Genomic DNA, 932500 nt, shown 5'->3' with positions numbered 1-932500 from the left:
GCAAGTTACACTGTGAAGCAAACACTTCCTCCCCATGTCCTTACACACTGCACTTTACGCTTCCGACACTATGAGGCTAACACTTAATTTCACGTAACTTGTGAAGGAAGTAAAGCCTCTTTCCTTACTTAGCGCATTTAGCCACTTCTACCGCCAAATCAGCTTGAAAGTACCCCTCGTAGTGAAATACCTGTACCTGCCGTTGATCTATTAGAATCTTTCGATTTATAACCTCCTGAATCTGGTGACATATTCTTCGACTTTATTTCTGCTGCTTCAGAATGTTTTTATTGAAGAGACCCTTTAGAGTGAAGGGGAAATGAGGGTAACATCCATCCCCTCCAGTTCGAGAGTCTGTCTTATGAACAAACCAACAAAATACGTCACCACACGAAAGGAGCTGAAGAGAATAGTAAATGGTGTGTGGTTTGTAAATGAGAATACGGGAATGAAGGAAAACATATATCTCCCATTCCTAACCTTAAGTGAAAATGTTCTCGCGCAGAAGTAAACAAGAATATAAAAAGAAGAGAAACGTGTCTAAAGCAGGATCATACTGATGAGGATTAAGAACATACATTACAAGGAACCGGAAGGAAAGAGGGGAGAGAGGAGGTAAACAAAAGCTGACGACAGGAGAGAAAAATGGACGATTAATGGGATTTGCACAGGGGAGAGAGGAAAGGAAAAATGGATGGAGGGATACGAAATTCATAGAAGGCAACTGAACTGAAAGGAAGTTCTTGCCTTAAAAATGTTTCTCTGTCAAACTGATACGGTATACGCTGTACACAGAGTACCCATGATAATCTTTCGTGGCTGGAGCAAATGCTACTGTCAATTTTTGCCAACGACAGACGATTTTATTTAGCTGAGAATGAGTCACAGGAACCTACAAGTATTAGTACTGGGATCATTGATACTCTCATGGTCGGAACAACTCTAGTGCCGGTACTTAATTCCACCTAACGCCAAGCCATGTCAATCAGAGTGAGCAGTAGCAAGAGTTTATATCTGTCACGTCCTCAAAGGGTTAACTGACACGAATCCCACACAATACTAACCAAAAACAAAGTGACATAAACCTTCATATAGAAAGATGGTGGTGGGCGAGGGATGGAGAGAGGGAAGGAGGGATGATGAAGGAAGAAGAGAAGGAAGGATGGTTGTGGAGAGGGAAGGAAGGATGGTAGTGAGGGAAGAAGAGATGGAGGTGAGGGGAGGAAGTGATGAAGGTGAGGGGAGGGAGAGACGAAGGTGAGGGGACGGAGAGATAAAGGTGAAGGGAAGGGAGGGAAAAGAGGGATTGTGGTGAGGAAGGGAGGGAAAGAGTAATGGTAGTGGTGGTGATGGTGAAGGAGGGAGGGAGACTGGGAGAAAGTGGGGATCGAGTGAGGGAGCGTTAGGTGATGTGCTGTAAAATAAGGTCACAGGTTACACTGGTCGGGGATGCAGGCGGAGGGAGGAGGGACGGGGAGCGGGGAGTGGATGAACAGCTGCCAGGGACTTACAGTATAAGGAGTTCAAGGACGAGCGCATGAAAGGAAAAGAAGAAAACTATATGCTGAGGGAGGGAAGCAAGGAGAGCCAAGAGGCAAGGAAGGAGGAAAGGAGATACAAGAAATGAAACAAGGAGAGGAAAGATGGGAGGCATGGAGAGCAAAGTGGGGTGGCAAGAAGAGGCAAGTAGAAGCAAGAGGGGGAGATCTGCGAGAGAAAGGAGTCAACCATGGTGGAGGCAGAAAAGCAGGGAGACGCACACAGTGAATTAACATGCTATGGCAGGGTTCGATAACTCGGGTTCAAGAGGAGTCACTCTGTTCAAACTAGTATATAAATTGTGCAGCCGTAGTCGCAGTACATACAAGGAGAAACATTAAATACAAAATATTGACACACCTTTACCTCTACATCCCTAAAGACGTTAAAACAAAGATATTATGACTTTTAACGCACATTATAATATATAACAGTAGAAATAATAAAAAATGAACCAGGAGTACACCGCATTCACAAAAGTTACTTCCACACCAGTAACTAAAAAACCCTGCTTAGGTAACCTTAAAAATTTAACCAACCCCAGGTAACCTGGGGTCTGTCCGACCCCAATATATAAAAAAAATCACCAAATATACTTATAATATCTTTACTGAAACAACCACTTGTACACACGTTCTGTAGCCTCTTTTCTTCAATTTGTTGCAAAATGTATGAAATTATAGGTAACAAAATATTGTAAGGAAAACTAACAAGAAAAACGCTGAAAAATGTTATACCAACTACAATTAGTGGCTGTCATACCAAAAATGAAATGTTTAACCAGTTTTCTATCCTTACCTGCTGCAGACCAACGGCCAAAGTATATGGAAAGAAAGAAAGAGAGAGAGAGAGAGAGAGCACGTCATTATAAATAACTGTAGGCAATACAGTATGCTGTTGATTATTATGACCAAAAAAAAAAAAAAGTCAGGTAACCTGGGGTCAATGTGACCCCAAAAGCCGGCCCTTTAGAGCGAAAATAGAGCCAGATCCTGAAATGACCCCATCACCTCCCCAAACTACTCTACTAGTCAGGAAGGTTGAGGGAAAACCAGAACCCAGACCTTATAGTAATATATGAAAATCACTAAGAAAAGTAACCTGTGGTCTGACTGACCCCAGGTTACCTAAGCAGGGTTATGTTAAGGTTTTTGTAATTCACTGATGCATGAATCCGATATAGCTGATCACAATTTTCTAGCTGTGCTTCCAACATATGACAATAAAAAGAACATTTCGAAATACTGACATCTATTATCCTTTTTTCTGCAGGTACCGACATATCTGTGTGTGCGATGATCCGCGAATAATGTTAGCTTCAGTATTATTACTATTTCATAGCCAGTATACTTGGCCTGATTTTGATGCGTCCATTATTTCAAGCTTCAGTTTATGATCTTATTTTACAGCAAAACAATACTAACCAACACATTTATTTTATTGCTATTTAACCCTTCCATCGAACATTCTTGCTACTAGACGATTTTATTCAGCTTAAGGGAGCAATCCTGATCACTCCTCACAGTTGTTGGTCTCTACAAAGATTAATGAAATAGTCCGAAAAATTGCATGAAGAGAAATCAATATTATTTATCTACATCTATCTGTCTGTCACTCTATTTACACACATATACTGCAGTACTGCTGGGGTTCTGTCAAGAACTGTAAGCAGTACAAGTCACTACAGAGAGCCACAGATTACCGACTTACAGGCCGAGACTGACATACTTACTTATGGTCAATTCCCTGTCGCAACTCGGACTTGTTTGTACATAAAGGGAAGGACAAGGAAGAGAGAGTGTAAAATCATTCGATATTTCTTGTCCTTCCTGCAGTAACATATCATAAATACGATAGAGAACTGATTGCAATTCTGTGAATTCGTGCCCTAGCCTAGACCAGCGAACAACATGGTGATCATTTTCCGCTGATGAACCAGGCTTGATGTGTTGTTGCAGGAAGAACAAGATACACAGGAAGATTCTGCGCCCTCATTCCCTTGTCCGTCAGGCGTGAGCAAATGTTAGTTACAACAGGGATCTAATTGTAGGTCTATTTATAAATAAACGCCTGAATACTTTGGCCTCAGCTCTGACGTTTTCCTCACGAAAAAAAAAAAAAAAGACAAATACAATGAAACTGTTGACCCTAAGTTTGTCAATCCAGGCCACGAGCTAGAGGGGAGACTGGACAGGGAAGAAGGTAAATAAAAAGAGAAACTGTACGACATAAAACTTTGCAACAGACTGGCACAACACGAAGCTGTGGGACAGAGAAGAACAAGGTGGATTAAAGACATTATAAAAGCAGACTTTAGCCTCTTCACTTTGGAGAGACTTTCCGAACTGGAAAGCCAAGATATAACCCCAATCAACCTCATTTCTTTTAGGCCCTTGGGGGCACGGTGGCTCAGTGGTAGAGCATCAAGCTCGTACTCGGGGGATTGCGAGTTCGAGCTCGCCCAAGACTGCCGTGCCGGGAGTGGTAGCGCGCTCCTGTAACCTAGCGGGGCTATATGATCCAATACAGGGTCTAGCTTGGGGGAATTCCATTTCTCCCATTTTCTTTTAGGCGACTCTCCTAAGATGAATAGAACTTTGGTGGTAAGAAGGATTAAAAAAAGAAAAAAAATGTATTAAGGAAGTTAAAATGGTCTGAAACACACTACCATAAGGAGACAAAGTGGGGATGGAGTAGCAAAAACCACGAACTGGTCTGAAGAATGACTGACTGAAGTGTAGAGAAGGCAAAGGAAGGGGGGCTACAGAATACAGGAGGAGAACGGACCCATTAACCCCAACACTACAACAGCTCACTCCTAAGCTGAACAGAATCGTCTTGAAGTTAACATGAATAAAATGAGGCCAATCGTACGGGAGTTAATATACTGTTTGTAACCCCTTTCAATACAAGAACTCATCCCTAAACTATAAATTATTTGTCGGTGGCAGGAGTGATATCGTACGTTTGTATGCACTAAAATATGTATCCTTACTGGAGTTGAGAATTGGGGAAGAAAAAGCAAGAAAAGAAGAAAGGACTGGAGAGGGAGACGCTGAAAGGAGAAAAAGGAGAAGAAGCAGGAGAGGGTGGGAGAGGAAGGAGGGAAATGAAGGCGGGAGGGGGGACAGAGAGGGGAAAAGAAAGTACAAAGGAAGGCGGTGAGCAAGAGGGAGAGGGACAGGAAGGAGAAGGAGGGAGAGGGAAGATGAGAAACAGGTGGCCGAGGGAAAATGGAGGGAAAAGGATAGGACACAGGGGAGATAAAAGTTCTAAAAGTTTCTCTCCGGAGCTGAATCAAATTTAGAGACGAGAAGAATATGTTAAAAATGTAATGAAGGGGTTCGGAAAGCAGCCTTGCAGAGAAGGGGTTAATACCTGTACATTTCTATAAGTCTATCTCCTAAGCTGAATATAATCGTCTGGAGATGGTAAGAAAAACAAAATCAACAAAAGAAGTCCAGGTAGCAAAGGGGGGTTAAAGAACAGTGTGAGGAGAAGAGAAAGGTGTTTGGAGAGAAGAATGGAAGGTGGAGGGAAAGATGAAGAGATAAGGGACGGTGAAGTCTGAGGAGGAAGGATGGAGAGAAGGAGGGAGGGAGGGGATAGGGTGGGGTGAAAGGCAGGTGAGGAGAAAAGCAAAGAAAAATAGAAACGAGAATAGGGAGGTGGATGAAGGATGAAATCGATGAGAAAGAAGGGAGGGCAATTTGGATGTTCTCTCCCTCTCTCTCGAAAGAAGCTGGAAGGTTTTGTGTGTGTGTGTGTGTGTGTGTGTGTGTGTGTGTGTGTGTGTGAGAGAGAGAGAGAGAGAGAGAGAGAGAGAGAGAGAGAGAGAGAGAGAGAGAGAGAGAATATGGACGAGTGGCATAGACAAGGCCAGAGAGTGTGGAGGAGGAGGAAGAGAGGCGGCGATAACAAGTACTGAGGGCTACAGTGAAGATGAGGAAGAGGAGAGAGAAAGAGCTCTGAGGGTGGACCGTGGAGGGGTGGCAGGTCAGAAGTGGGCGGGATTAGCGAGAGGGATAAAGTGTGTGGGGGAAGGAGACAGAGGGGGGGGAGGGGAGTATATGGTTGGGAATGGGGAGGGGTTATGGGTGGGTGGTGGAGGGTGACGGTGTGGGGGATGGGGCGTGATCATTTTCTCCCTCGAAGCAATAGTCGTCTGGCATCCCATCACCACTACAACTACCATCAGTTCTATCACCATCACAATATCACCACAACTTCTACGACCTTCAGTACTAGTATCACCACCATTATTAATACCATCACTACCACAACTTCCATCACCAGGCGACTATAACTGCCATAAATACAAATACAATCAAGTCTATTACCATCCAATACTATAGGATGACACCTTTTTAGTTTCCTTTTACTCTTGCTACTACCAGCCCATTTTCTTCGCAACTAGGTAGATCTCGCGAAGTGAATAGGTTACCGGACATTGTTCCCAACTTCTTCACTGTTAGATGCCTTTTCTGAACAGTTACATTATCTGGTAGTAATGAACACCAGAAAATGTAATTATAATCAAGAGGTTAACTCAGGCTCCTGTGATTCATTCATGCTGAATAAAACTGCATGGTGTTAGCAGGAACAAAATACTCGAGTTACCCCCACAAGGAGACAGTTCCCTCGCATTGAAGGGTTATAAAAGTTGCCCTCAACAACAAAGACGGCTGTAACTACCCCAGTTACAATGCATACGGTAGTAAACATTACAGCCCTAGACCGTCAGAATTACTACTGATGTACCACGTGACACTTACTGTGCACACACTTTATTAACCACTACACAAAAACTTACCATTTCCAGACTCTTAACATTCACCCTTAAATCGCATGGTGTTAGCCCATACAGCAGTAAATCTCCTTTTGGTGTTAGGTCAAATAAAATACCGGAGTTGATGTAACCAATATAGCGTTAACGCACCTGTCTTCCATTACGCTATTCGATTTTTTTTCTCCCTGACTCCTTCATAATTCACAAGCCCATGATTCTCCCATTCAACCCTTACACTCCCCTACTTAAATACCATACTTCTCCAATCCTAGTAATCCTTACTCATTATGTCACTCTCTCATGACACCTTCAGTTCTCACACCCCCTTTCCGCTTCTCCCCTCTTCCAACCCTTTTACCTTTACCCCCTCTTCCTTCTTCTGTTCCTCAAACTCACACCGTCTGAGAATGTTGCCGTAATTACTATATCATCTCTGACATAAGCACATGACTTTCAAGTTTCAGATGATCGATTATTCATAACCGCATTCAGCCAACTCCTTCCCCCCCCCCCCCAAACCTGTCAATCGTCGTGGCATAAGTCTGCTGAGTGTAGCGGAAGAGGTATAGGCTACAGATAAATTGTCACAGAGATAATAAGTAAGATCGACGAATGCCTGGAAAGTGACAAACAGGGTGGCTTATGAAGCGGTGGAGGATGTGTGGATCATATACTTTCAATGAGACAATGGAGAAGGCTAATGAAGACGATTATAAATATTTGTGGCGTTTATGGATCTAGAAAAGGCATATTATGACAAGGTATTAGTGAAGGATTATGGAAGGTTTTGTGGATGTATGGTGTGGATGGAAAGCAGTTAAATGTAGTTCAGTTTTCAAGGTGCTAATAATGCCTGTATAATAGCAGCTGGGCATGTGAGTGGTTGAAGATCAGTGGTGGAGTGAGACAAGGCTGTGTGATGTGCCCATGACGTGTGTGTGTGTGTGTGTGTGTGTGTGTGTGTGTGTATATATATATATATATATATATATATATATATATATATATATATATATATATATATGGCTAACAAAAAAGTAACAACTCCAGTTAGAGAGAGAAGGATAAGGCTGGTAATGAATAGTGACGAGTGGAGTGTCTCAGATCGGTGTCAGCAGAAGATGCTATGCTGTTTATCAATTTGGTGGACGAGAGTTCGGCAGAGTTGAGCAGAGTTTTCTGGATGTCTGTGACCGTCGAACTTTGAATGTAAATGTGAATAAAAGAAGAGCGATGGTGACAGAGATGGTGACTCACAATGAGCTGTGAATGTGAAGAGACAGACTCGAATGGAAGGGGAGTTCATGTACCTATTGCAGCGATACAGAAAGAGGCATGTGCAAAGGAAGTAGAAAGCAGAGTAGCACAGGGAAGGGAAGCAGTTGATGTTATAAAGACGATACGAAACAGTTGATGGCTGACAAGAGTGCAAGACGGAGTTTCAGTACCTAAATTAACAAATGGGTGTGATAATGGTGTGGCAGGAAAGTGTAAAGCCAAGAGTAAAAGCAGTGGAAATGGGATAACTGAGAATGGTGTCTTGAATGAGGAGAGTGAATAGGATAAGGAATAATATGGCTCTGAATTATGTGACGTAAGTCTGGACATCAGAATCGAAGAAGGTGACCTTCGATGGTATGGTCAGGAAGTGTGAATGAGCGTGATAACGGTGGTGAAATGGGTGTGTCTAAGCGAGTTTGAAAGTGTGAAGAGTCGTGGCATTCCAAGACGGTGAAGAGATATGATAAACGAGTGTGTGAGAAAACAAGATACGGAGGCTAGCCTAATGAGTCCTGGGAGCTGAAAGGGGATCGAGTTGGTTGACAGAATTTTGTACGGAGTATAAGACAATGGTATGGCACCCATGTTTTTTCCTAGTGATTTGATAGTTGTAGGACGGACTCTAGGTAAAATGTAGCACGTAAGTGTGTATGTCTATGCTCGTGAACTGGAGTCAGGATTCCGAGAGTCTGAGTGAAAAGTGAATGAAGATGTGGCCCATTTACCTGGGCAGACTTTGGCTAGTTTTCCTTTTTTTTTTTTTTTTTCTATGGACCCTATCTCATCCCATCCTTAGGTCCTAAAATGAGGTCTGGATGATGATGACTATGATTAACGATACTGATGACTGATGAGCAGACACATCATCTTTCCCTCAAAACGTAAATGTTGTGCTTATAGCAGTCATGGTATTTTTCTCTTTCCAACTGACCATCAGACTGGAGAGTATGGACGGGGGAGTGCCTTCCTCTCTCCTATTATTTTCTCACACATGTTGGCTATATCTCGTGTAATTATCTTTACCCCAGTAGATAACCTCGTTACAGGCCAATAGACCTCCTCTTGTCTGTACTTCCTCTGTACTCCTCCCCTTCACGCCCACCCCTAGTCCTAACCACCCCCACCTCCCTCATGCGCCCCTCAACACAACCGGAAGCAGAGGCCTGGGGTGGGGGTGGCGGTGGATACAGCTACATAATACAGATGTAAGTATGAACAAAATGCGATATAACAGCCATAAATCCTTCAAAAGCAAACATCATATAACAGAAACATACATCTTGAAGGAAGTAACATTAAACAGGAATACAGATCCTGTAAATGTAAATATAAAATCATTAATTATGAAACTAAACAAATAATATGTTCCTGTTAACATGGGTTACTGAAATGAAAGAATTCTAGCAGGAAAAGACTGCACAGGAAGGGAAAGAGAATGATTTTTAATACTTGAAACATGATGGGAGAAGATATAAGGAGACAGTCTTGAAGATGTGACAGAAGGGATGGGGAATAATATGAGATGAGGAGGAGGAGGAGGAGGACAGGAGGGCAAGGGCAGGGAGGAGACGGGAGGGGAGTCTTGGTGCTTTATTATCCATCTCTTCACCTCATTGCATTAGATACCGTAGTTAGTATTTTCTGCACTGAACATCCTTGAAAGAATAATTAGGTCTGTTGATGTTTGTTTCCTTTGTTTGAGGCGAGAGGACGGGATGACACGAGACGAGACGGGATGGGAGGGTAGATGACGGGGGATAGGGGGAGGGGACAGGGGGGTGATGGGGACGAGGGGAATGAGGGCACGGATGGGACGAAGAAAAGGACAATGATGGTTATACTAAGAGACATCGCTTCTTCCCAAACTCATGATGAAATGTGTTAAGGAGAAATTTACAGTATGAGGAATGGTGTACTGTTGGCTGAGGAAGAGGAAGTGGACGAGGAAGTGAAAGAGGAAGAGGTGTTGGGACAGGATGCGGAAGTGATGGCAAGAAGTACGGGAAAACGATGATGGGAAGAAGTGGAGGGAGAGAGCAGAAGCAAAGAAGGAAGAGGAGGACGTGGCAGCATGAAACGATGACTGGTGAAGCACGAAAACAAAGGTACTACGTGTAATATCATGCAGTGCCGCGAGCTGTTCGAATCTGTGTTCAATACGGAGATACAACAACTCTGCCTCAATTCCGGCCGAAAATATCAAGATGTCTGCTTGTGTGTGTGTGTGTGTGTGTGTGTGTGTGTGTGTGTGTGTGTGTGTGTGTGTGTGTGTGTGTGTGTGTGTGTGTGTGTGTGTGTGTGTGTGTGTGTGTGTGTGTGTGTGTGTGTGTGTGTGAGAGAGAGAGAGAGAGAGAGAGAGAGAGACGGAGTAGGGACGTAATGGGAAAAAAAAAAAAAAAAAAAAAAAAAGCTAATTATACTGTCATGAAAAAGTGTAAAATATGATGGAATGAGGTCTGTGGAGAGGGCGGGGAGTGGTGAGGGGAGTGGGTGGGCCTTGCACTGAGGGGGTGAGGACAATGGTGAGGGGAGGTAGTGTGGGGAGAGGTCAAAGTGGAATGGCGAGGAAATGGGTCAGCCCGAATGCAGTCCCCAATGACGGCCTCCGATAGTTGGTTGGGGGCGACGATGAAAACGAAAACGCGTGTTCGGAGTTATGTAAATTGTTGGGGAGGACTGTGAAAACGGCTCTAGCAGTCCATGATGGAAAGGATTATAGCAGACTTCACCACACTGGCAAACTACGAAAAAGAAAAGATTGTGTAAAATGACTGATGCATGTAAAAAGTAGGTGGTGAATTTGCTTTAACTCTGTTTGCTTACTTCACCACACTGGCAAACTACGAAAAGGAAAAGATTGTGTAAAATGACTGATGCATGTAAAAAGTAAGTGAATTTGCTATACCTCTGTTTGCTTATGTTATCGGCATATATCAACAAACAGGCTGCCAACATACACAAACATCTGAAGGGATGTATTTACCAGTATTTACCGTACTTTAAATGTACCCTACTATACGCGTTCCGAAGCCTAGACTCGGGGGCACAAGCAAATCACCAGACGAATACACTACCACCAAGCCACTGTGGCTCAGTTAAGTAATTATCGGGCAGTATTTTCTCTACACTTCCGGGGCTCCGAACTACTGATACCAGCTTCAATGGCATCTGACTGCTGATAACAGTCGACTTGATTTTACCTGACGGAACTGGGTCTCCCACTCCTTCAATACTGTGATAATATGAAAATCAGTTAATATTATTTATGTTATAAAACTAAGTCTCTTCCAATCAGACGACACCTATCCATCAACTGAGTTTCAACGACTAAAGCCCTGTCCACACTAGCGGGCAATGCCCGCGGGCACAAGCGGTGAGCCCGTCAACAGACAAACTGCTCGCTTGTGCCCGCGGGCATTGCCCGCTAGTGTGGACAGGGCTTTAGGGATCTTCGTCAGGGTAAAAGTAATGCGCTATTGTTACCAAGATTTGTATTTACCCCTTGACGTGGTTATATTAAACTCGACAGACCTTTGATGAATTACTAATACCCTCCGTTAACTTCTTCATTACGAGGGCGATATCTCTCTTATTCTTGTTACAGTTAAACGATTTTATTCAGCTTTAACACGACCTTTTAGTAAAAGGATTTTAAACTACCTACACTAATTTATCAATACGATGCCGATAACTGCTTTACTCTTGTTACAGCCGGATAATTTAACCCAGGTTAGAATGGGCCTCACAGGCAGGATTAAAAACAATCTCTAACAAAACCTTCACTACAGTGACACCTTTAATACTATGAACAGATGACTATTTACCTGAAGGACCTCTTGCGTGAAAGGAAAAAAAAAAAAACGCAGCTGCCCCTTCATTGAAATGACCAATTTATATTCTTACTATGATCACACGATTCTCTTCATCTCAGGAAGGGCGATTCTCATGTTGTATAAGCAGACTACTTACCACAACCGTACGTATTACCTACATGACAGACCTGCCATAAATACCACCAACCACCTCTACCTCAATCATCACCATCATCATCACCATCATCAGCAGCAGCAGCAGCCTGTGTTAGCCATGGATACAACAGAGGACATGATCATCACCATCCTCCTCATAACCACCATCAGCCTCTGTTAGTCATGTGTAGCCTGCACCAAAGGACATTCAACTTTGTTCACTGATTTATTTGTTGTTTGCCAGCTTAAGTGTAGCTACTTGTGTTCAGTCCTCCATTTAATCGCTTTAATCCGATGAAATATTTTATGTTCTATTATTGCTACCACCGGACGATTTAATCCACCTCTGGGGAAGTTACTCGAACTGGGAGTCAACATAGCATTCACTAACCCCTTCACTACCAGAGGTGGTCCGAAACTGAATAAAAATCGTCCAGTGGTTAAAAAAAAAAAAAAAAAAAAAAAAAAAGTCACAATGAAACAGGTTAATCTTTCACTACGATGACGTCCAAGTTTAGCTTCATCTTCCAGCCTCCGGACGATTTTACTCAACCAAGGAATGATTTCTTGTTTGAAGTCTCACATAAGCAGGGTATCGTAGCTATGTGGTTAAGGATCCCCAGGACAATGAATAACAGACTACTGGTAATTCAGTAACCCTGTATACGGTAAGCGAACCACTCCAACAACAAACACTTGCTCCAAACAGCACAGGTGCGCACTTCACATGAGACAATCTGCACACCACAGGCGATGGCTATTGTATAATGCCCGATGATTCCAGTCAGCCATGGTAAACCTGCTTTCATAAAGATGCATTAGTGCATACCGCCTGTTTGTGACGCTTTGTAGATAGTATTGTTACATAAATATTATTGATGGTAATAAATTAATCGTCTCGGGACATCATGGGCTTTACTGATAATTTACGATATCGTCACTTCCCTTCTGCGCGATACTTTCTGGAGCTAGTATACAAATGTTACCGTGAACCCAGTACTTAAAAAGCAACACCTAGCGACTAAGCATGAGTCATCCATCATGAAAAATGCCACCAGCAACAAAATTCCTGTACGAGTATACAGTTTAGGAAACGACGACACACAAACACAACTACTAAACATCAGCTAACAAAGAGCTTGATTAAAAGATCCGGCCTAAGAACAATACACAACACGCACGATTACACACATCAGAAACACCAGAAACCAACTAGTGACGACCTTGATAATGCCAGACCAACTACAGACATCTATACATACATACTGCACACACTCACATACACAAATAAACATACAGAAGTTTGGCTATAAATTTATCTGGCAGCAGGCCTAATAAATCTAAACGAAAATATACACATACATTAACCGAATAAAGCTACATTATTTGTCTAAGCACATGATAAGCTCACACTAACTAAAGAAATATATATGCACACTACCACACAATACATACATACACACATACTACTGAAGCTGTATGTGGCTCAAGGAAATGATATAGCCAGAACAAGTACCAAACCACATGCACACCCAGCCACACACTCATCTGCACCCACCCACCCACACACACACACAACGCATGCATACAAACTGGCGAATTATACATACCCACATACTCACCCAGATATGCAAAGAACTTACACATACCCAGTTACACACAAAAGGAGGCACAGATGTGAATTTAATACACACACACACACACACATACACACCAACGCAAGCATGCACATTGCCGTAATTATATTGTACATACCCACATACTCACACACATCCACATACACAAAGAACTCACACATACCCATTTACACACAAAAGCAGGCACATGTGAATTACACACACACACACACACACACACACACACACACACACACACACACACGGGTAATAATACAAAACAAACGCATATCCACACACACAAAGACGCAGTTAAACATACCCCCATTCACACAAAAACACATTCACAAGCAGAGACAGTTCCACATGCCCGCATACACACACAACTTACACATCCTCACATGTACATCAGTGCAGTTCCACACATGCTCCCACAGATGTGCTCACACTTAGTAACATTAACGTCACTTGAGGCTTAAACAATTCCATCAGCACACACACACACACACACACACACACACACACACACACACACACACACACAGTGTAGAAGCAAGTCATGAAAGCGTGAGGAGGCAAGCCACGATAAATAACACAAACAAAAGGAGGCTTATGAAAACTGTGGTGTTAATATCATCATGATACTGTAACACAAACAAGGCTACAGGAGCAATTATAACCACACTGAGTGTACAGGCCGGCCACAGATTTTTCGTGTTTATGTAAAAACGTTTCTATGTAAGGAGGGTCTGAGATGAGGCGAAGCTGTTGTACACTCACGCTATAACATAATGCCAATATGTGTATGTAAGTGTGCGGCCACACTTGCTTCAAGCATGTGATCGACAAGACGAAACTAAGCACAGGGTTTGAACCGCTGCAATACTTGAGTCTGAACATTAGCTGGATCCCGGAGTCTCGTTTCTTCTCGTCAATCACATGTTTGGAGCAAGTGTGGCCGCACACTAACTCTTACATTTGAATAATCTACAGCAGTGAGTAGTCAAGACCCAAGGCTATGTAGTATGCGATAAAGTTACCAGCATCTAAGCATGCGGAAGGATTGTAAACAGTGACGCCCTTGGTGACGCCTCGCCTGGGTCGACTGAATGGATTTAGTGGATGCTCTCATGTTAACCCCTGATTGGTAAAGGACGACTTGATGTATTATATTTTTGCTAATGGTAACGTCGCGGGATTATACTCGCCACAGGAAAACCTCCCGGAGTAATCGGTTAAAAACTAACTGGAATGATCTCTCAGCGGCGACTGATGGTTTGCCGAGTTTATTCTGGACAACGTCAAACTACTGATTATCCATAATGAAACTTCCCTGCGTGCAAGAGCTACCGATAGTTCATTTCCACCACGGCTTTAAAGCGATTATAAACATTTCAGTCATGGGGTTAATTTGTGAACGGGGTTCTGAAGGAGGCTTCATATCAGTCAATTAAGGACCAGACAGGGAGACTGAAATCCATTCAGATTCAATTACATCAGCTTAGGTTAGAATAGGCAATTTAAGCCACTTCACACCCACTTCCCTCCAGTCAGGCCTCTTCATGCTACTCAAGGCATATCCAGTGCGTAACTTCAGGATCACACACAGGTCTGTGTACTGTGAGTAAATTATAATTTTGCTCGAGCCCGCGAAGCAAGAGCAAGTGTTGGGTTCTGATTCGGGCACAAAATACCTCAATTTTTTTTCGATTTTAACCAAACTGGGTAGGAGGGTTGAGGGTCAGACACTGAATAAAATTAATGCTTCGTACAACAGGACAGAGGTCAAGGTCACAGAGCGAAGTCAAAGTCTGATCTGGCAAAATCAACTGAAACTTTTTATTCAATTCACAACAAACTTGGGGGAAGGACTGGGGGTAAGGTAAGAATGCAGTGATTCAATTTTGATAACATTTAGTCAAAGATCATGGTCAATTTTCGACCTGTGTGTGTGTGTGTGTGTGTGTGTGTGTGTGTGTGTGTGTGTGTGTGTGTGTGTGTGTGTGTGTGTGTGTGTGTGTGTGTATGTGTGTGTGTGTGTGTATGTGTGTGTGTGTGTATGTGTGTGTGTGTGTGTGTGTGTGTGTGTGTGTGTGTGTAAAATAACTCAAACGGGTTTTATTTCATTTTAACCAAACTTGCTGGGTTGAGGTTGAGAACAACAGACCAAGAGTCACGGTCAACTTTGTTTTTACCCGATTTAGACCACACTCGGTGAGGGTTAAACATAAAGTAAGAATAAATGGATTTCTTTTTTTTTTTTTTAATAACAACAGAACAAAGGAGGGAAAAACAAATGAATAAAAAAAAATATTCCATATACCAGATTACTGGTGTCCTCTGTTCATAAAATATCTGTAACAGTTAGACTTGAACAGCCGTAGGTTGAAGTTTGGAGGGGAAACAACTCTGGGGAAGCGAGTTGCAAAGAGATGCAGTTCGGGGAATGAAAGAATTCTGATATGCAGAATTTTGAGAACACTCACTCAATGATCAGCATCATAGGCTGTGGTCAACTCAAACAGTTTTGATCTGAATGGAACCAAACTTGGCGGAAGTGTTAATGGTCAGACAAGAACGAAAGGATTCAGTTTAGAGAATGCGTTAAAGGTCACCGCCATAGGAGAATGTCAAAGTCCAACCCGTGTGTCTGTGTGAATAAAATAACTAAACCGGTTCTGATCAGAGTTGGATCGAACTTGGTGGAAGGGTTAAATATCACCCATGAGACTGACCTATTGTTTTTTTGAACAGGTCAAAGGTCATGGTCAAATGGCAAGGTCAACTACAGCAAGTTTTATCTAATGAAGACCAAACTTTGTGGAAGGGTTCACGTTAAATAAAGGAAACGAATCGATTTTGAGTAAAATGAGTCAAAGGTCAAAGTTATTGGATACATTCAAGCGAAGTAGTTTTCATCTGATTTGAACTAAAAGCAGATGGGCTGTGTTGGGCAAGAATGAAGTATTTCGCTTTTGAGTAATCTATCGAAGGTCAAGGTCATAGGGCAGTGTCAAATATTCGGCCCTTAAATTAGCTGGTGGCCGAAGGTGATGCACTCCCTCAATGTCTCCTCTTGTTCACTCTGGTCTGGTTGTGAAGTGTTTGATAGTTGTAGGAGAAGAGAAAAGTGTGAACAATCAGTTACATACACAACTTAGGCTTTAAAAAACGTACAGGTCTGGTCCCAGGCACTGTTGGTCGGAGCACGTTCCCGTAGTGCAGGATTGAAAATTTTCTCCCAGAAGAACAAAAACAGTAACAGCAAACCAAGTATCAGTTGCTCTTATATAATTATTAGACACTTCCTCATCCTCTGCATCTCTCTCTCTCTCTCTCTCTCTCTCTCTCTCTCACACACACACACACACACACACACACACACACACACACAGTCGAAACGCACTCTGACGTACACTGAACATGTGTGCTAATGCAAATTTTCACACACACACACACACACACACACACACACACACACACACACACACACACACAGTCGAAACGCACTCTGACGTACACTGAACATGTGTGCTAATGCAAATTTTCACACACACACACACACACACACACACAGTCGAAACGCACTCTGACGTACACTGAACATGTGTGCTAATGCAAATTTTCACACACACACACACACACACACACACACACACACACACACACGTACTGAGACGCATACACAAATGAGGCTAATTAAACAGTAATTAAGCAATTAAGGGCATGGGGAGGAGGAGCGGAGAAGGAAGAAAGGAGAGAAGAAGATGATGTAAAAGTGAAGAAAGAAAGGGGTCTAAGGATGAATATGTATGAGGAAGGAGGAAGGAATGAAGTAAAGCAAAATTAACAACACAAACAGCATTGAGGGAAAATTGTTAAATAGAAGAGAGAGAAGGAAACTGGCGTCTGTGCAAAGTACGGGGACTGGCTAAGCAACAGACAGCCGTGAGAATCAGGGCAAAGGAGGTGAGAGAAGCGATCATGAAAACTTCTATTTTTGTTTTACTTTCAACCACTAGTTCAAGACCTCCTATACCCAAATGCACGTAAATTCTCCGTTAGAAGTACATAACTAATCTAAGTCATTTGCTAAAACTATACATTTCTGACCAGCACTTTAGATGTAATTCACCAAAAAACTACATACGTCATCTACAGAATAAATAAATAAAAGTCTCAGCATCTACACATTAATGGATTCTAAGAAAAAGATTACTTTAGGACAGGTCTGGGAACGTCTGGGGACTGGGAAATGCGACCCAGGGAAGGCTTGACATGTAAATTTCTACGAACTTGTGAAAGTATTGATACTCTTTAAGCTCCTTTGACTCCTTCCTACTGAATACAATCATCTGGTGTCAGCTGGAATAAAATACTAGAGCCGTCTTGATCATCAGAGTTACCTGCAGAAGAACGACACTTGGTATATTGAGGGGCTGTGGTTAGGTAATATGACCGGGTGATAGTGCAGACAGCGTGTTAACTCATTCACAAGAGATACTGCGCAGTGTACGGTAGTGACTAGCGACTCCCACCTCTAAGTTAATCCTCGCAGCTACGCACAACAAGGATGCATCATCATTATCCCTACCTCACTTTCCCACCGGGGGAAGCGTGAGGAAACACACACAAGGAAACACACAATTCAAAAGCACGTCATGTTAACTGAGAAAATTACTTGCAAATGGCAGGTGGAGGCGCCCACCAACGACTTTCTCGATGTAGTGCTACCGTACCTCAAAAACAGATTAAGCGACATGGTTTCCAGTAATACATAAAATCAAGTACTGCGGTACGTTGGGAGGTAACGTTATGCTCATGACCTGATTACTTAATGGTCTGGTTGGTTAAGACTGGAAATTATTAATTCACATACTGCCACTCAGGGAAGAGCGACTGGTTTGCATCGTCTTAAATGTCTGGCCTAAACAGCCACGCTGAGCATTAACGTCTGGCATCAGCAAGAATGTAATAAAAATGGGGTATTGTGGCTGATGTGGTAAAGTGTGCAGTGCTGAGGCCTAGTTACTGCTGACTTAGTAACTCCGGGAAAAACAGTATTACGACACTTATGATGTATAATTACTTGTCTGGCTTAATGTGTATACTTACCCTGGCTCCTGAGTCACCCTCAGCTGAAGAAAATCGTATGGCGTAAGATATTAGATCTGTCCCGACCATGTACTGGTTATCCCTATATATATATTTGTATCAATGCATGTTTGGTTCACTGCAGGACCATGACCATTTCCTAGAAAAGACAGCCAGAATTCAACCTTTTCCATGCCGGCCAACCACCAATGAGGAAGGGGCTCTGGATGAAGTAGGATGCATGAGTAACTGCAGGTATTATAAAGGCTATGTTTGTATATGTCAGAGTCTGATATGCCACTGACAGAACCGACTCAGTGCGAATATACTCGTATGCAAGCACCAAATTTAAATGTCCGCCACAACTTGGGTTCGAACCCTGGACTCGAGGCACTGCCGTCGCGAGGCGAATACGGTAAAATCCAACTAAAAACTCGCGGAGCTGTGGTCACAGCTCCGCGAGAAGATTAATGTTACAGTACCAGTATTAACACTCGGGCTCCTATTACTTACAGTCCGTTGAATAACATCGTATGGCAGTGGCCGGAATAAAATGCTAGAGTTATAGCTACCATTAGACAGTTATTCATGCTTCATAAGGGACGTCACCTCTCTGAGAGGGGCATGGTACTAATGTATTATTATATATACACTTTTTGAAACCTAGACAACTCTATTGACAACTGATAAAAGAGAATTCGTGATTTCCCATATGTCTACTTGCTGTCATTCATCTTTAAGCCTGATTTAATGGATATATTTCACGGGAATATGAACAGATGCGGACAGCAAACAAACAACATTCCACTTTTGCGTCAGACAACTGTGACTCTCTGAATACATTATTCTGAGAAGGTTGGCTGGCTCCGATGACTACATGACTGAGCTTCCAAAATCACTGTACACTGTCTCGTTACCTACCATTATTGAATTGATCTTTATGTCCATAATTGCACTGTACATTAATATACTTTTTTACCCGAGTTGGGAGATGCCAAGTTTATAAAGGCGGTGCATGGTTGCCTATTTTAACTCTGTTATTATTGCCGAATGCCTTGATTTACACTTACACCACCCCTCACACATCCATTAGGCCCGACCTACACCGCACACTTTCACATCCACTATACCTATACTGCCAGACCTACTACGCTTCCAGTATTTCCACCAGATCTACAACTTCCACCACCATCCTACACAATCCCACTAAATCCATTCCGCCTAACCCACCCTTTTTTGCCACCTACCGTCCACACTGAATTCCAGAATATTACATCCCCTCTAAACACACGTCTTAATAGGATGACAGAGAGAGAGAGAGAGAGAGAGAGAGAGAGAGAGAGAGAGAGAGAGAGAGCAGTAAAGTTTAAGAAGAAGAAAGGAGGTGTTCTTGGCCCTGGTTCCTTTCTTATCTCCAGCATTTCCTGCACTAGTCATGGCAGAAGGATGGACAGGACAGGGGAAAATCTAAGCAGGGGTCATGGCAGAATGGGAAGAGATAAATGATACGGTAATACACACAGCAAAAGCCACCCGCATTACATTAGATTATCTTCCACAATACTGTACACTCGCCCGTCTGGTTGTGTAGTTCCTGTACAAATGGTCCCCTTTCGGATTTCTCAAACTCTGCCTTGTGTGTACCTGCATTTTTGTCGCACTTCTGTATCAAGTTTCATGGAGTTGAGTATATATGAAATCAGGTGAGATCGCATGGTTAGGTTCGTCAACAAAGGAATACTGTCCTCCTTTTGCACACAACACCTGTCACCTCCATCAGCGTGTCCCTGTAGGAATGAAACTGATATACTTGTGTGTGTGTGTGTGTGTGTGTGTGTGTGTGTGTGTGTGTGTGTGTGTGTGTGTGTGTGTGTGTAATAAAGTCCCGACATGTCCCCCAGTATCAGTACCTGTGAAGTCAAGGAGTATGAAGGAGCGAGTATGGATGGGGGAAGGCGTGACTGAGGAAACATGGATGGAGTACGAAATAAAGTGGAAAGAGAGAGTAAGGGATAAGAAGGAGCGCATATGGGATAAGATGGAAAGGGGTGCATAACGGATACGGTGGAAGAACGGAGTAAGGGACAGGATGGAGGGGGTGAGTCAGGAATAGGATGAAGGGGGTAAGTCAGGAATAGGATGGAGGGGGTAAGTCAGGAATAGGATGGAGGGGGTAAGTCAGGAATAGGATGGAGGGGGTAAGTCAGGAATAGGATGGAGGGGGTAAGTCAGGAATAGGATGGAGGGGGTAAGTCAGGAATAGGGTGGAAGGGTGTGAGTAGGGATGAGAGGAGAGGACCCTGAGAGTGACTGGCTGCCTGTGCTAGTGTAAACATGGGAGCGTCCTTCTCCTCCTGCTACTCCACCCACTCCACTACACCTTCACTACGCACATCCCACTCCATTATTCCTCTTCCTCCACCCACTCCACTACACCTTTCATACCATACGCACATCCCACACCATTATTCCTCCTCCTCCACCCACTCCACTACACCTTCCCTACGCACATCCCACTCCATTATTCCTCTTCCTCCACCCACTCCACTACACCTTTCATACCATACGCACATCCCACACCATTATTCCTCCTCCTCCACCCACTCCACTACACCTTCCCTACGCACATCCCACCCCACTATTCCGCCTCCTCCACCCACTCCACTACACCTTCCCTACGCACATCCCACCCCACTATTCCGCCTCCTCCACCCACTCCACTACACCTTCCCTACACACATCCCACTCCACTATTCCTCCTCCTCCACCCACTCCACTACACCTTCCCTAAGCACACCCCACTTTACCATTCCTGTTACTACACCCACTCCACTACACCTTCCCGACACACATCCCACTCCATCATTCCTGCTACGCCACCCACTCCACTACACCTTTCCTACGCACACCCCACTTCACCATTCCTGTTACTTATCCACTCCACTACACCTTCCCTACACACATCTCACTCCAACATTCCTGCTGCTCCACCCACTCCATTACACCTACCCCAAGCACATCCCACTCCACCACCTTTCACTCCACTCATCTCCTACTTCGTTATAGAACAAATGCTTCCTCTTTTCTTCTTTTCCAGCACCCAGGTCTACATAATCGGGGAGGGAGGGAGGGGGGGATTGAAATGACACTCATTGTCTTCAAAGTCAGCAGCAGCAACACAAGTTCAAATCCATCTCTCGGTCAAGACCCTCTGACTGAAGGAGAAACATAATAGGCGTTACATATAGCTTTTCACACTACACTTTCCCTATTTTACTGACTATCGCACGGGATTAATAAGTACGACCTGGACAGCATCACACACACTAGCCCATGCGACTACGGGGTTAACTGTGTTTGTGACCTTGATGCAAGCACAGTATATTCCCTCATTCCCTGATTCTAGTACAGGGCGTCTTTTGTGGTTTTCTCTTGCTACCACCGGACGATTTTATTCAGCCTTTGGAGATATTTTTCTAACTGTTGGAATCATACATAGACTTCAATTTAACTCTTTTACTACGAAACAATTTCCCCAAGATACATTAAGTCGTCTGCTCAGTAGCCACATGTAAGGAAAGACAAAACGTCAGCGCACTGAATTAGGATCCCAGTGACCACCTGAATACCCCTCCCACTACGATCTTGCTGGTCATCTAAGGCAAGTATTTAATTATTTCTCAGCGAGGGATTTCTAAGCTGAATACATCAGTCTTGTAGCGGGAGGAACTAAAAAAAAAAAAAAATCACGTGAAGACTTTATATTTCCTTTCTTACATGAACTCTCCGATCTAATTAAAAATCGTCCTACATTAGTAAGAACAAAATAAAAGACAGGGAGTCATGTTGCTACTATCTTCTCAAGTAAAGGGTTCTCTGTTTACTTCTCTGATACGAAGAATCTGAGCTAATTAGACCCCTTCTTGCACCACCGTCATCATTATGTCTTCCTCTGCCTCCTCTCCCTCTCAGTATCTCCCATGCCAGTTTCAGTATATGCTTCCCCCTCCCACTGCACTACTTTATCCTTACTTCAGTGCAAAATCCGCCTTTCTCGTCAGTCTCCTACGTGTTTCCATGTATCCTCTCTCACGTAATTTCCCACACCCCAGTTCTATTACCCCTCTCTCTCTCTCTCTCTCTCTCTCTCTCTCTCTCTCTCTCTCTCTCTCTCTCTCTCTCTCTCTCTCTCTCTCCATTCTCGGAACGTTAACAGAGTCGTAAATAAATAAATCACAATCAGACGGGATGGATGTTACAAGTGGACTGCCACAAGGTTCAGTGTTGGATCCTGCTGTCCTTAAACATACACAATTATGACGATGGCTTATATAACATCAAAATTTGCTAATCAAACAAAAATTGACAAACATGACTGACATTTTTTTCTACAAAGACACGACATTCAGGGAAATCTTGATAAGTTATTTAATTAGGCCCAAACATGGCAGAAACAACGCAGACGACTTTAAATGTTTGTAAACAGTGCTGAGAAATGGCAGTATTAAAAAAAAAAAAAAAAAAAAAAGCTACACTATAAATGGTTTACAAATTTAACTCGAAAACGTTAACCACGAAAATTAGTCAGGATTTGACATACTATAGTTGCTAATATTTGGAATCTAATAATAAATGTAGATGTTCAAAAAGACAGCAAATTAATATCTCCAGCTCTCTCTGACAACAGACATACAGTAGAAGCAGTTAAGAGAAAAGAGACCCAGAGAGAAGAATGTGAGGTTAAACATATAGCAGGAAAAGTCAGCGCGCGCGCGCACACACACACACACACACACACACACACACACACACACACACGCACGCGCACGCACACACACACACACACACACACACAGTCACGTCAAGTTAGGGGGGAACTTATCGCACCAGATATGCAGCCAACGGACACATGGAGCTAATTAAAAACATTATGAACAGCAACCTAATCACCCAAACCCACAGTCCTAGTAACACATTTAAACTAAAATAATAAAATACGTAAATAAGAATAAATAATAAAGGAGAAATATAGAAAAAGAATGTAGACACCCAGACTGGGCTCGATGCACTGATGGATTCTTAACCCCTTCAGTCCGGTGACATACTTCAATTATTACGTCCAGACAAAATTATTAACTTTATGAGAGACTTTCAGAAATTCAGGAGGCAGGTATAGCTTTCAAGAACCCACTCAGTACGAGGCCATCCTTAAGTAAAAAAAAAAAAAAGAAAATCGTCTGGTGGTAGAAAAAAAAAATTGGACTGAACTGGAGAAACTTGGGGTCCAGACGCCATCATTCATTGCCTCTGGACTAAAGTTATGAGAGTCCATGATAAGGGAATGAGGCTAGCATGCTTTAAGTCCCTTTAGTATTGTGTGTGATCTTATTGCTACCACCAAACATTTTTACTCAGATACGAAATCCCCTCGTACTGAAGCGGTTACAAACAATCCCCATCAAGCCCTTCAGTTACATGGTACAGACACCTCGTAGCGACGTGGTTAATGGAACAAAGAACTTGGCTGACCATAATCATAAGGTGGAATACGAGCAAAGACAGACAGAGCAGGTCTTTCTAGTCTCTCTCTCTCTCTCTCTCTCTCTCTCCTACTAATATGTGCGCCGGCCACTCAGTAGTACAACACAACTATCCCAGCACACACACACACACAAAAAGGAGTACACACGCAAGAAAAATGCATCAATAAAAACCACAAAAGATCACACATCACATTTAGATTTTTTACTGCTGAATTTGCCCAAGATAACGAGATACCGGCACATCACCTTCCCACCCCACACACAGTACATGGTTACATTACTTGAAGGGTGTACACTACTAGGTGGGATGCTGCCGGTGTGAGAGTAACAGTATCCAGCCTACAAGTCCACTAACACCGTAAGCTAATTAGCAGAGAGGAAAGGGACGTGTGCTGCCTTGCGAGCTTACACCCTCTCTCTCTCTCTGCGTCTTTTTTCTCGCTCATTATTCTACCTTTCAATTGTTCTGTTTACGGCACTGCGTTTCTTTAATCTCTTCTTTTTTCCCCGCACTAGACTTCCACTCCCCTCTCTCTCTTTCTGCCTGCTGTGTAAAGAATTCTCTCTTTACTCTTTTCCGCTCACTACGTTGTTCCAACACTTTGTTTTCTGTTACTGCTCTCCCTGTCTCCCTCCCTCATCTCTCTCTCTCTCTCTCTCTTGCATACTGCTTACTAAATGACATTATTTTCTATTCCCTCTTCCACCTATCTTTCGTCTCATCTATTTTTCCTTCCTCTGTTCTTCTCGCCCCTTTTCTTTCATTCTCCATAGGCCAGCATATATCCTATCCTCAAGCCCTTCTGATCAAACTTAGTCACCCTTTCAACCAGTGACGTCATTCATAATTTATTCTCGTTATTAAGAGGCTTTTACAGCTTTGGAGAGACTTTTCGAACATGGGAGGTTAGATACAGACTTTATCGATCTATTTACAAAGGTTGTTATTTGGAATTAGTTAAATATAAATAAAATGTCATCTGATCCAAGAGGTAATTTTTCTCACTCCTGTAATATAAACACGTCTTTATTTTTTTCCCATTCCTTTTTTTGTCCCTCGCCCTGAATCCTTTATGGCCCCCTCCTTCCTAGAATATGAGTCAGTCTCTCTCTCTCTCTCATAATATTGATAAAAATACTAATATACATTATCATCATCGTCATCCCTTTTCTCACCCAAAGATGAGGCGAGGGATGATATGATGATGATTTAATAAATAATAATAATAATAATATTATTATTATTATTATTATTATTATTATTATTATTGTTACTACTATTGGCGTTGTTAACATTTTAGCAACTTGAGCTACAATCCTTTACTAGCCTTGCTGTAACTAGGATCCATTCCTCTCTCACCAACATGTATCATCACTCTCATTAATCATCACCCTTATTTACCACCACTACCACTAATTTCACCGTCACTTATAATCACTTACATCTTCATTTATCAACACTATCATGCTGTTACTTCAGAGTTACCACCACAACGGTTACCACAGACGCCTTTATGTCTTCTCCGCCATTAACTTTTTTATGTATGTACAGCTGAGTTCAAAAGTTCTTGGTACCGAGACTTGACATAATCCCTCGACTTTGATGACGAATGCTATGTTTTACTCTTGCTCATACCAAGTGTTATAATTCAGACTAGGCGTGACTTTTCAAACTTAAGAGATCAGATATAGCCTTCAGTGATTCTTTCGCTAATGGCGATTCAGTCCGATGTTGAGGGAAATCGTCTGAGGATAAAACTAAGAAGTAAAGTCACCTTACTGACGGGGTTAAATAATAATAATAAAAATAAGCAGTATGAAGGGATCATTTTATGTCATTCAGATAATGTACAGGATGACTTGGAGACTCACAACTAGTCCTATCCTACACAATGTACAATCGCGTCTGTGTGTGTGTGTGTGTGTGTGTGTGTGTGTGAAAGACACACACACACACACACACACACACACACACACACACACACACACACACACTTGTTTTGCTTACTGTCCACTGGTGTTGGGATATGGATATTTTTCACAAACGGCATGGTACACTGGCCATCACTGAACGCTACAGCAAATGAAACAGTTCCACATCTCACTGCGGCAGACACTACAGCAGAGAATACGAGCAGACGTGTATTCTTACTTCTGAACGCTGCTGCACCACTCAATATAACACAGACTTTAAATTTACTCCATTTTGCTGACTTATTTTGTAGCTCCTTGTCACCACTAGACGAGTTTTGTGGGTAGAATGTACTGAAGGGGTTAATCAAGGCTGTATCAAACCTTCCCTGTATGGAAACCTTATCCTATGGTGAATAAAATCGTCTGGGGAGGGCAAGAAAAAAAAATAATATACGTCATCGGATAGAAGGGGTTAACTGTGCAGGGCCCACCGTGAAAAACAAGTGATTCTAGGAACACGCACAGCACAGAGGCACGGACAAACAAACCGGCAAAACGTAAACAAAAGACTAACGAGGCACAAGTTGGCGCAGCATAAACAAACCCCAGAGTTCTGTTTCCTACGTCTTACTCCTCCAGTCCTACTCTCATCCTTACACACATACTTTTTGCACAAACTCCCACCCGCATTCTCTCTCTCTCTCTCTCTCTCTCTCTCTCTCTCATATAACAACGGCTGCAACGACGACGACTACACCAAGTACTATTGCGACTATGATTAAAACAACAACAACTACTACTACTGTTACTACTACAAATAATAATAATAATAATAATAATTTTACTCTGACCACCGTCCTTGAACCCTGGCAACAAAAGAAGCAAGCAGCATGGCAGCGAGGGGAGCGAGGCGCATCTAATAATTATATACAAGATTAAAAGCTAACTCTCTACTTGCGGAATTTAACCTACGCCTAACTTCAACGACAGTGAGAAAGGCGAGGGAAAGAAATGAGAGGAGAGATGTGAAGAGACGAAGTTTGAGGAAGTTCGAGAGAGAGAGAGAGAGAGAGAGAGACTGCGATGGGGGCGAGATAAGAGATGGGACAAGGCGCCCTCACATTCCCGCCATCCTTGTCATGCCATACCTTTCTCCGCCAATCACCATAGTTGACCCACTCCACCAAACACAGCACAAATTTCGGTTACGTCCTATCTCTCTCCACCAATCACGCCATCGATGTCGGTTGCGTCCTATATCTCTCCACCAATCACAGCATCGATTATGGCTACGTCACACCTTTCTCCACCAATCACAGCATCGATTATGGCTACGTCACATCTTTCTCCACCAATCACGGCGTCGATTATGGCTACGTCACATCTTTCTCCACTAATCACAGCATCGATTATGGCTATGTCACATCTTTCTCCACCAATCACGGCGTCGATTATGGCTACGTAATATCTTTCGCCACAAATCACCATCGATTTCGTCTGCAGTCTTTCTCCACCAATCATGACATTTCTCAGTTACTCCACCAATCAGAGCACAATTCATCAGCTGCGTCACAAAAGCTTCACCGATTAGGGCAGTTTTCGGCAACGTCACAGCAGCCTTAAAATAAATAAATAAGTAATAACAAAAATAATAATGTCTAGTCTAGTGTCGCATTAACTACAGTCCGTCCAAGAGTCCTGACGAAGATGCCTCACTCTTTTGCAGCTGCTGGTTGATATTCGGTGGCTCAATCGGTAGAGAGGTGGCCTGCAGTCCTACCGGACCCAGGTTCAAATCCTCGCTGGGGCAGGAAACAGTTTAAGGATTTGAATTTCACTAAATCAGCCTTTACTGATCTACCATAAGACCCGCCAACATGCCGTAAAAATACCCCCGCTAATACCACTACACCAGTCCTGTATGAGACAGCCATAGCATGTATTCAATATGGACGGAGGGTGTTAGTGCCGAAGTGGTGACATATAGAGGTGAATGGCAAGAAGGAGGACTACTGGGCCTTGGTAGCAGGATGTGAAGCCTATGCCCAAAGTCGGAAACAAAAAAATAAAAATAAAAATAAAAATACCGCAGATATGGTAATGCTACGGCTTTTCACTATTCTACTTTTATTCTACTTGTCATTTAGCGCCAGTGTCAGCATCACATCACACAAACACGTCCCCACATTCAAGCTGGGGTGTATGGGGTTCAATTCGGTCAGTCTGAAATATAATCGACTGTAGTAACAATTTTAGATCAATAACACATTCCCCTCGTCCAATTTAAGGGTTCCACATACGTCCTCACTTCGTAACATATTTTCAAAGTTTGCACTAATAATAATAATAATAATAATAATAACAATAAAAATAATAAAATTCTATGCGTACTTGATGGTAATTCAGAGCGTTGGAGACATTACGCGGGAATGAGAGAAGATGAAGGTCGGGCAGAAAATGAAGAAACAAGCGACGAGGGAGTGGGAAACGAGGAGGTGAAAGTGAGACGAGAGAAACAGTGCATTCCCCATTCTACAAGAAATGGCCATAACAATAAGGGAAAAAAATGGATTCAAAATGGCTCGCGCGCGCTCGCACACACACACACACACACACACACACACACACACACACACACACACACACACACACACACACACACACACACACACACACACACACGAGTCGAGAAGATTAGCGAAATAAAATGGACACCACTGTACAGACATGAGAGAGAGAGAGAGAGAGAGAGAGAGAGAGAGAGAGAGAGAGAGTTCCTCAGATACACTGACCAAACAGATCTTAAGCCCCTTCGAAGCGGTCCGGCCGAAAACTAATACAGGATTCAATTGCAGATGTAGGAGAAAAGGACAGCGCAGTATAAGGCTCTCCCCCACCCTCCAGCTTTTGCTGTACAGGGAAAAGAAAGTAAGAAGCAGCAACATGCAGGGTATAAAAGGCCTGAAGAACTTTCATAGGATCGGCAGAAAGAAGAGTATACTGGAAAATAAAAAGACTGATTATACAGCCACATTTTACTTTTAATCTTAACCTACTGCATGCACTTCCTATTATTTGTTTTTTAATTTATAAAGATATGAGAAAATGTTAAAACATATTTAACTGATATAGGTGGAAATTTTAACAGTATATTTTACTGTTACGTATGTATGCGAAAAATAAGCACACCCATGCATGTGCACATCAACACATGACTCACATATGTCTCTGACAGTACTTGGATACACAAACTGTGTGTGTGTGTGTGTGTGTGTGTGTGTGTGTGTGTGAGAGAGAGAGAGAGAGAGAGAGAGAGAGAGAGAGACTGGTGGGCTACAAGGGGTGGCTTTTATGAGGGCCAATGAGCTGAATCACTCACAATCACTCTCACACTGGCACCACCACTACCACGACTACCATCATCACTACCACCACCACCAACTATCTCCACCTTGCGAACCATCACCACTACCACAACTACCATACCCCTACCATCACTACCACAATAATAGTTTAAGATATGATTCGTGCACCCACATCACATCCCCCCCATCAGCCTGCATCCCCTCACCACTACCATCATTACAAGAATACTATCATCATATACATCACTATAACTATTACCTTCACTTCTCTGCCATCCATCACCACTACCCCAACCAGTCCCTTAAACTCTATATTCCTACTGGCGCTATCATCACCACCACAGCTACTACAACCGACCCACCTCCACCACAACCACCACCATACTACACCATAATCTCCCACGACTGACCACACACACCATCACCACCACCATGTCCACCATAACTATCCTAAATATCTGTTTCCATATGACACCCTCACTACCACCATACCTCCTCGCTCACTTGGGCAACCATTACTACTACCATAATTGCCATACCAGAGACACCACCGCCATCACCAGCACCACCAGATCACCACACCTCGCTAACTTCACCTACATCACCCCTACCATAACAACCATACCATGCCCACACTACCATACTTTTTTAACCTCGGCTTCCTTCAGCATTATCATACCACACTATTACACCTTACTGTACCAACACCCTCACCACCTGCTCTACCATAACTACTATACCCATCAAAAACAAAACAATGCCAACAACTACCAAACGATCTGACAAGGAACACACACACACACACACACACACACACACACACACACACACACACACACACACACACACACACACACACACAAACCACTCGTACAATTTTACTTTATACCATGACTAATGTAAAAGACGCCTGGTGATGTTTATGGGGTAAGGCGCCTGTCAGGGTGACTGTCATGTGCTGTACCTAAGTTTGAATACCAGAATGTTCCATTTAGTGCAACGCTACCACGGCACCAGGGCCGTACGCCAGTCACCTACACATATAAATGTTGTGTACTGAAAACCACAAAATAGCTTGCGACAATAATATGTCCCATGTCAACAGAAGGATATACTATCTATTATGGTTTCATTGGCATGTCACTGCTGGATCCGCCGTTGTGTATTACACTTTAAAGGCGTCTCGTTTCAGTAAGAAGGCGTCCTTTGGTTGTGCAACATTTATTACAAAACAAGCCCATGAAAAATCCCAGACATATTGATTTTCAAAACGCTACGTCCGCCTCTCTTCCACACCACACTTCTGGACATTGCACAATGTCCCAGTAATTGCATCACCCCTGACTGTGCCATTTTACTCAGGTGGTAGGCCTACGGCAAAGGCCAAGCAAACCGGTTTTCAAGGTTTTAGGACTTCTGCCAGCCACCACCATCCTTTGATGCCATTTATCGGTAACCGAGCCACATACAGCAAAATACAGTGGTTGTAGCAAGGCATTTACAAGTGTAAGAAGTGGTAACCCCTTCACCGCAATGAACTTTTTCTAGTACTGTAGTCTTACTACCCATATACTGTAGTGTCCATTGTAGGATGGACCTCTGATAGTGATGACGTCAGCGAAGGTCGTATTTAACTCCTCCGAATTGAAAACTCTCTGCAGAGCTGGTTAATACAGTCTGGTCATGGTATTATATATATATATATATATATATATATATATATATCCCATTGGAGCCCAGTGTCCAGAGTATTGGACAGAACTGGGAATTTTCAATTCTTAATAAAGTAGGGAACCCCCGGGTAAGGACCTATGAGCTTCGCGACTATGAGCCGATAGGCGGAGGGCAGTACGCTTAGTACCCTCCCAGTGCAATGCCTCGCCCAGCAGCTCTGGGGTCCAATGGGATATTATATATATATATATATATATATATATATATATATATATATATATATATATATATATATATATATATATATATATATATTATAACAATTCAGGGGCTTCAAAGACAAACTATCATATAGCATATATATATATATATATATATATATATATATGTATGTATGTATGTATATAATCACATAATTCAGGGGTTTCAAAGACAAACAATATATATAAACACATGATTCAAGCGTTTCAAAGACAAACTATCACTAAGGTGAAAGAACCCTTGGCCTTTCCAGCCTGTGTATAAGTACCGGTACCCAGTCACGTGTAGGTCAATGCCACCTTGACCTTTGCAATGAACTCTGAAACACTTTGGTATTCTCATCTTATTCGTCAAAACTTTTCACTGTTTCAATCACTTTTTGTCACTTTCTTATATTTTCGCTGTTCCTTTCCATCACATTTTTAATATATTCACCGATCCCTCTGGCTGTCATGCAGGCGACAGACAGAAACACAGACCAAAACTGACACAGACAGACACAACACGAGAGAGAGAGAGAGAGAGAGAGAGAGAGAGAGAGAGAGAGAGAGAGAGAGAGAGAGAGAGAGAGAGAGAGCGAGCCTGTCTGACCTCACCATCAATCAGAACTCGTTAGTGGCCGGTTTCCAGCCCTTTCTACGCTAAAGGCCATCCCTAAGTCCAATACATATGGTCTGGGGGTCGCTTACTCAAGACAGGGTAGCGACTTTTTATTTTGTTCCTGCTAATCAGACAGTACTAAGCAGGTAAGGGAAAAAAAAATCTCGTGATGAAAAGGATATAAAAAAAAAAATCTCACAACAGTACATATATAAAAAATAAAAGTGGTATGGGTGAAAATACCGGGCTTACTCTTGGTTAGGTTACTTATTTTCCTCACGGCGAGGCTGAATTTATTGTGTATCGGTAGCGACTGTGTGTGTGTGTGTGTGTGTGTGTGTGTGTGTGTGTGTGTGTGTGTGTGTGTGTGTGTGTGTGTGTGTGGAGAGAGAGAGAGAGAAAGAGAGAGAGGGGAGGAGGGTGGCGTGATGTAAGTGTAGTTACTATCTTTCCCGTCACCCTACCCTCTACGGCAGACTTCCTCAACTTTACATCTGTTACCAAGGCAGTCACACCCGCAGGCAACACCTCACCCTTCCTCTCCTCTCCTCGCACGTAAAGGACAGCAGGGATGGGGCATGGAAATAATAACTTCATAGTACAGGTCTCCCCTAAGCCAATGAAAATCATGAGGTATACAACGAGTACGATCTTTAAAAAACGTCTTCGTATTAGAGGAGTCAATGGGGAATGTTTCTAACATTTTCAGTAAGATGTCTTGCAAACTCAATAAAATCAAATAGCAACGCAATTAAAACTAGAAACTATTCAGAGAACGCATACCTTCGACAACGCCAATAAAATTTAAGATATACTGCTGCAAATTTCCTTTCCTGTCAGAGGAATTCCTTTATGGTCTGACATAGTCATCTGATTCCACGTTCTTGGTCTGTCCTGTTACACAGTCTCACAGTGCATATCTCCACCAATACCAATAAAATTTACTATTTATTCCTGCATCCCGATCCGGATCCATCTCAAAATCCAGTCAGCCTGACCCACTGACTACCTATCCATCAGATTTCACTGAAATCCAAAAACAACTTTTTGAAATATCTTTTACACAAACAGACAGGTGCATACACAACCTCCATCCAACTTTGCTGGCGAAGGTAAGAATAAATAACAAAGACCTTGAAATGATTATGGAAACAGGTTAAACTGTGTAAACGTAAAAGGAGAAAAAGTGAGAATCATATAAGGAGAGGACAGGTGAGGGGAAGAGAAAGGGAGGAGGAAAGAGGAAAAAGAGGGGATGGATGAGAGGTGCAAAGGGGAAGGATGGAGATGAGGTAAGGATGGAAAATGGAAGGGATGAGGGAGTGATGGGGAAGAAAGGAAGGAGCAAGGAGGATGGATGGGGGAAAAAGAAAGAGGACAGAATGGAGAAAGAGGAAAAGCAGGGGAGAAATGAAGGGATTGGGGAATGTCGGAAAAGGGCAAAATGAGGGAAGAGAAGAAAAGATAGAAGGATGGAGGAAAGGGGAAGGAGGGAAGGAGAGAACAATGGCATAGAGGACTACAGGAAAGGGGAAGAGCGAAGAAAGGCCAGGGGAGAAGATGGAAAGATGGTTGAAAAGAGAAGTATGGGCGGAGGAAAGGGGAGAAGAGGGAGGGATGGAACGGACGGAAAGAGGGAGTGATTGAGGAGAGACGAGGGAGGGATGGAGAAGAGGTGAAGAGAGAAGGATGGAGGAGAGGGAAAGCAGGAGGAATGGAAGAAAAACGAGGTGGAGACGTTGGAGAAGGGATAATGGGGATGTGGGTGTGATGGACAACGAGGGACAAATGAAATAAAGAGGGAGGATGAGGGAGATGGGAAAAGGGAGGAATGGAGGGAAAGAGAGCAAAGCAGGAGAAGGGAAAACGGAGAAAGTGAGGCACGGCTGAATGAAGAGGGGGGGGGGGGTGCAGGAAAAGGGAGGAAAAGAAAAAAAAAAAAAAAAAGAGTACGAACAGTGTAAAAGAAAGCAAACAACATCAGGCCTAAACAGCGTGGAGGGAAGGAACGAAGATCAGTGGGAAAGACGAATAAAAGTGGGAAAAAGATAATATGATGAAACCGGAGAGGAGAGGAGAGATGGACGAGGTATATACAACAAAAAAGTGGACGAAGAGGTGGATGAAGGACAAGACGAACACGCGGGTCGAGACGAAGGAACAAGTGAGATGGGGGAGAAAGGGTTGTGTAATGGAATAGTTTAGGTGACAGTGTAAGTGTGGAATTGTGAGGCGGTGTGAGAGATGATGGTACCCTGCAAAGATGAGGTGGAGGGAGAGTGTAGAGAAAAGTGGGGAAGAAAGATGAGGGGAGGACAAATGAGGTGAGGAAGAGACTGGGAAGGAAAGATGAGGAGAGTGGGGCGGAAAGATGAGGTGGGAAAAGAAACTGGGGAGGAAAATGAGATGCGTAGAGTGGGGTGGAAAGATGAGGGGAGGAGAGTGATGAAAGATGAAGTAAGGAGGAGAGTGGGGAGGAAAGACGAGGGGAGGAGAGTGGAGAGGAAAGATGAGGTGAGGAAGAGAGTGGGGAGGAGAGATGAGGTGACGAGGAAAGTGGGGAGGAAAAATGAGATGTGGAGTGAGGGGTGGAGAGATGAAGTCAGGAGTGGGGTGGAGAGATGAAGTCAGGAGTGGGGTGGAGAGGTGAGGAGAGTGGGGAGAATGGAAGACGAGATGAGGAGAACAGTGGAAAATAATAACGTGAGAAGAGAGTGGAGAGGAAAGATAAGGTGAGGCAAGTGCAGAGAAAAGGGTGAGGAGGAGTACAGAGAAAGACGAGATGAAAGAGAGGATGGCAGAAGAGAAAGAGACTGCGAGGCGAGGGGTCAGGAAAAAAAGAAAAAAAAGATCAATGGCGAGAAGGAAGAAGGAAGTGAAATGGAAGGATAAACGAGAGAAGGGATGGAAGAAAAAAAGGAAGAGGTGAGAGGGAAGCTTAGGATATAGTGTTAGGGAGGAAGATATTTTGCACAGAGGGTAGGAGGAAAAAAACAAAGGGCGCGGGTGAGTGCAGAGAAAAAAGAGAGGACGGATAAGAGGAAAGGAAAGGGAAGGAAACTTGGAGGACAGATGGTGAGAGACAAAAGGGAAAAGTGAAAGGAGAGGCAGCGACGGAAGGAGAGAAAGTGGGAGATGAATGGAGGGCACAAATGAGACAGTGGAGAAAGTTGTGTTAAGGGGCAGTTTAGACAGTGTTAGAGATGGAAGCAGGCAGCATGCACGGTGAGAGTGCAGACCGTGAGCAGCACATATGAGCTGAGAGGGGGAGTGGGAAGAAAAATTATTGAAATACCTAACAGAACTAAATACTTCAGTTATGAGGGGGTGTGCCTTGCAGATAGGGCAGCCTGGTGTCAGAGGAAAGAGTGAGGCGATTTGCTTGTAGCCACTCCTTTCGGGATTAACTTATATCTATGAAAGAAGCTTGTCCTAGTTAGGCACGAGACCTTTGGTGTTTGCACATCAAACTGACGGACCTGGATGTGTAGAGCGATGACTGTGTGGAGTAGCCTGGGGGAATGTTTGCTGGGTATTTACCTTGTCAGTCACGCTGGTGTGTGTTTGTCATTGTTCTCCATCCACAAAATATCGTCCGAGCATGTTGGGTGAAGTGGCTTAAGTCCTCGCACTTGTTCCTACAACTCATCTCGACAGCTTATCCTTTCTGTCCCCTTCCGACGTGATGGCAAGTCTTATAACATTTGAAGTGTTTTCTTGTTAGCGATGTTCGTTGACCTCAATGTGCATCATCAACATGATTCATCTGACATTTTCAGGCAAATTTAAAGTGTATTCATCCTTTAACATGGTATTCAACATATACAGCTTACACATGTTGCCTGCCAAAGCTCAGACTGCGATATAACACTGGCTATCATATTACCCAAGCTGCTAAATATAAACCTATGATTTCTGTTGGCTTTGTTACGCACACTAGTGCACTGTTTTCAGAGTTTTAATCCACTTACTGCGATGATTTTTTTTTTTTTAAATCTGCAGGCGATTTCAATTAAATAAGAACACCCTGTTAGTGAACGGGTTACTAATGGCTACAACTAACCACAGCAGATGGTGACGTCTCCCCGCAAATGATATAAAATTATCTGGAAGTAGTGAGAATACTCTAAACAAAAGTTTTCACAGGATTCAATGTACAGACCGAGCCACTGATTTCAGCCATGTCTAAATAATGTCTAATCTATGCGTGAGTTAATGGTGAGCACGGTAAATTTTGTCTCGATTTGTGAGTACTTTGAATTGCTTAGATGGAGGAATTGTATCGACATTCAAAAAGGGTGTTTACTTGGGAGACATAAAAGGCTCAAGTCACGCCGAAATTGTTGCATTTTCTCAATATACACAATTTCCACGTGTGGATGTTTCTTACATTCGCTCTCAACATTTTTTAACTTAAATTTCAATTTCATGTCAGTTTTCCCAAATACAGTAAATTGCTTACGTTTCTGAAGTGTTCCTTTCTTATGTTTGAACTCTTCCAACTTTGACATTTAAGAGGAAAAAATGAGGTAAAGGAGCACAAGGAAGTAATATGGATGAGAGCAAAACAAGGAGAGGGGGGAGAAGGTACGAAGGAGAGATGGTGTGGGAGAAAAAGGGAGGAGGGAGATGAAATGAGGTAAAGGATAAGAAGTGCAAGGTGGAAATATGGATGAGGAGAGAGGAATGACATGGGAGGGAGGAGAAATGGTGAGGGGGAAGGAAGCAGAAAAGAGATGGTGGAGGAGAAAGGGGGAGAGAGGGAACGAGGTGAAGGGGAAGAAAAAAGGGAGATGGTGAGGGGGGGAAAATGGGAGGGAGGAGAGATGGTGAGGGGAAAATGGGAGGGAGGAGAGATGGTGAGGGGAAGATGGGAGGGAGGAGAGATAGTGAGGGGAAGATGGGAGGGAGGAGAGATAGTGAGGGGAAGATGGGAGGGAGGAGAGATGGTGAGGGAAGATGGGAGGAAGGAGAGATGATGAGAGGGAGGGAGGGAAGAGACATGACAGGAGAGAAAAAAAGGGAGATGTATACTTGAGGCAAAGGGGAAAACCAGATGGGAGGCAGCATAAGCCATGTGAATGGGAGGGGAAAATAAAGAAAACAGAAGCGATCAGGAAACTCGGATGGGGAACAGAAGAGAGGGGGGGGGCGGGATGAAAGGGAGAAGTGAAAGGGAAGGAGGGAAGAAAGGGAGAGGTGAAACGAAAGAGAAGATTCGAGAGGCAAGAAGGAAAGAGGGAAAATGACACGGGAACAAAGTGGAAAGAGTTGACAGACAGGAGAGGTAAAGAAGAGGAAGGATAGATATATAAGGAAAGTGAATGGAAAGAGAGAGACTGAACGAACATGGAGAGAGGTTGAAACAGGAAGAGAAGAAGGATAAAGAAGAGACGAAGAAACATAAGCAAAAGAAAACGGGGGAGGGAGGATGATAAATAGAAGAAGATCGGGGAAAAAAAAAAAAATCGCACGATACTGGACTCAGGGAAACATGAATATGGCTGACAAAATAGGATGTGTGTGTGTGTGTGTGTGTGTGTGTGTGTGTGTGTGTGTGTGTGTGTGTGTGTGTGTGTGTGTGTGTGTGTGTGTGTGTGTGTGTGTGTGTGTGTGTGTGAGAGAGAGAGAGAGAGAGAGAGAGAGAAATGAACTGGATCTGAGGTAAGACAGAAAGAACAGAAATATTCAACATTAGAAAGGGCGCAGCATGTAAGAGGTTAAGGTGAAAGGAGAAAATAAACGACAAAAAAGAAGGAGGATTCACCGAGTAGTGAAACAGACAGGACAGACTGTAAAAAAGGAGAAAATAGGAAAAGAAAGGAGGGGGCTGACATAACGGTGAAAGGAACGTAAATGACAAAATAAAGGAAGGCTTGGATAAGATGTGAAAGTGAAGGGTTGGACTGCAACAAAGGGTGCAGTGGAGAGAGTGGGCTAAATTGCCAGTATGTGAAGGTCCCATCCTGCCCTCGGGAGGCGGCCACACAAAGCCACACCTCCCCTACCTCACCAACCACACCTCCCCTACCACACACGCTGCCATACTTTCCCACCCACATACACTACCACAACTCCCCTTTCTTGTTCTTGACCAACCATACCTCCCCTGCCCCTCACCAGCCTCACCTCCCCTGCCCCTCACCAACCACACCCCACTTGCCTCTCACCAACCACACCTCCTCTGTCCCTCACCAACCACACCTCCCCCGCTCCTCACCAACCACATCTCCCCTGCCCCTCACCAGCCACACCTCCCCCGCCCCTCACCAACCACATCTCCCCTGCCCCTCACCAACTACACTTCCCCTGCCCCTCACCAACCACATCTCCCCTGCCCCTCACCAGCCACACCTCCCCTGCCTCTCACCAACCACACTTCCCCTGCCTCTCACCAACCACACATCCCCTGCCCTCACCAACTACACATCCCATGCCACACTAGCCTCCCTGCCTCTCATCAGCAGTCACCATCCTCGTCTGCTTTGTCTTTCTAATTACCTATCTGAACTGCTGTAACTGAGGCGCGCAGAATAAACAAGCTTTGAAACAGGGCAACACTTGTTATACTTCAGCATCAGTCATTACACATGTACTAACAAACGTTCCTCCTTATACCACATATAGTCTAGTTCAAATGCTTGTTGTTAATAGTTTATTCATCAGCCTCACAAATTCAGCTACAAGGGAGGTATATGAAAGCGTTTCTTTGTATATGGTTGCAAATACACGTAAATACGTCCATCACCTGTTCATAACGTCACGCCTCCCTTACACTGAAGAAAATCATCTGAAGGTATCGATTATAAATAGAAAAGACATGACCATACCGTATTTATGAAAAGAGGTTGAGGTTAAAATGCCACGAGTTTCATCTTGACCCCTTCACTACGACGACGCCAAATATTTTTTTACCCTGCCAGCAACAGACGATTTTATTTAGCTTTGGATAGACATGCCGGAGAAAAAGAGTTAATGGAAGTTTGTTTTTGTTTTTATGATATTTTGTTTCTAACCCTTTCACTATTAAACGTCTCTTACACGCTGAATAATATCGCCTACCAACAACCTGCTCGTTATTACACAGGTAATAACGTCACCCTCTGGCTGCCAACAGCCTACTTTGCATTTTACTCCGGCTAAAGTCAGAAGACTTTGGAACATCCAAGATAAACGTTCCAGGTACTCAAACAAGGACTATCGCAATTCTGGCTTGGCCGCGAATATGCAACTTAATATCAACTACTAATGACGATTCTTTTCACCTCACTGAAATTCACCGCCGCCAAAGTATAGTCCTAATCCATTCAGCCTGGGACAATATATCATTCTGGCTGCTGCCTCATACTTTATTCACATCAGGAGGGCCCCGTACCAGTGAGGGGTGGTATGATGGCTACATCTATCTTAACTTCTCCAGTTGGTAATGTCTCTGCCAAGTTCAATGAAACAGCTTAATGGTACCCAGAGTAAAGTAAAAACCGGCCATCGTGATGCCGGGTGTAGCCACTTCAAAAGCCCTCTCTAATGCTCGGATTTCTCAAGTGCTTCTTTAAGCCCTTCAGCCCGATGACGTATTTTAGATTTTTGTGTTTGCTGCCTCCTGATTATATTCTTCACTTAAGGAATGCCATCAGCAAATGCTGGCATTAAACGAAGAATACATCTAACTCTTCCAGTTCTAAAAGTCTCTCCTCAACTAAATGAAATCGTCTTGAAGTTGCAAGAATAAAAATTAAAATATGTCAGTCCGATGTGGAAGGGGTTCACGCTTACTAAGAGTGAGCAGGTCACGGATCCCCCAGGTCTCATCAACTCTCTGGGAGACCGTCAGGCGGCACCACCGCCGGCCGGGAGTGTAAACATCTCCCGGTTGACAGTGGCCGTCATTTTGTTTCTATTTCCTTGGGTGAGGTTAGTTTAGGTCAATCAGGTTAGGCTGGTGCAGTTAGGTTCTCTTAAGGTCAGGATATAGTTTTCGTACTCTTCCCTGTTAAGATCGTCACTTGTGGATCATCGCAGGGACGGCTTGGAAATATCGCTCATATTTTTACACTTTTCCTTCCCTTTTAGATGCATTGGAAGTACATCCTTCCAGCTGAATTGGTATTTAAGAAAAATTTTTAGCTGCTCGAAGAGCAAGGTCTTCCCTTGGAGCAGCTGAAATTATTGGAACTTGACGGAATCATTTGACCCGCGTATTCAAAAATCCCTTCGCAATATCTGTGCGTTCTTTCATAGTTTATTGTCTTAGATATATATTAAAACTCGAGGTAAAAATAGTCAGTATCATTAAAAAATACAACATCGGAATAAAGGGTTTAAGAGGCTGTCCCTAGCACCTCTTCCTTACCAGTGCATTTCTGCATATACTATTATCATCGAAAAGTAAGCCAACCAGCACAGTTTTAATCTCTAACTAAGATGGGTCTCTTAAAAAAAAAAAAAAAAAAAAAAAACTGGTGGTTGGAAAAATAAATATAATGATGTAGTACTGATGGAATTACTGAGGACAATTTCTGAATCTCTTCAGCCTTGGATTTCTCCAAAGACGAAGAAAGTCGTCTGACAGTAGAGAGAATTAGGGAAAAAAAATTCTTGCTAATCCGATCAGAGGAGGGGTCCTATTTAGCTACAAAAATGTCTGACATTAAGGAAAATTTAAATAAATTACCCAAAACAAATAAAGTTCTGGTAGGGAAATAGTTATGTAAAGCTTTGACAACAAACTTAGCGTGTGCGTGCGCCGAGCTGCTCCCTACCTCATTTTTCCTCAAACCTGCCTCCTCTCACGTACACCACCCTTCTCCCTCGCACCATTCTCTCTCATTCCCTTCCTCTGTACACAGGTCTACCAACCTCCCTCCCTCAAACCCTTCCTTCCCAAAATAGTCTACATACCCGCCTCCCTTCTTTCCTTCACTACACAGCCTGTCAACCTTCCTCCCTTTACTGTACACCATGCTTTCTCCCCTTCCTTTCCTTCCTAGGCGCTACATAGGTCTACCTTCCTGACTTCATAAGTCCCTGCATAGGCCTACCTCCCTCTTTCCCTGCATAGGCCTACCTCCCTCTCCCTGCATAGGCCTACCTCCCTCCTTCCCTGCATAGGTCTACCTCCCTCCTTGCAAAGGCCTACCTCCCTCCCTCCTTGCAAAGGCCTACCTCCCTCCCTCCTTGCAAAGGCCTACCTCCCTCCCTCCTTGCAAAGGCCTACCTCCCTCCCTCCTTGCAAAGGCCTACCTCCCTCCCATCCTCCCTGCATAGGCCTAACTTCCTCCCTCCCTCCCTGCATAGGCCTACCTCCCTCTCCCTGCATAGGCCTACCTCCCTCTCTCCCTGCATAGGCCTACCTTCCTCCTTCCCTGCATAGGCCTACCTTCCATCTTCTCTGCATAGGCCTAACTTCCTCCCTCCCTGCATAGGCCTACCTCCCTCCCTCCCTGCATAGGCCTCCCTCCCATCCTCTCTGCATAGGCCTAACTTCCTCCCTCCCTCCCTGCATTGGCCTCCTTGCCGTCCTCCCTGCACGGGCCTACTTCCCACCCTCCCTGAATAGACCTCCCTCCCTGTATAGGCCTACCCTCCCTCCCTGCATTGCCCTACCTCCCTCCCTCCCTGCATTGGCCTCCCTCCCTCCCTCCCTCCCTGCGTAGGCCTATCTCCCTCCCTTCATCCTTCCCTGCATAGGCCTACCTATATCCATCCCTGCATAGGCCTAGCTTTATCCTTCCCTGCATTGGCCTAGCTTTATCCTTTCCTGCATAGGCCTACCTTCATCCATCCCTGCATAGACCTATCTTCATCCCTTCCTGCATAGGCCTATCTTCGTCCCTCCCTCTCTACACAGGCCTACATTCATCCCCCCCTGCACAGGCCTGCCTTCATCCCTCCCTGCACAGGCCTGCCTTCATCCCTCCCTGCACAGGCCTGCCTTCATCCCTCCCTGCACAGGTCTGCCTTCATCCCTCCCTGCACAGGCCTGCCTTCATCCCTCCCTCCACAGGCCTGCCTTCATCCCTCCCTCCACAGGCCTGCCTTCATCCCTCCCTCCACAGGCCTGCCTTCATCCCTCCCTCCACAGGCCTGCCTTCATCCCTCCCTCCACAGGCCTGCCTTCATCCCTCCCTGCACAGGCCTGCCTTCATCCCTCCCTGCACAGGTCTGCCTTCATCCCTCCCTCCACGGGCCTGCCTTCATCCCTCCCTCCACGGGCCTGCCTTCATCCCTCCCTCCACGGGCCTGCCTTCATCCCTCCCTCCACGGGCCTGCCTTCATCCCTCCCTCCACGGGCCTGCCTTCATCCCTCCACGCATGGGCCTACTTCCCTTCCTCCCGTTTTAAAATACTTTACCATCTCTTCTCTTTTAAACTCCTTTCCTCTTCCCACTCGTATTCATTCCACCGACCTACCACTCTCTCTCTCTCTCTCTCGCTCGCTCGCTCGCGTGCGCGCGTCAGGCCCAAACAATACAAATGGTGGTGTGAACGAGGGGGTGAGATGGAGGTGGCGCTGGTGAGAGGGACGGCCCGGTGCATACGCCTCCTTTCCCCCCACAAGCACACAAAATCAACACACAGTCCTCCTCTCTCCTCCTAGAAACCCACCGAACTGTAGTGTTTCATCATTCTTCTTTTCTTTTTCTTTTAATTTTTTTTCTCACTGATTAATCTCTTTTCTTTATCCTGGCATTATATTCTCGTCCTCCATTTTCACTGCTGCTTCCCCAACAATGAAACACTCTCCTCTACCGTCCTGTTCTGGCTTCATACTCGATCACTTTTCACCTCTTGTGTTTCTTCCACATCCTCCCTCAGTCATTCTGTTCTCTGCTTTCTATCCTTTCTCTACTAAGGTCTTCGTATCTTTCTCCTCTTATTCTCACTTTATTCCTGACAGCATCCTCCTCTCTTTCCCCCCTATTGCTCTCCTTCCCTCCCCCTCCCCCTCTTTTCCTTTCACCTTCCCTCTCTTCCCCCCACACCCTGTCCTCTCTTTCTCCTCATCATGTTCCCTATATACTTTCCTCTCGCCCTCCTTATTATCTCTGCCTCTCCCTCTCCTATCCTCACCCATCCTCTCTTCGTCCCTCTCCCTCCTTCCCTGGCCTCTCTCTTTCCCTCCGCTTCCTCCCCCCTCTCCCCTCCTTTCCTTCCTTCTTTTCTCTACCCCTTTCATTTTCTTCTCCCCTCATCCCTTTCTCCCTCCTTCTCTGGCCTCTCTTTCCCTCCTGTTTCCTCTCCATCTCCTCTTTCCCTCGCTCCCTACTCGCTCCTACTCCCTGCCTCCTCTCTCCCCTTGTCCTCACCTCACCCGTCCTCCCCCTTCCCCCTCCACACTAATGGTTAAAACAGTGAATGCACAAGTCACATCCACTACACTCATTATCCCCTTCACTAAGAGAGATCTTTCCTCCTCCTCCTCATCATCATCATCACTGTCGTCGTCGTCTTCAATCATCATCATCATCATCATTACGCCTACTCTTCCCACTTGCAGGTGGGGTGAGGTAACGTACGGAAATATAGAAAAGGAAAGGAAATAATAGTTCGAAAATTAATTAACATCATGCCAAAGGAAATGAGTTACACGCCCATTCATTCACCATTCAAGCTCCGGAAATAAAACTGCCAACAGATAGCAAGGATGAAATAAAAGTCGTCAGATCAGTAAGGGATTGAAAATACTGTTCCTACCCCCTCCAGTACCAGCTAAAAGGGAGTATTGGGACTAGCGGAGCAGCTGGGTTAGATATGACCTTCAATGACTCAATCGCTACGAAGGTGCTCTCCTAAACTGAATATAATCGACTATCAATAGCAAGCAGGAAGATAGATGAAGACGTCAATAGAGCGAAAAGTTGTCAATAAAAAAATATAATCAACATACGGGACTTAAGGTCTAGTATGAATAACACTGAAATTATGCACCGAAAAATATTAAAGTTCAAGATATCACAAAGTTCTCCTACGGCACCTTGGCACTCTCTTGTATGTTATCATGGATGTATTAATGTATACGGATGACAATTGCTTCACTCCCATTTTTTTTTTTTTTTTTTTTTTTTTTTTTTTTTTAAGAAGGAGTCCCCTAGCTGTGAAGGATTTGAAGGCTGTATCTAACCCACTCATTTAAAAAAAAAAAAAAACGCTGAAGAAAACTGTTCGGAGTGAGAATAACGATATCATCGCACTGCAGATTAAAAAATAACCACACACACACACACACACACACACACACACACACACAAAACTTCTCCCTACAATGGCGTTTTTTAAATTCTTGCTGCCGTCACACGATCTCATTAACTCTATTATAACGAGAAGTCGACCGTGAACTGAAGAAGCTAAATAAATACAGGCTATGAGAAAAATTACTGCGTTTTAAATATCTTTGTTATGACACTAATTATGGGGATTGGGTAATTAGAATGACCACGATTACTAACAATATACTTAGTGGATAATAGCTGTGAAAGCCAGACACACTACGGGGGAGGAAAGGAGGAGTGAGAGGGGGGAGGGAGGAGTGAGAGGGGGGAGGGAGGAGTGACAGGGGGAGGAAAGGAGGAGTGACAGGGGGAGGAAAGGGAGGACTGAGAGGAGGGAGGAAGGAGTGATGGGGGAGGAAAGAGTGATGGGGGAGGGAGGAGTGATGGGGGAGGGAGGAGTGATGGGGGAGGGAGGAGTGATGGGGGAGGGAGGAGTGAGAGGGCATGAGAGGAGGGAAAAGGGGGAGGAAAGGGTAAACATAAGAGGGAAACGAGGGGAGGGAAATACCACAGCCTCCCCATTCTCTCTCTCTCTCTCTCTCTCTCTCTCTCTCTCTCTCTCTCTCTCTCTCTCTCTCCCTCTAAGTGCCTACATTCAAGAGGAACAATGAGTGCTTGTTAGGGTAGGGAGGGAGGAAAGGAGAGGGAGGGAGGAAAGGAGAGGAAGGGAGGGAGGAGATGAGAGAGAAGAGGGAAGGAAGGAAGGAAGGATGGGGAGGAGGAGAGGGAGGGGAGGAGAGAAGGAAGGATGGGGAGGAGAAAGGAAAGGAAGAGAGAAGGGGGGGGGGTAGAGTGTATGGAGAGGTTAGAAGGAGCGAGAAAAAATGCTGCACGAAAGGGAGGGAGGAAAGGAGAGACGAGAGGAGAGAGCAGGAGAGAAGGGAGAGAAAAGCATCAGGAGCAGAGTAGGAGGAGGAGGACACATTAGAAGAGGAGGGGAGGAGGGGAGAGAGAAGCAGAAAGTTGAGGAAGAAGAAAATGAGGGAAGAACAAGGAGGAAAACAAAGTGAGAGAAGAGAGAAGGAAATGGTGGAAACGAGAGAGAGAGAGAGAGAGAGAGAGAGAGAGAGAGAGAGAGAAATGGGGGAAATCGAATAAAAAGGACAAATATATCGAGGTCAAGACGAGGTAACTGGAGAATGAAAAAAAAAAAAGGGTAAATAAAAATAAAAACAACAACTTGAGGCTATGCAGGAACGAGGCCAGCTGGTGTCCTGTTACTTAAGTGTCACAGTATTAACTTTATTCTGGTTACCTTTTGTGACAGAATAGTAGTAGTAGTAGTAGTATAGAAGTAGTAGTAGTAGTAGTAGTAATAATAACATCCACTTACTGAGGGCAATAACTCCTAGTATTTCATTCTGGCCACCACCCAAAGATCTTTTTTTCAGCTAAAGATGGACGTGTCTGGTCGGTGTAATTAAGGCTCCATGAACCCCTTACTGAAAGATGGTGAGCTTTGTTTGATTCCTGCCACCACCAGACGATTTTATTAAGCTCAGGAAAGACCTCTCACAGTGGCTGGTACAGATATGTCAAGGAGAGTTTGTAGAGTCTAGTGAGAAAAATGAATGAGTGTGGTGATATTAAACTGGCAGTGATGGAAGGCTGGTGGGACGATGTGTGAGTGGCGAAGTGGATGTGTGTGTGTGTGTGTGTGTGTGTGTGTGTGTGTGTGTGTGTGTGTGTGTGTGTGTGTGTGTGTGTGTGTGTGTGTGTGTGTGTGTGTGTGTGTGTGTGTGTGTGTTGTTACGGAACAGAGAAAGATAACGTACACTTTAAGTGAGAATACTAAAAATCACTACTGTCCCGCAAAGTTCCAGGTTCAAAACAAAAGAGTTAGGTAAAATTACAAGTTAAAGTTTAATGCTCAAACTAACAACAAAACATTCAGAACTCATAGGGATAATGTAATGGCAAATAAACAGGTTAAATATATGGTTAACTGCAATAGCCTCTATTAACACGAAATTAGCAAGAGTAAATTTATCTAAGTCAGCCCTGATATAATGAAAATACACCTGGTAATGCTCAGTGAATGCCAGATAAATTATTACAGATACAAACTATTATCAAAAATGACTGACATAAAGAACCTTACAAGAATTACAAAAACTTCACTAGGCCTACAAATTAACCTTATGCTACACAGTACAAGAAAAAATACAACAGTTATACTCAAATTACAAACAGCTGCTAGATGTTTGGAGATTTCTTGAGGACTCACAATAATAATATCTGTACAAGGGAGGACAGAGATGTGAACAAAATGAGGAGCAGATCTAAGTGGCAATGATGCAGAGACTGAGCTCATTATATAGGGGCCAGCAGAGCTTGATACAACTTGTAAGAAGGACGCGCAAATGAAGCCATGGGGACAAAGAGTTGACAATCCCGCTTTGAATAACAGAGAGAACGACTTACTCTACTATAACGGTAGAAGGGGGGGACTGAGGCAGAACACGCTCGTGATCAAACATGCAGCATACTGTGCGCTAAAATTACACAAAGGATTATGAAATCATAGGCTATGTAACACCTCCCCACAAAGAAAAAAGAAATTTACAAAGGAAATTTCTTATTACTCTAAAACAATCTGAATATGGCATTACAGAACATGCAAAAGTCTTTCCTAGTGTTACAAAACATGAGATCTCCCTAGCACGTTCAGTCATAGGTACTTGCCAGTATCCCTTTAACAAATCAAACTTACTTATGTACCTAGCCTTTCCAATCTTGTCTATGCAATCTTCCACACGAGGGAGAGGGTAAGTGTCTGTTTTGGTTATCTGATTAACACGTCTGTGGTCAATGCAAAGCCGCTGTGACCCATCTGGCTTAGGGACCAGAGTGACAGGAGAACTCCACTCGCTCTGACAGGGCCCAATCATCTTGTGGTCCAACAGGTAGCCAAGCTCCTTCTGGATGAGAGGAACTTTCACTGGGTTCACACGGTAAGGAGGCAATTTAATTGGCTTTGCGTCTCCAACATCGACATCATGCATCAACACAGTGGTTCTTCCTGGAGTGGCACGGAACACTTGCGGGTACTCCTGCAGTAATGCCGAAAACTCCTGCCTTTCCTTGGGAGGTAGATGAGAAAGCTTAGTCTGGAGATCATTCATGATATCAGGATTCTTCCCCAAACTATCACTCAGGCTCATACTGCATGGGAGAGCTTCACTTGCAGACTCGGGTGGAACAGCTACAGTGCAGACTGGATTATTTTCGTCCCGCCTGTGATATAACTTTAGCATGTTGATGTGACATAGTTGCTTGTTCTTTCTACGATCTGGTGTGGCGATGACATAGTTGACATCACTGAGTTTCTTCTCCACGAAATAAGGGCCACTAAACTTGGCTTGAAGAGGTTGCCCATGAACTGGTAGCAGAATCAAAACCTGATCTGGCTGAAAGTGGCGTAACCTGGACTTCTTATCATACCAAGTCTTCATCTTCTCCTGAGCAGCTCCTAAATTCTCTCTCGCCAGCTCTAAAGCAGTGGACAGCCGTTCTTTGAACTTCATCACATACTCCAGCAGGTTGACATCATCTTCCTCCGACAGCCAGCATTCCTTGAGTAACTTAAGGGGTCCTCTTACTTCATGGCCAAACAGTAGTTCAAAAGGTGAGAAGCCCAGTGATTCATTTGGAGATTCTCTTGCGGCAAACACAACGAATGGAAGACCTTTATCCCAGTCTTTCTGATGTTCCAAACAGTATTTCTTGAGCATTGATTTGAGTGTTTGATGATATCTCTCCAACGCTCCTTGGGTCTGGGGATGGTAAGCTGAAGACGTGATCTGGGTGATGCCCAACTCTTTCAGAGACTGCTTGAAAACGTTTGACATGAAATTACTTCCCCGGTCTGATTGTACCTCCTTGGGCAGACCAAACTTTGTGAAGAACCCTAGCATTTCCTTAACCACGTTCTTTGCTGAGATATTTCTAAGTGGAATGGCTTCAGGATAACGAGTAGCCATATCAATCAGGGTCAACACATAAGAAAATCCTGAAGAAGTCTTAGGAAGAGGGCCCACAATATCCACCAACACACGGGTGAAAGGCGCCTCAAAAGGAGGGATGGGAACTAGAGGTGCAACCTTTTCGGTCTGATTACACTTCCCCACAACTTGACAGGTGTGACAAGACTTACAATACCAGGAAACATCCCTGAAGATACCTGGCCAGTAGAAGTGTTTCAAAATGCGTGCCACAGTCTTCCTCACTCCAAGGTGTCCTGCCAAACTGGTATCATGAGCCACTCGAATGATATCCTGCCTACAAACACGAGGGATGACAACTTGATGTACAACCTCCCATTCACAGTCGGCTGATGCTGTTGGGGGTCTCCACTTCCTCATAAGTACTCCTGACTTTACATAATAACAAGTAGAAGCACCGGCTGACTCTTCTTCACTGTAAGCGGAGTTAGCTAGACCTTTCAGCTCAGGGTCAGCAACCTGCAACTCAACCAACTCTTGACGAGACAAATTATCAACACTACGGGGTACTGCCTCATCTGGTGAGTGGTCCAAATCAGCAAGAAAAGTGTCAGCTAGGATAACATCATCATCATCATTATCCTCTAAATCACCAGTAACTTTAGACTTAGCCCTAGTGACAGCACATGCAGGGAACACATCAGGGACATCACAATCCTGGGTCGCAGCCACTGGCTCACTAGACAACTGAGGAGCTGGACACACTTGACTTCCACCAATATAATTTCCAAGTAAGAAAGTTACACCTGACATTGGGAGTGTCTCAACCAACCCAACCATAACGGAACCATTAACAAAACCAGACTCTAAATTCACTCTGCACAGAGGGACAGAGAAGTAATTATTCCCTACACCTTGTAAGATTACAGTTTCATCAGAGGAATTAACATTAGAGCCTAGAACACTGGTCAGCATAAGGGATTGGCAAGCACCTGTATCACGATATATTTTAACTGATTTCCTGTCATTACTGTCCAGAGGACTGACAAAACCATCAGACAGGAAATTAGCACATGAACTCTTGAGAGTGTCACCCACGTTACTGCTCAAAAGAGGAGCTCCATCATGAGAATTTAAGTTACCCCTCAAAGCAGGTTCAGTTAACTCAGTTAAAGAATTCTGGGAACTCTCAAGAGTTGACACTAGACCAATTGACTGAATATTTAAAGACTCCTTTTTGTTCACATCACGCTGTCTCCTGAAACATCTCTCCGTAGTATGACCAAGCTTACTACAATAAGTACATTTACTTTTCTGAAATCTAGAGGTGAAGCTGGTATTTACTTCCTGAGAAACATCATCCTTATTCTCTTTCCTGTTACCTGTACTCTGAGTAGAGGCAACGTACTTACTCTCAGCTTTCCCTTTTTCTTTTGAATATCTCTTGTGAGTGAGAACATATTCATCAGCTAAAACTGCAGCATCAGACAAATTATCTATCCTTTTCTCATCAAGATATAGGCTTACATCTTTATAAATACACCTTTTGAAGTCCTCCAGCAAAATCATCTGCTTAAATTTGTCAAAATCAGAATCCACATTCTTAGCATTTAACCACTGCTCTAACAGATCTTCTTTGATTTTTGCATACTCAACATGGAATTGCTTATCTTGCTTGTAAGTTGTCCTAAATTTTACTCTATAAGCTTCAGGAACAAGCTCATAGGCCTTAAGAATCAAGCTCTTAACTACAACATAATTATCAGACTGATCCTGAGGCAAAGATGCATAAGTTACTTGAGCTTTACCGGTGAGAACAGTTTGAAGGAGTACTGACCAATACTCCTTAGGCCAATTAAAACCTGTAGCTACCCTCTCAAACAACTGAAAATACTTTGTTAAATCAGATTCATTAAAAGGAGGGACAAGTTTAACATTTTTAGCCACATCAAAATCATCAGAGCTAGATGATCCAGTTCCACCTTGTTTCATGCGATACTCATGGTCTGCCTGAATCCTAGCAAGTTCAACTTGTGCGTGAAACTCAGCCTCCTTAACATCAGCCTCCTTAGCACGTGCTTGAAATTCAGCTTTCTTCACACGAGCCTCCTGCAGGGCTAGCTGTAACTTACCTAATTCAATCTGCATTTGCTCATTTGGAGGAGTTACATTAAACAAGCTTTCATTAATCATGTCAACAATTTGATCTTTAGAATGATGAGAGCGAACAGCAATTCCCAATTGTTGAGCAACAAGCTTAAGTTCATTCTTTGTTCTGTTTTCTACATCACACACTGTTTGCATATTTGACAAAAAATCTTTGGCTTCATCAAGTGTAGTAATAGTAGACATAATTAATAAGTAACAGTCACAAAATATCAAGCAATATCCTTATGATAATATCCTGAATATCCTGATATGAGGTCGCCAAATTTATGTTACGGAACAGAGAAAGATAACGTACACTTTAAGTGAGAATACTAAAAATCACTACTGTCCCGCAAAGTTCCAGGTTCAAAACAAAAGAGTTAGGTAAAATTACAAGTTAAAGTTTAATGCTCAAACTAACAACAAAACATTCAGAACTCATAGGGATAATGTAATGGCAAATAAACAGGTTAAATATATGGTTAACTGCAATAGCCTCTATTAACACGAAATTAGCAAGAGTAAATTTATCTAAGTCAGCCCTGATAAAATGAAAATACACCTGGTAATGCTCAGTGAATGCCAGATAAATTATTACAGATACAAACTATTATCAAAAATGACTGACATAAAGAACCTTACAAGAATTACAAAAACTTCACTAGGCCTACAAATTAACCTTATGCTACACAGTACAAGAAAAAATACAACAGTTATACTCAAATTACACACAGCTGCTAGATGTTTGGAGATTTCTTGAGGAAACACAATAATAATATCTGTACAAGGGAGGACAGAGATGTGAACAAAATGAGGAGCAGATCTAAGTGGCAATGATGCAGAGACTGAGCTCATTATATAGGGGCCAGCAGAGCTTGATACAACTTGTAAGAAGGACGCGCAAATGAAGCCATGGGGACAAAGAGTTGACAATCCCGCTTTGAATAACAGAGAGAACGACTTACTCTACTATAACGGTAGAAGGGGGGGACTGAGGCAGAACACGCTCGTGATCAAACATGCAGCATACTGTGCGCTAAAATTACACAAAGGATTATGAAATCATAGGCTATGTAACAGTGTGTGTGTGTGTGTGTGTGTGTGTGTGTGTGGTGGTAGGGTTTGTGGCAGTGGTGAATGGGTGGGTGGTATTGATGGTAGATTGTGTGGCAGCAGTGGTAGGGTTTATGGTGGTGGTGGTGGTGGTAGGGTGTGTGGTAGTGGTGGTAGGGTGTGTGGTAGTGGTGGTAGGGTGTGTGGTAGTGGTGGTAGGGTGTGTGGTAGTGGTGGTAGGGTGTGTGGTAGTGGTGGTAGGGTGTGTGGTAATGGTAGCAGGGTGTGTGGTAGTGGCGGTAGGGTGTGTGGTAATGGTGGTAGGTGTGTGGTAGTGGTGGGAATGTGTGTGGTTGTGCTGGGAGTGTGTGGCAGGGTGTATGGTAGTGGTGGTAGGGAGTATCATAGTGGTGGTGGGGGGGGTAGTAGTGGTAGCGTATGGTAGTGGTGGTAGGGTGTATGGTAGTGGTGGTAGGCTGTGAGTGTGGCAGGGTGTGTGTGAGTTTAGGAGTGTAGGTAGCGATGGTGGTGGTGGTAGGAGGGTTGTTGGCAGTGATGGAAGATGGTGGTAGTTGTGGTTTGAGGGGGGAAAGCACGATCCTTCCCTCCCTCTTACCCTGACTGAGCCTTCCCAAACACACCCACCCCTATACAAACCCCCCACACACACACTCCTAAATCTCCTCACTTACCCTTACATTTTCCTCAATTCCTCTTTCTCTTTCTGGGTTTAAATGAAGATTGTTTGCATCCCTTCTTCTTTGCAAATACAGTACTTTATTTAATCTCTTTCTGCTTTCGTTTCCAAGATAATTTTCAGTACAATTCTAGTCTCCAGCTCATCCCTCATACCTTCCTGCTACAGCTTCCCTTCAATTTCTCCCCTCCCTCCTCTCTCAAGCATGGTCATAACTTGTGGTCTGCCCTATACACCACAGCCCACAGTCTGTCCTTTGCTTTCTCCTTCTCCTTCCCCCCATCCTTCACTCTGTCCCTCCTTCCTTTCTTTCCTTCCCTTCACTTCAACTCTCCCTCCTTCCCCGTCATCCTTCCTTCCTTTACTGCTTTCCCTTTCCTTCCTTCCTTTTACTACCACCCTTCCTCGTTTCCTTCCTTCCGTTTTCTCCCTTGGCTACCCCTCTTCCTCATCGTCTTCCATTCCTCCCTCCTGCACTTTCTCCCTCCATTCACTCATATCTAAGTACTTTCTCTTTCCCCCTCTCCCTTTCCCTCCCTCCCTCCCTTCTTCTCTCTTAAATCCCCATTCCTTTTCCTGCAGTTTCGCTTCATACCAAAACTCCTTCCCAATTTCTCTCTCCCATTTTGCCTTCTTAACCTTTATCGCCGTGAATCCGGTCACGTATTGTACTGTATTGTCGTATTTCTGCTGTTTCCCACGACGTTACTGAGCTAAGGGAAAACTCTCGCACCGATGGAGTCCATGAAAGCCATATCTAACCCCTCCACTCCAAAACGCTTCTGCTAATCTAAATAATATATATGAAATGGGAGAAATGGCGTTCCCCCAAGCTAGACCCTGTATTGGACCATATAGCCCCGCTAGGTTACAGGAGCGCGCTACCTCTCCCGGCACCTAAATAATATGAAAGTAGCAAAGAATAATAAGAGTACGTCTGCGGACTGAAATGGTCGAATCTCAGGGTACGACTTTTCCATTTTTACTCTTGCTAGCGTCAGAAGATTTTACCCGCCACTTGGGAAGCCTCGGAGGTTTGAGGGTTAACAAAATCCAAGTCACATAAGTATATACTCAAGCCACGCAAGACAGCCCATCAAACGTCCATCGACATATAGAAAATATCTAATAGTTGCCTTTTCTTTTAATCGTTATCGGCAGAAAACTGACTTAGTGTCCTATGTCTGGCAAAAGCTGGAATACACCACCAAAATTATCCCCGACCATGAGTGGAGCAACTGTGAATCTTAACAGTATCAGGCTCTCCTCTATACTTTCAGCTTAATAATTTAGCTAAGTACCAAAGAAAACGCACCCTACGTAGTGTTAACTCCCTCAACCAGATGACGTTGTCCCATTTTATTCTTGCTAATTTAAAGACGATTTAATTCAGCTTAGGAAAGACTTTTCATGTTCGTATGGTATTTTATAATGGATCCGACATGCTTGCACGCGTTGCCTTTGGTCACCTAATGGCAACTCTCCACGCTGCTCTATCTCTGGTTGCTCACCTATTTAGTTCCATATCCCTGAGGTCACACTCTATGACCTCGTCCCAGGTCTTCGGTCTGCCTCTTGCAACCCTACCTTCGACGCTCACACTCCTCACCTTCCGCACCAATAGTAATCCTCCATTCTCTCAGCATGCCTAAACCATCTCGAACTACCCCTCTCGTCACAGCACCCAATACATTCAGGTCCCATCCTTCCTCTCAACCCTTCAATCGCTATCCAAACCCCTCCCCTCTCAGGCCTCGCATTCAAGGATGCACCACACACCCATCTAATCACTGTAATTTCTGTGTTCAAGGGATTAGTCAAGGCTAAATCTAACCCTCCAGTCCAAAAAATATATATCTAAGCTATTTAGATCCGTTTGCAGATAGCAAGAATAAAACATGCTTCACCGTAGTAAATGAGTTAAGACCTGGTGGTGGAAAGACAAAACAGACAATGAGTAGTGTACTATGAATGAGTATAATCTGTGTGACCATGATAACAGAACTGGCTGCACTGAGAACACTTGCACCCATCACTGTCGCTCTAATATGTTTACATTACATACGATTAACTACTATACACGCCTACGCAGATATCGTAAGTATAAGATAGGCTATATTACATTGAGAACTCTTGTATCCATTAACGTAGGGCAATTATGTTTACGGAAAGAAAAAAAAATCCTACATTAACCTCCCTTTCCTTGGGGGAAGCAGCCTAGGTATATAGATAGATAGATAGACATTAACCCATTTGAGACGTATGGCCCCGGGGCTAAGCAACCGTCAACCGGAGCAGTAAAGGGTAGATGACCGGCCTACATACTGTGGTGACTTTACCAGTATGTTTACATTGCACACATCAACCCCCCTGAGTACGGCAAGGTCTTTTGCAATTTATTTCTGCTACAGACAAACGACTTTATTCACCTTGGGGATCAAGCATTTTTCCATTTTTCTACTTCTATTTATTTTATTTTACTTGCTACGGATTTTTGGTACTGGAGGGGTTAACGAAGGCCATATTAATTGCGTTCGAAGAGTCCCTTCTGAGTGTGAATTTAATCGTTTGCAATTAGCAAGAATATACTGTGTGTCACCGCACTAAAGGATTAAATACAGTACTGCGCACGTCAGCAGAGACAGCACGTACAAGACTGGTTATGCAAATAGGAGAAAGCAAGTTATCTTCCCAAGGTTTGACGAATACTTACCAGAAAACTCGAGCCATCTAAAACACTCATTAGTGAAAAGGAGGGTTTTATTTTGGTTCGCCAGATGCAAATTTTCTTCAAGCAGAATTTACACGATTTTTTTTTTTTCCAGTGTACAGTTGCGGGCAAATACTGATCCACTCCATAATGATAATTAGCCAGATCGTGAGCAACGACTTTCGAAACATCAGATGACATTTTGGAGCTCAACAAACATTCCAAAACACTGTCAAACTGTTATACGTGTTCAGCTAAAATGAGGAACGATATTATAGTTAGGGACTGTACAAGACAGCTGCCCTTCAACACAAGATCAGAAAAGACAAAATTAAATAAAAGAAAACAATGCAACCTGATGACACATTTTTTCAGAAGTGTGTAAAAACTGGACGGAATAAAGTTGTGCTGCCTCCACTGACCTCATCAGCCCCAGCAGTACGATTATACTATTTTATTCTTGTTACAGCCTCATGATTTTATCAACTCCTTCTGCTGGACCAGGCCTCAATTTATTCTTGCTGTATACCAGACGATTTAATTCAGATTAGGAAAGCGCCATCGCGGTGAAGGGGCGAGGGCAATATGTACACCCAATCGAAGCCCATCCTAAGTTCCACGAAAGCTTCTGCAGACAACAAGAATAAAGTAAAAAGGGCGTCATCGTATAGAGTTAAACTTCAGTCTTATAGTGACTGGATTAGCTCTCTTGGCACGATAACGCTTTTATCTATTTTACCCTTGCTACAGCCACACGATTTTACTCACTTTGGACAGATCCCTGGAATGATGGGGATACACTCTTCCCATAAACCATTATAACGTGATGCTTAATTTTCTATTAATTATTGCTATCGCCACACAATACTTCTTAGCTTACTTCTTTCCACTGTTCTCACTAAATGGCAAAGGAATAAACGAAACGCGTCCTAAACTTTTCACTAACAGAGATCTTTTACCCCCCTTTAGTCGGAAGGAGATGGCTTATATACATTAAGTAAAATCGTCAAGCTGCAGCAAGAATAAAACAAAATGATGTCACCGTAAAGCCTCATCACTGTGACCTCTGCCCCAAGCTTAACCCCCTTCAAAGTTTAATTTTTAGTCTTCCCATTCCAAACTACCTGTACTCTATTTTGCTCAGGGAAGTAGCCAACTGCAACTGTCTGCCTATCTATCTCTTTACATATTTATCGCCAGACGCCTTCATCCCTTGCGGGGTGGCCACAACGAATCGCCTCCAAGTCATCCTGTCCTCTGCTATCAGGCTGCCTATTCTCCAACTCACCCCTCTCTCATATACCTTCACCTCACCCTTCCATCTCATCCTGCTCCTTCTCCCATTCTCCCCTTCCGTCTCACTCACATGCCTTACTCTGGGCAGTCTCTCATTCCCTATCTTCTTCACATCGTCAAACCATCTCAAAGTATTTCTCCTAATGCTACTACATCCACATTCACCACAACGTTCCTTCACTTCCTCAATATTCAGTCTTTCTCTCCACGTAGCTCCACATGCTCCTCTCAGATAACTACAAGTCTTTGGTCTTTAATCTCTCTCACAAAGTTACGTTAACGCCTTTATTTGGCTTCCCTTCTTTTATTTCTGTACCGACCTACAATCCCACTTCCAATTCTTGTCTATATTACATTTATCCTTATATTCCCTTCCCATTAATCCCTTGCTCTCCCAGTGGTTAAACTTCTTTCTCATATAGCTATAAAATTCGCTTGTATTCTCCACACAACAGAAAGGGAGGAATGCTACGGCAGGCCTTCTCTCTCTCTCTCTCTCTTACACACACACACACACACACACACAAAGGGTAAAGGCGTGGGCCAGTTCAGCTCGTCTCTGATTGGTTCTCGCGGGCGGTGGGTCAAGTCTCAACCAATCACCGCTCACCACACTCTTCCCTTTAACTCTCTACTACTGCCATCCCTCCCTCTGGAATTTTTAGCTGTAACAGAAGATTAACGCTAGAATATGGTGACAGCTACGATGAAGTACTACGGGAAGTATGTAGAGCCACAACTTTTTTTTTTTTTTTATACGAAAGTCTGGGCCAAGTTAAAGTGAAGAGAGCAGAACTGCCTCACAGGATCTCTAATAGTACTCTCTCTCGGGTTAAGCTCTCGGCGGAGAATTTTCTACTCTTATAGCCGATAACGTCAGACTATTTCACTATGCTCAAGAGAAATCCAAGACACCATAACACAAGAGCACTCACAGAGCCCATACCTCCGCCTTGGGACCTCTATCCCCTCGTCCTTTCAGGTTTTTCGTACACTTGACGGCGAATTTTGACCTTTTTTCACCCATAATTAATCCCTTCTTCCTATGATGGTTCTCAATTATTCCAATATAAACAGTTCTTTCCACAATTTTGGTCAGACAAATAAGACAGACAGACACAGACTAAATGAACCATAAAAACTTCCTTGGCCGCAGGAAACTCATTCCTATTTTATCTTACGATGGACGGACATATTTTAGCTCAGGGACAGGCACTGCAGCTAATGCGGTAATAAAATCGTTTGGCAATGACCTCAGTAACATCCCTACCATGAGAAGGAACAGTGGTAACAGTATCAACCCCTTCAATCCGATGACGCTTTCTATATTTCATTCTTGCTGTCTCTTGGCGATTATATTCGGCTTTGGGAGGGAAACCATGTGTAGCGAAAAGGTAAACGACCGCTGTATCTAACCCCTTCAGTTCGAAATGTCCCTCCAAAGCTGAATATAACTGCGTGAAGATAGGAATAAGTTCTAAATGAAAAATGCATCACTGAACTGAGGGGGGCTAACTCAACCTCCTGACTCAGCTGAATAAAACTCAAGTGTTAGCAAGGATATACCATGAGAAGGCGCGACCATGACGTTGCTAACATAAACTATGATACACAGTTATAACGTCTTGGCTATAAAGTAGCCTTAACTGTTTACCGGGTATGTGTTTTCTTCAACGTATGATAATTTTATATTTTTCTGTAGCTTACAAATTATATGTCAAAAATAAAAGGTAAACTGTACGATTTGTAAGGCGTGGGTGATATGGCAGTAGCGGCCTACCCCATTACCCCTACCCTATCCCATCTCACAGCCTCCCCCCCCCACTCTCTCTCTCTCTGCCCTCCCCTACAACCCATATGGCAAACAACGACACCACTCACTGCCCCTACACCACGTCTGTAACTCTGTCTGGTATCCATTTATCCTGCCTTCCTTCACAGCCTTTTCCACTCATCCCTCCTTCTCTTGTCCTATCCATCCTTCTCTTCACTACATGCGTACCCTCCCTCCCTCTATTTCGTCAACCATTTAGCATTTTCCAAGTCCATCCTTCAAATCCTTTCCCCCTCCTTCTTCATCCATCTTCTCCATGAAATAAACACAATCTCCTATATCCTATCTCTTTTCCAAAGTTAATTACGTATTCACTCTTCCTTTCCACCCATTTTCTCTCTCTTCCTCGTCCTCCTCTTTCGATGTAGCTTTCTCCCGGCCAGACATATCTTCACTCCCCCTCTCTGATATTCCCTTTCTCTTGCTTTCACTCACACTTTTCTTGATCTTGTACGCTTGGAATCCAACCCTTCTCTCTGTATGACTCTCCAGTAGTCTCTCTCTCTCAAAGGTTGAAGTGGCAGGACAGATACATGGCACAGACGGTGAAACTGATAGTAACACAGTGATATGGTGTACGTTGGGGTTATCTGACTGCTGTGGACAGACGCTTCCATGCGAGTATCCACCACACAAACAAAAGCAGCAGTCAGCGGGGCTCGAATACACTCTAGATGTCCCCTGGTCTTGCCTGTGTCAAATCGCCCTCCTTCCTCTGGTCTCCCTTTGTCTCCTCTTATACCCTTGAGCCCGATGATGTCTTTTGTATTTTGCTCTTCCTTAGGGCAGACTTTTCGAATGGGAGGGATTAGACTCAGCCTACATGATCTCTTCAGTCTGAGGGGTCTTTCCTGAGTTGATTAAAACTGAGTGAGAGTAGGATGAATAAGACGTCCTTGTGAGAGAGGATTTACCACTGACCCCTGACATATCAACCTCCACTGCCCCTCACTAACACCACACCACGACACTTCTCACAACCTACCCTCTTCCCACCACTCATTCTCGCCATGCTTGTTCCTATTTTCTCCAACCTTTTCCATCATCCTCGTTCCTGTTTTCTCCACTCTTTTCAACCATCCTCTCTCCTCACACCTTCCCATCGTCCTTCCTTCTATCCTCAGGTCATTCCCTCTGCCCTCCAACCCTTTTTACCTTTTTTTCTCCTCCCCCTCCCCCTCCTCGTTTCTGACCTCACACGCTCCTTTCTTCCCTCCATCCTTCCACATCAGTTTCCAATTCCTCTGCTTTTTTTTTTTCCCTCCGCCATTCTTCCTCGCCGTTCTCTTCGCTTAATATAATTCCATTTTCCCCTTAATTACAGTACAGATTATTCTAACACGAGGTGGACCCTTGCTAGCTGCTTTTTTTCTTCATTATATTATTCATATGAAATAATTCCTTACCTCTGAGTCAGAGCTCTCCCACACTCCCAACCCCCGCCGCAGTTGCAAACATTAACCCTTTCACTACAATGAGCCCTTTATTTTTATTACTGCTGCCAAAAAAATAGGGTAGATGCTTGAGGGAGGAGATTACAACAACTACACTATTACGAGAGGCTTTCCCTCTGGGAGTAGCATGAAAATACATCTATACCAGCGTAACAATCCAATGGTTGCTGCAAAGAGAATTAGTCTGGGTGATGGGAGACTCTGTCGCTACCGTACCTTTTCACAATTCCCTCGAGTGGCAGAAGGCTTAAATTCAGGCCTGTCGACTGCATGAGGATCATTAACCCTTTTAATATGGTGACGCCTTTATCAACAGTTTGGTAAAGACTTCCAAGTGGACGGCATTTACCGTCAATCTCTACCGTAATACAAATCAGCAAACTCTCATCCCTTTTCTGTCCAGCTCTCTAATGCAAGAGTTAACCGTTACTCCCAGTCTTTCATTTATGCAACAGGTCAGCTCTGGAACTATCTCCCTCTGTCTGTATTTCCTGCTGCCTATGATCTCCAGTCTTTCAAACGTAGTGTGTCCAGGCATCTCAAAATGATCGGATCTTGAATTTGGCTCTCTATTGTATTTTGTTTTTCTCTTGGAGGGAACTGTTACTGCGGGCTCATGGCCTTTGGTTCCTTCTTCCTCGCATAGAAAAAAAAAAAAATGGTTTAGAGATCACAAGACTAAACTATACAAGGACGTCAACATATTGAAGGGATTAACACAAACAATCATTAGCTACGGACTGATTTGCTTAACCTTACCTGGAGGAGCTTGAATCGGACGTCAGCTGAGACGATGACGATGACGCGGTACACGAGCCACAAGGCGGTGACGGCGGTGAGGAGGACCAGCCAGAACCACAGGAATATGTAGATTTTCTCGTTGATGATGTTCACAGCCAACACACACATCGTATCGTGGGTTTCGATCGTACCAGAACCTCCAAATTTCCTGTAAGCACACAGAAGAAAAATATATAATAATAATAATGATAATAATAATATAAATAATAATAATAATATAAATAATAATAATAATAATAAATAACAATAATAATATAAATAATAATAATAATAATAATAATAATAATTAATAATAATAATAACAAGTAGTGCCAGGCACAACAACCCTCGCCTGAGAGCAGTTATTTTATTTTCAACCGTTTTCAACTTATAGCCCTCTGAAAATCCGTGGTCTTGCGTTTGACCTTTCGAGGTCGCTCAAGGGCAATGGTCATGGTGTCAAATGAACGCCCATATGAGGCTTCCTGTAACTTGATAACAGTAAATCTCTATATCTTCAACCAGTTTCGAGTTATATTTCCCCGAATATCCGTGACCTTAAGTTTGACCTTTCAAGGTCGCCTAAGGTCAAGGGTCATGGTACCAATTAAAAGCCCATGTGGGACTTCTTATATCTTGAAAATAAACAATATCTATCTGTAAACATTTTCAAGTTATAGCCCCCGGAATATTCGTGACCTTGAGTTTGACCTTTTACGGTCGCTCAAGGTAAAAAGTCTTGGTGCCACATGAAAGGCCATACGGGAGGAGTTACTGTATGCCGATAATAGTAACTGTCTCTATCTTCAACCGGTGTCAAGTTATAGCCCCCTGAAAATTAGTGACCTTGATTTTGACCTTTCAGGGTCACTCAATTACATAAAAAATTTGATCACTTTCTTATGGAACCAATGCCCACATATCATGAAAGTTTCATGTATTTTCATTCAGCCGTTTTTCCGTAATGTTGCTCACAAAGAAACTCAACCAAAAACAAGACATCACCAAGAAGGAAAAAGTGGATGTCAGATGAAACATGGAATGCAATTCAGAAAAGGAAAGAAGCGAAGTTAAGAGGTGAAGAACAACATGTGATGGCCAGGTAGATGAAATACTTAGAGCAAAGTACTGGAGTTTACATTCTGAAGTAAAAAGACTCGTTAGACGTGATAAGAGGAGGCTATACGATGAAAAAGCAACAGAGACAGAAATTAAGTAAAAATGACGGTCAGAGCACAGGAGCAGCGTATCAGGCCATAAAGGAGTTAACTGGGACTGAAAAGGGAAGGAAGGAAATACCTGTACGAGACAGGAATGGTAACTTGATAACTAAGGATTTGGATATAAAAGGAAGGTGGAAAGAGCATTTTGAAGCTGTTCTGAATAGACCAATCCCAGCTGAAGAGGACATTTTGCCAACCGAGACAGATCTGCAGATAGAAACAGGGGATATAACCTTGGAAGAGGTAGCAAAATCTATAAAGAAATTAAAGAATTTTAAGGCCCCAGGAGAGGATGGAATATTTCCTGAAATGCTTAAAGTGGAAAAATGATGACTTGATGAATGTGCTTTTGAAACTTTTTAATGTGGCTTGGGATAACGGTGGAATTCCAGAGTGTGGAAAATGGAGTGATTATAAAAATACCAAAAAAGGGAGATTTAAGTGTGTGTGGAAATCGGAGGGAATAACTGACACCTGTAGTTGCAAAAGTCTTTTCCAAAATCTTGAACAGAATCGAGCCAGTAATTGATAACATTTTAAGAGAAGAACAAGCGGGATTTAGAAAAAGTCAAGGTTGTAATGATCAGATTTTTATTGTAAGACATCTAATGCAACAAGATAAAGAGATGAAAATGCCACTTAGTATGTGTTTTGTGGATTTTGAAAAGGTGATTGATAGTGTTTCACGTGGAGCTATGATGAAAATTATGAGATTCTATGGCATACCAGAAAAGTTTGTAAATATTATTAGAAGCATGCATGAAGGCACTTTTTGTAAGGTAATGGTGGGTAGTTCTTTCAGTGATCCATTTGAGGTTAAGTCAGGAGTGATTCAAGAAGGAATTCTTTCGCCTTTACTGTTTGTTTTGGTTATGGATTATGTTATGAGAAAGGTTGTAAGGAGAACAGATGCAGGAATTAACTGGAAAGAAAATAAGAGGCTGATGGATTTGGATTATGCTGATGATATTGTACTGATTTGCGAAAGTATTTACGAGATGCAGAGGGTGCTTGATTGTCTGGTGGAGGAAGGAGAAAAAGTGGGATTGGTAATAAATTGTGGAAAGAGTGAAATTATTAATATGAACGTGGAAAATCAAACAGATTGTGTAACTGGGAATAATGTGGTGAAGAATGTAGAAAATTTTAAATATCTGGGAACGATTGTATCATCTAATGGATAATTAAACAATGAAAATGAGGAGAAATAGACAGGCTTGGCGAGCTGTTGGAATGCTGAAATCTGTTTGGAATAATAATATGTTTTCGGTACATACTACAGTAAAAATTTACAAGTCCATGGTTAGACCAATTTTAATTTAGGGGCACGAGTCATGGTACAGTACAATTACAACAGATTAGAAAGTATTAGGAATTGAGAATAAAATACTGAGGATTTTTGGGGTAAAGTGGCAAGACAGAGTTACAAATGAAAGAGTAAGGGATATTACGAGAGTGGAACTAATTGATGAATATGTGAGACTGTCTCGTTGTAAATGGCTGGGGCACATACATAGAAAAGAAAGCAGTTTAATACAGGATGTGCCAGAGTGGACTGCTAGAGGAAGAAGAGGCAGAGGTAGGCCGAGGGAAACCTGGTTGAGGACAATGAAAAGAGAAGCAGGAAAGGAGTGTTGGTGGGACCTGAAGGAGATGGCAAGAGACAAATATTGGTGGAGAGAGTTCATCAAGGCCCTTTGCATCTCGTGGGGTGCCACAGGAAATGATTGATTGATTTATCCCGTGATATATTATATATATATATAATACATATATAAAACCTCTGATATTCATGACCAGTAAGAGCATCGAATCATGGGTCTCGATTGTACCAGACCCTCCAAACTTCCTGCAAGGACACAAGCACAACTATTGATTGCACATATGAATAATCACAACATAAACCAAAGTTTTCTTCTGACAGAAAAAGAAAGTAAAATATAAATTTTTATTCGTTTTCCCGACAAACGATTTTCCTCAGACTACATCTAACAGTGAAGGGGGGAATGGTTGCTACCATAAAAGTCACCCAGGACTGCTAAGGGTGTCTGAGGTGGCTCCCCACAACCTCTTCCTTACCAGTTTATTTCTGTATTTATCCTGTTAGTATATTCTTGTATGCTATTTATGCAATCCAAATCGACAGCTACATAACGTACAAGGTAATACTAAGGTGCACAGGTATAAGTAACTGTTATGGAAGAGAAGTTAGAAGGCCTCCTTAGCCAATGAAAATAGGGCCAAAAAGCCACAACCAGCTGTTTTGTTTCTGCCAGGTGGAAATATTCGATTGGGTTAGATAAAACTAGGGTTAGGCAATGTCAAAAAATATTACTTTAGGCTCAACAGAAAAGGCTGAGTTGGGGCAGAAAAAGTTAGGTTAGATCAAATGAAGTAATGGGCATCACCCTGGAAGGAGAAAGCTTTGAGTGTGGTGCTGAGACGACATACTCTTCGTGAATACACAATTCACTCTCTCACTCTCTCTCCATGAAGGATCCACACACAGCCTTCTTCCCAACAGTTTCATTTCAATCCCTTCACCACTATGGGCTAATCCTAAATTGATTAACACCATCCAGTTGTGGAATGAGTAAAAGTACATCAGACGCCAATACTCTAAATGATGTCCTGAGATGAATATAACAGTCTGGTTGTAGCGCAAGCAAAATAAATCACTAAAATAAATACCTTGCATACATCAGTGGTCCACCTTTCCTTCAAGGCAGAATTACACTGCTGTCACATTCAATATTTGCCTAACCTTAATACAACCCCGTTTTCTTTCCTTGAGGATGAGAAAGTGAGACGGCAGTGGAGGTGAGGTGAAGAGATAATGCAGATGTGGTGGAGATAATGGAGGTGAGGTGAAGAGATAATGGAGGTGAGGTGAAGAGATACTGTGCGTGAGATGAAGTGATAATGGAGGTGAGGTGAAGAGATAATGGAGGTGAGGTGAAGCGATAATGAAGGTGAGGTGAAGCGATAATGAAGGTGAGGTGAAGCGATAATGAGGGTGAGGTGAAGTGATAATGAGGGTGAGGTGAAGCGATAATGAGGGTGAGGTGAAGCGATAATGAGGGTGAGGTGAAGTGATAATGAGGGTGAGGTGAAGTGATAATGAGGGTGAGGTGAAGCGATAATGAGGGTGAGGTGAAGTGATAATGAGGGTGAGGTGAAGCGATAATGAGGGTGAGGTGAAGCGATAATGAGGGTGAGGTGAAGCGATAATGAGGGTGAGGTGAAGCGATAATGAGGGTGAGGTGAAGCGATAATGAGGGTGAGGTGAAGCGATAATGAGGGTGAGGTGAAGCGATAATGAGGGTGAGCTGAAGAGATAATGAGGGTAAAGTGAAGCGATAATGAGGGTGAGGTGAAGCGATAATGAGGGTGAGGTGAAGCGATAATGAGGGTGAGGTGAAGCGATAATGAAGGTGAGGTGAAGCGATAATGAGGGTGAGGTGAAGCGATAATGAAGGTGAGATGAAGCGATAAGGAGGGTGAGGTGGAGCGATAAGGAGGGTGAGGTGAAGCGATAAGGAGGGTGAGGTGAAGTGATAATGGAGGTGAGGTGAAGCGATAATGAGGGTGAGGTGAAGCGATAATGAGGGTGAGCTGAAGAGATAATGAGGGTGAGCTGAAGAGATAATGAGGGTGAGCTGAAGAGATAATGAGGGTGAGCTGAAGAGATAATGAGGGTGAGGTGAAGCGATAATGGAGGTGAGGTGAAGCGATAATGGAGGTGAGGTGAAGTGATAATGAGGGTGAGGTGAAGCGATAATGAGGGTGAGGTGAAGCGATAATGAGGGTGAGGTGAAGCGATAATGAGGGTGAGGTGAAGCGATAATGAGGGTGAGGTGAAGCGATAATGAAGGTGAGGTGAAGTGATAATGGAGGTGAGGTGAAGTGATAATGAAGGTGAGATGAAGCGATAATGAGGGTAAGGTGAAGCGATAAGGAGGGTGAGGTGAAGTGATAATGGAGGTGAGGTGAAGTGATAATGGAGGTGAGGTGAGGGTGGAGATAGAAGAAAGCGAAGATAGAAGAGATAATGGGAGACGAGGAGAAAGCTGTGAGGAAGGTGGAGTTATCGAGCTGTAGAATGAAGGAGAAGAGGTAGAATGGAGGGGAAGTGGACATATTGGAGGGGAGGCAGGAGATAATGGAGGAGAGGTGGGGAGATAATAGAGGGGATGTGGGGAGATAATGAAAGGGGTGGGGAGATAATGGAGGGGAAGTGGAGATAATGAAGGGGGAGATGGAGATAATGGAGGGGAGGTGGGGAGATAATGGAGGGGAGGTGGGGAGATAATGGAGGGGAGGTAGGGATAATGGAGGGTAGGTGGAGAGATAATGGAGGGTAGGTGGAGATAATATAGAAGTGGTGATATTACAGGAGACGTGGGGAGACAATGGAGGGAAGGTAAACAGAAAAAGGAGGGGACGTGGTGAGAATGGAGGGAAGTTGTACATATAATGCTGATAGTGGAGGTAGTGGAGGGAAGGTGGGGAGATACATTACAGGAGGTGGAGAGAAGGTGGGGAGACACAGGGAGAGAGAATGGAGGGAGGTGAGATAGGGATGTAACGGAGAGATAAGGGAGGACGAAACAATAGAGACAGGGACCACACCAAGGAATTAGGCAGCCACAAACCAGACCTCTCTCTCATCTTTTTTTTCTTTTGTCTGCCCTGCTTTCTCTCAGTACCTCTCTCTCTCTCTCTCTCTCTCAACTCCACCCCCATTCCAGGCCCCAACCTTCTTCATTTCACAAGTATCCTCCTCCCATAGAGAATACCTCAACTTGTACTTTCCTTCCCCTCCTCCCCTCCCTTCCACTCATAGTCCCAGCATTCTTCCCTGCCTCCTCTCCTCTCCACTCCACTCCCAGCATCCCTCCCCTCCCAGTATCCCTCCCTACCTCCCCTCCCAGCATCCCTCCCTACCTCCTCTCCCAGCATCTCTCCCTACCTCCTCTCCCAGCATCTCTCCCTACCTCCTCTCCCAGCATCTCTCCCAGCATCTCTCCCTACCTCCTCTCCCAGCATCTCTCCCTACCTCCTCTCCCAGCATCTCTCCCTACCTCCTCTCCCAGCATCTCTCCCTACCTCCTCTCCCAGCATCCCTCCCTACCTCCTCTCCCAGCATCCTTCCTTACTTCCTCTCCCCTCCATTCCAAGAATCCCTCCCTACCTCCTCTCCCCTCAACATCCAGCATCCCTCCCTACCTCCTCTCCTCTCAACATCCAGCATCCCTCCCTACCTCCTCTCCTCTCAACATCCAGCATCCCTCCCTACCTCCTCTCCTCTCAACATCCAGCATCCCTCCCTACCTCCTCTCCCCTCAACATCCAGCATCCCTCCCTACTTCCTCTCCCCTTCACTCCCGGCGTCCCTCCCTACCTCCTCTCCACACCCAGCATTCTTCCTATCCCCTCTCCCATCCACACCCTGCATCCTTCCCTACCTCCTGTCCCTTCCATTCTTAGCAACCCTCACTACCTCCTCTCCCCTCCACTCCTACCATCCCTCCCTTTCTCCCCTCCACTTCCAGCACCCCTTCCTTCCTCCCCTCCACTTCCAGCATCCCTTCCTTCCTCCCCTCCACTTCCAGCATCCCTTCCTTCCTCCCCTCCACTTCCAGCATCCCTTCCTTCCTCCCCTCCACTTCCAGCATCCCTTCCTTCCTCCCTTCCACTTCCAGCATCCCTTCCTTCCTCCCCTCCACTTCCAGCACCCCTTCCTTCCTCCCCTCCACTACCAGGATCCTTTTACATACCACTCATTTTCCCTCTACTCCCACAAGTGCCCCTCACACCTCCCCAGCACAATACCCCCTGATTCCCACTTTCCCTCCTTCCTCCTCCTTTTCTCTCATTTTCCCTCCCGTATCCCACTTTTCTCTCCCTCTATCCTCCCTCTCTCTCCCAGCACCCCTTCCTTACCCCCACAAATTGTCCCATCCCCCACCAGTGCCCCCCTCGTCATACGACAACGCTCAGTTCCGTCCAGCCTCCATTGTTGTAACGTAATTTGTGTGTGTGTGTGTGTGTGTGTGTGTGTGTGTGTGTGTGTGTGTGTGTGTGTGTGTGTGTGTGTGTGTGTGTGTGTGTGTGTGTGTGTGTGCGTGTGTGTGCGCTGTGCGCGCGCGAGAGAGAGAGAGAGAGAGAGAGAGAGAGAGAGAGAGAGGGGCAGTGTTCTGTGTGTATGCCTGTGTGGATACGGATACGATAAATGTGTGTGTGTGTGAGACAAATTGTGATATGGGTGTGTGGATGCGTCTGGGGCTACAATGTGTGTGTATTAGGGGGAGAAAAAAAAAAAAAAAGTTCATAATGCTACGGTGTGTGTGTTAGCGGTGGGGTGGGGTGCGGGGGGGGGGGGGGGCAGTGTACGCGGCTGAGGGGTTACACGGTCCGTGTGGTGGCCGTGCCCCTGGCCTGGTGGTAGTCTGCCAGGTCCCGTTGAGGGCGGGTCACAAACTCCCCGCCAGCTGCCCTCACGGCGCCACACAACACACTACACCACCCTACCCTACACCCCACCACTACACCACCCTACCCTACACCCCACCACTACACCACCCTACCCTACACCCCACCACTACCCTACCACTACACCGTCCCACATACACACTACACCACCCTATCCCACACCCTTCCACCATACCATCCCACACAACACACTACACCACCCTACCCTACACCCCACCGCCACACCATTCAACACACCACCACCCTACCCCACACCCTTCCACCCCACCATCCCACACACACACTACACCACCCTACCCTACAGCCCACCACTACACCATCCCACACACCACCACCCTACCCTACACCCCACCACTACACCATCCCACACACCATCACCCTACCACTACACTATCCCACACAACACAGTACACCACCCTACTCCACACCCTACCAATACACCATCCCACACCCCACAGCCTACCACTACATCATCCCACACAACACAGCACACCACCGTACCCTACACCCCTCCAATACACCATCCCACACAGCACAGTAAACCACCCTACCCTATACCCCACCAATACACCATCCCACACAACACAGTACACCACCCTACCTTATACCCTACCATTACACCATCCCACATCCCACACCTTACCATTACACCATCCCACACACACACTGCACACTCCAACACTACACCATCCTACACACCACCACCCTACTCCACATCCTACCACACAACACACTACACCACCCTACCCCACACCCCACCACACCATCCCACACCCCACCACTACACCACCACCCTACCCCACACCCCACCACACCATCCCACACCCCACACACCACCACCCTACCCCACACCCTACCACCACATCATCCCACAGAACACAATATTACCGTACCCCACACCTCACTATACCATCCCACACACACTACACCAGCCAACCCCACATCTCACCACTACACCCTACACTAGGGCTCTTCACAGCACATCATTACACCATCCCACACTACTGTAAACTACTGTACTCACCACATAAAGCTACCTCATATCCCATACTGTACAATCCCACACTACACCAAACCACAGAACACTATACTACCTCTTCACGTTAAACATTACGTTACACTATAGGCTACCTCTTAAGTCTTAACCCCACCAAACTACCAAACCCCACCCGCCCTGCCCCACCACGCTACACCAGACTGCCCCATCATATTACACCCCTCCCCACCTCACTACGCCACACTACAGCACTAAATACATCATCATACCACACATTACATTACTCCCCCACCTCACACAACCCCACACCATCCAACCACCGTCACTTACGATCGCGAACTCATACATTAGATACAAATTAATAAGGCGCTTTGGTTTTGATTACATGCAACCCCTTCATCTCGAGCAGGTCACTTTTAGCATATACACTTGCTACATCGCACGATTTTACGGAGTTTCGGAGAGATTTTTCGAAATGGATGGGTTAGATATTGCTACTGCTAACTCTTTCAACACGAGAAGCCTTTTCCAAATTGAATAAAAACGTCCACATGTAACAGGAATTAACAAAACATGCCTCACCTAACTCACGGGGTTAATCATATCAATCGTTGTGTATTACTGTACATCAGGAACACCTTACCACACAGAAGGGCTGAACAAACGCTGCCTCTAACCCCTCCAGTTCTAAAGTATGTTGAAAAATCACACAGACGTAGCAAAACTAGTTTTGAAAAATCCGAGGGTTGCAACGATTTTCACCAGCATATTACATAAAAAATGTCTTAACTGTTCATTACCTATAGCGCCGGTAACTTCCTCATTATATTATAAAGAGCATAGCAAGTTGTGATATTTGGGAAATCTGACATAATTATAACATCATTCAACCTGAGAACCCTGTCGGAGGGACGTAGTTAAAAACCTCCATTAGCCCCATCAATGCTGACACGTAAGATGATGAAAATCGCCTGCTATCTGCAACAATTAAAGGCTGACAGGGTTGTGGATACATCTCTTCAACCCGAAGATGCCGCTCTTAATATAAAATTATACGATCAACTACAATCGTCTGGCGTTAGCATTTACCGCATTCAATCCTTCACTGTCCAATCAGGAGTGGAAATGCCCCGGGCTACATTATTCTGTCCACACATTTTAGGCGTCAGTACCAATAAGGTCATCTATGAGTGGCATTACATAAACCTTATACCCCATCCATACCTTGGAATTCGTCCATGAGTGGCATTACGTATGTCCACCCCAACCATACGTTGGAAGCAAACTCCACATCCAGGCGGAGCGCCTTACCTCACCACATCACCAGGCGCCCATTTATTGGATATATGGTTACCACTCGACGCTGAGACTGGTTTCTTGGTTTACAGAAAACCATTTAACTTGTCCATCTGTGTACAGTCACCTGAAGACAGCCCTACATCAAGTGGGTGGAAGATGGGCGTCGCCACCTGCCAGATTATACAAAAGAGTGACGTTCACGGGCTAAAATGGTTACCCCTTTCAATCATCGCCACCATTGTGGGTTTACTGCTTTTACTGCCAGACTGCATTTACCTTAAGCAAGACCCGTCAAATTAAAGAGATTAATCAATATATAATTCACTACTAAACACATCCCCATAACCCGCACTAGGCCAGTGTATCAGGCTTTCCATAACCTCACCCAGTTTCTCTCATCCATCATGGTCATTAACGGGAACTGGTCTACACTCGGCAAAAAACGTGCCACTGCTCTCTCTCAAACCAACATTCTGAAACACAGGACGAACAGTTTTCAACTACTGTTCTGGGCCGATATCCACGAACACCCTTATGATCAGTGCCTTGTCGTGTGCATGATGTCTACTTGCAGGAAGGACAAAGTAAACAGGATACAGAATCTTCAAGTCTCTTGTATTCCAGAAAAAAAAAAAGAAACTTCCGATAAATTCCCTCGTTACTCAGATTTAAGTTTTCATGAAAGAACAGAGTCAAGGTAGGTACTACACTGACTTTCTTGTTCTTCCTGCGAAAAAGAAGGTTATGGTTACGACAGGAATATATCAAGTTCGTCTGTGAATCCTGACCCTCTAAGACTCATTTCAGTAACTGTGAAAAATGTACCAAGTATCTTGTTCTCTCTTGACTAACATTTTGAAACACTGGACAAACCGTTTCGAAATGCTACTCTCTAAGTTGCACTTTAATAACCACAAAACTGTCATAGTATTCTCGTCTAAACATTCATTAAACAGAAGACGAACAGTTTTGAAATTTTGTGCTGCATACTGTATTTCAAATAAATCATAACGGTATCTTGTATATCACGTCAATCACAACAGCAAAACACTGCATCACCAAAATTGTTAACTATTTAGACTTAACAAACACATCGAAATATATGGGAAAATATCGTTCATATCCAATTTTCATCCAACCTGTGGGTGAGATTTATTTTTCTTCCAATACTTTTCCACACTGACCATAACAAACCGTATTCTCGTGTGCTTAAAAGGTTCCATAGCACCTCCTCCTACGTAGGTTATTACAATACTATCACTCTCGCATACTTTCTATATATAATTTCTGATAATCGGCATACTCTGCCAAAGACAAACAAGGAAAATATCTGCATGCAGTAAAAATCTGGTAAATATTGCACATTATAACTCTTGCATGTTATTTATCGATTCCCCCACCCCCCCTTTTTTACCCTTTGAATCGTATTTTCAATCGTAACTGCTGCCTCCAGACGACTTTCTTCTGCATTGGCAAGATCTCTTGTACTGAAGATATTAATGAAGGCTATCTTTACCACTCAAGTCGAAAACTGTCACTCATGCTGACAAAAACTGCCTAGACATGGCAATAATAAGACAGACTAGAGAGGAAGCCCAGACAGCACAGTGATGCCAGAATTTTGACCCTGAAGTGTGACCTTGAACCTTGCTCCATTTGTGCCAATAGCCAATAACTTCTTGCCATCCCCAGATACAATGTATGTGCCAAGTCTGATACAAATAGGATGAGGCAGTCATGGTGGCTGCAAAACCTGGACTCTGCATCAAACCCATGACTTCTGACTCCGACCTTGAATCGATCTGCATCATAATCAATCCCTTCTGGCCATCCCCCACACAATGCAAGAGCCAATTTTGATGTAAATCGAATCAGGCATTCATGAGACGACAACGCTTCCTGATGATTAACCTCCACCTTTGACTGGCCTTTAATCGATATGCACAAAACTGAATAACTTCTTCCCAGATCCACACACAATACTTTTTGTGCCAATTAAGGAGAAAAAAAAATCACGCACAGATATTTTCTGAGCACCGATACATACAAGTACCGTACATACACAGATACCCGGTACATAATTATGCAAACACTGACATTATTGCAACAGGTATGCCTTCGATGTCGCTAAAAATAAACGACTAGATTCATGGGGTTAATATCGACCATTTGTATCCATAAAATACTACATATCATTAACGTGGTGTATGTAGAAATAAACTGGTATTGTTAGAGGTACTGGTGGGCGTGAGGGCGTTAGTCTGTACTGTGTGACGGTCGGATTAACCAGCGGAAACACGCAGTGGTATTTGTGACGCTGGGATGTGTGCAACTGGACGTGACGGGACGTGATGTGTGACTTGGCGCGAGGGGAGCTGATCCACGTGACGGGGTGAGTGACGGAAACAAGGACGGGGTCGTGAAAGTAGCTATGCGGTGTGACGGATTGGTGAAGCGTGAAAAGACTGGCCAAGTAGTGCGACGTGAGAGTGATGGTGGCGACTGCAACATCTGCTACATCACGAAACAACCACTCCGTCATAACTCTAATTCTGATTTGCAGGAAGAATGAGACATGGAAAACATCTGCTTTCTCATTTCCTTGTCCTTCCGTGTGTGTGTGTGTGTGTGTGTGTGTGTGTGTGTGTGTGTGTGTGTGTGTGTGTGTGTGTGTGTGTGTGTGTGTGTGTGTGTGTGTGTGTGTGTGTGTGTGTGTGTGTGTGTGTGTGTGTGTGTGTGTGTGTGTGTGTGTGTGTGTGTGTGTGTGTGTGTGTGTGTGTGTGTGTGTGTGTGTGTGTGTGTGTGTGTGTGTGTGTGTGTGTGTGTGTGTGTGTGTGTGTGTGTGTGTGTGTGTGTGTGTGTGTGTGTGTGTGTGTGTGTGTGTGTGTGTGTGTGTGTGTGTGTGTGTGTGTGTGTGTGTGTGTGTGTGTGTGTGTGTGTGTGTGTGTGTGTGTGTGTGTGTGTGTGTGTGTGTGTGTGTGTGTGTGTGTGTGTGTGTGTGTGTGTGTGTGTGTGTGTGTGTGTGTGTGTGTGTGTGTGTGTGTGTGTGTGTGTGTGTGTGTGTGTGTGTGTGTGTGTGTGTGTGTGTGTGTGTGTGTGTGTGTGTGTGTGTGTGTGTGTGTGTGTGTGTGTGTGTGTGTGTGTGTGTGTGTGTGTGTGTGTGTGTGTGTGTGTGTGTGTGTGTGTGTGTGTGTGTGTGTGTGTGTGTGTGTGTTTATAACAGCGGCAGGTGGGGGCGCTCACAATCCACTCACTCGATGTAGTGCTGCTCTCGGGTGCCTGCCCTTTCCTCTCGTCCTTCCTTCCTCTTCTGTCTGCCTTCTTTCCTTCCTTCCTATTCTGTTTGTCTTTCCTTCATTCTTTCCTCCTCCTCCTGTCTACGGGTGACTCTACACTGAGAGACAAGCCAAATGGTTTCCTGTACACCAGAAACCATCTACTACGCTGGGTGGTAACCAAATGACCAAATTATGGCGCCTGGTGGTTCAGTGGGTAATTAAGGCGCTCCAATTGGATTGAGCCTGTGCAGGTTTATATCTAAGGGGTGGTTGGGGTTTACTGTTCACGTAATGCCACTCAGGGATGTGTTAGGCTGGTCACTCTCATCTTAAATGTCAGGACCAACTTGCCTAGCCCCAAGCTCCCACGCTCCTCATGGGGCAACACAGGATTAGATGATGATGATGATGATGATATATAATCTGTCTACATTAGGCCCACAACAGGACCGGACCCTTTCCTCTGAGGGAATGACAGCCAGAATTAACCCTTTCACATGCTAGTGAAGTATGAATGGTAGAAGAGTTGCCTGTGGGAACAGTGATGCATGTGAAGATCGGCTAACTGCAATGGTCAGGCCTATGCCTGTGTGTTTGTCTGTATATGCCATCGGTAGAACTCACAGGGTGTGAACATATAATATAGCCTGCCGGTAGTATATGCAAGAGCATTCTACCACACTCACTTAAAATGTCCACCACAGACTGGGTTCCATCCCTTGCCTCGAGGCACATGCGTCGCACGATGAATACGCTACCGATCGAGCCACCGCAGCTTATTACTTCTATCACATCATTCCAATCCCCGTGGTGCTATGGAGCTAGTTTACACCTTCAGTCCGATGACGTATCCGTTACTACTTGCCATATCACTACACGATTCCATTCAAATCAGAAAAGACACCTCGTAGTAAAGGTGTTAATGAAGGCTACATCCAACTCACAGATTCTGAAGTCTCTCCAAAGTTAAACAAAATTGGCATGTGGTAGCAATAACAATACGTTGGTCCTGGGAATCAAAGGGTAATGTGGTCTGCGGCGTCTCCCTCCTTCCACTCCCTCAGTGTTAGATGCTATACCCTTGGATTTGGTGATGCATGATATTTTATTTTTCCTCTCCTGACAATGTTATTCAGCTTTAGGAGACTCTTCTGACGAGTGAGATTAGATACACCCTTCGTTTATTAATCACTTCGCTACTACAGATTTTTTTTTTTTTTTTTTTTTTTTTTTTAAGTGTCTGACTCTGGGCACAGATTTAACCTGTTCCCCGAGGCCCAGCAGCGTTCCTACGTACTTCATCTCTTACATGTCACAGATCCTTCCTCAAGCTGAGTAAAATCGTTTGAACAAAGCAAAATCAAAATATCACAATGTCAAGGAAATAATAATAATAATAATAATAATAATAAAGTGTTTATATGTTACTGGCACTGGACAGGTTTGGTGTTCTCATGTGTGACGGCTTCGTGCGGGGATGATGAAGCATCCGATTCGAAAACAGGAAAAAAAAAAAATCGCTTAATACCCAGTCACTATAATGAGAGCTATGTCATTTCTACACCATTGGACAAAAACCTCTTTCGTTTAGGAGGGTGTCACCTCTTCCAAGGCGATTTCTTCAGCGTATTACACATAACCATCTTTTTTATTTATACCTCTTTAATATCAACACAACATTCATAAATAAAAGACAGTACTAACTTGTTCCACATTTTTCTAAAGTTTAGCTATTCTTTATCAACAGACTATCTTACTGAGCTTATAAAAGACCTTTCGAACTGGTGGGGTTAAATATATCATTCATTAACCTCTTAAGTACGAAAGTTTTCTCCTAAGCTGAATAAAATCGTCTTCATGTAGCAAGTCTACACTAAAATCAGATGACACCGAAGTGAAAGGGTTACCATGACATAACCAGAAATAACTGATATGGAAAAAGTGTTTGTAGGCCTTTCAAGTCGACGAGAATACTCGTACATGCTTATCACCACGACCAACCCCCCCCCCCACCTACACACTTAAATATGCCAATAAGAACCTGATGAATTCGTTGACATCTTTTTCAGCTGATAAACCAGCGACTCTCAAACTTTTTCGGACCGAGCGCCCCTTAGCCTCAGTTCACATATTCACGTCCCCCCTCCCACTTAGCCTTGGTCAACACATCCACGCCCTCCCACCACTGCTTCCTGTCATCATCTGACTCTGAAAGCTTATTCCAGAATTATTATTATCATTTTCTCGCAGGCTCAAGTGGCCGTTAACCCAGCTGCAAGAAGGCTGTGTTAGCCCTTCTTCCTCAGTTCACTATCCTTTTCGAGAGAGAGGAAGTTGAGAGACATGTATATTTTAGCTGGGGTTTGCTCCGTCTTCCAATCTTTAACTTATTGGTGTCTGTAATGTTCTCTCGAAACGACCAGATTAGAAATAAAATCACGGCAACGACAGGCAAACAGATATGAAGGGAAAAAAAAAAAAAATACACGAGTATAAATAAACAGCTACTCTGAAGGAAGAAATAGAAAGAATATGAATAATGAATATAAATCAATGTCATCGTGACACACACACACACACACACACACACACACACACACACACAAACTTGTTCGTTACACTATTTTGTCTGAGTCCTCACGCCCTCCTTGGAAACTGATCAGCCCCCCCCCCCCCGGAGGACGCGCCACACAGGTTGAGAACCACTGTTACAGACAATTATATTCACCTTGCAAGCGCTGATTGTTCTGTTTTAGTTGATCTGGAGAAGGTCTTTGACACAGTCCCTAGGGAGGTGGTGAAGAGGCCAATGAGTAAGTTTGGGATCGAGATGTGTCTGGTTAGAGCGGTTATGGCTAAAAATGTGGATGCCTGCACCCAGATGAAAGAGAATGGAGATTTTAGTGATGAGTTTTCCGTGAATGTTGGCTTGCATCAGGGGTCAGTCTTGAACCTCTTACTGTTTGTCTGTCATGGTACCTGATGCCCTCTCACTTGATTTCAGAAATGGACTCCCATGGAAGATGTATGCTGATGACTTGGTGTTGATTGCAGAGAATGAAAGGGAGGCGGAGGATAGATTTGGTAAGTGGAGAGACGGAATGGGACACAATGGTTTGAGGGTAAATGCGGATAAAACGAAAGTGATGATAACCAGGGCTGGTGGCGGTACTGTCAAAGCAGAGTCAGTAAGGCTATGTGCAGTTTGCCACTAGGGTGTGGGAAATAACTCCAGCTAGTGCAGTCTTTGTGATAAGTAGGTGCATAAGAGATGTAGTAGTATTAGAGGTAGGCTGCGAGATAATAAAGATTTCACGTGTGCAGGGTGTTAGGGAAAGCATGTAGAGACTGACAGACATGAAAGGAGAGATCTTGCTGGTCTCCTGAGTATGTGTGGGAGTTTTGTTATTTGGAAGACATGTTATTTGCCGGAGGAGGGGCTGCAGCTAGCTTTGAGACTAGGGTATGGAGTGGTTGGTGGTAGTTCATGGAACTTTTGCCTCTCTTAGCTCTCCCTCAGTGCTAAGAGATACTTGTATGTGACGTGTGTTAGGAGTGTGATGCTGTGTGGTAGTGAGACCTGGGCAGTAAAGGACGAGTGCATTCGTAGGATCAAAAGAACAGAAATTGCAATGATTGCATTGATATTATGTAGTACGTCCTTGACTGCGGGGCGTGGTGGGGCTTGGATTACGATTGAATGGTTGAGAGGAAGGATGAGATTTGAATGTATTAGTGTTGTAATGAGGAGAGGAAGATTAAGATGGTTTGGCCATGTTAAGAGGATGTCGGATGGCAAGTTGGTGCGGAAGGTGACGGGAGTGAACGTCGAGGGTAGGGATGCGAGAGATGCATCAGGAAGATCTGGGACGAGGTCATCACGCGCACAGACAGGGGACTGACGGCCATATTCTTAAAAATAATTCCTTCTCTAAACTTTTCCTTCCCTTTGAAGGATTTTTCTTTCCCTTCGGTATGATTAAAGATTTCCTTGGAAGGGAAGGAAAAATGTTCAGGTTGGTAGCCCTGTTAAACTAAAATGACACATCCTGCTGATATTTGGTATGGTGGAGCGTTATATTTATAAACTAATACATCAAAACACGCATATCTCGTGCAGGATAATGAAAGCACAACACATTTGAGACGTTGGAGGTGGCCACCACATCCATACTGTTGGTCTGTATTCAGCCATAAATGCCATTCTGGCCAACACCGCAGCGGTGTTCACTCAAGACAATATTTTGATAAATTATATTCGAGGAATATTATTATGCTTAATGTTGTTATTAGTAAGCGTAAGAATCACTTGTTAACGTCAGTCTCGTGTACTCCCAAGGCGGCGCTCACCTGGTTTTTTTCCAGCTGGAAGACATGAGCCGAACCACACGTGTGACCTTGACGGCAGATTTTCCTTTTTCGGGCAAATTAACAACCAAAATGTTTCTTGAAAAGAATCCTCGTGTGACCCTGGCCATAATGTATGAGATTTGTCAGTGTCAGATCATATAAGACTGGATGAATATCGGAGGTAGTACGTCGTCTGCTCTGTTTATGCCTGGCTAATCATCTCAGCCGACATAGGTAACATTTTTAAAGAGATTCAAATAGCGCTTAAACATTAGTACAGCGTTGTAAACTGCATCAATAAAATTATACAGTATCTTCCGTCAACATTTTAAATATATGTATGACAATGAATCACAACAGAAAGCACAAAACTTATGAAGGAATTTTTGAAGAGACGGGTCAAGGAATTCCTTCAAGTTCCAATAATTTCTGCTGCCCAGAGGAAAAATCTTTCCCTTCGAGCGGCTCAGGAAGGGAAGGATTTTTTAAAGAATACCAATTCAGCTAGAGATTTCCTTCCCATGCCTCTACAAGGGAAGGAAATGTTAAAGAATACGGCCGTGAATAATACGGCTGCCAGAGAAATCCAGAGTGGAGAACCGCCATTAGGTGACCAAGGCCGACGCATGCAAGCATGATGGAGCCTTTATAAACTATGCCATGCGTTTGGAAGATTTTTTTCTTTCTTTTACATTGGAGTCACGGAGTTTCTTGATCCTCACTACCCGGGCGCTTTCCTAAGCTGAATAAAGTTGTCTGGTGGCAGCAAGAAGGCAGTAACAGACAGCTCCGGGCTAAAAGGTTTAACTCATGCAGTACGAGAAATCACAAGCCGAATTAAATCCTGTAGAGGAGGCAACAATCATGAAGACTATTTCTAATTTCATTACTATGGTACCAAATTGTCTCGTTTAGGCAGGCATGTAACAGCTGGAATTAAATAAGACATCGTACTGAAGGGGTTACATTTCCTTTAATAACCAATATACCTAAAATGTTACTAACATTGATTTTCTGTGCAACACTGCTATAACTGCTCTAACTGCACCTACAACCACTACACTCACCACCACTACCGCCTCCCTTAACAATAACTCCTACAACTGAAGCCACCACAATTATAAATTCAGCTATACCCAGCACCACAACTACGATCACTTATAAAACCACCACACCAGTCACAACTACAGCTCCCACAACTACAACTCCTACAACTAAAATTTTACGACCAACCTTATATTCAACTACAAATTCAACTAGTCAACCACAACTACAACTGCGACTTTCACTACAACAACCACAACTATCATAAGGACGGTAGCGCATGTGCCCTACCCTTTGCTTCCCTTCCCTTTACTATGAAGGAAAGGGAAGCGAAGAGTAGGGCATGGTGTATCTCCCTCCCTCTTCTCTCATCACTCGCATTTTCCCGAACTCCACTTCTATTTCTCCCTCTTCCTCCCATCACTACATCTACAACCACACACTGCACCTCCCACAACTACAACCACACATTGCACCTCCCACAACTACAACCACACACTGCACCTCCCACAACTACAACCACACACTGCATCTCCCACAACTACAACCACACACTGCACCTCCCACAACTACAACCACACACTGCACCTCCCACAACTACAACCACACACTGCACCTCCCACAACTACAACCACACACTGCACCTCCCACAACTACAACCACACACTGCACCTCCCACAACTACAACCACACACTGCACCTCACACAACAACAGCCACACACTGCACCTCCCACAACTACAACCACACACTGCACCTCCCACAACGACAACCACACACTGCACCTCCCACAACTACAACCAAACACTGCACCTCCCACAACTACAACCACACACTGCACCTCCCACAACTACAACCACACACTGCACCTCACACAACAACAGCCACACACTGCACCTCCCACAACTACAGCCACACACTGCACCTCCCACAACTACAACCACACACTGCACCTCCCACAACTACAACCACACACTGCACCTCCCACAACTACAACCACACACTGCACCTCCCACAACTACAACCACACACTGCACCTCCCACAACTACAACCACACACTGCACCTCCCACAACTACAACCACACACTGCACCTCCCACAACTACAACCACACACTGCACCTCCCACAACTACAACCACACACTGCACCTCCCACAACTACAACCACACACTGCACCTCCCACAACTACAACCACACACTGCACCTCCCACAACTACAACCACACACTGCACCTCCCACAACTACAACCACACACTGCACCTCCCACAACTACAACCACACACTGCACCTCACACAACTACAACCACACACTGCACCTCACACAACTACAACCACACACTGCACCTCACACAACTACAACCACACACTGCACCTCACACAACTACAACCACACACTGCACCTCACACAACTACAACCACAACCCCACAACAGCCACAAATACAAGGACGGCAGAATGGGCAGGATGTGAGAGAGGGATGAGAGTGTTGCAAGATGATACTGTCACCCACACCACACCACACCACACCAACAGCACATGTGTCCACCCCTTCGCTTCCCTTTCCTTTCCTTCTACTATCTCCCCCTCTCCCTTCCTCACACCATCAATCGACCATTCTCCTTTTCCTAATTATCCGTTTTCCATCACCACCCAGGACATAACAGCAGAACACTACAGCAAAACAGAACTGCTGCAGCTGTAGTTACAACCCTAGGCTCATTTAAAGGTGATCCAATGGACTGGAGACTAAAGTTGCCTTCCACCTGAAGTCAACCATCCTCCTTTTGGGAGATACGGAGAGATGAGGGACGTTTGTATAACCAGACAGCTCTACCGTCCAGTCACATCGGTGCCACCACATGAAGGAGCCCCTCTCTAGCACCAGTAAGTACAGTAGTAAATGATATTACTTCTCATTACAGGTTAAAGATAGTGTACATTTAATCTTTTTTCGTAATTTCCTATAAAAATTTCCACAAGTTTTTCTATATTTCAGGGCAGCCCTAGCTTTTTCTTGCTGGATTCTGCTGGTGAGACTGATGTGTTGGCAGACATTCTACAACATTTACTTCCCTTGTATTACTCAAAATAGATACCAGTCATTACCATACAACCTCAAAAAGATAAACAATCTTTTTTATTTGCCTTTATATTCTTTTGTACTGTACTTCCTTTCTTCTCTCTCTCTTCCACTAGCATTCTCACACACACACACACACACACACACACACACACACACACACACACACACACACACACACACACACACACACACATTCCTCCACGTCACTTTCTCTTCTCTTCATTTGACTTCCTCCGTATTCCATTCCTCTCCTCCCTCATTACAACCCTCTAATGGCTCACAAATTACCTTATCTCTTCCCAATCTTTTGCACAGAAGCGGGAAAAATCTATCTATCTATCGCCAGACACCATAATCCCGTAAAGGGTGGCCATTTGACACTGAGTTAGTTGTTTTACAGGGAGGGGCACCAACCCTCCACCAACCCACTTGTTGACACGTAGAAAGCACGTATGGTTTGGTTATATGGTTACCACCCAGCGTTGTAAATGGTTTCTTGGCTTACAGAAAACCATTTGGCTTGTCACTCAATGTAAAGCCACCTGTAATGGAAAGAAAAGGAATAAGAAGTGACACGAAAGATAGGTAAAACCTTAATTTGCCATACTTCGATTTCTCTTCTCTCTCCCTTCTCCTCATTTTCTCTGCTACCCTACTTTCTCTTTTCTTTTGTCAGTTCTCTCTCTCTCTCTCTCTCTCTCTCAGTCAACTGTCTCTTTACAGGCTTTACACGTTATTGGTTCTAATCAAGTAAAGCAATACTCCAAACGATTTTATTATTGATGATCAGTTTAGCAAGCTCTCACTGGGTGTTTAAAGGGAATCAAGAATTTGTAAAGGAACCATTAATCCCCTAAGTACTGTATGATGTTTCTTTAATTCTTGTTGCCGCCTGACGATTTTGTTCAGCTCGGGGAAGTGGTCTCGTGAGGGGATAGGTATGGATCTCTTTTTAACCATATATATACTTTTTATTCTGTTCTAAACACCCAGGATATTATATTCAGCACTGGTAAAGAACGGAGTGCGATTCCTTCCCTCTTGCCACAACCACACGACTGTATTCCACTCAGGGATGACCTGTCGTGGTGAAGGGGTTATTAGAATCAACTCCTGTAACAAGTCCACTGCCACTCTTTTTTTATCATTGTTATTCAAGGTACCGTCTGACCATTAAATTCAGCTCAAGGATGACCTCTCGCAGTGAAAGGGTTAACCGCAACTGTGTCCTCCCCTACCCCCTCCCTTCCCTCTTCCTCCTCCTCCTCTTTCTTTCTTTCCTCTGCTTCCTCCACATCCTCTTCCCCCTCCTCCCCCATCTACCTCCTCCTCCTCTTTCTCCCTCTCCTCCCCACAAGCCAACCGCAAGCCAACCCTCCCCTCTCCTCCCTTCCCTTTCCTCCGTATCTCCCGACTCCCTCCACCCCACTCGCATGTCATCCTATCAGCTCTCTCCCTTTTTCTTGTCGATGTCCTCTCCCTTCTCAGCTCATATCATTCCTCCCCTAATGAATTCTCCCTGCCTTCTCCCTTTCCCTCAACCCCACCACTCTATCCCCCTCTCTTACATCTACTTTACCTATTCGTCCTTCCTCCCATCCCCTTCTGTTCCCCGTCCAACCCTCCCTCTTTCTCTTCTCCCGATGTTTCCCTCCCCTTCCCTCCCTTTCCTTTTTTCTCTCTCCCCTTCCCCTAGCACCCCATCCCCTCCCGCACCTGTCTCACTCCCTTCGTCCTTCCTATTATCAGCTCTCCCTCCCCCTTCCCCACCTCTCTCTCTACGTCTGCTTCACATCCTTTATCTCTCCCTCCTTCACATTTATCCCTTACTTCCTTAATCTCCATTTATCCGCTTCTCCTCATCACTCAGTCTCTTCACTACCATGCGCCTTTCTTTATTAAAATCTTGTTACTGCCTGATGATTTTCTTTGAATTAGATTTACTTCTGGTAGCAAAGAGGTTGGAGGACAGCTATCACCATTTCCTTCAGTACAACAATTTATTTATATTGCATTCTTGTTATTGCCACACAGTTTTATTCGCCTTACGGGTTTACTGGCAACTTCCCCTTCTTCCACTACTACACATGGCTCTTCAACTTGACCCTTCCACTCCTTTCCCATTTTTCCCTCTTCGTTCACTACTACTTCTTTCCTCTTCTGCCTCTTCAATTTTACCTTTCCATTCCTCTCCCCCCTGCGTTTCTTTTCTGGTCTGTCTGGGTAATGAACTCTTAAACACACAAACACTGAGCCATTTCCTGCTTCTGAGATGGACTGAAGAAAGACTGTGCAGTTCTACAGTCTGGGGGTCCATCCCGGGTGAATAGTCTTCTGTATCCTCTCTCCATATGATTTCTTTTCTTTTTTTCTTTTTCTTTTTTTTTGTCAAGGATTTAGTGACGAAAGATAAGAGACAGAAAAAGATCTACCTCTCCTCCCACTCCCTCCATTCCCTTGCCAAGCATCTCCCTCCTCCCTCCCCTTTCCCTCCTTTACTCTCATCACCTTCCCCTTCTTCCATCTCTCCCTCTTCTCCCTCCACATTTCCCTTCCTTCCTCCTTTCTTCACTTCTCCCCCCTCTCCCTCCTCTCTTCGCCTCCTCCCCTTCCCTACTTGAACCTCTCTCTTCCCATCCTCTTTTTCACATACACTCAGCTTCCGTCGCTCCATTTCTCTCTCTCTCTCTCTCTCCCTCCAATTAAATTATTGCTCTTTTCTGCCCTTTTCCACTCACCCTTCCCTCTCCTTCCATCCTTACAACTTCCCCTTCCTCTCTTTTTCCTTTCCTTCTTTCCCCTCAGCCTTCTCTCCCGCCCCTTTCATCTCTCCTACCCCCCACTAACCTCTTAGTACCTCCCTCCCTCACTCCTCCTCCCCCACTTCTCATCTCCTCCTCCCACCTTTCTGTCTCTCCCAACCCCCCCTTGCTTCCTCTGACATCTCACTTCCTCATTCTTAGCCATTCCAAAACCATCCATCCTCCCTCCACAATCTCTTTTCCTTTCCCCCATTCTACCCTTTTTCACTTCCCTATCCCCTTTCCTTCCCCATTATTTCTTCTCCTTCATTCGCTCTCTCCCATTAACCCCCCACTGCAGCATCTGTGTCCCTTCTTTCATCCGCTCTCTCCCTCCTCCCATCCGCCGCCCCTCCCACGCCTCCACCCTTCCTCCCTTATCTCTCATTTCCTTTCTCTCCGCAAAATATTTAACAGACCTCCCCTCTCATCTAACACTCTACACTCCCCACGCCACTTAATTTATTATTGTTTTTCTGTTGATTCTGAGTCGAGGCATAACTTAGTCCATCGCTGGTTGGGAAAATACAGGTCACGATGATGATGCTATAATCTGTTCAGTTACCTTGGCCTAGAATTGCCATCCCTCCTTGAATGCTGAGCTGTAATAACAGATTACCGCCAGATTGTGATGCTGGCCACGAAGAAATATTACAGAAAGTATGAAGAGCCACAGTAGTCTTTTTCAGTCACTGAGCTACGTGATAGAAGTTGCAAAAGGATGAAAAGTTGGGCCAGGTTAAAGTAACAAACTATAGCGATGATGATGATGATGAAAAACTACTGAAATAAAATCTGCGTTACAATTACCTTCGACAAGTACTGGACCTGTTCACATCCATTTTATTTTATTTTCTACACTTAAACGCCACAGGATTGTGCAAGTCGTAGTTAAACCTCACGTCTATCCGAATCCTGCCACACAAACAGTAGCCTGGGTCTGTATTTAGCAACGATCTCTATCCCTTCAACATGATGACTTTTTTCAACACATTCTTGTTATCTTCAGTACATTTTACTCAGCCTGGGAGGGGATTTTTTGTAGAGGAGATGATGTACCCTTGACTGGCCAGTATTCCCGACGGTTATGAAAGCTCCCAACATCTCTTCCTTAGCGATTTATATTGGGATATGGCTGGTTAATATCCTTCTGTACCTCATCTACGCAGAGTATGGCGATAATAAAATGATTTATGCAACAAGAGTAAGGTGTAATAAGCAAAATAGGTCGCTTAGGAAAAGGTATTAGGGAACTTCCATTACCGACGAGAATACGGGCCATTACCCGTACCAGCACTAAGAGGTCAGTCCTAAGTTGAATTAAACCGTCGGCCAATAACAGGAAAAAAAAAAAAAACGTTACCGGACTCGGAAAGTTATTTACTGTAGGATCAACGTGCCTCCAAAGCAGCTTACTAATATCATATATAAACTCTCTCTCTCTCTCTCTCAGGTTGGGTCATGAAGAAAGTTGGCAAATACGTTACTTGGTCCTCGACAGCCCTCAAACGTCACCACTTATCAACTGACTGAAATGTACCCACTAGGAGAGTCACACTAACAGCAGGTGTGATGGTAATATCTAGGATGTACGGCTGCGGACACAAACACTGATTCACATACGATCAATAACGACAGTGAAAGATGACCTTCCAAATCCAGTGATGAAATCTTCGGTGCCTAACCAACTTTTCAGAATACTTTATAAGGATTTCAGTATTGTTCGATCAAAATGTGGAGTGATGAGTCGTATTACTGTTTAAAACTGTACATACTTAAGTTTACGACGTGTTCACAGGGCCTTACGGAAGAGTGCTTATTATATTAAAATTCAATCTCTAGATATGGTATTTGCCACAATGTCAAGTCCGCAGTTTCATTCATTCGACACACACCTCTCCCTAATAGAATCAGTGTTCCTCATCTGGCCCATCCAGCTTCATTATCCTAATCCAGTTTCTCCCTGCCAAATGTCGTGGGCAGCCTAATCCCAAGGAACCCTCACAGTCGCATTCTAGGAGGCATACCAGGCTTAGTGGTACCTCTTCCTTACCGATTTATTTTGCATAGGCCTAATACACCTTCACGTTCTCTTATATGTTATTTATTTAATTTTAATGTCGACACAGCTTTAATCAGTAACATACATAGGGTTACTGAGGTGCAAAGTGGAGAATAAATCGCTAAGGAAATGTGAAAATGTCCCGTTACTTAGAAAACGGGCTTTGATCTCTTTGAGGATATTAATCCTGTGCCGTACAAGGTAGGCCCCTATACGACGCTGCTCGGAATTCAAGATGGCCTGTGATACATTCACACCACAACACCACATTCCATTTCCATCTGTTATACTCCTTCAGCCCACCCACACTTTTCTGATTTCACGCTTCCAGGCACAAAATTATTTCATTCTCCTCAAGTAAGATACCCTCTGACAGTGGCAGCTGATCGCAGTATAGCTGATATACTATTTGTACTTGAAGGCATAAAATTGTCACCTCTTCATCTGGCATGTTAGACTGTAACGAGAGATTAACACTTAACAATGGTGCTAGTCCCGACGTGTTATGGACAGGATGTGGAGCCATAGCACTGCCTTATTTTGCCATCGCTCTACGTGGAATAACCTACAAAAAACACGAACATCTCCCTCAACTTACGGTGAAAGAACTATATGAAGTACGCCAACATAACGATACAGTATAACAGCTTAGACCGAATAAATACTTGGTAGTGAAGTTTGCACGTAACATCTGCGGGTGTGGTTAACCCCGTTAATCATAATTTGTATTATATTTTTGCTGCTATGGAGGACAAAGCAAAAAAGAAAAGAAAGTATTTCGATGACGAGATCGCCGTTGTTGTGAAGGGACTGCAGAAGGTTTTATTTAAAGTTCTAACCCATCCTGTTCGGAATATATCTCTGTATCTGAATAGTCTTGTGTTAAAAAAAGTAAAAAGCAAGGAATCGGATTCAGGTGTTACATGTGCGTCTATCCAGCAAAACAGTTTTGCTGTGAACACTGCTGGGTAGTCAGGTTTGCATGAGAGAGGTGCGGCTGTGGTAAAGGCTAGGTGTAACTAGAGGTGGTACTTCAAGTGGCTTTGGAGATTTATTAACACCTCTTCTAATGCAATTTATTTTTGCACACTGGCTAAACCTCAATATCCTCGTCTATTGCACTGATACAAAATATGTTGGCACTTAAAGATATAAACAAGCACGCACACACACACACACACACACACACACACACACACACACACACACACACACACACACACACACACACAGGCAAAAATATTATCGCTCCGCCATCTAAAGGAGGGCGATAATAAGGGAATACTAAGGTAGTGTACACAAAGTAAATCGCTATGTAATGAGTGCTACGAAGTCTCTTATGGCACTACGAATACCATACGGCCTTCCTTGATTCTTGGTGCACTGACCTGAAGGTACATTTGGTGACCCTAGGGAAGATGCGTGTCATGGGGTCGACGCGGGTATTGGGGTCCATGTCGGGGAAGTTGATCACCTCTGTGCCGTACTGCAGGAACGTCCCGCCCAGGAAGTAGTCAGTGAAGTAGATGTTGCCCACCACCACCACCAAACACAGCGCCTCACATAGGAAGAACCTGTGGGGGGGGGGGAAATATATATATATATATATATACGTTCAGTAAAGCTATGTATTACCGCAGTACTTAAATGATAGGTGCATAATTATATACCATGTATATATATACCGTATATGGTTTGGGCATATGGAGAGAATGGATAATGAGCGATTGGTGAAAAAGATAACTAGATCTGATGTGAGAGGTGTAAGGCTGAGAGGAAGACCACGAATAGGATGGATGGACAGTGTGAAGAGAGCGCTGGATGCAAGAGGGATGTCTGTTGAGCAAGGAAGAGTGGCTGTGCGTGACAGAAATAAATGGAGAGAAATTGTGAATGAATAAGTGATGACGCAGCCCTGAGGGGATATTCTCCCGCATTTGGTCTGATCAGCTATTTCAGGTCAGGTGCGGGTAAGGAGATGAGTCTGTTATGATGTGGCAGGGGTAAACCAGTTCTGCTGTCGGGCCCTGCTGCGGATGTCACTGATTACATTGCGCAGTTGACCCTTGTGCGGTGTGGTGCGGTGAGGATCTGTCCGTTCTCCCCTTTGGGGCTAAGATGCGAATGAATGTGTTTGAATGGATGAGTAAATGGGGAGTGTGTCGTCCTGTCTCGGCTACCTCCCTTTCCTTGGGGGAAGCAGCCTAGGTATATATATATATATATATATATATATATCTATATATATATATATATATATCTATATACACACACACACACACACGCACACACACATCAATCCACGACACAACACTTATCATATCTGTTATCTATAAACAGAATTACTACTGATAATTCCAATATAAACACAGCAGCATGATAGTTGTTGTGCAACAGATCATCACACAAAAACCTTCAGGGGAATGGCGCAAGGAAACACCACCATACACACACTGCAGTATTAGGGTTGTTGAACCAAAGGCTGTGTGACGGTGAACACACGGGTGGTCCGGAGTCACCATTAACTACCAACGACCAACCCACCCACCAATTGAAGTTCACTGACCACTGCGGTACCTAACGGGAAGTTGTACGGGCACTGCCTGCACTTGATACATTATACTATATTGACCACTGGTACAGTACTGTGCCTATTATGTTGCTGGCAGCTGCACAGGATGAGGCATGAACAGTCATTAAAGAAGGTCATGTCGTCGATCCTGAATTACCTACTTCACTTACATTCATCCCTTCTTAACCTCGGGTTCACACAAACCCGAACCCTTCCATACACTGTTATCAGTGAAATGCTGCTCTCTCTTGTTTCAAATTAAATGTCTTCCACTGACGGGGTTCTCGGTGGGGTGGAATCGACACCACGACTTTGATGAATGACCACATGGATCTACCAGATGTAGGACCGACGTGTCATAAAATCAAGCCCTGTGTGCAGGAACAGCCAGCCAAGCCTAGTTTAAAATTTAAAATAGTCCGTTTCAAAATACCTGTAAAGACAGGAAGTGGTTTAACTGCAATCCATTTTATACGTAAGGCAACCAGCAAAGCAAAGCAGAAAGCTCAAAAACTTCATTTTTTATAATTTTATGAATAATGCACATCTTCATGCACATGACCTATAAATTCTTTACCAATGAGATTAAAGTAGCTGACTTCTTAAGTCTTGTTTTTAAAAGGCCATCACGTCCCTTGCGTACTGGAAAGACCTGTTTTGGTAATCTAATTATACGGTAGCAGTAACAGCAATTACTGACGGCCCTTTTTTTCCCACTTAGTACAGCAGCACACAGGGCTACAAGGTAGATCTCTGTGCGAGGCAAGTTTTAGTTATCGGGTATCCTACAGTATTTTGTGGTAGGTAGGGGCGTCCACCATCCACTCACTCGATGTAGTGCTGCCTTCGGGTAACTACAGAGTGATAAGCCTAAAGGTTTCCTGAAAACCAGAACCGGAATATCATTTGCTACCTTGGGTGGTAATCATACATTCAAAAGACGTCTCGTGATTTAGTGGGTTAAGGCGCTCCAATAGGACTGAGTCGGTAAGGAGTGGCTGGGGTTTACTGTTCACATGATGCCACTCAGGTGGGCGTGAAACTGGTCACCCTTGCCTTAAATGTCGGGAATGTGTAACCTAACCACGGGATTCTACGTTCCAACCTAACCTCGGGATTCTACGTTCCTGATGAGGGAAAAGGACTGGATGGTTGGATGGATTTTCTAAAATAACACGTTCCCAGATACACCTACAGTCGAGGCCAGCTTAAGCCAAACAGCAGCAACAGGAAGGGGTGAAGTGATCTCGTTTGCAGAGAGAAACTGTGCATGAAAGATGGAGAGAAAGGGAAGAAGGTGTAACGCGTGCACAAAAGACCACCGTTCAACAACACCATTCTCTCTCTCTCTTTCTACAATATTGATCCTGATGACTCCTTTTATTTTATTCTTGGTTACCGGTACCACACAATTTCATTAATCATGGGAGACTGCTCAAATAGTGGAGAAATTAATGAAGGCTATAGGCCCCACGATTTCTAAGTCTTTCACGAGTATTTAGTCTGCGGACAAGAATACATTTTAAAAAGACGTCATCGTGAGCTTCGCTGCATTAGCTGTCGTATAATACACACGTCCACATCACATTCACAACAGTCTGGAAGCAATCGCATGCATCGCCGTATTTTAGATCGTAGCCTGTAAGAAACTCGTAGCACCCCTTCCTCAGCGATTTTTTTCACGCCGTACTACGTCTTTACAATAACTTCTACTGTACGTCACCGAATGAAACTATGTCGATGCTAGAAATACTACCATAATAATAACATCGAGCTGTGATACATAGACAAAATCACTACAAATATGTGATACCAAGCTTCCATGCCACCTAGAACATGGTCCTCATACTCCCGCACAGTTTATTTAGTGTATACCGATATTCTCTTCCACAATGAAATTCCCTGGGCCACTAGATGATTTCAAGTCTAAGTAAATGAGACTTCTCTGGACTACCAAGACGGTAGTGAGGTTATGTGCTGCCTCTATGGACACGGATTCAAATTCCGGCAGGAGCAGGGAACAGTTTAAAGGATTTTAATTTTCTTACAGTAGATTTTACTGATCTACCATAAGACCCGCCAACATGTTATAAAACAGCTAATATCAGTACACTGGTCATGTACGAGGCAGCCCTATGGACGCTGGGCGTTAGTGCTCAGGTGGTAATATGTGGAGGTGTATGGTACGTAGGAGGGCAGCTGGGTCACAGGGAACGGACTTGTAAGCCTATGTCCAGAGTTGGACGCATCATTATATATACATAGGTATATACGAGTCTATATATATATATATATATATATATATATATATATATATATATATATATATATATATATACACAGTATATGCTCTCAAACTTGTCAGCGCTTTGTCAGCTCTATTCACACACATTTCAACACTTCTGACTACAGGGCACAACTTATTTAAACCCCTTCTGCTAACTCACTCTCTCTCTCTCTCTCTCTCTCTCTCTCTAAAAAAAAAAAAAAAAAAAAAAAAAAAAAAGTGGTTTCGGCCAAGAATGTAATCAATGTTGCCATCGTAGTCTACCGCAGGGATTACTGTATCTGGTGCTGCTTCTCACCTCTCCAGTCAAACGAGTTCCCTTTAGCTGAGTAAAATTTGTGTATCATCGTACTGAAGGGGTAACTGGACAGTTTCTAACCCCATCTCCTCAGCTGAATAAAATTAACGACTTACAGGAGACTTTTATACTCCCTGTCCTTAGCTGAATAACACTGTCTGGCAGCAGTAACGATATCATACAAATCCATCAGGGTAATACATGGGCTACGGTGGGTGTTTGGGTGGCAGGGTGGATGCAGGCACGTCGCACACCAAAACATACCACCCTCTGCCCTCCTGTGTTGAAGCTACGGGGGGACAGACAGAACGGAAAGAATGAAAACGATGAAAATATGGGAAAAAATGAGGGGAAAACAATGAAAGAAAACAAGTATGAAGGAAATGATAGAGGGATGGCAAGAATGAACAAAAGGAAAAATAAAGGAGGGAAAAAACTCGAGGGGAAAAAAAAACTTTGTAAAAACAACTTTCCACTCCAGGTCTATACAGCAAGGGCGTGAAACCAAGACTATATCAGCTTACCGTACACCAGAATAACGCTGTTCCAGTCAATACAGAACATGGAAACACGAAGCTACTATTACACCAAGCCACACTGTCGAAGATCGAATTAAAGATATAGAAGAGCTTCAAACGTAACGCACTTTCCAGCTGACATAAAAATGCTGAAAACCAATATTAAAACAAGAAGCTAATTTTTCAAATCAAGCTGGAAAACATATCAAAATGTTTCCAAAAGTACAGTACCTGGTAGACGAAGTATTGTAACGGAAAAAAAAAACAAAAAAACATCCGTGTCAAAAAATACCGCAGCGAGAGCTTTCCTTACACACACACACACACACACTATATTATATATATATATATATATATATATATATATATATATATATATATATATATATATATATATATATATATATATATAGGCTCAATCGATAGAGAGGTGGCATGCAGTCCTACAGGACCCAGGTTCAAATCCCCGCTGGGGCAGGGAACAGTTTAAGGATTTGAATTTCATAAAAACAGACTTTACTGATCTACCAGATGACCCGCCGACATGTCGTAAAAATAACCCCGCTAATACCAATACACTAGTCCTGTATGAGACAGCCCTAGCATATATTCAATATGGACGGTGGGTGTTAGCGCCGAAGTGGTGACATATAGAGGTGTATGGTATGCAGGAGGACTACTGGGCCTTGATAGCAGGCTGTGAAGCCTATGCGCAGAGTCGGACACACATTAAAAAAAAAAAAAAAAAAAAAAGTAGGAATTCGAAATTCTGCAGCGGTAGACCACACTGACCAAGCTTTTGGCTGGGTGGAACCGAGGGCCGTTCCCCCGGGGGAAGGGAGAGGAGGCTGTCCCAGGGGGTCCCTGGACAACGCCTAGGCTATATGCCTTTTTTTTTTAATTATTATTATTATTATTTTTTTTTTTCATATAGAGAGACGAAACTCTGTTCAGTGGTAGACCTCCACTTGAACTAGGTTCCAGGCAATATGGAACTCCTACACCCCCCATACGGGGAGGGCAATGTTGCCAGTACTGTACACATTTTTTTTTTTTTTTAAACCTAGAAACATGATACTGTGGAATCAGGCAGAGATGGTGGTCTACTATTGTGCAAAAATGCTGTTTTGCCAACACACTCCCATCCTTCAAACAGATACAGCATCAGTAACTCAATAAGTACCGGTAAGTATAAGTATGTGAAGGAGTGACATTTAGGGAGAAATAATGTATTTAACCGTCCATGTAGGTGCGACAAAAATTAAAGATATCAAAATTTTTTAAAAGACAGTCAAGCTTAAAAGTGAGCGCATAATAAGATCACACATATTTCTTCACACTGATCAGGTTACTGTGAAAAACGACTGACATCTTTCAGATCTGTGGACCCCCTTCATGAGGCTCCTCTCTCTCTCGGGCAGGAAAGGGTCACATAGGTTATCAGCATATTTATATACCTCCAGGGTGGCTGGGTCCGAATTCACAAGCGAACATCATCCTTAGGGTAACTTTTTTTTTTTTTCTTTTCTTTTTTTCCCAAAAAAAAAGTCTAAGAGAAGAGTGCAGAATCTTTCCGTGACACCTTATATACTTTTTTTTTTTTTTTTTTTTTGTAAAAAAAAAAAAAAAAAAAACTACTGGTTAGGATCCTATGAAATTATCCAAGTAAAGTTCAAATAAAAGCCCATCCATTCTGATATGCCTGAGCACACTGCCTTCCACATCAGGAAACTTCATAAATAAAAGAACTGCAGAATGGTACTTGCACTGGTTGACAGTTTTTCTAAGTTAACCAGTTGAATTCGCTGAGCTCGTTAGTACTGTATTTTACTCAGAAACAATTTCGATTAAACGTCTTTGAACAAAGTCTAATGTCATCCTATACGTTCTTCTTCTTGTCGCCAAACGATTATAGAGTCCTATAACTTGTTCTCCCCCCCCCCCCCCAAAAAAAAAAGGTTAACTAAATACCTGAGTTATTCCACCCATAAAAGGGTTAACTCAGCTGGGTGACTAGCTATTTCTTCTGAGCAAAGGGTAAAGGTCCGTATGTGCAGCGGGGCTTTACGTTACGCAAGGTCACAGACAGGGCTTCATCTCGTGCAACTTTCTCTCGTCGTAAATTCAGCGTCAACGTGTCCTCTCCCGCATACCAAGTGACGCCACGCCATCCTACCCCGGCCTACAGTGCTGCCACAGTCCCCATTGTTTCTCTCTCTCTCTCTCTCTCTCTCTCTCTCTCTCTCTCACACACACACACACACACACACACACACACACACACACACACACACACACACACACACACACACACACACACACACACACACACACACACACACACACACACACACACACACACACACACACACACACACACACACACACACACACACACACACACACACACCTCACCAACCCGCTATCCCAAACAATTCTCTCCCATTCCACACGGTTCTCACCGACAAACTCCCACCCCACCAACCTTCATACCCTACACAACTTTGTTACATCCCACCAATCTTTCTCGCACCCCACTCAACTTTCAATTCATTCCAAACCACTTTTATTATTCCTACCACCACGACTGCTGCACCATTAACTACACCAATCCCCAACCATCCCCACCCATTCCCAACCATTTTGCAACTACACCAATACCTCAGCCAACATCACCCATCCATTCATTATACTGTGCTATAACTGCATCTATACCACCACCGACTCAGCCACATAATATCCACCACGTTGTACTAAGCCTACACTAGCCTTCAACTCTCCACCACTCTGTAACTACACCAATACCAAACTCCACTTCTTCTAGGCTCCAACCATACTGTAACCACCGATACTACTACCAGTTCCATGGAGTCAACCTCAACTTCCCTGTACCTACACCATCCATCCATCTCACTAAACATCCACCATCCTGTTATATCAGTAACACCATCAACACCACCACCTTGTACTACCGCCAGTACCGACCCATCCACCCTACCAAACCTCCGACATACGTACTGTGTACTGTATCTAAAGCAGCACTAACACCACCACCAACCCATCCACTCAACCCAACTTCCACCATGTCTGTAACCACACCAATAGGCCTATCCTCCACTTCCCCAACCTTCCAGCTCACTATGTGTCCCCTTTTACAACCTGCCATTCTTAGGCACTTTGTTATCCCTCTCACCACTCCTACTCTACTGTACAGCACCTGACCACCATCTATCTATCTATATTTATATATATATATATATATATATATATATATATATATATATATATATATATATATATTAATGATGGATAGTAGGAAGACAGGACGCTTGGCCACCAAGGGATAGAAGGTGACAGAGCGAACAGAAATAGAACAGTTGCAAGGTGTAGAATTTGTGCTGTTTATAGTTTACGGATTAAGCGTTTTTCTGTTATTTTTACTCCCACTCCCACCCTACCCTTCCCCACTTTTCATAATCACCAAACCTACCAGTCCTCCCCAACACTGTCCTGCCCTACCTTCCCCCTTCACAACCACCATCTATACTTCTCACCCCCCCCCAACTCCTTTCAATCACCACCCTACTGTTCCCCCAGCCCTCCCTCCCCACCATACCCTACCCTCACCCTACTACTTATCCCACCCCTACCCCTCTTACCCAGGCTGTTCATACCCCCCACAGCTGCCTGCCCTCCCACTAAGCCTAACGCCAACCCTCCTCTCCAAGCACAAGGCCTCTGATCGTCAAGGCAACTCCCCGCATCTAATCCTTGGGGCGTATGTAGCCAGTCGAGGGATTCACAAACTAACTCATGATTAAATCCCTCTCATAACTCAAATTTGTTTTTGGAGGAAGAACAAGAGATTTGGAAAGTCACGACTCGCATTTTCACTAGCTTTGGAAATATCGTAACGCCTCTTCCTTGGCTACTTATACTGCACATTACACCTCAGTATCGTCTTGTATGTTAATGATGCAAAACTGTGTCGATACTTGAGCATTTGAAGGTGTAAAATGAGTCGCTCAGGAAGAGGTGCTACGAAGCGCACTATGTCACTTAGAATGCGACCCAGGTGTTCTGGTCTCGTCCTTCCCTCAAAACACATCTCGGAGGGAACACATCGTATAAGATTGGTTTGTTTTCACGAGGGACAGAGAGACGATAGCGCAGAATCCTCCCAGCTCTTGTTCCTGCAACAAAAATACGAGTAATCTGATTTACAGCTGGGAATACATCGTAAGGCTTGTTTGTGAATCTAGGTCCAGAATTTTAAACCTATTTTCAGGATAAACAAGTCACCATGGCAGTAAACTGTGCTGAGAAATGGTTTATTTTTCGTATTTGCTCGGCCTAACATTCACTCTACTTTGGATGTGAAGTGTATGGCGACTGTACGAGTAAAGACAAATACGCTGTATGTGAAGTGTATGGTAACTGTACGAATAAAGACAAATACGCAGACAATCTTCCACTACTACAGAACTCAAGCTCATGTAGCCTAAGCAAATACGGCTCCAGGGTCTTGCCTCTAATTTATCGTATTCCGACAGATAAGCCAAGGCAAATACTGAGTCAGGCAGATAACAAGAACGCCAGGTTATACTTACAGTGGGAGAATAATACCCATATAGGGGAATGATGCTCACTGGGAAGTTTTAAGTTTCAACCCGACTTGGACGCTCTTCCAAGTCGGGTCAAAACTGTTACCTCTTCTATTAAAAACACTTCCACATGGGTATAATTTTCATGTGAATAATTCAGGGCCCTGTGTTATCAAGACACTAACCTTCCAATGCTCCTTGATTTCAAAGCACCATATGATAGACAATTATCCTTTAATTGCTCTTTTATTTCAAAGTACCATGTGATATCAAGACAATTATCTTTTAGTTACTCTTATTTCAAAGTACCATGTGATATCAAGACAGTTATCCTTCAGTTGCTGTTTTATTTCAAAGTACCGTGTGATATCAAGACAATTATCCTCAAACTGTGCCTTGATTTCAAAGTAACTATCGTGTGATATCGACAATTATCTTTGCATGGTACCTGGATTTTAGTGTACCATGTGATATCAACACACTTACCTTACACTGTCCTAATTTCAAAGTACCATGTATTGTTCACATGGAAGAATTATACTCACCTAATCCTTACATTGTTTCTTGATTTCAGAGTACAATACTGTGAATCGTTCAAACTTATGAATTATACCAACAAATTCACAATAAACATATTTTCGATACCGTATGCGGATATACTGGTAATTCTTCCTGAATCCTTACACTGTAACACTGGAAAGTAGGGACAAGGTTCGCCTGATTACTCACCTTTTCGGTTTCTCACATTCTTCTGCTAGTAATCCAGGCTGAGAGGCTTCAAGTGATTCTCTGTCCTTATATCTTTTTTCTCTGAGATAATGCGTCACGGAGCTGAGTGATGGACATGAACGAAGTGCGAAGCAACGAAGTAGAATATCTAAGCAAACTTTTGTCCCTGACTGTACATGTGCACCTTGCATAGCCTAGTCTACCGCACCTTTTACTGAGTCTGAAGTTAATACCAACGAAAAATCATGAGAACCACAAGAAACAAAGATAACTGCAACAGAGCCAGTTGATTCATCAAAGCAACCTCTGTCAAGGAACGAGACTAGACTACCAGAATTTCAACCATTCCATTCCTACTCCTAAACTGCTGTAGCCTATTATTCAACTTTACGAACATCCCCCCCCCCCTTTTCTCTGTTAAGCATTTAACTACACTTATGAGGGGAAAATAATACCGTACACTGACAGTACGATACCGTTACCTTTCAAACTATACCACTACCCAATAAGGCAGTGCAAATTGGCCTAACGAGTTTATTAGCTCCAGTACAGGAGTAGGTGGGAAATAAATTAACAAGATAAGTGAAGGCGAACGGTTGGATGACGATAAGGACTCCGCTGTTCCTGCCTCTAGGCCTACTGCAGGTCTCTCCTAGTCCTACGCAAGTCCCTCCAGCCAACGAGACGAAAAGTGCTATTTCCGGCCCGTGTTATGAACAGCCACTCACCTAACCTTCAAAGGACAGTCAGTGGCTTGAGCCTACTCAAGCGCCAGACAGCCTAGCCATATCACAACCGGATGTATACCGGCAACACAAAGGGTGAAACTCAAGGCAGACTTCAAGAGTGTGGTGCACAGAAACCTAATTCAGTTCTACTGTACAATAATTTTACAATCAGCAAACGAAGGCCATGTGTAATACGATGGAATGTAATAAATTATATTGCATAAATGTAGACACAATGCGCATACATACATATATACATAGAGAGAGAGAGAGAGTCCTTGTCCCTAAAGACCCCGAAAGGCCTACGTGTAGCTCAGACAAACGAACGCACATACACATCATTGGGGGTAGGGTGGGGGTAGGGTGTCGTGTTTCAGTGAGGGTGGGGTGGGAAGGGGTGGGGAGTGGAGATGGGGAGGGGATACTTGAGAGATGGGGCGCGACGGAGTTTGGCGTGGGATGCTGAACTTGAAGAGGGGCAGTAGGATGACATGGATATTTGTGAAGCAGGAAGAGAAGGGGCAGGTCCGTATGATGGAGAGAAAAAAAATGAAAAATGATGGAGGGATGAAGGGGGAAAGGAAGGGGAGGAGAGGTAGGTCTGTGTGGTGATGAAGAGGGAAAGGGAAAAAAAATGGGAAGGAAGAATGAGAGAAGGAACGAGAGGGGTAGGCAAGTGATATGAAGTACTAAGGAAGAAACAAACAGGCAGGGAGCGAAGGTGTGAATGAAGGAGGGAGAATGATAAGTACTGAAGCAGAAGAGAATTTAAGCGACGAAAATGAGGGAGATGATAAGGAGCTGAGACGAGAGAGGGAAAAGAAGGCCTATGCAGGGAGGTAGGAAGGGAGGGGAGGGGAGGAAAGAATGATGGCAGGGAGGGGTGGGAGGGAAGGGAGAAGGATGGGTGGGGGAGAGGAAGCAGGGATAAGGAAAAGGAGAGGATAAGCCTAAAAGCAGGAGGACGCAAGAGGAGGGGAAGTGGGAGATGGAAAATGCAAGCCGGTGATAAAATGGAGGGGGTGAAAACTTGAAAGGCAGACCTAATGACAAGGAAGGAGAAATAGGCACAGAATGAGGTTATAAATGGAACGATGGACAAAGAAGGGTAGGAAGCAGAGGCACAGACGGCAAGGATGGAGAGACAGGCACAGAGTGTAACGAAGGAGAGACAGGCAGAGAGGGTAAGGATGGAGAGACAGGCAGAGAGGGGAATGAAGGAGACACAGGCAAAGAGAGTAAGGCAGAGAGGATAAGGTTGGAGAGAGAGAGGCAGAGAGGGTAAGGATGGAGAGACAGGCAGAGTGGGAAAGGAAGGAGAGACAGGCAGAGAGGGTAAGGATGGAGAGACAGGCAGAGAGGGTAAGGAAGGAGAGACAGGCAGAGTGGGAAAGGAAGGAGAGACAGGCAGAGAGGGTAAGGAAGGAGAGACAGGCAGAGAGGGTAAGGATGGAGAGACAGGCAGAGAGGGCAAGGATGGAGAGACAGGCAGAGAGTGTAACGAAGGAGACACAGGCAAAGAGGGTAAGGATGGAGAGAGAGAGGCAAAGAGGACAAGGTTGGAGAGAGAGAGAGGCAGAGAGGGTAAGGAAGGAGAGACGGGCAGAAAGGGCAAAGAAGGAGAGGTAGGTATAAACGGTAGGGAAGGAGAGATAGGTATAAACGGTATATAAGGAAGGAGAGGTAGGTATAAACGGTATATAAGGAAGGAGAGGTAGGTATAAACGGTATATAAGGAAGGAGAGGTAGGTATAAACGGTATATAAGGAAGGAGAGGTAGGTATAAACGGTATATAAGGAAGGAGAGGTAGGTATAAACGGTATATAAGGAAGGAGAGGTAGGTATAAACGGTATATAAGGAAGGAGAGGTAGGTATAAACGGTATATAAGGAAGGAGAGGTAGGTATAAACGGTATATAAGGAAGGAGAGGTAGGTATAAACGGTATATAAGGAAGGAGAGATAGGTATAAACGGTATATAAGGAAGGAGAGGTAGGTATAAAGGGTAGGGAAGGAGAGGTAGGTATAAACGGTATATAAGGAAGGAGAGGTACCGGTAGGTATAAACGGTATATAAGGAAGGACAGGTAGGTATAAACGGTATATAAGGTAGGAGAGGTAGGTTAAACGGTATATAAGGAAGGAGAGATAGGTATAAACGGTAAGGAAGGAGAGATAGGTATAAACGGTATATAAGGAAGGAGAGATAGGTATAAACGGTATATAAGGAAGGAGAGATAGGTATAAACGGTATATAAGGAAGGAGAGATAGGTATAAACGGTATATAAGGAAGGAGAGGTAGGTATAAACGGTATATAAGGAAGGAGAGATAGGTATAAACGGTAGGGAAGGAGAGATAGGTATAAACGGTACATAAGGAAAGAGAGAGGTATAAACGGTAAGGACGGAAATAGGTATAAACGGTAAGGAAGAAGAGCTAGGCATAGAGGGTAAGGCAGAAGAAATGGGCAGAGAAGGTAAGGAAGGAGCGAGAGGCATGGAGGAATTGGAGTGACAGGCACAGGAGGTAAGGGAGACAAGCACTGAAACAAGATATGGAATGAAGGTGTTGGGAAGATACAAGGATGAACAGAGAGTTTAAAAAAAAAAATGCAAGTATAAATGTACCGTATATAAACGCATTAAAAAACTAAAATGGCACTCAGTGGAGTGCATCTCTCCGACAATGGCAACGTAAATTCCAAACCACTCTTCATAATGGGTTAGGTTTTCTCATCATTAATTACTGTTTCGGAAAATATGTTTTCCGGATCCAGAATCTGTAATACGATCCGGATCGGTCCCAAAAGTTAATCGATTGTTTCTGGGATATGGGCTGTCGACCCACCAAATCTGGTCCAAATCTCGCTTTTAGTTTTTGATTAATCCTGCTAACAGACAAACAAACAAACAGAGGTGAAACCATACTCTCTTTGTCGGAGAAACTAAATAAAATGTAGGCCTACACGCAGGAGAAAGGGCTGGTGAAAGGGAGGTAAGTACAAAAAGCGACCTGCAAGACATACTATACCGGTACTCAGTCCACTTCATAATTTCCTTTGCAGGCAAATATTCCGAAGTCGAAAGAGGCTTGATGTGTTTCTCTGCCCATAGATGGTTCTCTTTAATAGGATGCGTCAGGGAGGAAAGTGGCGGACATGCCCTAATTCTTAAAGAGACAGTGGAACAGTGAGCGAACTTTTGTCCCTGACTGTGCAGAGCTGAGTATGGAGAGTAGAAGAGGTGTGCGAGGAGAGTAGGAGAGGTGAGTCAGGTGAGTAGAGTAGGTGAGTCAGGTGAGTAGAGTAGGTGAGTCAGGTGAGCAGAGGAGGTAAGTCAGATGAGGAGTGAATCAGGTAAGCAGGAGAGGTAAGGTGAGTAGGAGAGGCGAGGAGAGATGAGTAAGGAGAGTAAGGCGAGCAGAAGAGGTAAGGTGAGGTGAGGCTAGTAAGTAGGAGAGGTGAATACCGTAAGGTGTGTAGAAGAGGTGAGTAAGGCGACTAGAAGAGGTGAATAGAAGAGATGAACAGGGTAAGTAAAGTGAGTAGAAGAGATGAATAAAGTGAGTAGAAGAGGTGAGTAAAGGCAGTAGAAGAGGTAAGATGCAGAAAAAGTAAGCTGAGTAGAAGAGGTGAGTAAGATGAGTAAAGTCAGTAAGGTGAGTAAGAGAGGTGAATAAGGTGAGTAGGAGAGGTGAATAAGGTGAGTAGGAGACGTGAGTAAGGTGGGTAGGAGACGTGAGTAAGGTGGGTAGGAAACGTGTGTAAGGTGGGTAGGAGACGTGAGTAAGGTGGGTAGGAGACGTGTGTAAGGTGGGTAGGAGACGTGAGTAAGGTGGGTAGGAGACGTGAGTAAGGTGGGTAGGAGACGTGTGTAAGGTGGGTAGGAGACGTGTGTAAGGTGAGTAGGAGAGGACAAAGTGAGTGAAGTGCAGTAAATGATGTGTGAGGTAAAGGCAGGTGATTCAGGTATTTGAAATAACGCACGATGACTGATATACCCATAAAAAAAAAGTTAAATATTAAAATAAAAAAAGTCAAACAAAAGAAAAATAATGAAATATCTCGGTGATGAGAGAAAAAGTGAAAGACAGATCAAGGTGAAGATGGCTGGTAGAGACAGTAGGAAAAAGATACACACACACGGAAAGAGAGAGAGAGAGAGAGAGAGAGAGAGAGAGAGAGAGAGAGAGAGGTAGAGAAATGTGATTAGGTGAAAAGAATCACTATCGAGCTGATGATGATGATGATAACGGTTAGAGACTGGAAAAGGAACACAGGATGGAAGACTGCAAATAGACAGAAGAGGGAGAGAGGAAAAAGGAGAGAAAATGAGGAGAGGAGGAAGGGAAAAATGATGATGATGATGATGACGATAAGAAGAAGGTGGAGGGGCAGGACGAGGGTGAAGCAGGGGGGAGGGGAAGGGAAAAAAAGGAGGAGGAGGAGGAGGAGGGACAGCAAGCACTCCTCAAGTCACGCACACAACATTCCCCCTCCTCCTCCTCTCTCTCTCTCTCTCTCTCTCTCTACTCTTCTCTCCGCCTCCTCATTCCTTCCATTCTCCTTTCTCCCCTTCTCTCTTCTTCTTCTTCTCCTCCCTCCTCGTCATCTGTTCCCTCCTCTCCTCTCTTTCTCCTGTCTCCTCATCCTCTTTCCCCTCCCTCCCCTAACACCTTTCACCCCTCCTCCTCTCTCTCTCTCTCTCTCTCTCTCTCACACACACACACACACACGCACAAACCCTTCTCTCTCCTCCCCCTCACAAATAATATTACCTCTTTCATTAATCGTCATCAAAGGTTCCTCTCACAGCACCAGTAATCCTCCCTAACTCCAATACACAGTGCTCTCTCTCTCTCTCTCTCTTCTTCCTCTGCTTTACACTTAACTCCGTCTGCTCTCATGGGCTACACAGCACTTCTCTACCCCCCACAACACCTGTCACTACCCCGTCTCTCTCTCTCTCTCTCTCCCTCTCTCTCTCTTTGGGTACATTTAATTCCGTCTGTTCTCTTGGGCTAAACAACACTTCTCTGCCTCTCACAACATCTGTCACTACCCCGTCTCTCTTTCTCTCTCTCTCTTTGGGTACATTTAATTCCGTCTGTTCTCTTGGGCTAAACAACACTTCTCTGCCTCTCACAACATCTGTCACTACCCCGTCTCTCTCTCTCTCTCTCTCTCTCTCTCTCTCTCTCTCTAACTGTAGTTCCCCCACCCCCATCACATCTTCCACTCCCCTTCTCACCATCACCCCCACCGGCACTCCAGCACCCACTTCACATACCACCTCACAATCTCACCCCCTTCTCCGTGCTCTTCACCACCACTCACTGCCCCCTACTTCCTCAACTCACCATCACAAACAATCCCCCTTTCCCCCCTCTCTACCATACCTCCCAACCAGCCTCTCCCATCCTCTCCCTCTCTCATAGCCGTTCCCCACCAGCACTTCCCCTACTTTCTTTCTCACATCTTCACAAACAACCCCTTTCCCCTCCCTACATCTCTCTCTCCTCTTCTCTTTCAAACATCACCATCAATACCATCACTTTCACCTCCCTTCATACACACACACACACACACACACACACACACACACACACACACACACACACAAAATTCCCCTTCACCATACCTCCCTCTCCTTCCCCTTCATATTCTCTCAACAGCATCTCCTCCCCCTCTCTTTCAGACTCCAGCCTCACAGAGTCTCCCTTTCCCTTCACTGCACGATCACAAGCGGTGCCTTTCCCCTCCCTCTAGTCTTCTCTCTACGTCCACTTCCGTCTCCTCTCCCCTCCCCTCACACCTCATCCTTCCTCCACCGGCACTTTTCCCTTTCTTTCATACATGCACCCTCACAAGTCAATCCCTTTCTCTTCTCTTACAGCCCATTCCCCCACCCCCTCCACATCGCCTCCTTCACACCACCCTCACAACCAATCCCTTACCCCTACCTCCCATCCTCCTCTGCTCTCCTCCCACCACCCCTACTGAGGAATTCCATGGTGCGTGTGAAAGTGAACGAACCATACGACCTTCAAACCTGACACTCCAAAACCCTTGCTAACTGCTCCATTAACGCCAGCAAGCCTCACCCTGCAGCATATAATTGGCCACACCACCCAACAGGGCCCGTCAAACCGCAAGCACCCTCCTCCAGGCCGGCCCTGCCACGTAAATAAACTGCAACCTTAGCTGGCCACTTGGATGCTACACTTGAAGCAGGATAAGTGGGTGATTCATGACCACAGACATCGTTACCGGGAAACTAGTGTACGGTAACTGAGGCACCAACCCACTGCACAACTCTCTACTTTAATGTTTCAATGAATATTCTGACATCAAAAAAACGTACATTACTATAATCAGAATACATACGATAATGTCAATGTATGATAGCATAAAAACAATTCAAAAATGTATAAACACAATTCTAATAATGCAGGGATGGCACAGTACCAAAAACATAAGAAGGTCGAGACACAACATGCACATGGGGACATGGCGATTCAGAGGTAGAGCGCCCGACTCGAGCCCGAAGAGTCGTGAGTTAGCGCCGCGCCCGGGTAAGCTGCCTTGCCGGGAGATGTAGCGCTCTCCTGTCACCTAGCTGGCTGTAGCAGCCGTGGCTCAGTGGGTTAGAGAGCTCTGACCGAAGGGTTGGAGGTTCGAGTCCAGCCAAGGGTCACTGGTAGACATCAGGAAGGGCATCCGGTCATAAAAGTGCTACTCGCTCCAAAACCAAAGTCCTCTACCCAGGGATAACGCCCTGACCCTTATAGAAAAAAGGGAACACGGATTTAAAAAAAAAAAAAAAAAAAAAAAAATCCCATTCCTACATTTTTATGGCATAATTTTGGACACTGCATGGTTGAGTATTAAGTTGTACCACAATCACGACACTTTTCTTTTTTGGGTGCAAGTATGCTTAGATAACTGTTACACCATAATGGAACTTAGGCAACAGGAGTACCAGTAAAAAAAAAAAAAAAAAAAAAAAAAAAAAAAAAAAGCTGGGATGAGGTTACTCGTACTGTTACTACCTCGACCTTGTTCCTATACTTTTTGACTCAGTGCTATCCCTACATCTTCATACTTTTTATAAAATGCATTTTTCATGTTCGCTTCCTTTAATTTTAAAGCTTCCATTTTACAAAGTTATGAAGGTTTTAGTACGTTATTCAACTCTGGATAGCGTCGTGGTAGTTAAAGAGTTAATGATGGCTCTAACTAACTCCTCCTCGTTCCAAGTCTCTCGAGCTGAATAAAATCTTGAGATAATATCAAGGAGAAGCACTCAAACAGCGCAACACCGCGTCTTACAACCGGTCTATGACCAAACTTTTGACCTTGCCCTACGACCTTGTCCTCAAACCGATTGTTCTCAAAGAAGAAATAGTTCATTTCTTACATGACACAACCCCTCCACTAAGTTTTGTTTAAACTTTATATTGTGTTTTAAGTTGACCTTGCCCTGTGGTGGTGGTAACAGTAGGAAGGAAAAGTAGGCCTAATTAAGCAACCAGCAAAACTAAATAACTCGGTCGGTTTGGTACTGCCTTTATGTTTCCAGGAGGCTCTGACATGGGTCTCCAGTCCTGCTGGCTGCCACTGAGCTTCCAGGGCGAATTCTCACAAGGGAGCCCACTAGCTGTCACTGAGCTTCCAGGGTGAATTCTCACAAGGGAGCCTACTAGCTGTCACTGAGCTTCCAGGGTGAATTCTCACAAGGGAGCCCACTGGCTGTCACTGAGCTTCCAGGGTGAATTCTCACGAGGGAGCCCACTGGCTGTCACTGAGCTTCCAGGGTGAATTCTCACGAGGGAGCCCACTAACTGTCACTGAGCTTCCAGGGTGAATTCTCACGAGGGAGCCCACTAACTGTCACTGAGCTTCCAGGGTGAACATTCACAAGTGAACCCACTAACTGTCACTGAGCTTCCAGGGTGAATTCTCACGAGGGAGCCCACTAACTGTCACTGAGCTTCCAGGGTGAACTCTCAAAAGGGAATAACTACACATAACAACCAATTTATATCTTCACTATACCACTACATTTCCACTACTTTTAGTTTCACCGCGTGTGCTTTGTATCTGTCCAACTCTCCCGCAAATTCCCCTGCGATTCCCTGCTATACCAACCGGCCAACCATACAAAACTGAGAAAAACACCCAGGCCTGGTAAAGCACAGCCCAGTGGAAAAAGCCTAGTTGGGTTCCTGCCGGAACTGCCTGTCTGCCTACTGGCCTCTGTGTGTGTGTGTGTGTGTGTGTGTGTGTGTGTGTGTGTGTGTGTGTGTGTGTGTGTGTGTGTGTGTGTGTGTGTGTGTGTGTGTGTGTGTGTGTGTGTGTGTGTGTGTGTGTGTGTGTGTGTGTGTGTGTGTGTGTGTGTGTGTGTGTGTGTGTGTGTGTGTGAGAGAGGGGGGGGGGCAGGCCCAGCGCTGTATAACACGCAAGATTTATGGCCCCCGCCCGCTTCACTTGCACAACATACACTCTCACGCACACTACCCAGTCACCACACCACTCGCTCCGTCAACGCTCACTTCCACAACATTCACTGCCAACTCTTTATCACAGTATTCACTCACTCATTCACCTGCTATCTGAACATTTTTCATTTTCACTCCATCGCACACTCCGCACCAAACCTCTCACTCTCACTACCTCGACATTCACTCATCCACACTCATGCATATCACTTACCATTCAAACACTAATTCACCTGCACACCACCCACTCATCACAACACTGACTCACTCACACTCACTCGCCACCAACAATCAGCTCAACGCACCTCTCTCCCACATCACTGATATCCAATCTGCTGAAACCACTCATCACCACTGTCTACACTCACCACCAGCAATTATCACAATCACAATGCACACCATCTCTCATGTAACACACCCACCACTACCATCACTCCCAACTATCAATCACCACATGCACACCACCTTTCATAAATCACAGCCTCTCACTACATTCACTCATCACCGTTATCATCATTCTCAACCAGCCATCATCACAACGCATATCTCTCCAACCCGTTCCCACAATAACCACTCACCAATTACACCACAATACACCTCCCTCATACACCAGTTTCAACCACAATGACGATTCACCACAAACATCCACTCACCACACCACCACGACAGACACCTCTAAGACAACGCCATGAACCACAGTCTATTTCCACACCAACCACTCACTGACAACTAGTATCATTTACCATTAAAAACCACCACCATGCACATCATCACATACAGCACAGCAATCACTCACCCACAACAGCTATCACTCAACACAATGCCATCACTTACACCACAGTCTGTCACCACAACAACCCCACTCTACCATCAATCATTTCACAATCGCCACATCCACTGACATTTCCTACCACAGGCACGTCCTCGCTGTCTCACCACCACCCACAATCACACACTCATCCTCGCAATTTATGATCCTACACCCTCTTCTCACATAATCACAAACCCTCATCCCCAACTGTTACAATGACATCTTCATCCCTCAAACCACAATCTCATCACGAATAAAATTAGGCATCGTTGTCTTTTTACCACACATCTCCTCCCCCCCCCCCCCACACACACAAAAAAAAAGTTCAAACATCTATGAACTTGGCAAGCACTTAGCCAATTAGGGTACGAAAGTAACAGATGCAGGAGCTTCGAGACCCTTCGGTTAATGACCTACCTCATGGTATGATGTGTTGTAGTGATGCGGCTTCGCGAAAGTCGCTAAAGTCTACGAGGGTGAAGCACCTCATGTCCAAAAAACATTAGAGAGAGAAGAATAGGGCCGCTCCAAGTGATGCTTCCACATCTAAAAATCGCCAAAAGATATATTTTTTCTTGACTCGTCTGTTAGTCTGTCATCAATCTCCTCTTAAACCACTTGTTAAAATTGTGTGAAACGTAATGTGTTTCAGAAATTACAACGTCAGTCGTCTGTTTGTCCTTCATAAAAGGTCTATTTTATTAGGCTACCAGTAATTAGATGTCTGACTTTGGCATGCACTTCAAAATTGCAATCAAGAATTAGATTTGCAATGTCTATCGTCTGGCGTCCGTCATGATTAAGCTGAATAAAATCGTCATCCTGCCTGCCAAATAACTCCTCCAAAACAAATGAATGAATTTTTAAAATGAAACTGGCATGTATCGAGCGATACTGACGAGGAAAACATCGACTGAAAGAAATTATACGGTAACCATATCCTGACGCTGTGTTTACTGGTATCTTCAGTATTTCAATACTGCCACCCCTCATCAACGGCTTTGTAAAATCAATACTCAAAGCATCCGCCTTTTTGCCCCATTTTCCCTTAAAATATGACTCGCAACAGTCTTAGCTCCGTATTATAAGCGGCTTTGGAGATTTCGTAACACCCCTTTCTTAGCTATTCTGCACATCACACATCAATATCCTCTTGCATGTTAATAATGCTGAAACTAGGCTATGCCCATATTTTAAAAATGCTAACAGCATAAAGCACACGACAATGCTAAAATTTTATGTACAAAATAATTTCCTAAGAAGGAGGAGCTACGAAGCTTCGTATGCCAAATAAAATAACTACAGGCCTTATGTCCAGGTATTTGTACCATACACGCAACAGAAAAAGTACCTTATCGCTTCCTTGGGATGCGCTGAACCTCAAAATGAACAAATCCCCCAGACAGAGATCGATATAGTAATCCCTTAATATGAATATTTTAAAACTTTATTTTTGTTTTTTGTTTTTTTATATCTCCAAACTCTTATTACCGTATACTGAATCCATTGTTCCCTTGGACATGGGCTACCTACCCATCAAATCTCTCTTAGTTTTTGATTAATCCTGCTAACAGACTAACTATCAAACAGGCAAACAAACAAACAGGCGTGAAAACATACTTTCCTTGTCGGAGAGAACTATTGGCGGGAACTGAACTGCACCTGTTATTCACTTCATAAACTACGCTAAATGCCATACATTACTGAAAACTTCACAGGTGTTTCCTCAACTGTCAAGGCCATGCTTCCATGCTACTCGACTTAGCTACATCAGTCACACACAAAAATTCCATTATGTTCAGGGTGATATTTATAATTAGTTTTGGAGATCTTATCTTTCTTCCTTGGCGATTCATTTCCCTCATCACGCCTAAGTAATCTTCTAAAATGTACTGATGCCTCTGTCAATAGTAAGGGACAAAATATGCTGGGAAGCGAACAGTCTAAGTACGGTAGGAAAATAAATAGTTAGTGAGAGAAGTAACACTCTCCTAGGCTATACCACCTAAAATAAGGATAAGGGCCATAATAGCCATCAGCACACTAGTGCAACCAAGTCAACAGCTACTGACGCACCATCATCTGACACCTCCACTACCATTACCATCACCTGACACCATCACTGCCATCACTAACACGATCACTTGACAGCCTCACATTACCGAGCGCACACACACACACACACACACACACACACACACACACACACACACACACACACACACACAAAAACAATAACGCCGACACTAACACTAATAATAATAATAATACTAATACTAATAATAATAATAATAATAATAATACAATATTCCGTAATAATACTAATACTAATAATAATAACAACAGTAATACTCATAATAATATCTAGAACTCTGTAACTGTCCTCTGGACAGTCACTAGTCTCGACCTACTGTTTCTTACAATGACCTTAACCAAACTGCGGTGATTTGAAAAATTATTAATAAAACGAAATAAACTATTAGGAATCGGTCCGCCAAGTTTCATTTTCAGATTACTTCCTCAGGTCTCGTTGAAATGTCATGCAGACATGACCACCTTATTCTGTTCACTCATAACACTGAAACGACTCTTTCTGCCACTGCACATAAAGTATATGTATTTATTTATTACCAATGGCCCATGTTAGGACACATAACCTGGGCCCATAGATTCCTTTTGCAGCCTCTGGTTCTCCTGGAATCATCACGAGACTCTGAGCCCAGAATAATAACTAGAACTCTGTAACTGTCCTATGGACAGTCATTAGCCTCCATCTACTGTTTCTTAATGACCTTGACCCCACTGGGGGGATTTGGATTATTTTTCCTATCAGCAATGGTCCATGCTAAGACAAATAACCTGGGCCCTTCTGATTCCTTGCACAGTCTCTGGTTTTCCTGGAATCGTTGGGAGATTCTGAGGCTGGAAGAATTAGACAAAGATTCTTATTTTGTTGCCACACTAGGGAAACTTCACCATGTGGTATGGTATGTGTAATACCGAATAATAATTAGATACGGCATTCGCTTTTATTGTGTAGCCACAATAATGACGCTTCGCCATGTGGTGAGGTACCATACCAAGTATGTGTAATATAAACAAGATCTGAAAACCTTAAGGTAACTTCTTGTGTAACATCAACAAAGGATCTGAAAAGGGTGTCGAATAATGAATGTGTCTGCTACTGTTTCTTACAATTACCTTGACCCCATTGGGGAGATTTGGATTTTTTTTTTCTATCAGCAATGGTCCATGCCAGGACATATAACCCACACCCTTCAGATTCGTTGCGCAGTCTCCAGTTCTCCTGGAACTGTTGCGAGACTCTGAGGCCAGAGTAATAATTATAGTCGCGGCGCACGACTCTGAGGTTGTCATTATCGTACCCTGGCAACCTACCTTTCAAAAGTGCGTCCGATTTCGTATCATTTAACACGAATCATATTATTCACGAATATATTGTACACGAATATTATTATACACGACAATATTATACACGAATCACATGCGTCTCATATTATACACGAAATCAGAAGCACTTTTGAATGGTAGGATGCCAGGGTACGATAATAACCTCAGAGTCGTGCGCCGCAACTATAGTCAAGTATTCTTATTGCATGGCCACAACAAGGAAGCTTCACCATGTGGTAAGGTATGTGTAATATTAATAAGATCTGAAGACCCTAAGGTAACTTGTGTAACATCAACAAGGAATCCGACAAAGGTGTCGAAGAACGCATTTGTCTGCAACTGTTTCTTACAATGACCTTGACCCCACTGGGGAGATCTGAATTTTTTCTATCAGCAATGGCCCATGCCAGGACACATAACCTGGGCCCTTTGGATTCCTTGCACAGTATCCAGTTCTCCTGGAATCATTGCAAGACTGAGGTGAGAATAATATTAACTAGAACTCTGTAACTGTCGTATGGACAGTTACTAGTCTCCATCTACTGTTTTCTGGTAACCTTGACCTCACTGGGATAATTTGCTTTTTTTTTTTCTATCACCAATGGTCCATGCCAGGACACAAAACTTGGGCCCTTCAGATTTCTTACTCAGTCTCCGGTTCTCCTGGAATCACTGGGAGACTTTGAGGCCGGAATAATAATCAATTACGTATTTTTATTGTGTAGCCACAATAAGGAAGCTTCGCCATGTGGTAAGGTATGTGTAATATAAATAAGATCTGAAGGCCCTAAGGTAACTTGTGTAACATCCACAAGAGATGTGACAAAGATGTCAAAGAACGCATGTGTCTGCTACTGTTTCTTACTATGACCTTGACCCCACTGGCGAGATTTGAATTTTTTTCCCATCAGTAATGGCCCATGCCAGGACAAAACTTGGGACCTTCAGGTCCCTTACGCAGTCTCCAGTTCTTCTGGAATCGTCGGGAGACTCTGAGGCCGGAATAATAATAATCAGTTATGTATTTTTATTGTGTTGCCACAACAAGGAAGCTTCGCATTGTGGTAAGGTATGTGCAACATAAATAAGATCTGAAGACCATAAGGTAACATCTTGCATAACATCCACAAGAGACATGACAATGGAGTCGAAGAATGCATATGTCTGCTACTGATTCTGACAATGACCATGACCCCACTGGGGAGATTCGGATTTTTTTTTTTTCTATCAGCAATGGACCATCCCAGGACACATAACCTGGGCCCTTTGATTCATTGCCCAATCTCCGGTTCTCCTGGAATCGTTCCGAGACTCTGAGGCGAGAATAATAATTATAATACCAGCGACAACAGTAGTCTCCACCTACGTAGTAGGTGGAAACTATTGTGTCATAAAAGAAGGTAGTATCAAGATGTGACAGTCACATGATCGGTTGCATTTGTGAAAGGGTGATATCCTAGAATATATTCAAGGGGGGAGGAGGAGCAGGAGGAGCAGGAGAAGCAGCAGCAAGAGGAGGAGGAGGAGGAGGTTAATGTTAATCTTCACATTACAGCTCCGAACGGCGAGTTATATCACGAAGGTTGGTGAAGATCTTCACAATATAATTTCCAAATGAATGAAGGCGAATTATATTTTTAAAAAATCATCATCATCATCAGCAGCAGCAGTAGTAGTAATAGTAGCTAGCGGTTGGGAGCCCACACTGCAACATGTACAATTATACTAAGATATCAAAGCCATATCTGCCCTCCTTCCCCTATTTTTATCCTCTGTAAGACTTGGAGGGGCTAATCCCCTTAAAATAATAATGGAAAATTTTATACCGTATATGGAAGACATTATCAAGGAACCAGACGAACTGCTCTGAGGTTTCGATAAAATCCATAATCTCACTTCCCCATATATCTGATCGCTTTTATTTTTGGGAGGGGGCTGAACCCTCTCCTCCCCTCCCCCCCTCCGAAACAGTGGCTGGGTCACGCTCCCCAAATATCGCATTACGGAAATGAGTCCACTGTACAACATGTACCGGTACGAAGATATAAAAACCGTACCGTATCTGCCCTCTTTTGACCATCTGAGAATTTTTTATTTTGAAACGAAGACTGACCCCCACTAATAAACTTGGTTGGAAAACTTTATGTAGTGGACGACCTTCGGAGTAACCGGATGAATTCACCTGCAAAGTTTCATTAAAATCCATCAAATAGCCTGGGAGTTAGGACACAAACACACACGCAGACAGGCAGAATCTCGCGCAACAGTATAGGGAGAGCTGCCGAAAATGATACCACCCTGCTTAGTAGAACTGATAATATATATAGCCTACCACTACTACTGTACTAATACTAACACTATAATACAATAAAAATAATAATAATAAAATAATAATAACTATAATAATAATAAGAATAATAAATAATAATCACGTGCCAGGTGTAGATTTCAGTTGGCTATTGCAGAACAGGGTGAGTCAAGGAGAGCATTGCCACACCCACACACCCCTTCCTGACCGTGATGCAAGGCCCACACACAAATATTAAGCTTTTCAAACCCTTCCATCCACTCTCACAACTCCTTCAGCCCTACGACGTTGCCTATCTTTTTATCCTTGGTATCTCGAGATGATTACTGTATTCATGTTAGGAGACGCTGTTCACGTGGAATGGTTTGAAACAGCTTTCATTAACTCCTACAGTACCAGTGTTTTCCAAGCTGAATTAAAACATCTGGCAGCATCAAAAGTAAAAGAATGCTGTCCTCGTAGTGACGTGGTTATTAAGCTTTTAAGTCCTTGGTTCCATTCTAACTTTTAAGATGACTTTGCTAGTAAACGACTGTCTTTTGTGTATTTTCAAACTCTTAAACATAGTCCTATCCTACCTGACCACGTTCTCTGAGATACAAAAATCCCGAACACAAGAAGAGACAGAATCACACACGTTCATGTTACCTACTGGGCACTAATACCGATGGCTAACTGGCTATGTTTAAACACTATGGCTACCCCATTTAGTTTTGGTATGACGACATTAACAAGGGTATCCTTATGCTGTCGGGGGTTGTACAACTGTCAACACTTTTATACTAAATCTATATTCCCATATGTTCCCTGCCTCAGCCGGACTGGACATAACGATTTTATCAACTGAACTCCACTCCTCCGCGACACTGACAGTCAACTGTGTCAGCAAGAAATGGTGACAACAAAGGTCATGGGTATCATGGTGCAACAAATACGGCAAAGAATGTATGGCTCTGGTTAAAATGTACCCTATAATTACCTAAATTAGGCTGTACGAGGAATTTCTTGCTCCCCATTTCTTGTCATACGTTAACATACTACCCTGCTGTGTACACTGTTAATACCGGTGAATAATTTCAATCAGCTTTGGAGATCCCTCACAGGAAAGGTGTTACCCAGTAATAATGAAAAAGGTTTGTCTGGCAGGTAGCGACAGATGGGAACAACTGAGCCAGTCACAGAAATTTCCCTCCCGTTGACATTCACGTACTCACGAAGGAAATGTGGGGGGGGGGGGGGGATGGCAGTGGGCTGATTACAGGGGACGTACAGTACAAGGTTAAACTACACAACAAGTAGCAACAGTTGCGCTCGACGGTTCCGTTACGTGGTCTCCGTACCCTGTCAAGCTCTAAGGCGAAGTCACATATCAATCTACGATATGGTGTACTAAACGGGTTAGAATCTCATATCACTAGTTCGGAGGAAAAAAAAAAATGAGCCAGAGTTTCTACTCACTCTACCCTACTGGGGGGGAATCGTAGCCAGGGTTCCATATCAAACATGGGTCTGCTGTCCAATGGTAGGGTGGAAGTTCGAAGTTATGACAGACTTCACAGGAAACGCTTGACGATATCAGTTTCTTGTGCAAACTAGAAATGCATCGAAACCAATTATTGGTCTTCATTCAATGTGAAACCCTGGTTATGACTTCCTTTAGGCAGAGAATATGGGCAGAGGGTGAGCAAAACCTATAACTAAAAAATGTACAGACGGATGAAAAAATAATTAAACTATTACTCCACTGCGTCTACTTCACACTTAGAGCATGTTAGTCATATGCCCCCTTGTCGCCTGCCAAATACCCATCTACGGCCAGTGAAACAAAGGCCTACCAAGCCTCTGTCAGCTTAAGTATATGACTCATTAAAGACAAGTAAAAGCAAAAAATCAAATACTGGGCCAACTTATCTTCCTGACTGAGCACAAAACATTCACCCTTGCTTAGCATCACCCTTCTACTCGTACAGGATGACCAGCCAACTGTACTTTATACTTTCCTGTGACTACCCCAAGACGGAACGGTTTAAATTATCTCGCAACCTAACCCTGACGCGAGAGGAAAATTCTGAAATCACTGGAACACGCACATACAATTAAGTTCCCAGCAAACGTATTGCAACGTCTGACAAAGGAAGTGAAAGTGTAGGTAGGGGACGAACTGAGTGGGGCGAGGGGGGGGAAGAGGTGGAGGGGGGAAGAGGTGGAGGGGGGAAGAGGTGGAGGGGGGACGAGGTGGGAGGACGAGGTGGAGGGGGGACGAGGTGGGGGGACGAGGTGAGGGGGAAAGCAGTATGGGAGAGGTGAGGGGCTGGCTATAGAAATGAGGCAGGGGTGGGGAGGGATGTGGGAAGGTGGCCATGAATAATTGCGTAAGAGAAGAGCAAGGAACGGAGGAGAGACAGGGTAAGGGAAGGTGGAAACGAGTACGGGGTGAGGGTGAGAGGGAGGTCGTGATGGGGATAGGGGCGAGGGTGAGAGGAGATGAGGGTGGTAGTGATGGAGAGAAAGGTGAGGGTGCTATAAAGAGCGATTCAGCGAAGGGTGTAGGGGAGAAGTGAGGGTGAGAGTAGGGGACTTCGAAGCTACAAGAAGAAGGGAGACAGTGAGGAAGAAGCTGAGCGAAGGTGACTGTGCACGTAAGGGAGGAGGGTGGGGGCGAGGGTGTAGCAGCTCGTCACAGTCGGCTAACACCTAGTGGCGTCATTTCCCCCACCTCAAGGTCACCCCGCCATCATCCGAGGTCGGTCGAAAGCCCCTGAGTCACGCACACACGCGAAGAAACCAAAACCAAGAGGAAGTGGGAATGCATGAAGAAACAGCAGGAAGAAAAGGACAGCTTAGATTAATGCTACACGAGTGACGCAAGCAATCAGACATAAATACCAGTCGTTGGAAGGCCCATGAATCAAGAACACATGGGGAAAATGAGAAGGAAATGGGGAAGAAGGAACAGGAAGAAGCGGGGAGAAAAAGAAGGAATGGATTAATGGGTCTCGACTACATGTGTCATTATAAAAGACAGTTTATTTTAAGTCCCAATCTTCCCAAGACTACGACACGCAACCGTCATATTTACGATCCAGGCCCATATTTCAGGTTCAGGCACGAAAAGACAAAGGTAAAAGGTAAGAGGAAGCAGGAAGGGGAAGCAAAAAGACGGGAAAAAGGAAAATGGGGAAGAGGGGATGACGAGAAAATGGGAAAGAGAACGAGAAAATGGGTGAAAGGGCAAACCAAGAGGAAGCGAGGACTAACTAAAGAAGGAAATAAAAGAGATAATAGGAAGAGGGTAAAACAAAAGGAATGCAGAAAAGAAGGATGAGGGGACGAAAGGCAAGAGAGAAGGAAGCATCCACCTTCACTTACGTAGACCTACATTCAAGTGACTTGGTACTGAGTGACAGCTAAAAGGTTTCCTGTACTCCAGGAAACACTACGTTGGGTGGTAACCGCATAACCATCGAATGGACGCCTGGTGGTCTAGAGAGTTAAAGCCCTCCGACCGGATGTGGCCCTTGAGGGTCAATGTCCAAGGATTGGCTGGGGGTTTACTGCTTAAATATTGCACCACAGGGGCTAGTAACTGATTACCCTTGCCTTCAGTTGTCAAGGCTAAATACCCTGGTCCAGGGCCACTCATGAGGTAACACAAGATTATGTGATGGACTGCGCGCGTGCGTACCTGTGTGTGTGAGTGTAAGTAATAGTAGAAAATTCCAGAATACGACTAGTACGGGAGTGGAGGGGTGTGAGTGTGGAAGGCTTCTTATTGCGGAGGTCGGAGGTCACCACTCACTAGACATCTTATACACCACTAACAACAGGAAGTGTGCGGAGAAGCCATAACCTACCTCAGTATACGTAACAAACTCATCTACCCCATCGCTACCATGTCATGTCATATTCCTGATACCATCTGACGATTCTGGTAAGTTCAGGGGAGACCTCCACTCGTGGAAACAGTATACTCGTACAATATCTATTAATATCCACTATCTTTTTTTAATATCTATAATATTTATACTGCTGTCAAACGAGTCCCTTCTGTCAAGGAGGGACTGGAGTGAAATGGAAAGTACCGGTACAGGAGTAAATAGTTTCGATCTCCATTCTACGTTATGAAGGCTTTCATTACTCTTGCTCCCATCAGTTACTCTTATTCAACATGGGCAAGACTCAGTGGTGATATAGCCCGAAACAGGAACGCAGTAGAAGAGCGCATACCCCCACCAACACCATTAAATGTTATGATTTATTGCTGTTATTCCTCTTTCCTAGCAGACGAATATTTAACGGTCTCACACAGTCCGTTAATGCTACGGTCTTGCTCTGCCCTGCCACACAATCTCAGGACAGCACATACCTCCGCCAACGTCAGTAAAATTTGATTTATTCCAGCACCCGGATCCGGATTCACCTTAAAATCTAATCAACCTTTCTTGAACCACTGCCCACCTATTCGCCACATTTCACTGAAATCCGAAAAGAACTTTCTGAGATACATTGTACAGACAAATACTGGTGAACGTATAACCTCCGTCCAACTTTGCTGGCGGAGGTAATAATGTCTACTAACATCTGTACTGGGAATAATGCCAAGCTGTTGTTTTTTATGTTTATCTTATGTCTGCATTCGAGTAACTGTATTGTTTCAAGTAAAGGGAGACTTGCCACGATGGGGGTTGGATCATGATACTGAATGAATGTAAAGGAAGAAATGTCGCTAGTAGAATGAAACAACCCTCCCCCCCTCACACATACATACCGGTACACAAGGAGTGAAAGCACGATCACTCTCATCATGAGTCATACCTAGCACTTTACACTCGGTGCCTTATATAATACAAGAGAACACAACACACGCACACCACACATTTACACATTAAACATCAGCAGACGCACACCTTGCAGACACACACACACACACACACAAATGAAAGCAGGATCATCCTCATCAAGAGTCATACCGAGCACTTTACATACCGAACCTTACATAATATAGGAGTACACATAACACATCACTCATTCACACACACATAAAATATCAATACACACACACACACACACACACACACACACACACACACACACACACACACACACACACACGCACACGCGCGCGCGCGCGATCGTCCTCGCCATGGTTCACAATGATCAAATTTACATACCGGTGCCCAAGAAAAGAATGCCTTAATAGCACAGCATAGTCAGCCACCGTATATATATATATATATATATATATATATATATATATATATATATATATATATATATATATATATATATATGTCATACAAATCTCTTACTTTTCTCTATTTGTCTCATCTATCTATTTATCTACTTACTGTCAATTTATCTATGAACACTCCAGTTCTTACACCCTTTCTATCTCCTTTCTTTTATGTTTTTGTACAGTTTTACAATAGCTAAAAATATTGTCAAAGTTTTTGTTTCTCTTCAGGAAAATGTCTAATAATCTAATCAACTTTTCCATTTTCCAGGAGGAGGGAAGCTTCGCTCTTTCACTTCCAGAGGTCTATCCTTGGCTAACATCCCGGACAGCAGGTAAGAAGAATAAAGTTAAGAGGTTATCATCGTATTGAAGGAGTAAGTTTTGCTTTTAGGCTACTTTTTTCGATTGTCTGGGCTAAGGTTTATTGTAGCCATCTAATATGTAATAATAGCCAACTTACCCCTTCATTCCCCACCCCCGTCTCTCTCTCTCTCTCTCTCTCTCTCTCTCTCTCTCTCTCTCTCACACACACACACACACACACACAAATGACGTCTGATGGTGACATGACGACGATAATGGATGCTAACAACGACAGTGCCACTGATACTGGATGATAATGCAGACGATGATACATGTCATTGCTGTTGTTGCTGGTGCAGATGATGAATGTACAGTATGTATGTATATGGCGACTCCCCTTCCCTGTGGTCAGTTGATGAAGACGGCAACTCTGCCCGCTCGGTACAGAATTCTGATGATCAACACCCAGTCAAAAAACGCTTTATAATGGTGATGATGATGATTAATGATGACTGCTGCTGATGATGACGATGGTGACAACTGATGATACTCGTGATGATAATGGTGATGATGATGATGATTGCTGCTGATGATGATGAATACGACGACGACGACGACAACGATGACGATGATGATGATGATGATACCTATGTACTGTACGTATGTACTGTATGTATGTTCCCCTTCCCGGTAACCCAACACACACAGTAAGCCGCAAGCACACACTATTAGGAGCCTCTCACAACACGCCCTAATTCACGAATCAACACACCCGCCACAACTCTTTCCACACAATGCCTCCTCTCACCCACTCACCATCATCACGTCTGCCTTATTCCCGATACTGACTGCCTATGTCTTTTAAGTTTAAGACAGGATTGACCTCGGTATTCTACAGTAGTTGCCATAGGAAGCTTCGTTGTAGCATTTCGTTTATGATGATGATGATGATTATTATTATTTGTACACTACAACTTAACGCGCTCTTGTATGTTATTTATATTTTTTCTACATCGAAGTGTTTTGCATCATTAATATACAGTACATGAGGGTGCTGATGCAAAGCGTGCAGAATAAATCGCTTTGAGAGGTGTTGCGATATCTCCAAAGCCACTTAAAATGCGATCCATAGGGTGCAGTCACACTTGCTACATGTGACTGTCAAGAGAAAAGGACGCTCAGGGGTCCGTCCAACGCTGAGACTCGGATATTGCAGTAGCTCTAACCCGGTGCTTCGTTTCATCTTGTCGATCACATGTTTTGAGCAAGTGTGGCGGCACCCTTACTCTGAAGTTAGCCAATGCCTTCAATACAATGATGTCATACTGGCAATTCTTGCTACCACCAGACGATTCTACTCAGGTTAGAATAAAAAAATAAAAAAACTATTCTCAGACGTTCACAATATCACACTTTTCCTTCTACTCTTACTAAGACACATGATTCTAGTCAGGCGAGGTCTTAATTCTTGCTGCATTCGGACGATTTTATTGTTTGAGCTTTTCGAACTGTAAGTGATGAAACAGCAAAATATATACCAGTATCATAAGCAAACAGGAAAAACGTTAAGACACGAATATTAGCAAACCCGATACCACGATGTCAAACGGCACACCTTCCCCCTCACCACCACATCTCTCACTTCACGTCACTGAAAGACGGACAGTAGTGATATGTAAGATGACGAGCCCGGTGATTTTTCTGACATACGATACAAGAAATAATGCGGTAAACATCTGTAATAAACACAGGTGCTGGAGAACAACACTTTCGCGTGATGGCACCAATAAAACCGGGTGGATCTGCTTTTCGGTGGTACAAATGTCCCTCAAAACCCTCCTGACCCTCCCGAGAGAGAATGGTGGACTGCAGGAGGAGGACAGTTTCAACCTGCAGTTCAATGAGATCATGTCCAGATAAGCCTAAGACCATAAGTACAAACAGAAAGTGAAAAAGAAACACACAAGTCTATTACAAAATCTTGAGTATTTGTGAACTATAAATAAAGCAAGTATCGTAAAAGTAACTAACAGGTACATATGGACAACCTTAAACACCAATGATGTCCTAGTTAAATTTGAAAACACACAGCAACACTCATCGCCATTAACTCAAAATAAATTTGCCTAAGCACACACACACACACACAAATATACCCATAACTGCTAACAGGCACAAAGGGAACGAATACACACAAATATTGTCAAACCAGATACCATGACGCAACAATCCGCCTCCATAACCAGTTCCATCCTTCTCTCACTTAACGAGGTTACTGAAAACATAAATACATCTATAGACATACTGTATACAACAGGCCTTCGACTTCTCGTTGACTTCGCCAAAACCCTAAAAATGACAAGAAAAAAAAAAAACTTTCTGAGCAACTTTTACCCAACAAAGCCAAGACACTTCGTAATTCCTGGGGTTCATAAATCACTACTACAAAGATCGTTAAAATTTCCTTTACTCCGCCTATATGACTTTTTTTTTTTTCCACAGCTAGAAGGCAAACTGGGATTATTACATTCCCCCCCCCCTTAAAGCACACTCCAACGGCCCTTAATAACTTAACTTCTGGAGTCAGTTGATATCTATTAGGCCTACTGTTACTACGTGATGCTCCACACAATGTTCGCATTACAGACATACAGACGCACTTAGGATTACAAAGAGAGAGAGAGAGAGAGAGAGAGAGAGAGAATGTAACCTACGGTGCATCAGCGAACTAAGTAATGGAGGGATATCTGTGGTTACCACTGAATGACTATAAACAGGGATAAATGTACAACCAAGAATATTTACCTCTTCAAAACGATTACATGCTTCTGATCATCAGTAATCGCTGTAGTGACTACTTACACAAGGATGGCGAAAGTTCAAAATGGCGTCACAATACATAATGTATAGGGGCGCTCGCACCAAAACGCTGGCTATGCCCAGCCTTAAGCACAGGGACATAAAAATCTTCGATACTTAAATGCAATCTTCCTCGTAAAACCCCGCTAACCTTCATATGAGTCACCAAATTAGGTCATAAAAATATCGCTCTTGTTTTCTTTCAACACTTGACTCGAAAACGAACGGCTTACATACAAAGACTGTAAGACACAACTTTCTTCCCAGTTCCGTCTAAAGAAAATTTACGTCCGGCGAAATACAATGAAAACCTTATCTCTACTAGAGCGTGTTTCAAATGGTTCGATTTTTCCGCTAAATATTCGACAAACTTTGGGAAGATACCTGTGTGTCTGTCTGTGCACGAGCATTTTAAGGAATAAAACGCTTCTTTGAACAACCAGGGATGTTTATATTCATACTCACGAGAAGCATTCGAGCTACAGTACGTGAGTTGCGGCATAAACATTCTCAGCATTTCTCAGAAAACGTATAACTCCACGGATTCGTGTTCCCCCATTCCACGTAAGTCTTTTACATATCAGTAAGCGCGGGAACTGTTATCATACAGCTTAAAGACATCTGACAGCAGGCTGCAGCTAATCTCTACTCGGTAGCTAGCTTTCATTTAAAAAAAAAAAAAAAAAAAAAAAAAATGAAATGATACCGTAGGTAAGAGGGAGGAATGGAAAAAGTGCAGAAACAAGAGATGAATCAACCACAGAAACAAGAAAGTATTTGGTATGGGAGGAGATTCAGAGTTCTAATATTATATACCGGTACCCATTACTACATGCCACAAACATGCATCAGGTGGAATGAAGCCATGGGTATAGAAATCTGAATCTCCTATCTCATATGGTCTCTTGTCTCTATCTTCTATTAGGTCTAATCTCGTTTCTGCACTTTTTCCATCCCTACAGTAAAAAAAAAAAAAAAAAAAAAAAAAAAAAAAAAAAAAAACGGTATTCTTGTTAGTGACAAACGATTACATTCAATCCGGGGAAGGCTCTGGTGGAGAGTTTATTGAGTTTATACCTAACCCTTAAATACGAATAATCGAGCAGAATACAATCGTTTGGAGATAGCAAGAATAAAAGTAAAAGGACGTCATGGTAGTAAAGGGGCCGAAGATCCAGATCACACACCTGTCCTGGAACACGTGTTGACAGCGCACCTGGTAACATGTTTGGCTACATGCATGCAACAGTATTTGGACAGATGCATGCAGACATATTACAGTGTAGCCTCGATCTTACTGACAACAGAGGTGATGCGATAAGCACGTTTATACGAGGCACATGAGACTTCATCATAATGCTGCCAACATAATTTGGACGTTACTATTCCAAGCATGTTTGCAACTTGTTCATTACTGTGTTGTTGACATGTTGCCAGCACTTGTTCCAGCACACGTGTGGACACGCCTTAACGTGACGAAACCCTACTCCCCACCCAAGCCCTCCCTCATTTCAAATCAATGAAAAGAATACAGAAGTGAAGTGAAAAACTGAGGGGCAGCTCTGTTTTGGATGGTCGACAGTGGCACACAGGGAAAAAAATATATATATGGGTCGATATTACTGTCCCTTCGCACGTGGATTAAATATCGCTCTGCATCATGGTTCGTGCAGACGGAGATCAACAAGGTCGTCGTAATGATGATTTACTGTACCATTTTTATTTAACTGCCCTAAATTTGTCATGTTTCCATCTAGAATGCTGAGCTGTAACGTGACATTAACATTAGAAAATGGTGCTGGATATAACGAAGTGTTATGGAAAGGGCGTAGACCCACAATGCTGTCTTATTCTGCCACAGAGGTACGTGAAATGAACTTCAAAAGGACGAAAATCTGGGCCAAGATAAGGTGAAAGAACTATAGGCTAGCTACTCAACCTAGTTCCAGTACGATAACAACACCTGACTACCTGCCTTCCAATAACTGTTCGGAAAACTACCGTACATCCCGAAACTGAAACGGGAACAGGTATTAGTACGTGTCGGAACAATTGCAGCGACTTCGAAATCAGCCCTCATCAACAAAGAAGACAGGCTAGACGCAAATAATTTAGTAAATAAGAGAGTTGCCCACCGTAATGAAGAAACGCAGAGGAAGAAAGGAGAAAGGGGATAAGGGTATGGCAGCATACTAATCTGACAATGAGTTAAAAAGACTAGACACTACTGAGGATAAGAAGATGGATAATTTTAACCTTTTCAAATATGAGACTTGTTTTAAAATTAACAAAATTGTCTGGTGGTAGCAAAAAAAAAAAAAAAAAAAAAAAAAAAGGTTGTCATCGTACTGAAAGTGTTAGCCGCTTCCATTTGACATTTTCAATTTACTGCTGCTATCACCACGAGGATTTATTCTTTATAGATAAACCCCTAGTAGTGAGGGTTATAAACAATCTTCATTCATCCCTTCCTTACTTTCCATTCTATTTTACTCTTATTACCAAACGATTTCATTCATCTTCATTTAAAGGAGGTGGTCGTGGGGATGGGGTTAAGACCAACAATATAATGTCAGCCTCAAGGGCTCTGCCAAATGAACAACCTAAATCATCGCAAACGTACACTGAACTTTCATGTAAACCATATCAATACAAAAACGTGACGAGAACAAAATCGAATTACAAAATGCTGCGGGAACATCAATAACGAACAAACCACGATACACAAAGAGATGCGTGAGGCAGAACAGAGAACAGCTGTGAAGAAACAACAAATGGAGGTCAATAAATGAGAAGAGCAACAAACAACATATAAAAGTGTCAGTAACGAAGGGGAACACAACCCTCTGGAGTCAACATATTTAGGCAGACCATTAATTTTTGCTTTCGTCCCCTACAGTGCAATCCACATATCAAGAAGATGGATGATTTAAAGGGACAGCAAGGCTGTGAGGCAGGGCCGAGGAGGTGGGGTTGAAGTACATGGTAGAAGTAGTATGGCAAGAGTAGCTACAATACTATGAATTAAAGACAAACCACAGAAGAACAGAAAGAACAGCAGTGAATGGAGAAGAACACGCCCCACAAGTTTATGAGAGGGTTCAACTGAAGGGAGAGACGTGAGGAAGGGGTTGAATTGTGTAAGGTAGCAGAGAAAGTTGGCTGGAGTACCAAGCCCAGCCCACCAACCTAACAGCCCCATGCTGCTTCCCACGCTTGGCTAACCACACTGATTTCAATGCAACGCAGATGGTGACATTTAACCCCCCCCCCCACTAGTTCGCATTAAAAAATTGGTATGAAAATATAGCTCCTGCCTTAACAATAACTACGGTTATAATTTATCTTGTGTAGCTAAAGGTACCGTACTTTATTGCTGCAGCTACCAGATGATTTTGCTCATCTAATGGGACTTCAAACACAAGGGGTCAGGTATAGCCATCATCAACAGAATATCTGAAGGTATAGCAAGGTTAAGAGGAGGTAGTATGGTAGAACTGTACAAGGCAGCAGAGAAAGCTGGCTGGAGTACTATGTCAGCCCGCCAGTCCCGTACTACTTCCCGCACCTGGCAAACCACAGTGATTTCAACGCAACGCAGATGGTGACTTTTTACCCCACCTTTATTCGTTCACATAAAAAACGTTCCCTAATGGTAAATACAGCTGCAGCTACTTTCATTTTCTGTATGTACTAAAGTTACTATCAATATTGTCATCTCATTGCACTGCCTTGAGGACACCCATCTCCAGACATAGGCAATGTGTTGCCTGTATCACTGCGTGGATGACGAGTCAAAGGATGAATCATGTTTTCAGCAACAATGGGAACGCAGAGGCTAAAGACAGGTGGTGGTTGCTGGTCTATGCCGGGTTTGATTCTCGAGGTGTCAGTGCGGGTCCATTAAACGAACTATAACCGAGGTACAGCCTAAACAACTCTCCTAAAAATACTATCGACAATAGTCGAAAGGGCTGCGTGACACGAAAAGAAAAAGTAAAAATAGTAAAATGTAATATAGAATACGACCACAACACTGGTGGAAGGGACAGAACCTCACATCATGGCAACCTATAACAGTGAAGTACGGAATTATTATTACTGCTGCTCCTATATATATTACCAGTATATATTTGCAAGAAAAAAAAAACACGAACAATCGAAACACGAAAAGTCCCACAATATCACCTAGTATAACAAGTTAACTGACCAACTATACCGACAGCTACCCAAATGAATGCTGCAGCCAAAGTAGGGAAGGTAGCCTACCGGGAAAAAAAAAAAAAAAAACCTCCACCAACACCTGTACCAGACCACTCCGATCATCCCCCAAATTTAATGAACCCTTCCTTGGCCACATACCCACAAAATTTTACTGAAATCCGTCATTTTTTTTTTTTTTCCCCTTTTTAATATCTTGTGGAAAAACAAAAAAGTCCTGAACCGGGACTCGAATAACTTTCCGAGATATTTCGCGAACAGACAGACAGACGGATGAATACGTACAAATCCTCCTCCAGTTCCGTTGGTGGAGGTAATTTCTCTCTCTCTCTCTCTCTCAGACAGGAGCATTCATCCACGTGGCAGTGTCCAGTTTCCCGCAACTCACCTTTTTACAAGTGTCCAGTTTCACATCTACCCAAGTGTCGCGTTCTGACCTCGTACACTATTTTTCTTGCCCCTTCACCACCACTCCTACCTCCTCCACTCCATTCCCTTACGGCACCTGTACTATTTCTTACCCAACCACCACCACCACCACCATCACTCTATTTCCTACCGTTTCTAACCCCACCCCCTTCCCTCTACTTTTTCCACTTTTCTGCAACTCTTGATCCAACCTCACTTCACCTACGGTACTATTCCTGACCCAAATCACTTCCTCTGTTACTGGCCTGTCTATGGTACTCTTTCCAGCCCAACCCACTTCCTCTGCTACTCTTGCCGGTATCGCTTTCACTTTTGCCCCTTCATCTTTTTCCCCATGGCAAGCAATTTTGGAGAGTCTGTTTGTAAAATCTTATCAAATTATCAAGCTCTGTTGTGTGAGAACTGATATGCAGTCAATTTTTGCGTTCTTGATCTATGTGATGCGGATATATACCATATATTTGAACTCTGTGGCATCCTCCACTATCATTTGCATGAAGGATCCTCTTATGTGGAACGCCAGGGACTGTAGGCCTTGTTCCTCCTATAGCGTACCTCAGTTAGCTGGTATAACATTCATTGCCGGTATTATTACTGCTACTACTCCTTCTACTACTACCCCTCCTCCTCCTCCTTCTCTCTCTCTCTCTCTCTCTCTCTCACACACACCACTGTCCCTTCAGCCGCCACTTTGCACAACGAAGAACCTGTTTAAGTAATTAATCCCTCTCCAGTGACAATTTGCCCCACACCATGTACGGTTACACCCCCGTTACCTCACCCACATCGCTCATCGTGTACAAAGCGCCCACCCATCACACTATAAAAACGTAACACAAAGCATAATCATCCCTGGAGGCAGTACAGTGCTACACCGAGACACCCGGGGCAAAAAAAAAAAAAGTGGCGTTACTCACAAAACTGGTTCCTGATAATGACCTGCCAAAACGGTACACTTAAATATCATTCCCAAGCATACAAGACTACACGAGACTGTAAACAAACACCAAGAAACGTATTTCATTCCTTTATGCTTGCTGCCACCTGACAGTTGTATTCAGCTTAGGAGAGACTTTTCAAACTGGAGGGGTTAGATATAGCCTTAACAGACCCTTCCAATACGAGAAGCCTTTCCTAAAATGAATAGTCGTCAGACGGTGTGCATTAACTGAAAAGGCAATCAACTCGAGTCAAGGGGTTAAAGATAAGTACAGTACAGGGTAAGATCGGGCAGCTTCCTTGGATACAGCTACACTAAATACACCAAATTCATCAATGTGAATCACTCTCCTATGTACAGTGGCGGTCAAGAGTGCTTTAAGTCTCGAAACTGTCTAAAACTAATGAAATCTTGTTAAACTAACTAGCAATACTGAAGTGTCTTGGATTATTTCAAAACTCGCTTAAGAAGTTCGATAGCCCAGACGTGTATAAAAAGGACTTCTACGATAATGGAATGGCAGGATACGAAAGAGAAGTAGGCGGAAGTAAGAAAAACGTATATATCGGCTCTACGCACAAAACTGGTCCATGCCAAATTAGTCAAAATTAATCAGCCCACGTGTACGGTCAATTAAAATAAAACAAAAAAGTCTGAAACATCTCCGTATACATATTTTCAATGAATGATACGTTTGAAAATAATCTCCAATATCTTTTCACACTTATAAATATGTACGTCTGCTGTTTCTATCATTACAGGCAGAGCAGAAAGACGGGAGTTTGAACACGTGAAATACATTATTCATTCAGAAATATTTGCTTTATGGGGGGGGGGGAGGACACGAACAGCAACAACGCTTACTGTTAGACCATCTATTACGTGCCTGACGATGACTTTTTGATTGCGTGTACAGTCAGTATCAAAAGATCTGTCGCCTCTCCTGCTTCTCTCCACGGACTTTGAAAATCAGTTTGTTGGATCTGCAGCAAATGATATTGATGACATTAATCTATGAGTAAATGAAGTCCTCACTGTCGATTGGTGCGGAATCACCACACCGATGTTCAGTGTTAGTGGAGAAAAAGAAGCGGGAGAGGCGACTGAACTTTTGATGCAAGACCCAGCAACGGCACTTAAAATAACAAGCACAATCGGCAGGGGAAGAAAAAAAAATGTATAAGCACAAAACTCGCTCTGATAAAGCCTTGCCAAATTCGTCAACAAGGCTTAGTCCCTCACCTACAGCACCAACGACACACAATTCACTACAAACAGTTTTCTTGGGGGTCTCCCCAAATAGGTCAACAGGGAAAAAAAAAAAATACGAGACTAACAAAATCACACACACACACACACACACACACACACACACACACACACACACACACACACACACACAATCACCTCTGGATACAACACTAAAACTTACACATTCTTCCACCACTTACCTGGGTAGACTAGGTGTAGGTTAACTCTCACCTGTCCTATCTTACAGAACAAATGCAATCGAAATTACCTACGATTTTCTTAACTAAATATGAACCAACGGGTCGAGGATGTCATGGGTAGTGAGAGAAGGTAAGGCAGACAGCGTTGTTTAAAGGTGTGACACTGGTGGAGGGAACAGATTTTTCTGAGGCAGAATATGGGTGGGGTAGGTGGAGAGGAGTCGAAGGGGACAGGCTGGGACGATGGTGGGTGGTGGGGGAAGGCGAGGGTTGCAGCCTACACAGTGTCGACGTGCATTATTAGCTGGACGGTTTAGGAATAGCTATGATAGATTTCAAATTTCCGAAAACACATTTCTGAACTTTCTCCAGAAACACTTTATATCTATCTATAGTCTGACGCCCTCAATGAACAAATAAAGGAAAATACGCACGCGTGGCCTCGTCTCGTCTATCTTGCTGCCTGGCGACTCATGTGACAATGCGGAAACACATCTACCTCGGCGGCATTCACAAAGATGGTGCTGATAGTCTTGCCAAACCGGCCAACATGAATATCGATCCTCCGTGCCACATACAGATCACGGCCACACGACCTTGCCTAGCTCTACACAACAAACAAGGTACCATACCGGTGTGTGTGTGTGTGTGTGTGTGTGTGTGTGTGTGTGTGTGTGTGTGTGTGTGTGTGTGTGTGTGTGTGTGTGTGTGTGTGTGTGTGTTTCTCAGGGCATAGGCATATCATCCCGTTCCCTCAGGCCTAGTGGCCATCCTACTTGCCACACAGCTGTACGTCACCACTTCTGCGCATGCATGTTGAGTAGGTTACATGCTATGGCTGTCTCATACAGAACAGATGCAGTGGTGTTAGTGGGGATGTTTTCATGACATTCCGTGGGTTGCGTGGAAGACTAGTGAAGTGTGTTTTAAAGAAATTCAGTACATAAGACAGTTGTCTGTCCCATCATGGAATCAAACTCGCTTCATCTCAAACAAGCGAACTCTACCCACCTAGGCATAACTTCCATAGCCACTTACTATGTATATTTACACCTTAAACAGACTCATGGTAGCGTCTACTCTTGTACATCACTGTAGCTAACGTCAATCGCAGTTCTATTCAACTAAGAGTGTCAGAAACGCTTGATGGTGCTGATAGTCTACTACTACCACCAATCCTTTCATGATCAGGCCAGCTCTAGTATCTCGCTAACGCCAGACGTTTTTGTTAGCAAACAATGAATCAAAGAAGCTTGTGAGTACTAATATTGTCATTAACAGCTACAACGTTGATACTGTTACCAACTCTAATGGTTGGGACATTAACAATTCTAATCCCACGAACGCCAGACGATTTCATTTAGCTGAGAGAATACAATCCTAAAGTGCTGATATTCTCTAGTAGGTTAATCATATTTTTCAAACATCGAAACAGTTCACACTGCCAACATGCAAATGCAAAATAAATCGCTGGGGAGGCGTTGCGAAATCTCAAGAGGCAAAGACAATACGACTCTAGGGTTACCAATGTCTTTCCTCAGTTTTTGTGTGTTGGTGGGATATGGCGATACGCACAAACCAGTCGCCATAATCTGATACCCAGGAAAATTTTTGCTCTGGCTATCAGGATGGAGGAGGGTTCCTGTGTCCACCTCAAGCATCAGCCCCGATTGCAACGGACTCAAAGAGCGAAATCTGCATTCACGCGTAGATTAAGAAGACTGAACTGACGTGTTTAAGTCGATCAGGAAAATAAATAAGGGGTATTAGCCATGCACAGCCCCGTTCATAAGTAGACATACACATCTGCTCATATTACCTACTGTAGAGTCTACTATTGATGAGACGTGGAATCGTTTCACTTGCTGCCTGGTACACTGGTCATCAATGCGCCATTAAGTGAGGGAATTTTCCAAATCTTACCAGCAATGGATATCATACTACACTAAACGAGTACACGTGTACCGTTTCTTTTGAACACAACTGTACTTAAGGTAAGCATACACGCTAAAACTTGAAGTAATGGTTTCATGCAAGATAAATTCCGTTTTTTCTATGAAGATAGGTAGAAACTAGTTTGGCAAAAGTGTAGTGGACGAATGGGATAAGCTACCGAATGCTATACCCTAGTTGCTGTCCCTTCCATTGACAGTTTCGAGCCTCAGTTTGATAAACATAAGTAAAATCTTTATCACAAATTCATTCTTTTTCCTTCTGAAGTTTCACTACGATAGTCAATTTTCTGTCTGTCGCATTTTCCTACAATAATTTCCACGTCAGTTTTTCTATATTTCGTGGTGTTCCTTCTCACCTTTTCCTGCCGGTTTCGGTAGGAGAGTTTGGTGGGCGGGGGAAAGCCTTCTCTTTGCCATCCTTGTCTTATTTTAGTAGCTGAGTATAGTACGAGCTACATAACATGGGCCAACTAGCCCACTGAACTAATACTCTTTTCTTGCTGAACAATCTCACACCAAGGTCAGTATTATCGCCGGCTTAAAATAAAAGATTAGCAAAGGGGAACTGCAGTAAGTTGGTTTGCCCACGCTTGGCACCTCCAATACAGGTGTGACAAGAACAGTAAGGCACTATCTACAAGCACTTCTTCCTAAGCTACCAGTTTATCTCTGCATATGACATGTTAATATTCTCATCAATTTCGGGGGCTTCTTAACCCCTTGAACGAGAGGCCATAATATTTAACTTAGGTTTTATTCATATTTCGAAAACTCCCTAGTAATGAGGGTCTCAACTGATGCTGATAAAACCTCTCAAGTTCGAAGTCTCTCCTAAGCTAAAGATCATCAGGTAGCAACAAGGATACACTAAAAATTACACCACAATAGTGAAGAATTTGATGCAGATTATGTAGGGTAGCTGTTGAAATGATATAATATACCCATAAGAAAGGTTTAGTAAGCGAAATAAACAGGTAACAAAAAAAAAAAAAAACTCCACAAGAAAAGGGCACTACGTCAAATAACAAGATCAACAGTGTCTTGATTTCACACTGACGTGAACTGTTTAAGCGGAAGAACTTTACCCAGTGAAACTGCGTTTATTGTGAGGATAGAGCAGTTTCCACCATGCCAGTACGCAATTCAGGTTGACACTGTTGTACCCTGAAAATATACAACAGGTACGCTATGTGGGTGAAAGTCTTCCTAAACCGAAATTACCAACCACCCACACTAACCTTTCCGCTGCTACGGACGTATCGGCACTTCGGTATTTAATTTAGGTTAATAACTTATGATTTTCCCTTGCTAATGGATATCCTAGCAGTCAAACGATTCAAAGTTATCTTTTGTATGACAGGAACAGATGCGCAGTACCGTAATACAGACTAACGTACGACGATTGTGTTTAAAGCATAATCAGCAGTCAAAGTATTACAACTATCGGTAATTTTTAGATACATATAAACAGAATACTCTAATATGTAGAATGTTTGTTAAAAAAAAAAAAAAAAAAAAAAAAAAGGTCACTATTTACAAACAATAATGTAAGTTACACAAGGTCATCAGACTCCAGTTAACTGTACGGTAAAGTTAGGTACGGTTGCGTAGCTACATGCATCATTGTAATATAAACTCCACAAACCATCACAAGGTTATGTAAAATGCGGCAAATGGCCCGTCCAAACGCGTGACAACTGAACGCATGAATAGCTCACAACGCCACAAAAGCAGGATGACCCACTGTCCAACAAATCACTGAAACGTTACATTAACCCTCTCATTGTACGATGAACTCTACTTTTCAAATCCCGCTAGAATAACGCCAAACTACTTTATTCGAAGCGAATCACATGAGCTGGAGTGTTACTAAATACCACTGTACTAGACCGATACTGACGCAAAAACGGGGAGACGGAGAACGAAAAAAAAAAAAAAATCCAACCGAATTAAGAACAAAGAAATAAAAAACAAACACATACTCTAACGGATTATAAAATAATGGTACAAATAATAATAATAATTTGACGGTAGCTATAAATATGAAAGTCAAAGTAGCTAGGCCTATGTATAATCAGAGATAACGCAATGACTATCCTTACCCGGTAACAAAAACTAAAGAAGCTAAACTGATTTTTTTTTTTTATGCGAGTAAGAAGGAACCAAAGGCTAGGAGCCCGCAAACAATTCCTTCAAAAAAAAAAAAAAATACAAAAGTGAGTCAAATTCAAGATCTGTTCATTTCGAGATGCCAGGACACACTGCGTTTGAAAGACTGGAGTTCATAGGAAGTAGGAAATACAGACAGAGGGGGACAGTTCCAGAAGTGACCCGTTGCATAAATGATGGACTGGAAGTAACGGTTAACTCTTGCATTAGAGAGTTCGACAGAAAAGGGATGGGAGTTTGTTGCTAGACGGGTGCTACGCGCCCGTCCTAGAGGTTGAGGGATGCAAGCAGACAGTTCAGAGGAGCAGTGACCATGAAAGTAGAGATAGAAAAGAGATAAAGAGGCAACAGAGCAGCGAAGAGACAGAGGTTGAAGGGAGCCAGTAGGAGAAGGAGAGTTAATGAGACGAAAAGCCTTTGACTCCACCCTATTGGGAAGAGCTGTGTGGGGGGAGACCCCACACATGAGATTCTCCCCCACACATGAGAGTTGTACTCTACACAGGGGCGAATAAAACCCGTGTATAATGTCAACAACTGCGCAGGGGTAAAGAAGGTACGGAGTCGGCTTAGGACACCTCTTGGAAGCTGATTTTACAAGAGATGTAATATGATCTTTCCAAGATAAACCCCGAGTGAATGACCCCAATCATGTTCATGGATGATGCAGGCTTGAGCTGGATATTTTTAAACATAAGTGGGTACTCCTGTGGAAGATTCTATCTCGCTGACAGGTGTAAAAACAGTCTTTGATGCATTATAAACAAGATTATTTTTACCCCAGTCAGAGATACGAACCAAGTCAGATATTAGGTGAGCCATAGCCTCATCCCTTGTTTGTTGAAGTAACTGCTGAGATGGCCATTGCGGGAACCGAATGGAAAGGTGAAGGGTGTAATCATCAGCATACGAGTGGATAGGGTTAGATGTACAGCTTAGATCATTGATGAATAAAGGGAAGAGAGTTGGTGGTAGGACAGAGCCCTGAGGAACACCACTGTTGATAGATCTAGGAGAAGAACGATGGCCGTCTACAACAGCTTCTACAGAACAACCAGAAAGGAAGCTGTAGATGAAGGCACAGGTAGAAGGATAGAAACCGTAAGAGGGCAGTTTGGAAATTAAAGATTTATGTCAGACTCGATCGAAAAAGCCTTTGAGATGTCAAGTGCGATGGCAAAGCTTTCGCTAAAGTCCCAAAAGGAGGATGACCAGGAGTCTGAAAGGTAGGTGAGAAGATTGCCAGTGAAGCGTCCCAGACAGAACCCATACTGATGATCAGAAAAAAGGTTGGGATAAGAAAGATGCTTTTAAATTTTTTTGTTAAGAACAGACTCGAAAACTTTTGAGACACAGGATGTTAAAGCAATTGGACGATAGTTAGAGGGTTGGGAATGGTCACCCTTCTTTGGGACTGGCTGAATGAGAGCAAACTTCCAGCAAGAAGGAAAGCTACAAGTTGAAAGACAAAGGCGAAAGAGTTTACCTAGGCAGGGTGTAAGCACAGAAGCTCAGTTCTTGAGGACAACAGGAGGGACTCCATCAGGCCCAGAAGCCTTGTTATTATTGAGGTCAGTGATGGCAGAAAATACATCAGCCGAAGACATTTTAATGTCAGCCATGAAGAAGTCAGAGGGAGGGAGTGATGGAGGAACAGCACTGGAATCGTCTAAGGTGGAAATGGAGAAAGTCTGAGCAAAGATATCTGCTTTATCAGAAGAAGAAATAGCTACAGAGCTATCACAATAGAAGAGGGGGGGAAGGATGATGAGGTAAGATGTTAGAAAGGTTTTTGACAAGGTGCCAGAAGGAGCGGGAAGAATTCGAGTTGGACAGTTGAGAACATTTAGTCCGGATGAAATTATTTTCAACAAAGCGAAGAAGAGACTTAACACGATTCCGGCCAGAAACATAAAAAAGATGTGATTCAGGTGAGGGTTGGCTCTAGTACCTTTTATAGGCCCTCTCCTTGTTGCGGACAGCATTAGAGCAAGCGTGATTAAACCAAGGCTTACTTGCATTGCCCGAGAGAATAACTTCGTAATGCACAATGCACACCCAGATGGCTTCCGGTCACGGAAGCAATAATCATTCCAGAGAAAATCAAAGAAGTACCCGGTACGGCTTGAGGGCCTGCCGATCCGCAGCTCCAAAGTGCCACAGTCGACGTTTCTTTGGAGGGTCCACAGGCCGTACCGGAGTGATAGGAGAATACAGATAAAATACTAGTAGTATTAGAATAAGAACAAAATGGTGACAGCTTATAACTACCCAAACAATCCATCATCCAATTCCTTTACTACTCCATCAAGAGCGTTACCGGTAGTTTTTGACAACACTTAAACATGAAAGGTACACACTAAAGAATACATAATTACAGTAGATATAAAAACAAAATGCCGGCAGAGATCAAAACTGAAAAAGGCATATTCAATGAACTTAAATTTCAGTACTGGTAGCTAGTCTGTGACTGAATACGAGCAAAAACGACATTACAGTAACTGCTTACAAACAAGAGTGTATTTTAATACCGGTAGGTTATCCTGCTCTCGAGCTCGTTCCCTAAGGCAGGTAACTTAACTCCAACCAAGAATAAAAAAGGATGGAAGAAAAGCACACCAAGATCATATTCTCGGAAATTACTATCACGCCTCTTCCTTGGCGATTTATTTCAATAGCCTATAAAGCACGTTAATATTCAGTTGCCTGTTATTGATGTCAAGCCCGTCAATATTACTACACACACACACACACACACACACACACACACACACACACACACACACACACACACAATCTATTCCCCAAGCAAAGCTGCAGCCAGCACCGAACATCACCCTCCTTGACCTTGCCCCTGCCGGCCTTACGTAACTCGCTATATGGTGGTGGGGGTGCTGAGGGTGGGGCGGCGGAGGACAACGTGGAGGGAGACGTACAACAATATTATCCCTGTGTTCTTTTTCATTCTTTGTACCCTCTTGACCAAACGTCTTCTCTTCTTACCTTCGTCTCTCTCTCTCTCTCTCTCTCTCTACCTCCGCGCCAGTGTAAAGGGTCGAGGCATGAGCATTGGCCCCAGGTGGGCCAGATGGTAGTAAAGCCTCCAGGAAAAGGATAGGCAACACTAAATCCTCTCTTCCCCCCACTCCTTTTCATCCTCTTCCCATCCCCTCCCCACTCTTCTTCCTCATCCTCTTCCTCATCCTCTTCCCACTCTTCTTCCTCATCTTCTTTCCACCCCCTCCCCACTCTTTTTCCTCATCCTTTTCCCACCCCTCCCCACTCTTTATCCTCATCTTCCCATCCCTTCCCCATTCTTTTTCCTCATCCTCTTTCCACCCCCTCCCCACTCTTCTTCCTCATCCTCTTCCCCATCCCCGTCACCACTCTTTCCCTTCCCATCTTTTATTCCTCTTTATCATTTCCCTTCCCGCTCCCCATTTTCCCTCTCTCCTTCCCCTGGGCGGCCAGTGGTGCAGTGACTTGACTGAAGTACCATGCATACTTCAAATGGACGAAATTTTATCCATATATACAAACCATCTTCACAATGAACTGGTAGGTTATACGGCTATAATTTTTCCGATGTTGCATTGGTCAGCACATCTTATTCAAATCTGGTGGAAGCAGCGTTTGCTTCTCCAACCGGCTCGTTTTACTCTTGTGCCTGCTGATCTTGCAGCACTACAACTGAGGATCTGGATGCAGTGTACGGGTGGTGTTGTGGCAATAAAGTGGACCATGAGAACAATCATTTTCAGCATTAATGGTCCTCGTGCAGCCCATTGGCATAAATTAGAGCCGTCTTCCTCAACGTATTCCTTCGTACCTGCTGTGGCTGTGGGGACAGCATATTAACTAATCCTTCTCCTCTACCCCCGTCCCCCCACTCTCTCTCCCTCTCTCATTTGCTACCCTTGTCTCAATCTCGTAGGCTAGTCTCATCTTGTCACACCTACAAGAGGTGCCAAGTGCGGGCCTTCCTGCCTACTTGTTTTACCAGCATCCCCTTTTCCTATATTCTGACGTTTTTCCCTTTTTTTCCCCTTATTCCCTACCCTTTTCCCTCCGCCTCTCCTATATCTCATTCTCCACCAGTGTTGCCACACTTTTAGATGGGAATTATCGTACAGGCCCTCAAAATTATCGATTTTTCGTTGGAATTATCGTACCCTCAAAATTATCGATTTTTCGTTGGAATTATCGTACATCATTATTTTTTTTAAAGTGTTTAAGAATCTGATGTAGTCTATTTTAAAACGGTCACTGATGCCTTGGTTATTTACTGAAAACTTACCCATTACAATTATCTTCATAAGAAACGTCGTTTTGTAAGGGCTGCCATGTATTCAGGTGTTTATTTACCACCTTATTTTGTATTACAGTCAGAGCATACCATGAAAATCTCATAATGATAATATTACGATAGTATAATCATATCTTTTATTACAAGAATATTACGTCAAGGAAAAGAAATAGCCTTAGTGCCAATCTAGAAAATCACTCTGACTAGCAACAGAATGCAGTCCATAGAACTTAGACAATTCATAGAAATGTGCTTACTCTTGCAGGTAATATGTCAGTAAGACCATAAAAAAAAAATATTTTCAGTGATGACCATCACATTAGCCCTTAAGATCCTCATCTGTCCAATTGTGGAACAACTGTGCATGATTAGCTATGCGTGCCTCAAAATTTACTGCCATGCTAGCTTTCAACCCAAAATTATCGTACAAACCGTACGATAATAGAAAATGGTATCGTACATCGTACCAGAAGCAATATTATAGTAGGTATACGATAATTATCGTACGTGTGGCAACACCGCTCTCCACTCCACTCTCTCCCCTCCCCATCAGTGGCTGTTGCCATGTATTCCTTTTGTTGCTTTTCGAGGTAATGTCGTGGCCTGTAGTTTGTATCACTCTCACAATCGCCCTTAGCCATAACTTTCCTCAGAGTACTCGTTTGTTGAGGGTTCGTAGGAAATGGTAAATAAAGATTAAAAGGTAACCCCTCTCCACCTTCCCACTCACCAGTCCTCCTCTCCTCCTCCTCTTCTTCCTCCCCCCTTTCTCCTCCTCACTCTTCCCTACTCTCGTTCCCACTCATCTCCAACTCCCCCTTCTGCAGTTGTCGCCATGTACTGCGTTTGCTGCCGTTCCTGTAGTTCGTGACCTGTAGTTTGTACCCTTCAGGGACATTTTTTTTTTTTTTTTTTCCCGGAACCAACCAAACTGTATAACGGCAAAAAATGATTGAGAAAAAAATCATGTCAGGCTCGAACTACTGTATCTTTCTAATAAACCACACTGCCAAATAGCTAACGATAGCTGTCATTCTTCCGTCTGAACAACTGATCACTACGATATCGACAAGCTCTAGCCTTAACCCGTCACGTCCCGAGGTTTTCCGCACCTCCGACATCCCCCAGTCCCGAGGTATTTTCGAAAAAAAAGTTTTTGGCTAAAACCTTCGCTTTTGGTGAGAAACATCGAAAATTCATAGAGAAATCGCTCACCTGAGGTTTAAAATACCCAATCCAGGTAGGAGTTCCTCCTTAACTGACAGGGTTTTCTAACATGCTGGCACCAAAGAAAACGAGTTCTATGGGAGGGTAACTATTTTATCCACTCATAAACGGTATTTATTTATTTACTTGGTACGAATGTATATGTAGTATGAGAGTATATTGGTTTTCAAGCAGTAATAAAGGCATTATAAGCATTGTTTCACTCACTAACAAATCACCATACCTGACCTTTTTTTGCCACATTACCTGATCATTATTTCTGGCAGTTTCTTCTTCTAATGCTATGTAAACATTGTCCTCCACATTGTCATCGATTGGGGAATCACTCTGGCCCTGAATATCTTTACTAGCCAGGTCACTGGTAACAGGTCCTTTGCCAAGACAATGGCGTGAGGGGGGGAGGGGGGAGGTTATGTGGTGTAAGGCATTGTCCCTGCTTGGCATCTCGTAGAGGAATAGAGGAAGGTGTCCCGTGTATACATACAAAAAATCATGCGTGAAAATTGAAAATTGTGCAAATTAGGGACCTTGCAATTGCACGACGTATTGGTACATTGCCGGGACTGGCAAATGCAAATCGTTGCAACGTACCCATACGTCGACGGGACGGGGTGGGTTAAAAAATGGGTACAGGTATGATCTATAAAAGGACAAATAGGGAACTGTCACGAATTGGCGCAAGCGTGATTATAAGTTTGTAACATTTTATTCAGAGTGAAAACCGCGAATTCTAGTGGAATTCTCATTGTGCATCGCTCAGTTTAACCATCCACGTATTCACTCGATTGGGACGGTTTTCAGAACATTTTTCACTGTTTCATAAGTGATCGTCCTTGCACGTGACATTAGTGCCTTCGCTGAGTGATTTATTGTGAGTGTGTATCGCTCATTTTATTTTCGTTGACCATTGGAGCAAGCACGGCCATCCCTCGCCCCCTTCCATAATTCGAACTTAAGTCAGGCTTCGATCGTCGTGAGAGAAGGTTCGTTGTACAGCAACTTCCTGAAATCTCCACCTAGTGTGAATCGGCGAGGAGCGTTCAGCGTATTGCAGGGTCCGTCCTACGTATCGACCCCCAGTCATTCCGCTTAGCCCCTCCACTGACCAGTATTTCTTTTCGTTTTCCTAGGTTTAAGTGTTAGCATTTGAATGAGCGAGTGAGTGTATTCTCCTTGTTATTCTGAATTCATTTTGAGACTTATGTAACAAATTTATTTCATTGTAATTAATAAATTTTACAGTTCTTTAGTTAAACTCGTGTTTTATTTCTCCATATTAAGCTTATTCTTGTTGCCGCTCCTAGTTTGCATAAACGCTTTGCATTATTCATAACTGGTACTTAAATCAGTCCGTTGTGCCAACCAGGAGTTAATGCACCGGCAAGAACCTGTTTATTACTATTAGTATTAGTTATTGATTGTCAGGGGTGGAGTCACTTTTTCGAGAGGCTAACAGTACTACAAACAGCACTTGAGTAATTAGTCTCTGCTGTGTACTGTTGAGAAAGTTTATAAATTCTCGTCCTTAGAGAATCGGCGAAGTAAGCCGGCATAAAATAAACTTACTGCTTGATTTCACAAGTCAATTCTTTGTCTATTTTCAAGCAAAACACATAACCTTTATTTAATTTCTAAATTCTCAAAAACCCTGTGACATCTGGAGACCTCATTCCAGGATATTAACTCCTAGCTCTAAAGTTATTCACGAGATAATACTCTCTCACTCATACTTAGGTATTTACCATTAAAGTCTATAGGCACTGTCTTACTGGTGATTATTGATTCATTTCTATTAATTTTACGTCATTGTTTTTAGTCAGTTGTTTTTTTATTTTCTTTCTTTATCAGTTTAACTAGATAAAACTGGTCACCACTAACCTGTGCCTATATTCTTTACTCTTGATTATTGGCATTTCTCTGCAAAATAGCAGTCAGTACTTAGTCTTTAGTTCACTCAGACTGAGTTAGCATCATGTCTACCAATGTCTATGTACAGGAAGCTAAAGATATGGGGCTTAGCGACCCCAAAGAAGTTAAAGAGTATGTACTCTCTCGGTTTAGTTACGAGCAGCAACGTGAGAATGATGCTCGCGAAGAGCTTATAATTCAACGCGAACACAAGCGAGAACAATGTGAATACGAGCAAAAACAACACGAACTCGAGTTAGAACAATGCAAGAGGACGTGAATACGAGTGAGAACAGCAAGAGAAAGAGAGAGAACACGAATGTGCCGAGTGTGAGGCACGTGAAAAACATGAACTTGAGATGCTGAGACTCAAGCGAGACTCCTTGGCTTCAGACACATCTGGCACAGCTAACCCAAGCTCCACGAGCACTCTCCCTGCACACGTTTTGGCGACCCCACACATCAAGCTTCCTCCATACAAGGAAGGCGAGCAAATTAAGCCATTCATAGCTCGTTTCGAAGACATGGCTCAGCTGTACCAGCTGGATGATGCAGCTAAGCGGCTCCAGATCCTTAGCTTGTTTGAGGGCCCTGCTCTCGATATTCTCCACAGAATTCGTGGAGACAATCTCAAGTATGAGATGATGAAGGCTGCACTCGTCAAAGTGTACAGTCTCACAGTTGACGATGCTAAGAGTCATTTTATGAGGGCGCGTTTACAAGAAAAGAGACTGCCGTTCAGTTTCTTGATCGGCTTACTGCTTACTTAGATGAGTGGATGGAGAAAGATGAAACTTCTTCCATGCGTGAGGCGATAATCAACCTTATGCTGAGCACGCAGCTAGAAAAGTCGTGGCCTGCTGAACTTATGGCTCAGCTTAAGATCTGCCAGGTAAGGGATGCCAGCCAAATGGTGGAGAAGGCTGATGCATTCTTCACTGCATATGGGTATCAAACTCGTAAGCAGCACACTTGGAACAGGAAAGCTCACAAATCTGGGAAACCGTCTCATACTGAACCCCAGCAACAAGGCTGTTCTCAGAATAATGGCCAAGGTCCAAACAAACTGCAGAAGGACTAGGGGCAAAATACCCAGAAACCTGAGTGGAAGCAGTACAACAAGTACCCTAACCAGCAGTAGTATCAGCCACGCAATCGACAATCGGGACTATCCTTTTCAGCACCAGCCCCAGTGTATCGGAGGCAGGAGGCGAACGCAGCCTTCATTCCTCAACAGCAGCACGGCGTTGTTGTCCCTAGCAGTACGGGTACTTCCCCACAGTTCACTAGTCCCCCAGCGACAGTGAACCCTCCTCCACAGAAGGTCAATGCTCCATCCCCCCAGACAGCGAGTACATCCCCTCAAGTATCTAATTCTCAGGGCACCATGTTTGCTGCATCATTTATTCAGCAGCCTCATCAGTGGCTGGCTGCTTCCTCCGCAGGCCCTCCCACAGGTGTCAGTGCCTTCCTTGTTCAGCCAGGGTTTGTGGGAGGCATTCCTGTGAAGGTCCTGAGAGACAATGGTTCCTCAGGTTGCTCTGTCAGGCAGAGTCTAGTTTGGCCTGAGGAGTACGCAGGTCAACAGATCCAAGCTAACCTTATTGATGGATCAATGAGATTGTTCCCTGAGGCACATATCCAGGTGGTATCTCCATTTTACACTGGTATGACAGTCACAGTTGTCATGCCAGAACCTTTATTTGACCTTATCATAGGCAATATTCCCAGTGCCAAGCATAGTTGCACTGAAAATGATGCTACTAAGACTTTGGCTGCAGAAACACAAGCCATGCCCGAGGCTCCAAACTGTGTCACCCCAGTGATCATTGCATCGCCGCAAGATCTGACGTGTAGCCAAGTTGTTGTTCAAGAACAACATTCTGACCCGACACATGCTGCCACGTGGAAGAAACAAAAGGGTAGAGTGATAAAGTATTCACAGGGAGGTCAAACCAAGTTCCTTCGTAAACAGGGACGGCTATACCGTGAGTCACGAACACCCCAGGGCGAGGTTCGACTGCAGTTCGTCGTTCCCGCAAAGTACCGCCAAGCAGTGTTAGAATGGGGTCATTGTTCAGCGTCTGGAGGTCACATGGGCAAAAGGAAAACCCAGGGCCGTATCCGTGCTGACTTTTTCTGGCCAGGGATGGGACCGGAAATAGAGTTTTGTGTGTTCCTGCAATGTGTGTCCACATACCACTAATCAGGGACATGTCCTTCCTGCGCCGTTTGAACCCACACCCATAATCTCTGAAGCAGTTGAAAGAGAGGGCAGTGGTAATGTGGGTGCAGACCTGACGTCTCGCCCGTTGGCCCCACAGGACACATCATGTCCAGGGCCTGTACATATATATGTTCCGTAGGTTAAGGGGGAAGTTCAAGAACCCTGTAGGGACAATCTGAGGCTGTGTTTGAATTACCTTGTGGAACGTCTTGAGCTGTGGGCCTTTCTGAGGATTCCCGGAGAATGCACATTATCCACATGAGTGTTCACACCCACGGTGGGTGTTAAAATGTGACCTACCCGAGATTGCGTAGGGATTCTCAAATTCCTCTCATTAATTGTAAGTGCAGAGTTAGGTTAACCAGTAAACTGCCCATTCTCAAAGATTCGAGCAATCCAAGAACTGGCACGTTTCCTGGTTAATAATGTTAGGTTAACAAGTAAACTGCCCATTCTGAGAGATTTGAGCAATTCAAGAACTGGCACGTTTCCTGGTTAATAATGCTAGGTTAACCAGTAAACTCCAAGGGTCCTGAGAGATCTGTGAATCCAAAGACTACGTTTCCTGGTTAATAATAAACGTAAGTACTGATTGCTAGGCAGAGAGAGAGAGACGGAAATGACACTTTTGATGCTCCACCTTGATTCCTTTCGCAGGTGCAGCTGGCGGGTGCAGCATTGTCGTGCTGATCAGCTGATCGTCCCTGCCGCATGCTGCCGCCTCTTCTCTTCTGCCTTGTCGTCTCTTTACTATTTTGTATTATATCATTTAACACGTAGGCACGGTTACACCACAACTGTCCCACTTACTGTACACCGTGCATTACATACAGTACATCACGCTACATAACAATTAGTTGTTAATGTAAATGTAGCGAACTTTCTGCTCAGTTTGACCTAAGTACAGGATTTTTCACTGTCGTCACGGAGTTTTTTCCTCAAGCTTGCTTCTATTAACGTAAATACGAGGTTTTTACGCTCATGGGCGGCTGTGATTTTCTCCTGTAGCAGGGTTCCACTCACCACAGTGTGAATCTTGTGTGACTGTTAGGATTTATATGTATATGTATCGATTTTTTTTTTTTTTTTTTCTGAAGAAAAAAATTTGATTTTGATGGGGCGTAATGTCACGAATTGGCGCACGTTTATAAGTTCGTAACATTTTATTCAGAGTGGAAACCGCAAATTCTAGTGGAATTCTCATTGTGTATCGCTCAGTTTAACCGTCCACGTATTCACTCGATTGGGACGGTTTTCAGAACATTTTTCACTGTTTCATAAGTGATCGTCCTTGCGTGCGACAGCGCCTTCGCTGAGTGATTTATTGTGAGTGTGTATCGCTCATTTTATTTTCGTTGACCATTGGAGCAAGTATGGCCATCCCTCGCTCCCTTCCATAATTCGAACTTAGTCAGACTTGGATCGTCATGAGAGAAGGTTCGTTGTACAGCAAGTTCCTGAAATCTCTACCTAGTGTGAATCGGCAAAGAGCATTCAGCGTATTGCAGCGTCCGTCCTACATATCGACCCCCAGTCATTGCGCTGAGCCCCTCCACTGACCAGTATTTCTTTTCGTTTTCCTAGGTTTAAGTGTTAGCGTTTGAATGAGCGAGTGAGTGTATTCTCCTTGTTATTTTGAATTCATTTTGAGACTTATGTAATGTAAATTTATTTCATTGTAATTAATAAATTTTACAGTTCTTTTCCTTTGAGCTTAATGTATAATTAAACTCATGTGTTATTTCTCCACATTAATCTTATTCTTGTTGCCACTCCTAGTTTGCATAAACACTTTGCATTATTCATAACTGGTACTTAAGCCAGTTCTTTTGTATTAAGCTTAAATTCGTTGTGCCAACCAGGAGTTAATGCACCAGCAAGAACCTGTTTATTACTATTAGTATTAGTTACTGATTGTCAGGGGTGGAGTCACTTTCTCGAGAGGCTAACAGTACTACAAACAGCACTCGTGAGTAATTTGTCTCTGCTGTGTACTGTTGAGAAAGTTTATAAATTCTCGTCCTTAGAGAATCGGCGAAGTAAGCCAGCATAAAGTAAACTTACTGCTTGATTTCACAAGTCAATTCTTTGTCTCTATTTTCAAGCAAAACACATAACCTTTATTTAATTTTTAAATTCTCAAAAACCCCATGACAGGAACACAACAGAAGTAACTAAATAAACACGTGCTAATGATGCTGTCATGGTGTGTCGCTAATGTTAGCCTACCATTTTCTTACCCGGCCTTTTTTGTGTGCCTGTGTCGGCCTGCTGACTTTCTATCGGCTTTTGCTATTGCTCTGATCATGTTTGCACGTGGATGCTTTTCCTTTTCGCTCAATGGTCACATTCGATATTCTTTATCACCGGTATTATTTGCTGCTCATCCTCGAGCATGCGTTTTGCAGGTTTGATGTGTCTTAAAATTAGTTTTCATTTACTGTTAATTGTTCTCGTAGTGACTGTCAGTTTTGGTACCTAAGTGTTGACCTTGGTGTCCTGTTCTGATACCATGTTTTTAAGTTTTAGTGCCATAAGACTAATAATTAATGCTTTGTTTGGGTACCTGTAATGAATTTGTCAGTTCTGGTGTCTCATAAAACTGGCTAAAGATCTGTCCTGATAAGGGGACTGTCAGTCTCAGTGCCTCACCGTTGGCTTTAATTTACTGCTCCGTTCTGCTAACGAGTTTCCCAGTTCTGACGCCTCTGTGCTGGCTTGTTTAATGTTTTGTCCCGATGATGTTCGTACTAGATTTGGAACCTATCTGCTTTATGGTACTGATTTAACGATATGCGTAATGGAGTCATCACAATGGCTGAAATTACAGAGTGGCTCAACATTACAAAGCAGAGGGTGACGCTGTCTTAGCAAGGTAGTTTCAAGCCCCACATTTCACAGTCCCTCAGTCAGCAGTTTGGCGACCCATGTAGTCACTGTTGTGCTGTGTGTGTGTGTGTGTGTGTGTGTGTGTGTGTTGTGTGTGTGTGTGTGTTGTGTGTGTGTGTGTGTGTGTGTGTGTGTGTGTGTGCATGCATGCGTGCGCGTGTGTGTGTGTGTGTGTGTGTGTGTGCATGCATGCGTGCGCGTGTGTGTGTGCGCGCGCAAGTGATTTGTCCATACTCGTCACCTGTCAAGGGTAGGACCAGACAACAACAGTACAAGAAGAGTGCAGAATAATGCAAGAAATAGAAGGTAAGCAGGGAAGGCAGCACGGTAGGCAGGGAGAGTGGGAGGTGGAAGGTGGGGTGAAGACAGGTTGTGATAATGGACTGTTGATTGGCGCCTTAAAAACCAATATAAAGCAGGTTTGAGGGAGGATGGAGAGTAAAACACATACCAGTATACCAATAGTCACAAAGGAAGAAATTTTAAAAATTATTGATTGTTGGAAGGGTCCCCCCCCTCACACACACACAAGCAAGTCAAAGTACTATGACAGGGTTGAGGAATACAGAGCATGTTTTCATATACATGCACTCACTGATTTTCATTGTAACTGTACAGGTAGCTACAGAAATAAAATCATAAACTTTTGCAGCCATTACAGGCTTTTTCCTTAAGCCTTCGACTTACTTTTATACATACTTTTCAGATAAAGGTAAATATGAGAAGCACGGAACTGCCTTATGCCGTTATATCTACGTTTGTTTAACTCCTGAATCATAAGGTTAATTCTTTGTAATGTATCATCCTGTGTAGTAGGTACTCTATTATATAGTACCAAGTACAAAATATGGCACTTTTTTACTATAAACGGCTAGGTTATGAAATAAAAATGTGGAGATAACTGAATTATACAGTACATGACTTACTCTCTTATGTCTAGCGTAAACTAACCGTCAACCCACAAAACACTACTTTAACCATTAAAATATGATGACCGTTGCGCGGTATTTCTGACTTCCTATTGGAATGAAATTTTTACAGGATCCTTTGTTATTGTTTTTAACTGATTAGCATATACTGTGAGTTTCAGTTACGTTTGTTTTTTTAAAAGTTCGTAAATGGAGAGTTCTATTACAGTATACTTCATACTGAGTGTATGTTAGATTTTACAGATTATGACGTGTTTTAATCACCAGGACATGTATCATATTTTAAGGGATGTTTCCTGTGTGATGTATGTAAAGATTTGCTTTATGATCGCACCTACAGTGCCTTCGCCGTTGTATGGTCGTGTGATGATTACCGAACGCCCCATGTGTACCGAACATTCCTATCGAGAGATACTGTTTTGGCGTAAGTTTTACTTAATGCATATTTTAGTTTGCACGCTGTGAGGCAGGTTACAATCACTGGGGGGGTCTGGGGGGGCGAAGCCCTCCAATTAGATTTCAAAGCCTCTCCAGTTAGTTTTCCACTGCTATTTGTGTTTTTGTTCGTTTTGTGTACTCCAAGTATTAGAATTATGTATTATGTGAATATTACACCAGGACACATATACCTTTGGTATCACGTCCTCATTGTCATAATTTAAGGTTACAAACATAGGCTAAATGTACGTAATTACTTCTTATTATGACAATAATGGTAATTTGTTTGAATCTGATTGATTTGAGTCTGTCTGGTGTACTGACGTTGTGTCCTGTCGGCGGGATCAGCAGTTAAAACACTGTCGGGGGAGTTCAGGCTGCCAAAATATCGCATATATATATATATATATATATATATATATATATATATTTGTTAAAAAATCAGATTTAATCACTTGTGATGAATCTAGTACTAAAATTATCTTCCCGAAGAACGAAGGTCTATAAGAAAAGAATGTGAATCACTGCATAAAGCCCCTGTCACACATATGCGACTCAAGGGCCGACCGCGGCGCGACTCAAGGTCGTATCCTAGTTGGCTACCATGTCTCCCGACTGGCCTTGAAATTGCTCTGCTCATGACTGCCTAACGACCGGTCATGATGTCCTCAAGAATGCGACAAGATCACAAGGCGACCACAAGGCGATGGAGCTACGAGTCTTCAAATTTGAAATTTAACGAATTTTTGTCAGCCAAGACCGTGACACGACTGCCCACAAACGCAAGACGACTTCGTGATGCATTTGGGGAATGCACCCCAACCCCTCCAGGGCACCCCCACGACTGACCCATGGGACAGGGCATCAGGCCTGAACCACCAATGACACCCAGCGTGGGGCGGGGCATGACACCTAGATCACTAGTGACACCCAGTGTGGGGCAGGGGATCACACCTGGACCACCAATGACACCCAGATCATCACCATGGACCTCTCCTGTGTCTAGTCAGTTGATGAGGGACACACAGCCATAACTTCTTCTTCTTCTTCTTTTTTTTTTTTTTTTTTTTTTTTTTTTTTTTTTGGTCAGCGACAGCATCACAGCACGCAACGACCGCATCATGACGCATCCAATTGAGCTAAGACTGCTTCACGACCGACATACGACACTCCCGACTGCAACACAACCGTGACACGACTTTGGGCAAGTCGTGAGGCCCGATGAGTCGTCCCAGTGGCTCACGAGTGCCCTAAAGAGTCTGGGCTTTGTCGGCAAATCAAGGGACGATCGATGAAAAAATGCATTACGACCTTCAGTCGCGCCGCAGTCGGTCCTTGAGTCGTTTGTGTGTGACAGGGACTTAACTGTCGCCTTACTTTACCCTCAAGCCATATAGGCCTATGACCTTAATGGACGGGCCTAGGCTTAGATCTAGGAACCGTTGACTATTCTTGTGAACTTAGATGGCGTTCATGCATGTCTTCCTTGTCAAATTACTTTGCATATTACACCTAATTATAATCTTGTATGTTATTATGCAATTTCATTACCAAGGTAGATTTAATAAATAAAATACAAGAGGACATTTGTGCTGGGAGGGGGTTGGTGATAGCCAATACCCTCTTCAGGCATAAAATGATCCACAGGTATACATGGCGAGTGATGAGAAGGGTGGGTGGTGAACTGAATGAAAGGAAGGCAATGATTGATTATGTGTGTGTGGATGAAAGGATGCAAAGATGTGTAAAGGATGCAAGAGTGTATAGAGGTTGGGGGAGTGGACTTTCTGACCACTACTTGGTGGTGGCCAAAATTAGAATGCAAGTAAGATGGAGGAATAGAAGGGAAAGACGAGAGGAAGGAGTAGTTGCAAGGAGAGTGGAAAGGTTACAAGAGGACGAGAAAAAGGCGGAGTATAAGAGAGAAGTGGAGGAACGATTGCGCAAATATGAATTGGAGCAGATGGGAGACGTGGAAGGTGTGTGTAAGATATTTACAGAAGAAATATGTGCAGCATGAGATGTGGTGTGTGGAAGGAAGAGAAGACGGAGGGGGGTGCAAGGAACAGCGTGGTGGACTGAAGAGGTGAAACAGGCTGTGGCACAAAAGAAGAAAGCATACAATGAATGGATGAGAAATAGGGGCATGGAAGAAGTTGAGAGGTGGAAGAGAGAGTTATATGTGGAAAGAAAGAGAGAGGTGAAAAGATTAGTAAGAGAGAGTAAAAAGAGAGTGGATGAGGAATTTGGAAGGAATTTGAGTGTAAAGTGAAGGGACTGTAAGAAAATGTTCTGGAGAGAAGTGAAAAGAGTAAGACAGGGTGGAAGTGAAGTAAACAGTGAAGTGAAAGATAAAAATGGTAGATTACTAGTGGAGAAGGGAGAAAAAGTGAACAGATGGAGAGAACACTTTAAGGAATTGTTGAACGTAGAGGATGGAAGTAATGCGAGTATAAGTGGCTGGGGAATGGCTGGGAGAAGGAGGGAGGTGAGAAGACACGAAGAAATCAGTAGGATAGAAGTTGTGGAAGCAATGAAGAAAGTTAAATCGGGGAAAGCCCCAGGAATTGATGGAGTGTGTGGTGAAATGCTGAAGCATGGGGGAGAGATAGTAGTAGAATGGATGTGGAAGATGTGCAGATTGGCCTGGGAGGAAGGTTGAGTCCCGGAGGATTGGAAGTCAGGTATAATTATTCCCTTGTACAAAGGAAAAGGGGAAAAAGAAGTGTGTGGTAATCATAGGGGCATTTGTCTTCTTAGTATAATAGGAAAAGTGCATGGTAGGATACTTATAGACAGAGTTAGAGAAAGAACAGAGAAATTAGTTGGAGAAGAACAGGGAGGCTTTAGGAAGGGAAGAGATTGTGTAGATCAGATATTCATTCTTAGATCTTTAGTGGAAAAGTTTCTAGAGAAGGGAAAGAAGTTGTATGCGGCTTTCATGGATTTGGAGAAAGCATATAACAGGGTGGATAGACAATGATTGTGGAAAGTGTTAAGAATATATGGAGTAGATGGGAAGGTGCTGAATGCTGTGAAGAGTATGTACGATGGTGCGAAGGCTGCAGTGCGTGTGGATGGTGAACTAAGTGAATTTTTCTCTTTGAAAGTTGGTTTGAAACAGGGATGTGTCATGTCTCCATGGTTGTTCAATCTGTACATGGATGGGGTAATAAAAGAGGTACAAGGTAGGGTAGTGGATGTTGGAGTGGCCCTGGTGAGAGAGGATAGTGTTTGGAAACTCCCTGTACTGTTGTTTGCAGATGATACTGTGTTGTTGAGTGAAGACGAAGGGGAGCTGCAAGGCTTGGTGGATGAGTTTGGGAGAGTGTGTAAGAAACGGAATCTAAAGGTGAATGTAGGGAAGAGTAAAGTGATGGTCTTTGGGAGAGGTGAAGTTAGTGAATGTACAGCGAGGTTGGATAGTGAGGAATTGGAAAATGTGAGTACGTTTAAGTACTTGGGTAGTGTGATGAGTAAGGATGGAGGTTTGGAGGGTGAAGTGCTTGAAAGGGTACAGCAGGGAAGAAAGGTTGCTGGTTCTTTGAAAGCAGTGATAAGAAACAGGGAAGTGAGTATGGAAGTGAAAAAGTTACTACATGACAGTATTGTGATACCAACTCTAACGTACGGAAGTGAAGCTTGGACATTGTTGGAAGGACACAAGTCAAGAGTGAGAGCAGTGGAAATGAGTTATTTAAGAGGAGCCTGTGGAGTCACGTGGAGAGAGAGGCTGACGAATGAAGATATAAAGGAGTGTTGTGGTGTGGATGTGGATGTGATAGGAAGCGTTATGAGGAACACACTGAGGTGGTTTGGCCATGTGGAGAGGATGGAGGGTGAAAGACTGACGAAGAGAGTGTATGTGAGTGAGGTGGAGGGCGGAAGAGGGAGGGGGAGGCCGAGGATGAGATGGAGGGATGGGGTGGAGAGGTATATGAGAGAGGGGGGTGTGAGTTAGGAGCAGGGCAGTGAAATGGCGGGGAACAGGGCGACTTGGAGGCGATTTGTTTGTGGCCACCCCAAACGGGATTGAGGCGTCTGGCAATAGATAGATAGATAGATAGGATACTAAAGTGTCGCATGCAAACAAACTGGTAAGGATGAGGTGTTAGGGAGCCTGCTATGCTGACAAGAATACAGACCAAAGCTTCGTTAAGTTTCAGTATGTGCTCCTGAGCTGTACAGAAGTGTCCACCACCTTACTTACCTGGGAACGAGCTGGCCACTTCTCCATTGACAGAAAGTTCTGTTCCTCTGCCTTCAGGGATTATTATTTTTTATTTTTTTTTTTTAATGCGAGGAAGAAGGAATCAAAGGCCATCAGCCCGCAGTAACAGTTCCCTCCAAGAGAAAAACAAAATACAATAGAGAGCCAAATTCAAGATCCGATCATTTTGAGATGCCTGGACACACTGCGTTTGAAAGACTGGAGATGATAGGCAGCAGGAAATACAGATAGAGGGAGACAGTTCCAGAGCTGACCTGTTGCATAAATGAAAGACTGGGAGTAACGGTTAACTCTTGCATTAGAGAGTTGGACAGAAAAGGGATGAGAGTTTGCTGCCAGACGGGTGCAACGCGCACGTCGTAGAGGTGGAGGAATGCAAGCAGACAGTTCAGAGGAGCAGTGACCATTAAAGTAGCGATAGAAAAGAGAAAAAGATGCAACAGTGCGGCGAAGAGACAGAGGTTGAAGGGAGTCAGTAAGAGGAGGAGAGTTAATGAGACGAAAAGCCTTTGACTCCACCCTACAAACTCACAAAACATGACCTGAACGTGTCTAGTCAAAAGCAGGTCTGCCCACCCATGTCAGACGTGAGAAATTCAACTGCTACAATACACAGCCTCCATACTACAAGGGTCTCTCGGAACAGACTAAAATCGTCTGGCAGTAAGAAGTATAAAACATATATCTTAATACTTATGCAGGGGTTCATGGGTCAAACCCTTTATATAAGATGGATCTCAGAAGGCAGAGGACAATGGGCACTGACGTGAACAACATCTTTATTACAAACGTTTTGACATTTAAAATGTCATCATCAGTGATCCAAAATGTGAAACAAAAAATCAAGTCAAAACACTAAACACATCAAAAGTAAAAAAATCATGTCCAAACACTCAGCACACATAATAAACTTTAAACACAAAAAATAAATGTAATAAAGATGCTGTTCACGTCAACGCTCGTTGTCCTCTTCCATCTGAAATTGAGGTTCCCTACGAACACCCCACTACCTGATAAGATGGATCTCCTTAAGCAGATGAAAATGGCAAACTCTGAAAGCAAAAAGACTGGAAAACTATATAAATCTAGCTAGCCTACCGTATTTATTGCTCTAATGGGGTTGAATTTCCAGTAATCCCCCTCCCCCTCCCCCACTGTACTCTGGAAGGACCGGGACCAAACAGGCGGATCTCAACTCATACCCTTCACTGCACCCACATTTGAGAGTTCTTTCTGGGACCAAACAGGTAGACCTCAACTTGTTCCCTACCGGTACACTGCACTCACATTTGAGAGTTCTTTCTGGGACCAAACAGGTAGACCTCAACTTGTTCCCTAGCGGTACACTGCACTCACATTTGAGAGTTCTTTCTGGGACCAAACAGGTAGACCTCAACTCGTACACAACATTGCACCCACATTTGAGAGGTCTTTCAGGGACCAAACAGGCAGACCTCAACTCGAACCCAACACTGCACCCACATTTGAGAGTTCTTTCTGGGACCAAACAGGCAGACCTCAACTTGTACCCTACACTGCACCCACATTTGGGACTTCTTTCTTCAGTCAAATACCATTAGGTAAAGGGCAAAAATATACATAAAATTTGCCATCGTACTGAGGAAGTTAATGAAAAATTCTCTTCAATCCCCTTCAGTACGGGTACGACAGACTTTTCCGAAGCGGAATAAAACCGTCCAGAAATAGCAAGATTTACAAGATAAAGTACCGTACGATACTATAATTTCTAACCTCTTCAGTGCACAATTTTTTTTTTTTTAAACCTTCCGTTCTCTGAACATTCCGCAGTGTTAAAGCTTTAAATGCACAACCGATCTGTGGACACCCTGGGGTGTGTAGACTCTGTCATATGATTTAAATTAGGTTTAAAAATCAGTGTCTCTGGAACTACAGCTACAGAATGTACAGAACCCTGACTGAAAAGCTCATAAGAATCTGTAGAAAGGGTTAGGACAGCTAGACAAGAACAGGATTGGGTGGTGAGCTGGAGAGGGGATGAAACGAGAAAGAGTTATAGGACATCACCTGATGGTACCAAGAATACATCATACGGTACTTCTTAATATTCCAGTAGCTATTATAATCTGCGGTATAATCACAATAGTTGACATCGTACTGATAAGGTTAATAGCGGTAATAATATTAGCCCATTCACTGAGATCTTTCCGGTAAATATATATATATATATGAAGCTACAGAACGTGGTGAATGTTTTTGGCGTATCCGATAGAGCCAGGATTCCGGGGGCTTGAATGATGAGTAAATGGAAGCGTGGCCCATTGGATTGGGCAACTTTGGGCTCTCTGGACATTGCTACTCCTCACCCTGCCCTTGGGTGGGAAAGGAGGTCCGGATGATGATGATGATGATGATGATGACGATGATATATATATATATATATATATATATATATATATATATATATACCTAGGCTGCTTCCCCCAAGGAAAGGAAAGTAGCTGAGACAGGACGAAACACTCCCCATTTACTCATCCATTCAAACACATTCATTCGCATCTTAGCCCCAAAGGGAAGACCGGACAGATCCTCACCGCACCACACCGCACAAGGGTCAACTGTGCAATGTAATCAGTGATATCTGCAGCAGGGCCCGACAGCAGAACTGGTTTACCCCTGCCACATCATAACAGACCCATCCCATTACCCGCACCTGACCTGACTAGCTGATCAGACCAAATGAGGCAGAATATCCCCTCAGGGCTGCGTCATTACTTATTCATTCACAATTTCTCTCCATTTATTTCTGTCACGCACAGCCACTCTTCCTTGCTCAACAGACATCCCTCTTGCATCCAGCGCTCTCTTCACACTGTCCATCCATCCTATTCGTGGTCTTCCTCTCAGCCACACACCTCTCACATCAGATCTAGTTATCTTTTTCACCAATCATTCATTATCCATTCTCTCCATATGCCCAAACCATCGCAACACCCTCTCCTCAACTCTACCAGCCATCTCCCGAACAACTCCAGTTCTCCTTCGCACTTCATCATTTCGCACTCGATCCATACACGTCACTCCACACATACTCCTCAGACACCTCATCTCCATTACATTCAAACTTTTCCTCTCTGCTACACCCATATTCCATGTTTCAGCCCCATATAACGCAGTCAGTACCACAACACCCTCATACAACCTTCTCATTACATCCATTCTAAGTGAACGACATCTAAACACTTTTTTAATTCCTCCCAGCACCTTTCCTACTTCATTTATTCTAAACTTCACTTCTGCATCTATTCTTCCATCCACAGCAACATGTGACCCTAGATATTTAAAACACTCTACCTACTCAAGCAACTCGCCATTCAAAACTATATTCATCCCCCTACCATCTACCAACCTCGTACACTTCATCACTTTACTCTTATTATTTACTTTCAACTTCCTCGTTTCACACACCCTTCCAAACTCCTCTACCAACTGTCTCAATCTCTCCTCTGAATCAGCCACCAGTGCAGTATCATCTGCAAACAGCAGCTGCTTCAGATTCCACTCTCCACCATCAACATTCACCAGACTCAGACCTCCACCTAAAACTCTTGCATTCACCTCCCTTACAACACCATCCATGTAAGTATTAAACAACCAAGGCGACATCACACATCCCTGTCGCAGCCCCACTCTCAAGGGAAACCAGTTACTCACAGCATTTCCCACTCTTACACACGCTCTACTTTTTACATAAAATCTTTTCACCCCTTTTAGTAACCTACCATCAAGTCCATACAATCTTAAAACAGTCCACAAAGCCTCCCTATCAATTCTATCATACGCATCCTCTAAATCCATAAATGCCCAAAACACATCCTTGCCTTTCACTAAATACTTTTCACACACTTGTCTCACAGCAAACACCTGATCCACGCATCCCCTCCCTCTCCTAAAGCCACACTGCTCCTCACCAATCACTCCCTCTGTACCCTCTCTAACTCTCATAATTAACACTCTACCATACACCTTACCAACTACACTCAACAGACTTATATCCCTGAAGCTAGTACATTCATACTTATCACCCTTGCCTTTATACAACAGGACCACACAAGCACTTGCCCAGTCAACTGGCACCATACCTTTCACAAAGCACACATTCAACAATCTTACTAACCAGTCAACAATAGGCACTCCACCACCCTTCAGGCATTCCACAGCACACCCATCCATACCTGCAGCTTTCCCTGTTTTCATCTCCTTTATTGCCTTCTCCACTTCCTCCTTCGTGATCAAAGACTCATTCAACTCTCCCAACACATTTATTCCTTGCACCCTTCCATCCGCCACAATCTCAGCCACCCTTTCCTCCTCTACATTTAACAATCTTTCAAAATACTCTGCCCATCTCTTCCTTACTGCATCCATCTCAATTAACATCCTTCCATCCTCTGCTTTTACTCGTTCTTCCTTCCCAGACTCTCCCTTTCGCACCCTTTTCACCTCCTTCCAAAACATTTTCTTATTCTGTTGAAAATTCTCTGTCAGCCGCCTACCCCACCTCTCATCTGCTGCCACTTTAGCATCACGCACAGCCCTTCTCGCCCTATTCCTCTTTTCCTTATACCTTTCATATGACATCTCATCCTTCCTCTGCAGCCACACTTCATATGCACGTCTCTTCTCAGCCACAGCCATACTTACTTCCTCGCACCACCATTCACTTCCTTTTCTTACACCACCACCCACACGTCTCACACCACACACCTCTTCTGCATGCCCCACCACAGCACTCTTAAACAACTGCCATTCCTCCTCCACACTGCCATTTTCCCGATCTTTCACTGCGTTCCACTCATCTTTCAATTTCTCCTGATACTCTATCTTTTTCTCTCTTTTATCCAACTCACTCACTTTCAAAACCTCCCTGCCACACCTAACCCTTCTAGCTCTCACCCATCTCTTACCTACTCTTAACTTTCCCTCCACCAGGTAGTGGTCAGACATACCTCCACCCTCCCCTCTCAGAACTCTCACATCCAACAATCTTCCTATTACATTCCTAGACACAACCACATAGTCCATCAAAGCTCTGTCAACAACCCTTCCACCCTCCTGTCTCACCCATGTATACTTATAAATAGCTTTCTTCTCAAACAGCGTATTTCCAATCACCATCTCTCGCTCAACACACATTGCTATCATTCGTTCCCCATTTTCATTTCTTCCAAGCACACCATGCATACCAACTACACCTTCAACTGCTACATTTCCCACTCTAGCATTCAGATCTCCCATCATTACCACATTCACATTTGCTCCAAAACTCTGCAGTCACTCATCATCATCATTCCAGAAAGACTCCCTCTCTTCTTCATCCCTTTCACTACCAGGCCCATATGCACTCACAAACACCCACAACTCACGTTCAAATTTCGCTTTCACCCACATCAGTCTCGATGACACCTCCTTCCATTCAATCACACACTGCCGTACTTTCGGACTCACTAACAAGGCCACACCACCTTGCCCTTCCTCTATCAACACCTGACAATCTTCCATTCACACTTCCAAACATAGACTCACCCTTCCCTTTCATCTTCGTTTCACTCAAAGCTAACACATCCAACTTTCTTCTCACAAACATTCTCCCAATCTCCTCCCTTTTAGCCCCAATCGTACTACCTCCACGCACATTCATAGACCCAATCTTCAGGGTACGTGGATAATTCCATCCCCCATCCCTTTCTCTGGCCTGTCTCTTTTTAGGAACTAAAAAACAGAGGAGGGGGTCCCTAGTCCCCTCACCCCGCCCCTTTTAGTCGCCTTTTACGATACGCAGGGAATATATATATATATATATATATATATATATATATATAAAGGGGCACCGGTACCAACAGCAGGCTACGGTACACACACAAAAGCGGTCACAGTACTGAAAAGGTTAATGGGATAATTTTCAACTTCCTTCATTAAGGATGGTTTCTCTTAATTAGTCTGAGACCGTATGGTGGTAAGAATGCCAGTAGACTAGCTGCTACCGTAAGCTGAGAAAGAAAAAAGTTGTTCTACTGCAAGTGTTATTGAGACAGGTTCGAACCCCTTCAATATATGACCTTTTTTTTTTTTCAATACGAAGACTTTTTTTTTGTTACCAATAGGATATATATATATATATATATATATATATATATATATATATATATATATATAATAATATATATATATAGTATATAATATATATATATAATATATATATATATATATATATATATATATATATATATATATATATATATACGGTATTGTATATTTTTTACCTGGAGGGGCTAGATATACCCCTTCACTAGACGGTCTAATCTGAGACTAATAAAATTATATAGTATAACGGTAGTATGGATAGAATGTAAAAAAATAAATAAATAAATAAAGTCTTCGTTGTGTAGGTGTTAAACTGAATAACCTCGTCTAGAGGTGGCAACAATAACCTAAAAATGGCATCGTATCATACTGGTACTGAATCACTGGAGCTGTTCCTAACTCCTTCAATGTCGGAAAGAATGGCATTTCTTAAACTGAACAAACTGAAGACAAGAATAACAGGGCATTATCGTGCTGACAGGATCATATGTAAATGGATTAATGAATACCGGTATTGCTTCTAACCGGTTCAGCACGAGGCTTTGCCCAAGGTAAGTAAAATAACCTGTATGTAGCAAGAGCGAAATTAGAAAGTCGTAATAGAGGTGCAGGTGTTACGACCACGGTCGTACTCCATTCCAATGCTCTTGAAAGACACGGCATATTGACGCTTACGGTCCATATATTGTTGTACAAACTTTCTTGAGATTAAACTGTAAATAAAATAGCCTCCTCACAATTTGTCTTTTTTAAGTAGTTACCATGCACTCTCCACTAACACGTGTGAATATCAGCCTCAGGCGAAAAGATTCTAAAACACTACTACTGACAGCCAACTACATGAAGACTAGTTTATTCGGCAAATTGGTTAAAATCCTTGATGAATACTGAGTCGGGGAGCGAGCTGTATTGCGTAAGAAAACTTGCATTGCGTCCGTGGCCAAGGTATCACTACACCAGAGAAAGTATTTGTTGAAATGGCCGGTGCTATGAAGGCTTTAATACGTAAGAGAAACCCGTGTAGCTACGTTTGCTGCTAAAGGACTGTCCCCAAACAACAGCAGCCTATGTGGGTAAGACATTCGTAAGAAGGAGTTTTGAAAGTCCACAGCGAGCAATATCACACACACACACACACACACACACACACACACACACACACCTAACAAAGAACTGACATGCATCCCAAGGAACAGTATGACTGAGCCCTCATCTGCACTCGAGTAAATGTATGAAGCGGCTAACTAATTGTGAGATTTAGCTTGGGTAGAAAATATCCATAGTACCGGCAATGAGAGCCTTGTTTTCGTTTGCTTAGGAGGTTTTGGAACACCTCCTCCCCAGTTACCTCACCTGCTTATTACAACCTACCGTTCTCTTGATTGTTACTGATGCAAACTAGGCTGGTATTATTACCATCATCATCCAATCCTACATCGCCCCACGAGGAGCGTAGGAGCCCGGGGCTAGGCAGTTGGTCCCGACATTTAAGATGAGTGACCAGCCTCACTCATCCCTGTGTGGCATTACATGAGCAATCAACCCCAACCACCCCTTGGATATAAACTTTCACCGGCTCAATCCGACTGGAGCGCAATAATTACCCACTAAACCACCAGGCGCCAAAATCTGGTTATATGGTTACCACCCAGCGTAGTAAATGGTTTCCTGGTGTACAGGAAACCATTTGGCTTGTCACTCAGTGTAGAGTCACCCACAGGCAGAAGGAAGAGGAAAGAATGAAGGAAAGAAAGGCAGAAGGGGGAGTGTAAAGTCACCCGTAAGCAGAAGGACAAGGAAAGAATGAAAGAAGAGGATGGAAGGAAAGAAGGATGGAGAGGAAAGGGCAGACACCCGACAGCAGCACTAGGGCCTACATCGAGTGAGTGGATGGTGAGCGCCCCTACCTACCACCTACCAGGCTGGTATTAAAGAGAGATTTTAACAAAAGTGTCTTAAGTTGCAGTATGCAAAATATTGCTTCATCTGGTAATGCATAAGTTAAAGGAAATATCCTACGGCAACAAGAACACGGCAGTAAGAGAGAGGGTCAGACTGATCCCTTTAAGCTCTAGATTGCATCCTTCACTTGTTTACCCAGTCCTCAAAGCGTCCGTCACAGCAGTCACGGCACAATCACGGAATAGAAGCAATGGTATACCGTATCACAGGTGTCCGTCACAGCAATCACGGCACACTGGCGGAACGGAAGTAATTGTATACTTAATCACAGGTTTAACTATTACCTCTATGTAAAGCAAGTGGAACCTTGCTGTTTCAATGCCTCAAAGATGTAGTACTCCCTTATAAGAAATAGCTAAGGTGTCCTGTCGTAGAAGCACTAACTGATAGAAAATCAGTAGTGGTGAAGTTTAAAAATTATGGAAGCTAATCTCCATAGGCTATTTCTCTGGTCGAGCCTAAGCACCCTGCACTCTCTTATTCAAATCCCGAATGCAAGACTGGGTCTGAGCTCTGAGGTAGCTACGGCTACTTTCAACAAAATTTTACCATAGAATGTTTAAATAGACTTCTCTTCTTCTGTTCATCAAAAGTCTTCTTCTTCTTCTTCTTTTTGTAATGAGACGGATATACAGAGACAGTCTGACAGTCAGGGGTGAATTCACTAGCTATCCCCCAACTTAAAGTGACAGATAACGAAAGACAGCTTCAAAAGAAAAGCAAACGGTAGCTACTAAAAGTAATAGTCAAGTGGATCAAACGTGGCTGTAGTAATTTCTGAGCTATCACTTACCCTTCAGCACGATTAGGTCTATTTCAATTTGTTTTCTGCTGGCTCCAGACGATTCTAATTAGTTCCGGAGTTTTCAAACCTAAAGTACATATTTATCTATCTATCTATCTATCTATATATATATATATATATATATATATATATATCCACCGGTGTTATTTTTCAATGCATTTGCATTCGGCTTGAGTTAGGAAGTCACTTCCAGGATTCGCATTTACAAAATTTGCCCTTAAACTGTATTTTAAACAGCTTGATTGTCTTCACTTATATAGGTAGACGATTATCGGTCTTTATCCTACATTTCACAATTATGCCAGCTTTTCAATGCTAAAAATACGAAAAACGAAATGATTTCTGATGAGTTAATTGTTATGGAGACCTGTTATTCTGTACAATTGTTATGATCCTTGATAAACACGGACCCAGAGGCTAATTGTATACTGTCGTTCACTCCCACGTCAGGAGGGTCAGAGTCCCCTGCACAGTTTCTCACATAACCTGGACTCTGGTTCACAGCCAAACCTAAGGTCGATTCCCTGTCATACCTCAGACCTGTTTTCGCAAGAAGGATAAGGAAAGGAGAGTGCTGAAGTTTCCCACGTCTCTTGCTCTTCCTGCAAAATCAAATACCGGTTACGATATCGAACTGATCCTGGGTTTATCTGTGAATCTGTTTCCTAGATTCTGACATACGCCAACTCTTACGATACCAGGTTCACGACTGGTCTGGTGTAATGGCTGTTTAGAGAAAAACTACTTTATATCCCGATGAATTTAGGAATTTGCAAGTTTCATATGAATATAATGAAAGTAATACCCCATGTCTTCTGGCTCCAGAACATCACAAAATTGTTGTATGCTTATCTTACGAAACAACTTATGATCTGACCACCCATGGCCTATACCATTAGGCCTACTTAGGTTAACTTTTTGAGGTGGACTTCGCTCTTTCTGACGATACGGTACTGTTTGCCAAGAACTCTTACCCACTTCCTTATTACCTGCTTGAATTCATTATAATGAACTGAAAGTGAATGAACTACCTGTCACACAGCATCGTACAGTATTTACGGTACATGTCAAGACATTGGGGTTCTTATCCCATACGTTGCTGTGTGTGTGTGTGTGTGTGTGTGTGTGTGTGTGTGTGTGTGTGTGTGTGTGTGTGTGTGTGTGTGTGTGTGTGTGTGTGTGTGTGTGTGTGTGTGTGTGTTCTTACCTAATTGTATCTTACAGGAATGAGTCAAGCTCGTACTGTTCCGTGTCTTAAACCATATTTATCGTTTATAGTGCGTGTTCTTACCTAATTGTATCTTTACAGGAATGTGTCAAGCTCGTACTGTCCCGTGTCTTAAACCATATTTATCTTACATATCCTTAAATTTGTGAATTGTTTTGGCACACACTATTTCATTCGGTAGTGCATTCCACTGATCAATTGCTCTGTTTGGGAAACTGAATTTCCTTACGTCTTTATCACCTCTCTTCTTATGCAGTTTTTTGCAGTGTCCTCTTGCTGATGCTTCCCCATACGTTAAGTAATCATTTATGTCTATTTTCTCCTTCCCTGATATGTACTTATATAGCATTATCATGTCACCTCTTTTCCTTCTCTCCTGTAATGTTGGTAGATTCAGTTTATTTAGTCTTTCTTCGTAGCTTAGGTCCCTTAAGCTTGGTATCCATCTTGTAGCGGCCCTTTGAACTTTTTCAATCTTGTCTATGTGTTTTTTGAGATGAGGACTCCAGACTACTGATGCATATTCCAGAGTTGGTCTAATGAATAATGTTATTATCCTTCTTAGCATGTCTTCATTTATGTATGTGAATGCTATTCTCATATTTGCAAGCAGTGTACACATGTTCCGTACCTTCTCGCTGATGTGGTCAGCCGGAGATAGTCTGTTATTGATAATCAAACCTAGGTCCTTCTCTCTTTCTGATGTGTATAGGGTTTTATTTCCTAGCGTACAGTATAATCCCAATCAGGTCTTTTTCCACTTTTACCAAACTTGATTACATGACACTTGTCCACATTGAATTCCATTTGCCATGTATTACTCCATTCATGAAGTTTATTTAATTCTTCTTGTAGCTATTTACAAAAGTCTGTGTTAGTAATTCTCCTTTGTATTTTTGCATCATCTGCAAACATATTCAGATAGCTTTCATTTCCAGAGTTACTGTTTATATCATATTTTATGTACACTAAAAACATGATTGGTGCCAGCACTGAACCCTGTGGTACTCCACTAGTCACTTCTTTCCATGATGAGCAGTTTCCCCTTAGTACTGTTCTCATTTCTCTTTTTATGAGAAAATCTTGCATCCAACAAAACAGTTTGCCTCGAATTCCTCCTTGATGGTAGTTTTCATAAAAGTCTTTGGTGTGGTACTGTGTCAAATGCTTTCTTGAAATCTAAATAGATACTGTCCACCCATCGTTCTCTTTCCTGTATTGTGTTTGTTACTCTGTCATAGTAGCTCAAAAGATTAGTAACACATGATTTTCCTTTTCTGAAACCAAACTGTCTTTCTGTTATCATACTGTGTTCTTCTAGATGATTTACCCAAGCTTTTCTTATAAGCTTTTCTAATACCTTGCTTACAACACTGGTCAGTGATACTGGTCGGTAGCTGAGTGAATTTCGTCTATTTCCTTTCTTGAATAAGGGGACAATATTTACTTTCTTCCAAATATCAGGTAGTTTACCTTGACTCAAGGATTTCTTGAAAATTAAAAATAATGGTTTACTTAACTCCTTTGCACATTCTCGTAACACCCAACATGAAATTTCATCAGGACCATTTGCTTTTCCTCTGTCTAATCTACTTAACTCCTCCTGTATTACTTTTTCTGCTATTTGTATATCTGGTAGTATGTGTGGACATGCGTGTTCCACATAGTCCCTCTCAAAATTTTCTTCTTCGGTAAAAACTAATTCTTATTTTCCGCTTCACAAATATCTTTCTCTTGTGTATAGGTGATTCCCTCATCCGTAATAGATTGTATTATATCTTTTACTTTGGTTTTGCTTCTGATATAGCTGTAAAATAGCTTTGGTTGATCACTACTTTTATTTATTATATCCTCCTCAAACTGTTTTGGGGCTTCCCTCCTTATTCTTGTATAATCGTTTCTTGCCTGTTTGTAATTATTATACGCCCTTTCACTATTGTGTTTCCTGTATGTATTCCACAACAAATCTCTTCTTTCTTTTGATTTTTTACATTCTGTATTGAACCATTTCTGTATTTTCTTATATGCTTCTTTGTGCCGTGGGATGTACTTCTGGACTCCTATTTCACAAAAATTTTTATATACAGCATTTAAATCTTGTCCTCTAAGCTAATTTTCCCAATCAACTTCAAGGAAATACTTCTTTAGGTCTTGATAATTTCCCTTTTTATAGTTTAGGCTCTTTTTGTAACTTTCATTGCTGTTAACTATGTCATATGTTATCCTGAAGTTGTAATTTAGTACTGCATGATCGCTTCTGCGGAGTGGAGGGTGATATATTAAACTGTCAATATCATTTTCTTGCCTAGTAAATATTAGATATAGCATTGAAGGTACATCGAGTCCTCTTTTTCTGGTGGTTTCCCTCAAATGTTGCGTTAGGAAAAACTCTTGCACGAGATCCAGGAGCTTTTGGTCCCAACAGCTTTCTTGGCTAATTATATCTAGAGTATTCAAATTTATATTTGTAATAAAATCTCCAGTTAGTATAATTCTTTCCGATTTCTCTTCCATTTTATGTAGTAATGATCTTAAACTCTGAATTGTACTCTCTGCCAGGTCCTCATATTCGTCTCGTGTGTGTGTGTGTGTGTGTGTGTGTGTGTGTGTGTGTGTGTGTGTGTGTGTGTGTGTGTGTGTGTGTGTGTCCATTGTCGGAGACATACAACTAGGCTAGGCTAATAACCAATTAATTGGAGTGAAGAAGGTTGTTATAGGCCAGTACAATAGTAAACGTTAATGGGTGGAGAAATGCACAATCGGCAACTACAGTACATCTGATATTTCAAGTGTCCAGGCGTAAACCCTAACCATTCCCAACAAACCATTAACTTTGTACCCTAAAACCCCAGTCGCCGAGGACAGCCTTGGCTACACACGCACTCCGGAGTGGGGTGGGCTATAGTCAGCGGTTCAATTACATGCAGTTATTTTTGTCATTCTACCTGTCTATATGTCCATTTATTTACCCGTCTATGTTTATGTATCTATGTCCAGATTTGCCAATGCCGGAGGGTATGGTCACGCACAAAATTATCGCCTCCATATCGCCCCGCCTTCTGCCATCAGGCTGCCGTACCTCCGTCTCACACTTTGGAGGTAATTTAAGACTCGGGAAACTTAAGCAGATTCCAAACTGGATTAGTGCCTCTCGGACAGTTCGATTTATCTACGATGTAACATACGGTATTATTCCTTGACTACCAGATGGCGTATTAGGGCGGGCCAGGAATAGTGTCCGGAACACTATTTGGTAGCAGATTTATTAGTACACTGCAGTTAGGGAGACGTGGGAGGACTGTGTGTGAGGGGGTGATTCTAGGTGGAGGGGGATATGCGAGAGGGCAGGGTAAGGAAGAATCTATGAGCACATTGCAGTTAGGGAGGCGTGGGAGGTGTGTGTGGGTTGGGGATCCTCGGAGGGAGGGATACGACAGGACAGTGTATGTGGGAGGGGAGGGGAGAGTGAGGAAGAACCGTAGGGATATATGAGAGGATTACAAAGGAAAGATCAAGTGGTCCATTCGAGACCACCTAATACAGAAGACTATAATTAACTATGGTATCTGACTGTTTAAGTTAAAAATAGCTATAGTGAGGCAAGGAAAGGGTAAAGTGGAACATACGAGGGAATCCTGAGAATTTGGGGGAGGGGGTGGTAAGGAAGTGTAACCTTATGCAAGGAAGGGAGAGAGGAGGGGAGGGTAAGGATGATTTAGGGGAGGGGAGGGCAAGAGGGAGTTAGGGGGAAGGGAGGTAAAGAGGGAACTGGGGGAGGGGTAGGCAAGGGGGAGTTGCGGAAAGGGACGGCATAAGAGAACTGGGTGGGAAGAGTAAGGGGGAGTGAGGGAGAGAAGGTGAGGGGCAGTCGGGAGGAGGGAAGGGTAAGGGGCAACCGGAAGGTGGGGAGGGCAAGGGGGAGGGGAGGGTAAGGGGCAGTCGGGAGGAGGGAAGGGTAAGGGGCAGTTGGGAGGAGGAAAGGGTAAGGGGCAGCCGGAAGGTGGGGAGGGCAAGGGGGAGGGGAGGGTAAGGGGGAGGGAAGGATATGGGGCAAGCGGGAGGAGGGATGGGTAAGGGCCAGTCGGGAGGAGGGATGGGTAAGGGGCAGTTGGGAGGTGGGGAGGGCAAGGGGAAGGGAAGGGTTAGGGGGAGAGGAGAATAGGGGGCAGTCAGGAGGTGGGGAGGGCAAAGGGGAGGGAAGGGTAAGGGGCAGTCGGGAGGAGGGATGGGTAAGGGGCAGTTGGGAGGTGGGGAGGACAAGGGGAAGGGAAGGGTTAGGGGGAGGGGAGAATAGGGGGCAGTCGGGAGGAGGGAAGGGTATGAGGCAGTCGAGAGGTGGGGAGGACATGGGGGAGGGAAGGGTAAGGGGCAGTTGGGAGGAGGGAAGGGTAAGGGGCAATTGGGAGGTGGGGAGGGCAAGCGGAAGGGGAGGGATAGGGGGAGGGGAGAATAGGGGGCAGTCGGGAGGAGGGAAGGGTAAGGGGCAGTCGGGAGGAGGGAAGGGTAAGGGGCAGTCGGGAGGAGGGAAGGGTAAGGGGCAGTCGGGAGGAGGGAAGGGTAAGGGGCAGTCGGGAGGAGGGAAGGGTAAGAGGCAGTCGAGAGGTGGGGAGGGTAAGGGGGGGGGGAAACTATGGGGCAGTCGTGAGGTGGGCAGGATAACGGGGAGGGGAGGGTCAGGGGCAATCGGGAGGAGGGACGGATATGGGGGACGGGAAGGTAAAGGACAGCAGGGGGAGGGGAAGTTAAGGGGCAGTAGGGGGAGGGGAGGGTAAGGGACAGGGGGAGGGGAGGGTAAGGGACTGGAGGAGGGAGGGGAGGGTAAAGGACAGTAGGAAGGAGGGGAGGGTTAAGGACAGTCGGGAGGAGGGGAGGGTAAGGGACAGTAGGGAGGAGGGGAAGGTATGGGACAGTTGGGGAGGGTAAGGGGCAGTAGGAGGGAGGGAGGGGGCTCAAATGGGAGTTGGAGGGAGGGGACGGAAGGGGAGGGAACAGAGGAGTCGGGGGAGAGGTGCGTCAAACGTTACTTTTATTTTTTATGCAAGGGTGAAGGAACCAAAGGCCACAAGCCCATAAAAGTGTTCCCTCCAAGAAAAAACAAAAACAATATAACAGCGAGCCAAATTTAGGATCTGTTCATTTCGAGATGCCTGGACACACTGCATCTGAAAGACTGAGTTTGAAAGTTGAGTAAAATCGCCGCACAGTATCAAGAATATATTAAGAAAAGCGTCATCGTGCTGTGGGAGTTAAACCGAGTAAAATCATATGGCAGGTGGTGACAATAAAATTACGGTGGAAATACGTCAGTGTAGGCTAGTGGAAATAATGAATCTTTGTCTAACGCATTCATTAGGAAAGATGTTAACGAAGTTAAATACAGACATAAGTAGCAACACCTGCTGAAACAAAGAAAAAGGTCATTGTAATGGAAAAATTTTTCTCTCTCTCTCTCTCTCTCTCTCACACACACACAAACACACGGGTACGTAAGCTTACAACTACGTGTACTAGCTAAAATAATGTTACCTGTGCAGGAGAGAAGTCTTGCAAACCATCACTAGGCCACCCTGAACAAGAACTCAGCCTGCTCACCTCACTTGACTTGCTTTGGCACAGAGATGATTCAAGGGTTGTATTTATATAGGTTCTCACACACACACACACACACACACACACACACACTCATTTTTCTTTTACTGTACATCCACACAGGACATACATATCACAAATCAGCAGTTTTGTAGTGCGGTACTGGTATTTCTCAAGTTAATCAGTCACTGCGGTTAGGTTGTGAAATCTGCTAAATGTATGACAAATTAACTCAACATAAACAAAAAAATAATGACGAATATCATCAATGTTTACGTCCTTCACTGCAATGACGTATTCCGTATTTAATTCTAATTACTCCCAGATGCACTGATTCAGATTAGGACAATTATTGGTGTGTGTGTGTGTGTGTGTGTTCGACTCTGGGCATAGGCTTCACAGCCTGCTCCCAAGGCCCAGTAGTCCTCCTACATACCACACACCTCTACATGTAACCACTTCGGCGCTAACACCCACCGTCCATATTGAATACATGCTAGGGCTGTCGCATACAGGACTGGTGTATTGGTATTAGAAGGGGTATTTTTACATGGCGGCGGATCCTCTGGTAGATCAGTAAAATCTGCTTTTGTGAAATTCAAATCCTCAACTCTTCCCTGCCCCAGCCGCGATTTGAACCTGGGTCCAGCAGGACTGCAGGCTACCTCTCTCCCGACTGAGCCACCACCTCCCCCAAATGGCTCCCTTGCATTACTTTACAGATACTTTTATGGCAAATGCTCAGATGAAGCTGCATCCATTGTGACACCTCTCCACGCCTTCCCCCGCGCTACATGGGCATCTGGTAGCGCTGATGACTGGACTGTCACACTGCCATTTTGCAGAACTTGTGACCAGTAATCTTTTATTTCCCAATCTGCATCTCCTTGGAACTCGCTTCCCCAGAGTGGTTTCCTCCCAAACTTCAACCTACAGATGTTCACGTCCAACTGTTACAAGTTTTTTATGAATGGAGGACACCTGTTATCAGGGGTAGCCTATGGATTAATTTTTTTATTCTTTTGTACTTCCTTCCTCTGTTGTTATTGTAAAAAAAAATCAAAACTGTGTTCGGCTAACCACTCCGCAACATTTTCCATCTTCTGCGGTATTACATTTCCATCGTTTGTAATCTGACTACCACCACTCAATTTTCTTCTGCGCTGGAAGGCTTGGATTCAAGGTTTGTTATTCACTATGAGGATGTCCTAACCTATTTTTGTTACCGGTGCCTCAAAAGACTTTACTGTATTCACCTTAGAACTCATTAGCAGTAAAAGGATTAATATGAAGGCTAAACAGATATCTAATCCTCCAAGTAGAAAACTCTCCTGAACCTCAACATCATTATCTGAAGATCACTAGATTATGATGAGACTCGTAGTAGAGGCGTTAAATCCTTCATTACGACCATATACGTCTTTTGATATCACATTCATTTTGCTCATTCTGACTATTATAACGCTCAGTAAGACAGTACAAATTTCAAAGATTTTTTTTTCCTTTCTTCTTTCTCATCTCCTCTGTAGCTTTTATGCCTTCCCTACTTTCCTGCTCTCACCAAACGATTTTATTCAACTATGACAGGGCCTAGGCTATAGAAGTGGAGGTACTGAAAACTACAACAAACTCCCCAATTTCGAAGTTTCTCCAGAGTTTAATAAAATCATGTGGTGGTAGCAGTAGCAGAATTAATATGGTATTGGACTGAAGTTGTAAGTTCCATTAAGACTGATTCTAGTAGTCACTCGTACAGCTACGTACGGCCACCAGCAAAAGTTTGCAGACACTTTCCTACCGGCTGTCAGTGCAAGGTGTCATGTTTTATGAACTGTATTATTAACATGATGCACATGACAAAAAAGTCTGAAAATAAAGGATACTCTCGTTTGAAGGGGGGGGGGGGGAAGGGATGAGATATATGAAAGGCAGGACATAAAGCTGGTAGGGGTTTGTCGGTAAACTTTGTTCATAACCGTCGTGAGCATGACAACCAAACAACTGAATGACTGAAATGAACTAATTGCACCGCACACAACGATTCTGACGATATATTCACTTCTGTTGACTTGTTACCGTTAAAACTGGCTCAGACCCTTTATGAATAATTCCCCTAGGCCTACATCTGGTAGCTTCAACGCCTTAAAACTTGTGATACAGATCTGGCTTTCTTCTTGGTAAATTTGAACTATGGTATTATTATGATTTCGGTCTCTCTCTCTCTCTCTCTCTCTCTCTCTCTCTCTCTCTCTCTCTCTCTCTCGGAGGGGGAGGGGGGAGAATTTTTTTTATGATCTTTCCGTCCCAAATCAGCGTTGACACCAAAGTGGGTGATCCGGTTTTACCCACCTGGTTTTTTTCAATAAAGGCAACTTTATATATATATATATATATATATATATATATATATATATATATGTTTTACCCACTTTACTTTTTTTTTTTTAATAATAAAGTATTTGATTACATGAATTCAGTGTTTTATGAGCCAATATCAATGAAACAACACAAGCAGAGCCTAAATTTTGCAAATATATGAACAGAAAAATAAAATATCAATAAATCATATACTCATCGCATTCTTTTACTTAAAAAAAAAAAAACACCATTAAGCACTGTCAAACATTTAATTAATGAGCCAATTTTGTACGGTAACCTTTTAGGATCGCCAGTAAGTTTGTTTTTGACAGACATGGTTTTTGCTTAGTAAGGCTTGGGGTAAAGTTGTTATATAATCAGTCCTTAGGTTAGGCTTATGCCAGGTTAAGTTGTCTCATATTAATACCAAATCTCAATCATCTAAAGAAACTGATTAACACTGCTACTTTTTGAATACCCGGTACAGGTCTATTTGACAGATTTGTTATCCCAAGACTATTATTATTGTTAAGATGTGTACATTCACTTACGAAGTGATTTTTCACCCGTAAGAAGAATGGGAAATGTGTAAAATTACGAAAGAAAGGTATAGCAGCGAAGGAAATGAGTTCTTCTTCTACTACTGTGTTGTAGCTGCAAAGGAATTGAGTCCTTCTCCTACTACTGTGTAATATGCATGATCTCTGTCAACTCATAAGGTGTGCTCTGATGCCGAAACATGTTTTACAGTGTAGCAGGCAGCCCACGGGTAGGAGAAAGTCAAAACATGATCAACCCCTCATTCAACTCTATCTATCTATCTATTGCCAGACGCCTCAATCCCGTACGGGGTGGCCACAATCAATTCGCCTCCACGTCGCCGTTCCCCGCCATTTCACTGCCCTGCTCCCAACTCACACCCCCCTCTCTCATATACCTCTCCACCCCATCCCTCCATCTCATCCTCGGCCTCCCCTTTCCTCTCCCCCCTTCCACCTCACTCACATACACTCTCCTCGTCAGACTCTCACCCTCCATCCTCTCCACATGGCCAAACCACCTCAGTGTGTTCCTCCTAATGCTTCCTATCACATCCACACCACAACGCTCATGTATATCCTCATTTGTCAGCCTGTCTCTCCATGTGACTCCACAGGCTCCTCTTAAATAACTCATTTCCACTGCTCTCACTCTTGACTTGTGTCCTTCCAACAACGTCCAAGCTTCACTTCCATACGTTAGAGTTGGTAGGTATCACAATACTGTCATGTAGTAACTTTTTCACTTCCATGCTCACTTCACTGTTTCTTATCACTGCTTTCAAGGAACCAGCAACATTTCTTCCTTGTTGTACCATTTCAAACACTTCACCCTCCAAACTTCCTTCCTTACACATCACACTACCCAAGTACGGTACGGTACTTAAATGTACTCACATTTTCCACTTCCTCACCATTCAACCTCACTGTACATTCACTGACTTCACCTCTCTCAAAGACCATCACTTTATTCTTCCCTGCATTCACCTTTAGATTCCGTTTCTTACACACTCTCCCAAATCCATCCACCAAGCCTTGCAGCTCCTCTTCGTTTTCACTCAACAACACAGTACCATCTGCAAACAACAGTACAGGGAGTTTCCAAACACTACCCTCTCTCACCAGGGACACTCCAACATCCACTGCCCTACCTTGTACCTCTTTTATTACCCCATCCATGTACAGATTAAACAACCATGGAGACATGACACATCCCTGTTTCAACCCAACCTTCAAAGAGAAAAATTCACTCAGTTCACCACCCACACTCACTGCAGCCTTAGCACCATCATACATACTCTTCACAGCATTTAACAACATCCCATCTACTCCATATATTCTTAATACTTTCCACAATCCTTGTCTATCCACCCTGTCATATGCTTTCTCCAAATCCATGAAAGCCGCATACAACTTCTTTCCCTTTACTAGAAACTTTTCCACTAAAGTTCTAGGAATGAATATCTCATCTACACAACCTCTCCCCTTCCTAAAGCCTTCATGTTCTTCTCCAACTAATTCCTCTGGTTTTTCCCTGACTCTGTCAATAAGTATCCTACCATACACTTTTCCTATTACACTAAGAAGACAAATGCCCCTATGATTACCACACACTTCATTTTCCCCTTCTCCTTTGTACAGGGGAATAATTATACCCGACTTCCAATCCTCCGGGACTCTACCTTCGTCCAAGGCCAATCTGCACATCTTCCACATCCATTCTACTACTATCTCTCCCTCATGCTTCAGCATTTCACCACACACTCCATCAATTCCTGAGGCTTTCCCCAATTTGACTTTCGTCATAGCTTCCACAACTTCTATCCTACAGATTTCTTCCTGTCTTCTCACCTCCCTCCTTCTCCCAGCCATTCCCCAGCCACTTATACTCGCATTACTTCCATCCTCTATGTTCAACAATTCCTTAAAGAGTTCTCTCCATCTGCTCACTTTTTCTCCCTTCTCCACTAGTAATCTACCATTTTTATCTTTCACTCCTCTGCTAACTTCACTGCCACCCTGTCTTACTCTCTTCACCTCTTTCCAGAACATTTTCTTAGTCCCTCCACTTCATACTCAAATTCCTTCCAAATTCCTCACCCACTCTCTTCTTACTCTCTCTTACTAATCTTTTCATCTCTCTCTTCCTTTCTACATATAACTCTCTCTTCCGCCTCTCAACTTCTTCCACACCCTTATTTCTCATCCATTCATTGTATGCTTTCTTCTTTGGTGCCACAGTCTCTCACCTCGTCATTCCACTACACTGTTCCTTGCACCCCCCTTTGTCTTCTCTTCACCCTACACACCACATCACATGCTGCACATATTTCTTCTGTGAATATCCTGCACACACCTTCCACGTCCCCCATCTGCTCCAATCCATATTTACTCAATTGTTCCGCTACTTCTCTCTTATATTCTGCCATTTTCTCATCCTCTTGTAACCTTTCCACTCTCCTTGCAACTACTTCTTCCCGTCCTTCCATTTTTCTATTTCTCCATCTTGCTTGGATCTTTATACTGGCCCCCACCAAGTAGTGGTCAGAAAGTCCACTCCTCCAACCTCTATAAGCTCTTGCATCCATTTCACATCTTTGCATCCTTTCATCCACACACACATAATCAATCATTGCCTTCCTTTCATTCAGTTCACCACCCACTCTTCTCATCACTCGCCATGTATACCTGTGGATCATTTTGTGCCTGAAGAGGGTATTGGCTATCACCAACCCCCTCCCGGCACAAGTGTCCACTAACGCGCTACCATTCTCATCCATCTCAGCAGGCACACCCCACTCACCAACTATTCCATCCACCTTCACACTCCCTACTTTACCATTCATATCACCGATCAAAAACACTCTCTCATTCCTTCCAAACTTTTCCATGCACACTTCCACATTTGTCCAGAACTCTTCTCTCACTCTGCTTGCATGATCTTGCTTTGGTGCATACACGCACCCAATCGCCCGCATTTGTATTCCAACTTTCAATCTTACCCACACAATCCTTGACCCAACTGATCCATACTGTCTTATGTTCTTCTTCCATCTTTTACTCACAATACACACTCCTTCTTTTGCCCTCTCATTCTCACCTACTCCTGCACATATAACCCACCCATACTCCCATTCTCTCACACTCCTCTCCATTTAGTTTCAGTTACTCCACGTAAATCCACTTTCGCACCCTCAAGCACCTGGACAATCTCTCTCTCTTTCACCTCATGATTCGCACCCCTTACATTCCCTGTTGCGATCCGTACCATGTCCATTGTCCGGTCCTTGGTCATCTCTTGGTCAGTCCTTGTCCGAGGCTTCTTGTTCGTTTTTTTAGTTAGCTGTTTTCCGAGGAGGGGCACTAACCCTCCGCCAACCTTTTAGTCGCCTCGTACGACAAGCAGGGATATTGGAGGCGTATTCTTGAAAACCCCCCTACCCTCAGGAGTAAACTCACCGTGTAAAATTATAATTTAATAAAGCTGTCCATAATTAGGTATAAACATTCCTGTTATTTTATTTGTTTTATGATACGGTACTTAAAAAAAAAAAAAAAAACTTTGCCTTTTTTCGGTTTTTATGAAAACGAAAAAAAAAAAAAAAGAAAGAAACGTGGGTTGGGCTTTTTCACATTCTTTTTTTCCAACCCTGTCCCAAATGCATCGTTTAACTGGCTATTAAGTAAATTGGTAAAGACTGAAGGGAGTGAAGTGTCCGGTTACTAGCTGTCTGTTACTGCAGTAATGAACTACCAACTTAACCTAACCTAATTTCAGGACTCCAATGACAGTATTAAAATAAAATACCTTCAAAATCTGGCATAAAAGCAAAGTGCAATTACCCTAATAGTAAATGGGAATTATATAGATATATATATATATATATATATATATATATATATATATATATATATATATATACAGGTATTTTAAATACCTGTAGGCACACCTTCAAACGCTAAGTAGTACCTACAGTTCCTACCTGTTTATAGCACAGGCCATGTACAGTGCCCCGGAACATGCAGACCACGGTAAAAGATATGGAACATCTGAAATAAAGGCCAGCTGGGCATTGGACAGGCGCCGTGTTCCTATCCCCGTTTCATTTTCGTTTAGTTGCACTCTTACGGGAACTGCGTAACAGGCAAACCGATCAATGCACCTTTTTTTTTGTGTGTGTGGAGATATCTTTTTATCCACGTTAGTCATATGGGTTACGGTCCTCTAGTAGGATGTGGCCAATAAAGGTTTACAATTAAGGAATTGTTGGGGATTAATACTCACATAATGTCATTCGGAAAAAAGCAACTGGTAGCAGAAGCTTATCACCGGGCCCTTGTGCTCCTGGTGGGGCTATGAACGACTTGATAATGGTTGGATTGGAATCTGTGCAACATCACTGACATTCTGGAAATTACCTCTTCGAACACCAGTCTCAGTGTCACGTTGCTTGGATATACACAAATGCATGACAGTACAAGAAGTACGGTAAGGCTTTAAAGTAGTTATAGCGTCGTCTGCTCTGCCACGGTGATGAGACAATGGTGGACTCGGCTATTTTAGGGCGAGAAAGCCATAAATTAACGTCTCCAGGCCTGACATTAACGGTTTGGAGATTTACTGCCGTCACTGAACCAAACACGTTACCCTGGTGGTGGACACTGGCTGGCTAGGGGGAAATGGCTCACACACCCTCACACTGTAAACATTTTAGCAACTGTACCACAAACCGGGCAATTCTGCATTTGAAGTGTAGGCCATCAATATTGTAAATACAATACGTCCCAATTATTGGCCTATTAAGCAAGCCAAGGTCCTCTGTCATACATACCCTCAATAAGTATAGTTATTACGAACAACTGTTTTGAAAGGAGGAGTACGTCTGGCACAACATGTCACTTCCATCAGGGACAGTAGTACGTCTGGCAACGTCACTTCCATCTGGTACAGTACAGTAGGGGGTATGTGCATGGCTCCAGCTAAAAGTAAGGGTATATACTGGCACAATTATGATTATGTCTATTGACGGAGGTATATACTGATGATTATAGTATCATCATTATACCTCACACTGCCAATACTACAAGTTCAAAACGCAGACAAACGTACTATGGTAAATATGTATGATAATTGGTGTGCTCACCGCCTCGCCCCAACCAAGTGAAGCAGCTGATTGGTCATATTCAGGGAATGCATGCTACAGTTGCAATAACACGCGAGCATGCTACAGAACCACTCGCCTAGTGATCACCGATTCTTAGCGGCTTCGTTGATTTCCTAACACCTATGGCATTCCTTTGCTATTTACTCTGCACGTTATACATATTTCCTCTTGTATGTCATTGTTGCAAACTGATCATATTAAAACGATATACCCGGTACATTAAACGCGAGAGAATGCTTTGGTTCGATACGCCAATGAAAAGCTGAAGACGTTAAGGCCACGAAGCATCCTGTCACTCACAATATCCTTCAGAACGAAAGATATATGAGCACTGTTCTTTACCATCAAGGCTAGATTATGTACTTTTCGCTGATAAAGTTATCACTTCTTCAAATATTATCATTATATCCAAAAGTGCAAAGCTGCTAGTAGAAATGGTATGAGAGAGAGAGAGAGAGAGAGAGAGAGAGAGAGAGAATTCACGTACCAGATAGTACAGTAGTCAAAGTTCATTATCGTACATACCCACGCTGGGTATAGGTCTACCCTAACATGTAGTAAACACAGTGAAGGTCAAGGGTGAAGGGACAGACAAGAGAGGTGAGGGTGGGGAAAGGGAGAGTGGGGTGGTGATGGAACGAGGAGTGTAGAGAGCGTAGATTTGTCCATCTGGGCAGCTGTCTCCCGCGCAAATACCCCCCCCCCTCCCATCCCACCCACCAACATATTATACCACCCAGCCGCCCCTCCCTCAATCCCCCTTCATCTCCTTTCCCTGTCTACTTCGTTCTATTAATTCTGTGTTGAATATTTGAATAACTGATTCTAAGACTGTCGTATACAATTATATATACCGTATACTATTTGCCGACTTTTTTTTTTTTCCATCTTGATAAACTATCATACAACATATATGTTTGGTGCTGCTTATGCTAGCACTCATTACGTAAACATGCTAACCGTATTTCTGTCGTTCCATATTTACAGGTGGGAACTGATATATTACTGGTGGTTTGCGTTTTACCTTACAATACTTTAGCCTAACAATGTAAACCCAGTGGCTCAAACTAAAATGAATATGGTGATTTGAACATTTACAATAAAAGTAAAATGAAAAACAATCTAAACTTTGTGCTCACCTAATTGCCCAGTTCATGTGCATGTGAAGGTGGTTCATCATGTACTGCGACAGCACCTTTTCCTTCTTGTGCCTGGCGTTGTCATCCATGGTCATCTTGTCCAGGCCAGCTATGAGTGTGGTGAACAGCCCGCCCTCCATGCTCTTCCACAGGTACCGCGGAACGTAAAACATGAAGGCCTGAAGTGCTAGGACTATTGGCACCCACTGATAGTAAGCGTGGTACACTTTTTCATCATCGGTATTGAAGGCGGACACCCCAGGATAGGCCACTCCGTCTCCTATTGGCGTGGTCCAGTGACGAGGGACGCTGAAGGTGGATTTGATGAAGCAGTAAGTGTTGAGGACGTGGGTGGGAACTGACCTGGAAATGCACTGGATTGGACTACCCACGTACTCCTTGGCAGTGACCAGAGCCGCCGACACAACGAAGATGACGAAGGATATCCGGTAGTGCAGGTAGAACGTTATATTGTCCACTTGGGCATTGTGTTTTTTTAGGATTTTCGCGGCTGCTAAGTATTTGATCATTTTGGCGACTGCTGGTGGAAACCCTCAAACAAAAACGGCAAAAACAGTTATCACCACCAAGTTCTGCCGTTCACCAAACACCCTTGCCTGAAACCGTGATCCTTCGTGCCAGTAATCCGACTCAACGTTTCCGAATGACTTTCATAAATGGCGCCAATACACGTGAAATTCAAAGGGCTGACGCAACACCCTCCTACCCCACCCGCAGTCAGGCCACCACTGGCCCGCCACCCAGGCTCGGACCAACAGCCCGCGACCCTTTATGGCGAGTTTTCAGTTAGTCTTTTATCGCGTCTTTCCATGTTCATTACCAAATAAATGTATATGATGTCAAACTTGTATCTCATACAGACGACTCATTAAGATTCAGACCGTTTCATTCTCCAAACATATTATGCAACGATTAAGTACTACAAATAAGTACTGAGTCCGAGCCTACTGAAGCAACCACCTGCCATTTAAAGGTCCGAAAATATAATGCAACATGTCCTTGATACAAGTCACTCTTTTCGCTCATAATGTATGCATGAAATAATATTAAAGGTTATTGATAAGACAAACGAAAGATTTGAAAATTCAAAGCTGTTTTCGATAATTCAAATGCGTTTGAGTATACTCTGTCGTACAAAGTTTATATCTTAAAACTTTATACAATGACTGCATTACAGCGACAGATTTATGCCAGCTCTCGCGATTGAGTCATTAGGCTAATAGTGGTGGTTGTTGTGGGGGGGGGGAGGGGGAGGCGGATGACAAGGCCTACCGTAGGTGACCGACTGCCTATTCACACCAACACAATGTTTCATCTGTATAGTGTATACGTACTCTCTCGTTCTGTACAGTTGACATTGTTCAGTACAGTTACTCACACTCGGGCTCCTGTGACACTCTAAAGTGAATATAAACATCTGCAGTTAAGGAAAATACGACACCAGAGTCGTCCCGACAATGAGATGGTTAATGGTGAAAGTACTAACACTTAAAGGTTACACTAACTCAACTGAATAAAATCGTTTGACACCAGCTAAAATAAAATGCAAGTTGTACAGACCATGAGTGAAAGACATCACCTCAAGGCCCATAATAAAATATAGGCTGCGGTACCGTATATGTTCTGCTTCAGCATAGGCTATATAGGCTACCAGCATGACATGCATACAATATCGAATGCTGCCTTTGGAGGCTGCGTGGCTTTATAAACTGCAGACCAGTGATGGTGCATAGTTTACAGATATACGACAACTGGCGTGGATAACAAATGTTCTTTACAACCTTATCTACTGAAATATCATCGCCAATGCATGCACTTTGTTAGGCTACGTCAGTGTCAACAAGCTATACAGTATACACAGCTAGCTTCTAAAGACGGTAGGAACTTGGAAGCACGTTCTTAAATACGACTACCACATACCTTGAAACGTATCCTGCCTACCAGTACCGATATGAACTACCTTGGTAGATCATGCAACGAAATCTAATCTACTCACTTGATTGCCCAGCCCAAGTGTGTGTGGAGGTGCTTGATCATGTATTGCGACAGGGCCTTCTCCTTCTTGTGCCTCGCGTTCTCGTCCAGTGACATCCTCTCCAGCCCGCCTATGATGGTGCTGAACAAACCCCCCTCCGAGTTTTTCCATAAGAAGTGTGGCAGATAGAACATGACGGCTTGCAAGACCAGGACGAATGGCACCCACTGGTAATAGGCGTGGTAGACTATTTCATCGTCCTCGTCAGGGCCCACGCCAGGATGAGGAACGCCATCTCCCAGGGGCTTATCCCAGTGGCGGGGTACGCTAAAGGTGGCCATGATGTAGCAGAAAGTGTTGATCACATTTTTGGGAATCACTTTTTGGATGCACTGGATGGGGGTGCCCACAAACTCCTTGGCCGTGACCAAAGCACCAGCTATAAGGAACACCAGACATGTGATACGGTAGTGTAGGTGGAACACAGCGTTGTCCACCTGGGCAGTGTGTTTTTTTAAGATTTTTGCGACTGCCAGATATTTCATCATTTTGGCGGCTTTTTGATGGAAAAATTCACACTACAAAAAAACTGCACAACTGAGCTATGACTGCTCGTCAGACTCTGCACAGTGAGTTAGTCGTTCAAAATAGAGTCTGGGAAGGTTAAAATTTTGGAAATTATAAGGACAAACACTACCAGAGAAGGAGCTCAGGGAGAAAATGTCGACACTACCCACCCCGTCGATCGCCACGCCAGCACTGAGCTCATGAGAGGACCGCGAGCCCCAGAGGATGAGTTTTCAGCTAGCCTATTTTACGTCCAACTCCCTGGCAACCTGCTGGCACTCTCTGGCTGCTAGGATTCACTGTCATGTGAATAAAAACGTCTGGCGTTTGCTGGAATAGAAATAGAATAGTCGTCCTGATCATGAGATGAATAATAGTGACGTTTCTCTCAAACTTCAATACTGAGCTGTGGTTGCATGAAATTCGATGAGATAGTTATGAGTCCTTGGTTGCTAGTCAAATCAACCCTCCAAGCTCACTACACTTGACCATTAACTGAGCTGAAAGGGGTTAGGAACCTTTGTCAGATGAGAGTAAAGGCGCCATGTTAACACTCAGATTTCTAAGATTCACTCCAGTGAATAATTCCGTCTGGCGTTAGCAGCGATAAAATACCAAGTTAGAGTTGTATCGGCCATGAAAGGGTTGATGTTGACAATATCAAGTCTCAAGCTAGCTGAATAAAATCGTCTGACGTTAACTAGAACAGCAGACTTGTCCCGGTCGCAAATTTCCGTTCCATATACCGTTTTTGCACCACGCACTGAGTTTGATATTCCCAGGATGATCGTTCTTCCATCGTTTTTACTCTAACTTAACCTAACCTAACAGATTAACCTAACTAACAAACTAACCTAACCTGATACTAAGAAAAACCTAACCAAATTAGACATTTCAGGAAAACAAAAAGTACAAAAATCAGTACACAACGGAAAACAAGGGTCTGTCAATCGAGGGTTAATGAGAGTATTAAAACTGAGGCTCTTCTATTCAGCTGAATAAGATCGTCTGGCGTTCACAGATAAATGGAAATAAATTTATGCCGACCATACGAGGGTTTATATTGCTATCCTCCGGATTCCCTCACGGCAAAGAATAGGGCAGAGTATACAATGAATATCGGTTCTTCAATACATCAGCCAGGCGGTCATTTTTTTTTTTATTCCTGCTGCCTCCAGATGGTTTTATTTATCTTTGGAGAAACCATTAGAAAGTCTCTCCTAACACCTTCATAACCTTATATCTCTGCTTGATGAAACTGAATAAAATCTCCTGAAGGTTGCAAGGATAAAACAAAAATACGTCATCGGATTGAAGGGGTTAACTCCCTTTCCGCATCCCCTTTATACATTTGCCGTCGATGCCTTAACCCCCTCAGCCTGATGATGTCTTTTATGTTTTATCCTTGCTATCTCCAGGCCAGTTTATTGAGTTGTTGGGAGACATCTGGCGGTAAAGCCGGGGGGGGGGGGATGAAGGCTATTATGTAACCCCTCCTGTTTGAAGAAGTATCCCTAAGCAGAGTAATATAATCTGGCCACAACAAAAAGAAGAGATTCGTCACCGGTATGAATCGCTTACATTAATGTTTCATACTGTTCTTGCTGCTGCTGCCAGATTATATCATTCACACTGAGAGAGAATTTAGGGTCTGCAGGGGTCTGATATGGCCATTAACTCTCCACGACAAGAGATCCTTCCTAAGCTGTACAAAACTGTGAAGAGATAGTAAGAATAGAGCATAGGATTACAATATTGGGTTTATATGCAGGAGAGCAGTGAAGTCACCTCGAGACGGGAAGGACAGGGTAATATGAAGTGATTAATCAAATGAAACAGATAAATAAAAGAAAATAACTTGATAAAATTGACACACACACACACACACACACACACACACACACACACACACACACACAGTAGGTCAGTGTGATTCAAACTTATATCGGTCAACAGTAGTGGCCAGTAGTAGTACTAGTAATAGCAGTAGTAGTAGTAGCAGTAGTAGTAGTTGCTGCTGTTCTTGGCCCCAAGTCCATTTGGACGTGAACCCAGTGGACTGCAGGAAACCAGCCATTTCAGTCGGGCTGTCCCAGAGATAATTTGCTGAAGATATAATGAAATAGAGGGATGGAGTTGAGAGGTATATGAGGGAGGGGGGGTGAGTTGGGGGGAGGGTAGTCAAATGGTGGGTGACAGAGCGACTTGGAGGCGTTTTGTCTGCGGCCACCCTTTGCGGGATTAGGGCGTCAGGCTATAGATAGATAGATAGATAGATCTGTGCTTGGACTGTACGGCGCATGAGGTGAGTAAGCATGCTGTGGTGCTGGGGGAATGAATTACAATGAGGGCATAGTGGAATGCTTGTGAGGTATATTTGTGTTGGTTATGGAGTAGGAAAGGGTGATAGCCGCATTATAATTTAGCTAGGCGCACTGATATCCCCCTGGAAAGGCAATTTCTGTAGTTTGATTGTCCGATATGGGCTTATGAAGGATATTGTTTGACTGGAGGTTCTGAATGGGTGTGGTGGCTACGTGTTTGTGTGTATGTTTGTAAAGTGTTGTGTTGGGTAGAGAAGGGATACTGTTGAGGCATCCTGTGTTGTATGATGCTGGGACAAAGCTACATGGGTGGGATGGGTCTTGTGCTGTTCTGAAGCAATGAAATGTGTACTATAGGTCACAAAAGTATCTATGCACTACATACGTGAAACATTTGGGAACACCGAACGGTCACTCGTGTCCGACCCACCACACGTTGGTAGCCTGATGTCGGGAGCAAGGTGGTCGGGAGGTGTCAAACTGTACAGTATATCGCCAACAGCAATATCCTCTTGCAAACATACAGCAAATTTTATGTTCATATAAACAGACATTGTTAATAGATCTTTTCCACGTGACGTCACGGGTCATGTGACTTGTGTTTACGACGCCATACTGGACGGTAAACTGTCGTGCGTTTAGAGAGAGAGAATTACGGATTCATAATGGTATTCCACTGTCGTGCCTTCGGCTGTAAGACATGGCGGAAAAGTGGAAGTGGGGTAAACTTCTGCCGGTTCCAGGCAATGAGGAAAGGCAACAGAAGTGAATAGCTGCCGTGAAAAGGGGGGAGTGGCAGCCGACGTCCTACGCCCGACTCTGTAGCAGGCATTTCATATCAGGTGAGCCACCCCCCACCCCCTCCAACCCCACCCCCATCCCCCCACCGCCACCCAACCACCTCACACACACCCCACCCTACCTACACACCTCCACCACCCTCCCACTGCCACCCCAACTCTCCCACCACCACCCCGACCCCCCCACCACCACCCCACCCCACCACCGTCCCCCCCAACAACCCCCTACATCCCACTTTCAAACCCCCACCTCCCACGCCCCCAACTCCCCCCCAAAAGCCCCCCAATCCCCACAATACCTCCATCACCACTCAACCCCCTTCCCCTCCACCCCCTACCCGTCTCACCCCTTAACACCAATCCCCAACCCTCCCCCACACCCTCACTCCCACACCCCCCACACCCCCACACCCCAAACCAACCCTAATCCCACCCCCACCCCCCACCGCCATTCAAACCCCCAACCTCCCTCCATCCCTTCCCTAACTCCCACGCCCCCACCCTCCACTCATTCATCAGCTACTCGATTCCCACAGTCAGTGTATATACATCAAGGCCCATTTTCAATTCTAACTAGATATATTACACATATTTACCTTGAGGGATGCCTCGGTGAACTTTCACGGGGTGTTCACCAAAACGTGATAAAGATCGCCATATCTGAGATCTGGTTTCGGTCTCCCGTGCTTGAAACGGGTGATTTTCTTCCTAGATATGGTGTTAGCATTCAGCCTCAAACACTTTATCTTGTTCCTGTACAGATCTTGGTGGCGTTGATCCAAATTTATGCATATATCAGACAGTTCAAGCTCTGACAGCTCTGTCTGGACAGCCATTACTGCGAGGAGTTTGCCGTCCAATATGGAGTCATAAACAAAACCACGTGATTTCTGTGACGTCACTGGAACAGGTCTATACACAATGAGACGTTGGTAATGTACAGTACAGCAGTTGTTCGAAGTTTTCAGTAGGCACCGGACTCCATGTGCACCGATACTTTTGTGACCCTAGTAGCCTACCTCTCATGTTCAGGTGGTCTTTGACTAGGAGTACTTTTTCTTTTTTTCTTCTGTTTGTACGAATGATCTATATTTTGGATCCTTGGTAATTCTGTTACGAATACTAAGGTTTTTTTGCGTACCTTGTAAGTTCTTTCATATTTGTGGTTGTTCAAGCAGGGTTGCAGCTTAGGCTAGCGTAATTTATTGTCTTATGAACTATTCATAGAAATTTTCTGTGATGCCTTCTGTTGTCAGAAGGTAGTGTATGTGAGCGTTTTCTGGGCTGCCAGCTTACTGAAGTGTCTTTGCACTGATGTTGATGTATGGGGAGAAAGTCATGTATGTACCCATAGTAAGTATTACAGTAGAATTTGAATATGTCTTTAATGGAAGTTAATTGTTAGAAAGTGAGACCTGAAGGTATACTTGAGATTCATATCCGGATGGAATGAAAGGTTATAACTAGCTGATTTAGCTGGTGAAACAGTCATTCTTTTTTTAGCATGTCATTGTTCTGGTGAGTTATTAGCGCTGGTCCAGCTGGGAGTGGGGGACGAGGGGTTTAGCTTCCCCCTTTTCTAAGAGAATATGGTGAATGGGAAAGCTGTCGTTGTCCAAGACAATAGAGACATGTAGCAGTTTTCCATCCAATATATTACCAATATGCCGGGAATCGAACCCGGGACTCTCAGGTGAGAGCCAGGCAGCAATCCACTACACCACAACCAGGCAAAAGTTATCTCACATTGTCACAATCTTGCAACCAATATCCCTCCGCCCCCAACTGTGTGCCTGAAGAGGATGAGATAACCCCCAGGGACTCGGCCAAGTAGATGCTTTTAATCTATCCCAAGCACTTACGGCAAGTCAGAATGAAGAGAGAAACCTACACAGGAAAAATCATCCAATATATTACCAATATGCCGGGAATCGAACCCGGGACTCTCAGGTGAGAGCCAGGCAGCACACCATTGCACCACGACCAGGTAAATGTTATCTCACATTGTCACAATCTTGCAACCAATGTCCCTCCGCCCCCAACTGTGTGCCCGAGTGCCAGGGGGTTATCTCATCCTCTTCAGGCCCACAGTTGGGGGCGAAGGGACACTGGCTGAAAGATTGTAACAATGTGAGAAAACTTTTATTTGGTCGTGGTGTAGTGGTATGCTGCCTGGCTCTCGCCTGAGAGTCCCGAGTTCGATTCCCGGCATATTGGTAATATATTGGATGATTTTTCCTGTGTGCAAAACAGGTTTCTCTCTTTATGTAGCAATTTATTTATTTATTTTATTTACTGTCTTCTATTAGTAATTTTTCCTGGGTTATAACTCGCACTATTAAACACTCGACACAATTTTGATTAGCCTAGGTATTATCATAATACTTTCCAAGCAGCTGTACCTCAAGAATAATAACAGAATTCCCCCCCCCCTTTCAACGAATCCCTGGCTTCGCCCCTGAATGAGCAGTTTATAAGCTTTGTTGGAGCTGGCCAGCTGCATATTGAATTTTGGAATGTTGTGAAGCTATTTGCTGGGTTTAGATTTAGATACAGTTTCTAAGATATATAACAGTATACGTAATAATATACGGATACATTCAAAAGGAGGATGGCATTAAACTAGCCATCACCCCATGCATCATGTATTATAATGTAGACATTTGTGTATGATGTGTGTTCAGAGAATATTTTTCCAAAATGTTAAAAACAACAATAACCATATAAACGATTATTTTTCATGCACTGTGTATGGAATGCACTTTTGGCTATCGAGAAGGATACACGAGTTTTTCAATGAAACAAGGACTACTGTACATAGGTATATCTGTAATTTGTATGGGCATACATCAACACATTATTAGCACAGGACCATACTGTTAGTGAAGGAGCTGGGGGGTCGTGGAGGACATCAATGAGTAGTATTCTGAATGTAGAACCTTGGTTTTGGTAGAGTACTTGAACTAGTTTGCCTTGCACAGTACGAAAATGGATGAAACACAAAATCTCCAGCGAACTGATAAGAAATTAGCCAAAGCTGCTATGATACAGCTAAAACTTTGTAAAAATCGAGCTCTTGAGTTAGAATGTCGCTGAGTTGAAACATGGTAATGATGTTCCTGTCGAAAAGCATTAGATTATCGCTAGACACACAAAAATTGTTAAAATTGCTACATAGCGCCAAACCTCGCAAAGATCTCTTATAAAATTATCGCTAAATGGAAATGAATGTCCCTTGATCTTGCTACAAATCGTTAAACTGGCAACCCTGTCAACTTGGAATAGTAACCTTGCTCTGTCTTACGTTTGGCTTGGAAGTTCTGCGATGAGAGAGAGAGAGAGAGAATCAAAGTATCACACCATATTAGGCAGTGGTACTCCAGCTGTTGACAAAGGCAATGAAGCATAACACATACAAAGCAAGACCCAATATAAAGCAAAACCCAGTATTAAGCAAGACCCCATATAATGCAAGACCCAGTATAAGCAAGACCCAGTAAAACTAGACCCATAGAAAGGAAAACCCAGTAAAGCTAGACCCTAATAGAAAGACCTGGTATAAAGCAAGACCCAATATAAAGCAAGACCCAGTATTAAGCAAGACCCCATATAAAGCAAGACCCTGTAAAGCAAGACCCAGTAAAGCAAGATCAAATTAAGCAAGATCCAATAACGCAAGACCCATATACAACAAGACCTAATATAAAGTAAGATCCAATATAAAGTAACACCCAATATAAAGCAAGACCCAATATAAATCAAGACCCAGTATAAAGCTAGACCCAGTATAAAGCAAGACCCAATATAAATCAAGACCCAGTATAAAGCAAGACCCAATATTAAGCAAGACCCAGTGTAAAGCAAGACCCAGTGTAAAGCAAGACCCAGTATAAATCAAGACCCAATGGAAAGCAAGACCCAGTATAAAGCAAGACCCAATGGAAAGGAAGACCCTGTATGAAGCAAGACCCATATAAAGCAAGACCCAGTATAAAGCAAGACCCAATATAAAGCAAGACCCAGTGTAAAGCAAGACCCAGTATAAAGCAAAAACCAATATAAAGCAAAACCCAACGTAGAGCAAGACCCAATATAAAGCAATACCTAATATAAAGCGAGACCCAGTATGAAGCAAGACCCAATATAAAGCAAGACCCAGTACAGCAAGACCCCCAAAGCAAGACCCAATAAAGCAGGACCCACATAAACACAGGCTGGGAGGATGGAGGCGTGGGCAAAGGCAACACAAGGCACTGTACTCTCATGGCTTAGGAGGCTCCGTAACACCTCTCCCTTACCTGTTTATTTACGTAGTTGGCACCTTAAACCCTTCTCACCCAGGCCGTCTTATTTACTCGTACTGTAGTTCAATCTTCCTACTGCCAGACGATTCTGTTCTGCATAGGGGAAACCTCTTAGCGAATCCGGTAATTAAGTCTTTGTTCAACCTCTCCGTTCCAAAGTCTCTACCGAAGTGGAAAAAATCGTCTGGTGGTTAAAAAAAAAATAATGATAATAATAATCCACCTAAAAGAGTTAATAATTATTTTCTTGCATGTTCTTAATGCAAACTATTGAATGTGCATACTGGAAAGCTATAAGATACATCCGCGTATATCAAAGAGCCGCGTTCTTTGTTTGCCCTTCAATCACGTCCAAACCAAGGGCCAGAGACCCCCAGACCCATAAATATTCTGAATCAGGGAGACCCAAGGATGGCTTAAGAGGAGGTCAAAATTCAGATCTGGGTCATTTGAGGTTACCGTTAGAGTGTTCGCCTTTTTGGCCCAGGCAATGCCGGGTACCCCTGAGGCCCAATTTTTGGCATGGAGACTCACATGACCTCCAGTTCGGATATAGGCTATGTGAGGTTGACCTCCGAGGTCATTTGAGGCCACTGGTTGACGGTCATTTGAGGTCACCGGTAATACACACTCGAACGACTGGACCCAGCAGCCCAGTTTCTGGCATGGAGACTCACATGACCTCCAGTTAGGACATAGACTGTGAGGTTGACCTCCGAGGTCATTTGAGGTCACCCGTAATAGTAAACAAGTGCACACAAATACTGTGCGTTAGTCTGCGAAAGCTGAAATAGGAAGTTCCTGGACCTCTTATAATCCCTTTTCAAAAGCATGAGAGGTACATGGTCTTTCTTTCTGGAGCAGAAAGACTGAACTAGAACAAATAGGATTAGATTGTTGGCCTTTTTGGCCCGGGCAACGCGGGGTACCCCTGCAAGTAAGAATAATTTAGATTAATGTACGAAATAAAACGCTAAGAAAGAAATGTTCGAACCATCTCAAGTGCACGAGACTTCGATATAATGAGAGGCATGGCCAGCACCAAGTCCAGAGGTATTCTCTGAACTTTGGCCAGCTCAGGTAAAGTACGTACAGCGCGATCGTAGTCAGTATTTCATTTACAACGTTTCGAGACTGTCAGAGCGTAATGAGCTCTTGATAAAATTAATCAACGCTCACATTTGCTGGTATCGTGCTTTACTGATTTGGAATCTCAGAAATGTAAAGGAAGTACTGTACTGACTAAGGTTCATATTCCCGTCGGTTAAGAATGCATCCTAGGGTCTCTTCCTTGGCCCCGGTTAATTTAGGTGCAAAGGATCATCTTCACTTTGCAGTGTTACATGCTGGCCTGCCAACACAAGTTTTAATATTTCTGCAAAATGCTTTGTTTCGACAAACATAAGAACCCTGAAAGTCGTAAGGCATATATTAGACTCTGTGCTAGTTTCAGGCGGCTCTACACTGAGTGAAAAGCCTATTGGTTTCCTGAAACCCAGGAAACCATTTATAATACTGGGAGGTAACCATATAACCAAATAGCGGGATGATATGGAGTCTACTGTGGTGCCCCCATTAATTAGGCGGAGATGCAACTACGACGTACATCCTGGAACCTAACCTCCACATTCTTCCCCGTGTCTCGCTATGGCGAGGCGCTGTCTACCACAAAGGATCGGTTCGCTGCACAGGACGGCCCTGAAGATGTGGTTGCTTGCCTGCGGTTGATAGCATTGCTCGGCCATACTGACTGGAGTTACTTAACAACAGCCAGTGCAGTTCAGATGAAAATGAGTTAATGGAGGTTCTCGGATGGAGACCAGAGATAAGTCTTGTTGCCCTACCGTATTAAACACATACTAAATTTTTTTTTAACATTATTTTAACATGAAACGATCATTGTGTGAACCAGTATTAAGAGGCAATGACTTCAGAAACTGTGTCACGGAGAACAGAGTTTTGATGTGCAGGTTACAGCGTCTAATAACCTAATTAATCTCTTCCATGTTTTAGCTATGAGTTAAAATACACACAAAAGTTTCGAACAGAACTCGCTGGACAAAGTTGTGACTCGCCAGTAACAAGGGTAAGGGTATTCTCTGCGTCGTCCCTCCTGTTTCCTCGAATAATGATGATTTAAGGTCGATGTCACCACTATGCCATCTAGATCTTAATATCATACATTAGGGATTCCATTTATTCTTTGTTTCATTAACACAATAGTTGTCACTTTCATAAACAGTTGCGTGTCATCAGCATATTAGTGATAGACCACGTCATCTGCATCAAGCAGGGACGACACGCTACTAAAGTAAAGTGTAAATAGAACTGCACCTAGAACCAATTCTTGTGGGATTCATAAACAGTAGTGGTACCAAATATGAACAGGTGAGGTCCACTACTGCTCTCTGAGATCTGCCCGTTGTGTACGACAGAAGTGGCAGAAGGGTGTTGTCACGAACACCATAAGAATGCATATCTTCGAGCAATAGTTCGTCAACTTTGTCAAAAGCCGCAGACAGATCTAACAAGATCAAGAGAGAGAGAGCACATCCCAGGTGATCACCGCCAAGTCCTAATGAACGTTTGGTAACGCAGTTTCAGTTGTTTTATATATATATATATATATATATATATATATATATATATATATATATATATATATATATATATATATATATGTTATTTATTATTATAGTTGTTATATTATTATTGTTTTATTATTATATTATATTTTCTACGTGCCGACTGGACGAGGGGAACGATTTCGTTTCATTCCAGCAGTAGCAGAAATTGATTGAAAAAAAAAAAATCTCTTTCTCTTAGACATGAATGACAAGTTAATGACATGACGATGGTCTGACATGGTTTAACAGTGAGTCCAGCCTGTTTGAGTAAGGACTGCAGCAAGGCACGTTTCCCGGATTGCACTCAGTTACCCTCAAAGAAGCATCTGTTACCAGTTTTACAAATAAAGTCTGCTGTATTCCTTTACACAGATGCTACCTGTGACACGATACGCGGAACAAGAGGGTAATGCGTTTTGCCGAGGTTTCTGATATAACATAACTTTATTTACATCCAGTGGATGAAATTATGAAAGACTATGAACCACTTTAGACCGTGATTGGAACTCAGCTGAGAATGTATCACTGGAGGAAATGTTATTTAATTTTTTACACGCGGTATCTTAGGAGTGAAGAACGAATCAAATCGGAAGTCACAGGAGAATCAGATACAGAAGTTGGTTTCTCAATAAGTTTTTCTAACTGAGCAAATTATCTGTAACTGCAACCAGTTTTATTTGGTAAGTTTGCTTTTGGGTTTTACAGCGCAGAAAACAGCTCTTCTGGCAGACACGAACGCAAACGAGTTATGTTGATTTGTTGCAAGCACCATTAAATTTTACGGTCTGCTTCCCTGTGTTCTCTACGGAAAAAAAAAAAAAATGTAATGAATGAACCATACACGGCGAATTACCATGTTCAACGGCTGTTTCTCAATTTCAGGAAAATGATGATCAGAGACAGAATAGAACACTGTCATGTATCTTCACTTTTCTACATGACAAATATCATAGGAATCAGTTCAGTGTATTCACTGATCTACTTACGAAGGGTCAGGTGATGGTCAATGTTCCCTGCATTTTCAGAACTAAATAATCTACTCAGGAGATTCAGGGATTTCAAAACCAGAAGTGGTCAAAGCATTTTCAGAGACTGAAGGTTGACTGCATCAACTTCAACATATACGCGACTACAACCAAGGGGGGATAAATTAAATAAAGGACATGTCCTGAGATGCGAGCTGAGTGAGACACGACTGAAATTCCGATGAAAAAGATTTCAATCGTGGGCTGTCAGTCCAATAACTGAAATCACCAAATCACCAGACACAAACCGTGGCGCTACGTGTATATTTGGTGGGGAGGCCGGGGTGAGTGAGGAGGTTTTCACCTAAGTTGTCGCTATTACTGGCTGCCATGGCGCACTTTTCTCTTGTGGACCATGGCTGAGATATGCTGAAGCCACACATAGTCTACATCGAGCCAAGCAAACGATAACGTTGAACATGAGTTACATGTACATTTATAATTTTTAAGGCAAATATGACATTTGAAAGTCTGAGGGGCCTTGGGAAGTAAATACGTAGTCAAATAGTTTATCATATGCATCTAAACTATACTTTTCGTTATTATATATATATATATATATATATATATATTATATATATATATATATATATATATATATATTCGGATATATAGGCTTTTTCAAGTTGTTCAGTTTTAAGGAAGCATGACATTTCTTTTTCATTTTTCTAACCGAAAGAATACAATGTTCGGCTGAACTGGCACCATAATGTATCATATTATGACAATATCCTTATTACTGTATTACACATAAACAAATGACTATAAAAGAGAAAGTGGCGTCGCGCTCTACGTACAACATTTAGTTACTTCAATGCAGCCCCCGCCTCCCCAGAACGTTGTGGCGATAAGAGCCGGTGCAACACAGGTAAAAAGCATAAACGCGTGTTACGCTGAACCACTGCAGTCGTCCGCTGAGGTGATGGCGTGTGTCCAGCGGAGACAACCCAGGTGTCAGAGGTTAAGGGTGGATCTGAAGAAAAAGTAACCAGCGGTCGTATTTTATAAATTGTCCTAAGCTTAAGAGCATAAGTCGTGTTGGAGATTACATGCGTAAAGTTTTGTCTTCACTCATACAACCAACAAATACATCGCAGCAAAACCAGGGGCACAAATACAGCAGAGTCAAACGATTCACTATAACATTTTATTGTTAAAAGACTTTGTTATCGTAGAAGTTGACTCATATCTTTCACGAATACTGTACCAGACCCCGACGTACTCAGATGCTTTCACACTGGAGGCCAGAACCACCACCTGGCAGCCAGCAGTCGACAAGGAACCAATGAGATCCTCTAGGTCGCCATGTAGCCTCACTGTTGTATAAGCTACCTAAAACAACATAACTATTCAGTTATTACTATAATATAAAGTTCTTATAATGAAAACTGAATAATGACGTCGGTGCACATTGTATAGTTATCAAACGTTGACGACTCAGACATTGAGATTTCATCATCACCTGCCTTCCCGCACAGCAGTGTGGCTGGAATTCCGGCCATCACGGTCACCGCCACGGTGCTGCACCTGGACAACCGGCCAAGGAAGTGGGACACCTGTACAACAATACCAGTCACATTCCTTCATCATATCAACAGCTTAACACTTCACCCTCGTGGATCTCTGTCCGCCAAGGCTCGCTCTGTTTATTCACATAGCTGTCAGTACCAGTGAGCAGTAACCCCTTCAGGACGATGACATACTGGGCATTTCATTCTTGCTACCTCCAAACGATTTTATTAAGCTTTTAGGAGAGCTTTCTACCTGCAAGGGTTAGGTACAGCCTTCATAAAACCCTTCACTACCAGGGGTTTTTACTAGACTGAAGAAAGTCATCTGGTGAAACCATGAGCAAAAATGGAGAAACGATTCATCGGATTCAGTCGGTTATGTAAGCCATACACAATGCAAATTTCCTTCATGAAGAGCACACACGTCAGGTGACCGTAGCAGGAGCCCCTGCAGTGACACGCCACATTCGCCTCATAACACCAACAACCATCACCCAGGCTCTCCCTCATCTGCTCCTTACGGCACCAGTCATTAACCTTATAATTTACGTATGCCTCATAAACGCCTTCAGTACGAGGGGTGTCTTTTATTGTAGATATTGTTAGAAGAATTAACGGCACTAGTTCGAAACGCCTCCATTAAGTATAATCGTCAGAGGCAGGAAGAATAAAGTAAAAGTTAGAGGTCAGAGTAGTGAAGTTACCCTAAAAGGCTTGTGATCAGAGTACCACCGATATAGTACACTGAAGGAAATGTTTGCTGCTGACTTGGCTATAATAAACAATCTTTAACTTGGTCTGCTGTAATACCGCCATCTCTCCAGTGACTGTAACAAGAGATTAACACAAGAATAAGGTGCTAATCATGAAGAAGTGCTCAGGGAACGATGTAAAGTCAAAGTCTTACCTTATTCTAACACTGATTTATGGGAGATAAGCTGCAAACGAACGAAAATCATTGCCAAATTGAGGCGAACGACCTACAGAATACCAGGAAGTGCTCATACATTGTACTGTACACAATGCATGAAACGACATACACCAAGCATTAGTGTAGCACCAAACATATTAACAGAACGTTAGTACCCGTGTATTGTAACGCACAATCTCCGTAGTGCGCACATATCTAGTGCACATATACCGTAGAGCACATAAACCGTAGTGCATATAATTATACCGTAATGCATATTTATCGTAGTGCACATTGTAGTGCTCATATATCTTGGTGCACATACATCGCATAAAAGGCTTGTAAACCCATAATCTCACCAAACGTTACTAGGCTGGGGAGTGAACGCGCACAACGTCTAGGTCATATAATACGTTCGTAAACGTTTGTGATTTGGGATGGATATAATAACTCTGCGGTAATTATGTGCCTAGAATAGTCAGTCTAAGGTTGAAGTTATTTTGAATTTTCACCAGCCTGAATGTGGGAACTGTATCTTCGTATGGAAATGTTTACTAAGAAAATACAACAGTTTCGGCCCGACTTACACCTGGCGAGGATTAAAGAGTCGTATTCCAAGTACCATTCAATACTTAGGAGCACCTCTTCCTTGGCGATTTATTTTGAACATTACACTTCAGCATCCTTTTGTATGTTAATAATGCATGCCATATTAGTGTTTAAACGATGCAAATTGTATAAAAGAGAATGCTAAGGTGTATATATGCAGAATAAATCGGCGAGGAGAGAGTATTACGAAACTTCTTATTCCAACTGGTATACGGGTGTAATTCTTTCCCGTGAACACTTGACGTGTGAAATCGAGTCACAGTGCGGGATTAGGCAAAGGTCACAGTATTTTTAACCTGTTCAGTACGATGACTGATTTATTATTATTATTATTATTATTATTTTGCTATCTTAAGACGATTTCATTTGGCAATCACTTGGCTTTTCGAAATGGAGTGGTTTGGTCTATGCCTCACTAATCCCTTCACCATTTCGGTACCTCTTAGTTAAATACAATCGTCCGGCTGCGGCAATATATAAAAAATCATCAGCCTGAAGGGGATTAACCTCTGCCCTACGGTGATGTCTTTACTTCAGTCTTGCTGCCTCTAGACGATTTTATTCAGCTAGAATTTTCGAACTGGAGGGGTTGTGCACAGCCTTCGTTAACCCCTTCCGTACGAGGGCGTACTCCTTAGCTGAATAAAAATAAAATCACACACACAACACACACACACACACACACACACACACACACACACACGTCCTCGGAGTGAAGGGTTAAGATTATGGCTGCAAGTCCTCCACAGTCAGACTTACTGTTACATTCAGTCCCTTCAGCACCATACGTACATTAAGCTATATTCTCCTGTTATCTCGTGTTTATTTATATATTATTTATTTATATATTACTTCGCGACAAATTTCTGCATTCAACAGGTAAGATACAGCCTCAGTTATGATGGATACACAAATCATTAGGTTTTAAGATAAAGCACAAGGAAGATGTTATTTTTGTACTCGTATGTGATACATAGATATACTGACCTCACAGACCGAGAAGCACCACAGCGCGTTCTTGACGTCTTCATAAACCAACAAAAACGCAAAACTAGGTTAAATTAGACTAATATGGGATGGTGTAGGGTAGGGTACGGTAGGGTAGGGCAGGGTATGGTAAGATAAGACAGAGTTGGGGAGGGAAAGGTAAAAAATTTTCTTCTATGGCTGGGTATTTAAGACGACTGTAACTCGTTACTGCTCTTTTCTGTTTGTAAGTCCAGCATAAACAACCCAGGCTTGAATAAACTGTAACTGAAGCAGAATGTTACTAACAACAACTAATTTGTAATCATAGATGTAACTGAAATTTTGAACAGAAAGTAACTGTAATTGTTTTGGTAGTTTATGGTAGACTTCAAATTCGTGTCAGTTTTATCAGACAACTGGCATTACGAAGTACTGCTGACCACTGAGAAAAAATAGATGCAATAACCACGATGGTTTGAAGGAGTCTTCTATGGTGAGTAAGATCGTGTGACGGTACCATGATTAATGCAGAGATGCCATTGTACTGGGTGTTAATGTCACCAGACACACTTGAATCCACTTACACATCAAGAGTGTAGGAGTCCAAGGCTAGACTATCTGGTGTAGACATAGCTAAGGAAAGGCTGACCAGTCACTCTTCTTTGAGCGGCACAGTATGACAATATTCCCAAATCTCCCACGGAACTTAGCACTTATGGGCTACATCCGACCGGAGTGACAGCCTACTTGATCACCAGGCGTCCATTTTCTGGTTATATGGATACCTACGATGTAGTAAATTGTTTCTAGGGTGCAGGAAACCATCTGACTTGTCATTCAGTTTCGAATAACCTGAAACTAGCAGTGTATCGAGTGAGTGGATGATGGAGTGTCCCACCAATAACCAGTGCACATGAAACAGGTCCAGCATTCATTCACAGAGTGGCGCTGACTCACCTGCTCGGTGATAGTGTCCTTGACAGAGCTGGGGGACTTTATATACTATTCGTCAGATGTCACTGTTCTTTTAGGCCAACAGTACATTTGTTTACCGAAAGCTGATATTCTTTTTAACGACAGAAATAATCCAAATTGTGCAGATTTTGAATTTCATTGCTACAGATGCTCCTTACAAAACTTACCGGTACCTAAGGAAAAGCAGCCTTGTCGCCACTCACCACCACAATAATATACGGTCATGCCGAGAAGAAAAAATGCTGAATCTCCACTGCCCTTAAAACTTGATAGAAATTGTTCCCATAATTCTACGAAAGCTATACAGGACTGTGTGGGTCTGGTGGCGATGAAGCTGAGATCACCTGCAGATCCAGCCTTCCTGACGCACCTGCCTGCCACGCTGCCTCGCCTTTCTCTTGTCGCGTCATGAAGTTGTATTTACTCCTATACTCTTTTCTAAGCTTAAATTCTGTAAACATGCGCTTGCGTATATGTTCACTTTCACTCACACAGCTACCAGACGCTTTACAATCAATTCTGCTTGAATATTAAATCGTGAAAATGCGAAAAATATAACGATCTATGAAAAAAGTGTGAACTGTTAAGAAGACTAGCGTATCCTGTATATTAGTTTAGATCCTTTGTAACTACGCCCCCCGGCTTGGTGTGCAGACGCCCCCTCCATTGTCCTGCTGCTTTATCCACGTGTGTACTTAGGCCACCTCAGGCAACTCACTGGGTTTGCACATCAGATGAACCCGGAGCTACTACTACAAGTACTACTACTAAACTACTACTACTACTACTAAACTACTACTACTACTACTACTACTATTCTTTGACCTCGATTTTTATTGCGGCCTGCACCACCACTACTACTTTCGTCACCACATGCATATACCGCCGCAGTACAACATAGTCTATACTCGTATTACCAGCTACATAACACAGATCCGGCTCAAGACAAATACTATACTACCAAACTACTAACACACACACACACACACACACACACACACACACACACACACACACACACACATCACAACACCACATCACTACTACAGCACATCACCATACCACTACTACATCACACAAGCACACCACACCACACCCATACACCTACACCCACACCCACAACACCACACCATTACCACGTCACACCACCACACCACACTACCATACCCAACCACACCCACCCACCCATCCACACCCACACCCTCACCCTAACTCTCACCCTCACCAACCCACCCACCCACCCACACCCACACAAACACATGCACACACATCATTCACACCATACCACACCACACCACAACACCATACCATACCCACACCTACACACACAGAAAGACATGCACACACATCATCCATACCACACCACACCACCATACCACACCCACACCCGCACCCTCACCCACCCACACACACCCACAAACGTACACACATCATCCATACCACACTACATCACAACCACCACTCCACACCAATCCACATCATCACACCACCATCACTACTACCACATCAATTCCAGTGATCAAGTGTCTCTTTAATCCCTTCATTCTGACAACGAGAGGTCTTCCTAAGTTGTATCCATCTTACTGGAGGTCGCAAAAACAGGAAACATTAGATATCGCTGGAGTGAGTGTGTTATCTCTAGTGGATACAACACCCCAGTCGGAGTGATGTCCTTTCATGGGTTCGATCCCCCAGAGGTGACGGGAGGGATTTTCATCATATAATACTACCAAGGGATGTAGGTTGATTATCTATTCATGTTTGTACTGGACTACTATAGCCTTGCCTCGGGCCTCTACACCTCAAAAAAGGTAATAAGGAATTGGATTTTTCACTTCCGTGTGATGGTATGGCGACTGTAAATTAATATCGTCGCCATATATCCTCAGATCTTCCACATGTATGTATATTGTAGAGGCTGGCTTGCGTACGCCTGACATGGCTGGGAAGCTCTATTATATACATTCAAGCCGTGTTAAGCGAGCGGATATAACTGACACGTCACTAAACATCGATCTGAATAAAGTTTGGTCCAAACTACATCCCTTATCAGCCAAGTTGGGCCCGTTAGATTGTCTCAGTAGGTTATCTCTTTACATTCTCGATGTCCTTGTATTCAGCGCTACGGCCATGAACCTCCAGAACCAACAAATATGCCATCCAGTTCCAGCCCACGGATCTACTTACCCATGAAGCAAAGTAACTGATCTGCCTCTATTCAAATTCGTCTTTACTGCCATGCCACCTATTTTCTTACCTTAATGAATGCCCGCGAATCTCCATCTTCGTCCATGGAAATGTGTCGATGTTATAGCTTACGTCTGTACTATCACAAGCAAAAGTTCGCTGACAGTTCTCTGCCAGCATTGTGCCCTACCTTACATATTTTTCACTATTTCCTGAATGTCAGAGGGTATCGTTCCTTTTCCTACCCTTTTGCTGCGAGCTTCATATGGCTATTACAAGATTTTTTCATGAATATCTTCCATCCCCACAGCCGGCAGCGAATATTAGCCAACTTTTGATCGTGATGGCACATGTCTGCCTGTGAAAGCGTGAATAGTAAGACGCACGTGGGTGTAACATCAAGGGTGACTGAACATGCGTTTGTCTGGGTAAATAAAAGAGCGTGTGTGTGGTGGTGTGAGGAGGCAAGGGCCGTGTCTAAGAGCCTGAAAATAAACGATGCATAAAATTGCTTGCTCACACTCTCATCTTCACGCATACAGCTACCATACATTTCACGGTAAAAGAAGAGAGAAATGTAAAGACAAAATGCGAAAAACAGAGCTACTTCTGATTACAGTTAACTATTATCCTGCAAACTGGCTAAGATTCTTTATAATGTTTTTGTTTTTCCCATTGGGTGTGACCGCAGTGACAGACGTGTGGTCACAGTGTATCAAAATATATATCATGAAACCAGAACATCAATATCTGTACGTGGCCAACACAACGCTCAGGTCGGAGGGAAAAAAAAGGTGTGTGAAATAAACAGACGTGTGTGCAAGTTACGTGCGATGACAAATTTATTTCAGCAGGTTGTGTGATGATGAACATGACAAAGAAGGAAGAACAATTATTTATGTGTGAAGAAACAAAGGATTCACACACACACACACACACACACACACACACACACACACACACACACACACACACACACACACAAGATTAATAGCAATACATCGTCGCGCCACCTAGCATATGCGTGTAAAATATAAAAAAAAGTCATCGCACTGAAAGGGCTACGGGGCTATTATAGTGGGTTCGTTTTCATGCATTTTACTGACTGAGGTTTCTCCCTACTGAATAAACGCCTGGGGTGAGGGAGAATACAATGCCTGAGTTCCACAATGGCAGTGAAAGGGTTAATTAGGAGTGTGTGTGTGTGTGTGTGTGTGTGTGTGTGTGTGTGTGTGTGTGTGTGTGTTGGTTATTTACAGCGAGGTATGACGACTAAACCCACTCTACACTGTGACTAAACCCCTCATGCTGGGAACAACTCTAGTAGTGTGTTCCACGGTTCCGGCCAATGCCAGACGATTTTATTCAGCCGAGAGTGAGTTACAGAAGCCCGAGAGTTTGTGCTACTACCATTAACCCTTTCATGGTGGGAATAAGTCTAGCTCTCTACTACAGCTAACCCCAGACGCTTTATATCAGGTTACAAGTTTTTATCTGTTGTACCTGCTGTGAGTCAAAGATAAAGGGAAACAGATAGATAGATAGATAGATAGATAGATATAGAGACAAACAGGAAGAAATATATACAGTGGGGGAGAGAGAGAGAGTGACCAGTATTGTGTGTGTGTGTGTGTGTGTGTGTGTGTGTGTGTGTTTCCTGTGGTGGTGCAACGAGCGTCCTTCACTTCCTCCCCGTCCACCCGTCCCTCCCACCGCAAGGGATTTAAACGCGGCATCCCTAGCTAGGTCGGCGTCATCTATTTCACCGTCTGGGCCTCCTATTCCCCCTCCCCTCATCCTACCCCCATGTGACTGCCTTTTAAGACGGCTATCCTTGTCACTAACGACGGATGTTACGGTACTGTGGCAGAATATACAGTCGGTGTGAAAAGTAATAATAGTGTGGCAGAATTTACCGTCTGATTCAAAAGTTTACATAAAATTTCGTTTGTTCTATTTGTCATTTTCTTCCCGTAGTGTGGGGAACTGTTTAATGAGATAAAAGTTCGTCTGATATATAATTTTCACTTTTCCCTGCTGGCTGATATTCCTACTTTGTCAGGTGAGGCGTGCTTAAAACTATATAACTGAGGATAAAGGTTTGCCTAATATTTCACCTCTTATGCTTGTCACTTTCCTTTACCGGATAATACTCCTAAGCTGGGAAAGCCTTGTTATATATTGTATGTTAGGAGTCAAGTCGCTTATGTTTAACCTCTTTTACGTATCACTCCTCTGCTGGCAAATATTAAGTTGAGAGAGGCTTCCTGTGTTCGTCTGACCATAGATGATTCTTTCTGTATTAATGTGTAAGGAGGGTAAGTGAAGATCATGCCATACACGTGAAGCAGACCAACTTTTATCCCTATCGCCATCACTGCCTCGCCCCACCGGCTGACAAGAAAAGCAAACATTCCCCACACAAAGAATCACAGCCGTCCGTTTGTAAAGCAGGTCCCTGTTTCACATTTAAAGACAGTGCTATATTATAAAACTGTAAGGGCAAAGGTGTACACAAGCTCCTAATAATTGCGGTCATTTATGGTAAGCAGTGATTAGTAGAGGTGCTCAGTTACATTCCACAGTACAGAGTGTTGTCAGCAGTGAGACAGTATTAGTGGTAATAGTTTAATAATAATAATAATAATAATAATAATAAAATTTCTACAAAGCATACTCTGTTTACCTTACCTTGGGGAAAAAAAAAAAGCCATTTCTCCAACTGTAGGCTGATCTGAAATGGTGACCTCTGCGACTGCGGTGTTTCTGTCATCAGTCGAACCTGCGCAAAAACTTAAATTCGTTTTTCGTTTAGGTGGTTTAAAGCGCAAGAGTGTCCTATGTCTGAGATCAACTAGCCTTACAAATGAATTATGAATGACACCAACAGCTTGAGTGAAAAAAAAAAAAAAAAAAAAAAAAAGGCCTTGTTCTAGGTGGCACACGAGGTTCTGTAGCGACTATTATCATTAAAGATGTTTTGCATATTACACCTTAACCATCCCCTTGTATGCTGTCTATATTGCTTCAATACTGACGGAATTTGCATCACTCACAGACAAAGAGATATTGAAGTTTTATGTATTGAATAAATCGCTAAGGAAAAGCTGTTACGGAAGCTCCAAAGCCACTTATAAAATATGAACCGGGATCTTATCACTTTCACACCACACTTTTTCATGTCAGATCTGCCACAGTAACTATTCTGGATGTGTTGTGCACCGATCAGTTCTCTGAACGCTACTTTCCAAGTTTAGGATAATGTTTCGGCTGTAGGGAAATTTCTTTCTACTATAGGTAAGGGGGACGTCGAACTTCAGGTACATTACATCCTACAGTAGAATCCCTTGTTCTTGGACCTTTTAAGGAACGAAGTACCGCAAGGTTTTTTAGGTTGTTTGTATTTCTCATCTTATTCCACTCATCCACATAAAACAAAAAAAGAGTATTTAATAATATGAAGACTTAACAGTCTTCTGAATTAGGACACGCAGACATTGGGTTAAAACTGGTACGAGATTCATATTTCTATAGGCAGAGACCTCCCAGGTGGTACTTAAGGTCAAGAAAGTGCTTTTATTTGCTCAGTGTCTCGATTCTCGCCCCAGTGCTTGTCTGCCGCTAAGGGCCGTAAGTCACAGTCTCTATAAAGCTCAAATACAGCTTCCGTCGTACACTTTTTAGTTATACTGAGAGCTTTAGTCATCTATTTCCGTCCATAAGCATTATGTGATACATTTAAATGCGAAATATCATTGTTACGTGTGGGCGGTTGTGAGAGTATAAGTGGGAGGGTTGGAGGGGCAGGGAAGAAACAAGGGGTGGCGCGACGGGGGGAAATTTCGTCCTTCGGTCCCTCCGAAGGTAGACAATGACCGTGTCCGAACACTTCTCTCAAGACTTTGGGGTATTGCTTTGGGCACGAATCTTTTTATTACTGTATTTCAAGTTTCATTTTCAGTACTAACCAACCTCCTGTTTAATACTGTACTAAAGAGCAATTCATATAATCAGAGAGGCGATGGCAGAAAAAACAACATAACCTTTGTTCATAGATGTGGCGTGAGGATGAGGGAAAAGAGGGAATGTGACGGCGTCTGTTCTGTCTGGTGGTGAACGGCCCATACGACCTTTCACTCTTCAACAGTCGTGAAAATTTAATGACCACTTTCAAAACTCAATATTCACAGTATTTGTAAAAAGATATCGCACGACAGAATTTTACTCGGTATATTATTGGAATCAAGCATTGCCTCATCCAAGCAGCAACAACTTAGCCGCCCATGGATAGTTTATTTAACCCGCAGGCCTCGGAAGGTTTCCCTGTTTCGAGAAAAACTGCTTGGCGTCATCCACAGCAAGGCACAATGATACCAGTGTACCACTGAGCCTTGAATTACAGTACAAGAAAAATTGTTCCTCAAGGTTTAAGTGTTAAATCGAAATAGTTTCTTAGCCCTCATATATCGGAAGGTGTTCCAGCGGCGAGTAAAATCGTCTGGCTTCACCCAGCGTACAGTAGATAGGTTGTCCCGCAAGTTTTGAGGGTTAAAATCGCATTTATGACAACAATACGATATTTATGCTGGAGCTTAGGACTAGACACGTCCACTTATATAACAAATAAAGCGCACTCAAATAGCGCATACCTCCACCAACGCCTATACCAGGCAACTCAGATGACCACCAAGATTTAATCAGCCCTTCCTTGGTCAACGACCCTCATATCCCTCAACTTTCATTCAAATCTATCGATAATGTTTTGAGATATTTTGTGGAAAAAACAGTCCTGAACAAGGCCTCGAACTTAGATCACCATCAAAATGATATCAATTTTTCCTTGGCCCATGACCCAAAATCCGTAAAATTTAATTGAAATCCATCTTTCTGAGACAGCATGTGGACAAACAAGCAAACACACAAACAAGTGTGAGTAACCTCTTTTTACTTCGTTGGTGGAGGTAACTACTGATTCAGGGCCCAGACGAGCATACGGTATACTCTTAACATACCCTTCTGTCCTAATTATAACTTGTTTTGAAGGGACAAGGGAGAAAGCAGATTATACCCATGTTTCTTGTTTTTACTGCAAAACTAAATCTTACGACTGGGAAGTTGGGAACTGATCGTACGTTTGCTTGCCTAGTTGCCTCCTCAAACTCAATGCAGGTTAGACTTCCATTTCCTTGATTATCCAGCTCAAAACCACAAGATCACAAGTTCGACTCTCATGCCGCTCGGACTATGGACTCTGTTTGCTCGTAGTCCCTGTTCACACAGCAGTAACACTGGCCGAGCCGTTTTCGAAGGCAAAGCTGAAACAACAGACACTGACTGTCTGCTTTACTGACCCTCGTGTGGTCGTCAGGCTTTAATACAAACCTTCTTCTACCAGTATAACATAGACAAACACTCGACAGTTCTGACAGAGAATAAAGAGTGTGTGGCTTCTCTGCCTCGTTGCCAAATGCGGTCAATAATGTTGCATGCCCAATAATGACATTTACTTTCAGAAATGAGGGGCTTCATGCACCTTGACCTTCTCAGTTATAATAAACAAAGGTATATTGCCACTGACCTTCTTAAGGGTCATGGAGAAGGACGCCTTCATGTGGTGGCACCGAGATGACCAAATGGATCTACTGACCGGAAATACAGTCCCTCAACTCCCTTCCTATCCTCCGAAAAGAAGATGGTGAACTGCCAGAGAAGAGCAGCCTTAACCTTTACTCCATCAGGTTCACGTTTCATCTGAACCTGGGGCTACAACTTCTTCAATGCCCTTCAGTCCAGTGACGTATATTGTCTTTTACTCTCGCTACCTTCAGACGATTTTATTAAGCTCTGGGGATATCTTCAGCATTGAAAAGGATTAAAGAAGGATTTATCTAACCCCTCCTCACCCAGTTACATACAAATCCTTCCTGACTTCAAGAAAATTTCGCCAAGGTAACAAAAATGAAATACAGCGCACATCATCGGATTAGAGGGGTTAATTCCGTACATAGCTCATTTAAACTCACTTGAGTTTTAACAGTGTGATTTTTATAGCAGACTCTGCCCAGACAAAAGACTTACACGCTGGAGAACACACACACACACACACACACACACACACACACACACACACACACAGTCCTGGAGAGGATGAGTGGAAGACTATGGGTGCAAGGATAAAGGGAGGGAGTAAGTGGGGGGAAGAGGAGGAAGAGGGAAGAAGGAAACAAGTAGAGAGAGTGGGGGGGGGGGAGTGCGCCCGTGAAGAAGAGAGAAAGCAAGAGAAAGAGAAAGAGAAGTGAAAGATGAGAGTGAGAGTAAGAAATGAGAAACAAGAGAGAGAGAGAGAGAGAGAGAGAGAGAGAGAGAATAGAGACAGGATGTGAGAGAGGATATTCAAAGGGGGAGGAAGAGAAGAACGAGGAAGAGAATGTGAAGGAGGAGGAGGAGGAGGAGGAGATAAGAAGTGAAGGAGGATCCGGAAGGAAGAGGGTGTTTGAGGTTAGATGGGAGGAAGAAGTGCGAGCAGGGGAGGGAGGGAGAGAGGGAGTGAGTGAGGGAGGGAAGGAGGGAAAGAAGGAAGGAAGAAAAGAAATTAAGAGAGGAGGGAAGGACGCAAGGAGAGGAGAGAGAGCGGAAAGTGAAGGACAGTAGGGAGAGAGACAAGGAGAGAAGCTAATGGAGAAGGGAGGGAAGGAGAGAAGATACAAATGGAGGAGGGAGGAAAGGAAGAGAGGGATAGGAGGGGGTGTGGGAAGGAAGAAACTACAGTAAGGAAAAGAAGGAAGGAGGAGAGGGTCCAAAGAGAGAAAATAGGAAGAGTGAAAAGCGATGGAGAGAAGGAAGGGAGAGAAGAAGTAAGGGATTGGGGGAAGCCAATGAGTCAAAGGGATAGATAGACAGATAGATGGATAGATAAGTGGAGAGAGAGAGAGAGAGAGAGAGACCGTTACTTGATACCCGCACCCACACTCACATCTTTCCTCACATGTATTTCATTCCGACAATCACTTCAAGGTTTCAGCCCTCACATGGTCGGGGCAATCCTAGTATCTTATTTTAGCTAACGCCAGACGCTTTTATTCAGCTGCCAGTGAGTCATTGGAGCCTGGGTGTTAAGAAGCCACAGGAAATCCCTTCAGCCCCAGGACATTATTTATTTTTGGGTCTTGCTGCCACCAGACGATTATTTTTCTTCGCCGTAACAGAGCATCCTATATCGCGTTTACCCTAACCTGGCAAAGATCCCTAACTCCTTTTTGCTCGGTTAATGTCCAGTTGTAGTTTGATTTGAGGGTCGATTTAACTAGTAACCAAGGAGACTCATTTCTGTCTCGTAACAAAGGCTTATCAGATTTCATGGAACCGCGATGTAGTATTCAAGTTGTAGAAGTGGCACAATTCTGTCAGATGAAAACAAATCGATTATTGTAGTGGAGGGATTAACGAAGACTACAATTAACCCCACCAGCTCGCAAGGCATCTCCTAAACAATATACAAAAAAGAACAAACGAAAAAAATATATCGTATTGAAAGAATTAAAATAACATAAACATAAACTACACAAAACGTAGGGCAATAAATAAACAAATAAATAAATAAATAAATCTCATGATCGTGACACCCATGGCTTTCTCTTCCCGCTCACACCAGGCGATTTTATGCAGCTGAGTCATGGGTGCCTGGGAGTGCTGATCCTGTCACCGGAAACCCTCTCATGGTCGGGACAACTCTAGTATCCTATTCCAGCTAAAGCAGACGATTTTATTCAGCTGAGAGTGAGTCATAGGAGCCTGAGATCTAAATTATAGTACTTACCCCATAGTCAGAGCAGGAACAAACAGATTCTCGGGTCTCAGCCATCAGCCATTATTCCGAAGGCTGAGAGAGAGAGAGAGAGAGAGAGAGAGAGAGAGAACAAGCATTATATCCGCATTTCACAATCGCACCTTGACTATCTCTGACACGAACAGATATCTTGACAAAGGGACCATTGATTTTTTTTTTTTCCAGCGGATTTAGAGATATTGCTGAACACACGTATGAAAGACGGAAAATTTCGCTTAACTCCTGAATTACGAAGATGGACAGAAAAGCGTGGACAAGTGGATAGAGACGTGATTTGCTGTCTGAAAGGACGTGAGTTCAGTTTTAAGACTTCTACCTACCTATCTCTCTATTGCCAGACGCTTTACTTCCGGAAGGGGTGGCCACAAGCTAATTGCCTCCATGTCGCCCTGTTCCTTGCCATTTCGCTGCCCTCCCCCCAGCTCCCACACCCCTCTCTCATATACCTCTCCACTCCATCCCCTATATTATCATCCTCGGTCTCCCACCCTTCCTCCCTCCATCTCACTCGCATACACTTTCCTCGTTAGTCTCTCGCTCTCCATCCTCTCCACATGGCCAAACCACCTCAGTGTACTTCTCTTATCACTTTCTATCACATTCACACCACAACTCTCCTTCACTTCCTCATCTGTCAGCCTGTCTTTCCTTGTAACTCCACATGCTTCTCCAGATAACTCATCCACTGCTCTCACTCTTTACTTGTGTCCGTCAACAAGGTCCAAGCTTTGCTTCCAAATGTTTGAGTGGGTATCACAATACTGTCATGCAGAGATTTTGTACTTCCATGCTCACTTCCCTATTTCTTATCACTGCTTTCAAAGAACCAGCAACCTTTTTTCACTGGTGCACCCTTTCAAGCACTTCATCCACTGAACTTCCATACTTACTCATCACATTACCCAAGTACTCATATGCACCCACATTTTCCATTTCCTCATCATCCGACCTCGCTGTGCATTCAGTCACCTCATTTCTCTCGAAGACCACAACTTTGCTATTCCCTACATTCACATTTAGATTCCGTCTCTTACACGCTCGTTCAAACTCATTCACAAAGCCTTGCTGTTCCCCTTCGTCTTCACTTAACAATACAGTATCATCTGAAAATAACAGTACAGGAGGTTTCAAAAAGCTGCCCTCTCTCATTAGAGCCGCTCCAGTATCCACTGCTCAACCTTGTGTCTCATTTATAGCTCCATCCATAGACAGACCGGACAACCATAAAGACATGACACATCCTTGTTGCAGTCCAACATTCAAACAGAAAAATTCACTCGGTTCACCATCCACACGCACTGCAGCCTTAGCCCTCCCATACATACTCTTCACGGCATTCAGCAGCTTCCCATTTACTCCATATCTTAATGATATTTTTCACATTCCTTGTTTATCCACACTGTCGCATGCTTTCTCCAAATCCATGAAAGCCGCATACAATTTCATTTCCTTCTCTAGACACTTTTCCACTGAAGACCTTAGGATGAATATCTGATTTACACAACCTCTTCCCTTCCTAAAACCTCTCTTTTCTTGTCCAGTTAGATCCTCTGTTATTTCCCAAACTTAATTTCGTTAAAGATCACGTTACTACTCTTCCACAAGGTCCATCAATATGTCAGTAAAACACCGCTAATGCCATGACATCATTTCTGAATGAGGCACTCCTAGTCTGCATTTAGTATAGTCGGTGAGTAGGCATTTGGTGTCAGAGTGGTAGCATGTGAAGGTGTGTGGAGAGTAGGATGACTACTGAGCCTCAGGGAACGGACAGTCAACTCCATGCCCATAATCACACACACACACACACACACACACACACACACACACACACACACACACACACACACACCGCTCGCTGGTGCAGTGGTAACGTTCTCGCTTGCCATCTGGTAGACGGGAGTTCGCGCCTCGCTCAGGGTGTGAAAAGTTTCACTGACGAAGTGGGTGGTTACTGTCCCCCTTGAGCAAGGGGACGGGTGTGTGCGTGTGTGAAGGTGTCACAGCCTTGCTCTTAGATCGGACTATAAGCTCTCAGCTCCCTTCCGGGAGGGTAAAAGCTGACGATCACGACCATCAAGTGATCCTGACCGACCCGGTGAATTACACACACACACACACACACACACAAAGGAATGTTTTGAAGAGCGATTATATAACAAGGTGAAGAGTCGATCGTCCCCCATTTGACTCATTGGTTTTCTGTTGACGCACTTGGGTATTTCACTAAGTCTAAGAGCTGGAAAGGGACGCCTTCGTGTGGTAGCACAGATATAACCACGTCGCCCAACTGCCTGGTTAAACAAACGTCCCTCATCTCCTTCCCTGACCCCCAAATGGAGAATGGTGCACTGCAGATCAACTTCAGCCTGCAGGCCACTGGGTTCATGTCTTTGATATCCTAGGGCTACAACAACAACCACTATTGCTGAGGTTAAGGTCAGAGTATATTATTCCAGTAAGAAATTTTCAAAGAAAAAAAAATCGTTTTATAGTAGCCTGAGTGAGACAAGTTACTGCATTCACAAAAGGTTAAAGGGATAACCTTCACCACACACCTATATTCTAATACTGTCTTTCCTTTCCCCCAGTGATTCTTCATCTCATCTCTTCTCAATGAATCTAATAAAAAAAATTGTGCTACAGGTGACGGGAAGCATAGAAGTATTAGATAGTTGTGGAACTACTTTACATTGGAGTTTCATTAAAGTGAAGCACCTTGCGTGTAAAAATCTTTAGAGAGCAATTTAAAGTACCATGTGGTGCTTCGCTAAAGTGAAACATATTGTGTAAGAAAAATTCTTTGGGTGCAACTGATTGGGCGGGCCGCTCCTGAAGATTCTCCTGCTTCTACAAACCATGAAAACAGCAATTTAAGTCAGTCAGTATACAACGAAATTCTTAACCCCTTCAGCACTGGAATTACGAAAGGGAGAACAGAGGGAAGGAAATTGGGAATAAAGAATTACTGAAAGTTAAGAAGGAGAGGAGAAGCAAAAAAGAAGAAAGAGAAGGAGGCGGACGAGGAGACAGAAGAAGGACGAGGAGATGGAGAGAGTTAAGTGTGAAGGCTGGAGTAAAAGAGAACGTCAGAAGCGTTGAAGGTAAGGTAAAGAGGGAGAAATCTGTGGCTACTCCCGCCCCCTCCCCTCTCTCTCTTTCCCCGCAAACATAAAATTCATGGTGAGTAAAGCGAAGGCGGTACAAACACAAAACAGACGATGAAACAAAATACAGGTGGGCTAATGGGCATGTAAGTCATATTTTTCAAACCAGCTTGGTACATCCATGTTCTTGTCCTAGTGTACTTTCTATTGAAGATTCCAAATTTCTATTCATTGATGTTGTACTGTACATTACATATACTGTACAATAAAATACAATGAGTGGTTTGACTTCCTTCTAGGGTCCCTCTCATTGCTACAATGTTGCATTACTCTCTGCCATCACTGTGTTGTAAGCTCTGCGTCTGAAAACCTTCTTCTTTATGACGGCCATGCTACATCCGACAAGATGCACTTGCTTTCTGCGAAGCTCTTTAATGCCATATCTTATATTCTCTGTCCTTATGTAAACAGTTTGTCAGCCCTGGAACAGTATTTTTCAGTGTGCTTTTCCTGCTGCATATGACCTCCAGTCTTTTAAATGCACTTGTCCAGGTATCTCAGAATGAATGCATTTTGATTTCGGTATTCATGTGGAGAAACCATATGACAAGGTGGATAGACAAGGACTGTGGAAAGTGTTAAGAATATTTGGAGTAGATGGGAAGTTTCTGAATGCTGTGAAGAGTATGTATGATGGTGCTAAGGCTGCAGTGCGTGTGGATGGTGAACTGAGTGAATTTTTCTCTTTGAAGGTTGGGTTGAAACAGGGAAGTATTATGTCTCCATGGTTGTTGAATCTGTACATGGATGGGGTAATAAAAGAGGAACAAGGTAGGGCAGTGGATGCTGAAGTGGCCTTGGTGAGAGAGGGCAGTGTTTGGAAACTCCCTGTACTGTTGTTTGCAGATGATACTGTGTTGTTGAGTGAAGACGAAGGGGAGCTGCAAGGCTTGGTGGATGAGTTTAGGAGAGTGTGTAAGAAATGGAATCTAAAGGTGAATGCAGGGAAGAGTAAAGTGATGGTCTTTGAGAGGGGTGAAGTCAGTGAATATACAGTGAGGTTGGATGGTGAGGAAATGGAAAACGTGAGTACGTTTAAGTACTTGGGTAGTGTGTTGAGTAAGGATGGAAGTTTGGAGGGTGAAGTGCTTGAAAGGGTACAAGAAGGAAGAAAGGTTGCTGGTTCCTTGAAAACAGTGATAAGAAACAGAAAAGTGAGCATGGAAGTGAAAAAGTTACTACATGACAGTATTGTGATACCAACTCTAACGTATGGAAGTGAAGCTTGGACGTTGTTGGAAGGACACAAGTCAAGAGTGAGAGCAGTGGAAATGAGTTATTTAAGAGGAGCCTGTGGAGTCACATGGAGAGACAGGCTGACAAATGAGGATATAAAGGAGCGTTGTGATGTGGATGTGGATGTGATAGGAAGCATTAGGAGGAACACACTGAGGTAGTTTGGCCATGTAGAGAGGATGGAGGGTGAGAGACTGACGAGGAGAGTGTATGTGAGTGAGGTGGAGGGGGGGAGGGAGGGGGAGGCCGAGGATGAGATGGAGGGATGGGGTGGAGAGGTATATGAGAGAGGGGGGTGTGAGTTGGGAGCAGGGAAGTGAAATGGCGAGAGACAGGACGACGTGGAGGCGATTTGTTTGTGGCCACCCCGTACGGGATTGAGGCGTCCGGCAATAGATAGATAGATAGATAGATAGTATTCATGTGTTTAACTTTCTTGGAATACACAAACCTGTCAAGGTACCAGCGTTTGGTTCTCTCATTCACCATAAAAAATGGAGAGAATGGAGAAGTGGAGATTGTCAGAGTGAAGAAAGTGGTACATACTTGTAGGAGATCCGAGTAGAGCAGAAGCAGTTGAATCATGTCAACAAACACCTGTTCCAAACGTGGATATAATTCTTCCGTTTTCTACAGTGGGATGGTTTGAAAAAGAAGACAGATCAGTACCAAGGCTGAGATACAAGATAGGAGAGGCCTATGCAGGAGGATGGGGTGTAGTGGGAGGAGGGGTCGCTTTTGTGAAGGGACAGAAATGTCAAGGGCAACTTTCAAAGGATGTGGCGCCATTTAATATGCCTAAGTAGAATATTAAAAACTCTTAGCATCACTTATCTGGTATAATTCCTTCACTTACGAGGAGGATCTTAAATTGTATATAATACTCTGACGTTAGCCAGGAAAATAAAAGAAAAAGAAAAAGACGTCGATCAAGTGAAAAAGTTAATATATTTTTTTAAATGTAATGATGCACACTACAGTATGTCGACATTAAAGCTATATCGCTACCAAACGAGTATGGACTAAGGTGTAAAAACGTAAGATGAACAGCAAGGGAAGAAATGCTACCAAAGCCTTTGTTGCAACGACAGTACGACTCACAGGTCTGTATTCTCGTCCGGTCATGAGACGCAATATCACCTCTTCCTTAAGTACCTGTTACATATATTACAACTTATCAGTTCATTCGTTTATTGTTTATACCTGTTTATAACGACATGGACTGCATAAGCAACATACAGTAATAGATCAGCATAAAATGGGTGGGATACTCGGTCATATTTACGATTCGGTGTCTGTCGTAAATGTGATTTGTTTTCGCAGGAAGAAATGGAGACACCGAAAGTTTCTATTGTTTGGTTTCTTTGTCCTTCCCTTCAAAACAGTCAACAGCTATGACAATAATTTCCTCTCATAAACAAGAACTGTTTTTGACGAAAGAACGCATGGCAGGGAAAAATACTGTCGTTAACCATCCTGCAAAAACTAATCTGCGGTACGACAGGGAGCCCATCATAAATACCTTTGAGAATACCAACCCAGATGAAGAAATAATCTGATAAGGAAGAACGTGCTGGGAGCCTCCTAAGACGACAAGAGGCGGAGCCGGGATACACAAACGCGCTTACGATCAACTCCCTGTTCAAACTCAGGTTTTGCTGTGCAGGAAGGACAAGGAGGCTGTCGGATCTTCCTCTGTCTTCTATTCTAGCTTCATATATGATTCTAGGTTACGAGGCGAAAATTACTGCAGGTTTGAACTGTTTTCTGCAGGATAATCTGGGTAGGAATGCAAAATCATCCTTTGTGCAGCTCTTTCCGAACACACACACACACACACACACACACACACACACACACACACACACACACACACACACACACACATCTAAGCTAAGACAGGAAATCCATCGTAAATACCCTCTAGAATCTCGCCCCTGGATCCTAATCTCACCTCAGAGTTTTTCATTAGTGGTCCTCATTAACCACTTCAGAGCGAGGACATATTTTTTATTTTGATCCAGTTAAAGTCACGGTTTTATTCAGTTCATTCGACACCTCTCGTGATGAAGGCTGTATCTAACCCCTTCAGCCCGAAAAGTCACTTCAAAGAGGAATAAAAGTCTAGATAAGAGAGAGAGAGAGAGAGAGAGAGAGAGAGAGAGAGAGTCAAGGTATATTGAGCATAATAAATCGCTACGGTACGAACAACGTGCTACGAAGCCTCCTTTGTCACCTACAGTTCAACCTGTAATTCTCTGCAAATTCCTGACTCGCTGTGTGAATAGGAGTATTTAATCACATCAGCCCGAGGACCTACTTTTTTTTTTTTTTTTTTTTTTTAAATTCTGGCCATCTCCAAAGGCTTAATCCTGCTCCAGAGAATTTTCGAACTGGATGGGTTAGAGTATTGCACAAATCTCCCCAGTGCTAGAGATTTTATTGAGGTGAAAAAAATCGGATGCAGTGAGTAAGAATTTGCTAAAAACAAAGAACGCCACATTCCCAGGGAACTACAGCGTGGTCTCCACACGGCTACAGTAAACCTCACATCGCAAAAAATGGTAAAATCTACGGAATCGCGTTGCATTTTTTCACTAGATGTCTCTGTATGTTGAACGTTTAACCCACAAAACCGTTTTACTAAAAGACCTAAATCGTATAGGTGATAATGTGTCTGGGGGTATTTGTACAAGGAACAATTGTGCCATGTTTGAGGTGAACTAGAGAACTGAAAAATTGGCACCAAATTCACAAGGTTTTTAGAAGTAGGGAGAAAAATGATACAGAATGATGAAGCAAAAGAGAAATTTAAAAGCTCAGCAAAATATAGTAGGATCTCCACCATTGTGTGAAGAGACAATATACATACGTAACTGTAGTGAAGGGATAAAAAACATTTCAGGCTAGTGTATGACAGTTCTTATTCTCGTTTCAATTTTTGCTTTGTGATAGATAGATAGATAGATAGATAGATAAAGAGAGAAAGAGAGAGAGAGAGAGAGAGAGAGAGAGAGAGAGAGAGAGAGAGAGAGAGAGAGAGAGAGTTACCGTAAGGAAGGGGAAAGTTACTGCAAGGAGGACACGGATTTACTACCTACTTATTGTTGAAGGTCATCCACACACACACACACACACACACACACACACACACACACACACACACACACACGTCTGTCATTATACTCTGTCGCCCCACAACACATTCTCATCACATCCACAATCTCTCTCTCTCTCTCACACACACACACACACACACACACACACACACACACACACACACACACACACACACACACACACACACACACACACACACACACACACACACACACACACACACACACACACACACACACACACACACACACACGTCTGTCATTATACTCTGTCGCCCCACAACACATTCTCATCACATCCACAATCTCTCTCTCTCTCTCTCACACACACACACACACACACACACACACACACACACACACACACACACACATCAAAACACACACACACACACACACACACACACACACACACACACACACACACACACACACACACACACACACACGTCTGTCATTATACCCTGTCGCCTCACAACACATTCTCATCACATCCACAATCTCTCTCTCTCTCTCTCTATCTGTCTATCTATCTATCTCTCTCTCTCACACACACACACACACACACACACACACACACACACACACACACACACATCAAAACACACACACACACACACACACACACACACACACACACACACACACACACACACACACACACACACACACACACACACACACACACACACACACAGTCATCACACCCCATCACCAGATATCACACATTCTCACCACACCCTCCCTCAGCTCACACACACACACACACACACACACACACATCAAAACACACACACACACACACACACACACACACAGTCATCACACCCCATCACCAGATATCACACATTCTCACCACACCCTCCCTCAGCTCATCGTATATTTATCACAGCCTTACTGGGGAGGTAAACACACCATCACACAGTCTGAGTGGCGGGGGACGCTTCCTAATACCTCTTCCTAGGAGATTTATTTTGCACCTTATCCTCTTCACACCGAGGACGTCTTTTTGGTTTGTTTTTGCTTTAGTCTATTCACTTTAACTTAGCCTAAAGTTGTTTTCGATTTTGAATGTTGTGCTGTAACAAGAGATAAACACAAGCAATATGATGCTGACCACGAAGGAGTGATATGTTAAGGACGAAGAGCCATAGCATTATCTTTTTCTGCCACTGAACCACGTAAAATGAGCTGCAAAGGGACGAAAATGTGGACCAACCTAAAGTGAATGAACAATACCTCTAGACGATTTCTTTCAGCTGGGGAGAAATCTCTTGTCGTGAAGGTGTTTGATGAAGGCTATGAACCACTCCAGTCTGAAGTCTCCCATAAGGTACATATAATCGTCTAAAGCTAGTCAGACTAGAACTAAAAATACGTTATAGGAGTGAACTGATTAACTCTTCTATGGTCGCGACAACTGCAGTATTCAAGTCCCGCTAACGCCAGAGGATTTTATTCAGCAGAGAGTGAGCAACAGGAGCCTAGGAGTGTTAATACTCTCTTGCACTATCACATCACTAATTTCTTTATCCTCCAGGAGAGAGGTAAGTGGAGAACGAGGCTGGAGATATTGGCGTCTCTCTCTCTCTCTCTCTCTCTCTCTCTCACACACACACACACACACACTACTGAACCGTCATAATCCATTTGCCTGCCCTTACATCAACCCTGTCTTCCACCTCCCTCTCACCAGTGGGTTACAGAAACTAATGATTGTGAGAGTACAGTATGGTATTGATGTAAAGTGTGTCGGTAATAAAAACACTGAGATATCACACAAGAGAAGATCAAAGTTAACAACGTGTAATATGAAACATCAGTCAAAAAAGAAAGAGTGTTACGGAGCTTCCATTTACCATCGAGAATACAACTTTACTGCCTTGATCCGAGGACCAAGGTTTACATATTATTACCAAGGTTTATATATTACTTCTAAATCTTACATCATCCCTACCTCTTTATCCCTAATCCTTCTCTATCTTACGCTGAATAAAACCGTCTGGTGGTAACAACAATGGCATTTTAGTGACGTTCTTGCTGCAACCAGACGATTTGATTCTGCTTTTGATATTCCTGTTAGAAAAGACGATTTCACTCTATACAGGACAGACCTCCGGTAGTAAAGGGGTTAATGAAGGATTAATATAACGCCTACAGATCAAAATAAAATACCTCCAGATCTAACTACAATACCTCATGTCTAAATACAATACCACCAGATCACAGTACAGTACCACCAGATCTAAATACAATATCTCCAGATCTAACTGCAATACCTCCAGATATAACTACAATACCTCCAGATCTAATACAATACCTCCAGATCAAAATACACTTTAGCCCTTTCACACCAAGGACGCATTTCGTTTGTTTATTCTTGTTATTTCCATACGATTTTCTTGAACTTGACCAAAAACTTCCCGTAATGAAGGGGTTAATAAAGGCTATATAAAAAACTCCTTTGGTTCCAAGTATTAAGTTCATCTAAGCAAAGTATCTGAGGAGAGTTAAAGCATCTTAGGAGAGTTTGTAAATAGGTCCAAGGTAGATACTGCTTAAATGATATCTCCTGTGCTTCCTTCGTACTACCGCCAGACGATTTTGTTCAGCGTAGGAAAAAAAATTTAACTGTGAGCAGATGATTTATATAATTTTCCTGCGCTGTATTATATCACAAACAAACCAAAACAGACTGATTCTATAACCCCCTCAGGCTACTTTGGACTCACTTTCAGCTGGGGAAATAATCTGGCGTTTGCTGGAACACAATGCTATACTTCTTCCCACCAGGAAAGGGTCACGGGTGACAGTATTAACACTCTCAGGATACTCTGACTTACTCTCATCTGCATAAAATAGTTTGGCGCTGGTTAGAAGCGAATACAATAGAAGACGCGACCATGACATATAAACCTGTACACTACTGGGATGTCTTTTACATGTTCAACGGTGATGAAACTACTCTTACTTTTTTCCTTCTTTACAAGTTGCGTCAGGGATAAAATTTTAGGAAACAATCTCCAACAGCTTCTTATCTCTCTGTAGGCCTCAAAATGTTTCATAAAATATAATATAAATATCAAATTTTACATAACATACGAAATTAACAGTAGATTCAGATCTATTTGTTTTACGAAAAAAAAAAAAAGTGACAACAGTCATTGTGAAACCACCGATTTTTTACTTTGTGTCAGACTCTAAGCATATAACTGATATTCTGTTCCTTGAAACCCAACAGTCCTCTTACATGCCACACTCCTCCACATGTCACCACTTAAGCATTAATACCCACCGTCCATATGAATACATGCCATGGCTGTCCTTCAGGACTGGTGGGGTTATCAACGAGGATGGTTTTATGGCACGTCGATGGGTCTTTTGGAAGATCAGTGTAGTCTACTTTAATTACATTCAAATAATCAAATTATTACCAACTCCAACCGGGACCGATCATGGGTGTTTTTGGTCAGCAGACGACTACTCTAACCACCGGGGACATTTTTGCACTACAGTGTACACCACAGAGTTGCCCTGTGACCTATTGGCCCATGTGCAGAACCAGTCCCTCAGAGAACTGGTGTGTGACGTCACCACAGTAAAGTTCTCCGTACACGCCCTACAGGTGCAGGTTTGGCTTTGTTCGTTTGTTTGTTTATGTGACGTCACACCAGGAAAGTTCTCCGTAGGCCCTTTAGGAAAATTTTGATGCGCTCGCGCGCACGTGTGTGTGTGTGTGTGTGTGTGTGTGTGTGACAACACGCTAGTAAAGCTCTCCGTACTTACCCTCTTGGAAGATTTTGTGTGTGTGTGTGTGTGTGTGTGTGTGTGTGTTATAAAGTAGGCTAAACAAACACACTGCACGCCTCACACTGTCTCATACACTGGCAGCATCCCTAGCAAAGGACGAGTTTATTATGACATGAGACCACGCAGTCGGCCTAGATATGGAGACCACCCCGGGGACGCATTCATACCTTTCACTATACTGCTTTTCCTTTAACTTGACCAAGATTTTCGTCCTTTTTCCAGGCTATTTCATGTGGGGTAGTGGAAAAGACATTGCTACGACTCTGCATCCTTTCCTATGCACTTTTTCGTGACTAGCACCACGTTCAAGTGTTAATCTCTTGTTACATTTCAGATTTCAGGATGAAGGGCAATTTTAGGCCAAGTTAATGTAAAAACACTGTAATACATCAACCAAACACTTCAAACTAACTCTTTTAAATACAGCGACACCATGAAAAATATGACACCCCAGAATGACATTAGATGATACATAAATGCTATGGAGACTTGTTTGCAGTAAGAATTGGTTGATATTCTTTATAAACACGGCTCTCATTCTTCTTCCCTGGGTGACTTTCCTTGTATGTAAAGATTTATTGTCAGATGGAGCTAATCATAAACAAGGCCAGAATTCACAATGTTGTCAGTAATAGCCAGTGAACACACACACACACACACACACACACACACACACACACACACACACACCGCACGCTGGTGCAGTGGTAACGTTCTCGCTTGCCAACTGGTGGACGGGAGTTCGCGCCACGTTCAGGTTGCGAAAAGTTTCACTGACGAAGTGGGTGGTTACTGTCCCCCTCGAGCAAGGGGACGGGTGTGTGCGTGTGTGAAGGTCACAGCCTTGCCCTTAGATCGGACTATATGAGCTCTCAGCTCCCTTCCGGGAGGGTAAAAGCTGACGATCACGACCATCAAGTGATCCTGACCGACCCGGTGAATTACACACACACATCCCAACCCCTTATTCTGAGGGACCAACCTGTAACCTTACTCGAGCCCCTGCCGGCGGGTTCCTTGGTGTTTCCTCACTCGGTATATTTACACTTTCCCTTCCACATCCCAACCTTGTGTTTTTGTTTGGACTGCCTTAAGACAATTTTATCTGGCTAGGGAAACAAAAGGGTTAAATAAATCTGAAGTAATACACCTAACACAGATGACGATGACGATGATGATGACGATGATGACGATGATGATGACCACCTTTGAAGTACTAAAAAAACAAAAAAACAATCGTAGTATTTTATGCACTTATTTATAGCCTACCTTGACAACTTTTTTCTTATATATATATATGACAAAACATAATATATAAATCTGAGTTAATATATAAATCTCATTTTCCTCACGATGGAAGTGTTCATTATGGCTGCGGCTGATATAATCTACCTGGCAAATTACTAGCGATGTGACTTTTTTTTTTCTGATATTAATTTTGCGCATTATTTTTTTACTAGCGTGGCTGTGGTTGGGACTGCGATTGAGGAAATTCCACAGTTCAGCTCTTACCTCAAGTTCCACGAAGCCTTTCCTGAACTCCACACACCACCACCACACCACCACTACCCCACTCACCACCACCACCGCCACACTCTCCATCACCACATCACCACCACCATCACCTCACTCACTACCACCATCACCATCACCATCACCACTCCAAGACTCACTACTTCCACGACCATCACAATACTCTCATCACCACACTCTCAGTCACATCACCACTATCACTACAACAACCACCACCACATCAGCACCACCACCACACCACACTCACCACCATCACACTCATCACCATTACTACCATCATCACACTCATCACCACAACATCACCATTACACTACAGCCATCACCACCACACTACCACCAAACCACCACGTCAGCACCACCACCACAGTCACACTACCACCACCATCATACCACACCACCGCCCAGCCACACCATCACCATTACCACCACACAGCTACTACCACCATCACCACCATTACCACACTACCACTACACCCCATCACCACGCAGCTACTACCACCATCACCACCACCACCATACTACCACTACACCACACTACCACAGTCACACATCACCACCACCACACCACCACACCACACCACCGCCCTGCCAAACCGTCACCATTACCACCATAAAACTACCATAAAACCACCACCACCACCACCACCACTACCACAATACCACCACCTCAACACCATACCCTCAACGCCACACTCATTTCACCAGATTCAACGCGGATGTTCAATAAAGAAATCATGCTAATCACTCCACTCTTTTTGTTTCAGTGTTAACCACCTCAGCGTCACGTATGGCAGAAAAAAAAATGAGAAAGAAAGAAAAGAAAAAGAAAAAGACAAAGAATATTAGCTGAAAAAAATGAGAAAAAGGGAAAGAAAGAAAAGAAAAAGAAGACAAAGAATATTAGCTGTAGTTGTGGATTTTTGAACATTTGACTCTTGTACTAAGGACCTGGGGGTAGGGGAGTTTTTCAAGAATACTCCCCCAGTATCCCTGCTTGTCGTAGAAGGCGACTAAAAGCGTTGGCGGAGGGTTAGTGCCCCTCCCCGGAAAACGACTAACTAAAAAAACAAACAATAAGCCTCGGACAAGGACTACCAAACGATGACGACCAAGGACCAGACAAAGGACATGGTTATCGGAACGTGGAATGTAAGGGGAGCGAATGATGAGGTGAAAGAGAGAGAGATTGTCCAGGTGCTTGAGGGTGCGAAAGTGGATGTATGTGGAATAACTGAAACAAAATGGGGAGGAGAAAGTGTGAGAGAATGGGAGTATGGATGGGGTATATGTGCAGGAGTAGGTGAGAATGAGAGGGCAAAGGAAGGAGTATGTATAGTTGTGAGTAAAAGATGGAAGAAGAGCATAAGACAGTATGGATCAGTTGGGTCAAGGATTGTGTGGATAAAGTTGAAAGTTGGAATACAAATGTGGGCGATTGTGTGTATGTATGCGTCAACTCAAGATCGTGCTAAAAGAGTGAGAGAAGAGTTCTGGACAAATGTAGAAGTGTGCATGGAAAAGTTTGGAAGGAATGAGAGAGTGTTTTTGATCGGTGATATGAATGGTAAAGTTGGGAATGTGAAGGTGGATGGAATAGTTGGTGAGTGGGGTGTGCCTGCTGAGATAGATGAGAATGGGAGTGCGTTAGTGGACATTTGTGCTGGGAGGGGGTTGGTGATAGCCAATACCCTCTTCAGGCATAAAATGATCCACAGGTATACATGGCGAGTGATGAGAAGGGTGGGTGGTGAACTGAATGAAAGGAAGGCAATGATTGATTATGTGTGTGTGGATGAAAGGATGCGAAGATGTGTAATGGATGCAAGAGCTTATAGAGGCTGGGGGAGTGGACTTTCTGACCACTACTTGGTGGTGGCCAGAATTAGAATTCAAATAAGATGGAGGAATAGAAGAAGGGAAAGACGAGAGGAAGGAGTAGTTGCAAGGAGAGTGGAAAGGTTACAAGAGGATGAGAAAAAGGCAGAGTATAAGAGAGAAGTGGAGGAACGATTGGGCAAATATGAATTGGAGCAGATGGGAGACGTGGAAGGTGTGTGTAGGATATTTACAGAAGAAATATGTGCAGCATGTGATGTGGTGAGTGGAAGGAAGAGAAGACGGAGGGGGGTGCAAGGAACAGCGTGGTGGACTGAAGAGGTGAGACAGGCTGTGGCACAAAAGAAGAAAGCATACAATGAATGGATAAGAAATAGGGGCGTGGAAGAAGTTGAGAGGCGGAAGAGAGAGTTATATGTAGAAAGAAAGAGAGAGGTGAAAAGATTAGTAAGAGAGAGTAAGAAGAGAATGGATGAGGAATTTGGAAGGAATTTGAGTGTAAAGTGGAGAGACTGTAAGAAAATGTTCTGGAAAGAGATGAAAAGAGTAAGACAGGGTGGAAGTGAAGTTAGCAGGGGAGTGAAAGATAAAAATGGTAGATTACTAGTGGAGAAGGGAGAAAAAGTGAGTAGATGGAGAGAACTTTAAGGAATTGTTGAACATAGAGGATGGAAGTAATGCGAGTATAAGTGGCTGGGGAATGGCTGGGAGAAGGAGGGAGGTGAGAAGACAGGAAGAAATCAGTAGGATAGAAGTTGTGGAAGCAATGAAGAAAGTTAAATCGGGGAAAGCCCCAGGAATTGATGGAGCGTGTGGTGAAATGCTGAAGCATGGGGGAGAGATAGTAGTAGAATGGATGTAGAAGATGTGCAGATTGGCCTGGGAGGAAGGTAGAGTCCCGGAGGATTGGAAGTCAGGTATAATTATTCCTTTGTACAAAGGAAAAGGGGAAAATGAAGTGTGTGGTAATCATGGGGGCATTTGTCTTCTTAGTATAATAGGAAAAGTGTATGGTAGGATACTTATTGACAGAGTTAGAAAAAGAACAGAGAAATTAGTTGGAGAAGAACAGGGAGGCTTTAGGAAGGGAAGAGGTTGTGTAGATCAAATATTCATTCTTAGATCTTTAGTGGAAAAGTTTCTAGAGAAGGGAAAGAAGTTGTATGTGGCTTTCATGGATTTGGAGAAAGCATATGACAGGGTGGATAGACAAGGATTGTGGAAAGTGTTAAGAATATATGGAGTAGATGGGAAGTTGTTGAATGCTGTGAAGAGTATGTACGATGGTGCGAAGGCTGCAGAGCGTGTGGATGGTGAATTAAGTGAATTTTTCTCTTTGAAAGTTGGGTTGAAACAGGGATGTGTCATGTCTCCATGGTTGTTCAATCTGTACATGGATGGGGTAATAAAAGAGGTACAAGGTAGGGTAGTGGATGTTGGAGTGGCCCTGGTGAGAGAAGACAGTGTTTGGAAACTCCCTGTACTGTTGTTTGCAGATGATACTGTGTTGTTGAGTGAAGACGAAGGGGAGCTGCAAGGCTTGGTGGATGAGTTTGGGAGAGTGTGTAAGAAATGGAATCTAAAGGTGAATGTAAGGAAGAGTGAAGTGATGGTCTTTGAGAGAGGTGAAGTCAGTGAATGTACAGCGAGGTTGGATGGGGAGGAATTGGAAAATGTGAGTACGTTTAAGTACTTGGGTAGTGTGATGAGTAAGGATGGAGGTTTGGAGGGTGAAGTGCTTGAAAGGGTACAGCAGGGAAGAAAGGTTGCTGGTTCTTTGAAAGCAGTGATAAGAAACAGGGAAGTGAGCATGGAAGTGAAAAAGTTACTACATGACAGTATTGTGATACCAACTCTAACGTACGGAAGTGAAGGTTGGACGTTGTTGAAAGGACACAAGTCAAGAGTGAGAGCAGTGGAAATGAGTTATTTAAGAGGAGCCTGTGGAGTCACATGGAGAGACAGGCTGACAAATGAGGATATAAAGGAGCGTTGTGGTGTGGATGTGGATGTGATAGGAAGCGTTATGAGGAACACACTGAGGTGGTTTGGCCATGTGGAGAGGATGGAGGGTGAGAGACTGACGAAGAGAGTGTATGTGAGTGAGGTGGAGGAGGGAAGAGAGAGGGGGAGGCCGAGGATGAGATGGAGGGATGGGGTGGAGAGGTATATGAGAGAGAGGGGTGTGAGTTGGGAGTAGGGCAGTGAAATGGCGGGGGACAGGGCGACTTGGAGGCGATTTGTTTGTGGCCACCCCAAACGGGATCGAGGCGTCTGGCAATAAATAGATAGATAGATAGACTAAAGACCTAATCTGGCTGAAATATTACCTCTTCATTCCGATGACGTACTTTCATTATACTTTTGCTTATTTGAAACCATATTAGTCTATGGTTTGCTTATTAGAAACCATATTAGTCTATGGATTTTTTTTTTTAAGTGGTGGGGTTTAGGTACAGCCTTCAGTGACCCCTTCACTAGTAGAAATCTCCCCTAAGCTGGATGAAATCGCCCAGAGAGAGAGAGAGAGAGAGAGAGAGAGAGAGAGGGGCAAATTAAAATGCGTCACCTGATTCCAGGAGCTAAAGAAATCATCGTGTCTGATAGTTTAATGGGGACTATTTCCAACCCTTTCAGTCGAGGGGTCGCTCCTGGACCTACAGTAAATGACGTGATGGTAGCAACTAACAAGCTAGAAAGCACTCAGAAAGCTCGTACCTCCGCCAGTGCCCTTGCAGGATCCTGATCCTGATCCGGACCCGTCCCCAGATCAGTTCCTTCTCGGCCATTCGCTCACCCTTCCACAAATATCACTAAAATTCACTGAGGACTTTTGGAGATATAGTGTGGACAAACAAAAAATTCTTGGATCTGGACGATGACCCGGATCATCACCAAAATCTAATGGATAGTTTGTTGGCCCATACCCTACCCCTCCAAAAAAATTCACCAAAATCCGTTCATAACTGTTTGAGTAATCCTGCTAACGGACAAACAAACAAACCAACGCCGGCAAATACATAACCTCCTTGGCGGAGGTAATGTCAGTGAATGCGTTGATGGAGTTTATCTTACTCCCTGATGTCCACTGGTTGAAATTAACCGTCTGGATGTAGAAACAATAAAAAGTCGCCACAATGAAACGTTAACGGAGACTTTTAAACCCCTCATACCAGGAGGTATTTTCTTTAACCGTTATCGTAGTCCATTTAAAACCCGTTCATTACAAGGAAGTAACATTTTCTAACCGTTAACGGAGACTTTGAAATCCTTCACTACGAGGAAGCATTAGTTTCTTCGCTGTGAGAATGCCAGCTGAGTAAAATCGTTCGTAGTAAGATGGAATAAAACTACGAAGTTGTTTATTTTCGGTCAGGCGATTATCTGTGAGCTTCTGACGTTTTGAGCGCCTTGGGTTTCTTCCGAGCATGGTGAAATCCATAAACTTGTCTGACGGGAGCCGAAATAAAATGCAGAATATGTATTCTCAGCCGAAGGGTTAAGTTGTATTTATAGTGTGGCAAGGATGAACACACACACACACACACACACACACACACACACACACACACACACACACACACACACACACACACACACACACGTTATCGCACGGAATGACTTTACGGACAATATATCTAATTCCTTCACCCCTTCAGAAGACTATGTTATTCTATCATTTCTACCTTCAGACCACTGCATTCAGCTTCAAAGAATCTTTTTAAACTGAATGGGCCAGCTTAGAGCCTTCACTAACTCCTTCATCACTAGAAGTTTGTTCTAACGTTACTACTATTAACAGATAGTAGCAATAAATGAATAAAACAAATAAATAAAATAAAATAATAAAGGTCACAGGAAGGAAGAAGTTAAATAAGAAGGCCCGATGTGAACCTAATAATGTGTTCTAACGCCAGTAAAACTATAATGAAACCGTGGTCATCGTACTGAAGGGGCTAAGGGAGACTGTTTTACCATTTGATTCACTTCACTCCCATGATATGACATATTTCCTTTTAATCTTCCTTCCTCCAGACCAGCGTTGTCTAAACTTTTTTTTATGACTATTGTACCCCTTGGTACCTTCTTCTACCATTAAGTTCCCCATGACTGATTACACTCACATATTTGGAAGGACAGTGCATGTTATATTAAAAGTTCGCATAATTTGAGTGCTGTACAAATAAGTATTCAGTATACTAAAGGAAAAAGACTAACGAAATAACATAAAAACGTTTGAAAATCACTTACAATTCAATGTGATATGTGGGCTTGAGGCTCAGTGATGATTTTGGCTACTGCAGTGATCAGGCGTTGTTCCTGGTTTACACTTAATTCGTTTTCTTATTTTGACTTGATAACGCTAACTACAGAGAAAGATGCTTCACAAAGGTAGGTAGACTCAAAGGACAAAAGGTTTTCCAAAGCCTTCTTTCCCAGGTCAGGTGCACCTTCTGTACACAGCTCCAAAATCGTGTGAGGGTTGATCTTTCAAATACCAGTTTGAGGCTACGGTCTTAACACACTTCTAACAGTGCTTCCTGAAGGCAAATGGGATCTTCTATATATTATTTTCAGATAGGAATGGATTTCTAACCCAATCCAGCTGTACAGATCTCTCATTTATGTCAGGAAAGTAAGATTAAAAGTACAGATCAGGTTGGTCAAATGTTCCACAATAACTGGTTTCACAGTCTGTCTCTCACCAATGTTACTGGAAAAATAAGCATCTGACAGAGGAAAACAAGTAAAATCTCTCCCTGAGCATGTCTCCTTCCACAACTCATTTTTTTTTTTTTTTTTTTTCGAAAACCACCAACTTTATCATATAAGCTGAGAATGTTTGTATCATTGTCATGCAAAGACAATTTAACTCATTCAGTTTGCTAAATATGTCTCCAAGACATGCCATTTGTCAAGTCAAGTAGTGTTTTCAAAAAATGTGGCAAAAGGAGATCCATGTTCTGTTATAAAGGAGCCTACCTCATCTCGCAACTCGAACAAGCTAGCGATTCGCGTATACCCTCCCTCTCGACAGCTAGCGCACCTCTGTGTGCTCAGACCCTATGCTTTCGCACTGTCTGTGAAACAGGTGAGCGTTAAGTGGCCTTGACTTTATAAAGTTGATTAATTTGACGCCATCATTCAATATCCCATGCAACTATGAACTAATTTTGGAGGATGCTAATGATTCTCTGCGAATGCTGTAATGAGTCCACTCCGGCCAGGGATGCAGCAGAATCTCTCCATACGCTAATGCATGATATCCAACTATGCCCTTGTTCAGAGAATTGATTATTGGCATTGAAAATGGCTTCTCCAGTTGTGTATTCTAATTTTTTTCAAAAAAATTACATGTTCATTTATATCGTCTCCATCAAAATATCCCACAAATGAGACGAGATGAGCTTGTCCACTGACGTCAGTCGATTCGTCAAGCTGAAGTGAAAAAGACTGGATTCTTTTCTGCTTATTCACAACTTGATCAAAAATATCTGTACTCATTTCATATACCCTTCGAGAAACAGTTTGGTGTGACAAAGGAACAGCATTTAGTTGGTCAGCTGCCATTTTATCTAGCATTTTTTTTTTTCAGACATCACAACTGTGGCTGGCAATATCAGTTCTTCAGCTGTATTAAATGGCTTTTCAGCTTTAGCAACTAATAACGATACAGATAAAGATTTTTCTAGGGCTTTGCTTGATGTTGTGGAGACTTTCTTAATTATTGTCTGGGAACACTTAAAATTAGAAAGTTTTCTTTAAAAAAAACTCAGCCGGCTTGCCAACATTACACTGATGTTTTGTGTTAAGGTGACATTGGAGGTGAGCTGTATTCATACTACTGTTGGCCAACCTCTCCCCACAAAAGAAGCACAAAGCCGTCGGAAGATCAGAATTCGTAGAAGTATATCCCAAAAAACACATATTCCTCCTTGTATTGCCGATATAAGGTAGGTCTGTTTTCTTTTTCTTCACAGCTGCTTGATTTCCTTCACTTGCATTGCTGCTGCAGCTGCTACAGCCATCACGTTTTAACCATCTATCCATATTTCTTGCAGATAAATAAAATAGCTGTGTCTGTAAGCTTACATGTGAATTTGAAAAGGGGATGTTCACACTTTCACTCCTGAGACGAAACTGAGCAAGAGTGACTGGAGCGAGGAGTTCAGCACTGTTCCCATACGCGTCCTGTCCCGTTTCCTCTTCCTACCCCCTACGCCCACCCCCCTCAATTTCTTTCGCGTTCATTTTAATTCTTACTCTGTTCTCTTGTCATCCACTTAAGTTGGAAACTGTGTAAGTATTATGGTTATTAAATTATTCTATACAGTATTCTTAAACAATCACCCATGTACACATACACATGCCTAGCAAAGACACTGATCCTAGATGCCACATGACCTATAAGTGATACAGTTTGAATATATATATATATATATATATATATATATATATATATATATATATATATATATATATATATATATATGCTAGGTGTTTTAAGGGCGACTTCTTGTCCTAGAAACACCTGCGATATAGCCTGGGTCCTCCTTCGAGACTGGAGCTAGAATACTCAACGAGAAGAACAGGACATAAAAACTCTGGGCAACAACCTTACACGGTATATTATTCATAAATAAACTAGAGGGTCCCGACTGGTTGGTGGGTATCACACAGGATACTAGCCAGTCAGAAGGACGCTAGACGGACTCTGCACAATGAAGGGTATTAGTTCTCACACAGTTTGTTACTTGGGCTCTGACATCAATCTGCATGTAAGTGTCTCACCATATATCACACAGTGGTAAAATCACTAGTACAACACAGTATACACACACAGACTCGTAGGCATACTACATAGTCATTAGGGCACTAGTTCGACACTGTACATATATGTATCACGAGCACTAGTCACTATAGGTCTGGGCAGTCACTATTACACTGGGCAGGCCAGGGGACTCCGGCTAGGCTACAGGGGCCGGGCGATCTCCAGGTGTCGGCCAGATGTTGGAGGGATCCCGTCTGATGTTTCTTCCTTCAAGGGCCACGGGACGACCCTCGAAGGTGACAACGTCTGCTGGGAGCTGTGGTCGTTCGTGGTGGAAGGCCCTCTACTCGTGGGGCCTGGCAGGGTGATCTGGTCCTTGGGGCTCAGACCAAACAGTGCAAGCAGGCGCACTTGTCTGTGCCTACTCTGGGGAGAAGGTCGCCATCGCCTGGGACTGGAGAGGTCGCGCCCCGGGGAGTCCGGCGTCTGCGGTCTCCCTTCTGTCAGGTCGCCATCAGGGTCGAACTGCGGCGTTGCCTCTGGCAGGAGTCCGTCAGGTGGTTGTCTCCCATGGGCACCAGCTGGATGGCACACACTCCCGGGGACAGAACAGGACCTCGCCACACTTTCTCCAGGCTGGAAGGTTCCTCCTGGGGGCTGCCTTAGTGGGGAGAGGCGGAGGAATGTACTGCTCAGCTACAGGAGGGGTGAGCCGAGCGAGGGCTGTCCTTTGCTGGGGAAGTCACAGGGGGTGAGAGGCTTTGGTGGTGATGCCTCTCCCTGGCGTGACCGAAGGCTGTCGCCGAGGTCACATAGGCAACAGAGGGAGGGCGGCTAGAGGCCGTCGCTTCCCTGTTGGTGCGGCTGAGGCCGTCACCGAAGCCTGACTGCCAAGCAGAAACGTGGGTGAGGTGCGAGAAGAGCCCATCACCTGACCACTGGTTCGGCTGGAGACCCACCTGTGTCCTGCAGGGTAAGTAACGTGCAGTCAAGATCCAGGCGGAGGCCATCACCTGCCTGCTGGTGCAGCTGTAGGCCATCACCTGTGTCGTACTCCCACTGGCAGCTGCAGAAAAAGAGGGGGCGTACATGTCTCTCTCCAGACGCGGCTGGAGGCCGTTTCTGGTTTCTGGAGGACAAGGAGGGGAGTCGGGCAGCACCTGAGTGGCTGGAGGCCGTCTCTATGGTTGTGTGGCTGAGGCCGTCACGTTATGGTGTGCGGCTGGAGGCTGTCACGTTTGATGTGTGGCTGGGGGCCGTCACGATTGGTGTGCGGCTGGAGGCCGTCATGATTGGTGTGCGGCTGAGATCGTCACTATTATGGGAGTGGCTAGAGGCTGTCTCCTGGTTTGTGCAGCTGGAGGCTGTCACAGGGGTGCTGCTCGGGACTGTGCTTTCAGCCCCACCCCGAACCCGTCGAGGGTTAGTCCAGTCGAAGGGTAGTGCGCGCGGACTGCGGCGCTCCCGCTGGGTCTGTTCTGAGAAATAGGGGCGCAAGGTAGTTGGGGACATACATCCGTATAGCCCTGACCTAGGGCGCGCCTTCGGAGCCCCTCCGTGGTCACCTTCCGAGGGTTGTGTCACTCTGTCCCAGTGGTGCTCCGTCGCCACGATCGGTATTTCATATATATATATATATATATATATATATATATATATATATATATATATATATATATATATATATATATATTTATTCATTATCTTCTCACGTTCTCCTTTGAACAATGCTGCGTATCCCCAGGGTTACACGTACCCCAGTTTGGACAACACATACTGCTCCAGACGACTTTACTCAGCGCTGGGCAGACTTTTCGAACCTGAGGAAGCAGAAAATAGCCTTCATTAATCGCTACATTACACTCATTTTACTTTAACTTCGCCTAAAATTGTCGTCTCTCCATCTTGAAAGCTTAGCTGTAAATATAGGTTAACACTAGAATATAATGCTAGTAGAAGTGCTAGAGAACGGATGTTGAGCCGCAGTATTGTCTTTTTCTGCCACTGAGGTTTATCAATTAAGCTGCAAAAGGACAAAAGCCTAGGGCAGGCTAAGTTAAAGAAATATAGTTGAGAATTTTTCCAAAGTTAAATGAAATCGTCCGTACAATGTAAAATATACGTCATCGGATTGAAGGGGTTAGTGTTGGGTCTGTCCCTAGCTGAATTACATTATGCAACGGTGGCAAAAATAAAACAATGACCTCAATGGAAGGGTTTACCAGCTCTGTCACGTCTTGCACACACACACACACACACACACACACACACACACACACACACACACACACACACACACACACACAGTATTTCCTCAAGCTGCAAATGCATCAATATTAAACCCTGCAAGGCGACACTGCTTTATTTTATTCCTCATATCGCCAAATTTCTTGAATCAGCTTAGCAGTGCCAAATGCAAAATACGTACGAGCATCCGGTTCCCATATCTGTTTGTGGAAGAAGGGGTTGGGATGATGATGATAATGATGATGATGATGATGATGATGATGACGATGATGATGCCGACTATCACAACGCTGAAAATATCGAAAATGTTACCTAGGCTGCCTTGAGATACTTGCCAACACTTTCCCCCATCCGTACATTTGCACACTACACCTTCATAGTCCTATTATATAATATCGATGCAAACAATAACCGTATTAGAGTTATATGGATCCTATAAAAGATTGAGAACTTCTATAAATGATGGTGTACTTTTGATTCATGCTATCTCTACATGATTTAATTCGTTAGAAATGTCTTGTACGTAGCAGTGTTACTGCAGGCAATTATCTAGCCCCTCTAGTTCTATGAATCTCTCCCAAGCTAAATACAACTGTTATGAGATGCCTAGAATCTAACACAATTCGTCATGGGCCTGAAGGGGATAAAAAACATACATACCAGTACCACATACATTATGAGGGAGTGTTAACATAAAAAAACACATACCGTACCACAGATATATGAGTGTTAAGATTTAAAAAAAAAAAAAATAAAATAAATACCACATACATTATAAGGGACTGTCAAGATAAATAATACATACACAGGTATTATAAAGCACTGTTAAGGTGTGTTAGAAAAAATAAATTAAGTGCCGTTTTCTAGTTGGCATGAAAGGTTTCGTGGCATCTCTCCCTTGGCTATTTACTTTGTATATTACTTCTCAACCTTCCCTTCATGTTCTTTATATCACTTTAATATTGACAGTAACATACAAGGGGATACTGAGGTGTCCTTTGTGGAATAAATCGTTAGGGAGAAGGTGTTATGACATGTCTAAAGCCTCTTACAATACGACCCAAAGTCTCCTGTGTCAAAGAAATACTAAGACGAAAAATGAAGGAGGGTTGATGGCATCTCTTTATCCCCCCTTCCCCAACCTCCCTCTCTAGGATGCTGCCACTTACCACCACTTGGCCTGACTCTCTCTCTCTCTCTCTCTCTCTCTTATAACTACGTTCCTCTAGCCTAATAATGCTTTGTTTTCAGCATTTTCACTATTCTACTCTTATAGCTTAACAGTTTTCATTATTTTTACTCTCGTCATCTTTACTTCTTCCACCTTCCCAACCTCTCTGTCTGTCTGTCTGTCTGTCTGTCTCTCTCACACACACACACACACACACACACACACACACACACACACACACACACACACACACACACACACACACGCACCTCCATGCACCGCCCTCAAGGAGAATAACAATGGCTTAAGTGGGAGAGAAAATGATGAGGCAAGTGTGACTCAAGAGCGACTTAACCCCTTCTGTGCGAGGACGTGCCTTTAACCGTATTCTCGCAACTACCAGACGATTTTATTCAGCACTGGGGGAGGCTTTTGGAAAAGGGGGGGTTGCAATATCCTTCGTTCATCCCTTCAGTACGAGGCCTTTCCTTTGTAGAATAAAATCCCCTGTAAACAGCAACGTTATTTTGGGTCACCGGATTTATGGGGTGCTGTGAAGTAACTGATTTGACAGTGACTGATCCGATGGCGACTGATTGGCAGTGTGGTGTGACTGATTCGCCTGTAATTGATCTGACACTATGAGGTGACTGATTTGACAGTGATCTGAAAAAGTGATGTGAATGATCTGACAGTGTTAAATGAATCATCTGAATGACCAAGTATGTCTGCATAGAGTTGCTAAAATTTCAGTCTAACGCAAAAATTCACGCTAAAAACCATTATGTTCTTTAACTCTCTCATTTTCGGGAAACTCTAGCATTCAAAGCCAGCTGTCACACAATTTCAACCAATCACAGTTTAAAAAGATTCTCCAAAGCTGAGGGTGTTCATGGGTGACAACACAGACACTAACACACACTTACTGAAACGGGAAGGAAAGACGTGCATATCAAAATTCCCCGTCTTGCACAGGGTGACAGTGAAACAAGTGATACGAGTTAGTCACATGCATTTCCATTCAGCCTGAGGACATCATTTATGTAGGTCTACTGATTTCCTGTTGCTGCCATACCATTTTATTCAATTTGGGGGAGACTCACTGAAAAGGAAGGTTTAGATCAAGGATCGGGGAATTTTTCAGGGTATTAACCAAAAATTTTAGTAAAATGAAATTTGCTCTCCCCCCCCAAAAAAAAAGCCTCGTCTGTGTATACATGTCAATAGTACGGCGGCTAAGCAACAAATATCATGACACACGATACATAGTTTTACATCTTGTTCACTAAAACTTACATCGTTTATGTGAAAAATCAGTAATATACTGTACAGCACACATTACCTCTCATGCCACACGCATTACCCCTTAGATTTTTAGATTTACCCCATTTGGGATAATTTACCCAGGTTCCCCGACCCCTGGTTTAGATATAGCCTTCATTAACTCCCATCATTACTAGTTTAACAGAGTCGTCAGATGAGTCTGATTAAAAAAAAAAAAAAAAAAAAAAAGGCATGGCAGTTGTTGTTGTGGCCCCAGGCATATCTGAAACGTAAACTTGATGGACTGCAGTCTTAATTTGCCCCTCTCCTACTGTCCACCATACTCCTTTCGAGGGATAGGGAGGGAGCTGGACATTGGTATAACGGATAGTGGAGTCACCCCCCTGTATCGGTGACACCACGAGAAGGCGTTCGTCTCGCGCACCCATCATGGAAGTAAAAAGGAATTATTGGTCAGTAATTCAGGAACAAGTACTCCCGCTGGCTGAAGAGGCTTTCTAGCACCTCTTCCTTAGCAAAACTTTCTGCAGATGACGCTGTATTAATCTCTTGTACGTTATGCAATCTGTGTCGATATTACACACGCATAAATAACAAAGAAAACAGTAAGGTGAGGTATCGGTATGCAAAATGAAGAGCTTAAGAAGTGTTACTTAAAATGAAGAGAATACCGCTCTTGGAAATGACATTAAGTGACCTGGGAAACTCCTGAGTGACCTAAAGGCGTGTTGAGTAGGAGCAAGGTCATGATGAGTCACAACACCACACACCACAACATAACACCCGCATCGGCTGACCTCGCACCGTCCCCAGTGACAGGCCATGGTACGCAGACAAGCCCTTCCTGTACCGTGGTTGAGTTTTATAGTTTCGAACAATGATAATGCTCCATTTTTTCCCTTTAGCTGAATAATTATGAAACTCTTACATAATAATCTGAATACTTTGTTTGGCTTCAGATATCGCAGGATTGGGTTTCCAAAATTGTTGATCACCGTCTCGTTAATTATCGCAACGCACTAAACATATCCATTTTATTTTTACTGAACTAATATATGTCCAAACCTGTACATTCAGGGATAAAACTGACTACGACACTGCGTCTACTTCACATCTGGACACGTTCATCTCTTCTCCCTTACGCATCAAATCATCACTGGGAGAGAAATATAAAAAGCCTCTTTCCTTAGTAGTAATAGCAGCCAGATAGTAACGACAAGAAGAGGTGAAATATTGGGCGAACTTTGATACAATGCTTACAGAAAGTACTGTACCTTTACACAGGTGATCCATAGTATCATAATAAGCGATGTTGCTGTTCGGCTATTTTTCGTAATGCATATACTAGTTAGTGATTGTATAGTACTACATGTTATACTAGTTCCTTCTTCGTGATATATCAGTAGGACTGGCAGGCACAGAAATACACAAAATACTGGATAATAGGTTCAAAATGTCTTCCGTTGTTTCAAAATGTAAACACAGGAAAGATATACGTATGAAGTAACTATATTCTGAGAACTTTAACTTGTCTAAAACTTGCATTTCTCCTTTCTGAATACTGAGTTATAACAAAGGATTAACGCTAGAATATGGTGTTAGTTACTAAGAATTGCTGTGGAAAGGCTGAGGAGCTGCAAGGCTTTTTTTTTTTTTTTTTTTTTTTTTTAATTTTTAAACCAGAGTTTGAAGAGCAAGAGCTGGTGTCCTTCCCCGAACCTGGGGGCTGTTCCAGCTGGAGGGTAATGCCCCAGCACTGAGTAGTTTTTGCTGGGTCCGTTGTGAGTAATAAGGGCACAAGGTAGTAGGGGACATAGGCCCATACTATCTGAGTAGCGTGCGCACCCTCGAAGCCCGTCCGTGATCTCCCTCTGGGGTGGGGGTCGCAACGTCCTGGTGGTGTCTCATCGCGGGGGGTATTTCAGTTGGTATGGCAGTGACATACTGTCAAACACTTTTATTGCCTACCACATTATTATTCACTCTAGTTTGCTTGAGAAGTGTTTGACACCTGTATAAGTTAATCAGGGTCGGATCCAGCATTTTAGTAAAGGGGGGGGAGGCTGATTAGCATTTTCATATATATATATATTGGAGCCTTTGTGGTACAGTGGTAAAGTGTGCGTTTTCATACACTGAAGAACGAGGGTTCGCGCCCCGCCAGGGTAATAAACTTTGGGAGCGTTCTTCAGGCCACATACTGCATTGGTGGACACAAGGGGTGCTGTGGTTGAACCAGTGTCGCTACTATAAATTATGCTTGCACCCAGTCGGCTTGTGCGGGCCGATTACACTTGGTTCACAGACTACACACACAGCCAAAGCCACTCCAACACTATAATTACACTTACAAGCACTTCTCACCCTACATACAATCTCTACTAGACAGCCTACGCCACTTGGTAGAGATACATTGGCTGTATCGTCCCCACTTCGGTCGGGATAGGCCGGTCCTCCAGTAGACACTCAAACGGCTGATGAGATAAGATGATATATATATATATATATATATATATATATATATATATATATATATATATATATATATATATATATTTTTTCAGATCTCTCTGGTTTACATCTTCTGCTCGCACTAAAAGATATGAGGCGAATATTGATCATTCATTTTGTAATCTACTTCGGGACAATAAAAAGGCCTAGGTTTCACTAAACCCTAGTCAGCTCCATACTGTAACTTTCTGCAAAGAGACTCAACATATTCATATGTTCGACACTTAAGATACTTAGACAAAACAAGGGTGAAGATGTAACAATATGGAAATAGTTAACATACCTATATAAGATTAGTGAGATTAGTTTCTGATCATAATTATTGACGACTAACGATGTGAACTTCCCTTTTTTGCAAGTAAAAAAGTCAGTCAGTGCAAAAAAGCTTACATCTGTGTCACCGTCATCCGACATGTTGACTTTCCAGCTGGCTAAGCTCAAAATTTAGTAAAATGACTAAAATCTGCCCTTCACTTTATTATTGTCATAAGCTGCCAACAAGGAAAAATACACTGAGCGTAATCGTATGTGTTTCTTTATATGCAAAGTAAAATAAGTAAGTATAATACTTTGCACAGACCTAAAGGATCGCTAAATAATGCGCAATCAAACTTGTCACCAGGCTTACCACACAACTGGCAACCTCCAGACAGCCTGGTGTAGTGTTTACTATATAGATGTATTATTTTCAATGGTTAGCTGAGACGCATGTCTGACTTAAGCAGTCAGTTATAATTTAGCATCCTGCTCGGAAAAATTCTGAGGACCACAACTTCCCACTCTATCCTGTCTATCTATCTATCTATTGCCAGACGCCTTAATCCCATAAGGAGTGGCCGCAAACAAATCGCCTCCATGTCGCCCTGTCCCCCATCATTTCATTGTCCTGCTCCAAGCTCACCCCCCTCTCTCTCATATACCTCTCCACTCCATCCTTCCATCTCATCCTTGGCCTCCCCCTCCCTCTCTCCCCCTCCACCTCACTCACATACACCATCTTCGTCAGTCTCTCACTCTCCATCCTCTCCACATGGCCAAAACACCTCAGTGTGTTTCTCCTAAAGCTTCCTATCACATCCACATCCACACCACAACGCTCCTTCACTTACTCATTGGTCAGTCTGTCTCTCCATGTGACTCCACAGGCTCCTCTCAAATAACTCATTTCAACTGTTGTCACTCTTGACTTCTGTCCCTCCAACAACGTCCAAGCTTCATTTCCATACGTTACAGTTGGCATCACAATACTGTCATGTAGTATCTTTTTCACTTTCATGCTCACTTCCCTGTTTCTTATCACTGCTTTCAAGGAACCAGCAACCTTTCTTCCTTGTTGTACCCTTTCAAGCACTTCACCCTCTAAACTTCCATCCTTACTCACCACACTACCCAAATACTTAAACGCACTCACATTTTCCATTTCCTCCTCATCCAACCTCGCTATACATTCACCGACTTCACTTCTCTCGAAGACCATAACTTTACTTGATCTTCCCTACATTCACCTTTAGATTCCGTTTCTTACACTCTCTCCCAGACTCATCCACCAAGCCTTGCAGCTTCCTTTCGTCTTTACTTAACAACACAGTATCATCTGCAAACAACAGTACAGGGAGTTTCCAAACACTGTCCTCTCTCACTAGGGCCGCTCCAACATTCATTGCCCTACCTTGTATCTCTTTTATAACCCCATCCATATACAGATTGAACCACTCTATCCAAAGCGGGATCCACATACAAACTGAAATTTGACATATACGTTCATGGCGTACGCCACTGTCTCCTTACTTTAAGATACAAGGTTGCCAGTACTGAAGTTCGACTTGCCACGGCCAAGTATTACACAATTAGAGGCTGAAAATTTTAACGAATTTCGGTAAACCATCAGAATGGCAGTGTAATCTGAGCCAGGATAAATGAGAAATTTGATTTAAAAAAAAAAAAAAGATCAGAAATGTTCATAATATTTCCCTACCTCTATCTCTACCTTGGAACCTTATAGCAAAAAAAAAATATATATTGGCTTCTGAAAAAGGGGAGGCGTACGCCCCTCAGGCCCCCCCCCCTCCCTGGATCCAGGCCTGTTAATATAAAAGTATAAGCAAAAACAAGTTTGGCCCAGGAATGTTTATTAATATGGTCTGAATCTCATTCCCAACGACCCAACCCTTCTTTGTCCACAGGAAATATGTGTGCTGTACTCTTCCCAGGCCTCAAGGAAAAAAAAAAAAAATGAGCAACATAAACCTTACAAAAATTTATCTTACTTCATACGGGACATATGTTGCATTCCTGAAGGAGTAGTTTTGTAGTTTTAAATAATCAGATATATGTAAAATGAACAAGTCTCCACAGCAGTTAATTGCCAGAAAATTTGTTTTTCGTATTTTTCATTTCAGTACTTAATTTACCTTAGTTATGTTTGAAGCTGTATGACTAAAAATATAGGTCATACAACTGCATATACACTCTCGTACATAACATGAGCTCCGTAAATATAAATATGGTACAACTTTGATGGTGTCTCTTTACTGCCTCGGCTCCATTGGTGAAGACAAAGCAAGTGACGGTGAAGACAAGGAAGTACAGTGGTTCACAAACGCCGGCCAACCACCACCACCTGCACGCCCCAGTGTTTACATGTGTGGTCACGCGGCTTGCCCACACCACTAGGAGGACTCGGCATTCAACACTGTCGGCCTTTCGCTGTTCATTTCCATCTAGACGTTTAGCATCACATCATATTCCTTAAATTAACGTTACCGGTACATGCATAATTTCATAGTGTGTATGTTACATTTACTTTTAGAGCATACGTGAGAGGAGTGTTACAGGCACGGAATCGTAACTATTCCTCTCAAATGCCGTATTCTCCAAATCTCCCGCTCCTCCTCTCGCTGATGCTTGAACAGCTGCCTCGAGAAAGTCAGAGGATGTCCATAAACTTTCTTGAGCTTAAGTTATGTATTAGATTGTTTCGTTATACTTTTGTCTTACACTCATACAACTATCAGACACTAGAAACAAACAGGAATGAATAAGAAAGTAGAAAACGCAAAACAAAGGCACCTCTGATATAATTTCACAGCTGCGGAGGCCTGGTTTTATCTTTAGAATTGGTTAAGGTCCTTTGTGAATACCGGCCAAGATCGCATACGGTTTTTCTGTGTGTGTGTGTGTGTGTGTGTGTGTGTGTGTGTGTGTGTGTGTGTGTGTGTGCACGAGTCGGAATGCTTACGTGATGTGCTTACCCTTCATTTTTCTTTGTGAATGTATGACAGTAGTTTTACTCCTTTTTCCTATTAAATGTCCTCTTTTCCCTCGTGGATATGCATCTCTGACTATTATTGAATACCATTATTTGTTACATGAAGATAACAAATTTTTTTCTTTTTTCCCTTGAATGCACCAATATTTGTTTAGGACAATTTATTTTATGTTGCTCCGATCCTCCCCCCCCCTATCTCTCTCTCTCTCTCTCCCTCTCACACACACACACACACACACACACACACACACACACACACACACACACACACACACACATTTTCCTAGTTACACACTTACACGAGTTGCTTTTAACTCATAATATGGCTTTATGAATTTATTTATTTGCTGACAAGGATCTCAGCATCTCAGACTGACCACGGTACGTGATGAGTTGTAAGAGTTAAGGGGTTTGGGTTATACTTCACTAGTTATCTCGAACAGTGTTGATCAGATTTCAAAGTAACTTAGCGAACAGGCTGAGGTTAAGCTCAACAGGTCAAAGGTTAAGGGTATCTGGCAAGATTAATTACAAAAATTTTGATCAGATTAAGATTAAACTTGGTGAAGGCGATGAAGATACGGCAAGAACGAAGGAAGTCTTTTGAGAACAACCAGTCAAAAGTCAAGGTCACAAAACATAGTCAAAGTTCGACCCGTGTATGTCTGTGAACAAAATAACTAGAAAAGTTCTGGTCTGATTTGTTAAACGTAGTGGAAGTGTTGAGGGTCAGCCAAGAATTTGACCTATTATTTTGAATAGGCCAAGGGTCAGGATCACGTGGCAAGGTCAAAATAAAGTTTAAATCCGATTCAGACTAAACATGGTGGAAGGGTTCAGGGTAGGCCAAGATGAAAGGAATCGAGTTTGACAACAACCATCCAAAGGTCAAGGTCACAGTGTAAGGCAGAAGTTTGATTTGTGTGTTGTAATGCACTAGCATTTACCAAATGTTTGTCAGCTTCTGTTGCTCCTGCTTACATTGGTTTTGTTTTTGTTGAGGCAGGGTACTGTCACACACGTACGGTATTCAGTCTAGAACAGTTCTGTGGTAGCAGCGGGTTAATGAAGGCTATATTTACCTCCTCCAGTTCAAGTCTTTCATAATCTAAATAAAATAATATGGAGGCAGGAAGAACAGAGCACATCATGGGAGTGGAGGAATCAAGGAAAAGTTTTAAATTGGACAAGAGCCTTCCGTCTTGCCGTCAGGGATGCCATAAAACCGCAGATGAACGCCAAAAATCAGATGTCATTTTTTTTTTCCCATGTGCTCTTGCTACCTACAGACCGTTTTATTCAGCTTCAAAATGATATATTACAATGAATGGGCTAATGGGAAGCATATCTAAATCCCCCCTACCTCGACAGTCTTGCCTAAGCTGAATAAAACGGTATGGACACAGCAGGAATAAAGCAAATAATAAGTCATCGGATGGAAGAGCTTAATTCCTTCACTACCTTAACTGTATTCTCACTTTCTCCAAGCGATCGGTGCTGAAGAGAATTTTTAAGCTGGAGGAGTTAGTTTAAATCTTTCAATAACCCCTTCAATACGGGAGGTCTTTCCTATATTAAATAAACTCGTCTAGCAGTAGCAAAAATGAAATAGGAAAATACGTCATGGTAGATCAGGAGGTAACCACGCCAACCGCTAATATATATTCTCAACACAGCCTTACCTGAAGACACCTTTTCCCACTGTCATTGTTGGTCCAGGACATAGTTGGCTATCACATAGGGTATCACAAGCAGTGACGTATTTCCTTTATGCTTGTTAAGTGGTTTTACGGGGAATTAGTTAACTCATGCACAACTATGACATTTTTTAGTTTCTTCTTGCTATATTCGAACACTTTCATTCAGCTGAGGAGAAACTTTTCGATCTGGAGGTGTTAAACTGACCCTTCGTTAACCCATTCAGTACGAGAACCTTTTCTGAAGTTAAATTTAAAAAACATGCAAAAATATGCCACTGAATTTTAGGGGTTAGTCTTCCAATGGTCCGAATAGCTCAAGCGTTGTAGTCCAATTAACGCCAGACAAATCTATTCAGCTGAGAGTGAGTCATAGGAGCCTCAGAGGGTGATGTTGGTGTCGCTAAGCTTATCGTGCTGGGGACATCTTTAACATTTTTTTCTCCCATTCCAACTAGCGGCAGACGGTTTTATTCAGATAAGAGTGAATATATCCTGCAGCAGCCTGAGAGTGTTAATAATGGTTGTCATAATAACCTGCTTATAATGACAACATGTTTAGCATGGAAGTGTTAATGTTTTGAGTATCTTGGCGTCTTCTTAGATTTTAATTTTTGTAATCTCCAGGCGATTTTGTTTAGCTCAGGATAGACATTTTAAACTGGCCGGGTTCGATACAGCCTGCATGGACCTCTTCGCTAGTAGGGGGCACTTCTACAAGCTGAATTGAATTGTCTTGTGACACCAAGAGTAAAATGTAAATGACGTGCTCGGGATGAAGATTTTTTTTTTTCCTTATATGTTCCTAGTATTATTTTAAACCTCCCGCACTATATATATATATATATTTTTTTTTTTCAGGAAAAACAAGATAATGAGACTACAGAAACTCACTGTCTCTTGATATTCCTTGAAAATGACTAATGTTACTGCATGGAATCGACCATAACTCCTGATTCAGCCCAGGCCGGAACATGTTCCTCCCCCTGACTCCAACACCTTTCCCTCATCATCATCATCATCGTCATCATGTCAAATCTCTGCACTGCTACAGGACTTTCTTACATTGGATAAAACTGTCTGTAGTTAAGAAGAATACATTGTCTACAATCGTCAGTATCATTCTGGACTCCTTCTCCCACCTAACGGTGGGGTGAGGAAGGGTCCAGAAAACAAGGAAGGAGAACACGATAGAGGGAGAACAAATCAGCCGTATGTTCAGTGAAATGGGCCACACACTCATTCACTCACATTCAAGCATATTCAAAGCAATCATTATATAATGGTGTTATGCTATGTTGCTTATGATAATGTGCTAAAAAAAAGACTGGAACATGATCCGCTCACACCTTCAGCCCGAGGATTGAAATTTGTATTATTTTTGCTATCTACAGACGATTTTATTCAGTATAGGCAAGACTTAACAACTATATGAGTTAGATACAGCTATCATTAACATGTACACTAACAAAGGTCCTTGCGAAGTCGAGGAAAATATGGCACTGGTCTGAATGGGTATAATACAGTGGGGGAAGCTGTTCTTCAAATAAGGTCGGGGTCACAATGTTTTCCGCTGACTGGCAAGATCGTAGACGTGCATTCACAGGCGCCATATTTAACTCTTTGATTACGAAGGACTGCACAGTGCTGAATAAAATCGCCTGTCGTATGATGGGAAAAATAACAAATGTTTTATTCTCGGGCAATAGATTAATCATGAAAGTTATTAACATTGTTAGTGCTTTTGGTTTATATTAATCAGAGTACTAGCCTCTAGCGTAGAAGGAAATAAAGTACTGAGCATTTAGCGGCAAAAGGGTATAAACTATAAGACGTTCATGCTCAGTACAGTAACATTTTTCTCAAAAACCCTCACTCGTTCCACTTCTACAAATAAGGATTTCGCAGTTACAGTTATTTTAGCATCTTATGTCTGAACAAATTTACTTCATGATAAACTAGTACATAAACCCATCTCTGGCTGCACCCCCTGTGTGCCAGCCCCTGCCCAACTGTTCCCCCAAGAGATCTGTTCTCACCTCAACAAAACTTCCCCAGTAAACCTAATTTTTCCCATGAACCTATTTTACACATGAACCTATTTTCACCATGAACCTATTTTTGTTCAGGGTCATATTTTCCACATGGACCTATTTTACCCATGCACCTACGTGGACGTACAGTATTTTTCACAGGCCTATTTTCTACGGTGGATCTGTTTTCCCTTCATGGACTTATTTTCTCTCCATAGGCCTATTTTCTCGTTGGGCATATTTTCCCGCGCAGCTTTTTTCTCCTTGGGTCTATTTTCCCTGACAGACCTATGCTGTCCCCACTGGCAAACAACTAATCCGCTCATGGGTCTATGTTCTCCCATGAACATACCTCCCCACATGGACCTGTTTCTACCCAATGGACCTATGCTCCTCCATGGGCCCATTTCCCCTGAGGTATAATCCCCATGAATTTATTCTCTCACAACAGACCTATTCCTACCATGGACCTATTCATTCCAAGGACCTATTTGCCCACTATCCATCCACTCATCTTGCCCGCTCATCCATCCACCCACCCTGGCCCACCCTACCGCCTCACACACCCACCCACCCAACACATCTACTAATTTTATACTTATTTATTATCAGTATTTTTTATCCACGACAAAAAATCTAATGCCTATTATAAGTAGCAGTTTTTATACAGGTACACATTCCCTTATTCAAAAACCTTGGGACCAGACATGTTTCGGAATTGGAAATTTTTTTGGTTTATGAACAGTAGAACGGTAAATATACCGTATGTCACAGTAACCCTAGCGGGGGTCTGGGGCAGCACCCTATAAGCTAATACACTGTTTTTTTAATCGAATCTTACGATTATTCACGCTGCCTGGGATAAATAAAGACTACAGCGTAGTACCGCGTAGAAGTAGAATTTTTATACTGAAAAATCTCTCCAAAATCAGGGTTCCACTTGTATGTCGAGCATGAGTAAACCAATGGAACAACCTGCCTAACATTTGCTGTGCACCACTTGCCGTAAGGGGTTGTACACACGCTCAGTTTTAACTGTCAGTCCAGCTGTGCAAAGTGGTTCGTATATGCCTGTTTGAGCATGTGGATGCTCGGAAACCGTACATCCACACTCAAGGTCTAAAGAATGTATTCTTTAGACCTTGTCCACACGCATAAACCGGATGATTCCAAGGATTCACACGCTCAGACCGGCATGTTCGAACCACTTTGTGCAGCTGGACCGACAGTTAAAGCTGCGCCAATGTAAGAGCCCTAACTTCCGCAGCCTACATTACGTGTATCCTACTGTAACTCATGTTTTTGATAAACATTTAATCTGACGAAATGCCTTGTGATACCATTTTAGTAAAGTTGATATTACTAATTACTATGCATCTGTCACTTGTGAATGAGTCGGAGATGGAGTCGAAGTTGGTCAGCAGAATAACAGAGAAGTTGGAGTCGAAGGTTTGGTGTACCGACTCCACAGCCCTGAATGTAACACCAATGGGGACAATTTTTAGGGGCCAAAATACCCCCTAAAAAAATTCCTAATGACATGAAAACTGAAATAGGCCCATCTGTGACCCAGTTCCAATCATCCTGCCAAGTTTCATCAAAATCCATTTACCAGATGACGATACAGCTATAACCACAAACCGTATAACGTGGAGAAGATAGAGATTATGTAATGCGGTCATAACATTTTTTGGCTGTTTTTTTCTCGTTATTACTGAAAAAAAAAAAAAAAAAAACTGGACGAAGAAATACATTCTTATTTTCAACTCTTCTCCCCAAACTACGCCTCTGTTCTCCGTCTCTCGTCTCTCTCATCTGCACAGTCATCATTCTCCTTCACAGTTCCTTACCACCCACGATCAACAATCCCCTCATCCCTCCGTTACATAATTACTCGGCATTTTCTTCATTGCCCCCCTTTCCCCATTTCCACTACACTTACGGCTGGGTTCCTTTATACGTCTGGGGCTGCGAGTTAACAAAGCGAGATGACAACCCTCCCAGCCCGTTTAAATATCAATAATTCATATAGCAAGATATCATTTGGTTTTTATGTGGTTTCCATGCAGTGTAAGAGGACTTTTGACCGCAACTGTATCACCCTTCACCAACTGCTTCTTCGTACATACTCGTCATTCAGTCACTCTCTCCTTTCCTAAATTGGATTAATGGAATAGCAGGAGCATATATAACTTAAAAAGGACAACACCCAGATTCAAGGTGTTAAATACTCCGTGTCCCATCACTACCCTTCTTCGCCACAACATGCATGACTTTCCTTACTCTGATACACTTTAAATGATGATGATGACGTCACAGGGATCGCTGACTCTTGCCACCTCATACAACCCCCTTCCAAGGAAAGGAAAGATGATGATACCAGATTGTTATAAACTAATAAGAATACCAGAACCAGAGAACACACATCACCAGTGACCTTAACGCCACATTCGCAAGTTAGGACGTTCGTCAGTAAACTCTGCCAGGGAAAATGTTATGACGTTATTGCAGCATTCCACTGAGCAAATTTTCTTGCCAAACTCCCCAACTAATACAGACCTCAGGGCGCCAGCTACAGCTTATATTATCTTTACAAACAGCAACACCTATTATTGTTCCTACGCAATCCAGGACCCACTCATCAACAGTGACCGCCTCCCAGTTACCTTAACCCCTTCCAACCATGACGTATGAAGTATTTTAATTTTATTCCTGTTATCTCCAGACGACTTAAGTTGGTGTTATAGAAAAATTTCAAACTGGAGAAGTTCGATATGGTCTTAGTTAACCCCTTCACTACTAGAGATCTGTCATAAGCTGAACAAATCTGTCTGGCAGCATTAAGAATGAGAGAGAAAAAAAGTACGCCGTCGCAGTGACGGGATTAACGATTTCCACAGTATCCCTAAAGCAAGACATTTTATGTCAAGCAAGCCGAGTAAAAATTAAACACCCGAAATACACGGAACCGTAGATTACTTAACACTTCCTCCTTAGCGATTCATTGTGCACACTACTCCTCAATACCCTCTTCTGTGTTATCGCCAACAATGTATATATTAAAACGATATGATATACAGGAAAGTGCTAGGCGTAACAGGCAAAGTACATCGCCAAGGAAGAGTACTACGAAGCCTCCTATGCCACTAGACTACGACTCTTGAGCCATTAAAAAATAGTCCAGGGGGTATGGAGGCGGGCAGGGCAGATACAAGGTACAGACGATGGCACAGTAGAGTTGAAGTACACGGTGGTATGGTGTGGGATAGGATATTTCCCATCCACCTCCATCCCAGTACCACCCCTTCCTAATACTTCCCTTCTCTCCCCCCTCCCATACTCCCCTTCTCTCATCCTCTTTCCATACTCCCCATCTCCCCCTTCCCATACTCCCCCCTCCACCATTGCCTCACCCTCCCTCCCGCTTCAGTGCCCTCAGTGCAGCAGATCACCACAACTGGCCGTCTGTGGTGTCATGGCAGGAGTGGATAAGCCTGGGTCATGGTGGTTCATGCTGGTAGTTGTGGTAGATGATAGTGGTAGGCCTAGTAGTTGTGGTTACTGTGGTAGGTGCGGGTGATAGTGGTGGATCTAGTTGTGCCCGAGGTTGAGGCGATGTAGGGTGGTGGTGGTATTGATGATGATAGCTGTGGTGGTTGTAGTGGTAGTGATATACCTTGTAGTGAAGCTGGTAGTTATGGTAGGCACTAATACTCTTAGGTGCAGTCATGGTGGTGTGGTAGTTATGATGGTTGTGGTGGTAGTGGTGGTAATGAAAAGCCAAGCAGTGATGTTGATGGCTGCAGCTGTTGTGGTAGGTACTGGTAATTATGATCATGATGGAGGTTTGGGTAGTTATGGTGACGATACTAGTAGTTGTGGTAGGTATGATGACAATGGTAGGGCCAGTGATGGTAGTGGACGAAGTAGATATTGATGATGATGGTGGTAGTGATGCTGATAAGTGCGGTACTGGCGATAGTAGTTGTAGTAGTAGTTCCTTAGGCAGTCTGGCCGAACAACCCCGAGTCCCTGAGGAAGGCCACGACAGAGACAGGGCATTCCCACAGAGCTCTCAAGGAGTGTATGTTGTGTTGTTGGTGCAGGTAATTGTATGCAGTGCAGTCTTGCACAATGTTCTTAATAGTATGGGGTGCTGTGTTGCATCCTGGACAGGCATCAGCGGCGGAGTCACCCAGCCTCTTCTGTTAAGCTAAGAGGGCTGATGATGCCCACAACTCAGTCTGGCCAGGTGGACCCTGTCCTCACGAGGGAGGCAGGAAACAGAAGGGTGGATATCAGGAGGCCGTGCATGCAGCTGTGTGTTGTCTTTGAGTGACTAAATGAAGCGGCGAACGATTTGAGCATGGATATGCTTCTGGAAGCTGGTTTGAGGCGGCCGAGGAGGGAGAGATAACAGTATTTGTGTATGATATCATGTGCTGGGTGTTGTTTTGATGTTCCTTGGTGTGTGTGGATGGTGTGGGTTTGTGGAGGCTGCGGCAAGAATTTGTTTGCCTCCCATGTCTAGATGATCCTTGTCTGACTTTGAGGACGATAGTTCTGGTAGTTACTGCACATGTGGTGGATGTCTTGGTGATGAATGTGGTAGTTACGATAGTGATGAGAGGTAGTGATGGTAGTTATGGTACTGACAGGGAATGGTAAATGCGGTAGTTACACTATCTGAAGGACTAGTTTGGCGTGGAAAAAGGGTAGGTGTGGTAGTGGCAAGAGGTAATACAGGCAGGGACAAAAGTGTATTAAATATTTCGCATCTTTTACTTCTCACTTTCTTCTCGTGGCTAATATGCCTAAGCTGTGAGAGGTTTGTTATGTTTCTCTGTCCGTAGATACAAAAGCTCACCAAATATATCACCTCTTCTACTCTCGTTTTTCCTGCACTGGCTAAGATTTCAAGGGTGCACAGAGAGGTTTGGTATGTTTCTCTGGCGACTGATGATTCTCTTTGATATGATGCGTGAGGCAGTAAAGGGACAGACATGCCGTAAGTGTGAAGTGGCCGCAGTGGAATAAAGGGGAATTTTTGTCACTGAGTATACAGGCAAAGAGTGTAATGGTACGAGCAACAAGAGGCACAGCACAGTGGGTGAGTGGGGGATGGGTCAAGCTTTACACTACCATGGCACCTTTCCTGTTTTATTCATACTGCCTCCAGACCCTTTTATTCTGCTTAGGAGAGACCTTTGAAGCCAGAGATTTCATTTTTTTTCCCCATTAACTACCATGGCTCTTTCCAAGCTCAATATAGTCGTCCATGGGTAGCAAGTACAGAGTGTAACGAGCGTAATGGTACCAAAGGAGTTAAGGCAGCTGGCAGGGGTGATGGTGGTGATGGTGATGAGGATGGTGGTGGTGGTAAGAGTGGGGGTGGTGGTGGTGCGGTGTTGCAACAAGGTGCCAAGTGAAAAGACGCGATTTTCCTGGGGCCTTGTTCGTAAACCTTCTTAAGCCTAACTGGTGCATAAGAGTCCTTGTTCAGTTTTATGTGTTCATAAGACTACCAGACACGTCACAACAAAACCACAATGAATACTGCAGTTAAAAATAATATTCCGGATAACACTGAATTACTATGGCAACTTATTTATTGTAGAGATACTCTTTATAAATACGGCCTTTAATTTAAATGAGATTAGGAGACTTTGACCCGTATTCTTGTCTGTTAAGAAAGCTCCCCAACACCTTTTACTAAGTGATTAATTTCGCTAGAACACCTTACTGTCCCCTTCCGTGTTACATAAATCTTTCCAGTATCGCCATACTCTGCATAAAGAACGTACAAAAGGATGTTAACCACCCACATCCAAAAATAAATGTCTACGGAAGAGGTGTTAGGGAGTTTCCTTACCTGACGAGAATACCAGTCTTTGTAACACATTTTCCTTAGCGATTTATTTTGCATTTTATACTGTAACCTTTTTTGTATGTTATCTATATATTTTTAACAAGGATATTGGGTGCATTAAATCATCATAAAATTAACCGTGGCATCTTATCCCACCAACGGATGGGATGACAATAAATAAGATAGAAGGAAAACAGAATACCAGAGAACATCGACATGCCATATTAATAAAATGTAGGAGTGAAGGAGTTACGGCAGAAGAGCTCCAGTATGCCATAATGTAAGATTTCAACGATAACGTATGCAAAATGAACCTCTGTATCCTGGTGATAAGTTTTGCGCTTGCCTGCCGTCACTTGGCAGAGTCTGGTAGAGAGGAGGTGCTAGAGCAGCGTTTCATAACCTGGGGTGCTAAAGCCTATTTTAGGGGGTGCTGGAAAAGCAACATATATTGGTTTTGCTTAATATTGGCATCGTTTATATATATATATATATATATATATATATATATATATATATATATATATATATATATATATATATATATATATATATGTATATATATACTGTATATATATATGTATATATATATATATATATATATATATATATATATATATATATATGTATATATATACTGTATATATATATATATATATATATATATATATATATATATATATATATATATATATATATATATATATATATATATATATATATATATATATATATATATATATTGAAGAATGTATCAAATAAATTGTCAAGTACTTCACTTTATCCTTGCAGTAGTGTAGTAACTGTAGCAGTGTAGCAATTGTAGTTCCAATAATCAGATGTAAGGGGGTACTGGATTGTGCGGCCTTACTGCAGGGGGTGTTGAGGTCGGAAAAGGTTAAGAAACGCTGTGCTAGAGAGTCTCTTGTCCTCAAGAAAATATGGTCCATACATCTGTGTTTGGTCCAATGTAAGAATAATCTACAGGGTGATCCATAATGTAACGATCTTTCACTCCGTCTGGTGATATCTTGTGTGTTTCGGGGACGGCTTAGTCAACGTTATCAGTGACTACCCTGCATAATTTATTCATTTCCTACTCCCACTGCCACACCCACGTCACCACAAGCAGACTGATGTGTTCCCGCAACACAAAGCATATCGGCCGTGAGTTTCTGTTGAAACGCTATTAACGGACGACCCTCTACACAAAACTTTCACTGAGACGGGCAGAGTTAGATTAGGTACTTTGATCTCAATAACTCCAAACGATTTTATTCAGCAGAGATATATTCTAAGACTCTAAGCAGTCAAAGAGGTTTGAACAGCCTAAGTAAATCTATAAAATAAAATATTAGAAGTGGCTATTGTACTGTATTTTCACAGACTTCAGACGATCTTATCAAGCAAAGAGAAACCCTACGCGGTCGCAGTGCTTCTTTATTGCGCAAGATTTCTTTACTGAATACAACCATCTGGTTTGAGCGAGCATTAAACAACGGAGAAGGCATGTCGAAAAGAAAGGGTTACGGTTTGGAGAGTTGCATTGCGGCCGAAAAACATTACGCTGCACATGAGCCTCAACAAAGACAGGAGGACGTGTAAACAGGCCGGCCAAACACGGATCTTTCTAGCGCTGCCCTTTTAACTCTTAGCCATATGGAAGAGGGTAAATGGCAATGCAGCTGGCTTCTTGGTGCAACGTAGCGTGGTAGTACGGGTGGCTTTATGCATAAATTGCTTCTGTAAAATGGTGGGCAACGCGAGGTGCAGGGCATACAGCCGTCCCACCCATTACTGGATTGCGAGTTGCTGTCTAGACTATCCCACCACAAATATTAGCATCGACTTAATTAACACAAGAAATTTGGTTTATAAAAGTTTTAAGGCTCAGATGATGGTCAGTGTAGTCAGACTGGAGGGATGATCTGATCAGTAACTTACGGGACTCATTCCTACCTCACTGTAACCAAGACTTCTACACAACAGAGCTTAGTTTGCCTGTCTCTGTGCATGAAAGCGTGTTGGGTCATCGTGTTGCCGGTACCAATGACGTCACATCGCTTGACTCCTCCCATTCCATGATCAGCCAGTAGGAGGCGCCCTGTCACTACCCCCACGCTCTGCCCACTACACTGGGTATGTGGGTGGGTGGATCTGTTTATATCAGTTGGTTTACTGGATTTTTTTTGGCTTTGCTTTCACCAACTGTTATGCAATGATGACTGGACCATGCCTGAACACATATCTCCCGAAGACTGGCTCATGCTGTTAGCGGTATTCAAATTGTGGGGTTAGCCTCCTCCTGGAGGGGGGACCCCGCAAAGGAACCTAGCCCCCCTAATTCTCAAAACTTATTTAATATCTCGGCCGGGATTGTCGGGATGATATATACAAATATTTTTAAATATTAATAAAAAAGCTTATAAATCTTTAAGGCTTTTTGGGGCCCCCCCTCAATTGGGGGCCCGAGGGGCAGTTTCAAACAGCCCCCCCGCCCCGCCTCAGGTACGCCACTGTTAATGACAGGGGTCTGGTTATCTTTAGGACTAGGTTTCTCTTGGTCTGTAAAATCTGAAGGGACAAAATCATGATCTCCGAATATGTTCCGGTTGAGTGGGTAGATCCTCGTTTTCCTAAAGCCATTTGCTGCATTTTGGGCCGTTGCTGATTTGTGAAAGGCATTTCCAAACAAGGTGGCTAGTTGAAACACTGTGACATATCTTCCAGAATGCTGTTTCAACCAGCCCTTAACCTCTTGGGTATAGTAGGTAGAAAGTGGCTTCATAACTGCAACATCTAGAGGTTGCAGCTTGTGTGTGCAGTGAAGGGGAAGATTCAATAAATAATTTTCAAAACACGAAATACAAATAATAAAATTAATTGGTATTATCACTATCACACAAGCTGGATGGGTAATATGGACCACCTTGAGGTAAAATGGCACGGTGTTCCATTTTACCTCATATGCAAGTGGGCCGTTTCGCCCCGGAGGTGCTCTGAATGTAAACAATCCTCACTGCCGACCATTTGCAAAAAAATAACTACTTCATTTGTCAGTCTGAATCACATACTACAGCTAAGTAATCATGCAACATTACTTGAAATTACAAGTACTATATCCCAGCAAAACATTGTTTTTCAAAATACAATTAGATCAGAGGGTGTTGAAAAAATCAAGAACTTCTCACGAGCAAGCAGAATGTGGCACCCATGCTTGGTAACTTTCTCATGACAGCTGATGGCGAGAGGATCAGTTACATGACGCTGCCAACAGATGTTAACAGCTACTAACACAGCTACTGTGGGTGGTCCATATTTCCCACCTGGGCCATTTTGCACCACTTTCCCCTATCCAGGTGTTTGCAACGCAGCAAATTGTGTCGATATCTGAACGATATAGATAGCATAAAAGAGAGTGTTAGTCTGAAATACGCAAAATAAATCGCTAAGGAAGAAGCGCTACGAAGGCTATTATGCCACTTCTAGGGGTTAAGTAGTTCCGGGATCGACATCGTTTAAGCACCAGTTTACTGAGGACTGATAACCCTGGTCGTTCCAGGAAGAACTTTTCGAACTTTTGAAACTAGATTACTGGCCTAAACAAAGCAATGCTCGAATATCATCAAATCCTTATTTTGTTAATTTGTTAGTTACGGAAAACCACTAATTGTTTTATGCGATCAGCCTGCACCCCACATGACAGAGGGCAGACACATTCTAATCACTACATGCTTCAGAAATTATTGTTAAAAACTAGGGTCTTACCAACACTTCACTTTTTATTTTTTTTTATGCATGGACCAAAGACCAGAAACCAGCAGGATTGCTCTCTCCAAGAAAAAAACAAAACAAAAACAAGACAACAGAGAGCCAAATTCAAGATCTGTTCATTTCAAAATGCCTGGGCATGCTGCATTTGCAAGACTGGAGGTCACAGGCAGTAGGAATTCAGACAAAAACAGTTCCAGACCCGTCGCATACATGAAGGACTGGGAGTAACGGTAAACTCTTGCATTAGAGAGTTGGACAGAAAAGAGATGAGAATTTGTTGTTAGACGGGTGCTGCGCGCCCGCCTTAGTGGTGGAGAGATGCAGGCAGACAGTTCAGAGAAGCAGTGACCAGTGAAGAAGCGATAAAAAAGAGATAAAGATGCAGCAGTGCTGTGATGAGACAGAGGTTGAAGGGAGCTATTAGAGGAGGAGAGTTAATGACACGAAAAGCCTTTGACCCCACCTTATTGGACTCCTAACTCCCGCGAATGACAGGCTGACGAATGAGGATATAAAGGAGCGTTGTGGTATGGATGTGGATGTGATAGGAAGCGATATGAGGAACACACTGAGGTGGTTTGGCCATGTGGAGAGGATGGAGGGTGAAAGACTGACGAAGAGAGTGTATGTGAGTGAGGTGGAGGGGGGAAGAGGGAGGGGGAGGCCGAGGATGAGATGGAGGGATGGAGTGGTAAGGTATATGAGAGAGGGGGGGGGTGAGTTGGGAGCAGGGCAGTGAAATGGCGGGGGACAGGACGACGTGGAGGCGATTTGTTTGTGGCCACCCCAAACGGGATTGAGGCGTCTGGCAATAGATACTGTAGATAGATTGAACTCCCGCGAAGCATTATTTCTTCTTGCTATCTCCAGGCGACCTTATTAATATTAGGGGATAGTTTTCAAATTGGAGGTGTTAGATGTTGGCCTCATTAAGCTCTTCAGCGCAATGAAATACTCTCCCACTTTATTCTCATTAATTACAACCAGTTTTATTGAGCTTAGAAGAGACTTTTTGGCGCGAAGGTTTTGGGTATAACCTCCATTATCTCTTTAATTACAAGGGAGATCTCTCAAATTGGAGAAAATCATCATGTGGTGACCTAAATACAATGAAAAATGCGTACTGGGACTGACGATGTTAATTTCTTCACCAGGGGGACTCTCCAAAATCAAGTAAAATCGTCTGGCAGCAGCAAGAATAAACTAAACGGACGTCACCCGTATTCAGATGGTTATTAATACGGATCTTGGATAGACTGTTCGTTATGACTAACACAGACAACGTTATTCGTGTGTTCCAGTCAGAAATTACTAAAACTAGACAAGTAGTCCACCGAACTAACAGATTTAGAAAATGAGTAGTCTGTTTAGATTTCAGGTAGTCCGAATACAGTAGTTTATTTTGCCCGAATTTATACTGGATCTTAGTGTGAACGCGGCCTGAGACAGCAACAGTAACAACAACAAAAACAGCAGCAGCAGCAGCAGCTTGAAGTGGAGTGCACACTAAGCTTTACTAAGAGGAAAAACGAGGGGCATAGAGAACCGTGAGTCTGTTGCTAGTACTGTACTGTACATTAGTTTAAATTGCGCGGTCTTGTACTGGTAACACATCGGGCTAACAGTGAGGACAAAATTTCGTAGTCCGTCGTCGTTTTCCGTATTCTTGTTAGCATAGGAGACTTCGTAGTGCTTCCTTCTTAGCGATTTAATTTGCGTATATCTTGTATGTTGTCTATTTCGTTTTAATAATAACATAATTTAAATTAGTATATAAATATCAAACACCAAGATATTAAGATGTTACAAAATATCTTAAACAAGAATACGTGAATGAGTTTGAGTGGCTTAGTTTTTCACGTTTTCTAATATTTTTAGTTCGCATATGAGTGGCAGTGCTATTCTGTTAAACGCAAGTGAATCATAGTGTCGTATTCTGAGTAGCTTTGGAGGGTAGCGCTAAGGTGTGATGTGTAAAATAAGCAGGTAAGGAAGAGGTGCCACGAAGCCTCCCACGCCACTCTGAATATAGGCCAAAGAAATGCCGCTCTATATTCTATCCGCGTATCATGTTAGCAACACCTCACTGGCGTAGGATGACGAAGACTTCTGTGTCCGAGCCAGGGATTGGTGTGGCGGAAATATTACCAGCAAGTCTGATCTTACTAGGCTTCGGCACTTCCAGGATGGTATAAAGGAATGGTTCAAGGGTGTACCGTACCAAGTGTGTGTACCTAAACTCTCGCCTGACTTACGGGCTCTATTTCCCACTTTCGTTTTTAGTATCTGTTTACTTTCCCACTGACCTGTCCTACTTTCCTACCTACCTGCAGTTCTTACGGGACAGGCAGTCGAAGCTATCAGAACCTCCCCTCCATACTGGTTTTCTGCCTGAAAAAAAAAAAAAAAAAAAAAACTTGTGCAGTCGACTGGAATACCCTGAATCTATTTTTTAACTATCTGACTAATTTGGGTGGTTCATATACCTGCCTACCTACCCACCTACTTACGTCTTAATACCGATACCTAATCACTGCCTTCCTCTCTGAGTCCCGAAGTGCTGTGCCTCCCCCCTCCTTCTTCCCTTCCTCCATACCCACCTGCGGTCAGTATTTACATTCCGGGTTTCTCTTTTTCGGCGGTTCTTTTCACCAACTTTTTTTGTGGCCCTACGTACGTTTATTTGATGCAGTAGGTGGTCGAAGAAGCTTTTTTAGAATTTAAACTAACCTCACCTAAACAAATACAACGAAATTATAAATGTACAGAGATCGCACTGTACTTCCCCATGCGCAACAACAAATGACTCCCATCCCTCACCAGAACACCTCGCCCCCTTCAGTGTGTCTTATGCGGGGATAGACGAGGTTAGCTTAGTTTCGAAAAAACAGCCCCAAATAATACAAATAATACAAAACAAGAGACTTGCATACCTACCTACTAACCTGTTGAAAGTTCCTTTCTACCTCTCTGCCTGTCTTATTACCTACTTACAGTTTTATATACCTTCGCACCTGCCTGCCAGTTTACCTACGTCCTTCCCTACCTACCTCACAACTTCCCGACTTTAAATCCCTATCTTTCTACTTATGTACTTACATATTCCAATCCCTACCTAGCTATCAAGGGGGTATGACCTCCAGTAGTGCCCAAGGACATAGTCAAATGGAGGCTGGTTGTATAAGATTACTGGTGTCATCATTGTGAGGAGGAGACGGAGAGGGAAGGGGAGGGAGGGGATGAAAAGTGAGTTGGGGGAGGGGAGAGTAGGGACTGAGAGAGGGAGGAAAGGCAGGGGAGGAGAGGGAGAAGAGCGAGGAAAAAAATGAGGTGATGGGACGGAGAATGACGAGGAAAGGAAGGGAGGAGAAAAAGGATGAAGAGGGAGGGATGGTAGTGAGAAGAAAGCATGATGGGGTGTGAAAAAAGGGTAGAGAGGAACCAAAGGGGGTAGAGAGGAGTGGAGAGAAGGAGGAGGAATGGTGGAAGGGTACAGTTGTGGAGGGGAGACATGGAAGAAGGGTATGGAGGGGAGAGGAGGGGAGTGGGAAGGAGAATATGGAGGAAGAAAGAATGAGGAGGGGAGAGAGAGGGAGGAGGGACTGGGGAAGAACAGGGATGGGACGGCAGGGGAGAGGGATGGAGAATGTTTGTGAATGGGGAACTGAGAGACAGGAGGAGGGAAGGAGAAAGGGTGGAGAAGGGAGGAGGAAGAGACGGGAGAACAAGGATGGAGAGGACGGGAGGGGATGGCAGTGGAAAGATGAAGAAAAAGGAAAGAAAGAGGAAATAAAGATACGGAGAAGGGGAATGGGATGAGATGGGATGGGAATGGAGGGGACGTTTTGTTTATGGGGACACAAGCCTTCCCTTTTAGACTCTTCTTGTTTCTACCAGACAATTTTACTCAGGCTTCTCGTGCTGAAAGGGTTACTAAGGCTACATCTGACACTCCTAGTTGGGAATGTCGATCCTAAGCTGAATTCATTTGGAGATGACAAGAATAAAATGAAAAAGGCTTCTTCGCTCCCTATGGGTTAACAGGAAGAGTTTTTCGTCACAGAGATGGTTCTTATCTACGGTCATAAGTTTTGTGTCCGTACGGCTGAGTCTGGGTCGGGATTCACACAGCTCATGATAAACTCTCTCTCGTGTCTCAGATTTTCATTTGTAGGAAGAACAGGGGACAGGGAAAGTTTCGGCAACCCCCATTTTTTTTTTTTTTTTCCCTATAAAGGTTCCGCTAAAATTTCAGTTCTCTTGTAACGATTTTTTTTCTGAAAAAAAAAAGAAAAAAAAAAAAAGAAGAACGAAAGAGTAGCCAGCCCATTCTGCAATAACATGTCTTAGTTACGAGAGGCAGATCACTGTAAGTCTGTTCGTGAATCTCAACCTTTGCCGCTAGTGTCAGGCGTAAGCCGGCCGCTACGGTTCATCTACTCATCGTCACCGAGAACTGTCAAGTCATCTTAGTGCGTATTTTTAACCCCCTCGCAACCATGACGTATTTTTCACTTACCTTCTGCTACCTCCACACAATTTTATGTAGCTAAGGAGAGACTATTTAGACTGACGAGGTGATGTCTTCATTTATCTGTTCGGTGTCTTTCCTAACTTGCATAAAATAGTCCATTAGGTAACCACGATAAAATTTTTAGGCTTCATCGTTGTGAACAGGTTAATAAGGATTTTATCGTATATGACAAAGCCCCCAAAGTTACCTCCTCCCTTCCCTCCTCAAAAAAAAAAAAAGAAGAAGAAAAAAAGGAAAAGAAAGAAAGAAAGCCACTGGTGTAGTAATCGAAATCTAATCTCCACTTTTTTAAAAGACCGTTTCTGCACATGAGTCAACCGAACATCATCCACTTTTCTAGGTATTTAGGTAAAATACATCGTTTGTAAAATTAATGTTCATACTTAATGACAAAACCCAACCTTTGCAAGAAAAAAGTGAATGGATATAATTTATTCATTACAGCAAGCAACAAAATGTGCAAACGAGGCAATAGTTTACGATCAGTGTGTGACTCAGCAAGGGACTATTATTAAAGCTAGGCAGGGATTGGAAAAAGTAAGTAAATAAGTAGAAAGATAGGGATTTAAAGTCGGGAAGTAATGAGGTAGGTAGGGAAGGACGTAGGTAGACTGACAGGCAGGTACGAAGGTATTTAAAAATGTAAGTAGGTAAGAAGATAGACAGATAGATAGAAAGGAACTTTCAACAGGTCAGCAGGTAGGTAAGTTGGTAGGTAGGTAAGCCGGTAGGGACAATACAGTATTTACTTTAATCCCTCTGCGGGATTCGGGCGTCAGGCTATAGAGAGATAGGTAGATAGATAGATAGATAGATTATTATTATTATTATTATTATTATTATTATTATTATCATTATTATTATTATTATTATTATTATCAGTCTACACCTACTACATAGGTGTAGACTATTGTTTTTGTTGGCATTATTATTCCGTACTGAGAGTCTTGTGACGATTCCAGGAGCACCGGAGACTGTGCAAGGAAGCTGAAGGGCCCAGGTTATGTGTCTTGGCATGGGCTATTTTTGCTGACAGAAAAACAACCCAAATTCTTTACTCACAGTGGAAGGACATGGCAGAAAGAGTCATAACAGCATTATGAGTGAAAAAGATAAATTGGTCGTGTCTACTGGAGATTTCAATCCTTTCTGCACAAGGAATCTGAAGATGAAACTTGGCGGACCGAGTCCCAAGAGTTTATTTCATTTTATTATTGGTCTCCACTTACTACATAGGTGGAGACGATTGTTTTCGTCGGTATTATTAGTCTCCACCAACAACACAGGTGGAGACTATTGTTTTCACCAGTATTATTATTTCGACCTCAGAGTCTCACAACGATTCCAGGAGAACCGGAGACTGCGCAAGGAATCTGAAGGGCCCTGATTATGTGTCTTGGCATGGACCATTGCTGATAGAAGAAAATTCCATATATCCCCAATGGGATCAAGGTCATTGTAAGAAACACTAGGTAGAGACTAGTGACTGTCCACAGGACAGTTACAGAGTTTTAATTATTATTATTATTATTATTATTATTGTTATTATCGTCATCATCATTATAACTCACCACACCAGTGGTGAGTTGTACTGTTCTTGTCATTGTTATCATTATTGTTATTATTATTATTATTATTATTATTATTATTATTATTATTATTACTACTACTACTACTACTACTACTATAATTCTTTCTTACGAAGAGGTAAATTGCTCGTATTTGCTCAGTTTCAAAGCTACGGCCATCATGCTTGGCCATCTGAGTCCTCCAGCTGGTGGCCTCATATGATCCAGTATCATCCAGTTCCCAGAACTGGTTTTTCAGTCATATCCAAAAATCTATAAAAATATTCTATTCGTGGATTCTCAGAAACCGCTAAAGGTACACGAAATTTTTCTGGGACAGCCAAGGTCGGGGAAGAGGCCTGAAATGAGTATACTGTAGGTCCATTTGGGCCAGTAGTTTCTGAGATCGCCCAGGGGTTAATGGAAAGTAGTTTGGGGGCACTGAGAGCACAATTAAAAAAAAAAAAAGATGGGCTTGAGTTACAATCACCAAACTTGGAACGTTTATAGAACATGATTTGCTGTGCATGGCTACCAGGTATAAATAACCTTGACCCAACACTCAAGGTCACAGCCAGGGTCAAAGTTCAACTGCACAATAAAAAAAAAAAAAAGATAGAATTGAGCTACATTCACCAAACTTGGACCATCTACAGAATTTCATATGCTATGCATGGCTACCACGTATGAATGACCTTGACCCAAAACTCAAGGTCACAGCGAGGGTCAAAGTTCATAATTTGCTTATTTTTTATGCTGAGGTCACATGCACAAGACGGATGACCTTGTCATGTGGTGAGTTACTGAAATTGCTAATGGCAATATCCATTTTCTAGTTATTATTATTATTATTATTATTATTATTATTATTATTATTATTGATGTCCACCTATTAAAGCGAGGAATTACAGTATTTGAGACAGCGACAGTGTGTGACTCAGCAAGGGATTATTATTCTTATAACTTCCCAATACACTGGGAAGATATCTTATTTTTGTCAATATTATTATTATTCTATGTAAAATCTAAATTGCTATCATTCGCATACCATTTGAGCTACAGCCTTCATTATTTGCCATATTATAGTACTGGCTGGCCACTTCATCTGACCAACTATCCTCCTGATCTAACTACTGTGACCCGCATAGGATCCGGAAAAAAAAGTGACCCTTCAGCTCAAGAACCACTTAAGTTAGAGGACTGAAATTTTTATGGCATCTACCTGGGACATGGCCAGAAGGCAGTGCTTCATATAGTCCAGATCAGGTTATTATTGCCTATGGTCCAAAAATTTGGACTACTCTGGAAGACAAAAGTCGCCTGATTTTACATGAAAGAATAAAGCCAGAGTCACCAAACTTGGTGAACTTAAAGATCTTGATGACCTGACGTCACATGCAGAAAATCAGTGACCTTGACCTCAAAGTGAGGATCATTATGGACCCGCAAATCTTTATAACTGACCCCTTTATAACTCGGGTTCTGTTAAGGCTACAGAGAAATTAAAGTATTGTACTATTGTTTTACCAGGACTGACATAAATACCTGACTTAACCAGGTGACTTCCACATGGCACAAGGCATGGCTGTAGTAGGCAATGGGAAGTTGTCAAAATTGTCCTTGGACAAATTTACACCTTTTTAGTTATTATTATTATTATTATTATCATTATTATTATTGTTATTATTATTATTATTATATGTAATCTACTGAACTATAACCAGATGAAATAAAACACAAATTACCCTTTTTAAAAGTAATTCGTTTATGAAGGTCGGAAATACAATCGTTAATAAATTATATTAATTATCATCTGCATAATGTAACCCGGATGTTGATTCATTATTTTAACTTTCGTATTTCTTCATCCATATCCTGCCGTTTAGGTGGTAAAAACTGACGTACAGTAATTCATATAATGGCATTCATGGGATGACTGTGAATAACGATCGTATGTTGTACATTCCTAAACGAACAATTTATATGCTAATTTTCATTTATGGAGTGACAAACAGTGTCGTAGCCTGCTTTATTATTATTATTATTATTATTATTATTATTTTCATTATTATTACCTCCGCCAAGGAGGTTATATTTTTGCTTACGTTCGTTTGTTTGTCTGTTAGCAGGATTACTCAAAATCTTATGACTGGATTTTGCTAAAATTTTTTGGAGGGGTAGGGTATGGCCCACGGAACAAACCATTAGATTTGGTGGTTATCTGGCTCACCATCCAGATCCAGGAATTTTTTATCTCATCCTCCTTGGAGGAGGTTTGTAATCGCGGATTGCTCTTGTTATTATTGCAACGTTAACCCTGTCGTGGCGAAGGAAGGGGAGCAACTTATCTCACTTCCTAGGCCTAAAAATGGATAACAAATGTACGTGTTATCCATTCTAGCTTTTAATTCCTAAGCCATACCAAGTTCATGTGTCGGGTTCTTCGCTGACAGATTATCCAGCTAAGCAGGCCATTGTACCCCGATTCAGGACCTCTTGCCACAGCTGCAATAATACCAAACCTAAAACACAAGTATCTGCCACAAGGTAATATTGCTTGTTCTAACTGAAGGAAAATCGAGTACCAACGTTCTCCTCCACTGAACACCTGTACGTCACGTCCCCGCCACCACTCCTCACCTCTCCGCTCACCCTCAGCATGGCCCCCCATACACCTCCTCCCCCCATCTCTCGCCCCACAGTGACTGGCGAGTAGTATGGACGGGGGACTAGACCAACAGTGGGTATATATATATATATATATATATATATATATATGGTATGGATAGGTTAAAAGATGCACATAATATTTGTGGAATAGGAAAGTTTATTGATCAGCGTGTGGAAGGAATTGTTTAGAAGGTATTAACGCACAAAGACTGAATGTAACAAGGCTGGTGAAAGGGTATATCATGGACTTTTTTTTTTTTTTTCCACTGACGCTCCTCTTGCCCCACATCCATGGATCAGGCCAAACATTAACGCTATTTTTGAGAGGATAACAACAGAATCATATGTATAATTTCAACGCTTTCCCTTTTCTCCTTTGGCAGAGAATGTTGTGGAAACCCCTCTTCTCCATTCCTGGCTATGTCCATGTATATGTGGCTGAAGGTAAGAGAGGCATGAAAGTTTAAGATGATGGTTTGTCATGGTCGATGAAAATATGAGGAGGTTAACTTGTATGGTTGGCTTTGTTGTAGGCTGGAGCTGAGAGTTACCGAGGTCTAAATGATGAGTTTCTGATGAGTTTCTCCTGCTCTGTCTGTCTGTCTGTCTGTCTCAGTCTCTTTCTCTCTCCCTCTCTCTCTCTCTCTCTCTCTCTCTCTCTCTTACTATGAGGAGGTGTACCAGTGGAATGTCAGAAAGACTGTGTGACTGTAAAAAAAAAAAAAAAAAAAAAAAGAACAAAAAGTAAAGGTAACTGAAGTGAGTGAAAAAACTACTGTAGAATAAATTTGCTGTGTGCTGTGGGTAAGACATATGGAAAAAGTAGTGACGACAGATGTGGGATTATTTAGTGAGTGATGAACAGGATGGTGTCTGGATATGGAATGTGTCGAGCAATATTTACAAGAAGACTGCTAGTGGAGAAAGCAAGTGAGGACTGCAAGATATTACTGGCATCTGTGGATCTGGGGAAAAAAATTTGATGGAGTAATCAGGGAGGGAACATGGCAGACTTTATTAATTTTATGTTTGGTATGGAATGAAAATCCTGAATACGGTAGATCACTCTTGTTGATGATGATGACAGATGTTTGAATGAGTGCTTAAGTTTCAGTACTGCAGTGAGACAAGGGTGTGTGATGTCACTTGTACTGTATAACTTACATAAGGATGGGGTTATGAGGGACGTCAAAACGAGAGTTGCTGAGACATTCGTGAAGCTGATGATGAATGCTGAGCGGGAGAATATTTAAAAGCTGATGTAGCTACTGATGCTGCGTTGCTTGATACTAAGTGAATGTTTCCGGGTTTGGTTAATGTCTGTGGGCAGTGAGGTCTGAAAAATAAATGTAGATAAAAATAAGAAAATTATTGTCGAGAAGGATGGTGATCCACAGTGAGACGTGTTGATGAATGGAGAGAAATTGGGGTGGATAGAGGAATTTAAATACCTCACTTCATTTGCACAAGACAGAAGGAAATGTTTCATGGAAGTGAGTAGCAGAGTGACCTAAGGAAGTGAAGTGGCTGGTACTGTGGGGGTCGTGCAACAGGTGAAAGTAGAAGACAAGAATTATAGATGATGAAAGGCGTGGCTCATTTTATGTGGCAGGCACTTTGGTGATAGTTCTCCTAGTTTTGTGCTTGCCTATTAAGAGTCCTTCCTTCCCACGTACTACTAGGAAATATGATGATGATGATGATGACGATGATGATGTTTGTAGATCCTGCCCATTACACTTACGACGATGGTAAATACTGTGAGGATGATCCCGTTGATGATGACGCAACCAGTCTAACTACTGTACACTACTCGGACCATCATGAAGTCACCACCGTCAATTTCTTATGCGTCCATTCCTTACCATCATAATCTTCATCTTCAGAGCATTGTTCTCACCATCCTCAACACCAACACTCCCAACATCTGCATCATCACCCCTTATACCAACACCATCGCCCTACCCATCCTCATCACTAACAGTCCTTACATACCATCAGCATCAACTCCCACCTCATCACCACCACTTCACCATAACCATCATCATCACTACCACCATCCACTATAGCCTCACCACTGAAATTAATACCACTGCCAATATTATCATTCCCCCCCCCCCAATTACCACCACCACCACTTTTAACACTATCACCCTTTCATCTCATCACTCCATCACAATCACCACCACCCTATCACCACCACCTCAACCACCATCACCACAGTGGGTTGCTTCACCACTCACAGAGGCATCACAGTGATCTTGCAATTTAGCTGACAAAGAACTGGTGGGGTACAAGGAGAGAGAGAGAGAGAGAGAGAGAGAGAGAGAGAGAGAGAGAGATTTACACAGCTTCCCAGCTACACAGAATACGGATCTACAGTTCCTTGCGAGGTGATATGGCTTGTATGTAAAAAATAACTTACACACGCGTTCGTCCTCAAACTGTTACATTCAGAGAAATCTTATGCACACTGCAGAGGATAATAGCACTTGCCTGAGATGCAACAGTAACATTAAAGAGTAGCATGGCCTGCCTGCCAACAAGTGTGGAAATCTCTATAATGGTTATATGTGGGCTTGCCTCTCTCTCTCTCTCTCTCTCTCTCTCTCTCTCTCTCTCTCTCTCTCTCTCTCTCTCAGTTTAGCCTTGAAGCGTCCCACCCCCCTCGCGTGTCAACTTCCCCCCTCCTATACAAGCATTCCTTCCTACTCACCCTCCACAGCGTCAGCTCCCAAATCCATGCTTAACCTTTAGCCATATCTTTCTCTCAAATCCTTTACTCTTTTTGCTCATTCCTCCTCACAAGTAACTGGAGGAATTTATTTGGGCAACTGTAACAATGTGGGTATAAGTGATCTGATAATGCATTGGTCTCAAAGGCTAAACCACCGTCAAAGACGTTCATAAGATCCATTTTGTGGGTTTAAGTCTGGAGCCCTGTAAAGTTCATAACAACACAAAGTTCTTGGGGCTCTGGTCGCAACTTTCGATCTGAATTGCGAACTCTCCTGTCGCTACTTGGCTGCAAGGCTGACACTTCTATTTCCATCAATAACAGGGCACAATTATAAGCTTTTGTGGAGAAAGTTATATCTGCCATTAACAGAGACAATATTTCAGAAGCTTTTGACAGAGTAAAAGTTGGGGATGCATATTCCAATTTCCACTCGATTAATGCCGGCATGCCACAGTGATCAGTCCTGGCTCCATTCGTATTCCCAGTTCATATTAATGATCTCTTGTCTGTCAACCATAATCCCACTCACTCATATGCAGATGATTCAACACTTCACAGTTCTTTCAACTTAAACACCCATTTACAAAGTTTAATATCTCTAACTTCCATCTCAGTACAGCAATTTTCATCAATCAAGTCTTATCTAAGATCACTAAATGAGGACAAAATAACACTGTTTCATTTAATGCTAGGAAAACCAAATATATACAGTTTACTAAGAGACAGATATTGCCTAATTCCTATATTACCGGTACTTTCAATGCAACCAATATCCCTACCTCTAAAAGTATTGAAATTTTCGACGTCTCACTCGCCCATACCTTCAGTTGTACCTCTCACTTTTGATCACTTGCTAAAACAGCTCCACAACATCCTGGAGAGTGGTCAAAACCTTTGGATCTGGTCACCTCCCAATCATCATCACTACTAAAACCAGAATCACCCAACTGGCCACAGACACACATACACTAATTATAAGAGAGCCAACTGGGAGACCTTTGTAACTTAAACAGAACAACATCTCGAAACATTAAACAGTACATCCATCACAAACATCAACACCGCTGTGACACTTTCAATACAAGTATACAAAACGCAGCCAAAAGACACATCCCTAGAGGCAACAGAAAGAGACACATCCCCAACTTCACACCAGAAATTCAAGGCCTCATTAGTCAACGGGACACAGTACGACACTCCCCAACACCCCATACCCAAGACACCGTACAACAAATACAAGAACTCAACACTCAGATAAACAATACAATATCAAGAGCAAACACTAAACTGGAATAATTATCTCTAGACACTTGACCACAATACAAACACCAGCAAACTCTACAAAACACTAAACAGCATCACACTCTCTAACAACAACACTACACAATCACACGCTGCCATCACAACAACAGACACCATACCTTCAAACAAACAACAAGGAAACACTCTCATCAATCACTTTTCACAAGTCAGCCATCTAATCCCCCATCCCGAAGACCGACGAATCATCCGACGTAAGAGACAGTTCCCCACAGATCCAGACTTAGCACCTTTCACTTACAAGCAGACGAAGCACATCATTAGCAACCTTAAGCACTCATCTGCCTGTGGACCAGACAACATGAGCAACATTCACCTTAAACACCTTGGACCACAAGGCATTCAAGCACTCACCAACGTGTCAAATTACAGCTACTCGCACAACATAAGACCCAGATCTGGAAGCAAGGCATTATCATCCCTATCCCTAAACCCAACAAAGACCCCACGTTACCTTCCTCACACCGCCCAATCACACTCCTCTGCACCCCCTCCAAAATCACTGAACGACTGGTTGTACAACTAGTTACACCCCACATCCACCTAGCCCCATCACAACATGGTTTTAGGCCACTATACTCCACAAAGACTCTTCTTACAGACCTTACACAGAGAGTTTTTGATGGCATGAATTCAGCTAGGCCACCACACAGAACACTTTTAGTCACACTAGACATTAGCAAAGTTTTGATGCCATCCCCCGCCACATCCTCACAAACAAAATATTCAACACAAACATGCACAATAACACAAAAAGATGGCTGGCAAACTACTTAGCAGGAGATGTGCAAATGTAACATTTGCCGGTCAGTCTTCGAACATCAGAAACTTCACAAATGGCATCCCCCAAAGATCTGTTTTGTCCCCTACACTCTTTAACCTACGACATACCCACACCCCACACATCACAGATACACATAGATTCCTATGCAGACGACATAACACTTACGTGAACACACCAAAACGCGAACACAGCTGCACACATCATTCAACCTTACCTCAACACACTATACGAATGGTTCACCATAAACAGGTTCAAAATAGCCCCAGCCAAATCCACAGTGAACCTTCTCACAAACTGGACAGTAGAACACAATCACATTCCACACCTCACCATAAAATACACTCCCTTACGGTCCTACCACACACACACACACACCCAAAATCCTTGGTGTAACATACAATACATCAATGTCATTTAAACAACATATCACAAGCATTAAGAATAAAATTACACCAAGACTCAATGCTTTGAGGTCACTTGCCTATACAACATTCGGACACAACAAAGAAACCCACCACCACAGTATACAAACAATATATACGTTCAGTGATGAATTATGCAAGCCCTGCTTGGGCTCCTAACCTCACTAAAACACACTACAACACTCTACAGACCATACAGAGCAAGGTCCTAAAAATAATCACAGGCTTTACAGCAACTACACCCACAGACCACCTACATCAAGAAACCAGAGTCCTCAAAGTCAAGGATCATCTGGACATGAGAGGCACTCAAATTCTCGCTGCAGCCCCCGCAAACCCACAACACCCACTACACTACATGGCAGCACAGCCACACACACCAAAAAACATCAAAACAACACCCAGCACACGATATCATACACAAATACTGTCATCTTTCCCCTCTTGCCCTCCTCAGACCAGCTTCCAGGAGCATATCCATACTCAGATCACTCGCCGCTCCATTCAGTCACTTAAAGCCAACACACAGCTGCATGCACGGCCTCCTGATATCCACCCATCTGAATCCTATCTCCCTCGTGAGGACAGGGTTCACCTGGCCAGGCTGAGATGTGGGCATCAGTCAGCCCTCTTAAGTTACCAAAAGAGGCTAAATGACTCCGTCGCTGATGCCTGTCCAAAATGTAACACAGCACCCCATACCATTAAGCACATTATGGAAGACTGCATTGCACACAATCACCTACGCCAACAACACAACATACACTCTTCGTGAGCTCTGTGGGAAAGCCCGGTCTCGGCCGTGGCCTTCCTTAGGAACTCGTGGCTGTTCGGCCAGACTGCCTAGGGAACAACAACTACTACTACTACTACTACAGCTGCAAAGAAACTTCGATTATTGTATAGAATCCGTAACGTCTTCACTGACGAGCAGTTAGCTATAATTTACAAGAGTCACGTGCTTTCTCAGCTCGAATAGTGCTCACCCTTGTAGAGTGGATGTAGGTAGGCTGCACTGAGACAACTGGACAAAATTCAGAACAAAGCTATGAGAATTATTAATAACCCCTTAATTACAAATGAAGTGACTCCCCTACAAGTAAGAAGGAATGTTGCCTCCCCTGCACTTTTTTACAGATACTTTTATACAAAAGCTAAATTTGAAGTTGCATCCATTGTTCCACCTCTCCACACCTTCCCCCCTGCTACACTGACATCTCGTAGCACTCATGATTGGACTGTCATATTGCCATATTCCAGAACTTCTACCGATCAGAACTCTTTCATTCCCCAAACTACATACCTTAAGAACTCGCTTCCCCAGAATAGTTTCCCCCAAAACCTCAACATACAGCAGTTCAAGTCCAACTGTTACGGATTTTTTATGAATGGAGGAGACCTGTAATCTGCTGTATGAATTATTTTTTTTTATTCAGTTTGTTTTTCCTTCCTCTGTTCATCTTAAAAAAAAAAAAAAAAAAAAAGGGTAGCTACTGTGCTGCCGCCACCAGTGACCACAACGCCCTGCCATCACTACTGACCACATCACACAGCTCCGCGGCCCTTGGGAACATTTCCGTTTCCATCAATAACAGGGCACAAGTAGAAGCTTTTGTGGTGAAAGTTGTATCTGCCACTAACAAACAGACACAGCTGCGACAAAATAGGTCTGAAGTGAGAGTGCGTACCAAGCCAAAGGCAACCTCAACCAAGGCATCATCTATGGTAATAAGTTGATGACATATAACAATGACAGTGACCATCCAGCTTTCGTCAGTCCTTCACCTCAATCCCGCTAGGATCTTTAGAACATCTGAGTGACCTGTTCACTCTGGGAGGTATAAATGATCTGCATTAGTCCCTTCACGCACAGAATAAACTTATTAAGAAAAAGGCGCCCAAACCACAGATGTGGAATGTGCCTGAGCGAGCAAGGTTGTATTTGAGGCCATTTTTAGCTTCATTAATTTTTTATTAGTGACTGTTACTGTACTACTGGGAGGTAGTTTTCATGACAGTTTTAAAAGGGACGTCATGTCGTGACTGGTCTAATTTCTGAGAAGAGAAAAATCTTTGGAGTTCTGTTCTTGCTTAGCGGAAATGTTTTTGCGTTCTTTGGCTACTTTGGGTCTTTCGGGGAAAAAGTCTGGTACACCACTGCAAGGCAATTTTCATGACAGTTTCAAAATGATATGATATCCCACGATTGGTTCGACTGTTGAAATGAAAATATTTTGGTGCTCTTCATGCAAATAAATTTTATAAGCCATATGGAGCAAGAATTTTACACACGCATTTCTGGGGCTGCCTGACTTCTGCCATGTACTTTTTTTTTTTTTGTTTCCCACCCCCAACTATTGATTTTATATGCATAAACAGTACATACCAGCTTCATACAGTAATTGGTTGCTCAGTAACATCAGCTAAGAAAAAATGGCAAAACTTATACTATAGCTGTGTATCTGCACTCTGAATTAATTTGTGCAGTGTCTTAAACCTCTTTCTGCTGTAGACGGTGAAGTGACATCTCTCACTTGCAACTACCAGACTGGGTGAATGGAGGCTGAGAACACATCTCAAATCTAGAGGGGCAGAAGGAAATGGTGGACCTGACCCCAAGAGCTTCAAAGTTTCTTTCTCGGCGTACTTTCATAGTCTGTGTGACGTTTAGTGGGTGTTGTGAACCCACTCAGTTTGATACTTGCATCTGGTGCCATTAATTCAGACTTATCTGATCACAGAGTGATCAAGGCACAGTCTTTTTCCAGGATGAGGATGAGGAGGAGGATGGTAAAGCTGAGGATGAGGGTATAAGAGAAACTGCTGCCTAGCAACCGGGAGTGCTATAAAAAGTGGTTTTAGGACTAATTAAGCTATTACGGAAATCGGTTTAGAGCTACTTATGGTATTGTCTGCATTTGTTGTATTTTTTGTAGGGTGTCTTGATGTGGAGTGGGGCTACACAGTTTTTGCTGAGCTGGTTTCCTCTTTTGTCAAGGATTTACGATAGCCTGAGCTCGGTCTGTGTCCCTTCTTCGGGTCTGCGAGCTGGTAATGAGGTGCAGGTGCTTATATTATGATCTTTTTGGTGTATATTCTCAGCTTATATTGGTGGCTGTACCAGTAAAGTGCACTTTGTGAGCACGTGACGAGCAAGGGAGAGCTTGTACATATGCCTCGCATCATACTTTCATCTTCATGTAAACTTTCAATTTTTGCTGAAGTAGATGAACAATAACAGAAGTATATGTGTGCTAAAAAATTTACTCTCTCACGTTTTCTCTCTCATTTTTTCACTCTGAATGTGCATATAACGAAAAGCCGTAGTATATATCGCAAGCGCAATGTTCAGTTCTCTGCTCTCGACTTGCCGTGTCAACGAACTGCGTCGGTAAACGCTTGGTTATTGATCGAATGATAAAACCCACAGATGGGGTGATTACCCTTGCAGATTTCACCCCCTAAATATAGAAAAAACGTTCATGTGATATTAAGAGCGTAATAACCGATATTTAATTATCAGAATTCATGCAAGAAAACAAAATGTTACAACAGGAAATCTTTTTAGAATCTGATTTCATAGTGGAGCATGTCATTTGAAGCCCCCAGTACATTCCCTTGGAAAGCTGCGAATCCAAGGGGTTTCTTTGGTCTCATGAGTAAATATATGGTTAAAAACAAAATTTATTGAATGTATCTACTACCTGCAGAAAGAATCTCTTCTCTACCTCACATAATAGAAAAGCATTAGCCTCTGAAAACCATTGTGGTCGGGCCGTGTCGTGTCGGGCCAGGGCAGGCCGTGTCGGGCCGCTCACTTTTCAGTTCAGCATAGAGTAAACATCGCTTCATTATGCTTGCTCACTTCACTCGCTGTGCTCGCTCGCTTGTAATCAGCATTGCTTGCAGTGTCATTACAAGGTGGAGTTTTCCCAATTTGTCCTTCGCCATTTTTCCCTGAACATCCGTACGTAAGTCTGCTATCTTTGTCCATTTCTGTAGTCCTATCCTTATTCCTTCTTACCTACCATTTCAGTATTAGTTTTATTCTGTCTTGAGAACCTAACTTCCACATAAATTTTCCAGCTTTAGTTGCTAGATTATTTTTTTATGCTATGATATCCTGGCTGCAAATCTTCATTGGGTCTCTGACTTAAGTCCTATGTCACTACACTCAAAATTGCTGCCTAGCACTGTCACTGCTTACTAGCTAGTTGCTATTGACCGTGGTGTTCCTATTTCTTTACGAGCGAGGGCGAAGTCCGCTCGAGTCTCTTGTCAAGTAGTGGCATTTTCTCACATAATTATGACCGGCCCGACCCAGCCCGGCCCGGCCCGACCGCATCGCTTTTGAGAAGCTTATATCTCGGCAACCACAGGACCGATCACTGCATGCTTTGCACCATATGATAATCCAATTCTTTCATATTTGTTTTTGTCAGGTTTCATCACACCCAGGCGGTGCACGTGGCACATGACACGTGCCAAGCGCTGTATGTGAAAAATCTTCAAAAGAGGGCCACAGGCCAGACAGTTTGTCAAAAAGGTATGAAACTTGGTAGGTAGATGGCCATCAATATACTCTAGGCATCCTCAGGGTGTAAGGCGACATTTCAATGCTTTCGAATTAATTGGCCTCGCTCATACCTCGCCGACAAAGGCGTTTTACTGGCTAGTAGCACCTTCATTGACTCCCAACTTCACTTCAGAGATGTAGCTCTCAGTTTCGCTCACCTGACCATCAACTTGGCATTCATAACCTATACCACCACTGATTTTCTTACCTCATTTTCGCACTTAAAATTTAGGGTGTTGACTGTGATTGATCTTTTCCTTCTCCTTTGTTATTCTTGTTTCTAGTAGTTAGTCACACTCCTGTAGGAGTTGCCTAGTATACTGGCGTACTGCAATTATCCTCTTTTCTTTTCTTTTTTTTTTTAATATTCTTATGTTCATTCAGTCTCTTCATTTTCCCTGGAAGTTCACTCGCGGTTGATGATTTCTTGCTAATGGTCAGCACCCATCCATGAACAACACCTTTACAGTACTGAACTAGAGCACTCTTCAGGCTGCTGACTCTACAGAGGGTGATATCAATACTCTTCCTACTATGACATATTTTTACTTCATTCTTGCTATCTCGAGACGATTTTGTTTGGGAAGACTGTTGGAACCAGAAGGAACAGTTACAGTCTTCATGAACCCTTTAACTGCCAGAGGTCCTCCAAACACTTAATTGTCTAGTGGTAGCTTCATTACGTGTTGAAGTGGCTAAAATATATTGATTTAATTTTTGTTCTGCTTATGAAATGCACTTTTCCCCATTCCATCTCCATTACCTTCTGGATCTGAATTTCCTCGAGTCTCTCAGGGGATGTGCCTTAGATACATACTGTAGTCAGGGTGAATTTTACAATTTCCACCACCCTTCTCGTGGTGATATCATGATACACCCGTTTGAGGGCACCAGCTGCTCTTCCAACTAACTCTGGAATGGATACAGCAATTTTTTTTGCCTCGTCTCCTCTCACTTCACATCTACCTCCAGTACCTCTTGACTATGTTGAATTAGACGCTGCTCTGCTTTGCGAAAACCTGCCATTCATGCTACATACGAGTATTCGTGTTCTCCTCCCTGTTCTAAAGCATCAGCCTCACAGTTCTGACTCCTTTTTGGTTGATCAGATTGGAGCATCGACCTTACAACAATGATCCTTTGCCATCTCTCCACTTGTAGCATTAACCTCACAGCACCGACTCTGCGTCATTGTCGTACTTCAGATATTGACCTCATAGTGCCAACCTCCTTTTGTCCATACTCTTTCATCCCACCGAGGCCGTTGATGCCATTCTCAGCAACATCAAAATGTGTCCTAAAGATGTTGTCATTTCATACTCCAGGCCCTTTCGAAGCTCACCAACACCTCTCAACACTGCCTCATGGACGTTACCAAGCCTTCCAGCACCTCTTCACCGCGATACGGCTGTTCCGCCACGTTGGCACCAATGGCGCAAGTGCAAAAGTCTTGAGGCTCTACACAAGGGTCATCCTGTACCTGTGTTTGAGGCATCTGAAGAAGTGTTTGAGACAGCCTCCTTCACAGCACCTTCTGTGTCGGGTGATGAACAGTCATCACCACATCCATCACCCCGGAACCTGAGGCTGGACTTGAGACACAAAACCACTTCCGTACAACAGTATGTCAGGAAGTGTAGAGTGGCTTATGTTGCCTGTCTGGACCAACTGCAGCGCAACCTGTCACTATCCTACTTTGACAGAAGGTGTACAGTGACACACCTGGTGGTGGTTGCCAGTATGAGAGTAGACGCTTGACAAACGAAGGGAAGAGTTGGTCCTGGTTTAAGACTACAAATATGGTTAATTCACTGCCTCTCAGAGGAGAACCTTAAAGTCCTTACTGAGAGGAAAATGATATTGTGTCATAATGCCACATGCTGTAATGAGCACTATGGTCTGTCTATTTTATGAAGCTCGTTTAGGCGTTGTCCCTCTTGGGAATTTCCTAGGCCGCCTCTCTGCCAACGTGTACACCTCTCTGTCTCATGTCAACTATTTTATTTACTACTTTTACATTAAGTTTATTTACAGTATATATATATATATATATATATATATATATATATATATATATATATATATATATATATATATATATATATATATATATATATATATATTTATTTATCTAATAAGGCTATATAGTGTTATAAATGTCTTTTTCTTTCTAATAATAACAATGAATTTTTATAAATAGCACAACATTTGGTAAAGTTGCTTTCCAACGGTGCCACACTTGTAAGGGTAGAGTGACCGTGTTAATCCAGGTCATTTCCACTCTGGCCGCCACCTGAGATGGATGCTGTTACTCCTGCTACTCGCTCTCGTGTGCTCCACAGTAGAGAAAAAGAACTTACTTCCAACGTAAATAAGTATTTTTTAGAAAAGAAGGCAAACAGAGGACCTATAATTGTTCCCTCAAAAGCTATTGATTAGGCCTCGTGGGGAAAACCTCTATTAAAAAAAAAAAAAAAAATGCGCCTTGACTTTTACCTCAAAGGTAGTGTGGAAAAAAAATCGAAATTATAAAGAACAAATAAAACATCGTACTTTATGGAAAGTATCACATTTATAAGAAAAACATAATGTTGACAGACAAACAGTAACAGAGAGAGAGAGAAAGAAGGGAAAGGGAATGGAGATAAGGAGGATAGGCAGACAGCGAGGGAGGGAGGTTGGAGAGGCCGGAGATATGGGAGAAAAGGCAAGACGGAAGGGGGGAATGTGGTGGAAATTGAATAGGAGCGCAACATGACAATCAGAATGCTTTTCCTCAACCTCAAAGGTGGTGTGGAAAATAAATCGAAATTATAAACCACAAATAAAACATCATACTTTAACGAGAAAATCAGCCATAATAAAAAATGTTAGAAAGAATGAGACATTCGGTCAAGAGGCTTTTCCTCAAATTCTAATAATTCATAAAACCATATAGATTTTTTTTTTTATAGAAATAAATTTACAAAAAATGCAATTTCTATATGCAGAGACAGACAGACAGACAGAGAGGAGAGAGAGTGGTGTGCTGGGAGGGAAAGTTGTCATTTACGCCTTGTTTCTAATCTGATTAAGTTGCCCAGTACAAAATATGGCAACACTGTGGGACGGGGACTCCTCAAGAGGGACAACGCCCAAATGCTCTTCATAAAATAGACAGACCATGGGGCAACATATTTCTACATATGATTCACAAACACCTGGTGGCAAAAACTTGCCTTCAAGTAAGGTAAGGATGAATTGATCTTTTGCTGCTAGGAAAGGCCAAGAGAAATCCATTATAGAAAACTATACTCTGAGGTTTGATACAATAAATATTTCCCTCAGATACCCCGATCCATTCGACTCTACATTCTGTGATACTGCTGCCATCTATCATTAAGCAAATCAGTATTAGCAATACTGTGTACAAACGCATGACTTTCTCCAATGTAGGCGTCTAATGGGTAAATACATATATTTGAATCTATGACACATGAAACGAACGAATCATAAAAAAACAAAGAGGCTGAAGAGCCAGTTTAAACAGAACATCATTCAGAACCAAAGAAAACACGTGCCTGTATCATGAAAGTTGTTTTGGTGTCTCGTGGTTTTGCACCCGTGTTTTGGTGGTTACTCGCCCGTATTTTAAAATTTAAGGGCTATAAAACAATTTCAGAGACCTTTACCGAAAATCTGTGAAGAGGAAGGCGTCTCGAGATATCAGTTTCAGATTCACGCACAATATTTTGCAAGGCAATTGGCCTTTAAGTAAAGGCATCAAGCTACTGTAATGAGCGTTGGTTATAAGAACAAGAACACCAACAGCATTAACACACACACACACACACACACACATAGGGACTCATCAGAGGCAGACGTCCGACATCGGCGTTCCGTACCAAACCAACACGGCCAGTGGCATTACCTAAATTAGTATCTTTGAATGAGTCAAGCTCTGTACCAGATTAGACTAAATGATTTTTCATTATTAAAAGGAAAAAAAAATAAGTTTAAACAAGACTTGTTCAAACAGAAAAAAGAACTACAAGGAAAAAAATGCACTCAGTCAGCTGGGTTTGTTTAGACTACAGCAACACGGGGAAAGTGTACATACTCTGTTCTTTTAGTATTGCAAAATGGATACATACTTCAGTAAAACAAATTTGGAAAAGAAAAGGGATAAAAGTAAAAAGCAAAATGATGATTTCTACCAAGAACTGGTTGAAGTGGAGACTCACAATAGACTGGTTGAACGTGTACACAAACTAGAAATGGCTTTCAAAAATGAAATTGATGAAATAAAGAAGCAAATGCACTTGCAAAAGGAAGAGATAGAAAAACTAGGAAGGGAGGCCAATAAGAAAGACACAACCATCAGTGAACTAACAGTGGAATTGAGTACGCTTAGGAAGAAAGTGAGTGAAATGGCAAGTACAGTAGTCAATCACGAGAGTGTTATGGAAGAGTTCAAAAATGACACAGAGACAATTAGGCAAGCAAGCAGTCTTATGGACCAGAGCAGTGATATTGAGAAGATAACATAGGTGAATGAAGTTGTGCAAAGCTACAAAAATGATGTAGAAACCACATATGCTGAAATGGTGAAAGTAAAGAAAGACTTAGAAACAAGGGTGGAGGAAAAAAGCATTAAAAAGGAAGTGAAAAGAATAATCCAAAACAATCCAAAGTTAGTCAGAGATTCAGTAGAGATAAACAAATCTATAGTAATCACTGGTATAGAAGAGGAAGAAGTAAGAAACAAGATCACAAGAGTCAAAAAGGAGATGGCAAATGTATTGAGCTTACTGAAAGAAGTATCAGAGGAAATCTGTAGTAAAGACATAGAGGAGCACAAAAGGTTAGGGAAATACGAGAAAAGCAAGACAAGACCTCTAAAGGTGACTTTCCAGAGTGTAAACACTGTGGAAGAGATACTAAAAAATGCAAAAGAATCTTATGGAAAAAGAGGAGTTCAAAAATGTATGGATAAAAAGATGCCTAACACAAGAGGAACTGGAATTACTGAAAGAGAAAAAGGAGGAAGCAAAAACAAAAAATGAGGGAAGATCAGAAGAGGAGAAGAAGAAATTTTTTTACAAAGTAATAGGATTGCAGGTACGAAAGTGGTACACAAACAGGATGGAAGAAAAAGGAGGAAGGTAGTAGAACCATGTCATGACAAGTATATAAACAAGATGATAAAGTTGATGTACTCAAATGTGGATGGATGGTATCTAAATTACTAGAGATGAATGATTATGTCAGAGAAAATGAACCACAAATAATATGCCTAACTGAAACAAAATTAACACCAAGGATATCCAGTGACGTACTAAACTTAGAAGAATACAATATATGGAGAAGAGACAGATATTTAAAAAAAGGAGGAGGAATTATAATATTAACTAAGAAAAATCTAAAAGTCAAGGAAATAAAACTAGATATACCATCACAAGTAGAAATGATTGCAGTAGAGATCGACACATCTGAAGGTAAAGTAATTGTAGCCAATTTGTAGGCTACATGCCACCCAGATCAAACACATGGGAAAGAGACGAATATGAGGACCTGGCAGAGAGTACAATTCAGAGTATAAGATCATTACTACATAAAATGGAAGAGAAATCGGAAAGTATGATACTAACTGGGGACTTCAATACAAATATAAATTGGAATACTCTAGATATAAATAGCCAAGAAAGCTGTTGGGACCAAAAGCTTCTGGATCTCGTACAAGAGTTTTTCTTAATGCAAAATGTGAGGGAAACCACCAGAAAAGGAGGACTTGATGCACCTTCAATGCTAGATCTAATATTTACTAGGCAAGAAAATGATATTGACAATTTAATATATCACCCTCCACTCGGCAAAAGCGATCATGCAGTACTAAACTATAACTTCAGGATAGCATATGACATAGTAAACAGCAATGACAGTTACAAAAAGAGCCTAAACTATAAAATGGGAAATTATCAAGACCTAAAGAAGTATTTCTTAGAAGTTGATTGGGAAAATGAGCTTAGAGGACAAGATTTAAATGCTGTATATAAAAATTTTTGTGAATTTTATGAAATAGGAGTCCAGATGTACATCCCACAGTACAAAGAAGCAGATAAGAAAATACAAAAATGGTTCAATACAGAATGTAAAAAATCAAAAGAAAGAAAGAAGAGATTTGTTGTGGAATAGATACAGAAGACACAATAGTGAAAGGGCTTATAATAATTACAAACAGGCAAGAAACGACTATACAAGAATAAGGAGGGAAGCCCAAAAACAGTTTGAGGAGAATATAATAAATAAAAGTAGTGATCAACCAATGCTGTTTTACAGCTATATCAGAAGCAAAACCAAAGTAAAAGATATAATACAATCCATTACGGACGAGGGAATCACTTATACACAAGAGAAAGATATTTGTGAAGCACTAAATAAGAATTTCCAATTAGTTTTTACAGAAGAAAAAAATTTTGAGAGGGACTATGTGGAACACGCATGTCCACACATACTACCAGATATACAAATAGCAGAAAAAGTAATACAGGAGGAGTTAAGTAGATTAGACAGAGGAAAAGTAAGTGGTCCTGATGAAATTTCATGTTGGGTATTACGAGAATGTGCAAAGGAGTTAAGTAAACCATTATTTTTAATTTTCAAGAAATCCTTGAGTCAAGGTAAACTACCTGATATTTGGAAAAAAGCAAATATTGTCCCCTTATTCAAGAAAGGAAATAGACAAAATCCACTCAACTACCTACCAGTATCACTGACCAGTGTTGTAAGCAAGGTATTAGAAAAACTTATAAGAAAAGCTTGGGTAAATCATCTAGAAGAACACAGTATGATAACAGAAAGACAGTTTGGTTTCAGAAAAGGAAAATCATGTGTTACTAATCCGTTGAGCTACTATGACAGAGTAACAAACACAATACAGGAAAGAGAAGGATGGGTGGACAGTATCTATGTAGATTTCAAGAAAGCTTTTGACACAGTACCACACCAAAGACTTTTATGGAAACTGTACCACCAAGGAGGAATTCGAGGCAAACTGTTTTGTTGGATGCAAGACTTTCTCATAAAAAGAGAAATGAGGACAGTACTAAGAGGAAACTACTCATCATGGAAAGAAGTGACTAGTGGAGTACCACAGGGTTCAATGCTGGCACCAATCATGTTTTTAGTGTATATAAATGATATAAACAGTAACACTGGAAATGATAGCTATCTGAATATGTTTGCAGAGGATGCAAAAATACAAAGGAGAATTACTAACACAGACTCTTGTAAAGAGCTACAAGAAGAATTAAATAAACTTCATGAATGGAGTAGTACATGGCAAATGGAATTCAATGTGGACAAGTGTCATGTAATCAAGTTTGGTAAAAGTGGAAAAAGACCTGATTGGGATTATAAGTTAGGAAATAAGACCCTATATACATCAGAAAGAGAGAAAGACCTAGGTGTGATTATCAATAACAGACTATCTCCGGCTGACCACATCAGCGAGAAGGTACGGAACATGTGTACACTGCTTGCAAATATGAGAATAGCATTCACATACATAAATGAAGACATGCTAAGAAGGATAATAACATCATTCATTAGACCAACCCTGGAATATGCATCAGTAGTCTGGAGTCCTCATCTCAAAAAGCATATAGACAAGATTGAAAAAGTTCAAAGGGCCGCTACAAGATGGATACCAAGCTTAAGGGACCTAAGCTACGAAGAAAGACTAAATAAACTGAATCTACCAAAACTACAGAAGAGAAGGAAAAGAGGTGACATGATAATGCTATATAAGGGCATATCAGGAAAGGAGAAAATAGACATAAATGATTACTTAACATATGGAGAAGCATCAGCAAGAGGACACTGCAAAAAACTGCATAAGAAGAGAGGTGATAAAGAAGTAAGGAAATTCAGTTTCCCAAACAGAGCAATTGATCAATGGAATGCACTACCGAATGAAATAGTGTGTGCCAAAACAATTCACAAATTTAAGGCTATGTACGATAAATATGGTTTAAGTCACGGGACAGTACGAGCTTGACTCATTCCTGTAAAGATACAATTAGGTAAGAACAATTAGGTATGGTAAGAACACACACACACACACACACACACACACACACACACACACACACACGTGTAACTGGTCATTGTAACTGAGAGGAATAGTTTGTTGTTGTTATGGTCAATTGAATAGCATCCAATTGAGTCCAAATTGGTAGGTATAATTGGTTATTGTTGTAGTCGGTCTTAATCTGCTACAGAGCCAGGGGGGATCCCGTGAGCACTCTCTGTCCGTCGATGGCCCAGGGATACTATTGTATCTGTAGCAGAATCAAATATTTCTCATGTAAGACTATTTATTTCTCCTTTCAGGTGTTTGAAGGCATTATAGTGACGATGATACATTTTCTTTAATGTCTTACATAATTCTGTTCCACAAAATCCTTGACTAAGGAATTTTCTTGTGATCTGTTGGATTATTGTAGTAAAGTTTTTCAAATTTGTACTTGCCTTTGCAACCCTTAGCAATTGAGACATGTATACACCGTATGCTGGAACTCTAGGTATGTTTCCCGACAAATATGGTTATGATACATTAATAATCTCATTTATCATAGAGTTTTGTTGATATAACTTTGTTTTCTATTTTGATATTAATTTCCAAACAGCTTGCGTGGCAGTGGTCGGTGTTTTCTTTACTTAATACTAGAGCTTCCGGATATATTTTTTTTATCGTTTCATTCATTTCTCCATCATTGTTTAAGGATATTAGATCACCAATGAATCGTCTAGTTTTGTTAAACTTCTTCGCTACTGAATATTGAACTTTTGACATTCATTCCATCCACTTGAATTCATAACTGAAATACCAGCTGTGGCAACTCAGGGCACCACCACACCCTCAGGAGGAGACTACAAAGGGGTATATGGCACGCGCACCATGTCCATGCAATATGCACTAAGTCCCACTTGGCCACGCACCCCTATTCCTCGTGTTTGCCCAGTATGACCACCCCAGTCCGAGTGCACTACCTTTCGGCCGAGCTAGCCCTCACCAGGATCGGGATGGGGCTGAAAAATCAGCTCCAAGCAGCATCCCAGTGACGGCCGGTAGCTGCACAAAACAGGAGATGGCCCGTAGCCGCTCTAAAATACAGGAGACGGCCTGTAGCTGCTCTGACATAAAGGTGACGGCCTGTAGCCACGTCCTTGTGACAGCCAGTAGCCACACACAAAAAGGCAATGGCCTGTAGCCATGCCCCAAAAGAGGAGACGGCCTGTAGCCACTCCAACAGGTGCTGCTCAAACCCCCCTGCAGAACCCGTGACGGCCTGAAGTTGCATGTGGGGAGAGAATGGTATGCCCCCTCTCCTTCTGCAGTTCCCTCAGAGGGCACGACACTGGCGACAGCCTGTAGCTGCGCCAGTAAGCAGGAGATGGCCTGTAGCCGCTCGTCATCTACACGTCGCCCTCCATACGGGACTTCGGCAATGGCCTGTAGCTGCACCGGCAGTCAAGTGATGGCCTGTAGCCGTGCCTTGTCTGCGGTCCCGTCAGGGAGTCGGGCTTTGGTGACGGCCAGTAGCCACACCGACAACAAAGGGACGGCCTGTAGCTGCCCTCCGTTTGTTACCTAAGGGAACTCGGCAACGGCCGGTAGCTGTACTGAGGAGGGACGCCAGAGTCCTTCACCCCCTGTGACTCTGCAATATGAGGGTGCCCTACGATCAGCCCTGCCTGACGGTGGAAGCGTAGGCCGCCTCTCTGTCCACCCAGACTGAGGCAACCTCCAGGAGGAGGACTTCCACCCCCAAGGACTGGTGGAGAGGCCTGGTGTTATTCTCCATCCAGTCGGCCCTCAAGGAGGATCCCCACCTGACGGATTTCTGCTGGGAGCGACGCCACAGCCCCATCCTGACGGCAGTGCAGCAGGAAGGAGACTGCAGCCGATGGCCTTCAAGTGTGCCCCCAGGACTCCAGGGCAAGACCTCTCCCCTCCCCGATGAAGGAGACGTCCTTCCTCCACCAGGTGCCCGAGGAAGCACCTCCAGAACTTGTTTGGCCCTAGCCCTGAGGGCCAGACCCCAGTCCCCAGCCCCGACAGTGAGGGGCCCTTCATCATGTCCAGCCTGAGCCCTTGACAAAAGACGACGCCCCTGTGAGTTGTCCCTTGGCTGTGGGACGAAGGGACTCCTGAAGGGACTCCACCTACTCCAGATCAACCACAGTGAGTCCCCAGGCCTTCCCTCTTCCTTTTTGCCTGACCAGTGAATGTGATAGATTGTGATACATAGTTCCCACAGACAGTAAGTGAGAGGCGGAGACTGTGCAGTGCAAGTGAACAGTGAACTCCAGTGCCGTGATAATAGACGCTCATGACAGTGCATATCTACGTTGTGCAGAACGAGAGGCAAAACTCAGTGTCATCATAATAAGTCTGTGATAGTGCATATCCACCCTGTGTAAATCCAGAGACAATATACATATATATCATAAATCAAGGAATAGAGTCGGTGTCAGATTAAGGACTCGTGAACTGCCCCATGCGCAGCAAAACCTGTATTTTACTCTCTCACTGTGAAACGAGACTCATGTACAAGGACTGTGAAAGCTGTGTATTGCCTCTTTACCCAGATTAAGTCCATTGCCTACCTAGTATCCTGTGTGATACTCTGAATTCATCTCTCAGCCTGTGTATTAACTTTGTTTAGCATAACGTGTGTATTGTCTCTCCGTTCTGTAGCAGAGAATTTGCTAATATACGTGTAAGGTTGTTGCCCTGTGTTTTTATGCCCTGTTCCTCTCATACTGTGTCTAAGCTCTGGTCTAGAAAGGGAACCCAGTTGCTCCCTAGGCATTCTTAACCCTTTTCTTGTGCGGATAAGTTAATAAGTTTTGTGGGACATGACGCGCTGGCTTTTCTCCCCTCCCCCCCCGCTCACCATGTGCTCCAAGAATGTGTATTCTCAGCTTATTTTCACCACCCAAACATATTTATTTTGCCACAAAACCCACATATTCCTACTCGTTGATGTTTGTTCTACACGATAAGAAAAAAAAACACACACACACACACTATACATACATTAGGGCCACATGAAAAAACATTTAGGAGCATACATCTCACTTCCCAACATCATAAGTCGAATGTTTACTTATCAATCTCTACATGTTATACAATCATTGGAAAGAGAATTTTATTCGTTTTCGAATGCCAGAAGTCCCAGTTTGATACGAGGTATGATGTTCGAGTAATAAACGAAAAAGTAAGACCCATTTCTGACAGACAACAGATTTTCTTATTCGGGGAGCACTAGCGAAAATCTTTTCTCGCCACTGTTGTGTTTTTATTTTATCATAATATGCAGAATTTCATTGGCTTTCCTTTGAGCCCAAAACCGTGATCTAGGCCTTATAGTTTTCGAGAAAAATGCACAAAACTATGGTGTACCCAAGCCATGTCATGACTGTAGGGCGGTTTCCTGCCTTCCTCTAAGCTACTGCACGTATTTCTCTAATTCTTTGTACACTAGATATGCACACTCTATTCAGATGATTCACTATCACTATTTTTATAGCTGAATACTCACATTTGGTGCAGGGTAGAGGCAGTGTAGTTGATTAGAAACAGTAGCATAAGCTTCGTTTGGCCAACTGCTGATAACGACCAGAATTGCATCACAAACACCAAATTTCCTATTGCAAACACCAAATCTAATCACAACAGTGTCCAGACACTATACACAAGCACTACTGTTATAGTGAAATATGTTGCACGGCCAGAACAGGGATAAGAATGGAAATTTAAAAGAACAGAACCACGCAGTACCTTCCCCACTCACAGCTCATTTGGTACTGAATAACCTGTCCACTCTCTTGCAGGTATAGGGACCCACAGTTGACAACTCATTACTTTTGATGAGGAGCAGGGAAGCTATGACGCCTCCAAAAATGATGCCGATTGGCCGAAAACTTTTCCTCTGACGAAAGTTTTTATGCTTTAATGATGCCAAAAGCATCAAAGAGTATAGTCACAACCACACCCATATGACGACAAACGTGTCATCGTGTGCGGATGGGTTAAGGTGGGAAGCCGACCTAAAAATGCCTAGCATAACAATAATCATATAAGTATAGCTTTGCCATGAATGGGGCTGGGTCTGTTCCCATGGCTATTCCTATGCACTGTTTGAAAACTATATTTTCACACACACACACACACACACACACACACACACACACACACACACACACAAATTTCCCCTTCAGGAAATGTAACTAGGAGGTAGGACTGCTGTCCTTAGGAACTACTACCTTGGCTTGGGAGTAATTGTGAGGCCAAAAGCGTGGTAGGAGGCACTGCACAACACTCCCAGACTAGGGTTGCCATACGTCCGGATTTTCCCAGACATGTCCTGCATTTAGGTGTCAAAATCTTCATCCAGGAGGAATTTTAAAAATACTTCAAAGTCTGGAATTTCAGCTTCCATCACTTTTTCTTGAAAAAATTTAATATACCAATAAACTCCGTAATGACGAAAGAGAGAGAGAGAGAGAGAGAGAGAGAGTTTTCATCAGCTGGTTACGTGTTGCCAACTTGGCTGGTTGTACACTAGCAGCTAGCAAAAAATGTCCTGCCTTTTCCTCTTGTTCACGCACGAGCTTTTTTTGCCCATACTTAATGCTGCCATAGCCTTAAAATAAATGATAATTGCACACAATTATTGGTTTAATTTTCATTTTTACTTGGCATCATTTATTTTTATTCTGATCTTTTCCTGCATCTAAGGTGCTTTAGAATTTTTCAGTCATAAACTGGACTGTTCTGTACTTTGTTGTCCATTATGTTGTAAAACGATTAAAGACTGTGCTACAGTAAAGCAGTACTGATTTATATATATATATATATATATATTTTGAAATACCCACCCGGCGGAGCGACCCCCGACACAACCATCTCAGGAGGAGGACATGGAGAGGTGACCACCACCCCAAGAGGGGGTGATGGAGAGGTGTGTAGGTGTCCCGCGCCACACCGACTCATCTCCCCCGTAACCTTATGCCCCTCTTCCATGCAGCTGGACCCGCGGGAAGTGCACTGACCCAGTGCATTGCCCTCTGATGGGGATAGCACTCGCCAGAATCGGGATGAGACTTTCCCTTCGACAGTCCCAAGTAGGCCCTCGGTAGCAATGTCTACCGGACCTGCCTCCACAAGAGGAAGAGCGACCTCTTGTGCTCACAGGCCTACTTTACCCCAGGGGAGCAATGGCACAGTAGTATACACCGAATCTACTGTAGGAGGAGCATCCATCGGAGCTCCTCCTTCTGCCACCTACCTCTGGAAGCAGACGTCTCGGACTGTCAGCCAGACGACCTTCATCTGCAGTCCCCAGGAGGGCGGCAGGCCCTTGGTAGAGTCCACCAGACCTGCCACCAGGGGTGAGACCACCAGTCGTCCCCCAGCTGCACTTTTCCCCTGACAGCAGGAGGGCAGTAGAGTCCATCGAACCTACTGCAGAAGCCAGAAGCCCACCAGGCCTTCCCCTCCTACTGTCCCTGGGAAGAATGGTCCCCAGTTAGTGTCCCCTGGACTTGTCGGCCAGAGGGAATATCTCCCACATCTCCTTCGTCCACTACCACGGGAGGGAGCCTGCGTAGCATCCCCCAGACCTACCAGGCAGAAGGAGTGTTCCCCAGACCTCCTTCCTCTGCCCTGGAGTGGAGTTCTGGCAGGGTCCGCCAGGCCCACCAGGCTGAGGGACAGACCACCAACCATCCCTTCTCCAGTACCCCGGAGGCTCCCTATGAGGGTGCAGTCTCTGGCTCAACCTGCCCCTCCAAAGGCCGAACAAGACACCCCTCCTGCTCCCCCTCCTCTATAAAGGGTGGAGACAGCTCCTCAACAGGGCTTCCATCAGAGAGTACCCGGAGTGGAGCCATTGTAAGCCTGGGTGTCCTGTCCCTGCAGCCCAGTCCCCGACGCCCCCAGCAGCTGACAGACTCCTCCAGGGCGAGCGGCTGCAGCCAACCCATGACGGCCTCCCCCTCTCGGCAAGACCACAGCCTTCGGACCTCGAGGGACATCCCGCAGCTGACCCCAGGCCTGGACCAGCCAGGACCTGCCCCCAGGACTCCCACCATGGCCAAGGGCAGCCGCTGTGCAGCAAGCCTCTTAGCCCTGTTCGGCCACAATCCAGAGGGCCACCACACTCCCAGGTCCCCCACCAGGAAAGGGCCGCCCACCACATTGTCCTCCAGCTTGCCCCAGACACCTGAACATGCAGCCTGAGACCTGTGCCCCTATTGGGAGTACACCCCTGAAGGCCTCCCTCCCATACTGGGCTATCACCTGTGTTTACCTGTGACCTCGCCCTCTGTGCACCCAGGCACCCACCAGCGGCACCACCAACACTGTGCAACTTTCGAACCCAATCCCTAGTGCTACAGACCCTGTGTGAACCCCATCTCCCTGTCCAGAGTGTCGTGTCCCTGTGTAATACAACAACCCCCCCTGTAATGCGTCATAGCCCCCGGGCATACACATCCCCTGTATAATATTCGTACTCTGCCCCTATGTAGTGTTTTCAACCCCTAGCATCGCCCCTGTCTGTGATCCTTTGTGTAGTGTCCTACACCCCTGTGCAATGCAGTACCCTGTGTGTAATATCCATACCCCTGTGTATTATTTGTTACCCTTGTGTATCATACTTGCTGTGTATAATATCTCACCCGCCCCCTTGTGCCCCAGTTGTTATAGCACGACCCCTGTGTCATATTTGTGGTAACCTACAGTGTCGTAGTTCTAGTGGATACCTGTCTCCCTTTATATATATATATATATATATATAATGTTCTGTAGTAGGCTATATTTGTGATATATCTAGTGTTGTGCCATATACCATACCTGTGTCATATAATGTTGTGTGATATACCTTATTCGTGCCGTATATAGTGTTGTGTCATATGCCATACTTGTACCATATATGGTGTTGTTCATGTACTAATTGTGTAAAGTCCACTGTATGTGTTTATAAGGTAATATACGTGTGAATCTGGTTAGCCTGTGTGTGTGTGTGTGTGTGTGTGTGTGTGTTTTACGTGTCCGACTCTGGACAAAGGCTTCAGGGCCTATTTCTCGGAGGCAGTGACCTACCCAAGGCCCAGTAGTCCTCCTACACCTCCACATGTCACCACTTCGGCGCTAACACCCACTGCCCATATTGAATACATGCTAGGGCTGTCTCATACAGGACTAGTGTATTGGTCTTAGCGGGGGTATTTTTACGACATGTCGGCGGGTCATCTGGTAGATCAGGAAAGTCTGCTTATTAGGAAATTCAAATCCTTAAACTGTTCCCCGCCCCAGCGGGGATTCGATCCTGAGTCCATTAGGACTACAGGCCGCCTCTCTACCGATTCAACCACCGCCTCCCCCTATCCCAGTCCAAAACAAATGAACCCGTCCGTGCCCGTTCTGAGTCCAAGGAGTTGGACCCAGAATACGCAGCATATTATATATATATATATATATATATATATATATATATATATATATATATATATATATATATATATATATATATATATATATATATATAACTTCCAGTGGCACCCCACGGGATGCATAGGGCCTCAATGAACTCTCTCCACCAATATTTGTCTCTTGCCATCTCCTTCAGGTCCCACCAACACTCCACTCCTGCTTCTTTTTTCATTGTCCTCAACCAGGTTTCCCTCGGCCTACCTCTACCTCTTCTTCCTCTAGCAGTCCACTCTGGCACTTCCTGTGTTAAACTACCTTCTTTTCTGTATGTGTGCCTCAGCCACTTCCAGCGAGACAGTCTCACATATTCATTAACTGGTTCCACTCTCGTAATATCCCTTACTTTTGCATTTGCAACTGTCTTGCCACTTTACTCCAAGAATCCTTCTCAGTATTTTATTCTCAAATCCTAATACTTTCTGATTAAATTATAATATATATATATATATATATATATATATATATATATATATATATATATATATATATATATATCAAGGTTTCATAATGCCCAAAGCCCAAAGTGTGTTTTGGAGAGGGGGGAAGCATGGGTTTCAGCGGAGGCGTCCTGTATTTTCACTGTTCAGATATGGCAACCCTACCTCAGACAGGGAATGCAGTTACATCTAAACATGTCAGGACTGACTCCTGCATAAATTCACCTTCTAAACAACTACAATTAATATATAACTTGGGATGACTGGACTCAGTCTTGTATGGCAGCTTACAAGAAGGAAAATTCTAGCTTCAAACTCAAGACCCCCAAGTAAGGATTGGCGAAAGGATGGGCATAGAACCATTTTGAAAACTTGTCAAAACTACTTATTGGAGGTACACACCGGAGGTACTGGAGCCACATGGCTCAAAATCATTGTTTACTCATCAACAGGTGACAAAAGGCTTACACATTCATGCAACCATGGTCAGTGACAAAAAAAAAAAAAAAAAAAAAAAAAAAAAAGTAAACTTTAATGTAGCTGCTGATCATTAGTTATTCTATCCTAATATTGTGCAGCCTATCAAGATGAAGCACATCAGGTTAATTTACGTACAGTACAGTAATGTTTCGTGGAAACGTACGGCAATTACCTAACTCATAAGTTTCTGTAACATTACCCTTCGTCTTGCCACCCAGAATAGTGCTTCCACGACAGACCAAGTACCCTCGCCCAATCCCAGAGAGAGAGAGAGAGAGAGAGAGATTTAATTTTTGCATAAGAGCATACACTGTACTGTCCCGTACCATGTGTATAAAATGTTATTACTGCATATAGTATTCAGTCGACATTTTCTCTACTTTTGTGTTCTCCTTTCCTTATTTCTGGATCCTGCTTCACAATTATGAATGTGACACTGGGACAGGGTACCGCTGAGTTTGGTGGTGATGATGCACAATTGTGAACATACCAGTTAAAAGTAACTCATAAGGATTGTTATGCCGCTTATTCTGAGTCCAACTCCTTGAACTCAGATAAGGGCACGGACTTGGGTTCTTTTGCTCAGGACCGGGCTAGAGCATGCAAACAAGGGATAGGGCTCAAACACAGGCTAACCAGTCTTACACGTATATTACCTTACAAACAAATACAGTGGATTTTACACAATTAGAACATGAGGCAACACTATATATGGGGCACAAGTATGGTATATCCCAAAACACTATGTGTCAAAGGGGACAGGTATTCTACAGAGTTATGACACTATAGATGATCACAAGTATTACACAAGGGTCGTGACATTACAAGTGGGGCACAGGTATTACACAAGGGTTGTGGGGCACAACATTACACATAGTATATAACACACAGGGACAATGATACTATAGAGGGGTCACAAGTGTTACACAGGGGTCACGATATTATGGACGGAGTACAAATATTGCACAGGGTCTATAACACACCGAGTTCGTGATATTATAGGGAGGTCACAAGTATTACACAGGGGTCACTACACTCTGGACGGGGGGAATAAATATCGCTCAGGGTCTATAGCACTATGGACGGGACACAAATGTTGCACAGAGGCGATAACACCAATGGTGAGGCACTGAGGCACACAGGCTACGTTGCAGGTAGGTACAGGTGATGGCCCAGTGTGGGAGGAGTGCCGTCAGGGGTGCACTCCCAGTGGGGGCGCCGGTTTCAGGCGGCGTACTCTGGAGTCCGGTGTAAGCTGGAGGGCAGCCCCTTCCTGGCGGGAGCCTCAGAAGTGTTGTGGTCCTCGGGACTGGGGCCAAATGGGGCTAAGAGGCGTGCTGCACAGCGCCTGCCCTTGGCTGTGGTGGGAGTCCTGAAAGAGGATCCAGGCTGACCCAGGCCTGAGGTCGGCTGCAGGGCGCCCCTGAAGGTCCGAGGACTGTGGTCTTGCTGGAAGGGGAAGGCCATCAGGGGTTGTCTGTAGCTGCTCGCTCTTGGGGAGTCCGTCATTTGCTGGGGATGTCGGGGGCTGAGTTGCACGGACAGGGCCCCCAGGCTCACAACAGGTCCGTTCCAGACACTCTCCAACAGGAGTCCTGTTGGGGAGGGGGAGCAGGAGGGGCGTCTCGCTTGGCCTCTGGAGGGGCGGACTGAGCCAGGGTCGGTGCCCTCGTAGGGAGCCTCCAGGGTAGTAGAGGAGGGACGACCGGTGGTCTCTCCCTCAGCCTGGCAGGTCTGATGGACTCTACCAGAACTCCATCTGGAGCAGAGGAAGGAGATCTGGTGGACTCTCCTTCCACCTGGCAGGTCTGATGGACCCTACCCAGGCTCCCTCCCAGTGTTGTGGACGAAAGAGGTCCTGTGGACTCTCCCTCAGTCTGACAGGTCCAATGGACTCTGTCAGAGGACCACTCATCACAGAGAAGTCCAGTGGACTTTCTGGGTCCTGCAGCAGGTCCGATAGACTCTACCGCTCTCCTACTGCCGGGGGAAAGTTGCAGCTTGGGGGACGACTGGTGGTCTCTCCCCCTGTGACAAGTCCGAAGGACTCTACCACAGGCCCGCCTCCCTCCTTGGGACTGCAGGTGAGGATCATCTGGCTGACGGCCTGGGACGCCTGCTCCCGAAGGTGGGTGGCAGAAGAAGGAAGTCAGGTGGATTCCCCTCCTACAGCAGGTCCGGTGGACTCTGCTGCACCGCTGGTCCCCTGGGGAAAAGTAGGGCTTTGAGGACTGGTGGTCTCTCTACCTTTTTTAGTGGCAGGTCCGGTGGACTCTGCTACCGAGGGCCTACTTGGGACTGTATTGAAACAAGTCCCACCCCGAGTTTGGTGAGTGCTGTCCTCGTCTGAGGGTAATGCACCTGGCCGATGCACTTCCTGTGAGTCTGGCTGGGTGGAAGAGAGGCATAAAGTAGCTGGGGACATGGGCCAGTGTGGCACGGGACACCTGTAAGCCTCCCCATGACCTCCTCTTGGGGTGGGTGTCGCCTCCCCGTGTCCTCCTCTTGGGGTTGTGGTGTTGGGGTCGCTCCTTTGGGTGGGTATTTCAGGGATAAATTATAAGACTGAGCAGTGACCTTCGAAACTCAGTGATGCACTCACTGGAGCTCAGGTAGCTTTTCATAAATATTCTGTATGTTTCATAATCTTTCCACCAAAAAAGTGTGCCTATATTAATGTATTGTTCAGAAGCAAGATTTTCTAGATAGGTAGCGCTGGAATATTCCCGACGATTCTCGAATTTTTCCGTTACGTGTCAGAGTTACCAAATAGCCTGCTCCTGTGAGTGGAGGTACAGTACTTTGGAAGGTTATTTATTCATTCTTATTCTCTTTTTATTTTCAGTATAATGTTTATTTAGGTGATTGTTAAATTATGCAGTTCTTAATTTCCGTTTGTATATAAAAGAATTTAGAGTGCTACATAATGAAAGAAAACTCTTGAATATTTTGGATGTCTCCAATCTGGTAACTGTTGTTGCTAGGAGAAGGTACCAGCATGTCCTAGAATGCTGGAGACGCAAAGAAGGTTGTAAAAGGATGGAGGAGAGAAGAGAGGAGTTGCAGTCACTTTTAGTTGTACTTGTGGCCTTGTTAAGTTAGTGTAGCCCTAGAGATGTGAAACTGACAGTGTAATTATTTGGAAAATAAGACAACGAACATGAGAAGCTTGTGTTTGCCTACAACGCCTGAGTTGATATCTTGTTGCACACTGAAAGGCTGACTCTAGGAAGAACAATTCACTGGCAACGTCCTTTCTATACTGATCTACTGCTGTTGAAGCCTGTGGCAGTATGGGACATGGACGTAACGGTGGTCAGGAGTGAGGATCGAAAAGTGCTGCAGAAAGTCAAATCTTCGACATGGATCCGGAAGGTATACACACAAGAAGCCAAACTCGGCAGGAAGAGGCTTCTTTGGCTGCAATCATGAGGTTTCTACAAGCACAAAATGAACAACTATGAGCACAAATTGAAGGGCAGAAAGAACTCAGTGAACAACTACAAGTACAAAGTGAAGAACAGAAGGAGTTCAAGAAAGAACGCAGTGAACAACTACAAGCACAAACTGAAGGCGAGAAAGAACCCAGAGAACAGCTACAAGCACAAACTGAAGGCCAGAAAGAACTCAGAGAACAACTACAAGCACATACTGAAGGGCAGAAAACTCAGAGAACAGCTGCAAACACAAAGTGAACTACTAGAAGCACAAAGTGAAGAACAGAAAGAACAATATGAATGGCTTCAAGATGCATTGCAAGAGCAAAACAAGCAGTTATACCTGAGGATGCAGGGAGAGTTAGATGCTTTCATGGGGGAAATGAAGGAAGAAGAGCCAAGATATAATACCAATACCAATACCAATACCAATACCAATACACCAATCCTGTATGAGACAGCCCTAGCATGTATTCAATATGGACGGTGGGTGTTAGCGCCGAAGTGGTGACATGTAGAGTTGTATGGTATGTAGGAGGACTGCTGGGCCTTGATAGCAGGCTGTGAAGCCTATGCCCAGAGTCGGACACATAAAAAAAAAAAAAAAAAAAAAAAAAAAAAATATGCTGAGCTACAGCTGCAGAAGCATGAGTTAAGGAATAACGTGAATGAGCGCAGACAGCATGTAGACGACCAGTTAAAGATAATTAGTGATAGAAATGAGGCTTTATAGAAATCTTGCATTACCGAGCCAGAGGTTAATGTACAGGGAGCATATGAAAAAAAAAAAAAAAATGGACAGTGTGTGATGAATCTTGACGAATACGCATCTGAAGGTAACATTACACGGTAGAATAATCAGTGTAGAAGTTGTGAGTCCTGTACTTACTTATGATGCGCCAGTTTTTAGGCCCCAAACCGTGAAGTGCATGGCTATAATAGGGGTCCAGTTGAAAAGAAACCTCAGGAATTTGATGGCAAAGTATTGTTGAGAAGCAGAATTTGCTAGTTATAGGTAGTGTGGACGTTTCTCAATATTTCTGGTATTTTACCGTTGCGTGTCAGAATTGCTAGTTAGCCTGCTATTGTAAGCATCGTTATTTCGTAAGTTGTACATTAATTTTTATGCTTTTTTCTCAATAATGTTTTATTTATGTGATTGCTTGTTAAATTATGTGTGATGCTAGGTGTTTTAAGGTCGGCTTCCCGTCCCTCTAACGCCTAGTGTGTAGCTGGGTTCTCTTTCTAGACCGGAGCTTAGACAAATAAGAGAAAGGCAGGACACAAAAACTCCAGGCAACAACCTTACACGTGTATTGCAAAATTCAACAAGTAGAACGGGTAGGTATCACAAGAGTAATTATTCTGGACAATTATAAACCTTTGGCCTAGATTGCGAGTATTAATATCAAGTAGGATACTCTTGGCAATATCAGGTAAAGTGAATAGCACTATGATCAGAAGTCCTAGGGCAGCGAAACCAAATACTGTCACTTGGGGAAGTCTAGGTTTTATCTATCAAGTGGAGTTCTGTTCACTAGGGTCGGCACTGTTTTCATTGTTGGCAGTCTAACTCGTTTGTCCGTCGTGTCATTAATTATTGTTATTGCACTGGAACCTCCGTATGATCTCAGCTTGAGGCTGTATCACTAAGTTGGTAGCGCATCCACTCAGACAGACGCTTATTTCACTGCCCGGCCGTATTCACTGTCTCACAGTTACTTTACTTATTCCACCTTTCTTTTACACAAACGCTGACGCTTTTATTTCTGACTTTCCGTATTCTGATAATTCACTGTTCTGCCCTTGCTTCACTGTATTACTTTCACTGTGATTTCACTGTCACTCACTTTCGGGACTGGGTATGGTGGCGGTCAGGTACAAGGGCAGCGTAAACAACTCAGCTTAACTACTGACGGGGCTGAGTTCCGCCGGGGGCCTCCGTATTCAGGGTCCACTGGATCAAGCGTAGGGGTGTCCTCTCTTGTCTGGGGCTGCTGGTGGCGAAAGGTCCCAAGCTCTCGGGGCTCGTGGCTGGAGTCTGGCCCCCTGGGCTGGGGCCGAACAGCTGCCTGAATCTTTCACTTGGGTGCCTGATGGAGGACGAGGGTCTCCGGCGTCGAGGTGCAGGGATGTCCCACCCAGTGGTCCTGGGTGCGGTCTGGAGGTCCTGTGGGCTGTGGTCCCCGGTGCTTGGGGACGCCGTCAGGAGTGGGCTGCGGTGTTGGTCTCCATCAGGGTTCATCAGGCGAGGCCTCTTAGGGACCAGCTGTAGTGAGAAGAGCCTGATGGTGGTCACGGGGCCTCTCCAGTGGTCCTCCAGGCCGGGGCCTCCCTCTGGGTTGTAGTCTCGTGTAGGGGAGTCAGCACCTGATGGAGGAGCGGCTACCGGCCGTCACAAAGGCCTGGCTACTGGCTGTGGCCTGGGGAAGGGAGCGGCTACAGGCCGACTCGAGGGCATCTTCGGAGCGGCTACTGGCCGTCTCCTGGTTACCTCCAGAGCAGCTACTGACCGTCTCCTGCAGGAAGGACAAGCCGCTACAGGTCGTCTCTGTTAGGGCACCTTCGGGGCAGCTACCGGCCATCTCCTGATGAAGGTGGGAGAGGCTACCGACCATCTCCTGTAGGAGGGTCGAGCGGCTACAGGCCGTCTCTGTTAGGGCACCTTAAGAGCGGCTACCGGCCGTCTCTGGACAAAGGTGGGAGAGGCTACCGGCCATCTCCTTATTACCTCCAGAGTGGCTACTGCCCGTCTCCTGTAGGAGGAGCTGCTACAGGCCGTCTCTTTAAGGGCACCTTCAGAGCAGTTCTGGCCGTCTCCTGATGAAGGCAGAAGCGGCTACAGGCCATCTCCTTATTACCTCCAGAGTGGCTGCAGGCCGTCTCCTGTAAGAGGGTTGAGCAGCTACCAGCCATCTCAGGGGTGCTGACTGGCGTTAGAGTAATAGCCCCACCCCGATCTTGTCGGTGGTTGGCTTGCCCAGAAGGTAGTCTCTTTTTTCTGCTATGGTGGTGACGGGCGAGCTCCGGGTCATAGGGGTGCGGGGCCCGGGCGGACTTATGTCCCTGTCGCCCGGAGGCAAGTTGCACTCTATTTACCACTCCGTAGGCTCCGTCTGGGAATGTTGGGCTGTCCTCTGTAAGGCTATACGGCATTTTACCACCGTCTTCGGGGAAGAAGTCACGTCCCTGTGACTGGAGGTTGTAAACTTTTGTGTCATAGGTGTGGTAGACTGGCTGTAGGTGTTGGAGGAGGGCGTGCCAGGCTGTGGTGGCAGCGTTTTCATCTAGCTGGGCGTTGCAGGTGACAAAGAGGGTGGATGGGTTGGTGGTGCAGCGAAGGAGTCGTAGTAGGTGGAGGGGTCCACGGACTCGGTGTTTACGTCTGAAGGACGGTGCCCATATGGCTCAGCAAATCCTCAAGGTGACAGGTGTTGTCTCCTGTAGAGAGCTGTGCTGAATGCTGGAGATGGATGTCGAGTGTGGGGTTTTATGCCGGAGTGATGTGGTGTGGAGTCTCTGGGGAGTGTAGGTGGCTGGGATTTGGGCCTGGTGTAGCACGAATGTGAGATGATTTAGGGAAGGAGGTGGAGTGTGATTTTGCGGCGAGGTGGGTGGTGTGGGAGTGTTGGTGTATCAGGCGAGTGGGCGTGAAAGGCGGCTGGAGCGTGTGATGTTTGTTTTAAAAGGGGGTGTGGGAGGTGATGTGGGTGTGCCATGTTGGCGTGTGTGGGAAGTGGGTGGGGTGTGTAGGGGCGGATGTGTGGCGGTAGGGGTGGGGGTGGCATGGGGCATCGGGTGGGGTGTAGGCCTAGTGGGTTGTGGTGTCGTGGGTGTGTGGGTGACGCAGGTGGGGTCGGGTGTGGGGGACGGGGCAGGCGGGGCCAAGGGGGTGTGAGAGGGAGATGGTTGGGGTGGGTCTGGGCCGGTGGTGGGTGATGGTTGGAGCAGGGGTGTGGTGGTTGAAGGAGGCGCAGGCACGTGGGCGGGACACGTGGTGCTGGGCGTGGGGAATGGGGTGGTTGGTGGAAAGGAGGTGGGGGAGAGATCCGAACTTGGTGGTGTGGGTGAACTTTCAGGCGAGGTGTGAGGCACCTTGGCGGGGGGTGAGGTGGAGGCAGCGTTGGAGCGGGAAGGAGAGAGGGACGGGGAGGGGGAGATGTAGCAGTCATAGGAGGTAGAGGGGAGCAGAGCGGGGACAGCAGTTGAGGTGGGGTGCTGGGCGGGGGCGGGGGACTTGGGAACGTGAAATGGGTGTATGTGATGGTTTCTGAGAGTGCGAGGGGTGCCGTGATATTCAACTGTCACTTGGTAGGGGTTAGGGATGCGGATGATTGTATGGGGTCCCATGAACCTTGGTGCGAGCTTATGGGGGATGGGGAGCTGCACTATCATGACAGTGTCGCCCGGTTTGTAGGGGTTGGACGCAGTGTTGGGGCAACAGTCCAGGTTGTTCTGAAGGTGGGATAGCCGCTGCTTGAGGTGGTGAAGGGGGTCAGATGTGGGAGAAGAGATGAAAGGCTGTAAGTGTTGTTGCAGGGGTAGGAGGAGAGGTGTTTCCCCAAATACTTGTTCGTACAGTGAAATTCCGTCCTCTCAGGGGCAGGAGTTTACTGTGTCCCATTGTGCGATCTTTAACGTGGGCAGGCCAGTCGTCATCTTTGGTGGCTTCTATCCAGGTGCGGAGTTGGTCCATCAATGTACGATGGCTTCGTTCATAGATAGTGTTTCCTTGGGGCCAGTAAGGGGACAAGGGAGATATGTGGTAGCTGAAGATTTGGGCTAGCTCCTCCCAGATATTGCTGGGTAACTCTGATGTGTTATTGGAGTGCCTGTGGGATACCAAAGTATGGAAAAACGTGCCGAATCAGGGCATCAGCCACTGCAACAGCATGGTGTTCTTTTGCCAGGCAGGCTATGACGAATTTCGAATATGTATCAATGAATGTGATAACGTACCAATAGCCCGATTTCGGGGGTAGAGGTCCCATTACGTCAATCGCCAATAACTGCCAAGGTTTGTGGGTGGTAATGTGCCCTGATAGACTGACGATGCGGGTGATGTCCTTAACCAAGGCACACGCTCAGCAAGATTGGATAATCTCCTTGGCTAGGGTGGAGGGATTGGGTGCCCAGTAGATGTCGTTAAAGACCTGCAGGAGTTTTTTCGTGCCCACGTGAATTCTGTTCTAGGTATGCAGGTGCCAGAGGGCCTCAAGGGCGGTGTTGGGGGCTAGGATGATATGCTTTGACGGAGGGAGCAGGTGGTCGCCCAGGTGATATAGCTTTTTGAAGAGATTTTGGGGAATCCAGGAGGGTCGTTCCTTACGATGCCATTGTTGGAGGAGATCTGGCTTCAGTTGTAAGGCAATGATGGGCAGCCGGAAGAGAGCATCTGCGCTGGTATGGAGTAGTATGAAATTTCATAGTTAAACTCCTCCAGTGTCTTGCACCATCTGATGAGCTGGGCGTTGTGAGTGTCAGACTGCCGCAGCCATTGGAGGGACTGATGATCAGTAATGATGGTGACTTGAGTCCCTGACAGGTATGCCCGGAAATGCTCTAGTGCCCAGATGATGCCTAGGCACTCTCTCTTTGTGGCGGCGTAATTTTTGTCCGCTTGGTTGAGGGTACAGCTGGCGCAGGTGATGATGTGCTCACGGCCCTTTTGGACGTGGGCTAGCTCTGCGCCGATTGCAATCAAGGAGACATCGGTGTAGAGTCGGAATGGGAGGGCATAGTTGGGAAAGGCCATGACTGGGGCAGAAACGAGTTTGTCCTTAAGTTGTTGGAAGGCGGCTCGTCTCTTTTCCGTCCAGACAAATGGTTCTCCCTTCTGAGTCAGGTCGTGGAGTGGCTTAGCAATGTGAGCAAACCCCTTCACGAAACGTCGGTGATAGGACATCAGGCCAAGGAAGGCCCAAATTCCGTGAACGTCTTGTAGTGCGGGGATGTCTGCGATGGCACGGAGCTTGTCTGGGTCGGGAGATATGCCAGCCTGGGAGATGACATGTCCCAGATATGAGGAGGTTCTGGTGGCCAGGACGCACTTGGAGGGCCGGAGTTTGAGGCCTGCTTGTTGTATTCAGGTGAAGACCTGGCGAAGACGCTGAAGGTGGTCGACTCAGGTCTTGCTAAAGACAATAATGTCATCTCGGTAGGCTAGACAGATCTCCCAGGTGAGGCTGCTGAGGACAGATTCCATTAGTCTCATGAAGGTGGCAGGGGCATTACAGAGGCCGAAGGGTAGAACATTAAATTCATAATGTTTCCCATTGCTGGTCGAGAAAGCAGTCTTGCCTCTGTCTTCTGGTCGCACTGGGACCTGCCAATACCCTGACTGGAGGTCGAGGGTGGAGAACCAGGAGACGCCGTACAGGGAATCTAGGGAGTAGTCTATTCGCGGGAGTGGAGTAGAGTCGTTGGTGGTTATGTCATTAAGCCGGCGGTAGTCTATGCAGAACCACATTGTGCCATCCTTCTTCTTCACGAGGACGATGGGGAAGGACTAAGGGCTGGTGGAGGGGGAGACGACTCTGGTCTCAATCTTCTCTTGAACCTGGCAGTCTTCCTCTTCCTGCTGTTTGGGGTTCTTCCACCGGGATGGCTGTCAGATCGGAGGATCTGTTGTGTGGATCTCGTGAGCCAGGCAGGTGGTATGTCCAATATTGGTGGGTCCCACCGCAAAAAGGTCCTGGAAATCCAGGAGGAGGCGGCGGAGGGTGTGTGATTGGTGGGTGGAAAGATGGTCAGGAATGGGGGGCAGGGGGACAGGGGAGCTGGAGGGGGAGGGGGTGCAGGGCTCGGCTTCTTCCATCTCTCCAATTACGAGCCCTTTAGGGAGGGTGAGGGGTGAGGGGGCAAGGTTGGCAAGTCGGACTGCTGTGCGATAAGGGGGAAGGAAGGTTGGGGGCAGGAGGCAGGCTGAGAGGGTTCCAGGTGTGGGGAGAACAGGACGTGAGGGCCAGTTGAGGGGCACCCAGGCTTCATGGTGGGGGAGAATAGTTACAGCAGAGAAGGTGGTGGTGGGGAACGAGGGAGAGGAGGAAAAGGGGGGAAGGAGGGAGATTAAGGGGAAGGGGGTATGGATTCTTCCGGCTGAAGCTGTGGCGTGCAGGTGCAAATGGCCCAAGGGGGAGGGGAGGGTCAGGGGATTTCTGGAATTGGAACTGTCTGTTGCAGCAATCAATGGTGGCTCCTAACTTCTGCAGCAGGTCCAGTCCCAGATATCCATCGTAGTTGTGACAGGAAGAGTTGAATACGATGAACTTATGGTGTGTTGATGACAGTTGGTGGGTGTCAACATGCAGGGCCCGTGTTTCCCCACGGATCGGCAGAGGGCCATGCCCCGCATCCACAAGATGAGCAGCCATCAGGAACAGTGGGCCGAAGGTTGACTTATGACGGGAAAAGAAGTGGCTATACAGGCAGGATCTGGCCGCTCCTGTATCGACCAGAAGTCTAGCTTTCACCCCATTCAGCTTTATCTTGTGGTAAACTGGGGGGCGGTATTTGGGGGAAGTGGCCCCTGCTACTGTGGGAAGGTGTGGGGGCAGTCCTAAAAATCCAACTGCTGGGGGCCTCCTTTTTCTTCCTCCAGCTCCTGTTCCCCGGGTTCGGTGTTCCCTGGGTTCGGTATCTTCCGCAGGTGTGGGTTCGTCCTGCGGCTCCTTGTTCTCCAAGGAGGAGACTTTACATCGGCCTGTGGTGGTGGTCTTTCACCTGGTAGCTTTCATTTGGTCCCTGATATCATGCAGTGGGCACCTGGAGCTGCAAGCAGAGAACTCCCAGGGATTCACCAGAATGAGGTTGGGGTTCTCCTTGTGACTGGGACACCAGTGGGTGGGGTGCGCCCTAGGCAGGCTGGGTGCTGGCGTGTGGCTGGTGTGGGGGATAGGCAGACGTGGCTTGACTGGAGGAGCCGGGATGTTCATGAGGAACTTTTTCACAATGTTGATTTGCTGGGGTGTGGGGGGGAGGTCAGGAGGCGGTGTATGAGTTGGATATCCTTATCCATGTCTCCGGTAAGGTCATGGATTGTAAAATGGTCCTTGACCATGCTTGGGAGAACTCTGAGGAGAGTATTGAAAGTGTGTTGCTCCCAGGTTTCATCATCTGCCTCCGGGTAGGCAGCAGTGACCAGGTGTCTGGCTTGGATTAAAGTGTCATCTAAATTACCATCAAAAGTTAGGTTATCCAATTGGGATAGCATCACCACTGTACCTACTGATGGGGTGATGGCCTGAATCACGAGTTTCGTGACATTCTGCCAGGTGAGGCCCGGGACGATCTTGGGTGCGATATTGGCTGCCGCTTTGCCCAGTAGCGGGAGTGTAACTGCGATTTTTTGCTTGTCATCTTCGAACCCGATGTCTAGCAAAAGTTTAATAATTGCCAGGTATGTGTGAACATCATACTGTTTGGGGTTGAATTTAGGCAACTACACATGAGGTTTGGTTGCTATTGTGCTGGTATTTCCTGATTACCTCTCGTATGCACGGGTCAAGAACCACCGCTGTCCACCAATGTAATGCTAGGATGTTTTAGGGTCGGCTTCCTGTCCCTCTAATGCAGCGGTTCCCAACCTGGGAGCCATGGCCCCCTTAGGGGCCATGGGACATTGACTGGGGGGCCATGGGCCTTATTGGTAATATAAGATATTATAAGGTATTTGGTCTGGGTAAACCTGACAGAAATCAAGTATGAAATATACCTTACTGGGCTAGTTTAGCCTTAAGTATATTGGGGTAATTACCGTTTTCTGCACAATATCAAATATTAAAAATATATAAATATACAATCTGAGTTATATAGGGGCCATGGAGCTTCTCATAATTTTCTCGGGGGGCCACAGGACCAAAAAGGTTGGGAACCACTGCTCTAATGCCTAGTGTGTAGCTGGGTTCTCTTTCTAGACCGGAGCTTAGACAAATAAGAGAGTGGCAGGACACAAAAACTCAAGGCAACAACCTTACACATGTATTGCTAAATTCTACAAGTGGAACGGGTAGATAGCACAAAATTAATTATGCTGGACAGTTATAAACTTTAGGCCTAGATTGTGGGTATTAGTATCACGTAAGATACTCTTTCGAGACAAGATTTGGTAAAGTGAATAGCACTAGGACAGGGAAGCCAAATACTGTCATTTGGGGAAATCTAGGTTTTATCTATCAGGTGGAGTTCTGTTCACTAGGGCCATGGCACTGTTTTCACTGTTGGCAGTCTAACTCGTTTGTCTGTTGTGTTATTCTATCTATCTATCTATAGCCCGACGCCCTAATCCCGCAAAGGGTGGCCGCAGAAAAAACGCCTCCAAGTCGCTCTGTCACCCACCATTTGACTACCCTCCCCCCAACTCACCCCCCCCTCCCTCATATACCTCTCAACTCCATCCCTCCACCTCATCCTCGGTCTACCTCTCCCTCTCCCTCCCTCCACCTCACCTACATACACCCTCTGTCAGCCTTTCATTCTCCATTCTCTTCACATGTCCAAACCACCTCAGTGTATTTCTCCTAATCTTCTCAACCACATCCACATCCACCCCACAGTGTTCCTTCACTTCTTCATTCGTCAACCTGTCCCTCCACGTCACTCCACATGCTCCTCTCAAGTAACTCATTTCCACTGCTCTCACTCTTGACTTGTTCCCCTCTTGCAAGGTCCATGCCTCGCTTCCATACGTCAGGGTAGGGATCACAATACTATCGTGCAGTGACTTCTTAACTTCCATACTCACCTCCCTATTTCTCATCACTGCTTTCAGTGTACCAACAACCTTCCTTCCCTGCTGTACCCTTTCACGCACTTCATCCCCCATAGTTCCATCCTTACTCATCACACTACCCAAGTACTTGAATGCACTCACATTCTCCATATCCTCACCATCCAACCTCACTGCACACTCTGTGACTTCATTCCTCTCAAACACCATAACTTTACTTTTGTTTACATTAACTTTCAGATTCCTCCTCCTACACACTGTCCCAAATTCATTCACCAAACCTTGCAACTCCCATTCATCTTCACTCAACAGTACTGTATCATCAGCAAACAGCAACACCGGAAGCTTCCAAATCTCACCCTCATTCATTAAAGCCACCCCCACATCCACTGCCCTACCCTGCACCTCCTTTACAACCCCATCCATGTATATATTAAACAGCCATGGAGACATCACACACCCCTGTTTCAGTCCCACATTGAGATCAAAGAACTCACTCAGCTCACCATCCACTCGCACCGTAGCCCTAGCTCCCTCGTACATACTCTTCACAGCACTCAACAATTTCCCCTCCACTCCATATATTCTTAATACCTTCCACATACCTTGCCTATCTATTCTGTCATAAGCTTTCTCCAAGTCCATGAAGGCAGCATACACTTTCCTTCCCTTCTCTAGATACTTCTCCACTAAACATCTTAGAACAAATATCTGATCTACACACCCTTTTCCCTTCCTAAATCCCCCTTGTGTTATTAATTATTGTTATTGCACTGGAACCTCTGTATGATCTCAGCATGAGGCTATATCACTAAGTTGGTAGTGTGTCCACTCAGACAGACACTTCTTTCACTGTGTCACAGTTACTTTACTTATTCCACCTTCCTTTTACACTAACACTGACACTTTCATTTCTGACTTCCCGTATTCTGATAATTTGCTGTTCTGCCCATGCTTCACTGTATCACTTTCACTGTGCTCTCACTGTCACTCACTTTCGGGACTGGGTGAAGTGGCGGTCAGGTACAAGGGTGGCGGAAACAACTCAGCCTATCTACTGACGGGGCTGAGTTCTGCTGGGGGCCTCCATATTCAGGGGCCACGGGATCACACGTAGGGGTGTCCTCTCTTGTCCGGGGCTGTTGGTGGCGAAGGGTCCCGTGTTCTTGGAGCTCGGTGCTGGAATCTGGCCCTCTGGGCTGGGGCCGAACAGCTGCCTGAATCTTTCACTCAGGTGCCTGATGGAGGACAAGGGTCTCTGGCTTCGGGGTGTAAGGATGTCCTGCCCAGGGGTCCTGGGGGTGGTCTGGAGGTCCCATGGGCTGCAGTCCCCAGTGGTCAGGGACGCCGTCAGAAGTGGGCTGAGGCGTCGGCCTCTGTTGGGGTATGTCAGACGAGGCCTCTCAGGGACTGGCTGTAGCGAGAAGAGCCCGGTGGGTGGTCGTGGGGCCTCTCCAGGCATCCTCCAGGCTGGAGCCTCCCTCTGGGTTGTAGTCTCGTGTAGGGGAGTCAGCACCTGACGGAGGAAAAGATACCGGCTGTCTCCTCTCGTAGGGCCTGGCTACTGGCTGTGGCCTTCTAGGGGCGCGGCTACCAGCCGTTGCAAAGGCCTGGCTATTGGCCGTGGCCTGGGGAAGGGAACGGTTACAGGCTGGCTCAAGGGCACCTTCGGAGCGGCTACTGGCCGTCTCCTGACAAAGGCGGGAGTGGCTACCAGCCGTCTTCTGCAGGAGGGTCTAGTGGCTACAGGCCGAATCTGTTAAGGCACCTTCGGAGCGGCCACCGGCTGTCTCCTTATTACCTCCATAGTGGCTACCGGCTGTCTCCTGTAGGAAGGTCAAGCAGCTACAGGCCGTCTCTCTTAGGACACCTTCGGAGCGGCTAGTGACCGTCTCCTGACGAAGGTGGGAGCGGCTACCAGCCGTCTCCTTATTACCTCCAGAGTGGCTACCAGCTGTCTTCTGTAGGAGGGACAAGCAGCTACAGGCCGTCTCTCTTAGGACACCTTCGGAGCGGCTAGTGACCATCTCCTGACGAAGGTGGGAGCGGCTACCAGCCGTCTCCTTATTACCTCCAGAGTGGCTACCAGCAATCTCCTGTAGGAGGGTCAAGCTGCTATGGGCCATCTCTTTAACCCCTTAACCGCGGGGCATCATTTTCGTGACACTCGGGCGCAATGGATCATACCGCGGGGTGTCACTTTTGTGATTCTGTGTTATTTTGAATTATCCCGGGCTTTCAAGTGGTGGCTTGTTTCATCTATCAGTACTACCAATATCCAACACTAGTCAGCACTCCAAATCTCATCTGTACTCCCATCCATTGTTAACATTTTAGCCATTTTCCCCCGTTCCTGACTCCCCTCCCTACCTCCCCTCCATTACCCTGTCCTCTCACCTCCCCAGCCGCGCTGCGCTAAGCAAATCTCCCCCGGATTTTTCCACAGATTTCATCCAATGAAATAAGCCCTATTCCCTATACTTATACAAAATAATATATACCAAAAAAAAAATAAGGTAAGTGATAGTGGTATACACCAGGAATTGGCTAATCATCATCTGACAAACACCTCACATACATTCATTCGCTATATTCCCACGGTAATTTCCCCTTTGAATTATGCCTTGTAATCCATTTCTGTAATAAAAATATATATCAGAAAGGAAGGGAGAAGCCTAAGTGACATTTACATTCACCTGGAACTACCTATTTCTTTATGTATTGCCGAGATTTTCTACCAATAATTTATTAGCATGTAAGTTAGCAGCTGTCAGCCCCATTGTCACTGTCAACCCTTGCCTTCTCAGATAAGCCACGCCATTTAGTTCCTTGTCCTCCTCTGTGGTCAAAGCATGTTGCACTCGCGCCCCGCCATTTCTGCCGCTTCTGCGCCCATTGCAAAGGGCTCCGTGACTTCTTCACCCAGAAAAACTCGTGGGGAAAGCAGGAAAGGACTAAGTGACTCTGCAGTGGAACGTGAACTAGCCGAATTATCTATGGTAATGATGGATAGTGACTTTGACCCTTCGGGGGATTTGTGTGATGAGCCGGGTGAGGAAATCGTGCCAGAAACTACTAGTACGAGTGCTTCAGTGTCCCAAGTTATCCCTAGCTCCAAGGGAAAGGAGCCGTTACTGCAGCAAGGGAAGGAATTTGGGAAGGGAATGAAAAGGCGGCGGGTTAGCCCCAGAACAATGGCCCCGCGTGACCCAGCCCGCCATGAGTCCCGAGGTGATTCACCTCCCCGTTCCCCAGGCCCCACTTCACTCATTTCTTCTTCTTCTTCTGCTGAATTTTCTCCGGAGTCTTCATCGTCGGAATCACCACCAGCATCAACAGTGAAGGCAGGCCATAGAAGAAGAGGTAAATCCCTGACCCGTAAAAGTAGAGTTGCTAGTAGAGTAAGGGCTGCTAGTGCTGTACGGCAACCCAGGGTCAGTGCGAGTGACCTTGAACCTGATAAATCTGCCTCACAGCCACCCTCCACCCTCACCCACCCTACACCGCCACGATAGGGAATCCTGGACGCCTTCGCATGGACGGAAGGGTCCGATTTTGTCCCTGAACATCTCGATTTTGACGAGAGTTCCTCAGAAATACAGCCTGCCTTCACTCTTGACGAGGATACTGAATGTGTGGACTTCCTTTTGGTCTTCCTCGATGACGAAGTCATGCAGCACATATGTGATGAGACCAACAGGTATGAATCACAACGTGCTGCAAGTGGTACAGGTGCAGCCAAGATGCAACAGTGGTCCATGGTGGGAGTGCAGGAGCTGTATGTGTTCTTCGCCCTCATGCTTCTCATGCCACACTCAAAGAAGCATGAGTTGGAAGAATACTGGTCCATGGACCCCTTACTACCCTCACCCACCTTCAATGAGTACACGGCCAGAGATCGCTTCCGGAACATCATGGGAAACCTGCACTTTGCCGACAACGATGTACCTTCCCAAACCGACCCACTCTGGAAGATCCGGGAGATTCTGAGCAGAATGAAGGATAAGTTTATGACATTCTTCCACCCCTTTCAGAAGATTGTCATTGACAAATCCTTGGTTTTGTTCAGAGGACGCCTTAGGATTGTGCAGTACATTCCAAGCAAATGCTATCGCTTTGGAATCAAGTTCTTTGTACTGTGCGACTGTAAGACAGGGTACATCCTTGACTTCGTCATTTATTCAGCCAGCACTGTCGATCTTGATAAAACACACCCCCTTGGCTTCTCAGGCTATGTAGTGAAAGTGCTCCTTGAAAGGTATTTTGGTGGGAATCATGTGCTGTATACAGACAACTATTATACAGCACTGAAACTTGCCAAATACCTTTCAGAGCACGGCATCGGCTCCTGCGGCACTGTCAAGAGTAATCGTGCCCACTTCTCTAAATTCCCAGAGGCAGGAACCTCGCAGCGAGGAGACATGCACCTACGCAAGTTTGAGAAGATGCTGGCAATACGGTGGCATGACAAGAGGGTCGTGCACATGCTCACCACCGTACACAAGGGGGAAATGACAGACAGTGGGAAGGTCGACCGTAGGACAGGCGAACCTGTGAGGAAACCTGATGCTGCCTTAGACTACAATATCAACATGCGGCTGGTGGACAAGTCCGACATGATGATTGGAGAGATCGACTGCCTCAGGAAGAATACTAGGTGGTACAGGAAAGTTTTTCTGCATCTCATAGACATGACGATGCTGAACGCCTTCATCTTGTACAAGATGAAGGTCAAGCCACCCAAGTCCTTCTCCCTGAGGTTGTTCACCAGGACTTGTGTTCAGCAGCTGCTTGAAAGATATGGTAGGGTGACAGCAGCAACTCCAAGGCGCCATCCAGTAACACCTCCTGACAGACTTGAGCAGAGGGCGTACATGGATCGGCACAGACTGGTGCAAATGCCTGCCACAGGCAAGAGGACGGCTGCGATCCGCAGGTGCCAGGTGTGTGCACATACCACCCGACGCACACCTGAGCACAAACGCACCTCTTGGCAGTGCGCTGAGTGCCAGGTTCCTCTCTGTGTTACCTGCTTCTTTGATTACCACAGCCAGAAGCAGTTCTAAAAGTGCAAGTGGGAAAGGAAAGTAATGTGAAAATAATGTGTAAATAATGTGTAAATAGCAAGTGAAAGCAATGGATGTACAGTACATATGACTGAACAGTGTAATATAGTTTTATGTTACTGAAAGTGACAGTGAATAACATAGTGTAAGTAAAATAGAAGTGTAAATATTGAAAATACAATAGAAAATGTAAATAGAAATGTAAGTAATTAGTAATATAAGAATATGAGTACAAATACTTGAGGTTATAACAGTGAAAGTGAATCCGTGGCTCTCTACGTATTTTACTGAATGAAAAATTGAATGACTTCAGTGACAATAAACTAATACTATTGAAGGAAACTTATGGATAAAGACTGCAGATATATATATAAGTGTTATATAGTAATAGAAATATAAAGTGTGAGGGGTTTTATGAATAATAAATGACAGAATACCAACAGCGAACTAGCGCAAGTGGGAAGGTCATACGCGCTCGTAATTTTCATTGCTTTCACAGTGTTTTTTTTTTTTTTTTGAGTATGGATCCCAAACTACTTGATAATCATACAATAGTGTTTATAGTGATAATATCTGGCTGTGGTAATCATATTACGGGTTGTCGGGAAGTGTAAAGTGGAGGCTTCGTTACCCAACTTCAGAGGTCTCCTCAAGTCCTACGGTAATCGACGAAGGCTCAACAAACATCCCAGGAGAAAGCTGAAGGTATGTGCCATAAGCATATGCAATTTTAATATTCTAGGACTAATAACTGATTTTTGGCAAATATTTTTTGAGAGTCTGTCGGAGCACGAATATGCCAGAGGGACACGCAAAACATTGGGAAACAAGCCCGTGGTGTAAGGGTTAAGGGCACCTTCTGAGTGGCTACCGGCCGTCTCCTGATGAAGGTGGGAGCGGCTACAGGCCGTCTCCTTATTACCTCCAGAGTGGCTGCAGGCTGTCTCCTGTAGGAGGGTTGAGTGGCTACAGCCCATCTCAGGGGTGCTAACTGGAGCTAGAGTAATAGCCCCCTCCCCTATCTTGTCGGTGGTCGGCTTGGCCGGAAGGTAGTCTCTTTTTCCTGTTATGGTGGTGGCGGGTGAGCTCCGGGTCATAGGGGCGCATGGCCCCTGTCACCCGGAGTCAAGTCGCACTCTATTTACTCCTCCGTAGGCTCCTTCTGGGGGTGTTGGGCTGTCCTCTGTAAGACTATACAGCATTTTATGTCATTTAATTCAAGTTTGTAAGCTAAATAATTTAAAGTGTTATGCAGTGTAAGAAAACTCTGGCATGTTTTGGATGTCTCCAAGTTGGTAACTGTTGTAACTGTGCTCCCTTGGGAATACACGAGAACTTTGTAGTAACAGAACACTCTAGAAAAGTGTTTCTCAACTGGGGTTCCCCAGAACCCTAGGGTTCCGCGAGAGGTCGCTAGGGGTTCCGAGAGAAATAGTGATAAATAGGCTAATCATATGTAAATGCATTTTTGAGTCATTTTTGTATTTAATTTCATATTCGTAATTTTACTATACACGAACGGCATATTCTTGGAAAATTCTTGGATATTATCTTAAAGTCTTAACCTGTTATATATATAATTTAAAAGTATAATAATTATAGGAAATATACTTAGCGACATCTTTACGGCGCCAGTGTGAAACCACCTTTAGTGGTCAGTAGACAGGAGCAATACGTGACGGATTCGTGTATCATCAAGTTACTCACTTGAGTACAGCCGTACAGGACACATGCACGGTCTCCATCAGTTCCTCATGTACAGTTGGAGAAATTTCCGTGCGGGACACAGTGTAGAAGTTAGCAGGAGCGGCAAATAATTTGATCTGGTAACAGTGTTGGGGGTAAAGGAGGAGTGGGACGTGCTGGGTAGGTGAGGGATTGGGGAGTAGTGGGGGTAGCTGTGTTGTGGAAGGGGTGGGATGTGAGGGATTGGGGGTAGTGGAAGTAGCTTTGTGTTGGGAGAGATGGGAGTGGGGAGAGCGGAGTGTTGGGGAGAGGCTTAGTAGTCATTTAATGTCGTAACATACTTTGCTTTGATTTTAAATGAATGTGTTTTCATGACAGGGGAACACAGTCATGACGTAGCAACAAGCTGTAAAGTGATGGTGTCCACCTGACATCAATTCATTGTTTTCGACTCCTCCTGCCGGAGCTACGATGGGTATTTAGGACTGGACTTACTCCAAAAACTTGGAGCTACAATTGACTGCCGCTACTGGCAGCTTCAGTTTCGTCCCCCACCCCACCCCACCCAGGCTGTTTGCACCTGTATGCCCCTGCCCTAGCCGGAAGATTCGCCCCCTTCCCCCCTCCCGTGCTCCCCTCCTCCTCCCCTCCCTCCACCCCCCTCTTCTCCTCCTGTACCCCTCCTCACCACCCCTCCTCCCTCCTTCCCTGCCACCGTCTCCACCGCTGTTACCATTCCCTCCCACCATGAGGCCTGGGTGCCCCTTAACCGACCTCCGGTCCCTCTGTCTTGTTCTCCCCTCTCCTCCCGCCGGGAGCCCTTTCTGCATACCTTTTATCTCCCACTTTTCTCCCCCCACACCACACCGCCGTCCGCATCGCTAACCTCGCCCCTTCCCCCCTTACCCTCCCAAAAGGGCTCGTCATCGGAGAGATGGAAGAAGCCGAGCCCTGTGCCCCATCCTCCTCCCACTTCCTTGCCCCCCTACCCCTCATTCCCGACCATCTCTATGCCCAGCAGTCAGACACCTTATGTTGTCTCCTCCTGGATTTCCAGGACCTGTTTGCGACAGGACCAGCAGACATAGGGTACACCACGTACCTGTCACATGAAATTCACATGACAGGCCCACCCATTAGACAGTCTTCCTGATGAAAGAATCCCCGACAAAGGGAGGAAGAGGACCGCCAGGTATGTGAAATGATAGAGGCCGGTGTCATTTCCCCTTCCACCAGCCCCTGGTCCTCCCCCGTCGTTCTAGTAAAGAAGAAAGACAGCACGATGCAATTTTGCATTGATTACCGCTGCCTGAACGACGTCACCATCAAAGATGCCACTTCCCTCCCACGAACTGACGATTCCTTAGATTCCCTTTATGGGGCATCTTGGTTTTCCACCCTCAACCTCCAGTCTGGATACTGGCAGGTCCCTGTACATCCAGAACACCGAGGCAAGACGGCCTTTTCCACGAGCAACGGCAAACATTACGAATTCAATGTCCTGCCATTCGGCTTCTGCAACGCCCCTGCCACCTTCTCCCGGCTAATGGAATCTGTCCTGAGCGGCCTCACCTAGGAGATATGTCTGGCCTATTTGGACGATGTCATTGTCTTTAGCCAGACCTGGGCCGACCACTTGCAGTGCCTCCGCTGAGTCTTCACTAGGATTCACCGGGCAGGGCTCAAGCTCCATCCCTCTAAGTGTGTCCTGGCTGCCAGGACTGTCTCGTTCCTGGGACACATTATTTCTCATGCAGGAATCTCCCCGGACCCCGACAAGCTCTACGCCACAGCGGACATACTGGCACCACAAGACGTCCACAGCATCCGTGCCTTCCTAGGACTGACGTCCTACTACAGTCGCTTCGTGAAGGGGTTCACACAAATTGCAAAGCCTCTTCACGATCTGACCAGGAATGGGGAGCTGTTCCTCTGGACTGAAGAAAGGTGAGCTGCATTCCAACAGCTAAAAGACAAGCTCATCTCCGCCCCCATCGTGGCCTTTCCTGATTATGCCCTCACCTTTTGCCTCTACACCGATGTTTCCCTTACCGCCATAGGCGCCGTACTAGCCCAGGTACAAGCCAGTTGGGAGCACATCATCGCCTGCACCAGTCACACCTTGAATCCAGCCGAGAGAAATTATGCCGCAACCAAGTGAGAATGCCTCGGCATAATTTGGGCCCTCCAACATTTTAGGGCTTACCTTTCCGGGACCCAGGTCACGATCATAACAGACCAGCAGTCACTCCAGTGGCTACACCAGTCTGACTCACATAACGCCCAACTCATCAGGTGGCGCGAAACCCTGGAGGAATTTCAGTATGAAATCTCTCATAGGCCCGGAAAACTCCACACCAATGCAGATGCCCTCTACCACCTCCCCATCCATGCGGTACAGCCAGACCTGGACCTCCTACAACTATGGCACTGCAAGGAGCGGCCCCCCTGGATTCCCGCCCACCTGTTCACCAAACTATGCCAACAGGGTGACCACCTCCTAACCCCGTCCGGGCATATTCTCCTGACCCCCTATGCGGTGCATGACACCCTGTGCCACCTTCTTGCCCATAACGGCATCCACTTGGGCACCAAGAAATTATTGCAAGTGTTTAACGACACAGCGTGTGAGGCGGTTTGTGGAGTGAGGAGGAGATGCAAGGGTGTGCAAGGGACAGCATGGTGGAATGATGAGGTGAAACGAGCTGTGGAACAAAAGAAGAAGGCATATGGTGAATGGTTGGCGAGTAGAGGTAGGGGAGAAGATGAGAGAGAGAAGAGAGAGGTATATGTGAGCAGGAGAAGAGAGGTTAAGAGACTGGTGAAGGAGAGTAAGAAGAAAGTGGATGAAGAGTTTGGGAGGAATCTGAGTGTGAAATGGAGGGAGAGTAAGAAATTGTTTTGGAAGGAGGTAAAGAAAGTAAGGCAGTGTGAAAGGGGAAATAGTAGGGGAGTGAAAGATAGGAATAATAGATTGTTGGTGGAGAAGAGAGAGAAATTGAGGAGATGGAAGGAGCACTTTGAGGATTTGTTGAATGTAGAGAGTGAGAGCAGTGTGAGTATAAGTGGTTGGGGAATGGCTGGGAGAAGAAGAGATGAGAGGAGGGAGGAAGAGATCAGTAGGTCGGAAGTAGTGGAAGCGATGAAGAAGATTAAGCTGGGAAAGGCCCCAGGAATTGATGGAGTGTGTGGTGAAATGCTTAGGTATGGGGGTGAGATTGTTGTGGAGTGGATATGGAAGTTGTGTAGATTGGCTTGGGAAGAGGGAAGGGTTCCAGAGGACTGGAAATCAGGTATAATTGTTCCTCTGTACAAAGGAAAAGGGGAGAGAGAAGTATGTGGTAACCATAGGGGTATTTGCCTTCTTAGTGTGACTGGTAAAATATATGGTAGAATACTCATTGATAGGGTTAGGCATATGACAGAGGAGCTAGTTGGAGAAAAACAAGGGGGATTTAGGAAGGGAAAAGGGTGTGTAGATCAGATATTTGTTCTAAGATGTTTAGTGGAGAAGTATCTAGAGAAGGGAAGGAAAGTGTATGCTGCCTTCATGGACTTGGAGAAAGCTTATGACAGAATAGATAGGCAAGGTATGTGGAAGGTATTGAGAATATATGGAATGGAGGGGAAATTGTTGAGTGCTGTGAAGAGTATGTACGAGGGAGCTAGGGCTACGGTGCGAGTGGATGGTGAGCTGAGTGAGTTCTTTGATCTCAATGTGGGACTGAAACAGGGGTGTGTGATGTCTCCATGGCTGTTTAATATATATATGGATGGGGTTGTAAAGGAGGTGCAAGGTAGGGCAGTGGATGTGGGGGTGGCCCTAATGAATGAGGGTGAGATTTGGAAGCTTCCGGTGTTGCTGTTTGCTGATGATACAGTATTGTTGAGTGAAGATGAATGGGAGTTGCAAGGTTTGGTGAATGAATTTGGGACAGTGTGTAGGATGAGGAAGCTGAAAGTTAATGTAAACAAAAGTAAAGTTATGGTGTTTGAGAGGAATGAAGTCACAGAGTGTGCAGTGAGATTGGATGGTGAGGATATGGAGAATGTGAGTGAATTCAAGCACTTGGGTAGTGTGATGAGTAAGGATGGAACTTTGGGGGATGAAGTACGTGAAAGGGTACAGCAGGGAAGAAAGGTTGTTGGTACACTGAAAGCAGTGATAAGAAATAGGGAGGTGAGTATGGAAGTTAAGAAGTCACTGCATGATGGTATTGTGATCCGTACCCTGACGTATGGAAGCGAGGCGTGGACCTTGCAAGAGGGGAACAAGTCAAGAGTGAGAGCAGTGGAAATGAGTTACTTGAGAGGAGCATGTGGAGTGACGTGGAGGGACAGGTTGACGAATGAAGAAGTGAAGGAACGTTATGGGGTAGATGTGGATGTGGTTGAAAAGATTAGGAGAAATACACTGAGGTGGTTTGGACATGTGGAGAGAATGGAGAATGAAAGACTGACTAAGAGGGTGTATGTAGGTGAGGTGGAGGGAGGGAGAGGGAGAGGTAGACCGAGGATGAGGTGGAGGGATGGAGTTGAGAGGTATATGAGGGAGGGGGGGTGAGTTGGGGGGAGGGGAGTCAAATGGTGGGTGACAGAGTGACTTGGAGGCGTTTTGTCTGCAGCCACCCTTTGTGGGATTAGGGCGTCGGGCTATAGATAGATAGATAGATAGTTTAACGACATCTGCTGGGCACCAAACCCTTCCACCCTCACCAAGGAAATCATTCAGAATTGCCACGCCTGTGCACTGGGGAAAGATACCACCCGCACCGCCAGACCCTCGGGCCACATCACCGCTCACAAGCCCTGGCAACTCCTGGCGATAGATGTAGTAGGCCCCCCTCCCTCCCAAATCTGGATATAAATTAGTGATCACCTTTGTGGACACATATTCAAAATTTGTAGTAGCCTGCCCAGCTAAAGGGCATCATGCCGTTGCCGTCGTCGATGCCCTTCTCCGACATGTATTCCCTTATTTCGGCATCCCTCAGGCCATCCATTCTGATAATACCCCTGAATTCTCCGGGAAAATCCGGGAAGAACTTGCCAGAACATTTGGGTATAAAATCTCCCACTCCTCTCCTTACTGGCCACAGGGGAACGCAGTATGTGAACGTACCCATTGTACTATCATGAATCAATTACGCACATGCATAGAGGCTACAAAAGACGATGACTGGCTGGCTCATGTGAAGATTGTTCAGTGGGGAATGAATTCCTGCCCCCGAGAAGATGGGGTTTCCCCACTTGAAAGAATATTCGGCGAGGCCCCCCTTCTATTACCACTACGCCAGCATCTGCAACCACCTGCCTCCACTCCCACCACAGACCCGTTGCACCTTCTGAAGGGCCAACTGCACCACCTACAAAAAAATTTAGACCTTGGCCCCGACACAGCCTCCAACCCCTTCAGCCTGGGCGACACCATCGTCATCGCCCAACTTCCCACCACCCACAAACTCGCCCCCCACTTCACATGGCCCTTACACAATCAACCGCGTCCCCAACCCTTACCAAGTTGTTGTGGATTATCACGGCACCCCACGCACCCTCCGAAACGACGTGCGCCCTTTCCGCACGCCCGCCCCTGCCACCCCAGTCTCACATCCCCAACCTCCCCCTGTTCCTGCGCCACCCCCCATTTCCACATACGAGTGTTACATTTCCTCCTCGCCCTCCCCCTCCACCCCCTCTACCGCCTCAGCCTCCCTGGCCGCCACCACCCCCCTCACCTCACCTGACATCTCACCCGCCACACCAACCTCCCCTCGCTCTCTCTCACCCCTTCCCTCCGCCGCCCCACCCTCACCGCCAAGCCCCACGTGTCCCTACCCGCACCACAACCCACTACCACTGCCTCCGCCCACCGCCCTTGCATACGCCCACTCTGACGGCATCACCCCCCACCACGTCCCCCACTCGCACAGCAGCCTGTACTACCCAACCCTGCCCACCCCGCACACCCACTTCCCCACCCACTCCCACCCTCAGAACCACCACCACCCGCTCAGGCCACCTCTCACGCCCACCCGCCCGATACACCCATTCTCCTACACCCCCCGCCTCCCCATGACTTCACACTGTCATGATACACCAAGCACAAATCCCCTCCACCTACATTCCCCAGAGACTCTATGCCGCATTACCATGGCACAAAACCCGACCCCTGCCCTCGGTGTCCAGCATACAGCACCACACCACACCAGCAGCAACACCGAGCAAGATGAAAGTGTGACGGGAAGTATGGGCGCCTACCCTCGGCAGGAACCGCCGGCTCTGTGGACCACACCACCTGCTGAGCCTCCTCCGCTCCGCCCCCACCACCTCCACGCTCTTCCTCACTTGCGATGCAGAGTGGGAAGGAAACTACCCCACTGCTGCCTGGCAGGCCCTTCTACAGCACCTCCAACCCGTGTACGCCACCCACGACACTCACGTATACCACCTCCAGCCACGAGGATGTGACTTTTTCCAGGAGGAGAGTGGTGAAATGCGTGATCTACAGCAGAAGCTCACCGACACCCCCACCCAGACCCCACGGAGTAACCGCAGCCGAACCACGGGATGCTGTGAGACAATGCCATAAGTCAGCCCGGGCTGTGCACCCCTATAGCACCCAGCTACCTCACCATCGCCCTAGCAGGAAGACGACACTACCTGCAGGGAGTGGGACCGCCAGATCAGTTCGGGGTGGAGCTGTCTGTCCAGCTCCAACTAGCGCCCCTCAGGAGACAGCCGATAGCTGCTCCCACCTTCTACAGGAATGTGCCTTCTCTTTAGGGACGGCTGATAGCCGCCCTCCCCTCGTAAGGAAACCGGTGTCTCATCGGCCTGAGGGTAACAAGGAGACGGCTGATAGCCGCTCCTGCCTTCGTCAGAAGGTGTCCTTCCTGGGATGACCAATAGCCTCCCAACACCCCTTTCTGCAGGAGACGGCCGATAGCCGCTGCCTCCTTCGATAGCCGCTCTGAAGGTGTTGTCCCCGAGACGGCAGATAGCCGCTCACTCCTCCGGCAGAAGGAGACGGCCGATATCCGCTCCCGCCTTCGCCAAACGGCCGATAGCCGCTCCAGAGGTGCTGCCCCCGAGACGGCCGAGCGGATGAATAAGGATGAGTGTAGAAACTAAGTTCTGGTGAATCAGACTCACGAGTGACGCCCTTGTAGGAAACCAGTAAGACTACCCCGAGAGATTCTCTATAGTAAAATATACAAATGTCCTTTGCTACCTGGAAACAATAGAGAAAAAGTGTTAATAATATTCTCCCGCATGTATTTCCATAAACACAGTAAATTCCCAGTGTCCCCCTACCCTCCCTTAAGGTATCTCCTCCCAGCAGTCAGTGTGTATGTAAGAACCTGGACTAGAAATAGAATCAATTGTCAAAATCCCTTTGCTTTCAGAAAATATTAAGTTCGAATAAATAAAATTTACTCCCTCCCAGTGTTACTATAACTCCGTTCTGACCCTCCGTGCGTCCCCCCTCGTCCCCCCCCACCCGTGTGAGACTCACCTCCGCACTCCCACGTGCACCGCGATCCTGTATTCCCTGTCTGTTAAGCCAGTATCCTGCGAGATACTAATATCCTAGTTAAGATTTTATTTTCTGTCACATACTGTGTTGTAATATCTGCTGTTTTTGTCCTGTGTCTGACTGTGGTAATATACGTGTAAAGGTTATTGCCTGGAGTTTTTGTCCTACCTCTCTTTATTGCACTAAGCCCCGGTCTCGAAAGAGGACCCCGTTACACGTTAGGTGTTCTAGGACCGAGGAGTCGGCCCTTTTTCACCTAGCATTACATATATATATATATATATATATATATATATATATATATATATATATATATTGTAATGCTAGGTGTTTTAGGTTCGGCTTCCCGTTCCGTAAACGCCTAGCGTATAGTGGGGCTCTCTTTCGAGACTGGGGCTTAAACAAATAAGAAAGAGGCAGGACAAAAACTCCAGGCAACAACCTTACATGTGTATTGCTTAGCTGGACAGGGGAATGAGTAGATGTTACAAACACAAGTATTCTGGGCGATTATAAACTCTTATATCTAGATGTGGTTAGTAGTATCTCGCAGGATACTGTTTTGGGTCACAGTGAATAACACTTGAGGCAGACCGTTCTTAATCAGGAAAGTCCAGGGTCTCTATGCGAGTGGCGTTGTTAAGGTTATTTCTCACTGGGGAGGGTTGTGTAAGGCACTGGGGTCTGATTATGATTTTAGTATTACGAGGTAAGTTCTGTTGGTAGCGTATTTACTTTATTACCCTCAGTTTGTACTTTGCTTTTGAACGGTTATTATCACTTACTCCACCGCTTTGATACTTCTATTATTACTGAATTATTCTGTACACTGTTCACTGTGTCTATTCTTCTCTCCAACACTTTGGTACTATCACTGTCAATTCACTATTCTGCCTTGTCACTGCTGGATCACTATCATTGCACGATTATTGTCACTCCGGTTGAATCTGACACCAGGGGCGGGGGAGGAGGGGCGGCACAGCTCCGCTACTGACGGGGCTGAGCACCACCAGGGGCCGCCGTACTCAGAGGGCACGGGATCACACACAGGGGCGTCCGTTCTCGTCCAGGGCTGTGGGTGGCGAAGGGTCCCGTGCTCTCAGGGCTGGGGACAGGAGTGCGGCCCTCAGGGCTGGGGCCAAACAATTGCCTGAACCAGTTGTTCAGGCTCCTGACGGAGGATGAGGACCTCCACCGTCGAGGTGTGGGGAGTTCCCAGCCGGGAGTTCTGGGGGCGGTCTGGGGGTCCCGAGGACTGTGGTCCCCAGGGCTGGGCGGCACCGACAGGAAGGGGCTGCAGCACCTGTCTGCATCAGGGTCCGTCGGGTGGGTCTCCTCCAGAGCCAGTTGTAGGGAGCAGAGGCCGGGTGAGACTACAGGGCCTCTCCAGTATTCCTCTAAGCCGGAGACTCCCTCTGTGTCAGGGGTCGGGGAACAGGCATCAATTCTAGGCAGCGGAGCGGCTACAGGCCTCCTCCTGCCGTAGGGCCTGGCTACTGGCCATGGCTTCCTGGGGATGTGGCTACAGGCCGCCTCCTGCCGTAGGGCCTGGCTACTGGCCATGGCTTCCTGGGGGCGTGGCTACAGGCCGTCGCCAAGGCCTGGCTACTGGCTGTGGCCTGAGAGGGTGGGTGGCTGCCAGCAAACCCAGGGGCACCTTCAGAGTGGCTACAGGCCGTCTGACGAAGGTGGGAGCAGCTACAGGCTGTCTCCTGCAGGAGAGGTGTTGGGCAGCTACAGGCCGTCTGATGAAGGCGGGAGCGGCTAAAGGCCGTCTCCTCATTACCCTCAGAGTGGCTACAGGCCGTCTCCATCAGGAGGGGTGAGTGGCTACTGGCTGTCTCAGGAGGAACACCTTCGGAGCGGCTACAGGCCGTCTCCTTCGGGAGGGGGTTGGAGCGGCTACAGGCCGTCTCCGGAAGAACACCTTTGCAGCAACTACAGGCAGTCTCCTGATGAAGGCGGGAGCAGCTACAGGCCATCTCCTGATTATTCTCAGAGTGGCTACAGGCCGTCACCTTAGCGAGGAGTGAGCGGCTACAGGCCGTCTCAAGGAAGACACCTTCAGAGTGGCTACAGGCCGTCTTAAGGAAGACACCTTCAGAGCGGCTACAGGCCGTCTCAAGAAAGACATCTTCAAAGCGGCTACAGGCCGTCTCAAGAAAGACATCTTCAAAGCGGCTACAGGCCGTCTCAAGAAAGACATCTTCAAAGCGGCTACAGGCCGTCTCAAGAAAGACATCTTCAAAGCGGCTACAGGCCGTCTCAAGAAAGACATCTTCAAAGCGGCTACAGGCCGTCTCAAGAAAGACATCTTCAAAGCGGCTACAGGCCGTCTCAAGAAAGACACCTTCAGAGCGGATACAGGCCGTCCCAAGAAAGACACCTTCAGAGCGGCTACAGGCTGTCTCAAGGAAGACACCTTCAGAGTGGCTACAGGCCGTCTCCTGACGAAGGCGGGAGCGACTACAGGCTGTCTCCTTTGAACCCTCAGAGCGGCTACAGGCCATCACTGGGGTGCTGGCAGGAGCTGCATAGGCAGCTTCACCCCTTAGCTGGTTGGTGAAGGCTTGCCCAGAAGGTAGTGTGGTATACCTGCTATGGTGACGGAGGGCGAGCTCTGCGTTATAGGGGCTCATGGCCCGGGCTGACTTAGGCCGTTGTCACACCAAGTCCCAGCACGCTGTTGCTGCTCCTCTGTGGGCTCCTTGTAGGGGTGTGGGGTGTTCTTGGGGGCACTTTACTGCATTTTACCACCATCTGCTGGGAAAAAGTCACGTCCCTGTGATTGGAGGTTGTAGACTTACGCATCATAGGTGGCGTAGACTGGCTGTAGATGTCGGAGGAGGGAGTGCCAGGCTGTGGTGGCGATGTTCTTGTCCTGTTCCTCATCGCAGATGAGGAAGAGGGTGGATGTGGTGGTGGAGGAGCAGAGGAGTTGGAGAAGGTGGTGTGGTCCTCGGACTCGCTGGTTGCGTCCAAGTGATGGTGCCCATACAGCTCGCTATATCTTCATGGTGGTAGTTGTTGCCCATGGTGTGGTGTGGTGTTGAATGCTTGAGATGGATGGTGAGTGTCGGGTTTTACGCCAGGGTAATGTGGCGTAGTGTCTCAGGGGAGTATAGGTGGCTGGGATTTGTGCTTGATGTATGATGAGTGTGAGATGGTTTAGGGCAGGGGTGGGAGTGTGATTTTGCAGTGAGGTGGGTGGGGTGGGGGAGTGGGTGTATAGGATGGGTGGGCGGGAGAGGCGCCCGGAGTGGGTGGTGGTTGTTCTGAGTGTAGGTGTGGGTGGTGATGTGGGTGTGCAGGGTTGGCGTGGGCCTGAGGTGCGTGGGGCACATACGGGTGGGCGGGGGGTGGCTGGGGCAGGGCATGGGGAGTTAGGAGTGGGTGTGTGTGTGGGCAGTGGACTGAAGGGTGTGGGGGTGGTGGTGGGTGATGGCTGAGGTAGGGGTGTGGGGTGGGGGTGGGACATGTGGCGCTGGGCGCCGGGGAGGGGGTGGCGGGTAGAGAAGGGGTGCGAGAACGGCCGGGTGTTGGTGGTGTAGGTGGGTTGTCAGGTGAGGTGTGATGTGGTGTGATGTCCGGTGAGGCAGACGTGGCAGGGGAGGGGGAGGGCGAGGGGGATGGGGAGGAGATGTAACATTCATAGGTAGTAGGAGGGGGTGGTGCAGGAGTAGAGGGTGGGATGGGGCGCGGGGCTGGGGCGGTGGGGGCAGGAGTGCAGAAGGGGCACACTTGCTGGTTTCGGAGGATGCGAGGAGTGCCGTGATAGTTAACAGTGACCTGATAGGGGTTAGGAAGGCGGGTAATGGTGTGGGGTCCTGTGAAGAGGGGTGCGAGTTTGTGAGAAGTAGGGAGCTGGGCTATCATGACGGTGTCACCCAGTTTGTAGGGGGTGGAGGTGGTGTCGGGGCTGAGGTCTAGGTTGTGTTGGAGGTGGGTCAAACGGTGTTTGAGGTGGTGTAGTGGGACCGTCGTGGGAGCAGAGGTGGGGGATTGTAGATGCTGCCAAAAGGGCAGAAGGAGGGGTGTTTCTCCAAATACTCGCTCATATGGCGAAATTCCGTCCTCTCGGGGGCAGGAGTTGATGCCCCATTGTACAATTTTTACATGGGCAGGCCAGTCATCTTTCTTAGTGGCTTCTATTCATGTGCGGAGCTGATTCATCAGGGTACGATGGCTGCACTCACGCACTGCATTGCCTTGTGGCCAGTACGGGGAGGAGTGGGAGATGTTGTACCCGAAGATATGGGCCAGCTCCTCTCAGATCTTACCGGTGAATTCGTCCACGTTATCTGAGTGGAACGCTTGGGAAATGCCAAAGTTTTTTTTTTTTTTTGATAATGAATGGAAGAAGGAAAAACAAAGGAAAAAAAATAAGTCCATGTGCCTAAAGGCATCCTCCATTCATAATATACTTATAACAATTGGATTTAAAATCGAGAGGCTTAAATGTATGTGGGAAGCAACTCCCAGGAAGTGAATTCCAGAGAGCAGTAGTTCTGGGGATAAATGAATTTTGATAAGCAGAGGTTCTACATTGTAGGGGAGAGAGTGTGAGTTCATGGGCGCTCCCAGCTGCCCGAGTATTTCGGGAGAAAATGTGAAGCGGAGGTACAATTGAAGCCAGTTCGTTAGAGGACTTACAGTAAAAATATCGATAAAATAGTGCTAAAGAAGCAACATCTTTAAGCACTGATAACGGAGGAAGGTCCTGCGTTATGGCAGGATTATTGAATAATCTAATGGCTTTATTTTGAATTTTGTCCAACTGCGTCAATGCAACCGCTCCACATCCACTTCACAGTGGTGAACAGTATTCGATCTGAGAACGCACATGACTTTTGTATATTGTGGCCATCTGCTCGTCAATAAAGATGTCAGGAACTCTGTACATAAGTCACAGTTTTATAGAAGCATTTTTAGCAAGGGATTTACCATAAGCTGTCCAGCTTAGGTTGGGGTTTAGAGTAACACCTAGGATATCAATTGTAGTGGATATGGGAATACTGACATCATTTAAAATTATGTGTGAGTCTGAGGGATTCTTTCTATTGGAGAAATTAATGTATTTAGTTTTCTGAGTATTAAATGAGACCAGATTTTTTTGTCCCCAGTGAATAATTTTAGAAAGGTCCTGGTTCAGAGAAATTGCTGTGTTTATTTGGGAATTTATAATACCGTATCAAATTGTGTAAAGGAGGTACTAAATGTGAAAGAACTATGAAGGGTCGAGTCATCAGCATAAGAGTGTATTGGGTTGTGCGTGACAGATAGGAGGTCATGTGTATGAATGAGAAAAAGGGTTGGCGCCAAAACTGATACCTGAGGTACGCCAGCATTTATGGAATGAAACTGAGAATAAATTCCATCTACCATGACCAGTATTTTTCTTCTATGAAGGTAAGAAGAAATTAGAGGAACCAGTGATGCAAGGCCATAGTGTGAAATCTTAGACAATAAGACCTGGTCCCATACTCTGTCAAATGCTTTTGAAATATCAAGTGCTACTGTGTGTGTTTCACCATGTTGGTCTATTGTTTTGTTAATCTGATGGGTAAGAAGGCAAAGAATATCTACAGTTGAACGTTCCTGTCTAAATCCATACTGCCGATCATTGATCAATTTATTGATTTCTAGATGCTTGACTATGTGTTTGTTAATTAGTGTCTCAAAAACTTTACTGAGAAAGGATGTTATTGCAATTGGTCTGTAGTTTGATGGATCAGAAGTTGCCCCCTTTTCAGGAACAGGATGGATATTTGCTTCTTTCCAAGGGGCTGAAAAAATTGAGATACGGATGCAAGTAGGGGAAAACGTGCCGAAGGAGGGCGTTGGTCACTGCGACAGCGTGATATTCCTTTGCTGGGCAGGCCATGAAGAATTTGGAATATATGTCGATGAAAGTGATGACATATCTATAGCCTGATTTTGGAGGTAAAGGTTCTACCACGTCAGTTGCTAACAGCTGCCAGGGTTTGTGGGCAGTGATATGGCCCTGTGGCCCTGCGGTGCATGTGATGTCTTTACCAAGGGCGCAGGTGAGGCAGGTTTGGATAATTTCCTTGGCAAGGGTGGAAGGGTTGGGAGCCCAGTAGGTGGCATTGAAAATCTGCAGCAGTTTTTTTGTACCCAGGTGAATGCCGTTGTGGGTGTGAAGGTGTCGCAGGGCGTTGAGGGTGGTGTCAGGGGCTAGGAGAATATGACCTGAGTGGGTCAGGAGGTGATCGCCCTGGCGATACAGTTTTTTGAAAAGGTGGTGAGGAATCCAAGGGGGCCGCTCTTTGCGATGCCACTGTTGGAGGAGGTCTGGTTCCGGCTGGGTGGCGTGGATGGTGAGCCGAGAGTGTCTGCATTGGTATGGAGTTTGCTGGGACGGTATGAAATCTCGTAATTGAATTCCTCCAGGGTTTCGCACCATCTGATGAGCTGGGCATTGTGGGTGTTGGACTGTCGTAACCACTGGAGGGATTGGTGGTCCGTAATGATGGTGACTTGGGTCCCAGATAGATATGCCCGGAAGTGCTCAAGCGCCCAGATTATACCCAAGCATTCTCACTTTGTGGCGGCATAGTTTTTCTCCTCCTGATTTAGGGTACGGCTGGCACAGGCGATGATGTGCTTGCGGCCCTCTTGAACTTGTGCCAAGACAGCGCCGATGGCAAGGAGGGAGACGTCAGTATTGAGGTGGAATGGGAGGGCATAGTCGGGAAAAGCCACGATGGGGGCGGAAACGAGCTTGTCTTTAAGCTGCTGGAAGGCAGCTCGTCTCTCGTCCGTCCAGAGGAACAGTCCCCCCTTTTGGGTCAGGTTGTGAAGTGGTTTGGCGATGTGGGCAAACCCATTCACGAAACGGCAGTAATAGGACATCAAGCCGAGGAAGGCTCTGATCCCGTGAACGTCCTGTGGTGGGGGTATATCCGCGATGGCGAGGAGTTCGTCAGGGTCGGGAGATGTTCCTGCTTGGGAGATGACGTGCCCCAGGAACGAGACGGTTCTGGCAACTAAAATGCACTTGGTGGGCTGGAGTTTGAGGCCTGCCTGTTGGATTCTGGTAAAAACCCGACGGAGGTGCTGCAGGTGGTTGGCCCAGGTTTGGCTGAAAACAATGACGACGTCCAAGTACGCGAGGCAGATTTCCCACGTGAGACTGGTGAGGATGGATTCCATCAACCTGGAGAAGGTGGCAGGGGCGTTGCAGAGGCCGAATGGCAGGACATTAAATTCATAATGTTTCCCGTTGCTGGTCGAGAAAGTAGTTTTGCCTCAAACTTCCTGTCGCACGGGAACCTGCCAATCCAGGGTAAAGAACCAGGAGGCTCCATACAGGGAATCGTCTATGTGTGGGAGTGGAGTGGCATCTTTGGTGGTTACGTCGTTAAGCAAGCAGTAGTCGACGCAGAACCGCATCGTGCCATCCCTTTTTTTAACAAGGACGACGGGGGAGGACCAGGGGCTGGTGGAGGGGGAGACGACTCCAGCTTCGATCATCTGCACATGGCGGTCTTCCTCTTCCCGCTGTTTGGGGTTCTTCTGTTGGGATGGCTGTCGGATCGGCGGGCCTGTCATATGAATTTCGTGAGCCAGGTAGGTGGTGTGTGCGATGTCAGCTGGTCCTGCTGCGAACAGATCCTGGAAATCCAGGAATAGGCGGTGGAGTGTATCTGACTGATGGGCAGAGAGATGGTCGGGGATAGGGGTCAGGGGGGCGGGGAAGTGGGAGGGGGAAGGGGCGCAGGGATCGGCTTCATCCATCACTCCAATTATGAGCCTTTTTGGGAGGGTGAGGGGTGAGGGGGTGAGGTTGGCAATCTGGACTGCTGTGTGATATGGGGAGAGAGTAAAGTCGGAGGCAGAAGGCAGGCCGAGAGGGTTCCCATCGGCAGGAGTGGGGAAAATAGGATGGAGGGGCTGGAGGGCCGGTTAAGAGGCACCCAAGCTTCATGGTGGGGGGGAATAGTGACGGCGGCGGAAACGGTGGCAGGAAAAGAGGGAGGGGGATGGTGGGGGGGAGAAGAGGGGGGGAGGAGGGGAGGAAGAAAGGGGGGGGCGGAGTCTTCCGGCCGGAGCCGTGGCATGCAGGAGCAGACGGTCCGGGGGGGAGGGTCAGGTGGTGCACGGAACTGGAGCTGTCTGTTGCGGCAATCTATGGTGGCTCCTAACTTCTGCAGCAGGTTCAACCCCAGGTATCCGTCGCAATTTCGGCAGGAAGAGTCAGATATTATAAACTGGTGTTGGGTTGACACCGGTTGGTGGGTGTTGACTCTTAGGGCCCGTGTCTTCCCACGGATGGGCAGTGGGCCATCCCCCGCATCCACGAGGTGAGTAGCTGTGGGGCGGAGCTAGCCAAAGGTCGATTTGTGACGGGAGAAGTAATGGCTATAAACGCAGGATCTGGCTGCTCCCGTATTGACCAGAAGTCTGGCTTTCATCCCGTTCAGGTTCATCTTGTGGTAAACTGGGGGGCGATATTTGGGGGAAATGGCCCCCACCACCATGGGAGGGTGCAGGGGCGGGCCTAAAAATCCAGCTGTTTGGGGCCTCCTTCTTGCTCCAGCTCCTGTTCCCCAGGGTCGGTCTCCTCCACAGGTGCAGGTTCATCCTCTGTTGCCTCGTCCTCTAGAGAGGAGACTTTGCGTTGGCCTGGGGTGGTAGTTTTCCGACATGCAGCCTTAAACTGGTCTCGGATATCGTGCAGTGGGCACCTGGAGCTGCACGACGAGAATTCCCAGGGATTCACTAAGATGAGGTTGGGGTTCTCCCTGTGGTCTGGGCACTGGTGTGTGGGGTGTGCCCTAGGTGGGCTAGGTGCTGGGGTGGGGCTGGTACGGGGCATAGGTGGACGTGGCTTGACTGGGGGAGCCGGAATTTTGGTGGGAAACTTCCTCACCACATTGATCTGCTGGGGTGCAGGGCGGGAGGTCAGGAGGCGCCGTATCAGTTGGATGTCTCTGTCCATGTCTCCAGTCGGGTCATGGATCGTAAAGTGTTCTTTTACTACACTGGGGAGCACTCTCAGGAGAGTATTAAAGGTATGCTGTTCCCAGGTTTCATCATCTGCCTCTGGGTAGGCAGCGGTGACCAGGTGTCTTGACTGGATTAGGGTATCATCTAGATTCCTATTGAAAGTCAAACTATCCAGTTGGGACAGTACCACCACTTTCCCTAGTGATGGGGTGATGACTTGGATCACGAGTCTTGTGAAATTCTGCCAGGTGAGCTCCAGAACGATTATGGGTGCTACTGTATATTAGCCACTGCTTTGCCCAGCAGTGGGAGTGTAACTGCAATTTTTTGTTGGTCATTTTCAAAACCGATATCTAGCAAAGGTTTGATGATCGCCAGATATGTGTGAATGTCGAACTGTTCGGGGTTGAACTTAGGCAATTGCATATGTGGTTTGGTTGCCATTTTTCCGGTATTTTCTGATTACCTCTCTTGTATGCCCGGGTCAAGAACCACCGTTGTCCACCAGTGTAATACTAGGTGTTTTAGGTTCGGCTTCACGTTCCGTAAACGCCTAGCGTATAGCGGGGCTCTTTTTTCGAGACCGGGGCTTAGACAATAAGAGAGAGGCAGGACACAAAAACTCCAGGCAACAACCTTACACGTGTATTGCTTAGTTGGACAGGGAAATGAGTAGATGTTACAAACACAAGTATTCTGGGCGATTATAAACTCTTATATCTAGATATGGTTAGTAGTATCTCGCAGGATACTGTTTGGGGTCACAGCGAATAACACTTGAGGCAGAACATTCTTAATCAGGAAAGTCCAGGGTCTCTATGCGAGTGGAGTTGTTAAGGTTATTTCTCACTGGGGAGGGTTGTGTAAGGCACTGGGGTCTGATTATGATTTTAGTACTACCAGGTAAGTTCTGTTGGTAGCGTATTTACTTTATTACCCTCAGTTCGTACTTTGCTTTTGAACAGTTATTATCACTTACTCCACCGCTTTGAAACTTCTATTATTACTGAATTATTCTGTACACTGTTCACTGTGTCTATTCTTCTCTCCAATACTTTGGTACTATCACTGTCAATTCATTATTCTGCCTTGTCACTGCTGGATCACTATCATTGCACGATCATTGTCACTCCGGTTGAATCTGGCACCAGGGGCGTGGGCAGAGGGGTGGCACAGCTCCGCTACTAATGGGGCTGAGCACCACCAGGGGCCGTACTCAGAGGGCACGGGATCACACGCAGGGGCGTCCGTCCTCGTCCAGGACTGTGGGTGGCGAAGGGTCCCTCGCTCTCAGGGCTGGGGACAGGAGTGCTGCCCTCAGGGCTGGGGCCAAACAATTGCCTGAACTGGTCGTTCAGGCTCCTGATGGAGGATGAGGACCTCCGCTGTCAAGGTGTGGGGAGTTCCCACCCGGGAGTTCTGGGAGCGGTCTGGGGATCCCGAGGACTGCAGTTCCTAGGGCTGGGCGAAGCCGACAGGAAGGGGCTGCAGCACCGGTCTGCATCAGGGTCTGTCAGGTGGGTCTCCTCCAGAGCCAGTTGTAGGGAGCAGTGGCCGGGTGAGACTAAAGGGCCTCTCCAGTACTCCTCTACACCCGAGACTCCCTCTGTGTCAGGGGTCGGGGAACAGGTGTCAATTCCAGGTAGCGGAGCGGCTCCAGGCCGCCTCCTGCCATAGGGCCTGGCTACTGGGCGTGGCTTCCTGGGGGCGCGGCTACAGGCCGTCGCCAAGGCCCGGCTACTGGCCATGCCTTAGAAGGTGGGTGGCTGCCAGCAAACCCAGGGGCACCTTCGGAGTGGCTACAAGCCGTCTGATAAAGGCGGGAGCGGCTACAGGCCGTCTCCTGCAAGAGGGGCGTTGGGCAGCTACAGGTTCTCCGGGGGAACACCTTCGGAGCGGCTACAGGCTGTCTCCGGGGGAACACCTTCAGAGCGGCTACAGGCTGTCTTCTGGAGAAGGCAGGAGCGGCTACAGGACATCTCCTCGTTACCCTCAGAGTGACTACAGGCCGTCTCCTTCAGGAGGGGTGAGCGGCTGCAGGCCGTCTCAGGGGGAACACCTATGATGCGACTACAGGTCGTCTGGCGAAGGCAGGAGCAGCTACAGGCCATCTCCTTTGGGAGGGGTTTTGAACAGCTACAGGCTGTCTCAGGGGGAACACCTTTGGAGCTGCTACAGGCCGTCTCCTGACGATGGCAGAAGCAGCTACAGGCCATCTCCTCGTTACCCTCAGAGCGACTACAGGCCGTCACCTTCAGGAGGGGTGAGCGGCTGCAGGCCGTCTCAGGGGGAACACCTACGGAGAGGCTACAGGCCGTCTGGCGAAGGCAGGAACGGCTACAGGCCGTCTCCTTCTGGAGGGGGTTGGAGTGGCTACAGGCCAACTCCGGAATAACACCTTCAGAGTGGCTACAGGCCGTCTCCTGACGAAGGCGGGAGCTGCTACAAGCCATCTCCTGATTACCCTCAGAGCGGCTACAGGCCATCTCCTTAGTGAGGGGTGAGCGGCTGCAGGCCGTCTCAAGGAAGACACCTTCAGAGCAGCTACAGGCCATCTCCTGATGAAGGCGGGAGTGGCTACAGGCCATCTCCTTGGAACCCTCAGAGTGGCTACAGGCCATCTCCTTAAAGAGGGTGAGCGGCTACAGGCCGTCTCTGGGGTGCTGGCAGGAGCTGGATAGGCAGCTACACCCCTTAGCTGGTTGGTGATGGCTCGCCCAGAAGCTAGTGTGGTATTCCTGCTATGGTGATGGCGGGCAAGCTCTGGGTTATAGGGGCGCGCGGCCCAGGCTGACTTAGGCCGTTGTCGCACCGAGTCCCGGCGCGCTGTCGCTGCTCCTCTGTGGGCTCCTTGTGGGGGTGTCTGGGTGTTCTCGGTGGCACTATACTGCATTGTATATATATATATATATATATATATATATATATATATATATATATATATATATATATCTATATATATACTGTGTATATATATATCTATCTATCTATCTATATACCTAGGCTGCTTCCCCCAAGGAAAGGGAGGTAGCCGAGACAGGACGACTCACTCTCCATTTACTCATCCATTCAAACACATTCATTCGCATCTTAGCCCCAAAGGGGAGAACGGACAGATCCTCACCGCATCACACCGCACAAGGGTCAACTGCGCAATGCAAGCAGTGACATCCACAGCAGGGCCCGACAGCAGAACTGGTTTACCCCTGCCACATCATAACAGACCCATCCCCTTACCCGCACCTGACCTGACTAGCTGATCAGACCAAATGCGGAGAATATCCCCCTCAGGGCTGCGTCATCACTTATTCATTCACAATTTCTCTCCATTTATTTCTGTCACGCACAGCCACTCTTCCTTGCTCAACAGACATCCCTCTCGCATCCAGCGCTCTCTTCACACTGTCCATCCATCCTATTCGTGGTCTTCCTCTCAGTCTTACACCTCTCACATCAGATCTAGTTATCTTTTTCACCAATCGCTCATTATCCATTCTCTCCATATGCCCAAACCATTGCAACACCCTCTGCTCAACTCTACCAGCCATCTCCCGAACAACTCCAGTTCTCCTTCGCACTTCATCATTTCGCACTCGATCCATACGCGTCACTCCACACATACTCCTCAGACATCTCATCTCCATTACATTCAAACTTTTCCTCTCTGCTACACCCATATTCCATGTTTCAGCCCCATATAACGCAGTCGGTACCACAACACCCTCATACAGCCTTCTCTTTACATCCATTCTAAGCGAACGACATTTAAACACTTTTTTCATTCCTCCCAGCACCTTTCCTACTTCATTAATTCTAAACTTCACTTCTGCATCTATTTTTCCATCCACAGCAACATGTGACCCTAGATATTTAAAACAATCTACCTCCTCAAGCAACTCACCATTCAAAACTATATTCATCCCCCTACCATCTATCAACCTCGTACACTTCATCACTTTACTCTTATTCTCATTTACTTTCAATTTCCTCCTTTCACACACCCTTCCAAACTCCTCTACCAACTGTCTCAATTTCTCCTCTGAATCAGTCACCAATGCAGTATCATCTGCAAACAGCAGTTGCTTCAGATTCCACTCTCCTCCATCAACATTTACCAGACTCAGACCACCTAAAACTCTTGCATTCACCTCCCTTACAACACCATCCATGTAAATATTAAACAACCAAGGCGACATCACACATCCCTGTCGCAGCCCCACTCTCACGGGAAACCAATCACTCACAGCATTTCCCACTCTTACACACGCTCTACTATTTACATAAAAACTTTTCACCCCTTTTAGTAACCTACCATCAAGTCCATACAATCTTAAAACAGTCCACAAAGCCTCCCTATCAATTCTATCATACGCTTTCTCTAAATCCATAAATGCCCAAAACACATCCTTGCCTTTCGCTAAATACTTTTCACACACTTGTCTCACAGCAAACACCTGATCAACGCATCCCCTCCCTCTCCTAAAGCCACACTGCTCATCACTAATCACTCCCTCTGTACCCTCTCTAACTCTCATAATTAACACTCTACCATACACTTTACCTACAACACTCAACAGACTTATACCCCTAAAGCTAGTACATTCATACTTATCACCCTTGCCTTTATACAACGGGACCACACAAGCACTTGCCCAGTCAATTGGCACCATACCTTTCTCAAAGCACACATTCAATAATCTTACTAACCAGTCAACAATAGTCACTCCACCACCCTTCAGGCATTCCACAGCACACCCATCCATACCTGCAGCTTTCCCTGTTTTCATCTCCTTTACTGCCTTCTCCACTTCCTCCTTCGTGATCAAAGAATCATTCAACTCTCCCAACACATTTATTCCTTGCACCCTTCTATCTGCCACAATCTCAGCCACGTTTTCCTCCTTTACATTTAACAATCTTTCAAAATACTCTGCCCATCTCTTCCTTACTGCATCCATCTCAATTAACATCCTTCCATCCTCTGCTTTTACTCGTTCTTCCTTCCCAGACTCTCCCTTTCGCACCCTTTTCACCTCCTTCCAAAACATTTTCTTATTCTGTTGAAAATTCTCTGTCAGCCGCCTACCCCACCTCTCATCTGCTGCCACTTTAGCATCACGCACAGCCCTTCTCGCTCTATTCCTCTTTTCCTTATACCTTTCATATGACATCTCATCCTTCCTCTGCAGCCACACTTCATATGCACGTCTCTTCTCAGCCACAGCCATACTTACTTCCTCGCACCACCATTCACTTCCTTTTCTTACACCACCACCCACACGTCTCACACCACACACCTCTTCTGCATGCTCCACCACAGCACTCTTAAACAACTGCCATTCCTCCTCCACACTGCCATTTTCCCGATCTTTCACTGCGTTCCACTCATCTTTCAATTTCTCCTGATACTCTATCTTTTTCTCTCTTTTATCCAACTCACTCACTTTCAAAACCTCCCTGCCACACCTAACCCTCCCTAGCTCTCACCCATCTCTTACCTACTCTACTCTTAACTTTCCCTCCACCAGGTAGTGGTCAGACATACCTCCACCCTCCCCTCTCAGAACTCTCACATCCAACAATCTTCCTATTACATTCCTAGACACAACCACATAGTCCATCAAGGCTCTATCAACAACCCTTCCACCCTCCTGTCTCACCCATGTATACTTATAAATATCTTTCTTCTCAAACAGCGTATTCCCAATCACCATCTCTCGCTCAACACACATCGCTATCATTCGTTCCCCATTTTCATTTCTTCCAGGCACACCATGCATACCAACTACGCCTTCAACTGCTACATTTCCCACTCTAGCATTCAGATCTCCCATCATTACCACATTCACATTCGCTCCAAAACTCTGCAGACACTCATCAACATCATTCCAGAAAGACTCCCTCTCTTGTTCATCCCTTTCACTACCAGGCCCATATGCACTCACAAACACCCACAACTCACGTTCAAATTTCGCTTTCACCCACATCAGTCTCGATGACACCTCCTTCCATTCAATCACACACTGCTGCACTTCCGGACTCACTAACAAGGCCACACCTTCTCTTGCCCTTCCTCTATCAACACCTGACAATCTTCCATTCACACTTCCAAACATATATTCCCCCTTCCCTTTCATCTTCGTTTCACTCAAAGCTAACACATCCAACTTTCTTCTCACAAACATTCTCCCAATCTCCTCCCTTTTAGCCTCAATTGTACTACATCCACGCACATTCATAGACCCAATCTTCAGGGTACGGGGATAACTCCATCCCCCGTCCCTTTCTCTGGCCTGTCTCTTTTTAGGAACTAAAAAAAACAGAGGAGGGGGTCCCTAGTCCCCTCACCCCGCCCCTTTTAGTCGCCTTTTACGACACGCAGGGAATACGGTGGCAGTATTCTTCCTAACACAACCCGGCCGCAGAGTAGTAGCACCACCCCATAGTGCGGCCAGGTTGTGTCCCCCCCACTCAGGTTTATTTTAAAGATCTGAGGTGACGTATAATGGAGGTTTATTCCAGAGAGAACTTCTATAGCTGTGATCTGTTAGATGGCTAGCCCCATACTACCTCACAGCGAGCAGCGGGCGTGGGAACCTTAGCTTAAGTCAGCAGTTTAGAGAAGTGTGCTGATTTCATCAATGGTACTGGTTACATACACATATATATATAGGTTTTAGGTGTACATAGTATATATATATATATATATATATATATATATATATATATATATATATATATATATATATATATATATATATATATATATATAGTTACCTTAGTCCCTGGTGAAAGATTCAGGCAGCTGTTCGGCCCCAGCCCAGAGGGCCAGACTCCAGCCACGAGCCCCGAGAGCGTGGGACCTTTCGCCACCAGCAGCCCCGGACGAGAGAGGACGCCCCTACACGTGATCCCGTGGACCCTGAATACAGAGGCCCCCGGCAAGAACTCAGCCCCGTCAGTAGTTAGGCTGAGTTGTTTCCGCCGTCCTTGTACCTGACTGCCACCACACCCAGTCCCAAAAGTGAGTGACAGTGAGAGCACAGTGAAAATGATACAGTGAAGCATGGGCAGAACAGTGAATTATCAGAATACGGGAAGTCAGAAATAAAAGTGTCAGCGTTAGTGTAAAAGAAAGTTGGAATAAGTAAAGTAACTGTGAGACAGTGAATATGGCTGGGCAGTGAAAGGTGTCTGTCTGAGTGGACGTGCTACTAACTTAGTGATATAGCCTCACGCTGAGATCATACGGAAGTTCCAGTGCAATAACAATAATTAATAACACGACGGACAGAGCACAGAAAACACCGACATTTCATAACTTCACCACCATTCGACAAGACCGGGCCGACGGCGGTGGCGGACTCATCACCCTGGTACACAAATCCATCAACTTTGCAGATACCAGTGCACACACAAAGTCACTTCTCCCCCCACGTGACACCAAAACAGAAATACAATCAATTAAAATACACACTGGCAACAAATCACACATAACAATCGCTAACACATACATTCTCCCCCAATCGTCCCCCACAGTACCACACAATTACTCTCCATAGATACACCACAACACTAACATACCCAACATCATCCTGGGTGGTGATTTCAACGCCAAGTCGTCGGCCTGGCATGTTAACAACCCTGACACAGACAGAGGGCCGGTACTACAATCCCAGACCGATCACCTTTTCATACTAAACAGTCTAGACCAACATATCCATATCCCACACCAAGCTCTCTTCCTCCCATCATCTCCAGACATCACCTTCTGCTCCCCAAACCTCGCCCCCACTACATCATGGAGAGTGGTCAAAACCCTAGGTTCTGATCACCTCCTAGTCATCATCACTACCAAAACCAGAATCACCCCAGCTGGCCACAAAAACACATACACTTTTTATAAGAGAGCCAACTGGGAGGCCTTTGGAACTTAAACAGAACAACATCTCGAAACACTAAACAGTACACCCATCACAAACATCAACACCGCTGTGCACACTTTCAATACAATTATACAAAACGCAGACAAAAGACACATCCCTAGAGGCAACAGAAAGAGACACAACCCCAACTTCACACCAGAAATTCAAGGCCTCATCAGACAACGGGACACTGCGACACTCCCCAACACCCCATACACAAGACACCGTACAACAAATACAAGAACTCAACACTCAAATAAACAATAAAATATCAGAACAGCAAACACTAAACTGGAAAAATTACCTCCAAACACTTGACCACAAAACAAACATCAGCAAACTCTACAAAACACTAAACAGCATTACACTTTCCAACAGCAACACCACACAATCACACGCTGCCATCACAACAACAGACACCATACCCTCAAACAAACAACAAGCAAACATTCTCATCAATCACTTTTCACAAGTCAGCCATCTAAACCCCCATTCCGAAGACCGACGTATCATCCGACGTACGAGACAGTTCCCCACAGACCCAGACTACACACCTTTCACTTAAAACCAGACGAAGCACATCATTAACAACCTCAAGCACTCATCTGCCTGTGGACCAGACAACATAAGCAACATTCACCTTAAACACCTAGGACCACAAGGCATACAATCACTCACCAATATATCAAACTACAGCTACTCACACAACATAATACCCAACGTCTGGAAGCATGGCAATATCATCACTATCCCTAAACCCAACAAAGACCCTACGTTACCCTCATCACATTGCTCCATCACACTCCTCTGCACCCCCTCTAAAGTCACTGAACGACTGGTTGTACAACTAGTCACACCTCACATTCTCCTAGCCCAGTCACAACATGGCTTTAGGCTACTACACTCCACAAACACCCTTCTTTCAGATCTTACACAGAGAGTTTTTGATGGCATGAATTCAGCTAGGCCACCACACAGAACAATCCTAATCACACTAGACATTAGCAAAGCTTTTGATGCCATCCCACGCCACAACCTCACAAACAAAATACTCAACACAAACATGCACAATAACACAAAAAGATGGCTGGCAAACTACTTAGCAGGCAGATGTGCACACGTAACATTTGCCGGTCAGTCTTCTAACATCAGAAACTTCACAAACGGCGTCCCCCAAGGATCTGTTTTGTCCCCTACACTCTTTAACCTATACATGCACGATTTACCCACACCCCACACACCACAGATACATATAGCTTCCTATGCAGATGATATAACACTTACATGTACGCACCAAAACGCAAACACAGCTGCACACATCATTCAACCTTACCTCAACACACTACACGAATGGTTCACAACAAACAGGCTCAAAATAGCCCCAGCCAAATCTACAGTGAGTCTTCTCACAAACTGGACAGCAGAACACAGTCACATCCCACACCTCACCATAAACAACACACCCCTACCACACATACACCCACCCAAGATCCTTGGTGTAACATACAATACATCAATGTCATTTAAACAACACATCACAAACATTAAAAATAAAATAACACCAAGACTCAATGCCTTGAGGTCACTTACCTATACAACATTCGGACACAACAAAGAAACCACCACCACAGTATACAAACAATACATACGTTCAGTGATGAATTATGCAAGCCCTGCCAGAGCTTCTAACCTCACCAAAACACACTACAACACTCTACAGACCATACAGAACAAGGTCCTAAAAATAATCACAGGCTGCACAGCTACTACACCCACAGACCACCTACATCAAGAAACCAAAGTCCTCAAAGTCAAGAATCACCTAGACATGAGAGACACCCAGTTTCTTGCTGCAGCCTCCACAAACCCACAACATCCACTACAGTACATGGCAGCACATCCACCCACACCAAGGAACATCAAAACAACACCCAGCTCACGATACCATACACAACTAGATATACCATCACAAGTAGAACTGATTGCAGTAGAGATCGACACATCTGAAGGTAAAGTAATTGTAGCAGGTTTGTACATGCCACCCAGATCAAACACATGGGAAAGAGACGAATATGAGGACCTGGCAGAGAGTACAATTCAAAGTGTAAAATCATTGCTACATAAAATGGAAGAGAAATCGGAAAGAATTATACTACCTGGGGACTTCAATACAAATATAAATTGGAATATTCTAGATATAAATAGCCAAGAAAGCTGTTGGGACCAAAAGCTCCTGGATCTCGTACAAGAGTTTTTCTTAACGCAACATGTGAGGGAAACCGCCAGAAAAAGAGGACTTGATGTACCTTCAGTGCTAGATCTAATATTTACAAGGCAAGAAAATGATATTGACAGTTTAATATATCACCCCCCACTCGGCAAAAGTGATCATGCAGTACTAAACTATAACTTCAGGATAGCATATGACATAGTAAACAGCAATGATAGTTACAAAAAGAGCCTAAACTATAAAAAGGGAAATTATCAAGACCGAAAGAAGTATTTCTTAGAAGTTGATTGGGAAAATGAGCTTAGAGGACAAGATTTAAATGCTGTATATAAAAATTTTGTGAATTTTATGAAATAGGAGTCCAGAAGTACATCCCACAGCACAAAGAAGCAGATAAGAAAATACAGAAATGGTTCAATACAGAATGTAAAAAATCAAAAGAAAGAAGAGATTTGTTGTGGAATAGATACAGAAGACACAATAGTGAAAGGGCGTACAATATACAATAATTACAAACAGGCAAGAAACGACTATACAAGAATAAGGAGGGAAGCCCAAAAACAGTTTGAGGAGGATATAATAAATAAAAGTAGTGATCAACCAAAGCTGTTTTACAGCTATATCAGAAGCAAAACTAAAGTAAAAGATATAATACAATCCATTACGGACGAGGGAATCACTTATACACAAGAGAAAGATATTTGTGAAGCACTAAATAAGAATTTCCAATTAGTTTTTACAGAAGAAAAAAATTTTGAGAGGGACTATGTGGAACACGCATGTCCACATATACTACCAGATATACAAATAGCAGAAAAAGTAATACAAGAGGAGTTAAGTAGATTAGACAGAGGAAAAGCAAATGGTCCTGATGAAATTTCATGTTGGGTATTACGAGAATGTGCAAAGGAGTTATGTAAACCATTATTTTTAATTTTCAAGAAATCCTTGAGTCAAGGTAAACTACCAGATATTTGGAAAAAAGCAAATATTGTCCCCTTATTCAAGAAAGGAAATAGACAAAATCCACTCAACTACCGACCAGTATCACTGACCAGTGTTGTAAGCAAGGTATTAGAAAAACTTATAAGAAAAGCTTGGGTAAATCATCTATAAGAACACAGTATGATAACAGAAAGACAGTTTGGTTTCAGAAAAGGAAACTCATATGTTACTAATCTGTTAAGCTACTATGACAGAGTAACAAACGCAATACAGGAAAGGGAAGGATGGGTGGACAGTATCTATTTAGATTTCAAGAAAGCTTTTGACACAGTACCACACCAAAGACTTTTATGGAAACTGTACTGAAATGCGTGGTTTTGACCGCATCAATTCTCCGGAATATTCCGGAGAATACCGCAGTCTCCCCGACATCAAGGCGGACCAGGAGCAGTGGAGTCTGCCCTCAAAAATGCCGACACCCCCCACTCGGACCCCCACTCGGACTCCCCGGGGTAGCCGCCGCCAGCCACCACCACTCCGGGCAACAGCGGCGTACGTCAGCCCGGACCGTGCGCCCTTGTGAGACGCAACCACCGCGCCGCCGCCACCGTAGGCAAAAGACACTACCTTCGTGTGGCGGAATCACCGAGTTAGCTAGGGGTGGAGTCAGAAACTGTACTCCAGACAGCACCCCTAAGGTAGAGACGATCTATGGTCGCTCTAATAGTGGCAAGGTAGAGACGATCAACGGTCGCTCCCTCCACAACCCGGTATAGACGATCAATGGTCGCTCCCATAAAAAAAAGACAGAGACGATCTATGGTCGCTCACAACAAAATCAGGTAGAGACGATCAATGGTCGCTCCCTGAAAGCTAAGGCAGAGACGATCAACGGTCGCTCCCTCAGCACACTGGTAGAGACGATCAATGGTCGCTCCCATAAAAAAAAGACAGAGACGATCTATGGTCGCTCACAACAAAATCAGGTAGAGACAATCAATGGTCGCTCCCTGAAAGCTAAGGTAGAGACGATCAACGGTCGCTCCCTCAGCACACCGTTAGAGACGATCAATGGTTGCTCCCATAAAAAAAGACAGAGACGATCTATGGTCGCTCACAACAAAATCAGGTAGAGACGATCAATGGTCGCTCCCTGAAAGCTAAGGTAGAGACGATCAACGGTCGCTCCCTCAGCACCCCGGTGGAGACGATCGATGGTCGCTCCCAGGGTATAGTGAGGAGGAAAGACCTCCCTGTCTCCCCCGGCCTCTGTTCCCTGCGCGAGGCCCTTGAGAAGACCCACCTGCCGGGCCCCCGTGACAGCCGCTGCCGCAGTCCTTCCCTGCCGGCGCCCCTGCCCATAGGAGACCGCAGGCCGTCGCCTCTTCCGGCCCGCCCCAGGACACCCGGGCGAGACCTCACCACGCCCCTGCGACGCCGGGACCTGACCCAGAGGTTCCTAGCCCTCTTCGGCCCCAGTCCGGAGCCCAGTCCGGAAGCCCCCGGACGTGAGAGGACGCCCTAGTGAGTCGCCCCGTGCCCTCCCGACTCGCCCTACCCTGGCGACGCCCTCAGTCCGACCGAATCATCACTGAGGTAACCGTGTTTCTCTCCACGAGAGATACGAGGATCCTGCAATTGTGAAGTAGGTTAAGTGTGACTCCTTTTTTCTTAGAATAAGACTAGTGCAGTGATTTCATGTAATTTCCATTGGGGTAACCCAGGACATAATGCTACATTAACGGGCGAGAATATGGGTAGAGACCCCCAGTGAAGATACGTGCGAGTGTCATCCCGAGAGTACTAAGGACTTCTCTCTAGAGCCTAAAGAAAGGATAATACATTATTGGAGTGCTATTGGTTAAACTCTGAGTAATACAGTGGAATAGAAATTACGAGGGTTCCGACTTTGTTACGCGTTGGGAAGTGCGAGTCTACATAACCTACCCGGGAGATGTGCAGTATATAAGTTGTGCTGACGGAAATCTAGTGTTACCAAAACTACGAGGACCGTGAGTGATAACTGTACTCCCCTGTTCCGCACGCTATCCCTGAAAACCCTCCCCACTCCTCACCCCCGCTCTTAAAGTCCAAGTAAGAACCAGAGTTAATTATCAAAGAATTCTTGCCAATAGAAAACACCTAAACTCCCTTGTTAATATCGGGCCTCATTAAATATTATCATAACTTCTCCCTCGCCGTTCTAAGTCACTCTCCGTGTCTCCCTACCTCCCCCTCCCCTTCCTGGTAAATTACACATCCCCCCCCCCTCTCTCCCCTCACGCGCTCCGCGCGCACGGGTATTTACTGTACTCCTAGTACTAAGATTTGTTGTATTGTCATTAATATCTAGGAAGCTAGTATCCTGCGAGATACACAATATTTTAGATAAGGTTTTGTATTGCTCCATATTGTGATGTAATGTCTACTGAAATGTCTTGTGTCTAACTGAAATAATATACGTGTATGGTGTTGCCGAAAGTTTTTATGTCCTGCCTCTCTTCATTGCACTAGCTCCGGTCTCGAAAGAGGACCCCGCTCAGTGTTGAGTTGATTTGGAACGAGAAGTCGAGCCAAATTCTACTCAGCATTACATGTACCATCAAGGAGGAATTCGAGGCAAACTGTTTTGTTGGATGCAAGACTTTCTCATAAAAAGAGAAATGAGGACAGTACTAAGAGGAAACTACTCATCATGGAAAGAAGTGACTAGTGGAGTACCACAGGGTTCAGTGCTGGCACCAATCATGTTTTTAGTGTATATAAATGATATAAACAGTAACACTGGAAATGAGCGCTATATGAATATGTTTGCAGATGATGCAAAAATACAAAGGAGAATTACTAATACAGACTCTTGTAAAGAGCTACAAGAAGAATTAAATAAACTTCATGAATGGAGTAGTACATGGCAAATGGAATTCAATGTGGACAAGTGTCATGTAATCAAGTTTGGTAAAAGTGGAAAAAGACCTGATTGGGATTATAAGTTAGGAAATAAAACCCTATACACATCAGAAAGAGAGAAAGACCTACAGTAGGTGTGATTATCAATAACAGACCATCTCCGGCTGACCACATCAGCGAGAAGGTACGGAACATGTATACACTGCTTGCAAATATGAGAATAGCATTCACATACATAAATGAAGACATGCTAAGAAGGATAATAACATCATTCATTAGACCAACCCTGGAATATGCATCAGTAGTCTGGAGTCCTTATCTCAAAAAGCACATAGACAAGATTGAAAAAGTTCAAAGGGCCGCTACAAGATGGATACCAAGCTTAAGGGACCTAAGCTACGAAGAAAGACTAAATAAACTGAATCTACCAACACTACAGGAGAGAAGGAAAAGAGGTGACATGATAATGCTATATAAATGCATATCAGGAAAGGAGAAAATAGACATAAATGATTACTTAACATATAGAGAAGCATCAGCAAGAGGACACTGCAAAAAACTGCATAAGAAGAGAGGTGATAAAGACGTAAGGAAATTCAGTTTCCCAAACAGAGCAATTGATCAATGGAATGCACTACCGAATGAAATAGTGTGTGCCAAAACAATTCACAAATTTAAGGATATGTACGATAAATATGGTTTAAGACACGGGACAGTACGAGCTTGACTCATTCCTGTAAAGATACAATTAGGTAAGAACAATTAGGTAAGGTAAGAACAAACACTTTCATCTCTCCCCCCTCGCCCACCTCAGACCAGCTTCCAGAAGCATATCCACACTCAGATCACTCGCCGCTCCGTACAGTCACATAAAGACAACACACAGCTGCATGCACGGCCTCCTGACATCCACCCTTCTGAATCCTATCTTCCTTGTGAGGACAGGGTCCACCTGGCCAGGCTGAGATGTGGGCACCATCCAGCCCTCTTAAGCTACCAGAAGAGGCTGGATGACTCCGCCGCTGATGCCTGTCCAGGATGCAACACAGCACCCCATACTATTAAGCACATTATGGAACACTGCATTGCACACAATCACCTACGCCAGCACAACATACACTGTTTGAGAGCTCTGTGGGAAAGCGCGGTCTCTGCCATGGCCTTCCTAAGGGACTCGGGGCTGTTCGGGCAGACTGCCTAGGGAACAACTACTACTACTAGTAGTACACGACGGACAAACGAGTTAGACTGCCTAGGGAACAACTACTACTACTACTAGTACACGACGGACAAACGAGTTAGACTGCCAACAGTGAAAACAGTGCCGACCCTAGTGAACAGAACTCCACTTGATAGATAAAACCTAGACTTCCCCAAGTGACAGTATTTGGTTTCCCTGCCCTAGGATTTCTGATCGTAGTGCTATTCACTTTACCTGATCTTGTCTCAAAGAGTATCCTACGTGATACTAATACCCACAATCTAGGCCTAAGGTTTATAATTGTCCAGAATAATTACTCTTGTGACATCTACCCGTTCCACTTGTAGAATTTAGCAATACACGCATCAAGTTGTTGCCTTGAGTTTTTGTGTCCTGCCTCTCTCTTATTTGTCTAAGCTCTGGTCTAGAAAGAGAACCCAGCTACACTAGGCGTTAGAGGGGAATGAAGCCTACCCTAAAACACCTAGCATTACAGGATGGAATGACGGAGGCGAAGGATAAGGTTACATATTGGCGATACCTGTTTGCTTAGGTATTGAACTTATTTCATCAAATGCTGAACCATAATTAGCAGCTTGTTACCACTACCTTTTATTATTAACCCGTCACGTCCCGAGGTTTTCCGCACCTCCGACATCCCGCAATCCCGAGGTATTTTCAAAAATTTTTTTTTTTTGGCTAAAACCTTCTCTTTTGGTGAGAAACATCGAAAATTCATAGAGAAATTGCTCACCTGAGGTTTAAAATACTCAATCCAGGTAGGAGTTCCTCCTTACCTGACTGGGTTTTCTAACATGCTGGCACCAAAGAAAACGAGTTCTATGGGAGGGTAACTATTTTATCCACTCATAAACGGTATTTATTTATTTACTTGGTACGAATTTATATGTAGTATGAGAGTATATTGGTTTTCAACCAGTAATAAAGGCATTATAAGCACTGTTTCAATCACTAAATAATCACCATACCTGACCTTTTTTTGCCACATTACCTGATCATTATTTCTGACTGTTTCTTCTTCTAATGCTGTGTAAACATTGTCCTCCACATTGTCATCGATTGGGGAATCACTCTGGCCCTGAATATCTTTACTTGCCAGGTCACTGGTAACAGGTGAATTGCCAAGACAATGGCGTGAGGGGGGGAGAGGGGAGGTTATGCGGTGTAAGGCATTGTCCCTGCTTGGCATCTTGTAGAGGAATAGAGAAAGGTGTCCCGTGTATACATACGAAAAATCACTTGCGAAAATTGAAAATTGTGCAAATTAGGGACCTTGCAATTGCACGACGTACCGGTACGTCGCCGGGACTAGCAAATGCAAATCGTTGCAACGTACCCATACGTTGACGGGACGTCTCGGGTTAATAGAAAAATTGTACTGGAATTATTATCTACGCAGAGTTTGTTGACACAACTAGTGGCTACTTAACCCCTCCCTAACACTCTCCTACCCCTACCACTTCTCTCCCCCATCATTCACCTTCCCCGCAACTCCCACCCCCTGCTTCACCCCCAGCACTGTTACCAGCCATTTCTGTCTGTCGCTGCTGCTGCCATCTACACAGTGTTCCGCGAGGAAATTTCTCCAACTGTACTTCCTGCCATGCTGGTACAGTCTCTCATTAACACACGTTATTTAGTAAATGTTAATCATTTAGGGATTATATATGAATTTTAATAATTTAAGTATGTTTGTGATTTTTTTGTTGGTTTATGAGAAGTTTGTGTGTGTGTTCTTCCTCTCTCTCTTTTCCAGAGTTAAATTATTTTTATAGGTGCTTAAATAGGCTATCGCTTTGTAATACACTGTGAACTTAATGGCAAAATGACTGTTAAGATGGACAACTTATAATGAGACCTTACTGTATTTTATTCCATAATCAATTATGGAGAAGCAAACAAAATTAGCATCATTATCTTTACTATATATACCGGTACATTAGTCTTATTTATCTAGATGTATGGCCCCTTCAACATACAATCTTGCTACACACATGCAACTATATCATGCCTCAAGAAGTTAACATAGTACAGTGAATGTTTATTAGTGGAATGCTGTGAGAGAAAACTTGCACCAACCACTGGGATAAATGGCACAGTTCTGCCACAGTGTGCTGCCACAAGCTAGTGAAAACATATTCTTCTTATCCAGCCATGAAGCTGGAGGTGCAATGCACTGACCAGTCATGCACAAAAATGTTAACCATGGCATTTCAGTAGGGTTATGTTTTCATTTTAGTCTTGCCACTGCTGGTCAATTTTATTCAGCTATGGAATGACGACAAGTAGTAAAGGTATTAGGAACACTCCATTAATCCCTCTGCTATAAGAGATCCATTAGCTGAATAAAATCACTTGGCAGGAATGAGAATGTAACAAACATTGCCATGATAAAGAGGCTAAAACCATTACTGGACATTATTGATGAGTGTTTTTGTGTAAAATCGTTAAAAATAGAATATTCCTTTTAAGCTTACATCACTGACATGGTCACTTTTTTGTCCCCAACCTGCCCTATCCTACATTTTATTATTAACCAACAGATATTCAAAAATTTTACATCAGGCCATGCTCTTACTTTTGATGAACAGAATTTATTATCTACTCTACATATCATTCTTCTGCCTCTCTTATATCCTGGTCAGTAATCTGTAAGTCAACTACAGTACAGCACTGAAATAACAATATCCATTATCTTTATCCTTTCATTTGCTCTGGTCTGTTAACTGTCCATACATCTTTCAACCCTATAGTGTCTCAAGATGCCTGGTGGTCTACTGTTTTGAAGGCAATGGATGGAGCAATGATGGCCCTCTCATGCATGTATGGTACTGAGACCCATTTCTGATTGGAGGTTTCTGATCTAGTATTGCTACTTTTGGTGTAGATTGATTAAGCTGTAAATGCCAGACTATGGTAGCCAAGCCTCAGGGTTTCTACACTTCATGATAGTTATGTAGAGGACTGGCTGTTATGGCATTCATTTTGTTCAAAAATATCAGGAAAGCAACACATTGCCTTATAATCTTTTATTCTCCTTCCGACTCCCACACACATTAACACCTTTAATCCCATGAAATCTTTATTTTTGTCTTGCCATTCCCTGGTATTTTTTTTTTTTTTTTTTTTCTAATGACTGGTTAAACACAGCCTTCATTACAGATAAACCCTCATTAAATTTATTAAAATAATCTGGTTCCAGAGGGAAAAATATACTCTAGAAAGCGTTTAATGAGCACAATTTATGCCAACACAAATAAAATGTTCAATTTGGCTACTGCTGTAATTCCTCTGGTCTTCCAGACAAATACTTTTATGGCATCACACAGTCAGTTGGTTATATGATCTTAGTCTACCCTGTTACACAATCTGAGAAAGCACATACCTACACCAATACCAACAAAATTTATTATTTATTCCTGCATTTGGATCTGGTTCCATTTTAAAATTCTGTCAACTCTTCCTAGTCCCACTTCTCACCTATCCACCAAATTTCACTGAAATCAAATGACAAATTTAGGAGATATCTTGTACACAACAAAACACACACGAGTGAATACATAACCTCCATCCAACTTCATCGGTGAAGATAATTACATCTTTGAACTGAAAATGTTAAGAAAGGCTATTAAATTCTCTGGTTACATTCCATATCTAATGCATTCTTTTCTTTCCCTTGTTTTACCATACCATACAGCATGGTTAAGACCCTTAAGTCAGTAAGTTACATTCAAAATTGCTCCTCTTCTTCCTTTATAGAACTGAGCTCTATGGTTATCGTTTTCCTCATCATTCCTACTTGATTTCATGTAACTTTTGTTGGCATTCACATTTTGTTACCATGCAAACCCTATCAATCATCCATTTTATATTTTTCCTTGTCATCAACAAATAACTAAGTTTCATTTACTCTGACCTGTGAAAGGTCCCTCACTCCTTTCAGCTCAGTAAAAGGCCAAATACAAATATAGCCAGACTGATGGGTCAATTTCATAGTAACCAGGGATTTATTCCTACCTCACAGATATAGCTCATTAAATTCATGTAGCCACAACTTTGTTTTCAAGTTGTGGGAGTGGCTCAGTTCCATCAGGGAAAACATCCTATATAAACATATTCCATGCATATCTAACTACTTCAGTCTTGGCACATAACTGATCACCATAATACAATTTCCTGACAACATTTCACCCAAGCTACTGCTGTGTCGTAAGTCATCTTCAAACTTGTCTTCTAACCACAAAGACTATGTAGATTATAAATACCGCATAATCTGCACTTCTGTATTACCAGTACAGTATTTCTAATTCACTCTCTATAGCATCTGTAGGCCTATATAACAATATAGCTTTTTATTACCAGTAAAGTATTTCTAATTCACTCTCTATAGCATCTGCAGGCCTATATAACAATATAGCTTTTAATCTTAACAAGTATCTTCAACAAACATATGCAAATGAGAAGTGAAGTTTATTATATGAACGGTGTCAAGCAGTTTAAAAAGTATCTTGCCATTTTTCTCAGTGGTTGCCCTACTTACAATATTAATTAATGCTCAGTTACCAGCACTTCAAAAAAACTGGGAGCCACTGCCACTGCATTCATCAAACACACTGCTACGGTAACAAGTATTTATTTCAACAAATTTATTCTCAGTCCTAACAGTTACTTTTTTCCAACAAATCTAATCTAAACTGTGCTACTGTAAGGTCTGAGCTTCTCATGTACAAAAAATAAGATTTTTTTTTTTTTGCATTTATTCCTTCAGTCCACTGACATATTTGTTTTAAGTTTACTCCCTCCCTACAGACAATTTTCTTCAATATATGGTTAGTCCTCCTGTCCTGAATGGGTTAGTTCATATCTAACCTCTCCACTCAAAATGTTTTTCCTGAGCTAAATACAAGTACAGCACCAATATTCTGGCACCCATGGTTCCACAGCCTTGTTGGATGAACTGGTCTGCTTGACTAATGAGAGCTACCTGTGTCGCATACAGTAAGATAAATCAACTTGGACCAGTGGAGGTCATGGATAATAATTGAACAATACACCACTGACCCACTATCCTTCAGTGTAATCACACTCATGTTCTAATTCAAGTTCTTTATGGAACAACTGACCCGGTTATCAAACTACCTGAGAAGTCGACTTCATCTGAAGCTACTGAAACCATTCCATTGTCACTCAGTCATGTTCAGTGCTCTTACCATTTTTCATAGTTTCTCTTCTGTTCATTTCCTTTGTCGAATCATTGTCTGCATAGAATTTTCCCCCCTTTGCTTCTTTATACTATAAGCATTAAGCAGTTGATGAACCAATACCATGCGTATCACACAACTTCCGCACAGGAACACCATGGTCCAGATTTTTCAAAAGTTCTGCCTTACCCTGCATTTGAGTTTTTAGCTTAATAAAAAATGTCTCACAGCATTAAATCCCCCAAATGGCTGTTAATACACCACTGTGACCAGATAAGCGGGTTAAAATAAAAGTGAAGATACGGGCGACCAGTGCTGCAGGCCACTGGGTAACTATGTATTGGTTACATTTGTAATGGTGTGCCTTGTGGCAATGGGCTTCCAGACACAAACAACCCTAAAATGTTTTATGCACTCCACACTCACTTATAAAGTGTCTCAGTAGATATCAGTGACAGAAATAACCTTCTGATTTGGCTGGTAACAAATAAAAATAAACTGATGAAGTGATAAAGTATTTACGGGTAAACTTATCTGAAGGAACAAGAAATTTGATGAGAAGTGTCACATTCACAGGAACAGATATTGATGGTTAGGAATAGTTAGTTGTGAGAATTTTGTATTTGCACACAAAATACATGGATCACAATGCTGGCTCACAAAGTCAGTCAGGAGAAATTTGAGAGAAAATAGTTGTCTGGTTCATTATCGTGTGCTGTACCTCCAGTCTACAGTGGGTTATTATTTGGGTATTAGGCATAAAGTGACTGTGAGCTTGTGGGCCCTGAACCAATTAACATCTGATCCAATACAGTTCTTCCACTGATAAAGCTGAACTCTTCGCTCAGACTTTCTCTTCAAATTTCACCTTAGATGATTCCAGTGCTGTTTTTCCATCACTTCCCCCCCCCTAACTTCCTTATGAGGGACATTAATATTTCTTCAACTTTCTGCCATCACTGGTCTCAGTATTAACAAGGCATGTAGGCCTAATGGGGTCCCTTCTGTTGTCCTCAAAAACTGTACTTCTGTGCTTGCACCCTGCATAGGTAAACTCTTTCACCCTTACGGTATCTGTCAACTTGTACCTTCCCTTCCTGCTGGAAGTTTGCTCTCATTCAGCCTATCCCAAAGAAGCATGGCCATTCCCAGTCCTCTAACTATTGTTTGTTTTAAACTCCTGTATTTCTAAAGTTTTTGATTCTATTGTTTAAAAAATTCTAAAATACCTTTCCTATCACAACCTCCTTTCCGATTCACCAGGGATGCTCCACTGACGATTATCTCACCCACCTATCAGACTCCTGGTCTGAAAGGTAGTCCTTTTCAGGACTTTGCCATTGCACTTGACATCTCAAAGGCTTTCAATTAAGTCTGGCATAAATCTTTTCATCTATCTATCCACCCTTCATCTCTAGCTTCCTTTCTGGTCGTTCTATAGCTGCTATTGTAGACGGCCACCATTCTTCTCCTAGAGCTGTCAATAGTGGTGTTCCTCAGGGCTCTCTCCTATCACCAACTCACTTCCTTCTATTCATCAATGACCATCTAAACTGTACATCTAACCCTATTCACTCATATGCTGATGATTCAACCCATCACCTTTCCATTCGCTTCTTGCAGCATTCATTTAATAAGAGGACATGGCACACTTAGTGTCTGACTTGGCTCGTATCTCTGACTGGGGTATGGGTAATCTTGTTGTTTTTAAAGCATCAAAAACTCAGTTCTTACATCTTTCAACTCATCAAAGTTTTCCACAGGAGTATCCTCTCATTTTTAACAATCTTCAACTAAATCCTGCATCTTGGGGTTTCATTTTCTCGGGATTTATCTTGTTAAGATCATGTTACCTCTCTTGTAAAGTCTGGCTCCATGAGATAAAGTGTGGTAAGCTGACTCCACGTCTTCTTTACTCCTGCACAATTGCTTAATTTATTTTTCACTCATTCATTCATTCATTGCCAGACACCATGTATCCCAAACGGGATGGCCAACGGCTTAGAGTTGCTTTACAGGGAGGGGCACTAATCCTCCACCAACCCCACTTGACACGTAGGGATGCCAACAGCATCTGGTGTTCCCAGGCGGTCACCCATCCAAGTACTAACCAGACCCAACGTTGCTTAATTTATACAGGAGTTTTATTTGCTCCTGTGTAGTGTACAACTTTCATGTGTTGGTAGGCTCCACACACATAGCTCTTCTCAACAAGGTGGAGTCAAAGGCTTTTTGTCTCCTTAACTCTTCTTCTCTTACTGGCTCCCTTCAACCTCCGTCTCTTCACCACACTGTTGCATCCTTTATCTCTTTTCTACTGCTAATTCAGTGGTCACAGCTCCTCTGCATCCTTCCACCACTACATCATGCACATAGCACTCATCTGGCAGCAAACTCTCATCCCTACTCTAAACTCTAATGCACATTAACTGTTACTCACAGTCCTTCATGTATGCAGCAGGTCAACTCTGAAACTGTCTTCCTCTGTCTGTATTTTCTACTACTTGTGACTTCCAGTCTTTTAAATGCAGCATGTCCAGGCATCTCAATATGAACAGAGCTTGAATCTGACTCTCTGTTATCTTGTTTTTATGTCTCCTTGGAGATAACAATTATGCAGGCTTGTTGCCTTTGGTTCCTCCTTACTTGCATTAAAAGAAATACTGTATATATATATATATATATATATATATATATATATATATATATATATATGGGTGTGAGAGAGAGAGAGAGAGAGAGAGAGAGAGAGGTTTCATCACTGCAGTTGTTTGGCAGACCAATTAACCACGATCAAGGAGGTTTGACTATTGGGATAGATTGTTTATGCTTGACACCACCAATGACACTTGCATCTTTTGTATGAGTCATTGCTAGGGTTAAATGTAAGTGAAATTGGATAACTCACACACAATACAAGGATCATCACCGACACATACAACGTACGCAAATGCAAGTGACCATACATTACACTCAACATGATCTGTGGCCATACAGTTCAGTAAACCAGTCTGGTGGGTGCAGGAAGTTCACGTGCCCTCTCGTAATTTTGTCTGGATTAAATGAGGTGCCAGACCATCCACTACCAGAAAATTGGTGTTGTACATGTATAATACTCGGAAAGTAGCAAGAATGAAAAAAAAATATATAAAGAAATACATCGAAGGACTGAAGGAGTTGAATGCTCACAGCTAAAGCAATTACTGTAGTTGTAGTGAGCAAATACAAATTTGTTTTTGAAGAAGAAAAAATGCACCTTTCATACTATACACAAACAATATAAGAATGATGACTGGAGCTCATGTTAAGTACTCAGGCATTAAGTACTGATCTGTGACCTTATTATAATGAACCCATTTTATTCCTGCTATATCCTGATAATTTTCTTCAGCTTTGGAATTATTTACTCATTTCTTATTTTATTTATGTTTTATTTTTTTTTAGTTTAACACCGTGTCCCCTTTTTCGATAAAGGCTAAGGCATTACCCCTGGGTAGAGGACTTTGGTATTGGAGCGTGTAGCACTTTATGACGTGCTCCAAAACGAAAGTCCTCTACCTAGGGCAACACCATAGTCCTTATTGAAAAAAGAGGACATGGCTTAATACTCAATATATATATATATATATATATATATACATATATATATATATATATATATATATGCATATGTATATAAACAAAAGTTGTTAAGTCTATGCATAACAAACTCCACAGAATATAAGAGAACTTTCCTAAGTTGATTAAAGTCATCTGGTAGCAGCAAGCATCAACTAAAAATTATATCACCCAGATTCAATGGGCTAAAATAACATAAAAATATTTATACAACTTAATCTACATGCATGCATAAAAGCACAGTAAGATTCATTCTAAATCCAGAACTATACCTTATGACTGGTAAGTCAACAAACTTGCACCATAATTTTCCACTGCATAGCAAACAAGGGCTCCTCATTATCAATGCTACAAACTCTACAACCAAACAAATTCAACCTTACTACTTCTACAATACAGTATAGGTTAGGTATACATATTTCCACCAAGGGGAAAAAAAAAAAAGCACACTACTAATTGTACTAGGAAAAAGTAAATAAAACATTAAACTGTTATGTGAATGAACTAAGTACTACAACACCACAAGACAGAAAACTCATCTACCACCAAGCTGAGATTTAATGAAAACAGATAATATCAGCCTGTCAAAATGAACACTTAAGTCAAACTGATGCCATGCCTGCTCTTAAGGAACCATGGTACTATGGTTAACACTGCATACAAATGCACTATATCCAAATACCTAACAACACTCATTCACATACTGTAGACAAATGCACTATAAATACCAAGGGTGTAACACACATAAATATGAACCAATTGCGATCATCAGTACATACACCTGTAACTGCTGGCATCATATTTTACTAGTAACAATATCTATATTTACAGATGAAAAACATTAATAACAATGAAATGTACCAGAAGCAAAGGCAACTACTCAACTCCTTCAACCCAGGGACATATTTTTCATTTCATTCTTGCAACCTTCAGATGCCTTTATTCAGGCTGTCATGGAGTAAATGAAGGCTAAGTCAAATAACTCAAATCTGGTACATAATACCATCTAGGGGTATCGAGAATGATATGCCCTCTGAATGAAGGAGTCAAAAGGTGTGAAAGCATATCAACAATCTGCCACAAATGGCTTGATGCAATGCAGTGTGGATAAGGGGATTATTTTGAATATTTAAAAAAGAAATAATTTATGAGTTCTTCCTTCCCCTTAAACAGTAAAAGCACATATCCATATGTATAATGTTGGCTAATTAAAATAAGCATGATGGCTTCTTTACACTATTGTAAGAACTTTTCACTTACTAATGCATGTAGTGTAACACAGCCATAACTAATTTCCTTGAAGCTATAAAAAATATAAATTGTACTTATCATTACATCTTTGACTTTCAATCCAATGACATATTCTTTATCTCTTTCTTGCTATCTGGAAATGATTTTACTTAGTTTAGATGAGATGTTTTATTGTGAATGAACTAATCAAGGCTATATCTAATCTCTCTCTCTCTCAAAAAAAAAAATAAATAAATAAAAGAAAATAAATAAATAAATAAATCTTTGTGTACAATAGTTTAAGTAGCAAGAAGAAAGTAGAAAAATATTTCACTGGACTGAGGGGGTTAAATTACCAATGTATGACTATAAACAGACTCTTTACAATGCAATGAGATGGTGAGCATATCACTCAAATTCATTTGTAATAATGTCTATTACTAGAAAATAAATGCACACATTGCAACTGAACTTGTAACATACCTACATTAAATTATGATGGGAGACTTACCTACATGGGTATGTATATGCAATGCAATGATGTATAAAAATTTGTTTACCAGACAGATACAGCATGATCATAAGCAAAAGTTCTCCAACAACTCTCTGCCAGTGCTGTGTCCTGCTGTACATATTATTCATTCCTTCCTTAATGTCAAAGAATATTCTTCTTTTCCATATTCTTTAATTGTGTGCTTCATACTGCAAGCACATAACATTTTTTATGTAACACCTTCCTTCACTGCAACTGGCAGAGAAATGTCAGCAAACTTCTGACTGTGATGGTGCTATACTGAACTGTATTAGATTCAACTGCTGGATACCAATAATTAATGATCAATGAAAATACCACTGAACACTGACAAGTATCCAATATATGTTCACAGGAAGAAGAACTACAGTATCTACAAGCAAATAGTAATACATGCAGTTACCCGTTTCTAAAAAGCTGAATCCAAAAATCTGAGGAAATAATACAGTAGGAAAATACAGCAGTAAAAGAATAATTGTACAATCTAGTAATTCCTCATTTACATTTTTGAGCAGTATGCTGTCAAAAGGTTATTTGTAAATGTTGACTTAGCAGTGTGGATGCATGATGGTGAAATTTGTCCCAAATATTGTACTATGTTAGGTTGGTTAACATTCTTAAGATGCACTGTTTCACTCACCTAAAGCAAGATCAATGGTAACCAGGGAAGTGAGAGAGAGAGAGAGAGAATCATGTCCCAGCCATTGTCTAAAAGACATCTGAGACGGCAATCAACCATCTTGTGCCTAAGAAATATCATCAGCTGATAGGTTAATAATCTTAGGGGACGAAGGCTTCCTCAGCTCCATATCCTCATCTGGAGATGGCCAGTGAAATTCTCAAGTGCCATAGCCATCCTTTTGAAGTAAATGAGGAATTACTGTGTGTGCTGTGGTTGCACTGCAACATCTAACCATTTTGGTACAACTACATCTTTTCTTTAATCCTGCTACTTCCAGGCTATCTGTTTCAGCTCTAAAGACATTCCAAACTAGAGGCATTAGGTAAGTCTTCAATTACCCCTTCACTATTACTGGTCCTCAGTAACTTGAACTGTTATCTGGTGGTAGCAAGAATAAAATGTAAACTATGTCGGTGGATTAAAAGGGTTAATCCCTTCACTAACATGTATTTTTCAACTTAATTACTTGACCACAATATAATTTATTAGTTTACCACAATGTAATTCATTCTACTTAGAAAGGATCCATAGTACAGCTGTGAAAGGGTTTGATCAAAACTGCATCTAACCTGCCCATTTCTAAAAGTCTCTCCCAAGCTGAATAAAAATCATCAGATGGTAGAAAAAAATCATCACAAGGAGAGATTAAAAAATTACAAGCATTATGTAAAGTGCAACAAAAGCAGCAGCAATGAAAGAAAAAAAAAATATCATCATCATCATCAAAATAACATATGAATATTCATAAAAAAGGTAGTTCATACATTTCCATGATGAAATACACTATATTTATGATAAAGCATTGTCTGTAATTACCTTTTCAACAGTTTCATTCCTCAGAGTGGTAACTTTGGATACAATATAATTTTGCCAATGCTTGTAGTTGCCTGAATTAATTTGGGGAACTAATTTCTATTACCACATCAGGAGGTCTATCAAATGCATGAGCTGTACTTGGCCAGTATTTTTGCAATTCTTACCTATCACCATTTCTTTAACTATATACGATAGGTCTGTCTAATTACAGTGTAACTGATGCATTTAATACAAGAAGGGGTTGCCATGAACAAATCGGCTCCATATCAACCTGTCCTTTCCTTTATCCCACACCACTTTTGATTATATGCAGTATTCCTCTTCATATCTGAAGTGCCATTATTCATATGATTTGTGTAAAAATTTTTACTTTTAAATAGTGTGAGCATTTTAGTTCATGTAAGTGCCATGCAACGACTGGTAGCATCAGAGGCTCCCTGCCCACTCACATAACTGTTAACCAGTTACCATGTGCATACCTATACTGTACTCTGACTTGCTCAGTGCCTGTGTTTACCAACTTTGCATTTGTGTTTCCCTGCTATGTGGCTGTGGATATCATGATGTCTCCCTCTTGTGCAAAACACCCAAGGACTGTAGTGACGTGAACAAAATTGTGAGATCATCTTACAATGAGCTGATGATGGCTGGGCCAGCTGGTTTTTCTGTTCTAATAAATATGCAATTTTCAGTAGTGTACAGTACACTGCGATACTGCTCACAGTATTTATTTATACAGTACTGAACAGTATTGTATTTTATAAGAAAGACTAGTTTAAATTATACAGTACAGCATATTTTTTTCATTCATTGCCAGACGCCATGTATCCCAAACGGGGTGGCCAAGGGCTTAGAGTTAATTGTTTTACAGGAAGGGGCACTAATCCTCCACCAACCCCACTTGACACGTAGGGATGCCAACAGCATCTGGTGTTCCCAGGTGGTCACCCATCCAAGTACTAACCAGACCCAACGTTGCTTAACTTCGCTGATCAGACAGGAAGCGGTGTACTCAATGTGGTATGGCCGTTATGTACCCTTGTTTTATGACAAGGATGCATCTGAAAAAATCTGTTACATAACGATTTACTGTATATCGAGTTCTTTATATATAACATGATTCACCCAAGAGTCTGCAAATCAAGTTTCCAACTCATTTAACTGATAGTTATTTCACTTCACTACATTTTACTTGCTGCTTCAACTTCAACTCTACACTTCTGTTCCATCACTGACACAAACACCTGACAGCAATGAGTTCAAAGACCATCTTTGAACAAACATACGACTGTAAGCTAGTGCATCAGCAATCGTATAAGCAAAAGGAGTGATCATACATTGACCAGTGAGGCTTTGTATTAGCAAAAATGTTATTATATATTGGAAAAATGTTCTAACTTTTCTGTTATAGTACTAAATACTGTATGCAGTTCACTGCATACCATTTCACTGTAAAATGAGGGGCTGCTGTATTGTGTATTTTATTAATTGCTGTACTTTGCTGCTTTCTTGTATCTATAGTATGTACTGTACTCAAAGGAAAATATGTTTGCGATTGTTTGCATTTTTTTTTCTTTGGTTAAATTTTGGATTAATTTTCACACAACCAGGTTATTTGTGTACCCAGAATGCCCTTGCCCAAAGAAGTCTGGATACAAGCAGGATCACTGAACCCTCTCCACCACATCCCACCACCTCATCCTCAGTCTTCCTCTCTCCTTCCCACCTCGCTCATAAACACTCTCCTAGTCAATCTCTCACTCTCCCTTCACTGTAGATGGTAAAACCATCTAATGGTACTACCCCTAACACATTCAGCACAACTGCATTAACACCACAATGATAAAAGGGGAATAAAAACTTTACAGCATTTATCTCACTCATTAAACCTTGTAACATGTGATACAGCAGTGGAATTTCTGGAAGGTTAACTTTTTAAAAAACAAATACTTGCAAAATACTGTACTGGGTGCAAATATTTCCGTGGACAACATAGCACAAACTGGCTTCTAAAACTTCAACAAACAGTGAGCCCTCATTTTGCAGGTGTGCTGTAAAATATAACTTTTTTCACACCACTGGTACTGTACACTGGAGGAAACTGGCAAATATACGAAAACAATACATCATAAGACTATAAGGAATTCTCCAAGAACACTTCACTAGAACTAAACACAGTATGGTAATAGTAGGAACAAAAACATAAAAAATAAACTGTGTAGCTAAGTGAACTATGCTAAGGATTTTACATTCTGAGATTCATATGGCCATATTCTCGGCACCTACGGAGGCTTTCTAGCACTCTTCCACTGCATATTATTTTCCTTATTACACCTCATAATTCCCTTGTTTGATGTTCATTTTTTATATATATATATAAACCAAGCTTGCATAAATAACAGAAAATTACTGTGCCACATACAAAAATATACTGGTTTGGAACAGGTGCCAGAGAGCTTCCTAATCCAATAATAATACTGTACAGTCTTTAATGTAGTGCTATCAGTGATTTCAAAATAAATTTTTCATATATTCCACTGTCTGAGATACTTGTGATATTGTCTCAAGCACAACAAAGAGATGGAGGAATGTAGAATATTAGCTATGCTTTATAATATTATGCTGCATGACATTAACTAGCCTGGCTTAAGACTACTTACTAGAGCTGTGATCTGTCCAGTACTATACACTCGATCAAAAAATACTGATGCACACACTGTGCAAACAATCTGACATCACAGAGAATGGCTATCGGTACTATAAAATGCTTGAAAATTCTACCCAACACTGGTGAACCAACTTCCACAAGGATGCCACATGGTACAATGACTGCATGTGTTGTTTCCAACTTAGCATTATTACCAGATGCATATCCAGTTAATAATACATTACTCTTCTCGAGACATACAAGCTATGCTTATCATTTAGGACATCACTGGATCCCTCCCAGATCACAATTTTTTTATCACAAGTGTATTCATCCACAAAAGTTGTACTGTCGATCTTCACCTGCCATGAACCCCGTCAAAGTAAGATAGTTAATCTGCACTGATGAAGAGAAAAAAATTTCTCTGGTAAAAGTGTAATTAAGGCTCTGGGTTTGTAAGGGTCCAAAGGTGAAGAGGTTTAGTGTGGACTAGGACAGATGACACAAGTTTCGTGGATGACTGGACTGTGCCTAATAAAGCTGGCTGGGAACACATTAAAGTCTTAAGATGGTTAATGGTTTTGTATGAAAATGGTTTACATACTGTAACTACAGTAATCATAAGCCATATATCTTCTTTGCACACACTGTCAAAAAAGTACCTTGTATGCAAGTGATCACTGGTTTCATAATGAGCACTGTTAATGTTTGCATTTTCTTCCCATGTGAAGCTACAGAATATGGTGAAATTTTTTTCATCTATCTGATGGACCCAGGATTCCGAGCACTTGCATGATGAGTGAATGGAAGCATGGCCCATTGAACTGGGCAAACTTAGGCTGTCTGGCTGTTGCTACTCCTCACCCTGTCCTAGGGTAGGATAGGAGGTCTGGATGATGATGATGATGATGATGATAAATATTTAGTAGTCATGTTGCATACAGTTCCACCTTCATGGTTTACTAAAAAAAACAGCTCGCATTCAACAAACATAAAAATTTTACTGAACAGTTTTCTCAAAAGGTCCAGTTTCAAAATGGAACAGCAGAAGATATTAGTTTTTTGAGCATGTGTACATGAAGATGTATCATACTTATAACATCAGGATCTTGGTGGTGGATGGAGACACCCATCATCCACTCATTCAATGTAAGGATGCCTTATGGTCTCTACACTTAGTGACAGGCCAAATGGTCTCCTGTACCCAGGAAACCATTTACTAGACTGGGTGGTAACCATATAACTGGGGTTTTTGGCCAGGTTAAGTGTCCCCCAGATTCCCCCCTCCAAAATCACTTAATCATGGCAAATGTTTCGGAGAGCCTCAGAGGGCCCAATACCTGCCCAGGACCCCAACCAAATGGGCAGATTCGCATGGCCATGTGGAATGTGAGAGGTGTGAATGAGGAGAGCAAGAGGGTGGAAATGATGAATGTGTTCAAGGGTGCAAGATATGCAGTGATGGCATTGTGTGAAACAAAGACGAAAGGGTGCGAAGCGGTGGAGTGGGAAGGTATGAAATGTGTAAGATCAGGCATGATTGGGCAAGGAAGATGCAGGGTAGGAGCTGCACTGATGATGAATGAGGTGTGGCAGAGTGGAATGAGAGATTACAAATGTGTCAGCTCGAGGTGTATGTATGTCAAGTTCAAGTTTGAGAGGGTGAAAGTGGCGGTGATTGTAGCGTATGCACCATATGAGGACAGGAGTGAGAGATAGAAAGACAGGTTTTGGTATGAGCTGGATGAAGCAGCGGGAGAAGTGCCCAGGAGCTATAAAGTGATCGTAACGGGTGATATGAATGGAAGAGTAGGCACTGGTCCTGAACATGATGAGTTGTAATGGAGTACCTGGAGAAAATGAAGGGTAAATTCTGTACTGCAGCAACCTATGGCATTGTTTTATACTCACTGGCTAAATGCACCCCATATAATTTGATGAACTAGGCCCCCTCAAAGAAAGTCATAATCCATATATGCTTTTGTATTATAAGCAACGAGTGTAGGTGTTTCAATATGGCGACCTAAATCACACAAGCTCGCAGCAGAGATAGTATCTCTGTACTTTAGAGCTCAGTGGTTGTCACATAGGTTCCCTACACTGCTGACATTCTGTCTGGGTCTTAGCGTGGCACGTGCTATGCAGTGCTCCATTGTGCGTGTTATACTGTGTGGTCCTATGCTATAAGCTGGGAAGGTGTCCTTGGTGATTCCATCCCAACCAAATCTAAGCAGATAACTGAGGAAGGCTAGGCGATTTTTTTTTTGGAGAGTTGGTGAGGCTAGGGGATTGAGCTGGCTGGATGAATGCTATAAGAAGTGCATGATCAGAGATTTGGCACCCCTTTTTAAAGTGACGGCACCCGGATCGAGTCTATCGGATACCATAGAGCCAGGATTCCAGGGGCTTGAATGATGAGTGAATGGAAGCGCAGCCCATTGGATGGGGGCAAACTTGGACTGTCTGGATGTTGCCACTCCTCACCCAGCCCTAGGGTTGGAAAGGAGGTCTGGATGATGATGATGATAATGATGAAACTATATTTTTTGTTATCCTTTAACCCGTTAACTGCTCTATACAGCCTGGGCTATTCCAAGCACGACTGCTCAATACAGCCCTGGCTGCGCAGGTGAATTTCGAATATAATGCCATGGTGACCAAGGCCGACCCATGCAAGCATGTTTGAGCCTTCAAAACCGAAACTGAAAACGAAAAAGAAAACGAAAAACGTACATTCCAATAGGGAATCAGACACTTTGATGTTCATCCATGGCTTTATCAAGGTAATTATTGAGCTAATATTTCGTTACTATATACTTTGGCATGTGTTCTCTCAATTCCTAAGACAAAATTTGGCCTTTTGGAAATTTCATTTTTACCCATGTCTAAGCACCATGGACACCTCCAAAAAACCGCCATGAGCAGTCAATGGGTTAATTTCTTGACAATATGATTCAGCTCAGGAGAGATATTTCAAACCGAAGAGGACAAAAACAACCTTCACTGGCCTCCACCACTATTATGAGTCCCTCATAAACTAAATAAAACTATCTGGTTGAGGAGAGAACAAACAACTATGCATCAATCTGTTATCATTGTGATGGGGTTAATGGCTACCTAGCAAACCTCTGAGAAACGAGTTTCATCATGTCTTGATAAAATGAGTGACCTAAGATTTATGACTGGTCTATGTTTCAAGCTCACTTTAATCCTTCTTATGAGCCTTTATTTTTCATTTGACTCAGGCAACTACCAGATTATTTTATTCAAATTAGGAAGTGCCTTTAATAATTATGGGGCCTGTGAAAGCTACAACAAACCCTTTCAGTTGGAAAAGTCTTTCCTAAGCTGAATAAGATCAACTGGTGATAGCATGAATAAAAGAATCCCACCAAATTCAAAGGGATAATACAGTCAGCTCAGCCATAATGCACATTTCCATAACACTATTTGTATACAGTTCACATAGCTGTTGCTCAGATCCAGAATGCTTTTAAAACATGTGATATAGGTCTAAACATGTCCATACCAGTTAATGCACACAACTCTTCTTCCCACAGCACTCAGCAGCAGTCTCTCCTTGACTCAACTGGCCTTCCTCTCCTCACCACAACACTTGTTACATATATGATTTCCTGGCTAGCTTTCGATGTTTTAAGGAGATAGTTTTTTCAAACTGGGGGGTTAGATATACCCATAATCAACCCCTGTCTTTTTTAAGTTGAATAAAATTATCTAAATAAAAAAAAAAAAAAAATCTCATGTTTATGACTGCTAGATTAACACACACTTTCTATACAGGTGCTTGATGGCTGGTTCAGAGTTTTTACAAAAGATATTATGAACTGAAGTTATTAAGTATACCCTTCAGTAACCCTTGTCTATTTCTGAAATCTAATAAATTAGAATGATGTAAAAAAAAAAAATAAATAAAATAAATAACCACTGCTAAGTTGGCACCCCTCCTCTCCACTGCTATCAACCAATGCTCCACCCATGTGTACAATTTTTATATTTATTTCATGAGAGGAAACAATGAGATATGGAAAGTCACTGGGACTGGATGGAACAAGCTAACTGCCAATACGTCAGAGGAGGAAATGGGAGAGGCCTTTGTCCTGCAGTGGACTAACTTGGACTGATGATGATTGAGGAGGGAGGAGTAGGAGGAAAATAATGACTATGTCATTCTATGTTTTTTTTTTTTTTTTTTTCTAAATGTTATTTTACCTCTAATTTGAAGTGGCTTATGAAAGTGAAACAGGTGTTGTTGTTGCTCAACCCCAGTCCATATGATCAAGCAGACCTGTAGACTGCAGGTGAGTAACTGTCCTTACGAAGTTGTCACCACTGAGCTCTAAAGTATGGAGAGGCTCTCTCACGGGTAGCAACGCGTAATTTAGGTAGCCGCCACCTGGGCGGTACTGGTGTAGTGGCAGGCATGTTACACCATGCCTGATGCCCAAGTTTTTGTACTGAGATGCTCTGTGGGTTTTTGAAAGCACCTGATGATTCGGAAAATATAGTGCTATAGTCCACTGTGCAACTTACAGATACAAAAATGGGCACAGGAATTCATTGATAAGAGATGGCATTACATTTCACAAGAAATACATCATGTTGCTAATTCTATAACACTATTGCCCCCTGGGGTGGGGTGGAAAGATTCTTCCCCAGTATCCCTGCATGAATGAGGCCACTAAAGGGGGTCCATTTATCACCAGTCTTTCTCTCCATGTCCTCTTCTCTTCTGTTCACACTTTCTTGTAGATATTTCCATGTTTCTTCTGGCCTTTATCAATTTGGACATTCGGTTTCATGACATGGATAGAGCCTAAGGACTTCCCACACCATTACTTTGACATAAAACAGCTTCAACATCACTATCATTTCAACATTAATACCACACTATCTTTTCCCTTTCCGCCATTACCTTTCTCTGCCTTAGTGCCGTAAAAGGTAAATTCTGTACTGCAGCAATCTATGGCGTTGTTTTATACTCATTGGCTAAATGTACCCCAAATAATTTGATGAACTAGGCAAAAAAAAAAAAAAAAAAAAAAAAGTCAATTCATACATGTTTTTGTATTATAAGCAACGAGTGTAGGTGTTTCAATATGGCAGCCAAAATCACACGTTTGTGGCGGAGATAGCATCTTCATACTTTAGAGCTCAGTGGTTGTCACACAGGTTCCCTACACTGCTGATGTTCTGTCTGAGTCTTAGTGTGGCAACTGCTGCACAGTGCTGCATTCTGTGTGTTATACTGTGTGGTCCTATTCTATAAGCTGGGAAAGTGTCCTTGCTGATTCCATCCCAACCAAATCTAAGCAGATAGCTGAGGAGGGCTAGGTGATGTTCTGCTCTAGCTATAACTAAGTGAACCCAATCATCTCTATTTAAGGACACCTCCGATGAGTGGATATCAGGAGAGGGGGCTTTCAGTATGGTATTGTGATTAAGGTGTTGTACTACCCTGTACATGATGTGTGTATGTAGGTGTCTCTTCATAGTTAGTGAAAGATTGTCTGGATAAGGGATAATGTTGTAGAGGGTTTGATCCATCCATCCATCATCCAATCCTATGTTGCCCCATGAGGAGCGTAGGAGCCCGGGGCTAGGCAGTTGGTCCTGACATTTAAGATGAGAGTGACCAGCCTCACTCATCCCTGAGTGGCATTACGTGAGCAATAAACCCCAACCACCCCTTTGATATAAACCTTCACCGGCTCAATCTGATTGGAGCATAATAATTACCCACTAAACCACCAGGCGCTAAAATTTGGTTATATGGTTACCACCCAGCGTAGTAAATGGATTCCTGGTGTACAGGAAACCATTTGGCTTGTCACTCAGTGTAGAGTCACCCACAAGCAGAAGGAAGAGGAAAGAATGAAGGAATGAAAGACAGAAGAGGGAGTGCAAAGTCACTCGTAGGTAGAAAGACGAGGAAAAAATAAAGGAAAGAAAGACAGAAGAAGATGGAAGGAAAGAAGGATGGAGGAGAGGACAGGGCGGACACCCAAGAGCAGCACTACATTGAGTGACTGGATGGTTTGATAAATGTTTGTCTGGTGACTGTTTTATGTGCCTTGGTGCGTTGTGTGTCCCTGTCGTGTAATGGCAAGGATGTTGGCTGTTGGCACTGGCTGTTGCATAAAATTGTTTGCCCCTCATATCAAGGTAGTCTTTGACAGGGAGTAATTTTGTTTCAGAGCATAAGTTAGCTGTGAGAGCAGTGTTGGAGCAGCAAGTGGTGATGCATATGGTACTGTTCTGTATGATTTGCAAGGTGTTGTAGTGGGTATTAACTAGGATGGGGGTCCATGATGGGAAGGCATAGGACATCACTTATCTAATGTACTGTTTATACAATATGGAGTGTGTTTCTTTTTGTTGCCCAAAGTCTGATCTCGTGGTTCCCCCGAGTGTACTGAGTAATGGGTGGAATAACAGCTTGCAAATGTATCAATGGGGAAGATCGTGCTAATCCGGTGAACAACTGACAGTGTGTACATGTTACTGTTACATGGTAAATATATCAATAATTTTCTGGAAAAAAAAAAAAAAAAATCTTGCAACTTGTAACAAATGAACAATTTTATTTAACTTAAAAAAAAAAAAAGGGGGGGGGTAAAAAAGGGTTAACCTAACCCCTCCAGCTATAATAAAATGAAATCATCAGGAGTCAGTCTCTTCTCTCCTCACTCATGTGAACAAAGACCATTCTAACAGTATCATCAGAATTCAGTTCAAGCAAGTATTATTCAGTGATCCTTTGGTTATTGTGCACTTGGTTATGGTGGTTTTTGTTATCACTGGAAGATGAAAATCTGCACTCCTGCCATTATCACACATTTTCCAGCTAAAAAACATCATTATCGTGCACCTGAGCTGGCTTCTGCCAACAATGATGGTGTATCCAGATATTCAACATGTATGCTTACCTATGACAGTCATCAAATATTGAGTTTGTTGGATTTCTATACAATTTTCCCCTTAAGTTTATTAAGATATAGTGAAGATGGAATCCAGCCCCCACCCAAAACTAATAAATATGTAACAATATATAGTGTAATCTTCCAACCAAGGACATAAAATATAACTAGTAATGCTTATAACAAGTACAATGAGTGTTTAAAGGATATTTTTATTTTAAAAGTACAGTACCATGCTTATGTGTTTGTACAAGAAATTTGTGCCCCACACCTACTTCCTCAGAGATGTTTACCAAAGCTCAGGCAGACTATTTTAGCCTCTATCTGACTGGCGGAAGAATGGGTTTGCTCTCTCTCTCTCACTTTCTCTCCCCCCTCTTTCCTGCTCCTGTTACTTCTATCCCTATCTCTTATTCATTTTTCAGTCACATCCAAAAGTTATAAAGGAAAACAATATGAGAAAATTCAGGAAAAGAGGAAGTGCACAGAGGTTACCATAGTCTCTCTCTCTCTCTCTCCTGTTACTTCTACCTCTCTCTCTTATTCATGTCACATCCAAAGGTTATAAAAGAAAACAGTGAAAGGAAATTCAATAAAGAGGAACACAAAAAATTTCCATCCCCCACCCACTTCCTGAGAGAAGTTTACCTACAATCGAACAGGCGATTTTGGCCTCTATCTGACTGGCAGAAGAATTTTGCTCTCTCACTCTCTCCAACCCCTAGCCTCAGAACCCCTTACCTCAAGTCCATCTCAGGTCTCTCTATGGTATGTGTTTCTTCCTTATTGTGCCCTTTTCATAACTGTCTATGAACCTAACCATCCCTACATGTTTCTGACACTTACCATAACTGTATGTATGAGTTTAGTAGTATAAATTGATGTAAAAGGGAAAATTTGGGTTGATGAGTGGGGTGCCTGTTAACAATTAAGATAAATCCCATAGGCAGCATACTTTTGTTATCATGCAATTTCGTTCTCATGCACTAGGCTCGGTACCAAGTACAGTATGTGCGATAACCAAGGGATCACTGTATATTGTAAAATATGTGTGTTTATAGATAAGTTGATAGGCTTCCATATGAACGGCTGATGCTTTTAAGGCTAGTTTGGGGTGGTTATGGCAGGTACTGGGGAGTCATTAAGGGCAATCCTGAGGAAGGTGCCAACCAAGTTCCTTTTTGTCTCACAGGCACTGTGTCTTCCAGAAACACAAGGCTCAGTGGGCTGTTGACCAAATTAGTGCATTACAGGAGAGCTGACTATATAATTAACTGTTAGGTCTATATATTTCATGTTCACTAAATCTAATAGTTCGGTCTTTTTATTTCAAGCTCATTAAATATGACTAATTAACTGTCAGGTCTTTATATTTCAAGCTCATTTTGCTGCACTACTTAAATGTCAGGTCTTTATATTTCATTAGGTCTTTTTATTTCAAGCTCATTATATATGACTAATTAACTGTCAGGTCTTTATATTTCAAGCTCATTTTGCTGCACTACTTAAATGTCAAGTCTTTATATTTCAAGCTCATTTTGTTGCACTACTTCACTGCCAGGTCTTTATATATTAAACTCATTATATCATTATCTAATAATATGTAATCCTGGCTTCATTTGTAACTCTCAAGTACCGGTTTGAACCTATAGCTGAAACAGAGCAACTACGACAGACAACGACAAACAACTTCACATACATTTTACATTAGACACCCATCTCACCTCAAATCTACACTTAAACTTTCAGTAATCAACAACACCATTGGAAATATAACAAAGAACTATATACACCAATATACAATCAGAAATTTTGTTGTGATTTGGTGAAAATTAGTTTTTGGGACAGCAGACAAACACCAAAATGTGGAAGCATGCCGAGAAAAAATAAATTTCCAAACTCACTTTTAAAAATGCAAATATGAATAACACATAATGCTCTTATGAACTACAACTATAGATATATAGTATATATATGAAAAATACATTCTCACTAAGCACTTAGAATAAGAAATTTCATAGGATACTTAGGAACAAAAAGTGCACTTCAAAACTCAACTGTGTTTCCTAGAAGAGTAATGTTAACAAGCTGAATGACCCTAAACAGTATGCTCTATAATGGAATGTACCAGTACTCTCTGAAAATCTTTAGTATTAACTCATTAAGCTTGAGGATATCACTTTCACTTTTTTCTTGCTATTTCCTGATTATATGCTTCAGCTTAAGAGAGAAATTTCAAACTGGAGGGGATTGACACAACCTTAATAAACTCCTCTCAGCTAGACACATCTTTCCTAAGTTGACTGAAATGAAAAGGACATTATCCAGACCCATGGTGTTAACCGAGGAAAGCATTATACCAAGGGTCCATATTCTCACTGGCTTTGAAGGTTTTCTGGCACCTCTTCCTTCACTATTTATTTTGCCTATTTTACCCTAAACTTTTCAATCCTATGGTGTCTTTTTTACATTAAGCATGTCATCATCAGATTATTTTGTTGAGCATTAAGAAGATCTCTTTATAAATGCTGTATCAAACCAATCCAGTTCAACAACAATCTTCACAGCTAAATAAAATAATCTGGTTGTAGCAAGAATAAAATAAAAAAATATCACATGGTACAGAATGGGTTAATACCTTTTTACTTGGACATACCTGGCAAACTGAACATTACATGCTATTATGCAAAAATAATATTGTAGGGAGATGAGCTAGAAAGTGTCCCAGCTCCATGAGAATACCACCCAAGGCATCTGATGAACCACAGAATCTTGGGAGGGGTAAACCAGGCATCTTCTTTCACCTCCATGCACCTACTGACATAAATCTCACTTGTCCCCTTCAGTGCAATGACATACTTTTATTTTATCCTTATTATTTCCAGACGACCTTCTTCATCTCTGGATAGAGCTTTGAACTGGAGGAGTTAGATATAGTCATCACTAACTCCATCATTACAAGAGGTCTTTCTAAAGCTGAATAAAACAGTCTGGAAGTTTCAAGAATGAATTATTATGCATTTGTACTGAAAGGGTTCAATGATTTCCAAGGTCCCATAATTTTGAGTAATAATACAATGAACTCTGATGTTGGCCATGTACTACCACAGCTTATCAAATGTCATATTTACAAACCCTGGATCCTTGCGTTTATTCCAATACTCTCCCGTAAATACCCATGATTCCTCATTGTTCTCATCACACTCACGTCTGGAATGAGAAGATGTAAAATATAACAAAACTGAATGACATAATTATATATGATGTACAACAATTTTGTAACAGGCTTCATTCTCAGATAAAACTGTTAAGAAAAGACATACATTTACCATCTGCCTGTCTTCTATGGGGAATAACCAAACCTTGTATGTATGGTACTAAAGTACAGTAATCCCCCCCTTTTTTTAATGGTTTCGACTATAGATGCGTTTTTTTCCCCTCAACCAGGAATTTATTGATTAGTTATTCCCAAGGAAGGCACGGACAGTGTCTACTCGCCATCCCGTTAGTCACCTGCTTTTGACTCTACCCATTTCCATCTTCACATCTTACTATCACTTTTAATAAATAACAAAGTATTCTTAGTGTTTGTAGCTCCTTCAGTGGAAACTAATAAAACATCTTCATAAAGTTTAATATGCACCTTGTAGCACCAGCCTGTCTTCTTTGTTACCATATGTATGTATCTAGTTGGCTGTTCTATTTCTACTCATCCCCATCTAACTTTCACTTTTTAGTATGTAACAAAATGTTTTTAGCATCCAATGCTCCTTTGGTGGAAAATAAAATAGGAGACCCTCACTATAATGGACTACTGGGCGGATGTCTGATCCAATTTAGTTGATACTCTGTTAAATCTGATGGTTCCCCCTCCTCTGAACTGGGATTTCAAGCACATATTGGAAAATAAATCAATAAAAATAGCATATTTCATCCATCCATCCATCATCCAATCCTATGTTGCCCCATGAGGAGCATAGAAGCCCAGGAATAGGCAAGTTGGTCCTGACATTTAAGATGAGAGTGACCAGCCTCACTCATCCCTGAGTGGCATTACATGAGCAATAAACCCCAACCACTTCTTGGATAAAAACCTGCACTGGCTCAATCTGACTGGAGAGCCTTAATTACTCACTAAACCACCAGGCTCCATAATTTGGTTATATGATTACCACCTAGCATAGTAAATGGTTTCCTGGTGTACAGGAAACCACTTCTTGGACATAAACTTACACCAGCTCAATCCGATTAGAGTCTTTACTCAATAAACCACCAGGCACCATTATTTGATTGTATGATTACCACCTAGCATAGTAAATGATTTCCTACCATTTGGCTTGTCACTCAGTGTGGAGTTGTCCATTGCCTGAAGGAAAAGGAAAGAATGAAGGAAAAAAAGACAGAAGAGGGAGTGTAAAGTTACCCATAGGCAGAAGGAAGAGGAAGGAATGAAGGAAAGAAAGACGGAAGAGGAAGAAAGGAAGAGAGGAATGGGCAGACACCCAAAGCACCACTACACTGACTGAGTGGATGGTGAGCACTCCCACCTACCATATATAACACATTTTAGTACTGAAATTGAAAACTGTACCCATTTTACATTAACTTGGCCCTTAATTTCACACTCTTGTCATAGCATTGGCATAGTATTATTATAGCCTATTATAACAACTCAGCAATCATGATGGGAATAGGGCAATTTCAGGCCAGGTTGGGGGTATAAAGGGTAGAAAACTCATGTAGTAGTTGTTCCCTAGGCAGTCTGGCCGAACGGCCACGAGTCCCTTTGGAAGGCCATGGCTGAGACCGGGCTTTCCCACAGAGCTCTCAAACAGTGTATGTTGTGTTGTGGTGTAGGTGATTGTGTGCAATGCAGTCTTCCATAATGTGCTTAACAGTATGGGGTGTTGTGTTGCATCCTGGAGAGGCATCAGCGGTGGAGTCATCCAGCCTCTTCTGGTAAGCTTAAGAGGGCTGGATGGTGCCCACATCTCAGCTAGGCCAGGTGAATTGGACACTGTCCTCACGAAGAAGATAGGATTCAGAAGGGTGGATGTCAGGAGGCCATGAATGCAGCTGTGTGTTGTCTTTAAGTGACTGAATGGAGCGGTGAGTGATCTGAGTGTGGATATGCTTCTGGAAGCTGGTCTGAGGTGGGCAAGGGGGAACAAATGACAGTATTTGTGTATGGTATCGTGTGCTGGGTGTTGTTTTGATGTTCTTTGGCGTGGGTGGATATGCTGCCATGTACTGTAGTGGATGTTGTGGGTTTGTGGAGGCCGCAGCAAGAAACTGGGTGCCTCTCATGTCTAGGTGATCCTTGACTTTGAGGACTTTGGTTTCTTGATGTAGGTGGTCTGTGGGTGTAGTAGCTGTGCAGCCTGTTATTATTTTTAGGGCCTTGTTCTGTATGGTCTGTAGAGTGTAGTAGTGTCTTTTGGTGAGATTAGAAGCCCTGGCAGGGCTTGCATAATTCATCACTGAACGTATGTATTGTTTGTACACTATGGTGGTGGTTTCTTTGTTGTGTCCGAATGTTGTATAGGCAAGTGACCTCAAAGCACTGAGTCTTGGTGTTATTTTATTTTTAATGTTTGTGATGTGTTGTTTAAATGACACTGATGTATTGTATGTTACACCAAGAATTTTGCGTGTGTGTGTGTGTGTGTGTGTGTGTGTGTGTGGTAGGGGAGTGTTGTTTATGGTGAGGTGTGGGATGTGACTGTGTTCTGCTGTCCAGTTTGTGAGAAAGGTCACTGTAGATTTGGCTAGGGCTATTTTGAGCCTGTTTGTGGTGAACCATTTGTGTAGTGTGTTGAGGTAAGACTGAATGATGTGTGCAGCTGTGTTTGCGTTTTGGTGAATATATGTAATATCATCTGCACTGGAAGCTATGTGTATCTGTGGTGTGTGGGGTGTGGGTACGTCGTGCATGTATAGGTTAAAGAGTATAGGGGACAAAACAGATCCTTGGGGGATGCCGTTTGTGAAGTTTCTGATGTTAGAAGACTGACCAGCAAATGTTACGTGTGCACATCTGCCTGCTAAGTAGTTTGCCAGCCATCTTTTTGTGTTATTGTGCATGTTTGTGTTGAGTATTTTGTTTGTGAGGTTGTGGCGGGGGATGGCATCAAATGCTTTGCTAATGTCTAGTGTGATTAGGAATGTTCTGTATGGTGGCCTAGCTGAATTCATGCCATCGAAAACTCTCTGTGTAAGGTCTGTAAGCAGGGTGTTTGTGGAGTGTAGTGGCCTAAAGCCATGTTGTGACTGGGCTAGGGGAATGTGAGGTGTGACTAGTTGTAGTACCAGTCGTTCAGTGACTTTAGAGGGGGTGCAAAGGAGTGTGATAGGGCGATGTGAGGAGGGTTACGTGGGTCTTTGTTGGGTTTAGGGTTAGTGATGATATTGCCATGCTTCCAGATGTTGGGTATTATGCTGTGTGAGTAACTGTTGTTTGATATGTTGGTGAGTGCTTGTATGCCTTGTGGTCCTGGGTGTTTAAGGTGAATGTTGCTTATGTTGTCTGGTCCACAGGCAGATGAGTGCTTGAGGTTGTTAATGATGTGCTTCGTCTGGTTGTAAATGAAAAGTGCGTAGTCTGGGTCTGTGGGGAAGTCTCTTACATCGGATGATACGTCTGTCTTCGGGATGGGGGTTTAGATGGCTGACTTGTGAAAACTGATTGATGAGAGTGTTTCCTTGTTGTTTGTTTGAGGATATGGTGTCTGTTGTTGTGATGGCAGCGTATGATTGTGTGGTGTTGCTGTTGGAAAGTGTGATGTTGTTTAGTGCTTTGTAGTGTTTGCTGATGTTTGTTTTATGGCCCAGTGTTTGGAGGTAATTCTTCCAGTTTAGTGTTTGCTGTTCTGATATTTTATTGTTTATTTGAGTGTTGAGTTCTTGTATTTGTTGTACGGTGTCTTGTGTATGGGGTGTTGGGGAGTGTCGCAGTGCGTCCCGTTGTCTGATGAGGCCTTGAATTTCTGGTGTGAAGTTGGGGCTGTGTCTCTTTCTGTTGCCTCTACAGATGTGTCTTTTGTCTGCGTTTTGTATAATTGTACTGAAAGTGTGCACAGCGGCGTTGATGTTTGTGATGGGTGTACTATTTAGTGTTTCGAATGTTGTTCTGTTTCAGTTACAAAGGCCTCCCAGTTGGCTCTATTATAATTAGTGTATATGTGTTTGTGGCCAGCTGGGGTGATTCTGGTTTTGGTAGTGATGATGATTGGGAGGTGATCAGAACCTAGGGTTTTGACCACTCTCCATGATGTAGTGGGGGTGAGGTTTGGGGAGCAGAAGGTGATGTCTGGAGATGATGGGAGGAAGAGGGCTTGGTGTGGGATATGGGTATGTTGGTCTAGATTGTTCAGAAAACTCATGTATTGTACACTACCTGCACAGATTTTTTTTATATTTTGTATGTGTCCGACTCTGGGCATAGGCTTCGCAGCCTGCATTCAAGGCCCAGTAGTCCTCCTACATACCAAGCACCTTTACATGTCACCACTTCGGCGCTAACACCCACCGTCCATATTGAATACATGCTAGGGCTGTCTCATACAGGACTGGTGTATTAGTATTAGCGGGGGTATTTTAACGACATGTCGGCGGGTCTTCAGGTAGATCAGGAAAGTCTGCTTTTATGAAATTCAAATCCTTAAACTGTTCCCTGCCCCAGCCGGGATTTGAACCTGGGTCCGGTAGGACTGCAGGCCACCACTCTACCGATTGAGCCACTGCCTCCCCCAAGATGGATGTAGACTGATCAAACTCCCACTCATCTTGTATGCTGTAGACCAATTTAACTGTCATTCAATGACACTTGGCAAAAATGGCTTTTGGTGGCTCTGGTGCCACATCTGTTACAGTCTTGAGGTGCTGGAGGTTGGGGTCCTGGAGGCTGTAGTGCTGTATCCTGAGGCTATGTGGACACCGGCTGAGGATGTTGATGCTACTGACACAGTGGAGATCTTTACCTCTGCGTGGAGCCTCTTGGCAGCAGGAGAAGTCATAGGCTTGAAAAACTGGGAGATCTTAGCTTGGATCTTTCTTAGCTGCTGCAGCTGCATTAACTCCAACCTGATGAGCCACATGGCCTCATAAAGTTAAGGTCCTCCAACTTTGTCTATCATGGTCAGGACTGAGTCTGCAGCATACATGACTGCAGCCAGAGACGGTCCAGGAGCCTCCTCCTCCTCCTCCACGTCATCTTCCTCCCTTGCCAATGTCTTGTTTTGTTACAGTTCAGCCACAATCTCCTCTTCTGTCTGGCAATGGAAGCCAGGAACACCAGCATCCTCATCCAGCCACTCTTTCAGCTCCTCCTCAGCAAGATCACTCTGCCCTGCAGCTGCAAACAACTCTGCCATCCTCAGTAACTCAAACTCCTCAAAATCATGCAGTGGTGCTGGAGAGTTGGAGGTTCTGAGGAGTTTGCAGCACCCATTTTTGAGCTTGGTATGAGACACTCTCTTCCATGCTTCTGCACAGTTGAAGATTGTGTCCTTGATATATGAGGGTTTTCTTGCCTCTGGTTCCCTCATAGTCATCCTGGTCCATCCCATCCTCAGTCACAACAAGGCACTGGTGTAGGTAGAGGTTTCTGTTATGCCTCTTGGCACTCTCAATAACTCCCTGGTCCATGGGCTGGGTAAGGGGATTGGTGTTGGCTGGCAGGAATAAAGACTTGATTCATCCATCCTCACTGCAGAGTCTGGTGGAGGAAGAATGGGCTGGTGTATTGTCCAACAGCAGCACTGCTTTCATGTCTACAGGACTGATGCCATACCTTTTAAAGTGCTGCCTCACAGACAGGTCAAAGCTGTGGTGGAACCTGTCATGAATGACATCCTGGGTATATCAAGCAGACCTGTTACCATCGTACTACACAGGAAGCTTGGCCATGGACTCCTTCAGTGATCTGGGTCACTTGTTCTTATCTATTATGACTGGTTGTAGGCGATGAGAGCTATCAGCATTGGCACAGACCAGAATGGAGAGATGCTCTTTCATTGCTGTATGCCCTGAAGTGCAGCCAAGATCTTTGGAAGCCTACGTATTTTGAGGAAGAGCACATCAGAAGGGCACAGTCTTGTCCACACTGCAGATTTGAAACTCATGCAAGCCCTCCTACATAAGCTTCAGAAAATACTGGACAAATGGCCCACAGCATCGACATCGGCGCTGAGCATCTCTCCAGTTATGGCCTTGTTAACAATGCCATTGTGCCTCCTGAATCTCCACAGGCAGCCATCACTACAGTGCTCATCAGAAGTATCAAGCACCCTGCGTCCCTCCTACGAAACAAAGCTTTCAACATTGAAAAAACATATAAATAATGCATTTTATTTACCTTTAGTGCTTCGTAGGGTATCCTTTACGCTTCTTCACGGACCTGAGACGTCTTGGAAGTGAAAGGGCAAGGCTCCTGAGGTGCTGGAGGGGTATTTTCTTCCAGGAGTCATGAATGGCAGCTTCCAGCTTAGGCAGAGAGCTCACGTCCTTCCCTTGGAGACTCTTCTTAACGAGGTACCAGAGGTTTTCACTCGGGTTGAGGTCTGGGCTATTTCCTGGCCAGTCTTTCATGAATGATACCTCGCAGTCACGAAGCCAATTGGTGACCGATTTGGCCTTGTGAGCAGGTGCACCATCCTGTTGAAACACTCGTGCACCTGTTAGCTCGAAGGAGTCTGGTAAATGATCACACAGAAGCTCAAGGTAAACATCCTGATTCACTCTTATGTTCTTGGGAAGCACAACAAGCTTCCCCAAACCTTGACCAGAAAAACAAGCCCATACCATGAGTGAATCAGGATGTTTAACTGTGCTTTCTACATACCGTGGGTCACTACCTTTGCGTCGGTACACATGCTCCTCTGTTACAGGTGACACTAAACGTTGCCTCATCAGACCACAACACTGACAACCATTGCTCCTCACCCCAGTTAAGATATTTATTAGCAAAGGCAAGCCTACGAAGTCGCTGGTTTTTTGTGAGAAGAGGCTTCTTCACATGCATGTGACTTGTGTAACCAAGTTCATGGACCCTACGAGACACTGTTCTCACAGACACCTCACCAAACACTTCCGGGTTGCTCTCCTTTATTTTCCTTGCACTCACACGAGGATTAAACTCCACTGCATGTTTTAAAACATTAACAGACCTTGGGGAAGTTTTCCTAGGCCTACCAGACCGCGGTTCCTTTGTGGGACCTTCACCACTGTCTTCCACTCGAAACCGCTCGCACCACCGATGCACTGTCGATCGAGCCACACCAACCAATTCACTAATTTCCTTTGTCTGGTGGCCTGCCTCCTTTCGAGCAATGATCTGAGATATGATTTCACTCAATAGTTCAAGGGTAGGTGCCATAACAAAGCGGTGAAAGCCAAAACACTGCGGGACACTCAGTAAAAAATGGTGCCAAAAGAGAGGGAGACGCGGCGGAGTTCCTCTCTCTCAGGCAGCCCGTGGGCAACTGAGGCAGGAACCAACCAGCGTGTTGGAAGGCCTCAGGGTACTGTGACGTCATGCTAGTGCCGCAAACTTGTGGCTCAATTTTTACCCCCAGAAATTGGTGATTCTTTTTTGGCCATAAGTATTGCGCGCCCGGCGGTAGGCGCTCGATAATTTTGACGAGCACTGTACACCTGAAATCTTTGATTCCAAGTTGACCAGAAAGCCTCTGTGCTGCATGTTGGATGTCATGGACATGCTTGCTCCTGCATGTACCACCTATATACATTGCTTCATTGAGTTTCTCATTGGGCAGCTTCCTGGTCCTTAACACATCCTTCCCTTTCCTCCCACCTTCCATTGTTTTCATTACCTCCTTTGTTTTGCCTTTCGCCTTAAAGATGTCGTGCAGAGTTGACCTCTTAAGACCATTATTGTGAATAAGGTTGCCCCTGCTCATGCCTTTCTCATGCGCCTTGATCACTTCCATTTTCTCCACAATGGTCATAATCCTCATCTTTGTTTTTCAGTAAAGAAGGTGCTAGAAGATTCCCTATGAGAAGCCATTTTTCACAGTCACTATGGGAAAACACTTGCCTCACTTGAGATGTGAAACAAGCAGGTGATCATGCTGATGCAACGAAAGATGCAACAGGAAAGACTGAGGCTGACTACATGCAGTAAAGTGTGTCCACAGCCTCTGATCCCACCCAAGCCTACCAGAAGTAACCCACAAACAGCACCAACTTGCCACCGCTTCCTGCCCGCACCTCCCCAACCTAGCCCAAGTGGGTGGGAAAGACCACTGCCAACATTGGTAACTACGTTCTGCGTAACCCCTTGCAGGGGGAGTGATCCGACAGGCTTGTATCATATGTCCCATGTACAGTAACAGGTAGTACAGCATATGTTAAAGGTGAAATGTGTCCAGTAGGCCCAGAGACATCCGGAAGGTCAGCATGATTTTTCTCATTTAACGAACAGTATCCATATGGCCAATGATTAGTCCTGGGGCCTTCAAAATGTTCATAAAATCCAATATTTGTTTTACAAAGGTCCGCTAAAGCAAGGATCTACTGTAAAATGATTATGTGAATATTGTATGCACCAGGCAGTGTCAGCCTCTTTGTTACTGCATGTTTGCAGTGTCAGCCTCTTTGTTACTGCATGTATGCAGTGCCAGCCTGTCTCCTTTGTTACTGCAGGTATACAGTGCCAGCCTGTCTTCTTTGTTACTATATATATGTGGCTAGGTGACCGCTTTTCGTTTGACCCATTTCCATATAACGTACGCATTTCACTTTCACTTTTAATAGATAACAAAATACATTGTGTCTGAAGCTCCTTCTGTGGAAAATACTGTAATAAAATGTTTACATAAATATGCAACAGGTGGTGCCACCCTGTCTTTTATTTTTTTTTACACTTCATATGTAGCTACTCGCCTGCTTTCAGCTCTACTCATTTCTATCTATAAATCTCTATCAACTTTAATAAATAATAATGTTCTCAGTGCCTGTAGCTGAACAAGTATTTGATGCAAATGAGACAGGCCTATGGTGGAATGGTATGTATAAAGGAAACACATTTTTAACAATTAAAACTCATGTCAACCTAACATATTAGTGGTTGCATAAGAATTATAAATATTATATACAGGTGACCACTGAAAAGCCGGTATCGACAGAATTTGTGTATGCCATGGTCAAAGTATCCGTCATTAACAATGAGGTCTCAACTGAAGCCAGTGTATGTCTGCACTTTGTTAAAAACTACAGTTATTCTTCCACCATGGTGCTCTACTGGGACACCTTCACATGGAGTGTAACAGAGGGGTGAATCCATTCATTTAAACACCCTCTCTATTTCCTGAATGGAAGGTGGACTGCAAGAGAAGGGTAACTTTGGCCTGCAGTCCACCAGGTTCATATCCAAACCTGGGTCCATAGCAACAACAACAATTTTTCAACTAATGTATATTACCAACGGACTTACGATACATCACCCCCACTAACATATCACATCAGTCCTAAAATGACTGGCCTTTGAATTTCACAGTAAAGACACTCCAGCATTAGAGGCTAATAAGTCAATGTGTGAGGCTGCATGGTGCAATTGATTGGAAATTAACTGTTAGGTTTCAGGGAGGAGATTAACTGGGCTATGCACAAACCCAGAGAAAAAACACACAAACACACCACAGTAAGTTGTATTGCATAAGAAGCTGATACTTTCAATCTGGAATGCCAAAATAATTGGCTGTAATACTGGGGGGCAAATAAAGAAAATGTCCACCTCTGTGCTGACTCATATTTCATATACTGTAATGTATACAGAATATTAAAATTACCTGACAATACCAATTTAGGAAAAACAACTTGGATACCAACCTGAACCACATGGGAACATACTCTGCACCTTCTTCTTCACGCATTTTCCTTCGCTCACGCTGTAGCTGTTCCACCTGTAGTTTCTGCACTTCTGCTGCTGACATGTTGCCTTCCTCCAGTAGCCTGATATATACACATTAAATAAATTCTTGCCCATTATCCTTCCAACACAAACTTCTTATCTTCTCTACAAAATCATGTTAACTCCAATTTCACCCCTACTGCTTGGCTGTCTGCACCAAAGAAAATTAGTAACCACACTGAGCATAATAACTAGTGAAGAAACCATCTCAGCACTTCCAATGTTGAGGAAAGGTACTGAAACGTCACTGTTGTTGAAATGATTAGAAACTGTCCTTACAGTACTGTACTGAGAAGGTTATGTTCTTACTGACCTGAGACACCCTAATATTTTTTCACTGCAAACTGTTCCTTCCAAGAAAAAAACAAAACACAAGAGAGAGCCAAATTCAAGATCCGATCATTTCAAGATGCCTCGACACACTGCGTTTGAAAGACTGGAGATCACAACTAGCAGGAAATAAACACAGAGGGAAACAGTTCCGGAGATGACCAGTTGCATAAATGAAGGACTGGGAGTAATGGTTAACTCTTGCATTGGAAAGTTGTGTGATATGAGTCTTCTCACTGTATGGAGAGGTGAGCAGTTCTCTGAACTTTTTCCAGCCACTTCTGAATCTGGCAACAAAGCCAACATATGGTCCACCCCAATACTGACCTTATCTCTCAAACTGCAGTGTTCATGCAAACACACTCCAGGGTAACACCACCAACATTTACATTATCCATCCTAATGGCATTTACATGATTCTTCATGCATATGGCATACTCTGGGCTGACAATCCTTTGTAACCTACCTTGCACATCACGGCACTTATTGTGCACTCATCTTCTACAGCCACTACACAGAACTGAGTCACTACCAACATCTTTCCTAGTGACCACCACCTTTGAAATTACCTCCCTTCAACCACAAATCCTTGGCCTCCATGCAATCTCTCTACATTTCAAACTTTTCTTTCTCTGCCTCCATACTATCAGCAATCAACAGAAGTTCATCAGCACATAACTGTCCCCAAGGCACTCCAGCTATGAACTGAAGTGACAAATTTTTCAACAACATAATGAATATGAACGGGCCCAGGAGAGACACCTGATGAACTACCAACTTCATAGGAAAATCATCACAAAGTTCAACACTCACTCTCACTCAGGTTTCACTTCCTCCATATGGATTTATGACCACTTTGACACTTAATCGAAATTAGCTTTCTCAACAGTACCAGGTGATATCTTGGTGTTTGCCTTACCTCTGGTCAGGCCTGAATCTGGTGTCAGTGGGGGGAAGGTACTTGGCCTGGTCCTCATCCAGTTCATTCAGCTCCATAGCAAACCGTGTGAACCCGTAGTAGAGATGATAGTCCTCGGGCATTGAGCCAGGCCGCCAAACCACACGGGCCGAAGGGGCTCGGCCACAATACACTGCCTCCGTCCACTTTCCAAAAAGCTGGTGTAATGCTTGACCATTCGCATCCCACACTGTTCCGAACACTTCATGACGTTTGGATGTCCATGCACTTGCCTATGAGAGAAGCAACTGAAAAATTATCTTCATTATGATGGATTTATTTTTTATTTCTTATTTTATTCTCACCCCGTCCTATGAAAAGTGTTTATAATTTTATTACCTGCACTGCAAGATGCCAGGTCGCCAAGAGCAGCACTAACTTACCTTGTCATTATTGCAGGCTCAAACGTACAGAAATGGCAATGATTCTGTGGATGTGCTAGGCGTCCGTGAATGCAAGGCCTAGGGGGGCTAGGGTTATGATGGAAATATTGAGAGGAAGGATGGGACTGCAGTGAACTGATGTTGTGATGAGGAGGGGAAGACTGGGATGGTTTGGGCAAGTGGAAAGGATGGGGGATGACAAATGGGTGCAGAAAGTGAGAAGTGTGAACGCTGAGGGTGGGGATGCGAGAAGCAGACCGAAAAAGACCTAGGATGAGGTCACAGAGTATGACCTCAGGGATAAGGGACTGAATAGGGAGGCTGCCAGAGATAGAGCAGCATGGACAGCCATCATTAGGCAATCAAGACCGATACATGCAAGCATGTCGGAGCCTTTATAAATGAAACAAAATGAAATTTACACCAATTATTCAACTGCACTCATTTTAACAATATAGTATTTCAAGGCCCCTCCCCATCCTCACCAGAGTTCCAATTTACCCTCTTCATTTTTTTGTCTCCCACGCCTATTTCCTTAGCCCCCTGACACTTTCAATCTTGGAGGATTTTTTTTTATATAAACCTTTACTGCACTCAAATCATAAATCCTGCAACACACACTTTCATACGGTATGCTTCCTTGCCCTGGACCAAAAACTCATCACATTTCTAGCCCTTCCTACACTTTCCTTTGCCCATCATGCCCATTTCTTTTGACTCCCTCTTGACAGTTTCATGAAGCAACGCAGGTTGTATGGTCAATGAATGTGCTTGTTTAGTTTAGGAGAGATGTTGGAGGCATATACTGTATTTAACTTGCATTAATCCCTTCAGTACTTGGGCATACTCCTATGAAAAATGTAATACTGACATAACTTGTTTTTAACAATATTATATATAAAAAAAAAAGTATGTCTCCCGATTGAAGAGGTTAAGTTACTGTACTAAGTTCAAAATCATTATTTCATATATTAATACTCTCAGCCAACATGAGCTGCCTGGCACTGGTCAGAATAGAATATTTCATTTGTTTCCATACACAGATTGAACAACCATGGAGACATGACAGATCCCTGTTTCAATCCAACATTAAGATAGAAAAATTTACTCAGTTCACTATCTACATGCATTGCAGCCTTAGCACCCTCATACATACTCTTAAATGTCACAACTCATTTACTCCATATACTGTATTCTTAATACAGTGCATTCACATAACTCACGGACTTCTAACTCATAAATTATTTAACTCACGGTGTCCTTATCTAAGTCACCAATATCACCAAACTCACGGAAAATGCTTTAACTTGCATTTGTCCACTTATTTCTGAGATGTTTAACTCACGGCATTGTAGCCGTAACTCACAACTGGAAGCCAATCATATTTAAGCACACAGTCCTTGTGACTGTGCAGCCAATCAGAACAATGCTTTCTCCACCCACGCCCACCTACACCTAGTGGCCAGTACTGCAACTAGGCTAGTGTGCCGAAACCATTGCCCATCTCTTGTCGACATAAGCACTGTCATCAGTAGGATCTAGGTAAATGCTTTTCTGTATTTTTTATCATCATACAAGGATATATAATGTCTTTTAATATTGTTTGCTATCATTATAGGATATGCAGTACATACTTCTGAGACAGGATGTTAGTGTTAAGTGGTGTTCAGAGGGGTTCCGTTAATGTTATACTAGGCTACCTGACACCATGGCAGAATCAAATATATTTTTCCCCATAAGGTATGTTTTTTTTAACTCACGTTTTTCCAACTCATGGCACGAGTTCAGCAGGAAATTACAGGGAGTTAGGCCAATGCAGTGTATTTTCCAAATTCCTTGTCCATCCACACTTCCATATGTTTCTCCAAATCCAAGAAAGATGCATACAGCTTGTTTTCCTTCTCTAGAAACTTTTCCACTAAAGACCTAAGGATGAATATATGATCTATACCATACAACCTAGCCCCTTCCTAAAACCTTCCAGTTCTCCAACTAACTCCTCTGTTATTTCCCTAACTCTGTTAATAAATATCCAACCACATACATTTAATATTACATTCAGAAGACACATACCCCTATGATTACCACACACTTCTTTTTCCACTTTTCCTTTGTACAAGGGAGTAATTATATCTGACTTCTAATCCTCTGGCACTCTACCTTCCTCCCAAGCCAATCTGCACATCTTCCATATCCATTCTACTACTATCTCTCCCCCATGCTTCAGCATTTCAGCACACACTCCATCAATTCCTGGGGCCTTCCCCATTTTGACTACTTCCATCCTACTGATCTCTTCCTCCCTTCTCACCTCCTTCCTCCTTCCAGCCATTTCCCAGCCACTTATACCCACATTACTTTCATTCTCTATGTTTAACAGTTCCTTAAAGTGTTCTCTCTATCTGCTCACTTTTCTCCCTTCTCCTCTATCAACCTACCATTTTTACCTTTCACTCCTTTACTAACTTCTTTATCACCTTGTCTAACTCTCTTTATTTCTTTCCAGAATATTTTCTTACATTTCTTCTACTTCACAATCAAATTTCTTTAAAATTCCTCATTCAATCTCTTCTTACTCTCTCTTTCTGATCTTTTCACTTCTCCCTTCCTCTCTACATATAACTCTCTCTTCCATCTCTCGACTTCCTCCAAGCCCTTGCTTCCCATCCACTCACTATATGATTTCTTCTTTTGTGCCGCACCTTGTCTCACCTCTTCATCCCACCATGCTGTCCTTTGAACCCCCTTTTGACTTCTCTTCTCCCCACACACCACCTCATATGCTGCACAGATTCCTCCTGCTGTGAATTCCATCTTCACCATCTGCTCCATGTCATAATTACCCAATCTCTCCTCCACATCTCTTATATTCTGCCTTTTTTCCATCCTCTTGCAACCTTTCTACCCTCCCTGTATTGACTACTTCCTCCTGTTCTTCCCTCTTTCTATTCCTCCACTGCACTTGACCCTTGACTTTCACCACCACCACATGATGGTCAGAGAGTCCACTCCCCCAACCTCTGTATGCTCTTGCATCCATTACTTACCTTCTCATTCTGTCATCCACACACACATAATCAACCATTGCCTTCCATTCATTCAGTTCACCACACACCCTTCTCATCATTCACCACATATATCTGTGGATCATTTTGTGCTTAAAGAGAGTATTGGCTATTACCAACTCACTCCCTGCACGGATGTCCACTAGAGCACTGCCATTCTCATCCACTTCTGCAAGCACACCCCACTCACCAACTACTCCATCTGTCTTCACATTCCCTACATTTCCATGTATATCTCCAATCAAAAACACTCTCCTCATTCATTTAAAACGATTCCATACATCCTTCCACATTTGCCCAGAACTCTTCTTTCACTCTGCTTGCACAATCTTGCATTGGTGCATATACACACACAATCACCCACGTTATAATCCTAATTTGAATCTTACCCACACTATCCTTGAGCCAATGGATCCATACTCTTTTATATTCTCCTTCCATCTCTTGCACACAACAACACATACTCCCTCTTATGCCCTCTCATTATCACCTACTCGCATGCATATATACCAGTACTCCATCCATACTTTCTCTCTCACACTTTCATCTCCCCATTTAGCCTCAGTTAATCCACATATTTCATCCTTTGCAATTATATATACAGTGGTAGGTGGAGGCACCCAGCATCCACTCCCTCAAAGTAGAGTGATGCCATATGAGCTCTACACTGAGTGACAAGTCAAATGGTTTCCTGTACCCAGGAAACCATTTACTATGCTGGGTGGTAACCATATAACCGGGGTTTCTGGCAGGGTTAAGTGTTCCCCAGATTCCCCTATCCAAAATCACTTAATCATGGCAGTCGTTTCAGAGAGCCTCGGAGGGCCCAATACCTGCCCAGGGCCCCAACCAAATGGGCAGACTCATGTGGCCATGTGGAATGTGAGAGGTGTGAATGAGGAAAGCAACAGGGTGGAAGCGGTGAATGTGTTCAAGAGTGCGAGATATGCTGTGATGGCACTGCGTGAAACGAAGATGAAAGGCTGTGAAGTGGAGGAATGGGAGGGTGTGAAATGTGTAAGATAGGGAATGAATGGGAGAGGAAGATGTAAGGAAAGAGTTGTCTTGTTGATGAATGAGTTGTGGTAGAGTGGAATGAAAGACTACAAATGCGTCAGCTCGAGGTGTATGTATGTCAAGTTCAAGTTTGAGAAGGTGAAGGTGGCAGTGATTGTAGCGTATGCACCGTGTGAGGACAGGAGTGAGAGAGAGAAAGACAGGTTTTGGGATGAGCTGGGTGAAGTAGTGGGAGAAATGCCCAGGAACTATAAAGTGATCGTGATGGATATGAATGAAAGAGTAGGCACTGGTCCAGAGGATGACATAATGGGTTGTAATGGATTACCAGGAGAAAATGATAATAGGAATCGACTAAAGGATATGTGTCAGGAGAGGAGGTTGTGCATTTGTAATTTGTATTTCAAACACAAAGCTGCACATAAATATACATGGTATAGAGCAGGGGTTCTCAACCTGGGGTACGCGTACCCCCAGGGGTACGTGAAAGGAATTTTGGGGGTACGTGACAGGTTTCTCAAAATACTTCGGTTTTAAATAACTGCAAACCTGTTTGTAGAAAGTGGCCTACATGTGCTAGGCTAGATGTGTCCTCCACTAGAACCAGGACACTAAGTGACAACGTTAACAAGGAAACGCTTGGAGTTAAGTCATTTCAGAGAAAGCTCTCTTGGACTACACTTGCCACACAACCTTGCAAACCCATAGTACAGTAGTCACCCTTGCTCGTTTTCTATCGATCACGTCTCTCCTCAAGCGTACCGAACAGGTACCAAAGTGAGACGCACTGTTCACCTCTCAGTCACCCACTCACCACTCTTCCCTCACTACCCTCACCCTCAGGTACGTTGAGATCTGCTTCATGGTTTCCAGTGTATTTGTAGTCTGATTTTTTTTCCTCGTTTAAGTTGTCATGGATTTTGCTTGCAGCTATGAAGTCATGTGCCTACACTGCAGCCATAATAACTGGTAATGGTTTCCTTCTACATACCGCTGTGAGCAGGGATTCTCGGCACTGTGCTTGATTAAAAACAAGTTACGTTCACATCTTGCAGTCAAAGACAACATAAGAGTGGCTCTTTCAAAGACTGTGCCGAGGATTGACTTGTTGGTAGCAAAGAAACAGGCCCAACCATCTCACTGAATTAGTATATACTTGTATGTTAATGCAGTCACACACACTGACTTCCCTATGAGTAAGTAACTAGTTACTAATAACTAGTTGCGAGGCTTAACGATCAGCATTAGTTCGCAGTCAGTGGAACACAATGCCTTCTTAATTCTATTTTGTTAATTTTTTTTCATGCTAGTGACGCTAGTCACACACACAGTAATTTCCCCATGAGTAACTAGTTATAAGCTGTATATAGCACCACTACCTCACAGTCACAGTTATTGGAAAAATCTGTCTGATTTAGTTCTGTTTTATTATTTTTTTTTATGCTATTCACACACACAGTGACTTACCTATCACTGTTACTAGTTACAAGTTGCAACTAGCTGCAAGCAGCACTAGTTCACTGTCACAATGATCGAAAACTGTCTGCTATAGTTCTGTTTTAGTAAATGTATTGCATGTTAGCAGCCAGTCACATAGTGTTTCCCTATGACAGTAACTAGTTCCTATCAACGCTACCTCATAGTGACATACATTAATTGAAAAGTTTGTCTGCTCCACATATATAACACAATTTAAACTTAAACTAAGTCAATAAGCCATGCATTTCTTTTTACCCTTCCTGATGCTGCATTGTGGGTAAGGGGTACTTGACCAATACTGAAAGACTTCAAGGGGTACATAAGACTAAATAGGTTGAGAACCCCTGGTATAGAGGAAACGGGGATCGTGTTGAAAGAAGCCTGATTGATTAAGTGCTCGTAGAGAGGTCGATGATGGGAATGGTTGCTGATACGAGAGCTGTGAGAGGACGATGTGGAGGTCTGTCAGATCATATGATTGTGGTATGCAAGATCAAGCTGAAAGGAGTGAGGTGGATCAAGAGAGAAAGGAGCAGTCAGGGTGAAAGACTGAAAGTTGAGAAGCTGAAAATCAAAGAAGTGGCAGATGATTACAGGACCAAAGTAGAAGATGAGTTAGATTCAGTGACCTGGAATGAACTGCATCTGGACAGCCTGTGGAATGCATATAGGGACTGCTTTGTTAGGAATGCTAAAGAGGTGTGTGGTGCAGCAAGAGTATCAACAAAAAAGAAGGGTACGGCATGGTGGAATGAGAAGGTTAAGAGCGTGGTGTAGGAAAAGAGGAAGAAGTGGCTAAAGTGGTTACAGGATAGGGGTTCAGTTGAAATACGAACTGAGTAAAACGAGAGCAAGAAGCACGTAAAGAGACTAGTGAAGAGGAAAAAGGAGGTAAATAATGATCTGGGAAGAAAAATGAATGCGAACTACTCTGAAAATAGGAAGTTATTCTGGAAAGAGGTGCGGAAATGTAGACGTGAAAGGGGAAAGAAATGTGATAGTGTGAAGGATGCAGGTGGTAGGTTACTAACCCATGGGGATGAAGTAAGGACCAGATGGAAAGAATATTCTGAAAGCCTGATGAATGGGAATAGAGAGAGCAGAGCGGCTGTAAACGTGATTGGTTTTGGGGGAGTGCAGAGAAGGAAGGCAGTGCCAGGAGACGTGGCACTCACACAGGTGAAGAGCGCTGTGAAACGGCTGAATAATGGGAATGCAGCTGGGGTTGATAAGGCGTATGCAGAGATGCGTAAGTGCAGTGGAGAGAGTGGAATGAAGTGCTTGTTGGAGATACGTAAGAAGGCGGGGATGAGTGAAACTGTGCCTGCAAAGTGGAAAAAGGCTGTGATTGTACCCCTGTACAAAAATAAAGGTGAGCGAAGTGAATGCAAGAATTATCGTGGCATAAGTTTATTGAGCGTGGTGGGGAAGGCATATGGAAGAATTATTATAGAGAAAGTAAGAGAGATATCAGAAGTCCTAGTGAGTGATCAACAGGGTGGCTTTAGGAGTGGCAGAGGATGTGTGGATCAAGTATTTGCAGTGAGACAGATAGCAGAGAAGGCTTGTGAGAAGGACCATAAGGTGTTCATGGCATTCATGGATCTGGAAAAAGCATACGACAAAGTAGACAGAGAGGGATTGTGGAAAGTTCTGCGCATTTATGGTGTAGATGGTAAGCTGCTACGTGCTGTCAAGAGTTTTTAATGGGCATCTAAGTGAATGGTTCACACTCGGTGTGGGCATGCGACAAGGTTGTGTGATGTCCCCATGGTTGTTCAATATATATATGGATGGGGTGATGAGAGAAGTGAAAACACAAGTAATGGAGAGAGGGATGGCATCGATAATGAATGGTGATGGGTGGAATATCTCATATTTGTTGTATGCTGATGATGCAGTAGTGCTTGCAAGTACCGGACAGGAACTTGGTAGGTTAGTGCAGAGTTTTGTTGATGTCTGTGCGCATCATGCCTTGACAGTAAATGTAGAGAAGAGTAAAGTGATAGTTACTGAGAGAGAAGGTGACTCCCAGTGTAATGTCACAGTGAATGGAGAGAGACTGGAATTGGTGAGAGAGTTCAAATACTTGGGTACAGTGTTAGGAAGGAGGAAAATGTGCAAAAGAAGTTGAAAGTAGAGTGACACAAGCAAGAAAAGTAGCTGGTGCAATGAAGGCCTTGATAAGAAACAGAGGCTTGAGTGTTGCAGCTGCACAAGGCTTACATGAGGGAGTGTTGGTGCCAACTCTATCTTATGGGTGTGAGACTATGATGTGACATGAAAATAAAAAGTCAAGAGTATTAGCAGTGGAGATGGGACTGTTGAGGAATGTATGTGGAGTACAGAGGGTGGATAGGATACGAAATAGTGTGATTCATGAAAGGTGTGGAATGAGGAAGTCGGTGGACACCAAAATCGAAGAGAGTGTCCTGAGATGGTATAGTCATGTGGAAAGAATGGATAACAATAAAGTGGTGAAAAAGGTTTACCTGAGCAAATTTGAAGGAGGAAGGAGATGAGGTACGCCAAGGAGAAGGTGGAGAGATATGGTGAATGAGTGTTTGAAGAAGAAAGGTTTGGAAGTCGGTGAGGCTAGGGAGCTGACAAGAGATCGAGCTGGCTGGATGAATGTTGCAAGTTTTGCTGACAACTTAGGGAATAGCCAAAAGTCACACGGTGCCAAGTCAGGACGGCACCGTGTGACTTTTGGCTATTCCCTAAGTTGTCAGTAAAACTTGCTGGGATCCATTTTCGAAGGGAACAGGACCTTGCCAGGAGGATAAATTCAGAACTGAAGAGTATACCTGTTTCTGAGTACTCGGAGTGCTTTGTTAAGTGAATGACACGGCTCCAGAAGGTGTAAACCTTAGAGGAGAGTATGTTGAAGGAGTGTGAACTTCAATAAATGTGTATCTCTATTAACTCTGCTTTTATTACTTTGTTGCCAAAAATTTTTGAACACCCCTCGGATATATATATACGTATATATATATCTATCTATTGCCAGATGCCTCAATCCCGTTTGGGGTGGCCACAAACAAATCGCCTCCAAGTCGCCCTGTCCCCCGCCATTTCACTGCCCTGCTCCCAACTCACACACCCCCCTCTCTCATATACCTCTCCACCCCATCCCTCCATCTCATCCTCGGCCTCCCCCTCTCTCTTCCCCCCTCCACCTCACTCACATACACTCTCCTCGTCAGTCTTTCACCCTCCATCCTCTCCACATGGCCAAACCACCTCAGTGTGTTCCTCATAACGCTTCCTATCACATCCACATCCACACCACAACGCTCCTTTATATCCTCATTCGTCAGCCTGTCTCTCCACGTGACTCCACAGGCTCCTCTTAAATAACTCATTTCCACTGCTCTCACTCTTGACTTGTGTCCTTCCAACAATGTCCAAGCTTCACTTCTGTACGTTAGAGTTGGTATCACAATACTGTCATGTAGTAACTTTTTCACTTCCATGCTCACTTCCCTGTTTCTTATCACTGCTTTCAAAGAACCAGCAACCTTTCTTCCCTGCTGTACCCTTTCAAGCACTTCACCCTCCAAACCTCCATCCTTACTCATCACACTACCCAAGTACTTAAACGTACTCACATTTTCCAATTCCTCACCATCCAACCTCGCTGTACATTCACTAACTTCACCTCTCTCAAAGACCATCACTTTACTCTTCCCTACATTCACCTTTAGATTCCGTTTCTTACACACTCTCTCAAACTCATCCACCATGCCTTGCAGCTCCCCTTCGTCTTCACTCAACAACACAGTATCATCTGCAAACAACAGTACAGGGAGTTTTCAAACACTATCCTCTCTCACCAGGGCCACTCCAACATCCACTACCCTACCTTGTATCTCTTTTATTACCCCATCCATATACAGATTGAACAACCATGGAGACATGACACATCCCTGTTTCAAACCAACTTTCAAGAGAAAAATTCACTTAGTTCACCATCCACATGCACTGCAGCCTTCGCACCATCGTATATACTCTTCACAGCATTCAACAACTTCCCATCTCCTCCATATATTCTTAACACTTTCCACAATCCTTGTCTATCCACCCTGTCATATGCCTTCTCCAAATCCATGAAAGCCGCATATATATATATATATATATATATATATATATATATATATAAAACAAAATATGGGGCTATACAGTATAATATCATTTTCAGTAATATCTGTGCAATATAAACTAAACCTTTAAAAAGGGTCCCAAGGGAATTAGCCAGCAATTATGCAACCTCGGACAACACTGAAAAAGCGTTGACAAACGAAGAAAAACAAACTATAGAAAATCATTACATACCAAAAAAAAAAAAAAAAAAAAAAAAAAAAAAAAATAGAAATAGAGTAAGATCACATAACAGACAAATCAAAATAAGCGTAAGTGTTACTACAAATGCCAAAATACCACATAAACTCCTTCTGTAAGTGAAACAAAAAGCAAATTGTTGTCTCCACGAGCCAGTGGCATAGCACTGCAATTATTACAATTATATAACTACAAACAATATGTAACAATTATGTAACGACAAACGATTGCATTATGTTACACTTGCTACAATTATGTAACTACAAACAATATGTAACGATTATGTAACAACAAACGATTGCATTATGTTACACTTGCTGCAATTATATAACTACAAATGATATGTAACAGTTCATACAATGTTACAGTTATGCATAACCACAATGTTACCAGAATATTATGTAACAATTCATACAGTGTTACAATTATGTATTACTACAATGTTTCTACAATACAGCACAGTCACCGGCGCGGGTCTGGGTAGCACTCAGAGGCACACGGGATGAAGCAGCCAAATCAGTCAGTTTCTGCTTGTTCTTCAGGATGGTGCACATGGTCGAGGACGAGAGCTAGGTACAGCAAAGCTCCGCCACACACACACCACTATCGTGCTTCCTAATTATCACCATTTTCTGGGCGACAGAGATAGAAAGCCGAGCATGCTTAGCACTGGGAGCACTAGGGGTCGCATTAGAATGCTTAGAAGACATGGTGATACAGTAGTCCTGGGCACAGAAGAAAAGCACGCTTCAAGACTGACCTTGACTGGGCAAGCTTAGCTGGAAGAATGTTTATGAAGATAGGGCGGGAAGAGGCTTGCAGAGCTAGCATGCAACACGTTTCTTAGCCACCGTGTTTACCTAATGCGCTAGGTAAACACAGCAGACAGCTGCGGCGCCACCCTTTTCTCGATTTTCGTAAGTTAAGATTTTTACCTGCTTGTTAAACAGGCGGTGGTGCAAATTTCAAGACCTCGTATTAACGTATTCTCGTTAAGTGATTGCTTATTAACCGGGACTTGCCTGTATACCGTATATATATATACAGTAATCCCTCTAATATCCGAATGCCCAATATCCGAACAACCCAACTAACCGGACATAATCATCCCGGGATCCAATATTCCCAAAATGGTCCGAAAACCGCCAAAAAAAAAAAAAAAAAAAAAAAAAAAAAAAAAAAAAAAAGGGATTTTTCCTGCCTGTAATTTGAACTTGCTGCGCGCGGCGCAGGACAGCTTTGTTGTGGCGCGTCATTCCTCTGATGTCTGATAGAGCGCCACTGCATCCTCCCCACTTTCCGCCTGTCTCTCGTCGCGAGCGCACGCTCGTCATCATGGCTGCCCTCGTGCTCGCGCTTGTGGTGGTTCCTTACCTGCTGCAGGCACTCCTGCTGCTCTCGTGCCTCTTATTGGTGTGTGTGATGATGGCCCCGCCGCCTGAGAAGAGGAAGAGAGTGGTGTTGACTCTGGAGAAGAAACGGGAGATATTGGAGAAAGTAGATGCGGGGTGGTCTTCTTCCCGCATCCTCCGCGAGTTCAACCTGGCCTGATCTACTGTGTTCGATATCAAGAGATCCCGAGACAAACTCATGCAGTACACGGCTGACTTCTCGTTGAGAAGCAAACGCAACGTGGAGAGGAAGGTGATGTTTACTCCCAAGTGTGCTGAAGTCGACCGCTCCACGTTGATTTGGTATCGACAGCAACGTGCTGCTGGTGTGATGGTACGTGGTACGGAGCTGAAGGCTGCTGCTGAGAAGTTCGCCAGGCTTCACGACGCCCTAGACTTCAAGGCATCTGAGGGTTGGCTCTTCGCGCTCAAGTTACGGCATGGCCTTACCAACCGCAAAGCTCATAGCGAAGCTTTGGACGCTAACGAGGATGGAGTAGAGGAGTTTCGGCACAAGGTGAAGGGCTTGATTGACAGGGAGGGCCTCACTCTCGGTCAAGTATACAATGCTGACGAAACTGGTTTATTCTATCGCTCTTTGCCAACGAACACTAACCGTGGAGATGGAGAAGCGTGTACCTGGCCGCAAGCTCTCCAAGCAACGGATATCTGCTTTGTGTTGTGCCAATGCTAATGGCATGCACCGGGTTAAGCCCATTATTGTTGGTAGTGCAAAGTAGCCTCGGTGTCTTTGTGAGGTGATGGATGTTCTTCCTGTCGTCTGGTACCATTCTTTGAAGGCATGGTTTACAGCCCAGATCTACAAAGACTGGTTCCACCTCCACTTCGTCAAGGAGGTCATACATTACCAGACAAAGACACTGGGAATCCCGCACGACCAGGTAAAGGCCCTCCTTCTCCTTGACAATGCACCTGCCCATCAGTGCGACAAGGACTTGGTGGCTGAGAATGGCCGGATTAGGTGCATGTTCCTGCCACCTAATATGACTGCTTTCATGCAACTAATGGACCAAGGAGTGATCGTGGAAACAAAGAGCCTATACCGAAGGAAGTTCCTGGACGAGGTGATGGTTGTTCTCGAGGACGAGGACGAGCGCAGGGAGGGACGGGACATGCCAGGCCAGCGGACTTTGGAAAACCTTCGCCGCTACAACATCAAGTCTGCAATCTACAACTGGGCCAGTGCATGGATGGAAGTCCCTGTCAAGACTCTAGAAAATGGTTGGTCTCGTCTGCTTCTCGGAACGGATGTGGAGTACGATTTTCTAGGTTTTGACGTGGATGACGTCCATGCACGTCTACATACGCATGGCGACGATGTTGATGTGGATGATGTGCGTGAGTGGTTGGATGACGACGGGGGTGATCCTGGGTATCAGACATTGTCTGATATTGAGATCGCATCTTCAGTTGCAGGTGTCAGTACCCAGCTTGAAGATTCCGACGAGGACGGAGATGATGATGTGGACTCCTCTCAGCATGACACTACTCCAGCCATCCCCAAGCTGAGCGCACTCCGGGAACACCTAGAGTTCGTTCTCGACTACATGGAACACCCGGACTGCGACAGAGAGATGGGGCCCTTGGGACTTGTGGAGGAAGTGTGTGCTTTCAGGCAGCGCATCATCAATCGTCAGAATCGTTGTTCCTTGCGTCAATCAACGATTGACAGTTTTTTCAGGCCCGTGACCCCCGCTGTGCCCAGCCCTGGCTCCACTCCGTTGCCTCCCCAAGACAGGCCCTCATGCTCCGAGCTACAGCCCAGCACATCAGCCACAGTGGGGTCACTGCTCGACGTGAGTTTGCGTCTGTCTTCAGAGTCGTCTGCAGTGGGTACGCTATCACCACGACCCAGCAACGCACCCCTAGGTCACCTGCCAGTGATACTCTCGGACTCTGACAGTGATTAAACAGCAAGAACTCCACTAGACCACACGGGAATTTACAGTGTTGTGCAGCGAAAAAAACAGTGTGTTGTGTTAAGGATTTACAGTTGTGAGTGAAAAGACAATTTTGGAACAAAATTAAACGTAAATAGACTTGTTTGTTTTTGCTTTAGAAAATGGTTAGAAGAGTGGCAAAAGTTAAAGTGCAGAGTGCAACACTTAGTAAGTTACAATGGAGCATAAGTTAGACGAGTGCGCACTGTGAAGAGAACGGACTTCTGAGTGCGAGTGACCAAGTTCAGTGCAAGACTTCATGAACAGTGTACTGCAAGTGCTTCAGGAAATCTTTCTTATTGTCAGAGTCCGAGAGGAGGCGGTTATTCATCAAGATGGCCATGGACTTGCTGTAAGTAGGCAGAATGTTTCATACTGTACTCTACTGTATTTTCCATACTATACTTACCTCAAACACCTCATTTCACTCTTTTATGTCCCTTATTGGTGTGAATATGCTGTGTCTTAGGTGCTATGCATGTGCAGTAGGAAGGTGTTTTTCTGAGTTAGGCTAGGTTAGGGTACATAACTACCAGTCCAGGAGCCAGGGACTTGTTAGTACCCAGAATGTTGAATATTGTATGAACCTACCTCAAAAACCTCATTTTATGCTTCTTTTGCATTTATTTCAGTCTTTTATGTGCCTTATTGATGTGATTTGGGTCTTAAATAGGTGCTATGCATGTCCAGAGGGAGTTGTATAGGTGTTTCTCTGAGTTAGGGTCCATAAATACATGTCCATAAGCTGGGGCCCAATATCCAGACAAGACCACTATCTGGACCTGCCTATGGCTCTATTACGTCGGATATTGGAGGGATTACTGTATATATATATATATATATATATATATATATAGATAGATAGATAGATATACAGTGTACATATATATATATATATATATATATATATATATATATATATATATATTAAACTCGCCCCGAACACGTTCTTGCCGAACGCGCTCGCAATTATACGCGGTTAGTGCTGGGATACGTATAAGACAACGTAAGATTAAAGAACCATTATGAAAACTATAAATTTACGCGAGAGGCCTTTGAAAGGCCAAATCCTCAAACATCAGCTCAGCACGCACGGTTTGTTTTGATCACATGATGTGATTTGCTGTACTGCTTTTCCACAGTACTGCACTGTATTTGTACGTTAAATATTTATAGTACTGTTCTGGTAAGTTTATGTGCAAGTTAAAGTACTATTAAATAACGTTCAAGCAAGAAATAGTCTTATAACCAGTTTATCTGGTAGGTGTCGGAATATTACCTTTTTTATTTGTTTGGTAAATATTTACTGTACTGCTTTTCCACAGTACTCTATTTGTAAGTTAAATATTTACTATTCTGGTATGCACTTGTAAGTTAAAGCACTTAAAGAAAGTTAAAGCATTAAATAAAGCCTTGTAACCAGTAAACCTGATTTATATGATTACACATGATCGGTGGGTTCCAAGACAATTCACTGTCATGTTAATTCCCCGTCAAAACATGGACGATTCCACGTCGGGACAATTCACACCCAGGATGATTCCCCGTCATTCTATAAATATACTTATATTAATTAATCAGTACTTTTATAAATATACTTGTTATTAATTACCGGGTAATCAATACTTTAATAACTATATTTCAGGGGGATCCATCAAAGTCTATGTTGTCTTGTTATTGTTGTGACGGCGAACTGGCTTGTCAGCAAATAGTCCTGAAAGAATTTTGCTCCCTAGGTCCCCTAAACATGGTATTTTGCCGTTATCTGCCATTGGTAATCAATATGAAGCACTTTAAGTGGTTAGAAGGTTTATTTAATGTTATGACTTACAAATACAGTACTGCACAGCAACGCTTCAACATACAAATACCTAAACACAGTGCAACATTCTGACGCCGATTGGTTTTGGCATCGGAATGTTGCCTTATGTTTAGGTATTTGTATGTTGAAGTTTTGCTGTGCAGTATTGTATTTGTAAGTCATAACATTAAATAAACCTTCTAACCACTTAAAGTGTTTCATATTGATTACCAATGGCAGATAACAGCAAAAGACCATGTTTAGGGTATCTAGGGAGCAAAATAAGGAGTAGTTAAAACTTACGCCGTTTCGCGCCGAACGCGCCACGTTAGGAACAAATCCCACGCGTTGGGGGCGAGTTTGCTGTATATATATATATATGGAGCCTCTGTGATACAGTGGTAAAGTGTGTGTTTTCGTACACTGAAGAACGAGGGATTGCACCCCGCCAGGGTAAAAAACTTTGGGAACGTTCTTCTGGCCACGTACTGCATTGGCAGACACAAGGGGTGCTGTGGTTGGACCAGTGTCGCATACTATAAAGTATGCTTGCACCCAGTTGGCTTGAGTGGGCCGATTACACTCACAGACTACATACACATCCAAAGCCACTCCAGCACAACAGTTACACTTAAAAGCACTTCTCACGCTACATACAATCTCTACTAGACAGCCTAAGCCACTTGGTAGTGATACATTGGCTGTATCATCTCCACTTCGGTAGAGATAGGCTGGTCCTGCAGTGGACACTCAAACAGCTGATGAGATGAGATGAGATGAGATGATATATATATATATATATATATATATATATACACAAGTAATCACTCTAATATCCGGACGCCCAATAACCGAACATCCCCACTAACCGAACCTTATCGTCCTGGGATCAAACATTCCCAAAATGGTCCGAAAATCCAAAAAAATAAAAATAAAAAATCGATTTTTTGCCGTCCGTAATCTGAACTTGCCGCGCGCGCCGTGTGAGACCATTGTTTTGGTTCGTCATTCCTCCGACGTCCGATAGAGCGCCGCTGCATCCTCCCCACTTCCCGCCTGTCTCTCACCGCGACAAGACCTACGCTGTTCGCCATGGCTGCCCACGTGCTCGCTTTTGTGGTGGTGCCATACTTGCTGCAAGGCCTCCTGCTGCTCTCTGCCCTACTCTTAGTGTGTGTGATGATGGCCCCGCCTCCTGAGAAAAGGAAGAGAGTGGTGTTGACTCTGGAGAAGAAACGGGAGATATTGGAGAAGGTTGATGCGGGTTGGTCTTCTTCACGCATTCTCCGCGAGTTCAACCTGGTCCGGTCGACTTTGTTCGATATCAAGCGTTCCCGAGACAAGCTCATGCAGTACACGGCTGACTTCTCGTCGAGAAGCAAACGCAACGTGGAGAGGAAGGTTATGTTTACCCCCAAGTATGCAGAGATCGACCGCTCCACGTTGATTTGGTATCGACAGCAACGTGCAGCTGGTGTGATGGTACGTGGAACGGAGCTGAAGGCTGCTGCTGAGAAGTTTGCAAGGCTTCACGACGCCCTTGACTTCAAGGCATCCGAGGGTTGGCTCTTCGCGTTCAAGTTGCGACATGGCCTTACTAACCGTAAAGCACATGGCGAAGCATTGGACGCTAACGAGGATGGAGTGGACGAGTTTCGGCACAAGGTGAAAGGCTTGATCGACAGGGAGGGCCTCACTCTCGGTCAAGTCTATAACGCTGACGAAACTGGCCTATTCTATCACTCGGTGCCAACGAACACTCTAGCCGATGAGACGGAGAAGCGTGTACCTGGCCGCAAGCTTTCTAAGGAACGGATATCTGCTTTGTGTTGTGCCAATGCTAACGGCATGCACCGGCTTAAGCCCGTTATTGTTGGCCGTGCAAAGCAGCCTCGGTGCCTTCGTGGGGTGATGGATGTCCTTCCTGTCGTATGGTACCATTCTTTGAAAGCATGGTTCACAGCTGTGATTTTCAAAGACTGGTTTCACCGTCACATCGTCAAGGAGGTCATCCAGTACCAGACGAAGACACTGGGAATTCCTCGCGACCAGGTAAAGGCTCTCCTTCTCCTCGACAATGCACCTGCCCACCCGTGCGACAAGGACTTGGTTGCTGAAAATGGCAGTATTAGGTGCATGTTTCTGCCACCTAATACGACTGCTCTCATTCAACCAATGGACCAAGGAGTGATCGTGGCAACAAAGCGCCTGTACCGTCGGAAGTTCCTGGACGAGGTGATGGTTGTCCTCGAGGACGAGGACGAGCGCAGGGAAGGACGTGACACTCGAGGCAAGCGGACTTTGGAAAACCTTCGCCGCTACAACATCAAGTCTGCGCTGTACAACTGGGCTAGTGCATGGAAGGAAGTCCCTGTGAAAACTCTTGAAAATGGTTGGTCTCGTCTGCTTCTCGGAACAGATGTGGAGTACGATTTCCTAGGGTTTGACGTGGATGACTTCCATGCACGGCTACGTATGCACGGCGACGATGTTGATGTGGACGATGTTCGTGAGTGGTTGGACGACGACGAGGGCGATCCTGGGTATCAGACGTTGTCTGATATCGAGATCGCGTCTTCGGTTGCTGGTGTCAGTCCCGAACTTGAAGATTCCGACAACGAAGGCGATGATGATGCGGACTCCTCTCAGCAGGACACTACTCCAGCCATCCCCAAGCTGAGCGCACTCCGGGAACATCTAGAGTTCGTCCTAGACTACCTGGAACACCCGGACTGCGACAGGGAGATGGGGCCCTTGGGACTCGTGGAGGAAGTGCGTGCTTTCCGGCAGCGCATCATCAATCGCCAGAATCGTCGGTCCTTGCGTCAGTCAACGATTGACAGTTTTTTCAGGCCCGTGACCCCCGCTGTGCCAAGCCCTGGTTCCACTCCGTTGCCTCCCCAAGACAGGTCCTCATGCTCCAAGCCACAGCCCAGCACATCAGCTACAGTGGAGTCACCGCTCGATGTGAGTTTGCGGCTATCTTCAGAGTCTTCTGTAGTCGGTACGCCATCACCACGACCCACCGATGCACCCCTTGGTCGCCTGCCAGTGATACTCTCGGACTCTGACAGTGAATAAACAGCAAGAACTTCTCCACTAGACCACACGGGAATTTTGAGTGTTGTGCAGTGAAAAAAACGGTGTGTTGTGTTAAGGTTTTCAAGTTGGGAGAAAAGACTCAGTAGAAAAGAAATTTAACGTAACTAACCTTCTTTGTTTTGGCTTTGGAAAATTAAAAAAACTTGGGAAAAGTTAATGTGCAACACTTAAAGTAAATGGAACATTATTTGGACTAAAGTGAACACTGTGAAAAGAACGGACTTCTGTGTGTTAGTGACTAAGTTCAGTGCAAGACTTCAGGAAGAATGTAGTGCAAGTGCTTCAGGAAATCGTTCTTACTGTCAGAGTCCGAGAGGAGGCGGTTATTCATCGAGGTGGCCAGGGACTTGCTGTAAGTAGCCAGAATGTTTCATGTTGTACTATTTTCCATACTATATTTACCAGAATGTTTCATATTGTACTTTTTTCCATACTATACTTACCAGAATGTGTCATACTGTACTTCTTTCCATACTATACTTACCTCATGCATGTGCAGTAGGAATGTGTTTTTCAGAGTTAGGTTCGGTTAGAGTCCATAAGTACCAGAATGTTTATTAATGTATGAACATACTTCTAAACCCACATTTTATGTTTCTTTTGCATTTATTTCAGTCATTTATGTGCCTTATTGGTGTGATTTGGGTGTTAAATAGGTGCTATGCATGTCCGGAGGGAGTTGTATAGATGTATCTCTGAGTTAGGGTCCATAAGTACAAGTCCATAAGCTGGGGCCCAATATCCGGACGAAACCAATATCCGAACCTACCGATGGCTCTATTGATCCGGATATTGGAGGGGTTACTGTGTGTATATATATATATATATATATATATATATATATATATATATATATATATATATATATATATATATTTTTATATATATATATATATATATATATATATATATATATATATATATATATATATATATATATATATATATATAGATAGATAGATATATATACACACACATATATATATATATATATATATATATATATATATATATATACAGTAAGGTCCCGGGTTACGTCAGAGTTCCTTTCCTGAGACATGACGTAAGCCGATTTTGAACGTAACTCGAGTTTTATACAGTACGTCGTATGATTATGCTTTTACCGCATTGCATCTTACAGATTTTTCAACCATACATTGCATACTATACATGTAATAATCTTATAACAGGTATGTATAAGAAACATAGTCTTTTGAACTGATGATATTTATTGAATAAAATATAAGTTGTACTAGCTAAGAGTCTTCGTCACAGTACCGCACTCGCTGCGGTAACAGCACTTCTCATCGTCATGGCAGCAGAGTTACGCCACCACTGCCTCACCCACAACTGAGTCTGGCTGCCGCTCCCTCACTCTCCCGTCCTTACACACGTGCACACTGCCAACACACATTTTATTCCTATATTCAAGCACTTTTCATACTTCATCATACAATAAAGTTTACTGTAAATTACTGCCGTAAAATATGAAATAACATCATTACCAGCACGATAATGTAAGCATTTCTAACATCAAGTTTGATGGCTTTTTTTTTTTTTTTTCTCACTCGGACAGCAAAATTATTTCAGTGATAAAATGACCGATTACTGTATGGTACTGTAATAAAAGATGCATACTATGTGTCATTACATACCTTCTGACATCAACTTGACTCGTTACTGGGGTTGCGATGTGGAAGGCACTGCATCAGGGGAGTCAGGGACCGGAGCAGGGGAGTCCAGGGCTGAAGCAGGGGAGTCCGGGGCTGAAGCAGGGGAGTCAGGGGCTGAAGATAGGGAGTCAGGGGTTGACGATGAGGATGAGGTAGCAACTGGTGGTGAAGTTGTGGCGCGGTGTTCAGTTCGCTTGAAAAACTGGAGAATTGAAGACTGCTTGGCGGCATATTTCTTTTCGTCATAGATTTGACGATAACAGGACACTGCATCCTCAATTCCCCTGTACACTTTGGCAAACCTCTGCATTTGGGTCCTGATCTTCAAATGCAGCCATTGCTTTTTCTAGGAAGTCGAAAGCATTTGCCATTTCCTTAATCTTAAACTGTCTTAGCGGTTCTGCCTCATCACTTTTTTCATCATTTTCCATTTGCTTTCCTAGGTATAGCAAGTCTTCATTACTCAGCTCTTGATCATGTGAATCAACAAGTTCATGTACATCACTCTCGCTCATGTCCAGATTTAAATCGTTTCCAATTTTCACACAGTTGCGCTTGACTTCGTTTATACTGTCTTCATCAAATCCTTTAAAGTCATTTACGAGGTTAGGGCACACTTTTTTTCCACACTCAGTGCATATTTGTCTCAGTCACTTCAGCCCAACATTCTCCAATATTTTTAACTGCCTTATAGATGTTGAAATCTTTCCAGAATTCTTTGAGTGTTACTTTACCATTTTCTGTTGCTCGTATTGCCTGTCTGAATGTTTTTCTCAGGTAGTAAGCCTTGAAAGCTCTTATTACACCTTGGTCCATGGGTTGTAGGATTGATGTTGTGTTTGGTGGCATAAACACAACTTTTACATTAGGGTGCAACTCTGTCAGGCTCGAAGGATGACCAGGAGCATTATCAATAATGAGAAGAGCTTTGAATGGCAGATTCTTCATAGCACAATACCGTTCAACCTCTGGCACGAAACACTTTGAAAACCAGTCAATGAAAATTGCACTAGTCACCCAAGCCTTTAAATTACTTTTCCAATGAACTGGTAGGCTAGCTTTAAGGATCCCCTTAAGAGCTCTTGGATTTTCGGAGTGGTACACGAGTAGCGGTTTGAGCTTGAAATCGCCTGCACAGTTTCCCCCCAAAAGTAGCGTTAGGCGTTCTTTGGATGCTTTGTGACCTGGCATGGTTTTTTCTTCTTTAGCAATATAGGTTCTGTTAGGCATTCGTTTCCAGTTTAGTCCCGTTTCATCAACATTAAATATAAGTTCTGGAATGTAGCCTTCCTTCTCAATCAACTCCTCCAACTCTTTAACGAATGTTTTTGCTGCATCGTCATCTGCACTGGCTGCTTCTCCGAAAATTCTTTTGCTGGTTACGTTTGCTCGAGCCCTGAAACGAGTAAACCAACCTTTTGATGCCACAAATGTCTCGTTGGTCTCACTTTCCTCACTTTTTTCTTTCTTAAGGTCTTGGTAGAGTGTGCGTGCTTTTTCACAGATTAACTGTTCACTCAGAGGCATGCACCGTTGATTATTGTCCTCAATCCACAGCATTAGCATCCGTTCCATCTCAATCAACAGTCCCGATCTTTGCTTGGTAATCACAGTTGATTGCATGGGAGTTGCACCTTTAACGTGAGTCAAGATACGTTCCTTGTCTTTGAGGATGGTAGCTACGGTAGTACGGCTCATCCCAAGCGCACGCCCGATTGCTGATGCCTTTTCTCCTTTCTCATTACGCTTAATAATATCGACTTTTTCACGTAATGTGATGGTCTTGCGTTTCTTGGAGTCGTTATGGTCACCAGGAAGCTGTCTCTTAGGCATCTTGGAATCAGGATGGCGAAAAACACAAGAAAATGACGGTATCACTGTATCAGGCGGTGGTAGCAGTGAGACTGAGAGCGATTGTTGGTAGTCAAGAGTGAGGCGGGAAAACGCCAGAGACATCTCGCGGTACTTAGCAACACTTCAAAACCCACTCTTTACGTATTTTTTCTTTATTTTCTTATATTTTAAAATTTCCACTCACGGACCGACTGTCGTAACCTTGAATTGACGTAAGTCGATACTGACGTAACCCGGGACCTTACTGTATATATATATGTATATGTATACTGTGTACAGTAATCCCTGTACTATCCGGACACCCACTTTCCGGACACCCCACTTACCAGACATTTTGGTCCCAGGATTTATTATTCCCATAAATGCCCAAAAATTGCCAAAAATTAAAAAAAAATCTGACTTTTTTTTTCCCCCCTGTAATTTGAACTCGGCGCGTGCGGCGCGAACCAGCTGTGTTTTGGTGCATAGTTCCGCTACCCTCTGCTAGAGCACCCCTGCATCCTCCCCATTTACCGCCCGCCTCTTGTTGTGTGTGCATGCTCATCATCATGGCTGCTCACGTGCTCGCTTTTGTGGTGGTGCCCTACTTGCTGCAGGCTCTCCTGCTGCTCTCAAGCTCTTGTTAGTGTGTGTGATGATGGCCCCGCCGCCTGAGAAGAGGAAGATAGAGGTTTTGACTCTGGAGAAGAAGAGGGAGATATTGGACAAGATGGACGCGGGATGGTCAACCTCATGCATCCTCTGTGAATTCAACCTGGCCTAATCTACTTTGATATTAAGAGATCACGTGACAAACTCATGCAGTACATGGCAGACTTCTCGTCGAAGAACAAATGCAATATGGAGAGGAAGATGATGTTTACTCCCCGGTATGCTAAAGTCGACCTCTCCACGTGCTTTCATCGGAAAACATAACATTTCTCCATTCATCTTATGTCCAGTGTGCATACTTCTTGGCAAAACTGAATGCGCTGCTTCTTCATGCGGTCAGTGAGAAATGATTTCTTGGCTGCGGTGCAGTTTGGCAAACCCAGCTCCTTCTGCAAACGGTGTTGGATAGTTTGAACTGAGACGTCTTGTAACAGCTGGGGATGCATTCTCTTCAATTCTGCTGCTGTCAGTCAAAGATTCTTGAATACTTCCCTCTTCAGAAGTGTATCTGTACCTCTGGAAGTCGTCCTCTTCTTTCCACCACCATGCCTGTGCTCTGGTACGACATCAGCCGCAGCCAAAATCTTCATGACAGTTGACTTTGCGTGTCCAGTACGTTCACAAATTGTGTTGATAGGGACATTATCCTGCCTCCATGCAATGAAAAGGATCCTTTCATCCCTTGAGCAGTACTTTCCAGGCATGCTAACTCGACTCTAGGAAAATAACTGGGCAAACAGTAATGCATACAAAAAAAGAGGGAGGTGCAAGCTCGGAGCGACAGGCACATATACTCCCACTCTCGCTTCTGGGCAAGCACTGACGTGCTGAGTGTTTCACCACCAGAGGAGTTGCCAGTTACTTCTTTCCCAAAAAATTCACTTGGTAGAGGTGGAAAGACAAAGCAAAGACAAACAACTCTCCCATAGCAATTCTGTGTGTAGGTTCTAACTCAATTTGCGGTGGGTGTAACTGTGACACATTTAATGGATTAACTGGGCAATTTCATTGAGATCTCTGATATAACATTTAATTCTGCTTACATCCAATGGATTCAATGATGATATCACATGGCCTCTTGTGCAGCATGATTAGATTTCAACTGAGAATTCTTCACTGAAATAAGCATTATCTAACTTATTTTGTATTACATATCAATGCAAAAGGTCCTTCTTAAGCTACTCAAAAAAAAAATACATCAATAAATAAATAAAGATCTTGGGGTAGCACAAATATAATGTAACAGAAATGCTGCCACTGTAGTGATGGGCCAAGGGCCAAACACTGGATCCACTTACAACCCTTCCTTGTTCCAGTCTAACTCTGTCTCAGCAACTGGTTATACAGTACTGCTCTTTCTAGTGTCTTTAATATCCTCACTGTCCACAATTACCTTTCCTTCATCATTTGTCATACACTACGCATCTAGGATATCCCTGTTTTTCTTCTTCATCTAATTTGCGACCTAGAATACGATATTCTTCCTTACAACACTTTTTAGGTTATCCAGTCTCTGAGACTCTGAGACCCAGATTTTGCCCTGTATGCCTCATTTCTAGCCTTACACTTGGCAACCAAGTACTCCTCTCTGTTATTACCCTTTTTCCATTCCCGGAAAAGCTTTCTTTTCTCCTTAACTGTGGCTTATACATCCTTTTCCACCACCATGTTACCTTAGGTCTTGCATGGCCCTTGTCCATCCCCCCACTTAATAACTCTCAGGAGACTGTTCTTGAGAGCTTTGTACTGCTCATTAACAAAACTGTCAACAGCTCCCCATTCAGCCACAACTTTACTCATATTGATATAGAAGGCATCCCTCACTGCTTGTTTTTTCTGCTTCCATATTTTCCTCCTAGGTGCAACAATTAAATCTCATCACACACTCAACAAGATTTCCACTCCTATATACATGCATTAGGTACTGGGTGGGGATGGTCCTTTCATCTGTGATAGAAAGTGTTGTTCCCTGGCCCTATGGATAAGCTGTCCTTCAGAAACTGTAAAACACTACTTGAGTGTGTTCAATAATGCAGCTCATCCATGTCAGCCGTATGCAAGCCAGCTGTGAAATGCAAACATACAAACAGTGTATACATGGTTATATAATTAAGATAATAAATATTTTTACTGTTGCATCCATTCTGCTTTGCTCTTGTAAAGCAGTATGTTTATTACTTTCCTCCTTGATGCAGCATATTAAAGACATCTATGGTTAGTGACATATGCCAAGCCTCCCTCAGTTAAAGAAAGTTAGCCACCTGAGATCAGCACATAGAAGTGGTGGAATATTAGGCAAGTTTATGGCTGATGGTAGCAAACCACATAAAAACTTTGTTACTACATAAATCAGCTCTTTAGTACTTGAAGGATATAATACTTACTCTGACAAATGAGAGTTTACATGTAAGTCCATTGCCTGTGTTACGTATCAACATCTCACCATACTGGTCAACCCAGCGTTGCCCACCGCCAAACAAGTTGTGAACACAAGTGGTCACTTTGTTCCATTCATAATGATCATCAGAGTTTGTACCGGTATTGTCTGAGGCTTCTCGTAACACCAGATGCACCTTGCCTGTAACAAACACAGAAAATTAGTCTATGCATATACAATTGCAAACATGGTTACAGTTAATATTTTAAGACATAATCTCTTCCCTCCTTTATTTACCTTCAAGCAAATACTTTCAAGTGAATTACCTTTGTCATCGTACCTCTCTTCATATTGTTCATTTATAAAGGCTTCAACATGCTTGCATGTGTTGGCCTTGGTCACCTAAGGGCAAATCTCCACACTGCTCGATCTCTGGCAGCTTTCTTATTCAGTCCCTTATCCCTGTGGTCACACTTTATGACTTCATTCTAGGTCTTTATTGGTCACCCTCTTCCAACCCCACCCCTAACATTCACGCTTCTCACTTTCTGCACCCAAATGTCATTCGTTATCCTCTCCACATGTCCAAACCATCTCAATCTGCCCCTCCTCATCACAACACTTTACACTCCAGTCCCATCTTTCTTCTCAACTCCTCAACCATAAACCAAGCCCCCCTAGGCCTCGCATTCAAGGACACACCTCACATCCATCTAATTATTATACACTCAAGTCTCATTCTACGTTTATTTGGCATGTGATAAATTAACAGAATTGTGAACTAAAAGTTATACCCAAATTTGCGATAATGATGACAAAATTCAACGGTAAGATAATTTTGGTGGCTGCTTTTGACAATTCATGATACTTCCCACGCAAGATGACAGTCAAAAGTTTGAGCCAAGATGACCACCCAGTGCTTACATTTGCTGTGATCGTCTCCCATTTGTTCCATTTCAAGCATGCAAGATCACTGAAAGACTATTGCTATCAACAAACTGTGCAAGTGTGCAATGGCTTTTGCAGTACGTGATATTAAGTGGAGTGATAACATTTTTATGTAAAATACTGAAACTTGTGACTTGGAAATTATGTCTGGCAAGGATGTTACCCCTAGTGGAAAGCATGGTGCTACTAAGGAAGCTGAAGGAAATCCTAAAAAGGTATGTTTTTTTAGGATTTTAGGTTATGTGGTCCTTGGCCCCCCCTCCCTATCCCTAATGAACCCATGATATCTTGACCTCAGTGTACGATAAATCGTTATGCAAAGGAATTTTACTTGATGTAACCCCATCATATACGGAGGCATGACTATACAAGGGCTGTGTTGTTGCTCTTGTGGCCCAGCCTCAACTGGATATGAACCCACTGAATTGTTGGCTGAAGTAGCCATTTTTTTGCAGTCCACCATTTTTTCTTCTCAGGGTATAGAGGGGGTTGGATTTCTGTAAAACCAGTGAGCTCTGCTTCCCATTATAACAGTGGGAACAAGTGAAAGTGTCCCTCTCTAAAACCACAAGGGATGAGAAGAAGACAGAAACAAGATATGCAGTGCCTAGGTGCATAGCCATCATCATCATCAGCCACTGCAAGTTCATTGCTGAACAATGGCCTCCCCTATCCTTTTCCACGAATTCCTTGACTGAGTCAATCTCTGTCAAGTTTTGCCTGCAAACTTCATTATTTCATCTCTCCACCTCCTGTCTGACCTTCTTCTGCTATGCTTACAATCTCTTGGAGCCCAGTCAGTCAGCCTCTTGCTCAATCAGTTATCCCTTATTCTTGCTACATGACCTGTCCACCTCCATTTCTGTTCATTTATAGCTTCAATAATGTCTTTGGTCTGCTCTCTCACCCAAGTTGATCTTTTCCTGTCTCTTAAAGATATTTCCAACAATGACCTTTCCATTGCTCTTTGAGAACGGATTAATTGATTTTCCATTGATTTTGTCAGTTTCCAGGTCTCACAACCGTACGTCATAGCCGGTATTATACATTTGTTATACATTTTTTGTTTCACACATATTGGCTAGTTACTTTCTGTGATGTCTCTATGTTTACTGAATGCTTTCCATCCAATTGTAATGCGTCTTTTTATTTTGCTATCATGATCTTTTGTTGGCTTTAGTATTTGCCCCAAGTACCTGTACTTCTCAATTTCTTCAAGATTTTCTTAATTTACTCTGATGATGCTCTTTGGTGTATTTGGAATACATTATTTTAGTTTGACTCCAGTTCATTTTTAGCCCTACTTTGAGACTTTCTCTACTTAGGCCATTTAACATTTCATGCTATGTTTCTGCTGTTTCTGAGATTAGGATATTGTCATCTGCAAATCTTAAATGGTTTAGCTTTACTCCATCTATGGTTACTCCTTAGTCTCCCACTCTGGCTTTCTGAAAATACTTTCTAGGCATGCTGTAAATAATTTTGGTGAAACTGTATCTCCCTGATGCACGCCCTTCTCAACCTTAATTTTTTCCAAGTCTTTATGTAATTCAACCACTAGGCTGTGGCAGACCTAAATAATTCCTATGTCCATGGTGTGGGAAAACCTGTTAAAAAAATTGTTTTCATCATGTGTTTTGAGCCACTTATACCTAACCAAACATGATAACATCTTAGTCAGGCAAAGTTTACACTCCACACTGCCAATTCGCGATCCACTCATCAAGCATAAGCATGTAGTAGGCATGAAAAATGACCAAAAAGTCACAATACAATAAAAGCTTGATATAACGGAATAATTCAGCCAACCCCTATTCCGTTTTATCAAATATTTCGCTTTTTCAAGCTTCCATTCCAAAACCACAGATGGAACGGAATTTTCTGGAAATTTGTGATTTTTCCCATATTTCTTCCATAACTCGTGCCCTGAAGCCTATATACAGTTGCTTCTAAATAGCTTCTTTTGCTACACACACACATGCTGCCTATGCTAGTCATAATGATACACACAGAGCAGTCAGAACCCACAATAACAATAATAATACACTAATAATAACAAATAAAACAGTAAAAAACTCACCTCCAAATAGGGGGGGATATGACTTGTTTGTAGAATTATGCCTAACACAGCCCCCCAAACACGTGTCAGGCGTGATGCTTCGAGATTATTTCTAATTTCTGGCCCAGAGAAGGCCTCACCCTTTCCTTTTTTTCCTGCACTTTAGGCATGGCAAACAATTGGTTTGCTTATTTTCTACAGAAAAGGCACAAAAAAGTTTGTAATGCCAAGGTAATCACACATATCTGGAGAGAAGATTTGAACTGTGTGGGGGTTGCTGGTAGACTGTGGCGAGGTGAGCGGCCTCACCCAGCCTGGGACAAAGCCCTGCACCTTGCGATCGACCGGAAACGTTCCATTGCATCACGATTTTTCCACTGCCATGGACAAACTAGCTTGTTTCCGTTATGCAGACCCGACGCCTCGTGACAGAATGGAAAACTTCCAGAATATTACGAGTACCTTACGGAAAAAAATCGTTCTGTTTTCTCAAGCTTCCATTTTATCCCACGTTCGTTATATCAAGCTTTTACTGTATTTCATGTGGCTCTCCTGGAATGTTCGATGCAGCCTACCAATCGTCATTTCCAGAATACCATTCACAGCCTTGAGGGTTAACTGTGGCAGTTCCCTCTTTATACACATTCTCAAGCTGCTTTGCAATGTTCTCAAGTACTCTTTGTTTCCACAATGAATTTATAATTGATATGTGCTCCACTGACTTGAAAGCCTTTACATACCGGTAATCAACAAAACCTAAGCACAGTGGTTTATTATATTCTGTAGCTTTCTCAATTTGCCAATTCACTGTGTGAAGATGATCAGTACAGCAGTTGAATACACACTTTGGAATCCTGCCTGTTCACGAGGTAGGTTTTCTTCCACATCTGTTGTTATTCTGTTCATAAGAACTTTATAAAAGCTAATGGGTCGATAGTTATTACGATCTTCAGAGTCGCCTTTTTTGTAAAGCAAAGTAACTATTGAATTACACCTTTGTTTTGGGAATTTCCTTCTTTATACACTGAGTAAATAAATGCATGAGCCTGTTTTGTACTTCTACTTCAGCATCTAACAGTAAATCTACTATTATTCCATCTTCTCCTGAGGCATTCCCTCTTTCCATACTCTTAAGGGAAATGTTTACTTCACCTGGTATTACCTCTGGCATTCACTTGTGCCACCTAAAAATTAGCAACTGGTACTATTGTCTTTGCATATAGTTCTGTGTAAAATCCTTCAACTCTCTTCACCATCCTATCTCTGAATTTAATGACTTCACCATTTTTGTCTTCTAGTGATATAATCTGTTCCGTTGGCCCTGTTTCAGACTATTTCTTTTTTGATGGTCTCTTTGAGCTAATCCATGTTTCTCTTTCTTTTCCCTGTTGATAAGTTTATTCAAGTCCACTCTTTCTATTTCATCTTTCTTTGTTTTTACTTTCATCTCCCTTCTTCTTTTCATGAGCTCAAGGGTCATTTTTGAATACTTGTTGGCTTTGGCTGTACAGTATTAGCTTTCCCTACTACTGCTACTGATTCTCTTAGCACTGTTGTTTGTCTATCACAGTAAGGGGCGGTAAATGTGTAAAGAAATGGAGAGAGAAGAATGGCTCCAGGACGCAAAATGGCTGGTAGCATGAAGGTCATAATACAGAGTATAGATCCGGGTACACAGGCTGCAAGTGGATTGCATGAAGGCATGTTAGTGTCTATAATACAGTGTATGGTTATGAAATTTTGGTACTGTATACTGCTTTTTACAAAATCAAGAGGGAGAGCAGTAGATGTAAGACTTAATCTCTAAGATGTGGCATGCCTGCCTGACATGATGTCCAGTGTTGGATATCTGGGAAAAATTATGCTTTTTCACTTACCGGTAAGAAATTTCATATAAATACTTACCATGCACTAAATAAATCCTTACATAGGTAGGGAGGCAATGGCCCATTCAGTAAGGAGTTGGCCTACAGTCCTATTGGACCCAGGTTCAAATCCAGGCTGGGGCAGGGAACAGTTTATGGCAGACTTTACTGATCTTCTAGATGACCCGCCAACATGTTATAAAAATACCACCGCTAATACCAATACACCAGCCCTGTATGAGACAGCCCTAGCATGTATTCAATATGGACAGTGGGTGTTAGCACCGAAGTGGTGACATGTGGAGGTGTATGGACGTAGGAGGACCACTGGGCCTTGGTAACAGGTTGTGAAACCTATGCCCAGAGTCAGACACACACACACAAAAATAATAATACTGTAATAATAAAAAAAATATTCTTTCTATACACAAATGAAACAAAGTGGAAGACTCTAGGTAGACATGAGGGGAGGCATAGGACGGAGCCGTTGGTGCGGCTTTGTGCCGGGATGGGACTGGGCTTTGATCTATGCAAGTGGGTACAGGGCACTGCAGTTCCTAGGCCGCTGCTTCCTCCCAATAAAGATGGGACCAAACCTGGGAGTAGTGCCCCAGGAGGATGCCACATCACTGGATGCATAACAGCAGGAGAGTTGCAGTGCCAAGATGCATTTGGAGTGTGTCTCTGCAGCTGCCATGACAGGATGCCCAAAGGTCATATACCACAACCAATGGCCATGGCTAGTGGGCTATGGGTCCCTTATCCTATCCCTGGGCTTGAGGCTGTGTGGAAGGGCTGGGCACATGGTTTGTTTCCTCCTTTTCTGTACCTGGATATATCAAAGTCAACTGTAAAATGCTAAGGTCCATCTCCTTTTCTGTACAGTCATGCTCCAGTATGTGATGGCTGAGTATATGATCAACTGATAGAATGAAACATACATACATACATACATACATAATGTATACAGCACCCTCGTGTCCAGTACGAGTTTGTCCAATACTATTCTTGTCCAGTACGGTCGGCAAAAAATAAAATAATTCATTACTGTAGTACGGATTTGTTTGGCTAGTACGGATCGCCCTCGCAAAGTGGGCCAAATCCGAAGAGTTTTTCTCTAGTATTGACAAGCTGCATCCAGTACTATTACCTGCCCTAATGGGAAGATGGAAAACTCCAAGGAACGTTTCCCTAGTACTGCCGCGCCAGTCTAGTATGCCTTCCTCGTGACTCATGTCGTGTGCCAGTCACATTGCAGTATTGCACTTCCCCCTGATGACGAAGACGATGATGTCAGTGTGTGACTATGAGGGATTTATGAGGTGGGTTGAAGCAGAGAGGCCTCCTCAGGATCCTGAAGGTCCTCATTCAGGGGGTCAGTAGGACCTCCTACAGCCTTAGACACCCCTCTCCCTTCCCCCCCCAAGCCCATCACCACTCACCATAAAGGTTGGTAAAATCTTAGTTGTATCAAAACGTAATTAAGTTGAATTCAGAGGGGAATTTTTCAAGGCTTCTTTGACATTACTCATTCTTCCCATAAGGTCTGTTGTTTGTCCAATACGGATTTAGTCCAGTACAGCAGTACTGTCTGACAAAAATACCATACTGGACGCGAGGGTACTCTCTCTCTCTATATATATATATTTGTGGTAGGTGGGGGTGCTCACCATCCACTCACTTGATGTAGTGCTGCTCTCGGGTGTCCGCCCTTTCTTCTCCTCCATCCATCTTTCATTCCATCCTCTTCTCTCTTTCTTTCCTTCATTCTTTTCTCATCCTTCTACCTATGGGTGACTTTACACTCCCTCTTCTGTCTATCTTTCCTTCAATCTTTCCTCTTCCTTCTGCTTGTGGGTGACTCTTGAATTTGGCTTTCTCTTATATTTTGTTTTTCTTTTGGAAGGAACAATGTGCTGGCTCGCGGCCATTGGTTCCTTCTTCTTCGCATAAAAAAAAATGACAAGCAGAATGGTTTCCTGTACACCAGGAAACCATTTACTATGCTGGGTGGTAACCATATAACAAAATTGTGATGCCTGATGGTTTAGTAGGTAATTAAGGAGCTCCAATTGGATTGAGCCGGTAGAGGTTTATATCAAAGGGATGGTTGGGGTTTATCGCTCACGTAATGCCACTCAGGGATGAATGAGACTGGTCATTCTGATCTTAAATGCCAGGACCAACTTGCCTAGACCTGGGCTCCTACGCTCCTAATGGGGCAAAATAGTATTGGATGATGAATGAATGAATGAATAAATATATATACAGTATATATATATATATATATATATATATATACAGTAACCCCTCCAATATCCGGATCAATAGAGCCATCGGTAGGTTCGGATATTGGTTTCGTCCGGATATTGGGCCCCAGCTTATGGACTTGTACTTATGGACCCTAACTCAGAGAAACACCTATACAACTCCCTCCGGACATGCATAGCACCTATTTAACACCCAAATCACACCAATAAGGCACATAAATGACTGAAATAAATGCAAAAGAAACATAAAATGTGGGTTTAGAAGTATGTTCATACATTAATAAATATTCTGGTACTTATGGACTCTAACCGAACCTAACTCTGAAAAACACATTCCTACTGCACATGCATGAGGTAAGTATAGTATGGAAAGAAGTACAGAATGACACATTCTGGTAAGTATAGTATGGAAAAAAGTACAATATGAAACATTCTGGTAAATATAGTATGGAAAATAGTACAACATGAAACATTCTGGCTACTTACAGCAAGTCCCTGGCCACCTCGATGAATAACCGCCTCCTCTCGGACTCTGACAGTAAGAACGATTTCCTGAAGAACTTGCACTACACTCTTCCTGAAGTCTTGCACTGAACTTAGTCACTAACACACAGAAGTCCGTTCTTTTCACAGTGTTCACTTTAGTCCAAATAATGTTCCATTTACTTTAAGTGTTGCACATTAACTTTTCCCAAGTTTTTTTAATTTTCCAAAGCCAAAACAAAGAAGGTTAGTTATGTTAAATTTCTTTTCTACTGAGTCTTTTCTCCCAACTTGAAAACCTTAACACAAAACACCGTTTTTTTCACTGCACAACACTCAAAATTCCCGTGTGGTCTAGTGGAGAAGTTCTTGCTGTTTATTCACTGTCAGAGTCCGAGAGTATCACTGGCAGGCGACCAAGGGGTGCATCGGTGGGTCGTGGTGATAGCGTACCGACTACAGAAGACTCTGAAGATAGCCGCAAACTCATATCGAGCGGTGACTCCCCTGTAGCTGATGTGCTGGGCTGTGGCTCGGAGCATGAGGGCCTGTCTTGGGGAGGTAACGGAGTGGAACCAGGGCTTGGCACAGCGGGGGTCACGGGCCTGAAAAAACTGTCAATCGTTGACTGACGCAAGGACCGACGATTCTGGCGATTGATGATGCGCTGCCGGAAAGCACGCACTTCCTCCACGAGTCCCAAGGGCCCCATCTCCCTGTCGCTGTCCGGGTGTTCCAGGTAGTCTAGGACGAACTCTAGATGTTCCCGGAGTGCGCTCAGCTTGGGGATGGCTGGAGTAGTGTCCTGCTGAGAGGAGTCCGCATCATCATCGCCTTTGTTGTCGGAATCTTCAAGTTCGGGACTGACACCAGCAACCGAAGACGCGATCTCGATATCAGACAACGTCTGATACCCAGGATCGCCCTCGTCGTCGTCCAACCACTCATGAACATCGTCCACATCAATATCGTCGCCGTGCGTACGTAGCCGTGCATGGAAGTCATCCACGTCAAACCCTAGGAAATCGTACTCCACATCTGTTCCGAGAAGCAGACGAGACCAACCATTTTCAAGAGTTTTCACAGGGACTTCCTTCCATGCACTAGCCCAGTTGTACAGTGCAGACTTGATGTTGTAGCGGCGAAGGTTTTCCAAAGTCCGCTTGCCTCGAGTGTCACGTCCTTCCCTGCGCTCGTCCTCGTCCTCGAGGACAACCATCACCTCGTCCAGGAACTTCCGACGGTACAGGCGCTTTGTTGCCACGATCACTCCTTGGTCCATTGGTTGAATGAGAGCAGACGTATTAGGTGGCAGAAACATGCACCTAATACGGCCATTTTCAGCAACCAAGTCCTTGTCGCACGGGTGGGCAGGTGCATTGTCGAGGAGAAGGAGAGCCTTTACCTGGTCGCGAGGAATTCCCAGTGTCTTCGTCTGGTACTGGATGACCTCCTTGACGACGTGACGGTGAAACCAGTCTTTGAAAATCACAGCTGTGAACCATGCTTTCAAAGAATGGTACCATACGACAGGAAGGACATCCATCACCCCACGAAGGCACCGAGGCTGCTTTGCACGGCCAACAATAACGGGCTTAAGCCGGTGCATGCTGTTTGCATTGGCACAACACAAAGCAGATATCCGTTCCTTAGAAAGCTTGCAGCCAGGTACACGCTTCTCCGTCTCATCGGCTAGAGCGTTCGTTGGCACCGAGCGACAGAATAGGCCAGTTTCGTCAGCGTTATAGACTTGACCGAGAGTGAGGCCCTCCCTGTCGATCAAGCCTTTCACCTTGTGCCGAAACTCGTCCACTCCATCCTCGTTAGCGTCCAATGCTTCGCCATGTGCTTTACGGTTAGTAAGGCCATGTCGTAACTTGAACGCGAAGAGCCAACCCTCGGATGCCTTGAAGTCAAGGGCATCGTGAAGCCTTGCAAACTTCTCAGCAGCAGCCTTCAGCTCCGTTCCACGTACCATCACACCAGCTGCACGTTGCTGTCGATACCAAATCAACATGGAGCGGTCGATCTCTGCATACTAGGGGGTAAACATAACCTTCCTCTCCACATTGCATTTGCTTCTCGACGAGAAGTCAGCCGTGTACTGCATGAGCTTGTCTCGGGAACGCTTCATATCGAACAAAGTCGACCGGGCCAGGTTGAACTCGCGGAGAATGCGTGAAGAAGACCAACCCGCATCAACCTTCTCCAATATCTCCCGTTTCTTCTCCAGAGTCAACACCACTCTCTTCCTTTTCTCAGGAGGCGGGGCCATCATCACACACACTAAGAGTAGGGCAGAGAGCAGCAGGAGGCCTTGCAGCAAGTACGGCACCACCACAAAAGCGAGCACGTGGGCAGCCATGGCGAACAGCGTAGGTCTTGTCGCGGTGAGAGACAGGCGGGAAGTGGGGAGGATGCAGCAGCGCTCTATCGGACATCGGAGGAATGACGAACCAAAACAATGCTCTCACGCGGCGCACGCGGCAAGTTCAAATTACGGACGGCAAAAAAAAAAAAAAAAAAAAAAAATCGATTTTTTTTTTTTTTTTTTTTTTTCCCCCAGACCATTTTGGGAATGTTTGATCCCAGGACGATAAGGTTCGGTTAGTGGGGATGTTCGGTTATTGGGCGTCCGGATATTAGAGTGATTACTGTATATATATATACAGTGCTCGTCAGAAGTATCGAGCGCCCTGCATCCCTCCTACGAAACAAACCTTTCAACATTAAAAAACATACAAGTAATGCATTTTATTTGCCTTTAATGCTTGGTAGGGTATCCTTTACGCTTCTTAACAGACCTGAGACGTCGTGGAAGTGAAAGGGCGAGGTTCCTGAGGTGCTGGAGGGGTATTTTGTCCCAGGAGTCACGAATGGCTGCTTCCAGCTTAGGCAGAGGGCTCACGTCCTTCCCTTGGAGATTCTTCTTTACGAGGTACCAGAGGTTTTCTATCGGGTTGAGGTCTGGGCTATTGTCTGGCCAGTCTTTCATGAATGATACCTCGCAGTCATGAAGACAATTGGTGACCGATTTGGCTTTATGAGCAGGTGCACCATCCTGCTGAAACACTTGTGCACCTGTGAGCTCAAAGGTCTCATGTAAATGATCACAAAGAAGCTCCAGATAAACATCCTGATTCACTCTGAAGTTCTTGGGAAGCACAACAAGCTTCCCCAAACTTTTACCAGGGAAACAACCCCATACCATAAGTGATTCAGGGTGTTTAACTGTGCTCTCCAGGTAACGGGGGTCAAGCGGGTCACTATCTTTGCACCGGTATACCCGTGCTCCTCAATTACAGGTAACACTAAACGTTGCCTCATCAGACCACAACACTGACAACCATTGCTCCTCACCCCAGTTAAGGTACTTGTTAGCAAAGGCAAGCCTACGAAGTCGCTGGTAACGTGTAAGAAGAGGCTTTCCCACAGGCCTGTGACTTGCGTAACCAAGTTCATGGACTCTTTGAGACACCGTGCGCACAGAAACCTCACCAAACACTTCCGGGTTGCTCTCCTTAATTTTCCTTGCACTCACACGAGGATTAGACTTCACTGCACATTTTAAAACATTAACAGACCTCGGGGAAGTTTTCCTGGGCCTACCAGACCGCGGTTTCTTTGTGGGAACGTCACCAGTATTTTCCACTCGAAAATGGGTGCACCACCTACGCACTGTCAATCGAGCCACACCAACGAATTCACTAATTTCCTTCGTGGGGTGGCCTGCCTCCTTTAGAGCAATGATCTGTGATATGATTTCACTTGAAAGTTCACGGGTAGGGGCTATAACAAAGTGGTGAAAGCCAAAACACTGCGGAACACTCGGTAAAAAATGACGCAAGAAGAGAGAGAGACGTGGCAGAGTTTCTCTCTCTCACGCAGCCCGTGGGCAATTGAGGCGGGAGCCAACCAACACGCAGTAAGGCCTCAAGCTCCCGTGACGTCATGTTAGCGCCCCAAACATCTGGCTCAGTTTTTAGTACCAAAAGCGGGTGATTCTTTTTTTGCCAAAAGTATTGCGCACCCTGCCATAGCCGCTCGACACTTCTGATGAGCACTGTACATATATATATATATATACTGTACAGTCATTATTTTCGCGCCTAATTGGTACAGCAATTGCGGCGCGAAATTTGTGGTATACTTTGCACGTAATAAGTGGTAATTGGTTCCGGGGTCAGCCACCCCATTCCCCCTTAGCTACCCATTAATGACACAATACCCCTACTATAAATTACATACAGTTAACCCTATCCCATGAAGGGAGGAGCGTAAATTCTGGCTGTGCACTTAACTCTCGCTCGAGAGCTTTCAGAACAGTCACATAGAGATATTTTACTTCTAGCACTCGCAGGAAAGTTACTGTTCATCATAGAGAGGCCACTTTGGTCTCATTTTGAAGATGAAGAATTTTGCTCTGTCATACAGTGTCCAAAAAGACAATATATACAAAATAAAATGCAAAAAAAAAAGTGAGTAGAAGTTAGCTGACATGCCAAAGTTTTACACTGTCCTTTATAGAAATATTTGCCAAAAAAAAAAAACTATTCAAGAAGTAATAATATTTTTTGCTTCAATACATAGCAGAATAAATTTCCTTTCCAATACTGTAATGCATTATTTGTTGTATTTTCTTCAATAATAACGTCGCATATATACGTGAGAAAAAGGAGCATAAGTGTTCGGTGGGAGGTCACGAGGTGTACATCCTATCTGTTAGAAACCTCACACCACACTGAGCGAAACAAACCAAGTGAGCACGCAAGCACCAGCTGCGGCAGGCTTAGCTCCGCCCACTTTTGCCCATCATCCAACAAAAATGACGACTCCCTAAATATTTCTTTGGAGATTACATCGGATGACGGGCAAAGTCGTCATGCTGACGTCAGAGGTTGACAAATGCATGACAACCCAGGTCGTCATTGGTAAGTTTAAGGGTTAATCAGACATATATTACTGAACAATGAATTTACTAAAAATGACACTTAGGCTGAACTGTTTGATGGGGTTTGAAGATGAGTTCCGAGGCTGGGAGCAGTGTTTAGTTACCACCTGCCCCCTCACTGCTCCTCGCCACCACTGTTGAGTCCCTCACACCACCAGTTCCCGATGCTTTAACATCAAAGCCCTCAAAATCCAGTGGGAGCTCATCAAGCTCCCCAGTGTCGTCTATGTTCTCGTCCACAGCACTGTCGTCCTCCCCAGCCTGTATGTTCTCCAAAGCCTGGGCATGCTGAATATGAGAGGGCAGGAATGATGTTATCAAAGTCTGATGATGTGCATGAACTCTGGCGTTGAAAAGGTCCTTGTAATTAGCCAGAAGTCTGTCCACCATCGAGAGGAAGGTGTCCCTGATCTCAGGCCTCCCATCACATTCCTCAATTTGCTCTTTCAAACGAGCAGTGGTTGCCAACAAGTCTGTAGTTTGGTGAGTTGTTGGCTCACCTGGTGGGACAGGTAAGAGTTCTTCCTGAACTTCGTTGTCATTGACTTGTTTGTCTGTTTCAAACATCTCCTCAGTGATTGGTTCAAAACAAGTGACTGCAGGGATGCAGGGGCTCGTGAAAATCGTAGGAAAATCGTGAGACTCTTAGGAAAAAAACATTCCTTTGCCATCATGAAATGAAAATTTCGCATGAGTATATATCGCTAAAATAGTGAGTGTACTGTATATGTATACATATATATACAGTAAAACCTCAATATAACGGACTTCAATAGACCAGAATTCGCTTTATCGGACTCGAGGAGCTACCGTACTAAATTCCTATATATCGGAAAAAGTCCGATAAAGCCAAAAGCAGTCTGGACTGCCTGACCACTTCAGCTATGTTCACCACAATAAGGTAAATGAACGACATGTTTATCAGTGTACAGTACAGTAGTATTATATATAGTATACCATTTGATTAATGTAGTGAGGTTATAACACAATACAGTACCGCAATGGTAATCAAAACAGTTTAAAAACCATTCACGTGATACGGACCAATGTCTGATATATCGGAAAAAGTCCGGATTGGCAGGGAGAACTACGGATGTCACTTTTATCGAAATTTTGCATTTTTCGCAATGGTTCGGGCCCCAATTAGTCCATTATAGTGAGGTCTTACTGTGTATAAATATATATATATATATATATATGTATATATATATATATATATATATATATATATATATATATACTGTATATATCTATATATATATATATATATATATATACTGTATATATCTATCTATATATATCTATATCTATCTATCTATATATATATATATATATATATATATATATATATATACAGTACCCTCGCGTCCAACATGCGTTAATCCAGCACGATTTGGGTCCAGCACGGAGAGCAATTAATTAGTTTTATTTAATACGATTTAATTACTGCAATACAGGTGTGTTAGAATAACACGCACAGAGCTCCGAGAAGTGGGCGAAATCCGCAGAGTTCACTCTAGCACGATCACCCCCGGTCCAACACGGTCATACTGGACATTCCCATGATGATGATACCCAATGAAAAACTTCTGATCAAGTAGCCTTCCCCGCCCGCTATCATGACGTGATCGTGATGCTGCCCAATTAAAAACGCTTCTGGTGTCACGTGATGTTTTGTTTACATTTCTCCTGCCACAGTGCCATTCAGTCGCATAATTGCATTGGAAGGTGCTTTTTTCTTGCTGCATTTTCTGCCCTTGTTACTGAATTTTACCCTGCTCACGATGCCTAGGAAGCCTTCTGAGAACACCAAGAAGCGTCGGCACCTCCCTCAGGCCACCAAGCTAGAAAGCATCGAGAGGAAGAAGAAAGGGGAGAGGAAAGTTGACATTGCCAAGGCCTACGACATGAATGAAGCCAACGTGATCATAATAAAAAACTTAAGACAAGATCCTGACAGCCGAAGGCTATCACACGGCACTTCATACCAGGTTTGCTGAGGATACGATGGTAAATCGGAACGGTAACGTGGTAAAATTGCCGACGATACCACGGGCATTTGGAATTCATCTGGATGGATTCCTGCCGAGCCTATGACGGGGAAAACAGTGTGACCAAAACCCAGGCGACTCGACAGAGAATGTATCGTACTACAGCATTGAACATTTAGCCTGACACTGAATACATATTAATATTATAGAATAAATATCAATCGTTTTGAAACCCTTCTCATTGGCGTGCGTACCAGTTTATAAACAAAGTTGCTTCTCCTTATTCTCTACCGAGTCAGCGACAGCGATCACTTTCCACAGTCACGAGACGGGGCTCTGGCAACAGTGTGAGAAGCATGCACTTTGCCGAGGATTACAGGGCTAGGACAGGCAGAAGCAGGACCTTCCATGGCTGTGGACGAAGATAGTGATTCTGAGTGTGATTTCGAAGGATTTATGAGGGAGGTTGAGGAGGAGCAACAGCCATTACACGCTAGTGACACCAGCAGCCATCCTCCGGGGACCCAGTAGGACTAACTACAGCCTTGGATACCATCTTCCATTCCCAGCAAGCCCACCAACACTATTCTAAATGGTTAGTTATCATTCATAGCACAGTACCATATATTATAATTACAATAGTACCAATATACGTATAGGTATATGGTAGGTATTTAGGGTGACTTTTCCGAGGGTTGCTGACATAATTCATTTTTCCCCATAAGCTCTATTGTTAGTCCAACACGTTTTTGGTCCAACACGTGACTCATGCATGACAATATTACCGTGCTGGATGCGAGGGTACTGTATATATATATATATATATATATATATATATAAATATATATATCTATCTATCTATCTATTGCCAGACGCCTCAATCCCGTTTGGGGTGGCCACAAACAAATCGCCTCCAAGTCGCCCTGTCCCCCGCCATTTCACTACCCTGCTCCCAACTCACACCCCCCTCTCTCATATACCTCTCCACCCCATCCCTCCATCTCATCCTCGGTCTCCCCCTCCCTCTTCCACCCTCCACCTCACTCACATACACTCTCTTCGTCAGTCTTTCACCCTCCATCCTCTCCACATGGCCAAACCACCTCAGTGTGTTCCTCACAACGCTTCCTATCACATCCACATCAACACCACAACGCTCCTTTATATCCTCATTCGTCAGCCTGTCTCTCCACGTGACTCCACTAGCTCCTCTTAAATAACTCATTTCCACTGCTCTCACTCTTGACTTGTGTCCTTCCAACAACGTCCAAGCTTCACTTCCGTACGTTAGAGTTGGTATCACAATACTGTCATGTAGTAACTTTTACTTCCATGCTCACTTCCCTGTTTCTTATCACTGCTTTCAAGGAACCAGCAACCTTTCTTCCCTGCTGTACCCTTTCAAGCACTTCACCCTCCAAACCTCCATCCTTACTCATCACACTACCCAAATACTTAAACGTACTCACATTTTCCAATTCCTCACCATCCAACCTCGCTATACATTCACTGACTTCACCTCTCTCAAAGACCATCACTTTACTCTTCCCTACATTCACCTTTAGGTTCCGTTTCTTACACACTCTCTCAAACTCATCCACCAAGCCTTGCAGCTCCCCTTCATCTTCACTCAACAACACAGTATCATCTGCAAACAACAGTACAGGGAGTTTCCAAACACTATCCTCTCTCACCAGGGCCACTCCAACATCCACTACCCTACCTTGTACCTCTTTTATTACCCCATCCATGTACAGATTGAACAACCATGGAGACATGACACATCCCTGTTTCAAACCAACTTTCAAAGAGAAAAATTCACTTAGTTCACCATCCACACGCACTGCAGCCTTAGCACCATCATACATACTCTTCACAGCATTCAACAACTTCCCATCTACTCCATATATTCTTAACACTTTCCACAATCCTTGTCTATCCACCCTGTCATATGCTTTCTCCAAATCCATGAAAGCCGCATACAACTTCTTTCCCTTCTCTAGAAACTTTTCCACTAAAGATCTAAGAATGAATATCTGATCTACACAACCTCTTCCCTTCCTAAAGCCTCCCTGTTCTTCTCCAACTAATTTCTCTGTTCTTTCTCTAACTCTGTCTATAAGTATCCTACCATACACTTTTCCTATTATACTAAGAAGACAAATGCCCCTATGATTACCACACACTTCTTTTTCCCCTTTTCCTTTGTACAAGGGAATAATTATACCTGACTTCCAATCCTCCGGGACTCTACCTTCCTCCCAGGCCAATCTGCACATCTTCCACATCCATTCTACTACTATCTCTCCCCCATGCTTCAGCATCTCACCACACACTCCATCAATTCCTGGGGCTTTCCCGATTTAACTTTCTTCATTGCTTCCACAACCTCTATCCTACTGATTTCTACCTGTCTTCTCACCTCCCTCCTTCTCCCAGCCATTCCCCAGCCACTTATACTCGCATTACTTCCATCCTCTACGTTCAACAATTCCTTAAAGTGTTCTCTCCATCTGCTCACTTTTTCTCCCTTCTCCACTAGTAATCTACCATGTTTATCTTTCACTCCCCTGCTAACTTCACTTCCACCCTGTCTTACTCTTTTCACTTCTCTCCAGAACATTTTCTTACAGTCCCTCCACTTTACACTCAAATTCCTTCCAAATTCCTCATCCACTCTCTTCTTACTCTCTCTTACTAATCTTTTCACCTCTCTCTTCCTTTCCACATATAACTCTCTCTTCTGCCTCTCAACTTCTTCCACGCCCCTATTTCTCATCCATTCATTGTATGCTTTCTTCTTTTGTGCCACAGCCTGTTTCACCTCTTCAGTCCACCACGCTGTTCCTTGCACCCCCCTCCGTCTTCTCTTCCTTCCACACACCACATCACATGCTGCACATATTTCTTCTGTAAATATCTTACACACACCTTCCACGTCTCCCATCTGCTCCAATTCATATTTGCCCAATCGTTCCTCCACTTCTCTCTTATACTCTGCCTTTTTCTCATCCTCTTGTAACCTTTCCACTCTCCTTGCAACTACTCCTTCCTCTCGTCTTTCCCTTCTTCTATTCCTCCATCTTACTTGCATCCTAATTCTGGCCACCACCAAGTAGTGGTCAGAAAGGCCACTCCCCCAACCTCTATAAACTCTTGCATCCAATATACATCTTCGCATCCTTTCATCCACACACACATAATCAATCATTGCCTTCCTTTCATTCAGTTCACCACCCACCCTTCTCATCACTCGCCATGTATACCTGTGGATCATTTTATGCCTGAAGAGGGTATTGGCTATTACCAACCCCTCCCAGCACAGATGTCCACTAACGCACTCCCATTCTCATCTATCTCAGCAGGCACACCCCACTCACCAACTATTCCATCCACCTTCACATTACCAACTTTACCATTCATATCACCGATCAAAAACACTCTCTCATTCCTTCCAAACTTTTCCATGCACACTTCCACATTTGTCCAGAACTCTTCTCTCACTCTTCTAGCACGATCTTGCGTTGGCGCATACACACACACAATCGCCCACATTTGTATTCCAACTTTCAACTTTACCCACACAATCCTTGACCCAACTGATCCATACTGTCTTATGCTCTTCTTCCATCTTTTACTCACAACTATACACACTCCTTCCTTTGCCCTCTCATTCTCATCTACTCCTGCACATATACCCCATCCATACTCCCATTCTCTCACACTTTCTCCTCTCCATTTTGTTTCAGTTATTCCACATACATCCACTTTCGCATCCTCAAGCACCTGGACAATCTCTCTCTCTTTCACCTCATCATTCGCTCCTCTTACATTCCATGTACACATTACCAAGTCCTTTGTCCGGTCCTGGGTCGTCAACGTTTGGTCAGTCCTTGTCCGAGGCTTCTTGTTTGTTTTTTTAGTTAGTTGTTTTCCGGGGAGGGGCACTAACCCTCCGCCCTGCTCCCAACTCACACCCCCTCTCTCATATACATCTCCACCCCATCCCTCCATCTCATCCTCGGCCTCCCCCTCCCCTTCCCCCCCTCCACCTCACTCATATACACTCTCTTCGTCAGACTCTCACCCTCCATCCTTTCCACATGGCCAAACCACCTCAGTGTATTCCTCATAACACTTCCGATCACATCCACATCCACACCACAACGCTCCTTTATATCCTCATTCGTCAGCCTGTCTCTCCATGTGACTCCACAAGCTCCTCTTAAATAACTCATTTCCACTGCTCTCACTCTTGACTTGTGTCCTTCCAACAACGTCCAATCTTCACTACCATACGTTAGAGTTGGTGTCACAATACTGTCATGTAGTAACTTTTTCACTTCCCTGTTTCTTATCACTGCTTTCAAGGAACCAGCAACCTTTCTTCCCTGCCGTACCCTTTCAAGCACTTCACCCTCCAAACCTCCATCCTTACTCATCACACTACCCAAGTACTTAAACGTACCCACATTTTCCAATTCCTCACTATCCAACCTGACTTCACCTCTCTCAAAGACCATCACTTAACTCTTCCCTCCATTCACCTTTAGATTCCGTTTCTTACACACTCTCCCAAACACATCCACCAAGCCTTGCAGCTCCCCTTCATCTTCACTCAACAACACAGTATCATTTGCAAACAACAGTACAGGGAGTTTCCAAACACTATCCTCTCTCACCAGGGCCACTCCAACATCCAATACCCTACCTTGTACCTCTTTTATTATCCCATCCATGTACAGATTGAACAACCATGAAGGCACGACACATCCCTGTTTCAACCCAACCTTCAAAGAGAAAAATTCACTTAGTTCACCATCCATATGCACTGCAGCCTTAGCACCATCATACATACTCTTCACAGCATTGAACAACTTCCCATCTACTCCATATATTCTTAATACTTTCCACAATCCTTGTCTATCCACCCTGTCATATGCTTTCTCCAAATCCATGAAAGCTGCATACAACTTCTTTCCCTTCTCTAGAAACTTTTCTACTAAAGATTTAAGAATGAATATCTGATCTACACAACCTCTTCCCTTCCTAAAGCCTCCCTGTTCTTCTCCAACTAATTCCTCTGTTCTTTCTCTAACTCTGTCAATAAGTATCCTACCATACACTTTTCCTATTATACTAAGAAGACAAATGCCCCTATGATTACCACACACTTCTTTTTCCCCTTTTCCTTTGTACAAGGGAATAATTATACCTGACTTCCAATCCTCCGGAACTCTAACTTCCTCCCAGGCCAATCTGCACATCTTCCACATCCATTCTACTACTATATCTCCCCCATGCTTCAGCATTTCACCACACACTCCATCAATTCCTGGGGCTTTCCCCAATTTAACTTTCTTCATTGCTTCCACAACTTCTATCCTACTGATTTCTTCCTGTCTTCTCACCTTCCTCCTTCTCCCAGCCATTCCCCAGCCACTTATACTCACATTACTTCCATCCTGTATGTTCAACAATTCCTTAAAGTGTTCTCTCCATCTGCTCACTTTTCCTCCCTTCTCCACTAGTAATCTACCATTTTTATCTTTCACTCCCCTGCTAACCTCACTTCCACCCTGTCTTACTTTCTTCACCTCTTTCCAGAACATTTTCTTACAGTCCCTCCACTTTACACTCAAATTCCTTCCAAATTCCTCATCCACTCTCTTCTTACTCTCTCTTACTAATGTTTTCACCTCTCTCTTTCTTTCTACATATAACTCTCTCTTCCGCCTCTCAACTTCTTCCACGCTCCTATTTCTCATCCATTCATTGTATGCTTTCTCTCTACATATAACTCTCTCTTCCGCCTCTCAACTTCTTCCACGCTCCTATTTCTCATCCATTCATTGTATGCTTTCTTCTTTTGTGCCACAACCGGTCTCACCTCTTCAGTCCACCACGCTGTTCCTTGCACCCCCCTCTGTCTTCTCTTCCTCCCACACACCACATCACATACTGCACATATTTCTTCTGTAAATATCCTGCACACACCTTCCACGTCCCCATCTGCTCCAATTCATATTTGCCCAATCGTTCCTCCACTTCTCTCTTATACTATGCCTTTTTCTCATCCTCTAGTAACCTTTCCACTCTCCTTGCAACTACTCTTTCCTCTTGTCTTTCCCTTCCTCTATTTCTCCATCTTACTTGGATCCTAATTCTGGCCACCACCAAGTAGTGGTCAGAAAGTCCACTCCCCCAACCTCTATAAGCTCTTGCATCCATTACACATTTTTGCATCCTTTCATCCACACACACATAATCAATCATTGATTCCTTTCATTCAGTTCACCACCCACCCTTCTCAGCACTCACCAAGTATACCTGTGGATCATTTTATGCCTGAAGAGGGTATTGGCTATCACCAACCCCCTTTCAGCACAAATGTCCACTAACGCACTGCCATTCTCATCTATCTCAGCAGGCACACCCCACTCACCAACTATTCCATCCACCTTCACATATATATATATACAGTACCCTCGCATCCAGCACAGTAATATTGTCATGCATGGGTCACGTGTTGGACCAAAAACGTGTTGGACTAACAATAGAGCTTATGGGGAAAAATGAATTATGTCAGCAACCCTCGGAAAAGTCATCCTAAATACCTACCATATACCTATACATATATTGGTATTATTATAATTATAATAAATGGTACTGTGCTATGAATGATAACTAACCTTTTAGGATAGTGTTGGTGGGCTTGCTGGGAATGGAAGGTGGTATCCAAGGCTGTAGTTAGTCCTACTGGGTCCCCGGAGGATGGCTGCTGGCGTCACTAGTGGGTAACGGCTGTTGCTCCTCCTCAACCTCCCTCATAAATCCTTCGAAATCAAACCTCCCTCATAAATCCTTCAAAATCACACTCAGAATCACTATCTTTGTCCACAGCCATGGAAGGTCCTGCTTCTGCCTGTCCTAGCCCTGTAATCCTCGGCAAAGTGCATGCTTCTCACACTGTTGCCAGAGCCCCGTCTCGTGACTGTGGAAAGTGATCGCTGTCGCTGACTCGGTAGAGAATAAGGAGAAGCAACTTTGTTTATAAACTGGTATGCACACCGATGAGAAGGGTTTCAAAACGACTGATATTTATTCTAAAATATTAATATGTATTCAGTGTCAGGCTAAATGTTCAATACTGTAGTACGATACATTCTCTGTCGAGTCGCCTGGGTTTTGGTCACACTGTTTTCCCCGTCATATGCTCGGCAAGAATCCATCCAGATGAATTCCAAATGCCCGTGGTATCATCGGCAATTTTACCACGTTACCGTTCCGATTTACCATCGTATCCTCGGCAAACCTGGTATGAAGTGCCGTGTGATAGCCTTCGGCTGTCAGGATCTTGTCTTAAGTTTATTATTATGATCACATTGGCTTCATTCATGTCGTAGGCCTTGGCAATGTCAACTTTCCTCTCCCCTTTCTTCTTCCTCTCGATGCTTTCTAGCTTGGTGGCCTGAGGGAGATGCTGACGCTTCTTCGGGTTCTCAGAAGGCTTCCTAGGCATCAAGAGCAGGGTAAAATGCAGTAACAAGGGCAGAAAATGCAGCAAGAAAAAAGCACCTTCCAATGCAATTATGCGACTGAGTAGCTCTGTGGCGGGAGAAATGTAAACAAAACATCACGTGACACCAGAAGCATTTTTAATTGGGCGGCATCATGATCACGTCACGATAGCGGGCAGGGAAGGCTACTTGATCAGAAGTTTTCATTGGCTATCGTCATCATGGGAATGTCCAGTATGACCGTGTTGGACTGGGGGTGATCGTGCTAGAGTGAACTCTGCGGATTTCGTCCACTTCTTGGAGCTCTGTGCGTGTTATGCTAACACACTCGTGTTGCAGTAATTAAATCGTATTAAATAATACTAATAAATTGCTCTCCGTGCTGGACCCGAATCGTGCTGGACTAACGCGTGTTGGACGCGAGGGTACTGTATATATATATATATATATATATATATATATACAGTAATCCCGCATTTTTTGCGGATTTTTTGTCTACGGTTTTGCCCTCTCGCTGATTTTCTTAGCATTAATAAGTTCAACAAAAATATCCTTGAATATACAGAAAAAAAAAAATTTGAAATTCCCGCAGCTTCCAATTGTAGCGCGGTAAACTCACGCCACCCTCTGTCCCTTTCCCGTGGCCCCTCTGCCAGTGTTACCATATCTAGCATAATTTTATTCTTTTGGCATAATTTTGATCAAATTTTCGAGTCTGGAATATTTTTTAGCATATTAGAAGTTTTAGAATCATTCTAGCATAATTTAGAATGGAATGGAATATTTTTAGAATAATTTTATAAAAGCTACAAATCAGAGAGAGAGAGAGAGAGAGAGAGAGAGACGAATAAGGTAAGATGTTTGAATAGTTGGTTACTTTCAGTTTGGGCTTGGTTGGGTTGGATTAGGTTAGGTTAGGTTAGGTTGGATTAGGTTAGGTTAGGTTAGGTTAGGTTTTAGGTTAGGTTCGGTTAGGTTAGGTTTTAGGTTAGGTTCGGTTAGGTTAGGATAAGTTTGAGCTTTGTACTTTACCCATGAAACCTAGGTTTTTCCGATGGATTTTGGTATGATTCATTCGATTTTCAGCTTCATTTCAGTCGGAAATGACCATTTTCTGTTTCCCCCCTCCCTATAACCCCCGATTCACCAAAGATCCCTCATTATTTCAGGGGGATGGGGGGGGGTCATATCTCAAAATCTGGTTATTTCCGACGGAAATGATGCTCAAAATCGAACGAATCACATCAAAATCCATCAGAAAAACGTAAGTTTCGTGGGAAAAAGCAGTATGGGTAGATACCGATATTTATCCTGTTACTGTATGTAGGTTCATTTTAATATTTTCATAGTAAACAATACATAATTAATATGTTGCACGAATATGTATAGAATTTTATCATTTAGCTTCAAGTTAGCATAATTCATTTTTTACTTGGAACAAATATGCTCAATCTAGCATAATTTTTTCATTGCCCTAGCATAATTTCGTTGTTTGGATATGGCAACACTGCTCTCTGCCTCGCATTCTTCAGTCTACGCCTGACTGCCTTAAGTGGCTGTTGTGGTTGTAACCACACTATGATATGAGCCTCTTGCCTCCCACTTGCTTTCCACATGGCCCCAAGACGTAAGCCAGTCTCACCAAAGGCTAATAATACAATTAGTAAGAACTCCAGAGTGACAAAACGATCAAGTTATGACCTTAGCAGAGAAAATTGTGTTACTGGACAAGCTAAGAAACGACCGTGCGAGTGTTTGCTATCACCAGTTAATGCATTTTTTTATTTTGTACTGTTTTGTTAATAAATGTGTAGATAATTGTGTATTACAGTACGGTGTTTACGTTTTTCCTTCATAATGGAGTATGTGCTTTCAATCTTGTAAGAAGGTATTTCGGGATGAGTATGGAGGTTTCGGTACAATTCGCAGTCACAACAAACACAAAACAATTCGCCTTCATTAATGAAGATAGCTATGGGTGACGCTAGAATATAATTCAAAGGCGACTACAACGAGGAAGAAACAAGTTAATTATTGACTAAAGGTGCAACTAATAAATAATATCCAGAACCTACGCTACTGAACGTAGACTTTGCTGGATCCCCCTGAAATATAGTTATTAAAGTATTGATTAATTAATAATAAGTATATTGATGAAAGTCTTGATTAGTATATTTATAGAATGGCAGGGAATCGTCCAGGGTGCGAATTGTTCTGAAGGGGAATCGTCCATGTTTTGACGGGGAATTGTCTGACGGCGAATTGTCTCGCAGTCAGTATGGACATGGACTGTGTGATGGGCAGCATGGTGGACACAAGTGCAAGTTTTCAATTGTTAATAGAGTATTCGCGGAATTGACTTTTCGCGGGGGTTACAAGAACGTAACTACCGCGAAATATGCGGGATTACTGTATATATATATATATATATATACAGTATATACTGTATATATATATCTATATATATCTATCTATATCTATATATATATATATATATATATATATATATATATATATATAGTACAATCTCAGTTAACCGGGTGGCTTGGGGATTTTACTTTCCAGGTTACAGATTTTTCCCGTATTTCTGATATTCAAATCAAGTCTGTGCAAAGACAATAATTCTCACTGCTGTAAATACAATTCAGGTACTCACCACTTACATCAAGGGTCATCCTAAGAGATTCCACCTGAAAAACAGGCTCGTAAACACACACCATAGTCATAATGCACGTGCGTGCAATGCCTAGCAGTACTGCAAATTGCACAACTCAATTCTGTTAACTACCGAATTATTTGGTGTACGTACTGTACTCATAGAAATGGAAAAATAAATAAAATCTTGAACATTTATTGGTGAACTGATGTTAAGACTGCAATGTAGAATTATCATGACACCTATGCCCCTACGTGAGCTTTGTTTAAGGTCCTGGCCCCGACTGATCGCCACCATTCCACCCCTCACCCACCAGTCGGCTGTTTTGCACCATTTTGTTAACTATCGAAGTATTCGTTGTATGTACTGTACTCATAAAAATGGAAAAATAAAGGAATGAAATCTTGAACATTTATTGGTGAACTGATGTTAAGACTGCACTGTATAATTATCACAACACCTGTGCCCCCACATGAGCATATGGTCCCGGCCCCAACTGTATTTCTTCCCCACCTGACCGCCACCATTCCGCCCCTCACTCGCCAATCAGCTGTTTTGCACAAAATAAAATAAATGATGTACAAAGTGCAAGCTTTTTTTTTTTTTCTTCCAACAAGGTAAACATTCATTCCTATTAACATTTTTTTTTTTCAACTCTGCCAGTGCATATGCGTTCTAAGATGAATTAATATGGTGCAAGTTGGAGTCAGTCAGTTAGGAAGGAAAACGCACCGGCGTTTGCTGTTTGCTGATTTGCTCTCCTGAGGTGTCTGGTTTACGAATTCCATGCCTGTCTTTGAGACGATTTAACCATCCAAAACTGAAATCACACTCGACTTCTATATTCATTTTACTTTGAAACTCTCTTGGTTTTTCTTGTACAAGAGGACCAGAAATACATGTTCCCTTAGATCTTGCTAAGCAAACCACTTGTACGATGAAGAGTATGTCTTTTTTCAATGGACTTACTTGTTTCACTTTTCATGAAAAATTAATTGAGCTTGGATGCTTGGGTCTTGATATCATAAATCACTGAATTTCCTACATTATATTCAGTCATCAGTTTTATAATGTTCGCCTATTTCAAGTCTATTGCATATGACCAGCTTCTATTTCAAGGTAAGCACGACATGCTTACGTTTAGTTTGCTCTTTAGGCAGTTTGGAGTGTAGAAATACCGTCAATCAGAGTAACGCAACAGCAAGAGAGCTTGTTTACTGTCTGGTGTTAAAAAGCAGACATGTGATTTATGGAGGGTGTGGAGGATGACTGAATTCAAGTAGGGGAAGCAGCGGCAGAGGAGGGGTGGTTAAAGGGATTTACTAGGGATTTACATTAGCGGGAAATGCCTTCACCTTGCTTTGTCCGACTTCACCCAGCCTCACGTGACACGATAAAATAGTGGTTTGGCAGTCCATTCAAATTGGCATACAGTTATAACTTACTGATACATTCACCAGCCCTTGAATTTTCCTGTTTTTCTGATTATTCCGTTTGTCTGGATACCGGATAGCAGGGACTGTACTGTAATAAGTCCAAACCCCCTCGCTAATACTTGAAATTTGCTAATTCTTGACGCCTTACTGAAAATGACATTTACCAGTAATTATGCAGCCTATTAACTACTGACATTGTAATGCATTACTCATAGATATATTTTAAACCATAAATTGATTATTTATTGACTTAGACTATGAAACTACAGTACAGTATCTTAATGCAGTTACTACAGTTTACAGTACCATTATTATGATGATGATGATGATGATCATGGAGGCCGTGACGTACGTGATGATGATGAATGGTGAAGGGTATTGCAAGGTAAAGCGAGTTTAGATAAGGTCGGGTTCACTGGATGGCTCATCTGGGTCATCTTCAGTCAGTGATGAAGGCTGCATGTTGCAGCCTTCCTTCCATCCTTCCTCTCGCGACAGTGGTGGGTGAGGCACTAATGGTAGCTGGGCAAGACACGGCTGTTTTTTCTTGAAGAAAATAGTTATTTGTTGCTGTGCTCTTTCATTCTTTTTTTCATTAACTGTGGCTTTGTAAGGAGCTATGACCTCTTCTAACCCATGCTGGAATTTGAGGGCTAGTTGCATATCAGTATCCCACGCATAAACAGGCTCACTCACTTCTATTAGTGTACACATCAGCCCAGCCAGACATTCAAGGGATAGTCCCTCATCTTCTTCTGCAACTGATATCATGAGGTAGCATCAAGCTGGCTAGAATGCTAGCAGCATTGCTGACACTGCAAATCCCCAATCAACAGTCTCCATCACCAAGAGGTTTGCTGACATGTTAGCTGCTTGACAACAGGTGTCCTCCTTTAGTACTAAGAGGACCACAATGGCTAGGGGCACAGTGATGGAGCAGATGGAGTCACGAGTGTCCAGGGACACCAACTGTCCCCCATCTTCGAGGGAGGCCCATGATGACAACTTGGCATGGACCCAGCACCACTTAAACTTAGTTACACCTGTTTTGGGACATTATTAATTGTCTTTCTCTTATTTCACATTTCTTATTACTCTTTCTATTATACCCAGAAGTGATACAGTAAGGGAAAGTTGAGACAAGGTACTAGAGGAGGTCTAGGAACCAGTCTAGATTTTTTTTTTTTTGGTGGTGGTGGTGGGGGGGTTCAATTTTGGATGGGTGCCCCTTGGCCTCAAATATAACCTCACTGAACTAAACCCATGTTATAACTGTTCCAGTATCTGATAAATTATCCAATCCACTTTTTATACCGTAACTCCATCGAATCACGAGGGTGAGTCGTATTTAGTTCTTTGACTTTAATTTTCATAAAATAAGTACAGGCAGTCTATAGCTAATAATTAGTATGAAAGGGGTAATATATGATTGATCAATCTATGGTATGGGGATAATTTATGAGCTTTTGTATCTCGTCCACATCAAGCCAATCTATTTTTTCACTAGGTCAGTGTTGATATTTTCTGTCTAGGCACTTGTGATTAGTGTGTGATTTGCAGGTACCAAAGATTTGCTGGGACTGGATGGAACAGGCTAACAGCCAACAGGTCAGAGTTAAAAAAGATGAGAGAGGCCTTTGTCCTTCAGTGGACTGACTCCAGACTGATGATGATGATAATTATCATGATGTCACAGCAGTGGGGTTGGGGAGAGAGAGAGAGAGAGAGAGAGAGAGAGAGAGAGAGAGAGAGACTTTGTCCTGCATTGGCATGACTTCAGACATGATGATGATGATGATTGTGATGATGGTATCACACCAGTTGTCATGTCTCATCAGTCTGGAGAGGAGAGGGCAGAAGCGAGATCCATCAGCAGACCCTACTCCATGTAAATGACTTTGCTCATACAGCATCATCTAGTATAAATGCCATGTACAGTATATACAGTATACTCTTATGGATAAACCAAAGAAGAATATGTGAGTTCCAATAGAGTCCAGCCTCACTGGCAATTGGAGTGCATCAAGTGATGACCAACTGCATAACAAAGTATCACATAATGAGGATGATATAACATGGTTTCAATGGAGTCAGGGATGGTGACCTCAACCATAAAGCCTAGTGACCGGGAAAAAAAAAAAAAAAAAAAAAAGCCACCCACCTGAAGTTTGTCCTATGTTGGTACAAGTCATCACCAAGGTCCCCCCCCCCATCCCATGGCTGGGGGAATGTTGGAAGGCATGGATGATCACAGAAAAAGATATGGTATCCATCCATCCATCATCCAGTCCTACGTTGCCCCATGAGGAATGTAGAAGAACAGGGCTAGGCAAGTTGGTCCTGACATTTTAGACGAGTGACCAGCCTAACAAATCCTTGAGTGGCATTACATGAGCAATAAACTCCAACCACCTCTTGGATATAAACCTTCACCAGCTCAATCCAACTGGAGCGCCTTAATTACCCACTAAAACACCAAGTGCCATAATTTGGTTATATGTTTACCACCCAGCATAGTAAATGGTCTCCTGATATACAAGAAACCATTTGGCTTGTCACTCTGAGTCACCCACAGGCAGAACGAAGAGGAAAGAATGAAGGAAAGAAAGACAGAAGACTGAGTGTAAAGTCACCTATTAGCAGAAGGACGAGGAAAGAATGAAGGAAAGAAAGACAGAAGAGGATGAAAGGAAAGAAGGATGGAGGAGAGGAAGGGGCAGACACCTGAGAGCAGCACTGCATCAAGTGAGTGTATCACTTTACTTTAACATCACAAACTGAACTACAGTAAGACCTTACTATAACAGACTAATTGGGGCCCACGCCATTCTGAAAAGTGTGATATTTCGATAAAAGTGACAAAACGACTTTCACCTGCTAACATGGACTTTTTCAATATATCAGACATTATTCTGGATCGCACAAATGGTTTTTAAACTGTTTTGACTACCATTGCGGTACTGTATTGTGTCATAACTTCACTGCATTAATCAAATGGCATAATATATATAATAATACTGTACTGCACACTGATAAACATGTCTTTTATGTACCTTGTTGTGGTGAACATAGTTGAAGTGGTTAGGCAGTCCGGACTGCTTTTGGCTTTTATCGGACTTTTTCCAATATATAAGAATTTTGTCCAGTAGCTCCTCGATTCCGATAAAAATGAATTCCGGTCTATTGAAGACCATTATATCAAGGTTTTACTGTACCGGGTATTTGTTAAGTGCTTGCACAGTAATCTAGTGATCGCAATGGAGTTTCAGAGGCTTTTCAAATACAAAACAAAAACTGATGATCACAGCCAATGTAAACACTGGGCAGACATCTCGGCTCTGTCAACTGACTGGAGGCCAGTTAACCCATTGCGTCCCGATAACGTATGGATACGTTGCAATATTATTTCACACTCAATCCCGATAACGTACCCATACGTTTTGCAATTGCAAAGTCCATCATTTCCACAATTTTCACATTTATAATGTGATTTTTGGTACATAGATGCAGGACACCTTCCTCTAATTGCCGCCAGGCGGAGACAATCTCCGACCCCACATGACCCGCTAGCACCCTTGTCTTGGTCACTCACCTGTTAGCAGTGACCCAGCACAGACATGGCACGCCGAGGTCTCTCTGACGACAAAATTCAAGCCATCCTTGACACCTTCACAGGAGACAGTGATTCACCAATCAATGACGATGTGGCGGACAAGGACTATGTGCTGCCTCACAACGAAACAAGCAGGAGTGATGTGGAGGTATCGTCGCCGTGGAAGGGTCGGTATGTGATGTACCGTAAGGCGAGGGAAAGCCAGCCTGCATTTCTACCATGTGCACACACCTCCCTCCAGCTCCTAGATGAAGGCTCTGAAGAGGAAGAGGACGAGGACAAGGGCAAGGACGGAGCCGTGGGATGTGGTGTTACCGCGTGGTGGGGGAGGGAAAGGATTTCGCCGCGGGGCACTGCAGGAGCGGCGAGACGAAAAATAAGGTATGGTGCTTCCATTTTGTCTGGGGAAGGCGCAAGTAGTGTGGCGCGAGTGATCAGTGAAAGGGAAAGTGGTGGTGGCAGGGACGCAGCACCCAGGGGACCACATGGCGTACCTGGGTAGTGGGCAGACAAGGAGCAGCCGAGCCCTAGCACCTCTTTCTCCCAGCAATATTCCTGCGCTTCCTTCCCACAGCCCCGTGATTTGGGGAAAGGAAGCAAAGGGAAGGGAAAGGGGAAAGGAAAAGGGAGAGGGAAGAGGAGCACGAGTGGGGAAGGGTGCTGCTCTCCACCTCCCCAACCACCCCCATCATTCCCACCACCCTTTCCTCCCCACCCCAACGAAGTGGAAGATTGGGACGTTGGTGTCGTGGGACTGGGAGGATGGGAGTGACTTGACGCCTATCGTTCACCAGTTCACCGAGGAGTGACGGTCTGGCTGTACTGCTCCAGGACTCCATGCAGGCTCCACCAGGATGGATTTCTTCCACCTATACTTTGGTGAGGAGTTTGTGGAGCGAACTGTGGAGAAGACCAACACATTCGCAAGCAGCCAGCACTGTGAAAGTGAGCGTGAAGATACCACAAGTAAGCACTCCCAGCAATATGACTACCCAGTTACCACTGGCGAAATGTTCATCTTTTTTGCCCTGGTTCTCTTGATGGGTATTGTATGGAAAAGACAAATTCAGGGATGTTGGTTCTACAGGCCCCATGACCAGCACACCTTTCTTTGGGAAGGTAATGGGCCGGAATAGATTTCAGCACATTCTGAGCTGCCTCCACTTTTATGATGCCGACAACCCTGCTAATGCAAATAACACCGATAAAATGAGGAGAATAAGGATGGTATTTGATCACCTGTGGGAAAAGTTCTGCTCATCCTTCTATCCTTACAGGGACCTTGTCATAGACGAGAGTCTCGTGTTGTGGTGTGGCAATATTTCTTTTCAGCAGTACATAACCAACAAGAGGCATTGTTTTGGATTCAAGATCGTTATGTATGACTGTAAAACTGGTTATGTGCAAGACATAGTCTTTTACACCAGCACACAGACAGACATAACAGAAGATTGAAGTATTAGACTCTCTGGGGCCGTGGTAAAGACAATGATAGAGCAGTACCTTCATCGTGGTCACATCCTGTACCTGGATAACTGGTACATTAGCCCCCTTCTCGCTTAGTACCTCCACCATCACGACACCGGAGTCTGTGGCACAGTCAAGAAAAATCATCGCCATATGGTCAAAGTTGGGAGGAAACTTGACTAAAACAAGGTGGTTTTCTTCAAGGCAAACAACATCCTTGCCACCGTATGGAACCACAACAGGGAAGTTTTCCTCCTGTCGATGGTATACCACCTCCTGATGCACCACACCGACTCTGTGGATTACCACAGCGAGAGAAGGTTCCACGTTTGGAAACTGGAGTCAGTACTGGACTACAATATCAACATGAGGCAAGCAGTCAGTCAGACTCCATGATTTCCAGTGCGGAATGTGCCAGGGCCACGATGAAGTGGTACAAAAAGCTCTTCTTCCACTTGCTCGATGCCACGGACCTGAACGCCCACTACCTCCACGCCATGACTACGGGAACCTCTGAGACAAAGGGTTGTGAGGGAGCTGTCTCGGGAAATCATCACAAGGTATGCAGAGGACAGGCCCCACCACCGCACCTGCCATGCCACTGCCGCCCAGAATCCCCGATGCCTCTCAGGATGCCACTTCCCCACCACTATCCCTCCTCAATCAAACTGTCCTAGACCCCAGAGCTGCTGTCATGTATGCTGCTGATCGAGAGTGAGAGCAACCACTCAGAGAAAAGACACGAGATACGAGTGTGTGTGGAATGCAACGTAGGATTGTGCGTTGAGCCTTGTTTCAAAGAATATCACACCTTAGTGCATTATTGATACTCGTGTGCTTGCGATATGATGCTCACGAAAATACTAAGTGCTGTAAATATCCGGTAATATGACGCTCACTATAATACTAAGTGCTGTAAATATGCGATAATATGATGCTCACTATAACACTAAGTGCTATAAAAATGTGATAATAAGACACTCACTATAATAGTAAGGCCTGTAAATATGTGACAACAGCTATACAAAGTGGAAACTGGTATAATGTTAATGGAAAAGTATAATGTAAGTGGAAAAAATAGAATGTAAGTTGAAACAACAGTCATAGTGAGTCATATGTGCAAGAATCAGGCGATTTTCAGGTGATCACTATATGGAACAAAGTTTATATTGCCTATATTTTTGTTTGAAAACCAGCATATTATTGTACTACATGTTTTTTTGTACAATCTATTTATCTATCTATTGCCAGACACCATAATCCCGTAAGCGATGGCCATTTGACCTTAAGTTATTTGTTTTACGGGGAGGGGCAATAACCCTCCACCAACCCACTTGTTGACATGTAGGGAGCACATATGGTTTGGTTATAAGGTTACCACCCAGCGTTGTAAATGGTTTCTTGGCTTACAGGAAACCATTTGGCTTGTCACTCAATGTAAAGCCATCTGAAAAGGAAAGCAAAGCAATAAGAAGTGACAGGAAAGATGGGAGAAATAGGAAGAGAGGAGGGCAGGCACAGAAAAAGAATGATAAAGGCTAAGGAAGAAATAGTTAGCACTACATTGAGCGAGTGTACCAAATTAACCCTCTGAGATTCAAATGACTATTTCGATCGTCATTTCAAATCCAACCTCTGAGATTCGGATGATGCTTTTAATCGTCATTTTAAGACGCTTTTGTAAAATATTCACCATAAATCACATTTACGCATCATAACAAAGAGGCTCGAGCATGATGTCACGGAATGGTTGCTCTATGTGTGGCGGTACTGCACAGCTGGTCTGACCCATGGCTTTGTTTCTTTATAACTTTATTCTTGGTGAATATTTTTCTACAGCAAGGTATAAAATATTTGGTTTTTGCCTAAATTCAACTCGTCACTTTGACTTTTTATTTTCTTTGTTTTCCTTTTATGAACATACTGCGATAAAGTACAACTATTCAGCTTCAAAATAACACCACAACCAGCATCCTATCATAAAAAGTGTATTTATTCTGACCGATCAAAGAAAAACATCGCGAAGCTAATATGTGGTGAAAAATCTGCCAGGAAACAGCAGATTAGGGAGATGATGGTTACATAAGGCTGACAATATTTCCAAGTCACAAGTATCAGTATTTCATATGGAAAAAATACCACTTCACTTAACACTGCACACTGCACTATTTGCTAAACCATGGCATCTGGGTGTCATGTATAGATGACTGCCTGGAGATGTCTGGGTAGCATGTATTTACCTAACTGTATTTACCTAATTGTGATATACAGGAAATGAGCTATGCTCGTGGGGTCCCATCTCTGTTTCTCAATAAGTCAAATTTTGCTTTAAACTCGTTTAAGTTTTTAGACCGGACGATCTCTTTGTCCAGGCTATTCCACAGGGCTATGCATCTATAAGGAAAACTATATTTCTTGATATCCTTCAAGCAGCTTGGCTTCTTCAGTGTCATTTCGTGTTCTCTTGTTACTCTCTTATCCCGTACAAACAGATTTTCTCGGTCAATTTTATCTACTACCATCATGGTCCTGAACACTGCAATCATGTCACCTCTCTCCCTCCTTTCCTCTAAGGAAAGCAAATCCAGCTTTTCCAGCCTCTCTCTGTACGACAGATCTGCCAGGCTGGGGACCATCTTGGTTGCTGTTCTTTGTATTCTCTCAATCTTGATTACATCTTTCTTTCTGTGTGGGGACCACACTACTGCTGCATATTCTAACCTGGGGCAGATCATGGCCACTATCAATTTTTTCATCATCTCCTCATCCATTTTGAAATGCTACTCTTAAGTTAGTCAAGAGTTTATACGTCTCTCTAACTGTCTTGTTAATATGTTTTTCAGGTGACAAACTATCTTGGACCAGCACTCCCAAATCTTTCTCTTCTCTTGCTTTTGTGATTGGTTCATTACCCATCAAATAATTCAGTGATGGCCTCCTGGTACTTCTACCCATTTCCAATATTTTACATTTCTTTGCGTTGAATTTCATTTCCCACATCCGGCTCCAATCATGTATCATATCCAGATCCTCCTGCAGCATTTTACAATCCTCCTCAACCTCTACCTTCCTCAAGATCTTTGCATCATCAGCAAACAGACTTGCATAACTGTTCACTCCATCTAACATATCATTTGCATAAATCAGGAACATTACTGGCGCCAACACCGAGCCCTATGGGACTCCACTTGTTACTTCCCTCATCCAGACATCCTATCCTTTATTACTGTCTTCATTTGTCTGTCTATCAAAAAGTCTCTCATCCATTCCAGGAAGTTTTCCTTCAGTCCTCCTATATGCTCTAATTTCCACATTAGTATTTTATGGGGTACTTTGTCGAAGGCCTTCTCCAAATCTAAATACACACAATCCACCCAACCGTCTCTCTCCTGTAGCACGTCAATTGCTCTTGAGTAAAAGCTCAACAAGTTGGAAGCAGACTTATTGAGAAACAGCGACGGAAACCCACGAGCATAGTACATTCCGTGTATATCACAATTAGGTATATTAGGTAAATACTTAAATATTTGGAACGACTTAGACAAAGAGGTGGTGCATGAGAAAAACATTCATGTGTGTAAAGGTAGACTTGATAAATGTGGATATGGAGACAGGACAACACGAGCATTGCTCAATTCCTGTATACTACAAATAGGTAAATACAAATAGGCAAATACATGACCTTCCACTTCTGAATCCAAACTGACTTTCAGCCAAAATATTCATCTCTTCCAGATACTTTATCCATCTATCTTTCAGGATTCTCTCGCACAATTTCGCGACCATGCTGGTTAGGGACACTGGTCTATAATTCAGGGATTCTTCCTTGTTTCCTCCCTTATAAACTGGTACCACATTTGCCCTCTTCCATTCTTGGGGCACTTTCCCCTCTTCCAGAGAACACACAATTAAACTGTGAATCTTATCTGCCAGTTGTTTTCTGCATTCCTTCAGTACCCAATTAGAGATTCCATCTGGTCCTGGGGCTTTCCTTACGTCCTGAGTTTCCAGTAATTTATGCACTTCCTGTGTTTCTACTTTTATATCTTTTATCACTATATTTCTAGTCACTCCCTCCCTTTCCACAAACTCCCTTTCATTAGTGAAAACCGATTGGAAACATTTGTTCATTATTTCAGCTTGCACTGCCGCATCTTTATAGACCTCTCCTTCTACTTTCAGTTTGGTGATTCCTTCCTGTTGTTTCAATTTGCCACTGACAAATCAATATAACAGTTTGGGTTCATCCTTGCATTTGTCTATTATACCTTTTACAAAGTTCCTTTCTTCCTCTCTATGTATTCTTGTACAGTAATCCCTATGCTAGCCGGACGCCCATTATCCGGACTCCCCACTTACTGGGCATTTTGGGTTTACTATCCGGATGCCCACTATCCGGACTCCCCACTTACCGGAAATTTTGGGCCTGGGCCTTTGGAACCCCAAAATGGCCAAAAAATGTATATATATATATATATATATATCTATAAAAAATTCCAACCGTACTTTGAAATTGGTGCACAGCGCCAAACAGCTGTGTTTACGCTCACTGCTTGCTTCCCCCACCCCTCCCCAGTTACCACCTAACTACCGCCCTGACTAGACGCTCATTCAACAGATGCAGCACATGCTCGTTTTTGTGAATAAACAGTGAATAAACTGCAATACCTCGCCACTAGACCACATAGTAATTTACAGTGTTGTGCAGTGTTATGAAATTAGAATTCAGAGTGCAAAAATTAAGTACAGAGTGTAAACTGGCGGTTGAAACTGGCATGGTGCAATCAAGAACAGAATGTGCAGTGTTAAACAATTATAACACGCAGTGCAGAGGATTAAGTGCTACACAACACTGGATTACTGTACGTGCTTCAAGAGCATTTTCACCACTGCCAGAGCCTTAGAGGAGGCGGGTTTACCTTCATAACGAACGGCCACGGACGTGTTGTAATTACCCTGTATACTGATAAAAATTTTCCATACTCACTTCTAATTCCTCATTCTCTGGTTCCTTCTCATTTATTTCATACTTTCTGTCCCTTACTTGTGTGAATAGGGTCTTAAATAGGTGCTATGCATGTCCAGTAGAGAGTTATGTAGGTGGTTTTCTGAGTCAGGCTGGGTTAGGGTCCATATGTACCAGTCCAGGAGGCATCCACTATGTGGATGGACTCACTTTCCGGACATGCCATTGGCTCTATTACATCGGAGGGTGGAGGGATTACTGTATATTCATTTCTAGTTCTTTTATAGTCTTCCTTTGTTCTGTTATTACAGTAATCACTCTAATATCCGGACGCCCAATATCCGAACATCCCCACTATCCGGACATAAGAATGTTTCATACTGTACTTTTTTCCATACTATACTTACCTCATTTCACTCTTTAATGTCCTTTATTGGTGTGAATAGGATGTTAGGAGCTATGCATGTGCAGTAGGAAGGTGTTTTTCTGAATTAGGCTAGGTTAGGGTCCATAAGTACCAGTCCAGGAGCCAGTCACCAGAATGTTTATTATTGTATGAACCTACTTCTAAACCCTCATTTTATGTTTCTTTTGCATTTATTTCAGTCATTTATGTGCCTTATTGGTGTGATTTGGGTCTTAAATAGGTGCTATACATATCCAGAGGGAGTTGTATAGGTGTTTCTCTGAGTTAGGGTCCATAAGTACAAGTCCATAAGCTGGGGCCCAATATCCGGACAGAACCAATATCCGGACCTACCTATGGCTCTATTACGTCGGATATTGGAGTGATTACTGTACCTCTCTTTCTCCAGTTGTTCCACACCATGTCCCTCTCTTTTTTTGCTATCATACACCTTCTATTAAACCACTCCTTTTTCCTGTTTTCTTTCCCCCTTACTCTTGGCACATATTTTTCCACTCCCGAATTATAGATATCCCACTTTCTTTGTATCTCTCTTGTTTCTCTGAATTTTCTCCGATCCGCATTTTCAAAAAATTTTCTCAATCCTGTAAAGTTTGCTTTCCCAAAGCTGTATCTTCCCTGCCTATAAAGCTTGTCTCTTGGCACCACGTTCCCTATCGTCATCTGGAATTTGATGACCACACGATCACTTTTTCCAATAGGACACAGATATTTCAAAGATTCAATTACGTCGAGTTCTTTGGTTAGAAGTAAATCTAATCTTGCTGGTGTATCCTCATTTTGGAATCGTGTCTCTTCTTTGAACCACCGAGTCATCACATTATTCACTGTTATATTTAACAATATAGTGCCCCACGAATCTTCACCGCCTCCTGAGTCCCATTCCTCCCAGTTCACCTCTTTACAATTAAAGTCACCCATTATAATTATGTTGTTGCTTTTAACAATCACTTTCTGTAGATAACTAGCCATGTCTGACAACATCTGGTATTCATCATCATTCCATGCTCTTGTCTTAGGGGGAACATACACTACTGCCATATCTCTCTTCCCATTCTCTCCAGTTTCTAATTACATATTTATCACTTTAGCCCTACCCTCTTCCATTTCCACAGTATCTACATTAATGTTGCTCTTCACTGTTATCATCACTCCTCCTCCTGTTTTTTCTTTTCTGTCTCTTCTCCACAGTTTGTATTTACCACCTCCTATATGGACATTAATATCCTCTCTTAACTTGGTCTCTACAAAGCACATAACATCAGGTTCATGTATCCTCAAGAAATCGTTGATTTCTAACCTTGCCAATATTAAATTATCAGCATTAGTATGTGCAACTTTCAAACTTTTTTTATTGTTTTTTATACCCTCTTCTCTCCTTCTCTCCATCAGTACCACTTCCACAATTTCTGATCCATAACTCTCCAATAAAACACAGTCTTCTCTTCTTCCGTTCGCTTTTCATTTTTTGCCTTTGCTTCCTTTAGTAACTCCTTTATTTTGGCTCTTTCTTCCTCATTTGCATCTCTCCTTATCCAAACATTTTTGAACCCCTCTTTGTCAGATGATTTCCATGTTCTATTGATGATTTCGTTTACCATTACCTGGGACTTAAACTTTACCTTCAATGGCCTCGCCCCTCCTTCCTCGTACTTTCCTAACCTAAACACTTCTTCAACCTCTTCTTGAGCTTTGTTGTTACCATTCATAACTACTGATATTATTTCTTTAACCTTACTCAATTCTCCTCTTTCTCTTTCTGACCTTACTGTCATACGTTTTTCTTTTAGTCCTGAAATTATTACACATTTTTTCTTATCTGCCACATACCTGACTAAAGATTCTCTACTTCTCAGTACCCTAACCACTTCCTTCTCCATCTTTTCCTTGCTTTGTTGTTCTATAATCTCTTTCAAATTTACAGTTCCTTCCACCCCTTATGCTGCTCCTTGATTTCCTTAATGTGCTCATTTTGCATCCTTGATCTGGATTCATACTCACCTAGTTTACTTTTCATCCTGTCCCTTTCTTCTTCCAACCTCTTATTCTCCCTCTTGAGCTGTTTTATTTCATTTGAGGCAGATTCATTACTCATTTTTAATTCTGTGACTTCTCTTTCTTGTTCATCACTGCGTGTGCAAACTTTATCCAGTTTATTCTGTAGAACTTTGATTTCTTTCTCCTGCTCTAAGGTCCGTTCCTGTAACTCTCTAATTACTGCCCATACCTTTTTTAACTCCTGGACATTCCTCTCGCTGTTTTCTCTACTCCCGATACTCTTGTTTGGTTCAGCTAAGTACTTCTATTTCCCACATCATCTTCAGAGAAGCCTGCAAATTTCCCCTCACCAGTTGTAAACAAAGCACCGTCCCTCTCCGCCAAGATGCAACCATTTGGAAAATTTCAATTTCCACTGTATCTTGTACTCTTTATGACTGGAGCCTGCATTTTTTTTTACTATTGTCTGACAGGACCACCAGTCACGCACTCATCCACATAATCACAATGGGCTGGTCTCCTTTTCACCGCTGATTCAGCAATTATTTTCCCAAGATCCAGGAAGAGCTCTGTCTCTGTCAGCGACCTGTGTGTGTGTATACATGATCTAGTGTTTCGCAGCATTGTTTGAATATTTCGCGGGTAACTACCATCACAAGCAAACACTGAAAAAACCCTCTTGCACGCATCCCACTCACACTCCAGTTACCTGTGTACCTCCGTCATGGATAGACCTACGCAAAAAGTTTTCCCTGTGTCTGGTGAGATGCCAGCCAGCCTGCCTCAAGGTCATTGCCATAGTGACCGCACCCCCTGCTCACACAACCACACACTCACACCACACTTCTCAAACCTACACGGAAACGATGTTTGTGGTTGACTGTGGTATTCTGAAAGTGTTTTTTTATTGTGGAGGGCTAGCATAAGCCTTACTTGTGCCACGCATATGGGCACAGCCACAAAAAACACGAAAAGTTATCCCACTTCCAAAGGCTCTCTCTCTGACTCTTTGCACTGCCCTGACAATCTGAGGCCATCAGCTTGAAGTCGAAGGACTGGTGAGCATTATGACACTTAGTTTTTTATTTTTGGCAACGTATTAGCCGAGATACTGTGGTTTAAAAAAATGGTGATTTTCCAAAAATCCTTAACTGGGGAAAGGGTCAGCAGAAATAAATGCCAGACACCATGGGTAAAGCGCTTGTGTTGTTATTGGGCGATAACAATGGTGTTTCAGTGGGCTTTCATGCACAAAATAGAACAAAAGGCAATGATCACTGCCAGTGTAAATACTGGGTGGCCATTTTGGCTTGCATGCATCACAGCATCTGCAGGGAGACGGCTGTTGAAAATATCGTTGTTGCAAAAGCACAGTTAACCCTTTCATTTCCGGACAACGCGGGCTGTGTCCAACCGCGGGCAAGTACTCAGGATGTGGGCAGGCTTGGCCTTGGCTGAGTGCTGGGAGAACCCCCTGTTTCCGCACCAACATTTCAACCACCACACCCTTAGTTTTGCTTCTATCTCCATGATTTTTTTTTTTCTTCATAATCTTGAATAGCTGTGCCTGCTTATGGTGTTACCAGAAGCATTTGGCGAATAAAAATTATGCACTAATTCACGATGTTTTCTCTTTCCTTCTTGCTACCTCAAAAAAATATAAGTTTTATGGTAATTGTTACTGAAAAAAGAGTTTTAGGAAATTTCATTAGTTACATTTTGGTATATAAATATTTACTGTAGGACAATTCAGGTCGGTTTCACGTACCGCACAAGGAAATTATCTTACGATCGCACTGCAGTGCAGGAGCGGTGTTTTGCTAAATTATTTTTTCCCCCTGCCTTTCTTTATGCCTCTATCTGCCTTATTTTTTATTCACATAATCTCAAATAGCTGTACTTGCTTATGGTGTTGATAAAAACGTTCGGCGAATATAAATTATGCGCTAATTTATGATGTTTTTTCTTTCCTTCCTAATTTCCTCATAGAAATACAGTGCTCGTCAGAAGTATCAAGCGCCCTGTGTCCCTCCTACGAAACAAACCTTTCAACATTGAAAAAACATCTAATAATGCATTATATTTACCTTTAGTGCTTCGTAGGGTATCCTTTATGCTTCTTCACGGACCTGAGACGTCTTGGAAGTGAAAAGGCGAGGTTCCTGAGGTGCTGGAGTGGTATTTTGTCCCAGGAGTCATGAATGGCTGCTTCCAGCTTAAGCAGAGAGCTCACTTCCTTCCCTTGGAGATTCTTCTTTACGAGGTACCAGAGGTTTTCTACTGGGTTGAGGTCTGGGCTATTGCCTGGCCAGTCTTTCATGAATGATACCTCGCAGTCACGAAGCCAATTGGTGACTGATTTGGCCTTATGAGCAGGTGCACCGTCCTGCTGAAACATTTGTGCACCTGTGAGCTCGAAGGACTCAGGTAAATGATCACAAAGAAGCCCCAGATAAACGTCCTGATTCACTCTGAAGTTCTTGGGAAGCACAAGCTTCCCCAAACCTTTACCAGAGAAACAAGCCCATACCATGAGTGAATCGGGGTGTTTTACTGTGCTTTCCACGTAACGGGGGTCAAGCGGGTCACTATCTTTGCGCCGGTACACCCGTGCTCCTCGGTTACAGGTAACACTAAACGTTGCCTCATCAGACCACAACACTGACAACCATTGCTCCTCACCCCAGTTAAGGTATTTGTTAGCAAAGGCAAGCCTATGAAGTCACTGGTAACGTGTAAGAAGAGGCTTTCTCACAGGCCTGTGACTTGTGTAACCAAGTTCATGGACTCTTCGAGACACTGTGCGCACAGAAACCTCACCAAACACTTCTGGGTTGCTCTCCTTTATTTTCCTTGCACTCACATGAGGATTAGACTCCACTGCACGTTTTAAAACATTAACAGACCTTCGGGAAGTTTTCCTGGGCCTACCCGACCGTGGTTTCTTTGTGGTAATGTCACCACTGTTTTCCACTCGAAAAAAGGTGCACCACCTACGCACTGTCGATCAAGCCACACCAACCAATTCACTAATTTCCTTCGTGGGGTGGCCTGCCTCCTTTAGAGCAATGATCTGGGATATGATCTCACTCGATAGTTCACGGGTAGGTGCCATAACAAAGTGGCGAAAGCCAAAACACTGCGGGACACTCGGTAAAAAAAGGCGCAATAAGAGAGGGAGACACGGCGGAGTTCCTCTCTCTCATGCAGCCCGTAGGCAACTGAGGCGGGAACCAACCAGCGCACAGTAAGGCCTCAAGCTCCCGTGACGTCATGTTAGCGCCCCAAACATCTGGCTCAATTTTTAGTACCAAAAACAGGTGATTCTTTTTTGGCCATAAGTATTGCACGCCCTGCCATAGGCACTCAATACGTCTGACAAACACTGTATATGTTTTATGGTAACTTACTGAGAAAGAGTTTTAGGAAATTTCATTAGCTACATTTTGGTATAAAAACATTTACTGTAGGACAATTTGGTTCGGTTTTATGTACAGTAATCCCGCATTTTTTGCGGATTTTTTGTCTACGGTTTTGCCCTCTCGCGGATTTTCTTAGCATTAATAAGTTCAACTAAAATATCCTTGAATATACAGAAAACAAAAAATTTGAAATTCCCGCAGCTTCCAATTGTAGCGCAGTAAACTCACGCCACCCTCTGTCCCTTTCCCGTGGCCCCTCTGCCAGTGTTACCATATCTAGCATAATTTTATTCTTTTAGCATAATTTTGATCAAATTTTCGAGTCTGGAATATTTTTTAGCTTATTAGAAGTTTTAGAATAATTCTAGCATAATACAGAATGGAATGGAATATTTTTGAAATAATTTTATAAAAGCTACAAATCAGAGAGAGAGAAAGAGAGACAGAGAGAAAGGGAGAGACGAATAAGGTAAGAAGATGTTTGAATAGTTGGTTACTTTCAGTTTGGGCTTGGTTGGGTTGGATTAGGTTAGGTTAGGTTAGGTTAGGTTGGATTAGGTTAGGTTAGGTTTTAGGTTAGGTTCGGTTTGGTTCGGTTAGGTTAGGTTAGGATAAGTTTGAGCTTTGTACTTTACTCATGAAACCTAGGTTTTTCCGATTGATTTTGGTATGATTCATTCGATTTTCAGCTTCATTTCAGTTGAAAATGACCATTTTCTGTGTTTCCCCCCCTCCCTATAACCTCCGATTCCCCAAAGATCCCCCATTATCGCAGGGGGATGGGGGGGGGATATCTCAAAATCTGGTTATTTCCGATGGAAATGATGCTCAAAATCGAATGAATCACATCAAAATCCATCAGAAAAACGTAAGTTTCGTGGGAAAAAGCAGTATGGGCAGAAAACCGATATTTATCCTGTTACTGTATGTAGGTTCATTTTAATATTTTCATAGTAAACAATACATAATTAATATGTTGCACGAATATGTATAGAATTTTATCATTTAGCTTCAAGTTTTACTTGGAACAAATTTGCTCAATCTAGCATAATTTTTTCATTGCCCTAGCATAATTTCGTTGTTTGGATATGGCAACACTGCTCTCTGCCCCGCATTCATCAGTCCACGCCTGACTGCCTCCCGTGTCTGGTGTACTTGTAACCGCAGTATGAAACGAGCCTCTTGCCTCCCACTTGCTTTCCACATGGCCCCAGGACGTAAGCCAGCCTCACCAAAGGCTAATAATACAATAAGTAAGAGCTCCAAAGTGACAAAACGATCAAGAAAAGTTATGACCTTAGCAGAGAAAATTGTGTTACTGGACAAGCTAAGAAACGACCGTGGGAGTGTTTGCTATCACCAGTTAATGCATCTTTTTATTTTGTACTGTTTTGTGAATAAATGTGTAGATAATTGTGTATTACAGTACGGTGTTTACGTTTTTCCTTCATAATGGAGTATGTGCTTTCAATCTTATAAGAAGGTATTTCGGGATGAGTATGGAGGTTTCGGGACAATTCGTAATCACAACAAACACAAAACAATTCGCCTTCATTAATGAAGATAGCTATGGGTGACTCTAGAATATAATTCAAAGGCAACTACAGCGAGGAAGAAACAAGTTAATTATTGACTAAAGGAGCAACTAATAAATAATATCCAGAACCTACGCTACTGAACATAGACTTTGCTGGATCCCCCTGAAATATAGTTATTAAAGTATTGATTAATTAATAAGTATATTGATAAAAGTATTGATTAGTATATTTATAGAATGGCGGGGAATCGTCCAGGGTGTGAATTGTTCTGAAGGGGAATCGTCCATGTTTTGACGGCGAATTGTCTCGCAATCAGTATGGACATGGACTGTGATGGGCAGCATGGTGGACACAAGTGTAAGATTCAATTGTTAATAGAGTATTCGCGGAATTGACTTTTCGCGGGGGTTACAAGAACGTAACTACCGCGAAATATGCGGGATTACTGTACTGCAAAAGGAAATTATCTTACGATCGCGCTGCAGAGTGGGAGCGGTGTTTCGCACGGCCAAAGTTGTTGCTAAATTATTTTTTTCCCTGCCTTTATTTATGCCTCTATCTACCTGATTTTTTTTTCACGTAATCTCAAATAGTTGTACTTGCTTATGGTGTTGATGAAAATATATGGCGAATATAAATTATGCGCTAATTTATGCTTTTTCTTTCCATCAAGGGGAAATTTTGTTGGACACAGCTTGCGTCGTCCAGTAATGAGCGGGTGAGATTAGGTTCGACACAGCCTGCGTCCTCCAGTAACGAGCGGGTGACTTTTGCACTGCCACCCAAGTATTGAAAGGGTTAATCTTTTAACACTGTACCAAGACAGGGTATAACTTCTGAATTATCGTTGTAGTGATTTATCACATACGTATGCATCATATAATGAAGGTGCACTGTACGATACCAATTATCAGCTTATTTTACCACTCTGCGGTCAATATTGATATTAATCAGTCTTTCCTTAAGGAATTACAGCACTACCATAGTGAAGGATTTTCACGCCTTCCAAGACCCGGATATAAATTCATATACAGTAATCCCTCTAATATCCGGACGCCCAATAACCGAACATCCCCACTAACCGAACCTTATCGTCCTGGGATCAAACATTCCCAAAATGGTCCGAAAATCCAAAAAAATTGGAAAAAAAATCGATTTTTTGCCGTCCGTAATTTGAACTTGCCGCGCGCCGCGTGGAGAGCATTGTTTTGGTTCGTCATTCCTCCGACGTCCGATAGAGCGCCGCTGCATCCTCCCCACTTCCCGCCTGTCTCTCACCGCGACAAGACCTACGCTCTTCGTCATGGCTGCCCACGTGCTCGCTTTTGTGGTGGTGCCATACTTGCTGCAAGGCCTCCTGCTGCTCTCTGCCCTACTCTTAGTGTGTGTGATGATGGCCCCGCCTCCTGAGAAAAGGAAGAGAGTGGTGTTGACTCTGGAGAAGAAACGGGAGATATTGGAGAAGGTTGATGCGGGTTGGTCTTCCTCTCGCATTCTCCGCGAGTTCAACCTGGCCCGGTCGACTTTGTTTGATATCAGCGTTCCCGAGACAAGCTCATGCAGTACATGGCTGACTTCTCGTCGAGAAGCAAACGCAACGTGGAGAGGAAGGTTATGTTTACTCCCAAGTATGCAGAGATCGACCGCTCCACGTTGATTTGGTATCGACAGCAACGTGCAGCTGGTGTGATGGTACGTGGAACGGAGCTGAAGGCTGCTGCTGAGAAGTTTGCAAGGCTTCACGACGCCCTAGACTTCAAGGCATCCGAGGGTTGGCTCTTCGCGTTCAAGTTGCGACATGGCCTTACTAACCGTAAAGCACATGGCGAAGCATTGGACGCTAACGAGGATGGAGTGGACGAGTTTCGGCACAAGGTGAAAGGCTTGATCGACAGGGAGGGCCTCACTCTCGGTCAAGTCTATAACGCTGACGAAACTGGCCTATTCTATCGCTCGGTGCCAACGAACACTCTCGCCGATGAGACGGAGAAGCGTGTACCTGGCCGCAAGCTTTCTAAGGAACGGATAGCTGCTTTGTGTTGTGCCAATGCTAACGGCATGCACCGGCTTAAGCCCGTTATTGTTGGCCGTGCAAAGCAGCCTCGGTGCCTTCGTGGGGTGATGGATGTCCTTCCTGTCGTATGGTACCATTCTTTGAAAGCATGGTTCACAGCTGTGATTTTCAAAGACTGGTTTCACCATCACTTCGTCAAGGAGGTCATACATTACCAGACGAAGACACTGGGAATTCCTCGCGACCAGGTAAAGGCTCTCCTTCTCCTCGACAATGCACCTGCCCACCCGTGCGACAAGGACTTGGTTGCTGAGAATGGCCGTATTAGGTGCATGTTTCTGCCACCTAATACGACTGCTCTCATTCAACCAATGGACCAAGGAGTGATCGTGGCAACAAAGCGCCTGTACGGTCGGAAGTTCCTGGACGAGGTGATGGTGGTTCTCGAGGACGAGGACGAGCGCAGGGAAGGATGTGACACTCGAGGCAAGCGGACTTTGGAAAACCTTCGCCGCTACAACATCAAGTCAGCGCTGTACAACTGGGCTAGTGCATGGAAGGAAGTCCCTGTGAAAACTCTTGAAAATGGTTGGTCTTGTCTGCTTCTCGGAACAGATGTGGAGTACGATTTCCTAGGGTTTGACGTGGATGACTTCCATGCACGGCTACGTACGCACGGCGACGATGTTGATGTGGACGATGTTCGTGAGTGGTTGGACGACGACGAGGGCGATCCTGGGTATCAGACGTTGTCTGATATCGAGATCGCGTCTTCGGTTGCTGGTGTCAGTCCCGAACTTGAAGATTCCGACGACGAAGGCGATGATGATGCAGACTCCGCCCAGCAGGACACTACTCCAGCCATCCCCAAGCTGAGCGCACTCCGGGAACATCTAGAGTTCGTCCTAGACTACCTGGAACACCCGGACTGCGACAGGGAGATGGGGCCCTTGGGACTCGTGGAGGAAGTGCGTGCTTTCCGGCAGCGCATCATCAATCGCCAGAATCGTCGGTCCTTGCGTCAGTCAATGATTGACAGTTTTCAGGCCCGTGACCCCCGCTGTGCCAAGCCCTGGTTCCACTCCGTTGCCTCCCCAAGACAGGCCCTCATGCTCCGAGCCACAGCCCAGCACATCAGCTACAGTGGAGTCACCGCTCGACGTGAGTTTGCGGCTGTCTTCAGAGTCTTCTGTAGTCGGTACGCCATCACCACTACCCACCGATGCACCCCTTGGACGCCTGCCAGTGATACTCTCGGGCTCTGACAGTGAATAAACAGCAAGAACTTCTCCACTAGACCACACGGGAATTTTGAGTGTTGTGCAGTGAAAAAAACGGTGTGTTGTGTTAAGGTTTTCAAGTTGGGAGAAAAGACTAAGTAGAAAAAGAAATTTAACGTAACTAACCTTCTTTGTTTTGGCTTTGGAAACTTAAAAAAAACTTGGGAAAAGTTAATGTGCAACACTTAAATTTAATGGAACATTATTTGGACTAAAGTGAACACTGTGAAAAGAACGGACTTCTGTGTGTTAGTGACTAAGTTCAGTGCAAGACTTCAGGAAGAGTGTAGTGCAAGTGCTTCAGGAAATCGTTCTTACTGTCAGAGTCCGAGAGGAGGCGGTTATTCATCGAGGTGGCCAGGGACTTGCTGTAAGTAGCCAAAATGTTTCATGTTGTACTATTTTCCATACTATATTTACCAGAATGTTTCATATTGTATTTTTTCCCATACTATACTTACCAGAAAGTGTCATACTGTACTTCTTTCCATACTAAACTTACCTCATGCATGTGCAGTAGGAATGTGTTTTTCAGAGTTCGGTTAGGTTCGGTTAGGTTAGGTTCGGTTAGAGTCCATAAGTACCAGAATGTTTATTAATGTATGAACATACTTCTAAACCCACATTTTATGTGTCTATTGCATTTATTTCAGTCATTTATGTGCCTTATTGGTGTGATTTGGGTGTTAAATAGGTGCTATGCATGTCCGGAGGGAGTTGTATAGGTGTTTCTCTGTGTTAGGGTCCGTAAGTACAAGTCCATAAGCTGGGGCCCAATATCCGGACAAAACCAATATCCGAACCTACCGATGGCTCTATTGATCCGGATATTGGAGTGATTACTGTACAACTAATTTACATAACATACTGCTATATTTAGCTTCTGACCCACACAATCGTACTAGACAATTTCATTCAGCTTAAGACACTGTTAACTAGAGGGACGAGAAATAGCCTGTAACGAAACTTTAGTACCAGGGGGCTCTTCTTAGTTAAATGAAAGCATCAGGATATAACAAGAACATAATAATAATTTTACTCTTGGCGTAATGGGTTTAAGACTAAAGCTGACTTACCTGTAGGCTGAAATTCAAGTGACCTGCCCCAGAATTTAGTCTTGATGCGGATGTCCTGCCAGAAGGTAAAGTTGTGACTCTTGGCGTAACATGCACTCACTGGCGGATGATGGCTAACCTGAGGGCACAAATGTTCAAGTTAACTCCCTCAACCAAGGATGTTTTTTTAATTATATTCTTGTTACTTCTGGATGCATATAAAAAATGGAACACCAACATAGGACTGCTATGCAGATTTTCTCTAAATGCGTATCACATAAATAGAGACTTTTTGAACTGAAGAGGTTTGATACAGCTTTCATTTACTCCCTTCATTATGTGAAATATGTCAAATATTGAAAAAAAATTTGTCTGGTGGCTGGAAGAATAAAACATTGACACATGCTATCACACTGAAATGGTTAGCAGCCAATTCCATACCACTCCCTTCAAGGTAGAGGGATCTGAGGCTAACTACCACAGACCAGTATATTCAGTACCTTGCATCCAGTGATTTTCTTTTTTCTTTCTTTTCATTTAACAAATGTTTGTTGTCTCCAGTTTATCTTACTCAATTTTGATGTTTCAAAGTAAAGGGGTTTGATGAGGCCTTCAAAAACCTCTTCATTACCGCAGGTCCTTCCTAACTACAAAAATCATTTAGTGGTAGGTTGAGTAAAATGAAAAATAAGTCACTGGAAGATGTTCAAGGTAGATCAGTCTGCTTCCCTTTTGGCATGACATGATTAACAGAGCTCCCGTCCTCTCCTGGGGATTGAACCTGTGCAAGGCTGTCACTTCAGCTGAAGTGCTCTAACCACATGATTACATACAGTAATCCACTAGCTACAAATCTCACAACCATCATTCTGATCTCTTTTTCTTATCCAAAGGTGGGGCAAGGCAGGGTCCTGCAAACATGAGAAAAAAATTATTGAGGGAGAACTAATCAACAGCATGCCTAATGAAATGGGCATCACAATCATTCGCTCATCAATGAAACTTCTGAAATAATGATTCCACCTCACAGACATACCTATCCACACATATAAACTTAATATTACGTAACAGACAGAGTCAATCCGATGACTATTAATTTGAAAAAAAGGGGTGCTCAACCCTCTTCATACAATCCTCCACACAAAGTTTAATCAACCAGCTTGATCACCTGCCAGCAAATTTCATACAGTATCCTGCACAATGGATGGAGTAGAGAGGTATATGAGAGAGGGGGGAGTGACCTGGGAAGCAGTGAAATGGCGGGGGACAGGGCAACATGGAGGAGATTTGTTTGTGGCAACTCCGTATAGGATTAAGGCGTTTGGCAATAGATAGATAGATAGACCCTGTACTATCACAGTCTCATTTGCCATCTCTATACATCTTCATCTATGCCAACCACAAACAGGGACAATGCTGTATTTGTATTGTTTATAAAGGCTCCAACATATTTGCATGCATGGGCCTTGGTCACCTAATGGTCGCTCCATGCTGCTCAATCTCTGGGGGCTCTCTGCTCAGTCCCTTATCCCTGAGGTCACACTCTGTGACCTCACCCCTGGTCTTCCTTGGTTTGTCTCTTGTGACCCTACCCTCAACGTTCAAACCTCTCTCCTTCTGCACTCGTCATCTTCCATCCTCTCAACATACTCCTCCTCATCACATCACAAATACATTTAAGTCTCACACTTCCTCTCAACTCCCCAAGCTTCCTATTAAAAAATGCACTACACTTCCATCCATCATCCAATCCTACATTACCCCATGAGGAGCATAGGAGCCCGGTGCTACGCAAGTTGGTCCGGACATTTAATGTGTGACCTGTCTCACTCATCCTTGAGTGGCATTATGTGAGAAATAAGCCTCAACCACCTGTTGGATATACACCTGCACTGGCTCAGTCCGACTGGAGCACCTTAATTACCCACTAAACCACCAGGTGTCATTGTCTGGTTATATGGTTACCACCCAGCGTCATAAATGGTTTCCTGCTGTACAGGAAACCATTTGGCTTGTCACTCAGTATAGAGTCACTCGCAGACAGAAGGAGACTTACATCTATTAACTGTCATTTCTATATGTTTGAGCTGAAGAATATCTTCTTCCTTTACTGCCTACGTCCCATTACCATACAACATTAAACTCCCAACACATGCCAAATACAAGGATCCCTTAGCATGGATGGAGAGTCCTCTCACTGTTAGGAGGAGTAACAGATCCCTGAACTCCCTCCAACCACTCCAGCCACAGAACTAGCTCCTGCCCCATAAGCAGCACATAATATGTCCCTCAAATAACAAAACTCCACAAACACAAGACTCTCCAGCATGATTAATCCCTACTAACCTCTCCATCTCTACATGCTCTCCCTGACACACTACACACACAAATTCACCATTATTTCACAGCCTATCTCTGTGTCACAATCAAAAGTATGCCAGCACTTCCCTAACAGCTGTGGCAAGGGCAGGTGTTATATGAAAATTTTCAATGACAGCTACATGAAGCATAAAACATTTGAACATAAGAAGGAAATATACTCCCTGATGTTTTGGGAGAAGTGAGAAACATGAAGGCAGAACACACTGTTGGTTGGGAATTACTGGCAAACTTTTGAACTTACAGCTGTTGTTGTTCCTAAACCCTGGTCTGCCTGGCCCAGCAAACCCACTGACTGCATGTAGACAACTGCCCCTTGAGGCCATCCCTTAGGTTCCCAACCATTGATGTTGTGCCTGCATCTTAGTGTGGCATGTGTTATGCAGTGCTCCAATATGTGAATTTGGCTGTGTGTGCCTATTCTACACACAGGGCACACATCATTTGTGATTCCACCCAACCCAGATGGAAGCTGACAAATGAAGAGGGCTGGGTGATGTCCTGATCTAAATCTAGCTAATTGAATTTAACCTACTCTATTTTATGAAACAGTAATTCCTCATTTAACAATGCAGATGTGATCTTAAAAACTACCATGTTAAGTGAAAATCAGGTTTAGTGTGGGTTGCCTTCCAGCATGAACGATTTAATAAAAAATCACATGCAAGGCTTCAAATAATTTTCAGAATAAAGTTACGTTACGACTGGGTGTAATCAGAATGTATTAAATGCTAAAGTTCATAAGCAAATAAGGAAATGGTGATATAAAGTATTATGGGCTGTGCTAGCATTTGATGTATCAATCCTGACTCTTCACTGAACATCCGGGCTGCTTAACAGCGAACAATGGTGTGTTAAGTGAAAAGTGTTCCAAAGTTGATTAACCGCTTTATAGAAAACATGTGTAAAATAAAAGTGCATTAAATGGGGAATTATTGTACCTCTGGTGAGCAGATGTCGGGAGGAGGGCCTTGCAATGGTGTTTTGACTAAAGTGTTGTAAAGTGTTATAAAAGACTAAATAGGTGTTTTTTCATTTCTGGTGTTAGAAAGTCTGGAGGTCGGATACTACTGAAGAGGGTCTGGTAAAGTTTGTGTGGTGACCGTTTTCTGCACTTGATTGCGTTGTGTGGCTCTGTTATATAATGAGAGGGGTGTTGAATGATTGTGCAAGCTGTCGTGTATAATTATGAGCTTGTCATGTCAAGACATTATCAGGAACTACTTTGGTTTCAGAGTGTAAGTTACCTGTGGAAGTGGTATTGGTGCAGCCAGTGATAATGCATAGAGCATTATTCTGTATGGTCCACAAGGTGTTGTACAGTAGTAGGTGTTAAACAGGACAGAGGCCAATGCTGGGGAGGCATAAGACATTGTTTATATGATATATTAACCCCTAACCGCCGGCTGACGTGTATAGATGTTAAGATTTTGGGCGCGTAGAAACACCGGTTGACGTACATAACTGCAAGCGTCTTCCCGCCACCCTTTGAACTTTAACTTATCCTTACTCATCGACGGGACCACCTAGAGACATGAGGATACTTTCAATTGAAAGAAGAAGAGTTAATGATTCTTATGTATCTTTACTTTTTTCACTAACTTTTATAGTTTGGCAGATATTAGGGTTTGAAGTAAGGGTATTTTTTTTCCGTCACGGATATCCCCCATAGGAAGAAGCATGCAACATCTGAAAACTCCTGGCGTGTAGGGGTTAATTGTACAGTAGGGAAAGCGTTTCTCTTTACTGCCCAAAGTCTATCACTGTAATTGTCCACAGTGTGTTAAGTTTGGCTGTACACTGCCTTTTGATGTCTTGAATGTGGTTCCTGAAATCTGCTGGGCCAGGATGACTAGGATTCAGCAACATCAAGAACAAGATCGAGCATAATTAGGGTAACAGCTAGGAGTGGTAACTGGTATACTCTTGACTTGTGTCCTTCCAACAAAGTCCAAGCTTCACTTCCATATGTTCGAGTTGGTATCACAATACTATCATGCGGTGACTTTTTTACTTCCATGCTCACTTCCCTGTTTCTTATCACTGCTTTCAAGGAACCAGCAACCTTTCTTCCTTGTTGTATCCTTTCATGCACTTCATCCTCCAAACTTCCATCCTTACTCATCACACTACCCAGGCACTTAAATGCACTCACATTTTCCATTTCCTCATCATCCAACCTCACTGTACATCCAGTGACTTCATTTCTCTCAAAGTCCATAACTTTACTCTTCCCTCCATTCATCTTTAGATTCCATTTCTTCCAAACTCATTCACCAAGCCATGCAGTTCCCCTTCATCTTCACTTAACAATACAGTATCATATGCAAACAATACTACAGGGAATTTCCAAACACTGCCCTTTCTCATTAATGCCGCTCAAACATCCACTGCCCTACCTCGTATCTCATTTATAACCCCATCCATATACAGATTGAACAACCATGGTGACATGACAAATCCCTGTTTCAATCCAACATTCAAACAGGAAAATTCAGTCAATTCACTATCCACATGCACTGCAACCTTAGCCCCCTCATACATAATTTTACGGCATTCAACAACTTCCCATTTACTCCATACATTCTTAATATTTTCCACACTTCTTGTCTATCCACCCTGTCATACACTTTCTCCAAATCCATGAAGGCCGCATACGACTTCTATCCCTTCTCAAGAAACTTTTCCACTAAAGACCTAAGAATGAATATCTGATCTAAGCGTCGTTTCCCTTCCTAAGACCTCCCTGTTCTTCACCAACTAAGTCCTCTGTTATTTCCCTATATTTTGTCAATATGTATCTCACCTTACACTTCTATTACACTAAGGAGACAAATGCCCCAATGATTACCACACTTCTTTTTCTCCTTTTCCTTTGTCACCATCATCATCATCATCTAATCCTGTGTTGCCCCATGCGGAGCGTAGGAGCCTGGGGCTAGGCAAGTTGGTCCTGACATTTAAGATAAGAGTGACAAGTCTCACTTATCCCTGAATGGCATTACATGAGCAATAAACCCCAACCATCCCTTGGATAGATACCTGCAAAGGCTCAATTTGGAGCTCTTTAATTGCCCATTAAACCATCAGGCGCTATAATCTGGCTATATGGTTATCACCCAGGATAGTTAATAGTGTCCTTTTCCTTTGTACTGGGGAATAATTATACCTGACTTTGTATTCTCTGGGACTCTACCTTCCTCCCATGCCAATCTGCACATCTTCCGCATCCATTTTACTACTATCTCTCCTTCAAGCTTCAGCATTTCACCACACACTCCATCAATTCCTGGGGCTTACCCCATTTTGACTTCCTTCATTGCTTTCAATACTTCCATCCTACTGATTTCTTCCTCTCTTCTCACCGTCCTCCTTCTCACACCCATTCCCCAGCCACTTATCCTCGCATTACACTCAACCCCCTGCTATCGCGTAGCTAATTGGTCACAGGAAACACGCGTGATAGCTGAATACGCGATAGCTGAACTGAACAATCAATGGGAAAATTTCTAATTGGTTTTTTGGTGGCCCATTTTTCTAACTTTTAACCACTTTATGCCTACGATTTCCTGCCAATCTCTCCTCTAACATGATATAAAGCATTATTTTTAGTTTATATTAACAATCTTGTCAGTGCTAGTTTCGTTTCGTTTCGTTTTTAAAGGCTCCACCATGCTTGCATGTGTCAGCCTTGGTCACCTAATGGGGGCTCTCCATGTTGCATGATCCATTGCAGCCTCCCTGTTCAGTCCCTCAACCCTGACGTCACACTTAATGACCTCGTCCCATGTCTTTCTCGGTCTACCCCTCATAACCCCACCCCAACATTAACACTTCTCACCTTCCTCACCCAATTATCATCCCTCATCCTCTCCACATGTCCAAACCATCTCAATCCACCTCTCCTCATCACAACACCAATACACTCCAATCCCATCCCACCTCTTCCATCGTAAACCCAGCCAAATAAAACATACAGTATTATGTACGCTGATGATATGAATATTTTAATGTCCCATGAAAATGTACACAGCTTGTTTAGTATATTAATGAACTTGAAAAATTAAATAATTGGATTATTGCAAATAAATCAGTACTGAGCATATCCAAGCTGAAACCTTACAATAGTTAGTAACTGGAGGTCATAATATATGCAAATAGTTAACGACGAAATTCTTGGGTGTCACCACTGACTATAAATTAAAATGGAAGGAACATATACTGAGGGTAAACAGTCAGATTGCCAAAACTTGTGGTATATTGTATAACACACATGAAATGCTTACCTTCTCTGCACTTCAAAGTGCGTACCACTCCTTAGTATATCCATATCTTATTTATGGTATTGTTGTATGGGTTGGTGCGAGTCAAGCTTGTAAATATCCCTTGGTTGTAATGCAGAAACAGATAGTAAGAACTATTTCTTATTTTTAAAAATATGATTCACCTAGTAATGCATTTAATGAGCTGAATATTTTAAACACTGATCAAATATATAGATATTTTAGCATACTTTTTACATATAAGGCTCTAAATGGATTGAACTGCTGTGGCAATATGTTCCAATACATAAGTCACAATCATGATACAAGAGGCTGTGAAAAAAATCTCATTATCCCAGCAGTTACAACACTTACCAGCAAATGTCATATATACTGTCCAGGACCAGTCATGTGGAACTGCCTACCTTATCACCTTAAAACTAATAATAATCTTAGCTTCTTTAAACAGGCAATTAAACATAAAATTATGAGTGGGTTCTTAAACATTAAGAAATACAGTGTATATAACCTTGTTTCATAAATTAATAAGTTTGTACTGTAAGAGACAGATGAACCAAGTTATTTTTAAAAGCTTATTAAGTTTGTAAAAGAGCCATCAGCTCAACAAACCTGGCCAGTATAGTTTCTTCTATGTATGTACAATATATGTCTGTATGTTACTCTGGCTAATGAAAAACTGACTTTGACTTTGAACCTGACTCACCTGCTCTGCCACAAACCTAAACCCCTTGTCTTCCCTGATGGCTTCATAAGTCTCCCCCAAGAGAGGGTTAAAGGGTTTGTGGGCAGCACGGTGAATGGAGGATGCATAGGCTGACACAGCGAAGGTGGCCACTTGTACCATACGTTCACCAGGATCCTCTAACCCAGCTGCCTTGTCTAGTAACTCACTGTATTCCAGCTCTTCACATATACGCTGCAAGTGAATGTAGGTTAATGTGAGTACAGTATAATACAAGGCTTGCAGCTTCCCATGCAAGTATTTATTAATGCTGAATGTTGTAGCTGTTTTGTGTCCCCAGGCTCATCTATGTTGATGTGAACCAATGAACTGCAGGAAACTGGCTGCTTTTGTATGGGTTATGTTGTAGCGGTGACTCTGTTGTATGAAACAGCTGCATGAGATAGGTGTGTTACAGTGTGGGAGCTATGAAGGCAGAGGAGTATTTGCCATCACTTTGTCCTTGTTTGGATGCTTTCTCTCTTCCTGTCTGCTATTAACTATGCAGTAAATTACATAAAAACTGCTCTACACTTTCACTGCTACCTAGAAAACTGACCTGCCCGCTTCCCCCAACAAACATTGCAGTATCAACTGTGGGAAAATAGTGGAGATATTTTAATACACATTCCTGACTCATGACAAAAACCTTGTTTTAACCCAGGCAGTCACATACCACTTCCACCCCACCTAAAGGCAGTATCAAGCTTTACCTTCTCTTTAATCCCTTCAAATCAACTAAATATTTTTTATTTCATTTCTTCTGTCACTAAATATTATTCAACTTACAATGCCTTTCTAAACTGGTGAGGTTAATTATGATCTTTATCAATCCCAACACTATGTGACCATCCCTATCTTCTGTAAAATCATATGAAGGTAACGAAAACAAAACAAAACATTAGATTCATGTTAAAATACAAACAAATAAAAGATTATCCGCGACAGTAAAACCCAATTTTAAGTCACCTTTATACAGGCAAACCCCGATTTATGATACCCCTACGTGCAATACCCCGGAATAGTGATGGGGTAGAAGTACCACCCTATCCCGCCCATCGTAGGCCTACCCAAGGTTTTGTGATGGGTTTTTATTTTTTTTCACTGATTTTGATTATATTATAGACTTAAATTTTGTGTTTAGGTTGATTTATAGACTGTTTTTAAACTTGGATTAATGTGTTTTTGTCAAACACTGTCATTTGGGATACGGATTCTCACCTATCAGACGAGGTACAAAACAGTGTGGAAAACTAGGCAAGTCAACAAAGAATATTTCATGTTTGACAACTGAAATCTCCTCTAACCAATCATGGAATACATAATAATAATTTTACATAAATATTGATAATTATGAAAATCTCAGAGAGTAAATATTTCATGCATTGATGAAAACTGTGACATTGATAAATCACGTGTTTACATTTGGGCTGTTCAAGGAAAAACGCTTTGTAAATAAAAGGAATTTCTAAATAAATGTTGGAAAATATCTATCTATCTATCTATTGCCAGACGCCTCAATCCCGTTTGGGGTGGCCACAAACAAATCGCCTCCAAGTCGCCCTGTCCCCTGCCATGTCACTCCCCTGCTCCCAACTCACACCCCCCTCTCTCATATACCTCTCCACCCCATCTCTCCATCTCATCCTTGGACTCCCCCCTCCCTCTTTCCCCCTCCACCTTACTCACATACACTCTCTTCGTCAGTCTTTCACCCTCCATCCTCTCCACATGGCCAAACCACCTCAGTGTGTTCCTCATAACGCTTCCTATCACATCCACATCAACACCACAACGCTCCTTTATATCCTCATTCGTCAGCCTGTCTCTCCATGTGACTCCACAGGCTCCTCTTAAATAACTCATTTCCACGGCTCTCACTCTTGACTTGTGTCCTTCCAACAACGTCCAAGCTTCACTTCCGTACGTTAGAGTTGGTATCACAATACTGTCATGTAGTAACTTTTTCACTTCCATGCTCACTTCCCTGTTTCTTATCACTGCTTTCAAAGAACCAGGAACCTTTCTTCCCTGCTGTACCCTTTCAAGCACTTCACCCTCCAAACCTCCATCCTTACTCATCACACTACCCAAGTACTTAAACGTACTCACATTTTCCAATTCCTCACCATCCAACCTCGCTGTACATTCACTGACTTCACCTCTCTCAAAGACCAACACTTTACTCTTCCCTACATTCACCTTTAGATTCCGTTTCTTACACACACTCTCAAACTCATCCACCAAGCCTTGCAGCTCCCCTTCGTCTTCACTCAACAACACAGTATCATCTGCAAACAACAGTACAGGGAGTTTCCAAACACTATCCTCTCTCACCAGGGCCACTCCAACATCCACTACCCTACCTTGTACCTCTTTTATTACCCCATCCATGTACAGATTGAACAACCATGGAGACATGACACATCCCTGTTTCAACCCAACTTTCAAAGAGAAAAATTCACTTAGTTCACCATCCACACGCACTGCAGCCTTCGCACCATCGTACATACTCTTCACAGCATTCAACAACTTCCCATCTACTCCATATATTCTTAATACTTTCCACAATCCTAGTCTATCCACCCTGTCATATGCTTTCTCCAAATCCATGAAAGCCGCATACAACTTCTTTCCCTTCTCTAGAAACTTTTCCACTAAAGATCTGAGAATGAATATCTGATCTACACAACCTCTTCCCTTCCTAAAGCCTCCCTGTTCTTCTCCAACTAATTTCTCTGTTCTTTCTCTAACTCTGTCAATAAGTATCCTACCATACACTTTTCCTATTATACTAAGAAGACAAATGCCCCTATGATTACCACACACTTCTTTTTCCCCTTTTCCTTTGTACAAGGGAATAATTATACCTGACTTCCAATCCTCCGGGACTCTACCTTCCTCCCAGGCCAATCTGCACATCTTCCACATCCATTCTACTACTATCTCTCCCCCATGCTTCAGCATTTCACCACACACTCCATCAATTCCTGGGGCTTTCCCTGATTTAACTTTCTTCACTGCTTCCACAACTTCTATCCTACTGATTTCTTCCTGTCTTCTCACCTCCCTCCTTCTCCCAGCCATTCCCCAGCCACTTATACTCGCATTACTTCCATCCTCCACGTTCAACAATTCCTTAAAGTGTTCTCTCCATCTGCTCACATTTTCTCCCTTCTCCACTAGTAATCTACCATTTTTATCTTTCACTCCCCTGCTAACTTCACTTCCACCCTGTCTTACTCTTTTCACCTCTTTCCAGAACATTTTCTTACAGTCCCTCCACTTTACACTCAAATTCCTTCCAAATTCCTCATCCACTCTCTTCTTACTCTCTCTTACTAATCTTTTCACCTCTCTCTTTCTTTCTACATATAACTCTCTCTTCCGCCTCTCAACTTCTTCCACGCCCCTATTTCCCATCCATTCATTGTATGCTTTCTTCTTTTGTGCCACAGCCCGTTTCACCTCTTCAGTCCACCACGCTGTTCCTTGCACCCCCCTCCGTCTTCTCTTCCTTCCACACACCACATCACATGCTGCACATATTTCTTCTGTAAATATTCTACACACACCTTCCACGTCCCCCATCTGCTCCAATTCATATTTGCCCAATCGTTCCTCCACTTCTCTCTTATACTCTGCCTTTTTCTCATCCTCTTGTAACCTTTCCACTCTCCTTGCAACTACTCCTTCCTCTCGTCTTTCCCTTCTTCTATTCCTCCATCTTACTTGAACTTTAATTCTGGCCACCACCAAGTAGTGGTCAGAAAGTCCACTCCCCAACCTCTATAAACTCTTGCATCCAATATACATCTTCGCATCCTTTCATCCACACACACATAATCAATCATTGCCTTCCTTTCACTCAGTTCACCACCCACCCTTCTCATCACTCGTCATGTATACCTGTGGATCATTTTATGCCTGAAGAGGGTATTAGCTATCACCAACCCCTCCCAGCACAAATGTCCACTAACGCACTCCCATTCTCATCTACCTCAGCAGGCACACCCCACTCACCAACTATTCCATCCACCTTCACATTCCCAACTTTACCATTCATATCACCAATCAAAAACACTCTCTCATTCCTTCCAAACTTTTCCATGCACACTTCTACATTTGTCCAGAACTCTTCTCTCACTCTTCTAGCACGATCTTGCGTTGGCGCATACACACACACAATCGCCCACATTTGTATTCCAACTTTCAACTTTACCCACACAATCCTTGATCCAACTGATCCATACTGTCTTATGCTCCTCTTCCATCTTTTACTCACAACTATACATACTCCTTCCTTTGCCCTCTCATTCTCACCTACTCCTGCACATATACCCCATTCATACTCCCATTCTCTCACACTTTCTCCTCTCCATTTTGTTTCAGTTATTCCACATACATCCACTTTCGCATCCTCAAGGACCTGGACAATCTCTCTCTCTTTCACCTCATCATTTGCTCCCCTTACATTCCAAGTTCCAATTGCAATGTCCTTTGTCCGGTCCTTGGTCGTCAAAGTTTGGTCAGTCCTTGTCCGAGGCTTCTTGTTTGTTTTTTTAGTTAGTTGTTTTCTGGGGAGGGGCACTAACCTTCTGCCAACCCTTTTAGTCGCCTTTTACGACAAGCAGGGATACTGGGGGAGTATTCTTGAAAAATAAAGGAGCTCAGCAACCAGAACAGAAGCAAAAACGGCATATAGAGGGTCCTTTGAATAGACTATCCCGATTGCATCATCAATTGATAAACCATGTGTTTACATTACGGCTGTTCAAGGGAAAACATTTTGAAAATACAAAGGAATTTCTAAATAAGTGTTGGAAAATAAGAGAGAAGAAAATAATGGAGCTCAGCAACTAGAACAGTAACAAAAACAACATACTGAGGGTCCTTTGTAGAGGCTATCCCAATCGCATCATTGACAGATAAATCATGTGTTTACATTCTATAAATGCTGGAAAATAATAGAGAAGAAAACAATGTTGGAAAATAACAGACAAGAAAATAATGGAGCTCAGCAACCAGAACAGTAACAAAATCGACATAAAGAAGGGCCAATGAAAAGGCTCTCCTGATCGCTTCATCGATCGCATTCCCTGTCAACAAAATCCCCGTCAAAACATCGATTCTCTGTCACAACAATTCGCACCTTGGACGATTCTGCGTCATTCATACATTAACATTATGCATAACAGATGTTTATTTAAATATCTCAGGACCGTCTGATGGTGGAATTGTATACAATGCTGTTGCGTCTTCTCTACCGAGTTTGAATACAAGTTGGAGATCGCATTCTCCACTGACCTTGACAAGGTACAAGCAAGATGGGCACTGGTTTTAGCTTAGGTTAGCTTATTTTACAGCTGTCAGACCATTTAGATTGCCTATAAACTTGTTTTTGGACTCATTTGGGTGAGTTTAGGACTTGGTTGGGGGGAGGAAACCTAACGCTCAAAAACGCATCTTTATACTTCACATGTTAAATCTACCCCGAGATACGATACCTCGCCTTGTGATGGATTTTTACTTAACCAATTGCATCATTAAACCAGGGTATGCCTGTATATACTTTTCTCTATTAAGCTTATAGTAGATTAAATAAAATTAGCCATATAAATTTCCACTGTTAGCTATAAAGCTTAATAGACAGTTCCCCCAATTACAGGCTTCACCAAACCCTGTTTCACAGGTCTGCCACCAGGTGGTCTAGCGTCGCCCAGCCTCGATTAAATATTTCTGAAGGATTTTAAAGACCTGTGAAACTGTACCTAATACTAGGTAAAATAAAATGTTGCAATTTATAGGAATCTTTTTTCCTATTCAATCAAGTGCATACATATATCAGTAAAGAAAGAATAACCAGGCTTTCAAGGAATCTTAGCTTGGAGACTAAAATAATGTGTTATCTATTTACATATACTGTATTTTAATAAATTGTGTGCAATTAGTAAAAGGATATTACCTTTAGGACTTCTGATGTGTGTGATTTAGCATGCTTTAAAGAAGCAAGCTGTTCCACTGAAAATTATGTACTGAACGAATGCTTAGTTAGTGTATCATCCATATTAAACAAAACAAAACGGCAGCGCGGTGCGACACTTTAACCACAGCTGATTGTGGGGAGGAGTTGAGTGTAGTACACTTACTAAACTGTACAATGGAGTCAGGGAAACCTTCAAACAAATGGACCATTCCAGAATTACAGGAGTTTCTCAAAGAAAGTGTTGTACCATATTCGGGGTACACACTGATGGTGAAAAGGGGGCAAGCACCTGAGAGCAGCACGTCAGGCAGGGCAGCATATCGAAAGGTACTGCCAAATTAGCGGCTTCATATAAATTTTCTTTTGTTGATACACTACTAATGAAAGACAAGTATTTTAATCACTGTTATCTTGCTTTACGGATGGTTCTAGTAAAACTGCCTAGGTTTCGTCTCTATGTTATGCTTACAGAGATGAGTAAACTGACAAAAACTGAGTTATCAAAATGACATATTATATTATATATAATCAATGAGTTACTTGAGAGGAGCATGTGGAGTGACGTGGAGGGACAGGTTGACGAATGAAGAAGTGAAGGAACGTTGTGGGGTAGATGTGGATGTGGTTGAAAAGATTAGGAGAAATACACTGAGGTGGTTTGGACATGTGGAGAGAATGGAGAATGAAAGACTGACTAAGAGGGAGTATGTAGGTGAGGTGGAGGGAGGGAAAGGTAGACCGAGGATGAGGTGGAGGGATGGAGTTGAGAGGTGTATGAGGGAGGGGGGGGTGAGTTGGGGGGAGGGGAGTCAAATGGTGGGTGACAGAGTGACTTGGAGGCGTTTTGTCTGCGGCCACCCTTTGCGGGATTAGGGCGTCGGGCTATAGATAGAGAGATAGATAATCAAAAGGCTCCCATATTATAATTTCTTTGTGGCAAATCATGCCAAATGAGCAATTTGATGAGTGAAATATGTTTTGGGGTGTTTTACTTTGTGTCAAAATTAAAAAGAAAGCACTGGCTACTTTTTCAATGCCTACCCCCCATCAGAGTTGGGAGACGGAAGCAAATCTAGTGGCAGATTTCTGCAACAGGATCTGATGAAGTGTCTAATGTACTGTACAGGTGCATCAAAATACTTGTGAAATTTTGGACAACATGCCATGATGCCTGACATACATCAAGGACCAGCTGTACCATTTAAAGTATACAGAAAATGAAACAAATGTATTTGGGGACTGAATGCTAATTGCCTAGCACATGCTACTGTTACGTGCGTGGGAATATGTATATATTTTTCTGTATACAGTAAAAGTCCAATTCTTCGGCATCCAATTCCCCGGCAAATCTGACATTTCGGCAGTTTTGAGAAATAGTCCCATTTAGGAAAGTCTCTGATCGTTCGGCAGATTTTCCAATTTTTTTCGTCCCCTCAACTGCTGGGGACTTCTTCCAGCAGTAGCAGACTCCAATCAACCCCTTCTATTGTACATATGTAAATAAGGAACCTACTATAAGTTTAGGTAAGTGCATGTGAACTTGTAGGCCTACTGTATCATTACATTTATATACAGTATGTTCACTAATTTCTTTATTTTTCATATTCATGTATAGTACTGTATTCATTACAGTATTGTACAGTATCAAACAGTATACAGTACTCTCTCCAAACACATTTGTAATGATATGAGTAGCGATGATAGTGTTCACCGAAACATATACTGTAAGGTACTGAGTGGGTAGGGTTTTTGATAATTCGGCAATTTTGATATTTCGGCACTTGCCTGGTCCCATAGATGCCGAAAAATAGGACTTCTACTGTAATATGTACAGTGTGTGGTGTTACCAGTGTGTGTGTGTGTGTTCTTACCTAATTGTTCTTACCTAATTGTATCTTTACAGGAATGAGTCAAGCTCATACTGTCCCGTGTCTTAAACCATATTTATCGTACTTATCCTTAAATTTGTGAATTGTTTTGGCACACACTATTTCATTCGGTAGTGCATTCCATTGATCAATTGCTCTGTTTGGGAAACTGAATTTCCTTACGTCTTTATCACCTCTCTTCTTATGCAATTTTTTGCAGTGTCCTCTTGCTGATGCTTCTCCATATGTTAAGTAATCATTTATGTCTATTTTCTCCTTTCCTGATATGCATTTATATAGCATTATCATGTCACCTCTTTTCCTTCTCTCCTGTAGTGTTGGCAGATTCAGTTTATTTAGTCTTTCTTCGTAGCTTAGGTCCCTTAAGCTTGGTATCCATCTTGTAGCGGCCCTTTGAACTTTTTCAATCTTGTCTATGTGCTTTTTGAGATGAGGACTCCAGACTACTGATGCATATTCTAGGGTTGGTCCAATGAATGATGTTATTATCCTTCTTAGCATGTCTTCACCTATGTATGCGAATGCTATTCTCATATTTGCAAGCAGTGTACACATGTTCCGTACCTTCTCGCCGATGTAGTCAGCCGGAGACAGTGTGTTATTGATGATCACACCTTGGTCTTTCTCTCTTTCTGATGTGTATAGGGTTTTATTTCCTAACTTATAATCCCAATCAGGTCTTTTTCCACTTTTACCAAACTTGATTTCATGACACTTGTCCACATTGAATTCCATTTGCCATGTACTACTCCATTCATGAAGTTTATTTAATTCTTCTTGTAGCTCCCTACAAGAGTCTGTGTTAGTAATTCTCCTTTGTATTTTTGCATCATCTGCAAACATATTCAGATAGCTCTCATTTCCAGTGTTACTGTTTATATCATTTATATACACTAAAAACATGATTGGTGCCAGCACTGAACCCTGTGGTACTCCACTAGTTACTTCTTTCCATGATGAGTAGTTTCCTCTTAGTACTGTCCTCATTTCTCTTTTTATGAGAAAGTCTTGCATTCAACAAAACAGTTTCCCTCGAATTCCTCCTCGATGGTACAGTTTCCATAAAAGTCTTTGGTGTGGTACTGTGTCAAAAGCTTTCTTGAAATCTAAATAGATACTGTCCACCCATCCTTCCCTTTCCTGTATTGTGTTTGTTACTCTGTCATAGTAGCTCAACAGATTAGTAACACATGATTTTCCTTTTCTGAAACCAAACTGTCTTTCTGTTATCATACTGTGTTCTTCTAGATGATTTACCCAAGCTTTTCTTATAAGTTTTCTAATACCTTGCTTACAACACTGGTCAGTGATACTGGTCGGTAGTTGAGTGGATTTTGTCTATTTCCTTTCTTGAATAAGGGGACAATATTTGCTTTTTTCCAAATATCAGGTAGTTTACCTTGACTCAAGGATTTCTTGAAAATTAAAAATAATGGTTTACATAACTCCTTTGCACATTCTCGTAATACCCAACATGAAATTTCATCAGGGCCACTTGCTTTTCCTCTGTCTAATCTACTTAACTCCTCCTGTATTGCTTTTTCTGCTATTTGTATATCTGGTAGTATGTGTGGACATGCGTGTTCCACACAGTCCCTCTCAAAAATTTTTTTTTCTGTAAAAACTAATTGGAAATTCTTATTTAGTGCTTCACAAATATCTTTCTCTTGTGTATAAGTGATTCCCTCGTCCGTAATGGATTGTATTATATCTTTTACTTTGGTTTTGCTTCTGATATAGCTGTAAAACAGCTTTGGCTGATCACTACTTTTATTTATTATATCCTCCTCAAACTGTTTTTGGGCTTCCCTCCTTATTCTTGTATAGTCGTTTCTTGCCTGTTTGTAATTATTATACGCCCTTTCACTATTGTGTGTGTGTGTGTGTGTGTGTTCTTACCTAATTGTATCTTTACAGGAATGAGTCAAGCTCGTACTGTCCCGTGTCTTAAACCATATTTATCGTAATTATCCTTAAATTTGTGAATTGTTTTGGCACACACTATTTCATTCGGTAGTGCATTCCATTGATCAATTGCTCTGTTTGGGAAACTGAATTTCCTTACGTCTTTATCACCTCTATTCTTATGCAGTTTTTTGCAGTGTCCTCTTGCTGATGCTTCTCCATATGTTAAGTAATCATTTATGTCTATTTTCTCCTTTCCTGATATGCACTTATATAGCATTATCATGTCACCTCTTTTCCTTCTCTCCTGTAGTGTTGGTAGATTCAGTTTATTTAGTCTTTCTTCGTAGCTTAGGTCCCTTAAGCTTGGTATCCATCTTGTAGCGGCTCTTTGAACCTTTTCAATCTTGTCTATATGCATTTTGAGATAAGGACTCCAGACTACTGATGCATATTCCAGGGTTGATCTAATGAATGATGTTATTATCCTTCTTGGCATGTCTTCATTTATGTATGTGAATGCTATTCTCATATTTGCAAACAGTGTATACATGTTCCGTACCTTCTCGCTGATGTGGTCAGCCAGAGATAGTCTGTTATTGATAATCACACCTAGGTCTTTCTCTCTTTCTGATGTGTATAGGGTTTTATTTCCTAACTTATAATCCCAATCAGGTCTTTTTCCACTTTTACCAAACTTGATTACAGGACACTTGTCCACATTGAATTCCATTTGCCATGTACTACTCCATTCATGAAGTTTATTTAATTCTTCTTGTAGCTCCCTACAAGAGTCTGTGTTAGTAATTCTCCTTTGTATTTTTGCATCATCTGCAAACATATTCAGATAGCTCTCATTTCCAGTGTTACTGTTTATATCATTTATATACACTAAAAACATGATTGGTGCCAGCACTGAACCCTGTGGTACTCCACTAGTTACTTCTTTCCATGATGAGTAGTTTCCTCTTAGTACTGTCCTCATTTCTCTTTTTTTGAGAAAGTCTTGCATCCAACAAAACAGTTTCCCTCGAATTCCTCCTTGATGGTACAGTTTCCATAAAAGTCTTTGGTGTGGTACTGTGTCAAAAGCTTTCTTGAAATCTAAATAGATACTGTCCACCCATCCTTCCCTTTCCTGTATTGTGTTTGTTACTCTGTCATAGTAGCTCAACAGATTAGTAACACATGATTTTCCTTTTCTGAAACCAAACTGTCTTTCTGTTATCATACTGTGTTCTTCTAGATGATTTACCCAAGCTTTTCTTATAAGATTTTCTAATACCTTGCTTACAACACTGGTCAGTGATACTGGTCGGTAGTTGAGTGGATTTTGTCTATTTCCTTTCTTGAATAAGGGGACTATATTTGCTTTTTTCCAAATATCAGGTAGTTTACCTTGACTCAAGGATTTCTTGAAAATTAAAAATAATGGTTTACATAACTCCTTTGCACATTCTCGTAATACCCAACATGAAATTTCATCAGGACCACTTGCTTTTCCTCTGTCTAATCTACTTAACTCCTCTTGTATTACTTTTTCTGCTATTTGTATATCTGGTAGTAAGTGTGGACATGCGTGTTCCACATAGTCCCTCTCAAAATTTTTTTCTTCTGTAAAAACTAATTGGAAATTCTTATTTAGTGCTTCACAAATATCTTTCTCTTGTGTATAAGTGATTCCCTCGTCCGTAATAGATTGTATTATATCTTTTGCTTTGGTTTTGCTTCTGATATAGCTGTAAAACAGCTTTGGTTGATCACTACTTTTATTTATTATATCCTCCTCAAACTGTTTTTGGGCTTCCCTCCTTATTCTTGTATACTCGTTTCTTGCCTGTTTGTAATTATTATACGCCCTTTCACTATTGTGTCTTCTGTATCTATTCCACAACAAATCTCTTCTTTCTTTTGATTTTTTACATTCTGTATTGAACCATTTCTGTATTTTCTTATCTGCTTCTTTGTGCTGTGGGATGTACTTCTGGACTCCTATTTCATAAAATTTGCAAAAATTTTTATATACAGCATTTAAATCTTGTCCTCTAAGCTCATTTTCCCAATCAACTTCTAAGAAATACTTCTTTAGGTCTTGATAATTTCCCTTTTTATAGTTTAGGCTCTTTTTGTAACTGTCATTGCTGTTTACTATGTCATATGCTATCCTGAAGTTATAATTTAGTACTGCATGATCACTTTTGCCGAGTGGAGGGTGATATATTAAACTGTCAATGTCATTTTCTTGCCTAGTAAATATTAGATCTAGCACTGAAGGTACATCGTCCTCTTTTTCTGGTGGTTTCCCTCACATGTTGCGTTCAGAAAAACTCTTGTATGAGATCCAGGAGGTTTTGGTCCCAACAGCTTTCTTGCCTATTTATATCTAGAGTATTCCAATTTATATATGTATTGAAGTCCCCAGTTAGTATAATTCTTTCCGATTTCTCTTCCATTTTATGTAGCAATGATCTTATACTCTGAATTGTACTCTCTGCCAGGTCCTCATATTTGTCTCTTTCCCATGTGTTTGATCTGGGTGGCATGTACAAATTGGCTACAATTACTTTACCTTCAGATGTGTCGATCTCTACTGCAATCAGTTCTACTTGTCATGGTATATCTAGGTTTATTTCCTTGACTTTTAGATTTTTCTTAGTTAATATTATAATTCCTCCTCCTTTTTTTAAATTTCTGTCTCTTCTCCATATATTGTATTCCTCTAAGTTTAGTATGTCATTGGATATCCTTGGTGTTAATTTTGTCTCAGTTAGGCATATTATTTGTGGTTCATTATCTCTGACATAATCATTCATCTCTAGTAATTTAGATACCATTCCATCCACATTTGAGTACATCAACTTTATCATCTTGTTTATATACTTGTCATGACATGGTTCTACTACCTTCCTCCTTTTTTCTTCCATCCTGTTTGTGTACCACTTTCGTACCTGCAATCCTATTACTTTGTAAAAAAATTTCTTCTTCTCTTCTGCTCTTCCCTCATTTTTTGTTTTTGCTTCCTCCCTTTTCTCTTTCAGTAATTCCAGTTCCTCTTGTGTTAGGCATCTTTTTATCCATACATTTTTGAACTCCTCTTTTTCCATAAGATTCTTTGCATTTTTCAGTATCTCTTCCACAGTGTTTACACTCTGGAAAGTCACCTTAAGAGGTCTTGTCTTGCTTTTCTCATATTTCCCTAACCTTTTGTGTTCCTCTATGTCTTTACTGCAGATTTCCTCTGATACTTCTTTCAGTAAGCTCATTACATTTGCCATCTCCTTTTTGTCTCTAGTGATCTTGTTTTTAACTTCTTCCTCTTCTATACCAGTGATTACTATTGATTTATTTATCTCTACTGAATCTCTGACTAACTTTGGATTGTTTTGGATTATTCTTTTCACTTCCTTTTTAATGCTTTTTTCCTCCACCCTTGTTTCTAAGTCTTTCTTTACTTTCACCATTTCAGCATACGTGGTTTCTACATCATTTTTGTAGCTTTGGACAGCTTCATTCACCTGTGTTATCTTCTCCTCAATATCACTGCTCTGGTCCATAAGACTGCTTGCTTGCCTAATTGTCTCTGCGTTTTTTTTTAACTCTTCCATAACACTCCCGTGATTGACTACTGTACTTGCCATTTCACTCACTTTCTTCCTAAGCGTACTCAATTCCACTGTTAGTTCACTGATGGTTGTGTCTTTCTTATTGGCCTCCCTTCCTAGTATTTTTCTATCTCTTCCTTTTGCAAGTGCATTTGCTTCTTTATTTCATCAATTTCATTTTTGAAAGCCATTTCTAGTTTGTGTACACGTTCAACCAGTCTATTGTGAGTCTCCACTTCAACCAGTTCTTGGCAGAAATCATCATTTTGCTTTTTACTTTTATCCCTTTTTTTTCCAAATTTGTTTTACTGAAGTATGTATCCATTTTGTAATACTAAATGAACAGAGTATGTACTTACAGAGTATGTACACTTTCCCCGTGTTGCTGTAGTCTAAACAAACCCAGCTGACTCAGCGCATCGTGGTTCTTTGTTCTGTTTGAACCAGTCTTATTTAATCTTATTATTTCTTTTTCTTTTAATAATGAAAAATCATTTAGTCTAACCTGGTACAGAGCTTGACTCATTCAAAGATACTAATTTAGGTAATGCCACAGGCCGTGTTGGTCTGGTACGGAGTGCCGATGACGGACGTCTACCTCCGATGACTCCCTGTGTGTGTGTGTGTGTGTGTGTGTGTGTGTGTGTGTGTGTGTGTGCTTGTTTTCTGTCTTCATTGCTTCTGCATTTATATAGTCTTAGTTAATTTTGTTTGCTTTCTCTCTCTACATGGGGTGTGACTAAAATTATTTTTAATATTAGTCTTTGGTGGAGCTTGGAGTGGCGTGACATGGGGATTAATATTCAGATTATGATGTGTGGAATGTGGGAGGATAGACTGAGTTACTTAGCTGTTTTGTGTATAATTCTCGTCTGGCCTTGCTGCTAGTTAGTGCATCCTCACCACTGCGGGGGTATGTAAGCTGAAAGATTTTGGATGGTGACAGTTTTTTTGTGAGCTGACGTCAAGAGAGGGTGTGTTTGTGTAGAGAAGAGAGGGAGGAGAGACAGTTTCGTGTGTTGTATATAATTTCTGAACATCTTTTTCACTTTGTATCAGCATCAAGCATTATTATTATTATTATTATTATTATTACCATTACTGTATTATTATTATTATCATTTGTGGCAACTGAGTGCAGTTTAGTTATCTTTTTGTATGATTTTTATTTCTTCTGTTCGGCAAGTTTGTTCCCAGAGTTTCGTGTGATTATTCAGGGTATTATCAGGTTGACTGTTTTTTTTTCCCCCTCATTCTTTTGTGTTTTTCATTATCTCATTGTAAATATTTAAATATTATTAGCTTGTATTATATTAGGTATATTTTTCATTGTGTTTATTTTGCCCTTGCTAACGTCAGCTAATTTTCTTTTCTTTTGGACCTGCATCGCGAGATTGGAGTTTGTCTGTTTTTCATCACGTAACCATTTATTTCCCTTTTCACTTTGTTTTTTCTCAATTTTTACACTGTCAGATTGTTATCTTGTGTTGCCTACTCCCATCTCGTAACATATAAATTGGCTTTACCTCACCATGATAATACCCTGATACAGTAACCTCTCGAATAAAGCGAGGGTTAGGTTCCTGGAGAGGTCGCATTATTTAAACATAATTTTCCCAAAAGAAACAATGGTAATATTGGGGGTTACGTTCCTGGACTCTGGGAAAGTCTACCCATTTGGGGAGTTATGCTACTCTAAACTTAAAAGCAACAATATTAATTTGAAGGAAAATCCACGTAAAAAACAAATACAGAATATTTGGGGAGAAATAAACAGCATTTGAGCCCTAGTTGGGCCGAAGCATTGTTTACTTCTCCCCAAATACATACTGTTTTCATTTTTTATGTGGATTTTCTTTCAATTCTGCTTCATTCACGGCATTGTGAAAGTTCCTCAACATTATTAATGCATTAGTAGGTCATAAAAACACTACAGTAAAAGCAACATCTTCATTACAGTAAGTAGGTCACAAACAATAACAACACACAGCCTCACTTAATTTATGCATCACTCGTCAGCTGCTGCTCTCCCTCCTCACGCTGCTCCCCCACCTCACACTGCTCCCCTACCTCCCGCAGCTTCCCACCCTAAATTTGTTGTCCCTCCTCGATCTGCTGTCCCTCCTTGCTCTGCTGTCCTTCCTCTTCCTCTTCCTCTGACTCCCGTGCTATTGGTGATGAAGATAACTCCCTTAAGTTTTCTGTCTTCTTCATAAAGAACTGCTCTATCTTGGTCTGAGTGGTTTTCTTCTTTCTGTTCTGCAGCATCGAGTTGTAACAATTTAGATGTGCCATCACTTTCCTGGCCAAATTTTGTCCGAAAATGAGCAAAATTGCTCAGAATGGGGCCAAACATCATTTTCGAATATTATAGTTTGAATAAACCCAGTTTAGGGAACAGGCAAATGAAAAATTGTATTTATGCATAAACTGCCACACACGGTCTATCAGCTCAGGACTGTCCAAGGCGCACACGGCTAATTTGAAACCATCACATATGTGTAAAGTCGTGTTAAATTGAGAAACCCTTGTTAGTTAAACACATCTCCTAAAATATTTGCTCGTGTTAAAACGAAAATGTGTTTTTTTAAACTCGCATTAGTTGAGAGGTTACTGTATTTGGATTATTATTATTGTCATTGTAGTGTGTCATTATGGAGGTTAAAGCTAGTGATATTACTGTGGCGCCCCTACATATTGTAAGCCAGCAAGATGCAGCTGACTTTATTAACTCACAATCAATGGAGGATAAGGTTAGAAGATTGCAGAGGTAGGAGTTAGCCTTAGTTGCTCAAGCTCTTGATATTCAGAGTGAGTCAAGTAATGCCTTCCCATTAACTAACTTAATCTGCCACCGACTGTTTGGCACAGACCAATATGAAGTCCCTGGATCCATACCAGACCTTGAATCAGTTTCTAGATCAGTTCATTCATCCCATGATAGTTTAGCTGAGGTCACTGTCATCCAGCAGAAAGAATCTGTTGATGCAGAGGAGGCTAAGCATGATCATGAGTATAGGATGTTACAGTTTCAACTACAGCTTCAGAGGGAGACCAGGAAGAAGGAGAATAGGATGTTACATCTTAAACTACAGCTTCAGAGGGAGAAGCAGGAGGAGGAGAATACTAAACTGGAGTAGATGAAGCTTGAGTATAAAATGCGTATGAATTGCCCAAGTGCCCCAACTAATTTTCCCCATTCTTTTCCAGAATTTAGAGCAGTTGAACCTACTAAATTAGTTCCTCCATTTGATGAGAGCTTAGTCTTGGAGTTCTTTGACCGATCTGAGAAGATTGCTACAGGTAGCAAATGGCCCAGAGACAGCTGGTCATCTTTAGTTCAGACAGTAATCAAAGGTAAAGTACTGAAGGCCTATGACAGTCTTAGCCACCAAGAATCACAGGATTATGAGGTACTAAAGAAAGCCGTACTGCGTGCATATGAGATGAGTCCTGAAGCTTACAGGCAGAAATTTAGGAACTGTAGGAAGTGCCCTCATGACACTTTTGTAGATTTCAGTAGGCAGATGACTGATGCATTTAATCAATGGCTGGGAAGTGAAGACGTCTCAGAATCTTATGTTAAGCTGAAGGAACTCGTTATCCTTGAGAACTTCCTTGATAAAATTGATACAGATTTAAGAACTTACCTCGCTGATAAGAAAGTTAAGAATGCTGCTGAGGCTGCAGTTTATGTAGATGATTATCTATTGATTAAGAATTTGAATAGGGGTAAGGAAGTTCCTTGGGGTGTTCCTCAAAAGTGTTACCCCTCTCAGCTCCCCAAAAAACCATCTCAAAAGCCCAACTCCACAAATTACTCCACACCCAAACCTGATACACCTCACATTTCTCCAAAACCTACACGCCGCTCATTTATTTGTTCATATTGCAAGAAGCCAGGTCACACCGTAGATAGATGTTGGCGAAAGTCAGGTGTTGTGAAACCAGTGAGCTTCATTTCTCATGGAGCTCCCATGGTTACCCCTTCAGTTGGTTCCCCTGTTGTTAGTCAGAGAAAGTCTGATGTTTTACCTCCTTCTAGGGTTGATGTTGTTCCGGAGGGTGGGAAGAAGGAGGCCACAGTTGTGTCAGAGCCCACTGTTTCAGTAGGTGTGGTACAGGCGGTGACGAGCAGTGCTGCCCCTTCTTCTTCGTATGCCCCCTACCTGTATTCTGGTTCAATGAAGGTGAATGGCGTGCAGCATCTGGTATGCATTCTTTGTGACACTGGTTCCTTGATTTCCCTGTGGGTAAAGCCAAATAATGAAGTTTTTGATGTTGCAGGAGGAGAGTTTGTTCTGATTAGGGAAGTAACAGGTGCTAAGACTGTACCACTAGTTTCTTGTGAGGTTAAATGTCTGTTGTTTGATGGATCAGCACGACTGGGTGTTGTAGATTATTTACCTGAGAGTGGTGTTGACTTAATACTTGGGAATGACTTAGTGAGAGGTGAGGAGATCACCAATCCAGTTTTGTCAGAGGTGCCAGTGCCCAAAGTTCTCTCGAAGGTTGATCCCAATGATGCAGAGGTATTCCCAGTTTGTGCAGTGACTAGGTCCATGTCACGTGCAGAGAGGAGTCGACAGAAGAAGGTAGCTTGAAGTGTGCCCAGCGTCACAGTACCAGAGGCAACAGTTAGTCCTGCGTCTGAGGACACGATACAATCAGACGATGAGATATCTTTGGCAGATACGTTTATGGGTTCTTTGGAAGATGTTCCACCTGTTCCACTGGAGGAGGTGAATTTTGAGAAGTTAAAGGAGTTGCAGTCTGGAGAACAGGAGATTCAGAGGTTGAAGTTGTGTGCAGTGGATGATTTTGAGAAGGAGAAGGGTGGATGTTTTTATGTGAAAGATGAGATTTTGTGGAGAACTCCACATGTGAATGTAGATGATGGGATGTGGGACTACCATCAGATCATAGTACCTAATGTGTGCAGGCAGAAGTTAATTCAACTGGCCCATTCTACTCCATTTGCAGGTCACATGGGTGAAAGGAAGACCACGGAGAGGCTGCGTGCGGAATTCTACTGGCCCCGCATGGCAGCGGATGTGGCTAAGTTTGTCAAACATTGTCATACCTGTCAAGTAGTGGGTAGGCCGAATCAGTCTGTCCCTAAGGCCCCTCGTTCCCATTCCTGCCACTGCTCCCCCTTTCTTCAGGTTAATTATTGATGTGGTGGGACCCTTACCCCCAGCTTCTTGTGGAAACTCATATTTGCTCACTATCATTGACCCCTCCACGAGGTACTCTGAGGCAATACCTTTACGATCGGTTAAGGCAAAGGCAGTGGTTAGAGTTTTGCTAGATTTCTTTACAAAGTTTGGTTTACCCGTGAGGTTCAGTCAGACAGAGGGTCTGATTTCTTTTCCAACATCTTCCAGCAGTCATTAGCTCAACTTGGCATCACGCACGTCAAGAGCAGTGCCTTCCATCTGGAGACGCAAGGTGCCATGGAGCGTTACCACCAGACTCTCAAGAATTCTGTCTGGAGCACTCTAAGGACTGGGACCGTGGTGTGCCGTTCCTCCTGTTCGCTACAAGGGAAGGTTCCAAGGAGAGTTTGGGTTTTCTCCTAACGAGCTCATGTTTGCCCATCAAGTTCGGGGTCCCCCGAGCTTGGTTAACCCGTCACGTCCCGAGTTATTTCGCACCTCCGACACCCCCCAATCCCAAGGTATTTTCGAAAAAAATTTTTTTGGCTAAAACCTCCGCTTTTGGTGAGAAACATTGAAAATTCATAGAGAAATCACTCACCTGAGGTTTAAAATACTCGATCCAGGTAGCAGTACCTCCTTACCTTACTGGGTTTTCTAACAGGCTGGGACCAAAGAAAACGAGTTCTATGGGAGGGTATCTACTTCACACCACTCATAAACGGTATATATTTATTTACTTGGTACGAATTTATATGTAGTACGAGAGTATATTGGTTTTCAAACAGTAATATAGGCATTATAAGCATTGTTTCACTCACTAACTCATCACCATACCTGACCTTTTTTTGACACATTACCTGATCATCATTTCTGACTGTTTCTTCTTCTAATGCTATGTGAACTTTGTCCTCCACATTGTCATCGATTGGGGAATCACTCTGGTCCTGAATGTCTTTATTGGACAGGTCACTGGTAACAGGTGAATTGCCAAGACAAGACATGCAGGGGGGGGGGAGGTTATGCGGTGTAAGGCATTGTCCCTGCTTGGCATCTTGTAGAGGAATAGAGGAAGGTGTCCCGTGTATACGTACGAAAAATCATGCGCAAAAATTGAAAATTGTGCAAATTATGAACCTTGCAATTGCGCAATGTAACAGTACGTCGTCGGGACTGGCAAATGCAAAATGTTGCAACGTATCCATACGTCGACGGGACGAGGCGGGTTAAGGAGACTTGGGGCAGTAACCTTGCCGAGAGCATGAGCTTACTCCATTATGTGCAGGATTTCAAGACCCGTATGAGTGAGACTTTGGAGCTGGCCAGGGAAAATCTCAAGCAAGCTCAAGATAACAAAAAGGTGTGGTATGATCGAAAGGCCAGGTTGAGGGAGCTGAAGGTCGGCGACGAGGTTTTGGTGTTGTTGTCACTGCAAGGTCAGCCACTGGCCGCTAAGTTTAGTGGTCCTTACCCTGTAGTGCGGCATATTGGAGACACTGACTACCTGGTGGAGACCCCTGACAGAAGGAAGAAGCACCAACTGTGCCATGTGAACATGCTGATGCCGTACAATCGTGCACCAGATTCTCCAGTTCCCGTGCACCTTGTCTCCACTACTGCTGCTCCTGCTGAGGAGGGTGCAGACAGCAGCTTGTTTGAGGTGAGCTGCAAGTTTCCAGATTGTAGCTGGATGAAGAATGATGAGGCAGAGTCCGCTCTCAACTTCAAGTTAGCACATCTACCTCGGCACCAAGCATTTCAGTTGGTTGTCTTTTTGTCGACTTACAAGGAAGTATTCAGCAGTACCCCTCGGAAGACCGATTGGATTCAGCATAATGTGGATGTGGGTGATGCTGTTCCTGTGATGTTGTCTCCTTATCGAGTCAGTCCTCAGTGTGTTGGTGTGCTGCATCAGGAGCTCAATTATATGTTGGGCCATAGGCTTATATCTCCTTGTGTTAGTCTCTGGAGTTCCCCTGTGACTTTGCAGCCTAAACCAGATGGCACCGCAAGATTTTGCATAGACTACAGACGGGTGAACGCGCTAACCAAAACTGATACATACCCATTGCCCTGGCTTGGGGACTGCATTGATCGCATCAGCTTGTCTAGTTATATCACCAAGTTAGATCTCCAGAATGGCTTCTGGTAGGTGTCACTGACCGAACGGGCTAAGGAAGTCTCATGTTTTGTGGCAGATGGACAAACATATCAGTGTGATGCTGTATGGTATGAAAAATGTCCCGGCAACATTCCAGCAATTAAAGAACGTGGTTGTCAGTGGTATGAAGCATTGTGTGGTATAATTGGATGATATAGTAGTATTTATCGATGACTGGGAAAGCCACTTAACCCTTAGACTTACCAATGACGACCCGGGTCGTCATGCGTTTGTCAACCTCTGACGTCAGTATGACAACTTTGCCCGTCATCCGATGTAATCTCTAAAGAAATATTTAGGGAGTCGTCATTTTTGTTGGATGACGGGCAAAAGTGGGCGGGCTAAGCCTGCCACAGCTGGTGCATGCGTGCTCACTTGGTTTGCTTGGCTCAGTGTGGTGTGAGGTTCCTCACAGGTAGGATGTACACCTCTTGACCTCCTGCCGAAACTTATGCTCCTTTTTCTCACGTATATATGAGACGTTATTATTGAAGAAAATACAACAAATAATGCATTACTGGAAAGGAAATTCATTCTGCTACGTACTGAAACAAAAAATATTAATACTTCTTGAATAGTGTTTTTTTTGGCAAATAATTTTTTAAAGGACAGTGTAAAACTTCAGCTAACTTCTACTCACTTTTTTGCATTTTATGTTGTATATACTGTCTTTTTGGACAATGTACAACAGAGCAAAACTCTTCATCTTCAAAATGAGACCAAAGTGGCCCTTCTATGATGAATAGTAACTTTCCTACGAGTGTTAGAAGTAAAATATCTCTACGCGACTGTTCTCAAAGCTCTCGAGCGAGAGTTACATGCACAGCCAGAATTTACGCTGCTCCCTACATGGGATAGGGTTAAGAGAACTAGGTGTTTTGCTGTCCAGGCTTTCCGAGGCTCGCCATGTAGTGAATTTAAAGCAGTGCGAGTTTGTGTACAAGCTCAATACCTTGGTTATGTGGGTTGGTCATGGTTGTGCATGCCCCCCTGACTTTAAGGTGGAGGCAGTGCGAGTTTGTGTACAAGTTCAATACCTTGGTTATGTGGGTTGGTCATGGTTGTGCATGCCCCCCTGACTTTAAGGTGGAGGCAATAAAGAATTTTCAGGCACCACAAAATAAGCGCGAGCTTCGTAGATTCCACGGCAGTATTTGTTACTACCATTGTTTTTAAAGAACTTTGCAACAATAGTGGCCCCTCTTACAGAATTGCTTAAGAATGATAGAAAATACGTCTGGACTGACGAATGTCAGAAGAGTTTTGATGCAGCAAAGGAGGTCTTATGTAATTACCCAGTTATGGCAGCACCAAACATTAACAAGACATTTAAACTTACTGTAGATGCTAGTAATGTGGGTACTGGAGCAGTGTTAAAGCAGGATGACAATCATGGCATAGAGCATCCTTTTTGTTATTTCAGTAAGAAGTTTTCTGTTTCTCAGCGTAATTATTCTGTTATCGAAAAGGAAACATTGGTCCTGATCCTCGCCCTGCAGCACTTTTCTGTGTATGTCCCTGCATTTGGACCTATTGTCACTGTATATACTGACCATCACCCACTCAGATTTCTGAATAATTTGAAGATAAAGAATCAGCCATTGACACACTGGAGTTTGTTCCTTCAGCAGTTTCATTTAGACGTTAGACATATTAAGGGTGCTGACCATGTCACTGCTGATTGTTTGTCACGTTCTAAAGAACGAATTTTCCTATGGGAAAATTCTTTCTTAGGAGTGGGTGTGTTACATGTGGGAATATGTATACAGCAGACCCTAGTTATCTGCGGGGGTTAGGTTCCAGAGACCCCCACGGGGGGCAAATTCCGCAGATACTCAAGTCATCACAAAATGGCAGATTATTTGCACACAAGCTAAGCACATCCTTGAAAAAATAAACACATACATTAAACTATTCTATCTATCTATCTATTGCCAGATGCCTCAATCCCGTTTGGGGTGGCCACAAACAAATCGCCTCCACGTCGCCCTGTCCCCCGCCATTTCACTCCCCTGCTCCCAACTCACACCTCCCTCTCTAATATACCTCTCCACTCCATCCCTCCATCTGATCCTCGGCCTCCCCCTCCCTCTCCTACCCTCCACCTCACCCACATACACTCTCCTCGTCAGTCTCTCACTCTCCATCCTCTCCACATGGCCAAACCACCTCAGTGTGTTCCTCCTAACACTTCCTATCACATCCACATCCACACCACAACGCTCCTTTATATCCTCATTTGTCAGCCTGTCTCTCCATGAGACTCCACAGGCTCCTCTTCAATAACTCATTTCCACTGCTCTCACTCTTGACTTGTGTCCCTCCAACAATGTCCAAGCTTCACTTCCATACGTTAGAGTTGGTATCACAATACTGTCATGTAATAACTTTTTCACTTCCATGCTCACTTCCCTGTTTCTTATCATTGCTTTCAAGGAACCAGCAACCTTTCATCCTTGTTGTACCCTTTCAAGCACTTCACCCTCCAAACTTCCATCCTTACTCATCACACTACCCAAGTATTTAAACGTACTCACATTTTCCATTTCCTCACCATCCAACCTCACTGTACATTCACTGACTTCACCTCTCTCAAAGACCATCACTTTACTCTTCCCTGCATTCACCTTCAGATTCCATTTCCTACACACTCTCCAAAAGTCATCCACCAAGCCTTGCAGCTCCCCTTCGTCTTCACTTAACAACACAGTATCATCTGCAAACAACAGTACAGGGAGTTTCCAAACACTATCCTCTCTCACCAGGGCCACTCCAACATCCACTGCCCTACCTTGTACCTCTTTTATTACCCCATTCATGTACAGACTGAACAACCATGGAGACAAGACACTTCCCTGTTTGAACCCAATCTTCAAATACATATTAACACTCACCAAAAGACTGTGTTCACTTCATAAGTCTTCGTACAATGATGACAACTGCTGTACAGATGACGATGATTGCTCTGTGATGATGACGATGAACGTAGTGCAGATCCTATAGTGCTAATGGTGTGAGGCGATGAGATGTGTGGCAGCACTGTTGGTAAGCTGTGAGTCTAGCCTGACCCTTCTCACAGGATGCCAGGTAACACCTTATGCTCTTGCTTTGGCTTAGAAGGATTGTTTTTTTCCTTTACTTGTTTCCTGGGAGCCATTTTTCACTTACACAATAAAGTATAGCACAGTTGTAAACACGAGAATGGCGACGACGATGTAAATAATGAACTGACTGGTGTTTACAATAAGACTGGCGGAGTGACGGGAATGCCCGTGGGTGCAGGTATGCTAACTGTAGTAGCAAAAGAAGTGCGTGTTGCATGTCAATTTCAAATTAAGTTAGTGTATAGTACAGTATTAAAATAAGTTTGATCCGCGGAAACTTAAATCTGCAGATGCAAATTCCGTGGATAAGAAGAGTCTACTGTATATTTTTCTGTATATTATGTGTAGTGTGTGTGTTACTAGTTCTTACCTTACCTAATTGTTCTTACCTAATTGTATCTTTACAGGAATGAATCAAGCTCGTTCTGTCCAGTGTCTTAAACCATATTTATCGTACATATCCTTAAATTTGTGAATTGTTTTGGCACACACTATTTCATTCGGTAGTGCATCCCATTGATCAATTGCTCTGTTTGGGAAACTGAATTTCCTTACGTCTTTATCACCTCTCTTCTTATGCAGTTTTTTGCAGTGTCCTCTTGCTGATGCTTCTCCACATGTTAAGTAATCATTAATGTCTATTTTCTCCTTTCCTGATATGCATTTATATAGCATTATCATGTCACCTCTTTTCCTTCTCTCCTGTAGTGTTGGTAGATTTAGTTTATTTAGTCTTTCTTCGCAGCTTAGGTCCCTTAAGCTTGGTATCCATCTTGTAGCGGCCCTTTGAACTTTTTCAATCTTGTCTATATGCTTTTTGAGATGAGGACTCCAGACTACTGATGCATATTCCAGGGTTGGTCTAATGAATGATGTTATTATCCTTCATAGCATGTCTTCATTTATGTATGTGAATGCCATTCTCATATTTGCAAACAGTGTATACATGTTCCGTACCTTCTCGCTGATGTGGTCAGCCGGAGATAGTCTGTTACTGATAATCACACCTAGGTCTTTCTCTCTTTCTGATGTGTATAGGGTTTTATTTCCTAACTTATAATCCTAATCAGGTCTTTTTCCACTTTTACCAAACTTGATTACATGACACTTGTCCACATTGAATTCCATTTGCCATGTACTACTCCATTCATGAAGTTTATTTAATTCTTCTTGTAGCTCTTTACAAGAGTCTGTGTTAGTAATTCTCCTTTGTATTTTTGCATCATCTGCAAACATATTCAGATAGCTCTCATTTCCAGTGTTACTGTTTATATCATTTATATACACTAAAAACATGATTGGTGCCAGCACTGAACCCTGTGGTACTCCACTAGTCACTTCTTTCCATGATGAGTAGTTTCCTCTTAGTACTGTCCTCATTTCTCTTTTTATGAGAAAGTCATGCATCCAACAAAACAGTTTGCCTCGAATTCCTCCTTGATGGTACAGTTTCCATAAAAGTCTTTGGTGTGGTACTGTGTCAAAAGCTTTCTTGAAATCTAAATAGATACTGTCCACCCATCCTTCCCTTTCCTGTATTGTGTTTGTTACTCTGTCATAGTAGCTCAACAGATTAGTAACACATGATTTTCCTTTTCTGAAACCAAACTGTCTTTCTGTTATCATACTGTGTTCTTCTAGATGATTTACCCAAGCTTTTCTTATAAGTTTTTCTAATACCTTGCTTACAACACTGGTCAGTGATACTGGTCGGTAGTTGAGTGGATTTTGTCTATTTCCTTTCTTGAATAAGGGGACAATATTTGCTTTTTCCAAATATCAGGTAGTTTACCTTGACTCAAGGATTTCTTGAAAATTAAAAATAATGGTTTACTTAACTCCTTTGCACATTCTCGTAATACCCAACATGAAATTTCATCAGGACCACTTGCTTTTCCTCTGTCTAATCTACTAAACTCCTCCTGTATTACTTTTTCTGCTATTTGTATATCTGGTAGTATGTGTGGACATGCGTGTTCCACACAGTCCCTCTCAAAATTTTTTTCTTCTGTAAAAACTAATTGGAAATTCTTATTTAGTGCTTCACAAATATCTTTCTCTTGTGTATAAGTGATTCCCTCGTCCGTAATGGATTGTATTATATCCTTTACTTTAGTTTTGCTTCTGACATAGCTGTAAAACAGCTTTGGTTGATCACTACTTTTATTTATTATATCCTCCTCAAACTGTTTTTGGGCTTCCTTCCTTATTCTTGTATAGTCATTTCTTGCCTGTTTGTAATTATTATACGCCCTTTCACTAGTGTGTGTGTGTGTGTGTGTGTGTGTGTGTGTGTGTGCTTGTTTTCTGTCTTCGTTGCTTCTGCATTTATAAAGTCTTAGCTAATTCTGTTTACTTTCTCTCTCAACGCTGGGTGTGACTAAAATTATTTTTAATATTAGTCTTTGGTGAAGCTTGGAGTGGTGCAACATGGGGATTAATATTCACCAGCAATATTTATGATGTCTGGAGTGTGGGAGGAGAGAATGAGTTACTTAGCTGTTTTGTGTATAATTCTCGTCTGACCTAGCTTCGAATTAGTGTGCGCTCACCACTGCGGGGGTATATAAGCCGAAAGATTTTGGACGGTGACAGTTATTTTGTGGGTTGATGTCGAGAGAGTGTGTGTCTGTGTGGAGAAGAGAGGGAGGAGAGGCAGTTTTGTGTGATGTATATAATTTCTGTACATCTTTTTCACTTTGTATCAGTATCCTATTGTAAGTATTATAATTATTATTATTATTATTATTATTATCATAATTTGTGGTAACTGAGTGCAGTTTAGTTATCTTTCTGTACGATTTTTACTTCTCTGGGGGTAGGGGGGTTTCAAGAATACTCCCCCAGTATCCCTGCTTGTCGTACGAGGCGACTAAAAGGGTTGGTGGTGGGTTAGTGCCCCACCCCGTAAAAAGAACTAACTAAAAAAGCAAATAAAGCGCCTCGGACCCGGACAGACCATACGTTGACAACTAAGGAACGGACAAAGGACATTCTGAGGGTGGGAACATGGAATGTGAGAGGAGTGAATGATGAAGTGAAAGAGAGAGAAATTATCCAGGTGCTTGAGGATGCAAAAGTGGATATATGTGGATTGACTGAAACTAAATGGAAAGGTGAAACTGTGAGAGAATGGGAATACGGTGTAGGTATATGTGCGGGAGTCAGTGAGAATGAGAGGGCAAGAGAGGGAGTATGTCTGATGATAAGCAAGAAGTGGAAGGAGAATATAAGAGAGTATGGAACAGTGGGTGCAAGGATTGTATGGGTGAGGATGAAAGTAGGTATACAAGCATGGGCGATTGTATGTGTGTATGCTCCAACAGAGGATCGAGTGGCAAGAGTGAAAGATGAGTTCTGGGCGAGAGTAGAAGCATGTATGGACAAGTTTGAGAGGAGCGAGGGAGTGCTGTTGATTGGAGACATGAATGGCAAAGTTGGGAATGTACGAGTGGATGGAGTGGTTGGTCAGTGGGGTGTGCCAGCTGAAGTAGATGGGAATGGTAGTGCTTTGGTGGACATCTGTGCTGGTAAGGGGTTGGCAATAGCCAACACCTACTTTCGTCATAAGATGATCCACCGGTATACATGGAGAGTAATGAGGAGGATGGATGGTGAACTTGTTGAACGAAAGGCAATGATAGACTACGTGTGTGTGGATGAGCGAATGAGAAGACAAGTGTTGGATGCAAGGGTGTGGAGAGGGTGGGGGAATGGAGTCTCGGACCATCACTTAGTGATGGCCAAGGTAGAGCTACAAAGAAAGTGGTTGAGGAGACAAAGGGGAAGACAGGAGGAAACAGCTCCTGTGAGAAGAGTGGAGAAATTGCAAGATAGTGAGAAAATGACAAGATAGTGAGAAAATGACAGAGTATAAGAGCATAGTGGAGGAAAGATTGGGAAGGTATGAGCTAGAGCAGATGGAAGGGGTAGAAGACGTATGTAAGATATTCACGGAAGAGATAAGCGCAGCGTGTGAGGCGGTTTGTGGAGTGAGGAGGAGATGCAAGGGTGTGCAAGGGACAGCATGGTGGAATGATGAGGTGAAACGAGCTGTGGAACAAAAGAAGAAGGCATATGGTGAATGGTTGGCGAGTAGAGGTAGGGGAGAAGATGAGAGAGAGAAGAGAGAGGTATATGTGAGCAGGAGAAGGGAGGTTAAGAGACTGGTGAAGGAGAGTAAGAAGAAAGTGGATGAAGAGTTTGGGAGGAATCTGAGTGTGAAATGGAGGGAGAGTAAGAAATTGTTTTGGAAGGAGGTAAAGAAAGTAAGGCAGTGTGAAAGGGGAAATAGTAGGGGAGTGAAAGATAGGAATAATAGATTGTTGGTGGAGAAGAGACAGAAATTGAGGAGATGGAAGGAGCACTTTGAGGATTTGTTGAATGTAGAGAGTGAGAGCAGTGTGAGTATAAGTGGTTGGGGAATGGCTGGGAGAAGAAGAGATGAGAGGAGGGAGGAAGAGATCAGTAGGTCGGAAGTAGTGGAAGCGATGAAGAAGATTAAGCTGGGAAAGGCCCCAGGAATTGATGGAGTGTGTGGTGAAATGCTTAGGTATGGGGGTGAGATTGTTGTGAAGTGGATATGGAAGTTGTGTAGATTGGCTTGGGAAGAGGGAAGGGTTCCAGAGGACTGGAAATCACGTATAATTGTTCCTCTGTACAAAGGAAAAGGGGAGAGAGAAGTATGTGGTAACCATAGGGGTATTTGCCTTCTTAGTGTGACTGGTAAAATATATGGTAGAATACTCATTCATAGGGTTAGGCATATGACAGAGGAGCTAGTTGGAGAAGAACAAGGGGGATTTAGGAAGGGAAAAGGGTGTGTAGATCAGATATTTGTTCCAAGATGTTTAGTGGAGAAGTATCTAGAGAAGGGAAGGAAAGTGTATGCTGCCTTCATGGACTTGGAGAAAGCTTATGACAGAATAGACAGGCAAGGTATGTGGAAGGTATTAAGAATATATGGAGTGGAGGGGAAATTGTTGAGTGCTGTGAAGAGTATGTACGAGGGAGCTAGGGCTACGGTGCGAGTGGATGGTGAGTTGAGTGAGTTCTTTGATCTCAATGTGGGACTGAAACAGGGGTGTGTGATGTCTCCATGGCTGTTTAATATATATATGGATGGGGTTGTAAAGGAGGTGCAAGGTAGGGCAGTGGATGTGGGGGTGGCCCTAATGAATGAGGGTGAGATTTGGAAGCTTCCGGTGTTGCTGTTTGCTGATGATACAGTATTGTTGAGTGAAGATGAATGGGAGTTGCAAGGTTTGGTGAATGAATTTGGGACAGTGTGTAGGAGGAGGAAGCTGAAAGTTAATGTAAACAAAAGTAAAGTTATGGTGTTTGAGAGGAATGAAGTCACAGAGTGTGCAGTGAGGTTGGATGGTGAGGATATGGAGAATGTGAGTGCATTCAAGTACTTGGGTAGTGTGATGAGTAAGGATGGAACTTTGGGGGATGAAGTACGTGAAAGGGTACAGCAGGGAAGAAAGGTTGTTGGTACACTGAAAGCAGTGATGAGAAATAGGGAGGTGAGTATGGAAGTTAAGAAGGCACTGCATGATAGTATTGTGATCCCTAACTTGACGTATGGAAGCGAGGCGTGGACCTTGGAAGAGGGGAACAAGTCAAGAGTGAGAGCAGTGGAAATGAGTTACTTGAGAGGAGCACGTGGAGTGACGTGGAGGGACAGGTTGACGAATGAAGAAGTGAAGGAACGTTGTGGGGTAGATGTGGATGTGGTTGAAAAGATTAGGAGAAATACACTGAGGTGGTTTGGACATGTGGAGAGGATGGAGAATGAAAGACTGACTAAGAGGGTGTATGTAGGTGAGGTGGAGGGAGGGAGAGGGAAGGTTAGACTGAGGATGAGGTGGAGGGATGGAGTTGAGAGGTATATGAGGGAGGGGGGGGTGAGTTGGGGGGAGGGGAGTCAAATGGTGGGTGACAGAGTGACTTGGAGGCGTTTTGTCTGCAGCCACCCTTTGCGGGATTAGGGAGTCGGGCTATAGATAGATAGATAGATAGATTATCAGGTTGATTGATTTCTTTTCCCTCACTCTTTTGTGTTTTTCATTATCTCATTGTAAACAGTGTAAATATTATTAGCTTGTATTATATTAGGTATATTTTTCACTGTATTTAGTCCTTGCTAACTTCAGCTAACTTTATTTACTTTCGGACCTGCGTTGCGAGACTGGAGTTAGTTTATTTTTCATCACTTAACCATTTGTTCATTACCCTTTTCACTTTGTTTTTTCTCAGTTTTTACACAGTCAGATTGTTATCTTGTGTTGCCTACTCCCATTTCGTAACACTACCTACAAACCAAATCTGAAAAAAATCTCTCTCTCTGTTGCTGAGATATTGGCCAAGATGAAATCTGATATATGGCAGCCGGCATCTAGTTGTCTTTGATCAACTCCTCACCAAAAGTTAATCTCTTCTGCCCATCCACATACTTGCTATTTCCTGAATGTTTGGTGAAAATCTGTCCACAAAGATATTTTGGCAACAGACACACAATCACATACTGTACACACACACAGGTCGCTGACAGAGATGGAGCTTTATGTGGATTGTGCAGAAATAATCGCCCAATCAGCGGCGAAAAGGAGACCAGCCCATTGTGATTACCATACATGAATGAATATGTGATAGCAAAAACGGAGAGGGACATGGCATAGAATAACTGGAGAAAGAGAGGTAATAATAAAACAAAGGAAGAATATAGAAGAACTAGAAATGAATATACAAGAATGTGTAAAGAGGAAGAATGGTACTTTGAAAAAGGTATAATTGACAAACGCAGTGCTGGGCAGGTGCGCAAACACTTGCGCAAAGCGCAATTGCGCACCATTGCGTTCTGGTGAATATCGTTTGCGCATTGTGCACTGCATAAGACCATGTGCAATATTGCACTTTCGCACATGAAAAAGTAGGCGCGCACCTGTCCTGTGGATTGCGCACTGTGCAATCCAAGGGACTCGTGGTCTTGGGAGCTTCCCATATGTCTGGTCAAGGGATGGGGGAGGTTTGGGCGGGTCGCGAGGGTTCTGCTGGGGGCAGGCAGGAGCGACAGAGGGTAGTAGCATTTCTTAAAATGCTTAAACAGATATACTGTATTTTAACATTTTTTAAATTATTATTAGTAGATAATAATAAATTAAAAATGCATTATTTATTATGAGTAGCATATGCAATTCCTTATAAAAATCATTAAATATATTATTTAAATCAAATATCCACAGCCTAATAATTTAAATCAAATATCCACAGCCTAATAATTTATTAGGCTGTGGATATTTGATTTAAATAATATGTTTTAATGTTTTATGTAAGGAATTACACATGCTGTTTAAATCTATATTAAATTATTAAATAAAACGTCTTGTGAAAATGCAGATAAAAATATAACTGTCCCTCCGTTCCATAGCCCGCTCACTCCTCTGTTTGAACTTCCACGAGTGAAAAAGTTACTACATGACAGTATTGTGATACCAACACTAATGTATGGAAGTGAAGATTTGACCTTGTTGGAGGGACAGAAGACAAGAGTGAGAGCTGTGGAAATAAATGAGTTACTTGCGAGGAGCATGTGTAGTTACATGGAGAGACCGACTGACAAATGAGGAAGTGAAGGATCGTTGTGGTGTGGATGTGGATGTGACAGGAAGCATTAGGAGAAACACACTGAGGTGGTTTGGTCATATGGAGAGGATGGAGAGTGAGAGACTAATGAGGAGAGTGTATGTGAGTGAGGTGGAAGGGGAGAGAGGGAGGGGGAGGCCATGAATGAGATGGAGGGATAGAGTGGAGAAGTATATGACAGAGGGGGGGTGTGAGGCGATTTGTTACTTGTTTGTGGCCAGCGGCCACCCCTTATGGGATTAAGGCATCTGGCAATAGATAGATAGATAGAATAATAGTAAATAAAAGTAAGTATGCTAATTTATTTAACCCCTTAAACGCGGATCGTCGCGTTTGCGACGCTCGGCGAAAAGGACATAATGGCGGATCGTCGCGTTTGCGATTCTAGTAAATTTTGAATAACCGCGGGCAAGCAGGCTCCAGCTGGTATTGTCTATCAGTACCACCACCCTCTAGCTACAACTAGCATACCCTACCTTTGTACTACTGACCTCAGTTGTTGCCAAGTATCGCGTTTTCCCCCCGTCCCCCCCCCACCACGGCCCGGCCAGCCTGGCTGTGATACATGGCAGCGCTCTGAGCGCTCAGAACTGTAAATCTGCGCTCTCCTCTCACAAGCAGTTTATGCTACTAGGAAACGCTTGTTTCCCCAGTTGTAACACTAGCTTTTTTTCTCACAGTTTGCCCCTGTTCAGCGTCAGTTTACTGCAGGCTTTCAAAGTGACATTATGGCGAGTTCTAGCTCTTCCCAGTCAGTGCAAGCGGCCGACGGGAACGAGAATAAAGTGGCGGGCGTACGGCAGAATAAAAAGCGCGCCGTGGTGATCTTTTGGGAAGTAATATGATTGAAAATAATGTAGTATACATGTTTTTAGCTGTGAAAATGGAAATGATTGTTGACTGACGGGAAGACCGCCGCCACAGTGCATGTCGGCTGTACGCTCCGTTGATTTTAGCCGTATTTTCAGTGCTTATTGTACAAATACGGATTCCTAACTACCTTTACGTTGTAGTATAAAGTTTACTGTGACAGAATGAGGCTGTGGTAGAGGGGAAACCGGGTTGCTGGAGGTGTGAAAGTGAAGATTTGGTTACCCAACTTTGCAAGTCTCCACAAGTCCTTGGGTAGTCCACGAAGGCTCAACACCTGTCTCTGGAGAAAGTTGAATGTAAGTACTATCTGCCATACCAAGTATAATGTTCTAGGGTTAATCTCTGATTTTTGGCGAATATTTTCCTACAGGTACTCAGACCGCGATACAACCCCGCCACTCGGGGGGGAACGACTGTACACAACCGCGTTTAAGGGGTTAAATATCTCAATATTTTACAGTAATTCCCACAAATATATGCAAATGGTTTGCACTAGCGCTTAGCAACATTGCGCAACCTAAATATTAGATTGCGCACTTGTGCAAATTACAAGTAATAGAAAACAATAATAATAAATAAAAGTATGCCATTTTATTTGAATATCTCAATATTTTACAGTAATTCCCACAAATATATGCTAATGGTTTGTGCTTGCGCTTTGCAACATTGTGCAAGCTAAATATTTGTCAGATTGCGCACTTGTGCTTGCGCAAGGTAGTGAACAGTGAATTGCGCAATTGCGCTTGCAAAAGGTCCTTCTTCATTTGCGCTGCCCACCACTGGACAAATGTAATGAAAAACCCAAATTGTTTTATAGACTTGTTAATTGCAAACTGAAACAACAGGAAGGAATCACAAAACTGGAAATACAAAGAGAGGTCTATAAAGATGCGGCATTGCATGCTGAAATAATGAACAAATGTTTCCAATCGGTTTTCACTAAAGAAAGGGATTTAGTGGAGGGGGAGGGAGTGACTAGAAATGCAGTGATAAAAGAGATAAAAATGGAAGTGCAGGAAGTGTATAAATTACTGGAAACTCAAGATGAGAGGAAAGTCCCAGGACTGGACAGAATCTCTGATTAGGTACTGATGGAATGCAGAGAACAACTGGTGGATAAGATTCACGGTTTAATTGTGTGTTCTCTGGAAGAAGGGAAAGTGCCTTGGGAATGGAAGAGGGCCAATGTGGTACCAATTTTTAAGAGAAGAAACAAAGAGGAACCACTGAATAAGACCAGTGTCCCTGACCAACATGGTCGCAAAATTGTTCAAGAGAATCCTGAAAGACAGGTGGATAAAATATCTGGAGGAGATGTACATTTTGGCTGAAAGTCAGTCTGGATTCAGAAGTGGAATGTCATGTGTTTCCAACTTGTTGGCTTTTACTCAAGAGTGATTGATGTGTTACAGGAGAGAGACAGTTGGGTGGATTGTGTGTATTTAGATCTGGAGAAAGCCTTTGACAAGGTACCCCATAAGCGACTAATGTGGAAATTGGAGCACATAGGAGGACTTTAGGGAAACTTCCAGGAGTGGATGAAAGACTTTCTGAGAGACAGACAAATGAGGGCAGTAATAAAGGACAAGATGTCTGGATGGAGGGAAGTAACAAGTGGAGTCCCACAGGGCTCGGTGTTGGCACCAGTAATGTTCCTGATTTACGTAAACGACATGGCAGATGGAATGAACAGTTATGCAAGTCTGTTTGCTGATGATGCAAAGATATTGAGGAAAGTAGATGTTGAAGAAGACTGTAAAATGCTGCAGGAGGACCTGGATAGGATTCATGAGTGAAGCTGGATGTGAGAAATTAAATTCAATGAAAAAAAAAGAAAGAAAGAAAAAAAAAAAGTAAAATATTGGAAATGGGTAAAAGTACCAAGAGACCATCACTGAATTATTCAGTGGGTAATGAACCAATCACAAAAGCAAGAGAAGAGAAGTACTTGTGAGTGCTGGCCCAGGATAATCTGTCACCCAAAAAACACATTAACAAAACTTGTATAGCTAGAGAGACATATAATTTTTTGACTAACATAAGAGTAGCATTTCATTACATGGATGAGGAGATGATGAAAAATTTGATAGTGGCCATGATCTGCCCCAGGCTGGAATATGTGCAAGTAGTGTGATCCCAACATAAAGAGAAAGATATAAACAAGATTGAGAGAATACAAAGAACAACAACAAGATGGTCCCTGGCCTGGCAGATCTGTCTTACAGGGAAAGGCTGGAAAAGCTAGATCTGGAGAGAGGGGTAACATGACTGCAGTGTTCAGGGCCAAGATAGGAGTAGAAAATAGACAGAGAAGATCTGTTTGTATGGGATAAGAGAGTAACAAGAGGACACAGAATGAAACTGAAAAAGCCAAGCTGCTTGCAGGATATCAAGAAATACAGTTTTGCATATAGATGCACAGACCTGTGGAAGAGCCTGGACAAAGAGATCAGCCAGTTTAAATACTTAAACGATATCAAAGCAAAATCTGATATACAGTATTGAGAAACGGAGACAGGACTCCACAAGCGTAGCTGATTTCCTCGATATCACAACTAGGTAAATAAACACACACACACACACACACACACACACACACACACACACACACACACACACACACACACACATACACACACACACACACACAAAATTTCGAAAGACAAAAAGGAGATGGAAAATATACTGTGCATACTGACGGAAGTATCAGAGGAAATCTGTAATAAAGACATAAAGGAACACAAAAGGCTAGGGAAATATGAGAGAAATAAGTCATGGCCTCTGAAAGTAACTTTCCAGTGTGAACTCTGTGGAGGAAATACTAAAAATGCAAACAAACTCATGGAAAAAGTGGAATTTAAAAAAGTATGGATAAAAAGATGCCGAACTCAAGAGGAACTGGGAATTCTAAAAGAGAAGAGGGGGGAGGCAAAAACAAAGAATGAGGGAAGATCAGAGGAAGAGAAGAGTACATTTTTTTTTACAAAGTAATTGGACTGCAGGTACGAAAGTGGTACATAACCAATAGCCAAAAAAAGGAGGAAGGTAGTAGACTCAAGTTATGACAAATATGAAAACAAGATGATGAAGCTGATGTACTCAAATGTAGATGGAATGGTGTCTAAATTATTAGAGACAGAAGACTATACCAAAGAAAAGGAACCACATATTATTTGCCTAACTGAAATGAAATTAATTCCAAAGATATGAAAGATACCCTAAACATAGAGGAATACAATATATGGAGAAGATATGGAAATTTAAGAAAGAGAGGAGGAATTATAATATTAACAAAGAAAAATCTACATTGTGGTAGGTTGGGGTGCTCGCCATCCACTCACTCGATGTAGTGCTGCTCTCAGGTGCCTGCCCTTTCCTCTCCTCCATCCTCCTTTCCTTCCATCCTTTTCTGTCTTTCTTTCCTTCATTCTTTCCTCGTCCTTCTGCCTACGGGTGACTTTACACTCCCTCTTCTGTCTTTCTTTCCTTCATTCTTTCCTCCTCCTTCTGCCTGTGGGAGACTCTACACTGAGTGACAAGCCAAATGGTTTTCTGTACACCAGGAAACCATTTACCAAGCTGGGTGGTAACCATATAACCAAATTTTGGCACCTGGTGGTTTTGTGGGTAATTACAGAGCTCTAATCGGATTGAGCCGGTGAAGGTTTATATCCAAGGTATGGTTGGGGTTTATTGCTCACATAATGCCACTCAAGGATGAGTGAGGCTGGTCACTCTCATCTTAAATGTCAGGACCAACTTGCCTGGCCCCGGGCTCCTACGCTCCTCTTGGGGCAACGTGGAATTGGATGATGATGATGATGAAAAATCTACAGGTCAAAGAAATAAAACTAGATATACCCTCACAAGCAGAACTGATTGCAATAGAGATTAACACATCTGAAGGGAAATTAATTGTGGTAAGTATATACATGCCACCCAAAACAAACACTTGCGAAAGAGGTGAATATGAAGACCTGGCAAAAAGTACAATTCAGAGTTTAAGAACATTACTACACAGAATGGAAGAGAAATCTGAAAGAATTATATTAACTGGAGATTTCAATACAAATATATATTGGAATACTCTAGATGTAAAAAGCAATGAAAGCTGTGTTGATCAAAAGCTGCTGGATCTTGTGCTGGAGTTTTTCCTAACATAGCATGTAAAGGAAAACACCAGAAAAAGATTACTTGATATCCATCAGTCAAGATCTTACATTTGCTAGGCAAGAAAATGAAACTGACAATATAATGTATCATCCTCCATCTGGCAAAAGCAATCATGCAGTATTATATTCTAACTTCGGAATTGCATATGATGTTACCAGTGAGTTACAAAAAGAGTCTAAACTACAAAAAAGGCAACTATCATGACCTGAAGAAGTACTTCTTAGAAGCAGAATGGGAAAAGGAGCTTAGAGAAGATTTAAATATTATACTGTATATAGAAAATTCTGTGATCTTTATGAAACAGAAGTCCAAAATTACATCCCACAGCAAAAAGAAACAAAAATGATAAAGAAATGGTTTAATACAGAATGCAAAAAATCAAAAGAAAAAAGAGACTTGCTGTGGAAAAAATGCAGACGACACATTAGCGAGAGAACATATAACAAACATAAACGGGCAAGAAATGATTGTACAAAGATAAGGAGGGAGGCTCAGAGACAGAGTGAGGAAGACATTATAAATAAAAGTACACTAGTGATAAACCTAAGCTATTTTACAGCTACATCCAAAGCAAAATCAAAGTTAAAGATAAAATACAGTCCATTATGGATAAGGGGATCATCCATCCACAAGAGAAAGGTATTTGTAAAGCACTAAATAAAGACTTCCAAATAGTTTTTACAAAAGAAAAAAATTTTTGAAAGAGATAATATGGCACATGCATGCCCACACATATTACCAGATATACAAATACCACACAAAAAAGTAAAGGAATAGTTAAGGAAATTAGACAATGGAGAAGCAAGTGGTTCTGACGATATTTCAGGTTGGGTGCTACATGAATGTGCAGAAGAGTTAAGCAGACCATTGTATTAAATATTTAAGGAATCCTTAGGTCAAGGCAAACTACCTGATATTTGGAAAACAAACACTGTTCCCCTATTCAAGAAAGGGAATAGACACAATCCACTTAACTACAGACCAGTACCACTGACCAGTGTTGTAAGATGCTAGAAAAGCTGATAAGAAAAGTTTGGGTAAACCATCTGGAAGAACACAGTATGATAACAGAAAGTCGTTCGGTTTTAGAAAGGGAAAATCAAGTGTTACTAAGCTATTAAGCTACTACGATAGAGTTACAGAAACATTACAGAAAAGAGAAGGATGGGTGGACAGTATCTATTTAGATTTCAAGAAAGCATTTGACACAGTACCAAACCAAAGACTTTTATGGAAACTGTACCATCAAGCAGGTATCCAAGGCAATCTGTACTATTGGATACAAGATTTTCTCAGAAAAAGGGAAATGAGAACAATATTAAGGGGAAATTACTCCTCATGGAGGGTGACTTTGCACCCCCTCTTCTGTCTTTCATTCCTTCATTCTTTCCTCTTCCTTCTGCCTGTGGGAGACTCTACACTGAGTGACAAGTTAATGGTTTCCTGTACACCAAGAAACCATTTACTACGCTGGGTGGTAACCATATAACCAAATTTTGGCGCCTGGTGGTTTAGTGGGTAATTACAGCGCTCTAATCAGATTGAGCCAGTGAAGGTTTATATCCAAGGGATGGTTGGGGTTACTGCTCATGTAATGCCACTGAGGGAGGAGTGAGGCTGGTCAATCTCATCGTAAATGTCAGGACCAACTTGCCTAGCCCCGGGTTTCTACGCTCCTCATGGGGAAACGTAGAATTGGATGATGAATTAAATACTCCTGCGTGTAACCCTCGTGGACAACTACAGTAATCCCTCCAACATCCGACGTAACAGAGCTATAGGCAGGTCCGGATAGTGGTCCTGTCCGGATATTGGGCCTCAGCTTATGGACTTGTACTTATGGACCCTAACTCAGAAAAACACCTATACATCTCCCTCTGGACATGCATAGCACCTATTTAAGACCCAAATCACACCAATAAGGGACATAAAAGACTGAAATAAATGCAAAAGAAGCATAAAATGAGGTTTTTGAGGTAGGTTCATACAAATTCAACATTCTGGGTACTTACAAGTCACTGGCACCTGGATTGGTAGTTATGGACCCTAACCTAGCCTAACTCAGAAAAACACCTTCCTACTGCACATGCATAGCACCTAAGACACAGCATATTCACACCAATAAGGGACATAAAAGAGTGAAATGAGGTGTTTGAGGTAAGTATAGTATGGAAAATACAGTAGAATACAGTATGAAACATTCTGCCTACTTACAGCAAGTCCATGGCCATCTCGATGAATAACCGCCTCCTCTCGGACTCTGACAGTAAGAAGGATTTCCTGAAGCACTTCCAGTACACTGTTCATGAAGTCTTGCACTGAACTTAATCATTCGCACTCAGAAGTCCATTCTCTTCACAGTGCGCACTCTTGTCAAACTTATGCTCCACTGTAACTTAATAAGTGTTGCACTCTGCACTTTAACTTTTTGCACTCTTATAACCATTTTCAAAAGCAAAAACACACAAGTCTATTTACATTAAATTTAGTTCAAAAATTGTCTTTTCACTCACAACTGTAAATCCTTAACGCAATGCACTGTTTTTTTCACTGCACAACACTGTAAATTCCCATGTGGTCTAGTGGAGAAGTTCTTGGCGTCTATTCACTGTCAGAGTCCGAGAGTATCACAGGCAGGTGACCTAGGGGTGCGTTGCTGGGTCGTGGTGATGGTGTACCCACTGCAGACGACTCTGAAGACAGACGAAAACTCACGTCGAGCGGTGACTCCACTGTGGCTGATGTGCTGGGCTGTGGCTCGGAGCATGAGGGCCTGTCTTGGGGAGGCAACGGAGTGGAGCCAGGGCTGGGCACGGCGGGGGTCACGGGCCTGAAAAAACTGTCAATTGCTGATTGACGCAATGAATGATGATTCTGACGATTGATGATGGGCTGCATGAAAGCACGCACTTCCTCCACAAGTCCCAAGGGCCCCATCTCCCTGTCGCAGTCCGGGTGTTCCAGGTAGTTGAGAACGAACTCTAGGTGTTCCCGGAGTGCACTCAGCTTGGGGATGGCTGGAGTTGTGTCATGCTGAGAGGAGTCCGCATCATCGTCGCCGTCCTCATCGGAATCTTCAAGCTGGGTACTGACACCTGCAACTGAAGATGTGATCTCGATATCAGACAAGGTCTGATACCCAGGATCGCCCTCGTCGTCATCCAACCACTCACGCACATCGTCCACATCAACATCGTCGCCATGTGTATGTAGACGTGCATGGAAGTCATCCACGTCAAAACCTAGGAAATCGTACTCCACATCCGTTCCGAGAAGCACAGGACACCAACCATTTTCTAGAGTCTTGACAGGGATTTCCTTCCATGCACTGGCCCAGTTGTAGATTGCAGACTTGATGTTGTAGCGCGAAGGTTTTCCAAAGTCCGCTGGCCTCGCGTGTCCCGTCCCTCCCTGAGCTCGTCCTCGTCCTCGAGAACAACCATCACCTCGTCCAGGAACTTCCGTCGGTATAGGCGCTTTGTTGCCACGATCACTCCTCGGTCCATTGGTTGGATGAGAGCAGTCGTATTAGGTGGTAGAAACATGCACCTAATCCGGCCATTCTCAGCAACCAAGTCCTTGTCGCACGGGTGGGCAGGTGCATTGTCGAGGAGAAGGAGGGCCTTTACCTGGTCGCGTGGGATTCCCAGTATCTCCATCTGGTAATGTATGACCTCCTTGATGAAGTGGCGGTGGAACCAGTCTTTGAAGATCTGGGCTGTAAACCATGCCTTCAAAGAACGGTACCAGACGACAGGAAGGACATCCATCACCCCACGAAGACACCGAGGCTGCTTTGCACAGCCAACAATAACGGGCTTAAGCCGGTGCATGCCGTTAGCATTGGCACAACACAAAGCAGATATCCGTTGCTTGGAGAGCTTGCGGCCAGGTACACGCTTCTCCGTCTCCTCGGCTAGAGTGTTCGTTGGCAAAGAGCGATAGAATAAACCAGTTTCGTCAGCGTTGTAGACTTGACCGAGTGAGGCCCTCCCTGTCGATCAAGCCCTTCACCTTGTGCCGAAACTTGTCAACTCCATCCTTGTTAGCGTCCAAAGCTTCGCCATGAGCTTTACGGTTGGTAAGGCCATGCTGTAACTTGAACGCGAAGAGCCAACCCTCGGATGCCTTGAAGTCTAGGGCGTCGTAAAGCTTGGCGAACTTCTCAGCAGCAGCCTTCAGCTCCATACCATGTACCGTCACACCAGCAGCACGTTGCTGTCGATACCAAATCAACGTGGAGCGGTCGACTTCAGCAAACTTGGGAGTAAACATCACCTTCCTCTCCACGCTGCGTTTGCTTCTCGACGAGAAGTCAGCCGTAGTTTGTCTCGGGATCTCTTAATATCAAACAAAGGAGATCGGGCCAGGTTGAACTCGCGGAGGATGCGGGAAGAAGACCATCCCGCATCTACTTTCTCCAATATCTCCCATTTCTTCTCCAGAGTCAACACCACTCTCTTCCTCTTCTCAGGCGGCGGGGCCATCATCACACACACGAAGGAGAGGCATGAGAGCAGCAGGAGTGCCTGCAGCAGGTAAGGCACCACCACAAAATTGAGCACGCTGGCAGCCATGACGACGAGCGTGCACTTGCGACGAGAGACAGGCAGAAAGTGGGGAGGATGCAGGGGCGCTCTAGCGGACGTCAGAGGAATGTAGCGCCACAACAAAGCTGTCCCGCGCCCCACGCGCCAAGTTCAAATTACAGGCAGGAATTTTATTTTTTTTTTTTTTCGATTTTTTTGTGGTTTTCGGACCATTTTGGGAAAATTGGATCCCGGGACGATTATGTCCGGTTAGTGGGGATGTTCAGATATTGGGTGTTCGGATATTAGAGGGATTACTTGTAAATACATGTAATTATTTGGAAAGTTCCTTTGACCTAAACTGCGTCTGCAACTTCGATGACGTATCTTGGAGATGAAAGGTCTCACATGAAAGGCAGATGTGGGTTTAATATATTTACATGGATAAAGGGAATATTTGGTTTGGCTACAGTTTAATTAAAATTAAGATTAGTTAGTTAGGTTTGCCCTGTACACCCAATCCTCGTAAATCGCGTGTTTATTAACCCCTTAAACGCGGATCGTCTCGTTTGCGTCGCTCGGCAAAAAGGACATAACGGCGGATCATCGCATTTGCGATTCTAGTAAATTTTGAATAACCGCGGGCAAGCAGGCTCCAGCTGGTATTGTCTATCAGTACCACCACCCTTTAGCTACAATTAGCATACTTTACCTTTGTACTACTGACCTCAGTTGTTGCCAAGTATCGCGTTTTTCCCCCTCCCCCCCCCACGGCCCGGCCAGCCTGGCTGTGATACATGGCAGCGCTCTGAGTGCTCAGAACTGTAAATCTGCGATCTCCTCTCACAAGCAGTTTATGCTAATAGGAAACACTTGTTTCCCCAGTTGTAACACTAGCTTTTTTTCTCACGGTTTGCCCCTGTTTAGCGTCAGTTTACCGCAGGCTTTCAAAGTGACATTATGGCGAGTTCTAGCTCTTCCGAGTCAGTGCAAGTGGCCGACAGGAACGAGAATAAAGTGGCGGGAGTAAGGCAGAATAAAAAGCGCGCCGTGGTGATCTTTTGGGAAGTAATATGATTGAAAATAATGTAGTATACATGTTTTTAGCTGTGAAAATGGAAACGTTTGTTGAGTGACGGGAAGACCGCCGCCGCGGTGCATGTCGGCCGTACGCTCTGTTGATTTTAGCCTTATTTTCAGTGCTTATTGTACAAATACAGATTCCAAACTACCTTTACGTTGTAGTATATAGTTTACTGTGACAGAATGAGGCTGTGGTAGAGGGGAAACCGGGTTGCTGGAGGTGTGAAAGTGAAGATTTGGTTACCCAACTTTGCAAGTCTCCACAAGTCCTTGGGTAGTCCACGAAGGCTCAACACCCGTCTCTGGAGAAAGCTGAATGTAAGTACTATCTGCCATACCAAGTATAATGTTCTAGGGTTAATCTCTGATTTTTGGCTAATATTTTCCTACAGGTACTCAGACCGCGATACAACCCCACCACTCAGGGGGGGTCGACTGTTCACGGCCGCGTTTAAGGGGTTAATCACGGATTCGTAAATCACGGCTAAGTGGCTGTCAGACTGCCGGCACCCTTAAATCGCTGTTAAGTCACAAAAATTGCGGACCTAGGCACTGAAGTGGGCCTTTTCCGAGGAGAATCGTTAACCGTGGCATTCAATTTGAAACTCGCGACCCAACAACCAATCATCACCCGTCCCTGGTGGCAAGTGTGCATACTAATGCCGCCACGTTGTTGTTGTTCTTCCCGCCAGTCCGCACACTACAGACCATCGCCGTGGAGTACGAGAGCTACCTGCCTTTTTTTGTGCACCTTCCTCCCACCTCCTACTTTCCATGGCCCCTCACGAACCCCCGATGAAGCGCTCTAAGCAGTATGGCATCAAGAAGCAGCCGCTGTTGTCATACAGTCAACGTTTGGAGCTCATTTGTTGTGTTAAGAAGGGAGAGAAGTTCTGAAGGCTGGCAAAAGAGCTCTTTGGGAAGAAGGAGGTCAGTGATTTGCTTGTTTATGTAGACTTGGCCAAGAAGATTGTGAAATCCAATGAACGTGATGAGGAAAGGTGTAGTGAGAGTATTGGTCACCTAGAAAATGCTGTGCGTTTTTACAAGGAATTACATAATCGCAAAGTTAATGAGAAACATCAGGAACTCATCACCCACTATTTTGCCTGGGTAAGGGCAGAAGCTGAGCCTGAACCACAGCCTGGCCCTTCACACACTGAGGACGTGAATGATGTAGCATCTGTCATCTCTGAGGCAGACTTTGAGGGCTTCCTAAGGGAGGCAGAGGAGCTGGTGAAGGGAGAACAGCATGAGGGAGCACCCCCACCTCATGCTGGGAGGTTCTAAGTTCTTCCCAACACCACCCCACTCCATTCACTTAAGCAATATCGTCATAAGATTAAGGTGAGATCCCTTAACATTGCTTACTTCTATTAAATACACGCACTGAATATTCCTAAATTTGTATGTTTGTGTTTGATGGTGCCTAGATAGGTGTAGGTAGGGAGCTGTGGGAGGTGGCTGGCCAAAGTCCAGACCCAAATTCATTTTTCACATAAGAGTTATTATTTATAAACCACGGAATTTGTAAATTGCGGCAGTGGTCCAGACCCAAATTGCCGCGATTTATGAGGATTGAGTGTATATATCATGATGTAATTTAACTGTATTTAGCATTGTAATTAATTAATAGTTGGCACCTTCAAATCCTATGATGAAGAAAGAAGCTTGCCGTGTACTTCAATCTGTTCCTAGACTTCATCGAGCTAGCACATTATAAATACACACCTCAAGAATGCTTGGATGCCCAGGCAACCGACCTAAAGTCAGGCTTGTCGTCATCTGCTGTCCAACTCTTTCTAGCTAAGCAACCTTTACTAATTAATCAATTCAAAGGGAGATTAGCTAGGAGATAGGAAAGTAATAATTCCATCCATCCATCCATCATCATCCAATCCTGCACTGCCCCATGAGGGGCGTAAGAGCCCGGGGCTAGGCAGCTGGTCCCAACATTTAAGATGAGAGTGGCCATCCTCACTCATCCCTGAGTGGCATTACATGAGCAATCAACCCCAACCACCCCTTTGATATAAGCCTTCACTGGTTCAATCCGATTGGAGCGAAATAATTACCCACTAAACCACCAGGCGCCAAAATTTGGTTATATGGTTACCACCCAGTGTAGTAACTGGTTTCCTGGTGTACAGGAAACCATTTGGCTTGTCACTCTGTGTAGAGTCACCCACAGGCAGAAGGAGGAGGAAAGAATGAAGGAAAGAAAGACAGAAGAGGGAATGTAAAGTCACCCGCAGGCAGAAAGACAAGGAAAGAATGTAATAATTAGATGTGTTAAAGTATCAGTTATGGTACACTTAAACCTAAGAGATTTTTGTGAATTTACTTTAGGATAAATTTTTGGTGCCTCGAGTGAGGACCTACGATTTGTTTACCAGAAATTTCTTAAATTTTTGGAGTTGCATGAGGATACAGACTTATATAAAATCAAATTTCTGACATTTTGATGCCCCAAGTGAGGAGAGCAGATGTGTGTTGAAGCACTAAATGTGTTTAAAGTTGCTTTTGTTGGGCATAGCCTACTACCACGTTCGGTTGAAGTGGATAAAGTGGAAATATGTATACACCGAGTTCCGGATGGAAGGGCAAGCTCCTTCTCCGATGATGAAAGGATGAATGCCATATTAGATTGGGAGAATGACTGCACTATCCTTTTCCTGGGAGGGAATGATATTCATGGAGATGTGGAAATTGAGTGTGGGGATAAGATATAACCCTAGACGTTCAACAACCCAGGGGGATCGGTTTGATATTACGAACCTAATCCCTACACTCCTCAAAATTTAAATGATTAATTAGCTGAGCTGGAAAATGAATAATTTGGAAACTCAGTGTGGGTACAAAATATAACCCTAGAGGTTTAACAACCCAGGGAGACAGGCTTCATATTGTGGACCTAATCTCTGCACTCTTCAAAATTTAAAATAATTAGATAATTACTAAGCTGGGGTAAATTTGTGGTTGAAATTAATGGTCAAATTATTAACTTAGAAATTAATCAACATGTCAGTTTCCTTGTTGCAGAGATCTTCTAGCAGTATCCTTGTTGCAGAGATCTTCTAGCAGTAAGGCAGGATGGGTATCAAGAGCCATAAATGATTGCAAACAACTGTTAGATGAAATACCCTTGTCCAGGGAGAAATTATATAGTCTCCTAAATATACTGAAAGACTGATGGACTAAGTATGAAGAAGGTTATAGTAGCTAAAGTAAAGGCTGATGATAAAGATCTTTTAGGGTCTGAGACTATGAAATTTGAAGGTAAATTAGAAGAATACTTAACCGTAGCCACTAGAATCAAAATTAGCTGAGACTGCCGCAGAATCACAAGTTACAGAACAGCGGAGTAGAGCTGTACTACCACAAATAACGCTTCTGGAGTTTGATGGGGAGGAAAATTGGAAATCCTTTTGGGATCAATTCAAATACTTAGTTCATGATAGAACCGATCTCCCTAAGGTGAGCAAACCCACATATCTGTTAGGACAGATCAAAGGAACACCTTATCAGCTGATAAAACAATTACCAGTAGAAAAAAATAATTATGAGGTGGCCTTGACTATCCTTAGACAAAACTACGAAGACAAGGAGCAAGTCATTACTCAAGTACTGAAGGCTCTAACTGAATTACCCATACCTAGACACGATTTTGATTTCTTGCAAAATTTTAGAATTGCAATGAGTTGTAATTTAAAGGCCTTAGGTACTTATGAAGGTTTTAAGGCATCAGATTGGGTGCTTTCAAGAACTGTGTCCTTAAAGTTTCTACCAAAAACCAAAGGATGCCCTGTACGGTAGGCACCAAAAGGATAATTTCTCCTGTGAAGTGATTGAGGATGGCTTGATGCAACTCTATAAACATATGCAAGGAACAGTAAAACCTACCGAGATTAAACAGAAGAATGAAATAAAGAAAAAACCCACTAACCAACTGGTTGGGAAACTTAAGTCAAAGAAGACTAAGTATGTGCCTAAGGAAGAGATAGGTACTATCCTTAGTTCCTTCAAGGCTTAGGATAAAGTATTAAAAACCAGGAATAGACAAGCTGATGAAATTAAGGAAGTAAAACCACCCATGGTAAAGGACAGGAATATTTGTGCATTTTGTGGTGAACAACATTCCAGTGCATCTTGTCAACATTATCCTAATTATGCTTCTAGAGTAGGAAAGCTTCAGGAACTGGGGTGTTATATAATCTGTATGAATTCCGAACATACTTCCGCCGACTGCAAGACTAAATTAAATCTTTGTTTTAAATTCAAAAAGGATCATCATCATAGTGCTTTATATAAGCCCAAGGATGAAAACTGAGGTTCCTAAACCTGCAAGCGTCAATATGGCAATTGCAAGGGGGAATGGTCCAATAGTAATGCCATCTGCAGTTCCAATAGCAGATATGAAGGTATTGACTGAGAATAGAAACCTATTAGTATGTACCCTTTTTGATATGGGTGCTCAGAAAACCTTCATTTCTGCAGACATTGTGAATAAATTAAAGTTACCTATTACTGGCAAGGTAAATCTAGCCATTACAGGATTCTTAACTACTAAGGAAGCTCAGTCTTTTGATTTAGTTAGACCTGTAATACAACTAAGCAAATATAAATGCTGTATAACAGCAGCTGTACTTGATAATTTATTTATATAAAAGGACTGAAGGAAACCTCTGATCATCTACAAAGCTCAGGGATAAAGCTGGCTAAATGGAATGTGGAATCAGATACTGTGCGTCCCATCAAATTGATAATTGGATCTGATTACTGTGGGAGATTCCTACACAGGATTTTCAAGAAGAATAAGGTACAGTTGTTCAAGAGTCCTGGAGGTAACCTTATTATAGGTCAGTTGCCTTTTCCAAAACAAGTTAAAGGAGAGGCCAAACAAGTAAACTCAGTCTTTGCTACCCCAACACAGTCATTGATGGTAGCTAGAATAGGTGCAAACTAGAACCTACTCAGATAAATGACTTGTTGGATGAAAATATTGAACCTGTACACAAATTGTGGGACCTAGACAGTGTAGGAATACACTCTGAGGAACCAACCCCTGAAGATATATTAACTTTGGACTTGTATAATCAGTCTGTGGAAATTAACCAAGCAGCTAAGGCTCAGTTAAATTCTCTTCTAAGGAAGTTGAGAGATAAACCAGAACATCTAACCCTTTATGATAATATTACTGTATAAAAGATCAATTGTAAAATAAATTAATAGAAGAGGTAGAATTCCCTGTTAACCACAAGGAAGGACATTATTTGCCACACCATGCTGTAGGCAAGGATTCAGTAACTACTCCCACAAGGATAGTTTTCAACTGTAGTAGTAAAGCATCCAAGGGATCAGCTAGTTTGAATGATTGTCTATACGCTGGACCTATATTAACAGAGAAGTTAGGGAATGTAGTACCAAGATTTAGAGAGAAACTTACGCTTACACAGCAGACATTAGTAAGGCTTTTCTCAGAATAGGACCGAGAGAGGAGGATAGGAAATTTACAAAATTCCTCTGGCCTCAAGACCCTCAAAATGAGGACAGTCCATTGAAAACTTACTGTTTCCGATCGGTGCTCTCTGGCTCTTGTGCTAGTCCTTTCCTGCTTTGCAACATTTTAAAGCATCAATTTGGAAATGCAAAATGCCCAGAAATAGGGCAGGCTTTTTACATGGATAATTTGCAAGGTGTTGCTGATACAGAGTCAGAAGCTTTGAAGGCTGATGTAGCAAATTCCGAATGTGGGAAGGCAAATTTGCCGTCACAGAGCTGGAATACAAATTCACCGCTTTTGAGGAATAATATACAAAAGGACTATCCAAAATCTGTCATTCCCAAAATTCAGAATGTGTTGCCTCTTAACTGGGATAAAACAGCTAATGTAATAAGTCTGAAACTAATTAAGTTCTCTGATGTTGCTCTCACCAAGAGGTCCTTGTTAAGTCAGGTCTCCACGTTATTTGACCAGTTAGGTTTGGTCAGCCCTATAGCTATTAGGGGCAAATGTTTAGTGCAAGAGGCTTGCCGAGAAAAGTTGGACTGGGACTCTGAATTAGGTGAGACATATGTGGAACAATGGGAACTGATTAGAAAGGAGTTTGAAACCACATCAAACATATGTATTCCCACGAAAATAAACAGTAAGAAGAAGTCGCATTTACACATATTTTGTGATGCTTCTCAATGGGGTTATGGAGCAGTAGGTTATTGAGCAACAGGAGAGGATAGTAAGGTTATTATGTCCAAAGCAGCACAAGGTTATGAAGTACATGAGGGATGTGCGTATGGTATAAGGAATGCAGAAGGGGATAGGATACTCGAATTAGGGGAGGCAACGGACATGATTGTGTGCAATACAAATTTTAGGAAAAGAGAGAGTAGGTTAATTACATATGAATCTGGGGGAAATAGCAGTCAGATAGATTATTTTCTGGTTAGGAGGGCTGATAGGAGGTTAGTGAGGGATGTTAAAGTTATAGGAAGTGAGGAGTGTGTGCAGCAGCACAAACTATTGATTTGTGATATGGTGCCTGAAGAACGAGTGATGAGAAAGAGGACTTATGTACCTATGAGGAAAATATGGAAGCTGAAAAACCAAGTAGTAAGGGATGCCTTCTATAGCAAGATGAGGAGAGTGGTGGCTGAACAGGGAGCTGTAGAAAGAGGCATTAATGAACAGTACAGAGCCCTCAAGATCTTGAGAGTTACTGATGTAACATGCAGTTGGACAAGAGGACCACCAAGACATAAAGTAACTTGGTGGTGGGATGAGAGAGTAGAAGCTGCAGCTAAGGAGAAAAGAAGGCTTTTCCGGGAATGGAAGATTGGTGGTAGTAAGGAGGAATACTTGGCTGCCAAGCATAGGGCTAGAAGAGAGATATACAGGGCGAAGTCTGAGTCACAGACACTTTTACTTGATAACCTAAATCTTGGGCAAAGGAAAATATGATATTTAAGGAAAATATGATATGAAGAGGGATAATCGGGATATTATAGGTGAGTAGTGTGTGAAGAATGATGAAGGAAGGGTAGTGGTGAACAGTGAGGATATTAAAGATGCATGGAGAAAGCATTATAGCCGGTTGTTGAATGAGGAGTTTGACTAGGGCAGGGAAGGAGCCAGCAGATCCAGTGTTTGGCCCTTGGCCTTTGATTGATGCTGCTACTGTGAGTGAGGCAATAGGCAGGATGAAGGTGGGGAAGGCAGCAGGTTTGTCTGAGTTGACTGCCGAAATGTTGATGGCCTCAGGAGATAAAGGAGTGAGGTTAGTCACTGACCTGATAAATATGATTATTTTTGAGTGTGTTGTCCCAGATGATCGGCTGAAGAATGTAATTGTAAATGTGTATAAAGGGAAGGGTGATGCCCTGGAAAGAGGAAATTATAGAGGTAAAAAGCTTTTAGATCAGATAATAAAGATAACGAAGAGAGTTTTAGAAGGTATGATTAGTGGAAGAGCACATATTGACAAGATGCAGTTTGTGTTTACGCCAGGTAGGGGGACTACAGATGCCATATTCATTGTTCGACAGCTTCAGGAAATATATATTGGTAGGAAAAGGGACCTGTATTTTGTTTTTGTTGATTTGGAAAAGGCCTTTGACAAAGTTCCTAGAGAGGTGGTGAAGCGGGCAATTAGAAAGCTTGGCTTGGAGAAGTGGCTGGTTAGGGTGGTTATGGCTATGTATGTGGGTGCTCGCACCCAGGTAAGAGTGAATGGAGATTTGAGTGATGAGTTTTCCATGAATGTTGGTGTGCATCAACGGTCAGTTTTGAGTCCCATGTTGTTTATCAAGGTACTTGAAGCCTTCTCATGTTACTTTAGAATCAGACTCCCGTGGGAGATGTTGTATGCTGATGATTTGGTGTTGATTGCAGAGAACGAAAGGGAGGCGGAGGAAAGGTTTAGGAAGTGGAGAGATAGTATGAGGCACAAGGGCTTAAGGGTAAATGCAGATAACACAAAAGTGATGATATCTAGGGTTGGTGGCAGTACTGTCAAAGACGAGGGAGAGTGGTCATGTGCAGTTTGCCACAAGGGTGTGGGAAGTAATTCCATCTTGTGCGGTGTTTGTGATAAATGGGTGCACAAGAGATGTAGTGGTATCAGAGGTAGACTGCGAGATAATGCTGATTTTATGTGTACAGCGTGTTAGGGAGAGGAGGTGGAGATTGTCAGGTTTGAAAGGACTGAACTTGCTGGTGAATCTCTTGAGTGTGTGGAAGAGTTCTGTTATTTGGGAGACATGTTGTGTGTTGGAGGTGGGGCTGGAGCTAGCTCTGTGGCTAGGGTGAGAAGTGGTTGGAAGAAGTTCAGGGAGCTCTTGCCTGAGAGGACTCTCCCTACATGCTAAGGGGTCTTTGCATGCAGCATGTGTTAGGAGTGTAATGCTGTATGGTAGTGAGACCTGGGCAGTAAAGGAGGAGGATATTCTCCGGCTCAGACATACAGAAATGACAATGATTAGGTGGATGTGTAGTGCGTCCCTGCGTGCAAGGTCTGGGGGGGCTGGGTTTACAATGGAAGAGTTGAGAGGTAGGATGGGACTGGAGTGTATTGGTGTTGTGATGAGGAGAGGTAGATTGAGATGGTTTGGACATGTGGAGAGGATGGGGGATGATAACTGGGTGAGGAAGGTGAGAAGTGTTAATATTGGGGGTGACGTTATGAGGGGTAGACAGAGAATGACATGGGACGAGGTCATTAAGTGTGACCTCAGGGTTAAGGGACTGAACAGGGAGGCTGCAATGGATCGTGCAGCAAGAAAAGCCACCATTAGGTGACCAAGGGCAATGCATGCAAGCATGTTGGAGCCTTTAAAAACGAAAAATTAAACGAAAAGTCAGATTTGCGCCAATTAAAGGAAGAACTTGCCTGTCAGAGGAGTAGACTGTAGCACCTGTCGAGCAGGGCAGTACTCCTGAGGTGGATGGAAAGCTGATGACAGGGAGTGCTGGGGCTCCCGTTTCATCAGCCCTCAGGACTAGTTCCTGACCATCCCCCTTTGCTGAACTTTTTCAGTGTCTCAGTTACTCAGAGAGCAGGCCAGCATGCTCTCCAATACAAATTTCTCTAACTATCTACACCAAACTACATGCACAGTACACACTACACTTCCTTTTCCAAAATTCAAAAAAATTATGGTGTCTCAACAATCAACCTCGGAGTCCCCGGGGGGGGGGGGGGGACCATAAATGCCCCGACCTTCCGCCCCTCTCCCGGTGACGGCTTGAGCTGCCTGGAACCACTGTCTGACTCACTTCTTTATTTCTGCAACATTCACGGTCTTTCCTCTAACGTTCGCTCTGTTGAGCACCACCTCTCCTCCTCTAAACCTCACCTTCTCTTCCTAACCGAGACTCAGCTGTCTGAGGCAACCGACAGCAAACCCTTTTCTGTATCCTCCTACTTACTCTATACTCATTTCAAAGCCAAAGGAGTCTGTTGTGTATACTGTATAACGGAACGACTTATCTTGCTCTCGTGTTCCTGAACTCGATTCATCTGAATTCTCTACACTCTGGCTTCGGCTTTCCTGTCATTCTCTGATTAAATATATCTGTGCTGTTTACTTACCCCCTAATTCTACTGACTATCAAAAATTCTTCGACTATCGTACTTCTACGATGGAACATATTCTATTCATTTCTCCTTTCTCTGAAATCTCCATTCTAGGAGACTTCAATGTTCACCACAACCTTTGGCTCTCCTCTCCTTTCACTGATCCACCTGGTGAACAAGCCTACATCTTTTCCATCCTTAATGACCTAAAGCAGCTTGTACAGCACCCTAACCGTATCCCAGACCGCCTTGGAGAGAGCTCCAACATACTTGACCTCTTCCTTACAACTAACCCTTCTGCTTACACAGTTAATCTTTTCTCTCTGTTGGGCTCCTCCGATCACAACCTTATCACCTTAACCTGTCCTATCACTCCGGTACAGCCAGTGGACTCTCCAGGGAAACGTCGTCTGTGGCATTTTGAAGCCGCGGATTGGGAGGCCCTCAGGCAGTACTTCTTTGATTTTCCCTGGAATGATTACTGCTTCCATGGCCGGAAGCCACCTGAGTGTGCCTTGTGCACTGCGGAGATTATTCTCTCGGGCATGGAAGCATACATTCCTTTCTCGTATCCTTTGTTTAACACAAGAAAGCCTTGGTTTAATCACGCTTGTTATAATGCTGTCCGCAACAAGGAGAGGGCTCCTTCTGACACCTTGCCAAAAACCTTTCTAACAACTTTACCTCATCATCCTTCCCTCCTCTTTTCTACTCTGATGGTTCTGTAGCTATTTCTTCTGATAAAAGAGATCTCTTCGCACAGACTTTCTCCTCCAATTCCACCTTAGACGATTCCGGTGCAGTTCCTCCATCACTTCCCCCCTCTGACTTCCTCATGGCTGACATTAAAATTTCTTCAGCTGATGTATTTTCTGCCATCCCTGGCCTCAATACTAACAAGGCATATGGGCCTGATGGAGTCCTTCCTGTTGTTCTCAAGAACTGTGCTTTTGTGCTTACACCCTGCCTAGGCAAACTTTTTTGCCTTTGTCTGTCAACTTGTACCTTTCCTTCTTGCTGGAAGTTTGCTCTCATTCAGCCAGTCCCAAAGAAGGGTGACCACTCCCAACCCTCCAACTATCGTCCAATTGCTTTAACATCCTGTATTTCAAAAGTTTTTGGGTCAATTCTCAATAGAAAAATTTTAAGGCATCTATCCTATCACAACCTTCTTTCTGATCGTCAGTATGGGTTCCGTCAGGGACGCTCCACTGGTGATCTTCTCATCTACCTTTCAGACTCCTGGTCATCCTCCTTTCGGGACTTTGGCGAAAGCTTTGCCATTGCACTTGACATCTCAAAGGCTTTCGATCGAGTCTGGCATAAATCATTAATTTCCAAACTGCCCTCTTACGGTTTCTATCCTTCTATCTGTGCTTTCATCGCTAGCTTCCTTTCTGGTCGTTCTATAGCCGCTGTTGTAGACGGTCATCGTTCTTATCCTAGATCTATCAACAGTGGTAATTAATTAATAGCTGGCACCTTCAAATCCTGTGAGGGAGGAAGAAGCTTGTCGTGTATTTCACTCTGCTCTTAAACTTCGTCGAGCTAGCACGTTATAAATACACACCTCAAGGATGCCTGGATGCCCAGGCAACCTAAAGTCAGGCTCGTTGTCATCTGCTGTCTGACTCTTTCTAGCTAAGTAACCTTTATGAATTGGCCAATTCAACAGGGGATTAGCTAGAAGATAGGAGAGTAATAATTAAGTGAGTTAAAGTACCAATTATGGTACACTTAAACCTAAGAGACTTATGTGAATTTACTTTAGGACAAATTTCGGTGCCTCGAGTGAGGACATACAATTTGTTTACCAGAAATTTCTAACATTTTTGGTGTTGAGTGAGGATACCGACTTATATAAAATCAAACTTCTGACACTTCCTTTCAACTCGTCAACTGTAATCCTAGCCACCCTCAGGCTTTGCATTCAAGGACGCACACCACATCCATCTAATCACTGTCGTTCTGTGCGTCTGAGACTATAAATATCCTCTCTCATTACCAGCCAGGTCTCACTACTGTACAGCATTAAACTCCCAACACATGCTGTATACAGTATAAGAATCCCTTAGTACGGAGGGAGAGCCCTACCAGTGTCACGAGAGGAAACAGGTCCCTGAACTTCCTCCAACCAATCCTAACCCTAGTCACAGAGCTAGCTCCAGCCCTATCTCCAGGGCATAACATGACCCCCAAATAACAAAACTCCTCTACACACTCATGAAACTCACCAGCATGATCAATTCTTTCACACTTGACTCTCTCTGCATGCATTCTCTGCCACGCATGACCTCAACATTATATTGCAGTCCACCTTTAACCCCTTGGGTATGCAGTTCTCTAGCCTCAACTGCGCCCCAGGACGCAAAAACAGGCCCATTTTTCGACTTTCTCAAAAGTTAAAAGTTTTATGCCCGATTTACAGTTTCAATCTGCATACCTGAAAACGCACACCCCACCCTCCTAGACCCAATAGTTACTGAGCTATGGCCCGTCAAAGTTGATAATACAGTAGTTATCCATCACGGCCCCGGCGAGAAAGAAAATATGCCACACGTACCTGTTTTCTTCACAAAAATACGAACAAAAATCACCAATGTCAATTTTTTTTTGTATGTATTGATGTTATAACCCATTGTAATGTGCTTAGAAAAAAATAAAATGGTGACAAACCCCCCAATAAAGATGATAAATAGTAAAAATTATCCTTCCCTCCTGTCCCCTCCCCCACCTCCAATCCCCTCCCTCCCCTCCTTTTTCCTCCCCTCCCCTCGCCTAACTTCCCCTCCCCCCTCCCCTCCCCACCGAGCTGTCAAATCTAGCTAGGGAAAATGGTCATGAACTCCCTAATAAAAATTTGATAAATAATAAAAATTATCCTCCCTTCCTCTCCCCTCCCCATACCTCCAATCCCCTCCCTCCTCTTCCCTTCCCTCCCCTCACCTAATCTCCCCTCCCCCCTTTCCCCTCCCTCCTCCCCTCCCCTCCGAGCTGTCAAATTTAGCTAGTTTTCGTTTCGTTTCTTTTCGTTTTTGAAGGCTCCAGCATGTTTGCATGCATCGGCATAAAATAAAATTTCTTTTTCGGGTGGGTTTTGAATAAAGACAGCTAAAATACTTGCTTTGTGCATATCTGTATGCAAAGACACGAATAAATTACAGGTAATAATTCAAGAACACGTGCCATAAAGCGTAAAAAATATGCAATATTCGAGGCTAGGGAGGTAGAGATACTGCGTGCTAGGGGGTGGGGGTGAGGGTAAGGGGTTGGGGGTGGTGGTGGGAGGTGGTAAGGCCAGGAGGGGGAGTATGGGGATAGAGGGATGGGAGGAGACCACCACAAGACACAAACGAAGGGCTCCAGTGGAGTACAGGGACATGGAGGGAGAGTAGGGGGGAAATACCCTCCCCCAGTTATGGGGGGATCCACATGGAAGGGGGGAGATGCATGAGGAAGGTGTGGGAGTGGTGGTGGTGGTGGTAAGAGCGGTGGGAGGTAAGGTAGCAACAAGGCAGTGGGGTAGAGGGATGTGGCGAGAGGGAGGTGGGGGTACACCCCCCACTGCCTGGGTATGGGCCTAGGTTCCCCCTCCGGTGTTTCCAACACTTAGTTCTGATTGGTTAGAAGCCATCTGCATCACAGTTCGGGTGGAGCCAGCTGCCGCCAGTTTTTTGTGGATGTTGCACAATCGGTGTTGCTCGTCCTTTTAAGAACTTGCGCAAAAAGCCCGATCAATGAGATTAGTACTTTAGGGGTTAATACCACAATATCTCTTATGCATCCACTTATCACAAACAATGCACAGGATTAATTTACTTCCAGCACCCTTGGGGCAAACTTCACATGGCCACATCCCCTCTGCTTTGACAACCACCAGCTATAAATATCATTACTTTTGTTTTACCTGCATTTACTCTCAAACCCCTGTGCTTCATTCCGTCTCTCCATTCACTAAATCTTTCCTCTGCTTCCCTTTCATGCTCTGCAATCAACACCAAGTCATCAGCATACAACATCTCCCATGGGAGATCATTTTTGAAGGAACATGAGAGAGCTTCCTTCACCATGACAAACAATAAGGGTCTCAAGACTGACCCATGAAACCAGCTAACATTCACAGAAAACTCATCCCTCAAATCTCCATTCACTCTCACCTGACTGTGAGCACCCACATACATAGCCATAACCACTCTAACCAGCTACTCCTCCATCCCAAGCTCTCTCATTGCCCATTTCACCTGCTTAAGGACTCTATCAAAGTCCTTCTCAAAAAAAAAAAAAAAAAAAAAAAAAAAGTACAGCTCCCTTTTTTTTCCCTATGTATTTTTCCTGATGCTGTCAGACAATGAATATGGCATCAATGTCCCATTGATTGGCATAAATCCAAACTGCCTCTATTAATATTCGCATTTTCCATAATCATACCTTCTAGGACTCTCTCTGTTACCTTCATTTTCTGGTACAAAAGTTTTATGCTTCAATAACTTCTAATTTCCAGGGCATCACCCATCCCCTTCTACACATTTACAATCACACTCTTAAGCCAGTCTGGCAAAATACACTCATATTCAACCATATTTATCAAATCAGTAACTAAAAACCCACTGATATAATCCTATTTACCAAACTGGCAACTAACCCACTCCTATAATTGTACTTATCAGACTGGTAACTAACACCACTCCTATTTATCACATCAGTAGGTGAGGGCATCCATCATCCACTCACTCAATGTAGGGATGTCTTATGGTCTCTACACTGAGTGACATGCCAAATGATTTCCTTTACCCAGGAAACCATTTACTATGGTATGGTAACTATATAACCGTGGTTTTTGGCCAGGTTAAGTGTTCCCCAGATTCCTATCTATCTATCTATTGTCAGACGCCTTAATCCCTTAGGGGTGGCCACAAACAAATCGCTTCCATGTCGCCTGGTCCCCTGCCATTTCACTGCCCTGCTCCCAGCTCACACTCCCCTCTCTCATATACCTCTCCACTCAATCCCTCCATCTCATCCTTGGCCTCCCCCTCCCTCTCCCCCTCTCCACTTCACTCACATACACTCTCCTTGTCAGTCTCTCACCCTCCATCCTCTCCACATGGCCAAACCACCTCAGTGCGTTCCTCCTAACGCTCCCTATCATATCCACATCCACACCACAATGATCCTTCACTTCCTCATTTGTCAATCTGTCTCTCCATGTGACTTCACATGCTCCTCTCAAATAACTCATTTCCACAGCTCTCACTCTTGACTTGTGTCCCTCCAACAAGGTCCAAGCTTCACTTTCATATTTTAAAGTTGTTATCACAATACTATCATGTAGTAATTTTTTCACATGCTCACTTCCCTGTTTCTAATCACTGCTTTCAAGGAACCAGCAACTTTTCTTCCTTGTTGTACCCTTTCAAGCACTTCATCCTCCAAACTTCCATCCTTACTAATCACACTACCCAAGTACTTAAACACACTCACATTTTCCATTTCTTCCTCATCCAGCCTCACTGTACATTCACTGACTTCACCTCTCTCGAAGACCATAACTTTACTCTTCTCTACATTCACCTTTAGATTCTGTTTCTTACATACTCCCCCAAACTCATTCACCAAGCCTTGCAGCTCCCCTTCATCTTCACTTAACAACACGGCATCATCTGTAAACAAAAGTACAGGGAGTTTCCAAACATTGCCCTCTCTCACTAGGGCTGCTCCAACATCCACAGCCCTACCCTGCATCTCCTTCATAACCCCATCCATGTACAGACTGAACAACCATGGAGACATGACAACTTGCTGTTTCGATCCAATCTTCATAAAGGAAAATTCACTCAGTTCACTATCCATATGCACTGCACCTTCATACATACTCTTCACGGCATTCAACAATTTCCCATCTACTCCATATACTCTTAATACCTTCCACAATCCCTGTCTATCCACTTTGCCATATGCTTTCTCCAAATTCATGATGGCAGCATAAAACTTCTTTCCCATCTCTAGAAACTTTTCCACTAAAGTTCTAAGAATGAATATCTGATCTACATGACCTCTTCCCTTCCTAAAACCTCCCTGTTCTTCTCCAGCTAATTCCTCTGTTATTACCCTAACTCTGTCAATAAGTATTCTACCATATACTTTTCCTACTACACTAAGAAGAAAATGCCCCTATGATTACCACATACAGTATTTCTTTTTCCCCCTTTTCCTTTGTACAGGGGAATAAATATACCTGACTTCCAATCCACCGGGACTCTACCTTCCTCCCAGGCCAATCTGCACATCCTCCACATCCATTCTACTGCTACCTCTCCTCCATGCTTCAGCATTTCACCACACACTCCATCAATTCCTGGGGCTTTCCCCATTTTAACTTTCTTCATTGCCTCCACAACTTCCATCCTACTGATTTCTTCCTCTCTTCTCACATCCCTCTGTCTCCCAGCCATTCCCCGGCCACTTATATTCGCATTACTTTCATTCTCTATGTTCAACAATTCTTTAAAGTGTTCTCTCCATTTGCTCACTTTTTCTCACGTCTCCACTAGTAATCTACCATTTTTATCTTTCACTCCCCAACTAACTTCTTTGGCACCCTGTCTAACTCTCTTTACCTCTTTCCAGAACATTTTCTTACATTCCCTCCACTTTACACTCAAGTTTCTTCCAAATTTCTCGTCCACTTTCTTCTTACTCTCTCTTACTAATCTTTTCATCTCTCTTCCTCTCTACATACAACTCTCTCTTCCATCTCTCAACTTCTTCCACATCCCTGATTCTCATCCATTCACTATAGGCTTTCTTCTTTTGTGCCAAAGCCTCTCTCACCTCTTCATTCCACCATGCTGTTCCCTGCATCCCCTTTTGTCTTCTCTTCACCTCACACACCACCTCACATGCTGCACAGATTTCTTCTGTGAATATCTTGCACACACCTTCCATGTCCCCCATCTGCTCCAATCCATACTTACCCAATCACTCCTCTGCTTTTCTCTTATATTCTGCCCTTTTTTTATCCCCTTGTAACCTTTCCACCCTCCTTGTATGAGCTTCTTCCTCCTCTCCTTCCCTTCTTCTATTTCTCCAATTCGTTTGGACACTGATTCTCACCAGAGTCCACTCCCTCAACATCTATATACTCTTGCATCCACTGCACACCTTTTCATCCTGTCATCTACACATACATAATCACTCACTGCCTTCTGTTCATTCAGTTCACCACCCACCACGAATACCTGAGGATCATTTTGTGCCTGAAGAGGGTATTGGCAATCACCAACCCCCTCCCGGCACAAATGTCCACTAAAGCACTGCCATTCTCATCCATCTCTGCAGGCATACCCCACTCACCAACTACTCCATCCACCTTCACATTTCCTACTTTACCATTCATATTACCAGTCAAAAACACTCTCTCATTCCTTTCAAACTTTTCCATGCACACTTATATATTTGTCCAGAACTCTTCTCCCACTCTGCTTGCATGATCTTGCGTTGGCACATACACGCACACAATTGCCCACATTTGTAGTAAAAATTTCAATCTTACTCACACAATCCTTGAGCCAACTGATCCATACTCTCTTATATTCTACTTCCATCTGTTACTCACAACAATACACACTCCGTCTTTTGGCCTCTCATTCTCACTTACTCCCACACATATACCCCAACCATACTCCCATTTCTCACACTCTCTCTTCTCCATTTAGTTTTAGTTAATCCACATACATCCACTTTCTCACCCTCAAGCACTTGGACAATCTCTCTCTCTTTCACCTCAACATTCGCAACCCTAACATTCCATGTAGCTATCCGTATCATGTCCTTTGTTCATTCCTTAGTTATCATCTTTTGGTCAGTCCTGGTTCGAGGTTTCCTGTTCATATTTTTAGTTAGTTGTTTTCCGGGGAGGGGCACTAACCCTCAGCCAACCCACTTGCTGTCACGTAGGGAACACGTGTTGGTTGGTTATAAGGTTACCACCCAGCATTGTAAATGCTTTCCTGGTTTACATGAAAACATATGGCTTGCCACTCAATGTAGAGTTACCCTAAACACAGAGCAAACTACACTAAGTGGGTGGTGGATGGGCGCCCCCACCTACCCCAGATTCCCTTATCTAAAAATCATTTAATCATGGCAAATGTTTCGGACAGCTTCGGAGGGCCCAACACCTGCCCAGAGTCCCAACCAAATGGGCAAATTCACATGACATTGGAGTGTGAGAGGTGTGAATGAGGAAAGCAAGAGGGTGGAAGTGGTGAATGTGTCCAAGAGTGTGAGATACGAAGTGATGGCATTGGATGAAACAGGGATGAAAAGGTGTGAAGTGGAGGAGTGGGAGGGTGTAATGTGTGTAAGGTTGGGCATAACTGGGCGATGAAGATGCAAGGAAAGAGTTCCTTTGTTGACGAATGAGGTGTGGCAGAGTGGAATGAGAGATTACAAATATGTCAGCTCGGGATATATGTGTGTCAAGTTCTAGTCTGAAATGATGAGAGTGGCAGTGATTGTAGCATATGCACCGTGTGATGACAGGAGTGAGAGAGAGAGAATACAAGTTTTGGGATGAGCTGGATGAAGCAATGGGGGAAATGCCCAGGAGGTATAAAGCAATTGTAATGGAGTACCAGGAGAAAATGATAATGGGAAGTGACTGTAGGATGTGTCAGGAAAGGAGGCTGTGCATTTGTAACATGTATTTCAAACACAAAAAAGCACATAAACATACAGGTATACCCCAGTTTAACGATGCAATTGGTTAGGTAAAAACCCATCCTTAGGTAGGGTATTGTATATTGGGGTAGATTTAACATGTAAGGTAATGGGATGCATTTTTCAGCCTTGGGTTACCCTCCCCCCCATCAAGTTCTAAACCCACTGAAATGAGCCCAAACACAAGTTTAAAGCCAATCTAAATGGCCTAATAGCTGCAAAAAAAAGCTAACCTAAGGCTAATACCTGTAAATAACTCACTAAACCCAACAAATAAAATCCGAAAATCGTCAAATACATCTGGAAAAAATCAAGCTAAGTAAACTGTACCCCAAAATGGCAATGTTCACCCCACCTATGGCTAATACACATCAATGTAAGTCTAAAAACAGTTCATAAATCATCCTAGATACACAATTTTAGTCTAAAATAACATCAAAATTGGTAAAAAAATTAAAACTCATTGTCAAACCAGGGTTTGGCCATCATTATGGGGTATGGTGGTATTTCTACCTCCATCATTAAGCCAGGGTATTGCATCTAGAGGTAATGTACATCGAGGTATGCATGTACATGGTACAGAGGGAACAGGGATCATGCTGATTACATGCTTGTAGTGAGGTCGATGCTGGGAATGGTGGCTGTGAAGTGACTGAAAAATGGGAAAGTAGTTGGGGCTGGTGAGGTGTGTGCAGAGATGATTAAGTGTAGTGGAAAGAACGGAATGAAGTGCTTGTTGGAGATGTATATGAAGACATGGATGAGTGAAGCTGTGCCAGCAGAGTGGAAAAAAGCTGTGATTGTATGCCTGTACAAAAATACAGGAGAGCGAAATGAGTGCAAGAATTATCATGGCAGAAGTTTCTTGAGTGTTGTACAGAATGTATATGGAAGAATTACTAAAGAGAAAGTAAGAGAGAGATCAGAAGGCCTAGTGAGTGATGAACAGGGTGGCTTTAGATGTGGCAGAGGATGTGTGGATCAAACATTTGCGGTGAGACAGTTAGTGGAGGAGGGTTGTGAGAAGGACTATAAGGTATTTATGGCATTTATGAATCTGGAAAAACCATATGGCAAAGTAGACAGAGAGGGATTGTGGAAGGCAGCTGCTAGGTGCCGTCAAGTGTTTCTATGATGGTGCTGAGGCACGTGTATGAGTAAACAGGCATCTAAATGAATGGTTAACGATCAGTGTGGACATGCGACAAGGTTGTGTGATATGCCCAGGGTTGTTTCATATATCTACCTATCTATCTGTCTATTGTCAGACGCCTCAATCCTGTACGGGGTGGCCACAAACAAACCGCCTCCACGTCACCCTGTTCCCCACCATTTCATTGCCCTGCTCCCAACTCACACCCCCTCTCTCATATACCACTCAACTCCATTCCTCCATCTCATCCTCGGCCTCCCCCTCCCTCTCCCCCCCTCCACCTCACTCACATACACTCTCTTCGTCAGTCTCTCACCCTCCATCCTCTCCACATGGCCAAACCACCTCAGTGTGTTCCTCCTAACGCATCCTATCACATCCACATCCACACCACAACGCTCCTTTATATCCTCATTTGTCAGCCTGTCTCTCCATTTGACTCCACAGGCTACTCTTCAATAACTCATTTCCACTGCTCTCACTCTTGACTTGTGCCCTTCCAACAACATTCAAGCTTCACTTCCATATGTTAGAATTGGTATCACAATACTGTTATGTAGTAACTTTTTCACTTCCATGCTCACTTCCCTGTTTCTTATCACTGCTTTCAAGGAACCAGCAACCTTTCTTCCTTGTTGTACCCTTTCAAGCACTTCACCCTCCAAACTTCCATCCTTACTCATCACACTACCCAAGTACTTAAATGTACTCACATTTTCCATTTCCTCACCATCCAACCTCACTGTACATTCACTGACTTCACCTCTCTCAAAGACCATCACGTTACTCTTCCTGCATTCACCTTTAGATTCCGTTTCTTACACACTCTCCCAAACTCATCCACCAAGCCTTGCAACTCCCCGTCTTCACTTAACAACATGGTATATGCAAACAACTGTACAGGAAGTTTCCAAACACTACCCTCTCTCACCAGGGCCACTCCAACATCCACTGCCTTACCTTGTACCTCTTTTATTACCCCATCCATGTACAGATTGAACCATGGAGACATAACACATCTGTTTCAACCCAACCTTAAAAGATAAAAATTCACTCAGTTCACCATCCACACGCACTGCAGCCTTAGCACCATCATACATACTCTTCACTGCATTCAACAACTTCCCATCTACTCCATATATTCTTAATACTTTCCACAATCCTTGTCTATCCACCCTGTCAGATGCTTTCTCCAAATCCATGAAAGCCGCATACAACTTCTTTCCCTTCTCTAGAAACTTTTCCACTAAAGATCTAAGAATGAATATCTGATTTACACAACCTCTTCCCTTCCTAAAGCCTCCCTGTTTTTCTCCAACTAATTCCTCTGTTGTTTCCCTAACTCTGCCAATAAGTATCCTAACACATACTTTTCCTTTTACACTAAAAAGACAAATGCCCCTATGATTATCACACACTTCCTTTTCCCTTTTTCCTTTGTACAAGGGAATAATTATACCTGACTTCCAATCCTCCAGGACTCTACCTTCCTCCCAGGCCAATCTGCACATCTTCCACATCCATTCTCCTACATTCTCCCCCCCCCCCCATGCTTCAGCATTTGACTACACACTCCGTCAATTCCTGGGGTTTTCCCCATTTTAACTTTCTTCACTGCTTCCACAACTTCTATCCTACTGATTTATATATATATATATATATATATATATATATATATATATATATATATATGGATATGGTGATGAGGGAAGTGAAAACACGGGTTACGGGGAGAGGGATGGCATTGGTACTGAATGGTGATGGATGGAATATCTCAAATTCGTTGTATGCTGATGATGCAGTACTACTTGCAAATACTGGACAAGAACTTGGTGGACTAGTGCAGTTGTGATGATGTCTGTGAGTGTCAGGCCTTGAGAGTAAATGTAGGAGAGAGTAAGGTGATGGTAATTGAGAGAGAAGGTGACTCCCAGTGTGATGTTACAGTGAATGGAGAGAGGCTGGAATTGGTGAGAGAGTTCAAATACCTGGGTACGGTGACAGAAAAGAGAGGAAATGTGCAAAAGAAGAGCAAAGTAGAGTGACACAAGGAAGGAAAGTAGCTGGTGCTATGAAGGCCTTGATAAGAAACAGAGGCTTGAGTGTTGCAACTGCATGAGGCTTAAGTGAAAGAGTGTTAGTGCCAACTTTAACATATGGATGAGGGATTATGGTGAGGAATGAAAATGAAGTCAGGTGTGAGAGCGGTGGAGATGGGACTGCTGAGGAATGTATGTGGGGTACAGAGAATGGACAGGATATGAAATAATGTGATTTATGAAAGATGAGGGGTACGGAAGTCTATGAACACAAGAATCGAAGAGAGTGTACTGAGGTGGTATGGTCATGTGGAAAGAATGGATAACAATAGAGTGGTGAAAAAGGTATATCTGAGTGAATCTGAAGGAGGGAGAAGGCAAGGTAGGCCAAGGAGAAGGTGGAAAGATATGGTGAATGAGTTTGTGAGGAAGTGAGGTATGGATGTCAGTGAAGCTAAGGGACTGACAAGAGACTGAGCTGGCTAGATGAAAGTTGTGAGAAAAGGTGCATGATCAGGGATTTGGCACCCCTTTTAATGTCACAGCGTCCAGACTGACTCTATTGGATAAGTTTATGCGAAGCTACAGAATCTGGTGAAAGTTTTTTGGTGTATCAGTTAGAGCCAAGATTCCGGGGTCTTGAATAAAGGGTGAATGGAAGAGAGGCCCACTGAATTGGGCAAACTTGGGCTGTCTGGATGTTGCTACTCCTCACCCCGCCCTAGGGTGGGAAAGGGGATCTGGATGATGATGATGATGATGATGATGACATAACTAAAACCACTCCCATATCTCCTGGGGTCTTCTGCGTTTCATGAGCTAACCCAAACATACCAACAACCTTCCCCAACTGCATCTTGCCTATTGGCCTGCTCACAATACCAGCATCAATCACAGGCTAAGGGCAAAACACTGGATATGATGACTCCATGCCCTTCCCTGTTCCAGTCAAACTCCTCATTCAGTAACAATTATAATGCTTTCTCCAGGCATCTTTCATATCCTCACTATACACCACTATCTTTCCTTCATCATTCTTCACACATTGCTCACTACTCACCTCACATCCCTGTTTTCTCTCCTGATCTTATTTTCCACCTTATACAGGTATTCCAAATTTTTCCTTTCAACACTACTTAGTTATACAGGAAAAGTCTCTGAGACTCAGATTTTGCCCTGAATACCTTCTTTCTAGCCCTATGCTTGGCAAACAGGTATTCCTTTCTTTTAACACCATTTTTTCATTCCTGGAAGTCTTTTTTCTCCTTAACTCCTACGCACCAGTTGACGTGTAAAGCTGTCACGACTTTGGGCGCGGTGAAACGCTGGTTGACATGTACAGCTGCAAATGTCTTCCGACCACCCTTTGAACTTTAACTTATCCTTACTCATTGATGGGACCACCTAGAGACATAGGGATACTTTCACTGGAAAGAGGAAGAGTTGGTGAGTTTTATGTATCTTTAATTTTTTCTCTAGCTGTTATAGTTTAACAGATATTAGGGTTTGAAGGGGGGTTTCAAGAATACTTCCCCAGTATCCCTGCTTGTCGTACGAGGCGACTAAAAGGGTTGGTGGTGGGTTAGTGCCCCACCCCGTAAAAAGAACTAACTAAAAAAGCAAATAAAGCGCCTCGGACCCGGACGGACCATACGTTGACGACTAAGGAACGGACAAAGGACATTCTGAGAGTAGGAACGTGGAATGTGAGAGGAGTGAATGATGAAGTGAAAGAGAGAGAGATTGTCCAGGTGCTTGAGGATGCAAAAGTGGATATATGTGGATTGACTGAAACTAAATGGAAAGGTGAAAGGATGAGAGAATGGGAATACGGTATAGGTATATGTGCGGGAGTCAGTGAGAATGAGAGGGCAAGAGAGGGAGTATGTCTGATGATAAGCAAGAAGTGGAAGGAGAATATAAGAGAGTATGGAACAGTGGGTGCAAGGATTGTATGGGTGAGGATGAAAGTAGGTATACAAGCATGGGCGATTGTATGTGTGTATGCTCCAACAGAGGATCGAGTGGCAAGAGTGAAAGATGAGTTTTGGGCGAAAGTAGAAGCATGTATGGACAAGTTTGAGAGGAGCGAGAGAGTGCTGTTGATTGGAGACATGAATGGCAAAGTCAGGAATGTACGAGTGGATGGAGTGGTTGGTCAGTGGGGTGTGCCAGCGGAAGTAGATGGGAATGGTAGTACTTTGGTGGACATCTGTGCTGGTAAGGGGTTGGCAATAGCCAACACCTACTTTCGTCATAAGATGATCCACCGGTATACATGGAGAGTAATAAGGAGGATGGATGGTGAACTTGTCGAACGAAAGGCAATGATAGACTACGTGTGTGTGGATGAGCGAATGAGAAGACAAGTGTTGGATGTAAGGGTGTGGAGAGGGTGGGGAATGGAGTCTCGGACCATCACTTAGTGATGGCCAAGATAGAGCTGCAAAGAAAGTGGTTGAGGAGGCGAAGGGAAGACAGGAGGAAGCTCCTGTGAGAAGAGTGGAGAAGAAATTGCAAGATAGTGAGAAGAGGACAGAGTATAAGAGCATAGTGGAAGAAAGATTGGGAAGGTATGAGCTAGAGCAGATGGAAGGGGTGGAAGACGTATGTAAGATATTCACGGAAGAGATAAGCGCAGCGTGTGAGGTGGTTTGTGGAGTGAGGAGGAGATGCAAGGGTGTGCAAGGGACAGCATGGTGGAATGATGAGGTGAAACGAGCTGTGGAACAAAAGAAGAAGGCATATGGTGAATGGTTGGCGAGTAGAGGTAGGGAGAAGATGAGAGAGAGAAGAGAGAGGTATATGTGAGCAGGAGAAGGGAGGTTAAGAGACTGGTGAAGGAGAGTAAGAAGAAAGTGGATGAAGAGTTTGGGAGGAATCTGAGTGTGAAATGGAGGGAGAGTAAGAAATTGTTTTGGAAGGAGGTAAAGAAAGTAAGGCAGTGTGAAAGGGGAAATAGTAGGGGAGTGAAAGATAGGAATAATAGATTGTTGGTGGAGAAGAGAGAGAAATTGAGGAGATGGAAGGAGCACTTTGAGGATTTGTTGAAGGTAGAGAGTGAGAGCAGTGTGAGTATAAGTGGTTGGGGAATGGCTGGGAGAAGAAGAGATGAGAGGAGGGAGGAAGAGATCAGTAGGTCGGAAGTAGTGGAAGCGATGAAGAAGATTAAGCTGGGAAAGGCCCCAGGAATTGATGGAGTGTGTGGTGAAATGCTTAGGTATGGGGGTGAGATTGTTGTGGAGTGGATATGGAAGTTGTGTAGATTGGCTTGGGAAGAGGGAAGGGTTCCAGAGGACTGGAAATCAGGTATAATTGTTCCTCTGTACAAAGGAAAAGGGGAGAGAGAAGTATGTGGTAACCATAGGGGTATTTGCCTTCTTAGTGTGACTGGTAAAATATATGGTAGAATACTCATTGATAGGGTTAGGCATATGACAGAGGAGCTAGTTGGAGAAGAACAAGGGGGATTTAGGAAGGGAAAAGGGTGTGTAGATCAGATATTTGTTCTAAGATGTTTAGTGGAGAAGTATCTAGAGAAGGGAAGGAAAGTGTACGCTGCCTTCATGGACTTGGAGAAAGCTTATGACAGAATAGATAGGAAAGGTATGTGGAAGGTATTAAGAATATATGGAGTGGAGGGGAAATTGTTGAGTGCTGTGAAGAGTATGTACGAGGGAGCTAGGGCTACGGTGCGAGTGGATGGAGAGCTGAGTGAGTTCTTTGATCTCAATGTGGGACTGAAACAGGGGTGTGTGATGTCTCCATGGCTGTTTAATATATATATGGATGGGGTCGTAAAGGAGGTACAAGGTAGGGCAGTGGATGTCGGGGTGGCCCTAATGAATGAGGGTGAGATTTGGAAGCTTTCGGTGTTGCTGTTTGCTGATGATACAGTATTGTTGAGTGAAGATGAATGGGAGTTGCAAGGTCTGGTGAATGAATTTGGGACAGTGTGTAGGAGGAGGAAGCTGAAAGTTAATGTAAACAAAAGTAAAGTTATGGTGTTTGAGAGGAATGAAGTCACAGAGTGTGCAGTGAGGTTGGATGGTGAGGATATGGAGAATGTGAGTGCATTCAAGTACTTGGGTAGTGTGATGAGTAAGGATGGAACTTTGGGGGATGAAGTACGTGAAAAGGGTACAGCAGGGAAGGAAGGTTGTTGGCACACTGAAAGCAGTGATGAGAAATAGGGAGGTGAGTATGGAAGTTAAGAAGTCACTGCATGATGGTATTGTGATCCCTACCCTGACGTATGGAAGCGAGGCGTGGACCTTGCAAGAGGGGAACAAGTCAAGAGTGAGAGCAGTGGAAATGAGTTACTTGAGAGGAGCATGTGGAGTGACATGGAGGGACAGGTTGACGAATGAAGAAGTGAAGGAACGTTGTGGGGTAGATGTGGATGTGGTTGAAAAGATTAGGAGAAATACACTGAGGTGGTTTGGACATGTGGAGAGGATGGAGAATGAAAGACTGACTAAGAGGGTGTATGTAGGTGAGGTGGAGGGAGGGAGAGGGAGGGGTAGACCGAGGATGAGGTGGAGGGATGGAGTTGAGAGGTATATGAGGGAGGGGGGGGTGAGTTGGGGGGAGGGGAGTCAAATGGTGGGTGACAGAGTGACTTGGAGGCGTTTTGTCTGCGGCCACCCTTTGCGGGATTAGGGCGTCGGGCTATAGATAGATAGATAGACATAAATCCCCCGTAGGGAGGAGCGAGCGACATCGGAAAGCCCCCAGTGTGTAGGGGTTAACTGTGACTTCTACACCCTCATCCCACACAATGTTATTTTATGTCTTGCAAGGCCCCTTGTCCATCCACACACTGAATTATTTTCTCTCAAAAGACTGTTCTTGAGAGCTCTGTACTGTTCATTAACACTTCTGTCACCAGCTCCCTGTCCAGTCACAACTCTAATCATCTCACTATAAAAGACATCCCTTACTTTTTGTTTTTCAACTTCCATATTCACCTCTTGGTTGCATAGGTCCTCTTCTTCACAATCCACTCTTTAAGCACCATGTTATATCAGTAATTTGCATTTCTGCACACACTCTTTGGTCCCCATAACTTAATTTCCCTTCCCAACCTCCTATCAGCCCTCCTGACCAGACAACAGTCAATCTGGCTACTATTTCCCCCTGAATCATATGAAGTGAACCTAATCTGTCTTTTCCTAAAATGCGTGCACACACAATCATGTTCACTGCCTCCCCAGATCTGGGTATCCTTCCTCTTTCCACATTCCCAGTACTATATATGCACCCACTATGTACCTCTTCATATCCTCGAGCTGCTTCACCCACACGACAAATGAAGTTCCCTCCCAAAACTACAATCTCATCATCCCCCAATCCATCACATATGTTTCAAGTAATCCCAGAATATACTTTTTTCATCATCATCCAACCCAGCCTGTGGAGTATACAAAACACTGATTTAACTGAAATCACGAGTTTACCAGACAATATTTTCACTGCTATAATCCTTTCATTAAATTTCATTACATTCATTTCTCCTCAGCCAGCATACCCACAACACCATATCCATCTACATTTCTTTGTCAATATACATTATGCCTACAGTCCCTCCCAGCAATCATTCTGGAAGATTCTCCCATATACCTGACTTTCTGTAGGCAACTGACAACCACCCACTTCCTGCTCACTGTCTATTGGTGGCAAAAATTTAATATAAAATATGCCATCAGGCTGACAAAGTTAATTCTTTCATAGCCATGTCTTCATGTTTAGACTATGTTAGTCTAGATAATGTCAGAGTATTTTGCTTACCCAACTGAATACAGGAACCTGAGTGTTAATGCTGGCACCATTATCCCTTTCATGGTTGAGACAATTCCATTTTTCTATTCCAGCTAAAGCTACAAGATTTTATTTTTTAGGGATTTTAAAACTCCTTCTGTCTCTTCACCTGAAGCATGTTGAGAGGCTCGTTGAGCGTGACTGGCATGCAGACTTTGGACAGGTCCTTGCCGATGTTTTTGTAGAGGAAGTTCCACACTGAGAAGTCCTCCGTCAGTGGCTTGGGGGCAGGTAACCTTGTCCGTCTCCCAGTAAAGCACTTGCCATCTTCCTCAATCTCCGCTGCTGTGTAGATGGAAGGGAAAGAGGGGGATTTTAAAAAATAGACAAGAGTCTTGAATGATGTATCCTAGCTTATGCAGCACTAATATATTAGCTATGCATCCCCCCCTTGTAAATTTTCAGAAATATAAAAATAAATAAATAATTAAATAAACACAAAAAATGAGGATACAGTAGATCCTCATTTTACATGGAACTGATTTGCACGGAAAGATAAATCATGACCCGGCACACTAAATGCAAAAAAGTCCAACGTCAGTCTGTCCCCAACAACATTTGAAGGTCCTGTGTGGTGATGTGTCAACATTGCTGACAAACATGGCCACTGTGCATGTGCGCTCCTACCTCTCCCTCTCCCTCCCCCCCCATTGTCCACCAGCTAGCCTTGATCCCTGGTTTCCTAACTTGCATCAAAATCCTGTGCAATCCTATTGCTGGATAACAATCTCAGTGCTCTTTGATATGCTATGCCTCCCCATTCTTCTATCGCACCTGCTGGTGGTGCCAGTGAAAGGCCTCATCATGTGCAATTGTCACTTGAATGGAAAAAGAAACATTCTCTGTTGGCACAGTGCTATGGAGTGTGTTGTTGACACTGCAAAGTACTTTAACATAACTGAGCTGAAAGTGCACATAGTGCAAAAGTGCTGTGAAAAGATCGAAAGCACAGGCCAATCCAACTAGGAAGTGACAACAACACAGGAAGTTGTTCCTATGTGAGAAAAGATGTGTTAATGAACACAGAAAGATGCTTCAAAGTTCGACTGTACTCTGAGGGAAGTAAATACGGCAGTGGACAAAAAGCTGCTCAAGTGATATGACTTGACAATCCTCCACCATTCTCTGCTAGCAAGGGCTGGCATGCGAAATTTCATGGGCATGCAACCGTGCCATGCATGGATGTATGTTGAGGTGGCTACCGACATGACCGTGGCCAAGGCTTTCCCTACATCCATGAGGAATATGGTAGAAAGAAAATGGTAACAAATTAGAACAGGTGTTCAATATGATCCAAACTAGTCTTTCTTTTTTTTGGAAATGCCTCCTCTCCTCTTTTCTTTCTGATGACGTAGAAAAGCAGCATGAAAATGTGAAGTGCCTGGGTGTTCAATGGATGAATAATTCCAAGGGGTAAACAATGCCACTATGTGTGTGAGTGGGTTGATAAGATTTTTGTTCCCACAGCCAAGAAACATTGCAGTGAGAGAAATTTCTCTTTTAAAGTGGTCTAGTGAGAAAAATTTCTCTTTTAAAGTGGTCTTGGGTATGGACAACTCATTGGCTGTCACCCTGCCACTAAGGTTGTTTTCTTGCCACCCAACACCACTCTGTTGCTCACCCTCTTGACCAGGAGGTCACTGCAACCTTCAAGGGGTTGTACTACACACACACATAATAAGCTATGAAAAGAAGTGGCTGACCGGGGGACTGATGAGGCAGCAATGGCATCTGAGGACTGGGTGAACCTTAAGGTTGACTTACCAATACCTCCGGCAGGAAAACTGCACGCAATGACAATAAAGGACTTCTGCAAGGCATTTTATATATATTTACAAGTATATACTGTAATCCCTCAATTATCCGATGTAAAAGAGCCAAAGGCATATCCACATATGGGTAATGTCCGGATATGGAGCAATATCCTCTACTGTACTCATATCCTACCCAACACCTATACCCAACCTATATATACCCTGTACAGTACCCTTCCTAATTTAGGTGGTGTTATGCGGTCTTTCAGCTATTTTTGGACACCAAAACACACATTGCAATATGCAATATAATCCTAAACACTAAGAAAACAATGGATAAACAACAAAAAACAAAAGACCCTACCAATATGCACAGTACCCCTCCTAATATTGGCAGTGTTCTGTGGTCTTTTGGCTCTTTTTAGATATCAAAACACACATTGGAATATGCAACATACAGTAAAAGTCCTCTCATTCAGAAATTCTGGACCAAGCAGGTGCTGAATGTGCAGAAACTGCTGGATGGCCAGAAAAACCTGCCAAAAAGTTTCTAGCAATCATGGTCAGTCATCCCACTGCAATCACACAGTCTAGCAAGTATTATTAGTCAACTCTAAGCACTAAATATTTAAATGCAACTTATATTTAATGTAGTTAATGATACAATACACATGAACTTAACTGAATGCCTTCCAATTCTCACGTCAGGTGATGGTGATTCAAAGCTTTTGAATGTATCCAGTTTGGAATTAGTGACAGGAAAGGCCATGGCCAATGTCATCATTAAAACCTTGAATGATTGCAGTATATCTGAACGTGTGGTAGGAATGGCTTTTGACATCACTGCCAGCAATAACGGATTGTGGGCAAAGACGTGCACCCTTATTCAACAAAAGTTGCACGTGAATCTCCTCCACCTGGATTGTGGACGTCATAAGAACAAGCCATGATAAAACTTTTTTGTTTTTTTTTAAGTCACAGGATATGAGAACGGAATGTATGCTTCCATGCCCAAGAGTAACCACCACTATGAGCAAGGCACATTCAAATGGCTCTCGGTCATGGAGGCAATAATCACTTCAGGGAAAAGCAACGAAGCACTGCTGATGGGCCTCCCAGTCAGCAGCTCAAAACTGCAACAGCCTACACTTCTTGGGAGGGTCCACAGGTCTTACTGGAGTGATAGGACAGGTTAAGGTGATAAGGTCGTGATTGGAGGAGCCCAACGGAGAGAAAGGATTATCAATGTAAGTATAAGGATTATTTGCAATGAAGAGGTCAGGTTTGCTGGAACTCTTTCCAAGGCAGTCAGAGATATCGGTAGGGTGTTGTACAAGTGGTGAACGTTGAAATCACTTAGAAAGGATATTTCAGAGAAAGGAGAAATTGGTATGATGTGTTTCATCTTAGAAGTAAGACAGTCAAAGAAAACAGAATTAGGAGACAGTAGACAGCACAGATATATTTAGTCAAGAGAACAACAAGAGCTGAATCAGAAGATTAAGTTCAAGAACATGAAAGCGAGATATGTTGCTGTGTACATATACAGGTATACCTCGATATACGATACCCCTTGATGCGATACCCTGGCTCAGCAATGGGGGTAGAAATACCACCATACCCCGCCTAATGATAGCCAAACCCCAGTTTTTAGACTTAGATTAATGTGTTTTAGTCATAGGTGGACTGAACATTGTCATTTTGAGGTACAGTTTACTAAGTTTGATTTTTTCCAGACATATACAGTATTTGATGATTTTCAGATCTTATTTCTGGGATTAGGTGAGTTATAAACTGCTTTTAGGGCTAGTTTTGCTTGTTTTATAACTATTTTGGGGTTTAGATTAGCTAGAAACTTGTTTTTGGACTCATCTGGGTGGGTTTAGGACTTGGCATGGGGAAACCCAAGGCTCAAAAATACATCCCTATACTTTACATGTTAAATCTACCCCGAGATACGATACCCCGCCTAACGATGTGTTTTTACTTAACCAGTTGCATCATTACACCAGGGTATACCTGTACAGAACGGCCACCTTTGGCCTTGAAGTGACTACGGTATAGAAAAATAGGAGGACACAGAGATGGGTTTGCTATCAGTCACCTCAGACAATTGAGTCTCTGTAAGGATGAGAAGGTGAGGTCCATGTGCATGTATCTGTTCTAAATATCTCATCTTCAGACTTGGTTAGTGGGTGGCCTGTACCTTAGGCTACAACATATTTTGGTAGGTGATTAGTATTCAGCCCTCAAATGCTGCTGTTTCATTCATATTAGGATAGACTTCAATAACTAGAAGGGTTAGATACAGCCTTCACAGACCTTGTCCATATGAGGTCTTCGCCAATAAGCTAACCAGTAAAAGACACCCCTGGATTTTGAGGTCTATTAAAACATCTGGAGATAGCAAGAAAAACTGAAAAAGATATAATTGAACTCTTTTTTTTTTTTTTTTTCCCTCAACTTACCTTTAATATGATGCTGTACAGTACTCTCTTCCTTTATTTAATTATCTATTTATTTACTTTTTTAAGCAGTTTAACATGGGGAGGTTCATACGTTTAATATTACACTAAACAGTTGATCCTCAACTTCCACAGCCAATATATCCAGGAATTTTGCTGTGCAAATCGTGCAATGTGTGGGTGTTGGGGAAGGAGGTTTCTGAGGCTGAGATGCTACAGGAGGGGGAATAAGCAGTGCCTTTATCCCATTTAGGGTTGAAGTTACGCCTGGAACCCCTCAAAGTCACTCCCTGAACCATTGTTAATGGCAGTTTGCGGGGAATCATACACTGCGGAAGTGCTAGCATGGGGAGCCTGAGATCGTGGGGCAGGCATTGGGGATGGGGATGGGGATGGGACACAGTAGGTGGCAATGAGGGTTTGAGACAACTCATTAATTTTCTTCAAAAATCCAGTTAATTTCACTCTGGAGGAGCTGCAGCATATCTGTACTGTGTACCACCATTATTAGGGCATCCTTGAACCAACTGGCAATTTCCAACACTAGCTCAGCTACTGACAAGTGGGGCCCTCATTGTGCTGTGGTTTGGCAGAAGTTGGCTCCTGCTGTGTAGCCTCAGGTGCCAGGCATTACTCCTCAACCTCTTCAGTGGGGCCATTGATTGTCATATCATGATCAGCATTAATAATGTGAAAGATGTCGTCACAAGTGATGGCAGCAAAACCCTACCCTGGTGCTTGCTGGGCCATCTCTGTTGCTTGACACAGAACATCAATGACTGGTGTTGCCAACACAGAAAGATAAACATGAGGGAATTGGTTCTGTCACCCATACTTAAGAGCCTCCTTGCTAACATCATCCCTGGCAGCAACTTTTATTATAAATATAGTAGGGTGGTCCTTAATTATCAACTTAAAAAATTTGCTTTCGCTGCTGAAGGACTTCATTCCTACTGATTAAAAAATGGTGTATGTAAATCTTCATGCTTATTAGATAATTTTACCTGGTGCCGCATCATGTTTAAAGTTATATTATCAAGGCGTAATATTAATATGCCACTGGGTTACCTAGGTCCCCCTCTTTTCAAAATATTGGCCCCTCACTGGGGGCAGTATCATGGGAACCCAACTCCCACTTATTGTTGCTTAGTTTTATGGCTTGTAATTGCTGCCAGATGTAGCCTTCCTCGCATCTGGATACACTTGCCTATGTTGCTCAATAACCTGGAGAAGAAACTGCCATTGATCTTCATGCTTGGTAAACAATGGATTAAACTCTTTAATCAGTGCTACCCCTCTTTCAACAAAGTCATTTGTTACCTGTAGCCCTTGGATGATGTGCTCAGCTTCCTTGTAATCCTCACAACTTTCTCATGCGGATGGATCGAATTCTAAGAATGAATGAGGAAGTAGTGTGAAGATCTTCTTGGTGTTACTGGTCACAAAACTTGAAATTGTTTTCTGATTCAGTGCTGTCACCTCAAGTTCAACTGTTGCTTCCTTTAGCTGATCTTTGCTTCCTTCTTCATTTAGAGTCATCACTATTTTTCGCTTCTCTTTAGGGTCAACAGTTGGATAAAAAAGGGCCAATCTAACTAACTGCTCTGACAAATACCACAAGTCATGACCAAATGCTTTCAAGCAGACTTATGAGATGTCCATATTAGGATAAAGTGACAATTCCTGGAGAAGCCTCAGATTGCTTGCTGGAGCTAGAGCTGCTTTTGTTGCCATGAACCATGACTTCAGGTATTGTTTCATGATGAACACAACAAACCGCTTCAGTACTCAGCCTTGCCTCAGCATGATGCTAGTCTGATGATAGAAAAGATAAATTTTGATGCTGTATATAGCTTCAGCCATCGATCTGACATGGTGGCTAGCACCTGGGTGCTGAAACTGTGTTCCACGGGGTGGTACACCACCCAAGACAACAATGGACAGTTCTAGCAGTTCTTGATAATCATCTCGAGGTTGGTTTTCTTGCAACTGTTTCATACAAGATGCTATGAGCTCATCACATTGCTCACGATCAATCATTTCCTCATCGTCACTCAAGATCTGAAAGCACGTTATGTCAACAGTATTCCACTTGGCTTTGAACTGCTTATATGTGAATGACGGGACCAGAAGATGGTCCAAAGCAAATGGTGAAGGCCTTTTCAACAAGGATCTCAAAAATGTGATGCCGAAAGCCAGGTGGAGATCCTCGTGCAACTGTTATTGAATAAGGGTACACGCCTCTGCCAACAATCCAGTATTGCTGGCAGTGGTGTTGAATGCCATTCCAAACAATAGGTATACGAGGCCACCAACCCCTGGATCTCATCTCTCTTATGTTTCTGCCTGGAATCGTGCTCATCATCCTTCCCTCCTCTTTTCCACTCTGATGCCTCTGCAGCTGTTTCTTTTACTGATAATTAAATACAGAACTCTTCGCTCAGACTTTCTCCTCCAGTTCCACCTTAGACGATTTAGGTGCTGTTCTTCCATCACTGCCGTCCCTCTGATTTTCTCATGCCTGACATTAAAATTTTGTCCAGGAAAAACACCACCAGTGTTGCAACGAACAGCATATTTATTATGTCCAGACGTCATCTTCAGTGGATCTAAAAAGATAAAAAAAGACCTGTAAGGTATTTAAAATCCTAAAAGAGCTATTTGAGCATGAGCTTATTGTACTTACATAAAAAAGAGAAAATATGGTGTTAAATTACAGGGGGTACTTAATTGCACAATTTATTAAGAGGAACAGCAGACAGACAATTGTTTAGGGCCGGTTTTCGTTTATAAATATGAATGGATTCTAGCATTCTTAGATTCGTACTAGTACATGAGTCTATCATACAGAAATTCTTGGGATCAACAGAAATATTACAATGATATGAATGTTCCCTTACAGCTGAGTGAGGAGGGTTGCTCACAGGGAGACCTGACCTGCTCGACTGACCTCTATGCTCGTCAACCCTTAGCTTGAAAGCTCGTATTGTGCTTCCAAAATACCCTGTATGGCAACTAGGGCACTTGTATTCATAAATGACTGATGAGAGGAGGGCAGTTGGTAGTCGGTCTTTATAATGAAAAAATGACTGAATCTTAAGATCATTCTTATGAACAAATCGGAACTTTATTTGAGGATAGAAAATAGAAAAGTTATATTTCAGTGCCCTCTCTATCTTTTCTGATACAATATCAAGAAAAGGTAGAGAAAAATACATTTCCTCCTTACTGTACATACAGGTTGCTTTGGATTTTTGCTAAGAATTTTTTAACACAGTTATCAAAAAGAGCAGTAACTAAAATGAGAAAGTTTTAGTTACTGTCTCTTTATTTTTAAGGTCAATGCAATTAGAACACCTGTGTATAGAACTTATAACCTAACTACTACCTAAAACCTATTCCATAAGGAGGTTACATTATTGAGGAATTTTTTTGTTAACAGTGGTTTCAGCACTGCTCTTTTTGATATCTGTATGAGTGCTGTGAAGAGTATGTACGAGGGAGCTAGGGCTACGGTGCGAGTGGATGGTGAGCTGAGTGAGTTCTTTGATCTCAATGTGGGACTGAAACAGGGTTGTGTGATGTCTCCATGGCTATTTAATATATATATGGATGGGGTTGTAAAGGAGGTGCAAGGTAGGGCAGTGGATGTGGGGCTGGCCCTAATGAATGAGGGTGAGATTTGGAAGCTTCCGGTGTTGCTGTTTGCTGATGATACAGTATTGTTGAGTGAAGATGAATGGGAGCTGCAAGGTTTGGTGAATGAATTTGGGACAGTGTGTAGGAGGAGGAAGCTGAAAGTTAATGTAAACAAAAGTAAAGTTATGGTGTTTGAGAGGAATGAAGTCACAGAGTGTGCAGTGAGGTTGGATGGTGAGGATATGGAGAATGTGAGTGCATTCAGGTACTTGGGTAGTGTGATGAGTAAGGATGGAACTTTGGGGGATGAAGTACATGAAAGGGTACAGCAGGGAAGGAAGGTTGTTGGTACTCTGAAAGCAGTGATGAGAAATAGGGAGGTGAGTATGGAAGTTAAGAAGTCACTGCATGATGGTATTGTGATCCCTACCCTGACGTATGGAAGCGAGGCGTGGACCTTGCAAGAGGGGAACAAGTCAAGAGGGGAACAAGTCAAGAGCGAGAGCAGTGGAATTGAGTTACTTGAGAGGAGCATGTGGAGTGACGTGGAGGAACAGGTTGACGAATGAAGAAGCGAAGGAACGTTGTGGGGTAGATGTGGATGTGGTTGAGAAGATTAGGAGAAATACACTGAGGTGGTTTGGACATGTGAAGAGAATGGAGAATGAAAGACTGACTAAGAGGGTGTATGTAGGTGAGGTGGAGGGAGGGAGAGGGAGGGGTAGACCGAGGATGAGGTGGAGGGATGGAGTTGAGAGGTATATGAGGGAGGGGGGGGTGAGTTGGCGGGAGGGTAGTCAAATGGTGGGTGACAGAGTGACTTGGAGGCGTTTTGTTTGCGGCCACCCTTTGCAGGATTAGGGCGTCGGGATATAGATAGATAGATAGATGTACAGTAAGGAGAAAATGTATCTTTCTCTACCTTTTCTTGGTATTGTATCAGAAAAGATAGAGAGGGCACTGAAATATAACTTTTCTATTTTCTATCCTCAAATAAAGTTCCGATTTGTTCATGAGAATGATCTTAAGATTCAGTTATTTTTTCATTATAAAGACCGACTACCGGCTGCCCTCCATTCATCAGTCGTTTATGAACATAAGTGCCCTAGTTGCCATACAGGGTAGTTTGGAAGCACAATACGAGCTTTCAAGCTAAGGGCTGACGAGCACAGAGGTCAGTTGAGAAGGTCAGGTCTCCCTGTGAGCAACCCTCCTCACTCAGCGGTAAGGGAACATTCATATCATTGTAATACTTCTGTTGATCCCAAGAATTTCTGTATAATAGACTCATGTACTAGTAAGAATCTAAGAATACTAGAATCCATTCATATTTACAAACAAAAACGGGCCCTAAACAATTGTCTGTCTGCTGTTCCTCTGAAAATATTGTGCAGTTAAGTCCCCCCCTATAATTTAACACTATGTTTTCTCTTTTTTATGTAAGTACGATGAGCACATGCTCAAATAGTTCTTTTAGGATTTTAAATACCTTACAGGTCTTTTTTTTATCTTTTTAGATCCACTGAAGATGACATAGATGAATATGTCGAAACGTCTGGACATAATAAACATGCTATTTGTTGCAACACTGGTATTGTTTTTCCTGCATAAGTTGCGGTTCCCTCAGAACAAGCCTGTCTCAATAAAATTTTGTCAATTGATATATTTTCTGCCACCACTTGCCTCCTTATTAACAAGGCATATAGACCTGATGGGATCCCTCCTGCTGTCCCCAAGAACTGTGCTTCTGTGCTTACATCCTGCCTAGGTAAACTCTTTCTCCTTTGCTTGTCAACTTGCACCTTTCCTTTTAGCTAGAAGTTTGCTCTCATTCTCTCTGTCCAAATAAGGGTGACCATTCTCAGTCCTCTAACTATTGCCCAATTGCTTTAACCCCTTAAACGCGGATCGTCGCATTTGCGACGGTCGGCCCAAAGGACAGAACAGTGGATCGTCGCGTTTGCGATTTGAGTAAATTTTGAATAACCGCGGGCAAGCAGGCTCCAGCTGGTATTGTCTATCAGTACCACCACCCTCTAGCTACAACTAGCATACTTTACCTTTGTACTACTGACCTCAGTTGTTGCCAAATATCGCGTTTTCCCCCCGTCCCCCCCCCACCACGGCCCGGCCAGTCTGGCTGTGATACATGGCAGCGCTCTGAGTGCTCAGAACTGTAAATCTGCGATCTCCTCTCACAAGCAGTTTATGCTACTAGGAAACGCTTGTTTCCCCAGTTGTAACACTAGCTTTTTTTCTCACGGTTTGCCTCTGTTTAGCGTCAGTTTACTGCAGGCTTTCAAAGTGAGATTATGGCGAGTTCTAGCTCTTCCCAGTCAGTGCAAGCGGCCGATAAAGTGGCGGACGTAACACTAGCTTTTTTTCTCACGGTTTGCCTCTGTTTAGCGTCAGTTTACTGCAGGCTTTCAAAGTGAGATTATGGCGAGTTCTAGCTCTTCCCAGTCAGTGCAAGCGGCCGACAGGAACGAGAATAAAGTGGCGGACGTAAGGCAGAATAAAAAGCGCGCCGTGGTGATCTTTTGGGAAGTAATATGATTGAAAATAATGTAGTATACATGTTTTTAGCTGTGAAAATGGAAATGTTTGTTGAGTGACGGGAAGACCGCCGCCACAGTGCATGTCGGCCGTACGCTTCGTTGATTTTAGCCTTATTTTCAGTGCTTATTGTACAAATACGGATTCCTAACTACCTTTACATTGTAGTATAAAGTTTACTGTGACAGAATGAGGCTGTGGTAGAGGGGAAACCGGGTTGCTGGAGGTGTGAAAGTGAAGATTTGGTTACCCAACTTTGCAAGTCTCCACAAGTCCTTGGGTAGTTCACGAAGGCTCAACACCTGTCTCTGGAGAAAGCTGAATGTAAGTACTATCTGCCATACCAAGTATAATGTTCTAGGGTTAATCTCTGATTTTTGGTGAATATTTTCCTACAGGTACTCAGACCGCGATACAACCCCGCCACTCGGGGGGGATCGACTGTACACAGCCGCGTTTTAGGGGTTAAAATCCTATATTTCAAAAGTTTTAGAATCTATTCTTAACAAAAAATTTTTAAAGCACCTTTCCTATCACAACCTTATTCTGACTGCCAGTATGGGTTGTGCCTGGAATGCTCGATTGGCTATCTTCTGAGCTACCTTTCCGACTCCTGGTCACCCTCCTTTCGAGACTTTGGAGAAAGCTTTACCACTGCACTTGACATCTCAAAGGCTTTTGATCAAGTATGGCATAAAACTTTAATTTCCAAATTGCCGTCGCATGGTTTCTATCCTTCTATCTGTGCCTTCATCTCTAGCTTCCTTTCTGGTCATTCTATAGCTGCTGCTGTTGACAGACACTAGTCTTCTCCTAGAGCTATCACTAGTGGTGTTCCTCAGGGTTCTGTCCTATCACCAACTCTCTTCCTTCTATTCATCAATGACCTAAGTTGTACATATGGGCAAAAACATTCGAGATAAAGTGACCGCCTGGGTGCTTCGGATGGTAGAGTAGGGTTGAGTAAATATTCCAGTGACCTTCATATCCTTTCCATAACCCTCTGCTGTTTCTTACAGCTCGCACTAACTTGAGATCACTAGCACCATTATGGTAAAGCATTGTTCAAGGCTGGAAGCTGTTAAGTGGGACACACACACAGAAACTAGATCACCTTGCCTTGCTAAAAGTGGGCAATAAAAACACAAGACTCTATGGAAGTCAGTCACAGCATTTCACAAAATGCCAATCCATATTAAAAATATATGGTAGCTGGCATTCAGTCATTCTTTATTAAATCATCACTAGTAGTAGGTGGGGGCACCCATCATCCATCCACTTAGTGTAGTGGTACTCTGTTTTTAGGGTAGCTCTACATCAAGTGGCAAGCCAAAGGATGTCCTCTTAACCAGGAAAACATTTACAATGCTGGATGGTAACCTTATAATCAACCGGCATGTGTTCCCTACATGACAGTAAGTGGGTTGGCTGAGGGTTAGGGCCCCTCCACGGAACACAATTAACTAAAAATACATACAAGAAACCTCGGACCAGGACTGACCAAAAGAAGACGACTAAGGACCGAACAAAACACATGATACGGATGGCGTCGTGGAATGTAAGGGGTGCAAATGATGAAGTGAAAGAGATTGTCCAGGTACTTGAGGGTGCAAAAGTGGATGTATGTGAATTAACTGAAACTAAATGGAGAAGAGAGAGTGTGAGAGAATGGAAGTATGGATGGGGTATATGTGCAGGAGTAGGTGAGAATGAGAGGGCAAAAGACGGAGTGTGTATTGTTGTGAGTAACAGATGGAAGGAGAATATAAGAGAGTATGGATCAGTTGGTTCAAGCATTCTGTGGGTAAGATTGAAAGTTGGACCACAAATGTGGGCGATTGTGTGCGTGTATGCGCCAACACAAGATCATGCAAGCAGAGGGAGAGAAGAGTTCTGGACAAACGTGGAAGTGTGCATGGAAAAGTCTGAAAGGAATGAGAGTGTTTTTGATTGGTGATATGAATGGTAAAGTAGGGAATGTGAAGGTGGATGGAGTAGTTGGTGAGTGGGGTGTGCCTGTTGATACAGATGAGAATGGCAGTGCTTTAGTGGACATTTGTGCCAGGAGGGGGTTGGTAATAGCCAATACCCTCTTCAGGCACAAAATGATCCACAGGTATACATGGTGAGTGATGAGAAGGGTGGGTGGTGAACTGAATGAAAGGAAGGCAATGACTGATTATGTGTGTGGATGAAAGGATGATGCGATAATATGTAATGGATGCAAGAGCATATAGAGGTTGGGGGAGAGGACTTTCTGACCACCACCAAGTGGTGGTCAGAATCAAGGTCCAAGTAAAATGGAGAAATAGAAGAAGGGAAGGATGGGAGGAAGTAACTCATACAAGGAGGGTGGAAAGGTTAAAAGGGGATGAGAAAAAGGCAGAATATAAGAGAGAAGTGAAGGAACGATTGGGTAAATATAAACTGGAACTAATGGGGGATGTGGAAGGTGTGTGCAATATATACACAGAAGAATTATTCGCAGCATGTAAGGTGGTGTGTGGGGTGAAGAGAAGACGAAAAGGGGTGCAAGAAACAGCATGGTGGAATGAAGAGGTGAGAGGCTGTGGCACAAAAGAAGAAAGCATATAATGAATGGATGAGAATCAGGGGTGTGGAAGAAATTGAGAGGCGGAAGAGAGAGAGTTATATGTACAAAGGAAGAGAGAGGTGACAAGATTAGTAAGAGAGAGTAAGAAGAGAGTGGATGAGGAATTTGGAAGGAATTTGGGTGTCAAGTGGAGGGAATGTAAGAAAATGTTCTGGAAAGAGGTAAAGAGAGTTAGACAGGGTGCCAAAGAAGTTAGTAGGGGAGTGAAAGATAAAAATGATAGATTACTAGTGGAGAAGGGAGAAAAAGTGATGAGATGGAGAGAACATTTTAAGGAACTGTTCAACATAGACAATGAAAGTAATGCGAGGATAAGTGGCCGGCGAATGGCTGGGAGAAGGAGGGATGTGAGAAGACAGGAAGAATTCAGTAAGATGGAAGTTGTGGAAGCGATGAAGAAAGTTAAAATGGGGAAAGCTCCAGGAATTGATGGAGTGTGTGGTGAAATGCTGTAGCATGGGGGAGAGATAGTTGTACAATGGATGTGGAAGATGTGCAGATTGGCCTGGGAGGAAGGTAAAGTCCCGGAGAATTGGAAGTCAGGTATAATTATTCCCTTGTACAAAGGGAAAGGGGAAAAAGACATGTGTGGTAATCATAGGGGCATTTGTCTTCTTTGTGTAATACGAAAAGTATATGGTAGGATACTTATTGACAGAGTTAGGGAAATAACAGAGGAATTAGTTGAAGAAGAACAGGGAGGTTTTAGGAAGGGAAGTTGTGTAGATTAGATGTCCATTCTTAGATATTTAGTGGAAAAGTTTCTGGAGAAGGGAAAGAAGTTGTATGTGGCCTTCATGGATTTGGAGAAAGCATGGAAAAGTTTCTAGAGAAGGGAAAGAAGTTGTATGCAGCTTTCATGGATTTGGAGAAAGCATATGACAGGGTGGATAGACAAGGATTGTGGAAAGTATTAAGAATATATGGAGATGATGGGAAGTTGTTGAATGCTGTGAAGAGTATGTATGATGGTGCTAAGGCTGCAGTGCGTGTGGATGGTGAACTAAGTGAATTTTTCTCTTTGAAGGTTGGGCTGAAACGGGGATGTGTCATGTCTCCATGGTTGTTCAATCTGTACATGGATGGGGTAATAAAAGAGGTACAAGGTAGGGTAGTGGATGTTGGAGTGGCCCTGGTGAGAGAGGATAGTGTTTGGAAACTTCCTGTACTGTTGTTTGCAGATGATACTGTGTTGTTGAGTGAAGATGAAGGGGAGCTGCAAGGTTTGGTGGATGAGTTTAGGAGTGTGTGTAAGAAACGGAATCTAAAGGTGAATGCAGGGAAGAGTAAAGTGATGGTCTTTGAGAGAGGTGAAGTCAGTGAATGTACAGCGAGGTTGGATGGTGAGGAATTGGAAAATGTGAGTACGTTTAAGTACTTGGGTAGTGTGATGAGTAAGGATGGAGGTTTGGAGGGTGAAGTGCTTGAAAGCGTACAGCAGGGAAGAAAGGTTGCTGGTTCTTTGAAAGCAATGATAAGAAACAGGGAAGTGAGCATGAAAGTGCCATCCCAATAGATAAATACTGTAGATAGATAGATATGACAGGGTGGATAGACAAGGATTGTGGAAAGTATTAAGAATATATGGAGATGATGGGAAGTTGTTGAATGCTGTGAAGAGTATGTATGAGGGTACTAAGGCTGCAGTGCAGGTGGACAGTGAACTGAGTGAATTTTTCTATTTGACGGTTGGACTGAAACAGGGATGTCATGTCTCCATGGTCGTTCAATCTGTACAAGGATGGGGTTATAAAAGAGATACATGCTTGGGCAGTGGATGTTGGAGTAGCCCTAATGAGAGAGGGCAGTGTTTGGAAACTCCCTGTACTGTTGTTTGCAGATGATACTGTGTTGTTAAGTAAAAATAAAGGGGAGCTACAAGGCTTGGTGGATGACTTTTGGAGAGTGTGTAGGAAACAGAATCTAAAGGTGAATGCAGGGAAGAGTAAAGTGATGGTCTTTGAAAGAGGTGAAGTCGGTGAATGTACAGTGAGTTTGGATGGTGAGGAAATGGAAAATGTGAGTACGTTTAAGTACTTGGGTAGTGTGATGAGTAAGGATGGAAGTTTGGAGGGTGAAGTGCTTGAAAGGGTACAGGAAGGAAGGAAGGTTGCTGGTTCCTTGAAAGTAGTGATAAGAAACAGGGAAGTGAGCATGGAAGTGAAAAAGTTACTACATGACAGTATTGTGATACCAATTCTAACGTATGGAAGTGAAGCTTGGACGTTGTTGGAGGGACATAAGTCAAGAGTGAGAGCGGTGGAAACGAGTTATTTGAGAGCAGCCTGTGGATTCACATGGAGGGACGGACTGACAAATGAGGAAATGAAGGAGCATTGTGGTGTGGATATGGATGTGACAGGAAGTGTTAGGAGAAAAACACTGAGGTGGTTTGGCCATGTGGAGAGGATGGAGAGTGAGAGACTGATAAGGAGAGTGTATGTAAGTGAGGTGGAGGGGGAGAGAGGGAGGGGGAGGCCAAGGATGAGATGGAGGGATGGAGTGGAGAGGTATATGAGAGAGGGGGGTGTGAGTTGGGAGAAGGGAAGTGAAATGGTGGGGGACAGGGCGACATGGAGGCGATCTGTTTGTTGCCACCCCATATGCAATTAAGGCATCTGGCAGTAGACAGACAGATAAATAGATCACTAAAAGTAAAAGGCTTCTGCACATCCATATACAGGCAAACCCCAATTTATGATACCCCTTGATCAGATACTCCGGAATAGTGATACGAGGTAGAAATACCACCCTCGCCTATCGTAGGCCTAAATCCCAGTTTTGTGATGGGTCTTATTTTTTATCTATTATTATTTTTTTTTTTACCAATTTTGATGATACAGTAATCCCTCATTTATCCGGACATAACTTAGCCAAAGGCATGTCCGGGTAGACGCAACATCCAGATAATGAACGTTATTCCCCTACCATACCCAGACCCTACCTACACCTAACCCATTTGTACAGTACCTATGCATAATTTGGCAGTGTTTTCCAGTCATTCAGGCATATCTAGATATCAAAACACAAAAGAGGAATATCCAAAGTATGCTAAACACCAAGAAAGCCATGCAGAACAACCACTGAAAAGAAAAAAAAAAACCCTACCAAAACACTACTGTACATAAAGTACCCCTCCTGATATTGGCAGTGTTTTCCGGTCCTTTTGCCATATTTTAACATGAAAACATACCTAGGATTATCCAAAATAATTTTCAACACCAAGAAAACCATGCAAAAAAAAAAAAATAAGAAAACCAAAAAACACCCTACCTATACACTCCTGTATGTACAGTACCCCTCCTAATTTTGACCCTGTTTTCAGGCCAATCTGCCATATTTAAACATCAAAACACACACAGGAATATCCAAAGTAATGCTAAACACCAAGAAAACCATGAAAAAAACAACATTGAAAAACCAAAAAACACCCAACCTGTATACTACTGTATGTATAGTACTCCTCCTAACTTTGACACTGTTCTCTGGTCAATCAGCCATATTTAGACATCAAAACACACACAAGAATATACAAAGTAATGCTAAAGACCAAGAAAGCCATGAAAAAAAAAAAAAAAATTACCTATAAACTACCGTATGTACAGTACTCCTCCAATTTTGGCACTGTTTTTTGATCAATATGCCATATTGCAACATCAAAACACACATAGGATTATCCATATTAGTGCCAAACACTCAGAAAAAAAAAAAAAAAAAAAAAAAAAAAAAAAAAATCACCCGAGCTATACACTACTGTATGGGCAGTATCCCTCCTAATCTTGGCACAGTTTTCCAGTCACTGTGCCATATTTAGACATCAAAACACCCACCCATCCATCCACCATCCAATCCTATGCTGCCCCATAAGAAGCATAGGAGCCCTGGTCTAGGCAAGCTGGTTCTGACATTTAAGATGAGAGTGACCAGCCTCACTCATCCCTGAGTGGCATTAAGTGAGCAATAAACCCCAAACACCCCTTGGATATAAACCTTCACCAGCTCAATCCGACTGACGTGCCGTAATTACCGACCAGGCGCCAAAATTTAGTTATGTGGTTACCACCCAGTGTAGTAAATGGTTTCCTGGTGTACAGGAAACCATTTGGCTTGTCACTCAGTGTAGAGTCACCCACAGGCAGAATGAAGAGGAAAGAATGAATGAAAGAAAGAAAGAAGAGAGAGCATAACACACAGGATTACCGGTGTCCATATTAATGCTAAACATCGAGAAAACAATGCATAACCAACAAAAATCTACTAAAAACCTGAAGATGGTTTGAAAATCAGTTATCTGTGATGAGTGATTGCTCCCAGGGCTCAAAAAAAATTCCATGGCCAAATATGCCACCAGAAATTGGTTATACTCGTATAAATGTATACCATCATCTTCGCTGGTGTTTATAAGATATGCTAATAAAAACACATAAAACTGATAAGGAAAAGTACAGAAATGCAGTGGGAATAAAGTGTTTAGGAGTAAAACTTACCGTCATATAACTTCCCACCATCCTAGTGCAAAATTCTGGCAGCACCTTCCAAGAGTTAAGCATATGTGTAGATGCAGAATTTCATGAGCTTTCTCATGGATTTTGCGGAATTTTGATATGACCAATAGTAGTCAAATAAACTGCAAAAAACTTTGAAAACTCACAAGTCAGTGTTATCACCATGAGGGAGGGTCGGGAATAAGGAGGGAGCCGGGAAGGTATTGAGGAGGGACGGGAGGGGGGGGGAAGGAGCGAGGCTGTGGGCAGGATTCTCCCCCTTCCATCAAGAGGCGGACACGAGCTTTTACCATACATTTACTTGTGGCTTGCGGTCTGTTAGTAGCCGAGTGGCTGTGCAGAAACACAACTCACGGTGGCCGGAGGACTTTCAATGTTCGGTAGAGAGCTGGACGGTCGCTGTCGTCGAACATGTACTCGTGGCTTGTGGTCTGTGTTCGATGGTGGTGGCGGTTGGGAAAGACTTAGCCTGGTGGCTGCATGGCATTGGACATTCAGTAGAGATGCTAATGAACTTTTTGACACCACTCCTGGTTACAGTTGTACTACTCGGGTGCTATTGATTCGTTGGAAGTGATCAGATGAGCGCGCAGCTTTGATCATTCAGTACAGAGGCAGATGGACATTTTAGCTCTGGTTGTGAATTACAGACTACTACTTGCTCGTGGCTCGAGCCCAGCAGCCACGATACCGAATGTTCGAATGTGTCGGCTGGCCACCTGAAGTTTTCGGGGACTTTTACGTCTGGAAAACAGCAAGTAAATCTGGAGCATCCGGATAATGAACATGCCTGGATACTGAGGGTCCAGATAAATGAGGGACTACAGTACAGTATTATTGAGTTAAATTTTGTGTTTAGGTTGATTTATAATCTGTTTTTAGACTTAGATTAATGTGTTTTAGTCATAGGTCAAGTGTACACTGTCATATGGGGCACCGATTCTCACCCATCAGATGAGGTACAAAACAGTGTGGAAAACTTGGCAACTCAACAAAGAATATTTCATGTTTGACCACTGAACTCTCACTTACCTATCATGGAATACATAACAATAATTTTAAATAAATACTGCTAATTATGAAAACCTTAGAGAGTACATATTTCATGCATGAAGAAAACTGTGACAATGATAAATTATGTGTTTACATTTGGGCTGTTCAAGGAATAAATGCTTTGAAAATACAAAGGAATTTCTAAATAAATGTTGGAAAATAAGACAGAAGAAAATAAAGGAGCTCAGCCAGAACAGCAGCTAAACGACATATAGAGGGTCCTTTGAACAGCCTATACTGACTGCATCAATGATTGATAAATCATGTGTTTAAATTCGGGCTGTTCAAGGGAAAATGCTCTGAAAATACTAAGGAATTTCTATATAAATGTTGCAAAATAAGAGAGAAGAAAATAAAGGAGCTCAGTAATCCTAACAGTAACAAAAATGACATAAAGAGTGGCTGTTGAAAAGGCTATCCTGATCGCTTCATTGATCGCATTCCTCGTCCCCATCAAAAAACATCAACGATTCTCCGTCACAACAATCTGCACCTTGGACAATTCTGCATCATTCATACATTATCATTAAGCATAACAGATGTTTATTTAAGTGTCCTGGGACCGTCTGATGGTGGAACTGTATACAATGCTGCTGCGTCTTCTCTACTGAGTTTGAATACAAGTCAGAGATCGCATTCTCCAGTGACCTTGACTGGGTACATGCGAGACGGGCTATGGTGTTAGGCTTAGGTTAGCTTCTTTTACAGCTGTTAGGACATTTAGATTGCCTATAAACTTGTTTTTGGACTTATCTGGGTGGGTTTAGGATTTGGTTGGGGGCAATATCCAAGGCTCAAAAACACATTCCTATAATTTACATGTTAAATCTATTGCGAGATACAATACCCATGCCTAGCAATGGGTTTTTACTTAACCAATTGCATCGTTAAACCAGGGTATACCTGTAGTTACTATATCCTGAAGGTATGGTTAAAATTCATCCACTTTTTGAGATATTTTGGCAACAGATACACACAGAAACATACACATACAGATACACAGCAATAAAAACTATATTGTCTGGCTGGATAAAGGTGGATGATAATAAAAATAACAGAAAACAGCTCAAAAAGATTAGAAAATGTGTCACCAGAGTGATGTGGCTAAGCTTAAGAATGATCACTGATGAAAGCTATTTCTAACCCCTCCAGTCTGAAAAGTCTTGCCGAAAGAGGATAACAACCTGGAAGTGGCAAAAACAAAGTGAAAAAGACACTGTATTTGGTTAAGGATAAAAGACAATGAGAATGAAAACTAAAAGAGCCAAGAACAAGCCTAAGCAAAATGTCTGTTATGTCTTGCATATGTCTAGTAACGTTAGATGAAATGTATGGGATATGGTTCCCAAGTTGTGTGAGTACATACCAAACAAAAGAAAGGAGGTACGATGTTTGATAACAGAACAATATCAACAGCTGCAGCATAATAATTTTCATCATTCAGACCTCCTTTCCCACCCTAGGGCAGGGTGAGGAATAGCAATAATTTTTGAGATAAATATTATCACTATGATGTATACAGTATTCTGGTACATAAGTAAGACATGATATCTAAATATTACTGTATTCACATACGAAACTAGGAAGCTGCATGTAAGTAACATTCCACAAACTGTTTATCAAATTTACAATATTCAGATATGTAAAAATTCAGACATCACAATATGCAATGTTTAAGGAAAAAAAGGCATACTTTGCTGTTAACTGACTGAAGTGCTAACCATGCCAAAACATTAAAAACTAACTAGTCAGTAATTCTAAAAAGCATTACTAAATGCTTGTCATTCAAGTTGCTATGGCCATGTAGTGCTGTGAACCTCCACTTTAACCTACTAAACCTGGGATGTCTTTTTCCATTTATTCTTGCAAGCTCTTGATGATCTTTTCCAGCTTAGAATTGGCTTCTTGAACTGGAGGGGTTGGATACAGCTTTAAACCCTTTCACTATGAGAAGTATTTCCAAAGTAGGGTAAAATCATGAGGCGGCAGTAAGACTAAGCAATAAAGGACATCACCCAGATTGATGGGGTTAAAGTGTTTGATATTATGAAACTTTTTGAATATTTACATATCGGAGCACAAACTACATACAGTACAATTACCACCGAGAAATCCTGAAAAGCAGATTCCTGATTTCTAAAAACAAGAGATGTGCAAAATCAAAAACATATTATTAATCCATGTGATGTTAAACAGGCAACTGAGAGCCGAGATATAATCTTTCACATCTATAGCGAACAGAAAGGCAAAGAGGGGACTGTTTCAAATGCTGTAAGCTATTGATTAAGGATAATGAGAGGTTCTTGCACTCAACTGTGTCCATTAAATGAGGACAAATGCCATAAAGTGGAAAACCACAGCCTGTGAGAGGAACCCTGCAGGGCTCATCTGGTGGCCATGGCAGACTATGGGATGGATGAATGAGGTGTCATTCTTCTAGGTAGAAGCCTGGCTGTCAGGTGCCTCTGTTGCCTTTACAACATGAAAAATAGATCTCCAATTTTATTACTATTATTTTTTTAAGAAGGCTGTGGCACTTGATATAAACTAAGCAAAGGAAAATGGAGACTCCCAAATGAAAATATTGGTACCCAACTGTTGTGCCTATGGGATAGTTCTGGTAAAATTTTATGCTGTGCTCAGTTTTTTACTTGGATCACACTCAAGCTCATATAGCTTAGGATACACTTTCTAACTTGAGTTATATATAGCCTAACTAAATTCCATCACTCTGAGAGGCCTTTTCCATTCATCCATCCATCATCCACTCCTACATTGCCCCATGAGGAGCTAGGAGCCCGGGGCTAGGCAGCTGGTCCCGACATTTAAGATGAGAGTGACCAGCCTCACTCATCCCTGAGAGGCATTACATGAGCAATCAACCCCAACCATCCCTTGGATATAAACCTTCACTGGCTCAATCTGACTGGAGCGCAATAATTACCCACTAAACCACCAGGCGCCAAAATTTGGTTATATGGTTACCACCCAGCGTAGTAAATGGTTTTCTGGTGACAGGCTTGTCACTCAGTGTACTGTAGAGTCACCCACAGGCTGAAAGAAGTGGAAAGAATGAAGGAAAGAAAGACAGAAGAGAATGGAAGGAAAGAAGTTGAATAAAACTGTCTGGTGGCAGCAACAATGAAGTATAGATGACATCACTCAGATTTAAGGTGTTTAAGGTTCTAAGAACACTGCAAACTAATTTTATTCTGACTGAAGATGTTGTGCCAACAAAAAGAGATCAGACTGCTTGTTGCTAAACCAATTTCACTCCAGACACTTCATATTTCAAGGAAGCAAGTTCTGAACAGAAAGAGACAAGCAAGTGCCTCTTCCCTCACTAACCTCCAATGTGCAATTGTACTCTTCTTGGGCCTAAGGTCACAGTCATGCTAAGGGAGACCAGTACAACATGACCCAAAGGTTACACTGTCATAAACATTATCACCTTAAAGATAGGTTGCAGTAGGCAAAGCCTTTTGGATGGTTGTGGCACAAACTGTGAAGTCTAAGAATGTCAAGGTGCATTCTACCAAGTAGTGACAACAGCAATGGTATGGGCAGCTAACCAAAGTTCCCTGAAGCACATCATAATATAAACTTGCTGCTCAGACTGCATGGTCTCCAATACTTATGTAAATGCCCCCACAAATGACTTCATATCACACCTCTTCCATCTGCATACATAGGAGTGAGGCAAAGAGTAAAATGAGGGGCTCAAAGGAAAGGATTGTGTAACTGACAACATGCATCACATAAGCAAACAGTGGTGACATAACTGGCTGTCAGCACTGACATCATCATAAACTGATGGGCAAGGCAGGAACAGTAACACCTGATGCAGGCCATGTTAGAGTACCATAACATAAGTGGGCTCATTATAAGCTTAAGTCATGATGACTACCTCCAGGTTACCAGAGTCTTGTTGACTATGCCCACGCTATGAGGGAAGGGTTGAGTGAGAGGAGGGAGATGTGAAGTCAGTGTCTGGGATGGTCCTTATGAAACCTGGTATGTTTACAGTAAGAAAGCAAGAAAATTTCTCTGTTAATGTGACCTGAAGATATAGTATACAGTAGGATCCTGCTCAGGCTGTGTCAACTGAGGATTAAAAAAAAAAAAGTTTCAACAAGAATGAAAATAACTTTATAGCAAAAACCCAGGGATGGATGGAAGAGGAGGAAGAGGAAGGGGAAACAATTTCTTGCTCAATTACCTTCTCCATGGACAAACCACAAAGTAAACTCTCTCCTCATACATTTAGCTTAGCATCAAAGCACCTGATGAGTTAGGAAAGTTACAGCATTCAAAATAATAATGAAAAAAAAAAAAAAAATCAACCCCTCTTCACAGAAAATAAGCAGATGAATTATAGCAGATGGCAACGTATGTGTGAGATGCCTAAAACTACTGTGGATGAAGCAGAAAACACAGACTTTGAGAAGATATGATATCATGAACCACACATAGTTCATTTAGTTCCTGCTTTCATGCCTCCAAGGTGCTCTTATGATCTCTCTGTATCCAGACACTTAATCCTGGAGGGGGTGGTCCTGTGCAAGTCACTGCCAGAATCCAGGTCTCTACTATCATACAGTTCTCTTTCCATCCTACACCACTTTGATTCTTATGCCTCTCTACCCCATCCTCCATCTACCTCTCTCACCTTACTCTCATACATTCTTGCAGTCATTCTCCCACTCCTCAGTCACTTACAAACTACTGGGGATCATATGCTTTCCCTTGGTGAGCACAAAGGAATGTAAGTACCTCTCTGATTTGATCAGCAGCCCAGATAGTCCTTTTTTTTTGCCTTTTCTGCTCATGAAAGGTATAATTAATTACGGTCAGGCACAATTTCTATCAAGTGCTGTAGTCGACTCCAGAAGCAAAACAAGATTGCTTCACAGAAGAGTACTGTAACGCTAAATATATTCAGTTACACTGTGCATTAAAAAAAAAAAAAAAAAAAAAAAAAAAAAAAAAAGGTATTAGTATGGACTGGGATGCCTTAAACTTTCTTCATTACTGCAAGCACATCAGAAGCCTTCTTCATGCCTCTAAAGCATAATTTTCATATTATTACTGAACAATGGTATACAAAATTTGTGCAAGAAAAATGAGGTATATTCCTGTTTACAAAATGATGGACACAAAAGAACAGGAAACACAGTGTACATGCATACCATAAATGTTTTATGTTGTTAAAGCTTTAAACTGTGTGTACTATGAACTGATAACAAGAGAAAGTAATGTGGGGTCCTGGGATTACTGCCAATTTATTATCATATGACTGTAAGCAAAGGCATTTCCTTTTCAATACAGCAGTGCAAGCCCATCCACACTACTTGTAAAAATGCAAAAAAAATTCTTGCTTTGCAATACTGAAGGTGAGGTGCAATGCTGTAACAGGGTCTTGTTAAACCACAGCACTACAATAAAAATGACAGCTGTGTCCAACTTGCAGCACAATAATGCTGAACATACTGAAGCACTATGTCAGGCTACAAGAAGGTGACTCAGATAAACGCACTTACTGACATCCTCGCTGTCCGCCACTAAAGAGGACAGAACGTGTCAAAGGTTATGTCTTTTTCACAGATCATTTTACCAGTACTTGGCTAAGTTTTTAATACACAAGACAACTCCATTAAGTCCTTGTTATACGTCACCACATTTGATATTCTATTGTGGTATCAACTACCTCAATCTAGGTGACATCCTTTTTAGTTTATTTTTGTTATTACCCAACAATTTTACTCAACTCAGGAATGCCTCTCATAATGAAGGGGTTTACTAAGGATGTATCTTACCCCTCCAGTTTGGAAAGTCTGTCATAAGCTGAATTAAACTGTCAGGAAATGGCAAAACAAAATGAAAAAGACATCTCAAGTCTCAAAAGGTTAAGCCTACAGTACAGTACCATATATCACAGAAAAAGTTTCCTGCTATAAATCTGATTTGCCAGTCTTCCCCAAAGTACAAGGTAAGTTGTACGAAAAGAGCTGTAATAAGTTCTAAAACGAACACATCCTTAACATACAACAAAGACTGCCTGCAGTGGTATGATTATTTGTACTAGTGATGCTAAACCCTTCATACCATCTAGACTACTAATGTATCATTATCTTGTAGAATAACCACAGAGCTATCAAAACATGTAAATGATTTATGTCATGTTTTTTTTTTTATATGAAAAATTTAGCCAACAATACTAGCCTTGATATCACAGTGCTGAGAATGGCTGACAAGAAAGAAAAATACCCTCATTTGGAAAAGGTGTTTCTTGTGAGATACAACAGTTTTGGCCCAATTTGGACCTTCTCCAGGTATGAATGATGTTTGGGTGAAACTGTTGTACCTCCCTGACACAGAAGTTTCCCCAACCAGAGTATAGTTTCTTCTATTTCAACCATATTAACCCCTACAGTATGATGACAACTTCTGTGTTTTGTTTTTACTACTGCCAAATGATTTTATTCAACTTCTGCTTTTTCCACTGAAGGGGTTAGAAATTAGCTTCACTACTAGAGGTCATTCTTAACTTGAATGAAACTGTCCAATGGTGGAATGAGTACATAAAAAAACAAGTCATCTTGGTGAAGGGCTAACCACTTTACTCCTGTGACATTTTTCCTTTTATTCTTGTAACATCTAGATGCTTTTCTTTGTCATAGGGAGAGACACCTGGTTGTCAAGAAGCTACTCGAGATGTTTCTAACCTTTCACAACAAAAAGATCCCTCTAAAGCTGAATACAATTGTCTGGAGATAGCAAGATAAATATATAAGAGCCATCACTGGATTCAAGGGGGTAATACAATGTAGACTGCAGTTAGTGTATACAATCATTTGCTTTGTGGTTAGTCTTAAACCCTTCAGTATGTGGTGTCTTTATTTACTTTATTCTCACTATCTTCATATGATTTTATTGAGCTTTTGGGAAAGGTCAGATACAGCTCTCTCCCCTTCAATTCACTAGGTCTCCAGAAAGCTGAATCAAATTGGCTGGAGACAGCAAGAACAGAATAAAAAAAATAGTTTAAAGGACTGGAGGGATTAAACTAGCATACAAAAATGATGACTATTGCTATGCTGTGCTACTTCTCAGGGATTTACAACACACTAAGAGCACCTTGCTTTTATTGCATATAGTCAGAGAGTTTGTACAGCTATATTCCTGGCATTATCTAAACTAAACAGTCCTACAGAGCTGCCTTAAAAGACTGGCTTGACACCAAACAGATAGTCTTGGCTGTATTATTAAGACTGCATGCACACTGGTGCCAATACACCCCTAATTTATTAAACTCATTCATGGAGCACCTGTAAGTGTTAGATTTTATCAGCCTGCATACCACAATATGGAAGTCAGAACTAATACAAAAGGTTATATGAGCTTTATCATTATAACAAGCTTCTGAAAATATAATTTAAAAATTTGGGGCTTCTCCACACCCTCATGCTCTCACTCTTAATAATATGGCCCTCTCTGATGAGGCTGGGATGACTTATCAAGATAATGAAGGACGTTCAACTTACAATTTCAAACCTAAATATGAGATTATAGCCTGAAAATATCACGAACTTCTAACATGAAAGACTATTAATGCTTTTACCACCCTCATGCGGCTCAAATGGAAGACAATGATTTTGGCCAGTGACTATAAAGTACAGTACAACCTTAAAACTTGCAGTTTCCACTATTTATACAAATTAAATTCAAAAGAGTGGTAATGCACACCATGAGAGCTCTTGCTGCTGCTACTTTACTGAACTGTATGTATGTATATATGTTTGGAACGGTGAGTGCACAATTTCCATTTATTTCATATTTACTATACATTGATTTCTTATTCCGGTGCTGTTCATGTTGTACAGTATTGCATGTTGGTAGAGGACTTTATGTGCCACAGATGAATTCAGAACAGAAAACAGATTGGTGAAAAAGAAGAGGAAGTGAAACATCTAACAGAATGCGAGAGGTGTGTGACGACAGAATAGTCTGGAAGCAGTTCTATCATGGTCATCTCTGTTATTGTTGTTTTTGTTATTTTTGTTGTTGCCCCAGGTTCATCTGGATGTGAACCTGACAGACTGCAGGAAACCAGCCACTTCAGACAGGCATTTCCAGAGATTTTCTAGTGGGGCTAAGCTGAAGGACTGTCTATTGTGAGAATAAAGTTCATGAAGTGGGTATGTGTGTTGTGGTGTTAGAGGCTATACTATCTTACATAAAACTTTTTTTTTTTTTTTTAAATCTCAATCTGAACCTGGTGGATTGAAGGCTGATGCTGCTCTACTCCTGCAGTCCATCATTTTCCTTTTGGGGTACATGAAGGGGGTTTAGAGATGCCTGTATAACCATCCAGCTCTACTACCTGGTTATATCTCTGATGCTGTGTGATGGCATCCTTGGGATGTGGTTGGGAAGATTAGGAGAAATACACTGAGGTGGTCTGGACATGTGGAGAGAATGGAGAATGAACGACAGACCAAGAGGGAGTATGTAGGTGAGGTGGAGGGAGGGAGAGGGAGGGATAGACCGAGGATGAGGTGGAGGGGTGGAGTTGAGAGGTATATGAGGGAAGGGGAGGTGAGTTGGGGGGAGGGTAGTCAAATGGTGGGTGACAGAGCGACTTAGAGGCGTTTTGTCTGCGGCCACCCTTTGCGGGATTAGGGCATCAGGCTATAAATAGATAGATTTCATATGTTGTGGATACAGTGATATCATAAAGTCAGATGGCTGTTGGGAAACTGTGGACCTGTGAGAAGTACAGTATACCGGTGTGCAGTTTTTGATACCCGTAGAATTTTTAGGAACCTAACTTCAAGGATATACTGTACTGTATAGGGAACTCTTGAGATAAGACCCTCAAGATAAGAACCTAATCTGTATAATTCTGATGTTTATTTCACTTTTTTTCATAACACTGGAGAGATTCAAAACTTATCTTCTAACAAAACTAGATTATCAGTATACTGCAAACATTCTCTGCTTACAATTATGCATTTTCAACTTACAATTTTCCTATACAAAAAGCATATAAAGAAATCTGTACATTATAACAGAATAAAGCAATCTGTATATTACAACAGAAGAGAGATCTGTACTCTAGCATTTGCTATATCAATAACAGAGTGAGAGACAAAATATGATGGGTTTTAGAGTAAAACCCACCCAATTTACTGGTCCAAATGATTTAGGGCCTTACAAAGGTACACAGTCATCCCTCCATAAGCACTATAAAAGTGTTAACCTGGACATCAGTGCATATGGAATCCATGTACATAGGCTTATGAACAAAATTTCCGGTCTGACCTGAACCTGCCTACTAAAAACTCTTTGTGATCCCAACTTAACTACAGATATGCTTCTTGAGGGCACAGCCTATTGTACAAAAGTAAAGCAGACATAAGACATTGTCAGTGAAGAGCTTAAAACCAATAAACAAGTGGGAATGATCTACTGCATTTCATGGTTTTTATGATGAGGATCCATTTGAAGTTTATTGCATAATGAGTTATCATATACCGAGTTAATTATAACGTGGGTTTGATGGAGATATGTTTTTGGCCAAGGGTAACCCACCCAACAAAGTCTAAAAGCAACTCGCCAACTCACCTACCCTGATAGTTGCCTCACTTCACTGCACTTCACCTGCTGCTTGAACTCCAACACCACACTACTGTTCCATCACAGACAATAACACATCGAACAGTGATGAGTTCAAAGGCCATCTTGGAACAAAGAAATGACTGTAGGCTTGTATGTGGGTGATTGCAGAAGTAGAAATAATGACTGTACATCAACCAGTGAGGCTTCATACAGGATCATAATGACTGTATAAGGAAAAATGCTATCATATATTGAAAAAGATTCATTTTTGTCAGTGCATAAGCAATTCATTGCATACTAGTTCATGGTATAATGAGGGTCTGCTGTAATACGGATATGCTTCCTCAGGACACAGCCTGCCATATGAGACAGAAGAGAGATAAGACAGTGACAATAAATAAGTGGAATATTGCTACTAAAAATATGCTTCTCTGGGCATAGCCTATTATAGAGGTAAAGCAAACATTAAACATTGACATTAATGAGGTTTACAGCAATAGATAAGTGTCTTAAAGCATCTTATTTCCCGGGCAGTCACTCCTCCTGATACAGAAACATACACTCTGAATTCTTTTTTCCATGTATACAGTGTTCCTGTCTACTATTATGGTGGCTGTGCATATGGAAGCCACGCATTCGGAGCCCGCACTTAAAGAGGAATGACTGTATACCATGCCCACCTATCCTCCTAATGGCTTCATATGAGAATTAAGAAAATCACTCACATCACTGACAAGACAATATAAATAACCCTGAAATGAGCCTTCTCTAATTTGTCCTCTTCTGCTGGACTCTTAAGTTCAAGTTGCATGTCATATGTTTATGATGCTATTCCTCTATCTCCAATTTGCCTCTAGAAAAAGAGGTATGAAGGAGGTAGAGTAGCTGGAAAAGCAGGAGGGCTGGAAAAGGGCACTAGAGCCTTTGGGACAGTAAATCCAGGGATTTAATCTAAAACCTGCCAATTTCATGACCTCAAAGGATCTACTATATGAAAAGGTTATTTGTCCCAACTGATGGAGGAAGTTCACAGATAAAGTATAAAAATCCATCCTGATTAGGCAGAAGGCAAGTCTGTAAAATACAGTTTGTACAGTAGTTCTGTAGCTAATAAGTACTGTATCACTAACTTGAAATAAATTAATCCTTAAACTGCAGCACTTTTGATATCATTCATGTCCCTGAAGTATAAATATGCTTTGTCCTGAAAATAGTGTTTATCAAATGAACATGATGATATGGGGTGATAATGACAAAACATAAAAATTTATACATTTACCATTGCTACCTGTACAGATGAAGAGAAAGGGAAGCTTTGATGCAGTGGAGCTGATGTTAGCCATGCACTTCAAAATGTCTTGGCTTCCTGGAGTAACACCGAGTTACTCAACCACTGTTCTTAGAAGGAACATTGCAGTTAAAGACTTAAACAGTGCTTTTACTTTCCGGCAATAAGAAGCTCTAGGAAACACAATCAAATGGCAATCAGCAAAACTAGCAGAACAACACTGCTTAGGCCAACTAAAACATCCAAGCTGCTTACTGCTATATCCTTTGGGCTCTTGGCCCTAAATGAGCCAAAAAGGGTTTAAAAAGACCCTAAGGAGACCATTTTAAACAGATGACTTCATTTTCATAAAGAACTGTAAGGTGTGTACAAAGGTTCTTAACTTAAGAATCTGTGAATATGATTAATTTTCCTACAAATCATTTAGGGTGGTCCTTGGAAGGCATCTGCAACTATTCCATGGGCTCTGGGAGGATTGCAAAAGGACTCATTTCATATTCATCCTTAATTAATTCAGTAAATATCTCACTATTATTGGCTCTTCTAGGCTAGACCCAAACTAATGGTTATGGCCATATGGACTAAAAATGACTGAGAGAATCTGAAGTCTGCACAGCATACTCACTACAAAAAATCTTACCAATCTCATAGAGAGTAGAAGGACCCTACTCAGATGCTGAGTGATCTAATTAACATTATGTTGTAAATCAATTTACAGAGAGTCTTAGCTGATGTCCAAAGGACCTGATCAATTAGCCCTTATGCTGTGAAATGAGTACTAAAATGCAAAGAGGACCCCCATTTCAGAGCAATATGGGTCTTAAGAATATCAAGAATCACTGTCTGTGGTATATATGATAGTACTAGATCCAATCCAGCAGAGGCAACTTTTTTTGTTTCAAATGAGCCACTTTCATGCAGTCATCTAAGCCAACATGTTCCAGTCAGGGCCATATTGCACTGTTCACTGCTGCCTCAGAAGCAAAGCTGGGGTTAACCACAGTACCCTGGACCAGCTGGAATAAATTATTCACTAATATAAAATACACTAACTTGTAAGTCTGACACTTCACTCAGCCCTTAAGTGATCTCTCGTAAGAAAAGTTTGGGTACAAGCAGTGTCATCACATGACACCTATGGGACAGATCTTTGTCAATTTGTAAGCAACCTCTGGTGAAGAGGTGGAGTGGCAAGAAAACTGAGAGCTTAGTTCTGCCAGAAACTCCATCAGATTTCTGTGGAAGGCCTTCCCTCAGCCTTATCCAGTGTTACAATGAGGAACTGAGAGGTCTGTAGTTTAGGATGTGCTGGTAAGAACTTAGAATCAACTGCTAGGGAGTATGACAGATCATACAGCCTCCCATACTATTCCTTGAATCAGCAGTCATCAAGAGCTCAACTTGGATCTCCAGGGAGTGTAATAAATCATAGTCTCTCACATCATATCTTAAATCAACAGCCTCAAGGATTCAACATGTATCTCTAGGCTGTTCACCCACTGAAGCTCAACAGCACTCATTCAACCACTGGAGCTCAGTAATACTCTCTTAGGTCTGCATCAGTGAAAGACGAAAGGGCCATTAGATGAAACCAGGTCTACTGCAGGAATGGACTGTGGCCAGTTGTTTCAAGGTGGACTGTCTGGCGATTAATCGACGAAGACTGACCTGGTATCCTTGCACAGTGTTCTTAATTTCATCAAACATAAACCCCATCTTGCATCTAAAATATTTCAGAATCCTCCACAGAAGGGACAATATCCCAGTTAAATACAAGCCTTCACCAGCCAGGTTTTATGTCAGGAATATCATCAATATTTGGGTCTAAGCCCAATGAGGAGTCAAAGTCAACACCTGACTGAACTGCTGAACTGCAGTGTTTGTCAGTATCTTACATATGCTAGAGTCTGTCACTTTGGTCAGGATATTGCAAAGGTCCTTTACACTGTCATTTGCTCGACTGTTCATCGGAGATCATATGTCCTTTGCTGACCCAGGTCCAAGAGAACTCTGGTCCAAAAACAAACAAATAAAACACAAATCTACATTCTATAATAGGGGAGAGAGAAGGCATTAGAATATAGAAAAATATATAAATTGCAGGATCAAAAGTAACACTTCCACCCTGAAGAAGCAAAGACTGCCAACTGTGCTATGAAAAAAAAGATGCACCATGTGGTCCCACAGAAGGAAAGGCCAACAAAAGAAAAAGGAAAACTAAGGCCAAAAGAAGAACATCAACCCACTCCAACTATGCAAGTAAGTAAGGAAAAGGGTATACAAAAAGAAGAGGAAAAACTATGGGGAAACAAAGAAAAAGAGGTAAACAGAGAGCAACTCTCCCATCCTAAATTACTTGTAAACACTAAAACTTAGTCACCACAGGGCATCCGCACCAACCAATGAGAACAGGAAAACAACAGTGAAGTGTGAGGCCATAACTACCATGACGCATTAGGAAAAATGAATGAAAAGAAAGCTCCACAAATGTGTAGGTAGAAAGAGGCATTCCAGGAGACTGGCATCAGAGACAAATTACACTTGATGCGAAGATAAATTACAGAAGGAAGGCTCACTTCAGTTGTCTTTTAAGTGACTGGCTGAAGCTGGAAACAGCACCAATGTGATTTTCTTTCTTCTCAATCAAAGTGACTGGAAGCATAAGAGTCTAATCAATGTATAGTATGGTATGGATATATACTTTTTTCAGGCCTTTTATCCTTTGAGATCATTAAACTGGCTACTTTCTGTACATAGTACTGAATAAATGGATGGCATGCTATACATTATTCGATTTCCTGCAGCTGATTAGCTACTTTGCACATCAACCCAACTACTGTACCTAAACCATCAGCCCTGGTAACATACCTAGTCACTACATTTCACTACTTTTGAATAAACCTTGCAACATGCAGAGTTCTCACATAATTGCCTATTAACTTACAAAATACATACCAAGTATGGTACTGTATATCTGAGATGCAAAATGCCTAAAGAGTCTTGTAGATTATAGGCAACAGAAGGTATGTAGAAACTAAGTCACAAGCAAGTTTGTTAATTTACTGAATTAATGAGGTATTTCCTCTTTTCCCTTTCTAACAGCCCTGGCAAAATTAAGAACTACATAAGAATCAATACAGCAAACCCTTGATATAATGAACTAATTGGGGGGAGGGGTGGGTCGCTATACCCAAAAGTTTGCTATATACGAGGGGTCGGTATTACCAAGGGATTACCGAACTCATTTCGCTATATAAGGGGAGTCGTTTGGTCCTACATGCTCAAACATAACCTAAACTAACTCTGTGAAGTTTTACATGGAGAATTCGATGGTTTATGAAGATGTACAAGTAAATACAATACTGTATGAAGTTGTACATATAAATACAACACCTATAATAAGAATACAGTACAGTATAATGTAGTACAGTACTGTTACAGTACGCTTATTGTGCCAGGAAGGGATACTGTTGAAGTACACTTACTGTGCCAGGAAGGGATGCTATTGTCACCATGGGCAGATTGCTGAACTTCCCCCTCATTTAGCAAACTTTGTTTGCAAAATCCGGGGGAAGTTCGGTCACGATTTGGCTGTTCGTTATATCCGAAATTCGCAATACTGTACCAGGGTTCGTTATACCGAGGGTTTACTGTATAGGCAACCTTCATTTTAATGTACAGTAGACTCTTGAACGTTTGAGTACTGCATATTCTGATTATAGCAGGAAAGCTGCAATTCATACTGTTCTACAAACAACAAACACTTGATTCTCAACTTACTGACAGAGCTTTGTGAGAGCTATTTCAAGAATATCATTAACTTTATAACATCTTCTTTGCTACATTAATGACATGGCAGTATTGCCAGTTTCTTAAGTACAAAATTTCCAATACTCAGAATCTTCTCAAATACTAAATCCTTCATTTATTGTAATATTTATCAACGGAAATATTTCTCAATTTACCCACACCCATGTTTCAATCTCTGACTCAGCCTAAGTACCTACTGTTGGAAAAATTCACAAATGTAGTTTTTCATTCATAAGTCTGGATGTCAAAATCAGCTTGTCATGACTTTGCTGTTAATAATCCAGTAGCTCCAAAGAAGAAAGTTTTAATAACAACCAAAGTAGATATTTCGAGTCAGCATCAAAAGTCAATGTTGCCACTCCTACCCCCTCCCCTCGTTCTCTCTAGGGACTTGGAAAACCAGTGTGGTGGACTTGCAGTAAACAGCAATTATGACACTGATCTGATGTAAAATAAAGTCAACACTGTCAGTTTTTGCACATTCACCATACTGATTTTCAGAGTGCATCCACATAGAACAGCTGTACAGGCAACATGGCTTTTGATGCTAAATGTACTTTTCATGGATGAAAATCATAACACCTTACTATTATTCTCTTTCAATTTCTCATGTTCACATGGGCTAGGCTGATCTAGAGCAAAGCTCTCTTATCTCTCTTGGCATGAATTAAGGAAGCCCCAGATACAATTTCCCCCCTCCCAGACCACAGAAGCTGCAAGGCTACCTGCAATGCAAAAGGGCTGACACTGGGATCACTATAACAATGCTACTACTGTAAAACGAGGGAATTTCCCAACTCCCTACACCAGTCCCAACTGGCTGTTTTTCATCAGGGGAAATGTAACAGTATTCCTTCAATAAATAACAATGGTCTTCACAACAAGCTATTGCTGTGGACTGTAAAGTGAAGCTGCTCTTCTCCTACAGTTCACTATCTTCCTTTCGATGGATAGGGAGGGAGATGAGGGATTTTTGTATAACAAGACAGCAAAGCTGCCTCGCTATATCGTGCCACCATGAAGATGTTATTCTTTCAGCATCTAACGATGTTCAGCAAAATACACAGCTCAATATTCTATAACTGCAAAACCAGATCAAGTTACAAACATTTACTTAAAGCACAGAAATCCCACAACCATAAAAGATTTTCTTGGATTCATTACCAAATTCCAGATATTTGGAAGAAAGCCACACTAACCATCCAATAGCCCATCAAAATACTGGCTAATACTGATGCTCTGAGCACCATACATAATCATGGAAAAATTACTTTTAAAGATCTTTATTCCCAACAGTCCACTACTCAAGTCTACAAAATGAATTATACCTTGAACACTCAACCACCACCACAAACTATATAAAGCTGATTAAACAAACTCTGAATGGATTCAGAATGAACCTGTACTCAATACTGTTGACCCTGAGCAGACTACTGTTCTCAACTGCACAGTGGGACACCAATGACACAAGGGAAAATATTCTCAACTGAACCACTCCTTGAATAAAAGTTTCCATAACTATAGGCTTCATGAACACTAAAGTCATCCATACAGATCACATGCACAGTCTTCCTCTCTCTTATTACTCAACAGCAAGTTAGTTTCAGCCACTGAGAGGAGAGTACCTGTGCATGCTCCCAAGGAATGGGAGTAAAGCGTCAAAGCACATTAACTCTTTGAAACTGCCCATAATATGGATACTTAATAGGTCCATTATGGCAACAATAAATGAAAAAATAAACTGATGATGAGGACTTCATCCCTTCAGTCAGATGACAATTTTATAAGTTATTCTTGCTACCACCCAGTGATTATTACTCAATCTTGAAGGGAACTCTAGTAGTGACAGGTTTAATTAAAGTCTATCTGGTGCAGAATAAAATCATGTGGAAACAGAAAAAATGAAGTAAAGAGTATATCATTATAGTGAATGCAGGGGTTAATGAGTTTAGTGGCAGAAATAACAAGGAACATATACCAAGCTTAGCTTCTATGCTCCTCATGGGGCAACGTGGAATTGGATGGAAAATGTTTACAAAGTCAGTATCAAGCTATGTACACTACAGCAAAATATGCAAATTTTTGACATGACTCACAGTTTTCTTTACTCAGCACAACATACTAGGCAAATGGCATGTCGTACTGTATTTTTTAGATATATTACAGTAAGTCCTCAAAACCTGTTATCTTTTTAAATTACTCTTACTGCAATTATTAAGCCCACACTACATAAAAAAAAATGAAGTTCCACTGCTACCTATATACCTGGTATACTGGCATATAAATATAAATATATATAATATATATAAATATACATACATATATATATATATATAAATATATATAATATATATAAATATACATACATATATATATATATATATATATATATATATATATATATTGTATATATAATCCACCCACTTAGTGTAGTGGTACTCTATTTTTAGGGTAGCTCTACAATGAGTGGAGCCAAAGGATGTCCTTTAAACCAGGAAATCATTTACAATGCTGGGCGGTAACCTTATAGCCAACCAACACGTGTTCCCTATGTGACAACAAGTGGGCTCGCAGAGGGTTAGTGCCCGTCCCCAGAAAACAACTGACTAAAAATACGAACAAGATGCCTCAGACCAGGACTGACCAAAAGATGACGACTAAGGACCGAACAAAACACATGATACAGATGGGGGCATGGAATGTAAGGGGTGCAAATGATGAGGTGAAAGAGAGATTAGCCAGGTGCCTGAGGGTGCAAAAGTGGATATATGTGGATTAACTGAAACTAAATGGAGAGGAGAAAGTGTGAGAGAATGGGAGTATGGATGGGGTATATGTGCAGGAGTAGGTGAGAATAAGAGGACAAAAGAAGAAATGTGTACTGTTGTGAGTAAAAGATGGAAGGAGAATATAAGAGAGTACAGATCAGTTGGTTCAAGCATTCTGTGGGTATGATTGAAAGATGGACCACAAATGTGGGTGATTGTGTGTGTGTATGCACCAACACAAGATCATGCAAGCAAAGTGAGAGAAGAGTTCTGGACAAATGTGGAAGTGTGCATGGAAATGTTTGAAAGGAATGAGAGAGTGTTTTTGATTGGTGATATGAATGGTAAAGTAGGGAATGTGAAGGTGGATGGAGTAGTTGGTGAGTGGGGTGTGTCTGCTGATATAGATGAGCATGGCAGTGCTTTACTGGACATTTGTGCCAGGAGGGGGTTGGTGATAGCCAATACCCTCATCAGACACAAAATGATCCACAGGTATATGTGGTGAGTGATGAGAAGGGTGGGTGGTGAACTGAATGAAAGGAAGGCAATGACTGATTATGTGTGTGTGGATGAAAGGATGCGATGGTATATAATGGATGCAAGAGCATATAGAGGTTGGGGGAGTGAACTTTCTGACCACCAATTGGTGATGGTGAGAATCAAGGTCTACGTAAAATGGAGAAAGAGAAGAAGGGAATGATGGGAGGAAGGAGTACTGTATATGCAAGGAGAGTGGAAAGTTACAAGACGATGAGAAAAAGGCAGAATATAAGAGAGAAGTGGAGGAGCAGTTGGGTAGATATAGACTGGAGCAGATGGGGGAGGTTGAAGGTGTGTGCAAGATATTCACAGAAGAATTATGTGCAGCATGTGAAGTGGTGTGTGGGGTGAAGAGAAGACAAAACGGGGTGCGAGGAACAGCATGGTGGAATGAAGTGGTGAGACAGGCTGTGGCACAAAAGAAGAAAGCATATAATAAGTGGATTTGAAATAGGGATGTGGAAGAAGATGAGACACAGAAGAAGAGTCATACGTAGAGAGGAAGAGAGAGGTGAAAAGATTAGTAACAGACAGTACGAAGAGAGTGGATGAGGAATTTGGAAGTAATCTGAGAGTAAAGTGGAAGGAATGTAAGAAAATGTTCTAGAAAGACATAAAGAGAGTTAGACAGGGTGGCAATGAAGTCAGTCAGGGAGTGAAAGATAAAAATGGTAGATTGCTAGTGGAGAAGAGAGAAAAAGTGAGCAGATGGACAGAACACTTTAACGAACTTTTTTTTTTTTGTCCGACTCTGGGCAAAGGCTTCAGGGCCTATATCTCGGGGGCAGTAGCCTATCCCAAGGCCCAGTAGTCCTCCTACACCTCCACATGTCACCACTTCAACGCTAACACCCACCGTCCATATTGAATACATGCTAGGGCTGTCTTGTACAGGACTGGTGTATTGGTATTAGCGGGGGTACTTTTATGACATGTCGGCAGGTCATCTGGTAGATCAGAAGTCTGCTTCTATGAAATTCAAATCCTTAAACTGTTCCCTGCCCCAGCCGGGATTCGAACCTGGGTCCATCAGGACTGCAGGCCGCCTCTCTACCGATTCAGCCACCGCCTCCCTCTATGCTGAACATAGAGAATGAAAGTAATGCAAGTATAAGTGGCTAGGGAATGGCTGGGAGGAGGGATGTGAGAAGACAGGAGGAAATCAGTAGGATGGAATTTATGGAGGTAATGCAGAACGTCAAAATGGGGAAAGCCTTAGGAATTGATGGAGTGTGTGGTGAAATGCTGAAGTATGGGGGAGAGACAGTAGTAGAATGGAAGTGGAAGATGTGCAGATTGGCCTGGGAGGAAGGCAGAGTCCCGGAGCATTGGAAGTCAGATATAATTACTCCCTTGTACAAAGGAAAAGGGGAAAAAGAAGTGTGTGGTAATCATAGGGGCATCTGTATTCTTAGTGTAACAGGAAAAGTATATGGTAGGATACTTATTGACAGAGTTAGGGAAATAAGAGAGGAATTAGTTGGAGAAGAACAGGGAGGTTTTAGGAAGGGAAGAGGTTGTGTAGCTCAGATATTCATTCTTAGACCTTTAGTTGAAAAGTTTCTAGAGAAGGGAAGGAAGCTGTATGTGGCCTTCATGGATTTGGAGAAAGCATATGACAGGGTGGATAGACAAGGACAGTGGAAAGTATTAAGAATTATAAAGAGTAGATGGGAAGTTGTTGAATGCTGTGAAGAGTATGTATGAGGATGCTAAAGCTGTAGTGCGTGTGGATATTGAACTGAGTAAATTTTCCTATTTGAAGGTTGGATTGAAACAGGGTTGTGTCATGTCTCCATAGTTGTTCAATCTGTACGTGGATGGGGTTATAAAAGAGATACAAAGTAGGGCAGTGGATGTTGGACCGTCCCTAAAGATAGAGGGCAGTGTTTGGAAACTCCCTGTACTGTTGTTTGCAGATGATACTGTGTTGTTAAGTGAAGATGAAGGGGAGCTGGAGGGTTTGGTGGATGAGTTTTGGGAGAGTGTGTAAGAAACAGAATCTAAAGGTGAACCTAGCAAAGAGTAATGTTATGGTCTTTGCGAGAAGTGAAGTCAGTGAATCTACAGTGAGTTTGGATGAGGAGGAAATGGACAATGTGAGTAAGTTTAAGTACAGCTGGCCGCACTCCCGCGAGGGCCACAGCGTTGTCAACGCTGGCCAAGATATTGACTCTGAAACACTAGTAGAGAGATGCGTTCGAAGCATCCACAGCCAGTAAGAGAGAGTCGTACAGAGAGAGTTTGGGGGGGAGGAAGGGGGTTTAAGGAGAGTGGGGGGATACCTATGCACAAGAGGTGAGGGATGACGTCTGAAACAGATGAGTGGAAGGCTGGAAGCTATATATAATAAAAATCTACAATACCTGGTAACAAATCATATATATTTTAATACCTTTATTGTCAAGTTATTACCGCTGTGAAAAGTGGCACAGTTAATGCTTGGAAACCATAAAGCATAATGCTATTGAATATAGCAAATGCGAATCCTTAATACTGCATGCAGTAATTGCTGACACCCCTATCACACACCACCGTATCCTTATCAAGCGTTTCCTAACACCCGACAACAAACACCGCATTTAGGGATGCTGTATCACTCTTTTACCTTACTATTTTTTCTACATTCTGATTAATGATACTAAACGCTAAATGCTATAGTCAGATTTTGCTATGTAAAAATTTACATAGTACGAGATAGGCAAAGAGGCACGGACACGATGGCAACAGATGGTTGTTTGTAAAAATGAAATTATGGGCGTCTTGACCAATGAGGCTTTAAACAATTTGTGATCTCTCTCTCTCGCTCTTGCTCTCGCGCTCTCTCTCTCTCTCTCGCTCTTGCTCTCGCTCTCTCTCTCTCTCTCTCTCTCGCTCTTGCTCTCTCTCTCTCTCTCTCTCTCTCTCTCTCTTTTTCTCTCTCTATATATATCTATATATATCTATATCTATATATATATATATATATATATATATATATATATATACAGTAGAACCTCTTTAGTCTGGACCCCTTTAATCCGGATTTCTGTTGATCCAGACAAAATTTAAAAATAATAAGCTCCAAAAATATGTTGAAAGTAATTCTAAAGTCATTTTCAGTATCGGCGCAGAAAGCGATCGTCATTCGTTTAGTCTCGGATCACGCTAGGTCGCAACATGGGCGCCTGTTTAAACACACGCTAGCATTTGTTCCATCAACTAGTTCACCAACCATTAATATTTTTATGCTGTATTTCAAAAGTTAATCCTCCATACCATGCCCCTTAATGCAAGTGTAGCTTCTGCAATGAATAAAGGTGTTAAAAGGAGGAGTTTACTTACACAAAAATGGGTCAGAATATTCTGCAGTGTTTAATGATTACTGTAGGTTAATTTTTGTACTTAAATGTGCTTTACTTGTACATCAAACATTAGCTTCTTGCCCATATGGGTGTTATCAATATGCCAAAGATGACAATGTATTTTTTGCCTACATAAGTTTTCTTTTTATTCCAAATATTACAGTTAATTAATTAATTTATTTTTTTGCCTACACGGACCTTAGTCACTTACTACAATTTAAAATGTAGGCTAGTTTCTTGTCATGGCCTTACCTGTAAATTATGCAATACAAAACTATCGTACATGATTAGTTTGGTTATTTTAGTACCGGTATCCTTTCATCTTTTGCAGTTACGTAGGGTTGACATATGCCACATATTTTAATAATTAACAAATATACCATATGTAGATAGAGTTTGGTATGAACTGAAGATTACCCTGATGGTCCGGACAATCTGCTAATTCGGACAACCCTTCCCCCCCATATAGTCCGAATGAGAGAGGTTCTACTGTATATATATATATATATATATATATATATATATATATATATATACATATATATATATATATATATATATATATATATTTATATATATATTTATATACATATATATATATATACATATATATATATATATATATATATATATATATATATATATATATATATATATATATATATATCTCCCTCTCTCTCTCTCTCTCTCTCTCTATATATATATTTAATCTGCTATCATGTGAAGGTCAATGGGAGCCCTGATAACTCCACGATGCGATGACGCAACGATGCAATTTTAAACTGCTTGTTACGTAATGCTAGATATGGGCGATGTTGATATGTGCCAGTGGTGTCAGCAGCTGCCACATTCCGGATGAAGTTACTTACATTTGTTACATGTGATTAATAAACAGCATTCTGATTCATTATTTTCAGGCACTTTTTGTCTGTATTTTACAGCGTCCATTGCTTGGAAACAACAATAAAATAAAATACGATTAAAGTCTACAATTATGAATCTTGATCGGTTGTCTTTGTTTTGCAGTATAATATTTAAAGTTGATCTTTTTACTTTTCATGATGGCAAAAGTAACACCGAAAAAAAAAAAAAAATTTTAAATAAATATTACACTTTTCTGCCGCCTCAACAATCGTCATATCTCGCCCCCGTGTACAGGCACCCACCTACCCACCTCAAACCCGCTCCCTCCCTCAGTCCTGTGAATGCTTCGATCAGAGCTCACTACTAATGATTCGCGGTTATTATCTCAGCCAGCGTTGCCAACACTAAGGTGGCCCTCGCAGGAGTGCGGCCAACTGTACCTGGGTGGTGTAATGAGTAAGGATGGAAGTTTGGAGGGTGAAGTGCTTGAAAGGGTACAACAAGGAAGAAAGGTTGCTGGTTCCCTGAAAGCAGTGATAAGAAACAGGGAAGTGAGCATGGAAGTGAAAAAGTCACTACATGACAATATTGTGATACCAACTCTAATGTATGGAAGTGAAGCTTGGACCTAGTTGGAGGGACACAAGTCAAGAGTGAGAGCAGTGGAAATGAGTTATTTGAGAGGAGCATGTGGAGTCTAATGGAGAGATAGACTGACAAATGAGGATGTGACGGAGCATTGTGGTGTGGATGTGGATGTGATAGGAAGTGCTAGGAGAAAAACACTGAGGTGGTTTGGCCATGTGGAGAGGATGGAGAGTGAGAGACTGATGAGGAGAGTGTATGTGAGTGAGGTGGAGGGGGAGAGAGGAAGGGGAAGGCCAAGTATGAGATGGAGTGATGGAGTGGGGAGGTGGTGGCACAATCCGGAGAGAGGTGGCCTGCAGTTCTACTGGACCCAACTTCAAATCCCCGATGGGTGCAGGGGACAGTTTAAGAATTTGAATTTCATATAATCAGACTTTACTGATCTACCAGAAGACCCGCCGACATGGCGTAAAAATACCCCCGCTAATACCAATACACCAGTCCTGTATGAGACAACTCTAATTTGTAATCAATCTGGACGGTGGGTGTTAGTGCCAAAGTGGTGACATGCAGAGAGGTGTATGGTATGTAGGAGGACTACTGGGCCTTGAGAGCAGGCTGTGAAGCCTATGCCCAGAGTCGGATACAAAAAAAAAAAAAGAGAGAGAGAGAGAGAGAGGGGGGGGAATGTGAGCTGGGAGCAGGGCAGTGAAATGGCGGGGGACAGGGCGACATGGATGCGATTTGTTTGTGGCCACCCCGTATGGGATGAAGGCATCTGGCAAGATATATATATACATACATACATATATATATATCTCATCTCATGTCATCTAATCAGCCGTTTGTGTGTCCACTGCAGGACCGGCCTACCCCGACCGAAGTGGGGACGTTACAGCCAATGTATCTCTACCAAGTTGCTTAGGCTGTCTAGCAGAGATTGTATGTAGGATAAGTGCTTGTAAGTGTAATTGTAGTGTTGGAGTGGCTTCAGATGTGTGTGTACTGTAGTCTGTGAACCAAGTGTAATCAGCCCGCGTGTGCCGACTGGGTGCAAGCATACTTTATAGTATGCGACACTGGTTCAACCACAGCACCCCTTGTGTCCGCCAATGCAGTACATGGCCTGAAGAACGCTCCCAAAGTTATTACCCTGGCAGGGCGTGAACCCTCATTCTTCACTGTAGGAAAACACACACTTTACCACACATATGTGTATATATATATATGTGTAAATATATATATATATATATATATATATATATATATATATTCAAGCTCATCTTAAATGTCGGGACCAACTGCCTAGCCCCGGGCTCCTATGATTCTCATGGGGCAATGTAGGATTGGATGATGGATGGATGGATATATATATATCTACAGTAATCTCCTCAATATCCAATGTAATACAGCCAAAGGCATGTCTGGAAAGTGGGTTTGTCCAGACACTGGAACCCTGCCTCCTGGACTGGTACTTATGGACCCTAACCAAGCCTAACTCAGAAAACCACCTACATAACTCTCTCCCGGACATGAATAGCACCTATTTAAGACCTTATTCACACAAATATGGGACAGAAAGCATGAAATAAATGAAAAGGAACCAGAGAATGAGGAATTAGAAGTGAGTATGGAAAATATTTATCAGAACATGATAATTACATGTCCGTGGCTGTTCGTTATGAAGGTTAACCCGCCTCCTCTAAGGCTCTGGCTGTGGTGAAAATGCTCTTGAAGCACGTACAGTAATCCAGTGTTGTGCTGCACTTAATCCTCTGCACTGCGTGTTATAATTGTTTAACAGTGCACATTCTGTTCTTCATTGCACCACGCCAGTTTCAACCACCAGTTTGCACTCAGTACTTAATCTTTGCACTCTGAATTCTAATTTCATAACACTGCACAACACTGCAAATTCCCATGTGGTCTAGTGGCGAGGTATTGCAGTTTATTCACAAAAACGAGCATGTGCGGCAACCATTGCGATAAGCATCTACTCAGGATGGTAGTTAGGCTGTAAATGGGGAGGGGGAAGCAAGGGGCACGTGAAAACACAGCTCTACGACATCACGTGCCACGTTCAAAGTATGTTTCCCCCCCCCCCCCGAAGGCCTGGGCCCAAAATGCTCGGGTAGTGGGGTGCCCTGTTATTGGGCGTCCAGATATTACAGGGATTACTGTGTAGGTGAGGGAGCTCACCATCCACTCACTCGATGTAGTGCTGCTTTCAGGTGTCTGCCCTTTCCTCTCCTCCATCCTTCTTTCCTTCCATCCACTTCTTTCTTTCTTTCCTTGTCCTTCTGTCTACGGGTGACTTCACATTTCCTCTTCCGTCTTTCTTTCCTTCATTCTTTCCTCTTCCTTCTGCCTGTGGGTGACTTTACACTGAAGGATAAGCCAAATGGTTTCCTGGATACCAGGAAACCATTTACTTTGCTGGGTGGTAACCATATAACCAAATTTTTGCGCCTGGTGGTTTAGTGGGTAATTATTACGCTCCAGTTGGATTGAGCCGGTGAAGGTTTATAGCTAAGGGGTGGTTGGGGTTTATGGCTCACGTAATGCCACTCAGGGATGAGTGAGGCTGGTCACTCTCATCTTAAATATCAGGACCAACTGCCTAGCCCGGGGCTCCTACGCTCCTCATGGGGCAATGTAGGATTGGATGATGGATGGATATACTGTATATACTGTATATATATATATATATATATATATATATATATATATATATACTGTTTATATATATATATATATATATATATATATATATATATATATACAGTAGAACCTCTTTGGTCCGGACCCCTTTAATCCGGATTTCTGTTGATCCAGACAAAATTTAAAAATAATAAGCTCCAAAAATATGTTGAAAGTAATTCTAAAGTCATTTTCAGTATCGGCGCGGAAAGCGATCGTCATTCGTTTAGTCTCGGATCACGCTAGGTCGCAACATGGGCGCCTGTTTAAACACACGCTAGCATTCGTTCCATCAACTAGTTCACCAACCATTTATATTTTTACGCTGTATTTCAAAAGTTAATCCTCCTTACCATGCCCCTTAATGCAAGTGTAGCTTCTGTAATGAATAAAGGTGTTAAAAGGAGGAGTTTGCTTACACAAAAATGGGTCAGAATATTCTGCAGTGTTTAGTGATTACTGTAGGTTATTTTTTGTACTTAAATGTGCTTTACTTGTACATCAAACATTAGCTTCTTGCCCATATGGGTGTTATCAATATGCCAAAGATGACAATGTATTTTTTGCCTAAATAAGTTTTATTTTTATTCCAAATATTACAGTTAATTAATTAATTAATTTTTTTGCCTACACGGGCCTCAGTCACTTACTACAATTTAAAATGTAGGCTAGTTTCTTGTCAAGGCCTTATCTGCAAATTATGTAATACATCGTACATGATTAGTTTTGTTATTTTAGTATCCTTTCATCTTTTGCAGTTACGCAGGGTTGACATATGCCACATATGTTACTAATTAACAAACATACCATATGTAGATAGTTTTTGGTATGAACTGGAGATTACCCTGATGGTCCGGACAATCTGCTAATTCGGACAACCCTTCCCCCCATATAGTCCGAATGAGAGAGGTTCTACTGTATATATATATACCAATATATCAGTTATATTGGTAACAATGGAACACTTGAGTTTTTTTTATGTAATGAGGGTTTAACCCCTTAAACGCGGCCGTGTTCAGTCGTTCCCCCCCGAGTGGCGGGGTTGTATCGCAGTCTGAGTACCTGTAGGAAAATATTCGCCAAAAATCAAAGATTAACCCTAGAACATTATACTTGGTATGGCAGATAGTACTTACATTCAGCTTTCTCCAGAGACAGGTGTTGAGGCTTCGTGGACTACCCAAGGACTTGTGGAGACTTGCAAAGTTGGGTAACCAAATCTTCACTTTCACATCTCCAGCAACCCGGTTTCCCCTCTACCACAGCCTCATTCTGTCACAGTAAACTTTATACTACAACATAAAGGTAGTTAGGAATCCGTATTTGTACAATAAGCACTGAAAATAAGGCTAAAATCAACGAAGCGTACGGCCGACATGCACTGTGGCGGCGGTCTTCTCGTCACTCAACAAACATTTCCATTTTCACAGCTAAAAACATGTATACTACATTATTTTCAATCATATTACTTCCCAAAAGATCACCATAGCGCTCTTTTTATTCTGCCTTACGCCCGCCACTTTATTCTCGTTCCTGTCGGCCGCTTGCACTGACTGGGAAGAGCTAGAACTCGCCATAATGTCACTTTGAAAGCCTGCAGTAAACTGATGCTAAACAGGGGAAAACCGTGAGAAAAAAAGCTAGTGTTACAACTGGGGAAACAAGCGTTTCCTAGCAGCATAAACTGCTTGTGAGAGAAGAGCGCAGATTTACAGTTCTGAGCGCTCAGAGCGCTGCCATGTATCACAGCCAGGCTGGCCGGGCCGTGGTGGGGGGGGGACGGGGGGAAAACGCGATACTTGGCAACAACTGAGGTCAGTAGTACAAAGATAAAGTATGCTAGTTGCAGCTAGAGGGTGGTGGTACTGATAAACAATACCAGCTGGAGCCTGCTTGCCCGCGGTTATTCAAAATTTACTAGAATCGCAAATGCGACGCTCCGCCATTATGTCCTTTTTGCCGAGCGTCGCAAACGCGATGATCCGCATTTAAGGGGTTAATAATTGCAGTAATTTAAAACAACAACAGGTTGTGAGGACTTACTGTAATGTATCTAAAAAGAAATATAGTAAAACATGCCATTTTCCTTGTACGTTGTGCTGAGTAAAGAAAACTGTGAGACATATCAAAAATTTGCATATTTTGGTGCACACAGAATGATAATGAATTTGTAAACTAAGCTTGGTATATGTTCCTCGTTATTTCTGCCACTAAATTCATTAACCCCTCATTCACTGTAATGATGAACTCCTTACTTCATCTTTGCTGCTTCCACATGATTTTATTCTGCATATCCATCCATCTATCATCCAATCCTTTGTTGCCCCATGAGAAGCATAGGAGCTCGGGGCTAGGCAAGTTCGTTCTGACATTTAAGATGAGAGTGACCAGCCTCACTCATCCCTGAATGACATTACGTGAGCAATAAACCCCAACCACCCCTTTGATATAAACCTGCACCAGCTCAATCCATTTGAAGTGCCTATATTGCCCACTAAACCACCAGGTGACATAATGTGGTTATATGGTTAACACTCAGCATAGTAAATGGTTTCCTGGTGTACAGGAAAACATCTGGCTTGTAACTCAGTGTCGAGTCACCCACAGGCAGAAGGAAGAGAAAAGAATGAAGGGAAAAAAGACAGAATAGGGAGTGTTAAGTCACCAGTAGGCAGAAGGAAGAGGAAAGAATGAAGGAAAGAAAGACTGACAAGGAAGGAAGGAAGAGAGGAAAGGGCAGACGCCCAAAGCAGCACTACATCGAGTGAGTGGATAGTGAACATCCCCATATATAATGTACATATACTGTGTGTGTGTGTGTGTGTGTGTATATGTATATATATATATATATATATATATATATATATATATATATATATATATATAAATAATCAGACTGATTCAGAGGAGAGATTGAGACAGTTGGTAGAGGAGTTTGGAAGGGTGTGTGAAAGGAGGAAATTGAAAGTAAATGAGAATAAGAGTAAAGTGATGAAGTGTACGAGGTTGATAGATGGTAGGGGGATGAATATAGTTTTGAATGGTGAGTTGCTTGAGGAGGTAGATTGTTTTAAATATCTAGGGTCACATGTTGCTGTGGATGGAAGAATAGATGCAGAAGTGAAGTTTAGAATAAATGAAGTAGGAAAGGTGCTGGGAGGAATGAAAAAAGTGTTTAAATGTCGTTCGCTTAGAATGGATGTAAAGAGAAGGCTGTATGAGGGTGTTGTGGTACCGACTGCATTATATGGGGCTGAAACATGGAATATGGGTGTAGCAGAGAGGAAAAGTTTGAATGTAATGGAGATGAGATGTCTGAGGAGTATGTGTGGAGTGACACGTATGGATCGAGTGCGAAATGATGAAGTGCGAAGGAGAACTGGAGTTGTTCGGGAGATGGCTGGTAGAGCTGAGCAGAGGGTGTTGCAATGGTTTGGGCATATGGAGAGAATGGATAATGAGCGATTGGTGAAAAAGATAACTAGATCTGATGTGAGAGGTGTAAGGCTGAGAGGAAGACCACGAATAGGATGGATGGACAGTGTGAAGAGAGCGCTGGATGCGAGAGGGATGTCTGTTGAGCAAGGAAGAGTGGCTGTGCGTGACAGAAATAAATGGAGAGAAATTGTGAATGAATAAGTGATGACGCAGCCCTGAGGGGATATTCTCCCGCATTTGGTCTGATAAGCTAGTCAGGTCAGGTGCGGGTAAGGGGATGGATCTGTTATGATGTGGCAGGGGTAAACCAGTTCTGCTGTCGGGCCCTGCTGCGGATGTCACTGATTGCATTGCGCAGTTGACCCTTGTGCGGTGTGATGCGGTGAGGATCTGTCCGTTCTCCCCTTTGGAGCTAAGATGCGAATGAATGTGTTTGAATGGATGAGTAAATGGAGAGTGAGTCGTCCTGTCTCGGCTACCTCCCTTTTCTTGGGGGAAGCAGCCTAGGTATATAGATAGATAGATAGATAGATAAATAATCCCTCTAATATCCGAACGCCTAATATCCAAACATCCCCAATAACCGGACATAATTGTCCCGGGATCCAATATTCCCCCCCCCCCCCAAAAAAAAAAGAAGAAGAAGAAGAAGAAGGAAAAAAAAAAAACTTGGCGCGCGGGGCGAGGGACAGCTTTGTTGTGGCACGGCATTCTTCCAATGTCCGCTAGAGTGCCCCTGCATCCTCCCCACTTTCCGCCTGTCTCTCGTCGCAAGAGCACGCTCGTCGTCATGGCTGCCCACATGCTCGATTTTGTGGTGGTGCCTTACCTGCTGCAGGGTCTCCTGCTACTCTCGTGCCTCTCATTCGTGTGCGTGATGATGGCCCCGCCGCCTGAGAAGAGGAAGAGAGTGGTGCTGACTCTGGAGAAGAAACGGGAGATATTGGAGAGAGTAGATGCGGGGTGGTCTTCTTCCCGCATCCTCTGCGAGTTCAACCTGGCCCGATCTACTTTGTTTAATATTAAGAGATCCTGAGACAAACTCATGCAGAACACGGCTGACTTCTCGTCGAGAAGCAAATGCAACGTGGAGAGGAAGGTGATATTTACTCCCAAGTTTGCTGAAGTCGATCGCTCCACGTTGATTTGGTATCGACAGCAACATGCTGCTGGTGTGACGGTACATGGTACGGAGCTGAAGGCTGCTGCTGAGAAGTTCGCCAGGCTTCACGACGCCCTAGACTTCAAGGCATCCGAGGGTTGGCTCTTCGCGTTCAAGTTACGGCATGGCCTTACCAACCACAAAGCTCATGGCGAAGCTTTGGACGCTAACGGGGATGGAGTTGACGAGTTTCGGAACAAGGTGAAGGGCTTGATCAACAGGGAGGGCCTCACTCTCAGTCAAGTCTACAACGCTGACGAAACTGGATTATTCTATCGCTCTTGGGCAACGAACACTCTAGCCGAGGAGACAGAGAAGCGTGTACCTGGCCGCAAGCTCTCCAAGGAACGGATAGCTGCTTTGTGTTGTGCCAATGCTAACGGCATGCACCGGCTTAAGCCCGTTATTGTTGGCCATGCAAAGCAGCCTTGGTGTCTTCGTGGGGTGATGGATGGCCTTCCTGTCGTCTGGTACCATTCTTTGAAGGCATGGTTTACAACCCAGATCTTCAAAGACTGGTTCCACCGCCATTTCGTCAAGGAGGTTTTACATTACCAGACGGAGACACTGGGAATCCCATGCAACCAGGAAAAGGCCCTCCTTCTCCTCGACAATGCACCTGCCCACCTGTGCGACAAGGACTTGGTGGCTGAGAATGGCCGGATTAGGTGCATGTTTCTGCCACCTAATACGACTGCTCTCATCCAACCAATGGACCGAGGAGTGATCATGGCAACAAAGCGCCTATACCGAAGGAAGTTCCTGGACGAGATAATGGTTGTTTTCGAGGACGAGGACAAGTGCAGGGAGGGACGGGACACGCGAGGCCAGCGGACTTTGGAAAACCTTCGCCGCTACAACATCAAGTCTGCAATCTACAACTGGGCCAATGCATGGAAGGAAATCCCTGTCAAGACTTTAAAAAATGGTTGGTCTTGTCTGCTTCTCGGAACGGATGTGGAGTATGATTTCCTAGGTTTTGACGTGGATGACTTCCATGCACGTCTACTTACGCATGGCGATGATGTTGATGTGGACGATGTGCGTGAGTGGTTGGATGACGACGAGGGCGATCCTGGGTATCAGACCTTGTCTGATATCGAGATCGCATCTTCAGTTGCAAGTGTCAGTACCCAGCTTGAAGATTCCGACGAGGACGGAGACGATGAAGCAGACTCCTCTCAGCATGACACAACTCCAGCCATCCCCAAGCTGAGCACACTCCGGGAACATCTAGAGTTCGTTCTTGACTACCTGGAACACCCGGACTGCCACAGGGAGATGGGGCCCTTGGAACTTGTGGAGGAAGTGCGTGCTTTCAGGCAGCCCATCATCAATCGTCAGAATCGTCGTTCCTTGCGTCAATCAACGATTGACAGTTTTTTCAGGCCCGTGACCCCCGCTGTGCCCAAACCTGGCTCCACTCCGTTGCCTCCCCAAGACAGGCCCTCATGCTCCAAGCCACAGCCCAGCACATCAGCCACAGTGGAGTCACTGCTCGACGTGAGTTTGCGTCTGTCTTCAGAGTCATCTGCAGTGGGTACGCCATCACCACGACCCAGCGACGCACCCCTAGGTCACCTGCCAGTGATACTCTCGGACTCTGACAGTGAATAGACGCCAAGAGATTCTCCACTAGACCACACGGGAATTTACAGTGTTGTGCAGTGAAAAAAAGTGCATTGTGTTAAGGATTTACAGTTGTGAGTGAAAAGACAATTTTTGAACTAAATTTAATGTAAATAGACTTGTGTGTTTTTGCTTTTGAAAATGGTTATATGAGTGGAAAAAGTTAAAGTGCAGAGTGCAACACTTATTAAGTTACAATGGAGCATAAGTTAGACAAGAGTGCGCACTGTGAAGAGAATGGACTTCTGAGTGCGAATGACTAAGTTCAGTGCAAGACTTCATGAACAGTGTACTGCAACTGCTTCAGGAAATCCTTCTTACTGTCAGAGTCCGAGAGGAGGCGGTTATTCATCGAGATGGCCATGGACTTGCTGTAAGTACCCAGAATGTTTCATACTGTACTCTACTGTATTTTCCATACTATACTTACCTCAAACACCTCATTTCACTCTTTTATGTCCCTTATTGGTGTGAATATGCTGAGTCTTAGGTGCTATGCATGTGCAGTAGGAAGGTGTTTTTCTGAGTTAGGCTAGGTTAGGGTCCATAACTACCAGACCAGGACCCAGGGATTTGTAAGTACCCAGAATGTTGAATATTGTATGAACCTACCTCAAAAACCTCATTTTATGCTTCTTTTGCATTTATTTCAGCCTTTTATATCCCTTATTGGTGTGATTTGGGTCTTTAATAGGTGCTATGCATGTCCAGAGGGAGTTGTATAGGTGTTTTTCTGAGTTAGGGTCCATAAGTACAAGTCCATAAGCTGGGGCCCAATATCCGGACAGGGCCACTATCCGGACCTGCCTATGGCTCTATTACGTCGGATATTGGAGGGATTACTTATATATATATATATATATATATACAGTAATCCTAGTACTATCCGGATGCCCACTTTTCAGACTCCCCACTTACTGGACATTGTGGGCCTGGACCTTTGGAACCCAAAAATGGCCAAAAAAAGAAAGAATCTTCTCAAAATCCAAATTGTTTCCCACAAGTAATTTGAAATTGGCGCGCGGCGCCAAACATCTGTTGTTTATGCACCACCCCATCACCCTTTCCTTCCTTCCTCCCCCCTCCCAAGTCAGGGTTGCCATTTGTTATTTTTCATTACTAAATGTGGGCCAGTTTGGTATTGAAAAGTTCGTTTGGTAATGAATAAGCATGATCCATTACCAAACAGATTTTTCACATCTACCGGTATGAAGATATAGAGAATGGAGACGGTGGACTGTCTGCTCTCTTTGATTAATCTGCTAGCATACGTAGTGCAAAAATAAACATGCTGCCAATTATAAGGAGAGTGATTACACTCAAACTTCAATTTAAGGGACAAAATAGGGAATCAACTTGTCCCTTACTTGAAAATGTCCACTGTTTTACCACATATAAGGACAACCTTATTATGAAATGCAATGACTGTTTCACTTATTTATAAGATTATGAATTACGGGTACTGTATAAAGAAATATATTACAGTAATGTGTATTACCTAGACATTACCTATCATTTTTGGATGGTCTTGTCTGTTTGTCAGGTAGAATATGGAGTCCCTTAAATCCAAAATCCCTTAAATTGAGGTCCCTTAAATCGAGGTTTGAGTGTATTTCCATTTATACATATAATTTGTGAAGACTAAATGTTTCCTTTAAGAATTTGGTAATGATGTTAAATTTGGTAATGAAAATTGAGGAGTTTGGTAATGTGGTTGAGCTCAGATCTGGAAACCCTGTCCCTAGTTATTGCCTAACCACCGTCAAGGGTAGATGTTTGTCATAATGGATGCCGCATGTGATCGTTTTTGTGAATAAAGAGTGAATAAACTGCAATACCTCACACTAGACCACATGGGAATTTACAGTGTTGTGTAGTGTTAGGAAATTAGAATTTAGAGTGCAAAGGATTAAGTGTGGAGTGCAAAGTGGCGGCTGAAACTGGCGTGGCGCAATTAAGAACAGATTTTGTAGTGTTAAACAATTATAACTCACAGTGCAAAGAATTAAGCGTGGCACAACACTGGATTGATGTACGTGCTTCAAGAGCATTTTCACCACTACCAGAGCCTTAGAGGAGGTGGCCACAGATGTGCTGTAAGTACCCTGTACACTGCTAAGTATTTTCCATACTCACTTCTAATTCCTCATTCTCTGGTTCCTTTTCATTTATTTCATGCTTAATGTCCATTGTTGATGTGAACAGGGTCTCAAATAGGTTTAAATAGGTGCTATGCATACCTGGTAGGGAGTTATTTAGGTGGCTTTCAAAGCTAAGCTTGGTTAGGGTCCATAAGTCCCAGTCCAGCAGGCAGGGGCCCATTTTCTGGTTGGGATCACTTTCCGGACATGCCTTTGGCTCTATTACATCGGATAGTGGAGGGATTACTGTGTGTATATATATATATATATATATATACAATTACTTTCCCTTCAGATGTATTGATCTCTACTGCAATTCAGTTCTACTTGTGAGGGTATCTCTAGTTCTATTTCTTTGACTTTTAGATTTTTCTTGGTTAATATTATAATTCCTCCTCCTTTTTTTAAGTTCCTATCTCTTCTCCATATATTATATTCCTCTAAGTTTAGGATGTCATTTGATATCCTTGGTGTTAATTTTGTTTCAGTTAGGCATATTATATGTGGTTCATTTTCTCTGACATAATCATTCATCTCTAATAATTTAGATACCATTCCATCCACATCTGAGTACATCAACTTAATCATCTTGCTTATATACTTGTCATGACTTGGTTCTACTACCTTCCTCCTCTTTATTCCCTCCTGTTTATGTACCACTTTCGTACCTGCAATCCTATTACTTTGTAAAAAAAAATGTATTCTTCTCCTCCTCTGATCGTCCCTCATTTTCTGTTTTTGCTTCCTCCCTCTTCTCTTTCAGTAATTTCAGTTCCTCTTGTGTTAGGCATCTTTTTATCCATACATTTTTGAACTCCTCCTTTTCCATAAGATTCTTTGCATTTTTTAGTATCTCCTCCACAGTGTTTACACTCTGGAATTACCTTGAGGGGTTTTGACTTGCTTCTCTCGTATTTCCCTAACCTTCTGTGTTCCTCTATGTCTTTACTACAGATTTCCTCTGACACTTCTTTCAATATGCTCATTACATTTGCCATCTCCCTTTTGTCTCTTTAGATCTTGTTTTTACTTCTTCCTCTTCTATACCAGTGATTACTATAGATTTGTTGATATCTATTGAATCTCTGACTAACTTTGGATTGCTTTGGATTATTCTTTTCACTTCCTTTTTAATGCTTTTTTCTTCCACCCTTGTTTCTAAGTCTTTCTTTACTTTCACCATTTCAGCATAAGTGGTTTCCACATCATTTTTGTAGCTTTGCACAGCTTCATTCACCTGTGTTATCTTCTCCTCAATATCACTGCTCTGGTCTATCAGACTGCTTACTTGCCTAATTGTCTCTGTATCATTTTTGAACTCTTCCATAATACTCTCGTGGTTGACTACTGTACTTGCCATTTCACTAATTTTTCTCCTAAGTGAACCCAATTCTACTGTCAATTCATCTATGGTTGTGTCTTTCTTGTTGACTTCCTTTCCTAATTTTTCTATTTCTTCCTTTTGCAAGTGCATCTGTCTCTTAAATTCATCAATCTCATTTTGAAAAGCCATCTCTAGCCTGTGTACTCGTTCCACTCGCTTAGTGTGAGTCTCCATTTCAACCAGTTCTTGGTAGAAATCATTGTCCTGCTTTCTACCTTAATCCCTTTTCTTTTCCAAATTTGCTTTACTAAAGTATGTGGTCATTTTGTAGTTCTAAAAGCACATATGGTACTTACATTCCCTGGGGCAGTTGTTGACAAAACAAACGATCAGCTGATTGTGCGCATTCTTACTCTAATTTGTTTTCTTTTCTGCTTGAACAAGTCTTGCTTATTTTTATTTTTTTTTTTTATTTTTTTTTTAAATATTAGAACACCATTTAGTCTAACCTGGTACTGAGCTTGACTCATATAAAGATACTAATTTAGGTAATGCAACTGGCCAAGTTGGCCGTGTATGGAGTGGTGGCGGCTTGCGTCTGGTCTCGGTGCCTCGTGTGTGTGTTCTTACCTAATTGTTCTTACCTAACTGTATCTTTACAGAAATGAGTCAAGCTCGTACTGTCCCGTGTCTTAAACCATATTTATCGTACATATCCTTAAATTTGTGAATTGTTTTGGCACACACTATTTCATTCGGTAGTGCATTCCATCGATCAATTGCTCTGTTTGGGAAACTGAATTTCCTTACATCTTTATCACCTCTCTTCTTATACAGTTTTTTGCAGTGTCCTCTTGCTGATGCTTCTCCATATGTTAAGTAATCATTTATGTCTATTTTCTCCTTTCCTGATATGCACTTATATAGCATTATCATGTCACCTCTTTTCCTTCTCTCCTGTAGTGTTGGTAGATTCAGTTTATTTAGTCTTTCTTCGTAGCTTAGGTCCCTTAAGCTTGGTATCCATCTTGTAGCGGCCCTTTGAACTTTTTCAATCTTGTCTATGTATTTTTTGAGATGACTCCAGACTACTGATGCATATTCCAGGGTTGGTCTAATGAATGATGTTATTATCCTTCTTAGCATGTCTTCATTTATGTATGTGAATGATATTCTCATATTTGCAAGCAGTGTATACATGTTCCGTACCTTCTCGCTGATGTGGTCAGCCGGAGATAGTCTGTTATTGATAATCACACCTAGGTCTTTCTCTCTTTCTGATGTGTATAGGGTTTTATTTCCTAACTTATAATCCCAATCAGGTCTTTTTCCACTTTTACCAAACTTCGTGTGTGTGTGTGTGTGTGTGTGTGTGTGTGTGTGTGTGTGTGTGTGTGTGTCTATTTGCCTATTTGTTTTTACCTATTTGTAGTACACGGGGATTGAGCTAAGCTCATATTGTCCTGTTTCCATATCTACATTTATCCAGTCTAGTTTTAAACACATGAATTTTTTTTGCCTACACCACCTCTTCGTCTAAGTACAGTAATTCCAAATACCTATGCTTCTATTCGGAAAACTGAACCTTTTAAGATCATTAGGACATCTTCTTTTCGTCAACTTGAAGTCATGACTTCTTGTTCTTCCATCATCCAATACAAAAAGATCCGCTCTACCCACCCTTTCCAATTCTCTTACATTTCTAAATATCATGATAGGTCACCTCTTTCTCTTCTCTCTCGTAGTGTTGGTAACTTCAGTTTTTCCAATCTCTCCTTGTGGGTCAGTTCCCTTAGGAACGGTAACATTCTCGCTGCCATCCGTTGAACCCTCTCCAGTTTATCAATATGCTTCTTCAAATGAGGTGACCATACCACAGCTGCATACTCTAATCTTGGTCTTATCATGATCACTATCACCTCCCTCAGCATTTCCTCATCCATATAATTAAAAGCCTGTCTCATGTTGATCAGTAATCCATAAGGGCCTCCAATGATTCTGTTTATATGCTTTTCTTGTGACAAGTCATCTTGAATAATCACTCCCAAGTCCTTCTCATCTTTTCTTTTACAAATTTTTTCATTGTCCATTTTATATGTCCAGTGCAGCCTTTTTTCACTCATTCCCATTTCTAATGCATGACACTTCTTGGCATTAAAATTCATTTTCCAAGTCTGGCTCCAGCTGTGGAGTTTATCCACGTCCTCCTGCAGTTTTTTACAACTGTCAATACATTTAATTTGTTTCATGATTTTGGCATCATCTGCAAGCATACTCATGTAACTATTCAAACCTTCTGGCAAATCATTTATATATATTAGAAACATTACTGGAGCTAAGACAGAGCCCTGGGGTACTCCACTAGTCACATTTCTCCATTGTGAAAACTTGTCTCTTTTAACTGTTCTCATTTGTCTTCCTGTCAGATAATCTCCCATCCACTTCAACAGGTTCCCATGCACTCCTCCAAAGGTCCTCAACCTCCACAGCAGTCTCTTATAGGGCACCCTGTCAAATGCTTTCTTGAGATCAAGATAGACACAATCTGCCCATCTCTCTCTCTCTCTCTCTCTTGCATAATCCCTCTTGTATAATATCTATTACCCTACTACAGAAACTTAATAGGTTGGTAATGTGAGATCTTCCTTCCCTAAAGCCAAATTGTCTTGGCGTTATCACTTCATTTTCTTCTTAATATTTTGTCCATCTATTTCTAATAATTTTTTCACAAATCTTGCATACAACACTAGTAAATGATACAGGTCTATAGTTTAGGGGGTCTTCCCTATCTCCTCCCTTGAAAACTGGCACAATATTTGCTCTTTTCCAGTTTTTAGGTAACTACCCATTTTCCAGAAAGCTCTTGATGATCACAGACAACGGCCACACTAAATGGTCAGCACATTCCTTTAGGATCCATCCAGCCACACCATCTGGTCCCATCACTTTCTTCACATCCACATCCCTCATCAGTTGTGGCACCTCATGCAAGTCAACTGCAATTTCTGCCTATCCCATCATCCTGGGTTCCATTTCAGGTTCCCTAAAATCCTCTTCCAACACAGAGACTGACTCCAGCTTGTTGTTCATTATTTCACACAATTCTTCTTCTCTTTCGTAAGTTTCAACTCCATCCCTCAATCAAATTATAATTTCCTTAACTTTCATTTTGCCATTTACAAACCTATGAAATAGTTTAGGCTCTTTCTTACATTAAGTTACAATTTCTTTTTCATATTTCCATTCTTCCTCTCTCCACACCGTGACATATTCATTTCTTACCTTCTTATACTCCTCCCAAGCACTTTCAATATACCTTCTTCTCACTTTATTCCATGCTCTTTTTCTTGCCTCACGTGCCATTTTACACCTATTGTTAAACCACTCTTTCTTCCTTTCCACTGCTGTGGAGAATTTTGGGACATACTAACTCCTATTTTAGATGCTTCTATCAAAAATTCATATTTCTCATCAACATTTGTGACTGCATTCATTTTTCTCCAATCTACATTTTGGAAAAAGTTCCTCAGGGAGGAAAAGTCTGCCTTCCCATAATTGTATCTGTTTTCTCTGTGTTTTTCATCTCATTCTCCTTCCCTAACTGCAATCACTTCCATCTCATTAACCAGATCATCAATTTTTCCAAAGGGGCATTGGTAGGTTATGTTCACATAATTTGGGTCCTTTGTGAATACTAAGTCCTGCTTTGATGGTTCGTCATCTCCTCCAATTCTTGTACAGTATTTTCTTTAATTGAGTTAACATGTTTTCCATCACCAATTCCATTAATTTATTTCCCCATGATTCCTTATCGTTCCCAGCATCCATATTTTCCCAATCGACTTCTCTACAATTAAAATCCCCCATAATTATTATTCTCTTTCTTCGTTCAATTACCATCTTTACCTTAACCCGCCCCGTCCCGGAGACGTGAATTCACGTCCTCACATGATGTGCACTCATATCCCGGAGACGTAAATTAACGCGGCAACATTGCAAGGACATTGCAAGGTCCCTAATTTGCACAATTTTCAATTTTCGCGAGTGATTTTTGGCACGTATACATGGGACACCTTCCTCTACAAGATGCCAGGCAGGGACAATGCCTTACCCAGCATGACCTCCTCCCCCCCCTGCATGACCTTTTCTCAGCAATTCACCTGTTATCAGTGACCTGGCCAGTAAAGCCATGTCATGCCACGGTATGAAATTCAGGGCCAGAGTGATTCCCCAATCGATGACAATGTGGAGGACAAACATTAGAGGAAGAAACAGTCAGAAATGATGATCAGGTAATGTGGCAAAAAAAGGTCAGGAATGGTGATGAGTTGGTGAGTGAAACAATGCTTATAATGCCTATATTACCATTTGAAAACCAATATACTCTCGTACTACATATAAATTCGTACCAAATAAATAAATAAATACCGTTTATGAGTGGTGTAGAATAGTTATCCTCCCACAGAACTCGTTTTCTTTGCAGCCAGCCTGATAGAAAACCCTGTAAGGTAAGGAGGTACTCCTACCTGGATCGAGTATTTTAAACCTCAGGTGAGTGATTTCTCTATGAATTTTCGATGTTTCTCACCAAAAGTGGATGTTTGAGCCAAAAAAAAAAAAAAAAAAAAAAAGGGTCCAAAAATGTCGGGACTGGGGTGTACCACTGCCCAGAAAACGTCAGGATGGGGCGGGTTAATGATGAATTCTCTGATTAACTGCTCATAATCTTTTGTCCACGCATGAGTTTGGGGGGACACATAAAATACTATTACATCTATTTTTTCTCCACAACGGTCCTCTATTTCCATTCCCAAAAGTTCGGCCGAGGTATTTTCAATTTCTATAATTTTTGTTCTCAAATGGGTATGGGTTAAAATCATTACACCTCCCCCAAACTTCTTTCTCTATCCTTCCTCCAAATATTATAACTGTTCATTCCAAATACTTCTGTATCACCATCTTGGGGCAATCCAGTCTCCACCAAGCAAACAATTTCAAGTTTCTTGTTATTTATATAGTCTCCAATTTCCCTTTTATTTAATATAAACCCATCTACATTATTATACATGATACTCAGATTTACTGCCCTGGTTTTATCTTTACTCATCCTTCCCTTTTTCATATTCATAACTATTCCCCTTGTTTCCTTCACTTCTAGTTCCTCACATACCACTTCCTTACTTTCATATCCATCACTCTCCAAACAAAAAAGTTTTACATTCTTCCTCTGTCCTCCTGTCATTTTCTCCCTTTAATACTTCCTTCAATGATTTTAAAACGTCTCTTTCTTCTTCATTCATATCTCTTCTTACTATAATATTTTCCATTCCTGCCTCTTTACTTAGTTTCCAGGTCCCTTTAAGTATGTATTTTATTACACTTTCTGATAACAGCTTAACTCTCATCGGTCCTGCTTCCCCTTCCTTATACATCCCTATCCTCCTTACTTCCTCAATTTCTTTCTCCCACTTATTGTATTTCCTTCAGGATCAACCTTCCCCACTATTTTTCTCACTTGATTTGAGTCTCTCTCAATTCTCACAGATCTAACCTTTTCTTCCTCCTCCCTGTTTCCAAATATTACCACACATCAATTCCTTTCCACTGTTTCTCTCACTATTTTCTCTTTCTTCTTCAATATTTTCAACACATTTTCTTCCATTTTTTTCTTGTTCATTTCCCTTTCTTCCTGAATGATTTCCCTTAAGCTGACCACTTCTTTCTGTTCTTCTTCCACATGTGCCCACTTTGCTTTATGGTCTTCTAACACACTACTTGTCTTCTCCGATTTGTTACTGCTCTCTTCTGATTTTCCCCTTAATTCGATATTTTATCATTTCAAATTCTTGATCTCCTGGTTCGCTGTCTCTCTGGCCAGTACCAGACTCTGAATAGTGTTTTCAGTATCTTCAGGCATACAGTAAAACCTCGATATAACAGACTTCAATAGATCGGAATTCGCTTTTATCTGGCTTCAGCTACCAGATTAAATTCCTATATGTCGGAAAAAGTCCGATAAAGCCAGAAGCAGACCAGACTGCCTGATCATTTCAGTTACGTTCACCACAATAAGATAGATAAAAGACATGTTTATCAGTGTACAGTACAGTACCGGTATTATTATATACAATATATTGTACCATTTGATTAATGTAGTGAAGTTATAACACAGTACAGTACCGCAATGGTAGTCAAAATAGTTTAAAAACTGTCCATACGATAGATAGACAATCCGGACGAATATTTGATATATCGGAAAAAGTCCGGTTTAGCAGAGGGAAGTCCATATGCCGCTTTTATCAGAATATCGCATTTTCGGAATGGTGTTGGCCCCAATTAGTCTGTTATTATTATTATTATTTTTTTTTTGTGAGAAAGAAGGAGCTAAGGGCTGCGAGCCCGCAAAATTGCTCCTTCCAAGAGAAAAACAAAATATAAGTGAAAGCCAAATTCAAGATTCGATCATTTCGAGATGCCTGGACGCACTGCGTTTGAAAGACTGGAGATTATAGGCAGCAGGAAATACAGACAGAGGGAGACAGTTCCAGAGTTGACCTGTTGCATAAATGAAGGGCTGGGAGTAACAATTAACTCTTGTATTAGAGAGTTGGACAGAAAAGGGATGAGAGTTTGCTGCTAGATGGGTGCTATGCGCCCGTCGTAGAGGTGGAGGAATGCATGCAGACAGTTCAGAGGAGCAGTGACCATTGAAGTAGTGATAGAAAAGAGATAAAGATGCAACAGTGTGGCGAAGAGACAGAGGTTGAAGGGAGTCGGTAAGAGGAGGAGAGTTAATGAGACGCAAAGCCTTTGACTCCACCCTACTGAGAAGAGCTCTATGTGGGGAGCCTCCCCACACATGAGAGTTGTACTCCACACAGGGGCGGATAAAACCCCTGTATAGAGTCAACAATTGTGCAGGGGTAAAGAAGGAACGGAGTTGGCTTAGCACACCTAATCTCTTGGAAGCAGATTTTACAAGAGATGTAGTATGATCTTTTCAAGATAAGTTCCGAGTAAATGAAACCCCAAGCAAGTTCAATGATGATGCAGGATTAAGCTGAATATTATTAAACATTAGTGGGTATACCTGTGAAAGATTTTATCGTGTTGATAGGTGTAAAAATTGAGTTTTTGATTCATTAAAAACAACCAGATTATTTTTACCCCAGTCATAGATACAAGCCAAGTCAGACATTAGGTGTGCCATAGCCTCATCCTTTGTTTGTTGAAGTAACTGCTGAGATGGACGTTGCGGGAACCGAATGGAAAGGTGAAGAGTGGAGTCATCAGTGTATGAGTGGTTAGGGTTAGATGTACAGCTTAGAAGGTCGTTGATGAATAAAAGGAAGAGAGTTGGTGATAGGACAGAGCCCTGAGGAACAACACTGTTAACCCTTTAAACGCGGAGCGTCGCTTTTGCAACGATCGCCAAAAAGAACATAACGGCAGATCGTCGTGTTTGCGATTCGAGTTAATTTTGAATAAACGCGGGCAAGCAGGTTCCAGCTGGTATTGTGTATCAGTACCGCCACCCTTTAGCTACAATTAGCATACTTGACCTTTATACTACTGACCTCCGTTGTTACCAAGTATCGCTTTTTTTACACCCCCCCCCCCACCACGGCCCGGCCAGCCTGGCTGTGATATATGGCAGCGCGCTGACTGCTCAGAAATGTCAATCTGCACTCTCCTCTCACAAGCAGTTTATGCTAATTGGAAACGCTTGTTTCCCCAGTTGTCACACTAGCTTTTTTTCGCGGGGTTTTCCCCTGTTTAGCGTCAGTTTACCGCAGGCTTTCAAGGTGACATTATGGCGAATTCTAGCTCTTCCGAGTCAGTGCCTTCCAGCCCTCCGCAAAAGGGCTTTGTGACCTCTACCCCTTCTAAACCCTTACTAGGGAGTGCAAAGGGCCTGAGTGAGTCAGCTATAGGCCGAGAACTAATGAAAGCCTCTATGGACTACGGTAGTGATGTTGGTGTGTGGTTGAGTCTTGCCGAATCAGACACATTATCGTCCAGTGATGAGTCTGAGGTGCAGGAAGAGCTCACTGCTGTGCCTAGTACCTCGTCAGGCAAGGCTCCACAGCAGAAGGGAGTGGTGCATGGTAAGGGGGCAAAGAGGAAGCGAAGTTTTGGTCCCGGTTCCCAGTCATTGTACCCTGCAGGCCGGCCATTGTCCCCACACTCAGGTCAGGCCGCCGCCATACTGCCTCGCTCCCCCAGCCCCATTACCTCTTCTTCATCGTCTGCTGTGATTTCTCCAGAGTCTTCAGAGCCTCCTTCACCACCTCGGAAGGGAAGTTGGCAGTCAGGTAGTCGTACAGGTTTCCGTAGGCCACGTGTTCGTGCTGGCATGAGTAGGAAAGTGGCTAGTAGTGGTAAAATTAGTGGTAAGGTTTCTCGCACTAGGCAACTCACCACCCAGCCTACTGTGAGTGACCTTGAACCTTCTCCCACTCTCCCCACCACCACCACAACCGCACATTCGCGACCTACCTCATCCACTGCCACACGGCCTGCCTCACCCACTGCCTCACCACCTGCCTCACCCACTGCCACACGGCCTGCCTCACCCTCCGACGCACCCACCCACTCCCAGCATAGGCAGGGCACTCTGGATGCCTTCGTGTGGTCTGAGGGCTCTGATTTTGTGCCAGAGGATCTGCCCTTTGATTCTACTGGGTCTGGGATCCACGCTGACTTCACTGTCCCCGAGGGTGGTGAATGTTTGGACTACCTGTTGGCCTTCCTGGATGACGAAGTAATGCAGCATATTTGTACCGAGACCAACAGGTATGAAGGACAATGTGCTGCAGTTCGTGACAGTGAAGGTGCCACGCCATCCACGTCGCAGATGGCAGCATGGGTTCCTGTGATGATCTGCGAACTATTTGTATTCATCGGCTTGATGCTTCTCATGCCACATACCTGGAAGCACAAGCTCGAGGAGTACTGGAGTGCTGATGACCTGTGCCCCACCTCCATCTTCAACAAGTACATGACTCGGGGTCGTTTCAGGCAACTCACGAAGTACCTGCACTTCGCTAACAACGATGAGCCTTCCCAGACTGACCCCCTATGGAAATTGAGGGAAATCCTGAACTTGATCAAGGACAAGTTTATGACGTTCCTTCGGCCCTTCAAGAAAGTAGTTATCGACGAGTCCTTGGTTTTGTTCAGGGGCCGTCTTCGGTTCGTGCAGTATATTCCTAGCAAACGCCACCACTTTGGAATAAAGTTTTTTCGTGCTGTGCGACTGCAAGACGGGGTTCATCCTAGCCTTCCTCATCTACACCACCAGCAATGTGGACTTGGACAAGACCGACCCCCTTGGATTCTCTGGCTCTGTGGTGAAAGTGCTTCTGGAAAAGTACTTCGGCGGGAATCATGTCCTGTATACTGACAATTATTATACAGCACAGAAACTCGCCAAGTACCTTTCAGAGCACGGTGTCGGCTCCTGTGGCACTGTCAGGAGCAATAGGGCACACTACCCTGGCTTCCCCAAGGCTGCAAGATCTAAGTGGGGAGACGTACACCTGGAGAAATCAGACAAGATGCTGGCGATACGGTGGCACGACAAGAGGATCGTCAATATGCTCACCACAGTACACAAGGGGGAAATCCAAGCCACAGGGAAGGTTGACAGAAGGACTGGCAAGCCTGTGATGAAGCCTGATGCTGTAATTGACTACAACGTCAATATGCGGCTGGTGGACAAGTCCGATATGATGATCGGAGAGATTGACTGCCTGAGGAGGAACCGGCGCTGGTACAGGAAGGTGTTCTTGCACTTGCTGGATATGTGTATGCTGAACGCCTTTATCCTGTATAAGATTAAGAACAGGAAGCCAGCTAATTACTCTCTCAGGCGGTTTTCAAAGACTTGTGTTCACCAGCTACTTCAGCGTTTTGGACAGGTACTGCCATCAGGTCCCAGGCGCCACCCACAGACACGTCCAGACTGCCTACAGTGCCAGGACTACCTCCAGCAACACTGCCTCGAGCCACTGCCTAGCACTGCCAAGAGGGGGAAAGCACTGAGGTGGTGCTATGTGTGCAGCCACACCAACCGGCAGAAACGGACTTTTAGATACCTCCTTGCAGAGCAAAGAGTGTCAGATTCCCCTATGCGCTTACCCGTGTTTCTTTGACTACCACAGCCTAAGTAGATATTGAAAATAAGGGTGGAAATCTGTAAATAATACTGAGAGTGACAGTGATACTAGTGCTTCGTTTTCTTGTACGTACTGACAGTGATAGTCAGTTGACTGTAAATTAGTGTATGTAGTTGTGAAAGCACTGACAGTGACAGTGATTTCAGTGTAAGTTATTGTACATAGTAATATAAGTACTGACAGTGACAGTCACTCCAGTGTTCGAAGTTGTAAGCATTTATTTCTATTCTATGTCATGACAGTGACAGTTTGGTGTGTTGGAAATATTATTTTTATAAGTAATGACAGTGACAGTGATAAATTAGGCACTAAACTGACAGCGAGAGTGAAAGTGAGCGATAAAAATGAAGCGCGAGCGGCCGACAGGAACGAGAATAAAGTGGCTGGCGTAAGGCAGAATAAAAGCGCGCCGCGATGGTCTTTATCATTCCTGCTTCACATTACTGGCAGTGACAGTGAATTTTAAGGCCATAATAGTGACATGTGAGCCTTTGGGAAGTACCATGATGGGAAATAATGTAGTATACGTGTTTTTAGCTGTGAAAAGGGAAATGTTTGTTCAGTGACGGGAAGACCACCGCCGCGCTGCATGTCGGCCGTACGCTCCGTTGATTTTAGCCTTATTTTCAGTGCTTATTGTAGAAATACGGATTTCAAACTACCTGTATGTTGTAGTATAAAGTTTACTGTGACAGAATGAGGCTGTGGTAGAGGGGAAACCGGGTTGCTGGACGTGTGAAAGTGAAGATTTTGTTACCCAACTTTGCAAGTCTCCACAAGTCCTGGGGTAGTTCATGAAGGCTCAACACCTGTCTCTGGAGAAAGCTGAATGTAAGTACTATCTGTCATAAAAATTATAATGTTCTAGGGTTAATCTCTGATTTTTGGCAAATATTTTCCTACAGGTACTCAGACCGCGATACAACCCTGCCACACGGGGGGGGGGGGGGTCGGCTGTCCACAGCCGCATTTTAGGGGTTAATAGATCTAGGAGAAGAACAATGGCCGCCTACAACAGCGCCTATAGAACGACCAGAAAGGAAGCTAGAGACGAAGGCACAGATAGAAGGATAGAAACCGTAAGAGGGCAGTTTGGAAATTAAAGACTTATGCCAGACTTGATCGAAAGCGTTTGAGATGTCAAGTGCAATGGCAAAGCTTTTGCCAAAGTCCTGAAAGGAGGATGACCAGGAGTCTGAAAGGTAGGTGAGAAGATCGCCAGTGGAGCGTCCCTGACAGAACCCATACTGACGAGCAGAAAGAAGGTTGTGATAGGAAAGATGCTTTAAAATTTTTCTATTAGGAATTGACTCGAAAACTTTTGAGATACAGGATGTTAAAGCAACTGGACCATAGTTGGAGGGTTGAGAATGGTCACCCTTCTTACTGTACTTTTGATACAAGATCCTCCACTTTCTTTTCTAGTTCACTAATTCTCATACTCAATGTTTTAACTAAATCCATCACACTTGTTTCACTGTCAAATCCTGGAAATTTGGGTCCCTCAATGTTTACATTGCCAGCCATGTCTGATGGTTGGTTACATTACTAACAGCTGGTACCGAAATTCCTATGATCATTCATGTATATTCAATGACACTAGCTCATTATATTTTTGGCAGACTATATTAATATTAAAAACTTTAAACTTTAGACAAGACTATAGAAGACAGGATAAACATTATTCCTGAAAACTACTTAAGGTTTGCAGAGGTGGTTGAGACACGTCCATTCACTCTAGTTCTGGCTTGTGTGTGTGTGTGTGTGTGTGTGTGTGTGTGTGTGTGTGTGTGTGTGTGTGTGTGTGTGTGTGTGTGTGTGTGTGTGTGTGTGTGTGTGTGTGTGAGGTGAGTGAGTGAATGAGTGAGTGAGTGAGACTAGGAGAGGGGGGGTAGTAGTGCAGTTTGGCTTTCTTGTCTCCCTCCCCATCCCCCTGCCCTTCTCCACCCCTGCTTGTCTCCCTCCCCCACCCCACCCCAGCTTATTGCCCTCCACTCCCCCCACCCTACCCCACCCCTGCTTGTCTCTCTCCTTGTCCCCCCGCCCTTCCCCATCCTCGCTTGGTGCACTGCCAGCTACCTGCCTGGCTGTTAGTTGCCCTGATGCATTTCAATACTGCATGTCTTATGTCATGTGATGTTTGATGTCTCATTTTTTTAACAACAGTATTGTTTATGAGGATAATAACATTACCTATGGTTAGTCTGTGTCAGTCTCTACTGATTGAGTAAGGTATATGAGAATTTGGGTTTGGGCATGGAACACATCTCTGGCTTTTCTTCAGTATCTTATGGGGAAAATTGCTTCGATATCCAACATACTCGTTGACTGAACACTTCCACTGGTACGCAACACTGCTGGATATCGGGGTAGGCATATCTATCTAACTATCTATATGTATAAAAAAATTAAATATTATAAAATATATATACAGGTATACCCTGCTATTTGATAACCCTTTATGTGATACCCCGCCTAATGATGCCCAGTCCCCAGTTAAGCGATAGGTTCTGTTTTTCTGAACCGATTTTGATGATATTTTAGACTTCAGTTTTTGTGTCTAAGTTGATTTATAAATTGGTTTTTGACCTAGATTAATGTGTTTTAGCCATAGGTGGGGTGAACACTATCATTCTGGGTACAGTCTACTGTTTGATTATTTCCAGACTTATTTTTGATGATTTTCAGATTTTATTTTTGGGTTCAGGCGAGTTATAAACTGCTTTTAGGCTTAATCTGGCTTGTTTTAAAGCTATTAGGAGGTGTAAGTGAGTTAGAAGCCTGTTTTTGGACTTATTTGGGTGAGTTTTGGACTTGGTTGGTTGGAGGGGTAATCCCAAGGCTCCAAATGCATCCCTATATTTTCAATGTTATAATGACCCCATTTAATGATACCCATGCTCAACTATGGGTTTTCCCAAGTGCATCTCATCATTACAAAGGGGACAGCCTGTATATCAAAGATCTTGCAGTTCTTACCAAGGAGATAATTCATACATGCTTGGAAAAGCATATCCACTACTCACTCATTCCAGTGTGAATAAGATCCTATTGAGGTTTCTTTTAAACTACTCTACTGCAGGGATATAAACAATATCCATGGGGAGTCTATTCCAGATGGAGGAGATCATTTAGGTGAAAAGTTTTCACAAAGGCTTGTGTTAAATCCTTTTAGTTCCAGCTTCTAACCATGGTTGAGTGCCGAGTTCGTATTGAGACTAAACAACTTTGTATGATGAAAACTGTCAAACTTATTCAGTATTTTAAACACTTCACTGAGCTAACCTCATAGTGTATGAGTTTCTACTGAAAACAATCCTACAGTCCTCCTCATGGGGCTCGAGTACCTGGGAGTGGCTTCGGTCACCCGGGCATGTACCACATCTCCGAACACAACACACACAACAACACCGTTTTTCTACACCGGGAAATGACTCCCCGGCTGTCATTTCTCGACGACTTCTTCTAGCCGGGGACATTGAGAGCAATCCAGGACCCACCAACAAATACATATGTCCAACATGGTCAAAACCTATCATGTCGAGCCGACAGACAAAGGGTTCAGTTCAGTGCAATTCCTGCAAGAACTGGACCCATTACACCTGCACAACACTTGTATCCAGAAAACATCACACAAACATCTGGAGCTGCTCCTTATGCTCCTTCCCCCCACCCACCAACCCCCCCTACCAATCCTACTCATACTTCCTTCACACCTCCACAGCCAAACCCACCGATCCTTCCCACACCATCCAGTCCCCCAGCTCCTCCCATTCCAACCCATCCTAATCCACTTCAACCTTACCTCCATCACAACCTCCTCCTACCCCTTCCCCTCCACCCACACCACCTCCCCCCTGTGCTGCAGCAGCCAGCACACATCGCACACACAACATCAACATCCTTCAGTTAAACATAGATGGCATAAACACCAAAAAACAAGAACTCAATTCATCAAACAACAGAACATACACATTGCCATCTTACAAGAAACAAAACTACACAGAGCACAGAAATCACCAACATTTCATAACTTCACCACCATCCGACAAGACCAGGCCGACGGCGGTGGCAGTGGACTCATCACCCTGGTACACAAATCCATCAACTTTGCAGATACCGAAGCACACACAAAGTCACTTCTCCCCCCACATGACACCACAACAGAAATACAATCAGTTAAAATACGCACTGGTAACAAATCACACATAACAATCGCTAACACATACATTCCCCCCCAAGCGTCCCCCACAGAACCACACAACTACTCTCCACAGGTACACCACATCACTAACAAACCCAACATCATCCTGGGTGGTGATTTCAACACCAAGTCATCGGCCTGGCATGTCAACAACCCTGACATAGACAGAGGGCCGGTACTACAATCCCAGACAGATCATCTTTTCATACTGAACAATCTAGACCAACACCCCCATATCCCACACCAAGCCCTCTTCCTCCCATCATCTCCAGACATCACCTTCTGCTCCCCAAACCTCGCCCCAATTACATAGTGGAGAGTGGTCAAAACCCTAGGTTCTGATCACCTCCCAATCACCCCAGCTGGCCACAAACACACATACACTAATTATAAGAGAGCCAACTGGGAGGCCTTTGTAAATGAAACAGAACAACATTTCAAAACACTAAACAGTACACCCATCACAAACATCAACACCGCTGTGCACACTTTCAATACAATTATACAAAATGCAGACAAAAGACACATCCCTAGGGGCAACAGAAAGAGACACAACCCCAACTTCACACCAGAAATTTAAGGCCTCATCAGACAACGGGACACACTGCGACACTCCCCAACACCCCATACACAAGACACCGTACAACAAATACAAGAACTCAACACTCAAATAAACAATAAAATATCAGAACAGCAAACACTAAACTGGAAAAATTACCTCCAAACACTTGACCACAAAACAAACATCAGCAAACTCTACAAAACACTAAACAGCATCACACTTTCCAACAGCAACACCACACAATCACATGCTGCCATCACAACAACAGACACCATACCCTCAAACAAAAAACAAGCAAACACTCTCATCAATCACTTTTCACAAGTCAGCCATCTAAACCCCCATCCCGAAGACCGACGTATCATCCAACGTAAGAGACAGTTCCCCACAGACCCAGACTACGTACCTTTCACTTACAACCAGACGAAGCACATCATTAACAACCTCAAGCACTCATCTGCCTGTGGACCAGGCAACATAAGCAACATTCACCTTAAACACCTTGGACCACAAGGCATACAAGCACTCACCAACATATCAAACTACAGCTACTCACACAACATAATACCCAACATCTGGAAGCTTGGAATTATCATCACTATCCCTAAACCCAACAAAGACCCCACGTTACCCTCCTCATACCGCCCCATCACATTCCTCTGCATCCCCTCTAATGTCACTGAACGACTGGTACTACAACTAGTCACACCTCACATTCCCCTAGCCCAGTCACAACATGGCTTTAGGCCACTACACTCCACAAACACCCTTGTTACAGACCTTACACAGAGAGTTTTCGATGGCATGAATTCAGCTAGGCCACCACACAGAACACTCCTAATCACACTAGACATCAGCAAAGCTTTTGATGCCATCCCCCACCACAACCTCACAAACAAAATACTCAACACAAACATGCACAATAACACAAAAAGATGGCTGGCAAACTACTTATCAGGCAGATGTGCATGCGTAACATTTGCCGGTCAGTCTTCTAACATCAGAAACTTCACAAATGGCATCCCCCAAGGATCTGCTTTGTCCCCTACACTCTTTAACCTATACATGCACGACATACCCACACCCCACAGATACACATAGCTTCCTATGCAGATGATATAACACTTACATGTACGCACCAAAATGCAAACACAGCTGCACTCATCATTCAACCTTACCTCAACACACTACACAAATGGTTCACCACAAACAGGCTCAAAATAGCCCCAGCCAAACCTACAGTGACCTTTCTCACAAACTGGACAGCAGAACACAGTCACATCCCACACCTCACCATACACAACACTCCTCTACCACACACACACACACACACACACACAAAATCTTTGGTGTAACATACAATACATCAATGTCATTTAAACAACACATCACAAACATTAAAAATAAAATAACACCAAGACTCAATGCTTTGATGTCACTTGCCCATACAACATTCGGAAACAACAAAGAAACCACCGCTACAGTATACAAACAATACATATATTCAGTGATGAATTATGCAAGCCCTGCCTGGGCTTCTAACCTCACCAAAACACACTACAACACTCTACAGACCATACAGAACAAGGCCCTAATAATAACCACAGGCTGCACAGCTACTACACCCACAGACCACCTACATCAAGAAACCGAAGTCCTCAAGGTCAAGGATCGCCTAGACATGAGAGGCACTCAGTTTCTTGCTGCAGCCTCCACAAACCCACAACATCCACTATATTACATGGCAGTACATCCACCCACACCAAGGAACATTAAAACAACACCCTGCAAACGATACCATACACAAATACTGTCATCTCTCCCCCCTCGCCCACCTCAGACCAGCTTCCAGAAGCATATCCACACTCAGATCACTCGCCGCTCCATTCAGTTACTTAAAGACAACACGCAGCTGCATGTACGGCCTCCTGACATCCACCCTTCTGAATCCTATCTTCCTCGTGAGGACAGGGTCCACCTGGCCAGGCTGAGATGTGGGCACCATCCAGCCCTCTTAAGCTACCAGAAGAGGCTGGATGACTCCGTCGCTGATGCCTGTCCAGGATGCAACACAGCACCCCATACATTAAGCACATTATGAAAGACTGCATTGCACACAATCACCTACACCAACAACACAACATACACTCTTTGAGAGCTCTGTGGGAAAGCCCGGTCTTGGCCATGGCCTTCCTAAGGGACTCGTTACTGTTCGGCCAGACTGCCTAGGGAACAACTACTACTACTACTACTCACTCTTCTGATGGATGAAATAAGTTTTGTAGCTCTAGCTTGAACTCTTTCCAGTCAATGTATGTCTTTCTTAAGTGCAGATGCCCAAAAGTGCACAGCTTACACCCGAAGTGGCTGTATTATGGAGTTGTAAATTTTAAGAACATTCTCCTTATTCCTAAAACAAAGCTGCCTCTGGATGTACCCTAGCAACTGCAAGGCCTTTTTTTCTATTTCAATTCATTGTCTGAAAACCCTTAAGTCACTGCTGATCAATACAACTACATCCTTGTCCAAGTTAATCATCCTCAGAATTTCCCATTACAGTGAATAGTCTGGCCATGGATTTGCATTTCTACAAGTTAAATGGCTTTTGCCACTTCTCAGACCATTCTCTTAGCCTATGCAAATCTGCCTGGAGCTTTTCAATCCCTCCAAGGTTTCACATTTGCTCTAATTTTGATGTCACCTACAAAATTTGTTATCACACTTAGCAGACCAAGATCTATGTTGCTGATTTATATGAAAACAGGAATGGAACAAAGACTGATCCTTGTTGAACTACAGAAGTGACTGACACCCAGTCAGAAGATATTCCACTGCTCACTGCTTACTGTTTCTTATGCAATATGTTGGTCTGTTTTCTATCCAAAGTGTACCCTCCCTATTAATATCAAGTGCATGTGCTTTTGACAGTAGTCTGAAGGGGGACACTTTGTTGAATGCCTTTTGAAATTCTATGTAAAGGATGTCTTCTGCTTTATTCCTGCCACACTCACTTAACATTATGGAAAAATTCATGGAAGTTGGTTACGCATGATCCATGTCGTCTGAACCCATGCTGGGAGTCCATAATCAGGTTGTGCTTTTCCACGTGTTTGACTATTCTATCTACAATTATTTCTTCTAAATTTTATTATAATAGAAGCCAGATTAACTGGGGAGAGAGAGAGAGAGAGAGAGAGAGAGAGAGAGAGAGAAATGTATACTGCACTGAAGTTAATCATTATCACTGACTCAGTTGCATTAGAACATGCTGAACTTATTACAGTTTGTAGGAAGCTAAAGAACTATTCAAACTTCGAACCAGCTGGCCATATACTACACAATGAAAAAATATGAAATGTCAATTGAACTTTGTGATATTATGCTGAATTAGTGTTTTCATCATTAATGACATGCTTCAAAAGCAGTACTAACTTACAGAGCTTTAAGAATGAAATACAGTACAGTGATCCCTAGGTTACCATGCAAAACTGACACTGAACATGGCACATAATAACAGAATTAAGCAAAAGTTAATGCAGTGGTCCCCTGGTTATAGCAGTTTCTGTGCAGGATGAAAATCTGCACTCATATTATCATCCATCTTTTGGTTAAAAAACAACGTTATCATGCACCTGAGCTGGTTTCAGTCAACAGTGATGGTGCAGCAACTGTGGTTTTTTAATAGCTTTGAGGGATTCAAAGATGAGGCCTTACTTCATGAGTTAATCTCAGGTAGTGGAAACCACTATCTCACCACTCCCTAGCTTCAGAACCCCTTTCCTCATGCCTATCTTGGATCTCTTTATGGTATCTGTTTCTTCCTTATTGTGCCCTTTTCATCACTTTCTATTAACCTAACCATGCCTCTGTGTGTTTCTGACGCTTCCCACAACAGTATGTATGTGTTCAGTGGGTAAACAGATGACCATCACTCTTTGTGGGTTACGTACTGGACCCTCCCAGGAATGGGTGAAATCAGCAAATAATCCGTACTGTCTGCAAAAATCACTGGTTTCACTGTTTTAACTATTCCCAGTACCGACAGATCCACAATGAGACCCGTAAATGCATTTTATGGCACATTAATACTTCCTGAAAAGACAGAAGAATGATACAACCCTTTCTGGGTACAGTGTACCATACTCACCCATGTGATGATGACGAAGAGAGTTTGCTACGCAGTGCATAATGGATGATAAATGATGAATATTCTGCACTGCACAGCAGGATGAGCTCTAGTTGAGGTTTGGAGAATGCATCCTGAGCAGCACACTTAAGACCCATTTTTCGCAATAATATGAAGAACACAAGCGGATGCACAACCCGTGAGATGAACTGAGAGAGAATGAGCATGGGTGCATATGACTGGGACCCCTCTTTGAACAGCCAATAAGATAGGTAGAATGAAGACACATAAGCAGATATTAAGGAATGCTACCCTTAGGGCCAATCACAAGCAAGCTCTTACTGCAAGAAAAGAGTGAGGGATTTGTTTTGAGAAATAATGAATGCTGTGGAATCCTCATGCCTTGTGCTAAACAGCACATACCTATACAGAGTAACTGCACAGTTCAACTGTATAGGACAGTATTTCTCACAGAAAACATGCAAAACAATCACAAACGAACCACTAGGAACAGCTGATGCTGTGGGAAAAGCAGGAAATACAGTATCTTCCTGTGAATTTTTAAAATACAGCACTGGTAATTTCCCAGAAAAATCCATGAATATGCGAATCCATGAATGGTGAACCCGCGAATAACAAGGGTTGACTGCAATTTGTTGTAAATAAGGGAAAACTGGGGTTTATGAGTGGGGAGCCCAGTATCATTTAGGAAAAATCCTATAGGTTCTGTGATTTCGTTACGGCACAATTTTATCACACACTGGGCTCTGTACCAATTACAGGGAGTCCTCGATAAACAAAAAGGTTAGGTACCTTTAAAATATTTCGTATATCGATTTTTCATATACTGAAGCATTTTTCCCCATAAGAAACTTAGGAAAATGAGGAGATGCATTCCAGGAGCCCCCCAAAACCTGTCAACTAACTACTCTGTACTGTAGTAGGCTGGTTGTAAACTCTTAAATCAACAGTATAAATGTTAATAAAAGCTAAATGAACTTTAATCAGTTGTTTATCAAACTACTGAGTAAAAAACACAAAACAGTGCTGTACAGTATATACAGGTGAGGCCCGATCTCACTCACTCCCTGGCCTTCCTCGTGCCTCTTGATAATTTCGAGCTAGCGTTCCAGCGTCAGGGTTCAGTGTTGCTTCTTCTTGAGAGGCTCCACAGACAATGATGATGAAGGTGAAGGACACTTGGGTGGCATGCAAGATGCGAAAGATGTGAAAGATTCTCGGAGTACAGAAGGCATGCACTACACAGCCAGGGAGTGGGAACAGACTGGGACGAAGTGGAGATAGTTGCTTGCCTCGCCACACATGATAGTGGTGCTGCAGTCAGTCGCGTGCCAAATTTGAATCATTTTCTCATAGTGCTTTTCGTACCATCAAAGCATATGCCTTTCATATAAGGGAATTTGTCCTATATTTTTCACTTTCGTACCTTCGAATTTTTGTATATTGGGGTTTCATTTATCAGGGACTCCCTGTATCTGCAACAACCAAGGGATCACTGTTCACAGGGCCTATGGGATTTACTCTAAATGGTCTCTGGCACCCCAAGCTCAAACTTCAATATTCCATTATATGGTATTTTAGACCCACTAAATGCAGCACATAATGTTATGTTACTGTAAGTACCAGAAACATATACAGGCATGGTTAGGTTAATGATGACGTGGAAGATAATGATGATAAGGGAGATTTTTTATTATGTTCCTCGGTACATGTACTTCACCAAACCCTCGGCCAGGCACTCATCTTTCCCCTTATTCATTGAGATAAATGTATGGCTTAGTTTAAGCAGCAGCATGACCTTACCAGTTCACTTCTTATCTAAAGTCTGTTTCCCATATCTTTCTCATTATTTTTATGGTGATAAACGATTGCCACAATGGTAGAAAACAATTTCTACAATTCTCAATGATGCCAAAGACAGATGGACACCACCTTGTGGTGTGCTGATGACAGACAGACGCCAGCTTAGAATGCTATTTTCAGCATGAAATTACAACAGCCAGTGCTGTCTTATCCATACCTAACCTATAATTTCATAACTTAGCCCAACCTACCATATTTCCTGCCATATAATGTTCACTTTCCCCAAAAAATTTTGCTTAAAAAAATCACCCTACACATTATACCATGAAGGTCATGGTTTGGGACAGGCTTACAGGATGAGGTGGCAGGTATGAAGGCCACCAACAGTCAGAAGCAAATTCTGATTATTGGCAAAAATTTTAAAATCATAAATGCATTACAAAAAATAGTAAGCTAAGCATTCTGTGGGTCTGATATGCACACACATGGAGAATTCAGTGACTGTGCCATGTTATGCACATCTGTAATCTGTCAACAAAGTCAGCTGATTGCCTGCTAGAAAAAGTAAGACAGTGGTGAAAGATTTCTGTGTTTGATAATTTCCACATTATATCAACAGTTTAATGCACAATTATGAGTAATTTAATGATAATTATTATCCTAACCTAAACTAACTTATTTTATGCTGTTTCAGCATGTTTGGTTAAGTTACCATTGGTTTGGTTAGGTCTGATTGGGCTAGGTTAGGGTTAAGTAAAGTTAGTTTAGACTGGGTTTGGTTTGGCTTGGTTAAGTTCAGTCTGGTTAGGTGTGGTTAGGTTTTGTCTGGTTGAGTGTACTGTAGTTGACTTTTGGTTGGGTTAGGTTATAGCATTTTGTTAGGTTAGACAATCTAGGGTAGGTATGGCTAGCTTGTCATTATGTAAAGTTATGTTTGCAATAATAAATTTAATTTGAGTAGGTTTTAGAAAGTCTGCCATTATGCTTGATAAACAAAGATGAGTGAATTGGGATGATGATGATGATGATGATGATGATGATGATGATGATGATGATGATGATGATGATTATCATCTAATCCTGTGCTGCCCCACGATGGGTGCAGAAGCCTGGGGCTAGGCAAGTTGATCCAGACATTTAAGATGAAAGTGACCAGTCTCACTCATCCCTGAGTGGCATTGCGTGAGCAATAAACCCCAACCACCCCTTGGATATAAACTTAAACTGGTTCAATCCGACTGAAGCACCTAAATTACTCACTAAACCACCATATGCCATAATTTAGGTACATGGTTACCACCCAGAAAACTAAATGTTTTCCTGGTGTACAGGAAACCATTTGGCTTGTCACTCAGTGCAGAAGAAAGAGGAAAGAATGATGGAAAGATAGAAGGTGGAGCACAGCATCACCCGTAGGCATAAGGAAGAGGAAAGAATGAAGGAAAGAAAGAAAGAAGAGGATGGACGGAAAGAAGAAAGGACGAGAGGAAAGGACAGTCACCTGTGAGCAGCATTACATTGAGTGAGTGGATGGCGAGTGTCCCCACCTATGAACGTTAATAAAAAGAACAGGGAAAACAAAAAATGATAAACAATTATTTACCACCATAAAAATTATTAAAATAATATACGAAACAACCAAAGAAAAGGGGCAGTGAATTAGTAAGGTATTTTTACTGCTTAATTCCAAGCTGTCAGGTGTCAGTCAGAACTGTCAAAAAATCAGTGGTGCAGCAGTGCTGGGTGTCAGTAGGAACCGCACTTGTTTTCCTGGCACAGTCTGAAGTGGCCACCACTTTATCTCATCACCAAAAGCTTGGGGGAGACTCCCACCAGCCCACCCAACTAGTTCTGCCAAGTGCAGGACGATCTTTTCTTAACCTTTCTTGTCCCATTTCGTTCTCGCCTCACATGGAACTTTTGCCTCATCCACCCCTGCCAAGCCTCTTTCCAAGGATACTAGGAAAGGACTCAATGATAGTGTCAGGGTGTGCCTTGGACACCAATGTGTCTAGTTTATCTAGCAATGGAGAAATTATCACACTGACAGCAAAACCACAATCAGGGCCGCGGGCAGACGCACGAACACATCCTGTTTTCATGGCGAAAATTAGTCCTCTTCCTCTTGTCATTATTCATCAAGGCAATGACCTAGACCTGGGGATACTTTCATTTGCAAAAAGAACAGCTGGTGAGTAACAAGGTTGTTAATTCATTTCCCTAAATGCCATAGTTTCTGAGATATTAAGGATAGAATTAAAGCTACTTTTTTTTTTTTTTCCATATTGAGGTGTGGTGTAAGCAGATTTCAGCCTGGCGTCCATGGGTTAAACTTACATGAGGAAGTCTGTGACCTAGGGTGGCAAGCTTGGTTATAAGCAAAAGCGGGTCATCGCACATCAGTTGTATACTATCCCTATGCTTCTGAAATTGCTTGAGGAATTTCTCTGTAATGATATTACTATGCTATGAGTTGGATGATGAGAAATTGGAAAATGTGAGTGCATTTATATACTTGGGTAGTGTGATAAGTAAGGATGGAAGTTTGGAGGATGAAGTGCTTGAAAGGGTGCAACAAGGAAGAAAGATTGCTGGTTCTTTGAAAGCAGTGATAAGAAATAGGGAAGTGAGCATGGAAAAAAAGTCACTGTGTGACAGTATTATGATAACAACTCTAATGTATGGATGTGAAGCCTGGACTTTGGGAGAACACAAATCAAGAATGAGAGCAATGCAAAATGAATTGTGTGAGAGGAGCATGTGGAGTTAAATGGAGAGATAGACTGACAAATGAGGAAGTGAAGAAGCGTTTTGGTGTGCATATGGATGTGACAGAAAGCGCTGGGAGAAATACACTGAGGTGGTTTGGCCATGTGGAGAGGATGAAGAGTGAGAGACTAATGAGGTGAGTGTATGTGAGTGAGGTGGATGAAGTGTGAGAGACTAACGAAGCGAGTGTATGTGAGTGAGGTGGAGGGGGGGGGGGAGAGGGAGGATTATATGAAAGGATGAAGTGGAGAGGTATCTGAGAGAGGGGTGTGTGAGTTGACTGGGAGACATGGAGATGATTTGTTTTTGGCCACCCCCTTATGGGATTGAGATGTCTGGCAACAGACTGACAGACAGGGTTTATTAAGCACAAAAATGAGCATTACAATTTGTATACAGTCACTGAAAATATCAGTGTGCATTTGAGCCTGATTACTGCTGTTCATGACTTCCGGGTGTGAGCAACGTTTCGTGAAACTCACTTTCTATCCCATCTCTGATGGTGTGGCCCAATGAAAAGTGAGTATTCATGGCCAAAAGGTCCTGGCCAACGAAAACAGCTCACTCATGTGATGTCATGGGCTGATGTGCCAGGGACAATGTTTGTAAGCCTAGAGCTTGGCCCAGGCCAGGTGCACAATAATGTTATTTTTAAGCTGGAAAATGTGTTTTAGTGGGAGGAATGAGGATTCTCATCTCACAGCAATAGTGAAAGCCACCATAACCCAGGGATCAATGTATATTTTCTAAAGCTGTTGATCTGACACACTGTACTTAAGCATAATACAGTATTACAAAGATGGGTCTTTACATCACAATGTCATGAAAAGTTATAATGGATGAAATCTTACTAACACATTAAAACAAGTGTTTACTGTGAGGATACAACAGCTTCATATGGATTTGTAAGTTGTGCCCAAACTGCTGCATCGGTACATTAAACAAAATTTTAATGTGGGTACAATTTCTTCCATTACTAAGTTACATGACATAGTGAAAACGAAAGAAGTATTGTCTTTGCCACTTATTCATACAGTACTGTCTTGGCCACTTACTCATACTCTCATTGCACATATACTAAACAATAAAGTAATTAAATATTTTTGGCAATAAGACATTCACCTACTCTTATAAAAGTGACAGCACCATATCATATACCCTGACACTGTTAATGAGTTGATTATCAAATAATTCTAAAACTCTAACAAATTTGTATTAAAATGCTAAACACAATCAACATACTGCATATTTACTTGCATATGTTGCAGAAACTTTACAAAAGGAAGCTGTTTTCAGAGCAAGACCATAACATCAGCATGGGGATATACTGTATCAATACATACTCTGTTTCAATAAGACACTGTACATACACTAACTTATTAGGAAAAAGAAAAAAAGTAATACTCAACTGTTTTCACACATTCCTTACTGAATACATGTGGATGCCAGCATTAGAAAAAAAAATATATATATATATATACAGTAAAAGTCCTCTCATCCAGCCACTAATAATCTGAAAATCCCAATATTCCAAATTTGTCAAGGCAAAATTTTTCAAATTCTTCTGGGATTTTTCCAATTTCACTGGGCTTTATCTAAGGATATACATGGCTTGGACTCCCCCTTGGACTTGGATGTGCCTGCCTGCAACTATTCATCTATACTTCTATGCATTTCCGATGAGTAAAATAATAACCCATATCATTTTACGTGCTTATTTAATGATCATGCGTTAGTGGACATCTGTGCTGGGAGGGGGTTGGTAATAGCCAATACCCTCTTCAGGCATAAAATGATCCACAGGTATACATGGCGAGTGATGAGAAGGGTGGGTGGTGAACTGAATGAAAGGAAGGCAATGATTGATTATGTGTGTGTGGATGAAAGGATGCGAAGATGTATATTGGATGCAAGAGTTTATAGAGGTTGGGGGAGTGGCCTTTCTGACCACTACTTGGTGGTGGCCAGAATTAGGATGCAAGTAAGATGGAGGAATAGAAGAAGGGAAAGACGAGAGGAAGGAGTAGTTGCAAGGAGAGTGGAAAGGTTACAAGAGGATGAGAAAAAGGCAGAGTATAAGAGAGAAGTGGAGGAACGATTGGGCAAATATGAATTGGAGCAGATGGGAGCTGTGGAAGGTGTGTGTAAGATATTTACAGAAGAAATATGTGCAGCATGTGATGTGGTGTGTGGAAGGAAGAGAAGACGGAGGGGGGTGCAAGGAACAGCGTGGTGGACTGAAGAGGTGAAACAGGCTGTGGCACAAAAGAAGAAAGCATACAATGAATGGATGAGAAATAGGGGCGTGGAAGAAGTTGAGAGGCAGAAGAGAGAGTTATATGTGGAAAGGAAGAGAGGTGAAAAGATTAGTAAGAGAGAGTAAGAAGAGAGTGGATCAGGAATTTGGAAGGAATTTGAGTGTAAAGTGGAGGGACTGTAAGAAAATGTTCTGGAGAGAAGTGAAAAGAGTAAGACAGGGTGGAAGTGAAGTTAGCAGGGGAGTGAAAGATAAACATGGTAGATTACTAGTGGAGAAGGGAGAAAAAGTGAGCAGATGGAGAGAACACTTTAAGGAATTGTTGAACGTAGAGGATGGAAGTAATGCGAGTATAAGTGGCTGGGGAATGGCTGGGAGAAGGAGGGAGGTGAGAAGACAGGTAGAAATCAGTAGGATAGAGGTTGTGGAAGCAATGAAGAAAGTTAAATCGGGGAAAGCCCCAGGAATTGATGGAGTGTGTGGTGAGATGCTGAAGCATGGGGGAGAGATAGTAGTAGAATGGATGTGGAAGATGTGCAGATTGGCCTGGGAGGAAGGTAGAGTCCCGGAGGATTGGAAGTCAGGTATAACTATTCCCTTGTACAAAGGAAAAGGGGAAAAAGAAGTGTGTGGTAATCATAGGGGCATTTGTCTTCTTAGTATAATAGGAAAAGTGTATGGTAGGATACTTATAGACAGAGTTAGAGAAGAACAGAGAAATTAGTTGGAGAAGAACAGGAGGCTTTAGGAAGGAAGAGGTTGTGTAGATCAGATATTCATTCTTAGATCTTTAGTGGAAAAGTTTCTAGAGAAGGGAAAGAAGTTGTATGCGGCTTTCATGGATTTGGAGAAAGCATATGACAGGGTGGATAGACAAGGATTGTAGAAAGTGTTAAGAATATATGGAGTAGATGGGAAGTTGTTGAATGCTGTGAAGAGTATGTATGATGGTGCTAAGGCTGCAGTGCGTGTGGATGGTGAACTAAGTGAATTTTTCTCTTTGAAAGTTGGTTTGAAACAGGGATGTGTCATGTCTCCATGGTTGTTCAATCTGTACATGGATGGGGTAATAAAAGAGGTACAAGGTAGGGTAGTGGATGTTGGAGTGGCCCTGGTGAGAGAGGATAGTGTTTGGAAACTCCCTGTACTGTTGTTTGCAGATGATACTGTGTTGTTGAGTGAAGATGAAGGGGAGCTGCAAGGCTTGGTGGATGAGTTTGAGAGAGTGTGTAAGAAACGGAACCTAAAGGTGAATGTAGGGAAGAGTAAAGTGATGGTCTTTGAGAGAGGTGAAGTCAGTGAATGTATAGCGAGGTTGGATGGTGAGGAATTGGAAAATGTGAGTACGTTTAAGTATTTGGGTAGTGTGATGAGTAAGGATGGAGGTTTGGAGGGTGAAGTGCTTGAAAGGGTACAGCAGGGAAGAAAGGTTGCTGGTTCCTTGAAAGCAGTGATAGAAAACAGGGAAGTGAGCATGGAAGTAAAAAAGTTACTACATGACAGTATTGTGATACCAACTCTAACGTACGGAAGTGAAGCTTGGACGTTGTTGGAAGGACACAAGTCAAGAGTGAGAGCAGTGGAAATGAGTTATTTAAGAGGAGCTTGTGGAGTCACGTGGAGAGACAGGCTGACGAATGAGGATATAAAGAAGCGTTGTGGTGTTGATGTGGATGTGATAGGGAGCGTTGTGAGGAACACACTGAGGTGGTTTGGCCATGTGGAGAGGATGGAGGGTGAAAGACTGACGAAGAGAGTGTATGTGAGTGAGGTGGAGGGTGGAAGAGGGAGGGGGAGACCGAGGATGAGATGGAGGGATGGGGTGGAGAGGTATATGAGAGAGGGGGGTGTGAGTTGGGAGCAGGGTGGTGAAATGGCGGGGGACAGGGCGACTTGGAGGCGATTTGTTTGTGGCCACCCCAAACGGGATTGAGGCGTCTGGCAATAGATAGATAGATAGATGTACATATTTCTAATGTTTTCAAAGGGCCCTTCCAATAGTCCAAAAAAAAAAAAAATAATAATAATAATAATAATAATAGTCCAAAAGATCCTCGGACCCCTACAATTCAGATTACAGTACTTTTACTTTATCAATATTTAAATACAAAAATGTATTCTGCATTTTAGCTTATCCGAGAAACTAAGCTCAACACACTACCATAAACACATAACACAAACGACCCAATGACAGCAAACTATTTCCATCTACCCTACAATCCTTCAAGCTTGCCTCATCTTTCTATGTGACATAGCTGCTTTTTCTTTTCAGAATAGTACAGTATTAACAGCCGTAAGTTCAAAAACCTTCAAATTATTTTCATGAAAATCCTTCATCAACATATTTAAATTATATTGCTCTGTTACCAACTCTCCCAATGCTCTTGCTAAAGCAGAACAATCTAAACACACAAGAATATTTACCCATCCTCTGACAAGTCTGTCTGGAGCTGATTATGCTGCAACCATCTAACACTCAATTATTTCCACCTCACCCAAAAACTAGCAACATGTCTAATTGTGAACTATGGTTTATCTGTAATGCTCCTAATACTTAAAAACTTGTATCTCATCCACTGGCAATTAATTTCTGTAACTCTGACTGAACCATAACAATCTACTTATACTTAATAACTTCCACCTCATTCACTGTTGTTAGTAACTTCCGTATCTTCGGTGTGACCATAAGAACTAAGGTGAGAAAGTATCAATGTGCTTGAAAGGCAACCTTGGACTTACCGCTGGGGTGAGCATCGGTGCCGGCATCAGATGCCTCACTGGTAAAGGAACTGTTGTCTGATGAGGCTTCAGAGCTGGTGTCTGACACACCACCCTCTTCATCGTCACTGAGAGCGTCGGCGGCATCAAAATACTCAGAGGCACTGAAGCAACTGCTGCTCTCATACGACAGTGATGTGTGCAATGACTTGTGCAGCTACAAAATGGTGGAGAAAAAGACAGGCTTGAAATTACATTACTCTAGGCAGACAGACATTTTTGTAACGTACCTTTCAATATGATCCATATTTACAGACCACACAACATTGACAAAAGCATCACCTGCTCTCCAAGCAAAAATATTCTACTGTACATCTTCTGTCTTTTTTCCTTGTCCTGCCTACGGGTGACTTTACACTCCCTCTTCTGTCTTTCTTTCCTTCATTCTTTCCTCTTCCTTCTGCCTGTGGATGACTTTACACTGAGCGACAAGCCAAATGGTTTCCTGAACACCAGGAAACCATTTACTAAGCTGGGTGGAAACCATATAACTAAATTATGGCACTTGGTCGTTTACTGGGTAATTAAGGCGCTCCAGTCAGATTGAGCCTGTGCTGGTTTATATCCAAAGAGTGGTTGGGGTCTACTGCTCACATAATGCCACTCAGGGATGACTGAGGCTGGTCAGGACCAACTTGCTTAGCCCCGGGCTTCTGCGCTCCTCATGGGGGTAACACAGGATTAGATGATGGATGGATGGACAAACTTTTAACCACTGTCCATTAATAATTTCTCTGACTGCACTGACAAATCTGCAAACTTTAGTAATTCTGGCCCTTCAGGGAATACAAAAGGAATATATTTTTGGGATAAATAAAATAATAATAAAAGGTAATGAAACAGGGGTAAAATAATCTACATGTTTATCTATGAAACACCATTTTTCAAGAAGGGGGAGGGGGAGATGGAGTAAACAAGTAAAATCTGTAACTTTCAAGAACATGGTACTGTATAGCATGCACTTGCAGGTATTGCCTGAGTTCCTACATGTTTGGGAGTTCCACTATATTAAAATTTTAACATACTGGTACCATGCAAGCCTAAAGATTTTTTTTTTTTTTTTTTTTTTTTGCATAGGCTTCACGGCCTGCCCCCAAGGCCCAGTAGTCATCCTATATATCATACACCTCTACATGTCACTTCAAAAATTCCCTGGAAAAGAAAGAAAAAATATTATAAAATGCCAGTTACTGCATTCCACATTCTGATACTGAAACTACCTTTTGAATCTTTTTGTAAGTTGTTATATCCTCCTGCCACAGACGTGTTGTAAGTACCCTGTACACTGCTAAATATTTTCCATACTCACTCCTAATTCCTCATTCTCTGGTTCCTTTTCGTTTATTTCATACTTTCTGTCCCTTATTTCTGTGAACAGGATCTTAAAAAAGGTGCTATGCATGTCCGGTAGAGAGTTATGTAGGTGGCTTTCTGAGTTAGGCTGGGTTAGGGTCCATAAGTACCAGTCCAGGAGGCAGGGGCCCACTATCCGGACGGACCCACTTTCCGGACATGCCTTTGGCTCTACTACATCGGATAGTGGAGGGATTACTGTAATTCATTGCTGATGACTACAGTCTTAACAAATTTTGCTTTAACAGATTCTAAAACATGGTAATTTTTGGTACTATCATGAAAATAAATCATCATTATTATCATCCGTGCCTCCTTTTCCACCCTAGGGCAGGGTGAAGAGTAGCGACATCCAGAAAGCCCTGCCCAATGCAATGGGCCACGCTTTCACTCACTCATCATTCAAGCCCCTGGAATCCTGGCTCTATCTGAAATGCCAAATTCTTTTGACCACATTCTGCAGCTTCACATAAACGAATCTGATAGAGCTGACCCGAATACTGTCATGTTGAAACAGTGGTGCCAAATCCCTGATCATGCACTTCTTCTCACAACATTCATCCAGCCAGTTTTATCTTTTGTCAGTCCCCTAGCCTCACCAACTTCCATAGCTCTCTTCCTCACACACCCATCCACCATATCATTCCACCTTCTCCTTGGCCTATCTCGCCACATCCCTCCTTCAAATTCGCTCAGATATACCTTTTTCACCACTCTATTGTTATTCATTCTTTCCACATGACCATACCATCTCAGTACACTCTCTTCGATTCTGGTGGCCACAGACTTCCTCACTCCGCATCTTTCATGAATCACATTATTTCATATCCTATCCACTCTCTGTACTCCACATACATTCCTCAGCAGTCCCAGCTCCATTGCTCTCACTCTTGACTTCATTTTCGTGCCACATGATAGTCTCACATCCATATCTTAAAGCTGGGACTAACACTCCTTCATGTAAGCCTCACACAGCTGCAACACTCAAGCCACTGTTTCTTATCAAGGCCTTCATAGCACCAGCTACTTTCCTTCCTTGTGTCACTCTACTTTCCACTTCTTTTGCACATTTTCCTCTCTTTTCTCTCACTGTACCCAGGGATTTGAACTCTCTCACCAATTCCAGTCTCCCTCCATTCACTGTAACATCACACTGGTAGTCACCTTCTCTCTCTCAATAACCATCATTTTACTCTTTTCTACATTTACTCTCAAGGCGCGATGCTCACAGACATCAGAAAAACTATGCAATAGTCTATCAAGTTCTTGTCCAGTATTTGCAAGTAGCACTGCATCATCAGCATACAACCTTGGAATATGCATCAGTAGTCTGGAATCCTCATCTAAAAAAAACAGTACAAAAGTGCAAAGAGCCACTACAAGATGGGTACCAAACTTAAAGGATTTAAGCTATGAAGAAAAACTAAAGCTGAACCTATGAACATCACAAGAGAGACAGAAAAGAGGAGACATGATTATGCTACATAAATGCATCTCAAGGAAAGAGAAAATAAACATAAATAAGTATATAACCTATGGGGAGGCATCAGCAAGAGGACACTGCAAAAAAGTGCATAAAAAGAGAGGTGACAAAGATGTAAGGAAATTCAGTTTTCCAAATAGGGCAATTGATCAGTGGAAAGCACTACCGAATGAAATAGTGTGTGCAAAAACTATTCATAAATTGAAGGATATGTATGATAAAAATGGTTTAATACACAGGACAGTATGAGCTTGACTCATTCCTGTAAAGACACAACAAGAAGCCTTGCCAATGCACAGCAAACGTGTCCCCAGTAACCATTTTAGTGCTGACGTATGAACACAACAGGATATCTAGTGATAGATGTCACATGAAATTTGAAGTAAATCCGGTGAAAATTGACGATTTTATGCCCATCTGAACAAGTCAAGAGTGAGAGCAGTGGAAATGAGTTACTTGAGAGGAGCATGTGGAGTGACGTGGAGGGACAGGTTGACGAATGAAGAAGTGAAGGAACGCTGTGGGGTGGATGTGGATGTGGTTGAGAAGATTAGGAGAAATACCCTGAGGTGGTTTGGACATGTGAAGAGAATGGAGAATGAAAGACTGACTAAGAGGGTGTATGTAGGTGAGGTGGAGGGAGGGAGAGGGAGAGGTAGACCGAGGATGAGGTGGAGGGATGGAGTTGAGAGGTATATGAGGGAGGGGGGAGTGAGTTGGGGGGAGGGTAGTCAAATGGTGGGTGACAGAGTGACTTGGAGGCGTTTTGTCTGCGGCCACCCTTTGCGGGATTAGGGCGTCGGGCTATAGATAGATAGATAGATAGAAATTTTTGGCTCGACTCCTCTACCGCTAACTGGGGGGTGACCCCCCAGATGTAAAAAGGCATGTTATAGGATGCAGATTTGAAAGATGCACCTTTAGGTTCTGCTTTCGTGTCGATATGACGAACCTGAAAGGAGTTATGGAGAACAAACTTTTTTTTTTTTTTAGGCCTTGGTCCAATGTGGCCCAAAATTTCATCAGGTGACCAGAAGGTCATAGCCCATCAATCCCTGTAATTTTAGTAAAAATCGCAACAGTATTTTCCCGTAAAGTTGTAAACAGAGAGACAGACAGACAAACAGACAAACTGAGTGGAAATAATACCTGTCCCCCAGTCCCTCTGGGTCAGGGATAGGTAGTTAGGTAGGCAACAACACAGACACACACACATGTACACATACGATGTTGTCTGCTGCGGAGCTCCATGCAAATACTGTAACTGGAAAATAACGCAAATACGGTGACAAAAAGGAAACATGCCTACTGTGAATATGCGAACTGAATGCGTAAGTGGTGGTCCCGTCTCATTAGAGTGAAAATAATCCAGGGGTGTCGGTCAAATAAGAGTAAAACATAGTGACAGTTTTAAATTTTGTATGACTGCACCATGGCGGAGAGAAGCAGTGCATTGTTTAAATCTAGTGATAGTGAGTTCGCGGGATTCTCAAACAAAGACCAAAGCAATGGAAGTATCAGACTGAATCAAACAAGAGTATCAAGCATGGAGAAAATGGCTGAGAAGAATGCCCAGGAGTTAAAACAGGTATGAGTAATAATTAGTGAATTACATGAACGAACCACGGAACAGGGGAGGGAGATAAAGGAGTTGCAAAGTTAGAGAGTGTCTGCTCATGCAGTGTTGGCAAGGAGGGCAAGACGTCTGAATTAAAAGTGGGTAATGAATCAGCCACAAGTGAAATAATACAGCTTAAATAGGAAAATAAGAGGCTGGAGGAGGAAAGGGACAAGATGAAATGTAAACTTGACATGCATGAATCTAAAACTAAGCAAGAACACCATAAGGGGTGGAAGAAAACACAACAGGAAGATAAAATAAGCCTTAGGGAGATTTTAGAACAACAGAAAAAGGAAAACTAGGAAAAGATGAAGGAAGTGGTGAGGGTACTGAAAAGTAAAGAATCACTTGTCAGAGATGGGGCAAACAAGAAAGAATGCGTGATTATCTCAGGTTTGAAAGAAAAAACGATGTCAATAAGGTCAGAAAGAGAAAGGAAAGAACTGAAAAGGGCGTATATGAGAGAGGGGGGTGTGAGTTGGGAGCAGGGCAGTGAAATGGTGGGGGACAGGGTGACGTGGAGGCAGTTTGTTTGTGGCCACCCCGAACGGGATTGTGGCGTCTGGCAATAGACATATAGATAGATAGTTATGGAAGGAAATGACGAAGCCCAGGAGGAGATCAAAGAAGTTTTTACACTGGGAAAATATGTGGAGGGTGGGGCAAGGCCACCATAAGTAAAATTTCAATCTCAGATCAAAGTAAATGAAATAATCAACAAGACTTGGAAAATAGCTGATATGAAACGACAAAAAAATGTCTGGATAAGGAAAGATGCAAATGAAGAAGAGAGAGCTAAAATAAAGGAACCTGTTACGGAGGTAAAGAAAAAAAAGACCAGAGAACAGGGGATGAGACGACAGAGTTCTGTAGGAGAGTTATGGATCAGAAAATGGGGAAGTGGTACTGAAAGAGAGAGGGAAAGGGAAGGACAGAATAAAAAACAATTCAAAAAGACTGAAAGTGGCATATGGTAATGCAGATGGTCTAATCTCAGCAAGGCCAGAAACAGATGATTTATTGAGGGTAAATGAGCCAGACATTATGGGCTTGGTAAAGAACAAGCTGAGAGAATATTGAAATCCAAATGGGAGATGGGAAATACAAAATATAAATACAAAATATGGATAAGAGATAGAAATGAAAAAATGGGAGGAGGAGGAGTCATGATAGCAGTGAAAAACAGCCAAAATGTGGATAGTGTGGAATTAGAAGGTAAGGCTGAAGTGATAAACATGGTAACTGAAACCAGAGGGAAATATAAGAGAGATGTCGCAGTAGCATATGTCCCCCCCAAGACAAAGGAATGGAATGAGGAGGAATATCAGGAGATGTTGCCAGACATGGTTAGATACCTACAGAATATGACTCCGAAAAGCAACATAATCCAGATGGGTGACTTCAATTGTAAAGAGGTAAAGTGGAAGGAGTGGGACTCAGGAAACAGTGAAGATTCATGGGGCAGTATACTATTAAATATAGCAATCGATAATGTAATGACCAAATGGGTAAAAGAAGAGCCAAGCTTTAGGGGGGATGACACACCAGCAAGACTAGAATTAATTCTACCCAAAGAACCTGATGCCACTGAATCTCTGAAATATCTGTGTCCTATAGGAAAAAGTGATCATGTAGTGACAGAGTTCCAAATGATAGAACAAGAAGAGGAGGCAAGATATGAGTTATACAGCCATGGAAGATACAACTCTGGGAAAGCAAACTTTACAGGACTGGGACAATCTTTCGAAGGAATGGATTGGCGAGAATTCTGGGGAACAAGAAAGATACAGAAGAAGTAGGATATCGTTCTAGACTTCTGTAATACAGGTCTGGAAAAGTATGTGCCAAAAGTTAGTGGGAAAGAGAACAGGAAAAATGACTGGTTCAATAAAAAGTGTATGTTAGAAAAAAAAGAAAAACGGATAAGGCATGGAAGAAATGGAGAAGGAAAGGTAATGAAAGAACAAAGGAAGAATATAAAAGAACTACAAATGAATATACAAGAATGCCACCCCAAATGGGATTGAGGCATCTGGCAATAGACTGATAGATAGACAGACCTAGAGAGGTAGAAAAAAAATTTGAAAAAGGTTTGGTTGACAAATGCAAGGAAGAATCTAAATTGTTTTACAGGTTTGTTAATGGCAAATTGAAACAAAAGGAAGGAATCAATAAGCTGAAAGTAGAAGGAAATGTGTATAAAGATGCGTTTACGCAAGCTGAGGAAGTGGTAAGGGAATGCAGACAGGGAAGAAGAATAGGCATAAAAGAAGCAAGTAAAGGGTGGAAAATTTCATACACAAATGTTAATTGGTTGATATCTTCACTTGAAGAGTTTGATGACTACCTGTGGGAAAATAAGCCAGACATTATGGATTTGGTGGAGAATAAATTGAATGACACAGAAGATACCAAAGGAAATGGTGAAGAACACTTCACTGTATGGAACAGAAACAGACTTGGAAAGGCGGGAGGTAGAGTAATGATACCGTTGCGGAAAGACATGGTTGTGGACAAGACTGAAAAGTGTGAGGGTATGGCAGAGGTGCTGAAAATAGTGATCAGGAAAAGTAATGGTGGAAAAAGGGGCCATGCAGTGGCCTATGTTCCACCCAAGACCAAAGCATGGACAAAGGGAGAATATGAAAAATTTCTTAGTAACACCAACGAATGCTTGGAAAGATACACAAGCGTAAGCAGTGACACAGTAATGGTGGGAGATTTTAACTGTAAGGACGTTTGCTGGGAATACTGATACACAGAAGGTGGAGAGGAATCGTGGGGAAGCAAAATGTTAAATATGGTAATAAGCAAGGTCATGACACAGTGGATTAGAGAGAAAACAAGATTCAGAGGAAATGAAGAACCTTCTTGACTGAATCTGCTACTAACAAAAAAACGGATATTATTGACCAGCTGATATCCAATTGTGCATGAGGAAAAGTTACCACAATCTCATCGGGTATATAATAAAAGATGAAAGAGACGTTGCAATATCAGGTTTATATAGAAATGGATGTTACAATTATGGTAAAGCTGATTTTGACAAGTTAAGAAAATTCTTCACAGAAACTGACTGGAGAAATTTCAGTAAGGCAAGAGGTACTCAAGAAAATTAGGATGAGTTTTCACAGATATACATGGAAAGAGTTAATGGATATGTACTGAAGGTGAAGATCAAGGAGAGACACAAGGAGTGGTTTAATAAGAGATGCGAGGAAGCACGAATGAGGAGGGAAAAGGCTTGGAGGAGACATAGAAGAAAGGGAGGAAATAGCCTATGGGAGAAACATAAACTGGAAAGGAATGGATACGTAAGGATTCGAAGAGAAGAAAAAAAAAATTATGAGAAGAGTAGTAGACAAATGCAAGGAAGAAGCAAAGCCCTTCTACAGATATGTTAACTGAAAATTAAAAAACAAGGAGGGGATATACAGACTTAAAGTAGATGGAGTCATTTACAAGGATCCAGGTGCAAAGTCTGAAGTGATGAACAAATGTTTTCACACAGTTTTTACAAGAGAGTGAGTTTACTGATAATAATGATAGATCTGAGGACTTAGTGCTGCATGAAATACAAGTAGATATACAGCACATAAAATAATGAAATTAATGGAAAAACAAGATATTAGGAAAGCACCAGGACCAGATAGAATGTCTAACTGGATAATAAAAGTGTAGAAAGGAACTGGCAAGAGTAACAACAAAGAAGAAATGTATGGCATGGTGCAATGAAGAGGTTAAGAAAGCAGTGGAGAAAAAGAGGAAGTGGCTACAGTGGTTACAGGACAGGGGTTCAATTGAAATAAGAACTGAATATATTAAGAGCAAGAAACACAAAAAGAGACTAGTGAAGAGGAAAAAGGAGGAGGTAAATGATGTCTATGAAGAAAAATGAATGCAAATTACTCTGAAAATAGGAAATTATTCTGGAAAGTGGCGCGGAAATGTAGAAGTGGCAGCGGAAAGAAATGTGAAAGTGTGAAGGACGTAAGTGGTAGATTATTAACCCATGGGGATGAAGTAAGGACCAGATGCAAAGAATATTTTCAAAGCCTGATGAATGGGAATAAAGAAAGTAGAGCAGCTGTAAACATGATTGGTTTGGGGGGGAGGGTGCAGAGAAAAAATGCAGTGCCAGAAAACATGACACTTGCACAGATGAAGAACACTGTGAAGTGGCTGAAAAATAGGGAAGCAACTGGGGTTGATGAGATGTCTTCTTCTCCTTTCGGCTCTCCCCTTAGGGGTCGCCACAGCGGATCACCCGTCTCCATCTTATGCATCTTCTCTTACACCTATCACCCGCATGTCCTCCTTAACTACATCCATAAACCTTCTCTTTGGCCTTCCTCTCTTTTCCTGCCTGGTAACTCCATTTCCAGCATCCTCCTCCCGACATACTCCTCATCCCTCCTCCGCACATGTCCAAACCATCTCAGTCTCGTCTCTCTAGCTTTGTCCCCAAACTGACTTACGTGTGCTGTCCCTCTAATATGTTCATTTCTAATTTGGCCCAACCTCGTCGCTCCTAGTGAAAAACGCAATAACTTCAATTCTGCTACCTCCAACTGTGCCTCCTGTCTTTTTGCCAGTGGTACTGTCTCCATTCCGTACAACATGGCTGGCCTTACTACAGTCTTATAAACCTTCCCTTTCATTTCTGCAGAGACCCTTCAGTCACAGATCACTCCTGTCACCTTTCTCCACCGACTCCATCCCACCTGCACTCTCTTTTTTACTTCTCTACCACACTCTCCGTTACTTTGTACAGTTGACCCCAAGTATCTGAATTCATCTACCTTTGCCACCTCTACACCCTGCAGCCTCACAGTTCCCCTGTCATCTCTCTCATTTACACACATGTACTGAGTCTTGCTTCTGCTTACTTTCATTCCCCTTCTCTCCAGTGCATATCTCCATCTCTCAAACTCTGCCTCAGCTTCCTCCCGGCTCTCACTACATATCACAATGTCGTCCGCAAACATCATTGTCCACGGAGGCTCCTGTCTAATCTCATCTGTCAATCTGTCCATCACCATTGCAAACAAGAAGGGACTCAAAGTCGATCCTTGATGCAATCCCACCTCCACCTTGAAACCCTCAGTCATTCCTACTGCACATCTCACTGCTGTTACACTATCATCGTACATGTCCTGCACCACCCTCATATACTTCTCTGCCACTCCTGACTTTCTCATACAGTACCACAATTCCTCTCTCGGTACCCTATCATAAGCTTTCTCCAAGTCTATAAACACACAATGCAACTCCTTGTGGCCTTCTCTGTACTTCTCCATCACCATTCTCAAAGCAAATATGGCGTCTATAGTACTTCACCCTGGCATGAAACCAAATTGCTCCTCGCAGATCCTCACTTCTCTTCTCAGCCTAGCTTCCACCACTCTTTCCCATATCTTAATTGCATGGCTGATCAGCTTTATACCTCTGTAGTTGCTGCAGCATTGCACATCACCCTTGTTCTTGAAAATCGGAACTAGAATACTTTTTCTCCACTCCTCCGGCATCCTCTCACCCTCCAGGATTTTGTTAAACAATCTGGTAAACCACATCACAGCCATCTCTCCTAAGCTCCTCCATGCTTCCACTGGTATACCATCTGGGCCCACTGCCTTGCCATCCTTCATCCTCTTCATGGCATTCCTCACTTCCTCTCTGCTGATCTCTTGCACTTCCTGACTCACTACCTCCAACTCTTCCAACCTTCCCTCTCTCATATTTTCTATATTCATCAACTCTTCAAAATACTCCTTCCACCTTCTTAGTACACTCTCCTCACTTGTCAGTACATTGCCATCTGCATCCTTTATCATTCTAACATGCTGCACATCCTGCCCAGCTCTGTCTCTCTGCCTGGCTAATCGGTACAGGTCTTTTTCCCCTTCTCTACTATTCAACTTCTCGTACAGCTTCTGGTGTGCCTTTTCTTTTGCCTTAGCAACCTCTTTCTTGGCTATGTTCCTCGTCTCCTTATATTTCTGAATGCTTTCTTCGTCTCTGTGTCTATCCATGAGGTGTATGCTGAGATAATTAGGGCCAGTGGAGAGAGGGGAATGAAGTGTTTGTTGGAGATATATAAAAAGGCATGGATGAGTGAAACTGTGCCAGCAGAGTGGAGAAAGACTGTGATTGTACCCCTGTGCAAGAATAAAGGCAAGTGACGTGAGTGCAAGAACTAGTGTGGCATAAGTTTACTGAGTGTGGTAGAGAAGGTATATGGAAGAATAATTATTGAGAAAGTAAGAGAGATATCAGAAGACCTAGTGAGTGATGAACAGCGTGGCTTTAGGAGTGGCAGAGGATGTGTAGATCAAATATTTGCAGTTAGTTAGATGGTGGAGAAGACTTGTGAGAAGGACCATAAGGTGTTTATGGCATTCATGGATCTGGAAAAAGCATTTGACAAAGTAGACAGAGAGGGATTGTGGAAGGTTTTGCACATGTACGGTGTAGATGGTAAGTTGCTACCGCTAGGTGTCGCCAAGTTTTTATTATGGTAGTGAAGCATATGTAAGGGTAAACGGGCATTCAAATATGGTTCACGATCGGTGTGGATGTGTGACAAGGGTGTGTGATATCCCCATGGTTGTTCAATGTCTACATGGATGGGGTGAAGAGAGGAGTAAAAACACAAGTAATGGAGAGAGGGATGGCACTGGTAATGAATGGTGATGGATGGAATTTCTCTAATTTGTTGTATGCTGATGATGCAGTACTACTTGCAAATACCAAAAAAGAACTTGGTAGACTCGTGCAGAGTTTTGCTGATGTCTGTGAGCATCGTGCCTTGAGAGTAAATGTTGAAAAGGTTACTGAGAGAGATGGTGAATCCCAGTGTGATGTTAGAGTGAATGGAGAGAGACTGGAGCTGATGAGAGTGTTCAAATACTTGGGTACAGTGACAGAAATAAGAGAAAATGTGCAAAAGAAGTGGAAAGTAGAGTGGCACATGGAGAGAAAGTAGCTGGTGCTATGAACAGACGCTTGAGTGTTGCAGCTGCACAAGGCTTACATGAGGGAGTGTTAGTGCCAACTCTAACTTATGGGTGTGAGACTATGATATAGGATGAAAATGAAAAGTCAAGAGTAAGAGCAGTGGAGATGGGACTGCTGAGGAATGTACTGTACGTGGAGTACAGAGTGGACAGGATAAGAAATAATGATCCGTGAATGATGTGGAGTAAGGATGTCTGTGGACACCAGACTCGAAGAGTGTGTAGTGAGATGGTATGGTCATGTTGAGAGAATGAATAACAACAGAGTAGTAAAAAAGGTATATCTGAGCGAATTTGAATGAGGAAGGAGGCAAGGTAGGCCATGGAGAAGGTGGAAAGATGTGGTGGATGAGTGTGTAAGGAAAAGATGTATGGATGTTGGTGAGGCTAGGGGACTGACAAGAGATCAAGCTGGCTGGATGAATGTTGTGAGAAGAAGTGCATGATCAGGGATTTGGTACCCCTTTTAACGTGACAGTGTCAGGACTGACTCTATCGGATATGTTTATGTGAAGCTGCAGAATGTGGTGAATGTTTCTGGCAAATCAGATAAAGCCAAGTTTCCAGGAGCTTGAATGATGAGTGAATGGAAGCATGGACTGGGCAAACTTAGGCTGTCTGGATGTGCTACTCCTCACACTGCCCTATGGTGGGAAAGTAGGTCCAGATGATGATGATGATAAAGGAACTAGCAGGAAGGATACATGGCATCATCATGAGCTCACTAGCAAAAGTGAAGTCCCACAGGACTGGAAAAGAGCAAATGTGGTCCCCATATACAAGGGAGGAAACAAGGAAAAGCCACTGAATTATGGGCCGATATCACTAACAAGTGTTGCTGCAAAAATCTGTGAGATTATCATGAAAGACTGATGGATTGAATACCTGGAAGGCACTAATACAATAACACATCGTCAATCTGACTTCAGAATAGGAAGGTCATTTACTACAAACCTACTACACTTTTACTCAAGAGTGATGGATGGTATGCAAGAGACAGACAGATGGACTGATTGTGTCTTTTTGGACCTAAAGAATGCATTTGACTAGGTGCCACACAGAAGACTGTTGTGGAAACTTGAACATACAGGAGGTCTAAAAGCTTAAGTGGATGAAAGATTTTTTGGAAAATAGGGGGATGAGAACAGTTGTGAAGGACCAGCAGTCGGAGTGGTGTAAACCCAATCAAAAATTATTCAACACTCTTACAGCATGTATCATTCTGAAACATGGCTGAAGATTCATGGGGTATCCAGTAAGTATAGGTGCTAATATTATCACTGGTAATTATTAGAACTCGAAATTACAAAAAGATTCACTTCCTGGGTGGTATATATTCTGAGGCACCACATTTATAGACTCATGTATGTCTGCTCATTTTTGCAACCATCATACCAAAAGATGCTGAATAATTTTTGTACGGGTGGGCCTCAAGGGTCAGTTTTGACACCAGTCATGTTCCTGGTTTATGTAAATGATATGGTGGAAGGAATAGACAGTTATATAAGTCTATTTGCAGATGACGCTAAGCTATTAAGGAAAGTGAAAAAAGAGGATGACTGTAAACAGCTGCAAATGGACCTTGATAAGACATCTGACTGAAGTCAAAGGTGGGAAATGAAGTGTAATTCAGAGAAATGTCAAGTAATGGAATTAGGAACGAGTACAAAGAGATGAAAAGGAAAATACAGAATGGGGAATGAATGGATCAGTAAAACTAAAGAAGAGAAAGGCTTAGGGATACTGTTTTCAGAAAACCTTTTGCAGGAAAATCACATAATCAAGATCAACATAGATACATATAACCTTCTGAGAAACATAAGAGTTGCATTTACTTATCTGGACAAAGAAATGATGAAAAAGTTGATTGTATCAATGATTCACCCAAGGCTGGAATATGCAGCAGTGGTAAGGTCACCACATAAAAAGAAGGATATAAGAAGGACTGAAAGAATAAAAAGAGCAGCAACGAAGATGGTACCTGCCTAGAGAGAATTACAGTACTGTATGAGGAAAGACCGTTAAGACTAAATCTTCCAACCCAAGAAAAAAGAAAAATAAGAGATCTGATTAATGTGTATAGAGTATCCAAAGGAAAGGAGATGCTTGGCAGGTAGGACCTGCTTATGTGGGATGAAAGAGAAATGAGGGGTCATGGAAAAAAGCTTGAAAAGACAACATGAAAGACAGACATCAAGAAATACAGTTTCCCTTACAGAACTATTGAAGCATGGAATAACGTGGATGAAGAGGTGATAATGCCAGGGATATATATGATTTCAAAACCAAACTGGACGTTAGCACTAGTGGAGGCGGGACAGTATGAGTAGTGCTCCTTTCCCGTAAATCACAACTAGGTAAATTAGGTAAACACACACACACACACACACACACACACACACACACACACACACACAATACGAAAGTGCAAACATGTATAGTGTAGTAATAACGAAGCACAGGCAAGACCTATGTGTAATGTTTTTTCTGTCAACTAAAGGACTGTTTCATTGTAGAAGCTGAGCTTAAAGAGAGTAGCCAAAAGGCATTCATCCCCTTGTCTCAGAGTTACAAACAAAGTTGCCAAATGTCATTCATCCCCTTGTGTTAGCGTTACAATCGAAGTTGCCAAATGTAATTCATACCCTTGTGTTAGCATTACAAATAAAGGTACCATATGTATTCATCCCCTTGTCTCAGTGTTACAAACAAAGTTGTCAAATGTCGTTCATCCCCTTATCTCAGTGTTACAAATGAAGTTGCCAATTGTCATTCATCACCTTGTCTCAGAGTTACACACAAAATGGCCTAACGTCATACCTCCCCTTGTCTCTGAGTTACAGTCTCCTTACAGCCACCATCTACTACCCTCTGTCTTATTAAATGCAATAAATCACTTCTTTATTTAGACTACAGTGAGGAGAGTGACTGAATATTATGACTAAATAAGGAATGTAAGAACTAATGGTTGTGGGCAGTTTACCTGCATGTATACACCATTTACATAAATAAACCCACATGACAACATGTGTACATAATTTACACATATAAACCCACAAAGCCACAGCAAACACACCAACATTACCCAGTATATTTCACTCTCAACTCACTGCTTTTGGCTTTGATTTTTTACCACTCACTCACACATTATTTTGAACTTTCATGATTTTCTGGAAGACACTTCATTATTAAGCTGCAAAACAATATCAAGGTAACAACACTCTTTCTCTGAGAATCAGGCTAAACAATGAACAAAATCTTGAATAATAGGCATTTAAAATTTTCTTCTATCTGTATCCGGTATCAACGATAAAAATCGGCATCAGTTTGGCATCGGAAAAAATGCAAATATTGAAGACGTATCAGTCTGGCAAATTACATCAGCTACAGCACTACTTTGGGGCAAGTAATCATGAACATGGAACTTTCCTAAGTTTCGCATGATTCCATTCTTTCACCTACATTCTTTAACCTATACAGTACATGCATGATATCCCCACATCCAATTTTATTTTATTTATTTATTTATTTTTCTATGCGAGGAAGAAGGAACCAAAGGCCATGAGCCCGCAATAGCAGTTCCCTCCAAGAGAAAAACAAAATACAAGAGAGAGCCAAATTCAAGATCCATTCATTTCGAGATGCCTGGACACACTGCGTTTGAAAGACTGGAGATCATAGGCAGCAGGAAATACAGACAGAGGGAGACAGTTCCAGAGTTGACCTGTTGCATAAATGAAGGACTGGGAGTAACGGTTAACTCTTGCATTAGAGAGTTGGACAGAAAAGGGATGAGAGTTTCCTGCTAGACGGGTGCTACGCGCCCGTCGTAGAGGTGGAGGAATGCATGCAGACAGTTCAGAGGAACAGTGACCATTAAAGTAGCGATAGAAAAGGGATAAAGATGCAACAGTGCGGTGAACTGACAGAGGTTGAAGGGAGTCAGTAAGAGGAGGAGAGTTAATGAGACGAAATGCCTCTGACTCCACCCTATTGAGAAGAGTTGTATGTGGGAAGCCTCCCCACACATGAGAGTTGTACTACACACAGGGGCGGATAAAACCCTTGTATAGAGTCAACAACTGTGCAAGGGTAAAGAAAGAACTGAGTCGGCTTAGCACACCCAATCTCTTGGAAGCAGATTTTACAAGAGATGTAATATGATCTTTTCAAGATAAGTCCTGAGTAAATGAAACCCCAAACATGTTCAAGGATGATGCAGGATTAAGCTGAATATTATTAAACATTAGTGGGTATACCTGTGGAAGATTTAGACGGGTTGATAGGTGTAAGAACTGAGTCTTAGATGCATTAAAAACAACAAGATTATTTATACCCCAGTCAGAGATACGAGCCAAGTCAGACATTAGGTGTGCCATAGCCTCATCCCTTGTTTGTTGAAGTAACTGCTGAGATGGGCGTTGCGAGAACCGAATGGAAAGTTGAAGGGTGGAGTCATCAGAGTATGAGTGGATAGGGTTAGATGTACAGCTTAGAAGGTCATTGATGAATAAAAGAAAGAGAGTTGGTGAGAGAGAAGGGAAAGAAGTTGTATGCGGCTTTCATGGATTTGGAGAAAGCATATGACAGGGTGGATAGACAAGGATTGTGGAAAGTGTTAAGAATATATGGAGTAGATGGGAAGTTGTTGAATGCTCTGAAAAGTATGTACGATGGTGCGAAGGCTGCAGTGCGTGTGGATGGTGAACTAAGTGAATTTTTCTCTTTGAAAGTTGGGTTGAAACAGGGATGTGTCATGTCTCCATGGTTATTCAATCTGTACATGGATGGGGTAATAAAAGAGGTACAAGGTAGGGTAGTGGATGTTGGAGTGGCCCTGGTGAGAGAGGATAGTGTTTGGAAACTCCCTGTACTGTTGTTTGCAAATGATACTGTGTTGTTGAGTGAAGACGATGGGGAGCTGCAAGGCTTGGTGGATGAGTTTGGGAGAGTGTGTAAGAAACGGAATCTAAAGGTGAATGTAGGGAAGAGTAAAGTGATGGTCTTTGAGAGAGGTGAAGTCAGTGAATGTACAGCGAGGTTGGATGGTCAGGAATTGGAAAATGTGAGTACGTTTAAGTACTTGGGTAGTGTGATGAGTAAGGATGGAGGTTTGGAGGGTGAAGTGCTTGAAAGGGTACAGCAGGGAAGAAAGGTTGCTGGTTCTTTGAAAGCAGTGATAAGAAACAGGGAAGTGAGCATGGAAGTGAAAAAGTTACTACATGACAGTATTGTGATACCAACTCTAACGTATGGAAGTGAAGCTTGGACGTTGTTGGAAGGACACAAGTCAAGAGTGAGAGCAGTGGAAATGAGTTATTTAAGAGGAGCCTGTGGAGTCACATGGAGAGACAGGCTGACGAATAAGGATATAAAGGAGCATTGTGGTGTGGATGTGGATGTGATAGGAAGCGTTATGAGGAACACACTGAGGTGGTTTGGCCATGTGGAGAGGATGGAGGGTGAAAGACTGACGAAGAGAGTGTATGTGAGTGAGGTGGAGGGGGGAAGAGGGAGGGGGAGGCCGAGGATGAGATGGAGGGATGGGGTGGAGAGGTATATGAGAGAGGGGGGTGTGAGTTGGGAGCAGGGCAGTGAAATGGCCGGGGACAGGGCGACTTGGAGGCGATTTGTTTGTGGCCACCCCAAACGGGATTGAGGCGTCTGGCAATAGATAGATAGATAGACAGAGTTGGTGATAGGACAGAGCCCTGAGGAACACCACTGTTGATAGATCTAGGAGAAAAACGATGGTCGTCTACAGCAGTGGCTATAGAACGACCAGAAAGGAAGCTAGCGATGAAGGCACAGATAGAAGGATAGAAACCGTAAGAGGGCAGTTTGGAAATTAAAGATTTATACCAGACTCGATCGAAAGCCTCCGAAATGTCAAGTGCAATGGCAAAGCTTTTGCCAAAGTCCCGAAAGGAGGATGACCAGGAGTCTGAAAGGTAGGTGACAAGATCGCCAGTGGAGCGTCCCTGAAGGAACCCGTACTGACGATCAGAAAGAAGGTTGTGATAGGAAAGATGCCTTAAAATCTTTCTATTGAGAACTGACTCAGAAACTTTTGAAATACAGGATGTTAAAACAATTGGATGATAGTTGGAGGGTAGGGAGTGGTCACTCTTCTTAAGGACTGGCTGAATGAGAGCAAACTTCCAGCAAGAAGGAAAGGTACAAGTTGACAGACAAAGGCGAAAGAGTTTGCCTAGGAAGGGTGTAAGCACAGAAGCACAGTTCTTGAGAACAACAGGAGGGACTCCATCAGGCCCATATGTCTTGTTAGTATTGAGGCCAGTGATGGCAGAAAATACATCAACTGAAGAAATTTTAATGTCAGCCATGAGGAAGTCAGAGGGGGGAAGTGATGGAGGAACAGCACCAGAATCGACTAAGGTGGAATTGGAGGAGAAAGTCTGTGCGAAGAGATCTGCTTTATCAGTAGAAGAAATAGCTACAGAACCATCAGAGTAGAAAAGAGGAGGGAAGGATGATGAGGTAAAGTTGTAAGAAAGGTTTTTGGCAAGGTGCCAGAAGGAGCGGGAAGAATTTGAGTTGGAGAGTTGAGAGCATTTAGTACGGACGAAACTGTTTTTAGCAGAGCCAAAAACAGACTTAGCACGATTCCGGGCAGAAACGTAAAGATGATGTGATTCAGGGGTGGGTTGGCTCCGGTACCTTTTGTAGGCCTTCTCCTTGTTGTGGAGAGCATGAGAACAAGCGTGATTAAACCAAGGTTTTCTTGCATTAGTCAAAGGATATGAGAAAGGAATGTATGGTTCCATGCCCGAAAGAATAACCTCCGTCATGTGCAAGGCACACTCAGATGGCTCCCGGCCATGGAAGCAATAATCATTCCAAGGAAAATCAAAGAAGTACTGCCTGAGGGCCTCCCAATCCGTGGCTCCAAAATGCCATAGACGAGGTTTCCCTGGAGGGTCCACAGGCCGTACCGGAGTGATAAGACTGGTTAAGGTGATAAGGTTGTGATCGGAGAAGCCCAACGGAGAGAAAAGATTAACAGTGTATGCAAGTGACATTACCATAACATCCACACATCACACTGCAGACACAGCCTATACACTGCAACAAGACTCCCTCAACACACTTCAGGAATGGGTCGAAGACAACAGGCTGATGATCATTCCAACCAAATCCACCACTACACTCATCACCAGCAGCAAGGATGAGCACATGTACTCCCATAACATCAAACCTGACAGTGTACCAGTGCTATACATCCCCTCCACTAAGATCCTTGGAGTGACATATGACTATGGATTTACCTTCATGGACCACATGCAAGATACCATGGGGAAGTACATCCTCAGACTCAATGCACTTAGAAAACTTACAGGGACAGATTTTGGGCAACAAAAACAAACATTCTCCCTACTCTATGAGCAATATCTTAGATCAATGATGTCCTGCATTTCCCTGGCATGGACCTCTTTCCCATCTAACACCCACTACAATATCTTGCAGATCATTACAACACCCTATACATCACCACTGGCTGCACCAAACCAATCCCACAGACCACTTACACTTTGAAACTAAAGTCTGCCTCTCTGTTATAGAATATCCTGACATGAAAGGCACACAATTATATGCAGCAGCCTATGCCAACACGCAACATCCCCATTATTACGTGAGAGCCTTACAACACAACTATGCACATAAACAATCATCACACAAACATGACCAGAACTTTCAACAACATTCCATCTCCAGACATTCCAACAGTAGGAATAAACACCTACTTGCTCATTTCATGTTCATGGCAATACATCTTGATCAGAACACTGTACTATAAGCCCCCTCTTCCTGATATTCACACACAATAGGTATTGTTAAACAGAGCTGAGTGAGTACACCAAACTATGATCATGATATCATCTAGTCTTCCTCAGTTAGCAGCTTAGATTTGGGTTGATTGGAATCACAGATAACATGTTTCCTGCTTGTGGAACAGGTCCACACAACATAAAACACATAATGGGGCACTGCACAGCACATGCCACACTAAGATGCAAACACAACATCAATGATGTATGGACCCTATGGGACAATTCCATATATCCAGCTGCTTAACTGAGGTCAACAGGTTTGCTTGGCACTGTGGACTGGGGTTATGCAACAACAACAACAAGAGCAGCAGCAGCATTCAACAGTTTTCCACCAACATCATGTTCAATAAAACCAAGAATTGCAGAGTTAGCAAAGGTAAAATAAAAATGTTACTTTACTGCAATAGTTAAGCAGGTGACATGTTTCAAGCAAACCTGCACCTTTTCAGCATGAGAATATATTAATTTTGTTCTTGCAACTACCAGACAATCTTATTCAGCTTACAAGAGCATCCTATTAGCAAAGGTGGTTAATGAAAATCCTTCTCTGATGTGAATAAAACTGTCAAGAAGAAGAAGAAGAAAAAAGTAGTATGGCAATGGTCAAACTACACTTTTTATGACACTTCCTAAACTACAGTACTGTACATTGGTTATGTTCTGCTATGATGTGCTATGCTATGGTAAAGTATGGTGAGATGAAGTAAGGTAAAGTTAGCTCAGGCTCAATGTAACATGCTAATGACTTTGTTGCCTCACCAGCTCTGACATGGATGGAGGAACAGAAATTTCGGAGAGATCAGAGTCAGCATGGATCCTGGCTAGGCGCCCACGAAGTTCTGCATTCTGCTGCAGTGCCTGCGGTAGAGGAATTTAGGAATAATATTTCAGGCAGTTGTATCTTTTGCATTGTTATTTAAACTCTTCAGCAAGAGGGCAACTTTCATTTAATTTTGGTTGATGCTGCACAATGTTATTTCAGGAGATTTTCAAAATGGTGAGGTTAGATATAGCTGCTGCTAACCTCTTCTCTACTAGGCCTCTCTACTAAGAGAGGTAAAATAATATGGTGATACTGAGTACAAACTGATGGGCCATATGTCCAAAAGGGTTAACGTGTCTCAACCTGCCAAAATGCAGTTTATGATGGTTAACACTAATTTTATCCTTCCTCTCTGGCTATAAACCCCTTTATTGGCTTTTCAACCACATATGCAATGCTGCAAGAGAGTTATCTCCATCACCCAGCCACAGAGGAAGGGTGAAAATAGTGCCATTCATCATAAACTTGACTCTGGCAGGTCGGTGCTTTGCCTGTTTTGGGTGCTTGGCTCCTCAAATATTGCATGCATACATGTGTGCATGTGCACACACACACACACACACACACACACACACACACACACACACACACACACACACACACACACACACATGGAGAAAAGAGGGATGCACGCATGCATGACTCACACAAGCAGGCATGTACAAATGTGTGCACGCACACACACAACACACACACACACACACACACACACACACACACACACACACACACACACACACAACAACAAAAAAAGACATTGTGGAACAGATACAGAAGACACAATAGTGAGAGGGCATATAACAATGGGCAAGAAATGATTATATAAAGATACGAAGGGAAGCTCACAGACAGTTTGAAGAGTTTGAAGAAGACATTAGAAATAATAGTGATCAACCTAAGCCATTTTACAGCTACAATCGAAGCAAAACCAAAGTTATGATAAAATACAGTCCATTACAGATGAGGTGACCATCAATATACAAGAGAAACATCTTTGTGAAGCACTAAATAAAAACTTCCAATCAGTTTTCACAAAATAAAATAATTCTGAAAGAGATGATATGGATCATGCATGCCCACACGTATTACCTGATATACAAATATCAGAAAAAGTACAGGAAAGTTAAGTAAATTAGACAATGGAAAAGCATATGGTCTTAATGAAATTTCAGGTTGGGTGCTACATGAACGTGCAGAAGAGTTACGCAGACCATTGCATTTAATATTCATGGGAATCCTTAGGTCAAGGTAAACTACCTGATATTTGGAAGAAAGCAAACTTTATTCCTCTATTCAAGAAAGGGAATAGACAGATTTCATTCAACTACCGACCAGTATCACTGACCAGTGTTGTAAGATAAAATACTAGAAAAGCTGATACGAAAAATTTGGACAAACCATCTAGAACACACTATGATAACAGAAAGGCAATTTGGTTTTAGAAAACGAGAATCACGTGTTACCAATCTATTAAGCTACTAAGATAGAGTTACAGAAACATTACAGAAAGGAGAAGGATGAGTGGACAGTATCTATTTAGATTTCAAGAAAGCATTTGACAGAGTCACCGCACCAAAGACTTTTATGGAAAATGTACCATCAAGGGGGTATCCATGGCAACCTGTACTGCTGGATGCAGGATTTCTCAAAAAATGGGGAATGAGAAGAGTACTAAAGGGAAGTTACTCATCATGAAAGGAAAGGACCAGAGGTGCTCCACAGGGCTCAGTGCTGGCACCAATTATGTTTTTAGCATATATAAATGACATAGACAGTAACACTGGAAATGGAAGCTATCTAAATATGCTTGCAGATGATGCAAAAATACAAAGTAAAATTACTAACACAGATTCTTGTAAAGAGCTACATGAGGAATTAAATAAGCTTCATGAATGGAGCAATAAACGGCAAATGGAATTTAATATGGACAAGTGTCATGTAACTAAGTTTGGTTAAAGTGAGAAAAGACCAGATCGGGATTGTACGTTAGGAAGATTGACCCTCCACATATCAGAAAGGGAGAAGGACCTAGGAGTGATTATCAATAACAGACTATCTCCGGCTGACCATATCAGTGAGAAGGTATATAACATGTATACACTGTCTGCTAATATGAGAATAGTATTCACATATAAATGAAGACATGCTATCTATCTATCAATTCATTGCCAGATGCCATAATCATGTAAGGGGTGGCCACATGATTCTGAGTTATTTGTTTTATGTGGAGGGGCACTAACCCTCCACCAACCCACTTGTTGACATGTAGGGAGCACGTATGGTTAGGCTATATGGTTACCACCCAGTGTTGTAAATGGTTTCTTGGCTTACAGGAAACCATATGGCTTGTCAATCAATGTAAAGCCACCTGTAAAGGAAAGAAAAGCAATAAGAAGTGACAGGAAAAATGGGAGAAATAGGAAGAGACGAGGGCAAGCACAGAAACAGAATGATAAAGGCTAAGGAAGAAGTAGACAGCACTACATCAAGTGAGTGGATGATGGTCGCCACCACCTTCGACATGCTGAGAAAGAAAATAATCATTCATCAGACCAACCCTGAAACATGCATCAGTGGTCTGGAATCCTCATCTCAAAAAACACATGGATAAGACTGAAAAAGTACAAAGGGCAGCTACAAGATGGGTACCAAGCTTAAATTATCTAAGCTATGAAGAAAGACTAGAAAAATTTAATCCACCAACACTACAGGAGAGAAGGAAAAGAGGAGACATGATTATGATATATACAGTTAATGCATCTCAGGGACAGAGAATCATCATCATCATCAACATCCGGAGCTCCTTTCCAACCCAAGGGCAGGATGAGGAGAAAATAGACATAAATGAATATATTACCTACAGGGAAGCATCAGCAAGAGGACACTGCAAAAAACTACATAAAAAGAGAGGTGATAAAGACGTAAGGAAATTCAGTTATTCAGTTTTTCAAATAAAGCAACTGATCAGTGGAATGCACTACCAAATGAAATAGTGTGTGCCAAAACTATTCATAAACTTAAGTATGTTTATGACAAAAATGGTTTAATACACAGGACAGTACGTGCTTGACTCATTCCTGTAAAGATACAATTAGGTAAGAACACACACACACACACACACACACACACACACACACACACACACACACACACACACACACACTGGCACTTAGGCTTAAGGGGTAAAGAAAAATGTAGGTGTACTGTTTGTTTAAATGAAAATCTTGGAAATGAAGGAGGCACTGAGTGGCAACATTTTTAACATCTCTGACATTTGGGCATGAAATCTGAACAGAACATAAATGACAACTCTCAAAAATAAGAGCTGCTGAAATAGGCTTCCCAGAGCAGCAACATGGATGAAAATTATACATGGCATAAATACAAAACTGCAGAGAACATGGAAGTCTTCATATGAAGGACGATATAGTATGGTAGGTAGGCAGTGTGCTGCTGCAGAATGGATAAAGAAGAACAAAAAGACACAATGAAATATTATGTATTTACAGTTGAGAATATTAACACTGCTTTATCTTCTTCTTTGTACTTTTTACTACAATTAACTGACACATGTATGTCCAGTGCTGGAAAGAGAAGTCTTCATGTGGTGGCATTGATATGGTTGGACAGTTCCTCTGAATGGTTATACAAACATCCCCCAGCTCCCACTCAAAACCAAAAAGGATGATGGTGGAAGGCAGAGGGGTAAGTTCAGCCTGCCATTCACCAAGTTCATGTTCAGATGAATCTGGAGCAACAACAACATTTATGGCTGCAACTCTGCTAAATGACTGTCCATGCTGTGACTCTCACTGTTATGAATCTTATTATGTATTTCAAATTTCATTTTTGCTAACAGCTTCCTCTAACTGTTGGGAAGTAATTAGCTGGTTTTGGAACCTGATTTAGCTTCCAGTCCACAGAGAAAATCAGCTAAACCTTGGCCTACCCCAAATTTTAAGATTCCCTAAGAGATGGTATGGGGCACTAGGGCCAAAGAGTATATGCAGATAAAACAAAGATGATGATATTTAGGGTTGGTGGCAGTACTGTCAAAAAACAGGGAGAGTGGCCGTGTGCAATTTGCCACAAGTGCAAGGGAAGTACTTCCATCTTGTGCAGTGTTTGTGATAAATGGGTGCATAAGAGAAGTAGTGGTATTAGAGGCAGACTGCGAGATAATGCTGATTTTATGTGCACTGTGTGTCGGGGAGAGCAGATGGGGATTGTCAGGTGTGAAAGGACTGAACTTGCTGGTGAGTCTCTTGAGCGTGTGGATGAGTTTTGTTATTTGGGAGACATATTACATGCTGCAGGTGGTGCTGGAGCTAGCTCTGTGGCTAAGGTGGGAAGTGGCTGGAAGAAGTTTAGGAAACTATTGCCTCTCCTGACATTGAGAGGACTCTCCCTACATATTAAAGGATCTTTGTATGCAGCATGTGCTGGGAGTGTAATACTGTATGGTAGTGAGGCTTAGGCAGTAAAGAAAGAGGATATTCACAGGCTCAGATGTACAGAAATGACAATGAATAGGTGGATGTGCAGTGCGTCCCTGCATGTAAGGCCTGAGGGGGCTGGGTTTATGATGGAAGAGTAGAGAGGCAGGATGGGAGAGGAGTGTATTGATGCTGTGATTAAGAGAGGTAGACTGAGGTGATTTGGGCATGTGGAAAGAATGGAGGATGATAATTGGGTGCAGAAAGTGAGAAGCATTAATACTGGGGGTGGGGTTGCGAGGGGTAGACCAAAAAAGACGTGGGACGAGATCATTAAGTGTGACTTCAGGGTTAAGGGATTGAACAGGGGGGCTGCCACAGATCAAGAAGCATGAAGAGAAGCCATTAGGTGACCAAGGCCAACGCATGCATGCATGTTGGAGCCTTCAAAAATGAAAACGATGCTGTTGTTTTATATATGTATGTATGTATGCATGCATATGAGGCCTCAGGTGCTACAGGGGCGTAACCCCAAAATCACAGTTTTGAGTAACTGAAGAGTAAAGTTTGAGAAGAGGTACATAATGTATTTCAAGTAAAATGATCTTAAGTTATATATCACTATAACTGTCTGGTTGAGAACTTTTCAAAATGCATGTCTGTTTGTTTGTTTGTTTTTTGCACCCTACCCCAAAGGGCCCCCCCCCTCAAAAATTTTCATGACTGAAACTGTTACATAATTTTTAGTAAATATACTATTAGAATAGTAAGTTTTTCATGAAAAGTTCATTATACTACGATGAATAGTGAATTTATATAAATTTTTAAATTTAGTTTTTTTATGTGTTTTTTCTTTTCAGCGACCCATAAAAAGGTACACAGGAAAGATAAAGATTTGAAACATCTTGTATAATTAATTATATTGGTGGTAGGTGGTGGCAATCATCATCCACTCACTTGATGTAGTGCTGCCTACTTCTTCCTTAGCCTTTATCATTCTTTTTCTGTGCCTGCCCTCCTCTCTTCCTATATCTCCCATCTTTCCTGTCACTTCTTATTGCTCTTCTTTCCTTTACAGGTGGCTTTACATTGAGTGACAAGCCAAATGGTTTCCTGTAAGCCTTGTAACCATTTACAACGATGGGTGGTAACCATATAACCAACCCATACGTGCTCCCTACGTGTCAACAAGTGGGTTGGTGGAGGGTTAGTGTCCCTCCCCGTAAAACCAATAACTCAAAGTCAAGTGGCCACCCCTTATGGGATTATGGTGTCTGGCAATAGATAGATAGAGACATAACATTCCAATGATGCCATTGTGGCTGAGTGGATTGATGGGGGGGGGGGTTGTTCTTGTAGTCAAGGATGTCATCCAGGTCAGACTCATCACCCTCCCTGGCCACACCCCCTTCCTCCTGTACTTCCTCTTGGTGCCTGAATAAGTCACTGTAGAATCACATGCCTTCTAGTGCTATGAATTTACATAGTTCCTTAAAATCATTCAGTTTCTCAGGTTTGAGGGGAACAACACTGGGGTATTTTGATGGAAATGGAATACTAGGCAAATTAAAGGGGGATGGGTCACAGTTTATTCTTCGACCCTTCTGGAGCTTGATGGGAACTGGCTCACAAAAACCATATCCAGCCTTCACTTTGATTCTCATTTTATAGTCACTGTGCACAATAAACATACAGGCATCCTTGAATCCACTCCCAATAAATCCCCATTTGGTGACAACTGCTTGAAGGACACCAAAATGAAGAAATGTGTCCTTATTCATTTCCACTACATTGAATGGGTTCTTTTCCCTATATTCATTCATGAATTAAATAAAATGGGGAGTTGAATAGACATTCTGGCCCTTCAGTGCACATTCAAGGTTCCCAAAATTGCGGTCACAAGGGAGAAAAGTGTTCAGACACAAGAAAATGTAAAGTCCCGATGATTTTCGTCTGCTCTCCTTTTCTATCGTCTCAGACCTCTTCACTCCTGTAACTGTTACATGTCCGTACAGGTATCTTGTCTGTGCTGTATGATCTTGTAAAACTCGGTAGATATTGAAGATTTCTTGAGCATTTTCCAGACCAGTTTTATCAAAACATTTGCTGGGGCAGGAGCTGGGAGGTCCCAAAACCAGTGCAGCCACTTGTTGCTAAGTTTTGAGGCTCACGTATGATTTACCACTATCACGTTTCTTCTCAGATACATTTTTTTTTTTTCCGTTTCTTGCTTCCTTATCCTCTTGTGAGTGTGTTGTGGGGGTTGAGCTTCATTTTTACTGTCAGTAGAACTCATGATGGCACTGCAATCCTGGTTAAAATGCACTTAATTAGCCATTAAAATCCATGCAGCTGGTTAGGGTGGAAAACAGGAACACAGGACTTAAAGAGAGAGGCACATGTGGGGCTGGTGGCAGGTGACTGGCTGAGGAGGAGGTAAACACAGAATGCCGATTTCTTATTGGCTGGTGGCTCACTCAGAGTTACGCCCCAGTAGCACACCTGATCAGAGCTGGTCTGACATTTCTGACAGGTAAAATCACGTAACTTCCGACCCTCCTACCGACTCTCATATGGTTGCTTTTTACTTGAAACTGATAACACGTTCATCCTGGGTGTTGCAGTCTGTTTTTCCCAGTCTTATCTAGAAAACAGTGGTTTGAGGGTTACATCCCTGTAGCACTGGAGGCCTCAAATGTGTATGTATATAACATACTGTATAGATAAACTTTTAATTATCCGTCATCACAATATCTGACCCAATGCAATATCCAGCTCTTTTTGCTTGGCTCTGTTAAAACAGTATCCAGTGAAAATAAACAATGTCTGGCTAAGAAATGGTACTATGCACTTTCCAGCAGTGAGGTGTGTCATCCGGCTCAGACATGGGACTCAATTGGCGCACGAGCAGACCCCACAACATGCCAGTATCACAATGCATTGCAGAAGCGACCTACCCAGTGTGTCAAGCCTACCACTGCTTTCTCATTCTATCACCTGGAAGCCATACAGTAAGGATGTATCTGCACTTTGCTCGTGACCCATGTAGTAGCTAAACCCTGGTGCTGTGACTTAGCCTGTGGCCTACCATGCCATGCTTGTTGCAGTAGTGCTGTGACTAACCTTGAGGCCCCTCGGTGCTTTGAGTTCTAGCGCTCTGACTACGAAATAGTGAGGACGTATCTGTGTGTATCTACCCACCAATGATGCCAACACTAGGTGAGTACCGTATGATAAAGGTTGTATTATGTATTGTATTACTGAAATATATGTACTGTATCAATACTCTACTGTATTTTATAGTGGATTTTAATTTTTAACTCATGGGTAATATTGTAGGAAAGTTTCTAGGACAGAGGGCTGAGACAGCCAGTGACACATCATCTGGCTCAATGCAGAATGGATAGCCAAATGGGGTACCAATTCAATATGTGGCCTTCTGCAATATCCAGTGTGGGGGTTGGCTGAATTACACTGGATAACTGAGAGTTTTCTGTATATACATATACAGTGCAGTCACTATTTTCGCGATATAACTCTCATGAAATTTCGTTTTGCAATGGCAAGGAAATGTTTTTTTCCTAGGAGTCTCGCAATTTTCCTACGATTTTCGCGAGCCCCCGCATCTCCGCAGTCTCTTGTTTTGAACTGACCATTGAGGAGATGTTGGAAACAGACGAACGAGTCAATGACAACTAAGTTCAGGAACACTTACCTGTCCCACCAGGTGAGCCAACATCTCGCCAAATCACAGACTTGCTGGCAACCACTGCTTGTTTGAAAGAGCAAATTGAGGAATGTGATGGGAGGCCTGAGATCAGGGACACTTTCCTGTCAATGGTGGATAGACTTCTGGCTAATTACAAGGACCTTTTCAAAGCCAGAGTTCATGCATGTCATCTGACTCTGATATCATTCGTCCTCTCGTATTCAACAAGTCCAGGCTTTGGAGAACATACAGGCTGGGGAGGACGAAGGTGCTGTGGACGAGGACATTGACAACACTGGGGAGCTTGATGAGCTCCCACTGGATTTTGAGGGCTTTGATGTTGAAGCATCAGGAAGTGGTGGTGTGGGGGACTCAACAGTGGTGGCGAGGAGCAGTGAGGGGGCAGGTGGTAATAAACCACTGCTCTCAGCCTCGGAACTCATCTTCAAGGCCCATCAAGCAGTTCAGCCAAAGTGTCAGTGTTAGTAAATTCTTTGTTCAGTAATATATTATATGTCTGATTAACTGTATGTAATTTATAGTAGGGGTATTGGGCAATTAATGGGAATGAGGTGGCTGACCCCGGAACCAATTACCACTTATTATGTGTAAAGTATAAGCATGGGTGTGTACACCTGTGGTACTCTCAGATTGAAGCGTGGTGCACCCAAAGATCTGCTAGAAGCAAAGATGAACCTGCCAGATGATACCACTATATTCCGACGGAAAGGTAATGTTTTCATAGTTCTGTTGAAAAACATGTGAGTTGTTTCAGCGATAACAACTTGCCAAAATGCGGATATGCAAGACGTGCGAAGTAGACGGAAAGTAAGGAACAGAAATGGAACAACTTCACTGCAAAGGGTCACTGTGAAAAAAAACCACAGCAATCTGTGACTACTATGATCATATGAAAGGAGTTGATCACTTTGACCAAATGGTGAAATATTATCACTTCACACGGAAATGCCAGAAGTGGACAAAGAAAATCATGTTTTACTTTCTGCAAATGGCTATTCATAATGCTTATGTTCTGTATAAGTACTTTTCAACTGATGCAAAGAAACTGACATTCCTCGAATTCCAAGGACTCCTCATTGATTCACTGATGGACTTTGAGTACATGGATTGGCCTGTCAGAAATGAAGCGATCCCACATGCTAATGAGACAGGTGAGCATGACAGCAGCGCTAGTGGTGAAATTACAGCATCACCAGGGCTAGCACCTGGGCCATCAGGTGCGAAGCAATCACTCTTCTCTCCTATACCACGAGATGAAGATTCGCCATCTGACTCTAAAGTGGAGGTTGAGAGAACACCTACTGTCCCCCTGGGGAAAGACCTCATATTATTGATAAACCAGAACATCTAAACAAGAATTTGAAGCATAACCTACTTAGCGTGAAGAAATATCTGACGTGTCGTGTCTGCTACAAGTCTGGGAAAAGGAAAGACACCAAGCATAAGTGCAAGTCATGTGATGAGGCTTTGTGTGCTGCACCTTGCCACGGCTTGTACCACGGCAAGAAGAAATATTGGGTGGTGATGCACTAATGATTCCCCACCATCTCCTCCACCTACCATCTGCTGAGCATCTCCAGGAAGTGTATTTTACTGGAGCAGGTGGAGGGGTTATACTGATGCTCAGCCTGTGGTCTACAAACATCATGGGAAAGTATAAATGTAATTATTATATATAGATTACTTTTATTCTGAATGCATATACAGTAAACAGTATTTATCTTTTTGCTGTATGTACTGTGTTACTAACAGTGATGTTCATGTTCTGACATTCTTGAACGCATATAATACTGTAGGAAAAACTCATACAAACAGTTAGAGACTAAAATGAATTGAAGTAGCACATAAAATATCGTCAGAAATAAAATAATCTGTGAGTTGACGGTGCGATGATGGAGTGTGCTTGGCCTTCCTTACACTTTTTTTTTTTTAGGTGTTAGTAATAGTGATGTTGGTTGTTTGATCATTATTTTCTACATATATTATTGTAGAACAAACATTTACATACAAATGAAGAGTTAAAAATAAAGAGTGTGAATGTTTATGTAAGCTGCCTATGTTTTTTTACATGTCACTGTAATTTCTCTTATAGTACTGGTATTGCTTATATTCTCTTCAACCTGATATGCATATATCCTTATAGAAAAACCTAATGCAAACAATTTAAGAGCAAACTGAATAATATAAAGTGAAAAATAAGGTAAGAAATAAGAAAAGAGTATATACATGTGTGAGTAACTACACGAGGCCTGGCAATGCCAGGCTGATTCTGGGGTGGCGGTATTACAGACCCACACGCCTTTGCTGTTTTTGTGCTGTGCTCGCCTCGTGGCCCGTGGCTTGGCTTCCTGACCCACAACTGGACAACCGTGCTTCGACGTTTGAGATGCAGCGCGCCAGTGAGGTACAGCGTGCGGAGCGACAAGCTGAGGGGAATGGTGCAGGGCCATCGCAGTGGCCTAGGAGAAGCGTGCATACAGGGTTGGCCAGAAACATTGCCGGTATTCAGCGGCTGACGAGGGAAGAATTTTGCAGCTCCTTGAGGAGAGGTTGACAGCCCCTGAAATAAGTCGCCTGATAGGGGCTCCTGAAAGCACTATCAGGACCATCAGGAAGAACAGGGAAACTCTCAAAAAGCAGGTAAATGCACGTTAAATAATAATACAGTAAATGTGTCTGTGTTGTTTTTGGTCAACCTTTATTTCTGCCACAATTTTTTACCGTATCAGTATTCACCTAATGAGGTAAGTTTTTAGAGGTAACCAATGCTAACCAACCAAGTCTTAGTTAGAACAGTTCAGGGATGGAAAATACAGTCAATCAACAAATCAGTCATTTTCTGTGGCACCCCATGCGATGCACAGGGCCTCGTTGAGCTCTCTCCACCAATATTTGTCTCTTGCCATCTCCTTCAGGTCCCACCAACACTCCTCTCCTGCTTCTTTTTTAACTGTCCTCAACCAAGTTTCCTTTGGCCTACCTCTGCCTCTTCTTCCTCTAGTAGTCCACACTGGCACATCCTGTATTAAACTGCCTTCTTTTCTACATATGTGTCCCCTGGGGGTAGGGGGGTTTTCAAGAATACTCCCCCAGTATCCCTGCTTGTCGTAAAAGGCGACTAAAAGGGTTGGCGGAGGGTTAGTGCCCCTCCCCGGAAAACAACTAACTAAAAAAACAAACAAGAAGCCTCGGACAAGGACTGACCAAATGATGACAACCCAGGACCGGACAAAGGACTTGGTAATGAGTACATGGAATGTAAGAGGAGCGAATGATGAGGTGAAAGAGAGAGAGATTGTCCAGGCGCTTGAGGGTGTGAAAGTGGATGTATGTGGAATAACTGAAACAAAATGGAGAGGAGAAAGTGTGAGAGAATGGGAGTATGGATGGGGTATATGTGCAGGAGTAGGTGAGAATGAGAGGGCAAAGGAAGGAGTATGTATAGATGTGAGTAAAAGATGGAAGAGGAACATAAGACAGTATGGATCAGTTGGGTCAAGGATTGTGTGGGTAAAGTTGAAAGTTGGAATACAAATGTGGGCGATTGTGTGTGTGTATGCGCCAACGCAAGATCGTGCTAGGAGAGTGAGAGAAGAGTTCTGGACAAACGTGGAAGTGTGCATGGAAAAGTTTGGAAGGAATGAGAGAGTGTTTTTGATTGGTGATATGAATCGTAAAGTTGGGAATGTGAAGGTGGATGGAATAGTTGGTGAGTGGGGGGTGCCTGCTGAGATAGATGAGAATGGCAGTGCATTAGTGGACATTTGTGCTGGGAGGGGGTTGGTGATAGCCAATACTCTCTTCAGGCATAAAATGATCCACAGGTATACATGGCGAGTGATGAGAAGGGTGGGTGGTGAACTGAATGAAAGGAAGGCAATGATTGATTATGTGTGTGTGGATGAAAGGATGCGAAGATGTGTAAAGGATGCAAGAGTGTACAGAGGTTGGGGGAGTGGACTTTCTGACCACTACTTGGTGGTGACCAAAATAACAATGCAAGTAAGATGGAGGAATAGAAGAAGGGAAAGACGAGAGGAAGGAGTAGTTGCAAGGAGAGTGGAAAGGTTACAAGAGGATGAGAAAAAGGCAGAGTATAAGAGAGAAGTGGAGGAACGATTGGGCAAATATGAATTGGAGCAGATGGGAGACATGGAAGGTGTGTGTAAGATATTTACAGAAGAAATATGTGCAGCATGTGATGTGGTGTGTGGAAGGAAGAGAAGACGGAGGGGGGTGCAAGGAACAGCGTGGTGGACTGAAGAGGTGAAACAGGCTGTGGCACAAAAGAAGAAAGCATACAATGAATGGATGAGAAATAGGGGCGTGGAAGAAGTTGAGAGGCGGAAGACAGAGTTATATGTGGAAAGAAAGAGAGAGGTCAAAAGATTAGTAAGAGAGAGTAAGAAGAGAGTGGATGAGGAATTTGGAAGGAATTTGAGTGCAAAGTGGAGGGACTGTAAGAAAATGTTCTGGAGAGAAGTGAAAAGAGTAAGACAGGGTGGAAGTGAAGTTAGTAGGGGAGTGAATGATAAAAATGGTAGATTACTAGTGGAGAAGGGAGAAAAAGTGAGCAGATGGAGAGAACACTTTAAGGAATTGTTGAACGTAGAGGATGGAAGTAATGCGAGTATAAGTGGCTGGGGAATGGCTGGGAGAAGGAGGGAGTTGAGAAGACAGGAAGAAATCAGTAGGATAGAAGTCGTGGAAGCAATGAAGAAAGTTAAATCGGGGAAAGCCCCAGGAATTGATGGAGTGTGTGGTGAAATGCTGAAGCATGGGGGAGAGATAGTAGTAGAATGGATGTGGAAGATGTGCAGATTGGCCTGGGAGGAAGGTAGAGTCCCGGAGGATTGGAAGTCAGGTATAATTATTCCCTTGTACAAAGGAAAAGGGGAAAAAGAAGTGTGTGGTAATCATAGGGGCATTTGTCTTCTTAGTATAATAGGAAAAGTGTATGGTAGGATACTTGTAGACAGAGTTAGAGAAAGAACAGAGAAATTAGTTGGAGAAGAACAGGGAGGCTTTAGGAAGGGTAGAGGTTGTGTAGATCAGATATTCATTCTTAGATCTTTAGTGGAAAAGTTTCTAGAGAAGGGAAAAAAGTTGTATGCGGCTTTCATGGATTTGGAGAAAGCATATGACAGGGTGGATAGACAAGGATTGTGGAAAGTGTTAAGAATATATGGAGTAGATGGGAAGTTGTTGAATGCTGTGAAGAGTACGTACGATGGTGCGAAGGCTGCAGTGCGTGTGGATGGTGAACTAAGTGAATTTTTCTCTTTGAAAGTTGGTTTGAAACAGGGATGTGTCGTGTCTCCATGGTTGTTCAATCTGTACATGGATGGGGTAATAAAAGAGGTACAAGGTAGGGTAGTGGATGTTGGAGTGACCCTGATGAGAGAGGATAGTGTTTGGAAACTCCCTGTACTGTTGTTTGCAGATGATACTGTGTTGTTGAGTGAAGACGAAGGGGAGCTGCAAGGCTTGGTGGATGAATTTGAGAGAGTATGTAAGAAACGGAATCTAAAGGTGAATGTAGGGAAGAGTAAAGTGATGGTCTTTGAGAGAGGTGAAGTTAGTGAATGTACAGCGAGGTTGGATGGTGAGGAATTGGAAAATGTGAGTACGTTTAAGTACTTGGGTAGTGTGATGAGTAAGGATGGAGGTTTGGAGGGTGAAGTGCTTGAAAGGGTACAGCAGGGAAGAAAAGTTGCTGGTTCTTTAAAAGCAGTGATAAGAAACAGGGAAGTGAGCATGGAAGTGAAAAAGTTATTACATGACAGTATAGTGATACCAATTCTAACGTACGGAAGTGAAGCTTGGACATTGTTGGAAGGACACAAGTCAAGAGTGAGAGCAGTGGAAATGAGTTAAGAGGAGCCTGTGGAGTCACGTGGAGAGACGGGCTAATGAATGAGGATATAAAGGAGCGATGTGGTGTGGATGTGGATGTGATAGGAAGCGTTATGAGGAACACACTGAGGTGGTTTGGCCATGTGGAGAGGATGGAGGGTGAAAGACTGACGAAGAGAGTGTATGTGAGTGAGGTGGAGGGGGGAAGAGGGAGGGGGAGGCCAAGGATGAGATGGAGGGATGGGGTGGAGAGGTATATGAGAGAGGGGGGTGTAAGTTGGGAGCAGGGCAGTGAAATGGCGGGGGACAGGGCGACTTGGAGGCGATTTGTTTGTGGCCACCCCAAACGGGATTGAGGCATCTGGCAATAGATAGATAGATAGTGTCCCAGCCACTTCCAGCAAGACAGTCGCACATATTCATCAACTGGTTCCACTCTCGTAATATCCCTTATTCTTTCAATTGTAACTCTGTCTTGTCACTTTACCCCAAGAATCCTTCTCAGTATTTTATTCTCAAATCCTAATACTGTACTTTCTGATCTGTTGGAATTGTATTGTACCATGACTCATGCCCATAAATTAAAACTGGTCTAATCATGGACTTGTAAATTTTTTCTTTAGTATAAACCGAAAGCATATTATTATTTCAAACAGATTTCAACATTCCAACAGCTCGCCAAGCCTGTCTAATCCTCTCCTCAATTTCATTGTTTAATGATCTATTAGATGATACAATTATTCCCAGATATATTAAATTTTCTACATTCTTCACCACATTATTCCCAATTACACAATCAATTTGGTTCTCCACGTTCACATTAATAATGTACAGTACTGGACTGTAATGGAAATCGGTAACATTGGTTACTGTACTTATAAAGTTACTGTACATTATACTCCTAAGGGTGTACTGTTTAAGTGTTGCCTTTTAAAAAAATTAAACAACAAATTATATTTTCTGTGTACTGTACAGTAGATTTTAGGGTGCTGTTATGCATGTGTGTTTGGTTACTGTACTCATAAAGTAACTGTACATAATACCCCGAAGGGTGTCTGTTTAAGTGTTGCCTTATAAAAAAATCAAACATCAAATTATTTTTAATGTGTACAGCAGACTTTAGGGTGCTGTTATGCATGTATGTTTATGCCAATAATTGTCCAAAGGTTACGATCCAGACCAAGTTCTTCTCATCCAACATGACAGTGATTGTGGGGTCGTCTGTGGTAAGAAGTGTTGTGGTCATAATGGGAGGAAACCTTGTCCACTGGCTCAACAGAAGGAGCCGGGCGGGTGTGAGCATCTCTACCAGGGCCATCAAGGACGAGGCACTGAGGATATATGTCGCAGTTTGCAGGAAGAAGAATATAAACCCGTCACCCACGTTCAGAGCTTCTTCAGGGTGGCTCTTCAGGTTTAAGAAAAGGTGTAAGGTGAGGTGCGCCGCTTACCATGGTGAGGCGGACTCTGCTGACGTAGGTGTGGCTGTTAGCTTTCCAGAGGAGGCACGCAAGATTGTTGTGGAGGGTGGGTACTCATGGCACCATGTCTATAACTGTGATGAAACCAGCATCTTCTGGAAGCAGTCGCCAAGATACACGTATCTGACAAAGGGACAGAGGCAGGCAGTCGGCACGAAGATGAATAAAGAGCAGCTGAGTGTCTTACTCACCTGAAACGCTTCCGGCTCACACAAGATGAAGCCACTAATTATCCACAAATTCCATAAACCTCAGCCCTCCAGACAGTGCAACATGAAGATCCTCAACGTTTACTGGGAGGTCACACCGTGAGGCTACATGGTTGAGAGTCTATCACATGAGTGGTTCGACCGGTATTTTGTTCCCAACGGACAGAGGCACTGCACGAAAATGAATCTGGCATTTAAGGCTGTCCTTTCTATGGATAATACAAGAGCACATGCCAAATATCTTGTCGACCATCACCCTGATGTCCATGTTGTATTCTTCCCACCCAACACAACTTCAAAACTCCAACCCCTAGACCAAGAGATCATTGCCAACATTATGAACATGTTCTACTCTAAGGTGCATGACAGACTCAGGAAACAAACAAGTGACAACACAATTCTGCACCAGATTCAGGACACGAGGAAGATTCTGACGGCGGCAACGACCCACACCGCACACCTGCAGCCGCACCAAAGTCTCAGGACCTTCCCAGCAGTCCACAGGATACACCAGCAGCAATGTCTCCCAGGCCAGAACAGTCACAAACTAGTCCAGAGGAGTCCAGACCGGGCCCGTCCTCAAGGCCAGACCAGTCTCCTAGCACACCGATACCCCTGCCACCACCTGCCGATTCTCGACCTGCCAAGACAACAGGTCAGTTTTGGAAGGAATTCAACATAAAAAATGCAGTAGATATCATGGTCGAAAGCTGGAAAAAAGTTATCCCAGCCACTATAGCACACGGGTGGAAGAAACTTTTCCCTCATCTGACTGTGGAAGGTGAGCAGCAGAGGGAAGAAGATGCTCTCGCAGCCGCTGTGGAAGCTATTAGAAACACAAGCCAAGATGCAGCAGAGGTGGACGAAATAGCTGTAAGACAACACTTAACACACGACGACCTAAACTCAGGTGTGGTAGACATAACAGAGGAAGAGATGAACTCTAGCGAAGAAGAGAATGAAAGGCCAGAGCACACTGCAGAGGGCAAGATAAGCACACAGAAATTGTCCCAGGCCCTGTCCACCATAACCGACATGACAACCACCTTCGAGGCATACACCAGGACTATGCCTGAGGCTACCAACATCCTATCGACCTTGAGTGATCTGATGTCTCAAGTGATAGCCGTCTATAACAGAAACATACAGGAGCAGAGACAAGCCCGGATCACATGATATTCTCAAGAGAGACAGAATGTGGCTGCTATTCTGCAAGACTTGGACGTGCCAGCAGGGGTGGATGAAGGAGGAGAAGTGGACAATGAGGAAGTGGAGGTGCTAGAGCCTGAGTTCAACTCTGAGGGCTTTGGCATAGGTGATGGGGCTTCCCCAGAGAGGCCCATGTCACCTAGTAACTAGCCCATCCACCCTCAACACACCTTCACCTGCCACTCAAGCCAGTCTTCACTTTATTTCTGGTAAGGATTTTTGGTGTTGCAACTCTGTATAAGAGCTTTAATGTCTTTTCAGATACATGTTAATTGTGTAATGCTGTTTTAGCACTACTAAACAATTTCATTTAATTTTAGGCAGGGCCTGTTTGGTGTTATAATACTTTCTGGTAGGGTAGGTACACTCGAAGACCATAAAAGGTCTCCCACCTCCGCCGACCCTGAGACGAGGCCTGGGGTCTTTCTGGATGACGGCTCAGCCAAACTATCATGGGCAACACACGTACGAACATACACCGCGAACCCTCTAGGCCAAGGCTTCGTAACCAGTGCATCATGTCACAATTATCACGTTTTTATTGAGATAGGCCAAATCCTTGGCTTCATAAACATTAATATACCCCAATATTACATACCACTGTCCTCAAAGTACAGTAAACCAGTATGAATAGGAAACAAATACTGTACGTGATAAGATAGATGAACCAGGAAATGGAACTAGGAACACGAATCATCTAACTACTGCCATATTTACACAACAGAGATGGACCAGAGGTGTAGTCGTGGATGGAGGAAAAGTATTCCCACACTACAGACGGCGATCTATATATGGTGAGAAGTAAACGTTAGTTCATTTCTTTTGCAGGTACTTTCTGCCTATAATTTCACAAACGTATGTCATAGATGACACTAAAAACGTTATCTGAATAGGAACTGCTTTACTTTATTACTAATTCTACTGTTTCCTATTTCCCTAGCTTTATGTGTGCTTGGCTTCTGCTTCGTCTCTGGTGCAGCTGAGCGGGATTACTTGCCTTTCAGCCTCTCAACACCTCCCTATATCTTTACTGGTAAGTAAATTAGTTGAATATTATTTTGTTGCCTGACAACAAACTTGTGTATATACAGTATATATATATATATATATATATATATATACATACCCCCCCCTGGGGGTAGGGGGGTTTTTCAAGAATACTCCCCCAGTATCCCTGCTTGTCGTAAAAGGCGACTAAAAGGGTTGGCGGAGGGTTAGTGCCCCTCCCCGGAAAACAACTAACTAAAAAAACAAACAAGAAGCCTCGGACAAGGACTGACCAAACGATGACGACCCAGGACCGGACAAAGGACTTGGTAATGGGTACTTGGAATGTAAGAGGAGCGAATGATGAGGTGAAAGAGAGAGAGATTGTCCAGGTGCTTGAGGGTGCAAAAGTGAATGTATGTGGAATAACTGAAACAAAATGGAGAGGAGAAAGTGTGAGAGAATGGGAGTATGGATGGGATATATGTGCAGGAGTAGGTGAGAATGAGAGGGCAAAGGAAGGAGTATGTATAGTTGTGAGTAAAAGATGGAAGAAGAGCATAAGACAGTAGGGATCACTTGGGTCAAGGATTGTGTGGATAAAGTTGAAAGTTGGAATACAAATGTGGGCGATTGTGTGTGTGTATGCGCCAACGCAAGATCGTGCTAGAAGAGTGAGAGAAGAGTTCTGGACAAATGTAGAAGTGTGCATGGAAAAGTTTGGAAGGAATGAGAGAGTGTTTTTGATTGGTGATATGAATGGTAAAGTTGGGAATGCGAAGGTGGATGGAATAGTTGGTGAGTGGGGTGTGCCTGCTGAGATAGATGAGAATGGGAGTGTGTTAGTGGACATTTGTGCTGGGAGGGGTTGGTGGTAGCCAATACCCTCTTCAGGCATAAAATGATCCACAGGTATACATGGCGAGTGATGAGAAGGGTGGGTGGTGAACTGAATGAAAGGAAGGCAATGATTGATTATGTGTGTGTGGATGAAAGGATGCGAAGATGTGTAATGGATGCAAGAGTTTATAGAGGTTGGGGGAGTGGACTTTCTGACCACTACTTGGTGGTGGCCAGAATCAAGGTCCAATTAGAATGGAGAAATAGAAGAAGGGAAAGACGAGAGGAAGGAGTAGTTGCAAGGAGAGTGGAAAGGTTACAAGAGGATGAGAAAAAGGCAGAGTATAAGAGAGAAGTGGAGGAACGATTGGGAAAATATGAATTGGAGCAGATGGGAGACGTGGAAGGTGTGTGTAGGATATTTACAGAAGAAATATGTGCAGCATGTGATGTGGTGTGTGGAAGGAAGAGAAGACGGAGGGGGGTGCAAGGAACAGCATGGTGGACTGAAGACGTGAAACAGGCTGTGGCACAAAAGAAGAAAGCATACAATGAACGGATGAGAAATAGGGGCGTGGAAGAAGTTGAGAGGCGGAAGACAGAGTTATATGTAGAAAGAAAGAGAGAGGTGAAAAGATTAGTAAGAGAGAGTAAGAAGAGAGTGGATGAGGAATTTGGAAGGAATTTGAGTATAAAGTGGAGGGACTGTAAGAAAATGTTCTGGAAAGAGGTGAAAAGAGTAAGACAGGGTGGAAGTGAAGTTAGTAGGGGAGTGAAAGATAAAAATGGTAGATTACTAGTGGAGAAGGGAGAAAAAGTGAGCAGATGGAGAGAACACTTTAAGGAATTGTTGAATGTAGAGGATGGAAGTAATGCGAGTATAAGTGGCTGGGGAATGGCTGGGAGAAGGAGGGAGGTGAGAAGACAGGAAGAAATCAGTAGGATAGAAATTGTGGAAGCAATGAAGAAAGTTAAATCGGGGAAAGCCCCAGGAATTGATGGAGTGTGTGGTGAAATGCTGAAGCATGGGGGAGAGATAGTAGTAGAATGGATGTGGAAGATGTGCAGATTAGCCTGGGAGGAAGGTAGAGCAGGGTTGCCAAGTCGCACCCAGCTCTACCCGCGGAAACCCAACTGAAAACCAGCCCAAAAGTAGCCCAAAACCAATAATTATTTTAAAAATCCTCTTATTATGCGAAATCAGTGTTTTATACCATTAATTCATGATCATCATCACTGTGTTCTTTTTTGTGTACATTACATCATATGTGAAACTTGCTAACATCATTTTGTTTGATGTGTAATCATTACAACACATGCTCTGACATGAGGAGTGTTTTCAACTGTTTCATGCTGCAGTCTGTTTCTTAATTTACTTTTCATTAAATTATATTGAAAGAAAACCCTCTCTACTGCGGCATTGCTTGCTGGCAACGATAGCAGGGATAAAAAAAACTGCCTAATTCTTGTAAGTCCCTCTCTCCGCACGAATCTGTATAGTTATATAGTTATCCAGAACTGCTCTGGATCTCTCGTGGGCTGCACCCACTGGTCCCTATGGGTGTATTAGAGGGTCTCTCTCTCCGCCATATGTTTAAACAGCTCTCTCTCTCTCTCTCTCTCTCAGTATTTTGTCGTGATGTGGTTTATCTCCAACCTAGCCCAAAAACCGCGACAGTTTTCAAACCAGCCCAAAAAACCGCAACCCGCGACCAGTAAAATTTGCCCGCGGAAGAGCTTCCAAACCAGCCCAATTTGGCGGGAAATCCGCGACCTTGGCAACCCTGAGGTAGAGTCCCGGAGAATTGGAAGTCAGGTATAATTATTCCCTTGTACAAAGGAAAAGGGGAAAAAGAAGTGTGTGGTAATCAGAGGGGCATTTGTCTTCTTAGTATAATAGGAAAAGTGTATGGTAGGATACTTATTGACAGAGTTAGAGAAAGAACAGAGAAATTAGTTGGAGAAGAACAGGGAGGCTTTAGGAAGAGAAGAGGTTGTGTAGATCGGATATTCATTCTTAGATCTTTAGTGGAAAAGTCTCTAGAGAAGGGAAAGAAGTTGTATGTGGCTTTCATGGATTTGGAGAAAGCATATGACAGGGTGGATAGACAAGGATTGTGGAAAGTGTTAAGAATATATGGAGTAGATGGGGAGTTGTTGAATGCTGTGAAGAGTATGTACGATGGTGCGAAGGCTGCAGTGCGTGTGGATGGTGAACTAAGTGAATTTTTCTCTTTGAAAGTTGGTTTGAAACAGGGATGTGTCGTGTCTCCATGGTTGTTCAATCTGTACATGGATGGGGTAATAAAAGAGGTACAAGGTAGGGTAGTGGATGTTGGAGTGACCCTGATGAGAGAGGATAGTGTTTGGAAACTCCCTGTACTGTTGTTTGCAGATGATACCGTGTTGTTGAGTGAAGACGAAGGGGAGCTGCAAGGCTTGGTGGATGAATTTGAGAGAGTGTGTAAGAAACGGAATCTAAAGGTGAATGTAGGGAAGAGTAAAGTGATGGTCTTTGAGAGAGGTGAAGTTAGTGAATGTACAGCGAGGTTGGATGGTGAGGAATTGGAAAATGTGAGTACGTTTAAGTACTTGGGTAGTGTGATGAGTAAGGATGGAGGTTTGGAGGGTGAAGTGCTTGAAAGGGTACAGCAGGGAAGAAAAGTTGCTGGTTCTTTAAAAGCAGTGATAAGAAACAGGGAAGTGAGCATGGAAGTGAAAAAGTTATTACATGACAGTATAGTGATACCAATTCTAACGTACGGAAGTGAAGCTTGGACATTGTTGGAAGGACACAAGTCAAGAGTGAGAGCAGTGGAAATGAGTTAAGAGGAGCCTGTGGAGTCACGTGGAGAGACGGGCTAATGAATGAGGATATAAAGGAGCGATGTGGTGTGGATGTGGATGTGATAGGAAGCGTTATGAGGAACACACTGAGGTGGTTTGGCCATGTGGAGAGGATGGAGGGTGAAAGACTGACGAAGAGAGTGTATGTGAGTGAGGTGGAGGGGGAAGAGGGAGGGGAGGCCAAGGATGAGATGGAGGGATGGGGTGGAGAGGTATATGAGAGAGGGGGGTGTAAGTTGGGAGCAGGGCAGTGAAATGGCGGGGGACAGGGCGACTTGGAGGCGATTTGTTTGTGGCCACCCCAAACGGGATTGAGGCATCTGGCAATAGATAGATAGATAGTGTCCCAGCCACTTCCAGCAAGACAGTCGCACATATTCATCAACTGGTTCCACTCTCGTAATATCCCTTATTCTTTCAATTGTAACTCTGTCTTGTCACTTTACCCCAAGAATCCTTCTCAGTATTTTATTCTCAAATCCTAATACTGTACTTTCTGATCTGTTGGAATTGTATTGTACCATGACTCATGCCCATAAATTAAAACTGGTCTAATCATGGACTTGTAAATTTTTTCTTTAGTATAAACCGAAAGCATATTATTATTTCAAACAGATTTCAACATTCCAACAGCTCGCCAAGCCTGTCTAATCCTCTCCTCAATTTCATTGTTTAATGATCTATTAGATGATACAATTATTCCCAGATATATTAAATTTTCTACATTCTTCACCACATTATTCCCAATTACACAATCAATTTGGTTCTCCACGTTCACATTAATAATGTACAGTACTGGACTGTAATGGAAATCGGTAACATTGGTTACTGTACTTATAAAGTTACTGTACATTATACTCCTAAGGGTGTACTGTTTAAGTGTTGCCTTTTAAAAAAATTAAACAACAAATTATATTTTCTGTGTACTGTACAGTAGATTTTAGGGTGCTGTTATGCATGTGTGTTTGGTTACTGTACTCATAAAGTAACTGTACATAATACCCCGAAGGGTGTCTGTTTAAGTGTTGCCTTATAAAAATCAAACATCAAATTATTTTTAATGTGTACAGCAGACTTTAGGGTGCTGTTATGCATGTATGTTTATGCCAATAATTGTCCAAAGGTTACGATCCAGACCAAGTTCTTCTCATCCAACATGACAGTGATTGTGGGGTCGTCTGTGGTAAGAAGTGTTGTGGTCATAATGGGAGGAAACCTTGTCCACTGGCTCAACAGAAGGAGCTGGGCGGGTGTGAGCATCTCTACCAGGGCCATCAAGGACGAGGCACTGAGGATATATGTCGCAGTTTGCAGGAAGAAGAATATAAACCCGTCACCCACGTTCAGAGCTTCTTCAGGGTGGCTCTTCAGGTTTAAGAAAAGGTGTAAGGTGAGGTGCGCCGCTTACCATGGTGAGGCGGACTCTGCTGACGTAGGTGTGGCTGTTAGCTTTCCAGAGGAGGCACGCAAGATTGTTGTGGAGGGTGGGTACTCATGGCACCATGTCTATAACTGTGATGAAACCAGCATCTTCTGGAAGCAGTCGCCAAGATACACGTATCTGACAAAGGGACAGAGGCAGGCAGTCGGCACGAAGATGAATAAAGAGCAGCTGAGTGTCTTACTCACCTGAAACGCTTCCGGCTCACACAAGATGAAGCCACTAATTATCCACAAATTCCATAAACCTCAGCCCTCCAGACAGTGCAACATGAAGATCCTCAACGTTTACTGGGAGGTCACACCGTGAGGCTACATGGTTGAGAGTCTATCACATGAGTGGTTCGACCGGTATTTTGTTCCCAACGGACAGAGGCACTGCACGAAAATGAATCTGGCATTTAAGGCTGTCCTTTCTATGGATAATACAAGAGCACATGCCAAATATCTTGTCGACCATCACCCTGATGTCCATGTTGTATTCTTCCCACCCAACACAACTTCAAAACTCCAACCCCTAGACCAAGAGATCATTGCCAACATTATGAACATGTTCTACTCTAAGGTGCATGACAGACTCAGGAAACAAACAAGTGACAACACAATTCTGCACCAGATTCAGGACACGAGGAAGATTCTGACGGCGGCAACGACCCACACCGCACACCTGCAGCCGCACCAAAGTCTCAGGACCTTCCCAGCAGTCCACAGGATACACCAGCAGCAATGTCTCCCAGGCCAGAACAGTCACAAACTAGTCCAGAGGAGTCCAGACCGGGCCCGTCCTCAAGGCCAGACCAGTCTCCTAGCACACCGATACCCCTGCCACCACCTGCCGATTCTCGACCTGCCAAGACAACAGGTCAGTTTTGGAAGGAATTCAACATAAAAAATGCAGTAGATATCATGGTCGAAAGCTGGAAAAAAGTTATCCCAGCCACTATAGCACACGGGTGGAAGAAACTTTTCCCTCATCTGACTGTGGAAGGTGAGCAGCAGAGGGAAGAAGATGCTCTCGCAGCCGCTGTGGAAGCTATTAGAAACACAAGCCAAGATGCAGCAGAGGTGGACGAAATAGCTGTAAGACAACACTTAACACACGACGACCTAAACTCAGGTGTGGTAGACATAACAGAGGAAGAGATGAACTCTAGCGAAGAAGAGAATGAAAGGCCAGAGCACACTGCAGAGGGCAAGATAAGCACACAGAAATTGTCCCAGGCCCTGTCCACCATAACCGACATGACAACCACCTTCGAGGCATACACCAGGACTATGCCTGAGGCTACCAACATCCTATCGACCTTGAGTGATCTGATGTCTCAAGTGATAGCCGTCTATAACAGAAACATACAGGAGCAGAGACAAGCCCGGATCACATGATATTCTCAAGAGAGACAGAATGTGGCTGCTATTCTGCAAGACTTGGACGTGCCAGCAGGGGTGGATGAAGGAGGAGAAGTGGACAATGAGGAAGTGGAGGTGCTAGAGCCTGAGTTCGACTCTGAGGGCTTTGGCATAGGTGATGGGGCTTCCCCAGAGAGGCCCATGTCACCTAGTAACTAGCCCATCCACCCTCAACACACCTTCACCTGCCACTCAAGCCAGTCTTCACTTTATTTCTGGTAAGGATTTTTGGTGTTGCAACTCTGTATAAGAGCTTTAATGTCTTTTCAGATACATGTTAATTGTGTAATGCTGTTTTAGCACTACTAAACAATTTCATTTAATTTTAGGCAGGGCCTGTTTGGTGTTATAATACTTTCTGGTAGGGTAGGTACACTCGAAGACCATAAAAGGTCTCCCACCTCCGCCGACCCTGAGACGAGGCCTGGGGTCTTTCTGGATGACGGCTCAGCCAAACTATCATGGGCAACACACGTACGAACATACACCGCGAACCCTCTAGGCCAAGGCTTCGTAACCAGTGCATCATGTCACAATTATCACGTTTTTATTGAGATAGGCCAAATCCTTGGCTTCATAAACATTAATATACCCCAATATTACATACCACTGTCCTCAAAGTACAGTAAACCAGTATGAATAGGAAACAAATACTGTACGTGATAAGATAGATGAACCAGGAAATGGAACTAGGAACACGAATCATCTAACTACTGCCATATTTACACAACAGAGATGGACCAGAGGTGTAGTCGTGGATGGAGGAAAAGTATTCCCACACTACAGACGGCGATCTATATATGGTGAGAAGTAAACGTTAGTTCATTTCTTTTGCAGGTACTTTCTGCCTATAATTTCACAAACGTATGTCATAGATGACACTAAAAACGTTATCTGAATAGGAACTGCTTTACTTTATTACTAATTCTACTGTTTCCTATTTCCCTAGCTTTATGTGTGCTTGGCTTCTGCTTCGTCTCTGGTGCAGCTGAGCGGGATTACTTGCCTTTCAGCCTCTCAACACCTCCCTATATCTTTACTGGTAAGTAAATTAGTTGAATATTATTTTGTTGCCTGACAACAAACTTGTGTATATACAGTATATATATATATATATATATATATATATATATATATATATATATATATACCCCCCCCTGGGGGTAGGGGGGTTTTTCAAGAATACTCACCCAGTATCCCTGCTTGTCGTAAAAGGCGACTAAAAGGGTTGGCGGAGGGTTAGTGCCCCTCCCCGGAAAACAACTAACTAAAAAAACAAACAAGAAGCCTCGGACAAGGACTGACCAAACGATGACGACCCAGGACCGGACAAAGGACTTGGTAATGGGTACTTGGAATGTAAGAGGAGCGAATGATGAGGTGAAAGAGAGAGAGATTGTCCAGGTGCTTGAGGGTGCAAAAGTGAATGTATGTGGAATAACTGAAACAAAATGGAGAGGAGAAAGTGTGAGAGAATGGGAGTATGGATGGGATATATGTGCAGGAGTAGGTGAGAATGAGAGGGCAAAGGAAGGAGTATGTATAGTTGTGAGTAAAAGATGGAAGAAGAGCATAAGACAGTAGGGATCACTTGGGTCAAGGATTGTGTGGATAAAGTTGAAAGTTGGAATACAAATGTGGGCGATTGTGTGTGTGTATGCGCCAACGCAAGATCGTGCTAGAAGAGTGAGAGAAGAGTTCTGGACAAATGTAGAAGTGTGCATGGAAAAGTTTGGAAGGAATGAGAGAGTGTTTTTGATTGGTGATATGAATGGTAAAGTTGGGAATGCGAAGGTGGATGGAATAGTTGGTGAGTGGGGTGTGCCTGCTGAGATAGATGAGAATGGGAGTGTGTTAGTGGACATTTGTGCTGGGAGGGGGTTGGTGGTAGCCAATACCCTCTTCAGGCATAAAATGATCCACAGGTATACATGGCGAGTGATGAGAAGGGTGGGTGGTGAACTGAATGAAAGGAAGGCAATGATTGATTATGTGTGTGTGGATGAAAGGATGCGAAGATGTGTAATGGATGCAAGAGTTTATAGAGGTTGGAGTGGACTCTCTGACCACTACTTGGTGGTGGCCAGAATCAAGGTCCAATTAGAATGGAGAAATAGAAGAAGGGAAAGACGAGAGGAAGGAGTAGTTGCAAGGAGAGTGGAAAGGTTACAAGAGGATGAGAAAAAGGCAGAGTATAAGAGAGAAGTGGAGGAACGATTGGGAAAATATGAATTGGAGCAGATGGGAGACGTGGAAGGTGTGTGTAGGATATTTACAGAAGAAATATGTGCAGCATGTGATGTGGTGTGTGGAAGGAAGAGAAGACGGAGGGGGTGCAAGGAACAGCATGGTGGACTGAAGACGTGAAACAGGCTGTGGCACAAAAGAAGAAAGCATACAATGAACGGATGAGAAATAGGGGCGTGGAAGAAGTTGAGAGGCGGAAGACAGAGTTATATGTAGAAAGAAAGAGAGAGGTGAAAAGATTAGTAAGAGAGAGTAAGAAGAGAGTGGATGAGGAATTTGGAAGGAATTTGAGTATAAAGTGGAGGGACTGTAAGAAAATGTTCTGGAAAGAGGTGAAAAGAGTAAGACAGGGTGGAAGTGAAGTTAGTAGGGGAGTGAAAGATAAAAATGGTAGATTACTAGTGGAGAAGGGAGAAAAAGTGAGCAGATGGAGAGAACACTTTAAGGAATTGTTGAATGTAGAGGATGGAAGTAATGCGAGTATAAGTGGCTGGGGAATGGCTGGGAGAAGGAGGGAGGTGAGAAGACAGGAAGAAATCAGTAGGATAGAAATTGTGGAAGCAATGAAGAAAGTTAAATCGGGGAAAGCCCCAGGAATTGATGGAGTGTGTGGTGAAATGCTGAAGCATGGGGGAGAGATAGTAGTAGAATGGATGTGGAAGATGTGCAGATTAGCCTGGGAGGAAGGTAGAGCAGGGTTGCCAAGTCGCACCCAGCTCTACCCGCGGAAACCCAACTGAAAACCAGCCCAAAAGTAGCCCAAAACCAATAATTATTTTAAAAATCCTCTTATTATGCGAAATCAGTGTTTTATACCATTAATTCATGATCATCATCACTGTGTTCTTTTTTGTGTACATTACATCATATGTGAAACTTGCTAACATCATTTTGTTTGATGTGTAATCATTACAACACATGCTCTGACATGAGGAGTGTTTTCAACTGTTTCATGCTGCAGTCTGTTTCTTAATTTACTTTTCATTAAATTATATTGAAAGAAAACCCTCTCTACTGCGGCATTGCTTGCTGGCAACGATAGCAGGGATAAAAAAAACTGCCTAATTCTTGTAAGTCCCTCTCTCCGCACGAATCTGTATAGTTATATAGTTATCCAGAACTGCTCTGGATCTCTCGTGGGCTGCACCCACTGGTCCCTATGGGTGTATTAGAGGGTCTCTCTCTCCGCCATATGTTTAAACAGCTCTCTCTCTCTCTCTCTCTCTCAGTATTTTGTCGTGATGTGGTTTATCTCCAACCTAGCCCAAAAAACCGCGACAGTTTTCAAACCAGCCCAAAAAACCGCAACCTGCGACCAGTAAAATTTGCCCGCGGAAGAGCTTCCAAACCAGCCCAATTTGGCGGGAAATCCGCGACCTTGGCAACCCTGAGGTAGAGTCCCGGAGAATTGGAAGTCAGGTATAATTATTCCCTTGTACAAAGGAAAAGGGGAAAAAGAAGTGTGTGGTAATCAGAGGGGCATTTGTCTTCTTAGTATAATAGGAAAAGTGTATGGTAGGATACTTATTGACAGAGTTAGAGAAAGAACAGAGAAATTAGTTGGAGAAGAACAGGGAGGCTTTAGGAAGAGAAGAGGTTGTGTAGATCGGATATTCATTCTTAGATCTTTAGTGGAAAAGTCTCTAGAGAAGGGAAAGAAGTTGTATGTGGCTTTCATGGATTTGGAGAAAGCATATGACAGGGTGGATAGACAAGGATTGTGGAAAGTGTTAAGAATATATGGAGTAGATGGGGAGTTGTTGAATGCTGTGAAGAGTATGTACGATGGTGCGAAGGCTGCAGTGCGTGTGGATGGTGAACTAAGAGAATTTTTCTCTCTGAAAGTTGGGTTGAAACAGCGATGTGTCATGTCTCCATGGTTGTTCAATCTGTACATGGATGGGGTAATAAAAGAGGTACATGGTAGGGTAGTGGATGTTGGAGTGGCCCTGGTGAGAGAGGATAGTGTTTGGAAACTCCCTGTACTGTTGTTTGCAAATGATACTGTGTTGTTGAGTGAAGACGAAGGGGAGCTGCAAGGCTTGGTGGATGAGTTTGGGAGAGTGTGTAAGAAACGGAATCTGAAGGTGAATGTAGGGAAGAGTAAAGTGATGGTCTTTGAGAGAGGTGAAGTCAGTGAATGTACAGCGAGGTTGGATGGTGAGGAATTGGAAAATGTGAGTACGTTTAAGTACTTGGGTAGTGTGATGAGTAAGGATGGAGGTTTGGAGGGTGAAGTGCTTGAAAGGGTACAGCAGGGAAGAAAGGTTGCTGGTTCTTTGAAAGCAGTGATAAGAAACAGGGAAGTGAGCATGGAAGTGAAAAAGTTACTACATGACAGTATTGTGATACCAACTCTAACGTACGGAAGTGAAGCTTGGACGTTGTTGGAAGGACACAAGTCAAGAGTGAGAGCAGTGGAAATGAGTTATTTAAGAGGAGCCTGTGGAGTCACATGGAGAGATAGGCTGACGAATGAGGATATAAAGGAACGTTGTGGTGTTGATGTGGATGTGATAGGAAGCGTTATGAGGAACACACTGAGGTGGTTTGGCCATGTGGAGAGGATGGAGGGTGAAAGACTGACGAAGAGAGTGTATGTGAGTGAGGTGGAGGGGGAAGAGGGAGGGGGAGGCCGAGGATGAGATGGAGGGATGGGGTGGAGAGGTATATGAGAGAGGGGGGTGTGAGTTGGGAGCAGGGCAGTGAAATGGCGGGGGACAGGGCGACTTGGAGGCGATTTGTTTGTGGCCACCCCAAACGGGATTGAGGCGTCTGGCAATAGATAGATAGATAGATATATATATGTATATATATATATATATATATATATATATATATATACAGTACAATCCCTGCTATCCAGTATCCAGACAAACGGAATACTCAGAAAAACGGGAAAATTCATGGTCTGGTAATAATGTCAGTAAGTTATAACTGTGCGCCAATTTGAACGGACCGCCAAACCGCCGTTTTATTGTCACACGAGGCTGGGTGAAGTTGGACAAAGCGAGGTGAAGGCATTTCCGGCTAATGTAAATCCCTAGTAAATCCTTTTAACCACCCCTCCTCTCCCCCTGTTTCCCCTACTTGAATTCAGTCATCCTCCACACCGTCCATAAATCACCAGTCTGCTTTTTAACACCAGACGGTAAACAAGCTCTCTTGCTGTTGTGTTGCTCTGATAGACGGTATTTCTACACTCCAAAATGCCTAAAGAGCAAACTGAACGTAAGCATGTCATGCTTACCTTGAAAAAGAAGCTGGATAAATGCAACAGACTTGAAAAAGGCGAACATTATAAAACACTGATGACTGAATATAATGTAGGAAATTCAATGATTTATGATATCAAGGCCCAAGCATCCAAGCTCAATGAATTTTTCATGAAAAGCAAAACAAGTCCATTGAAGAAAGGCATACTCTTCATTGTACGAGTGGTTTTGCTTAGCAAGATCTAAGGGAGCACGTATTTCTGGTCCTCTTATACATGAAAAAGCAAGAGAGTTTCACAGTAAAATGAATTTAGAAGTCGAGTGTGATTTCAGTATTGGAGGGTTAAATCATCTCAAAGACAGGCATGGAATTTGTAAACCAGACACCTCGGGAGAGTAAATAAGCAACCAGCAAATGCCGGTGCGTTTTTCTTCCTAACTGACTGACTCTACCTTGCACCACATTAAGTCATATTACAATGCATATGAACTGGCAGAGTTAAAAGAAAAAAAATGTTAATAGGATTGAATGTTTACTTTGTTGGAAGAAAAAATAATAATATGTTTGCACTTTGTACATCATTTATTTTATTTTGTGCAAAACAGCTGATTAGCGGGTGAGGGGTGGAACCGAGGAATGGTGGCGGTTAGGTGGGGAAGAAATACAGTCGGGGCTGGGGCCATAAACAATGCTAATGTGGGGGCACAGGTGTCATGATAATTCTACAATGCAGTCTTAACATCAGTTCACCAATAAATGTTCAAGATTTTATTTCTTTATTTTTCCTTTTTTATGAGTACAGTACATACAATGAATACTTCGGTAATTAACAGAATGGTGCAAAACAGCTGACTGGTGGGTGAGGGGTGGAATGGTGGAGGTCAGTTGGTGCCGTAAACAGCGCTCACGTGGGGGCACAGGTGTCGTGATAATTCTACAGTACAGTCTTAGCATCAGTTCACCAATAAATGTTCAAGATTTTCAGTTCACCAATAAATGCTCATGATTTTATTTATTTTTCCATTTCTATGAGTACAGCACACACACCGAATAATTCGGTAGTTAACAGAATAGAGCTGTGCATTTTGCAGTACTGCTAGGCATTGCATGCATGTGCATTATGACCATGGTGTGTGTTTACGAGGCAATTTTTCAAGAGGAATCTCTTAGTGTGGCCCTTGATGTGAGTGGTGAGTACCTGAGTTGTATTTACTCCTGTGAGAATTATAGCCTTTGTATAGACTTGATTTGAATATCAGAAATACGGGAAAAATCTGTAACCAGGAAGGTAAATTCCCCAAGCCTCCCGGTTAACTAGGATTGTACTGTATATATATATATATAATATATAGTGTTCAGTAATCCCTGTACTATCCGGACGCCCACTTTCCGGACATCCACATTTACCGGACATTATCGTCCCGGGATCCAATATTCCCAAAATGGTCTGAAAACCGCAAAAATTTTGAAAAAAATCAGACTTTTTCCCGCCCGTAATTTGAACTTGGTGAGCGCGGCGCGGGACAGCTTTTGGTGCATCATTCCTTCGACATCCACTAGAGTGCCCCTGCATCCTACCCACTTACCGCCTGTCTCGTCGCGAGTGCACGATCGTCGTCATGGCTGCCCACGTGCTCAATTTTGCGGCGATGCCTTACCTGCTGCAGGCTCTCCTTCTGCTCTCGTGCCTCTCCTTTGTGTGTGTGATGATGGCCCCGCCGCCTGAGAAGAGGAAGAGAGTGGTGTTGACTCTGGAGAAGAAGAGGGAGATATTGGAGAAAATGGATGCGGGATGGTCTTCGTCACGCATCCTTCGTGACTTCAACCTGGCCCAATCGACTTTGTTTGATATTAAGAGATCCCGAGACAAACTCATGCAGTACACGGCTGACTTCTCGTCGAAAAACAAATGCAAGGTGGAGAGGAAGATGATGTTTACTCCCAAGTATGCTGAAGTCGACCATTCCACGTCGATTTGGTATCGACAGAAACGTGCTGCTGGTGTGATGGTGCGTGGGACGGAGCTGAAGGCTGCTGCCGAGAAGTTCCCCAGGCTTCACGACGCCCTAGACTTCAAGGCATCCGAGGGTTGGCTCTTCGCGTTCAAGTTACGACGTGGCCTTACCAACCATAAGTCTCATGGCAAAGCTTTGGACGCTAACGAGGATGGAGTAAAGGAGTTTCAGCACAATGTGAAGGGCTTGATCGACAGGGAGGGCCTCACGCTCGGTCAAGTCTACAACGCTCATGAAACTGGTTTATTCTATCGCTCTTTGCCAACGAACACTCTAGCCGAGGAGCCGGAGAAGCGTGTACCTGGCCGCAAGCTCTCGAAGCAAAGGATATCTGCTTTGTTTTGTGCTAATGCTAACGGCATGCACCGGCTTAAGCCCGTTATTGTTGGCCATGCAAAGCAGCCTCGGTGTCTTCATGGGGTGATGGATGTCCTTCCTGTCGTTTGGTACCATTCCTTGAAGGCATGGTTCACAGGCCACATCTTCAAAGACTGGTTCCACCATCATTTCGTCAAGGAGGTTATCCATTACCAGACGGAGAAACTGGGAATCCCACGCGACCAGGTAAAGGCCCTCCTTCTCCTCGACAATGCACCTGCCCAACCATGCAACAAGGACTTGGTGGCTGAGAATGGCCGGATTAGGTGCATGTTTCTGCCACCTAATACTACTACTCTCATCCAACCAATGGACCAAGGAGTGATCATGAGAGGAGGAGACTGTAGCACCGGTCAAGCAGGGCAGTACTCCCGAGGTGGATGGAAAGCTGATGACAGGGAGTGCTGGAGCTCCCGTTTCATCAGCCCTCAGGACTAGTTCCTGACCATCCCCCTTTGCTGAACTTTTTCAGTGTCTCAGTTACACAGAGAGTAGGCCAGCATGCTCTTCAGTACAAATTTCTCTAACTAGCTTCACCAAACTACATGCACAGTACACACTACACTTCCTATTCAAAATTTACCCAAAATGGCGTCGTTTCATCAAGCCTCGGAGTCCCCAGGGGGGGGGACCATAAATGCCCCCACCATCTGCCCCTCTCCCGGTGACGACTCAAGGTGCCTGGAACCACTGTCTGACTCTCTTCTTCTTCATTTCTGCAACATTCGCGGCCTTTCCTCTAACTTTCGCTCTGTTGAGCACCACCTCTCCTCCTCTAAACCTCACCTTCTTTTTCTAACGGAGACTCAGCTGTCTGAGGCAACTGACAGCAAACCCTTTTCTGTATCCTCCTACTTTCTCTATACTCATTTCAAAGCCAAAGGTGGCTGTTGTGTACATATACGCAACGACTTATCTTGCTCTCGTGTTCCTGAACTTGATTCTTCTGAATTCTCCACACTCTGGCTTCGGCTTTCCTGTCATTCTCTGACTAAATATATCTGTGCTGTTTACTTATCCCCTAATTCTACTGACTATCAAAAATTCTTCGACTATCTTACTTCTACGATGGAACACATTCTATCCATTTCTCCTTTCTCTGAAATCTCCATTCTTGGAGATTTCAATGTTCACCACCACCTTTGGCTCTCCTCTCCTTTCACGGATCCACCTGGTGAACAAGCCTACATCTTTTCTATCCTTAATGACCTAGAGCAGCTTGTACAGCACCCTACCCGTATCCCTGACCGCCTTGGAGAGAGCTCCAACATACTTGACCTCTTCCTCACAACTAATCCTTCTGCTTACTCTGTTAATCTTTTCTCTCCGTTGGGCTTCTCCGATCACAACCTTATTACCTTAACCTGTCCTATCACTCCAGTACGGCCTGTGGACCTTCCAGGGAAACGTCGTCTATGGCATTTTGGAGCCGCAGACTGGGAGGCCCTCAGGCAGTACTTCTTTGATTTTCCCTGGAATGATTATTGCTTCCATGGCCGTGAGCAATCTGAGTGTGCCTTGCGCATTACGGAGGTTATTCTCTCGGGCATGGAAGCATACATTCCTTTCTCATATCCTTTGACTAACGCAAGAAAGCCTTGGTTTAATCACGCTTGTTCTAATGCTGTCCGCAACAAGGAGAGGGCCTACAAAAGGTACCGGAGCCAACCCACCCCTGAATCACATCATCTTTACGTTTCTGCCCGGAATCGTGCTAAGTCTGTTCTTCGCTCTACTAAAAATAATTTCATCCATACTAAATGCTCTCAACTCTCCAACTCGAATTCTTCCCGCTCCTTCTGGCATCTTGCCAAAAATCTTTCTAACAACTTTACCTCATCATCCTTCCCTCCTCTTTTCTACTCTGATGGTTCTGTAGCTATTTCTTCTACTGATAAAGCAGATCTCTTCGCACAGACTTTCTCCTCCAATTCTACCTTAGACGATTCTGGTGCTGTTCCTCCATCACTTCCCCCCTCTGACTTCCTCATGGCTGACATTAAAATGTCTTCAGTTGATGTATTTTCTGCCATCACTGGCCTCAGTACTAACAAGGCATATGGGCCTGATGGGGTCCCTCCTGTTGTTCTCAAGAACTGTGCTTCTGTGCTTACACCCTGCCTAGGCAAACTCTTTCGTCTTTGTCTGTCAACTTGTACCTTTCCTTCTTGCTGGAAGTTTGCTCTCATTCAGCCAGTCCCAAAGAAGGGCGACCACTCCCAACCCTCCAACTATCGTCCAATTGCTTTAACGTCCTGTATTTCAAAAGTTTTCGAGTCAATTCTTAATAGAAAAATTTTAAGGCATCTTTCCTATCACAACCTTCTTTCCGATCGTCAGTATGGGTTCCGTCAGGGACGCTCCACTGGCGATCTTTTCACCTACCTTTCAGACTCCTGGTCATCCTCCTTTCGGGACTTTGGCGAAAGCTTTGCCATTGCACTTGACATCTCAAAGGCTTTCGATCGAGTCTGGCATAAATCTTTAATTTCCAAACTGCCCTCCTACGGTTTCTATCCTTCTATCTGTGCCTTCATCGCTAGCTTCCTTTCTGGTCGTTCTATAGCCGCTGTCGTAGACGGCCATCGTTCTTTTCCTAGATCTATCAACAGTGGTGTTCCTCAGGGCTCTGTCCTATCACCAACTCTCTTCCTTTTATTCATCAATGATCTTCTAAGCTGTACATCTAACCCTATCCACTCATACGCTGATGACTCCACCCTTCACCTTTCCATTCGGTTCCCGCAACGCCCATCTCAAAAGTTACTTCAACAAACAAGGGATGAGGCTATGGCACACCTAATGTCTGACTTGGCTCGTATCTCTGACTGGGGTAAAAATAATATGGTTGTCTTTAATGCATCTAAGACTCAGTTCTTACACCTTTCAACCCGACAAAATCTTCCACAGGTAAACCCACTAATGTTTAATAATATTCAGCTTAATCCTGCATCATCCTTGAACATGCTTGGGGTTTCATTTACTCGGGACTTGTCTTGGAAAGATCATATTACATCTCTTGTAAAATCTGCTTCCAAGAGATTGGGTGTGCTAAGCCGTCTCCGCTCTTTCTTTACCCCTGCGCAATTGTTGACTCTATACAGGAGTTTTATCTGCCCCTGTGTGGAGTACAACTCTCACGTGTGGGGAGGCTCCCCACATACAGCTCTTCTCAATAGGGTGGAGTCAAAGGCTTTTCGTCTCATTAACTCTCCTCCTCTTACTAACTCCCTTCAACCTCTGTCTCTTCGCCGCACTGTTGCATCTTTATCTCTTTTCTATCGCTACTTTAATGGTCACTGCTCCTCTGAACTGTCTGCTTGCATTCCTCCACCTCTACGACGGGCGCGTAGCACCCGTCTGGCAGCAAACTCTCATCCTTTTTCTGTCCAACTCTCTAATGCAAGAGTTAACCGTTACTCCCAGTCTTTCATTTATGCAACAGGTCAGCTCTGGAACTGTCTCCCTCTGTCTGTATTTCCTGCTGCCTATGATCTCCAGTCTTTCAAACGCAGTGTGTCCAGGCATCTCAAAATGATTGGATCTTGAATTTGGCTCTATATTGTATTTTGTTTTTCTCTTGGGGGGAACTGTTACTGCGGGCTCATGGCCTTTGGTTCCTTCTTCCTCGCATTAAAAAAAAAAAAAAAAAAAAAACGAAGCGGCTATACCGACGGAAGTTCCTGGACGAAGTGATGGTTGTTCTCAAGGACAAGGAAGAGCACAGGGAGGGACGGGACACACGAGGCTAGCGGATTTTGGAAAACCTTCGCCGCTACAATTTCAAGTCTGCAATCTACAACTGGGCTAGTGCATGGAAGGAAGTCCCTGTCAAGACTCTAGAAAATGGTTGGTCTCGTCTGCTTCTCGGAATGGAAGTGGAGCACGATTTCCTAGGTTTCAACGTGGATGACTTCCATACACGTCTATGTGCGCATGGGGATGATATTGATGTGGACGAAGTGCGTGAGTGGTTGAATGATGACAAGGGCGATCCTGGGTATCAGACCCTGTCTGATATCGAGATCACATCTTCAGTTGCAGGTGTCAGTACCCAGCTTGAAGATTCCAACGAGGACGGCGACGATGATGCAGACTCCTCTCAGCATGACACTACTCCAGCTATCCCCAAGCTGAGCGCACTCCGGGAACACCTAGAGTTCGTTCTAGACTACCTAGAATACCCGGACTGCAACAGGGAGATGGGGCCCTTGGGACTTGTGGAGGAAGTGCGGGCTTTCAGGCAGCGCATCATTAATCGTCAGAATCGTCGTTCCTGGCATCAATCAACGATTGACAGCTTTTTCAGGCCCGTGAACCCCGCTGTGCCCAGTCCTGGCTCCACTCCGTTGCCTCCCCAAGACAGGCCTTCATGCTCCAAGCCACAGCCCAGCACATCAGCCACAGTGGAGTCACCGCTCGACGTGAGTTTGCGCCTATTTCAGAGTCGTCTGCAGTGGGTATGCCATCACCACGACCCAGCGACGCACCCCTAGGTTACCTGCATGTGCTACTCTCAGACTCTGACAGTGATTTGATGCCAAGAACTTCTCCACTAGACCACAAGGGAATTTACAGTGTTGTGCAGTGAAAAAAACAGTGCATAGTGTTAAGGAATTTGAGTTCTGAGTGAAAAGACAAAGATTTAATGGACTGTAAATTTAGTGTAAAGTTCAGTGTGTTTTGTTTAGAAAATGGTTTCAAGGGTGGAAAGACCTGAAGTGCAGAGTGCAACACTTATTTAATTATGGTATAATTGAGCGCAAGTAAGACAAGAGTGCGCAGTGTTAAGAGAATGGAATTCTGAGTGCAAATGACTAAGTTCTGTGCAAGACTTCATGAACAGTGTACTGCAAGTGCTTCAGGAAATCCTTCTTACTGTCAGAGTCTGAGAGGAAGCGGTTATTCATCGAGATGGCCAGGGACTTGCTGTAAGTACCCAGAATGTTTCATATTGTACTGTACTGTATTTTCCATACTGTACTTACCTCTAACACCTCATTCCACTCTTTTATGTCCCTTATTGGTATGAATTGGGTATTAGGTGCTATGCATGTGCAGTAGGGAGGTATTCCTCTGAGTTAGGGTCCATAACTACCAGTCCAGGAGCCAGGGACTTGTTGTAAGTACCCAGAATGTTTAATACTGTATAAACTCACCTCTAAAACCTAATTTTATGGTTCTTTTGCATTTATTTCAGTCTTTTATGTCCCTTATTGGTGTGATTTGGGTCGTCAATAGGTGCTATGCATGTCCAGAGGGAGTTGTATACAGTAAACCCTCATTATACGATGGGGTTCCGTTCCTGAAAACCCCATCGTAAAGCAATCCATCGTATAGCAATCCCATTATAACATGGAGTCAATGGGGATACGTTCCCAGACGTGCCTAAACTCTCACATACACACACCTTAGCACTCACATACATGAAATATCCTTATGTTTAAACATTTAAAGTAACACAGTAATAGTGAATAAAGAGAAAAAAGCATGAAAACTACAGTATACAGTAGATCTTACCTTTACTGAAGCAAGCAACGGTTGTTTATGTGGTTCCTAGACAATTCGCCATGAAGTCGACAATTTGTCGTCATAATATGGACGTTCCCCGTCAGGACAATTCCCCGTCATTCTATAAATATACTTATTACTGATTAACTGATACTTTAATAACTAATTCTTAGGGGGATTTATCAAAGTCTGTTTTCATCCAATAGCATTGGCTTTGGATATCATTTGTAAGTTGCAGTTTTACACAATATTTAACTTGTTTCTACCTTGCTGTAGTTGACTTTCAATTATGTTCTAGCATCACCCACAGCTGTTTTCATTAATTTCCATTGGTACTAAAACATCCTGGGTATATTTTAAAATGACTTTGAAGAGGTACAAGTACAGTACTAAAAAACTAGTGTACTTCCTAAATAAACTGATATGAAAATAAATGACGGGGAATCATCCTGATGATGAAAAGTCCCGATGGCGAATCGTCTTGTTATTGTTGTGATGGCGAATTGACTTGATGGCGAAATATCCCGAAACATTTATATAGACGTAACATGAAGATTATTTGTATAATTCCAAAGTATGTCGATCGTTCACTTAAGGTAATTAGGCATTTATATAAATGCCAATGTCTCGTATGTAGCCTTATGCTAAGATGAAGGATCGATCATAAATCAGCTGATTCACGTTTCAATATAATATTATTTTTCATTTAATGCCCATGATTTGATGCCATATTTTACATTTACTATATAAACAATAAACCACCATCACTTTTATAACTTACATAATTAAAAAACTAGTGTACAGGTAAGCCCTTAATTCACGCGAGGGTTAGGTTCCCAGACCCTTCACGTATGTGGTAAATTCGCGTATATGTTCTGCCCTTGTGTGCACATAATTACGCATGTCTATACATATATTACATCTGAATAATACTGTTTATGCACTACATACACCATATAAACTAGCATAAAGTATTAAAAACAACAAAAATGTAAGAAATTTAAAACCGAAACCTGACAAGCACAGGCGTAGGTGGAGACACTTCAGTAGTCTGGTGCACTAGCCCTCACTGCCTCCCGTATGCTACATTCTGCCTTCTTTATTGTATGAACAGTTGACTCATTCACCCCAAACATGCGATTCCAAGACAATTCACAGGCGTAAGTGGAGACACTTCAGCATAGGCTGGTCCACTAGTTCAGTTCAGTTCAGTTGATAGGTGAGGAGTATTGCCTTTTCATCGGCACTCCTCTTGTCAATTCATTTTTCTAGTTTATTATTTTTCTTGTATTTAGCTCGTGTTTTGCTCGTGTGTCTTTTGTTTTGTTTTGTTTTGTATTTTTTTCTATTCATTGCTATTTGTTAACGTATTCCTCTTTCTTTCCTTAATTTCTCTCTTTTCCTCCATATATGATGTAAATAGTCTTTTGTTCTTCCTATATTTTCTTCACTAAACAGTAATTGTCCTATTGTTTTCATTTTCTATATAAGGCTGTTGTAGGTGTTCTTCCTTATTCCTGTCTTCCTGATACAATGGGCACCATAATAAAAAGTGTTTTATGTTCTCTTCTGCAGCCCCGCACAAATCACATTTAATATTGCCCCCTGAAAATCTCTTCCTATCATTTATTGGTAAATTATTTGTTCTACTTTTATATAATATTATGGATGCTATGGTATTATCATATATTTTTTCTTCTTTTATATTTGATTTATAATTTTTATAAATTTCCAGACTCTTTTTTTCATTTATTTCTTTCTTCCATTGAGATGTGTCCCAGTTCTTTACTTTTTCTTTGATGTCTTTAATACTAATATTTTTTACTGATTTATTTTCTAATCCTATTTCTCTCATGTATGTTTTTACTGTACATATCCACTGGTCTTTTCTACTTTCCATTTTTTCTTGCATTATTCTTTTAATTAAGTCATTTTTACCTTCTTCTAATCCATATTTTAAGTACTTAATATATCCTTCCATTATTCTGCTCTGCATACATGATGCCCCTATTTTTCCTCTTACTGTTGGTATCTGAGCCTATCTTGGTGCCCCTAAGATGTATTGGTAAATGCTGTTTTCAATTCTTTGTAGTTCCTCTATTTCGTTTTTTGTAAATTCTAGTATATTTGCCCCGTATTGTATAGTTGGGAGTACCACACTTTTCCAGTAAGTTTTGCCTATTAGTACCTTATTTACACTTTGGGCTATAATTGCGTATGTGATGTTTGCCATCTTTTTAGCTTTTTCAATTATCCGTCTTGTGCACTCTAAAGCATCTTCTCTGGTCGTTTATTGTAATTCCTAAATATTTGGTTTCATTTGTTACCTCTATCTCTTATTTTTTCGGGTTTGTTTTTCATGTTAAAGATCAGGATTTTACTTTTTGTTTTATTTATATTTAGCCCACACTCTTCTCCTACTGTAATCAAACTGTCTACTATTTTTTCTGCCTCTTCTATTGTTTGAGCTAGTAGCAGCCCGTCATCTGCAAAGAACAGTGCTGCTATTTTAAATATTTCATCCTTATACCCTGTGCCTTCTTTTTCCAACCTGTTTATTATATAGTAGGTTATCATTTTAAATATTGTGGTTGAGCTTGTGCATCCTTGCCTTATGCCACTATTAATCTTTATTTCTGTTTTATTTTCTTTGCCATATTCTATTGTTGTTCTGTCCCCCGTATAAGTGTCTGCTATTACCTCTATTATATCTTCTTGTACCTTGTATTCTTTTAGTATTTCAATCATTTTCTTCCTTTTTACTGAGTCATAAGCTTTTGCAAAGTCTACTGATATTACTACTAGACTCTTTTTCTGCTCATAAATTTTGTCTATACAATATTTTAAAGTGAAAAGGTTATTTTCAATTCTTCCTCCTTCAGTAAATCCATTTTGTGTTTCCTTTATTTCATTATTTTTCTGTAGATGCTCTTCTATTCTATCTTTTATGACAGTTGACATGAATAATTTATACGAGATGTTAGTTAACGCTATTGGTCTTAATTCGTTTGCTTTTGGTTTGTTTACTTTTGGCACCATCATAGTTCTTGATTCTTTCCATTCTTTTGGTACCTTTCCTTTATCTATTATTTCGTTAAAACACACTGTCATTGTGTCCATTATCTTGTCACTTTTTATTAGGATTTTATATAATTCTGGTTTTAGCATGTCAGGTCCCGGCACTTTCTTATTTTTTAGTTTCTTTACATTTTCTCTCAGTTGTATTGTTGTTACTACTGGTTTTTCCATGTATGATGTATTCTTGGTTATTGGTAATGCCATATCCATATGTTCCCCTAATTGTTGCATGATTGTTATTATTTGTTCATCTGTATTTTCATTATTTTGTCTTTTTATCTCGATTTTTCCAGTGTTGTTTCTGCTGGCTATCCATTTGTACTCATTTTTTTTCTCCTCATTCCACACCATATCTATTCCATTTTGTTGTCTGTTGTATATTTTTGACCAATATCTCTCTATTTCTGTTTTGATATTTTCTTTTTCTAACTCTTCTCCATTTTCATTATATATCTTTAATTCCCTTTCTTCTTTTCCTTTTTCTTTCTTAATTTATTTTTATTTTCCCATAATTTTTTGCTTCTGTTTTCTCCATGGGTTATTTCTTTTGTTATTTTTACTTCATGAATGGTTATGGACTCTTTTATTTCTAGCTGGACCTTTTTCTTTTGTTCATTATATAAAACTTTATTCCTCTCTGTCTCCCGTATGCTACGTTCTCCTTCTTTATTGTATGAACAGTTGACTCACCCCAAACATACAGTTCTGAGACAATTCACCATCATGTCAATTCACCGTCAAAACATGGACAATTCCCCGTCATTCTATTAATATACTTATTATTGATTAATTAATACTTTAATAACTAATTTTCAGGGGGATTTTATAACTCATATAAGTAAAAAACTAGTGTACTGTACTTGCTAAATAAACTGGTATGTAAATAAATGGCGGGGAATCGTCCTGACGGAGAATTGTCGCCAACATTCCACCCTGAAGTTTGTCCAACACTTTAACTTTGTCAGACACCACTTTACCAGCCCGCTTTGGTGTGTTACCACATGCATCACTAGCACTACGCTTAGGCCCCATGTTGGCAGACAAGGCAAGCAATCACTGGAAGGCAGAAAAATAAGCCACAAATAACAATTCTCGATCTCGAGTCACGCATGATTCGACCGTCGGATTCAAACTGACTGTGTGGTGCGTGATAGACCGACCTCCCAGGCTCCCACACACACATACACACGCACACATACATATATGTGTGCACACGGGCAGCAGGTAGGCATTTTTTATATTTTATTTATTTCTCTTGTATATTGAAATTACTTATTTGAATACTATAATTTTGTTTTAATTATTGTACGAAAAATTCGTGGATAGCCGAAATCGCGTGAAAAAAGTTCGCGCGAATTAAGGGATAACCTGTACTTGTTAAATAAACTGATACGTAAATAAATGATGGGGAATCGTCCTGACGGCGAATTGTCCTGACTCGGCCTCACAGTCACAGCCCTCACTCATCAATGTCAGAACTGCCTGGCTGGGCAGGGCTAGGTAATGAGGCTGGACCGGTGGACAAGTGTGTGTGGTCTAATGCCGACAGTGTGAGGACGTTTTTGTTGCGTTTGCACATTCGCTGTTCACTGAGCCGCGGATGATCCATCATTGTAGCAAATCGTTCCCATTGTATAGTGGGCATAGGGTACTAAAATTTTGACAATGTATAAGCGAAATATCGTACAAAGAGGCATCGTATAATGAGGGTTTACTGTAGGTGTTTTTGTGAGTTAGGGTCCATAAGTACAAGTCCAGGAGGCTGGTGCCCACTATCCGGACAGGACCACTTTCCGGACATGCCTTTGGCTCTATTACGTCGGATAGTGGAGGGATTACTGTATGTGTGTGTGTGTGTATATATATATATATATATATATATATATATATATATATATATATATATATATACATATATATATACAGTAATCCCTCCAATATCCGACGTAATAGAGCCATAGGCAGGTCCGGATAGTGGGCCCCAGCTTATGGACTTGTACTTATGGACCCTAACTCAGAGAAACACCCATACAACTCCCTCTGGACATGCATAGCACCTGTTTAAGACCCAAATCACACCAATAAGGCACATAAAAGGCTGAAATAAATGCAAAAGAAGCATAAAATGAGTTTTTTGAGGTAGGTTCATACAATATTCAACATTCTGGGTACTTACAAGTGCCTGGCTCCTGGACTGGTACTTATGGACCCTAACCTAGCCTAACTCAGAAAAACACCTTCCTACTGCACATGCATAGCTCCTAACACCCTATTCACACCAATAAAGGGCATTAAAGAGTGAAATGAGGTGTTTTGAGGTAAGTATAGTATGGAAAAAAGTACAGTATGAAACATTCTGCCTACTTTCAGCAAGTCCATGGCCATCTCGATGAATAATCGCCTCCTCTCGGACTCTGACAGTAAGAAGGATTTCCTGAAGCACTTGCAGTACACTGTTCATGAAGTCTTGCACTGAACTTAGTCAATCGCACTCAGAAGTCCGTTCTCTTCACAGTGCGCACTCGTCTAACTTATGCTCCATTGTAACTTACTAAGTGTTGCACTCTGCACTTTAACCTTTCCCACTCTTCTAATAATTTAGTTCAAAAATTGTCTTTTCACTCACAACTGTAAATCCTTAACACAATGCACTGTTTTTTTCACTGCACAACACTGTAAATTCCCATGTGGTCTAGCGGAGAAATTCTTGGCGTCTACTCACCGTCAGAGTCCGAGAGTATCACTGGCAGGTGACCTAGGGGTGCGTTGCTGGGTCATGGTGATGGCATACCCACTGCAGACAACTCAAAAGATAAACGCAAACTCACGTCGAGCGGTGACTCTACCATGGCTGATGTACTGGGCTGTGGCTTGGAGCATAAGGGCCTGTCTTGGGGAGGAACGGAGTGGAGCCAGGGCTGGGCACAGCGGGGGTCACAGGCCTGAAAAAGCTGTCAATCGTTGATTGATGCAAGGAACGACGATTATGATGATTGATGATGCGCTGCCTGAAAGCACACACTTCCTCCACAAGTCCCGAGGGCCCCATCTCCCTGTCGCAGTACAGGTGTTCCAGGTAGTCGAGAACGAACTTTAGGTGTTCCCGGAGTGTGCTCAGCTTGGGGATGGCTGGGGTAGTGTCATGCTGAGAGGAGTCCGCATCATCGTCGCCGTCCTCGTCGGAATCTTCAAGCTGGGTACTGACACCTGCAACTGAAGATGCGATCTCGATATCAGACAATGTCTGATACCCAGGATCGCCCTCGTCGTCATCCAACCACTCACGCACATCGTCCACATCAACATCGTCACCATGCGTACGTAGACGAGCATGGAAGTCATCCACGTCAAAACCTGGGAAATCGTACTCCACATCCATTCCGAGAAGCAGACGAGACCAACCATTTTCTAGAGTCTTGACAGGGATTTCCTTCCATGCACTAGCCCAGTTGTAGATTGCAGACTTGATGTTGTAGCAGCGAAGGTTTTCCAAAGTCCGCTGGCCTCGCGTGTCCCGTCCCTCCCTGCGCTCGTCCTCGTCCTCGAGAACAACCATCACCTCGTCCAGGAACTTCCTTCGGTATAGGCGCTTTGTTGCCACGATCACTCTTTGGTCCATTGGTTGGATGAGAGCAGTCGTATTAGGTGGTAGAAACATGCACCTAATCCGGCCATTCTCAGCCACCAAGTACTTGTCGCAAGGGTGGGCAGGTGCATTGTCGAGGAGAAGGAGGGCCTTTACCTGGTCGCGCGGGATTCCCAGTGTCTTCGTCTGGTAATGTATGACCTCCTTGACGAAGTGGCGGTGGAACCAGTCTTTGAAGATCTGGGCTGTAAACCATGCCTTCAAAGAATTGTACCAGACGACAGGAAGGACATCCATCACCCCACGAAGACACCGAGACTGCTTTGCACAGCCAACAATAACGGGCTTAACCCGGTGCATGCCGTTAGCATTGGCACAACACAAAGCAGATATCCGTTGCTTGGAGAGCTTGCGGCCAGGTACACGCTTCTCCGTGTCCTCGGCTAGAGTGTTCGTTGGCAAAGAGCGATAGAATAAACCAGTTTCGTCAGCATTGTAGACCTGACCAAGAGTGAGGCCCTCCCTGTTGATCAAGCCCTTCACCTTGTGCTGAAACTCGTCAACTCCATCCTCGTTAGCGTCCAAAGCTTCGCCATGAGCTTTATGGTGGGTAAGGCCATGCCGTAACTTGAACGAGAAGAGCCAACCCTCGGATGCCTTGAAGTCTAGGGCGTCATGAAGCCTGGCGAACTTCTCAGCAGCAGCCTTCAGCTCCGTACCACGTACCATCACACCAGCAGCATGTTGCTGTTGATACCAAATCAACGTGGAGCGGTCGACTTCAGCAAACTTGGGAGTAAACATCACCTTCCTCTCTACGTTGCGTTTGCTTCTCGACGAGAAGTCAGCCGTATACTGCATGAGTTTGTCTCAGGGTCTCTTGATATCGAACAAAGTAGATCGGGCCAGGTTGAACTCGCGAGGATGTGGGAAGAAGAACACCCCGCACTTACTTTCTCCAATAACTCCCGTTTCTTCTCCAGAGTCAACACCACTCTCTTCCTCTTCTCAGGCGGCGGGGCCATCATCACACACACTAATGAGAGGCACGAGTGCAGCAGGAGTGTCTGCAGCAGGTAAGGCACCACCAAAAAGCGAGCAAGTGGGCAGCCATGACGACGAGAGTGCACTCGCGACGAGAGACAGGCGTAAAGTGGGGAGGATGCAGGGGCGCTCTATCGGACGTTGGAGGAATGACGCGCCACAACCAGGCTGTCCCGCGCCAAGTTCAAATTACGGGCAGGAATAATTAGTTTTTTTTTTTTCGAATTTTTTTGCGGTTTTTGGACCATTTTGGGAACATTGGATCCCGGGACGATTATGTCCGGTTAGTGGGGATGTTCGGATATTGAGCGTTCGGATATTAGAGGGATTACTATATATATATACAGTATATATATATATATATATATATATATATACAGGTAAGCCCTTAATTCACGCGAGGGTTACGTTCCCAGACCCTTCGCGTATGTGGTAAATTCGCATATACATTCTGCCCTTGTGTGCACATAATTACGCATGTCTACTAAGTATATTACATCTGAATAATACTGTTTATGCACTACATACATCTTATAAACTAGCATAAAGTATGAAAAACAACAAAAATCTAAGAAATTTAACACTGAAACCTGACAAGCACAAGCGTAGGTGGAGACACTTCAGCAGTCTGGTGCACAAACCCTCACTGCCTCCCATATGCTACATTCTGCCTTCTTTATTGTCCAAATAGTTGACTCATTCACCCCAAACATACGGTTCCAAGCCAGTTCACAGGCATAGGTGAAGACACTTTAGCACAGTCTGGTGCACTAGCCCTCACTGACGCCCGTATGCTACATTCTGTCTTCTTTATTGTAAGAACAGTTGACTCACCCCAAACACACAGTTCAGAGACAATTCACCATGAAGTCAATTCATCATCAAAACATGGATGATTCTGTCATTCTATAATTATACTTATTATTGATTAATTAATACTTTAACCCCTACACCGCGGGCTTGTTTACCAATAACTTGCGTGTGCCGCGGGGTTATTTGGGCTCCGACAGACTCTCAAAAAATATTTGCCAAAAATCAGTTATTAGTCCTAGAATAATAAAATTACATATGCTTATGGCACATACCTTCAGCTTTCTCCTGGAATGATTGTTGAGCCTTCGTCGGTTACCGTAGGACTTGTGGAGACCTCTGAAGTAGGGTAACGAAGTCTCCACTTTACACTTCCCGACAACCCGTAATATGATTACCACAGCCAGATACAAACACTATAAACACTATTCTACAATTTTCAAGTAGTTTGGGATCCATACTCAAAAAAAAAATACTGTGAAAGCAATGGAAATTACGAGCGCGTCTGATCGTCGCACTGGCACTAGTTCGCTCATGGTAGTCTGTCATTTATTATTCATAAAACCCCTCACACTTTATATTTCTATTACTATATAACACTTATATATATCTACAGTCTTTATCCATAAGTTTCCTTCAGTAGTATTAGTTTATTGTCACTGTAGGGATTCAATTTCTTTCAGTAAAATACGTAGCATTCACTTTATCGTCCTGTATACTGGCATTGAGAGTGAATGTCACTTTCATCTTCACTCTCATAACTCGTAGCATTCAGACATGCTAGAGTGAAACTTTCACTTTCATTACTCCTAGGGTATATACTCGTATTCTTATAATACTACTCATTTACATTTCTATTTACGTTCTCTATTTTATTTACGTTATTTACATTTCTATTTTATTTACAGTGTGTTGTGCACTGTCACTTGAAATAACTTATAAAACTATTTTCCATTGTTCACTTACATTTACATTCATTACTTTCACTTGCTGTTTACACATTATTTACACATTATTTACAATTCCACTTGCACTGTTTTACTCAATAGAAAGATCGTAGTCACTCTTTTATCAATTGTCAGCCCTTTACCTCTTTCCACACGAGGTTTAATAGGGGGTAAAGGTCACAGAGCCATTTGCATTGGGGAGAAAAAAGGCCCTGAAGTCAGCAAGATGAAACATACGTCCTCTCACTTCGGAAGATGAGAGTACACTGATAACGCAGGGGCAGCCTAGAGGCCTGCTTTAGGGGCTATTCAGAGTTACCAATATTACTTCTTGAAACAGCTAAGTCTAGCACTGATATGATTGGCAGGAAATCTAGACAATACATTATAAATTTGGTAGTTCCAGGTGAATGTAAATATTCTCCCTTCCCTCCTTACATGTATATTTATTACGAAAATAGATTAGAGGCCTACTTAGGAGATATATAATCAGAGCTACCAATGTTAAATCTTGAAACAGCTTTGTGTAGCACTGATAAGATTGGCAGGAAATCTAGACAATACATTATAAATTAGGTAGTTCCAGGTGAATGTAAATATCACTTAGGCTTCTCCCTTCTCTCCTTACATGTATATTTATTACGAAAATAGATTATACGGCATATTTCAAGGGGAAAAAAACAGCGAAAATTAGTGAACGAGTGCACGTGAGGTGTTGTCAGGTGATAATTAGCCAATTCCAGGTGTATGGCACTCTCACTTACCTGATTTCTTTCTTGTATATATTATTTGGTATAAGAATACGACATAGGGTTTATTTCAATGGATGAAATCAGTGAAAAATTCCAGGGAAGATTTACTTAGCGTAGCATGGCCGGGCAGGCGAGAGCATAGGGTAATGGAGGGGGGGTAGGGAGGGGAGTCAAGAACGGGGAGAAATGGCTAAATTGTCAACAATGGATGGGAGTACAGATGAGATTAGGAGTGCTGACTAGTGTTGGACATTGTCAGTACTGATAGATGATACAAGCCCCCACTTGAAAGCCCGGGTGAATTCAAAATAACACAGAATCACAAAAGCGACGCCCCGCGGTATGATCCCTTGCTCCCAAGCGTCACGAAAGTGACGCCCCGCGGTTAAGGGGTTAATAACTAATTTTCAGGTAGATTTTATATCTCATATAAGTAAAAAACTAGTGTACTGTACTTGCTCAATAAACTGATATATAAATAAATGACGGGGAATTGTCCTGACGGGGAATTGTCGCCAACATTCCTCCTTTAAGTTTGTCCAACACTTTAACTTTCTCTGTCAGAAACATCACTTTATTAGTCCGTTTTGGTGTGTTACCACATGCATCACTAGCACTATGCTTAGGCCCCAGGTTGGCAGACAAGGCAAGCAATCACTGGAAGGCAGAAAAATAAGCCACAAATAACGATTTGCGAGTCATGCATGGTTCGACCGTCGGATTCACACTGACTGTGTGGACCGACCTTCCACACACACACACACACATACATATATGTATGCACACAGGCAGCAGGTAGGCATTTTTATATTTTATTTATTTCTCTTGTATATTATAATTATTTATTTGAATACTATAATTTTATGTTTTAATTACTGTACGAAAAATTCTTGGATAACTGAAATCGCGTGAAAAAAGTTCGCGTGAATTAAGGGCTTACCTGTATATACAGTATATATATATATATATATATATATACACACAGCCCACGCCATATAACCGTCATCCGTATTCACTACGTCCTCCTGGATACTTCCATTATCCACTTCATTACACATAATACTGAGTCAGTCACACGTGTCATATTTTCCCGCCATCAGTTGGGGCCTATTATTAACATCTGTTATGGTTGGTTATGATCGGAATTTAGGGTAAGTGCCGAAAAACAGAGGAATACCAACGCAATGTTTTCCTGGCAGTACAGTATCGATCCGCAGCTGGCGGTATTTGCTATGGCACGTTACAGACAATTTAGTGAAAAACATTAAACAGGAAAACGTTAGCATGTCACTAACAAAATGACATAACCCGTAATACCATAACCAGTAATTATAAAGGATATAATTACAGTATATGTTTAATGATGTTAATGATGCTTTATAGAGGTTAACGTGGGACTGAACCAATGCCTTTTAATTGTAGGTATGGAGGAGCAGGCCCGAGTTAGCTCGAGGCCACCAAGGACAAGGGCAAATCAACCGGACGTAATAACACAGCGCTCAATGATCATTGGATACATAAAGCAGGGAAGGGCATAAGGGAGATCAGCCACCTCCTGGGTGTTACCGGAGATACTGTCAGGAAGTGGGTATGAAGATATGAGGCTGAAGGTAACGTGCGCATCATGCCAAGACCTGGATGGCCACGAATCACCACGCCAGAGGGAGAGTAAAGGATCCTGAGAGAGGCAGAACGGACACCACTCTCATCCGCCCGCAGTATAACTCAGAGGTCAAGTGTTCAAAGTCATCCAAAAACAACCGGGAGGCGAATGCGGGAGGATGGTCTATGGTGTTTCGTCCCAGCACGCAAGGATGCATTAACAGAGGCATGTAGATAAGCTCGAAAACGCTTTGCCGAGATGTATGCAGATTTGGGTGTGGAATATTGGGGATCAGTTATTTTCACATATGAAAAATGTTTCTCATCAGTCGCTGCTCTGGGTCGTCAGTGTTGGCGATTGTTGAACACAAGATACTGTATAACCGAAGAAACATCTGTGAATCTTCAACAAGTGGTCGAGTTACAATTTCCATGCACGGATGGATGTGGTGGGGAGGAGTGGGTGAATAACAGATATTGAAGGACACATGAATGCACAAGACTATATTAATATACTAGAGACATCCTTTTTATCTTTAGTGCAGGCCTATGCCATCCCTGAACCACAGCCCATATATATAGTGCAGGACCGGAGTCCAATTCATACCAGTCGAGCAGTGCACAGATGGTTTGATGCCCACCCTGAAACTGTTTTACTTGACTGGCCTCCTAAAGGGGCACTCTGTAACCCTATTGAGAACCTTTGGGCGCATATGGTTCGTGGGTGGGGAGTGGAGGAGAAGATTAGGGAAGCGGTTATGAGAAAGGCAAGAGATGCGTGGAATGGAATAAGAAATACAACTGACATTTGTAGCAGGCTCGTAGATTCCATGCCAGATAGATTACGTGCAGTCATAGCAGCCGATGGTGGTTGGACAAGATATTGATCATGTTTCTCTTATAGCCAAGTAAGCATACATGTATAATTGTTTGCTTCGCATATGTTTACATGTGAAAAGGTTGTAGCATTTGCACTGTTAATAAAAACATTTGTGAAAGTCTTTAACTCTGCGACATAAGATGTAAATGATACTGTTGTTTGATAGATTAATAATCATATTAAGGTGTATTCCAGGATGAAATATTAACACATTAGAAGTTATGGTGTAACTAAGGTGAGACAAGCAGCAGAAGTAAAACATACAGATAAATTGGCTATGATTGATAAATCATACTATGGTAAATTTTTTATTGTTGCCGAGCACCCCACCCCCCCACACCCACACACAATGTCGCTGTAATGAGCAAGCAGATATGGACTATAGTCTTTATTTACTTAAGTTGCTGGCAGTCATGTAAATAAATCAATCACTTCACTACAACATAGTGACGATGTTTCAGCCACTAAATAACTGGTGCCGAAGCCATGGGGGGTTCGTAAGAGTATGTTCGTGTGTGTGTTGCCTGTGATAGTTTGGCTGAGCCGTCATCCAGAAAGACCCCAGGCCTCGTCTCAGGGTCGGCGGAGGTGGGAGACTTTTTATGGTCTGCAAGTGTACATGACCCACTGGAACGCTCCTCTATTTTTCCCATGGATTCTTAACTTCACATTTCAACGTTTCGCGGTTTGCGAGGTTTTGGCAGAACATCCAAGCAGCGAAAAATGAGGAAATACTGTACATAAACCGTTGAATTCTCCATGTGAAACTTCACAGAATAAGTTGTGGTTGCGCATGCAGGACCGAACGACTACACGGATATAGTGACCTTGGGTCAGTAATCCCTCAGTTAATAACGACAATTGGGTATAGCGAACTTTCAGATATAATGCCCCATCCCTCCCCCAAATTAGTTCGTTATATCGAAGGTTTACTGTAATTTCATAAGCCGATCCATCTCATGTCAGTGGCGATATTCCCTTTTTTCCAAAGAGTAGTGGAGATATACAGTAACCCCTCATTTATCCGAACATAATAAAGCCAAAGGCATGTCCGGGTAGTGGCAACATCCAGATAATGTACACTATTCCCCTACTATATCCAGACCCTACCTATACCAAACTGCTGGCCTATACCTAACCTATTTGAACGGTAACTATGCAAAATATGGCAGTGTTTTCCAGTCATTCAGGCATATCTCTACATCAAAACACACATAGAAATATCCAAAATAATGCTAAACACCAGGAAAACCATGCAGAAAAAACACTGAAAACCAAAAAACACCTGACCTATACACTACTGTATGTACAGTATCCCCCCAAATTTTGGCACTTGTCTCAGATCAATCTGCCATATTTAGACATCAAGACATGCATAGGAATATCCAAAGTAATGCTGAACACCAAGAAAACCATTAAAAAAAAAAAAAAAAAAAAAAAAAAAAAAAAAAACCCTACCTATATACTACTGGATGCACAGCACCCCTCCTAATTTTGGCAATGTTTTCCAGTCATTCTTTTTTTTTTCTTTTTTTTTTTATGCGAGGAAGAAGGAACCAAAGGCCATGAGCCCGCAGTAACAGTTCCCTCCAAGAGAAAAACAAAATACAAAAGAGAGCCAAATTCAAGATCCGATCATTTTGAGATGCCTGGACACACTGCGTTTGAAAGACTGGAGATCATAGGCAGCAGGAAATACAGATAGAGGGAGACAGTTCCAGAGCTGACCTGTTGCATAAATGAAAGACTGGGAGTAACGGTTAACTCTTGCATTAGAGAGTTGGACAGAAAAGGGATGAGAGTTTGCTGCCAGACGGGTGCTACGCGCCCGTCGTAGAGGTGGAGGAATGCAAGCAGACAGTTCAGAGGAGCAGTGACCATTAAAGTAGCGATAGAAAAGAGATAAAGATGCAACAGTGCGGCAAAGAGACAGAGGTTGAAGGGAGTCAGTAAGAGGAGGAGAGTTAATGAGACGAAAAGCCTTTGACTCCACTCTATTGAGAAGAGCTGCATGTGGGGAGCCTCCCCACACATGAGAGTTGTACTCCACACAGGGGCGGATAAAACCTCTGTATAGAGTCAACAATTGTGCAGGGGTAAAGAAAGAGCGGAGTCGGCTTAGCACACCCAATCTCTTGGAAGCAGATTTTACAAGAGATGTAATATGGTCTTTCCAAGATAAGTCCCGAGTAAATGAAACCCCAAGCATGTTCAAGGATGATGCAGGATTAAGCTGAATATTATTAAACATTAATGGGTATACCTGTGGAAGATTTTGTCGGGTTGATAGGTGCAAGAACTGCCATACTGAGACAACAAAACACACATAGGATAATCCATATTAATGATAAACATCAAGAAAACAATGCATAAACAACAAAAATCCACAAAAAAAAATGAAGACGGTTTGAAAATCAGTTATCTGTGATGAGTGATTGCTCCTGGGGCTCAAAAAGATTCCATGGGCAAATATGCCACCTGAAACTGGTTATATTGTACAAATGGTATACCACCATCTTCACTAGTGTTTATAAGATAAGCTAATAAAAACACTTAAAACTGAGGAGTAAAAGTACAGAAATGCAGTGAGAATAAAGTGTTTAGGAGTAAAATTTACCGTCATATAACTTCCCACCATCCTAGTGCAAAAGTTTGCCAGCACCATCTAAGAATTAAGCATATGTTTAGATGGAGAATATTTAAATTTTTCTCATGGATCTTGCGGAATTTTGATATGACCAATGGTGGTCAAATAAATCACAAAAAAATTCAAAAACTCAGGAGTCAGTGTTATCACAACGGAGGACGGTAGGGACTGAAGGAGTGAGAGGGGAGCCAGGAGAGTATGGAGGAGGGATGGGAGGGAGGGAGAAGCGAGGCTGTGGGCAGGATCTTCACCCTCCTGTCAAGAGGGGGACACGCGCTATTACTGTACATTTACTCGTGGCTTGTGGTCTGTTAGAAGCCGAGTGGCCATACGGACACACAACTCACTGTGACCGGGCGACTTTGAACGTTTGGTAGAGAGGCGGACAGCCCTTGTCACCAAACATGTACTCGTGGCTTGCTGTCTGTGTCCAATGGTGGTGGCAGTTATGAAAGACTTAGCCTGGTTGCCGCGCGACACTGGACATTCGGTGGGGATGCGTACGGACATGTTGACACCGCTTACGGGTTACAGTCATATTACTCAGGTGTTGGAGGTTCGTTGGGAGTGATTGGACGAGTGCGCGACTCTGACCATTCAGTACAGGGGTGGACGGACATTTTATCTCTGATTATGGGCTACAGACTACTTCCAGCTCATGGCTTGAGCACAGCATCCACGATATCGTATGTATGAACATGTCAGCTGGCCGGCTGAAGTTCTCGGGGACTTTTACATCTGGATAATATCAAGTAAATTCGGATAATGGTTTAATACAGCCAAGGTCCAGTGTCCAGATAAAGAACATATCTGGATACTGCACATCCGGGTAAATGAGGGGCTACTGTGTTTTTTCCCCCACCGTGACGACTGATGACTTCTTGGCAATTTATTCAAATTTCACTTCCTCCCATGACATGATCATTCGGAAGGGAGGCAAATGGCCATTTTTGCCCAGCTTGTGGGTTAGGGCCTGTAGTACTTGTGTGTGGCCGTCAGAGTTTGAGTGATCCAGTGGCCAGGGGACTTTCTGGCCATTTCTGCTCAGCTGGTGGGTCAGGGTCAATTACCAGCACATGGCCAGAGAGGCTGGCCGGTCACCCAACCGGCAATGTCTGAAATGTTTTGCTCCTATACGGATATACAGTGATAGAGCCAAGGTCTAACGTTCGGATACAGACCATGTCTGGATATGGAGCGTCCAGATACCCGACTGATTACTGTACACATACATACATACACATATACATGTATATACAGTAGTCCCTCATTTATCCGGAGTGTTCATTATCTGGACGCTGGACCTTGGCTCTATTAAATCATTATCCGGCCACAGAAGCAATAATCATTCCAGGGAAAATCAAAGAAGTACTGCCTGAGGGCCTCCCAATCAGCAGCTCCAAGGTGCCACAACTGATATTTCTTTGGAAGGTCCACAGGCCATACCGGAACCATAGGACACGTTAGGGTGATGAGGTTGTAGTAAGAGGAGCCCAAAGGAGAGGAATGATTAACAGTGTAAGCAGATGGATTAGCTGTAAGGAAGAGGTCAAGTATGTTGGAACTCTCTCCATGGCGGTCAGGGATACGGGTAGGGTGCTGTACAAGCTGCTCTTGGTCATTAAGGATAGAAAAGATGTCGTCTTATTCACCAGATGGATCAGAGAAAGGAAAGGAGAGCCAAAGGTAGTGGTGAACTTTCAAATCTCCTAGAATGGAGATTTCAGAGAAAGGAGAAATGGATAGGATGTGTTCCACTGCAGAAGTAAGATAGTTGATGAATTTTTCATAGTCAGTAGAATTAGGGGAGAAGTAAACAGCACAAATATACTTAGAAAGAGAATGACAGGAAAGCCGAAGCCAGAGAGTCAAGAATTCAGAAGAATCAATTTCAGGAACACGAAAGCAAGATAAGCCGTTGTGTACATACACAAAACAATCACCTTTGCTTTGAAATGAATACAGACAAAGTAAGAGGATAAAGTGAAGGGTTTGCTATCACGGCTGAGTCATAATTGGGAAGAGAAGGTGAGGTTTAGAGGAAGAGAGGTGGTGCTTAACAGACGGAAGGTTAGAGGAAATCCCATGAATGTTGCATAAATGATGAAGAAGTGTCAGACACTGGTTCCAGGGATCTTCCTAGGCTGCCGCCAGGAGACGGACAAATGGTGGGGGTATTCCCCCCTACCCCTGGGGACTCTCAAGCTTGATTATGAGATGCCATTTTGGTTGAATTTTGAATATGAAGTGCAGTGTGTAATGTCCATATCATTCAACTCACTTGATGTAGTGCCGCCCACCTCTTCCTTAGCCTGTATCATTCCTTTTCTGTGCCTCCCCTCCTCTCGTTCAGTTTCTCCCATCTTTCCTGTCACTTGTTGCATTTCTTTCCTTTACAGGTGGCCCTACATTGAGTGACAAGTCAAATGGTTTCCTGTAACCCAAGAAACACTGGGTGGTAATCATACAACCAAACCATATGTGCTCCCTATGTATCAGCAAGTAGGTTGGTGGAGGGTTAGTGCCCCTCCCCATAAAACAAATAAGTCAAATGACCACCCCCTTATGGGATTATGGCATCTGGCAATAGATAGATAGATAGATAGTTTGGTATTGAGAGTTAGAGAAAGTTGTACCAGAGAGAATGCTGGCCTACCCTCTGTTACTAAAACACTAAAAAAATTCAGCAAAGTGTGATGGTCAAGAACTAGTCTTGAGGGCTGGAGAAATGGGAGCTCCAGCTCTCCTTGTCATCAGTTTTCTATCCACCTTGGAAGTAACCCCTGCTCTGCACCCTATGCCAATGATTTGGTGTTGATTGCAGAGGATGGAAAAGAGGCGGAAGAAAGATTCAGGAAGTGGAGAGACGGTATGAGGCACAAGGGCTTGAGAGTAAGTGCAGATAAAACAAGGGGGATGGTATCTACAGCTGGTGGTGATACTGTCAACGAAGGAGAAGAATGGCCATGTGTGGTTTGCCAGGTGTGGAAAGTAATTCCATCTTGTGCAGTGGTTGTGATAAGTGGGTGTAAAAGGGATGTAGTGGTATTAAAGGTAGACTGTGAGATAATGCTGATTTCACGTGTGTGCTGTGTTGGGGAGAGCATGTGGAGATTGTCAAGCATGAAAGGGCTGATCTTCCTGGTGAGTCTCTTGAGTGTATGGAAAAGATTTATTTGGGAGATGCATTTGTGCTGGGGGTAGGCCTGGAGCTAGCTCTATGGCTAGACTGAGGAGTGTTGGAGGAGGTTCAAGGAGCTGTTGCTTCTTTTGACAGTGAGATGTGGCCCCATTGAGTTGCTATCAGGATTTCAGGTGATCTTAAAAACTCTGCATTCCCACTGGATGGTTTACTGAAGGAGCCTAGATGGCACACCTACGGAGTGCAGTTGCTTTCTCACTTCTCATACAATCATTTAGGGCACAGGTAGAGTTCCTTTGTGTGGTGCTCTATGTCACCCCTAGGCTGTTTACAGAAGATCTGCTGTTCTCAGTCCTGATTCACAGATGGGTCAGTGCGAAACATCTGGTTACTTACTCTTACATGATACTGAGAGGGCTCTCCCTCAGTTCTAAGGGATCTTTGTATGTAGCATGTGTTAGGAGTGTAATGCTGTATGGTAGTGCGACCTTGGCAGTAAAGGACGAGGACATTCACAGGCTCAAATGTACAAAAATTACAATGACTATGTGGATGTGCAATGCATCCTTGAGTGCGAAGCCTGGAGGGACTAGGTTTTCAATACAAGAGTTAAAAGGAAGGATAAGGCTAGAGTGTATCGGTGTTGTGATGAGGAGAGGTAGAATGAGATGGTCTGGGCATGTGGCGAGGATAGGGGATGACAATCGGGTGCAGAAGTGAGAGGTGTTAATGTCGGGGGTAGGGTTGCGAGATGTAGACCAAAAAAGACCAGGGATGAGATCATTCAATGAGACCTCAGGGATAAGGGATTTAACAGGGAGGCTGCAAGAGACTGAGCAGCATGGAGGGCTACCATTTGGTGACCAAGGCTGATGCATGCAAGCATGTTGGAGTCTTTAAAAATGAAATAAAACAAGAGCAAAGAACAGACTTACCAAGGTTCTGGACAAAGATGTAAAAAAATAAGATTCAACAGTGACTTAGTTCTGGTACCATTTGCAGGCCTTCTCTTTGTTGTGGGCATTAGAACAAGTGTGACTCTACCAAGTATTTTTTCTGTATTGGTCACGGGATAAGAGAACGGAATGAATGCTTCCATGCCCACGAGAATAACCTCTAAAATGCACAAGGCACATTCATATGGCTCTTGGCCATGGAAGCAATAATCATTTCAGGGAAAATCAAGGAAGTGCTGGTTGAAGGCCTCCCAATCAGCAGCTCCAAAGTGCCACAGCCGCTGCTTCTCGGGAGAGTTCACATGCCTTATTCGAGTAATAGGACAAATTAAGGTGACAAGGTTGTGACTGGAGGAGCCTAATGGAGAAAAAAGATTAACAGAGTAAGCAGAAGGATTAGTTGTAAGGAAGAGGTCAAGTATGTTGGAACTCTTTCCAACGCGGTCGGGGACATGGGTAAGGTGCTGTACAAGCTGCCCTAGGTCACATATATTTGCATGCATGTCTGTATGTATGTACGTACAGTAAGTACGCACAATACACGAGTTTATGGGCGACAGAGGAGGTCGCTTACTAGGAATTCACGTACTGTGAATACATAAACTAATGGGAAAAATTATATATGGACGGCACCCCCCCTTTATCGGTAACCCCTGAGACTCCTTTCAGACCTAAGTATTGTACTGTACAGGGAAACTATCTAAGACATATTACCTAAGATAAAGTAAACCAACAAGATTATGGGTTTACTAAATCAACAAGAATATGGCTGCTCACCTTATGCCAAGAGAACAACGGGCTTGATGGATGTAAGAAGGGGATATGAGGCAGAGTGAGGCACCTAGCGTGCACCTCCTACAACACCCGCCACACCACCTTCCTCACCACTCTCGTCACCAGCACTTTTGACACTTTCATTAGCTAATGCACTCATTTCGTTCATAAACCCTTCAAAGTCTATTTCTGTCACCTCAGACATCACATCATCCTCTTGATCCTCCCAAGGAAATGGCTCTTCTGATGTTGAAGGGAGTGATTCCTCACTTTCTTGAGGCCGCAAGTAATGGGTGATGAGGGTTTGCTTCCTCCTGTTAACCTCCTGGTTGTGCATGTCTGTACAGTAGCAGAAGGGTCTGTCCAGTGAAGTCATCACTTCCTCCACCTGCAACTGACAGTGTTCAATGTCCTTGAATTCTTCCTTGAATTTATCTAGGGCACACAGTGCCCAGCAGATCTCCATCATCGACAAGTCTCCATTCTCCATCGCTGGTGGTGCTGGCTGTTCTGCTGTAGTCTCCTGTTCTCTGACCCAGATTTGGGCCACTCTTCGGTGCCGTCTCGCCTATTACGAGTTCAATTCGCGTATTATTGAAAAATACACTAAAATCCTATAAAAAATAGGTCCTCGCTTACAACGAGATTCGCATACAATGAAATTCGCATACAATGAAATTCGCATACTGTGAGCTTGCGTACTATGCATACCTACAGTATGCAGTATATATGTACAGTATGTTACAGTGAATCTGTGTAACCAGTGATTTCATGAAATGAGTTTAAACTGGGATGGCTTAATTTACAGTAGGTTTGGTTAATTTAAGCTGGAGTTAGGTTAGGCTGGGATAATCTAGCTTATGTTTGGGTTATATCAGTCTAGGTTAGTTAAGTTAATTCAGATGGTCACTGCTCCTCTGAACTGTCTGCATGCATTCCTCCACCTCTACGACAGGATGTAGCATCTGTCTAGCAGCAAACTCTCATCCCTTTTCTTTCCAGCTCTCTAATGCAAGAGTTAACCATTACTCCCAGTCCTTCACTTATGCAACAGGTCAACTCTGGAACTGTCTCCCTCTGTCTGTATTTCCTGCTTCCTATGCTCTCCAGTCTTTCAAACGCGGTGTGTCCAGGCATCTTGAAATGATCAGATCTTGAATTTGGCTCTCTCTTGTATTTTGTTTTTCTCTTGGAAGGAACAACAATTGCAGGCTCGCGGCCTTTGGTTCCTTCTTCCTCGCATAAAAAAAAAAAAATCATCTAAATTAATCTAACCTAACCTAACCTAACTAACCTCCCCTATCATAATCTACACTTAACCTAGATTATCCCACCCTAACCTACCTGCAGCCAAAATTAACCCATCCCAGTTTAAACTCGTATCACAAATTTACTAGGAATTTAACAAAATCACTGGTTACACAAATTCCCTGCAATACATACGTGGAGAAAATAAAGGAAGACTAGAGAGACACTCAGGTGAGTGCATCTCTCCAACAAGAGCAACGCAATTTCAAAACCACTCTTCATAATGGGTTGGGTTTTCTCATCGCTGATTACGGTTTAGCAAAAAGTGTTTTCTAGATCCAGAATCTGTAATACAATCCGGACTGGTCCTAAAAGTAACTGATTGTTCCCTGGGACATGGGCTATCTGCCCACCAAATGTGGTCTTAATCTCTCTTTTAGTTTTTTACTATTCTTGCAAACAGACGAACAAACAAACAGGGGTGAAAATATACTCTCCTGTCAGAGAAAACACTATAACAATGAGGTGATTGGAAATACTGCATGAATAAGACCACCACCAGCATGAGAGAAAAGGACTAAGAAAGTGAATAGTGTGAATAATGAGAATGGAAAAATAATGTTTGATAAAGTAAAAGAGATGCTTAACCCTTGGCTTGTGAGCCACAGCTCAGGCTGGGTAGCATAGCGTCGCGAGCCACAGCTCAGGCTGTGCTGACCGTGAATCACTGTAAACAACTCGACCCCTACGTAAACTTCCTCACGGTGCTACACAAAGACGGAGAGAGAGAGAGATTTTTTTCTTTTCACCCGATGATGCCCTGGATGTTTATCTTGAAGTTTATAATAAACAAAAACAATTTTTTTTTTTCATTTTTTCACAACTCCCGTATGTAAACTTATGCATGGCCCTATGCCAAGACTGTGAGAAAAAGATAATTTTTTTTTTTTTTCACCAGATGATGCCCTGGATGTTTGTCTTCATTTTATAATAATGAAAAAAGAAGAAAAAAAAATCCCTTCATGTTTTGCACACCAAAGGGTGGGATAAAAAAGGGAAATTGCACAATCCATGGGTTAAGGATAGTGAGTGGTCTGGAAGCTCTACTGTTATGCCTTTCTCTTTGGAAGAGTTCTTTGAAGGAAACAAGGTGTCAGCAGAATTGATAGATAAATAGACATAAACAGAGCGATAAATGGATATAAACAGATAGACAAATAGATCTAAAGACAGACAGACACAGATGGATAGACAGACTGACAGGAAGATATAGTAGACAGATTAATGCTGACAGACACACAGATGGATAGACACAGATACTATAGATAAAATAAGAGGTAGGTAGAGATAAACAGACATTACAAGATAACATTAGACAAGTTTGTTAACTGTGGAAAATCTAGACAGTCAAATGGCTAATATATACATATGTGCAAAATAAGTTCATTTGAGAAAAATACTGTAATGCTATAAATCAGCCTCAGCTTGGTGAATTAAGATACAGTACTTTCATTTGGTTGAGCTGAGAAAGGAAATCTAATGCCATAATTAAGCATCTATCTAATGAGCCATACATATCCCACCTGGTTGAGCGAGTTCCTGAGGGCAGCGATGATAGTGGTGGTGCTGTGTGAGGCCAGTAGGTTGGACTCTGACTCTAGGGCCTGGCGTAGCTTTTCTCTCTCTGACTGGATCCCTCGCAGCACCTGACCAATCTGGCTCACAACTGAATGAGAACGAAGAATTTTCTAACTGCCTCATCTTTGCCAGAATTACAGTTCAAGTAGTTAGCACTCTTAAATATGAAGCTGCCATTCTGACACTGTCATGGTTCAAATTCCAATGTGGGCAGCTGGCACCATGCAAATCAAGTCTCCATCCACCCAAAGTGGATACTCTTGGAGACTGTCTAAGTTATGGAGATTCCTTATGGCATCTGCCCCTGCCTTTACTTTCAACCATTTTCAAAGAAAACAAAGGTTGGGATGATGATAAAGACAGCACTATTAAGTTTTAATGCTGAAACATTAAGAGATCCAGTGATCCAATGCTGAGTGAAACTGGCTGGCATCAGCTGAAGCAAAACTGATACATCATTCCCCAAAGACTAATGATTAATCCCTTCAGTAGTTATATCTGTTTCTGTCTGTGCTGCAAGACTGGGCTGAAAAGATTGTGAGCTTGTCTTGTTGTTGGAGTACACTTAGGTAAGTGGACTCAGCATTCATCCTACAGCACTTTTTTTCTTTTTTTCCTTTTTAAAGGGGGATTATACCCTCATGGCTCCAGCCAAAACTACAATTCCAGTCCGTATAAGCAATTTTTTTGTCCCTCACATCCACCTCTTTACCCCTTCTCCCCCCCCCACACACACAACACTTTCACTCTTGGCGGACATTTTGCACTAAACCTTCGCTACACTCGAACCACTATATCTATAGAGGACATTTCCACAAGGTATAATTCCTTGCACCACCCCAACTACATAACAATATTCCAGCTCATTTCACCCACTTCTTTGCTCATTATACCCACATTTTTTACTTCTGGTGGTCTGATGGTGGAACGGAGGTCATATGACTGATGAAAGTTTTTCATTCATTCATGATGTAATCCAGTGTTGTCCCATGAGGAATGTAGAAGCCCGGGGCCGGGCAAGTTGGTCTGGACATTTAAGAGGAGAGTGACCAGCCTCACTCATCCCTGAGTGGCATTACATGAACAATAAACCCCAACCACCCCTTGAATATAAACCTGCACCATCTCAATTCGATTGGAGGTTCTTAATTACCCACTAAACCACCAGGCACTACTGCCCAGCATAGTACATGGTCTCCTGGTGTACAAGAAACCATTTGGCTTGTCACTCAGTGTAGAGTCACCCACAGACAGAAGGAAGAGGAAAGAATCAAGAAAAGAAAGACAGAAGAGGAAGGATGGAAAGAACGAAGAGAGGAAAGAGCTGACTGATGAATGAACTTGCTATTATTCTGGTTATGCATGTCTTCTGTGATGTATTCTTGCTACAAAGAGGCAATTTCATCAAATTTAGGAGAGGTGCCCCCTAGTAAAGGGGACAGAAACTAACCCCCAATCACTGCTTCAATAAGATGTCTCTTTCATTCTTCAAATTACCCCAATTAACATCTTTTGAACGATGATGTTTCTTTATTCAACAAACTACCTCCAATAACCATCTTCAGTATCATGATGTCTCTTCTTATTCTGCAAACTATCCCCAATTAACATCTTTAATATGATGATGTCTCTTTTATTATCTTTTGTCAACTCAGATTAAGAAATAATATAAAAAAATACAGATAATAAAAGCTGACAAAAGGCTGATCACTCATTGGGTTTTAAATTTGTCCAGTATATCATCATCAACATCATACAAACCTCTTTTTTCCTTCTTGAGGAAGGGGTGTAGTAAGGTTTTCAAAGCATGGAAATAGTAGTAGAGGGTAATAGTACAGTACTTGCAGCCCCAGGTTCATCTGAGATGCGAACCGAATAGGCTACAAACTGAACCTAGTATGCTGCTGCAGTCCACCATCCTACTTTTGGGGGAAATCAGAGACATTTGTATACCCAGGTAATGGAGTCACCTGGTTACAACACTACCACTACATGAAGGCATCTCTCCCTAGCACCAGCAGGTAAAAACAAAGCACTATATAGGGAGGTCTATTAACAGCATGCCCAGCGAAATGTGCCTGACACTTATTCACTCTCTGTTCAATCCCGTGTAATCCTGGCTTTGCCTCCAAGGTGGAATCATCCACACTTTTTTCTAGTTTATTACAATTGCACTTATCAAACTACATACAGTAAATATGTTGACTACTAAGTGTATGTATCCTTATATACATTAAAAGAAAAAAAAAAAAAAAAAAAAAAATTGTCATGCGCTTCATACATTATTCATTCAACCAACTACATCTCCTGACAGTTCTCTATTCTCATCACCCTCCATACCCTGCTTTCTTACCCACTCACTAACTACATCTATCCACTTTCTGGCTTAACATGCTTCCTTCCATTTTTAAACTCACTCATATACACTCATTTTGCCACCCCATTTATATCCAATTTCGCCACCTGACCATATCATCCATATATATAAACTCTCTTCACCTCTACTGTCAACAAGCTTTCTAACTTCACATCTTTCATGAATAACATTACTTCTTATTTTATCCTTTTTAAGCACTTCAGACACATTCCTCAGTAATCCTACTTCCATTTGCTCTTGCTCTTGACCTTCCATTCTCATACCCTGCTTTAACATGGGAATTAACACACCTTCATGGACTTAACTTGCAGTCTCCACACTCAGTCTACTTTTTAGTGAAGGGTTTTATAGAAACAGTCACTTATTTTTCCCAAAGCAACTCTCACCTTTCTATCTATCTATTGCCAGGTGCCTCAATTCCGTATGGGGTGGAAACAATGAATGATGACGTTTATTCAACAAACTATCTCCAATTACCATCTTCAGTATGATGATGTCTCTTCTTATTCTGCAAACTATCCCCAATTAACATCTTAAATATGATGATGTCTCTTTTATTATCTTTTGTCAACTCAGATTAAGAAACAATATAAACCATCCATCCATCCATCCATCATTCAATCCTACACTGCCCCATGAGGAGCATAGGAGCCCGGGGCTAGGCAGTTGGTCCCAACATTTAAAATGAGAGTGACCAGCCTCACTCATCCCTGAGTGGCATTACATGAGCAATCAACCTCAACCACCCCTTGGATATAAACCTTCACCGGCTCAATCCGATTGGAACGCAATAATTACACACTAAACCACCAGGCGCCAAAATTTGGTTATATGGTTGCCACCAAGCATACTAAATGGTTTCCTGGTGCACAGGACACCATTTGGCTTGTCACTCAGTGTAGAGTCACCCACAGGCTCAAGGAAGTGGAAGAATGAAGGAAATAAAGACAGAAGAGGGAGTGTAAAGTCAACCATAGGCAGAAGGACAAGGAAAGAATGAAGGAAAGAAAGACAGAAGAGAATGGAAGGAAAGAAGGATGGAGAGGAAAGGGCAGACACCCGAGAACAGCACTACATCGAGTGAGTGGATGGTGAGTGCCCCCACCTACCACAATAATATCAACCAATACAGATAATAAAAATTGACAAAAGGCTGATCGCTCATTTGGTTTTAAATTTGTCCAGTACATCATCATCAACATCAAACAAACCTCTTTTTTCCTATTTGAGGATGGGGTGTGGTAAGGTTCTGAAAGCGTGGAAATAGTAGTAGAGGATAATAGTACAGTACTTGCAGCCCCTGGTTCATCTGAGATGCAAACTGAATGGGCTACAAACTGAACCTAGTATGCTGCTGCAGTCCACCATCCTACTTTTGGGGGAAATCAGACATTTGTAAATCCACGTAATGGAGTCACCTGGTTACAACACTGCCACTACATTAAGGCATCTCTCCCCAGCACCAGCGAGTAAAAACAAAGCACTACATAGGGAGGTCTATTAACAGCATGCCCAGCGAAATGTGCCTGACACTCATTCACTCTCTGTTCAATCCTACGTAATCCTGGCTTTGCCTCCAAGGCAGAATCATCCACACTTATTTTTAGTTTATTACAGTTGCACTTTACATCAAACTACATACAGTAAATATGTTGACTACTAAGTTTATACACTTATATATATTCATCATCATCATCATCCAATCCTACGTTGCCCCATGAGGAGCATAGGACCCTGGGGCTAGGCAAGTTGGTCCTGACATTTAGGATGACAGTGACCAGCCTCACTCAGCCCTGAGTGGCATTACATGAGCAATAAACCCCACCTCTGAATCACATCATCTTTACGTTTCTGCCTGGAATCGTGCTAAGTCTGTTCTTCGCTCTGCTAAAAATAATTTCATCCATACTAAATGCTCTCAACTCTCCAACTCGAATTCTTCCTGCTCCTTCTGGCACCTTGCCAAAAACCTTTCTTACAACTTTACCTCATCACCCTTCCCTCCTCTCTTCTACTCTCATGGTTCTGTAGCTATTTCTTCTACTGATAAAGCAGATCTCTTCGCACAGACTTTTTCCTCCAATTCCGCCTTGACGATTCCGGTGCTGTTCCTCCATCACTTTCCCCTTCTGACTTCCTCATGGCTGACATTAAAATTTCTTCAGCTGATGTATTTTCTGCCATCACTGGCCTCAATACTAACAAGGCATATGGGCCTGATGGAGTCCCTCCCGTTGTTCTCAAGAACTGTGCTTCTGTGCTTACACCCTGCCTAGGCAAACTCTTTCGGCTCTGTCTGTCAACTCATATCTTTCCTTCTTGCTGGAAGTTTGCTCTCATTCAGCCAGTCCCAAAGAAGGGTGACCATTCCCAACCCTCCAACTATCATCCAATTGCTTTAACGTCCTGCACTTCAAAAGTTTTCGAGTCAATTCTATCTATATATCTATCTATTGCCAGACGCCTCAATCCCATTCGGGGTGGCCACAAACAAATCGCCTCCACGTCGCCCTGTCCCCTGCCATTTCACTGCCCCGCTCCCAACTCACACCCCCCTCTCTCATGTACCTCTCCACCCCATCCCTCCATCTTAACCTCGGCCTCCCCCTCCCTCTTCCGCCCTCCACCTCACTCACATACACTCTCTTCGTCAGTCTTTCACCCTCCATCCTCTCCACATGGCCAAACCACCTCAGTGTATTCCTCATAACGCTTCCTAACACATCCACATCCACACCACAACGTTCCTTTATATCCTCATTTGTCACGCTGTCTCTCCAAGTGACTCCACAGGCTCCTCTTAAATACCTCATTTCCACTGCTCTCACTCTTGACTTGTGTCCTTCCAGCAACGTCCAAGCGTCACTTCCATAAGTTAGAGATGGTATCACAATACTGTCATGCAGTAACTTTTTCACTTCCATGCTCACTTCCTTGCTTCTTATCACTGCTTTCAAGGAACCAGTAACCTTCCTTCCCTGCTGTACCCTTTCAAGCACTTCACCCTCCAAACCTCCATCCTTACTCATCACACTACCCAAGTACTTGAACTTACTCACATTATCCAATTCTTCACCATCCAACCTCGCTGTACATTCACTGACTTCACCTCTCTCAAAGACCATCACTTTACTCTTCCCTACATTCACCTTTAGATTTCATTTCTTACACACTCTCCCAAACTCATCCACCAAGCCTTGCAGCTCTCCTTGGTCTTCACTCAACAACACAGTATCATCTGCAAACAACAGTACAGGGAGTTTCCAAACACTACCCTCTCTCACCAGGGCCACGCCAACATCCACTACCGAACCTTGTATCTCTTTTATTACCCATCCATGTACAGATTGAACAACCATGGAGACATGACACATCCCTGTTTCAACCCAACTTTCAAAGAGAAAAATTAACTCAGTTCACCATCAACACGCACTGCAGCCTTTGCACCATCATACAAACTCTTCACAGCATTCAACAACTTCCCATCTACTCCATATATTCTTAATACTTTCCACAATCCTTGTCTATCCATCCTGTCATATGCTTTCTCCAAATCCATGAAAGCCGCATACAACTTCTTTCCCTTCTCTAGAAACTTTTCCACTAAAGATCTAAGAATGAATATCTGATCTACACAGCCTCTTCCCTTCCTAAAGCCTCCCTGTTCTTCTCCAACTAATTCCTCTGTTCTTTCTCTAACTCTGTCAATAAGTAACCTACCATACACTTTTCCTATTATACTAAGAAGACAGATGCCCCTATGATTACCACACACTTCTTTTTTCCCCTTTTCCTTTGTACAAGGGAATTATTATACCTGACTTCCAATCCTCTGGGACTCTACCTTCCTACGAGGCCAATCTGCACATTTTCCACATCCATTCTACTACTATCTCTCCCCCATGTTTAAGCATTTCACCACACACTTCATCAATTCCTGGGGCTTTCCCTAATTTAACTTTCTTCATTGCTTCCACAACTTCTATCCTACTGAGTCAATTCTCAATAGAAAAATTTTAAGGCATCTTTCCTATCACAACCTTCTTTCTGATCGTCAGTATGGGTTCCGTCAGGGAAGCTCCACTGGTGATCTTCTCACCTACATTTCAGATTCCTTGTCATCCTCCTTTCGGGATCTTCTCACCTACCTTTCAGATTCCTTGTCATCCTCCTTTTGGGACTCTGGCCAAACCTTTGCCATTGTACTTGACATCTCAAAGGCTTTCGATCGAGTCTGGCAAAAATCTTTAATTTCCAAACTGCCCTCTTACGGTTTCTATCCTTCTATCTGTGCCTTCATCGCTAGCTTCCTTTCTGGTCGTTCTATAGCCGCTGTTGTAGACGGCCATCGTTCTTCTCCTAGATCTATCAACAGTGGTGTTCCTCAGAGCTTTGTTCGATCACCAACTCTCTACCTTTTATTCATCAATGACCTAAGCTATACATCAAACCCTATCCACTCATATGATGATGACTCCACCCTTCACCTTTCCATTCGGTTCCCGCAACGCCCATCTCAGCAGTTACTTCAACAAACCAGGGATGAGGCTATGGCACATCTAATGTCTGACTTGGCTCGTATCTCTGATTGGGTTTAAAATAATCTGGTTGTTTTTAATGCATCTAACACTCAGTTCTTACACCTATCAACCCGACAAAATCTTCCACAGGTATACCCACTAAAGTTTAATAATATTCAGCTTAATCCTGCATCATCCTCGAACATGCTTGGGGTTTCATTTACTCGGGACTTATCTTGGAAAGATCTTATTACATCTCTTGTAAAATCTGCTTCCAAGAGATTAGGTGTGCTAAGCCGACTCCGCTCTTTCTTTACCCCTGCACAATTGTTGACTCTATACAGGGGTTTTATCTGCCCCTGTGTGGAGTACAACTCTCATGTGTGGGGAGGCTCCCCACATACAGCTCTTCTCAATAGGGTAGAGTCAAGGGCTTTTCGTCTCATTAACTCTCCTCCTCTTACTGACTCCCTTCAACCTCTGTCTCTTCGCCACACTGTTGCATCTTCATCTCTTTTCTATCACTACTTTAATGGTCACTGTTCCTCTGAACTGTCTGCATGCATTCCTCCACCTCTATGACGGGGGCGTAGCACCCGTCTAGCAGCAAACTCTCATCCCTTTTCTGTCCAACTCTCTAATGCAAGAGTTAACCGTTACTCCCAGTCCTTCATTTATGCAACAGGTCAACTCTGGAACTGTCTCCCTCTGTCTGTATTTCCTGCTGCCTAAGATCTCTAGTCTTTCAAACGCAGTGTGTCCAGGCATCTCGAAATAATCGGATCTTGAATTTGGCTCTCTATTGTATTTTGTTTTTCTCTTGGAGGGAACTGTTATTGCGGGCTCATGGCCTTTGGTTCCTTCTTCCTCGCATAAAAAAAAAAAAAAAAAAAAAAAAGTGGTAATCCGATTGGAGTGCAGTAATTACTCACTAAACCACCAGGTGCCAAAATCTGGTTATATGGTTACCACCCAGCATAGTAAATGGTTTCCTGGTGTACAAGAAACCATTTGCCTTCTCTCTCATTGCAGAGTCACCCACAGGCAGAAGGAAGAGGAAAGAATGAAGGAAAGAAAGACAGAAGAGGGAGCGTAAAGTCACACGCAGGCAGAAGGACGAAGAAAGAATGAAGGAAAGAAAGACAGAGGAGGATGGAAGGAAAGAAGGATGGAGGGGAGGAAAAGGCAGACACCCGAGGGCAGCACAACATCGAGTGAGTGGACCAACTACATCTCCTGACAGTTCTCTATCCTCATCACCCTCCATACATTGTATTCTCACCCACTCTCTAACTACATCCATCCACTTCCTGGCTTAACATGCTTCCCCCTACTTTTAAACTCACTCATATAGACTCAACTGCCACACTTAAGAGGAGCTACCCAAAAGCGCCAGTAATATGAACAGAGGGAGCCAACTGTTTGGGGTTTTGCCACTAGGAGGAGTCAGCAGCACCCCTTGTGCATCAGTGTGGACCCGGACGTGTCTGTGAGTGGACGTGTTGTTGACCTATGCTTACTATTGTAATGTGGTGTGTAGGTGGTTTGGCAGTTTTGCAATGGCGGACCTCACGGAACAAAGAACCTGCATCAAGTTCTGCTTCAAGATCAAGAAGACGGCTGCAGAAACTCACCGGTTGCTTCAGCATGCCTTTGGTGACAATGCCATGTCCTAAAGCATAACATTTTTCTGGTACTGTACAGGCAGTTCAAGGAAGGATGAACATCCGCTGAAGATGATGACGATTCTGGACGACCGTCAATGGCAACAACACCAGAAAACATTGGAAACGTTTGTCAGGCTATCCTTGCAGATCACAGAAGAACTATCCATGACGTTTGTGACATCGTTGGACTGTTGTACTGGAGCATGCAACGCATTTTGTCAGACGTGTTAGGCATGAGACACATCGCTGCAAAATTTGTGCCAAGACTGCTGAGTGACGAGCAGAAGGCACATCGCGTTGCAGTTTGCAGGAAGCTCAAGAATCAGGTCAGAGACGACGCCACCTTCATCTCCAAGGTCATAACTGGTGACCAATCATGCGTTTATAGTTATGACCCGGAGACAAAGCAGCAGTCATCGCAATGGAAGTCTCTCAATTCACTGAGGCCGAAAAAAACACGTCACGTTCGCAGCAATATCAAGTCGATATTGATCATTTTCTTTGATATCCAAGAGACTGTTCGCAAGGAATTCGTCCCACCCGGTCAATCTGTCAGCGGAAAGTTTTACTGTGAAGTTTTGCATTGTCTGAGGGAGAACATCCGCTGCAAACGTCCAGAACAGTGGAAGAACAAGGACTTGGTCCTGCATCATGACAATGCCCCCACCCACATATTAATTGTTGTCCGGCAGTTCCTGGCTTCCACTAACAAAGTAGTCAGTCCTAAACCACCCTATTCACCTGACCTTGCCCCCTGTGATTTTTTTCCTGTTTCCCAAGCTGAAATTACAACTGAAAGGACGTCGATTTCACTTGATTGAGGAGATCCAGACAGAATTGCAGGAGGTGCTCAAAACCATCATGCCTGAGGCCTTCCAGGGATGCATGGACTCGCAGAAAAAATGCTGGGACCACTGTATACATGCCCCAGGGGACTACTTTGAAGGTGACAGTGAGAACTAGGAGGTCTATCTATCTTTCTATTGCCAGACGCCTCAATCCCGTTTGGGGTGGCCACAAACAAATCGCCTCCAAGTCGCCCTGTCCCCCGCCATTTCACTGCCCTGCTCCCAACTCACACCCCCCTCTCTCATATACCTCTCCACCCCATCCCTCCATCTCATCCTCGGCCTCCCCCTCCCTCTTCCCCCCTACACCTCACTCACATACACTCTCTTCGTCAGTCTTTCACCCTCCATCCTCTCCACATGGCCAAACCACCTCAGTGTGTTCCTCATAATGCTTCCTATCACATCCACATCAACACCACAATGTTCCTTTATATCCTCATTCATCAGCCTGTCTCTCTATGTGACTCCACAGGCTCCTCTTAACCCCTTAACCGCAGGGCGTCACTTTCGTGACGCTTGGGAGCAAGGGATCATAACGTGGGGCGTCGCTTTTGTGATTCTGTGTTATTTTGAATTCACCCGGGCTTCCAAGTGGGGGCTTGTATCATTTATCAGTACTGTCAATGTCCAACACTAGTCAGCACTCCTAATCTCATCTGTACTCCCATCCATTGTTGACAATTTAGCCATTTCTCCCCTTTCTTGACTCCCCTCCCTACCCCCCCTCCATTACTCTATCCTCTCGCCTGCCCGGCCGTGCTACGCTAAGTAAATCTTCCCTGGAATTTTTCACTGATTTCATCCATTGAAATAAGCCCTATGCCCTATTCTTATACCAAATAATATATACAAGAAAGAAATAAGGTAAGTGAGAGTGCCATACACCTGGAATTGGCTAATTATCACCTGACAACACCTCACTCACGTGCACTCGTTCGCTAATTTTTGCTGTTTTTTTCCCCTTGAAATATGCCATATAATCTATTTTCGTAATAAATATACATATAAGGAGGGAAGGGAGAAGCCTAAGTGATATTTACATTCACCTGGAACTACCTAATTTATAATGTATTGTCTAGATTTCCTGCCAATCATTTCAGTGAAATACATAGCTGTTTCAAGAGCTACGTTGGTAGTACTGAATATCCCCTAAGTAGGCCTCTACCCGGGCCGGCCCTCCCTTATCAGTTCTCTCACATCTTCCGAAGAGGAGGTACGTGTCTGTTCCTCTTGCTGACTTCAGGGCCTTTTTCACCCCCATGCAAAGGCCCCTGTGACCTTTACCCCTACTAAACCTCGTGTGGAAAGAGGTAAAGGGCTGACAATTGATAAAAGAGTGACTACGATCTTCCTGTTGAGTAAAACAGTGCAAGTGGAATTGTAAATAATGTGTAAACAGCAAGTGAAAGTAATGAATGTAAATATAAGTGAACAATGGAAAATAGTTTTATAAGTTACTTCAAGTGACAGTGCATAACACAGTGTAAAAAAAATAGAAATGTAAATAATGTAAATAAAATAGAGAACCTAAATAGAAATGTAAATGAGTAGTATTATAAGAATACGAGTATATACCCTATGAGTAATGAAAGTGAAAGTTTCACTCTAGCATGTCTGAATACTATGAGTTATGAGAGTGAAGATGAAAGTGACATTCACTCTCAATGCTAGTATACAGGACGAGAAAGTGAATGCTACGTATTTTACTGAAAGAAGTTGAATCCCTACAGTGACAATAAACTAATACTACTGAAGGAAACTTACGGATAAAGACTGTAGATATATATAAGTGTTATATAGTAATAGAAATATAAAGTGTGAGGGGTTTTATGAATAATAAATGACAGAGTACCAAGAGTGAACTAGCGCAAGTACGGCGGTCAGACGCGCTCATAAATTTCATTGCTTTCACAGTGGGTTTTTTTTTTTGGAGTATGGATCCCAAACTACTTGAAAATCATAGAGTAGTGTTTATAGTGTTAATATCTGGCTGTGGTAATCATATTACGGGTTGTCGGGAAGTGTAAAGTGGAGACTTCGTTACCCAACTTCAGAGGTCTCCACAAGTCCTACGGTAACTGACGAAGGCTCAACAAACATTCCAGGAGAAAGCTGAAGGTATGTGCCATAAGCATATATAATTTTAATATTCTAGGACTAATAACTGATTTTTGGCAAATATTTTTTGAGAGTCTGTCGGAGCCCGAATAACCCCGTGGCACACGCAAAACATCGGTAAACATGCCCGCGGTGTAGGGTTAAATAACTCATTTCCACTGCTCTCACTCGACTTGTGTCCTTCCAACAACGTCCAAGCTTCACTTCCGTACGTTAGAGTTGGTATCACAATACTGTCATGTAGTAACTTTTTCACTTCCATGCTCACTTCCCTGTTTCTTATCACTGCTTTCAAAGAACCAGCAACCTTTCTTCCCTGCTGTACCCTTTCAAGCACTTCACCCTCCAAACCTCCATCCTTACTCATCACACTACCCAAGTACTTAAACGTACTCACATTTTCCAATTCCTCACCATCCAACCTCGCTGTACATTCACTGACTTCACCTCTCTCAAAGACCATCACTTTACTCTTCCCTACATTCACCTTTGGATTCCGTTTCTTACACACACTCTCAAACTCATCCACCAAGCCTTGAAGCTCCCCTTCGTCTTCACTCAACAACACAGTATCATCTGCAAACAACAGTACAGGGAGTTTCCAAACACTATCATCTCTCACCAGGGCCACTCCAACATCCACTACCCTACCTTGTACCTCTTTTATTACCCATCCATGTACTGATTGAACAACCATGGAGACATGACACATCCCTGTTTCAACCCAACTTTCAAAGAGAAAAATTCACTTAGTTCACCATCCACACGCATTGCAGCCTTCGCACCATCGTACATACTCTTCACAGCATTCAACAACATCCCATCTACTCCATATATTCTTAACACTTTCCACAATCCTTGTCTATCCACCCTGTCATATGCTTTCTCCAAATCCATGAAAGCTGCATACAACTTCTTTCCCTTCTCTAAAAACTTTTCCACTAAAGATCTAAGAATGAATATCTGATCTACACAACCTCTTCCCTTCCTAAAGCCTCCCTGTTCTTCTCCAACTAATTTCTCTGTTCTTTCTCTAACTCTGTCAATAAGTATCCTACCATACACTTTTCCTATTATACTAAGAAGACAAATGCCCTTATGATTACCACACACTTCTTTTTCCCCTTTTCCTTTGTACAAGGGAATAATTATACCTGACTTCCAATCCTCTGGGACTCTACCTTCCTCCCAGGCCAATCTGCACATCTTCCACATCCATTCTACTACTATCTCTCCCCCATGCTTCAGCAATTCACCACACACTCCATCAATTCCTGGGGCTTTCCCCGATTTAACTTTCTTCATTGCTTCCACAACTTCTATCCTACTGATTTCTTCCTGTCTTCTCACCTCCCTCCTTCTCCCAGCCATTCCCCAGCCACTTAAACTCGCATTACTTCCATCCTCTACGTTCAACAATTCCTTAAAGTGTTCTCTCCATCTGCTCACTTTTTCTCCGTTCTCCACTAGTAATCTACCATTTTTATCTTTCACTTATTTTCCTACAATATTCAAATTACTGGAACTTTTGGGTAGCACCTCGTATATCCAGTTTCTCCACCTGACCATCTCATCCATATATATAAACTCTCTTCACCTCTACTGTCAACAAGCTTTTTAACATCACATCGTTCATGAATTACAGTAATCCCTCTAATATCCGAACGCTCAATATCTGAACATCCTCACTAACCGGACATAATCGTCCCGGGATCCAATATTCCCAAAATGAGCCAAAAACCGCAAAAAAATTCGAAAAACATCTGACTTTTTTCCCACCCGTAATTTGAAATTGCCGCATGATGCCGAACAGCTGTTACACCATGGTCCCTTCACCCCTTCCTTCCTCCCCCCTCCCCCCTCTCCTGTCAGGGTTACCATTTGATATTTTTCATTACCAAGTGTGGGCCAATTTGGTAATGAAAAATTCGTTTGGTAATGAATCAGAATAATGCATTACCAAATGGATTTTTCACATGTATGAGGATACACAGGATGGAGATGGTGGATTGTTTGCTCTCTCTGATTAATTTGGCAGCCTATATAGCATGATAATAATCAACATGTTGTTAATTATAAGAAGAGTGATTACATGTATTTCCACTTGTGTATATAATTAGTGAAGAATAGATGCTAGCTTTATGAATTTGGTAATGAAAATTAAAAATGGTAATGGAAATTGAGGAGTTTGGTAATGTGGCCATTGCAATCTGGCAACTCTGCTACCACGCCATCATCAACAGTCACAGCATAAATCTGATCGAGAGCAGATGCTTATAGCAGTGCAAGCCACATGTGCTTGTTTTTTGTGAATAAACAGTGAATAAACTGCAATACCTCGCCACTGGAGCACACGGGAATTTACAGTGTTGTGCAGTGTTAAGAAATTAGAATTTAGAGTGCAGAGGATTAACTGTGGACTGCAAACTGGCGGTTCAAACCAGTCCAGTAGCCAGGGACTTGTAAGTACCCAGAATGTTTAATATTGTATAAACTCACCTCTAAAACCTCATTTTATGGTTCTTTTGCATTTATTTGAGTCTTTTATGTCCCTTATTGGTGTGATTTGGGTCTTAAATAGGTGCAATACATGTCCAGAGGGAGTTATATAGGTGTTTTTCTGAGTTAGGGTCCATAAGTACAAGTCCAGGAGGCTGGGGCCCAATATCCGGACAAGATCACTATCCGGACATGCCCTGGGCTCTATTACATCGGATATTGGAGGGATTACTGTACTTCTTATCCTTTTTATGCACTTCAGACACATTCCTCAGTGATCCTACTTCCACTGCTCTTGCTCTTGACCTTCCATTCTCATAACCAGATTTAACATGGGCATTAACACACCTGGGGGTAGGGGGGTTTCAAGAATACTCCCCCAGTATCCCTGCTTGTCATATGAGACGACTAAAAGGGCTGATGGTGGGTTAGTGCCCCACCCCGTAAAAACAACTAACTAAACATGCGAATAAAGTGCCTCAGACCAGGACGGACCTTACGTTGACGACTAAGGAATGGACAAAGGACATTCTAAGGGTGGGGACATGAAATGTGGGAGGAGTGAATGATGAAGTAAATGAGAGTGAGATTGTTCAGGTGTTTGAGGATGCAAGAGTGGATGTATGTGGATTGACTGAAACTAAATGGAAAGGTGAAACTGTGAGAGAATGGGAATACGTTTTAAGAATATGTGCGGGAGTTAATGAAAATGAGAGAGAAGGAGAGGGAGTATGTCTCATGATAAGCAAGAAGTGGAAGGAGAATATAAGTGAGTATGGAACAGTGGATGCAAGGATTTTATGGGTGAGGATGAAAGTAGGTATACAAGCTTGGGCGATTGTATGTACGTATGCACCAACAGAGGACTGAGTGGCAAGAGTGAAAGATGAGCTTTGATAGCAAGTGTAGAAGCATGTATGGACAAGTTTTAAAGGAGCAAGAGAGTGTTTTTGATTGGAGACATGAATGGCAAAGTTGGAAATATATGAGTGGATGGAGTGGTTGGTCAGTGGGGTGTGCCAACTGAAGTAGATGGGAATGGTAGTGCTTTGGTGGACATCTGTGCTGGTAAGGGGTTGGCAATAGCCAACACCTTCCTTTGGCATAAGGTGATCCACAGGTATACACAGAGAGTCATGAGAAGGATGGATGGTGAACTTGTTGAACAAAAGGCAGTGATAGATTATGTGTGTGTGGATGAGCGAATGAGAAGAGAAGTGTTGGACGCAAGAGTGTGGAGAGGGTGGGGGAATGGAATCTTGGACCATCACTTAATGATGGCCAAGGTAAGGCTGCAAAGAAAATGGATGAAGAGCCAAAGGGGAAGACAGGAGGAAACAGCTCCTGTGAGAAGAGTGGAGAAGTTGCAAGATAGTCAGAAAATGGCAGAGTATAAGAGCATAGTGAAAGAAAGATTGGGAAGGTATGAGTTAAAGCAGATGGAAAGGGTGGAAGACGTATGTAAGATTTTCACTGAAGAGATAGGTGCAGCGTGTGAGGTGGTTTGTGGAGTGAGGAGGAGATGCAAGGGTCTGCAAGGGACAGCATGGTGGAATGACGAGGTGAAACAAACTGTAGAGCAAAAGAAGAAGGCATATAGTGAATGGCTAGTGAGTACAGGTAGGGGAGAAGATGAGAGAAAGAAAAGAAAGGTATATGTGAGTAGGAGAAGGGAGGTGAAGAGATTGGTGAAGAAGAGTAAGAAGAAAGTGGATGAAGAGTTTGGAAGGAATCTGAGTATAAAATGGAGGGAGAGTAAGAAATTGTTTTGGAAGGAGGTAAAGAAAGACAGTGTGAAAGGGGAAATAGTAGGGGGGAGTGAAAGATGGGAATAATAGAGTGTTGGTGGAGAAGAGAGAGAAACTGAGGAGATGGAAGGAGCACTTTGAGGATTTGTTGAATGTGGAAAGTGAGAGCAGAGCGAGTATAACTGGTTGGGGAATGGCTGGGAGAAGAAGAGATGAGAGGAGGGAGGAAGAGATCATTAAGGCGGACGTAGTAGAAGCAGCGAAGAAGATCAAAATGGGAAAGGCCCCAGGAATTGACAGAGTGTGTAGTGAAGTGCTCAAGTACTGTATGGGGATGAGATTGTTGTGGAGTGGATATGGAAGTTGTGTATATTGGCTTGGGAAGAGGGAAGGGTTCCACAGGACTGGAAATCAGGTATAATTGTTCCTTTATACAAAGGAAAAGGGGAGAGATAAGTATGTGGTAACCATAGGGGTATTTGCTTTCTTCGTGTGACTGGAAAAACATATGGAAGAATACTCATTGATAGGGTTAGGCATATAACTCAGGAGCTAGTTGGAGAAGAACAAGGGGGATTTAGGAAGGGAAAAGGGTGTGTAGATTAGATATTTGTTCTATGATATTTAGTGGAGAAGTATCTACAGAAGGGAAAGAAAGTGTATGCTGTCTTCATGGACTTGGAGAAGGCTTATGACAGAATAGATAGGCAAGGTATGTGGAAGGTATTAAGAATATATGGAATGGAGGGGAAATTGTTGAGTGCTGTGAAGAGTATGTACGAAGAAGCTAGGGTGACGGTGCAAGTGGATGGTGAGCTGAGTGAGTTCTTTGATCTAAATGTGGGACTGAAACAGGGATGTGTGATGTCTCCATGGCTGTTTAATATATACATGGATGGGGTTGCAATGGAGGTGCAAGGTAGGGCAGTGGATGTGGGGGTGGCTCTAATGAATGAAGGTGAGATGTGGAAGATTCCGGTGTTGCTGTTTGCTGATGATACAGTATTGTTGAGTGAAGATGAATGGGAGTTGCAAGGTTTCGTGAATGAATTTGGGACAGTGTGTAGCAAGAGGAATCTGAAAGTTAATGTAAACAAGAGTAAAGTTATGGTGATTGAGAGGAATGAAGTCAAAGAATGCACAGTGAGGTTGGATGATGAGGATATGGAGAATATGAGTGCATTCAAGTACTTGGGTAGTGTGATGAGTAAGGATGGAACTTTTGGGGATGAAGTGCGTGAAAGGGTACAGCAGGGAAGGAAGGTTGTTGGTTCACTGAAAGCAGTGATGAGAAATAGGGAGGTGAGTATGGAAGTTAATAAGTCATTGCATGATAGTATTGTGATCCCTACCCTGACATATGGAAGCGAGACATGGACCTTGCTAGAGGGAAAAAAGTCATGAATAAGAGCAGTGGAAATGAGTTACTTGAGAGGAGCATGTGGAGTGACATGAAGGGACAGGTTGATGAATGAAGAAGTGAAGGAACGTTGTGGGGTGGATGTGAATGTGGTTGAGAAATTTAGGAGAAATACACTGAGGTGGCTTGGACATGTGGAGAGAATGCAGAATGAAAGACTGACTAAAACAGTGTATGTAGGTGGAGTAGAGGGAGGGAGAGGCAGAGGACGACTGAGGATGAGGTGGAGGGATGGAGTCGAGAGGTATATGAGGGAGGGGGGAGTGAGTTGCAAGAAGGGCAGTCAAATGCTGGGTGACAGATTGACTTGGAGGCATTTTGTCTGCGGTCACCCTTTGCGAGATTAGGGTGTCGGGCTATAGAATGATAAATAGATAGATTAACACACCTTCATCGACTTAACTTGCAGTCCCCATACTCAGTCTACTTTTTAGCAAAGGGTTTCATAGAAACAGTCACATATTTTTCCAAAAGCAACTCTCATCTTTCTATCTATCTATTGCCAGGTGCCTCAATCCTGTAAGGGGTGGCCACAATCGCCTCCATGTAGCCCTGTCCAATGGCATTCCACTGCCCTGCTCCCAGCTCACATCCCCCTCTCTCATATATCTCTCCACTCCATCCCTCCATCTCATCCTCAGCCTCCCCTGCCTTCTCCCCCCCTCCACCTCACTCGCATACATTCTCCTCACTAGCCTCTCACTTACCATCCCCTCTACATGGCCAAACCATCTCACTGTATTTCAACAAATGTCTTCTAACAGATTCACATCCACACCACAATGCTCCTTCACTTCCTCAATTGTTAATCTGTCTCTCCACGTAGCTCCACATGGTCCTCTCAATAACTCATTTTCGTTGCTCTCACTCTTGACTTGTGTCCTTCCAACAAGGTACATGTTTCACTTCCATACATTGGGGATGGTACCACAATACTGTCAGGTAGTGACTTTTTTACTTACATGCTCTCTTCTCTATTCTTTATCACTGTTTTCAAGGAACCAGTAACCTTTATTCCCTGATGCACACTTTGAAGCACTTCACCCTCTAAACTTCCATCCTTACTCATCACACTACCCAAGTACTTAAACACATTCACATTCTCCATTTCCTCCTCATCCACCCTCACTGTGCATTCAGTGGCTTCATTTCTTTCGAAGACCATAACTTTACCCTTCCCCACATTTACCTTTAGATTCCATTTCTTACACACTCTCACAAACTCATTCACCAAGCTATGCAGTTTCCCTTCGTCTCCATTTAACAACAGAGTATCATCTGGAAAACAACAGTACATGGAGTTTCCAAACACTGTCCTCTCTCACCAGGGTCGCTCTAACATCCACTGCCCTACTTTGTACCTCTTTCACAACCCCATCCACACACAGATTGAACAACCATGGGGACATGACACATCCCTGTTCCAATCCAACATTCAAATAGGAAAATGCACTCAGTTCATTATCCAGACGCACTGCAGCCTTAGCCCCCTCATACATACTCCTCACAGCATTCAACAACTTCCCTTTTACTCCGTATATCCTTAATACTTTCCACATTCCTTGTCTGTCCACCCTGTCATATGCTTTCTCCAAATCCATGAAGGCCGCATACAACTTCTTTCCCTTCTCTAGAAACTTTTCCACTAAAGACCTAAGAACACAAGCTCTTTTCTTCCTAAAACCTCCCTGTTGTTCCCAAACTAATTCCTCTGTTACTTCCCTAACTCTGTCAATAAGTATCCTACCATATATGGTAAAAGTCCTGTAATCCGAATCACAGGGGACCGAGGGTCTTCAGACTGCTGGTTTTTTCACACTATTGGGAGGGTCCTTTGAAAACATAGAAATATGTACATGATCATTAAATAAACACTTGTGAAGCCAGGAAAATTTGATAAAAGCCCATAAAAATTAGAAAACTTCCGCCTTGACAAATTCGGAGTATTGGGATTTTCGAATTATTGCTGGTTGGATTCGAGGACTTTTACTGTACTTTTCTTATTATCCTAAGAAGACAAATGCCTCTGTGATTACCACACACTTCTTTTTCCTCTTTTCCTTTGTACAAGAGAATAATTATACTTCACTTCCGATCATCTGGGACTCTACCTTCCTCCCAGGACAATCTGCACATCTTCCATATCCATTCTACTACTATCTCTCCCCCATGCTTCAAAATTTCACCACCCATTCCATCAATTCCTGGGGCTTTCCCCATTTTGACTATCTTCATTACTTTCTCTACTTCCATCCTACTGATTTCTTCCTGTCTTCTCACCTCCCTCCTTCTCCCAGCCATTCCCCAGCCACATATACTCGCACTACTTTCACTCTCTATGTTCAACATTTCCTTGAAGTGTTCTCTCCATCTACTAACTTTTTCTCTCTTCTCCACTAGCAACCTACCCTTTCTATCTTTCACTCCCCGACTTACTTCTTTATCATAAATAAATGGTAACACATGTCAGGAATTGATCCATGGCACATCAGATGACAAAGCAGGCCTCTCCCACCACACAACACGAAAACATCTTTCAAAGTGTGTAAATAATAAACTATTCAAGATGTCAGACTGTAAATGAAAATTCTGGTCCCAGCTGACAGCTTGTCACCCTCTGCAAATATCACCTATCCTATATAAGCAACAACTATACCACTGTACTTTCCTCTAAGCTAATAAACAAACATACACACCATCCTACAAAGTATGTGGCTTCTTTAAGTGCATTCAAACCCTGAGAGAAAATGCAGAATATAGTAAACTCTCAATTATCCATTATTGGAATATCTGGTGCTGCTGGCTTGGCTCTACTGAAGCAATATCCGGCACTGAAACAGGATGTAACTGGCAGTCCTATGCAGTATCTGGGTTTGAGGTGTATCAAATGGCTTGTAAACAGTAGCCAAACAATGCTGAATTACTGTATTATATAATTACTTGATTGTATTTTATGTTTAATTTTCTTTTACTCGTGGGAAAGTTTTTAGGGGGAAGGGCCGAGACGGACAGTAATACAATATCCGGCTCGACACCAAACACTGAGCTCATGTGAGTTACTATGCAATATCCGGCGTTTCATGTTATTCAGTGAAGGGCTTGGCTGAACTATGCCGGATAACTGAGAGTTTACGGTACTAATCTAACTACAGCACTAAAGCTGACAATGGACACACCTTCCTTAGCCAGAATAGTAAAGTCCTCTCTGGATGTGTTCTCCTGGGAAAGTGTGATGGTGGGTGGGTTGGGTGCTTGGTGGGAGGTCTGGCTGGCAGTGGTGGGTGATGGGGTGTTGGGTGCCTGTCCACTCCCACTGCCTCCCCCTCCTGCACTGGCAGAGGAGGCATCAGAGTAGCTGTGTGGCCGTGATGCCTGGGGCCATCCACTGCTATTCATGGCCAGGGTGGGATTACTACTGCTTAATGGCCGCAACTCACACAGGTTCCCATCCACATGCTGGCAACATCAACAGAGAAAAAATAAGGAATTACTTTACCACTTACATCTACCATCATGAGTGTCTTCATTATTGTCATCATGACACAAGTCCCCATCCACACAGTGACCATTACCAGACAAAGAAAAATAACAGGAGTGAGTTATTACCATTTCATTGCCGCTAAAACCTAGCTTCTCATGTTATGTGGGAAGAGAAATAACATAATAATTGAAGCCTATAAAAGTTCACAGTGCCTATCCCAGCCAACTGACAGCAGAGGTTTGACTATGGTCTGATAACATACTTCATGGCAACTGCAAGTATCCCTCGCATAATGATGTACCAGTTTAACACTATTGCACTTTGCTTTATTGATTCAGATTTTTTTTTTTTGTACGTTTTTTGGCTAATGATACCCAAACACCACACCAAAGCCTGCTCATCTGAATGGGTCACACTCCCACTGAATGGTGAGTAAATGCTAATGTAACCCATTCGCTTGGGCAAATTTTGGACAGTGATGTAGTAAACTCTCAATTATCCATTGTATAGTGGCTAAGGGGGTGTCAGATAGTGACATATTGTACTGATGGATAGTGAAGTACGGTCAGCCCGTTATGTGCGGAGGTTATGTACCAGACCCAACCTCTGCAAGAGGGTGGAATCCGTGAATTATCTGCACCTTTCCAAAAAGCATTGGTTTCACTGTTTTAATTATTCCCATTACCTACAGACCCACTATGAGACCTGCAAACGCATTTAATGGAACATTAAAAAGACAGTACAGGATGATACACAAGCCCTTCTGGGTACACTGTACTGTACAGGTAAGCCCTTAATTCAAGTGAACTTTTTTCACGCGATTTCGGTTATCCACAAATTTTTCGTACAAAAATTAAAACATAAAATTATAGTATTCAAATAAATAATTTTAATATACAAGAGAAATAAATAAAATATAAAAATGCTTACCTGCTGTCCGTGTGCATACATATATGTGCGTGTGTGTGTGTGTGTGTGTGTGTGGGGGGGAGGTCGGTCTACCACACACCACACAGTCAGTTTGAATCCGACGGTCGAACCATGCGTGACTCGTGAATCGTTATTTGTGGCTTATTTTTCTGCCTTCCAGTGATTGCTTCCCTTATCTGCCAACATGGGGCCTAAGCGTAGTGCTAGTGATGCATGTGGTAACACACCAAAACGGACTAGTAAAGTGATGCTGCTGACAGAGAAAGTTAAAATGTTGGACAAACTTAAGGGAGGAATGTCGGCGACAATTCTCCGTCAGGACGATTCCCTGTCATTTATTTACATACCAGTTTATTTAGCAAGTACAGTATACCAGTATTTTACTTATATGAGTTATAAAATCCCCCTGAAAATTAGTTACTAAAGTATTAATTAATCAATAATAAGTATATTTACAGAATGACAGGAAATCGTCCATGTTTTGATGGTGAATTGACTTCATGGTGAATTGTCTTGGAACCGTGTGTTTGGGGTGAGTCAACTGTTCTTACAATAAAGAAGGCAGAACGTAGCATACGGGAGGCAGTGAGGGCTAGTGCACCAGACTGTGCTGAAGTGTCTCCACCTATGCCTGTGAACTGGCTCGGAACCATATGTTTGGGGTGAATGAGTCAACTGTTTGGACAATAAAGAAGGCAGAATGTAGCATATAGGAGGCAGTGAGGGCTTGTGCACCAGACTGTTGAAGTGTCTCCACCTACACCTGTGCTTGTCAGGTTTCAGTGTTAAATTTCTTACTTTTGTTGTTTTTCATACTTTATGCTTGTTTATAAGGTGTATGTAGTGCATAAACAGTATTATTCAGATGTAATATACTTAGTAGACATGCGTAATTATGTGCACACAAGGGCAGAACATATACGCGAATTTACCACATACGCGAAGGGTCTGGGAACGTAGCCCTTGCGTGAATTAAGGGCTTACCTATACTCACCCATGCGATCATGACAATGAAAGTTTGTTGTGCAGCACATGATGAATGATGAATGTTCTGTACTGCATGGCAGGATGAGCTCTAGCTGCACTGTGGAGAATAACTGATGGTGGGAGGGTCATCACAGTCAGCATGGGCACCCTGGGTGGAAGGTGGAGGTGGCCCTCTCTGCAGCTGGCTGGTCCGTGGCTGCGGGAGGTCAACGAGGCTCTTTCCTCAGAAACACTGCGATGGGCAACTGCTGCCTCTGCCTCTTCATACCATCCAGCATGGTCTTGTTAGGAAGTGTAGCTGCTTCCAATGTCTGCTTGAACTTGGGTGCTTGCACCATACAGTGATCCCATGAGTAGGCATACTCATATGCGTCCCTCACTAATCTGAGGATGGTAGCCAGGTGGTCTAAGGTCAGCCCCTGTGGCTTCTCTGCAGCCACATCAGAAGCATCTTCATCCTCCTCCTCCTCACTGGCAGCCTTGGTGAGCTCCTCCAAGTCGTTTTCTGTGAGGATGGACATCAATGAGCTCCTCGACCTCATCCTCCCTCATGTCATCAAAGCCCTCACTGTCCGGGATTCGTGCCAGTGTCACAGCATTGCTCATTGATGCAGTTCAGACTTCACTGGGAGAGATGCCATTGTAATGATGAACGCACTCTGGCCAGATGCTCCTCCAGCAGGCATTTTTCGGGCCTGGGAGGGCTTCCTGAAAGAAAGTGAGGCACTCAATGATGGTAAAGCCCCACCAGTAATGCTGCAGAGTGAAATTGTCATCGTTCTCCACTGACTCAACAAGGAGTTGCAGGGGCAAGAGGTGTAGATGGCTTTGAAGGCCCAGATTACACCCTGGTCGATGAGCTGGATGATGGACGTGGTGTTGGGAGGCAGAAATTCAATCTAGAAATCCCCATCATCACACTGTTGATCGTTAAGGTGTCCACTGGTGTTATCGGGGATCAGGAGGACCTTGAACTTCAGGCAAACGTCGTTCAGGTACCTTCTGATCCTGGGAAGAAAGCACATGTGAAACCAGTCCCCAAACATTTTTTTAGTAATCTGGGCTTTTTGCCTAGGGATTTGCAGTTTTGTATATATGCCCAGGTTTGATCACAAGGCCAGCTGCATTGCAACACATGAGAAAGGTCACATGGTTCTCTGTGATCTTAAATCCTGGGGCTCATGCTTCTTGCTGAATGATGTTGGCCCTGGCAGTCACCTTCTTCTAAAACAACGCTGTCTCATTGGCACTGAACACCTGCTCAGGCCTGTGCCCTTTCTCTTCAATCTATTTCTCGAGAGCTGCAAGGTGCCCTACAGCTGCCTTGTGGTCTGCAGATGCTGTTTCTCTAGGGCGCTGCATGTTCTTCTGGGAGAACTGTTTCCTGATGTGGTTAAACCACTCCTTGCTTGCCTAAAACTATTTGGTGCAGGCTCTGGGCCTTCACAAGAGGTGCAAGGTTGTGAGTCCTAAAGAGAAAAACGTGCATGCAGACTCCATGTCTTCTTGCTGATGATGATGTTATCCAGCACCTCATTCTTCCTGCAGCAGTCCTCCATCCACACACTTGAAGTCCAATTCCATTCGCACAATGCTCCTATCTCACAGTTGTTGCCACCTTTGCACTACCAATAAACTGGCTGCAACAGCATCATGAACAGTGTTCTCATTTTTCTTGATGTAACGCATCGTGCACTCTCATTCATACAAAAATGTCACCTGACAGCCCCAAATGACTGCCCCTCATGCACCCTGTTCAGCAATTTCACCTTATCCTCCTGTGACATCACTTTCTTCTGCCACTTAGGCTCCCTAGCAGCAGAAGCACCCTGAGCAGCATGCTTAGGACCCATTTTTCACAGGGATAAAGAAGGGAGTTCATTAACAAGGCCGTAATAGCAGGTAGAACATACACAGATGCACAACCTGCGAGATGATGTGAGAGAATGAACGCAAAGGTATGCAACTGGGACCCTTCTTTGAATGGCCAATAGGAGAGGGAGAAAGAAGACACAAAGGCAGATAAAAAAGGACTATACCTTCGCGGCCAATCACACAAGTAAGCTCTCATTGCGAGAAAAGAGCAGGAAATTTGTGTTGTGAAATATCGAGTTAGTGGAAGGTGGGGGCGCTCACCATCCACTCTCTCGACCTAGTGCTGCTCTAGGGTGTTTGTCCATTCCTCACCTCCCTCTTTTCCTTCCTTCCTCTTCTGTCTTTCTTTACTTCATTCTTTCCTAGTCCTTCTGCCTGCGAGTGACTTTACACTCCCTCTTTTGTCATTCTTTCCCCTTCTTTTGCCTATGTGTGACTCTAAACTGAGTGCCATGCCAAATGGTTTCCTGTACACCAGGAAACCATTTACAGTAATCTCTGTACTATCCGGACGCCCACTTTCCGGACATTGTGGGCCTGGACCTTCGGAACCCAAAAATGGCCAAAAAAGGAAAAAAAAGAAAAAATCCCCCCCAAATCCAAATTTTTTCCCACCCATAATTTGAAATTGCCACATGGTGCCGAACATATGTTGTTTACGCACTACCCCTTCACCCATTCCTTCCTTCCTCCCCCCTCCCCAGTCAGGGTTGCCATTTGGTATTTTTCATTACCAAATGTGGGCCAATTTGGTATTGAAAAGTTCGTTTGGTAGTGAATCAGCATGATCCATTACCAAACAGATTTTTCACATGCATGAAGATATAGAGAATGGAGACAGTGGACTGTCTGCTCTCATTGATTAATCTCCTAGCACACATAAACATGCTGCTGATTATAAGGAGAGTGATCACTTCTGTTTGTACATATAATCAGTGAAGAATAAATGCTTCTTTTAAGAATGTGGTAATGAAATGATAAATTTCGTAATGAAAAATGAGGAGTTTGGGAATGTGGGTGAGCTCAGATCTGGCAACCCTGTCCCCAGTTACCGCCTAACCACCGCCGAGGGTAGATGTTCATCGCAATGGATGCCGCACGTGCTCATTTTTGTGAATAAACAGTGAATAATCTGCAATACCTTGCCACCAGACCACATGGGAATTTACAGTGTCGCGCAGTTAAGAAATCAGAATTTAGAGTGCAAAGGATAAAGTGTGGAGTGCAACGTGGCGGTTGAAACTGGCGTGGAGCAATTAAGAACAGAATGTGCAGTGTTAAACAAGTATAACTCACAGTGCAAAGAATTAAGTGTAGCACAACACTGGATTACTGTATGAGCTTCAAGAGCATTTTCACAACTACCAGTGTAGTGCCCGGAAGTGATAATGAGTTGTATCTAGTTTATTTTATATGACCAAAAGTTCGGTTAAGTGAGAGAGAGTGGCCGAGGCATGGCTGTTACCATGCGGACATGTCCAGAACATAGATTAATTACCTAGTTGCTAAGTCACTTTTTTTTTTCCAACTGTAATTCACTAGTATTAAGTCTCTTTAAAATATAATATCTCGAGTCGATGGGAACATGTGCCTTTGTTCACATAATCCAGCATAATGTACGCATGCGCAAAGTGATGTAAAGCACGATAATTTTCATTATTTTTTGATGTAAGGGTATAAAGAGAGGGAGGTTGCTGAGTAATTATTGTAACTAGAGAATGTTATTTTTTTTGGGTAATCAATTGTAAGGGGAAAGACATCACACTGAGTCTATCTCGAGTCTGTAATAATTAAAATCTTAAATTACGTACACCGTCATCCCCCCCTCCCCTTTGCATCACTCACGCAGTTTTGGCGTCTCACTCGCTCACCGGCTGTGATAGATGGCAGTTGATCGGTACGGTCGTCATCCTCACTTCCCCCCCCCCCCTCCCTCCAAGGAATTCTGTAAGTAATTTGATATTAATGATGTCTGATATGTTGAAGTGCGAATAGTGATATCTCACGAGTGATAATAGTGACGAAATAGAGAAACAGACTCGGGCAGAATCGTGTTGTCCTTCCACAGGAAATGTAACGGTGACGCCATTAGCCTTTGGACAACCGAGTCCTGTTCCCCCTCATCTCCCCTACATTTTTGAGCTGGATAGTGAGGTATTTCCCATATATTTGTGTACTGTACTTTATATTATTATTTAGTGTAACTGAATACGAAATGCTACAGAGTTCTGTCTGAGCCTCAGATAAATGTGTGATTTTTGTAGGCCAAGTATCAGGTGCCCAGGGACTGTGAATTATTTATTATTGTGTTGAAATGACTTTGCAATTCAGTACTTCTTAGGGCTATGTTGTGAGTAAATGTTCACATAGTTGCTTTGTGAGGCACAATGATGTTGATGCAGTGATGATTTTCACGGTTAGAGTTACAGTTATTCATGCTTACTGTATTTGTTACAGTACTTTTTCTTCCATGTTATCCCTACAATAAGTATTATTTTGAGCAGACCTATGTGTCTGTAGTGCCATGTGTTATTCTGTTATTACTTGAGATGCTGAGTGTTGTAACTCATGTTTCTTTATTATGAGACCTTCCTGATCATGTGAAGGGATTACTTGCATTGGGAAGAATAGTTATTCATTATTCATATTAACTTCTAGCGGGTCCCAGTGTGGAGGTTGAAGTACCTGAGGGAGTAAAAGTCCAAGTGTGGAGGTCTAAGCACCAGTGAGTGAGTCAAGGTCCCGGTGTGGAGGTCAAGGTCGGCAGTGGCAGAGGACCGGACCAGTGAAATTTGTGCTCAGAGGGACGATTATGAAGAAACACATTGGACTGGGACAGAGGAGCTAAGTTTTGTGCATTTAATATTAGGACCATATAGATACAGTAATCACTCTAATATCCGGACGCCCAATAACCGAACATCCCCACTAACCAAACCTTATCGTCCTGGGATCAAACATTCCCAAAATGGTCCGGAAAAAAAAAAAAAAAAAAAAAAAAAAAAAAAAAATAATAATAATAATCGATTTTTTGCCGTCTGTAATTTGAACTTGCTGCGCGCGCCGCGTGAGAGCATTGTTTTAGTTCGTCATTCCTCCGACGTCCGATAGAGCGCCGCTGCATCCTCCCCACTTCCCGCCTGTCTCTCACCGCGACAAGACCTACGCTCTTCGCCATGGCTGCCCACGTGCTCGCTTTTGTGGTGGTGCCGTACTTGCTGCAAGGCCTGCTGCTCTCTGCCCTACTCTTAGTGTGTGTGATGATGGCCCCGCCTCCTGAGAAAAGGAAGAGAGTGGTGTTGACTCTGGAGAAGAAACGGGAGATATTGGAGAAGGTTGATGCGGGTTGGTCTTCCTCACGCATTCTCCGCGAGTTCAGCCTGGCCCGGTCGACTTTGTTCGATATCAAGCGTTCCCGAGACAAGCTCATGCAGTACACGGCTGACTTCTCGTCGAGAAGCAAACGCAACGTGGAGAGGAAGGTTATGTTTACCCCCGAGTATGCAAAGATCGACCGCTCCACGTTGATTTGGTATCGACAGCAAAGTGCAGCTGGTGTGATGGTATGTGGAAAAGAGCTGAAGGCTGCTGCTGAGAAGTTTGCAAGGCTTCACGACGCCCTTGACTTCAAGGCATCCGAGGGTTGGCTCTTCGCGTTCAAGTTACAACATGGCCTTACTAACCGTAAAGCACATGGCGAAGCATTGGACGCTAAAGAGGAGTGGACGAGTTTCGGCACAAGGTGAAAGGCTTGATCGACAGGGAGGGCCTCACTCTCGGTCAAGTCTATAACGCTGACGAAACTGGCCTATTCTATCGCTTGGTGTCAACGGACACTCTAGCCGATGAGACGGAGAAGCATGTACCTGGCCACAAGCTTTCTAAGGAACGGATATCTGCTTTGTGTTGTGCCAATGCTAACGGCATGCACCGGCTTAAGCCCGTTATTGTTGGCCGTGCAAAGCAGCCTCGGTGCCTTCGTGGGGTGATGGATGTCCTTCCTGTCGTATGGTACCATTCTTTGAAAGCATGGTTCACAGCTGTGATTTTCAAAGACTGGTTTCACCATCACTTCGTCAAGGAGGTCATCCATTACCAGACGAAGACACTGGGAATTCCTCGCGACCAGGTAAAGGCCCTCCTTCTCCTTGACAATGCACCTGCCCACCTGTGCGACAAGGACTTGGTTGCTGAAAATGGCCGTATTAGGTGCATGTTTCTGCCACCTAATACGACTGCTCTCATTCAACCAATGGACCAAGGAGTGATCGTGGCAACAAAGCACCTGTACCGTCGGAAGTTCCTGGACGAGGTGATGGTTGTCCTCGAGGACGAGGACGAGCGCAGGGAAGGACGTGACACTCGAGGCAAGCGGACTTTGGAAAACCTTCGCCGCTACAACATCAAGTCTGCGCTGTACAACTGGGCTAGTGCATGGAAGGAAGTCCCTGTGAAAACTCTTGAAAATGGTTGGTCTCGTCTGCTTCTCGGAACAGATGTGGAGTATGATTTCCTAGGGTTTGACGTGGATGACTTCCATGCACGGCTACGTACGCACGGCGACGATGTTGATGTGGACGATGTTTCGTAAGTGGTTGGACGACGACGAGGGTGATCCTGGGTATCAGACGTTGTCTGATATCGAGATCGCGTCTTCGGTTGCTGGTGTCAGTCCCGAACTTGAAGATTCCGACAACGAAGGCGATGATGATGCGGACTCCTCTCAGCAGGACACTACTCCAGCCATCCCCAAGCTGAGCGCACTCCGGGAACATCTAGAGTTCGTCCTAGACTACCTGGAACACCTGGACTGCGACAGGGAGATGGGGCCCTTGGGACTCGTGGAGGAAGTGCGTGCTTTCCGGCAGCGCATCATCAATCGCCAGAATCGTCGGTCCTTGCGTCAGTCAACGATTGACAGTTTTTTCAGGCCCGTGACCCCCGCTGTGCCAAGCCCTGGTTCCACTCCGTTGCCTCCCCAAGACAGGCCCTCATGCTCCGAGCCACAGCCCAGCACATCAGCTACAGTGGAGTCACCGCTCGATGTGAGTTTGCGGCTATCTTCAGAGTCTTCTGTAGTCGGTACGCCATCACCACGACCCACCGATGCACCCCTTGGTCGCCTGCCATTGATACTCTCGGACTCTGACAGTGAATAAACAGCAAGAACTTCTCCACTAGACCACACGGGAATTTTGAGTGTTGTGCAGTGAAAAAAACGGTGTGTTGTGTTAAGGTTTTCAAGTTGGGAGAAAAGACTCAGTAGAAAAGAAATTTAACATAACTAACCTTCTTTGTTTTGGCTTTGGAAAATTAAAAAAACTTGGGAAAAGTTAATGTGCAACACTTAAAGTAAGATGGAACATTCTTTGGACTAAAGTGAACACTGTGAAAAGAACGGACTTCTGTGTGTTAGTGACTAAGTTCAGTGCAAGACTTCAGGAAGAGTGTAGTGCAAGTGCTTCAGGAAATCGTTCTTACTGTCAGAGTCCGAGAGGAGGCGGTTATTCATCGAGGTGGCCAGGGACTTGCTGTAAGTAGCCAGAATGTTTCATGTTGTACTATTTTCCATACTATATTTACCAGAATGTTTCATATTGTACTTTTTTCCATACTATACTTACCAGAATGTGTCATACTGTACTTCTTTCCATACTATACTTACCTCATGCATGTGCAGTAGGAATGTGTTTTTCAGAGTCAGGTTCGGTTAGAGTCCATAAGTACCAGAATGTTTATTGATGTATGAACATACTTCTAAACCCACATTTTATGTTTCTTTTGCATTTATTTCAGTCATTTATGTGCCTTATTGGTGTGATTTGGGTGTTAAATAGGTGCTATGCATGTCCAGAGGGAGTTGTATAGGTGTTTCTCTGAGTTAGGGTCCATAAGTACAAGTCCATAAGCTGAGGCCCAATATCCGGACGAAACCAATATCCGAACCTACCGATGGCTCTATTGATCCGGATATTGGAGGGGTTACTGTATATATTTTTCGAACAATGTGCCAACTGATTCATGTTTAATCTGTAAAGCAAGTAGCTGGGGAAGATTTCTACTTTTTGGTCTTGTTAATACACATTCCCTCCCACTCGAACTTTATTGTTTGTATAACCCTTGAGAACTGGTCGTGCAGAGCTTACCTAGTAGTTTATTAATGTACAACTTAGAAGCATTCAGGGAAACTGCGAAGGTTGGGCTTGGGTTGGCCTAGTTGGAGACTGGCCCAGTCATTTTGGCATGCTACCACTCTAACTTGGCCACTTGAAATGTAATAAACGCAACCGAAGAGGCCGCTAATGGGAGAGAGTCTCCATCAATCTGAGTTCCCGACCGTTCCAGCACACAGTGGTCATCAATAGTGACTTGTTTTCTGCCTCTTTTGACCATGTAAAAGTCTGGATCGCAGAGGTGACAGTACAAGTGGTGGCACAGCGTTGGGATGACCTATTAATGTGAGGGTAATTTAACTTGAAATTAAGGTAATAGCTCATCCCCCTGTTCTCAAAGGTATATGTACTTAATATTATGTGTAGAATTACAAGGTATGTGTATTTGTAGTGTGTACTATTTTAGTAGTTGAGCATTCACCTCCTGGGGTTGCTCATGTTGCAGTTGGGGCATTTTAGTAGTTGAGCATTCACCTCCTGGGGTTGCTCAAGTTGCAGATGGGGCATTTTCGTAGTTGAGCATTCACCTCCTGGGGTTGCTCATGTTTGTATAATTCATGATGGAGTCCCGTGTTGAAAAATTGATTGATATTGAAACTGAAATGCCTGAGGGAGTAGAGGTGAAACAGGAACCCTCCGCAATTGATGAGTGTTTTGAGCGTATTAGAACGTTGGAGGAGATGTTAGGCCCACCCGGACTCACCCCGACCAAGGTTGGAGGTCCATCACAGTATACTCCTGTTAAGTTCAGAAATCCATTTAGGCAGTCAACTCCACAGTGGTCAAATTTGCCTGTAGGAGGTATGCAGAGCTATCAGAGAAATTCGGTAGTACTAGAGTGTAAGGATGTTGATGTTCTCAGGATGAGTGAAATGTATGGTCTACATACTAGGACCCTGGTGGATCACTTCTTGATGCAGGTGGAGTCAGTGACTGCTAACTTAGAACAGCGGAAGGCGGTAGCACTCACTCGTATGGACACAGAGTTGCGTACATATGTTCTGGGAGAGTTAAGCGTATGTGAGGCAGGTGGTACTTATGGAGACATTAAGACATTGTTACAGTGTGAGTTCAGAGGTCCCGAAGGGATCGCTGATGCATTCCGTGAGCTAGCCCAAATGGAGTATAACTTCGAGGATCCACCTAAGAGATTTGTTAGACAGTTCAGGAGTAACTTCAGGGCAATCTGTAGAGAACATCCCCATATTAACCCTCCCAATGTGGAGCAGTTGTGGAAGAAAGCTGTGCTACGTAATGTACCACAGGAAGTTAAAGAACGATTAGAGTTGTTTAAAGATCTAGGAATGGAGGAGACCTTTATTTCAGAATTAGAGAGAGAAAGGGGTTATAGACAGTGGCGTAGAGTGGCAAAAGTTGTGGATGAACAAGGGTCTGATGTTAATTATGTTCCAACCCCTACTAGAATCACACCTCCAGTTGTGAGTGACAATGCTTATCCAGTGAATCAAGCACCCGTACGTCAGGTACCCTTTAAACCTAGACCTACAATGTGGCCTTGTGGGTGGTGTTCAAATGGCAGTAAACATGACCGGGTGAGTTGTCCAAGGAAACCTGAGCGAGGAAGTTGTTTTGATTGCTTGAAAGCAAACTCTAAAAGGGGACATCAGGGATGCCCTGGTAGACTTAACTTGAGTAGAAAACCAGAGAGAAGCATGCCAAGTACACCTCCCATAACAGCTAGTTCCCTCCCATAGCAGGATTCTCAGTTACATCCAGACTCACAACCGCCTAGGGAATGACTAGAGGGCCCTGAGGTAACACAGGCTGCCAGTCATGTTGTGTGTAGTGTAGAGGATGTAGAACAGAATGAGGGCTGTCAGAACCTTGCAGATGGTGAGGTGGAGGTCTGAAAAGTTCGATGTGAAGTAGACACTCCAGTGATACGCTTGATTTTGGGACAGTATCAGGTTTCAGCTTTTGTAGATACTGGTAGTGTAGCAACACTGATGAAAGAAAGTACAGCAAACAGATTAGGATTAAAGATTAGCAAGCGCCGACGTTCATTGCATTCAGTATCCAACCATAAGTTAACTGTTGTTGGACAGGTTTCGTCGGTAGTGCATACTGCCCCTGAGACAAGCATAGTGCAGCGATCTGATGTGGTCCCAGACTATTATTTGTCAACTGAAGTGCTCATGGGTGCGGACTTAATTGGTAAAGCGATTTTCACTTGGGACGGAGAAGGTCAGGTGATGCATTGGGGTGGTCAGCAGTACAAGGTCCGAAATAAGCTTTGCCAGACAGTGAACAGAATAAAGTTCCAGACTAACCATACGAGAAAGGCGGAAGGAGAGCTAGTACAAGTGAAGTGTAGGACTGTGGTACCTGCACAGACATTGATGTCAGTACCCATTGCGTTGAAAGACAGAAAACCCGGAGATGTCTTACATGTTAGTAAATTTCAGAAGGCCAGGGGTAAAGCTTCATTAACACCAAATTGCTGCGTGAGAGTTAGTGAGAACGGGACATGCTATTTACCCATTGCCAATGTAACCAAGGGACCAGTGAGCTAAACCCAGGACAAGTGTTGGGGACGTACCATGTTGTTGACGAGTCGAATATTACTTATCTTAGCCCTAAGGAACAGGACAGAAGTCCACTTGAATTAGTGCAACCAGTAGGTGAGGCAGAAGGTGACCTTGTGGCACCAGTAGTTCGGGTCGATAATGCATTGTTACCACGCATGGATCAGGCACAGGATGGGAGTGACCGATGTGCTGCGCTTAATTCAATTCTCAGAGAGTTGAAGTGGACACATTTGTCTCAGTCACAGAGGGACAAATTGAGAGAGTTGATATTGGATAATAATGCACTGTTCATTCTTGGCCCGAAGGAAATTGGCACCCTTAAAGTACCTGAAGCCCACATTAATACCATTGACTCTGAACCCGTGCGCATGCTCTTGTATCGACATCCTGAGCTAGCAAGGAAGATAATTTCAGAGATGACTGACGAGATGATTAAAAAGGATGTGATAGAGGAATCGAACGCTGCAAATTTAGCCCCAATAGTCTTACCCCCTGGGGGTAGGGGGGTTTCAAGAATACTCCCCCAGTATCCTTGCTTGTCGTACGAGGCGACTAAAAGGGTTGGTGGTGGGTTAGTACCCCACCCCGTAAAAAGAACTAACTAAAAAAGCGAACAAAGCGCCTCGGACCCGGACGGACCATACATTGACGACTAAGGAACGGACGAAGGACATTCTTAGGGTGGGAACGTGGAATGTGAGAGGAGTGAATGATGAAGTGAAAGAGAGAGAGATTGTTCAGGTGCTTGAGGATGCAAAAGTGGATATATGTGGATTGACTGAAACTAAATAAAAAGGATAAAAGGTGAGAGAATGGGAATATGGTTTAGGTATATGTGCGGGAGTCAATGAAAATGAAAGGGCAAGAGAGGGAATATGTCTGATGATAAGCAAGAAGTGGAAGGAGAATATAAGACAGTATGGAACAGTGGGTGCAAGGATTGTATGGGTGAGGATGAAAGTAGGTATACAAGCGTGGGCGATTGTATGTGTGTATGCCCCGACAGAGGATCGAGTGGCAAGAGTGAAAGATGAGTTTTGGGCGAGTGTAGAAGCGTGTATGGACAAGTTTGAGAGGAGTGAGAGAGTGCTGTTGATTGGAGACATGAATGGCAAAGTTGGGAATGTACGAGTGGATGGAGTGGTTGGTCAGTGGGGTGTGCCAGCTGACGTAGATGGGAATGGAGGTGCTTTGGTGGACATCTGTGCTGGTAAGGGGTTGGCAATAGCCAACACCTACTTTCGGCATAAGATAATCCACCGGTATACATGGAGAGTAATGAGAAGGATGGATGGTGAACTTGTTGAACGAAAGGCAATGATAGACTACGTGTGTGTGGATGAGCGAATGAGAAGACAAGTGTTGGATGCAAGAGTGTGGAGATGGTGGGGGAATGGAGTCTCGGACCATCACTTAGTGATGGCCAAGGTAGAGCTGCAAAGAAAGTGGTTGAGGAGACGAAGGGGAAGACAGGAGGAAGCAACTCCTGTGAGAAGAGTGGAGAAATTGCAAGATAATGAGAAAATGACAGAGTATAAGAGCATAGTGGAAGAAAGACTGGGAAGGTATGAGCTAGAGCAGATGGAAGGGGTGGAAGACGTATGTAAGATATTCACGGAAGAGATAGGCGCAGCGTGTGAGGCGGTTTGTGGAGTGAGGAGGAGATGCAAGGGTGTGCAAGGGACAGCATGGTGGAATGATGAGGTGAAACGAGCTGTGGAACACAAGAAGAAGGCATATAGTGAATGGTTAGCGAGTAGAGGTAGGGGAGAAGATGAGAGAGAGAAGAGAGAGGTATATGTGAGCAGGAGAAGGGAGGTTAAGAGACTGGTGAAGGAGAGTAAAAAGAAAGTGGATGAGGAGTTTGGGAGGAATCTGAGTGTGAAATGGAGGGAGAGTAAGAAATTGTTTTGGAAGGAGGTAAAGAAAGTAAGGCAGTGTGAAAGGGGAAATAGTAGGGGAGTGAAAGATAGGAATAATAGATTGTTGGTGGAGATGAGAGAGAAACTGAGGAGATGGAAGGAGCACTTTGAGGATCTGTTGAATGTGGACAGTGAGAGCAGTGCGAGTATAAGTGGTTGGGGAATGGCTGGGAGAAGAAGAGATGAGAGGAGGGAGGAAGAGATCAGTAGGGCGGAAGTAGTGGAAGCGATGAAGAATATTAAGTTGGGAAAGGCCCCAGGAATTGATGGAGGGTGTGGTGAAATGCTTAGGTATGGGGGTGAGATTGTTGTGGAGTGGATATGGAAGTTGTGTAGATTGGCTTGGGAAGAGGGAAGGGTTCCAGAGGACTGGAAATCAGGTATAATTGTTCCTTTATACAAAGGAAAAGGAGAGAGAGAAGTATGTGGTAACCATAGGGGTATTTGCCTACTTAGTGTGACTGGTAAAATATATGGTAGAATACTCATTGATAGGGTTAGGCATATGACAGAGGAGCTAGGTGGAGAAGAACAAGGAGGATTTAGGAAGGGAAAAGGGTGTGTAGATCAGATATTTGTTCTAAGATGTTTAGTGGAGAAGTATCTAGAGAAGGGAAGGAAAGTGTATGCTGCCTTCATGGACTTGGAGAAAGCTTATGACAGAATAGATAGGCAAGGTATGTGGAAGGTATTAAGAATATATGGAGTGGAGGGAAAATTGTTGAGTGCTGTGAAGAGTATGTACGAGGGAGCTAGGGTTACGGTGCGAGTGGATGGTGAGCTGAGTGAGTTCTTTGATCTCAATGTGGGACTGAAACAGGGTTGTGTGATGTCTCCATGGCTGTTTAATATATACATGGATGGGGTTGTAAAGCAGGTGCAGGGTAGGGCAGTGGATGTGGGGGTGGCTCTAATGAATGAGGGTGAGATTTGGAAGATTCCGGTGTTGCTGTTTGCTGATGATACAGTACTGTTGAGTGAAGATGAATGGGAGTTGCAAGGTTTGGTGAATGAATTTGGGACAGTGTGTAGGAGGAGGAATCTGAAAGTTAATGTAAACAAAAGTAAAGTTATGGTGTTTGAGAGGAATGAAGTCAAAGAGTGTGCAGTGAGGCTGGATGGTGAGGATATGGAGAATGTGAGTGCATTCAAGTACTTGGGTAGTGTGATGAGTAAGGATGGAACTTTGGGGGATGAACTGCGTGAAAGGGTACAGCAGGGAAGGAAAGTTATTGGTACACTGAAAGCAGTGATGAGAAATAGGGAAGTGAGTATGGAAGTTAAGAAGTCACTGCATGATAGTATTGTGATCCCTACCCTGACGTATGGAAGCGAGGCATGGACCTTGCAAGAGGGGAACAAGTCAAGAGTGAGAGCAGTGGAAATGAGTTACTTGAGAGGAGCATGTGGAGTGACGTGGAGGGACAGGTTGACGAATGAAGAAGTGAAGGAACGCTGTGGGGTGGATGTGGATGTGGTTGAGAAGATTAGGAGAAATACACTGAGGTGGTTTGGACATGTGAAGAGAATGGAGAATGAAAGACTGACTAAGAGGGTGTATGTAGGTGAGGTGGAGGGAGGGAGAGGGAGAGGTAGACCGAGGATGAGGTGGAGGGATGGAGTTGAGAGGTATATGAGGGAGGGGGGGGTGAGTTGGGGGGAGGGTAGTCAAATGGTAGGTGACAAGAGCGACTTGGAGGCGTTTTGTCTGCGGCCACCCTTTGCGGGATTAGGGCATCGGGGTATAGATAGATAGATAGATAGTCTTAGTCAGCAAGCCGGATGGCAGTAAAAGGATGTGTATTGATTATCATTATCTTAATAAGAAGGTTAAGATAGATATCCAACCCCTACCCCGATTAGACGAATTAGTAGAGGAAAGTGCAGGGAAAAGTTTTACTGCACTCTTGATATGAAAGACGCCTACCTCCAAGTTCGGTTGGATGAAAGCTCTCGAGACCTGACAACTTTTTCTGATGGAGTTAATTTGTTCAGATACAAGCGCTTACCTTTCGGATTGTCTGTGAGTCCAGCAATTTTCACGAGGAAAATGCAGCAAGTATTAGCCCCTTTAGTCAGAGAAGGTTGGTGCCGTAACTACCTAGACGATGTTGTGATTTGGGCAGACTCTTTCGATCAGATGCTAGACCGATTGAAGATTACCTTTGGCAGATTAACCGAGTTTGGAATGAAGCTATCTATCTATCTATCTATTGCCAGACGCCTCAATCCCGTTTGGGGTGGCCACAAACAAATCGCCTCCAAGTCGCCCTGTCCCCCGCCATTTCACTGACCTGCTCCCAACTCACACCCCTGAATGTTAGTAAATGCTCTTTCATAAAGCGAGAAATTAAGTTCTTGGGACATGTAGTGTCGGAGAAAGGAGTACGCCCTGACAGTAAGAATCTCGAAGCCATTCAACAGATGTCACAACCAACGAAGGCCAAGGAAGTGAGACGCTTTGTGGGCATGTGTAACTTTTATCACAAACACATTCCTGACTTTGCTGCCATTGCTAGTCCTCTCACTAACCTCTCACTAATTTGCTTAGGAAGGATGCAAAATTTGAATGGTCAGAGGAGTGTGAGAATGCATTCTTAATTCTTAAACAAAAGTTAGTGTCGGCTCCAGTACTAGTAAAGGCAGATTTAACTAAACCGTTCAAGTTACACACAGATGCTAGCGACTCGCACATTGGCGCAGCTCTTATGCAGCTGGAGGGCGAGAAAGATCTGAGACCTATTGGATACTTTTCAAAGAAACTTACCCCAACAGAAAAAAGATACTCAGTAACAGACAAGGAAGCTATGGCAGTAGTGAGTGCATGTAAATTTTTCAGCCACTATTTATGGTGCAAACCCTTTTCCATTGTCACTGACCATAGACCATTAACCACCAAGTTTAAGAAAAAGACTAAATGCCCACGTATGTCGCATTATTTGTTGGAGATGAGAGACTACGATTTTGTGATAATGTATAAAAAGGGTGTGAATCACTATGTCCCAGATGCTTTGAGTAGACCAGTAGGAGCAATCGAGGAGGCCTCAGATATAACTCAGTCTAATGCAGAATTTCGGTGGCTGGGCCTTACGGTAGACAAGGTCCAGGAAGCCCAGAGAGCAGACCCAAGGTGGAGGCAGGTAATTCAGTATTTAGAAGGAGGTCAGTTATCCAGGAAGTTGTCTGGTAATCGTCCCATTTACGCTTTCGAAATGAATGAGGAAATTCTGTATGTCCGAAGAGAAGAAATGGGAAAGTCGAGGTTGTGCCTGGTAGTTCCCAAGTCTTTAGTTGCTATTGCCTGTTCAGTGGTTCATAACCCTTCACACCTAGGAGAACGCAAGACGGTAGCCAAGGCAAGACAGTTTTTCTATTGGCCATCTCTACTGACCGATGTGCGACATTTTGTTAAATCATGCAAGTCATGTCAGCAGTTCAAGGGTCACGGGAAGATTGTGCACCATTTTAAGGAATTGCCACCAGTAGACGATAATGGTCAGAGAGTTGCGATAGATCTCATAGACTTGCATAATAGTAGGAGTGGTCACAGGTATTGTCTCACGATGATAGACCATTTTTCTAGGTACCTACGTATCTACCCCCTTCGTACAAAATCCACCAAAGCTGTAGCTGAAGAATTTAAGGAGGACATCTGTAGGTATGGTAAGCCACAGGTAGTTATCATGGACAATGGAGAAGAATTCACCAGTGCAGAGTTTAGAGATTTTTGTAGGAAAGCCGGGATTAAGCAAGGATTCTGTCTACCCTACAATCCCCGAGGAAAATCAGTTATTGAGAGAGCACAGGGGACCTTAAAGACAGTACTGGCAATCTTGAGCCAAGAACACCCGAATACGTGGCCCATGCACCTGTGCGACACTGAGAAAGCATTGAACGAAGCAGTGCATACGTCCCTAGGTACGTCAACATTCTTTGCTTTTTATGGCCGTCATCCATATCGTGAGGTAGGAGATTTGCAATTGCCCACTGATGACGACTGTGTAGAAAAAATAGATGTCAAACAGATGCTCAAGGAGACACAACGTCAGATGACAGCAGGATACCTTAACAGGGCAATTGAGGCACGTAGGAATGACTCTCTAGAAGCAGGTGAATTAGGTTGGATCTATGTCGAAGAGTGTATGTCTGGTACAGCATCAAAGCTAAATAGAAAATGGCAGGGTCCTTACAAGATTGTCAGAGTTATCGATCAGGGTAGAGCCTATGAGTTAGAAAATGTGTTTGATGGTACCATCTTGAGTAGGGCAGCTGAAAAAGTCAAAAGATATGTTGAAAGAGATGCCTTACTGAGCACGGTAGATCACAAGTTTTTGACCAGTGAGGAAGAGGAAGAGATACTGCCTAGTGTAAGATCTCAGAGACCGGAGAGGTTGCAGTATACGTAGATGATGGGTGTATGGTGTTTATATTGTATACACTCGTTTTTTTTTTCTCTCTCTGTACACGTCTTGTCCTTGCCTTAACTGGTTGGGAACATGGAGTCACGTATGCCCTTCCAGGTCTCTCCGGACTGTACCTGCGTATTCATCTTTTCTACCAGTACCTACGATGATGTAATTTTGGGCTGATCAATAGGGTTGAGTAGTTGTGTAGGGTATATCCAGCTTTTGGAGAGATGAGGCGTGGAAGCTGCGTGTTGTCAAATCGAGTGCACCTTGGTGTATAGACCGTCGTTCTTGCCTTACCCCGATTCTTTTTTTTTCTTTAGGTTAGACTGTTAGGCTTAATAGGGATAATAGGATCTCACAGTTAGGACTTTAATTTTTTTTTCCCAGAGTTAGGGAACTGTACATGTGAGGGGCAGTTCTACCTGAAGGTCTCCACCTGGAGGTTTCCTACTTTCTTTGAGAACCTCGAGCACTGAGTGTATGTAATACCCAAATTGCAGTATAGGATTGCTCAGAGAGAGAGGGGAAGTTTCCAGTTTCTCTATAGGGCTTGGAGAAGTTGAACTATGGGGCTCTCGCATGTTAGGGGAGGTAGGTAGGTTTCATTTGGTCTCTCTGGACAGAACGCAGTGGAGTGACTCGTGTTACTCTCAACTAAGCACAAAGTTTCTCCTGGTAGCAGGATATTCTCCTTATGAGTAATATGCCTGGTGAGTGGCATACGTCATCAGTTGCATATAGTGAGTAGCAGGAGAAAATTTACTCGCGGTAGAGGATTTTTTTTTGTGGTAATGATAGCCGCCGACTGTTCTCGAGCATGGAGCTTATGTAATATCCCACAGTCACAGTATAGGACATGTTGGCTGGTGTTTTGGAAGCGTGTAGATTGGTTTCCCCTCACGAGCAAGGAGCGTGTGGAACACCCCACAGTAGCAGTATTGAGGGAGACTGGTCAAGTAGGTGAACTTATGTAGGGTGTGTGTTAAGTATGGGTACTGGGCATTTCGGAGGAGTTCAGCTCCAGTCGCCCGAACTTTTGGTCTTCCCTAACCGTGGGCGGATGTAGTGCCCGGAAATGATAATGAGTTGTATCTAGTTTATTTTATATGACCAAAAGTTCGGTTAAGTGAGAGAGAGTGGCCGAGGCATAGCTGTTACCATGCGGACGTGTCCAGAACATAGATTAATTACCTAGTTGCTGTCACTTTTTTTTTTCCTACTGTAATTCACTAGTATTAAGTCTCTTTATAATATAATATCTCGAGTCGATGGGAACATGTGCCTTTGTTCACATAATCCAGCATAATGTACGCATGCGCAAAGTGATGTAAAGTACGATAATTTTCATTATTTTTCGATGTAAGGGTATAAAGAGAGAGAGGTTGCTGAGTAATTATTATAACTAGAGAATGTTATTTTTTTTGAGTAATCAATTGTAAGGAGAAAGACATCACACTGAGTCTATCTCGAGTCTGTAATAATTAAAATCTTAAATCACATACGCCGTCATCCCCCCCTCCCCTTTGCATCACTCACGCAGTTTTGGCGTCTCACTCACTCACCGGCTGTGATAGATGGCAGTTAGTCGGTACGGTCGTCATCCTCACTTCCCCCCCCCCCCTCCCTCCAAGGAATTCTGTAAGTAATTTGATATTAATGATGTCTGATATGTTGAAGCGCGAATAGTGATATCTCACGAGTGATAATAGTGACAAAATAGAGAAACAGACTCGGGTAGAATCGTGTTGTCCTTCCACAGGAAATGTTACAGTGACGCCATTAGCCTTTGGACAACCGAGTCCTGTTCCCCCTCATCTCCCCTACATTTTTGAGCTGGATAGTAAGGTATTTCCCATATATTTGTGTACTGTACTTTATATTATTATTTAGTGTAACTGAATACGAAATGCTACAGAGCTCTGTCTGAGCCTCAGATAAATGTGTGATTTTTGTAGGCCAAGTATCAGGTGCCCAGGGACTGTGAATTATTTATTATTGTGTTGAAATGACTTTGCAATTCAGTACTTCTTAGGGCTATGTTGTGAGTAAATGTTCACATAGTTGCTTTGTGAGGCACAATGATGTTGATGCAGTGATGATTTTCACGGTTAGAGTTATAGTTATTCATGCTTACTGTATTTGTTACAGTACTTTTTCTTCCATGTTATCCCTACAATAAGTATTATTTTGAGCAGACCTATGTGTCTGTAGTGCCATGTGTTATTCTGTTATTACTTGAGATGCTGAGTGTTGTAACTCATGTTTCTTTATTATGAGACCTTCCTTATCATGTGAAGGGATTACTTGCATTGGGAAGAATAGTTATTCATTATTCATATTAACTTCTAGTGGGTCCCAGTGTGGAGGTTGAAGTACCTGAGGGAGTAAAAGTCCAAGTGTGGAGGTCTAAGCACCAGTGAGTGAGTCAAGGTCCCGGTGTGGAGGTCAAGGTCGGCAGTGGCAGAGGACCGGACCAGTGAAATTTGTGCTCAGAGGGATGATTATGAAGAAACACATTGGACTGGGACAGAGGAGCTAAGTTTTGTGCATTTAATATTAGGACCATATAGATAAATATTTTTCGAACAATGTGCCAACTGATTCATGTTTAATCTGTAAAGCAAGTAGCTGGGGAAGATTTCTACTTTTTGGTCTTGTTAATACACATTCCCTCCCACTCAAACTTTATTGTTTGTATAACCCTTGAGAACTGGTCGTGCAGAGCTTACCTAGTAGTTTATTAATGTACAACTTAGAAGCATTCAGGGAAACTGCGAAGGTTGGGCTTGGGTTGGCCTAGTTGGAGACTGGCCCAGTCATTTTGGCATGCTACCACTCTTAACTTGGCCACTTGAAATGTAATAAACGAAACCGAAGAGGCCACTAATGGGAAAGAGTCTCCATCAATCTGAGTTCCTGACCATTCCAGCACACAGTGGTCATCAATAGTGACTTGTTTTCTGCCCCTTTTGACCATGTAAAGGTCTGGATCGCAGAGGTGACAGTACACCAGAGCCTTAGAGGCAGCGGCCACAGACGTGCTAAGTACCCTGTACACTGCTAAGTATTTTCCAGGTGCTTGAGGGTGCAAAAGTGGATGTATGTGGAATAACTGAAACAAAATGGAGAGGAGAAAGTGTGAGAGAATGGGAGTATGGATGGGGTATATGTGCAGGAGTAGGTGAGAATGAGAGGGCAAAGGAAGGAGTATGTATAGTTGTGAGTAAAAGATGGAAGAAGAGCATAAGACAGTATGGATCAGTTGGGTCAAGGATTGTGTGGGTACAGTTGAAAGTTGGAATACAAATGTGGGTGATTGTGTGTGTGTATGCGCCAACGCAAGCTCGTGCTAGAAGAGTGAGAGAAGAGTTCTGGACAAATGTAGAAGTGTGCATGGAAAAGTTTGGAAGGAATGAGAGAGTGTTTTTGATTGGTGATAAAAAAGGTAAAGTTGGGAATGTGAAAGTGGATGGAATAGTTGGTGAGTGGGGTGTGCCTGCTGAGATAGATGAGAATGGGAGTGTGTTAGCGGACATTTGTGCTGGGAGGGGGTTGGTGATAGCCAATACCCTCTTCAGGCATAAAATGATACACAGGTATACATGGCGAGTGAAGAGAAGGGTGGGTGGTGAACTGAATGAAAGGAAGGCAATGATTGATTATGTGTGTGTGGATGAAAGGATGCGAAGATGTGTAATGGATGCAAGAGTTTATAGAGGTTGGGGGAGTGGACTTTCTGACCACTACTTATTTTTTTTTTTTTTTTTTTTTTTTTAATGCGAGGAAGAAGGAACCAAAGGCCATGAGCCCGCAGTAACAGTTCCCTCCAAGAGAAAAACAAAATACAATAGAGAGCCAAATTCAAGATCCGATCATTTTGAGATGCCTGGACACACTGCGTTTGAAAGACTGGAGATCATAGGCAGGAGGAAATACAGACAGAGGGAGACAGTTCCAGAGCTGACCTGTTGCATGAATGAAAGACTGGGAGTAACGGTTAACTCTTGCATTAGAGAGTTGGACAGAAAAGGGATGAGAGTTTGCTGCCAGACGGGTGCTACGCGCCCGTCGTAGAGGTGGAGGAATGCAAGCAGACAGTTCAGAGGAGCAGTGACCATTAAAGTAGCGATAGAAAAGAGATAAAGATGCAACAGTGCGGCGAAGAGACAGAGGTTGAAGGGAGTCAGTAAGAGGAGGAGAGTTAATGAGACGAAAAGCCTTTGACTCCACCCTATTGAGAAGAGCTGTATGTGGGGAGCCTCCCCACACATGAGAGTTGTACTCCACACAGGGGCGGATAAAACCCCTGTATAGAGTCAACAATCGTGCAGGGGTAAAGAAAGAGCGGAGTCGGCTTAGCACACCTAATCTCTTGGAAGCAGATTTTACAAGAGATGTAATATGATCTTTCCAAGATAAGTCCCGAGTAAATGAAACCCCAAGCATGTTCAAGGATGATGCAGGATTAATCTGAATATTATTAAACATTAGTGGGTATACCTGTGGAAGATTTTGTCGGGTTGATAGGTGTAAGAACTGAGTCTTAGAAGCATTAAAGACAACCATATTATTTTTACCCCAGTCAGAGATATGAGCCAAGTCAGACATTAGGTGTGCCATAGCCTCATCCCTTGTTTCTTGAAGTAACTGTTGAGATGGGCGTTGCGGGAACCGAATGGAAAGGTGAAGGGTGGAGTCATCAGCGTATGAGTGGATAGGGTTAGATGTACAGCTTAGAAGATCATTGATGAATAAAAGGAAGAGAGTTGGTGATAGGACAGAGCCCTGAGGAACACCACTGTTGATAGATCTAGGAGAAGAACGATGGCCGTCTATGACAGCAGCTATAGAACGACCAGAAAGGAAGCTAGCGATGAAGGTACAGATAGAAGGATAGAAACCGTAGGAGGGCAGTTTGGAAATTAAAGATTTATGCCAGACTCGATCGAAAGCCTTTGAGATGTCAAGTGCAATGGCAAAGCTTTCGCCAAAGTCCCGAAAGGAGGATGACCAGGAGTCTGAAAGGTAGGTGAGAAGATCGCCAGTGGAGCGTCCCTGACGGAACCCATACTGACGATCGGAAAGAAGGTTGTGATAGGAAAGATGCCTTAAAATTTTTTTATTAAGAATTGACTCGAAAACTTTTGAAATACAGGACGTTAAAGCAATTGGACGATAGTTGGAGGGTTGGGAGTGGTCACCCTTCTTTGGGACTGGCTGAATGAGAGCAAACTTCCAGCAAGAAGGAAAGGTACAAGTTGACAGACAAAGGCGAAATAGTTTGCCTAGGCAGGGTGTAAGCACAGAAGCACAGTTTTTGAGAACAACAGGAGGGACCCCATCAGGCCCATATGCCTTGTTGGTACTGAGGCCAGTAATGGCAGAAAATACATCAACTGAAGACATTTTAATGTCAGCCATGAGGAAGTCAGAGGGGGGAAGTGATGGAGGAACAGCACCGGAATCGTCTAAGGTGGAATTGGAGGAGAAAGTCTGTGCGAAGAGATCTGCTTTATCAGTAGAAGAAATAGCTACAGAACCATCAGAGTAGAAAAGAGGAGGGAAGGATGATGAGGTAAAGTTGTTAGAAAGATTTTTGGCAAGGTGCCAGAAGAAGCGGGAAGAATTCGAGTTGGAGAGTTGAGAGCATTTAGTATGGATGAAATTATTTTTAGTAGAGCGAAGAACAGACTTAGCACGATTCCGGGCAGAAACGTAAAGATTATGTGATTCAGGGGTGGGTTGGCTCCGGTACCTTTTGTAGGCCTTCTCCTTGTTGCGGACAGCATTAGAACAAGCGTGATTAAACCAAGGCTTTCTTGCGTTAGTCAAAGGATATGAGAAAGGAATGTATGCTTCCATGCCCGAGAGAATAACCTCCGTAATGCGCAAGGCACACTCAGATGGCTCACGGCCATGGAAGCAATAATCATTCCAGGGAAAATCAAAGAAGTACTGCCTGAGGGCCTCCCAGTCCGCGGCTCCAAAATGCCACAGACGACGTTTCCCTGGAGGGTCCGCAGGCCGTACTGGAGCGACAGGACAGGTTAAGGTAATAAGGTTGTGATCGGAGGAGCCCAACGGAGAGAAAAGATTAACAGAGTAAGCAGAAGGATTAGTTGAGAGGAAGAGGTCAAGCATGTTGGAGCTCTCTCCAAGGCGGTCAGGGATACGGGTAGGGTGCTGTACAAGCTGCTCTAGGTCATTAAGGATAGAAAAGATGTAGGCTTGTTCACCAGGTGGATCCGTGAAAGGAGAGGAGAGCCAAAGGTGGTGGTGAACATTGAAATCTCCAAGAATGGAGATTTCAGAGAAAGGAGAAATGGACAGAATGTGTTCCATCGTAGAAGTAAGATAGTCGAAGAATTTTTGATAGTCAGTAGAATTAGGGGATAAGTAAACAGCACAGATATATTTAGTCAGAGAATGACAGGAAAGCCGAAGCCAGAGAGTGGAGAATTCAGAAGAATCAAGTTCAGGAACACGAGAGCAAGATAAGTCGTTGCGTATGTATACACAACATATATACAGTATATATATACAGTACCCTCGCATCCAACACACGTTTCTCCAGCACGATTTGCATCCAGCACAGAGAACAAAAAATTAGTACGATTTAATATGATATAATTACTGTAACACGGCTGCATTAGCATAACACGGATGGAGCTCCGAGAAGTGGGCGAAATCCGCAGAGTTCGCCTCTAGCACGATCACCCCAGGTCCAACACAGTCATACCGGACGTTCCCGTGACGCTGACAGCCAATCAAAACTTCTGATCAAGTGGCCTCCCCTGCCTGCTATCGTTACGTGATCGTGATGTCACCCAATTAAAAACGTTTCTGCTCTCACATGATGTTTTGTTTGAATTTCTCCCGCCACAGTGCCACTCAGCCGCATAATTTGCATTGGAAGGTGCTTTTTTCTCGCTGCATTTTCTGCCCTTGCTACTGCATTTTACCCTGCTCACGATGCCCAGGAAGCCTTCTGCGGCACCTCCCTCAGGCCACCAAGCTAGAAATCACTGAGAGTAAGAAGAAAGGGGAGAGGAATGTGGACATCGCCAAGGCCTACGATGTGAATGAAGACAGCGTGAGGACCATAATAAAAACCTAAGACAAGATCTTGGCAGCAGTGAAGGCTTATGGAGTGCTAGGACAGGCAGAAGCAGGACCTTCCATGGATATGGGCGAGGATAGCGATTCTGAGTGTGATTTCAAAGGATTTATGAGGGAGGTTGAGGAGGAGCAGCAGCCATTACCCGCTAGTGACCCCAGCAGTTATCCACCTGGGACCCAGTAGGACTACCTACAGCCTCGAATACCACCTTCCATTCCCAGCAAGCCCACCAACACTATCCTAAAAGGTTAGTTATCATTCACAGTACAGTATCATTTATTATAATTACAGTAGTACCAATATATGTATAGGTATATTTAGGGTGACTTTTCCTAGGGTTGCTGACATAATTAATTTTTCCCCATAAGCTCTGTTGTTTGTCGAACACGTTTTTGGTCCAACATGGGACCCATGCATGACAATATTACCGTGTTGGAGGCGAGGGTACTGTATGTATGTATGTTTTTGATTGATGATACGAATGGTAAAGTTGGGAATGTGAAGGTGGATGGAATAGTTGGTGAGTGGGGTGTGCCTGCTGAGATAGATGAGAATGGGAGTGCGTTAGTGGACATTTGTGCTGGGAGGGAGTTGGTGATAGCCAATACTCTCTTCAGGCATAGAATGATCCACAGGTATACATGGCGAGTGATGAGATGGGTGGGTGGTGAACTGAATGAAAGGAAGGCAATGATTGATTATGTGTGTGTGGATGAAAGGATGCGAAGATGTGTAATGGATGCAAGAGCTTATAGAGGTTGGGGGAGTGGACTTTCTGACCACTACTTGGTGGTGGCCAGAATTAGAATTCAAGTAAGATGGAGGAATAGAAGAAGGGAAAGAGGAGAGTGGAAAGGTTACAAGAGGATGAGAAAAAGGCAGAGTATAAGAGAGAAGTGGAGGAACGATTGGGCAAATATGAATTGGAGCAGATGGGAGACGTGGAAGGTGTGTGTAGGATATTTACAGAAGAAATATGTGCAGCATGTGATGTGGTGTGTGGAAGGAAGAGAAGACGGACGGGGGTGCAAGGAACAGCATGGTGGACTGAAGAGGTGAAACAGGCTGTGGCACAAAAGAAGAAAGCATACAATGAATGGGTGAGAAATAGGGGCGTGGAAGAAGTTGAGAGGCGGAAGAAAGAGTTATATGTAGAAAGAAAGAAAGAGAGGTGAAAAGATTAGTGAGAGAGAGTAAGAAGAGAGTGGATGAGGAATTTGGAAGGAATTTGAGTGTAAAGTGGAGGGACTGTAAGAAAATGTTCTGGAAAGAGGTGAAAAGAGTACGCCAGGGTGGAAGTGAAGTTAGCAGAGGAGTGAAAGATAAAAATGTTAGATTACTAGTGGAGAAGGGAGAAAACATGAGCAGATGGAGAGAACACTTTAAGGAATTGTTGAACGTAGAGGATGGAAGTAATGCGAGTATAAGTGGCTGGGGAATGGCTGGGAGAAGGAGGGAGGTGAGAAGACAGGAAGAAATCAGTAGGATAGAAGTTGTGGAAGCAATGAAGAAAGTTAAATCAGGGAAAGCCCCAGGAATTGATGGAGTGTGTGGTGAAATGCTGAAGCATGGAGGAGAGATAGTAGTAGAATGGATGTAGAAGATGTGCAGATTGGCCTGGGAGGAAGGTAGAGTCCCGGAGGATTGGAAGTCAGGTATAATTATTCCCTTGTACAAAGGAAAAGGGGAAAAAGAAGTGTGTGGTAATCATAGGGGCATTTGTCTTCTTAGTATAATAGGAAAAGTGTATGGTAGGATACATATTGACAGAGTTAGAGAAAGAACAGAGAAATTAGTTGGAGAAGAACAGGGAGGCTTTAGGAAGGGAAGAGGTTGTGTAGATCAGATATTCATTCTTAGAAAAGTTTCAGAGGAGATATTGAGACAGTTGGTAGAGGAGTTTGGAAGGGTGGGTGAAAGGAGGAAATTGAAAGTAAATGAGAATAAGAGTAAAGTGATGAAGTGTACGAGGTTGGTAGATGGTAGGGGGATGAATATAGTTTTGAATGGCGAGTTGCTTGAGGAGGTAGAGTGTTTTAAATATCTAGGGTCACATGTTGCTGTGGATGGAAGAATAGATGCAGAAGTGAAGTTTAGAATAAATGAAGTAGGAAAGGTGCTGGGAGGAATGAAAAAAGTGTTTAGATGTCGTTCGCTTAGAATGGATGTAAAGAGAAGGCTGTATGAGGGTGTTGTGGTACCGACTGCATTGTATGGGGCTGAAACATGGAATATGGGTGTAGCAGAGAGGAAAAGTTTGAATGTAATGGAGATGAGGTGTCTGAGGAGTATGTGTGGAGTTTTTTTTTTTTTTTTTAATGCGAGGAAGAAGGAACCAAAGGCCATGAGCCCGCAGTAACAGTTCCCTCCAAGAGAAAAACAAAATACAATAGAGAGCCAAAATCAAGATCCGATCATTTTGAGATGCCTGGACACACTACGTTTGAAAGACTGGAGATCATAGGCAGCAGGAAATACAGACAGAGGGAGACAGTTCCAGAGCTGACCTGTTGCATAAATGAAAGACTGGGAGTAACGGTTAACTCTTGCATTAGAGAGTTGGACAGAAAAGGGATGAGAGTTTGCTGCCAGACGGGTGCTAGCGCCCGTCGTAGAGGTGGAGGAATGCAAGCAGACAGTTCAGAGGAGCAGTGACCATTAAAGTAGCGATAGAAAAGAGATAAAGATGCAACAGTGCGGCGAAGAGACAGAGGTTGAAGGGAGTCAGTAAGAGGAGGAGAGTTAATGAGACGAAAAGCCTTTGACTCCACCCTATTGAGAAGAGCTGTATGTGGGGAGCCTCCCCACACATGAGAGTTGTACTCCACACAGGGGCGGATAAAACCCCTGTATAGAGTCAACAATTGTGCAGGGGTAAAGAAAGAGCGGAGTCAGCTTAGCACACCCAATCTCTTGGAAGCAGATTTTACAAGAGATGTAATATGATCTTTCCAAGATAAGTCACGAGTAAATGAAACCCCAAGCATGTTCAAGGATGATGCAGGATTAATCTGAATATTATTAAACAATAGTGGGTATACCTGTGGAAGATTTTGTCGGGTTGATAGGTGTAAGAACTGAGTCTTGATGCATTAAAGACGACCATATTATTTTTACCCCAGTCAGAGATACGAGCCAAGTCAGACATTAGGTGTGCCATAGCCTCATCCCTTGTTTGTTGAAGTAACTGTTGAGATGGGCGTTGCGGGAACCGAATGGAAAGGTGAAGTGTGGAGTCATCAGCGTATGAGTGGATAGGGTTAGATGTACAGCTTAGAAGGTCATTGATGAATAAAAGGAAGAGAGTTGGTGATAGGACAGAGCCCTGAGGAACACCACTGTTGATAGATCTAGGAGAAGAGTGACGCATATGGATCGAGTGCAGAATGATGAAGTGCGAAGGAGAACTGGAGTTGTTCGGGAGATGGCTGGTAGAGTTGAGCAAAGGGTGTTGCGATGGTTTGGGCATATGGAGAGAATGGATAATGAGCGATTGGTGAAAAAGATAACTAGATCTGATGTGAGAGGTGTAAGGCTGAGAGGAAGACCACGAATAGGATGGATGGACAGTGTGAAGAGAGCGCTGGATGCGAGAGGGATGTCTGTTGAGCAAGGAAGAGTGGCTGTGCGTGACAGAAACGGGTGGAGAGAAATTGTGAATGAATAAGTGATGACGCAGCCCTGAGGGGATATTCTCCTGCATTTGGTCTGATCAGCTATTTCAGGTCAGGTGCGGGTAAGGGGATGAGTCTGTTATGATGTGGCAGGGGTAAACCAGCTCTGCTGTCGGGCCCTGCCGCGGATGTCACTGATTGCATTGCGCAGTTGACTCTTGTGCAGTGTGGTGCGGTGAGGATCTGTCCGTTCTCCCCTTTGGGGCTAAGATGCAAATGAATGTGTTTGAATGGATGAGTAAATGGGGAGTATGTCGTCCTGTCTCGGCTACCTCCCTTTCCTTGGGGGAAGCAGCCTAGGTATATAGATAGATAGATAGATCTTTAGTGGAAAAGTTTCTAGAGAAGGGAAAGAAGTTGTATGCGGCTTTCATGGATTTGGAGAAAGCATATGACAGGGTGGATAGACAAGGATTGTGGAAAGTGTTAAGAATATATGGAGTAGATGGGAAGTTGTTGAATGCTGTGAAGAGTATGTACGATGGTGCGAAGGCTGCAGGCGTGTGGATGGTGAACTCAGTGAATTTTTCTCTTTGAAAGTTGGGTTGAAACAGGGATGTGTCATGTCTCCATGGTTGTTCAATCTGTACATGGATGGGGTAATAAAAGAGGTACAAGGTAGGGTAGTGGATGTTGGAGTGGCCCTGGTGAGAGAGGATAGTGTTTGGAAACTCCCTGTACTGTTGTTTGCAGATGATACTGCGTTGTTGAGTGAAGACGATGGGGAGCTGCAAGGCTTGGTGGATGAGTTTGGGAGAGTGTGTAAGAAACGGAATCTAAAGGTGAATGTAGGGAAGAGTAAAGTGATGGTCTTTGAGAGAGGTGAAGTCAGTGAATGTACAGCGAGGTTGGATGATGAGGAATTGGAAAATTTGAGTACAGGTTATCCCTTAATTCACACGAACTTTTTTCACGCGATTTTGGTTATCCACGAATTTTTCGTACAATAATTAAAACAAAATTATAGTATTCAAATAAGTAATTTCAATATACAAGAGAAATAAATAAAGTATAAAAAATGCCTACCTGCTGACCGTGTGCACACATATATGTATGTGTGTGTGTGTGTGTGTGTGTGTGTGTGTGTGTGTGTGTGTATGTGTGTGGGGGAGCTGAACGGTCGAACCATGCATGACTTGCAAATCTTTATTTGTGGCTTATTTTTCTGCCTTCCAGTAATTGCTTGACTTGTCTGCCAACATGAGGCATAAGCATAGTGCTAGTGATGCATGTGGTAACACACCAAAACTGACTTGTAAAGTGATGTTGCTGACAGAGAAAGTTAAAGTGTTGGACAAACTTCAGGGAGGAATGTTGGCGACAATTCTCTGTCAGGACGATTCCCCGTCATTTATTTACATACCAGTTTATTTAGCAAGTACAGTACACTAGTTTTTTACTTATATGAGTTATAAAATCCCCCTGAAAATTAGTTATTAAAGTATTAATTAATCAATAATAAGTATATTAATAGAATGACGGGGAATTGTCCATGTTTTGACAGTGAATTGACTTGATGGTGAATTGTCTGAGAACCGTATGTTTGGGGTGAGTCAACTGTTCATACAATAAAGAAGGAGAATGTAGCATATGGGAGACAGTGAGGGCTAGTGCACCAGACTGCTAAAGTGTCTCCACCTACGCCTGTGAACTGTCTTGTAATCGCATGTTTGGGGTGAATGAGTCAACCGTTCATACAATAAAGAAAGCAGAATGTAGCATACGGGAAGAAGTGAGGGCTAGTGCACCCGACTGCTGAAGTGTCTCCACCTACGCCTGTGCTTGTCAGGTTTCAGTTTTAAATTTGTTACATTTTTGTTGTTTTTAATACTTTATGCTAGTTTATAAGGTGTATGTAGTGCATAAACAGTATTATTCAGATGTAATATACGTATAGACATGCATAATTATGTGCACACAAGGGCAGAACATATACACGAATTTACCACATCCGTGAAGGGTCTGGGAACCTAACCCTCGCGTGAATTAAGGGCTTACCTGTACGTTTAAGTACTTGGGTAGTGTGATGAGTAAGGATGGAGGTTTGGAGGGTGAAGTGCTTGAAAGGGTACAGCAGGGAAGAAAGGTTGCTGGTTCTTTGAAAGCAGTGATAAGAAACAGGAAGTGTGCATGGAAGTGAAAAAGTTACTACATGACAGTATTGTGATACCAACTCTAACATAAGGAAGTGAAGCTTGGATGTTGTTGGATGGACACAAGTCAAGAGTGAGAGCAGTGGAAATGAGTTATTTAAGAGAAGCCTGTGGAGTCACATGGGGAGACAGGCTGACGAATGAGGATATAAAGGAGCGTTGTGGTGTGGATGTGGATGTGATAGGAAGTGTTATGAGGAACACACTGAGGTGGTTTGCCCATGTGGAGAGGATGGAGGGTGAAAGACTGATGAAGAGAGTGTATGTGAGTGAGGTGGAGGGGGGAAGAGGGAGGGGGAGGCCGAGGATGAGATGGAGGGATGGGGTGGAGAGGTATATGAGAGAGGGGTGTGTGAGTTGGGAGAAGGGCAGTGAAATGGCGGGGGACAGGGCGACTTGGAGGCGATTTGTTTGTGGCCACCCCAAACGGGATTGAGGCGTCTTGCAATAGATAGATAGACAGATTTCTAATTCCTCATTCTCTGGTTCCTTTTCATTTATTTCATGCTTTATGGCCATTATCGATGTGAATGGGGTCTTAAATAGGTTTAAAAAGGTGCTATACATGTCTGGTAGGGAGTTATTTAGGTGCTTTTAAAGTTAGGCTGGGTTAGGGTCCATAAGTACCAGTCCAGCAGGCAGGGGCCCACATTCCGGACGGGACCACTTTCAGGACATGCCTTTGGCTCTATTACATTGGATAGTGGAGGGATTACTGTACTACACTGGGTTGTAACCACATAACCAATTTATGCCACCTGGTGGTTTAGTGGGTAAGTACGGTGCTCCAATTGGACTGAGCTAGTGAAGGTTTATATCCAAGGGATGGTTGGGGTTATTTCTCACATAATGCCACTCATGGATGAGTGAAGCTGGTCACTCTCATCTTAAATGTCAGGACCAACATGCCTAGCCCTGGGCTCCTACGCTCCTCATGGGGCAAGGTAGGAATGGATGATGGATGGATGGAAATACCGAGTGCTGCAGTGCTGATGTCCTGTGCTGTTCTGAGCAGCACATACCACAACAGGGTAACTGCACAGTTTAACTGTATAGGACAGTATTTCTCAAAAAAAAAAAAAAGCAAAAAAAATCACTTATGAACCACTAGGAACACCTAATGCTGTGGGAAAAGCAAGAAAAGACATCTTCCAGTGAATTTCCTAGAAAAATGTGCAAATATGCAAACTCATGAATGGCGAATCCACAAATGGTGAGGGATGACTGAAGTACCCACCATAATCCCCCCAAAGGGATTCTAACCTCAGTTAAAACCCTATACCTGCATTGTATAAATGTTCAAAGAAACAACAACACCTATAAATACTATAATATGCATGATGAAATGTCATTGCACTGTAAAGTTGCCAGGAAATTATGTTTTGGTGACAAGAAGAATGGCACGGACTTCAATTTCTGGGCTTCCCAGGGAATTTTCCTGGGGAATACTGTCATTTGCTGTGATGGACAACACATGCTAGATAATGCTAGGGCGATAATTCAGTGTTTACTGTAGCTCATTAAAACACTTTTCTTTTTTTTTTTTTTTTTTTTTTGAACCACACCTCACTCCAACCTAGGGTTAGATAAGAGCTCCAGATAATGATATCCAAATTTGCTTAATGATAATCTGGAGACAAAAATACGATAATTAACATTTGGAGCTGCAACATGAAAGCAAGTGAGTGATGTGTGTGTAAAATAGTGGCACTGCTCGGAGTAAATGTGATTGCAGCCTGGCCTAGTAAGTATTTACTGTACTATCACATTACCTGATGTGTTTCACTGGGTGCCTTTTCATTTCAAATACAGTGGCCTTGGTGTTACCACGTCTGTCATTTGCACCAGTCACCTAATGCGGCAGCCAAAGCGCTGCATATTCAGCATATACACAAATTTTCATGGTTTAACAGCTACACAGGCTGAGACCAACATTCAAAATATCCGTGCGGTGACTTACCAGTCATGGGGAACTGATGTCATGATTTGGATATATGCACACACTGCTCTTCATGACGTTCCCCATTCTCCAGTTCTTCCATTCCAAATAAATAATTACTTGCCACTTGACTGCTAATAATAACATATAAGTAGTAATGTTGTGGCAATGTTAAAAAAGTAAAATAAACGCTAATGCCGGAATAAGTCGATGTTGGTGTATATGGACACCTCCAAGCTACCGCTTTCATCAATGTCCAATTGCCAATGCATGTGGTCAAGTCTTTGCCTCTCATACTTTTTTTTTTTTTTTTACCACAAGGTTTGGTGAATGAATTTGGGACAGTGTGTAGGAGGAGGAATCTGAAAGTTAATGTAAACAAAAGTAAAGTTATGGTGTTTGAGAGGAATGAAGTCACAGACTGTGCAGTGAGGTTGGATGGTGAGGATATGGAGAATGTGAGTGCATTCAAGTACTCGGGTAGTGTGATGAGTATGGAACTCTGGGGGATGAAGTGTGTGAAAGGGTACAGCAGGGAAGGAAGGTTGTTGGTTCACTGAAAGCAGTGATGAGAAATAGAGAGGTGAGTATGGAAGTTAAGAAGTCACTGCATGATAGTATTGTGATCCCTACCCTGACGTATGGAAGTGAGACGTGGACCTTGCAAGAGGGGAACAAGTCAAGAGTGAGAGCAGTGGAAATGAGTTACTTGAGAGGAGCATGTGGAGTTACGTGGAGGGACAGGTTGACGAATGAAGAAGTGAAGGAACGTTGTGGGGTAGATGTGGATGTGGTTGAGAAGATTAGGAGAAATACACTAAGGTGGTTTGGACATGTGGAGAGAATGGAGAATGAAAGACTGACTAAGAGGGTGTATGTAGGTGAGGTGGAGGGAGGGAGAGGGAGGGGTAGACCGAGGATGAGGTGGAGGGATGGAGTTGAGAGGTATATGAGGGAGGGGCGGATGAGTTGGGGGAAGGGTAGTCAAATGGTGGGTGACATAGCGACTTGGAGGCCTTTTGTCTGCGGCCACCCTTTGCGGGATTAGGGCGTCGGGCTATAGATAGATAGATAGAAGAAGGAACCAAAGGGTAGAAGCCCTCATCATTGTTCCCTCCAAGAAAAAATAAAAACAAGATAACAGAGAGCCATATTCAAGATCCATTCATTTTGAGATACCAGGGCCCGTACCAACAAAAATATTTAGTATCGCTAAGTACGCTTAACTGACGAAATTTTTCACAAGCTGCACTTAACTCTGGACAGAATACTGTACTTAACACTATTCTGGGCCGATGACACGCCGACGCGTTATTTGTTGGCCAACCGATTCTGTGCCAATGACACGGTGGCACATCATTTTTCTGGCAATTTTTCAGGGCTCAAATACAACTACGGCACATTGACTTAGGACCTTCCCCACAAGGTATTAAAACCACAGAAATCATAGTATATCACAATGTTTCTTCATGAAATGCCATTCATTAATATGAAATCATGTTTCCCTTGTTTTTCAGGACCAGTTGGATGCATTTTGGCATGGAATCACTTAAATCTCTAAAGTAATCTAAGGACATTTCTCTGCACCAAACGTTTGTCAGTTCAGTCTTGAGTTCTCCAGACTGAGTGTCTTCTTCTCTGCCATGCTTTTCTTCATCTTTGCCCAGCAATTTTCTATCACATTTAGATCCAGACTGTTGCCAGACCAGTCGAAGACCTCAAGCCGATTATCCTGAAGCCATTTTGTCACCTTTCTTGACTAGTAACATTGAGCTGAATCGTGCATGAAAAAGTCGCGCCCATGAATAGCAAAAAAGTTTAATAAATGATCTTTCTTTCAGAACTTGAATGTACTGGTCACCATTCATCATCAAGTTCTTAGGAAGAAAGTAGAGGCCTCCCCTTCCCATTTCACCTAAGAAACACCCCCATACCATTACTGACTGTGGGTGCTAAACAGTCGGCACCGTGTAAACTGGGTCATATCGACTACGGGAGGCAGGGTGACGAACCTTGGAAGAACGCACCTGGAACACTTGAAATATGCTTTCATCGGAAAACATAACATTTCTCCACTCATCCGATGTCCACTGTGCATACTTCTTGGTAAATTGAATGCGCTGCTTCTTCATGTGATCAGTGAGAAACAGTTTCTTGGTTGCAGGGCCTAGCTCCATCTGCATGGGGTGTTGGATAGTTCGAATTGTAACGTCTTGTAACAGTTGGGGGATGCATTCTCTTCAATTCTGCTGCTGTCAGTTGAGGATTCTTGATTACCTCCCTCTTCAGATGTGTATCTGTACCTCTGGAAGTCGTCCTCTTCTTTCCACCGCCATGCTTGTGCTCTGGTACGATATCAGGTGGCAGGCCAGCAAGAATCTTCATGAAGGTTGACTTTGCGCATCCAGTACGTTCACAAATCGTGTTGATACGGACATTATCCTGCCTCCATGCAATGATACAGACCCTCTCAACCCTTGAGCAGTATTTTCCAGGCATGACATCTCGACTCTAGGAAAATAACAGGGCAAACAGTAATGCATACGAAAAAAGGAGGAGGCGCAAGCTCAGAGCGACGGGAACATATACAGTAATCCCTGTACTAACCGGACGCCCATTTCTGGACTCCCCACTTACCGGACATTGTGGGCCTGGACCACTGAAACCCAAAAATGGCCAAAAAAAGAAAAAAATTCCCCCCAAATCCAAATGTTTTCCCACTCATAATCTGAAATTGCCAAGCGGTGCCGAACAGCTGTTTACACCACGGCCCCTTCACCACTTCCTTCCTCTTCCCTACCTCCTACCCAGTCAGGGTTGCCATTTGGTATTTTTCATTGCCAAATGTGGGCCAATTTGGTATTGAAAAGATTGTTTGGTAGTGAATCAGCATGATCCATTACCAAACAGATTTTTCACATGTGTGAAGATATAGAGAATAGAGACAGTGGACTGTCTGCTCTCTTTGATTAATCTGCTAGCATACATAGTGCAAATATAAACATGCTGCTGATTATAAGAAGAGTGATTATTTCCATCTGTACATATAATTAGTGAAGAATAAATGCTTCCTTTAAAAATTTGGTAACGAAAAGTTAAATTTGGTAATGAAAATTAAGGAGTCTGGTAATGTGGCTGAGCTCAGATCTTGCAACCCTGTCCCCAGTTACTGCCTAACCATTGTCCAGGGAAGATGTTCATCGCAATGGATGCCGCATGTGCTCATTTTTGTGAATAAACACTGAATAAACTGCAATACCTCGCCATTAGACCACATGGGAATTTACAGCATCGTGCAGTGTTAAGAAACTAAAATTTAGAGTGCAAAGGATTAACTGTGGAGTGCAAAGTGGCAGTTGAAACAGGTGTGGTGCAATTATGAACAGAATGTTCAGTGTTAAATAATTATAACTCACAGTGCAAAAGAATTAAGTGTAGCACAACACTGGATTACTGTACATGCTTTAAAAGTATTTTCACAACTACCAGAGCCTTAGAGGAGGTGGCCACAGATGTGCTGTAAGTACCCTGTACACTGCTAAGTATTATCCATACTCACTTCTAATTCCTCATTCTCTGGTTCCTTTTCATCTATTCCATGCTTTATGTCCATTATTGGTGTGAATAGGGTCTTAAATAGGTTTAAATAAATCCTATGCATGTCTGGTAGTGAGTTATTTAAGAGGCTTTCAAAGTTACGCTGCGTCAGGGTCATAAGTACCAGTCCTGCAGGCAGAGGCCCACTTTCTGGACGGGACCACTTTCTGGACATGCCTTTGGCTTTACTACATTGGATAGTGGAGGGATTACTGTACTCCCACTCTTGCTTCTGGGCAAGCACTGACGTGCTGAGTGTTTCACCACCTCCCGCCAACACCAGACGAAATGCCAGTTACATCTTGCCCCAAAAATTCACTTGGTAGAGGTGGAAACACAAAGCAAAGACGGACAACTCTCCCACAGCAATTCTGTGTGTAGGTCCTACGTCAATTTGCAGTGGGCATACGTAGTACAACAATTTGGTGAACGTGCCAGACATGCACAAGTATTCCCTCCAAATGACGGGAAATAGAAAACATTATGTTTTTTATGCATGCTATTATTTGCTCATATACTTTGCTTTTATTTCCATTTTTTTCATCCCAGATGGAAAAAAATTTTATGGTATGCGTATAATTTCATATATTTTGATAACATAATACTGTATGTGAATATAAGAAAATTCTGGTGATATAAATTAGCATGAAATGTTTTTCTATCTATCCATCTATTGCCAGATGCCTTAATCCCGTAAGGGGTGGCCACAAACAAATCGCCTCCATGTCGCCCTGTCCCCCGCCATTTCACTGTCCTGCTCCCAGCTCACACCCCCCTCTCTCATATACCTCTCCACACCATCCCTCCATATCATCCTTGGCCTCCCTCTCACTCTCCCACTCCACCACCTCACTCACATACACTCTCCTCATTAGTCTCTCCATCCTCTCCACATGGCCAAACCATCTCAGTGTGTTTCTCCTAATTCTTCCTAACACATCCACATCCACACCACAACGATCCTTCACTTCCTCATTTGCCAATCTCTCTCTCCATGTGATTCCACATGCTCCTCTCATATAACTCATTCCATCCTCTCCACATGGCCAAACCATCTCAAAGTGTTTCCCCTTATGCTTCCTATCACATCCACATCCACACCACAACAATCCTTCACTTCCTCATTTGTCAATCTGTCTCTCCATGTGATTCCACATGCTCCTCTCAAATAACTCATTTCCACACCTCTCACTCCTGACTTCTGTCCCTCCAACAAGGTCCAAGCTTCACTTCCATACGTTAGAGTTGGTATCACAATCCCGTCATGTAGAAACTTTTTCACTTCCATGCTCACTTCCCTGTTCTTATCACTGCTTTCAAGGAACCAGCAACCTTTCTTCCTTGTTGTACCCTTTCAAGCACTTCACCCACTAAACTTCCATCCTTACTCATCACACTACCCAAGTACTTACACACACTCACATTTTCCATTTCCTCCTTATCCAACCTCATTGTACATTCACTGACCTCACCTCTCTCAGAGACCATAACATTACTCTTCCCTACATTCACCTTTAGATTCTGTTTCTTAAACACTCTCCCAAACTCATCCACAAAGCCTTGCAGCTCCCCTTCATCTTCACTTAACAACACAGTATCATCAGCAAACAACAGTACAGGGAGTTTCCAAACACTGCCCTCTCTCATTAGGGCCGGTCCAACATCCACTGCCCTACCTTGTATCTCTTTTATAACCCCATCCATACATAGATTGAATGACCATGGAGACATGACACATCCCTGTTTCAATCCAACCTTCAAATAGAAAAATTCACTCAGTTGACTACCCGTAAGGGGAGGGGGGTTTCAAGAATACTCCCCCAGTATCCCTGCTTGTCGTTCGAGGCGACTAAAAGGGTTGGTGGTGGGTTAGTGCCCCACCCCGTAAAAAGAACTAACTAAACATGCGAATAAAGCGCCACGGACCAGGACAGACCATATGTTGACGACTAAGAAATGAACAAAGGACATTCTGAGGTTGGGAACATGGAATGTGAGAGGAGTGATTGATGAAGTGAAAGAGAGAGAGATTGTTCAGATGCTTGAGGATGCAAGAGTGGATATATGTGGACTGACTGAAGCTAAATAAAAAGGTTAAAGGGTGAGAGAATGGGAATATGGTTTAGGTATATGTGAGGGAGTTAATGAGAATGAGAGGACAAGAGAGGGAGTATGTCTGATGATAAGCAAGAAGTGGAAGGAGAATATAAGAGTATGGAACAGTGGGTGCATGGATTGCATGGGTGAGGATGAAAGTAGGTATACAAGCATGGGCGATTGTGTGTGTGTATGCTCCGACAGAGGACCAAGTGGCAAGAGTGAAAGATGAGTTTTGGGCAAGAGTAGAAGCATGTATGGACAAATCTGAGAGGAGCGAGAGAGTGCTTTTGATTGGAGACATGAATGGCAAAGTTGGGAATGTACGAGTGGATGAAGTGGTTGGTCAGTGGGGTGTGCCAGCTGACGTAGATGGGAATGGTAGTGCTTTGGTGGACATCTGTGCTGGTAAGGGGTTGGCAATAGCCAACACCTACTTTTGACATAAGATGATCCACCTGTATACATGGAGAGTAATAAGGAGGATGGATGGTGAACTTGTTGAACGAAAGGCAATGATAGACTACGTGTGTGTGGATGAACAAATGAGAAGACAAGTGTTGGATGAAAGTGTGTGGAGAGGGTGGGGGAATGGAGTCTCGGACCATCACTTAGTGATGGCCAAAGTGAAGCTGCAAAGAAAATGGTTGAAGAGACGAAGGGGAAGACAGGAGGAAACAGCTCCTGCGAAAAGAGTGGAGAATTTGCAAGTTAGTGAGAAAATGGCAGAGTATAAGAGCATAGTGGAAGAAAGATTGGGAAGGTATGACCTAGAGCAGATGGAAGGGGTGGAAGATGTATGTAAGATATTTACGGAAGAGATAGGCACAGCGTATGAGGTGGTTTGTGGAGGGAGGAGGAGATGCAAGGGTGTGCAAGGGACAGCATGGTGGAATGATGAGGTGAAACGAGCTGTGGAACAAAAGAAGAAGGCATATAGTGAATGGTTAGCGAGTAGAGGTAGGGGAGAAGATGACAGAGAGAAGAGAGAGGTATATGTGAGTAGGAGAAGGGAGGTGAAGAGACTGGTGAAGGAGAGTAAGAAGAAAGTGGATGAAGAGTTTGGGAGGAATCTGGGTGTGAAATGGAGGGACAGTAAGAAATTGTTTTGGAAGAGGGTAAAGAAAGTAAGGCAGTGTGAAAGGGGAAATAGTAGGGGAGTGAAAGATAGGAATAATAGATTGTTGGTGGAGAAGAGAGAGAAATTAAGGAGATGGAAGGAGCACTTTGAGGATGTGTTGAATGTAGAGAGTGACAGCAGTGCGAGTATAAGTGGTTGGGGAATGGCTGGGAGAAGGAGAGATGAGAGGAGGGAGGAAGAGATTAGTAGGACGGAAGTAGTGGAAGCAATGAAGAAGATCAAGCTGGGGAAGGCCCCAGGAATTGATGGAGTGTGTGGTGAAATGCTGAGGTATGGAGGTGAGATTGTTGTGGAATGGATATGGAAGTTGTGTAGATTGGCTTGGGAAGAGGGAAGGGTTCCAGAGGGCTGGAAATCAGGTATAATTGTTCCTTTATATAAAGGAAAAGGGGAAAGAGAAGTATGTGGTAACCATAGGGGTATTTGCCTTCTTAGTGTGAATTGTTAAATATATGGTAGAATACTCACTGATAGGGTTAGGCATATGACAGAGGAGCTAGCTGCAGAAGAACAAGGGGGATTTAGGAAGGGAAAAGGGTGTGTAGATCAGATATTTGTTCTAAGATGTTTAGTGGAGAAGTATCTAGAGAAGGCAAAGAAAGTGTATGCTGCCTTCATGGACTTGGAGAAAGCTTATGACAGAATAGATAGGCAAGGTATGTGGAAGGTATTAAGAATATATGGAGTGGATGGGAAATTGTTGAATGCTGTGAAGAGTATGTGCGAAGGAGCTATGGCTACGGTGCGAGTGGATGGTGAGTTGAGTGAATTTTTTTCTCTCAATGTGGGACTGAAACAGGGTTGTGTGATTTCTCCATGGCTGTTTAATATATACATGGATGGGGTTGTAAAGGAGGTGCAGGGTAGGGCAGTGGATGCTGGGGTGGCTCTAATGAATGAGGGTTAGATTTGGAAGATTCCAGTGTTGCTGTTTGCTGATGATACAGTATTGTTGAGTGATGATGAATGTGAGTTGCAAGGTTTGGTGAATGAATTTGGGACAGTGTGTAGGAGGAGGAATCTGAAAGTTAATGTAAACAAAAGTAAAGTTACGATGTTTGATAGGAATGAAGTCACAGAATGTACAGTGAGGATGGATGGTGAGGATATGGAGAGTGTGAGTGCATTCAAGTACTTTGGTAGTGTGATGAGTAAGGATGGAACTTTTGGGGATGAAGTGCGTGAAAGGGTACAGCAGGGAAGGAAGGTTGTTGGTACACTGAAAGCAGTGATGAGAAACAGGGAGGTGACTACGGAAGTTAAGAAGTCATTGCATGATAGTATTGTGATCCCTACCCTGACGTATGGTAGCGAGGCGTGGACCTTGCAAGAGGGGAACAAGTCAAGAGTGAGAGCAGTGGAAATGAGTTACTTGAGAGGAGCATGTGAAGTGACATGGAGGGGCAAGGTTGACGAATGAAGAAGTGAAGGAACGTTGTGGGGTGGATGTGGTTGTGAAGATTAGGAGAAATACACTGAGGTGGTTTGGACATGTGGAGAGAATGGAGAATGAAAGACTGACTATGAGGGTGTATGTAGATGAGGCAGACGGAGGGAGAGGGAGGGGTAGACCAAGGATGAGGTGGAGGGATGGAGTTGAGAGGTATATGAGGGAGGGGGGGGGTGAGTTGGGGGAGGGTAGTCAAATGATGGGTGACAGAGCGACTTGGAGGCGTTTTGTCTGCGGCCACCCTTTGCGGGATTAGAGAGTTGGGCTATAGATAGATAGATAGACTATCCACACATACTGCAGCCTTAGCACCCTCATACATACTCTTCACGGCATTCAACAACTTCCCATCTACTCTATATATTGAGGAGGTGTGGAGGTGTGGAGGAAGTAGAAGTGGGGTTGCTGGGGGGTCAGAGCATGGGGGGAAGGAGCATAAGGAGCAGGTCCAGGTGTTTGTGCAATGTTTTCTGGATGCAAGGGTTGTGCAGATGTAATGGGTCCAGCTCTTGCGGGAATTGCACTGAACTGAACACTTTGTCTATCGGCTCGACGTGATAGGTTTTAAGCACATTGGACATATGTCCCTTGGTGCGTCCTGGATTGCTCTCAATGTCCCCGGTTTGAAGAAGTCGTCGAGAAATGACCGTCGGGGAGTCATTTCTCGGTGCAGAAAAGCCGGTGTTGTTGTATGTGTTGTGCTGAGAGATGTGGTACTTACCCGAGCGACTGAAGCCACTCCCAGGTTCTCCACGTTGGTCAATTGGTTGATGGAAAGTATGAGTCAGAAGACTGAGTATATCAACAGTGGATTTTTCGTGGCAAAAATCATACTGTATATCACTAACTAAGTTGCTGGATTCAAGATGTTTAACTTTTTGGTTATTAATTACATTCTCAAATATATACTTTACCAAGGGATGATGTGATAGTAATTGGTCTGTAATCAGAGGGATCAGATGAACTTCCTTTCTTCGGAAGAAGGTGGACATTGGCTTCCTTCCAAGAACTGGGGAACGAAGAATGCGTATGCATAGTCTGAATAATTTAGCTAAAACTGAAGCAAGTTCTGAGGAACACTTTTCAAAACAACTGGATTAATTCCATATGGACTTGGAGCTTTGCTGGTGAGTAAATTGTCTAGGATGGATTTTAGGTATCTAGTCAGTACCTTATGTGGAGCAGTTTCGGGAAAGTCAGGTTCTAGTACAGGGATGTTCTGGCTCACTTTCTCTAAGGTAGACTTCTGGCAAATGTACTCGCAAGGACGTTTGATTTACCATGCTGGTCATTTATTATGTCTGAGATTATAGTGGGGAAATGGGTGATGACTTGTTCAAGCTACTACTGAAAGAAATTTGAGTTCACCTCAATATTCTATTGTCATTAGGACTGTTTAATAGTTTGGATACTTGGTTGTGAAGAAGGTTTGATTTAGCAATATTCATTACTGCTTTTGCATGGTTTCTAGCAAATTTAAACTGACTAAGGGACTGTGATGTCTTTTATTTTAAGTAGGAGTTATATGCTAAGGACTTTTGGGTTACTGTTCCAGCACAATTGCTGTCAAACCATTTTGGAGAGTCCGATCTTTTAGTGGACTGTTGACTGGGCATTAACAATTCCATAACAGTTTGTTTAAGTCATTAATGTGTGACCGGGTAGATATGCTGTCACTGGAGATGAAAGACTGCCATGGAATAACAGCAAGACAATTTCTAAATCCATCCCAGTCTGCCCCATCAAATAGCCATCTGGTCTATCTGACAGATTCAGAATCGGGACTTTTGGGGGAACTGACTAATGAGGTTTTGATCAGATTATCAGTGGAGGAGCCAAGTGGTGATAGTATTTCTATCCTGCACCGATCTGGATTATTTGTCAGGAATAGGTCCAAGGGATAGGTGCTCTGGTCAGGATTATCTGGTATTCTGGTTGGATGTTTTACCAACTGTGCAACATTAAATGATTCTGCAAACAGCTCAAATTCTAGGCCAGTATCATCAGTCCAAGCAGAATACAATAACTATTCCATACTATGGGCATTAAGATCACCCAAAATGGTAATTTCAGAGGTATAGGTCAGGTTAAAGTTAGTCAACAGTGTGGATATGGGGTCAAATATGCTGGGTTCTGGAGAAGCATTGAGGAGGTGATATGCTACAAAGATATATTTGGTAATACTGTATACAGAAAATTTAGTTTATAGAGTGAATAATCAAAATCAGTTGAAGTGAAGTTCTAAGCAGTGTCACCTGCAAATTCAAATTTAATATAACAAAAGGTGGCACCCTTGTTATGGAAGTTTGTAAGGAGATGGTAACCAGGAAAACAAAATGGCAATATATCAGTGGATGGAGAGATTTGGGGTTCTGTGAGGAACAGGGCTAGAGGAGATACTGATTGGAGGAAAATGTGAATGGAATTCAGATTAGTATTAAGACCAATCAGACTGAGACTGTGTGAATTCACATTCAAGGGAAGGTTGGTGTTTATTGCTCACATAATGCCATTCAGGGATGAGTTAGGCTGGCCACTCTCATCTTAAATGTCAGGACCAACTTGCCTCGCCCCAGGCTCCTATGCTTCTTATGGGGTAAAGTAGGAATGGATGATGAATGATGAATAAGACCATGGATATTTGTGAAAGTAATCCCTCTATTATCCAGACATCCACTATACATCTTTACAGTATATATTTTATTTTGGCATATCTTTCATCAAACATTATTATAACCCTTATGAAAAGATATAAATATTTGAAATATTTTTTTAAACTAAAAACCTTACCAAAGAAGAGTTTTAGGTAAAGCTGCCAGCTTTCAAGATTTTTTTTATTTTATTTTTTAATTTTTTTTTTTAATGTCCAACTCTGGGCATAGGCTTCACAGCCTGCTATCAAGGCCCAGCAGTCCTCCTACATACCATACACCTCTACATGTCACCACTTCGGCGCTAACACCTACCGTCCATATTGAATACATGCTAGCTAGGGCTGTCTCATACAGGACTGGTGTATTGGTATTAGCGGGGGTATTTTTACGACATGTCGGCGGGTCTTCTGGTAGATCAGTAAAGTCTGATTTAATGAAATTCAAATCCTTAAACTGTTCCCTGCCCCAGCCGGGATTCGAACCTGGGTCCGGTGGGACTGCAGGCCACCTCTCTACCGATTGAGCCACTGCCTCTATTCTCACAGATGATTCAGTTGGCTACATTGGAACTTTCTAAGTCAAACATTAGGAAATTAGTGTACAAGGCGAAAATACACGAATAATTATTTTCTTACTTAATTAGGAGGCCATGAATTGTTCATTTAGCAGGAGTAACATGACAATAATATTACTAGGTCAACTACAGCTAGCAGTGCAGTACAAGGTACCTTAAAAATCAAGATAGCAAAAAGTAATTCAACAAACTTAGCAAAATAAAAACGTTCAGCAGGCAAACAAAATGAAAAGTGTAATAACAAAATTAACATACCATTTCACTCCAAAACCAATGTGGATGCTAAAAAAGATTAGAAGAAAATGACAAAAGAATATCCCAATAATGGTGACAATGGGGTGCTTCTGAAAAGCCTAGTATTCCTGTAGATGTCACCACCATTGGGACAAACACATTCCCCACCCTGTTTAAAAAGCACATTTTTCTTTGTTAAATATCTACACTGTTGTGTGAAACTGTGAATCATGGTAATGTCATATACCGTAATATAAGTAAAACAAATAGAACACGTATATATAACGTAGCGTGAATTGTTTATATTTATCAAAAACGGAAATTAAAATATCATTGATGGCATATGATGGCAACCCACCATTTCAGTGGTCCTATATTATTTAATTTCTGCTACATTTAGTGCAAGTTAGGTTCTTAATACATAGTTTGTTCAGTTATCTTGACTCATTCAGTCTCTATGTGGGCAGAAATTTAATGATGAGTAAATACTGGGACTCAACACTTTGCTCACTTCCTTCACGCATGCACATCACAAGACCCGTGTTGCCATGGTTTGAGAAGGCCGTGGTGTTGCCCCCTCAGACCCTCCAAAGCAACTACAGTACCTTACTTTATCTAATCTAACCAGACCACTAGTCTAAATTGTATTATTTTTTGCATCAGTCCTCATGCATTTGTTTTGAAAACAAATCTCTCGTAAAAAAACATAAACACTGGACTGTCTTACTGAATGAGTCAAGATACCCACTAGGCATAATTTACAGTCTGAACAAACAATATATTGAGAACCAACCCTGCACTAAATGTAGCAGAAATTAAATAATATAGGACCACTGAAAGGGCAGGTTGCCATCACAAGCCATCAATGATATTTTAATTTCCATTTATGACAAATATAAACAATTCACGCTACATTATATATACGTGTCCTATTTGTATTATTTATATTATGGTGTATGACATTACTATGATTCACAGTTTCACACTACAATGTAGATATTTAGCAAAGAAAAATATGCTTTTAAATAGCGCGGGGAATGTGTTTGTCCCAATGGTTGTGACATCTAACGGAATACTAGCTTTGAAAGCACCCCATTAGAGTAGGAATCTTCATACAAGAATCAAGTTGCATGATACACTATGACTGTATACTAACAACACAGCATCTTACCACCACTGTCAAAAAAGTATCACCAGGATTTTTGAAAGTAAATCATCTGACACTTGTACAGTACATATTTTGCTATGACACTGGGAAAGAGGGGGTAACGCCCGTAAATCATTAATAAATGAAAATGCCCACGTACATCAACTGGTCAATGCTCAGAGTGACACACACACACACACACAGAGAAACAAGAGAGATACAGAGGAAGTGGGATATCTTTCTAGACCTCTATAATTTGGGAGTGGAAAAATTTGTACCAAGAGTAAGAGGGAAAGAAAACAGGAAAAAGGAGTGGTTTAATAGAAGGTGTATGATAACCAAAAAAGAGAGAGATAAGGCGTGGAACAATTGGAGAAAGAGAGGTAACGACAGAACAAAGGAAGAATATAAAAGAACAAGAAACGAATACACAAGAATACGTAGGGAAGAAGAAAGGAATTTTGAAAAAGGTATAATTGACAAATGCAAGGATGAACCCAAACTGTTTTATAGATTTGTTAATGGCAAACTGAAACAAAAGGAAGGAATCGCCAAGCTGAAAGTAGATGGAGAGGTCTTTAATGATGCGGCAATGCAAGCAGAAATAATGAACAAACGTTTCCAGTCAGTTTTCACTAAAGAAAAGGAGCTTGTGGAAGGGGAGGGAGTGATTAGAAATGTTCCGGTGATGAAAGATATAAAAGTGGAGGTGCAGGAAGTGTATAAATTACTGGAAACTCAAGATGTAAGGAAAGCCCCAGGACCTGATGGAATTTCTAATTGGGTACTGAAGGAATGCAGAGAACAACTGGTGGATAAAATTCACAGCTTAATTGTATGCTCACTGGAAGAGGGGAAAGTGCCGAAAGAATGGAAGAGGGCAAATGTGGTACCAATTTACAAGGGAGGAAACAGGGAAGAACCCCTGAATTATAGACCAGTGTCTCTAACCAGCATGGTCGCAAAATTGTGTGAGAGAATCCTGAAAGACAGATGGATAAAATATCTGGAAGAGATGAATATTTTGGCTGAATGTCAGTTTGGATTCAGAAGTGGAAGGTCATGTGTTTCAAACTTGTTGAGCTTTTACTCAAGAGCGATTGATGTGGTACAGGAGAGAGATGGTTGGGTGGATTGTGTGTACTTAGACTTAGAGAAGGCCTTTGACAAGGTACCTCATAAGAGACTAATGTGGAAACTAGAATATATAGGAGGACTAAAGGGGAAACTTCTGGAATGGATGAGAGACTTTTTGAGAGACAGACAAATGAGGACAGTAATAAAGGAAAATATGTCTGGATGGAGGGAAGTAACAAGTGGAGTCCCTCAAGGCTCAGTGTTGGCGCCAGTAATGTTCCTGATTTATGTAAATGATATGGTAGATGGAGTGAACAGTTATGCGAGTCTGTTTGCTGATGATGTAAAGATCTTGAGGAAGATAGAGGTTGAGGAAGATTGTAAAATACTGCAGGAGGATTTGGATAGGATACACAATTGGAGCCGGACGTGGGAAATGAAATTTAATGTAAAGAAATGTAAAATATTGGAAATGGGTAAAAGTACCAGGAGACCATCACTGAATTATTTTTTGGGTAATGAATTAATCACAAAAAGGAGAGAAGAGAAAGATTTGGGAGTGCTGGTCCAAGATAGTTTGTCACCAGAAAAGCACATTAACAAGATAGTTGGAGAGACTTATAAGCTCTTGACTAACATAAGAGTAGCATTTCATTATATGGATGAGGAAATGATGAAAAAAATTGATAGTGGCCATGATCCGCCCCAGGTTAGAATATGCAGCGTAGTGTGGTCCCCACACAAAAAGAAAGATATAAACAAGATTGAGAGAATACAAAGAACAGCAACCAAGATGGTCCCCAGTCTGACAGACCTGTCATACAGAGAGAGGCTGGAAAAACTGGATTTGCCTTCGTTAGAGGAAAGGAGAAAGAGGGGAGACATGATTGCGGTGTGTTCAGGACCATGGTGGGAGTAGATAAAATTGACAAAGAAGATCTGTTTGTATGGGATAAGAGAGCAACAAGAGGACATGGAATGAAATTGAAAAAGTCAAGCTGTTTGAAGGATATCAAGAAATATAGCTTTCCTTACAGAAGTATAGACTTATGGAATAGCCTGGACAAAGAGATCGTCCAGTCTAAAAACATAAACGAGTTTAAAGTTAAATTCGACTTATTGAGAAACAGCGACGGAATCCCACGAGCATAGTACATTCCGTGTATATCACAATTAGGTATATTCTTAAATATTTGGAACGACTTAGACAAAGAGGTGGTGCATGAGAAGAACATTCATGTGGGTAAAGGTAGACTTGATAAATGTGGATATGGAGACAGGACAACACGAGCATTGCTCAATTCCTGTATACTACAAATAGGTAAATACAAATAGGTAAATACACACAGAGTTGAGACGTCAGAGAGTTGATACGCATATCACCTCGCTCTGTGCTGGCCACCCTTGGTCACAATTGGCCATAACTAAATAGTATGGCACCAGGCCTTACTGTCTAAGATGTCACACTATGGCCTTGCATCACTGCTTCCTCTAATTTCTTCTTACCTTCATAGTAGAAAAATACAGGTCATGGTAAATGGAATTTATTCTCAGGTTCATTCCATAAATGCTGGCATACCTCAGGGATCAGTTTTGGTGCCAACCCTCTTTCTCATACATATATATGACCTCCTATCTGTCACGCACAACCCAATACACTCTTATGCTGATGACTCGACCCTTCATAGTTCGTTCACATTTAGTACCTCCTTTACACAATTGGATATTATAAATTCCCAAATAAACACAGCAATTTCTCTGAATCAGGACCTTTCTAAAATTAATCAATGAGGACAAAAAAATCTGGTCTCATTTAATGCTCAGAAAACTAAATACATTAATTTCTCCAATAGAAAGAATCCCTCAGACTCTCACATAATTTTAAATGATGTCAGTATTCCCATATCCACTACAGTTGATATCCTAGGTGTTACTCTAAACCCCAACTTAAGCTGGACAACTTATGTTAAATCCCTTGCTAAAAATGCTTCTAAAAAACTGGCACTTATGTACAGAGTTCGTGAGTTCTTCACTGATGAGCAGATGGCCACAGTTTACAAAAGTCATGTGCATTCTCAGATCGAATACTGTTCACCACTGTAGAGTGGATGTGGAGCGGTTGCATCGAGGCAGTTGGACAAAATTCAAAATAGAGCCATTAGATTAATCAATAATCCTGCCATAACGCAGGACCTTCCTCCGCTATCAGTACATAGAGATGTTGCTTCTTTAGCACTATTTTATCGATATTTTTACCGTAAGTGCTCTGACGAACTGGCTTTAATTGTGCCTCCCCTTCACATTTTCTGCCGATATACTTGGGCAGCTGGAAGGGCCCATGAACTCACTCTCTCTCCCCCACAATGTAGAACTTCTGCTTATCAAAATTCATTTATCCCCAGAACTACTACTCTCTGGAATTCACTTCCTGGGAGTTGCTTCCCACATACATTTAAGCCTATCAATTTTAAATCCAATTGTTATAAGTGAAAGATGAGTTTTGGGCGAGAGTAGAAGCATGTATGGACAAGTTTGAGAGGAGCGAGAGAGTGCTGTTGATTGGAGACATGAATGGCAAAGTTGGGAATGTACGAGTGGATGGAGTGGTTGGTCAGTGGGGTGTGCCAGCTGAAGTAGATGGGAATGGTAGTGCTTTGGTGGACATCTGTGCTGGTAAGGGGTTGGCAATAGCCAACACCTACTTTCGTCATAAGATGATTCACCGGTATACATGGAGAGTAATGAGGAGGATGGATGGTGAACTTGTTGAACGAAAGGCAATGATAGACTACGTGTGTGTGGATGAGCGAATGAGAAGACAAGTGTTGGATGCAAGAGTGTGGAGAGGGTGGGGGAATGGAGTCTCGGACCATCACTTAGTGATGGCCAAGGTAGAGCTGCAAAGAAAGTGGTTGAGGAGGCGAAGGGGAAGACAGGAGGAAGCAGCTCCTGTGAGAAGAGTGGAGAAATTGCAAGATAGTGAGAAAAGGACAGAGTATAAGAGCATAGTGGAAGAAAGATTGGGAAGGTATGAGCTAGAGCAGATGGAAGGGGTGGAAGACGTACGTAAGATATTCACGGAAGAGATAAGCGCAGCGTGTGAGGCGGTTTGTGGAGTGAGGAGGAGATGCAAGGGTGTGCAAGGGACAGCATGGTGGAATGATGAGGTGAAACGAGCTGTGGAACAAAAGAAGAAGGCATATGGTGAATGGTTGGCGAGTAGAGGTAGGGGAGAAGATGAGAGAGAGAAGAGAGAGGTATATGTGAGCAGGAGAAGGGAGGTTAAGAGACTGGTGAAGGAGAGTAAGAAGAAAGTGGATGAAGAGTTTGGGAGGAATCTGAGTGTGAAATGAAGGGAGAGTAAGAAATTGTTTTGGAAGGAGATAAAGAAAGTAAGGCAGTGTGAAAGGGGAAATAGTAGGGGAGTGAAGGATAGGAATAATAGATTGTTGGTGGAGAAGAGAGAGAAAGTGAGGAGATGGAAGGAGCACTTTGAGGATTTGTTGAATGTAGAGAGTGAGAGCAGTGTGAGTATAAGTGGTTGGGGAATGGCTGGGAGAAGAAGAGATGAGAGGAGGGAGGAAGAGATCAGTAGGTCGGAAGTAGTGGAAGCGATGAAGAAGATTAAGCTGGGAAAGGCCCCAGGAATTGATGGAGTGTGTGGTGAAATGCTTAGGTATGGGGGTGAGATTGTTGTGGAGTGGATATGGAAGTTGTGTAGATTGGCTTGGGAAGAGGGAAGGGTTCCAGAGGACTGGAAATCAGGTATAATTGTTCCTCTGTACAAAGGAAAGGGGGAGAGAGAAGTATGTGGTAACCATAGGGGTATTTGCCTTCTTAGTGTGACTGGTAAAATATATGGTAGAATACTCATTGATAGGGTTAGGCATATGACAGAGGAGCTAGTTGGAGAAGAACAAGGGGGATTTAGGAAGGGAAAAGGGTGTGTAGACCAGATATTTGTTCTAAGATGTTTAGTGGAGAAGTATCTAGAGAAGGGAAGGAAAGTGTATGCTGCCTTCATGGACTTGGAGAAAGCTTATGACAGAATAGATAGGCAAGGTATGTGGAAGGTATTAAGAATATATGGAGTGGAGGGGAAATTGCTGAGTGCTGTGAAGAGTATGTATGAGGGAGCTAGGGCTACGGTGCGAGTGGATGGTGAGCTGAGTGAGTTCTTTGATCTCAATGTGGGACTGAAACAGGGGTGTGTAATGTCTCCATGGCTGTTTAATATATATATGGATGGGGTTGTAAAGGAGGTTCAAGGTAGGGCAGTGGATGTGGGGGTGGCCCTAATGAATGGGGGTGAGATTTGGAAGCTTCCGGTGTTGCTGTTTGCTGATGATACAGTATTGTTGAGTGAAGATGAATGGGAGTTGCAAGGTTTGGTGAATGAATTTGGGACAGTGTGTAGGAGGAGGAAGCTGAAAGTTAAGGTAAACAAAAGTAAAGTTATGGTGTTTGAGAGGAATGAAGTCACAGAGTGTGCAGTGAGGTTGGATGGTGAGGATATGGAGAATGTGAGTCCATTCAAGTACTTGGGTAGTGTGATGAGTAAGGATGGAACTTTGGGGGATGAAGTAAATGAAAGGGTACAGCAGGGAAGGAAGGTTGTTGGTACACTGAAAGCAGTGTTGAGAAATAGGGAGGTGAGTATGGAAGTTAAGAAGTCACTGCATGATGGTATTGTGATCCCTACCCTGACGTATGGAAGCGAGGCGTGGACCTTGCAAGAAGGGAACAAGTCAAGAGTGAGAGCAGTGGAAATGAGTTACTTGAGAGGAGCATGTGGAGTTACGTGGAGGGACAGGTTGACGAATGAAGAAGTGAAGGAACGTTGTGGGGTAGATGTGGATGTGGTTGAAAAGATTAGGAGAAATACACTGAGGTGGTTGGGACATGTGGAGAGGATGGAGAATGAAAGACTGACTAAGAGGGTGTATGTAGGTGAGGTGGAGGGAGGGAGAGGGAGGGGTAAACCGAGGATGAGGTGGAGGGATGGAGTTGAGAGGTATATGAGGGAGGGGGGGGTGAGTTGGGGGGAGGGGAGTCAAATGGTGGGTGACAGAGTGACCTGGAGGCGTTTTGTCTGCGGCCACCCTTTGCGGGATTAGGGCGTCGGGCTATAGATAGATAGATAGATATAGATAAGTATTTTATGAATGGAGGATGCCTTTAGGCACATGGACTTATTTTTTTTCCTTTGTTTTTCCTTCCTCCATTCATTATAATAAAAAAATAAATAAAAAAAAGTATTTTATATGAGTCAAGTTCTGTACTAGGTTAAACTAAATGATGTTCTAATATAGTAGAGCAAGTTTAAACAGAAGCATTGTCCAAATAACAGGATACAGCCAATTAGTGCAGGAATGCAATGATCGAGCTTCAAGCTGTTTCCTCTACCTCAGGTGAGTGCCAAGGTGATGCATACTTGTAAGTTGAATTTTTTTCTCAGTAATACCACAAGATGACCACCATCTTTAGTAAAGCGAATATGGAAGGAGTTAAGAAAAGGGATAAAGGTAGAAAACAGGATGATTTCTACCAGGATCTGGTTGAAATGGAAACACATAACAAACTACGTATTTGCTGATGTATAAGGCCGAATTGTATATAAGACTACTCCTAATACTGCCATACAAAATGTGGGTTTAGAGGTATACTCTGTGCACAAGATGAGCCCCAGCTCTTTAGACACTGGCAGCTTGCTGCGCCAGTAACTCCAGTCCTTTACCACTCCTCCTACTGACCAATGAAGTAATACTATTAACACGTTGCTAAGCAACACAGCCTTTGGTTAGGTTTCACTTTAAACCACCTTCTATGGGTTTTACATGCTATATAGGCTGCATGTGCCACCTCCAATATCACAGTGGATTATACATTTAATATTCAAGTATAAACTCATACTGTATTAAAAACTTAAAATCATGTTAACGTGAATTTTATACAACAGGTTAAAGGAAAGTTACATTTTATTAAAGTCATCACATCAAATGTCAGTGATTAAAAACCTTCAAAATCAGCATCAACCACATATGACATCATCGGTTCATCAACTTCATTCTGGGTTAAAGTTTGCAGTTCTTCGTCGTAAGGATCAAACTTTGAATTCAAAGGTGTAGCTTTGGAATTGGCTTCCTCTTCCTCATCCGCCCATAAAATGTTATCTTTTATGCCATCCACTGAACTGGATATTCCATGTTTCTGAAAGAGTTGATGACTGCTTCCACAGAAATATCATTCCATGCCTTGGCAATAAAATCGCAGCTCATCCAGACCTAAAGCACGCATATTCCCACCACCTGTACAAGACTTTAAACCACTGATCATCCACTTGTTCCATTGCTCATGGATGCGGTCTTTGAATGGTTTACTCAGACAGACATCAAGTAGTTGTATGACTGAAGTTAATCCACCAGGAATAACGCAATGTCAGTGTTGTTTATCACTGCTGGTAATGAGCCCTGCTTCTGATCTGGCAACCCTGCGCTCGGTGGTAACTGGTAAACAACCCAGCCAATTATTCTCAAACCGTACCACATCCTGGTGACTGTGGTGTGGGCTCAACCAGTTACTCATCTTTCTTGTGTCCTCATGGATGTAACCATGGAGATTTTTTTTATAAAAATTTGCCTTCATATAGAACACAAGTTGTGTTTGATGATGATGATGCTGGTAGTTTCAACAATTTTTGATAGTATACGTACTTTATTCAGGGAAACATGGGTCAAGGTGAGTGTTTGGTGATGTTCTTTATCATGCATATTGATCCCATAATAACAGGATGTAGAGGTTAGGATTTTATACCCAGTGTTTAGGACAACCCCCAATTTTGGGCATTTTTTAGGAGGTTCAAGAGTTGCACTATACACAGCCAAATAAAGTAGTAGAGAGGGTGTACAAATTGAAGAGGGCATTTCAGAGTGAACTGGATAAAATTAAGAAGCAATTGCACATGCAGGAGGAGGAAAATGAAAAATTAGTACAGGAATTACACAGGAAAGACAACAATAGATGAGCTGTCAGTTGAGGTGGGTTCATTTAGGAAGGTTAGTGAAATGCCAAGTACAGTTGTCAACCATGAGAGTATTATGGAGGAGTTCAGAAATGATACGGAGAAAATTAGGCAAGCAAGCAGTCTGACAGACCAAAGCAGTGATACCGAAGAGAAGAAAACACAGGTGAAAGAAGTGATGCAAAGTTACAAAGATGATGTGGAAATTACGTATGCTGAAATGGTGAAAGTAAAGAAAGACTTAGAAAATGAAGTAGAAGAAAAAAGCATTAGAAAGGAGGTGAAAAAAATAATCCAAAACACCCAAAATTGGTCAAAGATGCAGCAGATACAATTAAATCTATAGTAATCACTGGTAAAGGTGAGGAAGAAATAAAAAAACAAATTTTGAGAGACAAAAAGGAGATGGCAAATATAATGAGCATATTAAGGGAATTATCAGAGGAAAACTGTAGTAAAGAAACAGAGGAACAAAAAAAAAAACTAGGGATATATGAGAGAAATAAGTCATGGCCCCTGAAAGTAACCTTCCAGAGCATGAACACTGTGGAGAAAATACTAAAAAATGCAAACAAACTCATGGAAAACGTGGAATTTAAAAAAGTATGGATAAAAAGATGCCTAACTCAAGAGCATCTGGGAATGCTAAAAGAGAATAGGGAGGAGGCAAAAACAAAGAACGAGAGAAGATCAGAGGATGAGAAGAGTACATTTTTTAAAAAAGCAATTGGACTGCAGGTGTGAAAGTGGTGCATAACCAACAAGGAATAAAAAAAAGGAAGGAAGTAAACTCAAGTTATGACAAATATGTCAGCAAGATGGTTAAGTCGATGTACATAAAATGTAGATGGAATAGTGTCAAAATTATCAGAGATGGAAGACTATACCAAAAGAAAAGGAACCACATATTATTAGCCTGTAACAAAATTAACCCCAAAGATAGTGAACAATACCCTAAACTTAGAGGAATACAATACTATGGAGAAGAGACAGAAATTTAAGAAATGGAGGTGGAATTATAATTTTAATAAAGAAAAATCTACAAGTCAAAGATATTGAAATAGATATACCCTCACATGTAGAACTGATAGCACTGGAGATAAACACATCTGAAGGGAAAGTAATTGTGGCAAATTTATACATGCCACCCATAACAAACACTTGGGAAAGAGACAAATAAGAAGACCTGACAGAAAGTACAATTCAGAGTTTAAGAACATTACTACACAGAATGGAAGAGAAATCTGAAAGAATTACATCAAATGGAGATTTCAACTGAAATATAAATTGGAATATTCTGGATGTAAAAAGCAATAAAAGCTGTTGGGATCAAAAGCTAGCTACATCTTGTGCAGGAGTTTTCCCTAAAATAACATGTAAAGGAATACACCAGAAAAAGAGGACTTCATGATCCATCAGTACTAGATCTTATATTTACAAGGCAAGAAAATGAAACTGACAATATTATGTACCACCCTTCACTCGGCAAAAGTGTCCATGTAGTATTAAATTGAAACTTCAGGATTGCACAATACATTACCAGTAATGAGAGTCACAGAAAGAGTCTAAACTACAAAATGAGCAAACTATCATGATCTGAAGGTGTACTTCTAAGAAACGGATTGGGAAAAGAGCTTAGAGGACAAGATTTAATTATCATATATAGAAAATTCTGTGATCTTTATGAAACAGGGGTCCAAAACGCATTGCTTAGCACAAAGAAACAGAAATGAAAATAAAGAAATGGTTTAATACCCCCCTGGGGGTAGGGTTTTTTTTCAAGAATACTCCCCCAGTATCCCTGCTTGTCGTAAAAGGCGACTAAAAGGGTTGGCGGAGGGTTAGTGCCCCTCCCCGGAAAACAACTAACTAAAAAAACAAACAATAAGCCTCGGACAAGGACTGACCAAACAATGAAGACCAAGGACCGGACAAAGGACATGGTTATCGGAATGTGGAATGTAAGGGGAGCGAATGATGAGGTGAAAGAGAGAAAGATTGTCCAGGTGCTTGAGGGTGCGAAAGTGGATGTATGTGGAATAACTGAAACAAAATGGAGAGGAGAAAGTGTGAAAGAATGGGAGTATGGATGGGGTATATGTGCAGGAGTAGGTGAGAATGAGAGGGCAAAGGAAGGAGTATGTATAGTTGTGAGTAAAAGATGGAAGAAGAGCATAAGACAGTATGGATCAGTTGGGTCAAGGATTATGTGGGTAAAGTTGAAAGTTGGAATACAAATGTGGGCGATTGTGTGTGTGTATGCGCCAAAGCAAGATCGGGCTAGAAGAGTGAGAGAGTGTTTTTGATTAGTGATATGAATGGTCTATCTATCTATCTATTGCCAGACGCCTCAATCCCGTTTGGGGTGGCCACAAACAAATCGCCTCCAAGTCGCCCTGTCCCCCGCCATTTCACTACCCTGCTCCCAACTCACACCCCCCTCTCTCATATACCTCTCCACCCCATCCCTCCATCTCATCCTCGGTCTCCCCCTCCCTCTTCCACCCTCCACCTCACTCACATACACTCTCTTCGTCAGTCTTTCACCCTCCATCCTCTCCACATGGCCAAACCACCTCAGTGTGTTCCTCACAACGCTTCCTATCACATCCACATCAACACCACAACGCTCCTTTATATCCTCATTCGTCAGCCTGTCTCTCCACATGACTCCACAAGCTCCTCTTAAATAACTCATTTCCACTGCTCTCACTCTTGACTTGTGTCCTTCCAACAACGTCCAAGCTTCACTTCCGTACGTTAGAGTTGGTATCACAATACTGTCATGTAGTAACTTTTTTACTTCCATGCTCACTTCCCTGTTTCTTATCACTGCTTTCAAGGAACCAGCAACCTTTCTTCCCTGCTGTACCCTTTCAAGCACTTCACCCTCCAAACCTCCATCCTTACTCATCACACTACCCAAATACTTAAACGTACTCACATTTTCCAATTCCTCACCATCCAATGGTAAAGTTGGGAATGTGAAGGTGGATGGAATAGTTCGTGAGTGAGGTGTGCCTGCTGAGATAGATGAGGATGGCAGTGCGTTAGTGGACATTTGTGCTGGAAGGGGGTTGGTGATAGCCAATACCCTCTTCAGGCATAAAATGATCCACAGGTATACATGGCGAGTGATGAGAAGGGTGGGTGGTGAACTGAATGAAAGGAAGGCAATGATTGATTATGTGTGTGTGGATGAAAGGATGCGAAGATGTGTAATGGATGCAAGAGCTCATAGAGGTTGGGGGAGTGGACTTTCTGACCACTACTTGGTGGTGGCCAGAATTAGAATTCAAGTAAGATGGAGGAATAGAAGACGGGAAAGACGAGAGGAAGGAGTAGTTGCAAGGAGAGTGGAAAGGTTGCAAGAGGATGAGAAAAAGGCAGAGTATAAGAGAGAAGTAGAGGAACAATTGGGCAAATATGAATTGGAGCAGATGGGAGACGTGGAAGGTGTGTGTAGGATATTTACAGAAGAAATATGTGCAGCATGTGATGTGGTGTGTGGAAGGAAGAGAAGACGGAGGGGGGTGCAAGGAACAGCGTGGTGGACTGAAGAGGTGAGACAGGCTGTGGCACAAAAAAAGAAAGCATACAATGAATGGATGAGAAATAGGGGCATGGAAGAAGTTGAGAGGCGGAAGAGAGAGAGATATGTAGAAAGAAAGAGAGAAGTGAAAAGATTAGTAAGAGAGAGTAAGAAGATAGTGGATGAGGAATTTGGAAGGAATTTGAGTGTAAAGTGGAGGGACTGTAAGAAAATGTTCTGGAAAGAGGTGAAAAGAGTAAGACAGGGTGGAAGTGAAGTTAGCAGGGGAATGAAAGATAAAAATGGTAGATTACTAGTGGAGAAGGGAGAAAACGTGAGCAGATGGAGAGAACACTTTAAGGAATTGTTGAACATAGACGATGGAAGTAATGCGAGTACAAGTGGCTGGGGAATGGCTGGAAGATGGAGCAGGGTGAGAAAACAGGAAGAAATCAGTAGGATAGAAGTTCTGGAAGCAATGATGAAAGTTAAATTGGGGAAAGCCCCAGGAATTGATGAAGTGTGTGGTGAAATGCTGAAGCATGGGGGAGAGATAGTAGTAGAATGGATGTGGAAGATGTGCAGATTGGCCTGGGAGGAAGGTAGAGTCCCGGAGGATTGGAAGTCAGGTATAATTATTCCCCTGTACAAAGAAAAAGGGGAAAATGAAGTGTGTGGTAATCATAGGGGCATTTGTCCTCTTAGTATAATAGGAAAAGTGTATGGTAGGATACTTATTGACAGAGTTAGAGAAAGAACAGAGAAATTAGTTGGAGAAGAACAGGGAGGCTTTAGGAAGGGAAGAGGTTGTGTAGATCAGATATTCATTCTTAGATCTTTAGTGGAAAAGTTTCTAGAGAAGGGAAAGAAGTTGTATGCGGCTTTCATGGATTTGGAGAAAGCATATGACAGGGTGGATAGACAAGGATTGTGGAAAGTGCTGAGAATATATGGAGTAGATGGGAAGTTGTTGCATGCTGTGAAGAGTATGTACGATGGTGTGAAGGCTGCAGTGCGTGTGGATGGTGAACTAAGTGAATTTTTCTCTTTGAAAGTTGGGTTGAAACAGGGATGTGTCATGTCTCCATGGTTATTCAATCAGTACATGGATGGGGTAATAAAAGAGGTACAAGGTAGGGTAGTGGATGTTGGAGTGGCCCTGGTGAGAGAGGATAGTGTTTGGAAACTCCCTGTACTGTTGTTTGCAGATGATACTGTGTTGTTGAGTGAAGACGAAGGGGAGCTGCAAGGCTTGGTGGATGAGTTTGGGAGAGTGTGTAAGAAACAGAATCTAAAGGTGAATGTAGGGAAGAGTAAAGTGATGGTCTTTGAGAGAGGTGAAGTCAGTGAATGTACAGCAAGGTTGGATGGTGAGGAATTGGAAAATGTGAGTACATTTAAGTACCTGGGTAGTGTGATGAGTAAAGATGGAGGTTTGGAGGGTGAAGTGCATGAAAGGGTACAGCAGGGAAGAAAGGTTGCTGGTTCTTTGAAAGCAGTGATAAGAAACAGGGAAGTGAGCATGGAGGTGAAAAAGTTACTACATGACAGTATTGTGATACCAACTCTAACGTACAGAAGTGAAGCTTGGACATTGTTGGAAGGACACAAGTCAAGAGTGAGAGCAGTGGAAATGAGTTATTTAAGAGGAGCCTGTGGAGTCACATGGAGAGACAGGCTGACAAATGAGGATATAAAGGAGCGTTGTGGTGTGGATGTGGATGTGATAGGAAGCGTTATGAGGAACACACTGAGGTGGTTTGGCCATGTGGAGAGGATGGAGGGTGAAAGACTGACGAAGAGAGTGTATGTAAGTTAGGTGGAGGGGGGAAGAGGGAGGGGGAGGCCGAGGATGAGATGGAGGGATGGGGTGGAGAGGTATATGAGAGAGGGGGGTGTGAGTTGGGAGCAGGGTAGTGAAATGGTGGGGGACAGGGCGACTTGGAGGCGATTTGTTTGTGGCCACCCCAAACGGGACTGAGGCGTCTGGCAATAGATAGATAGATAGATAGTTTAATACAAAATGTAAAAAATCAAAGGAAAAAAAAAAAGAGACTTACTGTGGAACACATACAGAAAAGACAATAGTGAAAGGATACATCATCATCATCATCATCATCTGGACCTTCTTTCCCACCATAGGGCAGGGTGAGGAGTAGCAATGTCCAGACAGCCAAAATTTGCCCAATCCAAAGGGCCACGCTTCCATTCATCCATTACGCAAGGCCACGAAATCCTGGCTCTCTTGGATATGCCAAAAACATTCACCACGATCTGTAGCTTCACATAAACGTATCCGATAAAGTCAATCTGGACGCTGCCACGTTAAAATGGGGTGCAAATCCCTGATCATGCACTTCTCCTCACAACAGTCATCCAGTCTGCTCGATCTCTTGTCGGTTCCCTAGCCTCACCGACTTCTGAACCTCCCTTCCTCAAAAACTCATCCACCTTATCTCTCCACTTTTTCCCTGGCCTACCTCACCTCCTCCCTCCTTCAAATTCACTCAGATATGCCTTTTTCACCACTCTATTCTTATCCACTCTCTCCACATGACCATACCATCTCAGTACACTCTCTTCGATTCTGGTGTCCACTGACTTCCTCACTCCACACCTTTCACGAATCACATTATTTCGCATCCTATCCACCCTCTATACTCCACATACATTCCTCAGCAGTCCCATCTCCATTGCTCTCACTCTTGACTTTTCATTTTCATGCCACACCATAGTCTCACATCCATATGTTAAAATTGTCACTGATGCTCCCTCATGTAAGCCTCATGCAGCTGCAACAATCAAGCATCTGTTTCTTATCAAGGCCTTCATTGCACCAGCTACTTTTCTTCCTTGTCACTCTACTTTCAACTTCTTTTGCACATTTACCTCTCTTTTCGATCACTGCACCCAGGTATTTGAACTCTCTCACCAATTCCAGTCTCTCTCCAGTCACTGTAACATTGAACTGGGAGTCACCTTCTCTCTCAGTAACTATCACTTTACTCTTTTCTACATTTACTCTCAAGGCACAACGCTCACAGACATCAGCAAAACTCTGCACTAGCCTACCAAGTTCCTGTCTGGTACTTGCAAGCAGTACTGCATCATCAGAATACAACAAATTTGAGATATTCCATCCTATCACCATTCATTACCAATGCCATCCCTCTCTCCATTACTCGTGTTTTTACTTTTCTCATCACCCCATCCATATACATATACTGAACAACCATGGGGACATCACATAACCTTGTTGCATGCCCTCACTGATCGTGAACCATTCACTTACATGCCCATTAACCCTTACACATGCTTCTCTACCATCACAAGAACTCTTGACGGCACCTAGCAGCTTACCATCTACACCGTACGTGCGCAAAACTTTCCACAATCCTGACCTGTCCACTTTGTCATATGCTTTTTCCACATCCATTAATGCCATAAACACCTTATAGTCCTTCTCATAACCCTTCTCTGTCATCTGTCTCACTGCAAATATGTGAACCACACATACTCCTCCACTCCAAAAGCCACCCTGTACATCACTCACCAGGACTTCTGATCTCTCTCTTACTTTCAATAATAGTAATTCTTTCATATGCCTTCCCTACTACACTCAATAAACTTATACCATGATAATTCTTGGACTCACTTCGATCATCTTTATTTTTGTACAGGGGTACAATCACAGCCTTTTTCCACTCTGCAGGCACGGTTTCACTCATCCATGCCTTCTTACATATCTCCAACAAGCATTTCATTCCACTCTCTCCACTACACATGAGCATCTCTGCATACATCTCATCAACCCCAGCTGCTTTCCCATTTTCAGCCGCTTCAAAGCATATATATCAACTATAAACATTCAAGAAATGACCGAACAAAGATAAGGAGGGAGGCTCAGAGAAAGTTTGAGGAAACATAAATAAACGTGGTGATCAACCTAAGCTATTTCACAGCTACATCCGAAGCAAAACCAAAGTTAAAGATAAAATACAGTCCATCATGAATGAGGGGATCATCTATACAAAAGAGAAAGATATTTGTGAAGTATTAAATAAAAACTTCCAATCAGTTTTTACAAAAGAAAATAATTTTCAAAGAGACGATACGGAACATGCATGCCCACACGTATTACCAGATATACAAATATCAGAACAAGAATTACAGGAAGAGTTAAGTAAAGTAGATAAAGGAAAAGCAAATGGTCCAGATGAAGTTTCAGGTTGGGTGCTACAGGAATGTGCAGAAGAGTTAAGCAGACCATTGTATTTAATATTCAAGGAATCCTTAGGTCAAGGTAAACTAACTGAAATTTGGAAGAAAGCAAACATTGTTCCCCTATTCAAGAAAGGTAATGGACAGAATCCACTCTACTACCGACCGGTATCACTGACCAGTGTTGTAAGTATGATACTAGAAAAGCTGATAAGTTTGGGTAAACCATCTAGAAGAACACAATATGATAACAGAAAGGAAGTTTGGTTATGGGAAAGGAAAATCATGTGTTACTAATCTATTAGCCTACCATGATAAGAGTTACAGAAACATTACAAAAAAAGAAGGATGGGTGGACAGAAACTATTTAGATTTCAAGAATGGATTTGAGAGAGTACCACACCAAAGACTTTTATGGAAACTGTACCATCAAGGAGGTATCCAAGGCAGTCTGTACTGTTGGATGCATGATTTTCTCAGAAAAAGGGAAATGAGAACAGTATTAAGAGGAAATTACTCATCATGGAGGAAGTGAATAGTGGAGTACCAGAGGGCTCAGTCCTGACACGAATTATGTTTTTAATATACATGTGTGGCAAGAGTAACAAAAAAAGAAGAAAGGTACGGCATGGTGAGATGATGAGGTTAAGAGAGCAGTGGAGGAAAAGAGAAAGAAGTGGCAAAAGTGGTTATAGGACATGGGTTCAGTTTTAATATACAGCGAGCAAGAAGCACGTAAGGAGACTAGTGAAGAGGAAAAAGAAGGAGGTAAATGATGCTCTAGGAAGAAAAATGAATGCAAACTACTCTGAAAATAGGAAGTTATTCTGGAAAGAGGTGCGGAAATGTAGAAGTGAAAGCAGAAAGAAATGTGAAGGTAGTAAGGACGTAGGTGGTAGCTTATTAATCCTTGGGGATAAAGTACGGACCAGATGGAAAGAATATTATGAAAACCTGATGAATGGGAATAGAGAGAGCAGAGCAAGAGTAAACATGATTGGTTTTGGAGGTATGCAGAGAAGAAATGCAGTGCCAGAAGACGTGACATTCACACAGATGAAGAGTACTGTGAAGGCTGAAAAATGGGAAAGCAGCTGGAGCTGCTGAGGTGTATGCAGCGATGATTAAATGTAGAGAGTGGAATGAAGTCCTTGTTGGATATATGTAAGAAGGCATGGATGAGTGAAACTGCCAGCAGAATGGAAAAAGACAGTTACTGTACCCCTGCACAAAAATAAAGGTGAGCGAAGTGAGTACAAAAATTTCATGGCATAAGTTTATTGAATGTGGAAGGGAAGGTATATGGAAGAATTATTATAGACAAAGTAAAGGAGATATCAGATGTCCTAGTGAGTGATGAACAGGGTGGCTTTAGAAGTGGCTGAGGACGTGTGGATCATATACTTGCAGTGAGACAGATAGCAGAGAAGGCTTGTGAGAAGGACCATAAGGTGTTTATGGCACTCATGGATCTGGAAAAAGCATATGACAAAGTGGACAGAGAAGGATTGAGGAAAGTTTTGCGCATGTACGGTGTAGATGGTAAGCTGCTAGGTGCCGTCAAGAGTTTCTACAATGGTAGTGAAGCATGTGTAAGGGTTAATGGGCATCTAAGCAAATGGCTCACGATTGGTGTGGGCATGCGACAAGGTTGTGTGATGTCCCCATGGCTGTTAAATGTATATATGGATATGGTGATGAGGTAAGTAAAAACACGAGTAATGGAGAGGGGGATGGCGTTAGTAATGAATGGTGATGAATGGAATATCTCAAATTTGTTGTATGCTGATGATGCAGTACTACTTGCAAACACCAGACAAGACCTTTGTGGGCTAGTGCAAAGACTTGATGATGTCTGTGAGCGTTGTGCCTTGAGAGTAAATGTAGAAAAGAGTAAAATGATGGTTACTGAGACAGATGGTGACTCCCAGTGTGATCTTACAGTGAATGGAGAGAGACTGGAGTTGGTGGGAGAGTTCAAATACCTGGGTACAGTGATAGAAAAGAGAGGAAAATGTGCAAAAGGAGTGGAAAACAGAGTGACACAAGGAAGAAAAGTAGCTGGTGCAATGAAGGCCTTGATAAGAAACAGAGGCTTGAGTGTTGCAAGTGCATGAGACTTGCATGAAGGAGTGTTAGTGACAACATTAACACAGGGATGTAAGACAATGGTGTGGCATGAAAATGAAAAGTCAAGAGTAAGTGGGGTAGAGATGGGACTGCTGAGGAATGTATGTGGAGTATAGAGGGTGGATAGGATGCGAAATAATATGATTCGTGAAAGATGTGGAATGAGGAAGTCTGTGGACACCAGAATCGGAGAGAGTGTACTGAGATGGTATGGTCATGTGGAGAGAATGGATTACAATAGGCTGGTGAAAAAGGTATATCTGAGCGAGACTGAGGGAGAAAGGCGGCGAGATTGGCCAAGGAGAGGGTGGAGAGATATGGTGGATGAGTGTGTGGGGAAGAGGTCTGGAAGTCGGTGAGGCTAGGGAACTGACAAGAGATCAAGCTGGCTGGATGAATATTGTGAGGAGAAGTGCATGATCAGGGATTTGGCACTCCTTTTTAAAGTGGCAGTGTCTGGATTGACTTTATCGGATACGTTTGTGTGAAGCTACAGAATGTGGTGAAAGTTTTTGGCATATCCGACGGAGCCACGATTCCGGGGGCTTGAATGATAAGTGAATGAAAGCGTGGCCCACTGGACTGGGCAAATCTAGGCAGTCTGGAATTGCGACAGGAGGTCCAAATGATGATGATGATAATGATGATGATGATGTACATAAATTACACAGTAACACTGGAAATGGAAGCTATCTAAATGTGAATGATGCAAAAATACAAAGGAAAATTACTAACACACATTCTTGCAAAGAACTGCAGGAAGATATTAAATAAGCTTCATGGATGGAGCAATAAATGGCAAATGGAAATTTAATGTGGATAAGTGTCATGTAATTCAGTTTGGTAAAAGTGAGAAAAGATCAGATTAGGATTATACATTACGAAGATCAACCCTACACACATCAGAAAGGGAGAAGGACCTAGGAGTGATTATCAATAACAGACTATCTCCAGCTGACTACATTAGTGAGAAGGTATGTAACATGAATTGCTTGTTAATATGAGAATAGCGCTGACATACATAAATGAAGACATGCTGAGAAAGGTAATAACATCATTCATCAGACCAACCTGGAATATGCATCAGTAGTCTGGAATCCTCATCTCAAAAAACACTTAGATAAGAATGAAAAAGTACACAGCACAGCTAAAAGATGGGTACCAAGCTGAAGGGATCTAAGCTACAAAGAAAGACTAGAAAAACTGAATCTACCAACACTACAGGAGAGAAAGAATAAAGGAGACATGATTATGCTATATAAATGTATTTCAGGGAAAGAAAAAATAGACATAAATGAATATATAACCTATGGGGAAGCATCAGCAAGAGGATACTGCAAAAAACTACATAAAAAGAGAGGAGATAAAGATGTAAGGAAATTCAGTTTCCCAAAGAGAGCAATTGATCAGTGGAATGTATTACCAAATGAAACGGTTTATGTCAAAACTTCACAATTTAAGGATATGTATGATAAAAACGGTTTAAGACACGGGACAGAACGAGCTTGACTCATTCCTGTAGATACAGTTAGGTAAGAACACACACACACACACACACACACGACCCAATCTCTAATTGGGTACTGAAGGAATGCAGAAAACAACTGGCGGATAAGATTCACAGTTTAATTGTGTGCTCTCTGCAAGAGGGGAAAGTGCCTCAAGAATGGAAGAGAGCAAATGTGGTACCAATTTATAAGGGAGGAAACAGGGAAGAACTCCTGAATTATAGACCAGTGTCCCTAACCAGCATGGTCGCAAAATTGTGCGAAAGAATTCTGAAAGATAGATGGATAAAATATCTGGAAGAGATGAATATTTTGGCTGATAGCCAGTTTGGATTTAGAAGTGGAAGGTCATGTGTTTCCAACTTGTTGAGTTTTTACTCGAGAGATTGACGTGCTTCAGCAGAGAGATGGTTGGGTGGATTGTGTGTATTTAGATTTGGAGAATGCCTTCGACAAGGTACCCCATAAGTGACTAATGTGGAAACTAGAGCATATAGGAGGACAGAAGGGGAACCTCCTGGAATGGATGAGAGACTTTTTGAGAGACAGACAAATGAGGACAGTAATAAAGGATAGGATGTCTGGATGGAGGGAAGTAACAAGTGGAGTCCTACAGGGCTCGGTGTTGGTGCCAGTAATGTTCCTGATTTATGTAAATGATATGGTAGATGGAATGAACAGTTATGCAAGTCTGTTTGCTGAAGATGCAAAGATCTTGAAGACGGTAGAGGTTGAGGAGGATTGTAAAATGCTGCAGGAGGATCTGGATAGGATACACGATTGGAGCCGGATCTAAATGAAATTTAATGCAAATAAATGTAAAATATTGGAAATGGGTAAAAGTACCAAGAGGCCATCATTGAGTTACTTGATGGGTAATGAACCAATCACAAAAGTGAGAGAAGAGAAAGATTTGGGAGTGCTGGTCCAGGACAGTCTATCACCTGAAAAACACATTAACAAGACAGTTAGAGAGATGTATAAACTCCTAACTAATAAAGAGTAGCGTTTCATTATATGGATGAGGAGATGAAGAAAAAATTGATAGTGGCCATGATTCGCCCCAGGTTACAATATGCAGCAGTAGTGTGGTCCCCACACAAAAAGAAAGATATAAACAAGATTGAGAGAATACAAAGAACAGCAACCAAAATGGTCCCCAGTCTGGCAGATCTGTCGTGCAGAGAGAGGCTGGAAAAGCTGGATTTGCCTTCCTTAGAAGAAAGGAGAAAGAGAGGTGACATGATTGCAGTGTTCAGGACCATGGTGGGAGTAGACAATATTGACAAAGAAGATCTGTTTTTGTGGGATAAGAGAGCAACAGGAGGACACAGAATGAAACTGAAGAAACCAAGCTGCTTGAAGGATATCAAGAAATATAGTTTTCCTTACAGATGTATAGACCTGTGGAACAGCCTGGACAGAGATCGTCCTGTTTAAAAACTTAAATGAGTTTAAAGCTAAATTTAACTTATTGAGGAACAGAGACAGGACCCCACGAGCATAGTTCATTTCCTGTATATCACAATCAGGTAAATACAATTAGGTAAATACACACACATGTAGTGCCCGGAAGTGATAATGAGTTGTATCTAGTTTATTTTACATGACCAAAAGTTCGGCTAAGTGAGAGAGTGTGGCAGAGGCATGGCTGTTTCCATGCGGACGTTGCCAGAACGTAGATTAAGTTGCCTAGTTGCTGAGTCACTTTTTTTTTCTACTGTAATTTACTAGCAACGTTGGGTCTGGTTAGTACTTGGATGGGTGACCGCCTGGGAACACCAGATGCTGTTGGCATCCCTACGTGTCAAGTGGGGTTGGTGGAGGATTAGTGCCCCTCCCTGTAAAACAATTAACTCTAAGCCCTTGGCCACCCCGTGTGGGATACATGGCGTCTGGCAATGAACGGATGAATGAAAATTTACTAGTATTAAGTCTCTTACGTGTCGAGTGGGGTTGGTGGAGGATTAGTGCCCCTCCCTGTAAAACAATTAACTCTAAGCCCTTGGCCACCCCGTTTGGGATACATGGCATCTGGCAATGAATGAATGAATGAATGAAGTCTCTTTATGATATAAAACTCGAGTGAGATGGGAACGTGTGCCTTTGGTCGCGTGATCCAGCATAATGTACGCGAGGGCAAATTGATGTAGAGCACAATGATTTTCATTATTTTTTGATGCAAGGGTATAAAGAGAGAGAGGTTGCTGAGTAATTATTGTAACTAGAGAATGTTATTTTTTTTGAGTAATCAATTGTAAGGGGAAAGACATCACACTGAGTCTATCTCGAGTCTGTAATTATTAAAATGTTAAATTGCGTACGCCGTCATCCCCCCTTCCCTTGGCATCACGCAGTTTGGCGTGTCTCACTTGCTCATCGGCCGTGATAGATGGCAGCTGGTCGGTACTGTCGTCATCCTCCCCCCCCCCCCTCCAAGGAATTCTGTAAATAATTGGTTATTAATGATGTTTGGTATGTTGAAGCGCAAATAGTGATATTCCACAAGTGATAATAGTGACGAAATTAAGAAACAGACTCGGGGTAGAATCGTGTCGTCATTCCTCAGGAAGTGTGTAGCGGTGACGCCATTAGCCTTTGGAGAAGCGAGTCCTGTGTTCCCGCTCACCTCCCCTACATTTTTGAGCTGGACAGTGAGGTATTTCCTATATATTTGTGTACTGTACTTTATATTATTATTTAGTGTAACTGAATACGAGAATGCTAGCTAGTTCTGTCTGAGCCTCAGATAAATGTGTGATTTTTGTAGGCCAAGTATCAGGTGCCCAGAGACTGTGACTTATTTATTATTGTGTTGAAATGACTTGGTAATTCAGTACTTATTAGGGCTATGTTGTGAGTAGGTGTTCATGTAGTTACTTTGTGAGGCACAATGATATTGATACAGTGATGATTTTCATGGTTGGAGTTAGTTATTTATGCTTACTGTGTATGTTACAGTATTTTTTGTTTTCTTCTATATTATCTCTACAATAAGTATTATTTTGAGCAGACCTATGTGTCTGTAATGCCCTGTGTTATTCTGTTATTACTTGAGATGCCGAGTGTTGTAACTCATGTTTCTTTATTATGAGACCTTCCTGATCATGTGAAGGGATTACTTGCATTGGGAAGAATAGTTATTCATTAATCATATTAACTTCTAGCGGGTCCAAGCGTGGAGGTCGAAGTTCCAGTGAGTCAAAATCCATGTGTGGAGGTCTAAGTACCATTGAAAGTTCAAGTCCAGGCATGGAGGTCGAAGTCCCACTGAATCAAGGTCCCAGTGTGGAAGTTAAGGTCGGGAGTGGCAGAGGACTGGACCAGTGAAATTTGTGCTCAGAGGGACAAATTATGAAGAAACACGTTGGACTGGGACAGAGGAGCTAAGTTTTGTGCATTTGATATTAGGACCATATAGAGATATATTTTTCGAACAATGTGCCAACTGATTCATGTTTAATCTGTAAAGCAAGTAGCTGGGGAAGATTTCTACTTTTTGGTCTTGTTAATACACATTCCCTCCCACTCGAACTTTATTGTTTGTATAACACTTGAGAACTGGTCGTGCAGAGCTTACCAAGTAGTTTATTAATGTACAACTTAGAAGCATTCAGGGAAACTGCGAAGGTTGGGCTTGGGTTGGCCTAGTTGGAGACTGGCCCCGTCATTTTGGCATGCTACCACTCTTAACCCTTTAAACGCGGAGCGTCGCGTTTGCGACGATCACCAAAAAGAACATAATGGCGGATCGTCGCGTTTGCGATTTGAGTTACAGTACAATCCCAGCAATCCGGTATCCAGACAAACGGAAAACTCAGAACAACGGGAAAATTCAAGGGCTGGTAAAAATGTCAGTAAGTTATAACTGTGCGCCAATTTGAATGGACCGCCAAACCGCCGTTTGATTGTGTCACACGAGGCTGGGGGAAGTCAGACAAAGCGAGGTGAAGGCATTTCCGGCTGATGTAAATCCCTAGCAAATCCTCTTAACCACCCCTCCTCTCCCCCTCTTTCCCCTACTTGAATTCAGTCATCCTCCACACCTTCCAAAAATCACCAGTCTGCGTTTTGCCACCAGACAGTAAACAAGGTCTCTTGCTATTGTGTTCCTCTGATAGACGGTAATTTGTACACTCCAAAATGTCTAAAGTGCAAACTAAACGTAAGCGTATCGTGCTTACCTTGAAACAGGAGCTGGACATATGCAACAGACTTGAAAAAGGCGAACATTATAAAACACTAATGGCTGAATATAAATGTTAATAGGAATAAAAGTTTACTTTGTTGGAAGAAAAATAAATAAATAATATGCCTGCATGTCATACATACATCATTTATTTTATTTTCTGCAAAACAGCTGAGTGGCGGGTGAGGGGTGCAGTGATGGAGGTCAGGTAGGGAAGAAGAAGAACAGTCGGAAACGTAAACAAACTCACGTGGGGGCACAGGTGTTGTGATAATTCTACAGTGCAGTCTTAACACATCATCAGTTCACTAATAAATGTTCAAGCTTTTATTTCTATATTTTATTTTTCAATTTTTATGAGTACAGTACATATAATGAATACAGTAATTCGGTAAACAATGGACTGGTGTAATTTGCAGTACTGCTAGTTGCTAGACATTGCACATGTGCGTTATGACCATGGTGTGTGTTTACAAGGCAGTTTTTCAGGCGGAATCTCTTAGTGTAACCCCTAATGTGACTGGTGGGTACCTGAACTATATTTACTGCTGTGATAGCCTTTGTATAGATTTGACTTGAAAATCAGAAATACGGGAAAAATCTGTAACCGGGAAGGTAAATTCCCCAAGCCACCCGGTTAACTGGGATTGTACTGTAATTTTGAATAAACGCAGGCAAGGATGTTCCAGCTGGTACTGTCTATCAGTACCACCACCCTTTAGCTACAATTAGAATACTTGACCTTTGTACTACTGACCTCCGTTGTTGCCAAGTATCGCATTTTTCACCCCTCCCCCCCCCACCACGGCCCGGCCAGCCTGGCTGTGATATATGGTAGCGGGCTGACTGCTCAGAACTGTAAATCTGCGCTTTCCTCTCACAAACAGTTTATGCTAATAGGAAACACTTGTTTCCCCAGTTGTCACACTAGCTTTTTTTCGCGTGCTTTTCCCGTTTAGCATCAGTTTACCGCAGGCTTTCACAGTGACATTATGGCGAGTTCTAGCTCTTCCGAGTCAGTGCGAGCGGCCGACAGGAATGAGAATAAAGTGACAGGCGTAAGGCAGAATAAAAGCGCGCCGCGGTGGTCTTTTGGGAAGTACTATGATGGAAAATAATGTAGTATACGTGTTTTTAGCTGTGAAAAGGGAAATGTTTGTTCAGTGACGGGAAGACCGCTGCCGCGCTGCATGTCAGCCGTACGCTCCATTGATTTTAGCCTTATTTTAGTGCTTATTGTACAAATACGGATTCCAAACTACCTGTACGTTGTAGTATAAATTTACTGTGACAGAATGAGGCTGTGGTAGAGGGGAAACCAGGTTGCTGGAGGTGTGAAAGTGAAGATTTTGTTACCCAACTTTGCAAGTCTCCACAAGTCCTTGGGTTGTCCATGAAGGCTCAACACCTGTCTCTGGAGAAAGGTGAATGTAAGTACTATCTGCCATACCAAGTATAATGTTCTAGGGTTAATCTCTGATTTTTGGCTAATATTTTCCTACAGGTACTCAGACCGCGATCCTACCCCGCCACCCGGGGGAGGATCGGCTGTCCATGGCCGCGTTTTAAGGGTTAATTTGGCCACTTGAAATGTAATAAATGCAACCGAAGAGGCCGCTAATGGGAGAGAGTCTCCATCAATCTGAGTTCCTGACCGTTCCAGCACACAGTGGTCATCAATAGTGACTTGTTTTCTGCCCCTTCTGACCATGTAAAAGTCTGGATTGCAGAGGTAACAGTACAAGTGGTGGCAGCTGTGGGATTCGAACCCAAGTCTCCGAAGAGACTGGTGATGGGAGAGAGTCTCCATCAATCTGAGTTCCTGACCGTTCCAGCACACAGTGGTCATCAATAGTGACTTCTTTTCTGCCCCTTCTGACCATGTAAAAGTCTGGATAACAGAGGTGACAATACACACACACCTAAGAGACACAAGAGAGGGAGGACACAAGGAAGGAAGGACATCTGTCACTTCGCTCTGCACTGGCCACCTTTGGCCACAACTGGCCATACCTAAATAGTATCTTTATATGAGTCAAGCTCTGTACTAGGTTAAATTAAGTGATGTTTTATTATAGTAGAGAAAGTATAAACAAATGTGTTGTCCAAATAATAGAATACATCCAATTAGTGCAGGAATCTGCTGATACAACATACAGTATCAGCAGCTGGGTGCTGTCTATCACCTGGAGGGTAGCAGGGAAATGCAAATTTGTAAGTAAAACTTATCTTTCTAAGTAAGAATTACCATAACATGAGCACCATCTTTGTAAAGTGAATAAAGAAGGAGTTAAGAGAAGGGATACAGGTAACAAAACAGGATGATGATTTCTACCCAGAACTGGCTGAAATGGAAACATGTAATAAATTAGTACAGAAAGAAAATAAACTGAATAAAACTTTTCCAAGTTAAATACATGAAATTAAGAAGGAATTGTGCATGCAGAAGGAAGAAAATGAAAAGTCTGTAAAGGAATTAAACAAAACTGACACAACAATAGATGAGACGTCAGTTGAGGTAGTTTCACTTAGAAAGAAGACTAGCGAAATGGCAGGTACAGTTGTCAACCATAAGAGTATTATGTAGAAATTCAGAAATGATACAGACACAATTAGGCAAGCAAGCAGTCTGATAGACCAGAGCAGTGATATTGAAGAGATATCCCAGGTGAGTGAAATGATGAGAAATTGCAAAGATGAAGTACAAACTACATATGCTGAAATGGTGAAAATAGGGAAAGACTTAGAAGCAAAAATAGAAGAAAAATGCAATAGAAAGAAAGTGAAAGAAATCATTTAAAAAAAAAAAAAATGGTCAAAGATTCAGCAGATATCAACAAATCTATAGTAATTACTGGTATAGAAGAAGATCAAATAAGAAAAAAAATTTCGAGAGACAAAAAGGAGATGGTAACTATAACGAACATATTGAAGGAAGTATCAGGGGATATCTGTGATAAAGACATAAAGGAGAAAAAAATGCAAAGGAAATATGAGAGAAATAAGTCAAGGCCCCTGAAAGTAACCTTTCAGAGTGTGAACACTGTGGAGAAAATATTAAAAAATGCAAAAAAACTCATGGTAAACAAGGAATTTAAAAAACTACTTGTGGTAGGAGGGGGCGCCCATCATCCACTCACTCAGTGTAGAGGTGCCATATGATCTCTACACTGCGTGACAAGCCAAATGGTTTCCTGTACACAGGAAACCATTTACTACGCTGGGTGGTAACCATATAACCGAAGATTCTGGCAGGGTTAAGTGTCCCCCAGATTCCCCTATCCAAAATCACTTAATCATGGCAGTCATTTCAGAGATCCTTGGAGGGCCCAATTCCTGCCCAGGGCCCCAACCAAATGGGCAGACTCGTGTGGCCATGTGGAATGTGAGAGGTGTGAATGAGGAGAGCAAGAGGGTGGAAGAGGTGAATGTGTTTAAGAGTGCGAGATATACCGTGATGGCATTGTGTGAAACGAAGATGAAAGGGTGCGAAGTGGAGGAGTGGGAGGGTGTGAAATGTGTAAGATCGGGAATGAATGGGCGAGGAAGATGCAAGGAAGGAGTTGCTTTGTTGATAAATAAGGTGTGGCAGAGTGGAATGAGAGACTACAAATGTGTCAGCTCGAGGTGTATGTATGTCAAGTTCAAGTTTGAGAAGGTGCAAGTGGCAGTGATTGTAGCGTATGTACCATGTGAGGACAGGAGTGAGAGAGAGAAAAACAGGTTTTGGGCTGGGCTGGGTGAAGTAGTGGGAGAAGTGCCGAGGAAAGTGATTGTGATGGGGGATATGAATGGAAGAGTAGGCACTGGTCCTGAGGATGACATAATGGGTTGCTATGGAGTACCAGGAGAAAATGATAATGGGAAGAGACTGAAGGATATGTGTCAGGAGAGAAGGTTGTGCATTTGTAACTCATATTTCAAACACAGAGATGCACATAAATATACATGGTATAGAGGGAATGGGGATCGTGTTGAAAGACGTCTGATTGATTACGTGCTTGTAGAGAGGTCGATGAGGGAATGGTTGCTGATACGAGGGCTGTGAGAGGATGTTGTGGAGATCTGTCAGATCATATGACTGTGGTGTGCAAGATCAAGCTGAGAGGAGTGAGGTGGATCAGGAGAGAGAGGAGCAGTCAGGGAGAAAGACTGAAAGTTCAGAAGCTGAAGAGCAAAGAAATGGCAGATGAATACAGGACCAAAGTAAAGGACAAGTTAGAATTACTGAATTGGAATGAAATGGATCTGGACAGACTGTAGAATGAATATACAGATCGCTTAGTTAGGAATGCTAAAGCGGTGTGTGGTGTGGCAAGAGTAACAACAAAGAAGAAAGGTACAGCAATGGTGGGATGAGGAGGTAAAGAAAGCGGTGGAGGAAAAGAGGAAGAAGTGGCTAAAGTGGTTAAAGGATAAGGGTTCAGTTGAAATAAGAACTGAAATTGTTGACAGCAAGAAGCACGTAAAGAGACTAGCGAAGAGGAAAAAGAAGGAGGTGAGGATCTAAGAAGAAAAATGAATGCGAACTACTCTGAAAATAGGAAGTTATTCTGGAAAGAGGTGCAGAAATGTGTAAGTGAAAGCGGAAAGAAATGAGATGGTGTGAAGGATGCAGGTGGTAGATTATTAACCCATGGAGATGAAGTAAGGACCAGATGGAAAGAATATTTTGAAAGCCCGATGAATGGGGATAGAGAGAGCAGAGCAGCAGTAAACATGATTGGTTTTGGGGGTGTGCAGAGAAGGAATGCAGTGCCAGGAGACGTGACACTCGCACAGGTTGAGTGCTGTGAAGCAGCTGAAAAATGGGAAAGCAGCTGGGGATGATGTCGTGTATGCAGAGATGCTTAAATGTAGTGGAGAGAATGGAATGAAGTGCTTGTTGGAGATGTGTATGAAGGCATGGATGAGTGAAACTGTGCCTGCAGAGTGGAAAAAGGCTGTGATTGTACCCCTGTACAAAAATAAAGGTGAACGAAGTGAGTGCAAGAATTATCGTGGCATAAGCTTAATAAGTATGGTAGGGAAGGTATATGGAAGAATGATTATAGACAAAGTAAGAGAGATATCAGAAGTCCTAGTGAGTGATGTACAGGGTGGCTTTAGGAGTGGCAGAGGATGTGTGGACCAAACATTTGAAGGGAGACAGATAGTAAAGAAGGCTTGTGAGAAGGACCATCAGGTGTTTATGGCATTCATGGATCTGGAAAAAGCATATGACAAAGTGGACAGAGAAGGATGGTGGAAAGTTTTGCGCATGTACGATGTATAGGTAAACTGCTAGGTGCTGTCAAGAGTTTCTATGATGGTAGTGAAGCATGTGTCAGGGTTATGGGAATCTAAGTGAATGGTTCACGATCAATGTGGGCATGCGACAAGGTTGTGTGATGTCCCCATGGTTGTTCAATGTATATATGGATGGGGTGATGAGAGAAGTGAAAACAAGAGTAATGGAGAGAGGGATGGCATTGGTAATGAATGGTGATGGATGGAATATCTCAAATTTGTTGTATGCTGATGATGAAGTACTACTTGGTACTGGACAAGAACTTGGCAGGCTAGTGCTGAGTTTTGCTGATGTCTGTAAGCGTCGTTCCTTGAGAGTAAATGCACAAAAGAGTAAAGTGATGGTTATTGAGAGAGAAGGTGACTCCCAGTGCAATGTAACAGTGAATGGAGAGAGACTGGAACTGGTGAGAGTTCACATACCTGGGTACAGTGATAGAAAAGAGAGGAAAATGTGCAAAAGAAGTTAAAAGTAGTGTGACACAGGAAGAAAAGTAGCTGGTGCAATGAAGGCCTTGATAAGAAACAGAGGCTTGAGTGTTGCAGCTGCACGAGGCTTACATGAAGGAGTGTTAGTGCCAACTTTAACATATGGATGTAAGACTATGGTGTGGCATGAAAATGAAAAGTCAAGAGTAAGAGCAGTGGAGATGGGACTGCTGAGGAATGTATGTGGAGTACAGAGGGTGGATAGGACACGAAATAATGTGATTCGTGAAAGATGCGGAGTGAGGAAGTCTATGGACACCAGAATTGAACAGAGTGTACTGAAATGGTATGGTCATGTGGAGAGAATGTATAACAATAGAGTGGTGAAGAAGGTATATCTGAGCGAATTCGAAGGAGGGAGGAGGCGAGGTAGGCCAAGGAGAAGGTGGAGAGATATGGTGGATGAATGTGTGAGGAAGAGAGGTTTGGAAGTCAGTGAGGCTAGGGAACTGACAGGAGATCGAGCTGGCTGGATGAATATTGTGAGAAGTGCACGATCAGGGATTTTTGGCACCCCTTTTTAACGTGGCAGCATCTGGATTGACTCTGTTAGATACGATTATCTGAAGCTACAGAACGTGGTGAATGTTTTCAGTGTATCCGATAGAGCCAGAATTCCGGGGACTTGAATGATGAGTGAATGGAAGCGTGGCCCATTGGATTGGGCAATTTTGGGCTGTCTGGACATTGCTACTCCTCACCCTGCCCTTGGGTGGGAAGGGAGGTCCGGATGATGATTATGATGATGATGGGAAAAAAAATGCCTAACTAAAAAGGAATTGGGAATACTGAAGGAAAAGAGGGAGGAAAAAAAAAACAAAGGATAAGGCTAGATAAAGATAAGAGTAAATTTTTTTACACAATAATTGGATTGCATATACAAAACTGGTACATAACCAACAGGGAATGTAAAGAAGGAAGGTACAGAATTAGACTCAAGGTATGGCAAGTATGTAAACAAGGTGATTAAGTTGATGTACTCAAATGTAGATGGAATGGTGTCTAAATTATTAGAGATAAAAGACTATACCAAAGAAAAGGAACCACATATTATCTGCCTAACTGAAACAAACTTAACCCCACAGATATCACACAATACCCTAAACTTTAAGGAATACAATATATGGAGAAGAGACAGAAATTTAAGAAAAGGGGGAGGATTTATAATATTAACAAAGAAAAATCTACAAGTCAAAGAAATTGAAATAGATATACTCTCACAAGGAGAAATGATTGCTGTAGTGGTTAACAAATCTGAAGGGAAAGTTATTGTGGTAAATTTATACATGCCACTCATAAACACTTGGGAAAGAGGCAAATATGAAGACCTGACAGAAAGTACAATTCAGAGTTTAAAAGCATTACTACATAGAATGGAAGAGAAATCTGAAAGAATTATATTAGATGGTGATTTCAATACAAATATAAATTGGAATACTCTACATGTAAAAAGCAATGAAAGCTGTTGGGATCAAAAGCTCCTAGTTCTTGTGCGGGAGTTTTTCCTAACACAACATGTAAAGGAAAACATCAGAGAAAGAGGACCTGATGATCCATCAGAACTTGATCTTGTATTTACTAGGCAAGAACATTTTTTTCATTTATTCATTCATCATCCAATCCAAATATTGACAATAAAATGTATCATGGAAGTTGTTTCAGAGATCCTCGGAGGGCCCAATACCTGCCAAAGTCCCCAACCAAATGGGCAGATTCACATGGCCATGTGGAATGTGAGAGGTGTGAATGAGGAGTGCAAGAAGGTGGAAGTGGTGAATGTGTTGAACAGTGCGAGATATGCCATGATGGAACTGTGTGAAACAAAGATGAAAGGGTGTGAAGTGCAGGAGTGGGAGGGTGTGAAATGTGTAAGATTGGGCATGAATGGGCGAGGAAGATGCAAGGAAGGAGTTGCTTTATTGATGAATGAGGCGTGGCAGAGTGGAATGAGAGATTACAAATGTGTCAGCTCGAGGTGTATGTATGTCAACTTCAAGTCTGAGAAAGTGAAAGTGGTGGTGATTGTAGCATATGCACCTTGTGAGGACAGGAGTGAGAAAGACAGGTTTTGGGATGACCTGGATGAAGCAGTGGGAGAAGTGACCACAAGCTATAATGCAATTGTAATGGGTGATATGAATCAAAGAGTAGGCACTGTTAATGAGAATAACACAATGGGTTGTAATGGAGTACCAGGAGAAAATTATAATGGGAAGTGACTAAAGGATATACTGTATGTCAAGAAAGGAGGTTGTGCATTTTTAACTTGTATTCCAAACACAAGGATGCACATAAATATACATTGTATAGAGTAAATGGGGATCATGTAGAATGAAGCCTGATTGACTATGTGCTCTTAGACAGGTCGATGCTAGGAATGGTTGCTGATATGAGGGCTGTGAAAGGATGATGTGGAGGTCTGTCAGATCATATGATTGTGGTATGCAAGATCAATCTGAGAGGAGTGAGGTGCACCAGGAGAGAAAGAAGCAGTCAGGGAGAAAGAATGTAAGTCGAGAGGCTTAGGATCAAAGAAATGGCAGATGAATAAGGGACAAATGTATAGGAGGGGTTAGAATCAGTGAACTGGAATGAAATGGATCTGGACAGCCTGTGGAATGCATATAGGGACTGCTTAGTTAGAAATGCTAAAGTGGTGTGTGGGGTGGCAAGAGTAACAACAAAGATGAAAGGTACAGGATGGTGAGATGATGATGTTTAGAGAACAGTGGAGGAAAAGAGGAAGAAGTGGCTAGAGTGGCTACAGGACAGAGGTTCATTTGAAATATGAATTAAACATACCAAGAGCAAGAATCACATAGAGTATGGAAGAGGAAAAAGGAGCAGGTAAATGATGATCTAGGAAGAAAAATGAATGCAAACTACTCTGAAAATAGGAAGTTATTCTAGAAAGAGGTGCAGAAATGTAGAAGTGAAAGCAGAGAGAAATGTGAAGATGTGAAAGATGTAGGTGGCCGATTATTAACCTTCAGAGATAAAATAAGGACCAGATGGAAAGAATATTTTGAAAGCCTGATGAATCGGAATAGAGACAGCTGAAAGGGAATAAATGTGACTGGTTTTGGAGGTGTGTAAAGAAGGAATGCAGTGCCGGTAAACATGACACTCGCACAGGTGAAGAGCACTGTGAAGTGGCTGAAAAATGGGAAAGCAGCAGGGGCTGATGAGGTGTATGCTGAGAAGATTAAGTGTGGTGGACAGAGCGGAATTATGTGTTTGTCTGAAATATGTAAGAAGCCACGGATGAGTGAAACTGTGTCACCAATGTGAACAAAGGCTGGGATTGTACCCTGTACAAAAATAAAGATGAGCGAAGTGAGTGCAACAACTATCGTGGCATAAGTTTATTGAGTGTGGTAGGGAAGGTACATGGAAGAATTTAATATAGAGAAAGTAAGAGAGATATCAGAAATCCTAGTACGTGATGAACAGGGTGGCTTTTGGAGTGGCAGAGGATGTGTGAATCAAATATTTGCAGAGACAGATAGTGGAGAAGGCTTGTGAGAAGGACTATAAGGTGTTTATGGCATTCATGGATCTGGATAAAGCATACGACAAAGCAGACAGAGAAGGATTGAGGGAGGTTTTGCACATGTACAGTGTAGACGGTAAGCTGCTAGGTGCCATCAAGAGTTTTTATGATGGTAGTGAAGCATGTGTACGGGTTAATGGGCGTCTTAGTGAATGGTTCACGATCAGTGTGTGCGTGTGTCAAGGCTGTGTGATGTCCCCAGGGTTGTTCAATATATATACAGATGGGGTGATTCTTCCTTCCTTCCTCCTCTGTCTTTCTTTCCTTCATTCTTTCCTCGTCCTTCTGCCTACAGTTGATGTTACACCCCCTATACTGTCTCTCTTTCCTTCATTCTTTCCTCTTCCTTCTGCCTATGGGTGACTCTACACTGAATGACAATCCAAATGGTTTCCTGTACACCGGGAAACCATTTACCACTCTAGGTGGTGACTATATAACCAAATTATGGCACCTGGTGGTTTAGTGTATAATTAAGGTGCTCCAATTGGATTGAGCCTGAGCAGGTTTATATCCAAGGGATGGTTGGGGTTTATTGCTCATGTAATGCTGCTCAGGGATGAGTGATGCTGGTCACTCTCATCTTAAATGTCAGGACCAACTTGCCTAGCCCCAGGCTGCTATGCTCCTCACGGGGCAGCATAGGATTGGATGATGGCTGGATGGATGGGGTGATGAGACAAGTAAAAACACGAGTAATGGAGAGGGGGATTGCATTGGTAATGAATAGTGATGGATGGAATATCTCAGATTTGTTGATATGCCGATGATGCAGTCATCATCATCATCATCCGGACCTCCTTTTCCACCCTAGGGCAGGGTGAGGAGTAGCAATGTCCCGGCAGCCCAAATTTGCCCAATCCAATTGGCAACGCTTCCATTTACTCATCATTGAAGCCCCCGGAATCCATCGGCCATACCACGTTGAGTGCACTGCTTCTCGAACAATGATGCAGTATTAGAGCACTTGTAAATACCGGACAAGAACTTGTACACTAGTGCAGAGTTTTCTGATGTCTGTGAGTATCGTGCCTTGAGAGTAAAGGTTTAAAAGAGTAAAGTGATGTTTATCGAGAGAGAGAGAGAGAGAGAGAAGGTAACCCCCAATGCAATGTTACAGTGAATGGAGAGAGACTGGGCTTAGTGTGAGAGCTCAAATACCTGGGTACAGTGATACAAAAGAGAGGAAAATGTGCAAATGAGGTGAAAAGTAGAGTGACACAAGGAAGGAAAGTAGCTGGTGCAATGAAGGCCTTGATAAGAAACAGAGGCTTGAGTGTTGCAGCTGCAGGAGGCTTACATGAAGGAGTGCTAGTGCCACATTTAACAGATGGATGTGAGACTATGGTGTGGCATGAAAAGGAAAAGCCAAGAATGAGAGCAGTGGAGATGAGACTGCTGAGGAATGTATGTGGAGTACAGAGAGTGGATAGGATATGAAATAATGTGATTTGTGAAAGATGTGGAGTGAGGAAGGCTGTGGACACCAGAATTGAAGACTGTACTGAGATGGTATGGTCATGTGGAGAGAATGGATAACAACAGAGTGGTGATAAAGGTATATCTAAGTGAATCTGAAGGAGGGACGAGGCAAGGCAGGCTAAGGAGAAGGTGGAGGGATATGGCGGATCAGTGTGAGGAAGAAAGGTTTGGAAATCGGTGATGCTAGGTAACTGACAAAAAATCGAGCTGGCTGGACGAATATTGTAAGGTGAAGAGCATGATCAGGGATTTGGCACCCATTTTTAACGTGACAGCATCCGGACTGACTCTATCTGATGTGTTTCGCAGAATGTGGTGAATGTTTTTGGAGTATCAGATGAAGCCAGGATTCCAGGGGCTTGAATGGTGAGCGAATAGAAGCATGACCCACTGGATTGGGCAAATTTGGGCTGTCTGGACGTTGCTACTCCTCACCTTGCCCTACGGTGGGAAAGGAGGTCTGGATAATGATCAAGATGATGATGGTAATGTATCACCCTCCATTCAGAAAAAATGGCCATGCAGTATTAAACTGCAACTTCAGGATTGTAAAAGTCATAGTTAAAAGAAATGAGAGCTACAAAAAGAGCCTACACTACAAAAAGGGCAAGTATCATGACCTGAAGAAGTAGGCTACTTCTCAGAAGTAAATTGGGAAAAGGAGCTTAGAGAACAAGATTTAAATATCATATATAGAAAATTATGTGATTTTTATGAAATAGGAGTCCAAAATTACATCTCTCTGCACAAAGAAACAAAAATGATATTAAAGAATTGGTTTAATACAAAATGTATGATATCAACAGAAAATAGAGAAATCAATCAATCAATCATTTCCTGTGGCACCCCATGGGATGCATAGGGCCTCAATGAACTCTCTCCACCAATATTTGTCTCTTGCCATCTCCTTCAGGTCCCACCAACACTCCTCTCCTGCTTCTTTTTTCTTTGTCCTCAACCAGGTTTCCCTCGGCCTACCTCTACCTCTTCTTCCTCTAGCAGTCCACTCTGGCACATCCTGTATTAAACTATCTTCTTTTCTGTATGTGTGCCCCAGCCACTTCCAGCGAGACAGTCTCACATAGTCATTAACTGGTTCCATTCTCGTAATATCCCTTATTCTTGCATTTGTAACTCTGTCTTGCCACTTTACCCCAAGAATCCTTCTCAATATTTTATTCTCAAATCCTAATACTTTCTGATCTGTTGCAATTGTACTGTACCATGACTCATGCCCGCAAATTAAAATTGGTCTAACCAAGGACTTGTAAATTTTCACTTTAGTATGTACCGAAAGCATATTATTATTCCAAACAGATTTCAACATTCCAACAGCTCGCCAAGCCTGTCTAATCCTTTCCTCAAATTCATTGTTTAATGATCCATTAGATGATACAATCGTTCCCAGATATTTAAAGTTTTCTACAATCTTCACCACATTATTCCCAATTACACAATCGATTTAGTTCTCCACGTTCATATTAATAATTTCAGTCTTTCCACAATTTATTACCAATCCCACTTTTTCTCCTTCCTCCACCACACAATCAAGCACCCTCTGCACCTCATAAATACTTCCGCAAATCAGTACAATATCATCAGCATAGTCCAAATCTATCAGCTTCTTATTTTCTTTCCAGTTAATTCCTGCACCTGTTCTCCTTACAACCTTTTTCATAACATAATCCATAACCAAAACAAACAACATTGGCGAAAGAACTCCTCCTTGAATCACTCCTGACCTAACTTGAAATGGATCACTCAAAGAACCATCCACCATTACCTTGCAAAATGTACCTTCATGCAGGCTTCTGATAATATTTACAAACTTTTCTGGTATACCATAGAATCTCATAATTTTCAACATAGCTCCAAGTGAAACACTATCAAACGCCTTTTCAAAATCCACAAAACACATACTAAGTGGCATTTTCATCTCATTAGTTTGTTGACTTAGATGCCATACAATAAAATTCTGATCATTACAACCTCGACCCTTTCTAAATCTCGCTTGTTCTTCTCTTAAAATTTTATCAATTACTGGCTCTATTCTGTTCAACAAGATTTTGGAAAAGACTTTTGCAACTACAGGTGTCAAAGTTATCCCCCTCCAATTGCCACACACACTTAAATCTCCTTTTTTTGGTATTTTTATAATCACTCCATTTTTCCACTCTTCTGGAATTCCACCATTATCCCAAGCCACATTAAAAATTTTCAAAAGCGCATTCATCAACTCATCATTTTCCACCTTAAGCATTTCAGGGAACATTCCATCCTCTCCTGAGGCCTTAAAATTCTTTAACTCCTTTATACAGTAGATTTTGCTACCTCTTCCAAAGTTATATCCCCTGTTTCTATCTGCAAATCTCTCTTGGCTGGCAAAATATCCTCTTCAGCTGGGATTGGTCTATTTAGAATAGATTCAAAGTGCTCTTTCGACCTTCCTTTTATATCCAAATCTTTAGTCACCAAATTACCATTTCTATCTCATACTGGTATTTCCTTCCTTCTCTTTTCAGTCCCAGATAACTCCTTTATGGCCTGATACGCTGTTCTTGTGCTCTGAGCATCATTTTTACTTAAATTATTTTCTGTCTGTCGCCTTTTCATCATATAGTCTCCTCTTATCACGTCTAACAAGTCTTTTTACTTCAGAATGTAAACTCCAGTACCTTGCTCTAAGTACTTCAACTACCGGGCCATCAACATGTTGTTCTTCACTTCTTAACTTAGCCTCTTTCCTATTCTGAATTGCATTCCATGTTTCATCTGACATCCACTTTTTCCTTCTTGCTTTTCCCTTTTTCTTAATAGTAACCTTAGCACTCTCATGCAAAACCTCTTTTACCTCTCTCCACATTTGATTAATATCATTTTCTTCAGATTCCATCAAAGTCTGCAGGACTAGAAACCTGTTCCTACATTCCCACCGAAACTTTTCCCTCGTGCTCTCATCACTTCTCAGCTCATCAAAATCATAATTATTACCTCCTGCACAATTACCATTAACGTTTCTCTTAAGTTTTATTTTAATCTTTGACACAACAAGTTGATGATCACTACTTATATCTGCCCCCCTCCTTACGCAAACATCTTGCAAATAACTCCTATGCCTTGTGCTAATTCCAATGTGGTCAATCTGGTTACAATATTTACCACATGGTGAAATCCAAGTAGTCTTATGTATTTTTCTATGCTCAAAGATAGTTCCACCAATTATGAGGTCATTTGCCAAACAAAAGCTTCCAAGTCGCACCCCATTTTCGTTTCATACACCAACACCCTCCTTACCCATACAGTCTTCAAAGCCATCCCTACTACTGCCAACAATCGCATTAAAATCACCAATGCAAACTAACACATCATGTCTTGCCACTCTATTCACTACATCCTGCAGCTTCTCATAAAAGTCATCCTTCATTTCATCTGCAGCCTCATTTGTCGAAGCGTACCCTACGACCATACTGATATTACCATTGTCAGATTTTAAACGAGCATAAAGCAAGCGCTCATTAATTGGTTCAAACTCACATACTGCCTTACAAGCATCTCTACTCAGCAGTAAGCCTACTCCTTGGTAATGATTTCCATCACTCCTACCAGAAACCAATATAGTAATACCATCTTCCAAATTCATTTTATCAACTCCAAGCAACCTCGTTTCTGTAAGAGCACAAATATCCATCTTGTATTCCTTGAACACTGAAATAAGCTCTTCCATTTTACCAGCCTGATTGAGAGTTCGAACATTCCAGTTTCCTATTCTTAAGGTTCTTTTTGGATGTATAAACTTATTTTTACACCGTGGGATTCTTAGCACCCCTTGCCCACTTAAGGGCTGCACGGAACTGAGGGCCATTGCTTCGTCACCAGAGTTCATCAAGATTTCTTAGGCAGAAAAATACTTTACCCTGGAGCCAATGCCAGTGACTCGCAGGAACCAGACAGTGGAGAGAGGAAATTAACTAAATTAAAGTAAAATGCAGAGGGTTTGGACAGACAAAGTACAAGGGAAAGAAAGAGAGCAAAAAGAATGTAGATAAAAGTGTCCCTTTTAGTCGCCTCTTACGACAAGCAGGGAATACTGGGGAAGTATTCTATCCCTCCTTCCCCACGGGGGAAATAGAGATATGCTGTAGAATAAATACAGAAAACACAATAGTGAGAAGGCATATAACAACTATAAACAGGAAAGAAATTATTATACAAAGATAAAGAGGAAGGCTCAGTACAGTTTGAGGGAGACATTATAAATAAAAGTAGAGATCAACCTAAGCCATTTTTCAGCTACATCCAAAGCAAAACCAAAGTTAAAGATAAAATACAGTCCATTATGAACAAATAGATCATCTATACACAAGAGAAAGATACTTGTGAAGCACTAAATAAAAATTTCCAATCAGTTTTTAAAGAAGAAATAATTTTGAGATGATACAGAACATGAGTGCCTACACATATCAGCATATATACAAATATCTGAAAAAGAAGTGTAGGAGAGTTAGGTAAATTAGACAAAGTCACAGCACGTGGTTCTGACGAAATTTCAGGTTGGGTGTTACATGAATGTGCAGAAGAGTTAAGCAGACCATTATATTTAATATTCAAGGAATCCATAGGTCAAGGTAAACTACCTGATATCTGGCAGAAAACAAAAACTGTTCCCCTATTCAAGAAAAAGAATAGACAGAATCCACTCAACTATCGACCGGTATGAATGACCAGTGTTGTAAGTAAGATACTAGAAAAGCTGATGAGAAAAGTTTGGGTAAACCATCAAGAAGAACACAGTATGATAACAGAGAGGCAGATCAGTTTTAAAATGGGAAAATCATGTGTTATTAAAATATTAAGCTACTATGACAGAGCTACAGAAACATCACAGAAAAGAGAAGGATGAGTGGACAGTATCTATTTAGATTTCAAGAAAGCATTTGACAGAGTACTGCACCAGACTTTTATGGAAACTGTGCCATCAAGGAGGAATCCAAGGCAACCTGTACTGTTGGATGCAGGATTTTCTCAGAAAAAGGGGAAAGAGAACAGTGCTAAGGGGAAATTACTGATCATGGAGGGAAGTGCTAGCAGAGTTCTACAGGACTCAGTGCTGGTACCAATTATGTTTTTAGTATAAATAAATGACACAGTAACACTGGAAATGGAAGTTATCTAAACATGTTTGCTGATGATGCAAAAATACAGAGGAGAATTACTAATGCAGATTCCTGCAAAGAGCTACAAGAAGAATTAAATAAACTTCTTGAATTGTGCAATAAATGCCAAATGGAATTTAATGTGCACAAGTGTCATGTATCTAAGTTTAGTAAAAGTGAAAAAAGATCAGACTGGGATTATAAGTTTGGAAGTTCAACCCTACATATATCAGAACGGGAGAAGGACCTTGGAGTGGTTATCAATAACACACTATCTCCGGCTGAACACATCAGTGAGAAGGTACGTAACATGTATACATTGCTTGTTAATATGAGAATAGCATTCACATATGAGGGGCCGCGAATCCAAACCCGAGTAAGCGCCATTTCCCGCCAGATGCATTTTATGATGATTAGCACTATTTTCACCCTTTTTCTAGTGGTCGGTGGTGGAAATATCCGCATTTAGGCACTGGAAACATGGTTGAAACTCTCTCAAAGAGAGGCACTATTTTCAACCTTATCCACGACATAGCAAGTGTCCCCCCTAGACATCCCACGTCCAAACCCGGCAAACTCACATTCTCTCGGTGCGTTGCGGGAGAGACAGTGCGGGCCAATCAGAACTCAGGAGCTTCACATGCTGCGCTTTGTGATTGGCTGGCTGCTTCCCGCTCTCTGAGTACCCAGACATGCCACATCACAACAAGCGTCAGTAAACGCGTGGTGCCTGTCCTCGTCACATCAACCTCGTGTTGTGCACCTTTGCTGTGGATTTTGCAAGCCTTTTCCATGTCTGAACAGTGTAATCGGATATTTTATAGTGAGCACAATGTCTTGTGATTCGGGTGAGTCAAGTGCTTTACCTGTGAGGCAGTTTTATGGTGGTAAAAGAGGCACTGATGATGGTGAAGTGGATCGCATCGATAGTGACGATAGTGTAGATGATCCCGGTTATGTTGTAACTAATGATAGTGATACTGATAATAATAATGAGAATAGTGAGGCTGATGTACGGGCTAATGATGGGGCTAGTGTGTGCAAGGCCCCCAAGCGTGTTGAAAAGCAAGGGCGGGCTCGCAAACGGCAGCCAGAGAACTGGGAGAACACTGCTAAGAAAAAGTGTAACCTCGGCAAGGAGTATGTGGCTTATGCATCAAAGAAAGTAATGCCTGCTGGGAAAATCGGCCTAACTGTAATACTGGGTGTTCCGAGAAGGTCGGCATGGACAATAGTAATGACATTTTCACGTGTTTCTGGGCTATTGGAAATTATGACAGCCAAAATGCGTACCTGCAGGCCCTGATTCATACTGAGCCGATTAAGAGAAAATGTACATTATCCGAGGTAAGCCGGAGGAAAGTGACCTACAAGTATTTTGTTAACCCTCCCCATCCCGACGTTTTCTGGGCAGTGGTACACCCCAGTCCCGACATTTTTGGACCTTTTTTTTTTTTTTTGGCTCAAACATCCGCTTTTGGTGAGAAACATCGAAAATTCATAGAGAAATCGCTCACCTGAGGTTTAAAATACTCGATCCAGGTAGGAGTACCTCCTTACCTTACAGGGTTTTATATCAGGCTGGCTGCAAAGAAAACGAGTTCTATGGGAGGATATCTATTCCACACCACTCATAAATGGTATTTATTTATTCATTTGGTACGAATTTATATGTAGTACGAGAGTATATTGGTTTTCAAACAGTAATATAGGCATTAAAAGCATTGTTTCACTCACTAACTCATCACCATTCCTGACCTTTTTTTGCCACATTACCTGATCATCATTTCTGACTGTTTCTTCCTCTAATGTTTGTCCTCCACATTGTCATCGAGTGGGAAATCACTCTGGCCTTGAATTTCATACCATGGCATGACATGGCTTTACTGGCCAGGTCACTGATAACAGGTGAATTGATGAGAAAAGGGCATGCAGGGGGGGGAGGAGGTCATGCTGGGTAAGGCATTGTCCTTGCCTGGCATCTTGTAGAGGAAGGTGTCCCGTGTATATGTGCCAAAAATCACACGAAAATTGAAAATTGTGCAAATTAAATTGAAAATTGTGCAAATTAGGGACCTTGCAATGTTGCCACGTTAATTTACGCCTCCGGAATATGAGTGCACATCATGTGAGGACGTGAATTCACGTCTCTGGGACAGGGCGGGTTAAAGTGAACGATAAAAACATCTGCGTGTGTTGCAGTGCATTCCTTGCAATCCATGGCATCACAAAGACAAAACTCGAGGTGCTCCTTCAGAAAAAGGAGTCAGGCAACGGAACACCTGTCCCTGATAAACGTGGTAAAAAACCTAGTCCATGAGCCATTGTGGGCAGGCAGTTTGAGCTCGTGTGCGCTCACATTGCAACTCTGCCTGTCACTGCAAGCCACTACACAAAGGCACACACCCCACATCGCCGGTACCTCGAGGCTGGCTCCAGTATCCCCACCTTACATTTTGAGTCTCTGCAGTGGATGTTTAAGAACCACCCGAATGAAAAAACTGTGTCACAGCGGTTCTACCAGACTGTTTTCACCCGGGACTATAATATCGTGCGTCAGGCCCCTAAAACTGATGTGTGCACCACCTGTGAGACACTGAAAATGAAGATCAAGAACAACAAGGAGTTGGGACACGATGTTGCACACTTAGAGTTGCAACTGGAGCAGCACGAGAAAGCAATAAAGGTGCCGCGTAACCTACTGAAGGCAGCCGAGGAGGAGGGGAGATGCACGGGACGGTCGGCTAACACCAAGATAGTTGCAATTGACCTGCAACAAACTGCCATGCCCACGACTTCGAGCAGGTGCAGCCTACTACAAACGTAAAGTATGGCTGTACAACTTTTGTGTATACGGCTTGACTGAGCAGGAGGCCTTAATGTTTGTTTGGGAGGAGGTCACAGCAGGGCGTGGTGCAGACAAGATGGCAAGTTGCCTACTAAAGTGGCTGGACATCCAGATACGACAGCAAGGGCAAGACATCACAGTTCTACGAATTTTTTGTGACAACTGTGCCAGGCAAAATAAGAATATCATCATGGTTCTCATGGCATTGCAACAAGTGCATGCCTCTATTCTGATGCATGTGGAGTTTGTGTTCATGGTGTCTGGCCACTCACACCTTCCTTGTGACTGTTCGTTTGGGAGTATTGAGCAGAAACTGGCAATGTACACGATCATCTCATGCCCAGAAACCTACTTGGATGGTACTGCAAACGCCATCAGCAAGAAGAACCCTGTCATTGCCATGCAACGACCCGACTTCCTCAACGTCAGACACCTCCTCGACTACGTAACCAGGCGTCCAGCTGCTGGTTTTGCCAAGGCCTGTCAGCTTGTTGTGGACATTTCCTACAAAGAAGGTTACATCATCAAGAGCAACTACAACTTCGACGAACATGAAGGCGTGCAGAGAGTTCGTCTGATGAAGGGAGGGAGAAGTACTCCCATCGTAAGCAGTGACGTAGACCTCCTGCCGAAGTACACTGCTGACCGCCCCCTGAAACCTGAGAAATTAGCCGACCTCAAGAGCCTGCGCAGTCTTCTTGACCTCAAGGGGCAGGCGTGGGTGGACAACCTGGTTGCCCGTCAAGATCACCTTCGGGAGATCAACAGAGCCCATGTGAGCAAGGAAGATGACGGTGATGATCCTGACGACACTACGTGGGAGTACGTGGATGTTCCAGTACCAGTGCAACCGCACGCGGCACACTAACATGCACCTGTGCCACCTGCCCGGCTGCCCTCACGTTAACGACTACGGACCATTTAAAGGACTACGAGTATGGCAACACTAATAATGGATCTGCAACACTACAAAACTGGGTGGTGAGTTTTTTTTTTTTTTTTTTTTTTTTTTTCCAGTATCTATTCCAAACATTCTATCTACTTTGTCACAGTTCATTCAATGTATGATTAATAATAATAGTAGAATATTATACTGTAATACCCTGACTAATAATAATAATAATAATAATCTTATTCACAGTATAACAGCATTCTGTATGCCTAGAAACTATTGTAATGTAATGTTGGTTTTCATACTGACAGTAACTGCTATCTCTTTCATCTGCCATTCTATTTTCTTTTTATCTTTTTATTTATCTATCTCCTTCTGCCCTGCCTTGTCCCATTTCCATGGTGTCTACATTTGTGTGTGTGTGTGTGTGTGTGTGTATTTACCTAATTATATTTACCTAATTTTGATATACACGTACAGGAAATGAGCTACGCTTGTGGGGTTCCGTCTCTGTTTCTCAATAAGTCAAATTTAGCTTTAAACTCGTTTAAGTTTTTAGACTGGACGATCTCTTTGTCCAGGTTATTCCACAGGTCTATACATCTATAAGGAAAACTATATTTCTTGATGTCCTTCAAGCAGCTTGGCTTCCTCAGTTTCATCCCATGTCCTCTTGTCACTCTCTTATCCCATAAAAACAGATCTTCTTTGTCAATTTTATCTACTCCCATCATGGTCCTGAACACTGCAATCATGTCGCCTCTCCTTCTCCTTCCTTCTAAGGAGGGCAAATCCAGCTTTTCCAGCCTCTCTCTGTATGACAGATCTACCAGACTGGGGACCATCTTGGTTGCTGTTCTTTGTATTCTCTCAATCTTGTTTATATCTTTCTTTTTGTGTGGGGACCACACTACTGCTGCATATTCTAACCTGGGGCGGATCATGGCCACTATCAATTTTTTCATCATCTCCTCATCCATATAATGAAAAGCTACTCTTATATTAGTCAGGAGTTTATACGTCTCTCTAACTGTCTTGTTAATGTGTTTTTCAGGTGACAAACTGTCCTGGACCAGCACACCCAAATCTTTCTCTTCTCTCGCTTTTGTGATTGGTTCATTACCTATCAAATAATTCAATGATGGCCTCTTGGTATTTTTACCCATTTCCAATATTTTACATTTCTTTGCACTGAATTTCATTTTCCACGTCTGGCTCCATTCGTATATCCTATCCAGATCCTCCAGCAGCATTTTGCAATCCTCCTCAACCTCTACCTTCCTCATGATCTTTGCATCATCAGCAAACAGACTTGCATAACTGTTCACTCCAGCTACCATATCATTTACGTAAATCAGGAACATTACTGGGGCCAACACCGAGCCCTGTGGGACTCCACTTGTTACTTCCCTCCATCCAGACATCTTATCCTTTATTAATGTCCTCATTTGTCTGTCTCTCAAAAAGTCTCTCATCCATTCTAGGAGGTTCCCCTTCAGTCCTCCTATATGCTCTAGTTTCCACATTAGTCTCTTATGGGGTACCTTGTCAAAGGCCTTCTCCAAATCTAAATACACACAATCCACCCAACCTTCTTTTTCCTGAAGCATGTCAATTGCTCTTGAGTAAAAACTCAACAAGTTGGAAACACATGACCTTCCACTTCTAAATCCAAACTGACTAATCAGCCAAAATATTTATCTCTTCCAAATATTTTATCCATCTATCTTTCAGAATTCTTTCACACAATTTTGCGATCACACTGGTTAGGGACACTGGTCTATAATTCAGAGGTTCTTCCTTGTCTCCTCCCTTATAAATTGGTACCACATTTGCCATCTTCCATTCTTGAGGCACTTTCCCCTCTTCCAGAGAACACACAATTAAACTGTGAATCTTATCTGCCAGTTGTTCTCTGCATTCCTTCAGTACCCAATTAGAGATTCCATCTGGTCCTGGGGCTTTCCTTACATCTTGAGTTTCTAGTAGTTTATACACTTCCTGTACTTCCACTTTTATATCTTTTATCACTACATTTCTAGTCACTGCCTCCACTTCCACAAACTCCTTTTCATTAGTGAAAACTGACTGGAAACGTCTGTTCATTATTTCTGCTTGCACTGCCGCATCCTTATAGACCTCTCCTTCTAATTTCAGTTTGGTGATTCCTTCCTTTTGTTTCAGTTTGCCATTAACAAATCTATAAAACAGTTTGGGTTCATCCTTACATTTGTCTATTATACCTTTTTCAAAATTTCGTTCTTCTTCTCTGCGTATTCTTGTGTATTCATTTCTAGTTCTTTTATATTCTTCCTTTGTTCTGTTGTTACCTCTCTTTCTCCAATTGTTCCACGCCGTGTCTCTTTCTCTTTTTGCTATCATACACCGTTTATTAAACCACTCTTTCTTCCTGTTTTCTTTCCCCTTTACTCTTGGGACAAATTTTTCCACTCCCGAATTATATAGGTCTAGAAAAATATCCCACTTCCTCTGTATCTCTGTTGTTTCTCTGAATTTTCTCCAATCTGCACTTTCAAAAAATTTTCTCAATCCTGTAAAGTTTGCTTTCCCAAAGTTGTACCTTCCCTGTCAATAAAGCTCGTACCTGTTATCATCTGGAACTCAATGACCACATGATCACTTTTTCCAATAGGACACAGATATTTCAAGGATTCTATTACATCGGGTTCTTTGGTAAAAAGTAAGTCTAGTCTTGCTGGTGTGTCCTCTCCTCGAAACCTTGTCTCTTCTTTGACCCATTCCATCATCACATTGTTCATTGCTATATTTAATAGCATAGTGTCCCACGAATCCTCACCGCTTCCTGAGTCCCATTCCTCCCAGTTCATCTCTTTACAATTGAAGTCACCCATTAAAATTATATTGTTGCTTTTCTCAATCAGTTTCTGTAAATAACATGCCATGTCTGACAGCATTTCCTGGTATTCATCATCACTCCATGCTCTTGTTTTAGGGGGAACATACACTACTGCCAAATCTCGCTTGTTATTCTCTCCAGTTTCTAATTTCATATTTATCGCTTCAGCCCTGCCTTCTCCCATTTCCACGGTATCTACATTTATGTTGTTCTTCACTGCTATCATCACTCCTCCTGTTTTTTCTTTTCTGTCTCTTCTCCACAGTTTGTATTTACCATCTCCCATATGAACATCAATATCTTCTCTTAACTTGGTCTCCACAAAGCACACAACGTCAGGTTCATGTATCCTCAAAAGATCGTTGATTTCTAACCGTGCCGATATTAAACCAACAACATTAGTATATGCCACCTTCCAATGATTTTTGATGTTTTCTATACCCCCTTTTCTCCTTCTCTCCACCGGTACCACTTCCTTAACTTCTGATCCATGACTCTCCAATAAAACACTGTCTTCTCTTTCTCCGTTCTCTGTTCGTTTATTACCTTTGCTTCCTTTACTAAGTCCTTTTTTTTAGCTCTTTCTTCCTCATTTGCATCTCTCCTTATCCAAACATTTTTAAACCCTTCCTTATCCGATAATTTCCATGTTCTACTGATAATTTCGTTAACTGTTGTTTGGGACTTAAATTTTACCTTCAATGGCCTTGCCCCTCCTTCCTCGTACTTTCCCAACCTAAACACCTCTTCAATCTCTTCTTGAGCTTCGTTGTTTTCCTCCATGATTATTGATATTATTTCTTTAACCTTATTCAGTTCTTCTTTTTCTCTGTCTGATCTTATTGTTATACTTTTTCTTTAACTCCTGAAATTATTATACATTTTTTCTTATCTGCTACATCTCTAACTAAAGATTCTCTACTTCTCAACACCCTAACCACTTCCCTCTCCACTTTTCCCTTGCTTTGTTGGTCTATAATCTCTCTCAAATTTACATTTCCTTCTTCCTGAATTTTCTTCCACCCCTTATATTGCTCCCTGATTTCTTTAATGTGCTCTTCCTGTATTCTTGATTTGGATTCATACTCATCTAGTTTGCTTTTCATCATGTCCCTTTCCTCTTCCAACCTCTTATTCTCTCTCTTAAGCTGTTTTATTTCATTCGAGGCTGATTCATTGTTCACTTTTAATTCAGTAACTTCCCTTTCTTGTTCGTCACTACGTGTACAGATTTTTTCCAGAGTACTCCTTAAACTTTTGATCTCGTTTTCCTGCTCTATGGTCCGTTCCTGTAACTCTTTAATTACTGCCCATACCTTTTTTATCTCCTGGTCATTCCTCTCCGCTGTTTTCTCTACACCTGCTGTTCTTGTCTGGTTCAACTTAATACTTCTTTTTCCCAAATCCTCTTTACAAAAGCCCTCAAATTCTTTCTCACTGATCATAAACAATGCACCGTCCGTTTCCTCCATGATTCAACCATATGGAGACAGTTTTCACTTCTTCTTGTCTCTTTTATGACCGAGACCGCGGTTTTTTATTTATTACTGTCCGACGGGACCACCACTCACGCACTCATTGACACAGTCACAATTAGGCTCAGGTTCCTTTCGTCGGTGATTCAGCGATTATTTCCCCACGATCCTGGAAGAGGTCCGTCTCTGTCGGCAACCCGTGTGTGTGTGTGTGTGTGTGTGTGTGTGTGTGTGTGTGTGTGTGTGTGTGTGTGTGTGTGTGTGTGTGTGTGTGTGGATGGAGGGGAGAGTGTGTGTTTTGTCCTGTCTTGGTGGACACCTCCCGTTTTAGGGGAAGATACCAAGGTATATAGATAGATAGATAGATCTGCCATTCTATCCTTTACGTCAATACTTAGTATTATAAATAATAATACTATTGGGTTGGTAACTAATACGTGACATCAAAGTTTCTGCTGCAAATCGCTCTCAAAGTTTGGTGACATTCATTAAAATATACAGTAAACTTTAAATTAATGCATTATAATGGTATTATTTTGTAGGTTAACACCATGATACCATTACACAATAAAAATAGACACTTTGATGTATATTCTGACAAAAAATGAGCACCATAACATCATTAATAACGGAGTGATACAAGTCTGAATGTCGCCAAACTTTGCGCGCGATTTGCAGCAAACTTTTTTTTGGGGGGCTTAGCTGGGTTTAGATGCAGGGCCCCTCATATATAATGAAGACATACTTAGAAAGATAACATCATTCATCAGACCAACTCTGGAGTATGGATCAGCTGTCTGGAATCCTCATCTCAAAAAACAAATAGACAAAATTGAAAAAGTTCAAAGGGCCGCTACACGAGGGGTACCGAGCTTAACGGATCTAAGCTACGAAGAAAGACTAGAAAAACTGAATCTACCAACACTACAGGAAACAAGGAAAAGAGGAGATATGACTATGCTATATAAATGCATCTCCGGGAATGAGAAAATAAATAAATATATAACCTATGGGGAAGCATCAGCATGAGGACACTGCAAAAAACTACATAAAAAGAGAGTCAATAAAGATGTAAGGAAATTCAGTTTTCCAAATACGGCTATTGATCAGTGGAATGCACTCCCAAATGAAACAGTGTGTGCTAAAACTATTAATGAATTTAAGGATATGTATGATAAAAATGGTTTAATCCACAGCACAGTACAAGTTTGATTCATTCCTGTAAAGATACAATTAAGTAAGAACAATTACGTAAGAACACACACACACACACACACACACACACACACACACACACACACACACACACACACACACACACGGAGGCGGACGTCTGTACCGGCGCTCCATACAAGCTCAACACGGCCAGAGGCATTACCTAAATAAGTATCTTTGAATGAGTCAAGCTCTGTACCAGGTTAGACTAAATGATTTTTCATTATTAAAAGGAAAAGAAAAAATAAGTTTAAATAAGACTTTCAAACAACAAAGAACCACGATGCGTTGAGTCAGCTGGGTTTGTTTACTACAGAAAGACCGGGAAAGCGTGCACACTGTAAGTACATACTCTGTTCATTTAGTATTACAAAATGGATACATACTTCAGAAAAACAAATTTGGAAAAGAAAAGGGATAAAAGTAAAAAGCAAAATGATGATTTCTACCAAGAACTAGTTGAAGTGGAGACTCACAATAGACTGGTTGAACGTGTACACAAACTAGAAATGGCTTTCAAAAATGAAATTGATGAAATAAAGAAGCAAATGCACTTGCAAAAGGAAGAGATAGAAAAACTGGGAATGGAGGCCAATAAGAAAGACACAACCATCAGTGAACTAACAGTGGAATTGAATACCCTTAGGAAGAAAGTGAGTGAAATGGGAAGTACAGTAGTTAATCACGAGAGTGTTATGGAAGAGTTAAAAAATGACACAGAGACAATTAGACAAGCAAGCAGTCTTATGGACCAGAGCAGTGATATTGAGGAGAAGATAACACAGGTGAATGAAGCTGTGCAAAGCTACAAAAATGATGTAGAAACCATGTATGCTGAAATGGTGAAAGTAAAGAAAGACTTAGAAACAAGGGTGGAGGAAAAAAACATTAAAAAGGAAGTGAAAAGAATAATCCAAAACAATCCAAAGTTAGTCAGAGATTCAGTAGAAATAAATAAATCAATAGTAATCACTGGTATAGGAGAGGAAGAAATTAAAAACAAAATCACTAGAGACAAAAAGGAGATGGCAAATGTAATGAGCTTACTGAAAGAAGTATCAGAGGAAATCTGTAGTAAAGACATAGAGGAACACAAAAGGTTAGGGAAATACGAGAAAAGCAAGACAAGACCTCTAAAGGTGACTTTCCAGAGTGTAAACACTGTGGAAGAGATACTAAAAAATGCAAAGAATCTTATGGAAAAAGAGGAGTTCAAAAATGTATGGATAAAAAGATGTCTAACACAAGAGGAACTGGAATTACTGAAAGAGAAAAGGGAGGAAGCAAAAACAAAAAATGAGGGAAGATCAGAAGAGGACAAGAAGAAATTTTTTTACAAAGTAATAGGATTGCAGGTACGAAAGTGGTACACAAACAGGATGGAAGAAAAAGGAGGAAGGTAGTAGAACCATGTCATGACAAGTATATAAACAAGATGATAAAGTTGATGTACTCAAATGTGGATGGAATGGTATCTAAATTACTAGAGATGAATGATTATGTCAGAGAAAATGAACCACAAATAATATGCCTAACTGAGACAAAATTAACACCAAGGATATCCAATGACATACTAAACTTAGAGGAATACAATATATGGAGAAGAGACAGAAATTTAAAAAAAGGCGGAGGAATTATAATATTAACTAAGAAAAATCTAAAAGTCAAGGAAATAAACCTAAATATACCATCACAAGTAGAACTGATTGCAGTAGAGATCGACACATCTGAAGGTAAAGTAATTGTAGCCAATTTGTATATGCCACCCAGATCAAACACATGGGAAAGAAACGAATATGAGGACCTGGCAGAGAGTACAATTCAGAGTATAAGATCCTTGCTACATAAAATGGAAGAGAAATCGGAAAGAATTATACTAACTGGGGATTTCAATACAAATATAAATTGGAATACTCTAGATATAAATAGCCAAGAAAGCTGTTGGGACCAAAAGCTCCTGGATCTCGTACAAGAGTTTTTCTTAACGCAACACGTGAGGGAAACCACTAGAAAAAGAGGACTTGACGTACCTTCAGTGCTAGATCTAATATTTACTAGGCAAGAAAATGACAATGACAGTTTAATATATCACCCTCCACTCGGCAAAAGTGATCATGCAGTACTAAATTATAACTTCAGGATAGCATATGACACAGTAAACAGCACTGACAGTTACAAAAAGAGACTAAACTATAAAAAGGGAAATTATCAAGACCTAAAGAAGTATTTCCTAGAAGTTGATTGGGAAAATGAGCTTAGAGGACAAGATTTAAATGCTGCATATAAAAATTTTTGTGAATTTTATGAAATAGGAGTCCAGAAGTACATCCCACAGCACAAAGAAGCAGATAAGAAAATACAGAAATGGTTCAATACAGAATGTAAAAAATCAAAAGAAAGAAGAGATTTGTTGTGGAATAGATACAGAAGACACAATAGTGAAAGGGCGTATAATAATTACAAACAGGCAAGAAACGACTATACAAGAACAAGGAGGGAAGCCCAAAAACAGTTTGAGGAGGATATAATAAATAAAAGTAGTGATCAACCAAAGCTGTTTTACAGCTATATCAGAAACAAAACCAAAGTAAAAGATATAATACAATCCATCACGGACGAGGGAATCACTTATACACAAGAGAAAGATATTTGTGAAGCACTAAATAAGAATTTCCAATTAGTTTTTACAGAAGAAAAAAATTTTGAGAGGGACTATGTGGAACACGCATGTCCACACATACTACCAGATATACAAATAGCAGAAAAAGTAATACAAGAGGAGTTAAGTAGATTAGACAGAGGAAAAGCAAGTGGTCCTGATGAAATTTCATGTTGGGTGTTACGAGAATGTGCAAAGGAGTTAAGTTAACCATTATTTTTAATTTTCAAGAAATCTTTGAGTCAAGGGAAACTACCTGATATTTGGAAAAAAGCAAATATAGTCCCCTTATTCAAGAAAGGAAATAGACAAAATCCTCTCAACTACCGACCAGTATCACTGACTAGTGTTGTAAGCAAGGTATTAGAAAAACTTATAAGAAAAGCTTGGGTAAATCATCTAGAAAAACACAGTATGATAACAGAAAGACAGTTTGGTTTCAGAAAAGGAAAATCATGTGTTACTAATCTGTTGAGCTACTATGACAGAGTAACAAACACAATACAGGAAAGGGAAGGATGGGTGGACAGTATCTATTTAGATTTCAAGAAAGCTTTTGACATAGTACCACACCAAAGACTTTTATGGAAGCTGTACCATCAAGGAGGAATTCGAGGCAAACTGTTTTGTTGGATGCAAGACTTTCTCATAAAAAGAGAAATGAGGACAGTACTAAGAGGAAACTACTCATCATGGAAAGAAGTGACTAGTGGAGTACCACAGGGTTCGGTGCTGGCACCAATCATGTTTCTAGTGTACATAAATGATATAAACAGTAACACTGGAAATGAGAGCTATCTGAATATGTTTGCAGATGATGCAAAAATACAAAGGAGAATTACTAGCACAGACTCTTGTAGGGAGCTACAAGAAGAATTAAATAAACTTCATGAATGGAGTAGTACATGGCAAATGGAATTCAATGTGGACAAGTGTCATGTAATCAAGTTTGGTAAAAGTGGAAAAAGACCTGATTGGGATTATAAGTTAGGAAATAAAACCCTATACACATCAGAAAGAGAGAAAGACCTAGGTGTGATTATCAATAACAGACTATCTCCGGCTGACCACATAAGCGAGAAGGTACGGAACATGTATACACTGCTTGCAAATATGAGAATAGCATTCACATACATAAATGAAGACATGCTAAAAAAGATAATAACATCATTCATTAGACCAACCCTGGAATATGCATCAGTAGTCTGTAGTCCTCATCTCAAAAAGCATATAGACAAGATTGAAAAAGTTCAAAGGGCCGCTACAAGATGGATACCAAGCTTAAGGGACCTAAGCTACGAAGAAAGACTAAATAAACTGAATCTACCAACACTACAGGAGAGAAGGAAAAGAGGTGACATGATAATGCTATATAAGTGCATATCAGGAAAGGAGAAAATAGACATAAATGATTACTTAACATATGGAGAAGCATCAGCAAGAGGACACTGCAAAAAACTGCATAAGAAGAGAGGTGATAAAGACGTAAGGAAATTCAGTTTCCCAAACAGAGCAATTGATCAATGGAATGCACTACCGAATGAAATAGTGTGTGCCAAAACAATTCACAAATTTCAGGATATGTACGATAAATATGGTCTAAGACACGGGACAATACGAGCTTGACTCATTCCTGTAAAGATACAATTAGGTAAGAACACACACACACACACACACACACACACACACACACACACACACACAGAAAAAATAGATGCAATTATGGGAAGGCAGACTTTCCGTCCCTGAGGAACTTTTTCTAAAATGTAGACTGGAGAAAAATGAACACGATCACAAATGTTGATGAGAAATACGAGTTTCTGATAGAAGTGTATAAAACAGGAGTTAGTAAATAAGTCCCAAAATTTTCCGCAGCTATGGAAAAGAAGAAAGATTGGTTTAACAACAGATGTGGAGTGGCACATGAGGCAAGAAAATGAGCATGGAATAAAGTGAGAAGAAGGTATTGTGAAAGGGCTTGGGAGGAGTACAAGCAGGTACGAAATGAATATGTAAGGGTGCGGAGAGAAGAAGAAAGGAAATATGAAAAAGATATTGTAACTAAATGTAAACAAAAGAGCCGAAATTATTTTATGGGGGTGTGAATGTTAAAATGAAAGTTAAGGACAGTATAATACGATTGGAGAATCAAAATGAAACCTATGAAAGAGAAGAAGAATTGTGTGAAATAATGAACAATAAACTGCAGTCAGTCTGTGTGTTGGTAGAGGAATTTAGGGAACCTGAAATAGAACCCAAGGTGACAGAAATGGCAGAAATTACAGTGGATGTGAATGAGGTGCTGCAGCTAATGAGGGATTTGGATGTAAGAAAAGCAATGGGACAAGATGGGGTGTCTGGATGGATCCCAAAGGAATGTGCAAACCAGTTAGTGTGGCCTGTTTATGTCATCATCAAGACTTCGCTGGAAAATGGACAGTTACCTAAAGACTGGAAAAGAGCAAGTATACTGCACCAATCTTCAAGGGATGAGATAGGGAAGATCCACTCAATTATAGACCTGTATCACTTACTAGTACTGTTTGTAAAATCTGCAAAAAAATTATTAGAAAAAGATGGATAAAGTATTTAGAAGAAAATGAAGTGATAACTCCAAGATAATTTGGTTTTAGGGAAGGAAGATCATGTGTTACTAACCTATTAAGTATCTACAGTAGGGTAATGGATGTCATACAAGAGAGAAAGGGATGGGCAGATTGTGTCTATCTTGACCTCAAGAAAGCATTTGACAGGGTGCCCCATAGGAGACTGCTGTGGAAGTTGTAAGACCCTTGGAGGGGTGCATGGGACTCTATTAAAGTGGATGGAAGATTATTTGATAGGAAGGCAGATGGGAATAGCCATAAGAGACAAAGTTTCACAATGGAGACACGTGACTAGTGAAGTACCCCAGGGCTCTGTCTTAGCCCCAATAATGTTTCTGATTTATGTAAATGATTTACCAGAGGGTTTAAATAGTTACATGAGTATGTTCGCAGATGATGCAAAAATCATGAAACATATTAACCCCTTACCCGCAGGGCGTCACTTTCGTGACGCTCGGGCGCAATGGATCATACCGCGGGGCGTCACTTTTGTGATTCTGTGTTATTTTGAATTCTTCCGGGCTTTCAAGTGGTGGCTTGTATCATCTATCAGTACTGCCAGTGTCCAACAATAGTCAGCACTGCTAATGTCATCTGTACTCCTATCCATTGTTGACAATTCAGCCATTTATCCCCATTCTTGACTCCCCTCCCTACCTTCCCTCCATTACCCTCTCCTCTCACCTGCACGGCCACGCTGCACTAAGCAAATCTTCCCCGGAATTTTCCACTGATTTCATCCATTGAAATAAACCCTATGCCCTATTCTTATACAAAATAATATATATATAAAAAAAATAAGGTAACTGATAGTGCCATGCACCTAGAGTTGGCTAATTATCACCTGTCAACACCCCACGTGCACTTGTTCACTAATTTTCCCTGGTAATATCCCATTGAAATATGCTGTATAATCTATTCTCGTAATAAAAATATACATATATAAGTAAGGAAGGGAGAAACCTAAGTGATATTTACATTATCTGGAACTACCTAATTTCCTGCCAATCATTTCACAGTATACAAATCAGCAGCTGTCACCTCGCTGACGCTGTCAACCCTTGGCTGCCCCATATCCGCCTCATCATTTAGTTCAGTGTTGTTTCTTGAGATGAAAGCACGTAGCACTCGCGCCCCTCCATTTCCGCCGCTTCTAGAGGGCCCTGTGACCTCTACCCTTACTAAACCTCGTGTAGGAAGGGGTAAAGGACTAAATGACTTTGCTGTGGAGTGTGAACTGGCTAATTTATCCACAATAATGATGGACATTGACTATAATCTTTCTGGTGAATCGTGTGATGAGCCAGTGGAGGAAATGGTGATAAACTACGAATGCTTCAGTGTCCCAAGTTCTTCCTGGCTCCAAGGGAAAGGAGCCCTTATTTACCGGAAGTGATGGTGTATAACATAGTGTAAATAAAATAAAAATGTAAATAATTACTAATATAAGAATATGAGTACATATACTTGGAGTAATGACAGTCAAAGCTTTGCTCTCATCGCTAGTTTACTGAACGAGAAATTTAATACCTGGAGTAAAAATAAACTACTATTACTGAAGGAAACTTATGGATAAATACTGTATATATATATATACACTCAACCCTCGGTTATCACGGGTTCCGCTATAGCGTATCTCGCTATCACGCCTATATAAAAAATTACCCAAATACCTTTATCACGCACTAAATGCCCGCTATCGCGCACCGGAAATGCTCGAAATTTTCAGGAAGGCCGGGCTCCGGTGCTCTGCCCAGCCAACAAAAGCTTCACTCCGTGATTGGTCGTGTGACGTCAGCGCCAGCCAAGCGCTGATTGGCCGGCCAATCAAGTCTCCTGCCCGCCAAACCATTCAAGTGCGCACCCTCAGACCGTGAACAGTGACAGCGAGAACAATAACCTTTTTTATGATATGACCATGGCCAATGTACTCCCTCCCTGTCCCACTACCATCACCCAACATAATGCTGCGGCACCTGGCAGGGAAATAAAGAAAAGGAAGAACCTACGTTATGCAAATAAACTGGAAATGTGAAACTTATAGACAATGAAGAGACCAAGTGAAGTGTGGGGAAGAAATATAACATCAGTGAATCAACTGTGAGGGGTATTTATAAGAATCATGATCACATCATAAAACATGCTCACATTTGGACTATTGTATGTTAATATGTGGTACAAAATGGGTATCTTAGGGGTAAAGATTGAGGTCATGACACCAATTAGAATTATTTCCATAAGTTCTTCAATTCGGCTAACACGGTTTCGGCTATAGCGCAGCCATAGCAGGACCACTTGGGAGTGATAGCCGAGGGCTGAGTGTACTGTGTGTATATATATATATATATATATATATATATATATATATATATGCATATATATACAGTGTATATATATATATATATATATATATATATATACAGGTAACTCGCATGGAACACGTGGGTTTCGTTCCTACCGTGCCGTGTTAGGTGCGAAATCGCGTATATTTAAACTACAGTACTCCATATTTTGCTCCATAGACCCCCAGTTGTGTTGTTTTGCTGTTATCTGTCACTGGTAATCACTAGAAAGCACTTTAAGTGGTTAGAAGGTTTATTTAATGTTATAACTCACAAATACAGTACTCCAGAGCAAAACTTCAACACACAAATACTGTACGTAAACACAAGGAAACATTCCGACGCCGATCATAGGTAATCATATAAATCAGGTTAACTGGTACCAGTGCTTTAACTTACAAGCACATACTAGAACAGTACATATTTAACTTAGAAATGCAGTGCTGTGATATTGAATGATTTCAGTACATAATCTGTTAGGAATGGCTGGAAAAAAAAAAATGTTATGAACATTTTCACCTTTTTGATATATGTTTATGGTAGTTTCGAGTTATTTTTTACGTTATCGTTGTGCCCATGCTTGGAAAAGGGAGCGAAAGAGTTGAATTTTCAGTCCTAAATGAGAAAACTGCACGTCCTCCAAGGCTAGACTCTGCCACGGGAGAATAAAGTGGAGGGTCAGTCCGATTAGCAATAAGGAAGTTGTGTCACATCTTCCAGCTCCCACACCAAGAGTATGGCTAAAAATAGAATCGTAATGCAGTTTCAGAACTAACAATAAGGCTAATTATTACGAATACAGATACAAAGCAGAAATAAATACGTTTACAGATGGGGAAAACGTACTTCTTCCGTCATAACATGTTCATCTTTCTCTATCATTTTACCTTGTTATTTTCGCAATATATATTGCTGTCTCGTAAACAGGGTGGTTGTTTGTGTTTTGCAAGGGAGGAAAAAAGATTGTATTTTCTGTCTGGGTCGAGATAATGGGTGTAACTATGTGTGGTTAGGCATGGCCACGAGCAAAAAAATCGTACATCCACTCATCATGATATCAGGTGGTGAACTGACAGATGACACATGAGAGGGTGAAGTCAAGGTCAGTCTCATGTCCCAGATTTTCGTTCACTTCCCGAAAGTTTTCACAGTTTTCTACAATTTGCATTGCATCAAATGATCCAAACCATTACAGCATACCTGAGCAAATAGGTAAAGATACCAAGACAAAAATGTATTTTTCTCTTATTATAAGTCTTTAACGAACAAACTAAAAAGGCAATATTCCGATGCCGATCATGGGTAATCATATAAATCAGGTTAACTGGTTACAAGGCTTTATTTAATGCTTTAATTGCTTACAAGTACATACCAGAACAGTAAATATTTAACTTACAAATACAGTACTGTAGAGAAGCAGTACAGTAAGAGTTTAACGAACAAACAAAAAAGGCAATATTCCGATGCCGATCATGGGTAATCATATAATTCAGGTTAACTGGTTACAAGGCTTTATTTAATGATTTAACTTTATTTAAGTGCTTACAAGTACAGTACATATGAGAACAGTAAATATTTAACTTACAAATACTGTACAGTACTGTGGAAAAAACGAACAAATAAAAAAGGCAATATTCTGACGCCTATCAGGTAAACTGGTTATAAGACTTTATTTCTTGCTTTAACGTTATTTAATAGTACTTTAAGTTGCACATAAACTTACCAGAACAGTATAGTACTCTAAATATTTAACTTACAAATACTGTGCTACTGTACTCGGGAATCTCACTCACTGAATAATTTCCCGCCTAGATCGTCACATAATCAAAACAAACCGCGCGCTGCAGTGACGTTCGACGATTTGATCTTTCAAAGGCCTCTCCTGCGTTAATTTGTAGTTTTCATGATGGTTTTTTAATCTTACGTTGTCTTATATGTATCCCAGCCCTTACCGTGTATAATTGCGAGCGGTGACGTTCGAGGATTTGATCTTTCAAAGGCCTCTCCTGCGTTAATTTGTAGTTTTCATGATGGTTTTTTAATCTTACGTTGTCTTATATGTATCCCAGCCCTTACCGTGTATAATTGCGAGCGCGTTCCGTGAGATCGTGTTCCGTGTGAGTTACCTGTATATATATGCATATATATATATATATATATATATATATATAAATGTAATAAAGTTATATGAATATAAAAAGTGTGTGTGTTTATGAATAATAAAAGACAGAATACCAGCGGGGAAAAGCACAAGTGGGAAGCTCGTACGTGCTCGTAATTTTCATTGCTTTCACAGTGCTTTTTTTTTTGGTGCATGGATTCCAAACTACTTGAAAATCATAGAATAGTGTTTCTAGTGATAATATCAGGCTGTGGTAATCATATTACGGGATGTCAGGAAGTGTAAAGTGGAGAATTCGTTACCCAACTTTAGAAGTCTCCACAAGTCCTATAGTACTCGACGAAGGCTCAACTAACATCCCAGGAGAAAGCTGTGTCATATGCACATGTAGTTATAATATTCTAGGACTAATAACTGATTTTTGGCAAACATTTTTAAAAAATCAGTCGGAGCACGAATATCCTCGCGGGACGCGCAAGATGCGCAGAAACATTCTCGCGTGTAGGGGTTAAAGGTATTGATAGTTGAAAAAAACTGCAAGAGGACTTGGACAAACTCCACAGATGGAGCCAGACTTGGAAAATGAATTTTAATGCCAAGAAGTGTCATGTTCAGTACCCTCAAGTCCAACACGCGTTTGTCCAGCATGATTCGCGTCCAGCACGGAGAGCAAAAAATTTGTACGATTTAATATGATTTAAGTACTGTAAAACGAGTGCATAAGCATAACACGGATGGAGCTCCGAGAAGTGGGCGAAATCCGCAGAGTTCGCCTCTAGCACGATCACCCCTGGTCCAACGTGGTCATACTGGACGTTCCCGTGATGCTGACAGCCAATCAAAACTTCCGATCAAGTAGCCTCCCCCGCCCGCTATCGTGACGAGATCGTGATGTCGCTCAATGAAAAACGCTTCTGCTCTCACGTGATATTTTGTTTAAATTTCTCCTGCCACAGCACCACTCAGTTGCATAATTCGCATTGGACGGTGCTTTTTTCTCGCTGCATTTTCTGCCCTTGCTACTGCATTATACCCTGCTCACGATGCCTAGGAAGCCTTCTGAGAACCCCAAGAAGCGGCGGCACCTCCCTCAGGCCACCAAGCTAGAATTCATCGAGAGGCAGAAGAAAGGGGAGAGGAATTTCAAAGGATTTATGAGGGAGATTGAGGAGGAGCAGCAGCCATTACCCACCAGTGACGCCAGCAGCTATCCTCCAGGGACCCAGTAGGACTACCTAGTCTCGGATATCACCTTCCATTCCCAGCAAGCCCACCAACATTATCCTAAAAGGTTAGTTATCATTCATAGTACAGTATCATTTATTATAATTACTGTAGTACCAATATATGTATAGGTATATGGTAGGTATTTAGGGTGACTTTTCCTAGGGTTGCTGACATAATTCATTTTTCCCCATAAGCTCTGTTGTTTGTCCAACACGTTTTTGGTCCAACACGGGACCCATGCATGACAATATTACTGTGTTGGACGCGAAGGTACTGTATTAGAAATGGGAATGAGTGAAAAAGACCGCAATGGACATACAAAATGGGCAATGAGATAATTTGTAAAAGATGAGAAAGACTTGGGAGGGACTATTCAGGATGACTTGTCACCAGAAAAACATATAAACAAAATCACTGGAGGAACTTATGGATTACTGACCAATATGAGAGTGGTTTTTAATTATATTGATGAGGAAATGCTGAGGGAGCTGATAGTGACCATGATAAGACCAAAACTAGAGTATGCAGCTGTGGTATGGTCACCTCATTTGAAGAAGCATATTGATAAACTAGAGAGGGTTCAACAGATGGCAACGAGGATGATACCATGTTTAAGGGAACTGGCCTACGAGGAGAGATTGGAAAAACTGAAGTTACCAACACTGCGTGAGGAGAAAGAGGTAACTTGATCACGATATTTAGAAATGTAAGAGAATTGGAAAGGGTGGACAGAGAGGATCTTTTTGTGTTGGATGATGGAAGAACAAGAAGTCATGACTTCAATTTGAAGAAAAGCAGATGTCTTAATGATCTTAAAAGGTTCAGTTTCCTAAACAGAGGCATAGGTATTTGAAATGACTTAGGCGAAGAGGTGATGCAGGCAAAGAACATTCATGTGTTTAAAACTAGACTGGATAAATGTAGATATGGAGACAGGAAAACATGAGCTTAGCTCAATTCCTGTATGCTACAAATAGGTAAAATACAAATACATACACACACACACACACACCCACACAGAAATACACACCCACCCACCCACCCACACACACAGGAAGAGAAATAATTATGTAAAAAAAAGAATACAGTACAGTAATTTTTCTAATAACTGATGCACACACACACACACACACACACACACACACACACACAGAAGAAGATAAACAGTTAAGCAAAAACAGAATACAGTAATTTTTATAATAACTGACCAGTGATTAACCAAAATACAGCTACCAATAAAATCCCAGCAAAGGGATTCATAAGGAAGTAAAGTTTCTTACTGCATGATTGATTCATTCACTGAATACTGTCATTAATTTCACAGTGAAACAGTAATAACTCCAGTACAGCCAGTCTTCATTTAAAGTATCGGATGTGTACAGAAAAATGCTACAGTACTTTAATCCCAGAATGCCAAGTGTCATCCAACATGACATTCTTCCTGAATCAAATGCCTGGTGTCAATGATTAAGATGTGCCAAAAATTTCAATCAGTGCACACCCAAGGAGGAAAGCAACATTCACTGTTGACTCTAAAGCTAAAAAGGAGAAAACATATCACTCACACACTTTCCAAGGCATGTGGGCAAGGAACAAGAGGGAAAGTTAGTCAGTGGGTGGTGGTTGCAGTCACAGGCACTTGGCATTCCATCACCAAAACAGACTATCTTAATTTAACTCACCCATGCCATTTTTACAAGCAACGCAGCAGTCTCAACTTACTGGCATCTTGAAGGTTAGTGTTTTTTGCTGGTACCAAATACAGTATATGAAATTTGCTTGAGTAGGTTATGATCTATGAATTTTTTGCAGTTTAGAAAAAAAATTACCAAAGATGCCTGGTTGATAGGTTCACTACATCGCAGCCGTGCTTGGCATCCACAGGTTAAATGAAACTGTGTTGAGACATGATTATAATTAATTACTGAGGAGTTTAAGTGGGAAAACAAAAAAAATCTTGACTTCCTAAGAAAAGATGTGCTTTCAACTGCAAACTGAAGTAAAAGAACTTTAAATGAGGACTAACCGTTGTAATAGCTCAAATTTTTTCTAATCTCTGGAAAAATAAATCAATTATAAGCATGACCTTACCAGGGAAGGCAGCCCAGCATCCACCTGGTCCAGTGCATTTGCCCGCCCTGGGCTGGGAGGAACAGGCAACTCTCCACTAGTACTTTTACTTGCTTTATGTTTCCGAAGTCGAAACTTTCGACGTGACTTGGTAGAGGGTGTGGTAGGTTCCCCATGCTGTGGAAGGACAAACATTATAGTAAGCCCATCATAAGTTGGCATTTGTTGAATTGATATTTCATATGAGTCAAAATGGTTGTTGTCTCAGAATTCTAAAAGTAAAATTAGGAACATTTTCACTCATCAAATACTTTATTCACTAAGCCACAATGAGATGAACAGCAATGCATTGTATTTCAATGTTTATCACCTCTGTCATCAACTACAATGTCAATAAAAATGTCAACCCTTGCCTGCAATGCTGGCAAGTATAATTCTTTGGCACAGAGGGGTTGATAATGTGCAGTATTCACTATTAAAATTGCTTGACTGTAGTATGAAGCAACCAAGGGAAAAGTACCACGATATGTCTGACTTTTGATATCACGAAGGCCAGTACACTAAACTTTTCAACTTATCTGGGCTTTCTTGTACTATGACCATTTGCAGTCCTGTAAACAGCAGCTTTGTATACAGTACCAGATAAGAAATAGCACCACATTTAACCTCTTCACTATAACAAAGTTTTTTCCTTTACATCAGATGACCACCAAAACAATTTTATTCAAAGATTCTGATTAGTTCTTGTTGTGATGGGGCTAAGCTGCCCCACAAACATATGAGTAATGGCCTGATTCTGGAAAATATTGGATTCATTATGTTTATAACAGATTATGGAATGCAGGAAATGGATTTGTATCAGCCCAATGAACGATTTACATTATCAGAGAGTACTGGCATGTACGATCTGGTTCTATATTGGCCCAATACATGCTTCAAGATAGTGGATGTTAAGGAATTGGATCTTTATTGGCACAATATATGATTATCAATATCGGGCAGCAGTGAATACCAAACACCAAAATCATGGATATGGCTTACCTGTATACACTCTTGTGTAATATAAGCATAAAGATGACTTCTTAAAAAAAATTATAACAGAATAAAATACATAAAAATTACACTAACGGGGATTTGAACCTGCATCATCACACTGAACCATTGATTCCTGTATCCACTTGACCAACATGTCATCTCACTTTCATAAATGGAGATATTTTCTGTTTTTAGTTTTGTTCAGTGACTGTATATTAGAAACTATACACTTATCTGATATAAATATTGTCTTATTAATCTTGTAAAGCTACAATCAGTACCCAGTATCATGCATAAAGTTAAATACCATTCATCACAGACCATATTCTCACATACAGGAACAACAAAATGTCAATATTTGGAATGGTAGAATATTCCAAAAGCAAATATGTATTTTATTAATATTTTATGGAACAGTTTGCTTTTTTTCTCCATTTGTTTTTCCTTCCTCCGTTCTGTTAAAAAAAAAAAAAAAAAAAAAAAAAAAATTATAAGGATAATAGTTTCTGCTATGCTGTTTCTACTTAAATTGGCATCTTTATCTCTTGAATAATGTGATATAACAGAATCTAATGCATTAGAATATGCTGACAGTTACGATCGAAGACAGACAGGACGTAGTTACAGCCCAATCACTGTCTTATTCTGCCAATGAGCTAAGTGAATAAAACCTGTAAAAGGCAGGCTATGTTAATGAGGCATTTAATTTTCACTCCCCAGAACCATACATATATATATATATATATATATATATAGGTCTATAAAATAATTTAACTTGTCACATACTGCCAAGAATTCCTGATGACGCGTGGGCAGCGTGCTGGTGTGTGAGTTGCAAGGACGTAGATTCGAAACTCATGTATGTAAGTAATTTAAATTCTCTCATTTCTTTCATTACTTGACAGCAGCGCAGGAAGTAAGGAGAGCTTAGGTTGATAGCATACGATGTTGGCATATTAATGAAATCTGGGTGAGCTCCATATTATTGACAGCATGAATTTAAATCTTATCTATAATGGATACTGAAACTATAATGGAAGACAATTATTGGCCCATAATCAGCTTGATACATTGCCGTTAATAGGCCAGGGTGCAAACGGATAATGGATTTACATTTGCCCATTACAGACAGTAGAATCTGGAAGTATCAGGCCAATACTTGATGTAGAGGAAAACTAGTATTGGGTCAATATTGTGCCAGTATTTCAATGTTTGTTGGGTGTATATTACTGTATATATACATATACTGTACATATATGCTGTTTAAATATATATACATAAATATATATATATATATATATATATATATATATATATATATATACTGTATATACAGTGGAACCCCGGAATTCGTACGCCTCTCTACTCGTACAACTCGGTTTTCGTACAGGTTTTTCGCCCAAAAATCGCTCCAGTTTTCGTACGGTGACCCATTACTCGCACTGAGAGATGCGGCGTCATAGGTGCCACATGGTCGCCAGTCTGGCTTTGTCTTCCGCCAGCTATGCATCAGTCATACAGGCTCGATTAAACTTTGTGACGAATTACGTATTTTCGTTAGAAAATTGTACATAATTATGGGCCCTAAGAAGAATAGTGAGTCAGCTGCAACTAAAAGTAAAGGAGTGAGAACAACAACTGAGCTGATAAAAGAACTCATTGCAAAGTGGAACCTGTGTCTCCAATCTTGCCGTTTATTATTGTGTGGCGAAATCTACTGTTTCATCCACACTAAAGAATGGATTAATGCAAATTACATTGTTTCTTATGGAAAAAAATGATTCGGTTTTTGAACAATTCGCAACTTGTACAGCCTCCATGAACGAATTGTGTATGAATTCCGGGGCTCTACTGTATACATACATACATACATATCTATCTATCTACCTATCTATCTATCTATCTATCTATATATATATATATATATATATATATATATATATATATATATATATGAATGGTAAAGTTGGGAATGTGAAGGTGGATGGAATAGTTAGTGAGTGGGGTGTGCCTGCTGAGATAGATGAGAATGGGAACGTGTTAGTGGACATTTGTGCTGGGAGGGGGTTGGTGATAGCCAATATCCTCTTCAGGCATAAAATGATCCACAGGTATACATGGCGAGTGATGATAAAGGGTGGGTGGTGAACTGAATGAAAGGAAGGCAATGACTGATTATGTGTGTGTGGATCAAAGGATGCGAAGATGTGTAATGGATGCAAGAGCCTATAGAAGCTGGGGGAGTGGACTTTCTGACCACTACTTTGTAGTGGCCAGAATTAGAATTCAAGTAAGATGGAGGAATAGAAGAAGGGAAAGACGAGAGGAAGGAGTAGTTGCAAGGAGAGTGGAAAGGTTACAAGAGGATGAGAAAAAGGCAGAGTATAAGAGAGAAGTGGAGGAACAGGCAAGTATGAATTGGAGCAGATAGGAGACATGGAAGGTGTGTGTTGGATATTTACAGAAGAAATATGTGCAGCATGTGATGTGGTGTGTGGAAGGAAGAGAAGACGGAGGGGGGTGCAAGGAACAGCGTGGTGGACTGAAGAGGTGAGACAAGCTGTGGCACAGAAGAAGAAAGCATACAATGAATGGATGAGAAATAGGGGCGTGGAAGAAGTTGAGAGGTGGAAGAGAGAGTTATATGTAGAAAGAAAGAGAAAGGTGAAAAGATTACTAAGAGAGAGTAAGAAGAGAGTGGATGAAGAATCAGGAAGGAATTTGAGTGTAAAGTGGAGGGACTGTAAGAAAATGTTCTGGAAAGAGGTGAAAAGAGTAAGACAGGGTGGAAGTGAAGTTAGCAGGGGAGTGAAAGATAAAAATGGTAGATTACTAGTGGAGAAGGGAGAAAAAGTGAGCAGATGGAGAGAACACTTTAAGGAATTGTTGAACATACAGGATGGAAGTAATGTGAACATAAGTGGCTGGGGAATGGCTGGGAGAAGGAGGGAGGTGAGAAGACAGGAAGAAATCAGTAGGATAGAAGTTGTGGAAGCAATGAAGAAAGTTAAATCAGGGAAAGCCCCAGGAATTGATGGAGTGTGTGGTGAAATGCTGAAGCATAGGGGAGAGATAGTAGTAGAATGGATGTGGAAGATGTGCAGATTGGCCTGGGAGGAAGGTGGAGTTCCAGAGGACTGGAAGTCAGGTATAATTATTCCCTTGTACAAAGGAAAAGGGGAAAAAGAAGTGTGTGGTAATCATAGGGGCATTTGTCTTCTTAGTATAATAGGAAAAGTGTATGGTAGGATACTTATTGACAGAGTTAGAGAAAGAACAGAGAAATTAGTTGGAGAAGAACAGGGAGGCTTTAGGAAGGGAAGAGGTTGTGTAGATCACATATTCATTCTTAGATCTTTAGTGCAAAAGTTTCTAGAGAAGGGAAAGAAGTTGTAAGTGGCTTTCATGGATTTAGAGAAAGCACATGACAGGGTGGATAGATAAGGATTGTGGAAAGTGTTAAGAATATATGGAGTAGATGGGAAGTTGTTGAATGCTGTGAAGAGTATGTATGATGGTGCGAAGGCTGCAGTGCGTGTGGATGTTGAACTAAGTGAATTTTTCTCTTTGAAAGTTGGGTTGAAACAGGGATGTGTCATGTCTCCATGGTTGTTCAATCTGTACATGGATGGGGTAATAAAAGAGGTATAAGGTAGGGTAGTGGATGTTGGAGTGGCCCTGGTGAGAGAGGATAGTGTTTGGAAACTCCCTGTACTGTTGTTTGCAGATGATACTGTGTTGTTGAGTGAAGACGAAGGGGAGCTGCAAGGCTTGGTGGATGAGTTTGGGAGAGTGGGTAAGAAACGGAATCTACGGGTGAATGTAGGGAAGAGTAAAGTGATGGTCTTTGAGAGAGGTAAAGTCAGTGAATGTACAGCGAGGTTAGATGGTGAGGAATTGGAAAATGTGAATACGTTTAAATACTTGGGTAGTGTGATGAGTAAGGATGGAGGTTTGGAGGGTGAAGTGCTTGAAAGGGTACAGCAGGGAAGAAAGGTTGCTGGTTCTTTGAAAGAAGTGAGAAGAAACAGGGAAGTGAGCATGGAAGTGAAAAAGTTACTACATGACAGTATTGTGATACCAACTCTAACGTACGGAAGTGAAGCTTGGACACTGTTGGAAGGACACAAGTCAAGAGTGAGAGCAGTGGAAATGAGTTATTTAAGAGGAGCCTGTGGAGTCACATGGAGAGACAGGCTGACGAATGAGGATATATAGGAGCGTTGTGGTGTGGATGTGGATGTGATAGGAAGCGTTATGAGGAACACACTGAGGTGGTTTGGCCATGTGGAGAGGATGGAGGGTGAAAGACTGACGAAGAGAGTGTATGTGAGTGAGGTGGAGGGGGGAAGAGGGAGGGGGAGGCCGAGGATGAGATGGAGGGATGGGGTGGAGAGGTATATGAGAGAGGGGGGTGTGAGTTGGGAGCAGGGGAGTGAAATGGCGGGGGACAGGGCGACTTGGAGGTGATTTGTTTGTGGCCACCCCAAACGGGATTGAGGCGTCTGGCAATAGATAGACAGATAGATAGATAGATATATAACACCTAAACCCCACTATTCGACAGCATTACATTCCATAAAAAGTGGTTGAATGACGAATTGGTTGAATAACAAACCAATTTTTCCTATAAGATTGTTAAGAAATAGGGGGATTAGGTTCCTGACCACCTTCTTCACTCAAAAAACATTCAATAAAAATGGAAAAAATACTGGTACATATGAAAGAAAGTGACAGGGATTTGAGGTGTTTTCTTATAGAAAAATTAGTTTTAGTGGTACATACATCTCAGTTGACCGACATTTGATTTTCGATAAAAAAATATTCATGAACAACCAAATATACAGTACTTATTTGGCGATATTAAAGAAGGCCGCTTGAACGCCTTCGATAGTGTTTATTGCCGATCCCGCCGACAGGACTTGACGTCACCGCACCAAACAAACTCAAATGTATTCAATTTAAAACCATAAATAGCAGTGAAAGAATAAATGGAAGTGCTGAAACCTAACTGCGGGGGCTTCACCCCCATGACCTCCTGGTGATTATAACCTACCTAACCTTGTGCAAACTAAGATGTGCATTACATAAAACTGGTGCCAAAACAGCATCATGTGTTAAGAGCATTCGATAATCATTGGCGCAATCGTCACCAGGATTGCCATTTGGCATTTTTCATTACGAAATGTGGGCCAACTGACAGTGGAAAATTCATTTGGTAATGAAATACTGTAGCATGATCCATTACCAAGTAGATTTTTCACATGTATAAAGATACAGAGGATGGAGGTGGTGGATTGTCTGCTCTTTGAGTAATATGCTACCCTACATAGCTCGAAAATAATCAACATGCTGCTAATTATAAAGAATGATTATTTCCATTTGTATATATAATTAGTGAAGAATAATTGCTTGCTTTAATAAATTAGTAATGAAAAGCAAAATTTGGTAATGAAAACTGAGGAGTTTGGTAATGTGGCGGAGGTCAGATCTGGCAACCCTGATCATCACCCAACCATACAATGGAGAAACACTCACTCAGGTTGGTGAGCATATGACTGCACTTGAAAGGGGTAATAGTAGGGGCCTTGGGTTTGAGCAATGGTGGTGCTGTTGTATTCAACGTGACCAAAAAGAAATGCAGACGGATGAAAAGGTAACCAATCTGCACGGCAGAGCGCAGGAGACAGACAGCTCGGCCAATCTGTCTGGTGGCACTCGGTTTGAATTGTCTAAATGGCGGGGATAACCGCATTGAACAACGAAAAAGGGTATAAATTTATAAATGTCAAAACACCAAACTGCTGAATAACGATCAGCTGAAAAACAAGCATTTGGTGTGTGTACAGTATATATATATATATATATATATATATATATATATACATATATATACACAGGTAACTCGCACGGAACACGATCTCACGGAACGCGGTCGCAATTATACACGGTAAGGGCTGGGATACATATAAGACAACGTAAGATTAAAAAACCATCATGAAAACTACAAATTAACGCAGGAGAGGCCTTTGAAAGATCAAATCCTCGAACGTCACCGCAGCGCGCGGTTTGTTTTGATTACGTGACGCTCTAGGCGGGAAATTATTCAGCGCATGAGACATTCCCGAGTACAGTAGCACAGTATTTGTAAGTTAAATATTTACAGTACTGTACTGTTCTGGTAAGTTTATGTGCAACTTAAAGTACTATTAAATAACGTTAAAGCAAGAAATAAAGTCTTAAAACCAGTTTACCTGATAGGCGTCAGAATATTGTCTTTTTTATTTGTTCGTTTTTTCCACAGTACTGTACAGTATTTGTAAGTTAAATATTTACTGTTCTCGTATGTACTGTACTTGTAAGCACTTAAATAAAGTTAAATCATTAAATAAAGCCTTGTAACCAGTTAACCCGAATTATATGATTACCCATGATCGGCGTCGGAATATTGCCTTTTTTGTTTGTTCGTTAAACTCTTACTGTACTGCTTTTCTACAGTACTGTATTTGTAAGTTAAATATTTACTGTTCTGGTATGTACTTGTAAGCAATTAAAGCATTAAATAAAGCCTTGTAACCAGTTAACCTGATTTATATGATTACTCATGATCGGCGTCAGAATATTGCCTTTTTTGTTTGTTCGTTAAAGACTTATAATAAAAGAAAAATACATTTTTGTCTTGGTATCTTTACCTATTTACTCAGGTTTGCTGTAATGGTTTGGATCATTTGATGCAATGCAACTTGCGGAAAACTGTGAATAAACTTTCGGGAAGTGAACGAAAATCTGGGACATGAGACTGACCTTGACTTCACCCTCTCATGTATCATCTGTCAGTTCACCACCTGCTATCGTGATGAGTGGATGTACGATTTTTTCGCTCGTGGCTATGCCTAACCACGCATAGGTACAACCATTATCTCGACCCAGACAGAAAATACAATCTTTTTCCTCCCTTGCAAAACACAAACAACCACCCTGTTTACGAGACAGCAATATATATTGCGAAAATAAGAAGGTAAAATGATAAAGATGAACGTAAAATGATAGAGAAAGATGAACATGTTATGACGGAAGAAGTACGTTTTCCAAGTCTGTAAACGTATTTATTTCTGCTTTGTATCTGTATTCGTAATAATTAGACTTATTGTTAGTTCTGAAACTGCATTACGATTCTATTTTTAGCCATTCTCGTGGTGTGGGAGCTGGAAGATGTGACACAACTTCCTTATTGCTAATCGGACTGACCCTCCACTTTATACTCCCGTGGCAGTGTCTAGCCTTGGAGGACTTGCAGTTTTCTCATTTAGGACTGAAAATTCAACTCTTTCGCTCCCTTTTCCAAGCATGGGCACAACGATAACGTAAAAAATAACTCGAAACTACCATAAATATATATAAAAAAGGTGAAAATGTATTCATAACATTTTTTTTTTTTTTCAGCCATTCCTAACAGATTATGTACTGAAATCATTCGATATCACAGTACTGCACTTCTAAGTTAAATATGTACTGTTCTGGTATCTACTTGTAAGTTAAAGCACTGGTACCAGTTAACCTGATTTATATGATTACCTATGATCGGCGTCGGAATGTTTCCTTGTGTTTGCGTACAGTATTTGTGTGTTGAAGTTTTGCTCTGGAGTACTGTATTTTTGAGTTATAACATTAAATAAACCTTCTAACCACTTAAAGTGCTTTCTAGTGATTACCAGTGACAGATAACAGCAAAACAACACAACTGGGGGTCTAGGGAGCAAAATATGGAGTAGTTTAAATATACGCGATTTCGCACCTAACACGGCACGGTAGGAACGAAACCCACGTGTTCCGTGCGAGTTACCTGTATACAGTATATATGTACAGTACCCTCACGTCCAACACACGTTAGTCCAGCACGATTCACGTCCAGCATGGAGAGCAAATAATTATTATTATTTAATACGATTTAATTACTGCAACACGAGTGTGTTAGCATAACACGCACAGAGTTCCGAGAAGTGGGCGAAATCCGCAGAGTTCACCTCTAGCACGATCACCCCCGGTCCAACACAGTCATGCTGGACAGTCCCATGATGATGATAGCCAATGAAAACTTCTGATCAAGTAGCCTTCCCCGCCCGCTATCGTGACGTGATCGTGATGTCGCCCAATTAAAAATGCTTCTGCTGTCACGTGATGTTTTGTTTAAATTTCTCCCACCACAGCGCCACTCAGTCGCATAATTCGCATTGGACGGTGCTTTTTTCTTGCTGCATTTTCTGCCCTTGTTACTGCATTTTACCCTGCTTACGATGCCTAGGAAGCCTTCTGAGAACCCCAAGAAGCGTCGGCACCTCCCTCAGGCCACCAAGCTAGAAAGCATCGAGAGGAAGAAGAAAGGGGAGAGGAAAGTTGACATTGCCAAGGCCTACGACATGAATGAAGCCAACGTGAGGACCATAATAAAAAACCAAGACAAGATCCTGGCAGCCGAAGGCTATCACACGGCACTTCATACCAGGTTTGCCGAGGATACGATGGTAAATCGGTATGGTAACGTGGTAAAATTGCCGACGATACCACGGGCATTTGGAATTCATCTGGATGGATTCCTGCCGAGGATATGACGGGCAAAACAGTGTGACCAAAACCCAGGCGACTCGACAGAGAATGTATCGTACTACAGCATTGAACATTTAGCCTGACACTGAATACATATTAATATTTTAGATTAAATATCAATCGTTTTGAAACCCTTCTCATCGGCGTGTGTACCAGTTTATAAACAAAGTTGCTTCTCCTTATTCTCTACCGAGTCAGCGACAGCGATCACTTTCCACAGTCACGAGACAGGGCTCTGGCAACCGTGTGAGAAGCATGCCCTTTGCTGAGGATTACAGAGTGCTAGGACAGGCAGAAGCAGGACCTTCCATGGCTGTGGACGAAGATAGTGATTCTGAGTGTGATTTCGAAGGATTTATGAGGGAGGTTGAGGAGGAGCAACAGCCATTACATGCTAGAGACGCCAGCAGCCATCCTCCGGGGACCCAGTAGGACTACCTACAGCCTTGGATACCATCTTCCATTCCCAGCAAGCCCACCAACACTATCCTAAAAGGTTAGTTATCATTCATAGCACAGTACCATTTATTATAATTACAAGAGTACCAATATATGTATAGATATATGGTAGGTACTTAGGATGACTTTTCCTAGGGTTGCTGACATAATTCATTTTCCCCATAAGCTCTATTGTTAGACCAACACGTTTTTGGTCCAACACGTGACCCATGCATGACAATATTACCGTGTTGGACGCGAGGGTACTGTATATATATACAGTAGAACCTCTTTGGTCTGGACCCCTTTGATCCGGACTTCTGTTAATTCGGACAAAATTTAAAAATAATAAGCTCCAAAAATATGTTGAAAATAATTCTAAGGTCAGTTTCAGTATCGGTGCGGAAAGCGATCGTCATTCGTTTAGTCTCGGAGCACGCTAGGTCACAACATGGGCGCCTGTTTAAACACAAGCTAGCATTCGTTCCATCAACTAGTTCACCAACCATTTATATTTTTACGCTGTATTTCAAAAGTTAATCCTCCTTACCATGTCCCTTAATGCAAATGTAGCTTCTGCAATGAATAAAGGTGTTAAAAGGAGGAGTTTGCTTACACAAAAATGGGTCAGAATATTCTGCAGTGTGCATTGATTACTGTAGGTTATTTTTTGTACTTAAATGTGCTTTACTTGTACATCAAACATTAGCTTCTTGCCCATATGGGCGTTATCAATATGCCAAAGATGATAATGTATTTTTTGTCTACATAAGTTTTATTTTTATTCCAAATATTATAGTTAATTAATTAACATATTTTTTTGCCTACACAGGCCTTAGTCACTTACTACAATTTAAAATGTAGGCTAGTTTCTTGTCATGGCCCTACCTGTAAATTATGCAATACAAAACTATTGTACATGATTAGTTTGGTTATTTTAGTATCCTTTCATCTTTTGCAGTTACGCAGGGTTGACATATGCCACATATGTTAATAATTAACAAACATACCATATGTAGACAGTTTGTGGTATGAACTGGAGATTACCCTGATGGTCCGGACAATCTGCTAATTCGGACAACCCTTCCTCCCATATAGTCCGAATGAGAAAGGTTCTACTGTATATATATAGCCATCATCCAATCCTACATTGCCCCATGAGGAGCGTAGGAGCCCGGGGCTAAGCAGCTGGTCTATATATATATAAATATATATACTGTATATATATATATATATATATATAAATATATATACTGTATATATATATATATATATATATATATATATATATATAAATATATATATATATATATATATATATATATATATATATATATATGAGGCGCACACAATAGTAAGGGCACAACCGCCACCGCACCCAAATCCAAGTTGCCAGTTCTGCATTTTTTCTCAGGGTTTCCTCTATCCAACAGTAGGTCGTATATGCCCTTCTGATTATTTTTCTTATGGTCTAGTGAGCCCTGAAACACCCACGATTTTTCAGCTGTATACACCCTAATATAGCTCTGCCAGAACGCACCAGAGTAAGGGCACAAGCACCACCTGCCCTTAAAACCAGGAGTACTTTGGTGTGAGTGGACGGTCGTGCTTCCTTCTCAATCTCATGTGTCTCTCCCACGCACCATGCTTGTGGATCTCAGCAGCCAATGAAAATTCGCTTTGACTGGGCTAGCGTTGTTTTTGGGTGACTGATGCCACCATCCAGTATAAACGGAATCAAAACACCAGTCTCATCCTCGCGCCTTTTTTTAACAGAACACTTCGAATCTTCATTATTTTTGTTGATTTTGCGAGTGTTTCCGTTGTGTTGTACTGTGGTAGCCATGGGTGATAAGAGTGATAACAGTGACCACCAGGAGGCTGTTGTTAGTGAAAATGAGTCTGGTGTTAGTAAGAATAGTGAGTGTATTGAGCTGGGACCTTCCCGTGGCTGTAAATGCAAACCAAAGCCAGACACGTGGAAAGCCAATGTGGTGAAAAAACTTCATAATGAAGGTAAAGCTTACACCAGCCATATGACTAAGAAACTGCTGGAAGCACGAAAGATAGGACCTCCATGTGCTGATGGTTGTTCAATAAAGTGACCAGGAAGCGGAGAATAGTCGGTAGGGTTGGTGAGCACTGCATTAGTGTTACCGATACACTCCTCTTCCATTGTCTGTCTGTCTCTCCTCACTCACATGTCTGTCTGTCTGTCTGTCTCTCTCTCAGTCTTACTCTCTCACTTTCACTCTCTCTCTCTCTCTCACTCTCACCCACTCACTCACTCACTCACTCACTCTCTCTCTCTCTCTCTCTCTCTCTCTCCCTTTTTTATGTATCCCTGCCACCCTATTATGCCTATTCTAATCTTTTTATTATTATGACATTGCAGTATTATTCTGAGCATTGTTGAAAGATTTATTTTTATTATTATTATTTACCATTATTATATGAATGATTATCATGTGTATGCTACTATTATGGCATTATTATAACATCTATTCTGATGTGTTGTAATGTCAATGGTTCAATCAATCAATCATTTCCTGTGGCACCCCACGGGATGCATAAGGTCTCAATGAAGTCTCTCCACCAATATTTGTCTCTTGCCATCTCCTTCAGGTCCCACCAACACTCCTCTCCTGCTTCTTTTTTCATTGTCCTCAACCAGGTTCCCCTCGGCCTACCTCTACCTCTTCTTCCTCTAGCAATCCACTCTGGCACATCCTGTATTAAACAACCTTCTTTTCTGTATATGTGCCCCAGCCACTTCCAGCGAGACAGTCTCACATATTCATTAACTGGTTCCACTCTCGTAATATCCCATACTCTTTCATTTGTAACTCTGTCTTGCCACTTTACCCCAAGAATCCTTCTCAGTATTTTATTCTCCAATCCTAATACCATCTGATCTGTTGCAATTGTACTGTACCATGACTCATGCCCGTAAATTAAAATGGGTCTAACCAAGGACTTGTAAATTTTCACTTTATTATATACCGAAAGCATATTATTATTCCAAACAGATTTCAACATTCCAACAGCTCGCCAAGCCTGTCTAATCCTCTCCTCGATTTCACTGTTTAATGATCCATTACATGATACAATAGTTCCCAGATATTTAAAGTTTTCTACATTCTTCACCACATTATTCCCAATTACACAATCGATTTGGTTCTCCGAGTTCATATTAATAATTTCAGTCTTTCCACAATTTATTACCAATCCCACTGGGAGAAGAAGAGATGAGAGGAGGGAGGAAGAGATCAGTAGGTCAGAAGTAGTGGAAGCGATGAAGAAGATTAAGCTGGGAAAGGCCCCAGGAATTGATGGAGTGTGTGGTGAAATGCTTAGGTATGGGGGTGAGATTGTTGTGGAGTGGATATGGAAGTTGTGTAGATTGGCTTGGGAAGAGGGAAGGGTTCCAGAGGACTGGAAATCAGGTATAATTGTTCCTCTGTACAAAGGAAAAGGGGAGAGAGAAGTATGTGGTAACCATAGGGGTATTTGCCTTCTTAGTGTGACTGGTAAAATATATGGTAGAATACTCATTGATAGGGTTAGGCATATGACAGAGGAGCTAGTTGGAGAAGAACAAGGGGGATTTAGGAAGGGAAAAGGGTGTGTAGATCAGATATTTGTTCTAAGATGTTTAGTGGAAAAGTATCTAGAGAAGGGAAGGAAAGTGTACGCTGCCTTCATGGACTTGGAGAAAGCTTATGACAGAATAGATAGGAAAGGTATGTGGAAGGTATTAAGAATATATGGAGTGGAGGGGAAATTGTTGAGTGCTGTGAAGAGTATGTACGAGGGAGCTAGGGCTACGGTGCGAGTGGATGGTGAGCTGAGTGAGTTCTTTGATCTCAATGTGGGACTGAAACAGGGGTGTGTAATGTCTCCATGGCTGTTTAATATACATATGGATGGGGTCGTAAAGGAGGTACAAGGTAGGGCAGTGGATGTGGGGTGGCCCTAATGAATGAGGGTGAGATTTGGAAGCTTCCGGTGTTGCTGTTTGCTGATGATACAGTATTGTTGAGTGAAGATGAATGGGAGTTGCAAGGTTTGGTGAATGAATTTGGGACAGTGTGTAGGAGGAGGAAGCTGAAAGTTAATGTAAACAAAAGTAAAGTTATGGTGTTTGAGAGGAATGAAGTCACAGAGTGTGCAGTGAGGTTGGATGGTGAGGATATGGAGAATGTGAGTGCATTCAAGTACTTGGGTAGTGTGATGAGTAAGGATGGAACTTTGGGGGATGAAGTACGTGAAAGGGTACAGCAGGGAAGGAAGGCTGTTGGCACACTGAAAGCAGTGATGAGAAATAGGGAGGTGAGTATGGAAGTTAAGAAGTCACTGCATGATGGTATTGTGATCCCTACCCTGACGTATGGAAGCGAGGCGTGGACCTTGCAAGAGGGGAACAAGTCAAGAGTGAGAGCAGTGGAAATGAGTTACTTGAGAGGAGCATGTGGAGTGACATGGAGGGACAGGTTGACGAATGAAGAAGTGAAGGAACGTTGTGGGGTAGATGTGGATGTGGTTGAAAAGATTAGGAGAAATACACTGAGGTGGTTTGGACATGTGGAGAGGATGGAGAATGAAAGACTGACTAAGAGGGTGTATGTAGGTGAGGTGGAGGGAGGGAGAGGGAGGGGTAGACCGAGGATGAGGTGGAGGGATGGAGTTGAGAGGTATGTGAGGGAGGGGGGGGGGTGAGTTGGGGGGAGGGGAGTCAAATGGTGGGTGACAGAGTGACTTGGAGGCGTTTTGTCTGCGGCCACCCTTTGCGGGATTAGGGCGTCGGGCTATAGATAGATAGATAGATAGACTTTTTCTCCTTCCTCCACCAGACAATCGAGCACCCTCTGCATCTCGTAAATACTTCCGCAAATCAGTACAATATCATCAGCATAGTCCAAATCCATCAGCTTCTTATTTTCTTTCCAGTTAATTCCTGCACCTGTTCTCCTTACAACCTTTTTCATAACAAACAAAAATGGCGAAAGGACTCCTCCTTGAATCACTCCTGACCTAACTTGAAATGGATCACTCAAAGAACCACCCACCATTACCTTACAAAAAGTACCTTCATGCAGGCTTCTAATAATATTTACAAACTTTTCTGGTATACCATAGAATCTCATAATTTTCAACATAGCTCCACGTGAAACACTATCAAACGCCTTTTCAAAATCCACAAAACACATGTTAAGTGGCATTTTCATCTCATTAGCTTCTTGCATTAGATGCCTTACAATAAAAATCTGATCATTACAACCTCGACCCTTTCTAAATCCCGCTTGTTCTTCTCTTAAAATTTTATCAATTACTGGCTCTATTCTGTTCAACAAGATTTTGGAAAAGACTTTTGCAACTACAGGTGTCAAAGTTTTCCCCCTCCAATTGCCACACACACTTAAATCTCCCTTTTTTGGTATTTTTATAATCACTCCATTTTTCCACTCTTCTGGAATTCCACCATTATCCCAAGCCACATTAAAAAGTTTCAAAAGTGCATTCATCAACTCGTCATTTTCCACCTTAAGCATTTCAGGGAATATTCCATCCTCACCTGGAGCCTTAAAATTCTTTAACTCCTTTATAGATTTTGCTACCTCTTCCAAAGTTATATCCCCTGTTTCTATCTGCAAATCTCTCTTGGCTGGCAAAATGTCCTCTTCAGCTGGGATTGGTCTATTTAGAACGGATTCAAAGTGCTCTTTCCATCTTCCTTTTATATCCAAATCTTTAGTCATCAAATTACCATTTCTATCTCGTACAGTTATTTCCTTCCTTCTCTTTTCAGTCCCAGTTAACTCCTTTATGGCCTGATACGCTGCTCTTGTGCTCTGACCGTCATTTTTACTTAATTTAATTTCTGTCTCTGTTGCCTTTTCATCATATAGTCTCCTCTTATCACGTCTAACGAGTCTTTTTACTTCAGAATGTAAACTCCAATACTTTGCTCTAAGTACTTCAACTACCTGGCCATCAACATGTTGTTCTTCACTTCTTAACTTAGCCTCTTTCCTTTTCTGAATTACATTCCATGTTTCATCTGACATCCACTTTTTCCTTCTCGCTTTTCCCTTTTTCTTAATAGTAACCTTAGCACTCTCATGCAAAACCTCTTTTACCTCTCTCCACGTTTGATTAATATCATTGTCTGCAGATTCCATCAAAGTCTGCAGGACTAGAAACTTGTTTCTACATTCGCACCGAAACTTTTCCCTCGTGCTCTCATCACTTCTCAGCTCATAAAATCATAATTATTACCTACTGTACAATTACCATTAATGTTTTTCTTAAGTTTTATTTTAATCTTTGACACAACAAGTTGATGATCACTACCTATATCTGCCCCCCTCCTTACGCAAACATCTTGCAAATAACTCCTATGCCTTCTGCTAATTGCAATGTGGTCAATCTGGTTACAATATTTACCACATGGTGAAATCCAAGTAGTCTTATGTATTTTTCTATGCTCAAAGATAGTTCCACCAATTATAAGGTCATTTGCCAAACAAAAGCTTGCAAGTCGCACCCCATTTTCATTTCTTATACCAACACCCTCCTTACCCATACAATCTTCAAAGCCATCCCTACTACTGCCAACAATCGCATTAAAATCACCAATGCAAACTAACACATCATGTCTTGCCACTCTATTCACTACATCCTGCAGCTTCTCATAAAAGTCATCCTTCATTTCATCAGCAGCCTCATTTGTCGAAGCGTACGCTACAACCATACTGATATTACCATGGTCAGATTTTAAGCGAGCATAAAGCAAGCGCTCATTAATTGGTTCAGACTCACATAGTGCCTTGCAAGCATCTCTACTCAGCGGTAAGCCTACTCCTTGGTAATGATTTCCATCACTCCTACCAGAAACCACTGGTTAAGAGATGGAAAAAAAATGATTTCGGCAGTAAAAGAGATATGATTTTGCAAACTATCAGAGCCACATTACCTGACGTTTTATGCTGCAGCAAAGGCATAAACCATAATAATGAAATAATTTTGGGATACGTATTAAAGGGATAAATTTTCTTTAAATTGGTGCAAAGTAGATTGAATTCGTATGGTTGGTTTGGGAGATCTTGCTGTTTCAAAACTTGAAATGCATTTTTCTCGTTTTTTTAAAAAATGGCGCTTGTGCCCTTACTACAGCGTGTGCCTCATGTATATACTGTGTGTGTACATATATATATATATATATATATATATATATATATATATATATATATATATATATATATATATATATATATATATATATATATATATATACAGCAAACTCACCCGGAACACGTTCTTGCCGAACGCGCTCGCAATTATACACGATTAGTGCTGGGATATGTATAAGATAAAGTAAGATTAACCCTTTAACCGCGGATGTCATTCCAGAATGACATTGCAAAAACTGGACCAAACTGCGGGTGTCATTCTCGAATGGTTGTGAATATTTTGAATACCCCGTGTTTTTTCCGTGCGCCAATTGTTTCTAGGGAGAGTAGCTATTAAGTTCTTTCACTCCAGCCGACCCCCACCTCCCCCCCCCCCCGGGGCCCCACCTCCCACCCCCTGGGCCCCCCACTCCACCCCGGACCAAACACGCATCAGTATCTGTCCAGCTGTGTGAGTGAGAACACTGCTGATGTGGCAGTGAAGTGCAGGCAATTACAGTGCCTTTTACCTGCCTCAGTGAACACAGAGTGGGTGTTTATCGTATGTGCAGTGTTCATATATGTTTATAGTATTATTATCAGAATGAGGTTGGCATTTGGTAATGGTGTGTGTGCAAAAAATAGTGATTACAACACCGCTGATATGGCAGTGAAGTGCGGGTAATTACAGTGCCTTATACCTGCCTCAGTGAACACAGAGTGGGTGTTTATTGTATGTGCAGTGTTCATATATGTTTATAGTATTATTATCAGAATGAGGTTAGCATTTGGTAATGGTGTGTGAGCGAAAAATAGTGATTACAACACCGCTGATGTGGCAGTGAAGTGTGGGTAATTACAGTGCCTTTTACCTGCCTCAGTGAACACAGAGTGGGTGTTTATCGTATGTGCAGTGTTCATATATGTTTATAGTATTATTATCAGAATGAGGTTGGCATTTGGTAATGGTGTATGAGCGAAGGTAATGGTGTGTGAGCGAAAAGTAGTGATTTTAGATCGCTCACTTCTAATGGCACTGCCCATCCAGTGATAGTCAATGAAATCATGAAACCTACATCATTGCAAAGCCGAAGGTTAGTACTTTCTAATGGTACCTTATTTTTCGCTCTAGATTTATTCTGTGCAGAGTTATAAAGGTTTAAAGTTTGTTTACATTTTGGTCGAAACCCCCGCGGGAGAGGCCAGTCGGGGCAAAACAATGCCCGCGGTTAAAGGGTTAAAGAACCATTACGAAAACTATATATTTATGCAAGAGAGGCCTTTGATAGGCCAAATCCTCGAACATCAGCTCAGCACGCACGGATTGTTTTGATCACGTAATGTGATTCCTTGTACTGCTTTTCCTCAGTGTTGTATTTGTAAGTTAAATATTTACAGTACTGTTCTGGTAAGTTTATGTGCAAGTTAAAGTATTATTAAATAACGTTCAAGCAAGAAATAAAGTCTTATAACCAGTTTTCTGATAGGCGTCAGAATATTACCTTTTTTATTTGTTTGTTAAATACTTGCCGTACTGCTTTTCCACAGTACTGTATTTGTAAGTTAAATATTTACTATTCTGGTATGCACCTGTAAGTTAAAGCACTTAAAGAAAGTTAAAGCATTAAATAAAGCCTTGTAACCAGTTATAGATTACACACGATTGGTGGGTTCCAAGACAATTCGCCATCGTGTCAATTCCCCGTCAAAACGTGAACGATTCCCCATCAGGACAATTCGTACCCTGTATGATTCCCCGTCATTCTATAAAAATATTAATTAATCAATGCTTTTATAAATATACTTATTATTAATTAATCAATACTTTAATAACTATATTGTCTTGTTATTGTTGTGACGGCGAACTGGCTTGACAGCGGATGGTCCAGAAACCATTTTGCTCCATAGACTCCCTAGGCATGGTGTTTTGCTGTTGTTTGCCATTGGTGATCAATATGAGGCACTCTGGGTGGTTGGAGGGTTCATTTGGCGTTGTGGCTTGCAAGTACAGTGCTGCACAGCAAGGCTTCGACATGCAGGTGCGTGGGCACGGGGTAACATTCCGACGCCGACTGGTTTCGGCATCGGAATGTTGCCTTGTGTTTCTGTGTTTGTGTGTCGGAGTTTTGCTGTGCAGTGCTGTGTTTGTGGGTTGTGACATTGGATGGGCCTTCTGACCACTTAGGGTGTTTCATATTGATTACCAGTGGCAAATGGCAGCGGGGGACCACGTTTGGGAGATCTAGTGAGGAAAATAAGGAGTAGTTAAAACTTACGAGGTTTCGCGCCGAACGCGCCACGTTAGGAACAAAACCCATGCGTTGGGGGTGAGCTTGCTGTATATATATACACACACACATATATATATATATATATATAAATATAAATTATATATATATATATATATATATATAAATATATATATATATATATATAAATATAAATTATATATATATATATATATATATATACAGTATATCCATCCATCATCCAATACTTCGTTGCCCCATGAGGAGCATAGGAGCCCAGGGCTAGGCAGTTGGTCCTGATATTTAGGATGAGAGTGACCAACCTCACTCATCCCTGGGTGGCATTATGTGAGCAATAAACCCCAACCACCCCTTGGATATAAGCCTTCACTGGCTCAATCCGATTGGAGCTCAATAATTACCCACTAAACCACCAGGCGCCAAAATTTGGTTATATGGTTACCACCCAGAGTAGTAAATGGTTTCCTGGTATACAGAAAACCATTTGGCTTGTCACTCAGTGTAGAGTCACCTACAGGCAGACAGAAGAGGAAAGAATGAAGGAATGAAAGACAGAAGAGGGAGTATAAAGTCACCCGTAGGCAGAAGGATGAGGAAAGAATGAAGGAAAGAAGGACAGAAGAAGATGGAAGGAAAGAAGGATGGAGGAGAGGACAGGGCAGACACCCGAGAGCAGCACTACATTGAGTGAGTGGATGGTGAGTGCCCCCACCTACCACAAATATATATATATATATATATATATATATATATATATATATATAAGGGTTCGGTGTGTGTGTGTGTGTGTGTGTGTGTGTATACTACCGTGCCGTGTTCCGTGCGAAATCGCGTATATTTAAACTACTCCGTATTTTGCTCCCTAGACCCCCCAAATGTGTTGTTTTGCTGTTATCTGTCACTGGTAATCACTAGAAAGCACTTTAAGTGGTTAGAAGGTTTATTTAATGTTATAACTCACAAATACAGTACTCCAGAGCAAAACTTCAACACACAAATACTGTACGTAAACACAAGGAAACATTCCGACGCCGATCATAGGTAATCATATAAATCAGGTTAACTGGTACCAGTGCTTTAACTTACAAGTACACACCAGAACAGTACATATTTAACTTAGAAGTGCAGTACTGTGATATCGAATGATTTCAGTACATAATCTGTTAGGAATGGCTGAAAAAAAAAAAAAAATGTTATGAATACATTTTCACCTTTTTGATATATGTTTATGGTAGTTTCGAGTTATTTTTTACGTTATCGTTGTGCCCATGCTTGGAAAAGGGAGCGAAAGAGTTGAATTTTCAGTCCTAAATGAGAAAACTGCACGTCTTCCAAGGCTAGACTCTGCCACGGGAGAATAAAGTGGAGGGTCAGTCCGATTAGCAATAAGGAAGTTGTGTCACAACTTCCAGCTCCCACACCACGAGAATGGCTAAAAATAGAATCGTAATGCAGTTTCAGAACTAACAATAAGTCTAATTATTACGAATACAGATACAAAGCAGAAATAAATACATTTGCAGACGGGGAAAACGTACTTCGTCCGTCATAACATGTTCATCTTTCTCTATCATTTTACGTTCATCTTTATCATTTTACCTTGTTATTTTCGCAATATATATTGCTGTCTCGTAAACAGGGTGGTTGTTTGTGTTTTGCAAAAGAGGAAAAAGATTGTATTTTCTGTCTGGGTCGAGATAATGGGTGTACCTATGTGTGGTTAGGCATGGCCACGAGCAAAAAAATCGTACATCCACTCATCACGATAGCAGGTGGTGAACTGACAGATGATACATGAGAGGGTGAAGTCAAGGTCAGTCTCATGTCCCAGATTTTCGTTCACTTCCCGAAAGTTTATTCACAGTTTTCTACAAGTTGCATTGCATCAAATGATCCAAACCATTACAGCAAACCTGAGCAAATAGGTAAAGATACCAAAACAAAAATGTATTTTTCTTTTATTATAAGTCTTTAACGAACAAATAAAAAAGGCAATATTCTGACGCCTATCAGGGAAACTGGTTATAAGACTTTATTTCCTGCTTTAACGTTATTTAATAGTACTTTAAGATGCACATAAACTTACCAGAACAGTGCAGTACTGTAAATATTTAACTTACAAATACTGTGTTACTGTACTCGGGAATGTCTCACTCACTAATTTCCCGCCTAGATCGTCACGTAATCAAAACAAACCGCGCGCTGCGGTGACGTTCGAGGATTTGATCTTTCAAAGGCCTCTCCTGCGTTAATTTGTAGTTTTCATAATGGTTTTTTAATCTTACGTTGTCTTATATGTATCCCAGCCCTTACCGTGTATAATTGCGAGCGCGTTCCATGAGATCGTGTTCCGTGCGAGTTACCTGTATATATATATATATATATATATATATATACACTGTACATAATAGGGTGGTCCTTAGTTTTCAACTTGAAAAATTTGCTTCAGCTGCTGCGGGACTTTGTTCCTATTGATTAAAAAATGACGTATGCAAAACCTCATGCTTATTAAATAATCTTCAAGTGTAGCGACCAGTAACATCATGAAGATCTTCACACTGCTTGGCCTTCCTTAATCATTTGTAGAATTCTATCCATCTACATGGGAATATTGTGAGGATTACAAGGAAGCTGAGCGCATCATCCAGGGGCTACAGGTAGCTAATGACTTTGCTGAAAGAGGGGTAGCACTGATTCAAGAGTTTTATCCAGTGTTGACTGAGAATGAAGATCAACAGCAGCTTCTTCTCCTATTCATTGAGCAATATAGGCAAATATATTCAGCTGCGAAAAAGGCTACGGCTAGCGGCAGTTACAAGCCGTTAAAATAGGCAACAATGAGTGAGAGTTGGGTTCCAATGATACTGCCCCCAGTGAGGGGCTAATACTGTAAAAACTGATTGAAAATTCTTGTTTAGTGCTTCACAAATATCCTTCTTTTCTGTATGGGTGATTCCATCGTCCGTAATGGATTGTACTTTATCTTTAATTTGGTTTTGCTTCTGATGTAGCTGTAAAACAGCTTTGGTTGATCACTACTTTTAGTTATGATATCCTCCTCAAACTGTTTTTGGGCTTCCCTCCTTATTCTTGTATAATCATTTCCTGCCTGTTTGTAATTATTATATGCCCTTTCACTATTGTGTCTTCTGTATATATTCCACAACAAATCTCTTTTTTCTTTTGATTATTTACATTCTGTAATGAACCGCTTCTTTATTTTCTTTTCTGCTTTTTTGTGCTGTGGGATGTACTTCTGGACTCCTATTTCATAAAATTCACAGAATTTTTTATATATAGCATTTAAATCTTGTCCTCTAAGCTCCTTTTCCCAATCAATTTCTAAGAAGTACTTCTTTAGGTCATGATACTTTCCCTTTTTATAGTTTAGGCTCTTTTTGTAATTTTCATTGCAGATAACTATGTCATATGGAATCCTGAAGTTGTGTGTGTGTGTGTGTGTGTGTGTGTGTGTGTGTGTGTGTGTGTGTGTGTGTGTGTGTGTGTGTGTTCTTACCTAACTAATTGTTCTTACCTAATTGTATCTTTACAGGAATGAGTCAAGCTCGTACTGTCCCGTGTCTTAAACCATATTTATCGTACATATCCTTAAATTTGTGAATTGTTTTGGCACACACTATTTCATTCGGTAGTGCATTCCATTGATCAATTGCTCTGTTTGGGAAACTGAATTTCCTTACGTCTTTATCACCTCTCTTCTTATGCAGTTTTTTTGCAGTGTCCTCTTGCTGATGCTTCTCCATATGTTAAGTAATCATTTATGTCTATTTTCTCCTTTCCTGATATGCATTTATATAGCATTATCATGTCACCTCTTTTCCTTCTCTCCTGTAGTGTTGGTAGATTCAGTTTATTTAGTCTTTCTTCGTAGCTTAGGTCCCTTAAGCTTGGTATCCATCTTGTAGCGGCACTTTGAACTTTTTCAATCTTGTCTATGTGCTTTTTGAGATGAGGACTCCAGACTACTCATGCATCTCCTGTGTGTGTGTGTGTGTGTGTGTGTGTGTGTGTGTGTGTGTGTGTGTGTTTGTGTGTGTGTGTGTGTTTCTTACCTAATTGTATCTTTACAGGAATGAGTCAAGCTCATACTGTCCCTTGTCTTAAACCATATTTATCATACATATCTTTAAATTTGTGAATTGTTCTGGCACACACTATTTCATTCGGTAGTGCATTCCACTGATCAATTGCTCTATTTGGGAAACTAAATTTCCTTACGTCTTTATCACCTCTCTTCTTATGCAGTTCTTTGCAGTGTCCTCTTGCTGATGCTTCCCCATTGGTTAAGTAATCATTTATGTCTATTGTCTCCTTCCCTGATATGCATTTATATAGCATAATCATGTCACCTCTTTTCCTTCTTTCCTGTGATGTTGGTAGATTCAGTTTATTTAGTCTTTCTTTGTAGCTTAGGTCCCTTAAGCTTGGTATCCATCTTGTAGCGGCACTTTGAACTTTTTCAATCTTGTCTATGTGCTTTTTGAGATGAGGACTCCAGACTACTCATGCATCTCCTGTGTGTGTGTGTGTGTGTGTGTGTGTGTGTGTGTGTGTTTCTTACCTAATTGTATCTTTACAGGAATGAGTCAAGCTCATACTGTCCCCTGTCTTAAACCATATTTATCATACATATCTTTAAATCACTCCGGTACGGCCTGTGGACCCTCCAGGGAAACGTCGTCTGTGGCATTTTGGAGCCGCAGACTGGGAGGCCCTCAGGCAGTACTTCTTTGATTTTCCCTGGAATGATTATTGCTTCCATGGCCGTGAGCCATCTGAGTGTGCCTTGCGCATTACGGAGGTTATTCTCTCGGGCATGGAAGCATACATTCCTTTCTCATATCCTTTGACTAACGCAAGAAAGCCTTGGTTTAATCACGCTTGTTCTAATGCTGTCCGCAACAAGGAGATGGCCTACAAAAGGTACCAGAGCCAACCCACCCCTGAATCACATCATCTTTACGTTTCTGCCCGGAATCGTGCTAAGTCTGTTCTTCGCTCTACTAAAAATAATTTCATCCATACTAAATGCTCTCAACTCTCCAACTCGAATTCTTCCCGCTCCTTCTGGCATCTTGCCAAAAATCTTTCTAACAACTTTACCTCATCATCCTTCCCTCCTCTTTTCTACTCTGATGGTTCTGTAGCTATTTCTTCTACTGATAAAGCAGATCTCTTCGCACAGACTTTCTCCTCCAATTCTACCTTAGACGATTCCGGTGCTGTTCCTCCATCACTTCCCCCCTCTGACTTCCTCATGGCTGACATTAAAATTTCTTCAGTTGATGTATTTTCTGCCATCACTGGCCTCAGTACTAACAAGGCATATGGGTCTGATGGGGTCCCTCCTGTTGTTCTCAAGAACTGTGCTTCTGTGCTTACACCCTGCCTAGGCAAACTCTTTCGTCTTTGTCTGTCAACTTGTACCTTTCCTTCTTGCTGGAAGTTTGCTCTCATTCAGCCAGTCCCAAAGAAGGGTGACCACTCCCAACCCTCCAACTATCGTCCAATTGCTTTAACGTCCTGTATTTCAAAAGTTTTCGAGTCAATTCTTAATAGAAAAATTTTAAGGCATCTTTCCTATCACAACCTTCTTTCCGATCGTCAGTATGGGTTCCGTCAGGGACGCTCCACTGGCGATCTTCTCACCTACCTTTCAGACTCCTGGTCATCCTCCTTTCGGGACTTTGGCGAAAGCTTTGCCATTGCACTTGACATCTCAAAGGCTTTCGATCGAGTCTGGCATAAATCTTTAATTTCCAAACTGCCCTCCTACGGTTTCTATCCTTCTAACTGTGCCTTCATCGCTAGCTTCCTTTCTGGTCGTTCTATAGCCGCTGTTGTAGACGGCCATCGTTTTTCTCCTAGATCTATCAACAGTGGTGTTCCTCAGGGCTCTGTCCTATCACCAACTCTCTTCCTTCATCAATGATCTTCTAAGCTGTACATCTAACCATATCCACTCATACGCTGATGACTCTACCCTTCACCTTTCCATTCGGTTCCCGCAACGCCCATCTCAACAGTTACTTCAACAAACAAGGGATGAGGCTATGGCACACCTAATGTCTGACTTGGCTCGTATCTCTGACTGGGGTAAAAATAATATGGTTGTCTTTAATGCATCTAAGACTCAGTTCTTACACCTATCAACCCGACAAAATCTTCCACAGGTATACCCACTAATGTTTAATAATATTCAGCTTAATCCTTCATCATCCTTGAACATGCTTGGGGTTTCATTTACTCGGGACTTATCTTGGAAAGATCATATTACATCTCTTGTAAAATCTGCTTCCAAGAGATTGGGTGTGCTAAGCCGACTCCGCTCTTTCTTTACCCCTGCGCAATTGTTGACTCTATACAGGGGTTTTATCCGCCCCTGTGTGGAGTACAACTCTCATGTGTGGGGTGGCTCCCCACATACAGCTCTTCTCAATAGGGTGGAGTCAAAGGCTTTTCGTCTCATTAACTCTCCTCCTCTTACTGACTCCCTTCAACCTCTGTCTCTTCGCCGCACTGTTGCATCTTTATCTCTTTTCTATCGCTTCTTTAATGGTCACTGCTCCTCTGAACTGTCTGCTTGCATTCCTCCACCTCTACGACGGGCGCGTAACACCCGTCTGGCAGCAAACTCTCATCCTTTTTCTGTCCAACTCTCTAATGCAAGAGTTAACCGTTACTCCCAGTCTTTCATTTATGCAACAGGTCAGTTCTGGAACTGTCTCCCTCTGTCTGTATTTCCTGCTGCCTATGATCTCCAGTTTTTCAAACGCAGTGTGTCCAGGCATCTCAAAATGATCGGATCTTGAATTTGGCTCTATATTGTATTTTGTTTTTCTCTTGGAGGGAACTGTTACTGCGGGCTCATGGCCTTTGGTTCCTTCTTCCTCGCATTAAAAAAAAAAAAAAAAAAAAAATGTCTTTCTTTGTAACTTAGATCCCTTAAGCTTGGTACCCATCTTGTAGCGCCCCTTAGAACTTTTTCAATCTTGTCTATGTGTTTTTTGAGATGAGGACTCCAGACTACTGATGCACACTCCAGGGCTGGTCTGATGAATGATGTTATTATCTTTCTTAGCATGTCTTCATTTATGTATGTGAACGCTATTCTCATATTGGCAAGCAGTGTATACATGTTCCGTACCTTCTCACTGATGTGGTCGGCCGGAGATAGTCTGTTACTGATAATCACACCTAGGTCCTTCTCTCTTTCTGATGTGTGTAGGGTTTTATTTCCTAATGTATAATCCCAATCACGTCTTTTTCCACTTTTACCAAACTTGATTACATGACACTTGTCCACATTGAATTCCATTTGCCATGTATTACTCCATTCATGAAGTTTATTTAATTCTTCTTGTATCTCTTTACAAGACTCTGTTAGTAATTCTCCTTTGTATTTTTGCAATTCTCCTTTGTATTTTTGCATCATCTGCAAACATACTTAGATAGCTTTCATTTCCAGTGTTACTGTCTATATCATTTATATACACTAAAAACATGATTGGTGCCAGCACTGAGCCCTGTGGTACTCTACTAGTCACTTCTTTCCATGATGAGTAATTTCCCCTTAGTACTGTTCTCATTTCTCTCTTCATGAGAAAATCTTGCATCCAACAATAGAGTTTGCCTCGAATTCCTCCCTGATGGTACAGTTTCTATAAAAGTCTTTGGTGTGGTACTGTGTCCAATGCTTTCTTGAAATCTAAATAGATACTGTCCACCCATCCTTCTCTTTCCTGTAATGTGTCTGTTACTCTGTCATAGTAGCTCAATAGATTAGTAACACATGATTTTCGTTTTCTGAAACAAAACTGTCTTTCTGTGTGCGCATGTGTGTGTGTGTGTGTGTGTGTGTGTGTGTGTGTGTGTGTGTGTATGTGTGTGTGTGCGCGCACATGCATGTGTGTGTGTATTTACCTATTTGTAGTATACAGGAATTGAGCAATGCTCATGTTGTCCTGTCTCCAAATCCACATTTATCAAGTCTACCTTTACACACACGAATGTTTTTCTCATGCACCACCTCTTCGTCTAAGTCGCTCCAAATATTTATGTATTTACCTAATATACATAACTGTGATATACATGGAATGTGTTATGCTCATGGGTTTCTGTTGCTGTTTCTCAACAAGTCAAATTTAGCTTTAAACTCGTTTAAGTTTTTAGACTGGACGATCTCTTTGTCCAGGCTATTCCATAAGTCTATACTTCTGTAAGGAAAGCTATATTTCTTGATATCCTTCAAGCAGCTTGACTTTTTCAATTCCATTCCGTGTCCTCTTGTTACTCTCTTATCCTGTACAAACAAATCTTCTTTGTCAATTTTATCTGCTCCCATCATGGTCCTGAACACTGCAATCATGTCTCCCCTCTTTCTCCTTTCCTCTAAGGAAGGCAAATCCAGCTTTTCCAGCCTCTCTCTCTGTATGACAGGTCTGCCAGACTGGGGACCATCTTGGTTGCTATTCTTTGTATTCTCTCAACCTTGTTTATATCTTTCTTTTTGTGTGGGGACCACACTAATGCTGCATATTCTGACCTGGGGCGGATCATGGCCACTATCAATTTTTTCATCATCTCCTCATCCATATGATGAAATGTTACTCTTATGTTATTCAAGAGTTTATAAGTCTCTCCAACTATCTTGTTAATGCGCTATTCTGGTGACAAACTATCTTGGACCAGCACTCCCAAAACTTTCTCTTCTCTCATTTTTGTGATTAATTCATTACCCAACAAATAATTCAGTGATGGCCTCTTGGTACTTTGACCCATTTCCAATATTTTACATTTCTTTACATTAAATTTCATTTCCCACGTCCGGCTCCAATCATGTATCCTATCCAAATCCTCCTGCAGCATTTTACAATCCTCCTCAGCCTCTACCTTCCTCAAGATCTTTACATCATCAGCAAACAGACTTGCATAACTGTTCACTCCATCTACCATATCATTTACGTAAATCAGGAACATTACTGGCGCCAACACCGAGCCTTGAGGGACTCCACTTGTTACTTCCCTCCATCCAGACATCCTATCCTTTATTACTGTCCTCATTTGTCTGTCTCTCAAAAAGTCTCTCATCCATTCCAGAAGTTTCCCCTTCAGTCCTCCTATATATTCTAGTTTCCACATTAGTCTTTTATGAGGTACCTTGTCAAAGGCCTTCTCTAAGTCTAAGTACACACACGCCACCCAACCATCTCTCTCCTGTACCATATCAATCGCTCTTGAGTAAAAGCTCAACAAGTTAGAAACACATGACCTTCCACTTCTGAATCTAAACTGACATTCAGCCAAAATATTCATCTCTTCTAGATATTTTATCCATGTGTCTTTCATGATTCTCTTGCACAATTTTGCGACCATGCTGGTTAGAGATACTAGTCTATAATTCAGGGGTTCTTCCCTGTTTCCTCCCTTATAAATTGGTACCACATTTGCCCTGTTCCAGAGAACACACGATTAAACTGTGAATTTTATCCGCCAGTTGTTCTCTGCATTCCTTCAGTACCCAATAAGAAGTTCCATCAGGTCCTGGGGCTTTCCTTACATCTTGAGTTTCCAGTAATTTATACACTTCCTGTACCTCCACTTTTATATCTTTTATCACCGGTACATTTCTAATCACTCCCTCCTCTTCCACAAACTCTTTGTCATTAGTGAAAACCGATTGGAAACATTTGTTCATTATTTCAGCTTGCATTGCTTCATCTTTATAGACCTCTCCTTTTACTTTCAGTTTGGTGATTCCTTCCTTTTGTTTCAGTTTGCCATTAACAAATCTATAAAACAGTTTGGGTTCATCCTTGCATTTGTCTATTATACCTTTTTCAAAATTCCTTTCTTCTTCTCTACGTATTCTTGTGTATTCATTTCTAATTCTTTTACATTCTTCCTTTGTTCTGTTGTTACCTCTCTTTCTCCAATTGTTCCACGCCTTATCTCTCTCTTTTTTGGCTATCATACACCTTCTATTAAACCACTCCTTTTTCCTGTTTTCTTTCCCTCTTACTCTTGGTACAAAATTTTCCACTCCCAAATTATATAGGTCTAGAAAGATATCCCACTTCCTCTGTATCTCTCTTGTTTCTCTGAATTTTCTCCAATCCGCATTTTCAAAAAAGTTTCTCAATCCTGTAAAATTTGCTTTCCCAAAGTTGTATCTTCCCTGTCTATGAAGCTCGTCTCTTGGCTCGACGTTCCCTATTATCATCTTAAACTCAATGACCACATGATCACTTTTTCCTAAAGGACAGAGATATTTCAATGCTTCTATTACGTTGGGTTCTTTGGTAAACAGTAAATCTAACCTTGCTGGTGTGTCCTCACCTCGAAACCGTGTCTTCTTTGACCCATTGCGTCATCACATTATTCATTATTATATTTAATAACATAGTGCCCCACAAATCCTCGCTGCCTCCCGAGTACCATTCCTCCCAGTTCACCTCTTTACAATTAAAGTCACCCACCAAAATTATATTATTGGTTTTTTCTCAATTATTTTTTGTAAATAGCTAGCCATATCTGACAACATCTCCTGGTATTCGTCATCATTCCATGCTCTCGTCTTAGGGGGAACATACACTACCGCCATATCTCTCTTAATATTCTCTCCAGTTTCTAGTTTTATATATATCACTTCAGCCCTGCCTTCTCCCATTTCCACGGTATCTACATTTATGTTGTTCTTCACTGCTATCATCACTCCTCCTCCCTTTTTTTCATTTCTGTCTTTTCTCCACAGTTTGTATTTACCATCTCCCAAATGAACAACAATATCTTCTCTTAATTTGGTCTCTACAAAGCACATGACATCAGGTTCATGTTCTCTCAAGAAATCGTAAATTTTGAGCCTTGCTGATATTAAACCACCAACATTAGTATATATCACCTTTAAATTATTTTTGATGTTTTTTATACCCTCTTCTCTCCCACTCTCCATCAGTACCACTTCCTCAACTTCTGATCTTTCACAGCTTTCCCCCTTAATTTCCTTCACTTCTATTTCCTTAAATACCACTTCCTTACTTTCATATCCATTACTCTCCAAAAAAAAGTATTACATTCTTCCTCTGTCCTCCTATCATTTTTTTCCTTTACTTCCTTCAATGATTTTAAAACTTCTCTCTCTTCTTCATTCAGATCTTTTCTTATTATAATATTTTCCATCCCTGCCTCTTTGCTTAACTTCCAGGTAACTTTAAGTACACTCAACCCCCTGCTATCACGCCTAATTGGTCACAGGAAACGCGCGTGATAGCTGAATACGCGATAGCTGAACTGAACAATCAACGGGAAAATTTCTAATTGGTTTTTCGGTGGCCCATTTTTCTTAACTTTTAACCACTTTATGCCTACAATTTCCTGCCAATCTCTCCTCTAACATGAAATAAAGCATTATTATATTAATAATAACAGTAAGATGAATAAATAAACAACATAAAAGGCCATCAAACTTTTATAAGGTTTAAGGCTTGGGTGGTTTGATGGGTTCCAAGGCTTGGGAGTGGCTTAGTTGCTGCCAGATCTCTTTGGCTGTCTCCATTTCTTTAGTGTCCACAGCTAAAGGGGGTATCACATGGTACCTTTTATCAGGAATGGCTGAGGAACATTTAAGTGGAACAAAACTTGGACGCTATCACACATGTTCCTCACACTGTCATCAGAGGCCTGTCTCAGTTGTAAACACGTGATTACTTTATCGACATCACAGTTTTTTCGGCATAAGATATATTAACTCTTTATAAGGGTTTCAAAACGATTGATATTTATTCTAAAATACAATATTAATAAGTATTCAGCATTAGGCTAAATTTCAATGCTGTAGTACAATATATTCTCTCGAGCCGAATGGGTTTTGGTCACTGTTTTGCCCGTCGTGTCCTCGATAGGAATCCGTTCAGATGCATTCCAAATGCCCATGCTATAATCAGGAATTTTACCACGTTACTGTTCCGATTAACCATCGCATCCTCTGCAAACCTCGTATGAAGTGCCGTGTGAATAAGTTTCGCATAGCCTGTCTTCAAACTCGACGCATGATAGCGGTCTTGGGGTGCGTGATAGCATGTATGGTTGTGCATTTGATCTGTGCGTGATAGCAGATAGGCGTGATAGCTGAACACGCGATAGCAGGGGGTTGAGTGTATATCATCTACTACACTTTCTGCTGAAAACTTGACTCTCATTGGTCTTGTTTCCCCTTTCTTATAAGGCCCTATTCTCCTAACTTCTTCAATTTCTTTTATCCACTTGTCTCCTTCGGGATCAATCTTACCTAATATTCCTCTTACCAGGTTCGTGTCTTTCTCAAGTCTCACGAATCTAACCTTCTCTTCCTCCTCCCTGTTTCCAAATATTACCACGCATCTGTTCCTTTCAACAGTTTCTCTCACTATTTTCTCTTTTTTCTTCAGTCTCTTCACTACATTTTCATCCAATTTTATCTTGTTGTGTTTATTTACCTATTTGTATTCACCTATTTGTAGTATACAGGAATTGAGCAATGTTCGTGTTGTTCTGTCTCCATATCCACATTTATCAAGTCTGCCTTTACACACATGAATGTTTTTCTCATGCACCACCTCTTTGTCTAAGTCGTTCCAAATATTTAAGTATTTACCTAATATACCTAATTGTGATATACACGGAATGTACTATGCTCGTGGGTTTCCGTCGCTGTTTCTCAATAAGTGTGTGTGTGTGTGTGTGTGTGTGTGTGTATTTACCTATTTCTTTACCTATTTGTAGTATACAGGAATTGAGCAATGCTCGTGTTGTCCTGTCTCCATATCCACATTTATCAAGTCTACCTTTACACACATGAATGTTTTTCTCATGCACCACCTCTTTGTCTAAGTCGTTCCAATATTTAAGTATTTATACCTAATTGTGATATACACGGAATGTACTATGCTCATGGGTTTCCATCGCTGTTTCTCAATAAGTCAAATTTGGCTTTAAACTCGTTTAAGTTTTTAGACTGGACAATCTCTTTGTCCAGGCTATTCCATAAGTCTATACTTCTGTAAGGAAAGCTATATTTCTTGATATCCTTCAAGCAGCTTGACTTTTTCAATTTCATTCCGTGTCCTCTTGTTGCTCTCTTATCCCATACAAACAGATCTTCTTTGTCAATTTTATCTACTCCCACCATGGTCCTGAACACTGCAATCATGTCTCCCCTCTTTCTCCTTTCCTCTAAGGAAGGCAAATCCAGTTTTTCCAGCCTGTCTCTGTATGACAGGTCTGTCAGACTGGGGACCATCTTGGTTGCTGTTCTTGGTATTCTCTCAATCATGTTTATATCTTTCTTTTTGTGTGGGGACCACACTACCACTGCATATTCCAACCTGGGGCGGATCATTGCAACTATCAATTTTTTCATCATCTCCTCATCCATATAATGAAATGCTACTCTTATGTTAGTCAAGAGTTTATAAGTCTCTCCAACTATCTTGTAAATGCGCTTTTCTGGTGACAAACTATCTTGGACCAGCACTCCCAAATCTTTCTCTTCTCTCCTTTTTGTGATTAATTCATTACCCAACAAATAATTCAGTGATGGCCTCTTGGTACTTTGACCCATTTCCAATATTTTACATTTCTTTACATTAAATTTCATTTCCCACGTCCGGCTCCAATCATGTATCCAATCCAAATCCTCCTGCAGTATTTTATAATCCTCCTCAACCTCTACCTTCCTCAGGATCTTTACATCATCAGCAAACAGACTTGCATAACTGTTCACTCTATCTACCATATCATTTACGTAAATCAGGAACATTACTGGCGCCAACACCGAGCCTTGAGGGACTCCACTTGTTACTTCCCTCCATCCAGACATCCTATCCTTTATTACTGTCCTCATTTGTCTGTCTCTCAAAGTCTCTCATCCATTCCAGAGGTTTCCCCTTCAGTCCTCCTATATATTCTAGTTTCCACATTAGTCTTTTATGAGGTACCTTGTCAAAGGCCTTCTCTAAGTCTAAGTACACACAATCCACCCAACCATCTCTCTCCTGTACCACGTCAATCGCTCTTGAGTAAAAGCTCAACAAGTTAGAAACACATGACCTTCCACTTCTGAATCCAAACTGACATTCAGCCAAAATATTCATCTCTTCCAGATATTTTATCCATCTGTCTTTCAGGATTCTCTCACACAATTTTGTGACCATGCTGGTTAGAGACACTGGTCTATAATTCAGGGGTTCTTCCCTGTTTCCTCCCTTGTAAATTGGTACCACATTTGCCCTCTTCCATTCTTGTGGCACTTTCCCCTCTTCCAGTGAGCATACGATTAAACTGTGAATTTTATCCGCCAGTTGTTCTCTGCATTCCTTCAGTACCCAATTAGAAATTCCATCAGGTCCTGGGGCTTTCCTTACATCTTGAGTTTCCAGTAATTTATACACTTCCTGTACCTCCACTTTTATATCTTTTATCACAGGAACATTTCTAATCACTCCCTCCCCTTCACAAGCTCCTTTTCTTTAGTGAAAACTGACTGGAAACATTTGTTCATTATTTCTGCTTGCATTGCCGCATCCTTAAAGACCTCTCCTTCTACTTTCAGTTTGGTGATTCCTTCCTTTGTTTCAGTTTGCCATTAACAAATCTATAAAACAGTTTGGGTTCATCCTTGCATTTGTCTATTATACCTTTTTCAAAATTCCTTTCTTCTTCTCTACGTATTCTTGTGTATTCATTTCTTATTCTTTTATATTCTTCCTTTGTTCTGTTGTTACCTCTCTTTCTCCAATTGTTCCACGTCTTATCTCTCTCTTTTTTTGCTATCATACACCTTCTATTAAACCACTCCTTTTTCCTGTTTTCTTTCCCTCTTACTCTTGGTACAAATTTTTCCACTCCCAAATTATAGAGGTCTGTGTGTGTGTGTGTGTGTGTGTGTTCTTACCTAATTGTATCTTTATAGGAATGAGTCAAGCTCGTACTGTCCCGTGTCTTAAACCATATTTATCGTACATATCCTTAAATTTGTGAATTGTTTTGGCACACACTATTTCATTCGGTAGTGCATTCCATTGATCAATTGCTCTGTTTGGGAAACTGAATTTCCTTACGTCTTTATCACCTCTCTTCTTATGCAGTTTTTTGCAGTGTCCTCTTGCTGATGCTTCTCCATATGTTAAGTAATCATTTATGTCTATTTTCTCCATTCCTGATATGCATTATATACCATTATCATGTCACCTCTTTTCCTTCTCTCCTGTAGTGTTGGTAGATTCAGTTTATTTAGTCTTTCTTCGTAGCTTAGGTCCCTTAAGCTTGGTATCCATCTTGTAGCGGCCCTTTGAACTTTTTCAATCTTGTCTATATGCTTTTTGAGATGAGGACTCCAGACTACTGATGCATATTCCAGGGTTGGTCTAATGAATGATGTTATTATCCTTTTTAGCATGTCTTCATTTATGTATGTGAATGCTATTCTCACATTTGCAAGCAGTGTATACATGTTCCGTACCTTCTCGCTGATGTGGTCAGCCGGAGATAGTCTGTTATTGATAATCACACCTAGGTCTTTCTCTCTTTCTGATGTGTATAGGGTTTTATTTCCTAACTTATAATCCCAATCAGGTCCTTTTCCACTTTTACCAAACTTGATTATATGACACATGTCCACATTGAATTCCATTTGCCATGTACTACTCCATTCATGAAGTTTATTTAATTCTTCTTGTAGCTCTTTACAAGAGTCTGTGTTAGTAATTCTCCTCTGTATTTTTGCATCATCTGCAAACATATTCAGATAGCTCTCATTTCCAGTGTTACTGTTTATATCATTTATATACACTAAAAACATGACTGGTGCCAGCACTGAGCCCTGTGGTACTCCACTAGTCACTTCTTTTCATGATGAGTAGTTTCCTCTTAGTACTGTCCTCATTTCTCTTTTTATGAGAAAGTCTTGCATCCAACAAAACAGTTTGCCTCGAATTCCTCCTTGATGGTACAGTTTCCATAAAAATCTTTGGTGTGGTACTGTGTCAAAAGCTTTCTTGAAATCTAAATAGATACTGTCCACCCATCCTTCCCTTTCCTGTATTGTGTTTGTTACTCTGTCATAGTTGCTCAACAGATTAGTAACACATGATTTTCCTTTTCTGAAACCAAACTGTCTTTCTGTTATCATACTGTGTTCTTCTAGATGGTTTACCCAAGCTTTTCTTATAAGTTTTTCTAATACCTTGCTTACAACACTGGTCAGTGATACTGGTCGGTAGTTGAGTGGATTTTGTCTATTTCCTTTCTTGAATAAGGGGACAATATTTGCTTTTTTCCAAATATCAGGTAGTTTACCTTGACTCAAGGATTTCTTGAAAATTAAAAATAATGGTTTACTTAACTCCTTTGCACATTCTCGTAATACCCAACATGAAATTTCATCAGGACCACTTGCTTTTCCTCTGTCTAATCTACTTAACTCCTCCTGTATTACTTTTTCTGCTATTTGTATATCTGGTAGTATGTGTGGACATGCGTGTTCCACATAGTCCCTCTCAAAATTTTTTCTTCTGTAAAAACTAATTGGAAATTCTTATTTAGTGCTTCACAAATATCTTTCTCTTGTGTATAAGTGATTCCCTCGTCCGTAATGGATTGTATTATATCTTTTACTTTAGTTTTGCTTCTGATATAGCTGTAAAACAGCTTTGGTTGATCACTACTTTTATTTATTATATCCTCCTCAAACTGTTTTTGGGCTTCCCTCCTTATTCTTGTATAGTCGTTTCTTGCCTGTTTGTAATTATTATACGCCCTTTCACTATTGTGTCTTCTGTATCTATTCCACAACAAATCTCTTCTTTCTTTTGATTTTTTACATTCTGTATTGAACAATTTCTGTATTTTCTTATCTGCTTCTTTGTGCTGTGGGATGTACTTCTGGACTCCTATTTCATAAAATTCACAAAAATTTTTATATACAGCATTTAAATCTTGTCCTCTAAGCTCATTTTCCCAATCAACTTCTAAGAAATACTTCTTTAGGTCTTGATAATTTCCCTTTTTATAGTTTAGGCTCTTTTTGTAACTATCATCGCTGTTTACTATGTCATATGCTATCCTGAAGTTATAATTTAGTACTGCATGATCGCTTTTGCCGAGTGGAGGGTGATATATTAAACTGTCAATATCATTTTCTTGCCTTGTAAATATTAGATCTAGCACTGAAGGTACATCAAGTCCTCTTTTTCTGGTTGTTTCCCTCACATGTTGCGTTAAGAAAAACACTTGTACAAGATCCAGGAGCTTTTGGTCCCAACAGCTTTCTTGGCTATTTATATCTAGAGTATTCCAATTTATATTTGTATTGAAGTCCCCAGTTAGTGTGTGTGTGTGTGTGTGTGTGTGTGTGTGTGTGTATAAAAGCAAGACAAATAATTCCACTGAAATAAGGTATATTCTTCACCAGCGGAAAATGTGTGGTACTGGTACATTTTCTATCTAACGAACACTCACTAACTACCCACAAGCTTCTAGCATCTTACAGTGCCTTGGCTAGTCCATTCTGTTAAACATTACTCATTTTACTCATAAAAACATGGAAAACAAACTACAGAAATAAACCTTGAGTTTTTATTGGTGAACTGATGATCAGGAAAGAAGTGTTTTACAATACAGTTAACATGATTCCTTGTGTATACATGCCATGGCCTACCCATTTATTCCTCACCTGACTGTAATCATTTCACCCCTCACTCGCCACTCAACTACTTTGCACATAATACAGTAAAACACAGGAATTGCAAGCACAGTAATTTTGTCAAAACAAATGCTTCATTTCTATCAGCTAGAGTTTATCTTTACTGCCAATGCAAATACGTTCCAAGATGATGCCATCTTAGAACCCATTTACATTGTCATCAAATGTATTCTATTTTATGATGTCATCTTAGAATGCATCTGCATTGTCATCGAATGTGTTCTATGATGATGTCATCTTAGAATGCATTTGCATTGCCATCAGATGTTTTAAGGTGATGTCATTTTAAAACACATTTACATCGGTGCTGTCATCAAATGTGTTCCAAGATGATGTCATCTTAGAACACACTTGCATCGGCATTGTCATCAAATGCGGTCTAAGATGATGTCATCTTAGAAGGCGTTTGCACTGGCATTGTCATCTCTGAGTGCATTTGCATTGGCAGAAAGGCTAAACTCTGGCTGGCAGATATGAACAATTTATCTGACAAAATTACTGTGCTTGAAATTCCCATGTATTTACTGTATTATCTGCAAAACAGCTGAGTGGCAAGTCAGGGGTGGAGTGACGGGTCAGGTGAGGAATAAATGGGTTGGCCATGGCAGTGATGGCACGTATACACAACTGTGAGCAAGGGAGCTGTGATAACTACAGTAGATTACTTCCTTCCAGATCATCAGTTCACCAATAAATGCTCAAGCTTTATTTCATAATTTATTTTTCTGAGATGAATAAAGTAATAAATAATATTTAACAAAACAGACTTACCATGTGCACTCTGCACTACCGCAAGACACTGCAACCAAGTATGTTATGTTACTGGGGTGTGTTTGAGGTTGTTTCAATGGAAAAATGTTAGTGTGGCCCTGCATACAAGTGGTAATGTATATAGTGCAATGATATACTGTATATAATCTTAGAACACATTTGCACTGTCATCAGATGTGTTCTAGGATGATGTCATCTTAGAATGCATTTGCACTGTCATCACTGTGTTCTAGGATGATGTCATCTTAGAATGCATTTGCATTGTCATCATTGTGTTCTAGGACGATGTCATCTTAGACGGCATTTGTATTATCATCTGATGTTTTAAGATGTCATCTTAGAATGCATCTGCATCAGCATTGTCATGAAAAGCATTCTAAGATAATATAATCTTAGAACATTTTTTCACTGACACTGTCATCTTCAAACGCATTTGCACTGGCAGAAAATATAAACTCTAGCTGATAGAAATTAATCATTTATTTCATTTGGCAAAATTACTGTGCCTGCAATTCCTACATATTTATTGTACTGTATCACTGTATCTGGCAAACAGCTAGTGGCGAGTGAGGGGTGGAGTGACAACGGTCAGGTGAGGAATAAATGGGTAGGCCACAGCACATATACACAGCTGTGAGCAAGGGAGTCATGATAACTCTACTGTAGAACACTTTTTTCCAGATCATCAGTTCACCAATCAATGCTCATTTTATTTCTTTAGTTTATTTTTGTGTATTTGATGAATAAAATATTGAATAATACACTATTTAACAAAACAGACTTACTGTGTGCATTTTGCACTACCGCAAGACACTGCAACCAAGTGTGTTACTTTAACCCATACCGTGCTGGGCAAAAAAATAAACTGATACCCCTCTATGCCAGCTAATTTTGGATTTTTTTTTTTCTGGCTAAATGGACTTAATACATCAATATAAGATCCCTGGCACTAATAAAAGTAATCACTAAAGCCAGATAGTTAGCTAAATCGGGTTAGGCTGGTGCCACTCTACCTCTGAAATCTTCGAGGTTATTGAGAGAGCAGAGCATCTGTGAACTTGAGAACCAATTCTGGATTTTTTTTTTCTGGCAAAAAGGGCTTAATACATCAATATAGTACCCCTGGCACTAATAAATGTAATCACCGAAGCCAGAAAGTTGATTGAATTGTGTCAGATTGGTGCCACTCTACCTCTGAAATCTGATAGCACAGCATCTGTGAGCTTGTAAACAGATTTTGGATTATTTTTGTGGGTAAATGGGCTTAATACATCAATATAAGATCCCTGGCACTAATAAAAGTAATCACCAAAGCCAGAAAGCAGGTTCAAATCAAGTTAGGTTGGTGCCACCCGACCTCTAAAATCTTCAAGGTTACTGACAGAGCAGAGCGTCTGTGAGCCTGTGATTCACTCGCCTCCCGCACTCCTGGGGGTAGGGGGGTTTCAAGAATACTCCCCCAGTATCCCTGCTTGTCGTATGAGGCGACTAAAAGGGTTGGTGGTGGGTTAGTGCCCCACCCCGTAAAAAGAACTAACTAAAAAAGCAAATAAAGCGCCTCGGACCCGGACGGACCATACGTTGACGACTAAGGAACGGACAAAGGACATTCTGAGAGTAGGAACGTGGAATGTGAGAGGAGTGAATGATGAAGTGAAAGAGAGAGAGATTGTCCAGGTGCTTGAGGATGCAAAAGTGGATATATGTGGATTGACTGAAACTAAATGGAAAGGTGGAAGGATGAGAGAATGGGAATACGGTGTAGGTATATGTGCGGGAGTCAGTGAGAATGAGAGGGCAAGAGAGGGAGTATGTCTGATGATCAGCAAGAAGTGGAAGGAGAATATAAGAGAGTATGGAACAGTGGGTGCAAGGATTGTATGGGTGAGGATGAAAGTAGGTATACAAGCATGGGCGATTGTATGTGTGTATGCTCCAACAGAGGATCAAGTGGCAAGAGTGAAAGATGAGTTTTGGGCGAGAGTAGAAGCATGTATGGACAAGTTTGAGAGGAGCGAGAGAGTGCTGTTGATTGGAGACATGAATGGCAAAGTCGGGAATGTACGAGTGGATGGAGTGGTTGGTCAGTGGGGTGTGCCAGCGGAAGTAGATGGGAATGGTAGTGCTTTGGTGGACATCTGTGCTGGTAAGGGGTTGGCAATAGCCAACACCTACTTTCGACATAAGATGATCCACCGGTATACATGGAGAGTAATGAGGAGGATGGATGGTGAACTTGTTGAACGAAAGGCAATGATAGACTACGTGTGTGTGGATGAGCGAATGAGAAGACAAGTGTTGGATGCAAGGGTGTGGAGAGGGTGGGGGAATGGAGTCTCGGACCATCACTTAGTGATGGCCAAGGTAGAGCTGCAAAGAAAGTGGTTGAGGAGGCGAAGGGGAAGACAGGAGGAAGCAACTCCGGTGAGAAGAGTGGAGAAACTGCAAGATAGTGAGAAGAGGACAGAGTATAAGAGCATAGTGAAGAAAGACTGGGAGGGTATGAGCTAGAGCAGATGGAAGGGTGGAAGACGTATGTAAGATATTCACGGAAGAGATAGGCGCAGCGTGTGAGGCGGTTTGTGGAGTGAGGAGGAGATGTAGGGGTGTGCAAGGTACAGCATGGTGAAATGATGAGGTGAAGCGAGCTGTGGAACAAAAGAAGAAGGCATATGGTGAATGGTTGGCGAGTAGAGGTAGGGGAGAAGATGAGAGAGAGAAGAGAGAGGTATATGTGAGCAGGAGAAGGGAGGTTAAGAGACTGGTGAAGGAGAGTAAGAAGAAAGTGGATGAAGAGTTTGGGAGGAATCTGAGTGTGAAATGGAGGGAGAGTAAGAAATTGTTTTGGAAGGAGGTAAAGAAAGTAAGGCAGTGTGAAAGGGGAAATAGTAGGGGAGTGAAAGATAGGAATAATAGATTGTTGGTGGAGAAGAGAGAGAAATTGAGGAGATGGAAGGAGCACTTTGAGGATTTGTTGAATGTAGAGAGTGAGAGCAGTGTGAGTATAAGTGGTTGGGGAATGGCTGGGAGAAGAAGAGATGAGAGAGGAGGAGGAAGAGATCAGTAGGTCAGAAGTAGTGGAAGCGATGAAGAAGATTAAGCTGGGAAAGGCCCCAGGAATTGATGGAGTGTGTGGTGAAATGCTTAGGTATGGGGGTGAGATTGTTGTGGAGTGGATATGGAAGTTGTGTAGATTGGCTTGGGAAGAGGGAAGGGTTCCAGAGGACTGGAAATCAGGTATAATTGTTCCTCTGTACAAAGGAAAAGGGGGAGAGAGAAGTATGTGGTAACCATAGGGGTATTTGCCTTCTTAGTGTGACTGGTAAAATATATGGTAGAATACTCATTGATAGGGTTAGGCATATGACAGAGGAGCTAGTTGGAGAAGAACAAGGGGGATTTAGGAAGGGAAAGGGTGTGTAGATCAGATATTTGTTCTAAGATGTTTAGTGGAAAAGTATCTAGAGAAGGGAAGGAAAGTGTACGCTGCCTTCATGGACTTGGAGAAAGCTTATGACAGAATAGATAGGAAAGGTATGTGGAAGGTATTAAGAATATATGGAGTGGAGGGGAAATTGTTGAGTGCTGTGAAGAGTATGTACGAGGGAGCTAGGGCTACAGTGCGAGTGGATGGTGAGCTGAGTGAGTTCTTTGATCTCAATGTGGGACTGAAACAGGGGTGTGTAATGTCTCCATGGCTGTTTAATATATATATGGATGGGGTCGTAAAGGAGGTACAAGGTAGGGCAGTGGATGTGAATGAGGGTGAGATTTGGAAGCTTCCGGTGTTGCTGTTTGCTGATGATACAGTATTGTTGAGTGAAGATGAATGGGAGTTGCAAGGTTTGGTGAATGAATTTGGGACAGTGTGTAGGAGGAGGAAGCTGAAAGTTAATGTAAACAAAAGTAAAGTTATGGTGTTTGAGAGGAATGAAGTCACAGAGTGTGCAGTGAGGTTGGATGGTGAGGATATGGAGAATGTGAGTGCATTCAAGTACTTGGGTAGTGTGATGAGTAAGGATGGAACTTTGGGGGATGAAGTACGTGAAAGGGTACAGCAGGGAAGGAAGGCTGTTGGCACACTGAAAGCAGTGATGAGAAATAGGGAGGTGAGTATGGAAGTTAAGAAGTCACTGCATGATGGTATTGTGATCCCTACCCTGACGTATGGAAGACGGCGTGGACCTTGCAAGAGGGGAACAAGTCAAGAGTGAGAGCAGTGGAAATGAGTTACTTGAGAGGAGCATGTGGAGTGACATGGAGGGACAGGTTGACGAATGAAGAAGTGAAGGAACGTTGTGGGGTAGATGTGGATGTGGTTGAAAAGATTAGGAGAAATACACTGAGGTGGTTTGGACATGTGGAGAGGATGGAGAATGAAAGACTGACTAAGAGGGTGTATGTAGGTGAGGTGGAGGGAGGGAGAGGGAGAGGTAGACCGAGGATGAGGTGGAGGGATGGAGTTGAGAGGTATGTGAGGGAGGGGGGGGTGAGTTGGGGGGAGGGGAGTCAAATGGTGGGTGACAGAGTGACTTGGAGGCGTTTTGTCTGCGGCCACCCTTTGCGGGATTAGGGCGTCGGGCTATAGATAGATAGATAGACGTAGATCTACATTGCTAGCACGGTATAGGTTAATGGGGTGTGTCTGAGATTGTTTCAATGGAAAAATGTTAGTGTGGCCCTGGATACAAGTGGTATTGTATATACTGTAATGATATATCTATGTGTAAGGAGCTGCTTAACATGGGACAACCGGACTACTGCAGTTATCCTCTCTTCTTATGTTCTTATGTATATATCAGATACCTGGGAAAAATTGGTAACCGGAAAGGTGAACTCCCCAGGCTTCCCGGTTAACTGGGATTTTACTTACAAGGCAGTGTTACATGGTGAAAGAATACACGATGGAATTCCTCCTAACTTGCATTCAAAAGACTATTTTATTCACCTTAGATTAGCCCCCTCCTAGTGAAAAAGGTTAAAATGTAAAAGAATCATTTGCAGGGAAAAACAGAAAGATGTGTTACCGAGCAGTCATCGTGATTGTCAATGGCATACAGCAGACGTGTCAGCTGGTGAAGGTGATGCTGTGTGGTTGTGATATCCCGGCTCAGCTGGTCCAGGCCAGTGCTGTCCACTAACCAAGATCGCAAAGTACCTGCACCTGCCAATGCAATAACAAATAAACCCTGATCACAGGACTAATACTAAAATATAACAGACACACTGCAGATCTGGGAGGATCTCTAAATACATGTATGCTAAACTATCAAACCTAGATCATAAGCCTTGCAGTCAAATAAAAAAAAATAACATTGCAGATTAGGACATTGTATTGCAAATATTAAGCACCTCTGAAAAATAAATAATAAAAATGTAACTACCAAAAGACCTATCAGCCCTATGCTGTGATTCTTTAACATATTTCACTGGATAATTAATATCAAAAGCAAATTAAGCTATCGTAATGAATCCTGTACATGTTATTTACATTAAAATTACTACTGTATTACCATTATGGTACTTCAATAACTCAAACCTGGTGCCAACCGTATTTCCCGTTGTATAGCGAACTTTGGTGCATAGCACGCACCTTAGTTTTCAAGAGAAAAATTGGAAAATAACTAGGTCTAGGCCTAGCCTAACAACATGAGGTTGCAGGACTACAGTATACCACGATGTTTCACTGGATACTTACTGTGCTGCTCTTGAGGAGTTTATTTCTTTCCAAACAATAGTACACTACTCTAATTTCAAACGTACAGGTACCTGTATCATTTCACGCTATATCTCTAAAGAATCTGAAATCCCAGATGAAAAAATGTTAAACCACTCGAAACAACCGATATATGGCATTTGTTTTGGCCTGACACACCAGTTACAAAACAGCAGCGTTACCAAAGCTGGCAAATATTTCATTGTAACTTTGATGTCATATTCTGTAATCTCTTTACTTAAAAGCAAAGGAAATTATTTCTTTACGGATATTCATGTAGCTTCATTAATTACAATATTAAGTTTAGGAGACAAGTCTGTTCAGAGACAAATTTCCTGACTGCTATGGGTGTAGCAGTGTAGCACTATAGTTTAGCGTGTTTAAAAGTTGAGCTTAGCCCTTTTGAAGTTTTCTGTTTGGCAACACCGTCCATAAAGCTGGCGGTAAACAAACCTTTCAAAGCATCGTCGGTCATGTGAAAAGCTAAAGTATTGGTGCCCATACAGTACTTTGATAAAGACTGAAGAATTATTCACTGTATGATAACATAATAGTACAGGCCTACTGTAAACACAGCCAAGAGAATCTGAAGCATGAAAAATAATGCAAAGTAAACTTTCATCAGTATCAGGAAGACATAGCCACTTCTGGGTTCGACTTTGGCCCATTCCTTCCTCACTAAAATAGGTAGCTTCGTTGTATAACGTGCAGGACATACTTTGAGAAACTTTTTAGTTTAAAAAATGAATGTTATACACCGGGAAATACGGTAAATCTGGGGTAAAATATTAAAGGTAAGAAATGTTTTTACCAGATACCATTTCAACTTATTTATTTAAGTTTCAAAACCATAATGTACCTACCAAGCTGTCTGACACAGATGTATGCTGATAACAAATTAAAACATGATCTATGAGTTCTCCAACCAAATAATAAAATACTGTAAACTTATTACAGCAAATTAACTAAGGATAATACTTGGCAGAAGAGAGGAACATACTGTATATCAAGCACATCTAAAACTTTTGGTTATATTCAGAGTAAACACAATAGGATTCATATGAAGTAGTGAGTACTAGATTACGAGAATTTCTCAATATACTGTACAAGTACTGCTGTACTGCAGCACTATGACTTTTAGTGAATATAAAATACCAGTATTTCACCCACAACCTCCTTCATATGAAGCATTACACATAACTCTAATCTTGCGTACAATAAGCAATATAGCAGAAAATACAGATGAAGGGCATCTCAAGCTTTTTAATGAGAGAAAAAAATGCAAGCAAAATTATAATAGGACACATCAAAATCCGGATAATCTTTATATATACGAAAGGCAAGAAATTACTGTATATTTCAGATACCTCTGATGACGATGATGATATGATCTGAGCAGTAAGAGATACAATAATTTATAGGAAAGTTGCTAACTATGAAAAATATGATATGATTACAGGCAATGGGCCATAATATGTAACTGATACTAAGACGACAATAGGTAGTACAATGTGCTGTTTTACCAATACAGTAATATTGGAACAGTGATTAAACTAGGCAGCTACATTACTACTGCTACAACTACTATAATAATGATAAAAAAAATAACAATAACAATAACAATTAAAAATAATATTAATAATAATAATAATAATAAAAATAATGACTAATAATTTAATAATATTAATACTGTAGAAATAATAATAAATAAACCATGGCAGTACAGGCAATGTATATAAATGGGATAAAATACAAACACTTTAATGCTGGTATTGCAACTAAATGGTGCCACAGTACTGGAAAGTAAAATACTTCATTTCACTTAACCTGGTAGAAATTTTCCTCCTTTGCAGCTCAGCTTTTGCAGCTCAATGGCTGAATAGGATAATACTGTACTATGACTGTACACCTCACCACAGCACTTCCTCATAACTAGCACCATATTTGGGTGTTAATCTCATGTCATGATATCAGTGTTGTGAAATCTAAATGGGAGAATTAACAAATACCCACTTTTGGAAAAGTTGTTCATAAGGAAGATAGGAATATACAACTGTTTCAGCCCAACCTGGGACCTGTTTCAGAAGAGGGTACAAGTTGGACCAAAACTTTCAAACCATTCTTCCCATCCAACAATTATTCCAACTGTGATTTTAATTCTTTGTTTTAATTTCTTGTTACAGCTCAGCATTCAAGGTGAAGAGATGGCAATTTAAGGCCAAGTTGAAGTGTACAGCGTACACAGAGTTGACAATAACTGGATTAACTATAAAGGGCTGGTAAGGACTACATGATGAACAGTGTCGATAATGGGTGTCATAAATGCTGTGAGACCTACCAGCCGCAGCTGAGGTAAGTGTGGCACCAGGAGTCGCCTTGCCTTCCCTCACCATGGTGCCAGGGTGGGATCCCGGCAGCGACCCAGGAAGCGACCCTCGACCAACCGGCACCAGTGGGTCTGCATGCAATACACACACACACGCACACACATAGAGAGGTCACACTCCCACACTTAAGAGCATGTACAGTAGAATCCTAATAAAGGATTTATTATTCAATACTTCTGTGTGTAGTTTCATTCCCATTTTGTAATATTAAGTATCAGTACTCTACTCTGCTGTATAATACTTTACAACTTTTTTCATTATTTCTCCAGGATTCCCTGTTAACCCCTTCACTACAAATAAGTGTTGCACATTTAGGCTAGATATTTCCCATAGAAAAGAGTTAAAACAATCTCCACTTTTTTTTTTTTTTTTTATGCAAGAAAGAAGGAACCAAAGACCAGGCACCTGCAATATGTTCCTTCCATGAAAAAACAAAAACAAGATTACAGAGAGCCAAATTAATGATCCGTTCATTTCAAGATGCCTTGAAACACTGTGTTTGAAAGATTGGAGATCATTGGCAGTAGGGAATACAGACAGAGAGAGAAAGTTCCAGGTTTGACCTGTTGTATACATGAGGACTGGGAGTAACAGTTAACCCCTGAATTAGAGAGATGGAGAGAAAGCGGATGAGAGTGTCTTATTAGACGGGAGCTATGCGCCCACTGTAGTGGTGGAGGGATGCAAGCAAACAGCTCAGAGGAGCAGTGACCATTGAAGTAGCAAAAGAAAAGAGATAAAGATGCAACAGTGCAGCAAAAAGACAAAGGTTGAAGGGAGCCAGTAAGAGGAGGAGAGTTAATGATACAAAATGCCTTTGACTCAACCTTGCTGAGATGAGCTGTATGTGGGGAGCCTCCCCACACATGTGAGTTGTGATCAAAACAGGCGAATGAAACCCGTTTATAAAGTCAACAACTGTGCAGTGGTAAAGAAGGCATGGAGTCAGCTTAGCATGTCTAATCTCTTCAAAGCAGATTTTACTTGAGAGATAACGTGATCTTTCCAAGATAAATCCCGAGAGAATGAAACCTCAAGTATGTTCAGAAATGATGAAGGATTGGGCTGGATATTATTAAAAATTAGAGGACACTCCTGCACAAGATTTTGTTGGGTTGAAAGCTGTGAAAACTGAGTTACTGATGCATTAAAAACAACAAGATTACTTTCACCCCAATCAGAGATATGAGCCAAGTCAGACATTAAGTGTGCTATAACCTCATTCCTTGTTTGTTGAAGTAACTACTGTGATGGATGCTGCTGGAACCAAATGGAAAGGTGAAAGCTGGAGTCATCAGCATGTGAGTGGATAGGGTTAGAAGTACAGCTCAGAAGGTCATTGATGAACAGAGAGAAGAGAGTTGGTGATTAGACAGAGCCCTGTGGAATACCACTACTGATGGCTCTAGAGGAAGTAAGGTGGCCATCTACTGTACAATAGCAGCTACAGAACGAACAGAAAGGAAACTAGAGATGAAGACAAAGAAGGATAGAAATCTTAAGAGGGCAGTTTGGCCCTCTTAAGATTTCTATCCTTCTTTGTCTTCATCTCTAGTAAAGATTTATGCCACTCGACTGAAAGCCTTTGAGATGTCGAGTGCAATGGCAAAGCTTTCACCAAAGTCTCGAAAGGAGGATAACCAGGAGTCTGAAAGGTAGGCCGGAAGATCATCAGTGCAGCATCCCTTGCGGAACCCATACTGACGATCAAAGAGAAGGTTGTGATAGGAAAGATGTTCAATTTTGTTTTCTTGTTAAGAATGGACTAAAAAACTTTTGAAATACAGGATGTTAATCCAAATGGGTGATAATTAGAGAGCTGGGAATGGTCACCCTCTTTGGGTCAGGCTGAATGAGAGCAAACTTCCAGCAAGAAGGAAAGGTTGATGGACAAAGGCAAACGAGTTTACCTCGGCAGGGTGTAAGCACAGAAGCACAGTTCTTGTAGATAACAGGAGGGATCCCATCAGGCCAATGTGCCTTGTCAGTATTCAGGTCAATGATGGCCAAAAATACATCAATTGAAGAAATTTTAGTGTCAGCCATGAGGAAGTCAGATGGGGGAAGTGATGAATGGTTTAAGGTGGAATTGGAGGAGAAAGTATGAGTGAACAGTTCTGCTTTATCAGTAGAAGAAACAGCAACAGAGACATCAGAGTGGAAAAGAGCGAAGGATGATGAAGTAAAGTTGTTTGAGAGGTTTCTGGCAAGGTGCCAGAATGAGTGCGAAGAATCTGAGTTAGGGAGTTCAGAGCACTTAGCAGGAATGACATTATTTTTTTCTGAGAGAAGAACAGACTTTGGATGATTCAGGGAAGAAAAATAGAAGAGTTGAGATTCTGGGGTGGGTTGGCTCCAGTACCTTTTCTAGGCTTTCTCCTTGCTGTGGACAGCATTAGAAAATGCATGATTAAACGAAAGCTTTTTTGCATTAGTCAAATGATATGAGAAAGGAATGTATGCTTCCATGCCCAAAAGAATAACCTCTGTAATACGCAAAGCATTCTCATATGGCTCGCGGTCATCGAAGCAATAATCACTCCAAGGAAAATCAAAGGAGCACTGTCTGAGGGCCTCCCAATCAGTAGCACCAAAGTGCCACAGTCACCGCTTCCTGGGAAGCTCCACAGGCCTTACTGGAGCGACAGCATAGGTTAAGGCGACAAGGCTATGTTCAGAGAAGCCCAACAGCGTAAGTAAAAGGATCAACTGTCACACATGTTGGAACTCTTTCCAAGTCAGGGTTATGGGTAGGGTGCTGTACAAGCTGCTCTTGGTCATTAAGGATAGAAAAGATGTAGGCCTGTTCACCAGATGCATTAGTGAAAAGAGAGGAGAGCCAATGGTGGTGGTGAGCACTGAAATCTCCTAGAATCAAGATTTTAAGGAAAGGAGAAATTGATGGGATGCATTCCATCTTAGAAGTAAGATAGTTGAAGAATTTTTCATAATGAGTAGAATTATGGGATATGTACACAGTACAGATATATTCAGTTCGAGAATGACAGGAAAACTGAAGAAAGAGAGCAGAGAATTCAGAAGACTCAAGTTCAGGAACAAGAGAGCAAGATATGTTGTTGCATACATGTACACAACAGCCACCACTGGCTCTTAAACAAGTACAGAAAAAGTAGGAGGATACAGAGAAGGGTTTGCTATCAGTAGCCCAGAGAGTTGAGTCTCAGTAGGGAAGAGAAAAGTGAGGGATGGAGTAGGAGAGGTGGTGTTCAACAGAGAAAAATTTTGAGGAAAGGCCACAGATGTTGCAGAAATGAAGAGGAAGTGAGTAAGACAGTGGTTTCGGGCATCTCGTTTGGTAGTCACCAGGAGAGGGGCGGATGATGGGGGCTTCGATGGTCTCCCCTCCTCCCCCCGGGACTCTGAGGCTTGGTGATGAAATGCTTTTTTTTTGGGGGGAGGGGGGTATATGGGGAGGGGGGACATGCTGTGTAGTGTGTAATGTGCATGTAGTTTGGTGCTGACAGTTAGAGGAACTTATACTGGAGAGCATGCTAGCCTACTCACTCTCTGTGTTACTGAAACACTGAAAAAGTTCAGCAAAGGGGGACGGTCAGAAGGCAGTCCCGAGGGCTGATGAAACGGGAGCTCCAGTTCTCCCTGTCATCAGCTTTCCATCCACCTTGGGAGTACTGCCCTGCTTGATTGGTGCTACAGTCTACCCTCTCAATGCAATAACATTTATTTATATTATCCTAACCTCTCAGACAGGGCATACACCTCATGGTCAACTAAGAGTACAGTACTCAGTCAAACACGACTATTCCTTAAACAGTCCACACTCGTTATGCAACTTCTTGTTATGTGATAACTCGCTGCAATGATAATTCAAAAGCTATACCCTGTCTTGGAAAAAAAAAAATCGTGATTTCGCTAAAACGATATTTTCAATGGCCGCCTCCAAGAATTTCATATGGACGTGGTGGCACATGCTAGCCAAGATAGTTGCTCAGTGTTTACAGTGGCTGTGATTGTTGCCTTTTGTTCTATTTTGTGCATGAATGGTCACTCAAACCCCACTGTTTTCACCACATAACGGTGCAAGTGCTTAACAAATAGTGCAGTATGTGATATTAAGTGAAGTGATACTTTTGTGTCAGCCTGATTTAACAATCATCTCCTTGACTGGCCTCTACTCACCTGACTGAGCCAAACGGCCACCCAGTGTTTACAATGGCTGTGATCGCTGCCTTTTGTTCTATATTATGCATAAAGGCCACCAAAACATAATTGTTATTAATATTTAACAGTGCAAAAGCTTAACAAATAGTGCAGTGTGCAATATTAAGTGAAGTGATACTGTATCTTTTTGTGCAGAGCGATCATCCAAACCCTCCAACTGTCCCCCAGCCTTGGCAGGGGAGGGGGGACCCTTGGTGATGACTCATACTGTCATAGGACAAACTTCAGGTAGGTGTCTCAGCATTTTTTTTTTTTTTTGAGGGGGGGTGTCATTTTAGGCTTCGCAGTCGAGATCACCCTACCTAACCCCATTGAACCCAAGTTATACTGACTTCTTTATGTAACAGGTCATCACTTGACACAATCTGTAGTACATAATGAGGCTGGACTGTACACAATGATTCTAACCCTTGGGGTGACAGGAGATTAGAATTGTACACCCTAAAAAGAGGAGCAGGGGGTTAGCTGTTACCATTTTTTTTCCCCCTAACCATTACCCAAGACACTCTCATTGTGTAAGATAAGAAATTTTGTAGTATTGGTCAAGGTGTTAATGGTAGGTGGGGGCGCTCAACATCCACTTACTCGATATGGTGCTGCTCCTGGGTGCCTGCCCTTTCCACTCTTCCTTCCTTCCTTTTGTCTTTCTTTCTTTTATTCATTTCTCTTCCTTCCGTCTATGGGTGACTCTACACTGAGTGACAACCCAAATGGTTCCCTGTACACCAGGAAACCATTTACAACACTGGGTGGTAACCATTTACCCAAATTATGGCACCTAGTGGTGCCAGATTGTGCCATTGCAGGTTTATATCCAATGGGTGGTTGGGGTTTGTTGCTCATGCAATGCCACCAAGGGATGAGTGAGGCTGGTCACTCTCATCTTAAATGTCAGGACCAACTTGCCTAGCCCTGGCGTCCTATGCTCCTCATGGGGCAACACTGGATTAGACAATGAATGAATGAATGAATGTAAAGGTGGAGGATGCCATTAGCATTTAGGCCGTGAGTGTGTAATGGGTTATTATATCCACTACCTTGGGATAGGAGGCCAAGGCCACTGCATCAACCATGTTACATGTTTCCTCAGTGTTACCCCTTGGTATTATTCATTTTACTTACCAATCCATAATTGATGAATGGACACCTGAGCTGAGTGACACCATCAGCCTGCACCATGATTAAAACCCTGGTGCTAATGGCCTGGCAGCCTCGTAGCTTGCAAAGTTAACAACATAGCCATCATGGCCTAGTAGTGAAGGGGTTAAAAAAGCAGTAAAGGGTATTATACAAAGACTGGACAGCCAAAAGTTATCTCATTCTCTATAATTTACGTCAGCTGAAGTCAGCAGGCATATCTTTATATGGATACACGGAATTCTACTGTACAGTGCTGTCACAAATCTATGGCTACCTTAAGCTTACAAAAATTAATCTTGTAACATGATCATTGTATTTTGGCCACAAAAACTTAAATTATTTCAGCATGTCTCCAACAACATGAGTTTTTTCAACAGGTTAAAAAGCTGTGATAATTAAGTCCATTTATAGGATGAACCTCAGCATAATTACGGCCACAACAAATTTTAGATAACATACAATGCATAATGTATGCATCAGTCAACTTAACTTTAACCCTCAAGCCTCACGAGGGTACCCATGGGCAAGTAAGGTAGCCTGGAATTAACCACAGTGACACACATAAGTCAACCTCCACAATGTTCATCCATACAATGAATCCTGACTATCTCAGACTACCTGGGGTATGACCCACATAGATAAATGCAAATTTCTGATATAAGCAAACTTTCCCTATAGTGTATCATATTCAGAATTTTTCTGGATTCACTGAACTACATTACTGTAGTGTCAAACATACAGGAAAAAAGTAAGGTGCAGCCTTGTTAAACACAATACAGCAAAGTATGCCCATTAACATATGATGGGCATCAAAATACTGTAAACAATGATGAATTAAATATGTATCCATACTGATGAAATGTAATACAGTACTGTATACTGTACTTATGATATACAAAAACTACTAAGCATTGCTTGTTCTTGATCTTTTACATTATTTTGGACTGAGCCTAACACAGACGAGTCAGTTAGATTTATCATGTCAGATAAAAGCAAAATGTATATGGGAAGGTGTTCCTGTAAGTTCTAATGGTTCAATAATTAAGGGACAGAACATGTCTTAACACTATCCGCAACAATGAATCCATGAATGCAGTATTCACTTCCAAACTGATGTTATAGGAAGGAAGGGTGTTTTTATTCAGTTAAAAGCATATTTTTTCATTAAAAGGAGGTTCTTTAAGATCTGAGAATATGGTTGAATCCATACACCCATCTTATCTTCAAGGAACAGAGCAGGAGGTGAGTTAACACCTTCAATCTGGGTGTTGTTATTTTTAGTTTATTCTTGCTGCTAACAGATGATCTCATTCAATATAGGACAGGCCTATCAAATGGACAGTTGTTCTTTTAAGGTTATATCTAACCCTTCCAGTAAGAAAAATCTATTAAAAGCTGAATGAAACGAAAAAGAAGATCTCAGTCTGAATGGGTTAACCAATTTGACTGCAGTATCCATTCAGCAACCAATTCAGCACTACCCCACCAAATGTGGGGCTCAGAGCTAGTCTAATCAGTCAAGAAATTTAAGGTAAGGGTGACCAGCTACTTGCCCCTAAGCTGCATTACATAAGCAATAAACTCCAACCCCCTATGGGAACTGGACCATAATGGGCAACATCCAGTTGAAGCATCTTAAATTACTAGACTACCAAGCATCTAAAAATTGTATAAGGATAAAAAGGCTAATCCATTATTGCAGTACAAAGTAGTGGCCCAACCTTGATCTCACTACATGCACCTGAGAACTGTCCCACAGATGAAAAAGTCCTCAAGTGTGACAGACTCTGTAGTATCGCTTATGAGTATATTCCTAACTTGCTGATCCTGCAGTGAATGGGTCAACAGTTGAACTGTTATTAAATAATTTTGGCTCTGTTAGGAAGGCATGGGGCACCTTAGGAGAAGGTTCAAAGTCCTCTGCACTCTGAATGCACAGAAGTGCTGCTAGAGTGTGGAATTCCATCAAATTCAGCTACAAGTCAAGCAGAGAGGTGCTGTAATCCATATTTATTTCAGAAAATTTGGTAGAAGCTCTCTTTTAAAATTTATGGCTGCAAAGGCAGCAATGGCCTCTTGCACACTTAGTCTTCATTTGCTCTATTGTTGTTGTTGCTGTTGTTATGGACCCAGGCTCAAATGAAGATGAAACCAATGATCTGCAGGCTTAAGATGTCCTCCTCCTCTTACAAGATAAGGGCTGTTTGTATAACTCGGACATGGAGCTACCATGGGAATGTGTCCCTTTCCAGCACCATCTGTCCAAATAAAACTACTCTATAGTAACTATTGTGCTTGCCTGCCTCACAGGTGCACATGGTGGGAAATAGGAACAAGTTTTAACAGACTGGGCTGCACATGTAGTAAGGTGTCCCCAGGACTTACTAATAGATAAGAAATTGGTTTCTGGCTTACCAAAACCTGCCACAGTACCTCACTGCCTATAGCCCAGAGTTTTCTTACCAAAAGGCTGTACTATGATCTAGAGCTACCCCACATAAAATATAAAAGACAGTCCTAAGATGAAGTAACCAAGACTGTTTCTAATATCTACACTGCCAAAAGACATGTTTGCCAAACTGGTATTACTCAGAATAACCATAAAAGAAATCTCCCTTCACTTACTACTATATAAAGATGAACGATTCAGTTGTACTTGTGTGTGATGACAGTGGGAAAGGCTTTGCCCCATCTATATATATATATATATATATATATATATATATAAAAAAAGGCCAAATGCAGCTACAGCTGCCTTTCAAATTTAATTTTCTCTGAAGCTCACATCAGAGAAATCAGGTATTACTCCCATTTAGTATATAGATAGATAGACAGATAGACTCCCATTTAATATCAAGAGATATTTAAATTATGACAAATGAACATCAATATCTTATGGAAACCTCAAGCTGACAGATTTGCTAATAGATCCAATTTACGTAATTCAGTTTGAAAATAACTTTTATCTGAACCACAAAATGCCAGGTATAAGAGAATAATGTATGTTCACATTATTATTTTACTACTTAGGAGAAAACCTTTACTTATGTCTTCACAGTACCAACATTGCACTGCTCTGCCTATGATGCCCATCTTCACAGGGTTTACTTCCCACACTCTGCTCTACCACCCACCATCATCATGGTCTATCGCATTCCTTCCACACGTTTTTAACTCCTCCTCTCCCAGAATGTTAAAAGCAATTCATAATTGAGAAACAATTACCTGGTTATGGTTTTGTTCGGAATTTACTGCAGTTTTCCATGTTCATAGTTTATGCACTGTATACATACATCATACTGGAGAGAAAAATTGAATGTTGCAAAGATGATGAAAATCTAGGAAGAGTGGAATTATACCACTAGGGTGAAAGAAGGTTGTGATTCTGCCTTTGTACACAAAATGATTGATGAGGCAAAAATTACTGTGGGATAAGTTTGCTGATTAACGTAGGCAGGAGATATGGAAGAATACCTACAGAGAAGGTAAGGATGTTTTCAGGTGCCTGGAAGACGATGAACAAGGTGATTTTAGGAGGGGTAGGAGGTGCATGGATAAGATAACTGCAGGAAGATAAGTGGAGAAAGCATGTAACAAGAATCATACAAATTTCCCAAAACCTCCCCCTGTACCCTGAAAGGAGGATGGTGGACTGCAGAAGGGAAACTACAGCCTGCACTCAACCAGGTTCATGTTCATATGAGTCTATGGCCACAACATTAAAAACAACAAGGTTATGGAAAAAGAAACTGACAAGGTGAATAGGGAAGGACTATGGAATGTTTTACCTTAGTAGTACTGTATGTGGAAGGAAAGCTACTGATTACTATAATGAATTTTTATAACATGAGTGAAGCTTTTGTAAAAGCACATGGATGTCTAAAAGTGACTCAGGATCATTCTACAATGATCATCATCATCATGCTGACCCCTTTTCCCACTTGACAATGGAGTAAGGGATGATCCACAAAAGAGAAAAAAATTATGAAACTGGGAGAACAATTAAATGCAAGCCTGACTCAAACATCATCTAAACTCTCTGAAGCCTGGCTCCATTTTACAAGCATAACCATCTGAAAACATTTTATATCTCTGCTAGCAGAGTGTGGTAGGTGGAGACACCCACTATTCACTCACTTGATGTAGTGCTGGCTTCAGGTGACTAAGCCAAATGGTTTACAGTTACCCAACAAACCAATTACTATCCTAGGTAGTAGCTTTATAACCAAACGATGCATGGTGGCCTAGTGGGTGAAGGAACTCCAACCTGATGGGGCCCACATAAATTTACATCTGATGGGTGGTTGGGTTTTATTGCTCACATAATGGTGCTCAAGGGCAGTGAGGCTGGTAACCCTTGCCTTAAATGCTGGGACTGAGTGGTCTAGTCCTATGTTCATACACTCACGATTGCGCAGAAAACAACTGACTGATGGATGGAGGGATGGTTCCATATCCATCTACCAGACAAAGTTGAATCAGAATAGGGTGCCAAACCCATCATGAGCTTCTTTGTACAATAATTCATCTATCCTCAATTAACTTCCATATCTTGCTCATCAACTTTTGTATCTTGCCTTCTCATACTTCTCTCACATTCATCTACCATGTCCATTCATCTTTCTTCTTGGCCTACCATGCCTCCTCCCACTGTCAAACAGTCATATTAACCAGTTTAACCACCCTACCTGGTACTGGAGATGGATACCTTCAAGCAGTGGCACTTATACTGCTGGGTAATGGAGTTGCCCAGTTGTACAAATACCCCTGATTTCCCTCTTTTTGTCCCAAAGAAAGAATGGTGGCCTACAGAAGAAGAACACTTTCAGCTTCCAGTTCATTAGGTTCACATTCATATCTGAATGGGTTGGGACAACATCTACTACCACCAAATCTGCATCCATCAACTATATTACTGATGGAGTTTGTATGCATGTACATATGTGTATATGTATGTATGTATGTAAGAAAACTCCAAACCCTGTTAAATATTGAAATAATAATAATAATAATAATAATAATAATTAAAATGCACATGCAACAACTGAGGGGTCAATAGCTGGGAGTCTGAGTTTGGTCCAGACTAATGTTCTCTGTGGGGATATTATGGCCCCTTCTGTGAGAAGGTTAAGCCACCATGCCACCACAATGCAAGCACCTTTTGAAGTGCAGTGAGCAAAGGCAATTGTTCTAAGCATGCTCTCATCTATCCCATGGGCAACAGACTTACTCCAAATCTTTTGCAACTCAAGCCTATTTCTTCTCTCATCCACTTCATGCACTCACACACATCCCTTACAAATGCAATTCCACACTCATGCCATACCAAAGTACAATACTACATCCATAAGTTAATGTGGGCACTAACATACCATAATGCAATCCTCCACTCTCATATCTCTGTCTCTGTTTCTTATCATGGACTTCATAGCACCAGCCACCTGAGCCAGTCTACTCTCCACTTCCTTTGCACTTTTACCTCTCTTTTCAATTACTGCATTACTGCATCTAGGTACCTGAACTCTTTCAGTGATTCAAATCTCTTTCTATTCACCAGTTCATCACGCTAAAATTCCTCTATCTCAATAACTGCCAATTTACTTTTATCAACAATAATTTCTGACCAACTCCCTCACAGACACTCACAAAACTCTGTACTAATCTGCAGAGATCCTGTTCACAATCAGAACACTCATGCCCTACCAAAGTACAATATTACATCTGTAAGTTAATGTGGGCACTAAAACACCGTAATGCGATCCTCCACTCTCAGACCTTTATTTCTTATCATGGACTTCATAGCACCAGCCACCTGAGCCAGTCTGTTCTGCACTTCTTTGCACTTTTCCCTCTCTTTTCAACTACTGCATCTAGGTACCTGAACTCCTTCAGTGATTCAAATCTCTCTCTATTCACCAGTTCATCACGCTAAAATTCCTCTATCTCAACAACTGCCACATTACCTTTATCGACAATAATTTCTGGCCTCTTCCCTTACAGACATTCTTGAAACACTGTACTAATCTGCAGAGATCCTGTTCTCAATCAGAAAGCAACAAAGGATCATTATGGCTTCATTAGATTTCAGATGCTCCATCCTCTGCCATTAATCCTCACTTCTTTTTAAACAACTGGAGTTTTAATCTACTCCATAAAATTATGCAACTATCACCCAACCCCTGACTATCCCATTAACCCCTTCATGCCCACGACATATATATTTATGTCTGTGCTGCACCCAGTGAGTGTGCCTGCAACATACTGTACATCCTTACGTCCTATTTTGTCAATGTTTTCTCAGTGCTTTTCACATGGTAATACAGAGGTGTGAGAGTGTTTTCTGAGTCTGGTATAGGCCAATGAAGCTTTCAGAAGCTCTGCCCACTAACCAATTATAAAAGAGATGTGGGGATGACAAGCCATTAACAACTTCCTCAACCAGTACCACTATATTTTTTCAGCTAGTGCCAAGCACTCACGGAAGCAGGACTAAGTGGCTCTGTTCTCTCCCTCCCTCGCCACTTTAAAGCTACGTCACCATGGCTAAGTTTAGTGGAGATGGTTCAAATGATCTCTATGTGCCAAGTCATTCAGCTTGCAAGGATACATCTGGGAGTCATTTGTCTGAGAGTAATTGTGAGTTATTGGATAATGCAAAGCCTGCTGAAGAGGAAGGGTGGCAGCTTGTGGTGGACATTTTCTCAGATGAGAGGCCTGATGATGTACCACCATTATGTAAGTACAGTACATTTACTACTACTATTATTACTACTGTACACTGAATATGACCGTTGAACTATTATGTATTGAATATCGTATGTACCAAATATATTGTATATTATATTTAGAACAAATGAGAACAAAAAGAGCATTTCACTGACCAGATACATGAGAAAATTTTAAATAACATGAAGTGCACATAGCACATGGATGCAGTCAGGGGGCCTGGGACTGATGTGTAACAACGTGACGCACGTCCGGGCATGAGGGGGTTAAGAGTATAGGGGCCCAAAGCTGGCTACTCAGTCCAGACATTTAAGGAAAGTGACCAGTTGCCAACCCCTGAGCATTATTACATGAGCAATAATCCCCAGTTTCCCATCAGAGTAAGACAAGTAGGGGACACACCTGGTTCATGCTTTAACTCAATACACCACCAGGCATCTCACTGTTGGTAATATGGTTATCATCCAACAGATTATTTGATCTTGATTAGAGAAAATCATCTGGCTTATCACACAGTGTAGAGTGAAATGGAGGTTGCACTACAGCAAGTGGATGATGGGTGCCTCCACACCATACGTGTGTACGGTAGATTCTCAAATTTCACATGATTAAATTAGGAAAACCTGATTTTCAAAGGCACAACAAATATGAAACAAGTCACAATTTTCAACTACAGTACGAACTCGCAATTTTCGGTGGGTCGAGGCTAGAGTTTGGGATTCAAAACGTGTCTAGTGCTGCTTGGTTTCAGTCTGCAAACACAGTCTGGCTATGGAGAATAAAAAAATACCAGCCGCCATTCAGAATGTCAATGTGGGTTGTAGTAAAGATCATGGCCAATATTTGTGCTGAACTGGGCAATACAATAAACCCTCGAGGTATGATGGCTCTTATAAAGTTGGAATCTGATTCAACTTACACTCTTACAGCTGATTCAACTTACACTCTTAAAGTATTCGTATCAACGTTGAAATTTTGCTTCTCAAAATTAATTAAGTACAGAGAGAAATAAAACATGAGCTGTATCATTAACAATGTATTGTGTCAGCCATTCACATGGTCAAGGAAGCAGTTTCACATGATCAAGAATGCAAGTGGTGATGCTGTAACTCCACCAAAACAACATATGAGTGGCAATGCTGTAAAATGCACATTACACTATATAAGGTAACAGTAAAAATTAGTGAAATTAAGACACTTAGCAAATGGTTCTGCAAGTACAGGCTGTGTGCATTCTGTATATCCTTTCAGTCAGAAATTAAGAAGCCTCAGCCCTGATATAGCCCATGCCAAAACAACATGTGAATAGCAGTGTAGTATACTGCCTAGTGTACTGCCAGACTGCCTAGGGAACAACTACTACTACTACTACTGCACAGTGAATTGTTTATGGGCAATATAAAATTGTCAATCAATGTAATAAAGATTGAGTGAATAACTATGCAGGTACACTCACACATACTAATTTCTCCTCCAGGGTTACCCCTTCCTTCCCCTCTATACCATGGAGAGAGGGATGTGGGGGATCTGGACCTGCTCTACCCCACCTTCAAACCCCAACTCCCTCACCTTCATCCACTACCTGCCAGTTTGTGCTTAGCAACAAAATTTCTCATGTCCTGTAAATTATGGCCAAACTATTATTGCACACACTGTCAATAGCCAAGATTTGGATGATATTTAACAATAAATTATTATTTAGTTGCGGGCTTAAATTGAGAACAACATTCATAATCAATGTAATCCACATTATTGTGCCCAGCATGACTCTGGGCTGTTGTGCATGTTTTCCCCCTTTCTTTCTTACTATTACATTCTTACTTTCTCTCTCTCTTACTGTTACTCTCTCTTACTTTCCTCTCACTCACCCTCTCTGTCTGTCTCTGTCTCTCTCTCTAATCTTCCCTGCCTCTTAACCCTACCCACCTCCATCTTTAGACTCTCTCTCTCTCTCTCTTACTTTCACTATTACTCTTTCTTACTTTCACTCTCTCTCTACTCTTCCTGTTCCCTTCGCTTCCCCTTTTATCTCTGTTCTCTTCCATATCATTCCCTCGATTGCCCCCTTCCCTCCCTCTTTCTAGCACTTCTGTGGCTTACTCTCTATCTCATTCCTCTCCTCTCTCTTATCTCTTAAACATTCCTCCCACTCTCTATTTCTCGCCCCATCCCTCTTTCTTGCACTTCTGCTGCTTTCTGTCTCATCCCTCCCCATCCACTTATCTCTTACACTTTCTTCCCACCCTCCCTCCCTCCCTTCCTCGCTCCCCCTCCATCCATCCACCCATCATCCAATCCCACAATGCCCCCTGAGGAGCGCAGGAGCCCAGGACCAGGCAATTGGTCCTGACATTTAAGATGAGTGACCAGCCTCGCTCATCCCTGAGTGGCATTACATGAGCAATCAATCCAAATCACCACTTGAATGTAAACCTTCACCGGCTCGTTCCGATTGGAGCACAATAATTATCCACTAAACCACCAGGTGCCAAAATTTGGTTATATGGTTACCACCCAGCATAGTAAATGGTTTCCTGGTGTACAGGAAACCATCTGGCTTGTCACTCAGTGTAGAGTCACCATACACATTTATTTATTCCCACAAGGAGAGGAAAACTTCAACTTTACGGAGGATGAACATTTGCAAAGACTGCATTTCTGTCTTCATTTACTTTTGTTTTTATGTTTGCTGTTGTCTGGTTAGTTTGGTGACTTGACGCTAGGGGACGGGAAATTAAGGAGGAGCAAAAGGAATATGGGGATAAAAGGAGAGGGTGAGGAAAGAAAAAGTGAGGGAGGAAATGGTGGAGAGGAAGGAGAGGGGGATGAAAAAGGGGGAGGGATGATGGTTAGGTAAGAGAGAAGAAGGGATGGGAGAAGGGGAGTGAGGGAAAGATGGGGCCAGGAGGGAAGAAGAAAAGTGAAGGAATGGTAGGGTCAAGAGAAGGGATAGTGGAAGGAAAGGGGATGAATGATAGATAGGAGGGGAAGATGGAGCAAGAACAGTGGGAGGAACAAGGAAGGAAAGAAAAGGAAATTGAGGGGATGAAAGTTAGAAAATGGGAAGGAATAACATGACTGTAAGGGAAAGGAGGGAATAGAAAAAAAAGGAAAACAAGCTGGAAGAAAGAGGATGGGAGGGATGGGAGAGAAAAGCAATGGAGGATAAATAAGAGATAAAGGAAAGGGAGAAAAGGAAGGAGTCGAAGACGTAGAGGGAGGGTGGGCAGGGAGGGAAAGGGAGAGAGAAAGAGGAATGAAGGGAAGAATACAGGAGTAAGGGAGGGTAAGAGGAAGGAAAAGGAAGGTATACTAAAAGGATGAGGGATTATATTTACTGAGGGAGGGATGAAAATGGAAGAATAAATAAGGTAATACAAGGGAAAATAAATTGATGGATGGAGAGAGGGAAGGGTGAGAAAATTTTTGGGAAAGAAGATGTAAAACGAAAGGTGAGAAGGCATCACTCATTTTTTTTACTCCGTCTCCCTCCTTATTTTATTTTCCTTGATCACCTACATTTTTCTCTCCTCCACCATCATTCAGAATTTCTCCACCCTGGCTTATTTATCCTTCCTCTGACACTGTTCTTCTCTTCTGTCTTCCTCTTCCTTCTCCCATTCCCCCTTCCTACTCTATCCGCTTCACCTCTCCTACCCTCTTCCCCTCCTCCACTTAAATGAAGCTTTGTCTTCAAAAGGGTTAGTTGAGTTTGGCTGTAACCCTTTAAAGAGACTGAACAAAATCATCTGACGGTCTATCTAACTATCTACTGCCAGATGCCTCAATCCCGTATGGGGCTGCCACAAACAAATCGCCTCCAAGTTGCCCAGTCCAATGCCATTTCACTGCCTTGATTCCAGCTAACTCCCTCCTCTCTCAAATACCTCTCCACTCCACCCCTCCATCTCATTCTCGGCCTCCACCTCACTCACATACACTCTCCTCAAATAACTCATTTCCACTGCTCTAACTCTTGAACTGCATCCTTCCAACAAGCTCCACACTTCACCTCCATATGTTAGGGTGGATATCACAACACTGTCCTGCAGTGACTTTTTTACTTCCATGCTCACTTCCCTGTTCCCTATCACTGCTTTCAAAGAACCAGCAACCTTTCTTCCCTACTGCACCGTTTCAAGCACTTCAACCTCCAAACTTCCATCCTTATTCAAAACACTACCCAAGTACTTAAACGCACTCACATTTTCCATTTCCTCTTCATCCAGCCTCACTGTACATTCCGTGAGTTCATTTCACTCGAAGACCACAAATTTACTCTTTCCTACATTCATCTTTAGATTCCATATCATACACATTCTTCCAAACTCATTCATCATACCTTGCAGTTCCTCTCTGTCTTCACTTAACAATACAGGATCATCTGCAAACAACAGTACAGGGAGTTTCCAAACACTGCCCTCTCTTATTAAGGCTACTCCAACATCCACTGCCCTACCTTGTACCTCTTTTAAAACACCATCCATATACAGATTCAACAACAATGCGGACATGACATATCTCTGTTTCAATCCAACATTCAAACAGAAAAATTCACTCAGTTCACTATCCATGCACACTGCAGCATTAGCTCCCTCATACATACTCTTCATGGCATACAACAACTTCCCATTTACTCCATATATTCTTAAAACTCTCCACAATCCTTGTCTGTCCACCCTGACATATGCTTTCTCCAAATCCATGAAGGCTGCATACAACTTTTCCTTCTCTAGAAATTTTTCCACTAAAGACCTAAGAATGAATATCCGATCTACACAACCTCTTCCCTTGCTAAAACCTCCTTGTTCTTCTCCACATAATTCCTGTTATTTTCTTAACTCCGTCAAAAAGTATCCTATCATACACTTTTCCTATTGCACTAAGAAGACAAATGCGCCTATGATTACCCCACACTTCTTTTTCTCCTTTTCCTTTGTCCATCCATCCATCATCCAATTCTAAGTTGCCCCATGAGGAGCGTAGAAGCCCTGGGCTGGGCAATTTGGTCCTGACATTTAAGATGAGAGTGACCAGCCTCACTCATCCCTGAGTGGCATTATATGAGCAATAACCCTAACCACTCCTTGGATATAAACCTTCACCGGCTCAATCCGACTGGAGAGCTGTAATTACCCACTAAACCACCAGCTGCCATAATTTGGTTATATGGTTACCACCCAGCATAGTAAATGGTTTCCTTGTACAGGAGAATTATACTTGGCTTCCAATCTTCTGGGACTCTACCTTCCCCCCATGTCAATCTGCACATCTTCTATATCCATCCTACTACTATCTCTCTCCAATGTTTCAGCATTTCATCATACACTCCATCAATTCCTAGGGCTTTTCCAGTTTTGACACTTCATTCTTTCCACTACTTCCATCCTACAGATTTCTTCCACTCTTCTCACCTCCCTCCTCCTCCCAGCCATCTATACCCACATTACCTTCATTCTCTATTGTCAACAATTCCTTAAAGTGTTCTCTCCATCTGCTCACTTTTTCTCCCTTCTCCACATGCAATCTATCATTTTTATATTTCACTCCCTGATTAACCTCTTTATCACCCTTTCTAACTCTCTCTTCCTCTTTCCAGAACATTTCTTTATATTCCCTCCACTTTACACTCAAATTCCTTCCGAATTCCTCATCCACTCTTTTCATACTGTCTCTCACTAATCTTTTCACCTCTCTCTTCCTCTCTACATATAACTCTCTCATCCATCTCTCAACTTCCTCCACACCTGTTTCTCATCCACCCACAATACGAGTATGCTTTCTTCTTTTGTGCCACAGCCAGTCTCACCTCTTCATTACAACATGCTGCTACTTGTACCCTCTTTTGTTATCTCTTCACCCCACACACCACCTCACATGCTGCACAGATTTCTTCTGTGAATATCTTGCACACACCTTCCACGTCTCCCATGTGCTCCAAATCATATTTACCCAATCATTCCTCTAATGCTCTCTTATACTATGCCTTTTTTCCATCCTCTTACAACATTTCTACCCTTCTTGTATGGACTACTTCATCTGGTCCTTCCCTTCTCCTCCTCCAACTCATTTGAACATTGACTTTCACCACCATGATGTGGCGGTCTGAAAGTCCACTCCCCCAACCTCTGTATGCTCCTGCATCCATTACACACCTTCTCATTCTATCATCCATACATACATAATCAATCACTGCCTTCCATTCATTCAGTTCACCACTCACCCTTCTCATCACTCATCTTAGTGTGGGGAGAAAGAGAGATGAGGAGGAGTCATGGAAACAAGAGAGAGAGAGAGAGAGAGGTGGGGCAGGGAGAAAGCACTGCAGCCCAGAGTCGTGTTGGGCACAATAATGTGGATTACACTGATTGTGAATGTTGTTCTCATTTTAAGCCTGCAACTAAATAACAATTTATTGTAAAATACCATCCAAATCTTGGCCGATGACAGTGTGTGCGATAATAGTTTGGCCATACTTTACAGGACATAAGAAAATTTGTGGCTAAGCACTAACTGGCATGCAGTGGATGAAGGCAGGGGAGTTGGGTGTTGAATGTGGGGTAGAGCTGGTCCCGATCCCCCACTTCCCTCTCTCCGTGGAATAGATGGGAAGGAAGAGGTAACCCTGAAGGAGAATTTAGTATGCATGAGTGTACCCCCTATGTGCAGTCATTCTTTTAAGACAAATTGTATTTATATGTCATTAGGTACAAACTAGGATGAACAATTATAGTCTATAATGACTGCTTTCAAGAGAGCATGGATTATATACAGTAATCCCTCTAATATCCGAACGCCCAATATCCGAACATCCCCACTAACCGGACATAATCCTCCTGGGATCCAATATTCCCAAAATGGGCCAAAAACTGCAAAAAATTCGAAAAAAATCTGACTTTTTTCCCTCCCATAATTTGAAATTCCCGCCTGGCGCCAAACAGCTGTTACACCATGGTCCCTTCACCCCTTCCTTCCTCCCCCTCCCCCCTCCCCTGTCAGGTTGCCATTTGGTATTTTTCATTACCAAGTGTGGGCCAATTTGGTAATGAAAAATTCGTTTGGTAATGCATTAGAATAATGCATTACCAAATGGATTTTTCACATGTATGAGGATACACAGGATGGAGATGGTGGATTGTTTGCTCTCTCTGATTAATCTGCTACCCTACATAGTGTGAAAATAATCAACATGGTGTTAGTTATAAGGAGAGTGATTACATGTATTTCCACTTGTATATATAATTAGTGAAGAATATATGCTAGCTTTACGAATTTGGTAATGAAAAGTTATATTTGACAATGAAAGTTGAGGAGATTGGTAATGTGGCTGTTGCGATCTGGCAACTCTGTTACCCCACCACTTAACTCCGATGGAGAGCAGATACTCATAACAGTGCAAGCCACAGGTGCTTGTTTTTTGTGAATAAACAGTGAATAAACTGCAATACCTTGCCACTAGAACACACAGGAATTTACAGTGTTGTGCAGTGTTAAGAAATTAGAATTTAGAGTGCAGAGGATTAACTGTGGACTGCAAACTGGCGGTTCAAACCAGTCCAAGACCAAGGGACTTGTAAGTACCCAGAATGTTTAATATTGTATAAACTCACCTCTAAAACCTCATTTTATGGTTCTTTTGCATTTATTTCAGTCTTTTATGTCCCTTATTGGTGTGATTTGGGTCTTAAATAGGTGCTATGCATGTCCAGAGGGAGTTGTATAGGTGTTTTTCGGAGTTAGGGTCCATAAGTACAAGTCCATAAGCTGGGGCCCAATATCCGGACAGGACCACTATCCGGACCTGCCTATGGCTCTATTGATCCGGATATTGGAGGGGTTACTGTATATAGCTACATATATGTACATATATTACCTAGCCCATGTTTCCTTGAAAGTATCTATATTTGGTGACAAGAGCCAAAATAAAACAAAGTAATGCACAAGAACTAAAAATTAAACCAGACAAAAGATATGACCACATGAATCAGTGGTTGGACACTGACAATAGCAGCAGCTGGGAGGTGCCTATATACTCCAGTTGATGGAATCATTTCAGATTTGATATTTTATATTTTTGAACATTACCACAACATGACCTCCTGATTATGTTGTTATTAAGAATCCAATGGCAGGTAACTATTCGTATGGTAATACCGGTACACTAAAATGGGGGTAGAGGAAGTCGCACGCTAGAACTTGTTCGCACTGTTATCATGTTCAAAGGAAGAAGAGAGAAAATTAAAAGGAAAAAAGACTTTAGTTTATTTGTCTGGGTTGTCACTTATCACCCTTACCACTAACTTATTTTTCCCCCAAAGTCAATTTAAATTTCATAACGTTTACAAAGACTCAAACATGCTTGCATGTGTCAGCCTTGGTCACTAATGGCAGCTCTTCATGCTGCTTATCTCTGGCAACCTCCCTATTCAATCCCACATCCCTGAAGTCATACTCCATGACCTTGTCCCAGGTCTTTGAATTATTCAAATTTCATGAGGTTTATAGTGCCAAATGGTGTCTAAATTTGAGAATTTACCATACTGCATAACCCAGGAGCCATCACACATCTTTGTTTCAATCCAACACTGATACAGAACCACATCTATCCTTAAACATATTTTTGCACCCATCCCATTATAATAGTGAGAAAATAGGGTCGGGCTCTTAATTAGCTAATGTAAGTACTGAAATGATAATACAGATACACTTAAGGGAGAAGCATAACAGGATCAATAGCAAGCTCTGCACAATAGCAAGCAAATCATCCTGGAAATGAATAGGTTATCTTGCCCTAATTTTCTTCCTCTGCCTTTTAAAAAATGATGTTATTTGAAACTTTCTGCATTGGGCTATTCAGCTAACTAGTTTCTTCCCTTCTTAAGTATAGTAAAAATGACTTCAAGGTGGACTTCTGTTAAAGCAGACAAGTAAGGTGAGAAAGACATTTCCAAAGTGTGTAACCACAGCCCATAGCAAGGCACCAAGCAAGAACCTCAAACCTTACCACCGTTTGTCTAGTTGCCCCTTCTTTTACTGATAAATGAATAAAACAGTGGAAAATGAAAGCTGCTAAATTTTGGTAAGCTATTATAAACTTCCAATAAGATGGAAAACCTCTTATGTCAGACACCCTTCTCCCCCAATTACTCTGACTTTGAGTTTTACTGTAGTACTTCAACCCAAGCAGAGATGCAATGATGGATCCATATACTGTATTAATAAAAGATAGAGATACTGAGTTTCCAACTGATGAAACAACAATTACTTTTTAATATGTTTTGTCAAACCAAAAATGTACAGGTTTATGAAGCTTGAGTAAGGGGGGTTGGTGTTACAACTAAGACTGCAAAAAAACTATTTAACATTCCATGACATATATTAAGGGAGAGAAGATAAAAGTCAGGTGGGAGAATATGGTGGCATGCAATGTACCTGAAATTTTCAGGTTACAGAATTTCAACAACGTGGTTCTAAGTATATAATGGATTATATCCAATATATCTTTGTAAAGATGGATGAGCGATCTATTCCAGCCCAATACATCAGAGTTTTACTGAGGATACAAAGCACTGAAATTCCCACAGTAAACACAGATGTACCTTCATAGCTGAAATATAATGTTCTGAACTTATTTCACGATCAACCAGAGTTATGTCAGTAATCATAATTTAAAATTTTCACTAATCTTTTGTACACTCACAAAAATGTCTAAACCTACAAACACACACACACAAACCCACTCAATGGAGTATGATGTAAACACTAAAGAAGGCATGGAAACAAGTGTCCATAACATACCTGTTGGAGAATCATCTGAGGGTGATGTAGGTGAGGTAAGCTTGGCAGGATCCTTGTTGTATAGTATCTGATGTTGTTTGTGGAGGCGATGTTGTTTCAGCTGCTCCACCCATTGCAGGTACACTTCACGTGACTTGCACTGACAAACAGAAATTCTAAATGAACATCAACTAATGAACTGTTAATTAACAACAATCAAAATAAAGAAATCTTAAAAATAAAGTAGCTCATTACACTTTCCATTACCCTCACAATGTAGTAAACAACAACATTTTTCACTATGAAGCGACACTGTGGGACTGAAGTTTGCACATAAAGCTTTCCTGGATTCAAATAATAATTAATATGACATATTTTAATCAGAATGAAATATCTATTTGCTTTGGCATCCATAAACCACTTGATCATATACTGCAATTGCATCAGCATCTACAATTAACCATGCACATAATGGTATGCAATTCTTAGTCACAGACATCCATCTAAGTATTTAGTGACATGCAGTTATCTTTTTATACACTTCACTCACAAGTCTATAAACACTCATTTACTTTTATTTTCAGGCACTCAATCAACACTTACAGTTTGTAAACTTTAAAAATTAGTTAAATCAAAACAACTGAAATAATGTACACCCACCAAAATAATTATCAGCACCCTTTGTTTCAATATACCCTTTGCAACTATCACTGGCATAGAAGCCGTGAATACACAGTAAGGGTTGGTAAACCTGATTCTTCCTCCCTCAGACTCTCCGTCCCTCCCACCCTTCCCCCCTCCTCTCCCTCCTGATACAGTGTAACTCTTGTAGCTTTATGCCACGTACAGGTGGTCTCCTGTTTACGAAAGGATTACGTTACGAGACACTACTTGTAAGTTGATTTTTTGGTAACTCGAAAACGCATTTCATACACCTAACCAATAGAACATCATTGCCTAGCCAAGACTACCTTAAACATGCATAGAACACTTACATTAGTCTACAGCTGGGCAAAACCATTAACACAAAGCCTATTTTATAATAAAGCATTGAATATCTCATATTATTTATTACATACCGTGATCATCAGTTGTGAACATCTAAATTCACGTATGATAACCATTCTGGGCTGGTTCACATTTCCTCGTCATAACAATAACAGGACAAGTCGCCATCTAGAGTAACTGCCTTCCTCTTCTTCTCACCAGCAGCAGGAGAGACAGAAGGGCATTTCAGACATGATACATGCACAAAACACAATGTATATACAGCGAGGGGTAACCAAAAACACGCTGGCAACACAGAACACTGTAGAGCATCGGAGCATTGATTGTTTACACTAATGACCGCACGGGCAGTGGGAGTGACTTGGCTCGCTGCCACTGCATCGTACTGCATATCGTTAGACCGGGAAAGTATCAAAATTCAAATTTCGAAGTACAGTTTCCGAATTTCTAAAGTCGAAAATCTGTACGTCGACCATTCGTAAGTAGGGGACCACCTGTATAACCAATAATTCATAGCAATGAACATAATGCTCGATGGAAGGTCTCAAAACAGCAAAGTATTATCCACTAAATAATACAGAAATCAAAATGCTGTTTGTCTGCTTGGCACCCGTTCTACCTGAGGTTACCACTTTTGGATTTTCATACACACTGTGATACGATGACAACCACAATTAGAATTTTAAGAGTGGGTTGATGGCAAACTTTATCGGCCTATTTGTCAAGTATTTACAAAACCTCATGTGAACACTGAATGTAGAGTACAGTATATACAGCATGTCTTGTGGTACTGCTATAACATTACCACATCAGTGACACACAAATGTAGTAGTGCGTGGATTATGAAACTGAGAATGGCATATCATCAATTTGATGAAAATGGTAACATCACAGTGGGGGTGATCAGCAAGCATATTTGTTTATCTTAAGATAGGCTTTTACCTCAGATGTTTTTTGATTTGCATATAATGTGAGGAATGTGTTGCCTATGAAACTGCTTCAGTTTGGACAATCTGAGTACCGTGAACCGGGGTGACTTCGTACGATTTTGAAGGTTTTTTCATCCTGACACAATTTATTTTGGCCAAAATACTGATGTTAAGTATTACATACGTACGTGAGCCAATAACCTGTAAGCATCTAACAGCTAGATAATCTCAGAATCTCCATCTAGACATAGTAAAATATTTTATAGGTGTCCGAGGTCACCCCGGACTGGGGAGACTTCGGACTGCCTTGGGGTGACCCCGGACACTCATTAGAAATGCACTGAAATGGGCCCCTAGTAGCTCAGCTGAATGTTTGGACAGTTCTGGGGAGTCTTCGGACACTGCGCGACTTTTAAAAAAATTGCTGAAAAAAATACAAAAAAATACAGAAAAATTACAAGTAAATAGTAGCGATATATAGCAAAAATAGATGAAAAAATAAATTTTCCATTGACTTACAACCCCAGTTTAGTTGATTATACATATACATTATAGGGAGTACATTCCCACGCTATGCGCAGGTTAAAGGCACGATTGTGACTGACTGACCGGACGGTTTAAAGCGTGCCGGCTATTTAAATGCCTAATTAAAGGGAACTTGGAATGGAGGAACATAAGATAGGGAAGGAAAGAGCTAAAGAGTGAAGGAGCTTGGGAAGGAGAAACAGGAGGAGTTAGGAATGGAAGGGGGGAGTAGATGAGGAATAAGAGGAGGGAGTGGAGACGAACTATAAGGATATCATACCGGTACCGTACCATATGGTAACTTAAATAATGTGTGTTCTCACATTGCACAAAACCAATTAAACTAAATAATATCTCTTCTCAGACTAGAAATGTGACATAAATACGGTACATTCCCACACTATGCGCAGGTTTAAAGGCACGATTGTGACTGACTGACCGGACGGTTTAAAGCGTGCCGGCTATTTAAATGCCTAATTAAAGGGAACTTGGAATGGAGGAACAGAAGATAGGGAAGGAAAGAGCTAAAGAGTGAAGGAGCTTGGGAAGGAATGAGAGAAGGAGCTTGGGAAGGAGAAACAGGAGGAGTTAGGAATGGAAGGGGGGAGTAGATGAGGAACAAGAGGAGGGAGTGGGGACAAACTATAAGGATATCATACCGGTACCATATGGTAACTTAAATAATATGTGTTCTCACATTGCACAAAACCAATTAAACTAAATAATATCTCTTCTCACACTCGAAATGTGACATAAATACCGGTACAGAACGAATGCCATTCTATGAGATCACAGTGACTTACTGTGGCCATGAATTAACATAAAGATTGAAAATCATATCTTCTCCTTTTTCAAGAACAGACTAGAAATATGACAAGAATAAGGCACAATAACTAGAAATATTACAACAAAGTGAACAACTGGAATTCTAAGAGATCACACAATGACTTACTGTGGCCATGAGGTAACATCTAGATCAAAAATCATACGTTCTCGTTTGTCCAGGATTGGCTCCTGTAAGTACATTACTATGTCTGACTCGTCTATGGCACACATTTCATCACCCGGAACATTAGAAGTTACAAACACATTCTTTGTACCTCTTACATGTTTTAAGAACCTAACTTTCAATGTTTGTACATCAATGACAATAGCAACAAAATACTTCCTCCTCTTTCCTGTCTCATCTGAAAGTTGTACAATCACCCAGTCATGTAGCTTAGGATTACGTGTTGGCCCTACATCTGTCTCTGCTGTCTCAGTTGTAGTTCTGGTACCAGTACTTGTTACTGTTGCTTGCGTCATAGCTGTCCCATCAGTGCTGGTACTTGCCTCTAATTCTTGTGTCTCAAGTGTCCCATCATTACTTGCCCCTGCTGCTTCAAGAGAATCTTCTTCTGCTTGATTCACTGGCTGTATTTGCAGGTCCTCACCATCCATATCTATGATAGGGAGCTCTACTTCACTAAGTATTGCAGCAGTACCGGTACCAGTATTGGATGACTCAGAATCTGTGCTTACAGTTCCCTCTTCTTTCATTTTCCTTAGTTGTTTAGCTGTTACACTCTTGCCTGCAGGCACTTTTAGTTTCCTTTTCCTCTGGCATGATTGCTTCTTTCCATATCGCATTTCCGATAGAACACTGACCAATGACTCATCAAAATGTGATGCAAAATCACTACCGGTGGTACTACTGGCACTTGAATTTCTTGCAGGTACATGTGGGGTTGTTGCATAACCCGAGGTAGATGCTTGAGATGAGGCATTGGTACTGGTACCGGTATCAGTGTTAATCTCTGAAGTAACAGTGGTACTGGTATCAGTACTGGAATCAGTGTGTTGTGGTAGACGAGCTAGTACCTCCTGTCGGTTAAGTGGCGTTATCCCACACTTGCGAAAGCCATTCATGATATTCTTCATAATATTATCACTTATTCTATTGAGCAGTTGTCCTAGAAGCTTTGGGAACTCTGATTTTGGAAGGGATACACTTCTTCTTCCAATACTTGATGTTTTGAATTCACTTAGAATTTTACGCCAATGAGTTTTCACTGCACGGAAGACAGCAACATCTAAGGGTTGGGTGAGATGTGTAGAATTGGGGGCAATAAAACAAAATCAATGTTGTGCTCCTCACAAGCTTCCACAACAGACAGAGAAAGGTGGCTAGCTAAATTATCCCCTATGAACACTACTTTGCCGTCCTGACGTTTTGCATGAGGTAATCCAACTTTAAAGAACCAGTCCTCAAACGTATTACTGTTGAACCACCCGCTCTCTGTCCTGTTGTATCGCACATTTGAAGGGCCACCTTCTGTCCAAGTGTTGTACAAGTTTACTGCCTTGTACACCACATATGGTGGAAGCATCTTTCCAGATCCGGAACAAGAGAACATGATGGAGATGTTGGATTTTGTGTGGTTCATTACCCTCTCTGGATATCTGGTACCTCGGCGAACTAAGATTTTCTTGTTTCCTGGGTCATCAGAGAGATTGGTTTCATCATAGTTAATGATGTTACTAGGAGGCACATCTTTCAGTGTTTTTTCAAGATTATCAAAATATTGATTGATTTCAAATTGGACCGACTTTAGCACGTGCAACTTTAATATTCTGAGATACCCTCTGAGCCAGTTTGTTTTTGTGGCGCAACAGAAAACACGAACTCCAATCAGTTCCAGGAAGATTGTTCTTGAAGCGTTTCACAGTAATCCCACGTTCGTCTAAGTAGCACTTTATTAACATTCGCAGTTCAAAAGTGTCAATAGGCAGACCCCATTCTCCCAGTGTAATGACTCGGTTCACAATATGTAGTTCTTCTTCTGGAGTAAAGACAGTTTGTCCACCTGGTTTTTTTACATGTTTCTTTGTCATATAGTCATGTAAAGTACTTTTAGAAACATCATATTTCTTAGCAGCCTGTCTGACACTTAACTTTCCATCACGTACGTCTGCACTAGCAAACTCTAAAAGGCTGCCACGGCGTTCCACCGTATAGTGTCTTCTACCATCACTGGTAGATACACTCACTCTCTTGTAATTTCGAGGCATTGTGGCTTAGTTCATCTCACACATCATCTGCTATATAAATGCAAAAACAAAGATAAGCATGCAGACTATGTACATTGTACAAAATATGTTTTATTACATATAAAAAAAGCAAATTAGATATGCTGTCTGACCTCAGCCCTTTAAATATCCATTGTCCGAAGTCACCCCTTTAAATCCCAAAAATGCGTACACATTCACTCATGTCATGTTTACATACATTTAAATTGCAGATTTTAACCCTTTCTCTGTTCCAATCTTCAAGTTAGACGTTAAAGTAAACCTCTAAATGTGTATAAGCATGCGGTTTGTTATGATTCGTTCACACCAGACCAAGTTTTCCCGTTTTCATTTTTTCACCAAAAAATAGCATTGTCTTTATTACAATATATTCACCAGTGGAAAATAATATTTTAAAAAGATAATTATACATAACATTTTACAAAACCTATGGAACATTATCCAGTTTAAAGATATGCGATATCTTTCTTCGTTTAGCAGCTGCGTAGCATTTAATCTTTTTATGCAAATTTCGTCCGAAGCCACCCCGTGTCCGAATTCACCCAGGTTCACGGTATCGAATGAGCAGTGCTCATATTCAAAGTCGCTTCAGGTTCTTTTTTAAAACCTTTTAAATACTGTAGTTCTTTTTCCGCACATTACATATCAACATCCTCATTCATAATTTTCATGAAAGCTATGCTAATACTCAAACACTCTAATTAACATAAATGGGAGTGGTAATAAAGAGGCAAAACAAACTGCTTAGTAAGCGGTGCTATGGAACCTCAGATGCCACTGTAAACGTGGAACTAAGGTTCAGCAGATCAGGGATACCAACCAGGCACATTTACTTCAAAGTTTATTTTCAGATCTCTTGTCTGGCGTGTCAAATGTTATCACACTAAATGAGTGCCAGTAACTTTTCTGGTGGGTGTACAATACTGTAAATGTCTTGCATTTCCAGTTACTCTGACAGCATGCAGACACACAGTATATAAAGATGAGTTTTTCTGTTGACCCATTTTTCCATATTTCCCTTCTCTCTCCACCTCACTACCCATTACACTCAAACAACAATGACTGAATTAAACTATCTATACATCACTGTACATACTTTGAGGTGAAATATTAAGGTGTCAGCATCAATATCGATGCGCCGCCGCCTGGCCTTGGTAGAGATGACAGACATACCAATATCCATGCGGCCCAAAACTTTTCCCCTTGCAAAGTCCCCAACACTCTTGGCATAGGATAGGAGGCTTTGGTCCAGCACAAAGTAACGCTGTAGAAACAAAGACAAAAGGTAAGTGATACGGTGCAGTCAAGAACAAACATTTGCCTGTTATACCCTTGTGTGTTCTTCATATTTAGGACATGTCCATCACTTTCCTTCCTGATGCATTACACCAGAGAGAATCATCTTAAGTTTGGGCAGAGGAACATATCAGGTCTCTCTCAGCTTTGCAACATTAGCCAGCAAAGGAAAGTAACAACCAGAAGAGGTGAATATTAGGCAAACTTATAATGAATATTGCCATACTGTACAGTAATATGTTATCTATCCAAGACACATGTTAACCTAATGACTTAACCTGACCTAATCCAATCTAAAAGTCTGCTGTAAGAACAAATGAATTCCGTTCCATTAAATTTTTTCTCAACTCTAGATATGGCTTACCAACACCTAAATTAATCCCACCACATAAGCCTAACCAGATCTGACAAGAGCAAATCTTCATTAAACTAAATAAAAGTATTTCAGTCATCATCCAACCCAGTATTGCCCCTCCATAGAGTGTAAAGGCCCAGGGCTAGGCTACTCAGTCTAGACATTTAAGGTAAGGATGGTCTGCTGCCCTCCCCTTATTGGCATTGTGTGAAGAATAAACCCAACTCCTTCTACAAATAAGGCCCTCATGGGCCACATCCTCTTGAAGTGCTTTACCTCACCAGACGACAAGGCACCTAAAAATTGTATGAGGGCAATGGGGATAATGCACTACCTCAGCACACAGCAAGAAGGGCCAACCTTGATCTATCACTAAAACCAAATGAGAGGGTTGCTGCATAACTATGACAGACAGATATGAATGACAGTTTACCATGTAAAAAATATTTCATACAGTATCACCCACTGCCACAACCTGCATGTTAATACAAGTCAAAAAAGGTTCATAGACACTGAAGATGAATGAAACTGCTGAATATCTGAAATAAAGGGGAAGCTTATAGAAAAGACTGAGTTTACAAAGTATGTGGACTGCATGGCAGAAGGTAAGAAATGATGAGATTTGCAAAAGATGTGGAGTAAGGAGTCTGCTGTTCAAAAGGCTAGTGTCAATGTGTTTTGATGGTATGGTCACACAAAAAGAATGAATGTACTGTACTGTGTAATGTGAGTGTGTGAATAAGTCAGGTATGGAATTAGATGTTGACTGACTGAATAAATGCATCTATCTATCTATCTATCCATTGCCAGACGCCATAATCCTGTACGGGGTGGCCATTTGACTCTGAGTTGTGTGTTTTACAGGGGTAAAAAAAAAAAAAAAAAAAAAGTACAAAAATGGATGAAGGAAATAGGCATGAAGATGTATAAAACAAAGGCTGCATCCCTCCTTCTTTTACCTTGGTAGTTAACTCCTCTGTGGCCGACGGCGTCAAATGATGTTTGGCTGATAAATGGCTGAAGGCTTCGTTTGAGCGCGGCCCATTAAAAAACTGCAAAAATTTTGGGGAAGTGAACGAACATTCTGAAAGTCTTCAGACTGACCTACATTACACTCCCATACATCCCATCAAGCAGGTCTGAGCCTGCTGCTGTGATGAGTGGAATTTCGGCTTTTTCTCTCCTGGCCATGCTTAATCAAGCACAACTACACCCATTATCTCGACCCAGGCAGAAAATATCATCTTTGTCCTCTCTTGAAAAACACAAACAACCACCTGTTTACAATTATGAATTAATACGGGCACAAATTAAAAGGACATGATAATAAGTGAAAAATACATCTTTGTCTTGGTATCTTTACCTATTTGCTCAAGTATGTTGTAATGATTTGGATCATTCGATGCAGTACGACTTGTTGAAAACTGTGAAAACTTTCGGGAAGTGAATGTACATCTAGGACATGAGACTGACCTTGACTTCACCCTCTCACGTATCACCTGTCAGTTCACCACCTGCTGCTGTGACGAGTGGATGTACAATTTTTTCGCTCAATGACCACGCCAAAAAACACATAGTTACACCCATTATATCGACCCATACAGAAAATATAATCTTTTTCCTCCCATGCAAAACACACACAACCACCCTGTTTATGAGACAGCAACACACATTGCAAAAATAACAAGGTAAAATGATAGAGAAAGGTGAATGTGTTGTTACAGAAAAAATACGTTTTCCCCCACCCATAAACGTATTTATTTCTGCTTTGTCTCTGTATTCATAATAATTAGACTTATTCGTACTTTTGACATTGCATTACGATTCTATTTTTAGCCATGCACGTGGTGCGGGGGCTGGAAGTTGCAACTCAACTTCCATATTGCTAATAGAATCTGACCCTCCAACTTCATCTCCCATGAGAGAGCCTAGCGTCGGAGGACAGGCAAGTTTCTTATTTAGGACTGAAAATTTAACCTTTTCACTCTCTTTTAGCCCCCGGGGATAAGGGGGTTTCAAGAATACCCCCCCAGTATCCCTGCCTGTCGTACGAGGCAACTAAAAGGGTTGGTGGCGGGTTAGTGTCCCACCCCGTAAAAAGAACTAACTAAAAAAGCAAATAAAGCGCCTCGGACCAGGACGGACCATACGCTGACGACTAAGGAATGGACAAAGGACATTCTGAGGGTGGGAACATGGAATGTGAGAGGAAAAATGATGAAGTGAAAGAGAGAGTGATTGTTCAGGTGCTTGAGAATGCAAGAGTGGATATATGTGGATTGACTGAAACTAAATGGAAAGGTGAAAGGATGAGAGAATGGGAATATGGTTTAGGTATATGTGCGGGAGTTAATGAGAATGAGAGAGCAAGAGAGGGAGTATGTCTGATGATAAGCAAGAAGTGGAAGGAGAATATAAGAGAGTATGGAACAGTGGGTGCAAGGATTGTATGGGTGAGGATGAAAGTAGGTAAACAAACGTGGGCGATTGTATGTGTGTATGCTCCGACAGAGGACCGAGTGGCAAGAGTGAAAGATGAGTTTTGAGCGAGAGTAAAAGCATGTATGGTCAAATCTGAGAGGAGTGAGAGAGTGCTTTTGAATGGAGACATGAATGGCAAAGTTGGGAATGTACGAGTGGATGGAGTGGTTGGTCAGTGGGGTGTGCCAGCTGACATAGATAGGAATGGTAGTGCTTTGGTGGACATCTGTGCTGGTAAGGGGTTGGCAATAGCCAACACCTACTTTCAACATAAGATGATCCATCAGTATACATGGAGAGTAATGAGGAGGATGGATGGTGAACTTGTTGAATGAAAGGCAATGATAGACTATGTGTGTGTGGATGAGCAAATGAGAAGACAAGTGTTGGATGCAAGAGTGTGGAGAGGGTGGGGGAATGGAGTCTCGGACCATCACTTAGTGATGGCCAAGGTAAGACTGCAAATAAAATGGTTGAGGAGACGAAGGGGAAGACTGGAGGAAACAGCTTCTGTGAGAAGAGTGGAGAAGTTGCAAGATAGTGAGCAAATGACAGAGTATTAGAGCATAGTGGAAGAAAGATTGGGAAGGTATGAGCTAGAGCAGATGGAAGGGGAGGAAGAAGTATGTAAGATATTTACAGAAGAGATAGCCACAGCATGTGAGGTGGTTTGTGGAGTGAGGAGGAGATGCAAGGGTGTGCAAGGGACAGCATGGTGGAATGATGAGGTGAAACGAGCTGTGGAACAAAAGAAGAAGGCATATAGTGAATGGGTAGCAAGTAAAGGCAGGGGAGAAGATGAGAGAGAGAAGAGAGAGGTTTATGTGAGTAGGAGAAGGGAGGTTAAGAGACTGGTGAAGGAGAGTAAGAAGAAAGTGGATGAAGAGTTTGGGAAGAATCTGAGTGTGAAATGGAGAGGGAGTAAGAAATTGTTTTGGAAGGAGGTAAAGAAAGTAAGGCAGTGTGAGAGGGGAAATAGTAGGGGAGTGAAAGATAGGAATAATAGATTGTTGGTGGAAAAGAGAGAGAAATTGAGGAGATGGAAGGAGCACTTTGAGGATTTGTTGAATGTAGAGAGTGACAACAGTGTGAGTATAAGTGGTTGGGGAATGGCTGGGAGAAGAAGAGATGAGAGGAGGGAGGAAGAGATCAGTAGGACAGAAGTAGTGGAAGCAATGAAGAGGATCAAGTTGGGAAAGGCCCCAGGAATTGATGAAGTGTGTGGTGAAATGCCAAGGTATGGGGGGTGAGATTGTTGTGGAGTGGATATGGAAGTTGTGTAGATTGGCTTGGGAAGAGGGAAGGGTTTCAGAGGATTGGAAATCAGGTATAATTGTTCCTTTATATAAAGGAAAAGGGGAAAGAGAAGTATGTGGTAACCATACGGGTATTTGCCTTCTTAATGTGACTGGTAAAATATATGGTAGAATACTCATTGATAGGGTTAGGCATATGACAGAGGAGCTAGTTGCAGAAGAACAAGGGGGATTTAGGAAGGGAAAAGGGTGTGTAGATCAGATATTTGTTCCAAGATGTTTAGTGGAGAAGTGTCTAGAGAAGGCAAAGAAAGTGTATGCTGCCTTCATGGACTCGGAGAAAGCTTATGACAGAATTGATAGGCAAGGTATGTGGAAGGTATTAAGAATATATGGAGTGTAGGGGAAATTGTTGAATGCTGTGAAGAGTATGTACGAAGGAGCTAGGGCTACGGTGCGAGTGGATGGTGAGCTGAGTGAATTCTTTGATCTCAATGGATATGAAACAGGGTTGTTTGATGTCTCCATGGCTGTTTAATATATGTATGGATTGGGTTGTAAGGAAGGTGCAGGGTAGGGCAGTGGATGTGGGGGTGGCTCTAATGAATGAGGGTGAGATTTGGAAGATTCCGGTGTTGCTGTTTGCTGATGATACAGTATTGTTGAGTGAAGATGAATGGGAGTTGCAAGGTTTGGTGAATGAATTTGAGACAGTGTGTAGGAGGAGGAAGCTGAAAGATAATGTAAACAAAAGTAAAGTTATGGTGTTTGAGAGGAATGAAGTCACAGATTGTACAGTGAGGTTGGATGGTGAGGATATGGAGAATGTGAGTGCATTCAAGTACTTGGGTAGTGTGATGAGTAAGGATGGAACGTTGGGGGATGAAGTGCATGAAAGGGTACAGCAGGGAAGGAATGTTGTTGGTTCACTGAAAGCAGAGATGCGAAATAGGGAGGTGAGTATGGATGTTAAGAAGTCACTGCATGATAGTATTGTGATCCCGACCCTCACGTATGGAAGCGAGGCGTGGACCTTGCAAGAGGGGAACAAGTCAAGAGTGAGAGCAGTGGAAATGAGTTACTTGAGAGGAGCATGTGGAGTGACATGGAGGGACAGGTTGATGAATGAAGAAGTGAAGGAATAGTGTGGGGTGGATGTGGATGTGGTTGAGATTAGGAGAAATACACTGAGGTGGTTTGGACATGTGGAGAGAATGAAGAATGAAAGACTGACTAAGAGGGTGTATGTAGGTGAGGTGGAGGGAGGGAGAGGGAGGGGTAGACCAAGGATGAGGTGAGGGATGGAGTCAGGTATATGAGGGAGGGGGGGGTTGGGGGGAGGGTAGTCAAATGGTGGGTGACAGAGCGACTTGGAGGTGTTTTGTCTGCGGCCACCCTTTGCGGGATTAGGGCGTCGGGCTATAAATAGACAGACTCCCTTTTCCAAGTATGGGCACAACGATATCATAAAAAATAACTTGAAACTATCATAAACATATTTTATATAAAAAAGGTGAAAAAATATTCATACTAATTTTTTTTCCAGCCATTCCTAATATGTCTCTTTTTAGGAACTAAAAAACAGAGGAGGGGGTCCCTAGTCCCCTCACCCCGCCCCTTTTAGTCGCCTTTTATGACACGCAGGGAATACGGTGGCAGTATTCTTCCAAACACAACCTGGCCGCAGAGTAGTAGTACCACTCCATAGTGCGGCCCCTTTGGGGCTAAGATGCGAATGACTGTGTTTGAATGGATGAGTAAATGGGGAGTGTGTCGTCCTGTCTCGGCTACCTCCCTTTCCATGGGGGAAGCAGCCTAGGTATATAGATAGATAGATAGATTCCTAATATATAATGTACTGAAATCATTCGATATCATCATATCTCATATGTGCGCAACATTTCAGCATCATTCGCATTGTTTTTTTGGGAAAAAAAAAAAAATAACAACACCTGCCAAGTTGCACTGCGGCAGCACCTCTGAGCAGTTGATATCGGTTGCCGATATTTCTGCAACTTTTGCTCTCCACGGTAAGCCAGAGAATGGGTCTTGGAAGCTGGGATTTGCATTATTAGGTGCATCTGAACTTTCTCTTCAATATGGCGAGGAAAAAAAAAAAAAAATTTCGAAACTTCAGAAAATGGCCCCCACGTCGGCCTGGGGTGCATGTTAAATTCCGGACCCATGACCATGGAGGGGTTAAAGGATTGGCTTCTGTCTCACATGCATTATAAAGAATGATTTTTCTAGATTTTTTCGGCAAATGACCAGGAGCTCTGAATTTCAACGACTCGAAAGAGTGAATGGATGAACGTCCATTTTACTGGGTACTTTGGGTGAAAATTATTTACATTTGTGCTCTCTGTTCCAATTTCTGGATCCCTTTCACCCTCTGTATAACAGGATAAGGATACAAAAAACATGAGTTGCACATCTCATACTCACAGGCAAGGAAGTCTCAATGCACGTTCAATAGAATCTATGTTTGGCATTTTTTGCCCCCCCCACCCCCCCACGTCCAAATTTCATTTCAACTTCTTATGGAGAAAATTATACTTTGGGTCCAGTGGTTCTCACTATAATTTTTGTTGTATATCTTCCAGGTCTGTGACATTGTTGGTTGTATTAATGCAATACAGTACAGAAGAAAGTAATAAAAGTACTGCACAACAAATAGAGAAAAAGACATACGTAACACTTATGAGGGACAAAAATGTGCTTAAAAACTTGGTTATTATGCCTGGTGGAAATGAGTACCCTGGGCTACACCATACTTGCAATGAGTGCCTACTGTGTTTATTTACTGTAAGTATTCCACTGAATGTAGCCATTAAAGAATTAATGAGACTGTTAGAAGCTGTCTATGTTTACTAGTGTTTGCACCCATTCTTTTTCTTCTGCTGTTTTTTTTTTTTTTTTTTTTTTTTTTTTTTTACCATAGCACCATAAAAAGCAACAAAGATCACATGCAAATCTGGTGTTAACATATGGTCAACTGATAAAACGATGCGAGTGGATCAGTCCTTGACTGAGTTCGGCCCAGTAAATTCTGCCCACTGTTCACGAGCACAAAACCATATAACCTTAAAAAGGTAGTTAAAAATACAGACATTTATAAAATTGTGGAAAAAATTAAGGGGTTGAACAAAAAATTTAACCCAGCATACTAATTGACTCTGAACTCACCAATGAACAAAGACGCCAGTATCAGTCCGATCACATTGGTGGCCAAAATTTGCGAAGGCTCTTACAAAAATAACAAATATTCTAAAGAAGTTTGAGTTCTGAGCTCAGTTTATAGACAGTGCTGTAAATCGGCAAGCAAACGCTGATTAATATCTGTATCGGAGGGAAAAAATTATCCAATAATCAGAACTATATCGGAATCAGCCGTGTAATGATGAAAAATATATAAATTTTTGTTTTGCTCAATGGTTCTAGACTCTAGCACTTATTTCTCAGCTATTTTAGGTGCAAACTATGGGTATAATGATTACTTTTCAAAGATATGGTCTTAGCCCACATTCTACTGACTGCTGTAAATGGTAAAATCTATCTGTCTATCTATAGCCTGACGCCCTAATCCCACAAGTTGTGGCCACAGAGAAAACACCTCCAAGTTGCTGTCACCCACCATTTGACTACCCTCCTCCCAACTCACTCCCCCCTCCCTCATATACCTCTCAACTCCATCCCTCCACCTCATCCTCAGTCTACCCCCTCCTTCTCCCTCCCTCCACCTCACCAACATACACCCTCTTAGTCAGTCTTTCATTCTCCATTCTCTCCACATGTGCAGACCACCTCAGTGTATTTCCTAATCTTCTCAACCACATCCACATCCACCCCACAACATTCCTTCACTTCTTCATTCGTCAACCTGTCCCTCCATGTCACTCCACATGCTCCTCTCAAGTAACTCATTTCCACTGCTCTCACTCTTGACTTGTTCCCCTCTTGCAAGGTCCACGCCTCGCTTCCATACGTGAGGGTCGGGATCACAATACTATCATGCAGTGACTTTTTAACTTCCATACTCACCTCCCTGTTTCTCATCACTGCTTTCAGTGAACCAACAACATTCCTTCCCTGCTGTACCCTTTCACACACTTCATCCTCCAAAGTTCCATCCTTACTCATCACACTACCCAAGTACTTGAATGCACTTACATTCTCCATATCCTCACCATCCAACCTCACTGTACAATCTGTGACTTCATTCCTCTCAAACACCATAGTTTTACTCTTGTTTACATTAACTTTCAGATTCCTCTTCCTACATACAGTCCCAAATTCATTCACCAAACCTTGCAACTCCCATTCATCTTCACGCAACAATACTGTATCATCAGCAAACAGCAACACCGCAGTCTTCCACATCTCACCTTCATTCATTAGAGCCACCCCCACATCCACTGCCCTAACTTGCACCTCCTTTACAACACCATCCATGTATATATTAAACAGCCATGGAGATATCAAACAACCCTGTTTCAGTCCCACACTGAGATCAAAGAACTCACTCAGCTCACCATCCACTCGCACCGTAGCCCTAGCTCCTTCGTACATACTCTTTACAGCACTCAACAATCTCCCCTCCACTCCATATATTCTTAATACCTTCCACATACCCTGCCTATCTATTCTGTCATCAGCTTTCTCCAAGTCCATGAAGGCAGCATACACTTTCTTTGCCTTCTCTAGACACTTCTCCACTAAACATCTTGGAACAAATATTTGATCTACACATCCTTTTCCCTTCCTAAATCCCCCTTGTTCTTCTCCAACTAGCTCCTCTGTCATATGCCTAACCCTAACAATGAGTATTCTACCATATATTTTTCCAGTCACACTAAGAAGGCAAATAACCCTATGGTTACCACATACTTCTATCTCCCCTTTTCCTTTGTATAAAGGAACAATTATACCTGATTTCCAGTCCGCTGGAACCCTTCCCTCTTCCCCAAGCCAATCTACACAACTTCCATATCCACTCCACAACAATCTCACCCCCATAACTCAGCATTTCACCATGGTAAAATGGTTGAACTAAAACATACGGAATATTCAGAACATAATATTATATTACTGTGGCTGAAAAGAAACCAACTCCGTTCTTTCTTTACCCCTGCACAATTGCTGACCCTATACAGGGGTTTTATCCACCCCTGTGTGGAGTACAACTCTCATGTGTGGGGAGGCTCCCCACATACAGCTCTTCTCAATAGGGTGGAGTCAAAGGCTTTTCGTCTCATTAACTCTCCTCCTCTTACTGACTCCCTTCATTCTCTGTCTCTTCGTCGCACTGTTGCATCATTATCTCTTTTCTATCGCTACTTTAACCCCTTAACCGCGGGCCGTCACTTTCGTGACGCTTGGGAGCAAGGCATCATACCGCGGGGCGTCGCTTTTGTGATTCTGTGTTATTTTGAATTCACCCGGGCTTCCAAGTGGGGGCTTGTATCATCTATCAGTACTGCACAATGTCCAACACTAGTCAGCACTCCTAGTCTCATCTGTACTCCCATCCATTGTTGACAATTTAGCCATTTCTCCCCGTTCTTGACTCCCCTCACTACCCCCCCTTCATTACCCTATCCTCCCGCCTGCCCGGCCGTGCTACGCTAAGTAAATCTTCCCTGGAAATTTTCACTGATTTCATCCATTGAAATAAGCCCTATGTCCTATTCTTATACCAAATAATATATACAAGAAAGAAATAAGGTAAGTGAGAGTGCCATACACCTGGAATTGGCTAATTATCACCTGACAACACCTCACGTGCACTCGTTCGCTAATTTTTGCTGTTTTTTTCCCCTTGAAATATGCCGTATTATCTATTTTCGTAATAAATATACATGTAAGGAGGGAAGGGAGAAGCCTAAGTGATATTTACATTCACCTGGAACTACCTAATTTATAATGTATTGTCTAGATTTCCTGCCAATCATTTCAGTGCTAGACATAGCTGTTTCAAAAGCTAACATTGGTAGCTCTGAATATACCCTAAGTAGGCCTCTAATCTATTTTCGTAATAAATATACATGTAAGAAGGGAAGGGAGAAGCCTAAGTGATATTTACATTCACCTGGAACTACCTAATTTATAATGTATTGTCTAGATTTCCTGCCAATCATTTCAGTGCTAGACATACCTGTTTCAAGAGCTAACATTGGTAGCTCTGAATAACCCCTAAATAGGCCTCCACCCCGGCCCTCCGTTATCAGTTTACTCTCATCTTCCGAAGTGAGAGTACGTATGTTTCTTCTTGCTGACTTCAAGGCCTTTTTTCACCCCCATGCAAAGGGCCCTGTGACCTTTACCCCCTACTAAACCTCGTGTGGAAAGAGGTAAAGGGCTGACAATTGATAAAAGAGTGACTACGATCTTTCTATTGAGTAAAACAGTGCAAGTGGAATTGTAAATAATGTGTAAATAATGTGTAAACAGCAAGTGAAAGTAATGAATGTAAATATAAGTGAACAATGGAAAATAGTTTTATAAGTTACTTCAAGTGACAGTGCATAACACAGTGTAAATAAAATAGAAATGTAAATAACGTAAATAAAATAGAGAACGTAAATAGAAATGTAAATGAGTACAGGGTATTATAATAATACGAGTATATACCCTAGGAGTAATGAAAGTGAAAGTTTCACTCTAGCATGTCTGAATACTATGAGTTATGAGAGTGAAGATGAAAGTGACATTCACTCTCAATGCTAGTAAACAGGACGAGAAAGTGAATGCTACGTATTTTACTGAAAGAAATTTAATCCCTACAGTGACAATAAACTAATACTACTGAAGGAAACTTATGGATAAAGACTGTAGATATATATAAGTGTTATATAGTAATAGAAATATAAAGTGTGAGGGGTTTTATGAATAATAAATGACAGAGTACCATGAGCGAACTAGTGCCAGTGCGACAATCAGACGCGCTCGTAATTTCCATTGGTTTCACAGTGTTTTTTTTTTTGAGTATGGATCCCAAACTACTTGAAAATTGTAGAATAGTGTTTATAGTGTTTGTATCTGGCTGTGGTAATCATATTACGGGTTGTCGGGAAGTGTAAAGTGGAGACTTCGTTACCCTACTTCAGAGGTCTCCACAGGTCCTACGGTAACCCATGAAGGCTCAACAATCATTCCAGGAGAAAGCTGAAGGTATGTGCCATAAGCATATGTAATTTTATTATTCTAGGTCTAATAACTGATTTTTAGCAAATATTTTTTGAGAGTCTGTCGGAGCCCAAATAACCCCGCGGGACATGCAAGTCATTGGTAAACAAGCCCGCGGTGTAGGGGTTAATGGTCACTGCTCCTCTGAACTGTCTGCATGCATTCCTCCACCTCTACGATGGGCGACTAGCATCCGTCTAGCAGCAAGCTCTCATCCCTTTTCTGTCCAACTCTCTAATGCAAGAGTTAACCATTACTCCCAGGCCTTCATTTATGCAACAGGTCAACTCTGGAACTGTCTCCCTCTGTCTGTATTTCCTGCTGCCTATTATCTCCAGTCTTTCAAATGCAGTGTGTCCAGGCATCTCAAAATGAATGGATCTTGAATTTGGCTCTCTCTTGTATTTTGTTTTTCTCTTGGAGGGAACTCTTATTGCGGGCTCATGGCCTTTGGTTCCTTCTTCCTCGCATTAAAAAAAAAAAAAAACTAGACAGCAGCCTCATGTCATGGAGTTGTGGCAGACAGGTATAAACTTGTGAATCAGATGATACACAACACACACACACACACACACACACACACACACACACACACACACTGGCAGTGTTCCGTCAATGGTATGACTTAGGCTTAATGTTTACTTTCGATGGTACAAGAGCTGTAAGCAGAAATTCGGTTTCATTGTTTTATGAATCTTCATTAAATGTACAGTATATAATTAAATAATGAACAACTTATTACTATTATTATTTTTTTATGTGTCCGATTCTGGGCAAAGGCTTCAGGGCCTATATCTTGGGGGCAGTAGCCTATCCCAAGGCCCAGTAGTCCTGCTACACCTCCACATGTCACCACTTCGGCGCTAACACCCACCGTCCATTTTGAATACATGCTAGGGCTGTCTCATACAGGACTGGTGTATTGGTATTAGCGGGGGTATTTTTACGACATGTAGGCGGGTCATCTGGTAGACCAGGAAAGTCTGCTTTTAGTGAAATTCAAATCCTTAAACTGTTCCCTGCCCCAGCCTGGATTCGAACCTGGGTCCACCAGGACTGCAAGCTGCTCTCTACCGATTCAGCCACCGCTGTTCTTCACAAATTTTGCTAAATCTTGTCGTTACTTTCAAATCTAGTTTTTAGCTAATGTGAAAAAATACAGTGCTTCTATCTATCTCTCCATTGTCAGATGTCTTAATTCCATAACGGATGGCCATAAACAAATCGCCTCTATGCTGTCCAGTCCTCCGCTATTTGCTGCCCTGGTCCCATTTCTCATCTCCCTCTCACATACCTCTCTACTCCATCCCTCCATCTCATCCATTGATCCCTCTCCCTCTCCCCTCCTCCACCTCACTCACATACACTCTCCTCATGAGTCTCTCGCTCTCCATCCTCTCCATATGGCTAAACCACCTCAATGCATTTCTCCTAACACTTTCTATCACATCCACATTCACACCACAATGCTCCTTCACTTCCTCATTTCTGTATCTCCATGTGAATCCACATGCTCTTCTCAAATAACTCATTTCCACTGCTCTCTCTTGACTTGTGTCCTTCCAACATGGTCCACGCTTCACTTTCATATGTAAGAATTGGTATCACAATACTGCCATGCAGCGACTTGTTTACTTCCATGCTCATTTCCATGTTTCTTATTACTGCTTTCAAAGAACCAGCAACCTTTCTTCCTTGTTATACCCTTTCAAGCATTTCACCCTCTAAACTTCCATCCTTAATCATCACACTACCCAAGTACTTAAACACACACATTTTCCATTTCCTCCTAATCCAGCCTCACTGCACATTTAGTGACTTCATTTCTCTCGAGGACCTTAACTCTACTCTTCCCTACATTCACCTTTAGGTTCCGTTTCTTACACACTCTCCAAAACTCATGCACCAAGCTTTGCAGCTCCCCTCTGTCTTCAATAAACAGTATAGTATCATCTGCATATAACAGTAAAGGGAGTTTCCAAACAATACCCTCTCTCACTAGGGTCGCTTCAACATCCACTGTCCTACCTTGTATCTCTTTTATAGCCCTATCCATGTACAGGTAAGCCCTTAATTCACGCGAGGGTTAGGTTCCCAGACCCTTCGCGTATGTGGTAAATTCGCGTATATGTTCTGCCCTTGTGTGCACATAATTACGCATGTCTATACGAATATTACATCTGAATAATATTGTTTATGCACTACATACACCTTATAAACTAGCATAAAGTATTAAAAACAACAAAAATGTAAGAAATTTAAAACTGAAACCTGACAAGCACAGGCGTAGGTGGAGACACTTCAGCAGTCTGGTGCACTAGCCCTCACTGCCTCCCGTATGCTACATTCTGCTTTCTTTATTGTATGAACAGTTGACTCATTCACCCTAAACATGCGGTTCCAAGACAATTCACAGGCGTAGGTGGAGACACTTTAGCACAGTCTGGTGCACTAGCCCTCACTGTCTCCCGTATGCTACGTTCTCCTTCTTTATTGTATGAACAGTTGACTCATCCCAAACATACAGTTCTGAGACAATTCACCATCAAGTCAATTCACTGTCAAAACATGGACAATTCCCTGTCATTCTATTAATATACTTATTATTGATTAATTAATACTTTAATAACTAATTTTCAGGGGGATTTTATAACTCATATAAGTAAAAAACTAGTGTACTCGTTTCGTTTTGTTTCGTTTCGTTTTTAAAGGCTCCAACATGCTTGCATGTGTCGGCCTTGGTCACCTAATGGTGGCTCTCCATGCTGCACGATCCATTGCAGCCTCCCTGTTCAGTCCCTTAACCCTAAGGTCACACTTAATGACCTCGTCCCATGTCTTTCTCGGTCTACCCCTCATAACCCCATCCCCAATATTAACACTTCTCACCTTCCTCACCCAATTATCATCCCCCATCCTCTCCACATGTCCAAACTGTACTTGCTAAATAAACTGGTATGTAAATAAATGACGGGGAATCGTCCTGACGGAGAATTGTCGCCAACATTCCACCCTGAAGTTTGTCCAACACTTTAACTTTGTCAGTGACACCACTTTACCATCCCGCTTTGGTGTGTTACCACATGCATCACTAGCACTATGCTTAGGCCCCATGTTGGCAGACAAGGCAAGCAATCACTGGAAGGCAGAAAAATAAGCCACAAATAACGATTCTCAATCTCAAGTCACGCATGATTCGACCGTCGGATTCAAACTGACTGTTTGGTGCGTGGTAGTCCGACCTCCCAGGCTCCCACACACACATACACACACACATACATATATGTATGCACATGGGCAGCAGGTAGGCATTTTTTATATTTTATTTATTTCTCTTGTATATTGAAATTACTTATTTCAACACTATAATTTTGTTTTAATTATTGTACGAAAAATTCGTGGATAACCGAAATCGCGTGAAAAAAGTTCGCGTGAATTAAGGGATTACCTGTACTGTAGACTGAACACCTATGGAGACATGACTGTTTCAATCCAACCTTCAAATACAAAAATTCACTCAGTTCACTATCCACACACACTGCAGCCTTAACCCTTTAAGTCCGGGTCGGGTCTTAAGACGGGTTCTCTTGATGGATACCGGGTCGGGACTTTTGAGTAAAAGAGCCTTAGGCAACGGGTGGCATCGTTTGATACCCCCCACCTTCCATGTTGCACTCAGAGGGGTCTGGGCTCTGACGTCATATGTAAACAAACCTGCTGGTACAAATGTATCGGGTTTTGGAGTGGATTTTTTTTTTATTTTCGCATTTTATGCTCAAATAATTACCTAAAAATGACTCATAAATCATAAAATAATTTTCTACAAACAAATATATGCCTAAAATCCTTCAAAAATATGCTGTAATAACAGTACATGTGACCGATTTTTTTTTCACGTCTGCAACGCGCAGAGGTTAGGCAGCGCGATTGTGCGTATCGTGGAGTTAGAGGGAAGTCTTCATTTTTCGCCCTCAGCACAGTCTTCAGATGAGATGGCAGAACCGGACAGCACTTTGCAGAACTCTGAAGTGACTAGTAGACTTGGTGAAGAGAGGGAAGTGCATGACATCGCCGATTTTGAAGGATTTTCGGACAGTGATACACAAACTCCGTCAACCTCAGGGGTATCAGTGAGTAGTGCTGGCGTGAAACGTAAGTTATCGCCAGGTTTGGAGTACGATAGTGATGACCAGGAGAGTGGTAGTGACAGTGAGGGGATGGCACAGGAGAGTGGTAGTGACAGTGAGGGGATGGCAGACAGTGACAGTGATGGATTTATTCCCGTGAGTGACGAGAGTGATGATGATTCAGACCTAAGTGATGATGATGATGATGATCCCAGGGTGTGTGACCCTCCCCGTAGGCCTGGTGGTACTGGTAGTGCTGGTGGATCTGGGTTTATCTGGGCAAATGGTGATAGATTCATACCAAATTGCTATAGATTTGATGCAACTCACAGTGGAGTGACAAGGGCTGCTGGAGTAGACAAAAACAGTTCTGAAATGGAGTATTTTCTCCTGTTTTTTGATGGTGAAATTCTTGATTATTTGGTACAAGAAACCAATAGATATTATCAGTTCATGAAGGACAAACATCCTTTTTCTCCACACAATAAAATGAAACGTTGGTATGATACCAGTGTACCTGAAATGTACACATTTCTTGCACTCACTCTTCTGATGCCACAAGTAAAGAAGCAAAATGTTCGTGACTACTGGAACCGAGATCCACTGATTCATACCCCAATATTTCCCAAGTACATGCCCAGGGACAGGTACCAGCTACTCATGCGATTTATTCATTTCACAGACAACAACCATCCCAGTACTGATGACCGCCTTTGGAAGGTTCGTCCAGTAATTGAAAAGATAAGGGAGCGTATTCGCTCCTTCTTTGCACCCTATCAGAAACTTGTTATTGATGAAAGTCTCATTCTGTTCCGTGGCAGACTTATATTCAAGCAATACATTCCCTCCAAAAGACACAGATTTGGAATAAAATTTTTGTTATTTGTGACTGCCTAACTGGTATAGTGTTAGACATTATAGTGTACACTGGCACTGATATTGATGTACCTGCAAGAGATCCCCTAGGATTTTCTGGCTCTGTGGTAAAAAAATTGATGGCACCATTTCTGAACAAGGGACATGTTTTGTATACTGATAATTGGTATACTTCCCCATCCCTGTGTAGTTTCCTTCATGATCATAACACTGGTAGTTGTGGGACAGTCCGGAAGAACAGGAAATATCTTCCAAAGTTTGGAGGACGTAGTGCTCGAGGAACCTGTGAGCTCTACAGAAGTGATCCTTTGCTGTGTGTCAGATGGACAGATAAACGGGAAGTTTGTATGCTGAGCAACTTCCATCGTGGCAACTTGATTCCATCAGGAAAAGTGGACTATAGAACAAAAGAACCAGTCCTCAAACCGGACGTAGTAACTGATTACACAAAAAATATGAGACTTGTTGACAAGTCGGATGCCCAAATAGGTACTGTGGAGTGTATCAGACATACCGTAAAATGGTACAAGAAGTTATTTTTTCATATGGTTGATTTGTCAATGCTGAATGCCTACCATATGTACAAGGCAGAAACCCAAAAGAAGAAGTCACTGAGGCACTTTGTTCTGGAAGTGGTGAGACAACTGCTCACCAAGTATGGAACACTCAACAAAGACCATCCTGGACGCCACTCTGAACTAGCTGCTGACAGACTTGTAGCAACGGGATTCGCCAATAGGCACTATCTACAAAAGCTGCCTCCAACACATACCCGAAAGACTGGACACCGATCATGTCATGTCTGCCTTCATTCTGTGAGAAAGCCGTGGAAGAACAACCGAGTGAGCACATGGTGTAAAGAATGTGGTGTCGCACTATGTTTTGAGTGTTGGCGTGACTACCACACACTTGCAAAGTTCTAGCCAAATAGAAGTAATGGATAACAAGAAGAAAAGTTTTGTTGAATGAGAGGAAATAAGTTCTGTTCTAATTACTGGTAGCATAAGTAAAGTTCAGAAGTTGAAATTACAATTTTTTGAATATGGAAACAAGTTCTGTTTTGAAAATAATTGTAAACAGAAGCAAGAAATAAGTTTTTCTAATAAGGAAAGAATGTTCTGTTCAAACTATAAGTGAAAACACCAGATAGAAAAAAGTTGTTTGTTTACCTTCTGTGGCATCCTCATGGAATACCCATACTGCATTCATCAGCTTCATCAGCTGTAATTTCAGTAATGGGTAGGTAAAATATATTTATTTTATTATTTTTATTGATATTTCATCATTATCCATCATCCCAAACACATAAATCATAAAAATATGACATGTCAAATTTCCCGAAACTTTTGCCTCCCGGGGCATGTCTGCGGATTCTCAATTGCCTCACAGAGGGGTTAAGGGGGGCGCCCACTTTTTACTCTTGAGGGGCAGGTAATTTTTAAGGTATCATAACCATTTTTGGCACAGTTATAGGGGTCCATTAGTAGTTAAAACTGATACCAAAATAAATCGGATATGTCTAATAGTTTTCGAGTTATGGCCAATTTTGTGTCGAAATTTTCGTAAAAAATAGTAAAAGTAATACACTATCTAGACATACCAAGATGTTTTTATCGTAATTTCCTTAGGACACATAGCATATCAACACTATTACTATAATTGTTTGTTTACTTTCTGCGGCATCCTCATGGATTACCCATACTGCATTCATCAGCTTCATCAGCTGTAATTTCAGTAATGGGTAGGTAAAATATATTTATTTTATTATTTTTATTGATATTTCATCATTATCCATCATCCCAAACACATAAATCATAAAAATATGACATGTCAAATTTCCCGAAACTTTTGCCTCCCGGGGCATGTCTGCGGATTCTGAATTGCCTCACAGAGGGGTTAAGAAGACTTACCATAACTGATTTTGTCATCAGGTGCCTGGCTTCACGATGGAGCAGAGCAGCCAGCAAGAGTACAAGGCAAAGCAGGAAGGAGACGATTCTGGGAGTCAAAAGCATCTTCTCCAAAGGCAGGACCAACAACTGAAAATAAAGTCTGTGCTGTATACATTATCATATTAAAATAACCTTCAACTCTAATCCACTCATTAAGCAATTCTGCCAGTGATAAAACCCTCCTACTTCAGTGGATCCTTTCTCACCCAGTCTTCAGGTGCAGTTCCTGGTAAAGAGACCTTTGGGCCCTGGTGCCAATGAGGACTCCAGAAAGTACGCTGGAGTGAATTTCCCCCCACAAAATTGACTAAGTGACATTGCATTGTTACTACAAAACTTAGGGAAACATTAAAAATTCACCCCTATTTCTACTGTACACTTTAGGATGTCTTAAATATATCACCAAGCCTCTAAATCTCCACAAACTTCTACGTAACATTGGCAAGTACCTAAACGTTTTCATTCATTCATCCATTCATTCATTGCCAGACGCCATGTATCCCGAACAGGGTGGCCAAGGGTTCAGAGTTAATTGTTTTACAGGGAGGGGCACTAATCCTCCACCAACCGCACTCGACACGTAGGGAGAACGTTATGCCAACAGCATCTGGTGTTCCCAGGCGGTCACCCATCCAAGTACTAACCAGACCCATAAACGTAACCTAACCTTTCGATGTCAACAGTACCAGGGTTCAACATCCTTTCCATAGGCCTTCATTATTAGCACCATATTTTACTGATCATGATCCTCAACATTCAAGATGGAGAGATGGCCAGTTTACGCCTAGATAAAATAAACTGAGCATAGCTGATGTCTAATGTGTTACGGCACTGCAGTAGGATGAGGCCAGTGAGAGCTTATATCTGAGAGACAGTTGAGGTTTACTCAATTCCAGTGCCATTTATGAGTAAACGAGTCTGGTCATCCTTGCCCTAACCTCTCTGTGGCAGGGAACATAAATATACGGTACGCAATGTGTATCCTGCATGTCCAGCTTTGTAACAAAACATTAAGAAGACTTACCGTAACTGATTTTGTCATCAGGTGTCTGGCTTCAGGCTGGAGCAGAGCAGCAGAGTAGGAGGCAAAGCAGGAAGCAGACGATTCTGGGTGTCAAAAGCATCTTCTCCAAAGGCAGGACCAACAACTGAAAATAAAGTCTGTGCTGTATACATTATCATATTAAAATAACCTTCAACTCTAATCCACTCATTAAGCAATTCTGCGTGATAAAACCCTCCTACTTCAGTGGATCCTTTCTCACCCAGTCTTCAGGTGCAGTTCCTGGTAGAGACCTTTGGGCCCTGGTGCTAATAAGGACTCCAGAAAGTATGCTGGAGTGAATTTCCCCCGCAAAATTGACTAAGTGACGGTGCATTTTTACTACAAAACTTAAGGAAACATTAAAAATTCACCCCTATTTCTACTGTACACTTTAGGATGTCTTAAATATATCACCAAGCCTCTAAATCTCCCTGAACTTCTACGTAACATTGGCATGTACCTGAACGTAACCTAACCTTTCGATGTCAACAGTACCAGGGTTCAACATCCTTTCCATAGGCCTTCATTATTAGCACCATATTTTACGATCATGATCCTCAACATTCAAGATGGAGAGATGGCCAGTTTACGCCTAGATAAAATAAACTGAGCATAGCTGATGTATAATGTGTTACAGCACTGCAGTAGGATGAGGCCAGTGAGAGCTTATATCTGAGAGACAGTTAAGGTTTACTTATTCCAGTGCCATTTATGAGTAAACGAGTCTGGTCATCCTTGCCCTAACCTCTCTGTGGCAGGGAACATAAATATACGGTACACAATGTGTATCCTGCATGTCCAGCTTATTTCAAGTGTTGGTGGCAAGGCTGGACTGCAGTGCCATCAAATAAACTCCTATTTTTATGCCTGCCACCCTCACAACAACAATTAAAGACTGAGGATCACTTAAGAAGTTAACGTACTGCTTCTTCCAAACAACAGAGTAGTATCAAGGTCACATGTAAAGCCTGTATCATCAAACCAAAGCCACAACCACCACTCACTGACAAAGGTCACCTCAAAACCAAAGAAAAATAACTGATAGCACAAATAAACTAAAAATAATATCATTGCATACAAAACTGTAGCTCCTTTTTTGTAAATCTGAGCCAAGCTTAGGTGGAAGAACTACAAGAAGACAAACTAACACGATTATTAAAGAGGAGATAACATTTCTGTACTGCCCTTGTAAATCTGAGTCACGTAAAAGCCAAAGGACCATGGAAAGTGACTAATAAAGGTGAAAAAGTACTGCACTGTTCATTAATATCTGGGCCAAGTTAAGGTGAAATGACTATAGAAACAGGGTTACTGGATACAAGGCATGAAGTACCCGATTGTTCATGACATGAATGATATACAGTACATACACAATACAGTATCTTCCTGCTGATATTGCTAATGATGTCATGATGTTTTAAGCCTAGGTTAGGTTAATTTGTGTGTGTGTGTGTATATATATTATTTTTTTTATGCTACGAAGAAGGAACAAAAGACCAGGAGCCTGCAAACTGTTCCTTCTACATAACAAAAAAGCCAAATTAAAGATCTGATCATTTCAAGATGCTTGGACACACTGCATTTGAAAGACTAGAGATCGTAGCTAGCAGGAAATATAGAGGGAGGCAGTTCCAGAGTTGACCTGTTGTATGTGGGACTGGGAGTAACAGTAACTCTTGCTTTGTGCACAATTAAAAAAAACCCTATCTACACTATAAATTATAACTAGGAATTCCCATCTCTCTCTACAACTAAAGATAAATGAACAACAGAATATGATGCTAGTCATTCCATACCTTACTAGGTAAGACTGTACTGGAGGATTATGTACAGCCTTCACTAACCTCATACCAGGGGACTGATGCTGGAGTAGGGAACCTTCAAATGGTGCCACTTGCTTCAACAGGGGGAGAGAATATTCCCCCGCAAAATTGACTAAGTGACGGTGCATTTTTACTACAAAACTTAGGGAAACATTAAAAATTCACCCCTATTTCTACTGTACACTTTAGGATGTCTTAAATATATCACCAAGCCTCTAAATCTCCCCGAACTTCTACGTAACATTGGCAAGTACCTAAACGTAACCTAACCTTTCGATGTCAACAGTACCAGGGTTCAACATCCTTTCCATAGGCCTTCATTATTAGCACCATATTTTACTGATCATGATCCTCAACATTCAAGATGGAGAGATGGCCAGTTTATGCCTAGATAAAATTAAATGAGCATAGCTGATGTCTAATGTGTTACAGCACTGCAGTAGGATGAGGCCCGTGAGAGCTTATATCTAAGAGACAGTTGAGGATTACTTATTCCAGTGCCATTTAAGAGCAAATGAGTTTGGTCATCCTTGCCCTAACCTCTCTGTGGCAGGGAACATAAATATACAGTACACAATGTGTATCCTGCATGTCCAGCTTTGTAACAAAACATTAAGAAGACTTACCATAACTGATTTTGTCATCAGGTGCCTGGCTTCACGATGGAGCAGAGCAGCCAGCACAGTACGAGGCAAAGCAGGAAGCAGACGATTCTGGGTGTTTAAAGCATCTTCTCCAAAGGCAGGACCAACAACTGAAAATAAAGTCTGTGCTGTATACATTATCATATTAAATAACCTTCAACTCTAATCCACTCATTAAGCAATTCTGCCAGTGATAAAACCCTCCTACTTCAGGTGCAGTTCCTGGTAGAGAGACCTTTGGGCCCTGGTGCTAATAAGGACTCCAGAAAGTACGCTGGAGTGAATTTCCCCCCGCAAAATTGACTAAGTGACGTTGCATTTTTACTACAAAACTTAGGGAAACATTAAAAATTCACCCCTATTTCTACTGTACACTTTAGGATGTCTTACATATATCACCAAGCCTCTAAATCTCCACAAACTTCTACGTAACATTGGCAAGTACCTAAACGTAACCTAACCTTTCGATGTCAACAGTACCAGGGTTCAACATCCTTTCCATAGGCCTTCATTATTAGCACCATATTTTACGATCATGATCCTCAACATTGAAGATGGAGAGATGGCCAGTTTAAGCCTAGATTAAATAAACTGAGCATAGCTGATGTCTATTGGGTTACGGCACTGCAGTAGGATGAGGCCATTGAGAGCTTATATCTGAGAGACAGTTGAGGTTTACTTATTCCAGTGCCATTTCAGAGTAAATGAGTCTGGTCATCCTTGCCCTAACCTCTCTGTGGCAGGGAACATAAATATACAGTACACAATGTGTATCCTGCATGTCCAGCTTTGTAACAAAACATTAAGAAGACTTACCATAACTGATTTTGTCATCAGGCGCCTGGCTTCACGATGAAGCAGAGCAGCCAGCCCAGTAGGAGGCAAAGCAGGAAGCAGACGATTCTGGGTGTCAAAAGCATCTTCTCCAAAGGCAGGACCAACAACTGAAAATAAAGTCTGTGCTGTATACATTATCATATTAAAATAACCTTCAACTCTAATCCACTCATTAAGCAATTCTGTCAGTGATAAAACCCTCCTACTTCAGTGGATCTCACCCAGTCTTCAGGTGCAGTTCCTGGTAAAGAGACCTTTGGGCCCTGGTGCTAATAAGGACTCCAGAAAGTACTCTGGAGTGAATTTCCCCCAGCAAAATTGACTAAGTGACGGTGCATTTTTACTACAAAACTTAGGGAAACATTAAAAATTCACCCCTATTTCTACTGTACACTTTAGGATGTCTTAAATATATCACCAAGCCTCTAAATCTCCCCGAACTTCTACGTAACATTGGCAAGTACCTAAACGTAACCTAACCTTTCAATGTCAACAGTACCAGGGTTCAACATCCTTTCCATAGGCCTTCATTATTAGCACCATATTTTACTGATCATGATCCTCAACATTCAAGATGGAGAGATGGCCAGTTTATGCCTAGATAAAATTAAATGAGCATAGATGATGTCTAATGTGTTACGGCACTTCAGTAGGATGAGGCCAGTGAGAGCTTATATCTGAGAGACAGTTAAGGTTTACTTATTCCAGTGCCATTTAAGAGTAAATGAGTCTGGTCATCCTTGCCCTAACCTTTTTGTGGCAGGGAACATAAATATATGGTACACAATGTGTATCCTGCATGTCCAGCTTATTTCAAGTGTTGGTGGCAAGGCTGGACTGCAGTGCCATCAAATAAACTCCTATCTTTATGCTTGCCACCCTCACAACAACAATTAAAGACTGAGGATCACTTAAGAAGTTAACCTACTGCTTCTTCCACACAACAGAGTAGTATCAAGGTCACATGTAAAGCCTGTATCAACAAACCAAAGCCACAACCACCACTTCACTGACAAAGGTCACCTCAGAATCAAACAAAAATCACTGATAGCACAAATAAACTAAAAATAATATCATTGCATACAAAACTGTAGCTACTTTGTGTAAATCTGAGCCAAGCTTAGGTGGAAGAACTACAAGAAGACAAACTAACACGATTATTAAAGAGGAGATAACATTTCTGTACTGCCCTTGTAAATCTGAGTCACGTAAAAGCCAAAGGACCATGGAAAGTGACTAATAAAGGTGAAAAAGTACTGCACTGTTCATTAATATCTGGGCCAAGTTAAGGTGAAATGACTATAGAAACAGGGTTACTGGATACAAGGCATGAAGTACCCGATTGTTCATGACATGAATGATATACAGTACATACACAATACAGTATCTTCCTGCTGATATTGCTAATGATGTCATGATGTTTTAAGCCTAGGTTAGGTTAATTTGTGTGTGTGTGTGTGTATATATTTTTTTTTTATGCTAGGAAGAAGGAACAAAAGACCAGGAGCCTGCAAACTGTTCCTTCTACATAACAAAAAAGCCAAATTAAAGATCGATCATTTCAAGATGCTTGGACACACTGTATTTGAAAGACTAGAGATCGTAGCTAGCAGGAAATATTGAGAAAGAGAGTTCCAGAGTTGACCTGTTGTATGTGGGACTGGGAGTAACAGTTAACTCTTCCTTTGTGCACAATTTAAAAAAATCCTATCTACACTATAAATTATAACTAGGAATTCCCATCTCTCCCTACAACTAAAGATAAATGAACAACAGAATATGATGCTAGTCATTCCATACCTTACTAGGTAAGACTGTACTGGAGGATTATGTACAGCCTTCACTAACCTCATACCAGGGGACTGATGCTGGAGTAGGGAACCTTCAAATGGTGCCACTTGCTTCTACAGGGGAAGAGACCATGTTTGTTTACATGTCGCCACGGCCGGCTTAGTGACGTCATTGCATACCATCTATAACCAGTCTCTGGCACATTATGATAATTCTATGCATATTACGTGGCTATCTTTTGCCCTTGATACATAATGTGTGCATTTGTCACCTGGCCGCGGCTTACCTGGGCCCACACTTCACACGGAGGAATTTCCTCACATTATCCGTAAAAACACTTTCTTTATACATCACAAAAACTGCACAAGATACCTACGCAATCGAGGATGAATCATCACTATGTTTCTGACACACATTATTGGCGATATACGGTAAATTACACTGCACCAACCGCCATGCGTCTAACCTCCGCCGTCAACCAAACTAGGTTCCAATATGTTGCAACAGTTCATAATATATTACATACAAGCATTTCTTGTACCTGTAAGTTAAAATACACTTTTCCTAAATTACCTAAATATATTTTCTAATGCAATGAGCTTTTCTACGGCAGTAAATACGTTCATTAACTGCCGAAATCTCCAAGTGTCTGTATGTGTCGAAGGATTTGCAGTACACAGATGATTTATGGTTTAGGCGGGAAACCTTCGAATTTTGGGAAAACTTGAAGGGTCGTTTCTTTGCCTAATAATATCGCCTAAATGTAAAAAGATTAAGTTAGAAATAAGGCTGTCTATTTAAAGGGTTAATGAAGATGATGAAATCCTGCAGTATGAGATATGTTACCTAAATAAATATGGTGAAAGTTGTGTAGATCAGAGATATTCATTCTTAGATCTCTAGTGGAAAAGTTTCTATAGAAGGGAAAGAAGTTGTACCTCAATTAAATAGGTATATATATACAGTATACACCATCTTCTTCATCATCCAATCCTACATTGCCCCATGAGAAGCATTGGAGCCCAGGGTTAGGCAAGTTGGTCCTGACATTTAAGATGAGAAAGACCAGCCTCACTCATCCCTGAGTAGTATTATGTGAGCAATAAACCCCAACCACCTCTTGGATATAAGCCTTCATCAGCTCAATCTGATTGGAGAGCCATAATTACCCACTAAACCACCAGGTGCCAAAATTTGGTTATATGGTTACCACCCAGAGTAGTAAATGGCTTCCTGGTGTACAGGAAACCATTTGGCTTGTCACTCAGTCACCCACAGGCAGAAGGAAGAAGACATTAAATCACCCAGGGGCATGAGGGTGGGTTCATGGAATGTGGGAAGCTTGAGGGGAAGAGCAGGGGAAGTTGTTAAAGCATTCAGTAGATGGGTGGATGTGGCCTGTTTGCAGGAAGTACGGAATTAGTTGCAGAAGAACAGGGAGGTTTTAGAAAGGGAAAAGGTTGTGTAGATCAGATATTTATTCTTAGGTCTTAAGCAGAAAAGTCTCTAGAGAAGGGAAAGAAGTTGTATGCAGCCTTCATGGATTTGGAGAAGCATACGACAGGATAGATAGACAAGGATTGTGGAAAGTATTAAGAAAATATGGAGTAGATGGGAAGTTGTTGAAGGACGTGAAGAGTATGTATGAGGGTGAAAGGATGATAAGGCTGCAGTGTGTGTGGATAGTGAATTGAGTGAATTTTTCTATTTGAAGGTTGGATTGAAACAAGGATGTGTCATGTCTCCAGGGCTGTTCAATCTGTTTATGGATGGGGCTATGAGATGCAAGGTAGAGCAGTGGATGCTGGAGCAGCCCTAGTGAGAAAGGGCAATGTTTGGAAACTACAATACCTGTACTGTTGTGTGCAGGTGATACTGTGTTGTTAAGTGAAGACGAAGGGGAGCTGCAAGGGTTGGTGAATGAGTTTGGGAGAGTGTGTACGAAATGGAATCTAATATTATGTTCTGAATATTCCGTATGTTTTAGTTCAACCATTTTACCATGGTGAAATGCTGAGTTATGGGGGTGAGATTGTTGTGGAGTGGATATGGAAGTTGTGTAGATTGGCTTGGGGAAGAGGGAAGGGTTCCAGCGGACTGGAAATCAGGTATAATTGTTCCTTTATACAAAGGAAAAGGGGAGATAGAAGTATGTGGTAACCATAGGGTTATTTGCCTTCTTAGTGTGACTGAAAAAATATATGGTAGAATACTCATTGCTAGGGTTAGGCATATGACAGAGGAGCTAGTTGGAGAAGAACAAGGGGGATTTAGGAAGGGAAAAGGATGTGTAGATCAGATATTTGTTCCAAGATGTTTAGTGGAGAAGTGTCTAGAGAAGGCAAAGAAAGTGTATGCTGCCTTCATGGACTTGGAGAAAGCTGATGACAGAATAGATAGGCAGGGTATGTGGAAGGTATTAAGAATATATGGAGTGGAGGGGAGATTGTTGAGTGCTGTAAAGAGTATGTACGAAGGAGCTAGGGCTACGGTGCGAGTGGATGGTGAGCTGAGTGAGTTCTTTGATCTCAATGTGGGACTGAAACAGGGTTGTTTGATATCTCCATGGCTGTTTAATATATACATGGATGGTGTTGTAAAGGAGGTGCAAGGTAGGGCAGTGGATGTGGGGGTGGCTCTAACGAATGAAGGTGAGATGTGGAAGACTGCGGTGTTGCTGTTTGCTGATGATACAGTATTGTTGCTTGAAGATGAATGGGAGTTGCAAGGTTTGGTGAATGAATTTGGGACTGTATGTAGGAAGAGGAATCTGAAAGTTAATGTAAACAAGAGTAAAACTATGGTGTTTGAGAGGAATGAAGTCACAGATTGTACAGTGAGGTTGGATGGTGAGGATATGGAGAATGTGAGTGCATTCAAGTACTTGGGTAGTGTGATGAGTAAGGATGGAACGTTGGGGGATGAAGTGTGTGAAAGGGTACAGCAGGGAAGGAATGTTGTTGGTTCACTGAAAGCAGTGATGAGAAACAGGGAGGTGAGTATGGAAGTTAAGAAGTCACTGCATGATAGTATTGTGATCCCGACCCTCACGTATGGAAGCGAGGCGTGGACCTTGCAAGAAGGGAACAAGTCAAGAGTGAGAGCAGTGGAAATGAGTTACTTGAGAGGAGCATGTGGAGTGACATGGAGGGACAGGTTGACGAATGAAGAAGTGAAGGAATGTTGTGGGGTGGATGTGGATGTGGTTGAGAAGATTAGGAAATACAATGAGGTGGTCTGCACATGTGGAGAGAATGGAGAATGAAAGACTGACTAAGAGGGTGTATGTTGGTGAGGTGGAGGGAGGGAGAAGGAGGGGGTAGACTGAGGATGAGGTGGAGGGATGGAGTTGAGAGGTATATGAGGGAGGGGGGAGTGAGTTGGGAGGAGGGTAGTCAAATGGTGGGTGACAGCAACTTGGAGGTGTTTTCTCTGCGGCCACAACTTGTGGGATTAGGGCGTCAGGCTATAGATAGACAGATAGATTTTACCATTTACAGCAGTCAGTAGAATGTGGGCTAAGACCATATCTTTGAAAAGTAATCATTATACCCATAGTTTGCACCTAAAATAGCTGAGAAATAAGTGCTAGAGTCTAGAACCATTGAGCAAAACAAAAATTTATATATTTTTCATCATTACACGGCTGATTCCGATATGGTTCTGATTATTGGATAATTTTTTCCCTCCGATACAGATATTAATCAGCGTTTGCTTGCCGATTTACAGCACTGTCTATAAACTGAGCTCAGAACTCAAACTTCTTTAGAATATTTGTTATTTTTGTAAGAGCCTTCGCAAATTTTGGCCACCAGTGTGATCGGACTGATACTGGCGTCTTTGTTCATTGGTGAGTTCAGAGTCAATTAGTATGCTGGGTTAAATTTTTTGTTCAACCCCTTAATTTTTTCCACAATTTTATAAATGTCTGTATTTTTAACTACCTTTTTAAGGTTTCATGGTTTTGTGCTCGTGAACAGTGGGCAGAATTTACTGGGCCGAACTCAGTCAAGGACTGATCCACTCGCATCGTTTTATCAGTTGACCATATGTTAACACCAGATTTGCATGTGATCTTTGTTGCTTTTTATGGTGCTATGGTAAAAAAAAAAAAAAAAAAAAAAAAAAAAAAAAAAAAAAACAGCAGAAGAAAAAGAATGGGTACAAACACTAGTAAACATAGACAGCTTCTAACAGTCTCATTAATACTTTAATGGCTACATTCAGTGGAATACTTACAGTAAATAAACACAGTAGGCACTCATTGCAAGTATGGTGTAGCCCAGGGTACTCATTTCCACCAGGCATAATAACCAAGTTTTTAAGCACATTTTTGTCCCTCATAAGTGTTACGTATGTCTTTTTCTCTATTTGTTGTGCAGTACTTTTATTACTTTCTTCTGTACTGTATTGCATTAATACAACCAACAATGTCACAGACCTGGAAGGTATACAACAAAAATTATAGTGAGAACCACTGGACCCAAAGTATAATTTTCTCCATAAGAAGTTGAAATGAAATTTGGACGTGGGGGGGTGGGGGGGGCAAAAAATGCCAAACATAGATTCTATTGAATGTGCATTGAGACTTCCTTGCCTGCGAGTATGAGATGTGCAACTCGTGTTTTTTGTATCCTTATCCTGTTATACAGAGGGTGAAAGGGATCCAGAAATTGGAACAGAGAGCACAAATGTAAATAATTTTCACCCAAAGTACCCAGTAAAATGGACGTTCATCCATTCACTCTTTCGAGTCATTGAAATTCAGAGCTCCCGGTCATTTGCCGAAAAAATCTAGAAAAATCATTCTTTATAATGCATGTGAGACAGAAGCCAATCCTTTAACCCCTCCATGGTCATGGGTCCGGAATTTAACATGCACCCCAGGCCGACGTGGGGGCCATTTTCTGAAGTTTCGAAAAAAATTTTTTTTTTCCTCGCCATATTGAAGAGAAAGTTCAGATGCACCTAATAATGCAAATCCCAGCTTCCAAGACCCATTCTCTGGCTTACCGTGGAGAGCAAAAGTTGCAGAAATATCGGCAACCGATATCAACTGCTCAGAGGTGCTGCCGCAGTGCAACTTGGCAGGTGTTGTTATTTTTTTTTTTTTTTTTCCAAAAAAACAATGCGAATGATGCTGAAATGTTGCGCACATATGAGATATGATGATATCGAATGATTTCAGTACATTATATATTAGGAATCTATCTATCTATCTATATACCTAGGCTGCTTCCCCCATGGAAAGGGAGGTAGCCGAGACAGGACGACACACTCCCCATTTACTCATCCATTCAAACACAGTCATTCGCATCTTAGCCCCAAAGGGGCCGCACTATGGAGTGGTACTACTACTCTGCGGCCAGGTTGTGTTAGGAAGAATACTGCCACCGTATTCCCTGCGTGTCATAAAAGGCGACTAAAAGGGGCGGGGTGAGGGGACTAGGGACCCCCTCCTCTGTTTTTTAGTTCCTAAAAAGAGACATATTAGGAATGGCTGGAAAAAAAATTAGTATGAATATTTTTTCACCTTTTTTATATAGAATATGTTTATGATAGTTTCAAGTTATTTTTTATGATATCGTTGTGCCCATACTTGGAAAAGGGAGTCTGTCTATTTATAGCCCGACGCCCTAATCCCGCAAAGGGTGGCCGCAGACAAAACACCTCCAAGTCGCTCTGTCACCCACCATTTGACTACCCTCCCCCCAACCCCCCCCTCCCTCATATACCTGACTCCATCCCTCACCTCATCCTTGGTCTACCCCTCCCTCTCCCTCCCTCCACCTCACCTACATACACCCTCTTAGTCAGTCTTTCATTCTTCATTCTCTCCACATGTCCAAACCACCTCAGTGTATTTCTCCTAATCTCAACCACATCCACATCCACCCCACACTATTCCTTCACTTCTTCATTCATCAACCTGTCCCTCCATGTCACTCCACATGCTCCTCTCAAGTAACTCATTTCCACTGCTCTCACTCTTGACTTGTTCCCCTCTTGCAAGGTCCACGCCTCGCTTCCATACGTGAGGGTCGGGATCACAATACTATCATGCAGTGACTTCTTAACATCCATACTCACCTCCCTATTTCGCATCTCTGCTTTCAGTGAACCAACAACATTCCTTCCCTGCTGTACCCTTTCATGCACTTCATCCCCCAACGTTCCATCCTTACTCATCACACTACCCAAGTACTTGAATGCACTCACATTCTCCATATCCTCACCATCCAACCTCACTGTACATTCTACGACTTCATTCCTCTCAAACACCATAACTTTACTTTTGTTTACATTATCTTTCAGCTTCCTCCTCCTACACACTGTCTCAAATTCATTCACCAAACCTTGCAACTCCCATTCATCTTCACTCAACAATACTGTATCATCAGCAAACAGCAACACCGGAATCTTCCAAATCTCACCCTCATTCATTAGAGCCACCCCCACATCCACTGCCCTACCCTGCACCTTCCTTACAACCCAATCCATACATATATTAAACAGCCATGGAGACATCAAACAACCCTGTTTCATATCCATTGAGATCAAAGAATTCACTCAGCTCACCATCCACTCGCACCGTAGCCCTAGCTCCTTCGTACATACTCTTCACAGCATTCAACAATTTCCCCTACACTCCATATATTCTTAATACCTTCCACATACCTTGCCTATCAATTCTGTCATAAGCTTTCTCCGAGTCCATGAAGGCAGCATACACTTTCTTTGCCTTCTCTAGACACTTCTCCACTAAACATCTTGGAACAAATATCTGATCTACACACCCTTTTCCCTTCCTAAATCCCCCTTGTTCTTCTGCAACTACCTCCTCTGTCATATGCCTAACCCTATCAATGAGTATTCTACCATATATTTTACCAGTCACATTAAGAAGGCAAATACCCGTATGGTTACCACATACTTCTCTTTCCCCTTTTCCTTTATATAAAGGAACAATTATACCTGATTTCCAATCCTCTGAAACCCTTCCCTCTTCCCAAGCCAATCTACACAACTTCCATATCCACTCCACAACAATCTCACCCCCCATACCTTGGCATTTCACCACACACTTCATCAATTCCTGGGGCCTTTCCCAGCTTGATCCTCTTCATTGCTTCCACTACTTCTGTCCTACTGATCTCTTCCTCCCTCCTCTCATCTCTTCTTCTCCCAGCCATTCCCCAACCACTTATACTCGCACTGTTGTCACTCTCTACATTCAACAAATCCTCAAAGTGCTCCTTCCTTCTCCTCAATTTCTCTCTCTTTTCCACCAACAATCTATTATTCCTATCTTTCACTCCCCTACTATTTCCCCTCTCACACTGCCTTACTTTCTTTACCTCCTTCCAAAACAATTTCTTACTCCCCCTCCATTTCACACTCAGATTCTTCCAAAACTCTTCATCCACTTTCTTCTTACTCTCCTTCACCAGTCTCTTAACCTCCCTTCTCCTACTCACATAAACCTCTCTCTTCTCTCTCTCATCTTCTCCCCTGCCTTTACTTGCTACCCATTCACTATATGCCTTCTTCTTTTGTTCCACAGCTCGTTTCACCTCATCATTCCACCTTGCTGTCCCTTGCACACCCTTGCATCTCCTCCTCACTCCACAAACCACCTCACATGCTGTGGCTATCTCTTCCGTAAATATCTTACATACTTCTTCCTCCCTTCCATCTGCTCTAGCTCATACCTTCCCAATCTTTCTTCCACTATGCTCTAATACTCTGTCATTTGCTCACTATCTTGCAACTTCTCCACTCTTCTCACAGAAGCTGTTTCCTCCAGTCTTCCCCTTCGTCTCCTCAACCATTTTATTTGCAGTCTTACCTTGGCCATCACTAAGTGATGGTCCGAGACTCCATTCCCCCACCCTCTCCACACTCTTGCATCCAACACTTGTCTTCTCATTTGCTCATCCACACACACATAGTCTATCATTGCCTTTCATTCAACAAGTTCACCATCCATCCTCCTCATTACTCTCCATGTATACTGGTGGATCATCTTATGTTGAAAGTAGGTGTTGGCTATTGCCAACCCCTTACCAGCACAGATGTCCACCAAAGCACTACCATTCCTATCTATGTCAGCTGGCACACCCCACTGACCAACCACTCCATCCACTCGTACATTCCCAACTTTGCCATTCATGTCTCCATTCAAAAGCACTCTCTCACTCCTCTCAAATTTGACCATACATGCTTTTACTCTCGCTCAAAACTCATCTTTCACTCTTGCCACTCGGTCCTCTGTCGGAGCATACACATATACAATCGCCCACGTTTGTTTACCTACTTTCATCCTCACCCATACAATCCTTGCACCCACTGTTCCATACTCTCTTATATTCTCCTTCCACTTCTTGCTTATCATCAGACATACTCCCTCTCTTGCTCTCTCATTCTCATTAACTCCCGCACATATACCTAAACCATATTCCCATTCTCTCACCCTTTCACCTTCCCATTTAGTTTCAGTCAATCCACATATATCCACTCTTGCATTCTCAAGCACCTGAACAATCACTCTCTCTTTCACTTCATCATTTTTCCTCTCACATTCCATGTTCCCACCCTCAGAATGTCCTTTGTCCATTCCTTAGTCGTCAGCGTATGGTCCGTCCTGGTCCGAGGCGCTTTATTTGCTTTTTTAGTTAGTTCTTTTTTCGGGGTGGGACACTAACCCGCCACCAACCCTTTTAGTCGCCTCGTACGACAGGCAGGGATACTGGGGGGGTATTCTTGAAACCCCCTTATCCCCGGGGGCTAAAAGAGAGTGAAAAGGTTAAATTTTCAGTCCTAAATAAGAAACTTGCCTGTCCTCCGACGCTAGGCTCTCTCATGGGAGATGAAGTTGGAGGGTCAGATTCTATTAGCAATATGGAAGTTGAGTTGCAACTTCCAGCCCCCACACCACGTGCATGGCTAAAAATAGAATCGTAATGCAATGTCAAAAGTACGAATAAGTCTAATTACACTATTATGAATACAGAGACAAAGCAGAAATAAATACGTTTATGGGTGGGGGAAAACGTATTTTTTCTGTAACAACACGTTCACCTTTCTCTATCATTTTACCTTGTTATTTTTGCAATGTGTGTTGCTGTCTCATAAACAGGGTGGTTGTGTGTGTTTTGCAAGGGAGGAAAAAGATTATATTTTCTGTATGGGTCGATATAATGGGTGTAACTATGTGTTTTTTGGCGTGGTCATTGAGCGAAAAAATTGTACATCCACTCGTCACAGCAGCAGGTGGTGAACTGACAGGTGATACGTGAGAGGGTGAAGTCAAGGTCAGTCTCATGTCCTAGATGTACATTCACTTCCCGAAAGTTTTCACAGTTTTCAACAAGTCGTACTGCATCGAATGATCCAAATCATTACAACAAACTTGAGCAAATAGGTAAAGATACCAAGACAAAGATGTATTTTTCACTTATTATCATGTCCTTTTAATTTGTGCCCGTATTAATTCATAATTGTAAACAGGTGGTTGTTTGTGTTTTTCAAGAGAGGACAAAGATGATATTTTCTGCCTGGGTCGAGATAATGGGTGTAGTTGTGCTTGATTAAGCATGGCCAGGAGAGAAAAAGCCGAAATTCCACTCATCACAGCAGCAGGCTCAGACCTGCTTGATGGGATGTATGGGAGTGTAATGTAGGTCAGTCTGAAGACGTTCAGAATGTTCGTTCACTTCCCCAAAATTTTTGCAGTTTTTTAATGGGCCGCGCTCAAACGAAGCCTTCGGCCATTTATCAGCCAAACATCATTTGACGCCGTCGGCCACAGAGGAGTTAACTACCAAGGTAAAAGAAGGAGGGATGCAGCCTTTGTTTTATACATCTTCATGCCTATTTCCTTCATCCATTGTACTTTTTTTTTTTTTTTACCCCTGTAAAACACACAACTCAGAGTCAAATGGCCACCCCGTACAGGATTATGGCGTCTGGCAATGGATAGATAGATAGATAGATGCATTTATTCAGTCAGTCAACATCTAATTCCATACCTGACTTATTCACACACTCACATTACACAGTACAGTACATTCATTCTTTTTGTGTGACCATACCATCAAAACACATTGACACAGCAGACTCCTTACTCCACATCTTTTGCAAATCTCATCATTTCTTACCTTCTGCCATGCAGTCCACATACTTTGTAAACTCAGTCTTTTCTATAAGCTTCCCCTTTATTTCAGATATTCAGCGGTTCATTCATCTTCAGTGTCTATGAACCTTTTTTGACTTATATTAACATGCAGGTTGTGGCAGTGGGTGATACTGTATGAAATATTTTTTACATGGTAAACTGTCATTCATATCTGTCTGTCATAGTTATGCAGCAACCCTCTCATTTGGTTTTAGTGATAGATCAAGGTTGGCCCTTCTTGCTGTGTGCTGAGGTAGTGCATTATCCCCATTGCCCTCATACAATTTTTAGGTGCCTTGTCGTCTGGTGAGGTAAAGCACTTCAAGAGGATGTGGCCCATGAGGGCCTTATTTGTAGAAGGAGTTGGGTTTATTCTTCACACAATGCCAATAAGGGGAGGGCAGCAGACCATCCTTACCTTAAATGTCTAGACTGAGTAGCCTAGCCCTGGGCCTTTACACTCTATGGAGGGGCAATACTGGGTTGGATGATGACTGAAATACTTTTATTTAGTTTAATGAAGATTTGCTCTTGTCAGATCTGGTTAGGCTTATGTGGTGGGATTAATTTAGGTGTTGGTAAGCCATATCTAGAGTTGAGAAAAAATTTAATGGAACAGAATTCATTTGTTCTTACAGCAGACTTTTAGATTGGATTAGGTCAGGTTAAGTCATTAGGTTAACATGTGTCTTGGATAGATAACATATTACTGTACAGTATGGCAATATTCATTATAAGTTTGCCTAATATGCACCTCTTCTGGTTGTTACTTTCCTTTGCTGGCTAATGTTGCAAAGCTGAGAGAGACCTGATTTGTTCCTCTGCCCAAACTTAAGATGATTCTCTCTGGTGTAATGCATCAGGAAGGAAAGTGATGGACATGTCCTAAATATGAAGAACACACAAGGGTATAACAGGCAAACGTTTGTTCTTGACTGCACCGTATCACTTACCTTTTGTCTTTGTTTTTACAGCGTTACTTTGTGCTGGACCAAAGCCTCCTATCCTATGCCAAGAGTGTTGGGGACTTTGCAAGGGGAAAAGTTTTGGGCCGCATGGATATTGGTATGTCTGTCATCTCTACCAAGGCCAGGCGGCGGCGCATCGATATTGATGCTGACACCTTAATATTTCACCTCAAAGTATGTACAGTGATGTATAGATAGTTTAATTCAGTCATTGTTGTTTGAGTGTAATGGGTAGTGAGGTGGAGAGAGAAGGGAAATATGGAAAAATGGGTCAACAGAAAAACTCATCTTTATATACTGTGTGTCTGCATGCTGTCAGGGTAACTGGAAATGCAAGACATTTACAGTATTGTACACCCACCAGAAAAGTTACTGGCACTCATTTAGTGTGATAACATTTGACACGCCAGACAAGAGATCTGAAAATAAACTTTGAAGTAAATGTGCCTGGTTGGTATCCCTGATCTGCTGAACCTTAGTTCCACGTTTACAGTGGCATCTGAGGTTCCATAGCACCGCTTACTAAGCAGTTTGTTTTGCCTCTTTATTACCACTCCCATTTATGTTAATTAGAGTGTTTGAGTATCAGCATAGCTTTCATGAAAATTATGAATGAGGATGTTGATATGTAATGTGCGGAAAAAGAACTACAGTATTTAAAAGGTTTTAAGAAAGAACCTGAAGCGACTTTGAATATGAGCACTGCTCATTTGATACCGTGAACCGGGGTGAATTCGGACACGGGGTGGCTTCGGACGAAATTTGCATAAAAAGATTAAATGCTACGCAGCTGCTAAACGAAGAAAGATATCGCATATCTTTAAACTGGATAATGTTCCATAGGTTTTGTAAAATGTTATGTATAATTATCTTTTTAAAATATTATTTTCCACTGGTGAATATATTGTAATAAAGACAATGCTATTTTTTGGTGAAAAAATGAAAACGGGAAAACTTGGTCTGGTGTGAACGAATCATAACAAACCGCACGCTTATACACATTTAGAGGTTTACTTTAACGTCTAACTTGAAGATTGGAACAGAGAAAGGGTTAAAATCTGCAATTTAAATGTATGTAAACATGACATGAGTGAATGTGTACGCATTTTTGGGATTTAAAGGGGTGACTTCGGACAATGGATATTTAAAGGGCTGAGGTCAGACAGCATATCTAATTTGCTTTTTTTATATGTAATAAAACATATTTTGTACAATGTACATAGTCTGCATGCTTATCTTTGTTTTTGCATTTATATAACAGATGATGTGTGAGATGAACTAAGCCACAATGCCTCGAAATTACAAGAGAGTGAGTGTATCTACCAGTGATGGTAGAAGACACTATACGGTGGAACGCCGTGGCAGCCTTTTAGAGTGTGCTAGTGCAGACGTACGTGATGGAAAGTTAAGTGTCAGACAGGCTGCTAAGAAATATGATGTTTCTAAAAGTACTTTACATGACTATATGACAAAGAAACATGTAAAAAAACCAGGTGGACAAACTGTCTTTACTCCAGAAGAAGAACTACATATTGTGAACCGAGTCATTACACTGGGAGAATGGGGTCTGCCTATTGACACTTTTGAACTGCGAATGTTAATAAAGTGCTACTTAGACGAACGTGGGATTACTGTGAAACGCTTCAAGAACAATCTTCCTGGAACTGATTGGAGTTCGTGTTTTCTGTTGCGCCACAAAAACAAACTGGCTCAGAGGGTATCTCAGAATATTAAAGTTGCACGTGCTAAAGTCGGTCCAATTGAAATCAATCAATATTTTGATAATCTTGAAAAAACACTGAAAGATGTGCCTCCTAGTAACATCATTAACTATGATGAAACCAATCTCTCTGATGACCCAGGAAACAAGAAAATCTTAGTTCGCCGAGGTACCAGATATCCAGAGAGGGTAATGAACCACACAAAATCCAACATCTCCATCATGTTCTCTTGTTCCGGATCTGGAAAGATGCTTCCACCATATGTGGTGTACAAGGCAGTAAACTTGTACAACACTTGGACAGAAGGTGGCCCTTCAAATGTGCGATACAACAGGACAGAGAGCGGGTGGTTCGACAGTAATACGTTTGAGGACTGGTTCTTTAAAGTTGGATTACCTCATGCAAAACGTCAGGACGGCAAAGTAGTGTTCATAGGGGATAATTTAGCTAGCCACCTTTCTCTGTCTGTTGTGGAAGCTTGTGAGGAGCACAACATTGATTTTGTTTTATTGCCCCCAATTCTACACATCTCACCCAACCCTTAGATGTTGCTGTCTTCCGTGCAGTGAAAACTCATTGGCGTAAAATTCTAAGTGAATTCAAAACATCAAGTATTGGAAGAAGAAGTGTATCCCTTCCAAAATCAGAGTTCCCAAAGCTTCTAGGACAACTGCTCAATAGAATAAGTGATAATATTATGAAGAATATCATGAATGGCTTTCGCAAGTGTGGGATAACGCCACTTAACCGACAGGAGGTACTAGCTCGTCTACCACAACACACTGATTCCAGTACTGATACCGGTACCACTGTTACTTCAGAGATTAACACTGATACCGGTACCAGTACCAATGCCTCATCTCAAGCATCTACCTCGGGTTATGCAACAACCCCACATGTACCTGCAAGAAATTCAAGTGCCAGTAGTACCACCGGTAGTGATTTTGCATCACATTTTGATGAGTCATTGGTCAGTGTTCTATCGGAAATGCGATATGGAAAGAAGCAATCATGCCAGAGGAAGAGGAAACTAAAAGTGCCTGCAGGCAAGAGTGTAACAGCTAAACGACTAAGGAAAATGAGAGAAGAGGGAACTGTAAGCACAGATTCTGAGTCATCCAATACTGGTACCGGTACTGCTGCAATACTTAGTGAAGTAGAGCTCCCTATCATAGATATGGATGGTGAGGACCTGCAAATACAGCCAGTGAATCAAGCAGAAGAAGATTCTCCTGAAGCAGCAGGGGCAAGTAATGATGGGACACTTGAGACACAAGAATTAGAGGCAAGTACCAGCACTGATGGGACAGCTATGACGCAAGCAACAGTAACAAGTACTGGTACCAGAACTACAACTGAGACAGCAGAGACAGATGTAGGGCCAACACGTAATCCTAAGCTACATGACTGGGTGATTGTACAACTTTCAGATGAGACAGGAAAGAGGAGGAAGTATTTTGTTGCTATTGTCATTGATGTACAAACATTGAAAGTTAGGTTCTTAAAACATGTAAGAGGTACAAAGAATGTGTTTGTAACTTCTAATGTTCCAGGTGATGAAATGTGTGCCATAGACGAGTCAGACATAGTAATGTACTTACAGGAGCCAATCCTGGACAAACGAGAACGTATGATTTTTGATCTAGATGTTACCTCATGGCCACAGTAAGTCATTGTGTGATCTCTTAGAATTCCAGTTGTTCACTTTGTTGTAATATTTCTAGTTATTGTGCCTTATTCTTGTCATATTTCTAGTCTGTTCTTGAAAAAGGAGAAGATATGATTTTCAATCTTTATGTTAATTCATGGCCACAGTAAGTCACTGTGATCTCATAGAATGGCATTCGTTCTGTACCGGTATTTATGTCACATTTCTAGTATGAGAAGAGATATTATTTAGTTTAATTGGTTTTGTGCAATGTGAGAACACATATTATTTAAGTTACCATATGGTACCGGTATGATATCCTTATAGTTTGTCCCCACTCCCTCCTCTTGTTCCTCATCTACTCCCCCCTTCCATTCCTAACTCCTCCTGTTTCTCCTTCCCAAGCTCCTTCTCTCATTCCTTCCCAAGCTCCTTCACTCTTTAGCTCTTTCCTTCCCTATCTTCTGTTCCTCCATTCCAAGTTCCCTTTAATTAGGCATTTAAATAGCCGGCACGCTTTAAACCGTCCGGTCAGTCAGTCACAATCGTGCCTTTAAACCTGCGCATAGCGTGGGAATGTACCGTATTTATGTCACATTTCTAGTCTGAGAAGAGATATTATTTAGTTTAATTGGTTTTGTGCAATGTGAGAACACACATTATTTAAGTTACCATATGGTACGGTACCGGTATGATATCCTTATAGTTCGTCTCCACTCCCTCCTCTTATTCCTCATCTACTCCCCCCTTCCATTCCTAACTCCTCCTGTTTCTCCTTCCCAAGCTCCTTCACTCTTTAGCTCTTTCCTTCCCTATCTTATGTTCCTCCATTCCAAGTTCCCTTTAATTAGGCATTTAAATAGCCGGCACGCTTTAAACCGTCCGGTCAGTCAGTCACAATCGTGCCTTTAACCTGCGCATAGCGTGGGAATGTACTCCCTATAATGTATATGTATAATCAACTAAACTGGGGTTGTAAGTCAATGGAAAATTTATTTTTTCATCTATTTTTGCTATATATCACTACTATTTACTTGTAATTTTTCTGTATTTTTTGTATTTTTTTCAGCAATTTTTTTAAAAGTCGCGCAGTGTCCGAAGACTCCCCAGAACTGTCCAAACATTCAGCTGAGCTACTAGGGGCCCATTTCAGTGCATTTCTAATGAGTGTCCGGGGTCACCCCAAGGCAGTCCGAAGTCTCCCCAGTCCGGGGTGACCTCGGACACCTATAAAATATTTTACTACGTCTAGATGGAGATTCTGAGATTATCTAGCTGTTAGATGCTTACAGGTTATTGGCTCATGTACGTATGTAATACTTAACATCAGTATTTTGGCCAAAATAAATTGTGTCAGGATGAAAAAACCTTCAAAATCGTACGAAGTCACCCATTCACGGTACTCAGATTGTCCAAACTGAAGCAGTTTCATAGGCAACACATTCCTACATTATATGCAAATCAAAAAACATCTGAGGTAAAAGCCTATCTTAAGATAAACAAATATGCTTGCTGATCACCCCCACTGTGATGTTACCATTTTCATCAAATTGATGATATGCCATTCTCAGTTTCATAATCCACGCACTACTACATTTGTGTGTCACTGATGTGGTAATGTTATAGCAGTACCACAAGACATGCTGTATATACTGTACTCTACATTCAGTGTTCACATGAGGTTTTGTAAATACTTGACAAATAGGCCGATAAAGTTTGCCATCAACCCACTCTTAAAATTCTAATTGTGGTTGTCATCGTATCACAGTGTGTATGAAAATCCAAAAGTGGTAACCTCAGGTAGAATGGGTGCCAAGCAGACAAACAGCAATTTGATTTCTGTATTATTTAGTGGATAATACTTTGCTGTTTTGAGACCTTCCATTGAGCATTATGTTCATTGCTATGAATTATTGGTTATACAGGTGGTCCCCTACTTACGAATGGTCGACGTATAGATTTTCGACTTTAGAAATTCGGAAACTGTACTTCGAAATTTGAATTTTGATACTTTCCCGGTCTAACGATATGCGGTACGATGCAGTGGCAGCGAGCCAAGTCACTCCCACTGCCCGTGCGGTCATTAGTGTAAACAATCAATGCTCCGATGCTCTACAGTGTTCTGTGTTGCCAGCGTGTTTTTGGTTACCCCTCGCTGTATATACATTGTGTTTTGTGCATGTATCATGTCTGAAATGCCCTTCTGTCTCTCCTGCTGCTGGTGAGAAGAAGAGGAAGGCAGTTACTCTAGATGGCGACTTGTCCTGTTATTGTTATGACGGGGAAATGTGAACCAGCCCAGAATGGTTATCATACGTGAATTTAGGTGTTCACAACTGATGATCACGGTATGTAATAAATAATATGAGATATTCAATGCTTTATTATAAAATAGGCTTTGTGTTAATGGTTTTGCCCAGCTGTAGACTAATGTAAGTGTTCTATGCATGTTTAAGGTAGTCTTGGCTAGGCAATGATGTTCTATTGGTTAGGTGTATGAAATGCGTTTTCGAGTTACCAAAAAATCAACTTACAAGTAGTGTCTCGTAACGTAATCCTTTCGTAAACAGGAGACCACCTGTACGTGGCATGAAGCTACAAGAGTTACACTGTATCAGGAGGGAGAGGAGGGGGGGAAGGGTGGGAGGGACGGAGAGTCTGAGGGAGGAAGAATCAGGTTTACCAACCCTTACTGTGTATTCACGGCATCTATGCCAGTGATAGTTGCAAAGGGTATGTTGAAACAAAGGGTGCTGATAATTATTTTGGTGGGTGTACATTATTTCAGTTGTTTTGATTTAACTAATTTTTAAAGTTTACAAACTGTAAGTTTTGATTGAGTGCCTGAAAATAAAAGTAAATGAGTGTTTATGGACTTGTGAGTGAAGTGTATAAAAAGATAACTGCATGTCACTAAATACTTAGATGGATGTCTGTGACTAAGAATTGCATACCAATATGTGCATGGTTAATTGTAGATGCTGATGCAATTGCAGTATATGATCAAGTGGTTTATGGATGCCAAAGCAAATAGATATTTCATTCTGATTAAAATATGTCATATTAATTATTATTTGAATCCAGGAAAGCTTTATGTGCAAACTTCAGTCCCACAGTGTCGCTTCATAGTGAAAAATGTTGTTGTTTACTACATTGTGAGGGTAATGGAAAGTGTAATGAGCTACTTTATTTTTAAGATTTCTTTATTTTGATTGTTGTTAATTAACAGTTCATTAGTTGATGTTCATTTAGAATTTCTGTTTGTCAGTGTAAGTCACGTGAAGTGTACCTGCAATGGGTGGAGCAGCTGAAACAACATCGCCTCCACAAACAACATCAGATACTATACAACAAGGATCCTGCCAAGCTTACCTCACCTACATCACCCTCAGATGATTCTCCAACAGGTATGTTATGGACACTTGTTTCCATGCCTTCTTTAGTGTTTACATCATACTCCGTTGAGTGGGTTTGTGTGTGTGTGTGTTTGTAGGTTTAGACATTTTTGTGAGTGTACAAAAGATTAGTGAAAATTTTAAATTATGATTACTGACATAACTCTGGTTGATCGTGAAATAAGTTCAGAACATTATATTTCAGCTATGAAGGTACATCTGTGCTTACTGTGGGAATTTCAGTGCTTTGTATCCTCAGTAAAACTCTGATGTATTGGGCTGGAATAGATCGCTCATCCATCTTTACAAAGATATATTGGATATAATCCATTATATACTTAGAACCACGTTGTTGAAATTCTGTAACCTGAAAATTTCAGGTACATTGCATGCCACCATATTCTCCCACCTGACTTTTATCTTCTCTCCCTTAATATATGTCATGGAATGTTAAATAGTTTTTTTGCAGTCTAAGTTGTAACACCAACCCCCCTTACTCAAGCTTCATAAACCTGTACATTTTTGGTTTGACAAAACATATTAAAAAGTAATTGTTGTTTCATCAGTTGGAAACTCAGTATCTCTATCTTTTATTAATACAGTATATGGATCCATCATTGCATCTCTGCTTGGGTTGAAGCACTACAGTAAAACTCAAAGTCAGAGTAATTGGGGGAGAAGGGTGTCTGACATAAGAGGTTTTCCATCTTATTGGAAGTTTATAATAGCTTACCAAAATTTAGCAGATTTCATTTTCCACTGTTTTATTCATTTATCAGTAAAAGAAGGGGCAACTAGACAAACGGTGGTAAGGTTTGAGGTTCTTGCTTGGTGCCTTGCTATGGGCTGTGGTTACACACTATGGAAATGTCTTTCTCACCTTACTTGTCTGCTTTAACAGAAGTCCACCTTGAAGTCATTTTTACTATACTTAAGAAGGGAAGAAACTAGTTAGCTGAATAGCCCAATGCAGAAAGTTTCAAATAACATCATTTTTTAAAAGGCAGAGGAAGAAAATTAGGGCAAGATAACCTATTCATTTCCAGGATGATTTGCTTGCTATTGTGCAGAGCTTGCTATTGATCCTGTTATGCTTCTCCCTTAAGTGTATCTGTATTATCATTTCAGTACTTACATTAGCTAATTAAGAGCCCGACCCTATTTTCTCACTATTATAATGGGATGGGTGCAAAAATATGTTTAAGGATAGATGTGGTTCTGTATCAGTGTTGGATTGAAACA

At 42.6% G+C, this 932500-nt stretch overlaps 2 protein-coding genes and 1 non-coding gene across 4 annotated transcripts in view; all 3 read right to left on the bottom strand.

The window, feature by feature from the left end:
- The window catches only part of LOC145415737 (innexin inx2-like), a 196438-nt gene extending 18851 nt beyond the window's left edge, over positions 1 to 177587 (bottom strand). Inside the window, exons 1-3 of one of the 2 annotated variants that reach the window (XM_080284970.1) lie at positions 176875 to 177587; positions 86852 to 87037; positions 59812 to 60001 (exon numbers count right to left, since the gene is read on the bottom strand). In XM_080284970.1, the coding sequence (XP_080141096.1) occupies positions 59812 to 60001; positions 86852 to 87037; positions 176875 to 177401 (903 nt within the window). In that variant the 5' untranslated portion in view covers positions 177402 to 177587. Of the gene's footprint in view, positions 1 to 59811; positions 60002 to 86851; positions 87038 to 174857; positions 175592 to 176874 lie in introns of those variants that run through there. The other variant, XM_080284969.1, reaches the window with a different exon arrangement.
- Positions 177588 to 348561: 170974 nt separating this feature from the next.
- Positions 348562 to 348680, bottom strand: LOC145415866 (5S ribosomal RNA). The gene has a single exon (XR_013900170.1). It is a non-coding gene; the product is annotated as a 5S ribosomal RNA (ribosomal RNA).
- An 11652-nt stretch (positions 348681 to 360332) lies between these two features.
- Positions 360333 to 882185, bottom strand: LOC145415709 (oxysterol-binding protein-related protein 6-like). The gene is made up of 16 exons (XM_080284933.1): positions 882172 to 882185; positions 860259 to 860378; positions 857232 to 857368; positions 814178 to 814333; positions 751053 to 751079; positions 705249 to 705528; positions 684818 to 684960; positions 623896 to 623994; positions 603772 to 603967; positions 521413 to 521588; positions 451870 to 452082; positions 444526 to 444643; positions 396553 to 396746; positions 371412 to 371683; positions 370081 to 370203; positions 360333 to 360441 (listed from the first exon to the last, which is right to left on the bottom strand). The coding sequence occupies exons 2-16, from the start codon at positions 860311 to 860313 to the stop codon at positions 360333 to 360335; spliced, it is 2298 nt and encodes a 765-aa protein (XP_080141059.1). The 5' UTR covers positions 860314 to 860378; positions 882172 to 882185.
- Positions 882186 to 932500: the final 50315 nt, after the last annotated feature.

The sequence above is a fragment of the Coenobita brevimanus genome, chromosome 103, assembly GCF_032717465.1.
Source record: "Coenobita brevimanus isolate Jiangsu-jjx chromosome 103, ASM3271746v2, whole genome shotgun sequence".
In the NCBI taxonomy this organism is placed as follows: domain Eukaryota; kingdom Metazoa; phylum Arthropoda; class Malacostraca; order Decapoda; family Coenobitidae; genus Coenobita; species Coenobita brevimanus.
This window is presented reverse-complemented; position numbering and strand designations above follow the sequence as displayed.

Bases quoted from the DNA above. Each gene is read 5' to 3' on its own strand.
- LOC145415709 (XM_080284933.1), bottom strand. From the start codon at position 860,313: ATGGTGAGGGAAGGCAAGGCGACTCCTGGTGCCACACTTACCTCAGCT. The intron at 521,589-603,771 runs GTAAGTCCAAGG...CCATCTACACAG, and splicing joins CACCGATGCTCACCCCAGCG to CAGCGGAGATTGAGGAAGAT. The intron at 444,644-451,869 runs GTGAGTCAGGTT...TTGTGCCCTCAG, and splicing joins TTAGGTTTGTGGCAGAGCAG to GTTAGCCATCATCCGCCAGT.